Genomic DNA, 1,153,433 nt, shown 5'->3' with positions numbered 1-1,153,433 from the left:
GACCCCTACTATATCTAGATTGAGCCTTTGCATTTCCCTTTTCAGATTTTCTAGTTTCCCTACCACGTTCAAGCTTCTGACATTCCACGCCCCGACTCGTAGAGCGTTATCCCTTCGTTGATTATTCAATCTTTTTCTCATGGTAATCTCCCCCTTGGCAGTCCCCTCCCGGAGATCCGAATGGGGGACTATTCCGGAATTTTTTGCCAATGGAGAGATCATCATGACACTTCTTCAATTACAGGCCACATGTCTTGTGGATACACGTTACGTGTCTTTAACGCAGTGGTTTCCATTGCCTTCTCCATTCTCATGTCGTTGATCATTGCTGATTCTTCCGCCTTTATGGGGCAATTTCCCACCCCTAGGACAAGAGAGTGCCCTGAACCTCTATCCGCTCTTCCGCCCTCTTTGACAAGGCCGTTGGCAGAATGAGACTGACTTCTTATGCTGGAAGTCTTCGGCCGCCAATGCTGATTATTTATCAAAATTTAGGCAGTGGCGGGGATCGAACCCGGGACCCAAGACGTTTTTGATTGTGAATCAAAGACGCTACCCCTAGACCACGCGAAAAACACCTCCCGAGCTGTAACATCACTTCCTCCGTACTTGCTTGGTGACACTGCACATGATGGCAGGTGGGGTTCTTCAGGCAGTCGCAAACCAAAACCCTTCCACCGGACTGCGCAGGGCATAACGTGATCCATTATTCCAAATCACTCGTTTCCAACCATCCACTGTTCAGTGACGTCACCCTTCACGCCATCTAACGTTTCACTCAGTACTGACTACATAAATATGTGGCTTAGAGCTACTCCATCATTGTACCACATTCTTTTTAACTGTCTACACACAGTCATTCAGTCATTGTGCTAGCTGGACTGATGGTAGCTACCTGGAACTCTCTAATGATTCCAGCCTCTTATTTGATGCCGTTTCTTGTAATCAGTATCCATAATGCTCGACAGTCTCTTCCCGTTAATACTTGACATATGTCTGGTTTTGGTTTAACTGTGGTTATTCATTCGCGGCTCCACTTCTCAGTCGTATCACCAACAGTGGCCTTGGGCAGATCCAGAACAGCTGAAATTTCTCTGAAGGATTTGTTACTCAGGTGACATCCAATAACTAGACCACGTTCGAAGTCTGTGAGCGGGATTTTCTGACGTGATTATGGTTGCAAAACGGGAATTAACAGACTTCGAACACGGAATGTTCAAGGCAGTCGCTGACACTCTTCACTTCACGACCGAGAGCAACGGCGTTTGCGTAGAGTTGTCAGTCCTAACATGCAACCACCACTGCGTGATATAACCGCAGAAATCAATGTAGTACGCATGACGAATGTATCCCTTTGGACACTGCGGCGAAATTTGGCGCTAATGGGCTAAAACAGCAGACGACCGACGCGAATGCCTTTGCTAAGAGCACGACATCGCCAGCAGCGCCTCTCCTGGGCTCGTGACCACAACGGTTGCACCCTTGACGACTGTAAAACCGTGGGCCGGTCAGATAAGTTCCCATTTCAGCTGGTAAGAACTGATGATAGAGTCCGAATGTGGCGCAGATCCCACGAAACCATGGACCCAAGTTCTCAACAAGGCACTGTATAAGTTGATAGTGGCTCCATAGTAGTGTCGGCTCTGTTTACATGGAATGGACAGGTTCCTTTGGTGGAAATGGTTATGTTTGGGAACTTGGAGACCATTTGCATCCATTCATGGACTTCATGTTCCTAAGCAACGATGGAATTTTTATGGATGCCATGCGCCATTTCACTGGGCCACGGTCGTTCGCGACTGGTTTGAAGAACATTCTGGACAGTTCGAGCGAATGATCTGGCGACCCAGATCGCCCCACTTGAATCCCATCAAAAATAATCGAGAGGTCGTGCAGAAAATGCTGTACCGGCAACTCTTTCGCAGTTGTGGCCGACTATAGAGGCACCATGGCTCAAGTTTTCTGCAGGGGACTTCCAACGACTTGTTGAGTCCACGCTACGTCGAGTTGCTGCACTACGCCGTGCAAAAGGCGTTCCGACATGATAGTAGGAGATATCCCATGAATTTTGTCACCTCATTGTATTCTGCTGTTGCTGTTTATCTGCTGACAATATTCAGCGCCTCTTTTTGTACTTGGGGGGTGGGGGGTACGCCTTTCGTGACACTTAGTGGTCAGTTCTGCATCACACAGAGACTTTCAAATATGGTTCAAATGGATCTAAGCACTATGGGACTTAACATCTGAGGTCATCAGTCCCCTAACTTACAACTACTTAAACCTACCTAACCTAAGGACATCAGACACATTGAAAGGTCCCTGTTGGATTCATTTCATGTTAATTTCTTAAATCTGTTGTCATTTACGGCATACATTCCACTTCTAAATTTACTGTGGTGTTTCTATCTGGGAGGAGACTGAGCAGTGGAACATGCTACTTTTGCACAAAACCAAGAAAGATCTGTCACACTACTATACTTTAAAACACAGTTTATATGTAATTCATGTCACACAGTCTCATATGGGACCTACATCCGCTTTCTTTTATGTACTGTATATGATAAGATACTGTCATCCCCCTTCCCTTCTGTGTGAAAGGATGAATGAGCAAATGTATTTCTAGTTGCATGCTCGATGGTAGCAGACAAGCCGGTCTGCTAGAGAACAGTAGGGGCAACGTCGGAACAGGTAGCTATGCTTTCTAAAAGCAAAGAGGTTTCTGTTCTTGGTATGGTCCTGTCTGTCCCATGTCATGTTGGCATAGGAAGTTGCCTCTCAGGTCACTTCCGTTTGTAGCTGTGAAGCACCCTTGGTAGGGGCCCACGCCAGTCTGTCTGCAGCGAGCGTCTGAAGTGGTAAGATCTCCGGCTAAGCGCGTCTTTGCTAAGTCCGTAGGACAATGGATTTCTTAAGTTCAGCCTAACTGAAAATTTAATCACCTTTATTTCAGGTTTATATCTAAAATATCTTACGTTATCTTAAATTGCAACGCAGTGTAATTCGAGTGTGAAGTTCAGAATATCTTCCAGTAGTTGCTTTCTCAGTACTTTGTGAGTAAAGTGGAACCACGTGTTGATGATCCGTAACTCTAACTAAGATCATCGATCTTAAATGTGAATGTGCGTGAGATTATAACGTCTCGTCTTGACAATATTTTTCAATATAGTAACTTTTCTCTATGTTCAACCCACGTGGGGTGTACTTTGCGAGACCAGTACCACGTGCTTATACAATTGTTTGACCCATCAAGTTAATAGTAAGACGATAGTAACCAGTTCGAGATTTTTCTTTTGTAAATTGCGTTTCAATGTAATTTATTCTAATTATCAAAATTGTGAGTTACACTCTTTGTGTAAACCAAGTTGACCAGGTGAAGCATGTGGTGTAAGCATCAAAGTAGTCCTCAGCTACTCTTTTTGGGAAGATGTCACAGAGTTTGTATGAATTTAGTATACCAGTGCGTGGAAATTTCATGACAGACAGGATTACGCTACGAACGTAACTTCTTTGGGTGAAAATTGAATCGGTTGGTTGTGGTTAATTTCCTCTTGCATATGTTTCAACGTTCTTCGTCTCCCAATCTTGGCTCCATATATGATGTGTTCCGTAAGATTACAAACTCATATTTTCGCAATCCTAAATAAGGCACCAGTTTAGTCATGAATCAAGTTTAATATGCTGAAATTTTAACGGAACAATGATCAATGTTAAAATAAATGTCCAAATATAAACTGATTTATTTCTTTTTATTTAAATTCTCTTTATATATATATATATATATATATATATATATATATATATATATATATATATACAAGGTGTCCCAGCTATCTCGTCCACCCAAAATATCTCTGGAACAATAACAGCTATTGGAAAACGACTTTCACCGGTATCAATGTAGGGCTGGGGCCCATGAACGTACATATTTGGAAACATTCTAACACGAAAGCATATGTGTTTTTTACACAACCTTATGTTTTTTTTAAATGGACCTCCTATATTTTTTCTTCAGCAATCCATACCATGACAAAGCACATGTACAATGGCGTTGATTACATCGCAATATTCCCATTACATCCCGAGATATTAAGACGCGAAGTCGACGCTTGAAACACTAGCAGCGCATGTCGGGTGTTTCAAGCGTCAACTTCGCGTCTTAATATCTCGGGATGTAATGGGAATATTGCGATGCAATCAACGCCATTGTGTATGTGCTTTGTCATACTATAGATTGCTGAAGAAAAAATATAGGAGGTCCATTTAAAAAAAACATAAGTTTGTGTTAAAAAAACACATATGCTTTCGTTTTAGAATGTTTCCAAATATGTACATTCATGGGCCCCAGCCCTACATTGATACCGGTGAAAGTCTTTCTCCAATAGCTGTTATTGTTCCAGAGATATTTTGGGTGGACATGGTAGCTGGGACACCCTATATATATATATATATATATATATATATATATATATATATATATATATATCACTGGTTGTCGTAAGATGACTATTAAAAGATTATAATTTATGTTAGTCTGGTTGAGAATTTGGCAAGCTAGACTGGATACCTGGTGAAACAGTTGCTCAGTAATTCAAGGTTAACTTCCCCAGATGGCTCACAGCTTTTAACCTGCTTTTATTGTTTTGAATATCAGCACCGCTTTCAAAACAACTTAATGCATCAACGTTACAACATGCATGCCCGAGGCAGGATTTGAACCTGCGACCGTAGCTTCAGCGCGGTTCCGGACTAAACCTCCTAGAACCGCTCAGCCACAGCGGCCGGCCGCAGAGACGTCCGTAAGTTTTTAATCAGATAGTATAGCCACGCGTAGAATGAGCTTGCTTATATCCGAAAGCTTAATGCTCCGTTTCACCGCAGTGCTATTGCCCAGGATACCATGTAATGCCTGCAGAGTATAAATGGCAGACTGCATACGAGGCGCGCGCTCCCCTCGCGCGGACAGCGCCAGAAGCGCAGCCGTGGTCCTTACGTAGAGTTAACAGCACAGCGGCGCGCAAGAGCCCCGGTGCGGAACGAGCGAAAGTTGCGCCAGAGCGAGCCGCGCCCCGCACCCAGCGCGGCCGAACTTGGCGTCCTTTGAAGCCGCGCCGTGAAATGTGTCCCACATGCGGCCGGCCCGCATCCCGCAGCCGTAAGGTTACCGCAGCCGCCGCCGCCAGCGCTGGCCACCAGCCCGCCACACACACGTTTCTTCTCTGCAGCAACTAACAGTTCTCTGTGTGTTTACGACAATCGCCTCTATAAGTCTAGAATTGCTCTAATGATGTATTTTAACGTTTAATAGCTTGTAGCAAAATACACTACTGGCCATTAAAAGATGACGTGCTACAGACACGAAATTTAACCGACGGGAAGAAGATACTGTGCTATACAAATGATTAGCTTTTCAGAGCATTCACACAAGGTTAGCGCCGGTGGCGACACCTACAACGTGCTGACATGAGGAAACTTTCTAACCGATTTCTCCATACACAAGCAGCCCTTGACCGGCGTTGCCTGGTGAAACGTTGTTGTGATGCCTCGTGTGAGGAAGAGAAATGCGTACCATCACGTTTCCGACTCGGATTGTAGTCTATCGCGATTGCGGTTTATCGTATGGCGACATTGCTGCTCGCGTTGGTCAAAATCCAATGACTGTTAGCAGAATATGGAATCGGTGGGTTCAGGAGGGTAACACGGAATGCCGTGCTGGATCCCAACGGCCTCGTATCACTAGCAGTCGAGATGACATGCATCTTATCCGCATGGCTGTAACGGATCGTGCAGCCACGTCTCGATCCCTGACTCAACAGATGGGGACGTTTGCAAGACAATAACCATCTGCACGAACAGTTCGACGATGTTTGCAGCAGCATGGACTATCAGCTCGGTGACCATGGCTGCGGTTACCCTTGACGCTGCATCACAGACAGGATGGCTGTGATGGTGTACTGAACGACGAACGTGGGTGCACGAATGGCAAAACGTCAGTTTTTCGGATGAATCCAGATTCTGTTTAAAGCATCACGATGGTCGCATCCGTGTTTGGCGGCATCGCGGTAAACGCACATTGGAAGCGTGTACTCGTCATCGCCATAATGGCGTATTACCCGGCGTGATGGTATTTGGTGCCATTGGTTACACGTCTCGGTCACCTCTTGTTCGCATTGACGGCACTTTGAACAGTGGACGTTACATTTCACATGTGTTACGACCCGTGGCTCTACCCTTCAATCGATCCCTGCGAAACCCTACATTTTAGCAGGATAATGCACGACCCCATGTTGCAGGTCCTGTACGGACCTTTCTGGGTACAGAAAATGTTCGACTGCTGCCCTGGCCAGCACATTCTCCAGATCTCTCAGCAGTTGAAAACGTCTGGTCAATGGTGGCTGAGCAACTGGCTCGTCACAATACGCCAGTCACTACTCTTGATGAACTGTGGTATCGTGTTCAAGCTGCGTGGGCAGCTGTACCTGTACACGCCATCCAAGCTAAGTTTGACTCAATGCCCAGGCGTATCAAGGCAGTTATTACGGCCAGAGGTGGTTGTTCTGGGTACTGATTTTTCAGGATCTATGCTCCCAAATTGCGTGAAAATGTAATCACAAGTTAGTTCTAGTATAATATATTTGTCCAATGAATACCCATTTATCATCTGTATTTCTTCTTGGTGTAGCAATTTTAAGGGCCCATAGTCTAGTATCACTTATTCTAAGTCATGGACTCTATTACCGAAAGCACATACCATCCGCTATACAAATTTTTGACCCATTCATGAAAAGTTTTTTCCTCTTCATCTTCCTATAGAGGGTTTACAAAAATGTGTGAGAAATTTGAGTGAAGTGATGAATGAAGTGCATTAACCAAGAGGAAAAGGTAATCGCGTGTTCTCTAGTCTGAACAATTTATTCAAATCACGACTGATATTATACAATGAAGAGCCAACGGAACTGGTACACCTGCCTAATATCATGTATGGCCTCAGTGAGCGCGCAAATGTGCCGCAGCACGACGTGGCATGGACTCTACTAATGTCTCAAGTAGTGCTGCAGAGAACTGACATCATGAATCCTGCACGGCTGTCCAGAAATCCGTAAGAGTACGGGGCAGTGGAGATCTCTTCTGAACAGCACGTTGCAAAGCATCCCAGAAACGCTCAGTAATGTTCATGTCTGGAGAGTTTGGTGGACAACGGAAGTGTTTAAACTCAGAAGAGTGTTCCTGGAGCCACTCTGTAGCAATTCTAGAAGGGTGGGATGTCGCAGTGTCCTACTGCAATCGCCCAAGTGCGTTGGAATGCACAATGGACATGAATGGATGCAGGTGATCAGACAGGATGCTTATGTACGTTTCACCTGTCAGAGTCGTATCTAGATGTATCAGGGGTCGCATATCACTCCAACTGCACACACCCAACACCATTACAGAGTCTCTACCAGCTTGAACAGTCCCCTGCTGACATGCAGTGCCCACGGATTCATGAGGCTATCTCCATACCCTCACACATCCATCCACTCGATACAATTTAAAACGAGACTCGTCTGACCAGGCAACATGTTTACAGTCATCAACGTCCAATGTCTGTATTGACAGGCCCAGGTGAGGCATAAAGCTTTTTGTCGTGCAGTCATGAAGGGTGCACGAGTAGGCCTTCGTCACCGAAAGCCCACATCGATGATGTTTCGTTGAATGGTTCGCACGCTGACACTTGTTGATGGCCCCGAACTGAAATCTGCAGCAATTTGCGAAAGGGTTGCACTTCTGTCACGTTGAACGATGCTTTTCAGTCGTCGTTGGTCCCGTTCCTGCAGGATCTCTTTCCGTTTGCAGAGATGTCGGAGATTTGGTGTTTTACCGGATTCCTAATATTCTTGGTACACTCATGAACTGATCGTGCAGGAAAATCCCCACTTCAGTGGTACCTCGGAGATGTTGTGTCCCATCGTTCGAGCGTCGACTGTAACACCACGTTCAAACTCACTTAAATCTTGATAACCTGCCATTGTAGCAGCAGTAACCGGTCTAACAACTGCGCCAGACACTTGTGTTATATAGGTGTTGTCGACCACAGCTCCATGTTCTGCCTCTTTACATATCCGTGCATTTGAATACGCATGCCTATACCAGTTTTCTTGCCGCTTCAGTGTAGAAGTGAAAATTCTGCCGTGTATCACACCAGTGCGGCCGGTACGTAATTCGAGAAATATGTGGGTCTGCCTACAGTACACACGATAGGTGAGTATGCAGATGATTAAAACTGTAATTCTGTGTTCCAGGTAGAATGGATGGCCACCAGAGTGCGTTAATGTCGTTCGTGGCCGCGCGGAGTGGCTGCGCGGTTAGAGGCGCCATGTCACTAACTGCGTTAGCGTCCTCCCTCTGGCATGGGTGTGTGTGTTGTTATTAGCATAAGTTAGTTTAACTTAGTTTAAGTAGTGCGTAAGTCTAGTGACCGATGACCTCAGCAGTTTGTCCCTTAGGAATTTACACACATTTGAACATTTGTTGTTCGTGTTTAGTGCGGTTAGCAGGAGTGGTAGGGTAAACAGCGTCAGATGTTGAGTGATCACTGTGAAGGGCACGGAGATGCTATGTAGTTGTGTGAGACAGCGTCAGCAGCTGACAGGGTTAGAAAGGGGCCTCATTGTAGGTTTCCATTTATCCAGCTGATCGAATCGTGCGATATCCAGAGTTGTGGCGTCTCCAGATGTGACAGTGGTCGGATACTGGACAATGAAGTAAGTCGTACTCTTTGTCAAGATTACGTTCGACCTCGCACTGTATACCAGGCACATCAGAACCCCTTCACATCAGCGCCTGTCATCCGAGAACAGGTAATGGACTGCGTGCAGCATTTTGTGTCATCGCGTGCCATTGTTCAGAGACTAGCAGCAGACGGACTAAGGAACTGCGTAGGCTGCCGTTAATACCACAACGCAAACGGCTGCGTTTGGAGTTTTGCCGTGGCTGCCAAGCACAGAATTCTGATGAATGGCGTCACGTTGTGCTGAGCGATGAATCGCGGTTCTGCACTACCTCGGATGATCACCGTCGGCGATAATGGCGGCGGACTGATGACTGGTCCGACTCTCCCAATGTCTTGGAGAGACATAGCGATGAAACTCCTGGAGTCGCGGCATGAGGGACCATAGTGTATGACTTCATATAGCAGCTGAAAGTAATAAAGGGAATTCTGACGGTACGTCACAGATATACTGCATCCCCGTGTGCTACCTCTAAATCGGTAGTCCCGTGGTGACGTTATTGAACAGAACGATGCTCACTTACACGTGGCACGTGTCTGCTAATCGTCCGCGTGATGTTGAAGTACTCCCGCTGTCAGCAAGGTCCCCGATAGGACGTATGAGACCTGCTCCAATATCAACTCCGTCACAGTGTCAGCATCCAAGATCTCAAGGATCAGTGACAATAGTTGTGGATCAGCTTATCTCTGGAGAGAATACAATGGCTTTATGGCACCCTTCCCAACCGAATCAGTGCACGCTAGCAGGCCAGTGGGAGTGCAGCGTGTCACGTATGTAAGTTGAAATGCATAAGATGAACCCGTAGGAAGCAACCTAACGGCAGCCAGGGCGCCGTGAAGCAGGAGAGGCTGCGTTTTTGTAGCAAGGGACGCTGGAGCTTCGTGACTAGCTACGACAGAATGTTCTAGAAGGGTGACAGGACAGGGGAGAAGCGCGTGATCGCGGGGGATTGCATCACAAGAGCCTATATAAGCAGGGCCGCTGGTGTTGCTAGAAGATTCCTTCGACAGTTGCCTCAGACGCTTGACCTGAGTTACTCTGCCCTCGGGACGGGGCACTTAGCTATGCAGGGTAAATGCAGGATTGCACAACTTGCATTCAATGGTTTGTGCCTCTTAGGGTTCGACAGTGGTCTTATCCTACCTCATGTTTCGTCTCAGTTATTTCATCAGAAGTATACGTCCTTTATCCCACCGTGTTCCCTTATCTGCAAATAATTTCCAGCTTGTTTTCCAGCACCAGGACTTCGAGTTGGACGAGACACCTCATTACTGGATTCCTATCCTGATCCGCTCGCAGGAAACTACAGGCGCGACAAGCGTCTTACTGAGAAGTGGGATCATACTGCTACTTTATAAACTTTACTCGCTTTAGTAATCACATCACACCACGCACGCTAAACGCCCGTGAAGTTTGGTTTCCATTCTCCTTCACTTCTGGGTGCTTCACTCTTTTTGTCAGGCAGAGTATTTCCATTAACTCATCGTCTTCCTCTCTTTTAGAGTTACACAGGGTGTAACAAAAATATACAGAACAAATTGCAGGACTCATTCCTCACACATAGACGAAGAAATTATGTCATATGAACATAGGTCTGGAAACGCTTTGTTTCCATGTTGCAACTCATTTTCTGTAACTCCTTAATTATGGGAAACACACACGAACAGAACGCACCAGCATACCACATGGAACTTTTTCTCGCTGGAGATATTCAATATGCTCTCCGTGGGCATTGATACAGGCATCAACTTGCCGTCGTGGTGAATCTCGGATGCACTGATGTATTCCGGGAGTATTCCATATGGTTTCGCAGCGTTCCCTAATACGCGCATGGGAACTCTGCGCATATTGTACTGTCGTACCGTACACAAGAGCTTTCAAATGTCTCCACAAATAAAAGTCCAGTGGTTTTAGGTCCGGAGGGCGTGGAGGCCAGGCGATTGGTCCATCTCTGCCTAGCCCTCTGTCATCGAAACTGTTATGTAGCGGGAACGCCATTGCCGTCAGGTAATCCATAGGTCAAATCGACACCTGCAATCTCTGCATTTGTGTACACTGCTACTGTCTGTGCTTAACTCCGCGAAGAAACCCGAGTGCTTGCAAAGGTAGTACTGATCGCTGGAAAACTTGATGTTAGCTGTTCAAAATGGTTCAAATGGCTCTGAGCTCTATGGGACTTAGAACTACTTAAACCTAACTAACCTAAGGACATCACACACCTCCATGCCCGAGGCAGGATTCGAACCTGCGACCCCAGCAGCAGCGCGGTTCCTGACTGAAGCGCCTAGAACCGCTCGGCTACTGCGGCCGGATGATGTTATCTGTAAACAAGCAATGGCGTACGTCGCATGGCAACAGGAAGACCAGACGTAACCAAGGATCCATGTTCGCCATGAGCCTAACTGATGTGACTTGGCAAGACAGCCAAGCCATTAGGAGGTAGCCGAAAGGCACGCGTTTAAGCTCACGCAGGCTGGCGTGAGGTCTGGAACAGTTAAAGAAGTTGAGTCTAGTAAAAAAAGTACGTAGCTTCTGGAATACTTAACTTTAATCCATAATTGGTGAACATCGCTCTTGATGATACATGAATTACAAGATCAATAGCAACTGATAATGGCGCCTTGCTAGGTCGTAGCAAATGACGTAGCTGAAGGCTATGCTACTATTGTCTCGGCAAATGAGAGCGTAATTTGTCAGTGAACCATCGCTAGCAAAGTCGGCTGTACAACTGGGGCGAGTGCTAGGAAGTCTCTCTAGACCTGCCGTGTGGCGGCGCTCGGTCTGCAATCACTGATACTGGCGACACGAGGGTCCGACGTATACTACCGGACCGCGGCCGATTTAAAGGCTATCACCTAGCAAGTGTGGTGTCTGGCGGTGACACCACACTAACGTTCTGTTTTTGCTTGTTTCCCATGATTAATGAGTTGGAGAAAACGAGTTGTAACATGGAAACAAAGTGTTCACAGATCTGTGTTCATATAACATAATTTCTTCGTCTACATGTGAGGATTATGTCCTGCAATTTGTGTCGTACATTTATGTTACACCCTGTATTTGCTAGTTATAAGTAAGCATATTATGGCATGCTGCTGCATCTCTCGCACAATAGAGTCCCAGATGCATCTGTTGCGCATCTATTCGATATAGAGTAACAGAGGCAAAATCTAATTCACACGTAATTTTGTATCAAGTCATTAAGTGGAACAAATACCCCTCATTGTCATAAATAGACTAAATTCGCTTTCTTTCTTAATTATAATGCGTACTAGTTGGGGTATTTTAGATTCCCAATTGTCCCTCCTAAGAGCCGTCAGGCCTTTTTCTCTGGTTTTCCGGTGGATATCTGCAACTTCCTCTTTGCGATGTGTAGCTGGAGTCACCTCAAACAAATACTGCTCATCATGCTGTTCATGCAACGCCCAGTGTCGACGGACCGCATGGCGGTAGCAGTCAGTCAGCGCAGGCAAGGGCGCGGCTCAGTCGCTGCTAGAGTACTGGTTATTCTTCGTGTTTTATTGTACCTATTAATACATATCGGTAAAAGATTTTTTTACTCTAGACTGATTTGGAAACTGGAATTACATATTCCTGGAGACGTATGAGTTTCAGCTTTATTTGCGATAAGGACGGAACCTGAAGCAATGTACTAAAATTTGTGCCATGGCTGGGATTTGAACCCATATCTCCTGCTTGTTAGGCAGATGTGCTAACCACTACGCAATTGTTTTATTCTTTTTTATTTTCTTCGTTGTTGTTCGTTGCATTTGGTCGAGGAAGACGTCACATGACACCTATTTAAGTTCAACGTTGATCCCTTTACTCAGTTTTTTTTATTTTTTTTTATTACAGAGCCCTCTGACCGAACACACTGAGCAACTGTACAGGCAGACATCATATTAGCATTGTGGCTAGCACTGATGCATAAGCAACCCTACTCCTGTGCCCTCCCTAACAAATGTTCTGTTCACACCTTCAGTCCATTTTCCCGTTCTTAAATCGTCAGTATTGCATAGGCTCTCCGATACTGGAAGAGTAGTCCGCCCCCGGTAGCTGAACTGTAGCCGGCACGGTAGCTCAGCGTGTTCTGACAGAGGGCTGCGTGCTCTCTGTAAAATAAAACTGAGTCAAAGAATCAACGATCAACTTGAACGGATATCTTGTGACGTCCGCCCAGACCAAACACAACTAACTATATCAAACAAACAAAAAATGGTCACTGCGGCGGAATGTCAATCCTAAGGCCCCAGCTTCGATTCCCGGCTGGGTCGGAGATTTTCTCCGCTCGGGGTCTGGGTATTGTGTTGTCCTAATCATCATCATTTTATTCCCATCGACGCGCAAGTCGCCGAAGTAGCGTAAAATCGAAAGACTTGCACCAGGCGAACGGTCTACCCGACAGGAGCCTCTAGTCACACGACATTTACATTTACTCGAATAGCACCCCAGCTTTGTACGTAATGACGAAATCCTCCCTGTACCTCATGTGTAGGCGATCTATTGATCCGATGGAATTATATTTTCCTGGACACAATGAGTCGCAACCTTATCTTCGAAGAGGATAGGAGCTGAACCAATGAATTAAAATTTGTGTCACAGCAGGGACTTGAATTCGGGTCTACTGGTTATTAGGCGGATGTACAAACTACTACATCATTATTTCAGTGCTGCAGCTGCTGCCCTTATCGAAGGTGTCAGCTAGGGTACTCCGTGCAGCTATGGTTGATACGGTGCTACGATACTGCAGAGATTAGCACATATGCCTCATAAGCGGAAATCCTAGATTCAAGTCCAGGTTGTGGCACAAATTTCAGTTCATTGATTCAGTTTCTATGCTTAATTTGGAACATCTCTATAAAATCAAATTCACACGTAATTTCGATTTAGGAATCATTTCGTTTTTAGCGGGAACAAAGTACAATTTCGCACGGATTCGCCCTGAAGTCAGTGAAGTGAGTCTGCTCATAATAATGTGAGGTGGACATATCATTTTGATTTTTATAAGTTGTCGATGGGCACGTCAAAGAGAGAGCAAGTTATGTTAATGTTCAACAATCTTTCATCTTGTTGTGGCCCAGTCTTTGCCTCTGAACAGCCTGATACGTTCTTAGTTTAAGTGTGGTGGGTAATGGAAGTATTCCGTAGTGCTTAAACAAAAGGCTCAGCGCTATGGGACTTCTGAGGTCATCAGTCCCCTAGAACTTAGAACTACTTAAACCTAACTAACCTAAGGACATCACACACATCCATGCCTGAGGCAGGATTCGAACTTGCAACCGTAGCAGTCGTGCGGTTCCAGACTGAAGCGCCTAGAACCGCTCGGTCACTCCGGCCGGCTCCGTAGTGCTGTGTTGACTTGTGGTCGTATCCGTTAGAAGAAGAAAGATTTACTGTGAAGGATAGCGAGAATGAATATGACGTATATATTGAAAGGCGAAAAGAATATAAATTTTGAATATTTTTTTGAAGAGAAGTAGTTTGAGGTAAGGCAGTAGCACTGCGCAGGTAGAATGTTGGAATGATTATTGTCAGCTAGTTAACTTCATTTATTTGCTCAGAACTGAGCTAAGGGAAAGACAACTCCACTTCCCTAAGTCATGCATTAATATATTGATTGGGTTGTTTCGTTTTTATAGAAGTTCTCTGTTAACATTGTACCCTTTTAAATCATTATTCACTTTGCTAAGCACAGTATTCTTCAGACCAATGTTATGTGTGAAGATCATGCAAAGTTTTACTGTGTCTTTTTGAATACATACGTCATTCTAAACTCGTTGTCTTGGGTTATCATTTCATAGGAATAGTTACTCTACCCACCTCACTGTTTAAAGCTTTATCTTTAAGCATTACCTCACTGGTATGCAACGGTTTTAATATTGTTTGGAAATTTTATTTAAAAATAGTCGCTGCCTTCTAGCTGTCTGCTATTGTGCTTTCGAGAAATCTGCACCAATGTTCTCAAAACGCGAAGCATGTGGAAAGTTTGATTAGTGCCAGATAATTGTTTTGCTCGAGTTGCGCTTTTAAAATAAAGACGAGTTGTATTCAGACCCGTTACATTTCTATTCAAATTTGGTTGTGTTTAGTAAGGGTTTAAGTTAACTAGCTGAAAATAATCATTCCGACATTTTATCTGCGCAGTGCTACAGCCTTATCTCAAAGGTTTAAATTGGGCAACAGTCTGCGGCTACATAGTTTTGGTAATACGTAGATTGTAAGGTAAAGCTGAGCTAAATTTCATACAGAAGCACATAGTGGGGAACTTACAATAAACTGCAAATCGGTGAACCAGTGGTCATGATTAAATGCAAACAGGCCACATTTCGCATGATAGTGAGTGCAGGTCTGACTGGACACATGCATCTTTGTTATATACAGTCAGATGTCAGTAGAGGAAGTAATAAAAGACTTAACAAACTTGCAATGTTCGCTTCTGCGTATTAACATCGATTTAAAAAAAAATTGAAGACGTATTCAGTAAAAGTTTATTTGTATCTTTGCGTTAATATGAAGTTAAGCCATACTCCTGTATTGAAAAGCAACCAGTCGCAAGCAAGAAAGACTTCTTATCATACTAGCGCAGTCTGGAAGAACTGTGCTAAGAATTTTATAGTACCTTTATGCACAGCTACAATCTGTGATTAACGATCTAAGAATAAGTTGTAGGCGTCATCTTGTGGCTATCATAGCTGGACGGTTATTGCAGAACTGTAATAGGCTCTTATACACGGAGAACAAAACTGGCTGAAGACGACGACTGGGCCGGCAAAGGAAGTAGCTGGATAAATTATACGTCGTTTCTAATTCTGAATAAAGTTTCTTTCCCATAACTGACGATCGTTGTTACTCCGTCATTCTATAGTAAACATAAATAAGAATTATTCAATATTCATTTTTGTTTATTTATTTATCATAGTCCACTTTTTTATTACAACAGTGGACCATTACATATAAAATTACATACTCGTGGATTTTCTTGATATCTACTTATTTTTTTATCCCTTTCTTTTGTTCTGAAGGTGAATTAAGTTTACATTGTCGGTTATACTGTTTTTCCATGTTTTATTTTTTTCTCCTACTGTCACTCTAACATTTATATGGCTTCCTATCGTTTTCCTGTAGCATCTCCGCCCGCATCTCGTGGTCGTGCGGTAGCGTTCTCGCTTCCGACGCCCGGGTTCCCGGGTTCGATTCCCGGCGGGGTCAGGGATTTTCTCTGCCTCGTGATGGCTGGGTGTTGTGTGCTGTCCTTAGGTTAGTTAGGTTTAATTAGTTCTAAGTTCTAGGGGACTGATGACCACAGTAGTTAAGTCCCATAGTGCTCAGAGCCATTGTAGCATCTCCATCCAACCCCAATCGGATGTTCTTTTACTTTAATAGAAAAAGTGCCATAGCTTTTCATTACATCAAATTACCTTGACTAATTTACATTTATCGTTATACATTTTGTTACTACTACTGGTACCACGTCATATACTACTGCTACAATAACAAACAATACAACTATAACAGTTTCAAAACAAGTCGCTAATACAACTACCAAGACCTAGGTTTTTATTTATACATTTATTTATTTATTTTTTTAAGTAAGTGCTACAACTATTTAAAATTATGTTACTACTACTATCTCTAATATTTCGATATTTCTGCTATGATTACAGATAATTAATATTTGTCCTTATTATAATCTGAGATGGACACACACTCACATACTACTTAGTTCTATCGAAATGTATCTAGTTCCGTACCAGATCGACTACCCAGCACCACCACACAACATGGTGAAGACCGCAGCGTATAAGTTATACTTAGCTGGCGCGCGAGCGCGCACGCGCGCGCACACACACACACACACACACACACACACACACACACACACACACACGATTTTCTGTAAGCGTCTCTATTCACTCATTTCGTTGTAGACTCATGTGATCCTGGAGCTATCGGGCATCATTCACGTCCCATAGGATCGTATACACGCCTCACTCGTGCCTGCTGTGGTGTCTGTCGGCTATAGATACGCCTCGCTTTTTCAGAGACTGCATCAGTTGGAAAATTTAAGGTATGAAATTTCTTTTTTACTCTAAGTATGGCATAAACAGTTTTACCTCCTAACGCCTGCCTAACAGTCCTTACTACAGCATCAACAATGGGACATGCCCATGGAACATCATCTGGTGAGCCGATTTCGCAACAGTTACAGATTTACCAATTCTATTTAGATGTATAGGTTATGGTCCATGTGTTATCTGAAACCTCTCAGGTTGAAGAAATTGATACGTTCTCCTTCCAGGCTCTGAGGAGTACCACATCTGCTGTCATTCTACAAATATTAAATTATTTTTTACTCTTAGATTTGCTGCCGGTTCTCCGAGAAGGTTCATGGGACATACGCCCATTAATGTAGATAGAACGTCCGTAGATGTGATGCTGAGGGATCCGCAGCATCGAAGCAGAATTCCTCGATGTACATTTCTTATTGCATCGGCAGGTTTGACCAGTCGTAACCTGTCTGCCCAAACACTGGCACCGTAGTCCACAATTACAATTAACACAGACTCGTGGTGCAGTCTAATTACACTCTACGGCAAACTAAACTTTATTTATCCCATATTAATAATTTTGTTCACTATAAATAAATGTCGTGTGACTGGGGCCTCCCGTCGGGTAGACCGCTTGCCGGGTGCAAGTCTTTCGATTTGACGCCACTCCGGCGACGCGCGTCGATGGGGATGAAATGATGATGATTAGGACAACACAACACCTAGTCCCTGAGCGCATAAAATCTCGGACCCAGCCGGGAATCGAATCCAGGCCCTTAGGACTGACATCTGTCGTGCTGAACACTCAGCTAACGGGAGCGGACACCATTCTATTCATTACAGAATTCCCTTTTCTTGTTATTATTTTCACCTGGGCGCTGAATATCTAGTGTTCGTCCAGGTGCACACCTAGATCCCAGTTAGCTGTATGCCTTCTACTAATTTATTGTAATCGATGGATCCCTAACACGTCTTCCTTTCCGTAGCATACAGTGTGGTCAGAAGCTATTGAAAAGCTTGTAAGTGTGTTGCAGGGTAGTTTGTGCTGAGAAATAATGGTTAAGGAAAAACAATTCGGTAAGTTGAGCCCTTTACGATTTGATTAGCATTGAAGTTAGTCAAGCTGTTACCCATAAAAATTCAAGTGGTCCCCCAGAGACGTCGTCCTTCATTTGGTTTCCCAAAACCGACCAAGAGCACGATACGAAAACTGGATATGGGACGGTAGTAAGGATCTAATTCGAGCCACAAGCTGGGTAGACTCGCGCCCTATCATCTCTCAGCACAGCCTACCCTCCAACACCCTTACAAGTTTTCAGACTGTTTCTGACTACACTGTGCATGTCGACTGTTGTGTAACTACCTTGATTCGCACCTGCGAACACCGCTCACACAAATTCCAAGGAATTTTGCGCATTTTATTTTCTAACATATCTCAGCTGTTGGCGGGCACTAAAAGTAACAAATCAGCATATGCAACAAGAATTAAGTAAGAATAAATAATATGGAGACGTTTTACACTTCTCTTAAACGATGTATGCGATTATGAAGTGGAATTCTGCAGTTCGTGCCTATGCCGGAAAATTTGTAATGGTCAGCGGGTTAAAAACATGAAACGGAACCACTGACTTCATCATGTGACACACAGAGAAATAAATAAACAAGACTTTTTGATCACTGTTTCAAACGCAGATGTAATGACAGTTTGCCAACGAAAAAGTTAGCAGTATACTCGGCTAAATCACAGATGAATCTTGCTGTATTTACATTAGCAGTAAATGTATTGAAAACTGAATCTGCCAACACGCGCTCCACTAAACACTGTTGAGTTTTACGACGGAGGTTTAGCAGTACTTATTATTCCCGTATTATGATCGCTAGTATTACTGAAATTTAATTCCATTTCAATTACGAGTTTAGATACAGTGCTTATATCAGGAGGTTATTAGAAGGATTTGGAGAACGTGGCATACCACAAAAAGTTCGAATCACATAGGGATTAGTTTTCCCGCCAAACATTTTACGACATTTGACACAGTGACATAAATTCGAAAATCAGCGTACAGTACTAGTACTTATGATCCTTGGCATTCTCATTATGTTACGCTATACACTCACACGTTGTTATTACTGTTGGCGTTGCACTGAATATTATGCCACTTCGTTCTGCTTCTCCTAGCCTTTCTGTTATCCATACCGCTCTCAAAGTCGTTAAACGGATTCCTAATTTTACACTGCGAATGACAATATTCGTGTCAAGCTGAACATTCATACATTTACCAGCAGTGGATCGTCAGTACTTAAGTTTCAGCATCTGTGTTACAGTATTTCGTTCGGCTTCCTTGGTTCTCACTGACGTTTTGTTTGATTGACTCAGCGATTTCGATGTTTTACGATTTACGAGAAGTACTTTAGGGATACTAACGTTTTTACTTTAATATTTTCAACAAATCGTAGCCACTCTAGCGAAAATAACAGAAATATTTCACATGCTTCTTATATTGTTACAGAGTAGTTGTTAACTCTGAAGCTGGTGAATTGCGTCTTCGTGACTTATGCCCACCCTGATAGCAAGATTCGGGGGTAAGCGCTGCTGTATCTGCTACTAATTTGTTTTGTCCAAACTAAAAATGTCATTTTACGATCTATGACCTCGCGATGCTTGTAAAATCAACATTATGAACAACGCTATGAGCATGATTGTGTCTGCCAATGAAGTTGCTCTGTTCACAGCCATGGAATGAATACACCATGTTACGAAGCCATGTGCACTGTGCATGGCGTCGCTGTCATTATCATAAGTGGCTCGGTGAAACAAGTATCCTGTGCACACAATTTTTTCGAAACGCGCGTAATTTTCTCCCATTGCAACGCAAAAGTTTCCAATTTAGCTCAAATGTGGCTACAACCTTGCTCTGTAATGGTGCAAAAGTATGGCGCCCGCCGACGTCACTCTTAGGCTCGCCACGCTTCAAACAGCAAGGTGTCGTCAACACATACGAAGAAAGGCCAGAGCTCAGAAGTTCATGTGCGGTGTAACGTGGATAAAGGATGTCACATTGGCAGCAAATTTCACCACAATTCCTCCGAACGCCACAGTGGACTTGTCACACGATGGGAACGTCCTCACGCTCCCCTCTTACTGACACTTTGAAACGGAACTTGTTGTCCCGTTCCATATTTTTCCAATAAATTCCGGTACAGGAGAACAATAGCCACAGTGTTTTGACTCCGCAGAAGTGGATTCCGTGTGTAACAAACAGAAGAGAATGGACCAAGTGGTGTTTATTTATTTATTCATTCATTTTATTTAATGTGTGCCACGTTTCCTTGCATCCTTCCCCTTATGCGACCTGGAATGTACGAATGAGATAGTATGTGATGTAGCAGAAAGCTCTGGTCATAGGTTGTAGCATTGCATGTGTAGAGTCGATCTGTGGTAGGATAGTACCAACCCCTAAACGTGGACAGGTTTGGCAAAGATGGTGGCGAATCAGGTCAGAGAGGTCACGAAGGCACGAGTATTGGCTCTGTTAGGTTGGCGAACCATCCTCTCCACCGTCTTTTGAACGAAGAACGGCTAGGCGAGGTGTCCGGAAGTCCACTTGTTCCCTGGTCGCGGCGCTGGACAGACTTGGATACGCAGCTCTCCATTTTGGTGATGTTAACAAAGGTATCAGACTGTCTGAAACCTGCTCTGTAATGATGTCCAGATGTTGCAATCAGATGTGAGGTTACCACTAAAGCCCCATAAGGGAATTTATTTTCATAATTTATTCAAATTTCAGTAGTTGTGCCTTGGTCAGGCCACGCACCATGGGTCTTAAGCTCACGGTCATATTATTGCTCTGTGCTTAACGGAAATTCACTCATTAAATGTACTTTAAACTGCTCTTTCATTTACACTAATATTTTGGGGGATTTTTATTTATTTTCTACGTTTCCTTTGTGAACTTGCTTTCGCGCTACGTTGTAGGTTGGTGGAACCGCTATATTGATAAATTGTAGTGTCGGTCTGAAAATGTATTGTACACGATGAAAAATCATACGATAGTGTGCGAGTGTAAAATAGGGAAGGAATAATCTTGTGTGTCGGTATTTTTCTGGAGTTCTGTTGGCTACCGAAACTTGGCCACGTGTGTTGAATGGCACTGAAGTGATGATGTTTCTTATGCTCCCCCATAACTATTTGATTTGTTGACAATGTTGTGCGTTAAGTAAAATACATGTTTTAAACTCGTGCCACTAGGAAAAGTATCAGATTTTAATGCCCACTGATTGTTAAAGACTTGCGAAATACTCTTCCGCCCTGACCTGGTTTGCTTGTAGTGTCTTGTTCTGAGTCACCTACAGCAACTGAATGTAATAACATGGGTTTAGGTATAATTGTGTGTTTGTATAAAATTACATTGAAACCAGGAATGTGCTCCCCAGCCCCATTCCATAATTACATGGCGAAACTGAACAATGTTAACTAGAGAGACCAGTTGTGATGATGTACGAGTATATTGCAAGAGAAACACAGATAGTTGTTGAAATGCCATCGGTACTGAATAAATATCATTTAATCCATACCCTCGTCTTATTATCTGCCCCCTCCATCATAAATAATAAGTGAAAGTCAGTACCTCAGTCGAATCCTGGGTCATGAAAGCAAATAAAAGCTAAATACTGCGTATTAATCCCTGTATAGGTGCCTTCTGTAGTGGGTAAAAAAAAATGCGTTATCCGTTGCGTTCAAATTTTTACCGGTTGGTTGAAACCTCCGGCTAGAAATTATTAATACCTGGCAACAACTCGCAGGGGTCGGTAATTTCGTGGTCCACACGAATTTAAGAAACCATTTACTACAGATGGTAGCTTGCAGGAGCTGTAAGACATGACAAACCGACGGTAATCTTCCTACTTGGGTACAGTTTTACCACCACCTGTACTGGAAGGTCACGTTGCAACTTCACCCCTCCTCTTGACGCCTCTGCGATAGAGGTCAAAACCGTGACACCCAACAGTGACATCACGCGATATTCATATTGGTGATGGGTGACCGAAGAAAATATTTTAGACACATAGCTGCTTACAGTAGGCTCAGAAAGGCCTCAGGAGGTAGCATAAAAGGCGTCAATGAAATCATCCCTTCCCTTGGGGCATTGATTGCCACATATTTAGCGGCCGAAAACGACAGGTCGCACTGGGAAGGTCAACAAGACGACGTTCTTGGGAACCTCTGACACCGCCGGAAACCCCCCCCCCCCTCCCCCCAACCCCAAGCGATTAAATCCTTCTCCAAGGATATCGTACGGCTGCGACCCTATTCATCTACATCTACATCTGCATCTACATGGATACTCTGTAAATCACACTCAAGTTCTTGCCACAGGGTTCATCGAAACACCTTCACAATAATTTTCTGTTACTCCAATCTCGAACAGCGCGCGAAAAAGAAACGAACATCTATGTCATTCCATGCGGGTTCTGATTTCCCTTATGATTGTTTCTCCCTATGTAGTAGTAATACTAGTATTAGACGGAAAGTCATCTAGTAAAACAGAAGTAATATCCGGCGTTCCCCAAGGAAGTGTTATAGGCCCGCTATTGTTCCTGATCTACGTATATTAACGACATAGGAGACATCTGAGTAGTCCTATTAGATTGTTTGCAGATGATGCTGTCATTTACCGTCTTGTAAAGTCATCAGATGACCAAAATGAATTGCAAAATGATTTGGATATCTGTATGGTGCGAAAAGTGGCAATTGACCCTGAACAAAGAAAAGTGTGAAGTTATTCACATGAGTACTAAAAGAAATCTGCCAAATTTCGATCACTCTATAAGTCACTCAGATCTGAAGGCTGTAAATTCAACTAAATACTTAGGATTTACGATTACAAATAACCTAAACTGGAACGATAACATAGATAAGGTTCTGGGTAGAGCAAACCAGAGTCTGCGATTCATTGGCAGAACTCTTAGAAGGTGCAACAGGTCTACTAAAGAGATTACTTACACTACGCTTATCCACCTTATTCTGGAGTATAGTTGTGCGGTATGGGATCCGTATCAGGTGGGACTGACGGGTGACACGGAAAAAGTTCAAAGAATGTCGGGTCGTTTTGTATTATCGCGAAATAGGGGAGATAGTGCCACAGACATGATACGTGAATTGGAGCGGTAATCATTAAAACAAAGGCGTTTTATGTTGCGCTGGGTCTTCTCATAAAATTTCAATCAACAGTTTCCTCCACTGATTCCGAAAACATTCTGTTGGCATCCACCTACATAAGGAGGAAATGATCATGACCATAAAATAAGAGAAATCAGGGTTCGCACAGAAAAATTTAAGTGCTTGTTTCTCCCGCGCGCCGTTCGAGAGTGGGACGGTAGAGAGAGAGGTTCAAATGGCTCTGAGCAATATGGGACTCAACATCTGAGGTCATCAGTCCCCTAGAACTTAGAACTACTTAAACCTAACTAACCTAAGGACATCACACACATCCATGCCCGAGGCAGGATTCGAACCTGCGACCGTAGCGGTCGCGCGGTACCAGACTGAAGCGTCTAGAACCGCTCGGCCACACAGGCCAGCTAATGATGATTTTAATAGACGATAAACGACAGCATCATCTGTAAACAACGGATGGCTGCTCATATTGTCTCGTAAATAGTTTATACAAGTAAGGTACAACAGAGGGCCAATAACACTACCTTGGGTAACGCCAAAAATCACTTGTGTTTTAATCGATGATTTTCTGCCAAATAGTACTAAGTGTGACCTTTCTGTCAGGAAGTCACAGATCTAGTCACATAATTGAGACGATGTTTCATAAGCACGCAATTTCACTATAATCCGGTTGCGTCGTTCACTGACGCTAGTGATCTGACGGCATTGGAATGTAGTATGAATCAGTTTTTGGTCTGGTATACAGGGTGGAAGTACTAAGAGCCTTCCAAAACCATTCGACGAAATTTGAACGTGATACGAAGCAGCTAAGAGTGTTTGTGCTTTCTGAGCCCCCTGTTTCGCGCCTTCTTGTCAGTCGATCAGAGGGGAGGGGAGGGGGGCGAGAACAAACCGGCAAAGGGTACTTCTAAGGTACCCCAGTTTGTCAACGCCCTTGGTAATACTCGTGCGCCTGTGTTGAGCACTTTAAAAATGTCCCTATACAGAAATAGTCATTCACTGATTATTGGGAGCCCGTTTGACTATCTCCAACTGGCCACATGCAAAGGGTTGTCGAAATGGATTCCCGCAATCCAGTACCTAGGAATCAGTGAACGGCTGTCTCTCTCTAGGAACGCTTGTAGTGTCCAAGAAAGGCGGCGTGTGGCACCAAGTGAGCTGCTAAACTGGGCGATCTTAGAGGGATCAGCTGTCGCTTTATTCACGAACGTGTCACTGTCGCAGCCTTTCGTGATCACGCCACGGGCGGGTGCCGTACAAGAGGGCTGAAAAAGCGTGAACACCCTTTTCTGCTTGGAATTACGTTCCAATTCCGTCGAATAGTTTTGAAATGCCATTCCTTACACCAGTGCAGAAACTGTGGTCTCGCTACATTCCAAAGGGATAAGACCACTTTTAATGTGGCTGTAGCTACATGATGTCCTTAGAGAACGGCTGAGTCAGCTGTGTTGAAGGTTGTCAAAAGATTAGCCCTGTTCTCCACTGCACCGCGAATTGTCGTCTTCGACCGCGAAATATGTGGGAATCAGTGCCCCAAATGATGGGATGATTTCATTGACGCCCCATGAGGCCTATTCGTGTCTATTCTGAGTGTCCACGTGACTCAAATGTTTTCCACGGCTATCCATACGAACACGGTATGATTTGAAAGTTGGGTATCCCGGTTCTCATCTCCATCGCAGAGGCGTCGAAGGAAGGGGTGAAACGTGGATAAGAGGTGGTGCGACGACTTTCTCACAGTGTAATATTTTCACGGTGGCGTTGGGCGGAATTGTGGTGAAATGTGGTGCCAATGTGATGTCATCAACCCACGTTATACCTCACACGAACTGCTGAGCTGCTGCCGTTTTACGCGTGTGTCGAAACAAGTGCTGTTTGACGCGTAACCGAGCCCGCGGGTGACGTCGGATGACGCCATGCTTCTGCATCGTTACAGAAGAGGATTGTAGTCATCTTTGAGTCAGATTTCAAAAATCTGTTCAAATTCAAATGGTTCAAATGGCTCTGAGCACTATGGGGCTCAACTTCTGAGGTCATTAGTCCCCTAGAACTTAGAACTAGTTAAACCTAACTAACCTAAGGACATCACATACATCCATGCCCTAGGCAGGATTCGAACCTGCGACCGTAGCGGTCTCGCGGTTCCAGACTGCAGCGCCTAGAACCGCACGGCCACTTCGGCCGGCTCAAAAATCTGTGTCGCAATGGGAGAAAACTACACTCCTGGAAATGGAAATAAGAACACCGTCAATTCATTGTCCCAGGAAGGGGAAACTTTATTGACACATTCCTGGGGTCAGATACATCACATGATCACACTGACAGAACCACAGGCACATAGACACAGGCAACAGAGCATGCACAATGTCGGCACTAGTACAGTGTATATCCACCTTTCGCAGCAATGCAGGCTGCTATTCTCCCATGGAGACGATCGTAGAGATGCTGGATGTAGTCCTGTGGAACGGCTTGCCATGCCATTTCCACCTGGCGCCTCAGTTGGACCAGCGTTCGTGTTGGACGTGCAGACCGTGTGAGACGACGCTTCATCCAGTCCCAAACATGCTCAATGGGGGACAGATCCGGAGATCTTGCTGGCCAGGGTAGTTGACGTACACCTTCTAGAGCACGTTGGATGGCACGGGATACATGCGGACGTGCATTGTCATGTTGGAACAGCAAGTTCCCTTGCCGGTTTAGGAATGGTAGAACGATGGGTTCGATGACGGTTTGGATGTACCGTGCACTATTCAGTGTCCCCTCGACGATCACCAGTGGTGTACGGCCAGTGTAGGAGATCGCTCCCCACACCATGATGCCGGGTGTTGGCCCTGTGTGCCTCGGTCGTATGCAGTCATGATTGTGGCGCTCACCTGCACGGCGCCAAACACGCATACGACCATCATTGGCACCAAGGCAGAAGCGACTCTCATCGCTGAAGACGACACGTCTCCATTCGTCCCTCCATTCACGCCTGTCGCGACACCACTGGAGGCGGGCTGCACGATGTTGGGGCGTGAGCGGAAGACGGCCTAACGGTGTGCGGGACCGTAGCCCAGCTTCATGGAGACGGTTGCGAATGGTCCTCGCCGATACCCCAGGAGCAACAGTGTCCCTAATTTGCTGGGAAGTGGCGGTGCGGTCCCCTACGGCACTGCGTAGGATCCTACGGTCTTGGCGTGCATCCGTGCGTCGCTGCGGTCCGGTCCCAGGTCGACGGGCACGTGCACCTTCCACCGACCACTGGCGACAACATCGATGTACTGTGGAGACCTCACGCCCCACGTGTTGAGCAATTCGGCGGTACGTCCACCCGGCCTCCCGCATGCCCACTATACGCCCTCGCTCAAAGTCCGTCAACTGCACATACGGTTCACGTCCACGCTGTCGCGGCATGCTACCAGTGTTAAAGACTGCGATGGAGCTCCGTATGCCACGGCAAACTGGCTGACACTGACGGCGGCGGTGCACAAATGCTGCGCAGCTAGCGCCATTCGACAGCCAACACCGCGGTTCCTGGTGTGTCCGCTGTGCCGTGCGTGTGATCATTGCTTGTACAGCCCTCTCACAGTGTCCGGAGCAAGTATGGTGGGTCTGACACACCGGTGTCAATGTGTTCTTTTTTCCATTTCCAGGAGTGTACATGGGTTTCGATAAATTGACCCTATAATTGCTTTGCGCTGTTTAGTGAACGATATGGTGTCTAATGACGAACGGAGTAAGGACGACATCAAAAGCAGGCTAGCACTGCCAAAAAGGGCATTCCTGGCCCAGAGAAGTCTACTAGTATCGAACACAGGCCTTGATTTGAGCGAGAAGTTTCTGAGAATGTACGTTTGGAGCATATCATTGTATGTTAGTGAAATATCGACTGTGGGACTATCAGAACAGAAGGAAATCAAAGCGTTTGAGATGTGGTGCTACAGAGAGGAAAGGAATACGTGGAAAACAGTGACAAGGAGAGAAAGATGAAATGAGCGTATAGCATCGTTCGCCGGAAGGCCCCATACGGGGAAGTTCGGCCTTCAAGTGCAAGTGTTATTTCAGTCGATGCCACATTGGGCGACTTGCGCGCCGGTGATGAGGACAACACCCAGTCCCCGATGGGAGAAAATCTCAAACCTGAGCGGGAGTCGAACCCGGGTCTTCTTGCATGGCAGGCGAGCTCCACCCAGCTAAGCAGGGGCAGTAACAAGAATAATGGATAGGATGATAGGACATATGTTAAGACATCAGAGATGACTTCCTTGGTAATCAAAAGAATAAACCTGATGTAAACATTACGCCATATATTCTTGTGCGTTTGCTATAACCTCATTGAATTTCGTTTCACGTGGAGCGGAAGCCAAGCAGTGACCAGTACAGTCAAGTACGATCATAACGATACGTTTTATGCTGTGTTACACGTACTTAGACTTCGCCCTAATGCGGGACAACAGCTTCACCGGCGCATTAAATTGGTGAGCTCTGGCCACCAAGCGGTCCAACTAACCTGCAATGATGTGAGCTGTTGCAGTTCAGACGTAAAAAAAGAGACGAGCAAAGATACAACATAGCTTCGAATGTCATTTCATTTTTAAAGAGAATGAAATTATTTTCGGTGAAATTCCAGCACCACCGCTCTTTTCTTACGTGACCAGACGGAAAACATGAAATGCACTCGTTCTCACCTGACATAGTATTCTAATTACAAACAAGAGTGGAGAAAACTTAAACAAAGGGTAATATTTCTGAGCGAGTGTTCGTAATGCAAGCGCATACTGCAGAGATTTCACCGTACTGTTGAATACTGAAGCCACTGAACGTATTAATTACTTAGTCTGGTAATCTCTTAGCTCCCTCCTCATCTGAATCCGAGAAATACGTTTCAGTTTTGATCTGCTACGTTGATGCCGGCCAGTGTGGCCGTGCGGTTCTAGGCGATTCAGTATGGAACCGCATGACCGCTACGGTCACAGGTTCGAATCCTGCCTCGGGCATGGATGTGTGTAATGTCCTTAGGTTAGTTAGGTTTAAGTAGTTCTAAGTTCTATGGGACTAATGACCACAGATGTTAAGTCCCATAGTGTTCAGAGCCATTTGAACCATTTTGCTACGTTGATAACGAGCCTATCAACAACAGAATCCACCTTGTTTTATCAAGAGACGTTCTATATCCCGCCAGCGTTCGGCAGTGACATGTGAAAAAAGGGCGTGCGTTAGTCCCAGTTCGTCCTGCAGCTTAACAGTTACTTCTCGGGCCAAAGCCCGCAACTTGGCTCCAGATCAATCCTCTTGGGATCATATTGTAATGGTACAAATAGGAAATGTAAAAACGCAGCATTTGTATGAGGTGCTCGATACCGTGAAAATGATTTTTTCATGTTTCTAGGATACTTATCTACCTCTGTGGTATAAAACGATGGACGTAGTCCACATAAAGAGGATTTGGTTTTTCATTTTTGCCTTAAAAATTAAATTGTTATTATTTATTTGTAATTTCTGCTACCAATCACTTTTTATTTTATTTCTTGGTTTTTTGTTTTATGCTTAATCTAACATAATGCAACGCGTTTCGAACATGTTCTGTTCATCTTTAGGCGTTTATACATACATACATACAGAGAAATGTTGCTTAAAAATAAACCTTCTTAACCTAGAACTCTTTGTCCATTGTTTGTTATTGTAGTGGCTGGTGTGGCCTTTGGGAGAGGGGGGAGGGAGCGGTACAGTGGATGGCCATAAATCGATGTCAGTGATGTTTTCTACTGGTTTTTTTTTCTTGTGGTTGACTATGTATGATATCACAGCCTGTATAGGATACAGATAGTTTTGCAACAGTAGTGTGTTGCGAAAATAACGTGAAAGGCTTTTATATGACAGTTTATCACTTACTATTTCATCACCTTGCAGCTTCACTTACATCACTGGTGTGATCACCTTGTGGTGGTGCAAGTGACGGCTGTCAGTTCAGTGTCGTGGGTCGGTGCAGCTTGCTCCAGGAAAGTCCACCTGCCGTTCTGGAGTCTGAAGATGATCCTTAAGGATTGAACCCGGTCACTCCAATTAAAAGAAAGTTGCGTTCAAGACTGTTTTAATTATATATATTTAATTATAATGATATAATAATGTTTTCAAAAGTTGTAGATTGATTTTATTCTGGATTGCAGTACACCATACCATTCCCCACTCTTTTGGCTGCAAAACCCGATTTTTCGGCATAATCTCCGTTCGGTGCGACAGCCTTACGCCACCTTACTGGAGGGCCTATATACCCGCATGGTGCCACTCTTCTGGTCGACATCGGAGCCAACGTCGTGCAGAATCAGTAACCTCCCCATCATCAACGTATTGCTTCCCGTGGAATGCATCCTTCATTGGGTCTAACAGATGGAAGTCGGAAGGTGCAACATTCGGACTGTACGGTGTATGAGGAAGAACAATCCATTGAAATTTTCTGAGCTCCTGTTGGGTACACGGAATTGTGTGGGGTCTTGCGTTGATAGAGAGAAGGAGAAGTTCGTTTGCCTTTTCGTGGTGACGCTGGAATCGTTTCTTCAATTTCCTGAAGGTGGCCCAGCACGGTTTAGAGTTGATAGTTGCATCATGAGGGAGGGCGTCCAACAGAATAACCCCTTCATAGTTCCCCAACACTGTCGCCATAACTATACCTGCTGAGGGCGCGACTTTGAACTTCTTTGTAGGAGAGGTGGTGTGGCGCCACTCTATGGACTATAGTTTTGTTTCCGATTCTCAGTGATGAACCCATGTTTCATCGCCTGTGACAATATTTGACAAAAAATTGTCGCGATGAATCTCGCGACTCGCAAGCAGTTCCACGCAGATCGTTCGTCGATGTTCTTTACGGTCTTCTGTTACACGGCGAGGAACTCAGCCGACACACACCTTTGAGTGTCGCACAGGGTGGACAAGTTTGTCAGTACTACCAACACAGACGTGCAGCACAGCAGCGATGTGTTTGATGTCGATCTGTCGATCACCTCGGATAAGTCTCTGCATGTTCCAACAACGCACGTGTCACATCTGTGCGCTGCTGAACGGCACGCGAGAAATGGGTCAGGTTGGCGCGACTTTGTTGCCATGATGACAGACGCATCGCCCAACGACTACCCATTGTTTTGTTCACTGGCAAGTCTCTGTAGACATTTTGCAAGCTCCTATAAAACTCTACGATGCTCTGGTCTTGCACCAAAAGAAAGTCAATGACAGCTCTCATGCTTGGAACACACCGGCGTTACAGACGGCATTTTGAAGGCACATTAGCGCCGCCACCAATCTGAACTTCATTAAACTAAAGAGGCTGAAGCGAGAATATTCCATGACGTCTCACAACCGAAACTGGCCGGGAAAAAAATGTGTTCCATTACTGTACAGAGGTATTCTTCGGAGCCGTGAGTCAGCTACGATGGTGAAGAATGTGTCTGAATACTATATGTACGTCTACACTAAGACCATGAAACACCCTCAAAATTAAGATATCTTTCAGCTGCATCTTTATTCTCAAGTTGACGAAGAAGTAGCCGTTCAGTTTGCTGAACTTATTTGTAGCTTGCAATATTCTCCAGTTGCGATGCAGGCTGTGCTGAATTTCGAGCAACTTTCCGGAGAGTAATACCTCTACATCTACATCTACATGGATACTCTGCAAATCACATTTAAGTATCTGGCAGAGGGTTCATCGAACTACTTTCACAATTCTCTATTATTCCGATCTCGAATAGCGCTCGGAAAGAACGACCACCTATATGTTTCCGTACGAGCTCTGATTTCCCTTATTTTATCGTGGTGATCGTTTCTTCCTGTGTAGATCGGTCTCAACATAATATTTTCGCACTCGGAGAAGAAAGTTGATGATTGGAATTTCGTGAAAAGATCTCGTCGCAAACGAAAAACGCCTTTCTTTTAATGATGTCCAGCGTAAATCTTGTATCATTTCAGTGGCACGCTCTCCCATATTTCGCGATGATACAAAACGCGCTTCTCTTCTTTGAACTTTTTCGTTGCACTCCGTCAGTCCTATCTGGTAAGGATCCCGCACCGCGCAGCAGCATCCTGAGAGAGGACGGACAAACGTAGTGTAGGCAGTCTCCTTAGTAGATCTGTTACATTTTCTAAGTGTCCTGCCAATAAAACGCAGTCTTTGGTTAGTCTTCCCCAAACACATTTTCTATGTGTTCATTCCAATTTAAGTTGTTCGTAATTGTAATACGCGCAACGTTTGTCTGGCAGTTGACATCTAGCATCTTCCTCCAGATATGCGCGAGGGACTTTGTATGAAGCTGGAATATCGTTGTTAGCTGTATAAATTTTGATAGTAAAGTTTCCCTAAAACTTTATTCAGGCTATTTATCAAATGCCATTTCTGAAATACCTGTCAACAGAGTTTTCGGAAGGCGTACACGTCTCCCTTCCATAGAAGCCACTAACTTCCGATTCATCCACACTTTAGCTGCGTCACGAGAAAAATTAGTTCTGCAGCGCCCACATTTTCTGTACCACTGCCAGGCAGCTGTCAGATTACGTTGCGCCGGAAAATAAATGCCTCAAACGCTCTAGCCAACAGAGAAACAGGTTCATAGTATCGTTTCGTGCAGGATATTAAAGGAAATTTTAGAATACGTATAAGACTCTTCGTTGTGCACGAGCACGGGCAGTAAATTACTGCGTTATTTCAAATAAGATTCAATTTTCCATAGAAAAGGCCGTAATACCATTTTATGCACGATAGCAAGCCACGACTTAAAAGCTGTTTTATTTATTCGCACCGTGGATTCAAATCGCTGATTTAACAACGACAAGTCTTGACATCAGTGTTGTCCTTTTGAGTTATGTGTGTTGTTTCAGTGAATATCTCTATTCGTAGTGATTGTAGAAAACATTTTACGCCGTTCCCTGAATAAAGCAAGGAAGAAATAAAGGTAGTCACTCTTTTCTTGGCAATGAATGGGTTTTATCTGACCAGAAGTGATGATATGGGGCACCAAATTAACACTAGGCACGCTTCAGCAATTTCAATCGTCAACGAATTTGTTAACTATCGAAAAGTTTGTGCTTGTTGGGTACCACGTCTCCTGACAAAGCAACACATCCAACACATTTTGGAACAGCAGAAATTACAAGTAAGGCTTTTTGAAAAGGAAGGAGAAGAATTTTCGTTTACACAGTATCCGTTGGCGAGACGCGCATACACTACTACGCACCACAGAGTAAGTGGTGGCGAGTGGTGTGGAAACAAGCATCTTTGCCTACAGCGAAAAAATTTAGAAGGCCAGCTTCTGATTGATGATGACTGTATTTGGGATACGAATGGAGCAGCGCAGATTATTTACACTCCTAATCTGGATAATCGTATCTACCGTGAGTTACTGCGAAGTCTGAAACCCAAATTAAAATGAACAGAATTGAAAAGCTTTGAAAACGTGTGATGTTTTGCATGAAGATAGATCCATGCTTCATACGGTTACGAATACAATCCAGTGTATTCCATTATCTTGGTTTAGAACTGCTGGATCTTACACATTACTGTCCTTGCCTTAAAATGACATACATCGTTTTGATCCGATGAAGGAGCACCTGCGTGTATCCAAATTATCACCTGTTGACAAGGCTATGGAGGCGGCGAATGATTGGATGCCCACGATGTCATAAAGACTCTTCCAGGATGGACAAAATGCACTGACGTTGTGCGTTAGTTGACGTTTTGCGTTACTGCACAGAGAAATAAAATTATTTGCAAAGTTGTTTCCGCAATAAACAGTTTATTTTTTTAAAAAAAGTTGTTGTTGCTTTTCGATTCTCCCCACAGTTTCGTTATATTAATTGAAGTCCCTCTGTTTCAGGTACTTTACTTCCTGCTGTTGCACGTCGACTCTGTCTATTGGACATTCGCGTGAAGACCATAATTTAATTGGCTAAGAAGACGGGTATTTGAATATTTGATGCTGATGTTAAACGGAGATACGTAAGTAAAAACTAATGTTATATTCTACAATGAGTATATAACAATTCCTTGACCGATTTTTCAGACAGTATTTTATTGTAAAGATGATTTCAGATTGGTTTAGTGATGATCAATCGCAGCATCATGGTATGGCCGCAACATTCCTGCGGTATTTACGTTATTTACGCTTAGCATTTCCATTTGATTCACTTCACTTCTCGTAAGGGGTGTTGCATTGAGTACTCTGACACAAATTGTAACCTTACCGACTGCGTATCTCATTCCACTACGGCAGTCATCAAGGTTTTGCGAAAATAGCAAACTATTAGCCGCTCACTTTTCACTAATCACAACTCGGAGAAGATACTGCTTAGCAAAAGATCTGGCAGAGAACCCAAAAAAATTCCGGTCTTGAGCAAAATCGTTAAGGGGTTCCAAGGTTTCCATTCAGTCCCTTGCTGACCAGTCTCCTGTGGCAGCTGAAAATAACAAAATGTCCCCCGAAGTTTTAAGTTTCACAGTCAAGAAATCGTTCACAGAGGAGATTCTGCAAACATACCGTCATTTGACCGCCAGACAGACTCCCGTACGGAGGACATAGTAATAAGCATCCCTGCTGTAGAGAAGCAACTGAAAAATTTTGAACCAAATAAATCACTAGGTCCGGACGGAATCCCGATTCGGTTTTCCAAAAGGTCTCTAAGCTATTGCCCCCTTACCTAGCCTGCATTTATTGTGAATCTCTCACCCAGCACAAAGTCCCAAGTGATAGGAAAAAAGCGTAGGTGACTCCAGCATATGAGAAGGGTAGAAGAACGGATCCGCAAAACTATAGGTCAATATTCAGTTTTAATCTGCCAGGAAGTTTCATATCAGCGCACACTCCGCTGCAGAGTGAAAATCTTATTCTGGAAACACCCCCCAGGCTGTCGCTAAGCCATGTCCCCGCAATATCCTTTCTTTCAGGTGTGCTAGTTCTGCAGAGTTCGCAGCAGAGCTTCTGTAAAGTTTGGAAGGTAGGAGGCGAGGTACTGGCAGAAGTAAAGCTGTGAGGGCGGGGCGTGAGTCGTGCTTGGGTAGCTCAGTTGGTAGAGCAGTTGCCCGCGAAAGGCAAAGGTCGCGAATTCGAGTCTCGGTACGGCACACAGTTGTAATCTGCCAGGAAATTTCAGTATTATTAGTGTCCTGTTTGACACAGTCAAGTCGTTTAAATATCTGGGAGTAACGTTGCAAAGCGATATGAAATGGAACTAGCTTGTACGAACTGTTGTAGGGAAGGCATATAGGACGCTGGTGCGACCTGTTCTTGACTACTGCTCGAGTGTTTGGGATCCGTATCAGGTCAGATTGAAACAATACATCGAAGCAGTTCAGAGTCGGGTTGCTATGATTGTTATTGGTAGGTTCCAGCAACATGTAAGTGCTACGAAGATGCTTCGGGAACACAAATGAGAATCCCTGAAGGGGAGGCTACGTACTTTTCGAGAAAAATTATTGAGAAAATTTAGTGACTGCTCGGATATCTGAGAGACCTGTGATACACACCAGTATGGATATGTTTGTTATCGAAGAGCTTGCCGCATGGCCTGTTTAAGGTCTAAGCGGCACAAGCTCCGCTTGGGGCGTCCCGCCAGAGACGCCACAGCTGCGAGATTTGTGTATAGCAGGTTTCATAATTAGTAGCGGCACTTGGGGCGCCAGAGTTATAGGGGCACCAGGAGCGTACAAGTGCAATATTAGTGTACCGTGTGTATCACAGTTAGAAGTGAAAACTGATACAGGTGAAAACGTAAGAGTAAGATGATCAGAATCCCATTGCTGCTCAGGGCATCTCCAGACACATTTTCGCTAGTCATCGGAATTCAACTCGAAGCGGCATGCATTACCGAAGACAATTATACTCCAGTCAACGCGATTGGCGACCTAAAATTTGCCCGGTAACGTCCTGGACAATGGCGGGACATCAACCTGACTGTCGCCTGCCGTACGGCCCGACAACAGGAGTGAAGATTTGGGATACTATTTCTTTTCTTATCAGTAAGCCTTTGGTTGTCATCCGCGGCTCGCGTATATTACTGCGGTTCGTCGACGATATTCTACACCCCATTTCGTGCCATTCATGGCAATCCATCCTGGGCTTACATTTCGGAGAGATAGTGCCCGCTCGCATGCGGAGAGAGTTTCTTCAAGCTTGCCACACATTACCTTGGCCAGCAAGGTCGCCGCATCTCTTCCCAACTGAGAATGTTTGGAGTATTTTTGGTCGGATCCTCCAACCATCTCTGGAGTTTGACCATTTAATACGCCAGTTGGAGAGAATTTGGCACAATATTGCTCAGGAGGACGTCCAACAATTCTGTCAACCAATGTCAAGCCGAATAACAGCTTGTATAAGGGCCAGAGGGGGAACAAAGCGTTACTCAGTTTGTGAAGCTCGTTCTCTTGACTAAATTATCCACTTTTTCTGACATCGTAATCATCTGTTTGTCTGTACAATTATAGCACATCTACCGATCTTCGTCTCATTCCGACAATTCCTCCGTGGTGCATCGGCTCTTTTGTCTGAAGAGTGTATGTGTATGAAGTGTCGAGGAGGTGATAAGTAACTTAAATAGCCCTTCTGCTTAATTGTAATACATACGTATTGGCAAAAGTAAGACTTACATTTGTGTTGTTATAGATTCGTAATTAAACCAAAACAATAAGCTGTAAAGCAAAAACAGAGAAAAAATATTTTTCCGCATACCAACTAACCGATTTCATCGTGTCTTTAATTCGATTCTTTTAGTCCTAATACCTACTGATTTCCCGCGAATATTCCACTAATGTATTAGCTAATTTTAATGGTTCACCTTCAGAGTGAAAGGTTTTGATTTCCCAGCTTCAAACAACGGTGCTGTATCTTTTTTAATTATTTATTCTATAGGCCTTAATGCCATTACATTGCTTTACATTTAAATGAGTGACACTCTTCTATTATTCGTGTACCTTATGTACTAGATACGGATTTCAGAAGGTTAAGTTACACATGTCAGCCCACGCTGAGACCATTGCGTAAACCCGAGTCCGGCCATCCTGATTTAGGTTATCCTGATTTCCCTAAATCGCTTCAGGCAAATGCCGGGATGGTTCGTTTGAAAGGGCACGGCCGACTTCCTTACCTCAATAACCAACCAACCAATCATTGCGTAACAACAGTGGTGCCTTGCAGAGGAGAGTACAAGTTTTGGGCTTCCTGCAGACAGAGTTTTGCTACGGTACAGATAACAGGTATATCGCACTGTGCAAATGAAATGACGCGGCAACTTGCAATGTGCTCCAGAGTTAAAGTACGTGAGAAAAACGTTTGGACTGCATACAGGTTCATAATGAAATACTGGCGTTGTATAGACGAAATGCAGTGTTTCGTCCAGCCGTAGTGGAATGGTGCCAACAATTTGACCAAGACCGCCCAGACGTGTGTGATGCTGATCGGAAACTTCGTATCTTGCACCATTCGTTCCATCTTTTCGATAAACTGAAAGATTATCTGGCACGAAAGAGATTTTTCCAAAGATAAGGGTTTTCTAACGACTCTGTGACCTTTGAGATGGATTTCTTTAGTTGAGTAAATTATCGATTAGTGGAAACGTCCCGATCGTTGTTTACACACATTTGGTGACCATAAATAGTGTCATGCATCAGTATCACTATGAAGAATAGTTCAACCTTCAATGAAAATGACTTGGCCTGTAGTAAGAATGTGTAACTTTATTTTTAAAGTACCCCTGCAAATTTTATTCCTATGTCTACATGACAGATCTGCTCAGAAACTATTGTACCAACAGTATTACAAATTAATTTCATCCTTCTGAACAGAGCGTCTACATGTGGTTAATATCGGACGTGAATTTTCGGCTTCAGAAATTAGTGCAGCGATAATTTTTATTGCATCAGTTATTTTTGAAACATCTATTTCACACATGAGCTAAAATTTAAGTTAGCTACATTTGAAGCTCGTTTTTAGATTTTCAGTTACAATCATACAAAGAAAATGTTTCATTTCTAGCACGCCTCAAGACGTCACCCAAATCTTTAATCGGTGAATACAACTCCTTAGAGGCCCTCCTGTAGACGTCGCCGGGTAAGATACTCCGGACTGGTGTATCGGGTAATCTTGGAAAACGCTTCTGTCGCCAGTCTAATGACTGTTCTGACTGGGTTGATGCCACCCCCCCCACCCGACCCCCCCCCCCCCCACACACACACACAAATTCCTCTCCTGTGCCAACCTTTTCATCTCTCACTTGCACCCCATTTTACAGCTTTTAATCTCTACGTCTCCCTCTAGTACCATGGAAGTTATTCCCTCATGTCTTAACAGATGATCTATTATCTTCTTGTCAGTATTTTCCATATAATCCTTTCATCGTCGATTCTGCAGAAAACTTCCTCATTCTTTACCTTATCAGTCTACCTAATTTTCGACACCCTTCTGTAATATCACATCTCTAATGCTTCGATTTTCTTTTGTTCCGGTTTCCCCACAGTCCATGTTTCAGTACCATACACTGCTAGGCTGCTAACGTGCTGTCTCAGAAGCTTATGTTTCATACTAAGAGACTTCTTTTGCCAGAGATATTCACTATTTTGGTATTACGGACCCGACGTTTCCGGTGGCTGGTTACAGTGTACTAATGTAATTCTGATTCACTCGGTTTGCTACACCAGTTACTCTTTGTTTTGTGAAAATACGTTCATAGCTATGAAACAGCCCGTGATACTCAGTCACCAATTCGTACAACACAAAGCACCGAGTAATGCAAGAATCTTCAGAAAAAGTACACAATTGTTGTTATTTGTTTTCCTCCGCTGTAGGAATAGCCCAGCGTAGAGTAGTTAGGCCGCTCTTTCACTGCATCCAGTGAACCCATATACTAGATCCATACGGATAATGCAGGGCTGGTTTGAGAACAGTGCTCCACACAAGCCACATATAATTTGGCGCCAACCCCCCCCCCCCCCCCCTCACCCCCCATCTTACGTTTTCAGTCTTATATTTTCGACTGTGTCAGTTTTCACCTCTAACTGTGATACACACTTTACTCTAATACTGTACTTTTACGCCCCTGGCGCACCTCTAACCCTGGCGCCCAAAGCAACACTACTAATTATGAAACCTCCCATACAGAGAAATCCTACAACTGTGACGGAGGGACGCCCCCTGCGGAGCTTGTACCTCTTGTGCTTGTACCTCTTGTGCCTTAAACCGGCCCTGCAGGCAGCTCTTCAACAACAAAGACATCCATACTGCTGTCTGTCACTAATGAGGTACAACTCATTATGCTGGAACAAGAAACTTGAGACAGAACCGAGCTTTACTGAATGAAGTCCTGAGGTAGATGAGCAAGGAAGGCGTTATCACTAACATGAAATGCCAGGGATAGCGGGACAGAGCGGATTAGGTTGTGGAAAGGGGCCAAATAAGTTCCTGTCATTTGCACTCAACATACAAACTTTATTTATCAACACACAATATTAGAACAAGGACGCAAAACACTCAATACTTTAATCGAACTCCTTTGATTAACTTTAGATCGGCTGAAGCCCCCATTCAAAATCCAAGACACAAGGCTAGTTTCTTCTGGAGGTTTCACCCAAACCTATTTTCTAAATCTTTAATCTAATCGGCTGAAGCCCTTAGTAATTTCATTTTAATGGAACTAGGCTGGAGGTCGCATATTAAGCAATAAGAGGAGTTTCAATCAAAAGGTAGAAGGTCTTATCTTAAAACATTTCATGCAAATTGGGCTGAAGGCCCCATTCAAAAGCATAACCATCTTATCAAGGGCAAGAGAAGAAGATTAATTTAAGAGATATTAATACTTGGCTGAATACCACATATCAACAAAATATGTTTAACGGCTTACGGCCTAGGAAGAGTTCAATCTAAAAGGCAGAAGGCCTTACCTTATAACCTCTCCAGTAAAATTCGGCTGAAGGCCCCATATAAAAATATAACAATCTCATGCCTTAAGGGCAAGACAAGAACATTAATTTAAGAGATATTGGTACTCGGCTGAAAGCCATACATCAACCAAATAACTAAAATCGAAACAGTGAAATTACTACATAACACACAAGGAACGGTGCTCAGAAGTTCCCAAGGGTCGGCCTGGGATTGTAACTCTAATGCCCGTTTAGGTGAGACAGACAGCCTGTCCAACAACTTATTAATGTGTAGGCAATCCAACCGACAGACAGCTGACCGACCAATCAATCAAATCAGTTCCGCTCCACGCAACCAGCAAAACGACCACAAAATCTCAATACATGACACACAGAATATTGGCGCCCACAACGACCAACAACACCCCAGCTGTCGAACCACACGCTGTGCGGGACAGCAACAACACGACGAGGAAAATACACTGCATAAAATTAATAAAATTACGTCAACGACCAGGATAGGTAATCGGAACGTCAGCGGCCACAAGGAAGAAGATACTTACTGTTGGTGAACTTCCATATCAGGGAATAAATTAAGTTAAATTTCACAGAAAGGTGGCTGGAATCTTAGCCTACTTAAATACACACACGTTGTTGCTCGCGGGAATGTCCCAATAGCGACGCCGGCCATTGTGGCCGAGCAGTTCTAGGCGCTTAAGTCTGAAACCGCGCGAACGCTACGGCCGCAGGTTCGAATCCTGCCTCGGGCATGGATGAGTGTGATCTCCTTAGGTTGGTTAGGTTTAAGTAGTTCTAAGTTGTAGGGGACTGATGACCTCAGATGTTAAGTCCCATAGTGCTCAGAGCCATTTTAACCATTTGAACCAAAAGCGACATCCAGAATCAAAAGAAGAAATGGAAACAGTTGAGGCTCGATAGTAAGTTAAGTGAGGACTCAACTTTCACGTCCAGGATCGGTGGGCGACGACCTTCGTAGCACTCGCAAGCAACACCTCACACTTCTACCACGCGTGCACGCCGTCAGCGGCTCCATTCCGGCTCAACCAGTGACAATTCCGAACATGGCATACTCTCCCCTTTTGCTCTGTTGCGCAGATATTTTCAGCGTAATACAGGCCAAAAGAGAAATTGGCGTAAGAAATCAAACTAAATGTAATTACTCTGTATAAGTCACCGGCCACCAGGGGTTCTTTGTGCAAAGTTATAAATAAAATATCCCTGAACAACACTTAAATTTTATCGATGGAGTTGACCTAGAAAAGCATAGCGTCTGAGAATGTTGACAAAAGAAAGATACAGACACCCGAAAACTGAAGATCTAAGACCAGTCTTAAATGATTGTCTGGACAGATCAGTCAGTAAGAGCTCTGCTAACGAAAATCAAAGATCTGGATTTGATTCCTGGTCCGGCAAGCTGTTTCTATTAGAAACCTTCGCATAGTTATTTCTTATACTCTTAGAAACAATGCACTGTATGTGGCTGCTGGAGGCATAATTTCGCAGTCTGAACGTCACAATCAGCAGTTTCAGATGCTGATGGTTCAGGATCTTAACATATACGTGAATAACTCAATGTCAATAGTACGAAAAAAATACCGAACATGAGGGACTGCCTGTTGACTTTTGTGTAAGGACCTTCGACCGACGTTTGTTTTACGATATTTCTGATGTTTCCCGAGCGCGAGTGGCTGGCAATGTCAAAAGTCCTCCCTCTACTGCAAGTGACTGCCAAAGATCCCGATACAAAATCCACCAATTGGCCAAGAAAACTTGAACAGCTTTGTAATACCGGGCGTCCTCGGCGTGTCCAGTAGAATATTGTTTGACTAAACCTTGCTTACACATGGGAACAGCCTCGCTCTGTTCATCTTTCGTTAGCTCTGGAATATTCAACGTCAGTTTTGTAAATCGGGTGGAAAATCAAAGTAGTTGACGATTCAGTAAAACTAGATGAACCAGATGAGTGTGTGTTCATCATACCATTTACGGCCTGCCATTTATTTTTGTACCAACTTTCAGATCCAGCAGCAAAACACCAGCCACGTCAGAATTTGGCAGCCAGTTCGCTGGAAAATACGATCCCCAGCGGCGCTACGGCTCATTGGGAACTGTATTTTTAGCGAAAATACACTTTCCGGCGGCGCTGCGCGGTCCTCGGATGTAATTTTTATTCTGCGTAGTTTATTTGTAGAGTAACTCGTATTTACATTTCAGCGATTTTTCCGATCTGCTGATACTCTTCTTATGACAATGATAACAAATTTTCTTGCATATTAGCACTCAAAAACTGTATGTCCAGAACACAGGACGCTGTTATTGTTGTAATATCACTTTATTATAATTTACAGTCAAGAATGCAATTATATTTTATAACATCGTCAAATGACCCGCTTAGCTCAGTACCCGTCATTAGATTGAGGTCAATGTTGCGATACGAACTACTTCATCGTATGCATGATAAAGGTAAATGAGCATGGTACTTTTATCGTACATGTGGCGAGATGTCTTAAGTCGGAAGATAATCTAGCGATAGCCGCTGGTCAAAATTAGTTATTTCGGATAGCTACGCATTGTACCATTTTGGCTACGTTTTGTAATGGAGTTAAAAACAGTTTTCTAGTAATTTAACGCTAAAGTTTTCTTGATTAACGAAACAGTTTAGTAATTATTCTAATATAAATTCTTCTACTGGACTGAAGGCAATTATTCCCTTTTCCATCAAAAATCTGATACGAGCAACTTTACAACCCATATGGTACAAGTTAGTTCTCGTAGAAACCAGTGTCGTGATGGTGTTTTCAGATACGCCAATGCCTGGCCCATTGTACAACTTACAACAGGGATTTGAGAGAATGCAGAAAAGTTTAATGCGGCACTGTAATGCAATGGCGGTCGTCTCCTGGGAAAGTCAACACGTTCAAATTTTTCTTTTATACGGTTTATGATGTTAATATCAGGTCACTGGTCCGGTATCTGAATGTAATGAGTTCGGGATCCCCTACGAACTATATAATTTAGATAAATCACTACAATGATTACATTTAATTACATTGTATAAAACAGTTTCTTCCCTTCAATTCACGCATGGTCGCAGGAAGAAAGCCAATATGCGTCCATGCGACGCATTAGTGGCTGAAACGTGCCCTGTTGGCAACTACAGGCGTGAAATACCAGGTGACTAAAGAATATTCATAGGTTTTATTCGGAAGACGGCAGATTTGAAAGTGCTGAACAGGATGTCGCAAGACACAACACAATAAGAAAGTGATACACATGAAATAAACTGTGTATGCTTCGATGCTGCAGAGCTATGAACAACCCTCCTGATTAACCGAAGCCAGTCACCATTAATTACACAATCTTAGTTACTTTCAATTTGAACATGAGGGAGGACCCCAAGGAATCACTTGCCAACGGGTAATAAACTATATACGATAATTCATAAAAAGAGAGTTAACAAAAATGCAGCACAAGCCATTAGTGCAGCTACCGACCACCTGGTGCATTTCGTGACGTCATCCTCGTGTTGCTGTGAAATCCCACACGCGGGTTGCCTATATGCGGGGGCATGGCAGGGACATCAGAATCCAAGATAGCGGCATACAAAAGGATGGTTTGTGGGAAATTCAGAAATGTAAAATTGCGGGTCCAGCCCAGTTCATACGAGCAGGAGATATGATAAAAAACAATATGGTGGAAGTAGCACAGTATTGGTTTGCTACCCCTCTGATGTCATAATGGAAGATATCTTCTGTAAATTGACATCGTGTTGCTCAAACGACTTGAATTATTTATTAAAAATATATACAGATGTTGACAGTACTGTTGTACCTTGCAGTATCCGTATCACCAATCTGAGTCATTGTTGGTTCATGGTTCACATTTCCAGTTGCAGGTTGTCTATCGGTACGACTTCCAGGAGCAACAAAAATTTTACTTTCAGTATTTCATACGATCATTGATCGAATTTAAATATTTAAATTGCTGTCATAACCTAGTCATTAAGTGGTTTAATCTTATGTTAAAGGTTCACGCAGTGAGGTAAGTATTAGAGTAAGAAACTGTGATTATGTCTTGAGGCATTACAGCTCCAAGCACAAATTAACCAGACCGTATTCGTCCACTATTTAGGAATGAGAGCACTTAGCGATGTCTAACAAAATTTAAACGTGTTATCAAACCGTTTTGAAAAGTTTCCTCGCTGACACCATTCCCAAAATGGTGAAAAGAAAAAACATTTATCATTTACTACAGTTTACCTGTATCTGCAATAAAACTTCACCATTTGGAGTGACGATGTAATTTATTAATCGTTTGCTACTAATTCTATTCACCATACATTTTGCGGAAGATAGCCACATACGCCACTGCATATGCATGCAAAATTATATCACTGTAAGGGGCATAGTTCAGCACGAGGCCTACTAGAAAGACAGGCCGCGGCGCGTACGTCACGAAGATAGGCCTGCCCTCGTTCGGTTGCTCAACTCAGGAGACAAACTACATTTCTGCAGCTGTCAAATCGTAACCAGGCGTGTACGTACAAACGAGAGTTACATCTTCTACTGGAATCCGTTATTATGGAGTCTTACTGTTATTAGTCCTACAATGATCAGAAGTCCTTGGGCCAACTAGTAATTTTTTACGGCTGTACTGGTGTACAAAAAAATTAAAATCATGACAAGACGATTGTCAGTTGCGTAAGACACCACTTTTTGTATGAAATTAGGACCGTTAAGCAAATTGGGCAAAATGCTATAAACAAGCCCTGTATCGAGTATTGATCTTATATTAATTTTTTGTTGCAGTAGGCCTACTGTTAATCAGTAAGACTTCATAAAAGCAGATTCAAGTAGAAGATAGAATTCTCGTTAGTACGAACACACCCAGCTGCGAGTTAACATGTTTAGAAACGCATTTTGTGTGCAGAGCTGAGCGAGCGAGCGAGTTCAGGCCTACGTTCGTGACGTACGCGCCGCGGTCTGTCTTTCTCGTGGGCCTCGGTTCAGCAAATATGTCGTCATAAATATAGAGATGCATGGAAAAATGGTTCAAATGGCTCAGAGCACTATGGGACGTAACGTCTGAGGTCTTCAATCCCTTAGAACTTAGAGCTACTTAAACCTAACTAACCTAAGGACATCACACACGTCCACGACCGAGGCAGGATTCGAACCTGCGACCGTAGCGGTCGCGCGGTTCCAGACTGAAGCGCCAAGAACCGCTCGGCCACAACGGACGGCGAGAGGCATGAAAAACTAGCTTTTGCTGAAAAAGGAGTACAAATTATCCAGACTATACTGAATCAGAGTTACATAGGTTTCTCCTCGCATATAAAATGTTCAGATAATCTATGGGAATGCAGCCAGGTAATGTCTTTAACAACCGCCGGCCAGTGTCTCGTAACGAGAGCATTTAGTGACTTTCAACAAACGCAAACATGATTTCAAACGTTTCGTAAACTTTTTCTCACCTGATGTGCTTAATCTCAAATATTTAACACATTAACTCGTTTGTAAAGTAATCACATAAGCTTCATTAGCGACCCCCCCCCCCCCCCCCCACACACACACCGATAGCAAATATGCATGTGCACACACAGCATCAGATGTACCGGGTGACCAAAAAGTCAGTATAAATTTGAAAACTTAATAAACCACGGAATAATGTAGATCGAGAGGTAAAAATTGACGCACATGCTTGGAATGACATGGGGTTTTATTAGAACAAAAAAAAAAACAAAGTTTACAAAATATCCGACAGATGGCGCTGGACAGCAAAAATGCTACCGTGACGGGCGAGAGGTACGCCGATATGTTACAGAATCGCATGATCCCCAGCCTGGCTGATAAACACCTGCTGGAACGTACGATGTTTGTGCAGGATGGCACTTCACCCCATATTGCTAGACGCGTGAAAGATCTCTTGCGCGCGTCGTTTGGTGATGATCGTGTGCTCAGCCGCCACTTTCGTTATGCTTGGTCTCCCAGGTCCCCAGACCTCAGTCCGTGCGATTATTGGCTGTGGGGTACCTGAAGTCGCAAGTGTATCGTGACCGACATCTCTAGGGATGCTGAGCGACAACATCCGACGCCATTCCCTCACCATAACTCCGGACATGCTTTACAGTGCTGTTCTGAACATTATTCCTGTAGAGAAGAGTAAGGCACTGACATTGACATTTACTCTTAGTTTTGAATGGTACAAAAAGGATCTTTCATCACCTGACCAAGCACCTTTGTAGGGGAGAACAAATTGATGCAGCATGTTTCACACCTGAAAAATATAGTAGGTGTTATTGATGACTAATATATATTTTTTTATATTACTTCAGACCTCGGAACTATTTTTTTTCCACTGGTGTGCAAAAACAGCCGAGGAAGGCTGTGATATTTACGGATAGGAAATAAGGTGCCGAGAGTCTCTAAAAGGTTCATAGTCTCTATGTCCATAATCAACAAGTAAAGAAAACCGACATAAGTAGCATGTTTACCCACCGACGTCACATTTTCCGATTCTTCAGCACAACAAAGCATACTAAAACTGATGTTTTTTTGACAGACCTTTAACACAGTATATCACTTCAGCTGCTATACGCAAGTAGAACTTTGATGAGCGCCAATTGTTACATGTTAGTAATATTTTGTAGAATCAGCCTCAGTTGCGCAAATTTTCTGGTCTTTACCACGTTTCGGCTAAATTAACCTAACACACGGTCAGTGCCAACGTTGTTGCCGCTGCCAACCCACCGCATGGTGAAGAGATGTCGGGGCTGGACTTCAGTTAAGTAGTTTTAATTCGACATGGTACCACGGTACTATAGGTTTTAATTTTAATGTTGACTGTGCCTTACTGTGGCGTGTTATAGTAATTTTGTGCTTCTGCAGAAGGCTACATTAATTTAGCAGAAACCTGGTAAAGAGCAGAAAATTTGCGCAGTTGAGGCTGATTCTTCAAAATATTAGCCTATCACATTTGCTGACGGGGCTGCGATGTTCTAAAAATTCTTTGTTATATGTTAGACTTTGTAAACATTGCTCGGTCTGTTTATGACGATACAGTGATCGCCAACGCTCCATACAGAGTGCACCCTGATCTGTGAAAATAATATCTTTGCACTAAAATAAAATAGCACTTAAAATTATTAGAATTTTTTTATCAAAATACATGAAGATTTCTTCTATAATAGTACAAAACAGAAGAGGAAATACTGCTCTGATTTGCAGGTTAAAGTGCACTTGTTGATGACCATTGCACTACATTTTAGGAAAATCGAAAATTGTCTGCATTATTTATCAAAATACGTGAGTATTTCTTCTGAAACTGTACAAAACACATGTGGCATTACTGATCAGTTCCGATAGCTGTGAATAGCGAAGTAATATTCACGACAAACGGCTCTGGGTAGGCTATATTTTCTGGCTCCCTTAATGTTGAAATGAATGTGTATGTCTGCATAGCAGCCGGCCGGAGTGGCCGTGCGGTTAAAGGCGCTGCAGTCTGGAGCCGCAAGACCGCTACGGTCGCAGGTTCGAATCCTGCCTCGGGCATGGATATTTGTGCTGTCCTTAGGTTAGTTAGGTTTAACTAGTTCTAAGTTCTAGGGGACTAATGACCTCAGCAGTTGAGTCCCATAGTGCTCAGAGCCATTTTTTTTTCTGCATAGCAGGGCAGGATGTGATTTTGTTTTCAAAGATTAGAATGTCTTTTTCCAAGGGGAAGGGGAGAGGGGTGGACAACTGCTCTCTACTACTTGTCGCTGGGCACAAGAATTTCCCATTTGAACTATCGAAATCGGAGCTAACTGAAGTTTTCTATTTTTCCTTGTACAATAAATTTGTTATCTAAAGAAAAACTACCAGTGCATCGAAATCCACGTGTCGGACATTTCCTCCACACGAGAAAATTTCCTTTGCAGTGCAAATGCTGTAAGAAATACTGTACATTAATTTTAGCATAGCTGGTGTAAGTGTGACCCGGGGGGGGGGGGGGGGAGCCAGGAAGATTTATGAGGGTAACAGTAGTGGGGTGGCGACAGATTAGGGGTGCGGGGTCAGCGTGTAGCAGATGCTCCTGTCCCGTCCCGCGTCTGGGACTGCGCCGGCTGTCCCTAACGATCGGCAACCCGCGCAGCAGCCGTCTCCTGCGACAGCCGGCGCGTTAATTAGCAGGTATTCCCCGCGGTGACGTCGCTCCGTCTCCAGCCGAGCGCAAATTTCGCGGTGCTATCGACAAACGTGACGAAACTCTGGGGCTGTCTACATAATTGTCAGTGGAGTGCGTTCGCAGAATTCTAAGTAGCGGTTACCGAGGAGATGTGTACAGCTATTTTCCTTCATGTTTTGTATCATTCAGTATCCTTAGATCCCACATACCACTAGAGGTATGTTTGTATTCTGTGGGACGTGCGTGAACAGGGCCATATTTACACACAAGCTATCTAGACTAGGGATATTCGTTCGGCAATCATTGTAGTTACTCTGGTGTTCTCCTGGCCTTTTTCTTTTTATTGGTGGTCCTACCAAAAGTTTGATGTGCTTAGTTGGCTTCTTTCTTGATAATTTCTAGCAGTAAATTTTATTATGAAGCACTCATCGATGTCTCCCAGGGACGTGGAAGAAGACAAAACTACCCTGGACGCAGGTTAAATAGGTTTACTTTTATGGTGAACTATACGTCTATGATTTACTTCTCTGACAGAAATAAATCACAGATAAAAAATGTTTCTCATTATCTGTTTTTACAGTCTTAGGCCTAGCAAACTGAAACGTACTTTGCCGAGCGGGATTAGCCGCGCGGTCTCAGGCGCTGCAGTCATGGACTTTGCGGCTGGTCCCGGCGGAGGTTCGAGTCCTTCCTCGGGCATAGGTGTGTGTGTTTGTCCTTAGTATAATTTAGGTTAAGTAGTGTGTAAGTTTAGGGACTAATGACCGTAGCAGTTAAGTCCCATAAGATTTCACACACATTTGAACATTTTTTTGAAACGTACTTTAGTCAAATTTTAAAACTACGTTTTCGTAGCATAAATGATTTCAGTGCGTGCTTTCTACAGCCACCAGAGATGCTAAGCTGATAGTCACAATTGGACGATTATCGAAGAATGGCATATCGCTGCGCTGCGCTACGAAGCGATTTAACAGTTACCTTTTCTCAGTTCAGATTCAAAATGAATCACTCACGGTTAATTAAACTGATTTTTCACAGAGCTAGTCTTGAACTTAACTTTAAATAAAGCTGAAACTCTTTCTAAGCTAACTGTTCCGCATATCACGTCTTCATAGAATAAGTAGGGTATTTTTCAGCAATTATAGTTTATCGATGCTTTTTATCTCATGTATTTTCACAACTCAATATACGTATCGCTCACACGACCTAACACAGAGCCGAAATAACTCTCAGTGAGGAAACAAGGTGATCGAACCAAAATGAGCTAACTGAACGATCTAACCGAATGATCTGAACAAAATGAGAGCGAAACACTGTTGTCTCTATTACTTATAGATTAATACAACCAAACGAATTCCATCCAGCAGTATTCTTACTCCTTCACTCTCTTAGGGTTATATTGTATTCCTTTTTATAACTAATACTTAAATATTTTAATCAAAGTTCATTCTGTATTATATTTACGGCTTAAGGCCGTCAAAGCATGGATACAGCATCGATATTCGGAGTTTATAAACCTATATTTCAACATCGATAATGGCACCTTTGGAACGTCGCTGATATCTACAAAATATTAATTTTCGATGTCTGCAAAAATACCAGGTTACTTGTCACCACTGCGAATATTTTTTTAGTCTTTCAAACGAATCGTTTTGTGAATGTAGAATGATTAGCCAGAGCATTATGGCCACCAACCTAACAGCAGGTATGTCAACCTTCGTCACGGATAACAGCGGTCACATGTAGTGGCATGGAAGCAGTGAGGTCTTGATAGGTAGCTGGAGGGAGCTGGCACAACATCTGCACAAACAAGTCACCTAATTCCCGTAACTTCCGGGAGGGGTGCGATGAGCTCTGACGTCACATTCAGTCACGTACCAGGTGTGTTCGACCGGGTTAAAATGTGGCGAGTTGGGGGCCAGCACATCAACTGAAACTCGCCACTATGTTCCTTGAACCGCTCCATCACGCTCCTGGCCTTGTGAAATGGCGCATTAACTTGTTTAAAAATGCCACTGCTTCCGCCTAACATGATCGTCATCGTCGTGGTATGCATCCAGTGTACGATACTTCTTGTCCTTCATGGTGCCTGGCACGAGCACCACTGCGCCCAGGGATGCCCATTTGAATGTTCCCCACGGCATAGTGAAACCGCCGCTAGAGTGTCTCCGTCCCGCAGAACACGTGTCAAGAAGCTGTTCCTCTGGAAGTCGACGAACCCTTCCATTGGCATCATGAAGGAGGTATATGGATTCATCAGTCTATACAACGCTCTGCCACTGCGCCAACTTCCAGTGCCGATGGTCACGTGCCCATTTGTGTAGTAGTCGCCGATGTCGTGGTGGTAACGTTGGCACATGCATAGGTCGTCGGCTGCGGAGGCGCATCGTTAGTAGGTTCGGTGCACAATGTGTTCAGACATGCTTGTACTTTGCCCAGGATTAAAGTCTTAGTTCCGCCACAGTTCGACACCTATCTTGTTTTACCAAGCTGCCCAGCCAATGACGCCCGACATCTGTAATGAAGGCTGGCCGCCAAACCCCAAAAGTCTGGACGTGGTTTCACCTTGGTTTCGCCACGTGTAGAAGACACTCACCACGGCACAGTGGGTTTAGCTCGATGAGCAAGGCAATTAAAGTAGGTGTATATCTTACCGCCACACATGTGACGCTGCAGGCGATAGGAACTAGTTATAAGAAATAGATGTAAGTCGTAGGTATTTGATATTAAATGCCCATTGTTTGTAATTTCAACTGTAGCTCACTTGAAGATTGTAATTAGCTGCAACATAATTATATAAGTTGTACAATTATTATGACCCACTAATCAGATAAGGAAGAGGGTTAACATTGTATAATTATTATGGTTTGTAATAAAGAAATTTTTTTTTAAAAAAGAGGGTTTTTGCATCAGACCATCACAATTATGGAATTTCTGACATCACTACTCTTTACCGACGAAGCAACCTTTATCAGAACTGGCATCACCAGTCTGCGTACGCGTCATCTGTGAGCTCTAAACAATCCTCGTGTAATGGTTGAGGTATCTCAAAAAACAAAATGTTCAAATGTGTCTGAAATCTTATGAGACTTAACTGCTAAGGTCTTCAGTCCCTAAGCTTATACACTACTTAACCTAAATAATCCTAAGCACAAACACACACACCCATGCCCGAGGGAGGACTCGAACTTCCGCCGGGACCAGCCGCACAGTCTATGACTGCAGCGCCTTAGAGCGCTTTTTTTTCATTTTCCTTTAAGAAGAAATTATGAGGAATACATAAGGAAAAATTCTTTTTTTTACTATATATATATATATATATATATATATATATATATATATATATATATATATATATATATATATATAGTCGTGCGACTTGTAGTTAAAGACCAGTTCTTACAGGAGCGCCTGAAGTGTCTCCGCCTACAGCAGGCCAGCTCGTCCTAACGTGTCTTCTCGTTGCGTAGGCATGGGTTCTGGGTAGCAGATCTATTCAGTTCGGTTCGGTTAATACAGTTTTCAGCTTCCCAGGGCTTGGACGTTCTAGCTACGAGGTGGGTCATCGAAGGTGCTCCGTAATATGGTTCAAATGGCTCTGAGCACTATGGGACTTAACATCTTAGGTCATCAGCCCCCTAGAACTTATAACTACTTAAACCTAACTAACCTAAGGACATCAAACACATCCATGCCCGAGGCAGGATTCGAACCTGCGACCGTAGCAGTCCCGCGGTTCCGGACTGCAGCGCCTAGAACCGCACGGCCACCGAGGCCGGCGCTCCGTAAGAAATTGGAAAAATTCGTTCAGATAAGTCCAATATCCTAGCATAGACTTGTCGCCAGAAGTAAAAAGATAGCGGATCGTGTGGCCACAGATCCAATACACAGAGTGAGTTTTGGCGGAGGGGTAGAAAGTCTTATCGGGGTATAAAAGCATGTGGACGTCGATCTGAGCTGGTGTCTGCAGAGTGAGAAACATCAAAATTCGCCGCGCAAGTGTCCAGACATCGAGCGCTGTGCCACAGTGGAACCGGTGGGCATCCGTGTCATCCACTCCACAGTGGGTGCAGAGGGATGAATCGGCGAGATGGATGCAGTGCAGACGATCTCGGTTAACTTGTTTGCCATTCACGGTGATGTACCACGCTGATTGAACGTCTGATTCGAGAAAACGCGCATGGATCGCCTTCCATATGTGTCGCCACATGTACTGTGGATACTTACGTTCGATGGGGTTGGACGGGCGGCACTGTTGTAATAATTCGGATACTGTTTTCGTGAGGTACAAATGATAAGGACCGGTAGACGTAACTGAACTCCAGGAAAAATCGTTGGATGTAATAAAAGGGGGTTGGAATGGTCGACACCAGTACTGGGGCGGACAAGGAGGCCGGCGCAAAGTTGTGAAGCAGGAGGCTAGTAAGGCTCTGCGGGCAATGATGCCAAAGTTTTAGTTGGGAACTGACGTAAAGTGCCTTTACACAAGTCGGCACGTGGATGAGTCCCACCCCGCCACGATCTCGATTCGTTCATATTGCACCTTGAATAACATCCCCGAGCTTACGAAGGAGCCGAAAGTCATCAGCAGTCGTCGGGCCAGGAGAGTTGGGACTGGTAGTACTTGAGCCACGTGTGATATACCGGAAGCATGATACGTGTTCACGTAGTGCGCGCGTTGGATAACGTCGAGAGCTCGTAGCCGGTGATCTGCGAGATTTGCTCTGATTGTCTCTAGCAAGTGTCTACCATTGATAGTCGCAGAGCGGCGCAGATCTGCTGCGAAATCAAGTCCAACACATCGTATGGTGGCGGCGACACTAAGGGGGGCAATGCATCTCTCAGGCAAGACCTCACCAATGAGCTTCGCCGTAAGTCGCCACCCATGTCAGTGCTGCTCGTACTTCATCTTCACTGCGCAGATATAGTACTATGTCGTCTGCGTAGGCTGTACAACAAAAACGGTGGCTGTGCACAGCCATACCTTCCAAACGTTGGCGCATGCCCTGGAGCAGGGGTTCCAAGGCGAAAGCGTACAAAATCGTGGAAAGAGGGCAGCCTTGTCGTACAGATCGTGCGATGACCAGGGGCGGTGTGAGGCGACCATTGTACATGATTTTAGAGGTTGCACTGCTCAACAGGAGCATAACCACTGTGACAATACCGCCAGGAAATCCCATATGCTGAAGAACTGGCCGTAAATAGAAGTGGTCAACATGGTGGAAAGCCTGGCTAAAGTCCAGTGAAGCCAAGGCGCCAGGGAGACTTTGACAATGCGCCAATGCTATCATGTCTCTGTAACGGCAAATGGCCGTACGGATGTTGTCGCCTCCTAGGAAAGTCTGGTCGCAGGATGTGACGTAACGTGCGACCTTCTTGAGTCGCGATACCAATAGCCGTGTGAATATTTTCATGTCGCTGTTGAGCAAAGTAATTGGTCGATAGTCCTGGACCCTCGATAACCCGTGCGGTTTATGTACGGGGATAATAATGCCATCTAGAAAGGCGCTCGGGATCACTGTCATCGGTGACATCAGCTCTTGTGCGATTGCCGTCCACGTGGAAGCCAACAAATAGTGTAAACTTTTATAAAATTCGATGGGTATACCGTCTGGTCCAGGAGATCTGTTATCGGAACCCGCATTGATAGCATCTACCACTTCATCTGTGGTTACGTCGTCTTGGAGGTCATGCACTGCATCCTCCGGAAGAGTGTTCTTAGTAAGCTGAGCGACTTCTGTGATCAGTGCTGCAGAATGCGGTACGGCTGCGTATAGCCCGACAAAATGAGCATGGAGAGCACGGCCGATACTTTGTTGGGTGTCGTGCCGGCGCCCTTCCACATCAGTGAGTACTTGGATCAGAGCACGTCGTCGTCGTTGTCGTTCCTGAAGGAGGTGGTACATCGACGGACGTTCTTGAGGGATACGATTAGAAGCACGAGAACGGACTACAGTTCCTTCCAAGTAACGCCGCATGATCAAGGAGATCTGCGCCTTCGTGCGATGGACCGTCGACTGCCGGGATGGCGAGAAAGGCATCGTCGTGCAGTCACGTAGTATGGTGTAGTAGAAGTGCAGGGTATTAGTTTGCCACGCCTTAAATTCCTTCCCATAACTCATCAGTGTCTTCCTGAGGGTCGGATTTGCACAGGAGAGCCACCATGATAAGGTGGAGTCATAGGCTTCTCGACGATGGCAGCAGCGTGCCCACGCTTCTTCGACCATACGGCGACAGTCTGAAGAGGTCAGGTGAGCGACATTGAGTTTCCACAGACCACGACAATGCCACACTCGCTGTCGGGCGAGAGTGACGTCACAGAGGTACGCATCATGGCCTGAAAAGGCCAAAGGCCAGACTTCCGCATGACGTGTGCCATCAGCAAGAGAGCGAGTAACGTAGATGCGAACTATGCGGCTTCACGAGTGAGAGGTGTAGAGTTTATAGCCCGGTTGAATTCCGTGGAGCTTCTTTCAAGTGTCAACAAGTCGTAGACGGTCGATGACCACTGAGAGAGACGCACAAGGTAAATGTCGCGGGAGTTGGTCCGCGGGCTCTTGTGTCGAGTTAAAATCCCCACCGAGTACCAAATCGTCCTGCGGACCTGTGAAGAGGGGTAAGACGCTTTCGGCAAAAAAAGTTTGTCGGTCATGACGGCGGCCAGTTCCGGACGGAGCGTAGATATTAATAATACGCACGCCGAACAGTGTGAGGGCCATACCTCGCGCAGTGGGGAGGTAGATGACATCCTCTGCAGGGAGTCCGTCGCGTAGCAGGATGGCGACGCCGCTGCCGGTGTCGGAGTCGGAGGAAACATGTGCGTTGTATCCGGTGGGCACTAGGAAGTCAGCCACAAACACCTCTTGTAAGAGTGCTATATCAACATCCGCAGAGTAAATAGTGTATCGGAACATGGCCAGTTTATGGGGGGCACGAATAGTGGCGAGATTCATCGTGGCGATACGATATTGCTGTGTACGGCCATCCTCAATATTTGCCGAACGTGCGGTAGAAGTAGCCGGCAGATGGAGACCCGCCGGTGGTGCCGCAGTGGTGATAATTACTGGTGGGGCGCCAGCCACAGTGTCGCCGTGGTGGAATCCTGTGCAGACACGCTGGCAATCTGTTCCACTTCTTCTTCAACGTCATCGGCCCAGGAAGCTGACGACCTGGACATGTGACGGTCTCGTACTTCCGGAACGGGTGTTGTGGATTCCGCAACATGAGTGGCAGGGGGACCGCCGTCATCATTCGTTGACAACGGCGAGGACACCTCCCGAGCCGGGAGAGGAGGCGTCACAGGAGGGGCGCCTGTTGCTGCCGCATCGCGTGACTGGACGCAATGGGGGAGATCACCGTCAGACATCAGGTCGACATCTCGAGGAGCCGTCTGAGAAAGGGCGTCATCGGAAGGCGTTCGTCGTCGTTCCCTGTGGTTGCGAGGCGACCGCTGTTTTCTGATGTGGCCTTCTGAATCAGAATGTGGTCGCCCGTCGTCTGACGCCGAACCTGTCTGGACAAAGGCAGACGTCGGCACGACACCGAGGTCGACGTCCATGGTTCCAACAGGAACATCGGTTTCGGTCTGCAACCCGGACGGTCCTGAAGCGAGCACTCGAGGCGACGCCGTGCTTGTGTCGTCGGCGCGTTGTGCAGCAGCTGGTGGCGTTGACGATGCTGCTGGCGCGATCTGGAGTGGCACGACGGGGTCCTGTGCAACCTTGGCGTAGCTGATGGGTAAGGACGTGACCGTCGAAGCCTGGGTCTCTTCACGTAACGGCGTCTGTATTGAACAGCGGTGTAAGCTTTCGGAACGTACATGTCCCTCCTGGCCACATCCTGCGCACGTTCGTGGCTGTCCATCGTACATGACGATGGCCCTCACACCGCCAATCAGCAGGTACGATGGGACATGTTTCGACAGTTCAATTTTTATTTGCCGGACGCCATTTAGTACGGGGTAGATGATAAATGTTTGCCACTTCTCCGCGACGTGACCCAAGACGGTGCCATATGGTTGGAAAGCGGCAATGACCACATGCTGAGGCACCTCGAACGGAAGCTCAGACACCCGCAATGTCCAGAGACCGAATTCAGCATGGGCGACTGTCACAGCACCCACATGTCCACCAGAGTGTTTAAATTTTAGTCCGGTGGCATGACGGTGAATTATGTCAGTGCAAATTTCCTCCGTCGACATCTTGATGTAGACAACACTTCCAGTGACGGAAAAGTGTATGCCGATTACGTTCTGAGGTTCAAACGTAGATCCTCTCGAATGGACTGTTCGAAAGCTCTGGGTCGTGGATGTTCGGCCTGAAACGTTACTTTGATCGTTGCACGGCGGTACGAGTGCGCCATGGAGTACGTTAGCACTCGACTCGATAGACACAAACACCGCGACGCGTAAGTAAACACCGCCGAGAGCGGAACGCCGGACGGCGCGCGGAGCAGCTCCGCACGCTGTCACGGCTGTGAGCCGACTCTAACCGCTCGGCTAATCCCTCGCGGCTGAGGTACCTCATTAGCATCGGTTCAGCATAAATGTATGGGCAGTGATTCTTGGCGACCACGTACTTGGTCCGATTATTATTCCATAACGACTAGAAGGAGGAACGTATATCGACTTCCTGCGAAATGCTTTGCATGCGCTGCTTGCAAAAAAATGTTCATGTGTGTGTGAAATCTTATGGGACGTAACTGCTAAGGTCATCAGTCCCTAAGCTTACACAGTGATTAACCTAAATTTTCCTAAGGACAAACACACAAACCCATGCCCGAGGGAGGACTTGAACCTCCGCCGGGACCAGCCGCCGCTGCTTGCAAATTAGCCTGTAGAAGACGACAGATTCTATGTTTTCTGCATGGCGGAGCAGCACCTCAGTTCCGCATTACAGTTCGCCGACACCTCAACATCATCTTCCCCAGATACTGGATAGGACGTGGAGGCCCTATAGCATCACCTACTAGATCACCGTACTTACAAACCCCGATTTTTACCTCGGGGCATCTAAAAAGCGTTGTGTATGCTAAATCACTTCATGTTGTGCAGTGCGTTCAACAGCGTGCTTACGACACCTGTGACGCTATTCGGAGCGAGGCTGGAATGTGTGAAAGAGTGCTGTAGTGTGCCGGATCGAGACTCGAACTCGGGACCTTTGCCTTTCGCGGGCAGGTGCTCTGCCATCTGAGCCACCCAAGCACGACTCACGACCCGCCTTCACATCTTCAATTCTGCCAGTACCTCGTCTCCTACCTTCCAAACTTTACGGAAGCTCCCCTGCAAACCTTGCAGAAACAGCACTCCCGGAAGAAAGGATATTGCAAAGACATGGCTGAACCACAGCCTGGGAGATGTTTCCAGAATGAGATTTTCACTCTGCAGCGGAATGTGCGCTGATATGAAATTTCCTGGCAGATTAAAACTGTGTGCCGGACCGAGACTCGAACTCGGGACCTTTGCCTTTCGCGGGCAAGTGCTCTGCCATCGCGAAAGACAGAGGTCCTGAGTCCGAGTCTCGGTCCGGTACAAAGTTTTAATCTGCCAGGAAGTTTCATATCAGCACCCACTCCGCTGCATAGTGAAAATCTGATTCTAGAGTGCAGCGATCCATGATGCGACATGTGAACGCGAGCATTGCATCGTATGGAGGCCACATTGAACGTATGTTGCGACGTGGATACGATGCAACTCTGTACTGTGTTTCGGGACGTCTTGTTGTTGCAGCCGGCCGGTGTGGCCGAGCGGTTCTAGGCGCTTCAGTCTGGAACCGCGCGACCGCTACGGTCGCATGTTCGAATCCTGCCTCGGGCATGGTTGTGTGTGATGTCTTTAGGTTAGTTAGGTTTAAGTAGTTCTAAGTTCTATGGTACTGATGACCTCAGATATTAAGTCCCGTAGTGCTTAGAGCAATTAGAACCATTTTTTTGTTGTTGCATGCAACCGCCCATTTTCGGACACGTGTCCACAGGACCTTTTTCCCTCCCTTTCTAGTCATGATTCCGTCCCTACAGTCTGTCAGTTTTATTATTGTCCACTCTCTACGCTAGAAAAGGAAAAGATTTATAAAATGAAAATAACGGGCATTACATCGACAAACTAAAACAAAATGGAGGAGTATGATTTCAAGCAACAGAGAAACTTCTCAGTTTGTCAGCGAACTCCAGAATTCGATTCCAGTTGATGTTTTGCCATAATAATGATAATATGGCTAATGCCCGTAGAGAGTCACCGGTGACTTGGTTGTAAATGGCTTCGTGAGAGCTGGGAAAATATTCGTCCTCCTTGCGACGGGGCACTTAGACTGTTACGTAATTCTAGTGTTTTCATTCGTCCAAAGAAATTCCCCATTCCGCTCTATTCAGACTTTGCCGGCAGAAGAAAGTTGTGCTCCGACGCTCTCGCTGGTTTAAAAGAATTCTGATGTAGCCGCTTCGCTGCTTCCATTTAACAGCACCCTGTTGTTACGAAAGATTATTCACTCATAACAGAATGAACGTCAAGTGAGAGTTTAATTCGAGTCAGTCTTTCGTGTTAACTTAACTGCTTGAGGAAAGGTCCTTCAAAAATGGGTTATTGCTTTGAAACTTTATATTTCTTTTCATTGTATAATTTTAACTACTTTAATTCGAGTCGGGTCCTCAATGGTACTGGAGTAGCCTACTGAATTGCAAAGAAGTCGAAGTTAATCATGTTCTTCTTTTATTCTTCTATAGCGCACTATGCTGATTTGTATGGAGGAACTAGCTATACCCAGTGAAGTTGGTTCCGCCTCTGAAAATCTTTATATGTTATAGGTGACCCGCTAAACGTTGTTTTGCCATATAAATTATCTCTAGTCTGTAAGAATAATGTATACGTGTAACACAATGTATACGTGTAACACAATAGCCGTTGTTGGCGGGAGCTCGTGACACAAACAATAAAAATGGCCGAAAACAGTGTGTGGAGTGAGAAAAGGCTTAGGGGGAAGTCCGGCAGTATCAGCCAATATTACTTCTAGCGTTCTCACGGTAGATCGCGCGGATTTAACAATTGCAGTAGACACAAGGCTCGTCCATGAGCATACAAACAAAGCGGCAATTTCGTGTCGAAACGTGTTCGCCAGCATTATGAATAACGCCAAGGGCACACGCATCGGTTTTTATCATACGTTCCCGTCTTCGGCCATCCTGATTTAGGTTTTCCGTGATTTCCCTAAATCGTTTCAGGCAAATGTCGGGATGGTTCCTTTGAAAGGGCACGGCCGATTTCCTTCCCAATCCTTCCCTAACCCGAGCTTGCGCTCCGTCTCTAACGACCTCGTTGTCGACGGGACGTTAAACACTAACAACCACCACTTATCATACGTAAAAGTATTGTACTATTAAATTCTTTTAGAGGAACAAAAGAGAGCATAGGAACTTCTATATTCCACTAAAAGAATTTGATTGTACGATATATTTCCGTGCGATAAAAATCGATGCGTGTGCGCGCTAGGCCTAAATGTCGGTTTGGCCAATGATCGTGCTACCTAGTTAAACTTCTCGGTCTAGTTTCGACGATTCAAAGAGGGATATTTGAGTAGTTGGGATATTCGGGTCGTTGCTTCTGGTAAGCTTTCTTCAATTATCTATCTATCGAATAGTGAAAGACTATCATCGGTAGGTAATTGATCAGTTATCGACTGGGGTTGAAAATTATTAAATTACTGAAACCGCTATTAAAAAATAGGGGTTGGTGGTAGAAGGGTGAAAATTTAGGGTTGTGTGTATTTTTCAATGCCACGTCATAAAAAAATAAAAATAAAGAGTTCTGTCCACAAAAAAACCTTTTTGTGGTGGACCACCCTTATCACTTAGGGGTATGAAAAATAGATTACGACCGATTCTCAGACCTACCGAATATACATGTAAAATCTCATCAGAATCGATCGAGACGTTTCGGAGGAGTATGGCAACTAACACTGTGACACGAAAATTTTATATATAAGGATTGAAATGGATTTTCTGTTTTTCTTAGCTAGCCTGGTTTCATTCTGTAGATATTATGCAAACATTATCGAATGCAGTAACATGCATAAAATTTGTATATCGTTCGTTTTCTCAGAAACTAATGGAAATAGAAATCTGAAAAAAATGGTTTGTAGGTTACATATTTCTAACCAATTAAGCACTGATTAGTTTTAAGATAGTAATTTTTATTTTTGTAAACAGTGCACATAAAAATAAAAACATGTTTATTAATGTAAGGCTCTAGCGTATTTGAGATTTACGCAATAAGAGAACCCCCGTGTTAAAATATGCACAATACTCCAATAAGTATAAACTGTCATTCTGAACAAATTCTAGCAAGTAGCACCTGTGAGAAAGTACACTTTATTCTTTTGACTTACGGAAACAACCACTAATGTTGTCAATACATCCCAGCTCCTTATGATGGGTTGGCTGTATTCTGTTCCATCTCATCATCTTGCAGTTTCCTTTTTCCTTCTCGTGTGCTCTGTCTTGTTTCAAGGTCTATATCAGCTCTCTCCGATGCCCTGTGTTTATCTTTATCTAAATGTATCATTTGTTTCATTGTGAAACGACCAACAGTGTGTAGCAATCTTTTCAGGGCTCCATACTTTGCAACATTTCCTTCACTAAACGTCGCCAATGCACCGAAGACAGCAAAACGCAGTATACTAATTCACACAAACACTGTCTTGGGAATTCTGGTCCAGATTAAGCTGTTGATGAACTCATTAGGATTGTGGGAGCGTCCATGAAAACATTTCTTCGATAGTTACTTGAGACAAATCTTTGAAAGTTTGTTACAAGACCTACTATATGGCAAGAGGTATAGCTAGTTTGTGGATAAATTTCTCGTCATTTTGCTGTTCTGAGTTGTATTTGCACCATGAACCACTTCTTGGATAGCAAAGGCCATAGGTGAGTTTATCGTCCGTTGAAGAGAAGTGAAACGAAAGGACCCATAAAACTTTTTCAAATTTCCTACGCTACTAACATTTTACCTGATGGCCATGTCAGTACAGTTTTTAATTTATCTATGACAGATTCTGTTAGCCTAGTCTTACCATGTCATCTTTCACTTTCTTCCCCTTGTATGCAGTTTTCAGTTCCACCGTAAAAGCCCGGCCAGGGCCATTACGAGAAAGTGGCTCTCTAGCGAATCATTCACAACTAGTTCAAATATAATAAAATTCAGGCTCAGCAGGTTCAAAACGTTTCTAGTGCATTGGCGAAATTTGTATATTAAATCTATGAAAATAAATTCAGTTCACCAATCGCCACACGGTGTGCCAACCACCCACGTGCAGGCCTCTGTAACCCCAGGCTAAGGGACTGAGACTAGCTCGGCTGTAAGCTTCCGTCGGCTGACCACGCATCACCCAGAGGGAACGATTACGGCTGAGTAAAACACTGCAGCATTGTAGCCGTCGCCTCCACTCAGGCGAACCACAACCGAAGAAATCACTCAGCCTCACATGTGTCATAAACACTTGTTGCAGTACATCCGAAGCACAACTACCGCTTCACAGCTGAGACCAAGCAATCACTGCCAAGAATACGAACCGAAAAAGGGTTAGCCCGGCACTGACTCCCTGTCGGGACGCTGCGGAGTATCCGTCACTTAATGACGCAGCACCATGTCCCTGGTGCAATAGCAACTCATCGATAGGAGCATTTACATCACATATGGAGCACTGGAAAAATGTCTGTGTAAATGTCTCTGTGCGTGCTGCAGTCAGTCTTACCTTGACCTCATGGTTGCGATGCGTCGATATGTTGGAGTTAAATAAGTTACGCAACACTTTTCTCTGAAACTAGGTTGGTTTTATTAAGGATTTCAATGTTTCATACTATTCCCTATTCTTTTGCCTACAAAACCCTGTTCATTAACATAATCTCCGTTCAATGGGATGGCCATACGCCACCTTACTGGGAGGGCTTGGTTGTCCGCATGGAACCACTCTACTGGTCGATGTCGAAGCCTACGTTCTGCTGCAACGTTTACCCCGCCATCAACCCCGTACTGCTTCCCGCGGAGTGCATTCTCCATTGGACCAAACAGATGGAAGTCGAAAGATTCGAGGTCCAGGCTGTAGGATGGATGAGGAGGAACAGTCCAATGAAGTTTTGTGAGCTTCTCTCCGGTGCACAGACTTCTGTGAGACCTTCCGTTGTCATGGAGAAGAAGAAGAAGTTCGTTTGCATTTCTCGTAACAACGAACACGCTGAAGTCGTTTCTTCAATTTCCTGACGGTAGCACAATACACTTTGGAGTTGATTTTTGCACCATGAGGTGGATAAAAAACAGAATAACCCATTCAGAGTCGCAGAAGACCCACTCCACGACTTTGGAAGCAAAGGCTGCGGCTTTGAACGTTTTCTTCGGAGGTAAGAAGCTGTGGCGCCACTCCATAAATTGCCGTTTTGTTTCCGGTTCGAAGTGGTGGAACCTTTTTTCATCGCTTGTGAAGATGTTCGGCAAAAATTCTCACGATGAGCGTCCGCGCAGATGTCCATCGTTGCTCTTTATGGTCTTTTGTTAGCCGGGGAGAAACACAGTAAGCACAAACTTTTGAATACCCCAACTACTGGAAAAATGTGTCAGATGTGCAGCCAGGAGTTTTATTGTGATCCGTAACATCGAATGAGAGTGTCCGCACGCTCCAGCATTGCGCGAGTTACAGCTGTGTACGGCTGGCAGGCACGAGGGAGATCGGACAGGTTTGCGTGACCTTGTTTCGACGAAGAGGGACAGCTCGCCCAGCGACTCACCCTGCTTTCGTTTACCGTCAGATCTCCGTAGACATTCTCCAGGTGCCTACGAATATCTACGATGCTCTGGTTTTCCGCCAAAAGAAACTGAATGACAGCTCTCAACTTGGAACGCACCTTCGTTAAAGAAGCCATTTACAAGGCTACGTACAGCGCCGCCAACTGTCGGAATTTCATGAAACTATAGGATCTGAGGCGGGAATTTTCCACGATGACTCACTAAAAATTCCCCCATATTTTACACCGAAATTGGCCAAGAAAAAAAAAAGTGTTGCAATACTTATTGAACGCCCATCTAATGTTCCTACACTCTTCACTTTAAACTTTCTAAGTAGATTTTCGGGAAATGTTGGAATCTATCGCCAAGTGTGTGCCACTTCTGTCTTCTTTCCACAAATTTTGTGTCGCTGTTCAGCGAATGAAAAACCATCTTGGCTCCTCTTGCTTGTGACCTTTCAGTATCTCACTTAATCCTATTCGATATGCCTACTACAAGCTTATTCAATATTCTAGGACTAGTCGCCCGATTATTTTGTAAGCAAATTCCTTTGTAGATTGCCTCCTTCTTCTAAATGTCGCCGGCCGTGGTGGCCGAGTGGTTCTACTCGCTGCTACGGTCGCAGGTTCGAATCTTGCCTCGGGCATGGATGTGTGTGATGTCCTTAGGTTTAAGTAGTTCTAAGTTCTAGGGGACTGGTGACCACAGACGTTAAGTCCCATAGTGCTCAGAGCCATTTGAACCATTTTTTTCTAAATGTCAAATGGTTCAAATGGCTCTGAGCACTATGGGACTTAACATATGAGGTCATCTGTCCCCTAGACTTAGAACTACTTAAACCTAAGGACATCACACACATCCATGCCCGAGGCAGGATTCGAACATGCGACCGTAGAAGTCGCGCGGTTCCGGACTGAAGCGCCTAGAACCGCTCGGTCACCACGGCCGGCTTTTCTAAGTGTCCTGATCGTCAATGATACGTGACAGTTGTTTTGTGGAGCACTTCTGCTGCCCTTCCTATAGACCGAAAATATGGTATTTTGTTTAAGACAGGTGATACCCCATCTGAAAGTCCTGCATAGAATTTGACAGGACTCCAGTAGGATCCCAGACTTTTTAGAAATTATAGTAACTTCAGCCACTGACACTAACAATTACATTACTCATCACTGACGTGGTGCGAGAATTTAACTGGAACAATATTCGTTGATGTTCCTTTGTAAATGAGCATTTGGGAAAGAAGCGTTTGTGTTTTTGTTTTTCTCCCCCCCAATTTCAGTTTTCTGTCACCAAAGAGAGGCTGGATGCTACCTTTGTTGCCACTGACATCCTTAACTTATGGACAACTCTGCGTCGGTTTTTATGTGTGGTCTTCCAGTGAGATACTGCTGTCGCTGTAGTTGAAGGCCTCAGCCAACTTTGATGTACATGCTGACAGTGATGCCATGCGGAGCTTTACACATGAAAATCTGAAGACATCCGCCACTAATGAACAAAACTAGTAATGAATGAAACCAAATTAGCTTGAACGTAAAATCAGTGAAATTTACCTGCATCTCGCCGTAATAGCGTTTTACGTCGAAAGATCGGCATCAGTCTAAGAGACAAACGCCACCAGCCATTATTTTTTCTTGACGTATTACGACTACGGATCTTATTCTTTGCAAGATTCCAGACCAATTCTAAAGGATTTACGTCTATATTGTATGACAACAGTTGTCAGGGAATCATTATCTTGCAAAATTTTGACAATGAAATAAAGATGAGAAGATTAATGCGAAAAGCTCGGCTTTTCCTGTCTCTGCGTATTTTTAATTTTTTGCTGTCTATTGCTCGGTGACATTCAAAAAATGATTCAAATGGCTCTGAGCACTATGGGACTTAACTTCTGAGGTCATCAGTCCCCTAGAACTTAGAACTCCTTAAACCTAACTAGCCTACTGACATCGCACACACCCATGTCCGAGGCAGCGATGACATCCAAAGATTTCCTGTCACAGTGATGAAGGGGAAGTGGAGACCAAACAAATTCTCATTTCACAACATAAAACACTGTCATTGTTGTTTGCCAGTACTCTTCGCACGTTGACACTTTGCAACATTTCTCCGCAGAGTAGTGTATATTCTGATGCTTCATTTTTCCGTAAATCTTCTATTCGAAAGTACGTTCTCTTGTCAGCACATAATGACTCGTTCGTTCCGGCACGTTTTAAAACAAATCCCACATATTTAATTCGATGCTTTTACTTATTCTGCTTTACGGCAGACCCTTGAATCCTCCACTCGTCATCCTTTTCCACTTCATAATTTGCAAACCATCGGTTTACTTATTGCGTCAGCATCTGATTGGATCTTCCGTCGTCATTTCCCTCGGCACTATCACACCTTTCTCCTTCTCATCGTCAGTAAAATTGAAGGCGTTAACAGCAAGTCGTCGGAGATCACCGCGAACTTGATGTACACTTAAGACAAAAAGAAAAAGCGACTTACTACGAAGGCATTATCCAAGTGGCACGGAAATGGGTGGATATGATGTAAACGTACAGACAAAAAAATTATTACAAGTTCAGAAAAAAAGCCAGATCAGTTATTCAAGACAAAGAGATTCACAAATTCAGCAAATGAATAAAATGTTGGTCCTTTTTGCCCTTATGCAAGCAATTATTCGGCTGGAAATTGATTGATAGAGTTGATGGACGTCCTCCTGCAGGATAACGTGTCAAATTCTGTTAAATTATCAGCCGGCCGGAGTGGCCGAGCGGTTCTAGGCGCTTTAGTCTGGAACCGCGCGACCGCTACGGTCGCAGGATCGAATCCTGCCTCGGGCATGGATGTGTGTGATGTCCTTAGGTTAGTTTGGTTTAAGTAGTTCTAAGTTCTAGGGGACTGATGATCTCAGATGTTAAGTTGCATAGTGCTCAGAGCCTTTTGAACCATTTTTGTTGAATTATCAAGTTAGATGATAAAAATTTCGAGTTAACTGGACCACCCTTTCCATAATGCTCCAAATGTTCTCGGTTGGGGAGAGATCTGCCGACTTTGCTGGCCAAGATAGAATTTACAAGCACTAAGAAAACCAGTAGAAACTATCGCCGTCTGCAGGGGGCATATCTTTTTGAAATTTAGCTCGGACTTCAATGCTAGATGCCTGTAACAGCTACCACAACGAAACTTTGTCTCGAAACCTGGCAGAAAATCCAAAGATGTTCTGTTCGTATGTGAAGTATGTTAGCGGCGAGAAACAACCAATGCGTTCTCTGCGCGATAGCAATGGAGATACTATCGAAGAAAGTGCTGTCAAAGCAGAGTTACTAAACACAGTCTTCCGAAATGCCTTCACAAAAGAAGACGAACTAAATATTCCAGAAATCGAATCGAGAACAGCTGCCAAAATGAATAACGTACAAGTAAATATCCTCGGAGTACTGAAGCAACTTAAATCACTTAATAAAAGCAAGTCTTCTGGTCCAGATGTGTACCAATTAGGTTCCTTTCGGAGTATGCTGATACATTAGCTGCATACTTAACAATGCTATACAACCGTTCGCTCGACGAAAGATCCCTACCCAAAAACTGGAAAGTTGCAGAGGTCACACCAATATTCAAGAAAGGTAGTAGGAGTAATCCACTAAATTACAGGCCCATATCGTTAACGTCGATTTGCAGCAGGATTTTAGAACATATATTGTGTTCGAACATTATGAATTACCTGGAAGAAATCGGTGTATTGACATACAGTCAACATGGGTCTAGAAAACACCGTTCCTGTGAAACACAATCAGCTCTGTATTCACATGAAGTGCTGAGTGCTATTGACAAGGGATTTCAGATCGATTCCGTATTTCTGGATTTCCGAGAGGCTTTTGACACTGTACCACACAAGCGGATCGTAGTAAAATTGCGTGTTTATGGATTATCGTCTCAGTTATGTGACTGGATTTGTGGTCACAGTTCGTAGTAATTGACGGAAAGTCATCGAGTAAACAGAAGTGATTTCTGGCGTTCACCAAGGTAGTATCATAGGCCCTTTGCTGTTCCTTATCTATATAAACGATTTTGGAGACAATCTGAGCAGCCGTCTTCGGTTGTTTGCAGATGACGCTGTTGTTTACAGGTGACGCTGTCGTCTATCGACTAATAAAGTCATCAGAAGATCAACACGATTTAGAAAAGATATCTGAATGATGCGAAAAGTAGCAGTCGACCCTAAATAACGAGAAGTATGAGGTCATCCACATGAGTGCTAAAAGGAACTCGCTAAACTTCGGTTACACGATAAATCAGTCTTATCTAGAAGCCATAAATTCAACTAAACACCTAGGTATTACAATTACGAACAACTTAAATTGGAGGGAACACACAGAAAATGTTGTGGGGAAGGCAAACCAAAGACTGCGTTTTATTGGCGGGACACTTAGAAAATGTAACAGACCTACTAAGGAGACTGCCTACACTACGCTTGTCCGTCCTCTTTTAGAATTCTGCTGCGCGATGTGGGATGCTTACCAGATAGGACTGAAGGAGTACATCGAAAACGTGCAAAGAAAAGTAGCATGTTTTGTATTATCGCGAAATATGGGAGAGAGTGTCACAGAAATGATACAGGATTTTGGCTGGAAATGATTAAAAGAAAGGCGTTTTTCGTTGCGACGGAATCTTCTCACGAAATTCCATTCACCAACTTCCTCCTCCGATTGCGAAAATATTTTATTGGCACCGACCTACATAGGGAGGAACGATCGCCACGATAAAATCAGGGAAATCAGAGCTCGTACGGAAGATATACGTGTTCATTCTTCCCGCGCGCTGTACGAGATCGGAATAATAGAGAATTGTGAAGGTGGTTCGATGAACCCTCTGCCAGGCGTTTCAATGTGATTTGCAGAGTATCCATGTAGATGCAGATGTAAGCCCACGATGGCTTACCATAATGGGCAACAAAACTGGGCGTAGAATGTCGTCGACGTACAGCTGTGCTGTTAAGGTGCCGTGGATGACGACCAGAGGGGTCCTGCAGTCAAAAGAAATGGCACGCCAGACCATCACTCCTGGTTGTTGGGACGCACGGCGGGCTACCTCCAGGCTGGTACCTCATCGCTGTCTGGGGCCGTCTCCAGACACGTGTTCAGTTGTCACTGACTGAAGCAAAGTAGTCTTCCGTGATGAGCCCTGTCTGAAACTGAGCCCCGATGACCTTCGAAGACGTGAGACTACAGTTTTTTCAGCCTACGTTTAACCCTCTCAGTGATGTGAAGAAATGACACGTGCTTCGGATTCCGCGTTAAACTATAGGTGCCCATTCTTTCTCCATTTCAATAATTGGTGTAGGTCAGGGAAAGGCAAGTAACCAATGCGCTGACCAATCCATACATATTATAAATAAGTCCCCGCCGCAATTTTTCGTCTGTACTTGACGACTAAATTCAGGAAGAACTGTAGGCATTTTTACACTGTTTTCACTAATAGACTGACTCACGTGGAAACTAAATATACAGTTTATTACCTCTACGCCAGACAAGTCCTCCGACAGAGGGATAGACAAACAATTAAAATCGCTCAAAAGAGGAACGGCCGCTGGACCCGATGGGATAGCAGTTCGATTTTACACAGAGTACGCGAAGGAACTTGCCCCCCTTCTTGCAGCGGTGTACCGTAGGTCTCTAGAAGAGCGTAGCGTTCCAAAGGATTGGAAAAGGGCACAGGTCATCCCCGTTTTCAAGAAGGGACGGCGAACAGATGTGCAGAACTGTAGACCTATATCTCTAACGTCGATCAGTTGTAGAATTTTGGAACACGTATTATGTTCAAGTATAATGGCTTTTCTGGAGAGTAGAAATCTCCTCTGTAGGAATCAGCATGGGTTTCGAAAAAGACGATCATGTGAAACCCAGCTCGCGCTATTCGTCCACGAGACTCGGAGGGCCATAAACACGGGTTCCCAGGTAGATGCCGTGTTTCTTGCGCAAGGCGTTCGATACAGTTCCCCACAGTTGTTTAATGAACAAAGTAAGAGCATATGGACTATCAGACCAATCGTGTGATTGGATTGAAGAGTTCCTAGATAACAGAACGCAGCATGTCATTCTCAATGGAGAGAAGTCTTCTGGAGAAAGAGTGATTTCAGGTGTGCCACAGGGGAGTGTCGTAGGACTGTTGCTATTCACAATATACACAAATAACCTTGTGGATGACATCGGGAGTTCACTGAGGCTTTTTGCGGATGATGCTGTGGTATTTCGAGAGGTTGTAACAATGGAAAATTATACTGAAATGCAGGAGGATCTGCAGCGAATTGACGCATGGTGCAGGGAATGGCAATTGAATCACAATGTAGACAAGTGTAATGTGCTGCGAATACGTAGAAAGAAAGATCCCATATCATTTAGCTACAATCTCAATGTAGACAAGTGTAATGTGCTGCGAATACATAGAAAGAAAGATCCCTTATCATTTAGCTACAATATAGCAGGTCAGCAACTGGAAGCAGTTAATTCCATAAATTATCTGGGAGTAGACATTAGGAGTGATTTAAAATGGAATGATCATATAAAGTTGATCGTCGGTAAAGCAAATGCCAAACTGAGATTCACTGGAAGAATCCTAAGGAAATGCAATCCGAAAACAAAGAAAGTAGGTTACAGTACGCTTGTTCGCCCACCACTTGAATACTGCTCAGCAGTGTGGGATTCGTACCAGGTAGGGTTGATAGAATAGATAGAGAATATCCAACGGAGAGCAGCGCGCTTCGTTACAGGATCATTTAGTAATCGCGAAAGCGTTACGGAAATGATAGATAAACTCCAGTGGAAGACTCTACAGGAGAGACGCTCAGTAGCTCGGTACGGGCTTTTGTTGAAGTTTCGAGAACATAGCTTCACCGAGGAGTCAAGCAGTATATTGATCCCTCCTACGTATATCTCGCGAAGAGACCGTCATCATCATTATCATCATCATCATCATTTAAGACTGATTATGCCTTTCAGCGTTCAATCTGGTGCATAGCCCCCCTTATAAAATTCCTCCATGATCCCCTATTCACTGCTAACATTGGTGCCTCTTCTGATGTTAAGCCTATTACTTCAAAATCATTCTTAACCGAATCCAGGTACCTTCTCCTTGGTCTGTCCCGACTCCTCCTACCCTCTGCTGCTGAACCCATGAGTCTCTTGGGTAACCTTGCTTCTCCCATGCGTGTAACATGACCCCACCATCTAAGCCCGTTCGCCCTGACTGCTACATCTATAGAGTTCATTCCCAGTTTTTCTTTGATTTCCTCATTGTGGACACCCTCCTGCCATTGCTCCCATCTACTAGTACCTGCAATCATCCTAGCTAATTTCATATCCGTAACCTCAACCTTGTTGATAAGGTAACCTGAATCCACCCAGCTTTCGCTCCCATACAACAAAGTTGGTCGAAAGATTGAACGGTGCATAGATAACTTAGTCTTGGTACTGACTTCCTTCTTGCAGAAGAGAGTAGATCGTAGCTGAGCGCTCACTGTTTAGCTTTGCTACACCTCGCTTCCAGTTCTTTCAATATGTTGCCATCCTGTGAGAATATGCATCCTAAGTACTTGAAACCGTCCACCTGTTCTAACTTTGTTCCTCCTATTTGGCACTCAACCGGTTTATATTTCTTTCCCACTGACATGACTTTCGTATTGGACATGCTAATCTTCATACCATAGTCCTTACATTTCTGATCTAGCTCTGAAATATTACTTTGCAAACTTTCAATCGAATCTGCCATCACAAGTAAGTCATCCGCATATGCAAGACTGCTTATTTTGTGTTCACATATCTTAATCTCACCCAGCCAGTCTATTGTTTTCAACATATGATCCATAAATAATATGAACAATAGTGGAGACGGGTTGCAGCCTTGTCTTACCCCTGAAACTACTCTGAACCATGAACTCAATTTACCGTCATCCCTAACTACTGCTTGACTATCCATGTAAAGACCTTTAATTGCTTGCAAAAGTTTGCCTCCTACTCCATAATCTCGTAGAACAGACAATAACATCCTCCTAGGAACCCGGTAATATGCCTTTTCTAGATCTATAAAGCATAGATACAATTCCCTGTTCCGCTCATAACACTTCTCCATTATTGCCGTAAGCTAAAGATCTGGTCCTGACAACCTCTAAGAGGCATAAACCCACACTGATTTTCATCCAATTGGTCCTCAACTAATACTCGCACTTTCCTTTCAACAATACCTGAGAAGATTTTACCCACAACGCTGATTAAAGAGATACCTCTGTAGTTGTTACAAACTTTTCTGTTTCCATGTTTAAAGATTGGTGTGATTACTGCTTTTGTCCAGTCTGATGGAACCTGTCCCGACTCCCAGGCCATTTCAATTATCCTGTGTAGCCATGAGAGACCATGAGGATAAAATCAGAGAGATTAGAGTCCACACAGAGGCTTGCGCCATAGGGTGGTGGGGTTTCGGGTTCCGCTGGATAGGTCAGGAGTCCATTACACGCAACAAGCGGCTACACGGGTAGCGGGGGTTGTGTGGCGTGGGCTGGGCGGTTTTTTAGGTTAGATGGCCTTGGGCAAGTACAGAAAGGGCAACAGCCTCAACGGGTGCGGGGCAAAGTTAGGACATGCGGGGACCAAGCAGCAATCGGTATTGTAATTGTCAAATGTCGAAGCTGCGTTGGTAAAGTACCAGAACTTCAAGCGCTGATAGAAAGCACCGAAGCTGAAATCGTTATAGGTGCAGAAAGCTGGCTTAAGCCAAAGATAAATTGTGCCGAAATTTTTACAAAGGTACAGACGGTGTTTAGAAAGGATAGATTGCATGCAACCGGTGGTGGAGGGTTCGTCGCTGTTAGTAGTAGTTTATCCTGTAGTGAAATAGAAGTGGATAGTTCCTGTGAATTATTATGGGTGGAGGTTACACTCAACAACCGAGCTAGGTTAATAATTGGCTCCTTTTACCGACCTCCCGACTCAGCAGCATTAGTGGCAGAACAACTGAGAGAAAATTTGGAATACATTTCACATAAATTTTCGCAGCATGTTATAGTCTTAGGTGGAGATTTCAATTTACCAGATATAGACTGGGACACTCAGATGTTTAGGACGGGTGGTAGGGACAGAGCATCGAGTGACATTATACTGAGTACACTATCCGAAAATTACCTCGAGCAATTAAACAGAGAACCGACTCGTGGAGATAACATCTTGGACCTACTGATAACAAACGGACCCGAACTTTTCGACTCTTTAAGTGCAGAACAGGGAATCAGTGATCATAAGGCCGTTGCAGCATCCCTAAATATGGAAGTTAATAGGAATATAAAAAAAGGGAGGAAGGTTTATCTGTTTAGCAAGAGTAATAGAAGGCAGATTTCAGACTACCTAACAGATCAAAACGAAAATTTCTGTTCCGACACTGACAATGTTGAGTGTTTATGGAAAAAGTTCAAGGCAATCGTAAAATGCATTTTAGACAGGTACGTGCCGAGTAAAACTGTGAGGGACGGGAAAAACCCACCGTGGTACAACAACAAAGTTAGGAAACTACTGCGAAAGCAAAGAGAGCTTCACTCCAAGTTTAAACGCAGCCAAAACCTCTCAGACAAACAGAAGCTAAACGATGTCAGAGTTAGCGTAAGGAGGGCTATGCGTGAAGCGTTCAGTGAATTCGAAAGTAAACTTCTACGTACCGACTTGACAGAAAATCCTAGGAAGTTCTGGTCTTACGTTAAATCAGTAAGTGGCTCGGAACAGCATTTCCAGACACTCCGGGATAATGATGGCATTGAAACAGAGGATGACACGCGCAAAGCTGAAATACTAAACACCTTTTTCCAAAGCTGTTTCACAGAGGAAGACCGCACTGCAGTTCCTTCTCTAATTCCTCGCACAAACGAAAAAATGGCTGACATCGAAATAAGTGTCCAAGGAATAGAAAAGCAACTGGAATCACTCAACAGAGGAAAGTCCACTGGACCTGACGGGATACCAATTCGATTCTACACAGAGTACGCGAAAGAACTTGCCCCCCTTCTAACAGCCATGTACCGCAAATCTCTAGAGGAACGGAAGGTTCCAAATGATTGGAAATCAGCACAGGTAGTCCCAGTCTTCAAGAAGGGTCGTCGAGCAGATGCGCAAAACTATAGACCTATATCTCTGACGTCGATCTGTTGTAGAATTTTAGAACATGTTTTTTGCTCGAGTATCGTGTCGTTTTTGGAAAACCAGAATCTACTATGTAGGAATCAACATGGATTCCGGAAACAGCGGTCGTGTGAGACCCAACTCGCTTTATTTGTTCATGAGACCCAGAAAATATTAGATACAGGCTCCCAGGTAGATGCTATTTTTCTTGACTTCCGGAAGGCGTTCGATACAGTTCCGCACTGTCGCCTGATAAACAAAGTAAGAGCCTACGGAATATCGGACCAGCTGTGTGGCTGGATTGAAGAGTTTTTAGCAAACAGAACACAGCATGTTGTTATCAATGGAGAGACGTCTACAGACGTTAAAGTAACCTCTGGCGTGCCGCAGGGGAGTGTTATGGGACCATTGCTTTTCACAATATATATAAATGACTTAGTAGATAGTGTCGGAAGTTCCCTGCGGCTTTTCGCGGATGATGCTGTAGTATACAGAGAAGTTGCAGCATTAGAAAATTGTAGCGAAATGCAGGAAGATCTGCAGCGGATATGCACTTGGTGCAGGGAGTGGCAACTGCCCCTTAACATAGACAAATGTAATGTATTGCGAATACGTAGAAAGAAGGATCCTGTATTGTATGATTATATGATAGCGGAACAAACACTGGTAGCAGTTACTTCTGTAAAATATCTGGGATTATGCGTGCGGAACGATTTGAAGTGGAATGATCATATAAAATTAATTGTTGGTAAGGCGGATACCAGGTTGAGATTCATTGGGAGAGTGCTTAGAAAATGTAGTCCATCAACAAAGGAGGTGGCTTACAAAACACTCGTTCGACCTATACTTGAGTATTGTTCATCAGTGTGGGATCCGTACCAGATCGGTCTGACGGAGGAGATAGAGAAGATCCAAAGAAGAGCGGCGCGTTTCGTCACAGGGTTATTTGGTAACCGTGATAGCGTTACGGAGATGTTTAATAAAGTGGCAGACTCTGCAAGAGAGGCGCTCTGCATCGCGGTGTAGTTTGCTCGCCAGGTTTCGAGAGGGTGCGTTTCTGGATGAGGTATCGAATATATTGCTTCCCCCTACTTATACCGCCCGAGGAGATCACGAATGTAAAATTAGAGAGACTAGAGCGCGCACGATGGCTTTCAGACAGTCGTTCTTCCCGCGAACCATACGCGACTGGAACAGGAAAGGGAGGTAGTGACAGTGGCACGTAAAGTGCCCTCCGCCACACACCGTTGGGTGGCTTGCGGAGTGTAAATGTAGATGTAGATACCAACAATCCTTCTTTCCACGAACAATACGAGACTGGAATAGAAGGGAGAACCGATAGCGGTAGTCAAGGTACCCTGCGCCACACACCGTCAGGTGGCTTGCGGAGTATGGATGTAGATGTAGATGTAGATACCTGAGTGCTATGCGTGCAAAGCTAGACGGGTCCATAGCAGGCTATAGCGATGTGGAACAGTGTACTTGAAATATCGGCTGCGTCGTTGCCGCCGGCAGGGGCGGCCAACTTTGCCGGCAGCGCATAGGGTATTCATATGGGGCCGCCCAGCCGACGACGAGAACGATATGCGGTCGGCGGGCAGCCGGCAGCGGGCGCGCTCTATATATATAAACGCGGTGGGGGCACAAGTTGTGGAAAACAAGTCGTAGCGCGGAACGGCTCGCCGCGAGTCGCCGCGACCCCCCGGCCCGGCCGTCGCCGCTATCGCGAAACAGTGGGGCCGCGCCGCGCTTGTCTGCGGGCCCCTGTGGGCGGACGCGCGCTCACTTGGCCCGAGTTGGCGGCGAACTTGGGCAATTTATGGGCCGGCCGCGCGCGCTACACGCATAAAAATGTGTTCGGCCGGCAAGTTCCGATGGAGGCCCCGCAACTGCTCGGGTGCGCCCAGCGCACACACACCCCCTGTGGCCCAGTCCTGTGCGAACTGCTTCATCAACTCCTAGCGAGCCCGTACCTGTTTTCCTTTCACAGTGGAATTTCGTTTATCCAAACCTAATTCTTCCTGCTCTCCTGTTCATACTGATCGCCCTCACACATACACACTCTCTCTTTCTGGCAACTGTACACAAGAATTTTATACTCGGGACGTAATATTAGCAACAGTCTAGAACAAGAATTTTTAAATTGAAGTTGTAAGAGGTCCAAGCAGATGTAATTTTATGTAAGAGGTCCGAGCAGATGTAATTTCGATGTATTGCTCATGCGCTGCCTGCGATATGCGAGGTATAGGAGAATCGCTGACCAGAGAGCAGTGTTGACTGCAGTAGGAACTGTGTAGCTGTAGCGGTAAGTTGTTGCTAGTCTGCGCTTGTCTGCAGTCCGCTCTGGTGTAGTGTATCATGTTGGCTGGGCCGGTCGCGGTGCAGCGATGCCGGAGCCTGAGTATTATTGTATAAGGTAAAAAGCAGCCTCGCGCATATCGAGTGATATTATGTGAACTCCCATGTAAATCTTTAAAAAAAATGTCCTAATAATAATCTTTGTGATATAAAGTAATTTTTAATAAGCATTAAAAAAAATGTAACATCCCCACAAAATTTAATAAGTATTAATAATAATAATAACATAATTCTATTTTTTGTGTTACCTCCCCACAAAAAATATTAAAAGAAACAAATAATATGAATGATGATTCTAATTTAGTGTAACCTCAGAACAAAATTGGTTCCCATTTATAACCTCCCTACAGAAATGCATTCACATTTAATGTACCCACAAAATTCTTTTCTCATTTAATGTAAGCTCGAAACAGAAAAATTCCTAAACCTCGTAATAAAAAATAAATTCAGTAACCTGGTAAATTTTGGACGACAGCAGTGCTGCGTCATGGCCCTGTAAGATCATTCTGAATAAAAAAGCAAAAAATTCTTACCTCAATAAAAACGGCGAATATATCTGCTCTTACCTAAAAAATTTTCCGGCACAGCTCTGTGCAATGCTGGCCGATAGATTTGTCATTTATGAAAGGAAGCAACTGATTTTTCTTTTGCAGCAATAGGAATGATCATGGATTGAAGAAATTAGTAAATTCTTTAAATTGAAATGAATGCTTGTTAGAAATTACTTTATATCACAAAGATTATTATTAGGACATTTTTTTAAAGATTTACATGGGAGTTCACATAACATTACTCGATATGCGCAAGGCTGCTTTTTACCTTATACAATAATACTCAGACTCCGGCACCGCTGCACCGCGACCGGCCCAGCCAACATGATACACTATACCAGAGCGGGCTGCAGACAAGCGCAGACTAGCAACAACTTACTGCTACAGCTACACAGTTCCTACTGCAGTCAACACTGCTCTCTGGTCAGCGATTCTCTTATACCTTGCATATCGCAGGCAGCGCATGAGCAATACATCGAAATTACATCTGCACGGACCTCTTACATAAAATTACATCTGCTTGGACCTCTTACAAAGTTCAGGCAAATGTCAGGACTGGGGTGGTGTACTCAGAGAAGGGTTTGCAACGATTGGTTCGAGAAGTACAGTGGACGTCCGTCCGCAGCTCGGATGTCGCTGCGCGCAAACCAATCACACTGTCCACGAGAATCACGCCCTCCTGGAGCAGCAGCGTCACCACGAAGAGAGGAGGAGGAGGATATTAGTGTTTAACGTCCCGTCGACAACGAGGTCATTAGAGACGGAGCGCAAGCTCGGGTGAGGGAAGGATGGGGAAGGAAATCGGCCGTGCCCTTTCAAAGGAACCATCCCGGCATTTGCCTGAAGCGATTTAGGGAAATCACAGAAAACCTAAATCAGGATGGCCGGAGACGGGATTGAACCGTCGTCCTCCCGAATGCGAGTCCAGCGTGCTAACCACTGCGCCACCTCGCTCGGTACCACGAAGAGACACACGCGCTGATGTAACCGTGCACGAGCAGAAGACGACAGCTGGAAGTTGCATGTTAGTCCGAGTCTTGCTAGGGAGTTACTTCGGAACATACGTCCTCTTTTCAACTCTGATCGGTCCACTATGTCAGAGCGCCTGATTGCAGGATGTTCTTTCACACACACACATGAGAATATGCTGTGGATAATAACAAATTAAATGTTAGACAAGGACGTCTTGGCGAGGAAACGAATTAATCTCTCTTCTTACGTAACGTTCACGATCAACTGGACTTGCGTGGATACTTTAAATTTATGAGATTACATGGGCCCAATAAAAGCGTTAATGCTAATGACAAGTGCAACGGATAATACGGGTATGTTGTCTCACAAGCTCAGTGATAAATGACAGCTTAATGATTGACCTGGGGTTCATTATTACAAACCAGTTTTACAACCTTCCTAAAACATAATGTAATTGTGGCGGTTTAACCTTATGGAACTCGATCAGACTTGAAACTGTGTCAAGGATAGGAAATATGCAACTGATAACCACAAGTAATGGCATCTCATCTGATGTGGACTGCTAAGGCAGCCAGTCCACAGTGAGGGGTAGCCGAAAGAAAGGCACGCGTACACACACGCCGACTGGCGTGAATTCTGGAACAGGATAAGTAGTGACTTCTGATAAGAAAAGTATGCAGCTCCTCGAATACTTAACTTTATTCTTTGTTGGTTTACAACGTTCTTCTTGAGACATTTATACGATAACTCTCAAACTATGTAAGGCTAATGGCGCCTTGCTAGGTCGTAGCCATGGACTTAGCTGAAGGCTATTCTAACTGTCTCTCGGCAAATGAGAGGAAGGCTTCGTCCGTATAGTCGCTAGCAATCTCGTCCGTACAACTGGGGCGAGTGCTAGTCCGTATCTCGAGACCTGCCTTGTGGTGGCGCTCGGTCTGCGATCACACAGTGGCGACACGCGGGTCCGACATGTACTAAATGGACCGCGGCCGATTTAAGCTACCACCTAGCAAGTGTGGTGTCTGGCGGTGACACCACATCATCTACGATTAAAAACATGAGACCGTCGAAGATATTCACAAGGAAGGTAAATAAGCTTCTAACATTTGCACATAATTTACAAAAGACGGTAGTGTAATCCATACAAACTCCCAATGTATTTAATTAACTGAAGAGTCTCTTAATACAGAAAAAACAACAACATGGATGGATACGGAAGGACAATCAATAACAGCGCTAACTTCCTGTTTGAGACTGATGTGAAATTGGAAATTTGTGTTAAGGTCTTATGGGAACAAACTGCTGAGGTCATCGGACCCTAAGCTTACACACTACTTAATCTAACTTAAACTAATTTACACTAAGGACGACAACCATACCCATGCCTGAGGGAGGACTCGAACTTCCGACGAGGGGAGCCGCTCGGACTGTGACAAGACGTCTCAGACAGACTGATGTGAAACGGATGGGACAGAATAAAGACAATACGAATTACTTGCACATATTCTCATAGTCACGTAGGCTAGGATGCTACGTGTGGTATTAAATGTCATTACATTTAACCTGCGCAAGCAGAGAGAACACAGCTGCCGTGGTCGCGTAAGTGCATTAAAGTCTGTAAGTCAGAAACAAAAAAGAATTCTTAACGTATTGGTAGTCCTACAACTAATTTCACATATTACATGAAGGCATTATTTAATGGATATAAGACAAGAGACACCTGGCATGGACTTCCCGGCAAAGCTAGGTCCAACACTGAGGAAAACATCAGAACTCGCGTAGAATATGTCGAAGTGGAAGGGTCGCAAGATAAAATTACATCGGTGAGGGAGCTAGACTCGAAAATTAATCAATTTAGACTGACTATGTGGCAGCCTCAGGTCTAAAATATAATGTGTTAAGGTTGACGAAAATTGCGCAAGAATTATCTCCATAAGCCTCGTAAACAAATACATTTATGAACTAGAAACTGAGCGACTCATGAGAGACTAAACACGACGATCCACAGATGCACGTGGTTCATTTTGCAAAGGACAGACACCTTCAGATGAAACTGCACTATGCATGTAAAAATTAAACGAAATCGTGAAAAACTCTATCAAATTACACTGCTGAAAGAAACAGATCAAGCCCCGCTACCTGTTGTAATAACTCAAACCGCTAAGTCCAAAAATGTAAAGTAAGCTCTAGAGAGCACCAAGTTTACTCGCTCGTCTGAACAAGAGTGCTTGTCAGTTGGCGATTTTCACCCATGACTTTCTAACGAGAAGTGGTGGGGGAAACTGACCTGTTACCTCATGCCATGCCCTGCTCAGAGGTGAAAACATTAGACATCTGGTTTAAGTTGAATTCACTGCTGCACTTTTGACTACGAGAGCACTGTAAGGTTGGTAGACCTCGCACATACATTGGCTAATTCTCTAGATGCCCACAGAACTTTGAAAGCAAACTCATGCACTCATCCAATCATTGAGCACAATTTTACTCGCATCTCTTTTAATATAAGTAGAATGTATATTTGGCATGCAAGAGCTGAGAGGAAGATTACTCTGTTATCATAAGCATTCATTTCTCATATGTACACTAGCTTTCGTTTTGACCAAAGCTACACTACTGGCCATTAAAATTGCTACACCACGAAGATGACGTGCTACAGACGCGAAATTTAACGGACAGGAAGAAGATGCTGTGATATGCAAATGATTAGCTTTTCAGAGCAATCACACTAGGTTAGCGCCGGTGGCGACACCTACAATGTGCTGACATGAGGAAAGTTTCCAACTGATTTCTCATACACGAACAGCAGTTGAGCGGCGTTGCCTGGTGAAACGTTGTTGCGATGCCTCTTGTAAGGGGGAGAAATGCGTGCCATCACGTTTGCGACTTTGATAAAGGTCGTATTGTAGCCTATCGCGATTGCGGTTTATCGTATCGCGACATTGCTGGTCGCGTTGGTCGAGATCCAATGACTGTTAGCAGAATATGGAATCGGTGGGTTCAGGAGGGTAATACGGAACGCCGTGCAGGATCCCAACGGCCTCCTATCACTAGCAATGCTGTAACGGATCGTGCAGCCATGTCTCGATCCCTGAGGTAACAGATGGGGACGTTTGCCAGACAACAACCAACTGCACGAACAGTTCGACGACTTTTGCAGCAGCATGGACTTCAGCTCGGAGACCATGGCTGCGGTTACCCTTGACGCTGCATCACAGACAGGAGCGCCTGCGATGGTGTACTCAACGACGAACATGGGTGCACGAATGGCAAAACGTCATTTTTTCGGATGAATCCAGGTTCTGTTTACAGCATCATGATAGTCGAATCCGTGTTTGGCGACATCGCGGTGAACGCACATTGCAAGCGTGTATTCATCATCGCCATACTGGTGTATCACCCGGTGTGATGGTATGGGGTGCCATTGGCTACACGTCTCGGTCACCTCTTGTTCGCATTGACGGCACTTTGAACAGTGGACGTGACATTTCAGATTTGTTACGACCCGTGGCTCTACGCTTCATTCGATCCCTGCGAAATCCTACATTTCAACAGGATGATGTACGACTGCATGTTGCAGGTCCTGTACGGGCCTTTCTGGATAAAGAAAATGTTCGACTGCTGCCCTGGCCGGCACATTCTCCAGATCTCTCGCCAATTGAAAACGTCTCGTCAATGGTGGCCGAGCAACTGGTCGTCACAATACGCCAGTCACTACTCTTGATGAACTGTGGTATCGTGTTGAAGCTGCATGGGCAGCTGTACCTGTACACGCCGTCCAAGCTCTGTTTGACTCAATGCCCAGGTGTATCAAGGCCGTTATTACGTCCAGAGGTGGTTGTTCTGGGTACTGATTTCTCGGGATCTATGCACCCAAATTGGGTGAAAATGTAATCACATGTCAGTTCTAGTATAATATTCTTCTTGGTGTAGCAATTTTAATGGCCAGTATTGTATTACGTTTGGTGTGGTTAGTAAAACATGTGACTGTCGAGGTGAACACGATCTGTGACCACTGGTCAAGTGCGATATTTTAAGATCAGGTAAAGGAGTCAGCGGGAACAGATAGACGGAGGCCCACAGACATAATCTAGTGGAGACACTTGGATTGTTGGTGCTGCCTGTGATACATTTTGCTGCCACGGCGGTCGTAGTAGCTCGTTGTAGTGGTATGATCCTTGCGCGAGAGACCGAGATTTAAGTCTATGTTCGCTTTTGTCGTTACATATTTCATCTCAGCTTAATTACTGCAGTCAATTCATTGATAAAACTGGTAACTACAATCTTTTGAGTGAGTGTCTTAGTGCCGATAGTAACTATAGTTGAGTACGTGTAAGTTGATCCCTGACAGGTGCAGTGAGTCTGCCGCGGAAGCCCCTCGGATCCATCTCAACCAGTAAAGTAACGTGATTTTGTAAACGTCTCCCTGACAACGCCTCGTAGTTGTCACAACTCTGTAGCGGGCTGTTGTTTTCTCCTGCAGCCGTTAGCGCTTCCCTCTTGAAAGTTGACGACAGCTCTGCGGTTTGTCACGGATCATCCCATATCGTCTCGGCTGTAGCCTGTTTTAATATCACTTCGCTCGTTTATTACATAAATTCTTTATCTTGCAATGTATTATGTGGTTTCGTACGAGCAATGTTTTGAAAATTAGCGTGCAAAGACGTTGGTTGGTCTTTCTTGCCGTGTACCATAGTGTGACTTCGCATGCCGTTATTGTGGTCGCTTCTCGGCGACGTAGTTGGTAACTATTTCGAAATTTGTTACAGAGGAAAGTGTGGTGTACTCACAACTTCTCGGACAGAAAATTCTTCGTAAATTTGAGATTTAGCGTACCACATCGTGGCTTGTGAGTCCCCAGACCTTTGTCTTATCAGATACTGATTAATGGAGGCAGAGTTAATGCGGTTTTTAATGGAACACTGTCTCATATTATATCGGAAGCTTTTTTTTAATGTGCGTCGAAGATGTTTTTATTTTGTTCTTTATGGGAATCCGAAGTCCTCACAGAGAATGAGTGTACAATGCGACAAAGTGTGATGGGTCAGCTTATAGTATTCTCTCTACGTTATGTAAGATAGACTCGTTGTTAATTTGATTTTTAAAATACATGATCTAAGTGAAAACAGATTTTGTGAGCTTTGTTTAGAAAGTTCCCCTATTTCTGAAATCTTTTGTCCTGGGGGAAACTGTGACAGATATGATGAAGACGTGTACGTTCAAACGAATTCGGAAATAAATTTTGTTGTGTGTGAATTATGCGTTTTTATTTTCCTGCTCCTGGTTTATTAGCCTGAATACAAGATTTGTTTCTCACTTGTTCTTCACATGCTGTCTGTGTCCGCAGCTTGGATTCCTTTTTGTTAAGAAAACCTTCGGTCTGAATAATGAGATGTTATGTCCAGACAGTTAGTACGAGATGATATGCACTAGAAGAAGCGAAAGTTGGGATAAACACGCGCTCCATTGCACGACTACTGATACATGGTGTACCGCAGAATCGTATTCTTTCGGCTTTCTGTTCCGATATGACGCAAGTTTCGATCAAGATCACAGGTAACTGCCGGTTGTCCGCTAACTCCACAGTGCTTCGTTGGATACGGAATTCTAGAGCAGACAGTATGGATGTCTTTGATGGAGTTAAAAACATTAACAAAGTGTGCATTTAGGTTTCAATAACAGTAAATTATCCGTTGCGTTCAGATATTCATTACAATCAGCTATACATTCATTATCTGTCCGTTGCGTTTGTATATACAACATTACTGCCATGTATTTAAGCAATTAATCTATGTGAGGTGTGGGTACATATAACATACAAGCAGTTATACAGCTGCAGTCGGCTAAAGCTTTAACCCAGCTAAAAGTCCATTAAATTACACCTCCTTAATAGTACATACCATTCACTGAAGGACTGTTTAGAAAATCGAATGTAAGCTTACGTAACGTTGTAACGTGTATGAATGAAAAAAAGAAAAAGCACCTTTATCACCTATAATATACACTCAAAAAAGCTGTGGGATAGCTCCTAATATCTTCTCCGAACACCTTTCGCTCGGCGTACTGCGGCATCTTGTCGTGGCGTGGACTAATCAAGTCGTTGGAAGCCTCCTGCAGAAATATCGAGACATGCCGACACTACGTATAGCAATCCATAACCGCGAAAGTGTTGCATGAACTACGCTCTCGATTGTGTCCCAGAAATGTTCGATGCGATTCATGTCGGGCGATGTGAGCGGCCAAATCATTCGCCCGAATTGTCTAGATTGTTCTCCAGACCAACTGCCAACAACTTTGGTCCAGTGACACGACGCATTATCATCCATAAAAATTCCATCGTTGTTTGGGAACAGGAAGTCCACGAATGGCTGCAGATGATCTCCAGGTAGCCGAAAATAACCATTTTCAGTAAATGATCGGTTCAGTTCAGCTGAGCCAGAGGTCTCAGGCCATTCCATGTAAACACAGCCCGGGCCATTATGGACTCACCGCCATCTTACATTGTGCCTTATTGACAAACTGAATCCATGGTTTCGTGGAGTCTGCGCGACAACAGTACCATACCATCAGCTCTTACCAACTAAAATGGGAGTCCTCTTACTAGACCACGGTCTAATCGACATAATCACGAGCTTAGGAGAAACGCTGCAGGCGATGTGGCGCAGTTAGCAAAGACACTAGCTTCAGTCGTCTGCTGCCATAGCCCATTAATGCCAAATTTCGCCGCATTGTCATAAAGGACAGAGTCGCCGTACGTCCCACATTGATTTCTGCGTTTGTTTCACGCAGTGTCGCTTGTCAGTCAGCACTGACAAGTCTACGCAACAGCTGCTGTTTTCGCTCTTTAAGTGAAGGCTGTCGGCCACTGCGTTGACCGTGCTTAGAGGTAAAGCCTGAAATTTAGTATTCTCGAAATGCTCTGGACTCTGTGGATCTGAATTCTCTAACGATGTCCGAAATGGAATGTTCAATGCGTACATTCCCAACCACTATTCCGCATTAATTCCCGTCGTGCGGTCATAATCACGTCGGAAATCTTTTCTTACGAGTCACCCTTTTACACATTGTGTACGCAATACTACAACGATCTGTATATGTACATATCACTGTACCATGAATTTTCTCTCCTCAGTGTAATTAAGATTATGATGTTTGTCATTGGCAAGTTATATTCCCAAAGTCGAACATAAGCGCATCCTTTCGAGATTGTACGACACTTTACTGAAGATAATTGTGTAGAGTGTAGCCCTTTAAGAAAGTGGAATGTGATCGATAAACAGTCAAACAAGAAGAGGGTAGAGGCTTTTGATATGTAGTGCTAAGTGAGAAAACTAAAGAGAGGGGGGGGGGGGGGGGGAGGTCGGATATGTGGATATTTGCTCGTGTACTGGACGAATTGGGGAAAAAAAGAAATGTACGGGACAACTTAAGTAAAAGAGGGGAGCTATTGACAGGCAACGTCTTGAGGCTTCAAGAAAGTGTCATTTCAATTTTGGTAATGGAACGACCTGCAAGAATAAAAATTGAAGACGGAGTCCAACTCTCGACTACAGTTATAAGGTAAAGTGAATGTAGGTTGCAGTTGTTATGCTGAGATGAATAGGCTCGCACAGGATAGACTAACGTGGGGAGCAGCGTCAAAATAGTCTTTTGATTGAAGAACACAACAAAAATGAAAAGAAAACATTTTGTTTGATACAAATCGTAGTTCTGTTGCCGAAAATACTTGCTTTTCATGCTGCCATTCTATGGCATTTGTTCCAACTGATAGGCATCCCGAAATATTTTTCCCCACCGATGTTGATACCTCAAATATATGGTTTCGGAAGTATTCTACAGCTTCTTGAGAAGATGAAAATGGCCTTCCACACATTTTTGCTTTGGCAAACGAAAACCAATGTGAATACTGATTCGATGTTTTTCTCCGCGAAGTAATCTATAATTCGAGGTTTTGAGTGGCAGCTGGCATTGCCATGATGAAGAGCGGTGCGAAGTTGGCCGTTATTTTTCCTGATTTCAGCGATGACTTGTGGCAGTCAAATTCTGTACACCATTCACCATTAACTATACCTCGGTCTGTTACATCAACGGTAGAGAGACATATGTTCAGAGTAACAAAAAATCGAAACTTCAAGTCCAGTACAAATTCAGTTTAAATCTCACCTACATTTTATTCTTGTAAATGATGCTTACTTGAAATAACAATTTTCACACACATCGTGATAACTGTGATTTTTTACGACACTGGTTTTCCGCAACGCAACTTACGTTAGTCAACAATGCAAATGCTGAAAATAAATAACTTGCACATTCATATCAGCCCCCACTTTGCACACACACACATTTACAAAAACGTGAATTGCTACTATTGCCGTAGCGCTTATCAGAACAGCGCTTTCAATTAACAGTAACAATTAAATTAGCTGTAATGAAAAGGCCACTGTTGCGCAGCGTGGCTATAACAAATAAAATCAGACCTGTTTAACAGATACGTACGTTCAATGCAATAATTACCATAAAGTGGGTTAAATAGAAACAGTTGGGGTGAACAGGTTCCAAACGCGTTCTATGCAATCGCGTCGAAGACAAATGGGAAAATCATTCAAACATTTGTTTTTCTAGGTTGGTAGTGAACGAATATAAGAGGAAAATTATGAATTTCAAACTTGTTGATACTGTCTGGTAATGGTCTGTTCACTTTGTGACTAACATCGGATATAGAGCTGAATTTACTTACTTCGAGCATTTATCTGTAAGTACCAAACTAAATGATGCAGTTTCGATTTAAGTATATGGCAAGAAAATTTGCAGTTCCGTTTCATTAACTAAAAGTTAAGGATTGAAGTGTACTTAACCTGTGTTTCAACTAATACAAAGTGCAGGTTTGTGTATTAGGAATTTGTGGGGTGAAGAGAAACAGTAATCGTCAGTGGGTCTTCAAAAGAAGACCAAGAATTTGACGGATATTAAGAGCCACGTGGTCTGTTCTCAACTCAAGACAGTATGCTGTGATTAAAGTATATGGAAAAAGTAAGCAGTCATTTACATTGTAAGTATGTAAAAGTTGTTATTTAGAGGATAAAAGCTATGTTGATGTTCGCATTCAGAAGAAACAACGTTGATTAAAAGCGTTAATTTTAACAGATTTAGAGTCATTTTTTAGTCACTGAGATGTCTTTTGAAAGCTCATCGTTACGTCTGGAACTACCATTCAAAGACATCATTTTTAAACATGGCGTCAGTGGCTCAATGTACTTTACAAACAAACGAAGTTCATCAATGTAATCTTACAATAAAGCATTTAGTCACACAATAAATTTTATTTGTACAACACAATGACAAACTACAATTATTGAAATATTTTAGTTTTTGTATTGGGTACAACTTCTTTTGAAGCAAATAAATTTTGATCCCTATTCTTCTAGACCCAAAACACATTTTGGCATCACACGATTCCCCCTCCCCCCCTCACCCCAAATACCAAGAAACAGAAAAAATGGTTAACGCTACTTCAAATTTCTTTTGAAAATTATCAATTTTTCCCTTTAAAGTCAAAAACTGTTCTGTTTATTTTACGGTATGCTTGAAATATACATATGCATTCTTCAGGATGTGCCATTAGCTGGTAGTTTCAAAAGTATCTTATTGTACTCATCAGTTTTACCAAATTATTTCATCTGTGTAACTGTCAGACAATAACCATGTACAAATTTTGATGTTACATTCAGTTGTCATTAAATGCAAAATTAATTGTCAAAATTAGATTATTTCATAAAATGTGAAAATTAATGTTTTGGGCAGATTTCTAGATAACTCATGCACTAGAAGTTACGTCCAATATCAAGAGATTATGTCTGTATAAAAACTCTAATCAAATTTATTGTAATAAGTTCTGTCATTACGAGTTCTAGAACTTTCTGTAATGAACAAGCTAATATTTAGATTATTTAATCGAAACGAGATTATTGCGTGAATCTGAACCTCAAAATCTATTTCTGCATCATGGAGAGTATGTTAGCATCAAAATTCCTCTTGTAATTAACAAGATATTAACTATCTGGTATCAAATATTGTTATTCACATTTCTCAAGCAGAGCTGTGACATTAAATTTGAAAAGCAATTACAGATATACACATTTGTTACAATCAGTCCTCTACTGGCTTCAACACTAGCTGTAATTTCTTATGAAACAACTGATTTTAATTGTAACTCAGTTAATGTGGCTTTGTTGAACAGTACTTTCGAAGAAGGTCTATTGTTAAGAAACTATACAAGCAATGAGCCTAAGACGTCGGGGTGATGGTAGAGTGACAGTGGAGTGGCATCAGAGTGGCAGTTATTATCATTAAGTTCGAGTAGATGATCTGTAAAGCCAGTTTCTTTGAGCAGTGCATTGTACAAATGTTCTTGAACAATATAAACATTAACACACAATGTAAACTGTGTGTTAGTGTAAATTATTTAATATCGTTGGCTTTTCACATTGATTCCTGGGAAGCAATTAATATTATCCACCCTAATTAACAAAGAGTGGCACTCTTCTGAACAGCACGCTGTAAGGCATCCCAGACATGCTCAATAATGTTCATGTTTGAGGAGTTCGGTAGCCAGCGGAAGTGTTTAAACTCAGAAGAGTGTACATGGAGCCACTCTGTAGCAATTGTGGACGTGTGGGGTGTCGTATTGTCCTGCTGGTATTGCCCAAGTCAGTCGGAATGCACGTGATCAGACAGGATGCTTATGCACGTGTCACCAGTCAGAGTCGTCTCTAGACGTATAGGGGGACCCACATCACTCCAACTGAACACGTTCCACACAATTACAGGGCTTCCACCAGCATGAACAGTCCCCTGCTGACATGCAGAGCCCATGGATTCATGAGGTTGTTTCCATAACCGTACACGTCCACCCGGTCGATACAACTTGAAACGAGACTCGTCCAACCAAGCAACATGTTTCCAGTCGTCAACAGCTAAATTTCGGTGTTGACGGGCCCAGGAGAGGCGTAAGGCTTTGTGTCGCGCAGTCATGAAGGGTACACGAGTGGGCCTTCGTTTCCGATAGCCCATATCGATTATGTTTCCTTGAGTGGATCGCACGCTGACACTTCTTGATGGCCCAGCATTGAAATCTGCAGCAATTTGCGGAAGGCTTGCACTTCCGTCACGTTGGACGATTCTTTTCAGTCGTCGTTGGTCCCGTTCTTGTAGCATTGTTTTCCGGTCGCAGCGCTGTCAGAGGTTTGATGTTTTACCGGATTCCAGATATTCACGGTACACTCGTGAAATGGTCGTACGGGAAAATTCACACTTCAGCGCTACCTCGGAGATGCTGTGTCTCATCGCTAGTATGCTGACAATAACACCACGTTCAAACTCACATATTGATAACCTGCCATTGAAGCAGTAGTAGCCGATCTAACTGCGCTAGACACTTGTTGTCTTATATAGGCGTTGCCGACCGCAGCGTCGTATTCCGCGTGTATACACATCTCTGTATTTGAATAGGCATGCCTATACCAGTTTCTTTGGCGCTACAGTGTAGACAGTTGTCTGTTTTTCTACAGAAATGAAAACTAGAGGTACATTCAATCATGGAAGACTTGGTTTCGCTGTTCTAAATCTCATACATTCTGAAATATCAGACTTTAAAGGATGAATAAGGCGCCAATGTTTCTATCGTACTGTGCAAGGTAAGGGTTGCCTGCACTGTCCTGCAATCATCTGTAAACATGCCACTATAGGTACGCACGTTCTACCTACACTGTACAGTCTACTAACGTCTCCTGGTCGGGCCTTCTGTTCAAAAATGGTTCAAATGGCTCTGAGCACTATGGGACTTAACATCTGAGGTCATCAGTCCCCTAGAACTTAGAACTACTTAAACCTAACTAACCTAAGGACATCACACACATCCATGCCCGAGGCAGGATTCGAACCTGCGACTGTAGCAGTCGCGCGGTTCCGGACTGCGCGCCTAGAACCGCGAGACCACCGCGGCCGGCCCGGTCTTCAGTAATGAAGAGAAACTTGATACAATGTAAATTTACGGAGAATGTTACTGAAATGCAATCATAGCTGCAGAAGTGTACGCTACCCAGATTGACGGAGTCTTTCACGTCGTACCATTTACAACATCTGCCCAAGTCTCATGGAAACAGGCAGCTGGGCCACAAGAAAGCGTCAACATACAAACACAGCAACTAACAACGAAATTGCTGTTCTAGTTGCTGTAGCGCACAAACATTAGGTGACTGTACTACAGATTGCATTCGGTTCTGGAATAAATCATAATAGTGTGTGGAGCATTTTGCAGAGTGATACATTTCATCCGTATCATACCTCACTTCACCAAGACCTGTACGAGAAGGACTTTGAATGCCGCAATGAATTCCGCTGTTTCGCACTTCGGCGGTTGCAAGGTCATCCTGACTTCCTACGTGATTCATTGTTTACGGATGAAGCTTCGTTCACAAATCATGGTCATGGGAATCTGCAGAAGATGGTCCGCGCAAAATCCCCACAGGCTTCGCACGGTTGCTTGTCAACGGGCGGGGGGAGGGGGGGGGGGGGCAGCGTGGACCGTGACAAGTTGCCCTAGACCTCTAGGCTACCCCGCGCGGCTATAACTCAAAAACATCCAACCGCTTCTCATGGACGACATCAGGTAGGAAACTCATCTGTCGATGTGGTCCCAGCATGTTCGATGCCCTGCACACTACATGTTTGAAATGAAGTTGTGGACGGAGTTTTTCCCATTGGGTAGGTATGACGGTGAGGTATTGTGAGCGGCAGGTCCGACCCAGGACTTGACACCGTTGGACTTCTTGCTGTGGGTGACAGCGAAAGAATGTGTGTACCACGGCGTCCCATTGATGCCGGGAGATATGCAACAATGTATTATCGCTGCATGTGTGGCAATAGCTACTGAAACGCTACAATCTGTGTAACAGACGCAAGCGGAAGATACTTCAAACATCTGTTGATGTGATGCAGGGTCATCGGACATGACGTTATAAATATTGTGGGGAAGGCTAACCAAAGACTGCGTTTTATTGGCAGGACACTTAGAAAATGTAACAGACCTACTAAGGAGATTGCCTACACTACGCTTGGCCGTCCTCTTTTAGAATACTGCTGCGCGGTGTGGGATCCTTACCAGATAGGACTGACGGAGTGCATCGAAAAACTTCAAAGAAAGGCAGCACGTTTTGTATTATCGCGAAATGTTGGAGAGAGTGTCACAGAAATGATACAGGGTTTGGGCTGGACATCATTAAAAGAAACGAGTTTTTCGTTGCGACGGAATATTCTCACTAAATTCCAATCACCAACTTTCTCCTCCGAATGCGAAAATGTTGACACCGACCTACATAGGGAGGAACGATCACCAAGATAAAATAAGAGCTCATACGGAAGGATACAGGTGTTCATTCTTTCCACGCGCTATACGAGATTGGAATAATAGAGAATTGTGAAGGTGGTTCGATGCACCCTCTGCCAGACACTTAAATTTGATTTGCAGAGTATCCATGTAGATGTAGATAGGTTAGTTGTGAGTGCGTCTTCCTTGCTGGATGTCACGCATAAAGTTGAGGTTTCTATAGGCCATAAGCCATTGATAATTGTGTTTAGGACACTAGGACCACTTCTTATCACTAAAACTGTACCTCTGTTGTCATTTGTGTAGAAAAAAACACACATGTTGCATTTTAATAAACGTAACTTTGTGTTGAAAGTGATGTTTTTTTACTTTCATGGATTGTGCATTTCTATCCATTACGTGAGGCCCTGATAGTTGATATTATTAAAGCACGTCTTGATAATTCTTTTCTTTTCCTGGTGCCGTTTTTCCCGCGAATACGCAGGATCGGCATGGTTAAGCGGACGTGGCAGTCAGTTGAAGGGGTGGCCGGATGCTCTTCCTGCCGCCACCCCGTACCCCCTGGAAAGGAATTAGTGTACCACAAGTGTCTGCGACAAGGGTAATCCATGAAATAGTGCGAAAGTGTTCAGATGTCTGCGAGCCGTGTAACTAAGGCGGGACGTGGGGACCATCCCGGTATTCACCTAGGGGGATGTAGAAAACCGACTAAAAACCACATCCAGGGTGGCCGGCACACCGGCCCTCGTCGTTAATCCGCCGGGCGGATTCGAACCGGGGCCGTCGCGCCTACCCGATTCCAGGAAGCAGTGCGTTAGTGCACTCGGCTAACCTGGCGGGTTAAAACACGTTTTCGTAATAATATGTATGTATGTATTATACTGGGCACCTAGAAACGACAGAGAGGCTTCGTCCCGCCGTAGCCCTCAGTGGTTCACAACCCCGCAACAGGCCACAGCAGTCCACCCACTGCATCACAGCTCCACACCGAACCCAAGATTATTGTGCGTTTCGGCCCCCAATGGATCCCCTCGGGAACGTCCCATACCAGACGACTTTGTTTTTATTGAGAACTGGGTGCAGTAAGATTAGGAAATTCTGCACCTAGTAGGATGGGAGTAGAGTTAACCCAGTGGCTCATGAGTTTCACTGTGTTGACAGTTTTTAACTGTCATTCCTCTGGCGTTTCGAATCTGTCGTGAGGTTGCAAAAGCATGCATGGCATAACGTCAGCTGTGAGTTCCCACTGCAGTGGACTGTGCACACTGGAAAGTTCAGGTCTGGTTGGAAACGCCAAAGAAGCTGCTGTTAACAGCTGCCCACTTTACTGGACGTCATGTGCCATGGGGTTATACTTTAGAGTATATTATTACTACAAATCATGCCGTTAATTCTCTCGCATCCCCCTTCCCCGTTACCCCTGACCTACCATGGAAGAACAGAGTAATGAAGAAGAAAAATAACTTTAAGGAACGGTTATGTGTTTGATATTCGCGCTTTATATCCAAAGGAAACGACTTCGTAGCAGCTATGAGTAGAATTACATGTGAATCTTTGCGGAAATACTCTGCTCAACGACGAGTTGCGGCCGCAGACGTCTCTTTAGGGGTATAACGGGGCAAGGGGGGTCGAATGCTGCAAAGTAAGAACCGTCAGGGCGAAAACTCGGCGGTCGTGGGCGGGCGGCGGGATCCAGATTAAAAATGTACGGCCGCCAAGGGAGTGGTTTAATATCGTCCCGGAACCCAGAAAAAGACCGGGCCCCTTTCCTTGCTCCTCCCTGCCAAAAGAGTAAAAAATTAATTGCGCTGAATATTGGAGGGAATCTTCACGTCGATTGGATTCTCTTTAACGGGGCTCAGCCTGTGGATACAAACTTCTCAGGGCGAGAGAGCGATTGGGCAGGCGATTGAGTAGTGGAAGATGCGGTAAGGGGAAAGAAACCCGCCATGCATTCAGAGGGGACTTCTGGAATACGGAAATGCCAGCTATAGAAATTCTGTCCCTTCATGCTTCTCCAGAGCTTTCTGTATGGTTGTTACAGAGGGTGTTTCAAAAACATTTTTTCGATTTCACAAGACTGTATCTTCGACATGAATACCTATAGAAGCTACAGTAAAATTTTATCTTTCACTTAGGACTAACAGTTTTTGTTTTAGAAAAGAAAAAGTGATTTTGTGAGCGTTTATCTTTTACACGGATGCAACAACAAGTTTGTGCCCTTTCTCCATTCTCGCTTGATATAATAGTTTTCACCTACCTTTCACAAAACGGATTCAGTGTTTTGAAATGGGCATAAGTCCGCGAACGCTAGCTTCGTAAAATTAAAAAGGAAAAATTATATTAAATTTCAGCCTCCAGTTGCATAAGCAAAGAAACTTTACATAGGTTTCGGCTATAATAATGTAGCCTTCTTCAGAAATGTCACAATATAAAATTAAAACATGCCAGATATTGGCCTTGTCAAACTTAAAACGTTAGTAGTACAGCACATAGTCATAAGACTGCGTCACTTCTACTAATGTATTGACGATAGGCTTCACAAACGGGCCAGACAGGTGGGCCGCGGACTCTCCATAAAAGGCAAAACACATATAACAATTGTATTGTACGTAAGTAAGAATAAACATTAATTGATAACATTATATGTTACAACAGCTAAAAATGTTACTGGCAAATAAACCATAATAACTGAAGTTACACTTCTATCAGAGGCAACTGACATTATACAGCGTAAAGGAACCTTTTAATAAGAAAAAGGCCATAAGTTAAGGTTATCAGTGCCTGAAATATGTGGACCTTAGCTAAGAATGAACGCCTGTAAATGATAATAAGGACAATTGTCTCACACAGCTTAGCGGCTAGATATACAAATATGTGATCAGCAATTGATGCATGTGAAAACCAGTAGGCTGTATGTCATAGCCAGCTACTGACGTAGGTAGAAGGTCATACAAAGTAATGGATTTATCGGATAATAGGTGCGTACAACGCCACAAAACATTATAAATACATTATAGGCAATAGAGTTATATGCAAACTTTATGCAGCTCTTAAATATAAATACACCATTTCACGTGTAACAAATTGTGAAACAGCATTTAACATAGGTTAATGTATTAAACATGCAGTGTATAATCGGGGAATACCCGAAGCTACTAATAAGAACAAAAAGGCTGTATGTCGTAGCCAGGTATTGGCGTGGGTAATAAGCAGTATACAGTATTAGATTTGACGGGTTAATAAGCAGTACGTAGGGACGTACCACGCCACAAGTTATTATAAAGGCAGTTATAAGAAGTCAGTTGTATGCAAAATTTAAGAAGCTCATGATTAGAGATACACCATTTAACGTCTATCAATTATGAAAAAGACTTTAACTTATAGAAAATAACGATTACGTGAAATGTGTATGTAAACATAAAGATAAGAGGGCGACACAGAAAGTCCCGCGTCATCATGGTACACGAAGCAAGGGCTGAAATCCTTCGAAGAAGTTCTTACTTTTCAACTGCAATTGGTCATTAAGCAAGTTGTCTTTATCATAAAGGAGGTGTTTGAAAATTTTCATTTCTTCGAGTGCATCTATCCTGCATCCTTAGCTTCTTGGTTTAAGAGCTCTATGTTTATCAGTGGGTTAGGGGCATGGGCTATTTGGATTAGATGTTCTGCAAATGTCGAGCCACAGGTGCCATCTCCGCTTTTAGTGGGCAAATGCTCTTTTATCTAGCCGATAAAGCTCTTCCTGTCTGACCTATGTAATAACTAGGGCAATCGCTACAGGTAATTTTGTAAACAGGTGTTTACAGCATTTAAAAAAAGAAAAGGCCCGTTTGTGTGGCCTATCGGCAATACATTAGTAGAAGTAACGCAGTCAGACTATGTACTGTACTACTAATATTTTAAATTTGACAAGGCCAATATCTGGCATGTTTTAATTTTAATTTTGTATTGTGACATTTCTGAAAAAGGCTAAATTATTATAGTCGAAACCTAGGTAAAGTTTCTTTGCTTATGCAATTGGAGTCTCAAATTTAATATAATTGCTTTTACAGTTGCTGACTCTGCTGCACCATGCTAAAATATTCAAAAAGGAAAAACTTAATTGCGAAAAAAATTTCCACATTAGGGTTGTAATTTACTTTCTTTTCATAGTTATTTATTGTGGAAAGAAATATTCTACCGAATCTTCTTATTTCTGACAATTCTATTGAGATAGTAAACAAAAAAGAAATGAAGACTGATGCCCATTTCAAAATGAAATTAAAGAAAATAATTTAGAACAGCATTAATACAACTTAAAGTAGTATAATTTTAGGTAACTGAACACCAATACAGACATGTAAGACATATTTACATAAGTAATGCATTTATATACGACATTTAGCCCCATAAGGTTTGACGCAGTGCCTTCTAATCAGCTTCTTTTCCGCCTTTCTTGGCCATTCACAGATCTCTCATAGAAAGGTACTGTATGTCCTCCTGAAATAATTGCTGGACTTTTGTAATGTCTTCCACTTTTTTTGAGACACTCGGACAGTTCTTCAAGTACACCTTTTCTGTAGGCAATGATATATTTCCACACTGTTCCAACTTAAAGCTACGAGAGCTGGATCGGTCGATAAAGTCATAAGTTTTCAATACTCCACTGTTGTGCCTCTTGCGTTAAACATGTAGTATTCGTTTTCTTCTTTCGGATATCCTTCCCTAATGATTCAGTAGATAAAACTTTTCTCTTACGAAATTTCTTCCACCAGCTTTGAAATCAGTTTTCTCGTGAAGTACACTTGTAAAGCCTCCAACAACATTTTTGCATACTGTGTAAGTTTATCAACTTACTTGCTATCAGAAGCAGTAGTTCTCGGTTTCAATGTCTTACCACTGTATTGTACATGTTAAAGTCTTTTAATTTTGCACTTTTATTATCGCAATTTGATTATAGCTCTCAGGAATTTTTATACCTCTATTATGGCTTTTGGGAATTATTTTGTCTTAAGAATCAGATTCAGAACTCATCTTTCCAGGATGATTAAAGAATCTAACTAAAATAAAAATAGCAACAATATTAACAGCAAAGAATTATGGAAATGGCAAGAGTTTCGCAGCCTGATTACACGAAAGCGCTAGTATAGTTGTTTTAAATACGGCATCAGCCATGGACTGATGCCCCTTTTCAAAACGTACGGAATTTCCAAACCATGGCAAGGATGACAGTATGCGATGGACTGGTGCCCTTGTCAGTGAAAACTAACGGATAGAGTCGTAAGGAACTCCTTACTTCATTTTCTTATAAAAATGTGAGTGATGCCTTTTTCAAAACCACTTATTTAAATGTTCAGAGTCCCATCCGCGACGAACAACTGAACGGGAGTCAGTCTTGTCCCACACTTGTACGAGCACGTCTGGACTTACTATATTCACATCGGTTGCTACGCAGCGTCCCCAAAAGCACATCGACTGAGTTTTCCACAAATCCTCACAAAAATAAAAGATATCATACCATCATATCAGGATACCTTGCGACCAATTGGGCAAAGCCAAATCCGTGCACCCCATACGGCCAATACATAGTTGAGACAGCACTTTACTAAGAAATGCTTTTACATGCAGGTGCCAACTTGATGGTTCAGCGTCCGGTTGAAGGATGCATTTTAACACATTTTTATGGGTGCCTTATCGGCATCTCGGATCAGTGCTCATTCGGTATTGACGAGTTGCACCCGTACTGGCAACCACAACTTACTACTGGCGCCTCGGCAAACCTTCAGCTCAGATTCGTAAGTTATTTACTTCTACTTTCTATCTTCGCTCATAAAGAAGATATAGTCATGTGAATTCGCCCGTACTTCGCTATACCTGTAATAATTGTTCTAGTGAAGACATTTCGTACTATAAAGCATGTTAATAGAAATAATGTAAAATTTTTGGACGTTGATCACGGAACGAAAGAAGGAAAAAATATACAATGATAGAAAAAAGTCGCATCACGAGGAAGTTACCCGAATGTAACGGACATTGAAAGATGTGACGCACAATTTCAGGGAAAGTGGAAGAGTTATTCAAGAGAAAGTGTTTCACAAACTGAGCAAGTCAATAAGCTGTCAGGCTTCACAGAGATTGACAGCGTTGTTAGATGTCCTCCTGAGCGATATCGCGCCGAATTTTGTCCAATTGGCGCATCATATCTTCAAAATTCCGAACTGGTTGCACGCTCCAAACGTTCTCAATTGGAAAAGGAACACTACGATCTTTCTGGCCGAGGTAGTGTTTGGCAAGCACAAAGACAAGCAGTAGGAACTCTCGCCGTATGGGGCGGGCATTATCTTGCTGAAATGGAAGTCCAGGATGGCTTGCGATGGAGGGCAACAAAACGGGGCGTAATATCGTCGACGTATAGCTGTGCTATTAGTGTGCCGCGGATGACACCACAGGGGTCCAACAAAAAAAAGTGACAGTCAGGTTGGTACCCCACTGCAGTCTACGGCTTCTGCAGACTCGCCTTCGGCCTGGAATCTCATCGACTGCAGTAGAAGTGTCTTCAGTGATCAATCACCCTTAGAAGTAAATAAACTGGAACCAGTCTTGATCGCTTAACTTTTTTAATATGGTGACCGATCAGATCATCTTCAAACCATGAATGTCTGCCGGAGGCGGTGGCGCATGGCAACCCTCTTGTTTGTGGCTGGTGTGCCGTTTCTTTTCATAGCAGGACGTTTTTGGTTGTCATTAGCGGCACCCTTACAGCACAACGGTATGTCAACGATATTCTACGTTCTGTTTTGTTAACCTTCATGTCGAGCCATCCTGGACTTACATTTCAGCAAGATAATGCCTGCAAGATATTCCTCAGGAGGACATTCAACAAATCTATCAATCAGTACCACACCGTAAAACTGCTTGTATTGTGGCCAGAGTTGGACCAACGCTTTATTGACTTGTTCAGTTTCTGAGGCTCTTTTTCTTGAATAAATCGTCCATTTTTTGTGAAATTGTACTCATGTGTCTGTCTGTACACGTACACCACATATGCCAGTTTCTGTCCCATTCTGATAATTCCTTCGTGGCGCGTATTTTTTTTGTCTTAGAGTGTAATTTAATGTCCGGTCAACGACAATGTTTTGGGAGGCGGATCACAAGCTGGGATAGGTCAGTAAAGGGCAAGACTATCAACCCTGTCCTTCATCAAGGAATCGTACCAGAATTCGCGTTGACTCCTTCAGGTAACAGCACGGAAACTGTAAATTAGGATGGTGGTACTTGGGTTTGAACATATGACATGCAGAATACAAATACAGTGAAATAGCAAGCCAGGAGCTGGGAGCGGTAAAGTGCCAGGCCGCAAAAAAACATAACTTGTCACGCAGGAAAGATCAATTGATTTTATTTAACAGGTTGTGCAAACTGTTATTATTAAGGATCTTTTTTTATCACATGGAATTTGGTAAGCAGATGAATATAATTGTTTATAACTATGCAAAAGAATCAGCAACAAAGATTTAGTACTTCAGATTTGACGATTATTAATTTAAAATTTAAAATCATGAACTCGCCTAGACGTTCACTTCTCTTAGATGGCTCTGTCGTAAATGAAATACAATAAAGCGCAGTAGGAATTCAGGTACTACTAGAACAGACCGAAAACATTTCACTTAACAGATATTCCAGAATAGTATATAAATTATGAATAAACATTCGGTTAACACATCAGTTAACACCTGTAACACACCAGATCACGACAAGCAATGAGCAACCGTAAAAACAATAGAAAATTTACCTTTCTCGCCATGCGGAAGAAGACTGAACTCTTATAAATTGGTAGCAGTTGTTTTCTTAAAGATCCCGAGATTAGAAACAAATAAAAAACTCATCCAAGAGAGAGTGCTCTAATGTATATAGCTTGGTTCTAAGTTACAGCTCTATAAAGGAATGTGTAAATAAAATTTAAACGGAAACGCCTGCAGGACTTAAACAGCAGACAGTAAGATTGAATTAACATGTACCTGAATAGCAAACACATTACATAAAACGAGCACAAATAATATTTATCAACTGCCGTAGGGGCTCAGATCTGATACACAGGACATAAACAAGACGTCCCGAATAACTATACCATAAACAATTTTAGAACTGCAAGTTAGCCATAATGAACCAGTAAAGTCATTAAATAAAAGTGGGCTTAACTTAAACCGAAAACAATACAACAGATATAGTTTAAAGAAACCTATGGGACAGCGGACAGCTCCGAATAATTGTGTGTACAGTGTACACATTAACTCACTCACCAAATAAGTGCAACAAGTGCCCATGACTGTGGCTCAGTAATGCCACTTTGGAAGTGAGTTCTGTAGCCACAACCAGCAGACGTAGCCACCAGAAGTCTTCCACCAAATCGGAGCGATGTGATCATGTAAGATGGCAGAAATAGAGACTCACAAACTCACTCAAAGTCATATTCAAATCCGACAAATGCTCATAGCATCTACGTGCCACAAGACTGACAGCACTTCTCATTGGATGCCTTCCTACAGCAGTGGGTGGTGTACGACACGCAGCCGTCTCATTCGCAAATCTGTGAAATTAGCGTGACGGAGGGCGCGCATGCTCCTGGCTGGACATGAAGGAAGCGGTTGCTTAGTTGACTAGATAAAGAGGTTATACCCCACTTTCAAATCCATATCGAAGCAACGTGTAGATCATAGAGTGTGAAACCGCAACTCCGCTTGATTTAACATCGCGCAAAGCTGTATAACTAAATGAGGCGCCGATAACGATAAGGGCCTAAAGGACATGGTCGTCGATTTTGAGATTGTAGCACGTATGCATGGTCCTGACATCTCTTGGTCTAACGTGAACAAGATCTATCAGTGCTGTGCCCCTATGCCTGTATATATGAACATTTGCGAAAAGCTGTCCCATCTAATTCTTTGATATTCACTTCCATAAAGGCCCAAAGCACAAATTTTCATTGCTGTGGGAATGCTCACTGGCTACAGTGGCGTTCATTTCTTCATAAAAGGTGGAAGTAATTGAAGGAATGCACCATCATTACCTCGTTTTCCGTGGTTTCGGCATTCCAGTCTGTTAAATGGGCAATGAGGACTTCAGAACCTTAAAGGGCGTTAGCGACCTCACTACCAAACCAAGAGGTTCGTGGTAACAACGGAAGTTTCAGCAATTTTACAGTAGTGAAGGTTGACATCAGATGCTGTTTAAATTAACATATGCTGTTTTGAAGTGATGGGAGGCCACAATTTTCTTCAAAAATTGTTATTATTTCTCAACAGTTTGGAGATGCCTTGTAAAATTTGGTACGCAAATACGTAGACGGAAGATATATATCAACTTTGAAACATAAACACTTAACAGAGGCCCTAGATCAAACCTGAAATACATAGACTTAAAAAAGACTACTACATTGCATGCCCAAAGAGAACAGACAGTTTTATCTGAACCTCGAGCCAGAGAATAGGCTTAATGAAGATGATGATAACGAGGACCATGAAGCGTTGGGATAAGTCGTAATGGTTTGTGTGGTGCATATATTATCTGTCCTTTATATTCTGATTCTAGTTCCACATTCATTAGAAATTACACAACAGTCGAAACGACACTTGTGCCACTAGACTATAAATAAAAAAATTATGGTTAACATTAATAATAATAATCCTAAACATTAAATAAAATTTCGTGACATAAAGAAGGTATGTGAGTTTTTCATAGTAAATATAGAATTTTGAGCCTTGTTGAAAAAAAAAAAAAAAAGTCAAACCTGTGAGACTGGCGGTTTGCCTACAAATCTGATTTTCACAAATGTATATTTTTCTCAAAAAATTGTATCTGTGCTTTATGCCCTTGTGGTCCTCAGCGCCTCAGATACAGCCGGCTTCAGAGAACTACAACTGTAGCAACATAGGTATTCAAAAAGACTTCTTACTTTTACTTTCTTTATGTTACGCAATATTATAATTCTATAAAATAAGACTACTTTAGGTAGGAATATCATTGGCCAATAAAAATAAAATGACGTACGTGCATCACAACAATCAGAAAAAACGGATACCTCCTCACTTTTCAGGAAATATCACACAAACAATGCACGAGAACACGATAATCAACTTGTTAATGCACAAATAAATGTTAGAAACTAGACACTAAAAATATCATTGTAAAAATCACATAAAAAAAGAAATTTATGCCTGACGTATCGCATGGGAGCCTCTGTGGTTACAGCACCCAGTCAGACACTTGCGCTAGAATTCATTTTTAGTGCAGTTAAACTTCGTCACGGCTTTAGACTGTTTCTCTTGCTTCTGTCATTATTCTGGTCGTCTACGCGTTCGGCTGTCTGTCGCTGTACTGTGTTCACTCAGTGCTGCTGCAAATCTGTTAGTGAGATCAGTATATGCTTTTGGCTTAAGCAATGCACTGCAAGTTCGATAGGCCGCGTTCATATATGAGGACCTTATTTTTCCGATTTCACGGTAATGTACAGTATATCTTTTCACAAGCTACGACATGGACGCGAAATGATCAGTGATCCGAAAATAGAATAAATTTCCTTTACTTCACTCGGGAAGCTGTTTATTATTTATGTCATATCCAAAAGATCGCCACTTGAGCGTTTGTCAATCACTGTCTCTTAACTTTTTCTTTTAACAATCTAACTTTTGTCGTGTTTTATTTGGTAGCTTTTTATTACTGTAATGCCTTTTACAGCTTATAAGCTTATTACAGACTTTACTGATTGTATTCATCTTTATTTTACATCGTACAGTTATCATTGAAGAAGATGTGTACGCACACAGTAACGACATCTGGCGAACTTGCAACACAAGCGTTTTGTGGCTACTATATGGCAATTAGTTTTGAACGGTAGTGATGCTGACAAGATTAGTCTTGTGTATACTATTATAGATATGTTTGACGATGTGGCGCTGATTTTGTGTTTAGCATTAGACGGTGCCTCTATGGCACCAGTTTATTAGGACATGGTTATTTTTAGAAAACAAGTATGTTTCATCATATTTATAGCGCACAAATACACATGTATGTGAGTAATACTTTTCATCACAGTCTATTTTATTGTTTTAAGCTGTAGGCAATCTGCTTGTTGTATTTGTGTTTTTCCAATATTTTGTTGCAGATCTGAAGATGGTCATTGTCGACCGAAACCAGTAGTCTGATGATATAGAAATTTGTGGCCATAGTCGTGAATTAAAGGAAATTTAGAGTATCTTTTACTTTTCTCTGGCATTCTGTTTGAAAACAGTACGTCCTGGGTTGGTCTGAGTCGTGTGCTCGCGTGGACTGGTATATCCATATGTTCTATGGTCTTGAATACTCATACTGTATACTAAATCCCAATCTCATTCATTAATTTATGTCATCTGTAACGTGACCTGCTTTTTCTTACTTAATTTGATTGCGATATTGATCAATGACCTTCATTGTACGTCTGCTTACTCTGTAAAAACGAGTGGATCTTCTGAGAGGGTCTGTTATTCGCAGCCCCATTTTTCCGAAATATCCTTTGTTTTTCCCTGCAGCTGCATGCTTATGTAAGATCATGGTCTCCAGTAGGCCACACTATGGTTCCATGCCTTTTTCACCTATACACAAACATTTTGCCCATTCCCCAGCTCTACGAGGACTATTATATACTATCTGCTTTTCAGCACTTTCAAGTAGATAATCATACGGGATACTGACGGTAAATTTATCTCTCACCAAATACTCGTATAAGCGCTTATGATCTGTATTCAGAGATTACAATTTGTGTACTTAGCCAACGCTCAGAGCTGTCACAGATTATAGAAACTTCACAGACAAGGGGTCTCCATTGGACTAAAAATTCACACTCTGTGCTCTCACTAATTCACTTTCCTTACTGACTTAATCTGTTTTCTGTTGAAGTTGTGAAGGTTAGATATTATCGCCAACTAAGTTAATAGTGCATTGCGCATTTACTTAGGGTTGCCGGGAAAACTACTGTAACCAAATTACAAATAATCCGAACTTTAGCTGCGTTGTTAAATTAATAAAAAGACGACAGCAGTTGGCTTTCACACTACAGGCATACCACAAAAATGTGCAAGCAGACGATCCTTACTGATGCTAGCGAAAATCAGTAATAAAATACCCTAAATAAAACTATATCTCAAAATACTTTGTAATGAGTAATTTTTAGATCTAGCAGAAGTGTCGCGTTGCAAATATGTTTCACTACAACAATTATAATATTTATATTTGTTCTTGTTGTTTGAGACCGGTTTGATGCAGCTCTCCACGCTACTGTATCCTATGCAAGCTTCTTCATCTCCTGGTACCTACTGCAACCTACATCCTTCTGAATCTGCTTAGTGTATTCATCTCTTGGTCTCCCTCTACGATTTTTACCCTCCACGCTGCCATCCAATAGTAAATTGATGGTCTCTTGATGCCTCAGAACTTGTCCTGCAAACCGATCCCTTCTTCTAGTCAAGTCATGTCACAAATTCCTCTTCTCCTCAATTCTATTCAGTACTTCTTCATTAGTTATGTGATCTACCCATCTAATCTTCAGCATTCTTCTGTAGCACCACATTTCGAAAGCTTCTATTCTCTTCTTGTTTAAACTATTTATCGTCCATGCTTTACTTCCATACGTGGCTACACTCCATACAAATAATACCAGAAACGACTTCCTGACACTTAAATCTATACTCGCTGTTCACAAATTTCTCTTCTTCAGAAACGCTTTCCTTGCCATTGCGAGTCTACATTTTATAACCTCTCTATTTCGAGCATCATCAGATATTTTACTGCCGAAGTAGCAAAAACCATCTACTACTTTAAGTGTCTCATTTCCTAATCTAATTCCCTCAGCATCACTTGATTTAATTCGACCACTTTCGATTATTTTCGTTTTGCTTTTGTTGATGTTCATCTTATATCCCCCTTTCAAGACATTGTCCATTCCGTTCAGCTGCTCTTCCAGGTCATTTGCTGTGTCTGACAGAATTACAATGTCGTCGGCGCAAACATCAAAGTTATTATTTCCTCACCATGGATTTTGTTTACTTCTCCAAATTTTTCTTTTGTTTCCTTTACTGCTTGCTCAATATACAGACTGAATGACATCGGGGAGAGGATACAACCTTGTCTCACTCCCTTCCCAACCACTCCTTCCCTTTCATGCCCCTTGCCTCTTATAACTGCCATCTGGTTTCTGTACAAATTGTAAATAGCTTTTAGCTCCCTATATTTTACCCCTGCCACCTCCAGAATTTAAAAGAGAGTTTCGACTTAGGTCTTTTAGTGCTCTGTCAAATTCTGCACGCAGTATCATATCTCCCATTTCATCTTCCTCTATATCCTGTTCCATTTCCATAATATTGTTCTCAAGTACATCGCTCTTGTTTAGACCCTCTATATACTCCTTCCACCTTTCTGCTTTCCCTTCTTTGCTTAGAACTTGGTTTCCATCTGAGCTCTTGATATTTATACAAGTGGTTCTCCTTTCTCCAAAGGTCGCTTTAATTTTCCCGTTGGCAGTATCTATCTCACCCCTAGTGAGATATGCCTCAACATCTTTACATTTGCTTAGCCATTTTGCACTTCCTGTCGATCTCATTTTTGAGACGTTTGCATTCCTTTTCGACTGCTTCATTTACTGCATTTTTATATTTTCTCCTTTCATCAATTAAATTCAATATTTCTTCTGTTACCCAAGGATTTCCACTAGCCCTCGTCTTTTTTACCTGCTTGATCCTGTGCTGCCTTCACTATTTCATCCCTCAAAGCTACCCATTCTTCTTCTACTGTATTTATGTCCCCCATTCCTGTCAATCGTTCCCTTATGCTCTCCCTGAAACCTCTCTACAACCTCGGGTCCTGTCCGTTTATCCAGGTCCAATCTCCTTAAATTCCCACCTTTTTGCAGTTTCTTCCGTTTTAATCTACAGTTCATAGCCAATAGATTGTGGTCAGAGTCCACATCTGCTGCCGGAAATGTCTTAAAATTTAAAACCTGGTTCCTAAATCTCTGTCTTACCATTATATAATCTATCTGAAACCTTCCAGTATCTCCGGGCTTATTCCATGTATACAACCTTCTTTCATGATTCTTGAACCAAGTGTTAGCTATGATTAAGTTACGCTCTGTGCAAAATTCTACCAGGCCGCTCCCTCTTTTATTTCTTAACCCCATTACATATTCATCTACTAGGTTTCCTTCCCTTCCTTTTCCTACTATTGAATTCCAGTCACCCATGACTATTAAATTTTCGTCTCCCTTCACTACCCGTGTTGTGTACATAGTTCCGCGTAGTCAGCGCGTACACAACTGTCCCTCTAGAGCGCGCCCCGCTAAGCACAACAGCGCAGGCGCAGCGCTCGTCCGTCTCCGCTCTACGAGATGGCGTTGCCATAAAGACGGACCAAATTCTGCTTCCACCGATCCGCGTATTAATATGTAACGCAGCCAATGAGATTGCTGCTGACGTAGAACCTTTTCTTCTCGCGGATCACACTCGCGCAGTGATACCTGAACGCGCAAGGTATTATAACGAGTGTACAGACCTCCGATCAGTCAGTCTGCATTTGTCTGCACCAGTCTGTACTAGTCTGTATTAGTCTGTACCAGTCTATAGTCAAGTTTCAGTCTGCACCTAATAAGGTTACCATATTCCTGTACATAGCCGTGAAGATAAATGAATAGACAAGATTAACGTACCAAGACCAAAGGAACTTCAGATTGTCAATTGTAAACAGCATCCAGAATCAAGTTAATGTCTACGCTTTTTATTATTTTAATATATGTGTGTGAAAATTAATCAAGTTCTGTTTAAAGTTGGTCACCGTCAATCTGCTACTCTAAGCGTGCAAGTGGCATTTCTATCGTCTGACCTAACGGCAGAAGATAAACACGCCACGATAAGACCACGAGACATATTGCTGACACTTGCCTACTTCGTTAGAGCGACAAGACAAATAATCTGATGGTGAGTGTACCGAAGGTCTTACAGTACGCACACCACAACCTGAATAAATTCTTTTACCTCATCAGAAACTTCATGAATCTCTTCGCCATCTGCAGAACTAATTGGCATATAAACTTGTACTACTGTGGTAGGCGTTGGCTTCGTGTCTATTTTGGCCACTATAATGCGTTCACTATGCTGTTTGTAGTAGCTTACCTGCACTTCTATTTTCTTTATTCATTACTAAACCTGCTCCAGCATTACGCCTATTTGATTTTGTATTTATAACCCTCTACTCACCTGACCAAAAGTCTTGTTCCTCCTGCCACAGAACATCACTAATTCCCACTACATCTAACTTTAACCTGTCCATTTCCCTTTTTAAATTATCTAACCTACCTGCCCGATTAAGGGATCTGACATTCCACGCTCCGATCCATAGAACGTCAGTTTTCTTTCTCCTGATAACAACGTCCTCTTGAGTAGTCCCCGCCCTGAGATCCGAATGGGGGACTATTTTACCTCCGGAATATTGTACAGAAGAGAACGCCATCATCATTTAACCATACAGTAAAGCTGCATGCCCTCGGGAAAAATTATGTCTGTAGTTTCCCCTTGCTTTCAGCCGTTCGCCGTACCAGCACAGCAAGGCCGTTCTGGTTAGCGTTACAAGGCCAGATCAGTCAATCATCCAGACTGTTGCCCCTGCAGCTACTCAAAAGGCTGGTGCCACTCTTCAGGAACCACAAGTTTGTCTGGCCTCTCAACCTAGCGAGGTGGCGCAGTGGTTAGCACACTGGACTCGCATTCGGGAGGACGACGGTTCAATCCCGCGTCCGGCCATCCTGATTTAGGTTTTCCGTGATTGCCCTAGATCACTTCGGGCAAATGCCGGGATGGTTCCTTCGAAAGGGCACGGCCGATTTCCTTCCCCATCCTTCCCTAATCCGAGCTTGTGCTCCGTCTCTAATGACCTCGTTGTCGACGGGACGTTAAACACTAATCTCCTCCTCCTCCTCTGGCCTCTCAGCAGATACCCCTCCGTTGTGGTTGCACCTGCGGTACGGCTATCGTGCATCGAAACGCATTTGGTGGTGACAAAAGTAAGCACTCTCTTGTAGATTCACAAACGGATTTATGGGAGTAGATTCAGTTATCTTGGCTCAAAAAATTCATTTTACAAAATTTGTCTCAAAGAGTCTTGTAACTTCAGATACGGAAAGATTTCAACAGGAAATCTTTATCGGTTGCAGAGTTAAGGAGGAATATGTATGCCAGAGCTCGTGTGACATTTGAACATAGTATGCCACTTTGTCTATTAGATCCTATCTATCAGTTTTCTGTCAGTTTTTGGGATGTGTTTTTCAAATATCTGTGGCGCAGAATGGCACTGGAAATTTCTCACACTCGTTACATAAAGTTCAGTCGTTTGAATGTTCGCCTGAGAACTGTTTCTTCTTTGAACTGTGTTACGTTACATTGTGTTGTGTTATTGAGTGTGTAGACCACTTTCCGTATTTTAGTGCTATTTCTGAGGAGATGCTTTTTCATTTAGAAACATGAAAACGCAAAGCACTTTGTAAAAGGACAAATGCATGTTTTCGTGGAAACAGACGTAGTAATTTACTGTGGAATACCAATAATCGTAATCACACACCAAGTTCTTCGTTGAGAAAAGTGAAAATCAGGTTATGTCCTACGAAATCAACAGCAAATAGTGAAAATGTGATTGATGATATGGATTTAATGTTTAAGGAAATAAATATATGCCTTCGTTGCGTGTGTGGCAAACAGGTACAATTACATTCTGTCTCCTTAGGCTTCTACCGTAAAGTAGCAACTACATTACCAGATTTACAAGAGTTTGTGGGCAAAGGTCGCTCGACATAACTTGTCACAGGAATACTAACCACTTATTATGACAACGTCATCATAGCTAACAGCTCACATGATGGAAACCTGAAAAAGGTATCTGATCTGTGTGGTTTCACAAAAGTTCCTCAGATGTCAAGCCACTGCATACATATTGTTCTAAAGGTGCTGGTTAGCACCAGTATCAACGAACACTACAAACTGAAACACAAAAATCTCTCAGTGCCAGTGATAAAGCAACAGAACCAGTTGTTAGTGATCTTTGTGATCCAAAAACGATAAAACGGCGTGAGGCTGGATTCAATCAAAACGCTGATGAGTTGGTCCACTCCAAAATTTGGAACTTAATTCCCAAAGAGTGGCCTTTTTGAAAGACGAATGGTGCAATTGGGATGCTGTTATTACCTATAATGATTGATTAAATTAATGATGATTAAAAGTTTCTGAGAGACTAAATGTAACGCGGATAAAAGTATGATAAAATGTGGAGAATTAACTCTCCTGAATAAAAGTGCAGAATGTTCGACAAAAAATGACAAGAAAAGCAAGAAAAATGCTGAAACTTCAAAATAAAGCAAGTTAGGAAGAAGAGTAGGGAGTATGCCTTTCACCTATGCAGTTTTAATTTACAATAGTCATCCTAGCTTACAGCAAGGCATTTTTCAAACTTTCAAGCTGATTTTCTCTGTTTGTTTATTTACAGAATAGTAACTTTTTCTAACACATGATTCATCTTATAATTTTTGAAGGGTACTCCACTTATGATGGTCTATAATATTCATCAGAATTTATGCTGAAGATAGAAACCTTTTGAGCTATGAATATTTAATGGGTGAAAATACGATACAAAAAGTATTTAAGAACTGTGTTTATCATCAAACAGTTTCCGCAAGGAGTGACTTGATTATCCTTGTGAAAGTTCAACCTATGTATTACAGCTGTAAATCCCAATGAAAATAAACTGAGTTATCAAGGAAAACATGAATACCAACATTGTTGCAGGGTTACATTTTAATTGGTAATTGCAACATCGTAAGCTAGTTATCAATCCAACCGTCAGCCTTTCTCGTTGTCTGTACAGGTATTTCTTCACATAATTTATTGCGTGGAATTACCTTTCATATTTTTTGAGGAACAAAAATTACAATGTCCCCTAACTTTACTGTGTCCCCTAACTTTACTGTACCTTCCCCTTTAAAATATTTTGAACAACTGTAAAGCAACGACGGACGCAGTTGCTAACGAATAAAGAAAGAAGTGATAAAACTTTCATCAATCCGGAAATTGTTTTGAACACCACAGTACTTCCGAAGTTCTCTTGTACTGGAGGATGTATGTCCTTGCCTCTTCGACCTTTGAACTGACTTACCCAGCCAGTTATAGGAGTTGCTGTTTAATATAGGCTTTGAGCCACGTTAACAAACTTCACCAGAGCTGACAGAAGTCGTAAGCGACTAATAAATATCTTGAGATCGACCGGGGATAAAACCTGTAACATTTGGATAACCCATCTGGAATTTTACCATCGAGCTATCGGTTTACACCCAGGAACGATACCACAACATTTGGGAAGGGATATCCACTGTGTTTTAGTGAAGATAATTTATGTCTCTCTCTCTCTCTCTCTCTCTCTCTCTCTCTCTCTCTCTCTCTCTCTCTCTCTCCCCTCTTTTCTTTAATCCAACACAATAAAAGAGCCTGAGATATCTAAAGATTTACAACGATATCGAGTCATATCAGTGTAGTCTAGTGGGTAATGACGAAGAATTTTAATTCAATTGGGTGTGTATCTTCAATCTTAAGCATAGCTAAAATTTTAGTTAAAGAACAGAATTTGTCTACCTCAGACTCCATCGTTAAGATCACCAATGCACGCTAGTAGCTACTCTGTGATGTAGCTGGTTCGAAACCTGCAACTGTACAAATAAAATTTCGTCATCAGTAGCTGGAGAAGAGATTGTATTCTGTTCTGGATCACCAGACTTTCCGATAATATCCTCAGTGAAATCCCAAAACATTTTCACAGTCTCACCTGGAGTGACGAGGTATTTGACAGTAAAACTTCAGAAGGATGGGAGTGATTAATCCCCATTACACCTCGGTTCTCTTTGAGTGCATATGCCTGTGTGCTAGCAACAGTTCACACTCTCTTCCCTCCCTCTGTCATCGTTATGAACAAAACAAAAATGACACTGTAATCTACGCTGGTATTATAATGGTGCGGGTCGGCTCTTAAAGTGGTGTAGAGATTAGTGTTGCTTAAGTTGGTGTTCAGATCTGAAGAAGCTGAAAATTCAGTACTGATTTTGTGGTGTCACCGCCAGACACCACACTTGCTAGGTGGTAAGCCTTTAAATCGGCCGCGGTCCGTTAGTATACGTCGGACCCGCGTGTTGCCACTGTCAGTGATTGCACACCGAGCGCCGCCACACGGCAGGTCTAGAGAGACGTCCTAGCACTCGCCCCAGTTGTACAGCCGACTTTGCTAGCGAAGCTACACTAATAAATACGCTCTCATTTGCCGAGACGATAGTTAGCATAGCCTTCAGCTACGTAATTTGCTACGACCTAGCAAGGCGCCATTACCAGTTTATATTGAGATTGTACTTAATGTATCATCAAGAGCGATGTTCTCCAATTATGGATTAAAGTTAAGTATTACATCAACTACGTACTTTATTTGCTTCTATAATTCCCTTAACAGTTCCAGACCTCACGCCAGCCTGCGTGAGCTTTAACGCGTGCATTTCGGCCCCCTCTAGCAACACGGTGTTGGCTCTTCTGCCAACACATCACATTTCATTCTGAATAAGATCAAAATATGAAATGCGCTCATCAATGCTACATCTGTTGTTCAATAAAGTCTTTCAATAACTGTATCGTGTCCACCAGGTGGGTGCTGTTAGTGACTAACATAAGTCGATCTTAACAAAATAGTTCCATGCCAAATAACAGATAACATGACTACCGCACGGTCATGCCTTATAACTCGATGCCATACTAACTGTTAACCTAACAACCAATTTAGGAGAATGCTGATGTGGTTATCCAACACAAAAGCCATTAACGTCGCCAGTCAACGCAGAAATCTTCTTATGATTGCCCAAAAGCAAAACCACGGACTTCTGAAAACACATTTTATCTCTACTACAGCAATGTCAAAGAGTTCACTTGAACAAAAAATTGTTCATCAATCGTCATGTTCTAAACTGAAGTGCTCGCAGTTCATTCAGTGCTACAAATCATTTTCTAAACTGTTCTTCAAAGCTCTTTAACTAGCAACGTTGTCCAAAAATGCATTTCGATGTATTCACGAAGTGTTAGTTTATAGAACGGTTAAATTTCCCAAAATGATATATATATTTTGAAGAGCCAAAGAAACTGGTACACCTGTCTAATATCGTGTAGGGCCTCCGAGATCACGTAGAAGTGGCGAAACACGACATGGCATGAACTCGACTAATGTCTGAACTAGTGCTGCAGGGATATTCTCCACCATGAATCCTGCAGGGCTGTCCATAAATGCATAAGAGTACGTTGGGGTGGAGATCTCTTTCGAATAGCACGTTGCGAAGTATTCCAGATATGCTAAATAATGTTCATATCTGGGAGTTAGGTGGCCATCGCAAGTATTTAAACTCAGAAGAGTGTTACTGGAGCCACTCCGTGGCAGTTCTGAATGCGTGAGGTGTAGCTTTATCCTGCTGGAATTGCCCAAGTAGATCGGAATGCACAGAGGAGACGAATGCATGCAGGTGATCAGACAGGATGCTTCCGTACGTGTCACCTGTCAGAGTCGTATCTAGCCGTATCAGGGGCCCCATATGACTCCAACTATACACTCCCCAAACCATTACAGAGCCTCCACCAGCTTAAACAGTCCCCTGCTAACATTCTCAGTCCATAAATTCAAGAGGTTGTCTCCATACTCGTACACGTCCACCCGCTCGATACAATTTGAAACGAGACTCGTCCAACCAGGCAATATGTTTCCAATCATCGACAGTCCAGTGTCGGTGTTGACGGACCCAGGGGAGGCGAAAAGCTTTGTGTCGTGCTGTCATCAGGGGTACACGATGGGCCTTCGGCTCCGAAAGCCTATATCGATGATGTTTCGATGGATGGTTCGCACGCTGACACTTGCCGATGGCCCAGCACTGAAATCTGCAGAAATTTGCGGAAGGGTTGCGCTTCTGTCACATTTTACGATTCTCTTCAGTCGTCGTTGGCCCCATTCTTGCAGGATCTTCTTCCGGTCACTACGATGTCGGAGATTTGATGTTTTACCGGATTCTTGATATTCACGGTACACTCGTGAAATGGTCGTACGGGAAAATCCCTTCTTCATAGCTACATCGTAGATGCTGTGTCGCATCGCTCGTGGTCCGCTGTAACGCCATGTTGTCTTGTATAGGCGTTGCCGACCGCAGCGCCTTATTCTGCCTGTTCACATATCTCTGCATTGGAATATGCAATACTGTACAAGTTTCTTTGGCGTTTCAGTATTTTTTTTTGCCACGCGGGGGGGGGGGGGGGGGGGAGGAAGGCAGACATCTCTGTCCATTGCTAGAACTAAGGGTGCAAGTCATACAGCCGGTTCTTCCAAGCCAACCGTTGTCGTTTGGAATGTTCATCTTTGCCGAATAGGATATTCACTAATGTCTTGTCCACCTCAGTCAATCCACGGGTCGTTATCTGACTAGGATTTATATGTACTTTATTACTACAAGAGCGTCCCCAATCAGACATTTTGGGGCGCACCCTGTGGAGGTTGAACGCCTCCACATCAGTGTTTCATGAAGGTTTAGTTCAGTGGAAAAACCCCCACCTAGTTAAGCAATGAAAGTACAGATCGCTCAACAACATCGTTAATGGCTTCCACGATGAGCAAAATCAGAACAGCGGCTTTGTAGAGAAGTCAGGTGGCCAGAGCAAGAATGGTATTGCAAGAAGGGTTTCCAGAAATGCCTTGTAGTTACTTGACGTGGTCTCAAATGACCATAAACTAGAAAAACAACACAAGTAAATACAGCTACTATGGAGAATAACATTCATGACATTTTTAAGATCTGAATGTTTTAGATTTATGTCATCTTTTTAAAAAAATCTTTCATTTATAGAGCAAGACGGCTTGTTTTAGAAGTTAGGTACTTTCATCTAAATGGCCTAGCAGCCTGGAAAGTTGTACAGAAATTCGTGATGCAGAACCCTTGGGAGGTAATTTCTAGTTCCGGAATTCGACCCAATACCATGGTCAGAGCTGAGGGATCGAAATGTCTCAACAGCCTAGGAGAGTATACAGGCATTCCTAATTAGGAATATTTGGGAATGGGGTTCCAGTTCTTTCGCCTGTGTGTGTGTGTGTGTGTGTGTGTGTGTGTGTGTGTGTGTGTGTGTGTGTGTTTGTAAAGAACAAAAGACGGCGGTGATGAGGATATGTACCTAAGCGGCCTGTACTTCTTTGCTTTCTTTTTCAATTTTTTCAACCCCAAAGGATAAAGCGAGCAGTTGGAGATTTGATACTTTTAAGGGCGAATTTTTATCGGCAGAACTGGTACTGGAACATGCAATTGTGAAGTTTTGGGAGGAGATTTACAGTTACGGCATTTCACTTACAACCAAGGGAAACCTCCCGAAAATCATGATCGGAACAAAGAAATGGGTGCTAATTTCAATTAATTTCCAAGGCAGTACAGAAAGCCTACAGAACGTAGAATTATCTGTTTATCTCTATACAAACTAGAGTCAACGACTCTAACGGTCCAGTGTAATACGTTTCTTCATTGACTTTTAAACTATTAATTTCAAATACAACACATGAGAAATCATTATTGAACTGCTGTCGCTGTTTGTTGGGAGAAGGACGATAAGAGGGGAAATCATTTTATCAGTAATAGGGAAAGCAAATGTTTCACGTAATCTGCAAAGAACGTCTGAGCAGCCACCCATCTCTGACTTCCAGGGTGTGCAGTCCCGGGAGACTGATGTGAATGTGGTGGAGACGCGTAAGTATGGTCCAAGAGGCAGGGCGTCCGCAACCCGCGTTTGTGTCGCGCAAGAAACAAAAAAGTTATGAGAGGATTTGTTTCATCAAAGTCTGATCACGGGAAAACAATATACCGCGGTTTACAGTTTTATCTAAAGTCGTCTGCTGAGTTCACTAATTCGGATGATTAGTCACACGCCATAGTACACCGAAGAACCAGTAGACGGCGGTGTTAGTTTCGTAGTAGCTACACCAAAGTACCAATAGACGGCACTGTTAGTTTACTTAACTATGTGACACATGTATTTTCTAAAGTTTACGTGAGTGACAGAATTAAGTGCTGTAGTTCTTTCTTTGTGCATACAAACTAACAGTGAGTTTACATGGCTAGGATGTACGTATTTGCTGATTTCGATTTCTGTATTGAAATCTTAACGAGATTGCTTCTCTTCTTTCGATTGGTTTTTCATATATGCTTCGCTAGAAAAAGCTTGTAATTTGCGCCTCTAATAATTATATTTTAGCTTAGGTTTGCTTACGAATAAAAATTCCGGGTCTCTGAGTACACTAGACCAGCTGAGAGACGAGGACTATGTGATCTCTAGAATCAAGCGAAAATCGTGAGTCGAGACTCTGCAACTTGAGAACACAACCTTTAACTCGCTCTTTGGAAACTCGTCTAACAGTGAGGCGCAAGGTAACTGATGGAGAGAGTCATGCATCATCCCGCTCCTCAGAACCCTTCACTCAAGGAGGCGTAAAGTTACTTTTCTCCAACGTAACATTACAGAAGCGCAAATTTTGACGGAACGTGGCAAAGGCGGGCGAGTTCGTTCCCCAAACGCTGCTAAATTCTACAAACCTACATTTCGTTTTAAACAAGTACAGTTCTCGGTGAGCTTATGTTACGCCATGACCATAAACAACGAACAAGCACGAACGCTGCGTGTAGCAGGAGTGGACCTCGGTGTTAGATGCTTTTCGCACTGCCAGCTCTACATAGCTCTCTCCCGTGCTAGTAAAGCAAACAAGCTCTTCGTTTATGTCCTCAATCGTACTACATCAAACGGTGTATACAAAGAAGCTTTGCAAGAAAAAAATAAATTCCCTGCATACGAAACTCCTGGCATGGCAGTAAATAAATCTCCAGGGAACACATTTGTCACTCAGTATAAGGAATGTATTGTGATTTTAGTTCAGTGAGCAATTGTTTACTTTAGTTAGTGGGCTCACAGTACTGCCTGAAGCTGAGAAAAACTTTTACTCTTTTGATTTATCATTTGATACCCTTTGGTTTTGTTAGCGGCCCCAGTAGTGGCGGAACAATTATTGAATGCAGTCAGATGCGAATTCTAGGGCTGCGTTTATAATTTTTATACTGGTAAATTAATTTTCCCATGGGATTTTTTTACTCAGGCCCCTTATTGCGGCGGTACACCCGAGCTGAATTGTACGAACTTTAGCGCCAGGGACTGAATAACATTTAATTAAAATCAAACCTCATTTTTTTTTAAAAGGGAGCTTCCACATGGCGTCTCGACCAATATAGAGGAGGACTAATACGGCTGCCGATCGCAGGCCGTTCGTTCATCTAGTTCTTTTTAACTACAGTATTCTTGTGTAATTGCAGCGACACAGCTTGTAAACGCTGCTGTTATCAAAACTTGATAATCAGTCTTCTATAACAAAAGTGTGCAGACCATACTCCCTGGTAGAAGAACACATCAACCGACTGCTTATTCAGTGGCTTTCCCATTCAGACCGTATAAAAAATCGCCTTCAACTGATTATTGCCTTAAGTTTGAGATGCTTAATTGCAAATTCCTACAGGTCTCAAACAGTAATAATGTTCAAAAGTGCGACAGACTTCGAGTAATTTAAGAATTAACACTGTTCTTTTACTTCTGAATATTTCGCAACTGTGGTATATTGATGCTTGCGAACTACAAAATTTACCAAAGAAAAAGTAGACTAAATGCGCAGTAATCTTCATAAAATTGTTCCGCCGCAGAAAAACATTTTCGTCTTGATTCTGAATGTCTTCTTAGATATAGGCTCATCCTTTTTTTTTCTTTTCTTGCAGTCATTAGTGATTTATTTGAAATAGAATTTCATCTCGTCGTATCTTTCTTCTGCACTAAACATCCTCGAAGGACACAGATGTTCCTTTTGACTAAGTAATGCTTTTACGCATACGTATCTAATTTCTGCACAAATTTAGCAGACCACACAATATTAGATGTCTGGGGACTCCGACCACGAAAGACAAACGACTACATGTAATTAATTTGTCCAACACAGGGCCATTAATTGCTGGCACGGTTATTTCCTGGACAGGACTGTTACATGAATCTGCTACGGTAGAGAGAAAATTACAAAAAGAAAAAAAAAATCATGACAACATCTTACAATTTATGGTTCACATTAATTTTAGATTTCAAAGTTCAATGAACTATATTAGGTATATATACACGAACCTTGTTAAATATAAATGTTTCATTACCTTCGAAATGTCAGTCTCATAAACTAGACAGTCACGTGCAACACGTCACACACACCCTTTCACATTTACACCCCGCGGTAGGAAATGATTTAAGGTTCAAAACCGGAGTGTTCTAGTAAATAATGACAACAGCTTTACGTTTTCAACAACATTCATCCTGCTAACTACCCTTACCAAAATGGGTACTGGAGCAGACAATTACTGTCCCATTGGCTCAAATGGTTCAAATGGCTCTGAGCACTATGGGACTCAACTGCGGTGGTCATAAGTCCCCTAGAACTTAGAACTACTCAAACCTAACTAACCTAAGGACAGCACACAACACCCAGTCATCACGAGGCAGAAAAAATCCCTGACCCCGCCGGGAATCGAACCCGGGAACCCGGGCGTGGGAAGCGAGAACGCTACCGCACGACCACGAGATGCGGGCTACTGTTCCATTTCCCTTGGCTAATAAAAGCGCGAAACTGCCTTTAAAGGTAACGAATGCGCAACGGCATGAAGAAGCTGAAAACGAAGACATTAAAGAAACAAAACTTTTATCCATATAACACGTGAAATTTAGGAGTAATTTTACGGAAACCCGTTGGGAGTTCTGAACAGGACTGATGAACACTCGAATATGAAGTGGCGTTCATATGCGATTATCTTTTTATAACTAAACTAAATTCCACCCGAACAAGCATTGGAGGCCCAATAGTACCGACCGGCCGCCGTGTCATCCTGAGCCACAGGCGTCACTGGATGCGGATATGGAGGCGTATGTCGGTTTATGGGACTGGAGCCGCTACTTCTCAATCAAGTAGCTCGTCGGTTTGCCTCACAAGGGCTGAATGCACCCCGCTTGCCAACAGCGCTCGGCAGACTGGATGGTAGCCCACCCAAGTGCTAGCCCAGCCCCTCAGCGCTAACTTCGGTGATCTTACGGGAACCGCTGTTAACGCTGCGGCAAGGCCGTTGGTCCAATAGCTTTCTATGCATAACCATAAACTGTGTCAGTAACTGTCTGTTGAACGGCAAAAACGAGAAAAACTATGAAATCAGTCACCGAACCTTTCCACAGACATAGTTCCATATTCAAGTGAGCAGCTCGATCTCTAGGATAAAGGTGTAACAGACTATGTACGGCATGTGGAACACGACTGCAGAGCGACATTCGTTTTATGCGAACCACGTTGACAACTTAAGTGAAAGATTTTCGGTTTAAAATGGCTCCGAAACATATCGTGACGAATACACATAACATTTGTCATTGAAAGCTGATTATTTGAAGTGGACAGACGTTTTACTAACTAGGTCGTGAACTGAGGAGATAAGTGAAGAGACGGGCTTTTATGTTAGTCGGGAGAACTAACGAGACTTTTTCTATAAATAAACAAATTTACGGATAAAATTAATGAAAAGAACGAGGAAAGTAGTTTAGGAGTTGGACCTAAGTATTGTAGCACGCAAATTTTTCAAAGTCATAAGAGAGAGATAGGAGGACACTATGATGGTATCATGCATACTACACTGTAGACAGGAAGCAGCTTAGCACATGCTAGTGTTAGTAGTGATATTGGGAACGGAAAGAAGGGAGCTGCCTTAATTCAAATTAAATGGTCCCGAATAAGCGAGTAAATAATAAGTTGTCTCGTCGGCAGGACCATACTGGTGTTTGTATGAACTAATTAGGGGAACTAAGAGACTTACTGTTAGGACGAATCGACGGTTTTTTTTTAACTCAGTGGATCTGTTGTCAATGAAGGAGGTACCCGATTCAACAAAATACTGTTAGTATACAGGTGTCCGCCCCCGGTAGCTGAATGGTCAGCGTGACGCATTTTCAGTCCTCTGGGCCCGGCTTCGATTCCCGGCTGGGTGTTGTGCTGTCCTCATCATCATCCTATCATCTTCATCGACTGCAGGTCGCCGAAGTGGCGGCACATTGAAAGACCGGCACCCGGCGAACGGCCTGCCCGACGGGGACTCTAGCCACACGATTAAAAAAAACTATACATGTTTTTGGTTAGAGAGCAAAACGAGATAGAAACATTTCTTAATACTAGTAAATCAGCCGTAAGACTTGAAAAAGTACTTCCTTCGTTTTATGATGAAGAAACACTCCTATCGATACAGTCTTCTTAACTTAGCATTGTCTAACTCGAGTGCATTTGAGTTGCTCCGGCTGTGAGTGTATTGTACTAATTCATATAATATCCTCAAGTTGATACCACAGATCTGAAAAAGCAGTCCAGCTGCGTGGATATTATTTTAAATGATGTATATTAAAGTTCGCAGATACTGAAAATGTCTTCCGTATCATTCCATCACGTATTTGTTTATTGCAAAATTAATAACAAGTTTTTGATAAAAATGTATTTGTTACAGTGAATTAACAGATTTTTCTAGAAGTAATAAGATACTTGTTTCTGATTTATACACAATTTTAGGTCTACACTTTTTTCTTGCGAAACCTTTTCTTCCTTTCTTTGATGCTCCTCCGAAGTCGTTTCTGAATTCCTTCTCTCGTTTCTCCAGCAGTATTGAAGCAGAATAATGACGTCCCACCTTCCTTGGTAACGTCTCTCGATATCACGGACATCCTCCTGAAGCCTTTCACTCCGTTCCTCACTGTGGGCTCTAAAGTCTTCTGGAAAACAGTCTGTATGCGAGTGTAAGAAATGAACTCCTTCAGCTTCATACGCTGCCAGCATGCGTTGTACTCTGGTTTTGTGGTCAGGGACCTTAGTATTCCCCAAAAATTTGTGTACTTCATTTTTGAAGGAGTCCCATGCTTATTTTTCCTTTTCTCCCATTGTTTCGGCGTAACTATAAGTTCCGGCAGGAAGATGAAGAACACAAGCGCTGAGAAAGCCGGAGACGACGTCAGCCATTTCTTACGCTGACTAGGATCACACCGCGACAGGAGCTGCCTCTATCCGAAGAGAATATAAGCCACGCTCGGGCGGACAGTAGAAGACGGGCACTACCGCACTACCATACCGATACTAGCAGACGAGGACTAGAAACCACGTACTAGAAGAGGGGCAGTAGAACAGCCGTTATTAACGATTCATAGGAACTTGGGTGAATTACTTGTATCGACAATGTATACAGGGTGTTACAAAAAGGTACGGCCAAACTTTCAGGAAACATTCCTCACACACAAATAAAGAAAAGATGTTATGTGGACATGTGTCCGGAAACGCTTAATTCCCATGTTAGAGCTCATTTTAATTTCGTCAGTATGTACTGTACTTCCTCGATTCACCGCCAGTTGGCCCAATTGAAGGAAGGTAATGTTGACTTCGGTGCTTGTGTTGACATGCGACTCGTTGCTCTACAGTACTAGCAGCAAGCACATCAGTACGTAGCATCAACAGGTTAGTGTTCATCACGAACGTGGTTTTGCAGTCAGTGCAATGTTTACAAATGCGGAGTTGGCAGATGCCCATTTGATGTATGGATTAGCACGGGGCAATAGCCATGGCGCGGTACGTTTGTATCGAGACAGATTTCCAGAACGAAGGTGTCCCGACAGGAAGACGTTCGAAGCAATTGATCGGCGTCTTATGGAGCACGGAACATTCCAGCCTATGACTCGCGACTGGGGATGACCTAGAACGACGAGGACACCTGCAATGGACGAGGCAATTCTTCGTGCAGTTGATGATAACCATAATGTGAGCGTCAGAGACGTTGCTGCTGTACAAGGTAACGTTGACCACGTTACTGTATGGAGAGTGCTACGGGAGAACCAGTTGTTTCCGTACCATGTACAGTGTGTGCAGGCACTATCAGCAGCTGATTGGCCTCCACGGGTACACTTCTGCGAATGGTTCGTCCAACAATGTGTCAATCCTGATTTCAATGCAAATGTTCTCTTTACGGATGAGGCTTCATTCCAACGTGATCAAATTGTAAATTTTCACAATCAACATGTGTGGGCTGACGTGAATCCGCACGCAATTGTGCTATTACGTCATCAACACAGATTTTCTCTGAACTTTTGGGCAGGCATTGTTGGTGATGTCTTGATTGGGCCCCATGTTCTTCCACCTACGCTCAATGGAGCAGGTTATCATGATTTCATACGGGATACTTTACCTGTGCTGCTAGAACATGTGCCTTTACAAGTACGACACAACATGTGGTTCATGCACGATGGAGCTCCTGCACATTTCAGTCGAAGTGTTCGTACGCTTCTCAACAACAGATTCGGTGACCGATGGATTGGTAGAGGCGGTCCAATTCCATGGCCTCCACGCTCTCCTGACCTCAACCCTCTTGACTTTCATTTATGGGGGCATTTGAAAGCTCTTGTTTACGCAACCCCGGTACCAAATGTAGAGACTCTTCGTGCTCGTATTGTGGACGGCTGTGATACAATGCGCCATTCTCCAGGGCTGCATCAGCGCATCAGGGATTCCATGCGACGGAGGGTGGATGCATTTATCCTCGCTAACGGAGGACATTTTGAACATTTCCTGTAACAAAGTGTTTGAAGTCACGCTGGTACGTTCTGTTGCTGTGTGTTTCGATTCCATGATCAATGCGATTTGAAGAGAAGTAATAAAATGAGCTCTAACATGGAAAGTAAGCGTTTCCGGACACATGTCCACATAACATATTTTCTTTCTTTGTGTGTGAGGAATGTTTCCTGAAAGTTTGGCCGTACCTTTTTGTAACACTCTGTATATCGAAGGACATCGGTTATTTTCATGTCGCCAATTGCTTGCGACCCAAAGTTAAGTACTGCCAATCTACTTTATTGTAATAAAAACCATTAATGTGGTTTGCTTGGATTGTTCTATAGCTATCCGAGAAAGCTGCAGCCTTTAGGCACCCTTTAAGAGAGGAGTGGGCAGGGCAACACAGTATCACCTTATGCAGTGATCATGCTTTGTCTTGATCTCAAAGTTCCAAATGGTAAAATGAAAATAAACTCTACATACGTGTGTCTCTTTGTTAACTTCTCACTGAGTATGCACCGCAGAAATAATAGAAGCAGTCGGGAGATATTACACAATCTCTGTGACCCATATTCCAGAAATAAAAACACAAACACAGTATCGTTCGAATACTGGATATAAACTGAGTGTAGCGTAAGACGGCCATCGAGGTACTGAATTTATTTAACTTGTTGAAATATGATCTAATACAACAGCAGGTTGTTTATATTTTTAGTCCTAGTAGCGCAGAAAACACGATGAAACAGGCTCAACCTCGTAGGTAATATTACTCACCGTGTTTCGACCCGATCATACGAGCTTCCTCGCAACATAATAACTGCTTTACCCACCTCTCCTTACTGCTTCTCTCTTCAGTCGCTAACTTTTTCTTCATCTATTGCCAAGTTCACCTTTAATTGATAGAATTAGTGTCATAAGTCTTAGTTTCAAGGCCTTTTTATCAATAAAAACGGTTAAGGTGATATATATATGGTTTACTTATTCTAGGATTGAACACAGCTGTGTGAGCTTTATTGACTCCTTCATATTTCTATTTCAGTATCAGTTTGTGGTACCTTCCACAAATCACATATGCTTCATATATTCTCCACAAATATTTCCCCAATTATTTGTTCACCGTCCTCGACGGAACAAATTAAAAATGCCTATCTCCTTCCCACCCAATTATCTATTTCCTTCCTACTTCTTCACTTCCTTTCGTTTACAAATATCAACTTCCTTCTAATTCACACTACTCCTTTAAGAGAGAATCTACTACTATTTCGTCAAACTATCCACATGCTGATCTCTATTTTTCTCCTTACTTTCAACTCTTTCCACAGAACACATTTCGTTTTTAGAAGAGTTTCTTTAGTTCTTACTTTTCCTATCTTTTCATCATCATTTTTTTTTACTTTCCTACGAAATTTATTTTATTTCGTTAACTTTGACAAGTACAAGTTAAAAGTTTTATCTGGGTGCGTTTTGCTATCTTTCGTACTCTTTGACTTCTGGACGTTTAATACAACTAAATTCTCGTGTGGAGCTACTCTTTGTTTAACCTTTATATACTCTAAAATGACTCACTCACATAGTGCAAACCTAATGATTTCCCTGTTTTTGGATCAATCAGTTCGACTGCATTATCATAGACTACTTTACTTACTTCCACGAGGTCTTTGTAAATAGGAAAGAATTTATGGTTCTGGTGTTTTTTCTTGCTAGCGAGGTGGTGGGTTTTTATTAGTACCTTTTGTCCTAGTGAAAATACTCGTTTGCCGTTCTGTCCGCTCGGTTCTTTCTCTTTAACGCTGCAGCTTTCAAATTGCTCAGGGGTAATTTTACTAAATGCTGATGCTGTACTCGGGGTACTGGTGGGAATTTAGTTCTAAATTAGGCATCACTATAGGTGTCATCAATGGTGCATTATCCTCATGGCATACTATTTCTCCCTCCGTTTCGTATAAATACGCTACATCTTTTACCATTTGGTCCTCATCAGATATTGTATTACTGTCTGTATTCACCGTTAATAACTCCTATTCCTCATCATCGTCGGTCGATTCCCAATCAGTTGAATCTCAGCATGCTGGTGTCTATAATAGATCTCCCCCTAAACCTACTTCATAATCTTGCTGATCAAAAGTAAGTCTATTTACGTGTTTGAGTATACAATTAACTTCATTATTCGATCGAATCACTTGTGACTTGTCTCCGTACCGTTCATCTCGTCAATTCTGTCTTTTACCTGGGTTTGGCGGTCTCAACTCAATTTTCTCTACCGTTTCATTTCGCGTGTTTTGCCCAGCTGAAGATTTATTTTCCCAACCTTTCTGTGTTCTGGCCATTCCATTTCCACCTGAATAACTTGCATTTTGTTGTTAAAAACCTCTAAACCTTCCTGCATCGTTTGCACGGTGATTATATCTTGGATAATAGTTACCACCGTAGTTTCTAGGACCAAATCCACCATTGTAATTCCGCGGCCCATCAAAACCATAGCTGTTATTTGCCCTTTGTGCATTTCCAAAACCGTAGTTATTATTGTTATCCTATGGGCGATTACCAATCCTTCCAAAAAAATTACCTTTTCCTACGTCACTATCGTCATTGTAATTATTATTAAAGCCTGATCGGTTGCTGTTAGTCGCCCTACTATTTTTTTCTCTCACTATACGTTGTTTCTTCTCGTCATCTTCACTGAAAATGAATTCAAGTTCCCTTAGCATTCCTTGAAATGCTTGTATATTTTCTCCTGTCCTACCAACCAATGACTACTGATAACGTAACGGTAACATCATTGTGGACATCATTATCAGTTCCCCATCACTGTATGAATTATCTAAACACTGTTTTTTCCTCGTCATTTCCTCTAAAAATCGAACTAGTTTCTATTCTCTTGAATTTTCGAACAACTCTTTCTGTAATAATTTATACTTCATTCTATTTTGAGTTTCTGTGGACCAGTATCGCTCCAAGAATGAGGATTTAAATTGTTCATATGATGGACAATTTAAAGCTACTCTTTGCATGGTTTCCGCTATTGCGCCGTTCATATGCCCACAAATGAAGTCAAGTTTATGGCTACGTGGCCAATGCTGTGGTAAACCGATCTGAATTTGATTTGTAAATATGTGTGGATGCTAGCCGTCCCCGCTTTCTATGTACTGCTGGAATTTTCTGACTGTCAAAAAGTGATCATTGTCAAATTTTTCTCTTCCACCATACGGCGTTTGTGTTTTCACAACATTACTCGTTCCCTTCGACTGTCGTGTTTTCTTGTTTTTGTTCTACTAAATTAGGGTTTTGAGTGGTGTGCGGTTATCTACACCGTAACGTTCCTCGTGTATCGGATTCGTTTATATTTCCCGTTAATGCTTCAGTGTTTTGCATTTCTATTATATTCATATTGTCTTGGAGTCAATAACCTGTCGTACTGTAACTTGGAAATTGCGGAATTGGTGCAACCTGCTCTTTTCTCGCGTCACTCGCGTGCGTTCGGAGGGTCGGCTGCCGCTCTGGTGGAATACGACCGTATACCGTTTCTCGCTCACTTGTCTGCTGTGACCGTACATTATCTGCTTCGATCACCTGTGTTAGCTGTTCTTTTCCTGTTTGATTTTGTTTCGCTCCCGATGGACACAACCTCTTGGGGATATATGACTGAAATTTCATGTCGTTTTTGTGTTCCTGCTATTACTACGGAAGATTGCACAGCTGACTAGCTTATTTCTGGAATTCTGTCCATCACTATGTCGGATGACACTACCGATTCCGTCACCTCGCTACTGTTTTCTGTACGAATCCCGATACACTGCTTCAATTCTATGCGAAGGTCTTCATACTGTTTCTGATTTTTCGAGTCTATGTTTTGCGTGTGTCGAATCTTTCTAATGTGACTCGCGTGACACGTTTTCTGACATTCAGCTCTTCTAGGATTTATGCACCTTATCAGACGTCTTACGTGCTGACTTAATCATTCTTTGATTAATGTTAGACACTACATCCTGCACCTGGTCAACGTCAGAATGCATCTTTTTCTGATCAGCCATAAACGATGGTATAAGCTCGCGCGTGTCTTTCACTTCTCTCCGGATTTCAGTAAACTGTTCATTGACTTCTGTTCGTAATTTTTGCTGATCTTCGCGGACTTTTTCTAACCCAGCGTAAGTTTCAAATTGGAGATTATTTAATGCAGCATTTGTCTCTGTTTTTAAATTCGTCTTTTCGGTTCAAAATGGTTCAAATGGCTCGGAACACTATGGGACTTAATATCTGAGGTCATCAGTCCCCTAGTACTTAGAACTATCTAAAACTATCTAACCTAAGGACGTCACACACATCCATGCCCGAGGCAGGATTCGAACCTGCGACCGTAGCGGTCGTGCGGTTCCGGACTGTAGCGCCTAGAACCGCTCGGCCACCCGGCCGGCCGCCTTTTCGGCTTTTAAATCTTCTAACCTTGCATTTGTTGTTTCACTCATTTGCTTTACGACCATATTAGTTGCTTCAATAATGCGAACACACTATCTGACCCTCCGCCATCGTCATCTGTCACCATTTGATAAAAATTTTGCCGTTCGCGTCTTTCACGTGGCGTTTCACCGACTACTGTGCATAGTGCAGACGCACTTACACACATTATTGCTGTTGAAAACCGTCGCGTTTGGCTCAAAATTACTGTAATTGGTTCAACGTACCGAATTTGTTCGTCCCCTGATTCTATTTCTGATCCACTAACTCAGTCATTAGTTCGTTTTTGTGCGTTCTCCGACTGTGATACCAATCGTGAAACTGCTACCATTCCCTCTGCACTATCACTACGTTCCGTTCCGTGACTCGCACTCGACGCTTTTTGTTCTACATCAGTCTCATTCCTGTCAAGGTCTACAGTTTGTCCTATCTCCGATACTCTCTGCTCTTCCGCCATCTCCGATCCTCTAACAAACCTCTGTCTTTCTCGTATTGCGCGAGCTTGCGCTCTCGTCATAATAAAGTTGTATCATCTTACCCGTTTCCTAAATATCATACAAAGATTCTTAGATTATGTACACATCATTAGCAACGCCGTTCACTGTTTGTGGAATTTCAACCTATATCAACAACGCCGGGAATAACACGGCGCGTGCCAGCAAGGTCATGCACAAGCTACTTTTACACAATCACAAATGTTCTTCTAATTGCTAATACAACTTTTCTACACTTTGGATCAAACATTTACTGAATTCTGTCCACTGTACATTTACATACACTGGTTAACCTCGTCGCAAAACAACACAAAAAGAATTTTTTTTCAAAATTCAAATTTTTTTAATTTCTTACTAATTTGACTAATTGCCATCCAGGCAGACCAATTGCCATCCTGGCACGGTCCTATTTGTTCAAATGGTTCAAATGGCTCTAAGAGCTCTATGGGACTTAACTGCTGAGGTCATCAGTCCTCTATAACTTAGAACTACTTAAACCTAACTAACCTAAGGACATCAGACACATCCAGGCCCGAGGCAGGATTCGAAGCTGCGACCATAGCGGTGGCGCGGCTCCAGACTGTAGCGCCTAGAACCGCTCGGCCACACAGGCCGGCGGTCCCATTTGTAAGGTGATATATTAGGTTTGCTTATTCTAGGATTGAACACAACCGTGTCAGCTATATTAACTTGTTTAATATCGCAATATTTGCATAGAAATACACGCTTTTACACAGTTTACAATGTGACAATGTTAAAACTGTTGTCAGAATAACGCATCTCGTCAACATCAGAAAGTAAAATAATCCTAAACATAACAATATTAATTATTAACCCTCAAAAACTTTAACTATCCTAAACACGATAATATTGTAGTTTAACTATAAGCCTCTCTACAAAAATATTCTTACGATTTCGTTATGATGTTGGCCATTACTACGATAAATCATCTGTTTTCGGTTCAAAGATCGGTACTATTTTTAGGATGACAATCAAATCTACTGTGGATGGTTAGTAATGTGACAAATTGAGCAAAAGATTACCCAAGGTCGCACGAATTTACAGTGGATGCACGCGATATTTACCTCAAGCTGCGATGAGCTGCCGTCTGCTAGGCCGCTCTCTCCTTTGAAATTCCTATAAAACTAATTAAAATCTTTGCTGACTTTTTTCGGGATAAACTCTCCCTATGTTTCTCGCTATGCGAGAAAACCTGTACTCATCCTTAGTCTTACAATAAATGCGCTTGGCTGGAGCAACGTGCATATTATGCCCTCTCAGTTCTCGCAATAACAGTTAACTAATTGGCTGGTTCGTTTCTCCACAGTTGGAGCTAAACGATGCTACAGCTAATTTCTAGCTGGATGTCAGCCGCTGTGAACGCAGTGCTCACAAAAATTACTCCTCTGCGACGTGCAGAGCATTTTGTGCTCCATTCTGCACTAGACGCCAGTTTGGAGAACAGTCCCCCAAAAGTTCCATCTTCTGTTTCTCATAGCCGACATGTCTCTCCACCTGAGTTCTTTTATTCTTCACGTCACACCTTTTTTCGACCAATAGATACTAATTGCAAGGGCCCTACTACTAAACTGTGTCGAAACCTCGGCTCTTTCCTCCTTCCTAGTGCGTTTCCGCCAATCGGACCTTGTGTGCGCACGCCAGACGTAAAAAATGTGTACATTGTCTTTCACGTGTGTAGTATTCGCTGGACACGTCACCGAAAATGCATCACTGGTTTTGTTAGCATCCATTTGGAATTCTGAAACGCAGTTTTTTGAAAGTTTCCTTTCCTGTCCTCCCTCAGATGGTCCATTAACTTGCTCTCCCTTTCTGAGTCACCTGGTCGGTCGTTGACATAGCTTGGGACGCCCCTTTAAGCGATATCCATTGTATCTGCTGTGGCACAGCCTTTCCTCTGCTCTTGCCCCTCTGAATTCCAAATTAAAACACCTCTCGCTGCTTGTTGCACCTTTTGCTCATACACATGCATTACATAGGAATGGTGTGTTAATTACCGTCGATGGAGTGTTATCCCTTTTTGCATTACATACTGATAAACAAGTCTGCTCATAAGCTCCAAGTTGCGATGTATAAAGCTCTCAGTAAGGTGCGAATCTGACCTTCATTTAATCTGCCACCTTACAAAGGAATACTAAATTTTAAGTCAGTTAAGAATTTTACGGTAAACACAAAACTGAAGTGTAACAAAAAACTCTGAGGTAGTGACACTGCCAGATGCATCTCATAAGTTGTTGAATGGAACAATATCTGAATGGTACCCTCTGTAAAATTGCGAGCCACATTTTAACAGCTGGTGAATAGACCAACATCTGAATATTACTGTGTGTAAAAACGGGCACAACGTGCTGTCACTAGAACCACTACATGGCACTGGAGACACTAAGCTGAAGTGCTGTTATCTGCTGTGGCTAGTCAAGCAAATTGACTGTCAAGCATGGCGTCACACTGTTAACGAGCAAATACTAAACATTAGGTTTTGTTAGTAAATGAGCACAATAGTGATAGATGCGTTAGCGATATTGGCGCAGATATATGGAACAGGGACAGTCAGAGGCCAGTTGGTTCACGATGGAGTTCAGCCGTTTTGAAACGGCATGGAAACTACTGCATATTACACGTCATTTTCGGATCAAATATCTGGAAGTATTAGAATAGTCAACATTGACCTAGTGCGCCGTCGTTGATTGTCTCTGATGTTGATGTCTGAGGAGCTGAGGGTCAACATTTGTCAATTAAGGCTATTATTTACACGTTTTTGGTTAAATTTAATATCAAGATGGGACTCAGATTGAATGCCCTGGAGATTTCATTGGAATGTTCGCCCGAGATATAATATGAGCACAGGGGGGCGACACCTTGCGCTACAGATTCTATCCCAGTTCAAACCAATAGGGCCTACAGTCACTGGTCAAGTGACCCTCCAAAAGTGTAGGGCGGAGAACAGCTTTAGCAACTTATCTCTGGAGTGGTTGTACGATAATGTGAGAATTCGTGTCTGAAACGGCAAATCGTATGAGACTTTTCTGCAATTGTTGCTACTGTAGATTCAATTTCACCAATTTACAGTACAAACCAATTAATCCATCCAGGGAACAGTCAACTTTACCGATATAAAAGGCTTGTCCCACACCAGAACTGAAACTTTGCTATCACCATGTTCATTATACGTAAATATTTCCACAATTTCTAGTTCTTACAGCATGCGCCTTGACAAAGGCGGCGCTTGTAATATACTTACGTAAAAGCAATCTCACTCGAAACAGTGGCGTTCCAGTGTCATTTCGTTGTTTTGCTTTTAGAGTGAAAATTGGAAATGAATTTGGCAGCACTGATTACAGATCAAATGAGTTTTCTAATCGATTCGATAAAAGAAAAAAATATCAACAGAAAAAGTTTCCAGAATGAATGTCGGCTTGACACTGTAGTGTACTGTGATTTACTACCTGGAAGGCTAATGCTGTGTGCCGGACTGGGGCTCGAAACAGGAACCTCAGACTACCGTTGGCAAATGCTCTACCGATTAAACAACACATACACGACACACGGAATTTAGGAGAGACATAATGGAGGTAACGAAGCTGTGCGGGCGAGTCGTGATTCGTGTATGGATTGCTTAGATGGTGTAGCATTTGCTCGCTAAAGTCAAATGTTCTGGATAGTAGTAGTGGCATGGCACACTGCTTTGATGCTTTACGAAGTTTCCAAAATAAAGGTAGAATGATTTAGTTCGAAGTGGGGGTGGGTTCACTACCTTGCGTAACGAAAATCATAAAATTCGATAATTTTATGGGCATTAAGGCATACTACTCACGCACTGACTTACAGCATCGATGTGTAGACCACTTTAACAGAATGGCAAAGTAAACCTGGCCCAAAATATTTCATGCTCTATACGATAGGCAACCCAGACTACATCGCCTGCCCCAAGCGTGACCTACCTATAGGTGCAGGATACATTTTCTTGGTTGTATGTTGCAGTTCAAAGAACCTCTTAAAAGTACATTTTCTGTTTTGCAAGAAATCAGTGTCCCATTTTGCTGTCTGTCTGGTATTTATACGAAGGGCCTTCCGTATTGATTTACACTTTATTTTATCCCATCAATCGTGGTGTGCCACTTGACTCATCATTACAGTTGCAAGTATTTAGTACTTCGGTCTAACGGTAGCCGGTAGCACAATTACTAGAAGTTTAATAACTTACAGTACAGCACGTTTCCCCAACTGCTGTCATTATGTGGCAGGACAGCATGGAGTTTGATCATCAGGGACAGCACTGGACGACGTGGGTTCTGTGGAAGGAGTGATATGTGTATATTCACTAAGGATTGGTCGATTGATGGTGTGTGTAGAGAGTGTGCTGTGTCACGAAATGTGCTCTAGAAATACGACAACGCTCGTCCCCATACAAATCTGAAACAACGTCTGCTATCGCTGAAATGGGGTTCCAGGCATTGCCACACCCACCATATTTTCCGGCTTTGGCCCCTACAGATTATCATATGTTCGGGGCTATTAAGAGACCACTACACGGACGTCATTTCGCAACTTCCATGAACAGTGAATAGCTCTTCCTGAATGGATGCGACGGATTCCAAAAAAGTGTTTCGAGGACTCCCTACAGAAGTTAAAGCGGGCAAGTCATGAGAATACGATGGGTCCGCCCCATTTCACCGATGGCAACCGTGGTTTCCCGATTCGTTATGAAGGCAAGTGTTGTCGTGTTGCAACAACACTTTTTCGTGATGGTGCACACTCTCCTTAAACTACCATAAATCACCTGTGAAAAAATCCACTGTTTACACTCTTGTTCCACAGAAACCGTTTCTTCCAACGCTGTCCTTAATGATCACTGTTCATGGCACCTGCTCAGGTAATGATAGCGGTTGGGAAAATGAGCTGTACTCTGCAGGAATTACACTTCTATTGATTGTTCTGTCACCTATTGTCAGGCCGTCCGCTGTGGCCGAGCGGTTCTAGGCGCTTCAGTCCGGAACCGCGCATGCCTCGGGCATGGATGTGTGTGATGTCCTTAGGTTAGTTAGGTTTAAGTAGTTCTAAGTCCAGGGGATTGATGACCTCAGATGTTAAGTCCCATTGTGCTTAGAGCCATTTGAACCATTTGACCCTACTGTTAGACCAATGTACTACATACCCGCTGCTGTAATGAAGAGTCAAAAGACGCACTATGACAGATGAGGAAAAAATATATTGTTATGTAATATGGATAGTCCTGCTAAAAACTGCGTGACTTCTACTGATGCTTAAATTTTCGTTGTAACTTCGTTAAAGCTCCAAGCCAGATGTGCAGAGTCAACTAATGAAATAACGAATGCACAAAGCGGCTGGTTCCGATCGTCTATATAACAAACACTCTTGGCAAAAATTTACGTGGCAAAACAAATAGAAGGAATGTCCTGAACCGAATATATCTGTCTAGAAAGTAGTCTTCGCCTCATTATAAGAACGTGCACAGGAACCTAAAGGCCTTCAAACCCACAAAAGGAAAGCAGCTTCTTGTACGTATCCTAATAAGTTGTTCGTTATTTTTGCTGTTGGAATGCGCTAGAATATCCGTCGCTACACGAGAAGGCTGGTGAAAAGGCGCGCTGCAACATCTCGTGTGGGGAGTCACAGCTGCATGCTGCGTATACAATTTGAGGCGGTGACTCGCCTGACCAACAGGCATCAAAAGGCCCACACTTAAATGACAAGCGCATTTCTAGTCGCTTTACCGCCTCGGTTGTCGCGGGCGAGGCAACGCACCAATGCGAGCCCCATTCTTCACGTAGATGTACGTAGTTTGCTCGGCGTCGATGTGAATAATACCGCCGAATGCGATTCGTCACTTCTGGGTAATGGCTTTATTCGTCTGCTTGCAACGATGTGTCAAATGCAAAGTCGTAAAATACACTTCCGACCAGAGAACGAGATATGGAAATTTGTACGCCATTTTTCCAATACATCAATATAACTTCTCCCTCCTGAATAGTTTTCTATGTGTATACTGTGCTCTCTATTTCACACGTGAAGCAGTTTTTAAAAATAGCACTCCCGTAGTTTTCTGTGCATTGCTTGCCTCGTCAGCCTACAGATAAATGCTCGTATCTGCAAATACATTCACATAAAAAAGTGTTCTGCGTGATTCAGTAACTTTTTTATCACACTAGGCAATTTCTCGCCTACACAAATTTTGGGAGGAGGGGAGGAGAAATTACATTATCATGACCTCGGTGTGATTAGTGAAGGATTTAATGGTTTTGCACTATAGCACTTAACTTCTGAGGTCATCAGTCCCCTAGAACTACTTAAACCTAAGTAACCTAAGGACATCACACACATCCATGCCCGAGGCAGGATTCGAACCTGCGACCGTAGTGGTTGCGCGGTTCCAGACTGTAGCGCCTAGAACCGCTCGGCTACTTTGGCCGGCCTTCTGATTTAGCATACCCCGAAAGAATAAATACTTTTTACAAAATTTATTCGCCTTAGCAGTATTCAAACAATATTGACAATTATGATCAATTGAATCCGACGGAAATATAACATTCCAATTAGTACTAACTATTCTAACTATTTTGCCTTCGCCGGCCGAAGTGGCCGTGCGGTTCTAGGCGCTGCAGTCTGGAACCGCGAGACCGCTACGGTCGCAGGTTCAAATCCTGCCTCGGGCATGGATGTGTGTGATGTCCTTAGGTTAGTTAGGTTTAATTAGTTCTAAGTTCTAGGGGACTAATGACCTCAGAAGTTGAGTCCCGTAGTGCTCAGAGCCATTTGAACCATATTTTGCCTTCATCCAAAACAGGTGTTATAACAGCCAACTTTAAGTTAATGAATCACGCAAGCATAATGACACTTCAAGTCATTCTTCTCTTTTAAACATAAGGAAAATTTTAAAATTTTGCACATATGGGTTTTAAATCCCCTAAACAGTGTCAGAATGAGTATTAACGGAATTTTTGAGTTCCACGACAATTTCGCGTTATTCAATAGACAGTTAAAATGCAGAGTTCATACATGAACAAAGAAGCATTAACAGTATCAAATAACAATTCAAAGAGCTGGAAACCAATACATTTCGTTAAGAATCAGTCTTTGACATAATGTGACCAGCTTCAGATACACCCAGACATCGCCCTTCACTAAGTCATTCATTTCTATGCCGGTCCTTGGGTGTATAGTAAATACTAGCCGCCAGGCATCTACAGGCCGAAGCAGTAGAAATAACAAATGTGCTAACTCTGAAGGCACGAACTCGCGACCGGCAAGGCGATGGGAAGCAGGAATTCTTTGAATGTCTTAAGCACATTTATCACAGTTATGGAAGACCACCCATAACATGACGAAACGGACCTCCGTCCTCGATGAACAACCAAAGTTGCCACACGAAACCGCAAGAAGAAACTTCCCCAGCAGAGAGTGCAGTTAAACCTCCTTGACGAGCGGCTGCACTGTCTGTGGCTCAATGCTGGCGAACCGGTTTACTATGAAACAAAGTGCAGAGAAGTGTGATGAATGTCTGCTTTCGATACTACCGCAAGTACTGCTCAAAACTGTTCAGTTAGCACGGATCGGAGCAAATACGATTTTTAACAATTCGCTGCCCGGGTGACAGTTACGTTCATTGCCGGGAAACATCCTAGTTACAAACGGGGATCGTATATTATTGTGAGAGCACAAAGAAAGCGCTAGACTCCCAGTTTAGCGAAGCTGCCTACACCTGTACCTGCACGAGCACACAGAGAAAGCCAGCTATCCCACCAGTGTAGGTGCAGCATTCCCATTACGCCGTCTGTTCTGCAACGATTTAAGAAGCTACAGTAGATTCGGCGAAAGATGATCACTCACACTGGCCGCATTGTTTCCAGTCTTCAATTACGAAGTGCAAGCGGCTGCAGATGAAAACAATATTCGTCACTTCTACGACTATCAGACTTTACCTTATGCGCCTTCCTCGTGCATAGCAGTGTTGGGGGCGCGGCATGGGTTTGTACTGTCGTTCCTAGAGGACTACCTAACTGTATGGAGGTTGTGTACTGTCTGGGTCGACAAAGCCCACCCAACCACAATTCACGTAGAAATGACGTGACGCGGACAGGGGACGTGGCACTATTTTACGCTTTCTTCGTGTTAACAAATCAAACAATTCAGGCAGAGGTCACTTCGCGGCCCGCACCAACTCCGCTTGTCGCCACGAGTGGTGCAACAAAGAGAGGCGTGGCAGAGACGCCCAAGTGCCGCGCAATTGTTTTCAGTAATTTGAAGTCATTCGACATGCCAAAAAATTGTTTTTTGTAGATGAAGCAAAGCTACATCCGTCTCTCTAGATAGTTTCTCCGTAAAACTTTTCATTTCGGCATAAAAAGCTAGTAACACTGTTTTCGAATTCGTATGTGTCTCCTCTGTGCAGTCTTTCTCATTCGATATTGAGGAAACTGTTCGGCAAAATACAAGGGTGAGTCAAACGAAAACTTTAAATATTTTTTTAAATTTTATTTATTGTGCAGAAATGGTACAAAGCTGTATCACTTTTCAAAATAATCTCCCCCACGCTCAATGCAAGTTCTCCAGCGCTTACAAAGTGCATAAATTCCTTTAGAAAAAAATTCTTCTGGTAGTCCGCGCAACCACTCATGTACCGCGTGGCGTACCTCTTCATCAAAACGGAACTTCTTTCCTCCCATTGCGTCTTTGAGTGGTCCAAACATATGGAAATCACTTGGGGCAAGGTCTGGTGAGTATGGTGGATGAGGAAGACACTCAAAATGCAGGTCTGTGATTGTAACTGTTGTACGGGCAGTGTAGGGCCTTGCATTGTCATGCTGCAAAAGGACACCTGCTGACAGCAATCCATGTCGCTTTGATGTGATTGCAGACCGCAGATGATTTTTTAAGAGATCTGTGTATGATGCACTGGTGACAGTGGTCCCTCTAGGCATGTAATGCTCCAAAATGACGTCATTTTCGTCCCAAAAGAGTGTCGGCATAACCCTGCTGATGGCTCTGTTCGAAACTTCTTTGGTTTTGGTGATGAGGAATGGTGCCATTCATTGCTCGCTCTCTTCGTTTCCGGTAAGTGGAAGTGAACCTAGGTTTCGTCCCCAGTAACGATTCTTGCAAGGAAGCCATGACCTTCTCGTTCAAAGAGCCGAAGAAGTTCTTCACAAGCATCAACACGTCGTTCTCTCATTTCAGGAGTCAGCTGCCGTGGCACCCATCTTGCAGACACTTTGCGAAACTGGAGCAAATCATGCACAATGTGGTGTGCTGAACGATGACTAATCTGTAAACATACTGCAATGTCATTCAGTGTCACTCGGCGGTTTTCCTTCACTATGGCTTCAACTGCTGCAATGTTCTGTGGAGTCACTACTCGTTATGCCTGATCTGGACGAGAAGCATCTTCCACAGAATCACACCATTTGCGAACTTCCTACTCCATTCGTAGACTTGCTGCTGTGACAAACATGCATCACCGTACTGAACCGTCATTCGTCGATGAATTTCAGTAGGTTTCACACCTTTACTTACCAAAAACGAATAACAGAACGCTGTTCTTCCCTGGTGCAAGTCGCAAGTGGGGCGGCCATCTTTATACTGATACTGCGGCGGTATGTAATAATCTACACTATGCTGCCACCTACAGGCCATTCTGCACGCTGTTTGTAGCACGCTTACCAACTTACAGAATAACGGCGCGAAATTTCGATTTGTTATTACAAATTTAAGGATTTCATTTGACTCGCCCTCGTAAAACGATATTTCGACATCTTATAGTGTGACACCACAGCTTGATAGTGAACAGGTTTCATTTTCGTTGTTGACCATAGTTGCTGCATATTTCCCAAATGAGTAGACCAGCGGGCATATTTTGGAAAGCTCACAGTGTAGAACGTAGTCGCTGGTCAGCTTATGTTTGGTGGGTCTTAGGACGTAGATTGCCGCAAGCGAAATACAGCTAACATATCGAAATTGTTTTTAACAGTGGAATGAGACCGTTACCTCTTTCCTGCCCCGAGAAAACAAGTCATATACTCGTATTACGACGTTTGGCCACGACAAGGTGCAACGCACGGCACTCGACGTTATGGCCATGCACTGTGCGATTCTTGTCTCGTGTTTCTCTTTCGTCATGGTTTATGAAGTCAGTTACAATCGCATATTAAGTTAATATTGCATTAAGAGTTTTTTATTTTAAAACTAGAAGCAGACAATCGCAAATCAACAGCCAGAGTTAGCTATATTCTCTATATGTAAATTCTTCTTGTTTACACTAACGAGTTTCATCCACGAAACATTCGATAACTATGTCATCCACTTATTGTCAAACAGCGGGCGTGTGTTCCAGGGAGCAATGAATGAGAAATGGGATTTTGCTATTGATACAACTAAAGCATTCTGCGTTCTGGACTTTTATGCTTACGTATTTGCTTACCTGTTTTATGTTTACATATTTGGGCTCTCCTGATACAGGTAGCTTCTTAGTAAACTTCTACTTTTCACGAGAATAATTAAAAACAAGAACACTGTTTTCGGAATCGCGTGTGTACTTGTTGTTGGCAATGACTGAAATCCAATTTTCTTGGTCAAAGGATATTTTGTTCCTCTCTATAAGGGCAAAATCTCTACCACACGGTAGGAAACTATGCCCTGAAACGAGGAATTGCTGGTCTACAGCAGTGAAATATTTAGGATGATATGAATTTGGAAAATTGTATGAGCATATCTCTCAAAATCAGGAACGTTTAGGCTTACTCTCAGTTGAAAACCGTATGAAAAATATGAATTATGATAAAAACATTCTAGTTTTGTTACTTTTCTCTGAATGCTGTCCTTCACTTTGTCTAACGGAATGTAGAAACACTTTTGAGACATTGTGTAAAAATGGTAGAAACATTCGGGATACATGTTTAGCTCTTTCATTATGTCGACTGTTGGCAGTTGCTACCAAGTCTTCGACTGAACCACTTATGAAACAGTTTGGACTCACGAAGTCCAGGGATATATGGCACTGTTTATTCTGAGGAATGCAGTGGGACCTGAAGATGGCATAGTAGCATGCAGAAACTAGTTTTCGTCAGTATAAAATAAAATAACATATTAATTACATGTCTGTTGGAGAAATCGCTGGTATTGACAATTACGTAACGAGCTGATGTCCCCTGTCTGTAATTGATCAACAGGGACTGTTCAATTTGGTCACTAGATCCCCTAACGACGAGAAAGCCTTCCACAAGGTTAATGTTTAATTATTTTTCTAATTAATTAATGAAACAGTTATAAGTTTGCATTGCAAGTATTAATAATCAAGAGGGACGTATGATCGTGAAATAAATGTACAAACACCCGGGTCTCTCTGATTGAGTGACGTAAGCTACAACTTATTCATGAAAAAACACTTTCGAATATTTGTTTTGTAAACAAAACCACCTTTTCTTGCAGTTGCAGCAAGAAAAGGCGTTTTTACTTACAAAACAAATATTTCTCTGCTTGCTGCAGAGGATGGCCACTAAAACAAATTTTCGAATATACGTACAATTTGCAGCGGACTCCACTGAATGCAGGAGAATATAAACACATATTTCAAGCAAGGGAAGCACGTGTTTCTGTTGTTGTCCTTGATGTTACGATAGGCACTTTCCTCGACACGTTATGGTACTGTACGGAGTTCATGATTCGCACATTGGTACACTTCACTCGACTTTCTACAAAGTAATATACGAATACTTTTGTAAATGTAATTAAGTTTGCTTGAAAAGTCAATGTGTTGAAGATTCTTGCCACATTTAACAACAATTGCCGAATCAGTTTCTCCTGCGCTTGGTAGAAGTTTCATTACATTTGATGTTTTGCTAACACAGCTGTGTGGTTTTCTCTTCAGCTACAATTATGATGGCTTATTTGATACGTTAAAGAATGTGGGTATCGCAATCCATACACGTTTGCGACGTCCACATTCACTACTTTACTTCAAATGTGCAAATGTGTGTGAATTCCTAAGGGAACAAACTTCTGAGGTCATCGGTTCCTACACTTACACACTACTTAAACTACCTTAAACTAAATTAAGTTAAGAAAAAAAAAAAACACACACACACACACACACACACATGCCCGAGGGAGGACTCGAACCTCCGGCGGGAGGGGCCGCACAATCCGTACATGGCGCCTCAAACCGCGCGGCCACTCCGCGCGGCTGGAAGTGTAGTGAAGAAAACTTCACGTTATTGTGTACATATACGACGCCCGTCTGGAAAAAGTCAGGTATTCCGGTGTTTTCTAGCCATATTTTCGTTCTTAAAACAAAACTGACAAAATGGCCGGGAGAGCGGTGTGCTGACCACGTGCCCCCCCCCCCCCCTTCTCCCATATCGGCATCCAGTGACGCCTGTGGGCTGAGGTTGACACAGCGGGTCAGTACCGTTGGGCCGGCTTGTTCGGGCGGAGTTTAGTCTTTTTTAAAACAAAACTAAATTTTTTATTAAAATTCTCTAGATTGCAAGAGAATCGTAAATAAATCGTAAATGTATCGTTTCAAATCACCCATAGTTGTTATGAAAGTAGACCATGTAGTGTCATATTCTAGTCAGTGTCGATTTTCATGGCACTGCATACGCCCCTTATTGTAAAAACTGTGTCACAGATCAATATAAACGATACTGTTCGCACTAATGCTCGATGTCGTGTGCAGAAGTGTAGCTTTCTGTCCGCTTGGAGCACTGCTGTCGCAGTGCGTAACAAGAGTAGTAGTATCGTGGTTGTATGTGCAAAAAGCCCCACACACAAGCGACGGATAGCATCGATTCGTCGAATGCGATACTTTATGCAGTCGGTCGCACGCCTCGTCATCCCACGCACGAACATTTGCCAAGCAGTTTCAATCAGTATTATGAACGTTACTGGGTCGAGAAGTTCTGATATGGAAAAATGAACTGTTACGTTCAGCAACAGTTGCAGCTGATTTCCATATCCCCACAAATACTTCCAAAACATAAATTTAAAATAAAGGAGTATTATAATTTATTAAAGTTGTTATGGAACCCTTTTGTTGGAAACTGTAGGTTACTTGTATCACATATATCACAGACACTAAATGGGTTGTGTACATCTTTCCAGTGAGCCAATACAATTCATTTTATGATTATGAGTCCGCAATTCCTTTTTTATTCATTAGTCTTATAGTTTAACTGCAAGCACTTACATAGTTTACACAATGCGTCCATATAGATGTTAGTAGCAGCACTACTAATAACCGTAACTGTAGTTACAAACTGTATGAAGCTGAGTTAGGTTATATGAAATGACAAGGGACTTCAGTATAACTGCACAATAGATTTGCCCTGGTCATGTAAATTAAAATGTCCTCTTAACATTACAGTAGGTACGTATGTCATAATGTGTACAATTAGTTCAATAATAGCTCGGAATGCATAAGATGGTGCTCACTGTATCGCGACTATTACTACGAACTTCCTACCAATTCTACTTCTTTAGCACAAGCTTGAAAATGCTAATCACTGCAGAATCGGAGGGTGTATTTTGTATAGCTTCTTAATATAAATGGCAACTCTGGCTTCCATTTCCCTTCTCAGAATAATTCGTGGTGCCTGGATAATTACAAACGGAACAAAACTGCACAGTCATGCTAAATAAACAGAGAAACGTGCCACAGCCATATTGCCCCACACCACTGCTAACGAGTCAGGCAGCCATACCGTCAGTTAGCTTGGCACTTCCATGCGATCAGCGATTGATCGCTGCAATTTTCCCACACATGTGCGATCTACGAAGCGATCGGTCGCCCATGTGTGGACCCTTTAGACGGTACTGATAGCGAAGAAACCAATGATTCATAGAGTTTAGCTGAACGCCAGAATATATATTATCGTTGTTTGTCTTCGTACCAAACAAAATCAACAACTAGTTTATATTACGACAACTTATGGTAAGAATAATTTCTAAAGAAATAATTTTTTCTTTCTCAACTCATTCTTACTCGAATGATGCGAAACTGCAAAATTTTGCAGTATCAACAGCGAATAGTCAAAAAGAATGAAATATCAAAAGAAGCTGTGGTGGAAAGGCAACAGCACGCGGTCAAGTTTGTAACCTCCCCACAAAATTTTAAAAAGACAATATTATATAGAAAAGCTAATGGACATTGAGCTAAGCGTAACCTCTCCACTGAAATTTTAAAGACAGTATTTAATAGAAGTGGAGCCAAGAAGCATAACCTCCCTGCAATGAAATGTACTGACAAAGGCAACAAAAATGTGAAATTCGCAATCTGACTCTGGTGTATGCTCCCACAAAAATAATGAAAAACAATTCAGTGCTAATGAAATCTCAGTGATGATGATAATTCAATTACACCGAAATATCGGTCTTTGGCCCTGTGTAAAACAATCAGAATTAAAGTCTTACCTCATTGTAACTGCTAGTCAAATTTCTGCTCTTATTCTTGCGCACAGCTTGGAGGAACTGCATTGCAAATAATAATATTCCTTTTTTCTGTGATTTTACTGAAATTTTTCTTTAAAAGAAGTGGAATGAAATGGGAAGTGCAACGAAATCGTTAGTTCAATAAAAAATAAAATTTTTTGAAAAATGCTTTTGAAATAAAAATTATTATTGGGGCACTTGTTGGAGATTAATTATAATAAATAAACTTTACATTATCTGAAGATTACCTTAATTAACAATACCTCATTCAGCATCTTGACCAGAATACCGACAGACTACATCACACAACCGCACTGGGCTGCTACCACTGACCGACCGCTCTGCATGACGACTACTAGCGTACTCGACGCAACTGAACAGAGCTACTGCTCGCAACAACTACTGACAGAGTACTGCTCGTAACACTCGCGCGGTCAAGCGCATACTCTCTGGTCAGAGACGCTGCAATGCCTCGCCATCGCTGCTACGTTACATACGTGTTTCATAACCCTCCACTGGGGGGGCAAAAATTTGGCAGCGATGGTGAGTCATTTGAACTTGCCAAGCGCGGCAAAATTTTTCTTTAATTAATAAACTTCTACAATTTACAGAATATTTAGATGTAGTGCATGAACTAAATTTTGTGCACGCGCACTAAGTACAAAATATATAAGACAAAAACAAGATATGAGGACAAAACATAGTAGCAAATCAGAAAAATGTATATACAAATTATTTGACAGATAACAAAGTGCACAGGCACTGAAAAAATTCTTTAGCATATTCAGAACAAATAAACAGACTGGCAAGAAATATTATGTTGACAAGTGACATGAGTGCACATGCACTGCAGTTGAGAACATATCAGTAAATGATGAAATGTATATACAATTAGTAACAAATGACATAAGTGCATACGCATTGAAGTATTGAATATACAGAATAGTACAAATCATATTGAAAAATGAGAAAAGTGCACAGGCACTGAAGTTCAGTAGAAAACATATTAACGCCTATCATAAATGCACATGTACTGTAGTTCAGAACATATCATTAAAATAAAAATGTATATACAATATAAAAGACAAGAGTGTACATATACTGTACTTCAGAACAAATCGAAAAAAAAAATGTCTTTAGCATTTTCGCAATAAATAAACATAATAGCAAAAAAATCATGTCGATAAGTGACATAAGTGTACTCGCACTGGAGTTCAGCAAATCTAAAAAAATGTATAACCCATGAACATAAATGATGTTACCAAAAAATTATTTTCCTTATGTGACAAGAATTAGGATAGGAAAGGGAAGGATTGCATCATGGTTGTAGCACTTTAGATTGCACACAGCTGTTCTGAAAGTCCATATTTTTCCACAGAAGTACAACACCAAGTGACACAACTTGAAGTTCTTTTCCCATCAGAATTTATCAGCGTAGCCAAGACACTGAATTGTCGTAGTAATATTCCATGTTTTCATTTTGGCAGTACATTAGGTACACCAAACAGTGGGACTATAATAACGTCTTCACCGCTCACGGTGGTGGACAGCATGTCGTGTCAACACCACTCTCTTACAAGGCACACCAACGTAGAATTAGTGCAAAACCAAACATAGTGCTCCATGATCACTGGGATAAACAGGACAAATGGACATTGCAGTAATTCAGGATAGTTAGCTCATGAGGTGAAGGACATTAAGTCACATAATATTGACAATTACAGTCTTCATTAGTAGTTTGTGGCATTCATAGCCCAGTTATTGAACATTTCTGTACCAAGTATGTAGTATTACAGAAAAATGTTCATGAATTGTTTTACATAGAATCAGTAACCTTCTTTTCCTAGTTACAAAGCATTATTAAATAATCGCATTCTTTTCCAGTGACAAAGTATAGCATAGTTAATTAATCATTTGTCATTCCAATATAGTAATAATCATTAGCCTTTTCCTAATTACAAAGCATTATGAAACAATCGCATTCTTTTCCAGTTACAAAGTATGGCATAGTTAATTAATTATTTGTCAGTTAATTAATCATTTGTCATTCCAATAGTAATAATCATTAGCCTTTTCCTAATTACAAAGCATTATGAAACACTCATTCTTTTCCAGTTACAAAGTATGGCATAGTTAATTAATTATTTGTCATTCCAATAGTAATAATCATTAGCTGGCATCATGGGTAATCGTATTACAATAAACAGTGGCAGTCCTTGGCCAGTTACAAAGTATATTTAGTATGACAGAATAATGTTCATCAGAAGTCTTAATTGAAAAGGAGAGTCAATTATTGGCCTAGCCTTAACATAATACATTGAGTGATACAAATTATTGGCACTCATTGGCCATTAACCAAAACATGAAAACTCAACATGGAAAACAAGAGCTAATTAATGGCATAATTAATAACATAATTCATTGACTGACATTAATTATTGGCACTCAGTGGCCAGCAAGTATTGAATAGAATAAAACATAGTTCATCATTCAGTATTATTCAGATCATTATGAAGTCATTATTAAAAATCAGTTAATTACAATCAAAGCATTAATAATCACAGGCATTATAAGTAGTCTCATTACAATAAACAGTGGCAGTTATTAGCCAGTTACAAAGCATTATTATATATATATATATTTTTGTATCATTAAGAAGTCATTACTCAAGTGACATACTATTCAGAGTTGATCAGTATTATTCAGAATTATCATAAACTAGTGACATTATGTGGGACTGGTAATACCTCTTTTAGCAATGCATTGCGTTGGGATCGTTAATTAATTGCTGAGGCATAACACTATTTGCTTTTGACCTATCGCTGCAAATGAGGATAGGTAACGTCATTCGTCATGAGTCCGCTGTAGCAAGGTTATGTAACAAGGCAGTATATGTGATCACATTTATAAATGATAAACACAAATGGGTAAAAAAAAAAATGCAAGTACTAGAACAGGTATAATAAGTAACAGGTTTAGTAAGTATCATGAAAAGCTTCTCCTGGAAAAAATACAAAATGGATTATTGACCTGAAAGAAGAAACGCACACTATGCTGAAAAGTAGTGAACGTCGAATTAACAGGTAGTGAAATGTGTATAAAAAATGTGTTCCATAGCTGTCCTTTCCAAAACTTTCCGTCATCCTACTATGCAATATAACACCTGCTGTCAAAACAAACTGCAACAAATACTTAAATAACTACATAGCATAATTACATAACTTCAACATTATCCTCATCTGTAAAGAAAACTTCATTATCAATCACTTCATTATCCATATTATCATAACTTCATTATTATCACCTGTAAAGAAAAACTTCATTATTCATAATACCATATCCTTCATCATTATTCATCAACATTCATTATCATCTGCAAAAAAAATCACTTCATTACTCATTACACAACTAATCCTTATCTCTAGCATATTTCATCACTAAAACTAAGATGTGTAGTTCTGTCTGACAGCCTGCGTCAATCACCTTGTATTCTGAAAGAAAAAATTAGTTAAGACTGCTATTCTACGATGAGTATAGTATATTCTTGTTAATGCTTGTTAATCCTGATCCATTTACTCTTCCCCATAAAGTTATTGCATCTTCTTTCGTTTATTCCGTAAGTGAAATTCCCATTTATGTTAAGTTTATTCCTTAGACACATCATTTCTTTCTGAAATTGATGAACAGAGATTAATGTCTTGCATTTAAATCATATACCCACTAAATAATGACTGGTTTATGGTGACACAATTAGCCATACAGCATAACATCACAGAAAACGTAATGTGTCAAAGACATTGACAGTGTTCAGATGCAAAAATGTACACAGAATAATACAATGCAGCAGCAAAAAAAACGTAAAACAGTCACGATCTTGAGATGTCATAGGGCAAAAAGAATGTCAAAGTCAACTGGTGTGTGTTATATCTTTACTATTTCACAGTACATACAAACAAAACTGGAGTACAATCATATACACAAAAAAATGGAAAAATGTGCACGGTCTGATGTGTAACGACAAGAAAAGCGACCTGCTAACCTTACCTTGCCGGGCACTTGCCAAGAAAAAATGCGATAATCATCAGTAATTAGTCAGGTGAAATAATTGCATAAGTAAATGGCATCATAGCATGTTACATCATAAAGTGGTTTCACTCAATAAACGGTTTAATGTTTCAGATATGGTGATTGCCTTTCGATTTTCTGGTTCTCAAAGTTTCGACGTGTACGACATTGGGGTGAGGGATGCTGCGAATCCGATATGGACCGGCGTATAGAAGTTCAAATTTACTGCACTTACCTTTTAATTTGCTGGATAAATAGTGTGTACGTACTAATATCTTCTGTCCAACGTGAAAGTCACGGCGTGTACAAACCTGTTTTTGCTGTCTTCTCCGGCGCTCTGCGGCACGTTTGATGTTGTTCAGCGCAATGTCAATTATTTCATGGTGTCGTAGACGACGACATTTAGGGAAGTTTACTAATTCTTTAATTTTGTTTGTTGGTTCAACGTTTTTCAGTATAACAGACGGAGATAGCATAGTGGATTCATTTGGAATGGAATTAATTACATCTTGGAATGAGAGTATGTGTGTATCCCAATCAATATGTCTTTTGTGGCAGTATATTCTACACAGTTTACCAATTTCTTTCATTAACCGTTCACAAGGGTTCGAAGAAGCATGGTACTTGGATATATAAATCGGAGAAATGTTTCTAGCTCGTAACATGCGTGTCCATACGCCACATCGAAATTGTGATCCATTGTCAGAAATTACTCTCATCACATGCCCTACATGAAATAGAAAATGTTTTACAAATGCTTTCGAAACAGTTTTAGCAGTAGCTTTGCGTAATGGAGTGAAAGTAACAAATTTTGAAGTGAGCTCAACAGCGACAAAGATGTAGCAGAAACCTCTGTTAGTTCTCGGAATCGGACCAAAAATATCTACTGCGGCCATGTGTCTTAATGTAACAGGTATAATGGGATATAAAGGAGGAATATGTGAAGTGGTGTCTGCTTTAGCTTTCTGGCAAATTTTACAAGATGCTAAAACTCGTCGTATACGTTTCTCCATGTTGGTAAAATAACAGTTCTGTCTCAGTATAAGAAAACATTTTCGTGCTCCGTAATGTGCGTAACTTAAATGAGTGTACCAAATTAATTTGTTAACCAGTTCGTCAGGAATGCATAATAACCAATTGTTGCTGTCAGGATGAGAGCGGCGAAACAGAATGTCATTGCGTACAGTATAATGGTTTCTAATCGTAACATTATTCCTATCTTGCCAAAGGTGTTTAATTTCTTTCCACACATTGTCTTTATTTTGCTCCTTTGCTATGTCCTGTAATGACGATGAAATAAAGTTTTCAAATGCAACTTGCTGAATGTACATGACACTGAAATTTGTTTTACAGAAGTTGGTTGCTACGTCTTGCTGATTGTTGCCGAGAGAACGCGATAGTGCGTCTGCTATAACATTTTGTGTGCCGGGAATGTGGACAATCGTAAAATTAAATTCCTGTAAATATAGTTTCCATCTACTTAACCTGTCGTGAGTGAATTTAGCCGAAAGTAAAAATTGTATCGCTCTGTGGTCTGTGTAGACGGTGGTATGTCTGCCATAAAGAAAGTGCCTAAATCTCGTGAAAGCCCATACAACACATAATGTTTCAAGTTCTGTAACGGAGTAATTTCGTTCAGCAGGTGACAAAATGCGACTTGCAAATGCGATGTTTTTAATTACTGTAGAACCGTCTTCTTCGATTTCCTGGAAAATGTGTACGCCTAAAGCGGTGTTGGAACTGTCAGTGGCAATGGAAAAATTTCTACTAAGATCTGGGTGCGATAAAAGTGGAGCATTCAACAAAGCATGTTTCAGGTTCACAAATTCAGAATGTGCTTGCTTATCCCAAGACCAAATACTGTTTTTACCTGTTAGTTGACATAATCTGGGTGTGTCTAAAGCAGAGTGATGAATAAATTTACGAAAAAAGTTAATTAAGCCCAAAAAACTGCGTAGTTGTTTCTTCGTCGTAGGAACACTAATGTCACGTAGAGCCTGAAGTTTTTCCGGATCAGGTGCAATGCCTTCTGCTGAAATCACGTGTCCAAGAAATTTTATAGAAGTTTTGGCAAAATGCGATTTACTGAGGTTAACTGTAAGTCCTTGTGCACGAAAAGTTTGTAACAGTTGTTCAAGAATCAGATTGTGTTCAGACCAGTTAGCTTCTGCGATAAGAATATCGTCTACGTACGTCGTAATTCTGTCTTTAAGTTCTGTCGGAAGTATAGTGTTCAAACCGCGAATAAAAGCTGCAGAAGAAATAGTTAAGCCGAACGGTAATTTGCAAAATTGATAACAGTCGCCGAAACAGAGAAAAGCTGTATATTTTCTGCAATTTGGATGAAGTTGAATTTGCCAAAATCCCGATTTCAAATCTAGTGTAGAATAAATAGCAGTACCGTGAAATTTCTGTAAAAGTTCCTCTAGTGTCTGTGGTCGATCTGTTTCATTAATAATAATGTCATTAATGTGACGTGAATCAAGTACGAGGCGAAGTGAGCCATCCTTTTTCTTAACAATATGCAGCGGGTTTATGTACGGACTAACTGCTGGTTCAATAATTCCTTGATCAAGCATATTCTGTAATTCCTTTTTAACCTGTTCTCTGTGGATATATGGAATGGGATAATGTTTAGCTTTAAATGTATCGTGCTGTTTGACTTGAAATTCATACATAAAACCGGACATAGTACCAGGAATGTTGTCAAAAACTGGAGCTTGCTGTAAAAGAATTTTGTGTAATTGCGTTCGTTCGTCGTCTGTAGTTGCACTGCTTTGTCTAACTTTATCGGAAATCATTTGCATTACGTCGTAGTCCACTTCGTCTGGAGTATTATAGTTGTGTACGTACGTATCCGTGAACAATGTGGGATTACAGTCTATGTTACGTGATACGGAAATGATCTCTGTGCGGTTAATTGTTTGTTCTTCCGCAGATAAAGAGTGCTGAAATTCTAAAGCAAATTGTATATTTTCATCCTTTAACATTAAATAAGAATTTTGAAAATCGATAACTGCGTCGTGTTGTACCAGAAAATTCGTACCTAAAATTACGTCTGTTGTCAATAAAGGAACAATCCAAAAATTAGAGTGGAAAGTATGACCTCCAATACAAAATGATAAATGTGTCTGCAATTTAACGTCTACTCCTTTACTCGATACTGCTCCTTTTACTTTTGTTTTGCCTAAAGGTAATGTCGGATAAGTATTCTCTTTGTTGCACTCGTTAAAAGTCTCCTCATTTATTACTGATATAGGTGAGCCGGAATCGATTACTGCTGAGAATTTCGAAGAACCAATTTTAATTTCGATGACAGGATGTGAAATAGTTTTCTGAACAAATGGTCTTTCCTGCAAGAGAGTGTCTCTGATATCGTCGAAAGTAATTACATTTTCGTGAACAACATTTTGCGTGTCTAAGGTAGTGCTTGTATTATTGGAAGATGCGATCTGTACAGTATCTAGTCAGATTCTGTCTGACGTGTTATTATTATTAGGAGAATTCTGTGGCATTTCGACTATTTGAACTGTCCTATCACTTCTTCCAGACGTGTTACGCTCTGGATGATACCTACTGTCGGGTTCGTTCATGAGAATAGGTTCTCGTGCATAATTTTGCTGTTGGTATGACCGACTGTTGTTAGATGTACGCTGAAAATTGTTCTCATTATTTTTACGTCTGTCGTAATAGTCATTCCTATACAGTGTATTGCGATAGGAATTGAAATACTGCCTTCTTTGTACGTAGTTGTTTCCTTGCTGCCGTGCGTTACTATTTGTTGCACCAGGGACTATACGTGCACGCGGCGGAACATTAAAGCCTGGTTGACCTTGTGCATTACATTGTTGGTTATGTATTCCAACCGGCTGACTTTCATGCTGTTGTGGTGGAAAACGTCTATTGTTACCAAAATGTGTTTCCTGTTGCTGAAAATTTTGACGATATTGATAATCTGAATTTTGTCTGTGATTTAAGTTCTGGTAGTTATCGTTCCTAAAGCGTCTGTTACTTTTCCTATTGAAATTACGTCCCTGATCATAATTACTGTAAGTTTGTTGACCTTGGTTATTATACGAAAAGTTTTTGTTTACAAATGAATAATCAGATTGCTGTACTTCTAAAAGCTGCAACAGATCCCTGAATGCTGAAATGTTTTCTTTTTGCTGGCCCGTTAGAAGTGACACTCGTAATGACCGTGGTAATTTGGAGATGCATAATTGTATAAGTGCGGATTCACTGTACGGTTCACTTAGGTACTGGTTTTGTTGCACCATGTGCTCAAAAAATTGCGTCACACTGGGAAAATTTGAGTTCTCGTAAATCGGCAAACTAATTAACTGATCTTTAATTCCGCGCTGTGTCGTCTTCGACCAATACGCTGACAGAAATGCATTCTGAAATTCCTCTACTGAGTAGCATTGCCTCGCGATCGGTCTCATACGAGTTGCCGGTTCGCCTTCCAAAAAGCTGCAAATAAATTCAAGTTTATGCGTTACAGGCCAAGTCGGTGGAAGAGCAAAGCTAAATTGCTGAATCCAATCCAGTGGGTGAATCTGCGTTCTATCGTTTTTAAAAACTTTAAACTTTCTCACTGACAGAAAATGTTTGTAGTCGAAATTATCATCTCTGTGTAATGGAACAGGTTCAGGATCGTAAGAGAATCTATTGTACTGTGGTTGATCGGAATCTAAGTCCCGTACTCTCTGTAGATTACCCAAATTATACGCGCTGCGTGAGTCTGACAAATGTTCATAAAGTGGCGTCTGTTGTGGTATGTTATTATTAACTGAAATGTTTTTTATCTCTGTTACTTCTTGTTGTAAATTTGATAACTTCCTACGTAACGTGTTGTTAGATGAATCGATCTCATTAATTGTCTGCTGTAAATTTTGAAATTCAGGTGTTTGGATAAATGAAACCGGTGCAGTATCGTCTGATTTATTGTCATTAGTATTTTCGATAACATCAATACGACTGGCCAATTCATCATACTTTTCAGTCAGTATTTTTGCCTGATCATCGGTTTTAGAATCGGACGTATTAATCTGTTTTTGCAACTTACGCGTAGTTTCGCTCAGTTTTTTAACATCAGCTTTGATGACATCGCAATCCTGTGTTAGATCTAATTGTTCGAATCTGTCTGTCACTGTTTGAATATTTACTGTGTGTGTATCTGTTTTTGATTTAAGATCAGAAATTTCATCCCGTAATTCGGCGTTCAATTGTTCTATGGTATTAATTTTGTCGGACACTGTAGTAATATTATTGTCTACATACGTCTTCGGTTTCGCGAACATTTTACGTTTGTCCTCTTGTCTTTGTGCAGTGATTGTTTCCATGATTTGTCGTTTTATTTTGTTTTGATCTTGAATAAATTTGCGGAAACGCGTATCACTGTTTTGTATGTGCTGATTAAAGCGCTCGTTCATCTGAGTGTTCTGTTGTTCGAATTTCGCGTCTATCTTTGCGTCCATTGTGCGCGAAAGTTCTACCGTCATTGCTTTAAACTCATCCCGTAATTGTGTAGCTTTTTCAGAGCATTGTTTAGCGACTCCGCTAATTTCGTCTCTGAGTGTTTCTGTTGCGGCTGTTTGCATTTCCCTTAATTCTTGCGCAACAGACTTAATTTCTTCGCTATTTTTTCGTGAACAAGCCTCAATTTCCACGCGCAACTGTTCCTTAGTGTCATGACACTGCGCGGCAACGGCTCTAATTTGTTCACTAAGCTGTTTGAGATTTTCGTCATTATTATCAAGTTTCTCATTTAAGTGTTTGTTATCTTCCCTAAGTTGTTTGAAATTTTCATTCTGTTGTTTGAAATTCTCTTTAAATTGTTTGTTATCTACACTATTTTCATTAAGTTGTTTACTCATTTGTCGCAACAAAGCCATAATTGGATTCGACTCAAGGTCAGCATTTCTATTCTCTGTGCTGTTCAATAGTGGATCTGGAATTGTTTCACTTTCTGTAACCATTTGGTCATTTTGAAATTTACAAAAAGGTTTGTCAGTCAAATGTATACTATCAGTCATTGTTTCGGAATTAAATAAATCTGTCCTACTTTGTGTGATCTGTTCATTTTCATTAGACAAATTTGTCTGCTCGTCACGTGAATTTAGTAAATCGGTTGTGTTAAGCAGGGCAGCGCTCGTTACAATAGTGTGCCCCGCGTCATCAATTGTCGTCAAATCAACACAAGACACAATCGAGTTCGTTTGTTCATCATTAAGGTCTACATCATTACTAATTGTTGGAACGCACTGATTGTCAGTGAACGCAGGATTGTCATCATTACACTGCGTGTCACAATTACTATTGGTCACGTTGTTTAAGTCGGTAATTTCGTTCATAATACCTCGCGATTCACTATTCACAGTCTTTCGCGGCATTTTTACAATAGTCAAAAATTTTTCACAAAACAAATAAGCACAATGCAAAAGCAACACAAATACAACAGAGCAACGAATTGCCGTTGACCTGTAGAAAGAAAGTCACAAGTTAATAAAAGCGTTGCGCTAAATCCTAATTATATTTAAGCAAATAAGAGCAGATATCTGACTGTTGTTCAAAAGACTCTCAACGAAATACGATCCTGGACTGGGTGTCGCCAAGTGTAACCTCCCCACAAAATTTTAAAAAGACAATATTATATAGAAAAGCTAATGGACATTGAGCTAAGCGTAACCTCTCCACTGAAATTTTAAAGACAGTATTTAATAGAAATGGAGCCAAGAAGCATAACCTCCCTGCAATGAAATGTACTGACAAAGGCAACAAAAATGTGAAATTCGCAATCTGACTCTGGTGTATGCTCCCACAAAAATAATGAAAAACAATTCAGTGCTAATGAAATCTCAGTGATGATGATAATTCAATTACACCGAAATATCGGTCTTTGGCCCTGTGTAAAACAATCAGAATTAAAGTCTTACCTCATTGTAACTGCTAGTCAAATTTCTGCTCTTATTCTTGCGCACAGCTTGGAGGAACTGCATTGCAAATAATAGTATTCCTTTTTTCTGTGATTTTACTGAAATTTTTCTTTAAAAGAAGTGGAATGAAATGGGAAGTGCAACGAAATCGTTAGTTCAATAAAAAATAAAATTTTTTGAAAAATGCTTTTGAAATAAAAATTATTATTGGGGCACTTGTTGGAGATTAATTATAATAAATAAACTTTACATTATCTGAAGATTACCTTAATTAACAATACCTCATTCAGCATCTTGACCAGAATACCGACAGACTACATCACACAACCGCACTGGGCTGCTACCACTGACCGACCGCTCTGCATGACGACTACTAGCGTACTGCCCGCCACTGAACAGAGCTACTGCTCGCAACAACTACTGACAGAGTACTGCTCGTAACACTCGCGCGGTCAAGCGCATACTCTCTGGTCAGAGACGCTGCAATGCCTCGCCATCGCTGCTACGTTGCATACGTGTTTCAAGTTATAATTGAAATACATTCAAGAAACCGACGCAGCTTAACATTTCTCATTTCTCACGCCGCATTACATGGCATGATGCGCTCTACTGTACTATGCTTAGAATACAGGATTACTTTAACCTCCATGAAGCAGGTATGTATATGTCTTATAGTGATTTCCTGAGATCAACAGAGGAAGTGGAAGAAAATGTTTCCGGACAACAAAAACAACTAAAAAACAGAAAGACAAGCTTTACAAAGTCAATACGATTGTGCATGCTTTTTTACCATGTTTAACTGATATGTAGATTTTCGTACACATAGCCAAGTCGACTTTTAATATAATTTATATCAACACATAATGGTTGAAATGGCTCTGAGCACTATCTGAGGTCATCAGTCCCCTAGAACTTATAACTACTTAAACCTAACTAACCTAAGGACATCACACAACACCCAGTCATCACTGTACACATGTGATTTGGTACGTGGTAATATTGGTTACACACTTTAAAAAATGTTGAAAAATTTCTTAAGGAGCAATAACGTGTCTTATTTGTCTTCGTATGAATGCACGTCATGTTTCGCAAATCTTTCCGAAGTAAATACGCATATGTAATTAAGCACTCGGTACATCTGTTTTCGTCGAACCCAATGTTGCCAGTTACCTTCCTGTTTATATGTTATCTGTCTCGACTGTGTGTTTAAGGAATATTCATTATAATTCAGATGCATGCACCATACCTGTATTAATCTGTAGTAAACTATTCATTCAATATAAACATATTCCGGTCTCCGTAAGAGTCCTCGATATAATCTTGTGAGTCAAATTTCCGTGAAACTACAACTATCGGAAGTAATCCTATTGATCAGTATCTAGTACTCACCTATCGTAATTTTTTATTTTAGTGTAACGTTATATTATACTTTACATCAACATCTTAAGTGCCAGGAATCGTCCACAGTCCACCCTACATGTTAGTTTCCCGTGTACAAGTTCCAGCTCCACTGCTCTTCACTTATCAGTGTTTACAAAGTTGTAGGTGTCCCACATGCAGAGATAACAACCTCTAAATTAAAGAAAAAATAGTTAAAACTGATTAGTAAGCTGTTTCCGCAAACAAAAAATTAACTTAGCATTTCTGAACAGATCTTTCTTCAGTCCACTCAAGATTTCATGCCCATAGTATGGGTGATTAATTATTTTAAACGAAGCTCAAGTCTAATAAACCGAAAATAAGTAGTAGACATATTTTATTGGTGGCCAGTGCATCGTATTTCCGTTGTGCCAGAGTCAGGTGACATTGCAATAATTCTCGATTCAGCTGCATAACATACTGCTTTGTGCGGAGTAATAGGAAGACTGTTAGCGTCTCCTTTTCATGCGGTTCGATGAGGAGCGCCTTTGCTGCCCGTGAGTGAAGAAAATGTACGCTGAAATAAATTTAGATCCAGGGTGCTGGTTCCTCTACCGCAGTGCAATTTTGTCTGATTTCTAAGCGTAAACAGCGAGAAAATTCATTCACAAAGACAGTCTTCCAAGATCGTGAACGACTTCAAAGAAGCCAATCGTCCATAGACTTTCTATTCGTGGTTGTGTCATCAAAGACCTGGGAACGTGCGGCGCTTCCCTCGATGCTTTGAAGTGGTTCTCGTCTCCTTGCGAAAAGGTAGCGGCGAAGCGTCTCAGTATGTACCTGTTTACCAAATCTTTCACGTTTTGCTGGCGTGAGGCACTGAGTTTAATGTCACCAGCTCCCACTTCGTCGTTTCTGTCACTTCGTTGGAGGCGTATGAAAGGTAATTCTCAACATCCACCGTCCACATTTGAGAAATATAACACTGTCAGAAGAGAGTATTTCATATTGTGAACTCTGCATCAGCTTAAATAGCTTAGTTTATTGTGACCAAAATGAAATTGCATACTCATTGTCCATTAATGTTCCCACGATGGAGACGCTTAAGAACAGATTCTTTTAACATCATTCAATGATTGTTAGAATTATATTTGGAAAGCAACGACTGTTAATAAAACATTACAGTTTTGTCCTTCGAAGCTACTGACAAATCCCTCAATTTGCAGCGTGTTTAAGACGGGAAAGAAACGAAAAAACAACTTCAAATAACAACAGTTTACTACTTCAGATACATACTTTTTAATACTATCATTTCAGTTAATTCATCGCTTATCGTTAGCAAATGGTTAAAATAACTATCAATATAAATGTTGTCATGCACACTTTTTTTCCTTATGGAAGCGTCTAGTTGCCCGTCTCGCATTTAATTTTACATATCAGTAGTGGTTAATATGTGTCGCACACAATTCAGAATATGTAACTGATGTTATTTAATAGAAACAGTGATAAAATTACTTACAATGTTGTAAGCCGTTGAAAGGTGGCTACACTGAGCCACTGCGCCAGAGATTGCGCCAAAGAGTATTATTAAGCCGCCTCCACAGTGCTTGTCGAGAGCTCGTAGCAGTCTGTGCTTGGAGAGAACTCGTAGTAATCAGTGTGTGCGTGGGCAGAGCTCGTAGTGTCAGTACCTGTTAAGATCTCGTAGAAGTGTGCCTGTCGAGAACTCGGGGTAGTCTGTGTTGAGATGTTGTAGCAGAGAGTGATTATTGAGAGGTAGCGGCAGGCAGTTCTTGCGGAGAAGTTGTGGTGGTCACTGCTTGTCGTGAAGTCGGAGTGAGATGTGATAGTGGAGAGTGTTGTTCCATGTTTCATGCAGTTATTTGATGAGAGAGATAGCAGATGTTATTCTAATGGAAATACTGTAACGACCAGAGTGTTTTTCGTCAATATATATGAAGGTAAAATATTGCGTGTTTTTTCGTTAATTCCATGTTTTAAATAATGCGTCATTACAGGTTCAGTCAACAAAGCATCTGGCGTGTGTTCTTGTATTAGAGTTTAATTCTGCTTTCCTTACGCAATTGTAGTATTTGTAATTTTCTTTTATCACGTTAGTATAATTGGTATTTAAAAATTCTTGTCTTGTTGGAGAAGAACCGTGCCAGATGTGTACGTTGAGTCACACTCCCACATACAGAACAGTTACATTTGTGCTTTGGTCTTGTAGGTTTTATAGTTGCTGGGGACTTAATTAATTAACTGTGTTTATGAAAATTTTCATTTCATTCTTTGTTGTTGTTCTTTGCAGTCAGATAGCGTAATAATACTAGTCAGGGCCAATCGATTACGAGACACAGCGTAATCGGACATACAGCTACTAAAAACTAAAAGTATTTTCAATCTTATATTTAATTAAGCCCCCATGCACCGTTTCCAAATTTACGTATTTTAAACAATAAGTAGATTTCAAAAAATAATTCATAGGTTGTGTAATCACCTAAGAAACAGCGACTTGAGACGTAACGAGTACGTATCAGTTCAATTAAAAATGAACATTAGTTTCACATAGATCATTGTATTTCCCGTCAGGAAGGTAACAGTCCGTAACAATGGTGGTAAGTCATCGAGCAAAGAGAAGTAATATCTGACGTCCCCCAAGGCTCTCTCCTTTTCCTAACCTACATAAACGATTTGGGAGACAATCTGGGCAGCCCTCTTAGATTTGCTGCAGTTGATCCTCCTCATAAAGTCATCAGATGATCAAAATAATTGCAAAACGATGTAGACAAGATAATTATCTGTGTCGTACGACAAGTGGCTACTGACTCTAAATAATGGAAAGTGTGAAATTATCCAGATAAGTACCACAATGAATCCACTAAATTTCAGTTACACGATAAATCACGCAAATGTAAAGGCTGTACACTGAGCTAAGTACTTATGGGTTTCAGTAACCAATAACTAAAGTTGAAACGATCACATAGATAATGTTGTGGACAAATCAAACGAAACACTGAGATTTATTTCCAGAACACTGAGAAAATGCAACGGGTCTACTAAGGAGACTGCTTATTACCCTTGGGCGTTCTCTTCTAGAGTATTGCTCTGCGGTGTGGACTTCCTATCAGATAGGATTGACGGAGGACATCGAAAAAGTTCAAAGAATTGTACCTCGTTTAGTACGTTCGCTAAATAGGGGAGAGAGCATCGCTGATATGAGGTGCGAATTGGAGTGGGAATCATTAAAACAACGGCGTTTTCGTTGCGGCCTGATCTTCTCATGAAATTTCAGTCATCGACTTTCTCTTCAGAGTATTAAAATATTTTGTTGGCGCCCAACTACGTAGGGACGGATGATTATCGTAATAAAATAAGAGAAATCAGAGCACGCACAGAAATATTTAAGTGTTAGTTTTTCGAGAGGAGAGGCAAAGAAATAACTTGAAAGAGGTTCGATGAGCCCTCTTCCTAGCACTTAATTGTGAATTGCAGAGTAATCACATAAATGTAGGTGCAGATTTTTATAGAGGCTCCTTGCATTAATTTGCTTATTTTCCAGTACTTAATAAATAAATATTTTATATGCGATTTTGTCATATGATGACATGATGGAGACGTGGCTGTTGTTTGAAGACAAATGCTGATGGTGTTGGGACAGCAACCAGCCACAAATTTACTTTCATTTCCTTTATTCAAAGGGTACCGTTACCGGTTTCGAATCGTTGTGATTCATCCTCAGACGGATTACACGCTTTCTTTATGACATGTGGTGTGTTTTTTACAGTTTAATTGTCCTAGAATATAAATAATACATAATTATAAACATGCCACACACAGATGGTTGCGTTACAGATTTTCGTTGCATGTGACTTACGTGAAATGTCGGTTTGGAGGGTTTGTTTTCATAACATTCGTCCAACAGATGTGAATACATTCCCACTGCATTCTTATTGTTGCACACGTAAATTTTTCTCACTGAACACTTTAGATTTGTCACTGAGGAGATTTCTGTCACGCACCACATGTTTTGATACATACAAAGATCTTACAAACATGTGAGTATCAAGGATGCTATGATATATCGTAACATTTGACGATGATGTCCTATGTTTGGAAAGGATCCTATATTCATTTACGCAACTGTAATGCCTTTTACACTAGTGCAGAGACATTGATTTTTTTTGAGTTTATATAGTTACATTAATTATAAATTTTTTTAATTATATATATATAGGTAAAATAGTACATTATTTAATTACATTTAGCATCATGAGAATTAAATTTATAAATCGAGTGAAGATATGGATGATGACTCCAAATTTTGTTACTTTTCATAGATAACAGTAGATAGATACGACAGTACTATCTAGCTGCTTGTTGTCAATGAAATTATTTAAAAACTCTCTGTTTTAATTTTATTCCCATTGATTTTCTGGCATACAAGAAAACTTCTAGTTCTTCTTAAAGGTATGTTTTACAGTTTCTGCTTAACTTACAAATTGCTATCAATGTTCCATCTATTATGACCAGCTGCCTAATAGCATGGATATGGCCACCTCTGGCATGGGTAAAAGCGGCGACGCGTAGTAGAATGGGAGCAATGAGGCCATGTTAGGTCGCTGGAGGTAACTGGCACCATGTCTGCGCACACAGGTCACCCAATTCCCGTAAATTCCATGGACAGGGGCGATGACCTCTGGCACCACGTTCAATCATATCCCAGATCTTTCCGATCAGGTTCAATTCTAGTGAGTTGGGGAGCCAGCACATCAATTAGAACTCGCCACTGTGACATGCCGCTTTATGTTGAAAAATACGACTGCCGTCAGGAAACGCCATTTTCATAAAGTTCTGTACGTGGTCTGCAGCCAGTTTACGACGCTCCTTGGCCATCATGGTGCCTTTCACGAGTTTCACTGCGCCCGTGGATGTCTACGTGGATGTTGCTCAGAGCATAATGGAGCCGCCGCCTGCAGTACAGTGTCAACGAGCTGTTCCCCTGGAAGACGGCGGATTCGAACCCTCCCATCGTAGCCGGCCGCTGTGGTCTCGCTGTTCTAGGCGCTCAGTCCGGAGCCGCGCGACTGCTACGGTCGCAGGTTCGAACCCTGGCTCGGGCATGGACGTGTGTGATGTCCTTAGGTTAGTTAGGTTTAAGTAGTTCTAGGGGACTGATGACCTAAGATGTTAAGTCCCATAGTGCTCAGAGCCATTTGAACCATTTGAACCGTCCCATCGTCATGACGAAGAAGGTATCGGGCTTCATGAGACCATGCAAAGCTCTGCCACTGCGCCAACGTCCACTGCCGATGGTCTGGTGCCCATTCCAACCGTAGTTGCCGACGTCGTGGTGTTAACCTTGGCACATGCAGTGTTCATCGGCTGCGGAAGACCATCGTTAGGAGTGGTCGGTGTACTGTGTGTTCAGACTCACTTGTGCTCTACCCAGAGTCTGATGATAGTGCCACAGTTCGCCTCCTCTCCTGTTTCACCAGTCTGTCCAGCCTACAACGTCCGACATCTGTAATGAGGGCTGGCCGCTTAGCTCTACGACGTCTGAACGTAGTTTCACCTTGGCTTCACCACGTTTTGAAGACACTCACTACAGCACTCCTCGAGCACTCGACAATTCGTGCAGTTTCCGAAATGCTCCTGCCGCGCCTCCGGGCCATCACAATCTGCCTTCGCTCGAACGTCTTCATTCCACACACGGTACACACGGACAACACGCTCACTGGTACTACAAGTACCGTGCGTATATCTGACCAGCAGTCATTCCTCGTCAGGTGGCGCTACTGTCGCCTGGACGGGTCTTTTAAAGATAGCAGATCGTTGGTGACAATGTTCTGGACAACCAGTATATGTGCTGTCAGAAGCGTAAATTCTCATATCTGATGCTGAAAAACCACTATACTGAAATTCAATAAGTGTAAGGCATACTACATCGCCCTAGAAAGCTTTGAAAGTTCGAACAAGGATGAAATGTCCATTAAATTTCGGGCATGCAGCCGCGCAAATAAAATTCCCTCCACTGGTATTTCGGCCGCGTATCGTCCGGCCATCCTCAGACTGAGTCACAAGACTGACGACAAGATGCCAAGCGCGGCCTTATATGCTCCACTGCGGCGGTACTGCGCGTGCGGGTCACAGATGTTGGTCGGCGGCAAAGAAATACGCTTCCACATGCGACGCCTGTGGCGAAGGCGTACAGACATTCAATTCGCTTATCGATATACGATCGGCGGCAGTGACAACATGACGACTTCTCTGCAGTTTAATTACCCCAAGAGCCGGATTCCATGCTTTGTCCAAATAAAAACCATTATCCCTGTTTATTAAATTATTGGCTATTCTAATCTCTATAGCTTCCTTGAAGACAGATTCCCAAAAGCAAGACGTGGATGTTAAAATCTTCACATCACTGTAATTCATGGAATGCCCTGTATCAATAAAATGTTCGGTCACAGGTCACTTGTCTGGCTGTAATAAGCTTGTGTATCTTCGATGCTCCACGCATCTCTCATGAACGGTGCGTATGGTTTGACCTATGTACGACTTCTGAACAATTTCCGCAAGGAATCTGATACACACCCGCTTTACGAAGCTGTAAATCATCCCCACAGAGCCGAGTAAAGCTGCAATCTTCGTGGTGGGCCGGGGATCACCTTAAGAATACGGCTTATCTTAGAGGAAAGAGCACTCACATAGGGCAAAAACGCACTAGATCTGAAGGAATTACTATCTTCTTCCCCATCACATACCTGCATTCTAGGTTTTGCATTGAATTCTCTACGAATTTGTTGCGAACAAAATCCATTCGATTTAAAAATGCTGTCGAGGTATGTGAGATCTTGCAAATTGTCTTTATCGGATATACAGTGCGTCCTAGGCATTAAGGTTTTAAGGACAAATGGTCTGTGAAGGGTGATGGCAGCTACTGGCATGAAAATATACATTTGTGTGTGTTGGTTTCCGATATACGGCATGTCCTAATGTGCCATCAACTTTAAGGCGAACGACAACATCCAAAAAGGAGAGGCAGTCGTCTTTTTCTATTTCCATAGTAAATTTGATGCTAGCATGGGTTGAATTCAAATGCTCAAGAAATAGATGTAATTCATCCATCCCGTGCGGCCATACCACAGATGTGTCGTCCACGCACCTCCAGAAGACCGTTGGCTTAAAACTTAATGAGCCCAGTGCCTTGTCCTCGAAGTCTTCCATCTACCAGAGGGGAGAGGGGGCTTCCCATGGCAACGCCATCGATCTGCTCATAAAATTCAACATCAAACTGAAAATTAGATGATTAAAAGCACATGTTCAAAAATATGGTTCAAATGGCTCTGAGCACTATGGGACTCAACTGCTGTGGTCATAAGTCCCCTAGAACTTAGAACTACTTAAACCTAACTAACCTAAGGACATCACACACAGCCATGCCCGAGGCAGGATTCGAACCTGCGACCGTAGCGGTCGTGTGGTTCCAGACTGTAGCGCCTTTAACCGCTCGGCCACTCCGGCCGGCCACACATGTTCAAATAAGGTCGTAGTGTTATTCAAAAATGTTCAAATGTGTGTGAAATCTTATGGGACTTAACTACTAAGGTCATCAGTCCCTAAGCTTACACACTACTTAACGTAAATTATCGTAAGTACAAACACACACACACCCATGCCCGAGGGAGGACTCGAACCTCCGCCGAGACCAGCCGCACCGTAACGTTATGATCAAAATGTTGGCCGATAAGAGATAAAGAGTCCTTTAAAGGTATCTTGGTGTATAATGATAACACGTCAAAATTAACAAGTACATCCGTACATTTAGCCTGACATTGCTAAGTCTCTGAATAAAATCCATAGAATTACGAATGTGTTGAGTACATTGTCCTACCAATGGTTTCAATAAGGAATATAAATATATCGAAGAAAAATACGTTGGTCAACCAATAGTGCTCGTTGTAGGCGTCATAGACAAGTCCTCTAGCGTTCATCCTTAACCATCTTACAAACTTTAGGAAGACCATAAAATCTCGGTCGTACTGCACCTCGTACTTTTAAACTTCTTATGACTTCCTTCGCTAGTGATGAAGCGTTCAGCAAGGCAGCAGTCCTTATTGTCACCTTGTTAGTAGGATCTTTGTTAATCTTCCGCTATGCACCAGAACTAAGTAGACCACATATCTTTTCCTTGTAGACTTGCTGAGACAAAAGGACGGTAGCATTACCTTTATCAGCACGCAAGGACGACTGTGTAAGTATCCTCACGCAGCTTTCGTATCGCACATCTTTCTTCCTTGGAAACGTTGCTTCTTTGTGGACGATGCATCGTAATTGCTCGACAGGTTTCTCGTCTGATTTCTTCAGCAGAATCCTCTGCTACTGGTCGGACAGCTTCTTCAATAGCACTGATGAAAGAGGATATCGGCAGAGTCTTTGGCGTAGGGGCAAAATTTAGCCCTTTACTTAAGACAGACAACGTAGCTTCGTCCATATCCTTACTCGTCAAATTTATGATAGGACGTCGAATAACAGAGTCCACCTGAGAAGGCTGGTCCAATCGGCTGTACCTGGTAATGTGTCTTTTTATGGCCACATGTCGTGCCATCAATCCGGTCCCATGACTCAGGAGATAAAACAGCTGCTACCTTCAAATGCAGATGATACAAGTGTTCAGAAACAATGTCCAACTTCTGACTAGTAAAACCAATTCTTTCTCTGACGATAGCAGAACCAGCCCTATGTAAAATTCTATTTACTGCAGCGTTCTTAACAAAGTGAACCAACTTTGCAAATTTTGGGACAACTCCATGGTCGCGGCGCTTCAGTAAGAAACTCAAGAAGCTCAGTAGTCTTGCTCTGTGGTGTCGTAATTTGTCCAAACTATGGACCCATGAAACCATTTGCTCCCCTAAGAGATGCACATCAAGAATGAAATGATTTGTCAACAACCCTCGAAATCAATCAGTGAATTAGAGATTAGTAGTTTTCACAATTAGCTGTAACTCAGACGGCTGGGCGCCTTTAGTGGAAACACACAGGCCCACGTCACCAGCAGTGTAGAAATCGTTTCTGCTGACGTGAAGAAGAGAATACGAATATAATCGTCATAAATATGCACTTGTATCATCAAAAATTGCATTACCAAAGTAGGAAGCAATTTTGTTTGTGTAAAATACTCTTCTAAAATTGCAGTTTTGAATCTATTTTAGTTTATTTTTCTTGTCTGCTTAGGCTATTTTTGCTCATGACTCAAGGATTCCAGCCAAATATCTGGCGTGCTCTGAAAAATATCAGCACTGTTGCTTCTGGCGCTGATTTATATCCGGGCATTGATCAGTACCCGTCGGACTCTGTTGCTCCCGGCTGAAGGAAATGTAAATGTTTCTTTCTTGGAAGTTTGCGCGTTGTGTCAACAGACTCTCGTACGCAGTGTTTTACGTAATATGAACATGACCATTGATCTTACAGAATGTATAAGCAGTAACGATGGTCACCGACACCTGCTCGGTAAACAGACTTTGTTGTCCAAACGGTATTACTCGCAAGCCATATATTCACAGCATATATATTAAATGTCTGACAACATACGAGAATTATCTGCTTCTCGCTTTAGACTGAGGAAACAATTTGTAATACTATTTCTCCTATTTCTCGTCACTCGCTAAAACGCTTTTTTTCTAAATCTGGATTAACTAACAGCCTTACGAATCATGCACATTGGCCATAATTAATTACCAACAGGTCCACGTGGTACAGACAGTTCACCTCGAAAGCAGAGAGCGTACCTGTTCATTAAGATTTAAAACTCTGTCGTTCTTTCATTTTTTTCTAATAAATTCTACCTTTGCTCTCAGCAAACTGTAGATTAAAATCGAAATTTTCCTCGTCACTACACACTGGTGAGATCTCTCAGTATTGTGTAAAGAGGAAACGAGATTCAGAACTGTTAAACTGACTACCAACTCAATTCAGGTAATTTGCAAGTCCTTAATTTAATTCTCTGTCGCCATTACCGAATTATTTTAGACCAGCCAACTTACAATGTTTTTAGCTAGTGGTATATCGATCAAACCTATAATTTAATGCGACAATAAAACTATATGAAACTTGTTGTAGATTAATATTTTAATAGCAAACGGGCTATGTTCTGATTGATTAATAGTAAGGAAATTCAAAATGTTTAAGGCTTTCGTGGCCACTTGTTGAGAAACTGCCTTTTGGCTTCTGTCTCGGGTTCTTCGGCCCACGTTCATCTAATGATTTTACTGACGTTTCGCCAGCACGAGTGGCTGGCATTGTCAAAGCTTCACCCTCCATTGCCAGTTCACCATCGGCAGTGGGGGGTGAAGCTTTGACAATGCCAGCCAGCCACTCGTGCTGGCGAAACGTCAGGAAAATCATTAGATGAACGTCGGCCGAAGAACCCGAGACAGAAGCCAATACGCAGTTTGGCAGTAAGAAAACTGCCAACGAACCTAGGAACCTCCTCCGATTATCCATTCGGAACTTGATTTTAATCTACAGTAAGCTTGACGATAGATAGCGGTCATGGTAACCGGTACTGATGTCAGACTACAACAGTTCTTCAATAGAAATAAGAGCCTATTTTATCTAAGGATATTATTCGTTTACAAATATATCATTGCATTTATTAATTTTAAAAAGCCTTCTTGATTTTCCTGTAACATTCCGCGTTCGCCCCTTCTCCTGCACGGCCGCAGCTTTAATCCTATTGTTGATTTCTTACGTTGTTCCAGTAATTGTTATTTTTATTGATATGAACGTTAGAGTAAACCAGTTAACGCAGTTGGTTGTCCGTGTAAGCAAAGTAAAATTATGTAGTACACGAACGTAGAAAACTTCTCCAAAATTAAGCGACAGAATTCAGATGCTGCTGATTCAAAGCCACTTATAGCCTCAGAGGCAACAAGTATAAAACTTGTCGGGGAAATAAGCGATAGAAAAAGTTGGTGCAATTTTGGAGCTGCGTGGGTTTATTTGGTCACATTCCGCTCGGTGCCGCCGCGAGGCCTTTGTTAATTCCCAGTTATCTGTCATACTGTCCCCGCGGCCATTAAATGGCTGACGTTTTGAATAATCATACTTTGATAGAGATCGCCGTCGGGCGCAGGGCGCCACTTCCATCGCCATTGTCCTGTCGGCGCTAGGCGTGACGGCCGTCGCAGGCACGCTATCACGCCTCGATCAATCAACGGGCCCTCCGCTAAACAAGTGCGCCGCATTCGACCGATATGCGGACGAAAAAGAAGCGACACAATCTGCGCAAAAAGCCGTTCGCTCAAAGCATGCATTCAGTAACACACCAGTCGCCTCGCTACATTTAGTGGCCGGCCGCGGTGGCCGAGCGGTTCTAGGCGTTTCAGTCCGGAACCACGCTGCTGCTACGGTCGCAGGTTCGAATCCTGCCTCGGGCATGGATGTCTGTGATGTCCTTAGGTTAGTTAGGTTTAAATACACTACTGGCCATTAAAATTGCTACACCACGAAGATCACGTGCTACAGCCGCGAAATTTAACCGACAGGAAGTAGATGCCGTGATGTGCAAATGATTGGCTCTTCAGAGCATTCACACAAGGTTGGCGCTGGTGGCGACACCTGCAACGTGCTGACATGAGGAAGGTCTCCACCCGATTTCTCATACACAAACAGCAGTTGAGCTGCGCTGCCTGGTCAAACGTTGTTATGATGCCTCCTGTAAGGAGGAGATGCGTACCATCACGTTTCCGACTTTGATAAAGGTCGGATTGTAGCCTATCGCGATTGAGGTTTATCGTATAGCGACATTGCTGCTCGCATTGGTCGAGATCCAATAACTGTTAGCAGAATATCGAATCAGTGGGTTGAGGAGGGGAACACGGAACGCCGTGCTGGATCCCAACGGCCTCGCATCACTAGCAGTCGAGATGACAGGCATCTTATCCGCATGGCTGTAACGGATCGTGCAGCCCCGTCTCGATCCATTAGTCAACAGATGGGGACGTTTGCAAGACAACAACCATTTGCACGAACAGTTCGACGACGTTTGTAACAACTTGGACTATCAGATCAGAGACCATGGCTGTGATTACTCTTGACGCTGCATCACAGACAGGAGCGCCTGCGATGGTGTACTCAACGACGAACCTGGGTGCACGAATGGCAAAACGTCATTTTTTTCGGATGAATCCAGGTTCTGTTCACAGCATCATGATGGTCGCATCCGTGTTTGGCGACATCGCGGTAAACGGACCTGGCGTGATCGTATGGGGTGCCATTGGTTATACGTCTCGGTCACCTTTCGTTCGCATTGACGGCACTTTGAACAGTGGACGTTACATTTCAGATGTGTTACGACCCGTGGCTCTACCCCTCATTCGATCCCTGTGAAACCCTACATTTAGCAGGATAATGCACGACCGCATGTTGCAGGTCCTGTACGGCCTTTCTGGATACAGAAAATGTTCGACTGCTGCCCTGGCCAGCACATTCTCCAAATCTCTTACCAATTGAAAACGTCTGGTCAATGGTGGCTGAGCAACTGGCTCGTCACAATACGCCAGTCACTACTCTTGATGAACTGTCGTATTGTGTTGAAGCTGTATGGGCAGCTGTATCTGTACACGCCATCCAAGCTCTGTTTGACTCAATGCCCAGGCGTAACAAGGCCGTTATTTCGGCCAGAGGTGGTTGTTGTGGGTACTGATTTCTCAGGATCTATGCACCCAAATTGCGTGAAAATATAATCACATGTCAGTTCGAGTATAATATATTTGTCCAATGAATACCCGTTTATCATCTGTATTTCTTCTTGGTGTAGCAATTTTAATCGCCAGTAGTGTAGTTCTAGGTCTAGAGGACTTATGACCTCAGATGTTAAGTCTCATAGTGCTTAGAGCCATTTGAACCATTGAACATTTAGTGAGTGAAGCGTTTGTCTTGTCGACACCAAAGAATGAAAAGAAAACCTTTGCTCATCAGGAGAATGGTCATATGTGATGGCAAAACATTATGCTTTCTCTTCACCGAGAACTACACTGTTTCTCGCACATAATTACCGAAAGTTACTAAATTTACTCAGTTCAGTCACATTAGTGCGACGACCACATACATCCGCCATCACCGTGCAATAATCACTCACAGATGCGGAAAATAATGCAGTCATGTTATAAAGCTGGAGCGGGACGGTTTGCTTGACGTCCAAAAGGGCATGGCCATTGGATTTCGGGCCAAAGTTGTAGGCATTTCCTAAACGGCAAACTTTGCAAACTGTTCGCGTGCTGGTATACCTTCAAGTCAAAAAGGCACTATCCAAAACCGGCCCCGAGGTAACAGTGATGCTCCACGGGCCATTGATGTCAGAGATGTTTGATGGCTGCGGAGATATGTACGGGCGAACCGACGTGCAACTTGTGGTGTCACCGCAAGGCACCACACTTGCTAGGTTGTAGGCTTCAAATCGGCCGCGGTCCGTCAGTACTCACCAGACCCGCGAGTCGCCACTGTCGACGCTAGCAGACCGAGCGCCGCTACTCGGCTGGTCTTACGAGGCAAGCTAACGCACTGGCCAGTCCTACAGCCGACGTTAATGGGAATGGTTCACTCGTTATAGCTTCAGATATCTCATTTGCAGAGACGCTAGTTAGCATAGCCTTCAGCTAATTCAGTAGTTACGACCTAGCAAGGCGCCACATACAGTTTATGCATTCCAGAATGAGATTTTCACTCTGCAGCGGAGTGTGCGCTGATATGAAACTTCCTGACAGATTAAAACTGTGTGCCGGACCGAGACTCGAACTCGGGACCCGAGTTCGAGTCTCGGTCCGGCACACAGTTTTAATCTGCCAGGAAGTTTATGCATTGCCAGTTGATCTATATGTGTGAAGCAATCAGAATTGTAAAGTAGTATTCGCAGTTCAGTCTGTAACTGCACTTGTAAATATTATTGTACAAAGTAAAGATCGACGTTAATCGCTGATGCTGAATTAAAGCTAAGTATTTAATTGTATTCCTGTCTACTAACTTTTAATCCCCTAAGATGTTCCAGATACATCCCGTCAAGTATAGTTCATTGATCCTCACGTCAGCCTATGTGGTAAACGCGTGCAACAATGGCCACCCCATGTGATCAGACTGAGTCAAATTGCGTGATTCATCCGGGTCACCATTTTTCCATGAGGCCCATAGTTCCGCCTCATACATAACACAACTGTTCAACAAATGACCGCCCAGATGAAACAAGGGGCTACCGAGAGTGTCTACTTAATGACCGTTCAGCCAACGCTGCTGCATATGGGCCTCTGCAGCAGACACCTTGTTCATGCACTCATGCTGACTGCTGTTCATTGACGACCAAGGATTGAATTTGCTAGTGGACGTCCACTAAGTGGATACAGGTGGGCTCTCCAGACGAATCCGTTTTATGACCATCGAACAGATGGCCGTTGGCGTTTACTGCGTGAAACGTCTCAAAGCAAACATCCAGCAAGAATCTGTCGGAAGCTTCTAGGCCGGAGGCATTCCCTGGGTGATCTCCTAATTCTGTAAAGCGCAGTGTACATCTACATCTACATCTACATTGATACTCCGCAAGCCACCCAACGGTGTGTGGCGGAGGGCACTTTACGTGCCACTGTCATTACCTCCCTTTCCTGTTCCAGTCGCGTATGGTTCGCGGGAAGAACGACTGTCTGAAAGCCTCCGTGCGCGCTCTAATCTCGGGAGGTATAAGTAGGGGGAAGCAATATATTCGATACCTCATCCAGAAACGCACCCTCTCGAAACCTCGCGAGCAAGCTACACCGCGATGCAGAGCGCCTCTCTTGCAGAGTCGGCCACTTGAGTTTATTAAACATCTCCGTAACGCTATCACGGTTACCAAATAACCCTGTGACGAAACGCGCCGCTCTTCTTTGGATCTTCTCTATCTCCTCCGTCAGACCGATCTGGTACGGATCCCACACTGATGAGCAATACTCAAGTATAGGTCGAACGAGTGTTTTGTAAGCCACCTCCTTTGTTGATGGACTACATTTTCTAAGCACTCTCCCAATGAATCTCAACCTGGTACCCGCCTTACCAACAATTAATTTTATATGATCATTCCACTTCAAATCGTTCCGCACGCATACTCCCAGATATTTTACAGAAGTAACTACTACCAGTGTTTGTTCCGCTATCATATAATCATACAATAAAGGATCCTTCTTTCTATGTATTCGCAATACATTACATTTGTCTATGTTAAGGGTCAGTTGCCACTCCCTGCACCAAGTGCCTATCCGCTGCAGATCTTCCTGCATTTCGCTACAATTTTCTAATGCTGCAACTTCTCTGTATACTACAGCATCATCCGCGAAAAGCCGCATGGAACTTCCGACACTATCTACTAAGTCATTTATATATATATTGTGAAAAGCAATGGTCCCATAACACTCCCCTGTGGCACGCCAGAGGTTACTTTAACGTCTGTAGACGTCTCTCCATTGATAACAACATGCTGTGTTCTGTTTGCTATAAACTCTTCAATCCAGCCACACAGCTGGTCTGATATTCCGTAGGCTCTTACTTTGTTTATCAGGCGACAGTGCGGAACTGTATCGAACGCCTTCCGGAAGTCAAGAAAAATAGCATCTACCTGGGAGCCTGTATCTAATATTTTCTGGGTCTCATGAACAAATAAAGCGAGTTGGGTCTCACACGATCGCTGTTTCCGGAATCCATGTTGATTCCTACATAGTAGATTCTGGGTTTCCAGAAATGACATGATACGCGAGCAAAAAACATGTTCTAAAATTCTACAAGAGATCGACGTAAGAGATATAGGTCTATAGTTTTGCGCATCTGCTCGACGACCCTTCTTGAAGACTGGGACTATCTGTGCTCTTTTCCAATCTGCACAAGTCTGCATCTATCCTTGGGGAACATGTCCACCCCGATATGCAGTTTGTTTTTCCTCCTCGGCACGGTGGCATCTACCAGCAGGGCAATGGAACGTGTCACACGGCTTATAGTGTACGTGCATAGTTCGAAGAGCACCAGGATCAGGTCGCCGTACTCTCCTGGCCACCAAACTCCCCGGATTTGAAGCCAATCGATAATCGGTGGGCCCACCTAGATCGGGCATTTCGCGTTACGGATCCTCAACCGAGAAACCTAGCGCAGTCGGCATTGCTCCACATCCCTTTACACACATTAACCTCGTTTTCTGACTTTACATAGTGATTGACACTGCCCACGACACGTGGTGTTCTTATAACTAATAACTTCTCTTTATACCTTGCTTAACATCTGAAATATGCAATCGTGACCGTGCTTTTAGAGCACTCCCGCGGTTACTCGACCGTGCGCGTTCTGCGTGGCTCCTCGCGACTCACTCGCCCTGTCTTCCCGAAGGACAAGATAGTCATACAAATAAACAACCCATTCAAGAAAACACAGTGACAAGCTCATGTACGAGCCCCACTGTACTAAGTTCACCAATAGTCAGACTGCCACCGGTCGATCCGGTTAGGGTGTACCCCATCTTGGAGTACACTATGCAACTATCCAGACTAGAGCAGCCGGCTACCCTGACCACTGCCTTACGACATGTGGTCCTTGTAGGACATGAAGACGGCAGGAAGATAAGCTTCTCGGTTATGGAGGCTGTCGACAGAATCCAGCTAAAATCAGTGAATCTCCCCACCGACTTCGAAGCCTTGCGAGATCTGCTCAAGAAAGTGTTCGAGAGACGAGGTGAGAAATTTGACCTTAACGACATCTACGCACAATCAGTAATAGCACATGGACGAATTGCTTTTGACTGGAGTAAGACCTGGCCACATGACCGAATACATACGTACTTTCTCTAATGACAAAAATAACTATTGGACAGCTCAATACTCATAACAGCAGACTCGTGATGCAGGAGCTCCGAAGGGAGGTGGAGGAGAGGAGATTTGATGTACTCTGTCTACAGAAGCCATACTCCCTGGCTGGAAAAATAGCTTTTGCTGCCGCGAGCTGGCAAATAGTCAGCAGAGGGGATTATAATCACAAATAGACTCTTGAGAGTCACCACACTCTCGCAATTCACAACTAGCCACTGTAACGTCGTGGAGCTTCAAACCCCTATGGGAACAATAACTCTCATAAACATGTATTTTCAGTATGGGGACAATATAGAACACTACATAGACCACCTAGCGAGAGTTACCACGGCGTTGCAGGGAAGAAAGGTTGTAATAACAGCTGACATTAATGCCAAATCCACCCTGTGGTACAGGGGCACAAGAGATGCAAATGGTGAAAAAGTTGAGGAACTTATAATGGCATCACAACTTGTGGTGGCAAACAGGCCTGGCAATCCTCCTACCTACGCTGCAGGAGGAGGACAGGGCACAAATATTGATGTCACCCTTGTAACTCCAAATACGGCTAACATTATTCAAAATTGGAAAGTCACAGAGAATGCCACCACAAGCGACCGCAATTTGATATCCTTCACCTTGGGAGAAAGAGAGTGCCGCTGGGTCACGGGGTGGGAGGTGCAACTAAATTATAGAAGAGCTGACTGGGAACGCCTAGCTAGGGAGTGTGACATTCCTCCATCACCGAGAGGTGACATGCATCTGGACATGGACGTGGACCAGAGAGCAGAGGAACTGGTGAATGCAGTGACAAGAGCGGTGAAGGCAGCCGTACCTACAAGGAGGAGGGCCATGGCAGCCTCTCCGTCACCATGGTCTGCTGAACTAGGAGAACTGCGTCAATCTGTCAGAAGGCTGAGGAGGCACTACCAGCGCAGTGTCGTCTGGCAGGAACGACAAAGGTGGCAGGTGCTATATAGGGAGGAAAAGCGGAAGTTCCAAAAGGAACTGCGCGAAGTTAGGATGAGAAGCTGGGAAAACTTTGAGCTCAATCAGCTAGTCACGGACCCATGGGGCCTACCATATAAGTTGGTGAGGGAAAAAATCCGCTCTCCTCTGGAACTATCAACAGTCAGGTACGGGGACAGGATGACGGAATCCTGGCAGGAGACTGCGGGGGTCCTCCTCCGGGCAGAAGCAACTCAGAGAGGAAGACCAAGTAGTATACGTAAATGAGACGGCTGTCTACCCCTTCTCAGAGGAGGAGGTGGCAACCCATATAAGATCATTGAAAAAAGGAAAAGCACCTGGGCCGGACGACATTGTGGCGGAGGTGGTGCAGTTTCTGGCGCCTCAGCTGACTGCGCCACTAACACATCTATACAACGAATGCCTCAGACAGAGAAAATTCCCAAAGAGATGGAAAACGGCAAATGTAGTAATTATAAAGAAAGGACCAGACAAGGACCCAGCAGAAGTGAAATCTTACAGGCCGATTTGCCTGCTGGATGTATTTGGCAAAATACTGGAGAAGTTGTTGGCTGACAGATTGACAGCACACCGAGTGTTGTGCGGGGTGAGCGACAGGCAGTTCGGGTTCAGGCCGGGGCGGTCGGCATCTGATGCAATCGCCCTGGCGGCCGAGGTCTGTGGCTCGACCCCGCACAAATACGTAGTTGGCATCATGGTTGATATCAGTGGCGCCTTCGACAACCTGTGGTGGCCTTCGCTCTTCTCCTGCTTGCGGGAAAAAGAGTGTCCAGGACCGCTATACGGTTGCCTGAGGAGCTATTGCAAGGATCGGGAGGTCTGGTTATCATCATCTAGCGAAAGAGTTGGAAAGATAATTACCAAAGGATGTCCCCAAGGTTCCGTCTTAGGACCCCTCTTCTGGGACATCCATATGGAGCCTTTATTAGATAGATTACAACAAAGTGATGAGGTGCTAGAGGTGATAGCCTACGCGGATGACCTCCTCCTGTTGGTTGTTGAACCGAAAATAGAGACAGCATTAGACAAACTCCAACAGTGGTGCCACACGACTAAAATGACGATATCTCCCAGTAAATCCACCTACCTATTACTAAAAGGACATCTTATTAGAAATCCGACTGTCAGAATAGATGGTTCACCAGTTCTCCGACGACGTGAGACACGCTACTTGGGAGTTATCATTGATGACAGGTGGAGTTTTGGAAAACACATTGATACTGTCGCCCAGAGAGCCCTTCAGATATTAAATAACCTGATTTCCATAGGCCATAAAAGATTCCATCTTCCTCCACACCTAATTAGACTCTACCACAACAGTATCCTAACCTCAGTTGTGGGCTATGGCTCTGGAGTCTGGGCGCACAGGCTCACGAGGGTTGTGGCAGTGAGAAGGGTTCAGAGAAGCATGGTATTAAGAGCTGTGGGAGCCTACAGAACATCTCCAGGGGGGGCCCTATTAGTCATAATGGGGCTCTGCCCTCTGGACATAAAGATAAGAGAACAGGCGGCTTGGTATTGGGTCAAGAAGGGAAATTATGAGAAGTTTGCGGATATTATGGTATTAGGGTGGGGGATAAAAGAGAGATAAGGAAAAGAGGGGAGGAGCTCTGGCAGGAGACTTGGGAGGCAGAAGAGGCTGGACGAAGAACCTTCCAGCTTCTACCTGATGTGAGGGAACGACTTGGACTGAAGTATTTTGAGCCCACAAGAGGTCTGATCCACTTTCTCACTGGCCATGGACCCTACCCGACTTACTTATGTCGATTTGGGAAGAGGGCAACACCAGCGTGCGACTGTGGCGATCCGGAAGGTACACCTTAGCATGTAGTTTACGAATGTCCCCTCTTCAATGATATCACAAACACACTACGAGACAGACTACCCAACCGAGACACATACCAACTACTCAGACGAGAGGAAACTTTTCAGACTTTAAACACCTTGGCAAACGAGGTATCTCGAAAAGTTCTATATGACTATTTAGGCGAGATACACTAAATAATGACAATCACCACCGATTGCGTCCAAAAGCCCTATTCCCATGCCGCCTGTGCGTGGACTGGCCGACTACATCTAAGTTGGAATCCGCCGCGTGCAGGACTAGGGGGAGTAGGGAACAACAACCGATTGTGACACACACCAAATATGACGTAGGTTAAGTTAGATTGTAGAACTTAGTTATAGGAAATTAAGATAGGGACTGCAGCGAATTTAACATCGAGGCCTGCCCAGTGCCAGGGGCATGCTCTTCGGGGTTAGCTCGAAGAGCAAGGCATACGAAAGTAGGTTTATATCCTCAGTGGCACACATGTGACGCTACGGATTACATACATAAATTAAATTAGTTGTAGGAATTAGGTACAAACAGTATATGTAGATAGTAGATGCCCATTGTTATGTTAATAAGTGTAGCTCACATACTAACACTAAACTAGCTGCAAAATTTATATAAATGTATAACTGTTAGGACCCACTAATGAATTAAGGAAGTGGGTTGATTTGTATAATTATAATGGTTTAATAATAAAGATTTAAAAAAAAAAAAGACAGGGGAGACCACCCCACCTTTCTCCCTCAGCCAAACAGGACACTTCTCTCGTTCCCTACGTATATATACAAACTTTCAGTCAATGGGCGTTCAGATCGTTGTTGCTAGGCGGATCTGACGTCACGTTTGCGGACATTGTGACGGAAGTTTGTCTCGGAACACTGTCTCATATTATAAGATCCTACTCCCAAACAGTCGGATCTTGTCCCTACTAACGTTGCACAACATTGCCTCCTATGATTTCATCACTAATGCTCCTTGCTGATGCTTAATTGTCAAATGTACATGTACCCTAGCTGCTACTGAGCATTCCCGATCGCATAAATATGCATAATACTTGCCTTAAACACGTGAAGGGAATGCACATATGCATTGCAACACAATTCGACTAAACTCCGGACAACTTTCCAAGCGATTGTTACGTCGGTAAAGCCCAAAAAGCACAGAAAGCACTCGTATCTGCGAAACCCAAGTCCTAGTGATCTTCGTTTAACAGTAGAAAGTAGTCGTTAGCAGGCGGTATACCGTAACATCTAAATCACAAAAAACTTTTAAATTTATACTTCTGTTAAGACTGGAATTTTCGTGTCCAAACCGTTGGCATTATTACGTTTTAATTAGCTTGCAATCCGCCTTAATTCTCGTATTTGAAGCAAAATTACACTACGTTAGTACCTCCGCAGAGTCAGAGGAAAATACGCTGCATGTCGGATGAGTTGCGTAAACCAGTTTTACTGCGACATCCGGGCAATTAAAAACTCGTCAACAGGCTACAGGGGGAAACGAGGAAGGGTAAACGACCTGGCGGCGCAGGATTTATGGGCCTCGCAGGCAGGCTTTAATCGTCATCGCGGTGATGAGTTGCTCATCCCGACAGGTGACGGCCGTGCGTGGTGTCCTTCCCAGCCATGAATAAGACGGCATCAGAGCCTAGCACGCACGAACGACCTCGGAGCTGAATTTATTAAAATAAAACGCCGCGGAAGCCGTTCCGCAACGTACCGCCCCCGCGTGAGAGTGCTATTTATGCGTAAGCGACGCGTTGCGTGGAGCCTAGAGAGGGTCTGACGACGAAGCGAGTGCGGAGCGCGAACGGACGCGAAAAGAGAGGAGAAGACTAAACTGGGGGCTTACAAAAACGCCGAGGACCACCCATTAGGCGAGACCTTAAGAGCGGCCGGTCGGCGCAGAAGTCCTCTGAAGACCAGCCGTCGCCGCGGACGCCGTTACGAAAATAATGGACAGCAGGCAGAGAGTTCGCATCGCCTGGGCTCGCCAGCTGTCTAGCGGTGAATAGTGTCCTAGTCCTGAAGGGCGAGTCCTACACATCCATGCTTTTCCCGCAAACCACATTCAGCGGATTGAATCCAGGTAGCTGGCATTTTAAATTAGTCGTCCGTACCTTCGACTCTTTCTTCTTCTTCCTGCGCCTTTTATGCTTCCGATCACTGCAGCTACGGACCACGCTAATTATCGGTCTTCCCCTGTACGTGCTTGTTTCCGCGGTGTGTAGTCTAGTATTTTGTTCATTTTGAGACTGATCTACTTTGGGAAACTTAATAACAAAATCCATCCATTGCCTCTATGGCAGCTATAATAGCAATGTACATTTAGAAGTCGTAACTAGATCATCAGCGGATTTCTTGTTATGTAGGAATCTTCACTACGCTGTCAACAAGCCAGAAACGCGAATCTGAGAATTTCTTTGATGTCTTTCGTAAAGGGCTCCTCAATGAGGCAGCTCTCGTATGTATATGTTGAAATTCTGGTAGCTTCTTCATTGAAATGTCACACATAAATGTTAAAAATGAAATTCACAGATATGTGTTTGTGGCGCGCTGACGTCGCACCTTACGTAATACCAAAAGCTGAAATGATGAAGCTGTGACTTCTAAATGTACGAGGGTGATCAGCAACGCAACACTTTTGTTCTCGGTCAGTTTCGGTTGAAAAAAATGCACAATTTTCTATGGAACATCGTGGAATATTATTACTTTAACCCCTATAGTTTCATGAAGTTTCGTTTCGTTGTGTAGCTATACGTAACCATAAAAATGGCGTTTGTAACAAAGGTGAGTTCCAAGCAGGGAACTGTTACCGAGTTCCTTGTGGCGGAAAACCACAGCATTGCAGATATGCATGGGTGCTATCAGAATGTCTACGGAGAACTCGCAGTAAACAAAAGCACGGTGAGTCCTTGGGCGGGACGTCTGTCATCATCGCAACAAGACCGCGCAAACCTGTACTTTCTCCCGCGTGCTGGGTGGCCACACACAGCTGTGACTGCTGCTATGTTGAAACATGCGGATCGAAATCAAACAGCTCGCTTCTCAACTGGACGTCTTTGTTGATAGTGCTGACACACTCGCCCACAAGTTGGGGTAACCAAAGATACAGCCTGGATGTCGCACCTTCTGACCTCAGTCCGTTGGGTCCAATAAAGGATGTAGTCCATGGGTAGCGAGGAGGTTATTGTTGCAGCAAGGCATTTGCTCTTATGTCACTAGTGGAGTGGTCATGAGGAAATCAGGCCCTCCCAGTTGTGTGACGAAAGTCCCTCGCATTGAATGGAGATTATGTTAAGAAATTCGGTTTGTAGCCAAAAGAATGGGGGATAATAGCTGTGTTGGAATCCTGAATAAAACCAACCTGCTTTCGGAAAAGAAGTGTTGTATTACCTACTGAATGCCCTTCGTATAATGGAATTTAAAAAATGGTTCAAATGGCTCTGAGCACTATGGGACTCAACTGCTGAGGTCATTAGTCCCCTAGAACTTAGAACTAGTTAAACCTAACTAACCTTAGGACATCACAAACATCCATGCCCGAGGCAGGATTCGAGCCTGCGACCGTAGCGGTCTTGCGGTTCCAGACTGCAGCGCCTTTAACCGCACGGCCACTTCGGCCGGCATAATGGAATTAAAATTGCTGCGAAGACAGTAGATGGATTTTATTACTAAGTTTTCCACTTACGTTACTTCGACAGTTGCCCGAGACTAGTCACTACGGCTGCGATGAGATGATTTACTATGTGTCCTGCTCTTTCTCTCACATAATTTCTAGAATCCTTTAATGTAATTTCTGTTGCCTCTCGTATTACAGTAGAGGTAGAACCCCACCAGTCCAGTCTCCGCCTGGGATTAATTAACAGCCCATGACTCTTTGATTACGTCGAGTCTTCGACCGAGTGTGTGTGTGTATGGCTGTTTGATTAAGTGGATAAAAGATGGTCATTAGATTGATGTTACTCACATAAATCAAAACTTAAATGCTCCGGATCAAAGGTTAGCAATTTCGTGACCCTGGGGGTGCAAGAAGGCTGGGAATAACAGCACACTCGGTTCATGCCGAAGGTTTATGAACACTGAAATCTGGTAGGAACTGCGTATATTCATGCCAATATTCAATGCGCAAGATAAGACGAGTGAGAGAAATCAGAGGAACAGTTGCACCAGGGTTTTTATATGCAAAGATGTTTTACCTGAATACTGCAACGGGGCTTGCAGTGGCGACAGTGACCTTAGTGTTGGGTGGACCCGGTGTCAGAAGCAGAGGTTCGCCCTCATCGCAGACAGCTGCTCGAAACGTTTTCTCTCAAACGCTGCCCGTCTAGAAGTGACCTCGTGTCCCACCAAGAAAACCGTTGACTTCAGAGGACCTCATGAAATAGCTCCTTCCATATTGCCAATCCAATTGGTGTTTCGGGCACGCTACTTCCACACGAATGATAGAGATACTTATCTACATTAAGTTACCCATAAGTTCGATTTTGCATGTGGCACGTGACTGATGTTATCTTTCCCTTCTCCACTGTGTTTGTACTTAACGGTCTCGCTTTCACTTCCTGTCTCAAGAAGCAACATTCTTTGGGCACGTAAGTCGGAGCCATTTGTCGTTAAAAGTTCATGTCGTATGGGATGAATGGCTGGGAGACCCCGAACGGCAGGTTTAGCACCGTAATTGGAAAGGTTTCTGCCATCTTTCTTTCCCGCATGCACCTTTCCTCCGCGAAGTATGTGGTGTATGTGGAGTGTAGCTGTTAGGTGTAGATGACTGTGATAGATTTGTTTGTAGTGTTGTGTCATGTTTGTGATAGATATGATGAGCGAAGGAAGAGATTGTCACTCTGAGCGGGCACATAGCATACTCGTCTCGAAAAGCACCATGGCGGCCGCCGAGTTTAATATCCACATCCGACGGACGGATCACCGTCAAGAGTGTCACATGCTCTCAGTACATAAAATACAGCTGAGAGGCTTGGGAGTTAGCCCAGGACATTGGCACGGAGACTGGTGAATAGAAAGTTTACGATCCCGCCTCCCTTCAACTGTCGGCCAAATACTGGCAGTGAAAATTTCTTCTACCACGAGGACGCGAACTGGTTTACCTCCGAGTCGAGCGCCACCGCACTGGCGTGCGCTAGCAATCTTCTGTTTTTTACAAATTTATTTTTTTCTTTTATCGCTCTTTCGTTTGTCAAGAATACTTCGGCTAGACGGATCATGTGTAGCACCATGCTGTTCCTCTTACATCTCCCGCTTATTTCATTGACCGATAAAAAAATTACCTCTGTAAACACATTGCGTTTCATCCTGTCCTGTATTGTGTTCATCATAAACCACACTGGTTGGCGAGTGATGGAGTGCCAGTGTCTCGGCAAGCCATGACCAGATGTTTTCACTGCGTGAGAGATGCAGAAAATGTGCTGGCCAGAGCATCGATATCAATCGAACTCCTTTTATATCGAAGTAGGTCAGAATAGCACAGGCAACACGCGGGGTTGCATGAACTTATTGAAAGATAACGTCTTGGTATCCCGAAAGGTAGGGCTCAAATGTAGCAGCCGCTGTCCTAATTACTTTTTATATCAGTCAAAATATTCGTAACGTACTTTTCTGTTTCGTTTAACTGCTTAAGTTAATGAAGGTGAAAAGACGTCCGCCCGATCAAGAAAGTAATTACTTAGCCGAGGTGCCCGATAAGTCTAAAAAGAGGACACAGAAGTTTGCAGGATTCTCCGTTCTATTTCATTATCAGTTATTAATACCTAGTGATGAATGACATACACCTGAGAGCAGAGAACGGCCCGCTGTCAGTGGTGCGTCCAAAGACAACACTGAACGATCGCTTCTGGTTCGTATAGGTGGTGATTAGGACAGCAGCTGCTACATTACAACCTTACTTTTCAGACTCCTAGGACGCTACCTTTTAATATGATAACACAACCCCGCATGTTGCCCGTGCTGTTGTGATCTACCACGATACAGAGAATGTCCCATTCACGACGATACTCTGGCCAGCACGTTCTCCAGATCTCTCACTCACTGAAAACACCTGATAACTGTACCAACGGGGTGGCACGTCATCACTGAACCTAAGTTCATTAAACTTTTTCTGTTGCCTTTAAAGTCAGTATATTCTTTGTTAAAGCCAAGTCTTATGAATTAGTTTGTCATAACCATACGAGAAATTGCTCCTAAAGGCGGAAGAACTTCACAGTCAACGGCATAGGATGGAGAAGGCAACGGGAAACCACTCCATTAAAGATCACTCAAGATATCCCAAGAATCAGTAGCGCACCATGCCAGAATCTTCTGTTAAACATAAATCCGGAGTAATAGTCCCCCAATCGGATCTCCGGGTGGGGACAATGGAAGGTCAGGCAAAGTTGAAGAATACACTAAAAATAGCAACATGGAATGTAAGAACACTCCTCCAATGCGGGAAATTAGAGAACCTCAAACTAGAGATGGACAGAATGGGAACAGACATAATAGGAATATCTGAGATGCGATGGCCTGAACCAGGAGACTTCAGATCAGGAAATTATCGTATCATTCATACAGGTACTAACCAAGGAACAACTGGAATCGGTGGAGTTGGAATAATTCTAAAAGGAAAACTCGGGAATCTAGTCACAGGATATGTGCAATTTAACTCTAGGATAATACTAGTCAAAATTGGAACCAAACCAAAGAACACGGTAATAGTACAAGTCTATATGCCGACATCGGCAGAAGAAGACGATGTAATAGAAACAGTGTATGAAGACATCAACAAAGTTATAAATTATGTTAAAGGTGAAGAGAACTTAATTATAATGGGAGATTGGAATGCTAGTGATGGAGAAGAGAAAGTTGACGGAATTGTAGGGAAATATGGTCTAGGAGATAGAAACGAAAGAGGAAGCCGGCTAATTGAATTTTGTGCCAAAAACAAGTTGGTCATAGCGAACTCCCTTTTCAACCACCATAAAAGAAGAAGGTACACGTGGAAAGCCCCAGGAGATACTAGAAGACACCAAATCGACTATATATTAGTAAAATCGCGTTTTAAAAACCAAATCAAGGATTGCAGAAGCTACCCGTCTGCGGATATTAATAGTGATCACAACCTTGTAATGATGAAATGCTTACTCAAACTCAAGCGATTAGAGAGAAAAACGAACAAAGTATGGAACAGAGATAACCTAAAGTCTGAAGAACTAGTGATCCCTTATGCACGGAAAACTGATGAGATGGCATCAAACATTATTCCCGGGAGTACTAACGAGGAGTGGAAACAAATCAAAGAAGGCATACATAAAGCAGCAGAAGAATTTATTGGGAAAGCCAAACCTGTAAACAGGAAAGAGTGGATAACACCTGAAATAATTTGTCTAATGGAAGAAAGAAGACTATACAAAAATGCCTCTGACGAGCAAAGCGAAAACAAATATAGAAAGCTTAGAAACCAAATAAACAGAGAATCTAGGAAAGCAAAAGAAAATTACCTCAACAGCATTTGTAAAGAGGTGGAGGAAAACATGGTTAAAGGAAAAACTGACTTGGCCTACAGAACAATAAAACAAAACTTTGCTAAACGGAAAGTAAAATCTTCAGGAACTATAAAGAACAAAGAGGGCAAGGTACTATTTGGATATGACACGCTGAAGAGATGGCAAGAATACATTGAAGAGCTATATCAAGGAGACCCTCTAACAGATAATATGATAGAATTAAGCGAAGAAGTAGAGAAAGAAGAACTAGGGGACACAATTCTGAAAGATGAATTTGAAAAAGCACTAAAAGAACTACCAGATAAGAAAGCGGCAGGTGTTGATGATATACCTTCTGAACTAATTAAGAAATCAGGAGACAAAATGAAAGCTACATTACTGCAACTCATACAGAAAATATACAAAACAGGTGAAGTTCCTGAAGACTATCAGAAATGCATCATATTCCCCATACCTAAGAAAGCATCTACTATGGACTGTGAAAATCATCGAACACTCAGTCTTCTTTCACACGCATCAAAAATTCTAATAAGAATAATTTTGAAAAGAGTTGAAAACCAATTGAATAGCACTCTAAGTGAAGACCAATTCGGTTTTAGAAGCGGTGTAGGGACGAGGGAAGCAATCTTAGCTTTAAGACTAATAATTGAGAAACAAATTTCCAAAAACAAACAAGTATTTATAGCCTTCGTAGACCTCGAAAAGGCATTTGACAATGTTGTATGGCCAGAAATGTTTAGAATTCTGAAGAAGGCTGGTCTGAAATATAATGATAGAAGGATAATCTTTAAAATATACCAAAATGAAACAGCCTTAGTTAAGAAGGAAAACAAAGAAGAAACAGCAAGAATAAGGAAAGGAGTGAGACAGGGATGCCCACTATCTCCAGTAATTTTCAACGCATATATCCAAGAAGCAATAGACAAAATAAGAGAGAATATTGAAGTAGGAATAAAACTTAACGGAATGAAAATAGATATGTTGCGATATGCAGATGATATCGCCATAATTACAGAAAGGAAAGAAGATTTAGAAGCCGCACTCAATGAAATGGAAAACACCTTAAAAGAACAGTATGGAATGAAAATAAATAAGAAAAAGACTAAAGTGATGGTGAGTGGCGCCCTGAACTACAATGAACCCATACGAATAACAATAAAGGGAGAGAAACTAGGGCAGGTTACAGAATTTAACTACTTAGGTAGCAAAATAACAGCAGATGGAAGGAGCAAAAGTGACATTAAAAACAGAATACAACTTGCCAAAATAGCATTCAATGGAAAAAGAAACTTACTGACGAGTAGAAATGTTAGTTTAGACGTAAGAAAGAGAGTCATGAAAACCTATGTGTGGAGTACAGCCCTTTACGGATGTGAAACTTGGACTAGTGGAAAAGAAGAAAAGAGAAGATTAGAGGCATTCGAAATGTGGTGCTACCGGAGAATGGAAAAAATCAGCTGGCGAGACAAGGCTACAAACGAAGATGTCCTCAGAAGAGTGAAAGAAAACAGATCTCTTTGGCGAAATATACAGAAAAGAAGAATAACCTTCATAGGTCACATTTTACGGCATAACAATTTCATTAAGAGAATATTAGAAGGAATCATTGAAGGAAGAACTCGCCGAGGACGACCTAGATTAAGCTACATTCAACAAGTAATAAATGACATCGGGTGCCAGACCTATGCAGATATGAAGAAGAAAGTTGACAAAAGAACGGAATGGCGTGCTGCTGCCAACCAACCTGTGGGTTGATAACCGAAGAAGAAGAACCATACGATTCTTTGCACTTGATCTAATTTAACGTGCCCTGATTGTGGGTCACCATTTGTTGTGTTACGATAGTTCATCACGAGAGTCAAAGCCCTCTAACGTATCACCACTCAAGTAAATTGCTGGCTTTGAGAATTATAAATAAGTAGCTGAGTACCTGCCGTTGCCCAGGTATGTATTTATTCCAATTCTGTTAACCCATGTACTTGTCCCTCCTTTCTCTGTCCACCTCCTCCCTCCACTATTGTCTATCTCCTCTGTCCCCTCTCTGTCCATCTGCTACACCCTCATCTGTGTATTTCTTCCTCTGCTGCCCCTCTCTCAGTTCTCTTCCCTTTCTCTTTTTACTATGTCCCTCCCAGCTCTCTGCTCAACTCCTCCTCCACCCTTTCTCAGTCCATCTTCTTCTCCCACCTCTCTCTGTCCATGCCTCTTCTTTGCTTCCTTTGTCCGCCTGCTCCTGCCCAGTCTCTCTGTCCAACTCTCCCCTTTCTCTGTCCGTTTCCCCCTTTCATGACTGTGTCCACTTCATCCTCCCTCACATTTCTGTCCATATGCTCCTTCCCTCCCTCTGTCTGCCATATCTTCCTGCCCCCTTTTCTCTCCCCATTCTAATAGGATGTTGCTGGTTCGTATTCCCACGTTATTTCTTCAAGAAATCACCTTTGGCATAATCGATAAAGGGGTTTAAGAGGAGTCTTTTAGCGCGGGTTCGTCGGAATACGCATCTGTCGCATATATTTCACAAATATTTAACGTATTTCACACATATTTGTACATCATGCGTAGCAGTCTTTATCATGTCACAAGTCCTCAAATATCTGACGTACAATGACATAATGTTGCAGTTAAATTCAGCGGCATATGTGGATACTTGTGGTAAACATGTTGCGAATAGAGTAACTAAATTTCAACGCCATGCATTATGCGACAGTTTTCACACGTCTCATGTTTATGACGTCATGCCGCACAATGATAAAATTTCGCAGACAAATTCAGTCGTATATGTGAATCCGGTCTTGCAGAATCTGCCGTGAATAAAGATAGTAGTAAAGAAGTAATAAACTACGTCGTGCTGCATGAACAGCGAAAATGCAGTAAATGACAAACTCATTTCATTTTACATTTTATGGGCGTTGACAGAGAGAAAAACGGCTCATGAAGATTTCGATTTTATGTAAAGTGTGTTCCAAGCCACAAAGTGCTCTCTTTCTCAAATACTGGATGATTAAAGTTTGCGAATTCACATGTCGTGAACTACACATTTTTTTCACCCCCATCCCTTTGATATGTGGGTGGTTCTCACCCCCTCAGCAATTCCCTTCAGACAAGTGATACGTCTACAAAGATTGGTTCAAAAAAAAAAAAAATGTTCAAATGGCTCTGAGCACTAGGGGACTGAACTTCTGAGGTCATCAGTCCCCTATAACTTAGAACTACTTAAAGCTAACTAACCTAAGGACATCACACACATCCATGCCCGAGGCAGGATTCGAACCTGTGATTGTAGCGGTCGTGCGGTTCCAGACTGAAGTGCCGAGAACCGCTCGGCCACCCCGGCCGGCAAAGTTTGGTTCAAATTGGTCCAGTGGATCAGGAGTGGATGTGAATATATATTCATTTTTACAAAATATATGGATAGTAAGTAGAATCTCTCTGTATGGCAATTAAATTTCAGTTGTCAAGAAAAGGTTTGGTTGTCGTATGCTGGGCTGCTGTCTGTTGCTATCAGCTTATTGTGTCCTGCCTACTCATCAAATATGGGGTGCCTAGGAAACCTTCTTCTCTGATCGCTAGACAACAATTCAAGCAAATCGGATTAATGAGTTTTATAACAGAAAATTAAATGACAATAGTTGATTTTGAGAATTTACAATAATGTGTCGCAAGCAAATGGGGACAGACAAGTATGAAGTCTCTTCAGTACTCGTATATACAATTCGTAATGTAAGAAAAGTAATAATTACTTTTCTCTGGTTCCAAAATTTGCTTCTATTGCGAAAACACAGCGTGGTATACACGTGTCACCTCACGAACATGTTGGGCAGACACGACTGCAAGTGAATTTTGAAATAGTGGTTTATTAAGTGAGGAACAGAGGAAAAGTAAGGTTATGGGAAAGCATATTCTCATTACAAAAGTAAACCTGTAAAGCCTTCGCTGTCTCGTTCCAAAATTTACAGCATTTATGGTTTCACCAGCTACTGATGGCCCTTAAAAATTACATTATTTCATAGAAAATGAGTGTAGTTAGTGGGATAATATGGGAGATAATGAAGTTATACATAATAACCACACCACAAAATTTGCGTGCTATTATTTGCCAAAATCTCATTCCGATATCTTACATCGTTTGTGAAATAAGAGGAATGTTTTGGATTTTTCACTCTGACTTTATCCCTGGCGTGCGCTATCACAAATGAGTGTGCTACGTCAGTTCAGCTTTCTCGAGATTGGTGGCAGATAGAGATCTCCGCCCAAGTATAAAGAGACATTCAGTATGTTACCGAGGCTAAATTTCAAACACAGCAACATATTATGTAACATGTTCCAAACGCAAAATCATAGCGGCCCATATTTTTCATTAACAAGTCTTTCGATTTTCACGCAGTGTCTTACTTACATGCAGATGTACAATAACTGTGACCATTAACGAAATGAATGTCACATCATCATGACGCTAACATACAATCTACAAGAACAGCAAAGACTATTTTTTTCCGAATAGTGTCTGTAAAATCGTGTGAGAAAGATTGCAGGGCTGCGACAGGCCAGGGGTGTAAGACACTGTCGACCTCCCCTTCGAACAAACGAATGAACTTGTCCAGCACTCTGGATGAAAATTGGTCACTGTGGATAAGCCACTGTATCTTGTGCGGACTCGAAAGTTTAGTTATTTGCTACCCCGGCGGAGTTAGAGTCCTCCCTCGGGCATGGGTGTGTGTGTTTGTCCTTAGAATAATTTAGTTTAAGTAGTGTGTAAGCTTAGGGACTGATGACCTGAGCAGTTAAGTCCCATAAGATTTCACACACATTTGAACATTTTTTTGCTATCCCACATGCCATTGCAACGTTAATGACAATCAGCGAATTAATTGCTGGTTGTGCAATTTTCCTCTCTAAAAGGTAACTGACAAATCTAGAAATTTACAAAAATGTTAAAAGAGGAACGTCTTCACTAAAGCGTGATAAATGAAGGGTCGTGACTAAGTTTGCCATGTCTACCTAACACACTCTGAGATTGGGGTGTAGAAATGAAGTGAGAAATAGTTCCAGTCCTTTGCTACTGAAGAAGTTTGGTATTTTCACGAATGATGGCGCTAGACCTAGAATGTGTTTGCATCGTCGATATAAGATTCGGAACATGCAACGCCATCCACGAGACCACTTTGTCAACATAATCGAGCGACATAAATAAAACTAACAGAGGCTGCATTTATATGTTGCGCTAACAGATGGTGTTGCTTCTGTACTTGAGCCAAGCCCATAACAGTATTTTGCAAAACTGAGGCATGTCGGGACAAGTAGCTCCATGACGGCGGCGGTCCCGATGTATCGGGAAAGGATGACAACCCTAGTGATGGCCCACGTAATACTACTCCCCCCACTTGTTTGTATGAGCGCCTGAATTATATTTCGCTGTTTTGATTTGGAGTGAGGAAGCGGACAAATCGGTTACTCGCGAGAGCGACGCAGAAGGTGGGGTGTTGGGGTTGAGGGAGACGGATGGAGGGCTGAGGACACAGTCATCTGCAATGGAACTGCGAAGGGCGGCCCCAGGGAAAGGGAAGCAGACGGTGTGCGGCGCCTGTTGCTGCTGACGTCACGTGCGTCTCTGCCAGATGGGGCTGGCGACCGCCGCCGGCTAGGCTTGCGGTGGCCATCGAGGCCATTACCCGCGTGCGGGAGCTGAACGCCGCGGTGTTCTCGTAAAACAGTCCCCCCGCGATACGGGGGGCGGTCCCTTTACGAGCGCCCGGGGCACGCCGCGCTCTCCTCGTGGTCGGCCTTTTCCCGGCCCTAAACCGGGACGCGACGCGGCGCGGCCTACTTGTCGACGACCGTTGCTCACTCCGTCTCCGGGGGTTGCAGTTCGTGCTGACGCACTTCCCTCTGCTACTGCCTCTTTTCATTGTTGGTTACAAAGTCTTCCAGAGAAAGCTGTTGTGAGTCGCCGTCTTTGCGAACTGTTCCCACATCTACAAAAAGGCTAAACTCCAGCAGTGGTTTGGTACGTCTTGTACACTGCTGGGCAGTGAAATTGAAACATCAAGGTGAACAGCAAATTACGAAACTTTACTTTCTGTCGTGTATACACTACTGGCCATTACAAGTGCTACACCAAGAACAAATGCAGATGATAAACGTGTATTCATTGGACAAATATATTATATTAGAACTGACATGTGATTTCATTGTCACGCGATTTGGGTGCATAGATCCTGAGAAATCAGTACCCAGAACAACTACCTCTGACCGTAATAACGGCCTTGATATGCCTGAGCATTGAGTCAAACAGAGCTTGGATGGCGTGTACAGGTACAGCTACCCATGCAGCTTCAACACGATACCACAGTTCATCAAGAGTAGTGACTGGCGTATTGTGACGAGCCAGTTGCTCGGCCACCATTGACCAGACGTTTTCAATTGGTGAGAGATGTGGAGAATGTGCTGGCCAGGGCAGCACTCGAACATTTACTGTATCCTGAAAGCTCCGCACAGGACCTGTAACATGCGGTCGTACAGCCACGGGTTGTAACACATCTGAAATGTAACGTCCACTGTTCAAAGTGCCGTCAATGCGAACAAGAGGTGACCGAGACGTGCAACAAATGGCACCACATACCATCACGCCGGGTAATACGCCAGTATGGCGATGACGAATAAACGATTCCATTGTGCGTTCACCGCGATGTCGCCAAACACGGATGGGACCATCATGATGCTGTAAACAGAACCTGGATTCATCCGAAAAAATGACGTTTTGCCATTCGTGCACCCAGGTTCGTCGTTGAGTACACCATCGCAGGCGCTCCTATCTGTGATACAGCGTCAAGGGTAACTGCAGCCGTGGTCTCCGAGCTGATAGTCCATGCTGCTGCAAACGTCGTCGAACTGTTCGTACAGATGGTTGTTGTTTTCAAACGTCCCCATCTGTTGACTCAGGGATCAAGACGTGGCTGAACGATCCGTTACAGTCATACGGATAAGATGCTTGTCATCTCGACTGCTAGTGATACGAGGCCGTTGGGATCCAGCACGGCGTTCCGTATTACCCTCCTGACCCCACCGATGCCATATTCTGTTAATAGTCATTGGATCTCGACCAAAGCGAGCAGCAATGTCGCGATACGATAAACCGCAATCGCGATATGCTACGATCCGACCTTTATCAAAGTCGGAAACATGATGGTACGCATTTCTCCTCCTTACACGAGGCATCACAACATCGTTTCACCAGGCAACGCCCGTCAACTGCTGTTTGTGTATGAGAAATCGGTTGGAAACTTTCCTCATGTCAGCACGTTGTAGGTGTCGCCACCGGCGCCAACCTTGTGTGCATGCTGTGTAAAGCTAGTAATTTGTATGTCACAGCATCTTCTTCCTGTCGGTTAAATTTCGCGTCTGTAGCACGTCATCTTCGTGGTGTAGCAATTTTAATGGCAGTTAGTATAGCATAGTAGCAAGAACATTAAATTTGTGGTTTATTCGGGTGTGTGGATTTAGTACATAGGTCTGCCACATCTGGCACCAACAGTGGTGGCTCTCATAAGACTTAAATTAAAAATTTAAAAACCCTGACACGATACATTCTACAAAGTAAAACAAGTATGTATCGTCCCTTGAGGTTTAATACACGGTGTTTCAAAAAGAACTTTACAACAACGTTGAAAATTCATACAAATTAATTCATAGTACCTACAGAGGTGATTGTAGTGGAAATTTGTCGGGAAATACATAAAGTTTGGTCTCGCGTGGTTCGCTAGTACCGAATAACACAGTAAGGAGCGCTAGTGGCAGTTGCATTAAAGATGGTTGCCTTCACTGGAGCCCAGCGTGCAAGCTGCGTGTTTTGGTTTGAACAATCGAAGTCGGCGATAAAAGTTCAGCGTAATTTCCGTACGAAGCACGCTGAAGATCCTCCTAAAAGGCCTACAGTTTATTAGTGTCATAAATGTTTTGTAGAAACAGAGTGCTCGGTAAGACATGGGAAATCATGAGGTCGTCCAAAAACATCTGACGACGTCATTGTGCGGGTGAGATAACGTTTTGTCAACAGCCCTACGAAATCGATCCGGTGTGCGATTACGTAAGGATGAACGTATCTTGGACAAAATTATCGGTTCGGATGAGTTGACTTTTCACGTAAGTGGCAAGGTTAACACACGTAACTGTAGGATTTCGGGCAGTAAACATTCACATCAAACAATGCAACCTGTTCCTGATAACCCTAAAGTGAACGGTTTTTGTGCAATGAGTAAGGGCAAAGTGACAGCCCGTGAGGAAATTATCAACGGGATAGTGTGTCTGGATAAGTTACAAAAATTTTTGATACCACAGATCGATATGGCAGCAAGAGAGGGGAAGAAAACCAATGTGCACTCTGTGTGCATACCGGGGGGAGTCATTCCAGATGTGGAAAGGGTCCTTCCGGATGCCATGAAGGGTACAGGGTGCACCCATCTGCAGGTGGTCGCTCATGTCGACACCAATGATGTGTGTCGCTATGGATCCGAGGAAATCCTCTCTGGCTTCCGGCAGCTATCTGATTTGGTGAAGGCTGCAACTCTCGCTAGCGGGATGAAAGCAGAGCTCACCATCTGCAGCATCGTCGACAGGACTGACTGCGGACCTTTGGTACAGAGCCGAGTGGAGGGTCTGAATCAGAGGCTGAGACGGTTCTGCGACCGTGTGGGCTGCAGATTCCTCGACTTGCGCCATAGGGTGGTGGGGTTTCGGGTTCCGCTGGATAGGTCAGGAGTCAACTACACGCAACAAGCGGCTACACGGGTAGCAGGGGTTGTGTGGCGTGGGCTGGGCGGTTTTTTAGGTTAGATGGCCTTGGGCAAGTACAGAAAGGGCAACAGCCTCAACGGGTGCAGGGCAAAGTCAGGACATGCGGGGACCAAGCAGCAATCGGTATTGTAATTGTAAACTGTCGAAGCTGCGTTGGTAAAGTACCGGAACTTCAAGCGCTGATAGAAAGCACCGAAGTCGAAATCGTTATAGGTACCGAAAGCTGGTTGAAGCCAAAGATAAATTCTGCCGGAGTTTTTACAAAGGTACAGACGGTGTTTAGAAAGGATAGATTGCATGCAACCGGTGGTGGAGTGTTCGTCGCCGTTAGTAGTAGTTTATCCTGTAGTGAAATAGAAGTGGATAGTTCCTGTGAATTATTATGGGTGGAGGTTACACTCAACAACCGAGCTGGGTTAATAATTGGCTCCTTTTACCGACCTCCCGACTCAGCAGCATTAGTAGCAGAACAACTGAGAGAAAATTTAGAATACATTTCACATAAATTTTCTCAGCATGTTATAGTCTTAGGTGGAGATTTCAATTTACCAGATGTAGACTGGGACACTCAGATGTTTAGGACGGGTGGTAGGGACAGAGCATCGAGTGACATTATACTGAGTGCACTATCCGAAAATTACCTCGAGCAATTAAACAGAGAACCGACTCACGGAGATAACATCTTAGACCTACTGATAACAAACAGACCCGAACTTTTCGACTCTGTATGTACAGAACAGGGAATCAGTGATCATAAGGCCGTTGCAGCATCCCTGATATATGGAAGTTAGTAGGAATATAAAAAAAGGGAGGAAGGTTTATCTGTTTAGCAAGAGTAATAGAAGGCAGATTTCAGACTACCTAACAGATCAAAACGAAAATTTCTGTTCCGACACTGACAATGATGAGTGTTAAGGAAAAAGTTCAAGGCAATCGTAAAATGCGTTTTAGACAGGTACGTGCCGAGTAAAACTGTGAGGGACTTGAAAAACCCACCGTGGTACAACAACAAAGTTAGGAAACTACTGCGAGAGCAAAGAGAGCTTCACTGCGAAAGCAAAGAGAGCTTCACTCCAAGTTTAAACGCAGCCAAAACCTCTCAGACAAACAGAAGCTAAACGATGTCAAAGTTAGCGTAAGGAGGGCTACGCGTGAAGCGTTCAGTGAATTCGAAAGTAAAATTCTATGTACCGACTTGACAGAAAATCCTAGGAAGTTCTGGTCTTACGTTAAATCAGTAAGTGGCTCGAAACAGCATATCCAGACACTCTGGGATGATGATGGCATTGAAACAGAGGATGACACGCGTAAAGCTGAAATACTAAACACCTTTTTCCAAAGCTGTTTCACAGAGGAAGACCGCACTGCAGTTCCTTCTCTAAATCCTCGCACAAACGAAAGAATGGCTGACATCGAAATAAGTGTCCAAGGAATAGAAAAGCAACTGGAATCACTCAACAGAGAAAAGTCCACTGGACCTGACGGGATACCAATTCGATTCTATACAGAGTACGCGAAAGAACTTGCCCCCCCCCCCCCCCCCTTCTAACAGCCGTGTACCGCAACTCTCTAGAGGAACGGAAGGTTCCAAATGATTGGAAAAGAGCACAGGTAGTCCCAGTCTTCAAGAAGCGTCGTCGAGCAGATGCGCAAAACTATAGACCTATATCTCTGACGTCGATCTGTTGTAGAATTTTAGAACATGTTTCATGCTCGAGTATCATGTCATTTTTGGAAACCCAGAATCTACTATGTAGGAATCAACATGGATTCCGGAAACAGCGATCGTGTAAGACCCAACTCGCTTTATTTGTTCATGAGACCCAGAAAATATTAGATACAGGCTCCCAGGTAGATGCTATTTTTCTTGACTTCCGGAAGGCGTTCGATACAGTTCCGCACTGTCGCCTGATAAACAAAGTAAGAGCCTACGGAATATCAGACCAGCTGTGTGGCTGGATTGAAGAGTTTTTAGCAAACAGAACACAGCATCTTGTTATCAATGGAGAGACGTCTACAGACGTTAAAGTAACCTCTGGCGTGCCACAGGGGAGTGTTATGGGACCATTGCTTTTCACAATATATATAAATGGCGTAGCAGATAGTGTCGGAAGTCCCATGCGGCTTTTCGCGGATGATGCTGTAGTATAAAGAGAAGTTGCAGCATTAGAAAATTGTAGCGAAATGCAGGAAGATCTGCAGCGGATAGGCACTTGGTGCAGGGAGTGGCAACTGACCCTTAACATAGACAAATGTAATGTATTGTGAATACATAGAAAGAAGGATCCTTTATTGTATGATTATATGATAGCGGAACAAACACTGGTAGCAGTTACTTCTGTAAAATATCAGGGAGTATGCGTGCGGAACGATTTGAAGTGGAATGGTCATACAAAATTAATTTTTGGTAAGGCGGGTACCAGATTGAGATTCATTGGGAGAGTCCTTAGAAAATGTAGTCCATCAACAAAGGAGGTGGCTTACAAAACACTCGTTCGACCTGTACTTGAGTATTGCTCATCAGTGTGGGATCCGTACCAGATCGGGTTGACGGAGGAGATAGAGAAGATCCAAAGAAGAGCGGCGCGTTTCGTCACAGGGTTATTTGGTAACCGTGATAGCGTTACGGAGATGTTTAACAAACTCAAGTGGCAGACTCTGCAAGAGAGGCGCTCTGCATCGCTGTGTAGCTTGCTCGCCAGGTTTCGAGAGGGTGCGTTTCTGGATGAGGTATCGAATATATTGCTTCCCCCTACTTATACCTCCCGAGGAGATCACGAATGTAAAATTAGAGAGATTAGAGCGCGCACGGAGGCTTTCAGACAGTCGTTCTTCCCGCGAACCGTACGCGACTGGAACAGGAAAGGGAGGTAATGACAGTGGCACGTAAAGTGCCCTCCGCCACACACCGTTGGGTGGCTTGCGGGGTATAAATGTAGATGTAGATGAGGATGACCAAGAACGAAATGTTTACTTCATGCAACATGGTGCACCATTCGACTACCTGCCTGACGTCCTAGATTTTCTCAGAGAACGCTTTACAGTTCAATGGATTGGCCGTGATGCGCCAACTGCATGGCCCTCACATTCCCCAGACCTGACACGGCTCTATTATTTTTATGGGGTTTCATCAAGGATATCGTGTTTGTGTCTCCTGTGCCGACTTCTCTACCTGAGTTTAGAGCAGGAATTTACGCCGCCACTGAGAAAGTTACACCTGCAATGCTACAGCGAGTTTGAGAAGAAATTGACTTCCGATGGGAGGTGTGCAGGGTAACCAACAGAAGCCACATACAACATTTTTAGCTTAAAGTAAAAATAACGTGACGTGTTTCCCTACAAAATAACACTAAACCCAGCTCTATATCTCCTTTCTATAAATTTGTAAGGATTTTTAAAGTTGTAAACTCGTTTTGGAAACATCCTGTATAATTTTTAGTATTTTGATTCAAGCGTCGTCGCGTCTGGGGCCCGCTAAGCAAATAACAAGAAAAAAGATGAAAAAAGCTATTTTTTCTAGAGCAGGATACTTACTTTATTGCTGGGTATAAACATTTTCTGGTTGGCTTCATCTCGTCCTATCCTCTTCGCCTGCTTAGCTGAGTGGTAACATTCCGGCCTGCTTGGAGATTGCTCGTCCACTTGATGTTTTGCTGTTCTCATCATACTTTCATGATCACTGACGCCCAAGTCGCCCAATATGACGTGGCCTGAAATAAGATTTGCAACCCAGCAGCCAAGTTCCCCAATGGGTCCCCCCAACCAAGAGTGGCACATGATTACATCATCCCATTTCTTCGAGTCCTGCGCGTCCTGCATCCACACCACAAAATAGCTGTTGTTGTTGTTGTGGTTGTCGTCTTCAGTCTTGACACTGGTTTGATGCAGCTCTCCTTGCTACTCTATCCTGTGCAAGCTTCTTCATCTCCCAGTACCTACTGCAACCTACATCCTTCTGAATCTGTTTAGTGTATTCATCTCTTGGTCTCCCTCTACGATTTTTACCCTCCACGCTGCCCTCCAATACTAAGTTGGTGATCCCTTGATGCCTCAGAACATGTCCTACCAACTGATCCCTTCTTCTAGTCAAGTTGTGCCACAAACCTCTCTTCTCGCCAACCCGATTCAATACCTCCTCATTAGTTATATTATCTACCCATCTAATCTTCAGCATTCTTCTGTAGCACCACATTTCGAAAGCTTCTATTCTCTTCTTGTCCAAACTAGTTATCGTCCATGTTTCACTTCCATGCGTGGCTACGCTCCATACAAATACTTTCAGAAACGACTTCCTGACACTTAAATCTATACTAGATGTTAACAAATTTCTCTTCTTCAGAAACGCTTGCCTTGCCATTGCCACTCTACATTTTATATCCTCTCTACTTCGACCATCATCAGTTATTTTGCTCCCCAAATAGCAAAACTCCTTTACTACTTTAAGTGTCTCATTTCCTAATCTAATTCCCTCAGCATCAAACGACTTAATTCGACGACATTCTATTATCCTCGTTTTGCTTTTGTTGATGTTCATCTTATACCCTCCTTTCAAGACACTGTCCATTCCGTTCAACTGCTCTTCCAAGTCCTTTGCAGTCTCTGACAGAATTACAATGTCATCGGCGAACCTCAAAGTTTTTATTTCTTCTCCATGGATTTTAATACCTACTCCGAACTTTTCTTTCTTTCCTTCACTGCTTGCTCAATATACAGATTGAATAACATCGGGGATATGCTACATCCCTGTCTCACTCCCTTCCCAACCACTGCTTCCCTTTCATGTCCCTCGACTCTTATAACTGCCATCTGGTTTCTGTACAAATTGTAAATAGCCTTTCGCTCCCTGTATTTTACCCCTGCCACCTTCAGAATTTGAAAGAGATTATTCCAGTCAACATTGTCAAAAGCTTTCTCTAAGTCTACAAATGCTAGAAATATAGGTTTGCCTTTCCTTAATCTAGCTTCTAAGATAAGTCGTAGGGTCAGTATTGCCTCACGTGTTCCAATATTTCTACGGAATCCAAACTGGTCTTCCACGAGGTCGGCTTCTACCAGTTTTTCCATTCGTCTGTAAAGAATTCGCGTTAGTATTTTGTATCCGTGATTTATTAAACTGATAGTTCGGTAATTTTCACATCTGTCAGCACCTGCTATCTTTGGGATTGGAATTCTTATATTCTTCTTTAAGTCTGAGGGTATTTCGCCTGTCTCATACATCTTGCTCACCAGATGGTTGAGTTTTGTCAGGACTGGCTCTCCCAAGGCTGTTAGTAGTTTTAATGCAATGTTGTCTACTCCGGGGGCCTTGTTTCGACTCAGGTCTTTCAGTGCTCTGTCAAAATCTTCACGCAGTATCGTATCTCCCATTTCATCTTCATCTACATCCTCTTCCATTTCCATAATATTGTCCTCAAGTACATCGCCCTTGTATAGACCCTCTATATACTCCTTCCACCTTTCTGCTTTCCCTTCTTTGCTGAGAACTGGGTTTCCATCTGAGCTCTTGATATTCATACAAGTGGTTCTCTTTTCGCAAAAGGTCTCTTTAATTTTCCTGTAGGCAGTATCTATCTTACCCCTAGTGAGATAAGCCTCTACATCCTTACATTTGTCCTCTAGCCATCCCTGCTTAGCCATTTTGCACTTCCTGTCGATCTCATTTTTGAGACGTTTGTATTCCTTTTTTCCTGCTTCATTTGTTGCATTTTTATATTTTCTCCTTTCATCAATTAAATTCAATATTTCTTCTGTTAGCCAAGGATTTCTACTACCCCTCATCTTTTTACCTACTAGATGCTCTGCTGCCTTCCCTACTTCGTCTCTCAAAGCTACCCATTCTTCTTCTACTGTATTTCTTCCCCCATTCCTGTCAATTGTTCCCTTATGCTCTCCCTGAAACTCTTTACAACCTCTAGTTCTTTCAGTTTATCCAGGTCCCATCTCCTTAAATTCCCACCTTTTTGCAGTTTCTTCAGTTTTAATCTACAGTTCACCACCAATAGATTGTGTCCAGAGTCCACATCTGCCCCTGGAAATGTCTTACAATTTAAAACCTGGTTCCTAAATCTCTGTCATACCATTATACACTCCTGGAAATTGAAATAAGAACACCGTGAATTCATTGTCCCAGGAAGGGGAAACTTTATTGACACATTCCTGGGGTCAGATACATCACATGATCACACTGACAGAACCACAGGCACATAGACACAGGCAACAGAGCATGCACAATGTCGGCACCAGTACAGTGTATATCCACCTTTCGCAGCAATGCAGGCTGCTATTCTCCCATGGAGACGATCGTAGAGATGCTGGATGTAGTCCTGTGGAACGGCTTGCCATGCCATTTCCACCTGGCGCCTCAGTTGGACCAGCGTTCGTGCTGGACGTGCAGACCGCGTGAGACGACGCTTCATCCAGTCCCAAACATGCTCAATGGGGGACAGATCCGGAGATCTTGCTGGCCAGGGTAGTTGACTTACACCTTCTAGAGCACGTTGGGTGGCACGGGATACATGCGGACGTGCATTGTCCTGTTGGAACAGCAAGTTCCCTAGCCGGTCTAGGAATGGTAGAACGATGGGTTCGATGACGGTTTGGATGTACCGTGCACTATTCAGTGTCCCCTCGACGATCACCAGTGGTGTACGGCCAGTGTAGGAGATCGCTCCCCACACCATGATGCCGGGTGTTGGCCCTGTGTGCCTCGGTCGTATGCAGTGCTGATTGTGGCGCTCACCTGCACGGCGCCAAACACGCATACGACCATCATTGGCACCAAGGCAGAAGCGACTCTCATCGCAGAAGACGACACGTCTCCATTCGTCCCTCCATTCACGCCTGTCGCGACACCACTGGAGGCGGGCTGCACGATGTTGGGGCGTGAGCGGAAGACAGCCTAACGGTGTGCGGGACCGTAGCCCAGCTTCATGGAGACGGTTGCGAATGGTCCTCGCCGATACCCCAGGAGCAACAGTGTCCCTAATTTGCTGGGAAGTGGCGGTGCGGTCCCCTACGGCACTGCGTAGGATCCTACGGTCTTGGCGTGCATCCGTGCGTCGCTGCGGTCCGGTCCCAGGTCGACGGGCACGTGCACCTTCCGCCGACCACTGGCGACAACATCGATGTACTGTAGAGACCTCACGCCCCACGTGTTGAGCAATTCGGCGGTACGTCCACCCGGCCTCCCGCATGCCCACTATACGCCCTCGCTCAAAGTCCGTCAACTGCACATACGGTTCACGTCCACGCTGTCGCGGCATGCTACCAGTGTTAAAGACTGCGATGGAGCTCCGTATGCCACGGCAAACTGGCTGACACTGACGGCGGCGGTGCACAAATGCTGCGCAGCTAGCGCCATTCGACGGCCAACACCGCGGTTCCTGGTGTGTCGGCTGTGCCGTGCGTGTGATCATTGCTTGTACAGCCCTCTCGCAGTGTCCGGAGCAAGTATGGTGGGTCTGACACAGCGGTGTCAATGTGTTCTTTTTTCCATTTCCAGGAGTGTATAATGTATCTGAAACCTGTCAGTATCTCCAGGCTTCTTCCATGTATACAACCTTCTTTTATGATTCTTGAACCAAGTGTTAGCTATGATTAAGTTGTGCTCTGTGCAGAATTCAATCAGGCGGCTTCCTCTTTCATTTCTTAGCCCCAATCCATATTCACCTACTACGTTTCCTTCTCTTCCTTTTCCTACTACCGAATTCCAGTCACCCATGACTATTAAATTTTCGTCTCCCTTCACTATCGTAATAATTTCTTTTATTTCATCATACATTTCTTCAATTTCTTCATCATCTGCAGATCTAGTTGAAATGTAAACTTGTACTACTGTAGTAAGCGTGGGCTTCGTGTCTATCTTGACCACAATAATGCGCTCACTATGCTGTTTGTGGTAGCTTACCCACACTCCTATTTTCCTATTCATTATTAAACCGACTCCTACATTACACCTATTTGATTTTGTATTTATAACCCTATATTCGCCTGACCAAAAGTCTTGTTCCTCCTGCCAGCGAACTTCACTAATTCCTACTATATCTAACTTTAACCTATCCATTTCCCTTTTTAAATTTTCTAACCTACCTGCTCGATTAAGGTATCTGACATTCCACGCTCCGATCCGTTGAACGCCAGTTTTCTTTCTCCTGATAACGACGTCCTCCTGAGTAGTCCCCGCCCGGAGATCCGAATGGGGGACTATTTTACCTCCGGAATATTTTACCCAGGAGGACGCCATCATCATTTAACCATACAGTAAAGCTGCATGCCGTCGGGAAAAATTACGGCTGTAGTTTCCCCTTGCTTTCAGCCGTTCGCAGTACCAGCACACCAAGGCCGTTTTGGTTAGTGTTACAAGGCCAGATCAGTCAATCATCCAGACTGCTGCCCCTGCAACTACTGAAGAGGCTGCTGCCCCTCTTCAGGAACCACACGTTTGTCTGGCCTCTCAACAGATACCGCTCCGTTGTGGTTGCACCTGCGGTACGGCTATCTGTATCGCCGAGGCACGCAAGCCTCCCCACCAACGGCAAGGTCCATGGTTCTTGGGGGGGGGGGGGGGGACAAATAGCTATTGAAGTTATAATTATTTATTGTATGAAAATGACAACCAATACACCTTTAATTAGTCTAACCATGTTAAGGAATAGAGTTTACCTATTTATTTGACATTGCATTTTTACGTAATTAAGTACGAACTTAGTTTCATGCTGTAATCTGTCTTACGGGGTCTATGTTGTGCAGTGGCTCGATAATAGCGTGCTAACTCACGCTTCATTAAACCGCCACCGGCAGTCCAACTGTGGGCGGTATGCGGCGCGCGGGGCGTTAGCAAGTGCGGCGACCCGATCGGGCTGTCGCGTGAGGCCAGGCGTCGCTCACGGTTGTGCCTATACCGCGAGTTTTTCGGAGTAAATTAATTAAGTCTTATATTGTTATTTTGATATATCCCTACGTTACCCAGGTACCTACTTGTACTTAAATTTCATACTGTACTCTATTATTTTAGATGTATTCTGTTTTTGTTTTATTTACTTTTCAGAGGTTTTCTTGTGTCAGGGATCTTAGCGTCGGTGTTATTTCATGCCTTTTAACCTTTACACACTGAATAGCTAAAGAAAATGGTACACCTGCCTAAAATCGTGTAGGGCCTCTGCGAGCACGCAGAAGTGACGCATCACGACGTGGCATGAACTCGACGACTGTCTGAAGTAGTGCTGGAGGGAATGGACACCAGGGCTGACAATATATCGGCAAGAGTATGAGGGGATTGAGATCTCTTGGATGGAGATCTCTTCTGAAAATCACGTTGCAAGGCATCCCAGATAAGCTCAATAGTGTTCATGTCTGGGGAGCTTGGTGGCCAGCGGAAGTGTTTAAACGCAGAAGAGTCTTCCTGGTGTCATTCTGTTGCAATTCTGTACGTGTGGGGTGTCACATTGTCCTTCTGGAATTGCCCAAGTCCGTCGGAATGCACAATTGACATGAATGGATGCAGCTGATCAGACAGAATGCTTACGTACGTTTCACCTGTGAGAGTTGTATCTAGACGGATCAGGGGTACCATATCCCTCCAACCGCACACGCCCCAAACCATTACAAAGCCTCCTCGAGCTTGAACAGTCCCTTGCTGGCATGTAGGGTCCATGGATTCGTGACGTTTTCTCCATATCCGTACACGTCCATCCACTCGATACAATCTGAAACGAGACTTGTTCGATCAGGCAACATGTTTCCAGTCATTAACTGTCCAATGTCGGTGTTGACGGGCCCAGGCGAGGCGTAAATCTCTATGCCGTGCAGTCATCAAAGGTACACGAGTGGGCCTTCGGCTCCGAAAGCCCATATCGATGATGTTTCGTTGAGTCGTTCGCACGCTGACACTTGTTGTTGGCCCAACGTTGAAATCAGCAGCGATTAGCTGAAGGGTTACGCTTCTGTCCCGTTGAACGATTCTCTTTAGTCGTCGTTGGTCCCGTCCTTGCACGTTCTTTTTCCGGCCGCAGCGACGTCGGAGATTTGATGTTTTACCGGATTCCTGATATTCACGGTACACTCGTGAAATGGTCATACGGGAAAATCCCCACTTCATCGCCACCTCGAAGATGCTGTGATCCATCGCTCGTGCGCCGACTATAACACCACGTTGAAACTCACTAAAATCTTGGTAATCTGCCATTGTAGCAGCAATAACCATCTAACAAATGCGCCAAACACTTGTTGTGATATATAGGCTATGCCGACCGTAGCGGCATATTCTACCTGTTTACATATCTTTGTATTTGAATACACATGTTTATACCAGTTTCTTTGGTGCTTCTGTGTAATTTAATAGTATACACGGTACGATCGGCACTCTATCCCCCACATTCACACATATACTTTCCGGCACGAAAGACGAAACATCGACGCGAGATATTTTTCGCTTATGCGATTTACGTGTTTCTTTTTTTAATTCTCACATGTATTCATTAACAGTGTTTTAGTATTTATTTAGCTAATTTTGGTAACATAAGTAACAAGCAGAGGCGATGATTCTAAATCAAGTTAGAAGAAAGTGGGCTGCCACGTGTTCTCGTGTAACAGGTGGCATATCATTTGATTCAGTACTGAATTGTAGACCCGAACTACAAAAAAGTCTACGTGAGCATGTGTTTATCTATTACAGTTGAGTCATAATCTTCCTTTATCTGCTTCATAGGTACTGAAACGGGCTACTTCAAAAGTAAAAAATCATCATTGTTAGTCAACCGTGACAGATAAACGCATGTTCTCGCGGCCTTTTATTTTGATCTTTTTGAGCTCTACATTCTGGTGCTACGTAACTTGATATAGCTCTTATGTTTTATACAGCGTATATTAAGAGAGAGTGCTGACAGAAGTATTTTTAGTTCATATAACTGATGAAATTTAAACAACTGAACAAATTTTCATGCAACATAGCTAAAAACGAACCCGATCGAAACAACTTTCAAACCAAAAAAAAAGTACTGCATTAAAATCAAACATTTCGTTTGGGAGCTACAATGCCACAGACAGATACACAGGTAGACACGTTAAACTATTAACACACACCCCTCTGTTTGCATTGGGGGTTTATACCTGGGCATGGAGTCATTCTGAACATGGTGAGAAATGCAGGAGCATCCATCTACGCTGGTTCAGAACTATGTCAGACCTCATCGACAGTAGTTGCTACTATGCAGTTCATGACAAGATGTTTTCAATGGTTATCATATCTGGTGAAATGGCCAGGGCAGATGTCAAATACCCTGTGTATCAATGTAGGTCAGAACAACTGGGCAACATGCTGTTATCTTGTTGAAAGATATCATTTCGGAGACCTCGGACCTCGGGCACACCCACTGGCCATAACACATCAAAAACATGCTGCCTGCTTTTCAAATTATTGGCTATGCGAAACGGAAGTGATAGTGTAGCGTACCCAATGGCTATTCATATCATCTAATAGGTTATGGCGTTTATGCCACATCCCTGCCCACGTTTATTGCTTGTTTTAATACATACTATAGGAAGATTTAATTACGGGATGTTAGCGAGTAGTAGGATCACAAGGCAGACTTGATGAGCCAGAGTGTCACACAGCTTGAGAACGGCCGGGCGAGCAACAGACATTGAGAATTCACTTACAATGCTGGGAGTCAAGCAGCTAATGTTTTATAATCTGAATTTGCAGTTAAAATATTAATATACAGCTCCAACCGTGCTGATGACGTTACTTGCACTGAGAACTTGTTAATAATAATTTCAGTATCACTCAGTTCATCGTGAAATGTCAATTACAAATTGCAGTTACTGTGAGCGCTTATTGATGGAATGGATGGACCAATCACAAGTGCATCCTGAGAGGGCAGGCGAAAGGATTGCTAAGACAGCTCACTAGTAGTCTACGATCGGTTTCCGAGCAGGTTTTACGTCAATCTATTTATAAAATCTGATTTCATAACAAGGCGGAACAACTTGTTGGATAATCGCCTCGCATGAGGTACTTGTGCGATGCCGTGTTAATCCAAGGCAGTCTTATGATCAGTTTTCGGGGTGGCAACATGCGAACTATTGTGTGAAGTGCAACTCCGCGCAAAGATGGAATTAATTGTTAAAGTTGCCTTGGAAAACATATTTGTGCGATATTATATGAATGATGTGATAGCAGTGGACGCGGCCCATGTGAGGATGAGAGTCCACAACCAGGTACGGCGATCGTTATGCTGTAGGCTGAAACGAGACTCGTCTCAAAAGACTTCATAATTTTCTTTAATAGACATTAGGCCGTCGTTGAAATTACAAGTCGACAATTTTTTCCGGTGACGTGTGACGTGTTGAAAAAACTGTCGGTTTCATTTTGGATCAAAATCGAGACAAAAGCGTGCACCGAAAAATTCTGAACATATCGCTAAAGTCTACGTACGCTGATAGGGACTGCGAAAGCACGGGCTATCGATCCTTTTGGTTTGGAGAGTTTCCAGCAAGAGGTGTCAGAAAAGTTAACACAGGAATAACTGCCTTGTGGCGGCCAATCGTTCATAGCGATGTCGCTTTTTGATCCTTCGATGTCGGCACTTCCTATCATTGCGAAGCAGAATTCGCCAAGCGTTGGATTGTTCACCTACTAATAGGGAACGTGAGCTGGGTTTAGACCGTCGTGAGACAGGTTGCTTTTACCCAACTGATGACTGTGTCGTTGCGATAGTAATCCTCCTCAGTACGAGAGGAACCGCAGGTTCGGACATTTGGTTCACGCACTCGGCCGAGCGGCCAGTGGTGCGAAGCTACCATACGTGGGATTAAGCCTGAACGCCTCTAAGGCATTCTCAGATTATGTTTCCCGCCAATCTGAAAAATATCGGATCGAGAAAAACGCGTTTAAAGTTTTGGATTAAATTTTTTGTTCCTTTTTTGTACATGCCTCTAATGAGCGATTCCCGGACTATACAGCAGTCCTTCAATACCCAAAAGGAGGTCCTTCTCTGTTTTCTTCGAGATCACGGTGGTCCTGCGGGCCTCTTTGGCAGTTTCTGCCATTCGCTGCTCTGCTCGCTCGACACGCTACTATTTTCGTTCGCTTTTACGCAGAAGTTGTAACAGGCTGGTCCGATCTCAGGTTCGAGAGCCTTCATAATTTTCTTTAATAGACATTAGGCCGTCGTTGAAATTACAGGTCGACAATTTTTTCCCCGCTTTGAATGATTTTCAATTTCTCACAAATTGCCTCGTAACTCGTGAACGTGGTTTCTGGAGAGCTTGGGATGAGCAATAGAGTAAGGTAGATATCCTACAGAACATTTTAAACTAAAAAATCGATTTTTTTGAAACTTTCGAAGACGACTGACTGCTTATTAATTTCGTGCGGCTCAGTGGTCTGGTGCAAGTCTTCAAATTGGACAAGTTGCATGTCCTTAACATACGCCAGTCGTACAACTGGGAAAACGAGACCTTGTGTTTAACGTGGACTGTGGCGACATCTTTTCGCATACTGAACGAGGGAAATATTGCTGTCTATTTGGCTCCTCAAACGCCCTATTATCATATTCTCATTATACTTTCGCGAGATGTTCAATACTGGCACAAGAACAGTGGCAAAATATCCTTCGAATGCTGTTAACCTACAATTACCCACCAGGATTTCGTAATAACTTCACTTTTCTTCCAGTGATTCCAATTCACATTCCCTCAGTACTTCTTTTACACTTTCGTATGGACTGTAGCTCCCTTTTACGGTCCTAGGAGAGTGTTACTGAATCCATTAAATGCCTGTTGTCACGCCGTACTTGATAAGGACTCCGAACACCGGAATAATAGAACAGCTCACCCTTTCCTTTGCAGATGAGCTGCACTTTCCCAGAAACTATCCAACAAATTTGAAGCTTCCATTTGCTTTCCCTAAAACTGACTTATCACGATCGCCCAACTTCACATCGCTTCCTTGTTTACCCCTAAATATATGAGACGTACTCAACATGTTCACTGCTGATTTCGCTATTAGATACATTGTTTTATTTATTATGGACGTTATCTTACACAGGGGAACGACAAAACTATGGAAACGCCAAAACACAGCACATTAACGTGTCTAATACGATGTAGGAAAACCATTGCCATTGAAAACAGCTTACAGTCGTCTCGGAATAGTGAAATAAACCGTCTTCAAGTCGATATTATTCCAGTCATGTCATTGGCCTTGCCGCATTGGTAACACCGGTTCCCGTCAGGTCACGGAAGTTAAGCACTGTCGGGCTGGGCTAACACTTGGATGGGTGACCATCTGGTCTGCCGAGCGCTGTTGGCAAACGGGGTGCACTCAGCCCTTGCGAGGCAAATTGAGGAGCTACTTGATTGAGAAGTAGCGGCTCCGGTCTCGTAAATTAACATACGGCCAGGAGAGATGTGTACTCATCACATGCCCCTCCATATCCGCATCCAGTGACGCCTGTGGTCTGAGGATGACACGGTGACCGATCGGTACCATTGGGCTTTTTGAGGCCTGTTCGGATGAGGTTCAGTATTATACCATTCATCTTGCAAAACAGTGACAACATCAGATAGCGACGATGAAAGTGGATAGCGATCTCTCACTTTTTCTTACAAAGCAGACCTCAAAGACAACAATATTGAGGTGTTGTGACTGTAGCGGCCAGGGAATAGCCGACAGTTCATCCTAATGCTCACAAAACCAGTCCTGGACGATGCGAACTATGTGTGGATAGGGACCCTGTCGTATTCGTACAGAGCGTCACCACTGAGGAACAGATGCACAGAGGTGACAATAAAAGGTCATATGACAGCGATATGCACAAACACACGTGGCGGTAGTACACAGGCTACAAAACGGGAGCGGATTGCTACAAAACGGGAGCGAATTGGCGGTGTTGCCATTTGTACGCAAGTGATTCATGTGAAAAGATTTGCCGGCCGTTGTGACCGAGCGGTTGTAGGTGCTAACATAATACGTTAATTGGCTATGGGAGCAGACGACCGCTGCGAGTGCCTTTGCTAACAGCACAATTTCGCCTGCAGCGTTTCTCTTGGGCTCGTGACCCTGTCGCTTGCGCCGTGGACGACTCGAAAACAGTGCCCCGGTCAGATGATTCCAGTTGGAAAAAGCTGATGGCAGGTTCGAGAGTGGCTGAGAGCCATGGGACACAGCGAGAGGTCAGTTAGTGCACAAAATCCTGCACCGGCAATAGTTCGCAGTTATAGACGGCTGTAGAGGCACCATGGTGGCATATTTCTAGACAGTACTTCCAACGATTTCTTGAGTCCTTGCCACGTCATGTTGCTACACTAATTCGAGCAAAAAGAGGTCCGACACTATATTATTTGACTTTTGTCACCTCCGTGTGCTGTACCATGGGATGCACCTGACCAGCCAAAGTAGTAATATAATCCGTAGCACTAATGAGACATGGAAGAGTAACTTAGGGGCCCATCGAGTACCAGAATAGGTTCACCCAAAGCATCACTGAACCTCTGTGATATTTCACTGGACAGAAGTTGGGAATAGTGAGACACACAAGTCATCTGAACGAAAGACTTTCTTCCACCTCTCCAATAGCCAGGGTTTTACGGCTTTCGTACCACGTTTTCCTGTTACGGCCATTTGCACCAATGATGTGTGTGAGACATGGTACTTAGGGAAAGGCAGGACTCGGTGTGGACGGGGCCTTACTCAGTTACCATTGGTTGCTCTTTTTTTTAATTTTTATTTAAAGGACGTACACTTTATTTGGAACCAATAGCAAATAAGATTGACAGTAAGGAATTTGACTGTTAAGACACAATGTCTAATACAAAAATTCTTAAGCATGTTGCACTCACGGCTGAAGGCCTTATTGACCAGAAATTCAAATTATTTGTCGGCTGAAGGCCCCAACAGTACTAAAACAATTTGACGGCTGAAGGCCTGGATAGCAAATTCTTAAGAACAGTTAAGCTTCTCCAAGAGATAACAAAGATATTTTTTAAAGAAAAGGACAATCATCAAAATTTCACTATTAAGAGACAATATCTAGTTAAAAATTCTTAAGTCAAACTGCATTCATGGCTGAAGGCCTTATTGACAAGAAATTCGAATTACTCGTCAGCTGAAAGCCGCAATAATAGTAACTCAGAATTTAAATATATATATATATATATATATATATATATATATATATATATATATATATATTTAAATCATCACAATCTGATCAAACCAAGAGAGAACTGGGCCTCAGACAGTGCTCCAAGGGTCGGCCTGGGAAGGTCGTTCAATTCATAACCGATGAGTCAGGCAGCCAAGAGTTGTATTCACTTAACCCGATGGCAGCTCAAACTGGAGACAGTTAACGCAGACCTACACTCTTGCAAAATCTACCTAATGTCTGATAAACATTACAACGATTGAATAACCTAGGCAAGGCAGAACCCGTGGACAGCACTGTATCTTCAGAATCCGGTGTTTAGCACACCCAGAAGCAGAAGGACCCACTACGACCAAAGTAGTCCAAAAGAAACAAAATATCTGAACCACAGGTAACTGGCGCGTTAGTGGCCACTAGACAGAACAATACCGCTGGTTGAGCTTCACCAATAAACACAAGGAATTCGATGATTAATAATAAGAAGCGAAGGACGGCTAACTAATTTCGCCAACTCCAAACACTCCACTCGTTGCTCTTCGTCTCAGCGACTCTGTGAGCAGCAACGCGCGAAGAAAAGGCGTGAACTCAAAATGGTGGAGGTTTCACTACTGGGTTGACGTTCACTCAACTCAAACAAGGTGTATACGACCCGGGAGAACCGGGAGATCCGGGAAAAACCCGGGAATTTTTTCATCCAGGAGAAAACCGGGAAGAACCCAGGAAGTTTTTAGAATTCCGGGATTTTATTGTTTTAGTTTTCAGTTAAATTTTTGTTATTTTGACTGGAAAGAAATAATATTCAAACAAAGAATATTACTGCATCCCGCTACTGCAGAATAATACTGCAGCAATAAAACATGAACGAAAGAAAAAAACTAAAATAAAACTTGTTGCAAAGGAAATGCGCCATGTACAACAAAACACAGTGCTCATACAAGCATCTGTCAGCAGCAAAAAGTGTCAAAGGCTTTAGGAAGACTATGCAATGCTTCTTAACAACAAATTGCCTCCGGTGAGCGTGACGTCACAACTGTTTACATTTCATTCGTGTGAGCAGTTGCGTGCGGGCCCATGCGCATGCGCAGTTGAGTCGCTCATGTGTAGTACCTTCTCCCGTTCCTGGCTACAAAAGTGTGGCTGTTAGCTGTATAAGCAGAAGCAGCAAGATGCTACTCGGAAAAATTTTACTGTCGCGCGCAAGCTGCCATATTCACTGGGAGCGAACCGGGGTAACTGTCCCGGGCGGCAATTTCAGCCAAGCATTAATCGCCTTGCACAAAAATCAAATTATTTTTGTCGGTTTGCTAAGGAAATGTGGTTTTTATTAATCTTTTCCTCTCAGGCAGTCAATTTGTTTGTAACGAAATGTTTAATTCCTCACTATTGGCTAGTTTCAAGTGTTCTCTGCATTTCAAAATAGCATGTTTTCGTCTTCTTGCAAGTATGGCATTGTGCCATAATAAAGAACCAACAACGAAATGATACAGTACTGGTGCTCCAAGAAAATTTGCAACGGAATCTGGACGTACGAATGTGCACTTTAAACCGAAAATGCACGTTATTATAGTTCACGAAGTTCCGATGGTCTTGGAATATCCTCTGATGTCTTGTTTCTTTTATGACTTAACGTAAGATCTTTTAATGTTTTACACGTACGAACATACTGGCTTCTTGTGTCATCGTAGCTGCGCAAGCGCTGTGACGCCTGTTATCCGGCGCTGTCTGGCAACTGCTGAAACGAACCTCTTTCTAACAGGTCACGGGAAAATATTGCGAATGATTGACTGAAAAGCGTTACTTTCAAAGTAAATTTCTTTTTACGCAAGATCGCAAAATGAACTATGTGCGAAGAATTTCCTTAATCACACAGCGTTTGACTCTCATTTAAAAATCAACTCTTTGAAGACGACCATTAAGAAAAATTCTGAGCCCAGATCAGACATTTTTGTCGTTATTAAAAATTTTACTGGCACTTTCCTGAGATGTATCTTAAAGTGTAACGCGCGCAAAGATCAACGTTATACGTGAAAGTTTAGCTTCTCTTGCAGCATATTAATTCTTGATACTAATACTGTATTTGAAAGCTTTGCTTTTCTTGTAGCAGCCCTATGGATATTAATTTAAACCGTTAACTTTTCCTATTTGTGTGTACGCGCAACTTAACAGTTGCGACGTGACGTGTCCTGCGCTTTGAATATACGCTGTATCGGCTAGCGAGATCACGTGACATGAACTACCACTGGCTTACAAAATCGAGTTGCAATCTCGATAAATTGATAAGTTTTACACTTCCGAGGGAAAGGACACTGTCCCTTCACACGGGAAAAATGTGTATTTTCACCCGGGAGAAAGTGTTTTTAACCGGGAATTCCGGGAGAAATTCGGGAATTTCTTTTCCTTGTCCACGTATACACCATGTCAAACGTCCTGGGTCCGGGGGAACACACGAGGTTGTGGCCGTCACCACTACTGCCCCTCGATTCAGCAGTGCCTACGTGCGGCGAGCAGTGCCTCACTGCAGCTCTGTCCCAACTGAACTCCTCAACACATTCCGACCTGGAAAAACTTGACGTCCTTCCAAAGATAGTACCCCGGAACTAGGTATCGATAACCGCTGCTGCTACCACTCGTGGACAGACAACGCTAGCAAACGTAGTGGCGCCAGTAAACATAACAAGAAAACGAGACGCCAATCTACCAATGGCACCAACGCGAGTCGCAACACGGCTCAGTGTGGTTTTGGAATTCCAGTTCGCCCTACAAAAAAATGGCTCTGAGCACTATGGGACTCAACTTCTGAGGTCATCAGTCCCCTAGACTTAGAACTACTTAAACCTAACTAACTTAAGGACACACACAGCCATGCCCGAGGCAGGATTCGAACCTGCGACCGTAGCGGTCTCGCGGTTCCAGACTGAAGCGCCTAGAACCGCACGGCCACTCCGGCCGGCGGTTCGCCCTACAATTTCATGTATACGGAGCTCCCCTGTTCGTGTTTCGGTGCTGACAGGGTTCACGTGTGCGACATTTTAGTGTGCAGTGATATTTGCAACTGTCGTCCTCTTATTTTCCATTACAGTGTCCTTCAGTGAACGTCTGTCACGGTCGTGAAAAACACATTTTCATTCGCGTTGTGACTTACGAGGGAACAGTCCAGTCCGACATCTCGAAAGCTGTCCTGAAATTTTTTATAAATGAAGAATACACAATGTCATTTTAGCTGCTGCGACACACTGCAAATACACATGTTTTTTAAATGTTGACAACTCTCAAATTCGCAACTCGCCAGGCGGCTGTAAAAATGTACACCCCTCCGGCAGCTGTAGCAGACAGCGCATGTACAACACGGCAGGTTCGTAGCCTTGGTTGAAGGCGACTCGGTAAACGTATAACACGACACAACGCGATGGTAATTTCAGTTTCTGTTGATAGCTTCTCTGACACATGTGTTCACAGTTACCATTCACTTGAATTTGCAACTCGTTTAATATCCATATTAATTAGCAGCTGTCTTTGCGATATCGGTAAGTGTTAGCAACGGAGATAAAACTGAATTAATTTTCTTTGTGTTTTCTTCGTATACCCTTGCTAGTAGCATCTGTGGAATCCAGGTAATATTTTCAACCTTGCAAAGATAAAATATGAAGAACGCACTATACAGTTGATACCACCTACTTCTCCTGAAGACCTACATGTGTGTCATTTAGTATTTAATATCTTGGAAATTCATTGTAATGATGTCGACACTTCGTTATAAATTGTGGAATCATTAGAAGAAACAGGAACTAATTCTTCCACAGACTTCCACAGTAAAGTGGGATCCAGGTAATACTTTCAACCTTGCAAAGATAAAATATGAACAACGCACTATACAGCTGATGCCACCTATTTCCCCTGAAGACCTACACGTGTGTTATTTAGTAGTTAATATCTAGGACATTCATTGTAATTATTTCGACACTTCGTTAGCAATTGTGGAATCATTAGAGGAAACAGGAACTAATTCTGACGGTTCCGCAAATTGTGGTCCAAACAATGATTGTTGTGCTAGTTAACGTCCAGAATAAAAATAGTTTACCTTCCTAGCCCAAAAGAAATCATTACAGCAATAGATTAGAGTGGCAAAATGCCTGTATATACAGGGTGTATCAAAAAGAATCATCGGACTTGGCACGTCTATATTTCTGAGACAAAGAAACGTATACAAAGAATTTTGTTATATGATGAACGGGAAACTCAAAAATATTTTTTTCATACCTTTCATACGTGTTCAAAATGCCCTCAATGAGATGCACGGCATATGTCAGAGCGGTATTCAGATTGTTCCCACACTGCAGCGAGCATGTCTTGAATAACAGCTTCCACAGCTGCTGTTATGCGATGTCTCAGTGTATTCATTGTTGTTGGTAACAGAGGCACATAAACAGAGTCTTTCATAAACCCCACAAGAAATAATCACATACAGTCAGGTTCCGTGACCTTGGAGGCAAGTAGTATAAGACTGAATCATTTGGTACAGTGGGATCGATCCATCGTTCAGTAATTCTTTGATTTAAAAATTCCCGTGATTCCATGTCGCAGTGCGGCGGTGCGCCATCCTGTAGGTAAATGAAGTCGTTCGAATCAGTCTCCAATAGTGGGAAATGAAAGTTATCAAGCATATCGAGGTATGTGCTTCCTGTAACAGCGTTATCGGCAAATAAAAATGGATCATACACCTTTTCCCGTGAAAATACACAAAACACATTCAATTTTGGAGAGTCTCTTTCATATTGTACAACTTCATGTGGTTGTTCCGTACCCCATATTCTTATATTATGACGGTTCACCTTTCCATTTAAACGGAATATTGTCTCGTCACTAAACACCAGCCGGCCGCGGTGGTCTAGCGGTTCTAGGCGCTCAGTCTGGAACCGCGCGACTGCTACGGTCGCGGGTTCGAATCCTGCCTCTGGCATGGATGTGTGTGATGCCCTTAGGTTAGTTAGGTTTAAGTAGTTCTAAGTTCTAGGGGACTGATGATCACAGATGTTGAGTCCCATAGTGCTCAGAGCCATTTGAACCATTTTTGAACTAAACACCAAGCGTGGAAGAAAACTGTCATCCTCCATGTTGCCAAAAACGAAATTACAGAACTCCACACATTGTTGTTTGTCACCTTCACGAGGAGCTTGCAGTAGCTGAATTTTGTATGGTTTCACGTGTAAACGTCGACGCAACACACGCCAAACGGACATCGGGGGCATGTTGTGCTGTTGAGCTGTACAGCTAACGGTCTTCTGTGGACCCCTTGTGGAACTCTGGAGAATACTTCCGACGTCTGTGCCAGACATCGGGAACGGCCTGGTGATTTGGCTGTACACAAAAGACCTGTTTCTCGGAATTGTTCATTCCATCGTCTAGTGCTCTGTGCTGTAAGAGGGTCCACACCATAGATGGTACGAAAGTCGCGTTAAACAATTTTTACTGACCCGCACTGCGCAAAACGTAGAATGCAAAAGGCTTTCTGTTATCCCTACATCACTTTTACTAGAACTGAAATAGGCGCACCCTGCTGCTACCTAGCGGGAACCACGTAAAACTCAAGAGTTTGCTCTTTCCAGCAATAAACGTTGTTCACCCGCATGCCTTAAATAACATGATGGTTACGATTTTTTTTTTAAATCGGGTGATTCTTATTGATACCTGCTGCATTATGGTTAAATGAAATGGTTCAAATGGCTCTGAGCACTATGGGACTTAACATCTATGGTCATCAGTCCCCTAGAACTTAGAACTACTTAAACCTAACTAACCTAAGGACGTCACACAACACCCAGTCATCACGAGGCAGAGAAAATCCTTGATGGTTAAATGAAGGAGGAAGAAAATGCTTATAGTTAAGCAATGTGCATAGCCGATTTCCTTCCGTCAAATCTGAACGTTACCTGTATAAATGGAAGAAAGATTTAAATTAATTATAAAATATGCGCCGAAATGAAGCACTCAGAAGTGTGAAAAAGAATTTATTCTAAAGGTTTAGAACTGCTTGTGAGTGTCAATTCAGCGTTACTGAGTGAGATCTACGAGAGAGGGTCCCCTGAATTACAAGTAAGATGAACATTGCTAACTTCCAGGTTTTTCGACTGCTAAACGGATTCAGGAAAGTATATGGAAAAGGAAGTCGTAAAATTACGAAGTTCACTTCAAGTCAATGTGTAGAGGAGGTGTCATTCATAGCTAATACACTGATCAAATTCACAGCTTAAGTAAGATAAAGCTTAATGGTATCCCCTAAAATGCTGTGAATAAAGGCTATCAGTCGGTTTTCGAACAAGAACTGTGTGCAAACAGCACTTTTTAATTTCGAGCGAAGAAAGGTAGAGCAGCTTCGCAGCATATGACAGCCAGGCAAATTACGACCAAAAATTAAATTAAAAAAAACGACTGTTTAGCTGCGAACATCTTGCTACCAGTGCAGCAAAATGTTGAAAAATGGAAGAGAATAAATTTCAATTTTAATTTCGAAATTGTCTTTTTACCAGCTGCTGAAAATAATTTAGGATTTCACCCATATTTAATAGTGTGATTCAGTGTCTCGGTAAGGAAATTTTTCTACGGTGTAAAGCATTTTTCAGAAAATAGTCGATCAATATAATTTCCGATAGCTGTTTGTCAACCGAGTTCAGTAACGGAAGAGTATTGTTAAACTTCAGACATCTGCGAATTGTCGTTTCCTTCACCACGTTTTACGAACTTGATCAAGTGTGCCTGGTGCGCAGAACAGTGTGCAGAACAAACAACAGCCACTACCATTCTTTCCTCCATTTCTTCTATATAAAACTCGTAACTGCTATGAATTGCTTTAATACATTAAGTTTTCTTCTATTAGGTGTGCATGGTGTAACACAATAGACACTTCGCAGTTTACTGACGACTGCAGGTAATAAACAAGGAACTGTTTCATTGTTAGTAAACTAGATAGTATTTAAAAATTACCATAGGAACTGTTCTATAGGAATTGTTATAAAATGTTTCAGGTCAACAGATTAAAGTCATGGTTTATGGAAGTCGCCTGCAGTGTAACATCATACATTGCCTTGATTTTCTTTCCTCTACTAGTCACTAGTGTTACAGTCACGTCTGTAACAGTTCAGCTGCAGTATGAATCCCAAGTTATTCAAATAAGTAATGATTTGAGGCATTTTTTGGTATGGTGTCAGTGCTTAATATTCACGTTTGTGCACTTCGGACTTCGCGCTACGCGGCGCTACGTTCTCTTTCGGTGCTGCATCTGTTTATTCGACAGTTCGCGCACTTGCAGAAAGGGCTGTACGAACGACTGTTATAATCGAGTCTTTATGCAGAAACTATGAGAACTTAATCATTAAAAAAAAATACCTGCAGTGTACCTTAGCACCTATTATTCTGACAGTGTACTTCTTTCAGTGTATTCTTCGTGCGTGAAAAATTTCATGTTATGTTTCGACAAGTCGGATTGGACATTCCTTTATTAGCCGATGACGTTTTTCCGCTTTCCCCGTATGCGGTACAAATATTCGATACTGCGCCTCTTAAAACATCAAATACTTCCGCTACCGTGGTTAAGAAAGCCCCTACTATGGGATCGCCAGCAGTATGCCCACGTTCGAAGTCACTAAGCTCAGACATATAGCACTTACAGCTACACAGAACATTGTACTGACCGACAAGGACACCTGGCCGTTGCACAGGTACCGTTCGTGGTCAAATACATTGTCTGGCTTCCGCATCTATGTTCAAGCATGCATTTCTCGCTGTGTGTCCATATTTTTGTCCAGTCGCTGTAGTTATCTGCATTTAATGACAGCTGCCATTCATTACACAAAGTGGAAATTTTGTCCAAGTCTTTCTGCAATTCCTTACGATCATCCAGTGGTGGTGGTGGTTAGTGTTTAACATCCCATCGACAACGAGATCATTAGAGACGGAGCGCAAGCTCGGGTTAGGGAAGGACGGGGAAGGAAATCGGCCGTGCCCTTTCAAAGGAACCATCCCGGCATTTGCCTGAAAGGATTTAGGGAAATCACGGAAAACCTAAATCAAGATGGCCGGAGACGGGATTGAACCGTCGTCCTCCCGAATGCGAGTCCAGTGTGCTAACCACTGCGCCACCTCGCTCGGTGATCATCCAGTGACGATACTTCTCTGTAGACAACAGCATCACCAGTGAAGGCAGATTCTGTTTTACGACTAGTCTATGTACACTGAGAACATTACAAATTCTATTGCGCTTCTTTGTAGCCGAAGCCAGTATCGTTCCTGTAAAACCATGGTCGTCAAAAGCAACGTGCTGCGTTCTGTTAGACAAATACTCATAGTGGCTTATCAACAAAAATATTCTACGTTGTCGTGTTCTCTTGTCTCATGATATTCTGTTTGTTTGTTGCCGTGCTCTAAAGCATGTCCTGTTACGGCTAACTTATCATTTTGTTCAAAGTGACAGACGTTTTGTGTTCGGCTAAGTGATGTTAATACTTCGTTTTGTGGACAGGAGAAATGTAACTGCGTTTCATGCTCCTAAAGAGAGGCGTCCAAAGTCGTATCATTCGTACCGCGTGCTGCTGATGTAAGTTAGGTTCCTTCTCTTAATGCGTATGAGATATTTTTTGGGCCAGTTATAATTTACGCAATCTGTATTTTGCCACAACTTAGTTTTACTCTATGGACAGCATCTGTCTCTACTAAAGGCGTACCTCTTTTACATACCTAAGGAAGTCATCTGATTTTCTTGTTGGTTCAAAAACCGTATCAACATAATGCTTTACCAAAACATAGCCAATGCGATTAGTAATCCTGTTCAAAGTGAAGGGAGCAGCTTCGGACTAAAGATGTAAGCTAGCCCTGGAAATCTGTCTCACTGGTAGAACAACAACTGTCTTAAAAAACTTATTATAATGGAACTCTTCTTGTTACTAACCTGGCTCGCGCTGTTATTTCAACTGTTAAGACATATCGCTGACGCTGGTTAAGAGTTAAGCAATCGCTTCATCTTTTACAAAGTTACTCATGCAGTCCAAAAGAGGTCTTCATATAATGTACATTTACATTCTTCGTGATTGATAAACATATCGCCAATTTTTTGTTAGATGTATTCAAATCTACGTCTTCCCCTCCAGTTTTTACCCTCAACAGCTCTTGTATTATTAAAGAATTTATCACCCTATCCTTCCTTATTCTCAGTGTTTTCCATGTGTTCCTTTCTTCCGCGATCCTGCGAAGAGCACCTTCATTCCTTAATCAGTCCACCAGATTTTCAACATCCTCCTATAGCACCACAATTCAAATGATTCGATTCTCTTTCTTCTAGTTTCCCCCCAGTCAGTGATTCACTAACATACAATGCCGTGCTCGACACGTACACTCTTAAACATTTCTTTCTCATATTAAGGTAGATGTCTGATACTATCTGACTTCTCGTGGCCAGGAATGCCCTCTTTGCGTGGGCTAATCTGCTTTTTACGTCCTCATTGGTTGGTTATGAGTTTTTTGCTTCCAAGGTTCCAGAACTCCTTAAGTTCGTTTACTTAGAGGTTCCCAGTTTTAAGGTAAAATTTATCAGACTTCTCATTTCTGCTATTCCTATTTGCTTTCATCTTTCTTCGGTTTATTCCCAATCCATTAGACTGTTCATTTCATTGAAAACCACCCGTAGTTCTTCTTCATTTTTGCTGACGATAACAATATCATCAGCGAATCTTATCAGTGATATACTTTTACCATGAATTATAACCCAAATCTTGAACCTTTTTTTTTATTTCTGTCACTACATATTCGATTTATAGACAGTAGGGGGCGAACGTCTCTGTTTTACACTCTTTTTAATCCGACCACTTCGTTCATTGTCTTCCATTCTCGTTGTTCCCTCTTGGTTCTTGTACATATTTTATATTATCCATCCTTTATTATAGCTTACTCCTATTTTCCTTTCAGTTTCGAACATCTCGCACGCTGTCGAGCCCTTTTTCAAGGTCGACAAATCCTATGAACGTGTCTCGATTTTTATTCAGACTTGCTTCCATTAAAAATCGCTACGTCAGAACAGCCCGTCTGGTGCCTTCACCTTTCCGGAAGCTAACCTGGTTGGCATCTAATATCTCAATAAAATAACCATATAATCGGATTCAACTGTTGTTTTCACGCTTATGTGATCAATGAATTAATTTTCTAGGCCAAAATGTCGCGCAGCTCGCTTCAGTGTCGCCGTAAATCCATACAAAGTGTATATACGTAATCATGTATGTAAGTACGTATGTCCCACGTCTCCTCCTAAACCTCTGTATCGAATTCAACCACACTTGTTACATCCGTCACTTACTGTCTGGAAGGAACCATTGTGGAGTAGGAACTACTTACCTTTCAAAGGGGTGGCAGCAGAGGTGAGAAACAAGTTTAATGCACCACGCGCAAATAATCAGACGCTATTCATCTACTACTTGAGAAAGAGAGCACTTAGCGATTTGCAACTAACTTCACACATAATTTAATACCTTTGAGACGCTTTTTTCTCTGACACTTCGCGCGAATCTATGAAAGCAAAAACGTTATCACTTATTACATATTCATTGTTCATGCAGTAAAACTCTCTCATTAGGCGTGATGTCTTAATGTGTTACTTCTTTACTACTAATTCTAGTCACAACACATTTCCCAAACTGTATCCACATATACTACTGAATTTATCTGCAAAATTACGTCATTATACGACACATACTGTAGGTTAGGAAATATGACTAATAAATACTGAGCTGCCAGCAACGAAAGTACAGGGCAACATGCGCTGTAGATCCATGTGAAATATGTACAAATATGTGTGAAATAAGTCAAGTGAATGTGAAATTTGAGTATGTGTACTAAGGTGCATGTAAAAATCTCCTCCTCAACCTCTGGCTCTTGGCAGACGTATCACTTATTATCTCAAAAGAAATACTGTGGGCGTAAGAAACAGCACCTCCTATTGAGGTGGGGGTGATAACGACCAGAGAGAATAGGGAAGGGAGGACAATGAGGAGGAGATACACAAAGAGGGGAAAGGAGATGGACACAGAGCGGAAAAGAGATGAACAGAGAGAGTGCTGGGCTGAAATGGACAGAGAAAGGGCAGAAGATGAGATGGACAGAGAGACGTGCACGGCCCGTGTTCATACCTTTTATTGTTTGTTTTGTGGTACTGCCGCCTCGTTTTCTTATTCCATTTACTGGCGTCACTAACTTTCTGCCTTACTTGCCCGTGAGCAGCAGCAGCAGTGCGTATCAATTAGTGCACTGTCATTCTACCTCTGGAACGACCGATAGTATTTCCGTGCCATCGTGTGTCTGGCAGTCAGTTGGAGACGGACCAGCAGTGCAGTCGGGGCGCAGCAGCAGTGAATTCGGGGGCGGAGCGCCGGTGAGGCGCCGACAGCCAATGCTCGCCGACCGCTGGCGACATACACGAACTCTCCGACGGAGGGAAATTGGGACGACCGTTGGTTGGTCGTTCGGTTGGTCATCGGCCGACGTATATTCGGTCCTTTCACTGTTTCCGGGCATGGACAGTCGGTCGGGTGGCGTGGAGCAGCAAAGAAGTCTCTATCGCAAGTACTCTGGCCGGGGCCGCTGGCGGTGTGCAAGCGGGGTTGGAGTGTGAGGAGCTGCTTGCGAGTGCTACGAAGTTCGTCGCCCAACGATCTTAGACATGATAGTTGAGTTTTCGATTAACCTACTGTCGAGGCTCAAGTGTTTACATTTCTTCGTTTGATCCTGGTTGTCGCTTTTGGGACATCCCTTCGAGCAACAACGTGTGTGTATTCAAGGTGGCTAAGATTCCAGGCGTCCTCCTGTGGAGTTTAACTTAATTTATTCTCTATTATTGAAGTTGACCAGCAGTATCTTCTGCCTTGTGGCCGTTGACGTTCCAGTTACCTGCCCTTGGACGTTGAAGTAATTTTAGGCAGTGTATTTTCCTCGTCGTGTTGTTGGTTCAAATGGTTCAAATGGCTCTGAGCACTATGGGACTCAACTGCTGAGGTCATTAGTCCCCTAGAACTTAGAACTAGTTAAACCTAACTAACCTAACTAACCTAAGGACATCACAAACATCCATGCCCGAGGCAGGATTCGAACCTGCGACCGTAGCGGTCTTGCGGTTCGAGACTGCAGCGCCTTTAACCGCACGGCCACTTCGGCCGGCGTCGTGTTGTTGCTGTCCAGCATGGCGTGTAGTTCGACAGTTGAGGTGTTGTTGGTCGTTGTGGGCACCAATATTCTGTGTGTCATTGTATTGAAATCTTGTGGTCGTTTTGCTGGTTGCTTGCAGCGGAACTGATTTTGTCGGTCGGCTGTCTGTCGGTTGGGTTGCCTTCAGATTAAGAAGTCGTCGGACAGGCTGCCTGTCTCATCTAAACGGGCGTTAGTGTTACAATCCCAGGCTGAACCTTGGAAACTTCTGAGTGCCGTTCCATGTGTCTTACATACTAATTTCTCTGTTTGAGTTTTAGTTATTGGGTTGACATGTGGCCTTCAGCTATCAATATCTCTTAAATTAAAGTTCTTGTCTTGCCCTTAAGGCATGAGATTGTTATTCTTTTATATGAGGCCTTCAGCCGAATTTTACATGAGATGTTTTAAGATAAGGCCTTCTGCCTTTTGATTGAAACTCTTCTTATTGCTTAATATGCGGCCTCCAGCCAAGTTCCATTAAAATTGGGTTGCTAAGGTCTTCAGCCTGTTTAGATTGTATATACGTGTCATCCTCAGAGGAGGATGCGGATAGGAGTGGCGTGGGGTCAGCACACTTCTCTCCCAGTTGTAATGATGGTATTCTTGACCAAAGCCACTATTATTCGGTCGAGTAGCTCCTCAATTGGCATCACGAGGCTGAGCGCACACCGAAAAAGGGCAACAGCGCATGGCGGCGTGGATGGTCATCCATCCCAGTGCGGACCACGCCCGACAGCGCGTAACTTCGGTGATCTCACGGAAACCGGTGTAACCACTGCGGCAAGCCCGTTGCCTGTTTAGATTGAAGGTTTAGCAAACATTATTGGGTGAAACCTCCAGAAGAACCTTGTATTTCAATTTCTTGCTTAGGCCTTGTGTCTTGGATTTTGAGTGTGGCCTTCAGCCGATCTAAAGTTAATCAAAGGAGGTCGATTAAGGTTTTGAGTGTTTTGCATCCATGTTGTAATATTGTGTGTTGATAAATAAAGTTTGTATGTTGAGTGCAACTGACAGCAAGTTATTTTAGCCACTTTCCACAACCTAGTCCGCTCTGTCCTGCTAGCGCAGGCATCCCAAACAGTGAAGCAGGGAGCCAGAAAGAGAGGGGGAAGGGGAGATCTACATCTACATGATTACTCTGCAATTCACATTTAAGTGCTTGGCAGAGGGTTCATCGAACCACAATCATAGTCTCTACCATACCACTCCCGAAAAGCGCGCGGGAAAAACGAACACCTAAACCTTTCTGTTCGGGCTCTGATTTCTCTTATTTTATTTTGATGATCATTCCTACTTATGTAGGCGGGGCTCAACAAAATATTTTCGCATTCGGAAGAGAAAGTTGGTGACTGAAATTTCGTAAATAGATCTCGCCGCGACGAAAAACGTCTTTGCTTTAATGACTTCCATCCCATCTTGCGTATCATACCTGCCACACTCTCTCCCCTATTACGCGATAATACAAAACGAGCTGCCCTTTTTTGCACCCTTTCGATGTCCTCCGTCAATCCCACCTGGTAAGGATCCCACACCGCGCAGCAATATTCTAACAGAGGACGAACGAGTGTAGTGTAAGCTGTCTCTATAGTAGACTTGTTGCATCTTCTAAGACAAAGAGATAGACAAAGAGAAGAGGCTGGAGGAAATCGGCAGGAAAAGAAGGGATGGGAGATGGACAGAGGGAAAGAGTAGCAGGAGTCGGTCTATGAGAGGGTGACGAGGAGATAGTAGGCGAAGGAGGAGATAGACGTGGAGGGAGGAGATGTACCAGTAGACGGCTGAAATAATTACACACACAGGCAAAGCGGGTACTCAACTATTTGATTAACGAAGCACAAACCAAAAAGTATAACTTCGGTTTTTTTCCCGTGCTGTAAATCATAAGACGTATGCGCAATTTTCTGCCCGTGTTTTACTCTTCAGATCTTTCACTGCCCGTATTCCGCCACCGTTCCCCAGAAACCTGTCCTGCTGTGGCCGCGAGAGAGCGACGTCGCTTCCAGGCCAGGGGGCGTTCGCCCTGGCGCCGCGCCCGCCGCAGGTTTAGGAAGACGTACGGCCGACAGCTGCCTCGCGGAGCGGCACAGCGGTAAAAACAAAGCCGCGGAACCCAGCCTCCCCCCCCCCCCCACTGTCCTCTCGTCCCTCCCCCTGTCCCCGCGGAGGCCCACCTGCTCCTCGTATCTCCCGCCGCGGGCGTCGCGAGGCTGCAGACAGAACAGCGGGTCGCTTGTCTTCTCCCGTGCCAGCGGCTGCGCATGCGCGCACAATCTCTTGCCACCATAATTAGGCTGCCTGCCGGATACAGACGGGCTTCTGCTGCTGCGGTAGAGACGTCATTCCTCGCTGAGAGGCTCATTTGCAGATTCAGCTTCACTTCCACAGATCGTTGTCAGACCTGAAATTCTTGCTCAAGTAAGGGAGTTTCGGGTAAGACTACGCATTTAAGGAAAACGTGTGGTTAGCTGCTTAATCTTTTATTGCAGTATTTATACAACAGTGTGTCATTAAGCCCGTGCAGATTGGCACACGAAAAATTGACGGGAGGCTTTCTATAAGTAATGCAACACATTTTTCTCTCAGCCAATTTTGGTTGAAAAAATCCCGAACGTGTTGTGGAGCATCGTGAAATATTCCCTCTTCAGCCGTTATAGTTTCAGGACCTTCCGACAGGTGGCTACGCTGTACATAAACCTAAAATGGCGACTATTACGGAGGTATGCTCCAAGCAGAGAGCTGACTGAGCTTCTTTTGGCGGAGAAACAGAGCAACGCAGATATTCGTAGGCACGGAGACGTGACAGCTAACAAAATCACTGTGAGTCGTTGGGAGAGGCGCTTGTCATCATCGCAACACGGTCGCGTACGCCCGTCCCATCTCCCATTTGCGAGCCAGCCGCACACAACTGTGATATCTCCAATGCAGGAACGTTGTAATACACTCAGATACCTCACTGCGCTACTGGACGTATGCGTTGGTAGTGCTAAACACTCAGCCATCAGAGCAATCTCTCCGTCGCCAGTGCAGTACATTACAAATCCGTCATACGTGTTGGCAGAGGGTTGGAAAAAGGATTAAAAATTTTATACTTGTACGCTGCAAGGGGTCGACGTTTAGGTCCAGGAGATGAAGTGAAAGGGCGCAACTTCCGCACAACATTACTCGACGAAAATGACGTATTTCTGTTAACTCTTGTGTTGTCTGATGAAGCAACCTTTCATCCGAATGGGTTTGTCGATGGACAAAACTTCCGATATTACTCGGAAACAAACCCGCAGATATGAAGTGGAAAGGCACAGGATATCCGAGAGGTCGTCGTCTGTTGTGCTATTGTTCAGGCCACAGGAAACCTCGCTCCATATTTTCTTAGGGACAACAACGGCTTGAACGTGAGTGTCAGTTATGGTCGGCATGCATTCGTGATTAACCGTTTCTTTTTTCCACAGCATCAAGGAAAAAGCCATCTAAACCTTATATCGTTTCAGTAACATGGGGCTACAGGAAATGAGGCCCGTAAATGAGTTAAAGTGCTGTAAATATACGCTAAACTTCATAATAATCAGATGAAGACGTTCTACTTTCCACTGGCCAGCCCGTGTATATAAGTCATTGTAAAACATTAATGAATTTCTATTGTTAAGGCAGACACAAGAAGAGCGAGAGGAAAACAAAGGTTAAGTGCATACTATTACCTCTACAATAAGAGTAAACATTCAGCCGGAAAATACACTACTGGCCATTAAAATTGCTACACCAAAGGAAATACAGATGATAAACGAGTATTCATTGCCTAAATATATTATACTAGAACTGACATGTGATTACATTTTCACGCAATTTGGGTGCATAGATCCTGAGAAATCAGTACCCAGAACAACCACCTGTGGCCGTAATACCGGCCTTGATACGCCTGGGCATTGAGTCAAACAGATGGCGTGTACAGGTACAGTTGCCCATGCAGCTTCAACACGATACCACAGCTCATCAAGAGTAGTGACTGGCGTATTGTGACGAGCCAGTTGCTCGGCCACCTTTGACCAGACGTTTTCAATTGGTGAGAGATCTGGAGAATGTGCTGGCCAGGGCAGCATTCGAACATTTTCTGTATCCAAAAAGGCCCGTGCAGGACCTGCATCATGCGGTCCTGCATTCTACTGCTAAAACTTAGGGTTTCGCAGGATCGAATTAAGGGTAGAGCCACGGGTCGTAAATCATCTGAAATGTAACGTCCACTGTTCAAAGTGCCGTCAATGCGAACAAGAGGTGACCGAGACCAGCAAACAATGGCACCTCATACCGTCACGCCGGATGATACGCCAGTATGGCGATGACGAATACACGTTTCCAATGTGCGTTCACCGCGATGTCGTCAAACACGGATGCGACAATTATGATGCTGTAAACAGAACCTGGATTCATCCGAAAAAATGACGTTTTGCCATTCGTGCACCCAGGTTCGTCGTTAAGTACACCATCGCAGCCGCTCCTGTCTGTGATGCAGCGTCAAGGGTAACCGCAGCCATGGTCTCCGAGCTGATAGTCCATGCTACCGCAAACGTCGTCGAGCTGTTCGTGCAGATGGTTGTTGTCTTGCAAACGTCCCCATCTGTTGACTCACGGATCGAGACGTGGCTGCATGATCCGTCACAGCCATGCGGATAAGATGCCTGTCATCTCGACTTCTAGTGATACGAGGCCAATTCCATATTCTCCTAACAGTCACTGGATCTCGACCAACGCGAGCAGCAATGTCGAGATACATAAACCGCAATCGCGATAGGCTACAATCCGACCTTTATCAAAGTCGGAAACGTGATGGTACGCATTTCTCCTTCTTACATGAGGCATCACAACAACGTTTCACCAGGCAACGCCGGTCAACTGCTGTTTGTGTATGAGAAATCGGTTGGATCCTCACGTTGTAGGTGTCCCCACCGGCGCCAACCTTGTGTGAATGCTCTGAAAAGCTAATCATTTGCATATCACAGCATCATCTTCCTGTCGCTTAAATTTCGCGTCTGTAGCACGTAATCTTCGTGGTGTAGCAATTTTAATGGTCAGTAGTGTACTTCAGCATGGAGTTCCTCAGAAGTGGTCGAGGGATAAATTCCCCCTACATCTCCATGATCTTCAGTTCTCACGATACTTATATTTTTAGTTCTCTACAGTTCCACTCCCGAAAGGGGAAGGACGCACACCTAAGACTTTTACGTACGAGCTTTGATTTCTCTTACTGCATTACGATGATCAGTTCTCAACGAAATATTTTCGCAGTAGGGCAAGAAAGTTGGAGACTAAAATTTCTTTGAAGAACGGAATGAAGAACGTCTTTCTTTTGACGATCGCCATCCTAACTCGCGTGACTCTCCCCCCTGTTTCGCGATAATACAATATGTGGTACCCTTCTCTGGACTTCCCAGTGTTCTCCGTCAGTCCTATTTGGTGGGGATCCCATAACGCACAGCAATACTCTAGCAGAGGACGGACAAGCGTAGTGTATGGAATCTCTTTAGTAGACCTGTTACATCTTCTATTCTGAGAATAAAACACAGTCTCTGGTTTTCCTTCCAATGAATGTCGCATATGCCTTCAACCAGACAATCGTCGGAGACGTATTTGGAGGCAACCTGATCAGGCTGACAGTCTTAGACACACTGTCCAGTGAGTGCAGCAAGGTGGAGGTTCCCTGCTGTTTTCGGGTGGCATTATGTGGGGCCGACGTACGCCGCTGGTGGTCATGGAAGGCTCCGTAACGGCTGTACGGTACTTGAACACCGTCCTCCGACCGGTAGTGCAACCACATCGGCAGCATATTGGCGAGGCATTCGTCTTCATGGACGAGAATAACGACATCGCTCAGCTAGAGTGGCCAGTATGTTCTCCAGACAAGATTCCTATCGACCATGCCTGGGATACATTGAAAAGGGCTTTTTATGGACGACGTGACCCACTCTGAGGGATCTACGCCGAGTCGCCGTTGAGGAGGGGGACTGTCTGGACCAACAGTACCTTGATGAACTTGTGGATAGTACGCCACGACGAATACAGGCATGCATCAATGCAAGAGGACGTGCTACTGGGTTTTAGAGGTACCGGTGTATGCAGCAATCTTGACCACAACCCCTGAAGGTCTCACTGTATGGTGGTGCAACATGCAATGTGTAGTTTTCATTAGCAATAAAAAGGGCGGAATCGATGTTTATGTTGATCTCTATTCCAATTTTCTGTACAGGTTTCGAAACTCTCGGAACCGAGCTGATACAAAACTTTCTTTGATGTGTGCCTGTAACACTTCCAAGGGGAACGCCAGATATCACTTCTGGTTTACTCGATGGCTCTCCATCAATCAATAAGAAATATGACCTTTCTGACAGGAAATCACGAATCTATTCGGATAACTGACAGGATACTCCATACGCACGCAACCTGATTGGAAGTCGCTTGTGAGGAGCAGTATCAAAAGCCTTCTGGAAATCTAGGAATCTGAAATATCCTGTCGATAGCATTCATTCCTTCATGGTAGTAAAGAGCTAATTGTATTTCACAGGGACGATTATTCTGAATCAGTGATGACTATGGAGCAATAAATCGTTTTCTTGGAGGTAATTCATAATTTTAGGAGACAGTATCATTATGTTCCAAAATCCTACTGTAAAGCGACGTTCGTGACATGGGTCTGTAATTCAGTGGATCACTCCTATTTTCTTTCTTGAGTGCTGGTGTGACTTGTGCAACTTTCCTGTTTTTGGTACAGATTTTTCGTCGAGCTAGCAGTTATATATGATGTACGAAAGTGATGCAGATGCAGGATTTTGTGCACGAACTGATCTCTTGATTATCAACATGGTCTGAAAGGAACCTAATCCGTGTACGATCTGGACCAGAAGACTTTCCTTTCTTAAGTGATTTATGTTGCTTCGCTGTCTGTTTCTAAGTTAGTCATGCTGGCAGCAGTTATTGGTTCGAATTCTACACTATTTACTTCGTCTTCTTTGGTGAAGAAAATACAGAAAACCTGATTCAGTAGCTAGTGGCATTGTCATTGGTAACATTACCATGCGTACTCTCTTCCAACATGAAAAATCGTTCTGCTTTATCACCTCCAAAGATTTATGTTCTTTTTTACGTAAGTTATAAGGTTACGTAAGTTGTGATGAATATTCTGTTCTGTAACTGCATAGGACTTAGTATAGAATTTCATAACAATCATGTATCGTACACTTAGCAATAACGACAATGAGCTGTAGAATTATCCAAGAGTAATACTCCTACATAATTCTAGCACCACCGCAAAGAGAAATGATACAAATGTTAGTGTCAGTGGTGTGGAGGAACAGCTGAAAACGCTAAAATTTAACAAATCTTCAGCACTCGATGCGGTCCCAGTCAGATTCTACACCATATCTCCGTGTGAGTCCACCCCATTTGAACCATAATCTGTCATAGATTCCAGGAACAAAAAATGGTTCCCAGTGGTTCGAAGAAAGCACAGGTCACACCCACACACAACAAGCGTATCAGAAGTGAACCGTAAATCTAACATCCAATATTCTTGAGATCCACTTTTTGTAGAATATTAGAACATATTATGATCTCAATCGTAATGCGTTGTCTCCTCCATGCCAGACAGCACGTATTCCGGAAACACTGACCACGTGAAATACAACCTGCAGTTTTTCCACCTAACTTCCTGAAAGCCATAGATTAAGGCAGTCTGGTAGATGCAGTATTTCTCCACATGCGAAAAGCGCTAGACTTCGTACCATATCTACGCTTACTGTCAAAAATGCCCTCGTATGGCATCAGGCGAAAATTGCCACTGGATGAGGATTTGTTGTTAGAGAGGACGCAGCAAGTTGTCGTGGCTGGAGAGTCAACAACAGATGTGGAAGCAACTCGGGCTGTGCCCAGCGGAAGTGTATGTGGACCCCTCTTGTTAATGTATAGTAATGACCTTGCGGACAATATTTTAATTACCACAGACTTCTCGCAGATCACATAGTCACCTATACTGAGACGACAACATTCTTGGGATACCTTGTAATATCGTGTCGGACCTCCTAGTGCACGGAGAAGTGCAGCAACTCGATGTGGCATCAACTCAACAATTGGTTGACAAGGCAGAGAGCTGACGTAACATGCTGTTGCATATTCTATGTCGACAGATTCGAGATGTACGCGCCCCGGTTCTCAGCTACGCTACAGAATTCAGGGCTACGCTACAATTCAATTTATTTGTGAAAATACAATGTACAATCTCCTACAAATTTAACATATTCACAAGTACCTTTACCTTTAATCCATATAAAAACAGTTTCATTAACAGATAATTTACGTCTATTACGTGTATACAAGGAAAAGGGTGAGGTTGACATATATGTTGATTTCCCAAAGTCATTATTAGCATTTTCAGTAACATGATATGTTCGGTATGCTATGATGTCACGATCAACAAAGCTTTCCAGTCCGGATACATTGGGTACACCTGTTCCACCACGTACAACAGCGACTGTTAGCCATCCATTTCCGTGGGTAAACGAATCATTGATGTCGATGCTGAAGTTCAGTCTGCATCCACAAAAGACTGCAGGTCCGTCCAGTAGAGCGTGTGCAGCGACAGATTTGATGGTGTTCTTTTTCAGCATCGACATCAATGATTCGTTTACCCACGGAAATGGATGGCTAACAGTCGCTGTTGTACGTGGTGGAACAGGTGTACCCAATGTATCCGGACTGGAAAGCTTTGTTGATCGTGACATCATAGCATACCGAACATATCATGTTACTGAAAATGCTAATAAAGACTTTGGGAAATCAACATATATGTCACCCTCACCCTTTTCCTTGTATACACGTAATAGACGTAAATTATCTGTTAATGAAACTGCGCCACGTTGCCTCTCTAGTCCTCCATAATTGCGAAAATGCTGCAGGTGGAGGATTTTGTTCACGAAGGGACCTCTCGATTATGTCCCATAAACGTTCGGAGAGATCCTTGTTGGGTGATCTGGATGGCCAAATCATTCGCTAGTATGCGCTTCAAACCAATCACGAACACATGTGTCCCGGTAACACACTATCATCCATAAATATTCTGTCCTTGTTTGGGAACATGAACTCCATGAATGGCTGAAAATGGTCTCCAAGTAACTGAACATAGCCATTTACAGTGAATGATCGGTTCAGTTAGACTTGACAATCCAGCCCAGTCCATGTAAACCCATCCCATACCATTACGGAGCCACCGCCAGCCTGCCAAGTGCCTAGTTGACAACTTGGGTCCATCACTTCGCGGGGTCTGGCCCACACTCAAACCCTACGATCAGCTTTTACTAACTAAAATCGGGACTCATCTGACCAGGTCGCGGTTTTGCAGTACTCTAGGGTCCAACCGATATGCTGACGAGAAGCGCTGCAGGCGTTGTCGTGCTGTTAGCAAAGGAAGTCACGTTGGTCGTCTGCTGCCATAGCCCACTAACACCAGATTTCGACACACTGTCCTAACGGATACATTTGTCGCATGTCCCACATTGATTTCTGTGGCTACTTCACGCAGTGTAGCTTGTCTCTTAGCACTGACAACCCACATTGATTTCTGTGGCTACTTCACGCAGTGTTGCTTGTCTCTTAGCACTGACAACGCTACACAAGTGGCTCCCTCTCGATCGTTTAGTGAAGGCCGACGGTCACTGCGTTGTTGGGGGTGAGAGGTATGATGCCTGAAGTGTGGTAGTCTCGGCACACTCTTGGCACTGTGGATCTCGGAATATTGAATTCCCTACCGATTTGCGAAATGGAATATTCCATACGTCTAGCTTCAACTACCAAACTGCGTTCGAAGTCTGTTAGTTCCCTTCACGCGGCCATAATCACGTCGGAAATTTTTTCACATGGACCGCCTGGGTACAAACGATAGCTCCGCCAATGCACTGTCCCTTTGTACCTTGTTTACGCGGTACTACCGCCAAAACATGACTTGTCACCACAGTCTATAATAAGGAACTGTCTGAAAACAACCTCCACAAATATTCAGTTAGATTTTGATAAGATTTGGAAGTGGTGAAAAGACTGAAAATGTGGCTTAATTGTTCAGAAATGTAAAATGATGTTCTTCATAAAACGAAAACAAAATGTTATTCTCTGACTACAATGACAATGAGTCACAATTCGAACCTATCAACCCATACGAATATTTGGGTGTAGCATTTCGCAGGGATATGAAATGGAAAGATCATATAGCTCAGTCGTGAGTAAAGCATGGTCAGACTTCGCTTCATTGTTAGCATAGTGAGATCTGGCGCCATTAAATTAGTAGGCTCTCCTGTCTGGTGTTCAAAAAATGGTTCAAATGGCTCTGAGCACTATGGGACATGGTCATCAGTCCCCTAGAACTTAGAACTACTCAAACCTAACTAACCGAAGGCCATCACACAACACCCAGTCATCACGAGGCAGAGAAAATCCCTGACCCCGCCGGGAACCTGTCTGGTGTCACTGGCTCATATGTAGTATCGACTATCCCTCTTGCGGCCCCATTGCCGATATCTGCGAGGAAAAGTTGGTATCTGCGGGTTGTGTCCTTATAAGGTCTTTGCATGACGATGTGTATACGGGGTTCGCTGGCCAGAGAGAGAGGCACGAAGTTTGGCGATTGGCGGTAGGGTCGCGACAAGAGGTGGTTACAAGATCCCAGCGGCCGAAGCCACGAGCTGCACAAGGAAGGCCTGTGCAGAGTTAAGATACCGGAGGACTTCACCGGGGACAGCGTCGACTATGAGCAGCAGGCCGGCATCCCGTCGGTTGGCTGGCAACATTCGTGTCGGACGACCGCTCGTGGCCTGGTTTCCCTCTGATACATGGTTTTCATCGGCACCACTCAGTAACCGCTGCGACGCACCGTGGATCCATGGAATTGCTTGCTGATAAAGGGGAGTAACATTCTGTAAACCTCGTGGTGATTTGTTTCATTGTGTATCTGCCCTCCTTATTATTTTCTAGTTTGTACCCGACACTCAGAGTTTTACTCGGTCGGCTCTTTGGTCGTAAATATAGGCAGTAATATTGTACCTAGACACTAGTTGTCGTCTGAAAATTTGTCTCGCTATTACATTACCTTTCCTTTCTGGTTTGTACCCCATCCTTAATGTTATAATTAATAAGTCGTAAATACGGCCGGAACATTTGTACTAAGGCACAGGTTGCTATTAAACAATAGAGGGACCTTGTGGTTAGATTTAGCTGGTAACCGGTTGAATTCTTTGATTGTAATTGCACTTCTCAGTCATTAGTTATAATCTGAACAACCTGTTGTGCTAAGCTGTTCGTTGATGTGTTTGAAAGACGGGCTCATTATTGGTGTATTTTAGCTGAATCTTGTGGTTCCGCTGAGTGAGTGCTCTTGTAATAAGCGTTCACAAGTAATGTTTTAAAACGTTGCTTCAGAGCGGTCTTAATAACTGACAATCTGTGTAACTTTGAAAATATTAACAGCCAACTGTCACCAGGGATTCAGTCAACATAAAACTGTCGGAAGGGACGGGTTGGGATTCCATTCGCACCTTCGTTGCCAAATGAGATTAAGAGGTTGGTTGCTTTGAAGTAAGCCTTATCATTGTCATATTGTTTGCTTATCTGTTTAACCTTTAAGCACAGGTGTGCATCTTAACCCTGAATCTTTCGAAATACAGCTTTGAAATTAAAGGTTAAGTCATCTGTTTTGAGTAATCACTCTTGTCATCAGTGGTGTTTATATAGTTTTCATGTGTTGCAGAAGGGCATTTAATAAGACTGACTGTGTCCAGCGCAGTAGTAAACACCGCTGTTTTACCTGATACCGTGCGGACTGCAGGCCCGGCCGTCGTGTAATCATTGTCATATTGTTTGATGTTTTGCAGTACAGAATTTCAGATTTCTTTTGCAAATTAAGGTTTAAAGTCAAAAGAATTTGGGAATTTTTTTCTTTTTGTTAAAGGAAATTTTATGGTTAAATGCTTCGACTATCTGTACAATACAGTTCATATATTGTTAAATAAACAGGTTGTGTGAAAATAAATTTATATTGGTGGGTCCTTCCTTCCACGTTTTCCTTAATTCGATTAAGTACCACGTATCACACATTACGGAAATGCGGTCAGTATACCAAGGCGATTGCATAGGAAACGCTCGAGCGACCCATCCTAGAATATTGCGTAAGCCTATTGGACCCTACGAAATACGACTAGCTGGGTATATTCACCGAAAAAGTGAAGCACAGCACTAACGGTCCCAGGTTTGTTTGACCAGTGGGATATTGTGCTGGAGATGCTGATGAAACTGAAGAGACAGACGCTTGAAGATGGATGCAAACTACCCCGAGAAAGCCTAGTTAGTAAGTTTCCAGAACTAGCAATAAATTAAGAATCTAGCGCCAACTGAGAAGCTTAGACAATAATTCTTCCCACGCTTTCTACGTGAATGGGACGCTAAGAAACCTTAATAAGTGGTGCATTGGGAAGCGCCCTCTGCCATGCACTTCACAGTGGCTTGAACAATTTGGATGTAGGTGCAGGATTACTGTTATAAAGAAAATTGGTTTCTTGTTTTATGCCACACACAGAGGACGTACATTCGTAGCTCGAGGAGTGAAAGAAGTAGCTACGTACAACTCGTGTCACCTCTGCTGGGTGAACCAGAACTCCAGCGACAAAAACCCAAGGTTTGTTCAGGAATACCTTACGCGTATTTTGGTACAAAGATCCGTGGCCTCCGGTGGTGTGCTACGAATAATGTTATTATGACTTGAAAGGTTTCGTTACTGTTTCTGTGAAAATACTTTCAAAGCAGTGAAAAAGATTGTAATATGTAATAAGTAAAAAGTAACAAGGATGAGGTCATCCGTGGGAGCCTACGTATAGATGCTAAACTGGTGTTAAGGTGTTGCCGCCGCTGCGGGAGCAGCTGAGCTTATCGTCTTAGTGATGTTTCTCCATTCGTGAACCCATAGACGATAGGCACATCGGCCGATCCTTCACGGGTAAACGTCTCCATACCATTGCGTATCAGTGTTAACGTACTAACACTGCTGCAAAAACCAACCCAAGACTGACCGAGCGGTACTGGATGCAAGATTGAGGATCAAGAGTAAAGTAGGCCTTACTGTTGTCAGCAGTAGGTTCAAATGTTCAAATGTGTGTGAAATCTTATGGGGCTTAACTGCTAAGGTCATCAGTCCCTAAGCTTACACACTATTTAACCTGAATTATCCTAAGGACAAACACACACACACACACCCATGCCCGAGGGAGGACTCGAACCTCCGCCGGGACCAGCCGCACAGTCCATGGCTGCAGCGCCCTAGACTGTTCGGCTAATGCCGCGCGGCTGTCAGCAGTAAGTACCATGAGTGAATGGAATAAGTTTGTCTCCAAACAAGAGACATAGCGGTTACCGTTAACGATGTCAATGCAGACGTTCTCAATGCAACACCGGTACAAGAGGTACGAAACCAAACGCAATGAAAGTATTCTCCAACGAACCACTGGAGACCACACTTGCTATGGTGTCCAGGGGCACCATCCGCAACCCGCATCACGACTACGTTGCACAGGTAAGGCCGGTATTACACTATCAAATTTCTTTGTCAAATATATTTGTCCAATATCTTTGTCAAAGATATTTGATGATGTAATAGGGAACTTTGTCAAATGTCGTCCAATATTTGATCAAATCTAGGGCGTCGCTGTAGATTTGATCAAAGAAGTCGCTTGTCTTCTGTTCACTGCAATGTGACATGTTACCACATCGAGCGCTAGCATCGTTGCATTCTGTCGTCTGTAGTGTTTTAAAAACATTGCGGGTAAATACAATTGGTGTGTGCCGACAACTACAAAATTAATAGAGATATATGAAGCTGATGAGGCGCTTTACAACGTGAGGCACGCTGAATACAAAAATAGATTACGAAGATTGGAGACCTGACCTAACCTAACCTAACCAACCTAACCTAACCCTCTCCTGTAGTAAGGAATTTGAGTGTTACAGTGAGCCTGTCTTCTGCAGATGTAGCAGTTCTTAAGTGAATATTGTGCTTTGTGATATGAGGATACACTTCATTGAGCACATACAGAAATGTATGCTCATCCATTCTTAAGTAATTGATGTACGACTTGACGTCCTTCACTGTAAGCTCACGTAACAAGTTTTATTGAATGCTTTTATCGTGTCGTCGTAAAACCCACGGCTTCACCCAGGTATGTTTCCTTTTTTCCCCTCGCTTCTCTTCCGCATGTGCACGCAGTGCAATTGTGGTACATGCAACTGCTGCGGTTAATAACAAGTTGTTGTTGTCAGCCGTCTTGAACTTTGACGAAAAATATGATGACAGTGTAGTACCCCTTCTAGCGCTACGTCAAAGATCTTTGTCAAATGTATTTGACGGAATATTTGATCACATCTTTGATCAAATCTTTGACGAAGAAATCTGATAGTGTAATACCAGCCTAAGTAACAGCGCCGCACATTACACGCGGTCGCGACTGCGCTGGACGTCGAAGCTTCTGGCAAGTGAACCGCGCCGGGAAGCCGTGCGGTCCAGGGCACGTTGTCACGGTTCGCGCGGCTCCTCTCGTCGGAGGTTCGAGTCCTCCCTCGGGCATGGGTGTGTGTGTGTTTTGTCTTTAGCGTATGTTAGTTTAAGTTAGATTATGCAGTGCGTATGCATAGGGACCGATAACCTCAGGAGTTTGGTCCCATAGTCCTTATAATAAATTTCCAATTTCTTGCAAGTGACCAGGTGGCTTACGGGTGCGAGGAACTTCACCAGCAGTAGCCAGAGCCGCTGCATTACCACCGAGTCACGCCTCTGCCTGTGACATGTGCGGAGAGAGTAGCGTCTTCTCCTCTGGAAGAACGGATATTTAAGTAGATGTAGCGTCCACATCGGGCACATATGCTGCTGGAGTGATAAATCCGGTAAGAGAGGAATAAAATCAACTAAGTGACGACCAAGAAGACGAAGCCAAATCGAGAAGAAAACACATACTTTATGAACCACCGAAGCAGGCTGTGCTCAACCTGCATCAACAGTGCTTGGAATGAACGTGTGTCACATCTGTCTGTCTGACAGTCGGCAGTTCCCATAGGCGAGTGGTCCAGCTGCACTGCATTCCCTCAATAGCTCTCGTCAGCGTACCAGCGAAGTGAAACTTCGTTTATGCACCACCTCTTCTTCATTCCATGACGGCCAAATTTCAAGCAACACCACGATTCGAACACGCTTACCTCTAAGTAAAGGGCCGTGCATTAACGACCTCGGCTACGGAGACAGGCAATTGTGATAATGAATTCTCCGTCCTAATAAGACTTGAACGCCAAACGGTACCGACCGACTGCCGAATCATCCTGAGTCACTGAATACGGATATGGAGGGGCATGTAGTCAGCACACCGCTCTCCCAGTCATTGTAAGCCTTCGTGAGCTCAGCCGCTACTCCTCAATCAATTAGCTCCTCAGCTGGGCTCGTAAGGACTGAGCGCACCCCACTTGCCAACAGCACTCCACGGATCAAGACGGACACCCATCCAAGTGCTAGCCAAGTCCGACAAAGCTTAATTTCGCTAATCTGACGGGAACACCTGTTACCACTGTGGCAACGCCGTTGGCGTTTGTGATAATACAAGCAACGAAATGCAGGACTAGGTTTCTAACTAAGCCACTTTTCAAATAATTTAAATTTTGGACTTCAAGAGAGAAGTACAGCCTGGCACAACGAGCGCGTGGCATCTACTAACGCATCTTTGGAAGATTTCCTCCTTGGTTTCTTACCTGGAACAAGTTTAGAGACATGTAACAGAGTACCGCTAACACAATAGCACTAAAATGTAAATGTCGTATGACCAGGGCCTCCCGTCGGGAAGACCGTTCGCCGGGTGCAAGTCTACATCTACATCTACATTTATACTCCGCAAGCCACCCAGCAGTGTGTGGCGGAGGGCACTTTACGTACCTCTGTCATTACCTGCCTTTCCTGTTCCAGTCGCGCATGGTTCGCGGGGAGTCGCGGGAAGAACGACTGTCTGAAAGCCTCCGTGCGCGCTCTAATCTCTCTCATTTTACATTCGTGATCTCCTCGGGAGGTATAAGTAAGGGGAAGCAATATATTCGATACCTCATCCAGAAACGCACCCTCTCGAAACCTGGCGAGCAAGCTACACCGCGATGCAGAGCGCCTCTCTTGCAGAGTCTGCCACTTGAGTTTGTTAAACATCTCCGTAACGCTATCACGGTTACCAAATAACCCTGTGACGAAACGCGCCGCTCTTCTTTGGATCTTCTCTGTCTCCTCCGTCAATCCGATCTCGTAAGGATCCCACACTGATGAGCAATACTCAAGTATAGGTCGAACGAGCGTTTTGTAAGCCACCTCCTTTGTTGATGGACTACATTTTCTAAGGACTCTCCCAATGAATCTCAACCTGGTACCCGCCTTACCAACAATTAATTTTATATGATCATTCCACTTCAAATCGTTCCGCACGCATACTCCCAGATATTTTACAGAAGTAACTGCTACCAGTGTTTGTTCCACTATCATATAATCATACAATAAAGGATCCTTCTTTCTATGTATTCGCAATACATTACATTTGTCCATGTTAAGGGTCAGTTGCCACTCCCTGCACCAAGTGCCTATCCGCTGCAGATCTTCCTGCATTTCGCTGCAATTTTCTAATGCTGCAACTTCTGTGTATACTACAGCATCATCCGCGAAAAGCCGCATGGGTCTTCCGACACTATCTACTAGGTCATTTATATATATTGTGAAAAGCAATGGTCCCATAACACTCCCCTGTGGCACGCCAGAGGTTACTTTAACGTCTGTAGACGTCTCTCCATTGATAACAACATTCTGTGTTCTGTTTGCTAAAAACTCTTCAATCCAGCCACACAGCTGGTCTGATATTCTGTAGGCTATTACTTTGTTTATCAGGCGACAGTGTGGAACTGTATCGAACGCCTTCCGGAAGTCAAGAAAAATAGCATCTACCTGGGAGCGTGTATCTAATATTTTCTGGGTCTGATGAACAAATAAAGCGAGTTGGGTCTCACACGATCGCTGTTTCCGGAATCCATGTTGATTCCTACATAGTCGATTCTGGGTTTCCAAAAACGACATGATACTCGAGCAAAAAACATGTTCTAAAATTCTACAACAGATCGACGTCAGAGATATAGGTCTATAGTTTTGCGCATCTGCTCGACGACCCTTCTTGAAGACTGGGACTACCTGTGCTGATTTCCAATCATTTGGAACCTTCCGTTCCTCTAGAGACTAGTGGTACACGGCTGTTAGAAGGGGGGCAAGTTCTTTCGCGTACTCTGTGTAGAATCGAATTGGTATCCCGTCAGGTCCAGTGGACTTTCCTCTGTTGATTCCAGTTGCTTTTCTATTCCTTGGACACTTATTTCGATGTCAGCCATTCTTTCGTTTGTGCGAGGATTTAGAGAAGGAACTGCAGTGCGGTCTTCCTCTGTGAAACAGCTTTGGAAAAAGGTGTTTAGTATTTCAGCTTTACGCGTGTCATCCTCTGTTTCAATGCCATCTTCATCCCAGAGTGTCTGGATATGTAGTTTCGAGCCCCTTACTGATTTAACGTAAGACCAGAACTTCCTAGGATTTTCTGTCAAGTCGGTACATAGAATTTTATTTTCGAATTCACTGAACGCTTCACGCATAGCCCTCCTTACGCTAACTTTGACATCGTTTCGCTTCTGTTTGTCTGAGAGGTTTTGGCTGCGTTTAAACTTGGAGTGAAGCTCTCTTTGCTTTCGCAGTGAAGCTCTCTTTGCTTTCGCAATAGTTTCCTAACTTTGTTGTTGTACCACGGTGGGTTTTTCCCGTCCCTCACAGTTTTACTTGGCACGTACCTGTCTAAAATGCATTTTACGATTGCCTTGAACTTTTTCCATGAACACTCAACATTGTCAGTGTCGGAACAGAAATTATCGTTTTGATCTGTTAGGTAGTCTGAAATCTGCCTTCTATTACTCTTGCTAAACAGATAAACCTTCCTCCCTTTTTTTATATTCCTATTAACTTCCATATTCAGGGATGCCGCAACGGCCTTATGATCACTGATTCCCTGTTCTGCACATACAGAGTGGAAAAGTTCGGGTCTGTTTGTTATCAGTAGGTCCAAGATGTTATCTCCACGAGTCGGTTCTCTGTTTAATTGCTCGAGGTAATTTTCGGATAGTGCACTCATTATAATGTCACTCAATGCTCTGTCCCTACCACCCATCCTAAACATCTGAGTGTCCCAGTCTATGTCTGGTAAATTGAAATCTCCACCTAAGACTATAACATGCTGAGAAAATTTATGTGAAATGTATTCTAAATTTTCTCTCAGTTGTTCTGTCACTAATGCTGCTGAGTCGGGAGGTCGGTAAAAGGAGCCAACTATTAACCTAGCTCGGTTGCTGAGTGCAATCTCCACCCATAATAATTCACAGGAACTATTCACTTCTACTTCACTACAGGATAAACTAACAGCGACGAACACTCCACCACCGGTTGCATGCAATCTATCCTTTCTAAACACCGTCTGTACCTTTGTCAAAATTTCGGCAGAATTTATCTCTGGCTTCAGCCAGCTTTCTGTACCTATAACGATTTCAGCTTCGGTGCTTTCTATCAGCGCTTGGAGTTCCGGTACTTTACCAACGCAGCTTCGACGGTTTACAATTACAATACCGATTGCTGCTTGGTCCCCGCATGTCCTGACTTTGCCCTGCACCCGTTGAGGCTGTTGCCCTTTCTGTACTTGCCCAAGGCCATCTAACCTAAAAAACCGCCCAGCCCACGCCACACAACCCCTGCTACCCGTGTAGCCGCTTGTTGCTTATAGTGGACTCCTGACCTATCCAGCAGAACGCGAAACCCCAGCACCCTATGGCGCAAGGCGAGGAATCTGCAGCCCACACGGTCGCAGAACCGATTTGACGCCACTTCGGCGACTTGCGCGTCGATGGGGATGAAATGATGATGATTAGGACAACAGCACACCCAGTCCCTGTGCGGAGAACATCTCCGACTCAGCCGGGAATGTAACCCATGCCCTTAGGATTGACATAGTCTCGCTGACCACTGAGCTACCGGAGGCGGACACAATAGTACTGAAAACACGTTTTCTGAACGAATGGCACTCAGAACGTGTTTTACTTCCACTCGTCATATATTCTTGTGGTAACAAAATTTTGAGAATATGCGCATATTTAAAGACTCTAAATTACATTAAATTATGAGGTCAGCTTCGAATGATCAGTTTTTCTACTCTTAGCTGCGTAAAGTTTAGCTGTAGCAGCCGTGAACGGCGCTGTTTGGGGTGCGGGGAGTCTTGCAGTAATTTGCAGAAGGCAAGAATGCCCGGGGCGGCTGAGTGCTGGTAGCCGCTGACAGGTAGCCCCGGCTGCGGTCGCTCTGTTACGGCGAACCGGCCTTTGCAGCCGGCAGCCCTCTCGCTTCTGCTCGGTTCTCGCTGCTCCTTCTGTTTCCTTTTGGCGCTTCCCTTTTTCTGCTCGGTTCCCGGCGGGATGTCGGGTCCAGTCGTCAGAAGCGCCAGTAATAATGCATGCCGGAGTTGCCCCTCACTTCCGTTGTCATAAAAAATGTACGCTACCAGTCGGGATACCTGTGGTGTTGCTAAGCTCCGCAGAAGCACTTTGCAGAGCCGAGGCGCCGTCGCGCACCTTGCTTTCCTTACTGCAGAAATATGTCCTTCAGCAAACGTCACATATGAGCGTTACCAGTTACTCCTTCGTCTTCTTACTGTCATAGCAGAACTCGTTACCAGTCATTAATAAACGTCGTATCGTTATCAGCTGAGGAGGTAACATGCAAAGATGAGTATGCACAGTATATGCAGTTTTCCACAATCAACAAAACGTATTCCAAGCATACTTTGAACGATAATTTATTGCAATGAAAATGCTTTTATCTCTATGCCTAAAGGCACTTCATTTCTGTTCAAGTGGGACTTAACATCTGAGATCACCAGTCCCCTAGAACTTAGAACTACTTAAACCTAACTAACCTAAGGACATCACCCACATCCATGCCCGAGGCAGGATTCGAACCTGTGACCGTAGTGGTCACGCGGTTCCAGACTGAAGCGCGAAGAACCGCTCGGCCACACCGGCCGGCTTCCTTTCTGCAAATCAAATCTATAATGAAAATGCATTTACCTATGGACATGTTCTCATTCGCATGCACCATTTGGACATGTTCGTCTCTGAATGATTTTTCAAAATAAAACATTTTTTTCAGAATAATTTACAGCGTATTGCATAGTGCTTGCTATATTAGACCTATGTCGTATTATGTACAGGGTGTCTATAAAGTCAGAACACTTTCAATTATTTATTGCACAAGAACTAAACATTATAGAGATGTCATACATACGTCATTTTGAATACAAACTCTGAAAGTCTTTTTTCATTTTTTTTTTTTTCAAACATTCGATAAGCGAACCGTGAGTGACCGGGCAGACGTCAATACGGTAATCGAATTCTTCCCATACCCGCTCCAGCATGGCATCGTCAACTGTGGCAGTCGCTTCCCGTATTCTCTCCCGTAGCTCTGCTACATCACGTGGTCGAGGCGGCACCAGATCTTTAATGTGTCCCCACAGAAAAAAAATCACACGGAGTGAGATCTGGTGATCAGGGAGGCCATTTCATGAAACAGCTGTCCCGTTCTGTAGCACGGCCGACCCATCGATGCGGCAGCTCCGAGTTCAGGTACCCACGAAATTACCAAACTATGCTGTGGGAGTGCACATGAAAAAAAAAACTTTCAGGGTTTCTCTTCAAAATGACATATGTATGATATCTGTCCAATGTTTGGTTCTTGTGCAATAAATAAATCAAAGTGTTCCCGGACTTTATGTACATCCTGTATTTGTAACAATTTAGAATGTGGTATCATGGGAAAAAAAATACAAATTGGCAACTGTAACACTGATATTCCTTTTCAGTGTTTTAGCGAAAGTTCTGATTTTATTGTTGCTTCACAATTATTTAAAATATTTCAAATCATCATAACAGAATATAGTGACGTAACTACCTATTAGTAGAAGGGTTCTTGGCGGTAACTACTACACTTAAAGGGGACTGATGACCATTGATGTTAAGTCCCATAGTGCTCAGAGCCAATACTACACTTAAATATACACTACTGGCCTTTAAATTGCTACACCACGAAGATGACATGCTACACACGCGAAATTTAACCTACAGGAAGAAGATGCTGCGATACGCAAATGATCAGATTTTCAGAGCATTCACACAAGGTTGGCGCGGGTGACGACACCTACAACGTGCTGACATGAGGAAAGTTTCCAACCGATTTCTTATACACAAACAGCAGTTGACCGCCGTTGCCTGGTGAAACATTGTTGTGATGCCTCGTGTATGGAGGAGAAATGCGTACCATCACGGTCCGAGTTTGATAAAGGTCGTATTGTAGCCTATCGCGATTGCGGTTTATCGTATCGCGACATTGCTGCTCTCGTAGGTCGAGATCCAATGACTGTTAACAGAATATGGAATCGGTGGGATCAGGAGGGTAATTCGGAACGCCGGGCCGGAACCCGACGGCAGCAGTCGAGATGACAGATGTCTTATCCGCATGGCTGTAACGGATCGTGCAGCCACGTCTCGATCCCCGAATCAACAGATGGGGACGTTTGCAAGACAACAACCATCTGCACGAACAGTTCGACGACGTTTGCAGCAGCATGGACTATCAGTTCGGAGACCATAGCTGCGGTTACCCTTGACGCTGCATCACAAACAGGAGCGGCTGCGATGGTGTACTCAACGATGAACCTGGGTGCACGAGTGGCGAAACGTCATTCAATTGGATGAATCTAGGTTCTGTTTATACACTCAAGAGGAAAGAGCTGTCTTATGTTTAATATTATAGTTATATACATGTCACAGCCAACGCACTTTAAGTGTGTGAACTTCCACATATATACCCATATAAGCAAGCACTCCGTCTTCAGGTCACAAGTGGCCCACCGGGACCATCCGACCGCCGTGTCATCCTCAGATGAGGATGAGGATGCGGATAGGAGGGGCATGTGGTCAGCACACCGCTCTCCCGGTCGTTACGATGGTTTTCTTTGACCGGAGCCGCTACAGTTCAGTCGAGTAGCTCCTCAATTGGCATCACGAGGCTGAGCGCACCCCGAAACAGTGCATGGCGGCCCGGATGGTTACCCATCCAAGTGCCAGCCACGCCCGAAAGCGCGTAACTTCTATGATCTGACGGCAACCGGTGTATCCATTGCGGCAAGCCCGTTGCCCATATATCCATATGCCCTCCACCATTTACTTCTTTAAATACTCGAAATCCCATGGATAAAGCAACTTCAAACATCTTATTACTTAACACATCACCGAACACTGAATGCGAGTACAGTCTGGGTAATCTGTGTTCCGTTTTAAGAAAGCTAGTGTTTCAAGCATCTCAATATTTATTACGCCATATCTCCTGAACAACTTGGTGTATAATGATATAATTTTGCCATTAATTCAGTGGTATATGTGAATATTGTCTGCTAAATGAGTTGCGAATAGATTTAGCAGTAAACACGTAGTAAATTAGAACGTAATGCTTGATGCTTAAGTTCTGCTCCATGAACATCGAAAATGTAGTAAGCGATAAACATTTTATCTTCCATTATTTTGTGGCGATGTCATCGAGAATATTTTTGGTAAAAATTTTAAATTGAGTGTAATGTTTGTTGGCAGTCGCCAAGTGCTCTCACTGTTATATCCTCTATGGATACACTCTGGGTAATTTGCCCGTCGTAATACGCTTTCTCAAGGGGTATACTCAGTTCCTAATTTCAGTACTTATCTTATGGTGTTAAACCTCTTAATGATTAGATCATGACAGCATTTTGAAGTTTTTGAATTAGGTCGATAATTATGGAAAACACTGAAAACAAAATTTTTGCTGCCCCTGGAAGCCTATGCACAGGCAAGTCGCAAATGGCGCTGAGTGGCCATAGGAGTCTCGTAATTTAGGTTATTGGTCAAGTGAAAATGAACACATACTTTCAGAATACCATGCGTTTAATTTTTCTGTCAAGGTTTTGCACCTACCTTTAAGAAATGTTGTATAGCCGTTGGACAGATTGAGCCGTGCTCTCCTTCCTCTGACGCATAGCCAGAGGGGTCACAGTCCTTAGCATACGATCGCTGGCAGCTTTCGTAGAGGGAGGACGTACTAGCGTACGGGCAGTTTGTGGTAGGTGGCCTGCGTGGACGGCCTCGTTTCGCGAACGGTATTCTATCGTACGGCGAGCTGTTCTGAGGTCGGAAGCCACGCCTCGTAGCGGCTTGTGTTGGGACTCATCCAGAAGCGCGCTGAGGCGATGTGCCTGGAGGCATGATGTTCTGCCGTTCGTATCATCGAGTTACCGGCTTCTTGTAGTAAGATTGCTCTTTCATTATGCATTGTACACCCCCCTCCCTCCCCTTAAAGAGGATGTGGTGGTTTAAACTGTGGCCGTTGGTTTGTGAAACAGTAGCCGTTGGTATTTGAAGCTGCCTCACGCAGACTATACTCTTGGTTGCTAGTACGTGCCGGTTGTTTGCTATTTATTTTGCTGCCCGCAAGGTTGCCCCGAAGAGATTCCCTCCGGGTAGAGCGACGCTCACTGTTTGACAGTTTGAATCTGCCTGTGGTCGCGTGTGTGTTTACCGTCAAATGGTAGAAAAATGGTTGAAATAGCTCTGAGCACAATGGGACTTAACTACTGAGGTCATCAGTCCCCTAGAACTTAGAACTACTTAAACCTAACTAACCTAAGGACATCACACACATCCATGCTCGAGGCAGGATTCGAACGTGCGACCGCAGCGCTCACGTGGTTCCAGACTGTACTGCCTAGAACCGCTCGGCCACCCCGCCCGGCTAAATGGTAGATTATCAACTTGATATGCAAGTTTGCATTTTGCGAATTCGTATTGTGGCCTTCTTGTAGTGTTCCCCGAATTTTCGTATTGGTAACGTGCGCCGTTGAATGACAATTTGTTTAACGGCAAGCCACAAGAAGAGCCTTGCGACAGAGCGCCGCTGATTGCTCAGTCAGCGTACAGTTGAAAATACTGTTATTATCAAATGTTTAAATGTTTTGCAGTCACTAGCAGTTGTAGTCTGGGCTTGTGACTTGGTTGATTACATAGTTCTAGTTTGTTTATATATATATATATTTAAACCCCTTTTATGTATGTGTTTGTTGGGTCGCAGCAGGTCTGGCGCGACTAACTATTACTGTTGTCAGTAACACCTGCTACATGTTGCTCCAACGATTATCTTGTTGTAGTCGTTTATCTGTGTCTGTTAATATTTAAAAGGTAAAATAATTCTAGGCATTTAATAGGCTTATCTGTAGGTTTACCTGGTAGCTTACGGCCATCAGCTGTAGTATTCTGGGCTTCTAGCTTGGTTGATTACACCTCCAGCAAACTGAGATGTAACCTTGGTAGGATCCCTGTCCGAATAAAGGTAGGACATCGGACTTTAACGCCCGTGTGACCAGCGGAGCACCTAGTGTTGGTAAGTTAGCCCCCCGTTTTATGTACATACTTACTGATTAAATCATATATTTATGTTTGGTCGCAACAGGTCTGAGAATTAACCTATCATTATTGAGAACTGTGCCCCAGTTTTTGGTTTGATTGCGTAGTCAACATAATTTTGGTATTTCCTTTTGTATACATTCTTCCGACTTAAAGTTTGGGAAGACAATGAACGTCTGTATTTACGATCACTGCAGGGCCGACATTGGTTTCCGATGCTCCGCACCCAATCGTGACCCTGTACCCAATACCTCGGGCGCGTATTGGGGTTGAAAGAGTTGACTATTAGGAGGCGCGCCACTCGCTATCTTGCTCGATGCCCCGGAACTTGGCCTAGCCCTCCCAGTCTCACTCCCAATTACAGATAAATCCAGACTTGAGTTGGATCATATCACAGATATCTGCAGGACAGCTGATCTCCATCGTTAAGAAGATAGCTCCTGGTTTCTGCTGACTCAGCTAGACTGATCAAGATGGTCCGGCTTTCAACATTCGGATCATACCCTTCCTTGTTCTATCGACTATTAGCCAACTCTACCCTTCGGACAATGAAAGACAATGTTACAGCTCGTTCATCAGGCATCTAGGATGGCATAATCTTGAACCCACTGCCCAGCGCCAGTCAGGGATCTGAGCACCCAGCTTTAACTCCTAATAGTCAGACAAACGCCTTCTGTGCAATAAACCTGCCACACGGTAGCCTTTTAGATCCACCTTACGTCCTTTGTCCTTTCTTGATCACCAGTATAACCATTGGTGCAGTAACTGAAACGTCCCCTTTGAACAATTTATACAAGACTGTGCTTAACCTGACACACAATATTTTGTTAGCGCAACGCAATCTGACTTTCAAAATTCCCTACAAAAGAATGGCCCTGACTAACATTAAACTATACCTTTCACAAATCACTTACCTCACAAAAATCTTCGCTGCTCAAGCTATTGCAATACAGCGAGCGCCACTACTGCCAGCTAAATAAAAGATTCAAACTATGGAAGGCACTAACTACTGATAGGGATAGTTAGCAAATGAAAGATATTAATAGAGAACAAACAATGTATTTACCTTGATATCATCATATATAAATATAGCAGTTCATGACAAATTTCAAAACTCCGCCATCTCTCTCCCCACATCCGCCACTGCTGGCGGCTCACCTCCAACTGCGCAATGCTACGCGCTGTTCACATCCAGCTGCCGCTGCCCAACACTACAATGGCAGACAACAATGCAAACTAGCCACAGACTGCACACAGCACAGCCAGTGATTTTCATATTGAGCGCTATGTAACGTTGCCAATAAGAAAACATAAACAGCCTACTTACATAGAGAAAACATAAACAGCCTACTTACATAGCCCCCATGCTCCCCACAAAAAATTTTACAAACTTTTTTTTGGGCAGTGGCCAATAATGATTTGATAAAATTTTTCATAATTACAATAACAAAGAAATCAAATGCACACACTTATTGATACAATGTTGGTCAAAAGCTAAAATTTTCTCACAGTCCATAAAGATAGTCCTGATCATTCATCATAACAGTAATTACAGGTTTTTTTTCACAAAGTCTCATTAGTAAAAGAAATTGCACACAGAAGTAGTGGATTTCCATGCAGTCTTGAAGAAGTAGTGTTGTCCTTCCAACGGAAAGACAGTGCTGACTCTTGACATGCTGACAGGTAATGGGCCACAATGGAGCAAACCCACAGCAGAGTCATTCGAAGTTTTGAAGAATATTGGTAGGTAGGTCATCACAGAGCAGACCCACTGGAGTCCTGGTAGAGATTACGGGTTTGGTGGGCCATCAGAGGTGCAGACCCACTGCAGTCCTTGTAGAAATAATGATATTGATGGATCATCAAAGATGTAGACCCACTGTAGTCCTTGTAGAGATAACCAACAGCCATCTGTTGTGACTGTGCAGGTGCACAATCACCATTGAAGAGTTGTGCAGAGAATATAGCAAGTCCATAAACCACCACTTGTGCACTCACAAAGTTAGTTTCCAATTGTCCTTAGAACCAGCAATGCTGTTATCCAGTACCTTGCTGAATGATTAACACACATGCAAACACTAACAGTCCCTACTTCTCACATATTGTCCATATACTATGACCAACAGAAACGTGTGCAGTGAAATGTAACTAACAAGTTAATAATATCATGAACTGGTGACAATTACAATTTTATACCATAAGAATACAATAAAGGTACAAAATACATCATTAAAAACATAATAATACAGATAACATTTGTAGTACAAGCTTTACAACAGAATAGAAATAAACATATACATCAATGTTACAGGAATTATGAGATTAGTAAATACATAAAAGATCAGAATAGCTTTTGAAACATCAATTTCACACATGAGCATTAAAACAAAACAGAATAAATAATGTGTAAGCATATTTATAAGGTAAATAACATATTATTAATGCCAATTATATTTGAGTATAACAGTATTCCTCATCATAGTGAATGTAGCTTAATATTAAAAGAAGAAAAAATTCTATGAAACTACACAGACACAGGAAGAAAACAAATACCCAAGGGTACACAAACATATAGTGGGATAACACCAATAGGAAAGGACAGGGTTCGTTTTCAGTGTAACATGTGGTACTGCAGTCCAACCCAAAACTTCATATATCTTTCCTCTTATTTCATCCTTTGTTTCCACCAAAAAAATTCTATCTAAGCATGCTTTCTGTATTTATATGTTCACACATTTCGTACCTCAACATTTATTTCCAAGAAAACCCTACCTAAACCTGTTTTCTGTACTTTTTTTTGTATAACTTCTCAATGCATTTCTTCCAATTCATCGCAACTCATTCTCTTAGAGGCTACCCCCTCTTAAGCTAACTTAAATCTACTGAGCTCAGATGCTAAACTAAGGGACGAGGCAATGCAGCAGCACATAACAAGTAACACAAACATCAATGACAAAAAATTCAAACTGACAAAGCAATTGCAATATTACAACTAATATAAGGCAACGAGCAGCAAACAATAAAATTAAATCAGTAGTAAAACTGGCTTAGCAGAGTAACACAAATTAAAGTTCAGTAGCACTATGCCTGGCAAACAGCAGCTTATATCTAAACATGACATAGCTCAAGCAGAAAAAAATATTACACTAAAAATGGCCATGTCTAATACCTATGTCACATCTTAACACTAGAGTGATGCATCACAATTTATTCTACAAAAGAAATTACCAAGTACTTGAAAAGAAAATTATGAATGCAGTTCCTGTGAAGGTAAATGTCGCTTTGTGCTCCCTCATTTTTTTGAAAAAAATTATTATATACTCGATCTGTAGACAGAAAATATTTATATTAGTACATCTATAAAATTTTATTTTAACCAATGCTGCAGTGCAGCTAGAAACTAGATATGAAATGAAATAAGCAACTATGTACAAAGCAAAGCGTAAGAACATCGTTCAATAGTCATGTGGCATTTCATAAGTAGTAAAAAAATCTCTCATCTAGAAAGACAGTAGTCATAGTCAGGTGTGTAGACAAACTATTTCTTGTCATTTCATTAGGCATTTCAGTAAATATCAGAAAGTACGATATGTTTCCAAGTAATTAGCGTGTCGGATTTGCGATGCCTTCTCTAAAGGAATGACAATAGCCAGGATAATGGAAGTAATGAGGGTGTCGCATTTGAAATATTTTCTCTAAAGGAGTGTCAATGGCGAGGATAAAGGCCTGCCTTTTTTCTTTTTTTTTTCTACCTGTGCTTCCGGAAAGGCACACCCTAATGGCTTGTTCTCCAGGTGTTTGACACAGCTGCGTGCCCACAACGCATTACGTGCAGGTGGTCACTTAACTTTCTTACGGAAATATTTACGACACCAGTTTCCGCTACAGTGACAGTCTCACATAAAAATATTTCACAGGTGAAGAATTAGCGTTGCAAATCTGTAGAAAGAAAATCCTATAAATATAAGTGTCCAAATAAAATATTCGTCAGTATTGTGATACAGTCACGCATTTACGCACATTTCATAACTCTTAAAGTACGATTCTTGGTTTCCAACATCCTTTTTCACAAATCAAGAGTCCCTACCCACTATTCATTATTCCTTACCTTATTACACATATACATATTCGTATTCATCAACACATAATAACTACATAGCATAATCAGATTCCTCATATAACATCAGCTTATTGATCATAAACATACCTCAACAGCATAATACACATCGTCGTCGTAATAATAACATCATAACACCTCAGTCAAATCTCAAAAACGTCGTAGCTTCCTCCAATAATTTCAAAACCTAAAAACAATTCTCTGCTCATTTCAATAATGTCATCTACCTCAAACGTACTTTAAAAATCATGATCCCATACCAAATACATCATTCAAAGCTCTCATAGTATCACAATGATTCCGAAAAAATATGAACAGTTTACAAAGTACACACAAAATACAGTTTCATAAGTGTGAAGTTATCCAACTGTGTAATTGCGTAAACATTTATCACTGATGTAGTAAAAAGAATGTTTGTTTCTCTGTCAAATAATCAGATAGCTGTGTAATTCTGTGTTAGAGAAATATGGTACCGATGTGTAAAGTTGTATAAGCAAATACCATATTAGCTAGGGTTCCTTGTGGTTGCCACACACATGGTACACAAAGTAAGCGTGTACCCCTCTGAGGATTAATGTAATTATACCCTCAGGTGTTACAGATTACAGCAATGAAATGAAATGTATCACTGAAAACCTTTGTATCATTGTACTTCAAATATCTTTAAAAATAAATGTTTTAAGTACAAAATTAATCACTCAAATGCGTGTCCTGTAGCGCTAAATGTGCGTCTTGCTGTAAGATAATTCTGTGGAAGTGTCGTACTTATCGTCCTCCGAAAGCCAAGTTCTGCAGAAGTCAATGTACTTACCTCATGATAAACAAAAGTGAAATTCTTTGCGTATAAATGTCTTAGTTATTACGCTTATTGCCGTGATGAGGAAAGTACTGTGCTGTAACGTATTGTTGTACTACGGAAAAGGCAGTCTCATTGTAGCTATACTACAAAAGTTACTACTAAAACCTGTTTTACTTTCCAGAATAAAACAGAAAACTGTGCAGATATAAAACAGAAACACTGCAAAAGCAACATTGTAAATTTTCACTCATTAGTAGCGTCGTGATAAAACCGTGTAGTTGTCACATAAACTAACCACTGTGTCGTCTGGTATCTCACAGAAAGTACTTTAAACCCAGAATGTATTTTCAAGTAAACCAAAATGTTGCATTAAAATCTCATTAGCAGTGCCAGATATAATGTTATTTTTCTCGGAGCCAGCCGGCGCACGTGTATGCCTGCGGTGCGAGTCATTGTCTGTCTCTTTGTTGCCGCGCGTCATTACTGGGATTAGGAGGCCTAACTTCCACAAATTCGCCTTGCCGAGAGGGCCCAGCTCTGTTTAAAGCTCGCCAGTTCTGATGGAATTCAGGTCTGTCGTTTTGTCGGTAGTTTACACAGTTTCTTTCGTGTCGGTCATGTGGTGGAGAATTTCTCCCTGAATCGTAACTGCGCGCTGAACTGTTGCGTCTGAAATTATTCTGTCTCCCTTGATAATAATAGTTCTGATTACCATATTGTCTGTTTCTATGGTTATCTCTGTCATATTCATTACTACGGAAATGCTATCTTTCTCTGTAACTATTACTCTGCCAATGGTTGTCATATGGGTGGTGTCTGTTTTGGTCACGATTTGCGTTGTAAGAATAGACTTGTCGTGTCCAGTTATTGTTTCTGTCGTCACGGAATTGTGACGGATGTGACCTGTAGTGATTGTTTTCCTGTTTTCGCATCCTGCGACTGTCTGTGTCAATTTCTAATTCTTGTAATCCAGTTATTGTTTCTGTCGTCACGGAATTGTGACGGATGTGACATGTAGTGATTGTTTTCCTGTTTTCGCATCCTGCGACTGTCTGTGTCAATTTCTAATTCTTGTAACAGTCCCTGAAATGCTTCAATGTCGTCTTTGCAACGTCCTGCCAAAATAATGTGTCGTAAATGTTCAGGCAATTTGATTAAGCAAATGCGGATATGTTCTGAGGGGCTGTATGGGTTTGACAGGTACTGATTCTTGTGCAACATGTCTTCAAAATATTTCACAAGACTGGAGAATTCTGATTGTTCGAAATGTCTCATCATTATGATGCTATGTTTTACTCGGTCTTGTGTGGGTTGAGACCAATATGCTGAGAGGAAGGCATGGTAAAACTCTCCCTCACTGTGGCAATCGTGAATTACCGATCGCATTCTTACAGCTGGTTCATTCTCCAAGTAGCCACACATAAATTCTAATCTGTGTTCTAACGACCAGTTGGGAGGAAACCAATGAGAGAATTGATGGAGCCATGCTTGTGGATGAATGTCGTTGCCAGAATTCTTAAATGTTTTGAATTTACTTGTAGTAATGAACAGCTTATAGTCAAAATCGTCATGTTGGCGAGTCAGATGTCGGTCATTGTTACTTCGTTTCGGCGGTTCCATCTCAAAATCCAATGCGCCTTGCCAATTTCTTTCATAATTTCCGAAGTGTCCTGTGTTATTATTTTGCGGCTTTTCCGTGTTTCTAAGTCCCTCTTCCCGTGTTGGAGCGCGAGTGTCCTCTGAAATACGTAATTCTTGTATTACCTGTGTCAGCTGATCTTGTACTTCCCGGATTTCTCTTTGGTGTTGTGTATTAATTTGATTCTGATTTTGTTTGAATTTTCTTATTTGTTCATACTCTTCTGTGTCAGTGAAGGCTACGGGTCTTGTGTCATTCAGATCATCATCTACCTTTGTAGATAAGTTAGTGACCTGATCCGAAAGTTCGGCTACTTTCTCCGATAGTGAACACATTTCCTCAGTGTGTTTTTCTGAACCAAGTTTCAGAGTGTCCATTAGTGCTGAAATCGAATCTACTGTGTCCTTCAAGTTTTCCTGAGTTTTTGCAAGTTGCGTAACCGAATCGGTAGATGCAACTGAGTCAATTTTAGCCCACAAGGTCTCATGATTTTCATGAACAATGGTTTGCAGTTCTTTTATGGCTGCTTCGTGATTCTGTAATGCACTTTCATGCCGCGAAAAAATAGGTTGAAAATGCTCACAAATTTGTGTTTTTACGTCATTACAGACTTTTTGACATTTCGATTCAATGTTATGTAACTCAGTAGTTAAATCTTCACGTGTTTGTTCAAGTGTTTGTTCCAATGAGTCTAACTTTTTAAGATTTTGTTCCACTGTGTCTAACTTTTGAAGCTTTTGCTGTGTTTGTCTCTGATTTTGTTCCATTGTGTCTAACTGTTGCTGTGTTTGTCTCTGATGTTGTTCCATTGTGTAACTTTTCAAGCTTTTGTCCCATTTGTTGCATTAATTGTAATAACAATGCACTGGTGTCTGAAACATGTTCCTCAGTGCTTTTCGGCAGTGCATTTGCACCGGCAACATTCACATTTTGACAAGCAGAAAATGCGTCTTGACTTATTTGAGAAAACGGTGATAACCCAAAACCTGAATCTACAGTATTTGCGAAATTGTGTCCTGTCATTTCGGATTCCTGAGGCGAGCTGTTGCCGACCGATCGATCGATAATGCTTCCCTGTTCACTACCTGTTTCACTGTCTACACCATTGTTTGCAGCCCGCTCCATTTCCCTATGCACAATTACCAAATTACTACTTTGAACATCAGTTAATTCATTACTCGGTGGCGCTAACACACTGCTTTCATTTTCACTGTCATTTCTCAGTTTACTTTGGAGCCTAGTATTACGTTTTTCACACGCCATTATTGTCACAATATTTCACACAACACAGAAAAGCACAATTTGAAGAGCAAAAATAAGAGAACACATTAACATAACACTGAAAATAATACCTAGTTAATTGCAGCTGCGAAATACTTGGTGCAAATCTACATGCATGCCACAACTGTTTTACTGTACAACAATGAAAGACTGCAACTACAAAGGAGATTTTCTCTACAATTACGCGCTAGCAATAAACAATAGCTATACTAATTACACAAACTACAAGAAAAAATCAGTAGATTCCAGTGAGGTATCCTCAGCTAAGGGTCGACATATGAAACGTCCCCTTTGAACAATTTATACAAGACTGTGCTTAACCTGACACACAATATTTTGTTAGCGCAACGCAATCTGACTTTCAAAATTCCCTACAAAAGAATGGCCCTGACTAACATTAAACTATACCTTTCACAAATCACTTACCTCACAAAAATCTTCGCTGCTCAAGCTATTGCAATACAGCGAGCGCCACTACTGCCAGCTAAATAAAAGATTCAAACTATGGAAGGCACTAACTACTAATAGGGATAGTTAGCAAATGAAAGATATTAATAGAGAACAAACAATGTATTTACCTTGATATCATCATATATAAATATAGCAGTTCATGACAAATTTCAAAACTCCGCCATCTCTCTCCCCACATCCACCACTGCTGGCGGCTCACCTCCAACTGCGCAATGCTACGCGCTGTTCACATCCAGCTGCCGCTGCCCAACACTACAATGGCAGACAACAATGCAAACTAGCCACAGACTGCACACAGCACAGCCAGTGATTTTCATATTGAGCGCTACGTAACGTTGCCAATAAGAAAACATAAACAGCCTACTTACATAGAGAAAACATAAACAGCCTACTTACATAACTCTTTCAAGATTTTCCTCTGACCCCAACACACTTTTTAACTGCCACAACTGCCAATTTTGGGAGTATAGTATAAGGATCTGGTCCAATATCTCTCTAGTTGTCAGGTTTTTGCTGAGCAGCGTCTGGTGATGAGAATCTGTGAACACTCGAGAGCGCCACGAAGAATTATTGATACTGACTTATGTATTGTTCAGAAATACAGAACTGTCTTGCTAGGATGCTGGCAGGTTAGGCAAGTGGTGTGTGAACCCCGTCAGCAGTAGAAGGCATGTGTCTGCTGGCTGCACTGCTGTGTAGTGGATGGCTCATGTGATAGCCGTTACGTTATGGCAGGTCAGTGCTCCCCCACGTTTGAGCCAGTGCGGCCAACACTGGGCGATGATGCCAGTTGATCTCTAAAGTGCTCTAGTTGATGTTGAAGATGTGTACCCAAAAGACTTGCCCTCCCCAGCCCAGCCTGGCGTACTCACTGTCATGCAGATTTCGACCTGCAGCCTCTAGTTTGCAGGCAGAGGCCAGTAGCATCAGTGGCAGCAGGAATAGGATGAGCAGCACCAGTGGCTCGCCCAGAGGATGGCGAACAGCTTCTTCGCACCACTGGTCAAGCCTCTAGTAGGCCAGCAGGTTGATGACTGTCTCTGCACCTGGAAGTTGACACAGCAGTGTGGAGTGGCCAAGGCTCTCCAGCAACACTTGTGGTTCTGTAGATGATCCTAGACGACTAGTTGTGCAGAGTGTCGACTCACATAGCCTCCCTCCTCCACAGTACAGCTGCAAATGAGACCATTAATTAATCAAGTCATAGCACTTACCCTGGTGCTTACCATGTGCTCTGCTGTGGTACGGGTAGCAAAAATGTTGTGTGTACTAGTTTTTCCATGTGGTCAGCTCTTCTGGTGGCTTCAGACTTTCGTAACTTAGTCTTTGAGATGCTCTTTTCTGCTGCCTCAGTGGATGAATAGCTACTTTTGGGTGTGAAACATCCCCTTAGAAAAATTAATGAATTACTGTGCTGATTTTCAAACAGCAGAGAAGAACTGAACGTACTCAGACATTTCTCTCTTTACTTATTCTGATCAACACTAAACTGACACACAATATTTTTAGCGCAACGCTATCTGACTTTCAATAATCCCTACAAAATAATGGCCCTGACTAACAATAATCTATACCTTTCATGAATCACTTACCTCACAAAAATCTTCGTTACTTTAACTGCTACAATACAGCGAGCGCCAATACTGCCAGCTAAATAAAGGATTCTAACTACTGAAGGCACTAACTACTGATAGGCATAGTTAGCAAATGAAAGATTTTGATAGAGAACAAACAATGTATTTACCTTAATAATGTTTAAAAGTGATTATTATCAGTTCATGATATCCAGTATTACAAATTTACTCTTTCTGATGGACACACGTCCAGATCATCCGCTCTGAAAATTCTGCCATCTCTCTTCCCACATCCACCACTCCTGGCGGTTCACCTCCAACTGCGCAACGCTACGCGCAGTTCACATCCAACTGCCCAACACTACAATAGTGAATATGCCAACAATGCCAACCAGCCTCGCATTCGGGAGGACGACGGTTCAATCCCGTCTCCGGCCATCCTGATTTAGGTTTTCCGTGATTTCCCTCAATCGTTTCAGGCAAATGCCGGGATGGTTCCTTTGAAAGGGCACGGCCGATTTCCTTCCCAATCCTTCCCTAACCCGAGCTTGCGCTCCGTCTCTAATGACCTCGTTGTCGACGGAACGTTAAACACTAACCACCACCACCACCACCACCACCACCACCACCACCACCAACCAGCCACAGACTGCACACTAGAGTTGGGCAACACGATTCTTTTTCCCGATTCGATTCCTACGATTCAATCTCATATTGCGAATCGATTCCTACGATTCGTTCACGATTCTTTCACGATTCATTCTAGTCTGAGATGGCACGATTCTTATGGAATGCAAAAAGTTCTACATCTCACTCACAGATGGCAGGACGTGTCTGAAATTGTCAATGGGGTTAGAATCGAACTGTGTCATGATAAGATATGCCAGAAATAGTTTATTTATGAGTAAACATGCATATGACGATACAAGTGTGAATCTCGATATATACGTGTAATGTTTGTGACAATACTTGCTTTAAACTGTGATTAGACAATGAACTTTGGTACAGTTATGCAAGTAATCAGTAATCTAATGCTGTAATGTGCATATTACTCTTGTTATTACCATAATGTGTGGAAGACTGAGCTTAGCTCTGTTACTTATTCAAATAAAGTTGAAAGGAAACAGTTAACTAAATATAAATTTTCATTTCCGAGATACCAGCGATCAGAGGAAACCATGTCTAACCTAAAACATATCTAGGATTATTGTTACTATTGGATGTACTGTAAGTCCAGCATGTTCGTATTCGGATAATGTTGTACTGCCATCTCACAAAATTTTGATACACCTCTACTGTAACATCCAATAATAACAAAGATTTACGAAATTGCGTTATAAAATACTTATTGTGTAAAATCGAGTTTTTTTTTCAGGAAACACACCAATATAGATAAACTTAAAAATCAAAATCCGTATATGAATATAAAATTTTATCCAAACTGTTAAAGCCGTTCCCAAGAAACATGAAATTCGCGTTATTATTTAAAAATGTCTTGTGTAAAATCGCGTGCTATAAGGAAAAGTTACAGATAAACATAAAAACCAAAACCTTAACTACATTCAATACGTACTAACAAAGTTTTATGAGATGGCGTTATAAAAACATGTGAAATAGCGTTTTTATAATATAAAATTGCGTTTTTACGAATGGAACTATGTAGGATCTACATATATTGTAAAACTGACTTTTTACGGAAGAATGGAACTATGTAGGTGAACTCAAAAAGCAAAAACCAGTCTAAATACAAAATTTCATCCAAATCGTTAGGACCGTTTTCGAGATACCCGAAATATAATACACAATCCAAGTGCTATTGCTCGTGTGTAAAGAAGGTGTGGGTGTTTTGCATTGCATCTGCAACAATTAAGAGGTACGTATTAATTCATCATACTTGGATTTCTTGATTTTAATCGTGTGTATTGGAAGCTGTGGACTCGCTGTATATCGTTTCTGTCATCACTAGCTCGTGTATTACTCGCGCAAACTAAGCTGAGTCGGCGCGGTGGCTGATGGTAGCGATAGTAAATGGAAAATGCCATTACGCTCGTTCTAGTCAGCCACCGCCAAGTGTTAGCTTAGTTTTCACGAGTAATATTACGGCCCACGAACTTCGTTTGTTCGTTCCGAGCTTCCTTTGTTCACACGCATCCTCCACTTCACTGCCATCTGGCGGTCGTAATCATTCGGCACGACTCTGCATGATTCTGAAGTTGCCTTCGAAGTATAGCGTACTAAGAATCGATGAATCGTTGGAACTTGTAATCATCACGACTCGGAAACACGCAATCGTTCTTACGATTCTTTTGAATGACGATTCGTCCGTATCACGATTCGAGTCTTACGATTCTTTATTTAGAGTCGTTCAAATGAACGACTCATTCACGAATCGCCACAACTCTACTGCACATAGCATAGCCAGTGATTTTCATAAAGAACGCTACATGACGTTACCAACATAAAAACCTAAACAGCCTACTTACAGTTGTATCAGGGGCTTCTTGTGACACTCTGTTCTGTCACCAATATGGTTGTGTCTTTCTGTTGCCGTGACGTCATTACGCTTCGTTCACGAACTTGGGCGTTTAGCTGTTACTGCATGTTCCAATCGCTTTCGTGTTCGTTCAGCATTTCACCCTAGCTGGCAGTCAGCTGGTCATTTACCCAGTGGTTTGATATCTGCCGTCACCAGTGAAGAAGTTTAATGCATGTTTAGTGTTCACCTGGGATGCTGTTTTGGAACGTATCATACTTTCTACGTTCAGCAGTAGTGTGCTGTGGACTAGTGCTTCTGGCGTTCCAGGGGAATATTCTGAGCGCAGTTTCCTTGTATCCCGGATAGTAACGTAGCAACGCTGTACCTTCCTTGACAAGACTGCCAGAAAACACTCCTTTCCTTCCCCTCCCACAATTTCTCCCCTCTTTCTCTCTCTCTCTCTCTCTCTCCCTCTCCACTCGCCTTTTGGTTGCTGCAATGCGAGCCACGTAACTCTCGCTGCCGCCGCTGGAAAAGCGAACCGCATTCCGCGACCGGGCCTTCCGGGCCGGAAGGTGGCTGGGTGGCGGCCTGTCGCCGCTTCCGCCGACATGCTGCGCGTTTTCGCCCCACCCCCGCGGCCTTTCACCGCGTCTCCCGGCATCTTGCAGCCCTGCGGCCTCTCCGTCAAGGTGTGCAGGCGACGCGCGCACACAAAACTGATTGGAGCTCTTCTGCCGCCGCCAGAACTTGATAATTTTTCTCCTCCGGACGCCTCGCCCTTTTTATTTCCCCCTTCTCCTCGCCCTCGCGCCGCCCTCCTCCGCTCCCCGGTAAACTTCACCTCTCCGACTCCTTTATGAAATTCTCCGCCCGCCGACAGTTCAACAGTCATTTCCCGTGCCGGCGCGCGGTTCCGCCCCCTTCCTTATGAATTCAGTCCTAATTCCGGCGCCGCTCTGCCGACTCATTTCCATGGCAGGTCGACCTACGGTGAGCTACGACCTGCTACTGCGGTCCGGGGAACAGCCTGCTGCGACCTCACGAGTGGAGGCCGTTCCACTCGTATCTGCCGCTCTCGCTGGCTGTCACACTCGCTATGTTGTCTTTTAGTATAATGTGGTTAATCAGTCAATAGTGGTAACTACAACACCAGATCAGCACCATTTTTAATTTCATCGTACTTATGGGAATCCAGTTCTGTCTATCACATAAACATTATTTTTAATGCAGAAACATGATCCAGCACATCCCTCTACGGACGAGCTCCTCATATTTGTAACGCTTAAAATACGTGGCTATATCTGCATATCGAAAAGCATTTGATCGAAGTCCCCCGTGCCTAGCAGATACGTAACGCTTCATACTAAAAGTGTGGGATGTTAGGCTGCACTGTGAGAATTTCTTCAGCTACTTGAACAGTTACACCTTGGGTGTTCTGGGTAGCGAGACGCGTGTATTTCAGCTGTTAACATTTTTTATTGTTAATGATACAGAAAAACGTAAATCATCAACTTAAATGAAAATTACATATGAGGGTAATTTCGAGATATATCTGGATAAAAATTTTGTTGAATACTATTTCTAGAATTTCTGAGCCTATATTTAAACGCTGAAAATTTGTCAAATTGACCTTTGCAAGCAAACTGTTCTGTTTTAGGTAATGAATCCTCCAGTGTTTTATTGAAAGAAGATGAGTGTTGTCGCTCTTGAGACTGGTGGAGGCAGTGATTACTGCCCATAAGCGATTCTTCTAGTGATACCACTAAGAATGGAAACTCCCCATCATTTCACCTCCCCCCCCCCCACTCCCCCAACCTCAGATGGCCCAGTGGATAATCCGTCAAAAAATGAACACAGATCAAACATGAAAAGAGGAAGAAGGCCAACTGAACTGTGAAAAAAGAAGCAGAACAAACACTGAACGGTCCCAGCTCAAGACGTGCAATATCGAGCGAATTTAAATGGCCCCGGCGACGTGGTTATGTGGTCACTGTGTTAGACTGCGAAGGAGGAAATCCGCGTTCAGATTTCCCTCGTGACCCCCATTTTTTTCCACAGAATTATGATTTGTCCGTCCGGTCACTGACGTGCATGCTGTATTCAAATTGGTGCTCGTGAAGTGGTGTAACGTCCGTTTGCCACAGCGGGATGTAAAGAAGGGACCTTCAGACATACGTACATCCTACTTGTCCTACATGTTATGACTCTTCAATTCCATTTTGGAAGTTTTGACTCATGAATTCCTTTGTTGTAACATATTACACACTCATTTATTTGTCATTTTTATTTCCGTGAGAGGTCTACGTTGCATCTGGCCTGCTCTCGCTATTCATCATATTTACTTGTAACGGTAGTATATTCATACCATGTGACTCACATTCCATAACCAATGTATAGTACGGCAGTTTCCAAGACTAGAGAAGGAGAATAGACACGTCAACTATCGGACGGAGAGGTCATAAGTTTGTGAAAAAAAGGGGGGCACGATGGAGGGTTGAACACGGATCTCCCACTTTGCAATCCAACACCGTGACCACACAGCATGACGCCGTGGTTCTTGCAATTCACCGATGCTGCACATCTTGAGCTTGGACTGTTCGCTTGTTCTATCGGTTCATTTCTTCACAGTTCAGTATATCTCTTTCCTGTTTCCATGCTTGATTTGTGTTCATTTTTTGACGGACTGGACGATTTTACTACCAAATCTGAGAGGGATGCGACTGGGAGTTTCTCTTGTAAGGTGAACCAATTAGAAAAGAAGGCCGTAGAAAGGCTTGAAGTTGGCTGTCCATCAGTTTTTCTTCTCCACAACAAGTCTATTGGAGGAGTGGTTCTTTTAAATTTCCTACTTGCCTCGTGCAGAATTAAAATCAAAAGGAAGAAGTACTCCTGTCGGTTATTTTTTCACTTCCTTGATATGTGGTAGTTAATGTGGTGTCACCGCCAGACACCACACTTGCTAGGTGGTAGCCTTTAAATCGGCCGCGGTCCGTTAGTATACGTCGGACCCGCGTGTCGCCACTATCAGTGATTGCAGACCGAGCGCCGCCACACGGCAGGTCTAGTCGAGAGAGTCCCTAGCACTCGCCCCAGTTGTACAGCCGACTTTGCTAGCGGTGGTTCACCGACTCCATACGCTCTCATTTGCCGAGACAGTTTAGCATAGCCTTCAGCTACGTTATTTGCTACGACCTAGCAAGACGCCATATTCAGTTACTATTCTGAACAGATAATATTGTGAATCATGTACCGTCAAGAGCGACGTTCATCATTAATGGATTAAAGTTAAATACCAAACTAGCTACGTCCGCTTTCTGAATTCTAATTCCTTGTCATATTCCAGACCTCAAGTCAGTATAGTTCTTCCCTCCTCACGCCAGCCTGCGTGAGCTAAAACGCGTGCATTTCGGCCTCCTCTAGTAACACGGTGTTGGCTCTTCAGCCAACACAACATTTAATCCACGAATATTGTACAGGAGGGACTATGGTTCTCATGGTGAACCCAAAAATAAGGAGAGGTCACTTTGTCAGTTCACAGCTGAAGGCTTTGTGCATAATGGACGAGAGGGAAAGACCTTCTTGAAGTGTAGATTCTGAATATGTAGTGAAGTAGAGAATAAGGCACGCAACAAAGTTAGTTCCCCAAAAGGTTGTTCGTCAGGACAATGTTAGACATTAACCAATTGTGTCTGTGAAGAGAGATGGATGCAACATGCCAAACTGCAAAGGAAGTCCCTCAATTATCTGACAGACGTGTGATGTTAATATGTGCATCGAGAAGGAAAGACACTGTCTTCTGGACTTTCGTAGAGAATAAAAATAGTGAGTGCCAAAAATTTCAAAGTCTTAAATAAGTCAGAAAAGTATACATGTCACTATCCACAAGCAAAAATTTAGTTTTTCCGTATCCTTAAATGTCAACCGTAACAAATATGTAAAGCTGCAAAATACACACATTAAAAAAAGTTTTGCATCATCCCGGTTCCCAGAACTTCTGAAGATAGACGTTGACTGTGGATATTGTATCGCAGACACAGTCCCTTCAACTGTTCAGATATGTCACTAAACCCGCCCAAAGATGTAAACAACCATGCATGAGCAGCGCCTATTAGACAGAAGGGCGCTGACAGCCGATCGGTTCCAGTCATTCCACCAGGAAGGAGGTACACGGCTGTAGTTCAACCATGCCTACACGGTCAATACCGCGGTTCGATCGCTTCTGCATTGTTACTTTGTTTCAGGAATGGCTCTCAACAAGGGAAGTGTCCAGGCGTCTCGGAGTGAACCAATGTGTTATTGTTCGCACATGTAGGAGATGCAGAGAGACAGGAACTGTTGATGACATGCCTTACTCAGGCCGACCAAGGGCTGCTACTGCAGTGGATGACCACTACCTACGCATTATGGCTCGGAGGAACCCTGACAGCAATGCCACCATGTTAAATAATGCTTTCCGTGCAGCCGCAGAACGGCTTGTTACGACTCAAACTGTGCGCAATAGTCTGCGTTATGCGCTACTTCACTCCCGCCGTCCATGGCGAGGTCCATCTTTGAAACAACGAAACCATCGTACGTGGTATAGATGGGCCCAACAACATGGGGAATGGACAGCTCAGGATTGGCATCACGTTCTCTTCACCGATGAGTGTCGCATATGCCTTCAACCAGACAATCGTTGGAGACGTGTTTAGAGGCAACCCAGTCAGGCTGAACGCCTTAGACACACTGTCAAGCGAGTGCAGCAAGGTGGATGTTCCCTGATGTTTTGAGGTGGCATTATTTGGGGCCGACCACGCGCTGGTGGTCATGGAAAGCGCCGTAACGGCTGTAAGATACGTGAATGCCTTCCTCCGACCGATAATGCAACCATATCGGCAGCACATTGGCGACGTAATCGTCTTCATGGACGACACTTCGTGCCCCCATCGTGCACATCTTGTGAATGACTTCCTTCAGGATAACGACATCGTCCGACTAGAGTGGCCAGCATGTTCTCCAGACATGAACCCTATCGAACATGCCTGGGATAGATCGAAAAGGGGTGTTTATGGACGACGTGATCCGCCAACCACTCTGAGAGACCTACGTCGAATCGCCTTTGGGGAGTGGGGCAATCTGGACCAACAGTACCTTGATGAACTTGTGTATTGTGGTATCGATAGCTATCATGCCACGGCGTAGGTGCAAGTTCGTAGGTTGGCACTACGATACCGACACCGACGACAGCGCCCTCTAGCCGGTGCTTTTCAGCTCTACGAGCGCCGCTGCAGATTCTACCCATTTGATTCCGAGGAGACGACCGAACAACATTGTTTCTACTTCCTTGGGGGCCATTACTGACTGTTACTTGAATGATAGTTTGTCTCACTACAAGTAGCCCTTACCGTTTATACCTGTACAGCTTCACACCTACGTTCTCATCTATACACAAAGTTAAGTACAAGAGTTATAACTTATAAGCAGTACCGCTGTACTTCCTTTTCCTGCTCCTACTCGCTTCCTACATTCGGCCCACCCTTCACTTTACAGGAACAGACCCACGCGCCGCCTTCCAGGCGGGATACAAAATGGACAGTATGCCACGACGAATACAGAGATGCATCAGTGCAAGAGGAAGTGCTAATGGCTATTAGAGGTACCGGTGTGTACAGCAATCTGGACCACCAGCTCTGAAGGTCTCTCTGTATGGTGGTAAAACATGCAATGTGTGGTTTTTATGAGCAATAAAAATGTCAGAAATGATGTTTATGTTGATCTGTATTCCAATTTTCTGTACAGGTTCCGGAACACTCTGAACTGAGGTGATGCAAAACTTTTTTATGTATGTATGATACATAAAGATCACGTAATTTGTTTTTGTCAGTATATGTTTTTTGCCTGACCCTTAAGAAACACAAATATAGCATTTAGAAATTTTTGACTTTGGCGCTCCATAATTTTGTCCATAGAGGGGTGTTTATCATCAGCGGGTAATTTCATTCGGATCTGTAAAATGGAAACACGTTTTCAGTAATAATTATTGGAACCCAAATTACGTCTATTATGATTATAACCTTGAGGTCTATTACTCGGCATCGCAAAGCGGTACCCTGGCCTTATCAGGAACTAAATTGTTCACATGATTAGGTAGGGTAGCGCCCCAATTAAACGTGGCTGACGCTGTTACCTCGCAGTGCGAGCGTGAAAAGTGATTCCGAAGAGCGATCGCAGAAAATATCTTCGTGGGAATCCACGACAACTTGCTATTAACGTAATTAATTTTGCTGACAGTGGGAGCGAGAAAAATGTGATAGTGTCGACAGAGAAAGCGAAGAAAGGTGCAAATAAAAGTTTACAAGCCAAGTAAGTCAGTGGTGAGCAACTTACGGAAGGAGGACATGATGCTGAGTGGAGTAGAACAACTAAAATCCAGACAGTAAATATTTCATTGATGATGTAGAAAACTGTATTATTAGACAGAAATTTTTGCGACATTATGAACAATACAAAGATAGCTGTTTCTACAGAAACTTAGTAATTTTTGTCGCACAAGACTGGATGAGGCTAGCTAAAAATAACGTGAGTATTGCGCAATCGCTGTGTCGGTCACTAAATAAGAAGCCACCAGCTGATAAATTAATGACTTTATTCGATAGAATGTCATGACAAGTTTGTTTGTTACGTGTTGTCATTGTATATCTGATCACCAAGATGTTCATGACAATTTGAGGAAAATAAAGTCATTGTTTTATCGGCTGGTGGCTTCTTATTTAATGACCAGTACAGCAATTGTGCAATACTCCTAATATGCGATATAGTCACATTCTTCCTGCGTGGCTTTATGTCACAATTAATAGCAAAGAAACTGAGAAAAAACTGTTCCATATATAGGATTTGATTGTAAAAGGTGACTAAATAAAGGAGTCATTATTTTTCGTAGACACTACACTCTAAATAAATGTTGACACGTGACAGTGTCCGTTGATTATTCTCAAACAAGGATACCAGGTAACGTTTAATTTTTGTTAATGGAGAATTTCGTTTCGTGGTCATTCTCCTATAAGGCTGTAACGGGAACACTTAGGGCTATCATGTAAAAATGAATAGAAAAAATTTACAAGTTCGTACGGACAAGGAAAGCCGAAATTTTGGCGTTAATCAAGGATCACCTACCATCTCCTATTTATTCCAATGACAAAATTCTGTAACAAAATAATTCTCCTCCTACTTCCACCATACCGTCGAGACCTAAATCCTATAGTACTCGTATGTTATCTTTCAAAGAATAAGATTCTTAGGTTTGATATGTCAATCATTTCAGTCTCCAGCTCGAAAAATAATGGCTGATACTTCTGCTTATCATAAATGAAAGGGCTTTCTGGGGCAAACCTTTTTCTAGAACACTATTTCTTTGACTTGCTCGTCAGTTTCGCTGCTTTTATATTCAAGTATCTTTTCAGTCTATCTGGCAAGGCAAAGTGGACCCTTTTGCAGACTGTTTCCCCAGAAGAGAAATTGAAGTGGTCGAAGTGGAGTGAACCCAGGACCTCGGTGTCGTGAGCATAAAACACTAACCACTGGCCCAGACAGTCAAATCCTCTGTGGGGAAGTGATATTAGTTTCTGTGTTGTGTTATTAGAAGACTAGAAAAGCCGTATAGCATTCCAAAGAAGTCTATGGTGGTTACTGGATGAGAGATACTGTGACCGTTGAGGAAACAAAGTATCACAAAACCAATCAGAGTGGTTTCGAACGAAGAGTCGGCATTATCATCTCCGACAAAAAAATGCAGACGACAGATCAACAATCACTGTTGTGAAAAACAGCGACCTCTCCAGGGAAGTAGTTTCACGGATTCAATTAGCGAAGCGTCCTGAGCAGGTAATGTGAGATATATAGCCTTCCATAGCGCTCCACTTTACCAGTATTTTCGAATGTGTGTGAATTCCTAAGGGACCAAATTGCTGAGGTAATCGGTCCCTAGACTTACACACTACTTAAACTAACTTATGCTGAGAACATCACACACGCCCATGCCCGAGGGAGGACTAGAACCTCCGGCGGGAGGGGCCGCGCAGTCCGTGATATGGCACCTCAAACCGTGCGGCAACTCCGCCCGGCCTGTTCAAATGTCTCTAAGCACTGTGGGACGTAAGATCTGAGGTCATCAGTCCCCTAGACTTAGAACTACTTAAACGTAACTAACCTAAGGACATCACACGCCGCCCGGAGTGGCCTTATGGTTCTAGGCGCTACAGTCTGGAGCCGAGCGACTGCTACGGTCGCAGGTTCGAATCCTGCCTCGGGCATGGATGTGTGTGATGTCCATGTCAGTTCCAGACTGAAGCTCCTAGAACCGCTCGGCCACAACAGTCGGCTAAATGTATGACATTTATTGCGAAACCTAGTTGTAATTTTACAATTAATGTACCACCCTTGGATTCCATAACGTGATAAGAGACATTTGTGCAGTAGCGTTATACAGAGGGGGGTAGATAAAAGAAAAAAAATTAGAATAAAATGAAACACGTAAAAACAATAATTGGATTTCGAACACGGGACGCAAAAGTGAAAGGCCGCTAGCCACTAAGTCACCGATTCGGCTGACATTATCGCCCGATAAAAGGCGTCTAAATTATGTCAAAAATGAGTGCTCATCTCTGATAAATAACTAGCAGAGATTTGAACGTAAATATTACTCTTTCTAGAATCTACAGCAACGCTAAACACTTATCGTTGATTTTGGTTCCTCGTCCACTGAGCGAAGTTTCTGGGAATTCAGATGATGGCACTTGCCGTGTTCTTCTCGTCAGATCGATGCGACTGGACCTTTTTTTTTTTCATTTAAAGACTACAGAGTAGCCCACCACCTGGGTTACTAAGGTGGGCCGTGTGCTACTTAAGACAAGTAACAAGCCAAGCAGCGTGAAGGTCTCTTAGCCGTAAGTTAGGTTAGCTTGACAAGCACCCATTCCGTTACCGTCCTTGCCACGGGGATGTGGACCTTTTTCTAATATTTCTGCCCTGGCTGTTCCTCTGTGTGTTTGTACACTATGTAATACAGTAAGTGGTGTTTTAATACAAAATAATTAATAAAACCAATATAATTATGTAAGTACAAAGTAAAACAAAATTGAAATAAAAATATAAACAAAAAAAGAAAAAGAATTCTAAACTATACGGTATCAACCAAGAACCAAGTTCTCGCTGATGCAATTCCAGAGTGCAAGGCTGTACATGTGACCTAAAATTGAACCGAACTAGATTTCTCTATATGAGATTATAAACGATGTTAAAATTTCGCATGACACGTAGGAGGATAATGAATATGAAGATATAATGATAAAGGTTTAAGTTAAAATTTCAATTCTATTAATAAAAAACTGAAGCCGAAATTCTAGCATAAACAATCTTAGATGCAGGAAGTATTCAGGTAGCTGAAGTTGACCATAAGATTCCTCTATTCAAAGTTTAAAAATTAAATATAAAGACGAGATAACATTACAAATCATCAATTGTTAGAGATAAGTGGCTACCAAATTTAGTATAATTAATAAAAAGAATATAATTATACTTAGTGTAAGAGAAAATGAGTATAAACAGTGAATTTTTAAAATGTATGGTGTCTCCTAAAACCAGATTCTCACTCGTGCAATTCCTGAGTGTGGAGGCTGTGTATGTTCCTTTAGGTTCAACATAACTAGATTTCTCTACATGAGATTATAAATAAGGTTTCAAGTTTCACGTGAATAATAAAACAATATGAATCTTAACATATAACAATATAATTATAACTTTTGCAGGCTGTTAATCATAACCGATACCAAAGTTCTCCCCAACACAATTAAAAATACAAAAATATTCAGGTTGCTGAAATTTTGTTTGGGACAGTAGATTACTAAAGCAGAAAAAAATGTTAATGTATCTTAAAAGCTAGAAGTGTCTATAGTAGACAAATCAAAAATTAAGTTACATAAAAGTCTAAAATGTGATAATTCAAGTGCAAAGTTACTTAAATTGATTACAACTAAATTCAGTACACGTGGCGACACGTGACAAGGTTGTGAACCAGTAGGGGAATCTGCATGAATGTCCAATGAAATCTCTGATATTCTGTGAGCCAAAACTGGGAGCCTACATTATATGTCTAATGAATTACATCATCAGTTGTGTGACAGTCATTTTAAGTTTGGCCCATCTACATCCAAATAGTATTAATCAGTATCTATTTCGCTGCCCTTCTACACCTTCTGTCGATATTAATCAGTATCTGTTCTAGTGTCTGTGTCAGTGTCGGAGCTTGCATCTTCCCAAGTATTGTGTTGAGGTTCTGTTACTGTCTGTGTTCTTGTTCTGGCAGTAGGATGTTGATTTTTGTATATGCCAAGCAGTGTCGTTGACACTGAGTCAGCCAGACTATTTAAGGTGTTCCATTTATCTGGGTCTCGAAGAACCGCACTGACCTCGTCGTCTCTTACAGCAGGTCGTGCATGGTCGAGTAAGTTACACGTTAACACAACATGTTCAGGCATTCCAAGAATGCCACATGTGCAAATCTCTGATTGCCTTACTCCCATACCGTGCCCAGGCAAGTAGTGAACCATGCCACGACTTGGAGCTACATGTTTTAGTTTTAGCCTCTCAGATACATTTGGAAAAAAGGAGAAGACTCGCCGCCCATTATCTGATGTCTCCCATTCTCTTTGCCACGTGTCTAATTTCCATTTGTGTAGCTGTCGTTTATTTTGTATGATTTCTCCTGTTATTTGAAATACCGTTTCGAAGTCGTCATTCTTCAACCAATATGAGGCAGCTCTACAGCGAATAGTGAGGTCAATTGGGCACGTTCCTAGAACCACACACAGGGCCTCAACTGGTGTTGTGCTAAACACTCCCGACATCCTGAGTAGTACACTTCTTTGTCCTCTCCTGACTATTGTTTTGTAAGTCACTAGACACAGACGATGTGCCCAGGCACTAGCTGAAAAACATGCAATGGACTCAAATAGTGCTGTGTGATACATCCGAATCGTCATTAGTGGTAATCGAAACTGCACAGAATTTAATCTAGCAAGTTTATGCATAATTTTAGCAGCTTTGTCTACAGTAAGTTTTGTATGTTCTTTGAAGGAGAGCCGTTCATCTAGATGGGAGTCCTAAATATCTTGCTACCTAGACTTTTTTTTTTTCACTTGCTGCTCTTTATTTATTGACCCACCTTCTAATTGCTTATGGTGGGTCGTATTAAGCCTCTTAGCCACTGTGACTGGGCTCGGGCCCAGGAGTGGTTATGTGAGTTACCTCCCCTGTTCCCGATCCCACTCACACTGTTGCCCAAGTCTTGCCACGTGGAGGCGGGCTTTTACGTTATTTGTTCGTTTTTGTTCGTTGTGCAGCTCTTAGATACATTACAAATAATATAAATAATACGGAAATGGAAAACAATTTCATTTTGAATTTAAGAAGGAGTAAACAGAAAGATAGGAAAGAAAAGGATAGAGAAATTACCACCACCTATGTGTGGGTTGCGGTCAGGGTCTTGGAATGACCTTCAAGACGCTGGCCGCCACTCACAGTTCACATATGTACTTGTATACTTCATTAGCTTATTACTACTTACATAGTGCAAAATTAAATATTAACTAGTCTAGATGTGATGGAGTGATTTTATTGAATTTGTTTAGGTCTGTGTTTGTGTCATTATGTGTGGTTGTGGGTGTGTGTGTGTGCTTGTCAGACAAGTTCTCGCTTGATGAATGATTGGCACCTCTCGGCTATATGGCAACTCAGCTTGGACGGTGGTTTTCCCCGATCTACATTGTGTATCTGTCGGGTTGGGCCCAGCTAAGGGGAACCACAATTAAGATCCTTCCATCCAGGCCCAGTGTTGCCTCTCGTCGGGAGGCGTAGGTTCGTATGGTAGGTGCCTATCTTTGAGTTAACCCTTGTTTACAGGTGTCATGTCACCTTTGACTGCATATCCTCTTGTGTGTGTTCTTGTATATATGTGCTATGTGCGTGTGTGTGTATGTGTGTACATGTGCATGTAAGACCAGTTCCCGCCTCCTGGTTACGCGGCAACTCAGCCTGGACGGTGGTTTTCCCCGATCTACGTTAAGTATCCGTCGGGTTGGGCCCAGCTAAGGGGAACCACAGTTAAGATCCTTCCATCCAGGCTGGGTGTTGCTTCTCGCCAGGATGCGTAGGTCCCTGGGGTAAGTGCCTGGCTTTTGACTATTACTCATTTGTGATTTTGTGTGCATGTGTGTGTTCTTTAGTGTTGGATGTTGTTCAGGTACCTAGACTACTCATACGCAGGTTGCCACAATGGGTCGTCGACATGGCTTATCTCAACATCTGTGTCTTCGCCCGAGGTGTTTGTACTGCTATCCATCTCATGGGCACTCTGTGGTCTGCGTCCCCGGCCTTGCCTTCTGAATGGTCTATTGTTTAGATATTCGGTATACAGAGACCTGGATATTTCGTCAGTTAGTGTATTAAGTTTGTCACATAGGTCTGGGTCTCGTAGAATGGTGTATATTTCATCTTGGGTATTCTGCCGGGTAATGTGTAGTGTGTGTCTAATGTTTGTGCGTTGCCCGCAGAATAGGACAGTGTGTTCTGGGGAGCCTTCTTCCCCACATGTGCATCTGGTAGTCTGCTGCAGACTCATGCGGACTGCGGAAGTTACACGGTGATCTTCCTCGCTTCTTTCACGCGTGCACAACGGCCCGTGGCGCGGCTTGCACATGGCGTCAAGAGCGGCCAGGAATCCCGCCACCGCCAGCGCACAATCGCCGTATTCTTAGACCCGCGCCACGCAGTAAACACGGCCGGCAACACGGGCAGCCAGCGCTCGTCACTACTCGCCCACTGGTTCTCAGAGGCTCCTGGGAAGTGCGCGGCGCAACGGGCCACCCTCATCCGTACGAAGAGGCTTCTTCTTAAAATGATAAATACATCTATCAGCAGCCATTCACTGTTCTTCGAATCCTGAACGGGCGATAGTCTTCACGAGAACTTTGTGTGCGCCATTCTAAACTCTAAAAAGAAGAGTTCTTTAAGCTCCGCCGTGGATAAAATAACATTAAAAAGAGGAAAATCTTGGCTAAAGACGTTACGAAATAAACTATTGACGCAGTTTTATGATAAGCGAAATTTAAAAGGTGACTGCTCCCTAACGACTGCTGATTCGTCTTACCGCGAAGCCGAAGCTTTATCGGAGCCAGCCAATGGGGACGCTACGCGCCAGACTTCGTTTTCAGTGCCATCTTGTGTTTGGAATCTCGAAAGCAGCATCGCCTTAGTCTTCCGCCGGCTAGCATGCAGTAGCAAGCGGTATTTCAGACACCTGTCTTGTATCTGATGTGGAAGGCTTCAACCAGCATTCTTCTACATCTACATCTACATTTATACTCCACAAGCCACCCAATGGTGTGTGGCGGAGGGCACTTTACGTGCCACTGTCATTACCTCCCTTTCCTGTTACAGTCGCGGATGGTTCGTGGGAAGAACGACTGCCGGAAAGCCTTCGTGCGCGCTCGAATCTCCCTAACTTTACATTGGTGATCTCCTCGGGAGGTATAAGTAGGGGGAATCAATATATTCGATACCTCATCTAGAAACGCACCATCTCGAAACCTGGACAGCAAGCTACACCGCGATGCAGAGCGCCTCTCTTGCAGAGTCTGCCACTTGAGTTTGCTAAACATCGCCGTAACGCCATCACGCTTACCAAATAACCCTATGACGAAACGCGCCGCTCTTCTTTGGATCTTCTCCATCTCCTCTGTCAAGCCGACCTGGTACGGATCCCATCCTGATCAGCAATACTCAAGTATAGGTAGAACGAGTGTTTTGTAAGCCACCTCTCTTGTTGATGGACTACATTTTCTAAGGACTCTCCCAATCAATCTAAACCTGGCACCCGCCTTACCAACAATTTTATATGATCATGCCACTTCAAACCAAGATATTTTACAGAAGTAACTGCTACCAGTGTTTGTTCCGCTAGCATATAATCATACAATAAAGGAGCCTTCTTCTTATGTAGTCGCAATACATTACATTTGTCTATGTTAAGAGTCAGTTGCCACTCCCTGCACCAAGTGCCTATCCGCTGCAGATCTTCCTGCATTTGGCTGCAATTTTCTAATGCTGCAACTTCTCTGTATACAACATCATCATCCGCGAAAAGCCGCATGGAACGACGTAATGGTGAGACCGTAGAAAGCCGCGAGCGCTTTAGTTGGATTCATATGATTGGGATCTGTGTTAACATTAAAATTAGGTACATTCGTCTCTTTTTCGCGTTGTCCTGTACATGTGGATTTCACGTGCAGGATACTGGGCCGTTGTTCCCAATTTTGAGTTGCCTCAGAACACGTAGTGATCGTCTGTAAATTGAAGTGACTTACAAACAGCTTCTCTAGGTCGCGACTTTGTTTTCCATGCGATTTGTAACGTTATGGTTTTGCGACTCAGAGCTGCTGTTTGGAAGCGGTGTTAGATAGTCTGATTCAGTGTTTTTTTATTTCCGCCATAGGTTGTAACTGTATACACACGCTGCTTGTAAATAACGGTGGCCGGACTGGCCGAGCAGTTCTAGGCGTTTCAGTCTGGAACCGCGCGACCGCTGCGGTCGCAGGGTCGAATCCTGCCTCGAGCAAGGATGTGTGTGATGTCCTTTGGTTAGTTAGGTTTATGTAGTTCTAAGTTATAGGGGACAGATGGCAGAAGTTAAGTCCCATAGTGCTCAGAGGCAATTTGAACCATTTGAACCGTTTTGTAAATAATGGTTTTGCTCTGATACGTTTCACCTTCGCGAATTCTGTAGCCCATACTTTTTTTTGATTGCCGCCATGGGTTTTAACTGTATACACACCGTGCTTGTAAATAATGGCCGGCCAGAGTGGCCGAGCGGTTCTGTATAGGACTCCACGTTAGAGTCTTTAAGCCTATTTTCATGGGGTAGATGTTTCTTACAATACACTCCCTATAACGGAGAGCGCTATCGCTCTCGCTTCCAGGACACAGGGAGGCGAGCCAGCCTAGTCTGGATCCGCCTCGCGGATTAACGACAAGGGCTGGTGCACTGATCAGCCCGGTTGTGAATTTAATGTGGTTTCCCACAAACAACTAGATAAATACTTGGGTGGTACCGACTTCTTCCCTCAGGCACACTCTTCATAAACACTCAGTGAAACATCACGTTTGAACATGAGATCTACACTAGGCGAAGAACACAGATTCTTTCCGGAAGGGAGTGGTGATATCTGGAAGAGCATCTGACTACCAAATGCCCAAAACACTCTTAAAATAGATGTATAAGAATGTCGACTCCGTGTGGCCGAGCGGTTCTAGGCGCTTCAGTCTGGAACCACGCGACCACTCCGGTTGCAGGTTCGAATCCTACCTTGGACATGGCGGTGTGTGATGTCCTTAGTTAGGTTTAAGTAGTTCTAAGTTCTAGGGGACTGATGACCTCAGAAGTTAAGTCCCATAGTGCTCAGAGCCATTTGAACCATTTTTTGAACCAGACGTGGGTTTGAAACGTCGTCCTCTCGAATGCGAATCCGCTGTACTAACCGCTACGCCACTTCGCTCGGTGCCTACACTCAGCCATCAGGAAAGGGAAGCCACACGCTGCCTATCGGATTAGGCTGGAGTATTATTAGAATGTAGTAGACGCAGACTCAGTTTTCGACCAGTGGGCGCCCTCTGGTTATCTCCGGTACCACCAGGCACGAAAAAATCAGAAGCTCGCCTGCTCAGAATGGCTGTTTGCTGTAATATCACAGCAGGCGATCATGAAGCTGAAGAAGCGGTAATTTACAGATAAAAAAAGGTTTAGCACACTTCACGTGACAACAATGTCCCGTGGGCCTTTCTTAGCGGCGGCAGTAGACGCCATCCTAATACTGTCTTGAGGAACTGCTGACTGTGCGATACACTGCCTCAGTGGTGCTGTATGTCCTCTTACATCCGCGTTTGAAGGAAGCGCGTCCATATTGGATTCGCCCGAGTACCTACAGCATTAAATAGGCCTTGCCTTGCGCGCTCCCTTTTGGAGGTTAGCCTTAGCTCAGATGCACCTGGGCTGTAGGCAGCTCGGCGGTTCTCCGTGTATAGCTGTGTCCCGTATCTTCCGGAGGACACTGCAGTGACACATAGGAGGCGTGTTTTCTGGGAATCGTGTTGAGTTTCTCGTTGGGAAACGATATGTATGTCAGTCAGAGGACTGAAAATTTCAATTTTATTTCAGAACGCTAACGACATATAGTTATGAATAACTTTGCTTTTAATGACTGTGGAGTAGCTGTCACAAACGAAAGCCTTTATTTTGGTGTTCGTAATTTAGATGCTTTGCTGCCCACCATGTGAATAATTTTTCCCTGCTTTCAATGACAAATCTGACTTTCTCCGTCCTAGTTTGAATTCAGTCATGAACAACATATCGTTCCATTCATCTGCAACAGTTTCTTCGCCTCATACAAAAATATCATTTTATTTCTTAGCAAACATCAAGGTTTTGGTGACTTTTGTGTTATGGGAGTTAAGGCCTGAGCCAAGTCATATTTTTCTGCCAAACATCTCGTGTTCCATTTCTGGAACATCATCAGAGGCTGCGGTTGTTTGAGTAACCGCTTGCTGATTCGTTATAACCTCTGAAAGTGCCTCCGACACTGGGAGACCAAACGTTAGCAGAGATGTGTGCCTTGGACTACGACCTAATGAACGTAAAACAAAAATCACCGAATGAAAGTCTGCATTGTATGATCAAGCTAGTTTTATACAGAGTTCAATGCTATGAAATCGACGTTCCAATCCAAAACGTTGAAAAGACAGCAATAATTTTCAAAAAAATTTTCTTCTTTGAATTTCGAATTTCCCTCAAGCACACATAATGAACAAAATATATAGATTATTTTATACAAATGCACAAAAAAACTTGGTAATTTAAGACCGTCAGCCGGATACAGCTACTTGACTTTTCCGCACTTCCTGTTTGACCAGAGATTTCGAATGAAGTAAACCCTCCAGTGTCCCAAAAAAAGGAGCTGTAGGATAGCAATGGCGGCCATTAATGTAGACTTTCGAATCGGCATACCACGCCATCAGTCTCACTGTTGCTTTTAGCTGATTCTGACTCCAGTTTTGGATGTGCAAGTTTGGTTTACTAGCACCGCGGGGGTGCAGCAGTTAGTGCTTCATTTAGGTAGCGATGTCTTCGCTACAGTGGTAGCGGCCGTATTTCAGAGACGGCGTATGACGCCCTTGTGGCGGAAAGCTGAACCGACCACCTGCCAGTGGTTGACGGCATCGGCTTCTTTGCTGACCAAGTGCTTCAGCACAGGTGGCACAAGGCGAGGCAGGCGGAGCGAACTGCCAGCGGCCCTGTGACGGCTGCCAGATGGCGTACAGGCACTCAGACCAACCCACGACCTTCGGATGGTAGCCGGTGTGTCAGCGGCCGCGAGGGCAGCCGCGCGATCTCAGGCGTCTTGTCACGGTCCGTGCGGCTCCCCCCGTTGGAGGTTCGAGTCCTCCCTCGGGCTTCGATGTGTGTGTTGTCCATAGCGTAAGATAGTTTAAGTTAGATTAAGTGGTGTGTAGACTTAGGGACCGACTACGTCAGCAGTTTGGTCCCATAAGACCTTACCACAAATTTCCAGCCAGTGTGTCAGGTAATGACAGCCACTGATCTTCCTCATCCTAGTGGATTCCGTGTGAAACCTGGGACCGTAAGAGATTTCTTTTATTTCCTTATTTTAGCTTTGGGCTACACGGACCATACAATCAACAACGGGTATAAAGTGCCAAAGGAACATTATCGGGAGCGGCAGAGATGACAATGAAATTGGAGCAGAGTTACAAACAGCACTACACAGCAACATTATGACAAACATGCATCGGCAGGTGTTACCAAAATTCCATTTTTCTAAATTTTAACTTTGCGAATCATGTCCGCTATAACTTAATTTCATTGTAATTACATTCCTTTACTGTCTGTTCTTTTAATTTCGCATATCAAACTTAATATAAATGTTGGATTTGCATAGGTCATGTTTTTGATTTCACATATAGTAAGTCCTTCCTCAATCAGTGGTTTGGAATGAAAAAATGTGAGTACCCTCACTCAGGATACAGTCCTAATGACTGAAACTCATTAGTAGCGTTAGTGAATTCCTTGGGTACTTATAATTAGGCGCTCAATCCTGAGCAGTGATCTGCTCGTTTCAAAAATATACGACGCCCTTGACAACAGTCAGGTCATGCGGAAATTTGCATTGTTTAACGGCAGAAATCGGAGATTTCCACTAACAGGCGCGAAATTTCCACCGCAGTATAGGATAGATACTGCAGCAGTTCTGCTACATTTGCTTAATGATTGGCTTTAACTGAGAGAATTCCAACCTGGAGTTCCAGAGCGCTAACTTCTCGCAAAAATATAAATTCTGCTAATTTGGTTCTCGTGAACCGACCATAATAGCGGCATAACGCAAAAATCACTGACTACTGTCACTGTTCCAGTACAATACTCACACTTGGGAAATAATATATGCGCTCTGATTGCGAATGAATGTCCTATTTCTTGTTGTTGTTGTTGTGGTCTTCAGTCCTGAGACTGGTTTGATGCAGCTCTCCATGCTACTCTATCCTGCGCAAGCTTCTTCATCTCCCAGTACCTACTGCAGCCTACATCCTTCTCAATCTGCTTAGTGTATTCATCTCTTGGTCTCCCTCTGCGATTTTTACCCTCCACGCTGCCATCCAATACTAAATTGGTGATCCCTCGATGTCTCAGAACATGCCCTACCAACCGATCCCTACTTCTAGTCAAGTTGTGCCACAAGCTCCTCTTCTCCCCAATTCTATTCAATACCTCCTCATTAGTTATGTGGTCTACCCATCTAATCTTCAGCATTCTTCTGTAGCATCCTATTTCTTACGACGTGAAAAAAATACAAGCAGTACTCCGCTGTTATTCAAAAGAATAAATAGTTTCCCCTTCCACGCGTAGCAGTCGTTAGTAAAAGGAAAGCTGCACTTCACTCAAATGAAAAAAGTTCACTTAGTTACTCATACCCTCTCAGTATACAGGACGTTCATAACAGTATGAAAAGCTTGTAACGGTGTTACAAGGTAGTTCGTGCTGAGAAATAACCGTTACGAAACAGTTCGATATGTTGCGCAGTTTCCGATTTAATTAGGATTCGAGTTAGCCGATCAGTCCATTGCTCGCGCACATTTAAGCGACCCGCCAGATTCCATTAGTGTCACGAAATTCAATGTGAATTAACTCGGAAACGCTGTAACGTATCCTTACCGCCCCATGTCCAAATTCTGTTTCGCTCCCACACGTCGTCAACCATGTGTCAACAACTTGAACAATCGTTGTGTAGATTCCCGTACAGGGGAGACATTTTAATTGAAAGTCGCCCGGTGTCGGCGGATAAATACGATACTGCAGTGCAAGTATTGTTCAGAGATACGATGCAATGTTCCTTCTGACATGCATGGATGTCTGACGGAACATTGCATCGTACTTCTGAACAACACTTGCACTGCAGTTTCGTACTGACTGGTAAATTCAATGTTAATTTACGCGGAAACGTTGCCACGTATTGAATTTTTTCCTTACCAGTTATATCTCAACACAAACTAGCCAGCAACACCCCTACAAGCTTTTCATAGTTTCTGACCACCCTGCGTATAAACATAAAATAAATAAAATTAATTACTTGAACAAAATATATCCTGCATATATTCTGAAGGCACATTTACAGATACTACGTCTCGTAATAGTTATCTGTGCTTAAATGAGAATTACTCAAGTTTAAAATTCAATTAATCTAGCCCGGTGCAATAAAAAATCAACAATGTTCAAAAACAGACAAAACAACGGCTGAAGTATACAAAATTATAATCAAATCTTCTTTTGACACGCTAACAACTCCTGTAGACTCTATGCCCTCCGTCTAATTAGCCGCTCATGCAGCCTCCGTCCTAGCACTCATTCCCCCGCGGTTAAGATGCTGCGTGGCAGCTCGTACACCCTAACAGTCGTCGACAACTTGCAACAAAATTTCAAAAGGAATTAATAAAATGATTTTCCTCCGCTTGGAGCCTTTACCTCATCACTCAGCAAACATTTGCAACGTATCATTTCAGTGACACATTTTCAGTTAACGCTGTGCCTGGGGACAAAGCAAATGCACAGCAAATATAACTGGTATTTTACAGTATGCCAACTATTACTGTAGAAACCCGAAACAGCATACCACGCCTTTTTTTAAATAAAATTAACATATTAATAAATAAACATTTGCGACCTTTCTAAATCTTTGTACAATTATTTATTACGTGATGATCGCTTAGGTATACAAAATATACATAAAAACAGGTAATGTGAATATCTTTTTGTCTAAGCAGTTGTGACGTAATGAATTATTATACACCGTACCGTGCCATTTACTCTTGGAACGTAACTGCTTGACGGACTGGAAACCGAAACCAAGTACTCCGTGGCAGTCGGGTACCTCTACATCTAAGTCACCGGTACGATAATCGCAGAAATCCGAGGCGGCGGAGAGTGAATATTGAACCAGATTATTCCTCCCCAGAACCTTTTCCTGCGCCATTCGTTTGTAGTGGGCGGTAGAATGACTGTCGGTCTTCTCTGAATGATCGCAATTGTCTCTAGTTTTACTGCCATGGTCTTTCCTCGAAATGTCTGTTGGTCGAAGAAACATGTTTCTTTATTTACTTTGGAAAATAAGCAATTTAAACTTTGTGAATATTGCTAGAAAGGCATAACATATTTGTTTCGTTTAGCACAAACTTGATCGAAAATAGAACTCCCACAAAAATATGATTTTAAGTTTCTGGTTTCCACAATTGCGAAGTTATGAACATTTTTCAGTATACGAATTATTTTCACTGTCACAACTTCTTCACTTTTCACTCTCAGTAAGACATACAAAGAAACTCAATTTTCGCTTATCATATATGTTTTACGGACTTTTAATCGTATCGTAAAAGCTCAAAACTATAACCGCACAAAAAGACGTATGTCGTAGACTCTTTGTTAACATTAACAGAAGGCCATCACAGCTATACTGATACACATTTATTGCTATACGAAGGTTATTTCCAAAAGAACATCATCAATCACTTGCAGCTGAACAAAACATTAATCAGGATAAAAAGCTACGGTAGCTTACATGTACAAATAATATCCAACTAACACAGCCAACACTCTTCATAACAAATCACCACGGAGAAGTGACAATAACGTCCGTTAAGTAGCTTAGCTATATTACGTATCATTAAAAGCAAAGTCTGGAACGTGGCAGTCACGTAAACACTCCGTCGACCGCCTAGCAGAAGCACGGCGAGCAGATTAGTGCAAAACAAGATGGCGTGCCGCGTGCGCTAGACTGTCCAGACAGGGCGCTTTGGGAGAGACATAAACAAGTAAACATACTGTTTGGCATCTGCAGGCTATGAAGTATCGATCGTGGGATATCACAGCCGTTACAACTAAAGACAATAACCTTAATTACAGAAATGACATTCAAGTGTAAAAGATACCACACTTGTGATAAAGAAATTTGCAGAAATACATAAATAAGGAAACAAAACAATTATTCACAATAAAAAGGAACAATTTTCAATGCTTGCGCAGGGTTGTAGTATAGATAAATAAAACAGTACGACTGAGATTGTAAAGTCGTTATATACACTATGAAAGGAAAAGCAATAGTGATTATTCACACCGCTGAATAAACTGCCGGCCGGAGTGGCCGAGCGGTTCTAGGCGCTGCAGTCTGGAGCCGCGTGACCGCTATGGTCGCAGGTTCGAATCCTGCCTCGGGCATGGATGTGTGTGATGTCCTTAGATTAGTTAGGTTTAAGTAGTTCTAAGTTCTAGGGGACTGATGACCTCAGATGTTAAGTCCCATAGTGCTCAGAGCCATTTGAACCATTTTTTTTAATAAAACTGACTACAAAAATCCTATTGTCATTGAACACTTACAAGAGATAAGTAATTAAGTGTTACGGTTTCACGGATATTTTGTTGGCAAAATTACAACCGAACTGTGTTAAACTTACTAAGGTGTGTTGAAGGACGTTACAAAATCATAGTAAGGTGAAATTCCAGTGAACTAGAGCGAGCAACCACACGTGCATATACAATTCTGAGGAACAGGATAATAACCAGACATGGAGAGTTGAATAATTTTACTTGTGTAGCAAGAGTGGGTGTTGGGCATGAAGGAGCATTAACTCATTGTTGTATTATCGTTACACGGAATAAAATAAGATTAAATTTCCCGAAATAACGAAGAATAAAACTTAGATTTGCAAGATATTTGAAAGTACGTTAAGAAGAATGCTGCACAGCTTATGTTACGTGAATAACAGCAAGAATGGAAAAATAACAGTAGGCTTACGTAAAACGCAAACCATGTTCTTTCAAACGTAATCGGTCTTGAAATAACAAATGTGAATCAATATAGCTCTGACGGCTTTTTATTAGTGTTAACAAGAATCAACTAGCTCAAAATGACCAAGATTGTTCCTTTAATAGCAGTAGAAGCTCACAAAGAAGACTTTCTTTTTTCCTTCTTTGATGATTACTGCTTCTCCTTCACGAATTCGGATTTCTATGGCGAGCCTGCTGTGCTGAAGTGTGCACCGGCTGGCAAAAGTATCGATAACATTCAAATATCTATACAAACACTAATTAATTGTTAGTTGCGTCACACCAGCTTTCGCTTGATTACGACGACACCCTCGCTCACAATTCTGTGATTCGAAATCGCTACTTGATTTCGGGATATGAAGTGTCACCAGGCTAAAGGCACTATGCGTTTTTTGTTGCATCTCTCACTACACGTCTACTTGTTGACTCATGTTACTGCGATGACTCCAGGCAACCAAATGGCTCGTGCATATCAGTTCACTGTCATCACCTATTTCGCCAATCTTCTAATCGTCTGGTACCAGATCTACACCATTTTCAGCGATCGAGAGCGACCACCGTTTTAAGGCAGTTGTGTAAGGTTATAACATGCAAAGTGAAACTTCTTTGTAGTGGAACATTTCTTTTTCGGCATGTTTATATCTGAATTTTCATTATTGTGACTGTCGAAGGGGCTACGTGTTCTGATCGAAACAAGTGCTCTTACTGCCTTGTTGTTGTAATGACCGAATCATTAAGGGATATCCAACAAAAAAAAGTTATCTTGGTAAGAATTTTAACAAGTAGAGCCTGGAAATCTGGATGGCGACATACAGTGCTGGAACCTTTGCCAGACCAATATATGATCACGAGCATTAAAACCGCTGATTTCAAGCTGACTGAACGACCTTGCCGCTGTGGATACACCGGTTCACGTGAGATCACTGTAGTTAAGCGCTGTGGGGCGTGGTCGGCACTTGGATGGGGGACCATCCAGGCCGCCATGCGCTGTTGCCACTTTTCGGGGTGCACTCAACCTCGTGATGCCAATTGAGGAGCTACTCTACTGAATAGTAGCGGCTTCGGTCAAGAATACCATCATAACGACCGGGAGAGCGGTGTGCTGACCCCATGCCCCTCCTATCCGCATCCTCCATGAGGATGACACGGCGGTCGGATGGTCCCGGTATGCCAATCGTGGCCTGAAGACGGAGCTGATTGCATATTGCGGGTAAAAATGCGATGCGGGTACGTACCATCTATAAGCAAACCGTCCCAAATACTAAATGCAAACACAATTAACAGTTTAAAAGAAATAGGTGCTACGTTCCCAACGGAAATATTTTCGTATTTAACTATTGGATACACTACAAAAATATTTCCTTTGTGACTCGAGCATATATGGTTTTTAAAACGTTAATTGTGTACACATTTAGTACTTATTTGTGTAATAGGTATTAAAATGATCATATGTAATAAAAATACAGTACAATAAGGCCACCAGTTGACGAGCACGGCAAAGTGCAACAACACGAGAGCATACGAGCCTCGGGTGTCCATGAACCGACATCAGAAAATCATGTGAGTGGAATAATCTTTTCAGTTAACTTTGGAACTAAGAAGGACTTGACTGTACATTACTGTGGACTGTGGGTAGTCAGTATACCGTGGCTTACTTGCACCTACGACAGCTGTCGCTAACAGTGTGACGTGTAACGGAACCTGATAATTCGATATGGGCAATAACAAACTGGTTCCCTTTCATGATTCGAGTCAAAGTGACAGGCCAGACGGGCTACTTGTTCTAGTAATTTGAGTGTCTAGTAAGCTTCATCTGTGTTCTATGCTCATTGAAATTACGACCCAGTGTCTGTAATCTTGGACACGTTCATGTAAACTCGGGTAGAAGCAATAAAATCAGACGAAGATACCAACCCAGAAGCTAGTCTTTTCATTTCTGTCTCTCTAGCCTGACACTCGAATCTTTCTGTACCATCTCCAACCTCAGAGACCCGACAAACCTCAGCTAGATCTTGTCGGCGACTTATTCCCTGCACGAAGCCGGTCGCGTGCCAATCAATAGATTTCTAAAATCTCACATCGCTTCCTATCCGACTAAGGAATTCAACGAAAATACACTACTGGCCATGCTACACCACGAAGGTGACGTGCTACAGACGCGAAATTTAACCGACAGGAAGAAGATGCTGTCACATGCAAATGATTAGCTTTTCAGAGCATTCACACAATGTTGGCGCCGGTGGCGACACCTACAAAGTGCTGACATGAGAAAAGTTTCCAACCGATTTCTCATACACAAACAGTAGTTGACCGGCGTTGCCTGGTGAAACGTTGTTGTGATGCCTCGTGTAAGGAGGAGAAAAGCGTACCATCACGTTTCCGACTTTGATAAAGGTCGGACTGTAGCCTATCGCTATTGCGGTTTATCGTTTCGCGACATTGCTGCTCACGTTGATTGATATCCAATAACTGTTAGCAGAATATGGAATCGGTGGGTTCAGGAGGGTAATACGGAACGCCGTGCTGGATCCCAACGGCCTCGTATCATTAGCAGTCGAGATGACAGGCACCCTGTCCGTATGGCTGTAACAGACCATGCAGCCAAGTCTCGATCCCTGGGTCAACAGATGGGGGGACGTTGGCAAGGCAACAACCGTCTGCACTAACAGTTCGACAACGTTTGCAGCAGCATGGGCTATCAGCTCGGAGACCATGGCTGCGGTTACCCTTGACGCTGCATCACAGACAGGAGCGAACCTGGGTGCACAAAACCTCATTTTTTCGGATGAATCCAGGTTCTGTTTTCAGCATCTTGATGGTCGCATTCGTGTTTGGCGACATCGCGGTGAACGCACATAGGAAGCGTGTATTCTTATCGCCATACTGGCGTATCACCTGGCGTGATGGTATGGGGTGCCATTGGTTACACGTCTCGGTCACCTCTTGTTCGTATTGACGGCACTTTGAACAGCGGACGTTACATTTCAGATGTGTTACGACTCGTAGCTCTACCCTTCATTCGATCCCTGCGAAACCCTACATTTCAGCAGGATAATGCACGACCGCATATTGCAGGTCCTATACCGGCCTTTTTGGATACAGAAAATGTTCGACTGTTACCCTGGCCAACACATTCTCCAGATCTCTCACCAATCGAAAACGTCTGGTCAATGGTGGCCGAGCAACTGGCTCGTCACAATACGTCAGTCACTACTCTTGATGAATTGTGGTATCGTGTTGAAGCTGCATGGGCAGCTGTACCTGTACACCCCATCCAAGCTCTGACTCAATGGCCAGGCGTATTAATGCCGTTATTACGGCCAGAGGTGGTTGTTCTGGGTACTGATTTTTTCAGGATCTATGCACCCAAATTGCGTGAAAATGTAAACACACGTCAGTTCTAGTATAATATATTTGTCCAATGAATACCCGTTTATCATCTGCATTTCATCTTGGTGTAGCAATTTTAATGGCCAGTAGTGTATGTTGCCATCCCCGCTGGGCTACGACATTGAGGATCAGCTTTGAGTCATAAGGCAATTTCCTGCCCGGTGTTCTCCAGTGTATTTGTAGGTCCCTGTGATGCGCACAGCTGGCATGCTCACCAGGCGACACTTCACTCGTCCAGTGGCGGCAGCTGCGGCTCCTCCAGCTGTCACCGAGGGCCATTAACTGGTACAGAGGCGCGTTCCAGCTCCAGAACGAAAGCCCCCAGACCGTGGAATGCGGCCCTCTCTCTCTACAAATAATTTACACAACTCCCTGTTTACAGACAAGTAACCTAATCGCCCCGGGAGAGCTTTTAGTCGCTCTAACGTTACGGTGACGAACGCAACCTCGTTGAGGTGACTCATCACCAGCGTATTTGTCACAAGGGAGACTGTCGCCTCCGTTACGTGCTCAAAAACGCTTCCCGACATCGTTTCTTAACTGATATATTAACGTCTGCCGGCCGGAGTGGCCGAGTGGTTCTAGGCGCTACAGTCTGGAACCGCGCGACCGCTCCAGTCGCAGGTTCGAATCCTTCCTCGGACATGGATGTGTGTGATATCCTTACGTTAGTTAGGTTTCAGTAGTTCTAAGTTCTAGGGGACTGATGACCTCAGAAGTTAAGTCCCATAGGGCTCCGAGCCATTTGAACCATTTATTAACGTCTTCATGTCGAAGGTGGAAAAATAATCACTGCTGATTTTAAAAGCTCTGTTATTCTTCGGCTTCAAAATATGTAGAGTATAGGTGTAGATGAGAACATCGTGATAGGCTACTCGGCGTATTATGTATTTGTTCTGAACAGCAAGAAAAAGTGCCACTTCTAAGGTGTTGTAGTTCCTCTATATTACGTTTTTCAGCTTCATAACTGCAATGTTTCCATGTCTGGGAGGCCCATTATTTCGTCCACTTATTGAATTTCTCGATAAGTCTAAATTCTTACGTGTCTTAGAAATCAATTGTCGGCAGATATTTGTCGATATATAAATACTAGATTTCAGCTGGGGTTAGTTTGGAATGGAAATTAACGTTTATGGAGAGGAAATGACGTTTCCAGGCCGGCCAGTGTGGCCGAGCGGTTCTAGGCGCTTCAGTCTGGAACCGCACGAACGCTACGGTCACAGGTTCGAATCCTGCCTCGGGCATGGATGTGTGTGAGTCCTTAGGTTAGGTTGAAGTAGTTTTAAGTGCTGGGGGACAGATGGCCTCAGATGTTAAGCCCATAGTGGTCAGAGCCATTTGAACCATTTGGAGTGGAAAGAAAAACATTGATATTTATCGACAGGATTGTAATTCTGTTACAGTCGGTGAAGGACTTTGTAGGACTGCTGAAAGTAACTGACAGCGCCTTGAAAAGTGTTTGTAAGATATATATTAACAAATAAAAATTGAAAGAAAAACAATATAATATAAACGTATACAGCCGTCTGAGACGGTTCCAGACCGGTAACCGCGACATTTGTGTGATAAATAGCGTTATATCCAGTATGTTGTTAGTTTTCTTCTTTGCAAGAATTGCTTGGAAAAACATTCTTAATGGTATCTATTATCAGTGTCCTGGTATGTCATGTAGAACGTTCTTAATAAAGCATTTATTTTCTAATTTCTCATTTTTTGGTAGTAATCTGGTGAGCAGCATATTTCTGTCATATCAGAATCCCTTCACAATTTTTTGGATACTTATCGGTTACGTATTACGAGAGACACATTGGCTTTTCATTCTTCTGACAAGTGACAGACCTGCACCCTTCAAATGTAAACTAAGGGAAATGGTTCCAGAATGAGATTTTCACTCTGCAGCGGATTGTGCGCTGATATGAAACTTCCTGGCAGATTAAAACTGTATGCCGGTCCATGACTCGAACTAGAGACCTTTGCCTTTCGCGGGCAAGTGCTCTACCACCTGAGCTACCCAAGCATGACTCACGCCCCGTCCTCACAGCTTTACTTCTGCCAGTATCTCGTCTCCTACCTTCCAAACTTTACAGAAGCTCTCCTGCGAAATGGAATATAGTGATACTGAAGCAATCCTTAGGGAATTAGATTAGTAAATGAAACACTAAAAGTTGTAGACGAGTTCTGGTATTTGGACCTCAAATAAGTACTAGAAAATCTTTTGTCTGCCCTCTAGCCCTGTACAGAACGGAAACGTAGACGATCCTCAATTCAGACAATAAGAGAATAAAATCTTTTGAAATGCGTTGCTACAGAAGCATGTTGATGATTTGGTGGCTAGATCCAATAGGTAAGGAGGAAGCATTGAATCAAACTGGGGGAATAAAATAAATTTATATAACAACTTAATTAAAAGAGGGGATCGGTTGGCAGGACACACCCTGAGACATTGAGTCAGCAGTTTGGTAATGGAGGGATGTGTGTGTGTGTGTGTGTGTGTGCGTGCGTGCGTGTGTGGGTGGGTGGATGCGTGAGTGCGTGCGTGCGTCGGTGTTGGTGTGTGTGTGTGGAGGGTGTCAACGGGTGGGAAAGGTTTAAAAATTTTAGAGGGCGTCCACGGCTGTACTATAGTAAGAACAACGCCAGTACTTTAAGAAAATATGCTTGTCTATTCGGCACGTACAGTATACCACTAAAACCAGTATGAAATTGTGTTCGCTCATCTTCGTCATATGAGCTCATTCTCAGTTTCCTATTACTGTAGTACCAGAAAAAAACCGTTCAAGAGCACTAGTTGGTATCTCCGCATTCGCTATCTACCTCTACCTCTACCTCATTTTTAAAACTTGACATACTATCAATTGGAGGTAAGTGACATTTGTAAATGAGTGCATAATAGTTTATAACGTCAACCGTCACTTAAATATGTATAAAATATCCACACTGGCGTTTGGGAAAGCAGATGTCATCTTCAGATGTGAGAAAACTACAAAGCTTCATGGAGGTATCATAATGAAGACAACTACAATATTTCAATGAATTTTCGTTATATCGTCACATGGCTAAAAGATTGAAGACTGATACTACACAGGCTTTATGGGAGTGAGGGTTGCAGGATAAAGGGAAGGTCTTAAATGGGAGAGAGTAAAAACCACAGATGAAACGGAAGAATAACAGCGTACCATGAATCATCTAAAATTACTATTGGAAAAACATTGGCAACAGCACAAATAAAGTTATTAACGTTAAAATTTTTTTAAAAATGTTATTAAAAAACCCTGTAATTTGGATCACTGGGAGACATATTAACAAAGGGCGTGGAATACAGATTCTTCATGAAATTCCCCCGTCCCCCTATAAAGATTGAAAACACAAACTTTATGTAGACGACTGTACCATATTATTCAAAGGTAGTCAAGCAAGAATTTAACGATTTCGCCGTTAAATTAAACTCAGTGCACCAGAAGGTAACTTTCACGTTTGAAACAGGAGCAAACGACAGTCTCAGTTTCTTAGTTTTGACATTAATCAAAAGTAAAAATACATATGTAGTATCCAGTTTTACAAAACGTAGCATAACCGATACCAGCTCGCAATCCTATTATTCGCAACAACGTGAAGTTGTTTACTTCTGTGCTATGATAACGAAAAGCCGGCCGTTCTGGCCAAGCGATTCTAGGTGCTTCAGTCCGAGACCGCGCGACTGCTACGGTCACAGGTTCGAATCCTGCCTCGGGCATGGATGTGTGTGACGTCCTTAGGTTAGTTAGGTTTAAGTAGTTCTAAGTTCTAGGGGACCTCACATGTTAAGTCTCATAGTGCTCAGAGTCATTGGAACCATTTGATTACGAAAATACTTAGACTGCCGCTAACTGAAAATGAAATAGATAAGGAACTTAAAATCCTAGTACAAATAGCAATAAACACCGAATACTGAATCAGTCGCACGACATCACTGCACAAAAAGGGAAAAGAGAAACTGCAGCATTCGGAGAACAAAAGCAATGGGAAAGAGAGAAATCTGTACAATATGGATGAAAAAAATGAGGTTTGTGCCTATGGCTTAATGAGGTCAGGTATCTGATAAAATTGAAAAATATTACCATAACAGCAAAGTTAACATATTTAACAGAAAAAGTCTTAAAATCCAGTTACACCACAATATTAACAACAAAAATCCACTTGCAGGTTTGGGAGCGTATCAAATCAAGCATAGTAATTGTGACAAAAATTTGCATATTGCAAACAGCACGGCGTTTGGAAACAGGATATAAAGAACATTCACGTGTTCATAGTATTAAGACAGCTTTCGGTACTATTTGGTTGAATGCAAACACTGAATATCTGCAAAGACATCTTAAAATCTTAAGTGGAGGGGATACGGGGGCGCACACAATGTATCATAAAAGCTGACATTCACACTCACAACATGCAGGATACTGTAAGTGTGCTTGATGACCAGAATGTTTTCTCCCTGAATTCGTTTCGAAGTGTTTTCTATGAGCTAATCCTCTAGTGAAACATGCTTTACGTACACACTCTGACATTAATTTTCACACTCATACATTTTTAATAACTCATAAAAACAATGTAGATAGAAACATATACACAACACCATCTAAAACAAAGAGAGCGTACAAAACGCTCATAGCCTTATTTAGATAGTGACAGTGACGTCAAGTGCTGTCCCATAACGCACTCTTGACAACTCTGAAGAACGATTTACTCCACTTTACTGGAACTGAGGATTAGTCTAAAATAGCACACGACAGTTCGCTGTTATGAAATTTTTCTTATATAGACACAAATAGGAACAAAGACTAACGTATCTACAGTCCTTCCAAACAATTTTTGTAGGGCAGATTTAGTATTTTTCAGTGCAGTCGGATTATTTTATTCTTGTCGTACAGTCACTCTACCCAAGTATGAAAAAAGACGAATTTGTAACTTGATTTTTTAAAATTTTTACACGGTGCTGTGTGTTTTTACACCTATATTTCATTTTAAACATCGTCTGTCAAAAAGGCTTTTGGAGGAGGAGGAGGAGGAGATTAGTATTTAACGTCCTGTCGACAACGAGGTCATTAGTGACAGAATAAAAGCTCGAATACTGGAAGGATGGAGAAAGAAACCGGCCGTGCCCATTTCGAAGGAACCATTCCAGCTTTTGCCATAAGCGATTTAGGGAAATCACGGAATACTTAAATGAGGATGGCTGGACGCGGGTTTGAACCGTCGTCTTCCCGAATGCGAGTCCAGTGTACTAACCAAAAACATTTGAAATGTATACTCATAGAAGTTAATGTCAAAGGGCGTAATAGAATAACCCAGTTCTTTTGGTTTAGCTGGAATTATTTCAGTATTATGTTAATGTAATGGTTGCAGTACTGCGTTATAGTATGATTCATGCTACATCACATAACTTGGGACCTGGTTCCCGAAACACACGCCAGAACGCGTGAGCACGGTCTTTACAATGTAGTCCTACAGATTTTTGTGTTGTATGTTCTTGGTGTGTGCATGGATTAGACACTATATTTCATTATGTCTTATATTTTCACGAATAAAAGATTTTGTAATAATGATCATTAAAGACGGCACCGTTGCGTTAGATGTTGGTAATGAGGATAGCCGCGAAGGTCCCTGCAAGCAGCTAGCCTAGGTGCATCTGTTCCTTCGGTCGGACAAGTACTCTTCATTGATATTTGGAGATATCGCACTTTTACTCGTATTTATGAGTCCACAGGGGATTGATACTAGGTATGTTAATGAAAACGATCTCTTGTATAATTTCTTACTTCTATACTTCAGTGCCTTATAGTGCAGTCTGATTATTTTATTCGTGTTATATCTACAGCTCTGATGATGGTCTCAGTGATTGAAATCAATTTGTAACAGAAATAAAGATCTTTGCTTCAACGACCAATGCTGACCCTCCTTTTCTTGTTGAAATGTTATGTATTTCGCATAAATAAGCAGAATGAGCCATTACTGTACGATTACACGATTATAGAACATTCATCGGGAGCATATGTGTTTGTTTCCGATGGTTCCGGAACCACACAGTATCCAGGACTATGCGTACGGACTGATTTAAAGTGGAACGAGCACATAAAACTAATCGCAGGTAAGGCAGATGCCAGACTGAGGTACATTGTAGGACTCCTCAGGAAATCTCAACAGATGAGTTAGCTTACAAAATACTCCTTCTACCAATGCTTGAATATTGGTCATCCGTACCACATAGGGTTACTGGGAATAGTACAGAAAACCCAAGGAATAGCTGCGTGTTTCGTCACAGGTTCATTTAATTGGCACAAGAGCGTCACGGAGATCTTCATACAATTCCAGTGGCAGACGGTGCAACAGAGGCTTTCAGCATCGTCATGTAGTTTACCGGTACTGCTAAAATTCCGGGAGCGTACATTCCTAGAACAGTCAACCAATATATTGCCTCCTCCGACGTATATGTCACTAAAAGGCCATAAAAGTAAAATAAGATAGATTCAATCTCACACGAAGGCTTAATAACAGTCGTTATTCCCGGAAACAGGAACAGAACAGGAGGGAGAGTGAGAGTGTTTCACAAAATACCCTCCGCCACACACGGTAACTTGGCTCCCGGAGTGTAGATTTATATGTAGAAATTGTACTACGCAATTGCGATGTTGTATAAAAAACGAAAAGCTGATGTGAAGTATTTCTTTATCATGTTGCTGCTAGTTTCGACGTACCGCCATTGTCTGGAAGACATTACAACACAATATGGTACAAACCACTTTTCAGTGACTACAGTTCACCTCTAATATGTACTTAAAACCGTGAAAGCACGGCCCTTGACTCCAACGGCTGCGCTTTCACCGTTTTAAGTACATATTGGATGTGAACTGTAGTCACGACATCGTCATACGTACACACTACCCGTAATCGTGGACACGAGACTTACGCCTGTCCAGACGACGTTCGCAGCAACAATAAGTGTTGCTTACAACGCAACCGCTCCTATTCGTCACCACCGACTTCGTCCAAGTTTATGGTATACAGGGTTTGGCCAGAAATGGAACTTGCAGAAGTGGGAACTCCAGATGGAGCGTTTGGAAAAAAAAAATGCGTGTCGGAGAGTCATGAATCATTTATTTTAGAGTAGTTTCCAGGCAGCGGAAGGGGAAGCGGAAAGAATACAGAATGGTAATCGGAATGCCTTGGGAATGATTCCCTATGCAGTACATTTTCTTATTTTCCGTTTTTACGTTAGCTGCACTACAAATAAACCAAAGTGTTTTGCACTTATTAATATTTTCGTAAAATGCATGAAAAGGAAATGCAAAGGAAAGCCTGGGAATGCAAATAAATTTACAGGAAGGGATTGTAAGGCGTACTCGAGAATTTCATGTGCCAAATTATTATTTTATAGTATTTCTGCTACTACCTTTCTTGAATACCGGCGTGACTTGCGCAACTTTCCAGTCTTCGGGTACGGTTCTTTCGTCGAAGTAGCGGTTGTATATTATTGTTAAGGAGCTATTGTATCAGCATACTCTGAGAGGAACCTAACTGGTATTCAGTCTGGACCGGAAGACTTGCTTTTGTTAAGTGATTTAAGTTGCTTCACTACTCCGAGGATATCTACTTTTAAGTTAGTCGTGTTGGCAGCTGTTCTTGATTCGAATTATGGAATATTGTCCGCCCCCTGGTAGCTGAGTGGATGCCGGTACGATAGCTCAGCGTGTTCGGTCAGAGGGCTGCTCGCCCTCTGTAATTAAAAAAAAAAAACGGAGGAATCAACGATCAACATGAACGGATATCCTGTGACGTCCGCTCAGACCAAACGCAACGAACAATACCGAACAAAATGGTCATCGCGACGGAATGTCATACCTAACGGTCCGGGTTCGATTCCCGGCTGTGGCGGAGATTTTCTCCGCTCAGGGACTGTGTGTTGTGTTGTCCTTATCCTCATTTCATCCCCATCGACGCGCAAGTCGCCGAAGTGGCGTCAACTCGAAAGAGTTGCACCCGGCGAACGATCTACCAGACGGGAGGCCCTAGCCACACGGAATTTACATTTTATTTAATATTTACTTCGTCTTCTTTGGTGAAGGAATTTCAGAAGGCTGTGTTTTGTAGCTCTGCTTTGGCAGCACTGTCGTCGATAGTATTTCCATTGCTGTCGCTCAGAGAAGGCATTAACTGTGTCTTGCCGGTAGCATACTTTACATACGACCAGAATCTCTATTGATTTTTTGCCAGATTTTGAGAAAAAGTTTCGTTGTGGAAACTATTATAAGCGTTTCTCAATTAATTCTGTGCTAAATTCCGAGCTTATGTAAAAGATCGCCAATCTCTGATATTTTGCGTCCGTTTAAATTTGCCATGTTTTTTTCGTAGTACGTATTAATAAATTCAGTTTATTTCATGTAACAGCCTTAATTTCGACCCAGTGTCCTTATTTGACAAAATTCCCAGAATGAATTGAGAATTATTTCGGTTTATTTGCTGTGTACGTAATGTAAAAATCGAAAGTAAGAAAGTTTCGTTGAGAGATTCTGTACCGCGAACTTCGGTTTACCAACCTGTCCTCTTCCCGCTGCCCCAGCCACTGCCTTGAAAATACGCTATCGCAAATGGCTCCTGCTTCGCCCGAGCTGCGCAAGAAATGATTTTTCTAAAGCGTTAATCATCTGGATCTCCCACTTCCGTCACTTTCATTTCTGGCCAAGCTCTACATATGTCATAAATTTGGACGAAATTGGTGATAACGAGTAGGCACGGCCTCCATGCTGGTAGGAGCTTTTTCGTTGCATTCAAATGTCTTTCATACAATGCGTGTTATTTAATGTGTGTGGATCCTACATCCAAACCCAATTCTTTTTTCTTTCTTTTTCACACTTTCATCACTGCAGAATATCTGTTCAATAAGCCAAAGCGACGTAAAATTTTTCCTCGCCTGTGAATGAGAACAGTTCGCATCTGTCACGAGGAATGGTTGGATCACTGCGCAGAAGTCGTAGGCGTCGAGCATATATTGGACAATTATTCATTTGCAATATTTCCGAGAACGCGCCGTCTTCGGGCCGGAAAGCCTGCTTGCTACATAAATATACACATCCACCAAGCTTGTTTTCGTTTTGTGTACGGAGATACTGTTTGATATCATGCCTCTACGGTTTACGTCATCGCCACATATTTGCAGTGTTAGTATCACTTCTACTGTTCCAGCATCAAACACTATTACGAATATTTTTTGATGATGCCCTAATTTATAATCAACTCCTCTCAAATATAACATTAAAGGTTGCTAAAATATAACACAAGCACATTAATGATTTCTGCAAAATCTGAAATATAACACAACGCGCTCCTGGCGCGATCAACAGGCATAACATAAGTACACTAAAGGTTACTGCAAAATGTGAAACATAACACGTTCCAGTTCTTAAATCATCATGAATTTAAATATGCCACACACTCATATTCAGCACGTAAAGTTTTCAGTCTGCGAGAAGCAAACCACATTCCGGTTCTCTACATTGATGAATACTGCTTCCTTGTGGATGGAATTATCTCAAAATACTGGTGGAGTTCTGACAAAAAATTTTTTAGATTCTCTTCAAATTGGACTAAAACGTGTTTTCCAAAACCAGCACCAAAAAAGAAGATTGCCAAAACTGACCAATCTCGTACTTCAATATTTAGAGCTTGGTATCCTTTTGTTTTGTAATATGAATCGTTCTTGTTGATTTCGTCTGTTAAGGGACACTTCGATATGTACATGTTTTAAAAAAAGTTAAAACCAGGTATGAAAATCTGGGACAGAAGATGTATACAGGGTTAACCAGAACTCCACCGACGAACTTTCAGATGTTGTAGCATCCACCATAACATACAAAAGAGTCTAGTAAACATGGGCTGTAAAATGAATACCTGTGGGCTATGTTCGCTTGTTCAGTAGAAGTGTTCCACGGTATCAGAAGTGGACAAGAGCTCGTACCTTTTAAGGTATGAACTTTAGAGCCCATGATTATTGGACACTTTTTGTTGGTTTCATCCATACTACCACCTCTCAAAATATTGAAAGCAAAGAGCTTTCAGTAGAAGAGATCGGCCTCATAGCAGCGAAGATGAAGACCAGCTCATAGTTCTTAAGGTGTACATTTTTTCGAGCCCATGTTTACTCGACATTTTTCCCCCTTGTTTTGATTCATACTGACACCGCCGAAAGTTCACGTATGGAGTTCTGGTTTACCGTGTAGAATATGTACTATTTTTAACTTTCTGCTTATTTTTAGCGACCCACCGCCTGATTGTTGCGGCGAGTCATTTATTGCCTCTTGGCCGCTACGATCGGTGTATAGGCCCCGAGTAGATCTGAGCAGCAGTTCCACCCGACACCCACATTCGATCATACCGTTGCCCGTTCAAATCAAATGGCTCTGAGCACTGTGGGACTTAACTTCTGAGGTCATCCGTTCCCTATAACTTAGAACTACTTAAACCTAACTAACCTAAGGACATCACACACATCCATGCCCGAGGCAGGATTCGAACCTGCACCGTAGCGGTCGCGCGGCTCTAGACTGTAGCGCCTAGAACCGCTCGGCCACTCCGGCCGGCCGTTGCCCGTGTCCCACCACGTGGAGATGGGTGTTTTCATTTCTTTTGTTGCTTTTTTTTGTTTGTTCAGTGGCCTTATGCTTTATCAAAATATAATACATGAACTGGAATTGGAAACAAAAACTTTGTCGAATTTAAGAAGAAACAAAAAAGAAGAAAGGAAAGAGTTACAGATGTTAATCCGCCACCTAGATGTTTGAGGATGAACACCTCGATATGTGCTTCGAGCCATTGCCTCCCAGACATCTTGCATGTTAGAAGGGTGGTCCTTATATTGTACACCTTTATCTTAACTATTGTATCTACATGCATGTTAGAGATTTTTAATGCCCATTACCGTAGGTGGTTTGCGGCACTTTTAAGGCCAATTTACAATAAAACACCTCTAGTTATTTATTTTGTTACTTTTTACAGGTTTATAATGCCCGCTGCCTTTGGCAATTTGCGACAGTGAGCTGGCACTTTACTATAAAATGTATTTCAAGCATGGTGACGCATCAGAGTCACAACAATAGGAAACCTGATGCCGTCTGGCCACCTGGATTTTCCGTGGTTATCATAACTCACATAAAGCGACTGCCGACGTGAATCCTTTGAATAGCCTCGGATCCTTTCTCAACGTCATCGTTTTTGAAGGGACATTAAATTCTAATTTCCTGCTTTAGTTGAATGAAAACAGAAGTGAAAACGGGACGTTCTGCGATAAAATCTGTAGTATTTTGATAAATAGTGGCAACAGAGAAAACGCACAAAAGAGAAAATTATTTGGTTTGTATTATAATAGAAAGTATGCTGTGACAAAAGAAAAATAATTACCTCCTGTGCACCTTAGTGAGATTACATCTATGTAATATAACTGTTATTTTCCAGTGTCTATATTACCGGAATTTTGCTTTGTTTTGGTAGGTATTGGGTGTAATCGAATGACATCAGTTGAAGTTATTCAATATAATGATGAAGTCGAAAGTATTAAAAAATGGAGTTGACTAATCGACATCTCAGTGATGTATGCTGGAAGGACAAGGTACACAAAGAACGTATCAAGAAGAGAAGCATGTCTATAACACGTCAGTTTGATAAATTTTAAATAACAGTGGGCTGTGCATTTCGTCGTACGAGACAGAGGACGACATGAATGAAGACAACAATATCAGAAACGGGTTGTAGAAGCGTCAACCACTAATAAGACAGATAGTAATAGGATAAGTGTGGAAGTGAATAAATGACCAATGCGAGGAGTGTTCCGTGAATTGGAAAGTAAAATTATGCCAACCCATCTGATTAAAAATACTAAGTAGTTTTGTTCTTACGTAAAGTCAGTAAACGGATGGGATTCTTATATTCAGTCGCTCATTAACCATAAGGGCATCGAAACGGAATCAAAAATAGTAAATACAATATCCCGAAAATGATTCACCGCGGAAGGTCGTGACAAGGTCCCCATTTTCAATCAACGTAAGAACGCCAAAATAGCATATACTAAAATTAGTGATAACAGAATATAAAATCAACTGTAATTGCACAGTAGCGGAAAGGTACCTGGAACGGTTGAAATACCTGAAAGATTCTAAAGAACCAATTTCAAACGACTTGTTTCACTTCTAGCAGCTATGTAGGTCTCTGTAACAGCTACTAGAACCAAGCGAACAGAAAAAAAAACACTGCTCATTTCCGTTTTCACGAAGGGCGTCGGATAGGAATTAAAGGTATGTATCGCTGACGGCATTATGGAGTTTCTGGAGAACGAAATTCTCCCCAATAACAACCATCATAGATTGCCTGAACACAGATCAAGCAATAGGAATAAAGCACACCTCATTCTCGTTTTTGAGACCGGTCGTCGGATTGATGCATACAATTATAATAGCATCCCGGCGAGAAAAGTAACACAAGTAAAAAACGGCGGTTTTTAGTTTTTATCACTAAAAAAATACCCGTAAAGTGCCCCAATGCGGACGGAAAACGTCGCACTCCTCTCTTGCAATTTGTCCATTTCAGAGTAGATATGTCAGTTTTGCTGTAGGCTAATTCACGATGCTCCACGAAATGAACAGTTTTGCTACCGGTAAGTGTGCATGGGTCATCCAAGAAGAGCAGCACACATGTACCTTTTCATGCTCAAAGGAATATAATTCTTAATATCATTGATTATTACAAAGTCAATGGTTATACTATGTCTGTATCTTGCATTACGATGTCAATGTTTTGAAAATTACAGCTTTTGTATTTTTACGAAATTTTGTGCATTGCAGCGAACAAGAAAAAAGAAACTGACATTTCTACTACACTCCTGGAAATGGAAATAAGAACACCGTGAATTCATTGTCCCAGGAAGGGGAAACTTTATTGACACATTCCTGGGGTCAGATACATCACATGATCACACTGACAGAACCACAGGCACATAGACACAGGCAACAGAGCATGCACAATGTCGGCACTAGTACAGTGTATATCCACCTTTCGCAGCAATGCAGGCTGCTATTCTCCCATGGAGACGATCGTAGAGATGCTGGATGTAGTCCTGTGGAACGGCTTGCCATGCCATTTCCACCTGGCGCCTCAGTTGGACCAGCGTTCGTGCTGGACGTGCAGACCGCGTGAGACGACGCTTCATCCAGTCCCAAACATGCTCAATGGGGGACAGATCCGGAGATCTTGCTGGCCAGGGTAGTTGACTTACACCTTCTAGAGCACGTTCGGTGGCACGGGATACATGCGGACGTGCATTACCCTGTTGGAACAGCAAGTTCCCTTGCCGGTCTAGGAATGGTAGAACGATGGGTTCGATGACGGTTTGGATGTACCGTGCACTATTCAGTGTCCCCTCGACGATCACCAGTGGTGGTCGGCCAGTGTAGGAGATTGCTCCCCACACCATGATGCCGGGTGTTGGCCCTGTGTGCCTCGGTCGTATGCAGTCCTGATCGTGGCGCTCACCTGCACGGCGCCAAACACGTATACGACCATCATTGGCACCAAGGCAGAAGCGACTCTCATCGCTGAAGACGACACGTCTCCATTCGTCCCTCCATTCACGCCTGTCGCGACACCACTGGAGGCGGGCTGCACGATGTTGGGGCGTGAGCGGAAGACGGCCTAACGGTGTGCGGGACCGTAGCCCAGCTTCATGGAGACGGTTGCGAATGGTCCTCGCCGATACCCCAGGAGCAACAGTGTCCCTAATTTGCTGGGAAGTGGCGGTGCGGTCCCCTACGGCACTGCGTAGGATCCTACGGTCTTGGCGTGCATCCGTGCGTCGCTGCGGTCCGGTCCCAGGTCGACGGGCACGTGCACCTTCCGCCGACCACTGGCGACGACATCGATGTACTGTGGAGACCTCACGCCCCACGTGTTGAGCAATTCGGCGGTACGTCCACCCGGCCTCCCGCATGCCCACTATACGCCCTCGCTCAAAGTCCGTCAACTGCACATACGGTTCACGTCCACGCTGTCGCGGCATGCTACCAATGTTAAAGACTGCGATGGAGCTCCGTATGCCACGGCAAACTGGCTGACACTGACGGCGGCGGTGCACAAATGCTGCGCAGCTAGCGCCATTCGACGGCCAACACCGCGGTTCCTGGTGTGTCCGCTGTGCCGTGCGTGTGATCATTGCTTGTACAGCCATCTCGCAGTGTCCGGAGCAAGTATGGTGGGTCTGACACACCGGTGTCAATGTGTTCTTTTTTCCATTTCCAGGAGTGTATAAGAAAAGCACATACTGAATACCTTTTTTCGGCGACAAGTATCCTTACATTACATAAGCCCATTTATGATACTACGTTTTCGTAAACTGTGTTTCTTAAATTGTACCTAATTGAAGTTCCTGATCAAGTGGTACTATTTTTCATAAATTATTATTTTGGATTTTATATTTTTCTAATACAACAATTTCAACTTTTTACAATTTTTATTTTTAACTTAAGCACTGATTTTTCCTGACAGGATTTCGAATGTCATATTATACTACAGTAAGTAAAAAAAATACATTTGGGGTGGCCAAGAGAAGGGTCACAACAAAAAATAGTTTTTATAAACAGTACACAACTCAAAGAATAATTAACAAATCCCAGATAAAGCCACATATTCAACTAGAACAGAACTATATGTCTTATCACTGTTGAGCTATGTGACTGTTGTTGCCGGGGTGTAATATGCCGGTATCACTGATATCTATATGTTGTAGAATTATGGAACATGTTATGTTCTGACATCAGGACATTTCTGTAGAACGAAAATCGTCTCTGTAATAAATAACATGGATTCCGTAATCCAGTACCTTTCGCAGCACACCAGTCTCTTATCTTCCATGAAACCCAGAGCGCTGTAGTCAAAGGCACCTAGACTTCCATAAGGCATCCTAGACTGTCTAGTTAATAAAATACGAGCTTACCGAGTATCGGACCAGATTTGTGAATGGACGGACGTCTTGTTAAGAATCATTGCAGCGAAAAGCTGGAAAACGTGCAGAGGATCAATGATTGCTGTAAGGAGTGGCAGTTCACCTCGAACGGAAATAAATGAAACATACTGCGCATAAACAGGCGAAGAGGTCGACTACTGTTAAGGTATTGGTCAAAAATCACTGGAGAGAATAACAACCGTAAAATACTAAAATACTTAGTAGCAACCATCCAGAGCGACCTAAAAACTACAGAAATCTAGTTGAAGAATTAAATCGTAGGATGAGAAGCTTAGGGAAATGTATTTCATCGATGAAAGAAATCACTTACAAAGCACTTGTTCGACCGAATCTATTGTTCATCAGTTTGGGCCCCTCACAAAGTAGGATTAAAAGAAGAGATAGAGAACCTCCATCGATGAGTGGCAGGTTTCGTCACGCCGTTTAGTAAGAAGAGAGCGCCAAAAAATGCTGAAGAAACTCGGGTGGCAGTCGCTACAAGAGTACAATAGGAGCATAGTGTCTCACGGAGAGACAGATTCTGAGAGCATATGTTCGAAGAGAAATTGGGAAGTACGTTTTTTCCTTCCACGTACGTCTCGTGAAATAAGTAAGACAAAAAAAAAATCAAGGAAATCAGAGCTCATACGAAAATTTATCGACAATTGTTCTTCACATGCGCCATTGACGAAAGGAACCGTAGAGGGGCCAGACCTTAGTGGTACCACATGTACCCTCCATCGCATTCCGTCACGTGGCCTGCGGAGACAGATGTAGATGTAGAACTTTATCATGCTTTTGACGAGACGCTACTGACTATTACTCTCCATACACTAAAATTTACAGAAGAAATCTTTAGGTGAATTATACACAGCTCCCCACATATTTTCACCGACAGACGCCACTACGATGGTTGGAATCGCTCAATAAAATGCTCAAAGGATTTGTAACTGTTACCATTTTCACCGTTTGATATTCGTACATTTCGAGGTACTCATGATATCTGTAATTCCGTTCCCAGATGTGAGTCATAAAATTCATTAGTAGATACGTTGAAAATATATATTTTCAAACAATTTAATCCTAACTACTGAACTCGTTAACGTATAAATTCGATCTTCCATACTTTTTATAATTTCATGTAACACATTCAACCACCTAATTTAGTTGCAACGGAGTCCACAGTCGTAACAAACCTCTTGATAGAAATGAGATTCCTGCATCAGCAGTTATTGATTGCCGTTTTATTTTAATTTTGCGTGTTACGAAGTTTCGACTGTGTAGCCGTTCTCAAGTAGAATGATTAACCTGTTAAATGTACTGTACTGGTAGATAGGACAGCTTGGCTGTGGAAGTGGAAGGGTAGCCCACAACATAGACAGACAACAGTATTCACAGTTACAAGCACCCAAGCTTTAATGATCTGCCAGCAATAAAGGCTCTTAACAAATCTCAATTAAGCAAGGACAAACTTGGTTACAAACATATGTTAACCTTCAACCAGTGAATAGCCTCAATAAAGAATTACCAATCAATGAAACTTAGATAAAGGACTGCTTTACAAGAATGGTTAAATTAAGTAAAATCATGAAAGCTAAGTTACAAATTTTTATGTTAAGCTTCAACAGGTGAATAACCCCAATAAAGAATTCTCATTTAAATACAACATAGATAGGAAAATGCCTTACCAAAATGCTTGAATTGAGTAAAATCATGAAAAGCTGAGTTACAACTTTTCTCACAAACTACTTAGGAATTTACAGCAAATAAACAAAAAAATGGCTCTGAGCACTATGGGACTTAACATCTATGGTCATCAGTCCCCTAGAACTTAGAACTACTTAAACCTAACTAACCTAAGAACATCACACAACACCCAGTCATCACGAGGCAGAGAAAATCCCTAACCCCGCCGGGAATCGAACCCGGGATCCCAGGCGTAAGAAGCGAGAACGCTACCACAAGACCACGAGCTGCGGACAGCAAATAAACAAGTTTGATCTGTTTAACCAGAAGGTAACTGCCAAGTCCAAGCGACCGAAGCCACTCAGAGCGGACGACCGCCCCAACGCTGGTCGTCAACCGACATCGTCACGGCCCAGTGGCCACCGTGCTAGAACAGACTAACGTTTCGGTAAGCGACCGACAGCAACACAGGAGTAACAGTGACTGAAAGTCGGCGTACGCCTTACGAAACACGGCACACCCTGAAGCGGGAGCAGGCACAGCTGACTAGCGGCCATACAACCGCGAGCAAACAAATCTCACGCCGCCCGTACTAACGCGGGAAATGATAGCGAGCGACAAGACGCTACGCGCAAATCAGCAACCGTGCCTACCCCTCGACCATAGAATGTGCCCTGTCTCCTTGTCTATGGTAGTACAATTTATAGCACACAAGAAACGATTTAATAATGGCATTAGTTCAACGCAAGATCAGTTAACAGTTAGGTCCAGTAAAGATTTACCAACGGATTTACCTTCAAACCAACTTCCGGACCACAGGCGGAAATTAGTAAACTTGGCAAGAGTTTTCACCAAACCGATAAACAAGAAATCAAGTTAAACAGTTGCCAAAAATACAGTCACGATACGCAAGCCATTCAAGAACTTGCTATCTTACAGTTATCATTAACGGCGAAACATACACAAATGAATGACAAGAAATTCACCATTGAAAGCAAAAAAACAACACCACAAAGGTTAAATTAATTAATTAATTTGCAGACGAGCCAGTCACTGAAAGCTCAGTTCCACAAGATTAGGACTAACCTCACTCGGCAGCAATACATTTGTGTGCGTGATAACTAGGTTGCCCAAACAGGACTCCAAAACCCAAAACAACAGTTCACACGTTAGCTGTCATGTTCTCGGATAGTAGGCACCACCGGGCAACATATGAATTACGAAGCGTAAAAGAAAAAGGAGCAAAATATCTTTATACTAGTTGTACTGTCCCAAATATAGTGGCTACACTTTTCACACCAGTCGACCCACAGACCGATCATGAAAATGATTAACCCAAAACATATACGGGGATTTAGGGGTATAAATAGAGATAATTACATTGGTGATTGAGTGCAGTGTAGTGAACAACATTATATCAGTATTTACTCATTTCCAGTCTAAAAATTATAGGTATGTATTTAGGTTGGTTACTGCCTCCAAGTACATGCGGAAAGAGCAAGCTATTAATGATTATTTACCCCTGGGGAGCAAGTCAGGTGTTGAAATGTGGACGCGTGAACGCTAGACGGTTAATCTATACTGACAGGTGTAGTTAACTTAGTTGCGCAATTACGACCGTGCAGAAAACATCAGGTCAGTCGAGTGCGCGATGCCATGCTGGACGGAACGAGGTACGCGCGCTGCAGAGGCTGCGCAAGAGTTGGCCGATGGCTGCTGTTCGGTGGGCCCCATCTGCCGTCTCGCCGCACAACTTACGACGATCCTGGCAACGGCGACTGACAACGGCTTATGACGAACAGGACAACAGACACGGTACGCTAAAGCCGTCGGCACACGGACCTTACATCCGAGCGTTGAGCGTGCCGAGTTTATGACGTCATAGCGTGAAATAGCACGTTCGGAGGTCTTTCCGAACGTGCAGAGCAATATCTGGCATGTCACATATTCTGAGCGTGCGTCCGACCGTTGACCAATGAGACGGCACTACTCCACCTACGTCACATGCACGCCGTCTCCCTTCAGTACAGAGTTGTGAGGCGCCATGTTGGCATTCATTTCAAGCCTATATGCGTATATACTGTTTCTGAGCACAAGCAAATTGTGAATCACTGGAAAACCCGTTGTTAACTGTGTGATTCGTGCGAATAAAATAATGAGAAACATCATATTCTTGGCAAAAGAATTATTGTAACTTGCGTATTATGAGAGTAGACTATTTGAAGGCAGCGACACACTGAAGATCCACCCAAAACGTGCTGTTCTTGGTACAATTTGTTATAATTAAATTTCAATTAGTTACATATGTACGAATAAGGTTTTCAGCAACGGGTAACATACTATGACTAGAAACCCGAGACATGTTGTTTTTGTAGCCTAATGAATAGCGTCACTGTCCGCTGTTGAGTTCTGAGGGGAGGGGAGGGGAGGGGGGGGGGTAGTTCGTGTCTTGCCACTTCCAATTTTTTTTTCCTCACATTCGCGTTTTTATTAGGTTCTGATACTTTATTATTAGTTTAATATAAGTACACACTATAATATTTGATGCTATGTAAATATAAGTTCACCTTTTTTTGAGGGGTGACTTCGTTCGATTGGCTTAATCTACAGGACAGTACAACTAGTAGCACACAAACTATGCGATATACTGATGCGAGGTAACATTGAACTGTTACACAGAATCGTTGCAGGAAACTCCTTCCAAGAATATCTAACCCACTTTGTTTCTAATTGGTATTTCAAATCTCGACCTTAAGTAGTTTTTGTTATTTCCACTTCTCAACTGGTGACATTTGGTACCTGTATAAAACTTCTCTTCGTCTATATCCCTGATTATTTGAGGACATCGAATTACGAACATTGTGAATACATAAGCGAATTGAGTGGACTGGGCGTGTAGCACGGATACCTGAAAATCCAATTTACAGGCATGTGATCGAGGGGAAACGCTTACTCTTGGTCTATGAACACTACGTTGGCAGGGAAAACTTTATAATGAGCTAAACCAGCTGTGTGCTTCAGATGACTGAAAGAAAGATCAAGCGACCTCAGTCATCGGGATTTTTCTCCGGGCCATCTCAGAAATGAAGTATACGGTACCCCGCTGATACTGGTGCGGAAGAGGAGCCGTAGCCAACTACCCAGTCTCATCAAGATCTAAGGACTGATCTGGAGGTGTCTGAAAGAATGCGAAACGCATTAGTGAGACAAGCACATTACTGTATCCGAATGGGAGTAAACTGTTATATGTAAAGAGCTGATACAGCACTAAATTTCTTGTTAACGTTCATTAATGATGAAATTATATGTAAGTAATTTCTTATTTTCATAATACTTGGCCTATGTGTTACAGCTTTAACGCAACATATACAGGGTGCAAATCTTAAGTTGGCAAACCAGAATAACTCGAAAAATAAGCTTCACACGAAAAAACGTGTAGAATCCAAAGCCGTTTATTTTCGAAGGGGACATCTGCTGGTGCTAAAATTAGCCCGCCAACCCAGCCCCTCGGGAATGGGGCGGAAGGCAACTTTAAAATTTCAAATGGGAACCCCCATTTTTTTATTGCAGAATCAGATTCTACATAAAATATTACGTACATCTTGTCTTAAACATTTGTTTTGATTCTTGGTAGTTGGTGCTGTAATTCAAAAAAATCCATGTTCTCATTCTTGCGTGGAAAATAGTTACGGGTAAACAAAAAATACTTAATTGCTTCATAAAATTTGATTCGCTAAAACTAAAACTCTCCCTCTCTCCCCATAGGATGGGGTTTGAGGGAGAGGAATTAGAGTTTTACAAATGTTGACCCAATATTAATTTTCTCCGCAGATTCCGATTGGTCAAGATGTTGCAGTTTTTTTTATGTAGAAACTGATTCTGAAATAAGAAATGAGGGTTCCCATTTGAAATTTTAAAGTTGCCTTCCGCCCCACCCCATGTGGCTGGGTTGGCGGGCTAATTTTAGCACCAGCAGATGTCGCCCTCGAAAATAATCAGCTATGGATTCTACACGTTTTTTCGTGTGAATCTTATTTTTCGAGTTATTCTGGTTTGTCAACTTAAAATTTACACCCTGTGTATTGTTCATTTATACACAGCCACATCGATATACGAGGGGCGTTCTGTAAGTAATGTAACACATTTTCTTTTTATCGGCCGATTTCGGTTAAAAAAACGTGGAATTGGTTGTGGGACATCGTGGAATATTCTCGCTTCAGCCCATATAGTTTCATGAATTGCCGACAGATGGCGGTGCTATACGTACCCTTCAGAATGTCGTCTGCAACGAAGGTGCGTTCCAAACAGAGATATGTCATTGAGTTTATTTTGGCGGAAAACCAGAGCATTACAGATATTCATGGACGCTTGCAGGACGTCTACGGAGACCTGTCTGTGAATCGTTCGGCGAGGCGTCTGTGATCATTGCGTCAAGGTCGCCCAGACCTGTCCGATCTCCCGCGTGCCACCCGGCCACACACAGCTGTGACTACTGCCGCGTTGGAACGTGCGGACACTCTCATTCGAGGTGACGGACGGAACACAGTCAGACAACTCAAAGCTCAACTGGACGTCTCTGTTCGTAGTGCTGACACACTCGTCCACCATTGCGACGCTCAAAGGTGTGTGTCCACTGGATACAAAAATGGCTTTGAGCACTACAGGACTTTACATCGGAGGTCATCAGTGCCCTAGACTTAGAACTACTTAAACCTAACTAAGGACATCACACACATCCATGCCCGAGGCAGGATTCGAATCTGCGACCGTAGCAGCAGTGCAGTTCTCGACTGAAGTGCTACAACCGCTCGGCCACAACGGCCGGCTCCACTGGATTCCTCGCCGCCTAACAGAAAAATTGCTTGCGCTTTACGGGGCTGATAGGGCCAATTTTTGTAAAACATCGTCACAAGCGATGAAACTTCATCACTTCGAATCGGTAACAAAACGGCAATCCTCTTAGTGCTGCCACACTATCTATCCTGGAAGAAGTTCAAAGCTACAGCCTCAGCCGGTAAAGTCAATGCGACGGTCTTCTGGGACTCTGAAAGCGTTATTATGTTTGATGTTCTCCTTCACGGTGCAACGATCAGTTCTGAATTGTGCTACCCTCGGGAAAATGAAGAAACGACTTCAGCTTCACGAAAAAGGAAACGAACTTCTCCATGACAGTGCAAGGCCTCACATAAGTCTGCACACCCGAGAGAAGCTCACAAACCTTTATTGGACAAGACTTCCTCATTCACCCTCGGATCTCCTACCTTACGACTTCCGTCCGTTTGGCACAATGAATGATGCACTCTGCGGGAAGCAGGACATGGATGTGGGTAGGTTATGGATACGGCAAGACGTTGGCTCCAACGTCAACCAGCACAGTGGTACCGTGCGGGCACACAAGTATTCGAAGTAAGATGTCATACGGCCGTCAAACTGAAAACTGGACATTGAAATGCCATGTGGCTAGGACCTCCCATCGGGTAGACAGGTTGCCTGGTGCAAGTCTTTCGAGTTGACGCCACTTCGGCGACCTGCGTGTCGATGGAGTTGAAATGATGATGATGATAAGGACAACACAACACCCAGTCCCTGAGCGGAGAAATTCTCCGACCCAGCCGGGAATCGAAATCGGACCGTTAGGTATGACATTCCACCACGCTGACCACTCAGCTACCAGGGGCGGACAGTGAGCATTGATTGTGTTGAAAAATAGGATTCTGTAACCAAAAGAGTGGGGAGTAATATCTTACATTTGAATCCTAAATTAAACCGACCCGCTTTCAGGAAAAAATGTGTTGCATTTCATATTGAACGCCCCTCCTACTTGAGATATTGTGTCGTGTTAGGATGAGACAGTACCTTATGCAGGGTGTTAACTTTCCAGGCTACTCGTGGGGCACGCCCAGTCGCGACTGGAGGACTCCGGAGCCGCACGGACTGCCCCCACCTAGCTTCGAACCCACGGACACCAGCATCACGGCGCTCGCTGGGCAGACCGTGTACCTGCCGTGCAGAGTGGCGCACCTCGGTGACAAAGTGGTGAGTCTTGCTGCAGATGTAGGCAATAAACAATGTTGCCCCACGTGTTAATGTCACCTCAGGATTTCTGTGACTGACTGTTCGAAGATGCTGCAGATGCCTCCAGCTATGGGCTACTTGCGAAACAATGTAGCATGTACCAACAATTAACCATGTTTATGGTCTCACACTTCTGAAACTATAAATCAAATTAATATAAAGTGCTGTACTATATGCAATACAGGAAACATTTACTGCGTCGTTTGTACTCCGGCTGAGCTCTTCAATAAGATCACAATTATCACGGTGGGCACCAACCAATATTCAATGCAGCAGCTAGTTAATGGAAGAATTCACATGTCTGTTGCACCAGTTGTACCTTCCAACTGTAGCTGTTGATGTTCGTTCGAATTATCAGCCTTTGCAACGAGGATGTCTCACTTGTCCCTTAATTTCCGACCCATGAATCTTAATTCGAGAGTTTTCCTGAATGCTATATTTTGTCTTGGATTTTATGTTGTTTGTCATGTATTAGCTCCAATTTTGTTAAAGTATCTCAGTACTGGCTTGTCGGATTTACATTCAGTTCAGAATGATATTACCTCACTTCTTTACACGTATTAGAACATATATGAAAAACTGAAATATACAGCATTGATGTCCCACAATAATAATTATTTGATAGTTCATTGTGAACCGGCTTTCGGCTTTCTAGCCAATCCTCAGATGACTTAAGATGAAACAAGTAGTCGACACATCAGTAAGAGTTTATAACTGTACAAACATAGTTTTTTCAAAGATAAGCCATCTTTTCGACTTTATATCTACAAAAAAACACATTTTAGTACACAAAAAGCCATGAACAAATAGACCTTGTATTATATTTTACACGAAGATTAAAAGTGTAACGTTTCTAAATCTTAAAATGTCCTTTCCTTGTTTTCTCCGAGTACAGAATCCACAATTTAAAGTTTTAAATATATCAAAACCACTTCTTGATACATTTATTCCATGTTTATATAGCGAGCAGATTGCTTCTTAAAATTTACTTTTATTTCTGACATCTTCTTACTTAAAACAACTTCTAAAATTCATTAAATTTCTGCTGTGGACTGTAGAAATCTGGTATCACGAAACTGAAAGAGAACCAACGTCACGATTAGCACATACGAATTTTATCCAGCTACAAGTTGAGTAATCTGCGTTGCCCACGTATATAATTATTCCAGATCTATTAGTCTTTCTCTACCTTTCTCCCCCTCTCTCTCTCTCCACCTTCATCACCCCCACTATCTCCATCTTCTTGTCCCCCTCTCTCTGCCCATCTCTTCCACACTCACTCTCTGCCTATCTCCATTTGCCCCTCTCTCGGCCCATCTGCTACTTCCTCCTATTTCTGTCCATCTGCTCCTTTCCACTATCTCTGTCCATCTGCTCTACCCACTTCTGTCCATGTGCTTCTTCCCCTCTGTCAATCTCCTCCTCCATCTTTGTTGCGACAATGCAGAGCGGATGATCTGTCTGCATGTTCTAAAATGCCTGCCCCTTTGTGTTTCTTTCACAGGGTCGTCTTCTGAAATTCCAGAGGTAGTTACGAATAACGCTGTATGCTCCTCCACCTTTCATATTTACTCCTTTCTTTGTACTGGCTTGCCTTCTAAGCCCTTCATATTCGTACAGCTGCTTCTCTTTTCTGCAACGCTTTCTTTCATTTTCTTATTGGCGGCGTCTATCGTTTCCCTTGTTATGCATGCATCCACATCCTTGCATTTCTCGTCTAGTCATCCTTGCTCAGCTATTTTGAGTTTCATATCAATCTTATTTTAAGACATCCATATTCCAGTTTTCCTGATTCATCTGCTGCGTGTTTATAATTATTCCCTTCCTCAGCACCGAGTGAGGTGGCGCAGTGGCTAGCACACTGGAGTTGCATTCGGGAGGACGACGGTTCGATAATCCCGCGTCCGGCCATCCTGATTTAGGTTTCCCGTGATTTCCCCGAAGTCGCTCCAGGCAAATGTCGGAATAGTTCCTTTGCAAGGGCTCGGCCGACTTCCTTCCCCATCCTTCCCTAATCCTTTGAGACCGATGACCTCGCTGTTTGGTCTATTTCCCCAAAACAACCCAACCCAACCCCTTCCTCAGCTACGTTCAGTATGTCTTCCGTTACTGAAGGATTTCTGCATTTTTTTTTCTGCTTCTTGTGTGATCCTCTCCTGCCTTCACTATTTCTTCTCTCAATGTTACTCATTCGTCTTCTGTGTTCCTCACAAAATCAATCGTTACTTAGTTCTCCCTTTGAAATCCTCATCAAGCACCGGTTCTCTCAACTTATTCAGGTCGTATCTCCTTCGTTTCCCATCTTCCTGCAACCTCTTTAGGTTTAATCTACATTTCACAACCAGTAAATTATTGTCAGATTCATTACATGCCCCTAGAAATGTTTTGCAATTTAAAATTTGGTTAAGAAATATCTGTCTTACAGTTATGTAATCCATTTAAACCTTCCTGCGATTTCAGTTCTCTTCTGCATACAACGATGACTGTATTATGCTCTGTGTAAAATTCTACCAGGCGGCTTCTTCTTTCATGTTCCTACTATTTTCCCTTCTCGTGCTTTTCCTACTACGTAATCCCATTCCCCAATCACAATTAAATTTTCATCAACCTTAACTACTTGAATATCTTCTTTTATCTCATCATAAATTCTTCCAATCTCTTCGCTATCTTCAGAGCTAGATACCATATAAACTAACTCTATTGTGGTAGGTGTTGACTTCATGTCTGACTTGGGTAGATAATGCGTTCATTGCGCTGTTAATAGAAGCTTACCCGTATTCATATTTTCTTATTGGTTATTAGACCTACTCCTGCATTACTCCAATTTGGTTTTGTATTTATAACCCTGTATGCATTTGCCCTGAAAACTTGTTCCTCATGCTGCACTTCACTAATTCCAACTATATCCATCTTCAACCCATCTATTTTCCTATTTAAATGCTATATCCTACATACTTAATTAACGAATCTAAAATTTCACGCTCTGACCCGTAGAACGGCAGTTTTGTTTCTCGTGATGTCAACGTCGTCATGAATTGTCTCCGCCCCGAGATCCGAATGAAGCATTATTTAACCTCCGGAATATTTTAGTGAAGATGATACTATTATTAAGCCATGCAGTAGAACTGCATGTCCTCGGGAAAAAAACGGCTGTAGTTTCTCCTTGCCTTCAGCCATTCGCAATACCAGCATAGCGAGGCTATGCTTGGCCAGATTCAAAATGTTACCCTGCATCTACTGGCAATGCTGTTGTCTCTCTTCAGGACACACATGTTTGTCAGGCCTTTCCGCAGAGACCCTCCTACTGTGGTTGCTATCTGTAACAGTGGACCTTGAACCCATCCACCTCGGAAGGTTATGGTTGGTAGGTATAGAATATGTGACTATCTTCGTGGTACTTACGCGAAAAGTTCATTGGTGGCAGCAGAATCATTCTGTAGTCAACTACAAATACCGGATCTCTAATTAACGCATGAAATAGACTGAATAATCAAGTTTTGGTGAAATTCCTTTCACGTGACACAACGAATTACTCCATTCGACATGGAGCATTGACTTTCAGACAGGCACCTATTCCTAACTGAATTGCTGATGAACGGATATTACGTATTTACAATTTATTGTGACTTGTATGTATCAGTGATTAGTGCACCGCAAAACAAAAACAATTTCTTGTAACTTCTGTTACAGAAAACTACGTTATGCAACCATAAATAGGTTAAAAAATTGCCCAGTCGTATCGCACGCAGGGGAACAGTTTCACTTCCGGGTAACTGATTGTAGTTTGGTTGACGAAGACGAACTGAACGCAATCCTCAAAAAATTTCGTTCTGCCGATACGTTGTGGACTATGGAGAAGCATTGAAAGAGCGTGTTTAATATCATCGGGTAACGAGAACTAAACCTTCAATCAGCTGCAACTGAAATACGAAGAAATTGGAATTCAGGTGAGAGCTCTTTCCGGTCTGCGCGGATCGCTAGAAACGGCGGAAAATCCGAAAAACTAAGCCTGCAGCTGTCGTAATTTCAAACGTAGATTCCATTATACGTCACCAAATAAAATTTTTGTTCAGGGCAAGTTTTTTTTCTGTGAAAGACTATTTTTATTAAATAATGCATATTGACACAATTAGTGGGGCGTGTAACGGATCTTTTCACTTTTTCATCAGTGTTCAGAAAGCTGATTGGTTTAATGCGGCCCACCCACGCTTTCACCTCGTGTGGCAATCTTTTCAACTTACAATTACGTTTGTACACGACGACTTCTATTATTTTTTGGATGTATTACATCCTCTGTCTTCCCAAAACATTTTGTCCTCTATAGTTTCGTTAAATATCACGGAAGTTATTCCTCGATGTTTTAACAAATATTCAGTCATTCTATCCCTTCTTCTTGTCAATGTTGTCCGGTCGCTGATTCTCTGGAGCACCTACTCATTTATCTTATCAGTCCAACCGGCTTCCAACGTCCTTACATAGCACCACATCCCAAACAGTTCTGTTAACTTCCGTTTTCCACCGTCAATGACTATCTTCCATACGAAGTTGTGCTCCAAACGTGCATTATCAAAAAATTCTTTCTCAAACTAAAGCCTACGTTTGTTAGCAGTGGACATCTTTTTGCGATGGATTACCCCTTAGCCTGTGACTTTTTTTGCTTCCAAGATAACAGAATTCGGCCGCCATCCGTAATTTTCAAGCCAAGTTGGCAGAATTCCTTTTTTGTGATACCGGATTTTGATGTAAAATTTATCGCTAAAATCGTTTCTATCAGTCCTCACTATTTTTGTCTTAGTTTGGTTTATATTAATCTGTACTCTGCGGTCATTCAACGGGTTCTGCAATTGTTCCTCATTTTCACTGAAGTTAGCAACATCATCAGCGAATCCTATCCCTGATATCCTTTCACTCTGAATTTGATTTCCCCTGAACCTTTAATTTATTTCCATCACGGATTTTTCGATGTACAGATTGAATAGTAGGGGACAAAATCTGCACCCCTGTCTTACACTGTCTTGTATCTTGTTTCTGAGTTCCAGCCGGGGAGAACAATAATACATTATGTCTGGAACAAACAGCACGGAAATATTTGTTTCAAATAGTTCTTTGCTAATTGTTGTAAGTACAGTTGTATTTAAAGGATTCACTAATCACAAGTACTGCCTACTTTGTACACTGACGAGGTGATCCTGGCGTGGAAAGCACAAGACCTAATGGAATCAAGCTGAGCGGAAGACAGTAGGACGAGTCTTTCCTACTGGACGTTAACCGTGGAATACTGATGGCTTCAGAAGACGACCAGCAGAAATTCCTCCATATCTTACATAAAACTTTCGAAATGTATCTCTAGCTCTCGACAAAGATGGCTACCATCAGAGGTATTCGCAAGAAAAACTTGTGATAAATAATTTATATCAACTGTGGTTCTAGAAAAATTAATCACTTTATATTGTGGTGACATTGTCCGAAACTATGGCAGAGACAGTGAAGTTAAGAAAAAGAATTTCCGTAGAATGTGTGCATTGTACACAGGTTGCTACGAAGGCAGTACTGAAAGGAAAATAAATTTAAACTTTGCGGACTAACGACTGCTCCATATATGTTGTTTGGGGGTTAAATTGTGTATTCTAACGCAGATATGAGTCTACCTCTAGCAGAAATGAGCTCTTTGTGTACAGTTAAGGAACTGCTCTACATTAGACCCACAAAACGATCAGATAAATACCAAAATAGATAAATCAAACCGACAAGGAGAGATCAGAATCAGCTGTGAGCTACGCACCCTCAAGGAGATCTGGAATTCCCTAGAACGAAGTGGACGCTTAAACGGGGATAGACCACATGTCAAATCCTTGAAGATGTTAACAACGTTGAATACATTCGGTTCACAGCTATTACTTGTTCCGGCGTATCGAGAAGCGCCGGCACGCAGGCGAAGATCGCAAGAGCGAAGAAGGCGGTGAGACGACGTCAGACGATAGTCCGCTGACAAGGACCGCACCACGACGGGAGCGCCCTCTGGCCGAAGAGAATGTAAGCGCTGGTCCTGCCAGCCTCGGCGGACTATTCGCACAGTACTAGGAGAACACAACGATAGCAGTGACGTGAGATCCATATCAATTGCTTACGTGGATCTCGTTTACAGCAAAGGATTTTTAATTTTATGCATGTCGCCTATCGCTTGCGACACCTTTGTAATTCCAAAGTTTTTGTCAATCTTTGTTATTGTAATGAAAACTAGTAATGTGATTTACTTGAATTGTTGAATAGCTATCCGAGAAAGCAGCATCCTTTAGGCACCCTGTAAGCGACCAGTTGGAAGGACTCCACATTACTAACTAAAACATCACTAGAACACTTTGAGAAATTGGTGCTACTGTGAATCGTGGTGAAATAGATCCGTCCATATTGTATATAGTTTCCAGAGAATTTCTATTATACATTGCAGCGCCCAATTCTGCCAGAACAATGGAACCGGAAATATCTTCCAGATTCTGAGCTACGGAACCAGGTATGGGTGATGGGCAACGTTTACACTGTGAGACTGGGAATGTTTAGTGACGTGTAAGCGTCCACGTTTTCGCCAAGCCGCGCCCAAAAAGACTTTTCGTCTGGTTGTGGATCAGCGATATAGAGTTACTCGTACGAAAAACACCACCTTTATAATGGCATGTGCTTCGTTTACTAAAGTGAGCACCTAATCGTATTCTGTCCTTAGACTAGGCCTAATATAGTGTAACGCTATGAATCCACAGTTCACTACACTTAGTCATAGAGAGTCAATTGAACCTTACAGCACTTATAAAGCTATTTTTGTCTTTATTGAATGCTCCCAGGACTATTTAATTAACAATTACAACTTCTTATACCACACTGTGTTTATGCATCAAGGATCTGTAACTCCCATATATCCTCTGGTTTTGGCGAGATACCCAAACGTAGGTCCTTCCGCAGCTCGACATGTATGGCCACATTTTGATAAAGTTATTAAAAACAAGTACGTTTATAAGTCCGCCTCATTGTAACAAATAGCGAATAATTTTTATGCAGCACCAACAGACTGACGCGTTTTAATTTCGCATATAATAACCAGTCAATGTGTTAGCTAGGATTGGCGACGTTGAAAAGCGACCACCCTGGGGTGCACACCTTCAGATGAGCTGAAACTGCGAGCGAAAATTATGTCTGGTTCCAGAAAAAGTGAGAACAACTGTGAACTCATTGTCGAGAATGCGGGCGAAATTTTAAGACGAGGATGAGTTTCTTTGTTGTAAATGAGATGTAGCGAAAAACATTTTCATTTCACCACAGTTCACACTGAGGGCCGCTAAAAAGCACGCGTATTTGACTTGGTCTAAGGACGTAAGTGTGTCCTTACACTTAATGAGCTGTGATCAGGGACATCAGAGACAATTTTTCTATTTTTTCTATTACCAGATATTTAGTGAGCTGAAAGCCATTAATATTTGCAAAACAGTGGGAACATAAGTTAGATCTATCGCCAGAAGTAAAGTCAATTTTTTTTAGAACAGCAAGTATTTATCGAGAACAGTGCCAAAATAGCAGATGGGGCTGTGTTCAGACATATCGTCATTTTCAGCGAGTAAAATAGATGTTCAGTAGAAAGCCCTGGTACGTGTTGCAAATAAATGATGATGTGTGCAAATACACTGCTCGGGTTCGTCGCCGGATCTTACTGTGTAACTTGCACAATATTTCAGCAGTGCAACTGCTCGACATCATCAGGTGGTGGTAGTTGCTGCTATCATTGCTGCAAGGTGCGACTGATGTTAATCGCACGGTGGTGTTGAAATTTATCAGACCAGGAGCAGGCAATACGCGTGCGCGGGAAGACGTTCGTAGTTGGAGGAAAGCGGCGCTTCGGGTGCCCCTGTTGGAAGCCAAATAAGGGCCTTACGGGCGTTCGCTGTGGGCAATGACTGTGCTGTCGGAAGCTTCCGTGGTTAAAGGCTAAATTAAATCTCAATAGTGCGTTGCGACGCGTGATGAATCGGAAGTAATCACAAACAAGACGAAACACATACTTTGTGGAGCTACGTACCTCAAGGCGCATTCGGCTTTAATAACTGATTACCGTCATATTTATTATTTCCTGAACAATAATCTCAATAGAGACCTAGAAAAATTATTTATTTGATTTTACGGTGAATCTACTACATTAAAAGCTATAATTGTGCAATTTAATTTTTCCAAATAAAATTATTACGTCACTAGCAACGGCGACATCACTAAAAATTAATGGTATTTGGCGTTAACATAGCCAGATACAAAGATAACATACACTGACCTTGCATTTTCGTCCATCTACGAAATTGCGGCCTTGGTGGCGTAGCGGGCGCTACCGGTTATGAAATTTTTCAGTAGTCTTTAAAAAAAATAAAAATATTTGATTATATTTGTACATCCATAGCACTATCGTTTTATCTCTGAAACCTGGCGCTTAGAGAAGCAGACGAACGACATTTTTTAAAGGAACACACCGCCATTTGACTATTTTTATTTAAGTACAACCTGGGTTGTACTTAAACAACAAAGAAGTCAAATGGCGGTGTCTTCATTTAAAAAATATTGTATGAGTGTTGCTCAGCAACATCAAAGACGTACGACAATTTATGAATACTGACCGACTGATTACAAGTGATCGGCAAGATTAAAAACAGAAGAAAAGACTTACACACGACACTTTTTTCCTAGAAACCTAACTGCCTACAGGTAGTAACAACGATGGTTCCAGTTCCAACGCACTAATTTCATTTCTTGGCGCAAGCATTGTCTCTTTAGTGGAAACCATTCAGAATCTTAGGCGTCAGTTATGGAACGAATCTACTACGCCCCCGTGCTTCTACAGCATAATTTACAACCACTCTATGCAAATCAACGACACACTAAAATAATTTGCGTTCTCTGGCAGAATTCACAACAAGGGAACTATTAGAACAAGCGATCGGTCGATCATGCAGCTGTATCACTTAATTTCTCTTCCACGCCTGTAAAACTTCGATTCAACGAACCTCACTAACACAAATCTCACATTGATTCCCATGTTCCAGAAATTCAATCGGTTACCTTATATTTCGGTCCACAATCACGTTGTATTTCCCGAAGGGCGAAACACATAAATGTACAGGATTACTCTGCAATTCACATTTAAGTGTTTGGCAGGGGATGCTTAGAACCCACTTTGATACTCTTTCTCAACCATTACACTCTCGAATAACACGTGAGAAAAATGAACATCTTCGTCTTTCAGTCCGAGCTCTGATTTATGTTATTTCGTTATGATGGTCATTTCTCCCTACGTAAGAAGGAATCAACAAAATGTTTTAACATTCCGAGGACAAAATTGGTAATGGAACTTTCATGAAACGACCTCACCGTAACAAAGAACGCCTTTGTTTTGACTGCCACCACAATTAGCTTATCGTATCCGTAATACTCTCTCTTCTGTTTCGTGATAATACCCTAACGACCATCTTTGACCTTTTTCGATCTTCTCCGGCAGCCCTATGTGCCAAGGATCCCGTACCAGACCGGAGAAACAGTTTGGGGAATCTTCTGTGTTGCACCTCATAAGAGTTCTCGCAATAAGATGCAGTCTTTCCTTCGCCTTCCAGACAACATTTTCTGTGTGGTGGTTCCAACTTAAGTTTTCTGTAATTTTTATCTCTGGCCAGTGACTTGAATAGGCAACCTTTGATTTGTGTGATCTAACGCGTAACAGGAATTTAGTGAATTTTTGTTCAAAAAAATGGTTCAAATGGCTCTGAGCACTATGCGACTTAACTTCTGAGGTCATCAGTCGCCTAGAACTTAGAACTAATTAAACCTAGCTAACCTAAGGACATCACACACATCCATGCCCGAGACAGGATTCGAACCTGCAACCGCAGTGGTGACGCGGTTCCAGACTGAAGCGCCTTTAACCGCACGGCCACACCGGAAGGCTGAATTTTTGTTGTACTTCCTGGAGGACCTCGCTCATTTTATTAGTAACGGCCATTTCCCACTTTTCTCACCATACAGATATCTTGTCTAAATTGTTTTGTTATCAATTTTGGTTTTCTGATGACTTTATTAGATGGTAAACTACGGCATCAACTGCAAACAATGTAAGAGAGCTGCTCAAACAGTCTCCTAAATAGTTTATACACAGTCCAGTCACACAAACGTGACCACTGCCTGTTTTCGACATCAACGTGCAATTAGTATTCGCAGACAGCAGGTGGCAGCACGAGCTGTGAAAGGTATGTAAGCCGTGTCGGGGAGAATCGGACAACTGCGCAGTAGTTGTCGTGGTGCGGAAATGGAGCGATTCATCTGACATCCAAAAGGGCATTATCATTGGCTTTCGCGATAAACCTGGAAGCATTTCCTAAGCGGCTAGGTTTGTGAACTGTTTGTGTGCTGCTGTGGTTATAGTATACCATACATGCCAGACCGGTGCTACCCAAAACCGGCACCGAGGAAAATGTGGTGCACAATAGGCCGTAGGTGGCAGGGATGAACATCGGCTGCGGAGATGTCTACGGGCGAATAGACGAGCAATTGTTGAAGCGGATGACCGCGCAACAAACCAAGGAGCTACCGACAGTGTCACCTCAACGACCATTTAGCGAACTTTTCCTAGTATGGACGTCCTTAGCAGGTGCCTGGTTCATGCACCAATACTGACTGCTGTTTATAGGCGACGAAGGCTGGAATTTGCACAGCAGTACCGCGACTGGACCTCCAATGAACGGCGACAGGCGACCTTTCCAGATGAATCACGTTCAATTCTCTGTAGTACATAGACTATGTGATCAAAAGTATCCGGACACCCGCAAAAACATACGTTCTTCATATTAGGTGCAGTGTGGTGCCACCTACTGCCACGTACTCCATATCAGCGACTTGAGTTGTCATTAGACATTGTGAGAGAGCAGAATTGGGCGCTTCGGGGAACTCACGGACTTCGAATGTTGTCAGGTGATTGGGTGTCACTTGTGTCGTACGTCTGTACGAGAGATTTCCACACACCTAAACATCCCTAGCTCCACTGTTTCCGATGTGATAGTGAAGTGGAAACGTGAAGGGACACCTACAGCACAAAACGTACAGGCCGACTTCGTCTGTTGACTAACAGAGACCGCCTACAGTTGAAGTTGGTCGTAACGTGTAGCAGGCAGACATCTATCCAGACCATCACACAGGAATTAAGAACTGCATCAGGATCCACTGCAAGTACAATAACAGTTAGGCGGGAGGTGAGAAAAACATGGATTTCATGGTCGAGCGGCTGCTCATAAGCCACACCTCACGCCGGTAAATGCCAAACGACGCCTCGCTTGGTGTAAGGAGCGTAAACATTGGACGGTTCAACAATGGAAAAATGTTGTGTAGAGTGACGCATCACGGTACAAAATGTGGCGGTCCTATGGCAGGGTGTGGGTATGGCGACCGGCCAGTGAACGTCATATGCCAGCGTATGTAGCACCAACAGTAAAATTCTGTGGCGGTGGTGTTAGAGTACGGTCGTGTTTTTCATGGAGGGAGCTTGCTTGCATCCCTTGTTGTTTTGCGTGGAACTACCAAACCACAGGCCGACACTGAAGTTTTAAGCAACTTCTTGCTTCGCACTGTTGAAGAGCAATTCGGGGATGGTGATTGCATCTTTCAACACGATCGAAGACCTGCTCATAATGCACGGCCTGTGGGGGCGCGGCTACGGGACAATAACATCCCTGTAATGGACTGGCCTCCACAAAGTCCTGACCTGAATCCTATGCGTAGAACACCTTTGGGATGTTTTGAAATGCCGACTTCGTGCCAGGCCTCACCGATGGACACCGATACCTCTCCTCAGAGCAGCACTCCGTGAAGCATGGGTTGCCATTCCCCAAGAAACCTTCCATCACCTGATTGAACGTATGCCTACGAAAGTGAAAGCTGTCATCAAGGCTAAGGGTGGGCCAACACCATATTGAATTCCAGCATTACCGATGAACCGCGCCACGATCTTGTATGTCATTTTCAGCCAGGTGTCCGGATACTTTTTATCACATAGTTTATGGCCGTTGGCGTGTACGTTGCGAAATTCCTGAAAGCGAAGGGCCCAGGACGGAGGAGGGAGATTCTGGGTAATGTTTTCGTGGCATTCCGTGGGTGATACCGTCACTTGGAAAGCACAATGGATCAAAACAAATATGCATCTATCCTTGGGGACCATGTCCACCCCTACACGCACTTGGTTTTTCCTCGTAACGATGGCATCTACCAGCAGGACAGTGCAATCTGTCGCACAACTCGCAGTTGTACGTGCGTGGTTCGAAGAGCGCCAGTTCGTAGAGCGCCAGGATGAGTTTAGCGTACTCCCGTCGCCACTAAACTCCAAGGATTAAAACCCAGTCGAGAATCTGAGGGACCACCTAGAAACCCAGCGCAGCTGGCGACAGCATTGGGTCAGCATGGCTCCACGTCGCTATCGGTAGCTTGCAGATTCTCACTGAATCTCTTGCTGAACGTCTCGAAGCGGTCCGAGTTGAAAAAGGCAGTTATTCTACATTTGCGTCTACAGGGATACTCTGCAAATCACATTTAAGTCCTGGCAGAGGGTTCACCGAACCACCTTCACAATTATCTGTTATTCCAAGCTCGTATAGCGCGCGGAAAGAATGAACACCTATATCTTTCCGTACGAGCTCTGATTTCCCTTATTTTATCGTGACGATAGTTCCTCCCTATGTAGTTCGGTTGCAGCAAAATATTTTCGCATTCGGAGGAGAAAGCTGGTGATTGGAATTTCATGAGAAGATTCCGTCGCAACGAAAAACGCCTTTCTTTTAATGATTTGCAGCCCAAATCCTGCATCATTTCTGTGACACTCTCTCCCATATTTCGCGATAATACAAAACACGCTGCCTTTCTTTGAACTTTTTCGATGTACTCCGTCAGTCCTATCTGGCAAGGATCCCGCACCGCACAGCAGTATTCTAAAAGAGGACGGACAAGCGTAGTGTAGGCAGTCTCCTTAGTACGTCTGTTATATTTACTAAGTGTCCTGACAATAAAACGCAGTCTTTGGTTAGCCTACCCCACAGAATTTTCTATGTGTTCCTTGCAATTTAAGTTGTTCGTAATTGTAAGACCTAGGTATTTAGTTGAATTTTCGCCTTTTAGATTAGACTGATTTATCGTGTAACCGAAGTTTAACGAGTTCCTTTTAGCACTCATGTGGATGACCTCACACTTTTCGTTATTTAGGGTCAACTGCCACTTTTCGCACCATTCCGATATTTTTTCTAAATCGGTTTGCAGTTTGTTTTTATCTTCTGATGACTTTATCAGTCGATAAACGACAGCGTCATCTGCAAACAACCGAAGACAGCTGCTCAGTTATTCACGCTTTTGACTGCCTCACCTTAATGTGACGGGGCATTGTATGTGATGAGCAGTCAAATGAAAACGAGACAGATGTAGAAAAAGTAAATAAACAGTTTATTATTTCAAAAGCAGCCACCAAATACATTTATCCCACTGTGAGACAAGACGGTCAAGGCCTTCATGGAAAAATGTTTGTTGCCTTTAATCCAGGCGCTCAACTAATCTTCCCAAGGAAATCGACGGCCCCAGAAGTATTTCTTCAGGGTTCTCAGAATGCGGAAATCACGTGGGGAGATATCGGTACTCCATAGAGGATGTGTAAGGGTTTCCCAGCGAAACTTCTGTAGCGCACACGAAACAAGCATGGCAACATATGGGTGGGCATATTTTTTTTTTTTTTTTTGATTACTCTGCAGAAGCTTGGCTGGAAAGCCCTTACACATCTGTCATACATTCCCGATGTCTTCCCATGGGGCTTCCATAATTTTCGAGTCCTGGAGAAAGATATTCGTGGCTTCTTCCTAAGAGGTGCACGGCTTGATACAATCATTGCTCCGTAGGCAACCGCAAACATTTTTAATGAAGGCACTGGGTGTCTTGTTTCACAGTGGGATACATGTATTAATGGTCATTGGGCTCATTTTTGAAATAATAAATTTTGCTTACTTTTTTACCATTTGTGTCGTTTCCTTTGAGTGACCCTTATCGATTAAGTGCAGCAGGGGGTGTTAAATATTGCCTAGGGAAATCCTAGATATAATTTTGGCTTCACTAGAAAACTTCTCTTGTATTACTACGACTTCTGAGCTATTTGGCAGGAAATCAAGAACACAGTACCACAGATGAAACGATACTCCAATATCGCCACTGAGTTGATCGGTGAGGATGCTCAGAAAGCAAGATAAGAGCTTGTATCTAGGTCCGTTTTAACCTGGCGCATGCAAACATAGCAACATCTCGAACAGACGCTAATAAAAGGACAGTGGAGTACTAGATGGAAAAAATCAAAAGATTAAAAAAGGCGGGTTCATTAAGTATGCGTGGCTCAGGCATCAGTAGAGCGACGCGTACGTTTTTCGGAAGCCACTATGTGGTGTAATGACGAATTACGAAGCCCCTCGCCTGAAAGAGGCAGCTAGGCCGTGGCCCGGCCCCTGCACTGCCCAGCGGTAACGACCGTTTTTACATAACGGCAAAACCATGCACCTGGAAATTTGGGATTACGACCTTTCCAGGCGGCTAAACAGAGGTCATTCGTGCGCTAAGCCGACGGGCACAAATGAGGCCAGTCGGCCACTGCCCTGGAAACTGCGCAGTGGAAAATCAATCAACAGATCCTGGTTCCGTCGGCAGCATCGGTCTGTATAAACAGTGCAAAGTACAGGGTGACGGAAGTTTCAAATCAAATGGTTCAAATGGCTCTGAGCACTATGGGACTTAACATCTATGGTCATCAGTCCCCTAGAACTTAGAACTACTTAAACCTAACTAACCTAATGACATCACACAACACCCAGTCATCACGAGGCAGAGAAAATCCCTGACCCCGCCGGGAATCGAACCCGGGACCCCGGGCGTGGGAAGCGAGAACGCTACCGCACGACCACGAGCTGCGGACAACGGAAGTTTGTAGACTGGCTTAGTATATATGAATATCACACAAAATCGTTTAACACAACTTCGTTAGTGCAAGTAAGCACTGGGGTGTTCCAGGTAAAAAGGTATACAAAAATATCAGCTTTAAAATATGTAAATAATTAAAAAATCTAAATACTACCCTTTAGCCATTTGGTGCACAGATATACACTGATAAGCCGAAACTTTATGTCCACTGCTAATCGCGACGTACGATGCCACCTGGTAGCATTGTTGGCACGTGATGCGGTACCAAAAGTATGCAAACGGAGCAGACACGGAAAGGGGAAATCCATTGAGATAAGTGACTTTGACAAAGGACTGATTATTCTGGTGCAGAGCTTGTGAACGAGTACCTCGAAAGCGGCGAAGCTGGTCGAATGCTCACGTGCTACATTCGTGATTATTTATGGAAAGACGTAGAAGAACAGTGAAAGTATCACCAGGCGCTAAATGGTTGGACGTCCACGAATCACCACAGAACGTGTGGTCTAGAGGCTTATCTGCTCTGTAAAGTAGGATAGATGGTGATATGTGGTATCTCTGCCGAAACAGCACATATGTTTCGGAGTACATCGTTCATTGTAAATTGTTGTACATGGAGCACTGCAGCACACCACCCCTAGGCGTTCACGTGTTGACCCAACAACACCATCCATTACGACTGCGGTGGGCACGGGACCATCGGAAATCAAGCGGGTGAGTCATACTTTTGCTACATTACGTTGATGGTTGTCTCCATAAACGCCGTCATTGAGGTAAAAGGCGGCTCGAAGCCACCTGACGCAGGCTGGTGGGAGCAGTATTATGCTGTGGGAGACATTCTCCTGCGCTTGCATGGAACTTATGGTGGTAATCGAAGACACGCCGACAGCTGCGAAACAACTCCATCCTTTCATGCTTGATGTCGTCCACGGCGCTGATATTATCTTTCAGCTGTATAATTGTGTCTCGGAGCCATAACCGTGCTGCTGTGCTTTGAGGAGCATTATAGTGAACTTTCGTTGATGTCTCAGCGACCAAATTTTCCTGATGTAAATCTTGTGGAACCCATCTGGGTCGCTACCGGGCACTATCACGGCGTACGCAAATCAGCGGTCCATTATTTATGCCAATTACGTGACCTATTCGTAGACATCTAATGCCACATACCACCACAAACCTACCAAAAAACTGTCGCATCCCTCATACGCAGAATCAGTTATGTATCTCGTTCCAAGGACGGACAAACAAGCTATTAAACAGTGGGTCATAATGGTTTGGGTCATCAGCTTGTGTTCAATTTGAATCCAGAAGGCACATTTTACTTGTCTATAATACTATGTTACAGTGCTACATCGCAGATTCTGTAATTTATAATTCTAGACTACACTATGATATACAACACTACACTACAATATACTACACTATACAACTATTCTTGGTATCAGATAGAAACTAGATTTCCTCATTTTTCGTGGATAATCAGCCTCTTTCGTGTTTAGCCACAATCAGAAATACCGACTATGTTTTTGCTCTAGTTCTTTCAGTTATTAAACTGTTTCATATCAGCAACAGGTATAGAAGAGTAAGGTATTTTCAGTGTACGAAGAAGTTTGGCGTAGTCAGCAGAGACTAACGGTACAAGACTCCAAAACCATGCAGGCGTAATGCAGCGTTGCTGATTGTCACTACTGGCATTAGTGTTTGTACGGAAGGTCTAATTTGATGCCGGTGTTCTTTCTTTCGAATAGAAAACAGGCATTATACAGTTCCCCGTTGACGTAATAGTGGTAGCTTGAAGCTAACAGGAATTTAGTTGGGTGTTTAATATAGCAGGACGAGTGCTAGTTGATGACTATGGACGTAATAAAGAACAAAATTAAGGCAGTAATGTGCGCAGTAGGCGGAATAACCGGATGGATTAATGTTAAACTTCAGCATGACACTCTTGCAGAAGTGAATGAGGTTTGCTCCCTGTATTTATCCCTCCTACTTTCACAACTTCCAAAAGTGTATGTTTCAGTCACGGCAGTGGAAAGCCTGAGACCACAGTAACAGATACTGTTCAGTATTCAAAATATATTCTCTGTATTTAAAAGGAAAGACTTAGCTAAGTAAATGATACATGTATTTACTATTACACGTAATATTTTATTTCGATATAGCTTTTTCTCCTCTAAACAGAAAAATTTTAAAAACTTATTTAAAGTCACATGGCTGTTACTGGACTGAAACTGTTTTTTGTTGTTGTGCTCTTCAGACCTATGACAGGTCTGAAGCAGCTCTCCATGCAAATCTATGATGTGGAAGCCCGTCATCTTCGAATAACTGCTGCCAACTTATATCATTTTGAACCTGCTTATTGTACTTGTCTCTTGTTCTTCCTCTACAATTTTTATCTCTCACTCTTACCTCCAGTACTAAACTGGTGATCCCTTGATGTCTCAGAATGTGTCCTGTCATCTGATCCCCTCTTTTAGTAAACTTATGCCACAAATTCCTTTTCTCCGTATTTCTTTCCAATACTCCTTCGTTGGCTACAGGATCTACCCATCTAATCTCCAGCATTCTTCTGTAGCACCACATTTCAAAAGCTCCTGCTCTCATCTTGTGTGTCCTGTTTATCATCCACGGTTCACTTCCGTACAAGGCTGTAGTCCAAAGGAATATCTGCAGAAAAGACCTAACACAAATATGCATTTTGTTTAAAAAATTTATCTTCGTTAGAAACGCTTTTCTTGCCACTGCCAATCCATATTTTATATCCCCATTACTTCGGCCATCATCAGTTACTTTACTGCTCAAATGGCAGACCTCAACTACAACTTTTATTGTTTCGTTTCCTACGCTAATTCCCTTAGCATCGTCTGATTTAATTCGACTACATTCCATTACCCTTGTTTTGCTTTTGTTAACGTTTGTCTTGTATCATCTCTTCAAGATGTTTTCCATTCAGTTTAACTGCTCTGCAAGTCTTTTGCTGCCTCTGACAGAATTGCGAAGACGTCGGAAAATTTCAAAGTTGTTGCTTCTTATCCCTGAACTTCAATTCCCGTTCCAAATTTCTCCTAGCTTTCCTTCACAGATTTGTAACACTGGGGATAGATCACAGTCCTGTCCCACATATTTCTTCACCAACGCTTCCCTTTCTGCCCTTCCACTATTATGATTGCCTGCTGATTCCTGTATAGGTTGTAAATAATCTTTCGTTCCCTGTAGTTTACCACTGCTACCTTCAGAATTTGAGAACAAGACAGAAATTCCTTTAATAACACACACATTCTTTTTATGCCTCCAGATTTACTTCCTTTGCCGATTCTGAGCAGGAGCAACACTTTCCTCTTCTGATGCTCTTTGATCTCTTTATATCAAAGCGTCATTTTCATCATCAGATTCATCGAACTCTGTCATTCACCTGGTTTAATTCTGATGACCAAATTAGTGACCTCTTCATCAGTCAAGCCTGTTAATCAAAAGGAAAAAATATATAACCACACTTCCTCTGACGTGAACAATGTTGGCATTGAGCCCCGAGGTATCATACGTGATACCCAAAACTTTGAAGCTTATAAATGCGTTGTAATGTTATTTTCTAGTTCGATATTATCTGAGGGATGTCTGTACATTTATATTACACGTACTATGTATATTAAAATGTCGAAACACGTGAAATTAGAAAACGATGTGTCGTTACGTTTATTTCGCTGAGACATGAGGTGCAGTTACGCAATACATAGTTTCCACTCATTGACGACACCCTCATGGTGCACGGTAGAAGACCGAACAAGTAAACTGCTGCAAGTGCATACATGAAACAACAGACCACAAGTAGTTCAGCTGCTTACGCACCCGAGAAAAAAGTAAAATCTGGAGGTATCATATACGAGACCTCGGGACTGAAGAGGATAGAGTGTGTGCAATGTGTACAGTGGGTGGGAATGAGGAATGAATGAACAGCGTAGCGCTAGGCCTTTTACATTATTAAATACCGTCTCTGTAAAACAATATTGCACACTAGGGACAAACCGAAAGTTGTAACGTTGTTTTAAACAGACTTGCCTTGTATTCGTTATGGTAGAAGCTCGACCATCTCGATTTAGGTTCTCAGCGGTTTCATAAATTGCGTCAGGCAAATACGAGGGTAATCCCAAAAGTAAAGTCTCCTATTTTTTTTGTTTAAGTACATAGACCTGATTACTTCTGTCGTTACATTTTTGTAAACGCTGTGCTAGTTTTTGTATACCCATGTCATATCAGCTCACCGCCATGCTGTTCAGAAAGTTATGAACCTCTTCTTTCACCTCCTCGTCGGAGATGAATCGCTTTCCGGCCAAATGTTCTTTCAAGCTAGGGAACAGGTGTTAGTCACTGGGCGTCAAGTCAGGTCTATAGGGTGGGTGGGTGATTTATGTTCCACTGAAACTTTTGCAGGAGAGCAACGGTTTGCCGAGCGATGTGCGGGCGAGCGTTGTCATGGAGAATGTGTACGCCCTTGCTCAACATTCCTCTTCTTCCCGTGTCTGAATTGCCCGTTTGAGTTTTTTCAGTCTCACAGTACCTGTCAGCGTTAATTGTGGTCCCAGCGATTCAGCTCCGACGACGAGGTGAAAGACGACGTTCATAACTTTCTGAAAAGCATGGCGGCGAGCTGGTATGACATGGGCATACAATAACTGCCACAGTGTCTACAAAAATGCATCGACAGAAAAGGTGATTATGTCGGAAAATAGCTAAATGTTCAAGCTGTAAACTGATGTAAACCATTGTAGAAACAAACAGGTCTATGTATTTATAAAAAAAATACGAGACCTTACTTTTGGGATTCTTGTTGTTGTTGTGGTCTTCAGTCCTGAGACTGGTTTGATGCAGCTCTCCATGCTACTCTATCCTGTGCAAGCTTCTTCATCTCCCAGTACCTACTGCAACCTACATCCTTCTGAATCTGCTTAGTGTATTCATCTCTTGGTCTCCCTCTACGATTTTTACCCTCCATGCTGCCCTCCAATGCTAAATTTGTGATCCCTTGATGCCTCAAAACATGTCCTACCAACCGATCCCTTCTTCTAGTCAAGCTGTGCCACAAACTTCTCTTCTCCCCAATCCTATTCAATACCTCCTCATTAGTTACGTGATCTACCCACCTTATCTTTAGCATTCTTCTGTAGCACCACATTTCGAAAGCTTCTATTCTCTTCTTGTCCAAACTAGTTATCGTCCATGTTTCACTTCCATACATGGCCACACTCCATACAAATACTTTCAGAAACGACTTCCTGACACTTAAATCTATATTCGATGTTAACAAATTTCTCTTCTTCAGAAACGATTTCCTTGCCATTGCCAGTCTACATTTTATATCCTCTCTACTTCGACCATCATCAGTTATTTTACTCCCTAAATAGCAAAACTCCTTTACTACTTTAAGTGTCTCATTTCCTTATCTAATTCCCTCAGCATCACCCGATTTAATTTCACTACATTCCATTATCCTCGTTTTGCTTTTGTTGATGTTCATCTTATATCCTCCTTTCAAGACACTGTCCATTCCGTTCAACTGCTCTTCCACGTCCTTTGCTGTCTCTGACAGAATTACAATGTCATCGGCGACCTCAAAGTTTTTACTTCTTCTCCATGAATTTTAATACCTACTCCGAATTTTTCTTTTGTTTCCTTTACTGCTTGCTCAATATACAGATTGAATAACATCGGGGAGAGGCTACAACCCTGTCTCACTCATTTCCCAACCACTGCTTCCCTTTCATGCCCCTCGACTCTTATAACTGCCATCTGGTTTCTGTACAAATTGTAAACAGCCTTTCGTTCCCTGTATTTTACCCCTGCCACCTTCAGAATTTGAAAGAGAGTATTCCAGTTAACATTGTCAAAAGCTTTCTCTAAGTCTACAAATGCTAGATACGTAGGTTTGCCTTTTCTTAATCTTTCTTCTAAGATAAGTCGTAAGGTTAGTATTGCCTCACGTGTTCCAACATTTCTACGGAACCCAAACTGATCTTCCCCGAGGTCCGTTTCTACCAGTTTTTCCATTCGTCTGTAAAGAATTCCCGTTAGTATTTTGCAACTGTGACTTATTAAACTGATAGTTCGGTAATTTTCACATCTGTCAACATCTGCTTTCTTTGGGATTGGAATTATTATATTCTTCTTGAAGTCTGAGGGTATTTCGCCTGTCTCATACATTTTGCTCACCAGATGGTAGAGTTTTGTCAGGACTGGCTCTCCCAAGGCCATCAGTAGTTCTAACGGAATGTTGTCTACTCCCGGGGCCTTGTTTCGACTCAGGTCTTTCAGTGCTCTGTCAAACTCTTCACGCAGTATCTTATCTCCCATTTCGTCTTCATCTATTTCCTCTTCCATTTCCATAATATTGTCCTCAAGTACATCGCCCTTGTATAGACCCTCTATATACTCCTTCCACCTTTCTGCCTTCCCTTCTTTGCTTAGAACTGGGTTGCCATCTGAGCTCTTGATATTCATACAAGTGGTTCTCTTCTCTCCAAAGGTCTCTTTAATTTTCCTGTAGGCAGTATCTATCTTACCCCTAGTGAGACAAGCCTCTACATCCTTACATTTGTCCTCTAGCCATCCCTGCTCAGCCATTTTGCGCTTCCTGTCGATCTCATTTTTAAGACGTTTGTATTCCTTTTTGCCTGCTTCATTTACTGCATTTTTATATTTTCTCCTTTCATCAATTATATTCAATATTTGTTCTGTTACCCAAGGATTTCTATTAGCCCTCGCCTTGTTACCTACTTGATCGTCTGCTGCCTTCACTACTTCATCTCTCATAGCTACCCATTCTTCTTCTACCGTATTTCTTTCCCCCATTCCTGTCAATTGTTCCCTTATGCTCTCCCTGAAACTCTCTACAACCTCTGGTTCTTTCAATTTATCCAGGTCCCATCTCCTTAAATTCCCGCCTTTTTGCAGTTTCTTCAGTTTCAATCTGCAGTTCATGACCAATAGATTGTGGTCAGAATCCACATCTGCCCCTGGAAATGTCTTACACTTTAAAACCTGGTTCCTAAATCTCTGTCTTACCATTATACACTCCTGGAAATGGAAAAAAGAACACATTGACACCGGTGTGTCAGACCCACCATACTTGCTCCGGACACTGCGAGAGGGCTGTACAAGCAATGATCACACGCACGGCACAGCGGACACACCAGGAACCGCGGTGTTGGCCGTCGAATGGCGCTAGCTGCGCATCATTTGTGCACCGCCGCCGTCAGTGTCAGCCAGTTTGCCGTGGCATACGGAGCTCCATCACAGTCTTTAACACTGGTAGCATGCCGTGACAGCGTGGACGTGAACCGTATGTGCAGTTGACGGACTTTGAGCGAGGGCGTATAGTGGGCATGCGGGAGGCCGGTTGGACGTACCGCCGAATTGCTCAACACGTGGGGCGTGAGGTCTCCACAGTACATCGATGTTGTCGCCAGTGGTCGGCGGAAGGTGCACGTGCCCGTCGACCTGGGACCGGACCGCAGCGACGCACGGATGCACGCCAAGACCGTAGGATCCTACGCAGTGCCGTAGGGGACCGCACCGCCACTTCCCAGCAAATTAGGGACACTGTTGCTCCTGGGGTATCGGCGAGGACCATTCGCAACCGTCTCCATGAAGCTGGGCTACGGTCCCGCACACCGTTAGGCCGTCTTCCGCTCACGCCCCAACATCGTGCAGCCCGCCTCCAGTGGTGTCGCGACAGGCGTGAATGGAGGGACGAATGGAGACGTGTCGTCTTCAGCGATGAGAGTCGCTTCTGCCTTGGTGCCAATGATGGTCGTATGCGTGTTTGGCGCCGTGCAGGTGAGCGCCACAATCAGGACTGCATACGACCGAGGCACACAGGGCCAACACCCGGCATCATGGTGTGGGGAGCGATCTCCTACACTGGCCGTACACCACTGGTGATCGTCGAGGGGACACTGAATAGTGCACGGTACATCCAAACCGTCATCGAACCCATCGTTCTACCATTCCTAGACCGGCAAGGGAACTTGCTGTTCCAACAGGACAATGCACGTCCGCATGTATCCCGTGCCACCCAACGTCCTCTAGAAGGTGTAAGTCAACTACCCTGGCCAGCAAGATCTCCGGATCTGTCCCCCATTGAGCATGTTTGGGACTGGATGAAGCGTCGTCTCACGCGGTCTGCACGTCCAGCAAGAACGCTGGTCCAACTGAGGCGCCAGGTGGAAATGGCATGGCAAGCCGTTCCACAGGACTACATCCAGCATCTCTACGATCGTCTCCATGGGAGAATAGCAGCCTGCATTGCTGCGAAAGGTGGATATACACTGTACTAGTGCCGACATTGTGCATTCTCTGTTGCCTGTGTCTATGTGCGTGTGGTTCTGTCAGTGTGATCATGTGATGTATCTGACCCCAGGAATGTGTCAATAAAGTTTCCCCTTCCTGGGATAATGAATTCACGGTGTTCTTATTTCAATTTCCAGGAGTGTATAATCTATCTGATACCTACTAGTATCTCCAGGATTCTTCCATGTATACAACCTTCTTTTATGATTCTTGAACCAAGTGTTAGCTATGATTAAGTTATGCTCTGTGCAAAATTCTACAAGGCGGCTTCCTCTTTCATTTCTTCCCCCCAATCCATATTCACCTACTATGTTTCCTTCTCTCCCTTTTCCTACTGACGAATTCCAGTCACCCATGACTATTAAATTTTCGTCTCCCTTCACTACCTGAATAATTTCTTTTATCTCGTCATACATTTCATCTATTTCTTTATCATCTGCAGAGCTAGTTGGCATATAAACTTGTACTACTGTAGTAAGTATGGGCTTTGTGTCTATCTTGGCCACAATAATGCGTTCACTATGCTGTTTGTAGTAGCTAACCCGCACTCCTATTTTTTTTATTCATTATTAAACGTACTCCTGCATTACCCCTATTTGATTTTGTATTTATAACCCTGTAATCACCTGACCAATCACCTTTTGGGATTACCCTCGTATTATAAGGCCACAGCCAAGTAACTGTCCCATCGTCGTCAAGGTAGACCTGTACGTATGAAACTGTCTGTATGTATGAATAACGTTAGTTTTTGTTCTTAAATTGTAATACCATGACATGTTCAGTATTTTTCTAAAAGTACATATGAATAAAACTACTACTACTACTACTACTACTACTACTACGACTACTTCCGCTACTATAACAACAGTATTAATAATGTGCAGCAGAAACGAGATGGCTGTCAAAACAAACTTTGGTTCCACTTTATTATCGATATGTCGATCCTGGTGTTATCTGTCGCTGTGTAATGTCTTCTGTAAACTATGAAGTAATATTTTTTATTTGGTGGACGAAATACAGTGTCAGAAAAACATTAGTACACCCCTTCAGAGGTTTCCAATTCACTCGAGATTTATTGGTGCAACAATGTATATGGAGCGCATAAAATAATTACGTTTACAGCTCAATATCACAAGCGTTTCTGAGATACCAGATGTCGACCCATATTAATACGGGTTGTGGCCACCACAGGCTGCAATTCAGGTGCTGACTCTGGCACCAGTGGATCGTACAAAGGGCGAATACTGTTCTGGGATACGTCGTGCCACGCCTCGTCGAGCTCTTCACGTAGTTCTGTACTAGCTGTTGGTTGAAGAGTAGCACGAGTCACTTCTTGTACCATCACATCCCACATGTGTTCGACTGGAGACAAGTTCGGATACCGTACTGGCAATGGCGTCCGCAGCTCGTGGTCGTGCGGTAGCGTTCTCGCTTCCCACGCCCGGGTTCCCGGGTTCGCTTCCCGGCGGGGTCAGGGATTTTCTCTGCCTCGTGATGACTGGGTGTTGTGTGCTGTCCTTAGTTAGATTTAAGTAGTTCTAAGTTCTAGGGGACTGATGACCATAGATGGTAAGTCCCATAGTGCTCAGAGCCATTTGAACCATTTTTGAATTTGCTGCGCGTCTTGCAGAGCACGTTGAGATTCATGGGCAGTGTGTGGGCGGTCATTATCCTGTTGAACAATACATCGCCTTACTGTTCCGAGGACGGCAAAAGTATTGGTCTAACAACTTTCTGCACGTACCGAACGCTGGTTAGCGTCCTCTCGAGAAACATCAAAGGTGAACGAAAGCCATTGTGGCCGAGCGGTTCTAGGCGATTCAGTGCGGAACCGCGCTGCTGCTACGGTCGCAGGTTCGAATCCTGCCTCGGGCATGGATGTGTGTGATATCGTTAGGTTAGTTAGGTTTAAGTAGTTCTAAGTCTAGGAGACTGATGACCTCAGAGGTTAAGTTTACATCTGCATTTATACTCCGCAAGCCACCCAACGGTGTGTGGCGGAGGGCACTTTACGTGCCACTGTCGTTACCTCCCTTTCCTGTTCCAGTCGCCTATGGTTCGTGGGGAGAACGACTGCCGGAAAGCCTCCGTGAGCGCTCGAATCTCTCTAATGTTACATTCGTGATCTCCTTGGGAGGTATAAGTAGTGGGGAAGCAATATATTCGATACCTCATCCAGAAACGCACCCTCTCGAAACTTGGACAGAAAGCTACACCGCGATGCAGAGCGCCTCTCTTGCAGAGTCTGACACTTGAGTTTGCTAAACATCACCGTAACGCTATCACGCTTACCAAATAACCCTGTGACGAAACGCGCCGCTCTTCTTTGGATTTTCTCTATCTCCTCTGTCAACCCGACCTGGTACGGATCCGACACTGATGAGCAATACTCAAGTATAGGTCGAACGAGTGTTTCGTATGCCACCTCCTTTGTTGATGGACTACATTTTCTAAGGACTCTCCCAATGAATCTCAACCTGGCACCGGCCTTACCAACAATTAATTTTATATGATCATTCCACTTCAAATCGTTCCGTACGCATACTCCCAGATATTTTACGGAAGTAACTGCTACCAGAGTTTGTTCCGCTATCATGTAATCATACAGTAAAGGATCCTTCTTTCTATGTATTCGCAATACATTACATTTGTCTATGTTAAGGGTCAATTGCTACTCGCTGCCCCAAGTGCCTATCCGCTGCAGATCTTCCTGCATTTCGCTGCAATTTTCTGCCGCGCGGGATTAGCCGAGCGGTCTCAGGCGCTGCAGTCATGGACTGTGTTGTTGGTCCCGGCGGAGGTTCGAGTCCTCCCTCGGGCATGGGTGTGTGTGTTTGTCCTTAGGATAATCTAGGTTAAGTAGTATGTAAGCTTAGGGACTGATGACCTTAGCAGTTAAGTCCCATAAGATTTCACACATATTTGAACATCTGCACTTTTCTAATGCTGAAACTTCTCTGTATACTACAGCATCATCCGCGAAAAGCCACATGGAACTTCCGGCACTATCTACTAGGTATATATATATCAATGGTCCCATAACACTCCCTTGTGGTACGCCTGAGGTTACTTTAACGTCTGTAGACGTCTCTCCATTGAGAACAACATGCTGTGTTCTGTTTGCTAAAAATTCTTCAATCTAGCCACATAGCAGGTCTGATATTCCGTAGGCTCTTACTTTGTTCATCAGGCGACAATGCGGAACCACATCTAACGCCCTCAGGAAGTCAAGGAAAATGGCATCTACCTGGGAGCCTGTGTCTAATATTTCTGGGTCTCATGAACAAATAAAGCGAGTTGGGTCTCAGACGATCTCCATAGTCCCATAGTGCTCAGAGCCATTTGAACCATTTCGTGAACGAACGTTGTTGTAGCTTATCGCCTCCCAGACAATAAGGCCAGTGTGTCTTGGACGAATTCACGCTACGAGACAGCGCTCATTAGGTCTACGTCGTATGCGCATACAACCATCACTTGCGTGCGAGTAGAATCTGCTTTCATCGCTGAAGACCACAATGCGCCATCCCGCCTTCCAAGTGATCCTCTAACGGCACCAGTCGAGCAATGCACGTCGATGCTGTGGCGTGAGTGGAAGACGGACTGCAGGCGCGTGTGCCTTAGTCTCTTTGCTAAGGCCGGTATTACACTATCAAATTTGTTTGTCAAATATCTTTGTCCAAAATCTTTGTCAAATATATTTGATGGTGTAATAGGCACTTTGTCAAATGTCGTCCAATATTTGATCAAATCTAGGGCCTCGCTGTAGATTTGATCAAAGAAATCGCTTGTCTTCTGTTCACTGCAATGTGACATGTTACCACATGGGGCACTAGCATCGCTGCAGCGTTCTGTCGTCTGTAGTGTTTTTATAAACATTGCCGGTAAATACAATTGGTGTGTGCCAACAACTACAAAATTAATAGAGATGTATGAAACTGGTGAGGCGCTTTACAACGTGAGGCACCCTGAATACAAAAATAGATTAAGAAGATTGGAGACGAGACCTGACCTAACATAACATAACGTAACCTAACCTAACCTAACTAACCCTCTCCTGCAGCAAGGAATCGGAGTGTTAACAGTGAGCCTGTCTTCTGAAGCTGTAGCCGTTCTTAAGTGAATATTGTGCTTTTTGATATGAGTATACACTTCACTGAGCACATACAGAAATGTATGCTCATCCATTCTTAAGTAACTGAAGTACGACTTGATGTCTTCCACTGTAAGCTCACGTAACAAGTTTTGTTGAATGGTTTTATCGTGTCGTCGTAAAACCCACGGCTTCACCCAGATTAGATTAGTTTATCGTTCCATAGATCCTTGCTGAGGAGATCCTCGTGGATGTGGAACATGCCAATTATTTTTAAGCTGAAATAACAATACTAATAGTATGAATACATACAATACATAATTTGTTTCTATTAAAAATTTCGTCAGTGGAGTAGAAGGAGTTGGCCACTAGTAAGTCTTTCAGGCTCCTTTTAAACTGATCTTCATTTGTAACTAAATTTTTTATGTTTGCTGGTAAATTATTGAAGATGAGTGTTCCTGAGTAGTGGACCCCTTTTTGAACTAAAGTAAGTGATGGTTGGTTGTTTTTGGGGAAGGAGACCAGACAGCGTGGTCATCGGTCTCATCGGATTAGGGAAGGATGGGGGAAGGAAATCGGCCGTGCCCTTTCAGAGGAACCGTCCCAGCATTTGCCTGGAGTGATTTAGGGAAATCACGGAAAACCTAAATCAGGATGGCCGGACGCGGGATTGAACCGTCGTCCTCCCGAATGCGAGTCCAGTGTCTAACCACTGCGCCACCTCGCTCGGTAAAGTAAGTGATTTTAAGTCCTTGTGTAGATCATTTTTGTTCCTGGTATTGTATGTATCAACTGAGTTGTTTGTTGGAAAAAGAGATATATTATTTACGACAAATTTCATTAAGGAGTAAATATACTGAGAGGCAGTAGTTAGTATACCCAGTTCTTTGAAGAGGTTTACTCCACAAATAATACGTATTACACGCTTTTGGACTCTGAAAACTTTTGTTTAACTTGAAGATTTACCCCAAAATATTATACCACATGACATTATGGAATGAAAGTATGCAAGCTTTTACATTTTTATGTTGCCTATATCTGCTAACACTCGAATTGCGAATACAGATCTGTTAAGGCGTTTCTCCAGTTCAATGGTGCGCTCCTCCCAACTGAATTAATTATCAAGTTGTAATCCCAGGAATTTAAGACTGTCAGCCTCGTATATATGGTTCCATTTTTTCCCCCACTTCTTTTCCGCATGTGCACACAATGCAACTGGGGTACGTGCAACTGCTGCGGTTAATAACAAGTTTTTGTCAGCCATCTTGAACTTCGACGAAAAATTTGATGACAGTGTAATACCCCTTCTAGCGCTACGTCAAAGATTTTTGTCAAATATATTTGACGGAATATTTGACCACATCTTTGATCAAATCTTTGACAAAGAAATTTGGTAGTGTAATACCGGCTTAATAACCAGTTTGCAACAGTTCGTGTAGACACGTCTGGGCTTATAAGCCCTCTTATCTGTGCTGTGGGAGCTGTACGATATGCCACTGCTGCCCTTACAACACGACGACCCTGGTGGACGTCGAGAACCTCATCCATGGGTGTGAGAAGGTTCACTTGACCACTGACACCAGCATCGTTACATAACTGATTATTTTTCCTTTATTGACTTTCGATTCCCCCTAAAGGGGGCTGGCTGGCAGCAGGTTATTACGCCGCTCATCAGCCTACAGAATTTGTTTTAAAAAGATGAAGATAATAAAAAAAAAATAATAACAGTTGGCGATAAAATCGGCGACTTAAAGGTAAAATGGCAGAAAAATTCTGGAGCTTAAAACATAAAACACAGGGTTGATGATGCTAATAAAATACACAGGGAGCAGAAAAATAATATACAGACAATTAAAAAACACGGCGACAGTCTGGGTTCTGTTCGCAAGAGATATAAAATGCACACCCAGCGACAGCATGATTTCTGTTCGCAACACTGCGGAAAGATGCACAACACTGAACACCCACTTAAACACTGCACTAAAAAGGTGGCACAAATATGACATACCACACCCGAGAGCAGGTGGGGGGAAACTAGTCAGATGATGGGAAAAAGAGGGGGGAAGGAGAGGAAAAGTGAAGGGGGAGGAGGGAAAGGAGCCAATGGAAGATGAGGATCCATAAGAGGGGTGGGGGGTGCTGAGCAGACGTGCCAGGGAGTGGGGAAGGCAGAGGAGGGGAGTACAAAAGGCCTTGGGGGGGGGGGGGAGAAAGGAGATAGGGAGAGGGTAGGCGGGGAGAAAACACAGGATGGAAGGGGGAGGAAGAGGGAGCCCAGGGAAAGGACGGAGGAAAGGAGGGGGGTGAGGATCAGAGTTGATAGGAGGGATAAATGGAGGGAGAGAGGGCACCATCCGGGAGTGGGAGTTGATGGAAGCCACCTTGGGAAAGGAGATGTAGGGTGTAGAGATAGAGGGTAGGGGGGATACAACAGTGAAGACGTGGCAGGGGGCGGGGATGGGAGAGGAGAGGAGCAACCAGGGGGTGGGGGAGTTCAAGGCAGCGGGAGGTGTAGAGGATGCGGATATGTTCGAGGAAGAGGAGCAGATGGGGGAAAAGAATGAGATCATAGAGGATCCGCGTGGGGGACGGGAGGCATATACGGAAGGCGAAGCGGAGTGAATGACGCTCAAGGATCTGGAGGGACTTATAATTGCATAACTGACGCAGTACGTCCAACTTATGTGGAAGTTCCCCGCAACCACGGTCCTACCACTCGGAAGACCACAATTTAAGCCCTTTCAAACTCGTCCAGTCAGCTGTAGGAATGACGAGTGTGCTTCTGTGGCATGGCTTTCTGCTTGCTTCACACATCTGCACAATACTGAGAGCACTCCTTATTAAAGAATGCTCTAAGTGTAGTGCAAACGTGTGGAGCACACAATTGCGCACACAGATGGCGCTCCGATAGCTATGCCAGTACGCTATTTGTTGGCAAACGACGTAAAAGCCAGTAACAGTACATCTATTATCCCCCAGGTGTCACATAGCGTCGTCGGATCAAAAGCGACGCCGTCTTTCCAGGGTATTAATTTCTTTCCGACAGTGTATGTTAGATAGAAAGTAAATAATTAATGTTACTACTGATAACATAAAAATGCTACGTTTACTTACGATAAACGTTTCTGTATTGTCATTTCAGCCTGATGATGAAGTTATACCTCGGAACGTGTTGCGACATTAAATAAATTAGGCATATTAACAAAAGGCTGTGACAGGTAGCGTTCTCGGAATACCCAGTTCGTTGCTGGTGAGGTGGCATCTATGAATGTTAAATTCTAACGCCTCACGCCTACGTCAGAAGCGACGGGTGCGAAATGGCGATTCAGATCAGAGCAAAACAGGCGCCCCCGTAAGGATAATTTTACACCTACTTGCCGCGGCGGTAGCCCAAATGGGCGGCCATTTAAATTCAGTGCGTACGTTTTCTCATAAGTTGGGCGGGCGGTCACGCGTGGCGCACATCGGCTGTGCGTGCCCGGAATGCCGCTGGCGCCGAGTTATTGCTCGTTCGTAGCGCGTATTAACAAGCAGAGCGGAAGCCCGAGCTGCACCCCCTCCCCCTCACACCCCCGTCACTGGTGGTGCGTACGCTGCGGACGTGTCGCGCGCGCTCACACCCCTTTCAGCAGCGACATTTCCGTCTAATATAAGTAGCGCGTCAGAGTGACGCAACAAATTCCGTCTGTGCGAGATTCCCTTTCAGAGGCACTCGGCATCGCCGGATGAGTGGCTTCTCGTGCGGGCTCTCCACCTCAAGGGCCTATGAGAACACGGTGCATACAGCTGCTGCCAACACCATTCGGCTGCAACAGTGATACTTTTTTTTTTTTATTTACCAAATGAGGCTTTAAATCGCAGCATTCACACAGAGCTGAAAATCCTCCATTTAAAAACGCCACGAAAACCCATACTAATCTTCTGCTCACTTTACATCAGCATTGATATTAACAAGTGAAATAGTTTCCAGACCTATATATTCATTTTAATGTTAACCATTTTTCGAATGTGACGTGTCTATTGTTATACTTCATCAGCAATAATTATTTGCATTCTGCCACTGCAATAGTATACTGCTTGATACAGTTCAACAGCGCCTTTCAACAGACAGTGTTTTCATCGTCCAGTTGTTGATATTAGCTTGTACCGTTTTAAATTAAATAAAAACTCATCGAGTATGGATCCTACACAAACCTGTTCGCTTCACACACCGCCTAGCCACACAGCAGGCCACGACCTCTCCTTCAAGTTTATCTTAATATAGTTATACAATTACAATTAATCAGTATTTCAAGGATATAAAAGCTAGAGGTTGGCCAAAAAACATCTTTAAAGATACAGTGTGTCTGAGAAATGTTGCGGCAAACTTCGAGGGTTTCTAGCGTATGTCTAGAGAAACAAATCGAGAATGGGAACCTGTGTCGGGAAACGCCATCCAATACCTCTACAGAGTGTTAAAGTTATAGGCGCTGGCACCTGCAAGTAGGCCACCCCTTCGGCAGCAAACTTGACTTTGTATGCAGACAGATTGTAGACTGAATGTCTCACAGTGTCGTTTGTTATTCAGTGATCGCAGCTGACTGCCACAATCGCTATTGGAGAAGACGGGGCTATCTGCTGCGTAGAAAGGCCTTGTCCCCTATGAATGTGATGCTATGTTGCCTTGGAGATGACAGTTTGGACATGGATTCCCATCTTCATTTTATTTTTTTCATGTATGTCGAAAAACTTTGGAGGTTTTAGAAGGTTCCAGGGGAAAATTAAACTGCAGATAGAAACCCGTGCCCAAGCCTATCATCGACTGAAGCAGCAGAGTTTTGCATTCATAGGAGATGAGGCGTCCCTGCATGGCAGCTAGATCCATTTCCATTGGCGATTGCGGCAATCAGTTACGATCATAGAACAACAAGCAACAATGCAAACTGTTTCTCTTAAGAACTGTCAGCGAACAAGGTCAACTATGCTGCTGAAGGGATGGTTTAGTAGCAGGTGCCAACGCCTGTAACTTCGACGCTCTGCAGCACTGTTGGATGATGTTTCCAGAGATAGGTTTCTATCGTCGATTTTTTTTTCGCAAAACACCCTCTACAGCCTGTAAGGTGTCAGGCAAATCCAACACCTTCTATGAAAACCCTGAGATGTTAAGCAAATCCAGTAGTATGTCACATACCTCCGAATAAATCGTGACATTAAATTAACCAAAGTAATACGAGTAACGAGTGAGCAAATGGAATACCACAGACTAACACAAGAATGCCTAAATGCATGTCATACCTTCCCACCGTGAGACAGATGCAGTTCCGAGGGGAGAAATGAGAACAGAAGCCGAGAGCAGAACCGTGTTAAGCTGGAAGGCCCTACGATAAGGGACGGACACCCACGTCGCCAGCTAACCGCTAGGACCACCCCAGCCGCAGGTTTTAGCGTGAGACTTTTTCGCGTCTCTGTTACGTCAGGACCACCCCCCAGCCCATGTTAAGAGCCCTCTAGAAGAACAGTATAGATCTTACGATAACACTAAAAGGACCACACCAGCTGCAAGTTTTAGCGTGAGACTTTTTCGCGTCTCTGTTACGTTGCAAGCTTTAAAAACATTGCCCCACCACAAAAAGTATAACGTTTCTCATTGGATAGACAGAATTTTGGTAGGCAGAGCTTAAGGTTAACACTGAGACCCTGATTGGTCAGATGAAAACACAGTCAGGTAGTTTTTTTAAACCAACTTTGGTAAATTGTAGTAAGGAGAAGTTAGGAGAGAGTTGCTTCCGAGACGGCGAGGTGAGCGGAGCTGTGCTGTCCGCCGCCCCCTGACGAACACCGACAAGGTAATGAATGCACGGGATGCCGCATAACAGCGCATAAAGCTTCACTCAGAACTGCAGAAGTCTAATCTGTTACACCCCCTTTTTTTACGTAATACTAGTGTCGATCGTCAATTAAAGCTCATGGTGATTACATTTGCCACTTGAAGCAAAAATCTGAAACGCGATGATTTTTCTGTTATATAGTTATTGAGAAGCCACATCAGCCACTGTAATTTACGACAAGTTAGATAAGTAATTAAAGATAATTGAGGGTCACTGTAGACCATTTTGATAGTTTTCTCTTTTGTGAAACTTAATTTAAACCTAGATTATAGATGTGATATGGCATAGGTCATCCTTCGATCCATTGTAGAACTTGGAAAACCATTCAGGGAATATTCGTTCACATTTTTGTTGAACACAGTTGGCTTTTACCATCCTGTATTAAAACATTTCCTTTTATCAATAGTGCAATTTATAAACAATGTTTTGTGGGTAGAATAAAATTTCCAATGGTAAACTTAACTGCTTTTTCGACGTTATTTTACCAGCTAACTAAAAATAGGAAAGCCTTGAACCCCTTCCACTAAATTTAGTTAGTATTAAGATTCTTTTACAGGGAGTGCAGTGGAGCCGACGCTGAAATCATTAAGTATTTGGTTATATCATCGCTAGTCTCACTGAACTCTTCTGAACTCTACATGTCATTTGTGGGCTGGCGTCTCCTTACCAGCAACAGGTCCCAGGTTCAGGCTAGTCAATTCCCTAAAAAACACGCTCAGAACGTCGTTGCGCGAAAGTGGTAGGGAGACACGATATAGAACAAACAGACACCACGCAGAATGTTAGAAGCCCTCAAAGTTATTGCATCATTTCCGGGACATTCTGTATATGTCTGTATAAGCTATACATACAGGGTCGTACCACGACCATTAAAGTGGCCACGCTTGTTACCTACAGCTGAAGAGTGGACTTGTTCAGAGATAATGGATATTCTACCTGGCACATTAAGGCCCCATTTCACACTTGTCCGGCAGATGTTTGAACAGTACCATGTACACAGCATGCTGCCTTGACAGTTTCACTTTTATCCAGCTGCTGTCGTGGGTGGCATGCAAGGCACAGAAGCTCCCATCACTTTCTTCCTTCCAAGTCTGTCAGCACTCTAACAGCGACTTGGAATGTAAACAGATGCTGCCATAGGTTTTGGTTTGTCGCTGTGAGAAAGCAAAAGGAGAAACAGAATGCAATTGATTCTTCCAATCAGCTTAAAAAGAAATGAGTGTGATGTGTTTCATATCATATCCACTGCGCTTTGCTTCCCAGAATCATTCATACAGCCAGATCACTGTACTCAGCATTTGTGGCCCCGAATTCATCTCTCTCCCTGTTCTCCATCACCTCCACTACGGTCCCTCGGGTACAAATTCTCTACAGGTTACATGTGCAGTTGTAAGAACATTCTGCCCGCCATTTCTACATGTAATTCACGCATACCAAATGTAATACTGGGGAACACCGAGATAATCACCTAAAATATGACAGACAATCTGATTGACAATCTTGTTAAAATGAGAGAGTGGCATGCCACCTCCCAATATTTGCAGCTGCCTATCGAACCATGATAGTATCTCTTGCCCAAAGGAAACTGACGGCCACTAATGTCTATATTCCAGGCTCCAAAAATACGAAAATTGCATGGGAGAGATCAGGAATGTACGGAGGACGTGTAATGTCTTTCCAGCAAAACTTCTGCGGCGTACTTAAAACAAGTTTGGCACCATGAGGGCAGGCATTTTGTTGGGGGTATTTCGACTATGTTACAGAAGTTTCGCTGGGAAGCTCTTACACATCCTGCATACAGTTAAGATTTCTTCCCAGGCAATTTCCAAATTTTTGGAGTGCTGAAGGAAGACATTCGCAACCGTCAACTTACTTTAGATGAAGTGGTCCAAGCTTCGGTGCAATCACGGTCCTGTAGGCAACCACAAACATTTCCCCCAGAGAGCATTCAGAGTCTAGTCTTACAATGTAATAAATGTATTAACAGCTATGGCGATTATTTTTGAAATAATAAACGGTTAACTTACATTTTTTTCATCTGACAGCTGAGGGACTTCTGAACTTTTGCTTAGGGTCGGACAGAAAGTCGCTGTTCAACAAAAGATTTCACCTGGACCAGGTGGCAGTCCATCGCTAAGGCGGCTAGTTGCAGAAAGTTGATGACGGAAGCCATTTAAGGGAGACTGCTGTAAAGAGAGCTTTTATGCAAACGGTGGAAAGATCATAAGACACTGTGCATTCTCATATTAGAAGCTAGGGCGATATGGACAAGGTGCTGATGTAGGTGTTTAGTGGAGGCAAGACTGTAACCCTCTCTGACGCCAGGAAATCGCCAGGCTCTTTAGCAAGCGGCAAAAACATATATTTAGGGAGCACGACTGTCTGGGAAGCTTAACAGCCTTCTTTCAGAAACTGGAAATGGTTGGCCCTGAAAAATAAGATCTCTCCGTATATGAGGGACTGTGGTCCCGTCTAGGTAGATGTTTTTTGCCAGAACATGACCATGCTTACTGTGAGAACGGCACCTCCCTAGACTAAAATCTTTTTTTAGACAAGAGAGATTTGGAGACGCTAATTGGCTCCTCTCAGGATATACGAAGTAGAATATTGCTTCCCCAGCGCGAGTAGAGGATAGTTTGAGTGGCCTTGTGCAAACTGGGGGCGGTTTCGTTTTTGTTAATTCAGCTCCCATACTGAGGCTTGTTGGAAAGTGGTTGTGATTCTTGCCCTTGCTTCATATTTTGTTCTTCCACTGGTAGAGAACTTTAGGTCTTTCCCTAGTGAGTGAGACTTCTGGTCTGCATCTTGTGGTGGATTAAAAGCCAGTGGCTGTCTGACATTTGACAATTCAAGCATGCACCGTAGTGCCTGTAAGTCAAATTGGTATGGCTAGACCAGCGAACAGGAGCGTCTCACACTGAACTCTGCCGGGATTTTAGGGCTCTTATAGAGAAGTTTCCCGCGTTCTGATAATCAGAGCGCCGGACGACGTAGTTTACAATTTTTTGTGGACTCGTCTGAACATTACAGCTGCCGCAGGGCATCGCTCCTCGTCCACAACGTGCCGTTCTCTGCTGCTGCCTGAATCAAGGTGAAAAGTAAAATAATACTGCACTGGCTTAGAGCTGTTAAATGATAATCACAGCTCCCTATTCTCAGGGGAACCATAGTTCGTGGTATACTTGGTCGTAGTTAGTTCTATTAGAATGGAGTTGCGCCTCACAGTGGATTCATGTAAACAAAGTGAGACTGCATTTTAATTCAGGGGAGCATTTCGATAGCTTCCACCCAAATGTACGTTTTGCCAACCAAACAACATTCCTTTCCTGATTTGTGTTTGTCATTTTTATGTAAAATTTATCAGCTAGTTGTGGTTACAAAAGGGTTAGTAAAATTTCTCATTATTTTGTAAACGTAAATATGCCACGGTTCTCATTCACACTCTCTCAGCTATTCACTGTTTTTATTTTATTGTGGTGGTACATAGGTACACTAGAAACTTAAGGTTCAGTTTTATTAAATTAATTAATTTGATTATTAATTTTAGTTGTGAAAGTGACCACAGGTGTAGGGAACAAAGCTGCCCTGAGTAAATTCACTAATTGATGCTCCTGTCTGACTGCCATTATCTTAATACCTAAAACAATACCAAGCCAAACAATACGATGCCACAGACACAATCGAAACAAGACTGAAACTGACCGCAACTAGTTTGATAAATCTGCTACCGGTGAGACAATCAAATATGTATATGTGTTAAGCGGTCAAAACTACACACCGTTTTGGATAGTTTCACTCTTGTTTCGATTGTATCTGTGGCATCGTATTGTTTGGCTTGTTATTGTTTCAGGTGTTAAGATAATGATTGTCAGATAGTGTCCGGGGATCGGCCTGCTAAGAAGCCCATCTTGTTTACGGGTTGGCAATAAGGCGCCAAAAGACTGAGGGCAGTGCTCCAGAATTGGTAGCACGTTCGTGCGCTGCCATGCTGCAGCCGGTTGACGTCACGCCGGCGGTGGTCGCACAGACAGGAGCGGCAATTCGGTTTCCCTTAAGGCTATTGAAGGCCTTGAAGACACTGTCTTCTAGAGGGGAACCCAGCTTGGTGACAGTCAGCTGGATTGAGTCTGGGGACTGGTAATCGGTTAAGTTCAGACATTACCTTCTGGTCTTAAGGTTCTGGTAGCTATTTAGTTGTCAGCTTCGGATAGTCCCTTCAACTCTCGTCACCTTGTGAAGCTTAGCTCAGTGCCTTCTACTGTGTGGGGATGTCGGGTTGTCTGGGTCCTGTTTGCTCTGCATTGTCCGAGCAGCTATCTCTCTATTTTCTTTGCTGGCTTAGCAATGGCTATGAATTGATCGTCTTGACGGACTTAGGTCGATCTCATCCCGGAGCAGGGATGTCGGGTAGCCAGTGGGCGTGTTTCTTCTGCAGGGGTGGATTCGACCGAGTGTTTCGCTTGCGGTTCCGGCCTTTCTCTTTTCTTTTTTTGGTCATCAGTCCATTGACTGGTTTGATGCGGCCCGCCACGAATTCCTTTCCTGTGCTAACCTCTTCATCTCAGAATCTCAGAGTAGCACTTGCAACCTACGTCCTCAATTATTTGCTTGACGTATTCCAATCTCTGTCTTCCTCTACAGTTTTTGCCCTCTACAGCTCCCTCTAGTACCATGGAAGTCATTCCCTCATGTCTTAGCAGATGTCCTATCAACCTGTCCCTTCTCCTTATCAGTGTTTTCCACATATTCCTTTCCTCTCCGATTCTGAGTAGAACCTCCTCATTCCTTACCTTACCAATTCCACCTAATTTTCAACATTCGTCTATAGCACCACATCTCAAATGCTTCGATTCTCTTCTGTTCCGGTTTTCCCACAGTCCATGTTTCACTACCATACAATGCTGTACTCCAGACGTACATCCTCAGAAATTTCTTCCTCAAATTAAGGCCGGTATTTGATATTAGTAGACTTCTCTTGGCCAGAAATGCCTTTTTTGCCATAGCGAGTCTGCTTTTGATGTCCTCGTTGTTCCGTCCGTCATTGGTTATTTTACTGCCTAGGTAGCAGAATTCCTTAACTTCATTGACTTCGTGACCATCAATCCTGATGTTAAGTTTCTCGCTGTTCTCATTTCTACTACTTCTCATTAGCCGGCCGCGGTGGTCTAGCGGTTCTAGGCGCTCAGTCCGGAACCGCGCGACTGCTACGGTCGCAGGTTCGAATCCTGCCTCGGGCATGGATGTGTGTGATGTCCTTAGGTTAGTTAGGTTTAAGTAGTTCTAAGTTCTAGGGGACTGATGACCACAGATGTTAAGTCCCATAGTGCTCAGAGCCATTTGAACCATTTTTTGAACTTCTCATTACCTTTGTCTTTCTCCGATTTACTCTCAAACCATACTGTGTACTCATTAGACTTATTCATTCCGTTCAGCAGATCATTTAATTCTTCTTCACTTTCACTCAGGATAGCAATGTCATCAGCGAATCGTATCACTGGTATCCTTTCACCTTGTATTTTAATTCCACTCCTGAACCTTTCTTTTATTTCCATCATTGCTTCCTCGATGTACAGATTGAAGAGTAGGGGCGAAAGGCTGCAGCCTTGTCTTACACCCTTCTTAATACGAGCACTTCGTTCTTGATCGTCCACTCTTATTATTCCCTCTTGGTTGTTGTACATATTGTATATGACCCGTCTCTCCCTATAGCTTACTCCTACTTTTTTCAGAATCTCTAACAGCTTGCACCATTTTATATTGTCGAAAGCTTTTTTCAGGTCGACAAATCCTATGAAAGTGTCTTGATTTTTCTTTAGCCTTGCTTCCATTATTAGCCGTAACGTCAGAATTGCCTCTCTCGTCCCTTTACTTTTCCTAAAGCCAAACTGATCGTCACCTAGCGCATTCTCAATTTTCTTTTCCATTCTTCTGTATATTATTCTTGTAAGCAGCTTCGATGCATGAGCTGTTAAGCTGATTGTGCGATAATTCTCGCACTTGTCAGCTCTTGCCGTCTTCGGAATTGTGTGGATGATGCATTTCCGAAAGTCAGATGCTATATCGCCAGACTCATATATTCTACACACCAACGTGAATAGTCGTTTTGTTGCCACTTCCCCCAATGATTTTAGAAATTCTGATGGAATGTTATCTATCCCTTCTGCCTTATTTGACCATAAGTCCTCCAAAGCTCTTTTAAATTCCGATTCTAATACTGGATCCCCTATCCCTGGGGGACTGATGACCATCGCTGTTTAGTCCCCCTTAAACATCCCAACAACCACCACCACCCCTATCCCTTCTAAATCGACTCCTGTTTCTTCTTCTATCACATCAGACAAATCTTCACCCTCATAGAGGCTTTCAGTGTATTCTTTCCACCTATTTGCTCTGTCCTCTGCGTTTAACAGTGGAACTCCCTTTGCTCTCTTAATGTTACCAACGTTGCTTTTAATGTAACCAAAGGTTGTTTTGACTTTCCTGTATGCTAAGTCTGTCCTTCCGACAATTATATCTTTTTCGATGTCTTCACATTTTTCCTGCAGCCATTTCGTCTTAGCTTCCCTGCACTTGCTGTTTATTTCATTCCTCAGCGACTTGTATTTCTGTATTCCTGATTTTCCCGGAACATGTTTGTACTTCCTCCTTTCATCAATCAACTGAAGTATTTCTTCTGTTACCCATGGTTTCTTCGCAGCTACCTTCTTTGAACATATGTTTCCCATCCCAACTTTTGTGATGGCCCTTTTTAGAGATGTCCATTCCTCTTCAACTATACTGCCTACTGCGCTATTCCTTATTGCTGTTTTTATAGCGTTAGAGAACTTCAAACGTATCTCGTCATTCCTTAGTACTTCCGTATCCCACTTCTTTGCGTATTGATTCTTCCTGACTAATGTCTTGAACTTCAGCCTACTCTTTATCACTACTATATTGTGATTTGAGTCTATATCTGCTCCTGGGTACGCCTTATAATCCAGTATCTGTCTTTTAGAAGTTGCTAGTTGGTTTATTTCGGCGTATCACCCCCAGGTTCTTGTATTTTACATCACGTATTTTACACCCTGTTTTTAACGTACTTCCACCTCACTACACAAATTTAAATTACTGGTGTCACTGAGTTGCTGCTTTGCCTGACCGTGAGCGGCGTTAGCAGCGCGTATCGATATATCCCCTCTCGTAGTATCTCTGCTCGACTGCTATTTCTTCCCGGTCGTTGTCTGTCGTAAGGGAGTTCGGGTCGCGAGTTCGGGTCTGCTAGTCAGTTGGAACGCGTCTTGAGCGCAGTCAGGACCTGCCAGTCGAGGAGTTGCAATACGGAACTAGTGCCGTCGGGTTGGAGTAGCAGTGAGGTCCGCGTCTACATGGCTCGCCCATTCAATTGCCGACACGCATCACTTGAGCCGGGCCACGGTCTTACTGGGTCATCAGTCGGTCGTCCTACCGGAAGACGCATTTTGACTCACCGATCGTTCATAAGTCGGCTGTGTGTGTCTGAACCGATTCTCGATTTATCTTCGTGCGTGCTTAGTTTTTGAGTATCGTTCAGGTCTTCGTGCAAGTGTTTGTCAGGTTGTGTGTGTAGTGGCGTTATTTCCACTGACGACTATTTTACATGTTGTCGGCATTCTGAGGGAGTCGGTCGGTTGCTGCGGACCAGGGAGGTTATCTCCGCGCGGTACAATCGGCTGGGTCGGTTCGCGGTCCCTGTGCAATGTCTGAGCGTGTGTGGTGGAGCTCTCCGATCGCTACGAGCTTCATGGTTCACCGTCCCAGTAGTGGTTTCAACAACCAAAGCCACGTCCATTCATGTTGTGGTAGCAATTAACGTAGTGAAGTGGAAGTACTTAAAAACAGGATGTGAAATACATGATGGCGGGAACATGAGCCACGCACGTATATTCACATTTGAAGGTTATTGAGAAGGTAAAGCCTTTCTTTATATAAAAATGATGACATTTAGCATCAGACAGACATATATTTATGATTCAAGCAAGTAATGACTTGCAATATACAGTATTTCCCTGTGGGCATTGACCGTCTTGTCTCACAAAGAGATAGCCCATATTCACAGGTATGGAGACTTCTTTTAAAATTATAAACGGTTTGCTTACTTTTCCTGTCTCATGCTTATTTAACTGCCCTTTATATTTCAGTGTATGGCAAGGTATCAATGAGTTGTATTCGGCACATCATAATTCATTGGGTAACACCTGAAATAACAGAAGAGTACAGAAATATATAAATCATACATTTCAAAAGTAATTGATCATTTATTTATGGGTAACGTTATTGAGAAAATGGGTTTATAACAATACAAAATTTCAAACAAAATGACTATTTTATTGGAAATGTAGTATGGGTTGCATAGATCAGACCAACTGCGCCATGGAACACCACTGCAACAACCAAGTACGCTTTTTCTGAAAATAGTATATTTATCGGACAGTGAGTAGAATAAGCTGTAAAAATAATTTCTTCCATAGCAACACCTTTTTGTGACTCCATTGTTAAAGAATCCGCGGACACACACATAGCAGATAAATTGATGAGCCGTGATAGTGGGTACCAGTTGTCTGCTTGGAACTCCATCTATGTGCTCTACAGGAAAACGACAGTGCGCCGATGGGCACAGCGAGAGCGGAAACCCTTAAGACTGGAGAATTTCACGTTCCTACCGAGTCAACGCCTCCCGCTGGGCAGGGTGATCTACAGAGCGCTGCAGTCCCAATGTGTCTACAGGCGGCTGCGGCGAGCTAAAGAGGGTGCGATTAATTTCGCATAGCTTTGCAAAAGTTCCTGAGGATGACCGATGCTACGCTGCCACGCCTAATGACACAGCCGAGAGAGCGGCTACCCGGGCCACGCGGATGTCATGCGCTCGCACTCACTTGCACATACGCCTACGCTTTCTTTACCATTACACCTTGGACTTTCTCCCTCTTTCTTCGTCATGACAGTTAACAGTCAACATCATCAGCTGTAACGAGTCCTATCAGTTCAACCGCTCTATTCACTTAAGAGACCCCAACGTGTTTTAGGATTTTAGCTGCAGTTGGAATGCAGGTTTTATTTCATCAACTATTCATTCTTGCAAATTTACAGTTCCACAGCTAAATTAATGACCTTCAGTAACATTCAGTATTAGATTATCACTTTAATCTTCGTTATACATAATAAAACTCAATTGTTGTGGTAATACCCGTTAAATACATCGTATACAACACATCGTATACTTCTAGAAACCAAGGAAACCAATAGATGAAAAAGAAATATTTCTATTGGGTTGGTGCATAAGTTCATGGGGTTTTGTTTCGCATGTTGGTATTCTGGCTGCTATGGGTTTACTTACCGACTGCTTCTTTTTATTTGTAATTCCTTGTTGCTCTTTGAGTTTAAACAGGGTGGTCCATTGATCGTGACCGGGCCAAATATCTCACGAAATAAACGTCAAACGAAAAACTACAAGGAGCGAAACTCGTCTAGCTTGAAGGGGGAAACCAGAAGGCGCTATGGTTTACTTTCGCGTCTTTATATGCATCATCAAGATAGTCCTGCAGTTGTCTTAGTTTAAATCTTGGGATTATACTTCCATAGCTCTGAGATAACCACTTGCCCAGCCCCAGAGAAATTCTGGTTATCATGACAGCGATAGTGTCGTATTTCTCGTCGAAATGGAAGTGTTTCTGACGGAACATGGCTTTGTGAATATACTGGTGCGATGGGACGACATCAAACGGCTTATGTCAAGATATTCTTCAACGCAAATGAAATGTGAGGCAACCTTTTCGTTATGAAAACCACTAATCCAAAATGCCGGGAATCAGTGTGAATAACCCAGTTACATACGGGAAAAAATCTGAATTGAAAAAGTATTAAATAGACAGACGTTCTCGCTAACCCCACCCTGCAGTATGTTAAAAGATGTGACGGATCGCGAATTGCCACCGTACTGATTTATTCTGAGAGGTGACCTCGCGATTTAGTTCCCAGACAGTGTTGAATAAAGCATCTTCTGAGAGATCAACAAAGTGCCGGGACCTTGGGGGACCTTGTGTGTATTAACTGTGTTGGGATTGTTACATAACACTTTCACTGACTGACCTCTGGTGCCACCAATAGAACCGGTGGACAAGTAGTCAGCCACTGGCAACGAGCAACCGACCGCAACACGATAACGCGGCAGGTGTCACAGAAAACACGTCTGTGCCGGGTGCAGATTGAAATCCTGTAATTATATCGCTAATTAAGAGTCTTGTATGAACTGCTCTGTTATAAACTATCCAGCGCCCAGAAAGATTTCATTGATATTGTTTTAGAATGTACTCGCGTGATCTAATGATAGCCAGGGACTCAAATGGCACCTACATGCAAAGAACTGGAATTTGTGTTAAAGCTATAATTTGTGATTTGGTTTTGGCAGACTGCCTTTATAAAGATAACTTTATTATTATGTACGCTGTGTGAAAATTTAGGACCGGGCACTTCTAGTTCAGTTGTAATTTAGAATCCTTTATGAAGACGTGACAGATTATTTACTCTTAAGAGCAGCTAGATACTTTGTGGAGATGGGGAATTTTTGCAATCGCCGTAGTTGCGAGTTTTCTCTACACTCATCCTCGGAGTCACATCCATACATATTATAAAAATATATGTATGTATGTGTGTGTGTTCCACATCTCCTAAACCACAGAACCGACTTCAACCAAACTTGGTACACATATCACATACTGTCTGGACATAATCGTTCTGGGGTGAGAGCCACTTTCTTATCGAAGGGGCTGGGGAAACGGCCTCATCTCGCGTGGCATTTCGGGTTAAGTATTCGCTACTAATTCTATTCGAAACACGTTACGCAGAAAATGTCCACATAAGTCGCTGAATGCACATACTAAAATATATCATTGTACAACACGGATATACGACGTCATAAAAACTGAGATAACTGAAAAATTGCCACATTGTACTTGACGTTTTAATTTATTACTTCTTTGTCGGTAATTAAATTCACAACACATTTCGCTGACAGCAGACACATCAACACCGGGTGTACCTGCAAAATTCGGTCATTGTACGACACGTAATTCAGGAAATATGTTCTCATAAACATGGAACTGCAGGGCAAAATTCGTTAGAGGTACAGGTGAAATATGTGCACAAATACGTGTGAATTATTTGACATCCGTGGACGCGGGCAACTAAAACTCCGTCCGAACAGGCCTTGGAAGGCCCAACGGTACCTACCGGCCCCCGTATCATCCTCAGCCCACAGGCGTCAGTAGATGCGGATATACTCGTAGAGGGCCATCTAGTCAGCACACCGCTCTCCCGGCCGTATGTCAGTTTACGAGACCGGAGTCACTACTTCTCAACCGAGTAACTCCTCAGTTTGCCTTACATGGGCTGACTGGACCCCGCTTGCCAACAGCGCTCGGCAGACCGGATGATCACCCATCCAAGTGCTAGCCCAGCCCAACAGCGCTTAAGTTGGCTGATCTGACGGGAACCGGTGTTACCACTGCGGCAAGGCCATTGGTTGGACCCAGGCAAAGCCACGGGGAAAAGTTCATCCAACCCCTGGAATGATTTCAGTCAAATTTAGTACATACATTGGTTACAATCTGGAAAGAAATACTGTGGGGGTGAGAGAGACTCCTTGCAGATTGAAAAACTAAAATTACATCGTTAATTAAGAGTCTTGTATGAACTGCTCTGTTGGAAACTATTCAGCGCCCAGAAAGATTTCATTGATATTGTTCTAGAATATACTGACGTGATCTAATGATAGCCAGGGACTCAAATAGCGCCTAGATTTAAAGAACTGGAATTGTGTTAATGCCGTAATTGGTGATCTGGTATTGGTAGACTGCCTTTATTAAGGTGACTTTATTATTATGTATGCTGTTTGGAAATTTAGGACTGGGAACTTCTAGTTCAGTTGTAATTTAGAATCCTTTACGAAGACGTGACAGATTATTTACTCTTAGGAAAAGCTAGATACTTTGTGGATATGGCAAATTTTTGCAATCACCGTAGTTGCCATTTTTCTTTACACTCATCCTCGGAGTCACATCCATACATATTATAAAAATGTATGTATGTGCATATGTGTGTTCCACATCTCCTCCTAAACCACAGGACTTCAACCAAACTTGGTACACATGTCACTTACTGTCTGGAAAGAATCGCTCTGGGGTGAGAACCACTTTCTTATCAAAGGGGCTGGGGCAACTGCCTCATCACGCATGGCATTTAAGGTTATTAAGTGTTCGCTACTAATTCTATTCGAAACACGTTTCGTAGAAAATGTCCACATAAGTTTCTGAATGCACATACTAAAATACATCATTGAACAACACGGATATACGACGTCATAAAAACTGAGATAACTGAAAAATTGCCACATCATACTAGACGTTTTAATTTATTACTTCTTTGTCGGTAATTAAATTCACAACACATTTCGCTGACAGCAGACACACACAACACCGGGTGTATCTGCAAAATTCCGTCATTGTACGGCACGTAATTCAGGAAATATGTTCTCATAAACATGGAACTGCAGGGCAAAATTCGTTAGAGGTACAGGTGAAATATGTGCACAAATACGTGTGAAATATTTGACATCCGTGGACGCGGGCAACTAAAACTCCGTCCGAACAGGCCTTGAAAGGCCCAACGGTACCGACAGCTCACAGGCATCAGTGGATGCGGATATAGAGGGCCATCTAGTCAGCACACCGTTCTCCCGGCCGTATGTCAGCTTCCGAGACCGGAGCCGCTACTTCTCAATCAAATAGCTCCTCAGTCTGCCTCACAAGGGCTGTGTGCACCCCAGTTGCCAACAGCGCTCGGCAGACCGGATGTTCACCCATCCAAGCACTAGCCCAGCCCAACAGCGCTTAACTTCACTGATCTGACATGAACCAGTGTTACCACTGCGGCAAGACCGTTGGCTGGACACAGGCAAAGCCACGGGGGGAAAGTTCACCCTGAACCCCTGGAACGATTTCAGTCAAATTTGGTGCGTATATTAGTTACAGTGTGGAAAGAAATACCGTGGGTGTGAGAGGCTCGTATAGGTGGTGCTGAGAGCGTGGAGAGAGAAGGGGAGAAGAGGACATCGATAGAGAAGGAAATAGGAGGAGATGAATAGAGAAGTGAGCGTAAGAGATGGGCGCAGAGAGGGGGAGGAGGTGATGGTCAGAGAGAGAGTGAGGAGGAAATAGAGAGAGAGAAGGGAAAGGAGGAGATGGGCAGAGAAAGGAAAGAGGAGATGGACAGACAGAGTTGAGTGGAGTGCGTGAACTGTAAGGGGGATGGGGGGGGGGAGGAAGAGATGGACAGGGAGAGAGGGAGGAAGAGATCTACAGAGGGGTAAGGACGACTGGGCAGAGGAGGAAGGAGTAGATGGACAGAGGGGCGGGAGGGAGCAGATTGACGGAAAGAGGGAGGAGAAGGAGATGGACTAATAGAAGACTGGAGTATAAACACGCCCGGGTAACGCCAGGTGCGCAGCTAGTGCTTTATAATTCCGGGCTTTTAAGCTACTTGAGAATGTCGCTTTATAAGAGCATGTAGTTAAAGCCTCTCTTGCGGGGGATTTTCTTGGGTCGATGACAACACGTGAGTGCTTCCAAGTTCGGAGAGACGTGTTGATGGATCATCCAAGGTTAGTCACAGCCACCCGACAGATGACGTGCCACAAAAGAAACGAAAAGATGACAGGAAACAAAGTAACTACCATAATTGCGTAAAACTCAAAGGAAATATTTCGAATTTCAAATGCAGTAAGTGGTAAATTACACACAGAGAGAATACGAGTTGTTAACTAAGCATGTGAGTTTTAGAGATTCGTTGTATGGGGCGGCATAGATCGTGGCGCCTCCCTGTTTATCGACAGCATGTAGGTCGACGGCCACAGGTTTGAGGCGGTTCAGTTCTGGCGTCTGTCGATCCCTGTTCTCGCGTCGCGACTGAATTGATGGCAAGATTATACTCTACTATTCCGACTCCAAGGTAATGGAAGCGAACATGTTATCTGTTTTGGTGTCAGGCTGCTGCGCCACATTGACAAAGAGCGGATAGGCCACGGTAGGTGAAAGAGAAACTAATGAGAAACGACTGAGCAATGAATGTGGCGGAGAGTGGTAGCTCTGGCCGTCTTACAACCTGTATGGTGAGCGCCGACAGCTAAAACACAGTCCACGTCGCCAACTTTACAGGGAAGGTGTGCTGACGTACACCTTATAACGTCGCAGTCTGGCTAACTAGCGGTAGAGCTGTATACAGGGTGTTACAAAAAGGTACGGCCAAACTTTCAGGAAACATTCCTCACACACAAAGAAAGAAAATATGTTATGAGTACATGTGTCCGGAAACGCTTACTTTCCATGTTAAAGCTCATTTTATACTTCTCTTCAAGTCATATTAATCATGGAATGGAAACACACAGAAACAGAACGTACCAGCGTGACTTCAGACACTTTGTTACGGGAAATGTTCAAAATGTCCTCCGTTAGCGAGGATACATGCATCCACCCTCCATCGCATGGAACCCCTGATGCGCTGATGCAGCCCTGGAGAATGGCGTATTGTATCGCAGCCGTCCACAATACGAGTACGAAGAGTCTCTACATTTGGTACCGGGGTTGCGTAGACAAGAGCCTTCAAATGTTCCCATAAATGAAAGTCAAGAGGGTTGAGGTCAGGAGAGCGTGGAGGCCATGGAATTGGTCCGCCTCTACCAGTCCATCGGTCACCGAATCTGTTGTTGAGAAGCGTACGAACACTTCGACTGAAATGTGCAGGAGCTCCATCGTGCATGAACCACATGTTGTGTCGTACTTGTAAAGGCACATGTTCTAGCTGCACAGGTATAGTATCCCGTATGAGGCTGGCATGTTCCGTGCTCCCTAAGACGCCAATCAATTGCTTCGAACGTCTTCCTGTCGGGACACCTTCGTTCTGGAAATCTGTCTCGATACAAACGTACCGCGCCACAGCTATTGCCCCGTGCTAATCCATACATCAAATGGGCATCTGCCAACTCCGCATTTGTAAACATTGCACTGACTGCAAAACCACGTTCGTGATGAACACTAACCTGTTGATGCTACGTACTGACGTGCTTGATGCTAGTACTGTAGAGCAATGAGTCACATGTCAACACAAGCACCTAAGTCAACATTACCTTCCTTCAATTGGGCCAACTGGCGGTGAATCGAGGAAGTACAGTACATACTGACGAAAGTAAAATGAGATCTAACATGGAAATTAAGCTTTTCCGGACACATGTCCACATAACATCTTTTCTTTATTTATGTGTGAGGAATGTTTCCTGAAAGTTTGGCCGTACCTTTTTGTAACACCCTGTATACTGACGTTACATAAAAAATCTATTTGGGCTGCGCTGAAATCCCACGGAACGCGTATTATTTGTCTCGATCAAGTAAAGCAATTACGTGCTCCCCGGTGTTTTTAAACACAGCTACACGTAGGGATATATCAGTTCCTATTCCGGTATTAATCATAGCTTCATTATATGCACAATACCAATATCCCCACTAACGTTTTTCAGTTCACTAGAGCCTGATAGTTCGTAACAGAGCGATAATTTGTTAACGCGGGAAAGAGTACTTATGCACGCCGCGTTCCTTGGACAATCAATGTCGTCGCACAGATAATTATTCACTGAGTACAGAATATTGAATGGATTGAAAGAAGTTATTAAAGCAGTAATAACACTGAATGCTGGGTTGTTGCACTGTTTTCATATCCTAACATTGCCGTAAGGAAGTAGATTTTCCTGTCTGGGTGGAATTAATGACGTATACCTCAGTCCAAGATATTATGTCCATTATTAATAGTTTCTAATTTTGGGTAATGTCCAGTCTTTTATTGAAAATATTCAATTTAAGACAATTTCGAATCTTTCACTATCTGGATTCTACGTCACATCCTATTTGAAGTTACTGATTTACTTCTTACAAGTTCAGTGCGTCGTAGCAGATCACAAATCTTTAGCGTTCAGAAAACAATCTCGTCGCGCCCACGTATACGAGCACACGCTGAGGTACGACTTGCTCCCGCAAACTCTCGTAACACAGAAACAGTGCACGGCTCTTTCTTAGGTATTACACACGATTCTCAAAGAGTACTCATAAGGAGTATTCTTTGAGATCGTTCGTCCTACTCCGTGAGTTCTAATTACGGTACTTTGCGATCTACTATGATTTTATTTTGAAACTAAGGTACTTGGTACTGAATTTCTTTTCTATCTACGTGCTACTATTCAAGCAACATTATTCCAAAAGGGACATTTTTTTCTCTTTTTTTATGAAATTTGGAACTTTTGGGCTTTGGGATACTATTTTTATATTCTTCATTTTTCGTCCAAAGGAAGCGGCGTTACAATCTGTTACGTCGTGACGGCGGAGGCGAGGGCATTTTCAGCTCTAGGGTTGCCCTCTTCTCGTGGTGCCAACACGTGGACGAGAAATGTCTACGTGGCGCGAAAAAATTTGAACGGAAACGGCTTTTACTGACAGTCAACGCCGTATTACGATATTTAACAAAAGTGATTTATGGCAATCACATAATTTTTCGGACATAATTGTTTGGCAGTAGGTCTACTATCCGTCCATAACACTGTGGTAGTCTCAGAATTTTGATCATTGTTAATTTCTACATCTACAAGATTATTCTGCAATTCACAACTGAATACCTGGTAGAGTTTTCATCGAACCACCTTCACGCTACTTCTCCACCGTTCCATTCTCGAACAGCGTGCGGGAAAAACGAACACTTAATACTCTCTGTGGGAGCTCTGATTTCTCATATTTTAGCGTTATGATCGTTTCTCCCTATACAGGTGGACGTGAGCAGAATTTTTTCGCATTCGCAGGAAAAAGTTGGCGATTGAAATTTCACGAGAAGATCCTGCCGCGAAGAAAGGAGCGTTTGTTTTCGTGATTGCCACCACAATTCACTTATCATATCTACGGCACTCTCTCTCCTATTTCGCGATAATACAAAACGAGCTGCCCTTTCCTGAACTTTTTCCTGTCCTCTGTCATTCGAATCTGACGCGGGTCACAAGCCTCACAGCAGTACCCCAGAAAAATGCGGACAGGCGTAGTGTAGGCAGTCTCGTTAGCAGACCTGTGGCATTTTCTAAGGGTTCTGCCAACAGATAGTCTTTGATTTGCTTTCCCCACAACATTGTGATAGTTCCAGTTTAAGTTATTCTTAATTGTAACTCCTAAGTAAATAGGTGTATTTTCAGTTTTTAGATTTCTGTGATTTATTTTGTAACCGAAATTTAGAGCATTCCTTTTAACACGTATGCGGATAACTTGACACTTCTAATGATTTAGAGTCAAATGCCACTGTTTGCACCATACAAATATCTATTATAAATCATTTTGCCATTAGTTTTCGTTATCTGATGACTTTACAAGACGGACAGCATAATCTGCGAATAATCTAAGAGGTCTGCTCAAATTTTCTCCTACGTCGCTTATGTAGATAAGGAACAATAGATGCCTTTAATGCTTTCTTCGGGAGCACATCTGACGCGTTACTCCATAGGCAGTCAGTTTCATTATAAGTCGCTTGTGAGGAACGGTGTCAAAAGCCTGTTAAAAATCTAAAAATACGGAATCAATTTGACATTCCTTGCGGATAACACTGCTATATTCGAGAGAATAAACAGCTATTATGTTTCCTGAATCCCTGCTAAATGTTTTTCAGTTAATTGTTTCCTTTGAAGTAATTTTTGGAAGAGATTTGGTTATTATGTTTGTGTACTTGGTTAATGCAGATGTAGTCCACCCGTAATTACGGTCATTCTATTCGTTATTTCGTTAGCTGTGGAAGTGTGTGATCGGAATCAAATTATGACGTGCCCTTTCTTTGAGTGGGACGGTTGTAATAGTTGACTTGGCCTCACCAACGTGAGTCTAAAACGCTCTGGAAAATTCTACGATCGACATAACGTATCATAAAGAATACCTTCTGATACTGAAGATACAGAGTTTTTCACAAAACATTGTCTTCCTTTCAGTTTCTTTCACGTTCTGGCTTAGAAGCAATCCCTCTAGATAGGTTCTTCTAATAGCCTTCTTTCTTCACTCGATTGGTATTTAACTTAGAATAAGTTGTTGTTTGTGTCTAATAGTAAAGTACTCAGCAGTTCACCTCCAAAGGGATGCTGCCTAAAGGTACACTGGAAACATCACCATGATCCTGCTTCACAGAAACTGGGCATAATTAGCGGTAACTTGCATCTTTGAGTCAGTCCAATTCGGATAGCTAAATTTCGTGACTAACGCCTACAAAATACTGTTTGTCTTCGAGCCTCAGCCCCCAAAGGGATTCAGTTTATCATAGACGGAAGTACTTACATACCGATGCGATTAGTTGACAATTTCCGTGATTTCGCGTAGTAAATTTGCAGTACTGCTTTCAACAGCGTGTCAAAAAATATTACCTCTAAGCTAACTCATCTGACGGTTGGAACGGCATCAGGGTGCTGAGCGGAGTGTTAGAAGACCAGTGGGAAGTTAAATGCGAGCCGTTAGCATTGCTCCGATCGAGCAAAGCTTTCTTTGAAACTTCTTACTTGACATTAATGGCCGGTTAAATAAAATTAAAGGCCGAACTGAAAACTAGAGAGAGAACAGCTTTTATCCCTAACGCCTTACTATACCTGTAATGTTTCACTCGTGGCTATTCCCAGTGAAAACGCTTTCCCTTTATTTTCGTAAAGGAACGAGAAGCAACTAGAAACCTTAAAAGAATAGTGTGTTGATTGTGGAAGTCTGATTGCAACTGCAGATAGTGTCTGCTTGAATTAACAAGAAGGACAAGTCTCTGTTTGTTTGGACAGTAAATACAATGAGTAACAAGTACCTCTTTGTTTAGACAGACAGTTAATGACCTTAAGTGGCCCTAGTGTACCCGTTTACATTTACACACAGCGTGTTACTTCTGTTTGGAGAGGCGACGCCAAGGCAACTGTTGCTTGGCTGTTTAATCCCTGGTCCGTGTTCATAATGCAGTACAGCGTTAGCTACGTACCCCGGCGGTTAGGTTGGTGCGCAACGTTGTCTTGCTTCCCCAACTACGTCTCTAGGGCGACGGAAGTCCAAAATATTTATGGAGTTAGCACAAAGGTTTGCAGCTCGTTTTATCACAGTGTGGAAACATCTGCCACTGTCTTATGGTGACGAAATATAAATGAATTGGTTATTGCGAAAACGACGATAAGCCATTTTTTAACATGAGTGCATCAATGGTCACGTTAACAGAAAACGAATAAGCCACAGTATACGAACGAGGAACTAATGAGACACGGGTGAACAATGAATGAGGCGCGGAGTGGTGTTTCCAAATTGAGAACAAAACGGCATTATACACTGCACCTCCAAAGAAACTGATATAGGCATGCGTATTCAAATACAGAGATATGTAGATAGGCAGAATACGGCGCTGCGGTCGGCAACGCCTGTCTGACAAGTGTCTGGGGCAGTTGTTAGGTCCGTTACTGCTGCTTCAATGGCAGTTTATCAAGATTTAAGTGTTTGAACGTGGTGTTATAGTCGGCGAAGGAGCGATGGGATATAGCATCTCCGAGGTAGCGATGAAGTGGGGATTTTTCCGTACGACCATTTCACGAGTGTACCGTGGATATAAGGAATCCGGTAAAACATCAAATCCCCAACATCACTGCAGCCGGAAAAAGATCCTGCAAGAACAGGACCAACAGCGACAAAAGAGAATCGTTCAACGTGACACACGTGCAACCCTTCCGCAAATTGCTGCAGATTTCGATGCTGGGGCATCAACAAGTGTCAGCGTGCAAACCATTCAACGAAACGTCATCGATATGGGCTTTCGGAGCCGAAGGTTCACTCTTGTACCCTTGATGACCACATGACACAAACCTTTACGTCTCGCTTGGACCTGTCAACACTATTGATGACTGTAAACATGGTGCCTGGTCGGTCGTGTCTCGTTCAAATTGCATCTAGCAGGTGGACGTGTACGGCTATGGAGACCCTACATGTCAGCTGGTGTTCAAGCTGGTGGAGGCTCTGTACTGATGCGAGGCGTGTGCAGTTGGAGTGATATGGGACCCCTGATCCGTCTAGGTACGACTCTGTAGGTGACACGTACGGAAGCAGCCTGTCTGATCAACTGCATTCATTCATGTCCATTGTTCATTTCGAAGGACTTGGAGAATTCCAGCAGGACAATGCGACACACCACACGTCCAGAATTGCTACAGAGTGGCTCCAGCAACACTCTTCTGAGTTTAAACACTTCCGCTGGCCACCAAACTCCCCAGGCACCAACATTATTGAGCATGTCTGGGATGCCTTGCAACGTGCTGTTCAGAAGAGATCTCCACCCTCTCGTATACTTACGAAATTATGGACAGTCTTGCAGGATTAATGGTGTGAATTCCATCCAGCACTATTTAAAACATTAGTCGAGTCCATGCCACGTCGTGTTGCGGCACTTCTGCGTGCTCGCTGGGCCCCTACACGATATTAGGCAGGTGTACCAGTTTCTTTGGCTCTTCAGTGTATGTCTTACATAAATATATGGCACTTAAAGCATAAATATATGGCACTTAAAAGCGAATTTGTGATATTGACATCTCAATTTCATTTCAGTTCCAGTTTATAAAACAAATTTGGAGAAAAATATGCTGTTTCTGTACTAAATGAATTACATTTGTACGAAATAAAACAGCTATACTTATTTAAGGCAGATATTTTATCACTAAAATATAACTCAGTGTAAATAACGCCGTCCGACACAAGTAAGGTGTATTACGAAACATCTCGAAATTGTACCACAGCAAAACAAATGATATAAGAAGATGATGCGAAGTTAATAAATTCGAAAAACATTGTTCGCTTTGGTTGTGGTTTTTTGTACATGGAGAAAATTTTTACTAAAAGCTTCACAACGTTTCGTACAGCACAAAAATTCTTCCTTATGCTGTATGTGGGGTTTCTTCCCCCACACGAATGAAAGCTCAGCACTTAGGGCACCATCTGAAATCCATCAGGAAAAGGTATTCGGATATTTTTCGGTCATAATGAACCAAACAGTATTCTGTCTTCTTTTGACGTTCAGCTGAGGGAGTAGCACCAACACCGACGTGAAATTTCTTTAATTTCTATCTTCAAGTTACAATGCTTTTTTGGAATCGAGGCACTGAGGGACTGCGACAGGTTCTCGATAACATGAGAAGTATGAAACTTACAATGGGAGTAGACAAGGATGGCAATCTGTTTATACCCATGTCTACTGTCAGCCTAACGAATAATAGATTGCCGTCTCAGGCACTGGAGCTATAAAATACCAATAGCTGATAGCTCTTATCCGCCTTTATTAGAAAGAGAGTCATATTTAATGAACTAGTATGTTGGTCCGCGAGTATTTTAGATGGTGAAATGTTTGCTTTATTAGATTACAGAACATAAGGATTGAGAGATGAGTATTTAAGCGAGATATCACTGATGCTGTTTCATTATATGCTTCGTGTTCAGTTGGAATACAAATGGTCGCCAGGCCATGGAGGCAAACGCTCTTTCCAACAAACTGCTTATGAACGTAAACACCGAAGTGTCCAAAGATACGCAAAATCACGAAAAGGGGACATATTGCCTTATCAAGATGTCAGAAGCATTGCTGAACAAGCAACAGCTTAACCACAAGAGATTTGGTATACAACACCGCCCGAAACATAATGTTAGAATAGATCTGGTAGCGAAGACACAGATTTGTAAGAAAATAACACTACTGGGAAATCTCTTCCACAACAAAAATATGGTTCAAATGGCTCTGAACACTATGGGACTTAACGTCTGAGGTAATCAGTCCCCTAGAACTTAGAACTACTTAAACCTAACTAACTTAAGGACATCACACACATCCATGCCCGAGGCAGGATTCGAACCTGCAACCGTAGCGGTTTTCCCAACAAAACAAGCTGTGTAGTGGCGCGGAATAGTAAAGAGTTGGAAACGTGGAATATTGTCAAAGTTTCGTTGCCTATGCCGAGAGCCAGAGGCAGTAGGTTAGCCAAGAGCTAAGAGGATTGCACATGTATGGAATGTGTCGTCACGCAGGAGCAATGGCCTGGTTACACACAACAGGCGAGAGAGAATTGCTTAGCACGCGGGTTTGTGTTAGACGGAGACTTTCGTAGAGTGCAAGACAGAGGTATAGCGTCAGCTGTACTGCATTTCACAACTTCGCGTAAGTCTGCCGCAACAACACGTAACTCTGCCGCAAGAACACCTAACGGGCGGGTACGACAGATGAATCAGCAGTATAAGTGGAACGAATGCGTTCATTACAAAAGAGCATGACGTCAGGACGTCGCTCGTGCTTCCTTTAAGTACGCCAGCTTTGATAGCAACAAGGCACTCACACTCGCAGTTAGGCTTGCAGTGAGATGTGTACTGGGTTGCTGTGTAGCGCTCAGATCGGTGAACGACATGTGAATCTTCATTAAGATGTTGCAGTAAGGGCAGCCCACTCAGCAGCAGACGTGGGGGGACAGTACCATCTCTGGTCCTCTCAGCTGCCGATATCAATCATCAACCCAGGATTAGCAGACATCGCGGCATACTCGCTCGCCGCCAATGCTGACCACATCAGTGAGTCGTCGTCGAGATCGTGCGGGGCCTAGGCCCTGTGCATCCGCCGTCACAACCGGGTGAGCTGACGACGCTGGGGGACTGCAGCCCGTTCCGCGCGTCCACCGCGGAAGAGCCACCAGGAGGAACAGGGAAGAAGACAGGGTGGAATAGAGTACACTCCGCACTACGAGAACGCCTCTCGTGCCGATAGCGTCGGGACTCCAACCCAGAGCCTTCACGCTCACCAGCTTGCTGTCCGCAGCCGAGCCGCCGCTCAGCCGGGCGCCGCCAGCTACGCGCGGCCGAAGTAACCGCTACGTCACAGCACGCGGCGCTGCGCTAGCAAGACTTGTGCTGTCCGGATCTGGTGTCATTGCTACGAGTCAGCGAGGACTCGGGGAAGGTCGTTGATATCACCAAGCCACATTGTACTCGGCAGGAATAAAGTTGTTATGAATGAATAATGTTTCTTTGGCGTTTCTGACGCTTCTACAGCCATTTCCTAGCTTCCTGACAACTGGAGAGGTCACCGCTCGGCCATCCAGTCCACCGTAGGCGACCGGGAGTCAGGGGCGCCTACAGCTGTTTATAGGGAATATGGCTACCTTTAGCAACCACACATGGTTCACGGCGACTTGGCATGCTCTCTACGATAAGGTTCAACAGCTCTCTTGGCAGTTGATCACATTCCTCAGCAAAACCAGTGTGTAGATTTGGAAGTGTCACCGATGGAGGCTGACGGGATGCGGATCGCCTCCCTACTTCATCTCAGGCACATTCTGTAGGATTCAGATCCGGAGATTTCGCTGGACTATCCATGTGGCTGAAGTCCTCATCTTCAAGAAATTCATCTACCAGAGCAGCGAAATGCGAACGGGCATTATCGTCCATAAAGAGGAAATGTGTACCAACTGCAGCCCTAAAAAAGAGAACACGTGTTAGCAGTAGTTCATCTCTGTACCTCTGACGGTTTACAGTATTTTTTCGATCACCAACGAGTATGTGCAGCTACGTATGACCATTCAATATGATGCCTTCCGACACCACGACGCCATAACCACCAAATCGGTCTTATTGCACGATGTTACATCTTCTACCAGGTCCTCTGCAGAGTAATGTGCGACGAGAACCATTTTGCAAACTTAATCAGCATTCATCTGTGAATGGCTCATTCTTCCATTCATTCATGGTGCAATTTGATGCTGCCGCTCCACAATACACTGGCCCGTCTCTGTGCTGCGTGAGCAAGATACACATGGCCGGATGTCTGACAAACAGCCCTGTTGGTCTGATCATCTTATACACAGTTTGTCGGGAAACAGCAATTCCTGAGGCAGCTGCAAGCTGTGCAGCCAATATTCCTGCAAGTATACTCAGATTTTGTCGGACAGCGACGGGTAGGTATCAGTCTTGCGGTGGTGTGGTTGTTCTTGGTGGGCATTGTTCTCGCCTATGACGAACGTCTTCCGTGTCTCGAAACTGTCACCAAAGTCTCTAAGTGACACTTTGTGTCACATCCAGATTGCAGTCTGTGTCTTGCCTTCTTCCAGGCGGTCCAGTAGTATTCAAAACAGGGTCAAAATGGTGCCTTTGTGACGTTCTTTACGTTGTCCATTTCACCAAGAGACTACCTTCTGCTCAATATGAAGGGACAAACAAGACTGAGACATCACTGGTCGCTTTTGGACACTAGTGTGTTATTCGTCTCCTGAGCTAAGACTTCGAACAAACCTACAGTCTGCTCTACTCACACTGCTGTTATTTCTCAGTTATCGTTTGCTGCTACAATATACTTCGAAAGAAACAGATACTCTAGATTAATTTCGAACATAAATCCCGTACCTACTAATCATCAAAGCCTTCAGTCACTGACACATTTACATACGCTTCAATAAATCCTTAACTTTTGTCTACTCGCAATTGAACCCGTCTTTTTGAAAAACACTGCACAGGAAAGAACATATACACTTACACATAGGAGTAACTGAGGTAAAAGTTTACATTTGAAAGTAAAAGTTTGCATTTTGAAATTAAATAAATTTCAGAATAGCATTAGATTTAAGCTATCTCTTCCAAATGCTAATAATATGAACTGTTGGGAACTTAAAACTATTTTTTTAAATTTGTCTTCCTTTCTCATTAAAGTCGGCTTATTTTTGGGGGAGATGCGGGACACATTTATACGCTCAGTGCCACAGATTAAAGAATGTATGCCACATGGTTAACATTTAGTAAGTATTATTGTTATAACTAATAATATTAGAAATCCATGTCCTTAGAAGTACTAATGGAAGCCTTAACACAGCTGGGCGCGTGTACATGTAGCCACCTCACCGCTGAGTAACTGGATCATGCGTCAGTTAGAGTACGGGGGTCAACATTGAGGAACAAGGAGCAGGAGTGAATAGTGTCGTGGATTTTCACCTTCCGGTCGTCGAGGCGATGAGAAGAAATTATAACGCGACTACGAATATTTCACTGAACTACGAGGCATGAATTATTTCTTCTACATCTACATCCACATCTACATCATTACGCTGCAATTCGCATTTAATTGCCTTGGAAGAGGGTTCTCCGAACCAACTTGAGCCGGCCGGTGTGGCCGTGCGGTTCTAGGCGCTTCAGTCTGGAACCGCGTGACCGCTACGGTCGCAGGTTCGAATCCTGCCTCAGGCATGGATGTGTGTGATGTCCTTAGGTTAGTAAGGTTTAAGTAGTACTAAGTTATAGGGGACTGATGACCTCAGATGTTATGTCCCATAGTGCTCAGAGCCATTTTTTTGAACCAACTTGAAGCTATTTCCCTACCGTTCCGCTCTCGAACAGCGCGCGGGGAAAACGAACGCCCATATCTTTCCTTGCGAGCTCTGATTTCTGTTATTTTATTACGATGATCATTGCTCCCTATGTAGGTTGGCGCCAGCAGAATATTTCCACACTCTGACAGGAAAGTTGGTGATTTAAATTTCATGAGAAGATCCTGCCGCAACGAAAAATGCCTCCTGTGGCGAGAGGACCCATCTGTGAAAAGTGTCTGTGGTGTGCAGCTATCAGCACGGCACATTTGAAATGAATGTATTCTATATCATGACAGCTGGGCTACCACGCGATTTCCACCACATTTCATAAAATGAGTAAACGAATGTGGTACAGATGCTGAGTTTGTACGTAGTGTGTGACCTTCTACTTAGATTATTAGTTAGATTTTTTGGTATTTTTATTGGGGGTTTTCAGAGTTTTTTCTTCCCCTTGGACCAGCCAGTCACGATCTGCTATTGTATTATCTTACATACTGGATAATTACTGCAAATTTATTTTAACAGTGGGTGGTATATAAAAATGACCGTTAATTAAGCCTGTGTGTTAGTGCACCTTTGTAAAAATGGACATGTTGTTCGTCTGGTATACTACCTATTAGAAACCAATTTTATCTCTTTTAACCTCATTAGTCATAAAGTAGTTTATTAGGAGCGCTGACGACCTCGATATTTATACACACAATCCAACCCATCATTACGATGATGAGCACCAGTAGATACTGAACCATCAATGGCACCATTTTCCACTTGCTCAGTCTAACAATCCATTTACACATAGTTGAGGTTTGCTCATAATTCAAACTTCTTCATAACTATGGAGCGCTGCAGGCTAAATAGCGGGCTCCAATACATACACATAACCTAGGGACAACTGAGACCATTTCTTTTGCTTCTGTTCTGTGCGACGACTCTTATCAAACGCCGGTCCTGTGCGTGCTTAGCTCGTTCACCATTGGCTACCACCTCTCTTAACCAAGGTGTTTCCTCCAACTGTCATTGCCGCGCGTAGTGGCCGCACGGTTTGAGGCGTCCTGTCACGGACTGCGCGACCCCTCCCGCCGGAGGTTCGAGTCCTCCCTCGGGCATGGGTTTGTGTGTTGTTCTTAGCATAAGTTAGTTTAAGCAGTGTGTAAGTCTAGGGACCGATGACCTATGCAGCTTGGTCTCTTAGGAATTCACATACATTTGAACATTTTTGAACTCTGTCATTCTTTAATTTCAGAAAGTACGAGTATATCTGTCGTTACATTACATGGTAACTGATGTCTATCTAATCCCTGTGCAGAAACGAGTGTACACAATATATGGACAGCCGTTACTCATTGAGTACTTCTTTACAAACTTTATGCACTATTTTTACAAGACTAATAAACATAAAGAATCATATATATACAGGGTGTAAGGGGTATAAGTGCAGATATTTTTATATATGGTATCTTAATACGTACACAACATCAGAGTGCAGCTTGTTTTTTTTTCTCTGCGTTGAGCAATCGTCCCACAAACACGTCAGAAACTTTACGACGTAATGTTCACTGAATGGCTGTACTGCACGACTAACAAGGGAAGATCCCCAAGTGCCAATACTCGATCATGATGAAATTTGCCAGGTTTGTAGAGGGTACAAAATAATGCAATACATATTTCTTTGTTCGTGTCCAGTTTCATATTTAAGGGATAAAATCGTATAATCATGTTCTGTGATAATTTTAAATTGTGCAAAATACCCCATTAATCATAATAATCAACTTTAAGGAATAAAAACTTTTGTTACAACATAAATTAGTGAAGCCTTCAAGCCACATACATCCAAGAGTAAAAAAGCTGGTTTCTGGAAAACCAGTTTTAAAAATAAGCTGTCACAATGAACTGTAAGAGTATGTTTAATGTATCTATTTAAAATATATAACATTCATTATTAGTGTAGTTATTTAGATTACTTATTTGTTTAATGTTTTCAATTGTTATTTTAACTTTTACATTCCTTTATTTTATGTCTTTTAGTTTACCGTTTCACAAGTGTGTATTTTAACTGAAATGATACAAAATCGTTAGAATAATAATGACCTGTAAACAAATGCTTAAAACACAAAGTTTTCTTACGCCATGCACACAGAATGAATGAAATTGATACACAAGACAGAGAACACAATATAAAACAAAATTCAGGAGGATTTCAAATTATTATTTATTATACCCTGACTAGTATCTGGCGTATTTCATTACATGGCTGTAGCGAAAAGAATTGATTACATACTAGTGAATGCAGCATAATAATATTGTTCCTCAAGCGGATACTGACATCAGGATCATTCAGCAGAACTAGATCTGAAAATCTTCTCACAAAGTTTTCCCAACATCGAAAGCCGTATACATCTCACTACAGTATCTGTGCAGTCGAGCCCTTTGGGATTACCGGTTGAACGCGGTCCTGGTCTTTAGGTATAATGCTCTAAAAATCGTTCCTTCACACTGACAGCACTAAGAATCTGACAATAACACAGATTTTTCTCCATCGCTGGGAGAGAAAACATCTTTCGAATGTCATTTGACCCGGTCGGACCTTTGTTTATCATGTTTCAATGCTGTCACGAGGACGTCTGGGGATCCAAAAACAGATTTTCGAATTTTCTTTCGAGACTCCCCATTAGTTTGTTTTAAAACTATGAAAAGCTGGGTAATCAATGTGAAAAAACCATTTCGAGCATCATACCCGAGGGAAAGAAACGTGTTCATGTGGTGAGCCCAAAGGACTCGGCGGCACAGGTAAAGATGTGGTACGTAGACAGTTTCTATGTTGGAAGAATCCTGTGGGAAAATTTTCAGATCTAGTTCTGGTGAATGATATTGATGTCCACTTGAGAAACGTATAATTAAACTACATTCACTAGTACATAATCAATTCTTTTCGCCACAACCTACCAATGTACTGAAATATGCCTGATACAAATCAGGATTTTTAGAGGATCAACCGAAACAATTTGAAATCCTGCTGAATTTTGTTTTGTATTGTTTCTCAGTCGTTTACATTATGTGAAGAAATTTCGTTCATTCGATGCACATGGTGTAAGAAAAAGTTGTGTTTCAAGAATTTATTTGGTATGACATTATTGTGATGATTTTTATCATAATAATGAACCTCTTATTATTTCCTTAACGAAATACCACATTTGAAACCGTAAACTATAAAACAAAAAAAAATTGAAACGTAAAGTACCAATTTAAAATATAAACCAAATGAGCTTATTTTCCAAAAATGATGTATTAGAAACCAACTGGAAGGCTTCTTTAATTTATGTTGTAACAAAAGTTTTCATTTTCTAAAACTGATTAAAGTTGGGGGGGGGGGGGGTTATTTTACGAAATTTCAAATTACCAGAATCTGTTATGCTGTTTTCAAAAACGTTAATTGCGTATCAACTTTCAAAAGAAACACATTTTTATATAACATCGTTTCGAAGCTATTTCCTCCTAACTCCTCGTCAAATTGTTTTGCTCAAGAGCCAATACTGACATTGAGAGGTGACACGGTGGGCCGGACGCGTACCGATCATATTATTAATTGGTAGTGTGTATAACATCTACATCTACATGGATAATCTGCAAATCACACTTAAGTGTCTGGCAGAGGGTTCATCGACCAACTTTCACAATAATTCTCTATTATTCCACTTTCGAACAGCGCGCCGAATAAAACGATCACCTATATCTTTCCGTGCGCGCAGCAGTACTCCAAAAGAGGACGGACATGTGTAATGTAGGCAGTATCTTTAGTAGATCTGTTACATTTTCTAAGTGTTATTCCAATAAAATGCAGTCTTTTGTTGGCCTTCCCCACAGTATTGTCTGCGTGTTCTTTCCAATTTAAATTATTCCTAACTGTAATTCCTAGGCATTTAATTGAATTTACAGCCTTTATATTTGACTGGTTTATCGTGTAACCGAAGTTTAACGGATTCCTTTTGGCACTCATTTGGATGACCTTACACTTTTCATTATTTAGGATCAATTACCAATTTTCTTGCCATTCAGATGTCTTTTCTAAATTGTTTTGCAATTTGTTTTGATCTTCTAATAAGTTTACTAGACGATAAACGACAGCATCATCTGCAAACAACCTGAGATGGCTGGTCAGATTGCCTCCTAAATCGTTTATATAGATAAGGAACAGCAGAGAGCCCGTACCAATACCTTGGGAAACGTCATAAATCACTTCTGCTTCACTCGATGACTTTCCGTCAATTACTATGAACTGTGACCTCTCTGACAGGAAATCATGAATCCAGTCACATAACTGAGACGATATCCCATAAGCACGCAATTTCACTACAAGCTACTTGTGTGGTACAGACTTAAAAGCCGTTTGGAAATCTAGAAATACGGAATCAATTTAAAATCCATTGTCAATAGCACTCAAAACTTCGTGTATGTAAAGATCTAGTTTTTAAAATCCATTGTCAATAGCACTCAAAACTTCGTGTATGTAAAGATCTAGTTATGTTTCACAAGAACAATGTCTTCTAAATGCGTGTTAGCTGTGTGTCAATAGACCGTTCTCTTCGAAGAAAATCATAATGTTCGAACACCTTATATTGTCCAAAATTCTGCTGCATATCGATATTAATGTTATGGGACTGTCATTTAGTGGATTACTCGTACTACCTTTCTTGAATATTGGTGTGACCTGTACAACTTCTCTGTCTTTGGGTACGGATCTTCCGTCAAGCTAGCGCCTGTGTACGATTGTTCGGTATGGAGCTATTGCATCAGCATACTCCGAAAGAAACTAATTGGTATTCAGTCTGGACCAGAAGACTTGATTTTATTAAATGATTTAAGTTTCTTCACTACTACTGCTAAGTTACTCATGCTGGTAGCTGTTCTTGATTCGAATTCCAGAATATTTACTTCGTCTCCATTGATGAAGGAATTTTGTAAGGCAATGTGTTTAGTAACTCTGCTTTGGCAGCACTGTTGTCGATAGTATTTCCATTGCTGTAGCGCAGAGAAAGCGTTGACATTGTCCTGCAGCTACCATACTTTACATACGACTGGAATCTCTCTGGATTTTCTGCCAGGTTTCGAGGTATAGTTTCGTTGTGGAAACTATTATAAGCATCTCGCGACGATGTCCGCACTAGATTTCGAACTCGTGTATAAGATCGCCAGTCTTGGGGGTTGCCTTGGGGGATCAGCTCCGTCGTTTGTTAATTTAGGTGATATAAGTCTCTCAACTTCTATCGATTCTATTTCTCTGAATTCAAGCTTCTCCTGATCTACACTTTTATTGTTAATCTGGAAGGAGTGGAGATTGTTTCTCAGCAAGACGCCAAGCCAATATTTATCTGCTCTTTTTTTTAAATAGGTATATTTTTCATTTATTTTTGGATGATTTGGGGGTTAAGATATTCAGTCTCGCTTCGACAACCCTGTGTTCACTCATCCTTGCATTCGTTTTGATGCTCGTTATTAGTTCAGGATTATTTGTTGCTCAACTGTTTGCTATTTGCGCGCCGCGCGGGATTAGCCGAGCGGTCTTTGGCGCTGCAGTCATGGACTTTGCGGCTGGTCCCGGCGGAAGTTCGAGTCCTCCCTCGGGCATGGGTGTGTGTGTGTTTGTCCTTAGGATAATTTAGGTTAAGTAGTGTGTAAGCTTAGGGACTGATAACCTTAGCAGTTAAGTCCCATAAGATTTCACACACATTTGAACTGTACACTACTACGCTCTAAACAATACTGTCGCGCGAATTGACAGCTCCAGTCCATAACAATAGACGAGCAGTTAAGTCACATAAGATTTCACACACATTTGAACATTTTTGAGCTATTCGCGCGGGCTTATGAACTAACTGCTCGATATAACTTTCAGATAATGCGTCTAGCACGATTTCGGAAGATGTTTTATGCCTACTTCCGTGTTTAACTGTGTATTTTCTGCAACATATCGAAGGTAAATTAAAGTCACCAACAACTATAGCTGTATGAGTTGGATACGTGTTTTAAATTAAACTCAAGTTTTCTTTGCACCTTTCAGCAACTGCATCATCTGATTCTGGTTGCCAATAATGACCTCTGTCCATACTAACTCACAGAAACGATCTGCTTCAGTTTCGCTACAAGATAAACTAATTGTTACAGCAAAAAAAACGTCACCGCAATCTGTGTTTAGCCGATACTTTCGGAACACCGTGAGATTCTTCGCAAAAATTGCGGTTGAACTTATTTCCGGCTTTAGCCAGCTTTCAGTGTCTATAACGTTTTTGTAAATCAGTGCGTTCTGTTAGCGCTTGGAGCTCTGGTACTTTCACAACACAGCTACGACAATTTACATCTGTTACAAAATAAATAAATATATATATAAATTAGGATATTATGAGCACCCAACAGAGGAACTATAGTAAGTACGCGATAAGTTGGCTGCCGGTTCCGAAGTACTGATCGTTAAAAGTCGGCACCTTTTGGAACACTTCGTGCGACTGTGATCTGTTTCGGGTTGCTGCAAGCCTCAGCGAGCCCAATGTTACGACACTGCAAATGAATGATGAAGTGTCGTGGTGCTGTCTGTGTGAGTAGAGTATTAACTGATTAATAAGTAGCTGTACTTACATTAAAATGCAATAAGCAATATGAGACACAATCACAAGTGTTCACTAAATGTTTTTAATGTCGTTTTTTTTTCTACTTACTTCGTTGTATTACCTTCATTAACTTAATGTTGCTTGCTACATTTGATGATCTCTCTATAATGCTCTTTGCTTCCGTTATCAAATTTATACCACAGGAGCTGACTGCCTCAAGTCGCGAACGCTCATGAGTTGCCACTACTGGAAGACAGACAATAAAACGTTCCCTCCTCCCCTCTCATACTTTATGCGTGCTTCTTACCCCTCTGCCTCTGAGGTAAGCTGACAGATATACTTAATTCACAGCCGCATTCATTACCGTCAATTAAAACATTACTCTCTCTGTCAGCTTTTTTGTTTTTTACTGAAAAGGGAAGCTATACACTCTTAAGAAGGCTTTAACGTTAGTCAACGTTTCTGGATTTGGCTGTTACTTGCTACATGCATATTATTATATAATATGGCTGAGAATCGTGGCCTGCACGAATACTTCACTCGAAACGCCTGTGGCCTGTGGGATGTAGTTTGGCAGCCGCTGGTACAGACTTACCGTGCTGCGTCCACACGTCAACACCTGACCTGCTGCCCAGGGGAAAATAATCATTAAGACTTGCCATATGTACTTGGAGGTACTGACCAATCTAAAAATATATGAATTGTAATGGCTGTAATCATTAGTCAGGAAATGATGCAAATACTGCAATAAAGTTGTTCAGTACACCGTCCTCAGTCACCAATAGAAGTATCTCCACTTACACTCATTGCACCCTGTATACAGTGTGTTTCCGTGAGAGCGTGCAAAGATTTAACAGAATACAGGGAATGCCCCACTTAACAATTCGAGGTGGGGAACCTGGGGTTGGAGAAGCCAGCTTAAGGAGAAAATAGGAATAAACTAAAATACTATTTACTTTTTATTTACATTAGTTGCAGTTAACTGCAAACACCATCACCGACACTACGAAGGAAATTTGGAGGAAATCTGGTCGATCAATCCATTTTTGGAGCAACCACTGACACAATGCGCTCCTTGGTCCAAAGTCAATTACACACATTGCGTAGACTCGTTGTGGATGATATGGGTATAATTGTTGTTCGTGGAGTACTCGCCATATGCTAGTATGTGCAGCGTCAAATTCACGTGTAATACAAGTACTTGTAGTGGGATCCGCTACAATACGTTGCAGCACTTCCTCTTCAAAATCGGATGTTCGCGTGGTCCTCATGTTGCCAGGTCCCTCGTTTCTTCTTTCCTATGTACCAGTCTCCCGCAATCGTCGATCGAGAGAAATAAACACTCGTCGTGACGGATGTTGCCTGTTAGGAAATCATTGCCTGTAGAGACTTTCAGCAGCGAGAGCACTGCAACATACTTCCCAATACACAAGGTGCATGTCAGTGAGTTCTGAGAAACGGCATTGCTCCATCGTACTACACTACACGTCTCTGAATAGCAATGAGTAATGAATGGGTCTGTAGTTGATTCATAGCATGTTCTGTCGTGGGACAATGAAATGCGATACAACAGACCCACCCTGTGGGCAGATAAAGTAAAAAAATACCTTCATCATGACTTCCTAGTAATCAGGCTCGTCCTCTTTGTTCCCTTCAAGGAAATAAAGAATGCACACGTAAATAAACAGCACAGTGCGTGTAAATTTATAACATGTTACTTGTAAATAAGCTGGAAAACAGTAATGCTAGACGAAGCGTTAGACGCGTCTACTTCCATAACTCCTTAAGCTGGCTTCTCGGGTCCCATGTTCCCTACTTCAAATGGTTCAGTGGAGCACTCTCTATGGCCTGTTACATTTTTGCACGCTCTTACGGAAACACCCTGTATAGGTTGTTTCAGAGTTGTTGCATAAAACTTGTAGAAGTGGTAGATCCGGTTTCGACAAACAAGTTTTGTTAGAGAGAAAATGTTCGGTGGTGCTACTGTGCGACACTAGTAATCCTGTTGTATTGGTTATGCCCCTCAGAGGTGGCAAAGCGTACGCACTCTGCTGTCCACATACACAACGTGTGTTGCCCACAGACCAGTCATCTAATCCATGTGAAACAGGTTGGGCTAAGCAAATTTAAAGTTTCTGATTTGCTTCTAAAATGTCTTTATTCGCTTAGAGACATTCATTCATTTTGGAAACTACTCTTTCGCTTTACTCTGGTAGGTAGTATACAGCATACCTGGTCAGCAGACACTCCTACTTTGGTGAAATCATGTTGTCCCAGGGCAACGAACGCTAAAGGACGCCTAGTGTTTCCAGGATGCGTCAATGAACAATTTTTCTCTAACAATGGTTGTTCCCCGTTACGTGACCTACAGCTCCTAGAGGTTTGATGCAAAAACTTTGACACATCTTACATAATTATAATGCGAGTTGTTTACAGTTCAGCATGCTACCCGTATAGTTTGTGGTCTCCCCAACCCCACTCTTGGAAATTCCCAGAATCCACAGTTTCATTAACATCTGTCATTCATCTTCTAAGCAGTTTCCCTTTTCCCTCTGGAATCCACTGCGTAACGTCTTCGACCATCTGTTGTCATCCTCTCATTCTAAAGGACTGTACCATAGTAACCACTACCACTAGTTTACATCATATTCTCTTCCATTTCTACATTTCTATCATTTTTCTAATTTCTTCGTTTTTGATGTGAAATTATCTGCAGACTCCAGCACTTTGTCTCCAGTAATCCATTTCTGTGGCTAGAACTTGATATTTTTCTCCCTCATCTTCCAAGTATCTGACTCATAGTGGTTCAAACGGCTCTGAGCACTATGGGACTTAACATCTGTGGTCATCAGTCCCCTAGAACTTAGAACTACTTAAACCTAACTACTTAAGGATATCACACACATCCATGCCCGAGGCAGGATTCGAACCTGCGACCGTAGCAGTCACGCGGTTCCGGACTGAGCGCCTAGAACCGCTAGACCACCGCGGCCGGCTATCTGACTCATAAATACATAATATTTCTGCTATTGTTTTCTATATAGCCTTTTTCGTTTTTTTCGTGATTTTATTACTCCTATCATCTATATCTTAGTAATGACTGGGAAAATTGTCTACATTGAATAGACTGTATGTGTCCGTACTCGATGTTGCGTTGCATGTGTTACAGTTTCACAATCGAATATTGTTACTGAGAATCTGTAGACTCAGTAATTAATTAATGGCTTACACAGGGGACTCCGAAAAAAGGAGAAGGAAGATGCCAAACACTTATGGCTTGTCCTTTCATATTTTTTTATCACTCTAAAGGGGTGAAAATAGGAATATGATCGGCTATGAAGGGCTGTCATTATTCTCTGCACGAATTAAATCAGATGATGGGTCTTACTCCATTTGCTGTATTTTCCAAGATCTGTTAGTTAACGTTATGTGTGGGAGAGGGGTATGGGACAGGGGAGTTCTGTGCAGCCGTGTCTGCCCGCTACTAGGAAGGTCGGCACAGGTGACAGCAGTGGTGGTTGGGGGTACTCTCTTTCACAGGCGCCCTTGGCTTTCCCTCAACTGGAGGTATGGCAACGAGTATTTTGTGCAATCTGCAAGAGTGATGCCGTGGTGCCTGGGCCAGGCCGGTCGGACTTTATCGTTCATCGCATTCTTAGAATTACAGCTCAGTGACACTAGGACATCCATCAAGCCGGCTCCTCATGTAGGCACAGTATTTTTCTCAGTCGGTTGTGGTTCTTACACCGCGGTTTTCCCATGTGCACTTTAAAAGAGCAAGCTGACTGGTCAGTAACTGGTGACACTTGCTGGCGTAACAAGACACTGCTAATTTTTGACAGTAAGTCTCTCAATAGGTATAATTCTTCATGGTGTTAGCGAGGGGTTGTCTGTAGCGACTTGCGCACTTGAGATTGGCGCTAAGGTCCGCGATCAGACACTATCGGCAGCCATCCAGCTTGGTGGCCTCGGCGCATCTTTTTCGGAGTTTGTGAGGAAACAGAATTTCTCGAGGGAACTCTTATTCCGGACCGTCGCAGGAGAAGACTTGAAATAGAGACCGGAGATCGATCAAGCCAAGAGTAGTCAGTGTCTCGATAGCCCGGATAGATTTCTTGTAGGTGCTGACATGGACCGCTGGTCAGCATAATTCTGGTTCGGTATCGCGGATTAACTGAACGTCATCCACGGCACCAGCCCGTCAGGATGATCATCAGCTCTGATTGCAACCTGAAGTGCAGCCCATCGCTGATATCTGACTCCACACGTATCGAGAATTGCGTTTGTTAAAGTATCTGGTAATTCCGGCAAAGTAGGGACTCAGTCAGGTATTTTAATGCCCACAGTACCGCGCCTTCCCCCACAACAGATCTAACATGCATGTGGGATTCTACAAATGAGTTCAGTTACTCGATCACTGCACCACAATTTAGCGAAATAGCAAACTGTTAGGATAATCAGCCCACTCACGGTAGAGGAAAGGGAACTACACACATTTGATAGGCTACTACATCAACTTTGCCAAATAATTATCCACGGAAACTTGTTATACTATCACGTATTTGAATAGCCACGTATAGTCGTAACATTTGAAGACTGGATCCATTTGTGCTTTTTATCAGTAAATCTACTCGTGATATTAAATTTCACTCTAAGTTCAGTAATTATCGACACACACTGGAATATACTGCACCTAATTTAATTTTTTGGGTTGACTATCCAGTATACTGTAAATATGTAAAGGGATCATCCCATGAATTATCACTAAAGACAGGGTCAATTGGATTTTTTTGCGTTCAGACATCTTTGCGCAGAACAGAGAGAGTGATAGTTCCTGGCGGTAGTGTTTATCTTCACAACATTGAGATACAGAATTTATTCGAGCCAGGGGACTAGTTTCATCTCGCCACCATGCACCCTTTCAAGAATAACGTAATGATCTACTATTTTGCGGTGTAAAATAAATGAAACTTAGTGAAGAGTGGATCGTGAATCCAACTCGTTTTACACGATGAGAAAGCAACAGATGTAAAAGAGGTCACCCGTAAATAGAATCTCGAAATTACCGATAAGGTAAAATCGCTAAGCGGAAAGCATAAAGTATTCGAAGGAGCAAATGTAAACACAGAGAAGAAGAGTAATAGATAGATAGATACATAGATAGACAGAGAGGGAGGGGGAGAGAGAGAAAGTGAGAGAGAGAGAGAGAGAGAGAGAAAACAAGAGGGGCGGATAATTCATTATTCTCCACAGCGATTCTCGTGCTCGAAAGTGAGATAAGATGCAAATTAACTTGCTGTAAATGGGAAACGGAAGACGCATTAGTCTTTAAAGAACATTCTTTACTGATCATCGACTCGTAAGGTGAATAGCAGGTTAGGCACTAGCGAACTTCGTTTCAAAGTAAAGGAAACTATTGTTTCTATCCACAACCGTTGGTGACTTTTACGAGAAACAGTAGTTCCCTGCCATAAACGGAGTATGCCGCTGGTTAATATGGGTGTTTATAGATATCTACTGCATTTGGTGTATGATTTATGTACAGTATTTCACGGCGAAAACTCATTTGTATGATTAGTTACCGCTTTCTCTAACAACACTGAAATCAAATCAAGCAGGAATAGACTCACCTTTCAATAACAATTAGTGATTAGTTTCTGAAAAACTATAGGCGAATTTATCAAAACAATATATTAAATTGGGACGATATCAGTTTCATTACTAACGTTGTAAGGATGTTTGTTTATCTGACCTCAACTGATACCCCGTGTCAGTCGCATGCAATGTGTATAAGCTGAATTGTTTCTCTATAAACTGCCAGTTATGCCCCAGAAACTTAGAGTGGGTGAGTCACAAATTACCCACGAGACAGGTAAATTATACATGTTCGCTCTGAAAGGATATGGAGTCGCTCAGGACGTTTGCGGAGAGACTCGAATTGGGTATCTATTGAAATCCTTGTGCAAACTCAGCTTACATACGTCGATCGACATGCCGACCAAGTTAAATAAAATTTAGTACTTAGGAGAATATCTAAAATGCATGGTAGTCAGAAAATATCATTGTTATTTAAACACAGTAGGTAGAGTAAAATACCGAGAAAATGCAGATATACATATAACTGAGTCGGGTTCTGTTCATTTTCGATTACAGATAGTTCAAATTCGTTACTGCTATTGCTATTGTGGTTCAGTTTTACGTCTAAAGTGCCCGTTTTGCATGTTTTTTATAGGTCTAAGATAAAAAACAAAACTGCCAATCAGACAATAACATTTCGCCTAAGAGTAACTTCGATAACATCTTACGGGTATAAAGAGGTTAACTGTAAAGCCCAATGAAAAATCACACGAGAGTATTTGTATCCAATATCTTCCCTTTACGAATACGTAATATACTGCGTTGTGAAGACGCAAGCAGATCGCTAAATATTTTAGTACACGTTCTACGAAGCCTGGTGTTCCCTAAAACTTCGTAATAAATTCTTGGTACTGAAATAAATAAAAAGAATTCTGTTAATGATGATGCACAAAGGACAGAGAATTTTAGTCCTCTTGGCTTTCATATTTACTGAGACATTGAAGAAACTATTACGCTTTTTAATGCGATAACGTCTTCTTTCTTAGTTTTAACATACATGTTCTGGTAATTTTACGCCAAACGACATTCTTGCTGGATAAAAGTTATCTTATAGCTGTTTGATTATGTAGTACAATCCATCATAGCAAAATGCTGTAATAATTATTTCAGTTTAAAAAAAAATCGTCTTTGCTCGAGTTATCACGACCGTTTGGGAATATGACCTTTTGTCGCTATTTGCAATAGTTTTCAGACGATAACGAGTACATCACATCTACATCTGCATGGATACTCTGCAAATCACATTTAAGTGCCTGGCAGAGGATTCATCGAACCACCTTCACAATTCTCTATTATTCCAATCTCGTATAGCGCGCGGAAAGAATGAACACCTATAACTTTCCGTAAGAGCTCTGATTTCCTTTATTTTATCGTGTTGATATTTCCTCCCTATGTAGGTCGGTGTCAACAAAATATTTTCGCATTCGGAGGAGAAAGTTGGTGATTGGAATTTCGTGAGAAGATTCCGTCGTAACGAAAAACGCCTTGCTTTTAATGATTTCCAGCCCAAATCCTGTATCATTTCTGTGACACTCTCTCCCATATTTCGCGATAATACAAAACGTGCTGCCTTTCTTTGAACTTTTTCGCTGTACTCCGTCAGTCCTTTCTGGTAAGGATCCCACACCCCGCAGCACTTTTCTAATATAGGACGGACAAGCGTAGTATAGGCAGTCTCCTTAGTAGATCTGTTACATTTTCTAAGTGTTCTGGCAATAAAACGCAGCCTTCGGTTAGTCTTCCCCACAGCATTTTCTGTGTGTTCTTTCCAATTTAAGTTGTTCGTAATTGTAATAAAAAAATGGTTCAAATGGCTCTGAGCACTATGGGACTTAAAATTTATGGTCATCAGTCACCTACAACTTAGAACTACTTAACCCTAACTAACCTAAGGACATCACACAACACCCAGTCATCACGAGGCAGAGAAAACCCCTGACCCCGCCGGGAATCGAACCCGGGAACCCGGGCGCGGGAAGTGAGAACGCTACTGCACGACCACGAGCTGCGGACGTAATTGTAATACCTAGGTATTTAGTTGAATTTACGGCTACCGTAAGTAGAAGACGCACTGCTACAAGGAAGACGGTAAAAGTACAATTTCTGGAATGGTCGTAGAAACCTGAGCAAAACAATAGATCTCCAAATAAGTATACACTGCTGTAATAGCAGTTGTGTAGAAATTCTGCATGTGACGCACTGTACAAAAGTGTTACCTGTACTTCGCACAGCACTCGACCAGAAAAAGAACGAAATGCGCTGCTTTGCAAAAAAAAAAAAAAAAGGTGACCCAGCAGTGCAGCATACACTGAGGTGACAAGTGAAGGCATAACGATATGCACATATACAGATAGTGGTAGTATCGCATACACTAGGTATAAAAGGGCAATGCTTTGGCAGAGCTGTAATTTGTACTCAGTTGATTCACGTGAAAAAGTTTCCGACGTGATGATGCCCGTACAACATTAATTAACAGACTTTGAGCCAGAAATGGTTGTTGCAGGTAGGAGAATCGGACATTCCATTTCGGAAATCGTTAGGGAATTGAACATTCTGAGAAGTGTCAAGGGTGTGCAGAGAATGCCAAATTCCAGGTATTACATCTCACCATGGACAACGCAGTGGCTGACGGCCTTTACTTATTGACCCAGAGAAGCACCATGGTGGTAACTGAGAAGCAACATTGCGTGAAATAGCCACAGAAATCAATGTGGGACGTGCGGCAGGCGGCGAAATCTGGTGTTAATGTGCTATGGACGCCGACGAACAACGCGAGTTCCATTGCTGATAGTACGACATCGCCCTCTCTTGGGCTCGTGACCATATCGGTTCGAACCTAGACTACCGGAAAATCGTGGCCTGGTCAGACACGAAGCCATGGACACAAGTTGTCAACAAGGCACTGTTCAGATTGGTGGGGACTCCGTAATGGCGTGGGCTGTGTTTATAAGGAATGGACTTGCTCCTCTGGTCCAACTGAATCAGTCATTGACTGCTAATAGTTATGTTCGGCTACTTGGAGACCATCGTAACTATTCATGGACTTCAAGTTCCCAAACAACAATGCGCCATATCACTGAGGCCACAATTGTTCGCGATCGGTTTGACGGACATTCTGGACAAAAATGGTTCAAATGGCTCTGAGCACTATGGGACAACTTCTGCTTTTATCAGTCCCCTAGAACGTAGAACTACTTAAACCTAACTAACCTAAGGACATCACACACATCCATGCCCGAGGCAGGATTCGAACGTGCGACCGTAGCTGTCGCGCTGTTCCAGACTGCATTCTGGATAATCCGAGAGAATGATTTGACCACGCAGACCGCCCAACATGAATCCCATGGAACATTTACGGCACATAATCGAGAGGTCAGTTGATGCAAAAAATTCTGCACCGGCAACATTTTTATAATTATGGGTGGCTATAGAGGCAGTATGGGTCAGTATATCTACAGAGGACTTCCAACGGCTTGTTGGGTCCATGCCACGTCGAGTCGCTGAACTACTCCAGGAAAAAGGAGAGCCGACACGATATTAGGAGGTATCCCATGACTTTTGTCACGTCAGTGGACGTGGAAAAAAGTGAGAAAGGGGAACTTATGCTTTTTCTCAAAGCGTAATTTGTGGAGGAACGTTTGTTGTAAAGCTAACACATTCATAGAACGCATACATGTATTCGTAACTTCAGAACAATGTCCGCCTGCAGAAGGCAGTTAACTGCACCTCTGCGATGTTTACAAGCAAATGGAGGCGAAAATGCGTTGTGGTGCTCTTGTCTCATCGTCCAGCTGAATTTTTCCAAATATATCCCTCCAAATACCAACAAACGTTGTACTAAAGAACTTTTTGTATTGCACGATCACCGAATTTGCTAAAGAAAGTGCATCTTATATTGGAAAGAATCATGCTTTCTGTATCTAGGTAAATACAAAAGTTTCTGGTATAAAGAGCTACTGCAAAATGTGTTTGCAAACCGTCTCGTATTGGGGGCTTGAACCGTAAATGAAATATATGGTAAGCTAACTTTTCTGTGGTACATCGGGAACACCTTTTCATTACTTAAGCAACGTTCAACTTCTGTAAAAGTGCAATGAGAAGCCTCATTGCTTTAAAATTTACACCCAGCTGGAAATACAGGAGACAATATACTTCCTAACCGAATGGCAGATTTTTTTAGGAAATGTTTGCTCCCATTACGACGCCTGCACGCTTTTAGAACGGTGTACTTGTTGAACATCAAACAGAAGTTGAGGTAGCAACTCATGGGGTATTCCTGGACAGTTTACTGAAACATAAGCACACAGCGGTCTCATTTACGAGCCGCCTGACGTTCACTCTACCGACGTGGTGGAATAAAATGTGTGGAAATCCATGCAGCGAGAACCAGCGGTCGTTTTCAAGTCGTAAGTTCTAATATTGTATTTCAACTGCCATTTGTACCACAGATATAAATGTACACACGTTTGCACTGAAACGTAGCTGAAATTTTCTGTCACCAAATGATTATTTCTCTTCGACTTTTCTTTCAAACTGCATTTCAAAGAATCGTCATCATCATCAGTTTTCTGCAATATCAGCGGCCCTCTGCGTCTCGATTTCGTGCGATCCATTGCTTGCTTCTTAATGCCAGTGTATGTCCTCTCGTCCATTACGTCATCGATGAACACAAATCTCTTCCTCCTACGTTTCCTCTTCCCTTCCACATATCCTTCGAAAACTCTTTTTATAAGCCCCTCCTTCATTCTCAATATATGTGCAATCAAGCTCCATTTCCTTCTTTCTGTTACATCCTTCCAAGCCTTGAACACTACTACAGAAAACGAAGACCGATCCCAAATGCAAGAAATACCGAATGTTCACGTTTGCATTTGAACAACAAGATGTTTAATTGTAAACTGCAATGAGATACAACCCTAGCACAAAATATCTACGTATTACACTGGACAGAACGCTCACCTACAAACAGCGCTTACTTAACACAGCTAGACAGGTCGCCTCAAGGATCAAGATAATACAGAAGCTCTGCAGATCGACATGGGGTGCATCAGTGACAATTCGACAAGGCTCGGTCTTCGGTATAGTCATTAGTGTACAGCACAGCAGTATATGGCGCATCACTATGGCTCAACAGCCATCATGTTAGTAAAAATGGCTCTGAGCACTATGGGACTTAACATCTGAGGTCATCAGTCCCGTAGAACGTAGAACTACTTAACCCTAACTAACCTAAGGACATCACACACATCCATGCGCGAGGCAGGATTCGAACCTGCGACGTAGCGGTCACGCGGTTCCAGACTGAAGCGCCCAGGGCCGGCATCATGTTAGTAAACCAGACAACACAACAATGAGAATCATCAGTGGCTGAATTAAACCCACTCCTACAAGCTGACTACCAACACTCAACAACAATTCCGCTGTCGTGAGGGCTTGGTACGTGAACGTGTACCCTACACTCAGGGTAGCTAAGGATCAACACTCACCAGTTTTAACGTCCAACGAGAGTGGTCCGATGTATGAAGCAACGTAGTGCCATCAACTATTAATAGCGATACTGGCCTAGCTAATAAACCTAACAGATTTGACTTGCCGCGTGAAGTCTGGAAAACTGCCAAGAGAATTGCTTACAGGCTTTGGCAGAAGTACAGATTTACTGTTTAACTCAGTTAAACTGCCATCACCCCAATATCACTGTGGAATGGAGCGCCAGACAATCTTTCATACAGCACAAGGGTGCTAAAAACTGTCCTATCGAGGCGACGTGACAGACCTGCTTAAATTATTTTCAGCTGTGACAGAGAGATTAGATATTAATATTTACCGTTAACGCCTGTATTTTATTTTTGAGATTTCATTTTCTTTTATCAGTGTCATGTTACCGTATATACAGTATTTTGTCTTATTTGTAGCCTTTATACAGGTTGTTACAAAAAGATACGGCCAAACTTTCAGGAAACATTCCTCACACACAATGAAAGAAAATATGTTATATGGACATGTGTCCGGAAACGCTTACTTTCCATGTTAGAGCTCATTTTATTACTTCTCTTCAAATCACATTAATCATGGAATGGAAACACACAGCAAGAGAACGTACCAGCGTGACTTCAAACACTTTGTTACAGGAAATGTTCAAAACGTCCTCCGTTAGCGAGGATACATGCATCCACCCTCCGTCGCATGGAATCCCTGATGCGTTGATGCAGCCCTGGAGAATGGCGTATTGTATCACCGCCGTCCACAATACGAGCACGAAGAGTCTCTACATTTGGTACCGGGGTTGCGTAGACAAGAGCTTTCAAATGCCCCCATAAATGAAAGTAAAGAGGGTTGAGTTCAGGAGAGCGTGGAGGCCATGGAATTGGTCCGCCTCTACCAATCCACCGGTCACCGAATCTGTTGTTGAGAAGCGTACGAACACTTCGACTGAAATGTGCAGGAGCTCCATCGTGCATGAACCACATGTTGTGTCGTACTTGTAAAGGCACATGTTCTAGCAGCACAGGTAGAGTATCCCGTATGAAATCATAATAACGTGCTCCATTGAGCGTAGGTGTAAGAACATGGGGCCCAATCAAGACATCACCAACAATGCCTGCCCAAACGTTCACAGAAAATCTGTGTTGATGACGTGATTGCACAATTGCGTGCGGATTCTCGTCAGCCCACACATGTTGATTGTGAAAATTTACAATTTGATCACGTTGGAATGAAGCCTCATCCGTAAAGAGAACATTTGCACTGAAATGAGGATTGACATATTGTTGGATGAACCATTCGCAGAAGTGTACCCGTGGAGGCCAATCAGCTGCTGATAGTGCCTGCACACGCTGTACATGGTACGACGGAAACAACTGGTTCTCCCGTAGCACTCTCCATACAGTGACGTGGTCAACGTTACCTTGCACAGCAGAAACTTCTCTGAGGCTGACATTAGGGTTATCGTCAACTGCACGAAGAATTGCCTCGTCCATTGCAGGTGTCCTCGTCGTTGTAGGTCTTCCCCAGTCGCGAGTCATAGGCTGGAATATTCCGTGCCCCCTAAGACGCCGATCAATTGCTTCGAACGTCTTCCTGTCGGGATACCTTCGTTCTGGAAATCTGTCTTGATACAAACGTACCGCGCCACGGCTATTGCCCCGTGCTGATCCATACATCAAATGGGCATCTACCAACTCCGCATTTGCGAACATTGCACTGACTACAAAACCACGCTCGTGATGTAGACTAACCTGTTGATGCTACGTACTGATGTGCTTGATGCTAGTACTGTAGAGCAATGAGTCGCATGTCAACACAAGCACCGAAGTCAACATTACCTTCCTTCAATTGGGCCAACTGGCGGTGAATCGAGGAAGTACAGTACATACTGACGAAACTAAAATGAGCTCTAACATGAAATTAAGCGTTTCCGGACACATGTCCACATAACATCTTTTCTTTATTTGTGAGTGAGGAATGTTTCCTGAAAGTTTGCCGTACCTTCTTGTAACACCCTGTATACCATACGATGAATAAATAAGCAACAGCAGAAATTACTACTGATTAATTTGAAAATGCGAAGTTGATATCGATACCTCACAGCTAATAAACTCCGTCTGAACAGGTCTCGAAAGGCCCAATGGTACCGAGCGACCGCTGTGTCATCCTCAGTCGATAGGAGTCACTGGATGAGGATATGGAAAGAGGTGAGGATACCGCTCTCCTGGCCGTTGTCAGTTTTCGTCATCAGAGCAGCTGCTTTTGAATGAAGTAGCTCCTCAACTGGCCTCACAATGGCTGAGCGCACCTCGCTCGCCAACAGTGCTCGGCAGACCCAGACCCCCCCCCCCCCCCCACCCCAGTGCAAACCATGGCACACAGCGCTTAACTTCGGTGACCTGACGGGAGCCAGTGTTACCACTGTGGCTAGGCCGTTGGCGTCTCTGTAGCTGATATAGCTAGGAACAGAGACTATACGTCATGTTATGAGTGCTTTTTCACAATTCGTCTGGGTAAAAACAGAATTACGATACCTTGAACGGGTCGGGAGCTGTCTGAAGTCAATAACACAACTAAATCACTCTCCATTTCAAGTTTACTTTTCGCAACTCACAAGTAGGCTCGAAAACATATTTTTTACAAATTTTAAGGTATTTGTAAAGGATTTCCTCCTTTTTTCCTATGACCAATGTAGGCCGAAAACGGTATTGAGGCGACAGTATTTGATTGTGTCTGAAATAAATTGAAGTTCACTTTGCATTTCCGTACTGTATTAAGATGATTTAAGAATGAAACAAATAGTGCAAATACGCTGTAATACATTTATAGTTTGTGCTGTTACCTCATTTTAAGCCTCAAGTTTCACATCACACAGACAGATTTCCAGAAAGCATTTGACGCGGTGCTCCACTACAGACTTTAACGAGGATACAAGCATATTGAATTGTTTCCCAGGTATGTGAGTGACTCGAACACGTCTTAAGTAATACAAGCCAGTATGTTGTCCTAGACGGCGTTCCTCAGAAACAAAGGGTATCGTCAGGAATGCCCCAGGGAAGAGTGATAGGACCGCTATTATTTTCTATATAAAAACATGATCTGCGGTTGTTTACCGATGATGCTATTGTGTACGGTAAAATGTCGAAGTTGAGTGATTGTAGGAGGATACGACTTAGACAAAATTTCTAGTTAGTGTAATGAATGGGAATTGGCTCTAAATGTAGAAAAATGTAATATAATGTAGATTTGTAGGGAAGACAAACCTATTTTGTTGGGATACAGCAAGAGTAGTATCCTGTTTGACACAGTCACATCGATTAAATATTTTGGCGTAACGCTGTAAAGCGATATGAAATGGAAGGAGCATGTGAGGACAGTGGTGGGGAAGCTGAATGGTTGACTTCGGTCTGTTGTAAGAAATCTGAAAAAGTGTGTTTCATCTGTAAAAGAGGTCGCATACAGGACGCTTGTGCAACCTGTTCTTGAGTACTGCTCAAGTGTTTGGGACCCGTACCATACCGCATTAAAGGAACACATCGAAGCACTGCGAAAGCGGGCCGCAAGATTCGAAACACGCAAGTGTTAACGAAATGCTTCGGGAACTCAAATGGAAATCCCTGGAGGGAAGGCGACATTCTTTTCTAGGAACACTACTGAGAAAATTTAGAAAACTGGCGTTTGAAGCTGTCTGCAGTGCGATTCTACTTTCGCCAACGTACATTTCGCTGAAGGACCACAGTGATAAGGTACGAGAAATTGGGCATATACGAAGGCATATAGACAGAACTCTTTCCCCCACTGTTATTTGAGAGTGGAACAGGAAAGGAAATGTCAATTAATGCCTACTGGAATGTGTTTGTGCCACATAGGCACATTCAAATGATATGTGTAATGACTATTTTGTGAGGTGAAGTTTGAGACTTGTGGTAAGTGCTTGAAAATAGCCGACGGACTAAATTAGCTAATAGCACAGACAAAAATACACTGAAGGGCCAAAGAAACTGGTACACGTGCCTAATATCGTGTACGGCCCCCGCAAGCACGCAGAAGTGCCGTGGCACGACGTGGGTTGGACTCAACTAATGTCTGAAGTAGTGCTGGAGGGAACTGACATGATGAATCCTAGGCTGTCCATAAAGTCGTAAGACTACCAGGGGTGGAGATCTCTTCTGAACATCACGTTGCAAGGCATCCCAGATATGATCAATACTGTTGATGTTTGGGGAGTTTGGTAGCCAACGGTAGTGTTTAAACTCAGAAGGGTGTTGCTGGAGCCACTCTGCAGCAGTCCTGGACGTGTAAGGTGTCGCATTGTCCTGATGGAATTGCGTAAGTAGGTTGGAATGCACAGTGAATATGAATGGATGCAGGTGATCAGACAGGATCCTTAAGTACGTGTCAGCTGTCACAGTCGTATCTAGACGTATCATGCGTCCAAAATCACTGCAAAAACACATACCCTACGCCATTACAGGTAGTCCACCAGCTTCAACAGTCCCTTGCTGACATGCGGCACCCATGGATTCATGTGGCTGTCTCCATACCCGTACATGTCCATCCGCTGGATACAATTTGAAGCGAGACACGTCCGACCAAGCAATATATTTATAGTCATCAACATTCCAGTGTCGGTATTGACAGGCCCAAGTGAGGCGTGAAGCTTTGTGTCGTGCACTGATCAACGGTACACAATTGGGCCTTCGGCTCCGTAAGCCTATATCGGTGATGTTACGTTGAATGGTTCACACGCTGACACTTGCAGATGGCCCAGCACTGAAATCTGCAGAAAATTGCGGGATAGTGGCACTTCCGTCACGTTGAACGATTCTGTTCAGTCGTCGTTGGTCCCGTTGTTGCAAGATCTTTCTCCGGCCACAGCGATGTCGGAGATTTGATATTTTACCCGATTCCTGATTTTCACGATACACTCCTGAAATGGTAGTACGGGAAAATCTCCGCATCGTCGCTGCCTCGGAGATGCTGTATCCCATCGATCGTGCGCCGACTATAACACCACGCTCAAATTCACTTAGCCGGCAGGTGTGGCCGTGCGGTTCTAGGCGCTTCAGTCTGGAACCGCGTGATCGCTACTGTCGCGGGTTCGAATCCTGCTTCGGGAATGGATGTGTGTGATGTCCTTAGGTTAGTTAGGTTTAAGTAGTTCTAAGTTCTAGAAGGACTGATGACCACAGATGTTAAGTCCCATAGTGCTCAAAGCCATTCGAACCGTTTTCAAACTCACTTAAATCTTGATAACACGGCATTGTAGCAGCAGTAACCTATGTAACAACTGCGCCAGACGCTTGTTGTATAGGCGTTGCCGACCGCAGCGCCGTATTCTGCCTGTTTACATACACTACTGGCCATTAAAATTGCTACACCAAGAAGAAACGCAGATGATAAACGGGTATTCATTGGACAAATATATTATACTAGAACTGACATGTGATTACATTTTCACGCAATTTGGGTGCATAGATCCTGAGAAATCAGTACCCAGAACAACCACCTCTGGCCGTAATAACGGCCTTGATACGCCTGGGCATTGAGTCAAACAGAGCTTGGATGGCGTGTACAGGTACAGCTGCCCATGCACCTCAAACACCATACCACAATTCATCAAGATTAGTGACTGGCGTATTGTGACGACCCAGATACTCGGCCACAATTGAGCAGACGTATTCAATTGGTGAGAGATCTCGAGAATGTGCTGGACAGGGCAGCAGTCGAACATTTTCTGTACCCAGAAAGGCCCGCACAGGAGCTGCAAACAGACGGTCGTGCATTATCCTGCTGAAATATAGGGTTTCGCAGGGATCGAATGAAGGGTAGAGCCACGGGTCGTAACACTTCCGAAATGTAACGTCCACTGTTCAAAGTGCCGTCAGTGCGAACAAGAGGTGACCGTGACGTGTAACCAATGGCACCCCATACCATCACGCCGGGTGATACGCCAGTATAGCGATGACGAATACACGCTTCCAATGTGCGTTCACCGCTATGTCGCCAAACACGGATGCGACCATCATGATGCTGTAAACAGAACCTGGATTCGTCCGGAAAAATGACATTTTGCCATTCACGCACCCAGGTTCGTCGTTGAGTACACTATCGCAGGCGCTCCTGTCAGTGATGCAGCGTCAGGGGTAACCGCAGCCACGGTCTCCGAGCTGATAGTCCATGCTGCTGCAAACGTCGTCGAACTGTTCGTGCAGATGGTTGTTGTCTTGCAAACGTCCCCATCTGTTGACTCAGGGATCGAGACGTGTCTGCATGATCCGTTACAGCCATGCGGATAATATGCCTGTCATCTCGACTGCTGGTGATACGAGGCCGTTGGGATCCAGCATGGCTTCCGTATTACCCTTTGAACCCACCGACTCCATAATCTGCTAAGAGTCATTGGATATCGACCAACGCGAGCAGCAATGTCGCGATACGATAAACCGCAATCGCGATAGACTGCAATCCGACCTTTATCAAAGTGGGAAACGTGATGGTACGCATTTCTCCTCCTTACACGAGACATCACAACAACGTTTCACCAGGCAACGCCGGTCAACTGATGAGAAATGGGTTGGAAACTTTCCTCATGTCAGCACGTTGTAGATGTCGCCACCGGCGCCAACCCTGTGTGAATGCTCTGAAAAGCTAATCATTTGCATATCACAGCATCTTCTTCCTGTCGGTTAAATTTCCCGTCTGTAGCCCGTCACCTTCCTGGTGTAGCAATTTTAAGGGCCAATAGTGTAGTAAATACGCATGACTATACCAGTTTCTTTGGCGCTTCAGTGTGTTACAGGCTGTTTGGACCATGTTTCCTTTCTTAAAACATATGGAGGCTGTGGACCCTCCTCCTCCCTCACAGGAACAACTATTTAGATAATATTTAGCTTCCTTTAAAAAACAACGATTTCTGTAGAGATTGACGGGTGACTGAGATGCACCACGTTCTGAGTCGCACGGTACCGACCGTCGCAACCTCCGCGACCGTAGCGCCAGCGGCCGCATTTTAATCTCTGTGTGGAGCCCGGAACGCCTCATGTCGGACAGACTGGCCGCGCCAGCCGTGACCCGCCTCTATGATGAAAAGCAATTTATTTCGCTCCGTTTGTTTTTAACCTCGTGGAGAGTGATGCGCGGGCTTAACGGCTCAGTTGGAGGGATTCCTGGCCGGCGGGCGAGCGCGCGGTCGAGCGGGCCGTAAAACGCCGCGGCTCTCGAGGGCCAGAATGAGAGGAAAATAAAAATGGAGAGGTGCCGGCCGAACGGAAACGTAGAAAAAGGAGGAAGAAATGGCAGGGGCGCGTAAAAGTTGCGCGCGCCGGCCCTCGGGAAGCGGACGCCGGGCGCGCCCTTTCCAATATTCGACCCGCACCGGCCCGGATTGCCTCGAGTCCACTCGACTGGCGGGCCCCGTGTCCCGCCACTGTGCGCCCGATGCTGTAAATAAGGCCGTAAAAATTTATTGAGCCGCGGGGCGGAGAAGTGACCGGCTGTATTACGGCGCGCGGGAACACGGTTTCCTGCCGCTGCAGTCTGATGGCCGTCCCAGAGCTGTACTGGCCGCCACGCCGCACATGAGCGGGCACTCAGCGCTGGCGTAAAGAGGACGCGGAAGGAACCGCAACAGGCTGTGGCTCGTGATACGCAGGTGTGACACGTGAAGAGACCGCAGGGGAGAGCCCAACTCCAAATTACTCGCGTCGCAAGTCACAATCAGTATCAGCAGTCGTGTCCACTAACGGCCATTAAAGCCATGGTGTGCATATACGCATACTGAACCGACAAATGAAAATTTGTGCCAAGGCCGGGTGGGATTCCAACCCTGGTCTCCTGTTGACTAAGCAGAAGTACCCCACTCTAGCGGTCGACTCCACGTTCCGTCTCTGGTTTCTTTATTACTAACCTGGTGTGCTGCTGCTTCGGTTGTCCCTCGTCACAGTAGCAGCGCTCAGGCGCCAGGTTCAATGTACCTTTGTGTTCTGGCTGAAATGGGGTTTGTCGGGATGCTAGTGCTTAAAGGTTAACAACGTTTTGTAATATAATCGTGTTAATGAAGAAGACTTTAAAACACGCATCACAGTCTTGCATTACAACACCGTTATCACTTTCGATACTCGTTATACACTACTCGCCATTAAAATTGCTACACCACGAAGATGACATGCTACAGACGCGAAATTTAACCGACAGGAAGAAGATGCTGTGATATGCAAATGGTTAACTTTTCAGAGCATTCACACAAGATTAGCGCCGGTGGCGACACCTATAACGTGCTGACATGAGTAAAGTTTCCAATCGATTTCTCATACACAAGCAACAGTTGACCGGCATTGCCTGGTGAAACGTTGTTGTGATGCCTCGTGTGAGGAGGAGTAATGCCTACCATCACGTTTCCGACTTTGATAAAGGTCGGATTGTAGCCTATCGCGATTGCGGTTTATCGTATGGCGACATTGCTGCTCGCGTTGGTCGAGATCCAATGACTGTTAGCAGAATATGGAATCGGTGAGTTCAGAAGGGTAGTACGGAACGCCGTGATGGATCCTAACGGCCTCGTATCACTAGCTGTCGAGATGACAGGCATCTTATCCGCATGGCTGTAACGGATCGCGCAGCCACGTCTCGATCCCTGAGTCAACAGATGGGGACGTTTGTAAGACAACAACCATCTGCACGAACAGTTGACGTTTGCAGCAGCATGGACTATCAGCTCGGAGATTGTGGCTGCGGTTACCCTTGACGCTGCATCACAGACAGGAGCGCCTACGATGATGTATCAACGACGAAACTGGTTGCACGAATGGCAAAACGTAATTTTTTCGGATGAGTCCAAGTTCTGTTTACAGTATCATGATGGTCGCACCCGTACTTGGCGACATCGCGGTGAACGCACATTGGAAGCGTGTAATAGTCATCGCCATACTGGCGTATCACCCTGCGTGATGGAATGGGGTGCCATTGGTTACACGTCTCGGTCACCTCTTGTTCGTATTGACGGCACTTTGAACAGTGGACGCTACATTTCATATGTGTTACGACCCGTGACTCTACCCTTCATTCGATCCCTGCGAAACCCTACATTTCTGCAGGATAATGCACGACCGCATGTTGCAGGTCCTGTACGGGCCTTTCTGGATACAGAAAACGTTCGACTGCTGCCCTGGCCAGCACATTCTCCAGATCTCTCACCAATTGAAAACGTTTGGTCAATGGTGGCCGAGCAACTGGCTCGTCACAATACGCCGGTCACTAGTCTTGATGAACTGTGGTATCGAGTTGAAGCTCCATGGGCAACTGTACCTGTACACGCCATCGAAGCTCTGTTCGACTCAACGTCCGGGCGTATCAAGGCCGTTATTACGGCCAGAGGTTGTTGTTCTGGGTACTGATTTCTCAGGATCTATGCACCCAAACTGCGTGAAAATGTAATCAGTCCTAATATAATATATTTGTCCAATGAATACCCGTTTATCATCTGTCTTTCTTCTTGGTGTAGCAATTTTAATGGCCAGTAGTGTAGATACTGCCCACGAAATGTTGCATCACTGGTAATTAATACCGGTCACTTTATACCTTGTTTATCACTTCTATATTTGTGGTCAGTGGTGCATTCTGCTGCTGGCTCTGCGTACTCGCGACCGTCCTTTTGAAGCCGCCTCTGGTTTCTCGACCGTGCGTTTTGAGTGGCGCCTTGCTGCTGGCTTCGTACCGTCTTCCCAACGCAAAAGAGAGGCCCCACCTTTCTCCCTCAGCCAACAGGGATTCTCCACTCGTCTCCTACGCACATAGATATCAAAACTCTCAGCCAATGGGCGTTCAGATCGCTGTTGCCAGGCGGATCTGACGTCACGTTTCCGGATAGTTGGACGGAATTTTGTCTCAGAACACTTTCTCAGATTGTAAGATCCTATTCCCGAATAGTCGGATCTTGTCCCTACTAAGGTTGCACAACATTGTCTCTTATGATGTTATCGTTAATGCTCCTTGCTGACGCTTAATTCTCAGATGGACATGTATCCTGGCTACTACAGAGCATTCCAGAGCTTTTAGATCTCACAAAGATTCTTAAATGTACGTAATAATTAGCGTAAACACATGAAGGGAATGCACGTATGCATTACAATACGTATACATCAAAGATGTTTGAAACTTGGAAAGGTCTGGGGAACCATATAGTTTCATTTGATTAATACGATGGCTTCTGGCGCGATGATAACAGGTTGAAATGCGAGAGGCAGAAGAAACTCTCACCACCTCTGTTTCGCAGTGAGGCGAGAAATTGTGGTTAATGGGCTGTTTCCGATCGCCAAAAGCAATTTCCTACAAGTATGGGAATTTTCTTTCTTCTATGACTCGTTTACGTAAATTGCCAATAACTGACTGGGACATCTTACATTCAATGTTTCGTAAACCCTCGTCGCCAGTTTTGGAAAGGTCTCGTCGCTACTGCTGTGGAGGCTGAGTTGCCACTGATGTTGCTGTAGACCGAGTCTGTGAGTTCGTGAAATGTCTTGCGGTGCAGTACACCATTAAGGTAATTTCTCCCTGCCACTATTACACAGCTACGCCTGAGGGTCGGGTGAATGTAAATGTCGTGTGACTAGACCGTTCGCCGGGTAGACCGTTCGTCGGGTGCAAGTCTTTCGATTTGGCTCCACTTCGGCGACTTGCGCGTCGCTGGGGATGAAATGATGATGATGAGGACAACACAACACCCAGTCTCTGAGCGGAGCAAATCTCCGATAGGGTCAAGTAACAGGGTAGGAAAACGAAGGCTCTACAATGTTCCAACAAATTAGTAACTAAGACACACAAATGAGTCAAAAACGATTTACTTGTCTTTATGAATTGTTAAATAATAAAGTACTTAACACTGTATGTAATATAACACAAAAAAGGCCCTCATTGGTTGAGATGAGGTCCCATACTCCGAGGAGCGTAGAGGACGATGCGGGAGATCCGCACCGCTGTACTAGGCAAGGTCGTAGTGGAGGTGGTTTGCCCTTGCCTTCCTCTGACCTTAATGGGGAAGAATGATGATGATGACGACACAACAACACCCAGTCATCTCGAGGCAGGAAAATTCTCTGATTCCGCCAGGAATTGAACCCGGGACCCCGTGAGTGGAAAGGGAGAACGCTACCGCAAGATCACGAGCTGCGGACCCTCAATGGCTAAGTGTAAATAATCGTAGGTAAACTTTACAGTACATAGTAAAAGCAATTTACAACAACTGTCTGTTCACTAAACGACGCTCCCTATCTAAGACAGCCCTGGACGATAATCTATAGCCAAGTGGGCGAGAGCTACTTCTCTGTCTTCTGAGTAGGCTTCTGTCTTTTGTCGCCCGGTCACTGGTGCATTGTACTCGGCCGGCAATTGGTCGGGGCAAAGTCGATATCTTCATCCTCAGCGCCGTCCTTGGCGTGGCGGAACTCGCGCAAGTGGCGAGTCTCTTTGGCACTGGCACCAGCTATCATCTTTGCACCTGTAGCGCATTTGCCATGGCTGTGTCTTGTTCGGACAACACAGCACATATATCTCTGTAATGAATGGATTGCCGAACTTTGTGTTCTATGTAGTTTTCAGAGAACGCATTTAGTAATATAACGTTTGTCAGAACGTCTTACTGCTCTCACCACTAACAAAACTGTATTCATTCCAATTGATTCTTCTATAACTGAAATGTTCATGTATACCCCTGATACTGCCCAAACAACACGCATCAATCTTCAATTTTTATCTCACTATATTTGTGTTCTTGTGTAATACGCCAAATACACTACCCCCACTTCACATTAGCCTGTTCTCTCGACATACGCTCAAAGTTTCCTCAAAAATCTTACCACTAACTAAACTGTAGTAATTCCACTTTTGGGTGAATAAAATGTTTATGTATACCTCTGATAACGAGGCTTGCCCAAACAATACCGGATCCAGCTTCAGATTTTATCTCAGTGCATATGAGTATTTCGTCTATTGCGACAAATACAACACCTCTATTTCGCATTAACCTGTGTAGTGTAACGACGTAAGTTTTGTATGAATGATTTTCTTTTGACATATGACCATGTGCAGACTTCGTCACCTACGTCAGTTACAACACACTTCAAAATTATTTAAATCCTTTTTTAAATTTGTCTCTGAATGGTTCTTGAACGAAACTGTAATTAAAACATCATCATTTGAGTCGTATGCGCAGCATTTCGTCACTCAGGCCAATTGGTTTGCGCAAACTTTTTTCAATTTAGATGTCGTTTGTTTCTCCTCAGAAATTATATTAATGCAAGTGATCTGCTTTAATAAATATTAGAACCACACTGAATAAACTTTCGAGATTCAAACTCGCGATGGACGTTGTCAAAATTTAATAATCTTGTCAAATAAATTACGTAACATAATTCTTTACAAATAAATTCTCGGAACACGTATTTAAACTTTAGTAGCATCCACTAGTGTATTATCTTCCTACATATAGACGTGAACCTGAGCCTTGACAAGACAGAACTGAACATTTACAACATGATTAAACTTTCTATGACGTCATTGTTGTAGAAACATTACAAATTCTTAATTTTCAATTTTTAGAAGCACGGCGCAACAACTCGGTTTCAGGATCTTCTGTTGCTCTTTGGCTGTCGACCCGCGACGTTTAGTGGCCAGCAATTTTCTCTCTGGTCCCGGCAGCGAAGATACTGTCTCCGTTCGTTGCGCCGCCCTCTCCGTACATGAAACATAAAAAATAAATACAAAACTTTAGGCAATTCACAATCATTACAAATATTACAAAAATACATAAACAAAAAACTAAATTGAACTTATATTCACCTGCAAACTGGGCTGACACTGGTGGATGGGTGACGCTTCAATTTCGCGTCCCACTACACCTGTCCTTTCGACATATTCAGATTTTTCCCAAGAATCTCACTGCTGTCAATTTCAGATTTTAATTAGCTTTTTGTACCTATTAGAAGAGCTCAGTGAATTTTATGAGTCTTCAAAGTCTTGTACTTTGTTACGAATGACGATTCTGCAGTTGACCCTTGGCATTTACGATGAAACACTGTAAGCAAGCTTGGACTTCTCGACCTTCGTCACGTTTACGCCACTCTCGACAGAAACCTGTGAAGTCAAGAGAGGAGGCACTCTACCAATTGTGTATTTTAGTTTGGTATGTCTGACAAAACTGTAGTGAAATCGCCGTTTAGTCAGTCCACTCTGTTTGTCACAAAAATTTGCTTAAGAACAGACAATAGGAATATCTGTGGATCGAGCACTGAGATATTCAGAACAGGATTTTTCCTTTCAGTATTCGTTACCTGCAAGCCCCAGTGGCTTTGTGGAAGTTATGTGAGAAAAGTAACTGATGTAAGGTAATAGTCTTTCCTGGAATCCTTTTGCAGTTAATGCAGATATTTTCTCCATTTGCGATAAGTTATGAGAAAGGGAAAAAGTGACGTCTACGTAAAAGTTAAAGCAGAGGAAATTAATGTTCACCCTTTTTTCTTTCTTTAAACTCAATCTCCGATAAAGCGATGCCAGTGCCATCTACCTGCGTGACAGAACTCCTCCGGGTGAAAAAGTAATTGGAGCAGCACAGAACACTTGCATCAACCAGGAACGTAATTAGTGTGCGCGAAAGCTTTAGTGAAACTGTTACTGTAACGTTCAACTATTTAACATCTGTGTCTGTAACGCGGTGAAAACTGTATGACTAATTTGTCATTAATTAGGGAGAAACGGTTTTGAATAATTTTTAATTACAGTTCTATTCCATAAAGTGTTGGTATTCAGTTTTACGCGATTTGACTTTCCCACCCTCCCTACTGCTGACTGACTATCCAACAAACTAATTTTCTGGAACTGTATATAGAATTATATTTAATCTGGCTGACAGCTTTTTTGGTGGAGATTGAAATTGAGTTTTCTTGCAGAATGCATCTGAAAAGCACTCGTGCTACGAGTACTTTGCTGTAGTGAGAAACAGATTTGTGGATACAACTGTTTTCACACGATGATGTTTGTAGGAATCGTTATTTTTTATTGTCCCAGAGGTGGTATAAGATTCTTCCACATTTACAGGAAAGATGGTGGCTACTGACTCTTTCCTGTCAAAACAGAGCTTTGACACACTTTCCTGATATCTGAATATTTTGAATGTCTGTGGACACAAAAATAACAGGGGTACATTTGCGAACCTTTCTTTCCAAAAAAAGCTTACCACATGTTGTGCCTCCACTTGCATATCACATTGCAGTATCTGTTTCATTGATTACTATTATTATTGTACTTCACTTTGAATTCCATTATCACAGACAGCACATTTTTTACGGGTACAAATGTTATCTTGACGACCGTATTGATGATTTTCAGTTACTCTAGTTACGCTGAGCTGTACTTACAAGGGGACAGCATCTGCTCGTCATCACCGATTTCGTGCAAATTTATGGTATGATATGAAAGAGACAGACGTGGGAGTTCCCGATGGCCATGCGTTAAAAAAAGGAGCATTTTTCAAGCAGGCCGGGCGAGGTATGAGACGCAATTTGGGCGTAGTTTTCAGGCAGTGATTGGCACTACGAGAATAGTACAGAATTGTAATCGGAGGGTCGTGGGGTTAACCCCCTACATAATTTTTCTTAAATTTTAAATTTTTATGTCACTTACGCAGCAAATAACATATGCTTAGCATATTTTATCGACTAATATTTTCATAAAAAGCATGAAAAGAATAGAAAGAATAGATAAATGAAAATTGGGGAATGCAAGTAACTTTCTAAAGACGGTACTTAACAGTATCCACGAAGACTCTGCAAACAACATTCCAAGAAGGGCCGGCCGGTGTGGCCGTGCGGTTCTAGGAGCTTCAGTCTGGAACCGCGTGACCGCTACGGTCGCAGGTTCGAATCCTGCCTCGGGCATGGATGTCTGTGATGTCCTTAGGTTAGTTTGGTTTAAGTAGTTCTAAATTCGAGGGGACTGATGACCTCAGATGTTAAGTCCCATAGTGCTCAGAGCCATTTGAACCATTTTTTTCCCAAGAAGGGAATAGAATTAAAGCGTACAGATAACAATGCGGGATTTATAGCGTGGGCGACATGCCGAGGAAATTATTGCTTCTCCTGTTTTTCGATGACAACACCCCAGATTGTGCTAATCATCAACTGTAAAATAATAATAGAATTTAATTTCGTGCATGGTGTGTTCGTGTGCACCTAATAATCCCCTCCTGGATATTTGATTGCAATCTCAAATTTTCCTTTGTCTTCTTGCCTGTGCCTTTTATGTAAATACTAATAAATATAATACAGTGCATTATTTCGGTCTATTTCCAGAATAGATGAGAAGTTTCCACACAGGGACTCAACCCCAGGAACCTCGGAATACCGTTTGTACTCTTCCCGCTGCGTCAAGAGAGGCCTGAAAACTGTGGTGGCGTAATTGGCTCAGAAATCCCTCGACCCACGTCATGTATGCCATAGTTTCTTAATTATAGGCCAGCTGGAGTTCCCATTTCTGTCACTTTCATTTCTGGTCGAGCCCTATATATTCGACAAAACTGGACGAAATCGGTGACGACGAGTAAGCACGATCCCCTTGTTAGGTAGTATCACGGACGAAGGCCGACTGTATGCGGTTAATCTTTCGATGTTACGAATTACATAACATCATACAGTTCGTCTTTCCACGTATTACGGCTTACATCCGTAGCAGCAGCAATATTCCCCACTCCTATTACAAGTAAACATAGGAATAAAAACAGAACAATACGTGTAGTATTATAGTTTCGGTCTAGGAGTAAAATGTTAGCAAGAGCGTTAAGCCATTAGTCACATGTCATGCCCCATTTTATGCTGACGGCAAGTGCAGTACTCAGTGACACTATGATAAAGTCAAAAGCTCAAACGTTATGACCTCACGTTTAAAACCTTCGGCGCAACTTTCCGTGCAAATATAGCTTCTATCATGCCATTCAAACGGCCGTAACACCACCACCAACAACAAAAACAACAATGACAACACCAACACAGGAGTTACCATATTCAGGAGTCCCGTAATGTTCTTCTCAGAACTACCGAAAAGTCATATCACTGAATTCGACTCGTATAGATTTTCTATACAGACTCAAAAAATAGTTGAGTTCCATGAAATAAAATTAATTCACTATCTGGGAGATTAAAGAAGTTTGGAAACACGTACGCTTCTCAAAAGCTGCTGGTGACTTTCGCTCCACCTTGAAAATACGTTACAAATCAGGAAGTTTTTGAGGTGAACAATTTAGGCAGCTCAACTCACATATTCCGTGACGTGGCGTTCGAAATATTAGGATGTGTAATTTGTCTTGTTTAGCTCTGCAATGTGCTGTCAATCCGCCTATAGTTCGGCAGTTTTTGAAAAAGAAAATGAAACCTAAGTATTCTGTTATAATTAAAGGGAATATTTTTGAATTCAGTACACCGCTATGAAGGTGACCCATGTTTTACCTCAGAAAGACAGTGAGGGGACCAATTATGTCGGACGTCCTGAAATATTTTTTCGTTGTTTCCCATTTCATATTCAGAGAAATGTCCGTGGCTGTTTCTTTCCATAGGAGGTAAAGGTCGATAATTTTCAACTCATTTAAAATCAATAGTAAAGGAAACTGATTGAGGATTTCTGCTTGAATGGTTGCCTTAAAATTTCGTGCTCGTGTTAGTAAGAATCTGAAAGTCTATTGCATTTATTACGTGATACTGTCTGAAAACTGATGCCTTATTTACAATATTAAACATAAAACACATTATAATTCGCATCAAGTGCTTTCAGAACTTCTTCGCATTATAAAGGGGATGTCTCATCGCTTTTAGCTCTGCTTTGTTAACAAGAGGTCGTTGCCCATGGTGCAGTGCGATGTTCATGGGCGTCGCTAATTAACATAAATTTAGACCAGGCTATGTGCATGTCAATGGGTTTGTGCATAAGCAAAGGATCTGAAACTATCTCAGTTTCCTTTGGTCTTTGTTATCATTAACATCGATTTTCTGAGCAACGGAAAATTTCATTATCACACGAACTCAAGAATACGAGATGGTGAGTGGAAAATTTTTATCTACATTTCACTAATTGATTTCATTTGCCTCTCTAGTACCCATTATGTGGAGGTGCCAAGTTAGTTTGCAAGAATGGATTAAGTTTGGATCTTTGCGGCTCATAAATGAAAGAGAGCGAGTCAATGATAACAAATAATTGCTATTAATTCTCTTAATACATAACATGGCCACCGATCTTTACAATGAGAGACCACTGAGAACGTCTTCAGTTTATGAAACATGGACAACAATTCAATTCACATTAAATAACAAAGGGATGCTACGGCAGACGCACATCGTTTTTATATGCATGTTGGGTAAGGAGAGTTACACAGAACAATGAAACGGAAATATCCATTCAGACTCACAAAAAAATTTATGCTACGATTCAGACATAAAAACATCTAAATACTAGCAGGTGCTCAGTTACTACAATACATTCAAACCGGGTAGGATGAAAGGATGTCGAACACAGGCATGTCACTGGTCAGACACCGAACAAGTGATTAAATACATTAAATCCTATAAATGCCAGACTAGGAGAAATTAATTAAACATGCCTGTTCTCGTTCAGTTCATAATTTTATGTACTACAAGAGGAAGCATAGCACGATACGTGGCAGATGCTGCCAGTGACTAACATGTGTAACATCGAACGGCACTCCCTTAGAGTGGGTACAAATATTTCCAGAAAGTCGGCCACAAAATGATTCAACGAAATCGGTTAATTTAAACACCTCACGATTAGCTTTCGTCGACTACTGTGACACGTGGCGTGGTCACCAACAAAAGGATCAACACTAGGTCACTAATGAATATACTAAAATCTTACGAATTTTGATACAAGAGATTTTAAAATCTTTCTGAACAAACGTGCGATTAATTGTAGACGTAAACTAAAGCGCGAAACACTAAACACATTTATCTTCAAGTAGATGTGAAAGCACTTCCTCACACACAGAGGCTACCTCACCAAGCTTCTTGTAAACTCGAAAATTAGTAAATATATCAGAAAACATAACCATAAAAATAACTACTGAATTGCAGTACTAAGATGAAACTGATTAAAAGTTACGAGGCGTAACTCCAAACTATTGGAACAAACTCAAGGAAGAATCTTCCATTCCTACAGAGCGACAACCACCAGAAAAGTGACGGTGGGTCCGCAGATTTCAACAGGTCTGTTCTCGCTCAGGGAGGGGGATGACTAGTACTGTACTGGTGTAAGCTGGCGCCAGCACACCATGTGGCATAGAGGTCGCGAGCGATGGAGGCCAACAACAGATCGCAGGAAACGCGCCGCCAATGCACTCTCGGCCTCCAGTATTTACATCGCCGCTGGGGACCGGTGGGCGTGTGTGTTCCACGTGCCCTTAGCGCTAGGATTTCACCCGGAACAAGTCCCGCCCATTCACCCCGCTCCACGCCTATCCATAGTGTAAGGCCCTCCCCTAAACGGCCGCCAGTTCCGCAAACTGGAAGCTACAACAAAGTTGTTATCGTCGCAGTTCAACACGTGTTATACTGTGATGAAATTCAGTAACGATAAGAAATTTAAGCTTTTCTGGATAGTAATGTAATATGAATCTCCATTATTAAAGAAATAAAAATATTTATACAGAATTGAAAGCATCGCCAGCAATAGAAAACAAAAAATAACGTGATGTTATTTAAGGACAATAAGGAGAAATTTTCATTAACTAATTCACTTACTATAATACGTTTATTTGAGGGAAACAGCAGAGCAAACATACAATGCGAAAACAATGGTCTTGAATCTGTCACGTCGGCAGTAAAGCCACGGATGCACTCGAATAACTCTGTTGTCTAAAATCACCATTATATAGAAATAAGTGAAAGTTGTTTTGTTTATGTAGGCCCTCATAGTAGCTCACGAAAGTTAAAGAATATAAGAATGTCATAAAGTAGAAATGCCTAATGAAAGCAGTAAGATATTTGCATGTATGACATATTTCGTTAGTATTTGCATGGGTAATGGGTGAATTTTAACTTGTAAATTCTTCCAGTACCATACCTGCGCATTATAAACGAGGTTACAAAGAATTGTAGCTGTTTCTGTGTGATTGGTGACCTATATGCTGTTGCATACGTCTCAGGAAAATAATGTGTCGTTATTCTTTGTCCTGTCTGTTTGAATGACATTTACGAAATTAATAAATCTTTTGGTTAAAAACAATTTTAAAAAAATAATAATGTTATGTTTATGTTTGTCACAGAGCAGTTATGGAGGAAATATATGCTGCGGTGTTTCATGGCTGTAAAACGTCCTTCATGCTGTGCTAGTTCTTCTTTCACCCCTAAAATTTTTCAGCAAAACTATTCAGTGAATAACACGCGAAATCAGCTTGGGTCGATCTAGCAACAACAAAGTAATTTTGATGCCCTCTGGAAGTATAGTGAACATTGGAGCTTGTTTCACATATACTGTCTGAGTTCTGAAACTTAAGTGTCAATTATACTGTGGTTCCTCTTTCTCCAAACAAATTATTCTCTGAGGGTAGGTTTATCCTGTTTTAGCTTTGGGTGCTTTTCCTCACATAGAAGTATGTTTCTTCATAGGCTATTCATCTGGATACTGAGTTCTCGTATTTAAAGAATTCAGTGCTACATTGTTTTCTGTAATGTTTGCTGTGGAAGTACTTGGCACAGCTGAGGCCAATTGTGCACGTTTCTTGTAATGTGTCTTTTAACTACCTGGGAAAATTTAAGACCTAGCAAGATATTAATGTAACATTCACTCCAAACGCAGCCGAACGCGGTAAGCCACGTGGGTCAACTGAAACGATGCCCAGGCGCCGAACAAAGACCGGGAAAACCGGGGGTGAATGGGCGGGACTTGTTCCGGGTGAAATCCTAGCGCTAACGATTCCTGTGTGTTCCAGTCTGTCGCACCGAGTTCCGGTGTCATCAGTGGCAGCCCACGGGAATCGCAGTAGCAGCTAGCCCTCCCGCTAACTCAGAGACGGGCAGCACATAACAACCCATATAGTGTACACAGTGGACTCTGTACTTCACCAGCAGTGAGGCTAACGTGAAATATACAGAAGAGCATGCAACACAACGAATATCTTGAGTTAAGTAAACTTTCCATTCTTACGAATAAAGAACACAGTTAATCTATGCATGCAGTTTGTGTTACTGAAAGAGGATACCTGCCACCAAACAACATCCTATCCTTGCTCCAGCTCTACAGAGACAACGAGACGATAAAAAAGTACCATTACCTATCTTGTCAGCTGCTGGACAGCGTGGTTCGAAGCAACTGAACGTCGCTGACATGCCTTGCGTTTTCCGCTAATCCTCCAACTACCAAAATACTAAAATGCTGGCTCAGCTCGGGAAGGCTGCAGTTGAGTCTCTGGTCCATGCAGTATTTTTAAAACGGACTAAATAATCCTTCCACTTGTTCAGGGAAGTTTACAGGATGGAAGATACTTTAGGAAGTTCCAGTAGGTGAAAAAAAGCATTATTCCGCTCATAATTCCTCCAGAGTAGGAATGGGGTTTTGTGTTACTCTCGTACTCATAACGCGTTTGGAGATGCCAAACGGCAGATCGTATAAAGCAGAAAGATAGTACCATTTTGCTGTCCAGTATTTTCTGTTTCTGTTTTCATTCACTATTTTCTACGTCGAAACAAGGCCCCAGGAGTAGACAATATTCCATTAGAACTACTGATAGCCTTGGCTGAGTCAGCCATGACAAAACTCTTTCATAATCCCACAGAAAGCAGGTGTTGGCAAGTGTGAAAAATACCGAACTATGAGTTTAATAATTCACGGTTGCAAAATACGAACACGAATTCTTTACAGACGAATTTATAAACGTAGAAGCCGACCTCGGGGAAGATCAGTTTGAATTCGGTAGAAATTTTGGAACACGCATGGCAAAACTGACCCTACCATGTGTCTTCGAAGGTAGGTTAAGGAAAGACAACCCTACGTTTCTAGCATTTGTAGACTTAGAGAAAGCTTTTGACAACGTTGACTGGAATACTCTCTTTCAAGTTCTGTAGGTGGCAGAGGTGAAATACGGGGAGCGAAAGGCTATTTACAGTTTGTACAGAAACCAGATGGCAGTTATAAGAGTCGAGGGACATGAAAGGGAAGCAGTGGTTGGGAAGGGAGTGACGCAGGGTTGTAGCCTATCCCCGATGTTATTCAATCTGTACATTGAGCAAGCAGTAAAGGAAACATAAGAAAAATTTGGAGTAGCAATCAAAATCCAAGGAGAAGAAATAAAAATATGTTTGCCGACGACATTGTAATTCCGTCAGAGACAGCAAAAGACCTGGAAGAGCATCTGAACGGAATGGACAATGTCTTGAAAGGGGGATGTAAGATGAACATCAACAAAAGCAAAATGAGGATAATGGAAAGTCGTCGAATTAAATCAAGTGATGCTGAGGGAATTAGATTAGCAAATGAGACACTTAAAGTAGTAGATAGGTCTTGTGACTTGGGCAGTAAAATAACTGATGATGCTCGAAGTAGAGAGGATATAAAATGTAAAGTGGCTATGGCAAGGAAAGCGTTTCTGAAAAAGAGACATTTGTTAACATTGGGTATAGGTTAGAGTGTCACGAAGTTCTTTCTGAACGTATTTGTACAGTGTGTAGCTACGTATGGACGTGAAGCATGGCCGCGCGGTTTGAGGCGAGATCGATGACGTAAGCAGTTTGGTCCCTTAAGAAATTCACACACATCTGAACATTTGAGTGAAGCATGGACGATAAACAGTTTAGACAAAAGGAGAATAGAAGCTTTCGAATTGTGGTGCTACAAAAGAATGCTGAAGATAAGATGGGTAGATCACGTAACTAATGAGTTGGTACTGAACAGAACTGGGGAGAAGAGGAATTTGTGACACAACTTGACTAGAAGAAGGAATCGGTTGGTAGGACACATTTTGCGACATAAACGGATCACCATTGTAGTACTGGACGGAAGTGTGGAGGGTAAAAGTCGTAGAGGGAGACCAAGAGATGAATACACCAAGCAGATTCAGAAGGATCTAAGTTGCGGTAGTTACTCAGAGATGAAGAGGCTTGCACACGATTGCATAGCATGGAGAGCTGCATCAAACCAGTCTCTGCACTGAAGACCACAACAACAGCAACATTTTCTGACGGCGGTTCGTAATTCCCGGAGAGCCAAGCCATGAGTGCAGTCGAATGATTTCTTATCTATACTCCAACAGCAGATCAATGCACTTCAGTCGTTTGTGCGCGTGGTCACTAGTTCCTCGATCGCCTCGTCTTCATTCTTTCATCTACCGAGGAACACATTACATGATTATACATACAGAGAGCCCCCTGTTATCAGCTTGCAGATCAGTGGTCGCACCGGTTTACTGTGGTAAAATATGAGTCATAGGTGCATTCTAAACGAAAATATTCGTTCTAGCAAGGTATTTCAGGCTGCGTTTCCCATTTTTTTTTTTCAAAAATCGTGAAGGTTTGTGCGGATAATAAGCTAGCCGTATGGGTGGGAACTTAGTGTGTATGTTTTAATTTCTACCCTACACCAAACGAAAGAAGATAACCGTACTGGGATGTGAGCAGTAGAGCACCGGTAAAATTAGCAGTGCCTTCGAACGAGCCTTCACTTGTCTAAGGAGAAATGCAAAGTTTAAGGGCTGACAATAAATTGTGGTCTCTTTAAGTCCGGCAGCTAATGGTGGGACCCGCTGCGTCCCCATAAACAGTGGGACCATCCCTCTGCGGTCAACCCGCACGCATACCGCCTGAGTAACGTCTCGATTTAGGTGCCATTAAATCCCTCCACCTAGAGTGTCTGAGATTGCATACGGTGGTCGCATCGGGCGCTCGCCGCATCTAATCTAGCCGCTCGCTGCTCTAAGTTAGCTGTGAAATCCCTCACCCGCCTGTTGGGTACTCCGCTAGCTATCCAGACCCTAAGCCGTAGGCTTTATGCAGATTAAATGTCACGGATTAAGCAGCACTTAGCACGTGACTTAAATCCTTAGCGGGACTAGCGGCTTAATTAAGTGATTAAATCACGACTGTAGAATCTGGTTTTTATTTGTCGCCCAAGCTGTTTCCCTGAAACCGACGGGAGCTACTCTTATACAGATATCTGGCATAACGGCCAGCAATTCTGTGAATAACATGAATAAAACAACATTAGCGGCAGATCAGTCTCTGCATTTAACAACTAGCAAGTAGGTTTTATAGTAATGAAAGCCAGTTTTCGGGTATTTAATTGGCTACTGTGTAAGCTATGGGGTGGGAAATTCTCTTATTTTTGAGGCCTTTCTATACTGCGTCCCTAACAGCTAGGACTCGCTCAAGCGGTTCAGATTATTGGATTTCTTTTAATCTGCCTCGAAACTGGTTTGATGTGGTCCTGTACGAACTCCTCTCCGCTCACTTCTCTCCATATCAGAGTAGTATTTTCGCTCTAAGTTTATAATTGTTGTAGTATATATTCCAATTTCTGTCTCAGCCAAATTTCTTTGGCCCCTGCAACACCCTCTGGTACCATGGAAGCCGTTTTATGAAGTATATTCAAAAACTGATAAAACCCGCCTCGATTGCGAAAAAAGCACCTAGTGTTAAGTGTTAACCCAGGTTTCGGCGTAGATAACTACGCCTTCTTCAGAACAACAATAAAACCCACAAGTGCCTAAGAAGACCTTTGTCAATGATTAAAAGAACACCATAGCTATACATTTATAAGCGAAAAAGAAAGGAAACACAAACAGTGCATATGTACAAAGTCAAAACCACTACTTAACTTAATGGTGTGAAGCGTACACCATTAAGTTAAGTAGTGGTTTTGACTTTGTACGCCGGCCGCGGCGGCCAAGCGGTTTTAGGCGCTTCAGTCCGGAACCGCGCGACCGCTACGGTCGCAGGTTCGAATCCTGCCTCGGGCACGGATGTATGTGATGTCCTTTGGTTAGTTAGGTTTAAGTAGTTCTAAGTTCTAGGGGACTGACGACCTCAAATGTTAAGTCCCACAGTACTCAGAGCCATTTGAAACATTTTTTGACTTTGTACATATGTACTGTTTGTGTTTCCTTTCTTTTTTGTTTATAAATTATATCTATGCTGTTCTTTTAATCATTGACAAAGGTCTTCTTAGGCAGTTGTGGGTTTTATTGTTGTTCTGAAGAAGGTGTGGTTATCTACACCGAAACCTGGGTTCACACTTAACACTAGGTGCTTTTTTCGCAATCGAGGCGGGTTTTAGTTTTTTAATATATTAACCAACGATTGCTGACGCGCTGCTATGTTGAAGGGTCTGTTTTCTGAAGTCTTAATATATGTCCTATCAGCCTGTCCCTCCTTACAGTAACTGAATTGCACAAATTCTTCTGCTCTCCAGTTCTGAAAATAACGTCCTCATTTCCAGTATCCTTCTGTAATCAGATTTTCTTCGTATCCAGTTTCCCATAGCCCACGCCATATTTAAGTGGATGTATATTTTGGTGCATGCTAAATATTCGCGATCCCGTTATTTAACAAAGTAATAGAAAAAATGTTATACTTTATATTTCTAATGAAACGTCATACTTCCTTGACGCTTCTTAGTGTATGGCAAAAATAGCCAGGAAGTGATTCACGTATGAACGACAACGTTGTTTTTAGAGTGCATTTTCAGACGCATTCCCTTGTCAAGTGCGCTGGAATCGAGCCGTTGTCTTCCATATTACAAAATCATTCCTAACTATTTTTCCAGGAAGTTGCACTGACAACAGCAGGGGTCGTTGTGTTATTTATTAGTCTTCCAAGAGGTGTCGACCGTCATGAAAAAGCTTCTTCCTTTCATTATTAAAGAAAAAGAACATAATTTCCTTTACGTGATGGCGGAAAAAATAATACAAATGTTATTTTCACAGAGAAATAAATAAATGTTATTCGGCGTACAGCGTTTTCTGGGATCCGAATTACTTTACCTGGTTAGACGTTCCAGTGGGTAACACACTGGATTTTTATTTGGAGAGAATGAAATTTCTGTCGAGCTGGGGACCGCAGCAACTGACTGTTTTGAAAATAATTTATAATTTATTACCTCATACAATCACATTTATTTCACATTATAAATTACAGGTCGTGGTTTAGTCCCTGAACTACGCGGAAACCACGTTCACAGTTATTTTCATTGGATTTTCATTGAGGAGCAGTATTGTCTAAATCCCCGTCCAGTCATCATGCTTATCCTCAGTTTCCCCAGATTGGTCGACTCGAATACCGAGATGGTTACTGAGCTGTGTTACTACTCTACTTACGTGCTGGAGAAACCAAAATTGCAATTTAACCACAGCTACTAAAAGAAGATAGGAAGCTCGGGATCTTTGCTGTTGGACAAACTTGTGGTTGGTACATAATTTTAATTGCGACTAAAGAACAAATTTCATTATTACACAATTACAGGATCAGAATAACAATATAAAAATTTAATTCGGACCTTTATCCTCTTAAGAAAATGTACAACATACTTTAACAGTCCGTTTTTTTTCTTTTTTTTTTTTTTTAAAAAAAAGAAAAAGGTGCAAATGGAATTACCAAAAATCAAGTCTTTAAATTTCGGTCTCTTGTCCTTCACCAAACTTGGAAAAACTATGTGATTAGATCAAGAATTAATATAACAAACAGTATTTTAAAAATAATAATTGCAAAAGATCACAGACAGTCACCACCATAAGCACACTGTCAAGTTCATTGCTTATGTAACCAAAATTTACACAACACTAGTGATTCACCTTGAGATACTTATGAAAAGATCTCGTCTGTCCTGACGGACAGGCCGGATATTTAACTAAAGGATGGAAGCGCGGCTTATGGACGGTGGTACTCGGAAGAATCGAGTAGAAAGCAACCGCCAAGCAATTTCGAAGATGATCAGGCTGCAAGCCAGGGCAGAAAACACGCCTAACACATACACGATCTCAGCCAGCCCGCCAAGGCGACAAACCACATCTGCCCCACATACCAGACCATTTCTGCAATAGCAAATTATTCACGCGGCAGACAAATTCAACTGCTTCTTCAAGACCATGCAAAGCTTACTAACTACGTGACTATCTGTTTCATAACTGAAAACCAAACTGAGACATTTACCGAATACAACAACAATTAAAATTACACTGCCTTAACAAAAGCTCTGCCCTTCATATTAAAAGAACGTCTAAAGCCAAAACTGGGCGAAGAGCACACTAACATACTACACCAAAATAACACGGCAAGGAACCTTTAAAACAAGCAGTAAAACTCTATTCCCCTTTGCATTTGCTGAAATAATTAGACTCCGCTCCGCGGAAACAACACTTCGAAACCTTAGACTTCGTATGTTCCGTATAACACTCTCTTACTCAAAACCATCCTTAACTGGTCTCCGGTAGATGCAACATGCCACCGTAAGTTTCACAAATCTTAACAGGTTAACAGCAGAATATGAATCATACGTAACTTCATGCTTCCAGCTACGCAATGAGAAGATGTGCAGCATGAGATGACGGACCGCCACCGTTTCGCACGCGTCGACTAATCAGGCCCGTACACCCGGCGCGCGGAAAAACGGCAAGAACGGCGAGGCCCAGGCACAGCGGATCGAGACGAGGGCCTGCTTTCAAAACATGTTGCCTCGTTGAACGCCGACCAGAGAAAGACCCCGGCCACACGCCAAGCCGGAAAACAAAAGGCGGAACAGTCAGAGATACAAGACCAGACGTGTGTCGATTATCAGCGACGCAAGTGGAGCGTAACTAGCGCCAGGACACAGAAATTTCCCTTCCTCTACCCGAGCTTGTGCCTAATGGATAACGATCTCACAATCAACAGGAGTTCGAAAACTAACCATCTTCTCCTTTTTTCTTGTTCGGTATCGTTAACCGTTAATGAAATATCGAGGTTATTACCTTCGTCCTCAACAGGTTTCGCAAAACCGTTTAATTATCTGTACACATATTTATTATTTCCTTATAAGTAAACTATTACTTCCTATTCCCTACATTTAAATTTCCCACATTCCCAGAGCATACACACATGAAAAACAAATGAGCATCAAACTACCACACCACAGAACAAATAAAATACGAACGAAAAACACTCAACGATTCTTGTACAGTAAACTCTCACAACCAACACACACTGAAAGTGAAGTGTTCAACCGAAATGTGTTCCAGACCACCGAAAATCTGACAAGCTGGTGTACGCACTCCAACTAACAAGAAGACCACACAGCAATCGGATCTTTTTATCTTTTTATACATACTGTACGTGAAGTTCAGGACTCAAATATTAGATAGTGAAAGCTGTTCGACATCTCACAAAAATCCTCCAGGAATTCAGTTTCAAAGTTTTTCCAGTCTATTTAATATCCTAAAGTAAGAACGTTTTTTCAGCTGGCCGTGTGGCTCTGTGGTGGAATGCTTACATGTCACATCGGTGACATGGGTTTGATTCCATGAAGTAAATTTTTAAACAAAGATGCTTGTTCTACGAACATTTCCATGAAGCGTACATAAAAAGGTAAAATTAAATTATAAATTTTAAATTTAAACAATTTTTATTAGCAATCTTTTATAAAAGAAAGGTAATTAAGAATTTATGTTACCAATGAAAACTGGATTTTTGTGCACAATATTCAATTAAAAACGAAAAAGGCTTCGTTTCCCATACAAATTAAAATTGAATATGATTTAATTAGCATATATTTGATGAATTTTATGTTTAAGTGACGTAGGTATTCGAACTGAACGAAAAACAAACAAGGAAATAACGACTGTAGAGAGAACTGAGCCGGCCGCGGTTCTGGCACTGCAGTCCGGAACCGCGAGACTGCTACGGTCGCAGGTTCGAATCCTGCCTCGGGCATTGGTGTGTGTGATGTCCTTAGGTTAGTTAGGTTTAAGTAGTTCTAAGTTCTAGGGGACTTATGACCTAAGATGTTGATTCCCATAGTGCCATCTTTTTGTGTATTTTACGCTGTGTGGAAGTACTCTTAGTGGAACATACACGTTTATTTAAAAATCTGTGTCGTCCAGTAACCGAACTTGGGGTCCCCGCGTGGCAGCCACACTGTCCGTCGAAAAACTCAACCTTACTTTAGTTTATTAAATAGTCTCAGAAAACTCCTACGTAGATCTTCTCCAGATTTTTGATAGTTGCATGGACTTCCTTTTGCTGATTGACACTTGAGTTCTGAACTCCTCGTCCCATAAATATAAAAAAACTACACAAATCCGATTGCCGTGTGATATCTTAGTAAGTATAGCTACAGGACAATAAAAAATTGAAAAATAAGATCACAACATCGTAAGCAGAACAAAATAGTAATTTAACATTACAAAAACTGAGTTCCAAAAAGTGGGTTCTCACGTAACGATAAGATAATAAACCTAAGTAACTAAAACAGCAGCGTATCTGGAACCGTTGTATAGATCGTTTATTGTACACGAGTAACAAACAGATATTACAGGCCACGGAACATTCTTCAAAATTAAAAAGAAGCGTCACACGTTCGGCAAAAAGCCAGCGGTCTTTTAGTTACCTGCATATGTGGACCACATCTCCGGAAAACTATAGAAGTAATGAAGGAACGACCGAAAACATCAAAAAATGACTCTGTTATTGTTGCTGGTAGATCGGTCATTCAACTCTCAAAAGTTGGTTGGCACTGCAAAATGGCGCTTATCCGAGAAATTCGCTGTTGTCAATTTTACTTTGCAGTCTCTATCTTCTCGTTTGTGAATTCCTTTCCATATTTTGTAACTTTAAGTTATTTACATTGTCATGCGGTTACGCACAATCATATGACAAATTTGATTGACTAGGCAGATACTCACGCAACCCTATAAGTTAGAAGCTCTAACGATGTCGTTGCTTTCGTGCGACTACTGACAGGCCACTGTGAAGTGTCGCATTCAGCTGCATTAAACGATTCCCACTGGACAGACGCACGGCTAACCTGGCGCCTAGTGTCATCACAACTGTGCCGGCCTGCGCACATCGTGAGTTGGTTTGCAAAGAACAGATGGAAACGTAAAACATGACACGTGAAGCCCATTTCATGCTACTATTTGACTGAGTTTTCGTTCTGAAAGGACTATTAAACGCCTATTGTTGACGACGCTTCCAATTTTCACTGCAGTTTCTAAGCAAAATAGCCGGCCGGGGTGGCCGAGCGGTTCTAGGCACTATGGTCGCAGGTTCGAATCCTGCCTCGGGCATGGATGTGTGTGATGTCTTTAGGTTAGTTAGGTTTAATTAGTTCTATGTTCTAGGGGACTGATGACCTCAGATGTTAAGTCCCATAGTGCTCAGAGCCATTTTCTTTTTACCTCAGATGTTACGTCCCATAGTGCTCAGAGCCATTCGAACCATTCTAAGCAAAATAGGCTAACCCTAAACCGTGTGGCTTTGCGCCTTCATGGATCGTAATCAACGAATGGGTTCCTAAGAAAACCGAATCGAAGTAGGACATAGACAGTTTACTGTCGCAAATGACAGTAATCACACCTTCATTTTCCTCATTTCTCTAACATTAAAATGGAAATTTATTAATTATTAATACTAGTTGTGTAGATCACAGTAGGGCTGAACGGGTTTCCAGTGTTCACGCGCTATTTTGTGGTACAGAAAAACAGACTGGCTCAACTAGTGGATTACGGAACAGTTCTTCTCGATATTTGAACTAGAGTGGCTCTATATTGGAAATTGGTGGCAAGTTCCGTGGGACCAAACTGCTAAGGTCATCGGTCCCTAGGCTTACATACTAATTACTCTAACTTAAACTAACTTACACTAAGGACAACACACACGCCTATGCCAAAGGGAGGACTCGAACCTCCGACGGGGGGAACCGCGCGAACCGTGTCAAGGCGCCCCAGACCGCACGGCTACCCCACGTGGCAGAGCGGCTCTAAGAAATGTGTAATTTGTTCCACTTGTGGATTAAAATAACTGCTAATATCAAGATCCTAGATGCCACCATGCCCCAGGGACGAAAGTTACAGAAACATTTGCACACGTTCACGAAAATAAATACGTAGATGTGAGGTTAGTCAGATTTCCTGGGTGCCTGTGATAGGTTCTCTTCCACAGTACGAGATCCTTTGTTACCTTACCACCTCTCTTTCGTTTGCACGTTGTCACTCAGCTTGTGCATCCTAATGGTTCAAAAAGGTCCTGTTAAGAGTTAACTGGTAAGTCTGGAATACATAACAAACAAATTAACTATAGGATAACAGGGTCGCCACTAAGTTCTATCACATAGTAAGGAATTAAAGAATGTTCGATAGATAGTCATATCAAAGACCGAACAGTGAAGCAGCATGTATACCAACGTATCGGGCTTCTTTAATGGTCTGAAGAGACGAAAATCGCTTTCCTTCAAATCGCCTTCTGCAACCTTTCCAAAGTGGGACAAGAAATGGCATCATTCGCAGTCCCGTTATGGGTAAGGACTGCGGCTGATAGTAAAATAACGACATAGCGATATATTTTCAAAAAGTTATGATGTATATCGACGATATTTAACTATGGATATGCCAGTATCGAAATGGCAATTTCATGTGCCGATATTTTTCTTTTATATTTTTTTCACAGTTTTTGGTAAATTTTTGGAATTTTTCTTTTGAAACTGTATTAGAACATAATTTTACTTTCAATGTCCGAAGGAATTTTACTACTTTTTGATCGCTCATCACGTCCAGTCCTTCTCTTTTACTGTGTGGTCCAAGTATAGGAGGTACAAAGAAGAATTCCGACTGCACTGAGGGATGACTGAATGAAATAACAAAATTTCCAATATGAAAAAGTAGCACACCAGTTGCATTAAAAAACAGTCAAACATCTAGTATGTTATTTCTTCACATCGGCATTCTTCAAAACAGTTGCTGAAAATGATGACTAAAAATCTAAATAACAAGATCAGTCTCTGCGATGGGTTGAGACGTGTGAGGGCAAATGCTGACTTCATCGGCGCTTCCAACAGTTCCGGACAAATCCGATACGTGACGCAACCGAACGATGGACCCATCGGACACCTTTTATTGTGTCACTCAATTCTTGCTCTAAGGGGAGAAGCAGATGTACAGAATACCTAATGATAAATCAATAGTTATATATACAGCTCCAAAACCAGCTGTATATTAACAATGTGCAGCCGATATTTTTATAGGCCGTTAAGTCGATATCTTTTCCGTCGATATATCGACACGTTTCCCCGATAACCGAGGGCCGAGAAAGATATTTTTATAATATTGATACGGCGGATTCCTGATACTTATTAAAATATCAACAGTCCTAGCAACGACATCAACCAGCAGCAGGCCGTTACTTTACTGTCGGACACTGCGGGAGACGAAGTCTCTGAATGACAATGGAGCTTTCGTTGTCTTCGGTGTCATATGAAGAATCTACATTTCATCCGCTGTGAGAATACAGTGTAGATATGGAGCATCGTTCGTCTGCGTAATAGATCCTCTACTTTTTACGATTTACATAAACGATCTGGTTGATGGTTTTCACAGCGGCCTTTGACTGTTTGCCGATGATACTGTAGTCTACAGGAAAGTAGTATCACACGAAAGTTGTGAACAAATCAATGAGGATTTGCAGAAAATAAATGAGTGGTGTAATGACTGGCAGTTATCTCTCAATTTTAATAAGTGTAACACACTGCGCATAACAAGGCCAAAATCCCCATTATTGTATGAGTACAAAATAAATGATCAGTCTTTGGAAGAGGTAACATCAGTCAAGTATCTGGGTGTGAGTATTCGAAATGATCTCAAATGGAATGATCAGATTACACAAGCAACGGGTAAGGCGAACTCTAGATTGCGGTTTATTGGTAGAATCCTGAAGCGATGCAGTCCTTCAACAAAGGAAATAGCTTACAATACGTTAGTTCGTCCAATCTTAGAGTATTGTTCATCTGTATGGGGCCCTTTCCAGTTGGGTCTGATTCAAGAGGTTGAGAAGGTCCAAAGAAGAGCGACAAGATTCGTGACTGGTACATTTAGCCATCGCGAGAGCGTTACAAATCTCATAGAGAGTTTGAAGTGGGACATACTTGCAGATAGACGACGCGCTAAACAGAAGGGGCTGCACACAAAATTCCGAAATCCAATCTTCACCGAGGATGTAGAGCGTATTATCACCAACTTTCAAATCGCGTAATGATCATCATTCAAAGATAAGGGAAATAAGAGCTCGTACTGAGGCGTTCAGACAGTCGTTTTACCCTCGCGCGATCCGCGAGTGGAACAGAGGGGGGGGAGGGGAGGAGGGAAATATGACTTTGGCGCGAATTGTGCCCTCCGCCACACACCGCTTGGTGGCTAGCGGAGTATATATGTAGAAGTGCTGGACAGAGAACCTGGCTAATGAAGCTGTTGCTGCAGTACCCAGCGACTCGGGCAGCCCAACGTCGTATGCAACATGTCCACTACTCTGTCAATGGGGATGTCGAGCTCATGCGCAGTTTACTTCTGAGGAATGCGACACGACCGCCCGGATCTGCGCTCATCTGGCACATCTGTTCTAACTTTATCAAGTTCCTGCCGTTAACACCTTTGTTTTCTCACTCTTCCACCATTTGACAAAGAATTGTACTTCACTACCCGCCCCTGCCAGTTGCCGTTGAAACCTCTGATAGTATCTACTAAATAGGCATGGAACGTGATCTGCATGAGGTAGTGACAGACCTATCACAATTCTTGTTCCATTATGAGTGACCCACTGTCAAAATAAATGGACATCAGTAACGTGCTGTTACATATTATTGCTACTTATCATCAGCTAATTTAAACCACCACCTTGCATAACAGCGAATTTCAAAAACTTTCAACGAAGTGCTTCTACATAAATGATGATACAAACTTGCATGGATTTGAAATTACTCAAAACGCTATAAGTATTCTATTTTCAAAAAGCCATCCGATTTTACAGCGATGTATCTTTCACATGCATGCACGTACAGACTTTGAGTACTTCGTACAACTACACACAGTGATCAACGAGAACATTATGACCACCGACCTACTATTTAATAAGCTCGTCCAGGCGATAGTAGCGTCACCTGGTGACGAATGGCTGCTACTCACACACACGCACGGTGCATATACCGGGTGATCAAAAAGTCAGTATAAATTTGAAAACTGAATAAATCACGGAATAATGTAGGTAGGCCGGCCGAAGTGGCCGTGCGGTTAAAGGCGCTGCAGTCTGGAACCGCAAGGCCGCTACGGTCGCAGGTTCGAATCCTGCCTCGGGCATGGATGTTTGTGATGTCCTTAGGTTGGTTAGGTTTAACTAGTTCTAAGTTCTAGGGGAGTAATGACCACAGCAGTTGAGTCCCATAGTGCTCAGAGCCATTTGAACCAATGTAGGTAGAGACGTACAAATTGACACACATGCTTGGAATGACATGGGGCGTTATTAGAACAAAAAAAAAAAAATACAATAGTTCAAAAAATGTCCGACAGATAGCGCTTCATCTGATCAGAATAGCAATAATTAGCATAACAAAGTAAGACAAAGCAAAGATAATGTTCTTTACAGAAAATGCTCAATATGTCCACCATCAGTCCTCAACAATAGCTGTAGTTGAGGAATAATGTTGTGAACAGCACTGTAAAGCGTGTCTTTCAGCATCCCTAGAGATGTCGATCGATCACGATACACTTGCGACTTCAGGTACCCCAAAGCCAATAATCGCACAGCCTGAGGTCTAGGGACCTGGGAGGCCAAGCATGACGAAAGTGACGGCTGAACACACGATCATCACGAAACGACGCGCATCTGTCGGAAATTTTGTGAACTTTGTTTTTTTTTTTTTGTTCTATAAAACCCCATTTCATTCCAAGCATGTGTGTCAATTTTTACTTCTCTATCTACATTATTCCGTGGTTTATTAAGTTTTCAAGTTTATACTGACTTTTTGATCACCCGGTAGTTTCAGTGAGCGTGGTGTCCGCATGTACTCGTAGAATGGAGAAGGCGCGCGATCTATCTGAATTTCACTAAGGGCAGATTGTGATAGCCCGGAGGCTTGGCACGAGCATTTCGGAAACTCTACGATTTGTCGTGTGTTCGACGAATACTGCGGTAACTGTCTTCAACACGTGGTGAAACAGAGGTGAAACGACGTACAGACGTCGTGGGGCTGGGCGCCCACCCCCCATCACAGATGTAGGACGTCGTAGGCGGGGCAGTCTGGTAAAAATGACAGGCGGTGAACTGTGGCGGAACTAACATCGGACTTCAATGCTGGGCGGTGTAAAAGTGTGTATGAACACGAAGTGCATCGAACACTCCTAACGATGGGCCTCCGCAGCCGACGACCCACGCATGTACCAAAGTTAGCACCACAACATCGGCATCTACGACTGAAAAGGGCACGTGCCCAGTGACACTGGACATTGTCGTAGAGGCAGAGCGTTGCAGGGGCTGCTGAATTCCAGTATATTCTTCATCATGCCGGTGGGAGGGCGCGAATCCGTCGTCTTCCAGGGTAACAGCTCCTTGTCACCCGTACTGTGGGACCGAGACAAGCTGGCGCCGGCTCCATTATGCTCTAGGGAACACTCGCGTGGACATCCATCGGTTTAGTGGAGCCCGTGCAAGGCACCACGACGGCCACGGAGAATCGTACACTAGTTGCGGACCACGTACACCCCTTCGTGACGATCATGTTTCCCGACGGCAGTGGCATTTATCAGCAAGATAATTTGCCATGTCATAAGGCCAGGAGTGTAATGGAATGGTTCGAGGAACACAGTGGTGAGTTCCAAATGACGTGCTGGTCCCCCTACGAGGCAGAACCGAACCAGATCCAACACACCTAGGATGTGATCGAACGTGGCGTCAGAGCTCATTGCTACCTTCCCGGAATTTACGGAAATTAGTTGACGTCCCATTAGATGTGGTGCCCACTCCCTCCAGCGACCTACCATGGCGTCATTGCTTCCATGGCATGACACGTCGCCGCTGTTATCCGTGCCGGCCATGGACATGCCGTCGTAGTGTTCCGGCTCATCGGTGTATGATAAGTGTTTTAATTTGCTTATTACAAATGTTCAATATGCCCTCTAAATTCGTCTCCTTACCTTGACATCCTTTCTAGAGTTAATACAGTCACTGCTGTCGTTATGTGACGTCGAAGAACACCCGAAGTTGATTGAAGAAGTATACTGATTGCGTCTTTCACAATACCCACTTTTTTTAATTCACATACTGCAAAATCAAGCGATTTTGGTGGCCAATGACGTAATGCGAGATTCTTACGCGAATTACGGTCGATCCTTCGTTGAAGTTAAGAAATACAGGTGGTAGTGCGGCAGTGCTCCGTACTGTTGAAAATTTAAATTTCCAGAATATTCTCACGATCATGGAAGGAGTCAGATCTGCAACTCTGTTTTCCGTAGAAAAGGATACAACCAGGAACGTTTCCACGGAAAACACTACACAGCACACGAAGGCCTGAATCATTTCTCTCGTGTTCTTCTATGGTTAAAACCTACATTTTCGTTATAACTGTTTATACTATTCGTGTCTCTTAAAATCCTGGCACACGGGAACAGGTATAATATCTCGGCACTTACGTTTTAATTATATTACGATGTGGAAGTATAACATTGTACTCACGAGTAATTAATTGCACAACAGATTTTATATCAATTCATACGATGTAATCTGACTCCAAAAAATGTTGTTGAGAGAATTTGCGATATGCAAACTTGAATCTTGATAACTGAAATTCCTGAGACTTTGTCTTACAATTAAGACAGTGCTCTAATGTGTCTGCTACACATATGTACACTGATCAGCCAGAACATTATGACCACCTACCTAGGAGTTGGTATGTCCACCCTTGGCACCTCTACATCTACATAGATACTCTGCAAATCACATTCAAGTGCCTGGCAGAGGGTTCATCGAATCACCTTCGCCGGCCGAAGTGGCCGTGCGGTTAAAGGCGCTGCAGTCTGGAACCGCAAGACCGCTACGGTCGCAGGTTCGAATCCTGCCTCGGGCATGGATGTTTGTGATGTCCTTAGGTTAGTTAGGTTTAACTAGTTCTAAGTTCTAGGGGACTAATGACCTCAGCAGTTGAGTCCCATAGTGCTCAGAGCCATTTGAACCATTTGAATCAGCTTCACAATTCTCTATTATACCAATCTCGTATTGCGCGCGGAAAGAATGAACACCTATATCCATCCGTACGAACTCCGATTTCTCTTATGGTATTTACTCCCTATGTAGGTCGGTGTCAAAATATTTTCGCATTCGGAGTAAAAGGTTGGTGATTGAAATTTCGTGAGAAGATTTCGCCTCAACGAAAAATGCCTATGTTTTAATGACGTCCACCCCAAATCCTGTATCATTTCAGTGACACTCTCTCTCTCATATTTCGCGATAATACAAAACGTGCCGCTCTTCTTTGAACTTTCTCGATGTACTCCATCAGTCCTATCTGGTAAGGATCCCACAACACGCAGCAGTATTCTAAAAGAGGACGGACAGGCGTAGTGTAGGCAGTCTCCTTAGTAGGTCTGTTACATTTTCCAAGTGTCCTGCCAATAAAAAGCAGTCTTTGGTTAGCCTTACTCACAACATTTTCTGTGTGTTCCTTCCAGTTTAAGTTGTTCGTAATTGTAATACCTAGGTAATTTTAATACCTAGGTATTTAGTTGAATTTACGGCTTTTAGGTTAGACTGATTTATCGTGTAACCGAAGTTTAACGAGTTCCTTTTAGCACTCATGTGGATGACCTCACACTTTTCGTTATTTGGGGTCAACTGCCACTTTTCGCACCATTCAGATATTTTTTGTAAATCGTTTTGCAGTTTTTTTTGTCTTCTGTCGATAAGCGACAGCGTCATCTGCAAACAACCAAAGACGGCTGCTCAGATTGTCTCTAAAATCGTTTATATAGATAAGGAATCGCAAAGGCCCTATAACGCTACCTTGGGGAACGCCAGAAATCACTTCTGTTTTACTCAATGACTTTCCGTCAATTACTACGAACTGTGACCTCTCTGACAGGAAGTCACAAATCCAGTCACATAACTGAGATGATACTCCATAAGCGCGTAGTTTCACTACGAACAGCTTCTGTAGTACAGTGTTGAAAGCCCGGCGGAAATCCAGGAATACGGACTCGATCTGAAATCCCTTGTGAAAAGCACTCTACACTTCATGTGAATAAAGAGCTAGTTGTGTTTCACAGGAACGATGTTTTCTAAACCCATGTTGACTGTGTGTCAATAGACCGTTTTCTTCGAGGTAATTAATAATGTTTGAACACAATATATGTTCTAAACTCCTGCTGCTTGTCGACATTAACGATATGGGCCTGTAATTTAGTGGATTACTCGTACTACCTTTCTTGAATATTGGTGTGACCTGTGCAACTTCCTAGTCTTGGGGTACGGGTCTTTCGTCGAGCCAACGGTTGTATATGATTGTTAAGTATGGAGTTAATTCATCAGCATACTCCGAAAGGAACCTAGTTGGTATACAGTCTGGGCCAGAAGACTTGCCTTTATTAAGTGATTTAAGTTGCTCCACTGCTCCGAGGATATTTACTTCTACGTTACTCATGTTGGCAGCTGTTCTCGATTCGAATTCTGGAATATTTACTTCGTCCTCTTTTGTGAAGGAATTTCAGAAGGCTGTGTTTAGTAACTCTGCTTTGGCAGCACTGTCTTCGATAGCATCTCCATTGTTATCGCGCAGAGAAGGCACTGATTGTTTCTTGTCGCTAACATACTTCACATACGAGCAGAATCTCTTTGGATTTTCTGCCAGGTTTCGAGACAAAGTTTCGTTTTGGAAACTGTTACAGCGATCTCGCATTTAAGTCCGCGCTAAATTTCGAGCTTCCGTAAAAGATCGCCACTCTTGGGGATTTTGAGTCTGTTTAAATTCGGCATGTTTGTTTCATTGTTCCCGCAACAGTGTTCTAACCCGTTTTGTGTACCAAGGAGAATCAGCTCCGTCGTTTGTTAGTTTATTAGGTACAAATCTCTCAATTGCTGCCGATACTATTTCTTTGAATTTAAGCCACATCTGGTCTACACTTACATTATAATTTGGAATGAGTTGAGATTGTCTCTTAGAAAGGCGTCAAGTGATTTTTTATCTGCTTTTTTAAGTAGGTATATATTTCGCTTATTTTTTTAGGGTTTGTGGATTACAATATTCAGTCTCGCTACGACAACTCAGTGTTCACAGATAACAGAAGCGTCGTGTTGTGGCATGGAAGCGATGAGGGCTTAGTAGGTCGCTGGAGAAAATAACTGAAATATGTGCAGAAATTAGAAAACTCAGTGAAACACCTTGAGTAATTGGCGATGCTTCGTGAAAGATTACTCATGCCATTGGTGGTGCCAGGCTTCATGGGCGTGGTGCCAGGCTTCATGGGCGTTGTAGTTACTGTCCTGCAGGCAAATAGTAGTGCAACACGAAAGTTTTCTAGGCGTAAGTCCGCGGGGTCCTGATAATGAAATTTCTTAATGAACTGGAAATTTTTGGTCGTTCTTTATTCTTGTCCAAACGCTCAGCAATGACTGTGGTCTTCTTATGGATGGTGGTGGAATATTACTAAATACCGGCAGCCAGTGCGTGTTTGTGAGATGGATATAGTCAGTGATGAGGCGCATTGCTTAACTGATCTGCGTGTCAATTATTTTAGTGTGAACACTGTTCAGCCAGGTGGAACAGTGACGGAGTATGAAAAAGCTATAGTTGATGATTCTGTTAAAGAATAATAATTTCGTTTTTGTAAGGGCTGTTGGGGAATAACTCTGTCAATTTTCTGTGAGGCAACAGGGACTGGTAAATAACAAAAGTTCCGGAAAGAACATCCCCTTGCAGCGCTTTCACCAAACTTGTTCGGTGAGAACAGGCAGTGTAGTACGTCCACTGGGCACCTCTGCGCTACGCCGTCGCACCGGCGGCCGCATTCATTACACTTTGCACGCCCGGTAAACGCATAAACTCTGTGTTTCCTTCTCGCTGAGCCTTCCGCGAAATCTCCGCAGCTCTAAACCAACGTGGAAATAAAGTATTTCATTAAGGTTTTTAACTGCCGGTGAAATGAAATATTTAATTCTATTTGCGGGGATTAGAATGTAATAACCTTTATGGCTTTGAAAGGCACAGCGCTGCCTGGGAACGTTTAAAACGCTCGCGTTTTCACTATCCTGCTGCTTTGCTCCACTTTATGGCGTCTGGTTCTGATGAAGAATTTTGGGGAAGTGTCCGTCTCTTGGCCTCTCGGAAACCTGGCATTTGGGAACTACATGAAACGCACTTTCGAACACACTCGTGAGTTGAATGTTCGGGGATACGGTCCACCTTAAAAAACCACAATAATGAGCCAACCATAGATTTCATTGATACTAAAGAAACTGTCATAACTAAAAACTGAAAAAACGAAATAGAGAATTGCTCGCGAAGGTGAGTTAATGAGAAGAAAAACTGGGAGAGAGAAATTCACAACAAACGAAAGAATTATATAGAATATTGCAAAGGTAAATGATTTGATATAACCGAAGTAACTGTGTTCTGAATTACCTGAAGACTGTCAGCTGTGAAGGAAATGGTGTGACGCTCATGCGACATACAGCCAATTACACGAGGCCCACAGCCAGACAACCTCTCCAGCAGTTGCCACACTTTCACCCCCATAAGTACACCTCCCACTTACACTATGATTCAGTTCCAGTCAACTTGCTGTCCTGTGTGATCTTCCGCTGTAAGCTTGTTTATTTTCATTTATAACGGTTGCAGAAATTTAGTTTTATTTGTGGGATACTTTGTTCGTTGTGTTACAATACCACGATATTTATAAACCTAGTGATGTGTCCTTTGAAATGAAACTGAAAATTTAACTCATATTATTTCGTATCAGTGATCACTAACAGGGTCCTGCTTTGAAGACGATGAAAATGTGAGTTATACTTAAGATTTTGTTCCTGTAATTTGTTCACTTGAATGCATTAACAAAAATGTTCCTCGCACGTCGAAAATTCGGTAACGCTGTGAAGAAAAATATTTTCGTAAACTTTCCGTAAATTAGCTTAAAAAATTACTCACGTAAATAAAGCTAAAATGAAAACCTAGATTAGTTCTTCAAGAACAAACTGGCGTCAAATCTATCTTTGTACACTGAATAGTTAGCGAGTTTGAGTGAGCTGAATGAAATATAAGATTTCGCGCTTTTCTACGGGTTGCGGCAATTCTCTTTCGCGTCTTCACTTCCCTTATAAGTTAGAGTGAAGGAACCGTAATGGGATGGCAACGGTACGAAAGATCATTATAGTCGACTCTAGTTAAATTTATGCAAACCATATGCTTCCTCTATTGTCATCATCTTGGATAAAAACTTTTTTGGGAATGCGAGCCCGTCATCATATTGTTTTTACACTACCCCGATGAAGTAGACGAGCTATAGTGGCCGAAACGTTGGTTATCTTTGGGGCCCTGAGGCTAGAATCTGAAGTGAGGCTCATGGCCCTTCCTACGAGACTGCCTCCTCGCCTTTCCCATCTCACTACAACGTCGCCCACACCTCATCGCACTTCCAGTAACCCCCCGCCCCCCCCCCCCCTCTCGTTCTCACCCTCTTCTCTACACAAACACGCTACGCAGTTACTTTGGCCAAAAAGTACGAAAATCCTTTACCAGATCTATATTTTATTTTTATGGTTTAGTAAAACGAAATATAACCTCAGCTATATTTTCTGTGATAATGTTCCTGTGTAAATCATGTACTGCTCTGCACAGAAATTCCGTTGCATAGTGTTGTCTCTTGATTTGAAACCTGTTATATTTGTGCCACTGTCTTCTATACGCAGAAAATTTCGTCAGTGATGAGATTTTGCTCCAGATTGTGATTGTGATTGAGACTGTCTCCTCGGCTTTCCCATCTCACTACTAAGTCGGCCACACCTCATCGCACTTTCCCTAACCCCCCCCCCCCCCCTCTCTCGTTTGGGGGGCCATCGTATGTTCGGCTGTTCGGCATATGTGGATTGAGAGCTGTCGGCCGCTGTGTCCGAGCGGTTCTAGGTGCTTCAATGTGGACCGTGCGACTGCTACGGTCGCAGGTTCGAATCCTGCCTCGAGCATGGATGTGTGTGATGTCATTAGGTTAGTTAGGTGTAAGTAGTTCTAAGTTCTAGGCGACTGATGACCTCCGATGTTAAGTCCCATAGTGCTCACAGCCATTTGAACCATTTTTTTTATTTTGTTTGAGAGCTACCGCTTTTTTCACTTCTGATTTTATATTTCACCATTTGCCAAAAACCAAATGTATCATCACCTCACAACCAGTCAGCTGTCCAGTAAAATACAAACATGTTAAATTTAGATTCAAATAGCCTTACATAATTTATAAAACCCGCAATCGATAGACACTTGCTATTTTAAAATTCACGCAATAAGCAATTAAATAACATCATGTATATACCAAACATGCGAAACCTGAAAACCGGGGATGACACATATCAAACAGCCGAAAATGAATCCGGCCTTCCCCCGCCACCACCCCTCACCCGTTGCGAACTACACCAAAATGGGACGTTATCACTTACTGTAATAGCAACCTTTTTAAAATTATACGTATCTATTTCAGCCTCAGGTTACATATCAGGTTTCTTCTCATTACCAGATCTCCGTCGCATGTTAGGCTTAAGAAGAAAGAACGAGTGATAGTAAAAAATACTAGGAAATAAAATATCAACTTAAATTAATTACTGTACACAATCATAAGTACATGAATACTCGTACATTACACAGTAAATCGTCAGTTGATATCCCCGGAAAGGCACTCATCATGTAAACACTTCTACGCTATGATTGTTACCCTTTGATTGTTAGAACTGAAGGTTATAGTTGACTGCGTAATAATATAAACTACTAATTGTTAACTCAGAGATATAAGATAAAGAAAATTCAAATTGTAAAACCGATTGTGATAGGCCATCTCAAAGAGAAAACTAGTAAAAAATTATGTAAGTACTGGAGCAGGTAAGTTAGATGCGCACTAGAAACAGAAGAGATGACGCGCAGCTGTCTATGAGATCCGCGATTGACTAACTTGTATCTGGCGGTAGCAAATGTACACTAAACAGTAGGTATGAAATAATTGATAAATCAAGATACTATTAGACAAGCGTTAGCCGACAGAAAAAGGAACCCTGATAAAAAAAAGTAAAAAACAGAGCGAAAATACCTTATAACTAAGGCTGCCAAATGTCCGCGTTTTCCGGTATTTGTTCTAGTTTTGAGGGCGCCAGAGACTTTCCTGAGTGGAGGGAGGATGGTCTTCTTATACAAAACCCGGTCCTCGTTTGTGTCTAAAGAAATGTGATTAACTGGAGACAAACAGATTTCAATAAATCTTTGTTTCTCCTTTGCACATATTTTCCATATTTGTTTATTGATAACTATGAGAAGCAGCCGGAAGACTTGCGTACTCTGGAAAATAATCCTATTTCACCCAAATGTCCAGCGTTTTCGACGTCTTTGTCCGGGGTCGGCTATGTAAGCGATGCTACGCCGAATAATAACATATCAGAAAATACTTCAGAATAGTGCTTTTTACGAAAATAGCTTTGTCCACGTAACAAAAAATTTGCAATAATAACAATAACAAAAATAACATAAAGTTTTGTTTGACTTCGGCTTAAGACAGTGTTACTACTCAGGGAACATACACGTTGAAAGCACCGATGATGGCTGTTAATCAGTTGAAATAGATTTGCAAAAGCAAATAAAGAAACCATGATCTTGCGACTGGTTGTTGCTTAATTGGTAATTTTATGGTTTACGGTCGCTTCACAACTTGGGAACCATATGAAGCCCACCATTCAGAACTTACAAGATCTTTAGGTGCCTCAGAGCCCTAAAAAGCAACAGCTCACAATCCTCATGTGCCGATCACTTTATGGCTCACCATAAACCAAGAAAAGTAGGCACAGCCTTAAGAATACTTAAATCCATCCACCGCCGCAGCGTATGAACAGACATTACTGAAAATTCGAGTCTGACAGATGACGACAACAAATCGAGATTTATGCCCTAATACATTGTTTGAATTCATTAGAATTTATATTTTTAAAATCAGTGCCTTTTTTTGGATTCTTATAAATTTACAGGGCTTTGCGTAGGCTGGAAATGAATCTGTCTGAGGATCGTGCCAGCCATTGTTCACGATCCATGAGATGTGTAATGTACAAGTAACGAAATACGTGAAGTTCTGGGACAGTTTACGCAAGTAATGACGCGAGGATCTCAGGGTCTCAGACTGTGCGTTTTATTGCTGTAAAGTAAATTAAATTTTCCTGTAACTGCCAACTGGCAGTTAATGCTGGAAGTGTTTCCAGTTACATGCATTATTTAAGAATATACATCGTAATTTGCTAAAACCCTCCATATATAAAGTAGATTCACATAAAAATCCTCTCTCTCTCTCTCTTTTACACACACACACACACACACACACACACACACACACACACACACACAAGCAGCCAGTTCTCAGTTAATCGCACACTTTTTCTCGTTGTTTTTGTCGCTAATTATCTAACTGTGTGTGTGTTTCACATACGAGCCAAAAGCTAACGAGAATGTCAGTCAACTTGATTCCCGGCAAACAGTTTTTGGGCCGAGTGCTGAAGGAACAGCAACTAAAATGAAACCTGAGTCGGTCAGAGTCCATAATAAACCAAATGAAATGTTGTAGGTAAAATGTGGTCAGACTATAATACGGCCTCAGAAATACATAAAGATAGCCAATGACTATATTTTATTCAACAGGGAACGTCGCAGGAATGTATAGCCAAGTTTTATATTTCGTAAACAGAGACTATAATGTGACTAGGAGACTACCATCGATCTCCAAGTAGTGACTTGGATCAAGACAACTTGCAGTGACGAATTTGAGATCTAAGTTTTGTTTTATCTCTGTCATCTAGGACAGCTGAAATTCAGCGAATTTGACGCCAAGTGGAACGAAACAAGGTGGTATAAAGGAGCGGAAGAGATGTGAACACAGTGGTAGATGAAGAACAATTCTGGAATGATGTTCATGTGATGCTGATCTGTCTTCAGCACGGTATTATAATATGCAAAAACAACTGTGAGCACGAAACGACAGATTCAGGTAATATGTACTATATTTAATGCAGCGAAAATTACGTTTTTTGATCACTTTCAGAAATAAAAAATCGCATTATAACTCCTGCTTTTGTCAGTTGCTGTCTTTCGTAAAGAAAGAAGGATTAAAGATTTAACCGTATCGTTTCATTTCGTTCAAGACTGCCTTCGATTACAATTTGGATTTGTTTAAGAAGAAACACAATGTGCATCTCCAAGATGCTACAGAACTGAAGTTGCTGCCCACAAGCCATAGCTACCGGAATATTCTTAGCGAACTCGATTAACTCTATTAAATACACCAGGAGGTCATTGTTGTTTTCTGGTTTGTTTGGTGTTATCCGGGTTCACATATGTTCAGCACAACATTTAAAAAAAGCCTACTTGTGAACGTAATAATATTCTTCCTTGAATCTTCCTGATTGTTGAGCCACCTCCACTGGCAACGAGTAAGAAATTTTCAATTCTTTTGCATGTTTTCTTTTCTCCACGTTTTCTCGCATCACTTTGGTGTTTTTCTTTCGTACTTGTAAATTATGTTGATTACAACGGCGATATGTGGTACAGTTCAGCAATGGTAAGCTTCCTTAATGATGTAATCTATCCATACGGAATGTAAAATTAATCGATGAATTCCAGAAAGCTCGGGAGATCTTTTCCCACGAGAGATAACCGTTGTCGACACTACCGCAAAAAACGCAATGTAATTAAGATTCAAATAAATTACTACGATTTCCAACCGTTTTAATCTGCCGGGAAGTTCCAATAACAACGTTATTTTTTATGCTGATGCGCTGTGTAGCGGAATATATTATAATGAACGGAAACCAAATAATATAGTCGAACACATAATTTTAAATGAACTTATACTTTAGAAATAATTTTAACTCTAAAGATTTTTGCACGATAAAAGCGTATATGCGTATCGGCATTCACAATGTACACGTTTTGTACACATGCAGTTAGAAAGCTTCATTAAACATCGAGTGTGGGTAAGAAGTGTAACTCCTAAAATCGTAGAAGTCGCAGTTTTATACACTAAGGATGACTTTTTTGGAGAAATAAGCGGATTATGGGCTAGCAGTTGACAGTGGGATGATGTTGACTCTCTCATAAGATGACGAAACCAACGACAGAATTGCGTTCGATAATATTCATTATGACGTTACCAACAGCAAGGTACAAGGCTGTGCGAAAAAATTATGTTGGGTTCTTCCGTTATTTCCATCTGTGATGTTGGACACCATTTTATACGATATGCGGAAGAGGCGATACCACAGCGTTTGCTTATCGTTCCCAACTTCCCTTACGTTTGGACTAATACTTTAGCCAACAATGTATGTAGATTTCCAAAATATATAGGGCACAAATTTACTCAATCTCTGATAGCACACATTTAGAAAACATACGAGTGAGAATGTTAAAAGTTCGTTGCTTCCGACTTACGGTAATGTGGCGTATTACCTTGTGGCTGGATTCCGTTGTGCTGATTCGACAATGTGTCTGTCCATAATTATACCGAGAGAACAAGCATGCGCCCGTTCCTGCTCCACATTATCTGTTCGTCCACCACAGCCAAATTTCGTGCAAGTTTCCTCTCATCGTAGTGATGGAAGCTTCACGCCACCAACCTGGTAGCGAAAATACGTACGTTGGCAATGCAGCTTAGGCTGTTGTCAGAGCACAAATACAAAATAGAACGTTTTCAGGCCGTCGAATCACAGAAGAAAAGATATATTCTACACTACGCTGACACATGCTACGTGCGCCTCCATATTACCCAGCCAACCATGCATTGTTTTCATCGCTCTGTACTATCGATTCTTGCTATCGATTTCAAGAGTGCATTGTAAACATTGTATTTGGCAAGGACATTACTAATTCTGACATAAAAATGTAAAAAAAAAATTTGATTACTGTCCGTTATACAATAACTATCACATAGAAACGATCTTCACATTATGAAAAAAAATATATGAACTAGCTAAGAAGGCTATATAGTTATGGCAACCTAGAAATTTTCCCATTATCAAAGCCAACATGCCGCTGAGATTACCAGGTGTAGAAGCATGAAACCGGAATTTGGTTGCAATAACTACACGTCTGTTGTTAGAAACTGATAAACAATATTAGATTCAAAATAATCTCTATTGCTAGTTATACATTTCTCCCATCTCTCCGGCATGCTGTCATTCACACGCAAAAAAAAAAAAAAAAAAAAAAAAAAAAAAAAAAAAAAAAAAAAAAACAGTTGTTCTTTTAAAGCGAACCACTCAGTGAGCCATTTTCGCATATTTTCATGCGAACTGAAGCGTTGCTCAGAGAGAGAGCGTGTCCCAGTGATGTAAACAGACGGTAGTCGGACGGAGCCAAATCTGGCGGATAAGCCGGATGCCGTAGTATTTTCCAACCGAACGCCTGGATCGTTTCCCTGACGCGTTTTGCTGTGTGTGATGGAGCGTTATCGTGGAGTAATATGACTTTGTATTGCTTTTTTCCATATTCCGGTCGTTTCTCATGTAGTGCTCGATTTAAATCAATCGTGTTAACGGTTTCACCACGTTTTAAAACCTCGTAATAGATGACACCATCCTGAGCCCACCAAACGCAGAGCATTGTCTTCTTTCCAAAGCGATTTGGTCTTGCAGTGGATGTCGATGGTTTGCCTGGATTCACCCATGATTTACAAGGCTTAGGATTCTCAAAATATATCAATTTTTCATCACCTGTCACTATTCGATGGAGAAACGACTTTCTTTTGTGTGTGGCGCGCAGCACTTCACGAGTTGTTTCCTGTCCAAGAGAAACGTCTCTCTGCGTCACATTCAATCGTTCCGCGAGTTCCTGTTGAGTTCGAGTTTCATCTTCATCCAATAACGCCTGCGTTTCGTTGTCTTCGATCTCCTTCGGTGGTTTCCAGCGCTCGTCGTTTCTTAAGTCAAAATCATCACTTTTGAATTTTTTGAACCACTGGAAACACTGCGTTTTCTCAAAATCATGTTCGCCGAAACCTTCGACAAGCATTCGATGCGATTCTGCAGCAGTTTTCTTCAAATAATAGCAGAAAACCAATGCTGTGCGCAAATCGTAGTTCGTAGGGACAAAACTCAAAATGTTTACTGGTTTGAAAACAGATACCGATGCATGGAGCTTGGGTTACTGTGTGTTGACATTTGTCATCAGCTGTTACAGGAAGCAGATGGCGTTGCAGACGCTGTCCCACGTGCCCTGCACTGAAGGCTAGCACCGTCTGTGGGGGAATTCCGGCTTCATAGTTCTGCACTGGTATTCGTTAACAGTTACAGTCCCTTTACTTCTCAATAATACAGTGGCGCCACAATCTCTAATATCATATCGAGGGCCTTGGACACGGTTTGCTTTCTTGCTTCGTAATGCGCTTAAACTTTTTTGTCGTATCTCATGATTTTTCTTTTCGAAAGTTTTTATTGTATTTGAGTATGTAGTTATTCCAGTACAAACGATTTATAGTGTAACGTTCTTTTTTAAAAAAGTTTTGTTTGTGTTTCTGTTTGCCAATGAATATGTAATGCGTAATGTTTGTGTTGTTGAGCAGATGGTGTGCTTAATCAGTTTTCCTGTTATCCAAAAAGTTAAACAATTTAATATTCTGTATATAATAAATAATGTATATAATAAAATCAATCCCTCTAAAATTTACCCAGTCTCGTGAGCACCGAGTTCTAGGGCCCTGTCTAATAAACTGATAAAAGTCCCTGTGCAAATAAACAATCAAATAAATTTTCTTATACTGTCGCAACGGATGTAATCTCTTGATATTATGTTCTCTCCACAGTATACATAGAAAATATCCAGTCCTGGCACGGCGAATGGAGTGCTGGCCGTAAAATAGCTTCATACAAATAATATCAGCAGATTGGTTGATAAATGAATAACCTTGCAAATGTTCAGTGAAAATACTGGATAGTAGCTCAGCGCTGTGCAATGCTGCCCGCATTGAAGCTATTACAAACATTAAACTTTTCAGATTCTAGCACATTAATATTTTTTTTACTCTGATTGAAAAATGATTTCTTTAAAAAAATATTCATTGGGTTAAAATAAACACGACATTGAAGAGGATGAGGTACTGATAAGGGAATATCTTTAGAGGAAATGTTTCAGTGTGAAAATTGTATTCAAAATAAAATTTCTCCTTCACAAAATCTGGTATGAAACATTTTACATTAACTTAAAAATCAGTGAACTTCTCAACTGTTATAATATTCTCACTTACTGTCGTAATTTTTAAGCACTTGGATCGTTACATGCAAACAGCCTTGACATCGTTTGTCAAAATAGATTCCAAAGTTTGACTTCTCTGTATCAGGATTACAAAACCACAAAATATTACAAATCGCTTATACCTAATGAACCTATACATTAAACCTAATGGAAAATACTTGGTTCCTACATTCAAGGGCCAGTACTACAAAAATTAGCCAAAACCAAATCGGGTTGCTGCATACTTAAAACTAAATATAAAAAATTTCATACCTTTCAAATTTGTTCCAGTTGTTTCACCCTTGAGTGCTCGCCGCTGCTAGCTGAGTGGTCAGCATGACAGAATATCAATTCTAAGGGCCCGGGTTCGATTCCCGGCCGGGTCGGAGATTTTATCCGCTCAGGGACTGGGTGTTGTGTTGTCCTAAGTATTATTTTCATCCCCATCGACGCGCACGTCGCCGAAATGGCGTCAAATCGAAAGACTTGCACCCAGTGAACGGTCTACACTACGGGAGGCCCTAGTCACACGACAGGTTATTTACCTTTGAGTTACAGTATCATTCATCACTTCATTTTATAAAAACTATATTATGCTGCGTCCATAGACAGCTAGCCACTAGCTTTAGGCCTTACATCCTACCTATAACAGAGTGCAACAGCAACTGCTGCTGTGCTCCGCGCGCCCCTGTTAACAATCGATTCTGCCACTTAGGCAACATCTTTGGTTCAGTGCTATCAAAAATACAATCTCTTCTACATATGAGAATCGTTTCAGGTCATTTTTCATTAATTATATTACAAAATCCTCTCTACTTCGACCATCATCAGCAGTTATTTTACTCCCCAAATAGCCAAACTCATTTACTACTTTAAGTCTCTCATTTCCTAATCTAATTCCCTCAGCATCACCCGACTTAATTTGGCTACATTATTTAGAGTGAGAATGGCCAGGAAAGTATTCTGAAGAAGAGAAATTTATTAACATCGAGTATAGATTAAGTGTCAGGAAGTCGATTCTGAAAGCATTTGTATGTAGTGTAGACACGTATGGAAGTGAAACATGGACGATAAATAGTTTGGACAAGAAGAGAATAGAAGCTTTCGAAATGTGATGCTACAGAAGAATGCTGAAGATTAGACGGTTATATCACATAACTAATAAGGAGGTACTGAATAAAATTGGGGAGAAGGAAAATTTGTGGCACGACTAGAAGAAGGGATCGGTTGGTAGGACATGTTCTGAGGCATCAAGGGATCGCCAGTATAATACTGGAGAGCAGCATGGAGGGTAAAAATTGTAGAGGGAGACCAAGAGATGAATAGGCTAAGCAGATTCAGAAGGATGTACGTTGCAGTAGGTACTGGGAGATGAAGAAGCTTGCACAGGATAGAGTAGGATGGTGAGCTGCATCAAACTAGTCTCTGGACTGAAGACCACAACAACAACGACAGCAACATAACAAAATCGGGTTTCACGTACAGGTGGACTCCTCACAATATAGTCACATGCATTGTTCCTCATTGACACGTGAAAATATGTACAATATTGGATCAAAAATATCCGACATCCCTACATAACACGGAACTGACCACTAAATATCACGAGAAGTGGACCCAGCAGTATAAAATGAGGTGCAAAGTATTGAGCAGTAATAACAGAATTCGTCACTGAGCATTAACAGCAGAACACGTCGGTGATGAGATCATGGACCAGTTACTGGGTGTCACCTGAGTGACAGATCTTCCAGGGGTGTGTCAACCATTCTACAGCAGACGATTGTGGGTGATGTGAATACAAAGTGGAAACATGAAGGAACGACCAGTGCTACAACAAAGATATGCAAACCTCATCTACTGATGGACAGGGATCGACGAGTATTGCGGAGGCTGGTTGACAAAAATTAAATGAAATTTGCAGGAGGAATCACTAGTAGGGTCCGAAGTACCACTTGCTGACCAGGTGGCACAGTAAGTTTGTATAGGGAGTTAAGAAGAATGGATTGCAGCGATCAAGCAGCTCCTCCTAAGCCCCACACCTCTACAGTCAGTGTCAGGTGTGAGGTAACGGGCGAGTTGTGGTGCCATGAAAATATTCTAAGTTCAGAGTTGGCGTGGCCGTGCTGGGGCCTCTGGACGGGCCGCTGTTCGTCGGCGGCCACGTGGTGCCGAACGTTAGCCGGGGTCCAGCGACAGCATGGCTGGGAATTCCACGGTGATGCTGTGTCGATGAAGGAGACATGCCTGAAGATGGCAGACTTCGTGAAACCATCATGGCAGACATTTCACAGTTCGTATAGAAATTCATAACAGCCAGAGGAATCATGATACCTTCAAAAGAAACATGCACATTATCATTATTTGCATGACAATTCTGATGGTGTAATCAGATTTTTCAATATCTTTATTAGTTTAAAGTTTAGTATCTGACTGTAAATTGTACAAGTAACACCCAGCAACGAATTTGCAAAATCTAAACATTTCATCCGATTTTGTCGATCGACGTGTCTTTAGAAAGCTATTAGTGTATACATAAATTGGTATAAATTACAGGCATGTAACTTGAATAGTACATGGGTTATTGGAGGTCAAAGTGCCCGGTTATTATCGATCGCGTCAGGTCATAAGTACTCCACAGTGACACGAAAAAACAGTGGCATCATGCTTATAAATACACTCCTGGAAATGGAAAAAAGAACACATTGACACCGGTGTGTCAGACCCACCATACTTGCTCCGGACACTGCGAGAGGGCTGTACAAGCAATAATCACACGCACGGCACAGCGGACACACCAGGAACCGCGGTGTTGGCCGTCGAATGGCGCTAGCTGCGCAGCATTTGTGCACCGCCGCCACAGTGTCAGCCAGTTTGCCGTGGCATACGAAGCTCCATCGCAGTATTTAACACTGGTAGCATGCCGCGACAGCGTGGACGTGAACCGTATGTGCAGTTGACGGACTTTGAGCGAGGGCGTATAGTGGGCATGCGGGAGGCCGGGTGGACGTACCGCCGAATTGCTCAACATGTGGGGCGTGAGGTCTCCACAGTACATCGATGTTGTCGCCAGTGGTCGGCGGAAGGTGCACGTGCCCGTCGACCTGGGACCGGACCGCAGCGACGCACGGATGCACGCCAAGACCGTAGGATCCTACGCAGTGCCGTAGGGGACCGCACCGCCACTTCCCAGCAAATTAGGGACACTGTTGCTCCTGGGGTATCGGCGAGGACCATTCGCAACCGTCTCCATGAAGCTGGGCTACGGTCCCGCACACCGTTAGGCCGTCTTCCGCTCACGCCCCAACATCGTGCAGCCCGCCTCCAGTGGTGTCGCGACAGGCGTGAATGGAGGGACGAATGGAGACGTGTCGTCTTCAGCGATGAGAGTCGCTTCTGCTTTGGTGCCAATGATGGTCGTATGCGTGTTTGGCGCCGTGCAGGTGAGCGCCACAATCAGGACTGCATACGACCGAGGCACACAGGGCCAACACCCGGCATCATGGTGTGGGGAGAGATCTCCTACACTGGCCGTATACCACTGGTGATCGTCGAGGGGACACTGAATAGTGCACGGTACCTCCAAACCGTCATCGAACCCATCGTTCTGCCATTCCTAGATCGGCAAGGGAACTTGCTGTTCCAACAGGACAATGCACGTCCGCATGTATCCCGTGCCACCCAACGTGCTCTAGAAGGTGTAAGTCAACTACCCTGGCCAGCAAGATCTCCGGATCTGTCCCCCATTGAGCATGTTTGGGACTGGATGAAGCGTCGTCTCACGCGGTCTGCACGTCCAGCACGAACGCTGGTCCAACTGAGGCGCCAGGTGGAAATGGCATGGCAAGCCGTTCCACAGGACTACATCCAGCATCTCTACGATCGTCTCCATGGGAGAATAGCAGCCTGCATTGCTGCGAAAGGTGGATATACACTGTACTAGTGCCGACATTGTGCATGCTCTGTTGCCTGTGTCTATGTGCCTGTGGTTCTGTCAGTGTGATCATGTGACGTATCTGACCCCAGGATTGTGTCAATAAAGTTTCCCCTTCCTGGGACAATGAATTCACGGTGTTCTTATTTCAATTTCCAGGAGTGTATATTTATTCATTTATGTCTTTATTTATATCCGATGTATGCAATTCATGACGAAATTGGTCAATTATTTACTGTGCTTCAGGAAGCACAGAGACGTTAGGCTACTGTCCTACTTTTGTTTGCTATTCCTTTGATATATGTCCGTTTAATTTGTTTACGTTTCTACTAATGTGTGTTAGAACGTGTTTATGGTCCAGCCATAGGAATATTTATTTAATTTAAAGTTATTTAAATGTAAATCCAGTATTTTGAAAGTGTTTCATTATGTTTGTGAATGGGCGTTGGCTTGAAAACATGGCGGGAGCGCTCTAGCCAATCACAGCGCCCGTAAATGGGAAGACTGGATGGAAGTGGGAGAAGAGCATTGGTACGGGACAGGACACGGGAGGTGCTGGACGCGACGCCGGCGGCGGACGCACTGCCGCGTGAGAGACTTGGAGTGTGGAGGGTTTGCGAGTGGGCGCAAGAGATAGAAATACTTCGGAGTGTGGACTTGTGAACTTGTGAGATTTCTGAGGTTTCTACAGTGAAGACGTAGTATGCGTTTAGAAGTGAATATCTCGCGAGCTATGTTGTCGTTCATAATTAATTACGTGCAGTAGGAATCCATTTTTTCCCTGTTAGTCAACTTATATTTTATTTAATTGCTGGAGCATTAAGTGTTTAGCAGAAATATACCGCATTCTCAAAAAGACTTTTACTATTGTACTCAAAGTCATTGAGATAGTACCTGCAGATTTTATTTAATTGCAATCTTTCATTTATAAATGTATTTGTTACGTTATAAATTCTCAATTGCCGAGTGATAGGAACCTTTGACAATTCGATTCATACTGTATACTGTAGACTCAGCAGTATTTGGCTTGTAATGCGGCAACTACGTATTCCAGCCCCTAGACAACGAAACCAGCCATATTTCAACTCTGAGTCACAGGGTACGTAGTTGAGGGCCACCACATCACCTCATTTCGTTTCTTATTTGAAACCCCGCACAAGCGATGCTTGAGGTGGTGTAAAGAACGACACCGCTAGCGGTGGGTTACAGGAAACTAGTAATTTGGAGTTACGAATCACGCTGTACCCTGTGGCAGTCCGATGGGAGAGTTTGGATTTGGCGAATGCACGGACAACGTTACCTGCCAACGTGTGTAGTGACAAAAATTAAGCGCGCAGGAGGTGGTGTAGTTTTTCGGGTTAGGGTGTGGTCCTCTCCTATTGCGCTTAAAAAAACTCTAAATTCGGTATGATATGAACGCATTTTAGAGCTTTGCGTACTGTGTACAGTAGAGAAACATTTCGGAGACGATAATCGTTTGTATCAGCATAACAATGCGCCCTCTTATAAAGCAATGCGCCCATGGTCTGTAGACAATAACGTTCCTGAAATGGAGTGCACTACCCAAAGTCTCAATCTGAACCCAATGGAATACCCGAGGGGTGAGTTAAAACGTAGAGTTGGCTCCAGACCCCAGCGTCCAAAATCACTACATAACTGCGGTTTCGGCGCTGGAGGAAGTATGGCCTGCAATTGCTCCACTGACCTTCACACACATCGATACTGTTCCCAGCAGAGTTCAAGCGTCGTTAAGGGGAAGAGGGAGAGGGGGGGATACACTACAAATTAAGGTCCACTAAGAGGTGTCGGGATACTTTCACCAGGGTAGGGTAGATCTCCCATTAAACTGTCCAATATCCACTGGAGCACCTTTTCGCTCAATCTGGTCACCTAAAAAACAATTAAAAGGGCGAGAAGTCGCGGGCATACTATACAGTCCAAAATAAACATGTCTTTGCGCTGGCACCAAACCTACACAAAATTTCTGACGTGATGACGTTTCCGTCATCGGCTGTAATTATTGTTCGTTATAAACTATTGGCTAATTTAAGATATTATAGCATTCTCATATTTATGTGCATGATGATAAGCTACTAAGCTGCCAACCACCAGTATAAGGCGGGCAAACATATAATTTAGAACAAATAGTCCTACAGGACTATTGGTTATGAGGTATTCTATTACTTTTTTTTTGCTATGTGGGAATTTCCCGTTTCCATTGATACGTTTTCTTGCAACAATTTAGAGACTTTTGCACCATGGTACAAAACTTCATTGTGGCTCGTAGACAGGGTAGCAAACTCCATATACGAAATTAATTTTTACTTCAAGTTGTCAATTTCCCTAATGTTTGACGATATAATACAAAACAGAAAGCAGATGTTGACAGATGTGGAAATTACCGAACAATCAGTTTAATAAGTCACAGCTGCAAAATACTAACGCGAATACTTTACAGCCGAATGGAAAAACTGGTAGAAGCGAACCTCGGCGAAGATTAGTTTGGATTCCGCAGAAATTTTGGAACACGTGAGGCAATACTGACCCTACGACTTACCTTAAAAATACACTCCAGGAAATGGAAAAAAGAACACATTGACACCGGTGTGTCAGACCCACCATACTTGCTCCGGACACTGCGAGAGGGCTGTACAAGCGATGATCACACGCACGGCACAGCGGACACACCAGGAACCGCGGTGTTGGCCGTCGAATGGGTGCTAGCTGCGCAGCATTTGTGCACCGCCGCCGTCAGTGTCAGCCAGTTTGCCGTGGCATACGGAGCTCCATCACAGTCTTTAACACTGGTAGCATGCCGCGACAGCGTGGACGTGAACCGTATGTGCAGTTGACGGACTTTGAGCGAGGGCGTATAGTGGGCATGCGGAAGGCCGGGTGGACGTACCGCCGAATTGCTCAACACGTGGGGCGTGAGGTCTCCACAGTACATCGATGTTGTCGCCAGTGGTCGGCGGAAGGTGCACGTGCCCGTCGACCTGGGACCGGACCGCAGCGACGCACGGATGCGCGCCAAGACCGTAGGATCCTACGCAGTGCCGTAGGGGACCGCACCGCCACTTCCCAGCAAATTAGGGACACTGTTGCTTCTGGGGTATCGGCGAGGGCCATTCGCAACCGTCTCCATGAAGCTGGGCTACGGTCCGGCACACCGTTAGGCCGTCTTCCGCTCACGCCCCAACATCGTGCAGCCCGCCTCCAGTGGTGTCGAGACAGGCGTGAATGGAGGGGCGAATGGAGACGTGTCGTCTTCAGCGATGAGAGTCGCTTCTGCCTTGGTGCCAATGATGGTCGTATGCGTGTTTGGCGCCGTGCAGGTGAGCGCCACAATCAGGACTGCATACGACCGAGGCACACAGGGCCAACACCCGGCATCATGGTGTGGGGAGCGATCTGCTACACTGGCCGTACACCACTGGTGATCGTCGAGGGGACACTGAATAGTGCACGGTACATCCAAACCGTCATCGAACCCATCGTTCTACCATTCCTAGACCGGCAAGGGAACTTGCTGTTCCAACAGGACAATGCACGTCCGCATGTATCCCGTGCCACCCAACGTGCTCTAGAAGGTGTAAGTCAACTACCCTGGCCAGCAAGATCTCCGGATCTGTCCCCCATTGAGCATGTTTGGGACTGGATGAAGCGTCGTCTCACGAGGTCTGCAAGTCCAGCACGAACGCTGGTCCAACTGAGGCGCCAGGTGGAAATGGCATGGCAAGCCGTTCCACAGGACTACATCCAGCATCTCTACGATCGTTTCCATGGGAGAATAGCAGCCTGCATTGCTGCGAAAGGTGGATATACACTGTACTAGTGCCGACATTGTGCATGCTCTGTTGCCTGTGTCTATGTGCCTGTGGTTCTGTCAGTGTGATCATGTGATGTATCTGACCCCAGGAATGTGTCAATAAAGTTTCCCCTTCCTGGGACAATGAATTCACGGTGTTCTTATTTCAATTTCCAGGAGTGTAGATTAAGGAAAGGCAAACCTACATTTCTAGCAGTTGTAGACTTAGAGAAAGCTTATGGCAATAATGACTGGAATACTCTCTTTTAAATTCTAAAGGTGGCAGGGGTAAAATACAGGAGCGAAAGGCTATTTTCAATTTGTACAGAAACCAAATGGCAGTTATAAGAGTCGAGGGACATGAAAGGGAAGCAGCGGTTGGGAAGGGAGTGAGACAGGGTTGTAGCCTGTCCCCGATGTTATTCAATCTGTATATTGAGCAAGCAGTAAAGGAAACAAAAGAAAAATTCGGAGTAGGTGTTAAAGTCCATGGAGATGAAATAAAAACGTTGAGGTACGCCGATGACATTGTAATTCTGTCGGAGACAGCAAAGGACTTGGAAGAGCAGTTGAACGGAATGGACAGTGTATTGAAAGGAGGATATAAGATGAACATCAACAAAAGCAAAACGAGGATAATGGAATGTAGTCGAATTAAGTCGGGTGATGCTGACGGAATTAGATAAGGAAATGAGACACTTAAAGTAGTAAGAGAGTTTTGCTATTTGGGGAGCAAAATAACTGATGATGGTCGAAGTATAGAGGATATAAAATGTAGACTGGAAATGGCAAGGAAAGTGTTTCTGAAGAAGAGAAATTTGTTAACATCGAATATAGATTTAAGTGTCAGGAAGCCGTTTCTGAAAGTATTTGTATGGAGTGTAGCCATATATGGAAGTGAAACATGGACAGCAAATAGTTTGGACAAGAAGAGAATAGAAGCTTTCGAAATGTGGTGCTACAGAAGAATGCTGAAGATTAGATGGGTAGATCACATAACTAATGAGGAGGTATTGAATAGAACTGAGTAGAAGAGGAGTTTGTAGCACAAATTGACAAGAAGAAGGGACCAGTTGGTAGGACATGTTCTGGGGCATCAATGGATCACAAATTTAGCATTGTAGGGCAGCGTGGAGGGTAAAAGTCGTAGAGGGAGATGAAGAGATGAATACACTAAGCAGATTCAGAAGAATGTAGGTTGCAGTAAGTACTGGGAGATGAAGAAGCTTGCACAGGATAGAATAGCATGGAGAGCTGCATCAAACCAGTCTCAGCACTGAAGACAACAACAACAACAACAACAACAATACAAAACAGTTGCAACCTGTCGATATACAGGGCGGACCATTTTAATCCGTAGTGGAGAATAACTCGCGACTGAGACGAGATACAGCAACACATTTTACATAAAAGTTGTAGGTGGAAAAGAGGCTCACGCATTGCCACTAATAGATGTGACCTTAAATGTAATTTTTAAGGTGATTTGGAGAGTAAAGTGATTTTTTTAAATGGGAATACTGATATTTTACTTAAGATTTGAAAAGAGTACTCATTTACGTATAAAATGACAGACTATTCAAGGTCATGGCTAGGTTCAATGAAGTTCAAATAAGCAAATACATTTTTGGTTCTACTTGGGGTTAATTCGGTGTAGTGAAGGGGAACAGGAAAATACAATGTTAGATACAAACTGGAAGGGTCATCTCTAGGAATTAGAGACGAGGGGACTCACTCAGCGACTTGTAAATCGGTGTTCTACGACTTACTCGTATTTACGTTACTTCTATGATGCAAATGTCAAAATAACATTAATACTTTATGACATATTTAGTTTTGCCCATAAACACGTTATTTAAAACTTAAAAGTTCAAACATGTCTTCCCCTTTTCCACACCCGACGTCAGAAAACTCAAACTTCGAGTGACCTTCCATAATTAACTTTAAGATTATGGTTATTGGTTGTGATATGTGACCCCTTATGCTCCTTCCAGTTGGTATCTAACATTGTATTTTGCTGTATCCGTCCTCTATACCAAGTTAATCCCTACAAGATCTGAAAACATATTTGCTTATTTGACCTTCATTGAACCTTGCCATGACTTTAAATAATGTGTCGTTTTATACCTAAAATTTGCCGCGCTTTCCAAATATCAAGTTAGATATTAGGGTTCCCATTTTAAAAAATCGCTTTAACCTCTAAATCGCCCTGAAAATCACATTCAAGGTCACGGCCATTAGTAGCAATGCATGACCTTTCTTCTCACCAACTTTTATCTGAAACGTTTTGCTGCATCTCATCTCTATCCCGACTTATTTCCCATTATGAATTAAAATGGTCCGCCTTGTATATGCACCCTGTTATAAAGCAGCATCTGTGAGGTAATGATATGTGGACAATAACGTTCTTTAAATCGAGCGTTCTGCCCAGAGTCCCGATCTTAACCCGGTGGAACACCCTAGGGATGACCTACAACGTCGACTTTGCTCGCTGATGACGTCCACGTAAAATTTTAGTGAAAACAACCTACACTACCTTCACCTGCAAAGTGTATTTGCCATCTCTGAAGTGAAATAACAAACTAATAAACATCATCTTCATATTCACTGAAACTAGTTACCACATTAGGTATTTGTATATCTTTGGTGTGCTTATGGTTACACCGCCCTGCATCTAGGTATGCACCTTGTGCAGCTTGTTGTGGCTACATATCGAGCAAGATATGCAACAGAATACGGACATCTGCTCAGCATTAAACGCTAATGAGTTTGTAACACGTTGTTTTGTTTGTTCATCGCTTTAAAGCTCTTCATGTATGAAGGGAAACTAATGTAGTAATAACAAGTGAATGTATCCAAAATTTCCTGCTGTTCAAGATATGTCAACACGACCCGGATTGTCATATTGAGTTAGTAAATAAATGTTATGGTGAAGTGAGTTTTCGTACTCATCTACCTTCGTTGTATGAGGACTACCAAATATGTTTATTTCACATAGCGATTTCGCAGTGTTACCGCTCTGTTTTCGGTGGAACTGAATATGGGACGAAAGAACGGGGTACTCTGTTACCTCCAAACATTAGAAACCTAAAATCCGCCTCTGTAGCTGTGTGATCAGCGCCGCTGCCTGCCTTGCAGAGCATCCATATTCTATTCACGGTATTGCAAGGAATTTTTCCTCTTAATGTCTCTTAGTGTAAATTGAGCAATTACTTGGCCGAGTAGTCGGGCTCCAGGTGACGAAAACTAACAATGGTCGGGAGAAGAGCGGCGTTATGACCCCACGCTTCCTCATACCGCCATTGGCAGAGAATGAGACGGCAGCTGGTCGGTACCGATGGTCCCACCAATTTTACGTAAAGAATGATTGCAGCTGTGTGCCCATTGCATTCCGCCATCTCAATTCTTCCACCTTCATTCTTAAGAGCCTGGGATAATGAATTCGGGTAAAATGAAACTGTCAATATCGCTTAATTTCGACTACAGTTTTTAGTACAGTTTTACTTATAAATCGATCACTGTCATATTTTGTGCAGGTGGTAGCCCACAGCTCTTAAATACTAGAAGACGTTCTTGTCTAAGAGCCGCGAAGAGCTGCTGATGAGACGAACCTGTATTCCGTGAAGATTCAACCAAAATATGGCTACCTACAATATATATCTCGCATAAAGACCATGAAGATAAAATTATAGAGATTCGACCCCACACACAGCAATTGATACTCCCGCGAACCACTCGCGATTGGAACAGGAAAAAAACGGGAAGTAATACTGGTACATAATGTACCTTCCGCCATACAGCATGCAGTGGCTTGCGAAATATAGATGTAGATGTATTCGGTAGCAAGTGTCTAGCAACATTACATTACGATGTTCAGTTAATCGAAGCAGGTGTTGAATAAAGCTTCATTTCAATGGCAGCTCACGGTAGTCCTTAAATACGACTTTTTTAAAGCGATCTCTATTGCTCTTAAAAATTTTTACACGAAGAGGGTATCCTGTGATCTTATAACTTGACTGAAACAGAGGTCAAATGAATACTATTAAATTATAATTGAAGAGTACAAAAACGCTATTTGGAGATTTTTGACTACACTACTTATTTTTACTACAATTACATGGCATCGTGTGTCACCATCAGACAGCAAAGGGAACGCCATGTAGAAACAACCATTCTTCGCTCCCACTTGCCATCTGTACCATTTGTTGTAATTTCTGCAGTTCATTACTCTGATGACACTGTGTAATACGGATGTCCCAGCCGCGCTTCTTTACTTCAGGATTTTTCCTTCCAATGTCCTTTTTGTGAATCTCTTACGTCGAACTAGGTGTCCAATTAATTTAGTTTGTCTTCTCTGAATGGTGTCAATATCATGTTATGTTTAACTTCTTTTACTGATTGTTCGTCAGTTTTAATTCAATCCAGGATGTTTCCGTGGCTCCTCTGCATATTCACATCTCTGTTGCTTCTAGTTTTTTTTTCTCGTTTCCACAGAGCCCTTCCTTTACAACATTAGTTTCAAATTATCAGAGTAGATGTTTTGATTATTTTTTCACGTTAAGAAGGTTGTTTGTTAATCGAATTCTCTTCTTTCCGAATGCTTCTGTTAACATCTGCATTAGTATTTTATTTCTTGTTTTAATATGTCCCTGTTTTGCTGTTCGATTTATATACCACAGTTATTTTGGTCTTCTTAGCGTTTATTCTGTTTGTGGTTATCTAAGGCATCAGACAGAATTCTTAAGAAAAGGCCCATGTTCTGGCATAGCATCAGCAAATTGGACAAATTGTATTTGTTATCCATCTCTTTGGTGCTGCTTTTCATTCTTTGTACTCCACTTTATTTAAAAATAAATAACATGAATAGGGAGAGACATGACCGACTTGTCGGACTCTTCTTCTCATCTCAATCTGTTTCTTAGTGCCTTTGATATCTATTTCTGTGCTCTGTTTTTGTATAGACTGAGAATCAGTCTTTTATCTCTCCAGTCTATTACGGTTGTTTTCAGCTTTGCTAACAGTGTCTTCCAGTTCACTTTGTCGAAAGCCTTTTCCGGCTTAATGAATACGGCATGTGTACTCCCATTCATCTCAGTCCTTCTGTAAGTAGGCTGTTCAGGTTTTATGTTGGTAACGCCACGTAGCGCTCTGTATGAAAATCACTACCTGTGCTGTGTGAAGTCCGTGGCCGGTTTGCATTGTTGGAATTTGCTATTGTAGTGTTGGGCAGTTGGCTCTTAACAGCGCGTAGCGTTGCGCATTTGGAGGTGAGCCGCCAGCAGTGGTGGATGTGGGGAGAGAGACGGCGGAGTTTTGAGAGCGGATGATCTGGACGTGTGTCCATCAGAGGCAGTAAATTTGTAAGACTGGATGTCATGAAGTGCTATATATATTATGACTTTTGAACACTATTAAGGTAAATACATTGTTTGTTCTTTATTAAAATCTTTCATTTCGCTAACTACGCCTATCAGTAGTTAGTGACATCAGTAGTTTGAATCTTTTATTTAGCTGGCAGTAGTGGCGCTCGCTGTATTGCAGTAGTTCGAATAACGAAGATTGTTGTGAGGTAAGTGATTTGTGAAAGGTATAGGTTAATGTTAGTCGGGGCCATTCTTTTGTAGGGATTATTAAAAGTCAGATTGCGTTGCGCTAAAAATATTGTGTGTCAGTTTAAGCACAGTCATTTATAATTTTTGTAAGGGGACGTTTGACTTCTTTATAAGATTATTCGTAGTGCCACTATAGCTCGCCTGGTTCATTTCCTTCCCTAAATCCAAATTGATCTTCTCCTAAATGTTGTTTAACTTCAATCTGTAGACTTTCTTTCTCTATAATTTTTTATTCATCGTATAGTAATGCCAAGGATTTGTAATTTGAGCAATCATCGCATTTTCTTTCTTAATTGATTAATTTTTATTAGTTCCATTGGCGTTGTTCCCTCCTCATAGCAGACATACGTAAATTTGTACAGTTGTTTTTTCGCCTTGGAGTAGTAATGGAATGGCGAATCGAAGGCCGCCGGAAGTCCGCTCGCCTACGAAATGTCCTCAGCTGCTCGGCAGAAACCGAACCGATTTCGTGTGTTGGCGCAGCGCATAAAACGGCGTCGATTCAGAAATAGATATCGTGCTCACAACTTCTTAATCTTCCCTCTTAAAGTATGCATAAACTGGAAGAGGCACGCAATTCCGCGCTTGGAATAGAGTTCGGAGCACGGAACGCTTTCGCTGTACCTGAACTGTTTAGTGAAAGGAGTACGAGTGAGGTGGAAGGATGGGAAGCGGCAGTGTGTGTGTGTTAAGGGTGGGAGGGGGGGGGAGTGGGGAGAGGATTTGGGGAGCGGGGGCGCTTCGTTGATGCAGACTGGCTCCACGCAGCCGAAGGCAACTCTGGCGCTCTTCTCAGACAGGAGGTCTTTCTGCGGTTCTTTTCGTGGAACGGCCACCTCGGTGATTACGCGGACGCAGTCGGCGTCGTCTCCCGAGGGACCGCTGAGTGGGCTCTGCGGCCCTTCTGAAGAGAGTCGTAAATGAGTCCCGTAATTAACACTACCGGCGTCTCTCAGGATCAGCTCAAGTGCGAGTGCGGGCCGGTGGTCCCAGCCACAGCGCACACCTCAAACGGCTCGACTGCCCCCCACAAAAAAGAAGGGCCACATGAAAACCGAGACTTTCTGTCTCAGAAGTGCGTTCCCAGAACGACACAGGGCGATTTTTTTCCAAGTTTCCCGCGGGTGTGTTCATTAACGGGCACACAGTACCGCAAAGGGAAAACCAAAGTCATCGAGACCGCATAAGTTCGAACGTTATTACAATTGGAAGGGGAACTTCTACTTTTGGTGAAATACGTACTGTGTTAATTTTACGTGATATTTCTGAATTATCAGTATAAACTCGTAAGACTATAGAGAGCAGCTAGGTAATAGTTTGAATGGTAGTTCATGTGTCAAGGTGTTCCATGGCCCGAGTTCAACTACATAAAAAAAAAATTGTATCCTCCCCACTTCCTTCTTGTCTGCAGAGTGTAAGATGATACATACATAGTTACTGTTGCAAATATATTTAATGCAGATCTATTGTTATTCTCGTGTAGTCGAAAACTATGCGTTATGGCATGTATGTTCTGATTACTTTCCTTTTTTAATCTGGTTCTATACTGAAAACATGCACAAATTTCATACGTTATTTAGATAATTACTCTCCAGCATTTTTACTTACATTCTGCATATTATGCACCATAATTTGTTTCCTCATATTTTTAATATTTATGTTATGATTCATGTTCCTCATTGTACTCAGGCTTTTAATTTGTGTACTCTCCCCCTTGCCCCCTGATTTGGAGTTAGGACTGCATTTATACATTGCTACATGTTCTCATACACGAAACTTTTGTAAGTATGCTTTATATAAACAACTTTATTAGCAATATATGGTCTGTTTTAAAATCTGCACAGTAGACATAAAGAAAACAAAAAGTACTAAACACTTCCCATTCAAGGAATTACGTGCGACAACTGATTCAGTAGTATCTGACTGGAGTTTCCCCAGCTCTATCATGTCCACGGCGTGTTTGATAGGATATAGTGGAATTATGTTCTTTTTGTGTTTACAGATAAACACGAGTTGTTTTAATAGAATAGAATTCATCGGTTTCCGGAAGACTTCCTCATCATCTATTTCATACTGGAATTTGAGTTCTCCGTTACATTTCCATATTACGCTGAAAGTGGTAAATAATACATTAGTACAAGCGGAGATGTGAAGGAAAGATGACAAAGCCGGATGAAAAAACTGTTTGTTGCTAAGTATGCGAAAAAGCAGTTAATGGTGAGACACATTTTCAGACTATGCAACACTGAAAATAAATAACAAGAGAACATGAGAAAACGAAAAATGATAGAGTTAATTTTCTATTGGCAGGTTTTGATTGTTTCTCAACTTTTAGTGTGGAATGTTTTTGTCGCTGATATTCCAGTACGAAGGTCAACTAATGCTTTACAGTTTTGTGCCCACAATTCGAATGTCGGACCACAATTCGATTTCGAAAAAATGCGCTAAAAATAACTCAACACGAATTAGTCACAGACTTTCTCACAAATCTCATCGTTTGTGTCACGCGTCGACTAATCCGTGTATAGAAAGAGACTTCCAGTTTTCACGATTCCCTAATATACCGAGCACCTAGAGTGTCATTCAAGAATATCTTTGCAAGATGACGTCAGTGTCAGAGATAGAGAAGAATAACGCTGTCTGACGATGTTCACAAGGTTGAAGCCGGTGGTTGATAACCAGACATTTTTGTGACTGTATTTAAAGTTTATACACCATATGGAACTGTCTTTTGAAGACCGAAATTATGTCGCTGTGCTTCTCGACGCTCTCATTTTTTGTCTCCACGAAAGCCCGTAAAGTATATTAAAAAACCATCTGCAGAATACCTGCCGAAAACAGTTCCGATTTCGAGCTGCTGTCAAGTACATTTGACGAGTGCAAAGATGTTACTGAGACGTGAAGTCGCAACTTTTCCCTGTCGGGTAAAGCAGCAGCTGCCACTAATCTATACTGTAATGACTATATAAGGCCAATAAGGTTGATGCCAAAAATCTCGAAAAGTTCTTGAGCGATTTACTTCAAATTTCTTCATGATACTCGAATAAACGTTTGCACGTACAGAGGCTGCATTTTTTTTAATATACAGCGTGTAATGGGTATAAGTATAGACATTTTCATAACACATCGGTGTTTTCTTCTCTGCGTCGAACGATCTTCCTGTAGACACGTCTCATAATGTGCTATCTGATGTTTTCTGCAGAGTCGTTACTGTTCGACTAACTGCACTCCCCTTTCAGTATTGACATGAGTCCATCTACCCACACTTCAACACCTGACCTGCTGCCCAGGCAAAAATAACCATTACTATCTTGCTCTTGCAACATGTACTTGGTGGTATTACCAAATCTAAAAACATATCACTTATAATAGCTATAATTACTAGACTGCAAATGACGTAAATACTGATGTAAGGTTGTTCATTACACTGTGCGCAGTCACCAATAGAAATATGTGCACTATACCCACTACTCCTTATACTTCTATATGGTACATGCGCACACTGAAAATAAATCGCAGCACCAAAAAAAATATTAATGTAGTATAATGAAAGTTATGGAATACATTTGCCTATGTAACATATTAAAGTGATTAACTTTGCAAGAACACAAGTTAATATAAGCCCTAAATAAGTTATTGTAAGTGTGTATTGCTTGTGCATTAATAACTAGTATAGACGCCAGAATGTTGAATGCAAGCACGCAAATGTGCATCCATTGTGTTGTACATGTGCCGGCTGTCACTTTGTGTGATGGATTTCCATGCTTGTTGAACTTGGTCGGGCAGTACAGCGACGGTTAATGATGTTTGTGGACGACGCTGGACATGTTCTATGATGTCCCACATTTGCTCGGTTGGAGATAGATCTGGTGATCGAATAGGTCAAGGAAACAGGTCGACTGTGGTGTCACCGCCAGACACCACACTTGCTAGGTGGTAGCCTTTAAATAGGCCGCAGTCCATTAGTATACGCCGGACCCGCGTGTCGCCACTGTCAGTAATTGCAGACCGACCGCCACCACACGGCAGGTCTAGAGAGACGTCCTGGCACTCGCCCCAGTTGTACAGCCGACGTTCATAGCAATGGTTCATTGACCGATACGATCTCATTTGCCGAGACGATAGTTAGCATAGCCTTCAGCTACATTTGATACGACCTAGCAAGGCGCGTATTCAATTGATAATTAATATTATGAAGCATGTACCGTAACGAGAGATGTTCTACAATTGTGGATTAAAGTTAAGTATTATATCAACTACTTACTTTATTTGCAATTCTCAAGATATTGTCCTGTTCCAGACCTCACGCCAGTTAGCGTGTAATTAAACGCGTGCATTTCGGCCTCCTCTAGAAAATCAGTGTTGGCTCTTCTGCCAACACTACATCGACACTATGTAGAGCATGTTGGGTTACAACAGCGGTATGTGGTCGAGCGTTGTCCTGTTGGAAAACACTCTGGAATGCTGTTTCTTCTTGGTATTGTGATATTTTTCCCGTCGATAGATATAAGGTATCATATATATATATATATATATATGTGATACCCTAATAAACATTTGGAATCGTGTGGGCTACTGATACATATACAACAGATGTAATTCCAGATATTTTTATGCGTCGTACCTTAATATGTACTCACACAGTGTGTTTTTCCTGTTTTCCTCTGTTCCCAACAGTCTTCCCACAAACATATCACAATCTTTATGACGTAATATTTTCTGCGTGGTCATAACTGCACCACTATGTTGACTGCACCCATCAGTATAGATTAAACATTTCGCATCCATCATCTGGCTTGCATTAAAATTTGGAGGCACTAACCAACTTGAAAACGTACATCTCATAATAGCTGTAATTATTACTCTATAAATGATATAATTACTGATGTAATGTTGTACAGTACACCACCCTCATTCACCAAGAGAATTATCTGCACTTATTCATGTGAACATGAATAAAACCAACAAACTGCAGGGACGGATTCCTGACTGGAATGGAGGAGAAGAGATCCTACGAACATGTGTTTGGAAGTGGATGGTGCACGTGCAACGACAAAAAATCATCCCAGAATACAGTACAATGCTGTATCGCATCCACGGCGAAACAGACGTTGAAGGTGGCCTCCATGGGATTGCAGGTGGTAGAGATAGCAGGTGTTGTCATGCAGGACGCACATAACCGTACTTTGGCTTACACCATGTGGGCTGCTACCTACCTGACAGGTGTACTAGCGGTCGTCTCACTATCCTGTAGAACATTGTCCTCCAAATATGGTGTACGCACAGTCCGCCGCTTCCCTGCACGTTCGTCTGTCTGAAAGGACCCATGAGCACGCAAACTCGCAAAAAGGGTTTGAAATGTGTGATGTGGTTGACGTCTGTGAGGGTACTAAGTTTGGTATAACCGCGCTGCCTATCGGCCGCTTCCGTCTGATTGGTCGAACACAAACACCATCTCGGCCTGTTCCCGAAGTGAGCACCGGACCATTCAGCCGCTTACAGTACGCTGCCCCAATCACTCAGCCTGAAACACACAAGAAACACACGGCACGTGGTCAGAGGAAGTGTCATTCGTCAGCGCCATCTATCGTGGCAACGATGCGTTTCCAGACACATGTCCATACGACCTTTTTTCGACAATTTCCAATCAGAAACTCGTTCTTCCAGTTTGTCGGTTTTATTGATGTTCACCCTGTACATTAAGCAAAAGGTGTCAGCGGTAATTTCGAAAATTTCTTGCCTGAATTACTTCAAATTTTCACATGATGCTGTACTAAACAGTCAGTCGACATTGGCTGAATATTTCTTTAGACAACAATGTACAGGTTTTCTGTTGAAATCGTCCATGAAAAAGAAAATGCTGTGCTGAAAACTGTGCGTCTCGTCTTTTTTCTCGCAGTCAGGTTTAAGTACATCAGCAGGGCATTTAAACATTTAGAGTCGCGCGGCGAAGCCTTTGCGGTCTCGGGCGCCTTATCACGGCTCGCGAGGCTCCCCCCCTCCCCCCCCCCCCCAACCCCCAGCCGCCCGCTCGAGTGTGTGCGTTGTCCTTAGCGCAAGTTATTTTAAGTTGGATTAAGTAGTACGTAAGCCTAGGGACCGATGAACTAAGCAGTTTGCTATCCTAGTCCTTACAACAAATTTCCAATTTTTTTTAAACATTTAGACTAATTCATGCGTGTGGAGTGTCCCACACTGTGACTCGTATCGAGATGTCTGAATTATAACAACCTTTCACCTAAACCAATATATGTAAATATACGCGCCTTAAAGCAAAACACCTTTATTTCGGATGCACTCTTCGTGCGATGTCTTGCGGGAATAAGGTGAGGCTGCAAGCAATGGATGCGCATTTCATTCGACCCCTTATGAGGCTGCGAGCGGTCAGCATACTGTAGAGTGTGACATATGGGAATTTTGGTTGGATGGGAAGCTTGCTTGGATAACCGAAGGCGACCACTCCAATAAGAGAGAAATGTGGGTTCAAGTTCCAGCCCGGCAGAAATTTTCACTTGTCGCCACGGGATTTATTTCATTGCAGCTGATCTCGGAATTTATCTGTCGTCATGTATATTGGGCTACAGGATCGTGAAAGGTGTTCTTTCACACATGTCTGAAACAGCAGACACAATGCATATACATACGTGTGTTGTATTGGCAAATAATGATACCTCCAGTGCGCACGCACTCGTCGTTCAACTTCTTGCAAAGATTAGATGAGGCTGTCAGCAATGAGGATATTAGACAGGGGACACTACGTATGTAGCGCGCAACATACGGGAATTTAGGCTGGGCGGGAAGCGTTCTGGGATAGCTGAAGTGGCTAAGGTGACCTCTCGTGATAAACGTGAAATTTTTGTTTGATTCCCGGTCCAGCACAAATTTGCACTTGTTGCCTTCGATATATTTCAGTGCCCGAGTGCAGCTAATGGAATTTTTCTTTCATCATTAGACTAATTTGCTCCTCTCATGTATATTTCTTTTCTTACACGTTACTGTAAACAAATTTGGTATATAGAAGTATAGTTTGTTTTTGTTCTTCATCACAGTTGGTTTTAACGGGAAACAAGTAGAATGTATTTACAATTTATTTGCTTATTATTGAAATATTGCTATGAAACCTGAATCGTCCGAAACTTTGTAACCCCACCCGTTCACAGACGAGAGCTATGCGAAATACAGTCATTGAAGATACTACACTCAAGATCCAGCGACCAATGATCCCAACCGATTTACACACTCACTTTTAGCGATTGCATTTCCAATCAAGATTTCTTTGGCAAAGAGAATAAGCAAAGTTTAAAGTCTGAAAGCAGTGGAAAGAGGAAATTGACAGGGAACGGGGGTAGAAAATGGACGTACAGAGGGGGTAGGAGGAGAGGGACGGAGAGAAGGGGAGGAGGAGATGGAGAGAGATGGGAAGGAGGATGATATGGATAGAGAGACGACTGTGACGGGGATATTGACAAGGATGGAGGAGGAGGTGGACATAGAGAGGAAGAAAAGGAGAATAGGATGTATATTCAGTACCCATACATACGCTATGTGATCAAAAGTATCTGAACACCCCCAAAGCCGGCCGTGGTGGCCGAGCGGTTCTAGGCGCTACAGTCTGGAACCGTGAAACCGCTAGGGTCGCAGGTTCGAATCCCGCCTCGGGCATGGATGTGTGTGTGATGTTCTTAGGTTAGTTAGGTTTAAGTAGTTCTAATTTCTAGGGGACTGATGACTTCAGAAGTTAAGTCCCATAGTGCATTGTGCTGCCACCTCTAGCCAGGTACTCCATATCAGCGATATCAGTAGTCATTAGACATCGTGAAAGAGCAGAATGGGGCGCTCCGCGGAACTCACGGACTTCGAACGTGGTCGGGTGATTGTGTGTCACTTCTGTCATACGTCTGTAAGCGAGATTTCCACACTCCTAAACATGCCTAGATCCACTGTTTCCGATGAGATAGTGAAGTAGAAACGTGAATTGACACTTGCACGACAAAAGCGTACAGGCCGACCTCGTCTGTTGACTGACAGAGACCGCCGACAGTTGAAGAGGGTCGTAATGCGTTATAGGGAGACGTCTGTCCAGACCATCACACAGGAATTCCAAACTGCATCAGGATCCACTGCAAGTTAGGCGGGGGGGTGAGAAAACTTGGCTTTCATGGTTCAGCCTCTGCTCATAAGCCACACAACACGCCGGTAAATGTCAAACGACTCCTCGGTTGGTCTGAAGAGCGTATACATTGACGTGAACAGTGGAAAAACGTTTTGTGGAGTGACAAATGATGGTACACAACATGATGATCTGATGGCAGGATGTGGACATGGCGGATGCCCGGTGAACGTCATCTGCCAGCGTGCGTAGTGCCAACAGTAAAATTCGGAGGCAGTTGTGGTATGGTGTGGTCGTGGTTTTCATGGAGGGGGCTTGCACCCCTTGTTGTTTTGCGTGGTACTATCACAGCACAGGCCTACATTGGTGTTTTAAGCACCTTCTTGCCTCCCACTGTTGAAGAGCACTTCGGGGATGGCGATTGCATCTTTCAACGCCATCGAGCACCTGTTCGTAATACACGGCCTGTGGCGGAGTGGTTACACGACAATAACACCCCTGTAATGGACTGGCCTGCAGAGTCCTTACCTGAATCCTATAGAAAACCTTTGGGATGTTTTGGAACGCCAGCTTCGTGTCAGGCCTCACCGACCTACATCGATACCTCTCCTCAGTGCAGCACTCGGTGAAGAATGGGACGCCATCCCTCCAGAAAGCTTCCAGCATCTGATCGAACGTATGCCTGCGAGAGTGGAAGCTGTCATCAAGGCTAAGGATGGGCCAACTCCATATCGAATTCCAGCATTACCGATAGAGGGAGCCACGAACTTGTAAGTCATTTTCAGCCAGGTTTCCGGATACTCTTGATCGCTTAGTGTACTTAGGCGTTGCAAAGCATTGCCGGGTTCGCTAGTAAGATTATAATTCAACAATTGTCTTTCTGATACAGGTATAATAACTCTAATTGAGTACATTCACAGAAACACTCCCAATGAAATTTAAAAAAATTTGCATGAAGCGCAAGTACAGAATTTTAAAAAGTGGTGTGGTGTACTTCGTTTCATTTCTTTGTGACATCCGAACCTCCTGTCTTTTGACTCATACGCTGCGTCAGAAGGGTGCTTTTCACAGAACGGAATGAGACCAGAGAGCGATAAAAGAGGGTGGACCTGGATTACGAAGTGTACTCTGACATGTGTGACATTCTGCCCTGAAGGTACTAAGGAGAAAAAAAGTCTTCATGATGCAGGCGGAGGTAAGTCAAATTAGAACTGTCTGATAATCTTTTTGTCTGTACTCCGCTGGAAAATGGAAGGTTTCATATCCTTTCGTTATTTTCACTGCGCGTTACGCGAAGTGGACCAAGAACAGTGCAGTGCTTTCTCTTCGTTTAACCACGATATTTTCTTTTCCCTGCAGTTCGAGTCGCGCATACTAAATCTGTCATATAGCAGCTCTGGCGTAGACATGACACATAAAGAGGATGTTTCATTCAGTTCCCTGCTTCGCTTGTCCATCTAGTGTCCGTAATGTTTCCATTCAGCGCTTCTGCTGCCCTTCGTCCTCTTCGCACTTTTATCTCCCATTTGATTCTTGGACCTACAGACGACGCATAGCGGCGTTAGAATAGCCATAAAACATTCTAAAAACTAACAGGAGCGTACTTGTAGACCTTTACAGCAGTTTTTTTGACAGACAGTTTGTGGTTTCACTTTTTTACTAAGCACCGTGTGGTGTAGAAAGGCAAGGAGAAAATACAACTTCACTGAGATCTTGCGGTAGAATAATCTAAGTGCCAACCTGATCTGGATGACTGTATTCTTAATACAGTTTTTCAAGGCAGTCGCGCTGCGTGTACAACACATAAATTTGGCTGTTTGTGCGGCAGCGCTAATTAATTTTAATTGCCGAATATTGGAGTTGGCTTCTACATTTTCGAAAGTGAGGAACTGGATGGTTGTATTTATATATGGCCGTACGTCTCTTGCGTTTATATAGTAGTCGATTTTATGGAATCAGGCAGTTCACCAGGTCGATATGAGTGCGTGACAGAATGTCAGAAAGGAGCTATCGTGTTGGGCGTGGCGCAGCCACCACCATGAAAAACGCAGCGCGAGTTGTTAGTCCATCACGCCTGAATTTGCAACATGTCTACGAGGAATGGGGTGCCATCGGCACCCGTGTAGTACGGTGTCAGAACAGCCCGACCAGTAGGCCCGGCGATGAGTGCCACTCCTTGTCAATGATAAATGGTTTAAAACCAGGATGGAATTGCTCCTTTCAGTGCATGCAGATACTTCGCATCTAGTTTCCGACCGAACTTTAAAAAGGGAACTACGTGCAAGAGACATATGGAATTACGTAGTGAAGGCCACTGCTCACATGTACGTAAATAAAAATGTAGATGTTCGTTTGTTAATAATCTTAAAATCGCCGAAAGTTTTTCGCGAGTTGCTTTGAAATTTTGACGCAGCATTGAATGTAAACACGTGCCTGTTTTTAGATCCCACTGCAGCGTCATCATTTTACCCTCCCGTCCGTCCCTCCCCCCCCCTCCGCTCTCTCTCTCTCTCTCTCTCTCTCCCTCTCTCTCTCTCCCTCCCATCTCTCTCTCACTCTCTTTCTCTGTATCTGAAGTCCGTCTGCTTTGGTCTTAGCTGAGTGTTTACGTGCTTGTCTACCATGTACCGAGCCCGGGTTCGATTCCCGGCCGGGTTGGAGGTGTACTCCGCTCGGGGCTGGGTGTTGTGTTGTCCTCATCATCACCGACGTGCAATTCGCTTAATGTGGCGTCACCTGAGATGAAACTTGCACCAGGTGGCTCAACTCCCCCGAATGGGCCTCAGGCCAACAATGCCACGCTGTCACTTTTTTCTGTATCTGAAGTCCCTTGCTCATGTCTTTCCATACAAAGGGGCAAATCTCAGGTACTGCGACAGGGACTAATAGATACACTGACTAATGAGGAAGGTTTTGATACGTTTTGTAAATATTTCGTACAAACTGTCTTAATTATGTCTAGTTAAAAGCTAAGTCATGAAAACGAAGCCATTGACACCTAGCGAACAACATCCATATATCGAGAGAACAGTAGTGTCTCGAGATGGTATCAGGAATGATATGATTCGCATCTGGTGTGTTCTTCTAGTTGACTGGAAACCGAAAAGTTGTGGGAACGATGCCTACCTGGGTGACTTTCTTTCACTCTGCCTTTTAACCCAGCATTCACATCTCAATGACGTGAAGGTACGCATTTCGAAATATGACAACAATTACAGACTGCCAGTTTATGCTTCCCTCGGATTATCAGTCGCAAATCAGACTCTAAATTAATAGTAAATTCTTCAAAGAACGGGCCGTGAGACACTCAGCCTTGGAGTACCGTAATAAGTTTCATCAGTAACGGAATAATAACCACATCGTCTTCAGGCTGTGATGCGAGACTTACAATTTAAAACAGTCCAGTATTTTTATCCGATGGTGTCCCTGCAATGGTTTGAGAATAGTTGCATAGAAAACAAATTGCGAACCAAAAAAATGGTGTTTTATTTTCACTCCTCCAGTAAAACGATTTCCGGAAAAGTACTTCAATAACTTTGCTAAGTTAACGTACAGTGCATTATTTCAGCAGGGCAACAGATGACTCAGCTTTCAGTTTTAGCCTACCTTGATCCAAATTTGGATACGATTCTTTGCATGGCGAAGAAGTCTGCCAGAAAGAGTCGACGAAAAAGTATTGCGACAATGAGTCTCAACAATGCGTAACAGTGCGTACTGAGTTTCACAAGAGGAGAGCTGTCACACTTTTCGCTAAGAATGTACATCATGCGTGTTTCTTATGTTTTCTTTTGTTTGTGTAACCTCAGCCAGCTTCCGATACATATTGAATCATTCACACACACACGAGTTGCGCACAGATTTACACTGGTTGTGAGCATATTACATACATCAAGATGTGTTTGGATCACTGCCTTGAGCTGTCACATCAAACGCCATTTCAGTATGGAACACATAACATTCACGACTCCAGACAACTTTACTGCCGTACGCTACTTACATTACGTTAAATTATATGAAAGTATGAAATGCATTCCCAAATCGTGAACATGATTGTACAACAGCTGTACGATTTACCCGTAACATATGAGAATTTGTACCCAGCCGGGACTCGAACCGGTATCTGCCGCTTTTACGCGAGCGGTCACCTTCACTGCCTTAGTCATTCGCGCACGCCTCCAGTATCGACCAAACTTTCCATACGTCCAAGTCTCATAGTGCTCGGACACAAATAGTGTGATTCCCGAACAGGGAGAGACATTATTTCACTCTCATCCATATTCGAAATAACACAGCATCGAACTGTACAGCCACTCTAAATTACAGACACTATCCTACTCTACTGTATTTCATGCCAAAGTAAGGCAATCTAACGAGTAAAATAACGTGACTCCCTACGCGGGAAATACAGCAATTGCGAAGTACGGAACGTAGACTCACAGTGACATACAGATGTTCGGTTCGGTCCTGGAGGGGCGATCGGATGGCCGAGACAGTCCACGCGGCTGCTCACGTAAAGCACGAACTCCGGTTTTGACGAGTACTGGCCCCGCACAAATTTTCGTATGTCTCTAGTAAGCTAGCCAGCTAGTTAGCTGTTGTACAGTCGTATTCGCAATTTGCGACTGCGTTTCATAATTTAATACGGCTGTCAATCGTCAGTATGCATGACTGAAGGAAAAGTGCATCAAACTATATGAACACTGTAGAATACAGACATTGTCCTGCTTTGTTATACGAAAGTAATGATATTCTCTGAAATTTATTCTGTCCTCTGCGCAGTGGTCTGAAAATAAAATGCGCAACGTCACTCAAGTTGTCTGGAATAGATACACTCCTGGAAATGGAAAAAAGAACACATTGACACCGGTGTGTCAGACCCACCATACTTGCTCCGGACACTGCGAGAGGGCTGTACAAGCAATGATCACACGCACGGCACAGCGGACACACCAGGAACCGCGGTGTTGGCCGTCGAATGGCGCTAGCTGCGCAGCATTTGTGCACCGCCGCCGTCAGTGTCAGCCAGTTTGCCGTGGCATACGGAGCTCCATCGCAGTCTTTAACACTGGTAGCATGCCGCGACAGCGTGGACGTGAACCGTATATGCAGTTGACGGACTTTGAGCGAGGGCGTATAGTGGGCATGCGGGAGGCCGGGTGGACGTGCCGCCGAATTGCTCAACACGTGGGGCGTGAGGTCTCCACAGTACATCGATGTTGTCGCCAGTGGTCAGCGGAAGGTGCACGTGCCCGTCGACCTGGGACCGGACCGCAGCGACGCACGGATGCACGCCAAGACCGTAGGATCCTACGCAGTGCCGTAGGGGACCGCACCGCCACTTCCCAGCAAATTAGGGACACTGTTGCTCCTGGGGTATCGGCGAGGACCATTCGCAACCGTCTCCATGAAGCTGGGCTACGGTCCCGCACACCGTTAGGCCGTCTTCCGCTCACGCCCCAACATCGTGCAGCCCGCCTCCAGTGGTGTCGCGACAGGCGTGAATGGAGGGACGAATGGAGACGTGTCGTCTTCAGCGATGAGAGTCGCTTCTGCCTTGGTGCCAATGATGGTCGTATGCGTGTTTGGCGCCGTGCAGGTGAGCGCCACAATCAGGACTGCATACGACCGAGGCACACAGGGCCAACACCCGGCTTCATGGTGTGGGGAGCGATCTCCTACACTGGCCGTACACCACTGGAGATCGTCGAGGGGACACTGAATAGTGCACGGTACATCCAAACCGTCATTGAACCCATCGTTCTACCATTCCTAGACCGGCAAGGGAACTTGCTGTTCCAACTGGACAATGCACGTCCGCATGTATCCCGTGCGACCCAATGTGCTCTAGAAGGTGTAAGTCAACTACCCTGGCCAGCAAGATCTCCGGATCTGTCCCCCATTGAGCATGTTTGGGACTGGATGAAGCGTCGTCTCACGCGGTCTGCACGTCCAGCACGAATGCTGGTCCAACTGAGGCGCCAGGTGGAAATGGCATGGCAAGCCGTTCCACAGGACTACATCCAGCATCTCTACGATCGTCTCCATGGGAAAATAGCAGCCTGCATTGCTGCGAAAGGTGGATATACACTGTACTAGTGCCGACATTGTGCATGCTCTGTTGCCTGTGTCTATGTGCCTGTGGTTCTGTCAGTGTGATCATGTGATGTATCTGACCCCAGGAATGTGTCAATAAAGTTTCCCCTTCCTGGGACAATTAATTCACGGTGTTCTTGTTTCAATTTCCAGGAGTGTATTTACGGCCAGTCGTGCGAAACCGGGCCGGGTCGCTAGTAATATACTGTATAAATACATATCTAATACAGCAACGGGAAACTTTATAACCAAAAAACTCGGAGGGTAGTTTATCGATTTACTTCACACTTCTGCTCGATACTTTACATATAAAATCTTGGCCGATTTCCTTCATACTTTTACATGATGCTCAAATGGACATTCTGATGGACATAGGCTATACAGGGTGGCCCGTTGATAGTGAGCGGGCCAAATATCTCACGAAACAAGCATCAAACGAAAAAACTACAAAGAACGAAACTCGTCTAGCTTGAAGGGGGAAACCAGATGGCTCTATGATTGGCCCGCTGGATGGCGCTGCCATAGGTCAAACGGATATCAACTGCGTTTTTTAAAATAGGAACCCCCAATTCATTACATATTCGTGTAGTACGTAAAGAAATATGAACGTTTTAGTTGGACCACTTTTTTCGCTTTGTGATAGATGGCGCTGTAATAGTCGCCAACGTATCAGTACGTGGTATCACGTAGCATTCCGCCAGTGCGGACGATATTAGCTTCGTGATGGGTTACCCGTGTTAAAATGGACCATTTACCAGTTGCGGAAAAGGTCGAAATCTTGTTGATGTATGGCTATTGTGATCAAAATGCCCAACGGGCGATGCTATTGATGCTGATCGGTGTCCTGGACGACATCATCCAACTGCCCGGACCGTTCGCCGGATAGTTACGTTATTTAAGGAAACAGTAAGTATTTAGCCACATGTGAAACATCAACGACGACCTGCAACAAATGATGATGAGCAAGTAGGTGTTTTAGCTGCTGTCGCGGCTAATCCGCACATCAGTTACAGACAAATTGCGTGAGAATCGGGAATCTCAAAAACGTTGGTGTTGAGAATGCTAAATCAACATCGATTGCACCCGTACCATACCTCTATACACCAGGAATTAAATGGCGACGACTTTGAACGTCGTGTACAGTTCTGCCACTGGGCACAAGAGAAATTACGGGACGATGACAGTTTTTTTGCGCGCGTTCTATTTAGCGACGAAGCGTCATTCACCAACAGCGGTAACGTAAACCGGCGTAATATTCACTACTGGGCAACGGAAAATCCACGATGACTGCGACAAGTGGAACATCAGCGACTTTGGCGGGTTAATGTATGGTGCGGCAATATGGGGGAAGGATAATTGGCCCCCATTTATAAATGGCAATCTAAATGGTGCAATGTATACTGATTTTCTGCGTAATGTTCTACCGATGTTACTACAAGATGTTTCACTGCATGACAGAATGGCAATGTACTTCCAACATGATGGACGTCCGGCACATAGCTCGCGTGCGGTTGAAGCGGTATTGAATAGCACATTTCATGACAGGTGGATTGGTCGTCGAAGCACCATACCATGGCCCGGACGTTCACCGGATTTGACGCTCCCGGATTTCTTTCTGTGGGGAAAGTTGGATATTTGCTATCGTGATCCACCGACAACGCCTGACGACATGCGTCAACTCATTGTCAGTGCATGTGCGAACTACTCCCTGTTGAGAGGAATGTCGTTATACGTATTGCCAAATGCAGTGAGGTTGACGGACATCGTTTTGAGCATTTATTGCATTAATGTGGTATTTACAGGTAATCACGCTGTAACAGCATGCGTTCTCAGAAATGATAAGTTCACAAAGGTGCATGTATCACCTTGGAACAACCGAAATAAAATGTTGCAACGTACCTACGTTCTGTATTTTAATTTAAAAAACTTACCTGTTACCAACTGTTAGTCCAAAATTGTGAGCCATATGTTTGTGACTATTACAGCGCCATCTATAACAAAGCGAAAGAAGTGGTCCAACTAAAACATACATATTTCTCTACGTACTACACGAATATGAAATAAAAATGGGGGTTCCTATTTTAAAAAAACGCAGTTGATATCCGTTTGACCTATGGCAGCGCCATCTGGCGGGTCAACCACAACGCCATCTGGTTTCCCTCTTCAAGCTAGACAAGTTTCGTTCTTCGTAGCTTTTTCGTTTGATGCTTGTTTCGTGAGATATTTGGCCCGGTCACGATAAATGGACCGCACTGTATATGTTTTCTGATATATGTAGCAAATAATATGCATGTAATATACACTCCTGGAAATTGAAATAAGAACACCGTGAATTCATTGTCCCAGGAAGGGGAAACTTTATTGACACATTCCTGGGGTCAGATACATCACATGATCACACTGACAGAACCACAGGCACATAGACACAGGCAACAGAGCATGCACAATGTCGGCACTAGTACAGTGTATATCCACCTTTCGCAGCAATGCAGGCTGCTATTCTCCCATGGAGACGATCGTAGAGATGCTGGATGTAGTCCTGTGGAACGGCTTGCCATGCCATTTCCACCTGGCGCCTCAGTTGGACCAGCGTTCGTGCTGGACGTGCAGACCGCGTGAGACGACGCTTCATCCAGTCCCAAACATGCTCAATGGGGGACAGATCCGGAGATCTTGCTGGCCAGGGTAGTTGACTTACACCTTCTAGAGCACGTTGGGTGGCACGGGATACATGCGGACGTGCATTGTCCTGTTGGAACAGCAAGTTCCCTTGCCGGTCTAGGAATGGTAGAACGATGGGTTCGATGACGGTTTGGATGTACCGTGCACTATTCAGTGTCCCCTCGACGATCACCAGTGGTGTACGGCCAGTGTAGGAGATCGCTCCCCACACAATGATGCCGGGTGTTGGCCCTGTGTGCCTCGGTCGTATGCAGTCCTGATTGTGGCGCTCACCTGCACGGCGCCAAACACGCATACGACCATCATTGGCACCAAGGCAGAAGCGACTCTCATCGCTGAAGGCGACACGTCTCCATTCGTCCCTCCATTCACGCCTGTCGCGACACCACTGGAGGCGGGCTGCACGATGTTGGGGCGTGAGCGGAAGACGGCCTAACGGTGTGCGGGACCGTAGCCCAGTGTCGCTAATTTGCTGGGAAGTGGCGGTGCGGTCCCCTACGGCACTGCGTAGGATCCTACGGTCTTGGCGTGCATCCGTGCGTCGCTGCGGTCCGGTCCCAGGTCGACGGGCACGTGCACCTTCCGCCGACCACTGGCGACAACATCGATGTACTGTGGAGACCTCACGCCCCACGTGTTGAGCAATTCGGCGGTACGTCCACCCGGCCTCCCGCATGCCCACTATACGCCCTCGCTCAAAGTCCGTCAACTGCACATACGGTTCACGTCCACGCTGTCGCGGCATGCTACCAGTGTTAAAGACTGCGATGGAGCTCCGTATGCCACGGCAAACTGGCTGACACTGACGGCGGCGGTGCACCAATGCTGCGCAGCTAGCGCCATTCGACGGCCAACACCGCGGTTCCTGGTGTGTCCGCTGTGCCGTGCGTGTGATCATTGCTTGTACAGCCCTCTCGCAGTGTCCGGAGCAAGTATGGTGGGTCTGACACACCGGTGTCAATATGTTCTTTTTTCCATTTCCAGGAGTGTATAAAGGTGAAAAGTTTTTACCAGAAATCTTGAAAATTTCTTGGCCGATATAATATATATGAGGCAAACATTGTTAGCAAATATTTCGAAAATTTCTTGGTCGATTTACTTAAAGTTTTCACAGCACACTTCAATGAATAATACCATGGATATTGGTTGTATATGTTTTTAAGTGACAATAGACAGGTTTCCTGTCGAATGTGATTGTGAGAAAGAAAACGCTGTGTTCGCTCTGCTGTGAGTGGGTGCCATTTTTTTTTTCTTTCTCGCAGTTGGTTTCAACTACATGAGACGGGGCTTATGGAAAGCAGGAACTGTGCGCACGAACCATCCTATCCTGCTTGCTAACTGAAGGGGCCCATGTTCGATTCCCGTCGGGGTTGGAGGTTTTCTCCGCTGGGAGACTGGGTGCTGTGGCGTTCTTACACTCTTATCGTCATGATTAACATTCCACTTTTGAAACAGCTGAATGGGCACGTCCCGAAAGTCAATGAAAGAGATATCATCTCATCCACAGCCGCGACCCATTTGCTCGTATGTCGCTACAAACATCCAGCTTTGGAGGGGGGGGGGGGGGGCTCTACCTGTTATCGGGGAACAACACTGAAGCGGACCCTGTACTTCAGAATGTTGATTGGCAGGTAGCGGTCTGAGTATGTAGGAAGCGGTTCGATCAAATGGTTCGAATGGCTCTGAGCACTATGGGACTTAACATCTGGGGTCATAAGTCCCCTAGGACTCGGATTTACTTAAACCTAACTAACCTACAGAAATCACATACATCTATGCCCGATGCAGGATTCCAGACTGAAGCGGTTTGTCACTGGAATCAACACACTCCACTACGGATCCGGCAAGGAAGCCATCGTCCACACACAAAGGCGAACGAGTTTGGGCAGGCTAATTTGGCGAGCAGCTCGGTCGTCCGCTTGGCCCGTGCATGGGGTCCTTTACACGAAATATTACCAAGAAGCAGATGCTATAGATTTTGACTGCGTACATCATTGTCCATTTCCTGGTTCTTGGCTTTAAGTGATAGCGCCTTGTTAATCTGGCAGGTGGAATATCCATTACTCTAAACGCTGGCTGCAAGAGGGCGAACTTTTTAGGCAAATTATCTTGATCTCAGACTGTTTAAGTTATGTGTGTCTTAAGCACTGTCACAGTTTGTGGCAGTTGATGAAAATCTGATGATTGTAGATACGAATCGGTGTTAATGGGTGGATGATGAAGGTTTTGGAGTGCTATCATTCTTCCGTCTAATCTGTTGATAGTCGGTTCGTCGGAGATAGAATGAATGAAGCACTATTTCGTCGGCAGCCCGTGTTGGTTCTCAAATATGACTACCTGCAGTTATTTAGGAACTTTGAGGTGCCACCTGAACAAAATATATCATGAAATACAGCCTGCAGTAGCGCCTGTAGTGCACGCCTTATGTAGAACCAGGAAATAATAAGATAAATAGAATTATGAGGTTTTCATATGTTCACCTTCACTGTACTTAGACAAAGACGAATGAGCGCACTGCGCAAGTTGTGAGTAATATCCTTCACTCTGTGTTTAGTTATAGTTGTGGTTCACATACTATTCAGTCAGTTATGCATTGCTGGGAGCAGTCTTATCTGAGGCATAATAACGAGCGGTTGAGTTTTTCAGAGAATGAGAACTGTTATTTGTGAATCTGGGAGAAATTATCTAGAGATGTGGAGATGAATACTTATTTATAAAACTATTTAGTTCTTTGTATTAATGGAAAAGGTTTTTGGAAGAATTGGTAAAGGTGGCCCATACATGTGCAGGAATAAGATGATTGTCTGTCGTAACTATTAACAGAAGGAAATCTTTGTCTCTCAAATAACTAATAATATATATGACTATTGTTAATTTGATCTCTTTGTTTTCATTATTTCACAAACTATGCAGTTGGCTGAGATGCCTGTAATTTTTATACTGAGAGAATTTTGAAGTTGTTAGAGTCTTCTTATTTTGTACAACTCTTTTTGTCAATAATAAGTCTAATTCTCAAGAACGATATTTCTCTTAAGTAAAAACCAACTCTATCAGTAAACTTTTGAATATTTTGTCGTCAGTGCATTGCACTTCACGCCACATGCAGCAACAGATCTTTTCTGACGAGAAAAGTCGGCTACTGTGACCGAGCGGTTCAAGGCGCTTGAGTCCGGAACCGCACTGCTGCTACGGTCGCACGTTCGAATCCTGCCTCGGGCATGGATGTGTGTGATGTCCTTAAGTTTAAGTCTATGGGACTGATGACCTCAGATGTTAAGTCCCATAGCGCTTAGAACCATTTGAACCATTTTGACAAGAAAAAATAGTAGATTAATTTTATTTAGCTGTTGCATCTGCTGATTTGTATTTGCTTGACCTTGCATTCTTATGAGGGAACAGTACGTAGTCAGAACTATAGAATTATAAGGTGTTGAGGTGTTGTGCTAAGCAAGCAGATTATTTTTCAGTGAATAGTGTTGGTAATGGAGTACAGTTACTTTTCTGAGTAGTGCAGTATTTTTTTTTTTCATTATTCCAGGTCAAACATTGCACATCATATCACGCAACTTTCATAATATACTTTGGTATTGAGTTTCGGTTATCTAGTTGCTTTTTTTTTTTTTTTTTTTTTTTTTTTTTTTTTTTTTTTTTTTTTTTTTTTTTGCACACATTTACTTTCTTTTGGCAGTTAATTATATTCGTTTTCATTATTTCAAATTCTGCATTTCATTAAGTTTAAAGTTCTGTTTCACGGCACTGTTCACACCACATACGCAACACAGGGTCGACCAACAAACAGTATTGCTCAACACTTGAACGTGAAATCAGAAGTACACATTACACGAGGATAACGAATATTCAGTTTACACATATAGACAATTTTTTTTTAAAGAGAGCTTACACAAGAAACTAAACATGATACACCAACGAGTTTGCCGTTCTGATCGGAAATTGCGCGGTGCTGCTGGGTGGAGCGCGGGAACGCGAGAAGCGAGGCAGGGTACTTTGTGAGTACCTCCGTTCCTCGCCACGCGCCGAATTCCGGGAGTTGCAACTGCAGCGGAGCGTTTTAATTCACCGGCCGCGGCGGCTTTAGTGCCTCATCCGCGCGCCAGTAGCGCCACCGTCGCGAGACCGAGCTTTGTAAACTCGCGCCGCGGTTCCTAGGCCGCGCATTCCCGTCTCTCTTCCACGGCAATGCCTGCCCGCCCGCTCTCTCTCTCTCTCTCTCTCTTCTGCTCGCACTTGCTCGAGTCTGCTCGCTACGCCACCAAATTTGGTTTGAATGGATATTGCAGTTTGGGGAAAGTTTCTTGGCGCACGGTTGGCGGCGCTGACCGCACCATTTCCGCTAACTGTCCCGCAAGTTGCGGAGGCGCGGCGCTCGCAGGTACTGCACGCCGGCAGCGAAAATGCAGCCGCCTCGCGCCGACCTAATGTAGTCGTTACGTTGTCCCCGTGTAATGAAATTATAATTGGGCCGGGCGCCGCGCCATTTTCGGTCGAGGGCGAGGCAGACAATGGCGGACGAGCACGAAGGGTGCGCGCTAACTTTGAAATAATAAATAATAAATATTGTACCTGCGCGCGCGCGTGTGGGTGCGCGCCTGTGTCGGATGTAATTTGGGAAACGAGCGGCAAACAAATTGCTGCTAAACGCGGACGACGTCCCCTCGTTAGTGCGGCACGCTACGCCGCCGAGGCGGCGGCGTGGCTTTCCCCTGCTCGTGCTGCCAACCACCAATTGCTTGTTACCTCAACACCATTTCGTGGGTGCTCTGTGTATGTGCCTATCCGATTCGGTCTTTTCCGTTTTACTTTGCTCCGTTTCCTTATTTGATTCATGCCTATTACCACTCAGGTATTTTCATCTTTTAACCTCAGAAAAAATTGTAGGTATTTTAACGCCACCTACATCTTCGTCAAGGAGTCTACAGCGACATGAATACTCTGCAGATCATACGTAAGTGCTCCACAGAACCACGATTCCTCGACCGTTCCACTCTCGAATAGCAGGTGAGTAAAACGAACACCAAAATTATTCCGCCGGACGTGGTGGCCGAGCGGTTCTAGGCGCTACAGTCTGGAACCGCGCGACCGCTTCGGGCGCAGGTTCGAATCCTGCCTTGGGCATGGATGTTTGTGATGTCTGCTGTAGCGCCTAGAACCGCTCGGCCACCCAGCCCGGCTGATTACATAAGGAAAAGAAAGAAATGGTTGAATCCAACTGAAGCAACGTCACCCCGTGCAAACGTTTGCGCGCGTCCAGAAAAGATAACGTTATTCATTTGGTGGAACAGCGACGGTGTGGTGTACTACCAGTTGCTTCACCGAGTTGTAACCATTACTCTCCGTTGTCAACAACTGAGACGTCTTGCAGACGCAGCTCTATAACAACGACCAAGATTTTCTGTGAAGTGGTGGTTCTCCACGATAACGTCCGCCCGCATTCTGCTGGACTGGCCAAAAACATTATACAGGGTGTTACAAAAAGGTACGGCCAAACTTTCAGGAAACATTCCTCAAACACAAAGAAAGAAAATATGTTATGTGGACATGTGTCCGGAAACGCTTACTTTCCATGTTAGAGTTCATTTTATTACTTCTCTTCAAATCACATTAATCATGGAATGGAAACACACAGCAACAGAACGTACCAGAGCGACTTCAAACACTTTGTTACAGGAAATGTTCAAAAAGTCCTCCGTTAGCGAGGATACATGCATCCACCCTCCGTCGCATGGAATCCCTGATGCGCTGATGCAGCCCTGGAGAATGGCGTATTGTATCACAGCCGCCCACAATACGAGCACGAAGAGTCTCTACATTTGGTACCGGGGTTGTGTAGACAAGAGCTTTCAAATGCCCCCATAAATGAAAGTCAAGAGGGTTGAGGTCAGGAGAGCGTGGAGGCCATGGAATTGGTCCGCCTCTACCAGTCCATCGGTCACCGAATCTGTTGTCGAGAAGCGTACGAACACTTCGACTGAAGTGTGCAGGAGCTCCATCGTGCATGAACCACATGTTGTGTCGTACTTGTAAAGGCACATGTTCTAGCAGCACAGGTAGAGTATCCCGTATGAAATCATGATAACGTGCTCCATTGAGCGTAGGTGGAAGAACATAGTGACGAAACTAAAATGAGCTCTAACATGGAAATTAAGCGTTTCCGGACACATTTGTGTGTGAGGAATGTTCCCTGAAAATTTGGCCGTAACTTTTTGTAACACCCTGTATAGGAGAGTGCACTACCTTATTCACCTGATTTCGTGTCCTCATATTTTCGCCGCGCGGGATTAGCCGAGCGGTCTAGGGCGCTGCCGTCATGGGCTGTGCGGCAGGTCCCGGCGGAGGTTCGAGTCCTCCCTCGGGCATGGGTGTGTGTGTGTTTGTCCTTAGGATAATTTAGGTTAAGTAGTGTGTGAGCTTAGGGACTGATTAACTTAGCAGTTAAGTATCATAAGATTTCACACACATTTGAACATTTTTCCTCATATTTTCACCTTTTCTGCTCTCTATTTCCGCATGAAAATGCGCTCCTAACATGGCATGACGAGTTCTTCGCCTCGAAACCACTTGATTTCTACAGCCGAGGAATCGACAAGTTACTCCAGCGTTACCAGACTTTTGTAGATAGTGAAGGAGAATATGTTATTGATGACTAAAGATTCTGTTACGTATATCTGTCCTGTTTATTAAACTTATGGATGAATGGTACGAATTTATGCACCAACTTATATTTTCGCATTCAGAGGGGAAAAGCGATGATTGAAATTCGTGAAAAGATCTTACCGTAACGATGAATGCATTTGTTCCAACGATATCCGCGTCAACTAGCTCATATTCGTGACACACTCTCCGTTATTTCGCGACAGTGCAAAACTTCCGTTTCACCGGATGACGTTCCGTCAGTTAGCCCGCACAACGCGCTGTCGTACTTCGTAACACGAAATTACAAATCCATTTGAAGTGTGACTGTTGGTCCTGCACTTTCATTTTCTTCCCATCGTATTTCATTGTGTAGTTCGCTATGTTTATCTTTGCTATACTTGAGTCGGCTATAATAAGCTTCGGTTAATCGATACAGGCACTGTAGGAACCTCTTTGCTTGGTCACTGCCGTAATTTTACGATTTTGGTGAATCTGTTTGCTTTCGACCAGTGGGAGTCGATCGCGGTTTGCAGCCCATGTGGACTCTAATGCATGGAAGAAATTCTCCATTACGGTACTGTTTTCTACTCGAGAGTGTCTGCTGTTCCTGTTCGACGGGGTGTTTGTTGGTAGAGCTCCGTTTGGAGAAACAACTGCTTTTGCCTGGTGTAGGTCCATGCTGTTGTGGAGATTCTACAATGAATAAAAGCTAGGGCGAGATTATTTCGATCTGCTTCCCGTGGTGAAACTTGGTTATTGTTGGGAGGTTGTATTGGCATTGTTAGATTGCGATCAATTCTCGAGTTGGAAATGGGCCAAGTGCTTGCGCGAAGTAAAATGGGATCTCATAGGTTGATAATCCTTATTTCAATGGCAGATGATTACAGCGTCGTGTATTAATTCTTAAGTATAAAATAGTTCCGTTTATTCAAGATCTGAGATATGAGAAAACGATGTTTCTTTTACTTGCCGTAAACCTAAATTCCTTACATGTAAGTCTGAATATGCCTGCGGGGCTGTTATTCCCTTGTATTCAGTGACAATATAATTGCTTAGCAATCTACTTCTTTCGAATTTTACTCGCAGTATACGCTATCATTCAGTATATTCAGGCACTAGAGGGAGATGGGCACCTTCTTTTTGAAACCTATAGTATAGCTTTGCGATCAACAACCACTCGAGCTGTATCGGTAATCAGTCTCTGAACTCTGGTAAGACATAGGTATTACCGACACTTCTTCTTTGCATTCTCTTAATTTCCATGTGCTGATAAAGGCAGGTCGACTGGTGTTTTTTGGCTGATTGCTGTTTGTTAAGCGCTGTGCGCTCAGTCACACGACTTAATTATTTCTGCACATCATATCGATGATAATAGATAGCTCTGTAAGCAGAAAGCTAACATGTTTAGTTTGGTTCACTGCCTTCAAGAGTCACCACTCAATGCGCAATACACAAGTATTGGCCGCGCAAGCGCATTTTTTCTCAGTTGCGCTGAATTTAGGAAACCGCGCGCATGTGTGGCTATTTCTATTGAATTTCAGTGGTCGGATAGCGTTTTCTGTTTGTTTTCTGGGACACTATATTTATAAATTTGCATAATTTGCAGATACGAAGGCTTGATTGTAACTCCCTACGGGAGTAGTCTTCGATTTTTGCGTCACACGAACATCTTTCGTCGTCGCGTAGCTGAGATGACACTCGATAGGTACGCAGTTATGTTGGAAGCCGCTTGTGGGAAACAATGTCCAAACAATACTGGAAATCTGGTAATATGGAATTAATTTGAGATCCCCTTCGTTAGAACTTAATAATTCCTGTGAATAAAGAGTCAATAGCGTTTCGCAAGAACGATATTTCCTAATGCGTCAATAAATCGTAGTAATAAAACATAAATTGAAGCGCCAAAGAAACTCATATAGGCATGCGTAACCAAGTACAGATATGTAAACAGGCAGAATACGGCGCTGCGGTCGGCAACGACTATACAATACAATAAGTGTCTGGCGCAGTTGTTAGATCGGTTACTGCCGCTACAATGGCAGGTTATCAGGATTTAAGTGAGTTTGAACATGGTGTTATAGTCGGTGCACGAGCGATGGAACATAGCATTTTCGAGGTAGTGATGAGGTCGGATTTTCCCCTACGAACATTTCATGAGAGTACCGTGTATATCAGGAACCTGCAAAATTTCAAATCTCCGAAATCGCTGCGGGTGGAAAAAGATCCTGCAAGAACGGGACTAACGTTCAACGTGACAGAAGTGCAACCCTTCCGAAAATTGCTGCAGATTTCAATGCTGGGCCATCAACAAGTGTCAGCGTGCGAACCATTCATCAAAACATCATCGATATGGGCTTTCGGAGTCGAAGACCCACTTGCGTATCCTTGATGACTGCACGACACAAAGCTTTACGCCTCGCTTGGCCCGTCAACATCTACAATGGACTTTTGATGATTGGAAACATATTGCCTGGTCGGCCGTGTCTCGATCAAATTGTATCGAATGGATGAAGGTGTACGGGTATGGAGACAACCTCATGAATCCATAAACCCTGCATGTCAGCAGGGAAGTGTTCAAGCTGGTGGAGCTTCTGTAATGGTGTGGGGCGTGTGCAGATGGAGTGATATGGGAGCACTGATACGTCTTGATACGACTCTAACAGGTGACACGTACGTAAGCATCCCGTCTGATCACCTGCAGCTATTCGTGTCCATTGTGCATTCCGACAGGCTTGGGAAATTCCAGGAGGACAATGCGACACCCCAAACGTCCAGAATTGCTACAGAGTGGCTCGAGGAACACTCTTTTGAGTTTAAACACTTCCGCTGGCCACCAAACTCCCCATATATGAACGTTATTGAGCATGCCTTGCAACGTGATATTCAGAAGAGATCTCCACGCCTGGTGGTCGATGCTTTTCCAGTATATTCAAGTTCGCAAAGTGAAATCGTACTACAAGTCGTATGAGTCCACCCTGAAGAAACAGATTGCTCCGTTCTATCTATGATTTCGCTGGAAACAGTCTTGTTTTTAAGCGTGTGGTATTCCGCTGGAAAGCTTCACTGTTGGGATACCCGTATCCAATTTAGTTTTCTTGAGTGTAGTTCAGGCGCAGAGAATTTACCTTCTAAATTTTCTGGACGCGTAACATTATACAGGGTGGCCTATTGATAGTGACTGGGCCAAATATCTCACGAAATAAACATCAAACGAAAAATCCAAATGAGAAACGCTTCAGATAATGAGCGGCAGAATTTAAATGGAAGCCTCTGAACTGCCGCAAAATCGAAAAGGTGGCCACAGTAGATTTTATTATTCTAGTATCGAAAGTATGCAGAAACTATTTGAATGAATCTTTTTTTTCCTGCACATGCTGTTACCGTAATTATAACCGCAGCTCTTAACTGTGGCTCAATTTTGTTATCTTGAATGTATCCAGATGTCAGCTAGCTTCAACAGCCCTTATGTACAAGAGGTGGACAAAAATATGGAAACACCAGAAACACAACATCTTACCATGTCTAATACGCCTAGGAAAATCACTGATATTCTAAACAGCTTCTCGTCGTCTCGTAATGGGTAAATACACGTTATGTATGGTACTCAAGGGAATATATAGACCATACTTCTCGCAAAATAGGGGCAAGCTAATGGTAATGGGTAGCGATCACACACCTTTCTCTCCAAGGGAGACTCAATGATATTGACATCTGATCACTGTGGTGACCAGAGAAGATGCGACACTAGGGCCGTCCTCGTGCTCAAAAAAGCCTGTTCTGGACGGTGCTATCTGTGTGAAAAGGGGCCCTGTCGCCTTAGAAGAAAGCATCACCAGTGGGGAACAAACAATGCACCATGAAATGAACCTAATCAGCCAAAATGGTCACATAATCTTTGACAGGAAAATGATTTTGCAGAGTAACCATGAGGTCAATGAAATACCACTATGGGGTTGCCCAGTTCATCATCGAAACCCCCTCTCTCCGCCCCCCATTTTGCACTCTTGAGACGTTAACTCGACCAGAAGTTGGAAACACTGCATTAGCTATCACAGCACTGACCACGCTAGTCTGTGCTCTGAATATCTCAGAACCTTTGCACATTTATTGCATTCTACATCAAATGAAATATGCATAATGTATTCAAGCCTTGATCTCCTACTATTTGACTGGCAACCCTGGTCTCTCCATTACCAAAATAGTTTTTCCTTGATGCCTAAGGACGTGTCCTCTCAGCCTATCCCTTCTATTAGTTAAATTTTGACAAAAATGTCTTTTCCCCTCATTTAGATTCAGTATTTCGTCATTTACACGGTCTACCCATAACAGAAACACATTAAAACAGTTTCTATTCTCTTCTTGCTTGATTTCTCGAAGTTTACGTTTCGCTTTCATTTAATGCTACATTATACACAATTATTTTCATAAAGACCTGAGTTTATATTCATTGTAAACACATTCCTCTCGTTCAAACAAGCTTTCCTTATTACTTACTTTTGCCTTCGTCAAACATCTTGTTGCATTAACAGCAGAACTCGCCGAGTCCTTTAAGTATCTTCCTCAGCGACACCTGATTTAATTCGAATACACTCTATCACTCTTCTGTTACGGTTAATAATGTTCTTCTCATAAACATCTCTGACAGGATAGTACTGTCATCGTTTTTGTTGCTTATACAGAACTATAATCCCGTTTCAAAATTTCTTCTTTATTGTCTTTCGTGGCAGTTCTGTGTTTACAGTGAATCGTTAAACGCTATAATTACGACTCAGCGGCACATGATGTCCTTTGATAGGACGACTAAGTTTATTTTTTACAATGTATCAGAGCCAAAAATGGCGACTTTTTCTAACAGTAATTTCAGTTCCAAACAATATCACCCTTTTTTTATTTTTTATAAAGGATTAACTACTAAACGTAAGAAACCTGTTCTGGAATACCTAACATCTACATCAGTTCAAACAGACGAAAATATTTTGCTGCTGAGGGGAAATGCGTGTTCTACGCCACTCGTGTTTAGGAATGTTCGAGAAGATGTACTAACGGTAATTCGACATCTGTTTGCTGAGTTAATGAACTGCATCAACCCACATCGAGTGTGCTACCTTATAAAAGTCGAAAATACGTCTCGAAGAGCGATATTAACGAAAAAAATGGCACAGATTTGTTTGCGTACTTTTTCTTTTACTGTGTTTCCATTTATTACTCGTTCTTCGTAATTTTTTTTCACCAGAAACGAAGTTATTAGCGACGTAGCATTCGTGCTCGCTAGAGGGCTTTGCAAAAGAACCAAGCAGCGTCTTTTAATAAGCAACGCTCTCACAATTCTTGCGAATTTATTCTAGGGGAACGAACATAAAATAATGAAGAATGCTATACGAAGGCTGCCAGTGATGGCGTACGTATTGTGGAGATGAGACTGAAATAGCTAGTAGTCGGCAGAACGTATCTGCTACTAAATTCCTTGTCAAGCACCATTCACCAAGAGGGTAACCGGAAAACAAAGAGAATATAGGTGGCAGGATAAGGAGTGTAATAAACACGGTACAGTATTCATGAAATATCATTTTGGAGTGAAGCGGGGGGTAACTTAAAACTCGTGATCACGATCACATTTCGTGGCAGAAGTAGTAGATTCATACACAAATTTTTGTTTTCCTTTCCAGTGGAATAAGTAAAAATTCCCCCCCCATGAACCATGGACCTTGCCGTTGGTGGGGAGGCTTGCGTGCCTCAGCGATACAGATAGCCGTACCGTAGGTACAACCACAACGGAGGGGTATCTGTTAAGAGGCCAGACAAACGTGTGGTTCCTGAAGAGGGGTAGCAGCCTTTTCAGTAGTTGCAAGGGCAACAGTCTGAATGATTGACTGATCTGGCCTTGTAACAATAACCAAAACGGCCTTGCTGTACTGGTACTGCGAACGACTGAAAGCAAGGGGAAACTACGGCCGTAATTTTTCCCGAGGGCATGCAGCTTTACTGTATGATTAAATGATGATGGCGTCCTCTTCGGTAAAATATTCCGGAGGTAAAATAGTCCCCCATTCGGATCTCCGGGCGGGGACTACTCAAGAGGATGTCGTTATCAGGAGAAAGAAAACTGGCGTTCTACGGATCGGAGCGTGGAATGTCAGATCCCTTAATCGGGCAGGTAGGTTAGAAAATTTAAAAAGGGAAATGGATAGGTTAAAGTTAGATATTGTGGGAATTAGTGCAGTTCGGTGGCAGGAGGAACAAGACTTTTGGACAGGTGACTACAGGGTTATAAACACAAAATCAAATAGGGGTAATGCAGGAGTAGGTTTAATAATGAATAGGAAAATAGGAATGCGGGTAAGCTACTACAAACAGCATAGTGAACGCATTATTGTGGCCAAGATAGATACGAAGCCCACACCTACTACAGTAGTACAAGTTTACACGCCAACTAGCTCTGCAGATGACGAAGAAATTGAAGAAATTTATGATGAAATAAAAGAAATTATTCAGATAGTGAAGGGAGACGAAAATTTAATAGTCATGGGTGACTGGAATTCGAGTGTAGAAAGAGGGAGAGAAGGAAACGTAGTAGGTGAATATGGATTGGGGCTAAGAAATGAAAGAGGAAGCCGCCTGATAGAATTTTGCACAGAGCACAACTTAATCATAGCTAATACTTGGTTTAAGAATCATGATAGAAGGTTGTATACATGGAAGAACCCTGGAGATACTAAAAGGTATCAGATAGATTATATAGTGGTAAGACAGAGATTTAGGAACCAGGTTTTAAATTGTAAGACATTTCCAGGGGCAGATGTGGACTCTGACCACAATCTGTTGGTTATGACCTGTAGATTAAAACTGAAGAAACTGCAAGAAGGTGAGAATTTAAGGAGATGGGACCTGGATAAACTGAAAGATCTAGAGGTTGTAAAGAGTTTCAGGGAGAGCATAAGGGAACAATTGAAAGGAATGGGGGAAAGAAATACAGTAGAGGAAGAATGGGTAGCTCTGAGGGATGAAGTAGTGAAGGCAGCAGACGATCAAGTAGGTAAAAAGAAGAGGGTTAGTAAAAATCCTTGGGTAACAGAAGAAATATTGAATTTAATTGATGAAAGGAGAAAATATAAAAATGCAGTAAATGAAGCAGGCAAAAAGGAATACAAACGTCTCAAAAATGAGATCGACAGGAAGTGCAAAATGGCTAAGCAGGGATGGCTAGAGGACAAATGTAAGGATGTAGAGGCTTATCTCACTAGGGGTAAGATAGATACTGCCTACAGGAAAATTAAAGAGACCTTTGGAGATAAGAGAACCACATGTATGAACATCAAGAGCTCAGATGGAAACCCAGTTCTAAGCAAAGAAGGGAAAGCAGAAAGGTGGAAGGAGTATATAGAGAGTCTATACAAGGGCGATGCACTTGAGGACAATATTATGGAAATGGAAGAGGATGTAGATGAAGATGAAATGGGAGATATGATACTGCGTGAAGAGTTTGACAGAGCACTGAAGGACCTGAGTCGAAACAAGGCCCCCGGAGTAGACAACATTCCATTGGAACTACTGACGGCCGTGGGAGAGCCAGTCCTGACAAAACTCTACCATCTGGTGAGCAAGATGTATGAAACAGGTGAAATACCCTCAGACTTCAAGAAGAATATAAGAATTCCAATCCCAAAGAAAGCAGGTGTTGACAGATGTGAAAATTACCGAATAATCAGTTTAATAAGCCACAGCTGCAAAGTACTAACACGAATTCTTTACAGACGAATGGAAAAACTAGTAGAAGCCGACCTCGGGGAAGATCAGTTTGGATTCCGTAGAAATACTGGAACACGTGAGGCAATACTGACCTTACGACTTATCTTAGAAGAAAGATTAAGGAAAGGCAAACCTACGTTTCTAGCATTTGTAGACTTAGAGAAAGCTTTTGACAATGTTGACTGGAATACTCTCTTTCAAATTCTGAAGGTGGCAGGGGTAAAATACAGGGAGCGAAAGGCTATTTACAACTTGTACAGAAACCAGATGGCAGTTATAAGAGTTGAGGGACATGAAAGGGAAGCAGTGGTTGGGAAGGGAGTAAGACAGGGCTGTAGCCTCTCCCCGATGTTGTTCAATCTCTATATTGACCAAGCAGTAAAGGAAACAAAAGAAAAATTTGGCGTAGGTATTAAAATCCATGGAGAAGAAATAAAAACTTTGAGGTTCGCCGATGACATTGTAATTCTGTCAGAGACAGCAAAGTACTTGGAAGAGCAGTTGAACGGAATGGATGGTGTCTTGAAGGGAGGATATAAGATGAACATCAACAAAAGCAAAACGAGGATAATGGAATGTAGTCGAGTTAAGTTGGGTGATGCTGAGGGTATTAGATTAGGAAATGAGACACTTAAAGTAGTAAAGGAGTTTTGCTATTTGGGGAGCAAAATAACTGATGATGGTCGAAGTAGAGAGGATATAAAATGTAGACTGGCAATGGCAAGGAAAGCGTTTCTGAAGAAGAGAAATTTGTTAACATCGAGTATAGATTTAAGTGTCAGGAAGTTATTTCTGAAAGTATTTGTATGGAGTGTAGCCATGTATGGAAGTGAAACATGGACGGTAAATAGTTTGGACAAGAAGAGAATAGAAGTTTTTGAAATGTGGTGCTACAGAAGAATGCTGAAGATTAGATGGGTAGATCACATAACTAATGAGGAAGTATTGAATAGGATTGGGGAGAAGAGAAGTTTGTGGCACAACTTGACCAGAAGAAGGGATCGGTTGGTAGGACATGTTCTGAGGCATCAAGGGATCACCAATTTAGTATTGGAGGGCAGCGTGGAGGGTAAAAATCGTAGGGGGAGACCAAGAGATGAATACACTAAGCAGATTCAGAAGGATGTAGGTTGCAGTAGGTACTGGGAGATGAAGAAGCTTGCACAGGATAGAGTAGCATGGAGAGCTGCATCAAACCAGTCTCAGGACTGAAGACCACAACAACAACAACAAGTAAAAATTATGATACTTTTTGTCAGTTTTCAGTGACATTCATGACAAATTTTCTAAAATTTAACTATTTACGAGTGAGTTTTATTCACATACAACTTTCGCATGTAACCATGGCAATATAAAATAAAACTCCTTTTTTTGTATTTCTGTCCAACTTCTTTGGGAACAAGTGAAATAATGTGTAAGTTATAGGGTTAAAAATTCCTCTATGTATTAAACTTAAAAATAACAGATATTTTGTATTTCCAGTTTTAATGTTGAGTTTAATGGAAAGCACTTTTTTTTAATTAGAAAATCGAATAGGTCTATTCTTTCTGGTTTCACAAAAAGCTTTTAAAGCTGTCACGAACTATCTTAAATGGAAATGAATTGTTTATATTTTTAATAACTGTCACAAGAACATACTTCAGAAATTTCATTTTTTATTTATTTTTATTTTATTTTTTTGCAGAGAATATCTATGTATGGCATCACTTATTTTATAAGAGACAACAGTCCATTTCCAAAATAATTAGAATTAGATCTCCTTTTAAAGTTTTTACAAAGAGCTCAAGGAAAGGCAACTGTTATGGTAGAAGCTGTGAAGGAGTGGTAAGGCGTAGAGCCGAAATGAATTCCGACGTACTTCAAAATAAATTTATTAACAACAATTCTTACTCAACAGCTGTTAGAAAACATTGTCTTTGAGCCCAAAGCAATTATAACATCAATTAAAAGTTTCAACTTAAGCTCGATAACTATTTGTGATAAAAGGACTGAAAATGCTTGAGGCTATTTCAAAATGCATATAGTAACTTTTGAACAAATTTAGAATAAGAAATTAAGTATTCAGATAAATCCAACTTAACAAAAACGCTTGAAATACACAAGAAACTACAACGGAACACCTTTATCACAAATTTTGTGCACACGAGTTTGTCGTTCTACAATTTAAAATGTGCTCGATTGCTGTACAGGAGTACCGAGCAAATTACAAAAGGTAATTACTTAACTCGAGAACAAATCTGCATGCGCTGCTACCTCAGTGGGTTTGCAGAGCCGTAATCTTGTAATCTTGTTGTATTTCACACGTCTGTCTTGCGCACACTTCCTGGCAATACATTACACAAATCATTAAATTGACGTGATAATACCTGAAACATAAATCAGTTGCCACTGGTACCACACATGCAAACCATAATGGCCTCCCACCAGGGCAAACTCAATGAAAACGTTGTAACGTGAGCAGTCCAAACAAACGAATGACCGATCATGAAATATTGGAACTAACGGCGTTCCACAAGGGCAGACTCAACTACAATTTTGCTAGACGAGCAGCTACTATATACAGATGCGCAAGTAATCAATAATATAGTTACTCAGCTCCACTTGGAATTATCCAGTACTCGTGTGACAATGCAACCGGGGAGTAGCAACACTATAATGACGGCTACGGAGACATCCAACCGTTGCTTTAACCACAGATCTCCTTCGCGCAACACTAGTACTGTGCAACTGAAACACTCTTGCATGCAAAGGGGGAGCTGCTTTCCAAATTACAGGTTCTCAAACAACGGCTCCCACCTACAAGCAGGCCGCGCTGTCACTCCAGGTGCGGCCGACTCGTTTTCTGGTACATAACACGGGTCGCTCCCAGCACGGGGTCCCGCTCGCCACCTTGCGAGGTGCCGGGGCTAGCAGTGTATTTAACACTAAATTCTTCTAGAATCTACATATGTAAATGATGCTCTAAGCCCCCCCCCCCCCTATTCTAACTCCGACTTTTGCTGTTGCACAAGGATTAAAAAAAATACGCGAACTGACTCTAATCAACCCTGCCAGTGGAGTAGAAGAGAGTTTGGCACCTGCAATAATTTAATTTGATAAATAAATTAAATAAACGAAGGTTTCATTAACATAGTGAGGAATGATAGGGTTGCTCTACCGATTAACAGAATGAAAGTTCTGTCCAAAATAAGAATATGATTTATTAAGACTAAACACAAAATAATAAACATAAAACACATGAAACATTTACAATACATCAAATTGGCTCAAATTGGATACTCAAACAAACGCTGTGAATGTGAAGTTGTCCCTAAACTAGATTGTGAGGATTATGACGAAGTGGTATGTGGAGCCAATTCCTTGCAACTCAAATCTTAAGGGAAAACACATAGCCAACCCAACATTAATTGCTGCTACCCAAGACAGAACAAAGTCAGAAAAAGACGAACAGGCGCGCTCTGCTGAGCTCTGATTATCACCTAGGAAAATCCCTGTCTGCCGGTGCTGCGGACATACCTTACCAATCTGTCTTCTTAACTGCAAGAACACGATTTGGCGTACCGGAGGCGATGGCTGGTTGTTTCGACGTCCTCGACCGAAAGGCGAGAGCCGACTACCTAGAGCACCCGTACAGGCCGAACACACAACATTCCCGCCCCCACGACAGTGGCCGTGGTTAAACGTTCCAATCAGCAACTCGAAAACCGGCGGAAAATTCCACTCTATTGCCGGAGCACTACCATTCCACCAATGGAGATTCTTGGCGCCAATTTCTGCGTTGATTTTGCTACGTCACGGAGCTATGCCCTGAGCAAGCCAATCACAGTTACTATTTTTGCAGAAAGCGCGGGAATTTTCCCGCTACAACTGCCTGGGTACACAAGTCATTCCCACGCCTCGCTGGTAGCCCACCAGAAAGTGTTTTCGCTAAGTTTCTGTGAAGTAACGGAACCTCTAGCTCAGCCGCTACTTCAGACCCCTCCGGGCGTGTCTTTTGACAATGTCGGCGTCTGCAAAGCATTCACTCGACTTCTTCACACCCGTCGGCTTAACCCTTTCCAGATCAGCAGATCCCGCCTGTCACTGGACCACCCGGGTGACGAGAGACGCTGTGTGGGAAGTCCTCGTGTGAAGCAATAGCGACTTTTCACTGCATGCAATTAGAGAGGAAAATCGTAAGATAGAAATATGAGAAGGAGCTCATGCCACCTCTCAACCTTCCTCATGCCGCTGCTAACTCAAGACTCCTTTGTTCGCCCGAGCCGCGCCACCTCGTGGTCCACATTCGTACCACAAGCCTCTCTGGCAAAGAGCTTCTACATAACCAGCGATGCTACCAGAGAGGCACAAGTCGAGAAATACCAAACTTTGCGGAAGGTTTCGACGTACGGTACAGCAACTAATATCTGATGGAGGGGAGAAGATACCTAATTAAGTGGGAAAACGTTCATGGACATGCCCTGCTTGGAACAATAGCTATATTTGTTAAGTTTGAGACGAACTCATCGGCATATCATTCTTCAACATTTTGAGAGTAATTACAGTATTTAGAACTTAGAGTTTATTTGCTTTAAACATACACTACTGCCCATTAGAATTGCTACACCAAGAAGTAATGCAGATGATAAACGGGTATTCATTGGACAAATATATTATACTAGAACTGACATGTGATTACATTTTCACGCAATTTGGGTGCATAGATCATGAGAAATCAGCACCCAGAACAACCACCTCTGGCCGTAATAACGGCCTTGATACGCCCGGGCATTGAGTCAAACAGAGCTTGGATGGCGTGTACAGGTACAGCTGCCCATACAGATTCAACACGATACCACAGTTCATCAAGAGTAGTGACTGGCGTATTGTGATGAGCCAGTTGCTCGGCCAACATTGACCAGACGTTTTAAGTTGGTGAGAGTTCTGGAGAATGTGCTGGCCAGGGCAGCAGTCGAACATTTTCTGTATCCAGAAAGGCCCGTACAGGGCCTGTAACATGTGGTCGTGCATTATCCTGTTGAAATGTAGTGTTTCGCAGGGATCGAATGAAGGTTAGAGCCCCGGGTCGTAACACATCTGAAATATAACGTACACTGTTCAAAGTACCGTCAGTGCGAGCTAGAGGTGACCGAGACATGTAACCAATGGCACCCCATGCGATCACGCCGGGTATTACGCCAGTATGGCTATGACGAATACACGCTTCCCATGTGCGTTCACCGCGATGTCGCCAAACACGGATGCGACCATCACGATGCTGCAAACAGAACCTGGATTCATCCGAAAGATGACGTTTTGGCATTCGTGCACCCAGGTTCGTCGTTGAGGACACCATCGCAGGCGCTCCTGTCTGTGATGCAGCGTCAAGGGTAACCGCAGCCATGGTCTCCATCTGTTGACTCAGAGATCGAGACGTGGCTGCACGATCCGTTACAGCCATGCCTGTCATCTCGATTGCTAGTGATACGAGGCCGTTGGGATCCAGCACGGCGTTCCGTATTACCCTCCTGAACCCACCGATTCCATATTCTGCTAACAGTCATTGGATCTCGACCAACGCGAGCTGCAGTGTCGCGATACGATAAACCGCAATCGCTATAGGCTACAATCCGACCTTTATCAAAGTCGGAAACGTGATGGTACGCATTTCCTCTCCTTACACGAGGCATCACAACAACGTTTCACCAGGTAACGCCTGTCAACTGCTGTTTGTGTACGAGAAATCGGTTGGAAACTTTCCTCATGTCAGCCCCGTTGTAGGTGTCGCCACCGGCGCCAACCTTGTGTGAATGCTCTGAAAAGCTAATCAATTGCATACCACAGCATTTTCTTCCTGTCGGTTGAACTTCACGTCTGTAGCACGTCATCTTCGTGGTGTAGCTATTTTAATGGCCAGTAGTGTAAATGTAGTTCGCTTCACACGTTCCTTGTGGAAACATAGAGGTGACTGTGTTTTCTGCTTCCGCTTTTAGGACAACACGTGCACTTTTGTTGAAATCTCTGGGAAACTCACATGGCTCACACTGCTTTGAAACGTGCTTTTGAAGTACTCTGGCTTAAGACATACCCAAAGTGGCTTACTCGCGTGACCACTGCTCGTGGGAGCGCCTGGTGGGAAACCTCCCAGATTGTCGCCACTGTCTACCCACTACCTAAAACTTGCTGGTGTCATGTCTCGTCGCATTGCAACAAATGGGAAAAACATGGGCTAAAATGGCAAGATTCACAGATGCTGTTCTTTCATCCAGCAAGTTTACGAAAATGCAACTTTATTCGCTTAGAGAATAAGGATGCACATGAGAACTCCACACATCAAACTTCCATTGGAGGAAAGCGGAATATATTATCTTCTGCTAACCTTCGCACCTCCACTTCAAGAGATAACACCTAGGTTCCCCACGTTCTGCTAGGCGGCGTCTTCCTAAACAGTCCGTGTACACTCACTAAAGAGCAACACCCACCTTGAAAATAGACAAACGACTAAGTCAGCATCTACCCCAGGGTGTGGACTTCCACTCGCGAAATATTTCGACGTTTTCTGCACGGGGACAACCCGTTCATTCGTCACTGACTACCGACTTCCAAAATACACTCCACAGCAACATTACCTCCGCCCCAGAGTGCAGAAATGTAGCTTCGTGCTCTCCACAAGGTCTTTCAACTTACACCTCAATTTCACCTGTTCAAAAACAGCCACGCAATTACTTTGACATGCGGGCATTAGGGCTGATCAGCCTCTACAGCAGAATGTTGGCACTTCGGTTGGCCGTTTCTCCTAACGCTCGTAGTACGGCTATAAGACGCCGCTGCCTGCCGGAACTTTAAAAAATTTGTTCCGAAAGGGTAATAGGAAACGCCATCTATCCTGAGATAATTGCTCGACTCTGAAGACAGCGGTGTCAGACAAGACCACCACCATTTAGCTGGTTCAACGAAAAACCAGCCGTTTATCACCAGGCTGGAAAACAGACCCTGTCCTGCTGAAACCAGTGTCGCCCACAATAACGATCAGCATTAGCCGCGGTCCGGACCTGGAACTGATCTAGGGGTGGTTTGACAATTCTGGTAAAAAAGGAAGAGGAAACGTTTGTTCGTTAAACAGTTCACTTTTCTTCTTGACATTGTCTTCTCCGAGGGATATACATTTGGCCCAGCGATCCTCCAGCTTTTTCATACCATCGGAAAAAAAGTTTCTGTCAAATACTGAAAAATACTCATTGGTTGGAACTATAACGTCCTCGAGGTTTGGAATGGGGTCCAGGACATGGTCACAAAGAATTGTGATCAGGGACCTAACGCCACCACACTCCCTTTCCCCTCTGCCGTAAAGGGAAAGGGAAGTTATCATTGCGTGGTGTACACGAACGGTCACCTATCCAAGTATTGGCCACGCCTGACGGTTCCTAACTTTGTCAGTCTGAGGGTTGTCAGTACACCCACCTCGGTACGGCCGTTGAGAGCGCCGTAATAAGATTTGACGTAAGTTTTGAAGGAACATAATAAAATTATTAACAAGAAGCGTGAAACTGATAAATGACAATCAAATTACAGTGTATTTGATTAGGGGGAAAGTGAACGTTTAGTGATAAGCATAGCGAACGTATTACACGCGGAAATTATAATGTTCAGACTACCTATTACTATATTTTCTTGTAACGACACAAATAACAGGAGCAGGCACCAGTCCGTTCCACATGAAACAAAGGCGATACCCTACTTCTATGCACAGACATTCCAATAGTCTGATAAAGACAAACTTTAAATATGGCTGGCATGGATTACCGAGATCCTTATGCAGCAGACAAATTGACGAAACAGCGTTTCTAAACTTTTATATCACTATTTTTGTGCTGGCACAGCGCTGCAAGCCTCGAAAGCTGTATACGATCATCCACAGTTTCTGTATGACGCACTATGATTGTTTAGTAGTTGTTGATTCCTCTCAATGACTGTTATACGTTTATGTCGATTAACACCGCTTATAACGACAAAAAAATAGTTTGGATGCAGGGACAGCTACCTTAGACACAAGGAGCCATTAGAAGGTGTGTGGTGGGGGTACTTCGTTGGGGGGGGGGGGGGGGGGAAGGGGGGAGGAGAACGATTGTCGGCTTAGCCGCCGTATAGGCTCAGATCTATCTCATTTTGTTTTCAGAGTCAAACAGTGAACTGCATAATAAATATGGCCAGCATTTTACAAGTACTGAAACGCATCCACTGGAAACATATTAGGTTCTAGTATCCTGTCAAATGTACACGGCTACCTGCAATTTACGAAAGTTATCATCGAAGACGAAGGGCTAAGAGAAAAATCAAGTTCCTCCGAAATGTATTGGAAAACTATAATTACGTTGTAATTATTCCTTTGACATTAAACAAACGTAACATTGTAAAATACTGTAATTAGTTTATCTTCCAACCATTTATTGTCTTCCGTTGTCAGACACTCGGAAATAATTGTACCAATTAAATTTCAGCTGCCTAGGGTAACCTGTAAAATAGTTTTTATTTGATATACTGCATTTTGTACCTACAGCGATATAGTTCCCTACAGGAAGTTATGGATTTATTGGTGCGTGAAACAAATTCAGTCACCAAAGCGGCGAGCAAAAGCTAATTATTATAATCGTTTAGCAATTAATATACAGGAAAAACTCAATTTTAATTAAACTTTTTTTCGCTGGTACGGCAACAGTGAGCGTCCGACTGTTACGTAAATATTTCCAAATACCGAAGTGTTTAATAATGAAACTGATAGAAATTTTATTCCGCTGCCAATATTTAGAAATACAGTCCATATATGATAAGTAAGACCACTCCAAGTTTAGATTGTGATCACTTGTTCTCAAGGTGCTTATATGTAGACAACTGGACCGTTATTTAGTTATGAAATGAACCTCATTTTCAGTTAGCAGCAGTCTAAATCGTTACGGAACCAGAACATCAGACGAGGTATAGCGCGTAATTGCAAGGCAGTTCGTGCCCTACATTGTACCTAATGTTAGCTACGAATATCAAAAACTTAATTAACGTGTCTTGGCGCTTCGAACTAGCATCCAACTGTCGTGATCAGTCACACACACAAATTTGGCCATCCGATCACGCCTCCAGGTTTGACCGAAACGTTATCATTCATGTTTAGCTCCAATTTTTCCAGAATCTGCCGTCAGGGTGTAACATCACAAGAGGAATGAATATGGCGGACTATCGTGGTTAACTCTCAACTGAAGTACAAATCAATCGATTTAAATCCATTGAATGGTTCCAATCAGTGACATCACTGAAATCCGTTTCCGTTGCGATAAGCAGGTGATACGAATTCGAAAACCAGTTTGGCATATATATGTGTGTGCGTGCGTGTGTGTCTGTGTGTGTTCCAAGGTCAGCTTCTCTGATCATATCCCATTTGAGTGATATTGTCGTTGCCGATTCAATTAATTTCATTTCAACGAGTTTCAGTTGTCTTCAGGAGCAATTAGCTGGATGCTGCCTTATGAGAAAGGGCACAAACCGCCAGTTTTAATTCTCCCACCCAGTTAGACAGTAATCTATGGTGTAGCTAGAAAAGTTTGTTTAGTGATGAGTAAACGACATGCCTCTAAGACCATGTGTGTTTGTGCGTGCACAACAGCGTATCATTACGGTAATTCATATCTATTTAATTTGTTTCTGCTTTTTGTTTACACACTTCACAGACAGAACCAAATTACATACATAGTACACTTAATAATTACAACAAATTTATACTTGTACATACGTGCAAGAAATACACTCAAAACGAAGAAAAACAAGAGCACTCAATGCTTTGCTTCCTCTTTGAAGAAGTATACCTAGATGTGTTTGTTACTTCAACGTAAAAGTATGAGTAACTTCCTTGTAAGGTTATAGGTGTATCGACCATTGCTATAAGCAGACTATTAGGACCTATTCTGGTAAGAATAAAGTATTTCCAAGTTCATGATCCCAGATGAATTTTCGTTGCTGGGACGGAATCAGTTACCAATTCGTTACTAAAAACACACTTCATATCAAAGCCTGTGGGGCGTCTAGATGTGCAAGAATCACATTCGAGCCGGCTTTGTCTAAACTTTTCCCTGCTTATTTTTCTCTTGTAACCTGCTCACTGCATGTTTATCTACAGGGTGTTCGGGAATTCCCGCTGCAAACTTCTAGGTCTTGTAGAGCGAAATGAGTACATAATATTTTGAATAGGAACTCATATCCGGAAACGTACCGTTTCCGTTCTATGAGAGTTCCAGATCAGAAGTTTAACTCATCCACTTCTGTTTGAGGAACTGATTTAAACGTGACACGGTACAATTATTAGGTAGCAATTCGAAACGAAACATAACGAAAAGTCCACTTCTCGTTAAGCGTATTTGTGTGTATTAACAATTAAACATTATGTGTTTAAATTGTTCCATGAACAGTATTGATGCATTACAACAGGGGCACGATGTGGCGACGGCCAACGACGTTAACAGCCATTGCACCTCCGAAGATTGTTGTGTTACACGCTCCCTTACGTTGTCTCTCTTCTCTTAGTTTCTAGTACAGCGGCCAGAACCCGTACCGTCTCTACAGGAATCCCGTAAATTAAACTTTGCTTACGGCCCCGCAAGATGCAGTCCACGTCGTCCTGTATACCCTACTGTACACCACAATAAGCAATTCCGAGAATTTTCTCTTTACCTCGGCAGACGTGGACGCATTAAACGTCTGAACTGAAACCGTCTTAGAACGGAAACGGTACGTTTCCGGACATGGGTTCCTATTCAAAATACTATGTACTCACTCCCATCTACAAGTCCTAGAAATATGTAACGGGAATTTCCGAACACCCTTTATAATAATAACACTTTCGGTATTTAGTAGTTTGACGAGAGACGTGTTCCACTGCATTCATCGAATTGTTGGCTTTCAGAAATAAGTATGTTTTTGAGTGGAGAGTTACGAGCTACTCTGCTAGCCATTAAAATTGGAGGACCAGGGGGGATAGCAAATAAAGAAATTTTACTTAATGTGCTGCTTTAGCTTAACCATCCATCTTAGTGCCTGGCGAATGTCGATGTTCTAGTTTCTTGGCAATACATGGGCAGATGTACTCAGCGATTGAGAGATCTGGAGAACTCGCTGGCCAGAGAAACCGTGCAATATACGATAGACAGCACAGCCAACCTGCCGTCTTGCGTTATCGTGTTGAAACCCAACATACCGGAGACCGCGAAGTTAAGCTACGGTCACTGGCCGTAACATCTCAATCCTGCTGCCCGAATTACAGAGTATGCGAACCGGAGCTGATACTATTTTGTACGCAATGGCGTTCCAGACGACCACGTCAGTTGCTGGTCCCACATGACTGATGACTAATGGAATCTGACAGTGTTTGTCTCCTCAGAGTATGCGTCCTTCGTGATACTGTACTAAGAACCGGTATTCCTGTGAAAAGACGAGAGGTGGCACTCCTATGTCCGTGTAGTTCTTGGGGGATCGGCATACCTTTCTACGTTGCCACCCCAAGGGAAGCCGCATCAATGGCTGCTTCCATGACTGTCCTTGTTGGTCTGGGCATCATCGCCTTTTTGTGTGGATACTTTTCCAACAAGCTCAGGTCCTGAAACAAGGTGCACGACTTGCCTGTTCTATCTTGCGCGGACAATATTTGAATCCTCTCGCGCTCTAGTCACATGGAAACGATGATATCGCGAAGGAGTTATAAACCCCCTGAACCCATCGGTTCCACATTCGCATAACAATGATGGATTCCGACCAACGTGAACAGCCGTATCGCAGAACTACAAACTGCAGTCTCAGTAAGCCTGTCGAACTATCTCAGGGGTGTCCAACCTCTTAGCTTATTTATACCACATCGGAACAAGACGACTATTCTTGGGACGCACAACGAAAGAATAGCATCATGTGCGGGATATTCAGTTTATCATAACTTTACGTAAACGAAATTTTATGGTGTTTTCTCTTTTGCCGATTGTGTGATGGATGCTCACTTCTTGCTCCACATTGGCACTTACTTTAGGCCGCATGCTAGCTGCAGGCCACGGGTTGGACATCCTTGAATTATGTTCTCTCACGAAGCACAACACGATCTTCTTAGAAACAAACATCTACATCTGTAATCCGATAGCTCCCCTGTGATAATATGTACGCTATTGTGTCTACCATCATTCCTATGTTCTTATTTATTATTAGTCCAGCATCTGCCTTTGTTCCATTTAATTTTGGGTTGACAGCCCTGTACTTATCTGCACAGAAATCCTGTCCTATCTAAATAATCACTTTAATAACTAGACTCTATCTTACTTCTCTTTTATGTACTCTTGCCAATGTACTCGATGAAGGTGTGTAACATTCCAGGCTCTGACCTGTAGAATGAGATTTTTTTTATAGCGACACTCTTCAGATTAGTTCCCTCCTGGATATCCGGATGGGGAACTGTTGTACTTACAGAGTATTGTACCCTAGGGGATAGAGGGGTCCCATCATTATTAAGCTCAAATCCATACACATATGTGTGTATGCGCGCGCGCGTGTGCGTGTGTGTGTGTGTGTGTGTGTGTGTGTGTGTGTTGCACATCTCCTCCTAAACCATTAGGCTGATTTCATCCAAAAAATTGGTACATACCATTTTCTGTCTGGAAACATGGCAAAGCTGCACTTATCACTCAGCCATTGAGTTGGGCTCTGGGTGAATGTAGTTTGGGTAATTTGTGCGTCATGAGCTACTCTGCCTCAAGGCCTATGCAGGGCGTCCATAATTAAAGTTCCAGTTTCAGAAAACTGTAGAAAAAGAACTACTGCTCAGACTGACGTCAAATTCGAATAGCATATTACCCACGCAGGGGAAAGGTCAGTAAACAAAAAAATTAACGAAAATTTTACCAACAGGTGACGCTTTAAGCGTCTTCACATAAATAGGTTCGGCTACAAACGACATTCGAATCTCCAAATGACCGATATTGTTTGAGTTGTATGTTACATCATTCGTTGGGTCTACTGTTTAATGTGCATGACCGTACAAGTTAGGCAGGCAACAGTTGTGGCAACGTTATTTAGTAATTTTTATAAAGCGAGGCCACAGTCATAACATTTCTTTAAAGTTAGTACCGCCATTAGACTGTTGTTTATTTGCAGTGTTACATTTACACTTAAACGATCAAGATTTCGGCTTCAAAGTGCCATTATCAAGTGTTTTATGTGTTATACAGTGCCTAAGATGGCATACTCTCGTATTTAAAATTCAATTCTGACCAAGCTCAAAGGCCTGCAAATTCATGGGACGGTCCAAAGTTCACCTGTCTATAGAAATTAAGAACTGTTTCTTGAATTTTGTACAGCAACCTACTCTTATCGTGAAAATAGTTCCTTACACATTTTAATATGTGTAGTTTGGAGAAGCCCAATATTTTCTGTCCTGATTAACATTTAACATTTCCTGGTTTTCTGGTAATTCCTGTATTAATCCAAGCCTTTTCATTTGATTGACTTTCATCACTTGTGAAACCAATCACTCTTGCTCCAGCTTATTCCAACAGTACGGTTATCTGCATCAATATTTTAGCTGGGATATCAGCACACATCGCATTTTTGCTTGCATAGACGGCAGCTTCTTGGACGCAGCTATAAAGGAATAAACATGAATACCAAAGCACCGTTCTCCAAAGTATTCTTTTTTTCTTCTGGAGTTAAATCACCTATGTCTACAAAGCCATCCACTTAGAGTGAGGAGATATTAAAGTGAATGTCTTCCCTTAATTTAACTTAATTTTCGTTACGTTCGTCTTTAAATACATCTCTGATAGCATTTATGGCACCATATGAGCATTTAAATCCTTTCCAGAGCTTTCTCGAATGATTTTCAGAAATAAATAAAATGTCGTGTGACGAGGGCCTCCCGTCGGGTAGACCACTCGCCTGGTGCAAGTCTTTCGTTTTGACACCACTTCGGTGACTTGCACGTCAATGGGGATGAAATGATGATGAGGACAGCGCAACACCCAGTCCCCAAGCGGAGGATCGAACCCGGGCTCTAAGGATTGACAGTCTGTCGCGCTGACCACTCAGCTACCGGGGGCGGACACAGAGGAAGTTAAGTCGTCCTTTCGACAATGCCTGGAGCAAGCCCTCCAGAATAAATTCATCACTATATCGAATGCGAGTCGGGGTTGTTTGGCACTTTTTAAGCATAGTGTCTTATGACTGGCTACTGTTTTTTATTCAGGAAATTCGACATACTACATGCAAATGACTTAGATTGCGTTACAGCAGAAACTTTCTTTTCAAACAAAATTACTCTTTCTTTCCCTCTCTCTCAGTAGATGATTCTGTGTTCTCACTACCATTCTTTTAAGATTTTTGACTTTATGTTTGAGACTGTCGATAATTTTTCTGGCATGTGCCTTGAAACGTCCCCTTTGAACAATTTTACATGAGTGTGCTTAACCTGACACACAATATTTTTAGCGCAACGCAATCTGACTTTCAAAACTCCCTACTAAAGAATGGCCCTGACAAACATTAAACTATACCTTTCACAAATCACTTACCTCACAAAAATCTTCGCTGCTCAAGCTACTGCAATACAGCGAGCGCCACTACTGCCAGCTAAATAAAAGATTCAAACTACTGAAGGCACTAACTACTGATAGGGGTAGTTAGCAAATGAAAGATATTAATAGAGAGCAAACAATGTATTTACCTTAATATCATCACAAATCATAATATATATATCAGTTCATGACAAATTACAAACCTCCGCCATCTCTCTCCCCACATCCACCACTGCTGGCGGCTCACCTCCAACTGCGCAACGCTACGCGCTGTTCACAGCCAGCTGCCTAACACTACAATGGCGAGTATTACAACAATGCAAAGCAGCCACAGACTGCACACAGCACAGCCAGTGATTTTCATATTGAGCGCTACGTAACGTTGCCAATAAGAAAACATAAACAGCCTACTTACATAGAGAAAACATAAACAGCCTACTTACATAGCCCCCATGCTCCCCACAAAAATTTTTACAAATTGGATGGGGCAGTGGCCAATACAGATTTGAAAAAATTTTTCATAATTACAATAACAAAGAAATCAAATGCACGCACTTATTGATATTATGTTGGTCAAAAGCTAAAATTGTCTCACAGTCCATAAAGACAGTCCTAATCGTACATCATAACAGTAATTACAGGTTTTTTTTCACAAAGTCTCATTAGTAAAAGAAATTGCACACAGAAGTAGTGGATTTCCATGCAGTCTTGAAGAAGTAGTGTTGTCCTTCCAACGGAAAGACAATGCTGACTCTTGACATGCTGACAGATAACGGGCCACAACAGAGCAAACCCACAGCAGAGTCAGTCGTAGTTTGGAAGAATATTGGTAGGTAGGTCATCACAGAGCAGACCCACTGTAGTCCTGGTAGAGAGTATGGTATTGGTGGATCATCAAAGATGTAGACCCACTGTAGTCCTTGTAGAGATAGCCAGCAGCCATCTGTTGTGACTGTGCAGGTGCACAATCACCATTGAAGAGTCTTGCGGATAATATAGCAAGTCCATAAACCATCACTTGTGCACTCACAAAGTTTTTGGAATTGTCCTTAGAACCAGCAATGCTGTTATCCAGTCCCTTGCAGAATTATTAACAAACGTGCAAACACTAACAGTCCCTACTTCTCACATATTGTCCATGTACTATGACCAACAGAAACGTGTGCAGTGAAATGTAACTTACATGTTAATAATATCATGAACTGGTGACAATTACAATTTTATAACATAAGAATACAATAACAAAGGTACAAAATACATTATTAAAAACATAACAATACAGATAACATTTGTAGTAAAACAGGCTTTACAAAAGAATAGAAATAAACATATACATCAATGTTACAGGAATTATGACATAAGTACATACATAGATCAGAATAATTATTGAAACATCAACTTTACACATGAGCATTAAAACAAAACAATAAACAATGTCTAAACATCTTTACAAAGTAAATAACACATTATTAATGCCAATTGTATTTGAGGATAACAGTATTCCTCATCATAGTGAATGTAGCTTAATATTAAAAGAAAAAATTCTATGAAATTACACAGAGACAGGAAGAAACAAATACACAAGGGTACACACACACATAGTGGGATAACACCAATAGGAAAGGACAGGGTTCGTTTTCAGTGTAACATTTGGTACTGCAGTCCAACCCAAAACTTCATATATCTTTCCTCTTATTTCATCCTTTGTTTCCACCAAAAAAATCCTATCCAAGCATGCTTTCTGTATTCTGTTCATATTTCTTTCAAAATAATTATTTCTGATTGTACAATACTCATTTGGGCCCAAATCCTTTTTATATAACTTCGCAATGCATTCTTTACCTATTCTCCATAGTCAGTTTCTCATATAGTCTACCCCCTCTTAAGCAAACTTAAATCTTCTGAGCTCAGATGCTAAACTAAGGAACGAGGCAATGCAGCAGCACAAAACAATTAATATAAACAGCAATGAAAAAAATGGAAAATTGCAAAGCAAGCTACAGTATAAATTAGCAAAAGTCAAATTCAATAACACTATGCCTGGCAAACAGCAGCAACTTATACCTAAACATGACATAGCGCAAGCAGAAAAAATATTACAGTAAAAACAACAATGCAGATAAGGGAAATGTGTATTCACATCTTAATATCTATGTAATTAAAGTGGTGCACCACAACAACTGATTGTAAAAAGAAATATTACCATGTACTTGAAAAGAAAATTATGTGTTACTGTTACTAGATCCTTCTTATTGTTCTTTCCTTTCCAAGTGCTCCTTTTTTAAAGAATGTGGATCATAAAATAATTATTTAATAGATCTGTTGACAGAAAGTGTTCACATTAGCAAATGCATTTTATTTTATAAAAGCAATGCTGCAACACAGCTGGAAAACAGATGTCAAATGAAATAAGCAACTATGAAAAGCAAAGCATAAAAATATCATTCAGTAGTCATGTGACATTTCATAAGTTAGTAGCTCTCAACTCTCGTAGAAAGACGCTTGTCGTAATCAGGTGTGCAGATGTAAAAATATTTCTTGTCATTTTATTAGGCATTTCAGTAAATATCGTAAATTAAGAGCTAGTGTAATCATATGTTTTCAAGTTCGACCGTGTCGTTTTTGCGATGCTTTCTCTAAAGGGATGACAATGGCCAGGATAATGGCCTTCCCTTTCTTTTTTTTTTTCTTTCTTCCTGTGCTCTGAAAGGCACGCGCTAATGACTTTTTCTCCAGGCGTCTGACACAGCTGGGTGCCCATGACGCATTACGTGCAGGTGGTCACTTAACTTTCGTACGGAAATATTTACGACAGCAATTTTCGCTAAAGTGACAGTCTCACATAAAAATACTTCACAGGTCAAGAATTAGCGTTGCAAATCTGTAGAAACAAAATCCTATGAATATAACAGTGTCCAAAAAATGTTCAGTGGCATTGTGATACATTCACACATGTCATAACTCTTAAAGTACGATTCTTGGTTTCCAACATCCTTTTTCACAAGTCAAGAGTCCCTACCCACTATTCATTACTCCTTACCTCATTATACATATACATATTCGTCGACACTTCTTCAATATTTCATCGTGAGAAATACGTAGCATAATAAACATTCCTCAACAACATAATACACATCATCGTCGTAATAATATCATAAAACTTCAGTCAAATCTCAAAATCGTCGTAACTTCCTCCAATAATTTCTAAGCCTAAAAAGAATTCTCTGCTCATTTAAATAATGTCATCTACCTCAAACGTACTTTAAAATCATGAATCCATACCAAATACATCATTCAAAGCTCTCATAGTATCACAATGGTTCCAAAAAAATATGAACAGTTTCACAAAGTACAGACAAAATACAGTTTCATAAGTGTGAAGTTATCCAGCTGTGTAATTACGTAAACATCTGTCACTGATATAGTAAAAACGTTTGTCTGTCTCAGTTAAATGATCAGATAGCTGTGTAATTATGTGTTGGAGAAATATGGTACCGATGTGTAAAGTTGTATAAGCAAATACCATATTAGCTAGGGTTCCTTGTGGTTGCCACACACATGGTACACAAAGTAAGCGCGTACCCCCCTGAGGATAAATGTAATTATGCCCTCAGGTGTTACAAATTACAGCAATGGAATGAAATGTATCACGGAAAACTTTCTTTGTAATTAAAAATCTTTAAAAATAAATGTTTCAAGTACAAAATTAATCACTCAAATACGTGTACCGTAGCGCTAAATGTGCGTCTTGTTGCAACATAATCTGTGTGGAAGTGTCGTAGTTATCGTCCTCTGAAAGCTAAGTTCTGCAGAAGCCAATGTACTTACCTCATGATAAACAAAAGTGAAATGCTTTGCGTAGAGATATCTTAGTTATTACGCTTATTGTTGTGATGATGAAAGTACTGTGCTGTAACGTATTGTTGTGCTATGGAAAAGGCTGTCTCCTTGTAGCTATACCACAAAAGTTACTAATAAAACATGTTTTTCTTTCCAGAAGAATTCAGAAAACTGTGCAGATATAAAACAGATACACCGCAAAAGCAACATTGTAAATTGTCACTCATTAGTAGCGTCGTGATAAAAATCGTGTAGCTGTCACATAAACTAACCTCTGTGTCATCTGGTATCTCTCAGAAAGCACTTTAAATTCAGAATGTATTTTCAAATAAACCAAAATGTTGCATTAAAATCTCATTAGCAGTACTGGTAAATGTTCTAAGTATGTGAGACTTATAGTCGTTACGTAATCGTGCAACAAACAAGCAAGAATGTACACACACAATAACACTGTGACGTCTGTTTACTATAACAATGCATTCGTCATTTCTGTTTAAATAAGTTCTCTTGGTTCTTGATTGGATATTTAACTTCAAACATTGTTGTATGTTAACAGTTTCTTATGTCTGACAAAGCATACTAGTAATGTGAAGCGAAAAATTTTATGACAAAGACTAAGTTAAAAAGCAGATTATCTCTCAGTAAGCGGTTTTACATGTGAAATGTGGTACAATCTTTACTCTTCATAGTACTCAGAGTTTGAACTTGAATGCAATTGTCAGGCGGTATATGTCGGTAAAGAATACTGGAGTTTTTCTCAAGGTTAGCGTCTATGTTATTTTTCTCTGAGCCACCTGGCGCACGCGGCTGCCTGCTGTGCGAGTCATTGTCTGTCTCTTTGTTGGCGCGCGTCGTTATTGGGATTAGGAGACCTAACTTCTACAAATTCGCCTTGCCGAGAGGGCCCTGCTCTGTTTGAATCCCGCCAGTTCTGATGAAATTCACGTCTGTCGTTTTGTCGGTAGTTTACATAGTTTCTTGTTTGTCGGTCATGTGGTGGAGAATTTCTCCCTGAATCGTAACTCTGCGCCGAACTGTTGCGTCTGAAGTTATTCTGCCTCCCTTGATAATACTTGTTTTGATTCCCATATTGTCTGTTTCTCTTATTGTCTCTGTCATATTCATTACTACGGAAATGCGATCTTTCTCTGTAACTATTATTACTCTGCCAGTGGTTGTCATATGGGTGGTGTCTGTTTTGGTCACGATATGTGTTGTGAGAATAGCCTTGTCGTGTCCAGTTATTATTTCTTTCATCGTGGAATTGTGACAGATGTGACCTGTAATTGTTGTGCTCCTGTTTCCGCGTTCCCCGATTGTCATTGTCAATTTCCAATTCTTGTAACAGACCCTGAAAAGCTTCAATGTCATCTTTGCAACGTCCTGCTAAAATAATATGTCGTAAATGTTCAGGCAGTTTGATTAAGCAAATGCGGATGAGTTCTGAGGGGCTGTATGGGTTTGACAGGTATTGATTCTTGTGCAACATGTCTTCAAAATATTTCACAAGACTGGAAAATTCAGATTGTTCGAAGTGTTTCATCATTATGATGTTATGTTTTACACGGTCTTGTGTAGCTTGAGACCAATATGCTGAGAGGAAGGCATGGTAAAACTCTCCTTCACTGTGGCAATCGTGAATTACCGATCGCATTCTTACAGCTGGTTCATTCTCCAAGTAGCCACACATAAATTCTAATCTGTGTTCTAACGACCAGTTGGGAGGAAAACAATGAGAGAATTGATGGAGCCATGCTTGTGGATGAATGTCGTTGCCAGAATTCTTAAATGTTTTGAATTTACGTGTAGTAATGAACAGCTTATAGTCAAAATCATCATGTCGGCAAGTCGCATATCGGTCATTGTTAGGTCGTGTCGGCCGTTCCATCTCAAAATTCGGTGCACATTGCCAATTTCTTTCATAACTTCCGAAATGCCCTGTGTTATTATTTTGCGGCTTTTCCGTGTTTCTAAGTCCCTCTTCCCGTGTTGGAGAGCGAGTGTCTTCTGAAATACGTAATTCTTGTATTACCTGTGTCAGCTGATCTTGTACTTCCCGGATTTCTCTTTGGTGTTGCGTATCAATTTGATTCAGATTTTGTTTCAGTTTCCTAATTTGTGCGTTCTGTTCTGTGTCATTAAAGACTACCGGTTTTGCGTCATTCAGATTATCATCTACCTTCGCAGATAAATTATTTAGCTGATCCGAAAGTTCAACTACTTTCTCTGATAATGAACACATTTCCTCAGTGTGTTTTTCTGAACCAAGTTTCAGAGTGTCCATTTGTGTTGAAATCGAATCTACTGTGTCCTTTAAGTTATCCTGAGTTTTTGCAAGTTGCGTAACCGAATCGGTAGATGCAACTGAGTCAATTTTAGCTTGCAAAGTGTTGTGATTTTCATGAACAATAGTTTGCAGTTCTTTTATGGCTGCTTCGTGATTCTGTAATGCATTTTCATGACGCGAAAAAATAGGTTGAAAATGCTCACAAATTTGAGTTTTTACGTCATTACAGACTTTTTGACATTTCGATTCAATGTTATGTAACTCAGCAGTTAAATCCTCACGTGTTTGTTCGAGAGTTTGTTCCAATGAGTCTAACTTTTTGAGATTTTGTTCCACTGTGTCTAACTGTTGCTGTGTTTGTCTCTGGTGTTGTTCCATTGTGTCTAACTGTTGCTGTGTTTGTCTCTGGTGTTGTTCCATTGTGTCTAACTTTTCAAGCTTTTGCTGTGTTTGTCTCTGATTTTGTTCCATTTGTTGCATTAATTGCAATAATAATGTATTAGTGTCTGGAATCTGTTTCTCTACGCTTTTCGGCAGTGCATTTGCACCGGCAACATTCACATTTTGACAAGCAGAAAATGCGTCTTGACTTATTTGAGAAAACGGTGATAACCCAAAACCTGAATCTACAGTATTTGCGAAATTGTGTCCTGTCATTTCGGATTCCTGAGGCGAGCTGTTGCCGACCGATCGATCGATAATGCTTCCCTGTTCACTACCTGTTTCACTGTCTACACCATTGTTTGCAGCCCGCTCCATTTCCCTATTCACAATTACCAAATTACTACTTTGAACATCAGTTAATTCATTACTCTGCGGCGCTAACACACTGCCTTCGTCTTCACTGTCATTTCTCAGTTTACTTTGGAGCCTAGTATTACGTTTTTCACACGCCATTATTGTCACAGTATTTCACACGACAACACAGAAAAACACAATTTGAAGATCAAAAATAAGAGAACACATTAACATAGCACTGAAAATAATATCTAGTTAATTGCAAGCGCAGCTGCGAAATACTTGCTGCAAATCTACATGCATGCCACAAGTGTTTTACTATACAACAATGAAAGACTGCAACTACAAAGGAAATTCTCTCTACAATTACGCGCTAGCAATAAACAAAATCTACACTAAATACACAAACTACAAGAAAAAATCAGAAGATTCCAGTGAGGTATCCTAGGCTAAGGGTCGACATATGAAACGTCCCCTTTGAACAATTTTACATGACTGTGCTTAACCTGACACACAATATTTTTAGCGCAACGCAATCTGACTTTCAAAACTCCCTACTAAAGAATGGCCCTGACAAACATTAAACTATACCTTTCACAAATCACTTACCTCACAAAAATCTTCGCTGCTCAAGCTACTGCAATACAGCGAGCGCCACTACTGCCAGCTAAATAAAAGATTCAAACTACTGAAGGCACTAACTACTGATAGGGGTAGTTAGCAAATGAAAGATATTAATAGAGAGCAAACAATGTATTTACCTTAATATCATCACAAATCATAATATATATATCAGTTCATGACAAATTACAAACCTCCGCCATCTCTCTCCCCACATCCACCACTGCTGGCGGCTCACCTCCAACTGCGCAACGCTACGCGCTGTTCACAGCCAGCTGCCTAACACTACAATGGCGAGTATTACAACAATGCAAAGCAGCCACAGACTGCACACAGCACAGCCAGTGATTTTCATATTGAGCGCTACGTAACGTTGCCAATAAGAAAACATAAACAGCCTACTTACATAGAGAAAACATAAACAGCCTACTTACAGCCTCACTATCTGTTACATGGGAAGCACATGGTACTGCAACTAGTGCACAAATCGCTGAAGTTTTTGTACGTAATGGGACTTTTCACTGTTCTCCTTGGTGGAGATTTGCGTTCTTTCAAGTGAGTTGTTATATAGCTTGGCAAGTTTGGAAACATATGAGGCTCTGATCCTGGCTTTAAATATCATGTTCTCGGTATTTCAAACCTGTTTCCTTCTATAACGAATAAGTCCACTTTAACAAGCAGTTCATCAGCGAAATGTATGTCACACAAGTGTGATTTATTTGTTAGTTGAATATCCTTCCTTGGAATAGCTTTAGCCCACTTAGCGAAATCACTGGCGGTCTTTGGGGGTGTAAAACGGTGCCTACTTGTTGCAGATGACTTGTCGTATCCTGATCGACACCCGGTAAGGAAACAGCACGGCATAGTCACTAATGCAGTTTTCTTCGTCGGATAGCAATAATTCAGTGCATCACACAAATGATAAGAAACGCGTAAAAAGTCTACAAACACGTATTTAAATTTTAATGCACTGTTACTTTTTGATAAAAAATTCTTTTAAAAGCACGAAACACAAGTAAACACGACAACAATTCTAGAAGGATCTTACGAGACGCACTGTTAGAAGTCTACTTTAGCTAGCCTCAAACGGCCGCTGTGCAGTCTGGCGGAGGGCGCACCAAGTACTGTTGTAAAAGATATGACGAAAACAAAAGTAACGACACTCGGTAGTATTAAAGCTAGAAACTGTATACAAGGTGTTCATAAATACACTTTCAATTTCAAAACGCTGTAGAAACAGAATCACTGCTCAGAATGACGTCAAATTCGAACAACATATTATTAACATTAGGGGAAACGTCTTGGGAAAAGAAACGAAAATTTGACCAACAGATGGCGCTGTAAGCGTCATAATATGTACACCAACAGTTGTGCGGCACAGGATTGTTCCTCAGTTTGCGTCCGTGACACCTTATCCGACATTACTGACTCCATGATGAATTGCACGCAGCTGGTAACGCTCTACTACAAGGACGCTGAGTTGCGCCAGTAGCCCTGTGAAAGTTGCGGGCAGTCAGGGGTATGAAATAACGCATTGTTCCGGTGTCTGCTAAAGGTCTGGAGAGAATGATTACAAAATTAGAGAAGAGAGGTTCTTCTGAAGTGCAGTGTGGAAGAGGCTGATAAGTAGTTGATTAACTGACAGATGTGTGTCAAAGATGTGGCCATATGTTTACAGGAGGGGTCGAGCGGTGATATGCAAACACGCAGTGCAAGGGAAATAGTTCGAACGTTGGATATACGTGAGAACGCGTGCATAAAATCCTTGAAATATACAGAATCAGTCATGGTCAGAAGTTTCTTTCTGCTGACCTGCCAGCAAGACAAACGTTCGCTCAGCAATTTCTTGCTCGCATGGAAGTGGACAGTGAATGGCCATGGAACATTCTGTGGACGGACGAAGCCCATATCCATCTCCAAGGACATGTCATCGCACAGAGCTGCCGAATATGGGTAACGGTAGGTCCGCACGCACATCAGCTAGTACCATTTCATTCTGGATAGTGTTTTATATATATATATATATATATATATATATATATATATATATATATATATATATATAGTCACCGAATCTGTTGTTGAGAAGCGTACGAATACTTCGACTGAAATGTGCAGGAGCTCCATCGTGCATGAACCCCATGTTGTGTCGTACTTGTAAAGGCACATGTTCTAACAGCACAGGTAGAGTATCCCGTATGATATCATGATAAAGTGCTCCATTGAGCGTAGGTGGAAGAACATGGGGCCCAATCAAGACATCACCAACAATGCCTGCCCAAACGTTCACAGAAAATCTGTGTTGATGACGTGATTGCACAATTGTGTGCGGATCCTCTTCATCCCACACATGTTGATTGTGAAAATTTACAATTTGATCACGTTGGAATGAAGCCTCATCCGTAAAGAGAACATTTGCACTGAAATGAGGATTGACACATTGTTGGATGAGCCATTCGCAGAAGTGTACCCGTGGAGGTCAATCAGCTGCTGATAGTGCCTGCACATGCTGTACACGGTACGGAAACAACTGGTTCTCCCGTAGCACTCTCCCTACAGTGACGTGGTCAACGTTACCTTGTACAGCAGCAACTTCTCTGACGCTGACATTAGGGTTATCGTCCATTGCAGGTGTCCTCGTCGTTGTAGGTCTTCCCCAGTCGCGAGTCATAGGCTGGAATGTTCCGTGCTCCCTAAGACGCCGATCAATTGCTTCGAACGTCTTCCTGTCGGGACACCTTCGTTCTGGAAATCTGTCTCGATACAAACGTACCGCGCCACAGCTATTGCCCCGTGCTAATCCATACATCAAATGGGCATCTGCCAAATCCGCATTTGTAAACATAGCACTGACTGCAAAACCTCGTTCGTGATGAACGCTAACCTGTTGATGCTACGTACTGATGTGCTTGATGCTAGTACTGTAGAGCAATGAGCCGCATGTCAACACAAGCACCGAAGTGAACATTACCTTCCTTCAATTGGGCCAATTGGCGGTGAATCGAGGAAGTACAGTACATACTGACGAAACTAAAATGAGCTCTAACATGGAAATGAAGCGTTTTCGGACACATGTCCACATAACATGTTTTCTTTATTTGTGTGTGAGGAATGTTTCCTGAAAGTTTGGCCGTACCTTTATTTTTAATTTATCAATTTATCAGGATGATTCTTTCTCTGACGGATATTACCTTTTCTTATCACATTTACTTACGTGCATAAGTAAATATGAAACGGGTTCTTGAAGGGCCGCTGTTATTCATGTACCAACTTTAGATTGTGAACGTAATGACTAAAATATAGTTGCCGTTAACTGAACTGAATGTAATTTTGTTAATTTCTATTTACTGATTGTAAAACAAGGCTCGAGAGAATTTCGATTGTTGCCGTGGAGCGGCCAAGATAAATTGTATAATTAAAATGAACTTTAACGTTAAATTAATTATCTGTTGCAATTTAGAAAGGTTCTTACAACGAAATCTCTCGTATTTACAATTACTGTTAACACTTTGAAAAATAAATTCATACTTCGGCGCGTAATAGCCGACCAGAGGCTGCATCGGAATATGAGCTTCCCACAGCGCAAATTACTGAAAAGAATGCTTATTAGAAATAATTAGCCGCTGTGACCATTTGAGGTGACAACTATTACAAAGAAATTCATTTTGTGATAACAATAATTAGTTTATTTTAGCAGAACACAAAATAACTTACATAAAATATGTGTAGCCGCTCAATGGCTGCCTTCCGTATCGTGAAACAAAACGGTGTGTGTATCGTAAAGTACGTCCGTCTTCCTCGGCCGTACAATCGCGTCTCTTAGCGATCCTTCTTTATTTTCACAGGCATGTTTTAAATAAAGGTACTACTTTTAAATTATCGCTGCATATCAGGTTTTTTTCAAGAAAATTAACTGTATCTTTTATACTAATTATGTTCATAAAATGCGTTAAGTGTTTACAAATTTTTTTTAGTTCACCCTTATCACTTCACAATATTGCTCACTGCTTACAACCGATAAAAATCCCAATATTTATGTGACGTACCGTCACAATACGTGAATGTGTCGTGTAGGTTGTAGAGATGGGCAAAACTGTTCTTTTCAGAGATCGGATCAGAACTGTTCACTCCCTGAAATGAACTAGCTCTTTTTCATGACTCACCACTCATTCACAACAGAAAATAAATGGAAGGCACATTGCCCTTTAAACTTGGTTTATTCCAGTACTATACGTGTATTTTGATCTTATTTGATCCTATTTTGAAGTAACACAGATAATGAGTAAGAATTTTGTATTGTTTATTGAAATTTCCACGATATGATAAAGTTTTTGATTATTGATTTATTTTGCACTATCGTGGTTTTTTGGGTTATTGGAAAATGTTGTAACTTGAGATTTACATTAACAATTTATTTGGCTATAATGTATTAAAATTTCATTAACCTCGTACAAATACATCGCAAGCCATATATTTTTAAAGTGAACATTTCCTTCCGAAGACGCCTAAAATCGCAAAATCCGTATTAAAATAAGAAAAAAATATATAAATTTGACTGTAAGACCAAAGTGCTGCATATAGCCTTCCACAGAATAAAACAAGGAAAATATTGGTGTATCACTTTTGCTATACGTTTATCGGTTCGCTCGTAATTAAAGTGTAAATTCGAGTGACCATAATAAAAAATCCTATAGTAAGAGGAGCCGTCAGGAACCTAATCTGATCAGTTTAAACAAATAAAAATAAAATAAAAACAAATGATGCATACATAACATAATTATGTAATACACATAACGGTATTACTACGAAGAACAATATCCAGTAGAGACGAACTCCGATGCAGAGGCGCTGAGTCAAGCAGGTCAAGACGCGAGCTGTATTACTGTGTGAGCCAAGACCGCAGAGACCAGAGTGACACCTGAGTTGCTTTGCTCAACGCTCTGGCTAGAGTCGAGAACGGTTGGGTGAGCGTTGAGCGGGCGATTTCCGAGGGTGGGGGGAGCGGTGAACTGCCACCACTCACCCGCTCGGAGACAATTCGTCCGTTCTCTTGCGAGCAGGTTGTTGCAAGTAGTTCTTATGTTCTCCGCTAGAAGGCTCTCTGTCCTGTTGCTCGCATCAACTGCCCAGAGGGCAGGACGTGCGACTGAAACGATCGCCGACGGAGTGCTATGCTAAGGTGCGCCAGACACTGCACGAGGCAGAGGAAGCACAGAGAGGGCACGGCATATGTGAAACACAAAATCCAATGGGGCACTGCACAATGCAGGCAGCCAAGGCAGAAGCAGGGTAGAGTAAGGCGCTGGCTGTGTTGTGTGGCGTGCAGTGTGTTCTAACCAGCAGAGGCCCCATTGGTCTGCTCCGACCCTCTCTCTCTCTCTCTCTCTCTCTCTCTCTCTGCTGTGGGAAACGTTTGGAGCTACCGTTCTTTTTTTCTGAATCACTGATTGTTCACTCCTTTGAAAGATTCAACTCTATGAATTAGTTCAGGAGCGGATCCCCCATCTCTAGTAGGTTGATGGAATCGTAGGGTCGTATTTTTTTCATGGAGTTGAGTCCTGCGGGTACTGCTAACTGTCCCGTTACTGGTAAACGCTGTGAGCTTCTTTTGCGCACCAGCGTCTTTCCAGTCCTTAGGTAGAGTGGATGTTTGGGTAGGATCACTTTTATGCACGATGGCGCCCCTCCGCACATTCCACAGCCAGTGGAGCGACTGCTGTCTGCATTTCGGAAATGAAAGAGAGTTATCAGCCGTTATTTCCCTACAGCTCGGCTGTCCAGTCACCTGGCCTTAATACGTGTGACTTCTGGCTGTGTGATTATCTGAAAGAAGTTGTGTTCAGTGGTCCAGCTATGAATGAATACGAAGTTGGCTTTTCAATTATTCAGAAATTCAACTGCAAAAGCAATTAAAATTTTCCACAAAACTAACCTAAAGAATTTTAGCGGCAGTGAAAACACGGAACTATTCACGAAGGATATTAATACTGCACCAGATGTGCTCATCTCTAGAATACCACATAACTCACTCCACAAAGATTCGCTTTACACAAAATATTAACTGACTTTTAGGAAACCATCTGCTCATAAAACAACACATTTTCCTCAAACAGAACGATGAAATCTCTGAGAGTAACGCTAAAGAGTACAGTGGAAGTTTCGCAGTATTCTTGATCAAAGGTTTTAAGTACATAATGACAGGAAAATTCAACCAAAACCTTCCGAAACGTTATTTTGAAATTTTGTGGTCTATAAATTGTGATGACCATCCATCAACTGTAGGTTTTCTGTTACTACATATGTCACATTGTGTGTATGTCTTCGTTAAGATAACTATATCTGCATCTGTTAACTGGGAACCGAATTCTGAATCACGTCATAAAGACAACATGGTTATAGCGGACTGGGAAAATGATCTTATATTTATATGAAGATACTAACTGTTCTCGAAAGAACAGATACCATTGATGACCGTGCAGCTTCTCTAGAATAAATGATAATTAATTGAAACCCTCAACTGCCGACAGGTATTGTTGATATACCTCGATGGGGACAGCTGAAAATGTGTGCCCCGACCGGGACTCGAACCCGGGATCTGCTGCTTATACGGCAGACGCTCTATCCATCCGAGCCACCGAGGACACAGATAGGGACTTATCCCTTCCACACTGCCCGTGAGACCCACATCCCCAACTGTCCATAATTCTTCATATGTAGTGTACCTATTTCTTATACATACGACATTTCAAAACAATGTTTAGTTTATTACATAGCAGGTTAAATTGTCAAAAAACTTAATAAACAGAACGGCTGTGTGAAGCGTGGTGAAACCCTTGTGAATGAACTGTCGTCTGAGACAATAGCTACAACCTTCACTACCATAAAGGACTTCGGATCAATAAACGGCATTTCTTATTTGACTTACTCGTCCGAACGCGTTTTCATCATTCTTTTACAGGGTGAAGTAGTTCTTGAAAAGAAACTGTCTTCCATCTTAAATCAATGGGGTGATATATTTTATGAGTGTTTAGACAGCACTGAGGAAATTGAATGCGGAAAAGAGGATTTAGGTTATTGTGTGGAAAATAAACTTGACATTGCCGGTAAATTAATTTTCCATTTCATAAAGTGCCCCTTTTTCCTTCGCATGAAAGAAATCAACAATCAGTTCTTTTCAGAGAATACTGAGAAGTCGTCAAGCAAGCTTTCCGAAGTTAATTAACAGGCACAAATTATATGGGTGATTTTATATTATCTTTTATTTCCTATGTTTTAGTCTGTATTATTGATTGGTATGTGCCCGAATAGATGATTTTTTTGCATAATAAGCTGTACTTGATTTTTGTCAGTGTATTTTATTGGCTTATTACACGTGACCCTATGTTTCGTAATTGCCTTAAAGGACCCCAACGTTTTACTTTTTCAATGCAGATTGCATAGTTCACTTGTCTTAATCTTATACAGCGTTTCAAAATTGTGTGCGATCCGACTAGTACATGTATTGAAACGTTCGCCGCCCAGCGCTAAGCGATGGTAGAGCCGCCTAGCGGCAGGCCCGAGAAGACTAGATGAGTGCCTACACTTCTTCTTCTGGACGCTATGATACTACTCTATTTTTTGTGTTAAGCCTTTGGTGTAATATTATCCCTCTTAATGAGTTGATTCTTACAGTGTTTTAAATTCGGTCAATATTTATATGAAACACTTCGACTCTAGTAATGCCATCGTTTCTCTCTCTACTCTATAATCCTCATATGCTGCCGTGCCTTTACCAACACATGCCACCGACCTTCCGCTTACGCACCCACCCCATGCTCTCCCAACGAAACTTCAACCATCTTCCCCTCCCAGATCATGAACTCCACCCTGAAATTTACCCATCCTACCACCCATAGGCCCACTGCACCCAGTCTATCCTATCAGGGCTTTCTCTCCCTCCCCACCTCACATTTCCTTTCCCTCTTTTTTCCCATTCTGCCTTTCTTCCCCATCCCTCTTTTTGCCAACAATTGTTAGTGTTAGCATTTCCCCGTCTACTCCACTCCATATTCTGCACAACTTACACTCCTACCCCATTGCTGTTATGCACCAGCCCTCCACCCTTATACCACCACATTCCTACCCTTTTCACCGGCCAGCCTTTATCCCTTCAACTATTAACTTCTTATCCCATGGCAAGTCCTTCCAGTCTCTAGTGACTTCTTTCATATATCCGTGTTTCGGCAACATGTTTTAGATGTACGCTTATTGTATTTCATTTTACACCTTATTATTATTGTTTTCAGCTACCAGCGTGAAAAGTCAGCCATCGTATATCTCAAAACTTCCATTTCATTTTTCACCTATAAGAGGTTTTAAATTAAGTGTATATATCTGCGCTGTTGCGATGTCCCACCCATGTTAATCATAATATGGATGCGTATTCGCCTTTAATTGACCATGAGCGGCGATCGGACTCTTAAAAATTTGTGGGCAGACACTTACATGTAGTAAGAAATTAGCTATCAGTTTACTGACTACTCTCCAGAATGCAGAGCTTCTATCCTACCACACAATTAGAAGTTTGATTAAGGGAACCGAAAAGTAGAAGAGGACAGCACAGATATTAACTGGCAACACTTTGAGATGACGATGTTACACTGTAAATGATTATTGTGGACACCATATATGTACTGAATTAATTAGCAGGAAAAGGAATACTTTCACATGCACAAAACACCTCTGTCGTAAACTTGATAAACTTAAGATTAAATGAGCTGTGAAATAATCAGTGAACATAATGTGCTAAGCAGTGAAACGCGCAGCTAGTGAGATGGTGCTTTTATTAGTAGTGTACCTAGTAATCATTAATTTCGTATTACTTCACAATACCGGATCACTCTTTATATAAATTTACTCCGTATTGTTGTTGAAACATTACTCCGTCTGTCGAAACAAGCCTACAGTGATGCCATTAGACTTTCAGTAATCAGAAAAGCACTGTACCCTGCACTTTAACAGACTGTAAGTTACTTTCATCACATGCAAATGAATTTATGAAATCGTGTACCCTGAAATGCCACTACATAAATTTTCTGTTGTACGTAAGAAAAATTACGCAGTACCTTTCGATGTCTTGTTCTGCAACACTGATTTCAATTTTTGTAATATTTATAATACAATAATTTGTAAGTTTCTTTGATAACACTACGTTGTTTTACTCAGTGATGCCAAGAACAGAAATTTAGAGCTTGTTATATTTGGCACCAGCTCACGTATCTTTACAGAGAGATGAGGTCACTACTTCGACAATCTGGCGTCCTACGAGAATGAAAATCGTTACACACTGATACACTGAACTGATCCAATAAAAAATATACTTTCGTCTTTTCTCAGGTGGTGAGTAATGACTTCAAGAAGAATATAATAATTCCAATCCCAAAGAATGCAGGTGTTGACAGATGTGAAAATTACCGAACTATCAGTTTAATAAGTCACAGATGCAAGATACTAACGCGAATTCTTTACAGACGAATGGAAAACTAGTAGAAGCCGACCTCGGGGAAGATCAGTTTGGATTCCGTAGAAATATCGGAACACGTGAGGCAATACTGACCCTACGACTTATCTTAGAAGCTAGATTAGGGAAAGGCAAACCTACGTTTCTAGCATTTGTATACTTAGAGAAAGCTTTTGACAATGTTGGCTGGAATACTCTCTTTCAAATTCTGAAGGTGGCAGGGGTAAAATACAGGGAGCGAAAAGCTATTTACAATTTGTACAGAAACCAGATGGCAGTTATAAGAGTCGAGGGACATGAAAGGGGAGCAGTGGTTGGGAAGGGAGTGAGACAGGGTTGTAGCCTCTCCCCAATGTTATTCAATCTGTATATTGAGCAAGCAGTAAAGGAAACAAAAGAAAAATTCGGAGTAGGTATTAAAGTGCATGGAGAAGAAATAAAAACTTTGAGGTTCGCCGATGACATTGTAATTCTGTCAGAGACAGCAAAGGACTTGGAAGAGCAGTTGAACCGAATGGACAGTGTCTTGAAAGGAGGATATTAGATGAACATCAACAAAAGCAAAACGAGGATAAGGGAATGTAGTCGAATTAAGTCGGGTGGTGCTGAGGGAGTTAGATTAGGAAATGAGACACTTAAAGTAGTAAAGAAGTTTTGCTATTTGGCCGGCCGGTGTGGCCGTACGGTTAAAGGCGCTTCAGTCTGAAACCGCGTGACCGCTACGGTCGCAGGTTCGAATCCTGCCTCGGGCATGGATGTGTGTGATGTCCTTAGGTTAGTTTGGTTTAATTAGTTCTAAGTTCTAGGCGACTGATGACCTCAGAAGTTAAGTCGCATAGTGCTCAGAGCCATTTGAACCATTTTTTTTTTGCTATTTGGGGAGCAAAATAACTGATGATGGTCGAACTAGAGAGGATATAAAATGTAGACTGACAATGGCAAGGAAAGCGATTCTGAAGAAGAGAAATTTGTTAACATCGAGTACAGATTTAAGTGTCAGGAAGTCGTTTCTGAAAGTATTTGTATGGAGTGTAGCCATGTATGGAAGTGAAACATGGACGATAGCTAGTTTGGACAAGAAGAGAATAGAAGCTTTCGAAACGTGGTGCCACAGAAGAATGCTGAAGATTAGATGGGTAGATCACATAACTAATGAGGAAGAATTGAATAGGATTGGGGAGAAGAGAAGTTTGTGGCACAACTTGACTATAAGAAGGGATCGGTTGGTAGGACATGTTCTGAGGCATCAAGGGATCACCAGTTTAGTATTGGAGGGCAGCGTGGAGGGTAAAAATCGTAGAGGGAGACCAAAGGATGAATACAGTAACCAGATTCAGAAGGATGTAGGTTGCAGTAGGTACTGGGAGATGAAGCAGCTTGCGCAGGATAGAGTAGCTTGGAGAGCTGCATCAAACCAGTCTTTGGACTGAAGACCACAACAACAACAACAACAACAACGAGTAATGCGTATACTCTCTAACGAGCATTGCTTCAGTAGCTTAGATGTCGTACTACCATCATACGTGGCCAGCACAATAGATCTTGCTGCAACGTAATGGACGTTGTAAGCCAGCACACAACAACTTCAAACTGGCCCACAAAAATATATAGCCACCTCTTCTTTCTTGGATAAAATCTGCTTACAACGCTGCAGAATTAATAGTAGCAACTTTTATCTCGTCTATCCGAGGCTTATGTAACAATTACGCTCAATTTTGCCCACCGCAACGTAATACAAAGGGGTCCAAAAAAATGTATCCACTGTTTAAAAGTCCATAATTGGCAAACTAATTGGCGGAGTTGTCCCATCTTTGGCAGTGTAATAGTTTGTAGTTCCGGCAATCGCCACACAAGCGTTGTATTGCGTTGTTTTGTTTATGACGGTCGCCAGATAGTCAGTGTTTTGTTGTTATTTGCACCTAGTTACTCGAGTAAACATGGCTGGCTCAAGGCTTACATTCTATGAAAGGAAAATTTTGAAGTGGTATTTTATGCACGAAAACATTAATGAGGTTCAAAGGCGATAGGGAAATGAGTATCAAACAGAAGCACCGACCCCTTTAACGATTCGTCGCATTCGAGACAAAATTTGAAGCCGAAGGCTGTGTTAAAGATGTACACAAACAACGGTCTGGACGACCTGTAACAGTAACAAGTCCAGCAAACTCCCGTCATGTGTTACAACAATTCACTCGCTCACCACAGAAGTCTGTGAGACAGTGTGCCCGTGAAACTGGAGTGAGTCGCTCAAGTGTTCGGCGAATTTTGAAGACAGCAAAGTGAAAGTGCTTCATCCCACGATTGCTACACGCAATGAATGTGGACGACTCAGATCGTAGAATGGAGTACTGCGAGTGGTTTACTAACATGGTGCGCAACGATGAAGAGTTTGCAGAGATGATTGTGTGGTCAGATGAGGCACAGTTAAAACTCAATGGTACAGTAAATCGCCACAATTGCGTCTACTGGGCCGCCGAAAATCCGAACTTCTATGTAGACAAAGCCGTGAATTTGCCAGGAGTAAATGTGTGGTGTGGGTTGTCTTACCGGGGCTTGATAGAGCCATTTTTCATTGACGGCACAGTTACCGGTGAGGTGTACCTTCAGAAGCTTCAGACATCCATTTTACCTGCCATCCGAGACTTGTATGGAGACAAGATGGTGCCCCAGCCCACTACCAAAACCGTGGGCGTATCTCGATGAAAATCTACCAGGAAGATGGATAGGCCGTAGAGGTGCTGTGGAGTATGCACCACGTTCCCCAAACCTACCTCCTCTGGACATTTACCTGTGGTGAACACTAAAGGACGTCGTTTATCGACAAAAGCCACGCACATTGGATGAAATTGGAGAATCCATCGTACATTCATATGCAAATATCCAACTGAACACGTTGCAGTCAGTAGTTCGTGCTGCAGTTCGGCGGCATTGTTTGTGTGTGGGTGTTAATGGTGACCATTTTGAGGGCCTACGGTGATAGCTTTAAGTTGGACACTTTAAGCTGCACTTTCACCAAAAGTGAGACAACTCCGTCAATTAGTTTGCAAGTTATGGACTTTTAAACAGCGGATACATCTTTTTGGACCCCTCTGTATACTTGTTCGCCATTTCACGCGTAACCCGAGACTGTCTTCCACTTCTAGTGAGTAAAATGGCGGTAAGGCTGCCGCCAATACCCTTCCGTGGGGAAGCCCCTACTGATTGTGTCTTAAGACTAAAGTGATGACCCTGTCAATTTGTATTTACTTATGTCCATGACAATTACAATGATGAAAGCAGTTTTACAAAATACGTATAACAATACACAAGTCATGATTTAAACAGTGAAGTTCAAAGCATCATATCTACGCTTTAAGATTTCTCCTTTATCTGTCTGGTGGCAGCACCGTACGGTGATGGGTGAACACATTTTGTCACTGTTACTGCTACGTGGCAGTGGCATAATCCTACCATACTTGCTCTTATACTTCACTGCCTTCTATATATTGTTGTCCATTTATGCACGGCTAAATCTCGTAACAACAAGTTACGAAAAAAAATTGTATTTTTGACATGTATCAGTTTCTACAAGGTGGCAACGACACTTGCATCATCGTTAATCTGTCTGTTTCTTGTCTTTTTATTTTCTTTTTTGCTGAAGAGCGGATTGCCTGTACTGCTGAGAGTCTAACCCTCCGCTCCCGTGGGGCACAGTGGGATGAAATAACAATAAACAAAAAAGTATATGAAATACTGAATATTAAATTTTTTGCCCTTGGAAGCTGTTGTGCGGCAACCCGAAACTAGGAAATGGCGACCAGGTGACAGTTTTAGCGACGATTTTACGGTTGTTGAACGTCGCACCCACGGCGCTGTAGTTTTAACGGCTAGCAGTGTACATCCACTTGGTGCACAAAAACACAGTTCTAGTATGAAGAGATGAGAGCTTCAGTATTTAGTGCTGGCAGAGCAAGTATACGAAGCTGTGTGCTGTCGGCAGCAGCTCGCGTCAGTTGTTAGTGACGTCAGGTAGAGCGGCGCAGTGGGGGAGGCTGGTGGAGGTGCGCGGCTTGGCTCTGGGCTCGGAATGTTTGTAAAGGCCCGGTGCGCCGCGGGGAGGGCAGCGAGGCGGGGGCTGTTTTAAGAGGCTAAGTTGGGATTTGTTTCTGGCCCGAGATTTATAGCGCCGGGGAATGTTTCCCGCTGAAAGTTACAAGGGTGCCGAAGGCTGTGGCCCCTTGGGAGGCGGGGGCGGAGCGGGCGGGGATTGTGGAGAGCGACGGCGGCCAACTTGCGGGTCAGGGGTCACGGGCGCAGGTAGGCGAGTAGGCCGACCACCTGCCGGGCGCTGACGTCTCCATCACGCCGCGTCCAAGTAGCATGACGGAGTTATGTCTCGCCGGATGGGCGGTCCTCTTATTTAAGGCTCTGAAATCCCTTCCTGGAAGGAACAGTAAAGTGCTGATGAATTCCTAGAATTTAAGCGCCCTCATCGGAAACCTTACGACCGAAAAAAGATTTTAGTGCTTTGGACTTACTTCAAGGGGTGACGTAGGTGAAAGAAACCAAACTGTGCAGAAATTTTTTATTGTCTCTTTATTTACTACAAGGTATTGAAATTTCAATTCATGAAGACTACGTTCCAGTTCCACTTCTTAGTGTGATACAAATGGTAATTGGCAAAAGCTTGCTCAGGCCCACGCTCCTGTCTTGTTTCGTATTTCCTCATACGCTGAAGAGCGAAAGAAACTGGTACACCCGCCTAATATCGCGTAGGGCCCCCGCAAGCACACAGAAGAGCGGCAACACGGTGTGGCGCATGGAAGTAGTGTTGGAGGCAACTGACACCGCGAAATCTCTAGGGCTGTCCATAAATGCCTAAGAGTACGAGGGGGCAGAGATCTCTTCTGAACAGCACGTTGCAAGGCATCCCAGATATGCTCAGTTATGATCATGTCTGGGGAGTTTGGCTACCAGCGGAAGTGTTTAAACTCAGAAGAGTGTTCGTGAAGCCACTCTGTAGCAATTCTGGACGTGTGGGGTGTCGCTGGATTGTCCAAATCCCTGGGAATGCACAACTGACATGAATTTGTAAGTAGGCTGTTTAGGTTTTTATGTTGGTAACGCCATGTAGCGCTCTATATGAAAATCACTTACTGTGCTGTGTGCAGTCTGTGGCTGTTTTGCATTGTTGGAATTTGCTATTGTAGTGTTGGGCAGTTGGCTGTTAACAGCCCGTAGCGTTGCACAGTTGGAGGTGAGCCGCCAGCAGTGGTGGATGTGGGGAGAGAGATGGCGGAGTTTTGAGAGCGGATGATCTGGATGTGTGTCCATCAGAGACAGTAAATTTGTAAGACCGGATGTCATGAACTGATATATATATATATATATATATGACTTTTGAACACTATTAAGGTAAAAACATTGTTTGTTCTCTATCAAAATCTTTCATTTGCTAACTATGCCTATCAGTAATTAGTCTCTCCTCAGTAGTTAGAATCTTTTATTTAGCTGGCAGTAGTGGCCCTCGCTGTATTGCAGTAGTTCGAGTAATGAAGATTTTTGTGAGGTAAGTGATTCATGAAAGGTATAAGTTATTGTTAGTCAGGGCCATTCTTTTGTAGGTATTTTTGAAAGTCAGATTGCCTTGCGCTAAAAATATTGTGTGTCAGCTTAGTGATGATCAGAATAAGTAAAGAGAGAAATGTCTGAGTACGTTCAGTTTTGCTCAGCTGTTTGAAAATCAAATAACGTAAGAGGTTTATCAGCACAAAAAAAAATGGCTCTGAGCACTATGGGACTTAACATCTGAGGTCATCAGTCCCCTAGAACTTAGAACTACGTAAACCTAACTAACCTAAGGACATCACACACATCCATGCCCGAGGCAGGATTCGAACCTGCGACCGTAGCAGTCGCGCCATTCCGGACTACAGCGCCTAGAACCGCATGGCCACCGCGGCCGGCTTTATCAGCACAGTAATTCACTAATTTTTCTAAGGGGACGTTTCAAATGGATGCAGGTGATCAGACAGGAAGCTGTTGGAGTCGTATCAAGACTTATCAGGAGTCCCATATCATTCAAACTGCACACGCCCCACACCATTACAGAGCCTCTACCAGCTTGAACAGCCCCCTGCTGACATGCAGGGTCCATGGATTCATGAGATTGTCTCCATACCCGTACATGTCCACTCACTCAATACAATTGGAAACGAGACTCGTCTTTACCAGGCAACATGTTTCCAGCCATCAACAGTCCAATGTCGATAGTGACGGGCCCAGGCGAGGCGTAAGGCTTTGTGCCGTGCGGTCATCAAGGGTACAGCAGTATGCCTTCGGTTCCGAAAGCCCATATCGACAATGTTTCGTTGAACAGTTCGCACGCTGACACTTGTTGATGGCCCAGCATTGAAGTCTGCAGGAATTTGCGGAAGGGTTGCACTTATGTCACATTGAACGTTCTCTTCAGTCGTCGTTGGGCCTGTTCTTGCAGGATCTTTTTGCGGCCGCAGCGGTGCTGGAGATTTGATGTTCTACCGGATTCCTGATATTCACGGTTATTTCGTGAAATGGTCATACGGGAAAATCTCCATCGCTATCTCGCAGACGGTGTGCCCCATCGCTCGTGCTTTGCCACGTTCAGACTCACTTAAATCTTGATAACCTGCCATTGTAGCAGCAGTAACCGATCTAACAACTGCGCCAGACACTTGTTGTCTTATATAGGCGTTGCCGACCGCAGCGCCGTGTTGTGCCTGTTTACATATCTCTGTATTTGAATACTCATACCTATACAAGTTTCTTTGGCACTTCGGTGTGTTATGTATTCGTGTGGCGTTGCTTCCTCTTTGATGCAATCGCCGTGCAGGGAATGTTTTTGTTGCACATCAAGAAGACCGTGGAATAGCATCACTCGCACTGATTTTGTATTCCTTGGCTTATGGTGTTTGTTTACATATAATTGTAAGGGAGTAAAGTTTAAAAAATTTGTGTAAATCTGTTGTTACAATCTGCAGCATGCCTCGTTCCAGTAAAGTATAATCACTACACTTTAATAATCGTGGCAGATATCTGCAGAGTCTAGGATTTGATCTAGGAGTTTTCACATTGTCGACAATAAAGAAAATGGTAACAGGAGAACTGCTGCTGCTGACATTATTGCTATTCAATTTGAAAATCAAATTAACCAAAGCAGACTCGCCAAGAAAAGAGTGCTTTGGGATGAAGAGGAGTATGCATTTGATTTGAAACATATCACCCACAGAAGGTAAGGCCTGTAGAGCATCTTACTACGACGACGAGCACAGTAATAGCGTGCATAAGTATTCCACGACATGTACAATTCTATGTGTTGTGTTATTCTTTGATTTTCAACTTAGTTTAGTATTCCATGCTTCATGTGTTAGTGAATCCGATACCAATGCATGCGAATATTAACGTAATGTAATACGTGGAAATAAATCATTTACTCTCAGAAGTCAACCACAGGCGTTATAAAAACACAGTCAGAACAGATTCGGTTTCCCATAAGTTAAATTTTCGAGTCTCGGTCCGGCACACGGTTTTAATCTGCCAGGAAGTTTCATACCAGTGCACGCTCCACTGCAGAGTGAAAGTTTCATTCTATTAATAAGAGTATTTCACAATAGGATCACCGATTTACAAAGCTGTTCCAGAATGTATTCTGTTTTCAAAGATTCACAACATACATAACCTCAACATCGAAAATGATTCTCGGCTTGTTGTTTACGACTGAAATCACAAATATAAAAGTAACCTTTCCCTAGAAAATATAATATTATGTAACATTTAGAAGCTGTCAGTATTGACTGATATATAAAACAATAAAGTCTTACCTTAATAATGAAAACACATGATTGTTCCAAAAATATCAATGAGCTGGAACATCATAAACTTTACCTTGACTCCTCGTTGTTTCAGGTAATGCTGTATGTGCCTAGAGAACGTAGTTCTTGTTTTGCCGCAAGAGGACTGCTCGGATTAACAATAACGAGGTGGATCCAGTGAGTCCCTACCATTATAGTAGGGACAAAGTGAAAATATTACGGAGGCCGCTTTAGGAAACCACTTAGGATGAAAAAGTTAAGACTCCTGTTCTGCCGAACGGTAGCAATCACGTCGACCATAGCAAATCACGTGATTCACAATTCAGTTTACCAAGTTTGGTGTGCAGTGTTTTATCATTTGGAATTTACTGTTATGGTCATATTTGCCACTGTTGCGTGTGTTTGGTTTCTTTGCAGTGAATGTTAGGCATTATCGCGAAAGGGAGGCAGCAGTTGAGAAGGGAGTGATACAGGGTTGCTATTCAAGATGTGTACTGGCCAGGAAGTAAAGTAAGCTAAAGATAACCGGCATTTAATATTCCTGGAGCAGAGATAAAAACTTCCCGGTGACGTTGTGAAAACTGTCAGAGATGCCAAAAGGCTTAAAAGATCTGTGAAACGGAGTGGATAGTAGTTTCTTGGCTTGTGTGCCCGTAATGTCCGTAGTAGTTTTACAATTGTTAAGCTTATTTATAATCTGTCTGCGCAGCTACAAAGAAAACACGAATCTTGTAGTGTTGGCAGAAAAGCCAACACTGTTTTTCTAGAGGAGGCCGAAATGCACGCGTTTAATTACACGCTGACTGGCGTGAGGTCTGGAACAGGACAATATCTTGAGAATTGCAAATAAAGTAAGTAGTTGATGTAATACTTAACTTTAATCCACAATTGTAGAACATCTCTCGTTACGGTACATGCTTCATAATATTAATTATCAATTGAATACGGCGCCTTGCTAGGTCGTAGCAAATGTAGCTGAAGGCTATGCTAACTATCGTCTCGGCAAATGAGAGCGTATTTGTCAGTGAACCATTGCTATGAACGTCGGCTGTACAACTGGGCGAGTGCCAGTACGTCTCTCTAGACCTGCCGTGTGGTGGCGCTCGGTCTGCAATCCTGACATTGGCGACACGCGGGTTCGACGTATACTAACGGACCGCGGCCGATTTAAAGGCTACCACCTAGCAAGTGTGGTGTCTGGCGGTGACACCACAAATCTTTTTTACACCATTTAAATCGCAATTGATGGGGTGTGAAATTTACAGCTGTGCAGTGGAAATAAATAAAGGACTAAGGGCCACAAAACTGATTTCGAGTTATTCTTTTTTTTTTGTTTTTATAAAAAATTTTTAATAAGGAAACCTGAACAATATTTTTTAATGATTGCTTACAGTAAGAGTCATACATTTATTGCAAAAAAAATTAAGTTCACTTCTTTTGTCAATGAAAATAGGTATTTCATTCTCAAAGACGCAGAACGAGCTAAATGCCACACAGTTGACGGCAAAAACGAGTTAACTGCCATTGTAAGAAATTTAGAGCAGTTATCAGTTTTTAATAATAAATATTCACAGATTCATTTTACAGATACACTGCCATGTGATTAAGTGGTTTTTACTCGTAATTCTACTTCTAATTTTATAGAGCACAAAGAAATTTTGATTGATTAACCGTTCGAAAAAGGTTCTAATACCTACTATCAAATACGATATCTATCTGTTGCAGATCCCTTTTCTTTACAACTGACAGGTTGTCATAACACCGACGACGACGCTTTATGTTCACACACTTATCGATCATCGAAACCACTAAATAGGAGTTTTGCTGCACATAATGTTTAAGGACATAAAAGTCCTGGAAAAGAGATTTTCTTTGTGTATATGAGACACAAACACACGAATGTTTGTATTTGAAGCTGAACTGAAACAAGACAAGATGTAGATTTATTTAGTCACCACACGGGCTAGGAGTGGAACAGATAAGTAACTCCTTTGTAAAATTTCCACAAAACGACCATATATTACATAATAGCATTAGGTGTTAATAGGTGCATTTTTTCGTTACAGTTGGACCATAGTGAAGAGGTCCTCGGAACATTTAGTATACACCTCTTGTGTAGGCTCAGTTTTTGCTTCTACCGACAAGTTTTTCTGTTTACGTAAGGTTTCCCTTCACTTCTAATAATCTTTCTTTTGTCACGAATTGATTCTCCTTTTATTGTTTTTCTGCTCATGCCACTGTGTGAATCCACCGTTTTCATAATATACTTTTCAGAGGTTAATGAAAAAATGGAATGCGTGTGCAGTGTTTGTCGCAGACAATGCTCGCAAACAATTACCAAGTTCTGTGACACTTAGGTCGCTTTAGCCTCACCACTGGGCTGGCCATGCCGCTCATGGCATTTTTCGGGCCTAGGCCGATGCAAATTTGTAAAAAGCGGTGCATGTTCATAGCGTTTCTACGACGCATGAAATACATAAACATGGAAAAAATCAGCAGCGACCGAGACTGGAAAGCGCTGGTTCCAGTCTCGTTTCGGTCGTTATATATTTTCGTTTCTTTCCGTTCAGTTCGAATATCTACGTCATTTATATATAAAATTCATCAAATATATGCTAATTAACACCAATATAATCGCCATTTTTATGAAAACCGCACATATTCTTATTTCTGATTACATACCGCACACTAAAATCTAGTTTTCCTTTGAAATATGTAACTCTATTTACTGATATTTTATAAAAGATTCTTAATAACGATTTTTTAAATTGAAACAAAATTATGATATAAGCTTTTTCATTGTAATGTGTTTTACGCTTCACACACATGTTCACGGTATATGCACCTTCGTTTAAGGTTTTAGCACCACCAGGAACAGAACCTAGGCTACTCACGGGGTAGGAAGCATTCTACCACAAAGCTAAGAGGCTCGTCAGATACACTCTCTTCCTTTTGCGAATTAAAGACATTCGGAAATCATCAACGTCGATTTTCTCAAGAATTTTCTGGAATGCATCCAACTAATGTGGGTGCTAGACATTTCAGTTCTGAACTTGAGGTAACGTAACTACAAAACACAAAAATTTGAGTGCCGTGTCCTCTCCTTGTAAGCGAAGAAACGAATAATTCGTAGATTTTTCTGTTAGAGCAAAGAAGTTAGAGGTTCGAGTCCTGAGAATGACTCAGAATCATGAACGACTTAGATCAGTTGCTCTTGCTTAATATTCTTTAAATCTTTATATTGAATAGCGTCTACATGCTCAAGAGATATTCTATGTGAGATTTTACACATGTTCAAAGCAATTTTACACTGATCAGTATATGGTGTTCCTAAATTTATATTACTGATCGAGTACCTGCAGCAGAGTCCAGTCGTGATGTTCTGAATAGGGATTTTTACCCATAAACATATTAGTACGGAACTGTGGGACTAAATAGAGAAATTATGTCTTGTCTCAGTGCTAATATGAGTGCCAATCACATCACCGAAGTTGAGCGCTGTTGAGCTGGGCTAGCACTTGGATTGGTGAACCGCCCGGTTCGGACGAGTGCTTTTGGCAAGTGGGGTGCAGTCAAACCTTGCGAAGTCAGTTGAGGAGCTACTTGAATGAGAAGTAGCGGCTCCCGTCACGAAAACAACGGCCGGAAAAGCGATGTGCTGACCACATACCTCTCCATATACACATCCCATGACGCCTATCGACTGAGGATGACACGGCGGTCGACTGGTGCCGTTGGAGCTTCCCAGGCCTGTTCGAAAGGAGAGAGAATGTTTTCCAGTATCTTGCATACGCTCTCATGCAGTAACTGCGGCGCTTTTAATCGGTAAATTTTTAACCAGTTAATGTGGTAACTGTAGTAAACCACAAGAGAAAGGAAGTACATTCAGAGTGCAATATGACGGGGCTGGTAAAAGTTTCGTTTGTGTGGTAGCGTTTGACATTGTTACTACATTGGTTGGATAGGAATGTAATAATTAAAGTCAATTAGTACCACTTTTTTTCAGAGCAGATACTGGAAACTGAGATACATTATTTCCATGTTTACTCTCGTAGCACAGAGATAGTAGATTTACAAACTGACATCCCGTTAAAACTGCAATCTCCCAAAGTCTGTCATAGTAATTTACAAATATCCTGTGTGCTGGATGAAATGTAAATCATGTCATCGATCGAGATCTTCACAAATTTCGCCAAATAACTTTCTCCTAATCAAATAAATTCGCTGCGTACCAAACACGTTTACGATTATTAATGAAATATATATAAGTCGCGATTACATTTTTTGTTCTGCAATCTGGAACAAAATGAGACTTTCATATAGCAGTGGCGCGTCGTGATAAATTCACAATATTGACAGCGGAGGACGACCGGGCGTTAGCTGTTACATATATTTTTGCGGTCGCGTTTTCAAAACTGCTGTAACGGGCATCAGCTAATAACTTTCATTTCAGTGTCTGTGGTTTATAAATTATCAGACAGAACACGGTGTTGTGTCGCTACACTCATGCATTCATAATTGGTGGCTTTGCGGTTGATTTGCAATACGAGCGCCATGAGTTAGGTTCCTCCATAATTATTGGCAACGCTGTTTCATTTTTCCCGAGAGCCAGATTTCGTTATTCTGGCGCGGCGTGGCGTTTGAGTTGTCAAACGTGTGTTTCATTCGTCACTACTAAGTTACGTCCAGTTGCCGCGCTATCCCCCTCTCTTCCTTCCCCCTTCACCAGCCTCAACCACCCACTCAAATGCAGCACTGGTTATTGAAATCTGTAAACCTTTGATGATTCTGGTGACGCTCAACACACGGGCTTTTACGTCGTCCGCAGAGCGCGTAGTTCCTACCGTAGAGAACCAAAATTGTACTTCTTGTTTGAAATATAAAAATTACACTGAGATGACAAAACTCATGTCGGACCTCCTCTTGCCCGGCGTAGTGCTGAAACTCGATGTGGTGTTGTCTCAACAAGTCTTGCAAGCCTCGAGCAGAAATATTGAGCCATGCTACCTCTAAGAGGCGAAAATGTTGGCCGTGCAGGATTTTGTACACGAACTGACCTCTCAGTTACGTCCCATAAATGATAGATGGGATTCATGTCGGGCGACATACGTGGCCAACTCATTCCCTCGAAGTGTCCAGAATGTTCTTCAAACCAACCGTGAACAATTGTAGCCGAGTGATATGGCACATTGTCATCCACAAAAGTTCTATCCTTGTTTGGGAGCACGAAGTACATTAACGGTTGCAGATACTCTCCAAGTAGCCGATCATGACCATCTTCAGTCAATGATTGGTTCAGTTGGGCCACCATTCCGTGTAAACACAGCCCACGCCACTATGGGACCACACAAATATGGACAGTGTCTCGTTGATAACTTGGGCCCATGGCTTCGTGGAGTCTGCGCCACACTCGAACCCTACCATCAGCTCTTACCAACTGAACTCGGGACTCATCTGACCAGGTCACGGTTTTCCAGTTGACTAGAATCCATCCGATATGGTCACGAGCCCAGGAGAGGCGCTGCGGACGATGTCGTGCTGTTAACAAAGGCATTCGCATCGGTCGTTTGCTGCCGTAGCCCATTAACGCCAAATTTCACAGCACATTGATTTGTGTTATTATTTTACGCAGTGCTGCTTCTCTGTTACCACTGACAAATCTAGGTGAACGGCGCGTCTCTTGGGCGTTTGCCGGGGATATCCCATGCGTCTAGCTCCAACTACCATTCTGCGTTCAAAGCCTGTTAATTCTCGACGTGCGGGCAAAATCACGTAGGTAACCTTTTCACATGAATCACGTGAGTATAAATGACAGCTCCGCCATCGCACTGCCTTTTAGACATTGTGTACGCGATATTACTTCCATCTGTATATGTCCATATCGCTATTAGATGACTTTCGTCACCTGTGTAAACAACTAAGGTACTGTCAGCCAAAATGAATACTTTGAATACGAAAATTTTAGGTTAGTCTTCACTCTTACGTCTGTGAATACTAACTGAAAGAAAAATTAACTGTAACCACTCCCATTCATGATTACTCCTATTTCACGTTTCTGAGTATTATACTTTCATCACCATCAAATGACAGCACCGGCTGCACTTTTACTTTCGATCAACACGGCCAGTTTCGGCCACAAAACCCCATTTTCCACTGGCGTGAGTCTATCGTTGTGGGAGTAACAGAGAGTCACTGAGGCGTGGGCGATGAGTTGTTATGTCTTTCTGGGTAATTCATTTGATTAGTTAAATACGTAATGTAATGAAGACTGACGAGCAGAACGTGACCGCTGCAAGAGAATGCCACAGATCACCTAAAATAACTGCATACAATCTTTAATGACTTATTGACATAAACGCGTCTAATTATGTATCCTCCGAAATGCGTAATGGGAATAATAATAAATCTTACTGTCTACAGTAACATGTATTTTCAATTGAACCAAATTGCTCTTATTTTTCTCTGGGCCGGTGCGTAGTCGTACGAAACTTGTGAAATGAAAAAAAATTTCACTTTCGACAATAATTGTTTATTTTCCACTGTTGCCAATGTCGGCTATTATGCCATTTTCGAGGAGACCTGCAAAGAAGAGGATCATAATTACGTACAACATTAAGAAAAGAAAGAACACATAAATAAGATGGCAAAATTACAGGGCATGGCGCTTATTACTCAAATAACCGGGTGACAATTGTTGAACTATATAAAAGAAAACCTAAATTAGTTACAAACTGGCGCGTGCACACACTTTCTTCAACATGCAAACGTCACTACAAATATTCGGATTGAGGTTACGACATCTTCAACATCCCTGCTATGATTGGCGATGACGTAGTGCAAACCAATAGCTAAATTCTGCATGACCCGCTGAAGTGTCGGAACATCGATGCTGTCGATGACCTGAATAGCTGTTTCACCTCGGCAATGGTTTTGGAGTTATTGCTGTACACCTTGTCTTTAACATAGCCCCACAAAAAGAAGTCGCATGTGTTCAGATACGGAGAATATGACGGCCAATCGAGGTCCATGCTACTGGTCTCTGTGAACCCCAAAGCCAGAATGCGGTCCCCAAAGTGCTCCTCCAGGACATCAAACGCTCTTCTGCTTCGATGAGTCGAGCTCCATCTTGGATGAACCACGTCTTGTCGAAATCAGAGTCACTTTGGATAATGGCGACGAAATCATATTCCAAAATCTTCAAGTACCGTGCGGTAGTCACCGTGTCACCAAGGAATATGGCACCTATTATTCCGTGACTGGGTATTACACACCACGTAGTCATCCGTTGAGGGTGAAGAGACTTTTCGATCGCGAAATGAGGATTCTCAGCCCCCCAAATGCGCCAGTTTTGCTTATTAACAATCTCATCCAAGTGAAAGTGTGCTTCGTTGCTAAACCAAATTATACAGCGTATACTAATTCCCAGCATGCCTCGCCGTCTGTCATGCAGTTTGAACGTCCTAATGCAAAGCGTTCAGAGGTTATGACGATTTTATTTTATATAGTTCAATAATTGTCACCCTATAGGTAAAAAATCACTTGACGTGCATGTCCACCAGTCACCAAGGTATCGAGTCATTAGGATATGGAGGCAAACATAAAACCTACATGCCGTCGTTTTTCTAAATATTTCTTTGGTTACCTAAGAAAGTATACCGGGCTCTCCGATTAATAAGAGTCAGGGACTTCCCACCCTAATAACCAGCAAGCTGGTAGTTTGGCATTGAAGTTAGCAGTTGGGAAAACTTGGGGTGAGATTTCCAATTCCGGCATTTGCCGTAAAATCAATTGAAGCCTCCCGAAAATCTTTGAAGGAACTAGTGGATGCGATTTACACTGCCTGACAAAAAAAGTGAGACACACAGAACGGTAGGAGGTAACGAAACGAAATTTCACAAGTTAAGAGGGTACAAAATCGAGTCAAACTTAAAAAGAGCTTGGCGGTTTGAGTCCAGTTATAATTATGACGTTTCGCACTACCTGGACTGAAGGCATGTATTGATTCGGTTGCGAAGGATGTCATAAAACCGTTTCATACTCTCCAAGGCAAGCTGGCTCTCAACTTTTGTAATTGATCCTTGACATCACAATACTGGAAGTGGGACGGAGGTGACGTCCTAGCTCGTTCCACTCAAGTTCTATCAGGGGCACATATGGTGATTTTTCTTGCCACGGGAGTACCTCAACACCACACAGGACGTTCATAGAGACACGTGTCTCTTGTGGACGAGCTTTGTCCTGCTGAAAAAAGCACCAGGGTATTGTCGTACTAGAGGTAACACACAAGGACGCAGGATGTCTGTGACCTACCATTATGCCCACAGAAGTCCCTCAATCACATGAGGTCGTACCAGATTACTCCCCACACCATCACGCCAGTAGTATCACAGTCATACAGCTCCAAAACACTGAAAGAATGGGATATCTCTCCAGGCCGACGATAGTCATTCAGGTAAGCGCAAACAGCGATTCTTTCGCTGAACACAATCTGACGCCATTTGTGAGCAGTGTTTGCTATCCCGTCAGAGTCCCACTCAAAACGCAGGAGTTTGTGTTGTTGTATTAATGGCAGCCTGTGTTCGGTGGTAGTTCACTAGTCCGGCATCTGTAAGGCTCCGGACAATGGTGCGGGATGTCACTGAGTCCAAAATCGGGCCACTGTCACATCCGAATGTACCACAAATCTGGATATCGGATGAATCGACCAACTGGAGGAATGGAGACCCACAGTGAGGCCCCTTCCTGACTCTTGCAGGTGCTGACTGATAATTCTGTCTCATACGAGTACGCGACATGTCCATGTCCTTTACGGCGATCACTCAACATCTGACTCTATTCATGCCTCTTATATATCCTACCAGGCCTGGTAACAACTCTAACGCACGCTGGTGCCTGTTCTGTCGCAGAGAACTGTAGATCCAATCATTTACACGCCCACCGATGCTGCGTGTTTGGCCGAAGTTACAGTGACACACGACTATGTTTTCTGAATGCTTCAGCTTTTTTGTCAGGCCCTGTGTGTTTAAAACTGGGAAAATGTCTCAAACAAAAATCATGTCCTCCTAATATGACATCTGTACATTTGTGACGTATTATGCAACCTGTTCCTATTATACACTCTTACGAAATTCCTTTGTATACAACGACAGTAAGGTCCATACTTGAATAACACATTATTATGAATATATTTGTTTGCTTCGACTGTAATGATTAATGGAGTAGGAATTAAAATTTATAGTGAACAAATAAAAACTTTGAGGTTTTCCGAAGACACTTTAATTCTGTCAGAGACAGTCAAGGACTTGGAAGAGCACTTGAAAGGAATGGGCAGTGTCTTGAAAGGAGGATATAAGATGAACATCAATAAAAGCAAAACAAGAGTAAAGGAATGTAGTCGAACACTTAATGTAAAAGATGAGTTTTGTTGTTTGGCCGGCAAAACGACTGATGATGGCCGAAGTAGAGAGGGTATAAAATGTAGACTGGCAATGGCAAGAAAAGAGTTTCTGAAGAAGAGAAGTCTGTTAACACAGAAAGCAGATTGAAGTGTTCATCATTTTGATTTGCAGCTCCTTGTATTGGCCGTGTTTGCAGTTAAAATTGTTGGATGTGAGGTCCGCCAGTTATGCAAAACGCAGTTTTTTCTCAGTACTCAGGGCACCCTACTTAACACATTAAAGGAACTTTAAAAATAAAAACAGCACAAACAGATAAAGTCTACACAGACACACACCCACACCCACATACGCACACGCACACACACACACACACACACACACACACACACACACACATACACGAAAAATAGATACACTAAAATCTGCAAAGACCATTTACACACAAAAGGAATACCATATAAAAGACAACACACAGCGCTAAGAAGCGTATAGAGAACACACACACACACACACACACACACACACACACACACACACACACACAAAGATAAAATGCAAAAAAAATTCAAATTTGGCGCCAATCTCTCTGGTGAACAAATGAGCACTGACTGGGCTGGGACACACAACAAACCACAATCACACTGTGTTTTGGTGAAGTGAAAAGTGTTTTACTACGTTCTTTGTGGAAAATACTTGTTATAGTTACGTGTGCATCACAACACGTCACCATGATGCGAGAATGAAAGTGCTTGCCACACGAAAACGTAAGTAAAAACGAATATAGGTGTGAAAACATAGCGACTAACTGAATTACATTCTAAGAGATAGGTTAACTCTCAGCAAAAAACTTTCTCATGAACATAGTTTGGTTGCAGATGACAAGCTACCTGTAGTAATTAACACAAAAGTGATCTGGAAAATTCATGCACACCAAATGTAAAGGTATTTACAAAAAGAAACGATCTCTTGTTTGAACATCCACATAATTTTATAATAATTTAACAAAAATGATCACATTACAGAATAAATAAAAACGAAAACCCATTGATGATGGCACTGTGGTGCCGAGACATGTTTGGGTACTGAGAGAAAAAGGTGTTTTGCACAACTGGCGGACCTCACATCCAACAGATTTAAGAATTTCGAAGTCTTTTCTGAATGTATGCAGTGTCGCCATGTATGGAAGTGAAACATCGACGATAAACAGCTTAGACAAGAAGAGAATAGAAGCTTATGAGATGAGATGCTACATAAAATGCTGAAGATTAGATGAGCAGCTCACGCAACTAACAAGGAAGTACTAAACAGAATGTGGGAGACAATAAATTTGTTGCACAACACCAGTTTTGTACTGGAGGAAAGTGTGTGTGTGTGTGTGTGTGTGGTGTGTGTTGTCGGGGGGGGGGGGGGGGGGGGAGGACAAAATTCGCAGAGGGAGACCAAGAGATGAATGCAATAGGCAGTTTCAAAAGGATGTTGGTTGCAATAGTTATTCGGAGATGAAGAGGCTTGCACAGTATAGAGTGGGATGGAGAGCAGCACCAAACCAGTTTTCGGACTAAAGATCACAACAGCAACGACAACAATAATGAGATATGTTGTGATCTTTCAGCTTCCACATCCCTCGTTTCTAATGACCATCTTTATGTCGACACGAATAAGAACAACGCCGTAACGGGCGCTCCCTTACTTGCGTTACTACCTGTTACGAGATTGCTGGTGCTCTGATAGCTTATTTCATGACAGTTGACAAACACTATGCTATGTTCTCGTTTCAGCTACTACTTACAAAATGTTTTCGCCTCGATAGCAGGGATGACAGTTAATCTCTCCTAAAACCCTAAAACTATTACATAAGATGTTCTTTCGTCAAAAACAATAAAACAATAATAATAAATAAGGAGCAATGTAATAGTTATTACTGTCGAAAAACTGCATTGATAGCACTAAGCACGCAATACACTTACGTTTTGCAAGGCATAGCGATTATTAGAAACTCTTCTATTTTGTACTTTTTATTAGTACTCATCCAGCGTTACTGCACTTTATACCTAAATTGTTAAAAAAACTGAATGATTATTAATTTAATTACGTTAATAGATTTGTTCTATTCTTGTAGTGTTAACACTCCATTCTGAAGCTGGCTTAGAAATAACTGTTCTGTGCATCATTAGCTGGTCGTAATATTCACAATACGTAAATAAGCTATCGCGAACGTAGCCGGCGCAGTAATTTAACCTTGTGTTGGGAGCATTACTCAGTGCTTGAAAGCTGGTAACACGCGCGTGAATCTCGCGACTGGCGTTTGCGTGCTTGTGTGCGCGAGAGTGTCGTTCGCCATAAATTCCAGTTCCACTGCGTAACGCTCGCGATGTGTGCGCTGAGATTGTTTCCGGCCGCGTTGATTCCAGGTGAAACATATACGCCGGCTAACGCACCCAGCTAGCACTCCGTTGCTATCGCTCTTTCTCTCCTAATCGATCCGGCCTCTCCCTCTGTCCCTCGCTCATTGTTAGCAAGCTATTTCCGATGACGTTGCCTACGGCGTGTCATTATGCGAATGCTGTACCTTCTGCAAAGCTCATCGTTTGCAAGTTGTGGAAGATTGGATTCCCAATGAATGGCTAAGCTCCAGGGTACACAATCGCATAAGAGCAAGCACCCACGGATATCGCGAAATCAAAACTTGGGAGCCGTGTGAATGATGTTCTCCGGTGCATGATTTACGGTTATTATGCGCACGCTGTCCCAGATCTCGCGGTCGATAAAGAAAAGGCTTCGTTAAGCGATATTTGTCAAAGATTCCGGTCAGAACCAGTAACAGTGTTACTTCAGTTCTTATTTTAAGCCCACGCAATTATATAAGATAATTATAGGTTCGCCATGACAAACTCATTCCACTAGGGGAGCAAGATTTATGACACTTGTAAATACAATCGCACTTTAAGAAGAATGTAATAAAACCAATTCCAAGGAACGTAAGTGTTGGCAGCTGTGCGTATTACCAAACTATCTGTTTAATAAGTCATGGTTGCAAAATACTGGTACTACCTGTTCACAGAAGAACGGAAAGACTGGTAGAAGCTGTCCATGGGGAAGATGATTTTGCATTCCGGAGAAATGTAGGAACACAAAAGGCAATATTGGCCTTATGACGTATCTAAGAACATAGGTTCAAGAAGGCTTAACTACGTTTATTGCATTTCTAGATTCGGAGAAAGCTTTTGACAATGGAAAATATTCATTGAAGCTCTGAAAAGATCACATATAAAACACAGGCTGCGAAAGATTACCTACAACTTGGGCGGAGACCCTACTGCAGTTAGAAGAGTTGAAGAACGTGAAAGGGAAACCGTAGTTGAGAAGATAATGAGAAAGGTTTGTAGTCTATCCACCATGTTACTCAATCTTTACATTGATCAAGCAGTAAACGATATTAAGGACAAATTTGGAAAGGGAATTAAAGTTGAGGGAGGAGAGGAGGGAGAAGAGGAGTTTGTGGCACAACTTGACTAGAAGAAGGGATCGGTTGGTAGGACATGTTCTGAGGCATCAAGGGATCCAATTTAGTATTGGAGGGCAGCGTGGAGGGTAAAAATGGTAGAGGGAGACCAAGAGATGAATACAATAAGCAGATTCAGAAGGATGTAGGCTGCAGTACGTACTGGGAGATGAAGTAGCTTGCACAGGATAGAGTAGCATGGAGAGCAGCATCAAACCAGTCTTTGGACTGAAGACCACAACAACAACATCTATCTCGGATGTGCGCATGTCTTTGTACGAGGAAATGATGCTTTGGGCTCAACCTTTCCTCTCTTTTCCTTATCTTAGCGTGAAAACAGCATTTATCGTGACCATTAACACTACAGGATAAGATCTGTAGGTGTTGTTCACGGACCAATTGATGACGAGCCAGCAGAGATGCACATACGTCGACCCGCAGATTTTTGGGATTTTAGCTTAGAGCATGGGGTACACATACACCTGATTTTTGAACCTTCACCATTGCATGCAGATGTCTCGCTATACTGGAATGATCATATTTCATTACATTGCCAGTTCTCGATTAAACTGACGTGGATCATTGCGTATTAATGCTCTAATGGTTCTTTACTTACGTGACCACTGCGGCACTCCAACCCCAGTTCTCGATACCAGTGATATCGTACCACTTTTCTGCGAAGTAACAGACGTATTTTTGTGACAATATTCACATTTGGTTTTATTAATGTATAGGTACTCCGATGTATCGATATAATACAGTGATATGGTTCTTGTGTGTATTCATTTCTGTGAGACTGTCATAATCTTTGACTTACTTGCAACCGTTTTGGCGCGAATGCGCACAGAGCAGTCTTTGTTTCACTTTGCAGAAGTGAGGTTGTTATTTCGATTTGTAAAAGAGCAGTCAAATCTTGTGTTTGGTTAAAGTTGAAATTAAATATATGAAGATTGATACAAAACTGTTTCCTTGATGATGTGACAATTAAGAAGAAGTATATGTGAATTTACAAGAAAAATTTAATAAGAATGTGGATCGTGAACACCAAGTCAAAAATTATTTCTACCATACCATTGATCTGATCTGGGATTGTTTCATCATTAAGAATTTCCTGAAAAACGCATTTGTTCGGTCTTCAAATATTGCTAAAATGCAGATCTGGACCTTCTAGCAGTCAAAGTGGAATCACCCTAGAATCAACAAGATGACCCATAACAACTTCGACGAAATCTACCTGGGAATCCATTCAAGATAAGTGCCAAAATTAATCGCTTTTTTACAGTGACTTCATTATTTCCAATCTGACGATACCATCCACAGTCAGTAACTTTGTTGTTGCCCGATAAAGCGAACATATGCTGCGTGAGCAACATTATTAATCTGATTTCTAACCTACTTTGCAAATGGTGGTATTGTTAGAATGCGTTACAACGATCTTCATCAAAGCCCGCCCGTCTTCCTGAATGTGGAGAGAGAGTAATGCCAAAACGTTCATTCTGAAAAGATAAAACTATTTTTGGCGTGCTCTGTCGAGAGGCACACAGCGCAAATATTTCTGGCTGCCTCGTCAGCTGGCACCTTCTATTGAACTCAAACAGAAGAATAAGTCGGAAATGATACTATTTCTCCTGCTGGCGCTCCATTTTCTAGAGTCCACAGCACCAGTCAGTGTCTGCAAATGACAAAATGACAATATGTTAGCTCAAATAGCAAAAGCAACTGACAGTCGAAAAATGATAATCGATAAATGGACCCATAGGAACCGGAATACCAACATGAGAAGCAAAAACGTTACGAATTTATGCGCCAAGTCAATAATTATTTTTATGCAGGTATGAGTTTAGGAGAAATGTATTTAATGTATTCAAGCGGCTCACAGGAATGTGTGAGTAAAAATGGGCTGTAGGAGCTGTGGCATTCAGTTTCCTCTGACTACACGTATCGACCCACTTTCCACAGCACGCCGGCAGCATCACGAAGTGCATTAACTCGTTTGCCGAAGACGGGGGAAATGAATAGTTACCGCGACCTGTGGGAACGACAGCGCAACAGCAGCAGCAGCGGCGGCGGTCGCTAACAGAATCGAGGCATCGAAATTACCGCCGGCCCTAACAAGGGCTAATGAACGGTCGACGCGGGCAGCGCATGAATTACGAGAGGAGGGCCCCCAACGGCAGCGGCGGTGGCGCCCGAGCCCGCAGCGGCTGTCGGGGCAGACATGGCGCCTCGGTACTCCTACGGCCCACTGCTGGTCTCTGCCTGACCGCAGAGACTGGCCCACGGCAGCGGAAACTGAAAGTGGGAGCGTAACGGAGAACGGAATTTTTGTTGACATCTTCCTTGAATAAAATGTTCTTCACCTGCGCTCCACTGATTTACGAGCAAGGACTCGATTTTTCGACTGCTTCTCCCTTCGTCATCGTTGGAAATAACCCATGTAACGCACCATTGTCTGGACGTCGTCGATCGACTTCTGCGTTCGCGGCCGGATACTAGCCCCGGTGGATCCACTAGAGGTGCGGTAATAAACATGCAAGTAGCGGATACACTACAATGAAGAGCCAAAGAAATTGGTACACCTGCTTAATATCTTGTAGGGACACCGCGAGCACGCATAAGTGATGCAACACGACGTGGCATGATCTCGACTAATGTCTGAAGTAGTGTTGGAGGGATAGTAGCGGATACACTGCTAATGGGCCGGCCGGGGTGGCCGAGCGGTTCTAGGCGCTTCAGTCCGGAACTTGCGACTGGTTTTTAAATTGTTTTACTTGTCGTGGTATGGCACTTGTGAGATATTCTTTTAGGCTTTTGGTTATTTTTCGTATTCTTCAAGGAGTATTTGTTTTAATAGTTGCAAAATGCGTTTCTTCACATCTGTGCTGCACTTGAACGAAAACTGCCTTTGGGCATAGCTCCATATCCGCCCTACACACTACATCCTATTATAATAAATTTCTTTCGAATTTCACTATACTTGGTGAAATATGATTACAGGGAGAAATCGCACTTTCATAAAAGTTTTTTCACTATGTAGTTATTTTTGCGACCTAGTTTTACTGCCGAAAGTATTATTGTGCATACTACTAGGTCACAAAAATAAATAATTGGTGAAACAAGTTGCAAAAATGTGTTTATCCCTTCGTTATTTTTATGGAAGAATGTGGATTACTGGCAGTTGCTTTAAAACTCTGATTGCATTAAGGTTTTCTTTCCATTGTCCGACAAATCGTTAAGATTTAAAAATGAAACAACTGCCAGTTCTCTGTTGTTTTTCTTCTTAAATACAACTGCTGTTTAACTTTTCGTGTGTGATTTACTGTCATGGTTCAAATCTTTCACTATTTTTCTCTCTTTCATTATAATTATATCATTTGCAGTGCCTTCATTAACATACTTCCACAAAGAAGCAAAGAACGCCAAGTTTTCGGTAGTGAGGTCTTCAGTTAAAAAGCTTTTGTAGTTTGATGAAAGACCACGGGATATCAGTGCTCTGTATACAAATTATTCACTCTGTTCCATCCCTTTATCTCTTCAAAGAATACATTGCCATTTTTAATCAATAATAGAAACACATTCTGTTAGAGCTTATGAGAAAATTTTACTGCTGTTGTGAGTGATTTACGTCTGAGAAGCTATTACAAAAGTTGATAAAGTACAAATATTTTTTACGCTCCACCTCAGCTTTTTCCGATGTTCTCCAGGTTGTAAAAGTAGTTGGTATGCGTATCAGGTGATTGTCTGTTAAAATATTGATTGAATGAAGAGGGGTAGAGTTTCATGAAACTTGCGGATGTGGTGTTAAGTTGATCATAGCTGCCGCCGATTCTTAGATTCAAATGCGTTTGTAACCACTTTACGAAAGGCAAACCCTACTCGTCCAGCTGAAGATCAAGTCTTTCAGTAGGAAAGAGATACATTTTCCTGTACAGTTTCAGGGAATGTTATTGAATATATTTGGCAATCAGACGTAAAACTAATTAAAATTTGTCCAATAAATTTACCGCTCATCTTTCGATATTAATCCAAGGCTTCGAATTCAGATTCTCACCTCTGATTCTCTTATACTACTCTTTTTCCATTGACGTTAAATGATATTCCTTACAATCGTACCGTTATTCTTTTCAGTGTCAGGCCCATTGACTCTATCATTATGTTCCAATAACGCAAAGAGAAGATTCGTGTACGTTAGTATTTTATTTTTTCAGACATCGGTCCTCTGACTAGTTTGATGCGCCCCGTCACGAATTCCTCTTCTGTGCTAATTTCTTTATCTCAGAGTAGCACTTGCCACCTACGTCCTCAACTCTTTGCTGGATTTATTTCAGTCTCTGCCTTCCTCTACAGTTTTTACCCTCTGCAGCTCCCTCTAGTACCATGGAAGTTATTCCGTGATGTCTTAACAGACGTCCTACCATCCCGTCCCTTCTTCTTGTCAGTGTTTTCCAAATATTTATTTCCTCACCGATTTTCCGAAGAACTTCTTCATTCCTTTCCTTGTCAGTCCATCTAACTTTCAACATTTTTCTGTAGCACAGCATCTCAGATGCTTCGATTTTCTTATTTTCTGGTTTTCCGTCAATATATGTTTCACTACCATATGATGCTGTGCTCCAGACGTACGTTGTCACAATTTTCTTTCTCAGATTAAGACCTATGTTTGATACTAGTAGACTTCTATTGGCCAGGAATGCCCTCTTTCCCTGTGCTTGTCTGCTTTTTGTGTCCTCGTAGCTCCGTCAGGCATGGGTTATTTTGTTGACTAGGTAGCAAAATTCCTTAACTTCATCTAATTTACGATCACCAACCCTTAAGTTCCTCGCTGTTCTCATTTCTGCTACTTCTCATTACCCTTCGTCGTTCTTCTGTTTACTCTCAATCCGTATTCTGTACTCATTAAAACGTTCATTGCATTCAGCAGATCCCATAATTCTTCGTCAGTTTCACTAAGTATAGCAGTGTCATCGGCGAATCTTATCACTGACATCGTATCACCTTGTATTTTAATTCCACTGTGGAACCTTTCGTTTACGTTCATCATTGCTTCATTGATGTACGGATTGAACAGTAGGGGCGAAAGACTACATCCCCGTCTTACACCCTTTTTAATCCGAAAACTTCGTTCTTGATCCTCCAGTCTAATTGTTACTTCTTGGCTTTTGTACATATTGTATATTACCCGTCTTTTCCTATATCTTACCCCTATTTTTCCCAGAATTTCGAATATCTCACAGCAATTCACAGTGTCAAAAGCTTTTTCCAGGTCGACAGATCCTATAAACGTGCCTTGATTTTTATTTAGTCTTGCTTCCCTTATGGACTGCAATATCAGGACTGGCTCACTAGAGTCTTTACTTTTCCTTGTGTCACACTTCAGTAATCAGAGTAGTATGTTCTCCTTATTTTTTTACTTCGTTTCTGTCTTCAGGATCTAACTGTTTGTTTTATGGGCGGGCAAGAAGAACGAAAGAACAATTGAAACACATTAAAATTCAAAGAAAACTCCTAACGAAAGATTCATTCTCTTCTGAATTGATTGTTGCAAATGCACAGCACCACCCATGGCGCTTTGAATTTTTTTAACTGACGCCGTATGGTCTAAGGTCCGACTGCGTTGCTTAGTGTTCACCGTAGATGGCTGCTATGCCGAGGACTCGGCTTCTATTCTCGGTACGCCCAAGGATTTTTTCTTGATTGGAGGATTGATATGCGACGCACTAACTCTCTCGGTGCCGAATGATGGCTTGATTGAGGAGCAGCGGCTCCACCGCCTGGAAATTCGGTAAAACGGCCGGAAGAGAAGTGGGCCGACCACATGCCCCCCCCCCCTCCCCAAATCCACACCGGCATGACGCTGAATGGCAGAGGATGACACGGCGGTCGGTCGACATTTCTTGGGCCTTCAGGGCCTGGACAAGGAGCTCGTATGGTACAGGACATGAAGATGTTACGGGATATGTAAATCTTTTATGGAGTTGAAAATAAATATTTAACGCTATTGGAGTGGTTTTATGGTAACTTTGATCCTCATATGCTTTCTATCAGCCGTGATACACAACATGGACAAAGTAGTTACACGGCTCGATACAATGTCGAACGTGTCAGAATGTTTACGTGTATATATTGGCTACATAATTTGATTTTTACTTTAAACCGACAGTAATACTTGACAAACTTTTCTGGAATTCATCTAAGGAACAGAACGCGTTGTTGAGCAGAACTGATTTCAATCTATTTTGAAATGTGATTTCATTTTCCGTTATCATCTTCAGTTCACAGGGGAGATGGATACCTCGCTGCTTCTGTGCAGAAGTAATCTTAAATTGTGAAAAATGAGATCATTTTGATTTTGAATGTTGTATTTATGAACGCTGCTATTCTTTCCTGATTTCGACTGATTCGTCATAAAAACAGACATCATTAGAGAGTCAATGAATTGGGAAGCTGTTGTTAGTATCCAATTCTTTTTCACCAACGTGAGTTTCAATGACGGAGGCCACGTATTACTCTTGCGACATTTTTCTGTGCAATGAATGCCTTACGTGAAATTGTGAAACTGCCCCAGAAAATTGTTCCATACGACATTAACAAGTGGAAGTATGTGAATGATGATAATTGTTGCCTCGCTTAATCGTTTCAGACTGTCGATAGTATGTGGTTTTGGGTTTTCGCCTTTCCGATTTATATATTTCCTTTCCCTCGTGCTCCGTTGTTAAGAGTGATATAAATTGAGTTATAAAGAACTGGATGACACGTGTTCGTCTTTTTGCGTTACGTGGTAAACCACTTAGCGAGAACCAACCATATCCGGATATTTCATTTATTGCCCCTTATGTTGTAGCATCTCAGCAAAGAGCAATATTTTTGATCAGTGTATATATCACTATCAGTATCAGTATATCATATAAACATGTCCAGGATCAATAGCAATCCCAGTATGGAATTACGTGCTTCACTAGTAGTAATTCGTCGGCAGTCAGAAGAGGTTCCACGGTGAAAACTATGTGAGCGATTTAATATGAACTTAAGATCCCTATCAGTTAAATATGAAGTGAACCGCTTAGTCACTGTGCGCTGAAAACCGAAGAATTTTCTCCAAAAGAATTTTGTGATCTGCACTGACAAAACACCAAAAATTCCGGTAGGGAAAATTATGCTATTCAGAATTATTTACATACGGTCGATGAAGTGACAGACGGTGTGTTCCGTGAAGAGTGCCTTCTGGAATAAGAAATCTTACATTTGTTGCTATACTCAAGCACCACTGAAAATCTTAACTTTCAAAAATAAAAGAAATGTAAGTAATGTAATTGTAACTATGTCAGGTAAATGCAATTTTAACATTAAAACTGAAATTTTGTGTTCCTCATGAGAAGTTCTCCTTCACTTTCACGGTTTCCCTGACAGAACTTAGAGCTGCGTCGAACTTATTGAAATATTGTAATACTGATTCCTGCAGATACAATATTCTTTTCTTACGAACAGGTCGTACAGAGATTGCTTGTCATGTTTACCTCATATTTACCCCTTGTCTTTACAACGGTAATAGCTCATTATTGAAATCGATACTGTTTTGACGCAGCACGACACCAGTGAATTACACTGGTTTTTATCTGAGACTAAGTCTCTTCAGTAATACGAGGGTTGTTTTTTAAGTAAGGGCCGTTCGCGCGTGTAGTCTCGTAGTTCGCGCGGACGCCGCAACAGGCCACCGCACCACTTGCCGGCATCCTTCCCGTTCACACTGATGCAAGTTGCAGCTCTGTAGCTGACGTGTACGCATCGCTGTGCTACTTCATAATGTTTACGATTATTAAATCGCCCGCCGCGTGTGAGATACGGTCAGTGATACGTTTTTTGACCGCGAGAAACCTATCAGCTGCAGAAATTCATCGTTAGTTAGCAGAAGTTTATGGCTTGAATGCAATGAGTGAAGGTAAAGTGCGTCAATGGGTTAGAGAGTTTAAAAATGGCCGTCAAAACGTCCATGACGAAGAACGCTCAGGCCGGCCCTCTGTGATCACTGATGATTTGGTGGCTGCAGTCGAAACAAAGATTCGCGAGGACAGAAGATTCACAATTTCCACTCTTTCTTTGGAATTTCCACAAGTTTTAAGATCGGTTTTGTATAAAATTGTGTCTGAAAACCTAAACTTTAAGAAACTGTGTTCTCTGTGGGTACCCAGACTCCTTACAGAGGACCACAAAGGGAAGAGATTCGCCACTTCATTGGACTTTTTGATTCGTAACGAGGAAGAAGGGGATGACATATTGAGTCAAATTGTCACTGGAGATGAAACATGGGTATCCCATATCACTCCCGAAAGCAAGCGACAATCGATGGAATGGCGACACACAACCTCACTCATCAAGGTCAAAGCCAAACAGACGCTGTCAAAGCGCAAGATAATGGCAACTGTGTTCTGGGACCGGCGCGGTGTTTTGCTAGTGGACTTTATGCCACGAGGAACGGCAATCAACTCAGATGCCTACTGTGCAACTCAAAAGAAGCTCCGCAGAGCAATTCAAAACAAAAGGCGCGGCATGCTGACAAAAGGAGTTTTGCTCCTGCACGATAACGCTAGGCCTCACACCTCTCAAAAGACTCGGGATTTGATTGATTCTTTTGGCTGGGAAGTTTTGGACCATGCGCCATACAGCCCCGACCTTGCTCCTAGCGATTTTCACCTTTTCCGGTACCAGAAACACCATCTTGACGGGCAGCGCTTCAATGACGACGATGAAGTGAAAGCGGCCGTGAACTCTTGGCTGTCGGAGCAGGAGGCCGAATTCTTTGAAGAGGGAATTAAAAACTAAGTTGTACGGTATGACAAGTACTTAAATAAACAAGGCAACTATGTAGAAAAATAGGTAAAAGTGTGTAGAATCAGAAAATAAAAGTTTTTTTACAGAAGTATTTCTATCTTTTTTTAAAAATAAAAACGGCCCTTACTTAAAAAATGGTTCAAATGGCTCTGAGCACTATGCGACTCAACTGCTGAGGTCATCAGTCGCCTAGAACTTAGAACTAATTAAACCTAACTAACCTAAGGACAGCACACAACACCCAGCCATCACGAGGCAGAGAAAATCCCTGACCCCGCCGGGAATCGAACCCGGGAACCCGGGCGTGGGAAGCGAGAACGCTACCGCACGACCACGAGATGCGGGCCCTTACTTAAAAAAACAACCCTCGTAAATTCGTGTTTTGTAACAGATGATTAAAGTCTTCTTTTGTCTTGACCAGTGTCTTCGCCACTATAAAGTAGTGTTTGTCTTGTGCCTGGCGCCAGGGTTCTCTGTTCACATCATCTTAGTGACGGAGTGGCGCAAGCCGGCCGCGGGCGCTCGCCAGTAATTGATACACGAGAACGCGCAAAGGGCCGCAGCTCTAACGAGCCGCACCCCAGCAGAGGGCTCGCGCCCTTGGGCAGCTGGCGATGCTATCATCCGGCACAGCTCAGAGGACGCCTTTGTTACGGCGCCAAGAAAGCGATAACACTCGGCTGGGGTGCATCCCTTCAACTTCAGTGGTCGTAATGACCTTCCCACTCACGGACACCCAGTGTTTGCAGAGCGTTCTTTGAGAGCGGTCATGTTTCATGCGTCTCCCTCCGTAGCACGCTGGCTCGCGCCCGACTCCTTCTCATGAGAACGTGTACGACATACGTACAACATTTCACGAGAAGGTCGATGGTTCCAATTCTGTTCCCGACAATCTCTACTTGGTTTTTCGTGGCGCCGAGATATACGTCGCTCTCCTTAAAAGGTCGCATGCTTATCCCAAAAGAGTGCATTCCAGACTTTGGTGCCAGCAGAGTACTGTAGATTATACTGTCATTACTCTAAATAGTATTCAGTCGACATGTCGGTCCCAAACTTGAAAGCCAAAGCCATGAAACCCAAATCTTTTATAATAACTACTCAAAAAAACAAAAAGAATTGAATGTTACTGATTACAGCCGATTTTCTGGCAATATTAAGAGAGAACTCTACTTACTAGATGATTAGTTAGTACAACATGGGGAATAAGTGAAATGACATGGTTGCAGCTATCGTCGACTCTTGGTGTGACAGAGGTCGACTTCTAGACGATTTTCCTTTCATTACACGTTTATGCAGTTTCTATAACATGGAGCTACTTACTGAAATGACGAAACGGTGGTATCTGAACATAAAAAAGCTTTTCTCTGAGCTCATGGTGAGAGCTGACCTGCAGCACATGTTTGCTGCGTCAACTACGAGTCTGCAGGCCACGAGTTTACCCTAAAATGCTGAGAAATCACGTAATATAAAATAATGCTTGTGGCATTGTGTCCGTACTTTAAATTTTTGAGTGCCATTAGCATCAAACTATTCATTCATGTTGAAAGTACTTATCTTTGGGAAAACTGTGATAAACAGCGTTTGTCGTGGACATAAAAGTTTTCTGGGTGTGATACCGTGTTATATTGTTTAAAACTACTGCTGGAGAAAACCAACGTTTCGGCCACGGTCTAGGCCCAGAAGAAGACAGCTGCAAACTTCATTAAAAAAATATATATATCCGACTTTGGTTGGTACGCTCCATGACTACGTTCGGTTTCATATGTGTTAATATGGTAGGATACGAGAGGGTAGAGGTATCCAAGCATGGACGTAGGTCATTGAATCGCTGACTGGTTTTGTAGAGGTATATGATGACGTAATGAGAATTTCAAAATGGACCACATATGTTAAATGGACAACCAATATCAATAAAGCGCATATCAAGAAAGTATGTAATCTCTCACATAATGAAATAAATAGTGACTGCATACCTCAGAGACGCTATCGATGGAGAGGTTAAATCTCCGAAGATTAGTTTATTTTAAAAGTTTATTTATTTTTTGTCACATTATTTACTCATATTTACAGCCTGTAATTTGATACGCTAATATACGCCACACAATACACATTTTTAAACAACGAAAACTAAAAATAGTATTTATTATTTAATCTGATACTTACAAACATTACGAAAAAAACATATTACAAAAAGTTCGCCGGCCGCGGTGGCCGTGTGGTTCTAGGCACTTCAGTCCAGAACCGCGTGACTGCTACGGTCGCAGGTTCGAATCCTGCCTCGGGCGTGGATGTGTGTGATGTCCTTAGGTTAGTTACGTTTAAGTAGTTCTAAGTTCTAGGGGAATGATAACCTCAGATGAGTCCCATAGTGCTCAGAGCCATTTGAACCATTTTTGAACAAAAAGTTCCAAAGTTATAACTAACAAAGGATAAAGGTACAAAACTACTTTCTACCATTACAGGACTATTTCAGAACTGTTAACCAGTTACCCAACTATTATTACTATAGAGTCTGTGAGTAAATTCGTGGCAATTTTAAAGTCAATTTATTAGGCAACATCAAAAATGAAGACAGTTGTTTCCGCTACCGGATCAGCTCTAAAACTATCGCAGCCAGCATACGTAGTCTGCTGTATTCCTTGGGAGTAGGACAACACGACAGCAACATTTCTACTATGACAATCGGCCAAGGATTGCCAAGATTTAGGCTCGCCGGCCATGCTCGGGTCCGAGTGCGAAAACACTCAGCCTCGCTTCACATTTCTGCCACGGCTACGCTTCGCTGTCTGAATGCGTGAAGGGGGAAGAGGGAAAAACAGCGAAAGAGCCGCATTTAAATGGCAGTTCGGTCGTGCTGCATACGACTTTTTCATATTTCACTTTGTTCAGCAACATAAATCACATAAAACAAGTTTTCAGTGTTAATTAAATATTTTTGGCGCACTGAAGACGTAGTATAATTTGTACCTGGTACCAGCTGTCTTCATACATACATATGCAGACAATTTCACAGTTTCGCATTCGGGTTGCCACGTAGTCGAGACTTATTTAGTTTCGTAATCGAAAAAAGTCGACCAAAATTTTGTAGCACTTTGGCAGTCTCATTATGGAGACTTGGAAAATGTACCTGTGAAAAACAATGTAGAAGTCCTGGACAGTTTTAACGTAAAAAGATTTGTAATTGAAATTAGAATTACCTTGCAGATCAATCAGTTACATCTGCACATGCTCGAGGGTGCTTCTAACTGAAGCGGCAAATGACCTCGAAAACAGATGTAAGGTTAACAGTGTCCTCAAAACCATTATAAAACTGTCGTTGTAATTCCTGTAAGGTCACAATGAATTCTTCGGACCTCGCGCTTCCTTCAATGCCAGTGATCTTAGGGAATTTGGTTGCCTTTGTCAGAATGTGTCCCTTCTACAACGTGATTTTCTTTTTAAGTGGATCAAAGTCAAATTAAAAAGACGTTAGCGTGCAATGTCTTATGGTGAGCAGAGTGCAGTCAAGTTCACGTAACATGTGAAGTCTACAATTTATTCCGGATGGTATAATTTTCGTTTCTGCCCTCCTTAGCCGGCCGTTGTGGCCGAGCGGTTCTAGGCGCTTCATTCCGGAACCACGCAGCTTTATGGTCGCAGGTTCGAATCCTGCCTCGGGCATGGGTGTGTGTGATGTCCTTAGTCAGGTTTAAGTAGTTCTAAGTCTAGGGGACTGATGACCTCAGATGTTAAGTCCCATAGTGCTTAGAGCCATTTTAACCATTTTGCCCTCCTTTCTCCTTCATAGATTAGATTAGATTATATTCAGTTCTCGTTCTGTAGACCCAAAAAGGAGATGATTTTCGTGTATGTGGAACATGTCAGAAAGTATAACACTGGACATTCGAATATTACACTCATTTCACTGATCATTTGTCAGGAGATCGTCAAGACATGTGAATACATTACTGTAAACTGAAACTGATAATATTTAAAGTATTAAGAAACTGTCAGAATGAAATACAGTTATGCACTTTCAACAAATTTATCATAAACAAAGTACCGAATCTTGACTGTTGTGACCAAGTGCTGTCAAAACTGAGATCTAACACACATTTTTATTTAAGCTGGTCTAAGAGTCCCTGATAAGATATTCATCTGTAGGAGTTGCCTACCAACAAGTCTTTCAAACTCTCCTTATACGGTGCTTATCTGAAACCAAGGTTTTAATGATTACTGGAAATTTATTGAAAATATTTGTTTCTGAATATTGGACCCCTTTTTGGACCAAGGTAAGAGATTTTAGGTCTTTATGTAGATTGTTGTAATTCCTGATATTTATACTATGTATTGAGGTACAGGTTGGAATTAGAGACATATTATTTGCAACAAATTTCATTAAGGAATAAATATAATGAGAAGCAGTGATTAGAATACCCAGTTTCCTGAATTGGTTTCTACATGATGTTCTGGAATTTACACCACAGATGAGTCTTATTGCATACTTTTGCACTCTATAAACTTTTGCTCGGTTTGACGAGTTACTCCTAAATATGATCCTGTTTGACGTAACAGAATGACAGTAAGCAAAGTTCGCAAGTTTGGTTGGTTGTTTGATTTGGAGGAATGGCACCAAACAGAGAGGTCATGTGTCCCGTCGCATTAGGGAAGGATGGGGAAGGAAATCGGCAGTGCCCTTTCAAAGGAACCATCCCAGCATTTGCCTGAAGCAGTCTAGGAATTACGGAAAAACTAAATCCACCAGAATGCGAGTCCATTGTGCTAACCACTGCGCCACCTCGCTCGTTTTTGCAAGGTTTTTTTATGTACCGGGTGATCAAAAAGTAAGAATAAATTTGAAAATTTAATAAACCACGGAATAATGTAGATAGAGAGGTAAAAATAGACACACATGCTTGGAATGACATGGGGTTTTATTAGAACAAAAAAAAACAAAGTTCACAAAATGTCCGACAGATGTCGCTGGATAGCAAAACGTCAGTGACTGCGCATGACAATCGTGTATAAAAGGAGCTGTAACGAGAGAGAGAATCAGATGCGCCAGCAGTCGCAGCGTGTTGACGTTACCTGAAAAGGCGCTTTTAGCGAAGCTGTATTATCAGAATGGGGAATGTGGTAGTTCAGCGTTACGATCTTATCGCCATAGCAAGGGGATTCGAACGGGTAAAGGTCCGTTGACAAATGCAGCTAGGCGAGAATGATTTCGAATTTCGAAGCCACGGGTCGTTTAGACGAAAGACCCCGTAGCACAAGGCTTAATGCTGCTGAGACAGTTCAGGAAGAAATGGAGACTGTAGCGGGTTCGTCTATGCACGGGGAAGTCAGCGCTCGTGCAGTCGCACGTCGCACCGGCATTCCATACACTATTGTTTGGTTGGCACTTAGGCGTACCCTCCGATGCTATCCGTACAAAATCCATCGGTATCATGAACTGTTACCTGGCGATTTAGTGAAGCGGAAGGCATGTGCGGTGTGGGCGTTTCAAAAGATGGCGGAAGATGACGATTGGTTGAGTAACGTGTTGTGGACCGACGAAGCTCATTTCACGCTCCGAGGGTCTGTCAACGCCCACAACTGTAGAATTTGGCTACCGAAAATCCTAGAACTGTCGTGGAAACTTCATTGCGCGACGAGAAAGTCACGGTATGGGTTGGATTTACCACATCTACCATTATTGGCCCTTTTTTCTTCGAGGAAGTGCGTGATTCTGGATTTGTAACTGCTACCGTGACGGGTGAGAGGTACGCCGATATGTTACAGAATCGCATCATCCCCAGCCTGGCTGATAAACACCTGCTGGAACGTACGATGTTTATGCAGGATGGCGCTCCACCCCATATTGCTAGACGCGTGAAAGATCTCTTGCGCGCGTCGTTTGGTGATGATCGTGTGCTTAGCCGCCACTTTTGTCATGCTTGGCCTCCCAGGTCCCCACACCTCAGTCCGTGCGATTATTGGCTTTGGGGTTACCTGAAGTCGCAAGTGTATCGTGATCGACCGACATCTCTAGGGATGCTGAAAGACAACATCCGTCGCCAATGCCTCACCATAACTCCGGACATGCTCTATAGTGCTGTTCACAACATTGTTCCTCGACTACAGCTATTGTTGAGGAATGATGGTGGACATACTGAGCATTTCCTGTAAAGAACATCATCTTTGCTTTGTCTTACTTTGTTATACTAATTATTGATATTCTGATCAGATGAAGCACCATCTGTCGGACATTTTTTGAACTTTTGTATTTTTTTGGTTCTAATAAAACCCCATGTCATTCCAAGCATGTGTGTCAATTTGTACCTCTCTATCTACATTATTCCGTGATTTATTCAGTTTTCAAATTTATACTGACTTTTTGATCACCCGGTATATCTCTTACATCTGTTATCATTTGCACTGCAAATACAGACTTATTTACAGGCTTCAGCAGTTCTGTGCTATGCCCTTCCCATCTGAATTGTTGATCGAGTTGTAGCCCCGGAAATTTAACACTGTCAACCTCATCTACCTGCATGTTTTCACATGCTGAAAGAAAATCTCCTACAGGTCCTGAACTGCATATAGTGGGTCTTTCCAAAGTTTAATAACAGTGAATTAGCTTTAAACCATTTGTTTAAGTCAGTGAAAACTTTATTATCAGCCATTTATAAATCTCTGCTTGACTTGCTATTTATTGCAATGTTTGTATCATTTGAAAGTGGAACAGACTTTGCGTCTGGCAGTGTAACAGACAAGATGTCACTAATGTATACAAGAAAAAGCAACGGAACAAAGATGGAACTTTGAAGAACACTACATGTAATTAATTTCCAATCAGATGAAGACTGATTGCTTATTCCACAGGTATTTCGCAAGGACATACTTTCTTCCCTGTTAGTTACGTAAGACTCGAACCAATTTGTCACTGCCAGTGACATGATAAAATTCTAATTTACTGAAGACAATGCTGTGATTCACACATTCAAAGACTTTTGAGAGGTCACTGAATATGTCAGTAGCCTCTAATTAGTTATCTAATGAATTAAATACATTCGCACTGTACGCGAATATCTATATCGGAACCCTTAAGGAACCCGAACTGTGACTTGGGTTACATTGTTTACAGTCATATGCGTAAGAAGATGCTTGAACACAACCTTTCCAAATATTTTTGAAAAAACTGGCAAAAGTGAAACTGTTCGATAGTTTGATGGTATCTCTTTACCCCTCTTCTTGTAAATAGGCTTAACGTCAGCATATTTTAGCCAGTCTGGAAATGTTCCACTGATAAAAGATTGATTACATAAATAACTTAAGATACAACTCAACTCTCATGAAAACTCATTGATTAACTTTATTGATAAATCATAATCATTAGAATACTTTTGATTTGAAGGATTTTATAATGAATGCTACTTCTTTCAAAGAAGTGAGTGTCATTTCCATTTTACAAGTGTAATTTGTAGAGGCTGGTCTCACATATTACATTGCACTGTTTACTGAACCTGATAACCGCAAGCAGTCAGTAACAGAAACAAAGTACTTGTTTAAGAGACTTGCAACACTACATGAACTTGTTACCGATGTTTCATTTATTTTAATGCTATCTGTATCTCTTCCTTTCTGGCTCCACCTGTCTCTGCCTGCACTATATGCCTTACAGTTTTTATTTTTTTGCCTAATGTAATTATGTTTTTCTCATAATAAAGTTGCTTAGATTTTCGGATTACTTGATTCAGTATTTTTGTCTCACATGATACATTTATTTCTTGTGTAATCCTTGGTTTATTTCTAGACTTTGGTTTGATTTGCCGAACGCAGAAAGTTGTGCCGATCACAAAATGCCGCACCACAGTGCTGAATGAAATCGTGCGCTGTTCCGGGTGCTTCCGACAAAGACCGAGCAAAGCCGAATGACAGCTCGTGTCTCGGCCCGCACATGCCGCACGCGTGAAGTTTGGGAGGCCGTGTCCTGCCTTGCTCTAATGGTTTATTATACACATTTCTGTACTCAGTTGCCCCAAGGGGATGGGAAGTCTTGAAAACCGTTACATTCAACTGCTCTCTCTCCATTGCCTTGTCAGAATGGCAGAATGCTCACGTGTGAATGAATGACTCTGAAGTCTTTCTTGGCCGGATGGATACTGTAGCTGCTATGTCGTACAAGATGCGCCAGTTCGATTCTGTCCTCAGTGCCGCTTTTGCATCGAGCGTCCTTAATGTCTGACGACCATTGTCAGCTACATCTCTGTAGAGCGCACAGTCCCGCAACGTGTGGTTCAAATGGTTCAAATGGCTCTGAGCACTATGGGACTTAACATCTTTGGTCATCAGTCCCCTAGAACTTAGAACTACTTAAACCTAACTAACCTAAGGACATCACACACATCCATGCCCGAGGCAGGATTCGAACCTGCGACCGTAGCAGTCGCGCAGTTCCGGACTGAGCGCCTAGAACCGCTAGACCACCGCGGCCGGCACAACGTGTGCTTTCGAGTGCCCATACTGCAGCAAGCACAACTGTCATTCATCTGTCTTATGATTTTGTATTGATACGTAGCATATGGGCCTTCACTGCTCAGTTAATGTATCATTTGGCCCGAGGGGTAATGAAACCTCGTTTTTAGTACAGAGCTGAGGTTAGAGAGAAATTCATATGTTCTGATGCCTGAGCTTGATGTGAAGCATGCATTTTGCCAGAGTTTTGATATGGCATCTGCTACAAACAATTTCTTATTGACCTGAGATTATAATGTCTTTCGCATTTCCGTTTGATTCCTACTGTGTAGTCCTTTCACTACCCAGCTAACGCACGATAGGTCATCAGAGAACCAATGGGAATTTGTTGCAAGTTATTACTATTTATCAGTATCCCGCTGATAAAGGGAAGTCTGCTACTGGTCTGCAGAATGCGTATGATTACACACGGCACATGTACATTATGCTCTCTTCAAGTTTCACTGTTAACTTTCCGCTCCGCATTGTCGCATCGAATTACTTCGCGCCTGCAGATAGGCAACCCAATAAACAGAAAGCGGGCTGCTGCCGCACATTCCCAGGTCATTCGTGCCAATAAACTGAGTGCAGTTTTTGTATAGTCATGTATTAAAACGGTGGAGGTAGTTATGAATAACCATGTAGGACTATGCCCACTACTACTTACACTGGGAATCAGAATGGTGGGAAATCTTTCTTCCATTTTGTTATTTCTGACTATGATATTAACTAATTTTTATAAGTCATCCGTCTTTTGGTGGGTTCAATGTATCCCACTGCGACCTCCTCGTTTGTGCCAACCTCTTCATCACAGAGGAGCACTCACAGCCTATCTCCTCAGCTGTTCGTTGGATGTATCTCCTATAGTTTTAACGCTATACAGTTCGCTCTAATGTCAAGGAGGCTATTCCCTACTTTATTAACACGTCCTATCACCATGTCCTTTCTTCTGGTGAGTGTTTTCTTTATGCTCCTTTCTTTGCCGATTCTTCGAAGTATCTCCTCATTCCTTAACTTATCAGGCTACCTTACTTTCCTTCTGTAGCACTACATCTCAAGGGCTCCGATTCCCTTCTTTTCCAGCTTTCCCACATTCCGTGATTCACTGACGTAGAGTGCTGTTCTCGAAACGTAGATTCCCAGAAATTTCTTCCTCGGTTTGAGGCCAACATTTGGTACTGTGAGTATTCTCTTCGACAGGAATGTCCTCTTTGCCTGTACTAATAAGCCCCTTACTTCCTCCTTGCTTCACCTGTCATTTGTTACTTGTCTTCAAATTTCTCAGAATCCCATAACTTCGTCTACTCCGTGGTCACCAACTTTGATGTTACGTTTATCGCCAATTCCATTTCCACTACTCTTCAATACTGTCATCTTCCTTCAGTTTATACTCAATCTATATTCTATACTCGTTGCACTCTTCACTCCATTCAACACATATTTTTAATTATTAACCTTCTCCGATGACAGCAACGTCATCTGCGCATTTTGTCATTAATATGTTTTTCATCTGAAGTTTAATCGCACTCTTAAACCTTCGTGTTATTTCTAACATAGCTTATTAGATGTACAGATTGAGCAGTAGGGCTGAGGTACTTGGTCCATGCGTTACATCCTTGTTAATTCGAGCGCTTCTTTCTTCGCCCTCGATTCTTATTGTTCCCTCTTGGTTCCTGTAAGTAATGTATTCGTCATTTCCTACATCTTACTTCTATTTTTCTCAGAATTTCCAACGTCTTTCACCACCTTATGCTGTGTAACTATTTTTCCAAGTAATCATACGAACGTATCTGGATATTTCTTAAACTGTGCTTTCATTATCAACTGCAGCGTCAGAACTGTCTATCTGGTGCCCATATTTTTCCTAAAGCCGAACTGATCATCACCAAAGGGCTGCTCAGATTTCTTTCCCATTTTTCTGTATATGATTCTTGTTAGCAATTTAGATGCATGAACAGCTAAGCTTATTGTGGAATTATTTCCTAACTTACCTGCTCTCGCTATCTTCGGGAGTGTGTAGGTGATATATCTCCAAAAATCTGAAGTTATATCTCCAGTCTTATCAATCAAAATAACCATGCATTAACGATATACCGGGTGGGGCAAAAAGTAAAGCGGCCCGGACCGGTGGCCACGATTGGCCGTGAATGTATGCATATAACCAGTAGGAAAAGACCTACAGTTACTTCCAACAGGATGGAGCAATTGCCCATACAGCTGACCGAACCTTGGAGCACGTTTACACAGTCTTCACCCATGACAGAGTTGTTAGCAGAGGTCTGTCTGGTCGCCATACTAGCTGGTCAAACAGGTCCCATGACGTGTCAGTGTCCGATTACTTTGTGTGTGGAGCCCTGAAGTCTAACGTGTGTGGCACTAGTCCTCATAGAGATAAAGAACTGCAGCAGAACTTTACTGATGAGACTACAGCAATCCCACCAGTCCATCTTCGATCCACCTTCAGCAACTTACTGACCAGGGGCCAAAAGTGCCAAGAGATGAATAGTGGTCACTTTCAACACCTACTGTAGTCAGGTTAGTACTGTATTTCATTTCCTCTGCTGTGATTCCTTCTCCCTGGAACTCTGTTCTCTGCGCCACTTTTATTTCCCCCACCGTATATATATATATATATATATATATATATATATATATATATATATACAGGGTGTTTCACAAATGACCGGTATATTTGAAACGGCAATAAAAACTAAACGAGCAGCGATAGAAATACACCGTTTGTTGCAATATGCTTGGGACAACAGTACATTTTCAGGCGGACAAACTTTCGAAATTACAGTAGTTACAATTTTCAACAACAGATGGCGCTGCAAGTGATGTGAAACATATAGAAGACAACGCAGTCTGTGGGTGCGCCATTCTGTACGTCGTCTTTCTGCTGTAAGCGTGTGCTGTTCACAACGTCCAAGTGTGCTGTAGACAACATGGTTTATTCCTTAGAACAGAGGATTTTTCTGGTGTTGGAATTCCACCGCCTAGAACACAGTGTTGTTGCAACAAGATGAAGTTTTCAACGGAGGTTTAATGTAACCAAAGGACCGAAAAGCGATACAATAAAGGATCTGTTTGAAAAATTTCAACGGACTGGGAACGTGACGGATGAACGTGCTGGAAAGGTAGGGCGACCGCGTACGGCAACCACAGAGGGCAATGCGCAGCTAGTGCACCAGGTGATCCAACAGCAGCCTCGGGTTTCCGTTCGCCGTGTTGCAGCTGCGGTCCAAATGACGCCAACGTCCACGTATCGTCTCATGCGCCAGAGTTTACACCTCTGTCCATACAAAATTTAAACGCGGCAACCCCTCAGCGCCGCTACCATTGCTGCACGAGAGACATTCGCTAACGATATAGTGCACAGGATTGATGACGGCGATATGCATGTGGGCAGCATTTGGTTTACTGACGAAGCTTATTTTTACCTGGACGGCTTCGTCAATAAACAGAACTGGCGCATATGGGGAACCGAAAAGCCCCATGTTGCAGTCCCATCGTCCCTGCATCCTCAAAAAGTACTGGTCTGGGCCGCCATTTCTTCCAAAGCAATCATTGGCCCATTTTTCAGATCCGAAACGATTACTGCATCACGCTATCTGGACATTCTTCGTGAATTTGTGGCGGTACAAACTGCCTTAGACGACACTGCGAACACCTCGTGGTTTATGCAAAATGGTGCCCGGCCACATCGCACGGCCGACGTCTTTAATTTCCTGAATGAATATTTCGATGATCGTGTGATTGCTTTGGGCTATCCGAAACATACAGGAGGCGGCGTGGATTGGCCTCCCTATTCGCCAGACATGAACCCCTGTGACTTCTTTCTGTGGGGACACTTGAAAGACCAGGTGTACCGCCAGAATCCAGAAACAATTGAACAGCTGAAGCAGTACATCTCATCTGCATGTGAAGCCATTCCGCCAGACACGTTGTCAAAGGTTTCGGGTAATTTCATTCAGAGACTACGCCATATTATTGCTACGCATGGTGGATATGTGGAAAATATCGTACTATAGAGTTTCCCAGACCGCAGCGCCATCTGTTGTTGAAAATTGTAACTACTGTAATTTCGAAATTTTGTCTGCCTGAAAATGTACTGTTGTCCCAAGCATATTGCAACAAACGGTGTATTTCTATCGCTGCTCGTTTAGTTTTTATTGCCGTTTCAAATATACCGGTCATTTTTGAAACACCATATATATATATATATATATATATATATATATATATATTGTAAGTAGGCTGTTTATGTTTTCTTATTGGCAACGTTACGTAGCGCTCAATATGAAAATCACTGGCTGTGCTGTGTGCAGTCTGTGGCTGCTTTGCATTGTTGTAATACTCGCCATTGTAGTGTTAGGCAGCTGGCTGTGAACAGCGCGTAGCGTTGCGCAGTTGGAGGTGAGCCGCCAGCAGTGGTGGATGTGGGGAGAGAGATGGCGGAGTTTTGAAATTTGTCATGAACTGCTATATTTATATATGATGATATCAAGGTAAATACATTGTTTGTTCTCTATTAATATCTTTCATTTGCTAACTATCCCTATCAGTAGTTAGTGCCTTCCATAGTTTGAATATTTTATTTAGCTGGCAGTAGTGGCGCTCGCTGTATTGCAGTAGCTTGAGCAGCGAAGATTTTTGTGAGGTAAGTGATTTGTGAAAGGTATAGTTTAATGTTAGTCAGGGCCATTCTTTTGTAGGGAATTTTGAAAGTCAGATTGCGTTGCGCTAAAAAAATATTGTGTGTCAGTTTAAGCACAGTCATGCATAATTGTTCAAAGGGGACGTTTTAATATATATATATATATATATATATATATATATATATATATATATATATATATATATATATATATATATTCGGAAAGTAAGTTCCAGTCAGTCACGAAATGGAAACCACTGTACAAATCCGATGAAACTTTGCACATATGTGTTGGACAGTGTATCTAGTACGTCCGTCAATCGCGTCACGCCGCTCTTTCCAGTTCCGAGCGCACGGTGAGCACTTAAAGATGGCTAACAAAAAGTATCTCCCACTAAGTATGAGGACCTGAGAGATTTGGCCTGATATCATGCAACGCACATAACATAACTGTCACACAGTTCCTTCTCATTTACAGTTATCGGACGCACTCTGCAGGAGCAGTAAAGATGCTCCTCCAGCGTTTTCGATGGGAAGTGTTTGAACAGCCACAATACAGCCCGGAACTGGCTCCTGCAGAGTTTTGTCTCTGCTCACAAGAAGACAACATTTTGGTAGAGACTACGAGCTGTAGACCAGCATAGAGAATTAACGGAAAGTACAGGCGGCTGCTTGTTATGACGAGGGTATTGGAAAGTTGGTACAACGCTACGACAAACGTCTAAATCGGAGCAATTACTACATAGAGAAGCGGTTGTGGACTTGTAACGGAACATCCTCCTCTAGCTTTTTCTTTCACTTTTCCTCATCAGAGAATTTCGGACAGGTCAATATTATCTCAGTTGCTTTTCTGAAAACTTTCATGGTGCGAGCTAAAATTGATGAAAAGGAGTTACTTTATAAAATATTTTAGTTTCGATGCTGTAATCGATAAGTACTAGTTCTAAATTACAGTTAAAATAATTTTTTTTGAAACACTTGAAAGTACGAATTATTTGCACACTTAAAATTTCTATTAATAATTACAGAATCTTGTACTGTTTACTATGGTTATTTCTGGATTCATTGAGAAAATAATACTCGAAATTAATAATGTATCAGAAACTAGTAGGAATTCATTTGTTAAGAAAAATTGTAAACCCTTTGGAATATTGATTGCTATTTCCCCAGAGTGTGAGAGTCGTTACCTTGCATCTGGTTTGATCGGACGTATTAATAGGTGCGAACAATGTAATTTCGGATTTGTTAATGTGAAAAATCAAAACACTGTATGATATATTAAAATGGGAGAAAATCAGTGGAAAATATATTTATATAAAAAGTTCTGCAACAAACATATTCCAATTTATTTAGTTCAAAAAACCGTGAGGACCTGAAGTTAGATTTTCGGGAGGGGCAAGAACACAAGGTGTAGGTAACTACTGCATTTAAAACATTTTTTTTTTTCACTGTGGTTTCCATTTGGCGACCGATTGGAACTTACTTTACGAATGGCACTCGCATATACACTACTGGCCATTAAAACTGCTACACCACGAAGATGACGTGCTACAGCGACACGAAGAAGATGCTGTGATATGCAAATTATTAGCTTTTCAGAGCATTCACACAAGGTTGGCGCCGGTGGCGACACCTACAGCGTGCTGACATGAGGAAGGTTTGCAACCGATTTCTCATACACAAACAGCAGTTGACCGGCTTTGCCTGGTGAAACGTTGTTGTGATGCCTCGTGTAAGGAGGAGAAATGCGTACCATCACGTTTCCGACTTTGATAAAGGTCGGATTGTAGCCTACCGCGATTGCAGTTTATCGTATCGCGACATTGCTGCTCGCGTTGGTCGAGATCCAATGACTGTTAGCAGAATATGGAATCGGTGGATTCACGAGGGTAATACGGAACGCCGTGCTGGATACCAACGGCCTCGTATCACTAGCAGTCGAGATGACAGGCATCTTATCCGCATGGCTGTAACGGATCGTGCAACCACGTCTCGATCCCTGAGTCAACAGATGGGGACGTTTGCAGACAACAACCATCTGCACGAACATTTGGACGACGTTTGCAGCAGCATGGACTGTCAACTCGGAGACCATGGCTGCGGCTACCCTTGACGCTGCATCACAGACAGGAGCGCCTGCGATGGTGTACTCGACGACGAACCTGGGTGCACCATTGGCAAAACGTCATTTTTTCGGACGAATTCAGGTTCTGTTTACAGCATCATTATGGTCGTATCCGTGTTTGGCGACATCGCGGTAAACGCACATTGGAAGCGTGTATTCGTCATCGCCATACTGGCGTATCACCCGGAGTTGGGTCAGCCATTGGTTACACGTCTCAGTGACCTCTTGTTCGCATTGACGGCACTTTGAACAGAGGACGTTACATTTCAGATGTGTTACGACCCGAGGCTCTACCCATCGTTCGATCCCTGCGAAACCCTACATTTCAGCAGGATAACGCACGACCGCATGTTGCAGATCCTGCACGTGCCTTTCTGGATACAGAAAATGTTCGAGTGCTGCCCTGGCCAGCACATTCTCCAGATCTCTCACCAATTGAAAAGCATCTGGTCATGCCGGCCGGTGTGGCCGTGCGGTTCTAGGCGCATCAGTCTGGAACCGCGTGACCGTTACGGTCGCAGGTTCGAATCCTGCCTCGTGCATGGATGTGTGTGATGTCCTTAGGTTAGTTAGGTTTAAGTAGTTGTAAGTTCTAGGGGACTGATGACCACAGATGTTGTCCTATGGTGCTCAGAGCCATTTGAACCATCTGGTCAATGGTGGTCTAGCAACTGGCTCGTCACAATACGCCAGTCACTACTCTTGATGAACTGTGGTATCGTGTTGAAGCTGCATGGGCAGCTAGCTGTACCTGTACACGCCATCCAAGCTCTGTTTGACTCAATGCCCAGGCGTATCAAGGCCGTTATTAAGGCCAGAGGATGTTGTTCTGGGTACTGATTTCTCGGGATCTATGCACCCAAATTGCGTGAAAATGTAGTCACATGTCAGTTATAGTATAATGTATTTGTCTAATGAATACCCGTTTATCATCTGCATTTCTTCTTGGTGTAGCAATTTTAATGGCCAGTAGTGTACAAAAACTTGATATTGATACACTTACGAGCAAATGTCTTTTAATCTCAGTATCACTATTGGTTGAATTCTTGTGACCAATGGAGCTGTCTTCACAAGCTGTAATCTGCGAGCTCAGACAAGAGCGCAAGACTTCGGTCAACGGCGGTGCGCCGCCCTTGACTGCTATAGCGTCGGCAGCCACCCCGTCCGATAGTAATAGGCCGGTGCCCTCGCGCCTCCAATATCTGCGGAGAGCAGGCGCTATACGGCAGGCGGCGATGCGGCGTGCAGTGTAATTGCATACTTCTGGCCGCGACGGATCCGCGCTCCGCCATTACCGCATTTCACGCCGCTTCCGGCCGGCCGTCGATAACCGAGGCCGTACACATGGCGGACGAGGCAAAATGGCGCCGCCGCGACGCGACGCACTTGGGCTGGGAAAGGCCACGTCGTCCCTCCTGTTGAATAATGGATATTTAATAAGCTGCTTCAGTCGAGCCGCGCAATTTGGTGCCCGCGTTCAATGCGAAGATGCAGATCAGAATGGTGATTGAAAGAATGTAGCGACCTGCATAGGAAGATAGCACTTTACCACCCAGCTAAGCAGGCGAACGGCGCTTTCACCACACCAGAGGGAGAAGCTACATGACACATCTTGTTCATCACGGAGTGGCTTACTGTTAAAATTCCGGGAGAGTACGTTCGAGTCAATACACAGCTTCCTCCTACGTACATCTTGTGAAAGGGTCGTGAAGGTGAGGTGAGAGAGATTGCAAGATCCCCTCGCTTCTAAACTGATACTGTTATTACTCAGCTTAGCCGCGAGTCCGTACAGGGTGGTATATGTGACGTATAGTATAACTCGTCAGCATTTCCACCCGGAATTTGCGAGTGTAAGTCGGATCTCCCTTGATCCGCCTTGGTGGGTCGTGTCGTCGGATTTCCTCCTACCTGTGCGCGGTGCAGCTCTCGTACATGTCGTCCCGTGCAGATTCTTCATTGGCGCATTCGATGTCTCTGTCGGTGGAAGCTAATTATCTGAAATTGCTGTCGATCAACTTTGGAGAATCTATTTACTCTAAATTAACATTCAGAATGCCGTAATATCTCTTTTATTCCTATTAGATCAATAATGAAACACTCATGTCACAAACTACTGGTAATCGAGCGCATGGCTACCATCGAAAAAGACAGGGAGAGCTCTTAACGCCGACTGCCGACTTTTATTATTTTTTTTTTATTTGGCCTTTGAGTGTGTACTCAATTTAGCCATCAGCAACACATAGTGACAATGTACACATAATTGAATAAACAAATACAGAAATGCATATTTACAAGAATGAAAAGCTTAACTGTTACAGTTTTGTCATAATGTTTTAAAAATTGAATTGAGTTGAATTGGAAAATAATTAAAAGTGTCTTGGCTTACAATTCACACCACTTCTGAAATATCTTCATCACCAAGACATATTTGTAATTTATGTTCACCATTAAAACCTTCAGATTGTAACCAGTACTCTTGATCTGTCACTGTATATAGACGAACGTCTTTAGTACACAAAAGAGAAGAAGCTGATTGAGGAAGATGGTAGCCCATACTCAGCAATGTCTTCAGAAAGACCAACCGTTCGCGGTCAAATTCGGGGTACATAAATAAGATGTGGTTGACATCAGCTTCCGACTCAGGATCACACTCACATGCTGGTGAACTGTAAACGTTGATCCGATGTAGATGTTGAGGGAAAGAGGCATGATTGAAGCGGAGTCTTATGATGGTAGAAATCGTGGATCGGTCGAGATGTGTCCTCATGAACCACGGCTGTGAAGGAATCTGGCGCGCAGTCCGTATCTCTTACTAGTTTCGTCACAGTTCGTGGATTTCCGATCAAGTTCGTACTTGCTAAAATATACATTTGATAATGAACAGGTGTGAATTTTAACGAGGAAAATTATGATAAATAGTTTTAAACATCCAGAGGCTCCTCCTAGTAATCATGTTGTCATAAATGACTTTTATTATTAAATATAAATAAACAAAATCGGTGACTTTGGCGCCAAGATGGCGGTACTTCCCGTCATGTATATTTCCCAGGCTGACGCTTGTTGCTACGGTCCAGCGTCGAGCCCCACCCCACTACCCGTGACATATCGTCGCTTCGTCACCTAGCCAGCCAGCGTGGGAAATGCTCTCCGACTCATGGCCGGCTATGGACTACAGCACTTCCTAACTATCGTGAATACATCAATAACAAAAAATATTTTATTAAAACTAGTAAAATTGTCTTCCTACGTAAGAGGCACCTTAAAAAGATTCGAGCAGACACGGAGGCCTGCCATCAGTCGTACTTACCGCGCACCATTCGTGATTGGAAGAAAAAGGAGGAACCTGAAAATGGAGCCCAAAGTACCCTCCACCACACATATTAAAGTGGCTTGCAGAGTACAGATGTAGATGTACCAGGTGTAGAACTATGAAACCGGGATTTGGTTGCAACTGATGACCGATAATTTATTCAAAATAATCTCTATTGCTGTTTATACATTTCTCCCGCCTCTCCGACAGGTTAGTAATGCCGTGACAAAAAACAGTTCTTCTTTTGAAGCGAATCTTCCTAAATCCCGGAATCGACGTGTTAACGCGCAGCTATCCGGCCGGGCTTTAAAAACACCGTAACCAATTAATTCATCTGTATTACACGTAGTTCAGCACAACACTGTATTATCATCCAGTATTATTCAAATTAAAATCGTTTCTAACAAAACAGGTAAGATACTGAGTAAATAAAGTGAAGTGAAATTGATGTTAAAGTCATCAGTACTATACTAAACTGAGCCCATCTGCGCATTGTTATTTCATACTCTATTCCACACATGTTCAAGCTTTAACCACTGCCACGGACAGACTTCCCTCTGGCTGTTATATATCACGACGCCACTCGTATTTTTGTGAATCCGTGCTGATTGCCGCTAGTCTAGCTCTGATACTAACTTTTGCACGTTGCTGTTTAACCAAACAAATACTTATTCGTGACACTTAAACATAAATTGAGGAGTGTCAGTGGCAAACGTTCGAGTAAGGATGATAACAATCTCTGGTTTTCAGGCACCAAATGTAATTACTGATGACCATAATTATTGGTCTCTTAGGTTATACAGACCTGAAGAAAATACTTCCTAACGCATAACGCGACTGGGCAGTCTGGACAGTCCTCTGATGAAATTTACGATGAGAACTTGTAGCTGCTAGATAGAAAAAGTACTGAATGCTTGACCTGTGGGTCTTCATTGCAAGAAATGGAAAAAGGCCTTAAAGGCGTCATTTCGTCGTCTCTTATTTCCACATTAAGTACTTTGTCGCAGTACTTTAAATCATATGAGCAGAGAATCGACGACTTGGCGATGAGTGTATTGTCTCTCGAAACGGGTTGCTGTAAGTGTAAAGTACAGCTAAAGTAATAGGATGCTAATAGTTATTACTGAGAGAGCATAACTGCTATCTCTTACTACAAATGGACAGTATTAAACTCAATTTTGTCATAAGAACTGTGTTTGTACTTGTACCTCTACAAGTGTACTCTGCGAGCCATTGTACTGTGCGTGGCAGAGCGTACACTGAACCATTATCATCGATTTTCTTTCCTATTGCTTTCTCATACGGTGGGAGGCCAATATCAGTCTCTACGAGCCTCTATAAGTGCCCTAATCTATCTTACCCAATTCTCACAAACCCTACTCGACATGCTGTATGGTGCCTACATAATCGTCGCACCAAATGGGTTTCCTGAAAGCTACGTCATTATTTTTCAAATTTAGTTCAAAATGGTTCAAATGGCTCTGAGCACTATGGGACTCAACTGCTGTTGTCATAAGTCCCCTAGAACTTAGAACTACTTAAACCTAACTAACCTAAGGACAGCACACAACACCCAGCCATCACGAGGCAGAGAAAATCCCTGACCCCGCCGGGAATCGAACCCGGGAACCCGAGCGTGGGAAGCGAGAACGCTACCGCACGACCACGAGATGCGGGCTTCAAATTTAGTTTTCCATTCAGTTACACCTGGCATATACATAACGGAAAAATACTATAGAACAGCCGTTTTACATCCGATTTAATTTCAAGACGAAGATCATGGTCGCAGTACACTCCTAACAAATCTAAGTCTTCCATTCTCTAATACTAATTTTACGTGATGGTCGAATTTCATATGGTATCTTAGTATTACCCTCAAATACTTACAGGATTTTATGTGCTAATCACGTTCCCCACTAATTTCGTAATCAGATACAATTGTGGTATTTCTCCTTATTACAGACATTCATATTCAATTAAAACTGTCATTAATTGTTGCAAGTAAAAATTTTGTCCAAGTCTTTCTGCAATTCCGTATGATAGTCCAATGACATTACTGTACTGCCTCATCAGGAATCAATCTGATAGCGCTGGTGATCCTATTTGATGAACTGTTTATGCTGTATGTATTCAGAATATTAGACACCCTAGGGCCTAGGCAATCGATATTAGTATCTGTGGAATATTCAATGTCCAGTGTAACGCTGAAAGACGGCAAGTCTCTTGGACTTGCCTTTTCTTCCACTTAATCTAGTCTCCTCCGATCGAACAGGCCTTGAAAGGCCCAACAGTACCGACCGGCCGCCGTGTCATCCTCAGCCCACAGGCGTCAATGGATGCTTAGAAAGTCCCTGACCCAGCCGAGAATCGAACCCGGGCCCCTTAGGACGGAAGTCCGTCACGCTGACCATTCAGCTATCGGGGCGGACATTTCGGAGAACAAAGAGGGTCACGGGAACAGGTATATCGGCAGAACTAAGGGAGGCTTGGGCTGGTGCTTTCTCTCAACGGAAGGCAAGGTGGAGGACATGGCTTGAGCAGCAGTGAATCCACTAACCACAGGCGGAGGAGAACTCGTAGTGGGCTACGATGCTCTATCTCAGAGGCAGACAGAGTCCTTCGTGAGGCGATGAGCCGGCAAATAGGCAATTGCTCTCGGCTAAGCAGCGTGCATTTCGCTGATTCTGCAGATATTGGCATGATGTTTCCTGTGGAACTTCGTGCGTGATCAGTATCTGTTAGGCTTTTGAAAAACATTTCGCCTCAGCACCCCAAATGGGCCGGCACTGCAGGCTCTCCGACGCTATGTCGCCGGGACGGCTCTTGCGTTTCTCTAGGGTCACGTAGACTCCCATGCTACCCTGATTACCGAGTGCGCAAAGTGTTTTGACCGGGGAGCTGGCTGTGACATCAGAAAGTTTACCGCTGAACGGTTGTCCCATGCCATGAGATAGGATTGGACGAACGGAAATTGCCCGTGTTCTGGAGGCAGGCTGTACAGTACGCAGACAGATATGTGATTGGTACATGAGAGAACTATCCGAATGGCGATTTTTAACTTTTTGGTGTACACTCGCCGTGAAGTATTTTGCGAATCTGAGTAGAATGAGAGGAGGTTAGAACTCGCACAGTGGCCGTGAAGGAGACAGGAGTGTTGGAGATTAGATACCGGCGGTGACGCGACCGAGGAGAGAACGATTCACTCTCACGACGTGACAATGGGTCTGAATGAGAAAAGGACACAGAGGTCCACCGTTCAAGGTGACGCAGAGGTGCACTGGTCCCCACATTCTTCAAAAATGGTTCAAATGGCTCTGAGCACTATGGGACTTAACATCTGAGATCATCAGTCCCCTAGACTTAGAACTACTTAGACCTAACTAACCTAAGGACATCACACACGTCCATGTCCGAGGCAGGATTCGAACCTGCGGCCGTAGCAGTCGCGCGGTTCCCTATTGAAGCGCCTAGGACCGCTCGGCCACCGCGGCCGGCTCACCACATTCTAGACCGCTACAGGTGTACAGTTATCATTTCGCAGCATTCGCATTAGGGATTTTTAATGTGAATTTCACCCACTGCTGAATGTTCTTATAGTAGTTGCAATTACTATCCGATTTAACCATACTGAGGTAGTTTCCCCGTTAGCAGTTCACAATCACCGTCAGACTTACAGTCAGATTACTTTAATGATATGTACAGTAGAGGTTGTAGTCTATTTTTCCACCCTCTTTCCAACTCTGTCAACCGTACATGAGTACACATTTAATTTTATTGTGGAAATAAGTATGTCATTACCTTGAATGTTGTCTGGTACACTATTTCGCTCCAATAACGTTTATTAATTTCATTAATTTGTATGAGAAACGATAGAAGTAGTCTTAGAACTGCTCAGGGCCAAGTACTTTTGTCATTTGTGTTTTGTTTCCGTTGCATTTAATTTTTCATTAGTGTAACTCAGGGGTGGAGCTGTGTCACAGAAATATTTAGATGCAGAACTTCATTGGAGGTACCCACATACCTGCTACCTAACAGGAATGTTATTACGTTTTATGTTATATTCGACAAATGTTCTTCGAACCCTCACATATTTCCGAAGATTCTGAGTGCGATCGTCACCTTATCTGTAATCGACTAGGTGGCACACTATCGAAAGCATTTTGGAAAACTACGTTTTTTTCTTACGTAAGCGTCAGAGAATAGAAAATAGAGCAGGTGGCACGAGTGCTTCTGCACCGGAGCACAAGACGAGGAGCCGGGAGAACGTGCGACTACAAAGACGCAGGCACCGGTCGGCGCGTCTTCTTGGGGGGGCGAGGCAGCCGGACTGCGCGGCCAGAGGAACCGAACTGGCTCCGCAGCGAGTCACGGCGGCTCGGCCGTGAGTTACACGCGGGTCCTAATCGCGCCGGAGGCAATTACGGTGCCGCGGGCCCCCGGGGGCAGCAGGCGTGGGGGTGGCGCGGGCGGTCGGGGGCTGTGGGGGCGGGCGTCGCGTGGCGTCGCGGTCACGTCGCGCGAGTGGCGCCCAGGGGGGCCCTAGCGCCGAGGCGGCCCGTAAACACCGGATCAGCGCGCCTCCCCAGGGCCGGCCCACTGCAACCTTTGCCTCCCGGCCGCTCGGTCACACGCACGTACCCAGCCCCAGCCTGCTCCCGTCCCACCTGCCGTACGGTTTGCTCACCGACTTTTAGTTCTGACATCACGTTCACATAATACGTCGTCTCCGTCAGCTGAAATGGTATTACGAATATACAATGAAGAGTCAAAAGTCATGGGATAGCAATATGCACATCCACAGACGGCGGTAGCATCGCTTACACAAGGCATAAGAGGGCAGTTATTTGTCCGCAGCCGGCCGAAGTGGCCGTGCGGTTAAAGGCGCTGCAGTCTGGAACCGCAAGACCGCTACGGTCGCAGGTTCGAATCCTGCCTCGGGCATGGATGTTTGTGATATCCTTAGGTTAGTTAGGTTTAACTAGTTCTAAGTTCTAGGGGACTAATGACCTCGGCAGTTGAGTCCCATAGTGCTCAGAGCCATTTGAACCATTTGTCCGCAGTTTATTCTTGTGAAAATATTTCCCACTTGACTGTCGGCGCAAGACGGGAATTAACACACCTTGAACGGGGAATGGTACTTGGAGCTGGACGCATGTGACAGACCATTTCGCAATTGTTGTAGGTCATTCAACATTCCCAGATCCACAGTGTCAAGAGCGTGCCGAGAATATCAAATTTGCGGCATTACTCCTCATCGCAGACTGCAGGCTGGCCGACGGCCTTCGCTTAACGACCGAGAGCAGCGGCGTTTCTTTACAGTTGTTAGTGTTAAAGAACCGGAGAAATCAATGTGGGACGTACGACGAACGCATCCGTTAGGACAGTGAGGCGAAGTATTGCGTTGATTGGTTATGGCAGCAGACGACCGTCGCGTGTGCCTTTGCTAACTGCGTGACATCGCCTGCAGCGCCTCTCCTGGGCTCGGTTGGAACCTGGGAAACCGCGGCCTGGTTCGTGAGAGCTGATGGCAGTGTTAAGCCGTCGCCACGCGGACCGTGCTGTTGAACGTTAACGTTGAACGTGTCAAGTTCAACGTGCTGCTGAACGCTCAGGCACGATGCGACTTGTGCATACGGTACGTGGGCCCCAATGTGGTATACGCGATCGCAACGCACTCCAGCGGCAGTTGGGGGATATTTCTAGTTCGTAAATCACACTGATTACTCAACGGGCGTAAGTAAAATTCCCACGTTAGCTCTATCAAAATGCACATTTCCTTCATCGTCCACGAAAAGGAAAGTACCATGTCCAATCAACAAGGACACAGGCTTATAAAAGTTTCATTACAAACAGTGCGGTACAAATTTGGAATACTTCTCCGCATAAGATAAACATTATTTCATCATTCCCACATTTTAGTAAAACCCCTAGGTCAGTTTTACTTGATCACTGTTCCTACCCAGTAGCAGAATCTTTGCAACATGTGATTTACGAAGCGTAAAAGAAGAAAGGAGCAAAATATTTTTATACAAGTAGCGCAAGCTGTCCTGCAGATTAAGCCAATCGAACAAAGTCACCCCTCAAAAAAAGATGAGCTTATATTTACATAACATCAGATATTATAACATATACTTATATTAAACTAATAACAAAGTATCAGAACCTAATAAAAACGCGAATGTTAGGAAAAAAAAATTGGATGTGTTAAAACGCAAACACTGTCCCAACAAAGACTCATTCCTGAATAGAAACTCTACTCATTACGCTAAACCAACAACACGGTCTTTGAACTTAGCCATATTGTATTGTCCGTGCTAAAAACGTTAATCGTAGGTAATTATTTACTAATTGAAATTTAATTATAACTAATTGAACCAAGAACGATGCGTTTTGGGTGGATCTTCAGTGTGTCGCTGACTTCAAATAGCATACTCTCATAATACTCAAGTTACAATTATTCTTTTGCCACGAATGTGATCTTTCTCATTATTTTATTGGAGCGAATAACACAACTTACAACGGGCTTTCCAGTGATTCTCAATTTGCAGGTGCTCAGAAACGGCATATATACATATAGGCTTGAAATGAATTCCAATACGACGCCTCACAACTCTGTACTGAAGGGAGACGGCGTGCGTGTGACGTAGGTGGCGTTGTACCATCTCATTCGTCAACGCTCAGACGCACGCTCACAATATCTGACATGCCAGATACTGCTCTGCACGTTCGGAAAGAGTCCCGAACGTGCAATTCCACGCTATGACATCAGAAACTCGGCACGCTCAACGCTCAACGTTCGGATGCATGGTCCTTGTGCCGACGGCTTTAGTGTGTGGCGCATACCCCACCAAGCCATGGACCATAGTTGTCAACAAGGTACTGTTCAACGTGGTGGTGACTCCATCAGGGTGTGGACCGTGTTTAAATTTCGTAACGTAACTTCAATCATTAACACTATACCGTACAAATTCACAGGCCGGATATTACTGCGGTATTCGCAGACGGGTAAAAAGTAGCGAACCATATAAAAATTATTTGACTGCGTTAGTTTTGTTTGAGTCCTTCTTTTACACTTTACACTTCATTTCATTAATTCCAGGTAATTCAAATTTTAATCTGCCTCTCGCTGACTTCGAAGTTTTCCAGCAAAGATCAGTTGTCCAAACATTTCATATCGAATTGGTAGACTGTTCATATTTCTCGTTAATCTATTAATCATCTTTCTTCTAAATAAGTATTGTTAGTTAAATAGTTATGCTACCTTGGAAAGTGATACTGATGAAGCATGCCACAAGTAAATTTCGCAACCCTAATTACTACTCTCCTAACACTAGTCTTTAATAGTTACGTCATCAACGGAACATGAAATCCTAAATTTTTGCTTTCCACATTGCTTTCGCTACATCTGCTGATTTCTAAATATTTCTTAAACGTATGTTGCAATTGGGCTATAACCATGCTTCTGAGCGATTGATTTGTATGCATAGATTCAAACGAAATACTAGCCCAAAACTGAATAGCACCTGTTGTGCAACATTCATAAGAATTTCGCCGGGTTACGTACGGAATTATCCTTGCCACAGCTCTACACGCTAATGAAAATAAATATTTTTCTGAACTTCAACAAATTGTTTATCGTTTCATCAGACAAACTGACGGGACACTGTCAGTACCTGGCCAATTTAGATTTTTCTCACCATGATATAATTTTATCATGTATATAAGCAGTGAATTACGTGTGACGCAAAGCAAATGTTATGAGAGCAACAGATGGGCGTAATTTGAGAGGCGTTCATTAAACGGCACCTTTCTGAATGCGGCTTGTTTAGTGGCGGCAAACTGAGGATGAATTATTCATGCGTGCGCTGTCAGGTATGAAAGCTGTCCGTCGAGCCGCGGCGTTACGCGTCCGTTTCCACACGTTACCTTCCCCCGCCGTGCTATCAGGGGTCAAACGAAACCCTGTCAGGTGGACCACGACGATTTATGACTGCCATACATAATCCTCTTCAATATTCAGTACATCTTAATAATAAGATGTTCTCCCTAGCTTCAAATTCCTCAGAGAAATGTAGCTGAACAAAGACATTACCCCAGTGTATATCTTTTATGGTGGACAACTGTGACCCTGGATTTCTATAGATCTCATGGACAGACACTTTTTCTCGCCGATGATATTAGATCGAATTCATATAACGAAAAGAACCCCCTCCCCCCTCCGTTCCCTCTAAAATGAAGGAAATACAACACTTCTTCTATTATGTGTCCGCGACTCCGTGGAAGGAGGTTATAATTCTTCCACTGAAGACATCGCTTGGTGTCACAGTTTGTCAGGAGTCGGGCTTTTCGGCACTATAGATCCCCCACCACTCCACAAAACTTACCAAGTAACTGTAACTCGTTACTTCCGTTTCTCATCCTAATTAAGTACGACATGTATGACAGGTCACTGTTGCTAGTAGTAACCAAGCAGGTGTACTAGACGAAGGAAAAGCGTGATAGATGAAGGGGGCAGGGGAGGAAAAGACTGTAGGTGTTTGGCCGGCCTAAGTGGCCGCGCGGTTCTGGCGCTGCAGTCTGGAACCGCGAGACCGCTACGGTCGCAGGTTCGAATCCTGCCTCGGGCATGGATGTGTGTGATGTCCTTAGGTTAGTTAGGTTTAACTAGTTCTAAGTTCTAGGGGACTAATGACCTCAGCAGTTGAGTCCCATAGTGCTCAGAGCCATTTGAACCATTTGAACCTGTAGGTGTTTGCCTTGGATGTACTGTGTACATGCCGCTGACTCGTAAGTCACTAGAAACAACCTAACTAAAAGCTGCATACGTTTAAATTGTGCAGTACAGAGTAACATTTTGTCTAATTGTAATTCTGGTGTCCAGTACTGATCCGTCTAACGCTCCTGCTGTTAATTCCTGTTGCTCCCGGCACCAAATATTCCCAAGATGAGTAGAAAACTTTCATCCAATTATTATTGTTCAAAGTGACATAAAAAAGGACATAAGAATAAAGGAGGGGTGGACAAAAATACCGAAACAACGTAAACAACGCACATTACCATGCCTAATACAGTGTAAGAAAAGCGTTGGCATTCAGAACAGATAACCGTCGTCTCTAAATGGATAAATACAGGTTCTGTATGGTTTCTTAAGGTAATATCATGCTATTCTTCCTGAAAAATGTGGCAAGTACTGGTAACTATGATGAAAGAGAATAGCGATAGCGCACTATTTCTCCAATATCGACCACAAAGGCTAAATAATATTGAGATAAGTTTACTGTGTGGACAGGGGAGCTGCGACAGTCCATCCTCGTGCTCACAGAATGGTCCTGATCAGCCAAAATGGTCACAAAACCCTTGGCGGTAATGCGGCCTTTCAGAGTACCTATTGGGGTCATGGAATGTGGTCGCCGAGACCATCACCGAACGCCAACCATGTTCCACTCAAGGGACGTATATTCGGCCAGAAGTTGGAAACAGTGTGAAACATGACTCAGCCGACCCAATGACGTTCTCCCCCTGCTCCATACTCCAAGTTTTATGGGTAGGGCATGAAATTTTCCTGTTACGGGGATTTGTATCACTGATGAGTGGTTCTGGAATTCCAGCTCGCTGCTTATGGAGCCCCTTTCAAATTTTTTTTTTTTTTTTTTGTGCTGAAGGGTTCGCGAATGCGACATTGAGCTCTGCAGTGACTTTTTCAGCTGTCTTCCTCTTAGTTTCTGTCACAATTCTCTTCAATGACCATGTAACGATAATTCGACACACACTTTTGCCCACATTGTGGCTTAGCGAATGATGTTGTTCCTCTTTCCCTGCATGCACTGTAAATCGTAGATACCATGCCTCTTGAAACAACAAACGTGTGAGTTCCCTTGGGTGTGGAAGCATCGACCAAGCGAGCATCAACAGCTTCCCCACGTTCGAATGCACTGAGCTCCGACATAATGCACTCACAGCTACACTGAACTCTTTTATAACCGCGACTGACACTTCCAGCGTATTGAGGACGCTGAACGCGTGCCGTTCGTTGTCAAATGCAACAGTGCAATCTGCAGTCTTGTCTAGCATCAGCATCTGCTTTCAAGCATGCATTTCTCGCGGTGTTTGCGTATTTTTGTGCATTCCCCGCATACGACATAAAAAAGAAATGTAGATTGAGATCTGTATCTGAATATAATTGCTCAGCTTTTTTGATCTTTACAAGATGACAAATGAAAGTGCAGAAATATTAGTTTAACGTACCATTTCATCTCCCTTGGCCACAATAAACTCTAGAGACTGTTCCCGTTCTCTGAAAGAAGCAAGCTTTAGCCAACCTTGAGGGGGTGGTCCTATCTTTAATAAAATTCTTCTAAATCGGTTTTTCTTCTGTGTCTGTTACGCTTATTAAGGGCGAGTAGTTGTCATGATAGGAACTGTTTCCCACCTCCTATTGGAAATTAACGTTGCACAACCTGGCAGGAAGCCACTATTTGCTGAGGAGCGCCGTCAGCGACAGCAGCAAAAAAATCACAAACATCACCTGTCTCGAAACAATATATGTGTACACCAGCTGTCTGTGAAACGCTTAAATCAGTGATTCTTAACCGCCATGCCGCGACACATTGGTGTATCGCGAATACGTGTCAGATGTATCGCGAGATTTTTAATTTCTTCTGATCTTCTGCAGATAAAATATCTAGAACATAACAAATTCATCCCGAAGTTATTTCATGGAGTAGCCAAATTTGGAATAAATAGTCCATTATCGCACGTGATTATACGCTTAGTAATAAATGAGTGGCTTTCTTTTTGCATCTAGGAAAAAAATTACATGTTGGGGTGGTTCGAAAGTTTCAAACTTGCTTTGGTGGGCCCCAAAGGAGAAAAGGATGGATAAACGTGTGCATAGTCCACATAGAAATCACTACTATTTTTAGTCTTGCGATTGTGAATTCCTTACTTTATCCTAAATTCATCTTTATCATTAACCACAACCACCAATACGGAGTATTGCTAAATCCCTGAAGAAGTTTCTCCAAGACGTTCGGCTACCAACTTTACACACTATTTTGATTGCACGCTTCTGTAGAATAAACCACTTTTTCAAGTCAATCTAAAATACGCGAAGTATGGCAGCAATCGAGCCTGTAGGTCAACAGAGTGAGGGAGATTTTTGAGTACAAAGCAGGCAGAAGCGAGTTTTTAAGTTAACTTATCTACAAAATTGAGCAGTAGCGGAAGAGAATGAATTCGGCTATTTTGGAAGCAAAATCGCGCTTGGCGGCAGAAGCAACGACGGCAAAAGAAGGAAGAAAGGAAATTCCTCCTTGTGTGAAACATCCGCCATTATTGAAGAATACATTTCTGATATTGTATGTTTGGAACACAAGATTGTATGTATGTGACTCATGTACTGCGGAGAAACCGGAAAAGAAGAAAATCGAAACCTGTGAGACGAGGTACTACAGAACGGGGTTGAAAATTGGGTAGATTGAGAAGACGTTAGGCGGTACTCTTAGGAGAGGACGAACATATGAAGAACGTCGACAATAATAGGTTATAAGTTAAGCCATCAAGGAGCAACTACTATTGCACCAGACTGTAAAGTATTAAAACTTTGGGGGCTGATAGAGATTGGAATATATTCAACAAGTCATAGACGACGTTGTGTGTAAGTGCTACTTTGAGATTAAGCTGGCACAGGAGATGAAGACATGTCAGAAGACTGAAGAAAGTCCCTCTCATCGCCCATAAAAAAAATCCCTCCTTAAGTATTATTATTTCTCTTAAACCGTCATGCATGAGTGGTTACCTTGTTGAAACGTAGTCGTGTTAATAAAGAATGTCACGTGTGAACGCAGAGCTAGAAGTCATGAGGTAGTGAAATAGTTAATCGCTGAGCTGTTAAAACCGTAATTTCCAGATGAAATTTCTCACAGATTGCGTTTCGAATCCTATTGATATCAACGTCCTAGTACTGGTGTATGTCCCACTTCTGATTCTCGGCGTTGCGTTACTCACTACGGGCCCAACCACATTATTCATCCCAATTGCTCAGAACTCAAACAACCAAGATTAAATGTTCGAAACGGACCGTATTTGTCTCTGATAGGTGAAATGAAGGCTGCCTTCATATCCTTAGGAGAGTGATTTGTAACCTGTAGGTAAAATGGAACCACTGGCCTCCTTTTTTTCATGCTGTAATGTAACGGAATTCTTTTGCTGCTGTTACTATTTTGCTATATTATTTACATTTTCATACATCTTCTCACCAACACATTTGGCCGAATAAGTGGTACTCGATTCTCATTTGGAGTATCTGATACGTTTTTTGTTCCGTTCCCATTCATGGTCATTTAGAGGAGAAGCACTGCCCGTTGTAATCTTTCCATGGACTGGTCGTTAGATCGTACTTTCACTTCCCTCATTTTACCTAAGCGCTTAGGACCTATTTCCAAATATATAGGGAAAATAATTAAATCAGTTCACTTGCGCCGATGATTGGTTGTTATTGATTTATCGTGACATCTGAAAAGTTCTGCTAGAGCAGCATTCGGCCGTGGATTTCTATTTATAGCGAACAGACAGATGAATAATAACTCGGTAAATGATGTCTACTTTCATTTCAGTGCTTACAGTATAGCCACTCACAAATACTCTGAGAGAGAAATTTTGATTTAATCTTCCGACGTAATATCAGGGAAATAATAGTGATACTGAATGTCTGGGTCAATCAAACTCGATGTGGCACAAGTTTTGAACTGTCACGGCAAATGAATCCCTTGTCATTTGCATAAAGTTATTTCGGATTCAAGATCTGATGTAAATGTTCGCGACTGAGAGGAAATAGTATTACATGTTTTTTTAATTAAAAAGACATAATTGATCATTGTTATTGGCGAAAGTATTGGTAATACGAAAGACACATTTGCTAATCAAAAGTGAAATTATGCTACAAGACGTTTTTTTTCAGAACTAATAACCCTTTGTATTCTCTTTTATATTTCTCCTAATGTTACAAGTAACTGCAGGCAACACAGTGACAGTAGTAATATCGCAAAATAAACACATACCATCGCCGTATCGAAAGCCTCGTTCCTGAGAAAGTAGCATCAGTGAACAAACGTAGCTACAATCTCACCATTACCTGAAGATTTTTAAATTATAACTGCGAAAATATGAGACCTAAGATGGGTACACGTGGCAAATACATTTTATGACACAAATTGCATTTGTTACGATACACATACACTATGTGATCAAATGTATCCGGACACGTGGCTGAAAATGACTTACGAGTCCGTGGCGCCCTGCATCGGTAATGCTGAAATTCAAAATGGTGTTGGCCCACCCTTAGCCTTGATGACACCTTCCACTCTCGCAGGCATACGTTCAGTCAGGTGCTGGAAGGTTTCACCAGCTGCGACATAGTCGCGATTATAAACAGTGATCCAATACTGTCAAATGTTTTTTTATTCCAGTCTTTGATCACAATATAAATTCCTTTGACGATGACCGGTTTCAGTCAGTAATGACCATCTTCAGATGGAATGAGATGGTGACACCTTGCCAGTGCCTGGACATTCAAGGGAAGAGAAAAGCAGTGGAAAGGGATTTTAAGGGCGGGAGAACACTTTGGGGAAGAAAACTGTTCAGCTCTGTTCGTGTATGTGAGAGTGACACAGGGATACAGAGAGTTGTTCTGATAGAGCCTTGGATGATTCAGCTTGCCCTACTAACGGTTGCTGCTTTTAACCGTAGCTTTGTCAACATCTGCTGTCTTGTTGACGCTCTGCTGCTGATGGTGACGTTCGCTGTTGATCTCGTTGCTACCTTCCTGTTCATCCTCGGCGTTTACTCAAGTGTCTTCAGATTGTAGACAACAACGTGTTACGCCATAAAAAAGCTGCCTCTAATAATAACTGAAATAAAACTGCCAGGGAGAAAATTTATCTCTGAGCGACTGGACAATATTGTTTTTTTCTGAGTTAGTTATTCATTGTAAGGATTTTATAGTACTGTTGATGTTCATTTCTAATGGTTTACTAAATCTATTTGGCAACATATATTCCCTACAATGCAGACCATTTTCCTTTTTTTCCGGACTGAATGCAAAGTGTAGCGTATTATCACTGACTTGTAGTAGCAACGTGGCACCAAATCAATGAACGAATCGAACCCTCCAGCAAAAACTACCTCATAAATTATCCTATAAACTCAAGACTCAGTGCCAGTTTATTAAACCAGGGGAGCGACCATAGTACAAGAATAACAGACGTTATCTTGTGGCAAGAAATGGGAAGCAGGAAGGTTCCATCCAGTGGCTCGCAGATCACTCCCAGCCTGCGCTGCACAGCAGTACTGACTGCCGGAATGCGATCAGCAGAGTTGCGTCCAAACCGTAAGCGGCGATATCTGTAGGACAAGTAGGCTTACATTTTGCCGTTCAAAACGCCAGCGACGGCGTTCACTCGCCCATTACAGTCTGAGGCAGTTTTGATCACTTGACAGTAGGAGATGACCTCTTGACATGTGGACCACCAATGAAGAACTAACAAGACACCGTCGCACTACCGGCCGGGGTGGCCAAGCGGTTCTAGGCGCTACAGTCTGGAACCGCAAGACCGCTACGGTCGCAGGTTCGAATCCTGCCTCGGGCATGAGTATGTGTGATGTCCTTAGGTTAGTTAGGTTTAAGCAGTTCTAAGTTCTAGGGGACTGATGACCTCAGAAGTTAAGTCCCATAGTGCTCAGAGCCATTTGAACCATTTGAACACTGTCGAACTCTCGACTCAAACAGCCCACACCCGTCGCAGCCCACTAACGTCTCCACCGTCAACGACGGTGCACACTGCATTACGACCGTGGAGACAAAATGGCGGACATCGTGAGATAAGGTCACAATGCTTACTGCAGAAATTGACATCTTGGCTAACATGTGCGCTGCAAGCTATTCGCGCTGAGGTTTGTCCCTTCTTTTTAATGTCTGAATCAGATTCACAATGGAGGCGTAAGGATGTAGCCCCTTATGCAAGACCTTGTGCACTGTTAACCGATTGGTTTAGTTTAGATAGTTTCATTTTACATGGATTATTTCCACGATAAGCCGTAATAATGTGGAACGAGTAATTTTATATTCACACGCATTCGGGATGATGACGGTTCAATCCCGCGTCCGGCCACCCTGGTTTAGGTTTTCCGTGATTTCTCTAAATCGCTCCAGGCAAATGCCGGGATGGTTCCTTTGAAAGGGCACGGCCTACTTCCTTCCCCGTCCCTCCCTAATCCGATGAGACCGATGACCTCGCTGTCTGGTCTCCTCCCCCAAACAATCCAAAATTTATATTAACATCAGATATTACAGGGTGATTCAAAAAGAATACCACAACTTTAGGAATTTAAAACTCTGCAACGACAAAAGGCAGAGCTAAGCACTATCTGTCGGCGAATTAAGGGAGCTATATAGTTTCATTTAGTTGTACATTTGTTCGCTTGAGGCGCTGTTGACTAGGCGTCAGCGTCAGTTGATGCTAAGATGGCGACCGCTCAACAGAAAGCTTTTTGTGTTATTGAGTACGGCAGAAGTGAATCGATGACAGTTGTTCAGCGTGCATTTCGAACGAAGTATGGTGTTAAACCTCCTGATGGGTGGTGTATTAAACGTTGGTATAAACAGTTTACAGAGAATGGGTGTTTGTGCAAAGGGAAAAGTTCTGGACGGCCGAGAACGAGTGATGAAAATGTAGCACGCATCCAGCAAGCATTTGTTCGCAGCCCAGGAAAATCGACTCGCAGAGCTAGCAGAGAGCTGCAAATTCCACAATCAACTGTATGGAGAGTCCTACGAAAAAGGTTAGTTATGAAACCTTATCCCGAAGCGATGGATCGGCCGCCAGGCAGCCCGTGACAGAGCACTTCATCACTGGCCTCCAAGAAGCCCTGGTCTTACCCCCTGCGATTTTTTCTTATGGGGGTATGTTAAGGATATGGTGTTTCGGCCACCTCTCCCAGCCACCATTGATGATTTGAAACGAGAAATAACAGCAGCTATCCAAACTGTTACGCCTGATATGCTACAGAGGGTGTGGAACGAGTTGGAGTATTGGGTTGATATTGCTCGAGTGTCTGGAGGGGGCCATATTTAACATCTCTGAACTTGTTTTTGAGTGAAAAAAAAAACCTTTTTAAATACTCTTTGTAATGATGTGTAACAGAAGGTTATATTATGTTTCTTTCATGAAATACACATTTTTAAAGTTGTGGTATTCTTTTTGAATCACCCTGTATATTGTAAATATTCCTGCATGCTTATCATCGACAAGGTGTCTTCAATTTTTATTTATTTTTATTGATAGTAATAAAGAAGACATACAGATGTGGGTACACACCACGTTTTCTTTTACGCTGAGCTTTCTCCCGTGGGGTTCAGTTTTCTCGTTATATCTTTAGAATCTTGAAATAAAAAAATTAAATAACTCTAAGAGTTGTCTTGTCACACGTTTAAAACCAATGATTATTACCTAGTAACGTTTTAAAGTTACTAAGGTCTAATTGTAAAGTTAATTTAGGGCCAGCCTGCATAAAAGCAGCAATACAACTCATTTCAAAGTGCCATACGCCATGGGCAGAATAATCGTGGCACTCGACTTCTCTCGACAACCCGTTGTGAAATATTCCAGTGACTAGGTCCAAGTTCATTTCTCGTGCACTCCGTCTAACGATTGACCGCCGGGGCCGCTGGTTGTCTACCACGAAATATTCCATAAGCACCTTGTGCCAGGCTAATTATTCGTGGCCAATTAAACGCTCGTGAGTCACGCAGCAGAGCAAGTAAGAGAGGCTCTCCACTAATTGGAACGCTGTCACACAGCACGCCTCGCCGCTTGCAGCCAGATTCGTCCTTCTCCCGACACAGAAGCGCTCGCCGGCACCGTAAATTACCGTAAGAACCAGTGTGCTCCATACAACTCCAAAACAACTTTAATACTATTAAATTTACACGAATCAAGAGGAAACGGCACACTAAAAGAGTTTAAAACATTCAGCGAATGATATCGTCAAACAAAGAAAACAGAGGACGTAAATTACATTAGCTTATTCTCCATCAAAGATTGCCGCAATACACTAGCTGAAAATGGCTGGCACAGACTGTTTTTGAAATCGATATACACTACCTGATCAAAAATACCCGTACACTTCTTAGCAGAAATTATTGGGTTGGAGCGTAGTTTTGTAGCGTTCCCATAAGTCTAATAAAAACAACAATACACTTAAAAGGGTCTTAAGTCGTAGTTAATGTATTCTTCTTCACTATTTACATCAGTCTGCCAAAGTTTGGGATAGTTTCCGACTCCGCGACTGCAGGAATCATGTGGTTTCGAGGCAAAGAACTCATCGAACCATGTTCGCAGCACATTTTCATCCGGGAAGGAAGTTACTTCCAGGCTGTTCGATACAGAGCGGAAAAGGTGAAAATATGAGGCCACGAGATCACGTAAATTAGGTGGGTGTGGTATAACTTAATAAACTAACTCCTGTATAGTGTTTCTTGCCGCCTAGCAGAATGCGGGCGGGCGTTATCGTGGAGTAACAACACATCACGCAGTCTTCCTGGTCGTTATTCCTGAATTACGTGTGCAGGAGTATCAATTGTTGACAATTAATGTCGCCAGTGATGTTTACACATCGGAGAAGCAACACAGTCGCTGTTGCACCAGAAGCGTAACATTGTCTTTTGTGGATGCGCGCAGGTCTTTGTACGTGGAGATGCTGGTTGTTTGAGTTCAGTCTTTCCTTATTTTTCCTTATGTTAGCATAAAGATACCCTTTGTCGCCACTATAGTGCGCGTCATTTACGACGGCGGCCCAGTTTAGGTTCGTTCTGCGCATCTGACGACACAAAACACAGTCAGCCAACGAACAGCGAACGACGTTGCCAGAGCTCGACTGCAGTGCAGAGCACGGACGATTGGCTTCAGTTTTAGAAACATTCAGTCATAAATAAAGTAATTGAACGAAAGCAATGTCTTGATAGCAGACTTTCTTTTATAGAAAGTTTGGAAACAGCATTCTTTATACCAGTTGCTTCATATTCTATTAATTAATTAAACCAAACAATCAATAAGCCTCCTAATTCAGGTGATAGCAATGAAAGGTGTTCGTATCATTCTCATGAACCGATTTTTCGCAATAAAGAACAGCGGTAATTGTTTATTTCCTATTGTACTTCGACGAAACGTGAATAATTCATAGTCATACCAACAGTGTTTGTCGGTATTGTGCGCGATACTTTTACACTTCTCCCGGAGTTTGTTTTAAATGATGAGTTGCGTTAGTGTAATGGTTAAGGTGTTTGAGTGCTAAGCGAAAGTTTCTGAGTACAAACCTAGTTCGGTGCTTATTATTTTGTTTATTTAAAAACAATATCGAAGTGTCTTACTTCATGAATTTTATTCGTTTGAATGTAATTTTTTGAAATTTCTAGTTCTTTGTCTGTTCATTATAATCATAATAAGTTTTCGGTTTTTCTAATTTTGTCCTCCAATATTTCTTTTCATAGCAAATAAAAACAACGAAAAGCCATACAATATCGATGTTAACTGTTTTGTTTGTATATCTTCTCTTCCGCAGTCGCTGTTTTACTATTCATATTGAAATATATTCTTTGCGACAGTAGTAAAAGTATTATTTAGAGCAGAAATTCGGCTCGTACGTTGCCGAGCCACTTGAATGTCTGACGCAATTCTTTGCTTTGCTGCTTTGCAACATCATCATATTCAATGATTTCGTCAACTGATCTATGTTTTGGCAAGTATTTGCTGTCCGTTGTGACGAACACAAAGTTTTTGCGCACTGCACCTCACTGACAATATATTTTAGTTTCTATGTTTTATTACGTCCACAATTCAGTTTTGTGTACTTCGCCAATTTTGTTTTAATCAGAACTTTTTAGAAAAAAGCGAAATGACTCTGGTATAAATAAAACTTTTATTACAGTCGCGAAAGACGGAATATTTCTCAATATTACATACGACACCTATCTGGTACTTAAATTAAATGAGCTATTGTTATACAGTAAATTTTATATGAAATGTAGGTATATTGTCCACATTTCATTCTCAATATTATGGCAGCTAAAATCGACCATACGGAAAGTATACGCTGTGGACTTTTACCTCTGCAAACTCTTCAAAATTTCGTGCAATGGTTTACTACATTTAATCCTGCACAATAACTGCGTTGAACATCGAAACAAAATTAAGTCATTTATGGGGGGAGGATATCAATGAAGAAGATGTGTATAAATCAAATTTTTGGGCCAAATAGTTTTTGTGAAATCGAATGATAAGTGTGTCAAAGCAGTCGAAACACCATGTGTCAGCACAGGCGAGCAATGCAGTGATGGCAAAATCGCGTACAGCGTGGAATGCGGGGAGCACGTCACTGTTAGCAGCGAAAGGGTTAATGCGGCCGTGGTGGCTTTACTTCGTAAACTGCGCGCTCCCCCCCAAAACGTAAGCTTGCGAACTATGCTATACTATGGCGCTGCTTCTATTGGCGCGTGCGTCGTGTGCAACTGGCAACGCAGCAATCTCCCGCGTCTGGGCGGGCATGCGCGAGCCGCCAAGATAAAAGAATTGAACTATAGTAACGATACAGATAAAAATGGTCTGCGTTGTTCACGAACCAATTGAAGATGACCAGACATAAATGCACGTATGGCCACCAGCTGATTTTTGTGATTTTGGCTTCGAGAATGCAGTACCCATACACACGTTGCTCACTGTTACGCATATGTCGAACGGTAGTGGAATGACGATAGTTCATCACATTTTGACAGTTCTCGAGTACGCTGACTTGGAGAATTGTGGATTAATGCGTTTAAACAACCTTCATCAAACCCCGAACATCTTTCTGAACGCGGAGTGTCACTAATGCCAAAACGATTCCTCTTAAGCCGAAAAAAACACTTTCCTGTCGTGCTCTGTCCAGTGGCATTATCCCCATACACGGCACTAATGTTTGTGGTTGCCTCCGCTGATGTCACCCATGTACTGAACTCATACATAAGAATATGTAGGAAATCTTCCCATTTCTTATTTAGCACTCCATTTTGTAGTGTCCATTGCTCCATCCACTATCTCCAAGTGACAAAATGTCAGTATGTGAACTCAAATTGCAACAGTGAACTAAAAATAAAAAATGACAATTTATTGCTCGAGTATCATGTCGTTTTTGGAAACCCAGAATCTACTATGTAGGAATCAACATGGATTCCGGAAACAGCGATCGTGTGAGACCCAACTCGCTTTATTTGTTCATGAGACCCAGAAAATATTAGATACAGGCTCCCAGGTAGATGCTATTTTTCTTGACTTCCGGAAGGCGTTCGATACAGTTCCGCACTGTCGCCTGATAAACAAAGTAAGAGCCTACGGAATATCAGACCAGCTGTGTGGCTGGATTGAAGAGTTTTTAGCAAACAGAACACAGCATGTTGTTATCAATGGAGAGACGTCTACAGACGTTAAAGTAACCTCTGGCGTGCCACAGGGGAGTGTTATGGGACCATTGCTTTTCACAATATATATAAATGACCTAGTACATAGTGTCGGAAGTTCCATGCGGCTTTTCGCGGATGATGCTGTAGTATACAGAGAAGTTGCAGCATTAGAAAATTGTAGCGAAATGCAGGAAGATCTGCAGCGGATAGGCACTTGGTGCAGGGAGTGGCAACTGACCCTTAACATAGACAAATGTAATGTATTGCGAATACATAGAAAGAAGGATGCTTTATTGTATGATTATATGATAGCGGAACAAACACTGGTAGCAGTTACTTCTGTAAAATATCTGGGAGTATGCGTGCGGAACGATTTGAAGTGGAATGATCATATAAAATTAATTGTTGGTAAGGTGGGCACCAGGTTGAGATTCATTGGGAGAGTGCTTAGAAAATGTAGTCCATCAACAAAGGAGGTGGCTTACAAAACACTCGTTCGACCTATACTTGAGTATTGCTCATCAGTGTGGGATCCGTACCAGATCGGTCTGACGGAGGAGATAGAGAAGATCCAAAGAAGAGCGCCGCGTTTCGTCACAGGGTTATTTGGTAACCGTGATAGCGTTACGGAGATGTTTAATAAACTCAAGTGGCAGACTCTGCAAGAGAGGCGCTCTGCATCGCGGTGTAGCTTGCTCGCCAGGTTTCGAGAGGGTGCGTTTCTGGATGAGGTATCGAATATATTGCTTCCCCCTACTTTTACCTCCCGAGGAGATCACGAATGTAAAATTAGAGAGATTAGAGCGCGCACGGAGGCTTTCAGACAGTCGTTCTTCCCGCGAACCATACGCGACTGTAACAGGAAAGGGAGATAATGACAGTGGCACGTAAAGTGCCCTCCGCCACACACCGTTGGGTGGCTTGCGGAGTATAAATGTAGATGTAGATGTAGATAACTAAACACGTAGGAACCGGAATACCTACATGCAGGACAAAAACGATGCGAACTTATACACCAACCTAATAATATGGGACCTCTCCTCCCTTCGCTCTTATGACACCTTTAACGCTGCTGGCGACACGTTTAGTGAGGTGGCTGACTGTCTGTGGAGGATAGGGAGCTTATTCTGCATCAAGAGCCGAAACTAGAGAAAGTTATGACGTTGGACTCTGGAGGACGGAACGAAGGCGACTTTCTAACACATCCCAGAGTGAAACTTCCTGGCAGATTAAAACTGTGTGCTGGACCGAGCCTCCAACTCTGGACCTTTGCCTCTCGCGGGCAAGTGCTCTACCATGTGAGCTACCCAAGCACGACTCACGCCCCGTCCTCACAGCATTACTTCTGCCAGTGCGAGGACGGGGCGTGAGTCGTGCTTGGGTAGCTCATATGGTAGAGCACTTGCCCGCGAAAGGCAAAGGTCCCGAGTTTGAATCTCAGTCCGGCACACAGTTTTAATCTGCCACGCTGTTTCATATCAGCGCATACTCCGCTGCAGAGTGAAAAATCTCATTCTGGACATCCCAGAGTGTTCCACTGGGTGAAGAGGAGACTCTGGGCAGGCGAGTATATCTCAGAACTGTTATTACCCACAAACCATTGGGTCACAGATGTCACTTTATGGCAGGGTGCGTTTTCATGCTGATACAAATAATCATAGTCTCTGTACTGTTCGTCTAGTGCACGTAGTAAACTGTTGTTGTTGTGGTCTTCAGTCCAGAGACCGGTGGTTTGATGCAGCTCTCCATGCTACTCTATCCTGTGCAAGCTTCTTCATCTCCCAGTATCTACTGCAGCCTACATCCTCCTGAATCTACTTAGTGTATTCGTCTCTTGGTCTCCCTCTATGATTTTTACCCTCCACGCTGCCCTCCAATGCTAAATTTGTGATCCCTTGATGTCTCAGAACATGTCATACCAACCGGTCCCTTCTTCTTGTTAAGTTGTGCCACAAACTCCTCTTCTCCCAAATTCTATACAGTACCTCCTCATTAGTTATGTGATCTACCCATCTAATCTTCAGCATTCTTCTGCAGCACCACATTTCGAAAGCTTATATTCTCTTCTTGTCCAAACAATTTATCGTCCATGTTTCACTTCCACACATGGCCATAGTAAACTATACTGTACAATTAGCATTTTCTGCACCAGGAGACCACGCTATAACAAACAAACAAAAAAAATTCCCATACGGTAACACCACTCCTCAGTAATTTACTTTTGGTGTTACACATGGTGTCAGGTAACATTCTGCAGGCACCTCGCCAAACCCAGAGCCAATAATCTCAGAATACAGCGTGATTCATCCCTCCAAATCACTCGTTCCCAGCCATCCAAATCACCCACTGTCCAATGGCGTCGCTCTGTATACCGTCCTCCGTAATGTTGGACAGTCCCTTTCTATCAGTGTATGAGATCTGCTTGATCTTTTGCTGTGGGTTTCCCTTCACATTTTCACCTCACAATCACGTTACCAACAGCCGACTTGGGTATTTTTGGAAGAGATGCTATTTCCATGAGCGATATGTTACTCACGTTACATCCAATGACCAGTCCACTTGCGAAGCCCCTGACCTGTAATGACCGACACATTGTGCTGTTACTGCTTCTGTTCTGACAACAAAATACTCCCCGTCTCCTTTAGCGCTGATGGACAGCCTTTCGTGACAGCTAGATTCCGCTTTACGTAGTACTGTCCTGATACCTTCGAACAGATGGTGCACGTACTAATATTACACATCTTGGGTTCTCTTGTATTTGTGCAAATTTTGTGGGTACAAGAAACTGTATCGTAAAAGGTGATTAACGCGATCGTGGACATAGTCATTATACACCACTGCCCATTAAAATCGCTACACCAAGAAGAAATGCAGACGATAAACGGGTATTCATTGGACAAATATATTATACTAGAATTGACATGTGATTACATTTTCACACAATTTGGGTGCATAGATCCTGAGAAATCAGTACCCAGAACAACCACCTCTGGCAGTAATAACGGCCTTGATACGCCTGGGCATAGTCAAACAGAGCCTGGATGGCGTCTACAGGCACAGCTGCCCATCGAGCTTCAACACGATACCACAGTTCATCAAGACTAGTGACTGGGGTATTGTGACGCGCCAGTTGCTCGGCCACCATTCACCAGACGTTTTCAGTTGGTGAGAGATCTGGAGAATGTGCTGGCCAGGGCAGCAGTCGAACATTTTCTGAATCCAGAAATGCCCGTACAAGACCTGCAACATGCAGTCGTGCATTAGCCTGCTGATCGAATGAAGGGTAGAGACACGGGTCGTAACACATTTGAAATGTACGTCCACTGTTCAAAGTGCCGTCAGTGGGAACAAGAGGTGACAGACGTATAACCAATGGCACCCCATACCATCACCCCGGGTGATACGCTAGTATGGCGATGACGAATACACGCTTCCAATGTGCGTTGACCGCGATGTCGCCAAACACGGATACGGCCATCATGATGCTGTAAACAGAACCTGGATTCATCCGAAAAAATGACGTTTTGCCATTCGTGCACCCAGGTTCGTCGTTGAGTACACGATCGCAGGCGCTACTGTCTGTGATGTAGCGTCAAGGGTAACGGCAGCCATGGTCTCCGAGCTGATAGTCCATGCTGCTGCAAACGTCGTCAAACTGTTCAAAAATGCCTCCGAGCGCTGTTCAATTTAACTTCTGAGATCATCAGTCGCCTAGAACTTAGAACTAATTAAACCTAATTAACCTAAGGACATCACACACATCCATGCCCGAGGCAGGATTCGATCCTGCGACCGGAGCGGTCGCTCGGTACCAGACTGTAGCGCCTAGAACCGCACGGCCATTCCGGCCGGCTCGAACTGTTCGTGCAGATAGTTGTTGTCTTGCAAACGTCCCCATCTGTTGACTCAGGGATCGAGACGTGGCTGCACGAACCGTTACGGCCATGCAGATGCCTGTCATCTCGACTGATACGAGGCCGTTGGGATCCAGCACGGCGTTCCGTATTACCCCCCTGAACCCACCGATTCCATATTCTGCAACGCGAGCAGCAATGTCGCGATACGATAAACTGTAATCGCGATAGGCTACAATCCGACTTTTATCAAAGTCGGAAACGTGATGGTACGCATTTCTCCTCCTTATACGAGGTATCACAACGTTTCACCAGGCAACGCCGGTCAACTGCTGTTTGTGTGTGAGAAATCGGTGTGGAAACTTTCCCCATATCAGCACGTTGTAGGTGTCGCCACCGGCGCCAACCTTGTGTGAATGCTCTGAAAAGCTAATCATTTGCATATCACAGCATCTTCTTCCTGTCGATTAAATTTAGCGTCTGTAGCACGTCATGTTCGTGGTGTAGCAATTTTAATGGCCAGTAGTGTAGGTACCTCTTTGTGACACATGTAATCTGGTCAATAGAGCCATTGTTGCTCTGTCGTCGGAGAAAATTGGTAGTCCCAGGTCTTCTTCCCAGTACAGACGGTTTCCGGAGGAGAAAGGATTTGTCACATCAACTGTCGAATTACCAATAATTCGTGTTGCTATCTGGTGGTCACTGACATTGTGGTGCCCAGGATGGGAACGGACCATACGCTATACCAAATAGGCGTGGCATTATGGACTTTTTTCACTGTCCTTTGCATCAATGTCTTTATGCTGTCCGCTTGTAGTTTCACTGGCAGACAAGCTGGATCTAGTGCGATGTGAAAAGTTTCTTCTACTTCAAGAAAGCGGTAGGATAAGAAATGAGCCCTTGGTGAAACTGCTTTATCTTCGGTAGGATAACATGAAAAAGTATCGGTGAAAATGCTTTAGGAAAATGTTCGGTGATCGATTTTCGGTGTTTTTTGAGGATGACCTTTGACTTCTAATGGATTTGTTCGTGATATTGAACAAGGGTCGTCATTCGTATGTGACACATCAGCAGCACTGTACTTAGGGTGTGGCATTTAGATACACCTGTGAGTCTTCTGCACTTGAATGCTAACACAGATGAAGTATCATTTACATGCAACGAGAAAAGAAGTGGACTACAGAACGAACCGCGGGGGGGTCTAGATAACGGGCTGTTTGAGACCCGGCTCATAATAGACCCTCGGTTGTTTTTTCAACCAAATACCATGAGAGTTAGTGGTGAGAGATTACCAGTTTCTCATTTACCTTCGAGCCAAGGAAAACCTCTGGAAACCTAAGTTGGAACCGATAGATTTTCAGCTACTTTTATGCTCAGGATGTCCGTAATTAAAGTTTCAATTCCAAAACGCTGTAGAAAGGAAACCACTGCTCAGAATGACGTCACATCTGAACGGCATATTATTGGCGCAAGAGGAAACGTCATTGAAAAAAAAAATTAGCGAAATTTGACCAATAGATAGCGCTATAAGCGTCAGAATATGCGACCGGGAGGCCCAACATCTCCGTTCTGCTGACAAAGATCTTTTACAAGAACTGTGATTTTGCGCCAGTAGCCCTGAAGAAGCTGCTGACACTCACAGGTGTGAAGAAAGGCACTGGTCCGTCCTCTGTTAAAGATATGGAGAAAATGATAACAAAATTCGAAAAGACAGTTCTTTTGAAGTGCAGTGAGGCGGAGGGAGGAAAGCAATTGATGCGACTTCTGTCGAAGATGTGACCACAGGAGGAGTACAGCGGTGGCGTGCAAACATGCACTACACAGGGAATTGCCTGAACGTCGGATATGCCTGCGAGCACGGTGCATAAAATCCTACGAAATTTCCTGCATTGCTATGGACAGAAAATCACCCTTGTTGAGAAGTTGCTTCCTGCTGGTCTGCCAGCAAGACAAACGATCGCTCCGGAATTTTTTGCTCGCCAGGAAGTGGATAATGAATGCCCATGGAGCGTTCTGTAGACAGAAAGGCCCATTTCCAACTCGAAGGACATGTCAATACGCAAAATTGCAGAATATTGGCAACGAAAAATCCACACGCACATCAACTGGTACCACTTCATTCTGCAAAGGTGACAGTCATGAGAGTTGACGGCATTGTTTATCGTAGGGGCGTATTTTTTCCAGGAGATGAGTTCTGCGGCTGCTGTTACCTGTACCGTCACTGGTAAACCCTATGAGAGTATTTTGCGCACCAATGTCAATTCAGCCCTTCAACAGCTTGTATGTATCGGTAGGATCATTTTTATGCAAGATGGTACTCGTCTGCACATTGCTCAGCCAGTGGAGTGGCTGTTACAGAGGCACTTCCGAAATGCTAGAATTATCAGCCGTTTTTCCTTACAGCCCTGCCGTCCTGTATACCTGACCGTAGTGCGTGTGACTTCGGGCTGTGAGGTTATCTGAGAGATGTTGTGTTCAGTGCTCCAAATACGAACTTAACTGAACTGAAGAGACATATTCTGAACATGACCTCCCCTCTCCCCAGAGCCCAAGACACTCCGATCTGCTGTGAAACATGCTGTTTCTCGATTTCATCTTATGGTAGAAAACGGTCAACAGCATACTGAACATGTCTTGTGTCGGTCTCACTACAGCTGGCAACCGATGTTATTGTGCTTTCTCGATTTCATCTTATGGTAGAAAACAGCATACTGAACATATCTCGGTCTCATGACAGCTAGCAACCGATGTTATTTTGCTTTTTATGAGGTGTTCGGTCTCAGGACAATTACAAACTAATTTTTCGCATCCTGTGTGGTACTACCTTCCCGTAGTATATAGGCTTATTTCACAATGTTACAACTGTTGTACAGTCAACAACACTACAAAGTGCGGACCGTTTCCTTCTGCATCAATTATATACTGATCAAGTTTGACGTCACCGGCAAGTTTCCTAGAGCGTTAAACCCCTGCACCCAGAATTGTTCTATCGCACAATGTGTAATTTAACAACCATTTGTTAACATTAAATCGTCAGATGCACCGAAGTACAGCATTCCACCTGCAAGAGAGATGTGTTTACTCTGTTGACTGTTGTTGGTCTGTGGTGACATGAATCTAAAGCAAACATTAGACATAAATGACACACGCCGTTACGGCGTGCGATGGAGAAGAGACGTGCAAATCTTGAACGTAATTGTAACTCACTGTTGTCTGCCATTAAATGCCATTTTATTTTACTTTGCTATTGTGACGAATGGGGTAAAAGTACTGATGAGAAGAGGCTTTAATTCTCCTCAAGGATATATTAGAGTGTTGAAAATTTATTAAACAATTTTTATTTTATAAATGGTGCATTTCCAAGAACGAACGTGTGTACAAGGCTTCTGTAAGTCATTGGGACATTTGGTTTGTGATGTTTCCTGGCAAATCTGTATCACGGTCTTAGGATACCCTAGGGACTGCTTTAAAGAATGACTAAAGTGATCTGCTGTCCCATCCTCGAACCAATAGATGAATAAACTGCATTGCATCAGTTTCCAATAGCTGTACACGAAGTTCCAAATGTTTCCAGAAGTTTACAGGCAACCGGCGGCGATCTGCATCTGCTGTATTAATTACTGTATTACAGTTGTAGGCAGGGAGTATTGAATTTTCAACCACATGCAAGGAGGAGTCTAATCAAGAGCATTCGAGACAATGAAGAGAATCTGCATTTGCTCTGAATAAATAATATCGAACGCTGTTAACTCAACTGTAACGTAAAGAGAACCTTACCCGTGACGAAATAAATTAGTTTCAAGGATTTTTTTCAGGCAATTTTCAGTAATCGATATATGTTTCAAGAAACTCATGACACTGAACTGCATTAATGTTTATTTTTATTTTTTTGGTAGATACTGGTTTCGGCCGTAAGCAATCATCTGGTACCTAACGACACTTCAATTTGTAGAAAAATGTTAAGTAAACATAAACTGGCGCTTAGCAATCACGTTGTAATATACTTACGAGAATCACAATTCGTCATTGTATTGTAACATGAAGCACTGAAAATTTTAATCGACATGAAACGCGTAATAAAAAACTCATTTATAGCATTTACAAGTGCAGCAATCGTCTTATTGATATGAGATGATAATAACAAATACAAAGTGACTTAGCATCACAGCCCAAAGATCTCGTTATGCTGAAGATGTACCTATGAAAATATATCAGTATATACATCGTTCAATTAAAAATGTGACAAATAATGTAAAGAGAGCTAAATCTTAACTCCACTATCGTCATGTAGCAATGTATTTTTTTTATAGTAAAATCATGCCAACCTAGCACACGGAGAAAGACATAATGAAAAGCATACAAGGTCACAGTTACCTTGTTACGATAGACTGGGAATGTAACATGGTACAACTTATAGTATTACAGTATTGTACAAATTACAATACAGTCTAAAACAAAAACGAGACCTAATATAAAAATGATCCAGTAATAATCACATACTTAAAGCTGTGACTGGGTAAGGTAAATGGAAATGTCGTGTGACGAGGGCCTCCCGTTGGGTAGACCGTTCGCCTGGTGCAGGTCTTTCGATTTGACGCCACTTCGGCGACCTGCGCGTCGATGGAGATGAAATGATGATGATTATTAGGACATCACAACACCCAGTCCCTGAGCGGAGAAAATCTCAGACCCAGCCGGGAATCGAACCCGGGCCCTTAGGATTGACAGTCTGTCACGCTGACCACTCAGCTACCGGGGCGGACACTGGGTAAGGTGAAATGTTGTAATAGTGTGGCTCATCTAAGTCATTACATATCCTGTCCATAAGCCTTCCCAGCTCTATATAACTTGCACATGATGTTCGTTGAAGAGCCAAGGAAACTGGTACACCTGCCTAATATCGTGTAGGGCAGCACGACGTGGCATGCACTCGACTGACGTATGAAGTAGAGCTGGACGGAATTGACAACATTAATCCTGCAGGGCTGTCCATAAATCCGTTAACGGTACGAGGGGGTGGAGATCTCTTGTGAACAGCACGTTGTGAGACATTCCAGATACGCTCAATGGTGTTTATGTCTGGGGAGTTTTCTGGCCAGCGGGAGTGTTTAAACTAAGAAGAGTGTTCCTGGAGCCACTCTGTAGCAATTCTGGACGCGTGGGGTGTCGCACTGTCCTGTTGGAATTGCCAAAGTCCATCTGAATGCACAATGGACATGAATGGATCCAGGAGATCAGACATGATGCTTAAGTACATGTCTCCTGCCAGAGTCGTGACTAGACGTATGCCGACCAGTGTGGCCGAACGGTTCCGGGCGCTTCAGTCTGGAACCGCGCGACCGCTACGGTCGCAGGTTCGAATCCTGCTTCGGGCATGGATGTGTGTGATGTCCTTAGGTTTACGTAGTTCTAAGTTCTAGGGGACCCTCGTCACACGACATTTCCATTTACCTTACCCAGTCACAGCTTTAAGTATGTGATTATTACTGGATCATTTTTATATTAGGTCTCGTTTTTGTTTTAGACTGTATTGTAATTTGTACAATACTGTAATACTATAAGTTGTACCATGTTACATTCCCAGTCTATCGTAACAAGGTAACTGTGACCTTGTATGCTTTTCATTATGTCTTTCTCCGTGTGCTAGGTTGGCATGATTTTACTATAAAAAAAATACATTGCTACATGACGATAGTGGAGTTAAGATTTAGCTCTCTTTACATTATTTGTCACATTTTTAATTGAACGATGTATATACTGATATATTTTCATAGGTACATCTGAGGTCTCAGATGTTAAATCCTATAGTGCTCAGAGCCATTTGAACCATTTTGAACTAGACGTATCTGGGGTCCCATATCACTCCCTGCACACGCCCCACACCATTACAGAGTATCCATCAGGTTGAGCAGTCCCCTGCTGACATGCAAGGTCCATAGATTCATGAGGTTGTCTCCAAACTCGTACATGTCCATCTACTCGATACAATTGAGACTCGTCCACCCAGGCTACATGTTTCATGTCATCAACAGACCAATGTCGATGTTGATGGACCCAGGAGAGACGTAAAGCTTTTTGTCGTGCAGTCATCGAGGATACACGAGTGGTCCTTTGGCCCCGAAAACCTATGTCGATCATGTTTCGTTGAAAGGTTCGCACGCTGACATTTGTTAAAAAAAAAAAAAAAAAAAAAGTTCAAATGTTTGTGAAATCTCATGGGACTTAACTGCTAAGGTCATCAGTCCCTAAGCTACTTAACCTAAATTAACCTAAGGACAAGCACACACCCCCATGCCCGAGGGAGCACTCGAACCCCCTCCGGGACCAGCCGGACATTTGTTGATGGCCCAGCAATGAAGTCTGCAGCAACTTGGGTAAGGGCTGCACTTCTGTTACGCTGAACGATTCTCTTCAGTCGTCGTTGATCCCGTTCCTCTACTATCTTTTTCCGGCCGCAGCGATGTCGGAAACTTGATGTTTTACAGTATTCGTGATATTCACGGTACACTCGTGAAATGGTCTTACGGGAAAACCCCCACCTCTTCTCTACCTCGTAGATGCTGTGTCCCATCGCTCGTATCCCGACTATAATACCACGTTCAAACTCACTTTAATCTTGATAATCTGCCATTTTAGCAGCAATAACCGATGTAACAACTGCGCCACACTCTTGTCGACTTACGTAGGCTTTGCCGATCGCAGCGCCGTATTCTATCAGTTTACATATCTCTGTATTTGGATACGCAGGCCTGTACCAGTTTCTTTGGCATTTCAGTGTAAATGTCATATACAAGATACTACTACAAAATAATAATAAAATCCAATTGATGCCTTTCAGCGTCATAAGTTTTTTGAAAAATAATTTCAAGGAGCTGATAAAAAGGCACTCCATCATCAGGCCACAAGTGGCCCATTGGGTCCATCCGACCGCCGTGTCATCCTCACTGAGGATGCGGATGGGAGGTGCGTGTGGTCAGCACACCGCTCTCCCGGTCGTTACGATGGTTTACTTTGACTGGAGCCGCTACTATTCGGTCGAGTAGCTCCTCAATGGGCATCACGAAGTTGAGTGCACCCCGAAAAATGGCAACAGCGTATGGCGGCCCGGATGGTCACCCATCCAAGTGCCGGCCACGCCCGAAAGCGCTTAACTTCGGTGATCTCACGGGAACCGGTAAGGAGCTTATATAGTTACTTCGTAATTACTTACTACAGCTGATTATTTCCTTGAGGTGTAGGAGTGGTTATTTATATGATCCTCAGCCACATTTGAATTTTAAAGGTGATGTTTTAACGGAGACCCAGTATATCTGGGATAACTTTATTTGCCCAGCGACAGGTTTGTTGAGGAAGTGAAGTTTTCATAAATGTATGTTTCCTTTACCGGGCACAATTCTGAAACAACAGTTGAGCGGTAGCTTGGAGAAGTGACGCCGCGCGACACAGACGTTTGGTGAGACGGCGGCGTGAGGCGGGTTACCGCAGAGCAAACAGCTGTGGGCTCCGCGACACACCGCGAGGCGACGGCGCCCGGTCGATGGCCTCGGCAAGGCAAGTGGTGCGGTGTGTGGCGGCGGGTGTTTTCCCAGCACTTGGCCCAGGTGCGGCGGCGCCTGTGTACCGCCGTGTCGAGGGCTTGTTTGCACGGGGCGGCGGCGAATGCACTCCATCACGGCGCCGCCGGCCACAGGCGTCGCGCGGGGGAGGTGTCGCCGCCTCGCGGCCCCACCCACGCCCTCCCGTCGCAGCTCTCCGCAGAGTAGCGTCTCCATTCCTCCTGCACGTGACAGAGGGATGTACACGCTCTCGGACGCAAAATCTGCGTAGTCAGCTCGGTAGTAAATACGCTGTCAAGGTCGCAATTCCGAGTAAAGCGCACGTTTCGTACGTCTCGGTAACGTTCATCGTCGTCAACGATGTACCTGCAACGGATAGTGGACGCTTGAGGCTTCTCATCGACGTACATATCCTGAAAACCACTGCGAAGTGCACAGCAGAGGGTACTTAGCATACGAGCATATCTTAGCGTTTCTTCCCATTCCAATCACATGCGGACGTCAGAAAGGATGACTGCTAGCTACCTCTTCCATGCTGCAATAAGTTGTGTCTTGTTATCACGGTCCCTACGGCAGCCATACCGCTACTGCTGAAGAATATCTCTGGATTCTTCATTTTGTAAGTAGGCTCAAAAAAAAAAAAAAAAATGGCTCTGAGCACTATGGGACTCAACTGCTGAGGTCATTAGTCCCCTAGAACTTAGAACTAGTTAAACCTAACTAACCTAAGGACATCACACACATCCATGCCCGAGGCAGGATTCGAACCTGCGACCGTTCCAGACTGCAGCGCCAGAACCGCGCCAGAACCGCGCGGCCACTTCGGCTGGCTTATAAGTAGGCATTCGCGGAATTATTTGCATCTGTTCTACCGTCCTGGTATGGGTCCAACCGAAGTCCTTGATCAATTGTCTTTGTCGCAAAAAAAAAAAAGAAAAAAAAATCCTTAATTTTTGAGATTATAGAATGACGAGCCACAGGGTGATGCAAAATACGAGTTATAAAGTGTTTGTCTACTATGGTTTAATCGTATGCCGTTAATGATTCTCCACGTGCTGTACTACAGCTCTGAAAATGCTATAGCTCACTCACTATATCTCATTTCACATTTCAGAATGGAAGCACACTCACTGGAACCGCGGTATTGTGAACCCACAATTTCAAAACGCTATTCCAATTCATCCACAGAAAGTAACTGTTCGGTGCACGGTCATGAATTATTGGGTTCATTTTTATTGAAGAGTCTGTCGCAGAAGACAAATACAAGCAAGTCCAGGACATTAATTTGTACCACCTGCACGACGCAGCAGTATGATCTGAAACTACTCTTTCATACAGCGTGGAGAGCTTCCACACCTTACTGCAGACGCCTTCCATTTTCTTCAGGCGACATTCAGACCCCGGATCGTCGCCCTCGACATCTAAGCATTCACTGGACACGGGGTGGAATGCCGCCTGTATAGTCACGATATCAAACCGTGTTATTGCTTCTTATGTTGTTCTCTAAAGGACAGAGTCTTGAAAAATGTTCGGCCAACACTCCTAGATATTCGGTTTTTTTTAAAAATCTTATGGGACTTAACTGCTAAGGTCATCAGTCCCTAAGCTTACACACTACTTAACCTAAATCGTCCTAAGGACAAACAAACACAGCCATGCCCGAGGGAGGACTCTAACCTCCGCCGGGACCAGCCACACAGTCCATGACTGCAGCGCCTTAGACCGCTCGGCTAATCACCCGCGGCCAACATATTCGTTCTACAATTTACAGAGAGATTCGAGCACCTCAAAGTGACGTTCTTCAAAAGGTCGTCAGGGAATTCATTTCAGGACTCTACATACTTATTGCCGCAGAAGGAAACCACTTAAAGCTTTCTAACGCCACTTTGTACCATGTTCTGAAGTAAGATCTAATGCTGGTAATAGCAAAATGCGTCAAGTGAAGCGAAAAGTAAAATGAATGGTTTTTTTTTTTTTTTTTTTTTTTTTTTTTTTTTTTTTTTTTTTTTTTTTTTTTTTTTTACGACTGAAGGAATTCTTGGTTACAATGATGACAACTGAGAAATATTCACAGAAGTGACACATAAATTGTTTGGAGGCTCCCCAAATTCCAGGTGCAGTCTCCTTTGCAGAATGACTGCGTTTTCCCTGTATAATAACAACGAACCCAAGTCTGCCACCTACGTTACCTACGACTAAACCCATGTGACCATTCCATTTCATATCCCTCTGCTAATTAAATGTAGCTATTTGTATGATTTGATTGACTCACTGACGTTGTAGATACAGGATAAAGCTTTCCTTCATTTTATGTAGAGAACATCTTACATTTCTGAAAATTTTGAACAAGTTCCCAGTCTTTGCACTACTTTGAAATCTTATTAAAATCTTACTAGGGAGTTTGTGCATCTATTTTCAGATGATACTTCCTCATAGAAACCTGCATCGTTTGCGAAGAGTCCGAGTTTACCATTAAACTTGTATGACAGATCATTAATATACAGGGTGTATCAAAAAGGCTCTTTCGATTTAAAAAAAAAATCATAACTATTATGTCATTTGAGGTGTATGCGAAACAAGGGGTACTGTTGAAAAGAGCAAGCTCTCGGGTTTTACATGGTTCCCGCTAGATAGCAGCAGCGTGCGCCCACTTCACTTCTAGTAAAAATTGTGTCGGGACAACAAAAAATGGTTCAAATGGCTCTGAGCACTATGGGACTTAACATCTGTGGTCATCAGTCCCCTAGAACTTAGAACTACTTAAACCTAACTAACCTAAGGCCATCACTCACATCCATGCCCAAGGCAGGATTCGAACCTGCGACCGTAGCAGTCGCGCGGTTCCGGACTGAGCGCCTAGATCGGGACAACAGAAATCGTTTTGTGTTGTACGCTTTGCGCAGTGCGGGTTAGTAATAACTCTTCAGCGTGGCTTTCGTACTAGGCATGGTGTGGATCCTGCTACAGTACAGAGCATTAGACGATGGCATGAACAAATCCGAGAAACAGGTTGTTTGTATGGAGGCAAATCGCCGGGCCGTCCCCGAGTGTCTGACATAAGCACATCCGCCATAGTTTCAGAAGGACTCGGCATAAATCCGTTCGCCGTGCACCCCGACAGGTCAACATGCCCCCGATGTCCGTCTGGCGTGTGTTGAGTCGACGTTTACGCATGAAACCATAAAAACCTCAGCTACTGTAAGCTTTTTGTGAACGTGACAAACAAGAACGTGTGGACTTCCGTAATTTCGTTCTTGGAAAGATGGAGGATGACAGTTTTCTTCCACTCTTAGTGTTTCGTTACGAGGAAACTCGTAAACACGGTCGTCATCGTAAACATGTCTCTGCAGATGCTGCTCGCCGACCGTGGCCCGTGTTTGTTACAACACGCAACTGAACGTCGGAGGTTTCAAGCGTCAACTTTAGGTTACAATATCTCCGGATGTAATTTACATTTTACAATGCAACAAACCGCACTGATTACGTATTTGTTTATATGTTCAGATGTGCTAACAAAACTAACGGGGTTCCATTTAAAAAAACGTAGGTTTGTGTTAAAAACATACTTCCGTGCATTTTTTATGGTTTGTATTAACCAATTACACTAGCCCCTCTCCTCACGTTCGGTCTGTGGAATCGGTTCGTCAGTATTTGATGTGGTTTACGAAATATATCCAGCGGTAGTGTTAGGTGACTCACCCTGTATATGCTGTGCATCTCAGTAGGGGGATATTGAATGCCTATGAAAAGGTATGTAAAAACTTTTTAATTTTCCCGTTTATCAAAAACTAAAATTCATTGTATTTGTTTTTTTTCAGAAATACAGACGTGCCAAATCGGATGATTCCTTTTGATAGACCTTGTATATACGATCAGCAACGTTCGCAACATACTTTCCGGGTCCTCGCATGCAGTAACTTCTCCATCCATGCTGCGTCCTCCCTAACAAGAAATGATGTCTGAGACCCCGGAAAAATCGTACTTTTGCAAGCAAAGATTGGTGGTGCTGCCTAGTGTAATGTTTTTCAGAATGCTTTCGGGTTGCGAATGATCGATGCTTTCAAAATCCGTGCTGGTTTGCATGGAAATGGCTCTTCTGTTCGAAACACCTTATTATAGTGGGTAATGATGCAACCAGCCACAAATCCTTTTTACTTGTAGCTCGAAAGCCGTTATGGCATTAAAATAAAACATTTAAAAAGTATTTGAGGCTGGTTTCGCCATTCTCCAACTACACTGCTGGCCACCGTAACTGCAACACCCTGAAGGAAGCATCCGAATCAAATGAAATTTACACCATGAGTTTGCAGCGATGAGATATGCAACTGATTAGAATTTCAGCGCAGACGCACATCACGCGCGCCTGTGGCGCCACCTCATAGCGCCATTTAAGGCTTGGCGATTTCTACATCTACATCTACATCTACATTGATACTCCGCAAGCCACCCAACGGTGTGTGGCGGAGGGCACTTTACGTGCCACTGTCATTACCTCCCTTTCCTGTTCCAGTCGCGTATGGTTCGCGGGAAGAACGACTGTCTGAAAGCCTCCGTGCGCGCTCTAATCTCTCTAATTTTACATTCGTGATCTCCTCGGGAGGTATAAGTAGGGGGAAGCAATATATTCGATACCTCATCCAGAAACGCACCCTCTCGAAACCTGGCGAGCAAGTTACACCGCGATGCAGAGCGCCTCTCTTGCAGAGTCTGCCACTTGAGTTTATTAAACATCTCCGTAACGCTATCACGGTTACCAAATAACCCTGTGACGAAACGCGCCGCTCTTCTTTGGATCTTCTCTATCTCCTCCGCCAGACCGATCTGGTACGGATCCCACACTGATGAGCAATACTCAAGTATAGGTCGAACGAGTGTTTTGTAAGCCACCTCCTTTGTTGATGGACTACATTTTCTAAGCTCTCTCCCAATGAATCTCAACCTGGTACCCGCCTTACCAACAATTAATTTTATATGATCATTCCACTTCAAATCGTTCCGCACGCATACTCCCAGATATTTTACAGAAGTAACTGCTACCAGTGTTTGTTCCGCTATCATATAATCATACAATAAAGGATCCTTCTTTCTATGTATTCGCAATACATTACATTTGTCTATGTTAAGGGTCAGTTGCCACTCCCTGCACCAAGTGCCTATCCGCTGCAGATCTTCCTGCATTTCGCTACAATTTTCTAATGCTGCAACTTCTCTGTATACTACAGCATCATCCGCGAAAAGCCGCATGGAACTTCCGACACTATCTACTAGGTCATTTATATATATTGTGAAAAGCAATGATCCCATAACACTCCCCTGTGGCACGCCAGAGGTTACTTTAACGTCTGTAGACGTCTCTCCATTGAGAACAACATGCTGTGTTCTGTTTGCTAAAAACTCTTCAATCCAGCCACACAGCTGGTCTGATATTCCGTAGGCTCTTACTTTGTTTATCAGGCGACAGTGCGGAACTGTATCGAACGCCTCCCGGAAGTCAAGAAAAATAGCATCTACCTGGGAGCCTGTATCTAATATTTTCTGGGTCTCATGAACAAATAAAGCGAGTTGGGTCTCACACGATCGCTGTTTCCGGAATCCATGTTGATTCCTACATAGTAGATTCTGGGTTTCCAGAAATGACATGATACGCGAGCAAAAAACATGTTCTAAAATTCTACAAGAGATCGACGTCAGAGATATAGGTCTATAGTTTTGCGCATCTGCTCGACGACCCTTCTTGAAGACTGGGACTACCTCTGCTGATTTCCAATCATTTGGAACCTTCCGTTCCTCTAGAGACTTGCGGTACACGGCTGTTAGAAGGGGGGCAAGTTCTTTCGCGTACTCTGTGTAGAATCGAATTGGTATCCCATCAGGTCCAGTGGACTTTCCTCTATTGAGTGATTCCAGTTGCTTTTAGACGAGTGTACGTTCGGCACGTGTGTTTACCTTGTGCATGTTTCACAAGACGATCAGTTATGCCTCGTAGACAACAGCGAACATCTTTTGATCAAGTATCCGAGTTCGACAGAGGAAGGATAGTGGCTTACCGAGATTGTGGATTATCATACAGAGAAATCGCTAGTCGTGTTGGACGAAACAAAACAACTTTAATGCGGATATGTGACCGTTGGATGCAGGAGGGTACGACGGACCGACGTGGTCGATCGCATTCACCTCGGTGCACCACTGCACGTGCTGATAGACAAATTGTGCGCATGGCAGTGACGGATCGCTCAGTGACATCCCGAACCATAGCACAGCACATTGCGTCTGTAACGCATCATCCAGTGTCTGCGCGTACCATTCGACGCCGTTTACAGCAGAGTGGTCTGTCCGCAAGACGTCCATTGCTTCGTCTACCATTGACGCAGAACCACAGACGTCTCCGTCGCCAATGATGTGATGACAGACGGATGTGGATGGCAGAATGGAATGACGTTATCTTTACTGACGAGGCACGCTTCTGTCTGCAGCACCACGATGGTCGGATTTGAGTGTGGAGACACCGTGGAGAGAGGATGCTGGACAGCTGCATTATGCACCGCCACACTGGTCTTGCACCGGGTATTATGGTATGGGGCGGTATTGGATATTACTCTCGCACGCCTCTAGTACGCATTGCCGGTACTTTAAATAGCCGGCGCTACATATCCGAGGTGCTGGAGCCAGTTGTCCTTCCTTACCTTCAGGGCTCGGCCACAGCCATATTTCAACAGGATAATGCGCGACCACACGTCGCACGCATTGTCCAAAGGTTCTTCGTCAATAACCAGATTGAATTGCTTCCCTGGCCGGCTCGCTCTCCGGATCTTTCGCCGATAGAAAACATGTGGTCCGTGGTTGCTCAACGAGTGACCCAGATTACATCCCCAGCTGCAACACCAGATGATCTTTGGCAACGTGTGGAAGCTGCTTGGGCTGCTGTACCCCAGGAACACATCCAACGTCTCTTTGACTCAATGCCGAGACATGTGGCAGCGGTGATCTCCAACAATGGCGGCTACTCTGACTACTGATTCTGGCAGGAACCACTTGTCACAGACGTCTGTAAACGTAATCATTTGATACTTGGTCAACGTGTTATCTACAAAATAAATTTTGTTGTGGTACCTCTTGTCTTTCTTGGTGTTGCATTTACGGTGGCCAGCAGTGTATAATGAGGTGTTTTAGCGGCCTCGAAGTTGATAAATCCTGTATGGTTACAATAACACCTCATTTTGTTTGAGGTCAGAATATGTTCCAGGATTTTACGACATATGGACGTCTATGAGGCACTCCTGCTACCTTTCTCGTAGAGTGGCGTTATGTGTACTTTGGCCCCCAAGTGGAACAAAGTTTCGACTGAAGGAAGTCTAAATGTGATTATCGTTATACCAAAACTTTCAAGTAAGAGTATCAGCCATTTTAACAGACAGTTTTGGGGATTTTAAATTAGGGCTATCGTTTCCTAACGGGACGTTTATGGTTTAATTAACTGGTTACCTAATGGTTTTGGTTCTCGGATCACTTAATATATCTGAATATTTGAAAATACTGGTCTATTTAAAGAAGCCGAGTGAAGTGGTCTGACGCGATTAGACTGGTTTGAAAATTTGACATAAATGCAACACGCATTTGAAATTCACACACGGTTTACTGAACAGATTTATGATGAGTATAAGTAATGGGATCGATGAGCATGTTCACTAAGCGACTCCTCAAATATCTGAATCAATCAAAATTCAGTTACCCTCATTTCCCCTTTTGTGTTAAATGCTGTACAATATCACCATCTGGTTTAATGGTGTGGAACGCCACTAGGTACACATCACCATCACCTCTGGTTGGCATAGCCTATCATTTGGATAGCAGACATTAGTTTTCTGACGTGTTTATGTCGGTGGCCGTGCACTGTCTTCGAAGTCTCCGTGACTTTATCTTTCAGCAAGATAATGCAAAACCGTATGTTGCCCGCGCTATCGTGACCTTCCTCGGTACTGTGGGTGTTCGACTGATTACATTCTCCAGGTCTCTCAGCTATGGATAGCATCTCGTCACGGGTTGTCGAGAAAGTGGCAAGCCTAATCGTACCAGTCAGTAAGGTTGATGGTCTCTGGCATAAGGTTGAAGCAGTATCGAATGATGTACTCATATGCGTCATCCAAGCTCAAAAATGGCTCTGAGCACTATGGGACTTAACAGCTATGGTCATCAGTCCCCTAGAACTTAGAACTACTTAAACCTAACTAACCTAAGGACGTCACACAACACCCAGTCATCACGAGGCAGAGAAAATCCCTGACCCTGCCGGGAATCAAACCCGGGAACCCGGGCGCGGGAAGCAAGAACGCTACCGCACGACCACGACCTGCGGACACATCCAAGCTCAATTCTACACGATGTTCAGCCGTGTTGGAACCATTATTGTTACAGGACGTAGCGGGTCTGTGTACTATATTTCGCACTTTTTATACCACCATATCACCTTCAGTCTGAGTCATGCATTCCTCGTACTATTTTATAACATATTTGTGTGCTGTACCTCGAACGCGTGTCCTTGTACCTCGCTAGGGGACGCAAATTCGACTTACGTTTATTGGCCCTCTCGGTATCAGTTACGGTTTACATAAGGTATCTCATATCGAAATATTTTCGCGACACGTTGGAGCACCGCAGAGTACAGTTTGTGATTAATTGGTTTAATTTCTGTTTCCACGGGCCATAAAGTTAACGGTGTATCAGAATAACTGACCTCGTGTCTTGCTTCTCCCTACTGATAAAACGGAAGGAAATTTATCGCGTTGACTTTCTCATAAGCCTAAATTTCTCATAATAACGCTGACGAGATACAGGACGAAGTAGTACATCCATTGTATTAGAAATGGCTTCTCGGACTTTCGAGAGGAAGGCTCCGCGCGTTCTATAATGCTTTCAACTTAACGGCAACCAGCTACACTTATTCAGCATTTCTGTGAAATTTACGTGCTCACAGAACAAACCAGCGACCTAACCGCATCGCTGCTCTCTCTCTCTCTTTTTCTCTTTCACTTGATGAAATTTCCAGACAGGCAAATAATAAGAAAGATATTGTCCAACACAGGTTTTGGGTGCTATGTTTCTCTAAAGCAAATTATATTTCGTAAGGGATTTTCCAAGAATCGACAATATAGCACATTATTTATTACGGCTAGATAAAGGATGGGCGAAATAAAACTAGACCAGAAAATATTTCATGCACCTCACGGTGGACTACTCAATTTATAGCCATCTGCATAACGGGGCGTTGATGTAAGTTGGGTTGCCAATCTTGAGGTGTATGAAATTTGCTCTAAGACAAAAGAAAACTGACGCACGACGGAGGAGTTATCCGAACGGAACCGAAACCGGTAAATGGGATCTACAGGTACTGACTAGTAGACTATTAAAATTGCAGAGGAACTGGATGATTTATTCAAGAGAAAGAGCATCACGAACTGAGCGGGTCAGTAACGTATTGCTCCATCTCTGGTTCTAATGCAAGTAGTTTTTCGGCTTAAAGTTGATTGAGAGAATTGTTGGATGTGCTCCTTAGCAATATCGTGCAAATGCTTTCCAATTGGCGTGTTAGACAGTCAAAATCCCGAGCTGGTTGGAGGATGCCTCGGGCATGGATGTGTGTGATGTCCTCAAGTTAGTTAGGTTTAAGTAGTTCTACGTTCTAGGTGACTGATGATCTCAGATGTTAAGTCTCATAGTGCTCAGGGCCAATTGAGCCATATGGTTGGAGGATCCTGTCCATAACGCTCCAAACGTTTGCAGTTGATAAGAGATCAAGCAACCTTGCTAACCAAGGTCCAGTTTGACAAACATGGAAATAAGGAATAGAAACTCTCGCCGCGTGGGGGCGTGAAGTGTAAGCCCAGGATGCCTTGCCATGAAGGGCAACAAAAGGAGGTGTAGAATATCGTTGAAGTACCGCTGTGCTGTAAGGACGCCGCGAATATCCAAAACGGTCATACTGTGAAAAGAAATGGCACCCCAGACTATCATTCCTGGTTGTCGGGCATCCCACCGCCGTCCGGGATGTCCCCAGGCATGCGTCGCTGGCCGTCTGGGCTCAGTTCGAAATGGGACTCAACACTGAACAAATTTCTATTGCAGTCAATGAGATTCTAAGCCTAGGACGTGCCTGGAAACTCCCAGAATCGGAGGGATACTGACCAGACTGTCGCACAGTAAGTAATGTAGAACTGGTGCATGCAACCGAGCCAGGTGTCGCAATGGTTAGCACACTGGACTTGCATTCGGATGGACTATGGTTCAAACCCGCGTCTGGCCATTCTGATTTAGGTTTTCTGTGATTTCCTAAATCACTTCAGGCAAATGCAGGGACACTCTTTGAAAGGGCACGGCTAACTTCCTATCCCATCCTTCCCTAATCCGATGGGACCTATCACCTCGCTGTTTGGTCCCCTCCCCCAAATCTACCAACCAACCAACCAGTTGGTACATAGGAGTCTTGTGACCCTCCACCGCTGGAAAAAACTACATTGTATGCTAGCGACAGTTACTTACTGCGTTCTTTCATCGAGTGTTACTGCTTGCTGTTGGAATAAAATATTGAAGAATTTTAAGCGGAAGTATCCTTCCAAAGGGTGTTTAGCAGTTAGGCGTAGTTATGATTAAATACAGTACTGGCCATTAAAATTGCTACACCAAGAATAAATGCAGATGATAAACGGGTATTCATTGGACAAATATACTAGAACTGACATACGCCAGTATGGCAATGACGAATACACGTTTCCAATGTGCGTTCACCATGATGTCGCCAAACACGGATGCGACCATCATGATGCTGTAAACAGAACTTGGATTCAACCGGAAAAATGACGTTTTGCCATTCGTGCACCCAGGTTCGTCGTTGAGTACACCATCGCAGGCGCTCCTGTCTGTGATGCAGCGTCAAGGGTAACGGCAGCCATGGTCTCCGAGCTGATAGTCCATGCTGCTGCAAACGTCGTCGAACTGTACGTGCAGATGGTTGTTGTCTTGCAAACGTCCCTATCTGTTGACTCAGAGATCGAGACGTGGCTGCACGATCCGTTACAGCCATGCGGATAAGATGCCTGTTATCGCGACTGCTAGTGATACGAGGCCGTTGCGATCCAGCACGGCGTTCCGTATTACCCCCCTGAACCCATCGATTCCATGTTCTGCTAACAGTCGTTGGATATCGACCAACTCGAGCCGCAAGTCGCGATACGATAAACCGCAACCTCGATAGGCTACAATCCGACCTTTATCAAAGTCGGAAACGTGATGGTACGCATTTCTCCTCCTTACACGAGACGTCACAAAAATGTTTCACCAGGCAACGCCGGTCAACTGCTGTTTGTGTATGGGAAATGGGTTGGAAACTTTCCTCATGTCAGCACGTTGTAGGTGTCGCCACCGTCGCCAACCTTGTGTGAATGCTCTGAAGAGCTAATCATTTGCATATCACAGCATCTTCTTCCTGTCGGATAAATTTTGCGTCTGTAGCACGTCATCTTCGTGGTGTAGCAATTTTATTGGCCAGTAGTGTATTAATGGTACGCAAATCAGTAACAGCAACAGAGCAATGATTTCTTTGTAGTTTACGTTTTATTCACCACATTTCGTAATTTTTTGTGAACAGTTGAATAAATCCGCGGAAATATTCTAGTCGTAGGAAAGAAGCTACGGACGGTTTCAGTGCTTGACCTCCTCTGCATCGAGATTATGATTACGGAAATCAGCATAAAATTTCTCATTAGAGAAATCATACGTTTTAGATTAAGACCGAAAACGTAGTAATGTAAGACAGGTGCAAAATCTTTCTTTAGATTGCACAACGATCGTGACACATAAATTTAAACTGAATGTTTGAAGCTATTGGTCAAGACAGTTGCTTAAATTTCGCTTCAGAGTTTCGTGGACGCTGAAGGGGCTTCACAGACCTAACGCGAAGCCAGTACAGAGACACTAATTAAGTGGCTTCCTATAGCTTCAGTTCTGGCGTAATTATTTTCACTCTAGTTTACTCAGGTTGAGATTCTGCTACATTTGAAATATTTCATATTTTAATGAGTATAAAGCAATACTAAAACACAAGTACAGATTTAGCTACATCCTATACTTGTAAATAACTAAAAAATTCGTGGCGGAAGCTTCTTTTTATTGTTTTACCCCGTGTCAGTCGCCGATGAAATCTGCGGACATCGATTACTGATATACCCCAGCTTGAGCTGTTATTAGTTCAGTTGTATCTCCGCGGATTGTTCTGAAGGAAGAATGTTTGTCAATTTCTTCTGGACAAAAACGTTTTGCTCACGTGTATGCTATCTTTTACGAGCATTAAAAAGTATCTGTTCGATTCTCTGACTCATATTTGCAGCTGTTTTATCACAGACATCTGTCTATACGTTCAAGTTTCTCCTCGTCGCATTAGAGGAATACGAGGAGGTCCTCTTTCCTCACCGCTGTTGAGGAACGTGATACGGAAGTTCGAATTAACTGGTGATGCGGGAACTGCTTCTGTGACAGCCTGGCGTCCAATTGCACCTCAAATTGTTGAAGAAGTTACTGTTGCCATGGTTGAAAAGGCCTGACGCAATGTGCAATCTTCAAGTAGCGTACTAACTGTGTTAAAAAAAATGGCTCTGAGCACTAAGGGACTTAACATCTGAGGTCATCAGTCCCCTAGAACTTAGAACTACTTTAACCTAACTAACCTAAGAACATCACACACATCCATGCCCGAGGCAGGATTCGAACCTGCGATCGTAGCAGTACCGCAGTTCCGGACTGAAGCGCCTAGAACCGCTCGGCCACAGCGGCCAGCACTAACTGTGTCACGGCACCGGAACATTCCATGGTCCAGCGTTGTTTCGGGCAGTACTGGAGCAATCTAGTTCGGTTCCACGCTGTCGCTGATGCAGATGATTTCCAAACTGAGCAACGTTTGAAACCTAGAACTTAAGTATGGTACGCAATTAACAAATGTTAGCCTCTCACGAGGAAATTAAAATGTGTTTATTTCAATGATTTATTTGTTATTTCTCTTCTGTATATCCATGTGAATGTTTCCACTAAGTTTCATTCTTTCACGATGACTAATCCGTCACGGGAGCTCTCACAGGTAGGGAATGTTTGATTATAACCACCCTATACATCTGAGTCGCATTACTGCGGGTGAAAATACTAGCAGAGCATACAATTACATAAAGGAGATGTAAGCGGGAAAAATTGGAATTTGATAAAATAACCTCAGCAACAGAGCCGCTTCAGATGCGGTTAAAATCATGACTACCTCCTTCGTTCTAAGAAGCATCTAATGACATGTTAATTCGGGTCTATAGCTCTCAATATTGAAGCTGCATATTGAAATAAATGGATGAAGTTACAGTGTGCACTAGCTGATATAACGCAGACGGTAGTCAGTAACTCGCTGTCGCATGAGAGAGGAAGCGTGAAAGAGAAAACGCATAATGTGAAATTCCATTAAGAGAGAAGACACATTTTTTACTCACAGATGCTTCACACTTCCTGTTATCGGTGTGACACGATGGCAGCCAAACGCAAGGAGACTGTTCTCGTGAGAGACGAACTGACATGTCTCCTTGACTTAGACTTGTAATTCCTGATTTAAGAAGGAGCTAGAGTTAGTCGTTATAAGCCGCGATGACCGACTACCGATACGAACAAAATTTTGCGTTTCTATTATCAGAATATATATTTAGGCCTCACCAACAACTTCCCGTCACTCTACGTCTCTATATATTTTGTTAGGTTATAGCGATTTAGCCGGCCGAAGTGGCCGTGCGGTTCTAGGCACTGCAGTCTGGAACCGCGAGACCGCTACGGTCGCAGGTTCGAATCCTGCCTCGGGCATGGATGTGTGTGATGTCCTTAGGTTAGTTAGGTTTAACTAGTTCTAAGTTCTAGAGGACTAATGACCTCAGCAGTTGAGTCCCATAGTGCTGAGAGCCATTTTTCTTATAGCGATTTACGTTTATGAGGTAACCTTTTCTCTCCGGTGGGGCAGCATAACAACAGGCGAATGTTTCTGACCTTTTGCCTTTGCGGGCACGACACATCACACGTGATGTCTGAATGTTTACAAGGGAACTCGACATTCTGTGAGTATACGCCAAAGTAAACATTTTATGGCCACTTGCTTCCATCAGAAATCAACACAGTATGGCTGCTATACTGAACTACATGCGTACTGAGAAAAAATAAAAACTTTTTTGCTTGTACAGGAAGTATTACTGTTTATCTTTAATACAATGTGATACTATCATTTATCCTAAAACATAGAAATTTGTATCAACGGTGAAAATAGCCCAGCTGAAATATGAAAGGACGGAAAGTTTAAGAAACGATCACACGAGAAGATTAAGTCAAGGCACAGTATATTACCACAAACGAAAATTTGTTTTGATTTTGCTATGCTTTAAACGCGGCATGTTATTTACTAATTAAAATATCTGATAAACTGAACAGTTATGTAATATTCAAATAAAACATTTAGTTAAACGTGATAATAAAGAACGTACTACTGCAGTAAAATATCAGTAGAACAATAGTAGAGTGGTTAATGAAATTAGTATGTTAAAGCAAAAGGCAGAAATAAGAAGGGGAGAATGAAAATAAACCGGTTAGGAACTAAGCAATATTTTCTGCAACACTCGAACTCACTTCGGAAAGCAATTTAGTAACTAAAGTCATGCTCAAATAATATGATATACATATTCTGAAGGAGGTACGGAAAAGATGATCAGGTTATAGAAACATTTTGAACGCAACTGAGAAAAGGAACGAAGAGACTACCATTACAAAACTCAGGTGTGAAGCTATGAACTTTGTAACACATATTATGGAATAAAAATTATAGGTTTGTAGCATTGTACAGTATAGATCGCATGTATATTTAATCACCTTGTAGAAAAATCTTCATTTCTCTGCATACATACATATTTCTCCGCAAGCTATCTAATAGTGTGCTATGGTTGGTACTTGGAGTACTGCTGTCACGTTCTGCCTTTTTCGGTTCCACGCGCAAATGGCGCTCCACAACAGTAATTGTCAGCAAGCTTCACATGAGTTATGGCTTTCCCTTCTTCGTCATTTTGCGAGATGTGTGTCCGGTTTAGTAATGAGTTGACTGACTCTTGTGGCAACATATATCTGGAAAGTTCGATGTTTTGAAATTGTACAACACACCTCATGTATATCTCTCGCCTGAGTTGATTATCATATTTTTGTATCGCATACCACATAAACTCCTGATGAAATGCTCTGCTCTGATTTGAATCTTCTCTTTCTCCTGTCTTAATCCAACCCGGCATGGGTCCCAGACTGACAAACAGTACAAACGAATCACTCGAACCAGAATTTTCTAAGCTGTTTCTTGGTTGATTTGTATGTCCTCACAGTTTTACCAATGAATCCGTTTCCTACATCTAGTTTTATTTGGTCAATTAAATTTCCATTTCTACGAATTCGGAATAATATGTACACTGATGTGCAAAAGTTAATAATATATACACTGGTGTGCAAAAGTTAAGCACGAAAGTAATTTCCGCATGATGCATCACTGCTAAGTAATATTGCTCGATGAAATTTGAGCATATATGGAAAGAACTGCTACGGTATAGTATAGTATAATATAGAGCGTAACTGAAAGAACTACTCAATGAGATGAACAGAAATTTGCTGCTTCTCGTACTGTATAACTACGCATTTAGACAGCTATAAAAGTAGCTGGAGAAATGCAATTAACTATCAACAAACATCAAAACAATGGAAATAGGAAGCAGCAGTGTCAGAACTTCCATCCGGTAAATGTGTACATAATGAGACACAGCACGAGTCAGCAGATAGTTGGCACCTCAGGACTGTAGCTCAAGAGAGTACCTCAAGTCAGTGTCTCATTACTTATTTACAGTCGCTGCCAAGAAGCCAAACTGTGTATTATGAAAGGCAGGTAACTGTATGTGAACATTGATCTACACTGGTGTGCAAAACTTAATGACGAAAGTAACTTTCGCATCATGTACCTCTGCCAAGACTTGGACCATACATGTAAAGAACCGCTAAAGCACAAAACGTTACTGAAAGGAATGTGCCATGAGACGAACAGAATAGCACTTTTGTTCACCACCACAATTACATTGACACCACGATTCATGATGATCCCCTGGCCATTACGGATCGTGAGACAGAGTTTTTAATAGGATATGTGATCACCACAGACTGCAATACATACACTGGGCATCACATTCCCACGCCGGTAACAAGACTGGTAAGGAGTCCTTGTGGTAAGGCGTTGCATTCCTCCATCAGCGCGGTTGTAGACAACAGCTGATGCTCGTTGGTGCATGTAGACGTCTTGTAATATGTCTCCACAACGTGTCCCACACATTCTACCTAAGCACCAAACAAACTGATAGAGGCATTCGTATTCAGATACAGAGATATATAAAGAAGCAGAATGCGGCGCTGCGTCGGCAACGTCTATATAAGACAAATGTCTGGCTAAGTTGTTAGATCGGTTACTGCAGCTACAATGGCAGGTTATCAAGATTCAACTGAGTCTACGAGGTAGCGATGAACTAGGGATTTTCCCGTACGGCTATTTCACGAGTGTATCGTGAATTTCAGGAATCCTGTAAAACCCCAAATCTTCCGCATCGCTACGGCCGGGAAAAGACCCTCGCGGAAAAAGACCCTGCATGAACCGGACTAAAGACGACCGAAGAGATTCGTTCAACATGACAGAAGTGCAAACCATCTGCAAATTGCTTCATATTTCAATGCTGGGCCAGCGACAAGTGTCAGAGTGCGAACCATTCAATGAAACATCATCGATATGGGCTTTCGGACCCGAAGGCCCACTCGTGTATTTTTGATGACTGAATGACATAAAGCCTTACGCCTTGCTTGGACCTGTTAACAGCGACACTGGGCAGTTGACGACTGGAAACATGTTGCCTGGTCGGACGAGTCTCGTTCCAATTTCTATCTAGCGGATGGACGTCACGGGTATGCAGACAACCTTATGAACCCATGGACCTTACAAGTCAGCAGGGGATTGCTCAAGCTAGTGGAGGCTCTGTAATGGTGTGGAGCATGTGCAGTTGGAGTGACATGGGATCCCTGATACGTCTAGATACGTTTCTGACAGGTGACACCCACGTAAGCATCCTGTCTGATCACCTTCATCGATGCATGTCCATTGTGCATTCCGACCGACTTAGGCAATTCCAGCTGTGCAATGTGATACCCCACACGTCCAGAATTGCTACAGCGTGGCTCCAGGAACACTCTTCTGACTTGAAACACTTCCGCTGGCCATCAGATTCCCCAGACATGAACATTATTGAGCTTCCAGAATGAGAGTTCACTCTGCAGCAGAGTGTGCACTGATATATCAGCGCACACTCCGCTGCATAGTGAAAATCTCATTCTGGAAACATCCCCCAGGCTGTGGCTAAGCCATGTCTCCGCAATATCCTTTCTTTCAGGAGTGCTAGTTCTGCAAGGTTCGCAGGAGAACTTCTGTTAAGTTTGGAAGGTAGGAGACGCGGTACTGGCAGAAGTGAAGCTCTGAGGACGGGGCGTGAGTCGTGCTTGGGTAGCTCAGTTGGTAGAACACTTGTCCGCGAAAGGCAAAGGTTCCGAGTTCGAGTCTCGGTCTGGCATACAGTTTTAATCTGCCGGGAAGTTTCATTACTGAGGTTATCTGGGATGTCTTGCAACGTGCTCTTCAGAAGAGATCTCCACTCTCTCACACTCTTACGGATTTATAAACAGTCCTACAGGATTCATGATGCCAGTTCCCTCCAGCACTACTTGATACATTCGCCGAATCCATGACACCTCTCAATCCGGCATTGCTGGCTCGTGGAGGTCTTACACGACATTAAGCAGGTGCACTAGCTTTATTGGGTGCGGCTGCGCATTTTCACCATAAAAATGAACTCAGGACCGAATGCACCCCTGGGAAGACTCCTATGGGAAAAGAGTAGGGTGTCACAGTCACGTTTGCCAGTGAGAACACCGTGTTCAAAAATATGGAGGTCAGTACACCTTGGCAACCATATAGCTCCCCACATCATAACACCCTGGACCACCAAAACGATCATGTTAGAGACTTTTCCAAACAATCATCTTTGAATGTTTAAACACGGTACACTAACCGCTAGACGTTAGTGAGACTGTCCTCCTTCCCCATGTGCGTGTTTTAAAGCGTGCATTCGGCACTGATTTTCTTTTTAGGGTTCTGGACCTCACTCAGTGAAAACAGAACCCATAGTGGATCAGTTTGTTCTCCGTCTGTTAAGACCCGTTTCTCTCAGGAACGAGTAGCGATATCAAGTTGAAGTTGATGTCAAATATCATGGTGTACGGTCCCTTGGCGGTGTAAAATATTTTAAGCTTCGAAGTCAATGCAATTAAAAGACAGGGCCATTTATGTCACATATTTTGGTACTCGCAGACTCTCCCTTCCAAAACTATAGGGTACTTCTCGTTGATCCAGAATAATGAAATTTGCCAGAAAGCAGAGTTTCACTGATCAAATAAAGGAAAGAATTCGATATTGACTAATCGGTAATTATATTACAAACAATTTTTTTTGGTTTATTGGTCGTCTGTCTGTCTGGAAGACCACACTTCTTACAATACCGGGTAGACGTATCAAGGTGAAATTTGTATTACGTAGTAAGTCTACGGTCCATTGCTAGTATAGCAGACGCTAGCTTCTAAGTCAGTGCAGCCAAAACATACGGCCATTTATGTCACATATTTTGATACTCGGAAACTCACTCAACAAAGCCTATAGGTGAACTAGCTGTACATATGGTTAGGATTGTACCGAATGGTCCCAGCACGGATACTATTCGCACTTGTTCGGCTTTTATGGATGACAGTGAGCGGCCACATCGAACAGAGAAGATTGAGGCGCTTTGGGAATGAGAGGATTTTCGGCGGATGGACTGGGCTGCTCCGTTCCCCCGACTAAAATCCCATCGAGCACGTGCGGGATGTGTTGGGGAGATGCACTGCATCACGTCTTTATGCAACAAGAATCATCCAGCAGTTGTCAACCGGGCAGGTGGAGAAATGCAACGCCCAGCCACAAGAACTCCATGACAGTCTTGTGGCCAGCATGGGAGCGTGTTGCACAGAGCAGGCATTGTCGTTGTCTGTGCTCACACACCATATTAAGAACCATGTCCCGCCTTTTCTAATATCCAGGAGAACATCATAAGTCTCGTTGACTCCAGAGTAATTATTGTTTTTGAATGAAAATGGCAGTATGTTCGTCTCACTGTGTATTTGTTTCAGTTGCTTTCTATACTATACTGCATTATACTATACTATATCATACTGTAGTAATTCTTTGTACATATGTTCTAAGTTTCATCGAGCTGGGTTACTTGGCAGTAACCCGTCATGTGAAATTTACTTTCGTCCTTACATTTTGCACACCATTGTACATTGCACTCAGTGTGTTCATATTCCAGTTAAGCATTGTACAATTTCATATCACTAATTCATTGTACTATATATTGTTGCTGTTTATTTTTGCCGTACTTTTTGCATGATTTTATCTGGCCTTGTGACGATTCTGTGTAGCTGCTCTTGCCTGGTCCTCTCTCCTCTATTTTAGAATGTCTCACGCGTTTTCGCACGTTCGTATGAATGGCTAGTTTCATACGCTGGCCGCAAGGAAACGCACTTCGTAGGCAAAAACTGATCGAATTAGTGCTTTGCGAAATTTCGCTTCTTGATATAAATGCGCTCACATCATATACCTACATGTAGCTCGTCGAAAAGAAATATATAAGTATTGCCAGGTATAAAACAATGCTACGAAGAGAGACAATACAACCACCTACGTAACTATATTATTCGAATAATAATAGTAACATCATTAGGTTACCTTCCATTCAGAAGGCTGCTGCACTCAGCGACTGTTATACTGGCTTGTAAGTAATAGATTTCAGCTATCAGTCATCCTTTTTAAATTTTATTGGCAGATTTCAGCTAGAAACTAGCCGTTCTCAATGTTAAGAATACAAGAGGTACATAGTTAGATGATGTCATAAAAAGTTGCAATTAATGGCTTAACTCATATGGTTTGTATATTAAATACCATTATCATTTTTGATCAATGCATGTAATGCCTGTTGGTCGGGCTTCGTCCACAGGTCATTGAATACTACCGTTTGCGGAAGGCGGGCTGTATGGAGAACACATCGGTTGATTACATGGCGCCATCTATGTGAACCACATATAAACCTCAAGGGAAGTAAATTAATTACATAAAATGAGACATAAGTAATTCTTAAATTGTCGTCCAGCTTATTTCATATTTACCATCAAGTAATAAAATTTCCATGTTCACTGCTTGTGAGTCCGTTATTATTATAAAAACATTCAAATTACGTGAGGTGGGTAAAATTTATAAAACACTAGAAGACACGTGCTGTATACATCTATTAGTTGATATGGCTTAAATGTATTTATTTTTATATTACATCTCCCTTTATTAAAACATAATAAGTATATTGTACATCATATTTACTAAACAGTTCATAGGTGGTGCCAAACATCAGTCAGATGCATGGTTGTTACAATTTGGCTATTCCGCTATTGATATAGAGGGTGCTAACACCTTTCTCCCTTAAAGCCGATTTTCCTTCTAAATGCAAAAGAACCAATATATTGAATTTATTCCCAACAAGATGGTCTCAGTACGGGGAGCTCAATCTCGGGAACGCTGGCTGACATCTTTATTAATGATCTAGAAAACAAATTCTTTTCTGAAAATCCTGTGCAAGCGGACAAAATTGTGTACTACTTTAGGTATGTAGGTGACACACTGCTGCTAATACAGATGACGACGACGTCATCAACACCATTGTAGCCTTGTTTAAAAACGTGCATCAAACAATTAAATTTACTTGAAAGACCGAAACAAATAAATTACTTTTCTAGGTCTATCAATTCGAAATGAAAATGGCAGGCACACATTTGGTATATTTCGTAAAGAGACTTTTGCCTATGGCATTGTGAATTTTACTTCATACCACCCAGTTCAACATAAAAAAGCGTTTTCCAATTTTGTTACAATCGGTTGTTTAAAATTCTGCTGTCAAAAGACGAACACGATGAGGAAATTGCAACAATAAGGCACATTGCAAAAATAAATAGCAATCTGTGGGACTCTCTAGATGCTGTATATAAGAACATAGTTAATAAATACAAAAATATGACGACGCTTTACGATAATACTACGGCTTCTAAAGAACATAGTAAGTTTGTCAGCTTATTTTACTACAGAAAAATGAGCACTAGTGATGCAACTATCCTTAGAAAGTACGATATGACAGTGTCTTTTGGTACCAAAAATAACTTAGGATGTTTTTTGCAACACTCTGTAGATGTAAAAACATATTTAATGCATCTGTAGTTTATAAAATTGATTGCATAGACTGTAAGGCCTGTTATGATGGCCAAACAGGAAGGAGGCTGGAAATCAAGTTTGGGGAACACGTCGCATTTGGAAGAAAAGATACCAAGGAAAAATCGAGTATAGCGGCACATTTGCTTACAACGAAACATAAGGCGCCGATTTTGACATTCAATATGAAGTTGCTGCATAAGTGTGAGAAGGGCGGGTTCCGCGACCTCCTGGAAGAACTCGAGATCTTCTGCCATCACAAAAACACTGGCAGCAACCTGATTAAAGATCAGGTTGTTGAGAAAAATGCACGGTTCTGGGAGTTGTTCCAGGACTTGTTGCTGGGAAACGGTGTTGGGTTTGACCCAGGGGGAACGAAGTAACACCTTTTTTTTCTTTATTGAATTTAAATTTCCCAACGGGGTGGGCTGGCAGCAACATATACGCTGCTCTTCAGCCGAAAGACATAGAACATACAATAGAAGACATTTAAAAATAAAATAAAGGAGAAAACATGGTGTACATAGATATAAAAAAGGGGGTAACATTACAGAAGTCAATAGACAAAAGGGGCGACTGCAAAATGGAGATAAAAACCGTAAAAAAGTAGTGCACAAAGAAAACACACACTGAGGCAATTAAAAGAACACAAGGCGAAGTATGATGGGAGTATAAAAGTATCAACGAATGGTGTAGCACATAACAATCACTGACAATAACACTAAGTACAAGGCCAGCAGACAATTAAAATCACACCTCTCAATGCACAGGAGAACAGCACCAAACACAACACTGACATGGCTCACTGATGACGATGATCAAAATGGAGGATCTGCCAGGCGCAAGGAGATGAGGGAGAAGGGAAGAAGGGAGGGAGGGGAAGAGATGGGGGGAGATGGGTGGGGGGCGCGCCAAAGAGGGCCAGGGAGGGAGGGGCGTGGGAGGGAAAGAGGTGAGGATGGGGTGGTGGATCTCAGGGGGGAGGGGCAAGGAGGAAAATCCGATCTGTGAGAAGGAGGGGAGAGTAAAAAGGGGGCCTTGCGGAGGGGGGGAACAAGGTCAGATTATAGTTTGAACGAAGGGTATATATCATGGCGAAGGTCATCATTCGGGAGGGGGAAGCGCTGGAAATTGCCCTGATGAAGGAGATGGAGGGTGTGGAAGTGGAGAGAGGGAGGCATACAACGATAGAGACATGGCAATGGGCAGGAGATGGAGGAGGAAACCAGGGGGTGGGGGGTATGAAGCCTGTGGACAGTGTAAACGATGTGGAGATGTTGGAGGAAAATGAGGAGGTGAGGGAAGGGGGTGAATTCATACAGGAGCCATGTGGGGGCAGGAAGGCGGATACTGAAGGCAAGGCAGTGTACATGGCGTTCAAGGATTTGGAAGGCCTTGTAAAAGCGGGTGGGTGCGGAGATACAGGCAATGCTGGCATAACAGAGGAGAGGATGTATGAGGGATTTGTAGGTGTGGAGGATGGCAGAAGGGCGCAATCTCCATGCCCAGACAGACAGGAGTTTCATGAGGCAGAGACAGGAATGGGCTTTCTGCTGGATGTTCAGGAGGTGAGGGGTCCAGGTGAGGTGACGGTCGAGGGTGAGGCCAAGGTATCTCAGGGTGGGGATGAGGTGGATAGGACGACCATAAAGAGTGAGGTAGAGATCATAGAGATGAAAGGAGTGGGTGGTGCTGCCTATGATGATTGCCTGGGTTTTGGAGGGGTTGAGATGGAGGAACCACTGGTTACACCAAATGGTGAACTGGTCCAGGTGGGTTTGGAGGCTGTTTTGGGGTACAGAGCCAGGAAGGTGATGTCATCAGCATACTGGAGAAGGTGGACAGGTGGGGGTGACTTGGGCATATCACCTGTATACAAAAGATAAAGGAGAGGGGAGAGGACAGAGCCCTAGGGGACGCCAGTAGTGGGATATAAGATACGGGAGTTGGTGTTATGCAGGGTGACATAGGAATGACAGTGCGAGAGGAAGGAAGCGACCAGATGCATAAAACTGATAGGCAGGGCGCAGGTTTGGAGTTTAAAGAGGAGACTGGGATGCCATACATGGTAATAGGCATTTTGGAGGTCGAGGGAAACAAAAATGGCAGAGCGACTGGAGTTAAGCTGGAGGTAGGGAAGGTGAAGGAGGTTAAGAAGTTGTCTTCAGTGGAGAAGGAGGGTTGGAAGCCACACTGGCTAAGGGGGAGGAGGTGGTGTTTATTAAGGTGCTGATGGATATGGCGGGAGAGGATGGATTCGAATACCTTACTGAAGATGGAGGTGAGGCAGATGGGACGATAGGAAGAGGCGACGGAAGGGGGTTTGTTTGGGTTGAGCAACAAGAAAACATGGGAAGTCTTCCACAGGTCAGGGTAGAAGCTGGTAGAGTGGATGAAGTTATAGAGATGGGCGAGGACAGTCAGGAAGGAAAAGGGGCTTTCTCTAAGGTGGCGGTAGGTGACCCAGTCGTGACCAGGGGCAGTGTTGCGTTTGGACGGGAGGATAAGTTTAATGTCTTGTGCTGTCATTGGAGTGTTGATATCAGAGGGGGGCAACAGCCCCAAGTACTGGAGACTAGGAGGTAACACCTGACTTCTTGCCAATATGTAGCAACCATTTGCATTATACTATAAGAGTATGATTATTATAATTCTGAACCAACAGAACTTCTTCCATGATATCTTAGGTCAGATGCTTAAACAGTATTATTAACAGCAATTCAATATATTGGTTATTTCTAATTTACAAGGGAAATCGGCTTTAAGGGAGAAAGAGGTTAGCACCCTCTATATATATACATATATACATACATACATACATATACATATACATATATATATATATATATATATATATATATATATATAGCGGAATAGCTAAATTGTGATAACAATGCATGTGACTGATGTCTGGTGATATATATGAACTATTTAGTAACTATGATGAACAATATACTTATTATGCTTTAATAAAGGGAGATATAACATATAAATAAATATATTTAAGTCATATCAACTAATAGGTGTATACAGCATGTGTCTTCTAATGTTTTATGAATTTAAAAAAAATTTAGAACAGTTTTACTGACCTGACGTGATATAAATGTTTTTATAATAATAACGGACTCACAAGGAGTGAACATGGAAATTTTATAACTTGATGGCAAATATGAAGTAAGTTGGACGACAATTTAAGAATTTACTTATGTCTCATTTTATGTAATTAAATTTGAAGTGGTTTACTTCCCTTGGTGTATACGTAGTTCACATAGATGGTGCCATGTAAGCAACCGATGTGTTCTCCATACAGCTCGCTTTCCGCAAGCGATAGTATCCAATGAACTGTGGATATAGCCCGACCAACAGGCATTACATGCATTGATCGAAAATGATAGTCGTATGTAATATACAATCCATATGAGTTAAGCCATTAACTGCAACTTTTTATGACATCATCTAACTATGTACCTCTTGTATTCTTAAAACTGAGGATGGCTAGTTTCTAGCTGAAATCTAGATCTGCAAAAAAAATTTATAAAGGACGACTGATAGCTGAATTCTATTATTTACAATAGTAACATCCTTTTGTAACATGGTTTTAACGACGAAATAAAAATTAATTCAAGGTCTTAATGGAACCTGGCATCTCAGACTTGTTGAGGAAAAACTATTTTTAGAGATTTGAAATATATTGTCACTTAAATTCAAACTGTAATCAGGCTGACTCAGTTATGAAGCAGAACTGTTCAAAATTAATTGCTCTGCTTATCTGTTCAGGTTTAGTCAGTAAACAATCAATGTTTCCAACTTCACGAAATGGCTGTCTGTGCGCCATTACTACAAACTAAAAGCAAATGGTCAAAAGAATCTCCACCTCAGTTATATTATTGTCTTCCTAATATCCTCACATGGAAGGGGGACGAAATGAAGGAACATATATTGTGAAAATACACTTACATACGTCGACTTCTACAACAAAATACATCCGTAGCTTTTCGCTTCCAGAACGAAAGTAAAAGGTTTGATACCATTATTCTTTGGTGTCAGAGGCACAAATTTTATAGGATATAGCGTCTCTGGGTTATTACGATACACAGATGACACGCGATTACATTTTTTTTAGACAACATAGCTGTATGCAGATAAACAGCGATTAGTTTACTTATAATCAATTATTCAAAATGACAATCACAATCGCATTATTTATTTTGCCGCCAACCTGTTTCAGCCCACGATGGGGTCATCTTCAGAGCAATTTACACAATTTGGTCGCTCGCTGGAGTCGTCACCCTGCCTGTGCACGGTTGGTAATTATCAAATTGCCCTGAGGATGACGCCATCGCGTGTTGAAACCGGTTGGCGGCAAAATAAATAATGCGATTGTGATTGTCATTTTGGATAATTGATTAACACGTGATTACATTTACTTTTTCATAAGAAGTATTAATTAAATTTCTGCCTTTTTTCGCTTTCTGCAGTATCAAGTTTATTAACAACTATGGGTAATCGGTGTTTTTAGATTAACATGCTGTTTTTCGTTCTCTTTCGTTCTTGGACTTTGATCTTGGAACACCACACTTTTAATAGAAATTTTTCCAGGTGACGGTACACTACGTGGTAGCAAGGTATCTCATAACAGCGAGTACTCGGCAATAGGGATTCTCCTCCTGCCGCATTCATATGTGCATTCGGTGAGCGCGACAGACGGAACAGGTGTCAGCGAGGCCTTCGGAGGGACGAGCTACTGGGCGCAGCGCATCGGACGTGCTACTGGGCGCCCCCGCAGCCCGGCGTGCATTGTGTGCCAGCAAACGCGAAGCGGTCTTGTGTCAGGTGGCGAGCGGGTCGAGTCGCGCGGAGTTTGCAGAAGCGTCGCGCAGGCGTGCGCCGAGGGTCGCCGGTTTGCAGACCGCTGATGCGAACTAATCGCGCTGATTGAATCAATCGCGACTCTCTCTGTGTGTGTGTGTGTGTGTGTGTGTGTGTGTGTGTGAGTGTGTGTGTGTGTGTGTGTGTGTGAGTGTGCGGGGACGCATCCTCAAGCGGAGCACGCCGCCTCCCACGAGCAGCCGCTGCGGCTCCACTCTCGTCCCTATTGTTTGGGCTCCCGACGCCCTCACTCCACCGCTGTCCGCCTACGCGCAGCCCCGTGTCGCTTACAGCTCGGTCACTTGCGATCCTCTCCGGACGCCATAAACTCTGTCCCGGCGCAGAGTATTGGAATTCCCAGAATTCCCAAGCCACACCGTGTATAGAGGTGGAACGCGGTTTCCACCGTGATGATCGAGGAGCGATTCGAGCAAAAGCTGTGCGAGGGCGCTGTTGTCTACAGCAACAAATAAACACTTCTTCAGTTACGGTAGATAAAAAAGAGGCCACGTGATGTCTACTACAAAAGCAGTACAGCCCTTTATTTGACAATGTTGCACTCACGCACCATCGAAGTCCCACACTGTTTTCTGAAACATGTTTAAAGTTTTGTCTTTGGCTGGGCAACGGCGTTTGCAAGCAGCTCTTAAGCTCTCGTATACAGCGATGTTCTGTTGTCTCTGTTCTGAATAGTGTGCAACTATAGCAGACCGTGGAAATTCGTGTACCGGGTGATCAAAAAGTCAGTATAAATTTGAAAACTGAATAAATCACGGAATAATGTAGATAGAGAGGAACAAATTGACACACATGCTTGGAATGACATGTGGTTTTATTAGAACCAAAGAAATACAAACGTTCAAAAAATGTACGACAGATGAGGCTTCATCTGGTCAGAACAGCAATAATTAGCATAACAAAGCAAAACAAAGCAAAGATGATATTCTTTACAGGAAATGCTCAATATGTCCACCATAATTCCTCAACAATAGCTGTAGTCGAGGAATAATGTTGTGGACAGCACTGTAAAGCATGTTCGGGGTTATGGTGAGGCATTGGCGTCGGATGTTGTCTTTCAGCATCCCTAGAGATGTCAGTCGATTACGATACACTTGCGACTTCAGGTAACCCCAAAGCCAATAATCGCACGGACTGAGGTCTGGGGACCTGGGAGGCCATGCATGACTTACGTGGCGGCTGAGCACACGATCATCACCAAACGATGCGCGCAAGAGATCTTTCACGCGTCTAGCAATGTGGGGTGGAGCGCCATCCTGCATAAACATCGTACATTCCAGCAGGTGTTTATCAGCCGTGCTGGGGATCATGCGATTCTGTATCATATCGGCGTACCTCTCACCCGTCACGGTCCAGCGCCATCTGTCGGAAATCTTGTGAACTTTGTTTTTTTTTTGTTCTAATAAAACCCTATGTCACTCCAAGCATGTATGTCAATTTTTACCTCTCTATCTACATTATTACGTGGTTTATTAAGTTTTCAAATTTATACTGACTTCTTGATTACCCGGTATGTTACCGGAGTAGCAATTTTTTCCTATTTCATGACTCTGTTTCTTCTTATACGGTGAAATCTGCTTGTAAACGGAAAAGAGGAATTATTATAGAACTGTGTCAGCGAATTCTTACCTTGGACATAACAGATGGACTGATCTTTCCTGGGTGGAGGAAGCCTGCCTTTGAATACTGGATGGACAACAAGACAAGAATAAAAAGGCATCAGCAGCTCCTGATCCAGTGAATTACGCACGATCTTAGAGTTTTCGTCACTGGCCAGAGTACGGGGGCTAAAAAAGAAGGTATAGGCTTTTCTTTTACGGGTATTCCATTGTGAAATGTGAAAAATATGGATTCGTTCCGTGCTTTGAACCAAAAGGAAGTGTTTTAAGACATATCACATCTATCTCTACATCTACGTGATTACTCTGCTATTCACAATAAAGTGCCTGGCAGAGGTTTCAATGAACCTCCTTCATGATGTCTCTCTACCGTTCCACTCTCGAACGAGCACTTAAATTTTCCATGCGAGCCCTGATTTCTCTTATTTTATCGTGATAATCATTTCTCCCTATGTAGATGAGTGCCAACAGAAAGTTTTCGCAATCGGAGGAGAAAATTGGTGATTGAAATTTCATGAGAAGATCCCGTCGCAATGAAAAACACCTTTGTTTTAATGATTGCCACTCCAATCCACGTATCATGTCTGTGACACTATCTCCCCTAATTCGCGATAATACAAAACGAGCTGCCCCTTTGTACTTTTTCGATGTTATCCGTCAGTCCCACCTGATGCGGATCCCACACCGCACAGCAGTACTCCAGAATAGGGCGGACAAGCGTAGTGTAAGCAGTCTCTTTGGTAGACCTGTTGCACCTTTTAAGTGTTCTTCCAATGAATTGCAGTCTTTGGTTTGCTCTACCCACAGTATTCTCTATGTGATCTTTCCAATTTAAGTTATTTGAAATTGTAATCCCTAAGTATTTAGTTGCATTTACAGCCCTCAGATCACATGAAACATAACTATTTTTTCAGCCACAGGAACAACACTGTAGTATTTATTTTGTAGCACCCATGCTGTTGTTGATAATTAGTGGCAGACACTGGGTTTTGAAACAAAATGCATGTAACATTGTTCACGTGACCGTGTACATCTAATACGACTAACTTAATTTTTTTTTCTCTGTGATATTTCAGTGTTTGCGAAATGAAGGTTAGTTAATACAGAACATATACTAGAGGAAGAAATGAAAGAGATGCCGAAAAAGGCAAGAACTGGAATGGCAAGCTGTCCAGGATGAGTTGTGACGGAACTGTGGAAGTACGGACCCCATCAAATGGTGTGACTTCTGCGTGAATTGTTCAGCCAGTTCGTGTAAGAAGAGGAAATACCAAAACGGTGATGCGTATCACACCTCTCCACTATTTATAAAAAAAAAGAAACAAGAAGCATCCAAAGAATTACTGGAGAATTAGTGCATCTATCAGCAGACTTTTTAGCGCTGTACTGGAAAACAGGTTGGTGAACGAGGTCAAGAGAAAGATGCGAGAGGAACAGGCAGGTTTTACTTACAGTTGGACGATTTTGTATGGCTCATGTTTTAGCATTAGATAATTGAGAAGGCGTATTTTAAGGGTCAGGAAATAGACCTAATGTTTCTGGATTTATAAAAGGCGTTGGTTCTGAACTCTACGGAAAGCGATGAAGTATTTAGGTATAGAAGCCAACAAATATCCCTAATTCGGAGAATACACCTCCAATCGTACGCTACACTTACAGTAGGGAAAAAGTTGCGCGATAAATTCCAAACATCGAAAGAGCTTAGACAGGGCTACAGTATGTCGCTGACTCTGTTTAAAATATATGTACGTTATGTGTTGGAACAGTGGAATCAGTCATGCGGAGGTACGGGGATTGCTTTCTAGCATAGTGCTATCTACTTATTGTTATTTGCCGATGATCAACAACTGCTAGCGCAACGTACAGAGGATGTCAAATGTATGCTTAAGAAGTTAATGGGAGCATTTTGACGAGGCGGGTTTAGAATAAATACGAGCAAAAGAGAATCTCTAGTAATCGGAAGAGATGGAAGGGTATAGTACTGCCGCAGCCAACAATTAAAAGCTGCAAAGCAGATCAAAACACTTGGGATCGATTATCCATTCCTCGGGAAACTGTGAAGCAGATGTGGAACGCGGGATCCTGCAGGGAAGAGAACCAATTAAAACGCCAAACTGATTCCTGTGGAGTCGGGCAGTATCAAAAGAAATAAATCAGAGCATTATTCAAACAGTAATGGAAATTATAGCAACATACGGTATAGAAGGATGGATTCTGGGGTAGCAGCAGGGAAGCACAGTACAGGCAGCAGAGATGGATGGGGTAAGGAGTGGAGCCAGAATATCCAGAACTGAGCGGAGAAGAAATAAGGAAATTAGCAAGATAATGGATGTGGAGCAACCAGTCGCGCAAACAACTGAGAAGAGAGTTCTTCAGTGGTTTGGCCATACGTGTATACGGCGAATTGAGCATGGACAATGGCCAAAGGCAGTCTTGGAATGGTCGCCGCCGGAACGAGGAAGCGTGGGCGGCCGAAATTAACATGGAAATAGAGAGTAATTACGACGATGAGGAAGAGAGATCTGAAAGAAAAAGGCTGCTGTGTTCGTGAAAGCTGGCGGAAGGGAATATAAGGAAACTGCTGCAGAGTGGAGAAGCCCTTAAAAGCAAAAGTAAGTTCAATTTACTGACCATCAAACATTAACATAGCTTAAATCGCCATGTCGCTGTATCCGGAAGAAATGCACAAGAAAAGGAAGGAAGAAAGATTAGAGTCAAACGTCACGTCAACAACAACGCAACGAGGTCATCACACACACAGCTCCAGTTCGGCCTATGGAAGGACGCAGAAGGAAACCTACCATGCCCACTTAAAGGAGCCATACCGTCATTCACCTCAAGCGATTTAGGGAAATTTCGGGAAATTTGCATCAGCACGGCCGGACGGAGGTTTGAACCGCGGTATTCCCGAATACGAGTCTAGCGTTTTACAATTGAGCCACCTCGCTCCATAAATCGAGAAGAAAATAAACGAAATACATGTGACACATAAATTGTCAGAAGCTTTGCTTGTAGAGGGTGGTCAGAAACACTCTGAAAAACTCGTTAGTATGTTGCAGCGTAGGATGTGGTGAGAAATAATAGTTAACAAAAAAATTCGATACGCTACACCGTTTTCTATTTAACCAACATTGAAGTTAGTCAGTCCAGGTGGTTGCACGCGCAAATTTAAGCGCCGTGCCAGAGGGGAATCGGTAAGATGTTCTTTGTTGGTTTACCTGAGACCGAACAAGAGAGCGATACAACAATTGGAAATGGAATGGTTGTAACGACAGAATCCGAGCCGAAGCCTCAGCAGGCTCTTTCGGTAAGAGAACAACTGACACTTATTGTATCTGGCGGGCCGCGTGAATCTGCGCGTACAGCTGTCTGATTGGCTAACTTCAGTGCCAATTAACTCGGAAACGGCGCGACATGTCGAATTTTTTCTTAACAATTATTTCTCAGAACAACCTTACTGTGTGAACTCTTACAACTGTTTCTGACCACAATCTATACCCATGTCTACATGATGACTCTGCAATTAAATGTAGGAGAAAGCTGGTGATGGTAATTTCGTGAAAAGATCTCGTAGCAACGGAAAACTTTTATTTTTTATTTTTTTTATTTAAAATAAAAGCGGACCACACCGTGGTTCGGGTCGAAAAAAATCGATTTTTGGTTTTCGTCATATTTCGATAGATTAAGGTTTTATTTAAGTACTCTGAAAAGGATTTTGCAGAAAATTTTTTTTTCGAGCCTTTAAATAGAATTTTCCTACCACATGTGTTTACGTGCAACGCCCACTATTGTGTCACCCACTTTTCTGCGTATATTTCAGATCTTTATGTCCCCTACATTGCACGTTAGGGATTTTTTTTTACTCCCGAGTGTGTTGGCTATCCTTGGAATGCAACAGTCCGTATTCTTTTGTTTCTGTTGTTTGTAAACAACACGCTTTCAAGCACGCGGTTAGTTTTGTTCAAGTGTGATTGCGAGTAGTTGTTATAGAAAACTTGCAGGTATAGTTTGGGCAGGCAATTAGGAGAAATAAAGAAAATCTGGAGGCAATGTGAGAGGTGGCATGAGCCCCCTCTCATATTTCTATCTTACGATTTTCGTCTCTAATTGCATGCGGTGAAAAGTTGCTATTCCTTCACACGCGGACTTCCCATGCAGCGTCTCTCGTCACCCGGGTGGTCCGGTGACAGGCGGGCTGTCCTGATCTGGAAAGGGTTAAGCCGACGGGTGTGAGGAAGTCGAGTGAATGCTTTGCAGACGCCGACATTGTCAAAAGACACGCCCGGAGGGGTCTGAAGTAGCGGCTGGGCTAGAGGTTCCGTTACTTTGCAGAATCTTAGCGAAAACACTTTCTGGCGGGCTACCAGCGAGGCATGGGAATGACTTGTGTACCCAGGCAGTTGTGGCGGGAAAATTCCCGCGCTTTCTGCAAAATAGTAACTGTGATTGGCTGGCTCAGGGCATAGCTCCGTGACGTAGCAAAATCAGCGCAGAAATTGGCGCCAAGAATCTCCATTGGTGGAATGGTAGTGCTCTGGCAATGGAGTGGAATTTTCCGCCGGTTTTCGAGTTGCTGATTGGAACGTTTAACCACGGCCACTGTCGTGGGGGCGGGAATGTTGTGTGTTCGGCCTGTACGGGTGCTCTAGGTAGTCGGCTCTCGCCTTTCGGTCGAGGACGTCGAAGCAACCAGCCATCGCCTCCGGTACGCCAGATCGTGTTCTGGCAGTTAAGAAGACAGTTTGGTAATGTATGTCCGCAGCACCGGCAGATAGGGATTTTCCTAGGTGATAATCAGAGCTCAGCAGAGTGCGCCTGCTCGTCTTTTTCTAACTTTGTTCTGTCTTGAGTAGCAGCAATTAATGTTGGGTTAGCTGTGTGTCTCTCTTAAGATTTGAGTGGCAAGGAATTGGCTCCACATACCACTTTGTCATAAACCTCACAATCTAGTTTAGGGACAACTTCACCTTCACAGCGTTTGTTTGTGTATCCAATTTGAGCCAATTTGATGTATTATAAATGTTTCATGTGTTTTTGTTTATTATTTTGTGTTTAGTCTTAATAAATCATATTGTTATTTTGGACAGAACTTTCATTCTGTTAATCGGTAGAGCACCCATCATTTCTCACTACGTTAATGAAACCTTCCTTTATTTAACTTATTTATCAAATTAAATTATTGCAGGTGCCAAACTCTTTTCTACTCCACTTGCAGGGTTGATTACAGTCAGTTCGCGTATATTTTTTAATCCTTGTGCAACAGCAAAAGTCGGAGTTAGAATAGGGGGGCTTAGAGCATCATTTACATGTGTAGATTCTAGAATTTAGTGTTAAATACACTGCTAGCCCCGGCAACTCGCATAAAATGGCAGTTGGAATGCAACAGTCCGTATTCTTTTGTTTCTGTTGTTTGTAAACAACACGCTTTCAAGCACGCGGTTAGTTTTGTTCAAGTGTGATTGCGAGTAGTTGTTATAGAAAACTTGCAGGTATAGTTTGGGCAGGCAATTAGGAGAAATAAGAAAATCTGGAGGCAATGAAGAGAGATGTTTGGCCATATTTTTTCATAAGTCCTCTAGTGATGATAAGCCATGTCATGGATTGTGTCCATCAGGAGAAAATTCGTGGTGCAAATACAACAGGGCTCAGGCAACTGGAGAATCTTATTCTCACCAGCATTCTCTTCCTGCTGCTGTTATTACAGCAATTAAACTTATTTTCAGAGACTTCGCTCATCCTGATCTTCTAAGGAAATGTCTACATGGGCAAGCACAGAACCCAAATGAATGTTTCAACAGCATAATATGGAACTGCCTTCCTAAAACTGTATTTGTAGGCATGCATACAATGAAACTAGGAATTCGTGATGCTGTTATTACATTCAATTGTGGTAATATTGGAAAGTGTTGGGCACTGAAAAAGCTGGCGATTAATGCTGGTGAAAATATGATCACTGGGCTACAACATTGCGATAATATGAGGATAGCCGATGAAGACAGGTCTGCATCTAATATGCCTAAGAAAGCAAGACAAACATCCAGGAAGGTGAAAAAGAAGCTGGAAGACCTGCTAGAGGCCAAAGAAGGGCCACCATATGCAGCAGGTCAGTTTCAATTAACTGTAAGTAACAAATTTCAAAAGTTTTTTCTTTAAAGTCAGTTTCCTGCAGACTAAAATTTTCAGTACATATGTCCCATTATATCAGAAACTATCATAGATAAATGAATGAAATTTTCAGAGACTCTGCATAGCATAAAAAGCCACCTCTGGAACTACATTCATTAATATTCCCCTATTAGGAAGTTCACAAACTTAATATTTTTTGTTAATAAATTTAAAAATGTATTTCTTAAAAAAAGTATTTCTTAAAAAGTATTTCTTAAAAACTATAAAATGGATAAAGCAGATTTTAGTACAGTTGACTATTAGCATCATGTAAAATACAGTAAAAATATTAACGTCCTGCATCAAATAGTTTTTTCAGAAATGAGTCAAATACTTGCCTACATTAAGGCTACAGGTCGCAAATCATACCCGTGTTATTCTTTACCTTAGTTAGTGGTAATACAACATGAGATGCCTTTGTTTGAACTTTCTCGATGTCTCACATCACTATCGTCCGGTAAGCATATTTAACATAGCGCAGCACTGGGGGAAGCAGGATGAAACCTTGTATGCAGGTGAAACCAGGTACCTCCAGATCCCTGTGACAATTGCCGGTAATGGTCTGATAACGATCGAAACGACTAGCAGTCGCCATTTCGGCAAATTGTAAACGACTATCGTTGCCGGATGCCTGTTCCCTTTCCATCTATATTTATATAATGTTATTGCTGGAATTTTCTCCACTGTTGGTGCTTCTTCGAGTAGCAGTATTTTGAAAAGAAATATTACCAGACAAGAAAGAGGTAAGTAATTAATTTTACTAAACATCATTCCCTAAATACATCAATCTTTATATTACAAACATAAAGTTAATGCTAACTTTCTAACGCCATTTTTCTTTCAATTTAGCATCGTGTAACAATAACAGATGCACGCTGGCAATACCAGCAGTTCGGGCAAAAGTTTCCAGATGATTCACCTGTCTGTGAGATGATTACCATCCTTTTCCCAACAATCCCCGCAAAATAAGTTCCCTATTGGAGGAAGCAAATATTCTCGTCCCCCCCCCCTCTTTTCTGACATCATATATGGAACTACGAACAAAAATGCAAAACAACCCGGTTTTTCTGTGCGCTTTCAAGAAGAGACGAGAAGCACGAGGCACAGCACCACTAGACGAAATAACTATAGCCGAGACATTTCAAGATGATCTTCATCAAGCCAATGAGCCACAACAGGAAGTTTTCCAATGCCCTACAACCGAAATGTTTCCAGAACCACAAGATAAACAGGTAGCTTTTCCAGGGACCTTGGAAATGACACCGGACGGACTGGTTGCGGTTGCTAGAACTCCTAGCACGCCATCGTCATTATCTATGGCACCAAACCTTCCAATGCCTCTTCCAAATATTGACTTTGTAGGGAGTGCAAAGAAATTCATCAACAGGAAAACATATTTGGAAGCTGAAGGAAAAACAAGACAGAGGAAGAACAAATGGAAAACTGGAAACAAAACTTTTTGTTGGGAAGAACCGAAAGGGCGAAGCCGTAAAGGAGATGAAGAGGAAGCAGAGAACAACAATTGGAAAGACTAGACCGGCTTGGGGGGGAAAAAAGCAGAGCTATGGGAATTAGATTATCTCAACATGAAAGAAGTTGGAGATTAAAAAAGAAATATTCAACTTTTGCCGCTCATCTTTTAACAGAAAGCAACTCATATAATGTAGAATGTGAGGTTTTACACTCCTTTCCGTAAAACAGAATGCCAGCTTAGTAGTAAATGGTCAAGTGCAGCTTCCTTTCTCCCCTTTTCTAAATTAAATTTTAGTTACGAATAATAGATTTACATTGTAAATTCAGGATTATTTTTCATCAGTTGTTACATGCAACTCCACAAAAAAACTTCGTTTCCTTTTTTAGTTAATTTAAGCATTTCTGCGAGACAAAAAAATGCAATACTTTCCTACGTAAACACCCTACATGTCATCATCTATGTATCTTTTGTATACTCTGTGTAAATAATGTCTGTGTAAGCCATACGTCAGCGTATCTCTGTCTGCGACTTTCAGTTGTTACCTGAAGACGGCCCGAAAAGGCGAAAGCCCGTTCGTGACCAAATAAAAATAATTTTGCAGAACACGAGGAAGTGTTTTCTGTTTAATATTATTTGGAATTTACCAACGCCATGTTCGTAAATGGATGCTAAATTCTAAGATTAACGAAGTATTCCGAAATTGTTGCTACATTCCATTTGTGTTGCTGCTCTACTGTCATTCGCTCTTACAGAGGCCAACCGATGCAGATGTTCGGTGTTGTGAGGTGTGGAAGTGTTCCTTTGCTCCAACGCACCCACAACGATCGGATGCATATTCTAGAATAAGAACATAAGATAGGTGACATATTGCTGTTTATGTTTTTGTGAACTACAAATGAACTGTGCTAGTTATGATTAGCAGGCGCGAATTTTATGTGTAATGGGGTACTCGGAACTGATGAAGTCGTCAAACGTTGCAGAATCTCACACCTAGCATGAATGATGTTTAAGACGTGAGAGTACTCTAGTTGTAAGATAAAACACCTGACATTAACATTTATTTCTCAAAACGTGTCATGCGTTATATGGTATGAATTGTGTATGGAAGGTGCAAGTGTTTTGAGGCTATAAACGAAGTCATTAAGGTGGGGAACTCGGAACTGTAAACAACATAAAAGAAAGGAGAGAGAGTAGTCTGAATCTCAGCGAACCAAACAACTGCTAACAGTGGTTTAAAGAGTAGAACAGAATTAGATTCGGAGTGGCACGCATAACTTGTCTCTTATGAACTCTCCCGCTAATACTGTGCGATATGATATTAGTCGACCCAGAGAGAAAAAAACAGATGAAAAGATCATGGGACAATCGAGGCTAGGCTGAACGCTGGTCGTGATTTATTTAATCGATAGGGAATATTAACATAAAAATATTTATTTCTCGTTCGTATGCAAGTACTGAGGAAAATTCATGCGCATATTCTCGTCGGGTTGTAAATATTTTACAAAAGGCTTAGAATAATATGCATAGGCTCTAAAGATCCCGCAGATTTTTAATGTGTTTGTCAACTCAATCGAAAAAGTGGCTTAATGATCGACGTACATGAAGTCCTTTTATGCCGACCAAGGAATCTCCCATGAGACTAACTACTTCGTCATGTGTGTTTGTTTGTGTGGAAAGCGTTCTTCAACCAGCCGTTTACATTATAATCTAGGATTGGCAGTTCAGGGAGAGTTGGGTTTTCTCGTAGTTTTAGATGCTGCTACTGCTGTTTGAATGACAAAGCCGTTGAATCCCTTGTTTTTAGCAATGACGACACGTCCCACCATGACAAATGTATACAACCATTATTAAAATTCTATGTCAGAAGTCGCATCAATATCTATATCGTGCATACGCAGGGTATTGTGGCATGTCGATACAACAACTAAAAGTGTGGGTTATTATCGGCATCAATCCCCAAGGTTACCAAGACAGTTTGGGATGCACATTTTCTATTTTCTCCTCTCGTTCTCTGGCGAAGTGTCATTATTTTCACTTTAGTGTTTTTCACTTTCCTGATAGAGTGGGCTGGTAGCAAAATATCTGCGTTTCAGTGTCACTACTTTCAAATATAAATGATTCTGAAAGTTAAAACGTTATAAGTTTGTGAAAGTGCAGATTTCGGCAACTAAAGGCTTCATAAGACGATGAGTTACTGCGGTGATAAGGGCTGGGGCTGTTATTCTTCTTATTCTCTTGACGATGGAGATGTCTCTTGATGATAGAAATGCTGTACTTCATTTGGGGTGATCTTGTGATACGTGGTGATCAGCTCTAGGAAATGCGATGGGTCCTAGGAGGACATGTGCAGAGGGAAAGTAGGACAGGCAGTTAGTTTACGAGGACTGAATATGTTTCACAGCATGGCGTTGAATTGAAATTAAACAGGAATATCTGGTAGCGGGAAACTGAGCAGGTCCTGGAAGTGTGGCGATAGCATCCAGATGAGGTACGTAATGAGCAGCCAGTGTGATTTGTTGAAGGAAATAGGATGGCTGAAATGGACATAAGAAATTGTAACAAAAAGAATTCTATCTTAAGCGCTGTGTGTAGCGACATCTCTCTAGCTGTTTGGGTTTCGTATTGACTTTATAGGGCCGATGGGAGCGGTTAAATTGGTTCTTTTTCGCACTTTTCACTTCCCCTGTTAGGGGGAGAGCAGGGTTTTTGGGAAGATTATGAGGAGTGATCTTATCAGTTGTAGGGTTATTGTAACTCTGTTTTACATTTTTATTTGTAGTTCCATATGTGATGTCAGAAAAGGAGGGGCGGGGAATATTTGCTTCCTCCAATAGGGAACTTATTTTGCGAGGATTGTTAGGGACAGGATGGTAACCATCTTACAGACAGGAGAAAACCTGAAAACTTTTCCCCGAACTGTTGGTGTGGCCACCGTTTTGATGGTTCTTATATGTGTGGGAGTAAATACGACGGATAGATTGAGAGTGTTACGTAGGGACGGAGATTGCAGAGACACTCTTTCAGGAGGTGATTTGCATTTCAGTGGACAGGAATATTTTTACGATCTAGGGTATGACACTCCTTGTAAGTTCGGCATTTCAGTGAACTATAATTATTGGGCTGGATCATAGAAGTCTAGGGGTACCGTCTTTCGCTGGTAATAACAGCATACAAGATTCCGGTTTTGATCCCAGTCCCTGCTCGAATTCTGAATAAAAACAGTCAGGCGCGGTGGGCTAACACTTGCGTTTTGACGAGTCAACCTCATTCTGCTAACACAAAGGGTCGGGGCAACCTCTTGCCGTTGGTTGGGATACTACCACTTAAAGATGTACAAATCAGCAATAATCAGCGCCACGAGGATGCAGAAAGCACTGGTAATCACTAAATTAAAGGCGTACAACGTGTTTCCACAGGACGTGTGACCTCTAATTGACAGATTTTCATTATGATCTCCTCATGGGGACAACATTTCGGCATAATACCCTCTCTCATCTCCGGGAGGGGACTGCCAATGGGGTCATAACCATGATAAACAGACTGAATGACCAACGAAAGGGTAACATTGTACGACTAGGAGCGTGGAATGTCAGAGGTCTGGTGTGGAAGGGAAGCTAGAAAATCAGCAAAGGGCTCAGTCTAGATATAGTGGGGATTAGAGAAATGGGAAGAAGGTAAGGACTTCTCTTCAGACGAATATAAGGTATAATCAACAGCAGCAGACGATGGTGTAACAGGAATGAAGACAGTTCGATGATAGAATTATTCTCATCAGAATAGGGAGAGAACAACGTCAACAACAATTGCTCAGATATACATGCCACGTTACCAAGCAGAAGATGAAGAGATAGGAAAAGTTTCCAGAATGAGATTTTCACTCTGCAGCTCAGTTGGCGCTGATATGAAACTTCCTGGCAGATTAAAACTGTGTGCCGGACCGAGACTCGAACTCGGGATCTTTGCCTTTCGCGGGCAAATGCACTAACAACTGAGCTACCCAAGCACGACTCACACCCCCTCCTCACAGATTTGAGGATATTAACCGTGTAATTTTGTATATGAAGCGAAATGAAAATTTAGTAATAATGGACGGTTGGAGTGCAATGTTAGGGGGAGGAACAGAAGACCGTTATAGGAGAATGTTGATTCGGTATTCGGGATGACAGGCAGTAAAGAGTGTGTTCTCCAATGATTTTCAGTCAATAATAGCGAATACACCATTCAAGAATCGCAAGAGGAGTAGGTATACCCGGAAAAGGCCTGGAAACTTGAGAATACTGATGCTGAATGATGGTTAGACAGAGATTTCGAAATCAGATATTGGGTTGTAAGGCGTACCCAAGAGCAGATACGGACTCACATCACAGTGTTGTAATGATGAAGAGAAGACAAAAGAGAATGATTAGAGAGGGTCAGTGTGGAGTGAAATTGGGTACCGAAGTCAAGTCATGAGGAATGATGAGCGGCATTTGAAGCCCCGTTATGGCTGTAGATACTGCGATAACGGTCATCACAATCTGCAGTTAGTTGAAAAGGAATGGACATCTCGGAAGAGAAAGATAATAAATGTTGGACAGACAGATATGAGTGCAAGGAGAGTAAATGCGAAGATCTCTTGAATGACACAAATAGTACTTCAGTTGTTCGACGAAGGAACGAACTATACAATGTCCAGGAAACGACAACGATACAGCAACACTAGTCACGTAGAAATGAAACAGTTAGGGAGTACAGGGAAGTCAATGCGAAATGGCTGCAGGGAAAATGCGAAGAAATCGAATAGGATGGCTCTGAGCACTATGGGACTTAACATCTATGGTCATCAGTCCAATCGAATAGGAGATTGTCATCGGAAGGATTATTCAGCATCTTGTGAAGTCTGAAAAACAAGGGTGGTGACATTAAAAATGCAATGATGATTTCACTGTTAAAGGTTGGACAGAGAACGGACGTGTGAGAGAGTGCAGTGAATGCATGTACAAGGGTTGGGACTTGTCTGCTGATGTGATAGAAGGAGGAATGTGAGCCGATATGGAAGATACAGGGAAACCATTATTAGAGTCAGAGCTTTGAAAGATTTGAGATCAAACAAGGGGAAGGGATAGGGAATATTCCTTCGGAATTTCTAAAATAATTCTGGGAAGTTGCAACCAAACTACTATTCCAGTTGGTCTGTAGCATCTAGGAGTTTTACTTAGAGAAAATCCTGAAGAACGTGAGTTTCCAACTATGCGTTGAGAGTATAATATGCCAACATGATCTGTTTTAGGAAGAGACAGTGCATGTTTATTGCTAGGAATTTCTAAAATAATTCTGGGAAGTTGCAACCAAACTACTATTCCAGTTGGTCTGTAGCATCTAGGAGTTTTACTTAGAGAAAATCCCGAAGAACGTGAGTTTCCAACTATGCGTTGACAGTATAATATGCCAACATGATCTGTTTTAGGAAGAGACAGTGCATGTTTATTGCTAGGCTATTATTTTTGATAATACCTAATGGTACAGAAGTCTTAAGGTATGTTATACTACAGGACGATATAAATATTTTTATATAGTTGTGACTACTTGTGGTACTACTATGTATTGATTTGTTTCCTTAATTTATAGCACTTAATAATGGGACAACATGTAATGATAAAAATCAACACGTTTTACCGCTAGTGCATTACATTATTTGTATAGATTAATGAAACAGTTATACGACGGCCTCACAGCAGATAACCTTTTCATGTCGTTTTGCAACGTTACGTCCGGGTATTTTTTCGAGCAGTGTGCCATAAACACTGTTTTCTAACATTACGGGATTGTTTCTTCCCATCCCACCATATTAGTTTACATTTATTCACGTTTCAAGAAAGTTGTCATTAATCGCACCAAATAAAGAGCTCTTGTACTTTACCTTAACCCATACATTCGCTCAACGATGCCGATGACACTTTCGCGTATGTAGCAGATCCAATCCCTCGAATGTCTTCAAACCTGTCGCGTGTTTTGGAATTAATTCCGTATACTCGGACCGTCCTTAACAGTTTGCAGTGTGATATAAAGTCGGGCGCATTACAAGAATCTGAAATACAGGCATACAGAATCAACCTTGTAGCCAAGGTTCGCAACGTGTCAGGTATGAAAAAGTAGTGACATGTTCTATGATTGTGTGTATAACTTGTAACACTATAATGGAGTACATAACAGCATAACATTTGAAAATAATATAATTGTGCTGGTGTCGCAACAGGCACCTTCAGCTTTAACTACCTGTACACATAGGAAATCATTTTCACGAAATTCAGAAGCTAACTTCACTGCATTTCCTTGCAGCGAAGCTCGTGGGTTAACCCATTACAGGGAACGGTTGGGTAGTATCTGACGATAAATGAAAAGTTAAGCACATAATAAATATTTCATGATATTCAACATTAACGTAAAAAAATCAATTTCGATGCCTAATTGGTCGGAGAAGAATGTCCAAGATTCATTCTGATATTCAAATCATGTCAGCATCGCTTGCGTCTCTCTTCACTCAATTTGTGAGACGTTTTTTCCAATTTTGTATCATCGACGCAAGTATATCTAATTTATCAGTATTAGAAATAATAATTTTTATTACATTTTGGTCTTGACATAAAAACGACTTCTCTGTTTCAGTATATATTTCTCGCTTAAAGGCTTAGTCCTCAAATTTATATACACATAACTGCATGGGCCTTAGTGTATGGTCAACAATACACTGGGTTGGCTGTCAAAGAAATTGCATGTCACACTGTTATGAAAGAATGAAAGCTGAGTGACGAGACTGATTAATAGCATTGGACAATCACTGAGCATGCAATTAAAGCACTTTCTGATTAGGAAAAGTAGCGTGCTGCAATAAAGAACGCATAGCAACCTGAAACTGTGGACATAGTAAGTTAATGGTTAATATCAGGAAAGAGTTAAATGTCTTAGAACTAGCTAACCATGTGTTAAGCAACCCAGAAGCCAATTACCACTCGTCCTATCAGCTTTTAGGCCACTTCCCTGACAGTCTTCTAAGAATAATACATCAAAACTGAGCCCTTACCTCGTTTTCGATTATGCAAAATGGGTCCAATAGGTCTGAGCCCACCCCCATTACACTGTGATCACCAGCTTGGTTCGCGTCAATACTTAGCTTAGCTCGTTAGATGCCATTTGATTTGTCTGAGCGCATTAACACTATGTGCGCGCTGGTTTTGCGAGGTGTCGGGGTGGAAAAGAGTTTGTACCTCTTTAATTCTGACGAATTTTGGATGAGAACGAGACAAGCACTCGACCCCCTCCTTACCTAACACCTAATTACTTATGCGCACCGGGATAACGAAAGGAAAGGATGGTGGACCCTGCTAGTTGGTAAAATGAGGAGTGCGCACTTACAATAATTTAATAGAAATTGCCATCTACTCAGGGAAGAAAAAGAGAACTTTATCAAAATAAACAACAGGAAATGGGATTCTGCATACATCTACGACAAGGTATGTGGATTAAATATTACAATGAGATTTACTATACATTAGAACATAAAGGCACATGATGATCGACACGAACAGTAGGTTAAAGTATAAGGTATACTGAACTATTATGAGAATAAGAGTTGGCTCGAGAACAAGGGGCTCTGTGATGCAATAGATTGACGATAATGGCTGGAGGTTCTAATGAATCAAATATTACTCTCCCTACTATATTGCAGTATCGCGATCAGTAGTGAGAGCTCAAATGAGATCACATGGAGTAACAAGTAAGGTGGACCTGTAGCAAAGCAAGCGCGCGTGCTGTTGAGGACTTCAGTGTAAAATTGATAGGTCCTACATTGCCGGAGCCGCAAAATACTTTACGAATCCTGAAATCTGTAGCAGGCCGTCGGCAAGTAGCGTTCTGATGATGTAGACTACGACTTCTGCTGGGCAGCAACTCTGTTTCAACCCCTGGTCTCGAAGGCTGTCCGAGAATTCTAAGTTCTGCCAAAAAAGTGCGACTAAGTCGCAAGACCGTCCAACTCCGACGAAGATAAGATCCCGAATGCCCTCCGCCCGCGCAACGCAAGAGCGAAGCCAACGTTGCTCAACTCCCTACTGTCCTCGAAAACCGCGAATCAGCATTCAGTGCTGATTCCAAAATTCCCCCACGCTCGCTCAGAACATCATTTGCGCCGATAGAGACCGTTTCCTCCAATTTCGAGCAGGGCTTTATGACGTCAACCAGCCTCAGTTTAAGTTGACCAATCATGCCTCTGCTATTCAGCTGAGGGCACTGAACTTCCAATTTGACCGGCTACGAAAACGAACATGCCTAGACCAGCAGCCATCTGGTGCCAGACAGTCCCGCCCAGCAGGGCATGGTCCACAAGTATTCTCAGAATATTGAGGACGTCAGTAGGTGCCAGCAGTTTTCGTTCCCGACGCGCCGGAATGGTAACTGTGGTGACACACAGACGTCGTTTCACCCTGGATACAACAGGCGAAACTCGACCGACGTCAGTCGTTCCGCCAGGCGGTTAAGCCCACTGACGTACGACGCTCTCAGTATTCGCAGAAGTGCAGCCCCCAACCGGAAACGCAGTGTGCCGCGTCCTCTGGTGCTCGCCTCGCATAGGCCACCCAGGGAACTAACCAAACATGTCTAGGAATCAAGTGAAAAGCATTTTGAGCTCTCAGTACAAATAATCTCATTACAATAACCTTATTCGGCCTGTTACCACCGTGCAGTGATATAAAACATTAATGAAATTGATGTACATGAGAGGCGACATGCAAAAGAAGGCATGGAACCTCCCAGTTTCCCGTTAGGGATCAGATTTTTCAGTGTCATTCTCTTTGGAATATTTTGCTCAATGCACCTCTTCTGATTTTTGTAATACATGATGACTTGCAGACTTTTTAAAATTGTTGCTTAGGTTCTTTTATGAGGTCCAAGATGAGTTGTAGCACGTAGACTACTTTTCAGACCGCCTCAAGGTCTCAGACTGATCCTGTTCGTACACGTGAGTAGAATCCGTAAGTATAAAAATTGTGAGTTAATTTAGCACGTGCACAGCTCGAGACCTTGCAATGCTCTGAATGTCAACACAGTACTATCACAAACTTTCGCTCTTACTTTTAAAATGAGTGCTGTACTATAGATTTTTAAATTTTTAATTGAAGTGTATAATTACTTTGATACTTTCACTCGTTTATGTATTGTCTTCCCACAATCGGCATCGAATATAAAGAGGTTGTCACGTAAGTACAGTTCAAGAAGCCAGCATCCATTACGTTCTTCCCAATTAGGCTAACGACTTCTTGTCCCATGTCCTATCTCGACCATGGATTATACAGGAAACGCACCCACACGTATCTCCATCATGTTCTTCCATCTTAGGCTAATTGCATCTTGTTTCATAGATGATAGATATAATGCAACAAAGGCCCCAGACAGAGGTGTAAGGCAAATATAGACAGGGGAAGATACCTGGAGCGAGAAAGAGTGAGAGAGGGAGGGGGGGGGGGGGGGGGGAGGGAGACGAGATAGAAAAAGGTAAAGTAAAGACTTTTCTAATATAGTCAAAAGTACCACACACGGTACTGATTATCGGTACAAATGCCACCTTGTAATCTTTCTAGCTATTCTTTGGTTTACTATGAAAACGATACGAGCTCTCCTTTTATTCGATGTATCATATTTCGTATTTGTACACTGGCATTTCTAACGAAAGTGTTTAATGGTCGATATGTTACGCTACAGAGGTTCTGGGTACAAGCAATGTGATCTTTGATTCCAGAAGCATTATCGTTGACAGGTACATTCAGTGAGAAGCAAGTACAGATCTTCAGATAACACTGTCGCTGCATTGATGCATTGCTTGCTTGCGCGTAATTCGTTATGAGTTTGTGAAAGGCAAATTTTCGGTGATTTTTTTGTTGGTTCGGGACAGTTAGTTTGATGGTTGAGAGGAAAATCAGTAAAATTTTCTGATCACGTCGCTTGCACTCAGAGCTGTAGATGTACCATTCTTTTACCATTTCAGTAACTAATTTCAAGGCAGAGAAATATTTTTTTTTTTGCTAGGAAGTAATTTTTGAAAAAGTGGTTGTTATTATTAAAGAACGTATTTTGCACTATGGTTTTAAATGATAATCTCTTTAAATCATTTAATAAGTAGAGCTTTTAACCGTCTCCTCACGAATATTCTGCTTTGTAGTAGAGTGTCGCCGCATCGCACGGCGATTAAAACTAAAGCTTGACGTGATTGACATAGCTGCAAGTGCTTTCATTCCACTTGCGCAGTCTGACATCACTCAGGACATGGAGAAATCATTCAGAGTTAAGCTTCGCGTTTCAAAATCGTTATACCATTCAGTTTAGGTACGTTCATTCCGTTTCATTTCTTTGTCAGACAGTTTAATTCGTGAAGAGCAGTGTCATTTTCGCGTGTTTTAAGCTTGAAGTTGATATTTTATTTTGTCAGTTTGCATACGTAAATGTACAGGGCATTATAAATGAAGTGTGTTGGAGATTTATTCTTTCGAAAATCGATTTTTAATTTTATGTGCAATTTTTATTTTGTTACTTTTGTGACGCATTGTGGCAGTGTTCACTGCTGTGCACTGCACAGAATTTCGCAAGACAGTACACGTTTTCGAAAATTTAATTCAGGTGCAATTACAGAGTTTCAGATAGTTTTGGCGACTCCTTTTATCAGACAGCTTTAACATAATCACACCACTTGCATATTTCAGGTTCACACTCAGCTGAGACATACTCGAAAGTTTAAGATTAGGAAACAAGTCCAGTTTATGAGAGCAGCACATAAAAGACTCTAAAACAGATTAATAAAAACATCTAATCGATGCTGGAGGCTGGAGAGAAGAGCTAGGTACTGTGTCTGGACGTTGACTTTCAGATGAAACCTGGTGACGCTCTGGCAATGAAGTATACAAGAAATGCAGCCACACTTATCTGTATCGTCTAACGACCAGCTGATGCCACACAGGATGTAAGAGTTTTAGAACACCACAGATAAACTGCAAAACGTGTTTCAGAGGAATGAGAGATTCCTTAGGAGAGTAACTACAAGAACTAGTCCAGCGCCATAAAATAGCTGGTACGCCATTTTTCGACATTTAAAAGAGTAATTTCTCGTCCAGCATGTGGAGCACTTTCATACAGGTTCCGAAACTGTAGTATGTGTTCTCTCAGGCAGCATGGCATATGCCACTGGATAGTGTCACTGGGGGCCGAAAACGGTATTGTTTTTTTTTAATAAAAAGACACATGCAGCTGGCGCTGTCATTTTATTCACATTTCAAAGATCGTTGTATTCGTCGAATAATGGGACGGTGAAGTAAGAACCCACTCATCATAGTACACACGGTACTAAAACACGTATGTTGGACTAAAAACGAATAACTGCATAAGGCAGAATCAAGGACAAGTTGTTCTTTGCAATTGCGGGAATGCGAAATTTAGCTATTTCAGTCTCACGGAGGCTGTCTCCCTTCTTCTCTAGTGCGTTCTTTGCGATACCTTTTCGTGTCCCACTCTCGGGTGCTGTGAACATTGCCGTTAAGAAAAATGTAGTAATCCAACAGGTCACTGAAGTTTAATCCGCGTTTCTGTTTTTCCCGTCGTTTCACATTTTAACGTACGCATTGGGGATTACACACGTTTAAATTTATACTAACTACTCAAATCTACATGAATTTATGACGCTGAATATTCCTTCAGCTTTTGACACTGAATACAGTCATTGCGCTAAAAAAGCATTCGTAACGAATAAATAACTACTTTTTTTTCTGGAAAAAACTGTGCGACGATTAAAATTAAGCCCTGTGTGAGTATTTTCTCTTTCCTCTACCCCAGTTCCCCTATCCGCAGCTTTCAGCCTTTTTAAGTTCCACAACAAACTGTCAACCATATTATTTGAAACAGATCCGGTAATTCATTCAGAGAGAAATTTCAATTAATCTTTTTTAGAAATCGGATTATTTTTTGGCAGCTTTGCAAATATTAAAAATCAAATCGTGCGATTGCAGTATCAGGAAACTGTGATTTATTTCGGATTTATTTTTTAAGCGGTTTTTAATAGAAGCTGGGACAGGCGGGCGGGAAAAAGAGAGGGTGCAGAGGAGGGAAGGGGGGGGGGAGCGAGAGGGGGGGGGGCGGACGAAACTTCGTTTTATTCTGTGCTGGGCGGCAGTGCAGCAGCAGGAATAATTTTAAAGCTATAGCACATTTCAGTTAGTGCGCGTTCGAGTGGACACCCGCGACAGTGCATATGTGTGTGTGTGTGTGCGTGTGTGTGTGTGTGTGTGTGTGTGTGTGCGCAGGACGACGCCGATTGCAGACGTGGCGTTGCGGAGGGACTGGGCAGCGTTGCCTAATGAAGTGTAACACAAGAAAGCAAACAGGACGCGGCCTGCAGTGGGCGATGCTGGCTGGCGTGGCGGAACGTACGTCGGACCTCGTCGGTTATTCCTACGAGGCGAGGCGAAGCGGCCGTCCCCCCAGCCAGCCGGTTATAAAACCATTAGGGAAATGACCGTCGGCCTTCCACGCCGTGGGCGCCTCTGCCTCTATTATACAACAGTTTAATATTAAAAGTTGGAAGGGCGGCGGAGGGGGGCAACTGCTGTGGAGCTGGCAGCGGCAGGGTGGGGGGTGGGGGCGGTGCTCGGCCGAGGGTGGGGCGACAGCAAGGCTCCCTCATTAGTGTGTCTGGCTGGTGCAGCGGCCGGGGCAGGGAGCGTAGCTCAGCTTTGTGTCCCGTGGCCGCTCAAAACTTTGTGATTCCAGTTGTCTCATTACTCGCTGCAGCGCCCACGGCCAGGCCGTTCGACCTCTGGGCTCTGGGGTAACACCACCTCTCCCCACCCCGCGCGGCCTGCCCTGCTGCAGCCTACCGGTCCCTGACGAACGCGCGGAGGCTTTCTGCATTTTAATGGCGTCCACGTCGCTCCGTTACCGTTCCAGTTCGCGGAGCTGGAGGGGGGAGGGGGGAGGGGGGGGTGGACACCCCAAACCCCTGTCAGCACCTCTGGCTTGTCTGGGCTGCAAATGACCTGAAATCTCGAGGGCTCTGTAAGCAACGAGTTGGGACCCAGAAACTGCGAGGCTGAGGCTCGGGAGCTGCAGATCACACACTACAGAGTTCTCATATTCTTCTTCACTGCGAAAGCTAACAACGCGAGATGGAAATTATGAAGCCATCTTCATACGGGCAGGAGTTGGAACGTCGGCGTGCTGCGTTACGAGTTTCTGACGTCAGAGAATGGAAAAGGCACATTGTTCTCGATCTTTCTACGTATCCATACGTCACAGCGCATCTTGCGGTGCGTGATCGACAATAATTTAAGAACCTTCAACATCCCAGCGCGTCAGCATTCGTTGGTTAATATATTAAAAAAACTAAAAACCCACCTCGATTGCGAAAAAAGCACCTAGTGTTAAGTGTTAACTCAGGTTTCGTCGTAAATAAGTACACCTTCTTCAGAACAACAATAAAACCCACAAGTGCCTAAGAAGACCTTTGTCAATGATTAAGTTAAGTAGTGGTTTTGACTTCATACATATGTACTGTTTGTGTTTTCCTTTTCTTTTTCGTTCATAAATGTATAGCTATGGTGTTCTTTTAATCATTGACAAACGTCTTCTTAGGCACTTGTGGGTTTTATTGTTGTTCTGAAGAAGGTGTAGTTATCTACGCGGAAACGTGGGTTAACACTTAACACTATGTGCTTTTTTCGCAATCGTGGCGGGTTTCCAGTTTTTTAATTTTTTAATATATCGACAATAATCTTTTGCCCTCTTCCGTGTTCCATATGCAAGTCACGTGTGGGAAGAACGACCGTTAATAACTTTCCTTATCTGCTCCAATTTCTCTGATTTTCCTAACGTGGTCATTTCGCGAGACATGACGTTCGAGGAAGTAGTATGCTGCCCGGCTCTTCTTCGAATGAACTTTGTCGAAATTTTACTTTAACACTCTCCCTGATACACAATACTTCTTATTGCGTGGGTAGTGTATTGAACCGGGGAGCTAGAAACGACGGAGAGGCATCGTGGGGTGGGTGGACTGCTGTGGCCTGTTGTGGTGTTGTGAACCACTGAGGACTGTTCAAAGTGCCGTCAATGCGAAATAGAGGTGACCGAGACGTGTAACCAATGGCACCCCATACCATCACGCCGGGTGATACGCCAGTATGGCGATGATGAGTGCACGCTTCCAATGTGCGTTCACAGCGATGTCGCCAAACACGGATGCGACCCTCATGATGCTGTGAACAGGACCTGGATTCATCCGAAAAAATGACATTTTGCCATTCGTGCACCCAGGTTCGTCGTTGAGTACACCATCGCAGGCGCTCCTGTCTGTGATGCAGCCAGCGTCAAGGGTAACCGCAACCATGGTCTCCGAGCTGATAGTCCATGCTGCTGCAAACGTCGTCGACTGTTCGTGCAGATGGTTGTTGTCTTGCAAACGTCCCCATCTGTTGACTCAGGGATCGAGACGTGGCTGCACGATCCGTTAGAGCCATGCAGGTAAGATGCCTGTCATCTCAACTGCTAGTGATACGAGGCCGTTGGGATCCAGCACGGCGTTCCGTATTACCATCCTGAACCCACCGATTCCATATTCTGCTAACAGTCATTGGATCGCGACCAAGGAGAGCAGCAATGTCGCGATACGATAAACCGCAATCGCGATGGGCTACAATACTATCTTTATCAAAGTCGGAAACCAGATGGTACGCATTTCTCCTCCTTACACGAGGCATCACAACAACGTTTCACCAGGCAACGCCGGTCAACTGCTGTTTGTGTATGAGAAATGGGTTGGAAACTTTCCTCATGTCAGCACGTTGTAGGTGTCGCCACCGGCGCCAACCTTGTGTGAATGCTCTGAAAAGCTAATCATTTGCATATCACAGCATCTTCTTCGTGTCGGTTAAATTTCGCGTTTGTAGCACGTCATCTTCGTGGTGTAGCAATTTTAATGGTCAGTAGTGTACATTTCCTTAAGATTATTTCCGTAAATCTCTATCTAGCAACTGCCTGTCCTACAATTAGTTTCAGGTGGTCATTCCACTTTAAACCACTCCACACTGTTTATCCTAGGTATTTTACGTAACTGGCCTTTCCAGTGATCTTTCACAGTATTGAACGGTACTGGGTTTAGTCGACTGACTCTGGCCGCCGAAGCCTACGCAGGTACTGGGTTTCTTCTCCAAATTTCGCACGGAATGTTACACTTCATTCCGTTGTAGATCAAGCGTCAGTGCCCTTACCAATCATCGACCCTCTACAGTGTAGTAGAAGCAGGGAGTCGGGCCCAAAATAGTTAGTCGCGGAATTGATTGACCGTGTATTCAATACAAGCTTAAATTCATTGATCAAATTACACAATAGTGCGACACTAGCATAACTATAACAACGTAATGACTACAACTTAATATAAGAATGAGTAACAGGATAAAACAACTAAAAATTTAATTTCTGCAAACAAAATGTTATCAAAAAGCAATTTCGAAAATTTCTTCGCAATATAGTTTCTGATAAACAAATATTTGAAAAGATGTTATTAACGCAGGAGTCCTGGAAAACAACATATCAAAACTCTAAAATTATTATTTTTACAAAACCGTAATACAATCACCTTGATTTGTCCCCTTTTCGAACAAACCATAATTACGGAACCCACTGGTGTTTCGATCCTGGTTAGAACACAGGAGTTGAACATCTTTTACAGCATTATTCACAGAAACATAGAAATATATATTTAATACAAAATAATATTTCCCTTCTGTTGCAACACGCGACACTGCCGCTGTCACGTCCAGTAATTCTACAGCACAGAAAGTATACATGACATGCTTCCCTTTTACAGGTGCAACACTACATGGATTTCTTCGGTACAGACAGTCCCTCATATAAATTTGTGTGAATTCCTAAGGGCCCAAACTACTGAGTTCATCGGTCCCTAGACTTACACACTACTTAATATAATTTAAACTAACTTATGCGAAGAACAACACACGCACCCACGCTCGAGGTAGGGGACGCGCAATCCTTGACATGGCGCTTCAAAACACGCGGCTCCCCTCATATACATAGGACTTAGACACTGCGTAACCTCCCCACACGAATTATGTTAAATAAAAAAATGTGAAATGGAGCCAAGCGTAAACACCCACAAAATTGATAGAAATGGTAATTGACCATGAACCACACAATAATATTAATTAAATAATGAACCATGAACGAAATGCAACCTCATAACAGAAATAATAATATCTGGTAAATTTTATAAGGACAGCAGCGCTGACCTTCGGCCCTGTATTCTGAATAAAAAAGCAAAAATTCTTACCTCAATATATCTGCTCTTAATTATACATTCTTCGACACAGCTTCGTGCAATGCTGGCATATATATATTTTTTGATTGTTGGAAGTAATGATAATGCATTGGAGATTGAAATGAATGCTTTTCTTTAAAACAGTTACTTTATATTATAAAGATTATTATTGGGGCTTTTTTTCTGAACAAATTAAATTACAATTAACATACATTATTAATTATGCGCAAGGCTGCTTCTTTACCTTCTACAACAATACTCATCCTCCAGAATCCTGACCAGAGTCGCGAGCAGAGCACACAGCCGATGCATGCCGACTCCCGCACACTACTACTGTCCACTCGCTACTGTATCCGGCCGACTACTACTGTCGACTCGCGCAGACTAGAGCAGACTCGCGACAAGCAACAACTAACAATAAACTACTCTCTGGTCAGAGATATGCTGCCGATATGGTTGCATTACCGGTCGGAGGATGGCATTCACGTATCGTACATCCGTTACGACGTCTTCCATGATCACCAGCGACGTACTACGACCCCACATAATGCCACCCCAAAACAGCAAAGAACCTCCACGTTACTGCACTCGCTGGACAGTGTGTCTAAGGCGTTCAGCCTCACCGGGTTACCGGGTTGCCTCCAAACACGACTCAAAAATGGTTCAAATGGCTCTGAGCACTATGGGACTTAACATCTCTGGTCATCAGTCCCCTAGAACTTAGAACTACTTACACCTAACTAATCTAAGGACATCACACAACACCCAGTCATCACGAGGCAGAGAAAATCTCTGACCCCACCGGGAATCGAACCCGGGAACCCGGGCGCGGGAAGCGAGAACGCTACCGCACGACCACGAGCTGCGGACAACACGACTCCGACGATTGTCTGGTTGAAGGCATATGCGACACTCATCGGTGAAGAGAACGTGACACCAATCCTGAGCGGTCCAATCGGGTAGTGTCATATGGCATTTGCTGTTCCTCATCTACATAAACGATGTAGGAGACAATCTGAGCAGCCGTCTTAGGTTGCTTGCAAATGATGCTGTTGTTTATCCGCTAATAAATTCATCAGAGGATCAAAGCAATTTGAGAAACGAATTAGAAAAGATATCTGTATGATGTAAAAATTCGCAATTGACCCTAAATAACGAAAAGTGTAAGGTCATCCACATGAGTCCTAAAAGGAATCCGTTAAACTTCGATTACAAGACAAATGTCAAATCCAAACTCCAAGTTCAACTAAATACCTAGGAATTACAATCACTAACAACTTAAATTGGAAGCAACACATAGATAATGTTGTGGGGAAGTGAGCCAAAGACTGTGTTTTATTGGCAAAACATTTAGAAAACGTAACAGACCTACTAAAGAGACCGCCTACGCTACGCTTGTCCGTCCTCTTTTAGAATACTGCTGCGCGGTGTGGGATCCTTACCAGATAGGTTGACGGAGTACATCGAGAAAGTTACAAGAAGGGCAGCATGTTTTGTACTATCACGAAATAGGGGTGAGAGTGTCACTGCAATGATACAGGATTTGGGGTGGACATAATTAAAACAAAGGTGTTTCTCGTTGCGGCGGAATTTTCTCACGAAATTACAATCACCAACTTTCTCCTCCGAATGCAAAAATATTTTGTTGAGATGACCTACATAGGATGAAACGATCATCGTTATAAATTCCTCCTCCGGTGGCCACCGCGACAGAATATCATTCCTAAGGGCCCGGGTTCGATTCCCGGCTGGGTCGGAGATTTCCTCCGCTCAGAGATTGGGCGCTGTGTTGTCCTAATCATCATCATTTCATCCCCATCGACACGCAAGTCGCCGAAGTGGCGTCAAGTCGAAAGACTTGCACCCGGCGAACGGTCTACCCGACGGGAGGCCCTAGTCACACGACATTTACATTTATCATAATAAAATAAGGGAAATAAGAGCTAGCACGGAAAAATATAGGTGTTCGTTTCTTCCGCGCGATGTCCGAGATTGGAATAGTAGAGAATTGTTGTGAAGGTGGTCCGATGAACCCTCTGCCAGGCACTTAAATGTGATTTTGCGGATTGTAGAAGTAGATGTAGATGAGAGCGGAACCGGTAGAGAATAAACGTTTCTTTGTACAACTGATGGTTAAAAATACAGTTTTTTAATGTTTTAGGATAACATACATTCTTTGGCAGTCTATCAGTTCTGCTGTTTGATTCTCTAATTTACATCTAAACCATTTGAAGCAATACCTCAGCATAACACAGACGAAATGTTCTTCAAGCAGCAGTTAAAAATAGAAAAGAATGATCTCAGTCCTCAAGGGTATTGCCCTTGGTAGGTAAGGTTCTGGTTACGAATCCTGCTCAGGCACACAGCTGTTGTATGCCAAATCTACTGACACACTGTAAACTTATTTGTCCGTCGCTGACATAGAAGACCGCAAACTTCCTTTCCTTCCCGTCTTGGCAAGCTCTGCAGTGACTAGAATACATGTAAAGCTTAATGGGACAGGGTAAATGCTAGCTACAATGAAGTCGATAATTCAATTGTAATACTGGCATTTTAATTTGATATCCGCCACAACTAACAAAATTTCCAAAGAAATGTGAATTTCTTTGTCCGCCCACACGCTCCTGAGAATGGCACATTAACAATTTGCAATTACGCGCCCCTATTACCGGCAGCTGCGTTGATAAGTACTCGGCACCTCGCAAGGATAACTACCAGATCAAGAATATTAGGTAAGTTGTTGGAAGTGGTTAAGCGTTGGTGAAAATCTTGCTTCTGACCAGGGAACCTCCCCATCGCACCCCCCTCAGATTTAGTTATAAGCTCGCACAGTGGATAGGCCTTGAAAAACTGAACACAGGTCAATCGAGAAAACAGGAAGAAGTTGTGTGGAACTATGAAAAAATTTAGAAAAATATACAAACTGAGTAGTTCATGCGTAACATATCCAACATACAGGAAAACGTGAGTTCAGGAGCGCTGTGGTCCCGTGTTTAGCGTGAGCGACTGCGGAGCGAGAAGTCCTTGGTTCAAGTCTTCCTCGAGCTAAAAGTTTACTTCCTTATTTTCGCAAAGTAATGATCTGTCCGTTTTTCTTTTTTTTTTTTTTTTTTTGTTAAATCTCATTTTGTTCACTTTTGTTCGTTGCATCTGCTTGGGGCGGACGTCGTAAGACATCCGTTTAAGTTCGTTGTTGATCGATTAACTCAGTTTTTTTATTACAGTCCGTTCGTTCATTGACGTCTCTGTTCACTGTAATAAGTTTAGTGTCTGTGTTTTGCGACCGCACCGCAAAACCGTGCGATTAGTAGACGAAAGGACGTGTCTCTCCAATGGGAAACGAAAACATTTGATCGCACGGTCATAGGTCAACCGATTCCTCCACAGGAAAACACGTCTGGTATATTCTATATGACACTGGTGACGGCATGTGAGTCACATGACAGGAATATTTTCTCGACCCACCTAACTTGGCGAACGGGTACAAAGATTGTTCTACCTTGCCCGATTTAGGTTTTCTTGTGGATGTGATAATCACTCCCAAAAAAGTGATGAAAACATAAGAGTTTGTCACATAAACTGAAAATAAAAAGTTAGATTTTTCTCTCGAGGGAAGACTTGAACCAAGTCCTCTCATTCCGCAGCTGGTCACGCTAACCACGAGACCACGGAGCTCGTGGGCTTTTACAATCCTTTATGTTCCCTATGTTGCACATGGACTACTCAGTTCGTTTATTTTGCTTATTTTTTTCATAGTTCCACACAACTTCTTTCTGTTTTCTCGATCGATATGTGTTCAGTTTTTAAAGGCCTATCCACTGTGCCAACTTATAACTAAATCTGAGGGGGGTGCGATGGGGAGGTTCCCTTGTGAGCACACAAAGAGCTCTAACCGCAGAACTGTGCACGGAACACGCGTTGGTGCTGTGCTGCGATACAGACCGTATATCTCCCTTCGAAGACGATGGCCAAGACGCCGTCTCCAAGTCCGTACCGCTCGATGGCTGAAGGCGAAGTCCTCTCTCTCCACAGTTCTCCCGTCTCCCACGCGTACGAAAACGAGGCGGAAGAATACCCAGTTTCGGCCAATGTCGAACCCTCTATCACCGCCGAATTCCCTCCAACGGCATTTCTAAGATCTACCCAATGATCGAGTTGGTCATAGCGCCCCTAAGCAAAAGAAATTCCCGTCTTCGCCACGTGTTGCCCAGCACAGGTGGCTCCGGATGCCGGGCTACCCCCAAAAGCGTCGTATTCTCGCGCGTTTCCGGTGACCGCTACCTGCCGCCCACGGCGCCTCGGCGAGCTACGGCCAGCTGCAGGCTTTATATTCTACAATTATCAACTTCCGACACTTTTCACCTTACAACACTCCTCCGATAAGCTACAGGATGGGCAGAGGAACGGATGGAGAAACACAAAAATGGATGTTCATTCTTTTTTTTAAAAATAAAGAAACAGTAATAAATTAAAACGCGTTACTGTGTTAGACACAACGGATCCAAAACAAATAGATAAAATAAAACTGTATTGCTTCTATAGAGAGGCAGGAGGAAACAGCTTTAAGCAGCCTAGTTCAGCTGAAAGAAATGTTACGGCGATCCTCATTCGTAATGGGACATATGTTGTTTCTAAATAATTTGCCAACAATGAATGGACTCTGAATAGGGAAGTAGCCGCAGAGCTTACGGAGTGCTACCCGCTGATTGATGGTACATACGCAGTGAATTAAGAGACGCATTGTTTTCTGGCGCCACAAGAACGCGCAGCATTCCCTCTTTAGACGCGCTTACGCCGGTATCGGCGCTGCAGCTGAGGACCATTTGTTTCCCGTGCTTTAGAACTGACTATTGTGTACCGCGTCGGCTCCCGGAGCAATTAATCTCTCTCACGCCGGCAGACAAGCAGCCTTCGGCGATCCCTGAAGCGGACGTCTGCCGGGCCGGCGCGGTTTGTTTTCGTGCGCTTCGCAGGGAGGCGCGGAGTTATTCGCGTTGCTCGCCCGACTGGAAACAAGCAACCGGCTTCCGCCCACGTTCTCGTTACAGATTGGGACAGGCGGGCGACGCCGAGCTGAGGCGCCGAGCGCAGTCCGGCCTGCTGCCGCAGGTGGCTTTCCTTGCGTCGTTAGGGTCGGGAGCCACGTGTGTCCCGTCCCCCGGGGTAGACCGCCCAGGCGGCCAGGATTAATGGCGTGCAAAGAGGCGGAGGAGCCGGCGCGTGCTTATGGCTCTGGCGCTCGCGTCGGCTTAAGCAAACAACGCCGCGGCAGCCATTAAGCGGCGCGGCGAACCGTGCGCGAAACCTGCAGTGGCGGGATATGGCCAGCCGGCGCTGTGGGAACGAGCTGAGCGCCTCGCCGCGAACGCACCGGACACTAGAATCCACAGTGTCCTCGCTTTCTACCGGCCGGCAGTCGACGGTCAGCCGAAATAGTTATCCTGACTACTCGTCTGCTTTGGAATACAGAGGTCGTTTAGTACGGTGTTTCTGTACCCCTAGGTCAAAACAAGCAATTCCAAACGAATGTGCAGATTAGAAATGGCTATAAATACACTAAAAAGCCAAAGAAACTGGTACAACTGCCTAATATCGCTAGGGCATCCGCGAGCATGCAGAAGTGCCGCAACACGACGTGGCGTGGACTCGACTAATGTCTGAAGTAGTGCTGGAGGGAAATGACACCATTAGTCGTGCAGGCCTGTCCATAAATCCGCAAGAGTACGAGTGGGTGCAGATATGTGAACAGCACGTTGCAAGTCATTCCAAACGTGCTCAGTAACTGAAGTTAAAATGTTCTGGGTTATTAGGCCGCGTCATGTTTCTTCTAAAACGATCGACGTTTCGACCCCTCTGCTGGGATCTTCCTCAGGATCTTCTGGTGTCCACTACTGCTAGAACACTGTCAGAGACGAGTGTCGCGTCCTCTTATAAAGGGGGAGTTTTCACGCGTTCGTGTTGGAGAAGTGACAGTATTGGTTAATATTCATATGGCTACCATTGGTGGGCCATAGTCATTGCCTCCACAATGCAGGCGTCTATCAAGTGACATGTGGCTGCGGCAAAGTGTATGTAGGCGAAACGGGAAGATAAAGAACGCATTAAGGAACACGAACGGCACATGCAGCTGAAACAAAGTGCAAAATCGGCAGCAGCGGAACATCATGAGAACTATGACTCTGACATCGACTTTAAAAACGTACGTGCACTGGCTAAAGAAACAAACATTTATAGAAGAAAGATCTGAGAAGCGGTTGAAATTTCTGAAAATGCATCTAATTTCATAGCGTGGGTATGGGTATGGGCTTCCGGCATCGTGGCTCCCTGCCATCAAGGAAGTAAATACGCGGCCGCGGTGTGTGGGTGTGTGAGCGGTATAAACAACGCGCCGCAAGTCACCTCGGCGGACAGTAATATTTTGGGCAAACGTTACCCCTCTCTAGCTCTGTCCGTTTCGAATCTAACCACTGATGACGACCAACCAATAGCGGTAGCAGGCATTTCAACCAATAACCCTTCTCCAGCGTAAGTGTGGAATAGTGCCTTTCTATCCAATGACGATGGGCCACCAATGGTATCCACAGGAGATGAGCTACATCAGAGTGGGAACATTAGCCAATGACTATGGCCCACCAATGTTAGCCATATGAATTTTAACCAATACTATTCACTTCTCCAACACGAACGCGTGAGAACTCCCCCTATATAAGAGGACGCGACACGACACTCGTCTCTGACAGTGTTCTAGCAATAGTGCACATCAGAAGATCCTGAGGAAGATCCCAGCAGTGGGGTCGAAACGTCGATCATTTTAGAAGAAACATAACGTGGCCTAAGAACCCAGACGATTTTAACTTTAGTGACAACGGCCACGAAAGCCTGCAGACTTACATGCTCAGTAACGTTCATATCTGGGAGTGTGGTGGCCACCGGAAGTTTTTAAACGCAGAAGAGTGTTACTAGAGCAACTCTGTAGCAATTCTGGATGTGTATGGTGTCGCACTGTCCTGCTGGAATTGCCCAAGTCCTTCGGAATGCACAATGGACATGACTGGATGTAGGTAATCAGACATGATGCTTACGTACGTGTCACCAGTCAGAGTCGTATCTAGACGTATCAGGGGTCAGATATCACTCCAACTGCACACACTCCACGCCATTACAGAGCCGCCACCAGCTTCAACAGCTCTTTGCTTACATGCAGGGTCCATGGATTTGTGAGGTTGTCTCCATACCCGTAAACGTCCATCACCTCGATACAATTTGAAATGAGACTCGTCCGACGAAACAACATGTTTCCTGTCATCAACAGTCCATTGTGGGGTTGACGGGCCCAGGCGAAGCGTAAAGCTTTGGGTCGTGTAGTCATCAAGAGTACACGGGTGGGCCTTCGGCTCCGAAAGTCCATATCGGTGATGTTTCGTTGAATGGTTCGCACACTACTTATTGATGGCCCAGCATTGAAATCTGGAGCAGTTTGCAGAAGGATTGTACTTCTGTTACCTTGAACGATTCTCTTCAGTCGTCGTTGGTCCCATTCACGCAGCATCTTTCTCCGGCCGCAGCGAGGTCGGAGATTTGATGTTTAACCGGATCCCTGATGCTGGCGGTACACTCTTGAAATGGTCCTACGAGAAAATACCCACTTCATTTCTACCTTGGAGATCCTGCGTCCCATCGCTTGTGCGCCGACTATAACACCAAGTTCAATCTTGATAACCTGCTGTTGTAGCAGCAGTAACAGATCTACCAAGTGCGCCATACACTTCATATATTTATATAGGTTTTGCCGGCCGCAGCGCCGCATTCTGCCTGTTTACGTATTTCTGTATTTGAATACGCATTCCTATACCAATTTCTTTGGCACTTCGGAGTATTTAATGCATAACAGTATATGTATGGGAAAGGAAAAGAATGAAAAGCAAGTTCAAAGTTTATGCGTATACTACGAGAATGCAGCAAACCATGGACTACAAACACGTTCCACCTATATATATGAACAAAAAGTTTTGCACAACACCTTTATTTCGAAATTCATGACACAGAAGACAAAAAATGACTCTGAAGCATGCCAGTAAATTCATCTGCAATTTGTCCCGATCACAAAAAAATCGTCTTTATCCCATGTGAGGGTTTTTCACAACATGACAACATGTGGTCCAACGTCCCTTTGCTCGGATGCAGGCTTGAATCCGTTGTGTCATACCATCGATGAAATCATCAAGCCAGTCCTGATTTCTGAGAGGAAATCACGAATCCAGTTGCACAACTGAGGCCACATTCCTTAAGCACATAGTTTGGTTAGAAGACACTTGTGAGGAACGGTGTCGAAAGCCTTCTAGAAATCTAAAAATTTGGAGTCAATTTGACATCCCCTGTCGGTATCACTCATTACGTCAAGAGTATAATGAGCTAGTTCTGTTTACCAAGAACGATGTCTTCTGAATCCGTGCTATGTGTCAATAAATCGTTTTCTAGCCGGCTGCCGTGACCGAGTGGTTCTAGGAGCTTCAGTCCGGAACCGCGCGACTGCTACGGTCGCAGGTTCGAATCCTGCCTCGGGCATGGATGTCTGTGATATCCTTAGGTTAGTTAGGTTTAAGTAGTTATAAGGGACTGATGACCTCAGCTGTTAAGTTCCACAGTGGTTCAAATGGTTCAAATGGCTCTGAGCACTATGGGACTCAACTGCTGAGGTCATTAGTCCCCTAGAACTTAGAACTAGTTAAACCTAACTAACCTAAGGACATCACAAACATCCATGCCCAAGGCAGGATTCGAACCTGCGACCGTAGCGGTCTTGCGGTTCCAGACTGCAGCGCCTTTAACCGCACGGCCACTTCGGTCGGCTAAGTTCCACAGTGCTCAGAGCCATTTTTGATATCGTTTTCTTCGAGGTAATTCATAATTTTCGAATACAGTATACGTTCCAAAACCCTACTCCGACTGTAGTGGTATGGGACTGTAATTCAGCGGGTTATTCCTGTTTCTCTTTTTGGGTGTTGGTGTGACTTGAGCAATTTTCCAGCCTTTAGGTACGGAACTTTCTGTGAGCGAGCGGTTGTATATAATTGCTAAATATGGAGTTATTGCATCAGCGTGCTCCGAAAGGAACCTGACTGGTATACAATTGGGACCGTAGGCCTTACCTTTATTAAGTGATTTAATCTCCATTGCTACACCGAGGTTTCATGTTTCTCATCTTCGCAGTGGTCCTTGATTGGAATTCGGGAATATTTACTTCATCTTATTAGGTGTAGGAATTTCGGAAAACCGTTTTTAATTATTCTGCTTTTGTGGCAGTGTCATCAGAGACTTCACCGTTGTTATCGCGCAGTGAATTTATTGATTGCGTCTTGCCACTGGTGTGCTTTATAGAATCTCTTTGGGTTGTTTTGCTAGATTCCGAGACAGAGTTTGGTTGTGGAAGCTATTAACAGCATCTCGCATTGAATGAAGCACGCCCTATGTTTCGAACTTCCGCAAAACTGCGCCAATCTTAGGGATTTTGCGTTCTTTTAAATTCGGCATAATTTTTTCGTTGCTTCTGCAACAGCGATCTGACCCGTGTTGTATACCATGGGGGATCAGTACAAACACTGATTAGTTTATGTGTTATATATCTCTCAATTGCCGTCGATACTATCTGTTTGAAATCATTCCACATCTTTCCTACGCTTTCGTGATCAGATCGGAAGGAGTGGAGACTGTCTCTTAAAAAGCATTTTTATCAGCTTTTTATTATTTTTTTTTAAATAGATGTACTTTGTGTTTCTTTTTGATGGTTGTGGGTGTTACGGTATTCAGCCTACCAGCAACTGCCTTGTGGTCGCTGATACCTGTATTCGTCATGATACTCCCTCTTGGTCCATCATCATTTGTTGGTAAGAGGTCAAGTATGCTATCGCAACCATTTACGCTTCGAGTGGGCTCATGAACTAATCGTTCAAAATAATTTTCTGAGAAAGCATTCGGTACAATTTCGGATGACGTTTTATGCTTGTCACCGGCTTTAAACGCATAATTTTTCCAGCATATCGAGGGTAGATTGAAGTCGCCACCGACTCCAATTGTACAAGTGGGCGGTCTGTTTGAAATGAGTCTCAAATGAAATTGTCACCGAAGTATTGGCAATAAGGTCCCACTGTTGGTAGTAGATTTTCGTCGCTACACCGTGGATTAGTGAGGCTTTCTTCAACAACCACGAGAGGTGTACCATAGCCCCATGTAATGCCACCCCAGAATTTCACTCCGCCACAAACTTGTTGCACATGTGGGACATAGTGTTGGAGGTCTTCGATACTAGGGGGCTTTCTCCAGACACGTTGTCTGCGATGACACTAGTCAAAAAATTTAAACTTTTTGTCTGCATCTGGTTCATAAGTGGTTAGTTGTACCTAATTTTGGGTTTCTGCGTTCACTGGTGAAATCTGCTGTTCTCTATCACGCCACATTTCTTAGATGCACAGCAGAATCAAACACAGAATACTAGCGAATACTGACAGAATTAAAACAAAAAATAATTAGATGTTCACAACTTTAGAACTCAATTCTATTTAACATGTATTTATGATCATGACGCCAACATAATGTCTAAGTTAGTTCACAATATACATTCAACTTTTTTTTCATCTTCTGTATTCGGAAGATCGTCTTGTCACGGCCGCTCGGCTGCCCCCGTCGGAGGTTCGTGTCCTCCCTCGGGCATGGGTGTGTGTGTCGTCCATATCGTAAGTTAGTTTAAGTTAGATTAAGTAGTGTGTAAGCTTCGGGACCGATGACCTCAGCAGTTTGGTCCCATAAGGCCTTACTACAAATTTCCATTTTTTTTAGACCGATACTCTACTTTTTTTGCCGTTTCTTTATGACTCCAGCGATCTATGACGATTTGTGGATCTTTTAACAAATCTGTAGAAAGAACACAAGAATTAAAGAATTATGCACCTAAATAAAGAACAGAAAAGATCGAAATATGGAAAATAAACCATAAAAGCTCTTAAAAACTCAAAAATCTTACGTGCTAGAACACTTTGGTGGTAAATTCAGATTATAGACGCCAGAATACATACTACTTGATACATCACGTCCCACATGCGAAATGGCTGTTGGGTAGTGTTATCAGGGTACAAAAATATCCGAGTTTCGTGCGTAAACAGCACCCAACGCCAAGCTGGTGCGTCCGTTCTGCATGATTTCTAGCCCATCTGTTGACGGAGTCCATGGTGTTGTGGTGTACGACGCCATGGTCATTGGGAATGGAGGTTCGCATCATGCGATCGTCTCCTAACAGTTTAATACGATACAAATCGTCCTGTACGCCGAATTCACTCCTGGAGCACTCAGCTCACGGTTGCTTTGACTAAAAAATCGTAGATATCGACGGTCTTGTGCACCTGTCGAAAAGGATGTGCAGTGTAAATCCTCAACGCTACCTCTCAATTGGAACAGACTTCGCGTCCGCACTAGTGCTGTTGGTAAAGATATCAATATATCGATATTCTTTTCCAAAGAATATCGACATACACAGGTGATAGTGTTACCTCAATATATCGACATCTATGTGGCAATATCGGGGGCATATATTTTTATTCATCATCATCATCATCATCATCATTTAAGACTGATTATGCCTTTCAGCGTTCAGTCTGGAGCATAGCCCCCCTTATACAGTTCCTCCATGATCCCCTATTCAGTGCTAACATTGGTGCCTCTTCTGATGTTAAACCTATTACTTCAAAATCATTCTTAACCGAATCCAGGTACCTTCTCCTCGGTCTGCCCCGACTCCTCCTACCCTCTACTGCTGAATCCATGAGTCTCTTGGGTAACCTTGCCTCTCCCATGCGTGTAACATGACCCCACCATCTAAGCCTGTTCGCCCTGACTGCTGCATCTATAGAGTTCATTCCCAGTTTTTCTTTGATTTCCTCATTGTGGACACCCTCCTGCCATTGTTCCCATCTACTAGTACCTGCAATCATCCTAGCTACTTTCATATCCCATAGTGCTTTATTTTTATTTTCTATTACATTTTTTTTCGCAATTTTCGTTAAATATTTGAAATTTTTCTTTTGGAAATGTAGCAGAAAATAATTTTACTTTCACTGAGTGAAACAGTTGTACAACTTTTTGAGCTTTCATCAAATCCAGTCTTTCTCTTTTGTTATGTGAAGCTGGTACTTACTATCCTCGCCAGCTGTGCGGTGAAATTGCTCTGCAGCGTCACACATTCACCCCTCGGCTGCCAATGTTTACAGTTTTGCATTTTCCATCGATACCTCTTCGAATATTAATCTGTTCAAATGGTTCAGATGGCTCTGAGCACTATGGGACAACATCTGTGGTCATCAGTCCCCTAGAACTTAGAACTACTTAAACCCAACTAACCTAAGGACATCACACACATCCATGTCCGAGGCAGGATTCGAAACTGCGCCCGTAGCGGTCACGCGTATTAATCTGTCACCAACTGACATGACACGTGGGGTGGCTATTTTTCTTTCTTTTTTTTTTCTAGGGCGTATGTTACCATGTTTACCACAAGGACAAAGTCCTTTTTAAAGAGACGATTATGCATTGATATATTTCAAAATGAGCTGTCACTTGAGAACGGTGATTATGAATCATTCCATTAAATAACATTCCAATCGGAATACGATGCCATATCTAAAATGTTGCTGAATTGTGGACACAAGTAAACAGAAAGAAATAGTCCCCGTGATGTGCATCTCCGTGCTATGTGGGACGTGAAAAGGGGATTTTTTTAGTTCTGGGAAACCTTGCTCTATTTTTGTTGACGTGTGGCAAAAAACATGGCCGTTCCGTCAGTACGCGAACGGCGTGTGTCCGTGGCTGGTGTGGGGCCGCCACTGGCGCAGGTGTTGCCGCGACGCCGCGGGCCCTACGGCGGCGTGCTGGGCCACGCCGACTGGCGAGCCGCAGCCGGTAACTCAATGAGCGGCCACGTGTCGCGACGCGGAGCCTGCAGTTACCCGCACAGCCGCACGTGGTACGCCGGCTCTCAAACCAGGTTTGCTGCGTCGCCGACGACCGTAACGCAATATGCGATACGTACCGACCCACCGCCCGACCGTACTGCTGTTAGTGAAGCAAATGCGAGAGACCCCGTCTTACCGAGTCCTCTTAGCCTGAACGTATCCTTACTTCTTACGGTTTTCACTTCGTCGCGAAGCGTCAACAGCAGAATACTGGAGACAAAGAAAAACTAAAGGAATTCGCAAAATTTTTTACGTAATTTGTACGAGGTAATTCTCCAAAACTAGAAGTACGCCGAAATTTTAATGATTAATGGAAACCACCCTAGCTATGTTATAAATAAATGGTCCAGTTGTTATTCGTAATGTTCAAGACTAAACGCAGAAAAACTGCTTAGAAACATTCCGTCAGCCACCTCGGATTTATTATTTTACTTCCTGTATATTATACTGAAAATCGATATGCATGCAGCACCAGGCGTACCTAATATGTTCCAAAACGTAGTGCTTAAAAAATGGATTTTCCGGTGCTCATGCGTCAGGTTCTTTTGGATATCCTTTGACTAAGGACCATTTGTTCAAATGTTCAAATGTGTGTGAAATCTTATGGGACTTAACTGCTAAGATCATCAGTCCCTAAGCTTACATACTACTTAACCTAAATTATCCTAAGCACAAACACACACACCGATGCCCGAGGGAGGACTCGAACCTCCGCCGGGACCAGCAGCACAGTCCGTGACTGCAGCGCCCGAGGCCGCTCGGCTAATCCCACGCGGCCAACCATTTGTATACCCAACAGAAAGACAACATTAGTGTCACTATCCTACAGTACAGCATCGAAGTATGAATATTACACACTTCCACCTGATGAGGAAAATGGAGAAAATCGATTGGTTCTTTTTGAATTTTATGTGATCTAAGCTGCGCATTATGGGACTTATGGAGACTCCAAAGATGGTTCCTCGGAAAACCCAACAAGAGCGTTTTTTACTGTGTTTTCATCGTCACCAGCGGGCCAAACACAGCCTAGGATTCTAAGACGGCTCTGCACAGCAAATGACTGAAATTTTTTACAATGTATTTCCAAGATCCTTCTCCAACAACCTTAAAAATTTTCTTGTTATCTATACCCGTTTCCAAGATTCAACGGTTCAAAGTTACGCTACTCCTACACGTAGAATCCGGTATTAGGCACAATCTAAATAATAAATAAGCGCAGCAAATTGCTCACATTTTAACAGTATATTCTCTAGGCATTTGTCTAGAAGAGACACCTCCCCATTTTCGAAATTGTATATCCGTTATCTAGAAACACCCCAAACACTTGCTTTTTACGTACCAAAACACAGCAGTGGATTACGAGACGGCTATGAACAGCAAATGGCCGTAATTTTTTCGGTGTATTCCTAAGATCCCGACCTCGAACAATCTGGAAAGTTTTTTCCAGATCTTTATCTGATTCCGAGATATGGAGGTTTAAAGATGTCCTACTTGCACACGTAAAATACGCACGTAAAAACCGGTGTCAGACGAAAACGTAGGTTACAAAATGACGTAGGACGGAGAAATATGCTACAAAGTGTCTCATTTATCACCTTGGAACCCCATGTTGTAGTAGTGAACCACACGCAAAATTTTTCTGAACGTGAACTCCGATTTAATGCGTAAAATTAATTTTGCGTAATTTCTGTTCCACGTAAGTAAACTATCTGAATTTTACTGGCGAAATACATTTCTTTTGCCGGCCGCGGTGGCCGTGCGGTTCTGGCGCTGTAGTCCGGAACCGCGAGGCTGCTACAGTCGCAGGTTCGAATCCTGCCTCGGGCATGGGTGTGTGTGTGTGTGATGTCCTTAGGTTAGTTAGGTTTAAGTAGTTCTAAGTTCTAGGGGACTTATGACCTAAGATGTTGAGTCCCATAGTGCTCTGAGCCATTTTTACATTTCTTTCCATATGAGTTACATGCCCGGCTGCAGGAGGATAAAGAGGGGAACAGGCGGAAATATGCTCCTGTCGGCCTAAAAAGAGTTCGGATATGTTCCTCTTTATTTAAAAGACTCTAACTGAAAAGTGGGGTATCAGCTGTCTCACTCTACCTTTCACCGCACCTCCCAAAATTTTCCAAAAAATTTCGTCATGCGAATATATTCGTGCTCTTTTATGCTAAGGAGGAAGAAGACAGTGGCTGCGGCAAAGAGACTTAAAAGTAATGAATACTGGTGGATACTAGACGGTGGTAGTGGTATAGCAAGAGTGAAGGAGACAGTAGCAGTTTGAGAGAAAGAGAAGGGCACAATGGCATTGGAACACAGTTGTCAGTGACAGAACAGTGCTAGGAAAAGAGTGAAGGGCATTGTGGTAATGGGAGACAGAGTATATGAGAGTGGTAAAGAGGAAGAGACAACTGCAGCAGGAGGTAAGGAATGAGATAATGGCAGTATTTTTTTTTTTTTTTTTTTTTTTTTTTGTTGATCTCATTTTGTTCGTGGCGGACTTCCGATGACGCCTGTTCAGGTTGATCGTTGATTCTTTCACTCAGTTTTTTTGTTACAGAGGGTAGCTAAACCCTCTGACCGAACACTCTGAGCTACCGTGCCGGCAAGCAGTAAGAGCAAGAGGGAGAGAGGGAAAGTGAGAGGACACTGTGGTAGCGGGAGAGAACGAAGGGGCTAAGGCTCTGCCCAAGGAGGCAATGAAAGAGCCACACAAAGAGACAATGACACTGCATAGGTCTCAACGAGTGAGAAAGAGCAACTGGTAGTGAAAGGGTATGAGCGTCTTGCAGCGATTGACTAGTGGGCGTGAAAGAATTACAGTTAAGAGAGCTTGTGGGAGACTGAGGTGAGACGGATGTAAAAACAACCGCGAATATGTTCGCATGTCTAAATTTTGGAAAATGTTTTAAACCCGCTGAGGGAGGTAGAATGAGGCAGCCGCTACCTCATTTTCAGCCAAAGTCTTTTAAATAAACAGAAACATAATCGCATTTTTTGTGCACCGATGGGAGCATTTTTCTGCTAGTTAATAACGATGACGGATTTTAGTTTTACAGTAGCATTTGTGCTTTGTTTCCTGCCTGCAGAATTCCCACAATTCTACTTAGATTTAGGCTGCTTATAGAATCAACGAGTGGCCATAAGAAGCCATCGTTTACTAAGTGACAAGCCGGGCGGTGTGACCATGCGGTTAAAGGCGCTTCAGTCTGGAACCGCGTGACCGCTACGGTCGCAGGTTCGAATTCTGCCTCGGGCATGGATGTGTGTGATGTCCTTAGGTTAGTTAGGTTTAATTAGTTCTAAGTTCTAGGCGACTGATGACCTCAGAAGTTAAGTCGCATAGTGCTCAGAGCCATTTGAACCATTTGAACTAAGTGACAAGTTTTCCTGGAACCCTATTCTCGGATTGCCAGAAAGAATGCATCCGTCCTGAGGTACAGTGTCAGGTTGACTTTGAGCCTGTTCAAGAGCAGGGATGGAAGTTTTGCTTTCATTCTCTCTTTTGTTACATTCATATAAATTTATTTATTTACTATTTCGTTTGCTCGTACCGATGCTACGCCAGTGATGCAATCAGAACCGTTGAAGGTTGTTCGCAGTGGGGCGTTTTCGGCCGCTGTCTCGTAAGACAGGTCGGTTTTCTGTCTGATTCATGTTCGTGAGAAATTCTCATGGAAGCAACCAATATGCCTCCGTATGCTCGTCCAGGTAGATGACACATACCCCGGCAATCTCAACACAGCTCCTGTCTCTGGCATTCCAGTTTCTGAAGTGCTCTAATTTTCGATTCCTCACTCCTTCGCCCACCACCAATCAACTGTCGACTAAATAGACGTCGACATTCCCTACCTGGCCGTCGCCACATGACAGTCTTGCTTCCTGTGATCCAGTGTTCGCATTTATTTTTATCTCTTTCTGATGTTTCAGTGTCTTTACGTGCCCTGTTGCTGGCCTTTCACTGTCATACGAATTACTTGGACCAAAGATTGGTCTCCTGCGGGAGATATCACACTAATATCCCTTTACAACGAGTTTAGCTTTGACAATGACCTCAATTTGGCAGGGAAGAGACTCCAGAAGTTTCAATTTGTATGCTGTTCCCACCAGAAGCCTCTCATTGATGATTCTATCCCGTAAAGCTACCGAACAGCGGGGACGTTGAAAGTTACGTACCCCCGCTTAGGTTGATGCATAAGTTCGTAGCGTTTTTGTTTTGCATGTTGATATTCCGGGTGCTATGAGTTAATTTATCGATTGACATTTCGTATTTGTAGTTCACTGTTGCTGTATGAGTGTACATATTGTCAGTTTAAACTTGGAAATAGTGAGTGGAGCTGTGGATGCTATAGAGTGGAGTGCGAAAGGTAGAAATCGGAACATTCCCGACACATTCTTCTGTTTGAGTCCAGTAGAGGTGAGACAGCAGTAGAGGCCGCCAGAAACAATTGCTCCGTTTATGGGAGGTAATGGCATTGGACAGGGCACGCCAAGTCAACGATTTTCTCGTTTTGAGGAGAATCATTTTGACATCATTCACCCTCCACGTTCAGGAAGAACTTCAGGGATTGACGAAAATCGGTTAGACCCATTAATCCACATTGAGTCACGTCAGTGTGCTAGAGAACTAGCAGATGTGATGAACTGTGATCATTCCAGCATCCTGTATCACTTGTATGTGACGGGGAAGTTTCACAAATCGTATGCATGTGTACCGCATGCTCTAAAGCAAAATCACAAAAATTAGTGGGTGGCCATAAGTGCATCTACATCTACATTTATACTCCGCAAGCCACCCAACAGTGTGTGGCGGAGGGCACTTTACGTGCCACTGTCATTACCTCCCTTTCCTGTTCCAGTCGCGTATGGTTCGCGGGAAGAACGACTGTCTGAAAGCCTCCGTGCGCGCTCTAATCTCTCTAATTTTACATTCGTGATCTCCTCGGGAGGTATAAGTAGGGGGAAGCAATATATTCGATACCTCATCCAGAAACGCACCCTCTCGAAACCTGGCGAGCAAGTTACACCGCGATGCAGAGCGCCTCTCTTGCAGAGTCTGCCACTTGAGTTTATTAAACATCTCCGTAACGCTATCACGGTTACCAAATAACCCTGTGACGAAACGCGCCGCTCTTCTTTGGATCTTCTCTATCTCCTCCGTCAGACTGATCTGGTACGGATCCCACACTGATGAGCAATACTCAAGTATAGGTCGAACGAGTGTTTTGTAAGCCACCTCCTTTGTTGATGGACTACATTTTCTAAGCACTCTCCCAATGAATCTCAACCTGGTACCCGCCTTACCAACAATTAATTTTATATGATCATTCCACTTCAAATCGTTCCGCACGCATACTCCCAGATATTTTACAGAAGTAACTACTACCAGTGTTTGTTCCGCTATCATATAATCATACAATAAAGGATCCTTCTTTCTATGTATTCGCAATACATTACATTTGTCTATGTTAAGGGTCAGTTGCCACTCCCTGCACCAAGTGCCTATCCGCTGCAGATCTTCCTGCATTTCGCTACAATTTGCTAATGCTGCAACTTCTCTGTATACTACAGCATCATCCGCGAAAAGCCGCATGGAACTTCCGACACTATCTACTAGGTCATTTATATGTATTGTGAAAGGCAATGGTCCCATAACACTCCCCGTGGCACGCCAGAGGTTACTTTAACGTCTGTAGACGTCTCTCCATTGATAACAACATGCTGTGTTCTGTTTGCTAAAAACTCTTCAATCCAGCCACACAGCTGGTCTGATATTCCATAGGCTCTTACTTTGTTTATCAGGCGACAGTGCGGAACTGTATCGAACGCCTTCCGGAAGTCAAGAAAAATAGCAATTACCTGGGAGCCTGTATCTAATATTTTCTGGGTCTCATGAACAAATAAAGCGAGATGGGTCTCACACGATCGCTGTTTCCGGAATCCATGTTGATTCCTACATAGTAGATTCTGGGTTTCCAAAAACGACATGATACTCTAGCAAAAAACATGTTCTAAAATTCTACAACAGATCGACGTCAGAGATATAGGTCTATAGTTTTGCGCATCTGCTCGACGACCCTTCTTGAAGACTGGGACTATCCGTGCTCTTTTCCAATCATTTGGAACCCTCCGTTCCTCTAGAGACTTGCGGTACACGGCTGTTAGAAGGGGGGCAAGTTCTTTCGCGTACTCTGTGTAGAATCGAATTGGTATCCCGTCAGGTCCAGTGGACTTTCCTCTATTGAGTGATTCCAGTTGCTTTCCTATTCCTTGGACACTTATTTCGATGTCAGCCATTTTTTCGTTTGTGCGAGGATTTAGAGAAGGAACTGCAGTGCGGTCTTCCTCTGTGAAACAGCTTTGGAAAAAGGTGTTTAGTATTTCAGCTTTACGCGTGTCATCCTCTGTTTCAATGCCATCATCATCCCGTAGTGTCTGGATATGCTGTTTCGAGCCACTTACTGATTTAACGTAAGACCAGAACTTCCTAAGATTTTCTGTCAAGTCGGTACATAGAATTTTACTTTCGAATTCAATGAACGCTTCACGCATAGCCCTCCTTACGCTAACTTTGACATCGTTTAGCTTCTGTTTATCTGAGAAGTTTTGGCTGCGTTTAAACTTGGAGTGGAGCTCTCTTTGCTTTCGCAGTAGTTTCCTAACTTTGTTGTTGTACCACGGTAGGTTCTTCCCGTCCCTCACAGTTTTACTCGGCACGTACCTGTCTAAAACGCATTTTACGATTTCCTTGAACTTTTTCCATAAACACTCAACATTGTCAGTGTCGGAACAGAAATTTTCGTTTTGATCTGTTAGGTAGTCTGAAATCTGCCTTCTATTTCTCTTGCTAAACAGATAAACCTTCCTCCCTTTTTTTATATTCCTATTAACTTCCATATTCAGGGATGCTGCAACGGCCTTATGATCACTGATTCCCTGTTCTGTACATACAGAGTCGAAAAGTTCGGGTCTGTTTGTTATCAGTAGGTCCAAAATGTTATCTCCACGAGTCGGTTCTCTGTTTAATTGCTCGAGGTAATTTTCGGATAGTGCACTCAGTATAATGTCACTCGATGCTCTGTCCCTACCACCCGTCCTAAACATCTGAGTGTCCCAGTCTATATCTGTTAAATTGAAATCTCCTCCTAAGACTATAACATGCTGAGAAAATTTATGTGAAATGTATTCTAAATTTTCTCTCAGTTGTTCTGCCACTAATGCTGCTGAGTCGGGAGGTCGGTAAAATGAGCCAATTATTAACCTAGTTCGGTTGTTTAGTGTAACCTCCACCCATAATAATTCACAGGAACTATCCACTTCTACTTCACTACTGCATCTGTGCTTGCACGCCATGTTTTCGCTTGTGAACAACACTGACCATTCCTATCCTGTGCCGTTACTGGTGACGAGAAATGGTTTATGTATACTATCATAAGGAAAAGGAGGGAATGGCTGAGCCCAAACAAAGCAGCAACCCCACGTACAAAGAAAGGCATTCCCGCATCCACAAGAGGTAATGTCTTTTATCTGCTGGAACAGCGATGATGTTCCTCCATATTCCTTCCCAGAGGTGTATAACCATCAGTGCTGACATTTATTGTCAACAACTGAGACGTCTTACAGACCATATCCGGCAACAATGACCAGAAAGACTGCGTGAAGCGATGCTACTCCACATAATGCCCGCCTTCATTCGGCTAGACTGACAAGAAACTGGGTTGGGAAGTCATTCCGTACCCTCCTTATTCACCTGGTATTGGGTCCTTAGATGTTCTCCTCTTCCACTCTCTATCGACCAATGTTCCTTTCGGAATGAAAATGCGTTCCGAGCACGGCTCGAGTTCTTCTCCTCAAAAATACACGATTTCTACAGTGGAGGAATAGAAAACCTGCCGCAGCGCTGGAAGTTTGTTGGAAATAGTGAAGGAGAATATGTTATTCATGACTAAAGTCTCTGTTATGCGTTGTGTTTATTAAGCTTATGGAAAAATGCTACGAACTTACGCAGCAACCCAACAGTTCCAGACATTTCTACGGCATTAAATTCAGGTGATGACATAGGGTGCCTGTATGTTCGCCAAAGCAGCAACATTTACATGAAGCCCTGTGATTACGATTGTTGCCATTTTGGAATGTGGGGGCGAACACAGTGAAGTAAAGGTGTACCAGAATGGGGAACATCCGACCACTGAGAATCTTGGAATAAGCTTCGAGGTCCATGTTCACGTGAACGTGGGTGACTGGACCCAAGTCATGGTTCGGAAACAGCCCTCTGGCATTCCGGAACCATCTTCGGCCTGAGCCACACATTCCACACCGTGTTGTTTAAACGCGTCATTCAGCCGTCAGTCCAACGATACTACTTTACATTGATTTCTTCAGCATCTAGAGCCTGATTCAATCGTGGTTTGGAGTGATCTGTTAATCTGACCGTCTTCGCTAGAAAATTTATTTCAAGTTAAAGATGTCTGAGGCGAGATCCATCAAAGACTGCTCCACGAAAAACGTTTAAACCTGAACGCAAACATCAATAAATTTATACCAATACATGAGAAGATATATTTTCGTGGATTTAGGTAGGACCAAAGGAGAGTCAAGCGTTTTGTACTTCCAGTAGCATGCATTTTACGAGGATGAGTCAAATGAAAACCTTAAATATTTTTTTAAATATTATTTATTGTGCAGAAGTGGTACAAAGCTGTATCACTTTTCAACATAACCTCCCCCACGCTCAATGCAAGTCTTCCAGCGCTTACAAAGTGCATAGATTCCTTTAGAAAAAATTCTTTTGTTTGTCCGCGCAACCACTCATGCACCTCGTGGCGTACCTCTTCATCAGAACGGAACTTCGTTTCTCCCATTGCGTCTTTGAGTGGTCCGAACATATGAAAAACACTTGAGACAAGGTCTGGTGAGTATGGTGGATGAGGAAGACACTAAAAATGCAGGTCTGTGATTGTTGCAACTGTTGTACGGGCAGTGTGGTGCCTTGCATTGTCATGTTGCAAAAGGACACCTGCTGACAGCGATCGACGTCGCTTTGATTTGATTGAAGGCCGCAAATAATTTTTTAGGAGGTCTTTGCATGATACACTGGTGACAGTGGTCCCTCTAGGCATGTAATACTCCAAAATGACGCCTTTTTCGTCCCGAAGGAGAGTCAGCATAACCTTCCCTGCTGAGTGTTCTGTTCGAAACTTCTTTGGTTTTGGTGATGATGAATGGCGCCATTCCTTACTCGTTCTCTTCGTTTCCGGTTGGAGGAAGCGAACTCAGGTTTCGTCCCCAGTAACGATTCTTGCAAGGAAGCCGTTACCTTCTCGTTAAGGGCGCCGAAGAAGTTCTTCACAAGCATCAACACATCGTTCTCTCACTTCAGGAGTCAGCTGCCGTGGCATCCTTCTTGCAGACACTTTGTGAAACTGGAGTACATCATGCACAATATTATGTACTGACCCATGACTAATTTGTAAACATGCTGCAATGTCATTCAGTGTCACTCGGCGGTTTTCCTTCACTATGGCTTCAACTGCTGAAATGTTCTGTGGAGTCACAACTCGTTGTGCCTGACCTGGACGAGGAGCATATTCGACTGAAGTCACACCATTTGCGAACTTCTACTCCATTCGCAGACTTGCTGCTGTGACAAACATGCATCACCGTACTGAACCTTCATTCGTCGATGAATTTCAATAGGTTTCACACCTTCACTAAGCAAAAACCAAATAACAGAACCCTGTTCTTCCCTGGTGCAAGTCGCAAGTGGGGCGGCCATCTTTATACTGATACTCTGACGGTATGCATGCATCTGCGCTATGCTGTCACCTACAGGCCATTCTGCACCCTGTTTGCAGCAGGCTTACCAACTTACAGGATGTTGTTGTGGTCTTCAGTCCTGAGACTGGTTTAATGCAGCCCTCCATGCTACTCTATCCTGTGCTAGCTTCTTCATCTCCTAGTACCTGCTGCAACCTACATCCTTCTGAATCTGTTTAGTGTATTCATCTCTTGGTCTCCCTCTACGATTTTTACCCTTCACGCTGCCCTCCAATACTAAATTGGTGATCCCTTGATGCCTCAGAACATGTCCTACCAACCGATCCCTCCTTCTGGTCAAGTTGTGCCACAAACTTCTCTTCTCCCCAATCCTATTCAATATCTCCTCATTAGTTATGCGATCTACCCACCTAATCTTCAGCATTCTTCTCAGCACCACATTTCGAAAGCTTCTATTCTCTTCTTGTCTAAACTATTTATCGTCCACGTTTCACTTCCATACATGGCTACAATCCATACAAATACGACTTTCTGACATTTAAATCTATACCCGATGTTAACAAATTTTTCTTCTTTAGAAACGCTTTCCTTGCCATTGCCAGTCCACATTTTATATCCTCTCTACTTCGACCATCATCAGTTATTTTGCTCCCCAAATAGCAAAACTCCTTTGCTACTTTAAGAGTCTCATTTCCTAATCTAATTCCCTCAGCATCACCCGACTTAATTCGACTACATTCTATTATCCTCGATTTGCTTTTGTTGATGTTCATCTTATATCCTCCTTTCAAGACACTATCCATTCCGTTCATCTGCTCTGCTAAGTCCTTTGCAGTCTCTGACAGAATTACAATGTCATCGGCGAACCTGGATAACGGCGCGAAATTTCGATTTGTTATTACAAATTTAAGGTTTTCATTTGACACACCCTCGTACGATTTCGAACAGTGGACAAACTAGCTTGAGGCCTAATGCAAGGGGCGTCAATTACCGAAAAGTGTAATTCTGGATTTTCGAAGAAACTATAGATAAACTAACGAGTGGTGACTCCTATTCTTATTTTGCAAAATCTGGAAAGCCTATTTAGAAGTGTTGTTCTTTTAGTAAAATTCCACAACTTTTATGCCGATTTGCGGTAGGAGGATAGTTTGCGGTCTTGGGATGTTCTGCAGACGTCAAAAGGCTGCCTCGATATGCCATGCTTTGTTGATCTATTTTTGTGTCACTGTCTTACGATTGCAGCGTCGTTACTAAAAAAAAAAGGAAAAAAATCACTCAAATGTAATCGACGTGGGGGGAGCATGGTTTCTTCAGAATACTAGGTAAAAGGCCACCATCATTTAAATTCCCCAGCAGCCTCTGTGTCCACGAAGACTGCGCGTAAACAGCAGGCTACCCGCTGCGGGCGCTGCGACCGTAAACCCACTTGACACTGGTGCGCTCTTTGGCAGACAGAGGAGAGCTTACACCGTCGCCAGGTAGTCCCGCCTGTCGAGCAGAGCCGCTCGCGGAGAACGGCAGCAGAATGTTTATAGAGGATCTCGCATCTCTAATACCGCAGTTACGTCTCTTTTGTGCGCGCCGCGAACGTTCATTCTGAGAGCGCGCTCTTGTTTGTGGCGAGGAGATAAAGTCCCGGCGAGGAGGGCCGTCTTTTGTGGCGTGCACTGGCTGGCGCTCCAGTCGCGGAAGGAGGGTTTTGGTGGGTGGGGGTGGGGGCGGGGGAGGGAGGGTCTAGGAGCCAGACATGCGGGCTACCGGCTCCCTCCTCGCCGCCGCCGGCGGACTTCTGAGGCCGCGAGCGAATAGGACCAGCGAGATAAGTCACTAATAAAAGGGCCCGCTGCCACTAGTTATATCAATTCCGTCTGCACGAATCACACAGTCCAAATGCACTGCGAAACAAGGGCAAAGAGATGCACTGTTGTATGGAGCCAAGGTCATAATACCGGGGCGATCATTCCGGTGAAAATATCATCACCCCATTAACCCTCGCATCGTGTCTGTGGCCCCTTTCGATCGAAAGGCTTGTTTAACTACAAAATATTTATAATATGGAAGTGGACTTCTCATCTTCCAGATATGCTTTTTATGGTCTTCTTACTGTAACTGGATAAAATATTTCAGGCGTTCGGTCGTAAAACATGGTAACCAACAAAATGAAAGCTTACAGGAAATCGGCTGTTAAGTTTTGAGGAAAATATCAAATAGTTTGCTCTAACAAAGCTCACATTATTATGTTGCGCAGATATTCTATGTGAACTGAGAAGTAAAATTCGTCTTAGCTGCTCCTCATAACATTTTGTTTGCGAATATAAGAACTACAATCAGAGGAAAGATACCCGTAGATACCATATTTTTCATTCACGTTTGAGACATTGCTACCTTGTTATCTGCCAGATAACATTTTTCACAACAATGTTGCTTCTGGTACGTGGCAGTTACCACATAGATGGAACCTTAGCAGGATGTTTACAGTGCAGTGGTTCAAATGGCTCTGAGCACTATGCGACTTAACTTCTGAGGTCATCAGTCGCCTAGAACTTAGAACTAATTAAACCTAACTAACCTAAGGACATCACACACATCCATGCCCGAGGCAGGATTCGAATCTGCGACCGTAGCGGTCGCTCGGCTCCAGACTGTAGCGCCTAGAACCGCACGGCCACTCCGGCCGGCACAGTGCAGTGGTGTAACATGATAATCACATTGGAAATAAAATAAAGTAGCCAAAACTTGCATTACCAATTGTTTTATTAGTAGTTTTTAGGTACAATAATTTTACATTTAATGCTCAGGAGCTAAGCTCGTGTAATATCCGTGATATGCCTTTGGAATATACTTGAACATGCTGAGGACATCCCGCAATTTTTCCTTATTGACTGGTATTGGTGTATTATACAGCAGTGGAAGAGGTGCGTTAAATTTCCCCAGAAAATCTTCTGTAAGAGGACGACCTTTCAGCTTCAATGATATTTCTTCACCAGATCCGAAATATGTTTTATAAACAGTCAGACAATCTGGTTCTTCGTGGACCAACAGAAGTTTGACAAATGCAGCAATTACATTCTTGGGTGCTCTAAACAATGCCTTCAGTGAAGAAACTTGAAAGACATCTCCCTTCTGCATTCTGTACACATTAAAGGGAGGTGAGCGTTGGGCGTTTTTTTCGATCTGTCGCCATTCCTCCGGGCAGTACACATACTGAATGTGATCCCTGACATACTGCTCTACTCGGCCGAAATCTCTATCTGATGGCAACGTAGTATGTCCAACTACTGGAAAAACATGTTCAACACGTTTTACACGGCCACTTGCCAATAATTTAAGCCAGAGAGCGACTATTGTCCAGTTTTTATTTTGACCACAGCACCTATCTGATATTACTATCAGTTTCTTGCACTGTATGTCATTCACGGTGAAGTGTTTGAACATGCAACTTGCTATTTCATCACTTCCTGTCCTAGCAGTAGCTTCGTCCCAGTAATAAAAGTACCCTACGTTATTGGAGCAATCATGAATGCTGAGGTTGTGTAAGTAGGCTGTTTAGGTTTTTTTTATTGGTAACGCCACCTCTGTATAAAAATCACTGGCTGTACTGTGTGCAGTCTGAGTAGTTTGCATTGTTGTCTGCTATTGTAGTGTTGGGCAGCGGCAGCTGGATGTGAACAGCGCGTAGCGTTGCGCAGTTGGAGGTGAGCCGCCAGCAGTGGTGGATGTGGGGAGAGAGACGGCGGAGTTTTGTAATTTGTCATGAACTGCTATATATATTATGACTTTTGATGATACTAAGGTAAATACATTGTTTGTTCTCTATTAATATCTTTCATTTGCTAACTATCCCTATCAGTAGTTAGTGCCTTCCGTAGTTTGAATCTTTTATTTAGCTGGCAGTAGTGGCGCTCGCTGTACTGCAGTAGTTCGAGTAATGAAGATTTTTGTGAGGTAAGTGATTTCTGAAAGGTATAGTTTAATGTTACTCAGGGCCATTCTTTTGCAGGGATTTTTGAAAGTCAGATTGCGTTGCGCTAAAAATATTGTATGTCAGTTTAAGCACAGTCTTGTATAATTGTTCAAAGGGGACGTTTCAGTTGTAGCAAAACAATTTTCTTTTGTAAAATGCAGGTCCAGTGGATAATTTTGGAATGGGCAACGCCTGTTGGAGATTAAATGTTAGAACAAGGGCTTGTTTTCGGCTTGTTGTAGTTCAATTCTCATTGAGTCGCAGTCCTTACATGTGTCTGTCTTAGGAGACTTGAGTTCTATATTAAATTCTTCCGTAAATATTCTTCTGAACTTGTCTGAAGATACAGGACTGCTACCACTTTCTGAACAGAACTGAGTATATTCTTCAAAACAACGTTTAACTGTGTATTCCATAGACATAAACATCTTATAAGGATTTTTGCGCCTGGTGTAGTGACTTTTGTATTTGGGAAGTTTTGATATAAAAGTATGCACATTTTTTATATCGTCTTCTGACTACTTTTTCTTGTGGTGCCCATGTGCACCTCTTTTATCTGATCGTGGAGTATAGCGCCATTGTTTTTTTTTTTAACCAAAATTTCGACTCTCCCCCTACTTTTTTGCAGTCCGTGGATGTTGAGGAAAGCAGTTTTACATACTTCTACTTTTTGCCCTTCAACCAAGATATTGTAAATAATGGTAAATTTTCTTCGAGAGGGACTTCCACTCTTTTTCGTACTTCTGGCAGTTTTTTAACATCTATTAGAACAAATAGATAAGCTTTTTGGATGTTGTAGTTTCCCATTCTATTGAACTCTTCAAACACCGACTGTCGTTCGTCAGCATCAATCTTTGAAGCCGGCCGCGGTGGCCGTGCGGTTCTGGCGCTGCAGTCCGGAACCGCGGGACTGCTACGGTCGCAGGTTCGAATCCTGCCTCGGGCATGGGTGTGTGTGATGTCCTTAGGTTAGTTAGGTTTAAGTAGTTCTAAGTTCTAGGGGACTTATGACCTAAGATGTTGAGTCCCATAGTGCTCAGAGCCATTTGAACCAATCTTTGAAAAACATTTTTTCTTACAAAGGCAATCTGGGCCTGCTTCTCAAGGTGCTTGTGGATTTCCTTTTCCTCGATAAGACAAATAGCTTTTACCTAAATTTCTTAATTTTTTATTTTTTTTCCTGTTGGTTTACCCCACGTTTCCTTTTTCTGCCTTTTTTGTTTGATTTTTTCTGATCATCTACAGTATCCTTTTGTTCAAGAGGTACCGACCATCCTGCATAACGGACTCTACTAGGCGGATTAGATTTTCCCGAAGCAGTAGGTGACCTTACATCCGCATTGTTTTCATCATGACTGTTGGTTGCAGACCTACTGGTACATGGTTCCGATTCACAATCCTGGTTGATATTGAGCGCGATCGATTACTGAAACAAAACAAGGAATACTTGTATCGCAAAGCTCATTACCCTTCTTCCTAAAAAAAAAAGTGCAGGGGATAATAATAAAAATCTCGTGTGCCTCCCGATTCTGTTGCTAGTCTACCAACTTGAAGCCACTTGGGAGGTTCCCGTATCCCCAACCTGCAAGAGAAGGGATCTACAGTTCATCGCGGAAGCCGAACCGCGGCTGTATCTGGCATAATTCGTATCTTATTGAAAACGATCGGTCCGAAGATTAACTGAAAACGCTTCGTGATCCGACCAGGATTCAATCTCGAGATCTTTGGCTTGGTAGTCAAGCGCTTAAGTCCCTACACTACAGAACGTAAGGTAAAAGTGTTGTGTTTCAGGTAGACATTTCTTCTGAAGAGCTGAGTTACACCATGATAATAGAAAAAATCCTGAGTAATTTAACCTAGTGGGTGTAAAACGTGGTAACGCTAGTAGTTACCGTGGTCACCTTCGCACATATTTATAATTTGCGAGTCAAAATGAAACCTCTTTCGGTTATTTCTATATAATGCATTGTGTTGATGTTTCACGAAGTTTGGTTACCAAGTACTCAGTTCATATTTGATGAAAGGAACGTTCAGAATTTCCTTTTTTGAAAAGTTTCAATACGGAACAGGCAGTAAAACTTGGTAAGTGCAGTACATACCATCTTTTACTTCAAACAGATTTAGAAATAAAGGCATCTGTTCTTACCTTTTTAAGGAGTAATTTGCATCTGATTTGTTTGCAATCATAAACAGGATAATACTCTGGGATTTCATCTTCGTCATTACAGGAAGAACTGTAGTCAGAATTATTGTTAGCGCTCGAAACTTTCGATTCAAGTTCCTCATCACTACGGAACAGACTGTGTCGGGCCGCCATGTTTGTTACTTACAATGTTTTACCTTCAGTCAGCTGTCACTTACCATAACACAATACCAACATAATTTCTTACAACGTACACATCTTCCACAGATTCCTTCACCAACGTATAAAATCAGCTGTAAGGAGTCCGACGTTGCCAAAAACGCTAATTGGCAAAAATTGTTAGATACCATGTTTTACGACCGAGTGCCTCATTTATGGTTATACCACGTTTCGTTTTACAATAATTTGAAATTTCCGAAGTGGAGTCGGAAACTACCCCAAGAATACGATATGTGATTGTCGATGCTACATTTCAACTTTATTACGACAATGAAAGCTTGGCAAGAATGCGTGTACTAAACTGACATTTATATATCCATTGTTGTAAACAGTTCGTAGAAAACACATAAACGTCCATTGCTATGACAAATTCATAATTAGGAACTACGTTTTGTTGAAGTAAGACGTGGTGTTATATTTTATTCGTCACTGATGATGATATGCTTTGGAAGGGCTGCAGTCTGGACTAGACTTAAGCAGATCTGCAGAAGAGTGATACTGGTAATTAATCAGCTTTTGGGAAAGAGGATGAGAGTGACGTTGATGTGCAGGGTGTTTCACAATTAATGTGACACATTTTAGTTGTTGTACAGTGGACTTAGTAGATCAAGTCTTACTTGAAACCCATGTTCGGAAATGTCATCCAGTGACTCTACAGAGCCTGAAAGATACAGGCGCCAGCGCCTACAAATGTATGAATATACAGGGTGATTCCGTGACGATGTTACAAACCTTCAAGGATGATGGCAAAGGATAAATATATCAATTTGAGGTAAAGCTTTCTGTACCGGAAACGAACGAATCTAAAGTCATAACGGAAAACCATTATGATGCCTTTTAAGAGTGGAATACGTGTACCGCTACTGTTCTTGCTAAGATCGTAGGGTAGGCAACTTTCAGCGGTTGTAATATGGATCAAAACAAGAAATAATGTCTGATAAACTTGGGCTCTAAAATACATACCTGAGGAGCTGTGATTACTTGTTCGATAGTGGAGATGTGTTTCACACTAGCAAAGATGAACATGAATTGTGAAACACCCTGTAGATACGATAGAGGATGTTATACAGGTCAGAAATGAAGTCAGTGTGAGTGAATGTGATAATGGTATTCGGAAAACTTGAGGCACATCTACAAGTGGACAGATATCATATGATATTGTACAACTTTATGTGTGCAGGTACGTTTCAAGGAGTGTAATACGTGAAACTGGACATATTCCACGTGACCTTAGATCACAATTACAGAAAATAATAGATCGTCTTAGACTTTTTATTACCAATCACATGCAGAGTGTAACAGCAACGCATGCCAATAATCGTGCAGATGAGAGTAAAATTCTACACCAACATTTTGAATCCTGGGCTGATCTTCAGGTTCCAAGGGTATTCTAAAGGGCACAAAACGTGGTAACCAGAATGCAGATGCTCTAGATATGACACAAAGTTTTGTGATTCTTGCCCAGGGAAAGTACATTGACAACGTGATGAGTGTCACAGGTTTGTCTGTAAACAATATGCCAGAATACGAGTATCATGTAACGAGTGTTCATCATACAACATGGTGTGGCATGTAGAAGTTTATTTCTAACACAATTCTTTGTAACTGATATAATGCATAATATTAATTAACCACAGTATTGTTACAAAATTTTGTGGTATAGGGATGTTTTGTGTTAAAATAATTTTTTGAACTAAACAGAATCAACACTACATATCTTTTCGTATTTGAAACATAGCTAGAACTTAGTTACAACTTATACATAACTTTATTATAGCAGGTAACTAAGGAGCTGTAATTTCAACATTGTGCATGGGACTCTCAATAAATAATCATTATTTTTGTGGAACTATTATAAATTTTATCGCTACAAAGTTGCTAGGATCACTTTGGTGTCAAAAAAGACCCCAGACATACAACATGTTTCTCGAGAATTGATAGCATGCAAGGTTACAAAGGCAACAGGTGGCCACATGACCCTTGAAACCGTCTGTGCCAGAACATTCCAGAAGCCGCTAGTGTCGTTTCACCTTTTTTAAACTACAACCGGTCTTTCAGTACAATTTAAAATGTATGTATAACTTTAAATGTATGTTTCGTTGTATAGAAAAATCAGAGAAATAACTTTGTGAAAATAGATATGGAATGTTCAAGAATAGGAAGTCTATGAATCCTTGTTTACACTTTGATGTTACGTGATTTTACATTATATTAAAACATTTTTGCAAATCCAACAACATTTCGATATTAAAAAAGTAAATGTATAACAAATGAATAATAAATGTTGATACTGGACAACATAAATTTTGTAAGTTTATATGAGATTCCTTATTACTTCAAAAATTTAATAATAGCACATTAGAATGTTTCAACATACATTTACCTTCAAAACTATGTCTTCACTTAGGCCATTGCCTACGTGAGTTACAGAAGGGACCGACAGCGAGCGACTTCCGGATACGGGACGCTCCAGCGACAGGCACCAACATCGAGCGAAAAGCTCGGGTGTCCTGCGTGTGAGCGACCATGTCGCGCTACAACATGGCTGCGCCACCGGTCACGAAATCTGACAACGGCAGGGAGAGCGGTTTGCTGACCTCATGGCTCTCCATATCCGCATCCAGTGACGCCTGTCGGCTGAGGATGACACAGCGGTCGGTCGGTACCGTTGGGCCTTCCGACACCTGTTCGGATGGTGTTTAGTTTTAGTACGCTCGCGGCTAACAGGAATGTCCTTACTCATTATTTTCAGGTAAGAAAATTATTGTTGCTGTATGAGATCAACTGTATCACTTACTTAAAGAGAAAACCTGCATCATGCATTAAAAAACTTAAATCGTATCGAGCGACACGAAGCGAAAAGTGTTATCGATTTTTACATTATGTTATACTGGTCTATGTCGGGGTACTTTACACCCTCCACAGCTGACATAAGCCATGACAGTTATGTGGTATATATGTGCCGGACGCGTGTATAGAATCGGTGCAGTAAGAAGAGTAGACGTGAAGGCGCGACAGTGTGTCAGAAAGCAGCTGTCGTACTTGAATGTGCCCATGACAGCACCGTGAATGCAAATGCCCGATTTACAGCCGACAGGAATTGCTGCAGGTTCATCACAACCAGTTTTTCAGCGAACTTTGAGAAACGAACTGCATGTAAAGGACTTGCCTAGCCACCTACCTCGCAATAGGCCGTCTATCGCGGTTGTTCTGTGATGTTTTGGGCGTCTGTTCCGTTCAGCTTAACTTGAACATAAACGCGGATGTTTATTTTAAAATTTTTGCTGACAAGACGTTTCTTCGTAATTAATCGCCCACACACACACACACACACACACACATAGCGGTGTTGCCCCACGACTGACCCGCTGAGTTACCGGATCTTAGTGCAACTGAAAATGTCAGGGGCTTTATGAAACAGCGTGTGAAACACAGCATTCAACATACACCCAATTTTGCACCTCTACGATATGTAATCAACAACGTGTTTCTTCAGCTGGATATGACATACGTGATGAAAATGGTGGGTTTTCTTCATCGCCGAGTCTCCAGCGGCTCAAAAATGGCTCTGAGTACTATGGGACTTAACTTCTGAGGTCATCAGTCCCCTAGAACTTAGAACTACTTAAACCTAATTAACCTCAGGACATCACACACTTCCATGCCCGAAGCAGGATTCGAACCTGCGACCGTAGCGGTGCGCGGTTCCAGACTGTAGCGCCTAGAACCGCTCGGCCACCCCTGCCGGCCTCCAGCGGCTTCCTGACTGTTTTTTATGGTGTGAATATAAATCGTCTTGCAGCATCAGAAAGGCAGATTAGAGTTTGGCGTCCCGTTAACTACGATACTGGAAACTGAGGACAGGCGGTGAACTTACGTCGCCCATCGGTCGCTCTGACAAGTCGAGCCTGTGAAACGGGATTCTGTGCTTTGACAGATAACCTGTAGTTCTCTCCCCCGTGCTCATTTTTCTGATGTGAACGGGGAACTTCCTGGCCCCCTCACACTCACAGAGGTATCATATGTCGCTCGACGAAAGTAGGTCAAGAATTTCTGTATGACCAATGTCGACATTATTAATGCTACACTTACAATTATAATCTAGAAGAAAGTTTACTAGTCATATGGGAGTCGTACACAACCTTGCATATAACTTTTTTATAGTGATTTTTAAACAGCATACAAATAAAACACACAGATTCAACAGTTTATATTCATTAAAACAGGTGACAAAGAATACCTACTTCATACGGCTGGAATACAATAACAATTACAAAAGAGATTTTTTTAAAAGCAGTACTTCATATCAGCTAAGAGCTGCAGATTAAATAAATACTTTATGAACTATCGATTTCGATCGTCTGATAATCGTAAGTTTCATAAAATCATTTACAGCAGTATATATGGCAAATGTGGCGTCAAATAAAGTAAACCCGTCGTGCCTCATCGTCTAGTCACTGATAGTGCTTCCACATGGCTTACTTTGTCTTTCCACTGTACACGTTGCACCTTCCTCTTGACACCTCTAAGGGCTGCCCTTTGTGTTTTCGCAGTGTTATGTTTCAACAGAATAAGAAACATCCCTCCACGCGGTGGTCTTCAGCTACCATCTCGTTAGTTGCTTATCCAAGTGCATGCTGTCACGACAACTAATGTATTAGCTATGGATATGGCCTTTAGATTTACGACTTTTGGCACTGAAACAACAACTAATAGGGTGCCGATTGATTGTCTAGGAATAGACGTGGTGGTAGGCCATGACCACCGAGGCTACAGACTATCTTCCAGTCAGAACACATCGAGAGACGTTACAGCACATGGGGACGAGAGAGCGAAGTAAGAGCGTAGCTGACAATCCAAAAACTAGAATTTTCTCTATTATGGATGTGGAACACTATGACTGTGATGAATAAAGGTTTTCAGAACCACTTGCTTTTTGTGATAGTTCTGTTTTTACTATACTATGACTATGATTCATCATCAGATGGTGCACACTTCTAAAAGTTGTTTTTAGCATTGTGTTTGTCGTGTAACAGTACTAAGATAGAGAAAACGAAATAGGTAAGTCCTGAATTTAGCGAGGTATCAGGAATCATTTACACCATAAAATCTACTGGAAGGTGTTACTTACAGTATTACGTGTGATGTAAATACTTCTGATGCATCGTCACGTTTTTTTTTCTGTCTTGCCACTGTTACAGGCTCCAACGATGCTAGAAGCGATCATCAAAAGTGGCAGCATCTGACAGTGTTTCGCAAGCCGCAAGGCGAATCGAAAACAGTCATGGTCTAACGAAAATGGAACTATCACAAAAGATGACTGGTACCTGTTATTTCTAAAGATGTTCAGTTGGAAAACTATATTATGGAAATGTGCTTAAAGAATGGTGCGGACCTTGGATGTACTGTTATCCCTGACCAGAGATACACGAAACGTGAAGTGATGAAAATAATTCCGAAATATGAAACTGAAGAGGTACTACACATTGATGCCTAACGTCATAATTTCTCAGAAAAAATTGTCTCTTTCCTACTAACGAAAAAAAAATGGCTCTGATCACTATGGGACTTAACATGTATGGTCATCAGTCCCCTAGAACTTAGAACTACTTAAACCTAACTAACCTATGGACATCACACAACACCCAGTCATCACGAGGCAGAGAAAATGCCTGACCCCGCCGGGAATCGAACCCGGGAACATGGGTGCGGGAAGCGAGAATGCTACCGCGTGACCACGAGCTGCGGACTACTAACGAAAAATACGGAGCCAAAAGCGCTGGTGTGCGACCGCGGGAATCGAGATAGATTCTGAAATACAGTTGTACACTGTCGCCCGCCTGGTACACAAAACATCTCCTCTTCCGAGAATAGCTTGGCAGTTGTCTGTTTGGCAGAATATCTCCAGTCTTCACGACTTTCTGCCCTCTGTATAGTAGCTACGCCCGTCATATTTCATAATTGATCTATGGACTGCCGTAATGGTCCTCTGTTTCTTTTTTCCCTGACGTGTTCCTCTATTATTGCTTTTAGGAGCCATTTCTGTCTCAACAGATGACCAGTGACGTGTACTTACCGTTTTAGAATAGTGCTCCATAAACTTCTTTTCTCTCAAAGTCTTTTAAGGCCTTTTGACATTCGTTATCTTATCAGTCCACTTGATTTTCAGGATGTACTTTTAACACCACACCCCAAAATAATTCAGTCTTTCCCATTCATCAGTTCACAATTTGCAGTCCAGGTCTCACAGCCATAAACAACCACATTTCAAACATACGATTCAGAAGCCTTTTGTTGAAGTGTTGGCAGTTACGTTTTGGAAATACTAACGTTTTTCTGTTATTTAAGGCGTCAACTGCTTTTTACCTCTCCTTCTTCCATCCCTGGGGATCTTGCTTCCAGAATCAGTAAATCAGTCAAGTCATTGCAGTAGATAGTCACATATATGTCTCCTCTGCTCGCAAATCATCACCGTCGTCACTGATTCCCTTATTTTCATACTACGTCAGTTTTCTTTAAGGGTAACGGCCTTGCCGCAGTGGGTACACCCGTCCCCGTAAGATCACCGAAGTTAAGCGCTGTCGGGCGTGGTCGGCACTTGGATGGGTGTCCATCCAGGCCGCCATGCGCTGTTGCCATTTTTCGGGGTGCACTCAGCCTCGTGATGCCAATTGAGGAGCTACTCGACCGAATAGTAGCGGCCCCGATCAAGAATACCATCATAACGACCAGGAGAACGGTGTGCCGAGTGCCGACCCCACGCCCCTCCTATCTGCATCCTCTACTCAGGATGACACGGCAGTCGGATGGTCCCGGTAGGCCACTTGTGGCCTGAGGACGGAGTGAGTGTCAGTTTTCTTTAACATAATTTACAGGTCTTGCAGCTAAAATAGGCAAGTCATCAGTGTATATTACCACATCTACTGTTTTGCCATGAATTACTACACCTACCTCCAACTATTACTGTCGCGGTTCGCGCGGCTCTCCCCGTCGGGGGTCTGAGTCCTCCCTCGGACATGGATGTGTGTCTTGCCCTTAGCGTAAGTTAGTTTAAGTTAGATTAACTAGTGTGTAAGCCTAGGGACCGATGACCTCAACAGTTAGTTCCCGTAGGAACTTACCACCACCACCAACTATTACTTTAAATGCTTTCTCTATAATTGGAGTAAATCACTAATAGTTGAAACTACACCTCCTTGCCGGACTCCTTATCGAATCTGTGCTGCTTCTTGTAATGGGCACCCATAAATTACACCCGTCTCTATTTTGTAAAGGTTTCATATAAATTATCGGTGTTTTAGTGTATTTCAAATTTATTCAGTATTCCAGACATTCTTCATTTTACATATTCAAATGTTTCCTATGTATGCAAAAAATTTGTGTATGTCGTTAAATTTCTTGTCAGGTGTTTCTCTGTTAATAATTTTAAAGGTAACATTGCATGTCTGGTTCTTTAGTATTTTTCGGAAGCCAATGGATCTTCTGTGAATGCAGGTTTAACATTGTTTGTATTCGTGTAAGGTCGATGTTAGTTATACTAGATGCACATAAAACTAGGCCTAGCATTAGGTAATTTCCATACATGAAGACATTTGCTTATTTAGGTCCGGGAATTATGAGGTTTCTCTCGAAATACGTGGGTAGTTCTTCCTGTTCATTCATGTTACGCAAGGGTATAAAATTGGTCTTTAATTTCCTTTTCTCCAAATACAATGCAGACGCTCCTGAAATACCAGGACATTTGTGCGATGGGGTTGTCTTGCTAGGAAACAGTTGACATGTTCGTAATGGCGACGCATCGACAAAAGAAAAAAGAGCGTCTGGTGTGCCTTACGATGTGGAGGCAGATTTACAGGTGATGACATTTTGTGCAAGAACTGACACGATTTTCAGCGTAAATAAATGAAATTAAGTGCTCATAAACAGATAACACACACCACCACGTTGACTACGGAATCAGCTGTCAGTCGCTGCACTGAGTCACAATCCAGAAACATCTGCAGCGGCTTCATGTCGTCTAGTTGCATAAATGTAGCCGACGGGAAGTTAGTTAATATTGTGAAATTTTACACTGGAATCCTGAGGAAGAATTAAATTTACAACGCTCGAGGTTACGTACGCAACTACAGTTCCACGAATTATAGACTGTAGTGTGTCGTGTGGAAATATTTATTGGGTTGAATTAGCAGCAGAGATAAAGAAATGTACCTTTCGTCGATTGTCCAAGATTCCGTGGCATTTCGTCCGTTCGCCGGAGTTTCCGTGGTGTCACACAATCACACTCGTCGCTGTGGCTGGGTCGACGCATTCTTGGCGACGTGCAGCGCGCGAGACAAGTAAAGTGACGTATTGCTCTGCGGATTTTATTGGTAACGTTTATTTGTGGATCTACATTAATTATCTGTACTGCTACATTAACAAATTAAGAATAATGTGACTCTCCACCCTCGCCTTGATCCACGAAACAGGGTTAAACTTCACAACTGAAAAGTCAATATTTAAAAACCTCGGTGGTCAGCCAACTACTTTCAGAAAGATTCCGAGATCCGACCACTGGATTAGAATATGTATACCAGTAACATCTCGTACACAGCCTCCAACTGGCCCACCAAGCGATATGGCGCATTGGTTAGACCACTGAATACGCATTTGGAAGGACGTCTGCCCACACAGATTTAGGTTTCTGTGATTTCATCTAATCACTCCAGGGATGTGTCGTCTGAGAGGGCAAAGACGGTTTCCTTCCCCATCATTCTATATCTACATGGATACCCTGCAAATCACATATAAATACCTGGCAGAAGGTTCAGCGACACACGTTTACAATAATTCTCTATCACTCCATTCTCGAAAAGCACGCGGAAAAAACGAAGACCTATATTTTTCTGTGCGAGCTCTAATTGCCTTTATTTTATTGTTATGATTGTTTCTCCCTATATAGGTCGGCGTCAGCAAAATATTTTCGCATTCGGGTGTGAAGGTTGATGATTGATCCTTGACACATTGACACAATGTGAGCTAGTGCTCTGTGTCTAATGACATCGATGTCGATGGGACGTTAAACCTTAATGTTCCCTTCTTCCTTCCTTCCTTCCTTCCTTCCAGTTGCAGTCAGCAACTCTCGCTGATAATCACCGTAATAACAAAATAGGAATATAGTTGAAACGCAGTAGGGAAAGAACCACATAAAAGCATCACGTTCAGGTTTTCACGCAAACAACTGAAATTTATTGGTGTCATTATACTCTAGCGGAGACCGTCATTTTTATCTAACAACATCTCCATTTATGTAATATCTCTACGCTCTGCTCTGAGACTTCTTTCTACCGAACAAGTCCACACTCACTAGTTCAAAATGCTCGCAGAGAATAACAGGCAAACTGGTTAGGCAGGATTTTGACGTCCACCCATGGGAACGCACTTTAGAATAGTTCCCAGGCTTGGAAAAGTAACGTTTCTGTTCACGAAGCATGACCAACTTCAGACTTCCGAAGTGCTAACCACTTAAAAACACTCCGCCCAAGGGGGCGCACCTCATGCCAAGTCAAAACCCATGAGGGCTACCACGATTCCGCTAGCTTCAAAGCCACTTCGCGAGATAGTAAACACATAGGCATTTATGCCAGTCAGAATCAGGAACAGAAACGTAGGCATTCTCATTGACCATTTCCAGTTTCTGATTACTGTGCTTCTGTAAGGGGCTGCCCCCTGGCTGGACTCTCATCAGTTTCTCTACAACGCAGGAAACTACCGGACGTCGTCGGCACATTACTCGACTTCGAGGCGGCATCACATGCTCAGACCAGCATCCGCTTAAGGGTATTAGGAAAAATCCGTCTCATTTTCTTCAGGCTGAACGAAAAGCTTCTTTTCCCTGCCGACAGAAACTGGCTGTGGCGGTTCCAACAGCGAACAGGGCTAGCACACATGGATGACCAGCGAATTATATTACTAGTGATCAGGTGGATATTTTGTGTATTAATCAGCCATATGCTCATGTAATTTGAATGAACTACACCAGACGGATAAAATTAGTTTAAAAAGTGTGGCCCTAATGAAACATGGGTCAAGGAATGACCGTCTGGTAATACACACATTGTGTAACGGATGTAAGTGCAAATTTTTCTGCTGGTGACAGAGGACAGTGTACTGAACACATTACATCAGTATTTACATCATTTTCAGACTAATAACTATAGCTATAACAAGGTATATATTGTTAGGTTGGTTACTACCTCCAAATACATGTGGCAAAAGCAATCCGGCCATTGTGGGTGAGCGGTTCTAGGCACTTCAGCCCGGAACCTCGCTGCTACTAAGGTTGAAGGTTCGAATCCTGCCTCGGGCATGGTCATATGTGATGTCCTTAGGTTAGTTAGGTTTAAGTAGTTCTAAGTCTAGGGGACTGGTGACCTCAGATGTTAAGTCCCATAGTGCTTAGAGCCTTTTTTTGAAAAGCAATCCATTAGTGCTTCTACAGGGTAATTCACGAAGATAAACAAATATTTTAATATGTTATACTACAAGTAAACCTAAAGAAAGAAGTTCATATAAACACAGGTCCGCTAATGATTAGTTGCGGAGTTACGGCTAATAAAAAATTTTGCCTCAGATTTAGCAACTTAGATAATATGAAGCCATCGAAAAGCTGTACGAGGTTAAAGTAAAGCACAATTTCCATTTATTTTGTTGTTATTTATCTAAAGAAACATGTCCCAGACGTGAATCTGCATTAGTTATCCAGAACATCCAGAGAAGCAAAGAAGTAATTTCGAAATATTTTTAATTTATTACCTACTTGGCCCAATTTGTTTTTCAAATTCCAGACAATAGCACAAAGTTTTCAAGAAAGATTGTAGAGAATTTAATTTTGGAAAAATGATGGTGACAACGTTAACTGAAACTGTATGAATGTGTCAGATAATCTGTTTTTATTAATACAATAGCACACGAGAATTCATGTTAAACCGGAAAGAACAATGCTCAGTGATAAGGAAGTTGAACAGTGTACATACAGTTTCACAATACATTCACAATAAATGTTCAAAAATGTCTCCGCCGAGTCCAGTGCATTTAGCCGCACGTGTATGAACAGATTCTGTTCCTCGTTTCAGTTTCACAGTGTTTTCTTAATTTCGTCTATTGCATTCATAATGTGAGGAAGTAACGCCAATAGATTCACCAGGCCAATAACAACAAAATAAATGAAAATCGTGCTTTCGTTTGATCTCGTACAATTTTGTAATGGCTTCATATTAGCGAAGTTGCTAAATTTCAGGCAAAATCTTTTATTAGCCGTAACTCCATAACTAAACATTTGCTGGCTTATGTTTATGAACTTTTTTCTTTAGTTTTACTTGTAGAATAACATATTAAAATATTTGCATATCTTCGTGAATCTCCCTGTATTTCCCCTGGGCAGCAGGTCAGGTGTTCAAGTGTGGACACGTGGACGCAAACCAGTTAGTCTATACTGACACATAATCAGTTATGCCCGTGCAGAAAACACCATGGCGTAAAGTTTGTGACGTGTTTGTGGGAGGACTGTTCGGTGAGGAAAAAGAAAAAAGAAAACTGCCGACAATCTGTGTGTGTCAATATTAAGGTACTATACACAAAAATATGGGCACTTGTACCCCTTACACACCATATAATTGATGCCACGTAGACCATCTAATTACTAAATGAAACAGGATGTCATACTAATTTAATTTATCATGATTTGCAGTTAGAAAACATTACCATAAAATAAATCAAAATGGTTCAAATGGCTCTGAGCACTATGCGACTCAACTGCTGAGGTCATCAGTCGCCTAGAACTTAGAACTAATTAAACCTAACTAACCTAAGGACAGCACACAACACCCAGCCATCACGAGGCAGAGAAAATCCCTGACCCCGCCGGGAATCGAACCCGGGAACCCGGGCGTGGGAAGCGAGAACGCTACCGCACGACCACGAGATGCGGGCATAAAATATATCATAAGATCTGATTGGCGATCAGAAATGGCAAACACACAGGGTAAACGAGTGTTTCACATGAAACAAGACCAGAAAATAAGGGAGTATATGAGGTCGTCATCTCATAAATTAGATGTGAAAATATGAACTCATTATGCGTGTCCATTCACTGGGTGATTGTAACGAAAAAAAATCATCTAATTAAGCATGCATAGAAAATCAAACTGAATGTGGCCTCAAACTAACCATAAAAAAAACAACATTCTAAACTGTTATTCGCTCCCATCATTGCGTTTAACATAATTTCTGGGTCCTTCACCAGTTTGCCTTAGCTCATGGAATTTCACCAAATTATACCAGCCGCTGAGCAGAAGACGGCGTGTGCCATGATCTGCTAATAAATGCTGCTGGTGGAAGTCCTTCGGTACTACTGAGGAAGAATGGTTCGTGGGTTGCCTGCTGAAAAACAAGTGGCCGCGCGGGATTAGCCGAGCGGTCTGTGGCGCTGCAGTCATGGACTGTGCGGCTAGTCCCGGTGGAGGTTCGAGTCCTCCCTCGGGCATGGGTGTGTGTGTTTGTCCTTAGGATAATTTAGGTTAAGTAGTGTGTAAGCTTAGGGACTGATGACCTTAGCAGTTAAGTCCCATAAGATTTCACTCACACACACAAACAAGTGGATTCAACTCTCTCTCTAGACTAAGTCTCGCTTCTCCGTTTGCACAACTTTCCGTGCGCCAATAAGATGATTTTACAATACTCTGCCCAACGGTACGGTCGTAAATACATCAACAGTTTCTGAGTTTGCAATGTCAACCTGTGGAAAGACTCAATTTGTTAGGAATTGCCTGACGTTGTTAAGCTTACCTGACATCCCCACTATCGAGTTGTCCCTCCAGCCAAACCACTGGCTCCATGTAGTGGATTATCTGGAACTCAGCACTCAGCTCCTCCCCTCACCTAAATTATTGCTGTTAACCAGTAAGAAGTGTCGTTCCAAAATTTGTGAGAAATGGTGGGCTGTCTCACGTGAAGAGCAGAGTCGCTACGTTTTTCGGAGCCGCAGGTGGTCTGCCGCCTCATACCACTCATTTCTGGGAAGGATTTTGCGTCCCGACACCAAAATTATTTTGTCAAACAGTTACACTCAGTTGCCCTGGCTTGCTAAGCTCTCCAAGTCGGCCGTACTCAAGCGCTCTGTGCCTCTGTTATCTGATTTTTTAATGTAGGCTACCGGACCACACATTGTGTGTGGAAATAAGCTCTCGGACGACAATGAGTTTAACAGCAGAACTTGCGCAAAACTCCAAATAATGCCGCAGGATCAGCGGCTTAGTTAGTATGCCTGGGCATTGAATTAACAGTGTGGTCGATCCTGAGTACAATACGAGACTTCGATTCACTTTTTCACAAACTAGGTTCCCGGGCATTGGCGCTGTCTGGGATTCACTATTCACGAAAGTTAGAGAAAGATCTGCACCCAACTACCTCCAGTATATGGCGAGAGAATTGACGTCCTAATCTCCGTTGTCAATGAAGATTCTTTGCTATTCCAACCATTCAGCGACTAAGTATGACAATAAGACATGACATGTGTCATTCCAGCAATATACTGCCATACATCAACATGCTATAACAGTGAACATTCAAAGAAGAGCCACTCTAATCTAACAACTTTTTTTTAGTTAACGTGAGAGTTTTACAGAAATGTCTAACAAACTACAATGGTACTTGCTGCAATGAAACTTTGTGTATTTCCTTGTTGTTGTTGTTGTGGTCTTCAGTCCAGAGACTGGTTTGATGCAGCTCTACATGCTACTCTATCCTGTGCAAGCTTCTTCATCTCCCAGTACCTACTGCAACCTACATCCTTCTGAATCTGTTTAGTGTATTCATTTCTTGGCCTCCTTCTACGATTTTTACCCTCCACGCTGCCGTCCAATACTAAATTGGTGATCCCTTTTTGCCTCAGAATATGTCCTACCAACCGATCCCTTCTTCTAGTCAAGTGCCACAAATTTCTCTTCTCCCCAATTCTATTCAATACCTCCTCATTAGTTATGTGATCTACCCATATAATCTTCAGCATTCTTCTGTAGCACCACATTTCGAAAGCTTCTATTCTCTTCGTGTCTAAACTATTTATCGTCCACGTTTCACTTCCATACATGACTACACTCCATAGAAATACTTTCAGAAACGTCTTCCTGACACTTAAATCTATACTCGATGTTAACAAATTTATCTTCTTCAGAAACGCTTTCCTTGCCATTGCCAATCTACATTTTATATCCTCTCTACTAAGACCATCATCAGTTATTTTTCTCCACAAATAGCAAAACTCCTTTACTACTTTAAGCGTCTCCTTTCTTAATATAATTCCCGCAGCATCACCAGATTTAATTCGACTACATTCCATCATCCTCGTTTCGCTTTTGTTGATGTTCATCTTATATCCTCCTTTCAAGACACTGTCCATTCCGCTCAGCTGCTCTTCCATGTCCTTTGCTGTCTCTGACAGAATTACAATGTCATCGGCGATCCTCAAAGTTTTTATTTCTTCTCCATGGATTTTAATTTCTACTCCAAGTTTTTCTTTTGTTTCCTTTACTGCTTGCTCAGTATACAGATTGAATAACATCGGGGAGAGGCTACAACCCTGTCTCACTCCCTTCCCAGCCACTGCTTCTCTTTCATGCCCATCGACTCTTGTAACTGCCATCTGGTCTCTGTTCAAATTGTAAATAGCCTTTCGCTCGCTCTATTTTACCCCTGCCACCTTCAGAATTTTAAAAAGAGTATTCCAGTCAACGTTGTCAAAAGCTTTCTCTAAGTCTGCAAATGCCCTTCCGTAATCTACTTCCTAAGATAAGTCGTAAGGTCAGTATTTCCTTATACAGAGGATTAAAATACTGAAAGTGCATGTTCCGGTACAATACGATAAACGTATTACTCTCGCCTCTATACATCTGCCTCAGAGAAATTCGGCCTGATAAAAAGGGTCAGCGATAGCATCTTTCCACGAAGGGAATACAGAGAAACCACATTGTCTCTATCACATAAGGTACAATCTCCCAAAAATCATTTGGTGGCTTGTGGAGTACAAAAACAGAAAGCAAACGCGGACTTGTCAATAGTTACTATCCAATTACATTACCTGGAAATAAAGTTTCGAAGTAGCTACCTTAACTTGTAATTAATATCGCTCTAAAGACGAGCACAATTCATACGACAAAATTTTAATCATTTTCTTATCTTTATTCTTCAGTTTTACTGACTGCTATGGAACGTTTCGTCGTCTGCCGGGGGGAATCGATTTTTCGATGCGATTATCACTATAGCTGTATGTGTAAGTATCTTTGTGGAAGGGAAAAAAGTGGTTTTTCAGAAGGTTTTCACAATAAGACGGTTTCAAAAATTGGAATGTTTTCATGGACGAAAATTAACATTGGTTTTCTGTGCCGTCGCTTTGTTAATTACAGGTTGAAATGGCCGTAAATATTACTGCCGGCGGCTAATATACGCAACTGCCGTGTTTTTCTCGTTACGTCTCTCGGATTGTGGGATAATTATCAGTACATAACGAGTCTTCAGGACGTTTAAACTGATTATTAAATTTGCGTGGTAGCAACTTTTCTGACGATTCAGTATCGCACCAAAGCACTTTAAGAATTGCCTGTCTTCGGTATCATTGATTCACGAAGTTTTGAGACTAGGACAGTACCATATTTTTGTTGAGTTATTAACTTACTGATAATAAATTGAGATAAGAATTTTCCTTCACCTTTGGTAGACAGCCATGATAATCTTTTCGTAAGAAGTAGTGAATCGATTTAAGCATTTGAGATTTTCTGCAACAGAAGAATGATGGAAATTAGATGGATAGGTAATATAGGTAATGTGGAGATTCTCCGCAGAATAGGCGAAGAAATGAACACATGGAAAACACTGACAAGAAGAAGGGATAAGATGATACGACGCATGTTGAGACATCAGGGGATAGCTTTATGGCGAAAGACAGAGCTGTAGTGGGAAGAAACTGTACGGGTAGACAGAGAGTGAAATTCATCCAGAAAATAATTGAGGACGAAGAGGTTGGAACAGGAAAGGAATTCGTGGCGAGCCGCATCAAACCAGCCAGAAGACTGATGACTAAAAAACTAGATCAGTACAGAAGACAAAGTAATATGGGTAATCATGTAGCCAAATTGTATCATAGTTAAAAAAAATATGTATTCGTTTAGTTTATCTACTAATATCAACGCGTATCACAATGGCCGATGTACATGATTCCAGATTATATGTGTCGGGTCTCAGTAAGAAATTTGAGTGCACAATGATAAATAACTGTCGTGTGACTAGGGCCTCCCGCCGGGTAGACCGTTCGCCGGGTGCAAGTCTTTCTATTTGACGTCCCTTCGGCGACTTGCCCGTCGATGAGGAGAAAATCTCCGACCCAGCCGGGAATCGATCCCGGGCGCTTAGGATTGACTTTCTGTCGCGCTGAACACTTTTTTTTCTTTAATCCCATTTTGTTCGCTTTCGTTCGTTGCATCTGCTCGGGGCGGAAGTCGGAAGGCACCCGTTTAAGTTCATCGTTTATCGATTAACTCAGTTTTTTTTATTACATAGGGCAGCTAACCCTCTGACCGAACATGCTGAGCTACCGTGCCGGCATCCACTCAGCTACCGGGGGCGGACACCGTATTGCTTATAAATAGCGAAGAGAGCCATTGCTCTTGGATTACGATACTGGTGATAAATAATTGTAAACAGTAACACCTGAAAAGTAACCGTTAGGAACGACCTGAAACAGACAATGACGCGATGTTATGATGTTTCGTATTATGTATAAGATATGATTATTCTAAAAAATCATTGTATTTGTGGAAGAAATAAGCAGCGTGCAGCAGCATTGATACGAATATGTGCACATGCAGCAAACATGGATCAAAATTTTACTGCAAATTTGACTGAGGTTTCGCGATTCAAAATAATTACGTGGATTTACAAATACTCATTTGTTCAGGATCCAGATCGTTTTTGTTATATAAATATAAAATCTGTTTCCAGTAAGATATTGTTCCTGAGTTAAGCTTCTGTAGAATGCTTTTGTAGAGAGCGTGTGTCTGCCTTCTGGCTGGGTAGATGAGGCTCGTCACGGTTTCATGTGCCAATCTCACATTTCAGAGAAGCACCTATGTCCAGCGTCTTCAATTTTGTTACACAAATTCTCTCTTCTTTCTTATAACCCTTTTACACTACAATTCTCTTTACATAATAACTTTTTAACACTTGTCCTATTATCCTGTGCTTTTGTCTAGTACTTTTATATCGCATATTCCTTTTCTCGACGAATCCACTGAGAACCGCCTTATTTATCTTATTTAGTTACAGAATTGTGTCCGTCAGCGGTAGGCAACGCAGAAGGGATCTTTTTGGGCCTTAGTGTAGCAGAAAGCTGTAACTAATGCGACAGTACCTTCAATTATTACCACCGACTTTGGTGCCAGTAGAAGAATCAAAATTGTGTTTGTGGTTACAAAACGGTTATCTTTGTGAGACTTAGTGTTTCTGGCTATGTCTACGTTTTAATGCACCTGGTACTTCTCAGATTGTAATATGGTTTACTTAAGTCTCGAGTATGTCAGTTACAATCTATGACTGTTAATGTTAGATAGAACGTCACAGTCAGCTTCAAAGATAGTGGGGTTAGCGTCGGAAATTGGAAACTGGAGGCGTACATGTACGAAGATAGGTTGTTACAGAACCAAAGACTGAAACAGAGTATCAACTCAACATCGTTGTCACTGAGGGACAGTTCCGGCTGAAAGCAGGGTTTCGGTGATAAGTCAGAGCGCATAGGCGAACGTTAATACTACTTATAAAACTGTGCGCTGAGTTCGGGATAACAGTGAAAAAATTCATTTGTTCTACGGACGTAAGTTCTTTAACGTTAATTTCTGGAGATCATCGCTTCAAATAATGTCTGTTTCTTAAATCTGCAGTAATAACTGACTGCTGAGTGCCTCAGTGGAAGAAGAGTTCGTCCCACCCTACAATCGAAAGTAAGTTACACACACAGCCTGAATTCTATCGCTACTGCGATCAGTTGACACGATAACATCAATACCATCGACGAAAATAATATCACAAGTGACACATGTCGCCTTCAGCAGATGAGGATAAACACGATACCGAAAAAGGTTACCTAAGAATTTGTTGTAGCTGTGCTCTTCAGTCTGAAGACTCGTTTGTTCCGCGCAATCTACTCTGTGCAAGTGTCTTCATCTCTGCATAACTACTGCGTTTCAACCTGTTTATGTAGTTAACCCTTGGTCTTCCTCTGCAATTCCCTCTTTCCTCCGCGCTCAACATTCTCATTTGAAATCACATTCCACACACTTTTATTCTCTCGTTGTCTGTGGAAAGCTCAGATTGATGTATGACTGCTGCAATGAGGCAGAAAGCTTGTAAGTAATTGCACGACTGTCAGTCGAATGATTGACTGATGTGGCCTAGTATCACAAGATAACATGGCCACTCTATGTTGATAGTGAGGCACTGCTGAAAGCAGTGGAAAACTACAACTCTTTATCTTCCTCACTGACGTACAGCTCTATTGTACGGTTTAATGATGATGGCATTCTCTTGGTTAATATATTTCGAAGTTTAAACAGTCCACCCTATAGGTCTCCGACCGAGAACTACTCATGAAAATAGGGTTTGTCACAAAAAAATGAAAAAAAACTCGCCTTCTGTAGTTTGGAGCGTGGAATTTAATCGCGTAGTTAGATTAGACATGTTCGGAAGACTAATGGCTAGAATAATGTCAGATATAGTGAGAAATAGTGGCAGTTAAACGAAATACCAATACAAAATCAAATAGGTGTAATGCAGGGGTTAGTCTAATAGTCTAATAATAATTCATGAAAATAACAACTTCTAACTAGTAGCTGTAGTTTTCACTCATCTTCTTATACAAACTACATTGTTTCTCATCTAGCTTTATTACTGAGAACCCGTATGTTCTGTACTGTTTTACGTCCCAGTTAGAAAAAAAGAAATAGTTGATTTTAAATACGCTCCAACTTTTATTTCTTATGAAATTTCTCAAACATATAAGATAAACAACGAAAAGTTCGTCCTGGAGTATACGAGAGACGGAAATACTAAACATAATTTCCTTTTAAAAGCAGAATGCGGCAGGTTTATCCTAGTAACCTATTACAGCAGCTAGAAAATCCTCGATCTGAAGCTCGGAACAGAAAACAATAACAATTTTTTTTCCGTGAAATTGAACCTCATTCTCATTTTTTCAGCGCCATAACCATTTCTACTTGTGGAGTGCGCGACTTGATTAAAAGTTAGTATTGCAAAGGAATGGGGTGGTAGCTTCCCTGCGAGAGGAAATACGGAGTAGGGAAGTTAAAGGTCGTCGCTCGTTTACCCGGGGGCTCGGCGGAAGAAAAATCCACGTGTGGTCGTCGCCACGACCCCGACGGCCGTAAGCTGTCGCGCGCACGACCCTAGTGGCTGCCTGGAGCAGACAGAGGTGCCCCCTGCGGTCGAATAGTGCCGGAGTTGGAAACTACGGCCTCAGCGCTGCAGTCTGCACATCACGTCAGGGCGAGCCGAGCAGCTGGCCGCAGAGTCTGTCCTGCGCACTTCCCAGGCAAGCCAGGAGGGCGTGAGGCGTCGTTAACTTCACAGCACGCTGGGAAACAAAATCACCGACTTCTTCATCCCTCGACGAACAGCCGCAGCTTTAAGTCTGCAGGCATTCGTGGCCGTTACCACCGAAGTTAAAAATCACCTGTGTTGTTAGGGCCCTTTATACGAGGGTCACTCCAAAAGAAATGCACACTATTTTTGTAAAAATACAGTTTTCATTCTGCATGTGTGAAAGTTTTACAGTGTGTAGATACATCCTTCCTGCTTGTTTTCAAACTTAGTTCAACCTGTTCCCGCGAGTGGCACCATCACAGCATGTCTTCAAGATGACTGCTACACTTACTCTTAGCCAGAAGCAGCGTGTTGTCATAGAATTGCTGTGCTGTGAAAACGAGACAGTGGGGAACATCCACAAGAGATTGAAAAAGGTGTATGGAGATGCTGCTGTCGATCGCAGTACGGTCAGTCGGTGGGCAAGCAGGTTACGTGGTGAAAGCGGGCACGGCAATTTTGAGGATTGTCCTCGCACCGGCAGGCCTCGTACTGCACACACTCCAGACGATGTGCAGAGAGTTAACGAATTGGTGACTGCTGACAGACGCATCACAGTGAATGAACTGTCGCGCAACCTCGGGGTAGGGGAAGGAAGTGTTTGCCGAGTACTGAAAGTGTTGGCGTTAAAAAATGTTCCCAGGATGTTGGCAGTCGCTCACAAAGAATCAAGAAAAACGGTATGCAGCGAACTTTTGGAACAGTACGAGAATGGTGGAGATGAATTAGGCTTGGTTCAAATGGCTCTGAGCACTATGGGACTTAACATCTGAGGTCATCAGTCCCCTAGAACTTAGAACTACTTAAACCTAACTAACCTAAGGACAGCACACACATCCATGCCCGAGGCAGGATTCGAACCTGCGACCGTAGCGGTTGCGCGGTTCCAAAGTGAAGCGCCTAGAACCGCTCGGCCGCACCGGCCGGCCGGAGATGAATTTCTTGGAAGAGTTGTGACAGGTGATGAAACATGGCTCCATCATTTTTCACCAGAGACGAAGAGGCAATCAATGCAGAGGCATCATGCAAATTCACCCAAGGAAAAAAAAAAAAAAAATTCAAAACCACACCTTCTGCTGGAAAAGTTATGGCTATGGTGTTTTTCAATTCTGAAGGACTCTTGCTTGTGGACATCGTGCCAAGTGGAACCACTATAAATTCTGATGCATATGTGACGACACTGAAGAAACTTGGCTCGACTGTCGTGTTCGACTACATCGGCAAAAGCGGGATGTTTTGCTGTTGCACGACAATGCACGGCCACATGTCAGTCAAAAAACCATGGAAGCGATCACAAAACTCTGATGGACAACACTGAAACAACGGCCTTACAGTCCTGACTTGGCACCATGTGACTATCATCTCTTTGGGAAACTGAAAGACTCTCTACGTGGAACAAGGTTTGATGGTGATGACTCCCTTGTGCACGCTGCCAAAAGTGGCTCTAACAGGTTTGTCCATAATTTTACCGTGCGGTTATAGAGGCGCCGGCTCCAACATGGCGTAAGGCAGTGGAGAGGGATGGAACTTATGTGGAGAACTGAAAATATTGTTCCTAAAGGATGTATCTACACACTGTAAAACTTTCAAACATGTAGAATAAAAGATGGATTAAAAAAAATAGTGTGCATTTCTTTTGGAGTGACCCTCGTATTTCTTCCAGCAATCGACGTTTCGACCTCTCTGTTAGAATCTTCAGGATTTTGTGGCGCCTACTGTAGACAAAGCACTGCCTGAGACCAGTGTTTCCTTCTCTTATAAAGGGGAATTTTCCCACGCTTGTGCTGGATAAGTGAGATTAATGGATAAAAATCTTGTGGCTACCATTGGTTGGCCATTGTCACTGGATACTGAGAGAAGCTTTCTCGTGCTAATGCCAAAGATGGGGGTTTCGGCTATAAATCCTGTGACTACCATTGCTGGACTACCGCCATTGTTTATTAAGGAATTTTTACGGAACTTCTGCTGGAGAATAGCTATCGGTTAAAATTTCTCCTGCTGCTGCTGGTAGGCCTACATCACTGGCTGCAAGCAAAACGGCAGAGAATGACAGGGGAAATGTTCATCCAAAATATTATTGTTCACAGAGGTGGCTTACAGGCTTTATATTGCTCGCATACCCCGGACGCGTATTTACTTTCTTGACGGAGGGGAGCCACGATGGCGGAAGCGAAACGAAAAGGATTGTTAAAGTATTAAGGAGCACGAAGGCCACATACGCCTGAAACGAAGATCGGCGGCAGGATAACATCAACAGAACAATGTCCTTGACATCGATCTCAAGAGCGTACGTGTGCTGGCAAAGCAAACCGACATTTGTACGAATACAAGAATACTCCAAGAAGCGATTGAAATGTCTTTGAAAGCATTAACTTCGATAGAGAAGACGGAAGTGAATACGTGGTCGCGGCGTGCTAGTAATACTAAGGCCTGGAAACCACCTCTGTGGACAATAATGGTTCAAATGGCTCTGAGCACTATGGGACTTAACTTCTGAGGTCGTCAGTCCCCTAGAACTTAGAACTAACTACTTAAACCTAACTAACCTAAGGACATCACACACATCCATGCCCGAGGCAGGATTCGGACCTGTAACCGTAGCAGTCGCGCGGATCCAGACTGTAGCGCATAGAACCGCTCGGCCACTCCGGCCGGTGGACAATAATATTTTGGATAAAAATTTCCCTGTCATTCTCTGCCCTACTCGTTTCCAGCAAACGATATAGGCCTATCAGTAGCAGCAGGGGAAATTTTACCCAACAACTCTTCACCAGTATAAGTGCGGGAGAAATCCCCTTCTAACAAATGACTTTGGCCCACCTATGGTAGTGACAGGAGTCTTAGACAATAATCCCCTTAGCGCGGGAAAACTTCTCTTACTATCCAATAACGTTCGCTCACCAATAGTAGCCCAAGATCTTTACCCAATAACTAAATTCTCTAGCACAATCGCGGGAAAACTCCCATTTATAAAAGAAGTCGACGCTGGTCTCTGACAGTGCTCAGTCTACAGTGGACATCACAAGATCCTGAAGAATATCCCAGCAAAAGTGTCGAAATGTCGATTGTTTGTAGAAATATAACGCGGTCTGTCTGATTTTAACTTCAGCAGTCGCAGAGGCAACTGAATCAATTACACAGGCTAGACACACTGTCTTAGGACAAAACAGTGACGTTCACCTAAAATTTAAATGTTAAGTGTTTGAAAAGAAGAAAAGTTCTTATAAACATACATGTGAAAACCAATATCTGTTGAGATATCTGTCATCTCATTCTCATCTTCCTGTTGCAAGAATACGTAGAAGTGGACACTACGGGCAGTGCTGTATGTGGTTACTTCGCAACCTGACGCATTCTTCAGCCGTTCTTCCCAGTGAATCACGCATTTTTTTGAAAACACTGGGCTCCATTCCTATAGCATCACATACTTTGGCCACACTTTTCGAAGAGAGGTGTTACTCCTCCCCCTCCTCCTATCTTAACCGGTTTAGGGACTGGTTATGGCGGAGTATATGTTTAATTTCAGGTGAAAATTCTGCACATTGTCGCGTATACTGATGCCTTTAAATGTCGCGATAGACAGAAATGCGACAGATAGATTCAAGACCGGTGAACGGGTGAACGGGGGAGGCGGGGGGGGGGGGGGGCAATGCCACCGGACGTCTTCGAGCAGTGAAACTGGTAATTATAATAATCGTGTTATCTGAGGCTGAAATATAACGGTATAAAATAAATTTAGTTAGACGTTATATTTGGTAACACGTTTAAAGGAAAAAGTAACAGTTTGCCATCCTCTCGTGATGTCCATCTTGATGGATACCAGACAGGCCAATTGCAGATGGGGTGAGCTCTCGTACGAGAGTCTTTGGAGAATGGGATCACCAAATCATGTACTGGAAGTGTTGGTGTCTTTACGAGTTTCTTTTTAAGCTCGCATCATAAAAATCGTTCTATACCTGTCGTTTCATAGAGATCGCTTTATAGCGATTCTTTTATAAAGTTTGCATTTCCCAAGGAAATATCTTGTTCATGAAGGCAGATAATAAGTTGGAGTGGATTTAATGTATGCATAAGCCTGTTTAGTTATTACATTCCAAAGTATGTATGTTTGGAGTTTGGAGCAAAGATTTCAAACATATCCAGGTACGTGTTTCATGTAAACAAATTTTTCCACAAAGAAGAACGGGTCGTAAGTCTGGTCTCGGGAAATGGCGCGGAACATCTGAAGCTTTGGAGAGTTTCTCTCGTGCTTCACTGTGGTACGTGGCTGCTGCATTTTCCGTGTACTTAGATTGTGGTGGTAAACAGAGCGTAGCCTAAACGAGAGAAGAAATTTGTTATGTTTTATCTCGACTCCCAGAATGAATTCTCGTAACACCACACAGTTTTTTGATCTCATCAAGATGGGATTGTAGAAACTGCATCGTAAATTCCTTTTACGAACTTGTAGCACGAACTTATAGCACCACCGTCATATTACTGACGGCTAGGGTACCCCTTTCTCGAAGCAGTTGTATAATTGTGGCGAAAAGGGCAGGCGATGGAGTCGCACTTTGTGGATATCGATATTGATAAAAGTAACGAGCAGCTCTTCCATTACCCTGAGCTTCGTTGTACTGAAGGATCATGTTGGTACTTCCTGCAAACGTGTATTGAGCCATTTTTTTTCTAACACAGACGGATGATTGAGGCTCAAAGAAGGTCATAGAGGTAGAACGGACGTCAAATGACATCAGCATATCCAACGTAACCACAGCTCCCCTCCTTGGCTTCCCTGTTGCGTATCTACCTAGCAATCATGTTTTCAAATGGCTGTAGCACGGGAATGGTATGTTTCCGGACATGAGTTCCAATTCAAAATGGTGTCTACTAAGTCCCCTCTACAAGTTCTAGAAGTTTGTAACGGGAATTTTCGAACACCATATATGTGGTGTGGTTCTTGAAGTTTTCCCGACCTACTGAACATCCTATGAAGTTCTGGAATTGCTGCCGAATCATGTTGACTTTCGGCTGGCAACTTTCCAGCCATCTTCAGGTGAGTGTCCACCACTGAAGACCGGTGGTTCATGGTGTCGCCTCTATAGTAAAAATTGCCTTGGAAACGCATGCTCGCTCGGTTCGCTGAAAGCAAACGGTAGATGTCGCCAGATCTCTCACTAGGAATGTGTTGTGTACATAGTTCCGCATAGTCAGCGCGTACACAACTTTCCCACTAGAGCGCGCCCCGCTAAGCACAACAGCGCAGGCGCAGCGCTCGTCCGTCTCCGCACTACGAGATGGCCCTGCCTTACAGACGGACCAAATTCTGCTTCCGCCGATCCGCGTATTAATGTGTAACACAGCCAATGAGATTGCTGCTAACGTAGAACCTTTTCTCCTTGCGGATCACACTCGCGCAGTGATACCTGACTGCATGAGGTATTATAACAAGTGTACAGACCTCCGATTAGTCAGTCTGCATTTGTCTGCACGAGTCTGTACCAGTCTGCATTAGTCTGTACCAGTCTATAGTCAAGTATGTCTGCACCTAATAAGATTATCATATTCCTGTACATAGCCATGAAGATAAATGAATAGACACTTTGTCAAGTATCAGAGATATGTGAGAATAAGATTAACGTACCAAGACCAAAGGAACTTCAGTTTGTCAATTGTAAACAGCATCCAGAATCAAGTTACGTAATGTCTATGCTTTTTATTATTTTAATAAATGTGTGTGAAAATTAATCAAGTTCTGTTTAAAGTTGGTCACCGTCAATCTGCTACTCTAAGCGTGCAAGTGGCATTTCTATCGTCTGACCTAACGGCAGAAGATAAACACGCCACGATAAGACCACGAGACATATTGCTGACACTCGCGTACTTCGTTAGAGCGACAAGTCAAATAATCTGATGGTGTGTGTACTGAAGGTCTTACAGTACGCACACCACAGAATGTTTTCCCTCAGAAGAAATTAAAGCGCTCACCGGGTCCCGAGCCTGATCCAGCTTGAAGCCGCCGTCACGATTTATAAGATTTTGTGCTAGACATATTTCCACAGATTCTTTAATTACTGAAGCTCAAAAGGATCTCTCTGGGGCAAGATTTTTGTGGCAGAATAATCCATTGAGTGTCCTGTGGTAGTACAATGCTCAGCTACGGCCGACATACTGGGTTGCAAAATACGAATGTGGCGCTCATGTTCAACGAACCTTTCCTTGTACTACGCGTATCTTTTGATTTATGTACGCTTTGCCACACGGGCAAGGAATTTTGTAATTCCCTGCTTTCCACAGACCCAGATCGTCCTTTCCAGAACCAAGAAAGGAAGTAATCGTCTCCGGTGACCAGAAGATTACGTTTTCTGGATGTTTCCTTAGGATCCTACCTACTTTAGACGAAAGATTGCCAATGTATGGAAGAGGCGCCGTAGACTTGAACAGCTGCTTATCTTCTAGATGTTGTGGGTGGTCCGTCTCTTCGCCCTTAACGCTGTACTAATCTGATGTGGAGAGCACCCATTATCTTTGAATACCGACTGTAGGTGTTCTAGCTCCTGTGTAAGGCAGCCTCCATCGGAAACAACACGAGCCCGGTGCACCAACGTTCTAAGGACCCCAGTAGTTTGTGAAGAGTGATGACAGCTCGATGCTTGCAGATAAAGGTCCGTAAGTATGGACAGTGTAGACAGAATGCTGTAATGACCCATCCACTCTCCTAGTATCTCAGACGTCCAAAAACGGTAAGCAACCATCCTTCTCTATTTCCATCGTAATGTAGATGTTCTTGCTAATTAAATTCAGGTGTTCCAAGAAGCGTCACAGTTCTTCTTCACCATGGGACCACACTACAAGAGTGTGATCATATCAGCGCGCATTCCGACCGAGGGCGGACATGTAGTTTCATCTTTACGAATGTACGCCACAGATGGAACAGTGCTTGCAGAGGACGCGGATTTCGATAGAGGACGCTCTGGTGACGGCCGCCAATGCGCATTCGTTTCCTGGTCGTTTGCCAGCCGAATTTTTGTGGCAAGATGTCAACATGATACGGCTACAATTCCGAAAACTCGTATTCAGTATGTCTGGAAAACTTCAAGGATCACTTCAGATAGCTCTTCGGGAAGAATAAAACCAACCTGCTTTCATAAAACAAATGTGTTGCGTTATTTGTTAAATACCCCTAGTAATTTTGCATGAGATATACTATTTTATCATATTTTGTACGATTAAACCGAAAAAAGTACGTAAGTAGGATTTGATTCCATGCTGTTCTGCTAAACACTGCGCTACGATTGTATGGTCAAAAGAGGAGAAACATTACACGTATAGAAGGTACGCATAAAACCTAAAAAACAATTTTCTCGCAAACTAGTGACTGCCATTCGAAAGCCCCTAGCCAGGTACTCAAGCCTAGCCATTCTGCAACATACTTAAAACTCATCATAATTAGTGATTAACAGGTCTGATGGCCTCCTTGTCGGTGAAGGAGCAAGCGAGGGACTGAATGGTATATATATATATATATATATATATATATATATATATATATATATATATATATATATATATATATATGATGACTTTTGAACACTATTAAGGTAAATACATTGTTTGTTATCTATCAAAATCTTTCATTTGCTAACTATGTCTCTCAGTAGTTAGTGCCTTCAGTAGTTAGAATCTTTTATTTAGCTGGCAGCGCTGGCGCTCGCTGTATTGCAGTAGTTGGAGTAAAGAAGATTTTTGTGAGGTAAGTGATTCACGAAAGGTATAGGTTATTGTTAGTCAGGGCCATTCTTTTGTAGGGACTATTGAAAGTCAGATTGCGTTGCGCTAAAAGAAAAACAATATTGTGTGTCAGTTTAGTGATGATCAGAATAAATAAAGAGAGAAATGTCTGCGTATGTTCAGTTTTGCTCAGCTGTTTGAAAATCAAATAACGTAAGAGGTTTACCAGCACAGTCATTAATAATTTTCCTAAGGGGACGTGACATTTTTTTTTAAAAGGTTTTCACCACGAGCGTCCATTTAACAACGTGTAAGCTACGAACAAGTTAACGAGCTCATCACCTATTGCAACATTTTCTCTACAATTACGCGCTAGCAATAAACAATAGTCCGCAGCTCGTGGTCGTGCGGTAGCGCTCTCGCTTCCCGCGCTCGGGTTCGATTCCCGGCGGGGTCAGGGATTTTCTCTGCCTCGTGATGACTGGGTGTTGTGTGATGTCCTTAGGTTAGTTAAGTTTAAGTAGTTCTAAGTTCTAGGGGACTGATGACCATAGATGTTAAGTCTCATAGTGCTCAGAGCCATTTGAGCCAATAAACAATAACTACACTAATTACACTACAAGAAGGGTCGACATGTGTAATGTTAGCAAATGAAAGATTTTGATAGAGAACAAACAGTGTATTTACCTTAATAGTGTTCAAAAGTCTATCAATTCATGACATCCATCTTTAAAAATTTCCTTTTTCTGGCGGACACACGTCCAGATCGTCCGCTTATAGCAACCTCTCAAAACTCTCGCATCTCTCTCTCTCTCCACATCCACCACTGCTGACGGCTCACCTCCAACTGCACAACGCTACGGCTGTTCACATCCAACTGCTCATCAATACAATAGCAAATATTGCAACAATGCCAACCAGCCACAGACTGCACACAGCACAGTCAGCGATTTTCATACAGGGCGCTACGTGGCGTTACCAACATAAAAACCCAAACAGCCTACTTACACTTATATCTCTGTGATTAGCTCTGATTTCTTTACTATTAGAGTCTAATGTTTCTTCCAATCTAATACTGATCCGTAATTTAGTTAGCTTTTTGAACTTACACTGTGCCCAATGCGGAGACTTCTGCATGTTACTTCTGATTACTGATTAAATCAATATAACTGAACTCATCTTACTATACTCCATTACGCAGCCGTGATGCAGCCACCGCACTGAATCTGCTGGGACGTCGGATGATGTCTTGCGCTATTGAGAGCATAGTCCACCAGCCGCAGCGTCGTTGTTTGCGATGAGTTGTTAGCGACTCGCGACTATGAGTGAGAGAAGCAATACAGCGAACCTCCATGGTTGATTAAAGGCCCACCAGTCCGTGGTAAGTCGATAACACGATGACTCTCGTGTCGACATGTCAGTGAGAGCAAGCCAATGGTTCCACTGCCGGCTCCCCACACGTCAAGAATGCGCCGCCAGTGCCCGCCCCGAATTATCACTGTACCCCTGTCTGGGCATTCGGCGTCGCGCGGTTCTCCAGGATCACCAAGCGCCGCAGCAGACCCAGCTGAAACATCCCCTTAGAAAAATTAGCGGATTATTGTGCTGATAAACTTCTTACGTCATTTGATTTTCAAACAGCTGAGCAAAACTGAACGTACTCAGACATTTCACTCTTTACTTATTCTGATCATCACTAAACTGACACACAATACTTTTAGCGCAACGCAATCTGACATTCAATAATCCCTGCAAAATAATGGCCCTGACTAACAATAATCTATACCTTTCATGAATCACTTACCTCACAAAAATCTTCGTTACTCGAACTACGGCAATACAGCGAGCGTCAATACTGCCAGCTAAATAAAGGATTCTAACTACTGAAGGCACTAACTACTGATGGGTATAGTTAGCAAATGAAAGATTTTGATAGAGAGCAAACAATGTATTTACCTTAATAATGTTCACAAGTCATCATATATGTATCAGTTCATGATATCCAGCGTTACAAATTTACTCTTTCTGATGGACACACGTCCAGATCATCCGCTCTCAAAATTCTGCCAACTCCCTCCCCACATCCACCACTGCCGGCGGCTCACCTCCAACTGCGCAACGCTACGCGCTGTTCACATCTAACTGCCCAACACTACAATAGTAAATATTCCAGCAATGCAAACCAGCCAAAGACTTCAAACACCACAGTCAGTGATTTTCATATAGAGCCCTACGTGGCGTTACCAACATAAAAACCCAAACATCCTACTTACACAGCGAAAATTGAGCTGCAGTCCCACATCTCTTGCGCAGCTCGTACTCGCAGCGATGGTTCAAATGGCTCTGAGCACTATGAGACTTAATATCTGAGGTCGTCAGTACCCTAGGCATAGAACTACTTAAACGTAACTAACCTAAGGCCATCACACGCATCCATGCCCGAGGCAGGATTCGAACCTGCGACCGTAGCGGTCACGTAGTTCCAGACTGAAGCGCCTAGAACCGCTCAGCCACACCGGCTGGCCCTCGGCGCTGGCTCAATCTCCTGAACCTTCTCTATGTCAGAAGAATTCCACTCTAATTCACGACAGACAATGGCAGAAAATGGCGCCAGTATGGCGGCTCCGCTTTCTAATGAAAGTTTAACTAAGAATTTCCAGCTAGAGATAACGTTTTTATACAGTTTTACTGGGGTGGACCTTTGGTATTATGGGCCTAAAATAAATAAACCCCGAAATAACAAGTTACCACCATAAAAATCATGACTAGGGTCCAGGAATACGAGTCCGATTCTAATAATAATGTTTCACTGCACAGCGCACGCGTAAACTTCCCAGCTAATTAACCAAACAAAGAATATCCCACTGTCACAATTTCAGGCAGCAATAATTAAAGAAAGCTGCAAACTGCATTCAGTTGGGAATAAAATAATCTTTCTTTCACTTCAGTCGGTTTGTAAAAAAAGACGACGGACTACTGAGAACAAGTAAATTGATGTATTCTTTAAAGAAAAGTACAGGCACAACGCCTCGTCGTGGTAATTTCTAACAGTTTCAAATCAATGTTATGAACAATGACAGCAGCCCTGGCCTGTGGCAATCATAAATACATTGGTCCAAAATGGTTATAAAAGCTTCAAATCTAATGTGTTTCATGAAATTAGTCTACTTTTCGACACGGCAGAAGCGACTTGTGGTCTCCGTGCTGTCTGACCCATTGCTGCGTGTCCCCCGCGCATACCAAACAGAATTTTGGGTACTGCACTCGCCGGAAGTCGAAACTGGGTGACGCCTTGGACGTTCATAGCGGAAGACATGAAAGTAGTTTTCACACAAACCCATTTGATGCACTTCTCCCACCACTCTACAGCGACTTGAAATTAGTGATTTTCTCACTTATATTTTAAATTAATGCATTACCGGTAAATAAAAAAAAGTATCTAACTGTACTGCTACAATTTATGTGATATAGTCTCGTGAAATTGGATGAATCTTTTCGACTCATGCTTTGTAATATGTATGTTTTTCTATCTCTAACATTTGACAACTTTAAACCCGAAAGACACAAGCGTCAGTAGTAGTTTTCTCAAATATTTTGCAGATTGTGATATACAGAATGCGGTAGACATCTTCGGTGTATTTCATTCTAGATAATTCTTGCCTTTTGTCCAAGAACTCTTCCCTAAAAATCTTACCTCTTACGTCGCGCACGAATTACTTTTTTAGTTTAACGACACGACTGAGTATTCCTCATCAGTCTGCGACCCTTACCAGGTTTGATGTGTGCAAAATATCCAATGAAGGGCGGTGCCTTTTGTCACGGGATCGTTAAGTCGGAGCGAGAGCGTTGCGGAGATGATCAACGAAGTCCAGTCGCAGACACTACAAAAGTGGCGTTGTGCACCAAGAAGAGGTTTACTATTAAAATTCCGAGAGAGTACAAGAGTTGAACAACATGTTAAATTCTCGCACATACGTCCCACGAGAAAATTCGAGAAATCGGACCTGATGCAGACGGTTAATGGCAATAATTCTTCCGCCGTGAATGCAATAGGGAAAGGGTCTTATAGCGGTACCAGAAGTAATCTTGCACCGTGTACCGTCATGTGGCTTGTGGAGTACAGATCAAGGTGCAGAGGTACATGTAGATATACAAGTAGATGTAGATCAGCAATCTCATTCCATGCGTCAATATTAGTACCTTCTACTTTTTTTTCTTTCTCTTCATCATATTTCCAAAATTATTCTCGATACCCACAATTGTACTGTTTAAACTGGTTGCTAGCTAGAAGCCTAGAGCGCTGCTTTCTATGCAGTATAGATTCTGTTTCATCCCAGTACATATACACTATAACGGAATTTATGGTTAGTAATATAGACTCAGACAGAAGGAACTGCAGTGCAGTTATTCATTCACTGAAAACAAGGCAGAAAAATAATTTCCATGAGAAATGAATTTTTTTGGAAGGAAGGAAAATTCTCCTGTCTTTAGTAATGCTCTCAGATGATTTTTTAATTATTTTGGATACAAGCCGTATACGTATCCGTTTTGAAAACATACATTGCACCCTTGGTTTCGTTTTGCGGACTAAAATAATAATTACGAAATATTATCTATTTTAATAAATAGTAAAATGAGCATTCGGTAATTAACATGCGAAATAACAACAATATTCAATCATACAGTGGAATGTAGTGAAGCAACCACATCTGTGTATTTTGTTGAGCAGCTATACTAACTTGCTGATAATTTCGTACTGTTGCCCAACAGCTGGCAACGCTTGAGCATGTTGAGAAGGTTGGACATTCACCGTAGCGGTCGCGCGGTTACAGACTGTAGCGCCTAGAACCGCTCGACCACTCCGGCCGGCTTCTGCGTAAGCCCATACAGAGCAACGTTCGCTGGACGTTAGCTTAGGAAACGCTGGTGGTTGCCCCGTGTTTCATCTAGACAATCAGTTGCTCAACAGTTGCAAGTCTATCCGCGCGTACATATACCCGTAACCGTCGTTCACCCCTGTTACCTATGGCCCTTGGCGTAACACTGTTGCTCGCCGCCGATTTTGCGTAGCGCCATTAGGACTTTCACGGTACGCGAACGGTATACAAGCTTTGCCGTTTCGAAAATGCTTCCATCCTTGTCTCGAAAGCCAATGACGTGAGATAAATTACGCCGTTTCCACATTACATCAATGACTTCACTATTTTCCCCGTCACCGACATGGTTTATGTACTCCTCACTACTAGTGCTGCATCCTGCCACCTATGAGTGGTTATTGCATGTAGACTTCCAACATAGATGGTGGTCATATTAATGTGTGAATTACTGCTCCCTTAATTAATGTTGCTTCTCATTCTTCTGGAAATGCTGCAAGAAACACTGCGTGTTCTCTTTCGTTCTGTGTGACTGAAATGTGTGACAAGAGAGAAACATATGCCTTTAAACTGTTATTCGTGACTGCCGTAAAGGCCGAGCTAGCCAGAATACATTTTTCTTCGCTCCTTCCCTTACACACATTCCCCTCCGTGCCCTCCCACAGTTCATTCCTCAAACTGCAAGTTTATTGCGAGTGGCGCGCCGAGTAAATTGTGTCGACGGAACGGGGAGACATTGTATGAGCAGGACAATTTCGGTTGGACACATGTGTGAGTGAGGTGACGGATGACGCAGAGGGTAAATCGCTCGTTGGATGCACGCGAGTGCGACGTTTTACCGCATGTGTTGACCAGAAGTCGTATGTTGTGAGCCGAGTCGGTGCTTACGTTGAGTGAGAGAGGCCGTTCCGTTTCTCCCGTTCCACCGTTCGTGCCTTGTTTTCGTCCGTATTCCTGACGCTCTGCTCACACCTACTGCTCGGCTGTGACACCCTCGGCCGCTGACATATATTCAATTCGCAGCCCGTCGGGCAGCTCCGGGACGACGACCCCTCACCCTGCGCCAAATCTGGCTGCGCCTCGCAAATTCGAACTTCCCCTCTGCCACTCCCCCATGCGCTTGGCGACTGCTGGAAAGCGCCGATCCTGCCGTCCAGGAACGCAACTCGACTGCTTGCGAGGACATTTCCAATACCGGTCGGCAGCGGGGAGGGGGGCGGGGAGAACCAAAAAAATAAAAGGGCTAAAAAGGGTGGGAGGCAGCAGTGTTACCACAACAACAGTTCCGCTCTGCTACCAAATTTATTGCCCGCATGGAGAGGTGGGCGTGTCCTTTCGTGAACAACGCCAGCTGCGTCCACCTTCACCCCTCGCACTGTGGCACCCAATCAGCATGAGCCTTCATCGCCCGAGACTCTAGGGCACCAACGCTACTTTGCTGAAACTCTTCTGAAAAGTAATTTTTGAGAACAGAAAGTGGAACAGCTATTCCAAACAAATTTGATTCGCTCACAATATATATTAAAATGTCTAGTTGGGTATCTGTGACCTGTTTCGTATTAATTTATAGGGAGGATGGAATCTACTGATACTGGACATTGTGTTCGACTCCTGACAATACTAAGACACATCGTCATGCGTGTGTAGTACAATGTTGCTTACGTATTTTTGAAAGTGCTAACAAGAGAAACTCTCCACCCGAACCCCCCCTCAGATTTAGTGGTAAAATGAACCAGCGGGGCCCGTCAAAAAGTGAACGTAAGCATGAAAACGAAAATATGGTATACAGAACTGTGAAAAACGAACCAAAATAGAAACAGTGAACGCTCCAATCTCAAGATTGAAATGTAAGAAACGCGCTGTCGTGGTTGCGTGGTCATGATGTGGGACTTACGCGGGAAATCCGTGTTCAAATCTCTCTCGTGCCTAAATTTTTTTTCACAAAATTATGAACTTTCGTCCGGTCAGTGACGTGCCTGTTCTTCGTCTATAGTCTTGGCAATTTACATACTGTACACTGGTTATAGAATACGAGCCAAGTGGTAAGAATATATTACCGTCACAAGTAAATGTGATGAATAGTGAGAGCAGTCGAGATCCCGCATAGACCTCTCACGGAAATGAAAACAACAAACAAACGAGTATGAACAAAGAAATTAAAGAGTCAAAACTTACAAAACGGAACACAGGAGTCATGCATAACATTTGGTACTTGTGTAGAACAATTAGGAGATACGAACATCTAGAGGTCCCTTTCGTAAACCTCGCTGTTGCATACCGACGTTACACCATGACGCATTACGAGACGGGTGCAAGCTGTTCTGAAAGCTAACGGTCTTCCTACACCGACCTGGGCATCTTAATGTGTTCTGTCTGTGGTGTTTCCATATTTTTGCCCGTCCTTGTATGTCTGCACCAGCATAACAATTAAACTATGGTTTCCCGTTTTCATTCTCCCATGGTAACGACCCCTAGCGCAGGCGAATATTTGTAAAATTCGTGACTGTTCCACAAGTTATGCTACTGTTTATTGAAAATTTGCTTTTATATACTTTCATTTAACTAGGCATATGCTCTTGGTGTCTCCTAGAATGTACTTTCGTTATCTTGTCTTAAACAAGTGATGTTTATTATCTACAAAAATTAATTCCTTATCATTTTTCTTAATCGGTACAAGTAAGCCTCGCCAACGTTTATTAAATGTCTGCTTTCTAACTAGGTCAGAAGTGTCTTACTGTAGATTCTGTGCTGCAGGACTCAGTTGTCGAACAACTGCCTGCAGTGATCTCGCAAGTTTTGCTCGGTGCACAGTGTTTCAGGGCAGCACACAATGTCGCTACGCTGCAACAACTGAAGTTCGAATGAGAAACAGCACCACATATTAACTGCAATTATGACAAAGCTTAATCGCAGTTCCAGTGGGAACTTCTTCATGCATAAATCACGCGGTGTTCTACTACTTCACAGTTACCAAGGCACAATCGTGTATTACGTAGTAGCGTTTCTAAAATTGCGTACTGTGGATTAAAAGAGGATACGAATGAGTCACGTTTGTTCTCTTTCAGACTGTTACCGATCAGGGAAGACCCACAATAGAAATTCCCTTTAGAGCTAATAATTCATGTGATGTCAGGGATCTCGGTGAATTTCACTGACGAATTCTTCTCGCAATGTCAGCTGAGTAAACATGTCGATGTGTTGCGATGTTTCGCGAAGGTTCTTCAACTGGCAAATAAAGGAAATTACCGAAACATCGTTACGCCTCGACCAGATTACTCAAATGATAACCAGATACGAACTAGTCAAAAATGATATGGTGTTAATGAGTTGCATAAATGGAAGCAGAAGCCGATTTATTAGGTAGGTCAGAAAAAAGATAACATAGGTCGCTGGTACATGGTGAAGTACCACGTGATTATGTGATCTTCCTACGTTGACGTAACTCATGCCACTGATGTGGTTTGAGTGTGAGTGACAATAGGTTCTGTGCAATCAGCGCAGTAAGATGGGACGATGTAGACCCGTGACACAATGAAGGAAAAGAGTTACTGTGCTTGTACGTGCCCAGCGTGAAAGCGAAGAAGAATTACGTGATCTGTTGAATGGAACGAACGATCTAATGACTACAGTATATGGATTCAGAGTAAATCGTAGAAAGACAAAAGTATGAAAGGTAGGAGATATGAAGACAGCGAAAAAGTTAACATTAGGATTTATGGTGACGTTGTAGTTAAAAAATTATGCTAGCTAGACAGCAAACTAACCAATGGCGGACGGAGCAACGAGGACATAAAAAGCAGACTAGCACTGGAAGAAAGGGCATTCCTGACAAAGAGAAGTCTACTAGTATCAAACATACAGGCCTTATTATGAGGAATAAATTTTTGAGGATGTACGTTTGGAGCACAGCATTACGTGGTAGTGAAGCATGGACTGTGGGAAAACCGAAACAGAAGAGAATCTAAACATTTGAAATGTGGTGCTACATGAGCGGTCTGAGGCGTCTTGTCACGGTCTGCGCGGCTCCCCCCGTCAGAGGTTCGAATCCTCCCTCGGGCATGGCTGTGTGTGTCATTCTTAGCGTAAGTTATAGATTAAGTAGTGTGTAAGCTTAGGGACCGATGATATCAGCAGTTTGGTCCCACAAGACATTATCACAAATTTGTGGTGCTACAGACCAATGCTGAAAATTAGGTGGACTGATAAGGTAAAGAATGAGGAGGTTCTGCACAGATTCGGAGAGAAAAGTAATATGTGGAAAACACTGACAGGAAGAAGCGACAGGATGATAGGACATCTGTTAAGACATCAGGGAATGACTTCCATGGAGGGAGCTGTAGAGGGCAAAAACTGTAGAGAAAGTCAGAGGTTGGAATACATCCAACAAATAACTGAGGACGTAGGTCGCAAGTGCTACTCTGAGATGAAGGAGAGGAATTCGTGCCGGGCTGCATCAGATCAGTCAAAAGACTGATGACTAAAAAAAAAAAAGTATCCATACGTTGAGCGTGGCCGCATCTTATCGATGACAATCAGCCTCGAATCCTGCTGTCCGTGAGTATGTGAGTATAGGTTCATCTCGATCAGTTTCCGAGAGAATATAATGAAGAGACTTGCACGCAATGTATCGTTGGGTGCCGCCCAAAAACCCGTCGCTGACAGTGGCACATAGAGCTTCACGTTTTCTGTTGGCCAAAGGACTTGTGATTTTGCCTCTATTCATACAACGCAAGGTTTCGTGTGTGCGGACGGCCTAACGAGGCGCACCAGCCGTGGTTGAAAGGTGAAATTTAAGTCGTAATGGTCTCTGCTACCATGAATTGGAATCACTTACTGAGGTTACCGTAAACGTGAAATAGGATGCTTAATTCAACATTCTGTTCTATATTTTCATGACGAGTCTGCTGTGGACACTCATTTTCCAAGCTAACAGCTGTTTTCATAGGTCGGTTCACATACGTTTTTGGTTGAACACCCAAGAACCAATCGATCTCCGACTGTCAACCCAAATCACCCGTAGAAAATGTCTGGGACCAAGTGGAAAAGCGGGTGAAATGGCACAGTCAGAATCCGTAGAATTTGGCGTCCCTACGAAATGTTACCATTAGTGAATGGCTTCGGCTTAATATAGCGTAATGAAGGCACTTCTGGATTCTTGTCGTCACCGAATTGAGGCCATTATCAATGCTGTCGTGATGTCTTCTGCAGGTGACAATCTTTAGTCCTGCCAGGCTTCTTTCCACTACTTCCATGGCTAATAGCAGAATGGTTGGGTATATATTCAAGATGTGAAAGTTTCCATCCTCCTCCCATAGCCCTCTTTTGTATGCACGAGGTGTGACTGTAAAATAACGGAACTGATGGTGTCACAGAGTAAATACGCATGTACCAAAGATGAACAACCAATAGCCTTCAAGAGTAAAGTCTTTTCTGTCGAATGCGAATTCTCTGGCCTATGTAGACAAATCATTGTGGCCGTGGCCTTCGTTTGTGTGAAATCTGTTATCTTGTTCTGCCGGGGTAATGATAAGTGTAATAACAAAACAACAAATTATCGTGAATTTTCACACGAAACTTGGAAAAACTACTAGTGGAGCCTGTCCATTACTAAAAGAAGTTTATGCTGAAGACTGTTTGCCAAGTACGCGAGTTTTTGAGTGGTTCAAGCGTTTCCAAGATGATCTAGAAGACGTGGGAGATGACTCATGTCCGGGACGCCCTTGAAAAACAAAAAAAGAATGAAAATATCTAAAAAGTAGGTAATCTGATTGATCTGACCGTCGGTTGAGCAGTAGATCGACTGATAAAAGTGTGGGAGGCAAATCTTACGTAATCGCCGGCCGGTGTGGCCGAGCGGTTCTAGACGCTTCAGTCTGGAACCGCGTAACCGCTACGGTCGCAGGTTCGAATCCTGCCTCGGGCATGGATGTGTGTCATGTCCTTAGGTTAGTTAGGTTAAGTAGTTCTAGGGGACTGATGACCTCATATGTTAAGTCCCATAGTGCTCAGGGCCATTTGAACCATTTTTTTACATAACCATTAATATCGGAAAAGTGTCACTCTGTTGCCGAAAATCCTCACAATAGAGCTAAAGGAAACTAGTTAAAATGTGGTACTTTGAATAACGTTTAAAATGATCCTAATTTTTGGAAACAATGATAGCATGTGACGAATCTCGGTCTTCGCTTATGAGCCAGAAACTAAGCACCAATCTATGTATTAGAAGCTCTCAACTTCAACAAGAGCGAAAAAAGTTCGAATGAGCAAGTCAAAATTGAAAGCGATGATGTTTTTTTTTGACATTCATAGAATTGTTTATCTTCACAAACTATTAATCAGCATTGCTGCCCTAATGGTCTTGCTCATCTCTGTGAGACAATAAGAAAAGAACGACCCGAACTGTGGAAGAACAAGTCATGCGTTGCGCATCAAGGCAACACATCGGCTCATAACGCATTTTCTGTTAAGAGGCATTTAGAGAAGAGAAGCATCCCATTGTTAGACCAGTCACCTTATTCGCCTCACCTAGAATCATGTGACTTACCTATTCCCCAAGGTCAAATCTGCATTAAAGGAAACAAGCTTTCAGTATTTGTAGCAGTGGAAGGAAAATCGGCACGCGTCAATAAGGAACTCACAGAGGAAGGCTTGCAGTAAGATTTCCATGGAGCATGGAGCGTTGTAGGAATAGAGGAGGCAAGTATATTGAGGATGACAATAACTAAGTATGTTTTGAAATAAAATTTTTTATAACAATGGTCCCGTTAGTTTATAGACATACCTCGTATGCGTTCGCAGCCGACTCAAAGTTACTACAATCGTTTGAATACATAGTGGATGTATAAGACTCAGCCACAGCACATAAATGATGAAACTATCGCCTGCGGAAAGTAGAATCGTGAAAATGAAGCAGAATAGAAACAGTGAATGGTCCAAGCACAAGAGTTATAACTTCGAGCGTCCTTGAATAGCAGCGACGTTGTGGTTGTGTTGCCACGGTGTTGGATTTCGAAGGGGGACATACGTATTCAAATCTCCCTACTGTCCTATTTTTCCACAAAATTATGTACATCCCGTCTGGTCACTGATGTGGCTGTTCCTCGTAGTCAATAAAGGGTGATCTTAAACTGTACATTCGCCGTTGCATTCTACCTTCGTAACAAGTAGGATGTGCCCGATAGCATCCTATTACCAGTAGTTAATGGTAAACTCATATACGAATTATTAGTAGGTCCAATTTATATCGTCAAGCGTTTACAGCCTCTCTCAAACAAACAGACATGGGACGAATTTAGAGTCGCGCTATTGGAATCGTAAAATATCACTGAAGCCTTTATGTCGTAACAGAGTTGCTCTGGAAGAAAAGTTCAAAGGCACATGGTAGAATTTAGGGAACTATTCGAGAACTCGTGTGCTGAAATTCTGATGACGCTATTCTTTATGTCCGCAGCTCGTGGTCGTGCGGTAGCGTTCTCGCTTCCCGCGCCCGGGTTCCCTGGTTCGATTTCCGGCGGGGTCAGGGATTTTCTCTGCCTCGTGATGATTGGGTGTTGTGTAGTGTCCTTACGTTAGTTAGGTTTAAGTAGTTCTAAGTTCTAGGGGACTGATGACCATAGATGTTAAGTCCCATAGTGCTCAGAGCCATTTGAACCATTTTTTTCGATTCTTTATCTCTCGTAAGGATCTTTGAACTTAAGAGAAATTAGGGTGCGTAACGAGACACAAAATCAGACATTTTTTCGTTCCGTACAGGAACAGAGTAGCACAAAAACTCGATAATACTAGTATTAAGTACTCTGCACTATGTAGCGCACGGTTTCGTGCGAAGCGTAGACGTGCATGTAAATTTAGATTCCACTACAACCACAAAGGAAATTCACTAATCCCTTCCTCAGCTGTCAGTCATAAGGTACATGTAACAATCAAACACTTTGCAACTCTCTCATAGGCGTATGTTCCTTAGTTTGTGGTTCTCTTGGTGAGATGAGGAAAAATTCAAATCCATCAAGGGACGGGAGTGCGGCAACGTCAAAAACCACCAAAAATAGCTGCGAAATGCTGTTCTTTTGGACGAAACTGATGCGTCGGCACACGTGTTGCTGACCCTACAGTCCGCGTCCACAGAGAAGAAACAGTAAGACTGCAGCCACCGGCGCTGCTCTCCGATTCTCAGATGCCGTTGCTATTTACATAAACACCTTCGACGTTTTTTAGGTGTGACTCGATCTACCGAGATAACGACGATACGAGGAACGGATACGTGTCAAATTCCGACCCTTCCCAGTCCCCTTTGATACACGCCGCTAGTTAATGACTACCTGCTACCTATGAGACAAGATATCTGATCAAGAGTAAATAAACGCCTCTCGTTACGTTGTTTGTATACGAAATTAGGCAAAAGGAAATCGAAATTTCCACAGCTTCCATGTGGACGTAATTTTTTTTTCCTCGTGGACCATCCGCGCACCAGGAAAAGTAGCAGTAGCTTTTTGTCATGATAGCTCACGCGAGCGCTACAGCCTGAAACACCAACAGTGGCTCACCACAGTACTACTACAGAGTAACAATGAGTCGATTGATGTCTGCCACAGGACTTCACTGGATGTACTGCGCATGCACAAGGTCTATTTTTTCTCTTTCCGTGCCCCTCGCCCCTATGACGACTCGTAGCTTGACAAATCAAAACAAATTTTTTTGTGAAATGCTAAAAATCAATTATTCTTCAACCACTTCTTATAACTCTTCACGATTTATATTTAATTATTTACATTGAGTGACACATTTTATTTCCAACTGAAACTTTAAATGTGATCTGAACCTGAATGTATTCTCTGAAACAGGATGTACAGTTTTTAGTGCACAATATTAGCCACTCACGGTGTCATTCCAATAGCTAACGGAGTGCGGGAAATATTATTGTCTATAAGCGTCCGTATAGACCACTTCTCTCGTTTGTTATGCTCGTGAACTTGCGTAAATGTATATTATACAATTTAGGAGCGGCGTTGGGAAGAAGTCGGAGAAAGTCGTAGCGATGTTTAGCACTATAGACTGATGTACCAATAGCATCTGCTAACAGAATTCCACACACATAAGTGTAGGGCATCGAATGACAAATAACGGGCGCTCCACGTCAGTAATTCGCTATCTATTGCAGCGTGCATTTGATAAAGAAGTGGAACCTGGAAAAATCCTACGGTCAAAAGCACATTGCAATAGGATTATCGTAACTCTTTTCATTAGTTGTCTCTAAAAAGCTTCCAAAATAATACATCAGTAACACACCTATCAGTAGTGAAAGATCTATTTCGGAACAAGACCGCTGAAATGGACAATATCCCCTCAGAAGTTTTCAAACTCTAGGGAGAGACAGCCATGTCAAGACGAATTCACCTTTTGTGCTAGATATATGATACAGGCAAAATACACTGACATCAAAAAGAATGTAACAATTCCATTCCGATGAAAGCAGGTACTGACAAGTGTGAATATTGCCTAACTTCTTGTGATTCAAATTATTTACATAAGAGTGGAAAAACTTTAGAGGCCTACATCGAGGAAGATCAGTTTGCGTTTCGGGGAAACCTAGGAATGCGTCCGGCTAAAGTGATACGACGACGTATCTCAGAAGTTAGACGGAAGGTAAATTTAGAGAAAGTTTCTGGTTGTGTTGACTGGAGCACACTCCTAGAAATGCTGTAGATAGTAGGGATAAATACAGGGAGTGAAAAGTTATATACGGTTTGTACAGAAACCGTACTCCAATTACTAGAATCTAAGGACCTGAAAGAGAAGCAGTGATTGAGAAGGGAGTGAAACAGGATTGAAGATAGCTCCGATATTGTTCCATTTTGCACACTGAGCAGTGAGTAAAAGGAATCAAAGGAAAATTTGGAGAAGGAATCAAAGTTAACGGAGAAGAACTAATACTTGGAGGGTTGCCGATGATATTGCAATTCTATCAGAGACAGAAAAGGACTCGGGAGAGCATATGAATTACGAATAACTTAAATTGGGATAATCGCATAATGTCATGGGGAACGCAAACCAGAAACTGCGTTTTACTGGCTGAACACTTAGATGTAGCAGATTTACTAAAGAACTGCACTATTTTTGTGCGTCCTCTGCTGAAGTTTTGCTTACCAGATAGGAATGACGGAGGGCACCGAAAAATTTGAAAGGACAGCAGCTCGTTTTGTATTATTTCGAAATGGGGGAGGAACCATCACGAATATGATAAGAGAGTTGCGGTGGCAGTCGTTAAAGCAAAGGCGGTTTTCAGTGCTGCGAGATCTTTTCACGAAATTTCAATTACCAACTTTCTCCTCTGAATGCGAAAATATTTTATTGACACCAATATACACAGCGAGAAACTGGCATTGTAATAAAATATGAGAAATCAGAGCTCGTACGGAAGGATGTAAGTGTTCATTTTTTCGACGCAGTCTTCGAGAGAGGAAGGGTAGAGAAGTGGTCTGAAGGTGTTTCGATGAACCCTCTGCCAGACATTTAAGCTTTAATGGCAGAGCAGTCATATCGATGTAGATATACGGAATGGACAGTGTCTTGAAAAGAGGTTATAAGATGAGCATGAATAACAGAAGGACAAGGGTAATACAGCCGAATTAAATCAGGCGATGCTGAGGGAAATGGAGTCGGAAATGACACACTAAAAATAGTAGACACATTCTGGTATTTACCAGACGATGTTACAGGAAACAGATTTGGAAATGAGGCACTATAAACAGTACACGCATTTTGGTATTTTGGAAAAATAACTGGTTGAAGTTAGACATGATATAAAGTACCTATTGCCTGTTGTAAGGATAGCTTTTCTGAAACAAAGTGTTAACATCTAATATAAGTGTTAAGAATTTTTTTTGTAAAACTGCTTGTCTGCAGTGTAGCGTTGTACAGAGGTAAACGTGGAGGATGATCAGCTCAGTCAAGAAGAGAACAGAAACGTTAGAAATGTGGTGCTACAGAAAAAAGTTCTTACGTTTATTTATTCATTTAACCTGGTCAGATTAGCGCTCTCGGACGCTTTCTTAAGTCGGACCTAGTTTCACGCACTTACATTATTTTACATGATACGAATGTCGTTCAATAAGTAATGCCCCACATTTTTTTCTCAGAACATATTTAATGTTAAGAGTCAGAATGTGGTGACAATATACATCAACATGTCTTGTGCATGTCCTATTTTTCTATGTAGTTTCCATCACGTTCTATGGCCGTATGCCAATTTTGTGGAAGAGCAGGTATTCCCTGCTGGTAAAAGCTCTTGTCCTGTAGGCGTAGCAATGCTTTCATTGCATAACTGATACTCTCGTCACCTTCAAAGTGTGTTCTCCGTACAGAATCTTCAAGTAACCCAAAGAAATCCGCACCATTCAGCATGCCTGTTGCAGCGGTTATGACAGGACATCCCGTGAGTGGCTGATCAAGAAGCTCTGATCCTGCATTTCCTGAGGCTGTAACTTTCTTTACCCATCGCCCAACTAAACTCCTGTCAATTTCAGTTTCGCCATAACTGCACACAAACATTTATGGATGTTCACCAAGGTTTCTTTTTCTGTACATAAGAATTCAGTAACAGAACGCTGCTTGTAACGTGAGTCGTATGTAGACGCCGTTTTGACGCTGTACTACAGCTCTGCAATCTGCCAGGATGGTTCGAAACTTCACCAGCGCACAGAGCAAACGTCAAGGGTGGAGCACCAACAAGGACGTTTGTCTATGAATATTAATGGCTTTTTTTTAAATCTGGGGTGTTACTTATTGGACGACCCTCGTAATTACCTAAGCAATAATAATAATTTTAATATGACATATAGTAATAAAACAGCATTGATATAATTAAAAACGATCTTAATTTTCTAGAGACAATGTGAATAAGTAGTACTGACGAACAATAACAATAACATTGACAGTACCAGGTACAAAATGTATTTATAGATATAAAAATTTTCGTTTTCTGACACTGCGAATCCTGATGGAGGAAAATGTTGAAGATAAGGTGGGTATATCGTGTAACAAAAGGAGACGTACTGAATCGAATTGGGAACAATAGATATTTGTACTACAAACCGACTAAAATATGGGACTGGTTGGTACGAAACATTCTGATGCATCAAGGAGTTGTGAGTTTGGTACTGGAGCAAAGTGTGGGGAGTAAAATTGGAAGAGGGAGACGAAGATGAGAATGTAGCGGTCAAGTACGAATGGATGTAGGTTGCGGCAGTTATTCAGAGTTTCTTCCACTGGACAGACTAAGAGCGGAGCTGAATGACTCCAGTCTTCGGACTGAGGACCACAAGAGCAGCAGCAACAACAACAACAACAACAACAACAACAACCTATCATAAACTGTCAGATGATGACAAAGATCGGTTCAGTAATTCGTGTATCACTAATGCCACACCAACTGCAGTTTTTATGAGATGTAGAGGCTCTTGTTGTTAAGTACTGAGGTTCTTCGGAACTCCTGCGTCGTTTGTTCTTTGGGCTCACGTACCCTGATAAATACAGTGAGCTTTCATCAGAAAAAAATGAGTGTTTCAGGATCCATCTGTCATCATGCAAAGACTGCAATAGCAACTGCAGTACTGATATCGCGCAGCAGTGACTGAACTGGTCAACCGCTGCATTACCATAACTTTGGAAGGTTTGAGTTTCAGCAGAGCTACTGGCACAACAACCTGAATTGCTAAGCGGCGCATTGACTTTTTTGTCTTCATCCCAAGGCCGCTCTTATAGCTTTTTTTCGGTTAACTTGGCACGCAGTCTGAGAAAGTGACCAGAGTGTGTCCACGGGCGTATTGGTTTCCGCGCAGCGTCGCACAGGTAGCACCCAGTACCGTCATAAGAGTTGGATCTACGCAGCACATCTATGAATTCCTTGGCTGTACACTGTCAAGTGTAAATGGTAAGAACTCGAGTTTTGGAGCAACACTCTAGATTTTTTCCGCTAGCCAGTTCGTCAATAGATGCACTGTAATTTCAAAGTACTCTTCCAGTATTTCGGTGTTTCATTCGTCTTAACTGCTACTGATTTCGTATGTTAATTTCGCTTCAAATCTCTTCGTAGTATAACCGAAGTGTATTCAAATAATGTAAAAGGCGCTGGATCTTTACCTGTAGCCTAGTAATCGGTTGCTATCGGGTTTCCGCTCTGTCACACTGGCATCTGTCGACGCTCAAAGAGTTCTGTCATTCAGTACACTAAGAGGTCTTGCTACATTTTCTTGACAATATACTCTAACGATAATTTGCTATCAACCACTTCACAGTGGAAGAAAGTACTGAATGTGTAGCAGCTCGCAGTTTATGTATATTGTACTTAGGACATTAGGCGTGTTATAGGCTTCCTCGGGCACACGAAACATTACATTTGTTCCTGTTGAAAACTCCCTGTTCATTCTAGTGTGCTGGACGTTATTAGTTAGGCAATGTTCGAGAATATCACATCTTTCTGAACACACACGATAGTGCCTTTGTTATAAGCCTACTCTGTGTTTGTTATAAGCCTACTCCTTACTCGCCTGCCTTTTTTGCTTATCAGATGTCGTCTGTTAACACTCCAGTCTCTTTTTCACGTGACTTGTATCTCCTGAATCCACGGAGACTCCATGAGGGAAGCGTCTTCCAAGAGTGTGATGACAGTCGAGCTCAGAATGTGTTCCAGCGTTCCAAAATATTGACGTGAAGGAATACCGTACACAGTTCCATGTATTCGTTCTATTTTCCTTATTATTACGAAACATGATTTGTACTCTCTCCCAGTCACACGTGGGTGCTTGCTGCATCAGAGTTTATCTGCAAATATGAACATGTGAGGGTGCTAAACCCGCAAACTTATGTTTGATCTGAGTGCGTTGCTCTACGTTTTTCAAAAACTTCGCTTGAACGATCCATGGGAGAGAGTCGCCCAAAATTTTAGAAAACGTTGTAATGCACTAGCTTACCTATAGCCCATATATTACGAAGCACAAGTATTAGGTTGGAATAACTATCTCATAGCTTAAACAACGTTAAAGTGAATAGTGAAAGCGAATGCATTATGTGTGCAGTATTTATAGTACTTATCTTGGAACGTTAGTCTCAGTGTCAGGACGGGTTCCTTTGTTCCTCTACAACCTACTGAAAATATTTTGTTCAGGGGCGTTTAAATGACAAGCTGCTGTAACATTATGTTGGCTTTAATCATTTTCTTCTTTTATTTGCACGTTCTTGTAACATAATGTACCGTCACATATTTGACACATTTCAGATAATATACATGTTCAACTTCCTTGAACCATACTGAGAACGTAATCGATCAGTGAGCAATATGTGCCCAAAGCAAATTATAAACAAAGGCAGAAACTTTGTTTGCATGAAAACTGGAACGTAACAATGTTATCTTTACAATAAATTTGCTTTTCCATAATTTAAGTTGACAACTCTAATTACTAATTTTCGTGGTACAAGATCGATATTACGAAGAGGATCGATATGAATAATAAAAATATGTCATCAGAAAAATAGTTTTTGGTTACTAAAATATGTTCAGAAATATCTTCAGGTGAGAAATATATAATTTAAGTAACAATTTTAATCCAAGTCTGCACTCGATAAGTATGGAATCGAACATTTTGGTTAACACGCGAAGGTTCCGAGGAGTCAAGGTTCATTATAACTACTAGATGATTGAAGAAACACGCCATGTATCCCAAGAAAGCCTACTTAGAAAGTTCCAAGACTCACAGTCAAGAGGGGGATCTGTGAGTAAACTACAGCACACTATATATTGTTGCTGTAGGGGCCAGCGCAGAAAAGATTAGGCTACATGGTTCGCAGAGCGCCCAGTTATTCTTGCCGCGCTCGATAGACGTATGGAGCGGCAAGGAAACATAATACGTTGTACTATGGGAAGTGCTCTCTGGTAGGCATTTGACAGTGGTTTGCAGAGTAAACTTCTAGATGCAGATACATACAAACATAGTGAAATATAAAATTAGTGATTTCTTGTTAACTGCGTATTGGAAACTGGAAATTAATTCTGTGAATGAATAAATCTAACTTGCACATTATCTCTTTGTGTTTACTTTATTCGGTTGAGGCATAACCGGAATCAAGTTTGACAAAATTTACAAATGTAAAAATACAACACCCACACCCACGCACGCACGAACGCACACACACAAACAGACACACCGTTGATTGTAGTTCGCGAACGGATTAAAGCATTCGCATCACGGCTATTTTCAGCAGCAAAACAAAGAGCTTTATTTGCCTGCATACGTGTTACGCGAAAAGTAAATTACACATGTCCTACCACGCCAAGTCAATACGCAACAAGAGTAGCGTTTTGACGAATGAGAGTACATGTTCCGGTTGTAGGGATAAAGGGTACGAATAACAGGTGTGACACAATGTGTGAGCGGAATGGCATGACATCTGCAAACTTACTTCAAAGTAAGGGGGACAATACTATTCTTGTGGGGAAAACATCTAAATTGCACGCAGGTTCACAGTGAAATTATGGCAGTATATGGACCAGATACAGTGTCACGTCCAGCCATAGTCAAAAGGTGCCAACAGTTCGACCAAGGCCCACAGATTTAGATGATTCTGATCATCCGTATAGTTCAAATGGTTCAAATGGCTCTGAGCACTATGGGACTTAACATCTGTGGTCATCAGTCCCCTAGAACTTAGAACTACTTAAACCTACCTCACCTAAGGACATCACACACATCCATGCCCGAGGCAGGATTCGAACCTGCGACAGTAGCAGTCGCGCGGTTCCGGACTGAGCGCCTAGAACCGCTAGACCACCGCGGCCGGCCCATCCGTATAGTCCCTGTATTGCAGTATGCAGTTTCCATCTTTTCGGCAATCTGAAGAAACATCTGGGCGAATGAGATTTTTTTTCTACGATCAAGACGTATACACAGCAGTTATTTTATGGCTTCATGACCAAAGAGTAGATTTCTATCGCTGAGCAATCGAATGGTTACAGTTTGTGAACAATTTAAAGTATCCTTATCATGGCCATATTCAGGAGCAAAAAAATGATCATTATAAGCTGGTATATATCTTGCGCGGAAAGTCCTTCCACTCCAAGCCATTACGCAAAAAAGATTAGCACTTTGTCAGACTTGCTTACAGAGACTTATAACTATGTTGAAAAATAGTGTCATCTACTTTATCACTTTTAAGTGTAGTGCATTATACAATAAAAGTTGTTTGTATAATAATCTATTATGTCACAGTCGCTTAAAATATATAATATTCACAGCACTGGTTTCGACACCAAGCTGCCATCTTCAAACTCTATTAATAAACAAAAAAAAAAAAAAAAAATAAGAACATTCGGTTGACGTCTTTCAGTACGAATTCGGCGAGCACGGTATGCGCATTATTATAGGATTATAGAAAGGAGAAAACGAAGGCCTTGACCTTTTGAAGGAACCATCCCGGAAATTGCGTTAACGTTTAGAGAAATTTGGACGCCAGGACTATCGTCTTCCCGAATACTCTGGAAATAGCACTACAGAGCTCACTGTCACAAAAACTGCATGTTAGACACTACTCCCACCTATTTTCGAGGAGTGCTCCACTGTTTCCTCCTTACAAAATCAGCCTGGCCGAAGACGTTAAAGTATTTCAACATGTGATACTAGAATCTAAACTGGTACGCTTAGTGCAGGAATGTAATTAGGGAGAGTTGAAACTTAAGATACAATGCGACTATAAGACGGGATCCGTTGACAGGATACTTACAGGGTTTCAATGAATAATTAATCTGGTAACAGAGAAAGGAGTGGTGAATATTAACTGTAGGAAGAGGCCAAGGCTTTGTTTACTGTACGCAGGTTCATGTGGACGTAGGTAGAAGTAGTAGTAAGGCAGTCATGAAACGGCGTGAGCTGGTGCGCTGTTAGCGCCAGTCTCTATCGATTGTTATCCCGATCGTTGTGAGTCGATTTTCGATGCCTGCTTGTCTTCCTCGCATCTTTGGCGGATGACTATTTAACTGTGACGCGCGCGCTCTGGTGGGGCTTATCGGGTATCAGCTGTGTGAGCGACAGTGACGTGTGGGCTGTGGATGTATGCAGGGTGGCGAGTGGCCGAGTCTGTACGACGGAGGAGCGTGGGCAGCTGGTCCAGCTTGTTTAGCCGTTGGAATGCAGATCCGCTGCTGACGGTGATTGGGATTTCCTTGAGATTTGAAGAACAGATTTCCTTCGCGTCTGTTACATGTTACTCAACGCGAATGCACTGGAGTCGCCCAATTGTTCCTTGGTGGGCTCTGTTCTTGCTAATTGAATACCCGAGTGCACTGAAGACTCTCATGATTGTTTCAGTTACTTCTCACTGTATTTGGTCTGGCCGCTTGATATGGTGACGGCATTTAAGGGAGTGCTAGCTACGCTGAACAAATAGACATGAAGACGTGCTTAATGCGTATCTAGAGGTCGTACCCAGGTCTGTGCCTGGCGCTCGAGAGCGGGCCGAAATAGTTTTCCCTATTTCCTTTTTCTATATTATTATTTTATTTGTTTGTTCTAGAGAATTGGCTAATCAAGTTTTAAGAGCCGTTACTTGGCAAGTGGTCACGTAGGTTAGTTCTGCCTGGGGTTCATTTTGTGCCGTGTATAACCAGTTGGGCAGATATGTTTATAAACAGTTGGGCATATATGTTCAAAAATGGCTCTGAGCACTATGGAACTTAACTTCTAAGGTCGTCAGTCCCCTAGAACTTAGAACTACTTAAACCTAACTAACCTAAGGACAGCACACACATTCATGCCCGAGGCAGGATTCGAACCTGCGACCGTAGCGGTTGCGCGGTTCCAGACTGTAGCGCCTAGAACCGCTCGGCCATCCCGGCCGGGTGGCAGATATGTCTTGTGTATCTGATGCGCCAGAATGTTGTCTGGCGCTGATGTGTTTATGTTTCAGATAATCGGTAGTGATCGACGCGAGCGAACTCCGATTGGGGTATCACGGTGGAAGAGGGAAATTTAAGGAACTAGATCGGTGTCTACAGTTACATTGTTAGTGTCCTGCAATTCCATCTTTCCGGTGGAGCGTTGTGGTTTTCTGGAAGCTTAGTTGTAGCTCAAAGCTCAAAGTTGAGTGTAGTTCTACTTCACCTTCTGGTCTGTGAATCTCCTGTATCTAGAACCTTTCGGTCTGCTCGTGTCCATCGCTAATTTACAACGTAATATTTAAACGGTCCCTTTTAAGACTATTGAATATGCTATTATTATATTCTGGGGATGAAATGTGAATCTCGTACCTGTAAGTAATACTAAAGAGAAGCCTAGTTGAGTGTATTAATCTGATAATACTTTTAATTTGTTAGAATTGCGTAAGATCAGTCCATGGAAGATGTCTTAGTTGTTGGAAACAGGTTTAGAATTTGATACGAGTTATGTAGAAGTCTGTTTCTATGTAAGTCATGAAACATGTCAAAAGGTTTGTGTGATTCAGTTATGTCAGTTATATTTGATTAAGAAGAATGAGGAGCTTCTCCGCATTATCGTCGAAAATACTAACATGAAGAAGGGACATGATGATAGATGTGATGAGATGTTAAAGAATAGCTTCCGTGGCAGTGGAGAGGGCTGTAGAGAGCTAAAAATTGTCGTGGGAGACAGATACTTGAACACACCCAACAAATACACTACCGGAAAAAGTTTCCAGTTTCCTCAACATTTATTTTTGCAAAAGTGCCTATGGAGTACATGAAATCATTACACTTACAGATCGACAGCACATGTGGATCTATGGTACCACGTATCGACCCGTACTGAAACACCCATATTAGTTCGTGGTGTAGCATGCACGGGCGGCATGAAGGCGCTGACCCTGACATCCAGTCGATCTTACAAATGACTAGTACTGTTGTGGGATACGATATACCTGGCCGGCTCGACCTGTTTACATGGTTCTGTAAGAGTTGTTGGTTGACGAATCCACAAGTCACTTCTCGTCCCATCATATCCCTCACGTGCTCAATCGGAGACAAGTTCGGAGATCTTGCTTGTGAGGGAAGTTCTGCACGTGGAGTTTCACGGGTGTCGGGAAGCATTATCCTGTTGGAGCAAGATATCATCTTCCTACTGTACGAACAGCAAAAGAACAGGTTTGAAAACATTCTGCACGTATCGAGTGCTGGTTAGGTCCTCCCCAGAACCACCAAAGATGAACGAGAGTTATTGCGTATCACACCGCAACACAATAAGGCCACGGATGGGGCCAGTGTGTCTTGGACGAATCCACTCTACGAGACAGCGCTCAGCAAGTTTACGTTGTACTCGCAGGCAAGCAGTATCTGCTTTCATCGCTGAAGACCACGGCATGCCATTCCATCTCCCAAGTGATCCTCTAACGGCGCCAGTCGAGCCGTTCACGTCGATGTTGTGACTTGAATGGAAGACGGGCTAGAGGTGCTCGTGTCCGTAGTCTCACTGCTAATAACTAGTTCGCAACAGTTAATTTTGACACGTCCGGGCTCACAACCTCTCTCATCTGTGCCGTGGTAGCTGTACGATCTGCCACTGCTGGCCTTACAATACGACGACCCTGGCGGGCGCCTGTGCCTTGTGAACATCCAGAACCTCGTCTATGGGCGTGAGAATGTTCACGTGATCACTGATACCAGTATCGTTGCGCAACTGACGCAGCATGTCAGACCTGTGTGCAATTCTCTGAAAGGACCATCCCGCCACAGTTTGACCTGTTTCATACTCGCTCCGTTGGCTGCAGGAAGCGCGAGTACGTCTCTGTGGCATGGCTGTCTCCTTGCTTCATGCGTTTGCACTACACTAAGCTTTCTGGCTGTCAGCATTGCGTAATAAAGGCTAGACACAGATGGTGCCCTGGTAGCTGGACCATTACACTATCTCTTGGCTGACGAACCATGTACTGTCCCTTACCGTGGCACCTGCCATCATCGGACAAAAATCGACATCTTCTTTTCAGGTGTACCATTTTTTGTCTGGCAGTGTAATTCGAGGACGTCGAGAGCAAGTTGCACTCTTTGTTGAAGGGATTTGCGCGGGAAAGGAATTCATGGTGTGTCCCATTATAACACTCAGATCACTGATAATCCCCAACCTAAAAAAATTAATAAGAATCCTTCGGTCTGCGTCTTTATTTGTAGATATACTCTTGCATGGATACTGTCACAATTAAACTCACTCATTCAACTATTAAAGTGCATGAAAAAACATAGCTGAAGGGATTCTCTGGCTCGGGTATTACGTGCTGGGCGGAGGTGCCGCAAGCGGCTGTCGCTGCCACCAGCGGACCAAAGAGACCGCTGATTCTCGGAAGTGACTACCTTGGAAGCTAGAACATTGATGTAGCCAGATTTACACGTGCAGCAACGTCACCTAACGGTTCTCCGGTTCTCCCTGTGGGATGGTTAGCAATAACTTCACGCCAAGTTCTCTGTCAATAACTCACACGAAAGAAATAAGAGTAATACACCATTAATTAAAACTAACTTTTGTTTGAGATAAGTGGCACCAATAGTCTGATTGAGCCATGCAAAGTAGAACTGAATATAAGCTGATATTAAAAAGTGATAGCGAAAGTTGAGGGCGTGCAGAGTTGGGAGGTTGGCCACCTGCGATGGGCTGACTCTTCTTAAGAAGTGCCGACCTGGCAAATGTGCCATCTGCTCAGGATTCTCCTTCACTTCCCAGAGCAGCGTGGTACGTTCGCTTCCACAGGAGGCTTGGTGGTTTATACTTCTTATGAAGTTATGGTGAGAGTGGTACCACTTCGTGGTGGTTGGTGGCGGTGTTGAAGCTCGTACAATTCATTTATGATTCGTTCACAGCTTTTAGATTTTGATAGATAGAATTAATATGAGTAATGTGTTAAAAGTAGCAACGTATTAGAGACGTTCTGACCTTTACGGCGCTATACTAATCCTGTTATAAGTCGTTAGTAATATTGATGTAATAAACTTTAATGTGTGTAATCATATGTTTTATTGGTGTGCTCATACTCCAGACGACCCGATTCTGACTTGAATTTTCATGCAACTCTCGTATTTTCAGCCGTCTTTCTCACGTTGCGTGGCGGTCGATAAGTGCAGGAGCCAACCTAGATAAAAGCAGATCTGACAAGGTTCTTCTTACCCAAGGCACGTTAGTAAATAGCAACAAGCCCCACTCACGATGGTTAAAAGCAGTGTCGTCAAACTGCGCCCCGAATCAAGTAATCGTGCTGTCCACAGTTCTCACTCGTATTTTGTAACAACATGCATCCAGCAACTAACAGCCCAAGCCAAGAACGTCAGCAAACATTAAGAGATTCTTGAGAGCGTTGTCTTCCTGCTCAGTAGCAAACAATATTTTAATACGTAATATTTTAAGATGTGTTTAATTTTAATTGACGTTGCTGAACTCGGCCGTGAGCTTACGTAAGGCAGACTGCTTACCTCCGGGACAGAGGGTTAAGCAGAGCGGCCACTGCGGGATTAGAGGATGTGAGGAAATTTGTTTTATTGTTAGTCTTCCAGTACCGACAATTCTTGAACGTACGCGACTTGAACCGATCATCTGATATGGTGGTATTACGTTAAACACGAAAGTAACATGATTTTTTGAAAGCGCCTTACAGAGACGGTCATCCTCAACTGCGTTACTTATTTGTAGCAAGGTACATTAAATTAATGAAGACATTTGCAATACAGAGTAATGGATGAAAAAGGACGTGCAAAGCGTTATGTAAATATTTGTGATGTTGTCTCAAATTACTTCATCAGGCGAATACTGTGTGACAAGTCTGGGATCGCTCAGGCTGGCAGTAGTCTGAAACTGACAGTAGACAGAAGTCTTCCGAATACTGATGAATTTTAACGATGAAAACTAGGGGATCGGCAGCCAAGGTGTCGCCGCCAAAATATCGCGCCCTTGTTATAGCTAGTCGAAGGGAACTTATAACCTACTAATTTAAGTAGGTTCCCAATTAACAATAAGGCGGGTACACGTGCGTACGGAGTTGCCGCCTCACAATATCCGTGTTGGTTCTTGAGCAAGAAAGTTTGACGATCACTGAAAACGTCATATCATCTGAACTGTTCGTCTTACAGTGATGTAATTCTGCAAGTACATTCAATGGAGTATATGTAGTTACTGACTACGAAATGCGTTGTGAATAAAACTAGTTATTAAAAATTAAGAAATTGAAACGTCCTGCGTCTTGTCGAAGTATTACTGCATGAAGAGCGAAAATGTACTAAGTAACGTATTTCAATTCTGTCATTATTTTGTGGGGTGTGTTAGCAAGGAAAATTTTAAAAGGGTTTCAAATTATGTGCACAGTTAGTAGGAAGTCGCTAAGCGCTCTCATTCTCAAATACTAGATGTATATAGTCTGGGTAATTTGCACGCTGTGAGTTACGCTGCCTCCAGACATTTACACATTTTCTAACTTTAATAATTCACTTAGCTTTACGTGTAATACACCTATTAATCAGCAGATTATGACAGAATTTCGGTGAGTCACACGGTTGGTCTGATTTCCGTACGATCGTATTTTGTTCATTAGGCAGCACTGCGAATCTGTATTGAACAACTTCCGGAAGTCAAGGACCATGTCATCTACCTGAGCACCAGTATCTACTGCTTTCGGGTATCATAGACGAACAGACTGGACTGGGTTTCACAATGTCGTTGTTTTCGGAATCCATGTTGGTTTCTACAGAGGATTTTTTGGTCTCAAGAAATGTCATAATGCGCGAGCGTGAGACATATAGGCCTATAGTTTTGTGCCTCTGTTCGACGACCTTTTTTGAAAACCAGTAGGTACATTTCTACAGTCATTAGGAACGCTTCACTCCTTCATAGACCTACAGTTACTGCTACTAGAAGAGGGTCAGGTCCTGTCGCATACTCTATAAATAAGTGACGATCGAAAAGTTTCCGTTCGAAGGTGATGCAGTCCTGAATCGGTATGCCTATCAGGCAAAATCACCGTGAGCGTTGAGGCAATCATCTCACGACGCACTATATGATATAGCACCAGTCCTGCTGTGTGAAAAAGTCCGTAACTGCCTACTGATCATCATTAAGATGACAGGAATCGTCAACCCTCTAAGATCTTTTTTAAGGGGCCAAAGGGTTGATAAGTGCATGAGGAGAGATCAGCACTATAGGGATGATGTTCGAGTTTCTCCCACTTGCGTTGGCTTAACTTCTGCGTTACGACATTAGCGGTATGGTGATGTGCGTTATCATGAAGCTATAAGCAATAGGTCCCGGTAATAAGAGAAGAGGGTCAGCATCTCGATTCAAGCAGAAGATAGGTTTTGAACTTTACAAGGGGACGGTGGATAACACCACTGCATCGTCGACGCTTTCGACTCACTTTCCCTGTGGTGATACGAGCTTTTGTAGCCTGCAACAATGTGCTCCAGGAACGTGTTGTCTTTAACAGTGAAACGCATCAGCTGCCTCAGGCAAACAGCCATCGTGTCTGCGGCATTCTACGCCCGGGACTGCAGACCTTACGGTAGCTTAACTCATGCCGGTTAACGTATTGCACGCTACTGAAGCTGATGCCGAGATCCTTTGTTAGTGCACGAGTGGTTATGTACCTGTCGGCCCTGGTTGCATCATTAACCGCCCACTTGTTGTCCGTATTGGATGAGGCTGACCTCCCAGGTCGATCGGCGTCTTGGGTCGAATCGTAACTAGCACGGAACTTGGCGCACCATTCGACAACGTTGGTTTTAAGCTAATCCCTTGCATGTATGTTGGTGCTTATACACACCCATCGGTGTCGCGCTAGGTTGAATATACACTGCAGTAACGCCCTCAAACGGAAACTTTTTGATCGCAATTATAGAATCGAATTAGTATCGTGTCAGGTCCAATGGCCTTTCTTCTGTTGAGCGATTTCAGTTGCATTTCTACCCATTGGTCGCTTATTTAGATACCTGTCATTCTGTCGTTCTTGCGACGTTTTGAAGGAGTAAGTACAGTCCAATCTTCTTCTGTGAAACAGTTCTAGAAAAAGACCTCTAGCATTACGGCCTTTTCTGTGTCATCCCCTGTTCCGTAATTATTATGGTCACAGAAAGTTTGGACAGATGGCTTCGATCCGCTTGCTGATTTAACATACGGACAAAACGTCTTACGATTTTCTGTCAAGTCGGTAGATAGAATTTTTACTTTAGAATTTGTTGAACGCTTCACACTAATTCTGATTCTGTTTAGTTTTCGTTTATCTGCGAGACTATGGCTATGATTTAATTTACAGTGTAGTTCTCTTTGCCTTCATAGCTCCTTTTTAACACAGAATTCGAATCATGGCGGGTCAAAGTCGTTTATTTATTTATTTACTTTTGACTCATCCTCGTTTGATGCACTCCGCCACGAATTGCTCTCCTGTACCAACCTTTTCGTCTCAGACTACCACTTGCAGTCTACGACCTCAATCATTTGCTGAACGTATTCCATCCTCTATCTCTCTGTCTACAGCTCCCCTCTAGTACTTTGGACGTTATTGCCTGATATCGTAACAGATGTCCTGTCATCCTGTCCCTTATTGTCAGTGTTTTCTAGATATTCCTTTCCTCGCCGATTCTGCTGAGAACCTCCCCTTTCATTCCCGTATCAGTCCATCTAACTTTTAACCTTCTTCTGCAGCAACACATCTCAACATTTCGATTGTCTTCTGTTCCTGTTATTCCACAGTCCTTGTTTCACTACCATAAGTTTCTGTGCTCTAAGCGTAGATTCGCAGAAATTTCTTCCTCAAATTAATGCCTATGTTTGATATTAGCAGACTTCTCTTGGCCAGCAATGCCGTTTTTGCCAATGCTAGTCTGCTTCTTCCGTCCACCTTGCTTCGTCCTTAGAGAGTTGCTTTGCTTCCTAGGCAGTGTGATTCCTTCAGTTCATCTACTTCGTGAGCACCAAATATGATGTTAAGTTTCTCGACATTGTCATTTGTGTTACTTCTCATTACTTTCGTCTTTCTTCGATTTACTTTATTTGCTCTCAGTCCACATCCAGCACTCATTAGCCTGCCTATTCTATTCAACAGATCCTATAATAATTCCTCAGTTTCACTCAGGATACTAATGTCATCGGCGAAATCATATCATTCATGTCCATTCACCGTGAATTTTAGTGTCACTGTAAAATTTTATTTTGTTTCCATGACTGCTTTTCAGCGTATAAGTTGCAAGGGCGAAAGACTCATCCCTGTCTCACACACCTTTTAATCCGAGCATTTGTTCCTGGTCTACAACTCTTATTGTTCCGTTTTGGTTCTTGTACATATTTTATGTTAGCCCTCTTTCCCTATAACTTACCCTGTTTTTCTCAGATTTTCGAACGCCTTGCAGCGTCGCCAAATACTATGAACGTGTTTTGATTTTTCATCAGTCTCGCTCCGACTGTTAGCCGCAACGTCAGAACTGTCTCTCTGCAGCCTTTACCTTTACCTTGAGTAATATACAGGGTGTTTCCGTAAGAGCGAGCAAAAGTGTTACAGGACATAGAGGGCGCTCCACTGAACAATATGAGGTAGGGAACCTGGGTCGGTGAAGCCAGCTTAAGGAGATATGGAAGTAAACTTGCCTACCGCTTTGTCTAGCATTACTGTTTTCCAGCTTATTTACAACTAACAAGTATACAAGTTCAAAAAATGTTCAAATGTGTGTGAAATCAGTCCCTAAGCTTACACACTACTTAACCTAAATTATCCTAATGACAAACACACACACCCATGCCCGACGGAGGACTCGAACCTCCCCCGGGACCAGCCGCACAGTCCATGATTGCAGCACCTTACCCGGCGGGAGTGGCCGAGCGGTTCTAGGCGCTACAGTGTGGAACCGCGCGACCGCTACGGTCGCAGGTTCGAATCCTGTCTCGGGCATGGATGTGTGTGATGTTCTTAGGTTAGTTAGGTTTAAGTAGTTCTAAGTTGTATGGGACTGATGACCACAGCAGTTAAGTCTCATAGTGCTCAGAGCCATTTGAACCATTTTGCAGCGCCTTAGACCGCTCGGCTAATCCCGCGCAGCAGTTTACAAGTGCTGCGCTGTTTATTTGCATGTATGTTCTTTATTTCCTGCAAGAAAACAAGGAGGACGAGCTTGATTATTAGGAAGTCATGACGCAGTAAGCCGTTTGAAAGACGATCAGTACATGAGGTTCTTGCAAAGTGTTCTACCTGAGAACGTAGCCTTGGCTGTTAGTGAGAGGAGGTGGATACAACATATCGGTGCACCGTCTCACTTCAGTGTGGATGTCCGCAACCATCTCAATGCTGTATTTCCTTGTCGCTCGATAGGAAGGGGTCACCTAACTGAATCCCCTTGATTATTTCCTATTGGTATATATAAAGTCACTTGTGTATGAGAACCCCGTGGATACGTAGATGGAATTAGTTATGTGAATCTTGTTCGCCGATGCTTGCATTGTGGTTGATGGTCGTGAGTTTCAGCACATTTTGGGAGACAGTAAAAGTGGTGCATTCACTGTATTAATAATGGTATTTGCAGGTAACTGCAACTAACGTAAAAATGGTGCTTTCATTGTATTAATCGTGGTATTTGCAGGTAACTGCAACAAGCGTAAGTAAAAAGTACACAATAATATGATTCCTATTATATCCTTAAGCTGGATTCGCCGACCTCAGGTTCCCCACCTCAAAGAGTTCAGTGTCCTGTTACATTTTGCACGCTCATACGGAAACACCCAGTAGATGTGCATTATCCTGTACGAACGGCGGGGCGAAGCGCCTGATATGTTGGAATCGGTCACTACTCGATCTCGTGATGCAACGAGGTGACGCCAGTGGCCGTTATTCGCGGGAGTGGTGTGGGGTTGGGTCGCGGCATTTTCGGCGCGCACCGAGCCGTCGCTCCAGCGCGCGCGCAGGAGAAACCCGTGGAGAAATGGCGCGGCGTGGAGCACACATCGCGAATTGGAGGCAACGTCAGCCGGAAGCGCAGTGGAGGGAAACGGGCGAAGCCGGCGGCTGCTGCTGCGGCTGCGGAGAGAGCGACACTGGCAGCTGCGGCTGACGCGCGGCGCCGCGCCGAATAAAAATGCCAGCCGGCGGCTTCCCCCGGCTCTCGCGAGATCCTCGCAGTATTCCATTTGTCACATTCCTAGAGCAGCCCCCGCTCCCGGTAATTCACTCACCGGCTGCAGCTCCCGCTCTGCGAGCGTCGACTTCTCCGGCCCATATCTGTTCCCTTTCTTTCCTCTTGTGAAGTCCGCGTTCCTATACTCGGTTACTTACCACGACTCCTTTTGTTACGCCGGTTTGTACTGTTGCGTTACTGGCTCTTGGCGCGATTACTTTATTCCTACAGGTTTAAAGCCAGTCGGGCGAGTCTCCAATATCAGATGTATGACGTCACACGTAGGATGACGCAGCTAGTACCGTTGTCGCCGGAATGATGCAGCAATCGTGAGAAATTGGTCTGACAGGAGGTACGTGTACTTGCCCTCTAGCTGTCCACTATAGTGGAAGCTAGAGAGAAGTAAACAAAGAAAGATTAGGGTTTAACGTCCCGTCGACATCGAGGTCATTAGAGGCGGAGCACAAGATCGGATTGTGTCAAAGATGGGGAAGGAAAACGGACGTGCCCTTTCACAGGAACCACCCCTACATTTGCCTGGAGCGATTTTATGGAAATCACGGAAAACCTATATCTGGATGGCAGGACGCGGGTTTGAAATGTCGTCCCCCTGTTTGCGAGTCCACTGTGCTAACCACTGCGTCACTTCGCTCGGTGAAAGAGCTAGAGGGGACTATCCTCCTCTCTGACCCCCAACCAGCTTATTTTCATTTATTAATCCACAGAAATAAAAATAAAATGCTGTTCTTTGCTAAGAGCATCAACTGAGAATGGCTAACCAGCTTTTATTCTAATGTTCGTAATAATCCGAATACGGTATTTAGGGAAAGAAAAAATGGAAAAGTTTCCCGGACAATTGGAAAATTCGAAAAAACCAGAAATTACTTTTTTCTATGGGATTTTTGTATGAATTCAAAACCATAATTCACAATTTGAACGATGGATATGCGTAATTATTTTTGACTGTTAAGAGCATAGAAAAGTTTTCAGGAAAAAAAATTAGAGACAGCTACAAAGGAATGTGGAAAATTCGGACAATGTGCGAAAATCATGATTTTGTAATGAACTCGCGGTAATAACCGACAATGGGAACGACATATTTGGTTGTTTCTTGTTTTGTGTTGTTTGTTATGCTCCTGGGATGGAAATAACTTAAATGAATGTTTTCGATTGAAAAAAGTTCCAGAGAAAATTCTCCAAAAACCATTCCAGCCTAAAGTAAAATAAAATAACATTTGTTTTCAGTTTCTTGTTGTTTCGGGATCCGTCCAGGAAATATAGTTATTTTGTTTCAATTCCAGTTGCAATTTATTTTTCCACTACCTGCACAAATGTCGTTTGACGGCTCGTATTGCCAAACTGCAAACCATCAAAACTATTACACAGTTTTGATTGTATTGTAAGTTCATCGCAGTCGTTTTATGGACTGGATTAGGTTTAGTCGTTTTATGTTAAACAAATTTTGAAGTTTATATACTAAAAACTGTGAGTTGTAAAGTGAAAAACGGCAGCACAGTAACAACACAGTGAATCAGTTGTTCAGTTGAATTGTAATGATCCACATCGCACATATTATCGTAATCGACAAAATTGAAATGAAAAGACAATTCATTTGCATTGCAATGCCACCAACAAGACAGAGTAATTTAGGTCGTTTATCTCGCAAAGCTACAAACCAAAAGAGTTTTCGATCTAATCGAACTGCAGAGCAACGCGAAGAGCGGAATGAAATTGAACAAAGTCGATTATCACAAACACGTTCAGCGCTAGGTTTCCTCCACAAACTGAATATCGATGGCCACAGCTGTTAATAGATACAATGACCACTTAAAAACATCTTTTTCTAATTTTTGCATTCTCCGTATATCTCCGATAACTTTTCACAAATTCACAAAACGATTACAAACCAATTAATTGAAGTTGGGACAGGATAACATCAGTCTGGTCAGCAAGTAGGGATTAATCTTCAGATATACTCCATAATAGTGGTGGGCAGGAAATCGCGTATCTGTTAGAAATCACAGTGGCTGAGAAGTCACAGATATCACAGTAGCAACTTTACAGAATCTAACTGCGATTTCAGTCACAGTTAGCAGTATTTCACATTCAAAGACTTGAGCCATCTATTGGTCGAATTTAACACTGCTTTTTGCGATTTCAGTGACAAGTCGCAACTAAGAGTCGCAAGTAGCAACTAAAAAGCACAGTTAACAGTGCCATCTGTTGGCCACAGTTCGTACTACGTCCATCTCTGCGATACGGTATCGAGTCTAACTGCGATTTCCGTGACAAGTCGCAAGTAAGAGTCGCAAGTAGCAACTAGAAAGCGCAGTTAACAGTGCCATCTGTTGGCCACAGTTGGTACTACGTCCATCTCTGCGATACGGTATCGAGTCTAACTGCGATTTCCGTGACAAGTCGCAACTAAGAGTCGCAAGTAGCAACTAGAAAGCGCGGTTAACAGTGCCATCTGTTGGCCAAAGTTCGTACTACGTCCATCTCTGCGATACGGTATCGAGTCTAACTGCGATTTCCGTGACAAGTCGCAACTGAGAGTCGCAAGTAGCAACTAGAAAGCGCGGTTAACAGTGCCATCTGTGGGTCAAAGTTCGTACTACGCCCATCTCTGCGATACGCTATGGAGTCCAACTGCGATTTCCGTGACAAGTCGCAACTAAGAGTCGCAAGTAGCAACTAAAAAGCGCAGTTAACAGTGGCATCTGTTGGCCACAGTTGGTACTACGTCCATCTCTGCGATACGGTATCGAGTCTAACTGCGATTTCCGTGACAAGTCGCAACTAAGAGTCGCAAGTAGCAACTAGAAAGCGCGGTTAACAGTGCCATCTGTGGGTCAAAGTTCGTACTACGCCCATCTCTGCGATACACTATGGAGTCCAACTGCGATTTCCGTGATAAGTCGCAACTAAGAGTCGCAAGTAGCAACTAAAAAGCGCAGTTAGCACTGCCATCTGTTGAGCAAAGTTCATACTACGCTATTCGCTACCGAGTCAAACTGCGATTTCTGTGACAAATCGCAACTAAGAGTCGCAAGTAGCTACTAAAAAGCGCAGTTAACATACTTCTCCTAGTGTCATCTGTTGATCGACGTACGTACTTCGTTATGAGAGCCATGTGCCTCACGAGATCGATGTGCTGTGTGTGCATATGAACGGCTTATTTCAATAGTGGTACAAGTCCATTTTTGTTCATTTTGAGATACAGAGTCGTAGAGTTAAATGAGCGCTGAAAAATCTGCAGTTAAGATACCAGAAATATTCAAGCATATGGCTTCTTGCTAGAGATGAACCTTTATTAATGTTTGTTTGGATCATTAATTTCAGAAGCATTATAGACAGAAAAGTGGAGGTAATGGACTTGTACCACTAATGAAATAAGCCCTTCACATTATATGACGACATGCACATTCAGCATCAGTTATGGTTGGTCAAACACAGCTGTGACTCTGGAAGTATTATATTAATAAGAAGCAACATTGCCTTTTTCTCCCGAAAATATCGAGTAACGTAACAAATGTATTTGATTCTGCCTCCAATATGACAGTGTTGCTTAATACTCCACATGCCTACAGAACTTTGCAATGTTAACACAGAGGAACTCAGACATCTGTATAAGTGTAGTGAAATGAAAACAGTATTATTGGGTCATATGAGTGCCTCACTTTCGTTCCGACACAGTTCAAGACTCAGGATAAAAGTTTTACACCTGGTGTTCCACATGGCAACTTCACACACAAGACCTTTTTGCCGACACTACTACCACCTACATATGTAAGCTTTTCCTGCGTTACTTTCAAGTAATGCACTTAAGCTATTCCTGATTTAAGTGGAAGATCTGTACTTCCCACTTTCATATCAACAGCCTCAAAATGCATATTGTAGACTTTGTGATATATTACAGGTCAGTGTCACACCAAGATCGTGGAGACGGTGAGGGAGGGGGGGGGGGGGGCATGTCACTCTCCAACTAGTGTTTACCAGTAAATAAGTGGCGGAAAATTACGGGTATAGGACGGCTTAAACATGTGGAAAATGAGATTTTCATTATTCACTCACTGTATTTAACATTTATTATTCCTTTAAAATCGCACAACAGCTTCAATAAAACACAGTTTAATCACTCATCTGCACACTTATTTCACAATTATGTCACTTTTAAACTGCAAAATCTTCTAAGAGCTGTCTTGAATCTTCACGAGTCTCTCTCAACAGTCTTGATGTGGATAGATACGTACAGCAACCAGTAATCAGAGTCAGAACTGTGTCTGCAAAATCATAAGGATTATTTAACAATTTTTGCTGTCACTAATTACAAGTAATATAATTGACAGAGTAGATTGCTAAAATTTGCTCTAATGAAAGCCACTCAATGGGGTATATTTCACATTTGCAAGAACGATCTCACTGAAGTAATTAAGTCCATCGAAACACTTAGAAACTAACCTCTCGTCTGACGAAAACGGTCTAAAGACGCAGTGGCAATTTCTCCAGATCTGTTGACAATGATATTTTGAGTTATCACTTTACTGAGTGACTAAAATGTAGTTCGCGTACCTGTGAACATAACAATATGTTAGAATTCATTTTATAAACACGAACTATTACGCTACTGTATGGCTACTTACATATTAATTACACTATTAACATTTTCACAGTTGTTTCTTCAATACAAAATTAAAGCCAACGGAAGAAGGAAGAACAAACGTAAAACATACTTACCAATGACAGGTTTGTTGAGATGCAATTTTCTGTGTGGACAGATGTAACTTTTTCATACGGTGGTAAGTCGCAGAAATCGCAGGAGTCACAGAAATCGCAGAAGTAGCAGAAGTCGCAGAAGTCGCAGAAATCGCAGAAATCACAGAAGTCGCAGAAATCGCGGAAGTAGCAGAAATCGCAGAAATAGCAGTGGCGGAGGGATACACGACCTAGGTTCCTTAACTGCGACTCTTAACAAATCACAGTTAAGAATAACAGATACTGAAAAGTAGCATTCACAGAAATCACTGATATCGGAAAATCGCAGTTTAGCCCATCACTACTCCATAATAACATAGGAGACTCTTTCAATACTGGAATTTCATGACGTATTTAGACCATGAATTTACGGTTAGCTTCTTTAGGACAGTTGATATATTTCAGTACAACGAATGTCTCACAACGAAATGTTCGCACTAACCAGAGCGTACTTGGTATGATGGCACGGCGTCAGGACGTTTGTGATTAAGGTAAATGGTCTGGGAGCTAAACAGAATAAGCATGCAACACCTTGTCGTTAGAAATTAATATGGGGAAATAACTATTAACCTGCGAGAAGATTCTCATCGAATCTGATCTGCCATCCAGTTCTCTCATTCGTTCGGCTGACGTGTAAGTTTTAATTCAGTCTTTATGTCTTACATAGGAAAACGTGTTTCGTCAAAATTTAGGTACCGTCCCGATTCGTCATATCCTGAATAGGACGTTTTCAAGACTCGGTGACTGGATGATTCGCCAAATGCTTATAATTCTTTTGACTGAATAGACGTGGAAATCTAAGTCAATTTTGCTGAGAAGTACGGAGCGTTGATGTGCAGCCAAAGTAGGGGAGATCTGTGTTCAGTGGAGATTCTCAGTGCTAATTATTATCAAAATTTGTCTCTCATAGTTTCCTGTAACCCCTAGATAATACGTCTGAACACACGGTACATCGAACACTCCCAACGATGGGCCTCCGGAGCCGACGACACGTGCATGTTCCAATGTTAACACCACGACGTTGGCAGCTACGACTGAAATGGTCACGTGACCATCGGAGCTGGACGTTGGTACAGTGGCAAAGTAATGCATGGTCTGATGCATCCCGATACCACCTTTATCATGCCGACGAGTGGGAGCGAACCCGTCGTCTTCCAGGGGAACAGCTCCTTGACACGTGTTTTGCGGGACAGAGACAAGCTGGCGGTGGCTCCATTGTGTTCTGGGGAACAGTCACGTGGGCATCCATCGGTCCAATTGATCTCCTGAAAGACACCATGACGCCCGAGGCGTGTCGTATATTGATTGCAGACCACCTACACCCACTTCATAAGGATCATGTTTCCCACGGCAGCACCATTTTTCAAGAAGATCATGCTCCATGTCACAAGGCCAGGAGCACGATGGAGTGGTTCGAGGAACATAGTGGCAAGTTCATGTGCTGCCCCCTACTCCCAATTTATCAGATCTGAACCCGATCGAAAACATCTGGGATGTGACTGGACGTGGCGTCATAGCTCATCGCCTCCCTCTCCGGAATTTACGGGAATTAGTTGATTTGTACGTGCAGATGTGGTGTCAGCGCCCTCCAGCAACCTACCACGGTCTCGTTCCTTCCATGCCACGACGTGTCGCTGCTGTTATTCGTGGTGTACCGGCTATTAGGTAGGGTGGTCATAATGTTCTGGCTGATCAGTGTGTACTCAAAATGTCTTTGACTTTAAAGCGAGTGACGGCGTAAGGGTGAGACATTAGCCAACCTCAGCTGATTCCCAGGATCCATGCTCGCTGTGTTGTCTGCTCTGTCTGGCCGGCACACGCTGTACCTTGCTAGGTGAGGCAAGATTACATCCGCTGGAGGGGTTAAGAGCCAAACCTCGGAGTGATTTGTACGTAACTGGTAACAGCTCTCCACAGACGTCTATCACGTTATTTTATTCAAGCTATATTTCCGACCAAGTCGGCCCTAGCTTGAGCAATGGTTCGTGTAATTGTCAAAGGAGCAACATGGCAAAAGACATCGCGACTCTCGAAAACTCCCACTACGCATGCATTTGTACACAACTGAGCAGAGAAGGGAGTCATACAGTTATTCATCGTTACCTGCCGAAGCAACACGATTGGAGTGGCAACAGATGCATGTTTCCACTCTGGACACATTCGATTAATGTGTATGGGCGTATTTGTGAACTGTGAAAGTTCTGAGAACGTTGTGGGGTGGAGACTGCGCAAGCAAATATTTCACTTTCCCGGATCGGTTAGCTAGAGGACTGTCACGATGGAGAAAGCTGTCGTTCAAATCTATTTTTACGTTTCTATTCTTTATGCATACGATGAGCTTTTGCGTGAAAACTCGAGAATTAAAGTCAGAACTTATTGGCTTGCTTCATATCTCCTCTCGACACAACTGTATTTTATTGATATAGTTTGAAATCGTGTCAAATAATTCAAGATTTGTAATATGCCGCCTCATTAACTAAGCTCTTGTAAAATTTAACAAATATGTTTTTATATATTGTACTGAATCGACCAGTTTTCTTTTGGAATTTGCGGTGTCAGTTTCTCTGTCAGACTCAAAAAGTTCTCCTTATTAATGGCCCAACAGACAAAGCAATATCTTCCTGTTTCTCCCGTTGTTGACTGTTTCTAGATCCCACACTTCCGTGGTACTTTCTGGTAATACCTTTTGCGTCATCTGCTCTTATTTGTGCGTATTTTACACATTTACTTATTTTCTTGCTATTCTTCTTCACATTACAAATGCTTACAGTAAACAAAGAGGTACTGGGGCGAAAATGTGTGAAGATTAAGGAAAAGAGTTTGACGTCTGCTACAGTATCCTAATATAAGCAGTGGCAGAGAGAAAAAATTGTAGCGAAAAGCCATGATCAGAATATGTGAAACAGATTATGCGGGGTGTTGAATATAGGTGTGTAAAAAACGAAAGATTAGCATAAGGTAAATGGGGCTGGAGTACGGCTTGGAACCGCTAGAAAGACTGACGGTATTTACCGATATCGTGTTACTGACAGAGTAACTATTACTTCTACTCAACCCTAAAGGTAATGTATGTTAGCGCATCTTGTTTAGCATGTATGGTCTGGGTTCAACATTAATCAGTTTTTAAGGCTATCGGTAAGATATATCGTCGAATAAAAGCAAACCTTTGAATTTACTGAATGTAATCCTGATACATGACTTCAGTTGTATGATGTTTCTCTGGGATCCGTTTCAAGTCAAAATTTTTTGAATGTTCTTATTTTACCAGAACAGTCATGTGCTGCAGAAATTACACATTTCAATTTTTAGTGGTAACAGATCCCGGTTTTATTTTGTAACCATCCCGGGATCTCTGCACTACTCTTGTAAATTTACACGTTGAGCATATCACAGCCTCTGTCATGTCATTTATGTAGCCTGATTCTTTGAATCCAGGTGCTGGGGACTTGTTTACAAAACAAATCAGGAATCACCACCTAGAGTAGTACTGATCTCGACGGACAACATTTTTACTACATTCTAATACCTTAAATCGTCTCTCCTCTTAAAATGACAAAAATGTTTCGTACCTTGCTATCTGGTGTATGTTTATCCAGTCTTTGGGACGGTACATACTACCTTGTATAGACTTCAGAAGTTCGTTTTTCTCTATATACTACAACAAAGCATTGACTAGACGCGATTTCTTCAGGCTTAGCCGTATGGTGACATCGATAAGGGTGTTCCAGAAACTCTTTAAATATTGCCAACATGTTGAACGTTGGAAATCAGCAGATCAGACGACTGCCGCACGAGGTACAATCTGAAGAGACATATTAGAGCGTTATTCAGTTATGTGTTGAAGTGCCACATTGAAAATACACTTTGAATGTGCAAATGACCTATGTTATTTCCAAGAATTAAAAAAAATTAAGAAAAGCGTATCGAAGACGGTAGATGCACCTAAAACAACCTAAAAGTCACGTCATTTGCATGTTATTTGCTTGTGAAACGATAACTAAACGTTTGTGGAGCAACCTGTTAGTTTGTTATCGTCTTGACTGAAGGTAGAGTGCACCCTTTCTACTCGATGCGACACTAAGAGGGAGAGGATAGGTGGTTCCCTCGTCCCGGCCACCTTTTACTCAGGAGGAAAAATACACGGCACTCATTATGACACCAGGCAAAGTTTTCTTGGGGCTGTCCTGGAGGGACTGGAACGAGAAATAACCTCTATTCCCTGGGACTAGGGTAGAGCCCTGAACTTCCAGGATTGCTGTCCAGAGCTCTGCTAGATCAGTATGGTCACGTTATTGAAACGATAGGAACTACAAACTAACGTAGAACTGTGCAACATATGAAGGAAGGTAAGCTTCACTGTAAAGCATAAAACGTAACCGCTGAGCGTTAAGGATGCGTGCGCCTACAAACTTGTGATTATGTAACACGCTTAGCGCACATGTCAGTTTGGTCACCTAAGTAATGCATCCATGCATATTGGATTGTTTACGGAAAATTACGCACAGTATGTAACACAACAGGGAGTATACGTTATTTAAACAGTGTTTGGTTTAAGTCTTCACTAAACACTACAAAATTTGATTCCGTGGTAATTAATGTGTGTCTGTGGTCGTTAGTCGTTAACCAATTGTTAGAATTATAGCATGTGAGCTGTCGAAAATGTGCCTACCATACCACATTTATCTTTTTCGCAAGAGCTGTACCCGAGTACTCACAGTAGTTGCAGAGGAAAGCTCATACAATTAGCCCATGTTCAGCCATAATATTAAGTGCTTTACTGAAAAACAAGCATCGTCTGATGTAATTGTTCAGTCAACGAGACTGCTAAGGTTAGAGTAGGAGCTATTATAAAAAAAAAAAAAAAAAAACGAGCGTAAGCTTATTCGTAGAGCGCCATTTTGGAATCATAGGTCCGAATATGAGCCTCTGTTTTGTCGGAAACGTGTTTTCTTGCGTGAGCATGCATGCCATTCATAACTGTGTTGGTGAAGGAGGTTCTCATGCAATAGTTTCGTTAGTAATTAGTTCTCCTGCTCCTTAATTCTAAAAGGATCCATATAACTCGAAACATGGTTTTCCGTAATTTCCTCTGACAAGAAGACGAAGAAAATATTGCAGAACTCGGATCAAGAACAACTGCCAATATGAGGAACTTAGAAGCACCCCTGTTGCAGCGAAGCAGCTTAAAACAGTTACGGCTTCCTGTCCGGATTGTATGCCGTCAAATTCCTTTCAGAGTATACTGGTACAATAGCTACTTGCTTAGCAGCCATATACAACAATTCTCTCTTAGGAAAATCCGTATACAGAGACTGGAAAGATGCCCAAGTCACTCCAATATCCAAGAAAGGAAACAGGAGTAATCACCTGAATTACAGACACATATCGCTAACGCTGATTTGCAGCATGATTTTATAATGTATACTGTGCTCGAACATTATGAATCACCTCGAAGAGAACGTTTTATTGAGAAATAGCCAACACGGATTCATAAAATATCGTTCTCGTGAACCACAACTGGCACTTTTTCCTCCCGAGATAATGAATGACATTAAATTGATTCCATGTTTTGAGATTTCCTGACGGCTTTTGACACCGATTCTCACAAAAGGCTTCTAATTAATTTACGTACCTATAGAGTATCCTCTCAGTTGTGTGCCTGGATTCGTGTTTTCCTGTCAGAAAGGTCACAGTTGGTAATAACTGACGGAAAGTCATCGAGAGTAACAGAAGTAATATCTGACGTTCCCCCGGCCTATATTGTCCCTGATGTACATAAATGATTTAGGAGACAAACTGAGCAGTCCTCTTAGATTGTTTTCAGATGATGCTGTTATTTATCGCCAAGTAATGTCATCAGATGTTCAAAAAAAATTGCGAAATGATTTAGACAAGATATTTAACGGTGCAAAAATTGGCAATTGGCTCTAAATGATGGAAAGTGTGAAGTCACCCATAAGATCACTAAAAAGACTCAACTAAATTTCAGTTAAACGTAAAATCATGCAAATCTAAAGGCTGTAAACTCTGCTGTAAACGTAGGGATTACAGTTACGAATAACTTCCACTGAAACGTTCACATATATAATGTTGTGGGGAAAGCAAACCAAACAGTGCGATTTATTGGCGGAACACTTAGAAAATTTAACAGGTTTAGTAAAGAGACTGCTTACTCTAAGCTTGTTTGCCCTCTTCTGGAATATTGCTGTGCTATAAGGGACGCGCATCAGATTGAATTAACGCAGGACATTGAAAATGTTCAAAAAAGAGCAGTTCGCTTTGTTTTATCGCACAATAGGGGAGAGAGTGTCACGAATATGATACACGAGTTAGGGTGGCAGTCATTAAAACAACAGCGTTTTTCACTGTAGCAGGGTCTTCTCATGAAATCTCAGTCACCACCTTCCTTCTCAGAGTGTGAAAATATTTTATTAGCGCGCACCTACATAGAGATAAATGATCATCATAATAAAATAAATTACAGCTCACACGCTCTGTTGGAGAGTGGAACGGTAGAGAAGTAGCTTAAAGGTGGTTTGACGAACCAACCCTCTGTCAGGCACTTAACTATGAATTGCAGGACAATCAGGTAGATGTAGATGTACGTGAAATAGGGTATCGGCGAAATCCGAAAAGCACACGTAGGTGATGTTGAGATGGTGCTCACGTGCAAGTACATATAAAACAATTTTTCCAAGCCTCAGTGCTACGTTATCAGTTTATCTTAAATAGCGCAATAAATATACTGATAACTTGTATATGTACCATACATAACGGGCATTTGATAGCAAAGTTCGACAAACCACCGCTATAGACAACAGTATTTGTGTTCCCCTGAAAAATAAAAACAGTGGTAAAAAAATTAAAGAAACTGCTGCCGATATTATTTTCAGCAATGGGACAACAAGGTGACCTGTTACGCAGTAAAAACGCGATTCAAAATGGTTTCTTTTGTCTTTATTGTGAAGGCATAGGGTCGTTGATGATTGACCTGTTGACGTGGCTGAATGACGTAGAATTTTCTTAATAAGTTCAAAGCTGCTGCTTCCTATCTCACTCTTCAAAATGAGACCAAGTTTTGGCTTTGACGATCTCGACGTCGACGATGTGAATTCCTTCGCACGAGACATTTCATTATTCCACCGTATCTCCAAAAGTTTTAAAATTGTTTTAACTCATTGTTCTCAGATGTTGAAGAAAGAATAATTTCAGAACCGCACACGACTTTTCAGGCTCGATGAATCAGTCCTTCCTTAGAATGTTGAAAGGTCAACTTCTGAAAAACAGATATCGATATTATAGAAATTATTCTGCGACTGGACTCATGAACGTAAAACAAAACACGAAGCAACATTTTCCCTTCCTTTTTATTTTTGAGGTTGGGAAAAATATAATTCAGAGGCGCAACACTAAAATGCTACCCTGAAGAAATTTGTATAAGTGAAATAACTATCTGTATCACACTGCATATTTCAAAATAAATGTTAACATGAACAGTAGAATACACATCGAAAAGTTGGTAGGTTTGCAAATATCATTGAAGGACCTTTGAGCGATGAAACAACATTATTCTGAAAATATCTCTCTTGATGTGTTTTTATTAGTACTTGCATCCTAAGAAATTGTGCGTTCTCGGTGATGAGACACGGAGGCCATTCTCGTGTCGGGAGCAAAGCTGTAGTGGAGATCTCCCTGTACCATCCCAGAAATATATCCTAGCGCAGGTGTTAAAAACCAGTGACTCAAAGGTAAACGTAACAAAGAAATGAGGTATTATTTTCTGAGCACTTTCTACGAAGGATTACAAAAGAACATAGAGCTAAGTTCCTAGACATTTGCATACGACCTCACCCGGAATATCTTATTAGAAAAGTCCCAAAAACGATATACGTACACGCTGAGTGCCCCATACGATAAGGAACGATAATCGTCGTATACTTTTGAATCCGTGTTTGTAGGCTACGTTAAGGGATCTCAGGTTTTCATTTTCTGCGAAAAAGTCCCTTTAAATGCTCCAACACATTGCAGCACCGTTGTATCGTCATAAGTGGGTACATTTACCCGTAGTGTAAAGTGTTAACGTATTTTAACTACTAGTCATTGTAGAATTTAGAACTACTTAAACCTAACTAACCTAAGGACATCACACACACCCATGCCCGAGGCAGGATTCGAACCTGTAGCACCTAGAACCGCTCGGCCACTCCGGCCGGCACCATTGTACGGAACTAGACCTAAAACGGTTTATGTCTGTTGCGACTATTGTCTTATTTTCCAGGACGTCGGTTTATGTAAACCTTTATTTACATTAACGTGTAGTTTGCCGTTTGCAATAAAATTACTTTTGTAGTTTGGTTGAAGATTTAGCAAATGACTCGGTTTATAAACGTAATTTTGTTGTGCTAAAATATGTCATCGCTATATTTTGCCTTTACTTACAGTTATTTCGTTGTATCTGTCCTCACAAGGATGCTCATCTTTTGCATAAATATAAAATTGCGAATTGCGAGTGTGGTTAGTCAAATACACGTTTCTTGAGATTTTCTTTAAATAACTCTAAATAATCCTTAACAATATCCGTAGAATACTGGATCGATAATTAAGGGGCACAGCCTTCCCAGGGCTTTGCAATGTCAACTAACGCGTGTAGCTTCACTCGTCGATCATAGAGTACGATATCGTAAATGACTCACACGATGGAATCGAATAGGTTCCTGGGCTTCCTATCTGCCATCATTTTTAATGGGAAAATGATCACTATAAAATTCAAGAGTCGGCTCCTTAACCACAGATAAAAGAGAAAAAAATAATTTAATGTTATATTTCTTGCGCTCATTTTACTTTATGTTTGACAACCAAATAGCATAATTTAACTCATAATTCTGTTTTGTACATTATCAAATGAATGCACGAAGACTATAAAGTGCATAGACTATTGCGACGTACAGCCAAGTAAGCGAATGCCTCTGCATCACTACGAGCGACAGCCTAAAATGTTTTAATGATACAATGCTGTTTTTCGGTGGACGACAGAATATTTTACAACGTCAGTGTATTTGAATTACTGATATTTCGGTTGCAGAAATGTGAGGTGGTTATATGTTTCTAATTTCTGCCCCCAGTCACTTTTTTATTTCATGTTTAATCTAACACAATACAACGAGTTTAGAACATGTTCTGTTCATCTTCAGGCGTTCATACATACATACATACTCACAGAGAAATGTTACTTAAAAAGAAACAGTGTTAAACTAAATTAATCTAGAACTCTTTGTCCATTGTTTGTTACTGTAGCGGCTGGTGTGGCATTTGGAGGGGAGGAGTGGGGCAGTGTATGGCTAGAAATCGAAATGAGTGATGTCTTCTGTTGGTTTTCTTCCTTGTGGTTGACTATGTATGATATCACGGCCTGTATAGGATGCAGATAGATTTGCATCAGTTATGTGTTACGAAAATATTGTGACGGTTGATCAGTTACGATTTCATCATCTTGCTGCTTCACTTGCACCACTGGTGTAATGGTGGAGCTGTTGATTGACATTACACTGTTGCACATTGTATTTTGTCACTGATTGCCAACGTAATTCACTGCACAGACTGCTTCGTCTCTATGCACACAACACAAGATGGCAGGTTGTAGCATGTTAGTCTGTATCGATTATCCAGGTTTTGTATCGATATTCTTGATACTGACAGATTTGTAGTCATTAATTTTCATTGACATATCTAGAATCTATTGAGTTAGAACTGGCTTAAGACTGTTGAAGAATTTTCAGTTTTTGAATTCGGTTATTTTATTAAAAATGTTATCTCCTTGCTTTGTATTGTGTATGAAAATGTGAGGTGGAATTCTCATCTTTGAAGCCTCGCTCTAGACACTAGTGGCAATAGCAGATTCCATTGAACTGATTGAGTGATAGCGTCTGTTTGCCAGACAGAGCCCTCCTGTCCTCGCAAGGAGTAGAATAGTTGGCCACGTGGTGTGAGTGGGATGTCAAAAAGTACAAGTGGGGCAAGTCTCACAATATTTGTAGATTTTATTGTCGCCCAATATTGGACAGCCTACCCCAAAAGTCATAAGGCCGCCATTTTAAGCGCGTAGTTTAGGTGTAAAGTGCAAGGAACACAGCTACTGCCTGACTGAATTGCCTTGGGAAGGTTAATGTAGACAGCAGTCGCATTAGTCAAGTGTTCTAACAAGCGGGCGACAGTACATCTAACTAGCCAGTCCAGTGCTGGGTAGCAATAACTTGCAAAGCTATGGAATCAGTCTGTTTTCTTGTACACTGTCGGGCGCAACACCGTCCGAATTCGTATTATCCATACTGAATTCTGGAAACAAGAGCAACCCATGTGTGTCTGTGGAGCTGTAGGTAGGCTACACATCGTCACGTTCTACAGGAATGTCCAGTTTACAAATATTTCTGAATTTGTGCCAAAAGCTTTTTACATAACCCTGGTATGAGTTCTTCATGGCAAAATGGAGCCAAGATTTTCAGGGCGCTCCTGCCTACGAGGATAAGTTTAATCTGAAATGAGCTCTTTTTTAGAAGGAAACAGCTTCATTCTTCTCACACACATCCAAAACAAGGCATGTGGACCAACCTACAACGTGCCGAGAGCAGAAAGATGTGACATGCCATGGAGGAGAGGAACCGTTCAACACCTTACAAGATCCCCTCGCTTCTAAAGTGATAGTGTTATTACTCAGCTTAGCCGCGAGTCCGTACAGGGTGGTATATGTGACGTACAGTATAACTGGTCAGCATTTCCACCCGGAATTTGAGAGTGAAAGTCGGACCTTCCTTGATCCGTGTTGGTGGGTCGTGTCGTCAGATTTCCTCCTACCTGTGCGCGATGCAGCTCTCGTAAATGTCGTCCCGTGCAGATTTTTCATTGGCGCATTGGATGTCTCTGTCAGTGGAAGCTAATTATCTGAAATTCCTGTCGATCAACTTTGGAGTATCTATTTACTCGAAATTAACATTCAGAATGCGGTAATATCACTTTTATTCCTATTAGATCAATAATGAAACACTCATGTCACAAACTACTCGTAACCGAGAGCATGGCTACCATCGAACAAGATAGGAAGAGCTCTTAACGCCGACTGCCGACTTTGGCGCGCAGTCCGTATCTCCTACTAGTTTCGTCACAGTTCGTGGATTTCCTATCAAGTTCGTACTTACTAAGATAAGCATTTGTTAATGAACGGGTGTGAATGTTAACGAGGCAAAATTATGATAAATAGTTTTGAATATCCAGAGGCTCCTCCTAGTACTCATGTTGTCATAAATGACTTTAATTATTAAATATAAATAAACAAAGTCGGTGACTTTGGCGCCAAGATGGCGGTACTTCCCTTCATGTATATTTCCCAGGCTGACGCTTGTTGCTAAAGTCTAGCGTCGAGCCCCACCCCACTACACGCGACATATGGTCGCTTCGTCACCTAGTGTGGGAAATGCTCTCCGACTCATGGCCGGCTATGGACTACAGCACTTCCTAACTATCGTGAATACATCAATAAGAGACAATAATGTATTAAAACTGGTAAAAATGAGTTCCTCACGTAAGAGGCACCTAACAACCTGGAACGGAGTGAATTGAACTGAGCCTAATGAACCATCAGCTTGTTTTCGTTTCCGAACTTCATTTGTCTTCTGATCCGAAGTCGAATCTGTAACGTACACTGCATGTTCAGAAAGCTGGACATCATATGGAGTTAAGTTCCGCCTGACTGTAGCGCCAAACGCGACTGACCCCACAATACGAGGCAGTTGACGGAATGGTAGAAGTATGTGTTCTTCATTACAACACGGTCTGGAGACTGCATCTGGATGACTTCACATGGGGAAGAAGCATCGGGAAACTGGAAGGAGAACTGTGATGAGTGTAGCCCAGGAGTTTGCTATTGCACACAGCATTGTACGAGGTATGTCCACAAAGTAAGTTCCGTTTGGTTATACAAAACAAACGTGTACAGATACGTTGTGTACAGATACAGAAAAAAATATTTGCTGCACAAAACTTATCTGTTAAACTACTTTTCTACATAGCTTCCGAAATTTTGTAGGCACTTGTCATAGCGTAGCACAAGTTTTTGTATGCCTTCCTCATAGAAGGTTGCCGCCTGTGTATTCAACCATGTGTTAACATGTTCTTTCAGCGCTTCGTCATCGTTGAAGTGTTGACCACCAAGGACAGATTTTAGGTGTAAGAAGAGATGAAAGTCGCTAGGAGAGAGGTCCGGGCCAAGAGTTCATTGGCCACATTCTCCGTGTGAGGTCGGTGCATTATCGTGAAAAAAAAAAAAACAAAAACGCCTTTTCACAGTGATCCTCGACGCTTGTTGTGTATTGCGCGGCGCAATTTCTTAATGGTCTCGCAGTAACCATGTGCATTGATTGTTTGGCCCCGTAGTAAGAAATCAATCAGCAAAATGCCTTTCCTGTCCCAAGAAACGGTGCACATGACTTTTCGAGGTGTCAAGATTTGCTTTGGCTTAATCTTCGCTGGGGATGAAGTGGGCCTCCATTCCATTGATTGCCGTTTTGTTTCAGGGGTGTCGTACGATACCCAAGTTTCATCCCCCGTGACTATCCGAGAAAGAACGTGTCAAAAACTGAGGTGCACTGCCCATCCGTTGTTTTTTGTGTTGTTCAATAAGAATTTTGGCTATCCAACGTGAGCAAATTTTCGAAATTTCCGTTTTTTTGTAACAATTTCATGAATTAGTGTTCGTGAGGTTTGCGGAACTTCCATAGCAAGGGCACTAAGTGCAAATTTACGGCTGTGCTTAATCTTCTCTTCAATTGTGTGAACCATTTCATCAGTAACCACAAACGGGCGTCCACTTCGTTCTTCATCATGCACTTGATCACGTCCTCCATTGAACAGTCTGACCTATCTTCTAACCATTGAATCACTCATAGCATGTTGTCCGTAAACCTCACAGATTTGCCGATGAATTTCCTTTGGTTTAACTTTCTTTGCATTTAGAAAACGAATCACAGATCTGATTTCACACGCGGCGGCATTTTCAATTATGGCTGACATTATAAAGAAGCACTACAAAGCACACGTCGGCAGCAGCAATCTGAAAATGGTCTACAAGTCTTCACTTCGAGCCAGGATAACATCCACGTATGCTCGGAACTGAAACCGTAGGGCTGCCGCGGATAGAAATAGAAACGGAACTTACTTTGTGGACTACCCTCGTACGTGCTGAGCTTCCGAACCGCAGGCACTGCTGCCCAAAGGAAAGTAGATGGTCAAACACGGTAAAGTACAGCAGCATATGACTGAAGCATTGTGCACCAAGTAAGAACGGACCAACATCAAACAGTGACTGGAATTGCAGCCGCATTTAACATGACCGGAAGGCACCTAATGTCACTCTGCACAGTGGTGCGGCGAGTGCATGAAGGCAGTCTCTGTGTCCGACGACCAGTGCGTTGTTACCCGCTGACACCCGCCCGTCGGCAGCAACGTTTTCAGTGGTTGCTAAGAGCATAGAGACTGCACCTACGAGAATTGGTGTCAATGCTGTTCTCGGATGCAAGCAAATTCAGTCTGATTCTGTACGTACCCTAGAATGGCGAGAGATAGGAACATAATATTCATTGGAATATTGTCGAACGTGATCGCTTTGGGGGGGGGGGGGGGAGGGGGAGGGGGGTCCAGGTGCTATGGTGTGGGGGGACATAATGTTACATAGGTGTATTGACATGAAAATCTTTAAACTCGACACACCCGATGATCAAAGTTATTGTGACGCTGTATTCCTTTCCCTTGTGGATCTGTTCATGAGTGCGTCAGCCCTTACTCCATGCGCTGCAGCATCGAAAAGCGCAGATGGAAGAACTCTTGAAGCGAGAGGACACGCGGCGGATGGATTGGCCGTCCGTTCGACCGACTTAAATCCCGTTGATCACGTTTGGGATGCGTTGATGAAACGTATTGCAACCACGTCCAAATGCTCCAATGACCATCCAGTAGTTGTAAACCACGCTGATGGAGCACGGATCGCCCTACCACATGAACTCCTTATAAAGATTTTGGTCGGCATGGGAGTACGTTGCGGAGCATGCACTGCTGTGCGTAATAATCACGCACCCTACTAAGAACCAGGTTCCACTCTTGTAACGTCCAAGTGACCATCATAAATCACGTAAACTTCTGTGTCATTATTGTCTTTGAATAGAGGTGGCATTTCTGTCCGTCTCATTGCGTATTTCCTCCATTTACCTACTGTACCATACTGTAGCATTTTTTTTCTATGCATGGTCAAAGTTTCATTGAACAATGTTATTTGACAGTGTCCGCCCCCGGTAGCTGAGTGGTCAGCGCGACAGACTGTCAATCCTATGGGTCTGGGTTTGATTCCTGTCTGGGTGGGAGATTTTCTCCGCTCAGGGACTGTGTGTCGTGTTGTCCTAATCATCATCATTTTATCCCCATCGAAGCGCAAGTCGCCGAAGTGGCGTCAAATCGAAAGACTTGCACCCGGCGGACGGTCTACCCGACGGGAGGCCATAGTCACACGACGTTATTATTATTTGACAGTGGACCACCATGACAAAGCTACTTTAGTCCTTACGTTTTGCGCCCTAGTGAATGCTGCCCCACATAATGAAACCGAAGAGAACAGCAGCAGGCCATTGCATGTAAACGAAAAAACTAACTTCAAAAACTCCATACGCAGATGCTTGTAATTCTATCTGTTCTAATCCAAAGAAAGTGAAAGCAGCTGGTTACAAAAATCTAGGGAAGTTTAACAAGATTTGACCATTTCAGAAAAAAGGTCGAGCCTTTGGAACACCAGATTTACGGAGAAACTGAGCAGGATACGTGCTAGAAATGGTTAGAAGATTGAAAGGAAAAACGTAGTGAATTCATGAAGAGATTCTGGGAGAATAAGAAGACAGAAAATACCAAGACAACTACCAAACAGGCACACAGAAAAGGGGAAAGAAGAAGAAACAGCACTTTAGTTGTTACTGAAACTGAAGCACGCACTCGAGTTTATTGGGCGGGTATTCTGATTTCTGTACACTTTATTTTACAGCCCTGAGAGGCCAGCCGAGGAATGTATAGCAGTACCTTCACCGTGATAACTGTGGTGACGAGTGGTGTCAGGGACACTGCAATAAATCGAAAGCGTTAGGGAGACATTTTACCTGCCAGCTGGCAGATATTGGTCGAAGCTAGATGCAAGGCAGGATAGTGTCCCTCATGTATCCAGCAGTACGGAGGTCAGGCGACCTGGAAAAACTTTTCGCCCATGACAGTCGACTGCCGACTTTCAAGAGACCTGTTTCATTCTTCCTCAACAACCCCCACGCGATATAACAAGCGGCTATCTATCTGAGTGGCGCCGTGCGGGTATGCCGTGTATTGCGGCACAATTGATTTTAGCGCCGCTGGAGACGAGTGTTCTGGTAGTGTGCGATGAAGCGCAAAATATTAATTTCCCTTGTTAATTTTAGTGCACTCTAGTAGAGTTATTAAAGGGCAGAAACTAGTTTGTTTTTGTGTTTGGCGCCCATTCGTATAGTTAATCATGGACAGAAACAAGCTGTAATTTTATTTAGGAGGTCTCTTGTACAGTCATTCTGGGCCAAGCAGGATAATTTTATCCGTATAACGTATGGATATATTTTAGAATATGTGCTGTCGTATATTGTTGCTGGTCATCGTGAGATAATCTTATTGTATTTCTGTTAGATCTGTATATTGCTTTGATCTTTTGTATCATTAGATCCCTGAAATTGTCGTTCTTGACACTGAAATTAAGGGCAAAGGCTTAACAGTCGTATGCGCTCTAAATTTGTAATACAGGTGTACAACTCTGCTTCCCAACATTTGAGCCTTTAATGAAACAAATTGGTTACGCATGTATCATTCAAAGTATTTTCCATCGCTGGCCATTACTTTCTCCCATCTTTCGGGGGTCAGGCGTGCACTACACACCGGAAGCAGCTAATAGGGTAGCAGAGTACGTGTGGCGTGCACACGGGGGTTTTTTAGGTTAGAGGGTCCCCCCCTTGGGCGAAACGATAAAATACCTGACGGCTTACCAGAGAGGACATTATCATCGTTGATAAAGAACGTCCGTCCTCAGAGACCAAAAACAGGAAAAGTTAACGTAATATTGGTAAACTGCAGGAGTATCCAGGGCAAGGTTCCTGAATTAGTATCTCTTATTGAAGGAAATAGTGCGCATATAGTATTAGGAACGGAAAGTTGGTTAAAACCGGAAGTGAACAGTAACGAAATCCTAGACACAGAATGGAATATATACCGCAAGGATAGGATAAACGCCAATGGTGGAGGAGTATTTATAGCAGTAAAGAATTCAATAATATCCAGTGAAGTTATTAGCGAATGCGAATGTGAAATAATCTGGGTTAAGTTAAGTATCAAAGGTGGGTCGGATATGATAGTCGGATGCTTCTATAGACCACCTGCATCAGCAACCGTAGTAGTTGAGCGCCTCAGAGAAAACCTGCAGAACGTCGTGAAGAAGTTTCGTGATCATACTATTGTAATAGGGGGAGACTTCAATCTACCAGGTATAGAATGGGATAGTCACACAATCAGAACTGGAGCCAGGGACAGAGACTCTTGTGACATTATCCTGACTGCCTTGTCCGAGAATTACTTCGAGCAGATAGTTAGAGAACCAACTCGTGAAGCTAACGTTTTAGACCTCATAGCAACAAATAGACCGGAACTTTTCGACTCCGTGAATGTAGAAGAGGGTATCAGTGATCATAAGTCAGTGGTTGCATCAATGACTACAAGTGTAATAAGAAATGCCAAGAAAGGAAGGAAAATATATTTGCTTAACAAGAGTGATAGGGCACAAATCGCAGAATATCTGAGTGACCACCATCAAACGTTCATTTCTGAGGAAGAGGATGTGGAACAAAAATGGAAAAAATTCAGAAACATCGTCCAGTACGCCTTAGATAAGTTCGTACCGACTAAGGTCCAAAGCGAGGGGAAAGATCCACCGTGGTATAACAATCATGTACGAAAGGTACTACGGAAGTGGTTTGAGAGTAGTCGAATCATAGCTGATAAGGAAAAGCTGAACGAAGCGAAAAAGAGCGTAAAGAGAGCAATGAGAGAAGCATTCAACGAATTCGAACATAAAACATTGGCAAACAATCTAAACAAGAACCCTAAAAAGTTTTGGTCATATGTAAAATCGGTAAGCGGATCTAAATCCCCTATTCAGTCACTCGTTGACCACGATGGCACCGAAACAGAGGACGACCGAAGAAAGGCAGAAATACTGAATTCAGTGTTCCGAAACTGTTTCACTGCGGAAAATCGTAACACGGTCCCTGACTTCAGCCGTCGCACGGACGCCAAAATGGAAAATATTGAAATAAACGATATCGGAATTGAAAAACAACTGCTATCACTTAGTAGCGGAAAAGCATCCGGACCAGACGAGATACCCTTAAGATTCTACAGTGATTATGCTAAAGAACTTGCCCCCTTTCTATCAGCAATTTATCGTAGATCGCTGGAAGAACGTAAAGTACCTAGCGACTGGAAGAAAGCGCAGGTCGTTCCCATTTTCAAGAAGGGTCATAAATCAGATGCGAATAATTATAGGCCTATTTCGCTTACGTCAATCTGTTGTAGAATAATGGAACATGTTTTGTGTTCTCGTATTATGACGTTCTTAGATAATACAAATCTCCTTCATCATAACCAACATGGATTCCGCAAACAGAGATCATGTGAAACTCAGCTCGCCCTATTTGCCCAAGAAATTCACAGTGCCGTAGACACTAGCGAGCAGATTGATGCCGTATTCCTGGACTTCAGGAAGGCATTTGATACGGTTCCGCACTTACGTTTAGTGAAAAAAATACGAGCTTACGGAATATCGGACCAGGTTTGTGATTGGATTCAGGATTTCCTAGAAGAAAGAACACAACATGTCATTCTTAACGGTTCAAAATCTGCAGATGTAGAGGTAATTTCGGGAGTACCGCAGGGAAGCGTGATAGGACCTTTATTGTCTACAATATACATAAATGACTTAGTTGACAACATCGGTAGCTCCGTGAGGCTATTTGCAGATGACACGGTTGTCTACAAGAAAGTAGCAACATCAGAAGACTCGTACGTACTCCAGGAGGACCTGCAGAGGATTAATGCATGGTGCGACAGCTGGCAGCTTTCCCTAAACGTAGATAAATGTAATATAATGCGCATACATAGGGGCAGAAATCCATTCCAGTACGATTATGCCATAGGTGGTAAATCATTGGAAGCGGTAACGACCGTAAAATACTTAGGAGTTACTATCCGGAGCGATCTGAAGTGGAATGATCACATAAAACAAATAGTGGGAAAAGCAGGCGCCAGGTTGAGATTCATAGGAAGAATTCTAAGAAAATGTGACTCATCGACGAAAGAAGTAGCTTACAAAACGCTTGTTCGTCCGATTGTTGAGTATTGCTCATCAGTATGGGACCCTTACCAGGTTGGATTAATAGAAGAGATAGACATGATCCAGCGAAAAGCAGCGCGATTCTTCATGGGGACATTTAGTCAGCGCGAGAGCGTTACGGAGATGCTGAACAAGCTCCAGTGGCGGACACTTCAAGAAAGGCGTTACGCAATACGGAGAGGTTTATTATCGAAATTCCGAGAGAGCACATTCCGGGAAGAGATGGGCAACATATTACTACCGCCCACATATATCTCGCGTAATGATCACAACGAAAAGATCCGAGAAATTAGAGCAAATACGGAGACTTACAAGCAGTCGTTCTTCCCACGCACAATTCGTGAATGGAACAGGGAAGGGGGGATCAGATAGTGGTACAATAAGTACCCTCCGCCACACACCGTAAGGTGGCTCGCGGAGTATAGATGTAGATGTAGATGTAGAAGTGAATGTGGAGCGCGTACGAGAGACATTCATAAGGAGTCCAAAGAAATCCGTGCGTCGTGCATTCCGTGAACTCGAAATGGCTCCAATGACCATGCGAAAAGTCCTGCGACAGAAGCTGTCTCTGAAACTATTCAAATTGGAGCTAGTGCAGAAGCTCAATGACGACGACAAAGGCAAGTGTTTTGAGATTTGTTCGTAGTTAAAACAATTGAATGAGGATGGGGATGGCATTGTTGATCGCTTAATTTTTAGCAACGGAAGTCACTTTTCACACTAATGGGAAAGTGAACAGGCATAATTGTCGAATCTGGGGTACAAAGCATTCACACAAATGCATCGAATTTGAGCGTGATTCCGTAAAAGTAAATGTTTTTTGTGCCTTGTCACGTGAAAAACTGTACGGGCCATTCTTCTTCGCTGCGAACACTGTTACTGGATATTCCTACTTGGACTTGTTGCAGCAATGGCTGATGCCTCAAATGCAATCAGACTCTTCGTTCATCTTTTAGCAGGATGGGGCATCACCCCATGTTCGTCGTGAAGTTCGTGTGTTCCTGAACGCAGAGCTGCCACATCGATGGATCGTGGCTGTGCTGCAGAAAGGGACAGCTGTTTCATGAAATGGCCTCCCCGATCACCAGATCTCACTCCGCAGGACTCTTTTCTGTGGGTACATATTAATGATCTTGTGCTTGTACCGCACGTGATGTAGCAGAGCTCCGGGAGAGAGTAGGGGAAGCGACTGCCACAGTCGACGATGCTATACCGGGACGGGTATGGGAAGAACCCGATTAAAAAAAAAGCCTCCCAGACTTTCTCTTCAAAATGCAATATGTATGACATTTGTACAATGTTTAGTTCTTGTGCAATAACTGATTGAACGTGTTCCCGGACTTCATGTACACCCTGTATTTACGGACATGGATCCTTAAGAAAACTTCATCTAAAAAGTTCCCTCTACAGCCCGTAGAAGCCTGCAGTAGGGACTGTGAAACATCCTGTAAAGCGTTTCTGGTAAAAAGAAGTCTCGCAGTTTGGCTTTGCACTATGGGACATTATTTAGTTGTTGTACTGCTTCCATGTATTTTTTAAGTTTCGTGGCTCTTTCTGTATTCGCGCTGCTGTTATAATTAAAGTGCAGCTACTGGTGGAGATCCAGTATGGGCTGTAATAATCGTATCACTGTGAAACTTGGCAGATTGTCTAGTGAGTTAATGCAGAACCGATCTAGGCTGAAAAAAAGTGTGTTCCAGTTTTGGCCACCAGGTACAGATGTGGAGTTGGACGTGGACAGAAGAGGACAAACAATTAAGAAAGTTATACCGTTGATTTTATTACTAACCAATGCCTACACAATTTGTTCAGCACGAGCACCGCAGACGTCGGTGAGATGCTGCATCCGCAAAACGACGTGTGCAACAGCCGCTCGCACCATTTCCTGTGGAATCTGAGAACATGCGTTCCTATATACTGGATTTCAGATCAGGTAGATACCGAAAGTGTACCTGGTAAACGCGTGCTTTTAGATATACCCAGAACCAAAAGTCACATGAACTCAGATCATTTGATCTTGCAGGCAATGCACCTGTAAAACTTTTGGAGACCACACGTTTGTGGAAGGTTGCATTAAGGAGATCTTTCACTCGGCGAGCGACACGAGGTGTTGCGTAGTCTTGCATGAAAACAGTGGTTATCACACAGCTGCGCTTTTCCAAAGCAGCACTCACATGCTGTACAAGGAGGTCTCCGTAACGTGCAGACATCACCGTGCATGCGACAGAACCTACCGGTGTACTCTCTTGAAAGAAAAACCAACCGAGAATAAAGGTAAAGTTGACTGTGAATCCGCGCCACAGAGACACATACGCTGAATGCAATGGCTCTTTGTGCACAACACACGCCTTAACACTACCCACGATTCGGCAGGTCTGTGCATTCACTGCTCCCTATAGTATAAAATGTGCCTCGTCACTCCCGGCCACATGCCATCAACTTCCATTTGTGCCAGAAAGATCAAATCTCCGGATCATGAAGTTTCAGTTGCTGCACCGACTGGATCTACAGCAAAGCTTTCCCTACTGTTGACCATAGGGCGGACAGTTCACCTGGCACTGCACGAGCTCTAACACTATCCGGGAATGTACTGCATGTTCAGTTACAGCAACAGCAACACGAACTTGTAGCGGAATAGGTGGCCTTGCTCTTCCATGTGCCCCACCAAGCTCACAAGCGTTTTCGAATTTTTCATTTTCTTTAAACCATTTAACGAAATCTGACCTCTCCTCACACCTTTTCCTACCGGTGCGTGATATTCTCTCAGTTCAGCACTGCAATTGCTGCCGTTCACATAACACAGCCATACTGTTCACTCACGTCATGGTTCGTCAAATGACAGGCGTGGGTGTCATACCGCCATACAAACAGTGTACAGCGCCATATTTGCTCTTGGTGATAACATTTGGAACTAATTTGTTTAACGTATTAGCATATCTACCAAGTTTCGCTGCCATATAATAATTACAGCCCGCAATGGCCCCCTGTGAGTAGTTGCACTTTGATTATAACTACCAGGTATCTGGCAAGGCATACCTGTAAAATCTCCTGTACTCCATCTCTAGTTGAAGCTTATTGCTTTTTCGGTGCTGATTTTCCAGGTAATGGGTTTCCTTATCCGATTCTTGGACTTAGCTTCTTTCCATTCTATGCTGTTTATGACTAATTTTTCCAGATACACAGGAATATTAGTTTTCTTTGCCTGTTCTCAGTAATTCGGTAGAAGTGTGCAAAGAAGATTAATCTTCACCTAATCATAAATTCTGATATTTTGATAGATATCCTCTTTTCTTCTCATTTTCAAACACTCTGTTATTTGTATTGTACTCATTAATTTTCTACTAACCTGTCTTTGAGGTCTCGTTACTTTCTCAAATTTTCGAAATTGTGTGCATTCCTATGGGATCAAACTACTGAGGTCATCGATCCCTACACTTACACACTACTTAAACTAACTTATGCTAAGAACAACACACACACCCATACCCGAGGGAGGGCTCGAGCCTCCGGCGGGAGGGGCCACGCAGTCCGTAACATCGCGCCTCAAACCGCGCGGCCACTCCGCGCGGCTTACTTCCTCCAGCTGATAGTTGATCGTTAATCATTGACATGCATATGAATATTCCACTCTCACTACCGAGATATAATGTTTTAGTTATGTATTTCTACAGTAGTATTTTTGTTGTTGATGTTTGTAATTAAATCTTATTCTCTTTCGATTTTACCTGTTCTAACATCTGTTGTATAGCTGTATAGTTCATTCTGATGCATGGATTCGTTAAATTGCTACTCACTCGCCCTATTTTTTTACTTCTGTTTTCAATTGTTTTAGTAAATATTTATATTTGTGAAGCATATTTTTCCACTACTGAAATTGTATTGGTTTTTCTTATTCTGAAGATTTCTTAGAGTAAATGCTTCTGTTAGTCTCATTAAACATTGAAAAATTGTCTGCAAAAACAACGCAGTTTATCTTCATTCTCTTGGACTTTTGATCTGTTCCTACAATTATCGAGTCGATTTTGCAATTTTTATTTCCAAATTGCGAAAGTTCTTTTCACTTCTTTTTCTTTATTAATATCCTTAGATCGTGCTTCGGATGATAGGTACGCGACTTCTGGGTTTTAATTTAAGCCTGCCTCTGTCTTTTAGAACTGAGATTCAACATTTCATTGGCCACCAGCGATATTTAACGACGGGGGGAGAATCAGGAAGAAAGATTGCAAGTTTTTAGTGCCTAGCAGTGCTTTGGATATTGTCTGCAGGGAACTGCGCAACCTGTTGGAATTACCGGTTGCTTTTATTGTTCTGATGAAATCCCACGCTCAGGAATACCGGGAAAGTCCGTATATCTGGAAGATAATGAGAACGTTTACCTCCGGGCAAAACGTGATCTGTCATTACGATTTATTCTCTCTCTTTTTCTCTCTGCCTCTGTCTCGCGGCCACTCATTTTGTGCCTCTCTCTCTCTCTCACACTCACGAAGTGAGGCTTTTGTTTTGCTCAGGTACCGTACCATTAAAAGTATCTTAGCGAATCGCAGAAATGGTCGCTGGTTCGTAGACACAATGCAAGTTTTGCGCTGCTGACGTTAAATGAGGTTGCTATCGCGGACCTCTGTGTTCACGGTTAATTCCTCTGATTTATTAGCTCCTGTTTTTGCCGGCTCCAGAATTCCTTCTTTTTCAGTCAGAAGATTCCGCTATTATGAGGTACCAGGCCCTCGTCGCTTTGTTAGAGGAATGGACGATCCTAGTGTTTGCGTCGCACTGTTACTTACGCATCATGGTGTTGTATTACGCCAGAGGAAAAGGAGACGTGCCTATTTTTTAAAAATGAACTGAATTTAGTTAGATGTTTTGAAGTATAACTACACAATAGAAATTAAAAATCAGAATATGTTTCGATTCATTATAATATTAACGTGAGACAAAACTTGAATATAAACTATATAATAAGATTTCCTCTCCAGATGCGAGACTAAATCATTGTGTGAATTTTCTTTTAAGCAAGCAGAATAAATTTTTCCGTGCGAGAAACATGGCGATGTCAGATTTACTCCATGTTACATATTAAACTAGTCACTATAATGACTGACCGTGACTGACGACGGATGTCTTACTATAAACTGAGATCTCTTAAAGATAACAGACTTCGGTGGGAAGGACTAGCATCGCTGAGAAAAAAGACTTCTTCATCCTCTTCCTCTCATATTACGATCGTCGCTTCAGTTAAATTGGTCAGTGTCTTCTTTATACATAGTTTTGTGCTACTGCGATATCTGAGTCGAAAATCCCATTTTCAGTAAATGACGGCGTGTGGTAATGAAACAGAGTTAAGCATTGTTAGGGAATCGGCTGAGAAACCAATGACCTTGAGAGGGATCAGTTTGTTCCATTTCATTACAATTAGTTTTTTGTTGCATTATTGAATATACTTTCAACATTTTTTTAGTTTAAATAGTATGATACCTCGAGTGAAGAAGTGGACTACCTGTTTATTTAATTCAATTCATAATTACATAAATGCACTACCTTTCCGTAATCCCACTACATTGCCTTGAGTGGATTAACTTTGGGGTTTGTATTAAGAGTTCGTCTGCTGGTAGTGCCAAGGCAGAGATGTTGTCACCCTGTAGGTCGGTTAGTGCCAACCTAAGCCTGGCGTAAAGACAGAGATGATGCACCTGTTTTCCAGGGGGTAGTCCGGGGTTGGTAACAGGTCCCCCTCCCCTCCATGTAAGGGAACGGCCGTTGAGAGCCGCCATGATAGTCACTCTTGGGGTAGTGGCTGAACTGAGCAGACGGAATCGAGGGCAATCTCCGTCTTTGCTGCCAATTTCACTGTGGAATGAGGTATTATGTTTTACACTGTTACTAATCCGCTCTTTTTCAGGATTGAAATAGTTAGCGTGTCGTTACGGCCATTCATTCATTTTTTGATAAATTTTGCCTTTACAATTAAAGTTTTCAGTTAGGGTTTCTTTTTCAGAAGTGAGCATGGGGGCTCGCGTTATCCATTTATAGTGCTGCAATCACTTGGTGCCTTCAGCACACGAGAGTAGCAATTCCTCTAAAAAAGAATCGTATAATTTCACTTTTAGAAGGAGCGTGATGAGTAATTTGGATGACAATTCCATGTGTGGCATACTTAAGGTTCTAAGCGTGTGACGTAAATTTTTTCTAGGGCATCTCATAAATTTTGTTCACGGTTCCTTTTTAACCCCCATTTGCAAGCAGCACGTCCTGATTACTTTGATAAAGAATAGGTTGAACGTGTGAATGATTGTATAGTATGGAAAGCAAGAGCGAACAGAGGGGTGAATACAAAGAAATTATCTGTTGGTATCGGTCACCCACGTGGTGCCGAATTGCACTACCAGCGAGATACCAACTCGTTCTTGGAAATTAGTTAAGTTGAGGATGCTCACGTGTGCTGTTAATTGATTATTTGCGGTTGCCGTATTTCACAGGATGTTTTATTTTTTAAGAATTTGCTTTCTTTTGTGAATATGGGAGATGATTCTGTCTGCTTTGTTCCCCCATTTTTCCGCCAAAGAGAATTTTTGTTATACTGTCCTAGAAGTAATCTTGGGTGCGAATTTCGATCACTGTCCCAGCGGACAGACAACACCAGGGAAGCAACGTAGTCCCATCCTCTTTCCCAGTGCATAAGTAGAAACGAGATGCCTGTTAGTTTAAGCACCTTCAGTGTGAGACAAAACTAGAAGTTATTTGACTTGACTTTGTTTGCTGCAATTATTAAATTTGTAAAGTTTTGGGGAATATAGACAATAAATGTCCTATAAATTTGATGTAATGGGTTTAATCGTTATTACAAACCCCAGTCCTGTGTAGAGAGCAATGTTACCAACAATGTGGTGTCCTTATAGATCATGATAGAGCGTGGCATTTACTGACTTGCCCACTTGGTTGTTTGAGCCCTCCCCCACGTTATCCGTTGCACAATATTAACATAATAATCATCAGATCATTTAACTAAACGCCGGGCCGGCCCCTTAAATTCAATCCTTCCGAGCAATGTGTCAAGCGGGCAAGCACGTGTCAATGAGGCGACTTGGCCACACACATGTCCGGCACGCTCTAGCATAGCTAGAAGGAAACAGAGGAAGAGAGATACAAAAAGGTAACGATGCACAACTAAACAGAACGAACCTTTCAACCTAACCAGAATCTGCTCTAGTGACGATAGACTTGCATTCAGTGACTACATCTAGCAGGATTGTTAGTATGAAATTGTTTATTTTGTGGACATCTTCATATGTAGCTACGAGAAAGGCTCACTCACGCAAGCAGTTCAAACTGTGGTAGCCTGCATGTAGTAATTTTGCGGATGGACGATAACAGATTGCGGAAATTGAAAGGCAGTTTTATTTTTTAAAAGGACTAGAGCGAGAAATTAGCTACTCCAACCTCAAACTGTTTCAATGAGAAAATTTTAGCACTCTCCTCCTTCAAACATGCCCTCATCTTTTGCTTTATAATTATCTTTCGCAGACCTACCCTGCAGTGGCTGTGAAATCTAATGACAGCTGCCACAAATCGGCGAACGACCTCTTATGTTGTGGACACACTATTGATATGAGTCACTTTAAATTAGTTTTTCATTATTCCACAACTACATTTAACATTCCTCTTTCACCTTCCTCTCCCCTCCAAACGCTCCCCTCACCCTCATGAACCTAATTCGTCGCTGATTATCATTTCACACCCGAGCAACACCCTTAAGGTATCTTACTGAACCGTAATTTATTTTCCAGATATTAAGACATATACAAACCAAGATTAGTTGAAATTGCTCCAGGCGTTCCACAATCAGTACCTAAAACAGAAGACCGAAGGGTGTCCTACAGCCAAGAAATTTTGTCCTAGATTATAAGCCATATATTTCGAAGTTCTTTTGTACGTATCGATTCACAGCAGTTGTAAATTTCTTAAACTAAATAATTTTTCTGCATTGTTCGTTCGTTTATTTGAATTAAACACTTCACATTGTTATTTTCAATTTGCTGATTCCGTATTGTTATCATTTAGCTAATTTCACTCCCATGGACACTGCCAAAGTACATCGTTTTTCGATATAGCAGTGTTTGCACTAAGGTTTGGCATCCTCGTTGAAATGTAGGTGCCCATATAGCTAGCTGGATAAGTCAGTTCGAAGCTGGAGGAAGACAACAGCATACCATCTCCAATAACGACCATGCCTAGCAAAGCACTACGGTGCTGAAGCCAAGTTTCCAATTGACGACAGCTTTCAAATGGTGCAAATGGCTCTGAGCACTGTGGGACTTAACATCTGAGGTCATCAGTCCCCTAGAACTTAGAACTACTTAAATCTAACTAACCTATGAACATCACACACATGCATGCCCGAGGCAGGATTCGAACCTGCGACGACAGCTTTCATTTTAAACTTAACAGTTATATGGTACTCATTTAGTCAGGGTGGGCTGGCAGCGATCAAATTTGAACTCTACAGTGATTGAACTATGCAGTTTTAATGAAAACATTTTGAGAAGGAACACAAGACTGCATGAGGTATGGGCATACTGTGAATGTGAAATCCATATGTACAATGAAAAAAGTGCAAGGCAAGTTCTGATTTTGTCATTGTACCAGTGTGACAACGTACTTATTACACTGAGGTGAAGAAAGTGAGGGGATACCTCCTAAGATCGTGTTGGACCGTGGCATGGACTCAACAAGTTGTTGTAAGCCCTCTGCAGAAATACTGAACCGTGCTGCATCTATAGCCATCCACAATAGCGAAAGCGTTGCCCATGCAGAATTTTGTGCATGAACTGACCTCTCTTTGAAGCCCCATAAATCTTCAAGGGGCCGGCTGGGGTGGCCGAGCGGTTCTAGGCACTACAGAGCCATTCGCTCGGATTGTGTAGAATGTTCAACAATTGTAAGCGTGTGGGTGCTATTCTGTCATTCTGCGCAACGGATTAATCAGAGATGTACCCTTTACCCTGTGGCTCCTGCAAGATGCAATTTCCACCCTCACACTACTACAGAAGTCAGACAGACGCTCCTAACGTTCTAAAGAGAAATGCCTGAAAAACGTTCAGCAATAAATATCTTCTGGAGTCGTCTGCTGTAAGTGAATGACACAAAAATTCACAAAATTTCTTACGTAACTAGTGGGATACTTGGGTACTGCAGTAGTGCTACTTAGTGTAAGAAAAACATGAAACTCACGAAAATTATTATTTATTTTTGTAAACATTCTGAGAAATCACAATGGTACTTTTGGTTAGGAACTGAACAAGTTATTTCCGGGTTCTTTTCGAAATGTGAAGTTACCACTTAATGATAGGATTCACTAATGAAATTTCTATACAAAGTTTAAGATTGTTATTGACTTGGCAGAATGGCTGAGCCGCGCCTACTCAACTTGAATAATTATCCGTTAGAATGTTGCTAGGTACAGTCGAGGCTGTCGCGTGTGAAATGCAATGAAGTGTACTGTTGTGGAGGAAATATGGGGCTCGTAAGAGCTGTAGCGCACAATACCATTAACTGTGATGACTGCTGTATGCGCCGCTCGCTGCAGACAATTAAGATAACTCTCGTTCTATCTGGATTGACCTTCGCCAATCAAACTCTCCCTATGCCTTGGTGAAGTCAAGGACTCCTATTCGCCCCTAGTCTAACTAGTGGCGTGGTACATCAGTCAGATAACCAGTCCACTGCAATGCCACTCAAAAATTCGCTCACAGGCGTTTAACTGTAACTCTGTCCGTTCACACCGCACAATAAGTGTGGCGGCCAACACAGTGAACGACGCTTAATCGCAAGGACTCAATACTGAGTCGTAATCCGATTCGTTCTCGACAGAGGTGCTCTCCCAGTGAAGTACTGAGGAGAGACTTGCTCCTTGCTCTTTGAGTACACGTACGAGTGTGCACGCTCTCGTTACGTGTTCTCGCTCCAAGACTGACAACGGAACGGCCCCTTTCCATGCCAGACATGAAGGGGTATATCTTTCAGTCACTTCCATTACTCCTTCAGCTCAAGGCGTCAGAAATATCGTCTGCCAATCAGCATTGATCTTCTAAAATGGGAGAACGACGTTTCGTTTAAGGCGACCAATCCGGAAATCTGTAGCATCGGCGTTTGACGTTTGCTGTCTCCCTGTGAAAATCTCTGAAACTGCGTGCTACATTTTTAAAGAATGCGTAGGTTGGGCGCTCCCAACAATGTAGCGGAATTTGCTTTTAAGCCGAACACGGGGTCATTCTTCCCTTTCACTCAGTCAAACGCTGTCTGCTCCATGGGCTGTCACCGGCCGACGTAGATAGGTTGGAAACGGCCTCCTGGCGTGCGGTTGCTCTCCCAAACTAAAAGCCCCTGTGACCGTCGTGTCTGGAATTATTGTGTGTACGCCAGCCTTGAGTATTTCAACCACGGTGCGCTTACTCGTTATTTGCATTTCGTTTACATGAATTCATACAACGTTGACTTTATCTTATCGAGTTTGGGTTCGAATGAAGCGTCTTGATGTGCGGAATATGATTGTGAGGGCGGAATACGTAAGTAATGAAGGTCAGGAGACCACGACATCTTACACAATTCATCGCGAATAATTGCGACCCAATGACAATTCAGCATTCATTGAGAGTAAGAAGTCCATGAATGACTGCTAATGGTCTCGAAGTAACCGAAAATACCCATTTCCAGTCAGTGATCAATTCAATTGAGTCAGAGCATCCCAGTCCATTCCATGTAAAGCCAGCCCACATCATCATGGAGTCATCACCATCTTGCACGGTGCCTTTTTGACAAGTTGGGTCCATGGCTTACCCTGAAACCCTAATGTCATCTCTTACCAACTGAAACAGGGAGTCATCTGACCAGGTCAGAGTTTTCCAGTTGTCTATGGTGCAACTGATATGGTCACGAGTCCATCAGAGGGGCTTCTGATAGCTAGAACACCGTGTAGGCAGTCTGCAGACATAGAGCGTTAACGGCAAATTTCGTCGTAATTCCCTGACGGTTACGTTCGTCGCACGCCCCACAATCATTTCTGAGGATTTTTTTTTAACACAGTGTTGCTTCTTTGTTGGATCTGACAACTCTACGCAAATGCTGCTGCTCTCGGTTGTAAGATGAAGGCCGTCGACTACTGCATTGTCCGCAGCGAGAGGTAATGCCTGAAATTTGGTATTCTCGGCACACTCTTGACGCATGAACATCGGAATAATCTGTTCCCTAACGATTTCCGAAATGGAATATCCCATTCCGGGTTCAGAGTTCAGATTCCCATGGAGTGGTCGTAATCACGTCGGAGACATTTTCACGTGGATTATCACAGTACAAATAATAGCTCCGCCAATGCACTGCCATTTTATACCTTATGTACGCCATACTACCGCCATCTGTGTGTGTGCATATTTCTACATCGCAACTTTTCCGTCACGTCAGTGTATTAATAATACCCAAGAGAGTGAAATTAACTGCGTACTAATAACGATATAAATAACTATTTGAAAGGACGGCCGGTGTGGGCGTGTGGTTCTAGGCGCCTCAGTCTGGAACCCCGTGACCGCTATGGTCACAGGTTCGAATCCTGCCTCGGGCATGGATGTGTGTGATGTCCTTAGGTTAGTTAGGTTTAATTAATTCTAAGTTCTAGGAGACTGCTGACCTCAGAAGTTAAGTCGCGTAGTGCTCAGATCCATTTTTTTAATTATTTAAAAATAAATTGAAGCGCCCCATGCAATAATGATTTCCTGTGAAGTTCCTAATTTTGTTTGAAATTTTTAAACTCTATCCAGAATTATGATAACATGTCATGTCCTTGCCACTGCTAATCGTAGGAGCGCTAATTGTGTACTATTCCCAAGATATTCTTTCCCATAAAAAAAGTTATATGTGCGACTTGTTCGGTTGACGTTTCTCCAAGTGGTCCAGAGCCTTCTTCGCATTTCGCTTCTTAATGAAACCAACCCTCACACCTAGTTACCAAATGTCAACTGGATTTTCACCAAAACTGTCGATTCGAAACTTACCGCTCCAGTTTTAGCTTATTTTTACGTGAGACCCTCACTGGTAAGGCTGTTAGGCGTCTCTTATCCCAAAAGTTTAATTTTTAAAACTGTCGTCTACAGATAGTACCATGATTGACAGCGAATTAGAGCTCACTCTGAGGTAATTCATGAACAGAACAGGGAGTTTTGGGTGCCAGTGGAGAGATAGTAGTACCTAAAGTACTCTCCGCCACACACCGCAAGTTCGTCTGTGGAATATAGTTAACGTCAGAGTTCAACATTCCGATCTGTGGTGGACTAGCAAAGAGGTTCAATTTTCTGCCCGACAGTTATAGTACGTCGATTCTGCCGTTAGTAGACTCCCTGAGGATTTCGTAACCACAGGTGCCGCAGCAGCCTCCCCGGCAGAGAGCCCGCGGCGTGGGCGGCAATTAGCGCAGCTATCAGTCAGGGTGCCGACCCCGCCCCCCACCGCCAGCGGCCACAAAGAGCCCGCATCAGTCTTCCGCAGATGCGCGCCACGCCACCTTTGTGCGACCGCGGGCCTCGATGACAAAGGCCCCACACTGGTGGCGCGGTCTGCAGCTCGCCGCACCGGCTCTGCGCAGCTGTTCACTGGGACACGCCGCAGGGCAGCCCGCCCGTTCCTTCAATCACAGGTCCAGCGACACCTTCCAGCCTTCACGTTTCATCGATTTATCTAGATCCCGACGAAATCTCGACAAAACACCGCCAGAAAACAAGCTATTTAATACCAGTAGAAGCGATGCCAGTTTAGAAATGATGGCAACATATAAATTTCAAGACAACATAGTTGTATGGAGACAAACAGCGATTAATTTACTTATAATCAATTATTCAAAATGACAGTCACAATCGCATTATTTATTTTGCCGCCAACCGGTTTCAACCCGCGATGGGGTCATCTTCAGGGCAATCTAAACCATTTTGGTCGTTAGCTGGAGTCGTCACCCTGCCTGTGCACTGTTGGTAACTATCATAGTTGGTAACTATCATATATCCCGTGGTATGTTCTTTGAACCTAGTTTTAAAATTTCCCGCGTCTGTCCAATGCAGATTTTTTACAGTCTTTGCAGGTTAGTTTGTCGACGCCCGATGTAAAGAATCTCCTATACTATGTCTAAGGTTATTTGCTAGAGTGTTCGAGGGAAAGGTTATCGTAATGTCTAATTCCTTAAATAGTCTATTTATTTTATCCGATATCGAGATAATTCTTTTTCGTGGTATTTTGGGCCTTTGTGCCTGTAGTTACTTCTGTATTGTCTCTACTACATTCGCATCGCATTAATTGGCTATAGCTATTTGTTTTAATATGTTGATTTCTTTTTGTCTCTGCTCTGGCATTAATGGTATCTTATTCAGCCGATTTATCATCGTATAGAAAAATGCTTTTTTATATCTCATTGGGTGGCATGATTTGGCATGGATTATTGTATCAGTAGTGGTCGGTTTACGATATATGTCAAATGTATGCTGTCCATTATCGTTATAAATCGTTAGATCCAGATAATTAATACTTTTATGCTGTTCGTGTTCCACTGTAAACGTAAGTTTTGGATTTATACTATTATTCTGTCAAGTTATTTATTTCTTCTGTTGTGCCATCATATAATATTAAAATATGGTCAACCTATCGTTTGTAATATATTATTTTTTGACGTATATGAGAATGATTATCATAGTTACCAACTATGACAGTTACCAACCGTGTAGAGGCAGGGTGACGACTCCAGCGAGCGACTAAATGGTGTAAATTGCCCTGAAGATGACCCCATCGCGGATTGAAACCGTTGGCGGAAAAATAAATAATGCGATTGTGATTGTCATTTTGAATAATTGATGGCAACGTTTTCCACCTGGCCGATAGTGTGTCAACTGGCAATGGATTCAATGTCATCTGGCAGTGGATGATAGTATTCTCTGCACGAGGTGCTACCCCAGATGTCGAAGTATTGAATATTGCATCCAAACACATAATATCACGAAATTTCGCCGACAGTTGCCACTAGGACTTGGCGTCTTTGTAAGTGCATCGGTGTGAACTTTTTTGTTGATTTCTTTCACCGTGTTCAAATGTACCACCAAATATGTAAATGTCTGGTTTGAAGGAAAGAAATCTCGTTTAAGTTTTGTGCCAAGCTCCACGAAATTGACGCTGAAAGCCACTGCACACTATGACGCACCTTGGTGAGCAAGCTTTGAGCAAAAAAAAAAAAAAAAAAAAAAAAAAAAAACCAACATTGAGTGGTTTAAACTATTTAAAAAAGGCTGGGAGTCTGTGAAGGATGACAAAACTTTCGTGAGCGAACATTACAGTACACAATTCCGGAAACGATGGTGAAAGTGCCTGAAGAGATCCACAGGAACAGAAGTCAGACATTTCATTATGTTTGTGGCAAAGTTGGGTTTCATACGGGACATTCAACTCATTCTAGCTGATGAAATGAGCATGACACGAATCCAACGATGTCATTCCTCATTTTAAAACGAGTTCATCGTGTACTTGGAACTGCAAACAACACGATCAATATTTCCTCTTCACACTCATAACAGCTGGTGAACAATGGGCACAGGGTTATGACCCTCAAACAAAAGAGCAAACAGCAATCTTCTTAGAGCAAGACATAATCCTCTCCGCCTTCCAGAAAAGCATGCGAAGTTCGCAGCATGACAGTCATTCATTTGCCCATAGGGAATTTCTTCCATATGATCAGACTGTGACGTCTTGAGGAGACGGAGAGAGTATATTAGACACTAAAGGCCTGAGAGATGGGAGAACAAAGACTAGTTGCTGCATTGTGCCAATGCACTTCAGGGAGTTCCTGGCATTCAGTAACACTACAATTGTTCCTCAACTACCCCATTTGCCTGGTTAGCGCCTTGCTGTGTTTCTCCCTTCCCGAAAATGAAGTTCAAAGGGGGACGTGTTGACTGCATAGAAGAGATCCAGCCGATCGTAATTAATGTTGAACACAATTCAACCAGCACACTTCCAGCACTACTTTTGACACCATGAAAATCAATGGAAACACTGCATACAAGCACTATTTCATAGGTGACGGTGGAATTTAAGAAGTAAGATTTCTGATTTTTAATGGGATATTTTCGTAAATTTTGAATAGTCCTCGAATCTACGCTTTAATATAAAATGCTGAGGTTGGTGCAGGATAAGACCTACCGCTGTGGGAACGTTGTAGTCTTTATATTAGGAACGTGTCAACTGGTACAAGAAAGCACGTGAGCACAGTCATAAATTCATGATTTTGAAATTTTTTTAATGTGTGTATACCAGGGCCGGCCAAACGCTGCACAGTGTGCAGACGTGCGGAAGTGCTGTACATGTGCGCACGTGTGCGACAGCGAGCGACAGCGACATCTGTTACTAGACATGTGTCCTAAATGAACGGTGGCGGCTCCACTTCCCTGTTTATGTGGTACAAGCAAGAGCGGAACATACCCAGTCTCGTTTACCCCTGGTAACCGTAACCTTAACAGAGAAGTACTGAGAAATGGCAGGTACTGTGAAAAAGCAAAGGACGGGGGATCTATGTTCTCAGTCGTTTAAAAATGACTGGGAACTGCAATTCTTTTTTGTAGCCGTTGGTGAAAACTCACATTGTTTACTATGCCGCCGGATAATAGGCGGCCAGCGTAAGTTTTCAATTGAAAGACACTGCAATACATATCACAAAGACGAGTGTAGTGTACTCAAGAGTGAAGAACGGCAAGCAAAATTAAATGTCCTTAAGAAAATGGATGAGACACATCAACTCGATTATCATTTCTCATGACCAGTGATAAACGTGTTTGCATTTATTCCTTTCATAATTAAAAAATATTGTTTACTAACTGCGCATTAGTGCCTCATTCTGCTCCATGTTACATTAGTGTCAGGAAAGTTGGTCATTAAACCGATTGTTCCAATGTATACTTACATTTAGTGTGTTTTTTTTCTTTAAAATGTGTGAAGAGCTACGCTCAGCTGAAATCGATAAAAATTAACGTTCATTTAATTGTCGGTTATTATGCAGATTTCAGACGGAGCTGATGAAAGATGTAGCAATAATGGTATTGAAATAACGGGTGATCATCGAGAGGTCTGCGGTTATCATTCTGTTCAGAGGTCAGTGAGACAGAAATTATGTGGGTGTAACTGAGGGCACCGACAATTAGTTATAGGAAACCTTGCATTAGTTTAATGTTATTTGAAATCATGAATAAGGTTAGTTGGAAGTCGCTAAGTGCTCTTTTTCTTAAATACTAGATCAAAAACATTACTTGTATTTACGTGCCGTCAGTCAAGCTGCCTTAATAAAAACCCACGGTTGTTAACTGTATTACTTGTCTTACTGGGTTAAACTGTTAACAAAAAAGTAGACGTCTCAGTGAGTAGACTGTGACAGTATTTTAAATGTTTAATACGCGAAATACCTTCCCATGGTTGGCTTGCAAGCTGTGGTAAGAGCATTAGAATGCGCCGGTACAGAGTATCCCAGCAAGTGGATAAAGCGACATCTGTGGGTAGAAACATGCACTACATGAACGCTGACGGCTGCGGCGTGCACGCTGTGACCCGGAAGTTGCACATGTGCAGGAGCACCGTACGCGTGCAGAATTTCTGGCCGGCCCTGGTGTATACAGAGCTTGCTTGCAGGAGAAACCCGCAAGGGTTAGTGATGAATCTAAAATCCGGTACTGCTATCAGTTACATTGCAACGACAACGGTGCGGAGCCAGCGGGAACCCAGCCACCGAGACTCACTGGTGCTTCCAGCAGCCAGCTGAACGAGTTTTAGAAAATTCGTATTGTGGCCTTCGAGTGACAGGATGTTGCTCTCGGAGAATTTTCACACAAGTTGGACATACCAGGTTAGTTGTGAATCAATGCTGGCAGCATCTGACACGAGACCATTTTCACATTCGCAGACGAGCTTCTGATTGTCCACGCAGCAGAGACGTGATATTTAAATGGAATAAGCAGCTTCAACAGCGCAGAAAAGCAAAATTGTTAAGGCTTTCGAGGCCACTTGTTGACAAACTGCCTATTGGCCAAATGTATCCACACAAGAACCAATATAAAATGGTTTTGAACCAGTTAGTGGCAGTGGGTCTACGAGCATGCTCAACTCTAGGTCACCTTTCAGTCAAGCCGCAACATCTACTTGCACATATTGACTGTTCGTCAGAGAATCGCCTATAGTATCTAATGACGCGTAATGATCTTCAGGATTATACATAAAAAAAGCGCAAGTACTATAGGACATCGAACAGGTGTAGGTCGACTCGAAGAGTGTATTCGTTCAAGACATAATCATAATGGACCACAGTCCTACTCACGAAGGGGTGACACGCAAAGAGAGAGAGAGAGAGAGAGAGAGTGATATTAGAGGAGAAAGTAAACGCACGGAAGGAGACTGAGACTGCCTGATAATAATAGACACGTATCAAACTGATTAATACCAATGACCCTCAAGTGACTGCACATAGAAGTATTACACAAGTATTTGAAGACATGAATTTAGTTGCTGGCCCTCGTGCAACGCCGCTTGAGTTGTACCAAGTTCACATAAATATTTATTAGAAAAATTTATTGATATCTGATAAAATCTGTGATTAGGGAGCAGGTATAGAAGCTATGTTTCAGTACTGAAGTTGCATAAAATCTTGCCATCGCAGTGAGATTTATTTAAATCAAGTACATTCATGTGAATAGTGAGTGCACGCTCGAATATTAATTGATCATTAGTCTTAAACTTCAAGAACAAGTGAAATCCGAGGTTGTATGGTTGTCAGGATTCACCACGAGCCCCTACTGCTCTCTGTGAATTACTGTGCAACCTAGTGTGTACTAGAGGGGAACGAGATCAGACCTGAATTACCTTACTACGCACCAGTTCAAATGGTTCAAATGGCTCTGAGCACTATGGGACTTAACATCTATGGTCATCAGTCCCCTAGAACTTAGAACTACTTAAACCTAACTAACCTAAGGACATCACACAACACCCAGTCATCACGTACGCACCAGTAACGGATCACTTGGGAATGACTACTTTGGAAAGCGCACAATTGACTCATATTGCAGTCTGCTACAGAAGGAGTATTTGAACGCCTTATTAATTCCCTAAATGCCAGAGCTGCGCATATTGTCACTACTGTTGCCATCAAGCATGTTGGTGGTGGCTGCGTCGGATGGAAGCCAATGATGTGATCGCGCCAGCTGCGCAGCAGGTCGATCAAAGGACTCTAGAGTGAAGTTTTCGAAAGAAGCACGTCCACGAAATTTCTAAGTTTTGCATCTAGAAGTCCAGATTATGCTTGAACTATTTTCTCTGTCAGTTCAAAAGAGAACTTCCCAGTCACCAAAACGCATGGCGCTGAGACCACCAAAAGCCCATAGATGCCAATATTGGTTGAGCAGGGAACTTCACGTAGGGAACACCTCCGAAACTAGCGCACTGGACTCCCACCACCCGTTAGTTAAGCAAAACCCTCCAATTGAATAGCTTCCTGCTAGAGAGTAAACGAAGCCTGAAAACGTGAGCTGACGCCACAGCTAGCCCACAAATCCCTGAGAGCATAGGTTTCATGCGAAGGAAACTGTATGCAAGACAAACCGCCAACACAGTGTGTAAAGAAGGCAGCCTACGTGTGTTGCCGAAGGGTCATATATCCTGCAGGGATGCATATACAGTTCTAGGAAGACCAGCAAAGAAAACGTGCTGGCTCTATAGCTGAAGCCTCATCATTTCGCACAGAAGCACCATTTGAACATCACAACACACCACCCGCAATGTAAGTCTGTCAGAGAAGGCAACAGGGTGGCTCGGCCGGAACAAACTAGAAAGTGAGCCACGTGCTCTCAGCCACCACACAACAGCGGCTGCGAGGCAACGACTGCAGTCACCAGTCCATCCTCATGCCGTGGTTACATCAGTGTCCAGAAGACTCTCTATAGTCCGTTTCCCATCCACCCCCGCCCTTCCAAGAACTGGTCCGACACACTCGACTCGCTAACGTAGCGCTCTGCTGCGTGCCTCAGCTGTACCAAGTGGCCACGAAACAGAAGGCAGAAACAAGTAGCTGAAAGAAGAGAATTCCGCAACCCTAAGTAATTGGAATATCGAGTTATAGGAGTACATAGTGTTCCATCATTCTATCTGCATGTAAAAGACTAGCCCTCAAACCATAATTAAACTTTGCATAACCAATAAAATGAAAGAGGGATGGGTCTGAAGGGCCTTCTGTCGGGGGAGATGGACGGGCCTGAAGTCTTGTGGCTCCGGTAATGGACGCAACCGGAGATGGCACGCTAACACAGTTTCCGCCTGGCGCCACGGGCGACGCTTTGAAGTTTGTCGTCAACCAAAGGCGCGGCCCAATCAGCAATCTCCGCGCCTCCACTAATGAGGTGGACTTCCGCGTTGTGATAAGCGGCATCCACAGGCAGCAATGGGGTTCATGTTCGGGTTGGCGTTCGACAATTCTAGTTGGAGTTTCAGGGTTGCAGTTCGTAACTACAGTTTATAGTGGAGATCAGCGTGAGAGACTTAGTCTAGAAGTGGAGTCGCCTACACATGTGGAAAAAGTGTTTGCTATAGTGACTGACAGTATGGCGCCCAGGGCGGACAGTCTTGTTGACATTGTCTTCAGTAATGTAAACCTTGACAGGCCACTGCTTAGTTGTATCTGTCAGTAAGCACATCCAACGAGTTGCTGTACAACCTTAGTCAAGTATATATGAAGACGGTATATGTTCTTTGAGACATGTCCAAAAGAACAGATACCATCTTCATATATAGTTAAGGCTAACCGGCCATTGACCTTCTTCTTCTGTGCTGGGTGCACACACATTGCCCTAACTCTTACGTGACTCGGTAAGATTGCCTGCTGCGAGTAATGAGTGTAACTGGTAGGGGCACCACGAATCTAGAGTGCGACATTAAGTTGGGAATGTGGGTCTCACAGGGAGCAAGTAAGGGATAAATCCCTGCAGTTGCACTATCCTCTGTGCCCTCGGTGGCTCAGATGGATAGAACGTCTGCGATGTAAGCAGGAGATACCGAGTTCGAGTCCCAGTTGGGGCACACATTTTCAACTGTCCCCGTTGATGTATATCAGCGCCTGTCGCCAGATTAGGGTCTTGACTTAACTATCATTTAGTTAAGCATTGCAGTGCAGTAAAATGTATATCTGTGGTCACTAATTTCCTTGAAGTGTCACAGTTCCTCTGCCCACCTCAGAGCACCTAAACTAGATGTGTTTCAGCTCTTCTACCCAGACGACCCGTACACACCAAAAAGTGCCTGTCATCTTTCACAGTAAGGAAGAACGCGGACAGTTCGAGAATTGCAAGGCATTTGGATGCAGGTACAACAGGACAACGCATCTATTTGATCTTTCCCAGTGTGAGAGAAGTACACTGTACCCATGTGCAGTATGATCCATTTTCTACAGGACATCAGTCTCACTCCATGTATTTGGACAGTATAGGAAGACTTACGGTAACTCTGACTGCAGAGCTGGACCATATGACACACCATTTGTAGGCATCTCAGAGAAGTTTACGAATACGAAAGAGGTATAACATCTGCTGATTAAATTCCCAGCTATACGAGCCAGACGTGATCACATCGCAAACTCAGCAGCGCCCCATCCCAACATGCCTGGTGCTGGGCCTACATGACAAAAGACGAGAGACATCTGGCAACGCTTGTTCACCTAGGAGTCCCCACACATGGATACGCCATTCGTGATGCAGTACACAGAACCATAAATCGTGGGAAATTACTTGCTATTCGTGGGGGGAGTGTTGTCGTTGAGCACACTACCGTCAATCTGTCACTTTCCGGTATTGCATCAAGAGGAGCGCCAACAATGGTCTCCATGATGACGGATCATGGTGCTGCAGACGTCATGGAAGTGTCCATGTGGATACTTGTCTTGCTGCAAACAAATCCTTTTCATGACTAAAGGAACGTGACGTGGGTGTGCGATCATACATGGCCGATTATACAATACGTCCGTCCTCTCGGAAGCTAGTCGCGCAAGACCACTGAGATCCTGCATGGCATTGAGTATGGCCGTCATTAGCCCATAGATATTTTGTATGCATGACGATCAAGGAATTCTGAGGAATGTAAGAAGCAATATCGTACAATGATAAACCACAGTCTCGATATGTAATGATATTGTCAGTGTCGAATTCTGAACCATACAGCCAGAAGTTACTACTTCTTACTTGGGGCACTACAGGATATTTTGAGAAAGAAACAACCTGTTAAAATTCTAGTTCTGAATGGGAAACGCACTGTATATCTTTTCTTATGTACTGAATGTAGGTTGTCTGTGTGGTGTTGTTCAGAGACCATGATGCCACACCAGAGTCTGCAGCGTGAATCGATACCACAGACGTGAGCGAGGTTTCGCAGCAATCCGCAATGACGTATGGGAGGCGCTCCTAGAGATCACGCCTCCCTTCGCACCACAGCAGCGCACTTGCACCAGAGGTCAATATAGAGAAAAGCACCGGTCCAGTTCGTGACCACAGCAACAGCAGTCAACATCATCGTGTAAGATAGGGAAAGTTGAAGTTCCTGATGAAAAAGTGCTTTCATGAATGTTGAACCTTGTACCCAAGAGAACAGTTTGTTAATTAATGCGTCAAGTAATGCCTTGCTATAGTTCAATTCTTTTATTTTGGCGGCTCGCGCATGCCCACCCAGACGCGGGAGATAGCTGCGTTGCCAGTTGCACACGACGCACGCGCCAATAGGAGCAGCGCCGTAGTATACCATAGTTCGCAAGCTTACGTTTAGGGGGGAGCGCGCAGTTCATGAAGTAAAGCCACCACGGCCGCATTAACCCTTTCGCTGCTACAAAGACGTGCTCCCTGCATTCCGCGCTGTGCGCGATTTTGTCACAGCACTGCTCGCCTGTGCAGACACATCGTGTTCCGACTGCTTTGACACTCTTATCATTCGATTCCACAAAAATTATTTTGCCCAAAAATTAGATTTTTACACATCTTCTTGACTGATACCTCCCCCCATAAATGACTTAATTTTGTTTCGATGTTCAACGCAGTCATTATGCAGCATTAAATATAGTAAACCATTGCACGAAATTTTGAAGAGTTTGCAGAGGTAAAAGTCCATAGAGTATGCTTTCCGTATGGTCGATTTTAGCTGCCACAATGTTGAGAATGAAATGTGGACAAGGTACCTAAATTTCATATAAAATTTAGTGTATAACAATATCTCATTTAAGTACCACATAGGTGTCGTTTGTAATATTGAGAAATATTCCGTCTTTCGCGACTGTAACAAAAGTTTTATTTACACTGAGCACGTTTGGCGTTATTTTAAAGCACTTCAATCAATCAAAAGGAAGTAGACAAAATACATTAAACAAAACTGTGGACTTACAAAAACATTGGGACTTGAATATACCGTCTATCAGTGAAGTGCTCTGAGCTATTAAAATATAATTTTTGTGTGTGGCACACACAAACATCATTTATTTGCTAAAAAAATGGTTCAAATGGCTCTGAGCACTATGGGACTTAACTTCTGAGGTCATCAGTCCCATAGAACTTAGAACTACTTAAACCTAAGTAACCTAAGGACATCACACAGCCCGCATCTCGTGGTCGTGCGGTAGCGTTCTCGCTTCCCACGCCCGGGTTCCCGGGTTCGATTCCCGACGGGGTCAGGGATTTTCTCCGCCTCGTGACGGCTGGGTGTTGTGTGCTGTCCTTAGGTTAGTTGGGTTTAAGTAGTTCTAAGTTCTAGGGGACTGATGACCATAGATGTTAGTCCCATAGTGCTCAGAGCAATTTTTGACATCACACACATCCATGCCCGAGGCAGGAATCGAACCTGCGACCGTAGCGGTCGCGCGGTTCCAGACTGTAGCGCCTAGAACCGCTCGGCCACTTCGGCCGGCTATTTGCTAAAACACTGATCAGCCAACACAAACGTTGAATATTGCGGCAGCTGAAGACAATTAGTGGAAGAACATAATGAGAAATAAACAAAACACTGAAGTACATGAAATTAGTGACGAGAATGAAAATTTATGCCTGACAAGGACTCGAACCCAGATTTCCCGTTTTACGTGAGCGGCCTCGTTAACCGCTTTGCCTGTCAATGCACAGCTCTTGTCCAGAGCCAAAATTTCGTATGTCGTCGTTTTTGTGTCATAACCTGTACTCGTACACAAAAAAATGGTTCAAATGGTTCTGAGCACTATGGGACTCAACTGCTGAGGTCATTAGTCCCCTAGAACTTAGAACTAGTTACTCGTACACAAACATTATGTAATGCCGTTCAGGAGAGGACATTTTAATTTAAAGCCGCTGCCCGGTATCGGCAGATAAATACGATACTGCATGCATTTCCGAAGGAATACTGCATCGTTCTTCTTAACAACATAGTCACTGCAATATTGAAAACACTAGAAGTCTCCTGCAGTGCTTCTGAACAATTAATTCGAGTTTAAAAGTAATCTTCCGCTATGTATGAGGCGAAAGTTTTGTAAACACAATATATTATAGATTTCGTTTGGAGCAGTGGCTCCTAGACTGTCAGTACAAGAACCTATGTGGTACTTAAAAAAGAGAGAAACGCGTCTGGTCTAAATAAGTCGCTTATTACAGTTGCAGAAGAGGAATGTATTTCAATACCATTGGTAAAACTGCGACTGTGGAACAAAAACAAGAAAGAGAACATGAGTACCATTGTGTATGTGCCATACCTTTCATTGATTGAAGTGCTTTAAAATAAAGCCAAACGCGTCCGGTGTAAATAAATTATTACAGTCGCGAAAGACCATTTCTGCTACCTAAATGTCCTTGGACCTGCTTGCTGTATTCAACTCTTGACCACAGACGACAACTTTTCCCACGCACACTTACCTCGATTACCAACTACATTGTTCCTTGATGTCTCTGGATTTGTTCTATGACTGTATCCCGTCTTTCAGTCAATTTTTGTCATCAGTTTCCTTCCTCCGCGGATCGATTCTGCCACAGCACCACCTGATTTAATTTGTGCCTCTGTTTCATAAATGAATGAAGCGTACTTTAGTGAATTTGGACATCAGCCGTTACAATTCTGACGTGTTAATGACGGTGAGAGTGCCCTGTCTTCAAGGTCTACCTGTTGTTACAAGGAAACGCAAGACCGCATATAGCCCGTGCAGTCCTGACCCACCTCGGTACAGAGTGTGTTCGACTGTTGCCTTGGCTAGCACATTATCCCGGTCTGTCACTCACTGAAAATGTTTGGTTATGAGTTTCCGAGAAGCTGGCACAGCAGTTGATGAAATCTTGCCATAGAATTGAAGCATTATGGAGTGACGTATCCGTATCTGTCAGGTAGTAAATTTTATCTACAACTTGTATAGAGGTTTTTTTAAGAGGTGGAGCCCCTCCACGCCCACACTGGTGTGATGGCCAACTCAAAATGTGTACTGCCTTCTCTGCATGAGGGTTAGTTTTCACTAAAGTGAGGTGTCGCAGGTTGTGGGTACTGCGAAGTTTGCGTCCGTCTGGTTAAGGTTAACCATTTATAGGCGCTCATCTGGAGATAGATTGGGTCGAAAGTATATTTATATACTTGTATAGAGAATAAACTATAGTTCTAAGAGCCAAATTTTATGAAACAGAAGCACAAATTAAATCAGGTGGTGCTGTGGCAGAATCGATCCGCGGAGGAAGGAAACTGATGACAAAAATTGACTGAAAGACGGGATACAGTCATAGAACAAATCCAGAGACATCAAGGAACAATGTAGTTGGTAATCGAGGTAAGTGTGCGTGGGAAAAGTTGTCGTCTGTGGTCAAGGGTTGAATACAGCAAGCAGGTTCAAGGACATTTAGGTAGGAGAAATGGTGAGACTTCTTCAGGATAGACTAGCGCAGAGAGCAGCGCCAAAACCAGTTACATATTGCCATTTGAACCATTTTGTTCCATATTTACTAGTTTGTTTTCCTGTACATCCGACTAATTCTTCACATGGTCCTCTCCATTAACCGCTGAGGAAAAGCTAAGTTTTTGTTTTTAACGGTTCTTGTACTGACAGTCTAGGAACCACTGCTCCAAACGAAAACTATAATATATTGTGTTTACAAAACTTCTGCCTCATACATAGCGGAAGATTACTTTTAAACTCGAATTAGTTGTCCAAAAGCACTGCAGGAGACTTCTAGTGTTTTCAATATTGCAGTGACTATGTTGTTAAGAAGAACGATGCAGTATTCCTTCGTAAATGCATGCAGTATCGTATTTATCTGCCGATACCGGGCAGCGGCTTTAAATTAAAATGTCCTCTCCTGTACGGCATTACATAATGTTTGTGTACGAGTACAGGTTATGACACAAAAACGATGACATATGAAATTTTGGCTCTGGTCAAGAGCTGTGCATTGACAGGCAAAGCGGTTAACGAGGCCGCTGACGTAAAACGGGAAATCTGGATTCGAGTCCTGGTCGGGCATAAATTTTAATTATCATCACTAATTTCACGTACTTCAGTGTTTTGTTTATTTATCATTCTGTTCTTCCACTGATTGTCTTCAGCTGACGCAATATAAATACTCATGGACTAGGTCTATGACACCATGGATAATTTATTCAGTTTTCATTTAGATTTAATGAAAATACGCTATCTTAGTCTTCTAGGTACAATTTCAAAGTGTACTTAACCATTTGCTCTATTAATTTCATTAAACTCCTTCTGCGTGTTCTGCGGTGTCATCGTATGAAATATCTGAAATTCTAAAATAACCGACTTTTAGTTCACGTTGTGGGGCGGGGGAGGGGAGGGGCTTCTGATGACGTGAAGTATTTTTACTGTTGTTAACTACTTTAATACATTACTTATTACTTGGTCGCGTGGTCTGAGTCATTTTGTCACGGCCCTCGCGGTCCCCCCCCCCCCCCCCCCCCCCGCCCGTCGGAGGCTCTAGTTCTCCCTCGGTCATGGGTGTATGTGTCGTCCTTAGCTTAAGTTAGATTAAGTAGTGTGTAAGCTTAGCGACCGATGACCTCAGGAGTTTGGTTCCATGAGACCTTACCACAAATTTCAAAATTTCCATTACGTTTCTGTCGGCGTCATTAGACCATTGACTATAATTTTTTAAACGGTGTTCTAATATTGGAATCTCTGTCTTCTTTAAACGAGCATTTCCACATGGGTAGACTAGTTTTGTTACGTTTATGGCATAGGCTTGCAACCGGTCTCCTATCGTGTGTGTCTTCCTGTGGCCTGCGAAATACTTGTCCACAAACAGTCACACTTCACAAGTTTTTTGGCATAAAATAACCACCAGCCGTCACAGAACAGACTCGAAGATATGTAGGACACGGCGGCAGTTGATTTTACAGGTATACGGACAAACACAACGCACTGACCGGCATTATACTGTAACAATAGCCAACACTGTGCTACATCATCATCATTTGTGAAAAGCGGAACACCAAGCAGGACAGATTTCACCAAACGTACAATAAATGCTGCCCGGATATGGTAATATTTATCTGTTTTCATTTGTTTAGCAATGAATATCATACAGTTATGCTAAATTTCTTTCAATGTATTAAAAATGTCATATTGAATGTTTCACCTAATTTCGTAATTACAGTGTTTGCTGTCGAATCGTGAAATGAGTATCACACGTTCCAACGAGGACAAGAACAAGTACCTGAAGACCAAATGTTAAAATTCGAAATCTTTGATACTGTTATATATTATCTCTGGATGTCAAATAAAAAGCAGGCTACCGAAATAGCTTTATCGGTTCATCAGTTGAGATATTGGAAGTAACTCTTCTAGTGATTGTTTTGCGACCATCTATTGCGTAAGACGCTCCTTCGTTGTGCCGTAAGGAAGCTTTAGTGAAGTACAGCACTCGTCCATAAAAAGATACAACGTTCTCACACAATACGACACGATTCTATAGAATACTAGCGACAACATAATTAAGTACGCTGCTGCAGCCGTAACATTTTATGTCTTAAATAACGACCAAGATAAAATGAGCCTTATTGTGTGGAGTATTGAAGTTCGAGGATGGTGAAGGACGTTTCCCCGCTGTTGGCAGCAGCAGGATAGCTCTGTAGCTGCTGTAGCGACGATGAGTATCGGCAAAGAATACCAATAAGAATGGAATAAAACGACGATAATGGCTGTTTTTCCAGAGTTAGTGCCACTGCCGTTGTTACGACTGTCAGCATAATGTATCGCAACCCACTAGACATGAGAAGCGAGGTTGGAATAATCTGAAAGTGGGCTCAGAAGGTACCTGTAAGAGCTGTAGGGCTGTATTACAAGAATAGGACGATTTAGTGGCTAGCGGTCTGATTGGCAATGGAAAATGCATCGCTTGCCGCACCCTTATCGATTAGTGGCGATTGCTGGAATTCTGCTGTCAGGTACATCTGCTATTGGGTGGTTGTAATTAAACTCTCCCTATTTAACAAGTTGTTAGACGGAAAATAACTACCGTGTGAGGACTAAACTTGGTAGCACTAATGTCAAGGACATGGGGAGGAGAAATAATGAAGAATCAATTCAATTGAATCGCTTTTAATGTGCTGGTACGGTACATCATACCAATGCATAGCGGTACTATTCCTGTTGCAACCAAACAGAACTCACAGGGAGTCACATCAGGTGACACTGCTCGCCAATCGAACTATCAGCCGATCGTTTCCAAACGTGTTTCGAAGAAGCAGGTGAACTTCGCGAGCGTGTGTGGTGGGGACCCATCTTGCATGAAAACTGTTGAATTCAATGCGTTTCTCTCCTTTGGGGCGCGTATGACATGCTGGGGAAGCATATTTCAAGAACGCTGGCCGGTTACACGGCACGTCTTTGGCTCTTGAGCACCATCCTGTTCAACAAAGAATGGTCCATTGATGAACGTCGCCGTGAAGCCACACCATACGGTAACACGTTCACCATACAGAGGAACTTCATACACAGTGATTGGAGGTGAAGATACCCACACTCGGCAGTTCCACACTCCTGGAAATGGAAAAAAGAACACATTGACACCGGTGTGTCAAACCCACCATACTTGCTCCGGACACTGCGAGAGGGCTGTACAAGCAATGATCACACGCACAGCACAGCGGACACACCAGGAACCGCGGTGTTGGCCGTCGAATGGCGCTAGCTGCGCAGCATTTGTGCACCGCCGCCGTCAGTGTCAGCCAGTTTGCCGTGGCATACGGAGCTCCATCGCAGTCTTTAACACTGGTAGCATGCCGCGACAGCGTGGACGTGAACCTTATGTGCAGTTGACGGACTTTGAGCGAGGGCGTATAGTGGGCATGCGGGAGGCCGGGTGGACGTACCGCCGAATTGCTCAACACGTGGGGCGTGAGGTCTCCACAGTACATCGATGTTGTCGCCAGTGGTCGGCGGAAGGTGCACGTGCCCGTCGACCTGGGACCGGACCGCAGCGACGCACGGATGCACGCCAAGACCGTAGGATCCTACGCAGTGCCGTAGGGGACCGCACCACCACTTCCCAGCAAATTAGGGACACTGTTGCTCCTGGGGTATCGGCGAGGACCATTCGCAACCGTCTCCATGAAGCTGGGCTACGGTCCCGCACACCGTTAGGCCGTCTTCCGCTCACGCCCCAACATCGTGCAGCCCGCCTCCAGTGGTGTCGCGACAGGCGTGAATGGAGGGACGAATGGAGACGTGTCGTCTTCAGCGATGAGAGTCGCTTCTGCCTTGGTGCCAATGATGGTCGTATGCGTGTTTGGCGCCGTGCAGGTGAACGCCACAATCAGGACTGCATACGACCGAGGCACACAGGGCCAACACCCGGCATCATGGTGTGGGGAGCGATCTCCTACACTGGCCGTACACCACTGGTGATCGTCGAGGGGACACTGAATAGTGCACGGTACATCCAAACCGTCATCGAACCCATCGTTCTACCATTCCTAGACCGGCAAGGGAACTTGCTGTTCCAACAGGACAATGCACGTCCGCATGTATCCCGTGCCACCCAACGTGCTCTAGAAGGTGTAAGTCAACTACCCTGGCCAGCAAGATCTCCGGATCTGTCCCCCATTGAGCATGTTTGGGACTGGATGAAGCGTCGTCTCACGCGGTCTGCACGTCCAGCACGAACGCTGGTCCAGCTGAGGCGCCAGGTGGAAATGGCATGGCAAGCCGTTCCACAGGACTACATCCAGCATCTCTACGATCGTCTCCATGGGAGAATAGCAGCCTGCATTGCTGCGAAAGGTGGATATACACTGTACTAGTGCCGACATTGTGCATGCTCTGTTGCCTGTGTCTGTGTGCCTGTGGTTCTGTCAGTGTGATCATGTGATGTATCTGACCCCAGGAATGTGTCAATAAAGTTTCCCCTTCCTGGGACAATGAATTCACGGTGTTCTTATTTCAATTTCCAGGAGTGTATGTGTCCACCTCACACGTCAGAGAAAAATGAGCTTTGTCTGCCCATAGAATGGTCCAGGGCCAGCCCTTGTCAACTTCACTCCTTATGAGAAAGTGAAGGTTGAAGTCAACACGTCGTTGTGCGTCCTGTGGTGTAAGCTCCTGTACGATATCAATCTTGTACGGATACCATTTGAGAATGGTTCGAAGCACCTTCCGTACAGTGGACCACGAGATGTTCACAGCACGCGCACTGCCTGACGATCGGGAATTGTGCGCAGCGTTGTCTGTCATAGCAACAGCGATTTCATCAACCACCTGCGGTTCAACCAGTCGTCGGTCCCTTCCCGGAGCGACGCCCAGTTCTCCGTTTGTTTCGAACTGCTTCATCATACTCTGCACAGGAGAGAACGCTTCCGTGATCCTTTCAGCCGGCGACATTCTCGAAGTGCAGCTGCAGCTTTACTGTTGTTTTTTAATAGAGCTTCACCAGTAATGCCCTGTTCCTTTTGTCACATTTTTCGATGTCCTCCGTCAATCCTATCTGGTAAGCAAAACTCCTGCAGCGGACGTACAAACATAGTGTAGGCAGTTCTTTAGTAAACCTGCTACATCTTCTAAGTGTTCAGTCAATAAAACGCAGTTTCTGGTTTGGGTTCCCCATGACATTACCTATGCGATCATCCCAATTTAAGTTATTCGTGGTTCATATGATCTCCCGAATCCTCTTCTGTCTCTGATAGAATTACAATATCATTGGCAACCCTCCAAGTTCTTAGTTCTTCTCCGTTAACTTTAATTCCTTCTCCAAATTTTCCTTTGATTTCTTTTACTGACTGCTCAGTGTGCAAAATGGAACAATATCGGAGCTATCTGCAACCCTGTTTCACTCCATTCTCAACCACTGCTTCCCTTTCAGGTGTTTAGATTCTTGTAACTGGAGAACGGTTCCTGTACAAGCTGTATATAAGTTTTTGATAAGATTTTTTTGAAAGTATTTTATTATGAAAGCATTTTAAAGCTAAATCAACGAAAATTTGAAAGGACGTCGGCTCGTTTTGTATCATCACGAAATAAGGGAGGGACCATCATGCACATGATAAGAGAGTTGTGGTGGCAGTCATTAAAGCGCGATGACTGATCACGGCATATGGTGGACAAGGTTGGAACTTGATGGTGGCTCTGTTACGCATGGAAATCACGCACCCCACACTCTGGATATTAATTCTACCAAATTTGGTACTTGTATGATAAATAATTTCTGGACGGTGGCGCTCTGGCGCATGGAAATCACACACCCTATACTCTGGATATTAATGCTACCAAATTTGGTATTCGTATGGTAAATAATTTCTGTTTTATAATGTGTTAAATAGGGCAAGTTTAATTATAACCACCCAGTAACTCAGAAGTTCAGCTTCACGCCGGCAAACTGCTGCTGACTATTGGGGTGGAAAAGGATCGCTTCGCGTTGAAATTTAGACTTTTGGACGGGTTCCGAATACCTAGTGTCGGACGTTAAGTGAAACATGCTGGGCTAATCGAAGCAAACCACATGGCCTCACAAGTTGGAAGAGACGTCTGCTACACAACAACGTCAGACGATTGACTGTGCAATGGGTCTATATAATTGCAGCTATCAGAAGGAAATATTTAATCATAGCTAACACAGGGGTGTGATATTGAACGAAGTATTCTCAACTTGTTAGGAAAGATGGACACGTTCCTCGAGTTTAGACTTCTACTTGAAACATTTTTATTAACATGATGGATGTGTTACAGTTGGATTACGATGAGGAATGACGCTACTGAGGACGGAACTGAAGTGGAGGCCATAAAGAAATTATGAAATTATCTGTGAGTGGTCTCTCAAACTATTTTGGTAGGAGAACATAGCGTACATTTTTGCTGAAGCCTTTCGAAATCGCTTTTTCCATTCTTAATTTTTTCATATGATGTGGAAATCACCTTTTGTGGAAATACTGGCTTGTTGTGCTTAGTTGTGGTATCGTTTTCTCTGGGCGTAATGGTAGATTGGAGTGAATTTCATGGCTGTTTCCTGGATACTCAAGACCTAATTCTAAATGTACTCATAAACTATATCTTATCCCTCTGGTTCTCTCATTACATCAAGATTGTCCACAGACATCCATACAGAATCTGAGAGTGGTAAGTATTCCACAACTGTAGCCTGTTAACATCGAGCTGTACGTTTTTTTCATTGCAACGAGCAAAGTGGACTGGAACACTGGTGGTGTAACACGCCCGCTGTCCAGGAGAGCTGGCACACTTGAATGAAGCTTGTTAGAAAGCGACACCTATTTATACCTGGCTGTGCGCCACTGTTTTGCCAAGCGCGCCGCTTCGTGTCACCTACTCATAACACGCTAGGTTGACCAGTGGGCCCCTTCCGCCCGCGACTTGTGACACGCAAAACTGCTACGTATACTCTTTAAACAATTTGACGGCCCTGTGGCCTCTGTTCTACTTCGCAACTGTTGGTATGCGTAACTCACTGCCATCTGGCCCGCACCTGGCAGTAACTTGTGCTCAGAATATCGCACAAAACTAACTCTCCCTATTCTGAACGTTGGTGCCGCTACAGAGCCATGAACCAATTGTTTGCAACAGCGCATCAGTGTGAACAGTACCGAACAGTGAACAAATCCACGAATAAGCCACGCAAAAGAATTGCAATTCTTTTGTTTCCATAATAAGTTGCAACTTAAATTAACAACTCTTATCAAAGCACCCACGTTAAACCGGGTCAAGTCACTCAATGAGTTCGTACCTTTGAGACAAAGTGGACTGAAATTTTCAGAGACATCGGCCGGTAGCGTGACATCGGTTTTGAAGTGTAAGTCTGAGTAATCTTCCAATGTCTTACATTTAAATAAACACCACACCTCGCACACCCTTCGTTATTCAAATTCTTTATTGTTCCATCGGTCATCAAGCTTTCGAATGTTTCAGTTGATAACAAATGATCATTCAACAAATCGGTTTAGTGGGCTACAGTCTCACATGGAAACGCGCTTTTGGTATTGACCAAATTAAACTATACATTGTCGGGGAAATCTTGTTATTTCCAACTCACGAAGCTTTAAGCATGAGAAACTTCTTTCTAGAGAGCGTGCTATATGATGGAAGAATATGTAAATCGAAATTTTATGTCACACTAATGTTTCAATGTGATAGTTTTAGCAAATTGTGTGGAGGGTGTCAGAAAAGTTGGTCAGCATATTTTGGAAATGACATAGACGGGCGATCTTACAAGTCGGAACCCGCCTGGCTGTATTGGAAAACACTTTCTATCGATTGTGATGTGCTTTAAATGTAAGGAGTTACTTCAGTTTATATGTCATAAAGCGAGTATGGGCGATTATGAGACACTACATATTTTGCTGCTACCCAGAGAAAAAAGTATTGTGGAGTAAATTCCGGAAAACAGTTTCGAAAGGCAGACGTTTATGATGTTTCGAGACACTTTAATGTCTTTTTCCTCGTACTATTTTTACACCCCCCACAATCGTCCATATGCACGCAGACAAATAAGTACTACACATGTATACTCAATGGCTAAGCCTCTAATGCCTCTAGCTATAGTTTTACACTGTTTAAAGAATATTACTCATCACTACCACTACTATGTACATGTGTTATCAGCACTCCTTAAAGGCAACTTTAATGCACAGTTGGTTATGCTGTTGTTATTTACTCCTCTCCTCGTCTTGCTAGCATTACTAACACACTAAGGTTCCAGTTAAGAACAGCAATGAAATCTTATTTATGTATGATGATTTCCTTTAAATATAGTCGATATGTAACAGTAATTGTTTCACCACTATAGCTTACAAGGGAACCTCCCCATCCCACCCCCCTCAGATTTAGTTATAAGTTGGCACAGTGGATAGGCCTTGAAAAACTGAATATAGATCAATCGAGAAAACAGGAAGAAGTTGTGTGGAACTATGAAAAAATAAGCAAAATATACAAACTGAATAGCCCATGCGCAAGATAGGCAACATCAAGGATAGTATGAACTTAGTAGCGCCGTGGTTCCCTGGGTAGCGTGAGCAGCTGTGGAACGAAAGGTCCTTGGTTCAAGTCTTCCCTAGAGTGAAAAGTTTACTTTCCTTATTTCTGCAAAGTTATGATCTGTCCGTTCGTTTATTGACGTCTCTGTTCACTGTAATAAGTTTAGTGTCTGTGTTTTGCGACCGCACCGCAAAACCGTGCGATTAGTAGACGAAAGGACGTGCCTCTCCAATGGGAACCGAAAACATTTGATCGCAAGGTCATAGGTCAACCGATTCCTCCACAGGAAAACGTCTGATATATTCTATACGAAACTGGTGACGGCATGTGCGTCACATGACAGGAATATGTTGTCGACCCACCTAACTTGTAAACTTGGCGAATGGGTAAAAACATTCTCCTACCTTGCCCGATTTAGGTTTCCTTGTGGATGTGATAATCACTCCCAAAAAAGTGATGAAAACATAAGAGTTTGTCATGTAAACCGAAAATAAAAAATTAAAATTTTCACTCGAGAGAAGGCTTGAACCAAGAACCTCTCGCTCCGCAGCTGCTCACGCTAACCACGGGACCACTGCGATCCTCAGCCCACATTCTCCTTGATATTACATATACTGCCCATGGACTACTCAGTTTGTATATTTTGCTTATTTTTTCGTAGTTCCACACAACTTCTTCCTGTTTTCTCGATTGATCTGTGTTCAGTTTTTCAAGGCCTATCCACTGTGCCAACTTATAACTAAATCTGAGGGGGGTGCGATGGGGAGGTTCCCTTGTTAGAAGCATGTAAACACTGAGTGACATTTAAACCCGTTTCTGAACACTGTGTTTTAGCTTGTTTTAATGTTACAATACAATAATTTGCATACTGTCACCGTACTTATTCAATCTGTATGCAGAACATGTTATGAGGAATGCGAGGCTAGATGAAGGTGAAACAGGAATTAAAATAGCTGGAATAAATGTAAACAACCTCAGGTACGCGGATGATACGATCCTGTTGGCAGAAAGTGAAGAAGAATTGAGAACACTCTTGCTGAAGGTGAAAGACGAAAGTGAAAAGGCCGGTCTTATGCTGAATGTGAAGAAAACGAAAACTATGGCAACTACACCTACCAATTTGTGGGATATAGCAGGAGAAACCATGGAGGTAGTGACCACATTCAGTTATCTCGGTTCCCAGATCTCTGCTGATGGCGACTGCAGCCATGAAATCCGGAGACGCCTGTTGCTCTGTAGACAGGCGTTGTCAAACCTTGACAAGGTTATAATGTCCAGAGATATAACACTAGCAACAAAGATCGGTATTGTGAGGACTATGGTCTTTCTAGTTGTGATGTATGGATGTGAGACCTGGACCATTAGAAAGGCTGAACGGCGAAGAATTGACTCCTTCGAATTGTGGTGTTGGAGGAAACTTCTTAGAGTTCCATGGACTGCAAAGAGAACCAACAGATCAATATTGGAGCAAATTAAACCAGATTTCTCCCTGGAAGGTCTAATGTTAAAACAAAAGCTGACCTACTTTGGACACACAATGCGAAGGCATGCCTCGCTGGAAAAAGCATTAATGCTGGGGAAGATTGAAGGAACTAGAAGAAGAGGACATCAGAGGATGAGATGGATCGATGGCATCACAGAAACAATGTGTTCCAACGTGGAAGGTCTACGGGAGAAAGTGCAAGACAGGAAAAAGTGGCGTGATTTGGTTCATGGGGTCACGAAGAGTCGGAACCGACTAGACGAATAGAGAGAGAGAGAGAATGTTACAATGCGATGTCCATTACATTTATGATACAATTCACGTCTGTTTGTATACATTTCATCAGGTACATGCAATGAATCACGTAACATTAGGATTTTATAATGTTTCCTACCTTGTCTTGTAACATCTATGTTATCTTATAGCTTGGGCATAGCAACTTCGTTTGCTGTTTACATATGACACTATACCAAAGATATTCACCAAAGATAGTCTAGTCTTCTACATTACCAACTATCTTGTCATCGAGATATTTTTATACCACATGGCGAAAATATTCTTTTAAATTGGCCAGCTTCTCAATATTTTGTATAAGTAATACTTACAGTCCTGATCTTATCTATAGTACTGCCCTGTATAGATTTAGAATTTGGATGTTTGCTGTGAAGTCCTGTCTCATATATTTACATTCATGGCATACACTACACTTCTAAGTAATGGCTAATGCAATATGGTGGCTTAAACCACTTTAACCCTTGTAAATATTCATGTTATTTTGCACTTCGTTATAAAAGGCTTTTAACAATTCCTGTAACCTACATAAAATTATTTTTATCTTTGGATAGCAACCGTGAAGATTGTCCAAGACCGAAACCGGTAGATTTTGGGTTAAAAAAACAGCTGTTGGTTCAAATATGTGTTTTATACATTACTTAACGGCTGTTGGCAGTCATCTTCCAAAAATTTCCTAGTTTCCTTTACCGCTCAACCAGAGTAGCAATTTTGGAAAGCTTCTAAACTGAAAAAGATCGTTCTATAATTTTAGTTGTTACTCACCCGCTAACGTCTACACATATGCGTTCAAGGAATTGCTGATGCAATTTCCAAGCATGTTATATTTTGCTGAGTCAACTTACATGCGAGAAGCACTTACGTCGCCGTCTGTGAGCTGTGTGACTTGATGCAACAAACATTATTTCGACGTGTGATTTGAGACTTTCTCGGCGTATTCCATTCGTGAAATCTTCTCGGGTGATCAGCCGAGTAAAGGCGTCGTCTTCTCGCAACGTTTCGAAGGGTTTCGTACCCATCATCTTCGCTTGAAGATGATGGGTACGAAACCCTTCGAAACGTTGCGAGAAGACGACGCCTTTACTCGGCTGATCACCCGAGAAGATTTCACGAATTATTTCGACGTATTGCACCTATAGTTTCCAATTCTTTATAATATTTTCAGTAATACTGATACTTTTCGGTATCTTCGTATTGTTCAATAATTTTCTGTTGTTTCGATACTTGTCGCATTCTTTCAGTACCTCAGATATTTTTCGATATTTCCATAACTTTTCGATAATTTACGGTACTCTTCGATATTTTTCGACTCTTTCAAAATTGGTTCACAGTGATAACGAGTGACTTTACGGAAATATGAACTAGCATTATAGCAATAAGTACTGACTGTATACAAATACCAGTGGGAGCTATTTCTGACCAATTTAGTGTGGAAGTTCACTGAGATGTTTGTGTCGCAAAATTAAGAGCATGATTTCTCCTTTAACTTTAGTTGTACTCGGCGCCTTCACAGACGTGAACTCTGTCTACCGCTGAGCTAGGGAGGTATTCACAGACGTATTCGAGCGCAGCATAGTCCACCAACACATCTAGCTCTCAGGGACATGACCTTATGAAGCTGGTGCGTAAGTTCGTTGCGTTTTTCCGTGAGACTAGTAAACACAACAGAAATACATAACAGAGAATTTAATCAACAATAATACCTTCTCCTTCACTATTTACAACAGTTTGCCAAAGCTGGGGTAAGTTTTCGGTTCTGTGAATGTAGAAATCACCTGGTTTTGAGGCGAAGAATCGTCGAGCCATGTTGAGGAGCGCATTTTCGTCCGAAAAGGAAATTCCTTGGAAGTTGTTCGGCAGAGAGCGGAAAAGCTGAAAACTTGAAGGCGAAAGATCTGCTGAATAAAGTCAAATGGCTCCAGAGGTCACCTGCACCCTACTTAAACCTAACTAACCTAAGGACATCACACTCATCCATGCTCGAGGCAGGATTCGAACCTGCGACCGTAGCAGCAGGGCAGTTCCGGACTGAAGGGCCTAGAACCGCTCGGTCACAGCGGCCGGCTGGTGAATAAGTATGGTGTGGAATGACTTCCCCGCTGAACTCCTATATAGTGCTTTTTTGTCAGTGTAGCAGATTGCGGGTGGGCGTTATCGCACAGTACCACCGCTTCAGGCAGTCTTCCTGGGCGTTGTTCTTGGATCTAATGTTGGCAATAAATGTCAGCAGTGATGGTTACACCTCAGGGAAGGAATTCGTAGTATACCACACCGTCGCTGTTTCGCCATATTCGTAACATTATTTTTTGTGCATGAGCGCAATTCTTTGTACGGGGAGCTGCTGTTTTGTTTGGGCACAGCCATTCTTCTTTCCCTTACATTAGCGTAAAGATACCACTTCTAGTCACCAATAGTGATACAGGATAGGAATGGTCGGCGTTGTTCACGAGCCAGTTTATGACAAACAAGCAGATATGCACTTACGGCCACACGCCGTTTTTTGTGATTTTGGCTTATTGCATGCGTTACCCTTATACATGATTTTTGAACCTTCCACATTGCATGAAATAGTCGAACGATGATGGAACGATCACAGTTCACCAGATCTGCCAATTCTCGAGCACACTGAATTGGATCATTGTCAATTAATGTGTTTAAAAAATCTTCATCAAACCCCGAATTTCTTCCTGAACATGGAGCGTCACTAATGTCAAAACCATCCTCGTTAAAACGAGAAAACCATTTTCTTGCAGTCATCGCAAATGTCTCTGGCACCCTCTGCTGCTGCCACCTATCTACTGAACTCAAACAGAAGAATATGTCGGAAATATTCCGATTTCTACACATGTCGCTCTGTTTTCCAGCGACCACATCTCCATCCATTTTCTCCAAATGACAAAATGACGATATGGAAACATAAACATTAACAGTGAACTACAAACAAGAAATGATAGTCGATAAATGAGCCCATAGCAACCGGAATACCAACATGCAAAAAAAAAGAAGAAAAAATACCGCTACGAACTTATGCACCACGAGTTGACTACTAGCAAGGTTAGTTGCCGAACTATATTATTATAGTTAGGTTGGACTACGATCTGACCACTCATCGGGTCGACTGGTCATTTTAATTCTACATCTACATGTATACTCCGCTAGCCACTAAGCGGTGTGTGGCGGAGGGCACAATTCGCGCCAAAGTCGTATTTACCTCCCTCTGTTCCACTCGCGTATCGCGCGAGGGTAAAACGACTTCTGGACGCCTCAGTGCGAGCTCTAATTTCCCTTATGATGATCATTGAGCGATTTCAAAGTTGGTGGTAATAATATATGCTCTACATCCTCGGCGAAGATCGGATTTCGGAATTTAGTGAGCAGCCCCTTCCTTTTAGCGCGTCGTCTACCTGCAGGTGTGCCCACTTCAAACTTTCTATGAGATTTATAACGCTCTCGCGATGGCTAAATGTACCAGTCACGAATCTTGGCGCTCTTCTTTGGACCTTCTCAGTCTCCTGAATCAGACCCAACAGGTAAGACGATCAATATTCTAAGACTGGACGAACTAACGTATTGTAAGCAATTTCCATTGTTGAAGGACTGCATCCCTTCAGGATTCTACCAATAAACCGCTCTCTAGACTTCGCCTTGTCCGTTACTTGAGTAATCTGATCATTCCATTTGACATCATTTCGAACAGTCACACCCAAATACTTGGCGGATGTTACCGCTTTCACAGACTGGGCGTTTGTACTCGTACATTAATGGGGATTTTCGCTTTGTTATAAGCAGTAAGTTACACTTACTAATATTGAGAGATAACTGCCAGCCGGCCGTTGTGGCCGAGTTGTTCTAGGCGCTTCAGTCTGGAACCACGCGACCGCTACGGTCGCAGGTACGAATCCTGCCTCGGGCATAGATCTGTGTGATGTCTTTAGGTTAGTTAGGTTTAAGTAGTTTTAAGGTCTAGGGGACTGATGACCTCAGATGTTAAGTCCCATAGTGCTCAGAGCCATTTGAACGATTTGATAACTGCCAGTCATTACACCACTCATTGATTTTCTGGAAATCCTCATAGATTTGTTCACAACTTTCGTGTGATTCTACTTTCCTGTGGACTACGGCATCATCGGCAAACTGTCTAATGGAGCTGTAAATGCCATCAACCAGATCGTTTATGTAAGCCGTAGAAAGCAGTAAACCTACTATGCTGCCCTGAGGCACACCTGAAGTTACGCATCTTTTTGTTGCAGTCACCCCATTCAGGACGATATAATGCTCTCTGTTAGAAACTTTCTATCCAAACGCATATGTCATCGGATAGACCGTAAGCGCTCACTTTTTGGAGCAAGCGACAGTGCGGAACTGAGTAGAACGCCTTTCGAAATTCGAGAAATTTGGCATCAACCTGAGAGCCGGTATCTAGAGCTTGTTGTATGTCATGCACAAAGAGGGGCAGCTGTGTCTCACATGACCGCTGTTTCCTAAAACCGAGCTGGTTTCTGCAGATGAGCTTCTCAGAGTCTAGAAAGGTCATTATGTCTGAACACAAAATATGTTCCATGATACTACAACAAATCGGTGTCAGTGAAAGTGGCCGATAATTATGTGCATCCGATTTTCTACCCTTTTTATAGATTGCCTTCTTCCAGTCTCGTGGAACTTTCCGCCGTTCCAATGATCTCTGACAGATGACGGATAAGAATGGTGCTGTATTTGTAGCATAGTGAACATAAAATCTTACGGGGTTACCGTCTGGGCCAGATGCCATCCTGGCGTATGAGGATCTTAACTGTCTTAACTGTTTTACAATCTCAGCTACACTAAACACTATGCAGCCATCCTTTCGTTTGTTCGATAATTGAAAGGGGGAATGGTATTGCAGTCCTCTATCGTAAACGAGTTTTTGAAAGCTAGGTTTAGAATTTCGGCCTTCTGTTTCTCGTCACCAGTTACGTTACCTGAACTGTCAGCAAGGGAAGGTATTGAATTATTTGTAGCGTTCATAGATTTTACATACGACCAAAATTTTTTGCGGTTATTTTTAGAACCTGCAGATAAAATATTGCTTTCAAATTCATCAAAAGAATCTCTCATTGCCCTTCTGACAGCTGCTATCATTTCGCATAACTTCTGTTTTTCAGCGGGGTAGTGACTATGCTTAAAACGGCTGTGTAAAATTCTCTGGTTTCTCAGCAACTTCCTAATATGATTGTTGTACCAAGGTGGATCCTTTCCCTCCGCTATACTTCTCTAGTACATGGTGGACAATACCCTTAAATTCCGACCAAAGATGCTCAATATCTTTGTGTCCCGCAGTGAATGCTTGGAGCTGACAACCTGGGAGCCGGTGTCTAGAGCCTGTTGTATATCATGCACAAAGAGGGCCAGCTGTGTCTCGCATGACCGCACTGACGTAAGCCATATGGTATGTCTACAACGAATGCACAGATTACTCAGAAAAGAGAAAGTTCAGAATTCCGAAGCTGGCTGGAGCGAATGTGGAAGTTTAAATATTCTCTAACATCATGTAATTACCTCCAGAAGTTGTGTTCAGTTGACTGCATGTTTGGCGCCTCTCATTTCTCAGTGCTGGTTTGTTGCTGCCCGCAGGTGTCGTGGATCCGGTCGCGGGACCTGCACATCCTGACCTCCGGCGTGCTGACGTACACGTCCGACTCTCGGTTCGAGGTTCTGCACGGCTCCGACCCGGACTCGTGGACGCTGCGGCTGGTGGGCGTCCGGCACGAGGACGGCGGCCGCTACGAGTGCCAGGTCAACACCGACCCCAAGCTCAGCCTGCCCGTGCACCTGCACGTCAGAGGTAGGCGCGCGGCACCGACCAGTGTTCCACCCGGCGCGCGTGTCTGGCCTTCCGTTTGCAGATGACTGAACCGTGATTTATTTTCAAAGAATATTCTTAAAAAGTTATTTTATTTACTAGCGATTCATCAAGAACATTAACACATTTAATCACACTATGTAAGCATGGAAGTAGTTGCCAAGGAGTAACTGATGAAATCATAACCAAATTCCTTTTAACAAATGGGAATTTTATTCACTTTAAGAGTGTCTAAAAGCATTTTTTAAAAGAAACAGATTTAAAATTATAGTCAGAAAGCACGCTCTATATATCAAAGTTACAATTTATTCAGAGGCAGAAAGAAACAAGTTTTGACTGTATGAGCTTTCGGGCAGAGAACCCTCCCGCTCCCTTTTAACACGATCGTAGTTACGACCGCTCACCACAGCCTCTGACAGACTACACTGGTGCAAATCAGCAACACAACAGATAAATGGTTCAAATGGCTCTGAGCACTATGCGACTGAACTTCTAAGGTCATCAGTCGCCTAGAACTTAGAACTAATTAAATGGTTCAAATGGCTCTGAGCACTATGGGACTTAATATCTGTGGTCATCAGTCCCCTAGAACTTAGAACTACTTAAACTTAACTAACCTAAGGACATCACACGCATCCATGCCCGAGGCAGGATTCGAACCTGCGACCGTAGCGGTTGCTCGGCTCCAGACTGTAGCGCCTAGAACCGCACAACAGGTAACTTTAAACAAGAGTTATAACAATCTACACAACCACACAAACCATGCACCCCCCGTAAGAGGCATGGAAACGGCACAAAACACTAACAATTAAAATATTAACCTTGCCACCGTAGGTGCAACTTGATTTTAACTTCTAAGAAAAATCTTACGGTGAAAGGGTGGCATCTTTATATACTAAAATGATCTTTTAAATAAAAACCCATGAAATGCAATCTTATACAAAATTCTACAAGGTAGCCCAAACAATAGTTAAGATGCTCTACAGTACATAGATACCACCTCTCAAGATCATAGGCAGTAATATCAAAGATCAAAACGTATATTTAGATATGTGGTACGCGTCGAGCAGCGCGTGTCCTAAATTGGGACTTTGAATTTTTCACTGCCTCTGCTACAGCGTCCTATATATTTACTTAGCTCGTGTTGCACTATAATTCACATCCGGTTGCGCAAGATAAGAGCTGATAAGGACTGGTACGCCACGCTGCTCGCGCGTTAGTCAGTCTTCCAGCAGCAGCCGACTGTGCAACAACACGAGCTCTAGTATTACCAGGCTCGTGTTGCACAAAAATATATAGGTTAGGCGACTTAGGTTATGCGATTGATCCTTATCAGTACTGTTATCGCGCTTGGTTAGCGCGGTATTGTTAGGATTGTATTAGTTAGAGTTGGAGCTGCTTTTGTAGCAGCATGTTATAAATTAAATATTTATAACCTCAATAGAATAAAACCTCAAAGTCCTGCTCAGACACACACTACAAGTAATAAATTCGTTAACACACCAAATCCGACAAACATGACAGAGGCAGCTACGAACATACGGTAGATTGATAGGGAGATTACCGAACAACCCGAACTGCAGGTTGCTCTAACCCGCCCCTGCTCCACAAGGGAAAAACGGACTACCCTATTTATAAACAACCACCTTCCCGCGGGTGGGAAGGGCGGAGAAGAATGGTCGGACGACCCCAAAGCAAAACGGCTGGTGATCTCACCAGGAAAACAAGTACAATTTAACAATAAATCAAACAAGATATCACCAATTACTTAACTTCTAATAAACTGCGATTTCTGGAGAAGACCTGGCGCAGCACCCCTAAATCTCTCTACCGAACCGTCCGCTGGTAGCCGCTTCAACGGACTCAGGAAGGCGCGCCGATCTCCCGTCTCACGGCGTCTCAGCTCGCACCGGCCAGACTGATTTCATGGGTTGGCTCTCGTGTCGACCGCGAAGCCACTACCCCTCGCTATAAGCCGCAGCCCAATGGACTCACGTGGCGACCTCACATGCGCCGTCGCTCAAGACGGACAAGTGTCTCAGTGCGCGACCGACCAACTGATCGATCCAACCGCCAATGACCATTGCTTGAACAAACTCGAGCAGACTGGCAGCCTAACGCGCACTCACGTGAAGGAACTAAGCGCCGACCGGGCGACCACTCGCTGAGTTCTCTTACTGGCGGAGTGGAAAGACTCATTTTGACGGCTTTAAAGGTTGATCCGAACGACAGACACTAACTGCCTAACAAATGCGGACGAGAGACAGACTAGCAAGCTGGGGACGAGAGACTGACCCAGACTGACCGACTGGCGCCCCTTAAATGCACGTGTCTACTAGAGGGAGACACAAAAGCTGCGATTGCCACAGCGGCGCCACCGCCAGAAACGGAGGGCTACTGGTTCACACTACGCGCTGCGGCGCCCTCTTCAAAACAGCAATTTTTACCACGGCTCAATGACATTATTTTGTTTGCTTCGGGACCAGAAAAGATTCTGCAAATTTTGGAGGAGCAAGTGCGACGAAGCTGAAGCTGAATTGCAGCAAAACTGAAATAAAGTACAGTCAGCACCTAATTACTGTAAAACTAATTACGTAAGGGCACTGAACTAAAATCAGACAACCCCATGAGACATCATGTTCATACTGTGTACTCATTATAGCCTCACTTTCGCTAGGGAAGAGGTCTCACAGTTCTGTAGGCGCACCATATCACGATGAAGCCTCTTATTTAAGATTAGGTACCCAATAGCTACCAAGAGGTGGGTTTCTCGGTTGCTGTGTCGCTGTTTCAAGCAGTCCCCCACATTTTCTATGAGCTTAAAAAAATGTCATGATTACCACCTCAAACTGCTGATACAGTACTTTACTTACCAACCAGTTTCGGTCGGCGAACCATCACAAAGTTCTTAAAAGAATTTACACCATTATATTAGGTAAACTTAAAATCGTGACGACAGATATTAACACTATGAATTGAACACAAAATCATGATGACAGATAATAACACCATCAGTTTGTCACTGGTGTCACATAAAATAAAATTTACTTGGACAATTATGTGGTATCAACGTTCGATACCACACTTGTTAGGGGTTGCAGTTATCGACCGCGGTCCGTATTCGTATCGTTGGACCCGCGAGTCGCGACCACCACCCCTAACGCCGATCCGCGGCTTGTATCAAGTTTCTAGCGAGCTCTTGTCCACTCTTGCTCTGGACGTCTAGTAGCAAAGTAGCATAGCCTTCAGCTGATAGGAAGTAACCTCTAACAAGGCCTAAGTGAGGTCTTAATAGCGATTTTTTTATAATTATATGTATGCAGCCAAGAAGAATGCTGTACAACCAGTTAAGTACAACGACTTCTAATTATTTTAGTCGTTGTAGACCCAGACCATGCAGCCAGCACCTAATTGACGTTATTGACAAACCTGGTGTGATTTGTATGTTTCTATTTAGCATTGGCCACCAGTCACCACTGGTTGGTTATAGCACAGTTTATACACTGAATAGCCAAAGAAACTGGTATACCTGCCTTATATAGCGTAGGGCCCCCACGACCACACAGAAGTGCCGCAACACGACGTGGCATGCACTCGACTGATCTCTCCGCAGTATACAAAACGGCCTTGTAGCCACCTAACAGTTCTGCCGTTTCTGCCGTTCTGGTCAACTGGAGCGGCCAAGTTCGTACATTCAAGTTGGGTTGGCCAAAGTTAACGGATTCCCAGAAAGCGGGAGAATTTGTATGTCTCCGCCACCGCGTAGCCTCAACGACGATCCGATATAATGGCCAGGGAACCAAGTTAGATTTCGCCGTCTTAAGCGTTTCCTATTTTACATAAACTATGATGTCAACCTGCCCCTTTGAATCGATAATCATCTATTCAGACAATACCTCGTTAGCGTCTGCGAACATCGGAAAATTAGTTTAATAGCACTAACTGCGTAATTAAGATTGACGACTAGTTAATTACTTGACCGTCTGGTCTCTGTTCGGTATCAGTTTACTCGGAATTTCGTTGGGAGCCGAATCTGTGGTCAGAGGTAATGGATTAATTTTTTTTCCCTCTCTTCCTTTGTGGTGGGGACGGGTCAGGACAGATGTTGCGGCCTCACCAAGTGCGTTATGCACTTAACAAAGTCACTGCGTTACAAAATCACACAACCGTAGGTCTCAGACTCAGAATTAATGTCGCGCGGCTTATTTACACACTGTCAGTTTCAGGCGTACTTTGGCGACTTACTTAAGAAATTTTCTGGACAACGACCAGGAGGAGTTTGATACGGAATCTCCGATGAAGCTTTATCTTTATCGAGTATTTGACCAATTATCACGCGTAATGTACTGACTTGGCAGAAAATCCTAAGAAATTTTGGTCTTATGTCAAAACAGTAGGTGGATCAAAACAAAATGTCCAGACACTCTGTGACCAAAATGGTACTGAAACAGAGGATGACAGACTAAAAAAAAGGCCGAAATACTAAATGTCTTTTTCCAAAGCTGTTTCACAGAGGAAGACTACACTGTAGTTCCTTCTCTAGATTGTCGTACAGATGACAAAATGGTAGATATCGAAATAGACGACAGAGGGACAGAGAAACAATTAAAATCGCTCAAAAGAGGAAAGGCCGCTGGACCTGAAGGGATACCAATTCGATTTTACACAGAGTACGCGAAGGAACTTGCCCCCCTTCTTGCAGCGGTGTACCGTAGGTCTCTAGAAGAGCGTAGCGTTCCAAAGGATTGGAAAAGGGCACAGGTCATCCCCGTTTTCAAGATGGGACGTCGAACAGATGTGCAGAACTATTGACCTATATCTCTAACGTCGATCAGTTGTAGAATTTTGGAACACGTATTATGTTCGAGTATAATGATTTTTCTGGAGACTAGAAATCTACTCTGTAGGAATTAGCATGGGTTTCGAAAAAGGCGGTCGTGTGAAACCCAGCTCGCGCTATTCGTCCACGAGACTCAGAGGGCCATAGACACGGTTTCACAGGTAGATGCCGTGTTTCTTGACTTCCGCAAGGCGTTCGATACAGTTCGCCACAGTCGTTTAATGAACAAAGTAAGAGCATATGGACTATCAGACCAATTGTGTGATTGGATTGAAGAGTTCCTAGATAACAGAAAGTAGCATGTCATTCTCAATGGAGAGAAGTCTTCCGAAGTAAGAGTGATTTCAGGTGTGCCGCAGGGGAGTGTCATAGGACCGTTGCTATTCACAATATACATAAATGACCTTGTGAATGACATCGAAAGTTCACTGAGGCTTTTTGCAGATGATGCTGTGGTGTGTCGAGAGGTTGTAACAATGGAAAATTGTACTGAAATGCAGGAGGATCTGCAGCGAATTGACGCATGGTGCAGGGAATGGCAATTGAATCTCAATGTAGACAAGTGTAATGTGCTGGGAATACATAGAAAGATAGAGCCCTTATCATTTAGCTACAAAATAGCAGGTCAGCAACTGGAAGCAGTTAATTCCATAAATTATCTGGGAGTACGCATTAGGAGTGATTTCAAAAAATGGCTCTGAGCACAATGGGACTTAACATCTTAGGTCATCAGTCCCCTAGAACTTAGAACTACTTAAACCTAACTAACCTAAGGTCATCACACACAACCATGCCCGAGGCAGGATTCGAACCTGCGACCGTAGCAGCCCCGCGATTCAGGACTGCAGCGCCTAGAACCGCACGGCCGCCGTGGCCGGCTAGGAGTGATTTAAAATGGAATGATCATATAAAGTTGATCGTCGGTAAAGCAGATGCCAGACTGAGATTCATTGGAAGAATCCTAAGAAAATGCAATCCGAAAACAAAGGAAGTAGGTTACAGTACGCTTGTTCGCCCACTGCTTGAATACTGCTCAGCAGTGTGGCGTCCGTACCAGATAGGGTTGATAGAAGAGATAGAGAAGATCCAACGGAGAGCAGCGCGCTTCGTTACAGGATCATTTAGTAATCGCGAAAGCGTTACGGAGATGATAGATAAACGCCAGTGGAAGACTCTGCAGGAGAGACGCTCAGCAGCTCGGTACGGGATTTTGTTAAAGTTTCGAGAACATACCTTCACCGAAGAGTTAAGCACTATATTGCTCCCTTCTACGTATATCTCGCGAAGAGACCATGAGGATAAAATCAGAGAGATTAGAGCCCACACTGAAGCATACCGACAATCCTTCTTTCCACGAACAATACGAGACTGGAATAGAAGGGAGAACCGATAGAGGTATTCAGGGTACCCTCCGCCACACACCGTCAGGTGGATTGCGGAGTATAGATGTAGATGTAGATGTAACACAAAATTGTGACTTGCAGATCATCGAGACCAGTTGGAGATTCCAGGTGACTCCCCATGACACCCCACCTTCCGTCACTTTTCATCCGGAAAGAAGGAAGGAACATTTGGGTTTAACTTCTAGTTGACTTCGACATCATTAGAGACGAAACGCGAACTCGGATAATTTCAAACACGAGAGAGGACACAAGGAAATCAGCCATGCCCTTTCAAAGGAATCATCCCAGTGTTTGCCTGGAGCGTTTTAGGGATACCAAGGAAAATCTAAATTATGAAGTGCGGAGGAGCATTTGAACCATCGTCTTCCCAATTTTGAGTGCAGTGTGTTAATCACTGCTCCACTTCTGCCAGTCCGTTCATCCGCTCCTGACTTTAAATGTGTAATTAGATTTAAAATTATTTTCGTTGATTGGTCCGTCTCGGTTCACATTTTATATTAGATTACATGTTTCTATCTCTCTGCATCATCTTTAGATCTAAAAAAAATCTAAAAATAAATATGTATAATCTAAAATTTTACAACAAGTAAAAAGGAAAAGAGTTGTACATAAATGTAGACTTGATCTAAATAGTTACGTCAGCAACCCGTCTTTTCTACGCAGAACCACATATCACAGCACTGTGTTTTGCAATCGCGGTCAGTGCTTTAAGTAATCATATATTGAAGGTAGCGGAGAGGGGGTGGGGGTGGTCGGGGAAATGGAGTGAGTGTGTTTGGGACAGGGGAAAGGAAGCAGGAGGGGATTGTGGGGGTGTCATGAGTTTAACAGGAGGGGCCGTGCTAACATAGAACGTGTAATTATGTGAAATTATCGTTGAAACACTAATAGTGTAGAACAATGGGTATGTAAATTGTAAACGGCATAAAATAGTGAAACTGCCAAATGGCGTGAGAGGGATTAAGAGACGGGAAAAAAAGGCAAGGAAAGGGGGAAGGGGGGAATACTGGCAGGTATGCTATGGGTTTAATAAGAGAAAGTCTTTTACAAAACTTGCAAAAAGTCAACTAAGTTAAAAAATTTCTCTATAAATACCAAAATGGATGCGTAAAACAGTAAAATGGGGATAAAATAATGGATTATAAAATTTAAAACTAAAGTAACGAATACTAAATTAGTATCTTAAGATATTGAAAGTGAGAAAGTGTAAAGTCATAAGGTCTTCTTCGAAACTATGAAAACAAAAATTATTTTGAAAGTTTTTCGTTTATGTGGTACATATTTAGTTTTACTTTGCTTGGATCTGAAGATGATCCAGAGTGATCGAAGCATTAAATATAATTAAAAATGTGCAGCTGACCCTGAACAATAAATGAGAATTATCGTTAATATGAATACTGTTGCTGTATTTCTCAAGACGAGTATGTTGGCTATAATAAAATTAGACACTGTCTGAAGTTACATGGTTCAAATGGCTCTGAGCACTATGGGACTTAACTTCTGAGGTCATCAGTCCCCTAGAACTTAAAACTAATTAAACCTAACTAACCTAAGGGCATCACACACACCCATGCCCGAGTTAGGATTCGAACCTGCGACCGTAGCGGTCGCGCGGTTCCAGACTGTAGCGCCTAAAACCGCTCGGCCACCCCGGCCGGCTGAAGTTACATCCTTACCATAAGTGAGACTAATGAGGAATGAGCTTCATTTCTCTGTCCAGTGGTATAGGCTAATTCTCTTCTTGAATATTGAACCAAGTAATGACCCAAACTAAATAAAAGAGCGGGAGATATATCTATAGGTGAAGAAGTTAATACACCAGAATTCGAATTAATGGAACCCCCTAGTAAATGAACAGTTTAAAATGTAACGGAGTTTACGCTTCACTATTTGCCTATGTTTTAGATCGCATTCATTGAGTTAACAAACAGCATTTGTTGACTGTGGGAATACAAAGATTTTCAACTAAATTTATGGCACTTAGCCTATATCAAGAGAGAAATTTTAATCAGGCATATGCATAAAGGGAGTGCTGTTTTCTATTTGTTCAAAAATCAGGAAACCGCAGAAAAATCAGAGTGAATGAATACGGCATTTTTTCCCTCTCAGACTTCTCTTTTTTTTCTGCCGAAAACAGTCATGGCGAGCTGCTCCATTTTTTTCGCTGTTTGCCTTAGCCCTTTGTTGATTTGTTCGCCAGCTGTGTTTGTATTTCGTTTCTTGTCAAAACTTAGGACGGGTATCAAAACAACAGATTGCCTTTCACCATCATTGCGGGAAACGGCTTCGGCAATTTTAGGAAAAGTATGCTTCAGGCGGCAGTCGGTTCCTCTCAGATATTCGAGGTAACATGTTACTTGCATGACTGCTTGTCGCGTTTCAATTTTAGAGACAAATATCTTGAGCACGCATTGAAAATGTCGCTTCTTTTAGAAACCAACGATAAGATTGAACATGCTCAAGTTAGCATAGAAGCTTAACTAAGGCACAACAGAAAATGTGTGTGAGTAAAGAGCCAAAAGACTTTATTATAAATTTTTGCCGCAACGATCTTTCTATTTCCAATGTCACAGCTAACGAGCGGTGCAATTTCGGGTCTCTTTGCTCATTTTATTATTTTGTCACAAATTGCGGAAAACCCTTTTGGGGCAGCTTTATTATTCTCACATTGTGTTTTCTACGTAAAACTACCCGAAAGAAAATGTGCCTTATTTTACACAAATCGACACATACAATGGTAAATTGTTGACTCAGTACTTATTACATTACGTAAATTATGGTGCGTTATATTTGTAAGCTGCGTACTGTACATTTAACTTTCTTCGACGTTGTCAAGTAATATTGACAATGCTAGAAACGAATCTACTCAACTTTTTCAAACAAAGTGTTTCTTGCTCAATTCATACTGTATGTCGGAATGTAAGGTGCTGTTTACATTTCATTCGCTCAGAACCATAACAAGCATTACTGTACTGGAGTTGCAGTAATTTCAGATTATTTGTTTATACTGCTCTGAAAAACAAATGGAGAAGACACTCTAAAATGAAACTACAATTAAATTAAACGAATGACCTTCATTTGTGATAAGCTTGAATGCGCTTTTGATGGAAAAATATGTAACGATTCTCCAAATGTACGAAGTTCTTTTTGGCGATTTGATACGAAAAGGTGTTCTTCGATATGGGTTCATTTTATAAGGGTGGTCCTGCATTCTGAATCTCCATGTGTCAGACTCTCATGAACCACTGGCTCACAGGTGAATTTGCACGTTTACGTTAGGCGAACAGACGTGCTGTTGGAACGAATAAACGTAAGCAATAATATTACAAACACTATAAATGTTTGACACAATACTTTGTCTCACGTGGCGTATTCCAATACGTAACTCTTTTATAAAGATGGCAACCAAGCTTCTTGTAACAAGACAATGCCTTCCCATTTACATCTACACCTATGTACTTCTCGTATCACTAAACAATCCCCCCAATTCGTGAATGGCGCGAGGGAAGATTGGCTGTCGGTAAACTTCTGTATTAGTTATAATTTCTCGAATTTTCTCGTTATGTTTATTCGCGGGACATAAGTGGAAGTAGTATGTTGTCCGACTCTTCTCGGTAAGTACTCTCTCGAAATTTCGTGATGTAGAACGGCTCTCTTGTAGCCTCTTGTGGCATTTCTCCTATCCTCCTGTTTTTATGTTCTTCCGGAGCAGGTTTTTAATAAGCGGACTGTCCTGAGGAAGCTTGAGTGCTTCAAGAACCCATTACCGACCCAGAGACAAAACCACACAATAACGGAGCTTTGACAAAAATCCCCGTAATTATTCCAATTATAATAATCGTTAACAAGCCCTGACTTGTCGCTCTGCAATCTGTAAGAAGAGTCCAGTGAAAATAGTCGTAACTCTCAGTACGCAAAAGTAAAGTCAAAGAGTGCTCTTGCGGCTACTGAGTGAAGGAACTGCTACTTCCTCGTAGTGATGTTAGGTCATAAATGAACCAGAACTGTTCAGCTTGAACTTCCATCATCTACTAGTCACAAGTCACAGTTTGTAATTGAAGCACGACGGCATATATTCTTCACCTCATTACACTGAGAGGTGAATACGCCGATGGAATCATAAATTCTGACTAATGACAAATTCACTTCCTTTTGGTGGATTATAATTGAACTAGGCCACGAATAACGCAAATAATTAATTAAATAATAATGAAGGCAACTCTCAGCGAGCCACTTAGTGAATATAACCTTTGCCTGGTCCAAATCCCATTCACACATCGAAGATATTCCAAAGTGCTAAATTAATTATAGAAATTCTGAATAATGACGGTACGCCACGGCATAATGGTGGGAACGGACCCATGTGAAATGGAAAAAGAATATTGACGCCCCAACTCATGTTCTTTGGACGACATGGCTATTTACTCACACTAAAGGCCTACTTTTGGAGGGAAATCAACATGTATGCGAAATGATTCCATGGTACTGAACGTAACATGATACTACCCATGAAACAGACCTCACAGTTTTCTAATCAATCGTTATCAATTCCTCTCAAATTAAGTCTAAATGGTCTGCTACGAATATGTGAACTGCACAGGAAAATATGGGTCAGGATGTGCCCTCATTACTTAGTGACTGGGACGATTTTTGTCTCAACTTCACGCTCCCACACATTCTCGCATACTCAGAATAAAATACAATGAAATTTCCTCTAGTTTAACGATACTGATTAAACATAGCAAGACAGCACTGATTACGAAAAACACCCAAATATCACAAGAGGTGACTCCACAAAGAAATTAATCCCATAAATAAAATAAGTTACCCAACGTCTATTCTCATCCAAACAAACCCGTTCACACGCACTATGTTGTATTACACACACAGTCAGGGGTGGAGCCCTCGCACGTACCTCACGCATACTCTAGTGCGATAATCAACAGACAAATTCAGTGCTATCTTTCACTCACCTTCTTGCCACCCTGACTCAATAAATTCTACGCGATTATTATCTTAATAGCTGTACATTGACGCATTTCCTATATTTATTTGCATTCCTCAGGAACGGTGTGTACATTGCTCGTGCATTGCCCGTCTCCTGGTAGTGAGAGCAGTGGCGTAATTACTCGCGTTGTAACGTTCCTGGGCGATAGAGACAAATAATTCACACGATCACTTACAAAATATTGTAATTAACTACTACACACAAACCAAAAGAATATTTCACCCTATCACTAGCAAGATATTGTAACTAATCAGTACACACGCAAACCTAACATGAATATGGTACAAGCACCCTTACACCTCATTATTCTTGCAACCACGACCACGAGATCCACCCGAAACAATGGTTTAGTTACCCACTCTTAAACAGAGCTAGTCCGCCTAGAAAATATTCCACACGCAAGTATCTCAATTTATCTTACACATGCAAGCCTAAGATAAATTCGTTACAAGAACGCTCCCCTCGCATTGTCTGTGCAGCTAGCGACCACCGGAGACAGTGGTAATCCAGTATTCACCCATCGAACTTATTCCACAACACGGCATGTATACTGCAAACTTAAATACTATGCACAGGCGTGACTGTGGTAAGGTCAGCCTAGGGTAAATGACTTCCCCTAAGTTTTGAGAAAACGCACTCTATTCATTTATGTACAAGAAATAGTCATACCAACAAGTGATGTTCCACACGAAAGAGAGTCAGTAAAAAAACGGATTGCTCCCAATTCTTGGGTGTACATATGGATGAAAACTTGAAATCGAAGAAGTGTATTGTTGCGGTGCACAAAAAATTAATTTTAGGTACTTTTGCTCTTTTTCAGTCAGTACGTTGAGCAAGCAGCAAAGGAAACCAAAGAAAAATTTGGAATATAAAGTTCACGGAGAAAAAATAACATCTTTGAGGTTTGCCAATGACGTCGTAATTTTGTCAGACACAGCAAAGTATTTAGTAGAGCAGTTGAACGAAATGGACAGTGTCTTGATGGCGGGATACAAGATGTACATTAACAAGAAAAAACAAGGAAAATGGAATTTAGTCGAATTAAATCAGGTGACGCTGACAGAATTACATTGAAAAACGACACACTTAAACTAGTAGATGAGTTTTGCTATTTGGGCAGCAAATAGCAAAGAGGATATAAAATATAGACTGGCAATGGCAAAAATGGTTCAAATGGGTCTAAGAACAATGGGACTTAACATCTGAGGTCATCAGTCCCCTAGACTTAGAACTACTTAAACCTAACTAACCTAAGGATATCACACACATCTATGCTCGTGGCCGGATTCGAACCTGCGACCGCAGCATCAGCGCGGTTCCGGACTGAAGCGCCTAGAACCGCTCGGCCACAGCAACCGGCTGGCAAGGGCAAGATAATCATTTTTGAAGACGAGAAATATTTTAACATCGAATATCGATTTGTATAAGGAATCTTTTCTGAATAAATTTGTAAGTAGTGTAGCAATGTACGGAAGTGAAACACGGACTACAAACAGTTTATACAAGAAGTGAACAAATACTTTTGAAATGTGGTATTGCAGAAGAATTCTCGAGACTATACGGCCAGATCACGTAAGTAACGAGGAGCTACTGAATACAATTGGGAAAAAAGGAATCTGTGGCACAACCTGCCTAGACGAAGGAATCTCTCTAATGAGCTTTACTGTAACACTAACATTGTCTGCAAAGGTAACAATTCTGCTTGTTGGAAGTTAAATGGAAGGTCAATCACTTTCTCCACCACCACCTCCTTTTCAGTGTTCATTCAGGTATTGTTGATTTGTCACTTCAGGTATCCAACTACTAGAAGACACAGATTCGTTCGTCAGATTTTTTCATAGTATGTATTTCTTATGACCGATACAGTCATTAAAAGACTGTTAACAACATAACCTCCTTAATTTAGGGTGCTTTCTTCACCTCGTTCGTTTTACGAACATAAAGAGTAGTAAAATTACGAGGGTCATTTTTTTCAATTCCCAATCTCAGAGCATGAACGCCGGACAAGCGGAGGAGGGTGATGTGAGCAATAAGCGACTGTGCTTCTCCTACCCCACGCGCTCTGTCACTTCAGGATTCAGAAATCATTATGTGCACAGCTGTATGGCTTATTGTTAGCTGCATTAGTACCTGGCCGCTTTAGTTGATTCTCACACCAACTGTGAATAGAGAAGCGTGTTTCGTTTCCTGTAGGCAGGAGGGAATAGCACAACAGAAATTCCATAAGATACACGCGAAACCATACCTCAGCTACAACAGACGCTCAAATTCATCTAATAAACAATAGAAGTTCAAACAAAAAATTAAAATTCGAAAGTCTATGGCCACCGTGTTTTGAGATCAAAACGATATGATGCTTGCTGAAATCATGCAGGACAGATTACGCTTAGTACAGCTGTTTATTGTGAAACTTAACGACGTTTGCGTAAAGACGTTGAAAACAACTTAAGACGCGTGCTGACCCTGAAATTGTTCTGATCCATGTCAGCGGCCGTCCTCACATTGCTGGCGCAACCCAACGCCTCCTTAAGCAATTTCAGTGGGACTTTTTGATCACCCACTATACAGGCCTGAACTAGCTCCGAGTAGCTTCCATCTGTTCTCTGAACTGAATAAATGTCTAGGAGGACAAACATTCCAAATCGAAGATGAGCTCCAAGACAAAGTGCAGACGCATTTCAGTTCATTGCCGGCAACATTTTTGCAGAGCGTACTGGAAAGCTTGTCCACATGTGAATCGTCCGCGTGTAACTGTGCCCTGACCCAAGAAACTAAATAACACTAGAACACGCCTGTAAGTCTAAACTACAAATTGGTATGCACAACGTTAATGGATAAAGCTAATTATTAAAGGCACTGGCCGTAGAACCTAAAGTGGAGGTTTGCACAGATGAATTATTTAATATGAATGGTGGTCTCACGATTAAGACTGTGATCACAGTATATAAAAGGCAATGATCTGACTGACTGACTGACTGACTGACTCATCATCACCCAGCCGAAACCGCTAAGGATGAAAACTTGATATTTGGAGAAGCTGTGGATCGTATATTGTAGGCGTCGCTGAAGAAGGAATTTTTCGAAATTCAAACGCTAAGGGGATGAAATAGGGGATGAAGGATTTTTTTGAAAAATGTCGGTATTAACGCAATTTCGAAGTTTGACCTTCGAATATTGGTATTTGGATTCTCGGTCAGAAATAAGGAAATGCTTGTTTCATCATTTCTGGAAAATTAACCCTGTGGGGCTGAAATACTGGTTGAAAGCTTTTCTTTGAAAATTTATCATTATTGAAGAACAACTAAAGTAAAGCTATATCTACGAAAATTAGTATTTGGGTTACAAATGAAAAAAAAAAAAAAACGCGTTTCAGTGTTTTTGGAAACTGAACCCCCGATGGGGTGAAACGAGGAATGTGATTTTTTAAGGAAGTATTTTATTATAAAAGCATTTTAATGCTAAACCAACGAAATATTAAATTGGTCTTCTCAGTTAGTAATAATTCAACCACTATGGATATGAAACTGGGGATGAAATTTTTTAGGAAAATGTTTCATTGTGCAAGCATTTTTGAAGCTAAGTCTATGAAAATTAGTACTTGGCTTCTCTGTTAGAAATAAAACATAGGCATGTCACTGTTTTGGGAAATTCAACCGCTCAGGGGGTGAAACGTTCTGTGGAAATATTTCATTGCGAAAGCATTTTTAAAGCTAAGTCTTTGAAAAATTGTGTTTGGCTTCTCGTTTAGAGATGAAAAAGTAAATGTTTCTCTGTATTTGGAAATTCAACTCCTAAAGGGGTGAAACAGGGTCAGACCGATTGACTAACTCATCATCGCCCAGCTGAAATTGCTAAGGATAGAAATTTGGAGTTTGGAAAGGGTGTGGATCTTTTTCTGCAGGCATCGTTTAAGAAGTGATTGCTCGGAATTCCACTCGGGTGTGTGAAATAGAGGATGAAAGTATGTCGCTATTGAGGGAATTTGCCGGCCAAAATGGCCGTGCGGTGAAAGGCGCTGCAGTCTGGAAACGCAAGACCGCTACGGTCGCAGGTTCGAATCCTGCCTCGGGCATGGATGTTTGTGATGTCCTTAGGTTAGTTAGGTTTAACTAGTTCTAAGTTCTAGGGGACTAATGACCTCAGCAGTTGAGTCCCATAGCGCTCAGAGCCATTTTTTTGAGGGAATTTTGGAGTCAGAACTACGAAAATTGGTATTTGGTTCCTCAGTCAGGAAATAAAAAGATACGTATGTGCTTAGCATTTTTGGAAATTCAGCCATCGATGGAGTAAAATAGTTGGTGTACGTTTTTTGAAAATAAATAATTACCAAACAATTTTTAAGGCTAAATCTTTTATAATTGGTGTTTGACTTCTCGGTCATAAATAAAAATTATGTGTTTCAGTGTTTCTGGATATTCAACGCCTAAGGGAGTGCAATAGGGTATGAAAATTTTTAAGAAAATATTTAATTATATTAAAAAATTACAGCAACATTTATGAAAATGGGTATTTCAATTCTCTCTAAGCTAGTTTATTCAATAAAAACGTAATTATTGGCAGAGATCGGGAATGTAATGTGAAATGCTTTACAAAATGTTTATTCAAACTCTAGATGGATATGTTCATTTGCAAAGTTATTTTGACCAACAAGAAAATGCCCGTCTGATGCTAATGGCGGTCTGAAATTTACTCTCGAATCGTGTTAGCCCTTAACGAGAAGCAGTGACTGTTGATTAGCTAGCAACTGAAAAACTCATACATCCATCACAGCAATGCTGTACCCTAGACACTGATCGCAATGATTTCCACAAGTGCGGAGCAAGAAACTGCCCTATGACGCCGGTGCTGCTAATTGTGCTCACTGTAATTATTCACCAGCTGACAGCCGTACAGAAGGCTGCCATCGTGCGAATGGTTCTGCGGCGGTAGAGGCTGAGTGGCGCACCACGATGCAACAACTCTGGACCCCACGCGACTGCTAGGATGCGCGCTGCTGTCTGTCTCCATTGCATGTGGCTGATAGGTTCACGATGCACACAACTCTACGTCTTGGAAAAACTCTAAACACGCATTCACTAGCGCGCCTGGCCAAGGACTCTAATCCTCTCCATTTCATGTGTAGCCACCGACTCTCAAAATTTTTAGAGAATCTTACGCCCGGCTATTTCTTCCCGCCAAACCTTACACGTCCGCCCAATAGAGGGGTTGCTTTGGGCGGACAAAATCCCGCAAAGACAGCGTGTCGCGATAAAACGCCAATCACATTTCTATATCTAAGAAACTGCTGTATCAGCATCGTCTCCGTGAGTCACGGACAAATTTACCATTAGCGTGGTTTTCGCATCCAGCAATGAGCCTCCGAAATTAGAAAACTGCTCACGTGGCTAGGCAGTTATTTTGGGCAAATCGTGTTTCTTTCAAAGCAGTAAGATGCTGATCTTCAAAATGCTATCTGTAAAAACAAAAAAAACAAAAAAAAAGAGAAACAGCCGCTCTCCTGGTGCTAGAGTCGCCTCCGTCTTCAGTCCGGCTACTTTGCCAGCGCCCGGCTGTTAAATGCACAGTGGTTTGCTACCTTCCTCGGCCGGCCCCGGCATCCGACTTCCCGCGAAAAAAACACTTGAATCTTCAGTTTCGGCTGGCAGCAAAATAGTCGCTTTTTTCACTACATCACTACCCTTTCAGTCCGAAATCCAGCGCGCTGTGCCTTCCAAAACGCACAAAGCTAATCCAAAAAACATGAGACATCAGCGCCTTGCTAACTGAGAGGAAATGAAGATAGAAAGAGCTCAGTATATATATATATATATATATATATATATATATATATATATATATATATATATATGGCCGTACCGTAGGTGCAACCACAACGGAGGGAACGGAGGGGTATCTGTTGAGAGGCCAGACAAACGTGTGGTTCCTGAAGAGGGACTGCAACCTTTTCAGTAGTTGCAGGGGCAACAGTCTGGATGATTGACTGATCTGGCCCTGTAATACTAAGCAAAACGGCCTTGCTGTGCTGGTACTGCGAACGGCTGAAAGCAAGGGTAAACTACAGCCGTAATTTTTCCCGAGGGCATGCAGCTTTTCTGTATGGTTAAATGATGATGGCGTCCTCTTGGGTAAAATATTCCGGAGGTAAAATAGTCTCCAATTCGGATCTCCGGGCGGGGACTACTCAAGGGGACGTCGTTATCAGGAGAAAGAAAACTGGCGTTCTATGGATCGGAGCGTGGAATGTCAGATCCCTTAATCGGGCAGGTAGGTTACAAAATTTAAAAAGGGAAATGGATAGGTTAAAGTTAGATATAGTGGGAATTAGTGAAGTTCGGTGGCTGGAGGAACAAGACTATTGGTCACGTGAATACAGGGCTATAAATACAAAATGAAATAGGGGTAATGCAGGAGTAGGTTTAATAATGAGTAAAAAAGTAGGAGTGAGGGTAAGCTACTACAAACACCATAGTGAACGCATTATTGTGGCCAAGATAGACACGAAGCCCATGCCTACTACAGTAGTACAAGTTTATATGCCAACTAGCTCTGAGATGATGAAGAAATTGATGAAATGTATGATGAGATAAAATAAATTATTCAGGTAGTGAAGGGAGACGAAAATTTAATAGTAATGGATGACTGGAATTCGAGAGTAGGAAAAGGGAGAGAAGGAAACATAGTAGGTGAATATGGATTGGGGGTAAGAAATGAAAGAGGAAGCCATGTTGTAGAATTTTGCACAGAGCATAAGTAATCATAGGTAACACTTGGTTCAAGAATCATGAAAGAAGGTTGTATACATGGAAGAATCCTGGAGATACTAGAAGGTATCAGATAGATTATATAATGGCAAGACAGAGATTTAGGAACCAGATTTTAAATTGTAAGACATTTCCAGGGGCAGATGTAGACTCTGACCACAATCTATTAGTTATGAACTGTAGATTAAAACTAAAGAAACTGCAAAAAGATGGGAATTTAAGGAGATGGGACGTGGATAAACTGACTAAACCAGAGGTTGTACAGAGTTTCAGGCAGAGCGTAAGAGAACAATTGACAGGAATGGGGGAAAGTGATACAATAGAAGAAGAATGGGTAGCTCTGAGGGATGAAGTAGTGAAGGCAGCCGAGGATCAAGTAGGTAAAAAGACGAGGGCTAGTAGAAATCCTTGGGTAACAGAAGAAATATTGAATTTAATTGATCAAAGGAGAAAATATAAAAATGCAGTAAATGAAGCAGGCAAAAAGGAATACAAACGTCTCAAAAATGAGATCTACAGGAAGTGCAAAATGGCTAAGCAGGGATGGCTAGAGGACAGATGTAAGGATGTAGAGGCTTACCTCGCTACGGGTAAGATAGATACTGCCTACAGGAAAATTAAAGAGACCTTTGGAGAAAAGAGAGCCACTTGTATGAATATCAAGAGCTCTGATGGAAACCCAATTCTAACCAAAGAAGGGAAAGCAGAAAGGTGGAAGGAGTACATAGAGGGTCTATACAAGGGCGATGCACTTGAGGACAATACTATGGAAATGGAAGAGGATGTAGATGAAGATGAAATGAGGGATACAATACTGCATGAAGAGTTTGACAGAGCACTCAAAGACCTGAGTCGAAACAAGGCCCCGGGAGTAGACAACATTCCATTAGAACTACTGATGGCCTTGGGAGAGCCAGTCCTGACAAAACTCTACCATCTGGTGAGCAAGATGTATGAGACAAGCGAAATACCCTCAGACTTCAAGAAGAATATAATAATTCCAATCCCAAAGAAAGCAAGTGCTGACAGAAGTGAAAATTGCGGAACAATCAGTTTAATAAGTCACGGATGCGAATGCAAAGTGCTAACGCGATTTCTTTACAGACGAATGGAAAAACTGGTAGAAGCCGACCTCGGGGAAGATTAGTTTGGATTCCGTAGAAATGTTGGAACACGTGAGGCAATACTGACCTTACGACTTATCTTAGAAGAAAGATTAAGGAAAGGCAAACCTACGTTTCTAGCGTTTGTAGACTTAGAGAAAGCTTTTGACGATGTTGACTGGAAAGCTCTCTTTCAAATTCTAAAGATGGCAGGGGTAAAATGCAGGGAGCGGAAGGCTATTTACAATTTGTACAGAAATCAGATGGCAGAATTGTCGAGGGATATGAAAGGGAAGCAGTGGTTGGGAAGGGAGTGAGACAGGGTTGTAGCCTCCCCCCGAGTAAAGGAAACAAAAGAAAAATTCGGAGTAGGTATTAAAATCCATGGAGAAGAAATAAAAAATTTGAGGTTCGCCGATGACATTGTAATTCTGTCAGAGACAGCAAAGGACTTGGAAGAGCAGTTGAACGGAATGGACAGTATGTTGAAAGGTGGATATAAGATGAACATCAACAAAATCAAAACGAGGATAATGGAATGTAGTCGAATTAAGTCAGGTGATATTGAGGGAATTAGATTAGGAAATGAGGCACTTAAAGTAGTTAAGGAGTTTTGCTATTTGGGGAGCAAAATAACTAACGATGGTCGAAGTAGAGAGGATGTAAAATGTAGACTGGCAATGGCAAGGAAAACGTTTCTGAAGAAGAGAAATTTGTTAAGATCGAGTATAGATTTAAGTGTCAGGAAGTCGTTTCTGAAAGTATTTGTATGGAGTGTAACCATGTACGGAAGTGAAACATAGACGATAAATAATTTGGACAAGAAGAGAATAGAAGCTTTCGAAATACCTGTATGGTGCTACAGAAGAATGTTGAAGATTAGATGGGTAGATCACATAAATAATGAGGAGGTATTGAATAGAATTGGGGAGAAGAGGAGTTTGTGGCACAACTTGACAAGAAGAAGGGACCGGTTGGTAGGACATGTCCTGAGGCATCAAGGGATCACAAATTTAGGATTGGAGGGCAGCGTGGAGGGTAAAAATCGTAGAGGAGACCAAGAGATGAATACACTAAGCAGATTCAGAAGGATGTAGGTTGCAGTAAGTACTGAGATATATATATATATATCAAGGGAATTATCCGAACAGGAGGGAAGTCGATAGATGTGACTTACGTGTGCGGCCAAAGATAACAATTTCTGAAAAATTGGACGATTTATTCAAATTGGACAAACGCAGTGGTCCACCCACCTCTGACCCTTATGCAAGCAGTTATTCGCCTTGGGATTAGTACATAGACTTGGATGTTCCCCTGAGGAACATTATACCAGATTGTGTACAATGGACCCCCTTAGATCGTCTGAATCACTAACTGGTGGAGAACATTACCGATAATGCTCCAAATCTCAATTGAGGAGAGGTCTGGCGACCTTTCTGGGCATGGCAGGGTTTGAAAAGCCCTGTGCGGGCGGGCATTTTCTTGCTGAAATGTAAACCCAGGATTGTTTACAGTGAAGGGCAACAAAACGGGGCGTAGAATATCGTCGACGTACCGCTGTACTGTAAGGGATGACCGTCGAAGGGGTTCTGTTATGAAAATAAACGGTACCCCAGACTATTACTCCTGGTTGTCGGGACGTTTGAAGGGTGACAATCGGGTTGGTATCCGAGCGCTGTCCGGAGCGTATCAAGACACGTCTTCGTTAATCATAGGGACTCATTGCTGAAGACAATTATACTCCAGTCAATGCAACTCTAGGCCCAATACGTGTAGTATGACCACCATATATGTACTTCATCATTCCGTTGGTATGCAATGCATCCAGCATTCTCTATGACTCTCTGTGATCCTCTCCCATAAGCTGTTAAACAAACAAAACAAATATAAAAAGCACTATACCTGGTATTTTATCACACGCTGTCGCTGGAGACCGAATGGTTGCAGTCTGGTGAGCATCTGGATGATCTGCAGCGCAACAGCTATTCCCGTAGTCATCGATCGTTCGTATCATCCGTCGCCTGGCAAACAACCTCATTAGGCACTTCAACACGTATCACCCTTGCATCTATAAAAACACAAACAACTGTTCACACTGATCAACATGTCGTTCGGACGTTCTCTGACTTCAAACGACTCCAGGCTCGTACAACTCAACATATTCACGCCCTCTCGCATCGTTGGTGATGACATCAATGCCTATACATAAGTTATCGTCTTCAACGCTCGTCGGAACTGACGGAGTGAAAGAGCACATAATCCAACACTATCATTATTGATGACCAGGCAGTTATAACTACTAGGAAGTACGAAGCGAAACTTGAGGATCAGTATCCGTATTGTATCCTTTGCAGCAGCCATCTGACATGATGCAAATACTAGATATAGCTCATAATGATCTATCATGTTCATATGCCCCAGACGTTGGTGAGTGACATCAACACACAATTCCCTACCGTAGCTCCTTCTCTTTCGTGAATTTAATTACGAACACAAAATACCTAATTATTCCCAAATGTCACCCAGCGCCGGCAGTTGTGGCCGAGAGGTTTTAGGCGCTTCAGCCTAGGACCGCGCGACCGCTACGGTCGCAGGTTCAAATGCTGTCTCGGGCATGGATGTGTGTGATGTCCTTAGGTTGGTTAGGTTTATGTAGTTCTACCTTCTAGGGGACTAATGACCTCAGATGTTAAGTCCCATAGTGCTTGGAGGCATCTGAACAATTTTTTTGTCACCCAGCATAGCTCTCGGCTGCCTTCTCACCGATACTCTTACCAAATACACTTGCGCTACAACTAGACAAAATGATAGAAGAATAGATGCCTGGAAACATAATAATGAAACACACACAATGACTCTCACACAATACTCGTACACAAACCATCATCGACAACTAATCGTACACAAGTGCTCGTGGCTTTGAATAATCTACTTACAATAATTCTAAACAAAACGGTGTGAGAGCTAAACTTTCGTACACCGTATCGCTTATATCACTTAATTATTCACTATATCTAATCCTGAAACAGCAAGCTGCTCTCTCCTTCCTACCAAAGATTCCGTGTTTCTTATCTGCTCCAGGTGGCGCCCCTCACCCTCCCCATCCCGACAGGACCAGAGTACATCTATCGTCACAACGTCAATATTGATTGTCCTCTACACCTTGTTCAGTAAACTGCCAATCATGTTGGTCGAAATTGGAATGATTCACTTGATTGTTTTCCCAGATGTATGGGCCACACCGTTGAGTGCACAGACGCCGTCGTCTTCTTTTTTCCTTCTTTTTGCACCCTATCCGCCAAATGTCCTCCAACCATTTCCGAAATTCATCTGTATTTTCTTTCTCTGTCCAGTTAAGGGGCAACGATATTTATTAGACAGCTTGTCCTCACACAGCTTCTGTGGAAGCTGATATGAAACTTCCTGGCGGATTAAAACTGTGTGCCGGACCGAGCCTCGAACTCGGGACCTTTGCCTTTCGCGGGCAAGTTCTCTACCAACTGAGCTACCCAAGGACGACTCACACCCCGTCCCCACAGCTTTAATTCCACCACTCCGCTGTAGAGTGAAAATTTCATTCTAGAAACGACCCCCAGGCTGTGGCTAAGCCATGTCTCCGCAATATCAGTTCTTCCAGGAGCGCTAGTTCTGCATGGTTCGCAGGAGAGCTGCTGTGAAGTTTGGAAGGTAGGAGACGAGGTACTGGCGGAATTAAAGCTGTGGGGACGGGGCGTGAGTAGTGCTTGGGTAGCTCAGTTGGTAGAGCACTTGCCCGCGAAAGGCAAAGGTTCCGAGTTCGAGTCTCGGTCCGGCACATACTTTTAATCCGCCATTTATATCAGCGCACACTCCACTGTAGAGTGAAAACTTCATTCTAGAAACACTGAAAAAATTTATATTCCTCGAAAATCGTTTGTGAATTTCACAACTACTGAGCTATTCAGAAATGTAATCGTATTTTTTTTTTTTTTTTGGCAAAATTCCTTAGAACTCTTAATAATTTTGTGCAATTTTGGTAAACATTTTTGGAAAACAGTGATCAATCAATTATTATATTTTGACTAAAGTTCAGTCTTGATCAAACTATTTATGTTTTAGTGATAGAGGTAACCGGTTTCGGATCTTTTTACAAAACCATCATCAGACCTGTGCATAAATTGTAGGAAATACTAGAAACCAATCTTTAAATAAAATGAAAGTGTCTAATGATGTTAAAATTTAACAAGATAAAATAAAATTAATTATACCCATGGCTCCCTTAGGATGGTAGGCGGAGCTCTCCTCGCTGCTACGCAGTCAACTGATGGTTATGAGTGCTGAGCACGAGCTTAAATATGCAGAGGCTCCGCCTACTTCCTGTCACACAACTTCACAACTGCCAATCAGCGTTCGTAGTATGACGCCATCGTCAAAGTATAAAAGTAGGAAATACACTAATAACATAAAATTGATTCATTTAAATGTCTGATTAACAGATAGTATGTCTACAGCTTATTTATATTTTGGATAAAAACAGTAAACTACGATGTGTAATAGTTGTGCCCTCTATGGGCAACCTCAATACTATTACAGTGTCAGTTACATCAAAGATGTGAAAGTCCTTGGAGTTGTGGTATATATCGATTATACCGAGTCGCCTACATCACAATTGCAGCTTTGCTGGATGCTGGAATCGTCTTGCTTTAACTGAAGTTTTCATAGCAATATTCTTTTTAGCAGTAGGGTAGCAGCCAAGAATACGTTCCGCATTATGTATGTCTGAATAACTGATGAGACCGCTGATTAAATTTTTAAAACTCATCGATCTAATAGTTTTTATAATAATCAATGTCAATTTCATAAATTTTATATGTTGTACACCATATTTTACACACATAGCTTTTGTCATGGGTATAACTAGTCTTGTATTTAGAAAAAAATTAAAGAGTAGATGCTTTTATTATAAAACTTCGTCAAAAAGGTCGTAATAATATTTTTCCCGAAAATCTAATTGTTCATTGAGCAGCATTGATGATTTGGTTTTCAAATGAGCGTATATCTCGATTTCTTCTAGGATATTGATAAGTAAGCCTGTATTTGCATAATGAAGAACTTGTAAATTCTGCTCTACTGTCCCCTCAGCATGATTATTGAATGCTACATGATGGCCGAATACAGACATTGTTCGTGAGGTACCCGATGTATGTTCTTTGTACCTTACTGCAAAATTTCGACCTGTTTGGCCGATATATATTTTCGAACAGTCTCTACATTGGATCTTGTACACTCCTGATCTGGTAGATTTTCCATTCTCTTTACTTACGGTATGTCTTAATTTTTGTTGTAAAGTATTGTCAGTTTAAATGCTATTGTTATTCAAGAATTTTTGAATAAATTAGTAATTCTATCTGATATGTTTCCCATATACAAAAATATGACTGAAGACGAAATAATCGAATTTATAGAACTGCTTGAATGCACTTTAGAGTACAATTATTTCTCTTTTAATACTAAAATCTATTGTCAGAAAGATGGCTTAGCAATGGACAATTCTTTGGCTGGGACAGTTGCAGACATTTTCGTGAACCACATTGAGACGCAATTCCTGAAAAATAACCCTGATATCGCAAACAAAATCATATTTTACAAGCGATGTGTAGATGATACATTATTGCTTTATAATGGTTCAAAAGATGAAATTGAGAAACTTGCTATAAAATTAAACTCTATGCATCTGAAGTTACAATTTCTGGTTGAGCATGATAATCGAAAATCTATTAATCACCTAGATCTCATTATACCTAATAACAATGGGAAACATTTCTTCACCATATACAGGAAACCTACAACTACTGATATTATTATTAATGCCACATCATGCCACCTGACAAGTATAAAAATGCATTTTTTAAGTCTATGATACACCGAATACTAAAATTACCGCTAGAAGCTAATGAGATCAAAACGGAAATGTCCATCTTGAAACAAATTGCAAAAACCAACTCCTTCGACACACGACAGGTAGATATCATTTTTAATAAAGTGCAACAATCACAAAGTTCTCCGCTAATAGGTAATCCAAAATATATGAAGATGACATATATGGGAAACATATCAGATACAATTACTAATTTATTCAAAAATTCTGGAATAACAATAGCATTTGCAACTGACGATACTTTACAAAAAAAATTAAAACATACTGTAAGTAAAGATAATGGAAAATCTACCAGATCAGGAGTGTACAAGATCCATTGTAGAGATTGTGTGAAAATATATATCGGCCAAACAGGTCGAAATTTTGCAGTAAGGTACAAAGAACATACGTCGGGTACCTCACGAACAAAGTCTGTATTCGGCCATCATATAGCATTCAATAATCATGCTGAAGGGGCAGTAGAGCAGAATTTACAAGTTCTTCATTATGCAAATAATGGCTTACTTATTAATATCCTAGAAGAAATCGAGATATATGGTCATTTGAAAACCAAATCATCAATGCTGCTCAATGAACAATTAGATTTTCGGGAAAAATATTATTACGACCTTTTTGACGAAATTTGATAATAGAAGCATCTACTCTTTTTTTTAAAATATAAGACTAGTTATACTCATGGCAAAAGCTATGTATGTAAACTATGCTGTTCAACATATAAAATTTATGAAATTGACATTGATTATTATAAAAACTATTAGATCGATGAGTTTTAAAAATTTAATCAGCGGTCTCATCAGTTATTCAGACATACATAATGCGGAACGTACTCTTGGCTGCTACCCTACTGCTAAAAAGAATATTGCTATGAAAACTACAGTTAAAGTAATACGATTCTGCAGCATCCAGCAAAGATGCATTTGTGATGTAGGCGACTCGGTATAATCGATATATACCACAACTCCAAGGACTTTCACATCTTTGATGTAACTGACACTGTAATAGTATTGTGGTTGCCCATAGAGGGCACAACTATTACACATCGTAGTTTACTGTTTTTATCCAAAATATAAATAAGCTGTAGACATACTAACTATCTGCTAATCAGGCATTTAAATGAATCAGTTTTATGTTATAAGTGTATTTCCTACTTTTATACTTTGACGATGGCGTCATATTATGAACGCTGATGGGCAGTTGTGAAGTAGTGTGACAGGAAGTAGGCGGAGCCTCTGCATATTTAAGCTCGTGCTCAGCACTCATAACCATCAGTTGACTGCGTAGCAGCGAGAAGAGCTCCGCCTACCATCCTAAGGGAGCCATGGGTATAATTAATTTTACTTTATCTTGTTAAATTTTAACATCTTTAGACACTTTCATTTTATTTAAAGATTGGTTTCTAGTGTTTCCTACAATTTATCCACAGGTCTGATGATGGTTTTGTAAAAACATCCGAAACCGGTTACCTGTATCATTAAAACATAAATGGTGTGATCAAGACTGAACTTTAGTGAAAATATCTTAATAATTTTAATTGAGAACTCTAGACCTGTAGCATACGTATGAAGAACTCTGAAAAAAATTGTATATTCACATGATTGTGAAAATGGGTCCCTAATTATTGCAGCTATCGCATAAACTATTATCTGCACAAAAAGTCATTACCATTCTTGGTGGATCTCCTCCGGAGCTATTTTAAAATCTGATTTTTTTTGCGCTAATGTGACAATTTTTTTTACAAGATCAACATTTTTCCAGGTATTATTGTTTTCTTCGTTAAATTCACTATTCAAATTTCGTACAGAGAGCGCTAGAACTATGGCATACATCCTAAGAACTCGAGAAAAAAGTACGTATCTTGAAAATCGGGTGCCAGCTTCACCAGGCTCTTCCCTAACGCCAGCGGCGCCGCCGTATGAATTCCGCAAAAGAGGGAGCCTTCTATTGCGACCACTTGCGAAAATATTTTATGAGATGGAATGAGGAGGAACCTTAGCTGAATGCGCTATTGTCCGTCAAACGTAGAAATGGCTTTTGGGCCGGACACCAGAAAGCAATACCCGGCAGGTGAAGAGAAAGCCCCGAGTCTTTGAAAACTGTGGGAAGCCGCTGAATGCGCAGCTCTTACACAAACATTTGTTTATGAATACAAGAAAAATAGACGTTGTTTCATACGGAAAATTTTCCCACAGTGACTGAGGATAATGTAATGCCGAAAGGAAGCTTCACTATTGGCTGAAGAAAGAGACAGGAAGAGTGAGAAACGACTTTATTCCGAGGAAACTGTTAGGAAGAATTTAACTGCTTAACCAAGTTAAGCATAATCTAAGGAAGGGGGCCTGTTCTCTCAGAGACGTCTTTTTAGTGGTCAGGGCTCATAAGAATTAGAGTCCATCCAGTCAGGGCTAGGTCGTAACGAAAAACGCCATAAAGCAAGACTTCTTTGACGGATGCCGTCTCACAGTAGTCAGACAATTCATCTGACTGTTCTTGCCTCCTGGTCGCATGGTAGAGCTCCTTTGCATTTCTTCAACTTACGACGTCAACTTAAAAGGAAATACGCTCGTGCTACAGCAGAGTGTGGGTGCAGCACCTTTGCCACCAACAGCTACAATGTGATAAGACCGAACTATGTCTGCATGAGATGGAGGGAGAGTCATATCTGTTCACATTTTTTAACACCTTAAAGCTTCACTGTAACGATTTATCTTGCAAGTCATGAAATGCTTGCTTCCAAATTCCACAGTAGATGTGAAGTACTCTTTTCCGTCATTCTGCGTGTTTCCTTCAGCGGTCTACCCTTTACTAATTGATTTCACGAAGATCAGTCATTAATTGGGCAATTTACTTTCAGTTTCCTCCGAGCCTAATGTCATATTAGCCGATTTGCATTGGCACAGGTTGCTTTGTCGAGATGTTGCCACAAGATGGTTTTATGAAATATTTCTGAGAATTAAATATTTTATTATAATTGTGAATAAATAAAACAAACGAATAGTAATACAGTCTCATTCATTTAAAAAGAAGAAAATGCGCATCTGCATATCTTTGTTATACCATCTGTTCTAAAATGTGGCGGTTCCTTGGAAAAAAAAGGAGAGAGAGTGAGAGACACACAAAGAGAGGCGGCTCGTACTTGAACGTATTTAGATAGCCTAGAATCCCGAGGGCTATAGCCTAGCATAAACTAAGTTTGTTTTTATATTATTTGGCTCGGGTGAACCTCCACATTAAGGGGCTTAGTTAAAGTTACACAGGGAAAACTGTGTTAATCGTAACTGGGGCCCCAGATTACCACCTGACTCCAATAAAAGAGTTCCGACGCTCTGTTGCCTTGCTGCTAACGGAACAATTGAATTAATAATAGCTATTCCTATAACTGTTGCATCTTCGCGCAGCGGCTTGAAACTGCAGACTACGGAAAGTGACTGGAAATAAAACTAACAAATTTACATATCGGTTCACTCTCTAAAATTAACCATCGCTCACTGAATCAAAAACATTAAGTATTATTCCAGTAATGTTCCAGGTACTGCGGCAAACAGAACCAGTTTCCCCAGAAGCTTGAATAATCTGTATTTACGCTACTACTTTATGACAACCCTTTGTGACCAAAAACTGGGAAGCTACTTGTTCAATATACGTCAGATATTTACACGATATTCTGATAAACAATTGTACTGGAAGAAGCTATAAATATTTAAATTGGTAATGTACACGTTACAACTGACTGCGCGAAAGAAAATGCTGTGCTGTGCCGTAAAAGTGTGCGTTTTCTTTTTCTTTCTCGCAGTGAGTTTTAACTATGAGAGCAAGGCATGTAAACCATTAATTAAATCGTTTCTCCCGTATGTATTGTTTTTCCTCACATATACTTTTAAACAAATGTGGTATATACAACAACGCGCTGTTTTGTTTTCTTCCTCGACGTCGGTCTTACAGAAAAAAAATTTGTTTTTATGGATGGTCAGCTTACTGCGGAATCTCAATCGTCCGAAACCTTGTAATGTTACCCGTTCACAGATTAATACTATGGCAAATACTGTCATAGCAACTATTATCTTCATAGAGCCAGCTGCTCCAAATGTGTCTCTCATACCCCATATACTAATGATCGCAACTGATTTATCCACTGAAGGAGTGACTTCAGTTCCCATAAAGGATTTTGTTTGCAATAACAATAAACAAGGCTCAGTGTCAGAGAGATGAGCGAAGAGGAAATGGACAGAGAGTTGGGAGGAAACGGACATTGAGAGGGGGAAGAAAGAGATGAACAGATACCGTGAGGGGGCGGGGAAAGGGAGGAGGTGATGCACAGAGAGAGTCGGGTGGAGCAAGAGATGGACAAAGAGTGGGAGGAGGAGAAAGAGGGTAGAGAGAAGAAGAAAAGGAACTTTCGATACATATTTAGCAGTTGAAAAGCACTGCCGGATTCACTAGTCAGTAATAAAAACAATAGCCCGGGGAAGATCAGTTTGGATTCCGTGAAAATGTTGGAACACGTGAGGCAATACTGACTTTACGACGTATCTTAGAAGAAAGATTAAGGAAAGGCAAATACACGTTTCTAGCATTTGTACACTTAGAGAAAGCTTTTGACAATGTTGACTGGAATACTCTCTTTTTCAAATTCTTAAGGTGGCAGGGGTAAAATACAGGGAGCGAAAGGCTATTTAAAATTTGTACGGAAACCAGATGGCAGTTATAAGAGTCGAGGGAAATGAAAGAGAAGCAGTGGTTGGGAAGGGAGTGAGACAGGGTTGTAGCCTCTCCCCGATGTTATTAAAAATGGTTCAAATGGCTCTGAGCACTATGGGACTTAACTTCTGTGGTCATCAGTCCCCTAGAACGTAGAACTCCTTAAACCTAACTAACCTAAGGACATCACACACATCCATGCCCGAGGCAGGATTCGAACCTGCGGCCGTAGCGGTCACGCGGTTCCAGACTGAAGCCCATGTTATTCAATCTGTATACTGAGCAAGCAGTAAAGGAAACCAAAGAAAAATTCGGAGTATGTATTAAAATCCATTGAGAAGAAATAAAAACTGTGAGGTTCCCCGATGACATTGTAACTCTGTCAGAGACAGCAAAGGACTTGGAAGAGCAGTTGAACGGAATGGACAGTGTGTTGAGAGGAGGATATAAGATGAACATCAACAAAAGCAAAACGAGGATAATGGAATGTAGTCGAATTAGGTCGGGTGATGCTGAGGGAATTAGATTAGGAAATGAGACACTTAAAGTAGTAAAGGAGTTTTGCTATTTGGGGAGCAAAATAACTGATGATGGCCGAAGTAGAGTGGATATAAAATGTAGACTGGTACTGGCAAGGAATGCGTTTCCGAAGAAGAGAAATTTGTTAACATCGAGTATAGATTTGTCAGGAAGTCGTTTCAGAAAGTATTTGTATGGAGTGTAACCATGTACGGAAGTGAAACATAGAAGATAAATAATTTGGACAAGAAGGGAATAGAAGCTTTCGAAATATGGTGCTACAGAAGAATGCTGAAGATTAGATGGGTAGATCACATAAATAATGAGGAGGTATTGAATAGAATTGGGGAGAAGAGGAGTTTGTGGCACAACTTGACAAGAAGAAGGGACCGGTTGGTCGGACATGTTCTGAGACATCAAGGGATCATAAATTTAGCATTGGAGGGCAGCGTGAAAGGTAAAAATCGTAGAGGGAGACCAAGAGATGGATGCACTAAGCAGATTCAGAAGGATGTAGGTTGCAGTAAGTACTGGGAAATGAAGAAGCTTGCACAGGATAGAGTAGCATGGAGAGCTGCATCAAACCAGTCTCAGGACTGAAGACCACAACAACAACAGCAGCTATGGCCTGGTGCGGCCATTAACGAGTAATTTCGAAATGGATAAAATCGAAAGACCAACGTGTTACATGCTGTAATAGTATTAATTCTTGAGAGAAAACCGGTGTTTCTGGGTATCGTACTTCTAGTTCTTAGGCCATTATTCTCTATCACCGCCATATGTACATGTCGTACAGGTACTCCACGGATCTTCTTCGCCAACAGCAATATGCAACAGATTTGTGAGAAACTCTTGTCCCTATTCTCCGATCAGTCAGAAACCTGTTGTTAATATACATTTATTTTCTTTTGCATATTAAATTAATGCTGTAGGGTGGATAAAAACGCATTTAATTGGACCGTTACATAGTTCGCTACAAACGTGTGACAGAAGTAAAACGTAATATGCGTCTGGCTTAAAAACAAAGCCTTTGTTAAGACTCCGAAAAAAGACAACTGGGTGCTCATAAGGAAATAATAATTTTAATTGAAAGCACTGCAAGCCTATCGCCTTTATTCAGCGCTGAAGTAATAAAAGCAGATTGGTCTCCCGAGGAGTGAGTAAATTAAAGCGCAAGGAGGGGAAAAAAATCCTTTCGTAATAAAAGTGCTCGCGACTTAGGACCGGAAAGGTTTCGCTGAAGGGGGAAAAACAAGTCTGGAGGCGTCCAAAGGGGAAAAAAAAGAGGAGGTAAAAAGTTTTACGAGGGCGCTAACAGCCTATCATTCCTTTTGGAGCGCAGGGGTTCGGGTCAGGCCTAGGACGGAGGAATAGGGAAATGCTCCTCGCGTGTGGGCAGGGCCTAGGAAGCAGTTCTGGACGGCAATCTTGTTGACTTTGTAAGCTTGAGCAATGGCCAAGTTGCAGCAACGGGCTGCCTCCCCCCCCCCCCCTTTCCACCCTTCTCCTCTACGCTTATTTTTACGACACAGTGTCGTATATTTGGCGAAGACGGCGGCTGCGGATGCTCCGTAAGGGCGAGAAGAGAGCATTTCAGAGCAGCGGAGAGAGAGAGAGAGAGAGAGAGAGGGAGAGAGAGGGATGTGGAGCGAAGAAAGGGTGGGGGAGACAGAGAGAGTGATGAGTGTGAGGGCGAGAAATATTAGGATGAGGTGCTAGTGGGAGCTTCTCTGTAGATTTGCTGACTGCGAACAGGGCGGAACATTATGGAAATGCGGAGTGTAATATAATTTGAACTGGAGTACGTGCGAGTAGGCCTGCGTCGCCGTGATATTGATATTTATCGGCCACCGCGAGGTGGCCGCCGGGTCCAGCCGCTAGTTCGACGTCGTAATGCGATTTGCCTCTCGCCAGCGGGCATCATCCGCAGCGGTGGAGCCGCGTTTTCTTGCTAGCTTCACCTAACGCTCGCTGTTCTCCTCACCCGGTTACGGGAGCATTGTATAAAGGGGAATGTGTTGCGAAGAGATCCACAACAATGCTAGTGTAAACGTACGGTCTCTTTCATTCAAAATGTTTAATAAAAGAATTCATTGTCCGTTCTAGGCTGTATTGCGCTTTATTAAAATCGCGCGATTAGCTCATTTCAGCCGTGAGCCACTATCGAGCACATTTACTATGTCATGTACACTCCTGGAAATTGAAATAAGAACACCGTGAATTCATTGTCCCAGGAAGGGGAAACTTTATTGACACATTCCTGGGGTCAGATACATCACATGATCACACTGACAGAACCACAGGCACATAGACACAGGCAACAGAGCATGCACAATGTCGGCACTAGTACAGTGTATATCCACCTTTTGCAGCAATGCAGGCTGCTATTCTCCCATGGAGACGATCGTAGAGATGCTGGATGTAATCCTGTGGAACGGCTTGCCATGCCATTTCCACCTGGCGCCTCAGTTGGACCAGCGTTCGTGCTGGACGTGCAGACCGCGTGAGACGACGCTTCATCCAGTCCCAAACATGCTCAATGGGGGACAGATCCGGAGATCTAGAGCATGTTGGGTGGCACGGGATACATGCGGACGTGCATTGTCCTGTTGGAACAGCAAGTTCCCTTGCCGGTCTAGGAATGGTAGAACGATGGGTTCGATGACGGTTTGGATGTACCGTGCACTATTCAGTGTCCCCTCGACGATCACCAGTGGTGTACGGCCAGTGTAGGAGATCGCTCCCCACACCATGATGCCGGGTGTTGGCCCTGTGTGCCTCGGTCGTATGCAGTCCTGATTGTGGCGCTCACCTGCACGGCGCCAAACACTCATACGACTATCATTGGCACCAAGGCAGAAGCGACTCTCATCGCTGAAGACGACACACCTCCATTCGTCCCTCCATTCACGCCTGTCGCGACACCACTGGAGGCGGGCTGCACGATGTTGGGGCGTGAGCGGAAGACGGCCTAACGGTGTGCGGGACCGTAGCCCAGCTTCATGGAGACGGTTGCGAATGGTCCTCGCCGATACCCCAGGAGCAACAGTGTCCCTAATTTGCTGGGAAGTGGCGGTGCGGTCCCCTACGGCACTGCGTAGGATCCTACGGTCTTGGCGTGCATCCGTGCGTCGCTGCGGTCCGGTCCCAGGTCGACGGGCACGTGCACCTTCCGCCGACCACTGGCGACAACATCGATGTACTGTGGAGACCTCACGCCCCACGTGTTGAGCAATTCGGCGGTACGTCCACCCGGCCTCCCGCATGCCCACTATACGCCCTCGCTCAAAGTCCGTCAACTGCACATACGGTTCACGTCCACGCTGTCGCGGCATGCTACCAGTGTTAAAGACTCCGATGGAGCTCCGTATGCCACGGCAAACTGGCTGACACTGACGGCGGCGGTGCGCAAATGCTGCGCAGCTAGCGCCATTCGACGGCCAACACCGCGGTTCCTGGTGTGTCCGCTGTGCCGTGCGTGTGATCATTGCTTGTACAGCCCTCTCGCAGTGTCCGGAGCAAGTATGGTGGGTCTGACACACCGGTGTCAATGTGTTCTTTTTTCCATTTCCAGGAGTGTATTACATGTCGTGCGATTCACGTTATTTTGCGTCACATACATAAAACCAGAAGTCGTACTCCATCGTAACACACTGAGTGTCAGGCTGCGGCACTTACAGTATGTTACGATGGATGCACGGTATGTAATACAATACATAGTAAATGTGCATGATAATGGCTCACAGCCAAAATTAGCTAAAAGCAAGATTTTAGTAAAGCATAGTTCAGCCTACAACGCTCAATCTATTGTTTTATTAATCACGCCGAGGCAGTGGATTCCAACGGAAGCAAAATAATCACATATGTGTTGATCGCATTTGGCAGGCGTATTACAGTCAGCTGGTTTCGGCCCAAATGGTCATCATCAGAACATAAAAATAGAAAAGACGAAAACGCAAATTTATGATTAAATATAAACAGCAGAAATCAAGTGCAAGCTAAAGAGGAAAACATAAGTATACTTGGTATCTTCTTACAAAGGTAAAGTGTCAAGATATTGTCAAGTATTCGTTGTGATTATTTGAAACCAGAAGTATACGTTGAGCACAAAGTTTTTCCCTGATTATAAAGATTATTTATAAGTAATTGTGCTACCCCTTAACTCACAACGTGACCTTCCTGTAACGTGTAATATGAGGTGTGCTCTCTGCGTCCCCTTTGTTTAAATCGAGATACAAGATGTAAATCATTTGAAAATTTTTATTTAGGTTACATAAAATTTACCTGTACAATTATTTAAGTGTCGTTTAAATACTCCTTGTTGATTTTTTGCACTAAATAAAGCAGCATTTTACTTACTAAAGTATCATAGAAATTCGCAACATTTTATTCAGTTTTTTTTAAACAGAGAACCGAATATTCACATAAAACTAAACTTGCACATCCAACTGCACTCTAGCTACAAAAATGAAATGTGCAGAATTGATATTCAGTGCTACATTTTTCTTCACCACCACTCAGAACACATTCCATTTTAAATAACACTTTAAGTATTTTATTGGACAAACGGCCGGCTCCACCTCCGTTAACCTGAAGTTCTTTCTCTGACTGATACTTCTGTAAGCTAGTAGGGTTGTGGTCACTGCCAATTACAAAGTAGTTGATCCTTATTACTGATATCTTCCACTATCCATCGAGTAACAGTTTCAGCAAATTTAAGATCGTTGAAATCGACACGTTCCTGTGAAAACATTCTGCACCTTAGAACTATCTAGAGAAGTCCTGGAGGGGACAGTTGTCCTATATTCGATCACTGTCTACAGTTCGTAAATTCACTTGTTCGTACCAACACAATAAGCTAAAAGTCATCGCTGCTGGTTTCTAGCTGACTGATAAGATATCCTGTGGATGATTTTGTTTTGTAATTTCCATGACATAGAATTCTATGTTTGTCAACGGGACCACTCATACATGTGCTCTCGCTCCATGAAGTTCTGGTTCCCATCTGTTCCTAACCTGTGCGGCGTCCTCTACGAATAGCAACCCATTCGAAAGTCACTGGGGATTTTCAGTTGTTACATGTCCTAATCTCATTTTGCCTTTGTATTCGCATCGTGTAATTGTTTTTTTGTGACGGTGTGCGCTGTGCCCAGTTTATATAATCTGAAGATGCCTACCACAAGGGAAACGCCTCATCGAAATTTGAAAATAAAAACCTCCGCAACCAAGATCGTATTTTTATCTTAAATCTGACACTGTTTGCTGTATCAGCAGCAACGATGGAACTGATGAAATTTTATCTCCTCTTTAACCTTGCGAGATTCCGCGGAACATATTGCGTGTCCTTTATGATTTATAACGCAGTCACAAACTGTAAAAATAATGAAAATGTACTATGTCTTAACCTCTTTAATCTCTACTGAAATACGAAACCATTGTATTTCTATTGAATGATTTTAGCTTAACAAAATATCACAGCAAAAATTTTTCCCCATGTTATTGAAACTACTCACAAATTTAAATTTCCAGTACAGAGTCGACCAGGGATCTGACAAGGTAAAACAGCTCCAGTGATTGTCTCGAAAATCATTGTTCTCTTGCCACGAAAAGAAAAATTGAAATGGAACGAAGAAATAATGTTGAAGGAAATAGTGTTGCCAGTACCATTACTGAAGATAGAGTATCTTAATCAAATGAAGAAATATTCTGTACTGAGTCAGCTGAGAAGCAAAGTGAAAGGAAAGTCACTAAAACAACATGAAAAAAAAACACAAAACAAATACATTCAACGTCGCAAGGTTCCAGTGATAGTGATGAAGGCAGACAGCATTCCATCGAAGTTTCGTCGGATGAATGGGTTGAAGAGGAAGATGCCGTAACAATGGTGACAATTTCGATGACCCAAAACCTGGGGATTGGGGTATATTGAAGATTTTAGGTAAAAAAAAAAAATTGGTGGTTGCATTCCAGTTCAGTTATCCTGAGACAGAGCATTTGACTGTTACTGAGTATGATCAAACAAAAAGAAAAGAAAGTGTCGCTGTTAGGGAAGTTTTAAAATTTGCTGTTAGTTTCCTGCGCTATGATATTAATTAGGTATTTACAGAAATGTAAACCACATTTACTGTATTTTTGAGTGTTATTATATGAATTAGTTCATTAATAATTGTGATAACATTGTGTTTAGGTTGATGTAATATTATGTCTGGGAATTAATTAAATATTTTCTGTTAAATTAACGAACATGAAGCTGTGTAATGGAATAATGCAAAAGAGCGTTTGGCGTCATTGGCCGGGAGGTCCCTTGCGGAGCAGATCCGGCCGCCTTGCTGCAGGTCTTATTACATTCGACGCCACATTAGGCGATCTGCGCGCCGGATGGGGATGAAATGATGATGAGGACAGCACAACACCCAGTCGCTGAGCGGAGAAAATCCCCGACGCAGTCGGGAATCGAACCCGGACCCGTAGGACGGCAATCTGTCACGCTGATCACTCAAGCTATCGGGGCGGTCAACCTTTGTAATGTATGCACGTAAGAAAATGTATTTGTCCACATTTTACGTTCCTGAAGGTCCTTTTAAGCAATACAGATAAATAAATAATCAAATAGGGAGGCCGATGTCGACAGAAATGTGTGCGAATGTTCTTTTACGTGTAGTTTTAATTTGATGGTCGACTTAACGTACAGTACTGGGTTGAGTCGATTGGAGCTTAAAATGTGTTTTCCTCAGTGACCGTGGGCATCAGTGAAAAGAAAACAACAATCCGGAAACGATCCCTTATCTGTTAGATATTAGGCACTGTTTTCAGTGAAAATGCAAGTCGCTTTGTCTGTGATGTAGCGTCAAAAATACGAAAGAGAGCGGTCAACTCAAGAAGGGTTTACGGTACTACCCTGAGTAAAACAGGTACGCAGTTCATGTGGCGCTGTCTAGGAAATCCTGACACGTCACAAAAACAAACAAACAAATAAATAAGGCGATAATGTAACCGACAGTAAAACATTGATGGTTTGGTGATTCAAGGAAGGGTGTGGGGTAGAGAAACATCCCGGTCGAACTGACCTTGGAGAGCGAGTTCGAAAATTCTCCCGCGCTCTGAGAGACCACACAACGTTAGTTGTGGACTATGTGGCTATGCGAGTTGATGCAAGTGGTAGATTAATGCATTAAGGTTTTTATGGGTTCAATTCCACATGTCTATGCGAATTTTTTCAAATGGTACCTTCCTTCTTTAGGTTTTTATTTATTTATTTCCACCTTTGCTCTGACAGTATCTTATTTCTTTTCTCCGCATCTCTTGTTGTTGTTGTTGTGGTCTTCAGTCCAGAGACTGGTTTGATGCAGCTCTCCATGCTACTCTATCCTGTGCAAGCTTCTTCATCTCCCAGTACCTACTGCAACCTACATCCTTCTGAATCTGCTTAGTGTATTCCATTTCTTTTTACGGGTATCGTTATTTAGTGGTGCTGTTGTGACAATGGCGTCTATGCAGGAAAAGCGCAATTTGTTTTGTAGCTTTATGAAACACAATCGCCTATGACAGCTCAGCAGCAGTTCCAAAGTCTCTGTGGGCGAGTTCTGCCAGATGTGAAGAGCATCAAAGGATGCGAGAAGTGTCAGTGTTGTTGACAAAGAAAGAAGCGGTAGCCCTGGAGTGAGTGAAGGCACTGTTGACACTGTGAGTAGAGCAAACGCAGTCCGCAGATATAGACGCGTTATGTTTCAAGAGAAACACGCTTACCACAGAGCACTATCGTGAAAATTTACACAAACGGATTTATTTCTTCGCGTATGAAGGGCAACTCTTGCAAGCTTTGCAGCCACAATTGCTGTTTCCCAGAAACACTCTGGAATAAGTGGATGCAGACAGTAATAATGTAATAATGTGTGTGAAATCTTACGGGACTTAACTGTTAAGGTCATCAGTCCCTAAGCTTATACACTAGTTAACCTAAATTATCCTAAGGACAAACACACACACCCACGCCCGAGGGAGGACTCGAACCTCCGCCGGGACCAGCCACACAGTCCATGACTGCATCGCCCTGGACCGCTCGGCTAATCCCGCGCGGCGGATGCAGACAGTGATTGCCTTCACACAATTTATTTTTTCGATGAAGCAACTTTTCACGTCTTCGGTAAAGTAAACAGGAATAATATCCGGCTCTGGGATTCGTCGAACCCATTTATCCAAGTACGGCAGATAAGTGACGACTAGAATGTGAAACTGTGGTATGACTCAACCCTTTACCTACCATCTTGTGATGTTTAATATATTCTCTATTAGTAACTATAAATTTTATTTTAATCAAATATTATGACTTTTCCTAATTTGTCAAATTGGTAATAATTTTGGAAAAAAATTGTAAAAATTAACCAATGGTTTTGTGTTAAAGTGTTGGTGCACGTTTCCTTCCATAAAGGCATCGCAGGTTCGTGCGGTTGAAGCAATTTTTCAACAACCAGACGTCTGTCTGCGCAGCGTCTCTTACGTCATTTGCTATTATTGGCTCTGAGCACTATGCGACTTAACTTCTGAGGTCATCAGTCGCCTAGAACTTAGAACTAATTAAACCTAACTAACCCTAGGACATCACACACATACATGCCCGAGGCAGGATTCGAACCTGCGACCGTAGCGGTCGCTCGGTTCCAGAATGTAGCGCCTAGAACCGCACGGCCATTAAGTCCGGCTCGTGCTGTTATTCTTCAGTTTTCAACGGTCCTCCTTGTAATAAGTACGTGTTTGGTTTGGTGCATTCTGTTATAACAATTGTCTGTTCTAAAAACTGAAAATGTCGCGAAGAAGAGGACTAACGAATGCATTACGTTATAACAGTTGTCTGTTCTACAAACTGAAAATGTTGCGGAGAAGAAGACTATCGGATGTGAAGGTAACGGATTTGTTGGAGCTGTCCTCTGATTCTGAAAACTCACCTGGTGAATGTGAATTTTCCAGTGATGATGATAATGAGGTTCATGACGCTGACAGCACAGGCTGGAATTTCTGATAGGCAGAGCAAAAAGAAGGTATCGAAAGAAGACCAGGGACCTACAAGTTATTCGATTAGGAACTGTGATAATGAATAATTTTGTTTTACCTTCTTCCTATTGTACCGCTCAATGACAAAGACTGTATGTGGATCGACAAGGAATGTCGAATCATTTATGAGGTCTGAGTGGATGTACATGTAGATATGCAGGAAATGAGAAAGTTCTTGGTTTTCTGATTCTGACTGAAGTTTACAACTCAAGCAACAAAGATATATGGGGTGCTAAGAGTAGCCGACCACTGTTCATTGAAAGTACGTATGTCTCGCTACCTCTTGCGTGCTGTTCTGATGGTATTGCGCTTTGACAGTGCCGCAGCCCGATGTGAAAATAGGTCAAGTGACGAACTGGAACGAATCAGAGAAGTTTTTGAGATGTGGGAAATTAATCTTAGGGATGACTACATTCCATGATGGAATGGATGAACACTTGGTCTCATTTCAAGGTCGCTGTCTGTTTCGACAATACATCCTATCAAAATCTGGTAGGCACGTAACAACATTCTGGGCGATTTGTGACAGTGCAACCAACTACTGCTTGACAATGAAAGTGCTTTTGGGAAGGAGGAAGAAACCAGAGCCGTGCGACTTATAAAGAATGTTACGAAAATCCTGGTGATTGAACTTGAGAAGTCTCGACGGATTGTCATTTGTGATAATTTTTTTACATCTCTCGATTTAGCTTGTTATTTGTTGTCAAAAGATCTGACACTAGTCGGTACTATGCGAAAAAACGATAGGTAAATCACCAGTCGATTTTATTACACCTAAAGGATGTGAAGTATAATTTACATTATTTGGTTTTCAACCAGATGTCACGATAGCTTCTTACGCTCCTGAGAGAAACAAAGCTGTTACCGTCCTTGGCTCTCTTCATGACCAACAAACAGTGTCATCATCACAAGTAAAGAATTCGGAATTTATAATGACATAAAGTCCCACAAGGGCGTCTTTGACATGATGGACCAGAAGACGCCATGCAACAGTGCGAAGAGAGAGAGGGAGAGAGAGAGGAAAAAAAGGCGAGGACCCCTGGTGGTGCTCTTCAACACGATCGAGGTAAGTGTAATGAAAGCGTACCTAATTTGGGTGATGCTGGCTACCAATAAAAAAGTGAGACGTTGGACCTTCACCATCAGTTTGGTAAAGCAACTAACAGGTGTAAAGAAGGCAATCATATCATTAGTAGCACCAGAGCTGGGAAGGGCAGTGAAAACACCAGCCAAGAAAAGGAGAAGATGTGCATACTGTATAGAGAAGAAAGAAGAAGTCAAGTTACATGTTGTAAGTGCACAAAATATATACGGCCGGAATATTCTGCTATTGTCTGTAGACGCTGGACAGATTCCCCACGAGAATCAATGACTTCAGTAAAAGTATAAAAATAGACAAACATAGGAATTATACAGGCAACCAGTCACAAATAATTGTTTGGTACAATTGACCTAGGTTTCGACACCTGTTAAGAGTGTCGTCATTAGAATGAAATTCTGGGCAACCTTAAAATATATTGCGAGAAAGCAGTGGTCCAAACTTAGAGAAGCTATGCTCAGGTCAAAAATAAAATAAAATACGTTCTGCCTTGTCACGTGACAAGGCAGGGTCGTTAGGCCAGGATGCAAGTCTTTGCTTTGGTGCGAAGATACATACCATTCTATATAAACTATCATTTTCAAAGAAGTGATATTCGACACTGTGACTTAGGTATTTTTCTTTATGTTCCCTCAAAAACTAGCATTTCACGCAGATACTAAACTGAATTTAAGAATATTTCAAGTCATAGTTATAAACAGTTCACTGAAACTGATGTGCATTTATGTTTACACTGTAAGATCCTTAAAGTTACAAATATCAACTGCTTCATTTATTGGTTCACTTTTTTGGCATTATTATTCACATACTTTGAGACTGCAGAGATTATGGGCTACCGATACACAAGTTTACAAATGGCGCTGGTATGGCGTGTGCACAAGGTATAAAAGGGCAGTGCACTGGCAGAGCTGCCAGATGTAATCAAATGATGCATGTGAAAAGGTTTCCGACGTGATTATGGTAGCACGACGCGAATCAAAAGACTCTGAAAGCGGAATTGTAGCTGAATTAGACGCGTGGGACATTCCATTCCTGAAATTGTTAGGAAATGCAATATTCCGAGATCGGCAATGTCAGGAGTGCGCAGCGAATACCAAATATCAGGCATTTTCTCTCACCACGCGCAACGCAGTGGCCGACAGCCTTCACTTAACGACGAAGAGCAGCGGTTGTCAGTTTTAATAGACAAGCAACACTATGTGAAATAACCACAGAAATCAATGTGGGACGCAGACGAACGTATCCGTTAGAAAGAACAGTGAGGAGGAATTTGGCGTTAATGGATCACGGCAACTGCCGACTGACGTTCTATGCCTTTGCTAAATGACTACATCGCCTGCAACACCTATCCTGGGCTCGTGACCATATCTGTTGGACCCTAGACGACTGGAAAACCGTGATCTAATGGTCAGTTGAGTCTTGATCTCAGTTGACAAGAACTGTTGCTAGGGTTCAAGTTTGGCGCAGATCCCACGAACGAAGCTGTGGACCCATGTTATCAAGAAGGTGCTGTGCAAGCTGATGGTGGCTCCATAACGGGATGTGTGTGCATGGAATGGACTCGGTCCTCATCTCCAACTGAAGCCATTATTGACTGGAAATGGTTATCTTCGGCTACTTTGAGACTATTTGTAGCCATTCATGGATTTCATGCTCCCAAACAACGATAAAATTTTTATGGATGACAATCCGCCACGTTACCAGGCCACAATTATTCACGACTGGTTTGAAGGACATTATGGTAAACTCGAAAGGATGATTTTGCCACCCAGATCGTCCGACGTGAACCCCGTCGACGTAATCGAGACGTCAGTTCCTGCACAAAATTCTGCACCGGCAACACCTTCGCCATTATGGACGGCTGTAGAACAGCATGGCTCAGTACTTCTCCTGGGGACTGCCAATGACTTGTTGGGAGCACGCCACACCGAGCTGCTGCACTACGGTGTGTCGACCAAAAGGAGGCACGGCACGCTATTAGGAGGTATTCCATGACTGTCGTCAATTCAGTGTATATTTATTGTTCCTCAATCCCAAGTAGTGTCTTTTCTTTGTTAAAATGTGGAGTGGCTTGAGAGTGTTTACCGATTCTCGGTGGCTTGTGGTTTAGATGTAGCTTCTGCAGAACTATGCACTTTATCATGTCTGAAGCCGTTAACATGGTCTGAGAACAGCATTTTGAATTTTCTCTCAGACGTCCTACGTAAAGGCACCGACATTGCGCGGAGGTAATCTTATGCACTTGAGACTGATCACATTTGCTGCGTGTCTGCTTGATGTTCTCTTGTAAAGATTATTGTTACCGCTGAAAGTGATTGTGATGACCGCGGTTTTGATGAGTTTTTGGATTTGATCTGATATTATTTTGTTGGATATGGTGTATTTCCGTATTTATTTACGTTATTTTTCCTCAAAGCTATCAGGTGCCAGTCTGTTTTACCTGCATTTTTACTGTACCTTCCTGTCTTTTTTTGACTTTATCCATTATTTAAATTTATCTCACTAATTTTCTTAGTTTCAGAATTTAAATTGAATTTGCAGGCTCGTTAGACTAAAGTCTTGACAGCTGCTTCTGTATGTGAGTTTGGCTTTGCAGAATTCATGGGTATGTCGCTGTGTGTTTGTGTGTATATCCGTGTGTTCGTGTGTGTGTATGTTTATGTGCGTGTGTGTGTGTGTGTGTGTGTGTGTGTGTGTGTGTGTGTGTGTGTCTGTGTCTGTGTCTGTGTGTGTGTGTGTGTGTGTGTATTAATTTGATTTCTATAGACTTTAAAGGAGGTGTGTGTTGTTAATTACAGTAAGGATAATTTTTATCTAGTTTGAGAACGTATACACGTCTTCGAATGATGGACGAAAGATCGAAATGCATGGGGCTATGCCATACAATCAATAAGAACACTTAATTAATAATAGTGTGTGTGTCTGGCAAAGGATATCAAAATCTAGCTACATTTTCATTGCAGCCAAGGACTGACGTAAGTCAATGTGGCTGAGAGTGTTTCTCATAGGCGCCGCCATGTTGTTCTCTCGTTCTACCTAAAGTTATCTCCTCAAATTCAACCAGGTTCTCATCTAAGTGTTTTCAGAGCTCTTGGAGTTCAGCAAAGTACTTACTTGGTCTGTCTACCATCAATTCACCTGATTACACGACCACCCTACTTGTATTTCACTATCAACAGACACGTAAATACGACACCGACTCCTTTCTATTCAATGGTTCATTCGTTTATTTTCATGTCTTTCATATAATTCCCATCATGTATCACTATATTGCTCACTGAGCAACCTTAACTGTTTTTTGTACTAAATGCCCATGTGTCACTACAATGACTGTAGCTTTACATGTCGATACTTTGGAAGCTTAGATTCTTAATGAGTAATAAGATTATAAGCTACTAACTTCTTCAAAAACTATTGTTGAATATTCGGTTTTTCAAGTGAAAATTTTAACCAATCAACTCGACTGAAGAAAGTGTAGAATGGCCTAATGGTTTCTTGGAAACGAATTGGAATACTACACATGGAAAAATTTTGGTCATGGCTTTCTAACAACAAGTCAACGAATGTTTTCTCTTTATCTGCTGGAAGGTTTTCAGAAGGTCAATGAATTTTTTGAGAGAATTTTAATTTCCTAAATACCGAATTTGATTAAAATCAATATTTTCTTCCTTCTGGTGTGTCAGAATAATAACTTCAGTTTTAACATGTATTGTTCATACGCTCTCACTACTATTGAATGGTGGAAATTAATAACGGGACGCAATAATATGGTGCCTCACCAGTCTTTCCTGTTGATGTTAAAAATTATTTAACCACTGCTCGATCTTGCTTGGAGTGTCTACAATGGCTGTAGAGAAATCAGAGTGCTAGGGAATGAACCGGCCTTGTAACTGGCAGGCACATACGTAAAGCAACTGTATATATGTAGCAGAAGGCTAGAAGAATTAGTGACTCACGTCTAACGCGTCACTTCGATTCACTATCTGACGGAAAATAACCGGTATGTGAATCATGCTATTTATCCAAAAGTAGAATATGTGTAATTACACTATGCATGTAGACACTAGTCCACCAAAGTTAATCAAGAGCATATTTCTTGAACAGGATACTAGAAATATTTTCCAGAATGAATTTTAAATCTGCTGCTGAGTGTGCACTCGCTCCCGAAAGACAAAAGTCCCAGGTTTAGTTTTAGCCTGCCAGGAAGTTTCAGGATACTACAAAGGCTAGAGAATAAAGCAGTATTTTTTTCTCAATACGTTTGCCACACAAAATTGTCAAAAATACACATACGGGAACTGAAAGTGCACACCATTAAGCACCAGTCCGACATTAATTTAACTCGTGGAGATGTTCATCACACAACAGGTGTTAAATGATTAAAATTTGACTCCGGATCATAAACTCTAATTTGCTACAATAATGCAACACCACTGACAAACTTAGCACAGATACTCGATTTACTAACTGAAATACTTCATGAAGTTTCCTAAAGAAATACGTTCACTCACATTTCCTTTTCAAGTAATTACAAGTCTCGTAGAGTAACAAATCAATGTATAGACGCACTTTGCTTATTTTCATTCAGTAGTATCTTACAGAACAACATTCTGAAATAATTCATCGTTAAGAATGTTTTCCTTCCACAAACAAGTTCCTTGCGGCATTCAGGTGCGATCATGGTTATGCTCCTAAGTACAAAAATAGCCGCGTCTGTAATTCATCTGAAAAGAATAAATTGTCTTCATTAGAACTGACTTCACCACAAAATGGGCTGAATACTGCTGTTGTTAAAGTTGTTTCCACAAATCTCGAAATCGAGCTGAAAATCTATCTTCCTGCCATCCGATATTGTTCTATAAAAGATTTGTTATTTAACAACTTTTAACTTACATGATTCGATTTACTACTGTGGCTAAGCTAAATGGTTTAGTTGTTATTTGTACTGATTTGTAAACGGCAGCAGGTAGCCAATATGAACTGTACTAAACAGAGTGTAAAATAATTTGTTCCAGTTTATTTGATATATCCTACTGATGATGAGCGAAACATGTAACTAGCAACCTAAGCTTCTTTCAACCTTCTGTTGAAATGATCAGCTGAAAAACAGTCACCTACATGAATAATTTCTGACTTCCAACCATCCACATGAGATATTGTCGATGGCGTTTCGCACTAAGTATGTACGTATACTTACTTCCCTTAATACCCCTGTTAACATACCGTATTTAAGTGAAATGGACTGCATTCAGCTACGAGGCTGAACATTGTACAATCGTCACTGCAGCTACAGTAAAAATTCCAAAGTCGTTCAGATTATTTCGACTGTCGCTATGGTAACTCACTGTTTCTTACAAATACTTTAATTTCATTATGTATAAGAATTACGCATTCAAGAGTTTTCAGGCTGTATTAAGAATTTGCGTCGTATAAAATGAAGTCTTTTTTTTCACACGATACTTGCTCTAATTTACGATCACCAATAATAACTCTAAGGGATCATATTAACGCTGTCATTTCATTTCTGTTACAGAACCAAATCAAAATCAAGGTGATTCTCCGTATTCATCTGACACTGGATGGACATGGAAGCCGGGTACGCACACAGGTGAGAAGTCTTTTCGTTAGCATGACATATAAGTTTTTTTAGACTTTACGTGTTATTGCAATAACTTCTGCAAAGGAATTGCGTTTGCAATAGGCATTCGCTGTTTCATTGATATGAGTGTTTTGACTGCATCTTTTCTTATTATTTCCGTCCTATCATTTCATGAGCATGTAGGGTTTTCAATAGTGACATATTTTCGCTGTACCTTTTAACTCCGGACTTTAAGATACAGTTAGCTACAACAATCATAAATACCTTTTGGCAGCGTTTTTAAATTTGATGATTGATGTGTAATACGTGCAGGAGTATGGGAAAATGAAGTTTATAACCGACAAATGCCGGACAAAATTCTTCGGTAGGTGAACTTGTTTCGATTGAAGACATTTTCGACAGCACACGGCTGCTTCAGAATATTCGGTGAGTCACCATTTGTATAAGACTAATACTGCAATCTTCTGGTATCTGTCAAAGGCGAAGATTTTCCTCAAGTATTTGACTGCAATAACCGTATTGTCGAAAGCCAGTTGCTCGCTGCTGCTCTCCACGAATAACAGGTCGAACCTGAACATGGTAGTCGGAATGTGTTGCCCTGTACAGCAATGTGCAATGAAGTAGTTTTACCATTTGAACAAGAACTCCTTGACTACGATTAATAACTTTCAAAGCAATTAGTATCAGATCAGAAACTTTATACAATACGACCTTTGATCAAATGTTGCAGTCCCTGTTTTCACATGAACCTACGAAATTTCATAACGGTGATTTGGGATACACAGTTCTGTAGTATATAATAGAAAAAAAGCTAACTGGACATTAAGGAAACTGCTCAGTTTTCCTCCCGACAGCTTCCAATAATTGAATTCACTACAAAGTTTCCCAGTAAGGAGTTTGAATATAGAGAAACGAATATAAATTTTAAAAATTAATTTAAACGTAAGACTACGTTTTTTCTACTGTCATAGGATTTAAGGACTATTCACGATATTAACAATACCATTGTTCACTCTTTTGAGAAACACCCAGTCTTAAAAGAATAATGAATTTGTAGATTGGCCCTTTGACTGTGCAAGAAAAACTAACCGACGAAGAAGCTGTCTTGTATAAATGAGACGCATTGTAAACAAAATATCGCACTTCTTGGAGGATGCAGAGAAAAACGTGAAGTAAACAAAAGAGCTTCAGAGCAAAATATTTTGAGAATAACAGTGCCAAGGCACACCTCTTAAGCTAAGAAGAACGGTTTTTTGCAGTTGAGAGCTAAAATTATATTCCCAGAAAATCTACATCAATAGCTAAGCAGGTAACTATAGTACATTCCATGAAATACGATTGTTTATATCGTAATGCAATTGTTTATATCATTGCGCATTGCTTTCTGGTATTTAATATTCATCCAAGAATTTAAGACAACGAATGAAATTTTTAGTGTTACATTACTTCCGATTTCATTAAATTGGTTTTGCGCTTAATTGCGTTTTTGTACTCGACTGGCTGCTTCAAATACTTAATTGAACAACTGTGTGTAACATATGTCATGTTGACACGAAATTGTATGCTACGTCTCTTATTCTCGTGATTTTTTTGTTTGCATTCAATTACTCCACACGACACAGCTTCAACAAAGTACCTTGTTCTACTTCCGAGTTACAAATATTGGGACTAGACGAACCAGAAGAACTCTGCCAAAAGTGGATGAATTATTGCGATTAATGGACCACCTGCCATGCTAAATAACGGGGGCACTCATTACCATATCACGATTCCACACACATAAAGAACGCAAATTTACAAACTGCGAAATAATACTCTTTGCTCGAGACAGCTAGAGTTATCCAAGAAAGCACGCTGCTGATTGGTTGGTCTCAGACTACAGAGCTACACACAGTCATAAATTATAGTAAAGGGGTAGTTAGCCGCAGAAACGTAATGCAGCAGACACCGAGGAACTACAACAGGAATGATACGATGAAGGTGCCAATCTGTAATATTATGAAAAAATGCTGGATTTAAAAATATGGTATCCTTTATTCTTAAAGCTATGCACTCACGTCAGTTGAATACATTGCAGCACATTTCATTCACCTGAATGTTAGCTAAATGTTAGGTCTAATTGAGGTACACCTAACACCTTGCTGTCCTTACAATGCAGTGCATTATGGTTCTTTGGGCACATCACTATGAGATGTGAAGGACGACGTGTGGCATCTGTAGTTTGACTGTCAACAGGGAATATATAGTGCGCACTAATACAAAGAAAATTAATATCAATGTACTTTCGTGTACATATTAACCTCTAACGGATATAAACGATTAGTTTCAAGTCGTTGTAACAGGTAGAACAGCGACGAGAGTTCATTAGTACTGTTTGTATTCAGTGTTGTTCGTCACACCTGGTAGAGCATGTAACGCTCTTGAACAGCGTCAGATCTTTTACTATTACTTGGCAGTTGCACATCATGCGAAAGCTACTTTCGTCCCTAAGTTTTGCGCACCCCTGTATATTGCTAACATGTTTATGTGGCGACACGTTTACCGCTTGTACAACTCACTCATACTCACCAACGGAGTTCTTTCTGCTACTTCGCTGTGGTGTTAAGGGTCTTAGCGGTCATCGAGCGGATGCTTAAGCAAATCTGCAAATATGCCATTGGACTGAAGCTTTCGATTTATGCTGACATCTCTGGAACGATCATGTTTTTAGATAGAGTGCATCAGAGTATTTCACAGAATGGCAAACGAAGTGAAAAACAGGTCTCCCGTATATATCACTGTATCAGCTGTCAGTGAATGGCGTAAATGATGGCTCTGTATTTGTCTTTAAAAATGTGCAGCTGATTGTGGTGCCAGATATATATATCGATATATTGCAGATAGTTAAAGAAATATCTGCTTTCAAGCTCCAGATGAAAGAGCTGCTGAAGAGCATGGACACCGCTTCCCATTATGATACTGTTAGCATTTTTCACAGTATGCGTTAATAGATACCTACCGAAAAATAGAAATAGCTTGTAGAACATTTATGACAGTGCCAGTGACCGCAACATCTTGTAAAGGCAGTCACATTTCACACACGTTCACGTAGAACTAAAAACTGAAATGTAGGGTTGAATAATAGTGAAAACAGGATGTCAAATTGAGCCCTCTTGTCTACAGAATACGACACAGCTGCTAAACTTAATATCAGTGACATAACCAATGAGTTTGCTGTTCTGAAAACAAATAAATCCGAAAGAAAAAATAATAAATATGCAATTTAGAAAGATAATTCTCAGCTGTCAGTTAGAGCTCTTTTCATGTATTTGTAATTAGTCATTTACGTACAGTTAATGAATCAATGCTATCCATTGTAGACAGACTTCTCATCTACGTCTACACCTACACAGATACTCCGCAAGCTACCGTACGATGCGTGGCGAAGGGTAAGCTGTATAGCTGCTCGTAATTTCCTTTCGCCCGCATCTCGTGGTCGTGCGGTAGCGTTCTCGCTTCCCACGCCCGGGTTCCCGGGTTCGATTCCCGGCGGGGTCAGGGATTTTCTCTGCCTCGTGATGGCTGGGTGTTGTGTGCTGTCCTTAGGTTAGTTAGGTTTAAGTAGTTCTAAGTTCTAGGGGACTTATGACCACAGCAGTTGAGTCCCATAGTGCTCAGAGCCATTTGAACCATTTTTGAATTTCCTTTCCTGTTCCACTCGCAGACAGAGCGTGGGATAAACGACTGTTTGTGTGCATATGAGTCCTAATTTCTCATACTTTATCTTCGTGGTCCTTATGCGCAATGTATGTTGACGGCAGTAGAATTTTCACAGTAGTGTTTTTCGAAAAGAACGTGCCTCCCTCCCAGGATTTCCGTTTGAGTTCCTGAAACATCTCAGTAGCACTTAGGTGTTGTTCGAACCTACCAATAATAAATATATCAACCCGTCTCCGAATTGCTTCGATGTCTTCCTTCAATCCGACCTGGTACAGATCCCGAACACTCGAGCAGTAATCAAGAATAGGTCGCACCAGGGTCATATATGCGGTCTCCTTATAGGTGAAGCACACTTTCCTAAAACTCTCCCAGTTAACCGAAGTCGACCATTCGCCTTCACTACCACATCTTTCACACGTTTATTCCACATATAGCTATTCAATGTTATGCCCACATATTTAAACGAGTTGACTGTGTCAAGCGGGACACTAGTAATACTGTATCCGAACATTGCAAGTTTGATCCTACTCATCCGCATTAACTCTCATTTTTCCAAATTTAGGACTAGCTGCCATCGTCACACCAAATGGAAATTTTGTCTAAATCGTCTTGTATCTTCCTTCAGTCACTCATTTTCAACATCTTACCGTACACCACGCCATCACCAGCAATTAACCGCAGATTGCTGCCTACCCTGTCATCCAAATGATTTACGTGTGTAGAGAACAACACCTGTACTATCATACTTTCCTCGCACACTCCTGACGATACTCTTGCATCTAATGAACACTCGCCGTAGAGGACAACATACTGGGTTCTATTATTTAAGAAGTCTTCGAGCCACTCACATATCTTGCCTACCCTCATTATTCGTAACTGAGAAGGCCTTCTTCAAGTTTGCCCTGTGATCTGTTGAAATCTCTGGTAGGTATACAGGGTTATTTTAAAGATGACCTTGGTTTACGAAAACCAGGAATTTATAATATACCTCGCTGATATGGCATGTAGTGTACATTCGTCCAAACAACTAGGACAGTGGACATCACATACGAAGAACGTGAGAGGCATAGCCGACTGACAAGGAACCCAGTGAACCGATTGAGGGCGAGATAACAAAAGGAGAATGCCGTTTACGTCATCCGACGCCCCACATAATTGTCGGCCATGCAATCACAGTATTGGCTGCTAACGGGAACGGGGTGTGGGACTGGAGGTATCCAATGGTGAGCCAGCATGGGGCGTAGTTGAACTGCTTGTTCGACGAGTAACTCACAACAGTGATACAGTGCTAGTAGTGTTGGTACAAAGCAGACCAGTGGCAACGATAAAAAAGCAAACATTGCATAATATCTACAATAACAGTTGCTAAAGTTGACATTTCGTCAGAAAGGAATCCAAGGAATTTCAGAGAATGCGAAAGAAGTGGCAGATGAAATATTAACGTTTCTGAAAGTGGAATGTTTGGTGTCATAACGCTCGACTGCGGGGACAGTGTACATGAGGAGTACATTGATAACGATACGTCCTTCACAACTGAAAGCGATACTGAAAGAGGTTCATCAACCATGGTGGATAGGAAGCCACAAATCCCGTCATCAATGAGACGTAGTAAAGGCAATCGTTGTCCATGGAGCTAGTCCTAAACATAATTACGTACATGGAAGGTCACCCGCAGCACAGTAAAAAAAAAATATGAACATATTTCGAATAATTCCGCAGTAATATAGCTATGTAGTGCATCAGAAAAACTACGAGTATTCAAGGGAGGACGCGGTGCACTTGTTACAAACACTGGTTTTTGCGCATTTAAAGGATGCTCGATCGACCTATGTACAGTGATTTCAAAGGAAGCAGTCGATCGTTGTATAACTTAAAACAGTGCTACAGAATTTAAAGACGTAAGGTAACGAAATTTCAAACAAAGCTTCACTTGACTATGCACAGCAAACTGTAGGATCCTCCCGAAAATTTGTAGATAACGTAAACAAAGCGATCCAAACGTTCAAAGGAAATTGTATTCAACTCCGACCAGTTTTAAATTGAAGAGGAAATGCATGTGACAGGAACCTGGAAATTAGAGGTACTAAGAGACTTGTATAAAGATCAACTAACATCAAAGCCGCAATGCATTCGTATACAATTATGTCGACTGTTAATCTGGATGGTAAACTGGCTGGAAAGTTATTTATTGTGCTGCCAAAAATTGGAGGTGCTCTGCCCCGTGCGATTCTTTCTCGTGTGCGCGATCTTGCAGGGGACATTTACGTCACAGCAAGCAACACGGGAAAAAGGATGTAAGACAACTACACCCATGGTATGAGCATTGCTTTTGCCAAATAGTTGGTCAAAATAATTTGTTTTTGCTTCATTCCTGGTCCGCGTATAAAAATCATACTCATTTAGAGCAAACTACCCCTCCTGAAAAGTGTGGTCATTGCAATTCATGCCACTTTACACCACTGGGCAAATTCTGCATATGGGTGCTTATTTTTTCCGTGCCTACGAAACATATTATCGCTCTAACAGCAGTTTCGCCTTAAAGGATAGCCAGTTTCACGATAAGCATCACGAGATACTGTTTCGCATCAGGTTGCACACCAACACGTTCCATTAATTCTCAGTACCCCGTTACAACAGTGTGGCTCTGTATGCATCCTTTAAGAGTGGATACCCAGAAGAATGTCCTGCACTGTTTGTAACTCGATCTTGATGGTGGCAACCTTTGCGACCACTGTGGTACGCCACTTTTCATTCGGTGTTCATGGTGCAAGTTAACGGTTTGTTTTGAACATTTCTTGAATGTCGACGGTGTCCATTTTGTGAAATGTCCTAATGAATGATGAAATGAAATGAGCGTATGGCGTTGATGGCCGGAGGCACCATCTGGGGAAGTTCGGCCGCCAAGCGCAAGTCTTATTGCAGTAGACGCCACATTAGGCTACTTGCGTCCCGGTGCTGAGGATGATAAGGACAACACAACGCTCAGTCCACCAGTGGAGAAAATCTCCAACCCGGCCGGTAATCGAACCCGGGTCCGCTACATGGGAGGCAAGCACGTTACCACCCAGCTAAGCAGGCGAAATATATCCCGTAGCACCTCCCGGACACTCAATTTCTATCGCCCTCGTGATACATATGGTGGAGTCATTAGGATCTAATGTTTTTCCTGTGATAACTATTAATAAAACTAACTGACTGACTAAAGATTGAACTTGTGACCTCGCACTCAAGGGATTCGTTGTGAGAGAGACAACGAAATTTACTGTTGTCGAGCACTGTCTAAAACTTAAGCGTGCAGTGATGTATGAAGAAAAGACTCCCGTATACTGGGAGAGAGAGGCAATAGAGATATGGGTGGTAGAAAATCTCACTAATCGTGACAGTGGGTGGCGACTCGGCGAAGTCTCGGATCCTGCACTAGAGTTGCAGAAGTACAGCGGCTGCAACAGTGGAACTCAACAAAAAGAGGAATTGAGAATGCGGACAGCGGGAACGAATCCTAGACAGAGCACCAGGTGCACCGGACGGAAAACGGGACATCAGCTCGCTACCAGGCGCAGCGGACCCAAGCGGCACGTCTCGGAACGATTCTAGACGCAGACGAAGCGCCTAGAACCGATCGTGGAGAGGAAATGTAGTAGGTATAAGTATTGGACCCATTCCACTGGACTAGCAGTTCTGGTTTTACCTGATGAAGACAACGAATCACGCTGTCGAAATAATTTGTGTGGGTGGCAGAACACCCGACACGTCGAGATGCCAAGACATATTCCTTATTACACACATCCTAAAATCAATAGGCAGTAAGTGCCATAGACGATACGCTGATTTGGTTTTACTTTTAATTTTATTAGAAAGTTTACACAAGTCGTAATTTATTTACTAGATTAAGGGGGTACCAATTTAGTTCTTTTAACTAATATTTTTCAATAATTTTTTATAAAATTTTTAATTTTTAATAAAACCTACCTACAGCTTCTAAATCTGTGTAGAAAAAAAAATGCAGGAAGCTATTTTAATGGAGGTGGGGTGTACAATTTTGTCAGTCCTGCTCAGGGGCGTAGGATGACAAAGAAGCAAACACACGCGAAAGAGCATTAGCAGACGATTCACCAGTGTTCGCTACCGTTCGCTTCTACCTGTGAAGACGTCTTCACATCGCAGGTAACACTAGAGAACGAGCATAGCACGTCAACCCATCAAGCTCTGCGTTATCAATTTTTTGTTTTAATAATACCCAACAGGTTTAACTCGATTATGTCACAAGTTATGTCCACAATACAAAAACTTTGGTACTCGAAACTCGGATAGGATTATTTCAATTGGCGCGTGCATTGTCCTTGACGAGGCGAGCAAAGTGAATTAGGAAGTGAAGACGTTCCACACTTCACAGACGACGCCTTTCACTGGCTGCTCATTACAACTGAAGATGAAATTCAAAAGCAGAACACTAACTGCTGACGATCAACGTAACAAGAAGAAAGTTCGGCATTTACACAATGATTATTAACAACTGGAAATATTTACTGACTGTATGCCATTTAAATAGCTACTTTAGCGGTAGCATGGGCGAAATACATCAAGGATTTTATTAACGTACATATGAAGAAAATAATGCCAATAAAGCGTGATTAATGAGATGTGAAATACACATGTTAGCTATCACACAGACTACATGATAAAATAAACTATGTTGTTTGTTACAGTGTAAATGGCTTCATCACTTGTAAATTTATTTTTATTTATAAAGTTATCACCTTTATAATTACAGTGATAAATCAACATGTAATTATTGCTACCATAAATGTAAGCAACGAGAATGATTAGGTCTTTCGCAAATTATTTATTTTAGTCAGAATGAGGGACACTAATTTGTACTAGTTTGTTTTCAAGGAAATTTACTGCTACTCTTTTTTAACAAAAAGAGGTACGAACCTTGTGCTTATTAATTCGTTCCACGTGATGGAATCAATACAATTTTATCGTCTTTCTCGCGTACCCACTTGGATCTTCGAGTGCTCGACATTTCTCTACTAACCATATTTATTTTTCTTCGGCGTTTTCGCTGTGGATCTTTTGGACCCCTGGACCCCACAAGCACCAATGAGATTTACAGTCTTCCATCATCAACATTATAGTCTTTTCACATGAGTCCACTACTCACACGCCTCAACAGCAACCAAGTAGCTTTCGTACGCAATACGACAGCTGTCTGTGCTGCTAACAGCGAAACGGAGAGGACACGGACTTCCTTTGATGGTTCGTTAAAACACGGAGCACCATCGGAACATGAGGGATCACCAGTGCTTTCGAACCGAACATGACCGGATGCCGTTTGCTAGCGCTCGCCAACCGTTTCCTCTAGTAGTGAATTCTTGTTGGCCCATGCTCGTTAGCTTGTCGCGTTCCGGTCTAAGCCATACTACATAAACACTCAAGTATATTCACGACCAACCGAAAAACGCTCCCATCGGAGCACAAAAACTGCAAATATGTTCCTGTTTATTTAAAAGTCTCTGACTGAAATGTGGGGTACCAGTTGCCTTATTTTACCTTCTTCTGCACATTTAAAAGTTTTCCTAAATATTTTGGAACACGAACATATAGCCCTTTTTCTTAACACGAAGCTCATCTCAAACTCCCACAAGCTCCCCTAACTGTAACTCACACACACCCACTGCTTTATCACCGTAAGTTCTTCATACCCTCATGCTCTCAATATTACCCTTTCTCACTCACTTATTATCTATTTGCATCTCTTTCTCAGTGTCTGCTGCGTCATGGACACAGTCTGCTTCGTTCTCTCCTAATGCTAAAGTCTCCTCTCTCTGTCACAGTCTCCCTCTTGCTCTCTCTAACTGCTGCTATCTCAATGCTTCCTTTCTACTGCTGCCGTCTATCTCACGGTTACTGTCTCTCTCTTCCTTAGTGTCAGTGCCATATATTCTATCACTGGCTGTTACCCACTTTCACTTTCCTGTATTCCTCCTCCCTCCCCCTTCCCCCACTCCCCCCCTCCCCCCCCCCCCCCCCCCGCCCGTTGGCACTGACTCTTTCCCTGTTTTCCTAGCACTGTTATGCCACTGTCGACTGTGTTGCAGAGCCTCTGTGACCCTCTCCTTCTCCGACAATGTCGCTGTTTTCTTCGCTCTCCCTATAAAACAACCACTCTCTGCTATCTTCCAGTATACAAGGTGTCCCATTTATCTTGACCACCTTAATTAACTGTTTGTCCAGATGCAAATTACAAAATGTTTCAAGAAAATGTTCTTTAGGCGTCAGGGGGACATCAATCAGCGTGATTGTCTTCGTTGTAGGTTTTTTTAGAAAGATATGAACAGCGGTATCAGCGATATGATTTTTTTAAATGGCACCCTGTATTCTTTATTCGGTAGTTCATTTCCTCTCATAAAGACGTACTCAAAAATGTATCACAATGTACCATTCACTGAAACACAACATTATTAATTACATAACACAACAGTGACTTTGAGGCCGGGATCGAAAACTCGTCCATTTGCTAGAGTTGTCAGAAAACAAATGAAAACCATGTAAAACCATAACAAAAAATTGACTTTGACTCTCCTGTACCATTGTCCAGGAGCAGAACATTCAAAGCTGCTCAAAGTGATGACCCTGGACACAGATACACTGGTGCACTCGTTGAATGAAAGAATTATTTACTGCTTCCAGTGTTGCCTGCTGAAGATACGTCCCTATATGTCCTTCGGAGTTGTAGCATTTTCGCCTACCTTCAACAACAACAACAGCAACAACACTAAAAGAAACGTTATGTCGATGCAGTTTGTAGAAAGGACAACCTTTACTGTATGCCTACTCTACACAACAGTATTTAAAAGGACTAAATTGCTGTACTAAATGTACCTGTACATAAGAAAACAGTATTGCAATTACTGTTCTACTAAATGGTTCAAATGGCTCTGAGCACTATGGGACTTAACATCTGAGGTCATCAGTCCCCTAGAACATAGAACTACTTAAACCTAACTAACCTAAAGACATCACACACATCCATGCCCGAGACAGGATTCGAACCTGCGACCGTAGCAGGCGCGTGGTTCCGGACTTAGCGCCTAGAACCGCGAGACCACCGCGGCCGGCTGCTCTACTAACTTACATTCTCCATAGAAGAGTAGCATTTCTTCCTTTTCTTCGTTGGTGTACATTCAACTGACAATGGTTGACGGTGTTATGTATGAGGCGGAACTATGGGCCTCACGGAAAAAGGGGTGACCCGGCTGAGTCACTCAATTTGACTCTTACAAGGGGAGGCCGCCAATTGTGAAATTCAGATTCGATTCATACTGACAAGGGAACCTCCCCATCGCACCCCCCTCAGATTTAGTTATAAGTTGGCACAGTGGATAGGCCTTGAAAAACTGAACACAGATCAATTGAGAAAACAGGAAGAAGTTGAGTGGAACTATGAAAAAATAAGCAAAATATACAAACCGAGTAGTCCATGCGAAGATAGGCAACATCAAGGACATCCTGAGCAGAGAAGCGTCGTGGTCCCGTGGATAGCGTGAGCAACTGTGGAGCCAAAGGCCCTTGGTTCAAGTCCTCCCTCTTGTGAAATTTTTAATTTCTTTATTTTCGCGAAGTTATGATCTGTCCATTCGTTCATTGACGTCTCTGTTCACTGTAATAAGTTTAGTGTCTGCGTTTTGCGACCGCACCGCAAAACCGTGCTATTAGTAGACGAAAGGACTTGCCTCTCCAATGGGAACCGAAAACGTTTGATCGGAAGGTCATAGGTCAACCGATTCCTCCACAGGAAAACACGTCTGATATATTCTATACGACACTGGTGACGGCATGTGCGTCACATGACAGGAATATGTTGTCGACCCACCTAACTTGTACACTTGGCGAATGGGTAAAAAGATTCTTCTACGTTGCCCAATTTAGGTTTTCTTGTGGATGTGATAATTACTCCCAAAAAAGAGATGAAAACATAAGAGTTTGTCACATAAACCGCAACAAATGAATCCAACAGTTTCACAGTCGCACACTTTTCCCTGTGCTCTGTCAAAACATATGTTTCTAACGTTTTCAAATTTTGCATGTGTAGACCGTCAAATCCTGCATATGTCCAAGCAAATCTGAACATGTCCTGGAATTTTGGAGAGCGAAGCTGATTATGTGTGAGTGCCTGAACTTTGATAATTGACTGAAAATAAAAATTAAACTTTTCGCTCGAAGAGAGACTTGAAACAAGGACCTCTCGTTCCGCAGCTGCTCACGCTAACCACGGGACCACGGCGCCCCTGAGTTCTGCCTGCCTTAATGTTGCCTATCTTGCACATGGACTACTCAGTTTGCATATTTTGCTTATTTTTTCATAGTTCCACACAACTTCTTCCTGTTTTCTCGATTTATCTGTGTTCAGTTTTTCAAGGCCTATCCACTGTGCAACTTATAACTAAATCTGAGAGGGGTGCGATGGGGAGGTTCCCTTGTGAGCATAAAAAAAGCTCATGGCCAGAGGTGTAACGTGGCAAAGCACCAAGATGCACTTCTCAGCCGTTGTCGAGAAAATCGACGGTTAAAAGAAACCGTTGCGGTGAAAAAGTCTCAACGATTAATAATTTTCTACAGCGTCGTGGCGCAGCTGTAAGCGCTGGGGTTCGTAATCCGAAGGTCGCCGGATCGAATCTCGCGCCATGCAACCTTTTTTTTAATATTTGTTTTTTGTAATTCAAATGTATATATACACACACACACACACACACACACACACACACACACACATATATATATATATATATATATATATATATATATATATATATATATATATATATATATAAATTCCCGGTAATCAGTTGCAACAATTATGCATATAATAAGTTGTTGAAAATCGTTTGTCGTGGAAAAACTGGCGACTTCAAACATCATTATGTTTTCCGCAAACAAAGTTGTATTTCACAAATGTTATTAATTGTCTTCTTAATGTTTACCACGTATAGTTAACGGAAGACGTAGAAACGATATTACGAAACGAATACGTATAGTGTAAGTCAAACGTTCAAATTAGAATAGAATTTTTAATCGAGCGAAACCGTGACATCAACTCCAGAGACGATTGTATAAAAATCCAATCCGTCGTCCACCACCAATTGTCTTCTCCGATTTTTGCCGATATTATACGATACGCGTGGTATGCATCAAACCTGACGAACGATAGAACAATTTTTCAGAATGTCAATCAGGTGTGGTTCCCAACAGATAATTTAAAAAACAATTGTTCTTGTATAAACGCATCGTTTATCAGATGTGCTCGATGTCGTACTGTTTTCTGCTTTCCGTGTTTCTATGATAACCATCACTCTGGTTCGTGCGATACTCCAGCTACTTCTGGTCACTAATTGTTAATTATGTGTGAGTGTATACCGAACTTTTCAATAAATTGTATCCACTTGAATATTATTTGTGATATTGTGTTTTATTTCAAGTATTGTTTTTCCACGACAAACGACTTTCAACAACTTATTATATGCCTAATTGTTGCAGCTGATTACTGGGAATTATATATATATATATATATATATATATATATATATATATATATGTGTGTGTGTGTGTGTGTGTGTGTGTGTGTGTGTATACATTTGAATTACAAAAAACAAATAATAAAAAAAAGTTGCATGGCGTGAGATTCGATCCGGCGACCGTCGGATTACGAACCCGCGCGCTTACCGCTGTGCCACGACGCTGTACACAATTACAAATCGTAGAGAGTATTTCACCGGAACGGTTTCTATTAACTGTCGATTTCCTAGACAACGGCTGAGAAGTGCATCTTGGTGCTTTGCCACATTACACTTGTGGCCATGAGTTTTTATTATGCGCAGTATGAATCGAATCTGAATTTCACAATTGGCGGCCACCCCTTGTTAGTCTGATCACGAGGTGTGGCCATTAATTGCACTCGTTTATCACGTAAACTGACGTGAGGATCGGTGAACTATACTTGACGGGATGTATCTGGAACATCTTAGGGGATTAGAAAGTTAGTAGACAGGAATGCAATTAAATACTTAGCTTTAATTCAGCATCAGCGATGAACGTCTATCTTTACTTTGTACAGTAATATTTACAAGTGCAGTTATAGTCTGAACTGCGAATACTTCTTTACGATTCTGATTGCTTCACACACATGTAGATCAATTGCCAATGCATAAACTGTGTGTGTCGCCTGGCTAGGTCGTAGCTACTGACTTAGCTGAAGGCTGTGCTAACTAGCGTCTCTGCGAATGAGATATCTCAAGCTATAACAAGTGAACCATTTCTATTTATGTCGGCTGTGGAACTGGCCAGTGCGCTAGCTTGTCTCGTAAGACCAGCCGAGTGGCAGCGCTCGGTCTGCTAGCGCCGACAGTGGCGACTCGCGGGTCCGATGTGTACTGACGGACCGCGGCCGATTTGAAGCCTACAACCTAGCAAGTGTGGTGCCTTGCGGTGACACCACAGACGGAATGACGGGTGTGCATACTACTTACGCATACCCTTGTCCTCTGTCAACGTCAGCACGTGGATGTGTTCCATTACCCCGAGTTCCTGCACTAGGCGCTGGGAGCGTCAACGTCAATGTTGTGTTATGTAATTAATAACGTTGTGTTTTAGTGAATGGTACATTGTGATACGTTTTTGAATAGATCTTTAGGAGAGGAAATGAATTACCGAGTAAAAAATACTGGGTGCCATTTAAAAAAGTCATGCCGCTATTCACATCTTTGTAAAAAAACAAAGCTACAACGAAGGCAATCATGCTGATCGATGTCCCCCTGACGACTAAAGTACATTTGCTTGAAAATTTTTGTAATTTGCATCCTTACAAAACAGTTATTTAGGGTGGTCAAGATAAATGGGACACCCTGGATATTACTTTTCCCTCTCTTTATCACTGACACTGTTCTCTCTCAGCATGAAAAAGCTCGGATATATTAGTATACCAAAATTTTTGCGAAAATTTTAAAGATGCTGAGAAAGATAGAATGAGGCAGCTGGAACCCCTCTTTTCAGGGAGAGTCACGAACATACTCGCATTTTTTTAAATAATTCAATTCTCTGACCGGATTTTTGCAAGTCCATTAGTACCACAACGTGGGGTTTCCTGATGACAACAGAGACACTTTACACCATAGTTCTCAGTGCTACGTGAATTTATAAACTACGGTTTCGCCTCACACCGCATTTTACGTACGTATTTTATGTGTGCACTTAGAGTATATTTGAACCTCTGTATCTCAGAAACGGATTAAGACACCAAGAATATTTTCAACGTTATTAGAGATCGGGATCTTAGGAATACATCGTAAAAATTACAACCATTTGCTGTGTACAGCTGCCTCAGACTCCGGGGCTGAGATTTGATAAAAAAAAAAAAGTTTTGAGAATGTTTCTCGATAATGGATAAAGGTTTTTTAAACGGTAAGACGAATCTTCTAAATAAATTCTCGCAGATTATACTGTTAATATATGAGCAATTGTTGCGATGTTTTATTATTTCACTTCGTATCGGATTTTACATGTAGAAGTAAGTTAACATTTGAACCTCCTTATTTTGGAAACGGAGAAAGACAGTAAGAAAATTTTCAAGGATGCTCGAGATCGGTATGTTAGGAGGATAACGTAAAAATTTCTGCCATTTGTGTGCATAGTCATCTTGGAATCATCAGCTGGGTTTTGGTCCGATGGTGACGGCGAAAATATAGTAAAAAACCATTTTTGTGGAGTTTTACGAGGAACCGCCCTTGAACTAATAGTGCCTCCACAAGTCCCATCAACCCCACTGTAGAGCCGATTCAATGCAAAAAGAGGCAACCGGTTTCCTCCTCTTGCCAAAGCAGGAGAATGTGCACAATATTCAAATTTGACCCTGTACTGTAGGATAATGATACTAAGATACAAATAGTCCCTAGTTCAAGGGCATTCAAAACACTTGACCCCTGTCTTTTGTCACCAACAGAACCCGAGGTATGAACTCCGGAAACCCCCACTTTCATACGTAGCGTTTTGAAACATAGCAGGTACGCATGCTGTCGCATGCATACCCATAAGTGACTTCAGCACATGGTCTTCCTTACTCTTTACTACTGCGCAGGCGCGGCAGAGTCCCGCATCCTGGGCCCCACGGAGCAGGTGGTACGCGAGGGCAGCACCGTCACCTTCACCTGCGAGGCGGCCGCCCTCTCCACGTCTTCTCCGGGCGCCGCGCCGCTCCACTGGCTGCACGACGGCCGTCTCATCAGTCTCCAGGTGAGGCCTCACTGTACACACCTGCTGTCACCACCACCACCAACACCATCATCAGCCATTTCACTTGAGGAATACGGATCTACACTACTGGCCATTAAAATTGCTACACCACGAAGATGACGTGCTACAGACGCGAAATTTAACCGACAGGAAGAAGATGCTGTAATATGCAAATGATTAGCTCTTCAGAGCATTCACACAAGGTTGGCGCCGGTGACGACACCTACAACGTGCTGACATGAGGAAAGATTCCAACCGATCTCTCATACACAAATAGCAGTTGACCGGCAATGCCTGGTGAAACGTTATTGTAATGCCTCGTGTGAGGAGGAGAAATGCCTACCATCACGTTTCCGACTTTGATAAAGGTCGGATTGTAGCCTATGGCGATTGCGGTTTATCGTATCGCGACATTGCTGCTCGCGCTGGTCGAGATCCAATGACTGTTAGCAGAATATGGAATCGGTGGGTTCAGGAGGGTAATACGGAACACAGTGCTGGATCCCAACGGCCTCGTATCACTAGCAGTCGAGATGACAGGCATCTTATCCGCATGGCTGTAACGGATTGTGCAGCCACGTCTGGATCCATGAGTAAACAGATGGGAACGTTTGCAAGACAACAACCATCTCCACGAACAGTTCGACGACGTTTGCAGCAGCATGGACTATCAGCACGGAGACCATGGCTGGGGTTACCATTGACGCTGCATCACAGACCGGAACGCCTGCGATGGTGCACTCAACGACGAACCTGGGTGCACGAATGGCAAAACGTCATTTTTTCGGATGAATCCATGTTCTGTTTACAGCATCATGATGGTCTCATCCGTGTTTGCCGACATCACGGTGAACGCACATTGGAAGCGTGTATTCATCATCGCCATACTGGCGTATCACCCGGCGTGATGGTGTGGGGTGCCATTGGTTACACGTCTCGGTCACCTCTTGTTCGCATTGACGGCACATTGAACAGTGGACGTCACATTTCAGATATGTTATGACCCGTGGCTCTACCCTTCATTCGATCTCTGCGAAACCCTGCATTTCAGCAGGATAGTGCACGACCGCGTGTTGCAGGTCATGTACTGGCCTTTCTGGATACAGAAAATGTTCGACTGCCGCCCTGGCCAGCACATTCTCCAGGTCTCTCACCAATTGAAAACGTCTAGTCAATGGTGACCGAGCAACTGGCTCGTCACAATACGCCAGTCACTACTCTTGATGAACTGTGGTATTGTTTTGATGCTGTATGGTCAGCTGTACTTGTACACGCCATCCAAGCTAAGCTCTGTTTGACTCAATGCCCAGGCGTATCAAGGCCGTTTTTACGGCCAGAGGTGGTTGTTCGAGGTACTGATTTCTCAGGATCTATGCACCCAAATTGCGTGAAAATGTAATCACATGTCTGTTCTAGTATAATGTACTTGTCCAATGAATACCCGTTAATCATTTCATTTCTTCTTGGTGTAGTAATTTTAATGGCCAGTAGTGTATGTAGCCGCTGTACGTTTTACACCGAAATGACGGAAATCATGGGATAGCGATATGCCCATATACAAATGGTGGTGGTATCGCGTACATGGTGGAGATGTTATTTGTACTATAGTGATTCACGTGAAATGGTTCATTATGGCCGCTCGACGTCAAGTAACAGACTTTGAAAGCGGAATGGCAGTTGGAGCTAAACGCATGAGACATTCCATTCTAGACTTAGTTGGAGAACTCGATAATCCGAGATCCATAGTGTCAAGAGTGTGCCGAGAATACCAAACTTCAGGCATTACCTTTCACGACGGAGAATGCAGTGATCAATAGCTTAACGACCGAGAGCAGTGTCTTTCCGTAGAGTTGTTAATGCTAACGCACAAACAGACTGCATGAAATAACCGCAGGAATCAACATGGGACGTTGGACATTTTGCCTCAATTGTCAATGGCAGTAGACCACCGGCGCGAGTGCCTTTTCTAACAGCATATCATCGTCTGCGGCACCTCTCCTGGGGTCATGACCATATCTGTTGGACCTTAGACGACTGGAAAACCATGGAATGGTCAGGTGAGTTCCGATTTCAGAAGGTAAGACCTGATGATAGGGTTCTAGTGCGGCACAGATTCCCACGAAGCCATGGGCCTATGTTGTCAATAATGCACTGTGCAAGCTGGCGGTGGCTCCATAATAGTCTGGGCTCTTGCCCAGCTGAACCGATCATACTGGAAATGATTACGTTTGGCTAGGCATGGAGACCATATTGAGCCATGCACGGACCTTATCTACCCAAAAGACGATGGAATTTCTATGGATGACAATGCACCACGTCACCGGGCCACAACTGTTCGCCGTTAGTTTGTAGACCATTGTGGACAATTCCGGCAAATAATTTGGCCACTCAGATCGCCCGACGTGAACCCTGTCGAACATTTACGGATATGATCAAGAGGTCACTTCATGCACAACATCCTGCGCCGTCAAGACTTTCGCAAATCCTGACAGTTAAAGAGGCAGCATAGTCAATATTTCTGCATGGGACGTCGACCTGCTGGCCTATACTGGGCAAAACGCAGAACGACATGATGTTAGGAGTTATCATGACTTTTGTCGCTTCAGTCTATAATGTCATCCACCCACCTGGCACTATGTAGTCGCCTTATCTCGAGGTGTCCGGCACAGAAATTCACTGGCTCAACTTCGATTCATTCAGCTGCCTGCATGTCTCACCCACTTCCAGTTTATTTTAGTGGTTGTGACAACCACTAACCCCTCCCATCTTTCCCCTTACCCTTTGCATAATGGTTCTTCCATGTACAAAACAGCCTGAAGCGTCCGGTTACTTCACAAATACATAATTTGTTAAATATTTGATTTTAAGAAAGTGAAACATCATCAATTAAAACTCAAAAGCCTAATTATGTACACTTTATTAGTTTCAGATTATTCATCCTTAAAGTAATGAAAAAAATCATAACCAAAACTGGTAAACCGAAAGGGTGATAGTGACTTTATGAGGTTAACGTAAGACCGTTTTGGCGAATAGTCCACAGCGTTAAACTGTTTATTTTAGGCTTTATCATCGCTAATATAGCTTACGAAAGCAATCTCGTTAATTTCTTAAAAGTCAGTACCGCCATTAGACTGTTGTTTATTTGCAGTGTTACATTTACACTCATACAATCATGATTTCGGCTTCCGAGTGCCATTATCAAGTGTTTTAAGTGTTACACAGTGCCTAAGATGGCATACTCTCGTATTTAAAATACACTATTAGACACATTGTCTAAGGGTCGATATTTCTGGTAAAGGCTACTGCTTTGTTTCACCACTGAGTATACCCAAACTCGTTAAGCTGCAGTTCGACGATACTGTTTCTTACAAATATTACAATGTCAATTTTGTAATTTACATGATGATTATGTTACAAAATACAGATGCTCAGTTACGCTCCACTCATTATTTGGTATGATGCAGGTATTCGAGTTCTTACTTTAGTGCTCGGTTAGGTTGTTTAATAATTTTTCTTTCAGTGATTAGACATTAGTCGATGTTTCAATACTCAGATGTGTGCAGATCAGGCATTTAAGAGAACTTTTAATTTATTTCTGCGATTGCGTTGCGTACTGAACCGTTGGGCATGCTTGGCTAACTGGCAGCGCGGGATTAGCCGAGCAGTCATGGACTGTACGGCTGGTCCCGGCGGAGGTTCGAGTCCTCCCTCGGGCATGGGTGTGTCTGTTTGTCCTTAGGATAATTTAGATTAAGTAGTGTGTAAGCTTAGGGACTGATGACCTTAGCAGTTAAGTCCCATAAGATTTCACACACACGCTTGGCTAACACTTATTGCAATAAACCGTTTCACAATTTATGGGTATAATCAACGCAAACTAACGCGCTTCACATGGGTTTGGAATTTATAGTCTGTTTTTATATTGCCGAATTAGAAAATCAGAGTCTTCCTACCTTTTTACGATCGCTGGGTAAAGTGTACCACAGCATGAATTTTACTGATTGAAGATAATTATGTTAGATGGACTTTCGGTTATTGAAATTATGGGTACAGTACGAACGGTAGGGCGACTTGTAACGGAATTTTAGTTGGTTTGTTTGTGATAGTGCATTAATGAGCGCCACATGTCCTTCAGACAATCCGCCGGCATCCATAATACCAGTGGTGGAATGCGATCCCCTCAAACATTTATTGTCCAGTGGTATGCAATAGCAGGAAATGTTTAAACTCAGGGTTTTCTGAGACATAACAGTTTTCGGGAACTTACAACTTCCCCCTTGCTGGTATCGTTTCAAATCCCTGCATTCCGCAGAACTATAACGGGGTGTTTGTCCTGAGTGATTCACGGAATTTGTACGCGAACGTCCGATTTTTATATGCTCCTAGTCCCAGTACCCGGATAATGCTAGCGGTATTCGCCACGCTCGTGTATAAAAATGATGACATGTACGTTTCGCTAATACATCGTTGTTTTACGGTAAATTATTAGCAGGAACCAGTTTTGCTTTATTTAATATGTGTGTTGATGGTCTGATGTACCGTTTCGAAACACGAATGATAATCACTGAACTCTAATTCACGGTTCCCTAACCCATTTACTACCCCAGTGTAAGAACTTGAATGCTGAATTCCGAATCATTTGAGTATATTTGATTCTGGTACAGGAAAACTGGTATGTGCTTGCCGACGATCATTCAAGCAAACTATTGGAGAGCTATCGTCGGAAACTTGAGGAACTAAAAGCCAAGTCGTTTCCGTTGCAGGCCATAAATCAATTCATTATCTTCTATAGCTTGTGAAGTAGACCTTCTCTCCATATTTAATAGAAAATGATTCAGATAAAATTGAAATGGAAGTACAGCCACAGTGCGTCCTTCTCCTACCTATCTCATGGTCGTGTGTTCTGCCTTGCGAACCTTTCTTTTATATATGGCGACTCAGCTATTTCCCAAGTAAGCTGACAGATTACATTTTATTTGTAAAAAATGGTTCAAATGGCTCTGAGCACTATGGGACTCAACTGCTGATGTCATTAGTCCCCTAGAACTTAGAACTAGTTAAACCTAACTAACCTAAGGACATCACAAACATCCATGCCCGAGGCAGGATTCGAACCTGCGACCGTAGCGGTCTTGCGGTTCCAGACTGCAGCGCCTTTAACCGCACGGCCACTTCGGCCGGCTGATTTTATTTGTACCCCCATGCAGCCAAAGCACATAACATCTAATGTGACAATGCAAGAGATTGAGTGTAAAATAAACGTTTCTTTATTGGGAGTAATTTCAGTAATTTAGAACCTCCTTGTTGGACGCCTCGTGTAACTTTCAGTTCTCATTATTCTGGTGAAGCTAAACACTCCGCTTGTCGCGGTATTCTCAGAGATGTGAACATATTCATTTTGTCGGAAAACTTGGAAGCAGCACGAGTCTCGCAACACCTTCTCGTTTACTTTTCTGTGTCAGGGAGTACGTTACTCAATATTGTCTCTGTTGTGAACAGTTTAATAGTACAGGTATGAGAACCGAATTGCATCAACGAAAAACCGTGTGAGCAGTAGTAGTGAGGTGACAAAAGTCATGGGGTACCTCCTAATACCGTGTCGGACCTGATTTTGCCCAGCGTAGTACAGAAACTCGACAAGGCATGTTCTCAACGAGTCTTTGGATATCCCCTGCAGGAACATTGGCCCATGCTGCCTTTACAGTCGTCCATAATTGAGAAAGTGTTGCCACTGAAGATACTATGCACGAAATACCTCTCGATTATGTCCCATAAATGTTCGACGGGATTCATATCGGGTGATCGGAGTAGGCAAATCATTTGCTCGAGTTATCCAAAATGTTCATCTCAAGCCAATCGCGAACAGTTGTCCCTTGGTGACATGGTGCAGTGTAATCCATATAAACCCTATCGTTGTTTGAAAAGATGAAGTCCATGAACAACTGAAAACGGTCTTCAGGTATCCGTACAGAACCATTTTACAGTCAATGATCGGTTCCGTTGGATCAGAGGACCCACTTCACACCATTATGGAGTGACCACCAGCTTGCACAATTCCTTTTTGACAACTTTGGTCCATGGCATCGAGGGTTCTACGTCACACCTGGACCCTACGATCAGCTGTTACAAACTAAAATGGGTACTCATTTGACCATGTAACGGTTTTCCAGTTGACTGGAGTCCATACTACATGGTCACGAGTCCAGAAGAGGCGCTTCAGGCGATGTCGCGCTGTTAGCAAAGGCCTTAACGTCTGTCATCTGTTGATAGAAAAAGCTTTAGCATCGGCCGTCTGCCACCATAGCCCGTTAACGCCACATTTCGGCGCATTGTCCTAACAGACACGTTCGTCGTACGTCCTACGTTGATTTCTGCTGTTATATCACGCAGTGTTCCTTGTCTGTTAGCACTGACAACTCTACGCAAACGCTGCTTGTCTCAGTGGTTAAGTGAACGCCATCGGCTACTGTGTTGTCCGTGGTGAGAGATAATGCCTACAATTTAGTAATCTCGGCACACTCTTGACACTGTGGATCTCGGAGTAGTGAATTCCGTAACGTGTCATGCCTTGTGTACGTGATTTTGCTATCATCTGTATATGTGCATATCGCTATAACGTGACTTTTCTGACCTCAGTGAATGTCAGTTTTATTACTGATGAGTAAATTGTATTTTGTTGTAAGTGCCAATTAGCATATAATTTCACAACTTACCTGATTGTTTAAAAAATAAATAAATTTTCGCTAAAAACCTCCAGGTATCTGGCAGGTGTTACACGTCTTGTTTAGATTTCCACATACTACTTTTTCATTTACAGCAAATATTCCCTAAAAGAATTATACTGTATGTTATCTTTCAATGACCCTCAAGAGAAATAAGTGCAAATCTCTAACGCATGCCTGAATGTGAATGCAGATGCTAGCGAAGCCTGACCTCCAACGAATGTCTGAATGTGAATGCATATGTTAGATAATCCTGTGGTTTGTGCTTTTGTACCTCACCAGTAACTGCACCTGTGTGATGTCCACAGCACGTTGAAAGTTTCATTTGTCGTCAGAATAGTGTTCTTTGTAACTGAGTATGCATTATGTTGGAGCTAAGCGAATTCAAAGGTTGGCCTATTGTTGGCGCTCGTATGACGGATGTGTACGTAAGCAAGGTACTCGAAGTGTTCGGTGTTTCAGAGGCACCGTGTCGAAACTAGTACTGCATGCAGCGGAAGTGGAAAAACGTCATGAGCTAAATCACAACACAGACGAAAGTATGTTTTGAGTGATCGTGACAGTCATTTAATATGATTGTAACGAAAAATAAGAGGCCGACAGCTGCAAAAGTCACGGAAGATGTGAATGCTGCACTTGCGAAAGTAGCTCCATTACCTGGGAATAGCATGATGAGCAGTAATTTCAAAACCACGTATGAGTCATGCAAATGCCTGTAACAGAAAAACGTAGTGCTGGATCCGCAAAACCTGACCTATGGACCAACGAAAGCATGAAATTTGGTCGAATGAGTCTTTTTTCACAGTGTTTCCAACTTCTGCCCAAGTTTACGCCCCGGGAGTGAAATATGGCAGGGTTTTTGTATTGGCTTGGGCAGCCATATCGTGGTATTCCGTGTGCTAAATGGTTACTCTGCAGGATCACATTACTGTCAAGGATTATGTGACCATTTTGGCTGATAATGTACATCCCATGGTACAAGCTCTGTTTCTCAATGGTGATGTTGTGTTCCTAGACGACATCATCCGGGCTTGGTTTCGTGAGCGCGAGGATAAACTGTCGCAGCTCTCTTGCCCACCGCAGTTACCAGATCTCATAGTTCCTGAGCCACGGTGGTTGACTTCGGAGAGAACGGCGCTTGATCGCGATCCATCTCCATCATCGTTAAATGAACTTACCACTCCACTGCAAGACGTTCGTTGAAAAGCGTGCAGGACGTGTAGGTGACTCTAGGCTGTTTTGAATGCCACTGGTTTCCTCTACCCCATTAGGCATGGTAATGTGTTGTGGTTCTTGGTGATTCCACATTTTTGTCCATTTCTTGCAAGTTCAGTGAAAGCCACATTCAGTGACAGTAGATAGTAGCGAACCAAGCGCAACAGAAAACGGTGTTTGTTTCAGTAGTAACAGCGAGCAAAGAGCTTGCTGAAGAATTTTATAGCGATACACTGTTGCTCGGAGTGCGCTGGATTTTCGCGTTGTTTTTTATCTTTGCTGATATTTCGCTCTGCAGAACTGAGAGGGCAGCCTGGCAACGCTCCAGCTGTTCACTATTCAGCCAGTTTTAAAATATGGAAGATTACCTAAAACGTTAAAAATACTTTTAAAGGTGTTTTAAATTATTAAACTTCTTTATTTTCATGATAGTAAAATTACGTAAAAATTAGTGTTTAACATTAAAATTACCATGAGAGAAACTTCCCGGCAGATTAAAACTGTGTGCCGGACCGAGATTCGAACTCGGGACCTTTGCCTTACGCGGGCAAGTGCTCTACCATTGAGCTACCCAAGCACGACTCACGCCCCGTCCTCACAGCTTTACTTCTGCCAGTAACTCGCCTCCTTCCTTCCAAACTTTACAGAAGCTCTCCTGCGAACTTTGCAGAACTAGCACTCCTAGTAGGGCACTTGCCTGCGAAAGGCAAAAGTCCCGAGTTCGAGTCTCGGTCAGGCACACACTTTTAATCTGCCAGGAAGTTTCATATCAGCGCACACTCCGCTGCAGAGTGAAAATCTCATTCTGGTACCACGAGAGAGTTTAAAAGAAACTCTGCACTGTGCTAGAAAGTCGTGCGAAGTTGAGGGGTGCCACGGAATCAGTAGTATCGGAATGTATGGCTATGAGGAAAGAGTTATGATCTGTGGTAGACCCTCCCCCACACACCGCAAGGCGACATTTATTGATGTATCATGATTTAGTTTTACCTGCGGCAATGATGTAGATGAATACGCTATTTAGCATAAAGTTGCTCTCTTTGTTGTTCTCACTATATCGTTCTAAGTTTAACATAAACTTCATTCATCTCTACATTGACTACCACCACGAAGCTTTTGGACAGGAATACACAGCTTAAATAATTAAGTGGGCGATGATAATTAATTCTTATGAGAAATTGAGTTACAGCTACCTAGGAGGTACATGCGACCCTTTCGAGCTGATAACAACAGCGACGTGTCGTGGCATATTCGTGCACGAAAAACCAAAAAGCGTCTGGGTAGCCATCATGAACCCTGACTGTCTATTTGCCAATCACAGCTCATGAAGGGCAGGGCGGAAGTTGCTTACGTACCGCTCGGTGGCGTCTCAGCAGTGCTAAGCGGTATCGAGGTCAGGTTATCGAAGAAGGAGGAGCAAGAGGGGAGGGGGAGCGCGGGCAGTGGGACTCTCATGTTTATGGAGTGTTGCTCAAACAGTTCAGCAGCTACGGGCTGATGCATTATCTTGCCGGAGAGAGGCGCCACCTGAAATATGACTATAGATATTGTTCACCTAATTAATCTCTGTAGCTCCACCACCTGCCTGTATGATGACCCGCTGAAACGTGGGCTGCATCACCTCAGATGTTTGCGACGTCGTCGTACTATGGAGTCGGTGCGCACCAGTGTTCAGCCACTGTGAGAAGGAAACAAAAAAACGTAAAATGTACTAGTGTAGTTTTCATTTTTTGAATGCTTTGTGGGAGTTTCTTACGTTTTTACTATTACATGTATAATAAACAATAAAAATGTAGCAAAAGCAAAATTCAGAGTGCAGGGTATTTGAGCTTTCATAGCATTAACATTATCACATAATATTATGTTCATTTGTGCATTTTCTATTTAAATGTGTCTTTTCGTAAAAATAAAGTTTAAAGTATGTTTGTATATATTTTTTGGCTCTGAGCACTGTGGGACTTAACATCTGAGGTCATCAGTCCCCTAGAACTTAGAACTACTTAAACATAACCAACCTAAGGACATCACACACATCCATTTCCGAGGCAGGATTCGAACCTGCGACCGTAGCAGTCACGCGGTTCCAGACTGAAGCGCCTAGAGCCGCTTGGTCACACCGGCCGGCATCTCTCTCTCTCTCTCTCTCTCTCTCTCTCTCACTCTCTCTCTCTCTCTATGTATATATATATATACATACTACGTGACATGAATGTAACCCTTTACATGGAAAACTGAACAGTTCCACTGAAATTACTGAATGCAGTTTCTATGGTTATTTAAAGATAGCGCTCTGTTATATCACACCTGGGACAATGTGTGACAAAAAATTTTTAGGAACCTAAGGGCTAGATTACTAAACCATCGTAAAATTTGCAGATGCAGTGTTACTAATTCGCGGTTCCTGCCAATGTGGTATTATCAGTATAGGGTGCAAAAGAGGACAGTTTGTACTTATTTTGTATGTGCTATGCCGTTGGAGACCCTATAATTGGAGCTAAGTAGTACATAAACTATAAATTATGACTTCCTTTGGATGAAATATTGAGTCGTACGATTTACGATGGCTTAGTAGCAATGTAACACTTCCACTCTGCCCCCTCCCCCCCCCCCCCTCCCTCCTCTTCAGTGTCTTAGGCTTTAGCAACGTGACTGAGTACTCGAAAAATACGGGTTTATATCTCCTACTTATCTGGATCAACTTAAATTTTTCTATATTTAGAACTGGCTGCCATTCATCACACAAAGTACAAAATATGTCGAAGTCATCCTGTACGCTCTTACAGTCAGTCAAAGACGAATCTTCCCGAATACCACAATATCATCAGGAAGCAACCGTAAATCACTCCTCACCGTGGCAGATTATTTATGTATATATAAAATAATAGCGGACCTATCACTTAGGAGAATAAACAATTCTACTAAAGCTATCCTGTTTTGGGGTGAAAACAAATATCATGTGACTAGGGCCTCACGTCGGGTATACCGTACGCCGGGTGCAAGTCTTTCGATTTGACGTCACTTCGGCAACTTGGGCTTCGATGGGGATGAAATTATGATGATTAGGACAGCACAACACTCAGTCCTTGAGCGGAGGAAATCTCCGACCCAGTAGGGAATCGAACCCGGGCGCTTAGGATTGACATTCTGTCGATATGACCACTTTTTTCTTTTTAATCTTATTTTGTTCGTTTTTTAGTTCGTTGTATATGCTCGGGGCGGACGTCGCGAGACACCCGTTTCAGTTCGTCGTTGATTCATTAACCCAGTTTTTTTTTTTTTTATTACAGAGGGCAGCTAACCCTCTGACTGAACACGCTGAGTTGCCGTGCCGCCAAATTCCACTCTGCTACCGGGGGCGGACTGTTCTGGGGTACTGTTGTGCAGTATGGGCCCTTTCAGATGGGATTGACGGAGGACACCTCAGTATTTCAGAGAATCACAGCCCGTTGCATATTATCGCGAAACAGAGTGTAATAATACGCGATTTAGGGTTAGAATCATTGGGGCAAATGCGTTCACAGAATTTCAGTCGCCAGCTATCTCCTCCGAATGGGAACATATTTTGCAGTCCCCCACCTACACAGGGAGAAATGACCATCCAAAATAAATAATTCAGAGCTCGCACGGAAGTATTCTCGTGCTCATTTTCCCTAAGTGCTATTCGAGAATTGAATGGTCGAACAGTTTGAAAGTAGTTCTGTGAGTGCACTGTCAAACACGTAAATTTGATTTCCATAGTAGTCGTGTAGATGAAGATGACGACATGTCCACCTTTCTGTCGTAGCTCGAGCTAGTGCTCCGCCTCTAATGACCCTACCGGCGACGGGATGTCAGACCCCAGTCTTTCCTCCCTTCGACTGCCAGCCACAGGCACTGTTATATGAGCTTTCAGATACAGACGGCTTAAATATCCATTGCTGAGTGGGCTCATTCTCAGTTAATCAGGACCTGTAAATGAAAGTGCAGCGACTGGCTGGAAATTCCACACGAACACCGTGCCTTAATTCACTTCTCCAGGACCTCGCACTTCTCCAGGTCACACAATCAATGATCATTTTATCTCGCCGGAATAAAAAAAAAAACATGGTGGGATCACGTACACGAAATGCGATTTACTTAATTTACCTAGCGCTAGTTTATCGGATCACGTAATTTAATTTCCCGCAATAAGTGTTCCTCGGCCCGCGGTGCGAGAGTGGAGGGCCACGGATGAAAAATAATGCGCACTCCCCCATTATCGAATGTTATCGGCCGGCGCCCGGGGCTGTGGCCCGGCGAGAGTGAGTTCGCGAGACACTGGCCGTGGCCGGGTCGTTAATGGCGGCGCGGCCCGATAACGCAATAAATAGGCTAGGACCGCCTTCGTCACGGCGGGGCTGTAAAACTTTTTATCACGCCCGTAGATTGCGTTATTTGTCGCTCCGGGCTCTGGAAATTTATACGGCAATTAGATTGTAAACCGGTGGAGTTGGAAGCTCGGTGGCAACTGTCTCTGGCAACTTGAGGGACTGTTATGGTGGGTCACGGGAGTAGCAGGGGGAAGAGTGAGGGAGGCGGGGGATCGAGGGCGGGCTGAATGGTGTTACACGGCAATCGGTGAGTGGTAGCGCGTTTCGTATGTTTCTCCTGAGCTGTGCCACGTACAACCTGCAGTGACGTGTTGGTACCCCGCTTAATTAGTGAAAGGCCGGTCGGAAGTGTACCGGTATATTACAGGGCGCATGAATGAACTGTACAATGTTGCGAAGTTTTCCTAAGAGTTTTAAAAGACAAAAAAACTGGTATTTACTATTAAAAACAGTCTTAATCACGATTTATTTATCAAGGTGACCGGTTTCGACCACTACTGTTGGTCATCTTCAGATTATTGAGCAGGGAGCCCTTGCTTTTGGAGAATTCTCTTACAGAAAGAGGTTCCTACTCAATGGTCTGAAGATGACCATAGTAGTGGTCGAAACCAGTCACCTTGATAAATAAATCGTGATCAAGACTGTTTTTAATAGTAATGATTTGTAAGACATTGATCACTGCCTCTCCCATAATGCGTATGAGGCAGAACGATAACGTGCTATATGATTTGAGTCTATAGACATACATTTATTTGTCTACAAACAGCGTTATTATTATTTATTTACCATTAATTAATTATTGTTGTTATGAATGTTATTGATATTGTTGGTCTGATGTGGTATCTACGTAATCAATTACAACCTGTTACGACTTCAAAATATGTCAAAAACACGACGTATTCTATGAAAGACGGAATCGATCTAAAAGAATCAGATAAATAGGTAGATAATAAATAAATATACGTATGTATTTTCCTGTGCTATGCAGCAAACAAACGGTTCAGTGTTCTGATTGCTGACAGCCTAGTTAGCAATAAATTTCTGTTCTTTGCATATTTCTGCTGTGTTGCTCTTACAGCAGATATCAATTACAATTTTATTTCGGTACGTAAATTATCATATACTATAGGTTTTATCGATTGACAAACCCTACACAGAAATCCTTAATGTCTCGATAGATGGTCAAGAATCTGTACTCCTTCCTGTAGCTTTCCACAAACTATTCTCAGCGCTCATTCTTACAAGGACATATTCGGTTATGATCTTGATGAAGTGTAGCACAATTACACTGAAATATAAAGCGATCATGGGGTGAAAATGTTTATTTACGCAAAAGATGGGTTTGAGAGGCCCCATGTATACTGCAATATACTTTCATTTGGGACACTTCCACTCTTTGTCTTTTGGTATACTATAGTAAGCTGATATTAAGCTCCATCCTTACATTACCATTAACATCAGCATTACTTGTTTCATGCTACTTAGCACTACAATAGTTCTATTTTATCAAGAAAAGGATCATTCTTGTCGCATCTGCTTTATGGCCTACAAACTTTATCGCTGTAGATTAATGGTGGCAGTAACTCATTTAGTCAAGGTATGGAACAGGATCTACAATACAAGTATCTGAATATTTAAACACATGCTTTAAAAATCATTCATGTGATTCGTGGCATATTAATTCCCTTAATATATGAAATTGCACTAGTCAAGACCATTATATAATACGAAAATCCAAAAAATTGAAATGTTCATGAAATAACTGTATTGGATTTCTGTGTAAAGTATATCTCTATAAACGCCTAATTAAGATGAAGCCACATTGAACATTGCGGCACCTACATATTCTAAAGATTTAATTTCGGATTGAAAATTAAAAACGGTTTGATTCCCGAACTCTAATGGGTGAGCTGCTGCTCGGGGGGGGGGGGGGGGGGGGGGGGCTAAAATAAAAATCCTCTGGAAATTCTGAGTTGGCAGTATAAACGTCATAGCTGGAGCCCTAGAATTCGCTTTTACACACTTCCAATAACGTTCCACTGTTCCATGTGCTGCTAAGCCCCAAGGAATACTAAATAGAAGAGCTAACAGTAAATGAATGTCACTTGCTGCACACAGCAATTAATAACAGAAAATTGCACACACTCAACATAACCTAAAGAGAAAGCCGTAGTGTGGTCGTTTGATGTCATGCAGAGAGGGCCACACTTGCTGACAAAGATGCACGCTCTGCGATCTTTCTCAAACTATTTTACACACTCTGTTCGGTAAAAAATACATTTCTGTGTCACTTGTATCTTTATATATCGACTGGGTGGTGAAGTGCCCATCAGGTCTCTAATTGTCACACTCATTATGACATTCACATTTAAACAACACGCTGTGTGAAATTCTGAAAGTTTGAATTGGTAAATAGCAGTTCCTATGATTCTTTATTTCGTGTATATTACACGATATGTTAATTCTTCTTTACACTTGAGAGGAGATCTATCTGCTTGCAATCTTTAGAAAATTGATTTTATGTAGCGCATTCATTTCCGATCGCACTTGTGTTAGAGTGAAATATTCATAATATCTTGTAAAGCATTCGAGATATAGAAACGACATTTGGTATGAATGGTAACATTCAAAGAGGAGAGTATTTTGTCTATGATTAACATGTAGCAGAAGCTACAGTCTTTATTTTATTTCATTTTTTCAAATCAGTAGCGTAAAGTGTTTGACAACTAACGAATCGAGAATTGCCAGGATTAAAAACAGAAACCTCATCGTTAGTGTTACTGTAAACAGCCACAATGAGATTTGTTGTAAGTTATTAACCTCTCTGAACGCCATTTACCATTTTAATAAGACTTTCTGTTTCAGACCTCCGTCGCAATAGCTACCGTAAGATGCGTTTGTGCAAATTATACGATTACTGTGTTTTGGCAAAAGAAGTAAAATTGAGCCTGTCAACGAGAGAAATGTAGCCATGATTCATAAATAATGCTTCTTCAAATAAGAAAAGGCTAAAATTCTAGACAAGAATAAATCGCCAATTCTGTTGCAGTTTTGGCAGAATCCTATAACTCATCATATTTTAAATAGTGAACATCTGAGACTGAAAGTTACCAAAGAATTTTCTATCTGCACTTCAGTTATTTTTGGCATATGAAAAACTGCAGCAGACAGAGTACAATCTTTCCTTGCTTAATCCTTGTATAGTGAAGGAGTGGATCTACTACAAATATCTGTTAATTAATTAGTGATACTGGGTCTGACTAATTGCTGGCAAGGTTCTGAAAGTCACAAGCGTTTTCTAGTCCCAGCTGTTCACTAATAAAAATATGATGGGTTACAAGATTCCGCTAAAACTACCAGAGAATTGGCCATTTACTTCTGTTTGAAATGTTAGTCTTTTCCCATTTGCAGAAGCATTATCAGTTATCAGTAACGGCTACATTTCTCTTGTTGACAGGATTAATTTTGCTACTTTTGCCAAAACACACTACAGTTTGCACAAACTCCGCTTGCAGTAACAATTGCGAAAGACTCCTGAAACAACATGTCTTATTAACCAAGCAGTTTGTGACCAGAGAGGTCAATAACTTATATAGAACCTCACTGTGTTAATTTAAAGTAACATAAGACGAGGAATTTCATGTTTCTCACTTTTGCGAATTCTCTTTTCATTAGCTGTTGATGACCTTAAAGAAATTACGGTACTGGTTTAAAAACAATAAAATAAAAACTGTAGCTTCTGCTATATCTCTATAGATAAGAAACTTCTGTATGTTAACCATACAGTAACATACTATCCTTTTTGTGTGCTATCATTTGCCAAAATCTCTGTTCAGTATCTCTAATGGTTATAAATAATTCATTCTCGCACTGCGCGACTGGAAGAACACACTACATGCAATTCATTTTCTCGAGATTGGAGAGAGACAGAGACCTCTCTTAAGACTAAAGAAAAATTCAAATTTTTAGCTTAATTTTGTACAAAGTAACATATGGTGTAATGTGAACCAAATGGAAAATCTTAGAGACCACTATTTTTCATTGGTAAGTTGTAGAATTTCATGCTTTGTCTTACTTAAATGTGAATATCACAATTAGTCATTTAAAAGTCACAGTTATTGTAGAAATTATTTTTTTTACTGAACAAAATATTCTGCAAATTGTTTGAGAAAAACTGCTAGTCATGCACTTCGATTCTGTCAGTGCAGTGCTTCGTCAACTCTCCCCTGCTCTGCTTGATATTGCATGACTCTTCCATGACCTCCTCAGTTAGAGGTGACTCATTGCAATTTACTGAAAATAAATTTATGCACTATCATATATATACACAATATCCATTAATCTTGGTCACTGAACTAAAAATCTGATTATATTATGAATGTAATGATATATTATCTGTGGCTTGTGATATTTACTCCCCAATAGTCCTTTAAAATATGTCAGCTGCAATGTCCTAGCTTGTTCAACATATAAAATCATCAGTTTGGAGTGGATTCACAGCAGACTGAATATAAGTGATTCAGTTTCATGTTGCTCGTCACAGTTTCCCTCCCTCTTAGGGGACTGTTCTGCACATAAACCACAACAGTCATATGTGTACTACATTCCCCTAACTCGAAGCTGGGTGGCAGTTCAGAAGTTCTTAGCATGAAATATTTTGTTTTTAAAAAATGTTAATAATTTAACTTTTCCCTATGTGTCGTAATTCTCCCATCACTTAGTAAAAATTTGAAATTAATATTCTCCTCACTCATATCCGAAATTAGTGTCTTTGCAGTGAATACAAAAACAATTTGTACTAGATCGTTAGAACATTTAGCTAGTCTTACAGACAGCAGGTGAACGAGACATGCGATTAATACTTCCTGAACGTTCACTCCGCATGCCCTGCTTGTCTCTTCTTCTTTTATTTGTTCTGCTTTTGAGAATCTAGTGCCTTCTACAACGTTAATTTCAACTGTGAACATCCGTCTCAGTTGCCCTCTCTCTCTCTCCTTCTCTCATCTTTCCCTCAACCCGAGTGGTGAACTGGGATGAATAACAGAATGATTGGATTACTGTTTCCAGTGGTCAGCTGTGTCTCCTGGTGTAACCACTTATTCGGTTTAAACCTGGTCAGTCAATAATATCTTCAATATTCTCTTCCTGTACTGAACTGATATAAATAAAAGGTTCGCTTTTATTTCAGACAAAAGTTGTTAGGGATTCAATCAAGTGAACTTTCGACAGTGGTAAAAAAATTAATTAAACCTTAATTCTTCTATATTAAATCATATCTCACAACAACAACAACGACAAATCATTTAAGACTGTTTACATGGTTTCTTTGATGCTTTTCCGTGCTGGTGATTTCAGGTTCTTGCTTCTGTATGGGACAAACAGGCAGAAATGTTTTAATCCACTCCAAAAAAATATGGATTCTCTTCGACTCGAAAACTTAAATAAGTCCAGCTTTGCATCACATGTTGCTCGTCACAAATTCTCTGTTTGTGATATCAGTGACAAGTTTTCTGTTCTACACTATGCTGGATAAGGAATACAGATGGGTTAGAGATTTCCATTTGAAATCCACAATGACCTCAAGAAGTCCTTAACAATCAAACAGAATCAATAACAGAACTCTTTCTTCTAGCATTTCCAACACATTCTGGAACCAAAAGACTAAAAAAGACAATAACAAGACATACTGATCCTCCCACATAATCATGTTGTCTTGTAACAACTATTATATTCTATATCTCATTCATTGTGTAAACCATTCACTCCTTAATTATATAGTAAATATTTCACTCTCTTTGTATGGTAAGAACTACAACATTCTGTAAGTGATTCACTCTTTAATTACATAGCAAAAAGTTCACTCTATTTGTTTATCTTTGCAACTCATATTCCTTGTATATTATCAGTGTAGAAACACAACTGCAGTTAGCAAGATGCGGTTAAATATATTATCTGTATTAGTAAATATTTGTTTATAATGTAATGCATCTTAGGCCAAGGCCAAAGATTGCGATGTTGCAGCATTATATCTATTGTATACATTTTCTTTGTATTTACTTCCAGTACAACCCTTTACAGCAGTCGAACGCAATGTAAAAAAATATTAAAGACTGAATAATAGTAATAGTAATATTTACGTAAAAATTACTTGACATTTTGTTGGAATGTTGCTGGCCTATGTTCACGAAATGGTGTAGAGTGTATGCAGCACTTACCTGTATATGACTTGCATATATTCACATTGCAGAAAGCACCACACACACTAAAAAGTTTTTGCCACATGAGAAACATATACAAACATCTATCACAAATAGACAATGGCGAAGAAATGAACTTTGAGAGATATTACAATATACACATTGATTTGCAGTAGAAAATTTAAAAAGAATAAACTTTACATTAAGTGCATTGAATATTCAGATAGCATTAATTACAAAAAAATCTGTAAATTTCAGAACTATGTTTCTTGCTTTTGCTGGTGGTTTTTGATTATAAGAAATTGATGCTGTTATTGGATTCATGCTCAACACTGAATTTAAAGTTGGCATGCATGCCGCTCAGCCTTGTTGCTAATGTCTCAATTTCTTCATTGGTACCAAAGAAAAGAATAATGGTATTATCCACATACCGTTTTAGTAGATGATTTTGTTATTGATGTGACTGTTATCGTTGAAAAAGTTTGCTCTGAGTGGTTTACGTAAATCTCTGCTAACTTCCCAGCTACAATGCTGCACACTCCCAACCAGTCATTCTTTTCGTATATTTTGCTACTAAAACTGAAATTATTGTCTGACAGCACCAATGTAAGTAACTCAATGAGCTTATAGATCTCTGCCATGATCAGTTTCTTACGTTCAAGCAAATTGTTCCTGATCATATATATGGTTTCCTTAATAATGATGTTTGTATGAAGGTTTACAAAGTAGCAGTTCAAATCCGGCTCTCAATGGAATGTGCACGTCTTGAACTTTGTCACTAAGTTCATACATGCTCCTAATGGCGTATTTGTCTTCAGAGGTTTGATAGGTGTTCAGAAGAGCTGGAAATTTGTTATTTAATCATCTCTTCCTTGAGCTAACAAGCGGTCTGATTGGACAATGTTGTTTATGGATCTGAGGCTGTGACCAATGGCGAGGTCAAGTAGGGTTCATAGCTATGCATTTACACATTCCTACTTATTTGGAAAGAAATTTAACTTCTTAAATTTTTTTTAAATTGTTGCCTCAAACTTGTATGATGAAAGTCTATTTAAGTTACGTTATTACTATTGAAAACTTCCTTGTTTTTGTCAACATCTTTATTTTCATACATTGCAGCTGCACATTTACCTTTGTTTCCTTTGACTACTACAGCGTTACTGTTAAAAATTTTAGAGTTCATGCAACTCACTTTCTCTTGGTCGCTGTTTTACGTGAATTTTTGTTTTCATGTGTCTTGTGATTGTTTTATTGGTTTTGAAAGCTATTATATTGGCTTCCCCTAGAGATTAATTTTGCAGCATCACATGCAATACGGCCTTGAAGTTAATTTACAACATTGATGGAAGCTGAGGAAATGAATTAAACTTTTTGCCATGGCTGGGACGTGAACCAGGTCTCCTTACCACTAAGCAGAAATGCTAGCCATACACCACCGCAGCACTATGGTAACAACGCTGTATCGACTGTCCAAGTCCAGTGCTCTCCTCAAAAAAAGCTTCAGTTCTTATCTTCAGCTTATTTTCCCCTTCTCTGTAAGGGATAAGAAAGGAAAGATTGTACGCTATTTGCTGCAGTTTTACATATGTCAAAGGTAAGACAAGTGTAGAAAGAAAATCCTTTGGTAAGTCTCAGTCCCAGCTGTTCACTATTAAAAATATGTTGAGTTATGGTATTCTGCCTATTATTTTAAGTTATTGCCATTAAGATTTGACTCTTCGTTGTGCTTTAGGCCTTTGCTTTTGAGGGCATGTTCACAATGTGTAAAACTGATGTTGGCTGAATTAGTACCAGTTTCACGGAACTGTTGTGGGCTTGCATGGTAATATTTGGCACAGCTTATTTTAATATGTAGGAGAACTGCAGTCTGGAAAGGCAATCACTTAGTTGCAAGAATTCGCTGTATAACTGTTTGTTGAGGATCTCTCTCTTTTTGTACTGTATTTTTATGTCTGCCTTGACCCAGATGATTTAACATTTTGTAGTAATAGTTATTTGTTTCTCACCACTTACATGTTCTTTGTGTGCCAAATATTTATACAATATCATTTAAGTAACATTTCCTATCAAACTAGTTGCTACATCTGTTCACTTCATTGGTTATTAATGCTCACTGAATGTTAAATACGCATAATATGTTGTTTATTCTTTTAAATTTACTGTTATCAATGTGTTTATTATAAAACCTCCGAAAGAGAATTTCTTTGGTACTATTGCGTTTGTGATATCACCATCTTTGTGTACATTTGCAATATAGCAAAAACTGATTGCTGGGTGTGTGATGCTTTGCCAGTGCGGATATACACAAATCATACAACTGCTGCGTATAGTTTACAGTATTTCTTGAATACAAGGCATTAACATTCCAACAAGTAACTGGGGTTTTTCGACGTAAGTACTAGGTCTACTAATACTTGGTTTAAAATATTTGTTTACATTGTGTCCAATCGTTATGAAGAATAGATACGTTCAAATAAGCCTTTCCAGACATCGTTTTTCTAACGTAGGGTGCCACCATCCCAAGAATCTTTCTCTAAGAGGGGGAGTAAAGTGCATAAAACTTACATAAACTTCGTCCACATGTGCGTCTTGCGAAGAACCGTTTGGAGATGAACTAGTCGGTTCGAGCACAGTTACGGCACTATTTAATTAAATAATTATTTTAATTAGTTATTAATAGTGGGTGGTTGCTGTCTTTTAATTTTACACAATCAGCCTACATTTTGCCCACAGTCACAGACTCAAAATATCAGTTTGCGACAAAACAGCCTTATCGCTTCTCCATTTCTCTACAATGAGCTCCATTATACCTTGACTGAAAATTTTCATTTCCGTTTTCCGATTTTCTATATTTCCTACCACGCTCAAACTTCTGACATTCCTCCCTCCGAGAAGTAGAATGTTACGCTCTCGTTGATTATTTCATCTTTTTCCCACTGCCCCTTAGCTTTCCCCTCATGGAAATCGGAATTCGATACTAATCTGGAATTTAAAATGTATGTACTTATTAGGAGGATGAGCCCACAGCCATCTATATATCTGACAGTGAATTTAACCTCGAAAGAGACCAGCAGTGATAAATAAAGAACTTATTATAGTTGTTTGGTGGAGACGATATTTGTCTTTGAATTTATGGTGCTACCAAGATGAAATCAACTGTCTTAAGTAAAAGTGTAAACACTAGTCACGGATTGCGGAGGATTACGAGGCGGTATTAAGAGTTATCTGTGACCGTGAGACATTGATCAAAATTTTGCCAATCCCTCCAGCCATTATAGCCAAGAGATTACTTCTACCGATGGTACTGATCCTCTATTTAGGCAGCTCCTCATTTGGTCTCACGATCCTGAGTGAATTCCGTTCCAAACCTTCCCTCCGATCCAGGGAGGTATCGGGAATCAAAACCGGGTTCTCCTGCACCGAAGGCAGCAACATTAGCGATTCAGCTACGGAGACGGCCTTGTCCTAATGTAGAATATAATTTCTTACGTATTTTGGTACTTGTCGGTATGAATTTCATCGTAACTTGCCACTGTCTTTTACAAAGAAGCTGTTCTGTTAGTAGATGTTACACACACATTTATTTCTCGACTAATAGTAGAAGCTTTACTCGGTATTATTTTATCCCTTAACTGTGCTGGTGGGTCCCGCAAAACCTCATGATATTTTGCTTTGTAACACAACTACCACTCGAGTTAAACACCAGGTACCGTTGAGGATTTTCCTGATATTGGTATGTATAATCGTTTAACCGTTGTAGAAAGCTGTGTGAATTGTTGATACTCAAAAGTGAAATATTGCAATTTTAAATCGTTTGGATTCCACCAGCATATAGGTGCAAGATATTTTTCTGTTACTAGTTAAGTATGTCACTCAAAATGTTAACTTTGATTTGATGATTTTTCTGGGTATAAATACGTAGCCAGTAGCTTTTTTGGATTTCATATGCGATTTATTATACCATTAACTAGTTTCCAAGACACTGGAGGCTCATTATAAGATGGAGGTATCACAGGAACATATATCGAGGACCAGGAGTAGCTAGTGACGCTATGGTGATGGGGTTGGGAAAAATAACGGAAATCCAGTGATCGCTAACGAAACATATATGAAATGGAAATGATGTTATGTTTTGGGTACTTACAATGCACAGCATGGTGGTTTCCACAGCAATTACTTTCAAATAATGTACATTATGATATGTACACACAAATATGCAGTGTTTAGTAGCACTTGGCTTCACACTTATTCACCACTGGATGTGTCATCCCCCGGTAGCTGAGTGATCAGTGCGGCAGAATGCCAGTCCTAAGGGCTTCACTGAGGAATGATGAACCGTCTTTAAACTTCTCTAAGGGTGTGCATACTGCAGTAAGCAATTATCACAGTGGAGAGTTCAGTCGAAGACGAAGGGACATCTCTAAAAATGGCAATCATAGATATTGGACAGACGAACATAGGTACAAGGAAGATGACTGCGAACAAACCTTGGTTAACAAGAAATATTTCAATTGATCGGCGAAAGAAGGGAGTATATGAATGTTTACAGAGAGCCGGAAATACTGCAATATCATTTAGGAATTAAATAAACAGGAAGTATAGGGAAACTAAGGTGAAATTATTCCACGAAAAATGTGAAGACTGACTCAGCGCGCAGAATGGTCAGAACAGCCTTTGGTGAAGTTGAAAGTAAGGGTAGCAACACTGAGAGTTCAGTGCGAATTCCACGGTTAAACGTAAGGAAAAGAGCAGAAGAGATGTGTGTTGACGTGATAGATAGAGGAACAGGAATCAGTATCGAAGACATAGGTGATCTGTATTACAAACAGAGTTTCAAAGATCTTCGGAAGATCTAAGAGCAAACAAGCAGAAGGGAGCAGTTAACATACCTTCCGAATTCCTAAAATCCGCGGGGAAAGTGGGAACCAAGAGCATCGGAGTATTGTCATTCACACAATTCCGACGACCACAAGAGAACGATCGTACAGTCAGCGTAACATCTCACGTATCAAAACTGGTGACAAGGATAGTATACAGAAGAATGGAAAAGGAAATTGAGGATCTGTTAGATGATGATCAGTTTCGTTTATTAAAAGCTAAAGGTACCGGCGATGCAGTTATGATGTTACACTTAATAATGGAAGCAAGGCTGAAGAAAAATCTAGACACGTTAACAGGATTTATTGACCTGGAAAAAGCGTTCGGAATTGTAAAATTGTGCAAAATATTCGAAATTATTAGTAAAATATAAGTAAACCATACGAAAAGAGGGATATTCCACAACAAGTCCAAAAAGCAAAACGGAGCAGTAGGAATCGAAGACCAAGAACAGAATTCCCGGATTAAAAAGGGGGTATGCTACAGATTCGGTCTTCGTCCACTGCTGTTCTGTTTGTACATAGAACAGCCAGTGATGGAAATAAAGGAAAGGTTGAACAGTGGGATTAAAATTTAGGAAGAGTGTATATCAACGATAAGATTCGCTGACGAGATTGCTATTCTCAGTGAAACTGAAGAAGAATAGCAATCCCACTTCTTGTAATTAATTTCCAATGAATACATAATATGGACTGAGGATAAACAGAAGAAAGACAGAGGTAGTGGGAAGCAGCTGAGGTATGGATAGCGAGAAACTCAGCGTTATAATTAGTCACAACGAAGTAGACGAGCTAAAGTAATAGCCAAATAACACATGATGTACGACGCAAGGAGTACACTAGCTCAAGGAATAAGGTATTCCTGCCCAATATAAGTCTACTAGCGGCAAAGGCAGGCCTTAATTTGAGGAAGAAATTTCTGACACTGTACTTTTGGTGCACGGTACTGTGAGTTGTAGACGATGGGAAAGCATGAACACAACAGAATACAAGCGTTTGAGACGTGGTGCCAAAAAGAATGGTGAACATTAAGTGGACAGATAAGGTAAGAAGTGAGATTCCCACCAGAATTAGTGAAGATAGGAAAATATGCAAAAAACTGACAAGACGAAGGGACAGGATAGTAAGCCACGTGCTAAGACACCAGCGTGTTACAAGAGGAAGATGCTAACCGTAATAATTGTGGCGGAAGAGAAAAATTTGAATACATTTAACTAGTGATTTCAAGTGCTGTACTGAGATGAAGGAACGAGTGTAACTCGTGGTGGGCCAAATCAAATCAGTGAGGACACTGATGACAAAAAAATATTAATTTAAGATATGTACTGAATAGTTTAATTATGACATACTTTAGAAGAAACAGTGAACAATAGATCTTAAGTCTATCTCAGTTCTGTGGTATTGATTACTATTATCTCCATGTTAAGTCAGTGTTAGTTCATTTTCTAATTTAGGAAAAGATAGAATTAAATCTGTCTTGAGTACTCCGAATTAATTTCATGTTGTTTTACTCGGTAAGCAATGATGAGTGAGGCTCAAAATGTTGCTACAAAGGCAGATTATCAAGATCTAAGTTGAAATGGCTCTGAGCACTATTGGACTTCACATCTGAGGTCATCAGTCCCCTAGAACTTAGAACTACTTAAACTTAACTAACCTAAGGACATCACACACATCCATGCCCTAGGCAGGATTCGACACTGCGGCTGTAGCGGTCGTATGGTTCCAGACTGAAGCGCCTAGAACCGCTTGGCCACAGCAGCCGGCGAGGAGTGAGGATTTGTGATGATGCAGTAAGTGAATTTCCTAGCGCAGAAGGTAGAGTTTCGATTTCCTGCCACACAAGCGAAATGTGTGTAAGCAGGCAATTCTAGCTGAATGAATTGCTCGGGATAGTTGTAACAACACTGCTTTGAGCAGCTGTCATCGTTGGTCATGTTTTTGAAGTAAGCGTCTATAACCTTGGGTCAATCAAGCAGAAAGATATCACCGCATTCTGATGCAAGAAGCAGTAGAGGAACCAAGCTGTCAATACAGAAGGCCCCGTCCAGGCAACAAAGTGATACTGGAGGATGGAAGATTGTCGATGCAGTGTAGTACGTGGGAGAGTGTGACCTGGATTATGCCACGTCTGAACCTGGCACTAAGCCACTTCTAGGTCCTATGTGATCGGATTTGAGGTTAGTGTGATCATTGGTATGTAAGCAGACTGCCTAGGGACTTTGATAGGTAATTAGTATAGATCTGAAGCAGCGTGGGATGACGTACCTGTATCTGTCATTCAAGCTCAATTCGACTCGATTACCGGCAGTGTTAGAATCACTGTTGCTGCCAGATATGGAAGCACTCTGTCTAAATTTCGCATTTTGTGGTGACCCAAATTTCCTACAAATTTTATCATTCGTTTTTACTATGTTCTACGTATGTGAAAGTTCTTTATTTGCTCCAGTTCCAACGTCTAGCAATGTGTGAATCTGAGATGTTACCAGTTACTTTAATAGATTATACTGAATATTTATTTGAAAATGACTAATACAAAACCAATTACTACATCTACATCTACATGATTACTCTGCAATTCACATTTAAGTGCTTGGCAGAGGATTCATCGAACCACAATCATACTATCTCTCTACCATTCCACTCCCGAACAGCGCGCGGGAAAAACGAACACCTCAAACTTTCTGTTCGAGCTCTGATTTCTCTTATTTTATTTTGATGATCATTCCTACCTATGTAGGTTGGGCTCAACAAAATATTTTCGTATTCGGAAGGGGAAGTTGGTGACTGAAATTTCGTAAATAGATCTCGCCGCGACGAAAAATTCTTTGCTTTAATGACTTCCATCCCGACTCGCGTATCATATCTGCCACACTCTGTCCCCTATTACGTGATAATACAAAACGAGCTGCCCTTTTTTTGCACCCTTTCGATGTCCTCCATCAATCCCACCTGGTAAGGATCCCACACCGCGCAGCAATATTCTAACAGAGGACGAACGAGTGTAGTGTAAACTGTCTCTTTAGTAGACTTGTTGCATCTTCTAACTGTCCTGCCAATGAAACGTAACCTTTGGCTCGCCTTCCCCACAATATTATCAATGTGGTTTTTCCAACTGGAGTTGTCCGTAATTTTAACACCCAGGAACTTAGCTGGATTGACAGCCTTGAGAATTGTACTATTTATCGAGTAATCGAATTCCAACGGATTTCATTTGGAACTCATGTGGATCACCTCACACTTTTCGTTATTTAGCGTCAACTGCCACCTGCCACACCATACAGCAATTTTTTCTAAATCGCTTTGCAACTGGTACTGGTCTTCGGATGACCTTACTAGACGGTAAATTACAGCATCATCTGCGAACAACCTAAGAGAACTGCTCAGATTGTCACCCAGGTCATTCATATAGATCTGGAACAGCAGAGGTCTCAGGACGCTTCCCTGGGGAACACCTGATATCACTTCAGTTTTACTCGATGATTTGCCGTCTATTACTACGAACTGCGACCTGCCTGACAGGAAATCACGAACCCAGTCGCACTACTGAGACGATACCCCATAGGCCCGCAGCTTGATGAGAAGTCGCTTGTGAGGAACGGTGTCAAAAGCTTTCCGGAAATCTAGAAATACGGAATGAACTTGAGATCCCCTGTCGATAGAGGCCATTACTTCGTGCGAATAATGAGCTAGCACATGAACGATGTTTTCTGAAACCATGCTGGTTACGTATCAATAGATCGTTCCCTTCGAGGTGATTCATGTTGTTTGAATACAGTATATGCTCCAAAACCCTACTGCAAACCGACGTCAATGATATAGGTCTGTAGTTGGATGGATTACTGCTACTACCCTTCTTAAACACTGGTGCGACCTGCGCAGTTTTCCAATCTGTAGGTACAGATCTATCGGTGAGCGAGCGGTTGTATATGATTGCTAAGTAGGAAGCTGTTGTATCAGCGTAATCTGAAAGGAACCTAATCGGTATACAATCTGGACCTGAAGACTTGTTCGTATCAAGCGATTTGAGTTGCTTCGCAGCCCCTAAGTTAGCTACTTCTAACAAACTCATGCTAGCAGCTGTTCGTGTTTCAAATTCTGGAACATTCCATTCGTCTTCCCTGGTGAAGGAATTTCGGAAAACTGCATTCAATAACTCCGCTTTAGCGGCACATTCGTCGGTAACAGTACCATCGGCACTGCGCAGCGAAGGTATTGACTGCGTCTTGCCGCTTGTGTACTTTACATATGACCAGAATTTCTTCGGATTTTCTACCAAATTTCGAGACAATGTTTCGTTGTGGAACCTATTAAAGGCACCTTGCATTGAAGTCCGTGCCAAATTTCGCGCGTCTGTAAATTTTAGCCAATCTTCGGGATTCGCGTTCTTCTGAACTTCGCATGCTTATTCCGTTGCCTCTGCAACAGCGTTCCGACCTCTTTTGTGTACCGTGGGGAATCAGTTCCATGTCTTACCAATTTATGAGGTATGAATCTCTCAATTGCTTTTGTTACTATATCTTTGAATTTGAGCCACATCTCGTCTACATTTGCATAGTCAGTTCGGAAGGAATGGATATTGCCTCTTAGGAAGGCTTCTAGTGACACTTTATCCGCTTTTTTAAGTAAAATTATTTTTCGTTTGTTTCTGGTGGATTTAGAAGAAACAGTAGTGAGCCTAGCTACAACGACCTTGTGATCACTAACCTCTGTATCAGTCATGATGCTCTCTATTAGCTCTGGATTGTTTGTGGCTAAGAGGTCAAGTGTGTTTTCGCAACCATTTACAATTCGCGTGGGTTCGTAGACTAACTGCTCGAAATAATTTTCGGAGAAAGCATTTAGGACAATCTCGGAAGATGTTTTCTGCCTACCACCGGTTTTGAACAAGTATTTTTGCCAACATATCGTGGGAAGGTTGAAGTCCCCACCAACTATAACCGTATGAGTGGGGTATTTATTTGTTGCGGGACTCAAATTTTCTCTGAACTGTTCAGCAACTATATCATCGGAGTCTGGGGGTCGGTAGAAGGAGCCAATTATTAACTTAGTTCGGCTGTTAAGTATAACCTCCACCCATACCAATTCACACGGAGTATCTACTTCGGCTTCACTACAAGATAAACCACTACTGACAGACACAAACACTCCACCACCAATTCTGCCTAATCTATCTTTCCTGAACACCGTCTGAGACTTCGTAAAAATTTCTGCAGAACTTATTTCAGGCTTTAGCCAGCTTTCTGTACCTATAACGATTTCAGCTTCTGTGCTTTCTATTAGTGCTTTAAGCTCAGGGATTTTCCCAGCACAACTACAACAATTTACAACTACAATTCTGACTGTTCCTTGATCAAAGCACGTCCTGTATTTGCCATGCACCCTTTGAGATTGGAGCCCACCCCGTACTTTCCCGAGGCCTTCTAACCTAAAAACCGCCCAGTCCACGCCACGCAGCCTCCGCTACCCGTGTAGCCGCCAGCTGAGTGTAGTGAACTCCTGACATATTCAGTGGAACCCGAAACCCCACCATCCTATGGCGCAAGTCAAGGAATCTGCAGCCAACACGGTCGCAAAACCATCTGAGCCTCTGATTCAGACCCTCCACCCGGCTCTGCACCGAAGGTCCGCAGTCGGTTCTGTCAACGATGCTGCAGATGGTGAGCTCTGCCTTCATCTCGTAAGCAAGACCGGCAGCATTCACCAAATCAGATAACCGCTGGAATCCAGAGAGAATTTCCTCAGATCCAAAGCGACAAACGTCATTAGTGCCGACATGTGCCACCACCTGCAGCTGGCTGCACCCTGTGCTCTTCATGGCATCCGGAATGACGCTTTCCACATCAGGAATGACTCCACCCGGAATGCACACGGAGTGCACACTGGATTTCTTCCCCTCCTTAGCCGCCATATCCATAAGGGGCCCCATTACGCTCCTAACATTGGAGCTCCCAACTACCAATAAGCCCACCCTCTGCGATTGCCTGGACGTTGAAGGCTGAGAATCATCCTCTGAAACAGAGCAGGCAGCTGCATCTGGCTCAGCCAGAGACAGCACCTGAAACCTGTTTGTCAGACGCACCGAGGAGGCTTTCTGATCAGCCTTCGGGGACGTCTTTCGCTGCCTGCCACGCTTTAGAACGACCTCCCAATCAACCACAGGCGAGGGCTCAGCCCCACTGCGGGCAGCAACCGGGGCAATCACAGCGGCAGACCGATCCGGGGACAGACGGGACAAGTTTGACATCCCCGTGATACCCAAGTCCGGCTGCCCACAGTGGTGCCCATTGGCAACAGCCTCAAGCTGCGCGACCGAAGTGAGCGCCGCCTGCAGCTGTGAGCGAAGGGATGGCAACTCAGCTCTCATCCGAACACAGCAATCACAGTCCCTGTCCATTCTAATCGATGTTGAACAACAGTTACTGAAACACGAGTCCGTGCCTAGTTAACGCAAGGGAAACACGCAAAGAATGTATGAACTAAACTGTACAAATGCCTAACGACTGCGTTACAACCTGCCTGAATTTACGATTGCAGTAACTAAAACACGAAATTACACCTCCTATACGAAACTCACACGCAATTTAAGTAAGAATCTACGAAGTAAACACTGGAAAGAAGCTATATACGTATCTTTCTGCGCTGTCGATGTGCACCAACTAGGAGCTCAGGCCACACTCAGCATGAAATGAGCAGCAACTCGTCAGCTGTTGTGGGATGGACAATCTAACCCTCTCCCCCAAGTAGCACAGGCTTCAAAATTCAGTATCGTGAGGCATCTGACTGGTTACGGAGACGTCTAGAATGCGTCAAAGAACACAAGACTGTTCCTCTACATCCAATTATTTAAAAATAGTGGACATTAAAACTTCAGCAACAGGAAGAATAGAAAATAAAGAGATAGTATGCGTATGCAACCCACGAGAGGTGTTCAATAAGTAATGCAACAATTTCTTTTCAAAAAATGCTGAATTTGTTGTGGGACATCGTAGAATATTTCCCCTTTAGTCACTACAGTTTCATGAATTTACGATAGGTGGCGACGCTATACGTAACCTTCAAATTGGCATCTGTAACGGCGGTGCGTTCCAGGCACAAAACTGTCATTGAGTTTCTTTTGGTGGAAAATCAGAGCATCGCAGATATTCGTAGGCTCTATTGGAATGTCTACGGAGATGTGGCAGTGAAGGGAAGCACGATGAGTCGTTGGGCGATGCCTTTTTCGTCTTTGGCACTAGCTCACGCAAACCTGTTCGCTCTCCCATATGCCAGCCGGAAATTGAAGAAATGACTTCAGCGTGCTCGTCGCCACAAAAATGCAAACGAACTTAACGTAAGACCTCACAAAAGTCTGCGTACCCGAGAGGAGACCACAAAATTTCATTGTACAGTTCTTCCTCATCCACTTTACAGCCCGAGTCTTGTACCTTCAGACTTCCCATCCGTTTGGCCCAATCAGGAATGCTCTTCACGGGCAGCAGTACGTGGATGATGGGGGTGTTATTCATGCAGCTACACATTGGCTCCGACGTCGACCAGTAGAGTAGTAACACCTTACTCCAGTAAGGTAGCATAAGAACATCACATTGAACGGAGATTACACTGAAAAATAGGGTTAAGTAGCCAAAAGAGTGGGGAAAAACATGCTGTGCTGGAATCCTTACTAAAACCAATCTGCTTTCAGAAAGAAAATGTATTGTTATACTAATTGAACGCCCCTCGTAGTAGGAAGAATACATGATTAAGTCTGTGTGTGATTTTGGGAGTTACTGGTTTACAGAGCTACCATCCCTGACACCAACAACGGTCCGCTGGTCATCGAGCTCGGGTGAAAGACACGAGTACGTCGTCCCACCATGCCGCTCCTGCTCCATGGTGGAGATAATCTATCGGATTGGCTGTCGAGTGGCGCTGTGCCATTTTATCGGCAACCAATGGCCAGCTGATTTCAGTCTGTGGGATATCTGAACAAATACTGCCCAGGGCAACTGCCAAAGACCCTCTACATCTGCATAGTACAGATAATATACGGTGTTATGTTATCATGTTGAGAAACATTATCACGAAAGCCTCCGAGACAAGGCACAGTTCTCAACCTAAACCTGTCAGAAGCGTGGAGGCTGCTGTCCAAATTACCAACTACGCAAAGTAGAGATTATCGTGTTCTGTACACATTGGCACCATTACGCCAAGTGCTGGCCCCGTGTGACGATGACGAAGGCAGTGAGGTAAAGCTTATTTTGCTCGCATCCTCAGACACGGATACGTCCATCGCGATGGACAGGAGGCAGTGCACATTTGGGAAGGCGAAGTGACGCGATTCTCGTGTCGAGTGTTGTCCACACACGCTGCTGTCGTCAAGGAATCCGCAACAATGGCCGTCGTGCGGACATCCTGTGACGCTCCAGATGTCACCGCACTGCCGGCGTAGATGCGTGCCATGCTTTCCTGACTCAAGATACGTGACTTGGCTGAACGACACTACGCGACCCTGTGGACAGTACTTTTTTCTTCTCGGGCGCTAGTGACGAGATCCTGTTTGACAGTCAGTATGGCACTCATGAACCAATACATCCCACATTCGTATGACTGTCGGACAGTCGGCTTCTGAAACATGATGCCACACTAATCACATGCCTATACGAGACATAACTCGATCTTGTTACACAGTATCAACATCCAAAAGCTGTTTCTCAAAGAAAAAATTGTAGTGTAAATTTGCTTACGTACAAGATACTGATTCCGTTACTTGTATCGACCACGTTTTGTTGTATTAATATTTCCAAGCACGTAGCACGCTTCATGCCCATTTTACTTTTTTGCATGCCATCTCCATATCGATAAAGGGTAAGTTCGCTAATTCCGAGGAAATAGCTGCGACTCGTCTTTATATTTTCATGGGAAAAAACGCACTTGCAAGATACCAGCTCCAGCAATCGGCTGCGCACAAAAATTTGGTCCCTAATTCTGACAGTAAATATTTATGACCTTCCGAAGGTACAGCTTTTATAATTTCGCGCGCGCTGCTTGTTTGTCACTCGCTCCGTCCCACTGCAGTCGCTTGATGTCCAAGCGCGAAGTACTGGACAGCGGATTGAGTTACAGGTATGTGAAGTACTGCTGTGACATTGCTTTCCGTGTGTTCCGAAGACCGTGGTGCCGTAACAAAGTCGGCCACTCGCCTCGATACCCCAGAAGATATCGATGTATCACAACGACGAATAGCAGGTGCTCATGAAGCCACACTCTCTCTGCCAGCTCTGCAGCGCCACCGCATGGCGGTCGAAATGCAGACGAGCAGAAGTAGGCTCTGCCCATTTCGAAACCTCACATTCAACAGCCAAAATAGTCTAATTAGAACTCATGTGTTACTCTTCTCTGAGACTGAACTGCCATTCTCTACTGATTGAACTTTGTACATCGAGAGAAGAAATTTATGAATGAAAGATGTTTTAATATTCAAAGACAGCTGTTACTATTCGGCACACACCTGTGGAAATGGATTATATAAAGTTAAGTATATCTTTTTATCTTTCTTCTAATTTACTAACATTTCATATATTGCTGTTCCACTCCATCATCTCCCAGCTCAATCAAAGAACCCAGATTTACACTGGATGATTGTAGTTTCGTCATGTCTTAACACTGATAACAGGCTTTGTTCATTATGTCAAGGACTGCGATGTGAACATTTTTATGTTGCGATTTACAAATGCACTGTAAACGGATGAAACCAATGACTGAGATATTTAGGAAGTAACAGGGTGCTATTTCATTATTAACACAACTGTCATGCGTTATGTTCTTTTTAATTTAAAGCTGACAGTGTTGAAGTGGAGTATATACATTGTGTTATAAAAGGTATTCGGATAACCCCAAAAACATACATTTTTCATATTAGGTGCATTGTGCTACTACCTACTGCCAGGTACTCCATATCAGCGACCTCAGTAGTCATTAGATATCGTGAGAGATCAATCAGTATGCAGCTCAAGGGCTTCGAACGTCATCACGTGATTGTGTGTGACTTATGTCATACGTCTGTTCGCTAGATTTCCACACTCCTAAACGTCCCTACCCACTGTTTCCGATGTGACAGTGAAGTGGAAACCTGAAGGGACACGTACAGCACAAAAGCGCACAGGCCGACCTCGTCTGTTGACTGACAGAGACCGCCGACAGTTGAAGAGGATCGTAATGTGTAATAGGCAGACATCTATCCAGAACTTCACACAGGAATTCCCAGCTGCATCAGGATCCACTGAAAGTTAGGCGGGAGGTGAGAAAACTTAGATTGCATGGTTGAGCGGCTGCTCATAAGTCACACATCAGCCGACCGGTAAATGTCAAACGACGCCTCGCTTGGCGTAAGGAGCGTAAACATTGGACGACTGAACAGTGGAAAAACGCTGTGCGGAGTGACAAATCACGGTACACAATGTGGCGATCCGATGGTAGCGTGTGGGTATGGCGAATGCCCGATGAGCGTCATCTGTCAGCGTGTGTTAGTGCCAACCGTAAAATTCGGAGGCGGTGATGTTGTGGTGTGATCGTATTTTTCATGGAGAGGCTTGTTGTTTTTCGTAGCGCTATCACAGCACAGGCCTACATTGATGGTTTAAGCCCTATTTGCTTCCGATTGTTGAAGAGGAATTCGAGGATGGCGATTACGTCTTTCAACACGATCGAGCACCTTTTCATAATGCACGGCCTATGATGGAGTTATTACACGACAATAACATCCCTGTAATGGACTGGCATGCCCAAAGTCCTGACCTTAATCCTGTAGAATACCTTTGGGATGCTTAGGAACTCCGTGCCAGGCCTCACCGGCCGACATGCGTACCTATCCTCAGTGCAGCACTCAGTGAAGAAGGGGCTGTCATTCCCCAAGAATCCTTCCAGCAGCTAACTGAACGTATGCCTGCGAGAGTGGAAGCTATAATCAAGGATTAGGGTGGGCCAACACCATATTGAATTCCAGCATTACCGATGGAGGGCGCCACGAACCTTTCATTTTCCCCCAGATGTACGGATACTTTTGATCACATAGTATATACACTCCTGGAAATTGAAATAAGAACACCGTGAATTCATTGTCCCCGGAAGGGGAAACTTTATTGACACATTCCTGGGGTCAGATACATCACATGATCACACTGACAGAACCACAGGCACATAGACACAGGCAACAGAGCATGCACAATGTCGGCACTAGTACAGTGTATATCCACCTTTCGCAGCAATGCAGGCTGCTATTCTCCCATGGAGACGATCGTAGAGATGCTGGATGTAGTCCTGTGGAACGGCTTGCCATGCCATTTCCACCTGGCACCTCAGTTGGACCAGCGTTCGTGCTGGACGTGCAGACCGCGTGGAACGACGCTTCATCCAGTCCCAAACATGCTCAATGGGGGACAGATTCGGAGATCTTGCTGGCCAGGGTAGTTGACTTACACCTTCTAGAGCACGTTGGGTGGCACGGGATACATGCGGACGTGCATTGTCCTGTTGGAACAGCAAGTTCCCTTTCCGGTCTAGGAATGGTAGAACGATGGGTTCGATGACGGTTTGGATGTACCGTGCACTATTCAGTGTCCCCTCGACGATCACCAGTGGTGTACGGCCAGTGTAGGAGATCGCTCCCCACACCATGATGCCGGGTGTTGGCCCTGTGTGCCTCGGTCGTATGCAGTCCTGATTGTGGCGCTCACCTGCGCGGCGCCAAACACGCATACGACCATCATTGGCACCAAGGCAGAAGCGACTCTCATCGCTGAAGACGACACGTCTCCATTCGTCCCTCCATTCACGCCTGTCGCGACACCACTGGAGGCGGGCTGCACGATGTTGGGGCGTGAGCGGAAGACGGCCTAACGGTGTGCGGGACCGTAGCCCAGCTTCATGGAGACGGTTGCGAATGGTCCTCGCCGATACCCCAGGAGCAACAGTGTCCCTAATTTGCTGGGAAGTGGCGGTGCGGTCCCCTACGGCACTGCGTAGGATCCTACGGTCTTGGCGTGCATCCGTGCGTCGCTGCGGTCCGGTCCCAGGTCGACGGGCACGTGCACCTTCCGCCGACCACTGGCGACAACATCGATGTACTGTGGAGACCTCACGCCCCACGTGTTGAGCAATTCGGCGGTACGTCCACCCGGCCTCCCGCATGCCCACTATACGCCCTCGCTCAAAGTCCGTCAACTGCACATACGGTTCACGTCCACGCTGTCGCGGCATGCTACCAGTGTTAAAGACTGCGATGGAGCTCCGTATGCCACGGCAAACTGGCTGACACTGACGGCGGCGGTGCACAAATGCTGCGCAGCTAGCGCCATTCGACGGCCAACACCGCGGTTCCTGGTGTGTCCGCTGTGCCGTGCGTGTGATCATTGCTTGTACAGCCCTCTCGCAGTGTCCGGAGCAAGTATGGTGGGTCTGACACACCGGTGTCAATGTGTTCTTTTTTCCATTTCCAGGAGTGTATATAGTAGATGCCCTATTGTTCAGTATGAATGGCACGATTAAATTGAAATTGAGAACAGTTAATTTCATTTTATAATATATCTTCAGCTGCTTAGGTTTACTCATTTTGTGTTTGAGGTGTGTGTATATTGCAGTGGCGTGGCAAGACAGCCAAGCCACTCGGAGGTAGCCGAAAGGCACGCGTTAAGCTCACGCAGATTGGCGTGAGGTCTGGAACAAGGTAAAGTAATTATCCTATATCGAAAAGAAGTAGTTCTTGGAATACTTAACTTTAATCCACAATTGGAGAACATCGCTCTTGTTTAGACATTATTATACTGAATATAAACTGGTAATGGCGCCTTGCTAGGTCGTAGCAAATGACGTAGCTGAAGGCTATGCTAACTATCGTCTCGGCAAATGAGAGCGTATTTGTCAGTGTAGCATCGCTAGCAAAGTGGGCTGTACAACTGGGGTGAGTGCTAGGAAGTCTCTCTAGACCTGCCGTGTGGCGGCGCTCGGTCTGCAATCACTGACAGTGGCGACACGCGGGTCCGACGTATACTAACGGACCGCGGCCGATTTAAAGGCTACCACCTAGCAAGTGTGGTGTCTGGCGGTGACACCACATATATAACTGCAAAATATCAATGCAAGAATAGTGTTAAATAATGTTGAACGTGTATGTTCGTGGGCTTGACGTGTTATGCATCGTTCCCACGTTACTTAACTATTTTTCGTGTATAATGACATATATTCTCGAACAAGATTTAATAGCAGGTTCTGCTGATGTGTCCATCTCCCTTCGCCTATTGCCTCGTCTGCATCCCACGAGTAGTAAGTACTACTTCTCGCCCCTCTGTAGAGCACTTCGCGCTCGGACATTAGGCAGCTGCAGTTGGGCGTGGTGAGTAACAAACAAGCGGTGCGGACGAAATTTAAAAGCTGTGCGTACTGTAAAGATTATGACCAAAATTTTCGGGGGTTGGGGGGGGGGGGGGCACGATTGCTAGGGATGATATCTTGCAAGAGTACGTTGTTTTCTTTAAAATATTAGGTCGAACTGGGGAAGTTTCCATGTTAGTGACGCTATTTCAACTGACTTATCTTCAAGAAATTCTTTTTTGCAGTGCATTCTTACCCTTAGAAGTACACTTGTTCCTGAACTAATCTCAAACTAAGAGTGCACCAGAAGTGTTACCTTACCTTCTCCTCCTCTTCCGTATATGCTCCCGAACCTCATCAAAGCATTAATTTATACAAAATTGTGCAATTCAGGGCATATTCAAATAACTAACGGGAACGCGTCGGGGTGACGTCGTCGACAATCGCCGATATTTCAAGACAACTGTTTTGCCTTGAAAATGATAGTGTGTGCATCTGTCTAAATGTGGGCTGCTATCGACAACTGCATTCCAGTAAGCTATTTGAACGCTGTATACGACAGGCGAAACGCAGCTCCCCTAATTCAAGGGATACTTACAAGCAATAATTATAACGAAAGGGAGATAAGAAGCAAAGCGAATTCTAGTAGTGTCGCGATGGTAATAGATAAAGGCAGTGCCAACATGTAACAAGTACATGTTATGTTAATCGTTGTACCTTATTTGGTTCTGTCTTCGAATATTGTCTCGTGTGGTCACACGTTTGCGCCATCCGTAGCCCAGCTTCAGAAAATACTTACAGAAATAGATAAAGCTGTTCTGCATTTTGGTGTCAGAATAAACGTCAAGAAAGCTAAATGGATGTCAATTGAATGAACCCCTGGTCAAAACGAATCACTAGTATGGTAGTAATATCGAGAAAGTAACCAAATTTAAATATCTTTGATAAACTCGAAACTTGATTGTGATGACGAAATTAAGATTCGCTGTGGGTTTGCCAAAGAAACGTCCCGAAAGCTACGAAATGTGCTGATATACACAGACATGCTGCTCCATCTGAGAATAAGTGTGGTACAATGCTATGTTATCCCCGTCCTACTCTATGGAGCGGGAACATGGTCAATTAAAGCAGCTTCTGTAAAGAGATTAGAAGCAACAGAGATGTGGTTCTTGCGCCGATTGCTAAAAATACCATGGATTGAGAAAGTGAGCAGTGCTGAAGTGCTGCGTAGAGACGGGGTGGATAGAGAACTAATGGGGACAATTAAAAGAACAAAGACATCGTACCTGGGACACATTATGAGAGGAAAATTGTATGAACTTCTGCAATTAATTCTAGAAGGCAGAATAAAAAGAAAGCGCTCACCAGGAAGAAGGAAGCAGTCATGGTCACAAAATAACAAGACATGGACTGGCATCAACAACTTTGATGAATTGGTTCAAGAAGCAAGGGAACGCCGTCTATGAGCAGCGGACGCACTACAGGTGTATGGCACCAAGAAGAAGAAATCACACAGTGTTAGGGCATTGTACTTTGTATCAGTGTGCGAACAGAGAGGCTGAACAGCGACCACATCGCAACTGAACAAGCCGAGGGAGTAGAAGGGCCTAGAAAAAGCAAGGTCCAGTGGGCGAGACACACCCTCCCGTACGCCGACGCTTTTAATTCTGGTACGTTCCACACGGCATACACGAGAGGCTTAGAAACAGCCAATTACAAGACCCAAAAACACCCCCCAGCATGTGGGTGGACGCTCTAAAAGTTAATTTACCTCTCGTTAAATAAAAGGCTGTGTGGAAGGGGCTCCGAATTTCCATAAATACTCTGTAGGAGGGCTGAAGAAGTTTAGTCCTCCAGTCCTAAGTGAGACATGGAGCACTGTCGAGGTATTATTGTCATTCACTAATTAGGAAGATATGAATGTCTTTGTCACTAACATTTTATGTCAGAACGCTCAGACTTACACACACACACACACACACACAAACACACACACACACATACACACACACACAAACACACACACATACACACAAACCTTGTAAACACTGAATATGCGTAGAGTTTGTAACTACCGCCTTTAAATGTAATTACGTGAATGAAACCTTTTGAACAGTGGTTCTAGCGTATAATGCTTAAGATTAGATGGTTGGATTAAGTAAGCAGTGAAGGAGTAATAAATCGAATTGGGGAGAAAAGAACTTCGTGGCACAACTTGACCAGAAAAAGGTATCGGTTGACAGGGCACGTTGGGAGACATCTGGGAACAATTAATTCGGTAAAGGAGGGAATTAAGGGTCATAAAAATTGTAGAGGGAATCGAAATAATGGATACAGCAAGCAGCTTCAAGTGGATATAGGTTGCAGTAGTTCCGCAGAGATCATGAGACTTACACAGGATAGGCCAGCCTGGAGAATTACATCAAACTACGAATAAAGACAACAACAACAACAACAACAACATGTGCTGAACGCAGAGAACAGCCCAAAAAATGGTTCAAATGGCTCTGAGCACTATGGGACTTAAATTCTGAGGTCATCAGTCCCCTAGAACTTAGAACTACTTAAACCTAACTAACCTAAGGACGTCACATACATCCATGCCCGAGGCAGGATTCGAACCTGCGACCTTAGCGGTCGCTCGGTTCCAGACTGTAGCGCCTAGAACCGCTCGACCATTCCGGCCGGCGAACAGCCCACACGTGTGGATATTTAGTATCTTTCGGTTCCTGTATCTGGTAACACTTGTAGTCTTTTTTTTCGGCACATTGCCTGGTACGACATAGATGGCAGACAAATCGGGATACTTTCGATGTTTGATAGTACATTTTAAACCACTACTTTACCGATACATTCTTCTATTAATGCTATGACTGCTCCATGGCTGTCACTGTACACATATCGACATGACAACATACACTCCTGGAAATGGAAAAAAGAACACATTGACACCGGTGTGTCAGACCCACCATACTTGCTCCGGACACTGCGAGAGGGCTGTACAAGCAATGATCACACGCACGGCACAGCGGACACACCAGGAACCGCGGTGTTGGCCGTCGAATGGCGCTAGCTGCGCAGCATTTGTGCACCGCCGCCGTCAGTGTCAGCCAGTTTGCCGTGGCATACGGAGCTCCATCGCAGTCTTTAACACTGGTAGCATGCCGCGACAGCGTGGACGTGAACCGTATGTGCAGTTGACGGACTTTGAGCGAGGGCGTATAGTGGGCATGCGGGAGGCCGGGTGGACGTACCGCCGAATTGCTCAACACGTGGGGCGTGAGGTCTCCACAGTACATCGATGTTGTCGCCAGTGGTTGGCGGAAGGTGCACGTGCCCGTCGACCTGGGACCGGACCGCAGCGACGCACGGATGCACGCCAAGACCGTAGGATCCTACGCAGTGCCGTAGGGGACCGCACCGCCACTTCCCAGCAAATTAGGGACACTGTTGCTCCTGGGGTATCGGCGAGGACCATTCGCAACCGTCTCCATGAAGCTGGGCTACGGTCCCGCACACCGTTAGGCCGTCTTCCGCTCTCGCCCCAACATCGTGCAGCCCGCCTCCAGTGGTGTCGCGACAGGCGTGAATGGAGGGACGAATGGAGAAATGTCGTCTTCAGCGATGAGAGTCGCTTCTGCCTTGGTGCCAATGATGGTCGTATGCGTGTTTGGCGCCGTGCAGGTGAGCGCCACAATCAGGACTGCATACGACCGAGGCACACAGGGCCAACACCCGGCATCATGGTGTGGGGAGCGATCTCCTACACTGGCCGTACACCACTGGTGATCGTCGAGGGGACACTGAATAGCGCACGGTACATCCAAACCGTCATCGAACCCATCGTTCTAATATTCCTAGACCGGCAAAGGAACTTGCTGTTCCAACAGGACAATGCACGTCCGCATGTATCCCGTGCCACCCAACGTGCTCTAGAAGGTGTAAGTCAACTACCCTGGCCAGCAAGATCTCCGGATCCGTCCCCCATTGAGCATGTTCGTGACTGGATGAAGCGTCGTCTCACGCGGTCTGCACGTCCAGCACGAACGCTGGTCCAACTGAGGCGCCAGGTGGAAATGGCATGGCAAGCCGTTCCACAGGACTACATCCAGCATCTCTACGATCGTCTCCATGGGAGAATAGCAGCCTGCATTGCTGCGAAAGGTGGATATACACTGTACTAGTGCCGACATTGTGCATGCTCTGTTGCCTGTGTCTATGTGCCTGTGGTTCTGTCAGTGTGATCATGTGATGTATCTGACCCCAGGAATGTGTCAATAAAGTTTCCCCTTCCTGGGACAATGAATTCACGGTGTTCTTATTTCAATTTCCAGGAGTGTATGTTTCTCCTTTTTATGATAAGAGACCTATGTTTTGATTGTGTTATTGTAGAAAGAACAACGGAGTTGTAGTGTAATTGGCTTCTTGCTTGTTCGCTTAGTGTGGGAATGTAACATCATGTGGTTAATTCCTATACAGAGTAGCCAGAAACAGCCTGGAAAGCTTCTAAAGGTGCTGTAGGGAAGGTGGGTCTGAGAAAAAGTTGTTAAGAAAAATTCGATACATTACTCCGTTTCCGATTTAATTAACATTGAAGTTAACAAGTCAAGTCTACCAGAGACAGTGTCGCCAAACGTGTTCTTTGTTTGGTTTTCCCAAACTGAACAACGTAGCTTTTACTTAGCCAGCTGAAATTTACCACTTGGGAAAAAAGGTGCATTTTAACTCGCAATGGGCACTTCAACTAGTGTTAACTCACGAAACAACAGATGTCTGCGCGCTACAGCATTTTACTGGGTTCAAGTGTTTGAATTTGCGTGTGCAACGACCAGATTGGCCATCGTCAGTGCTAATTAAATGGGAATCGGCGCAACGTATCGAATTTTTTTCTTAACTAATATTTCTCAGTTCAACGTGCAACGCACTTAGAATTTGTTTAGACTGTGTCTGACCACCCTTTACATGTTCGAACCACAAATACATTTTCTTAAAATCAAATTCAAAATCAGTCGTTTTGGTTTCATACACTTATGATGATATTTTACAGTGCAATCCCTATATATAAAAGACAATGTCCCGACTGACAGACTCACGGACAAATTCATCACAGCCTAGCCCAAGCCATTGAGGATAGTAACTTTAAATTTGCAGGGGGTGTTGATCTTATTACTATAGGCGTCGCTTAAGACGGAATTTTTCTAAATTCCACAGAGGATGACAAGTTTTTAGAAAACATGTCGCTGTTAAGTCAATTTTGAAGCTAGGCGTACGAAAATCGTTAATTGGTTTCTCGGTCGGAAATAAAGAAATACATGCTTGAGCATTTTTTTAACAATTTAGACCCTTTGCGGGTAAAGAAATGGGTGAATGAGGCTTTAAAAACAAGACATCATTAAATAAATACTAAAGTAGTCTTAAACCTATATCTATGAAAATTGCTATTTGATTTCTCGGTTAGAAATTAACTGTAAGTATTTCAATGTTTTTGGAAACTCAACTACTAAGGGGGCGTTTTTGAAACGTTTCACTGTGAAAGCATTTTTAAAATCTATGAAAACTTGCATTTGGCTTCTTGGTTGGAAATAAAAAATACATGTTTCACTGTTTTTGGAAATGAGATCCCTATGGGGGCAAAGCAGGGGATCACAATATTTATGGAAATATTTCATTATGCAAGCATTTTTGAAGTTATTCAAAGAAAATTTGTGTTTGGCTCTTCTGTTAGAAATTAAAAATATACATTTCACTGTTCTTGGATACTCAACCTGTAAGGGGGTGAAAAAGGGGGATGAAATGTTTTATGAAAATATATCATAGTGAAAACATTTTTAAAATTACATCGATGACAACTGGTATTTGAATTTTTAGTTAGAAATAAAGAATACCTTTTTTCACTGTTTTTGAAAATTCAATCCTTCAGGTGGTGTAATAAGGCCAGACTGATTCACTGACTCATCACTGGCCGGCTCAATCCGCTAAGGAGTGGAACTTGAAATTTGGAGCGCGTATTGATTTTATCGTTTAAGAAGGGATTGCTCGAAATTAAAGAGGCTGAAATAGGGGATGAACGGCTATTGAAAACACGTCGCTATAAAGGTAATTTTGAAGCTAGAACTATGGAAACTGGTATTTAGTTTTCTCAGTGAGAAATAAAAAATGTACGTGTTCAACATTTTTGGAAATTCAGCTACTAATGTGGTAAAATAGGGGATGAAAATTTTTTAAGAAAAGTTTCATTACATTTTTAAAAATTTGAATTATTATATATGAAAACTGGTATTTCACTTCTTGGTTAGATATAAACAAATATGTACTAGCAGTTAAGTTTCTATGGAAATACCACCAAAAGAACGCAAAAGGCATGACTAAGAAAAATCTTGGACCCCAGCTACCAGAAACACTTTTTAGCCAGAAGTTCATCACGCAAAGACCATGCTTCTATGACCTTATTTAGCGTGAAAAGCTTAGAAGGTGTTGCACTTGGTGAATACTATAAAAATTCGAATTAAAAAAAAATGGGTTTATATTCAATGTTGTTATACGTTTTGGGTATTTCACGCCTGAAAGCGAAATCCTAAAAATTCACAGTCAATCATGTGAATTAAATACCATCAATAAAAGAACTGTACGGAATGTCTACCTTCCCGACGATTGTCACGAAGCTTCAGGAAACGGAAAGTTTCAACCAATGAGAATGCAGCTTTTAATCAAGGACTGCCGTTACTGTAAACAGTACATAGTTTAAAAGTACGGCAGTACTGAACTAGTTGTACTCGTGTTGTAAATAAGAAAGCAGTATTGCATTACTTTTCCTGTAACTTGCGCCTACAAGTTCCACAAGTGAGTAGCATTTCGACCTTCTCTTTGTTGGTCTACATTGTATTCACACAAACCTTCGACTGAAGACGGTTGTCCGCATAACCGGCGAACATTTTCGTTGCGTTTCCATTTGTTTACTGTCAGCTCCATGAAGTGGAAGAAATACGTTACACCGAATACCTGCAGTGTGTGCTAGCACGGGAGAGTCAACATCAGATTTGAGTTACGTTTTTAATAGCGTTATATTTTCGTGAACGGCTCACTGTGATGAGTTTTTGAATAGATCTTGAGGGCAGGAAATGGATTACGGAATAAAAAACGTAGTGTGCTGTTTGAAAAAGAGGTATTGCTGATCATAATCTATTATGTAACCAAAGAAACGATTTTATGCTGATTAATTGTGCCCTGGTGCTTCTTGCACAGCGTTCATTGAATACCGGTTTTCTAGATAGATCCAACAACATACTGCGAGAGGAACTTCACCTTCCGTGCAAAGATTCGCTTCCACTGTATGGAGAACTGCTTCCCGTCCATAGTGAGTGTGTGGAACCGAGTCTCACCGCCGCTTGCTGTTACAAGTAACACTGCTCAGTTGATGTTAATTACCACCGCTATGGTCACATTAAGCTCCTACGTTATTGTCTGAAGATAGGAAAACAAGTTTTCATAAGTTCTCTTAACCAATGTTGTTTGCTAACAGATATTGCGACGTATATTACCTATACACAGAAGTGATATTATGCAGGATTGTGAACTTGCCTCAGTGCGTCCCATTCTGTAAATTCTGCTTATTTGTGGAAACGTATATCAAGCGTCTGCGAGCTATCTGTTTGCTGTGTAAATGTTGCTGGCCATTTCTCTATGTTGACATTCTGAGTCCATAAACGACGTCAGAGTATTTGGCTGCTGTAAGGTAAAACATATGGCAGCTCAAATAATATTATCTTTGTCCGAGAGGTATTTATGTGTCACATCCATTAGCAAAAAGCAGAGCAATATGGTGCTTGTAAGTTACGTTGCATATCAACAAAAGAGAACTCGACAGGTTAAAGATACAGCGCCTGTAAAGCTACGTGAATGTTTCTAGTACGTACGTTATTACATTCCGTTCGTTTTATAAACCTCGAGGAGACGCATACGTGACATTCCAGTACAAATATATAGTTCATACACGCGATGTTTTTACTGCTAGCATCTCTTCCATACGAGGTATGTTTGCCTATAGAGACATCCATCCTGTATTTTTCTGCGCAGTTTCCAGGTCTACAGGATATGTTGGAATACTTAAATTCTTTTTCCCACTTATAATCTGACGAGAGTAATCTTTCGTGTTGGTATGAAGAACTAGGTACTAATATTCCCTACTTATTAAGAACGGATCAGATGAAGAGACATTTGCGAAAAAGAAACATCTTCGTCTTATTTTCATGTGGTAGTAAATTAATCAGGTAGTAAAGTACCCCACCTTTACATCTGGTCGTCTTGAGGAAACTTATAAGTTTCTAAATTTCCGTTTATCGTGCTATGTTACGATCCGTGAGGTAGATTCGGACACAGGAAAGTGCAGTCTACGCAGAAGAGCTGGATGTCATAACTCACGTGCTAGAAACGTCCAGAAGAGCTTAAGGACACTGTATCTTTCATCTTATCTTTTATCTTAGTCAGTCTGTACCCACGTAAATAAGAGCAAATTTTACAAAACATACGATGATGGTTTGATAAGTCTGGTAAAATTCCCAGGAAGAATGGAACATTTTTCTTGTGCCTTCATGGTTGGTAAGCTTGATTATTCTGTTGATAGTATACAGAATTTCAACGACGTACAGCGTACAGTTCATTGTTGACAGCCGTCTGTATTGGTCAGGATGTCGACTGCGATTGAAAATGGCGAAAACCAAGTTTCGTGCTGTTATCAAACATTTTCATTTGAAGGGTTGGAGTGAAGAAATGGATGGAATTCACGCAGACCTTGCATCATCATTGAAGACCGTTTACTTTCGGGTTCCTCTTCTTTTCCTTGTGCCTTTGTCCCACATGTGTGCAGAGTCGGCATGGTTAATGTCGGATTTGGCATGGTTAATGCAAGAGGTGGCAGGATGCCCTTCCTGTCACCACTCTGTGAACTGAATGATGATGATGAAGATGAGATGATGAGGACAACACGAACACCCAGTCCCCGAGCAGAGATAATCCCTAGCCCGGCCGGGAATCGAACCCGGGACCCCGTGATCCAGAGGCAGCAACGCTAGCCACTAGACTACGGACTTCGGCAGTCCAATTAAGTAACTACAAGGCAGACCACTGACAGAACCCATGGTTTGGTAATGAAAGACCATCGAATAAAAATTCGTGAGATTTTTGAGACTGCAGGCATCTCAAATGAGGAAGTGCATAAAAATCGTGCATGTAGAATTAGCTATGAGGAAGCTATTTGCAGAATGGGCACCACGATTCCTCCAGCCGACCAAAAGCACATCCGGCACAACATTTCAAACAGTATTTGGCGATGTTTAATCGTCATCTGCAAGACTTTTTGCGCCGATTTGGAACTGTGATGAAACCTGGCTCCATCAGTACACACTAGTGTCAAAACGGCCGTCAGAATAATAAACAAAGACTGTAGCGAAGAAGGAAAAGACCAGTTTGTAGCCGGTCGTAGTGGCCGAGCGGATATAGGCCGCTACTGTCGCAGGTTCGAATCCTGCCTCGGGCATGGCTGTGTTGTCCTTAGGTTAGTTAGGTTTAAGTAGTTCTAGGGCACTGATGACCTCAAAAGTTAAGTCCCATAGTGCTCAGAGTCATTTGAACCATTTGAACCAGTTTGTAGATGGTAAGGCGATGGCCACTGCTTTCGGGATACCCAAGGAATAATCGTCATACATTACTTGGAAGAAAGCATAACCATAATTGGACCCTATTATAGACGGTTTGAAAATTGTGTTGGCTGAAAGAAGACGCCAGCCGGAGTGGCCGAGCGGTTCTAGGCGCTACAGTCTGGAACCGCGCGACCGCTACGGTCACAGGCTCGAATCCTGCCTCGGGCATGGATGTGTGTGATGTCCTTAGATTAGTTAGGTTTAAGTAGTTCTAAGGTGTTGGTTGTTAGTGTTTAACGTCCCGAAGTAGTTCTAAGTTCTAGGGGACTGATGACCTCAGAAGTCCAAATAGTGCTCAGAGCCATTTTTTTTTAAAGAAGGCGAAGGTTGGCACGCAAAAATGTGCTCTTGCACCAGGATAATGCACCGAACATCAGCGATAAAAATGGTGAATATACATGAATTGGGTTTTGAATTGGTTCTTCATCCACCTATTCACTAGACGTAGTTCCAAATGACATTTTCCTGATTCCTAAACTGAACCTTAGGCTTGCTGTGAAGAAATTTTCATCAAAAAGTGGTAATTGGAATCAGTTTATATTTGGAGAACTGAGGTGGAATAAGGTGAACCAGCCTGCATTCGCCGAGGCAGATGGAAAACCACCTAAAAACCATCCACAGACTGGCCGGCTCACCGGACCTCGACCCAAGTCTGCGGGGCGGATCCGTGCCATGCTCCTTCCCACTCAGGAAAGCCGTGCGTTAGACCGCACGGTTAACCGGGCGGGCGAGTGTTATATGTACTTTCAGTATTCTCGAGCAGGATCGTTTTAGAGGTCCACCTGTTATGGTGAAGGGTGGCATAATGTTGTAAGGACATACTGACCTACCAATCTTTCAAGGTGGTGCACTCACCGGTCAGTATTGCTGTGACACTGTTCTTCTTCCACGTGTTCGTCTTTTCACGGGTGGACTAGACTCTGATTTAATTTTTACGGACGATAATGCGACCATGGCCGAGAGGTAGCGTCTTAGATTAGTAATCAAAGTGTTCTTGGTGTCAGGTTAAATCCCGCCATCGCTAAAATGTTAATTAAAAATCGTCAGCAATGGCGGCCGAAGACTTCCGGCATAAGAAGTCACCCTCATTCACACTTGTAAAAGAAGGTGGAGGAGCGGACAGAGGTTGAGGGAATTCTCTTGCCCTGGAAGTGGGAAACTGCCGAATCAACAGTGATCAACGGCATGAGGATGTAGAAGGCAATGAAAACTAATGCACTGAAGACACATAATGTGTTTTCACAGTGATGTGAACTGTAAGTGAAATGAGTGTCCATTGGCAAAGGATTCCGGAATAGTTCCCCATTCGGATTTCCAGGAGGGGCCTCCAAAGAGGGGGTGACCATGAGAAAAAAGACTGAATAACCAACGAAAGGATAACATTCTATGAATCAGGGCGCGGAATGTCAAAAGTTTGAACGTGGTAGCAAAGCTAGAAATCTGAAAATGGAAATGCTGGGGGCCAGTGAAATGAGATACAAAGAACACGAGGATTTCTGATCAGATGAATATAGTGTAATATCAGCAGCAAGAGAAAATAGCACAACAAGAGTTAGATTCGTTATGAATAGGGAGGTATGACAGAGAGTGAGGTAATGTGAGCAGTTCAGTGATAGCGTTTTTCTGATGAGAATCGACAGCAAACCATCACTGATAACGATAGTTCAGATATACATGATGACGTTACAAACTGAAGATGAAGAGACAGAAAAAGTATATGAGGACACTGAACGGGGAATCTAATAGTCAAGGAGTATTTGAATGTGGTTGTACGGCAAGGAGTAGAAGAAAGAGTAACTGGAGAAAATGGGAATAATAATGGGAATGAGAGAGGAGAACTACTAATTGAGTTCTGCAATAAATTTTCGTTAGCAATAGCAAATACTCTGTTCAAGAATCACAAGAGGAGGATATGTGCTTGGAAGAGGCTGGGAGATGCCAGAAGGTTTGAGTCAGATTATATCATGATCTGGCAGAGATTCCGAAATCATATGCTGGATTTAACTCGTAAATGTCTAAAAAGGGCAGTCATAGAACTTGGAGAGAAAAGCTTAGGTACAAGGAAGGTAACTGCGAAGAAACCATGGGTAACAGAATAACTACTTCACTTGATCGATGAAAGAATGAAGTACAAAAATGTCAAGTGAAATTTAGAAATTCAGAAATGCAACTCAATCAGGAATGAAATAAATAGAGAGTGCAATGAAACTAAGGCGAAATGGGCTACATGAAGAAGATGGAGAAATCGAGAAAGAAATGGTTGTCGGAAGGACTGACTCAATATATGGAAAAGTCAAAACAACATTCGGTGAAATTAAGAGCAAGGGCGGTAATATTAAGAGTGCAGTAGAAATTACACTATCAAACGCAGAGGAGAGAGTGGATAGATAGAGAGAGAGCACATTGAAGGCCTCTATGAGGAGGAAGAAGAAACAAGCGTAGGTATAAAAGGTAAAGAGAATGCAGTACGAATCAGACTTAAAAGAGCTTTGGAAGACTCAAGATCAAAGAAGGCGGAAGAGATAGGTGACATTCCATTACAATTTCTGAAATCATTGAGGGAAGCTGCTGCGAAACGACTGATGACGTTGATGTAGACTGAATGAGTCTGGTGATGTATCATCTGACTTAAGGGAAAACACATCCACAAAGTTCCTTACGTTGCAAGAGCTGACAAATTCGACAATTATCGCACAATCAACTTAGCAGCCTTTGCATCCAAGTTCCTATCAAGAATCCATACAGAAGAATGGAAAAGAAAATTAAGGACGTGTTAGATTATGGTCTGTTTAACTTTAAGAAAGGTAAAGGCATCAAAAAATGGTTCAAATGGCTCTAAGCACTATGGGACTTAACATCTGAGGTCATCACTCCCCTAGATTAGAACGACTTAAACCTAACTAACCTAAGAACATCACACACATCCATACCAGAGGCAGGATTCGAACCTGCGAACGTAGCAGCAGCGCGGTTCCGGACTGAAGGGCCTAGAACCGCTCGTCCACAGCTGCCGGCTAAAGGCATCAGAATGGCAGTTCTGACATTGCGGTTGATAATAGAAGCAAGACTAAAGAAATATCAAGATACATTCATAGGATTTGTCAACTTGGAGAAAGTGTCGGACAATGTCAAATGGAGCAAGATGTTCGAAATTCTAAGAAAAATACTTATAGGGAGCTTATAGGGGAAGAGGGCTAATATAAAATATGTACAAGTGCCAAGAGGGAACAATAACAGTGGAAAATCAAGAACGAAGTGCTCGGATTAAAAGGCGTGTAAGTCAGTGATGTAGTCTATTTCATCTGAACATCGAAGAAGTAACGACGGAAATAAAAGGAAGGTTCAAGAGTGGGATTAGAATTTAGGATGAAAAGATGTCAATTATGAGATTCAATGGTGACATTGCTATCATTGAAAATGAAGAGGAATTACAGTATATGCTGAAAGGAATGAATAGTCTAATGTGTACAGAATATGGACTGAGAGTAAATCTAACAAATACGAAAGTAATGAGAAGTAGCAGAAATGAGAACAGCGAGAAACTTAACATCAGGACTGGTGATCACGAAGTAGTTGATGTTAATGAACTGTGCTGCCTAGGGAGAAAAGCGACCCACGACGGACGGAGCAAGGAGGACATAAAAGGCACACATTGTCAAAAAGGACATTCATTGCCAAAAGAAGTGTACTAGCGTCAAATATAGACATTATTTTGAGGGAGAAATTTCCGAGGACGTACGTTTGTAGCACAGTATTGCGTGGTAGTGAAAGATGGACTGTGGGAAAACCGGAGCAGTAGTGTTACAGAAGAATGTTGAAAATTGGGTGGACTGATAAAGCAAGGAATGAGTAGGTCCTCCAGAGAATCGGCGAAGAAAGCAGTATATGGAAAACGCTGACAAGAAGAAGGGACAGGATACTAGAATAACTGTTAAGACATCAAGGAATAACTTCCACTGTATTACAGGGAGCTATAAAGGATAAAAACTGCGGAGGAAGACGGAGTCAAGAATACATCCAAGAAATAATTGAGGACACAGGTTGCAAGTGCTACTCTGGGATGAAGAAGTTGGCACAAGGCAGGAATTCGGGGCGGGCCGGATTAAACCAGTCAGAAGACTAATGACTGAAAAACAAAATGCGCAATAGAATTAGACTGCAAAAGTGGAGCAATTCTAGGAACAACGCGAGGATATTCCGTTAATAGAGTAGCCTGCCCGTTCCGTCACCTTAAATCCCATGGAGCACGTATGGGGCGCGTTGAGAAGACGAATTAGCACTTCCACATGCGCTAACAACCATGCACTACTTGTCAACAGCTCTGGTGAAGGAGCGGAACCCCCTACTGCAACAACTCCTGAGGCCAGCGTGGGAGCATGCAGTGCATGATTTCCATCTGTGGTGATCAAGAAACCCGTTAAGAAGCATGTCCCACCGTCGGTAATGCCCAGGAGACTATCATGAATCGCAGTAACACCACTGTAATTATTTTCTTTGAGTAAAATTGTCATTTCCGTTTGTTTCATTTTGTATTTCCCCCGGTTACCTTCTGTACTGTACTGCAGCACTTCTTTCTGTGTACTGTACAAGTTTCGTTGCGCTATGTTATTTGACAGTGACACATCATGGGAAAGTTACTTTCATCCTTAAGTTTTGCACAGCGGTATTGAGCCGTGCGTGGCTCGTGTTCGTGCCATATCTCATTTGACACCCTGTTTTTACTGTACTGCCACCTCGTTATATTAATTTCAATTACTGGCGTCACTGAGTTGACGCCCTGCTTGCCCGTGAGCGGCAGCAGCGGCGCTTTTCGATATGAGCCCTGGCCTATTATCTTTGCTGACTGCTATTACTTCCCGGTTGTCGTGTGTTCGGAGTTAGTGCGGGTCTGCCAGTGAGTTGGGAGCCGCCAGCAGTGCAGTTCGGACCTGGCAGTGTTTGACTTAGGACGGGTCAGAAGTTCAGTCGGGGCGCGGCTGCATTGAGGTCCTTACAGCCATGACTCGCCCGACAGTTGCAGATACTTGAGTCCAGATCACCTTGGTTGGTCGTCGGTCGGTCTTGTCGGACGACGTGTATGTTGGCCGGCGATCGTTTATGGGTTGCCTGCGTGTGCCGACTCGTGATTCGTCCTTGTTATTGCACAGTCGCTGCCGTTAGTATTGTCTAGTTCTTCGTGCAAGTGTTCGTGAAACTGTGTGTAGCTTGTGATGTCGACTTCTCAGTTACTGTAGTGCTGTCTCCGTGCTGATGTGTGGCAGTGGGTCGATTGGAGTGGAGCAGCTAGGAAATCTTCACGGGGCGTAGTTTGGCCGAGCCCGCTGGCAGCCTCTACCCTGTGTCGGAGTGTGTGGGGCTGTTCCCATTGCTACGAGGTCCGTGGCTCACCGACCCTGGACACGAAAGTTGAGTTTCGATTTAATTTTCCAGCATGTCAGGACTGTGCACTTTGTGACGTTTGCTTCTCGTTGTTGGCTGTTCGGACATTCCCACGAGCAACAACGTTTGTGTTCGAGTTGGCGAAGGTTCAGCCACTGTCTGGTATAGTCTAACTGTATTTGGTTATTTGCAATTGAAGTGCACCAACGGAATTTTCTGCCTTGTGGCCGTTAACGTTCGGTGACCTGCCCTGCCCGCTGACGTTAATTCGCCGGCCGGAGTGGCCGAGCGGTTCTAGGCGCTACAGTCTGGAACCGCGTGACCGCTACGGTCGCAGGTTCGAATCCTGCCTCGGGCATGGATGTGTGTGATGTCCTTAGGTTAGTTAGGTTTAAGTAGTTCTAAGTTCTAGGGGACTGATGACCTCCGCAGTTAAGTCCCATAGTGCTCAGAGCCATTTGAACCATTTTGAAGTTAATTCAGGCACTGTCCTTTCCTCACAATGTTGTCGCTGTCCAGCATGGTGTGTAGGTTGACAACTTAATGTATGCTTGGTTGTCGGCGTCCATGCCTACTACGTTTTGCATTGAACTCCCGGTCGTGTACTGGTCTAGTGGAGCGCAAGTTACCTTGTCGGTTGGTCCGTTGATTGTCTGTTGGTTGCGTTGTCGTCGGATTGAGAATGGTTGGGCCGACTGCCTGTCTACCCTTAGTGATCGTTAGCATTTCAAGAGCTGGCTGACACCCGAAACTTCTGAGTGCCATTAGCTGCACTGCCTTTTCCTATTTTCTATTGCTTGTTTGTATGGCTCATAGCCGAAGTTTTTGAATTCAAGTTGAATTGTTTTTAGTGATGTTTTAAGTTTTGGACCTTCTGCCGCTTTAAGGTTAAATTTCCTTGCTTGTCAAGTGTTAGACTGTTTGGACCTTCAGCCTGATTAAAATATATTGCTTAAAGATAAAGCCCTGGGCCTTCTGCCTACTAAAAGTTTTTAGTTTTGTTATAAGTCATGGGCCTTCAGCCGTTTTAAAATTGAAGATCTTTGTCTTTCGAGCATGACTGTTTGGGGTCTTCAGCTTAATTGAAGAAGGCCGTCTGCCTTGTGTTTTTTTTAATTTAATTTTATCTTGCGTGTTAAATCGTCTTTAAATTAAGGTTGTTGCTTTTCAAGTGTTAGATTTTGGGGCCTTCAGCCAAATTGTAGATCTTACTTAACGTGAGGCCTTCTGCCTTCTAAATATTGTCTTTGGCGTCTGAATTTTGAGTTAATGCCTTCTAGTCTGTTTTATTTTTAAATTAAAGTGGTCGTACCCTTAAGGCATAAGATAGTGTGGCGCATTCAGCCGATAATTAAGTTCAAGAATTTTTACTGTAGTGTTTAGTCAAATAAATAAAGTTATGTGTTCGGAGTGTAACTGCCAGTGGCTCATTTTGGCCCCTTTTCACAGTTCCAGCTACCTGTCCTATCCTGCAGGTTTAGCAGGGCGTCTCAGGTATATTTTGACAGGTAAACTAAGTAGCATGTGGCTTTTGTTCCATGAGCTGACATAATAATAATTATTCGTATTTACGATACTTTGAACGTGGTGTAGATGCATGGTATGTATTGGACCAGTACGGTGGGTGCCGCAGGAGGCGTTCTTCGGGTTGTCAGGACAGCGTTCTGTTGTCTCACCTTGACGTAGTGGGTTTCAAGGGTCGGCGAGAGACTGCAGGAATCCGTCGGAGGTGAAGGTTGTTGCAGCGTTCGTAGAAACTCTTTATCATTCAACAAGCGAGAACGGATACATGTCCATGACCTCGTTCGGTGGCGCAGCTTCGCAGTAGAGATCAGTAACGTAGCGAGTACGAGTCTCATGTTGCGGCTTGCATACTTGAAAAATCATGGTCCCGTTGTTACATCAGTGCTAACGGGGTTTCTTCATTCCCGCTGTGGTTCCGTGTGTATGACTAATTTGAAAATTGTGGCGCTGCTGTCACTGCATACTCGTCGTCTCGTTGTCTCTTGATGAAGCATGCACGAGCGTAGCTCTAGTTGTTACTTACTGTTAATACGGAAGGTGAGTACACGATCTGCTATCAAGGAACAGTGACAACGCGAAGTGATCGATTGCAGACATCAGATGGCCCTTAACAAATCTGCGTTTTGTAAGATTGTGAAGGATATAAGACGAAAACTTAATGATGCAAAATACAGGGTGAGCACCTAACATTACCGCTGGATATATTTCGTAAACCACATCAAATACTGACGAATCGATTCCACAGACCGAACGTGAGGAGAGGGGCTAGGGTAATTGGTTAACACAAATCATAAAAAAAGCACGGAAGTATATTTTTTAACACAAACCTAATTTTTTTAAATGGAACCCCGTTAGTTTTGTTAGCACATCTGAACATATAAACAAATACGTAATCAGTGCCGTTTGTTGCATTGTAAAATGTTAATTACATCCGGAGATATTGTAACCTAAAGTTGACGCTTTAGTACCACTCCTCCGCTGTTCTATCGTGTATATCGGAGAGCACCGAATTACGTAGGGATCCAAAGGGAACGGTAATGGACCTTAGGTACAGAAGAGACTAGAACAGCACATTACGTCCACATGCTAACACCTTTTTACTGGTTTTTTTCACTGACGCACATGTACATTACCATGAGGGGTGAGGTACACGTACACACGTGGTTTCCGTTTACAATTATGGAGTGGAATAGAGTGTGTCCCGACATGTCAGGCTAATAGATCTTCAATGTGGTGGCCATCATTTGCTGCACACAATTGCAATCTCTTGAGTAATGAATGTCGTACACGCCGCAGTACATCTGGTGTAATGTCGCCGCAGGCTGCCACAATACGCTGTTTCATATCCTCTGGGGTTGTAGGCACATCACGGTACACATTCTCCTTTAACGTAACCCACAGAAAGAAGTCCAGAGGTGTAAGATCAGGAGAACTGGCTGGCCAATTTATGCGTCCTCCACGTCCTATGAAACGCCCGTCGAACATCCTGTCAAGGGTCAGCCTGGTGTTAATTGCGGAATGTGCAGGTGCACCATCATGCTGATACCACATACGTCGACGCGTTTCCAGTGGTACATTTTCAAGCAACGTTGGCAGATCATTCTGTAGAAACGCGATGTATGTTGCAGCTGTTTGGGCCCCTGCAATGAAGTGAGGACCAATGAGGTGGTCGCCAATGATTCCGCACCATACATTTACAGTCCACGGTCGCTGTCGCTCTACCTGTCTGAGCCAACGAGGATTGTCCACGGACCAGTAATGCATGTTCCGCAGATTCACTGCCCCGCGGTTTGTGAAACCCGCTTCATCGGTAAACAGGTAGAACTGCAACGCATTCTCTGTTAATGCCCATTGACAGAATTGCACTCGATGATTAAAGTCATCACCATGTAATTGATGATGTAGCGACACATGAAACGGGTGAAAGCGGTGACGATGCAGCATGCGCATAACACTACTTTGACTCAGTCCACCGGCTTTCGCAATGTTCCGTGTTCTCATGTGTGGGTTCATGGCAACAGCAGCTAACACACCAACTGCACCCGCTTCTCCTGTGACGGGACTGTTACGGACCCGTTTGCGTGCTACGACCATACCTGTTGCATACAGTTGGCGGTAGATGTTTTGCAATGTGCGGCGCGTTGGATGGTCTCTGTCCGGGTACCGTTCTGCATACACCCTGCAGGCTTCAGCTGCATTTCGTCGACACTCGCCATAGATGAGTATCATCTCCGCCTTTTCAGAGTTCGAATACACCATGGTCACAGTTCCTACAACACTACACTATCACAGACGTCTGGTAACACGGTGTACTACAGTTGGTCTGCGTGCGGAGACGAATGCAGAATAACAATAGCAGCAAGCGCTACATACGGACACTGCGACAGCTAGACCAAACCACAACAGTAAACTACAGCCACACTGGTAAACACGGTCGTCATCGTAAACATGTCCCTGCAGATGCTGCTCGCTGACCGTGGCCCGTGTTTGCTACAACACGCAACTGAACGTCGGAGGTTTCAAGCGTCAACTTTAGGTTACAATATCTCCGGATGTAATTAACATTTTACAATGCAACAAACGGCACTGATTACGTATTTGTTTATATGTTCAGATGTGCTAACAAAACTAACGTGGTTCCATTTTAAAAAAACGTAGGTTTGTGTTAAAAAACATACTTCCGTGCTTTTTTTAATGGTTTGTATTAACCAATTACACTAGCCCCTCTCCTCACGTTCGGTCTGTGGAATCGATTCGTCAGTATTTGATGTGGTTTACGAAATATATCCAGCGGTAATGTTAGGTGACTCACCCCGTATACAAATGCAGACGTGTACTATTACAGAAGAAATTTTATCTGGAATAAATTTCATGGCGTGCTTTACACGAAAAAGTACAAATTTCGTCCATTGCAAACACAATGATGGCTTTCTTGTTTATGCCACCTCCACCATGGGCAAACATATGTGCTGCGTCAGGCGTAAACTGGGTACAGACCAGCGTAAATGTGGTATCCACGTGAAAAAAAGCGCGCTATTTCTGTACTTATTTTGTCATAGGAACTTGTGTTTATGAACTGACAGCGTGTTGTGCAGCTTATTATTCATTTCTAATGTTAATTAATATTTTCTTACTTAATTTTGATAATGATTACTTTTTTCCTGTTATTTTTCTAGTTTTTTCTGTTTATGAGGGTGCTTTGTGTCTTTCTATTTTAGTTTCAATAATTCGATCACATGGTAACGATTTTTTAAAATTATTTTGGTTTATCTTTACGTTAAAGTATTTATTTATGACTATTTATTAATCCCCCTTTGTTTATTAAAAATTGTTAATGGTTGGTTCATTATTTGATATTTCTGTCAAGTTTTATTTTTTAAATTTATTTTAATAATTAATCACACTTCATCCTCACGTAGTGTTTTCTGGTCCATTGAAAGTAACGCTTTGGAAGTGTGTAAATGTCAACGTAATTGTTGTACACTAGAATCGCCTGTGGCCAAAATTCGACCAATTGAGCCAGTGGACCAGATCTCTGATTGTATATTAAAAAGAAAAAAGTGATACGCTCCACGTAAAACTGTGAAATTTTATTGTCTCTCTTGCTCCTAAGCTTTCTGTCCCACCTGTTAGTATTCTTCTTCTAGGTATAGCCTAAAACAGATACAGTTTCCGTACAATAAGGGACGTCGTAGCTATTCAGAATGAAGAAACTGAAAATTAGGAACACTTCAGATTTTGTGGTGACGGCGGCAAACGAACACGAAGTCAGTTCTGTTTATTCTTAGGCCAAAGTAAGGGAAAACACGACCGTAATAAACAACATTTGTTGACCCCGACGAATTCGTTACTAAATTTCGTTTTCCACAGCTGACAACATCAACGAAATAACAGTTGCGGCACTGTAGCTGCGTATATGTGTGTAATTGCAACTGAACCATCTATAACATTAAATCATTAGCGTCCCTAGAATGAGATTTCACGTTGTTACTTAAGTGTCTCGTTTGTAGCACAGTACCCGACTGGTACGCGTGGCAGTTTGTAGCAGGTCGGATGTGGCGTCAACCGCATGACTTCGGGATGTTAAGTGGAATGCCCTGTTCCGAATTTTCTTGGCGTCGCTGTAATCCGCAACAGCAATTTATAGTCATCCTATTCATGGTACTTTTCCGTATTTTGAAAACTGTGCCCATATTTGGTGCTTGTGACCCCTAAAGAACTATAGCAACTGTAGATGTTGAGTGTTTCCTTGAAATGTCACTTCGTATTCTTGTCCCAACGTAGATATGCTTAAGTTCAAATGGCTCTGAGCACTACGGGACTCAACTGCTGAGGTCATTAGTCCCCTAGAACTTAGAACTAGTTAAACCTAACTAACCTAAGGACATCACAAACATCCATGCCCGAGGCAGGATTCGGACCTGCGACCGTAGCGGTCTTGCGGTTCCAGACTGCAGCGCCTTTAACCACACGGACCATGTGTAAGTACTTGTTCTGAGTAGACACCAGCCAAATCAGTGTTTGTGTTCTCTCTGTATACTTATTTATTAATTTAACATTATCTGATCAGGACCAGGATTCCACACACACAGTGTATCGTACATCATAGTTATCTAAGAACATAACAGTTTTTGTACGACATCTAGGATTAGAACCATTCGAGTGTCTCCATTGGCGGTGTGAGTAAATTATACTGATTATGTACTGAAAAAGTTAATACTGGATTTACTTGTACTACTGCAACTGCAGCATCTTATAGTGATAGTAATAATAAAATGACAATAATTGTGACGTTAATGACAATTATAATAGTGGCAGATAAATGAAGAATTTATATGCCTAGTGAGTTCAGGGAAAAGGAAATTCAACGAGACTTCATGAGCTAAGAATACTGGGAAGATCATTTTGGAATGAGGGGTGTACAAAGGTTTACGAGAGCGTATAGGGAATTGGTAGTCTTATTGTTGCTTTAGAAGGTAGATCATTGCCTGTCTTCCGAGGCTGCGGAAGTTACTTAGTTCTCTAACATAACGTAGGCTGTTATTCCAGAGTCGTGATCACGCTACTGAGAAGGATGTCTAGAAGGTGACTGAACGATGGAGTTTGACAGAAGGGATTTGGTTCCGACGGGAACGGTTCTTTCCGCTGTGTTCTTAAGGCCGAGCAGAGCACTGATACGACAGAAGAGGACGCAGATAGTTTGCAAATTTTTGCGATTGTCTGAACGCTGCCGGGATAGCTGTTTATGTTACGGTGAAGTGAGATCAAAAAGTCGAACATGACAGGTATCATAAACAAAGGCATTCATAAGCAATTGCAGGCGCCTTGAGCTTTCCTGAGAAAAGCCTTGCAGGATAACATTGCTGTTATCTTTTTTTCTTTTTTTTTCTTTTTTCTTTATTGTACTTCAATTCCCCATCGGGGCGGGCTAGCAGCAGCATATGCGCTGCTCTTCAGCCAAAAGACATAGAACAAACAATAGAAGACATTTAAAAATAACAAAGGAGAGAATATGGTGAACATAGATATAAAAAAGGGGGAACATCATGGAAGGCAATAGACAAAAAAACGGGGTGACCTTAAAATGGAGATAAAAAACTGTTAAAACTGTTGAAAAGTAACACACACAAAAAGCCACATACTGTGACAATTAAAAGAACACAAGGCACAGTATGACTGGAGCATAAAAGGTATCGACAGATGGCGTAGCACATAACAAACACTGACGGCGAACCTCAAGGCAGTACACAATTAAAATCACACCTCTTGATGCAATGGAGAAACAGCACTAAACACAACACTGATGTGGCACACTGACGATGATCAAAACAGAGGATCTGCCAGGCGCTAGGAGATGAGGGAGACCGGAAGAAGGGAGGGTGGGAGGGGAAGAGATGCAGGAGATGAGCGGGGGGCACACTGAAGAGGGCCAGGTAGGGAGGAATGTGGGAAGGAAAGAGGCAAGTATGGGGTGCAGGGTCTCAGGGGAGGGGGGTGGAAGGAGGAAAATCCGCTCTGAGAGAAGGAGGGAAGAGGAAAAAGGGGGCCCTGGGGAGGGGGGGGGGGACAAGGCCAGGTTATAGTTGGAAGGAAGGGTAGATGTCACAGCGAAGTTCGTCATCCGGGAGGGGGAGGCGTTGGAAATTGCCCTGATGAAGGAGATGGAGGGTGTGGAGGTGGGGAGAGGGAGGGATACAGCGATAGAGCCACGGCAACGGGCGGGGGGTGGAGAGGAAGGAGGAAACCAGAGGGTGGGGGGGGATCAAGCCTGCGACAATGTAAAGGATGCGGAGATGTTGGAGGAACAGGAGGAGGTGGGGGAAGGGGATCAGTTCATACAGGAGCCGTGTGGGGGAAGGAAGGCAGATACAGAAGGCAAGGCGGAGAGCATGGTGTTCAAGGATTTGGAGGGCCTTGTAAAAGAGAGTGGGGGCGGAGATCCAGGCAACGCTGGCATAACAGAGGATAGGATGGATGAGGGATTTGTAGGTGTGGAGGATGGTAGAAGGATGCAATCCCCATGTCCAGCCAGACAGGAGTTTCAGAAGGCGGAGGCGGGAGTGGGCTTTCTGCTGGATGGTCTGGAGATGAGGGTCCAGGTGAGGTGTCGGTTGAGGGTGAGGCCAAGGTATTTCAGGGTGGGGGTGAGCTGGATGGGACGACCATAAAGGGTGAGGTAGGAATCATGGAGGCGAAAGGAGCGGGTGGTGCGGCCTATGATGATTGCTGGATTTTGGAGGGGTTGAGACGGAGGAACTACTGGTTACACCAAGTGGTGAACTGGTTAAGGTCGGTTTGGACGGTACGCTGAGACCATTGAAGGGTAGGATAGAGAGCCAGGAAGGCGGTGTCATCAGCATACTGGAGAAGGTGGACTGGTGGCGGTGGCTTGGGCATACCAGCTGTATACAAGAGATAAAGGAGAGGGGAGAGGACAGAACCCTGGGGGACGCCAGCTGTAAGATAAAAGATACGGGAGTTGGTGTTGTGGAGGGTGACATAGGAAGGACGGTGCGAGAGGAAGGAAGCGACCAGACGGACAAAACTGATAGGCAGGGCGTAGGTTTGGAGTTCAAAGAGGAGACCGGGATGCCATACACGGTCGTAGGCATTTTGGAGGTCAAGGGAAACAAAAATGGCAGAGCGACAGGAGTTGAGCTGGAGGGACAGAAGGTGAACAAGGTTGAGGACTTGGTCTTCAGCAGAGAAGGAGGGTTGGAAGACACACTGGGTAAGGGGGAGGAGGTGGTGTTGAGCAAGGTGCTGATGGATACGGTGGGAGAGGATGGATTCAAGGACCTTACTGAAGACGGAGGTGAGGCAGATGGGACGATAGGAAGAGGTGGCAGAAGGGGGTTTGTTGGGTTTGAGGAATAAAAGGATGCGGGAGGTCTTCCACAGGTCAGGGTAGAACCCAGTAGACAGGATGACATTATAGAGATGGGCGAGGACAGTCAGGAAGGAATATGGGCTTTCTCGAAGGTGACGGTAGGTGACACAGTCCTTACCAGGGGCCGTGTTGCGCTGTGCTGTGATGGGAGTGTTTATGTTGGAGGGGGGCAACTGCCCCAAGTACTGGAGACTAGGAGCAAGTGGAGCGACCGAGGTATCGGCACATTCCATGATGGTGGGGAAAAGAGAATAATGCAAGTGGGGGATCATCGGGGATGGAGAAGACCTCGGAAAGGTGGGAAGCGAAGTGGTTGGCCTTACTGAGGTTGTCAGGAAGGGGGCGATCGTTATGGAGAAGGGGGTAGTGGGGAGTGGAAAGGGAACCAGTAAGGCGATGGAAGGCGAACCAGTACTTGGAGGAGTTGAGAGGGTGGCGTTGAGTCATGTGCAGGTCTGGCGCCAGTCTCGGCGTTTCATTGCTGTAATAAGGATCCATACGTGTCGCTGTATTTGCCGGTGGCGTTGGAGTGTATCCCTGTCACGAGTGCACAGGAAGGAGCGATAGAGGCGGCGGGATTCACGAAGGAGGACAGCCCGTGGAGGGAGAGTGGGAAGGTGTGGGTGGATGGTTTTATAGGAACATGGGCCTCCACACCGTCAGTAATTACGTTCTGACGGAAGGACAAGGCGTGGGTCATGTTGTCAGGATGGCGATAGGTAGGAGGGTGGCTTTCGACCTGGGTGGAGATGGAGTCCTGGTAGGCATCCCAGTTGGCATGCTGGTAGTCATGGACAACCTTGGGAGGGGGGCGGTGAGCAGACATTATGGTGAGATGGACAGGGAGGTGATCGCTACCTGTGGGGTCAAGAACGGCGACAGCGATACGCCCAAGGAGGTTGGCCGAGGCAATGACAGCATCGGGGGTGGTGTCACTTTCGGGTCGGGTGTGCTGGGGAAGGGGAAGAAGGTCACCTTGGATTGTGATGCCACCACCAAAGGGCACCAGGAATGCGGCTATGGATGTTGAGGTCGGCGGCAATCTCATAGGTGGAGAAGGTGCGGTCAATGTGCGAGATGAAGTCATAACGAAGAGGAGCAGGGATGGTGGCACAGGTAATGTTGAGGGAGGTGAAGAAGACGCTAAGGATAAGGTGTTCAGTGGGGTCATTGAGGAGAGGTTTTGGCCGGACGGGGATATGCTTAAGGTGGCCAATTGCGACTCCACCCTGCGCACGAGGACCAGGAGCGTCAGTGCGGTGGAGGATATAGGGGGAGGTACGTATAGAATGGTGGGGCTGGTGAAAGGTTTCGTTCAAGAGGAAGGTGTCGACCTGGTGGTGGGAGAGGGTGTGCATGAAGAGGTATTTGTTGGAGCGGAAGGAGCGGATGTTCTGGAAGAGGATGCGATACTCGTGCCGCGCCATGGCGGGAAGGAGGGGGGAAGAGAGGGAAATTGCTGTTATCATCAACTGGTGGTATAAATCTTTTTCAGGTCGAGAGGAAAGAGCTTGTTATATTTTTGTAGGGCACAAAATGATGCTGATGCCTTCTTGGACTTAACAGTTACATATTCAGTCCAATTCAGATTTGCATCTACACTACTCGCCATTATAATTGTTACAACACGAAGATGACGTGCTACAAACGCAATATTTAACCGGCAGGAAGAAAATGCTGTGATATGCAAATGATTAGCTTTTCAGAGCATTCACACATGGTGGCGACACCTACAACGTGCTCACATGAGGAAAGTTTCCAACCGATTTCTCATACACAAACAGCAGTTGACCGGCGTTGCCTGGTGGAACGTTGTTGTGATGCCTCGTGTAAGGAGGAGAAATGCCTACCATCCCATCACGTTTCCGACTTTGATAAAGGTCGGATTGTAGCCTATCGCGATTGCAGTTTATCGTATCGCGACATTGCTGCGCGCGTTAATCGAGATCCAATGACTGTTAGAAGAATATGGGATCGGTGGGCTCAGGACGGTAATACGGAACGCCGTGCTGGATCCCAACGGCCTCGTATCACTATCATTCGAGATGACAGGCATCTTATCCGCATGGCTGTAGCGGATCGTGCAGCCACGTCTCGATCCCTGAGTCAATAGATGGGGACGTTTACAAGACAACAACCATCTGCACGAACAGTTCAACGACGTTTGCATTAGCATGGACTATCAGCTCGGAGACCATGGCTGCGGTTACCCTTGACGCTGTATCACAGACAGGAGCACCAGTGATGGTGTACTCAACAAAGAACCTAGGTGCATGAATGGCAAAACGCCACTTTTTCGGATGAATCCAGGTTCTGTTTACAGCATCACGAAGGTCGCATCCGTGTTTGGCGACGTCGCGGTGAACTCACTTTGGAAGCGAGTATTAGTCATTGCCATACTGGCGTATCACCCGGCGTGATGGTATGGGGTGCCATTGGTTACACGTCTCGGTCACCTCTTGTTCGCACTGACGGCAGTTTGAACAGTGGACGTTAAATTTCAGATGTGATACGACCCAAGGCTCTACCCTTCATTCGATCCTTGCGAAACCCTACATTTCAGCAGGATAATGCACGACCGCATGTTGCAGGTCCTGTACTCAACGACGAACCTGGGCGCACGAATGGCAAAGCGTCATTTTTTTCGGATGATTCCAGGTTCTGTTTACAGCATCATGACGGACTCATCAGTGTTTGGCGACCTTTCTGGATACAGAAAATGTTAGACTGCTGCCCTGGCCAGCACATTCTCCAGACCTCTCACCAATTGAAAACGTCTGGTCAATGGAGGCCGTGCATCTGGCTTGTCACAATACGCCAGTCACTACTCTTGATGGACTGTGGTATCGTGTTGAAGCTACATGGGCAGCTGTACCTGTACAGGCCATCCAAGCTCTATTTGACTCAAAGCCCAGGCGTATCAAGGCCGTTATTAGGGCCAGAGGTGGTTGTTCAGGGTACTGATTTCTCAGGATCTATGCACCCAAATAGCGTGAAAATGTAATCACATGTCAGTTCTAGTATAATATATTTGTGCAATGAATACCCGTTTATCATTTGCATTTCCTCTTGGTGTAGCAATTGTAATGGCCAGTAGTGTATTATGGTTGCTAGATTCTTTGCTGAAGGAGAGTACTTGATATTTGTCCCATTTAAGGTTAAAGATTTCCGATATTTCTGGATGAAGTGTCTGGAATGACCCACTAGTACTGCTTTGGTTTTTGATGGATTGAGCTATAACTCTATATCCTGTGCTTATCGTGACAGTGCAGACAGCACAGTATAGTGATTCTTGCCAGCTGTCTTGATGTTTATAGGTACGCTGACTTCGACAGAGGGGAGGCTGCAGACGAGTGACGGTTTCGTTCCTTTGGCAGGCGCAGCGCGGCGGCTTCAGCCTGGAGACGGAGCGCGGCCCGACGCTGGTGACGAGCCGGCTGACGGTGGCCGGCGTCACCGAGGCGGACAGCGGCCGCTACACTTGTCGCCCGCCCGGAGCGCGGCCCGCCACTGTCTCCCTCACCGTCATGCTGGGTGCGTCCTCAACACCTCAACTACTCACTCACTGTTTTGTCGTGTTGTAAGTCCTCCTTACAAGGGAGGTCTGTCGGCTCTAACAGGAGTTTGGTGTTCCAATTAGAAGGTTGCAAGCCATCTTGCTTGCATCCTACCATTTATATGCTAAATTCATCTGCCCCTTGACACGACTGGTGCGAGACAGTTAGTTTCATCGTGTTGAAAATTTCATGACGTTATTTAATATTGGGGAATGTGTTTTGTAAAAGGCAGTGGTTGTCGGTCGAGGCTTGTAGTTCGGGAGACCACTAGGCATTCGTAGGCTTTATGTAAGTCTGCAGGCTTTCGTGGCCGTTGTCACTGAAGTTAAAATATTCTGGGTTATTAGGCCGCGTCATGTTTCTTCTAAAATATTCGACGTTTCGACCCCCTTGCTGGGATCTTCCTCAGGATCTTTTGGTCTCCACTACTGCTAGAACACTGTCAGAGACGAGTGTCGCGTCCACTTATAAAGGGGGAATTTTTTGGCGTTCGTGCTGGAGAAGTGATAGTATTGGTTAAAATAAATCTGGCTACCATTGGTGGTCCATAGTCATAGGCTAATACAGAAGAAGGCGCGTTGGTAGCTCATCTCCTGTGGATACAATTGGCGGTCATCGTCATTGGATAGAAAGGCACTGTTCCACACTTATACTGGAGAAGGGTTATTGGTTGAAATGCCTGCTACCGCTATTGGTTGGTCGTCATCAGTGGCTAGATTCGAAACGGACAGACCAAGACAAAATATTGTTGTCCGCTGAGGTCACTTGCAGCGCGTTGTTTATGCTGCTCACACGGTTGAAATTTCTAAGAATGTATCTAACTTCAATAGAGAGGACGGCTATAGGTTTCCGGCATCGTGGCTCCCCCCCATCAAGGAAGTAAATACGCGGTGTGTGAGCGGCATAAACAACGCGCTGCAAGTCACCTCGGCTGACAATAATATTTTGGGTAAACATTCCCCCTCTCTCGCTCTGTCCGCTTCGAATCTAGCCACTGATGACGACCAACCAATAGCGGTAGCAGGCATTTCAACCAATAACCGTTCTCCAATATAAGTGTGGAACAGTGCCTTTCTATCCAATGACGATGACCGCCAATTGTATCCACAGGAGATGAGCTACCAACGCCCCTTCTTCTGTATTAGCCTATGACTATGGCCCACCAATGGTAGCCAGATGTATTTTAACCAATACTATCACTTCTCCAGCACGAACGCCAAAAAATTCCCCCTTTATAAGTGGACGCGACACTCATCTCTGACAGTGTTCTAGCAGTAATGGACACCAAAAGATCCTGAGGAAGATCCTAGCAGAGGGGCCGAAACGTCGAACATTTTAGAAGAAACTTGACGCGACCTAATAACCCAGAAGATTTTAACTTCAGTTAAATACATTCGTAGGCTTTGTTTCGGCTTCCGAGCGTCCGGGAGTCACCTGACAGGGCTCGTGGAACTGCTCCGTCAACGGGGTTCACTGTATTCCGCACGGTTCGGCTCTGTAGAAGATAGTTTCAAGCACTGCGTGCCACCTGATAGTTTTTGGTGAGAAATCGCGTCTTGGAATGTCTGGGCTTTCGCATTGGAAAGAGGAACCTCACAGAGTTCACGTCACGTTGATAAGGCTCCTGGATATTCAGAAGTGTACAGACAACTCTTTAATTCGCCCATCGCTTACCGACGTCAGACAGAAATTTCTACAACCAGCTGGCGCGTATCGAGATATTCTGTGTTGGGAATTTATCAAAGACGCTGTTTTTACGCTGTTGGCGAGGAAAGTAACCAGCCGAGCCGGGAGCAGGAACAGATGAAAACGGACACTCTGGGTTCGGGGATATGGAAGATTAAAGGTCGCTGGTTTTAGAAACCGAGAACTGTAACTTCAGACGTTGGATGCGAATTCACGGCGTCGTCATCCCGACGAGAGTGATTCTGCCTCTTCACATGCGACCAAGCACGGCCGATTTACTGGAACAGCAGATTGGTGGGTGAGAATACGCTTCATCATCTACGATAGATGGGCGTTCATGTTCGCAAAAAGGGACGTACCGTTAATCCTCGTACCAGTGTTATCATTGCTTTCATTTACTATTGTCATCCACTGGAGCAACTAAAACTTTTGGTGGGTTGCATTCGTATTAGTAATTGATTGTGCAGCTAGGATACGGTGGTGCTTTCTCAATTGCTTCATACCTTTATTGCAATCACTTTTTCTTTTTGGCACATCACTGAATCTTATTGTTTTGAACATAATAAAACATCAGTTTAATTGTAATTCTGTTTCATTTAAAGTAACTTGTAGTTTCCTTCAGTTAATAATAATAATAATTATTATTATTATTTTTCGATCGAGTGAAAATACTCATTCAGTAGGGTTTTATGACAATGTCTCACCTTAGGGTCATTTCTGAGACATAAATTCCGCAGAGAAATTAAAATTTAACATCAAATCTTAAGGGGTCTGTGACGGAGTCTCTGCAGTTACATTATTCCGGTAAGATTTCGCATCGAGACACCGTGGTGTTTTGCACTTTGTTCTCAAAAGCTTTACGTACCACTGTGATTCGGGTGATTGAAGCATCAGACTACATTACTGTTAGTTTCCCCTCAATCGGACTTTAAAAATGTACGTAAGGTTCCTCAACAAAATGCACGAAACAAAATGCAGAATCACGATACGCACATTTGACGAAAGCAATATCTAGACAGTATTTAGAATCACATTCTCGAGCTGCAAACTCAAATGCCATTTGAATCACATTGTTTCATTCAGCAACATGTATGGGAATACTGTACCCAGCCGCTTGCCAGAAATATTGAAGCATAGGCTGACATATTGGAGCAGACACGTGGTTGTAAGGATTAGAATGTATTTTCATTATGAGAATTGCATTTCTTAATATTTTGTATCACCGGAAAAAACATACATCCAAAGGTTGTACGTATTTTGTAATTTTTGGCGGAATGATCATGCATTTAGTGCCTTTACCCGAAAATGAATCATTTAGTAATGTTGTGTCCCTGTGAGCATTCCAAGAGTCCCAAAGTAGTGGACACTTACTGTTGTTTACGACATTACCATTAACAACATTCCAACATTCACGGAAGAGGATTTTCAACAGTGTTTTGACATTTTCTCACTTGTGCTAGCCTCTAAATGTATGTTCGTTGGAAGATTATCTTTAATAGCCCTTCTAACTTTCGAGCCGAAAGCTTTTCCCAGAAGATAAATATACAGTTTCCTGTTAGGTGTCCAGTAATTAAAGGTCAAACATCTACTGTGTAATTGTATTGTATGCAAACGGGACCAAGGCAGTTATTGATTTATTTCTTTTTTAAGGTAGTGTGGCATCAGAAGTCAGTTCCTAATTAAGTCTGTACTGATTAGCGTTGCAAATGCAGTGTTAATGTATTGCGAATTTGTAATATTCTGGTTTAATTCTTCTTCAGAATGAATCTGAGAGCGGCGTATATCTTGATCTACCTGTACATCTCGGTGACTACTTTGTATGTGGAGAATTCGGTATCCTTTCTTGAGACCTGCTATGAAAGATGCTGGACATTTAAACTTTTGTGCCCAGTTTCTCTTGCTTTCTGTATTGCCCAAAATTTCAAGTGCCAGTAACAGACATGTTTTCCTTCATCCCTTGTTATGTCAAATTGGGGTAGAATGTGTTCCTACACCTCTAATTCTTTACTGCCGTTTTTCAACTAAATGGATGTTCATTATACTTTCATGGTTGATACACTTTTTACACATGGGTGCCTCTTCAATAACGGACTGTAGTTCGCAACTTCTAAGTGGAGCTATATGATAATCGTGAATACGTTCAATACGTGCCTCCGAAAACTTTCTCAAAATACTAACAATATCGGATTTCTTTCCTGGTGGATGTTCAGAATCATCAGCACTGTTTTCTTCTCTTTGTGGAGTACTGTTTCCGCCACTGCCAGTAACAATCTTGAGCATTAATCAGATTCTCGTGTGTAAAGTTGTTTTCTTCGGCCACTATCCTATTCAATGTAAATTCAGTTGAGAATTCAAATGAATATTAATGTTTCAGAAGAATCAGATCCACCGAAAACCTTGCGAAAGTGTCATAATTCTGTCATACACCTTCTCCGTTGGATAACACCTTCTTAACTTTGATGCTACAATAATTTAAATATTCCAGACATTAATCGTTTCATTCAGTTTTGCTGTATATTTATGGCAATACCGACACACGCATACTAAACACGTCAACCACTTGCTGACTTAACTAATTTACTGGCATGCTAACGCTTCCTCCAAAATTGCAAGCGCTGTTTTGAACAAGCGAAGAGCAACACAGTCACCCGTTGTTGCAGGCATGGTTATAAATGTGGGATGGGTCAGCATGCAAATCTTCAACTACAAATTCATATTCGAGCCGAGAGACGTCTCTTGATACTGCTTCTACAGGCTGATTCCGTGATGATGTTCCAATCTTTCAGAGAATCTGGAGAAGAGTAAATGTGTCAATTTGATGTAAGAGACCCCAGCCCAGAAACGACCGAATAGCAAGCTATAAGTGAAAGTCTACTCACTTACCGCCTTAGACTCACGCAGCGCTAAAACTAAGGGTGTCAACCTTCGAAACCTCATCAGAACGTAAAGAATTTCCGCTGAATACTCCCCAGTACCGTTATTGACGGAATAGTAACGGTGCACCTAACGTGTTGTCAAAGGAACCGAAAATCCTATGTATAAGGCACAATAATATTGAGTTCTATTTACACACTCAATTTTCAAAAGCTGCTACATGTACAACAGTTGCTAAAAATCGCAACCCCCAGTGTAAATGCAGACATGGCATCGTTTCACAAAGGTTCCCGCTGTAACACCCACGATGTCGTCTGAACAGTGAGGCAGGCAGCCAGAATTCCTGAAAGGAGATCGCCCCCAGTCTCGACAGTTGTCTCGTACACAAGACTTTTCGAATGGTCCCATGAGAAGAAATCAAGTGGGGGGAGAACAGATGCATTGTCTCATTCGCTTTTCATTGAACGCCTGAACCGAGGATGTTCACGACCCCTCAGTACAAAGGGGAGTGAGGCTCCATCGCCTTCGAACCACAACCGCTGATTAATAAGAAGTGGAATACGTTACAGGAACCGAGATAATACGACTGATAATCACTGTGTACACTGGCGCATTTGAGTGGGGAGGGAAAAGAAACGGGCCTAGTACGTAAGAATTGATTATGCCTCCCCAAAAATTGACTAACAATCTGTGTTAATGACTCTTCACAGCTGTAACATGGGGATTCTAATCACCTCAAACATGACCATTGGGACTATTTAGCATTCCATCTCTAGTGAAACAGTCTTCATCCGTGAAAAAGACATATGCACTAAAGTGAGGAGCGACTGTACGACCGTGTAAGAACCACTGGCTCAACACGACACGAAGTCCAATGCCAGCAGGAGTCAAATCGCACTCTTTCTAGAGATGGTAGGGATGGTGCTGCACAGTACTCTGCGAAACATTCATTTCACGTGGAAGTGATTGAGTGGTTATTCCAGTCGCTTCATCCTCTCGAGAAAGCGCTGCGTTTTCTGAGTCGGGAGTCCATGTAGTTCGTCGTCCTCCTCCGTCCGTGTTTCACTTAACCGTTCCAACTGTCTTGTAGCCATTGTGTGAGCTGGATGTCGCCTACTCGGATATGTGGTCTTCTACAACCTTTCTGCTCCTCTGCTGCTTTCATCTGCGTGCCCATGCACGAAAACTATGTCTGCAAGTTCCATCACCCGGGTACACCTACATTTGGTTAGGGTTGGCCAATGATAGTAGTTCAACTTATAAACGCAGTATTATAGTCAGCAGTCTACTACAGTACAGACATTGTACACCAGGATTGCTCATGTCAGTACACAGAATGCCATTAGCTGAATGACAGTATATTCCAGCCTCTAAACCCAAGTTGCAGAATTTTGAAACACGTATTATGTTCGAGTATAATGACTTTTCTGGAGGCTAGAAATCTACTTCGTCGTGCGGTTCCAGGCGCATCAGTCTGGAACCGCGTGACCGCTACGGTCGCAGGTTCGAATCCTGCCTTGGGCATGGATGTGTGTGATGTCCTTAGGTTGGTTAGGTTTAATTAGTTCTAAGTACTAGGCGACTGATGACCTCAGAAGTTGAGTCGCATAGTGCTCAGAGCCGTTTGAACCATTTTTCTACTTTGTAGGAATCAGCATGGGTTTCGAAAAAGACGATCGTGTGAAACCCAGCTCGCGCTATTCGTCCACGAGACTCAGATGGCCATAGACACAGGTTTCCAAGTAGATGCCGTGTTTCTTGACTTCCGCAAGGCGTTCGATACAGTTCCCCACAGTAGTTTAATGAACAAAGAGCATATGGACTATCAGACCAATTGTGTGATTGGATTGAAGAGTTCCTAGATAACAGAACGCAGCATGTCATTCTCAATGGAGAGAAGTCTTCCGAAGTAAGAGTGATTTCAGGTGTGCCGCAGGGGAGTGTCGTAGGACCGTTGCTATTCGCAATATACATAAATGACCTTGTCGATAACATCGGAAGTTCGCTGAGGCTTTTTACAGATGATGCTGTGGTATTTCGAGAGGTTGTAACAATGGAAAACTATACTGAAATGCAGGAAGATCTGCAACGAATTGACGCATGGTGCAGGAAATGGCTATTGAATCTCAATGTAGACAAGTGTAATGTGCTGCGAATACATAGAAGGAAAGATCCTTTTCATTTAGCTACAGTATAGCAGGTCAGCAACTGGAAGCAGTTAATTCCATAAATTATCTGGGAGTAGGCATTAGGAGTGATTTAAAATGGAATGATCATATAAAGTTGATCGTCGGTGAAGCAGATGCCAGGCTGAGATTCATTGGAAGAATCCTAAGGAAATGCAATCCGAAAACAAAGGAAGTAGGTTACAGTACACTTGTTCGCCCACTGCTTGAATATTGCTCAGCAGTGTGGGATCCGTACCAGATAGGGTTGATAGAAGAGATAGAGAAGATCCAACGGAGAGCAGCGCGAAAGCGTTACTGAGATGATAGATAAACCCCAGTAGAAGACTTAGCAGGAGAGACGCTCAGTAGCTCGGTACGGGCTTTTGTTGATGTTTCGAGAACATACCTTCACCGAGGAGTCAAGCAGTATATTGCTCCCTCTTACGTATATCTCGCGAAGAGACCATGACGATAAAGTCAGAGAGATTAGAGCCCACACAGAGGCATACTGACAATCTTTCTTTCCACGGACAGTACGAGACTGGAATAGAAGGGAGAACCGATAGATGTACTCAAAGTACCTTCCGCCACACACCGTCAGGTGGCTTGCAGAGTATGGATGTAGATGTAGAAGTGCTCCTCGGGACTGACTACCCTAAGATCTTAGCAACAACAGCAACAGTGTATGTATTCCACAGTTATAGGTATAAGAACGATTTTCACTAATAACTTTCCATTCAGTCGTTTCCGAACCAGGGTCCTTTACCTCGAAATGATACATTTACTCCTCTCCACCATTCCTGGAAGTTGGTAACATCATCACGGAATCATCCAGTGTAGTTTTGGTATGTGGTTCGTCTAATGCAAATAAAAGTAAGGCTGCTTTTATTGTACCATACGCGTTTCCTTCTTTTAAACGTACGAAATCTCACTAACTTAATCGTTATTTACTTTTTTATTAGTTGTTATTTTTTATGATGTGATTTCCAGGGGCCAAAACTGTTCTGATTTATTTCTGATTATGGATTTATTGGCTACTAGCATGTGAGTGCATGCAGTGCTGTGAACTTCATCGTGTTTATTCTCTCCAACATTATCGTTGCTTTCTAATACAAAGTTAACCTTACTCTATTCTAAATTTATTTTCAAAATATATACGGCTTTTTGATCCCATAGTATGTATAGAGCGTGCCAGAAACACCTAACGGTTTTAAAATGAAACAAAATTTCACGGGAAATTGTAAATATTTATGTTTGGATAAAGATATAGCCTCTTTTATATGGAGAAACTGTGTGTATCGCTGTTTCTTGAAAATAACATTTGGTAAATGTTCACCGTGCCAATAACACACTATTGTAGCCTGTGTGGAAGAGATAACATAGCTCGTAGCAACATCTCTTCTGGAATCTCTCGAATGCAAGTACGAATTTGAACTTTTAGCTCGTCAGTACTGATTGGGCGTTGGACATTAACTTTCTGTTTAAGATAGTTCCATGAAAAATAATGGGATGCTGTCAGGTCAGGAGAACGACCAGAACAGATATGTTCCCAAAGCGAGAAACGAGGAAACATGTGTAGCTCTCAGAATTTACTGTTGCAGAATGGCCGTCATTTTGAAAAAAATACGGACCGAAAATGTGCTCGGAGAAATGGCACAGGTTTTATGTCCTCCATAGTACGTTTTGATGTTGTTTCGATACCCATAGCAACAGGGTACTGCAACTAGGAGCGTCACGTCGACCAGACCTCCGGCGAAAGTTCCGTAGTGAAGCTGACATAGGCTCTGTCTTTGTGAATACCTCTGTCGCCGCAATTCAATGATACACAGAACACTGCCCCATCACAACTTAACTTCCGACAACATGGCGCGCAGTACTACAGTACCGTGTAGTTAGTGTCCTACAAATGAAAGTTTAAAATCAGTCAGGTGTTTCTGGCTCACCATGTGTATCACTAAACGCCTAAGACGGCGCACAAGACCAGTTGCAAGTTGCCCATATGACGGCTTTCGGAGGCAATACATTTTTTTCCATATTTCTTATAAATATTGACCGAATTTAAAAATTTAAAACGTTGTCACAATCTAGTAATAAGAGATATACTCTTGCCTTAAGGGATTAACGCTGTGAGTTAAGTATTGAACGGTGTCTGTATCTTGAGGCAAAGTTACTCAAGGTGCGCAATTTATCCGTACTATGTTCATCCAATATTTGAGAATGAGAGCACATGGCGAATTAAGACAAACATTACATATACTCCCAAAACTTTGGCATCAGGTTCGACGTTTTAATTTATTACTTCCTTATTACTAATTCTGTTCACGCACGTTTTGCAGCTTCAACGCACACCATTGAAATTATCATTGTACAACAAATAATTCAGGAAATATGACGACATAAACACTGTGATGCGTGATAAACTAAACTTTTCCTAAAGCAGAACCCAAATTACTCAGACTGTGGTCATCCATTGTTTGATAATGAGAACACTTAGTGAATTTCAAGAAACTTTAAACTTAATTACAAACCATTTATGAAGATTTTCATTACTCAATGGTTACAAATTTGAAACTAATAAAACCAATATAATAATGATATTGCGTCTTCAACCATAAAGTTTTCACATATTTGATGTCAATTATTTAACACATTAACTCATTGGTAAGGTAATCAGACGTTTGAAGCCGTGAAAGTCCTATTCTTAAAGGAATCGGCTGTGGGGGAAGTGTGTTTTTTACTTAGTACTAGTACACAAATTATTTTAGTAAACATTCGTTATGTACGCCACTTATCTTAATTGAACGCTACCTCACACACTTTGTCACAGCTCCCATGTGCGTTACACACTATAAACCAACCGAAACAGTTTGATTTATTTATATTCTTCGTTTCAAGTGGCAAAATGTCAAATATCGTTTGATTAACGTAACCAGCGGAATTAACTCTCTCGTTTTTGATGGGGTAGATATGTCCCACTAAAGTAATATGCAGTTTTAGCGTTTGGACGTCTACAAGGTATATCTGTCTAGTGCTAACATGAAGCGAGATGCTTTCAGAACACGGAGAAAATACTTCGGACCATGACATGCATATACAGTACGCTGTGAGCGATCAGATGGGGCCGCGTGTGCTTATAGGTGGCACATTGCGTCTGCTTCACGCAATATATTCCAAGAATATTTAACTACTTCTATTTTCTTGTTGATCACAGGCATTGTTTTCAAACTTTACTACATACCTCAATAATTCTGTAGGTTTGCACGTAATTTGTATGTAGTGGGATGTATATGTCCCTGAAAACTACATAAATGTAGAAAACATTGGTATGTAGTATGTCAAAGCCGTCTCCAAATGTGATGATGCACAACTGTGTGCAATGTTTCATGTTTTTCATTTTAGAAGAATAAATGCGATTTCGTAAAATCCTTCAAAATTTAAATACTTAACTCTGAAAATCCTAGGTTCACATGAAAACATGGATGCAGCTAGGTACGTGCGATACATGTGTCCCACTTCACCGGTTTTGGAGATCGGTGAGCTTAAAAATGTTTTGGTGCTGAAAGTGTATTATTTATCACGAAGGTAGTTTTTGACCGTTTATTTATCAAGTATATCCAAAATAAATGTAACCATGAAAGGATTAAAAAGTGCTTTCTAAAATAATTTGTGCACTAGGAGTAGTCGTATGCTATCAAAGAACTCTACTCGGCAAGCACCACAATGCTAGGAAATATTACTAAAACGTGTACCATCCGATGACGTGTCGCTAGGCGACTTCAGACTGGCATTGAGAAAACGAAAATTCTACCATCATCAAAGGAGGATGACTGAACTCATTTCTGAAAATTTTAGTTCATGACAGTCGTAATGCTCCACATCTATAATGCATAAAATGTTTAACAGAAGAAACGTTATCACCAACTGTTCTTGAATAAATCTAAATATGATGATCTCCTGTTATTTGTCTAATGCAAATAAGGTGTACATGAGTCTTCAGTCTAGTATCTAAGACGTACGTGTATGCTATTTTCGTTAGATAATTAATATGTGCAGTTCTGGCTAAAATCCGACGACTAACTAGTCTGTCTACACTAAGTGTAAATTGTCAGTGTCTCCTTTATTCATTCGCACCCTTCTCTTTATTCGTCTGCACAGCAGAACCTTCATGCACTCGTATCAACTATGTTTGAGACTGCATTATTTACGTAAGTTCACCGTACTGTGTCCATAAGAGTGTTGTGTAAGTTGTCGTGTGTTTCTCCAGGATGTCTCACGGGCACAAACAATCTGCAGTCTGGTACCGTTTGTTCAGGTGATCTTACTTCACCGCAAGTGAATTTTTCTCTTTAACTGTGGTTTATACGCCACGCTGCCCATCTCGAGCTACTCTCGTATAATGGGGAATGCTATACTCTATGGCCTTTATCACTGTTGTCCAATTCCCTGTGCCAGGCATCCACCTGACATCTTCCCAGTTGGCTTTTGTGATGTATATTCTTTTCTGTCACGGGTTTTCCCAGTTTCAGCCAGTGGACTGCAGTACTATATTTAACTGTGACGTCTACAGTATAGATTTCCAGTACCATGTAACGTGATTCTACAGACGTGGTGCTAAAAGGCGGTCTCACAAGAATTCCACTTTTTCCGCTTTTTCTGTTCTTGAGCGCATCTTACGCTTGCCACGAAACGAGCAATGAACACAGACAGTGAGCAATTGTACTTTCTTATGCCGTCTAGAGGCAGCCTAAATTCTGCTAAGTTTATTTCAGAAAGTTTGCGGAGAAAAAAGTTCCGCTCTATCAGCAGCCACTTTATGTGGTGGTTGAAAGTCGATCATCTATGCTCACTGCTAGTATCTAATTGTCGTTCTCCCTGTCAGATTTCGGCTCTCTAATTTAATAGTTGTGTGCCTTTGTTATTTGATTTTGAATGTAGAGTGTTTTATTAACTGATTTTGTTAGTCTGTTAAGTCTGCACAATACATTCATGTTTTCGTGTACGCTACTAGCCTCTTCCTGTAACTGTGATCGAAACTCATAAGTGTCTGACCTTACATAATACCTGACGCACTTTTTCTAAACGTAATTTTCTTGTATTTATGATTGCAGGTCATTATTTCACGCACTGTATAGGGCAAGGTTACATTCATTGAAAAACTTCACAATTATTTACAATATACATACATTTCTTTGTTGAAATAGAATTGCTATATCATTGAGTAATATCAGGTTAAACTCTGCAAGAAGTAAATTTTATGGTATTCATATAGTCCACGTGCGAAGGAAATTCTATTTACATGGCCACATTGACAGTAAGAGTTATTTTGTAGAATTATCCATGACTACATTGCATGTCGATTATACAGGGTTTTCCATGGGAACTGCACATAACTTTCATGTAAGGCATGCTTAGTCATTTTTGAAACAATAAACAGTATATGTTGGGAATTTTATGGGTCTCTAATGCTGTGAAGATCACCTGGCTGTTGTTGGCTATTTATGTTTATGGGTGATTCTAGTCCATTCCGAAAACTCTGATTAACGTCAGTTAACATCGGACGTGGGTTACAAACCGATTTCCTCGTAGATTGTCGACTTCCGATCTTCAAGGCAGTGTGGACTGTTAAGTGTGCGGAATGTGAGATATCCTCACAAAAATAAGTCACATAAGCTGAGATCAGGGGAGCGTGAAGGCCAGTGAAGATTTTTATATATGGATATAAGGTGGCCTGTAAGCTGATTCTGTAAGAAAGCCACTGAATTAAGAGCTGTTTGTGTAGTTGCTCGATCTTGCTGAAAACATATTGTCTTGTTGCTCATCTGTGACGTAGGAGTTTTGGGAACCGTAACATAGCGCTCTGATCTAATTGTCGCAGTAAAGCTGTTTTCCTCAAAAAGGGACGAGTCCTCTTACCCAGCTGCACAACATACTGTTAGTTTTGGGTTGTGCTGAGGGAAGATTTTCATCAACCATCACGTACAGTTTTGTTTGCTAACGACGTGAGAAATATTATGTTTCTATAATTAACTATAGTTTTAAGCATGGTTTGATAAGAGATGCCATGCTGTTCATAATTACCTTTACTAGGCTGCTGACATAGCTGAGTTTTGTATGGATACTAACGAATATCTTTGTACAGGATCCTTCGCTCTGTTGACTCGTTAAACAAGTCAAAACGTGCACACAAACTGACCGTTTAGGGCTCTGTATCGTAGACGAGCTAACTCGCTCGATGTTTTTGGGTTTATGTGCTGTGATGACAGGATTATGTTTACATACGTTTTCAACTTATGTAAAAACGATGCTGTAATCTGGAACATGTCAGTGGAACGGAATATTAAAATGGGCGCGAAAGCCTCGTTGTGTCTGCCTCACAGACATTTTTTTTCGGAAAGCCAACGTACGGTGCTCCACATTCCACGACATCGCAACGGAACTCCCCACTCTAGCAGACAGTTCAAGGAAATATTACGGTATGTTGATAATTTTTGCTTTCAAAATTTTGAAAAACACAGTCCTCAGTCGCAAACACAATTAACTTGCGACCTAGGTTTTGATGTCACAAGGGACACCTTCTTAGGACAAAATTAAACCTAAATGTTACAGCATAACGTACCAAATAATACGAAAGCTACGGTCATACCTGATAGCGTCAGATAGTCAGAATTAAAATGAAATGGAACAGAGGTGCAAGCCACTAGGGGCTGCCATGTGTCCTTTGCTCAGTCAACACAAAACTGAAACATCATGTGACTTGTGCGCCAGCGCAACTTCAAGACAATACCGCCATCTGATGGCTAATTGGTAAAACAAGCTATTTTGTAAACGTCTCTCGTAATTACAGAGAGGGAAATAAACAAACACCTGAACGGTGTACATGAAGTAATTATCTCGCTATTGTAATTACTTCATGTACACCGTTCAGGCGTTTGTGATATCAAAACTTAGGTCACAAATTAATTGTGTTCGCGACTGAGGGCTGTGTTTTTCAAAATTTTGTATATGATTGACAGCCACGTTAAAAACCTCAATTTTAACTTTGTGACCATCTGATAACAGCTGAATGAAACATAATTTTTGTGCCATACGCGCTTCGTCTTTAGTCTTTGCACGACATCTTCAGTGGCCTGGAATACGAACAAATTTTTGTCGCTGAAGGCCATTGAAGATGCCTTGCAAAGAATAAAGGTGACGCAAGTATAGCACAAAAATTGTGTTTCATTCAGCTGTAATGAAACGGAGCCAAAGTAATAGCTATCAACATACCCTAACTGATGCATTAGATCGTGAAAAGACGGTCGGAGTGGCCGTGCGGTTCTAGGCGCTGCAGTCTGGAACCGAGCGACCGCTACGGTCGCAGGTTCGAATCCTGCCTCGGGCATGGATGTGTGTGATGTCCTTAGGTTAGTTAGGTTTAATTAGTTCTAAGTTCTAGGCGACTGATGACCTCAGAAGTCAAGTTGCATAGTGCTCAGAGCCATTTGAACCATTTGAAGATCGTGAGAACCAATAGCTGGTTGAATGGCTTTGCCCGTAGTGCTCGAAATATTTTCAGTTGGGGAGAGGTCTGGTGACCTTGGCGGCTAAGGTAGGGTTTGGTAAGTACAAATACATGCAGTAGAAACTCTCTTCCTGTGCAGGTGGGCATTTGCTTGCTGAAATTTAAGCCCAGGATGACTTATCCCGAAGAGCAACCAAAACGGAACACAGAACATCGCCGAGTACCGCTGCGATGTGGGGCTGCCGCAGATGAGAATCAAATGGGGTCTTGCTATCAAAAGAAATGGGACCCCAGACCATCACTCAACTGTCCCGCTGTCCAGGGCGCCGCCAGGCACATCTTCGCTGCCCAATGGGGCTCAGCTGGAAGCGAGACTCATCACTGAAAATCCAGTCAATGAGGTTCAATGCCGAATGTGCCCGACACCACTGAAAACGGGGTTGTTGTTACACAGAGGCCAATGATAGTTGGATCAAGGGGGGCGGCAGTGTCAGCCCTCCTTCTTTGAGCCGCCTATTAAAGGTCCTTGTGGTCAGTGAAACATCAGTCGAACGTCTTGTCGATGATAATGATGAATCCGGCCGTCTGAGTGCCTCGGTCCTCATACTGTCATCTCTCTAGGTTAACCGCTTCCTTCTTGACGTTGTGTTCATCCATGTTTCACCCTTTCAGCTAACATCGTCGAATACTGCTGACATCGCTCCTATTCTCATGTCGAACGATTCGCCAATTACTCCAACCGACTTCTGTGAGAGCAACTACAGGTCCTCTCTCAAATGCTGACATCTGCATATATGGTTCACGCGCCTGTCTAACTAGCATAGTTACTGAATAACTGAGTACACGGAATGAAACTGGCAAAAATTTTGTACCCTTGCCAGCTGCGCGGTGAAATAGCGCTGCAGCGTTACACGTCCATCCAACGGCCGCCAAAGTTTTTGCGTTTTCCGTTGATAACTGCATGAATATCAATTTGTGGCCAGTCTGCGTAACTCCTTCATGGTGCATCCGCTCAGTGTGTGCACACCTATGATCGCCTTGTAACTCAAAAACTTAATGAAGAGATCCTAAGAAGAGCAGCACGTTTAGTCACATGCTCGATTAGCAAGCCCGAAACCATCATGATCTTCCTCATGCTATTCCAACAGAGGCGTAGTATGTCGCCGTGCTGCTTATTGCTCAAATTCGGGCGCGTACGTTCATAGAAGAGACAACTGGTGTACTACTTCGTCTCACGAAAAGGCCGTGAAAGTAGAATTATAGATTTCGAGATATCACGGAGGCAGAGCTCTCACGCGCACCGTTCGCGACTGAACAGTAAATTGCCTAAGTGACAGCTGACACGAAGTGACCTCCTCCACACACCACAATGTCGCACGTGCAGTGCATATATAGTCGTGTATGTAGGCTTTAGCAAGGGTTCTCTGTGGCAAAAAGAATGCTAAGAGAAGGTGCTAGGTCGCCCTCTGGACGTCACGTTCAGTAGAGATGGTGCGCTTTTAGCAATGAACGTGGAAGAAATGGAGGGAGAGAGAGAGAGAGAGAGAGAGAGAGACAGAAAAAATAGCTTTCTAAAGCGATTTACGGCAACAACGGGGACTCTAAATCAATGTGAAAGGAACTGGGTTCTTTCGAATATGAATCCTGTCTTAACCATCACACATCTACATCTGTACACCGCAAGCCACCTTATGGTGTATCGCGGAGGGAACTTACGGTACCACTATGATACATCCTCCACCTAGGCCCCTACCACCCTCATCCCTTCTCTGTTCCATTCGTGAACATTGCATGTGAAAGTAAGATTTTTGGTAACCCTCTGTACGAGCTGCCATTTCTCCGATATTCTCTCCGTGCTCGCTTCTCGTTAGACAAGGTGTAACGACTAGAAGTGCGTATAGATATTTTTATATTTGATACTTTAATACTTACGCACATCAGTGTGCCGCTTGTTTTTTCTGTGCGTCAAACAGTCTTTTCCCAAACACATCACACAGTTTACTACCTGATGCTTTATGCACGCTCGTAACTGCACCGCTAAATGATGTTGATTTGAAAGTCCAGATCTTGCACCATTTTCTGCTAGCTGAAAGAACGGCTGGCTGAAAGAAAGGTTGGGGGTGGGGCGGGGGGGGTGGGGGGAGGGTTGTTGGAGTGGGGCTCAGCCTAATAAGAGAGAACTTCGAAAGTAATTTACACATTATGAAGCCAGGCTATGTAACTTGTCTTGTATACTGCCCAAAAATTCTAAATGAAACACATACATCACCCCATTTTTCAATATACTCATCAACCTAACTAACCTAAGGACATCACACACATCCATGTCCGAGGCAGGATTCGAGCATGCGACCGTAGCAGCAGCGCGGTTCCAGACTGAAGCGCCTAGAACCGCTGGGCCACAACGGCCGGCGTTTATCGGTAGTACTGGTAGCATTGGTAGGGAAAGAAACATAATGAATGCGCGATAGAAACTGCGGTCGGCCGACTTCTCTATTTTGTTTGTTTGTTTATTTATTTTTCGCATAACTAGAACTGCATATCGTTCGATTTTAGCCCCATGAATGTTTTGTATCGTTATAAAATAAAAACTGCATTTTATGAGTACCGGTAATAGAAATTAGTTTATCGCGTAGCCTGTGCTCTTTTATGCAGCCGAAGCAATTACGTTTGATGCAAGCACGGTTTGCATACGACAGAAATCCCCTACTTGCGCATGGAACCATCTTAGGGTCGATGTGTGTTAGTCCTCTTCGTTGGATAATCTCTTCACCCTCTTCCCCCTCCTCCAACCCACTCCCCCACCTCCCATGCCCCCCAACCTTTTTTTCAGCCAGCCATTCTCCACCCCACTCCTCGAACTCCCCCCTCCCCCCTCCCAAACCGTTCTTTCAGCCAGCAGAAAATGGTGCAAGATCTGGACTTACCAATAAAAACATGTCGTGTGACGAGGGCCTCCCGTCGGGTAGACCGCTCGCCTGGTGCAAGTCTTTCGGTTTGACGCCACTTCGGCGACTTCCGCGTCGATGGGGATGAAATGATGATGATTAGGACAACACAACACGCAGTCCCCGGGCGGAGAAAATCTCCGACCCAGCCGGGAATCGAACCCGGGCCCTTAGGATTGAGTCTGTCGCGCTGACCACTCAGCTACAGGGGGCGGACCAATGAAGATCACCCTTGTATGTGCAGCCTTGGTCCTATTGTTGGCACCACTTCGTTATGGCTGGATGCGATATTGCATTTACTTCATATATCGCCAGAATCTCACGGTAAATACGTATGCAAATTGAACATGTGGCATCCAACTATCATGCTGTCCAGCGCATTTAACTTTGGAGTTTTCAGTTGGCACGCCATTTCGATTTCCAGTCCGTGACGCACCTTTTATCCGTAATCGCAGCAGAATTATGTCTACAGGAAACCAGGAACGTGTACTCTCTTCTGACAATGTGCCACCCTTGTTGGGCACTGCTCTTAACGTCGGACGACATGTGTAATATACTTTTTGAAGGACCTACGTATTTACTATTCATACAATTAGTTTTATGTACATATTTCAATTTAAGTTGTTCTGGACGACTATTCCTACGTATTTTACGTTTATTACTCTTTACAGGGATTACTTACCGATACCATACTTTATGTGGGAAGGGTTAAAATTTTTTACAATCAGGGACAGCTGTCACTCCCTGCACCAATCGGAGAGCCTTTTCAGGTCATCCTGCATCCCTACGGACGAGCAGCCGTTCCCAGTGCTGTTAACTAAACAGTGTGTCCCAGCTCCAAACTGCACTGCTATCTCGTGGCGAGCTGCGGAGTAAACGATCCTTAAAAGTTTCGAAGACAGCTGTGTGGAAAAGCAAAGCGCAGCTGTAGCAGACATCCTGACGACGAATGCAACACTATGTCCCTGACACTCGTCGGAATATGCCAGTGGAGTACTAACACAAAATCAAGTTTTTTGGGTCGTCCAACGTTTGTGGGCGAGAATTTCTCGAATTCGACCCTAATGCCGAAACGCAGGCTTCTGTTTGTCCTTCAGGACGAAATCCCAGCCGAAAAAGCGGTGACTGTGCGCGAGTTTTTGGCCACCGGATGAATCACAGTCCTGAATCAACCATCGTATTCTCGGATTTGGCCCCAGCTGACTTTTGGTTGTTTCCCAAATTGAAGTTGCCAGTGAAAGGACACCGTTTTGACGTAATTAAGGAGATCCAAGAAAATCGCACTGCAGTACTAAATGCAACTCACTGCTTCAAAACACTTTTAAAACTATTTCAGCTGAGCTTTGATTCAGAGGAAGACTACACTACTGGCCATTAAAATTGCTACACCACGAAGATGACGTGCTACAGACGTGAACGTTAACCGACAGGAAGAAGATGCTGTGATATGCAAAAGATTAGCTTTTCAGAGCATTCACACAAGGTTGGCGCCCGTGGCGACACCTACAACGTGCTGACGTGAGGAAAGTTCCCAACCGATTTCTCATACACAAACAGCAGTTGATGGCGTTGCCTGCTGAAACGTTGTTGTAATGCCTCGTGGAAGGATGAGAAATGCGCACCATAACGTTTCCGACTTTGATAAACGTCGGATTGGAGCCTCTCACGATTGCGGTATATCGTATCGCGACATTGCTTTTCGCGTTGGTCGAGATCCAATGACTGTTAGCAGAATATGGGATCGGTGGTTTCAGGAGGGTAATACGGAACGCCGTGCTGGGTCCCAACGGCCTCGTATCACTAGCAGCCGAGATGTCAGGCATCTTATCCGCATTGCTGTAACGGATCGTGCAGCCACGTCTCGATCCATGAGTCAACAGATGGCGGCGTTTGCAAGACAACAACCATCTGCACGAACAGTTCGACGATGCTTGCAGAAGAATGGACTATCCACTTGGAGACCATGGCTGAGGTTACTCTTGACGCAGCTTCACAGACAGGAGCGCCTGCGATGGTGTACTCAACGACGAACCTGGGTGTACCAATGGCAAAAGTCATTTTTTCGGATGAATCCAGTTTCTGTTTACAGCATCATGATGTTCGTATCTTTGTTTGGCGAAATCGCGGTGAAAGCACATTGGAAGCGTGTATTCGTCATCGCCATATTGGCGTATCACCCAACGTGATGGTACGAGGTGCTATTAGTTACACGTCTCGGACACCTCTTGTTCGCATTGACGGCACTTCGAACAGTGGACGTTACATTTCAGATGTGTTACGACCCGTGGCTCTACTCTTCATTCGAGCCCTGCGAAACCCTACACTTCAGCAGGATAATGCACGACCGCATGTTGCAGGTCCTGTACGGGCCTTTCTGGATACAGGAAATGTTCGACTGCTGCCGTGGCCAGCACATTCTCCAGATCTCTCACCAATTGAAAACGTCTGGTCAATGGTGGCCGAGGAACTGGCTCGTCACAATACGCCTGTCACTACTCTTGATGAACTGTGGCATCGCGTTAAAGCTGCATGGGTAGCTGTACCTGTACACGCCATCCAAGCTCTGTTTGACTCAATGTCCAGGCGTATCAAGGCCGTTATTACGGCGTGGTTGTTCTGGGTACTGATTTCTCAGGATCTATGCACCCAAATTGCGTGAAAATTTAATCAGATGTCAGTTCTAGTATAATATATATGTCCAATGAATACCCATTTATCACCTTCATTTCTCCTTGGTGTTGCAACTTTAGTGGCCAGTATTGTATTATGAATAAATACACTGATTCCGTAATTATAATCCATGGCTTTTATTTTTCATAGACACTAATGAAACTCGTGCACACTGTGCAAAATATCATATTGCTAGCGATTTAAGTCCTACGTGACTCTTTCTGAACCATCATGCAATCTGAAGCGTGACATAACTTACGGAACCTGAATACCAATATCTTGGAGTCAGTCTTTATCTTGCATCATGGAACGACGGAGAGGAGATTTTAATACGCGAATTCCATGGCCCCGGGATGCGGCAACCCCTTATTTTTTAATTTTTTTTTGGCTTTCATCTGCTCTTCCGCTCGAGAGGGCTTTTTTTTATTGTCTTTAGCAACGTGGTAACCGCTAGCGCTCCTCAAATTTAAATAATGCGCCCTCGTAACAAAATGTGTGCACATATATCTTTCCGCCTTCTTGAATTTTCACCGCACATCGACCGCCCCCCCCCCCCCCCGTGTCCTCCCCACGAAAGATGTGGATACTTCATAACTAGTCTCTGGCGGAAAACAAGAAGCGAGTGAAGGAGGCGAGGAGAGGACGAGGCGGAGACGAGGAGAAAAATGAAGGAGGGGCCGCGAGCGCGGCAGGTTATAAATCATTTACTGCGCAGGCGATCGTATTTCGCTCTCATTCCGGCCGCTACGAGAACCGAATGAGCAATAAACTACGATAAATTAGGCCGCCGCACGCGGAGAAATATGGGGCTTTGCAGTGTGCGCTGCGGTCTCTAAGTTCATCAGTCAGTGCGGGAGTTGCTTTATCGAGCTGGCAACCCGCGGCGCGAGCCATTCATAAAAAGGATGCGCTGCGTCCTTCCTGGTCTGGGACCGTAACTTTTGTGTCGCCGATCGTCCGCGCGGTCCGCGCCACAGCAAACGGACCGTGTGATGTTAAAAACGTGTCAGTCAGTGCGGGAAAATGAGCGTGCGAAACATCTGAGGTAGTCTCACTGCACGTGGCCGGTTCCACACGCTGTTCCTCTAGTGATCCATCAGATCTGGAAGTATTGAATGATTCTTACTACGGAGCTCAAACTGAAAACGTGTTGGGATGATCATTACACAATTCAATAATTATACGTACCCTTTTCTTACATAGTGACAACTGACGTCGCCGGCCGGTGTGGCCAAGCGGTTCTAGGCGCTACAGTCTGGAACCGCGCGACTACTACGGTCGCAGGTTCGAATCCTGCCTCGGGCATCGATGTGTGTGATGACCTTAGGTTAGATAGGTTTAACTAGTTCTAAGTTCTAGAGCGAAAGACTATTTACAATTTTTACAGAAAGCAGATGGCAGTTATAAGAGTCGAGGGACACGAAAGGGAAGCAGTGGTTGGGAAGGGAGTGAGACAGGGTTGTAGCCTCTCCCGATGTTATTCAATCTGTATATTGAGCAAGCAATAAAGGAAACAAAAGAAAAGTTCGGAGTAGGTATTAAAATCCATGGAGAAGAAATAAAAACTTTGAGGTTCGCTGCTGACATTGTAATTCTGTCAGAGACAGCAAAGGACTTGGAAGAGCAGTTGAACGGAATGGACAGTGTCTTGAAAGGAGGATATAAGATGAACATCAACAAAAGCAAAACGAGGATAATGGAATGTAGTCGATTTAAGTCGAGTAATGCTGAGGGAATTAGATTAGGAAATGAGACACTTAAAGTAGTAAAGGAGTTTTGCTATTTGGGGAGCAAAATAACTGATGATGGTCGAAGTAGAGAGGATATAAAATGTAGACTGGCAATGGGAAGGAAAGCGTTTCTGAAGAAGAAAAATTTGTTAACATCGAGTATGGATTTAAATGCCAGGAAGTCGTTTCTGAAAGTATTTGTATGGAGTGTAGCCGTGTATGGAAGTGAAACGTGGACGATAAATAGCTTAGACAAGAAGAGAATAGAGGCTTTCGAAATGTGGTGCTACAGAAGAATTCTGAAGATTATATGGGTAGATCTCATAACTAATGAGGAGGTATTGAATAGAATTGGGGAGAAGAGGAGCTTGTGGCACCCCTTGACTAGAAGAAGAAATCGGTTGGTAGGACATGTTCTGAGAAATCGAGGGATCACGAATTTAGTATTGGACGGCATCGTGGAGGGTAAAAATCGTAGAGGGAGACCGAGAGATGAATACACTAAGCAGATTCAGAAGGATGTAGGCTGCAGTAGTTACTGGGAGATGAAGAAGCTTGCACAGGATAGAGTAGCATGGAGAACTGCATCAAACCAGTCTCAGCACTGAAGACCACAACAACAACAACAAGTTCTAGGGGACTGATGACCTCATATGTTAAGTCCCATAGTGCTCAGAACCATTTGAACCATTTTTTGAACTGACGTGCAGTAAATGTACGCTGTGTGTCCCAAATTTCACCTTCATGTTAGTTGGTCAGTTACATGTGCCGCAGATCGTTTGAACGATTCTTTTATCGAAATAATGTGGAACAACAGATACATGGTTGGAGTTAAGATTAATGAACACTTAATTTCTCAGCCCGACTCGTACAACTACACTGAAGAGCCAAAGAAACTGGTACAACTGTCTAACATCGACTCCGCGAGCACGCTGAAGTGCCGCAACACGACGTGGCATGGACTCGACTAACGTCTGAAGTAGTGCTGGAGGGAAATGACACCAAGAATCCTGTATGGCTGTCTACAGTACGTAAGAGTACGAGGGGGTGGAGAACTATTCTGAGCATCATGTTGCATGGCATCACAGAGAAGCTCAATAATGTTCATGTCTGGGGAATTTGGTGACCGGCGGATGCGTTTAAACTCAGAAGAGTGTTCCCGGAGCCACTCTGTAGCAGTTCTGAACGTGTATGGTAACTCATTGTCTTGATGGAAGTCCGTCGGATTGAACAATGGACATAAACAGATACAGGTGATCAGACAGGATGCTTGCGTACGTGTTACCTGTCAGGGCCGTATCTAGATGTATCAGGCGTCCCTTATCACACCAACTGCACACGCTCCACACTGTTATAGAGCTTCCACCAGCTTGAAGAGTTCCCTGCTAACATGCAGCGTCCTGATTCACGAGGTTGTATCCATAGCCGTTCATATCCATCCGCTCGATACAATTAGAAACGAGATGTGTCCGATCAGCCAACATATTTCCAGTAATCAGCAGTGCAATGTCGGTGTTGACGGGTCAAGGCGAGGAGTAAAGCTTTGTGTCGTGCAGTCATCAAGAGTACACAAGTGGCCTTCGGCTCCGAAAGCCCATATCGATCATGTTTGGTAGAATGGATTGTACGGTGACACGTTGATAGCCCAGCATTGAAATCTGCAGCAATGTGAAGAAGGGTTGCACTTCTGAACGATTCTCTTCAATCGTCGCTGGTGCCGTTCTTGCAGGGTCTTTATCCGGCCGCAGCGATGTCGGAGATTTGATGTTTTACCGGATTCCTTATATTCACTGTACACTCGTGAAATGGTAGTACGGGATAATCCCCACTTCATCGCTGCCTCGGAGAAGCAGTGTTCCATCGCTCGTGCGCGGACTATAACACCACGTTCAGACTCATTTAAATCTTGTTGACCCACCGTTGGAGCTGCAGTAACCGATCTAGCAACTGCGCCAGATACTTCTTGTCTTATATGGGCGTTGCCGATTGCAACGCTGTATTCTACCTGTTTACACATATCTATATTTGAGTAAGCATGACTATACCAGTTTCTTTGGCGCTTCAATGTATACAACTGAACTTAAAAAAATAAGGTTGGTATTTTTCTTTGGGCTACCGGTTTTGAAATAGAAATTCGTCAAAGAACAGAAAGAATTCTCCAGGAGAAATGATTTTAGTTTATGTATAAAACTTTTTTTGCTTCCAGTCAGACATTTCGTGTTGTTAGATAAATAATCAGATATTTTAGTTGCTGCATATTATACTCCTTTCGAAGCGACTGATAGTTTTAATAACGGGTAATAAAGGTCACGTTTTCCTCTACTGATATAGGTAGAGACTTCATTGTTCTTCTCAAATTGTTATGAATTTCATTAGCAAATGTGTATGTTGTGACGATGAGTTACTCCTTGATTTACCTATATGACGACCATAGGTGAACACCACGTGTTATTCTTACTGATAGTTTTAGCGTCAACAGTACTTTTAACTGGTGAATAACAGCAGAAAATTATTCCATAGGACGTTACTGGGTGGAAATATGACAGTATACAGGGTGTTTCACAATTGATGTAAATGTGATTCCGCGATGAAGCTACAATCTTCAAAGGATGATGGAGAAGGATAAGGGTCCATGTACCGGAAACGAACGAGGCGAAAGTTATAAGCGAAAACCGTTCTGATACCTGTGACGGTGAAATACATGTACCGGTACCGTCGTCGCTGTGATTGTAGGATAAGATACATTCATAGGTGGTAGTACGGACCAAAACAAGAAAAAATGTCCCGTGAACAGTGGCTCTAAAATGCATGCCTTAAGAGCTATGATCACCTGTTCAGTACAGGAGAAGTGTTTCACACTAGCGTAGATGAACAAGTGCTCATAACTTCTCAGGTGTGCATTTAGAGCCCATGTTTACTGTACATTTTTTCTTGTCTTCGTCCATACTACCACTTTTGAAAGTGGCATACCCTACATTCTTAGCAATAACAATACTCTTACATACATTCTACAGTCAGAGATATCAGAAAGATTTTCGCTTGTAACTTTCAACACATTCGTTACCCAGCCAGGTACCCTGACCTCAGATTGATACATTTAACCGTCTCCATCATTCTTGAAAGCTAGAACATCATCACGGGACCTCGGTGTATGTGCGTGCATCTACAGACGCCGGAAGCTGTAACTTTGACGCTCTGTAGCGTCGTTGGATGACGTTTCCTGGCATGGGGTCCTAAACTTGATCTACTAAGTCCCCTCTACAACCTCTAGGAGCGTGTAACATGGATTCTGAAACACCCTGTGTATCAAGAGATTTGTTCGTTTCTTTCCGGAATAAACAATTATACGACGAGCAAAACTGGCGGAACTTAATTGTTTGAGAAGCTCAGTAATATACTTCTTCATGTTTAAGTTTTCAACAATCTGTTCACGTAATAATTTGCAGCATTTCTCTTATTTAGTGACTCCTGTTCGTGTACATCAGTTTGTGGAACAGCCGTATTATTTTGTTGTACAGCGATGAATATAGTGTTTTCCCCTAGATTTAGATTCCTTTGTCGGACACCCACCTAATAATGCTTTAATAAACATAGGAAACGATCTCTTCTGTTGCTTTCTGTGTAATGGGATTATTTATAACGTCTACAAAAAATACCAGTACTATTTGTTGAATTCTAAATAGTAGCTCATTCACATTTATAAGAAATAGGAGTGGCCCAAAATGGAACTCTGTGGGTCTTCCTTTAAATTATTCTCAAACTTGTTACATTCTGTTTGTTAAGTATAATTCAGATCATTTGTGAACAAGTACATCAGCTCAGTGGGACAGGTTTTCTAAGAGCGTAACATGATTTACACAATCAAACAAGTTGGAAAGATCACAAAAAACACAGACTGGCGGTATTTTGTTACTTAAGTCTTGCAATATTTGGTGAGTGGATCTACAAATAGAATTTTTAATCGAGTAACTTCTCTGAACACCTAACTATGATACGTTAAATAAATAGTTTCTACCTGAATGTGAGACTGTTATTGACTACATTACTTTTTCGAGTAAGTTGAGAAAAAAGTGTCAGTAAGGAAAGAGGACTATAATTATTTAAGTTGCTCTTGTCAGATTTCTTATTTAAAATTTGAACAGTTGTACATTTTAATCGGTCTGAAAAATTTCCTTTGTCAGTGATTCATTAGGTATATCAGGAAAGATTTACTTATTAATTTCAAATAAGTTTTCGGATTTTTGTATGTTGTGAAACTGATTTTATTTCTCTCCGTCTTGTTTAGTTGTTACTGTTGTTGATGCGTTTCAGGGAGCTCAATGTCGAGGTTACTAGTGCCCGTATAAAACTACTATTTAAAAAGTGAGCTCACAAAATGTAAAATATTAGCTTTATTGTACGTTGTGCAATAAGCCTTACATACAGGCAAGTCCTTGCTCCTGAACAAGAATACATGACTCAGCCGAATGCAGTCAGTATATAACAGTGTCAGAATAACTTTGTCGTATCTTCACAGGTGGCCCCGGATATGATCTTGTTATTTGCTTCGTAACCGGATCTTGTTCTCATTTCTCTTACCGAATAAGTTTTAAATAACATCCCCGCTTTAGACGACTTTCACCATGGTAAATGACAAGAACTGACTTAAGTAATTTACATTTTAACTTATATTATGCTGATATTTTAAATTTACCACTCGGCGAGCGTACGTCATGCAGACACCATAGAAGTGCTAGGAAATTACGTATGACACCCCCTAGATTGAGTCGAATTCTGCGACGAAGCAATGCCAGTAAAGCTACCAACCTCATGGTGAAGTACGATCCTCTACATTTCGACTACAGCTGTGCAGCATTGAGCGCCGCTTCCACTAAGGGAATAGCTGGTCTCCCTATTGTTGACCATTTGAACTCAACGACTTTATGGATGACAAAATCCCAGTAAACCGAAGTGTGGGACAAAGCTTTTGCCTTGTCACATATAGTTCCATGCTAATTTATGAAGTCATTGTCGGTAACAGATGATCTGTCAGAATCTCAGTGTTTTATTTTCTGAAATTATACGTTCTGTTTAGCAAAAGTAACAGTTGCAACACAGTGAAGGAGTATTACAAATCTGAAGAACCCTGAGGCCAAATGTTACCTTTTATGGGCGCATCATATCCCATACACTTTTCGATGGATGTAAAAAGAATTTGGTAGCACTGCCTTCACAGAACTGCCCTCTCACAACGGAGGCAGCACACTAGAATTCAGTTTCATGAAACAAAACTCTTATCCCGTGTATCTGTTTTGCTACAAGAATTATATAGTCAATGAAGTCACTGAAATCCTGTTACTTCACAGCAAATTTAGCTGGGGCATCGAGTAATAGTTCAGTGTACCATGCAAGGAGTATTCCATACTGAGACGCAAGACATAAACAAAGCGAGATATTTATTTTCAAATGTTTAAATGTGTAAGAAATCTTATGGGACTTAACTGCTAAGGTCATCAGTCCCTAAGCTTACACGGTACTTAACCTAAATTATCCTAATGACACACACACACACACACACACACACACACACACACACACACACCCATGCCCGAGGGAGGACTCGAACCTCCGCCGGGACCAGCCGCACAGTCCATGACCGCAGCGCCTTTGACCGCACGGCTAATCCCGCGCGGCTATTTATTTTCGAACATGTTCGGAGACTGCTCACATTTTGTCATCAGAGGTGCTGACATTATGTCTAGAAGCAAATGTAAACAACTTGCCCCCGCAAGACGCTACCAAAACATAATCAGGTCGAGTGTTGGATACAAAACGCCAATAGAGCATCTGTTACCACAGTCAGCTCCTAGCAACGATAACAGAAGAAAGCCTTGAAAAGTGAGAGATTTCTTATTCACTTACAGTAACAAAGTTGAGAGAATTGTATCTCATAGTGTCGTTACGACATTAACATCTCCACCTCTCTTGGCATGTTCAAGTTTTTGGTGATTTATTTCCATTCAGACAAGTAATTGCAGGACTTCATAAAACAGTAACCTATGTATTTTCCGTCCTTTAATAACCATCGATAGATCGACATAAAGTCATCAGATAGATCTGTGCTGTTTTGTTGTTCAACATAGCTGTTCTTTATCATTCATGTTTAGTTAATGTTACGATATATTCATCCTGTGAGACACTAAGAGGTGGACTGTGTTTACAACTTCCTTTTGGGTTACTCTTAGTCAGCTGATATGCGAACCACCTGTCAATTAATGCCATCCTCAGCTATAACACGCTACGGTAGAAGAGAAGTGTGTAAGCTGTGTATTGCACTTGAGAACATAATTCTCTGTTTAGATCACGTCTATTGCAGCCAAAATTCAGGTACAGTACAATTTACATAAAAATGGCCGTATCAAAAATTTATTTATCATGTAAATTCTTCTTAGATCTATAATGACATTTACTGGGGAAAATTGTTTGTCATGGTACTAAATTCGGGAAAAGTTACCAAAATTCATTGAAAGATGAAAGCAATATTATAGTTTCGCATCCCGTTTTCTTCTGTTCTTACTGTAAAAATTCTTTGAATAATATGTGAAAAGTCTGTATTTGTCTTAATTAAAATCGCGTTAATTATCCTCCTATGTTATACGATGAAAATATTGCTAAAACTAACTTTCATGTCAGTTACATACAACATTCGCGAGGCTTATTGGTCTTTAATTCTCGCATAACATTCATCTCAACTGCAGACAACATTTACAATGGCTTATTAGCCTTTAATCCTCGGGCCACATTCGATTAACTGCCGAAGGCTTCAGTAAGAACATATACTAAAATTCGAGGCTGGCTAGTAATTTAGTGTCAGTCTCAACTGAAACACAAACCTCCGTCTTTCCCAGTACATAGTGGCCATGCAACATGATACGTCGGGAAAACAGTGGCGATATACTGTGGTAGTTATAACCTCGCTGTTCTCCCTCTGCAGACGATGAACTTTCTGCTGCGTGCGCAATGTTTGTTTCAAATGGGAGAGGTCTTCAATTCGTCTAAACGAACGCTCATCAAATCTGCATAGTTTATGCTTCTACTTTCAAACATTTCTCATCAACTGTCACGACATCGATCACCGTTAACTACACTTTTATTCAGTTTGCGGGCACTTACGATTGTCTTCATGCCACACAGATCGTGTAATTTCCGTCAGCAGCTACTATTGTAGCTGTCGATTACATTTCACACAAGTGCTCCACTTCTGTTTAATCTTGTCAGACGTTGTCAGCCGATGTTTATGTATCGAAACGGAAGGTTAGCGCAGACTCAACACTCCACTGAAATCTTCTCGTGTTGTAAGCCGAGAAGAAGCGTAATTTTGTGGGTATGTTTCACACTTTCCCTGTTTGTTATTTTCAGGATAAGTTCAGTGTTCTTGCAGGAAGCTGTCTTTTACTTCTTCTGCAACGACAGTCCTTTAACGACTGATCATAGGACAGACCAGTCGTGTGTCTTTCTGCATCTGCAACTACAAGCCGCTAGCCATTGCGTAGTGCGTGGCGAAGGACAATCATATTATGTGTTTTCTCTCTTGTTCTATTCGCGTACTTTACGAGGGAGTAATTACTGCCCATATCACTCAGAGCTTGTCCTAATCGCTCATATCTCTTTCTCATGATAGCCACCCGAGATATACGTTGCTGACAGCGTAATGATCACTCTACCTTCTTGGAATACGCGTTACCAAAATCTACCCAATGGTTTTCCGGAGAACTATGTCATCTTTCTTGCAAGGATTCCCGTATAATTACCCCGAGATTTCCTGATACACTTTCCTAGAACTGTTCGAGTCTTGCATGCGATTTCCTTGAGAGACACACCATACTTTTGCACAACACCTCCGTTCACCATCCGTAATACTGATTTTATGTGACAGTCTCATTTAGTATCGCTTTTTAGTATTATCTCTAAATAAATATACGATGTTATGTGCTCGGTATGCTCTCTACTAATCTTGTAATCAAAATACTTCTGGCGTTATTTTAAGACGACGTGCTGAAAAGTAATGTCTCCCAATTTTGAATGTGAAAAATCTCAACGCATTTTAAATAAAAAACTTTCTTAATATCCAAAACCTTTAATCTTCATGTTTACATAATTATTTCTCAACGTAGTCACCCACGCGACTAACACATTTCTCCCAAAGAGAAACCAATTTATTGATATTGTCACTGTAGAATGTTTGACTATGCCAACGGAGCCACGACCTCACCTTCGCTTCATCACTATCAAATTGAAGTTGTCGTGGGTGTACCTTAAGTTCTGGAAAATAGATGAAAGTCGGACGAAACGCAGACGGGCTTGTACGTAGGATGCTCGAAGACATTAAAACCAAGGCGTCGGATTGTTGCAGATGTCGTATAATTCGTGTATGATGTGGCGTAATCTTGCTGAAGGAGAGAGTGGTCCATTCGTGGAAGATGTCTTCGAATTCGTCTTCTCATTTTCATGAGGGTCTCACGGTGCCTCACACTGTTTATGGCGGCACCTTTAAGCATGTATTCAATATGCACCACACCATGAACACACCAGAACACTGTGAGTATGAGTTGGCCTGCTAATGATATGGTCGTGAACTCTTTTGGAAACGTGATCCTCTGTGGTGGAACTCCGTTGACGCTCTCTTGTTTTCGGCGTCAAATGGTGATCCCAGCATTTATCTTTTGTAAAGAACCCATCACCCTAATGCAAAAGAAACTGTTGACATTTGTCCAATCTCCTCTGCTTCATTTCAGAAATAAGCACTCGAGGCACCAAAGTGCACGCGTTTCTCTGTACCACAGATCTACAGTGATGACTTGCGCACACACTCTCGTGATATGGCACACACATCTGTGCGTTATATCTGTGTCATCCGACGATTTTCTCTGACGATTTCATAAACCTGATTCCGAAGAGCCTCGTTTTCGTCCACTCCGAGCTTTTGTTACACACGTTGAGGTCAGCACCACCAACGTCGAACACTGCTGTTGTCACCGAGCGAGGTGGCGCATAGCTCAGCACACTGAACTCGTATTAGGGAGGACTACGGTTCAAACCCGCGTCCGACCGTTCTGATTTAGGTATTCAGGCAAATGTCGAGATGGTTCCTTTGACAGGTCACGGCCGACTTCCTCCCATCCTTCCCTAACTCGTTGGGACCGATGACCTCGCTGTTTGCGCCCTTCACCCGAATCAACTAGCCAACCATTAGTGTTGTGGATATAGTCGTCACCGTACACAGCTTTTATTCTTCCATAGATTTCAATTGCAGGAACGTTTTCAGCAGTCAGAAATTCAATTACAGCATGCTGTTTCTCACGCTCTGTAATAGTTACGTTACATATCTCCATGTTACACGTATCAATTCGGAGCCCTCTAGCGGACGAGATTTTGTAACTTGCATCAGCGAAGCGGAAAAGTCACGCAATACGCAGGACATGCAATACTTCAACCGGTACTGAGAACGGGATAAAAAATTCGGAAGTATTATTTTTCTGCACGATGTCGTTAATTTATCCATATTTATTAGGAGCTGTTATCCATTACAACAAATAGAAACTTTGTCCAAGTTTTCCTGAAGTTTCTTACGATCGCCCAACGACGATACTTTACTGTATGCAAAAGCGCCGTCAGCGATCAATCTTAAACTGCTGCTTATCCTGTCAGATAAATTGTTGACGTACTGTATACTGAAAACAGTTTCAAGGGCGGCCCTCGCACCTAAGTAACATGCTGTGGCAAATACTATCTGGATATGTCATCTGAGAATGGATACGTGTATTCCATCACTTTAAGATGATCTAGGGACAGTCCGGCTCTCGCAGCCGAACGAAGCAGACGTGCAGCGTGTGCTTTCCGCCAGCAGCGCGGGATCGCGAGCCTTGTTTACTAACTTCAGCCGACACTACGTGACGCCGTAGCACTACAAGATCATGACAATGTAATACTGAAGATCAACCTTGAAATTCTCCTTTCGGAACGACGTTACCAGACCAAAGGCGCTCGAAGTAGAACGCTTTTTAAAGAGGAAGTCAAGATCCCGGCTGCCGACATTGTCGGCATCCACTTTTCGATCGTGATTAGCACGGCTTACGTAAAACTCATAAACGAAGCTACATTCGCCAAGGTGCTTCGCTGCGGTCAAAGGTTGGAATCCTGCCTCGGGCATGGATGTGTGTGATGTCTTTAGGTTAGTTAGGTTTAAGTAGTTCTAAGTTCTAAGGGACTGATGACCTTAGATGTTAAGTCCCATAGTGCTCAGAGCCATTTGAACCATTTTTGAACTATACGCATATTCCAACTACCATTTGAACTCACTGCGGCAGACGTTGTGGCGGCGCTCCGCCCCTACGGCACGGTACACGAACACGTGGCTGAAAAATAGATCCAGTTTCCCAGTTTAACACGTATCCACTGTTCAGTGGAGTACGCCAAGTGCGCATTGACCTCCAACGACACATACCGTCCTACCTACAGAGAGGAAGGTCCCGGGCCATAGTCATCTATGACTGCCAGCCGAAACGTGTTTCGGATATTGCAAGGAAGGTCACCTCCGCTCGAGTGCCTCCAGCGTCGAATCACACAACTCCTACCGACGGATGTTGCTCCTCCACCGACGAAGACTATTCTCCTCGTGACTTACGCGGCGGCGCTCACGACCTTCTCAACAAAACAGACACAGTCGACCGATTTAGCGGTACAGGAATCACTTTCCAAGGACAGAAACCTGGATGATCAACCGGCCTGGCCAGTGGTGGAAAATAGTACTATGACGCTGGAGCTATCGAACACGACAGACATTGTCGACAGAAAGATGGCAGTTGATTTTCTTATAGTACCGACCGAAGCATTTGTCTAGGCAAGACGTGAGTCAGTGCCGTCTTCTGACAATGAATGAAGCCCACGAACGGAAACAGCGACCACCGAAATGCCGAAAGCACCGTCGTAGGACCGTGTTGGGACACGTGTCGGAACACGACGGTCCCCATTCGGCCGGGGAAGAACAACTGACCACTCGAGAAGCCAACCGCGAGGCTGAGGCCTTTTGCACTGCCTCAAACCTTGCAGAACAGACGGAGCAACGTGCAGCGTTCGACTACCAGCCCCTTGAAATAAACAGTGAGCAGCAGGAAGGTACTTGTCCCTTCCTATAAAAAATTCTGAGTTTATGGAACATGAACAAACATCCGCGCCCACTTCGTGGGCCGAGGACGTCGGGACATTAGATCCCGATCCGGGGCCAGGTGCGGCGCCGCCGAATCACGTAGCATAAGCAGCACAAGGAGGGCCGCGTTCGTGGGTGGAGGGGGGGCGGGGGAGTGGCATCACTTCCGATGTTCGTTTCTCTCCAACATCGACATGGATAACCTAGCCCAACCAACGCGTCGCCAAGATTACTGCCTGGCGACAATGAATATCAACATAAGTTCCAACTTTTGAAAGAAACAATACGAGCCACTGGAGTTGATTTGGCTTTCGTGCAAGAAGTGAAAACGACCGCACTCCCGAACTTTTATGGTTACGCAACATATGTGACGCCTGGTGGCCCTGCAGACAGGGTACGAAAACAGCTTCTTCGCCGGAGATTTTAATTGCGTACTTCACTCCAAGGACCAAATCGCACACTACATGCTCTGTCCGCAACTGTGTAAGATGATCCAAGAACTTAACTCGTGCGACACATGGGAAAAAGCCCACGGTAATCGCTCTGACCACACTCATCTTACCAGCCATTCGGCCAGCCGACTAGATCGTATACATTTGTCGCAAGGCCTCATACAAGGAGTGGTGGCCGCCGAACTATGGCCTCAGGCCTTTCCTGATCATAGTGCCTATATATGCACTATATATCTCCTCCCCCAACAAGTCTGACGCGGAAATGGCTTTTGGAAGCTTAATATCACTCACCTCCAGGACCTGCACTGCCGTAGTCAAGTTGAAGCAATGTGGACTGACTGAACGCCGTCACCCTCGGTACACCTCTGGAGTGGTGGCTCCTCTGTGCCAAACCGGCGATCCGCAGGACACTTATGCAGTTTGGTAAAGATGTGGCTCCGTGGCATCGACAGACCCTAGATTTTTACTACACGACACTCAGGGACCTCGATACCATACCCACTTCACCGGAGAGACAACATGACCAAAGCAGAATCAAGGCTCACATACTACCATTGACGAAGCGCGCGACTAGAAGGTGCCGCAGTCCGCTCGTGACGACACGACCGAAAGGCCGGAGAGGAACCCATAATGCACCACGTTATGGCGGATATGCACCGACATAGCCAACACTTAATCGCACAACTCAGGACACAAGATGGTCGCTCCTGTACGACCCAAGCAACCATAGTAAAGGCGGCAAAGGATAATTTTCGTCATCTTCACCAGGAAAGAACCGTAGATGACGAGCCCACTACAGAAGTGTTACAGCAGATAACGCGTACTATCGATGAGGCTACAGTAAATGCACTGACGAAGGAAGTCTCACTCGAAGACTCCCTGGCCAATAAATCTCCTGGGCCTGATGGGTTGCCCACCGAATTCTACCGGACCTTCCGTGGCATCAAAATGGTTCAAATGGCTCTGAGCACTATGGGACTTAACATCTGTGGTCATCAGTCCCCTAGAACTTAGAACTACTTAAACCTAACTAACCTAAGGACAGCACACACATTCATGCCCGAGGCAGGATTCGAACCTGCGACCGTAGCGGTCACGCGGTTCCAGACTGAAGCACCTAGAACCGCACGGCCACACCGGCCGGCTCCGTGCCATCATGATGCCTCACTGGGTTATAATGTTCAGCGAACTTATGTCCCCCGACTATGTTGTGCCGCCAGCGTTTGTAGAAGGACTTCTCATACCGGTACACAAGCCGTGTAGGGGGCGATCAATTAACGACTATCGGCCACTCACAATGCTGAACGCCGACTACAAGATTTTCTCCAGCCTTGTGACCGGCCGTATTAAGACGACTTTGCCGATGATTCTCGCCCCAGAACAGAAGTCGCATTGGGGAGAAGCCAACATACACATGGCCACAGGTGACTGCAGGGACGTAATAGCGATCGCCTCTGCGTGCCGTCTGAGAGCGGCGATCGTCTTCATCTATTTCAGTCGCACCTTTGATACAGTGCACCTCAACTACCTCCTACGAGTGATGGACAGTATAGGATTTCCTCCGGTCCTCATTGACACTCTCCGGACCGCAGCCATTTCAACGTCCAGGTCAATGGAAGGACGGTAGAACCAGTACCCATTAAGAGGTCTCGACGACAAGGTTGTCCACTTTCTACCTACCTTTATGCAATCACAATCGAGCTACTCTTCGGGGCCTTAACCATTGGCTATCAGGCATCACGCTGCGGGACGTCTCCTTTCGCTATATGGCATATGCTGACGACCTGCTACTGCTGGTTCGTTCCAATGATGAAGTTCGAAGCGTACTAACCTGGATAGAGCGATACGGACAGGCCGCAGGCAGTCTTCTGAACGTCAACAAGTCAGCGGCGTTGGATACTAGGCGTGGTCTCGGACCGAAAGTCCTCGCTCCCCTCCCACCAGTTTCTGATCTGCCGTATTTGGGAATCACGAAGGATGTGCAGAAAACAGCTGCAGCAAACTATCAATGGTTACTCCGGATCATAAGCGCGATGGTGCACCAGAACCCACTCTGGGACTTGAATCAAATACAACGTGTTGAATACTTGAACCTCTACGTGGCATCAAAACTTAACCATATGGTACAAGTCCTCCCACTACCGATGCAGATAGGTCGCCAGTTTAAGGCGGCCTTCAGTTAATACATTTCCGTTGGTCATATATTTAAAGTACGATACGACACTCTTACCCTCCCAGTGCACAAAGGGGGTGGGGGTGGGGGGCTGGGATTGGCCAACGTCAGGGCGAGAGCAGCTGCCCTTTACATGTGGAAACGATGGAACAGTCAACGTCCTTCTCTCACGGGTCGTTTACTAAAGGTTGCCAGTCTCTCCCGTCCCGCCAGTGTTGGTTTCTCACGGCGCCCCACAGCTCTCCCATGTGTCGACCTTCATTCTTGAATAGAGCTGTGTAAACTTGAACCTCCCCGCTGCACGTCCACCAAAGGCGAAAGGTTTTTATACTAACCTTCTGAGAGCTGTTACACATAACGTGGTGGAAACCAAGTATCGTACGGTTCATTAGAGCGTGGAAAACGATACACCGCAACTTTCTGTCGACCACAGTGCGTTCGAATTGGTATCAGATCGCCAACAAAAAATATGCGACACGACAGCGGCTTCACGCTATTGGACTAACAGACTCCCCTTATTGCCCAGATTACCACCTCTTGGGCACAGATGAACATCGTATTTCATGCGTGTCGTCGTCCGGAGACAGGCGACTAACACAGAATATATTTCTTGAAAGTTTAGCTTGTTACCTCCGGGTCACTTCTGGTACGATTGACCCTCAGACCCTCCTCTGTCCAGATAAATCTTACTTTCCCGCCGCAAAATATCATGCACTTACATGGTTAAAAGGACTTAGCATCACACTTACGGCTGAACATCCCGCCTTGTCAGCAATGCGAGAAGAACGAGACGAGCTAATTCATGGATTGCTGCTTTCCTTGATGCAATAGTGAAGCAGAATGCCCCCGTTGCAGCTACTCTTCAAAGGTGCTGTTGAAGATATCAGATACCGATGGCGATCTACCAAATGGAACCGGGTACGTTTATTGAACAATTTTTTTCGCTGGAATTGCAGTAACGATTCACATTTTTATTTTTTTGTTTATTTTTGAATGCCACCTTTGCTGTTGTAACATTCAGTTTCTAGAATGATCATTTGTACACATTTCCTAAATGTAATCATGTAAAAAAAGAGGTAGCGTATTTAAAAAAAGGGTTAATATTTTTGATTCATAATCCAAACGCCCTCGGTCCCGAGTTCGAAACCCGCCCCCGCTTAAATTTTGATTAATAATGAGCATTGACGCTCGAAGATTTCCGGCATAAGAAGCCACACTCATTCTGCCAATGGCCTTGTCAAAAAAGGGCGGAGGAGCGGACAGAGGTTCGGGGCACTCTCTTGCCCCTGGGGTGGAAAACTGGCGGAAGAATCAGCAATGATCAAGGGAATGACGATGCAGAAGGCAATGGAAACCACTGCATGAAAGATACATAGCATGTATCAATAGGAAATGTGGCCTATAATTGAAAAAGGGTCGTGATGATCTCTCCACGAGCAAAAGGTTCCGGAACAGTCTCCCACTCTGATTTCCGGGAAGGGACTGCCAAGGGGGAGGTGACCATGAGAAAAAAACACGAATAATCAACGAAAGGATAACGTTCCACGAGTTGGGGCGTGGAGGGTCAGAAACTTGAATGTGGTAGGGAAGCTAGAAAATCTGAAAAGGGAAATGAAAATGCTCAATCTATATATAGTAGGGGTTAGTGAAGTGAAAAGAAGACAAGGATTTCGGGTCAGATGAGTATAGAGTGATATCAACAGCAGCTGGAGAAAATGATATAACAGGAATAGGATTCGTTTCGAATAGGAAGGTAGGGAAGGGAGTGTGTTACTGTGAACAGTTCAGTGACAGGATTATTGTTATCAGAATCGACAGCCGCGCAGGATTAGCCGAGCGGGATTAGCCGAACGGTCTGGAGCGCTGCAGTCATGGACTGTGAGGCTCGTCCCGGCAGAGGTTCGAGTCCTCCCTCGGGCATGGGTATGTGTGTGTGTCCTTAGGATAATTTAGGTAAAGTAGTGTGTAAGCTTAGGGACTGATGACCTTCGCAGTTAAGTCCCATAGAATTTCACACTCATTTAAACATTTTTTAGAATCGACAGCAAAGCAACACCAACGACGATAGTACAGGTGTGCATGCCGACGTCCCAAGATGAAGATGAAGAGCTAGAGAAAGTATATGAGGATATTGAAAGTGTGATACATTACACAAAGGGAGATGAAAATCTCACAGTTATAGGGGACTGAAATGCAGTTGTAGGAGAGGGAGCAGAGGAAAAGGTTACAGGAGAATAAGGGCTTGGGACAAGGGATGAGAGAGGAGAAAGACTAATTGAGTTCTGTAATAAATTTTAACTAGTAACAGTGAATACTCTGCTCAAGAATCACAAGAGGAGCAGGTATACTTGGGAAAAACCGGGTGATACGGAAAGAAGCCGTCCGCGGAGGCCGTGTGGGTCTAGGCACTTCAGTCTCGAAAAACGCAGCTGCTTCGGTCGCAGGTTCGAATCCTGCCTCGGGCATGGATGTGTGTGATGTCCTTAGGTTAGTTAGGTTTAAGTAATTCTAAATCTAGGGGACTGATGACCTCAGATGTTAAGTCCCATAGTGCTTAGTGCTATTTGAACCATTTGAAAACTCGTCACTTTTGGTACGAATTTTTACAACTAAATGCTGAAATATCCCATCTAGAATGACTAAAATCGAATAAAATCATTTTAAAATACGGAGATGTCTCTGTTCCATCACTCATCAATATAATTTGGCAGTAGAACTTTGCATTTGTGTACAACCGATGTTTGGAGGTTAAAGAATCTGAATATTACACAAACACAGTGCTCAGAGCCATTTGAACCATTTTTTTTAGAGAGGGGGAAAGGTGCAGAAAGACTAACAGATCTGTAATAATCATATACCTGGGCAACGCCGGGTACTCACCTTGTAGCTGGATAAAATTCATATATGCTAATAGTGACGTTGATACTGTTTCACTTTAGTGATACTAGATTTCCACAGTACACAGAGGAAATTTAATGAATTTTAGAAGTGCCAGTATTTTGCGTATGTGTTCTTCCTGACTAATCTCTTAAACTTCAGCCAACTCTTCATCACTACTACATTGAGATCTGAGTCTATATCTGCTCCTGGGTACGTCTTACAATCCAGAATCTGATTTCGGAATCTCTGTCTGATTTCAAATAATACCACGTTATCTAACAATCACGGAAACAGATCTGTTTTTAGACAAATTATGCACATGTCGAGTACGAACACTTACAAGTTTATCAATAAAATTACATCCTGGTTGTAGCAACTTCAGTTTGAGTAATCGTAAACGTCCTACGTGATAGCACATCTCGACAAACTCGTAGCTAACGAATGTAATGGAGAATCAACTTGGACAATAGCAACAGTGAGCCGTGCTTGACCAGGTACAAACAGAACATCAGTTAAAGCAAATTCAACTCGACCATCACGGAATACACTTCGGCCGTGCAAAACATTAATAATCACCGACGGTGAAACGGTAGTTTCGTTTTCGGAGGGGAGCAACTGCACCGAGCACTATGGGACTCAACAGCTGAGGTCATCAGTCCCCTAGAACTTGGAACTACTTAAACCTAACTAACCTAAGGACATCACACACATCCATGCCCGAGGCAGGATTCGAACATGCGACCGTAGCGGTCGCCCGGTTCCAGACTGAAGCGCCTAGAACCGCTCGGCCACAACGGCAGGCCTAGTATTAGAATCAGAATTTAAAAGAGCTTTGGAGGACTTAAGATCAAATAAGGCAGAAGGGATCTATTACATTCCATCAGAACTTCTAAAACCAGCCGGCCGCTGTGACCGAGCGGTTCTAGGCGCTGCAGTCCGGAACCGCGGGACTGCTACGGTCGCAGGTTTGAATCCTGCCTCGGGCATGGATTTGTGTGATGTCCTTAGGTTAGTTAGGTTTAAGTAGTTCTAAGTTCTAGGGGACTGATGACCTAAGATGTTAAGTCTCATAGTGCTCAGAGCCGTTTGAACCACTTTCTAAAACCATTAGGGGAAGTGGCAACAAAACGACTATTCACGTTGTTGTGTAGAATGTACGAGTCTGGCAATATACCGTCTGAGTTTCGGAAGAATATCATCCACACACTTCCGAAGAGTGCAAGAGCTGAAAAGCGCGAGAACTATCACACAATCACCTTAACAGCTCATGCATCCAATTTGCTGACAAGAATAATATACAGGAGGATGGAACAGAAAATTGAGGATGTGTTAGATGACGATCAGATTGGCTTTAGGGAAGGAAAAGACACGACTGAGGCAATTCTGACGTTGCGCTTGATAATGGAAGCAAGACTAAAGAAAAATCAAGACACGTTCATAGGATTTGTTGACCTGTACAAAGCGTTCGACTCTGTAAAATGGTCAAGATGTTCTAAATTCTGATAAAAATAGTCGTAAGCTTTAGGGAGAGACGGATAATATACACTATGTACAAAAACCAAGAGGGAATAATAAGAGTGGACTACCAACAACGAAATGCTCTGACTAAAGATGTAAGACAGGGATGTAGTCTTTCGCCCCTACTATTCAATCTGTACATCGAAGAAGAAATGATGGAAATAAAAGAAAGGTTCAGGAGAGGAATTAAAATTCAGGGTAAAAGGGTATGAATGATACGATTCGCTGATGACATTGCTTTCCTGACTGAAAATAAAGAATTACATGATCTGCCGGATGAAATGAACCGTCTAATGAGTACAGATTATGGATTGAGTGTAAATCGAAGAAATATGAAGTTAATGAGAAGTAGCAGAAATGAGATCAGCGAGATACGGAACATCACGATTGATGGTCACAAAGTAGTTGAGGCCGTGGATTTCTGCTACCTAGGCGACAAAATAACCCATGACGTACGGATCAAGGAGGATATCAAAAGCAGACTAGCACTGGCAAAAAGGGCTAGCATCAAACATAGGATTTAATTTGAGAAAGAAATTTCTGAGTATATACGTTTGGAGTACAGTATTGTATGGTAGTGAAACATGGACTGCGGGAAAACCAGAACAGAAGAGAATTGAATCATTTGAGACGTGGTGCAACAGATACTCGGTGGTTATTTTGTTATTTTGAAATACAATCCCATGTACCTCTGCCACTTAAGATTATATTGCAGCATTCAATAAAAGTTACTTGGCCTGTCATAATAATTTTAACTGTCTTTTAGAAGCCCACTCGTAGCAAATGGCTGTTTTATTATTGCTATGACGTAGCGTCTGCAGCGAGTCATTTGTCTCCTTGTTGAGCTTCGCGTCAGTATGTGATGTGTTACACATGCTGTCGCATACTGATTAGGTCGATATGCAGCTAAAAACGTTAGGTGTAATTTATGGTTTACAGCCAAACTAGTTCATACGAAAGACATCAGCAATGATTAATTGTTGTGATCAAGCGTGTTCATCAGTTCATGGAAGACCCTAGTTGTATTACTCGTGTAGAAGTCATCATTATCCCATCTTCTTGGTGAGAGGAGAACCCCAAGGAGCCCAGCGAGAGACGGTGACCCCCTCACAATCTGTACCTAAACACTATGCAGCCTATTTAAATTATTTGGCTTTTGACATTGAGTGAATTGGACTGTTTCCGCCGGAAATACGCTAATGGGAGTCTGGCTTCCTCGGCCAATATCCTCTCACAAAAACATTGTAATTGGCACTTCTGGAACGAAAATCCGCGTATATCAAGAAGAAACCTAACTCGGACACTAGTTAAAATTGAGAACAGATTTTTGAAGTACCTAGAGCCAGTAGGGACATCTGTATTATACGTTTGTATGAGGCGTTTTTCATCATTTGTTGTTGTGTGGTCTTCAGTCCGAAGACTGATTTATTCAGTTCTCGCTAGGCGCTGAGGGCTAGCGGTTCTAGGCGCATCAGTGTGGAACCGTGTGACCGCTGCAGTCGCAGATTCGAATCCTACCTCGGGCATGGATGTGTGTGATGTCCGTAGGCTTAAGTAGTTCTACGTTCTAGGCGACCGATGACCTCAGATGTTAAATACATAGTGCTCAGAGCGATTTATGCAGCTCATCATGCCACTCTTCCTGTGCAAGTCTCATAATCACCGAATATCTACTGTAGCCTACATCATTTTAAATCTGCTTACTGTATCCATCTCTTGGCCTCCCTCCACGATTTTTACCTCTCACACTTCCCTCCAGTACTACATTGATGATGCATTGCTGTTTCAGAATGTGTCCTATCAACCGATCCTTTCCTCTGGTCAGGTTGTGCCACAAAGTCCTTTACTCCCCAGTGCTTTTCAGTACCTCCTCATTAGTTACGTGACGTACCCATCTAATCTTCAGCATTCTTCTGTAGCACCACATTTCAAAAGCTTCTATTCTTTTCTCGTCTAAATTGTTTATCGTCCATCTTTAACTTCCACACATGGCTACACTCCATACTAATTCTTTCAGAAAAGACTTCCTGACAGTTAAGTCTATGTTGGACGCTAGCGAATTCCTCTTCTTCACAAACACTTTCCTTGCACGAACACTTTTCTTGAGATTGGAAGTCAATATTTTCTGTCCTCTCTACTTCGGCGATCATCAGTTATTTTGATGACCCTATAACAAAGCCCATCTGCTGCTTTAAGTGTCTCGTTTCCTAATCTGACTCCCTCAGGATCACCTGATTTAATTCGGCTACATTCCATTAGCTTTGTTTTGCTTTTGTTGATGTTCCTCCTTTCAATGCCTTTGGTGTCTCTGACAGAATTACAGCATCATCGAAAAACGTCAGTGTTTTTATTACTTTTCCCTGCATTTTAGTTCCTACCCCAAATGTTTCTTTGGTTTCCTTTACTGCTTGTTCAATGTTCAGAATGAATAACATCGGGATAGGTTACAAGCCTGTCTTGCTCCCTTCTCAACCACTTTTTTCATTTCATGTCCCTCGATTGTTATAACTGCCGTCTGGTTTCGGCACAAGTTGTAAACAGCCTTTCGCTCCCTATGTTTTACTGCTGCTACCTTTAATATTTCGAAGTGGTTGTTCTAGTTAAAATTTTCGAAACTCTTCCCTAAAGTCTGCAAATGTTACAAATGTAGGTTTGGCTTTCCTCGAATAACAAGACAAGACAGTCTTCTGTAAGGAATTCGTGTTAGTGTTTGCAACCATGGCTTTAGTCAGTTACTTAGGGATGACTGCTTTAAATCAGGTTCCCATCGCTGCGGAGAGCAGGTCCCAAATAATTTTCTTTAAACTCTACCAACAACCTGCCCTAGCTTCTCGCAGGTACCATGAAGTATTTATAGCCAGTCGACTTACTTATAATAGGTAGTGACGAACACGAATCTTCTTCGTGAATTAGCACATCTCTTGGTGAAAACCGTTTCAAAATTTATATAGCAGCTGCCGAGTCTTCACGTACAGACCGTAAAACGTGGTGGTGGCGGCTTTAATTTATAATATGTTTAGCAGAGTATCGTCTTGGTTGCGCCTGCAAGTGCTTGTGTATTTTATATGGTACACTGGGGTATCTTGAGTGTAGTCTGCTCGGCAGGGGCCGTCTGAGGCAGACGTAACACAAACTGTGCCCTCAAGACGACCAGCAAACAGAACAAGCAGTAGGCGGAACAAGTATGTGGCATTCTTTTCATAGGAAGCAGATGGAATGGGCAAGCGGCATCAGAATTCGAATTCGGTAAACCTCACTATGAATCGGTCGACAACCACCTTGAACACAATTTTGTAGACATACAGAATGGCCCTATCGATTCTCTCTCTTAAGAAAAAAACTCCTCCCGGACAGGTCATGATGGCCCAACGGTACCGACCTGCTGACGTGTCATCCTCAGCCCATAGGCGTCACTGGATGCGGATATTGAGGGGCATGTAGTCAACACACCGCTCTCCGGGCCGTATGTCAGTTTCCGAGACCGGGGTTGCTACTTCTCAGTCAAGTAGCTCCTCAGTTTGCCTCAAAACGGCTGAGTGCACCCCGCTTGCCTACAGCGATCGGCAGACCGCATGGTCACCCATCCAAGTGCTAGCCTAGACCGACAGCGCTTAACTTCGGTGATCTGACAGGAACCGGTGTTACCAATGCGGCAAGGCCGTTGTCCTTGATAGATAATCTATAAATTAATTATTAAAAATATTCTACTATACAATCACGATCGCTGATTTACATTACTTTTTCCCTATAAAGACCTGATACATTACATGGTGGTTCAAATGGCTCTGAGCACTATGGGACTTAACATCTGAGGTCATCAGCCCCCTAGAACTTAGAACTACTTAAACCTAACTAACCTAAAGACATCACACAAATCCATGCCCGAGGCAGGATTTGAACCTGCGACCGTAGCAGTCACGTGGTTCCGGACTGAAGCACCTAGAACCGCACGGCCACAGCGGTCGGCGCAATACACCGGTATGAGCAGGACCACTGCTGGGCAGTACGTACTAAGGTGCAGGGTCGGCAGCACGCATGTGTCAATCATGCTACTGAAATAGCTATACGGAATACAAAGTTGCATTGTGCAACAAATAGAGAGGACGTATGGATGAAACACATTGAGGATTATTTAACCACTGTATTTTGCTTCAAATCGTATCACGTAACATGTATCAACTAGTAACAGCATTTTCACAGATATGATAATAATTAAAAGTGTAAGAGTAAATAGCTTAAAGAGTAAATTTTTTCCCTAATTCACGTAATACTCCTCAAATTAATAACTGCCTTGTACTAAACAATTTCTAAAGTAGCTTACATTGTTCCTCAGTGCTCAAGGTATCTCCATGCTTAATTTAATCAACAATGGTTCAGCGGATTTGTTGTGAAAAAGTAATAGACAGTTACTTTTACATTCATGGTGTTAGTATGGATGCAATTTACAATTACGATAACGAGCGAGGTGGCGCAGTTGTAAGTTCACTGGACTCGCATTCGGGAGGGCGACAGTTCAAAACCCGCGTCCGGCCTTCCTCATTTACGTTTGCCGTGATTTTCCTAAATCGCTCCAGGCAAATGCCAGGATGATTCCTCTGACAGGGTACGGCCGACTTCCTTCTCCATCCTTCCCTAATCCGATGAGACCGATGACGTCGTTGTTTGGTCCCTTCCCCCAAATCAACGAACCAACCAACACTTATGATATGTTTTTACGTGATCCGATTTTGTGGAAATGTAACCTATGTGGTGTCCCAAGCTACGCTCAAGTTACCTGTCAAAACACATGAAAATTCGTTTAGTAATTTCGTAGATTATCGTGTTCAGACAGAGAAACAGACAGATAAGACGGTTTTACATAAAACTTCAAATCACGATTTCATTTCTTCCGTGATCCGGTTTTTATGTAATAAAATCTGTATGGTGTCAGAAACTATGAACCTGGGAAAATCCTCTGACAATTTGTCTAATAATTTTGGAGAAGAGTGTTCAAGTAAACAAACAAACACGACAGTTTCACAGCTTTGTTATTAGTATACATGTACTAAGCTCATAGACAACTGCAGCGTTACACGAAGGATCTTCATTATTACTTCAATATAGACGGTCGTTACCTGTCTTCCGAATAACGTAATCGTATCGTGTTTTTAGCTTTTACGCGTGCTTTTCTTTCGATAGTGAATATATTCTAAAGATGATGCTATAGCAAATGTCCAAGGTGTTGCTGTCTTTTACCCTATCACACAATTTACATGTTGATGAAATTACTACTCATCTATGAATGTCAACGTATACGCCAGAGTCAGCCAGTTTACACATCGAAAGGTTCATGGGTCGCATAAGATGCTATATGCTCCGCAGTATTAGTAAAAACTAATCTGAATGAAATATATGTATCATCATTGAAATGAGCGATCACTCTCCAATGTAGTGATGTAAAATGTGTCCCATACATCTTAGTGAAACTCGAGACAGCAGCTGAAGAGTCAAACTCTGCGAACCATGACATGAGACCATATTTCACAAGAGTGTAATGCACGTCAGGATATTTAATTGCACGACTCTGGTTTCACATCCCACCGACGTCGAAGCTATTGGAGGTTGCTTTAAGAGCCAGAAAATTTAGACTTCAGTTGCCTTCTAGTATTGCATGTTTGAAAATTCTTCCGAGAATACCTCACGCTTAAAACTACGATGAAAATATCATTGCAAAAAAAAAAAAAAAAAAAATGGCTCTGAGCACTATGGGACTCAACTGCTGAGGTCATAAGTCCCCTAGAACTTAGAACTACTTAAACCTAACTAACCGAAGGACAACACACACATCCATGCCCGAGGCAGGATTCGAACCTGCGACCGTAGCGGTCGCGCGGTTCCAGACTGTAGCGCCAGAACCGCTCGGCCACCAGCGGCCGGCAAATATCATTGCAGATATGGTTACCAGCTGTAATGTTAGTTTTTATTTAGCATGAAATAGGCTTATAAGGTCAGACAGATCTATGACAAGTACACTGAAGAGAAGAGAGATTCAAATAAAGAATTACTTAACTGAAAAGAAAACATACGAACCAGTTGCGGGAGAAGTGAAAGAATTCTCCTATGTAGAGAGCAAGATTACATAGTAGAGCAAGGAAGATATCTGAAGTACACTGTCACAGGCAAAGAAAGATTTTAAAAATAAGGTATCTGTATTTGTATCAGATACTGATACTGAAATGAGGAGGTAGTTACAGTAAGTGTACGCCTGGAGCACAACATCAGAAATCGTGTAAGACTACCGTATTTTGGAAATTTGAAACTCAATGTTCAAGAGAAGTTCTGAACACATTTTATTCCCTCAAAACTATACCAGAATTACTTATCATGGACGCCTGGAAACGAGATCTGATTCCACAACAACCTTTATGATGTAGTAGAACCTCCGCATGCGATCAGCTTGTGCAGAGCAAATGTGCTTCCAACCTCTATTAGTCATTGCACGAAAAAAGCTAACAATCAGTGAGGTGGCATGCTTATGGATCTGAAGTTATCTGTTCCCGCTTCTACAACTATATAAATACCTCGTAAAAATGCATCTGGTAGCCTTAAGTCTACGCTGCAAAATTTTTAAGTAAGACAGTAGTGAAAGCAGTGCATAATGACATTGTGTTGCCCATCAGAACAAGATAGTACGTGATAAAGTGATCTGGTATCAAGAAACAACTGTAATGTAAATGCCAACTGGTGGGGGCACGTGGTCATAAGTACAGACAAAGGAAAATCAATAAAGCTATGATTTCACATACGCCAAGAGTGGGCGATAAGCATTATTATGATCGAAATAATTATACGGAATCTTTAACACCTGATGGGCAAATATAAGCATGATATAAATATGAAAAGTCGGATGTTTATATAGTCGTTCACTAAACCCACAAAAGAATATTAGAGAAATGTTTACTGTGCTTTTACATGATAGAAAAAGAAAGAGACAGGAAGAGAGAGAGAGAGAGAGAGAGATTACAAGTCATTTGTGCGCACGGATGGGTGAGCTCTCACTGGATACTGGCTTCTACGTGCTCATGTGAAATCGAACTGACGACAAAAGAATATTAAGTTCCCTCAGTAAAGCAAATGAACACGCTACACGAGAATTTATTTTGAGTAAGCATAGCTTTAAAGCATATGAAAAATTCCAGCAATCTAAGTGAAACGTGAATGCACAACGCTTGCAGCTATCTCACCAAGTTCTTTGAAACAGCATATCGAAAGCAGCCATCTCTATCCGCACAAAACAAGCGTCTATGTTACAGCCAGTCGAACAAGAAGTGGAAGCGGGAGTGCGGCTTTGTTCTTCAACGTGCTGCTCTGTCATTGAATTTTGGCGGCCAGCGTCCTGACTGGCTGACAGAAGTCAAAGATTCGCGAGCGACCGAGGTACACCACGCATGCAGGGCAAAGATACACCTGCTGGCATTCTGAAATGACAGTGCCCTGACTCTGTAAAGATACGATAACTGGTATGTAGCGCCTGAACGCACAATTATGAAACAAGGCCACACTGGCAGAAACCGTGTTTCAATCTACAGAAGATGTTGTGTTGACTATTATGACAGATCTCTGCGCGTAGAACGAAGCAAAATTTATCACCTAATAGGAAGTAAATTCAGGCACGCCCGAGTGAAGTGGACTGCCACTTTGCTCTAGTAATACCACAGCAGACAATCTTAATCGTAACCCCAGACTTTCCGCAGACGGTTCAGTTATCTACTCGTATAATGAAAAAAGCTGCACAAATACCCAGTCACAAGTTGATGAAATTTCTAAGTGGTAAATAGATTGGAAACTTACTTCAAATGTTTAGGGTAAATTTACGCATTTCACAAAACGAAAAACAGGAAGTATGCCTATCATCAGTTGGTCACAATTCCTATCATAATGGGTAGAACAATTTGTATAGATATGAAACAGAATGACCATTTAGTCTCTGGCAGTAGCAGTTTTTGTTCCATTGGTAGGATGCTGGGAAAACACACTGAGTCTTGAAAGGAGACTGCTCAATGCCATACGAGACTAACAGGGGTTATTAAACGTATAGAGATAACTATGCGGAGATGGGGACCCATAGACCATAAGTATTTAAAAACGTCATATTTCAACCGCCGAGCGCTGCTGATAAATAATTCGGTATTAGCAAAGGTTTAGATCTTCAGATCATCTTTGGAGTGACCTGTATGCCAAGGGAGAGAATACGCGAAATAAGTTTAGTATTGACTGTCACTAAAATACCATGTAATACATATATTCATGGAAAATGTGAGTGTGCACTGATAACCTCAGCGCTGAGAGCCCATAAACTGCTAAAAAATTTCATAATACAATTTCATATACTCACTTAAAGTTGCTTGTAACAGCTTACATGACACTCTTAGAACGTGATGACAAAGGACAAATAATCCAACTTACAGACAAGTACAAAACGTAACAGTATAACAAAATATTTAAAAGAGAAGCATTTGTATAGTATTATCTGCCGTGAATACTAATACATAGCCTACAGTAAAATATACCAACAGTTTTAACCTTCGTCTGCTTATAACAATCGCGTGCCACTTTTCCCTGTGGATGCACTCTACATACTGTCAAATACAGCTGTGATTTGTGCGTAAAAGTCAACAGAGTATCTGGAATCGGATTTTCGTTGACAGGAAATATTCTGAAGGATTTGCTCTTTAAAATGACATATTGCATATGGTTTCATTCGAATTCTAATAACATTAATTAACAAGTTTTCAGAGGTGAAGCATGCTGTCATGGCTTGCAGACTCTTATGACTGGCTGGATAACATTCTTTCATCGTTATTTCAAGACTCCTACTTTCCAATTATATGTCTGTGTGGTATGTGATACATACGAAGTTTCAATATTTGTCAGCGTATAAAAGATGGTGTCTTGTTTTCTGTTTACGTCTCTGACTTCAGTGTTTGTTTGAATGTGGTGAATGTGAGTGGTATTTTGAGGACCTTCTCGTTTACTGTTTGCATGTTGCATGACTATGGCTAGTGTTGGATGAGTAGGGCCATTTATTCAAAAACTTGTGAATTGGGGAAGAAAGTGAAGAAGAGCTTAAAGTCAATGGGAAACATTGTTCTTTGTATTCAACAGCGGAAGAACCAAGATGTGCCGACGTAGCTGATCCACAGAACACCAATGAAAGTTGTACACCTTACTCTTGTACTAGTGCTTCTTGCAGAAAGCTCAAAGATGCTGAAAATAAGTATAAAATGCTTGTCCAGGGCAAGAAAGTTTTCGAAATTATCAACGTAAGTAAATTATCTGAAGTTCTTGAATATTGTGTTCAGACAAGTCTTATAACAAAATCGTTTCTCTACGGTTTGGACGACATATCGGTCTACTATGAATGTAATGATAGTTACATGATTTCTAGTTCTGATTCCGTGATAATCAGTGGCACTGAGGATTATGTAGTGCGAATATAAGGTTACCATTAAGGACTTCAAGATATCGGTAAGAGAATAATAGCAGCAGCTGTCCTGTATGATGTGCGTAATGAATCTCCCTACACCACCATCAAAATTCGACGTGTACAATGCATTAGGCTCTGCACCTGAGAGTATAGTCCAAAAACCTTACATGAAAATGTTGCAGAAGCAGTCAAAAAATGACAATGTCTGCAACCTCACATTAGTTTTGGATGGTACAGGGTAGAAAAGGGATCACACATCCGTCAATGGTGTTACTACAGCCACAAGTGTTTTAACTGGAAAGGTGTTTACGTTAAAATATTACCACTGTTCTGATCAACTGAATAATAAACATAGTGACACGTGCATACCAAATTACTCATGTAAGGCGGGAGTGGTGGTATGGAAGTTTCTTATGTAAAGAAAAAAAAATTTAGTCTTCTCAGTGGAATTATATGCGTCATTTACATTTTTTGGGGGATGGTGGCTCAAAAGCTCACAAACATGTTTTAGAAAGCAAACCAGATGAAAACAGTTTCGAGGTACAGAAGCTCGAGTGTGTGGGATGAGTCAAAAAAGAATGGGACTAGACATAGGCAGCTGAATATGACAATGAAAGGAAAAACAGCTGAAATGCAAAAAAGAGAGGGTAAAGGGAATATGACATGCGCTGTAATAGAATAAATTCAGAACTGTTGTGGTCTAGCAATCAAACAAATCACGAATGTGGTGAAACCTATGAGGAAAGCTCTATGGGTACTTTTATCGACATGGCCTCTACAAAGTGAGCACCCGAGTCAAGGACTATGTCTTGATGGTGAAATCAGCTGGCATCAGTTTAACAGGAGAAAGACAACATAATTCCAGTTAACATAACAGCATACCATCAGTTGTGATGGGAGAAATTGAACCTCTTTTCAGCGATCTGTCTGATGTTAGTCTTAGAAGTGTAATGAGATAAACTCTCCCAAAAACAGTGTTTGGGGGTATTAAAATAGGTGATTTTGATTTGTGTGATTCTGTGGCATCTTTTAAACAATATAAAATTACAAGCTGCCAGGATCTTGAGATAACGCAATTTCCTGCTGCCTCCCAAAGGGTGAGTGGCATGTTGGACTTAAATCAGGCTAGCCTACAGAATGTAGGCTACTGTCTCAGATGTTCAGTAAAGGAATCACTGCAGGTGAAGAGAGGCACTGTGAGAAGGTTGCAGGACGCACTTGAAGATGAAGACCTTAGCTATGCGGCGGAGCTGTTTTAACTTTGAAGTCAGTTTACCGAAAGCTTCGTTTTCACATTTTAATGTACCATTTCTAATTTCCACTAAAATTAGAGCTCTCATACATTTTGTAACTGATTAAACAGTTAATATGTGGGTCCTGAAGGGGTTGGAACACTTGCGCGGAATGACATTTGCACGAAGTGACACTTACACCTGGTCAGGGGCTCTTGTCAGGCTAAGCGGATTTTCACCGGTAGAGGTACACTAACAAGTTTAGCAGTTCAGTGCACTTGCTCCTGCGAGCTGGCTCGCGCTCACACCACAGTACTAAGCAGCCATGTATCGCGTCAGGGTAACGCATTAGCGCCTTTCGTGGCAAATTTATTTTTAAGACTGTTGTATTGACGAGAACTGACAATGATATCCAACATAATGAGAACTGAGAATGACATTCAACATCTCTTTTAATATTTTGATGACCAAAGAACGGCAGGCGGCTAAGTGAGAAACATGGTATTTCTTACGACTCTTGCAGCTTTATTATGACTACTGGTTTAGAACGAAATTGAAATTGACAAATTTATACATCGCTACCATTTTATTTGAATGTTAAATATAAAAACACAGAATACCAATGAATATTGCTTATTTTGCTTTCCACTGAACGATCAATGTCTGGCACCACTTATCGAGTAATGCTAATTAGAAGACAACCTCTTTAGTTGAAACCTGCTAGTGAGCTTCTGTGGAAGGATTTTGTCCTCTTCATTGCGAAAAAGAACAGCTTATACATGTAAGACTAAACATCGACGTAATGGTAGCTGCAGTCTTGAAAAGTCGTGAAAATTTACACTGATGCAACAGAAGTCAACAAGATTAGTTTTGCTACGAAACTAATAACGCTAACGTTACACTGTAAGTGAGTAAGTTCCAGCTGTATCCGAGTTTCCACACAGTCAACATAACCCGAAAATCAATGAAACTGCGTCACCGTTTTCAAGCTGAAAAACCGGTGTAACTACAGATTCCTTCTGAAAACAAAAATGTATTTGCATAGTGAAAATGTTGGGAAGATTATTGAGAAGTTTACTTCTTTGCTCCCATTCTATGAATACTTTCTTCAGTCATATCGCTTAAAAGTTTGTAATTTTTCTACATCGGCTACCCGCTGTTCGCCTTCCAGGCGTCCGTAATCTGTTGCATGAAATCTATTATAATGTTGCTGTAAACTGAATGTTTTCGTTGTGTACAAAGTTCTGAAGCACATTAGTAAAACTCTAAGTGTACAAGACACCATCGCATACAATAAACATATAGACTAGGCATCCTGCACTGATACTTCGATATTGAAATGTCTGACCGCTTGGAAGTTCCTAACACGACCACCATGCTACTTTTCATCTCTGTAGAAACAGTTACTCTCCATTTCCAGGGAAGACTCCAACCAAAAATTTAAATTCATTTGAAAAAATAAATCGCTCTTTCAGATCTTTAGTGTTTACTCTTAGATAGCAAAACGATTTGGCTGTATACGAATCACAAGTACGTCTACCAACATTTGAAATCTGGACTGTACAATGACCTATGGAACACTGAAAGGGGCCGAAAATAGTTTTTTATTTCAGTCACCATAAAAAAAAAAACATCTTTACTCGGAACGTGGCATAAACTCAAAATGGGAAAACAAGTTGCAAGATTTACAGGAAAACTGAAGCAAAAAAATTGCCAGCCAGTCGTTGAAAATCAATTACTTTGCCTGTGTAAACATTAATTTAGGAAATACACTGAAATCCTGTTCAGTACACTCGACAAGCTTCAAGTAAATAGGCATTGACTTACAATCAGATATCCCTACCGCTGCACCTCCTCAAGAGGACTGTGAGTAGATTTTTTTCTGAAAATCCATGACTGGTACGGGGAGAGGGAACTTTCTGCAGGAAATAGGCTTTGCCCTTTCCCAGAATACGTCGCAGGGAGTGGGGGAAAGACCGGTGTATCCTACTTCTGGATCACCCTGGCCACCACCTACACTATCCTCGGCTCCGTACAATTGTCAACACAATCCTTCTCCTTACAAGTGTCACTCTATGCAAGTGTTACAAACTCCGTACTGTAAGTATTGGCAATAAAAAGAATTTTTTAATGTGGTTCATATAGAAATAATTAATATTCGAGCTACCAAAAAAGATTTAGAAATTTCGTTGTTTCAATACCTGCAAGATACGTGTGAGGGTAAACTGTAAAAAAAAGTTGTTCTCTAGCTAATGTAGATTGTAAAGAATAGTTATCTTATTCCTAATACAATGTTACTTTGCGGAGCAGGTTAATTACGTTGCTACTTAACTATCACTACAACGCTGTGTGATGTAAATCTTCATAGAAATAGTCAGTGTAGTGGTGGATACTCACTCACTGTTAACTGTAACAACTTACAAGGCAATATTAAAACTGTGACGTCAAATGACATACACAACTGGCGATTAAAACTGCTACATCAAGAAGAAATGCAGCTGATAAACAGGTGTTCATTGGACAAATATATTATACTACAACTGACATGTGATTACATTTTCACGAAATTTGGGTGCATAGATCCTGAGAAATCAGTACTCAGACGACCACCTCTGGCCGTAATAACGGCCTTGATACGCCTGGGCATTGAGTCAAACACAGCTTGGATGGCGTGTACAGGTACAGCTGCCCATGCACCTACAACACGATACCACAGTTCATCAAGAGTAGTGACTGCCGTATTGTGGCGAGCCGGTTGCTCGCCCACCATTGACCAGACGTTTTCAATTGGTGAGAGATCTGGAGAATGTGCTGGCTAAGGCAGCAGTCGAACATTTTCTGTATCCAGAAAGGGACGTAAAGGACCTGCAACATGCGGTCGTGCATTATCGTGCTGAGATGTAGGGTTTCACAGGGATCGCATGGAGGGTAGAGCCACGGGTCGTACACATCTGAAATGTAACGTCCACTGTTCAAAGTTCCGTGAATACGAACGAGAGGTGACCGCGACGTGTAACCAATGGCACCCCATACCATCACTCTGGGTGATACGCCAGTATGGCGAAGACGAATACACGCTTCCCATGTGCGTTCACCGCGATGTTGCCAAACACAGATGCGACCATCATGATGCTGTAAACAGAGCCTGGATTCATCCGAAAAAATGACGTTTTGCCATTCGTGCACCCAGGTTCGTCGTTGAGTAAACCATCGCGGGCGCTCCTGTCTGTGATGCAGCGTCAAGGGTAACCGCAGCCATCGTCTCCGAGCTGATAGTCCATGCTACTGCAAACGTCGTCGAACTGTTCGTGCAGATTGTTCTTGTCTTGCAAACGTCCCCATCTGTTGACTCAGGGATCGAGACGTGGCTGCACGATTCGTTACAGCCATGCGGATAAGATGCCTGTCATCTCGACTGCTAGAGATACGAGGCCGTTGGGATCCAGCACGGCGTTCCGTATTACCCTCCTGAACCCACCGATCTCGTATTCAGCTAACAGTCATTGGATCTCGACCAACGCGAGCAGCAATGTCGCGATACGGCTAACCGCAATCGCGATAGGCTACAATCCGACCTTTATCAAAGTCAGAAACGTGATGGTACGCATTTCTGGTCCTTACACGAGGCATCACAACAACGTTTCACCAGGAAACACCGGTCAACTGCTGTTCGTTTATGAGAAACGGTTGGAAACTTTCCTCCTGTCAGTTCGTGGTGTAGCAATTTTAATGGCCAGTAGTGTAGTTATCTTATTCCTCATACAATTTTGCTTTGTGGATGAGGTTAATTACGTTGCTACTTAACTATCACTACAACGCTGTGTGATGTAAATGTTCATAGAAAAAGTCATAGTATAGTGTTGGGTACTCACTCACTGTTAACCGTAGCAACCTCCAAGGCTATATTAAAACTGTGACGTCAAATGACGTATAAGTATAACGGAATGATTCAACAGGATGTATTCATACATCCATAATAAAACACACTACATAGTCAGTATTAAAATAAACCAATACTGTTAATCTTTGCCTGTGGAGGCACTGTACATACTAACGAGTAAAAGTTGATTTCCCATTACAAGACGAAACAAAGATGATACAATATAGTATACAGAGATTTTCGACGCACTCCATTATCTAGTATGATACGTACTGTTTAAATATATCTAATCTATGATCGTACGTGTCGATCACAGGCTTGTTTGACTCATGGTAGATTGTCACGAAAATATTGAAGAAGCTGAGTTGGTAGTCGTAGTTAGACGCCGATTATCCCCTAAAGACTGCTCACAAATTTATGAGAACCAGTATTAACTGAAAACACACTATATGTGCAAAAGGATCCAGATACCCCTTATTAATGCAGAATTGACCACTAGATGTCCGCTATAAAAGGAGGAGGGGAGTATGTAGGCGCCCCGGTTGTCCCGGTCGCCTACAGTGGACTGGAGGCCGAGCGGTGACCTCTCCAGTTGTCAGGATGATAGGAAATGACTGTGGACGCGTCAGAAACGCCAAAGAAACATTATTAATTCATAACACCTTTATTCCTGGCGAGTACAATGTGGCTTGGTGATATCAACAACCTTCCCCGAGGCTCCGGGTTGGAGTCCCGGCGCTGTCGGCACGAGAGGCGTTCGCTTAGTGTGGAGTGTACTCTACCACACCCCGTCTTCTTCCCTGCTCCTCCTGGTGGCTCGTCCGCGGTGGACGGGCGGAACGGGCCACAGTCCCCCAGCGTCGTCGGCTCACCCGGTTGTGACGGCGGATGCACAGGGCCTAGGCCCCGCACGATCTCGACGACGGCTCACTGATGTGGTCAGCATTGGCGGCGAGCGAGTCTGCCGCGATGTCTGCTAATTCTGGGTTGATGATTGGTAGCGGCAGCAGAGAGGACCAGAGCTGGTACTGTCCCCTCACGTCTGCTGCTGGAGGGGCCGCCCTTACTGCAACATCTCCTTAATAAAGATTAACATGTCGATCATCGGGCTGAGCCCTACGCAGCGACCCAGTACACATCTTACTGCAAGTCTAACTGCGAGTGTGAGTGCTTTGTTGCTATCAAAGGTTAAAGGAAGCACGAGCGACGTCCTGACGTCATGCTCGTTTGTAATGAACGCATTCGTTCCACTTATACTGCTGATTCATCTGTCGTACTCGCCCCTTAGGTGTTCTTGCGACAGAGTTACGTGTTGTTACGGCAGACTTACGCGAAGTTGTGAAATGCAGTACAGCTGACGCTATACCTCTGTCTTGCACTCTACGAAAGTCTCTGTCTAACACAAACCCGCGTGCTAAGCAATTCTCTCTCGCTTTTTTGTGTGTAACAAGGCCATTGCCCCTGCGTGACGACACATTTCCATACATGCGCAATCCTCTTACCTCTTGGTTAACCTACTGCCTCTGTCTCTCAGCATAGGCAACGAAACTTTGACAATATTCCACGTTTCCAACTCTTTACTATTCCGCGACACTACAGTATTGTGTTGGCAGTATAGAAGCAGTAACAGCAGAGCGTATGGATCAGGAGAGCTCAGCGACGGCTAGTGTGGACTTCAACCGTTCTAAGGCTGTCACGAGTGTTGTGGAAGGATGAGTACCACTATATCCTGTGACAATACGATGGAAAGGTTTGGGTTTGGCGAATTCCTGGAGAACGTTGCCTACCATCACGTACACTGATCGGATAAAACATTATGACTGCTGCCCATCGCAACGCTGGATTCCGCCTGGTGCTGTTGCCGGCATGTAACGCGGTAACGAAAGTGTGTAAGCGGAGCAGACACGAATGGGTTATCACCCCAACGATGATATGGGCTGCAAATGGGGAAATCCATTGAGATAAGATGAGTTTAATAAGTCACGGCTGCAAAACACTAACACGAATTCCTGACAGACGAATGGAAAAACTGGTAGAAGCCGACCTCGGGGAAGACCAGTTTGGATTCCATAGAAATGTTGGAACACATGAGGGAATACTGACTCTATGACTTATCTTAGAAAATAGATTAAGGAAAGGCAAACCTACGTTTCTAGCATTTGTAGACTTAGCGAAAGCTTTTGACAATGTTAACTGGAACACTCTCTTTCAAATTCTGAAGGTGGCAGGGGTAAAATAAAGGGAGCGAAAGGCTATTTACAATTTGTACAGAAACCAGATGTCAGTTATAAGAGTCCAGGGGCGTGAAAGGGAAGCAGTGGTTGGGAAGGGAGTGAGACAGGGTTGTAGCCTCTCCCCGATGTTATTCAATCTGTGTATTGAGCAAGTAGTAAAGTAAAAAAAGAAAAATTTGGAGCAGGTATTAAAATTCATGGAGAATAAATAAAAACTTTGAGGTTCGCCGATGACATTGTAATTCTGTCAGAGACAGCAAAGGACGTGGAAGAGTAGTTGAACGGAATGGACAGTATCTTGAAAGGCAGATGTAAGATGAACATCAACAAAAGCAAAACAAGGATAATGGAATTTAGTCGAATTAAGTCTGGTGATGCTGAGGGAATTAGATTAAGAAAAGAGACACTTAAAGTAGTAAAGGAGTTTTGCTATTTGGGGAGCAAAATAACTGATGATGTCGAAGTAGAGAGGATATAAATTGTTGACTGAAAATGGCAAGGAAAGCGTTTCTGAAGAAGAGAAATTTGTTAACATCGAGTATAGATTTAAGTGTCAAGATGTCGTTTCTAAAAGTATTTGTATGGAGTGTAGCCATGTATGGAAGTGAAACGTGGACGATAGCTTGGAAAAGAAGGGAATGCAAGCTTTCGAAATGTGGTGCTACAGAAGAACACTGAAAATTAAATGGGTAGATCACACAACTAATGAGGAGGTATTGAATAGAATTGGGGAGAAGAGGAGTTTGTGGCACAGCTTGACTAGAAGAAGGGATCGGTTGGTAGGACATGTTCTGAGGCATCAAGGGATCACCGACTTAGTATTGGAGGGTAGCGTGGAGGGTAAAAATCATAGAGGGAGACTAAGAGATGAATACACTAAGCAGATTCAGAAGGATGTAAGTTGCAGTAGGTACTGGGAGATGAAGGAGCTTGCACAGGATAGAGTAGTATGGAGACGACTGAAGACCACAACAACAACAGCAAGTGAGTTTGACAAAGGGCATATTATTATTACGCATAGTCTGTGAACGTGTATCTCAAAAACAGAGAAGCTGGTCGGATGTTCACGTGCTATTGTGGTGAGGTAGAAGAATAGTGAAACTACCGTTAGGTGCTAAATTGTCGGACGTCCACGACTTTTCACAGAACCTGGGGTTAGGGGTCTTGTCTTCTCGGTAAAACAGGATTCATGGTGATCTGTGTCATATCTGCCGAAAGAGTACAATGCTGGTGCATCCTACATTGTTGAACATGAAGCTCCGCCGCAGACCACATGTTAACCAAAGGAGATCGTCAGTTACGATTGCAGTGGGCACGGGATCAAAGGGTTTTGACCATCGGTCAACGGAAACGTGTCGAGTCTTCGGGTGAGTCACAGTTTTTCTACACTAGGTCGATGGTCGTCTTCACAAACGCCGTCATCAAGGTGAACGGCGGCTCGAAACGTGCAGCGCGCTACGGTCGCCTGCTGATGGGAGCAATATTATGCTAATGGAGACATTCTACTGCGCTTGCATAGGACCTGTGGTAGTAATCGAAGACATACTGGCAGCTGCGAATCACCTGCATCCCTTCCTGCTTGATATCTTCCACGACCACTACGTCATCTTTCAGCAGTATGACTGTCCGTGCCTCTAAGCCAGAAACGTACTCCAGTGGTTTGAGCAGAATTATAGTGAACTCACTGTTGATACCTCGGTAAATAAATTCGCCTGATGTGAATCCTATCGAACTACCTGGGTTGCTGTCGGGCGCCATCACCGCGTACGCCCATCAGCGGCCCGTTATTTACTCGAATTACATGATCAGCGCGCAGACATCTAATGCCACATACCTCCACACACCTACCAACAAACTATCGAATGCCTGATACGCAGAGTTAGTGATTCGTTACAAAGACAGACAAATAAGCTATTAATCAAATGGACATAATGTTTTGGCTCATCAGCGTATAGTGTCAACAGCGCAGCATGGAAAACGCTTAAACCGATGGATATAACCTCTTTTACAGCGTTATGTACTGCGCACGGTAGACGAACAGTTTGGTGATTAAGATTGTTTGTATCAGCATGACATTGGGCACTGTCCAAGAGCAGCACCTATGAGACACTGGTTTGCAGACAATAACATTCTTGAAATGGACTAGCCTGTACCGAGACCCGGTGTGAGTCCCACTGAACGCCTTTGGGATGAGTTATAAGGTCGACATCGATACAGGTACCCGAGTCCAACGTCACTACTATCTCTGGTTTCGGCTCTTGGGGAGCTTTGGTCTACCATTCCTCCAAAAAAATTCAAACCCTTCATTGTTAGTGTAGTAAGGCATTAAGTAACGGCATAAATCTTCGGTTTCCTAAGCACAACATTCTTCTAAGCGACTGATCTACAAAGCCCTGGCAGTGTTCCGTGTGTTTTCTCTATCTCTGTAATCATCTATCAGCTTCAGTGAAATTTTTTTAGCTTGAACAGGCATCTTTGTTCATAAATCGCCTTAAGGCGTAACCACAACACACTACACAACCGAACAAACAAGTGCACCAGCTTCCTGTCGTGTGCAATGCAGCGCAGTAGGTTCCTACCAAACCCGGAAACCAAATCACTATGACGTCTTCAATTTCGAACAAATTACTCATACATGCTTGCGCTCTGAGATATGTAAGAGCATGCTCAGCGTTGAAATGTCATCGACTGTGCGCACCTTAAATCTAACATTGTCCTCACGATCCCTGTGGAAGCTTTACGTCTGCATCTGAGGAATGTAATCTGGTCAAAAGTTTCCAGACACTACTTATTAATGGTAATAAGTGTCTGGAAACTTTTGACCAGATTACATTCCTCAGTTGCAGACACTGTCAGCACTTTGAAGGCCAGTCGCTTAGAAGAATATTGTGCTTAGGGAACCGGAGATTTATGTCATTACTTAAAGCCTTACTGGCACATGTATAATTGGTGTATCATCAGGAATAATACATACTAAAAATACCAAGCTTGACTATTTATTTTTCATATATTAAAAATACCAAGCTTCGTTATTTATTTTTCATATTTCCTTCAGTTTTTTGATAGAGTATAAATTTTAAAATAATGATGAAAATATAATATCCTTCCAAAAAAGGTGCAATGTGAGTTACTGGTCAGTTTCTTCCTACTTGAGCTACCAAAATTTGTTGCTCACTCAACAGACATGACGAATTTGAAATAAAATTGCGGAACTCTGCAGAACCTAACGCGTACCCATATGAAATTATGTCAATTAGATCAAATTTTTCTCAGCCATTGCCGCCAACACCTGTTACGTTCGCTGAAGTTTCTTTCGGATTAATTCTAGAGATTGCCATAGACGACAACACCAGTCACGGGACAAATAGCCAGACGTCCGCACATTTTTGTCATGTGCAATACGTCCAGTTTTCGCTCGTACGTCGACAAAATGGCAGCGCTACCTATACTCGCACGCGGTCTTTGTAACATAAAGTTGTGGCCAGAGCTATGCTCGGGCTTGGTCTACAAAGTGCTAGAGATTATTTGAGAAAAATTTGAGACGTGAGGCCCTGATCACCTAGTACGTGTTTGACTTCGCGGGAACTAAAAATGAAATAACAAGCCTCCGGTCATGTTACTGTAAAGAACAATATGAGTCTCGAAATTGTAAAACAGAGATTAAGTTGGCCATAAATTTCTGAAAAGTGCGTGTGAACTCTATGGACGAACATTCATGCTTTGGATACTTAGTACCACAACAATTGAGGAGGCCGACATGTGAGCCATTGAAAAGGATGGCACAGTTGCAACTTCTCAGCAGACTACTTAAAACTGAAATGAAGGTAACTGAAGACAGAAAAAAAATTACAAATTTAGATGATACAACCTCCATGACAGTGGATTCTTGGGCATATGACATTGCCAATTTGTTGATTCTGTGGATGTTATACTATATTCTCTGAGTGACGTTGTAATTACGTGTTTCAGTATGGGATTCAGCCCAACTTTACACTGTATACACAATCTAGGTATTACTGAACTATGTACCCACAAGCTGTTATCCAACTTAGACTCGTATGCTAACCTTTGACTGAACAGAACGTAATATGAACTGCAGCTGGTCAAAATAAAACTTTTATTTATATTAAATGCGCAAATGAAGTAGAACAATTACCTGGCCATAATGAAAATTTCCACTTACTTCGGGTCTTGACATCATCGTTGCAGATTTCTCGAAAGCGCAACAACAAACAGCAAGAGGCAACGGCTAAGCTAGATTTCTGTTTTTAAATAAAATTTCCAACCAGTGCTCAACCTGTTGCATAACATACGGTGCAACATGGTAATGCGTAATCATAAAACTGCTTTAAACAGGAGGATGTGGAGAGAAATTGTTGCTATGAAATATATTCCAAGTCAACGACACGAGAATGAATTCTATATTCTAAAAGACAGAGAAAATTTGCGCGATCTTCACGCGTAACATTGGTCTGAGCAATACTATGATTAACAAAGTGAACAATGATATGAGAATGGTACAGTGTTGGCATAGAATGCCTACAAAAACCAAACGGCTTAATCAGTTGATATCTTAATGCATGACTTAGGGAAGCGGGATGATCTTCCTCTCAGCTCTGAGCAAGTTAACTAGCCGACAATAATCATTCCGACGAACTCGCTCCAAGTTTTTCTCTCCAAAACTAGTAACATAAATCAAAATTTGTATTATTGTCACCTTCCAATATGTACATCATATTCATCCTTGCTGCCCTTTACAATAAATCTCTCTTCATCTAACAGATACAATCAGAAGTTAACACGGTACTACTGAATACGTAGATCACTTGCTATTCCTCAACTAAGAATGTATCAGACTCTGCCACAGAAAGACCAAAGAATGTTTAAAAGTACATAACTTGCTCTCCATCTGAGGCGCACAGAGATAGCTTACAAAAATCAAAATGACATGCCCAGCTTATGAAGTTGTGTGAACATTTTTAATAAAGGAACCCACAAACAACGTAATGAAAGCTAACTAAGCTTTACATAACCGCTAATAACACCTCTTATTAAGCCGGCCGGAGTAGCCAAGCGGTTCTAGGCGCTACATTCCGGAATCGCGCGACCGCTACGGTCGCAGGTTCGAATCCTGCCTCGGGCATGGATGTGTGTGATGTCCTTAGGTTAGTTAGGTTTAAGTAGTTCTAAGTTCTAGGGGACTTATGACCTCAGCAGTTGAGTCCGATAGTGTTCAGAGCCATTTGAACCATTTGAATCTCTTATTAACCCCCACTTCCTGGAGTGCTTTGTTTTGAAATACGAAATTAACAGCTCAATAGGTATATAATCGTCAATTGCCAGCTAACGTAATTACCAGCCTTATCGATGTAGAATTGCATTAAGCATTACATTACTTTGCCTAGCGAGCCAAGTTCTAAATTTTGCGTGAAGAAAATTATAATTTTCCTGTGATACTCTACTGAAATTTGCAAACAAACGTCTCCTGTCACTTTATTTCTCACAGTGCGCGTAGTACCTCTGTTATTTAGATCTTATTTTACCCTCAGCCATCTTTCGTTTTCTTTTTGTGCCTCCTATCATAAAATGAATGCAGCAAAAACTGCCGAGGAAATAACTGGGTGTATAGCAGATGGATTTAAAGAATTTCAAAGGTTTCAAGGTTGTAATTTCAATTCTTGTGTGTGTCTACAATTTGAGTTTTCCAATTTATTGTTAGTTTTTTTTAGATATATGAAGATGGTGTGTGTTCTCTCGGACATGTCCGAGAGAACGGACACCATCTTCATATACATAGTTAAGGCTCACTGGCCATTTGACCATCTTCTGTGCAGATGCACACACATTGCCTGAACTCTTACGGGAAATCGGTAAAGCCGCGAGTAATGAGTGTAATGTGCAACGGCACTACGAATATAGTGCGGGGCAATAAGTTGGGAGGCATGCCAGAGATAAGTCCCTGCAGTCGCACTATCTTCTGTGTTCTCGGTGGCTCAGATGGATAGAGCGTCTGCCATGTAAGTGGAGATCCCGGGTTCGAGTGCCGGTCGGGGCAAACACTTTCAACTGTCCTCGTTGACATATGTCAACGCCTGTATGCGGCTAAGGGTATTCATTTCATTATATTGATTTAATTGTAAGTTTTTACTAGATTTTCGCCTCGCTTTATTTAATTCAAAACAAGGGTGCTGATGATCTCACTGATTAGTGCTATAACCCATAAATTATCGTCTCCATTGAGCTGTAAGGCATAGATTGGGCACGAGAGCCCGCATGCCTGCTGACAATTCTTTGCACTGATTTTTGCGTAAGGGTTTTTTTTACCACGCTTCTGTTCTCGTGTACAAGGATAGAAGCATCCTGTGGACCTAACTTATTTATAGCAGGCAGAGAGGTATTCGAAGAGTTATTTTTCCCGCCCTCCTTAGGCGATTTAACGGGAAGATAAGAACGTGAGCTACGTGCCCTCTGCCGTGCAGTTCACGATTGTTTGCAAAGTATCTGGGTAGATGTAGGTCGGAATCCGTAGCCTAGGTCATTAACGCAAGCCTGCGCGCTGGCACCCGACTCGGAGATACGCCAGTTCGATTCCGGGTCGTGGAAAATTTTAACCGCGTTTCGCAGGCAAGCGGAACAGGGGTGGTGGCATAAAATTCATGTGTCAACATCCTGGATTAATCTGCAAACCTCCCCGCAGTGTCTCATGAAGTGGAATCATGTATCACTGTTGATGATTGTCTGTCCATCGGATGGGGACTTTTCAGCTCGGCAGCTCCTTTAGTGCTATTCGAGAGAAACAGGCACCGGGTTTCCCGCTCTCCCTTCTCTTGATCTACGATAGCACAAAGCCAAGTACTCATCATAGTCATTCAGACGACAGAGACGTTCACTTGACGCTTCATAGCTGGTCGGAGGAAGGCACTGGCAAACCTCATACACTAACGACCTTGCCTTGAGCTGCGGCGAAGAATTTCTGCATCTGCTTACCTGCTCTAATTCCCTGACTATGGTACTACTTTGTCTCTGATGTAGATGCAGGACGAGTTCAAATGGCTCAGAGCACTATGCGACTTAACTTCTAAGGTCATCAGTCCTCGAGAACTTATAACTTCTTAAACCCAAATAACCTAAGGACATCACACACATCCGTGCCCGAGGCAGGATTCGAACCTGCGACCGTAGTGGTCACGCGGTTCCAGATTGTATTGCCTGTAACCGCTCGGCCACCCCGACCGGCGCAGGACTAGTGTAAACAATGTTCCGAGGCGTTCTAGTCGAAGCTGTACAGAGAAATGTTTGTTGTGTTCTGCCACACCTCTGTAAATAAAGGCGTGTGATTGCTGGAGAGAGAAGTGAACGGAGTGTAGCTCCGCAGTTCTGTCTTGACGTCACATCAGTCCTCTGCTACCTCTCCTTGTTCTTTACGGCAACTGGCTTTGCCTGCACTGCACCCCAGGACCTAGTGCGAATATATGTGACGTTACTGCAACCTCGCATGTTTGATGACAATAAGGTCTCTCTGAAACGCTTTTCTGTCAGTAATCGCCTCCGGACGATGCAGTGGCACGAGCTTGGTAACACGCTTGTATGTCGTTCAGCAACTTGTTTGGCATGACAAAGAGAACCTCTGCCTCTATCGTTAAGGCCACGCAGCTGTCATGTCAGTTTCATCGCACGACTTTTCCCTCTATGTGATCAACGGCCAGGCTCTGATCTGACTGACAGCAAACGGCTTCTGTGTGAAGCTGTTATTCACTTCATCAAATCTTGATGGACTGCTACGTGACGCGCATTAAATGTTACTTTGATATCATTCTACCCTGCTGTAAGGTATTTCATAAGGGACGACGGCATGTTCATCCACGAAGAAGAACGCTTAGCACAATTCATCTCCATCGAACATATTTGTACGTCATATACATTTGTTTCATAATAGACTGAAACATGGACATCCATTTATACATAAATACGCCATATATAGTTACAGCATAATAGTAAATTGTAGCGTAAGTTCTAGAACAAACACCAACCAACATACGGATAAAACAATATATTTTTATTGTATAATATTAGAAAAATTGTACAGACATTGCAGGATCACTTGAAAATGCCAACAATTGCCGAAACGAGTCCTGTCCTGATGAAAATATAACGTGTTAATAAGATGTCAATTGCAGCATGAACCTGAAGAATATTTGTAATACTGTATATCGCACTGCAAATGATGCCTCGAGAACAGTTTCACTGGAAGTTACCACACACTTTTCTTATTTGTTTTAAGGAAACCGTGTAAACGTTAATCCAATAATCTCAGTCACTTACTTTTCTCTGTAGAGGTTCCTTTAAAAGGATCAGCAAGGAGGATGAAGCCCGCTTGGCCCAATTCTCAAATGACTTAACGGGCCACGATTCTTCATCAATTCAGGATGGTTATTAAGAAAAGTGTCATATATTTCCGCAGGAGGTGTTATTGGTGGAAATTTAGAAGAAAAATAGAATACATAAATACTTGTATACAGCTGTGAAAGTTGAACCTGCTGAGCCTGATGCTTAACAAATCTTTGAACAATCAGAATCAGAATCAGAAGTAGATTTTTCGATTGATCATTTGACACTAAGACTCAAATTTAGTCATAAGCAGTGAACAAAAATGAAAATATACAAACAAAACCTACATATTCTTCCATATAGTCCTAAGAAAATTAACAATTTATGAAGGTGAATGCCTGTATCTTTGAACAATCAGAATCAGAAGTAGATTTTTCGATTGATCATTTCACACTAAGACTCAAATTCAGTCATAAGCAGTGAACAAAAATGAAAATATACAAACAAAACCTACATATTCTTCCATATAGTCCTAAGAAAATTAACAATTTATGAAGGTGAATGCCTGTAGTAAACAAAAGACGAAAAGCAGATTGACGGAGGAGGTAACCCATACTCCGCACAGTCCTCAAAATTTCCGATGATACTCGATCAATTTTGGGATACGAAAATAGGATGTAGTTCATGGCAAAGTCCTTAGAAGCAGCGCATTTAAATGTGAGTACGTAACAAAATATGTTAAATAGATTTCTAATCCCATTCGGATCTCAAGATGGTAGCATATAGTTCTATTTACGACAGTCATAGTTGACTCTGCTATATAACTATACTCTTTTGTATAAAACAAGCTTAGAGAAAATTCTTTTTATCTTTGTAGCATAGGCGTATCTTTTCACAGCTTCTCACGAAGCTGCCATACATGAAAAAACCAGTTGTTTGCATTTGCACAGCAATACGAAATTTCGCTAGTCTTGACTTTCAGCTTTAGAGCCTCTTTCTTTCAGAAACGTTTCAACGCGAACATTGTCGAACATCGTATTATTGCACTCGTTTCTTCAAGAGATTTTGAATGCCGGTCGACGCAAGAATTAACGGAATTACGTACTTCCCTACATTATCATTTACTATAAACCTCTTTTCGATATATTGCACTGCTCACGCAATAAACGAGGTGCGAGCTTTAGATAGTTCTTGTAGTCCTGTACTGCCGTCTCAGTCTATGAACATTACCAAACGCTGTATTATTGCACTAGTTTTTAAGAGATTTTGAACGCCGTTAAAATTACATACCTCTCTGCGTTATCTTCTACCGTAAACCACTTTTCTATATCTTGAAACGTTCATGTAGTAAGAAAAGTGAAAGCTTTAGGTATTTCTTCCTCTCCTGTACTGTCGATTCAGTCTCTCTAAACGAAGCAACCACCAAACAAACTGGTGTAGTGGTTTACACAAAAAGGTCACTATCGACAGGGGCATTGTTCGAAGCCCAGTCCAGAAATCTGAATTTATATGTTCTTGCTTTCCTTTCTTACTTCAAGCCAACTCTATTACTGTTCATTGCAACAAGGTCATCTCCTAGTTCCAGCTCTTCGTTGCTATTTTGTGCGTCTCCTACCCTTCATTGCCACCATTTCGACGACATTTTAAACTGAAATCTTCTTTCTCCTACAACAAAATCGAGAGAAAACTTGAAATCATAGAACTTTTGTTATCCTCACAACAGGTTTTCCCGATCGCTGTATTAGAGAACACTTCTATTTTAGGCATTTACGTCCGCCAATTGCAAGGTGATTCTTAATGTTTACTCTTGAGTAATTTATGATTGCGACTTGATATACCTATGATAAGTGCTAATATACATTTTTTGAAAATCATTGAACACAACTGTAATCAGATATATTTCTTTCTATCACACATTAGCAGTATCATTTTCATTTCAATAAATATTTAAGAATAATCTAAAGAAAACTAATACTCATAAAAGAAATCCACCGAAAACGCAAAACAAATTCGTATTTGTAGAACGTCATACGTCCACGCTACTTAGAAAACATAGGACAGAAGATAATTACACTTTCTAAAGAACACATCAATGTATTGTACTTTAAAAATTTAAAGAAATACATTGTTATTACACTAGTTGCCAGTAACTTTGTCTCACTATAAAATGACTGTGATTCAGTAAAATTTGTAATACCGATTTTTTAAATCTTAACGTAATGAGGAGGAAGATTTGCAACACGGATCTCGGCGAGCTATTACGAAGTATAATCACTGGAAATCACACAATTCCTTCTTCTGAGAAATCTAAGATAACTTAGCTTGTGGAAAAAAAATGGTTCAAATGGCTCTGAGCACTATGGGACTCAACATCTGTGGTCATAAGTCCCCTAGAACTTAGAACTACTTAAACCTAACTAACCTAAGGACATCACACACATCCATGCCCGAGGCAGGATTCGAACCTGCGACCGTAGCGGTCACGCGGTTCCAGACTGAAGCGCCTTTAACCGCACGGCCACACCGGCCGGCCTTAGCTTGTGGAAATTTAATTAGTTATAGGCTCCGTAGATCATCTGAATGAGGGTTTTTTTTTGTCGAAATGGCGTGGAATGAGTAAGTTGAGAGGAAGTGTATTCATGATTAGTTTTAACATTAACAAACATATCTTTTTTCCATTCCTACTCATATACAAACACTTGGAAACTAGTTTTCTTTAACAAAGGCTGACAAATTCTAAATTACGGATGGGAAAACCGACTGGTTGAACCCAGTGCTGGTATTTCAGTTCTGAATAACCGGTACTTTTCGGCACCTGTTTGGTCTTAGTAACAACAGGTGTTTTTCTTATTTTTTGCTAGTAACCGAGTTACACGACGTTAACACGACGAATAGACCATCTTCATCATTTTCACCCTTTCGCACTAACTATTCGTAACGCTCAAATAGTGGTATGATTCCGGACTACTATATTATTTTTGAGCAGAATTTCAGGAAATTGGAATCAGTAGGAGAATTCTGGAAATTTTTGGGTACATTCCACCACTTATCATTTTTCGAGAAAACTGTGGACGGACTGCGTTTTCTTTTATTCTTATATTTAATTTAATATTTTGATTATAATTATCTTGAAACTGAGAGAATAAAAATTTTTCGATCTTTGTTCAATTTCTACGTTTACTATAGGAAATAACAGAAATAAAACACCTGAAGTCGGTTATTTCTCAAACTGATTATTTTGAGCGGTTTTAAGAGGTTAAACTGGCACGAAAAAAAACATAGATAATGGAAAACCGATAGTTTGAGCTGTAGCTGCCACCCTCGTCTTAAATAAAAATTAATCTATGGAGTACAAGGAGCTGTCCAGATTAAATGAATTTAGGCTAGATTTAAAAGCCTGCTTTAGCACTTCTCAGAAATTTCTCGTTGTTGGCGAAATGCTAACAAAATTTGTTTATGAATACCGAAATCCTTTCTGAGGTTCTGACATCTTTAATAATGAGTAATGAAGGTATTTTTTCCTTGTAGTATTTGAAGAAAGACAGCACTTTCTTTCCAGACTGTGATGACGCCTTTCATCATCAAATATTTATATTGTGACGGTGCAGTTAAATACATAAACCCTTGAAGAGGTGTCTACAAGACGACTGTGGGCTAATGTCACATTATTTTCATATTCGCTTTGTGCAATCAGAGTATTCATTCTAAATGATAAACTAGAAAAGTCATTACAACACCATTATAGTCGAAAAGAGTGTCAATTCTTCTTGACAAATGTCTGTTGGATAATTTACGTAAATAAGAAATGGGAGTGGGCACAAAATTGCACCTTGTGGACTCCATTCATGATTTCTTGCCAGCCATTAAAATTTGCCCTCCTTCCACTACTGTTTCAATTAATATTTTTGCATTCTGTTTGTCATGTATGATTTAGACAAGCTGCTTCCAAAAGCATCAATTTCCTAAAACTTAAGTCTTTTTAAGAGAGTAACACGATCTTTCTAGTTGAACTCCTTGGAAATATTACAAAAAGTACAACCCGCCGATGCTTTATTATGTATTGCTAATAACGTTTGGTGAGCGGATGTATAAACAGCGTTCTCAGTCGAGCCACTGAAATCCAAAATGTGAGTACTAAGTAAATTGTTTCAAGTTACATATCAGTCTAGTCTTACGCGCGTTCTCAAATACTTCGGAAAAAGACGTCTATAAAGGAAAAAGACGTCAGTAAAAGAAGTGAACGATAATTATTTAAATTTTGTTAATCGCTCTTCTTATTAAGTAGTTTAACAATGGCATGTTTTACTCTGTCTGGAAATACTCCCCGTGCCAGTGATACATTATGTATTTAATTAAGGACATTACTTTGAATAGATCTTAAGAATTCTATTGGAAATTCTATCAACACCACAAAAGCTTATATTGTGGAGAACTTTTTTAATTCTATTAATTTCACTTAAGGACGTTGTGATACTCCTAGTCGTTCATAGTTTTGTGGAATGACACTTATAATGTATTCTGTTGCTTCTTCATTTTAACCATTTAATCTTATTCTTTTGTGCTACATTTAGAAAGTTATTACTAAAAATACTCACAACTTGTGAGCCATCAGTCAAAACCTCGTTTCCTTGTTTAATTGTATCTTGTGGACGTACATTTTGTCCTTTCTTTCTTTTGTTTGACAATATTCCATATAATACACTCCTGGAAATGGAAAAAAGAACACATTGACACCGGTGTGTCAGACCCACCATACTTGCTCCGGACACTGCGAGAGGGCTGTACAAGCAATGATCACACGCACGGCACAGCGGACACACCAGGAACCGCGGTGTTGGCCGTCGAATGGCGCTAGCTGCGCAGCATTTGTGCACCGCCGCCGTCAGTGTCAGCCAGTTTGCCGTGGCATACGGAGCTCCATCGCAGTCTTTAACACTGGTAGCATGCCGCGACAGCGTGGACGTGAACCGTATGTGCAGTTGACGGACTTTGAGCGAGGGCGTATAGTGGGCATGCGGGAGGCCGGGTGGACGTACCGCCGAATTGCTCAACACGTGGGGCGTGAGGTCTCCACAGTACATCGATGTTGTCGCCAGTGGTCGGCGGAAGGTGCACGTGCCCGTCGACCTGGGACCGGACCGCAGCGACGCACGGATGCACGCCAAGACCGTAGGATCCTACGCAGTGCCGTAGGGGACCGCACCGCCACTTCCCAGCAAATTAGGGACACTGTTGCTCCTGGGGTATCGGCGAGGACCATTCGCAACCGTCTCCATGAAGCTGGGCTACGGTCCCGCACACCGTTAGGCCGTCTTCCGCTCACGCCCCAACATCGTGCAGCCCGCCTCCAGTGGTGTCGCGACAGGCGTGAATGGAGGGACGAATGGAGACGTGTCGTCTTCAGCGATGAGAGTCGCTTCTGCCTTGGTGCCAATGATGGTCGTATGCGTATTTGGCGCCGTGCAGGTGAGCGCCACAATCAGGACTGCATACGACCGAGGCACACAGGGCCAACATCCGGCATCATGGTGTGGGGAGCGATCTCCTACACTGGCCGTACATCACTGGTGATCGTCGAGGGGACACTGAATAGTGCACGGTACATCCAAACCGTCATCGAACCCATCGTTCTACCATTCCTAGACCGGCAAGGGAACTTGCTGTTCCAACAGGACAATGCACGTCCGCATGTATCCCGTGCCACCCAACGTGCTCTAGAAGGTGTAAGTCAACTACCCTGGCCAGCAAGATCTCCGGATCTGTCCCCCATTGAGCATGTTTGGGACTGGATGAAGCGTCGTCTCACGCGGTCTGCACGTCCAGCACGAACGCTGGTCCAACTGAGGCGCCAGGTGGAAATGGCATGGCAAGCCGTTCCACAGGACTACATCCAGCATCTCTACGATCGTCTCCATGGGAGAATAGCAGCCTGCATTGCTGCGAAAGGTGGATATACACTGTACTAGTGCCGACATTGTGCATGCTCTGTTGCCTGTGTCTATGTGCCTGTGGTTCTGTCAGTGTGATCATGTGATGTATCTGACCCCAGGAATGTGTCAATAAAGTTTCCCCTTCCTGGGACAATGAATTCACGGTGTTCTTATTTCAATTTCCAGGAGTGTAGTATCCATCTGATTATCTGCAGTTTGAATTTATGTCATATTTCTGGACATTTTCTAACTTTCTTTAGAATATGACTATTTTTTTGTAGAATGCAAACTAACAATGGATCTTTACTTCTTCTGACCTGTATACAATTTCCCTCTATCTTCTAGAACAACAAATTAAGTCGCAAACATATTTCAACACGGTATAAAATTTTCGATACAAATTTTCCCCTATTGACTTGATATTTGCTTACTTTTGAAAAACAGCAGCTCTTTGAACAAGTATTAATGCTATCGATAAGGTAAATTACTTTTAAGCTAGTTAACTAGAGTAGAAATGGTTCTATATTTGAAGCCCAAAATAATTTTTTCAATACAGGCCTTATCCAGACCAGATTGCTTTCCATTCTTGTACCTGTTAGCAGGCTACTTTAATTATTCAACTGTAACTAGCGTGCAAATTATGGTATGCCGTTCTTGGTACACCTTCATGTTATATGGTGTTTGGTTTCGGCTTAAAGACGTTTCACTTCTGAGTTCTGGATGGCGAACAACATGATGAGGTACAACAGGGTGAAGAAGTTTATTTGAGACACTGTTAAGACGACTTAATAACTATTTACAGATGTTTTACTTACCTACGACATTATTTTGGTCTATCGGGTTTATCAAGTGTTATCACTTTACTTCACAAATATCTCATAACCAGTATTAATAATTTGGTGAGTAAAGTATGGTTATCGAATTACTTGTATCAACTGTTCTAGGAAACACTTCACCACCTCAACAAATCGATCGGTATACTGCACAAGGTTAACTGAACCCATATTTTTCCACCACTGTTGTTAAAAAAGGAAAAAAAAGGAAAAAAGGAGATTGCTCCAATAGTAGTGTTTAAGGTCATGTCGCTACTAAGGGATGATAGGCGTGTATGCCATGTGGCCGACACCAACAAGAGTCGGCTAATGTTGCAGGGAGGGATCATCTTACTACTGCCATTTCGAGGTATCTGGTATCAAGTACTCAATCAGCACGCAAATGTCAACTACTTAAACGTACATTTAAGCGTACTGATCTGTTTATAGGAAACACACTTTAATGGCCCCCAGGATTCGGCCTAACTATATTCATGATACGTCACCACGCTCCATTAGAGAAGGAGATAGGGAAGGGGAGAAAAGTAAATGGTGTAGGATATTCCCTCCGCCATATAGTTTGAAGTAGCTAAAATGTGGGTGTAGATGTAGAACCTTGCTGTTTGCATTCCCTTTGGAGAGTTTAAAAGAGTCTTTAATAGCATTTTTTAAAAATTTTATCATCGGTTTAGATCTATACTACCGGAAAACATTAGTACTCATGGAAACACGACATCGAATTTGATCCGATGACGATATATGCCACTTGGAAGATAGTGGATGTACTGATAAGGGTTGCAGCGTCGCTCTTCAAGAGGCAGCGTAGTGGCAGAGCTACCCGAACGCCATTTTTGTCTTCCCCTTAGTGGGGAAGGCTCACAGCCAGAAGGCTCGGTGTGGTGCAAACGTGTGAAGCAAGTAGGGAACCATACCGTGCAGACAGACTCCTGTTTCCTACAGGCAAACCATTGAGTTTGAAAGGGGCCTAATTGTGGCTTTCCGAGTGGCAGGACGGTCCTTTCGAAGAATTGTCACCCAAGTTGGACCCGCAGTGTCACTCGTGCAACGACGCTGGTATCAGTGGTCACGTTTACATTCTGACGCCCGTAGTATTGTCGTATTTTAAAGACAGCAATGGCAGATCGTACAGCTACCACAGTACAGATAAGAGGGCTTGAGAGCTCAGATTTGTCAAGACGAACTGTAGCAGACCGGTTATTAGGAAAGGGTCCCGTCTTCCACCCACACCACAGCACCGACGTGCACGGCCCGATTGGTGCCATCAGAGGATCATTTGGAGTGGCACGCCGCGTTTTCAGCGATGAAAGCAGGTTTTACCTGCGTGCAAGCGAAGGTCTTTTGCACGTACGATGTTGACCTGCTGAGCGCTGTCTCGTAGAGTTCATTCATCCAAGACACACTGGTCCTATCTGACCCCATCCTAGGCCTTCTTGTCTGGGGTGCGATAAAATACAATACTCGTTCATCTTTGCTGTTTCTGGAGGGGACACTATCCAGCCTTCGGTACGTGCAGAATGTAGTTAGACCTGTTCTTTTGCTGTTCTTGCAACGGGTAGGTGATGTGTTGTTCCAGTGAAACCCAACCTGCTCTGCGAGACTCGCAGTAACCTTCCTGCCCAGCACGATCTCCGAACTTGTCTCCAGTCGACGTAGTGGAGAGAAGTAATGGGCAGAAGTGACTTGCGTTACTAGTCAGCCGACATCTTTTATAGAACTACGTGAACGGGTCGAGCAGGCGTGACATAATGTATCCCAGATCACTATTTGGCATTTTTTACGATCGAGAGAATTCCAAAGAGAGTGCCTTGTACTAAAATGCATGTTGCAGCATGGGTCGATACCTTGTACCTCAGAACCGCTTGCGCTATTGATCTGTAAAAGCAATCATTTGATGTACCCCATATGTTGCAAAGTTAGCTCTTGAGTTAATTGGAAACCCATAAAAGTTGTACTAATTTTTTTGCGGTTGTGTATATGATCATCAACAGCGAGCAACGTATAGTGATGATGACCCTATAGTACGGGTAATTTGTGTTTGTGTATCATACAGTTCTACTACTCCTTGACGATGTTTATACACATAAGATACATTAGTCACATGGAAGTTTTCCGAGAAATATTATGCTGTTATCAGTTTTCTTTTGTCTATCATAGTTTATTTATAAACAATAATTTTTAAGGTTTTCCTCCGTTTCTGGATTTATATGTGTAAATATTCACAAACAATTTAAATTATGCAATCAATAATTTCTATATATCTAAAGTTTACAGTAGTGCTGCTACTTTTAATGCGTCTCTATTTATTTAGTAAGGAATGATGCTTTAAATTGTGCAAATCCACTCTTCGCCTTCTCATTTCAATATGTCAATAATTTCAATGAATTGATCATCGCAGTGCGATACAGTTTTACGAGATGTATCCGTAGATCCCCGTTTGTTGCAATCGCATGATTCAATGAATTGATCATCGCAGTGCGATACAGTTTTACGAGATGTATCCGTAGATCCCTGTTTGTTGCAATCGCATGATTCATTGGTGGATATTCGCTTTTACAGTTCAGTAATTTAACTTATATTAACTTATGAACTAATGCGGATATCGAAGCGCGTGTTCACACGCGTAATCATCCATCTTTTCCGCTTCAGTTGAGCCTACCGCCTCTTCAGTGACAAGTATGTTCCAATATTTATTAATTTTGAGGTAAGCTTTAATTTTGCACTAGACGCGAAAAACGGTCATAACAATCATTATGCTGCCCAACGGTAGGGTTTTTCCGGTTACGCGGTCATCTTAGCGGCCTGTGGAAGTCAAGGGACAACCCCATCTGTGGAGCATAGTGTGAAACTGGTCCTCCACGTGATCCTGTCAAGCTGATTTCAGCTGTCAACACCAATATGACCCGATCTTAGCCGCTGCCTGTGCGTCCACGGTCTAATGTTTTTGACTGAATAAAGTGTCTCTTCCCTTTGCAATAGGCTGTCATGTTACACCATCTTGGTTGCTACAATGCTATTTTATATTTTATACACTGGTCTAGCAAGGCAGGTACACTATGTGATCAAAAGTATCCGGACAACCCCAAAAACATACGGTTCTCATATTAGGTGCATTATGCTGTCGCCTACTTCCGATTGCTCCATGTCAGCGACCTTAGTAGTCATTAGACATCGTGAGACAGCAAAATGCGGCGCTCCGTGGAACTTACGACTTCGAACGTGGTCAGGTGATTGGGTGTCACTTGTGTCATACGTCTGTACTCGAGGTTCCCGCGCTCTTAAACATCCCTAGGTCCACTGTTTCCGACGTGATAGTGAAGTGGAAACCTGAAGTGACACGTACAGCATAAAAGCGTGAAGGCCGACCTCGTCTGTTGATCGACAGAGACCGCCGACGCTTGAGGGTCGTAATGTGTAGTAGGTAGACATCTATCCAGACCGTCACGCAGGAACTCCAGACTGCATCAGGATCCACTGCAAGTTAGGCGGGAGGTGAGAAAACTTAGATTTCATCGTTGAGCGGCTGCTCATAAGCCACACATCAGCCGGCCGGTAAATGCCAAAAGACACCTCGCTTGGTGTAAGGAGCGTGAACATTGGACGACTGAACAGTGGAAAAACGTTGTGTGGAGTGATGAATCACGGTACACAATGTGGCGATCTGATGGCAGGGTGTGGGTATGGCGAATGCCAGGTGAACGTCATCTACCAGCGTGTGTAGTGCCAACAGCAAAATTCGGAGGTAGTGCTGTTATGTGGTCATGTTTTTCGTGGAGGGGGTTTACACCCTTGTTTTGCGTAGCACTATCATAGCACAGGCCTGCACTGATTTTTAAGCACCTTCTTGCTTACCACTATTGAACAGCAATTCGGGGATGGTGATTACATCTTTCAACAAGATCGAGCGCCTGTTCGTAGTGTACGGGCTGTGGCGGACTGGTTACACGACAATAACATCCCTGTAATGGACTGGCCTGCACAGAGTCCTGACCTCCATCCTACACAACACTTTTGGGATGTTGTGGGATGCCGACTTCGTGCCATGCCTCACCGACCGACATAGATACCTCTCCTCAGTGCAGCACTCTGAAAAGAATGGGCTGCTCTTCCCCAAGAAACCTTCCAGCACCCGATTGAGTGGAAGCTGTCATCAAGGTGGGCCAACACCATACTGAATTCCAGCATTAGCGATGAAGGGCGCCACGAACTTGTAAATCATTTTAAGCCAGGTGTCTGGATCCTTTTTATCACATACTGTATGTCTGATGATGATCTTATAGATCAAAACCGACTCAAATGGGAAAGATTGTTGAGATTAAATTCTAGGAATATTAAACATCACGTCACATTTCACCATCGCTGCTGATGTTGCAGGTGAGCACACAGAAGCGATGCAGGGCGCCGGGTCCACGTCAACGGCTGTTCGGCTGTGGGGGCAGCCGACGCCTGCGCTTCTGGGCGTCGCCGTTTCCTGCTGGTGGCGCTCCTGGGTGTCAGCCACAGCCTCCTGAGACGTCGAGGTCTTCACCGACGGCCCGCTGAGTCGGCCTGTGACTTGGAGTGGATGCTCGGCGCTTAGACTGACTTACTGTGAAAGACACTGCTGGTGGAATACTTTTGCCAGCTAGCCAACACTGACTTCACTGTCTATGACAGATCTCTGTCATGTCCTTTACTTGGCTTCTCGCGTGTGACATGACTGAAACACGAGCATCTCATTTCTTTGCTATATTTCTTAAATGTCCCACAGCAGCCTGATAACAATCATTTGTAACATGGAAAACAGTTGACTTGCAATTCTAAAGTGACCAGTGATTCACCTGCAACAGAAATTGTTACTACCTTTAAGTGCAGACAAGATTTGCATATTGACAAAAATGCATTACGAAATAAAAACTTTATTTGATCCTTTTCAGAAATACTCTGAATTGTGTTGATTGTTTCGAAACTTAAATCTGTGTAAACATATGAAACTATGGCTTAATGTTGATTGTTGAGTAGGTGTCTGTGAGTACGATAACAAGAAAAAAGTGAAGGAAGAGATTCGATCCTGTCAAATTAACTTGTCAAGATAACCTTGTACGTCTAAACAACACAGCTATGGTGACTGAGGTATGTCGCGGAATCGAAACGTCTTGATGATACACTTGCCTCCCTTTTTTTTATTCATTATTGAAAGACATGTATATTACAGCCTTGCTGGGACCTTTGTATAAGTAAATCCCTAGAAAATTGTGTCAGTGGCGGAATATTTTGGCTGTTAGGCAACACTAACTTCCCTATCTATTGGCAGACGTATTTCGCGTTATTTACTTGCATTCGTATTTGATAATACCGACAAATTTATTCTCGCAGTTCATTACAGTCTGTATTAATCATGGCACAGTAAGTTGAAACAGTGGTCTGTAAGTGTTAGTGCAAAAGTGAATTGTAATTTTAGAATTTGGAGAAAAATGACATACTGCCCTGACATTAAGAGACCGATTACGTTCTTTCATATTTTATAGCTTTTTATGACACAATCACATCATGTAACTGCAGAATCAGATGTAAATACAAAATATGCAGAATGAGATATTGCTTTTATGAATGAAGACCCATGCCAGTAGACAAAGGGATGATTTCACACCACATACAAGACCTCGAGCTCTACCTACCATTGCCTTCAGGGTTGCCGACAACGCAACGGAAACCGTTTGTAACATGTGCCTTCAGTTGTGATTTAATCCGTTCTTATCATAACGTAAATAGTCACATGACCACTAGAGTAGATGCACCAAACAGCTGCATATAATAAGTTATCTTAATTTACGACAGACCATTTCGGCTTTTTGCCATTTTCAAGTACGTCTGCATTGATGTGACGTCCATATTATGTCGTTAGTGGACTGTCATAACTGTCACTGTTTGAGAAAGATTGTAAACCATGTCAATATGTTGAAAATAAAATGTTAATTGCGATGTGACAGTGGTTTGACAGTTCCACTCTTACGACACTATATGTTTTCAACAAATTGACATTATTTACCATCTTGTTCACACAGTGACAGTTATAAGACAGGCCACTAACAACATAACTGGACGTCACATCAATCTATACGCACTTGAAAATGCCGATAAAACCGAAAGAGCCTGTCGTAGATAAAAATTACTTAGTACAAGCACCTATTTGATGCATCTATTCTAATAAACATGTCATTATCACACATATATTACGTTGCTGGCCCAAAAGATGAAAAATTAAGTAGATAGTTACTTCGCAGATTTTAAAGATATAGAAAATAAACAATTTTTCAGCCTTCAGTTGCAAGGTAATATTACCTTGCAACTGAAGGCTGAAAAAATTGTTTATTTTCTGTACACTTCACGGTTGCTGACGCGCTGCAGCATGTTAAAGATTTTACAGATATGTAATCGTTTTTTTGTTACCTATTTTTATCTATTGACAGTCTGTTTATGACCACCGGTTGGCCAAAAGCTATTGAAACAAAGTAATTATGTAATTTGCTCATGAAAATATAAAAATAAAAGAACATAATTATATAATGACCAGCCAAGGACTTGCTACAAAAATAGTTCCTAGCATTTATTTTAAATACAGTGTGCGTAGTGGCAGTGCAGAAGGCGTGACGAAACGGACACTTGTGTTAGAAAGTGTATCTGATAGTCTTGAAAATTCCTCTACAATGTGGTGATTGTTTCGAAACTAGTATCTGTACGCTAAACCTATCTTGTACAAATCACAGAACAAGGACCACTACTTTTTGGAACAAAACGAGCTGTCCGTGCTGAGGCGGTAACAGATAGTACTTATGGCAGCAATCAGAATCTGCAATTAATTTACAGACTCATATAATTCGTACCACCTGTTGTATCTTCAACGATGCTTTGTGTTAGTGTTGGTCTGGTGATTTGGAAAGAGCCCATCAAATAAGTACGAAGACTGTGCAGCATTTTTTGCTATTTGGAGTGTTTAAAATTGTACTTAGAATGTTGTCTTTCTAAATGAGTTTCGCTTCCAAAATATTTGCGTCGTAGTATATTCTTACTTCAGTTTCCTGATATCTATGGTATGTTCTCAAAATCATTACCACAATATGAGTAGCATTATTATACGAGTACATAAACGCACTGCGTTCAGCTATGAGAGGAATTACGATTAGCAGATGCTCTAGTTCGCAATCCTAGGCGGAACAAGCAATTGCTTGCCAAAGTCATATTCTAAAAATACTCAGTTCTGCTTACAGACAAGCAATTTAAATAACATACAAGGTTCGTTCAATAAGTAATGCTACACATTTCTTTTCTCCTGTAAGCAGGTTGGTTTTATTCATGATTCCAGTACACCATACTATTCTCCACTCTTTTGGCTACAAAAGCCTATTTTTCAACATAATCTGTGTTAAGAGCATCGGTCTTAAGCTAAATCATTGGGAGGACCTATATGCCCGCGTGGTACCACTCTACAGGTCGGCTTCGGAGTTAACGTTGTGCATCATCAGTAACTGCATCGAAAATGGTCACTATCATCCTCGTAACGCACAAGAATTTCCACTCAGATGATCCTTCGTTGCTCTTTATGCGGCGGGAAGCCATCGGAACACATGTATGAGTACCGAAAATGGAGGATAAGAGTGTCAGCACTTCCAACAGACACGGCCCGTTCAGCAACGATGATTGTGATTTGTCGACCACCCTGAATGAGAGTGTCCGAACCTTCCAACGTTGCAGGACTCACAGCTGTGTGGGGTCAGAGGTCAGACGGCAGATTGTAGAGCTTTGCGCCACCTTGCTTCCAGGTGTCCCTAGATATTCTGCAAGCGCCTATGACTATCTGCGATGCTCTAGTTTTCCGACTAAGGAAACTCATAGGCAGCTCTCTGCTTGGAACTCACATACGTTAGAGACGCCATTTTGATGGCTAAGTATAGTGCCGTCACCCGTCAGATCTTCATGAAACTACAGGGCTGAAGCAGGAATATTCCCTGATGCCACAGCAAATTACGCATTTTTTTCAACCCCAATTGGCTGAGAAATAAAACGTTGCATTACTTATTGAACGGGGCTCGTAGTTTTTTGAGCTGTAGTGTGGTACAACTTGCGTTTAAATACAACTCTAGTGAGAACTGAAGTAGACTCCTTACGAAATGAAGAGTATTTCTACATCTAAAATCAGAAACTGTTTTGAGAATTTTGTTTAGTAGAACGAGAAGAACCGTTGAGTCATTGTGTAACGTTTACTGTTTTTACAGACTTCCTCGCGATGTAACTTCGCATATGTAACTAAGGCATAACTGCAGATTGTTGTGAAGCAGTTTGTCAGCACAATAAAAGAAAATGCTAAGTTGAGAAGGGAGATGATATTAAAAAGAATGAAAGAAGACTTTCTATGATATAAAATAAACATTTCAACTTAATCTGTTGGCATCCAAATATTCCGCCTTAGGCGCAACTGTGACAGGGATATTTTATATTATATACGCATCTTCGAAGTGAAATTTTCTCTCTCTCTTCTGTTTTTCTGTAAAAGACATTGTCTACCTTCTCTAAGTTACAGTTTTGTTGAGATGTGTGTGTACCTTTATACGAGTAAATTTCTAGAAAGTTGTGTTTTGTATGGCTGTATTTTCATATCTGTAACAGAAATGACCAGTACAATAAACAACGTTAATAAGTCTTTTAAGTGACTGATTTGTCAGTTTTGAATAAATGTGTTTCCGGGAAAAGCGAGGTTGTCACCGTTGTGGCAATAATACATTTTGTTTCTTTCTTTGTGTATATGTTGGGTAATGTGCCACAAATGCCGACATATCCTTCTGCTCTGAATTGTAGAACAATATAATTTACTTACATTACAGCCCCCTTTTGTTATGGCGTGTAAAGATAGAAATATGAATATCGTTCACACATATAAAGTACAATATTTATACACATATCTGCTCTCTTTCGACAATGTGTGTAGAAATGGCCACAAAGGAAGTCGTCTGGTGTACGGGAATACTACGCACCAGCCTGAACCGCACATCTAAGTATCACTGGCAAAACACGCTACCAGGCTGACTGTCACATCTTCCTTTATTCACGAAGTCCACCGTATGTCCCACACCACCTCCACTTGGAGATAAATATAACTTTCTTCGTAAGATATGTTCCGTTTACCGACATCAGTATCTACAAAGAAGTAGCACTTATAGTTGTCTTTAATAATAACTTCACAGCAGTCCAGGTAAGATGACTTAAGTACAGTACTTTCTAGACAAACGGCGGCAGAGATGGCGTCATCGATATTTCAGGTTAGTAGGCAGTGTAGAACACAAATGACAAACACATTTGTGTTGCGCAACTTCACCTATAAGGCACACTTTATTTCACTTTCACTGTAGTATGGTGCTTGCATTCAATGAGTGTTTGTCATTTCCAGAACTTCACATCTAGTGACACTGTGGTATTAATGGGTCATGATCAGTGTCTCGGGGGGGGGGGGGGGGGGGGGGGTACTCGAGGGCAGAAGTCGGGTTCAAAAGTTATTATTTGAACACAGAGGTTCAGTTTCAAAAGAACTGACAGGCTTTCAATATTACTGACATTTATGAACAATAGACAGCAAAAATTTGAACAAAGGAGTTCAGTTTTGCGCTCTGCACTTGCAGATTCACTCCACTCAACAGCCATGCCTGTCAGGAGATGCGAAACGTGAACAAGCTCCCGATAGACGAGCGACGAAGCCCACAGTTTACCGATTCTGACGTGGCCAGAATGCAAAGTCAATGAGAATTCTCTTTTCTTAAAGATGTTTGCATGTCAAAGCGACGAACCGTACATTGCTACACAGATTTGGCGAGGAGGAAACTTATGACTCAAACAATGCATATATATCGTAAAGAAGTTGAGATGATGAAACGGATAAGAAAATAAATAACTCATTTCAACATATTAAAACAAAATTTCATTTCTACACCTCTTCTGGAAGACCCTGAGATGTGACGTATTATGTAAATTCAACTGTTGATTAATTACTCACTCTTCCACGTATACGCTAACAACCATTCCAATGGCGATGCTTATGCTGTTTTCCAGGGTGCGAGCGTAAGGTAACTGACAGTCAGATTTCTAATGAGAGGGTAGAGATTGGCATTTGCAGTATGCTACAGAGAACTATATATATATTTCTTGACACATATTAATATTTGTTTCATATTACAAGTACTACTGTAAAGTCATTATGTTTTATCTTAGTTGCTTGGCCCGGGCATATTCAGTTGCATTAGTGTGGACAGATTCTACGTACATTAGTCGAAGGAAACAAATGTGCTGCAGAGACGATTGTATACCCGATAGCTTAGGAAAAAGAGTAGTTTGTTGCATCAAGGTCAATGCTCCTATTTACAGAAAACAATAGAATTTACACAGGTTCGTTGCCGTCACGCTTAACACAAGTACATAAAACGCACATTCACATGCTCCACGGACACTAAAAGTTTGTTTCAAACAAGAATTTACGCACCCAATTTTTTTGTCACAGAGTTTTGATGTGCATCGTGTCTGATCAGATACCACATTTTACAATTTCTCTGTGGCATTTAAAATGTCCATAAATGGCAACTAAAATATCTGAAATAATGTCGTCAAACATGGAAACAGATAAAACACACACAATGAAAGATAAAAAAGAAGACTATTCCAGTCTATTTATAAAAAAATCTTTCAGAATGCCGAACGAAATTGGGTTAATCCTAAAGAGCTAATAATATTAACTAGTCGCAACTCCAATAAATAATTAATATGGAGTAATTAAATTTGGGGAATACATCTGACTAGTTAACATATTTAAGTGATTAACATTCAAAGATCACAAGTTAATGTAAGGGCAAGATAAGCCATTGGAAATTTGAAATTCTGGTACTATTATAAACTCTGCAACTGCCAGAATGTTGAATGCAAGCATACAAAATGTATGCATTATGTTATAAAGGTGTCACTTTGTGGGATTGATTTATATCCCTGTTGCATTTTGTCGCTCAATACAGGGGCGGTTAATGCTGTTTGTGGATGACACTGGAGTTGTCGTCGAATGATGTCCCATAAGTGGTCGACTGGAAACAGATCTGGTGATCGAGCAGGAGGAGGCAACAAGACGACAATCTGAAGAGGATGTTAGGTAACTACAGTCGTATGTGCGCGAGCGTTCTCCAGTTGGAAAACAGTGCCTGGAATGCTGCCCATGAGTGGGTTGGGTTCACGTGGGGGAAGAGACCAGACAGCGAGGTCATCGGTCTCATAGGATTAGGAAGGATGGGGAAGGAAATCGGCCGTGTCCTTTGAAAGGAACCATCCCGGCATTTGCCTAGATCGATTTAGGGAATCACGGAAAACCTAAATGAGGATGGCCGGACACGGGATTGAATCGTTGCCCTCCCGAATGCGAGTGCATGAATGGCAGCAGAACAGTTCGAATCACCAGACTGACTCACAGATTTGCAGTCAGGGTACGTGGGAGAAACACGAGAGTGCTCCTGCTGTTATATCAAATCGCACCTCAGGCCGTAACTACATTTTTAGGTTCAGTGTGTGTAGGAGGAAACATGCGGAAGTTTTAGCTGTCTCCAAGGCCGGAAAAGACCTGCGGCTGCGGCAAAACCACAGGCCCATCAGCCTGTTGCCCGCAGTTTCGAAGGTCTTGGAGAAGCTGTGGAGACACGTCGGGGAGGAAGGCCTGCTCCCTGACGAACAGTTCGGCTTGAGGAAGGGCCACTCAAAGCAGCAGCAACTCCTTCGACTGGTAGAGCAGGCTATGTGGGCGCCGGAGCGTCGCGAGTATCTTGGGGCGGTACTCCTGGAGCCTTCGACAGCGTGTGGCACGAAGGCCTTGTATATACTTACACGAGGCCTACGTCGCACGCCCGCCAGCTCAAATCCTACCTGACTGGGCGCACCTTCCACGTGCGCGCCGACGACGGGACGTCGACAGCACGCCCCATAGCAGCTGGAGTACCGCAAGGGTCTATCATCGGCCCCTTGCTCTACTCACTATACTCCGGCGACGTTCCGAGGAAGCAGGGTGTACACGTCGCGCTCTACGCGGACGACACGGCACTCTACGGCAGAAGCATCAACGCCAGGCTGATGTGTCGCCGCCTGCAATCGGCTTGCGACGTCCTCGGAGCTTGGGCCACCAACTGGTGGATTAAGTATAACGCAGCCAAAAGTCAGGCGGTGATCATCACCAGAAAGAAGATTCCTGCCGACCTCCAGCCACTCAGCATCATGGGAGGCCCCATCCCATGGTCGAACACCGCACGCCACCTAGGCGTCAATCTGGACCGGCGCCTGACGTGGAAGGCGCACATCAGGGAAGTAAGGGGTAAAGAGCTTGGCAGATTGCGCCTGTTGTACCCCTTACTCAACCCATCGACGACCCTGCCCCCACACTGTGGCATAACTCTGTACCTGACACTAATCAGGCCAGTGTTAGAGTACGCTGCTGTGGTGTGGGGCAACGCGGCCGACTCGTCCATCGCAAAGCTGCAGACGGTCCAGAACAAGGCGCTTAGGTTAGAGCTTCACCTGCCACGAGACTTCAGCACCGAGGAACTCCACAGATTAGCAGGAGTCCCGCTGCTCAAACACCGATTCCGGCAGGCGGCGCGTCGTTTTTACGCGGCCGCCCATATGTCGGAGAACGAGCTGATACGCACTTTGGGAAGCCAAGTGCACTGGCGCCCGACCACAAGGTGGCCAGATCTGTTGCTGGAGTGAAGGCACGCCGCAACATGGCCCAGATGAAGTAAAAGAAGAAACGCAACCGCGAGGAAGATTCAGACGAGAGGACAACTTCCAACACGCCCAGGCTGAAGTAGGAAAGGCGTGATCCGCTCACCCTACAACACACCGGAGTACGAAGCTCTGCGAATTTGCGTAGCGTAGAGGTAGAGTGTGTGTGTAGGACGCAGACAGGTTGTTTCCAGGCCTTCAACGGCCTGCTTCTAACCAACACGGCCATCACTGACACATAGGCAGAACCAGATAACATCAGAAAACACCACAGACCTTCACACTACCCTCCAATGAGCTCTCGGTTGACACCACTGAAGAAGTAATTCGCGATGATTTTGAATCAGTGGAACGCACGCTAAAGGGAATATGACTCGAAGTTGTCCTGAAGTAACCGATTTGTAACAGTTCGCTGTGTTACTTCGGTGCCGACAGCGGCTTAAAATAGCTGCTGCAGATAAATAAGATGCGACACAGCTATGCGCCGAACACGATGTTCCCTCAAGTGGCCGTCCGGAGGCAGGTCTTCTTGCGACCGTATATTTTCGTGACCACCGCTGCCTGCAATTGTGTACAGTGGCTTTAATCCTGCCAAGTCTTTCTGCAGTATCACGGAAGGAACATCGAGCTTCCTGCAGCCCCATTACACAACCTTGTTCAAAGTAAGTGAGCTGCTGATAATGGAGTCTTTGTCGCCTTAAAGGCATTCTTGACTAACATCAAGTCACCACGTCCAGTCACAAAGGTGACTAACGCTCTAACCGTTGCATCATTAAAAGAAATCCTGATTTGTATCTTTGTAGTGACGCTACTGCCGGAACTTTTATGTGACTGGCACGAAATTTGATTATACGTCTTCTTCCACAAGTGGAAACTTATCAGCTTTCATTTTTGTTGCACAGTTCATTCGTTGTGTTGCCATTTTTTTGGTGTCAGTGTATTAACATTATAGACGTCCACGTTGAAAAACTGTAGCTACCAAAGGGACTAACTGTAAATGACGCACTGTAAAATAAGCACCTATAGTTATCAATGCTGGCACAAAAAACGTAACCAGGATAGCGCACAAACTAATGTGTACACACACACATCAAAAAAAGTACTGCATTTACCCGGTTCCCAGAGCTCGTGAAGACTGACGTTGACTGTGGATATTGTATCACACACAGAGTCCCTCTGACTGTTCAGAGATGTCACTAAACTTGCCCAAAGATGTAAACAACCATGCATGAACAGCGTCTATTAGACGGAGGGAATCCGACAGCCGATCATTCCAGTCGTTCTACTAGGAAGGAGGTACACGGCTCATGTTGTCTGTAGTTCAACCATGCCGAGACCGTCAATACTGCGGTTCGATCGCGTCAGCATTGTCACCTTGTACCAGGAAGGGCTCTCAACAAGGGAAGTATCCAGGCGCCTCGGAGTGAACCAAAGCGATGTTGTTCGGACATGGAGGAGATACACAGAGACAGGAACTGTCGATGACATCCGTCGCTCAGGCTGCCCAAGGGATGCTACTGCAGTTCCTGACCCATACCTATGGATTATCGCTCGGAGGAACCCTGACAGCAACGTCACCTTGTTGAATAATGCTTTTCGTGCAGCCACAGGACGCCTTGTTACCACTCCAGCTGTGCACAATAGGCTGCATGATGCGCAACTTCACTCCCGACATCCATGCCGAGGTCCATATTTGCAACCACGACGCCATGCACCGCGGTACAGATTTGGCAAACAACATACCGATTGGACCGCTCGGGATTGGCATCACGTTCTCTTCACCGATGAGTGTCGCATATCATAATTTTTAACATTATCATGCACGACGGGGCCCATATAACGGGCTTAAAGTGAATTTGCTACAGCTTGTTTGATAGAAGTGACAAAACCTTATGGTTATGCATCAAGTTTCATAAAGTTGACTTAAGGCATGGCTCGTTTTAGGCAAACATTTAAATAATATTTTATGTTCTGAAGAAGACATCACTAACGTTGAAACTTAGGTAAACGATAAAGTTAACCTGCAACTGTAGGCTGTATATTCTTCTATATAGTGTCGCATATGCCTTCAACCAAACTACCAACTGCACACAGACAGTCCAAAGTTAGGCATACACACATATACACACACAAACACACACACAAACACACACACACACGCACACACACACACACACACACGACCCATCGGAAAGCTCAAATTTAACCTTGTCACAAAGTGGGTTCTGGTCAGTCAAAGATTTTTCGCCACCGCGATTGATGTGATTCTAAGGGAGAGAGATAAATCTTATTATCTTAAATTAAGGCGACGAAATGAATGAAAGAGAGTTATTTTTAATTGGAACATATTTAAATTGAATTCTCAGTAATTCGAACCGTTTCTCGGGTGCCGTAACTTGCGTTTAACGAGAGTCTACTGTATTAAATAATTCGTACCTTTCTGTAGTTATTTGGTAGTTATCAGCTGTCTTCCCACATATCATGGAGCTCTTTATGGGCTCATGATCGTGAGCCTTCTATCAACAGAAGTCGTCACTCAACTAAATCTTTGCACGTCTTAACCTAGAAAGGAGTGCCATAGTGTAGCGCTAGAGCGCGTGGCACAGCCCACCTGCCAGATTTAAGAGCAAATCTGCGTCCTGTCAACTTGAGGCACACTACTGATGTTTCGACGATCACACCCGTTGGAGGAGCCGAATACGGTTAAATGCATCTGAGGAGCCCTCAGTCTGAACATGCTATAGTCTGAAGGATCGGCTAGTGGCAGACTGATGGCAGGTGCGAGTAAACCGCTAAAAGTTTTTTACTCCGATCGCAGCACCCCGAGTGGAGCAGGGAAGAAAATTTGATGTGGTGAGAAAGACTTTAAAACACAACGGTCGTTGCTAGGTTGACCACAGCTAACATTTTTTGTTTAACTTTCCTAGCGTCACGTGCTGCTTCAGTGTCATTGTAGAGTTGTTTGGCTCTGGTTGTGGTTTCTATTATAAAGGAACGCTAAAAATATTTGTATGACTTATTTTTTGACTAAAGTTCAGTCTTGATCACACCATTTATGTTTCAATGATATAGGTAACTGGTTTCGGTTATTTTTACATAACCATCATCAGTCCTGTGGATTAATTTTAGGAAATACTAGAAACCAATCTTTAAATAAAATGAAAATGTCTAATGACGTCAAAATTTAACAAGATAAAATAAAATTAATTATACCCATGGCTCCCTTAGGATGGTTGACGTAGCTCTCCTCAGCTGCTAAGAAGTTAACTGATGGTTATGAGTCCTGAGCATGAGCTTAAATATGCAGAGGCTCCGCCTACTTCCTGTCACACTACTTCAAACTGCCAATCAGCGTTCATAATATGACGCCATCGTCAAAGTATAAAAGTAGGAAATACACTAATAACATAAAATTGATTCATTTAAAATGTCTGATTAACAGCTTATTTATATTTCACATAAAGACAGTAAAATACGATGTGTAATAGTTGTGCCCTCTATGGGCAACCTTAATACTATTGCAGTGTCAGTTACATCAAAGATGTGAAAGTCCAAGGAATTGTGGTATATATCGATTATACCGAGTCGCCTACATCACAATTGCATCTTTGTTGGATGCTGCAGAATCGTATTACTTTAACTGTAGTTTTCATAGCATATGAAGGAGAGCTTCTGTAAAGTTTGGAAGGTAGGAGACGAGATACTGGCAGAAGTAAAGCTGTGAGTACCGGGCGTGAGTCGTGCTTCGGTAGCTCAAATGGTAGAGCACTTGCCCGCGAAAGGCAAAGGTCCCGAGTTCGAGTCTCGGTCGGGCACACAGTTTTAATCTGCCAGGAAGTTTCACATTCCATGCTGTACCACCATACAGCGAGATCTTGAGAGGTGATGGTCAAAATTAGTGTACACACCGGTACCTCTAATAAGTAGTAGTACGTCCTTTCGCATTGATGCATGCCTGTATTCGTCGTGGCATACTATCCACAAGTTGATCGCCGCGTGCTCTGAGGCGTCCTGTCACGGTTGGCGCGGCTCCCCCTGCCCACGTCTGAGGTTCGAGTCCTTCCTCGGGGGCATGGGTGCGTCTTGCCCTTAGCGTAAGTAAGTTTAAGTTACATTAAGTAGTGTGTGAGCTTAGCGACCGATGACCTCAGCAGTTTGGTCCCATTTGGTCCTACCACAATTTTTTTCTTTTTAAAAAAAGTTCATCAAGGAACTGTTGTTCCAAATTGTCCCATTCCTCAACGGGGATTCGGCGTAGATATCTCACAGTGGTCGTCCATAAACAGCACTTTTGAATCTGTTCCGGGCATATTCGATAGGGTTCATGTCTGGAGAACATGCTGGCCACGATGTCGTTAACCTCGTTAACCTGAAGGAAGTCATTTTCAAAGTGTGCACGATGGGGGCGCTAATTGTCGTCCATGAAGAATGCCTCGTCAATAAGCTGCCGTTATGGTTGCACTATCGGAGGATGGCATTCACGTATCGTACAGCCACTGCGGAGCCTCCCATGACCACCAGCTGCGTACGTCAGCCCCATATAATGCCGCCCCCCTCCCCCCCACCCCCGAAAACAGCAGGGAGCCTCACCTTGGTGCACTCGCTGGACAGTTTGTCTAAGGCGTTCAGCCTGACCGTGGAGCAGTTGCGGTGTTCCTGAGTGGCCAGTTTTGGCAGGATATATCCTTATATTCTGTAATCTCATCAGTTACCTGTTTCACGTGGTTATTGATTTTTATTTGCTTACATGCATATATGTGGACTAGTTGGTGTAATTGGCCCATATCTGAAAGACGTTCCTTTATGACATGGAGTTCCAAGTGAAGGGATTGAACATTGTTTGGGATTCAGACTTCCCAATATTTGCTTCATAGCTTGGTTTGTATCATTTGGTGCGAGTATTACGTTTCACTGGTTCTGATTTTCCATTATGTATGGGTCTTCCGTTTGTTGTCAATGGTAATGATACGATATGGTACTCTAGAAGAGAGAGAGGAAATTTTCCCATTTCCTTTGTCGTGACTGGACGTGTAATCTATGTTATCTTTAGATTTATAATATAATTCAAAGACTTCCTATTCTGTTGCTCCAGAGCTCTAATAGAAGGGCTTGCTTTGTGAGCCGTGCGTGGCTCATGTTCCAGCCATCATGTATTTTACACCCTGTTTCTAACATACTTCCACCTCACTTCGTTAATTTAAATTACTGGTGTCACTGAGTTGCTGCTTTGCCTGACCGTGAGCAGTGTATCAATATATCCCCTCTCGTAGTATCTTTGCTCGACTGCTATGACTTCTCGGTCGTTGTCTGTCGTAACCCAGTTCGGGTCGCGGGTTTGGGGCTGCCAGTTAGTTGGAACGCGTCTGGAGCGCAGTCCGGACTTTCCAGTCGGGGAGCTGCAATGCAGCACTAGTGCAGTCGAGTTGTAGCAGTGAAATCTGCGTCAACAGGGATCGCCCAACCAGTGCCGCCACGCATCACTTGAGCCGGGCCAAGGTCTTGGTGGATCGTCGGTCGGTCGTCCTACCGGAAGACGCGTTTTGACTTGTCAATCGTTCATGAGCCGGCTGTGTGTGTGTGTGCGTTGATTCCCGATTTGTCTCCGTGCGTTACTAGTTACTGTTGAGTATCGTTCAGGTTTTCGTGCAAGTGTTTGTCAGGTTGTATGTGTAGTGGCGTTATTTCCACTGACGGCTATTGTAGATGTTGTCGACTTTCTGAGAGGAGTCGGTCGGTTGGTGCGGACCAGGGAGCATATCTCCGTGCGGCGTGGTCGGCTGGTTCCCCTGGCTGTCCCTGCGCAGTGTCGGAGTGTGTGTGGAGCTGTCTGATCGCTGCGAGCTTCGTGTCTCACCGACCTAGGACGTCAGTGTCGTGAGTATGCAAGTCACGTCCGTTCATGTTGTGTAGTTCGTTTCGGTGGTTGGGGAGCTTTTCCTGTGAGCAACACCGAGTGTTTGTAGTGGTGAAATCGAGCCGCCGTGCTGTGGAATTGACTATATTGGTGCACCAGCGAAATTTTCTGCCTTGTGGCCGTTAGTGTTCTGGTTACCTGCCCTGACCACTAACGTAAGCCGGCCGAAGTGGCCGTGCGGTTCTAGGCGCTGCAGTCTGCAACCGCGAGACCGCTCCGGTCGCAGGTTCGAATCCTGCCTCGGGCATGAATGTGTGTGACGTTCTTAGGTTAGTTAGGTTTAACTAGTTCTAAGTTCTAGGGGACTAATGACCTCAGAAGTTGAGTTCCATAGTGCTCAGAGCCATTTAAACCATTTGAACCACTAACGTAATTTCAGGCAGTGTCCTTTCCTCACCTCTTGTCGCTGTCCAACACGGTGTTTAGTTTTGACAGCTTAATACATATTTCATTGTTGATAATCACTTCCGTAACAGTTTCGTCTTCGAGATTTCATGTACCGATTGGTGGCTAGCAAGTTATTTGGTCGGTCAGTCCGTGACTGTCTCTTAGGTGGATTACCGACGGATCAAGTGTAGTTGGGCCCATCATCTGTCTCATCTAAATGAACGTTAACGTTTCGAGGGCAGCCCCCCCCCCCTCCCCTCCCCCTGGAGGCGTCCGAGTGCCGTTGTCTATACTGTCCTCTTCATTGGTGTTTAATGGTCTGTTGGTAACCTCTTATAGCCAATGCTTTAAAAGAAAAAAAAAATTATTGCATTTTATGTAAATGAAGGGCCTTCAGCCCGTATGAATGAGTTCTGGCAAGTGGATATTTTGCTAAAAGTTACTGCTGTTGTGCTATCTTGTCATTTAGTGCGCTGTCAGCCACTTAAATCTTAAAGATTTAAGATATTTTGAATTTTTGAAAACTCAATTGTGGGCCTTCAACAACTTAAAACCCTATTCTTACATTTAGTTATTGTCGTTGCGTTGCTTCTTGTGGTGTGCGTACTGTAAGACCTTCGGTACACACACCAACAGATTATTTGACTTGTCGCTCTAATGAAGTAGGCGAGTGTCAGTAATATGTCTCGTGGTCTTATAGTGGCGTGTTTATCTTCTGCCGTTAGGTCAGACGAGCGAAATGCCACTTGCACGCTTAGAGTAGCAGATTGACGGTGACCAACTTTAAACAGAACTTGATTAATTTTTACACACATTTATTAAAATAGTAACAAGCGTAAACCTTACGTAACTTGATTCTGGATGCTATTTTCAATTGACAATCTGAATTTTCTCTGGTCTTAGTACGTTAATCTTATTCTCACATATCTCTGATAATTGACAAAGTGTCTATACATTTCTCTTCATGGCTATGTACAGTAATATGGTAATCTTATTAGGTGCAGACTGAAACTTGACTATAGACTGGTACAGACCAATGCAGACTGGTACAGACTGTTGCAGACAATTGCAGACTAACGCAGACTGACTGATCGGAGGTCTGCGCGCTCGTTTTAATACCTCGCGCGTTCAGGTATCATAGCGCGAGTGTGATCCGCGAGGAGAAAAGGTTCTACGTTAGCAGCAATCTCATTGGCTGCATTACATATTAATACGCGGATTGGCGGAAGCAGAATTTGGTCCGTCTCTAAGACAGCGCCATCTCGTAGTGCGGAGACGGACGCGCGCTGCGCTGTTGTGCTTAGCGGGGCGCGCTCTAGTGGGAAAGATGTGTACGCACTGACTACACGGAACTATGTACACAACAATTTTCCACTTACAAGGGAACCTCCCCATCCCACCCCCCTCAGATTTAGTTATAAGTTGGCTCAGTGGATAGGCCTTGACAAACTGAATAAAGATCAGTCGAGAAAACAGGAAGAATTTGTGTGGAACTATGAAAAAATAAGCAAAATATATAAACTGAGTAGTCCATGGGCAACATAGGCAACATCAAGGAGTTTATAAGCTTAGGAGCGCCGTGGTCCCGTGGTTAGCGTGAGCAGCTGCGGAACGAAAGGTCAGTCTGCTTTCGGCGGCGGTGGGGCGAGGACGTCCGCTGCGCCTCGCCGTGCGCGACCGTGAGCGCTTGCTTGTGTTTACCTTCTCGCGGCGCGAGTTGTATTTGTTCCAAGTTCAGTCCGATTATGGCACACACATGGCGCCACGATACGATCAAAATTACTTTCCAACCAGATCACGCGCGTCCTCGAGCCTATGAAATAGAACAGTTCATACGCGACGATCTACGTTTAGATCCGGCGACTGTCGTCGGAATACATTTTTCTATAACGGCGAGCGTGGTTTATGTTAAAATGACCAGTGCAGAGGTCAGCGCGACAGTGGTTTCTAAATACTCGACCTCTCTCCGATTCAAACATTCTGACGGGCATATCGGTGCAGTGACGGTGGATCATGCTGGCATGGGCCTAAGGACTGTAAGAGTTTTTGAGCTCCCCTTCGAGGTCCCAGAGGAAGTTGTCAAGGACGCCTTCCGACCATATGGCAATGTTATCAGCCAAGTTGCAGAAAAGTGGCAAACTTTCTCGACGTATAAGGTCTACAATGGTGTGCGCCAAAATAAACTTGAGCTCAAGAAACATGTGCCGTCCTATTTGAACATCGGTGGCTGTCGTGCAATCATCATGTACGACGGTCAACCGCGTACCTGTTCCGGATGTGGGCAGGAAGGCCATGTTCGATCGAGCTGCTTACAACGTAGAATTACGCAGATACCAGTGGGAGACTCCGTTTCCCCGACGGGGACGACAATCCTGCCCCTCACGTACGCTCAGACGACGAAGCGCACCATAGTTGAGGACGAAACGGGCGATCAGACACATCCATCGACGCCAGAAGTACCACGGGAGGAAGAGGAAGGACCCTCGGTGCCAACCCATATGTCGCCCCCTCCACAGCAACAACAGCAGCAACAGTCCCACGGACTCCAGACGCAACATAACATTCAGAACGCGATGGACGTGGACGCGAACATTGTCCCGACCGCGGCTTTCCTAGCGGAAGGTGATACGACGCTGGATTGCCTCCCACATTCGGATACGGATGTCCACGTTCGAAAGCAACGTTCGCCCCGACGACGCAAGCGACGTCGGCGGACCCCTTCTGACGATTGCCTCCTACACACGGCCGGTCAAGAAAGTGACATCTCATCAGACAGCATGGATGTTGCGCCTGCTGAGGATATAAGTGGTATAGACGGTTCACTTGCCCATACTACGAGTGCCCAGTTACTTCTTGCACCACAAACGCGGCAGGTCGCGTCGATGGATGGCGATCCGTCTACCTCTACCAAAGACGACGTACGTGAGAGAGATTTAGGTGCCGATCAGCCACACAGCATCGTGTTGCACCCACTGTGGTCGGACGATGTTGAGGAACTTCCTGAAGAGGGCACGGGTGACAGGGGAGGGGGCGGCATTGGGGGTGCCACTACTAGCGTGAACGACTCATAATTTGTAACGGGTTTGGTGGGTCCGGCATCTCTTGCGGTTAGCTTTTATTGCCATGGCGTCTACCCTAGGTGATGAGGCTAGGCAGCACACCTTTCGCCTTGCCACAATCAATATCAACGCGATAAGGGCACCACACAAACTGACAATGCTACAACGCATGCTTGATGCGGCGGGCATCGACGTGGCCCTCTTACAGGAAGTATGTGTCGCTAGTTTCCCTGACTTCTACGGATATACCGCCCACATCTCCCACGCCTCTTCTACCGATTGTGGTGTGGCTGTTCTGTTACGGGACGGTTTGGCGGCTACGGACGTACTGTACTTACCGAGTGCAAGAGCCATGGCAGTAACTGTCAACGGTGTACGACTCATCAATGTATATGCCCCTTCAGGATCAGGGAGACGGAGAGATCGGGCCTGCTTTTTTTCGGAAGATATTACGCGTCTATTTATGGGCCACATAGACGATATGGTGATCGGAGGAGATTTTAACTGTACATTATCTCCATCTGATCAGCAGCCACATCACGTCCCGTGTGCGGAATTGGAAATGCTAGTGCGTGACCTCCACCTGATTGACACGTGGCGCCACATCCATGGCCCAGCTCCTGGTTACACCATTATACAAGCCATTCATCAAGTCGGTTGGACAGGATTTACGTCACAAGCACCCTTTCGACGGCGACGAGAGGAGCAGAGCTCTGGCCCACTGCATTCACCGACCACACAGCCTATATTTGCACCATTGCCCTCCAACCTGCACGTGTGTGGCGCAGTAGGCCCCCCTGGAAACTGAACGTCGCCCATCTGGACGAGCCGGCATGTAAAGGTGCTGTCGAAGAGTCGTGGACCGCGTCCTTACGGCGTCGTGATCGGTACCGATCGACCCTCAGTTGGTGGATTGAATGTGCGAAACCTGCTCTTAGACGCACCTTCATGGCTTACGGCCGGGAAGCAGCGGCATGGAGGAGGAGCGCGGAAAAAAAACGGGAATGTCTTGCTATGGAGCCCTCACCTGACAGGCAGATCATAGTCAATCGCGCGAAAGCGCAGCTCGTCTCCTTAGCACGCCATCATTTACAAGGCGCTGTTATACGGTCGCGTGCTCCAGACATGATACAATCAGAAAGGCCATCTATGCACCACGTGCTCATAGAACGCAGGAGGCGCCGCAGGGCACTGGTAACCGACATGATAACCGACGACGGTCGACATGTGGTAGAACAAGCAGATATAGCAGAAGCCTTCTATGGGCATTACGCTCAACTTTATTCAGCAGTGCTCCCTGATATGGCGACGGTAGACACCGTTTCAGCACATGTCCACGGTACAGTTCCACCAGACATGGTACCGAATTTACTGGGAGAAGTGACAGAAGAGGAAGTGCTCGACGCCATTGGTAAAGGTGCTCCCCGTAAATCACCAGGAATCGACGGGTTACCATTAGAGTTCTATCGAGCCTTTACACAACTGTTGCTACCGTGTTTGATTGAAATTTGCCAGGAATTGATGACCCCGGATATAACATTGCCTGCACCATTCTTGGAAGGTCTGATTGTCCCCATCCATAAGCCGAAGGGACGGAATCATGTCCGCGACTATCGTCCCTTAACGTTATTGAACAGCGACTTCAAGATCTTTTCGAGGCTGCTATCAGACCGTATTGGCGGCACACTATTGCACGTCTTGTCCGGCGATCAGACGTCCTTGGGGGGACCCAACAACATCAGAACTGCGTTATGTCGTTACCGAGATCTCATCTCCCTTGCACGGGTGAGACGTTTGCCGGCAGCCCTCGCGTCTATCGACTTTAGCCAGGCTTTTGACCGTGTGGGCCACACTTTCCTCACGGCCGTTCTACGGCGCATGGAATACCCCGACCCCTTTATCACAGTGTTGACACGCCTACTACATGGTGCAACTTCTCGAGTTCTTGTCAATGGAAGACTGACGGCACCCATGCCGATCCGCCGATCAGTACGACAGGGATGTCCATTATCAACATTGTTATTTGCATTGGCCTTAGAACCCTTGTTGTGTGGTCTCCGAGACAGGCTCACTGGGATACAGTTCGGCGGCTCCATCTATCGCTGCACCGCATATGCGGATGATTTGATGATCGTCATACGAGGAGCTGACGATATGGCCGCGGCTTTGGACTGGATTGCAACCTACGGTACAGCTTCTGGTAGCCAAATCAACGTTGACAAGTCCGTCGCCTTGAGCATCGGGATTGGGCTACCGCAGGAACACATTGCCCCCTTACGCTTCAGTGATACTGTACGCTGCTTGGGCTTAGATTTCATGAACGACATGCAACACGCGACGACGCTCAATTATCGACGCCTTCTTAACCAAATTAGGGCCAGAATTGCAAATCAGCGCTTGCGATCCCTCAACATCGTTCAGCGGGCGTATTATGCCAATGTATACCTTGCGTCCCGCATACCGCATGTCGCCCAAACGCTACCCATTCCGAAGCCCTTGGCTCGTAGCATTATGGCAGCGCTGGGATACTTCGTCACCACTGGTATGTTACTGAAGATCAGATACGTATCTCTTACCCTCCCCAAGGAAAAAGGTGGTCTCGGCCTAGTTAACGTCCATGATAGGGCCATTGCCCTCTATGTTAGCTCACATTTAAGTCTGCTGCGTCGTTGTCCTACGAGCCTCACGAGTCTGCTTCTGACGGCGCTACGACCTGCTTCACTAAGAGCGCCGGTGCCACTACAGGACATCCCAGCGCCCCTCTTTTATATAGGACGTTTCTATTTGGAACAAAGTTATTGCAGTGTCGCGCTCACGACACCACAAATGGCCACAACTCGACGCCTATATCATGACATGCTGCAACGCCGCCCCCTAAATGTGGTCGAACTAAAATATCCTGACGTACGGTGGCGCGTGGTGTGGAAGACTGTACACGATGCCATGCTTGATTCCGATGTTGTTTCTCAATGGTACGTCGTCGTGAATGGGAAGCTCGTGACGCAAGAACGTCTCTACAATATCCACATGACAGAATCTCCCAATTGTGTGGGTTGTAATACAGTAGATTCTGACGAGCACCGCCTCAGCTGTGGAGAGGCGGAACCGGTTTGGCACCTAGTGCGGCAGATGCTGGCTTATCTCTTGCGAGTTAGGCCGGAGCATATATCTGCACGCACGTTATTGTTTCCGGATGAGACATTTTACCCCAAGACTCGAACCAACTCTGTCACCTGGATACGTGGACATGCGGTCCATTACCTCTGTCGTGACGGACACAAGAATTTCCTTGACTTCTGGCTCTATTTGCAAGAAAGACATCATGCTATTTCCGGGCATACCAGATATCGACAGTGCTTCGCAAACTACCTGTGGAGTGCCTTTCACAGCCCGCCGTGCAGCTGGAATGTTCCAGGCAGTGGCAGATGAGGTCAGAACGAACTGCAAACGACCATATATTGAACAATCTTATCAGTGGGCGCAGTCGCTGGGAAGCCTCACTACGACGTGGTAGCTTTCTTTTCATGCTATTTATGTCTCATATCTTCGATGGCGTCTTCATTCTGTTTTAGTTTTCCAGGCTTGGTTAACTGTGACTGTTCGCACATTGAAAAAAAAAAAAAAAAAACTGGGCAGGGGACCTGCTTTCAAATCCAAATAAATACACAAGAACAAAATGAACAACAAATAAAATTTAATAAAGTATTATACCCTTTCCTTTCTTCTTTTATTTTATTTTTTTATACAAAGTTCAGAGGCATATTTAATTTTTGTTCGTTGGCGGAACCTGAAGTGGCGGCGAACGGCCGTCCTAGTTAGCTTCAGGATGAAAGTGGCGGTGGCACTAGCTTTGTTTTTGTTTTTAGGCTAGTTAGGTTTTTGGGGGTAGTATGGGTGATAAGGGCCAACGCAAAAAAAAAAAAAGGTCCTTGGTTCAAGTCTTCCCTCGAGTGAAAATTTTAATTCTTTTATTTTCAGACAATTATCAGAGTTCAGGCACTCACACATAATCAACATCGCTTTCCAAAATTCCAGGACATGTTTAGATTTGCTTGGACATATGCAGGATTTGACGGTCTACACACGGAAAAATTTGGAAACGTTAAAAACATATGTTTTGACAGAGCACAGAGAAAACTGCGCGACTGTGAAACTGTTGCATTCATTTGTTGCAGTTTATGTGACACACTCTTATGTTTTCATCACTTTTTTGGAAGTGATAATCACATCCACAAGAAAACGTAAATCGGGCAAGGTAGAAGAATCTTTTTACCCATTCGCCAAGTGTGCAAGTTAGGTGGGTCGACAACATATTCCTGTCATGTGACGCACATGCCGTCAACAGTGTCGTATAGAATATATCAGACGTGTTTTCCTGTGGAGGAATCGGTTGACCTATGACCTTCCGATCAAATGTTTAGTTCCCATGGGAGAGGCACGTCCTTTCGTCTACTAATCACACGGTTTTGCGGTGCGGTCGCAACACACTGACTTATTACAGTGAACAGAGACATCAGTGAACGATTGGACAGATCATAACTTTGCAAAAATAGTAAGTAAACTTTTCGCTCGAGGAAAGGCTTGAACCAAGGACTTTACTCGCCGCAGCTGCTCACGCTAACCACAAGACCAAGGCCCACTTATGCTCACTTTCTCCTTGATATTGCCTATGTTGCCCATGGACTACTCAGTTTGTATATTTTGCTTATTTTTTCATAGTTCCACACAACTTCTTTCTGTTTTCTCGATTGATCTGTGTTCAGTTTTTCAAGGCCTATCCACCGTGCCAAATTATAACTAAATCTGAGGGGGGTGCGATGGGGAGGTTCCCTTGTTAGAGTACTTTCGGCCACTTAAAACTTAAGGGTAAAGGTATTTTTTGAATTTTTGGAATATCAACTGTGGGCCTTCAGCCGCTTAAAGCGTTATTCTCAAAATTTCCCCTTAAGCAAAAACAACGCGGCCTTCTGCCTTAAAAGATTATGGTAGTATATTTTAAAATTTTTAAATTTAATTGTGGCCTTCAGCCGTTTGTATTGCAACTTGTATATGTTTGGTTCAAATGGCTCTGAGCACTACGGGACCTAATTTCTGAGGTCATCAGTCCCCTAGAACTTAGAACTACTTAAATCTAACTAACCTAAGGACATCACAGACATCCATGCCCGAGTCAGGATTCGAACCTACGACCATAGCGGTCATGCGGTTCCAAACTGAAGCGCTTAGAACCGCACGGCCACACCGGCCGGCTTGTATATGTTTGTTCTATCGACTTTTACCTTGAGGCTTTCAGCCTAGCTGTGATTTTGCAATTTTAACTGCGTGTCTTTAGTCACTTGAAATTTTAAAATTTCTTGTTTGGAGGCCATCAGCCGTGAAAGAACTGGATTTTGAAACTCCTATTAGTAAAGGTTCGGCTATGTGCCGTTTTGGTTTAAATGTGTTATTAAATTACAATAAATTACAATTTTGAAGAGAGACTGACCGCCACCCTATTAGGCCCTTTCCATAATCCTAATCAACTGTTCTGCCCAGTGGGTTAAGCGGGCGTATCACTGGGACCGTGCCGCACGGAGATATCCTCCCTAGTCCGCACCAACCGACCGACTCACCTCAGAATGGCGAAAACATCTAAAATAATCTTCAGTGGAAATAACGCCAACTACACACACAACCTGACAAACACTTGCACCAAGACCTGAACGATATACCAAGCAGTAACTAAGCACGCACGAAGACAAATCGGGAGTCGATGCACCCACACACACACACACACACACACACACACACACAGCCGACTCACGAACGGTCGGCGAGTGAAAACGCGTCGTCCCGTAGGACGACCGATCGACGATCCACTAAGACCGTGCCCCGGATCAAGTGATGCGTGGCGGCAATGGTCGGGCGAGCCATGTCGACGCAGACCTCACTGCTCCAACCCGACTGCACTAGTGCCGCAGTGCAACTCCCCGACTGGCAGGTCCGGACTGCGCTGCAGACGCGTTCCAACTGATTGGCAGACCCACACTCTCGACCCGAATTGGTTTACGACAGTCAACGACCGGGAAGTCATAGCAATCGAACAAAGCTACTACGAGAGGGGATATACTGATACGCCGCTCGCGGTCAGGCAAAGCAGCAACTCGGTGACACCAGTGATTTAAATTAACGTAGTGAGGTGGAAATATGTTAAAAGCAGGGTGGAAAATACACGATGGCGGGAACACGAGCCACGCGCGGCTTTCTTTATTTCGGTTTGCTGGACAACCACTGTGTCTGTGGTATGGATTGTATCTCACGTCGCAGTTGCAATTACAGCTATTATCGTAATTTAGGCTACACCTTCTGCAAGTCATTCGTTGTTCCTAAACCGTAAGTGTGGTGTCACCGCCAGACACCACACTTGCTAGGTGGTAGTTTTAAATCGGCCGCGGTCCATTAGTACATGTCGGACCCGCGTGTCGCCACTGTGTGATCGCAGACCGAGCGCCACCACAAGGCAGGTCTCGAGATACGGACTAGCACTCGCCCCAGTTGTACGGACGACTTTGCTAGCGACTACACTGACGAAGCCTCGCTCCTTTGCCGAGCAGATAGTTAGAATAGCCTTCAGCTAAGTCCATGGCTACGACCTAGCAAGGCGCCATTAGCCTTACATAGCAATTGATACTTATCGTATAAAGCCTGTCTCATCAAGAACGATGTATACAACAAGGATGGATTAAAGTTAAGTATTCCAAAAGCTATGTACTTTTCTTTATAGCATTCATTACGTATCCTGTTTCAGACCTATCTCTAGCCTGCGTGAGTTAACGCGTGCCTTTCGGCTACTTCCGAGTGGCGTGGCTGTTAACCTACGCCACAACAGTAAGTCTGCTAGCTATTATGTATAGTTTTCTACCATGTTATGAATACATAGCTCTGTCGTATGAGTGCAACAGTAATTTGCATTCAACGTTTAATGGGTATAGTGCTAAGAACTTCTTTACCCACCATTAATCGCATTCTCTTTACTTATAACTCTTACTTCATTTTTCATTGGGAATTAAAGGGAAATAGGGAGTAATGAGGGATTGTATAACCTGTTATAGTCAGGAAGCTAAAAAATGTTAAGAAATGCTTCGTGTTGCATACATAGTATCTTTCCCTATTTGAGGCTGTATATTTTTGTCGTAAAGGACATGGTTGTTGCGAAGATGTATAACTTGTTGGTCACTTAAATCTGAATGATCTTAAATATTTCTGTTGGTTTTTGTTATGAAAGAAACACCTGTATATTAAACTTTTGAGTACCTAATGCATCATTTTACAATAAAATAAAGTAAAATATCAGTACCCCATATATGCTTTAGTGACATGCTTTGTCATGTGCAGCTAAAAGTACATCATAATTTGCTTCCGTTCACTGAATGCACAAACACTAAGTTTACAGAGGTCGATTTTACCTGCACTGGAGTTACACATGGAGTCAGCGTTGCTTCTGTCAGTCAGGGCACAACAGACGTGTAAAACATCATCAAAATGTCAGAGTTTGTCTTAAATCAGGTAGAAGTCACCATGTATCATGAAAGACCAAGTCCAGTGTTCTGTTCAACTATAGCTGCAGATGACGCCGTTCCTCCATCACGAATCCATAGGTCTTGAAACTATTCAAAAATGTCGTCTGGGTGATAATGGCTAATTCTTTATCAGCCATGTTTATCGATGAAAATACTGTCACGTTATTCCTCTAACCAATTTCGTGATACCCAATACCATTGTTACAAAGTCCTTGCGGCATCAAATTTGAAAACTGTGAATTAGTGCTTGGGGAAGTGATTGCAATTTTGAGGTGATATTACACGAGGCAAGTTAAGTTCCAAACTATTTATCTGCAGAAGAAATCACAGTTTTTTGCTCTGATTTCTTGTGTCTTTCAGAGCCATTCAGTGAAAAATGTGTTCCCATCCACTACTTTATGTAGGTATGGGAAGACACAGGAAATAGTGTGATACTCCTGAAACATCTAAGGGTTAGTAGATTTCGCTGTCAATAAGTTTTAGCTTCCGGAAGCAATACTGTTAATATATTTCTTAAAATATTTTGACACTATTTTTTGTGGGTTTACGTCAGTGTTCTTTTACAGAGAACTGGGGAAGAGTTCCTACTTGGCACTATTGATCACATCGCACGAATTCTAATTTGCCAGCAGACTCCCTTGTTTCGAGGGACTAGATGATGAGATTATTACCGAAACGATGCGAATTAGGTAGTGATAGATAGACGCTTAATGCGGTTGCAGAGTATTTGGGTGCGGTATGTCATGATCATCGCTTCGATATTTCTTGTGAGTCAAAACGCAATGGACTTCTTCAGTTTACCAAGATTTATACAAGAAAATGTTGTAAGCGCCTTGTTCTTGCAGTGTAACGAAACTAAAATTTTCTTCTTCATTACGTTCAGAAGGGAACAAATGTTAATGTACTGCAGACTGATTTGGAATAGGTGTCAAATGATTTTTATTTGTTTGTGATTTAGCTGGATACGAATATTATAATTTATAAGTTTATTGTATTGTAGTCTCAGTTCCACAATTCAGATATTTCGTGTCAAAAACCTATCGATTCTGTGAGTTGATTTTAATTAAAACATCATCAGTTTCATTTTTCCTTAGTTTCAATTTGTATTGTCGATTTCACGTATACTGGTCAGACCATACCAGCCATTCTGTTCTTAGAAGGTGATGCTGACTACGAACGACTGTGCGGCCAAATACCTCGACAATGTTGGTATCAAAATAATAGAGCCTTTATTTCAGTATTTATTTTTTGCAATCTACAGATTTCGGTGTTTTCAATATTTTGCGTCTTGAAAACATCCTTAATTACTCATAATTTTTATATTTAGTAATAGATTTCTTATGTATTTATTATACAACACAGAACTGAGTTTCTCGGAAAACAGAAAGGCATATGAGTTTACAAATGTTAATGAAAAAGAAACATAAAAAATACCTTGACGTCCAGATCAAAATTAAGACATAACATTTTTTCCTCTTACCTAGCTTGAAACATATCGTTGAAAACACACAGGCTACACTAAAGAGACGTATGTAATCTTTATATATTTCATTAAGTAAGAGCCAATTTGTTCTAGATAAATACAGACGGCAGGGTTTTCAATAAATGCGTAATAGAATCCATAAAGAGAGTGTATGAAGAATAATTAGAGAGGGCTTCAGTGTCACCTGTACCTTTTAATATCTATATAAACTTCATATTCTCGATAACACCTTAGCTTTAATTCTTTCTTTCCATTTGAACAAAATGTAACAATGAAGCTTAAAATCAGTAGCCATCCACCAGTATCTGCAAAATATACAAAATTCAAAAGCAGATCAAGTCATTCCAGAGTTTGAGTTGTTTCATCAGATTATGGCTCATCTTGAAATAACTTGCAACCAAACGAAATCTGGAGAAATTAGTGTGCCTAACCTTAATTAATATGTAACATTCTTCAAAGCACTTATTTTAGAATTCAGAAAATCAAAGTACTGAGAGAATCCTTCAAAGACACTCGTGGCAGAACCCAAGAACGTGTGAAATATGTAATGGACAGATATTCTGCCACTAAACAGTACCTTCTACATTTTGCTACACGAAATGCTTCACTAGTTTTAAAAATGAACATTGTACGAGTGATTAGTACTGATCACTGAATCTTACCCCATGATTGGCAAAAAAAAGTTCCAAATCGAACTTAAAGTAGTCGGTTGTGGGTCTGACACTCAAGGTTATTGGAGATTAATTGATCTCCTGAAATTTTTGTTGGAAAATAATCTGTACAATATCCTAGGTGAAATGAAGCTGATAAAAATTCTCATATCATCTCCCACGACTACATCGTAAGTAGAACACTGCTTTTCAACAGAGAAAAGAAAAAATGTAAGGTACACTACGAATTCGGCAAATTAAACGTACTTGCGCGACCCGCTGTAGCCACGTGGTTTGAGGCGCCATGTCACGGATTGAGCGGCCCCTCCCTCCGGAAGTTCGAGTCCTCTCTCGGGCATAGGTGTGTGTGTGTGTGTGTGTGTGTGTGTGTGTGTGTGTGTTGTCCTTATAGTAAGTTAGCTTCAGTAGTGTGCAAGTCTAGGGACAGATGACCTCAGCAATTGGGTCCCTTAGGAATTCATGCACGCATTTGAAATGCACTTGCAGTGCTTCCAATGGAGAAAAATTTCCTCAGTGATCATTTATAAATTAAGGAGAAAATTACTGGTCTTTTAGCTCAAATTAAACTGAGAAGTGCAGATTTCATTTTTAAACTGAAAATGGAACAATTTAGGTTAAAGTGCATGTAAAATATTCGAGCTTCTTCTTTTATGATTTTATCAAGTTTCTGATAAAATTTTCTTTTCATACAGATTTATTTCCGTTTACAGAAGTTTAAAACGCAAGCTGTACGTTTTATGGAGCAAAATCAAAAGTTCAGTTATGAGGCGCCACTAATACTGAGGATATTATTTGCAGGTGAATGGGTAATTATTGCTAACTGACAATAATTAACAAAGAGCAGCATATCAAGCACAAACAGTCTGTGCTTCGTAGTATTTACTCTTATTTGGTAACAAAACCATGGTGATGGTATTCTTTTAGAAAAACAAAATTAGAACCAAAATTGTAATAAATGGGTCAGTAGTAGTGCAGTAACAGTTTTTGAATATTAGGATACCGTTTAGTGAAAACTGATTTATAGTATAAGGGAGAGAATTGTTGCTTAATGAATGACACTACTCAAATAACGTTGCAAACGAAAGTAAGGAAAGAAACAACTCTGAAGTTTTTCAGAACACTGTTTCTCCCTCTATCTACGTACGAGATGAAAACCTCAGAACGAACAACAAAGGATACACTAGTAATCCAGAGTGCAAAAGTGAGATACTTCAGATATTCCGAAAACACTGATCTTGCGAAATCCAACTCGCAGTTTTCTTACATGCGTGACTGAAAATCATAGAACTAGGCAGTCAGGTAGACGAAGTATTTCTCTTATTCTCGAAAGCATTTCACTAATACACACCCACTCTTTTTTTCAAAATACGATCGTCTGGGTATCAAGCGAGATTTTTGGCTGGACTGAGGACTATGTGGTCGGGAGGATGCAACAAGTTATCTTCGATGCAGAGTCATCGAAGAACAAAAGTGGATGTGTCCCAGGATGTGTTCCAGGGAAGCGTGTTGTATCCCTTGCTGTTCATGTTGTAGATTAATAACTTTGTGGACAATGCTAACAGTAATCTCAGACCTTTCACATATGACGTAGTTCTCTGTAATGAAGTTCACTTTGAAAGAAACTGCACAAATATTCAGTCAGACCTTGATAAGATTTCGAGTGTTGCAGAGATTAGTAGCATGCTGTAAATGTTCGGAAATGTGAAACTGTGCACTTCAAAAACCGAATAAAAGATAGTATCATATGGCTATGATGTCTATGAGTCGCTTTTGGAATCTATCAACTCATAAAAATGTCTGGATCCGACACTTTATAGGGACATGAAATAGAACGATGACAGGGTCTCAGACGTAGGTAAAGTAGGTTTATTGGTTGAATGCTAGGTAAACGAAATCAGTCTTCCAAGGAGACTGCTTAAAAATCAGTCGTGCAACATGTCCTAGAATATTGCTCAAGTATATGGAACCCGTACCAAATAAGGGACAATTTACGTATATGGAGCATGACAGCTCGAACAGTCATGGTGTGTTTGAGTATCACAGAGATGTTGAAAGAATTGAAATGGCAGACCCTTAAAAATAGACATAAACAATCTCGAGAAAGTTTGCATACAAAGTGTGAAGAACCAGCTTTAAATGACGAATATAGGGATATACTACAACGCTCTACGTACCGCTCACGTAGATATCGTGAGGACAAGATATGATAAATAACAGAACGCACATAGGCACTTATACATTCTTGCCACACTCCATACCTGAACATAGTGGGAATAGGGTCAATGGGACATACAGTCTGTCTTGCACTCCACTGTGGTTTGCAGAGTATGGGTTGATCAAATGTGTGTGAAATCTTATGGGACTTAACTGCTAAGGTCATCAGTCCCTAAGCTTACACAATACTTAACCTAAATTATCCTAAGGACAAACACACACACCCATGCCCGAGGGAGGACTCAGACCTTCGCCGGGATTAGCAGCACAGTCCATGACTGCAGCGCCCTGACCGCTCGGCTAATCTCGCGCGGCGGAGTATGGGTGTAGATGTATACGTGGACCTATAGCAATACAGAAATAACGGCAAAGTAGGGATTTCTGTCAATAAAGGGAAAAGTAGAAGACTACAGAAGGAAATATAAGGAGCATGTTAATATGTTGGAGGATAAACTACCATAAATCCTACACAAATACCAACGAACAGGACGGAGGAATATAGAAAGACACAGAAATAAATGGAAAGATTTAAAAGTAAGCTCTAGTAGCAGGCATTACAGACGAAGTCTACTATGTGCAGAAGATGATAATGGCCTCCCTTCTTCTTCAATAATTATTTTATCCCAACACAATGATTTTTATCGGTTACCTCCACATTAAAGTGTGCAAAATTAATTTGAAAATGCAGTCCTTAAAATGTCTTCACGCCTCTGGTAGCCCTCCTTAGATGGCTCAATTTCCCGCAGCGGATGCTGTAACCCGCTCCACCTCGCCCCGGCAACTCATCCCTCACGGGCCAGTTGCTTGCCGACCAAACACGGGCCCACTACAGTCGGCACACTCTAAAGAAGAATTATATCTATGGCCGCTGAAACTCTTGTCGAACGCGCCTGACAAATGGTGGGACCCTCGCCATACATTATTTTTATGACTCGGCGGCGAGCGAGTTCGGATAGGGGTTGGCTCTGTTTGTGGCGCAGCACGCCCGCTCGTGGGAGTGGTGGCGGAGACGTTGGGACGTGGGTGACCCTGCAGGTGGCGCTCGTTGTGGATGCTGTCCCGTAACTGCGAAGCAGACTTATCAAGTCGATCTGTCAACTGAAACTGTACGAAACTCTGTGATGCCATCGGTACGGTGGGAGGGAGATATGGAATACAAAACGTCTACGACTTCCAAGATGTACACCTTCTAGATGTGTCTACAGCTCGTATCTCATGAAGCATTTGTATAATCTACGAGGGTAAGTCAAGAAGTATCTGGACAGTACATCTCTAATTTATTACAGCTACAATACAAAATCTGCAATGACATCAGTTATCAACATACTTTCACTACTTTTCAATGCACTAGCTGAATCTTAGGACACGCTATCCAGAACTCTCAAGAGTGTATCAGTTGAGCAACAAGCCACGTATTCATCCCTCCACCTCTACACTGAAGGTGAACTGACTGTGAATAAAACCTTCTTTACATGGACCACACAAATTAAATCTGACGGGGCGGGATCAGGTCCTTGTGCGAGATGATCCAACACCTCGAAATGAATCTTTTGAAGACCGTGAACTATGAGGGCGGTGATACGTGGATGGTTTTCTAACGCAAGGACAGAGCGCTGGTTTACATTAAGCCCCGGTGGCCTTTATTATTATTCGGAAGTTCCATGCGGCCTTTCGCGGATGATGCTGTAGTACACAGAGAAGTTGCAGCATTAGAAAATTGCAGCGAAATGCAGGAAGATCTGCAGCGGATAGGCACTTGGTGCAGGGAGTGGCAACTGACCCTTAACATAGACAAACGTAATCGATTGCGAATACATAGAAAGAAGGATCCTTTATTATATGATTATATGATAGCGGAACAAACACTGGTAGTAGTTACTTCTGTAAAATATCTGAGAGTATGCGTACGGAACGATTTGAGGTGGAATGATCATATAAAATTAATTGGTGGTAAGGCGGGTGCCAGGTTGAGATTCATTGGGAGAGTCCTTAGAAAATGTAGTCCATCAAAAAGGGAGGTGGCTTACAAAACACTCGTTCGACCTATGCTTATTGCTCATCAGTGTGGATCCGTACCAGATCGGGTTGACGGAGGAGATAGAGAAGATCCAAAGAAGAGCGGCGTGTTTCGTCACAGGGTTATTTGGTAAGCATGATAGCGTTACGGAGATGTTTAGCAAACTCAAGAGAGGCGCTCTGCATCGCGATGTAGCTTGTTGTCCAGGTTTCGAGAAGGTGCGTTTCTGGATGAGGTATCGAATATATTGCTTCCCTCTACTTATACCTCCCGAGGAGATCACGAATGTAAATTTAGAGAGATTCGAGTTCGCCGGAGGGTTTCCGGCAGTCGTTCTTCCCGCGAACCACACGCGACTGGAAAGGGAGGTAAAGACAATGGCACGTAAAGTGCCCTCCGCCACACACCGTTGGGTGGCTTGTGGAGTATAAATGTAGATGTAGATGTAGATTATTATTATTACTATTATTGCAGTTTACAGCTGTTAGCGAAACTACTTAGAGTAACGTTTGGTATATACTGTTGACTACTTTTCCAGATAATATTGCAGAACTGGCCCATATGCATTCCAAAAAACTGTGAGCATCACTTTTTCAGCATAATATTCACTCTCGAATTTGTGTTTGGCTGGAAACAATAATTTGGCATTTGTTCTATAATTCAAAGCAACGTGCTCACATTTCATCTCCACTGATGGTCTGTTTCATCTCACCTCCGAAAATAGCATGCCGGTCCAGTCGTTGCTGACATTTGCGCTTATTTTCTTCATTCAGTTGTTGTATGTTCCATCTAGCACAAAATCAAATTTGAGCTTAATGTGGCTGTCAGATGCAGAAGCGTGACTAATAGGTAAATGCTCAGTGTGGGCATTAGTAGTGGATTCTCCTTTTTGTTTTGTCCTTTACGCTTGTTCTGCCGCTTTTGAACACTTCACTCCACTGATAAACACCTTACCGTGGTAAAGTATTTTCCACGTTTAGCGCTAACAGCCTTGTATAGATTTCAGAACACATGTAATCCTTTACTTACTTTCAGAACACGAACAAAAGTGGTTATTGAATGCTGTTCTTCACTGATGAAAACGGAATGTGACGGTGCCATGTTTACATCATAAAAGGGCAAAAGAGAACTATTGTGACAATGCTGAAAAGTGTCACATGTGGAGAGAATGGTGCCGTCTAGCGGCTGGCGAGCGTACTCAGCGGCACTGCCAACCCAAAGACGATTAGAACGGAGCTGCTCACAGTTGTTGACTTACATTCGTACGAAAGAATTTATCTCGATAACCTGTGGCTATTGGAAAGGTAGGAAAGAGAGCTATATTAGCAAGTTTGTACAAATTTTTAATTGTTCGCATGAATTGAACGAAAAAAAAAATAGCGAGAGAAGACTTAAATGTTACTAAAAGTAGAAAGAGGAAAGAGGGACATTTTACTGCTGCTGATTTGAGTAAATACTGATACTTTTTTTTCAATACTCATGGTATCACTGTCGATACCACTTGTTCGGTAAGTTCGCAGAGATATATCAATACCTTAGTATCTCTATAGGAAGTATCGTGTTAGAGTAAACAACAACCATTCAGTAATGACTCAAAGAGAGTTAAAGTATTATCAGTTATCCATACATTCTACATGAAACACAAATGTAGAAGTAAACCGTACACACTATGCACTGTCTAAAAGTATTAGGTTTTTCAAATATGTTCAAATGTGTGTGAATTCCTAAGTGACCAAACTGCTGAGGTCATCGGTCCCTAGACTTACACACTGCTTAAACTAACTTATGCAAAGGACAACACTCACACTCATGTGTGAGGGAGGACTCGAACCCCCGGCTGGAGGGACTGCGCAAATTTTGGCACCGCGCCTCTAACCACGCGACCACTCCTCGTGCATATTAAGTTTTTGCAAAGTAGACTATTAGTATTAAATATGATTCTATTTACTTGGAAAAGTGGTTCATTTTTTGGTTTTATACTCAGGAATTAAAAAAATGGCATAATTCTTAGTTTTGACTTTCATCGTGAGTAGTCTTGAATGGTATACATAAACAGCATATTTTTCCTTTACTGTATACCTTTGTGTTTGACTTGATACTCATGTTGGCTCACAAAGCATTAAATGAATACTAAATTTCCCCGTTGTATTCTAAATAAATGTTTTTGCATTAAACTACAGCTTGAAAAAGTGTAATCAATTGGTACCTTAAGGCCTTGTCATCCTCCGTACTTATTTCCAGTAATATATTTAGTTCCAGTGTTTTATACATGTGTCTACACTGATGAAATATCAAGTATTAATATCAAGACCAAAAACTGTAGCCGGCCGGAGTGGCCGAGCGATTCTAGGCGCTTCAGTCTGGAACCGCGCGACCGCTACGGTCGCAGTTTCGAATCCTGCCCCGGGCATGGAAGTGTGTGGTGTCCTTAGGTTAGTTAGATTTAAGTAGTTCTAAGTTCTAGGGGACTGATGACCTCAGAAGTGAAGTCCCATAGTGATCAGAGCCATTTGAACCATTTTTGAAAAACTGTAGAGAAACAGGTACTAGAAGATTCCCAAGTCAGAAGATAGTCGATTATAACTATACAGGATGATTTTTTCCACCGTATACGGAGTTCAGGATTTGATCGACGAGAGGATACGGAACAAAAAATGTGTAATGAACTTATGTCCGTAAATGCATGGTCTCCATGCTAGAGACCATTTATTCAGTCCCACATTCCTACAGAGACTGCGGTCTAATTCGCGCTGTACCATGCAAAAAATTGTTGAAAATGGTTTCTATATGCCTCACCGCGTGCGTGTACGCACCGTAGCACGTTTTGTCTCATGCGTTTATGCCTGCCAGGCTACATCCGAACAGTGTCAAAGGAAGCATGAATACACTGCTCCAGTGTCTCCACATGTGGATCCTTTTGAGATTGCCCCATAACCACAAATCGTAGTGACTGAGACCCGATGAACAAGCAGGCTGTGCGGCTGGTCCCGGCGGAGGTTCGAATCCTCCCTCGGGCATGGGTGTATGTGTTTGTCCTCAGGATAATTTAGGTTAAGTAGTGTGTAAGCTTAGTGACTGATGACCTTACCAGTAAAGTCTCACAAGATTTCACACACATTTGACCGTTTTTGAACAAGCAGGCCTTGCAACTGGACCTCCTCGTCCGACACATCGACCAGGAAAACACGAATGAGATGCGTTCGGACATTAACGGCGAAGTGGACTGGAGCACCATACCGTAGCAGTCACATAATCTTGATAATCAACCGTCTCACGTCTGCCAGCAGTGAAGCCGAAGTCACCCGCAAGAAACGCCGATAGTTGGGCGGTGTGGATGGAAGACTGGTCCCAAAATACTGTTGCCAATTATCCCGGCCCTCACATTCCAGCTGCACCGATGCTGATGATTCGCTGCCATCATACCATGGGGATTCTGCACACTATCCCACAGATGACTGTTATGAAAGTTGAAGATACCACTCCTCGTAAATGTGCTCTCGTCTGTGAATAAACCAGTGACAAAACTGCTCCCAATGTGGAAAGTCTTTCGCTAGTAAGCCCTGTACACGCTGTAAGTGATGAAGAGTAGTAACAATCGTCATGGAGAATGTTCCACACGGTCGTCTGTGTTACCCTGTACTGGCCGACCAACTGCCTGGTATTGTTACGGCGTCGCCTTCCACACTGTTAATCCTCCAAGTCTGGTGTTCAAACATGTCGGCTACAATCTTCGTGATTTCCTTCTGCCTGTAAAGACCCTGTATGAAACAAACGGCGAAACACTGTTGCACACGTTGAATGCTGTGGTTGTTGTCACTAGGAATAGGTCTCCTGATACAGCCTTGCTGCTCGCCGCCCATTGCCATTTGCGTTTCCCTAAGTTAACACCATGTCGGCAAGCTCTCAATTCGAATACGGAACCATTGTGTACAACGCTGTATCACATCAACTACAAGGTGAGACAGCAAGAGAAATCAATACGTCACAACATTTACCAGTTACTATGGCAGAAGAGGGCGCTAGACTATGACGTATGAGGAACAGTACCACCCTCTAGGAGAAAACGACACATACTGTAATTGTACCATCTGGTGAGCAAGATGTATGAGACAGGCGAAATACCCTCAGACTTCAAGAAGAATATAATAATTCCACTTCCAAAGAAAGCAAGTGTTGACAGACGTGAAAATTACCAAACTATCAGTTTAATAATATACTAACACGAATTCTTTGCAGACGAATGGAAAAACGTAGAAGCCGACCTCGGGGAAGATCAGTTTGGATTCCGTAGAAATATTGGAACACGTGAGGCAATACTGACCCTACGAATTATCTTAGTAGAAAGATTAAGGAAAGGCAAACCTACGTTTCTAGCATTTGTAGACTTAGAGAAAGCTTTTGACAATGTTGACTGGATTACTCTTTTTCAAGTTCTGAAGATGGCAGGAGTAAAATACAGGGAGCGAAAGGCTATTTACAATTTGTACAGAAACCAGATGGCAGTTATAAGAGTCGAGGGACATGAAAGGGAAGCAGTGGTTGGGAAGGGAGTGAGACAGGGTTGTGACCTCTCCCCGATGTTATTCAATCTGTATTCTGAGCAAGCAGTAAAGGTGTAAGTAGGCTGTTTGGGTTTTTATGCTGGTAACATCACGTAGCGTTCAATATGAAAATCACTGGCTGTGCTGTGTGCAGTCTGTGGCTGGCTGGCATTGTAATTTGCTATTGTAGTGTTGGGCAGTTGGCTGTTAATAGCGCGTAGCGTTGCGCAGTTGGAGGTGAGCCGCCAGCAGTGGTGGATGTGGGGAGAGACATGGTGGGGTTTTGAGAGCGGATGATTTGGACGTGTGTCCATCAGAGACAGTAAATTTGTAAGACTGGATGCCATGAACTGCTATATATATATTATGACTTTTGAACACTATTAAGGTAAATACATTGTTTGTTCTCTATCAAAATCTTTCATTTGCTAACTATGCCTATCAGTAGTTAGCACCTTCAGTAGTTTGAATCTTTTAATTAGCTGGCAGTAGTGGCGCTCGCTGTATTGCAGTAGTTCGAGTAACGAGGATAATGGAATGTAGTCGAATTAAATAGGGTGATGCTGCGGGAATAGGATTAAGAACGGAGACGCTTAAAATAGTAAATGAGTTCTGCTATTTGGGGAGCAAAATAACTGATGATTGTCGAAGTAGAGAGGAAATAAAATGTAGATTGGCAATGGCAAGGAAAGTGTTTCTGAAGAAGAGAAATTTGTTAACATCGAGTATATATTTAAGTGTCAGGAAGTCGTTTCTGAAAGTATTTGTATGGAGTGTAGCCATGTATGGAAGTGAAACATGGACGATAAATAGTTTGGACAAGAAGAGAATAGAAGCTTTCGAAATGTTGTGCTACAGAAGAATGCTGAAGATTAGATGGGTTGATCACATAACTAATGAGCAGGTATTGAACAGAATTGGAGAGAAGTGGAGTTTGTGGCACAACTTGACTAGAAGAAGGGATCGGATGGTAGGACATGTTCTGAGGCATCAAGGGATCAGTAATTTAGTATTGAAGGGTAGCGTGGAGGGTAACAATCGTAGAGGGAGACCAAGAGATGAATACACTAAGCAGATTGAGGAGGATGTAGGTTGCAGTAGGTACTGGGAGAAGAAGAAACTTCACAGGACTGAAGACTACAACAACACTGTAACTGTGGCTGCATGGTACAGCGTCCTGTCCTTGATAAGCTGTCCTTGCAAAGCAGGCAAAGATCGACGATCGACCAGATTGAGTCGCCACAGTTAACTGTTCATGTTGTGCATTACTGAGTGGCAAGGCAATGTTACGAGTAAGGTCATAATTATTGCAGATAATGCAGTTACTTATAATTAGCTACTACTTGAAGAAAGCTGTTGTATTGTACTTTTGATACAACCACAGATGTAGATTTTACTCATTGCCAGCTTCAACCATTTATAATGCACTGAGGGAAATACACTACTGTCTATTAAAATTGCTACACCAAGAAGAAATGCAGATGATAAACGGGTATTCACTGGACAAACATATTATACTACACCTGACATGCTATTACATTTTCACGCAATTTTGGTACATAGATCCTGAGAAATAAGTACCCAGAACAGCCACCTCTGCCCGTAATAACTGCCCTAATAAGCCTGGGCATTGACTCAAACAGAGCTTGGATGGCGTGTACAGGTACAGCTGCCCATGCAGCTTCAACACGATACCGCAGCTCATCAAGAGTAGTTACTGGCGTATTGTGACGAGCCAGTTGCTCGGCCACCATTTACCAGACGTTTTCAGTTGGTGAGAGATCTGGAGAATGTCCTGGCCAGGGCAGCAGTCGAACATTTTCTGTATCCAGAAAGGCCCGTACAGCACCTGCAACATGCGGTCGTGCATTATCCTGCTGAAATGTAGCGTTTCGCAGGGATTGAATGAAGGGTAGAGCCACGGGTCGTAACACATCTGAAATGTAACGTGCACTGTTCAAAGTGCAGTCAGTGCGAACAAGAAGTGACCGAGACGTGTAACCAATAGCAAACCATACCATCACGCCGGGTGATACGCCAGTATGGCGATGACGAATACACGCTTCCAATATACGTTTACCGCGATGTCGCCATCATAATGCTAAATTCATCCGAAAAATGATCTTTTGCCATTCGTGCACCCAGGTTCGTCGTTGAGTACATCGCAGGCGTTCTTGTCTGTGCTGCAGCGCCAGGGGTAACCGCAGCCATGGTTTCCGAGCTGATAGTTCATACTGCTGCAAACGTCGTCGAACTGTTTGTGCAGATAGTTGTTGTCTTGCAAACGTCCCCATCTGTTGACTCAGGGATCGAGACGTGGCTGCACGATCCGTTGCAGCAATGCTGACGAGATGCCTGTCTTCTCGAATGCTAGTGATACGAGGCCGTTGAGATCCAGCACGGCGTTCCGTATTACCCTCCCGAACCCACCGAGTCCATATTTTGCTAACAGTCATTGGATCCCGACCAACGCGAGCAGCAATGTTGCGATACGATAAGCCGCAATCGCGACAGGCTACAATCCGACCTTTATCAAAGTCAGAAACGTGATGGTACGCATTTCTGCTCCTTACACGAGGCATCACAACAACGTTTCACCAGACAACGACCGTCAATTGCTGTTTGTGTATGAGAAATCGGTTAGAAACTTTCCTCATGACAGCAAGTTGTAGGTGTCGCCACCGGCGCCAAAATTGTGTGAATGCTCTGAAAAGCTAATCAATTGCATATCACAGCATCTTCGTCCTGTCGGTTAAATTTCGCGTCTGTAACACGTCATCTTTGTGGTGTAGCAATTTTAATGGCCAGTAGTGTACTTCGAGAGGAGAACGAGGAGGACACTGAAACACTAACAGTGAAACACTGATAGTAATTTGTGACAAGAACACCCACATTTACTGACGAATACTCTGCTGTGACAAATCATCTCAGGCAGCAGATCGTGAACAACTATTCCAAATGCTAAGGCTGGATAGTAAACAGTTCTTGTCCCACTGGAATGTTCGCTAGAGATAGACAGTGGGATGCGAAGCAAACAAGTAGAAGGCGGTCTCCTCGGTAATTGGTTTGACTTGGAACTGACGCCTCTGACGTGGTGCTGTATCACTTCTTCGGTGGCGTCACAGCTGTGACTTCTTGGTGCGGTAATCTCTGGTCCGTACACCATCTCTGGAATGGGCTGTCGACCTATCGACGCCCGTGCTGCTGCCTATCGGTGCGTACTGTGCATAAGACACCACACACCTTCCCACCCCCACCCCCACCCCCTTTTCCACCAAATCTGTGTAGTCGCGTACGGTTGCAGTGCGAACCGGGGCGAGGGGATGGTTTGGGTGCAGGCGCAGCAGAATGACGGGGGCCGGGGCTGAAACCGGCGACAGGCTCCAGTCAGTGCCGCAGCATTCGCTCCGAGGCACCACAGAAATGCCTGGCATCGTTGAAACGCCGGCATCGTTGATGAGGGCGCGTCCTCCTCCATGGGAAGCGCCTCAGGCATAGATGCCATCTGCCTGCGGTGGACGGCCGCAGCCCTGGCTCCTGGCTGCTTGCTGAATCTGTTGAACGTAACGCAACGGCGGCATCACTGAGTCTCAGAGGGCGAGGATGGTTCTGGTATACCTTTCGGTCACAGACCTTCTGGTGGAAGAAACCAAGCATATGTTGTGTCCAAGGACACATTAAACTGTCCCCTGTTACCGTTGCTGCACGGGCCAGAAGGCCCTGAAAAGTATTGCGACCTAGATCTGTAAATCTTTGTACTGTCCGGTACTCCTTGTTGGTGCGTGCAACACGTAAAGGAGGGTGCGATGCAGGCAGCCATGCAGGAGCTCGGCCACGGACGTTCCATATCGCGGCATCGCACGGTAAGTCGATAGGTACAGTTTCAAGTCCAGCTCCCGTGAGTTCCACGGAACTTACTCATCTGATCATCTCGAATGGTCGCACGAAATTTTCAGCTTCACTATTTGATTATGCGTGGAATGGCGCTTTGGTCACAGGTTCAGTACCGTTGGCCGAGCAAAATTGTTCAAATTCCTGTGAGGTAAACTGCTGCCCGTTATCAGACACTAACACTTCCGGGAAGCTGTCGATGCAAAATATTACAGTAAGTGTTCTGACAGTACTGTTTGACCTCAGAGTTCATCGGAACCACAAAGGTTCTGATCAAAGGCGTCCACTACAATAAACCATTGTGTGTTCCAGAAAGGTGCAGAAAAATTAATGTGTATGAGGACCGCTGGGGCGTGGCCAGTCTGAAAAGCGTTGATTTGTGCCACCTGTTGCTCCATGCAAGCGGCGCAGCGTGACGTCATGTCTTCAATCTAAGCGTCCACTCGTGGCTAAGAATTATGGCGTCGAGGAAGGTGCTTTGTCCTCATAATACCCTATTTTCCCTGATGCAACATTGTTAAAACATCCTGCTGAAGGGCGCGTGGGGTGATGACGCTGGCTTGGTCAGACTCAGTGTGTAACGGTAAAACACCACGTTTTACTGACAAGGCTTGACAGCGAGCGAAGTATCGACGTACTTCGGGCCGAACAATTTCTTTCATTCTGCTTGGCCACCTAGCACGTATGTAATTCAGCATAATGTTTAAATCTGTATCCGCAGCTGTCTCCTGTTCAATGCGACGGGAGTCCGTGGGAAAACTGTGAACTTCGGAAGCGTCTGGAGAATCTACCAGAAAACACTATGCTTCGGAGGAGTCGAACTGATATGCCTGTCCATCGGTAACCTTGACAACACATCGGCGCTAGAATGTTGAGTCGTAGGGCAGTACAAAATTTCATAGTTGTAGTTCGACAGCAACAAAACCCATCGTTGCAATTCCTGCGCCGTGTGTGGCGGAACAGGCTTGGTTGGATGGAAGAGTGAAGTGAGTGGCTTATGATCCGTGACCAAGTTAGAACTGTAGAGGTAATGATGAAACTTGTTTACACCATAAACGATCGCCAATGCTCCTTTTTCAATTTCATTGTAATTTGCCTGAGTCAGTCAGAATTTTGGAGGAAAATGCTATTGGACGATCCGTTGATCCGATATAATGTTACAGAACTTCGGCTAGATCAATAAAAGAAGCAAGAACAGCAAACACCAATGGTTTAGACAGGTTAGAATGTATGAGGCATGTGCTGCTAGATAGTGACCGTTTTAACTGATCAAGAACCAACTGACATTCTTTGCTCCATGTAAACGGAACAGTCTTACGCTTTAACTTGTGAAGCGGAGCTGCAATCTGAGAGACGCGAGGAATGAATTTGAAGTAGTAATTCAGTTTTCCTATCACTGGTTGCAGTTCCTTTTGATTTTTTGGAGCCGCCAAATCTTTGATGCTCGCAAATGAGTCTTGGTCGGGTAAATACCCTGTAAGTTAATAACATGTCCAAGATATTGTATTTCCGTCTGCAAAAAAAGAGCAGTTGTTTTTGCGACACTTGAGGTCTGCCGATAACAGCGCTTGAAAAAGGCAAACGAAATTGGCTGAATGTTCCTCTGTAGAACGTCCAGACACGACGACGTCATCCAGGTAATTTGAGCAAGAAGACAGAATGGCAGTCATTTGTTATAAAAAGCACTGAAAAATCGCTGGCGCTGAGGCCCTACCGAAGGGCAGGCACTGAAATTCAAATAACCTGAGGTGAATATTAATAACCCAAAATTTCTCTTAGTATTCATCCAAAGGCAGTTGGAGGTAAGCACCCGGCAAGTCAACCCTCGCATAATCTGGCCACCAGTTCCTCTGGGCTGGAAAATGGTACGTGTCTATCACTGTCTGAGAGTTCAGAGTTGACTTAAAATCAACACACAGTCGAAGACGTCCCGACGGTTTGCGAAGGATGACTAATGGACAAGAGCACGAGTTGCTCTGATTGGCTTGCTGACCCCATCAGTTTCAATTACCGTAATTCTTCAGCAATCTGTTCCCTAATGGCAATGGGCACTTGGCTGTCTCGACCAAACTTTGGTTGTGCATTGTCTTTGAGTGACACATGAGCTAAAAAAATTTCGCACAACCGAGACCGTCGCTAGGGAGTTCACTAAATTTGTTTCAAAGAACTTGAAGCCTTCTGTAGTCACATCTGTTGAAATTTGCAACACTGACTTGTGGACTGACAGTCCGAGAATGTCAAAAGAATCTAGGCCAAAGTATTGTGCGAAATTTTGCAAGAAGCACTGGGAATACGACTGTCTTCGTTACACCTTGAAATATAGCTGGCATACTGAAATTTCGTAAAACTGGAATTTTCTGTCCTTGATAAGCTGACAACACATGCATAGCTGAACTCAGTATTTGATGAACCTAATGGTTCATCAGAAGTTTCGTCGGAAGCACCAGTGTCAAGTTGTAATTTGACATCTTTATTAGCTACTGTCAAAGTAACGAACACTTTTTCCCGACTACGTTTCATATCTAAGAGAGAACTATCACTTCCTGCCTATTGTTGTTAGCTACTACAATTGGTGACAGGTGAAGTGGGCAAAGATTTTTTAGCTGACTTGTGTTCACGTCGGTGTGGCTTCTTTGGCATATGAAAATCACCTGACTGGTGTTTGGGCGACCTTTCGCAACGTTTATTATAGCCACCGGGTCGTACTGTTCTGTGGTTGGCTGAACCGTGACAACATTAATGATCTGGACTGGTTTAGTGGCATTTTACTTGGGAATGAGCTATCCACCAGCTTTTTCATGTACACTGAATGAACATGATCTTTTGTGTGGCAGAAGTAACAAATAGCTTCTCGACTTGAGGACTAAGGACTCTTCTACATCTACATCTATACTCCGCGAGCCACCTTACGGTGTGTGGCGGAGGGTACTTATTGTACCACTATCTGATCCCCCCTTCCCTGTTCCATTCACGAATTGTGCGTGGGAAGAACGACTGCTTGTAAGTCTCCGTATTTGCTCTAATTTCTCGGATCTTTTCGTTGTGATCATTACGCGAGACATATGTGGGCGGTAGTAATATGTTGCCCATCTCTTCCCGGAATGTGCTCTCTCGTAATTTCGATAATAAACCTCTCCGTATTGCGTAACGCCTTTCTTGAAGTGTCCGCCACTGGAGCTTGTTCAGCATCTCCGTAACGCTCTCGCGCTGACTAAATGTCCCCATGACGAATCGCGCTGCTTTTCGCTGGATCATGTCTATCTCTTCTATTAATCCAACCTGGTAAGGGTCCCATACTGATGAGCAATACTCAAGAATCGGACGAACAAGCGTTTTGTAAGCTACTTCTTTCGTCGATGAGTCACATTTTCTTAGAATTCTTCCTATGAATCTCAACCTGGCGCCTGCTTTTCCCACTATTTGTTTTATGTGATCATTCCACTTCAGATCGCTCCGGATAGTAACTCCTAAGTATTTTACGGTCGTTACCGCTTCCAATGATTTACCACCTATGGCATAATCGTACTGGAATGGATTTCTGCCCCTATGTATGCGCATTATATTACATTTATCTACGTTTAGGGAAAGCTGCCAGCTGTCGCACCATGCATTAATCCTCTGCAGGTCCTCCTGGAGTACGTACGAGTCTTCTGATGTTGCTACTTTCTTGTAGACAACCGTGTCATCTGCAAATAGCCTCACGGAGCTACCGATGTTGTCAACTAAGTCATTTATGTATATTGTAAACAATAAAGGTCCTATCACGCTTCCCTGCGGTACTCCCGAAATTACCTCTACATCTGCAGATTTTGAACAGTTAAGAATGACATGTTGTGTTCTTTCTTCTAGGAAATCCTGAATCCAATCACAAACCTGGTCCGATATTCCGTAAGCTCGTATTTTTTTCACTAAACGTAAGTGCGGAACCGTATCAAATGCCTTCCTGAAGTCCAGGAATACGGCATCAATCTGCTCGCCAGTGTCTACGGCACTGTGAATTTCTTGGGCAAATAGGGCGAGCTGAGTTTCACATGATCTCTGTTTGCGGAATCCATGTTGGTTATGATGAAGGAGATTTGTATTATCTAAGAACGTCATAATACGAGAACACAAAACATGTTCCATTATTCTACAACAGATTGACGTAAGCGAAATAGGCCTATAATTATTCGCATCTGATTTATGACCCTTCTTGAAAATGGGAACGACCTGCGCTTTCTTCCAGTCGCTAGGTACTTTACGTTCTTCCAGCGATCTACGATAAATTGCTGATAGAAAGGGGGCAAGTTCTTTAGCATAATCACTGTAGAATCTTAAGGGTATCTCGTCTGGTCCGGATGCTTTTCCGCTACTAAGTGATAGCAGTTGTTTTTCAATTCCGATATCGTTTATTTCAATATTTTCCATTTTGGCGTCCGTGCGACGGCTGAAGTCAGGGACCGTGTTACGATTTTCCGCAGTGAAACAGTTTCGGAACACTGAATTCAGTATTTCTGCCTTTCTTCGGTCGTCCTCTGTTTCGGTGCCATCGTGGTCAACGAGTGACTGAATAGGGGATTTAGATCCGCTTACCGATTTTACATATGACCAAAACTTTTTAGGGTTCTTGTTTAGATTGTTTGCCAATGTTTTATGTTCGAATTCGTTGAATGCTTCTCTCATTGCTCTCTTTACCCTCTTTTTCGCTTCGTTCAGCTTTTCCTTATCAGCTATGATTCGACTACTCTTAAACCTATGATGAAGCTTTCTTTGTTTCCGTAGTACCTTTCGTACATGATTGTTATACCACGGTGGATCTTTCCCCTCGCTTTGGACCTTAGTCGGTACGAACTTATCTAAGGCGTACTGGACGATGTTTCTGAATTTTTTCCATTTTTGTTCCACATCCTCTTCCTCAGAAATGAACGTTTGATGGTGGTCACTCAGATATTCTGCGATTTGTGCCCTATCACTCTTGTTAAGCAAATATATTTTCCTTCCTTTCTTGGCATTTCTTATTACACTTGTAGTCATTGATGCAACCACTGACTTATGATCACTGATACCCTCTTCTACATTCACGGAGTCGAAAAGTTCCCGTCTATTTGTTGCTATGAGGTCTAAAACGTTAGCTTCACGAGTTGGTTCTCTAACTATCTGCTCGAAGTAATTCTCGGACAAGGCAGTCAGGATAATGTCACAAGAGTCTCTGTCCCTGGCTCCAGTTCTGATTGTGTGACTATCCCATTCTATACCTGGTAGATTGAAGTCTCCCCCTATTACAATAGTATGATCACGAAACTTCTTCACGACGTTCTGCAGGTTCTCTCTGAGGCGCTCAACTACTACGGTTGCTGATGCAGGTGGTCTATAGAAGCATCCGACTATCATATCTGACCCACCTTTGATACTTAACTTATCCCAGATTATTTCACATTCGCATTCGCTAATAACTTCACTGGATATTATTGAATTCTTTACTGCTATAAATACTCCTCCACCATTGGCGTTTATCCTATCCTTGCGGTATATATTCCATTCTGTGTCTAGGATTTCGTTACTGTTCACTTCCGGTTTTAACCAACTTTCCGTTCCTAATACTATATGCGCACTATTTCCTTGAATAAGAGATACTAATTCAGGAACCTTGCCCTGGATACTCCTGCAGTTTACTAATATTACGTTGACTTTTCCTGTTTTTGGTCTCTGAGGACGGACGTTCTTTATCAACGATGATAATGTCCTCTCTGGTAAGCCGTCAGGTATTTTATCGTTTCGCCCAAGGGGGGGTCCCTCTAACCTAAAAAACCCCCGTGTGCACGCCACACGTACTCTGCTACCCTAGTAGCTGCTTCCGGTGTGTAGTGCACGCCTGACCTGTCTAGGGGGGCCCTACAGTTCTCCACCCAATAACGGAGGTCGATGAATTTGCAACCATTATAGTCGCAGAGTCGTCTGAGCCTCTGGTTTAGACCCTCCACACGGCTCCAAACCAGAGGACCGCGATCGACTCTGGGCACTATGCTGCAGATATTAAGCTCAGCTTGCACTCCACGTGCGATGCTGGTTGTCTTCACCAAATCAGCCAGCCGCCGGAAGGAACCAAGGATGGCCTCAGAACCCAAGCGGCAGGCGTCATTCGTTCCGACATGTGCTACTATCTGCAGCCGGTCACACCCAGTGCGTTCAATAGCTGCCGGAAGGGCCTCCTCCACATTACGGACGAGACCCCCCGGCAAGCACACCGAGTGCACACTGGCATTCTTCCCCGACCTACCCGCTATTTTCCTAAGGGGCTCCATAACCCGCCTAACGTTGGAGCTCCCTATAACTAATAGGCCCGCCCTCTGTGACTGTCGGGACCTTGCCGGAGAATCGGCCACTGGCCCAACAGGCGAGGCATCCTGTGGTGGCTCGGAAACGATGTCATCACCACTAGGAAGCACCCCGTACCTGTTGGAAAGGGGTAAGGCAGCTGCCACGCGGCCAGATCCCACCTTCGCCTTTCGGCCAGGCACGCGCGAGCCCACCACTGTCCGCCATTCACCCTGGAGTGATGGCTGACCGGTAAGATGCTCACTGCCGGAAGACGCAGCGACATCAGGGGTTCCATGCGATTCCAAGGCCACCGAAGTAGGCATAGGTCTCACCACAGTTGCCCCAACGCCACTACGAGCCGACGCCTGCGCCTCGAGCTCGATGAGCCTAACAGACAAAGCCTCCACCTGCCCCCGAAGAGTGGCCAATTCTCCTTGCGTCCGCTCACAACAACCACAGTCCATACACATGACTATGTTTACCCTACAAGCGAACGGTGTACTCGCCTTATTAGCAGCAGGAAATCGAAGTGCTCTCTCACTGACGGTCTAACCGACATTGAGCTGTTCTAACCAAACAAACAAAAGCCTGTACGATACGAGGGTCGGTAGCAACGGCGATACTGTACACTACACTGTTATTAAAATAAAAGGTTGTGTCTAGTAGGCACTCAAACACGCAAGAAATTACAAAAATAAAATAGTAACTACCCAGATAACTGAAAATAAGTTGTACCTGTTTGAAGCTCGTAAAAATGTGTAACAAGCGAACGGTGTACTCGCCTTATTAGCAGCAGGAAATCGAAGTGCTCTCTCACTGACGGTCTAACCGACACTGAGCTGTTCTAACCAAACAAACAAAAGCCTGTACGATACGAGGGTCGGTAGCAACGGCGATACTGTACACTACACTGTTATTAAAATAAAAGGTTGTGTCTAGTAGGCACTCAAACACGCAAGAAATTACAAAAATAAAATAGTAACTACCCAGATAACTGAAAATAAGTTGTACCTGTTTGAAGCTCGTAAAAATGTGTAACAAGCGAACGCTGTACTCGCCTTATTAGCAGCAGGAAATCGAAGTGCTCTCTCACTGACGGTCTAACCGACACTTATGGCGATTAGAGCACTTTGGGAAAGAGTTTGCTATGTTCTTCTGTCTACCGGCGCGGCATGACACTGTTTATGCCTAAAATGACGCCATATGCTGTGTCATAGGGGCCGGGATGGTACGGAACTGTTCGTGATTTACAGCAGTCAGCACTCCTAACACTGTCACTATGCTATTCGTAATATTAACATTTCCATCTCACACATAGTTAAATCATAAGAGCTAAATCGTAAGTGTCCTGAGCCTCAGTTAACGATAACCCTATATATATAAAGAAGGATAACGATTTTTCAAAGTAGCAACACGAATTCTACAGGTAGAAATAATTTGAGTTATGGTCTCACGCAGCATGACACAACTGTATGATTGTCCACAACAACACATAAATTGGCAATGCCTAGTTAAACCTAGTAAGTCAGTGATCTACTGTTTATGAGTCTGACCTGCTACCCGCTGAAGGGGGAGAAACATAAACCTTGCAGTACCCACGAGGTTTTATTCATCAAAGTAAGTAGTTAACTTAAGTCTCAAACTCCAACTGTTCTGGTTCCTTGTCAGGAAACAATTTCACTAAGAGCCTGTAAACTTCTGTGCCCACCACAGAAAAAATTCTTTGCTCTTCGTATCTTGCAATTGGTGTTCCTCCATATAATTCATCAATTGATCCAAGTGTTCCGACCACAATTCATGCTGTTTGTTGAAACTGCGGAATGGTGGAATGGCTGATGGAGGCTGCCGCTGATGGAGGCTGCCGGGTTGAGGCTACTGTACCGCTCGTAGATTCTGCTGTTGTTGTCAGCTGCGTCACGGTTTGCAGCAGCTACTGGATTTGCTCGTCCTGTGATTGAATAACAGAACCGTCTTGTGACGCAGAAGCCACCCCTATAAGGACTTTGGATTAGAATCAGCACACAAAATAGCACACTCGTCTCAGCAGCAGTGTCCGTCCTGTCAAAAGTCCCCTTGTTAATATACTAGGCATATAAAAAGAAATAGAAAGAAATTTATGACAGGTAACAAAACTGGGTGGGCAAAAACAAAAATTAATCCTCTAACTTCCCCAGATCCTTTCCCTCCTCATCGCCAGCTGTTGTATCGTACTTTTGATACAACCACACAAGCAGATTTTACTCGTCGCCAGCTTCACCTATTTATGGTACGCTGAGGGAAACACTATGAGAGGAGAATGAGGAAAACACTGAAACACTGATAATGACTAGCGACAAAAAGACACACACATTTATTGACGAATACTCGGCTTTTTACAGATCGGCTCAGGCAGTAGTTCCTGAAGTTCAGCTGCTATTACAGGGCATAAGGACAGACAGTAAACCTTGTCCCACTAGAATGTTGCTAATGACGGGTTAGCGTGGACTCTTTAGAAGCAGACGATGCGGCGCGGTGTACACAAGTAGAAGGCGGTCTGCTCGGTAATCGAGCTGATTTGTCACTGCCCGTTCTGTTGTGGCGCCGCGGCATACCACTTCTCTGGCGGCGTCACCACTGCAACTTCTTGGTGCGGCAATCGCTGGGCTACACGCCGTCTCTTGAGTTGGTTGTCGACCTGTCGACGGTTGTGGTGCTGGCTGGTGATGCGTGCTGTTCTTGCGACTCCATAAAAATTACATAAAAAATCTGTCTGATCTTGCTCAGATTTCATAAGAGCCCAAAGATTTGCAATGTCTTAAATGTTCAGAAATGTGGAACTGTGTAGTTCACAAGAAAAAAAAGGAAAGTTGTGTCCGACAGTTGCAATACTGGAATCAGTGACCTCATAAAAATACCAAAGTTTTACAATTTGTGGGTATATGGAACGGGCCGATCACAAAGTAGAGCGAATGTGCATCAGTAGCGCTTGTCTACATCTCTCGCTACGCACGCGCACGAGGAAGCATGCTGCAGGCAGTTCACTCACTCGGTTACCACGCAGTGCTCACCCACTGAGTGACGAGCAAGTGCTACGTGGCCTTGTCATGCGGGTAAGGAAATGTAGACTTTACCTACACAGCTTCGACACAACGTAGTCGCATTAACGGCCCCGGCAAGTATTCAAATGCAATTACCATTAGTATTTCTTTTTAGCTGTCGATTTTCCGTGTTTTCTATGGAGAAGGTGTGCGCTGTATACCTGAAATTCACCTAGTGTTACAACAGTATAATGAAAATTAAAGCGATAACTGAATGTCGGATGTAATTGAAGGTCATTGTTTCAGTTGTGAAATTGTGTGTATCCATGAAATAACAGTCTATAAATTAAAGCTCGCTTTCAGTCAGCTCCTAAAATCGCACTGACTGTTAGACATATTTTGTACAGAGCAAAGTAAAAAGATTTACATTGAGAGTATGAAAAGAGACTATAATTGTCAACTTCATTTATAATTAACGGAAAACTTCAATCTTTTTACACCATAGGCGCTCGTGGGTAAATCGAGCAAATGAACCAGTAGGATTCGTTTCATTTGATAATACGAACAGAAAGAGAAAGGAAGCGTAAAGTGTAGTGATGAAAAGAGATTGGTATTATTGGAACAGATTTCTGTTTGGATAATTATCCGAATAAGTGCATCATCCAAACAAATTTATTCTCCAATAAATTATCTGTAGGCTAAATAACGAACAACGTTAATATCACTATTTTCTTTGTTAACCTCTTGTACAGAATTAATATTTGTTCACCTGGCTCAGTGCAGTTTCTGTTTTATAAATAACTTATTGATGGTATGTTCAGAAATGTGCCTTTGTGGCTAAGTTACATTAGTTCCAGATTGCAAAACGTGGGCTTAGGGTTCGATCCCCTGTTGGTCCTAATGTTTCTTCTGTTCTTCTTTCACCCTTAACAGTGAAGATAATGAAACTTCCTGACAGATTAAAACTGTGTGTCGGAACGAGACTCGAACACGGGACCTCTGCCAGAAGTAAAGCTGTGAGGACGGGGCGTGAGTCGCACTTGGGTAGATCAGTTGGTACAGCAATTGACGCGAAAGGCAAAGATCCCGACTTCGAGTCTCGGTCCGGCACACAGTTTTAATCTGCCAGGAAGTTTCATATCAGCGCACTCTCCGCTGCAGAGTGAAAATGACAACAATGCCATGTCAAGTTTCACCGTATTTCGGAGTAAATGTTGAAATGTAGACTCCCCTCTAATTGGTTGTATCTGATGAAATGCGAGTGGAAGTCAAGGGCACACCACTATGCCTAGTCAAGCACCTGAAGTGCTGAAACCATCCTTCAAGTTGAGCACAGCTTTTCTTGTTTTACAGTGTAAGAAATGAAACACAGAAATGCTTATAGGCGGATGGCCTCAGTAGTTTGTGCTGTAACTCATTATTCATCAGCAATGTTCAGCAGACAATTTAGTCAGCCAGCTGACAGTCAGTCGTGACCAATCAGCTAAGCGAGATGGACGTGAAATATGTTATGCCTTTTTTCTCATAACTAACATACTTTACCATTATTATAAAAATTATTTTTCAGTCGTTTTACTTGCTTTATGTGTTGCTGATTATAAGTTCAATTACACAGATGTTGAAACTTATGGAAAATACTCTGACTCATCTACTTTTATGCAATAAGTTTGCATGTAAATCTCATTAGTAAATATTTGCAAATATCAGACAAAAGCCCCCTATCAAAGAAGGTAATACCGATGCCGTGCGTCATTGTGGAAGACGAGACATTTGGTATATATGAAAGTGTCCTTATGGAGAAAGGAGTCTCGAACTAGGCGGTTGAAGAATGAACTCTAGCATTTAATAGAGAATTTTTTATAACCCACTGGATATTGGAGATTAATTTGGGAGGTTCCATGCCCTCTTTTGCATGTCGCCTCTCCTTTTCATCAATTTTATTAATGTTCTATGTCATTGCACGGTAGTAACAGACCAAATAAGGTTATTGTAATGAGAGTATTTGTACTGAGAACTCAAAAAATGCTTTTCACTTGATTCCTGTGCATGTTGGGTTACTTTCCTGGGTGGCCTGTGCGAGGCAAGCATCGGAGGACGCGGCACACTGCACTTCCAGTTGGGGGCTGCACTGCCCTGAATTCTGAGGGTTTCATACAATAGGCTTAAGTGCCTGGCGGAACGACTGACGTCGGTCGAGTTTCGCCTGTTGTATGCAGGGTGAAACGACCTGCGAGACGTCTGAGTGTCGCCGCAGTTTATGTGTTTACCGTTCCGGTGTGTCCGGAACGAAGGCTCCTGGCGCCGACTGACTGCATTGTCCTCTTGATTTTCAGAATATTTATGGACCATGCCCTGCTGGGTGCGACTGTCTGGCGCCCGCTGGGAGGTGGTCTAGGCAGGTTGTTTTCATAGCCAGTCAAACAGCAAGTTCAGTGCCCTCAGCTGAAAAGCAGAGGCATGATTGGTCAACTTAAACTGAGGCTATTTGACGTCATAAAACCCTGCTAGAAATTGGAGGGAACGGTCGCTATTGGCGCGAATGATGTTCTGAGACAGTGTGGAGGAATTTTGGAATCAGAACTGAATACTGATTCGCGGTTTCGAGGAGAGTAGGGAGTTGAGCAATGTTAGCTTCGCTCTTGCATTGCGCTGACGCAGGGTGATTCGGGATCTGATCTTCGTTGGAGTCGGACGATCTTGACAACTTGGTCGCTCTTTTTCGGAAGAACTTAGAATTCTCAGACAGCCTTCGAGGCCAGGGGTTGACACAGAGTTGCTGCCCGGCAGAAGTCGGCGCCTACATCATCAGGACGCTGCCCACCGACGACGTGCTGCAGATTTCAGTACTGGTGCAGTATTTTGCGGCTCCGGCATTGTAGGACCTTATCAATTTTATACTGAATCTCTCAGCAGCACGCACGCTCGCTTTGCTACAAGTCCTCCCCCTTTTTTTTCCTCCGTGTGATCCCATTTCAGCTCTCGCTACTGATTACGATGCTGCTATATAGTCAGAAGATTAATATTTGATTCATTAGGACCTCCAGTCATTATCGTCAATGTATTGCATCACAGAGAGTAGGAGACTCCTGTTCTGGAGCCAACTCTTATTCTCATATTTCAGTATACTCTGTCCTTTAACCTACTGTTTGTGTCAATAATCATGTGCTTTTATGTTCTGATGTATAATAAATCTCATTGTAATATTTAATCCGCATATTATTTCCTAGATATATGCAGAATCCCATTTCCTGTTCTTTATTATGATAAAGTTCTCTTTTTTTGAGTGGATTACGATTTGTTAGATTATTGTGAGTGTGCACTCCTTATTTTACCAACTAGTCGGGTTCACCATCATTTCCTTCCGTTACCGTTGTGCGCATAATTATTTAGCTGGTAGATAAGGAGGAGGTCGAGTGTATGTCTCGTTCTCATGCAAAATTCTTCTAAATTAAAGAGGTACAAACTCTTCTCCACCCCGCCACCTCGCAAGTTTATAACTGCCGTAGTAAATACACGCTGTGTTTTACGAAGTAATGTACCGGAAAGAGATGACCCTAAATCTGAAGATATGTTGTACGTCCACCCAGAACTGCAAATTCCTCCAAATGCTACACGCACTCGAAAGCCATTATGAAATTTGTTTCAGGATGTAAGGAAGGTCTGGCTTCTTCAGCAAGTGCACAGACAGTGAAGATAGCAACACAAGTTCTCCACGAGACAGTCTGCTCAGAACTGGCAGCGCGGAGCTAGCTGGCTGTAGCAGCGGCCGAGTAACACGGGTTACAATGTGAGTCAATTTTTTATTGGCTGTCGCAGATGGCTTGCCTAGTGCGTTGCAGCCCCACTACACTCCCAACTCGACCCCCTTTGTTTGTCTCTGCCAATAGTTCTCCACTTCCCACTGCTAACATGGCGCAAGAACTCTATATATGCAGCCTCGATGAGAACGCAGCCGACAAAAAGTCTCAAACTTCAAAACCATCCTTAGATTGCTAACACTATCGGATACGCATGTGTCCTTAGTATTATTCCGCAATTCGTGGTTGTAGTGCTACAAAATGGGTGAATCAAGCAAGTGGTTCCTAACATCACCAGACTTTTAATCAAAAGTCTCCTAAAACTTTAATGAAATACTGGTGGATGTGCAAAGTCATCCAAAGAGTTTTAGGATTAACTCTGAGTGACCTATCCGTTAGAATTTGGAATAGTTGTTCGACCGTCGTCCCTCTGTTTAGTTACGTAGAGGCACTGGGCTCGAGTATAGAAAAAAGTTCGTAATATGAGAGCATACTTGCAACTTATGTATCGTGAAAGTGTCAGCAGGCGATTGGAACACGTTTTTCGCCTTCTTTACCAGTTGCAATTTTTGCAGCAAAGTCTTACCTACGATTTAAAACGAGGTAACTCACCACTGTTGCTGTCCATGAAAAAGTTAGGCTTACGACGAACTTCAGACATATAATAGCCAAAGAAATGTGAAAGAAATCCGGTCACGAATTATTTGCCAAAAACTACAGCGGAACTGACAATTTCTCAATTTTTGCTGAAGAGGATTGTGAGCTTAAATTCATAAACTGTAGTCACGATTAAAGACGAATTCAGGAGTGCATTGCATGTGTAAAACGTATTTTCTTTAGTGTCACAGGTAAATCTCTAAAATTAAATAAAGTTCCTCATGCTGACAGGACGTTTCAGAGAAAGAGTTGTTCCGAAAACTAATTTAAAGGAACAAAAGTACATTCGCTTAATAAATGACAAGGAATTGGAGGTATAAATGCAATTTGATTTCAGAGATATTTGTTATTCTTAACACTTTCTGTTCACAGATGACGAATGAATGTTTTTACTCGTACAAGTGAATAATGTTTCGAATAAGATTTGTTATTCATGCACAGCGGATAGTAATTTATATTTGTGTTCTTTATTCGTGATTTACTCAAATTTGTGGTGCTAAGCGATGCGCATCGCGGATGCGCACAGTGCAAATAGGCAGCCTGTGTGCAAGTGAGTTGAAGGCGCGTGGAATCCGAGTGGCTCACGCGACTGGTACACGCGCTCACGCGACCGTCTCTGCCACTGGTAATCTTAGGCAATTTAAATCGAAAGAAGAGTGTTTATTATTTAAACTTTTTTGTCCATAAATCGTTTAAAACGTTTAAGGTTCACAATAAAATATACAGAGACAGCTGCTCCTGCAAAAAGTGCTGTGCAGAAAATGATCACTAAATTTAGAGCAACAGGTTGGGTCGCTGACGCCAGACGTAAAGTGTAAACAAGGTTTGCTTGGCGGAAAATACTGAACGTGTTCACGAGACAATGGTAAGATGTCCACGGAAATCACCTAGCGGTCTATCCTCCCAACTAAAAATCGAACGAACGATATGTCAGAACACGTTGGAGCAATTTCGCATGCAAACATTAAAACCTACGGATTACGCGCAAGGAAAACACTATTGTGAATGGTTACCCACCCTTGACGCTGATGATTATCTGGCTCGAAATCCTTACTTCAACTCGGAAGGAGCATGGTTTCAGCTTAGTGGGTACGTGAAATCTGAAAACACACGCTATTCGTCAACAGACAATCCCAGGGAACTCTCAAGTGTATACAACGGAACTGTTAGCGCAGCTACCAGAGCAAGAACAAGAGTATGCATTTTTCCAGAAAGATGACGTTACGGCGTATACTTCATGGTTTTCAATGTCGTACGTCCATGAAGCTTCGGAAAAGAATGTGCAGTTTTCACTTGTATATGGCTTCCCAGATCGCCCGACCCGTCCACCTGTGACTGCGCCTTAGGGTGGTGGGGTTTCGGGTTCCGTTGGATAGGTCGGGAGTCCACTACACACAGCAGGCGGCTACACGAGTAGCAGGGGTTGTGTGGCGTGGACTAGGCGATTTTTTAGGTCAGATGGCCTCGGGCAAGTACAGAAAGGGCAACAGCCTCAAAGGGTGCGGGCAAAGTCAGGACATGCGGGGACCAAGCAGCAATCGGTATTGTAATTGTAAATTGTCGAAGCTGCGTTGGTAAAGTACCGGAACTTCAAGCGCTGATAGAAAGCACCGAAGCTGAAATCGTTATAGGTACGGAAAGCTGGCTGAAGCCAGAGATAAATTCTGCCAAAATTTTTACAAAGGCACAGACGGTGTTTAGAAAGGGTAGATTGCATGCAACCGGTGGTGGCGTGTTTGTCGCTGTTAGTAGTAGTTTATCCTGTAGTGAAGTAGAAGTGGATAGTTCCTGTGATTTATTATGGGTGGAGGTTATACTCAACAACCGAGCTAGGTTAATAATGGTTCAAATGGCTCTGAGCACTATGGGACTTAACTGCTGTGGTCATCAGTCCCCTAGAAGTTAGAACTACTTAAACCTAACTAACCAAAGGACATCACACACATCCATGCCCGATGCAGGATTCGAACCTGCGACCGTAGCGGTCGCGCGGTTCCGGACTGTAGCGCCTAGAACCGCTCGGCCACTTCGGCCGGCAGCTAGATTAATAATTGGCTCCTTTTACCGACCTCCCAACTCAGCAGCATTAGTGGCAGAACAACTGAGAGAAAATCTGGAATACATTTCAGATAAATTTTCTCAGCATGTTATAGTCTTAGGTGGAGATTTCAATTTATCAGATATAGACTGGGACACTCAGATGTTTAGGACGGGTGGTAGGGACAGAGCATCGAGTGACATTATACTGAGTGCACTATCCGACAATTACCTCGAGCAATTAAACAGAGAACCGACTCGTGGAGATAACATCTTGGGCCTACTGATAACAAACAGACCCGAAGTTTCCGACTTTGTAAGCGCAGAACAGGAAATCAGTGATCATAAGGCCGTTGCAGCATCCCTAATATGGAAGTAAATAGGAATTTAAAAAAAGGGAGGGAGGTTTATCTGTTTAGCAAGAGTAATAGGAGGCAGATTTCAAACTACCTAACAGATGAAAACGAAATTTTCTGTTCCGACACTGACAATGTTGAGTGTTTATGGAAAAAGTTCAAGGCAATCGTAAAATGCGTTTTAGACAGGTAAGTGCCGAGTAAAACTGTGAGGGACGGGAAAAACCCACCGTGGTACAACAAAGTTAGGAAACTAATGCGAAAGCAAAGAGAGCTTCACTGCAAGTTTAAACGCAGCCAAAACCAGACATATCCAGCATATCCAGACACTCTGTGATGATGATGACATTGAAACAGAGGATGACACGCGTGAAGCTGAAATTCTAAACACCTTTTTCCAAAGCTGTTTCACAGAGGAAGACCGCACTGCAATTCCTTCTCTAAATACTCGCACGAACGAAAAAATAGCTGACATCGAAATAAGTGTCCAAGGAATAGAAAAGCAACTGAAATTACTCAACAGAGGAAAGTCCACTGGACCGGACGGGATACCAATTCGATTCTACCCAGAGTACGCGAAAGAACTTGCCCCCCTTCTAACAGCCGTGTACAGCAAGTCTCTAGAGGAACGGAAGGTTACAAATGATTGGAAAAGAGCACAAGTAGTCCCAATTTTCAAGAAGGGTCGTCGAGCAGATGCGCAAAACTATAGGCCTATATATCTGGCATCGATCTGCTGAAGAATTTTAGAACATGTTTCTTGCTCGCGTATCATGTCATTTCTGGAAAACCAGAATCTACTCGTAGGAATCAACATGGACTCCGGAAACAGCGATCGTGTGAGACTCAACTCGCTTTATTTGTTCATGAGACCCAGAAAATATTAGATACAGGCTCCCAGGTAGACGCCATTTTCCTTGACTTCCGAAAGGCGTTCGATACAGTTCCGCACTGTCACCTGATAAACAAAGTAAGAGCCTACGGAATATCAGACCAGCTGTGTGGCTGGATTGAAGAGTTTTTAGCAAACAGAACACAGCATGTTGTTCTCAATGGAGAGACGTCTACAGACGTTAAAGTAACCTCTGGCGTGCCACAGGGGAGTGTTATGGGACCATTGCTTTTCACAATTCAGAGAAGCTGCAGCATTAGAAAATTGCAGCGAAATGCAGGAAGATCTGCAGCGGATAGGCACTTGGTGCAGGGAGTGGCAACTGACCCTTAAGATAGACAAATGTAATGTGTTGCGAATACATAGAAAGAAGGATTCTTTATTGTGTGATTATATGATAGCGGATCAAACACTGGTAGCAGTTACTTCTGTAAAATAGCTGGGAGTATGCGTACGGAACGATTTGAAGTGGAATGATCATGTAAAATTAATTGTTGGTAAGGCAGGTGCCAGGTTGAGATTCATTGGGAGAGTCCTTAGAAAATGTAGTCCATCAACAAAGGAGGTGGCTTACAAAACACTCGTTCGACCTATACTTGAGTATTGCTCATCAGTGTGGGATCCATACCAGATCGGGTTGACGGAGAAGATAGAGAAGATCGAAAGAAGAGCGGCGCGCTTCGTCACAGGGTTAGTTGGTAAGCGTGATAGCATTACGGAGATGTTTTTAGCAAACTCAAGTGGCAGACTCTGCAAGAGAGGCGCTCTGCATCGCGGTGTAGCTTGCTATCCAGGTTTCGAGAGGGTGCGTTTCTGGATGAGTTATCTAATATATTGGTTCCCCCTACTTATACCTCCCGAGGAGATCACGAACATAAAATTAGAGAGATTCGAGCGCGCACGGAGGCTTTCCGGCAGTCGTTCTTCCCGCGAGCCATACGCGACTGGAACAGGAAAGAAAGGTAATGACAGTGGCACGTAAAGTGCCCTCCGCCACAGACCTTTGGGTGGCTTGCGGAGTATAAATGTAGATGTAGATGTGATTTTTATTGGTGGGGTAATTTAAGGGTAAAGTCTGCAGTAACACCCCGCACCCAATTGAAGAGCTGAAAACAAACATTCGCAATGCGATGCGAGAATCACTTTAAGCAAACTTGAAAAAACTTCCAGAAACATGTTGAGACGTGCTGAGTTGTTTGTCGAAGTTTATGATGAATATTTCCAGCATCTCCTGTGAATTATTGACCTACTGAATTCTCAGTACGTTGTTTTCGAAAAAAATAATTTACTACTTTGTATTTGGTTTTTTACAAGAATACGGTAAATTGTTTGTCTGTTGGGTGTAAGACATGGGGCCCCTTTCAGATCACCAGTCTGTGTTACTTTACGACTTGGCCAAATGTGAGACACAGACTAGTAAAACTAAAACTGTCCTCCAACTTTCACTACCGGCGTGTTAATAACGCATTTCAATTAAGTTTCCGAGCGCATGTACGTTACTTGTTTTGCCAAAGCAGACGATTATCTCAACGATATACGATAAAACAACCCGTTTATGGTCGTCTTGGCAAAGGACATTGTTCCAGTTTCTTTCCCCGCAATATCAAACGCAGTTTTGCAAGAAAATGAGTTCTTTCTCTCGACCACGTCGTTCCTTTTAATTTTAACGTCATTTTCCATGTTGCTTTCATGGGAGCTAGACAAGTATGTTGCGCGATTATAACGCTTGTTTCGCAGGAAAAAAGTATTCTACGAAGTGGTACAGTAACAGCGGCGCCTTTCACAGGACGGAAGAATTTAAACAAGAAACGGAGTGCAGCTTTCCTCTGGAGGGCCGCCCCGTTCAGAGCCGGCGACCGCTCGCGTCCTTCATTAAGCTCTCTCACCCGTCTGAACAAAAGAAACGAGCGTTTACGAGACCGCGGTTTGCAGAATGGCTGGAGCCCTGTTAGGCACACAGCGCCCTGTTTGTGGTCAGGGGCGCTGCCCGTAAGTGTGGGAGCGAGAAGGCGGGGAGAAAGACCGCAGACAGTCTGCTGCACCCCCTCTACTTTTTTTCCTTTCACCTCAATGTTTTTCCTCGCAGTCTTTCTTTCTCTTCCAATAGCCCCTCATTCTCGTCCGTCCGTCTTCCACACCACGGGGCGTAAATATTAATTTACTGCCACTTGTATGTAAGGTCCCATGTACGGCTTTCATCTGCCTCGTATTGTGTGGAAGAAAGTAATGACGTTTGTCGACTTCACGCGGACAAACCTGCCGATCCAGGCCGTCTGCGCCGCTGCGTTGCGTCGGAACGAATGGGACGGAGGGTGGAAGATGGCGAGAGGCGAACGGAGCAAGAATAGGGAGGAGACGGTTCTCCTCCAAGAACAAGCGTCCTGTCCCTTGAAAGGGAAAACCGGTGACAGGGCTAATATGCGCGGAGCAGAGGACAGGAAAATGGGCGGAGAGCAATGCCCTCTGTTTATTTCAATAATATTCCACTCATCTGTGAATTTAATGAAGACAAGAGAGGCGCTATGTTTTAGCCCCTGGCTGCAGATATGAGCTGCCGTGGCGATAGAAGGGGCGCTGCAAACAATCCGCCAACGAAATTTTCTCCTTGAAAAGAATTAATGCATGGCATTTAATGCTAGTTCCGTTATTATTATTGTAAGTTTTCAAGGTATTGTTGCAGGCTATTGTCATTTTTAATTTACTTCTCCGAGATAATCCCGGCCCGATTTAAACCACATGCAAATTCCAGAATGAGATTTTCACTCTGTGGCGGAGCGTGCGCTGATATGAAACTTCCTGGCAGATTAAACCTGTGTGCCACACCGAGACTCGAACTCGGGACCTTTGCCTTTCGCGGGCAAGTGCTCTACCAAAATTTTTTTTTTTTTTTTAATCTCATTTTGTTCGCTTTCGTTCATTGCATCTGCTCGGGGCGGACGTCGCAAGACATCTGTCTAAGTTCGTTGTTGATCGTTTAACTCAGTTTTTTTTTATTACAGAGGGCAGCTAACTCTCTGACCGAACATGCTGAGCTACCATGCCGGCTGACCAACTGAGCTACCCAAGCACGACTCACGCCAAGTCCTCACAGCTTTACTTCTGCCAGTACCTCGCCTCTTACCTTCCAAACTTTACAGAAGCTTGCATGGGGGCTTAATTAAATAAAATGCAAATATTTTTAGTAGCTGTATGTCCGATTACCCTGTTTCGTAATCGGTTGGCCCTGACTAGTATTTGTCCGCAATCTGACTGCATAGAACAACAACAAAGAATGAAATGAAAATTTTCGTTAACACAATTAATTAATCAAGTCCCCAGCAACTATAAAACCTACGAACCCAAAGCACAAGTGTAATTGTTCTGTGTGTGGGAGTGTGACTCAACGTACACATCTGGCACGTTTCTTCTTCAACAAGACAAGAAATTTTAAATATCATTTATACTGAAGTAATTAAAAAATAGAAATACTATAATTGCGTAAGAAAACCAGAATTACACTCTAATACAAGAACACAAGCCAGATGCTTTGTTGACTGAACCTGTAATGACGCATTATTCAGGACATTGAAATAATGAGAAAAAAAGAAACGGAGTTTGTTACCTCATTTATATTGATGAAAATCACTCTAATCCTTACAATATATCTCCACACCGACTCTCTACTACCACATCTCAACAAGACTCTTCAGCATCACATCTCACCAAGCACTGCCTACTAGCACATCTCAACAAACACTCTCTGCTACGAGTTCTTAACAGGCACTGACTACTACGAGACCTCGACAGGCACCGACTACTACGAGCTCTCCCCAAGCACTGTGTAGGCGGCTTAATAATACTCTTTGGCGCAATCTCTGGCGCAGTGGATCAGTGTAGCCACCTTTCAAGCTCTCCTGCCAGGAAGTTTCATATCAGCGCACACTCCATTGCAGAGTGAAAATGTCATTCTGGAAACATCCCCAGGCTCTGGCTAAGCCATGTCTCCGCAATATCCTTTCTTTCAGGAGTGCTAGTTCTGCAAGGTTCGCAGGAGAGCTTCTGTAAAGTTTGGAAGGTAGGAGGCGAGGTACTGGCAGAATTAAAGCTGTGAGGATGGGGCGTGAGTCGTGTTTGGGTAGCTCAGTTGGTAGAGCATTTGCCCGCGAAAGGCAAAGATCCCGAGTTCGAGTCTCGGTGCGGCACACAGTTTTAATCTGCCAGGAAGTTTCACATGCAAATTGTGTGGCCAGCCTGTGTGGCCGAGCGGTTCTAGGCGCTTCAGTCTGGAACCGCGTGACCGCTACGGTCGCAAGTCCGAATCCTGCCTCGGGCATGGATGCGTGTGATGTCCTTAGGTTAGTTAGGTTTAAGTAGTTCTAAGTTATAGGAAACTGATGACCTCAGGCGTTAACTCCCATAGTACTCAGAGCCATTTGAACCATTTGAGCAAATTGTGTGTATGAGAAACAAAACTGAATAATACAGGATGTACTAGAAGGAATGGCGACTGGCAAGAGGAGGACCAAAGGAAGAACGTATTATCTAAATGACGACACCAATGTGAAAACATCTTTACAGCTATGAAGACTATGGCTGAAAACCGGAAGTACTGCAGTGACTGCCCAGCGTTGTGGGTAGAAAACACATCACCATAATAAAATAACGCCTTAGGCAGACGTCTATTTCGATGCCAGGTTCAGCAGCAGTGATACGTTAATTTACTCGGAAATGATTTCAACATGCAAGTATAAAATAGCTTTGCAGAGATAGGGGCGAGGAGAAGAATACAGTACGGAAGTTAATTCATTTCACAAGTTTCTACGGTAAAGAAGCGTATGATAAAATATTTTCTTCTGATTGAAAACAAGAAAAATTAGCATTGGGAATAGGTGTTCTATCAATTTTTCACCCCTGAGTTAACATTAAGGAAACGTTTTACACACATTATATGAATGCTATTATTAGCCCATAAGAATGGTTCTGAACATCCTCTGTTGGATGGTCTAGCGTTTACCTCCACATTAGTGATGTTTCTCTTATGGGAAGCTGTGGAACGGTGTCAGCTCATTATCCTGGGTCAAAATGTTAAGCTGTCTAATTTAGCATGAAATGGCATCAACACCCAAGTCTTTGGAGGAACGTTAGGCAGAAAGTCTTTGACCAGACTCCATAGAATGTGCCCCTTCTACGTTTATTCGTGCATATACTGACAGACCTAAACACTCTCAAACACACTGAAATGCTGTCAAAAGTTTTCGCACATTAATATTGTAACTTCTTCATAGGTTGTAGAATGAATGCTTGACTGAGAAATGGATACGAAATTGAAGTATCGTGTAGCGTGCTGAAAGTATAAGTGGTGTACTAAGTCTGTTTTATTGTTAGCGGAAACTTTACATGAACTGATTGGGCGATGCAGCTCCCAATACCAATAAAAGAATACAGTCACTGCAAAATACCTTCAGTTCCTTTGGCATTGAGCCCTCTGACTCTGTTCAAAACTGATATCTTTGGTCGCTCTGCGCATAACAAATAAATTAAATTCGCTTACCTCTAAAGCAGCAACGGTGGAACGCGATATATTCTGACCTCTGTTGAAAACAAAATATACTAGCTATAGGCTCAGCGGTGTGCAATGTTGGTTGTAATACTTTGAAATGTACATGAAATTCTTTAGGCTGATAAATGAAAACATTTAAGAAATATTCAGTCTCTTTGAAAAACATATGACCTGGACGGGAAGGCGGTACTGATTCGGGCGAATTACTGACACTGACTTTTTCAGTAGTGAAATTGCATTCGAAGTTAAGTGTGGGTTTCAAAGCATCTGACAAGTGAAACTACATTACTCAGAATATTTACACCCTCTTCAGTAACTGAATCCCAATAATGAGATTTATACAGCAAGTATTGTCTAACGTCATACAAAAAGCGTAAGTACAGGCCATCAAATTACTTATACATGTGTTAAGATATCTTGAAAACACTACATCTTTTTACGTACATTCTGGGAATACTCAACAATTACAAATTATCAGCCAACTCATCTACACTAACGCACTGGCAAAACGAGAGTCATAGATAATTAACATCTTTACCTTGCATGCGGAATGACTTCTGCTTCCACGTTTCTATTTCCAAGAATACATGTACTCGTAATTCCTACAAAATAATCTAACACTTTGTGGCTTCATAGAGCACACTACAGGAAACTGCCTACTTCATCCTCTTTCGCTCATAGGCAGCTACCCACTACTGTGTGCCAAGCGCTCTCTTAATCCAACACTACTATCTCAGACCAGAAGCAGTATCTTTGGCTCTGCGCTCGTGCACAGTCAGCGATCCGCTTTATAGAGCCTAGTAGAGACTTGAATCGTTTATAATATAATAGTTTCATTTTAGTTTACGTTAGTATTATTATCACATTCAGGTGCCACGTACAAGTGTACCCCAGTAGCCTCCTTTCAGTATGTTTAGACTATTAATCCCTGATCAAAAGAAGGCTATTTTTTGGGCTGAAATGACATTTTGCTATTCACCTAGAACATGTTTGGCAGTACGAGTGGCAAACTTATCCGGTAAAACATTACAGCTACTAATGGATTCAACTGGTAACACCATATCAGAATCACCTGCCCCTCAACTCACACCTACGCTGTCTGCTTCCTAGGTTACAAAACCAGTATTACATACAACACTTCCTCTTGATTACCCAACGCCCCACAAAAATTTCCAGAAACATAAGCTCTTGAGCAGAAGCAGAGACAATATATCACTATAGCCACACTCCACCACCAACCTAGATCTCCCAACCCTATCCAATGTCCTTCCTAACCTACTGCTCCTTATCTCGCTCTGATTTTTAATAATTCCATCTAGTTATGGATACTGAAAGAGCTAAGACAATAACCAGTCTTCTATACGAATATCACACTGAATTACACACAAACACCCTAAGCATAAAACAAACAGCTGGCAATGTAGAAATAATCTTCCGCTATGTCACAAAAGCTTTTGTAGCACCAGAAGACGAACACTCAGTATTGTCCCTCTGGAATCATTAGTACATTTCACAACAAAGAATGAATTTACAAACCTGTATGGTTGTTTACATGCAATAAACAATCATTAAAATTCATATGAGGCATTTCAGAAGCCATGGGTTAATTTTCATGTCACAAGTTTTCAGTACACGCTTCTCTTGTATAAATAAAGTTCTGAGAAGTTAACATGGTTATAGCAGTGTATTTAACACACTAAAGATTTGTGAAAATGTTTCGACCCCAAATTGTATTCAAATATCACTCGAGAGCAACATTGACGAGGGTTGTCTCTTCACTCTACCAAATCGCAGCTTGTCAACGCAGCTGACTGTAATTATTGAACTGGGAAACAAGGTTGCCCCTGTCACAATTGTAATTAAACTGCCTGTGGCAACAGCCTGAAAAATTCGGAATAATGGATTTCGTTAAAGGTACTACAATTACTAACTGACTAAAGATAGACTGCAATCGCACAGGAAAGCTCAACTGCACGGACACAATTCCAACTCGAATGAGTCAGCGAAGCAACTTTTAAACGCTGTAGATTTAAGACTATTAAATGCATCTAATTCATGGATTGTTTCGCAAACTTTTTGAGGTAATGAAAATTTTGTAGTCAGTGTTACAATACAGCTTTCCACATTACACTTCAGAACACCAAATTCACCTCTCAGTTACAAACAAAACAAAACAAAACAAAAAATGTTCTCTGTTTACAAATATTGGACTGGACATACTTTCCGTTCCATCAGATCCACAGAAAATAATAGCTCCAGGATGATGAACATGTCAGAAGAACATGAATATACACTAAATATTTACAAAGAAAAAGCAAATACGCAAACGGATCTACCAGAGATACCAAGTTAAATGGCCCTCATAGTCGTGGAATAGGTCAAAAATATTTTTAACATATATTCCTTTAAAAAGTAATATATAAATTGTCACTAAACATGTAAATTTTCAGTACACTGAGGTGCATATGATAATTCTTAGGCTACTGTACTAATATATCATCAAACAGAAAGATCTATCTAGGACACGTGTTTACAACGATTGCATTACTGTGCTGAATTCATACAGCAGTCAGATTGTTCTAGTACTCGCATTATATGATACTGTAAGTAACTTACGGACATTCACACTGACCTTTAGTAGTGGTTAAATTTTTAAGGCTCCTGGCAAGTTATCCTAAAAGTGTGTTCGTCAGTAATAGACACTTAACGGCCACCTTTCTAGACCAAAGTAAGTGACTTCAAATCCTTGTGAAGATTATTCATATTCACAGTAGCTATTACATGAACTGTACTGTTGGTCTGAAAAAGATGTACAATATAACGAAAAATGCCATTAATAAAAATATTTTGATAGTACTTATTTCACCTCATCGTAAGATATTGTCACATCATAGCCACACCGAGTTTTAAATTAATTTAGAACAGGACGTATCTTCATTATGAACACCATCATAGAGCCAGAACTGAATTGTACCCCCTGTCGGTGAGTGCAGCCACTTACATAGACATTGAATACTCCAAAATGCTGGTATTTATACAACACCGAATATTCCACAATATACAAACATTACACACATTAAATATTTCAAGAATCTTTCAGATATGATGAATAATAAATAAGAAAGGAATGATAGTGGTCGGGTTTAAAACGGCGAACTGCAGCACGCCAAGCAGCGAAAGTAGCCCCTACGCCGCAATGCTTACACCAAAAACTTTGCATTACTCCCAGTCCCGGAGAAATAACGACCTGCTGTTTCGATGATCTCACTGAAGTCGACTACAAATGGTTCAAATGGCTCTGAGCACTATGCGACTTAACTTCTGAGGTCATCAGTCGCCTAGAACTTAGAACTAATTAAACCTAACTAACCTAAGGACTTCACACACATCCATACCCGAGGCAGGATTCGAACCTGCGATCGTAGCGGTCGCTAGGCTCCAGACTGTAGCGCCTAGAGCCGCACGGCCAACAGCACCCCAAATGTAAATATTGTTAATGGTCCTCTTATGGTGGCGCTGTTCGTGTTGTTAAACCCTCTTCACTATGATGAGCATCAGAGGTGACTCTTCCCGTTGAAGCTTCGCGATTGTCGGGTGGATTTTCAGTTCCCTATAAATTTCTTTCGTCTCTGACCTTCTGGACTGTGGCAAGCCTTCATACGAAGGACAAGCAATACGATTTTGTCTTCCAGATGAAGGACCATAGTCCTCGATTCAATATGTGATATCCAACAAGAGCCGGATGATGCAATACTACCAAAACCATCGGTTTAGTAACTTTTCTAACAAAGATAAAAATCCGTATCAGTCCTCTTAGGCTGCAGCTTACTGTCTGGTGATTCTTTTTCTCTTGTGCGTCCACACTCTTCCTACGAGCCAGTTGCCTTGCATCTTCGACCCTTGTGACGAGGTTCTTGAATTATCGTCCAACTGAAGTAGGAACAATGTACCCATTTTCATCTCCGCCTCGCGAACTAATAACAGCAAGAACCGAGTGAAGCTTGTAGTATCTTACTTCACTGTGTTGTATTCGAGTGTCCCGACGGGAGGTACTGTATCCCAAGCTCTCTCTTCGACGTCAGTGTACATCGACAGCATATCTGCCAACGTCTTATTGAAACATTCTATGAAGCCATTCGTCTGTGGATGATTGGATAGGAAGTGGATGACGTTGCAGCGTCAAATTATCTTTCGTGTTGGTCTCGACTGGATAACTTTTTCATGACTAGAGATCTACACACGCATTACTCCAGGCTTCTAAATGATGTTTATTCGAGGAACATAGCAATTTATGGAGCTTGAGTAGTTGGCAGAGCTTTACTGACAGCATAGAAGGTGAAGTAATCAGTGCACACCATCCACAGATTCCAGTTTGTGGACTTCGGGAACACAACCAAGGAGTGGGTTCCGATTTGGTGGAATGGCGCAATTGCACCTGGGATTGGTAACAGTTGTCCCTGACGTTATTGCTGCATGTAGTTTTTTGGCATTCGTCACAGTGAATCACTTAGTGCCTAACGAATCGATAGACACCTTTCCAGTGCTAAGTGCGTCTGTGTCTGCCTACAACCTTCACGAATCCCACTTGACCATATGTTGGAGTATCGAAAAAATATACTTTGCTCCCCCCACAACATTGCTGAACGTAACGAGTCCACACCGTTATTTCCGGTCCCACATTACCTATGATGTGGGAGATTTAAACTCCTCATACCCAAGGGGTCCAGATACACTAAAAACATTTGAGCGTCTGGGTCCACCAATAACTCCTCTCTCTAGCGTCATTCACGCCAATTAAGCAACTTTCCGCCTCTGAAGATGACTTCATAATATTGGAACTTGCCAAGAACACTCTCCAGCTGATCTGGAGCTGTCGTACGCTTTTATCGACTTATTACCTCATCCTTGCCCATTTCGATTTCTGTTTCTGCAATCCTAGTGTGGGTGGCCAACCATTCCTCGTATTCTATATTGTGATCGGCGACGTTGCCTGTGGATTTGGCCAGAATGCCGACGTCTATAACATGCCCTCAGAGAAGATACATCCTTTTCCCTGTACCACTGTCACTATGTATGCATCATCTAGATCTACGGTAGCCTTGCTGACGGCAGCCAGGTCCTTTGGGGTTTCTCTACGTACCCTTCTCGACACGTTAAGTAGAATCCTCCTTAGGAAAGCGCCCTTTGCCGAATGCTCCGTGTTCTGAAGAGTAACTTCTTTCGTTTTGTCATTCCCTGTCATCTCTTCCCTATCCTGTCGAGAAGCTTTTTAACAATTCGTTTCGCCTTTGTGACAATCCTTTCAGCTTTTCATGAAGCAATCTGGTACTGTTTGGTTTCTAGTGAAGCTACACGGGCTCTTCCTTAATCTCCTCGATTGTTGTCGCATTCCTTAAGTCTTCGTGCTATATCACGCATGTCTTTACTCCACACACTAACCATAACTTAATCAGCTGTGGCAGTTGTTCATCTAACGAGAAACCCTTCCTTGCAGCTGCTTCTAGGTCATCTGTGAATGCAAACTCATCGTTCATTTTCTTCCCTGTGGAGGGGTTAACCAAATTGGAGACAGTCGAGTCTAACGAAGGAGTGGTTAAACTGGACGAAGTAACCGCACGCTGATAGACCAGGTGACCTGGGTGGCCAGCTAGGGCAAGCAATAACTGAGAATGCCTGTCTGAATTTCGCGTTTATGTAACCCTGGTCTGCTACTGTTGTTCAGAAGGCAGCGTTTCTGTTAAGTACTAACAAGATCGATGTGATAAAGTGTCCACTGAGCAAACATGACACTGTTGCCCACGATTTCCCATCGTATCAGCAACTTCACAGCCTCAGAATTGTCGTAATGGTGTCGCAACTTCTCCTTTCAGAAACCCCGGGCCACGACAGCCTCAGTGTCATCGTGCTGAATATGTTTTCATGTGCAAGGATACCTAGTACTGAGATTTACCGAGACATCCTCTTGTGACATCTTTTTACTGAGACAATCACAGGTCTCTGCTGCTTCACCAGCTGGGCAGCGGCTAAACATACTAAAATTTTACCCAACTTTGCCGCGTCTTATCATACTCGAACATATCTTCCGACCCCTTCCACAACTGGACCCTTTGTATCTTCTCAAAACGAACGTTTCCCAACTAATCTCAGAATATGGCGCGCCATAGAGATTTCCACTAGCATTCTTCTGAGTGTGTAAAAGAAATTCATGATGTCAGTGACCACTCGCTCGTACAGCATACAACTTTGCCCACAACTGCGATTTCTTATGCAGAAGCATTTCGATACTGAAAGTTGTGATTTTAACAGACAACTTTCACTGTAAAGGTGTAATATTTATATTACTCTAATCAACGAAGTGTACTGCGAATCAGTGAGAGTTCGAAATACACGATACGCTTGTGTGCATGGGACCCTTATAACTAGTTTGTGATTACTAAGCACCATAATGATGCCTGTGTGTGTGTGTTTGTTTCGGGAGGTAGAGTTGTGGGTGGGATGTGCTAGTGGTGACATCTAAGCATCATTCCGCAGCAGTTTCAGACCAACTTGGTACGCATTCGACATAGTATCCGGGAAAAAAATGTTATCGGCATAAAATACAGGGTAAATATTAATAAAACCGAGAAAGTACAGGAACAGATTTCTGGCTGGAAATGGAGGTAGAAAGGTTCTATGAACAAGTGTACGGAAATGCATCGTTGCCACGATATATGGCGCTGACTGACGAATGAAAGTTCCTCTGAGCACGTGCCATGTCTGTAGCCACAGATGACAATTATTCGGACTGACGATGCCAGTTCTAGCAAAGGTTGCTTCGTCGATAAAGAGAACTGATGACCGAAATCCCATGATTGTTATGGTCTGGTGCAAGACTCGTCGACAAAACCCTTTCTACTGCTAATAAATCTCGCACTCGTTGCCTGTAATAGATATAGTAGCGATTTTAATGCAGTAAATACGTAATCGCACTTTTGCTTACACCAAGTCGGCGGGCCATTTGCCTGGAGCTTGTACTACGGTTCGTCTCATATCCTCTGTAGAATCCGGTCGTCCAGGTCTCGTGTTCCCACATCCAGCTACCTCCCCCCGTTCTTCTGCCTGAAAAGACCCATGATCACACAAACGACCAAAAGGGCTTGAAATGTTGTGTGGTGTTGTTGGCGTCTGTGAGGGTACTTGTTCTGGTATAGCCTTGCTGCCCCTCGACTATTTCCAGCTGCTTAGTCGTGCACAAACACGATCTCTGCTTGTTTCCGACATGTGTACAGGACCATTTGCTGCTCATAGTACGCTGCTACAATCACATAGGTTGCAAAACACGGAAAACAAACGGAACGTGGTCAGAGGGGCACATGTCCATTTGGACCTTCTTTCCTCAACTGCCAGTCAGGAATGCGGCCCTGCAGTTCGTCAATTTTATTAATGTTCAGCCTATAGTTAGCATCTATACAGGTAAGACGTCGTTCTTTCACGTGTCAGCTGTACAGAGAACTGACAACGAATTATATTACTAACAAAGGTATAGTATTCGGGATCGCTAGGCTGAATAATGTCTTGATAACCTTGAAGTTCTAGTTGTGGGAGTGGCGGTGACAGTACGTACTGCACAACTTTGGGACGCATGAAATAATTCCAGTGTAATATAGTAAACGTGTGATTTGGTGGACGTTTTTAGGTATATCTATCACAAAGCCGATGAACTCTTTATGTTTTGCAACAAGTTTCGACAACATTTCGTCGTCTGGAAGACTAATTTTTTTAAATGCTGGATACCAAAAGGCTATAATATTAAAGGATGTTATTTAGTACCGTGGAAGTAAGTTGGCCTGCAGTATGGTAAGGCATGATCTATCCCAGAACAGAACTTAGTTGTTGAGTTTGCCAGACGATGATGTACTGCTGAAACTAGTTGAAGTGCTATAAAGATATTAACAGCTTTTGATGGTTATACATGAAAGTGCTGTCATAGAAACTTTGTAGAACAACTTATAGATTTGATGTGACTTATTATCCTTAAATAGAAATTGTGGCACCAGGACACATTTAACACTTCTATGGCTAGCTGGGATTGGTGTGTCAAGTAAGCCGAAATCTGGAGTAATTTCCACCATGCTTTTTCCACAAACGGTTTACAGTCTGAGAAAAAGTACTGCGTACTAAGCCACTTACAGCGAGTCTTTCTCTTTCCCACGCCGTAAGACAAGATTCGCATCATCAACGGTCGGCCTGGTAATGAGCAATTTCTGTAATTTCTGGAGCATCGCAGGGTTGTGTAATCCACCCCTTACTGTTCATTTTGTACGTCAATGGGTTGGTAGCCAATTTAATAGTAACCTCAGACTTTTGCAGATATTGTATTTGTTTATAACGAAGTACTGTGCGAAATAAACTACACGAATATTGTCAGATCTTGATCAGATTTCCGAGTAACGCACAAATTGTCAGTTTGTTTGAAACGTCGAAGATGGTGAAAAGTCGTATCCCATGACAACAATATCAATGAGTTACAGTTCTAATCAGTCTACTATTACAAATATCTTGGTGTAGAAACGCGCACGGATGCGTAACTGAATGATAACGCTGACTAAATAGTGGGCGAAGAAGACGTCAGCATATTGGAAAACTGCAGTCGGTCTACAAAAATGTCAGCTTAAGAAACACTTTTGCGTCCCATTTCAGAATACTGCTCGAGTATGTGGAACCCGCACGAAATATGACTAATAGGGGATATTAAACATATTCAAAGAAGGGCATCACAAATGCTCTCACGTTTGTTTGACTCAAGGGAGTGCGCCACCGAATTTCTAAAAAAACCTCAATTTGCTGAGGAGTGAAGGTAAATACCAATCATTCCGTGTGAGTTTATTTAGAAAGTTTCAAGAAAGAGTAGATTGAAGAAGCTAGTAATATACTTCAGAGCCGTACGTATGAATCTAGTATGAAATGCGAACGCACAGATTAGGGCAGTTATACGGCATAGAGAGGCATTTAGCAATCATTAGGCTATTCTCGCGTTTCTTACGCGAATGGAAGAAATCCTGGTAAATGGTACAACGCTGAGTGTCTGTTTCCACTCAATTCCATTTTTTACAGAGTATATAATGTTGATTACAAACAAAAAATCAGCTTATTAGTTTCTGGCGGTACTAGTGCTCATAACAGACGTAAATTTGGCAACAGAAATAAACATTTTCTGCTGTACTTGACATACTGTAACTTTCCAGTTAAGAATGATCTACATTGTATAATTATACACAAGAAACGGTTTCAGTTTCAATTGGAAAACCAAAATCCTCACTAATTGTACGACTTCAAATGCTTTCGCTTCAAGTTTCCAGTTGCGCTCTGCCCTCTGAGGAAGAACCGCAAATTAATTATCAGAGTTACTGGTGGTTGAAAAGAGACACACATCAAACAGACTGATTTATAACGGGACACGAAAGCGATCCAAGCAGTCGGTATATGAAAACATAGTCAGGCAACTGGAAAGCCGCTAATGTTAGCTATTAAACCATGCTGTACCTTCACGTCACTCAGTGGGAAAATTCCGGAACAGTTAAAGAGAACTGAGACTTTCTCCGTAAGAGAAACGTAACTTACAGATCTGAAAGATATTCCACAGGGGTAGTCTTCTGCAGTTGTGCACTCACAGCTCATCTGCAAGAAAAGTTTGAAATTGTGTTCGCCCCGACACAGCGAAGGTAGCAACGTGTTAGGTCCGCTTACACTACTGGCCATTACAATTGTTACACCACGAAGACGACGTGCTACAGACGCGAAATTTAACCGACAGGAAGAAGATGCTATGATATGCAAATAATTAGCTTTTCAGAGCATTCACACAATGTTAGCGCCGTTGGCGACATCTACAACGTGCTGACATGAGGAGAGTTTCCAACCAATTTCTAATACACAAACAGCAGTTGACATGCGTTGCCTGGTGAAACGTTGTTGTGATGCCTCGTGTAAGGAGGAGAAATACGTACCATCACGTTTCCGACTTTTATAAAGGTCGGATTGTAGCCTATCGCGATTGCGGTTTATCGTATCGCGACATTGCTGCTCGCGTTGGTCGAGATCAAATGACTGTTAGCAGAATATGGAATCGGTGGTTTCAGGAGGGTAATACAGAAAGCCGTGCTGGATCCCAACGGCCTCGTATCACTAGCAGTAGAGATCACAGGCATCTTATCCGCATGGATCTAACGGATCGCGCAGCCACGTCTCGATCCCTGATTCAACAGATGGGGACGTTTGCAAGACAACAACCATGTGCAGGAACAGTTCGACGACGTCTGCAGGAGCATGGACTATCAGCCCGGAGACCATGGCTGCGGTTACCCTTGACACTGCATAACAGACAGGAGCGCTTGCGATGGTGTACTCAACGACGAACCTGGGTGCGCGAATGGCAAAACGTCATTTTTTTCGGATGAATCCAGGTTCTGTTTACAGCATCATGATGGTCGCATCATTGTTTGGTGACATCGCGGTGAACGCACATTGGAAGCGTATATTCGTCATCGCCATACTGGCGTATTACCCGATGTGATGGTATGGGGTGCCATTAGTTACACGTCTCGGTCACCTCTTGTTCGCATTGACAACACTTTGAACAGTGGACGTTACATTTCAGACGTGTTACGACCCGTGGCTCTACCCTTCATTCGATCCCTGCGAAACCCTACATTTGAGCAGGATAATGCACGACCGCATGTTGCAGGTCCTGTACGGTCCTTTCGGGATACAAAAAATTTTTGACTGCCGCCCTGGCCAGCACATTCTCCAGATCTCTCACCAACTGAAAACGTCTGGTCTATGGTGGTCGCGCAACTGGTTCGTCACAATTTGCCAGTCACTACTCTTCATGAACTGTGGTATCGTGTTGAAGCTGCATGGGTAGTTGTACCTGTACACGCCATCCAAGCTCTGTTTGACTCAATGCCCAGGCGTATCAAGGCCGTTATTACAGCCAGAGGTGGTTGTTCTGGGTACTGATTTCTCAGGGTCTATGGACCCAAATTGCGTGGAAATGTAATCACATGTCAGTTCTTGTATATTTGTCCAATGAATACCCGTTTATCATCTGCATTTCTTCTTGGTGTAGCGATTTTAATAGCCAAGACACAACTCCAACGCGCGGCAGTCTACACCTGCGACGCTCCTTCCGGAACCTACACTACTGGCCATTAAAATTGCTACACCAAGAAGAAATGCATATGATAAACGGGTATTCACTGGACAAATATATTATACTATAACTGACATGTGATTACATTTTCACGGAATTTGGGTGCATAGATAGTGAGAAATCAGGGCCCAGAACAACCATCTCTGGCCGTAATAACGGCCTTGATACACCTGGGCATTGAGTCAAACAGAGCTTGGATGGCGTGTACAGGTGCAGCTGCACATGCATCTTCAACACGGTACCACTGTTCATCAAGAGTAGTTACTGGCGTTTTGTGAAGAGCCATTTGCTCGGCCGCCATTGACCAGAAGTTTTCAATTAGTGAGAGATCTGGAGAACGTGCTGGCCAGGGCAGCAGTCGAACATTTTCTGTCATCTTGGTGCTTCACTTTCTTAGCGGGCTGTGTAATCGTATATTACGAAACGGCTAAATCGATCACGCGGTCGTTTAGTTCCAGTTAAGGGCTTCCTGGGGCAACACGAAATTTAATTTTTAATATTTCGTATAATTATTGAGAGAATTTAAAAATATGTACTACTGTTATGAGCCTGTTATGAGCCTGTATTATCCCACTGGTCTTACACTAGGTCTTCAGCTTTTTAGCAGGATAACACTTATTGTAATTCATTATGGTAAAAAGTAGTTATTTTCATTCATCTCTTACTTGCTGAGACAGCAAGTAACGTAATAAGTAATTTGCTGAAAGTATCTAACAGAAAAAGTAATTAGTTTCATGTCTATCGGAGGTAATTAAACTTAAGACACATGTCTGGTTAACTAGCTAAATGAAGTAGTATCTGATATATAGCGTCTAATTTTTGAAAGCGACCACCACAGAGAATGAGTTAAATCGTTTTTCAGTGAGTCTATGAAGTACTATGGCTACTCGTGTTAAAGTTACTGTACATGCCCATATAAAAAGTTGACAAGCGACTGTTGCTATGCTTGGGTTACATCGGTTGTAGTCATTCTCTGTCTAAAAAAAAAGTTTAACTGTTTTTGTTGCTTCATATTCTACATTGTCAGCAACTACACAGCGGAACAAATGCTGTAAGTTTAGAAAATTTATTTTGAGACATGATAGTAAAGTGTGCACACCATTTCAGTTGATTAGAGTGGAAATTCAAATAACAGTAACTGGTTTCCTGTAATTTAAGAAACCATTACAGTTCTCCAAAGTTTCTTATTTACACAGTATTGGCACTATTTTTCAAAATTAAAATTAACTTATGTAACCTGATTCTGGCACAACTAGTACTCTGAAACCAAGAATTTTCACAGTACTTTTAACTTCATCACTCTCTCAGAAGGAAACCGTAATTCTAAGTGCCGTCTCTGATCTTACGTGTGTGTACTACACTGTCCCAATGAATATTACAAAAGAAGCAAAATGAGGCAGGAAGTAGCTATTTGCTGCGTCTTTCGTGTTTCCGGATCTGACTGCCTGTGATTAAGATAGGCCAAGGCACACTATAATTATTTAGTTGCTAGCTGATTAGCTACTGAAAACCAAATGAGCATCTCTCGCGTCTTTAGATTCAATTCATAACCAGAAATAATCAACTGCAGTGTTTCCTGTTATCCAACAGCGTGTGTCTTCCGATCCATTTTGTTACAGCACAAAATACTCAAGTACGCTAAAGTACACAATACTAATTACTTGATTGCAAGTAAGATAACATTAATGTGAGTCTCACTGCGAATATAAGGACTTTTTGTCCGATTTTCTGAGTGAAGAGGGTCACAACCACGTACAACGTTTCGTTCTAAAGTTTAATCATATGTCTGAAGACATCGTAGAATAGGAAAGAAAAAGCTGTTCCGTTGGAAAGTGGTCGAGAACATCTCGTTTCTCGTGAAGTGCGTCTCTGAGAGCATTTACCACTTCCTGCCTTCGAGCATTCAGCTATGCAGCCACGTCAGCGAGTGTGGCGGTACTTTGGTGCCAACCTCAGAAGATCTTGGTTTTCTGTATCTTGAGCCTACGACAGTTGCTGCAAACAGAACAATTTGACTCTTTTTATTGGGATGTTTTGATTAATACGCCCCAAAGAACATGTTAGCTTATTATTTCATAGTGGCACCAACCAACTGACGAAAATACAACGATTACTTTTCTTCCAGTTGCTACGCTGAAAATCCCATATTTTAGGAACATAGACCAAAAGGCCAAAAACCAAACTTTGCATATGTAAAGTCTGCTGGGAAGGGGTACGTGTGCAGTAGTTGTGGATTAACAGTCGCTCGAACTTGGGGCAAATGAATAATTTTGGTAAATAACAGAAACCCAACGTGGATGAATCCGTTCTTCCGTGTTACACTATGACTTACATAGTTCAACATTTGTCCATTATATCTTCCGCGAAGAATGGCTAACGCAGTTTCGTTGCCCTTTACAGTCACCGATTAAACGCTTGTCTATCTTGCTTGATTTACTCGTGTATCGGCACGCAATATAAGAGAGTAAATCAGTTACCGCTACACTGCTCTCATCTACGGATTTTGCCGCACTTTTCAGATAAAGAGTACAGTTTATGTCTTGGAGTTCCCACGTCATTTACTTAGTCATCTGTATTTGGTCTGGCCTGTTATATATACGTACTACTACATCCAGTACCCTCCGGCGTGCGTGCTCTCTAGTTCTATTCTTTGCATGACACAAGCTATCACGACTGCTGTTCTGTTTACTGAATCATTCTCCTTCGATACCGTAGGAGGTGTCTTACTATTTCAGCCCTGGTATGCTAAGACTTTTCGCTAGACGCTTTTTATTGTCTTCCTAGTACTGGTTCATTTTGTGTTTCATCTGCTGCCATTTTAATATCCGTATATAGTATCATATTTCAAATGTTTCACTTCATTCCTTTCCTGCACTACGGTTTTACTTTCACTAAATATTGAGCTCCAGACGTATGTTTTCAGAAATTCGCCTTAAGATCCTTGTCACCATTTCACTCCATTGGAGCACATTTGTTGGAGAGAGCATTATCCAGAATACAGGTTGAGACATGTGCCACTGAAGATCAGCCTTTAATTTATTTTAATTTACATATTAGGCAGGATTCACAAGAGATGGCAAAACAAATTATCACAATACGCACGTGTGGTAGATGCAAATCCTCGAGTAGTCGTGGAGATGACGTATCAGGATCGCTTCAATATAACTGAATGGGCAGCAATTGTCGAAGTCACACCCAAAGCAATACCATTTAATCTTCTGTCATCCATGTTGGATTATGGTTTGGAAACTGCGACTGTTTACGATATAAAAGAAAAAGAAAAACAACTATTGATAACAGTTACTTTTATTTTCTCCCAAGGTGAATTTCGAGGACTTACATCCGCATCTTGAGGTCTCTTGATGAATTACATAACATTTTAGTATACTGGATGTATCCAGTTGTCTATTTTCGCTGAAAATAATGTATAATTTGCACTTGTTATAGTAAAATGAACCACGGACTTAGCTGTTGGTGGGGAGGCTTGCGTGCCTCTGCGATACAGATAGCCGTACCGTAGGTGCAACCACAACGGAGGGCATGTCTTGAGGGGCCAAACAAACGTGTGATTTCTGAAGAGGAGCAGAGCCTTTTCAGTAGTTGCACGAGCAACAGTTTCGATGATTGACTGATCAGGCCATGTAAGAGCAACAAAAACGATCTCGCTGTGCTGGTACTGCGAACGGCTGAAGGCAAGGGGAAATCACAGCTGTAATTTTTCCCGAGGGTACGCAACTCTGCTGTATGGTTTAATGATGGCATCATCTCGGGTAAAATATTCCGGCGGTAAGTCTCCCATTCGGATCTCCGGGCGGGGACTACTAAGGAGGACGTAGTTATTAGGAGAAACATAACTGGCGTTCTACGGATCGGGGCGTGGAATGTCAGATCCCTTAATCTGGTAGGTAGGTTAGAAAATTTAAAATGGGAAATGGGTAGGTTAAAGTTAAATATAGTGTGAATTGGTAAAGTTCGGTGGCAGCAGGAACAGGACTTCTGGCCAGGTAAATGCAGCGTTATAGATACATGAACAGATGGGGGTAATGCAGAAGTACATTTAATAATGAGCAAAAAAATAGGAATTCGGATAAGCTACTATGAACAGCATAGTGGACCCATTATTCTAGCGAAGCCCACACCCATCACAGTAGCACAAGTTTATATGGAACTAGTTCAGCAGATGAGGAGGAGACCGAGGAAATACAAGGTGGTCCATTGATCGTGACATTGATCACAAAGCGAAAAAAGTGGTCCGACTACAACATTCATATTTCTTTACGTACTACACGAATCTGTAATAAAAAATGGGTGTTCGTATTTTAAAAACGCAGTTGATATCCGTTTGACCAATGGCAGCGCCATCTAGTGGGCCAACCATAGCGCAGTCTGGTTTTCCGCTTCAAGCTAGACGAGTTTCGTTCTTTGTAGTTTTTTCGTTTGATGCTTGTTTTGTGAGATATTTGGCCTGGACCACCCTGTATATGATGAGACAAAAGAAATTATTCAGATGGTTAAGGGAGCCGAAAATTTAATAGTCACTGGGGACTGGAATTCGATAGTAGGAAAACGAAGAGAAGCAAAAGTATTTGGTGAATATGGACTGCAGGCAAGGAATGAAAGGGTTGCACCCCTCTAACATCCTCCACACCTACAAATCATTAAGCCGTCCCATCCTCTGTTATGCCAGTCCCGCCTGGACATCTGACCCTCCCCCCCCCTCACATTCTGTAAGTCCCTCCAGATCCTTGAGTGTCATGCACTCCATCTCGCCTTCCGTGTACGCCTCCCGTCCCCCACGTGGATCCTCTATGACGTTATTCGTTTCCACCATCTGCTCCTATTCCTCGAACATATCCGCATCCTCTACACCTCCCGCCACCTTGATCCCCCTCACCCCCTGGTTGCTCCTCTCCTCTCCCATCCCTGCCCCCTGCCACGTTTTCATTGTTGTGTCCCCCTACCCTCCATCTCTACAGCCTCCATCTCCTTTCCCAAGATGGCTTCTGTCAACTCCCCCTCCTGGATGATGCCCTCTCTCCCTCCATTTATCCCTCTTATCAACTCTGATCCTCACCCCCCCCTCCTTTCCTCCATCATTTTCTTGGGCCCCCTCTCCCCCCTTCCATCCTCTTTTTCCCCACCTACGCTCTCTCTGCCCCCCTTCTCTCCCCTGAGTCCTTTTCCATTTCCCTCTCGCATCTGCCCTGCCCCTCCCCCCCTTATGGGTCCCCTCCCTCTTTTGGTTCCCCCCCTTTCGTTTTCCTCTCCTCCCTCCTTGTTTTCCCCCTCATCTGTCCAGGTTCCCCCCCCCCCCCCCTATCTGCCCTTGTCTATGGTGTGTAATCTTTGTGCCGACATTTTCGTGCAGTGTTTACAGTGAGTGTTGTGTTGTGTGTCTTTTCGGAAGTGTTTCGAATGGCCATCATACTGTCGCTGGGTGTGATTTTTATATCTCTTGCGAACAGAAAGCAGACTGTCACCATGTTTTTTAATTGTCTGTCTACTATGTTACTTGTCTGATTCCTGTGTATATTATTTGCCAACCATTTGCTCTATGTTTTAACTTTCCCCAATTTTTTCCGCCGTTTTACAATTTACGTTACCGTTTTATCGCGTTTTTATTGTTTCTTATCTCCTTCTTACGTTTTAAAAAGTCTGTAGGCTGCAGAGCAGCGTAATAAGCTGCTGCCAGTCCGTCCCCTTAGGGGAGAATCGAAATTCAATAAAGGGAAAAAAAAGGAATGAAAGAGGAAGATACCTGGTAGAATTTTGTACAGAGAATAATTTAATCATAGCTAACACCTGTTTTAAGAATAATGAGAGAAGGTTGTGTACGTGGAAGAGACCTGGAGACACTGGAAAGTTTCAGATTGATCATATAATGGTTAGACAGATATTTAGGAACCAGATTTTAAATTGCAAGACATTTTCACGATCAGATGGGGACTCTGACTGCAATTTATTGGTTATGAACTGTGGATTGAAACTGAAGGAACTGCAAAAAGGCGGGAATTTAAGGTGTTGGGACCTGGATAAACTGAGAGAACCAAGAGGTGTAGAGGGTTTCAGAGGGAGCATTAGGAAACGATTGACAAAAACAGGGGAAGGAAATACAGTAGAAGAAGAATGGGTGGCTTTGAGAGATGAAATACTGACGGCAGCAGACGATCAAGTACGTAAAAAGATGAGGGCTAGTAGAAATCCTTGGGTAATACAAGAGACATTGACTTTAATGATGAAAGGAGAGAATATGAAAGTGTAACAACTGAAGCAGGCGAAAGGGAATACAAACGTCTAAAAATGAGATCAACAGGAAGTGAAAAATGGCTAAGCAGGAAATCCTAGAGAACAGATGCAATGATGTAGAAGCATATATCACGAGGGGTAAAATATATACTGCCTACAGGAAACGTAAAGAGACCTTTGGAGATAAGAAAACTACTTGTATGAATATCAGGAGTTCAAGTGGAAAACTAGTCCTAAGCAAAGAAGGAGAGGCAGAGCGGTATATAGAGGGTGTATACAAGGGAGATGTACTTGAGGACACTATTATCGAAATGCAAGAGGACATAGATGAAGCTGAGAAGGGAGATATGATACTGCATGAAGAATGTGACAAAGTACTGAAAGACATAAGTCGAAAAACAGATCGGGGAGTAGACAACTTTCCTTTAGAACTGCTGATAACCTTGGAAGAGCCAGCCATGACAAAACTCTACCATTTGCTGAGCAAGAGGTATGAGACAGGAGAAATAACCTCTGACTTCAAGAAGAATATAATCCCAATTATAAAGAAAGCAGGTGTGAAAATTCCAGGTGTGAAAATTACCGAACTATCAGCACAGCTGCAAAAAATGGATGCGAATCCTTTACAGAAGAATGGAAAAACTGGTAGAGAAGATCAATTTGGATTCCGGAGAAATGTAAGAACACGCGAGGCAATACTGACCCTACGGCTTCTCATAGAAGATAAAGGAAATACAAACCTACATTTATAGCATTTGTAGACATAGAGAAAGCTTTTGAAAATATCGAGTGGAATACTCTCTTTCAATTTCTAAATATGTCAGGGGCAAAATACAGAGAGCGAAAAGCTATTTACAATTTGCATAGAAACCAGATAGCAGTTATAATAAGAGTCGAGGGGCAAAAAAGGGAAGGGGTGGTTGGGCCTTTTTTCTGAGCACTATGGGACTTAACATCTGAGGTCACCAGTCCCCTAGACTTAGAACTACTTAAACCTGACTAACCTAAGGACATCACACGCAACAATGCCCGAGGCAAGATTCGAAGCTGCGACCGTAGCAGCAGCGCAATTCGGGACAGAAGCGCCTAGAACAGCTCGGCCATGGCAGCCGGCCTTGTAACCTATCCCTGATGTTATTCAATCTGTATATTGAGCAAGCAGTAAAGGAAACAAAAGAAAAATTATGAGTAGGAATGAAAGAAATGAAAACTTTGAGGTTTGCTTATGACACAGTAATTCTGTCAGAGACAGCAAAGGACTTGGAAGAGCAGTTGAACGGAATGGACAGTATCTTGGAAAAGCAGGATATAAGATGAACATCAACAAAAGCAAAACTAAGATTATGTAACGTTGTCGAATTAAATCAAGTGATGCTGAGGGAATTAGATTAGGAAATGAGACACTTAAAGTAGTAAATCAGTTTTGCTATTTGGGAAGCAAAATAACTGATGATGGTCGAAATAGGGAGGATATAAAATGTATACTGCCAATGGCAAGGAAATCATTTCTGAAGAAGAGAAATTTGTTAACATCATGTATAGATCAACCGAAGCCCTTTCTGAAAGTATTTGTATGGAGTGTAGCCATGTATGGAAGTGAAACATGGACAATAAACAGCTTATACAAGAAGAGAATAGGAGCTTTTGAAATGGGTACTACGGAAGAATGCTGAAGATTAGATGGGTTTATCACGTAAGTGGTGAGGAGGTACTGAATAGAACTTGGTGAAGAGAAATCTATGGTGCAACCTGACTAACAGAAGGGATCGGTTGGTAGGACGCATTCTGAGGCATCAAGAGATTACCAACTTAGAACTGGAAGGAAGCGTGGGGAGTACAAATCGTAGAAGGAGACCAGGAGAGGAATACGGCAAGCAGGGGGATGTAGGTTGCAGTACTCGGAGATGAACAGTCTTGCACAGGATAGAATAGCATGGAGAGATGCATCAAACCAGTCTTTGGACTGAAGAGCACAACAACAACATTGTAATATGGCACTGGAATTATAGATTTTAAATACTGCAGAGAGAGCCCTGAGGTATGTTATAAATGTACCTTTTCATCATTAGATGACAGATAAACACGAAACAACATAAAAGACACGACGGCGCACCACTCCATTTTCTACTGATGGTGCGTCAGTACCGCTCTGGAAAGTTTCATAGGCGATGGCTTGAGCGAGGAGGTCCGGCAGCATGACCTCACAGTTCATAGTACTTGAATCAATTAGATTTCGGCCTAGCGGGACATTTATAGGCACTGGAGTATGCCTAACTCATCTACAATGTGGAGATGTTACAGAAGCTCGCGGCCAATGCACGTGGCGCATTACGAATGGAGCTAGGTGTTCTTGAAATAGAGCAAAGAAGGGCTTAAATATGTGTCAGAATGTGTGATAACCATATGCAGCCGTGCCTATAGTGTCTCCTTCCACGTATCAGACTGATGGTAATGAGGGGATGGCCTGGTCCAACTGTCAACAGATATTGGTTTTCGGACATCAAGTATAGGAACTTTTCTTCCAGTTTTAACCTGTACTATCTCCTGCAGGATTATGCGACAGTTTTTTCAAACACCTTGTATAACCTAAGTGGCTTTATAAAGCTCACGTTTTTGTGAAAGAAACACACACTTTATTACGTCCTAATGGAACAATACGATACTCGATAGGGGCCCAGTTGATAAAAAAATAAATATTGTTGTGCAGCTATACGGTGTTCGAGTCCTGAACCACAACATTTGATCTACGCACTTATCTATTATTTTCCATCGCTCACCTCCTGGGTTTGCTCATTTTAGTCAGTATTCTGTCCTAAGTATTTTTCCCAATTTATTCATCATTTGTCTATTTTTTAAATCTTGCGTAGTTGCAAGCGGAAGGGTTATGTGAGCTGTGTAGCTAAGCACTGGTACTCATTCCAGTTCCGTTTCTTACCATTTCTAAAATCTTAGTTTACATTCCCCATTTTTTGCGCCTCAAGTAATCCGTAGAAGAGACATAGTTCTCAGCATTCATAACGAGGCACTGTCAGTAATGGTTTCACCCTTAATTTATACAAAGTTGAACGAAAGTGCGCAAGACACAAGCTGGATAAACACGGATTTCTGTGAGCTGCTTACGGCCTGCAAACGAAAATACTGGATTGAATTTTCGCATGTTAAATTTCTTGCCGTGAATTTGTAGAATAATATATATCATTTGTCAGCTTTGTAGACAGACACTCTTTATATATTCGAAATATTTTAGTGATTGGTATCCATGCATACGACTTATTTTTAGCACACACTCAGTGTACCTATATGATTTTATCAAAAGTAATATGGCATTCGCATTGAGAGCTGCTCAATGACGTCACGTCAAAAGTCAACCTGTTTTGTCACTAGTTTTTCGATGCCGTAGTTCAAAGCCACGTCCTTCTGCTCTGTAGCAGGCGTGGAACGCCCTCATTAAAACAGCGCCGCGTTGGTTTCCACAGAGCACGTTGTTAACCTCTCGTAGAACTTCGTATGCTAGACTCGCCCATTCCGTAGCGTGGCGCATCCTGACGACCCGCGTACGTTGGCATCTTTCATTTTCTGCTTCTGAAGTTGTCTGATGTCCGTGGTCACAATTACGGAATGCGAGTATCTATGCGTAGCGCAAGCAAGTCGCCAGCATCAAACGATAGAAGTCACGTGACACAGCTATGAGACTATTATGTACATTTTGCGCGAAAATGTAAACTTTGATACTGGGTTTGATTGTTCTTGCGAAGGTGCTGAATCGTCTTGCTAAAAATACATTAAAGAAGGAAAACTTATTTTTCGTTGTTAATTACCACAAACGAGTATGTGGCATTTTATGTGTTGATTAATACCGAGACACAGTGTAATGAAGCGATGAAATTGTAGGGAAAGCAGTTGCTGAATGACAAGGTGTGGACTTCTTCAAAACGTTTCCACTGCTAACAGACTATTTCAAGTAACACGTAAATATTTGCTTAAATGATTGCTTTCCTTAACAAAATTAAATGTTTTTCCACTGGGCTGACTGACGTCAGAAAAACATTCATTCCGTGGTAATATTTGTCTTCATGTTAGTCAAAAATAATAATTATATAACGTTTACTGTGATAACTGTAACGAAATTTAAAATTCTATGCTAATATCTGTAATAGTGTAATTGGAGTATAATATTGTTCATCATGTTCCACACAGCAGATGGAGAAAGAGGACCCTTAAGTAATCCTTTCAGCCGGCGATATCCTCGAAGTGCAGCTGCAGCATTACTGCTGTTTTGATAATACAGCTTCGCCAATAATGCCCTGCTCCTTATGTCCAAGTGTACTGCGAATGGTCAAGTGTGTGTGACTATGAATCACGATGACTGATTGCGGAACCTGGCCTCCATAGTTGCAATTGAACGGTGGCGATGTGACGCGTTGAAATCATACACCCTCATACTATGGACATTAATGCTACCAACTGTGGTACTCGTACGGTAATTAATTTCCGTGCTATAACCTGTTAAATAGGGACAGTTTAATTATAACAACGAGGTATATAGGGATTGATACTTACAGTACTGGCCATTAAAATTGCTACACCACGAAGTTGCCGTGCTACAGACGCGAAATTTAACCGACAGGAAGAAGATGCTGTGATATGCAAATGATTAGCTTTTCAGAGCATTCACACAAGGCTGGCGCGGGTGGCGACTCCTACAACTTGCTAACATGAGGAAAGTTTCCAACCGATTTCTCATACACAAACAGCAGTTGACCGGCGTTGCCTGGTGAAAAGTTGTTGTGATGCCTCGTGTAAGGAGGAGATATGCTTACAATCACGTTTCCGACTTTGATGAAGGTCGGATTGTATCCTCTCGCGATTGCGGTTTATCGTATCACGACATTGCTGCTCGCGTTGGTCGAGATCCAATGACTGTTAGCAGAATATGGAATCGGTGGGTTCAGGAGGGTAATACGGAACGCCGTGCTGGATCGCAACCTCCTCGTATCACTAGCAGTCGAGATGACAGGCATTTTATCTGCATGGCTGAAACGGATCGTGCAGCCACGTCTCGATCACTGAGTTAACAGATGGGGACGTTTGCAAGACAACAACTATCTGCACCAACAGTTTGACGACGTTTGCAGCAGCATGAACTATCAGCTCGGAGACCATGGCTGCGGTTACCCTAGACGCTGCGTCACAGACAGGAGCGCCTGCGATGGTGTACTCGACGGCGAACTTGGGTGCACGAATGGCAAAAGTCATTTTTTTCGGATGAATCCAGGTTCTGTTTACAGCATCATGATGGTCGCATCCGTATTTGGCGAAACCGCAGTGAACGCACATTGGAAGCGTGTATTCGTCATCACCATACTGGCATATCACCCGGCGTGATGTTATGGCATGCCATTGGTTACACGTCTCGATCACCTCTTGTTCGTATTGACGGCACATTGAACAATGGACGTTAGATTTCAAATGTGTTACGACCCGTGGCTCTACCCTTCATCCGATCCCTGCGAAAACCCTACATTTCAGCAGGATAATGCACGCCCGCATGTTGCAGGTCCTGTACGGGCCTTCCTGGATACAGAAAATGTTCGACTGCTGCCCTGGCCAGCACATTCTCCAGAACTCTCACCAACTGAAAACGTCTGGTCAATGGTGGCCGAGCAACTGGCTCGTCACAATACACCAGTCACTACTCACGATGAACTGTGGTATCGTGTTGAAGCTGCATGGGCAGCTGTACCTGTACATGCCATCCAAGCTCTGTTTGACACAATGCCCAGGCGTATCAAGGCCGTTATTACGGCCAGAGGTGGTTGTTCCGGGTACTGATTTCTCAGGATCTATGCACCCAAATTGCGTGAAAATGTAATAAAAAAAGTGTGTGAAATCTTATGGGACTTAACTGCTACGGTCATCAGTCCCTAAGCTTACACACTACTTAACCTAAATTATCCTAAGCACAAACACACACACCCATGCCCGAGGGAAGACTCGGACCTCTGCCTGGACCAGCCGCACAGTCCATGACTGCAGCGCCCCAGACTGCTCGGCTAATCCCGCGCGGCGAAAATGTAATCACATGTCAGTTCTAGTATAATGTATTTGTGCAATGAATACCCGTTTGTCATCTGCATTTCTTCTTGGAGTAGCAATTTTAATGGCCAGTAGTGTACTTCGTGTTCGTTGCATTTTTTTTTAAAGCTCTTACCTGAGGAGTGGCATTTTGTACCGCTGACAGCCCACAACCAACAACATATCCATGTATGGGGCAAGGGGAATGAAATAACAATAAGGAAACAAAGATTGACTTCAACTCTTCAGAAAGTTGGCCTCCTAGGTCCCTGGCTGGGAGGTCAGCCACGCTGAGATAGCGCTATGGCGATGCGACCCCCGGCTAGCCGCCACCTGTCCCGACAGCGACTGCGGTGCGGCGGCGCCGTTTCGGCCAGCAGTGGGGCGTTGCAGGCCGCCATTACGAGGCGGGATGGCGTGTCCCACGCGGCTGTGTCCACATAATAGCCGGCCGAGCCGGCCCGAGGAGCGGATTACAGCGAGCGCGACGCAATTAATGCGCCGCAGCTGGTGCAGCGCGCCGCTAATACGGAATTCATGGCGGGGAAAGGAATCGCGGCCGCACGGCCTCTGTGCCGGAAGCGTTAGCGTTGGCGCCAGCGGCGGCTCGCACGAGGCGTGCAACTGGCGCGAGACACGAACGGCGGCAGCGGCAGCGGCCGCGGCGCAATCGCGCGGACGCAACGGCGTCGTCAGTCGCTTTACTCCAATGAGGCGCGTCCGTTGCTGATTGTTACTTACTGACTGGTAACACGATGGCCGCAACAGAGCTGCGAATGCAGACTGTTCCTTGTGCACGCAGCCGATCTGCACAGTGGCGTTTAAACACTCGAAGCGCTCCGGGCGGTGTTCCGTTGTAATGTCAGGCTCAGATGGTGATTGCAGTGTCGCTTCTTGTTGCGACGTGTTTCTGTCGTAACTGCTGTACAAGCGTTGATGCTTCTGAATCGTTTCCGCTCAGTATTGCAAGGACGCCGGCAATTACAACGGGTACGTTATTCTGTGCTGTTTTAACACTACAACAGAACTACTTAGAAGCTGTCGGCTAATTACTTGTTACGTTAGTGAACGTTAGACTCGCTGAATCTTAAAACATGAGCATATAAGTTGAACAATGGAATAAACTTTTCATATTAATTTCCTCGGCTAGTCAGTTCACTGTAAAGCAAAAAATCTTTAGTTATTAATTACAATTGTGGCCCACACACGCGAGAGAGTATTTTTTCTTACCTCCGTCAACCATTGCATTGTAGTCAGAGTCCTGGCTCTGGCTCTCGGCTGTTGTACTGAAAATAAGGCTATGCATTTTCTGCAACGTCGGACGGCTGTGGAGAAAAATGTATATTATGTTAATAGCGGGCAAGTTTTTCGCTTCCGCTAATTTTTATCAGATAATATGGCCACGTAATGGCGTCGTTGGCTGCATCGGCCGCTGCGATTGTTGCACTATAAATTACTCGAGTGCAGGTTAATTCAAGGAAGGCGGACATGAAATCGGGATCACCGCTTGCAAATTAAAAGTGAACAATAATATTAAATCAATATATTATCTGCTTAATTACTACAAATATGCTTACATTTGCCAGCACTCGCAAGATGTCCGTCTACGGGCAACCAAGATAAGAGAAAAGGTGAAGACGACTAAAAAATTAACAAAAGAGCGTATCTTGTCGTCTCTTTACATCATTTTGTTGTATTTCTTTGCCCTCGAAACTTACACAGAGAAATTATTACAATACGGATACATGAGAAAAACGTATGTTCGCCTGAGCGGCTGGTGTCCACTTATTATTCAATTTTTAAATGTCTCTTGTTTATAAATACTGTTTTTTAAGTATTTTCTTATTATTTCACTGGGGACGTTATACGTGCTAGCTAGGATACCACTCTAACATCCATTGTACTGTGGTGTATCACTTCTGTGGTGTCACCGCCAGACACCACACTTGCTAGGTGGTAGCCTTTAAATCGGCCGCGGTCCATTAGTATACGTCGGACCCTCGTGTCACCACTATCAGTGATTGCAGACCGAGCGCCACCACACGGCAGGTCTAGAGAGACGTCCTGGCACCAGCCCCAGTTGTACAGCCGACGTTACTAGCCATGGTTCACTGACAATTACGCTCTCATTTGCTGAGACTATAGTTAGCACAGCCTTCAGCTACGTCAATTGCTACGACCTAGCAAGGCGCCATTTATCTTTTGCTGGTTATCTTATAAAGCCTGTACCGTCAGACCTATGTTCTTCAATTATGGAATAAAGTTATGTATTCTACCAGTTACCTCCTGTTTGCTAGTCTTATTTCTCTGACATGTTCCAGACCTCACGACAGTTTGCGTGAGCTTTAAACGCGTGCCTTTCGGCTACCCGTCCTAGTGGATTGGCTGTCTAGCCACGCCACTACAACTTCAGCATGGACAGCAGATTGTCTCCCATCATCTTGTTGAAAGATTGCATCACGTAGGCCTCTGAGATGGGGTAGAGCCAATATCAGAAATATACATCTGCCATCCAAGAAAACGACTACATAAACGAAAGCGCCGGCCACTGTGGCCGAGCGGTTCTAAGCTCTTCAGTCTGGAACCGCGCGAGCGCTACTGTCGCGGGTTCGAATCCTGCCTCGGGCATGGGTGTGTGTGATGTCTTTGGGTTGGTTAGGTTTTAGTAGTTCTATGTTCTAGGGGACTGATGACCTCAGACCTCCTATAGCGCTCAGAGCCATTTGAACCATTTAAACGAAAGGTGCTTGTGTCGGGTACCTTACAGGTTACAATACCACCATCGCTCACAACACAGCATTTGCTGGACCTATATGACGATGAAAATTGCAATCAAGGACCATTCCTCGGCGGGTTCCGCACACCCAGCTATTTGCACGGGGACGTTTAGATCCTGTACAGAGATGAATGTAGTCCTCCTGAAACTTTAGATCCCATATACTCATGACAGTCGGGGACTTCCGACCAGTGCGAGCAGTAATATCGATAAAGGGGGGTCCAGTGGGTCATGGTCCTAGAACTTTTTTATTTGATCGACAGCCAAATGCAGTTTACGAAATAGAAACCCACAGTTTAATTTTTCCTTCTTTCTTTGTATGGTTGCACTGAGATGCTTTGAAACCTATCTGATATTATGTTGGGAGGAAATAAGTAGGCTGTTGTTGTTTGCTTCTACTAATTAGTGAATAGAAAGGTCGTCAGATACCTGAGCATCAAGGAATAATACAAAATAAAGGAATATATCGTATGGCATTTAGGCTTACTGGAAAGTATCAATTATTTGAAACAAGGTTTGCACCACGGTACTGTCAAAAGAAAAAAATGTCAATCAGCTATAAGTATGGCTTACAGACTTCGTTAGTCTACAGTCAAATGACATGAATTAGCTAAGTCACGAAATCATATGTAGTAGAATTCGACTACTATACATTTACGTCAAAAAGATCTACTCATAGGTGAAAAACTCAATATGGCGAACATCTTTGTTCTAAAATAACAATAAATGTGTGAGGTGTTAAACTGTCTCACAAGTAGTACACGTATTATTAAATTATTGAGTGATTTCTTGAAGCATTCAGCTGCCATTTTCTTTATTTCCTGTACTATTCTACAATTTCGGGCTTAGGTCATTTTCAAGTATTTTAATGATGATTTTTTGGTAACAGATTATGTCATATGCGTCCTTGCTGCTATGACATCATGTTATCCTCATAAATTATTTCGAGGTCTTCACGTTATTTTAGAAGCACAAAGTAACGTGCCCACTATAATAAGGAGAGATTAGAAATGCAGCAGAATTGATACATACAGGGCAAGCTAGTGAGCAAGTCATGGTGGCTCAGTATTCGCTGTAACAAAAGTAGAGTTCAGACTCACGATAGAATTGAAATGATAAAACCCTTTCGCATGCCATGGGGAATATAGTTCTCACAAAATGTATTTCTTTTCAGCGTTTAAAGGAATACGTGTTACCACTTCTGTACCCTCCTGGCATTTAGTGGTTGTCCGCTGCCCCAGATGTAGTTTGTTGTGAAATATAACCTTCAGGACTTGTGGGAAGTATATATCCCACCAAACAACTGTGTTTTAATGGTTCTTGGGAACCATGGTTACCACCAAAGTAGTTTCTGGAAAGCGCTTGAGAAGTATACTTACCATAAAAATAATCTGTCAAAAAATGGTTCAAATGGCTCTGAGCACTATGGGACTCAACTGCTGAGGTCATTAGTCCCCTAGAACTTAGAACTAGTTAAACCTAACTAACCTAAGAACATCACAAACATCCAAGCCAGAGGCAGGATTGGAACCTGCGACCGTAGCGGTCTTGCGGTACCAGACTGCAGCGCCTTTAACCGCACGGCCACTTCGGCCGGCAATAATCTGTCATTTGTGGTCCTTGGGAAGCATATTTACCATCAACTTAGAGGCATCCCAGAGCTTCTAGTAATACGTATTACCACCTCTGTCTATGCCTGACATCTTGTGTTAGCACACTGCACCAGATACATGAAAACTGCTGCAACAATCAGTTTCTGTTTGTCGTGGGACCAACTGTTATCGCAACACATTGCTTCACTTCTGCAATATACATCATTGTGGCCGGTATCAGCTCATACCTCCACTAAGTGATAAACGTTATAGTATTGTTTGCACATTGTTGTAATAAACTTTAATATCAGTCGTCGTGTGACGAGGGCCTCCCGTCGGGTAGACCGCTTGCCTGGTGCAAGTCTTTTGGGGTGACGCCACTTCGGGGACTTGTGCGTCGATGAGGATGAAATGTTGATGATGAAGGCTACACAAACGCGCAGTCCCTGAGCGGAGAAAATCTCCAACCCAGCCGGGAATAGTACCCGGGCCCCGCTGTCTACTCAGCTACGGTGGCGAACTAGATTCTATGAAAAAGAGCTAATTACGAGGATGACTGCAATTGTTTCTGCTCTGTTTACACTCTCACTGGAATTACTGGTGGAAACGAATCTTAACCGACTTTGAATCAGAGCAGGTGTATGTGTCGGTGAATGTGCAAGTTGTAACACGCCAACATCTTCCCATGTTACTTTCATTGATATACAACTTTGCCGTTTGTTGTCAGATTTTATTTTAAAGTTGGTTGCATTAGGAATTAAGTGAGGAGTGCTGACCCAGGTGGCCATTTATAAAACATGCAAAAGTAAAGAAAACAATGGCACATCTCTTTCCGGGAGGTAGATTATATTCACACACACTCAGCACGTGATAAGTTTAGAAAAGCAAACAGATATGAGAGTGATATGACAGATCTCTCTCAGCTCTTCGGTTCCAATCCAAAGATGTATTAGGCCAGTATGGCATTTGTTAGATGCTGCCTTCGTGATGCTGCTACTTTAATGAAGATCAGTTTCCTTGATGACGCATTGTCTTTTATTGTTCTCGTGATGAGGTTCTGAACAACACATCGCAAGAAATATGCTTTCCATACAAACAGTAAGGCCTAATTTCAGAATCTAATCTATGACAGATACTCTCTGCAAATATCAGGTGCATGAACAAATGTTTCTTCTCACGAAAATCATTGAGTTTCAACATGATCTCCTTTAATTCTGCAATGGCTATCTGTTTCCATTCACGTAATGGTAGGCAAAAATTAAGTGCCGGATTCGTATTGCAGTTTTGGGGCCATGCCTCTGAGTGTTCGAGCCGTAGATCCACGTTTGTGTTAGTAATCTCCATGGCTACATCCTTCATCTACATTCCCTGTCGACGGATGTGATAACCGGAGTTTAACGAAGAAACGAATAGCTTTAGATGTGAAACATTTACTAAAAACTCTTATTTTTGATGTGGGATGGCATCTCACCTATATTGCACTAGCTAAAAGAACGTTTAAGTAAACATGTTTCCGTAAATATAGTGAAATTGTAAGGTCTACAGTAAGTGGTAGTAGAGTAGCGACTGATGATTGTTCATTTCAGTGGCATTATCTGCATGCACGAGGAGAGATCCAAATACTACCCACACATTTCGCCACATAGACGTCAAACTTACGAGACCACGGAGTGTTGCTCAGTCAGCTTGTGGAATTTAAGCTCTTTTTTCTGCTCACGTCGTTTTATGTTTTATCATGTAGTACATAAGGGCTCGGGCTATTGCGAGTTAACAAGCTCACAGGCGGCCGGAGAGGACGAGGTCAAGTTGTGCAGAAGTTTTCACAGAGAGAGCTGTGATTCACCCGTTAACATTGGTGCTAAGTGCATAGCTTTCATTATTTATATTAATCTTTGAGTGTTTTTTGTGTAGAGTTCCAACTAGGCTGACTACCATATCCACGCTGCTGGATTTCTATGATTTCAGTAGCTGTGATTTCGCGCTCCAAGATTAAAGACTTCATTTAAAGACACTTATCATTGGTGGACTTAACACACAGGTGGTGAGGGCATCCTGAGCAGACAGAATCAAAACAGTAGGCTACCTCACTTAGACTGTCTACAACACTCTTTCAGAGAGGCAAAATATGTACACGCAGAGAGTGTAGTACACCACGCATTTCATGACTAGCTTTCAATGTGGTAGAATGTGTGCATTACCAAATTTACTATCATGTACTTAGCTGTGGGCTAAGTGAAGTTTAAACCAATGTCGGAAAATACGACAATATCGTATTTGTAAAGTGTCTGTGATTAGCATTCCGAGAGGCAATATGCGTGTGCAGAGGAACTGGACTGTAAGTTAAAACTGCCTCCGGAACATTCTTGTGCTGTTTCTGTATATCGACAGACTCGCGTAATGACTGTTGTGACGTACTACTTCAGTCTTTGATAGCTTATAATTAGAGTCCACAATGTGTTACGCAAGCTTTGATGTTAGACTGTGCTCTTACAAAATGAACGATACATCTCGTTTCCTGATTTCGGGATACAAATAATAAAATTCATGTGACTTCTCAGTATTTTGAACATTTACTATCGTAATGGTAAGTATTCCCACACGCTACTCCAAAGATTCATTGTTTAATGCAAGCAACTTAGAACCTCCGGCCTATGTATAAGAAATCCAGTGAGAACCACGACACAGATATACAAGGTAGCATGCGTTTCCCAAATCTTACTAGGAGATGACTTGGGGAATATGCTGGAGCTACTTAGCGTAGCTCTCCACATCCTACAGTTAGCAAAAAACAACTTGCGCAGTTAACATGTTCGAGTAATACAGTAATGTGTCGTGCCGGAAACATTCCATACCTCGTCTTAATTAGTTAGTTAGGAAGGCGAGGAAACCACGACCAGCTCTGCAAGCTGTACTCGGATAACATAAGGGACTAAGGGACTTAGCTTGGCAGACGCGGGTGTCGGTGTTTTATTTTTTTGCATTCAAGACTGATGATATTAATTTGTCTGTTATTCCACGTTTTCTTCGTGACAATTTGTCTTCATGTGTGTACAACAGAGCGAATAGTCAACTGTGTCCACATTTTTACTGTCTTTTGTAAAGCAATATTTTTATGAAACAGTAATAAAATAATTTATAAAATGTTTCAACTATGTCAGGTTTACTCATTGTGTTTACTTACTCAATTATAGACTAGTAGAATGATAATATATTTCACTGTTTGTTTGTTTTACTTTCTAAATATTTTATTCTGTAGTTTTCTTTAGTTATGATCCTAACAAGAGAAGTCAAATCAGCTAGCAGTTCTCAGCGCCATAAAACGCATTTCCTTTTTTTAAAATAATTTTCTGTTCGTCTTGGTCCCTGATGTTGTACTTTTATCATACGAATATAAATCGGTCATGTCAGGCGTATCGGCAGGTGCTGCTATAATGAGAGACGACAACGACACTAGAGGCAGTGTAGGTGCAAAAATCTACGTCGAAATCCCTCTCCACAATCGAAATCCGGGGTAGTTACCTGAAATCTGTCGAGCACAGCCAATGCAGCTTCCAGTTGTTCCTGAACAGTAGCCAGTTCCCCACACACGAGTAAATGTACACTACAGGCATAGCCTCTACGCATTCTTAGCTGCTTTTGATTACTGACTGCCGGCTGCTGTGGCCGAGCGGTTCTAGGCGCTTCAGTCCGGAACTCGGGCTTGATTATGTGTGAGGTCCTTAGGTTAGTTAGGTTTAAGTTGTTCTAAGTGTAGGGGACTTATGACCTCAGATGTTAAGTCCCATAGTGCTTAGAGCCAATTACTGATCACTAGTCACGGACCGGAACACTATTGAATATTTGTTATGGAAACGAAAAAGTATGTCTCAATGTAGACAATAAATAAACGGCTGCTGCTCACATCTGTGGAGTATCCCGTAACACAACGACTAAACTAAGCATTGTACGTTTGTAAACCAAGTACTACTTAAGTACGTTAAAGAAATGCAACCTGGTGACTTCGTCGACAACCGCCGATATTTCTACAAGTGACCACCCTGTCAACTTCAAGGCAAAACTGCAGAAAAAAAAGCACTATGCAAGGACATTTAAAACCTCGGTTTTCAGAGCACTTCCACAAGGATAGCGAACACACGCACACACACACACACACACACACACACACACACACACAGACACACACACACGCTAGCACCATCACACTATCAAGATGACCAACGCGAGAAGTTATCGATACTGAAAATTACTGAACAACGGGTGAGGTAGCGTTTAGTCTGTCCTCATGTTTTATGACAAGAGAGAAAGCAGGATCCCATACAGAAGTTAAGCAAAAACCGCCACCTCTATTTACCTGCTAATGTAATTTCGACTACTTCCTTAATAACACTATCCCAATAACTGGAAGTGCATGGTAGAATATCCGTGTTTTGTATTCCATAGGTGTCACGGCAATGTACTACAATAGTTGATTTACTCGGTTGTTGTAAGTGCATGTGACTTTTACGCAAGGAATACGATAGACCCTCGCCTTACGCAAAACCAAGATCGTAATTAATAGAAGCTTAAAGGGCTCTAGTTATAGATGGAGGTCAGAAACCACATTTGACATCATATTTCCGCAAAGTACAACCGATTGTGTTGGAGATACTGTCTGCATAATGCAGAAAAACTACACACTTCGGTGCTCACTTGGTGTTATCACCACTCAGCCAGCGCGCAGTTATTCTCTAGCGCAACACATGTCTCGTCAGTTTCGTCCTGTATTCAGTCTGACGAAAAGTGACGAAAAATTGGGGTAACTCAGCTATAAACAATCAGTGTCTGAAATGAAGTGAGCCCTATGAAGCAAGGTACGAAGTACCCCATCACACTAAGCCAGACAGTGACAACAATCAGCGTGTAGATAAGTCAGCCTGAGTAGGCTCCCTATAAACGGCATGTCCTAACGTACCACCGACCTTTCTCCTTACAAGCATATCGAGGAAGAGAAGGTTAGCCATCCTTTTCCATCTCCATCATAGAACGAATCTCAGGTGTTGTAATAGGTCATTCAAATTCTCACTGACTCGAAGCCAAACAACAAAAGTATCGTCTACATGTCTGAAAAAACGCCCATCTTTCAAAGTTTCCGACTCCATGGCACGTTCCTCTCAGTCGTTCATAAAAACATTGCAATAACAGATAACAATGAGCTTCCCATCGCTACTTCATCTGTCTACTCACAGTATTGGTCATTGAATAGAGGGTAACTGGAAATAAGATGTCGAAACGTGTTCGTTCATTCAACATCAAATGTAACCTCAATTAACTGTAGCTTATCAGAAATGAGATAACGAGTGAAGAGAGAGACCATATCAAACCTGTAACTCTTCAGGCTTTCCCGGCCAGATCTTGACTTATGGAATAATCGGGTCTACTTCCGGATGTTTGTGTCGCTCTGGCACAATATTTCGTCCACGTAACTCGTTGCCTTCTTCAGGTGCTACCTGAGACTGCCGTACTGGAGGATCTTGTCCAGTACTGGACAAGATCCTCCAATACGGCAGTCTCAGGTAGCACCTGAAGAAGGCAACGAGTTACGTGGCCGAAATATTGTGCCAGCGACACAAACATCCGGCAGTAGACCCGATTATTCCATATGTCATATCAAACCTTATTAGAATACGAGCGTTCCATTTAATCAATGTAAGAAATATGCTGAGTTCCTAATGTGATGCCCACACTGACCAACGAATTGGCTCAACCGAGTAACAAGGTGTTTTGCTACATGACATTAGTGGGACATTATTCCTTTGACGGCAGTCTGCATTGTTGCCAAATTTATTCAATATGACTGCGGTCCCTGGGGATCCCTCATCTCCTCTTCCTGAGGGTATATGTGGATACATCACATGACACCACCACCTCCACTCCACCCTCTCCTCCACTTGCCGTCCCCTCCCCTTCCCTCTCCTCCCCTTCCCGCCTCACTTATCTTCCCGTCACCCACTTGGAAACTGGCAGGAAAAAGACGTAGTCTGTGCTGAGCTGATAGGGAGGAAGGATGTGAAGTAGTGTCTTTATTTATTTCTCCGTTCGTATGTGTATATCTTCTCCTCGAAGTTTGAAGATCTACTGCTTCAGTCCACCTCCACCAGAATGTGCTCAAAACTGTTCTACAGCTGCCCAAACTTGTCCTCATTTTCCGCAGGGCACCACAACTGATGCAAAATGCATCGTTGCTCTAATTACCCACTGAAATTATCGTGAAAAATAAAAATACCACACGTAAACAATGATTCATGATGCAACACACACGTTGGGAATTGAGAAAAATCATCATAATATATCAGGTACTGCATAAACCGAGCTCGAAAGATTTCACCAGGAGAGAGTGGTGGCAGCTGAACTTGTGTTCATCTCGGTGTGCGGATATATATCAACCATCTTAGAACCAGTCTTGCCTCCCCTCCTACCTCCTTGTACGTAGGGATAATACAGGTTTTCCAGTCCTGCTGTAGTATGTCACTGATGGTACACAAAGAGCTCTTGTGGCCCAGGACAACGAATCAGATGGCGACTTTTCTTTGGCTGGGAAATTCCAGGCTCACTCCTGTCTGTCTGCCTACCTGTCTCTCTCTCCGTGTCTCAAATGGTTACTTGCTGTTTGTCGCCCTGCATCCCCCATTTGTGAACTGGTGGTAAAAGCCCAGTATGCATTAAACTGTCTACTAGGAGGATCTCGTGACAATAAATGGGCTGTAAATTCGAGCAATATATTATTTGTTTAAATTCTAATCAGACTGATTAATTATATTGTAGAGAGATGCTTGACACTGATTTTCTTTATTTGGGCGGATAAAGTAGCCCACTCTTATGACGCCACAGGACAAAGGGAGAGCTGGTGCAATTGTGATATCAAAAACGGCTGGAAATAGTCCATTTGCACTAGCCTATCAATTAAATTGTTTAACAATTTACAGACTCAAGTAGATCCCTTAAAACACAGTCAGCCAAAGATTAGTCTTTTTCGTAATAAAGAGTATATGAGGTCTACAGGTTCAAGAGTCACTCACATGCATTCAGCAAATCTAGTAATTAAATTTCCGCAAGAAGTGACTGAAGTGCCACGTATATTTGAGGCCTTGCATCTACCAACGTCTGGGAACACAAGCACACTCCCCAATCACAGCGTCTCCACTAAACATATCTGGTGAAAATACTATAATCGCACACACTCGGGATCGTGGGGCTTGAATTAGTCCTCTCATATATTTTGCATTCAATGTCAAATTTTACATGCAGAACAAGGGTCTGGAAAAGGGTAGCAACCTTGCAGGCTTGCTTGCTGACATATTTATACATAACCCGGAACAAGAATTCTCCTTAACACACTCACAATTTACCGACAAAATTCTGCGTTATAAAAGATAGGTAGATGACACATAACACTTTTCAATGGTCCAAAAGAAGAACTAAATCACGTAGCAGATGAAATGAATAAAATGCACTGAAATACCAAATTCACAGTTGAACATCAGACCACTGCAGGAATTAATTTCGTTCACATGAGTATCTTCAGTCACAATAACAAGCACACCTTCCAAAGATACAGAAAACCCACTACCAGTGATGTGGCCATTAACTATACCTCATGCCATCCAAACCATAAAACAGCTTCTTCAAGTCATCTGTAAAATCGCATGCTCTGCACCCAATCGGTGAAGAAGATGAACATACTTAAATCTGTAACCCAAAATAATGGTTATACTGCCTGTTTGATAAACACCATAACTGAAAAAATCCAAAGTAAACTCAAGCAATCAACATGTTTGTCTTCCATTCCTTAACAAAGTGTCATATAAACTTGCAAATCTTTTCAAACTGCATAACATAAAAATATCCTTCCACACTGACAGTAAACTACAAAATGAAATTGTTCACAATAATAAATCCGCTGGAGATTGGCATAAAAAGTCTGGCATATACAGACTCACATGCTTTCTACATAGGTCGAACGGGGAGAAATTTTGAAACCTGCTTCGAAGAACATATGGATGCCCTTCGACTCAAAACTTTAAATAAGTTCAGTTTTACGTCACACATGCTCATCGTGAGCTCTCTGTTGGTGATATCAATGACGAACTTCCTGTGCACCACAATGATGAGAAAGGAATACAGATGGACCTCCTTGAACAATTAGAGTTTTACATCCAGAAAGTAAAATCACCGAAAAAAAATCGTAAATGTACTATCTGAATCAACACAAAACCTTTTCTTCCAGAATTTCCAGGATATCCTGTCACAAAAAAAAACAAAAATGACAATTACAACACATATTCATCTTCCTGCATAAATACTCTCCTTCTTCTTGTCATGTAACGACTATGGTCTTCTGTAACTTACAAAAAATTTTTAATTATGTATTAAATACTCCACTCTAACTGTTTACCTTCTGTATAACTGTTAACTCATATTAAAAATTTTGTTACCAGTATAAAAACGCTCCTGAAGCTAGCAACATTTGCTGCAATGTAAAATCTGTACTAGTAATATTTGTACTATAATACAACATATCTCCTCCCAAAAACCATGATGGAGTAAAGTGTAATATCCATCATATCCATATTCTTTGTAAAAACATCCAATGTTTACTTTCTGTGAATCAGTGTAATACAAGTGTAGCTAAATACTGTGTATATTTGTATACACAGCTTAATAATGTATGTTGTGGGAAGAGGTCTGATATGGATACAAGTTAGTGAACTGTAAGTACCTAAAATGTAAAAAACTTTCGGGTTCGCAAACATTTCGTCACCAATTACTAAATTTCTGTCATTTCCGCCAGCAGCACCAGCACTGTATCTGGCTACACTTGGTCCACAACAGAATGTTCTTGTAACATCTCCATCTGATGATGAGCTTGCAATGGCTGGAAAACATGTTGATGGTTGAATAAATCGTAAAAAAGCGCTAGTTGCATATTTATTAGCAGATAAATTGTCATTTTACCTAATTCTAGACGGTGATGCTGCCGTCCATGCACCTCGAATTTAGACTCTTCATGTTATGCTAATTATTTTCGAAAACAGAAGAAATTGGGGCATACATGAGTTTCCACATCGCTAAAGTATCGCTCTCAGTGCGAAAATCTTGTACAAGAGTATGATATAGGCTATATCTTCCCATCTGATTAAAAAATCTGTTCTTATCAGTATAATATCTTTTACGTCCTGCATTCCAGGACTAGAATATTAAACTCATTTTTGGCTCCTGCCGGGGTGTTAAGAGTATACTCTACCTTTGTCACAGGATGTCTCCTCACTTTCGAGCTCTCTGAAGGTAATCAAATGTCTCATCACCTGCGAAGCCAAACAGCAGCATAGAGGAGTTGTAAATATCAAGTCAATACTACGCACCACTTTATAACTTCAGTAATACAGCTGATTTTATTACCATGGCCATCTATCGTTGTGCATGGTTACCACTACAGCTTACGTATTCAATCCGTGCCATTCTCTCACTTGCTTCTACCCGCCTGGTGGACATCATTGATATCAAGTTGATGACTAATGCCAGCCGGGGTGGCCGAACGGTTCTAGGCGCTTCAGTCTGGAACCGCGCGACCGCTACGGTCGCAGGTTCGAATCCTGCCTCGGGCATGGATGTGTGTGATGTCCTAGGTTAGTTAGGTTTAAGTAGTTCTAATTTCTAGGGGACTGATGACCTCTGAAGTTAAGTCCCATAGTGCTCAGAGCCATTTGAACCATTTTTTGATGGCTAATGAATTAAACTGAGCACGAGAGCCTCTTTTCATAGTGAATAATTTTTTTCCCTGCAGTCAGAATGCACTTACCAGGTAACGCAAATGGGAATCCCTGGAGGGTAGAGGATGTTCTTTTCGAGAAACACTATTGAGAAACGACATCTGAAGCTGACTGCAGAAAGAGTCTACTGTCGCCAACGAGCATTTCGAGTAAGGACCACGAAGATAAGAAATTAACGCTCATATGGAGGCACATAGGCAGTCTTTTCTTCCCTCGCTCTATCTGTGAGTGGAATCAATAAGGTAATTACCACTAGTGGTTCAGGGTACCCTCCGCCACGCACCATACGATGGCTTGTGAAGTATGTGTTTAGATGTAGATATAAAATCGGTCTACATTTTAAGATGTCAGCCTCTCCATTTATAGGCCCAAAACACTCACGGAAGAAAGTTGTCTCTTATTTATCGAGAAACGTAAGACGGAACTCCCGTTGGTGATTGCCTCTCAGTAAAAGCCTTCGTATTAGCCCCTAATTTTCTCACTGCAGTCACTTCGCGAGATTTATGTAAGAGGTCGTAATGTGTTTGGCCACAACACTTAGAAGAAGCGCTATAGAACTCCCCTTTCGCCAAAGTATCGCTTACCTGCCATATTCTCATAAATCTTCCAGTCTTAGATTATATTATTTGAGTCCATCTGATTTCGACGAGCAAGAGATGTCCCACACCAAGTCACAGGCCCCTGATAATTCTCTCGAAATCTCAACACGTTCCGACAGCACTGTTCCATTAGTTACAAGGCTGTCGAGTCCTCCACCCGACACTGACGACGTAGGAAGCTACCACAACGAGAAAAATAGCACACTAACGTACAGGGTGAAATTTGCAACCATTCAGAGTATACGTTGACTGCTCAAAGAAATTCAGAGGTATAGCACCTACATTTTATAGATATCGAATGGTTGTTTATAAATATCCCAATGCATGTGTCCTAATCGCCTGTATCATATTCTTATGATTTAAACCCTAGAAATACGACAGTGTAATGTTGTCAGAGTCTTCGTTGATAGTGTTTCATGAGAAATACATTACCCCGTTTTCGATTTTAGCATACCTCCATAATACACTCCTGGAAATGGAAAAAAGAACACATTGACACCGTTGTGTCAGACCCACCATACTTGCTCCGGACACTGCGAGAGGGCTGTACAAGCAATGATCACACGCACGGCACAGCGGACACACCAGGAACCGCGGTGTTGGCCGTCGAATGGCGCTAGCTGCGCAGCATTTGTGCAACCCCGCCGTCAGTGTCAGCCAGTTTGCCGTGGCATACGGAGCTCCATCGCAGTCTTTAACACTGGTAGCATGCCGCGACAGCGTGGACGTGAACCGTATGTGCAGTTGACGGACTTTGAGCGAGGGCGTATAGTGGGCATGCGGGAGGCCGGGTGGACGTACCGCCGAATTGCTCAACACGTGGGGCGTGAGGTCTCCACAGTACATCGATGTTGTCGCCAGTGCTCGGCGGAAGGTGCACGTGCCCGTCAACCTGGGACCGGACCGCAGCGACGCACGGATGCACGCCAAGACCGTAGGATCCTACGCAGTGCCGTAGGGGACCGCACCGCCACTTCCCAGCAAATTAGGGACACTGTTGCTCCTGGGGTATCGGCGAGGACCATTCGCAACCGTCTCCATGAAGCTGGGCCACGGTCCCGCACACCGTTAGGCCGTCTTCCGCTCACGCCCCAACATCGTGCAGCCCGCCTCCAGTGGTGTCGCGACAGGCGTGAATGGAGGGACGAATGGAGACGTGTCGTCTTCAGCGATGAGAGTCGCTTCTGCCTTGGTGCCAATGATGGTCGTATGCGTGTTTGGCGCCGTGCAGGTGAGCGCCACAATCAGGACTGCATACGACCGAGGCACACAGGGCCAACACCCGGCATCATGGTGTGGGGAGCGATCTCCTACACTGGCCGTACACCACTGGTGATCGTCGAGGGGACACTGAATAGTGCACGGTACATCCAAACCGTCATCGAACCCATCGTTCTACCATTCCTAGACCGGCAAGGGAACTTGCTGTTCCAACAGGACAATGCACGTCCGCATGTATCCCGTGCCACCCAACGTGCTCTAGAAGGTGTAAGTCAACTACCCTGGCCAGCAAAATCTCCGGATATGTCCCCCATTGAGCATGTTTGGGACTGGATGAAGCGTCGTCTCACGCGGTCTGCACGTCCAGCACGAACGCTGGTCCAACTGAGGCGCCAGGTGGAAATGGCATGGCAAGCCGTTCCACAGGACTACATCCAGCATCTCTACGATCGTCTCCATGGGAGAATAGCAGCCTGCATTGCTGCGAAAGGTGGATATACACTGTACTAGTGCCGACATTGTGCATGCTCTGTTGCCTGTGTCTATGTGCCTGTGGTTCTGTCAGTGTGATCATGTGATGTATCTGACCCCAGGAATGTGTCAATAAAGTTTCCCCTTCCTGGGACAATGAATTCACGGTGTTCTTATTTCAATTTCCAGGAGTGTATGAATCACAGCACCACAGAGCTTCCAGTACACTATCCACTGAAATAATTTTGATTAAAATAGTAGGAGCATTGAGACTGAGATATGCTGTTCCTGATTTCAGTCACTCACTCATTCTAAGACTAACGAAAGTTCATTGCAAGATGGTATATCTACTCCAATAAATTTGCATGCAATAAATTTGAAATTCAAAACATACTAAAACAGTTATTTGCGAAATACTATTTCCAAACGTCTGTGAGGCCTGCTTAAGTAAATATTATATAGTCGCTTTTATCCATCCTGATTATCCGAATCCGTAAGCTAGTAGTCATCTATAGAAGGGGCTTGCAATAGTACAGGTAGATGGTCTATTTCAGTGTCAACAAGTTATGGTTTAGATGGATTTTTTTATATTGCCTCTGCATCCATACCAATTCCTCCTTGTATACACCATGCTCCTGACTATGCAGTATGGTACAATGCCCCTAGAGTGCATAGACTTCTCCCTGTTAATGTACTGATATATGACATCATCCTTCCATCCAGCATGTAGTGCATACATTAAGAAATCAAGCACCCTCAAGCACCATTTCCGATTACATCTAGTGTGGAATGTTTTATACTAAAGTAATATGATGCATGGCCATAGGAAGCATCCAGGTTTTCTTTTTATCCCTGGAATATACCCCTGTATAGAATCTAGTCACTGCTAGCTTAGTAGGTGTACATGTCACATGGAATTTGTTACTGGATCATATGGAGCTCTATAGCACAGATATTAACAATAATAGTCTGCTGGGGGACGAAATGATGTTTCTTTAAGCACATATGTTGACAGAATAGAGATGTATGTCAGTTCCATGCTTTGACATAAAATCACAATTATTCATTAAAAATCAGCTTGTGTTAAGATCACAGTATAATAATCGCTGTTATATTAAGAGCAGACCTAAGTGTGATTAATGTAGAAAAAACAAGAAAAGAACGTATTTTACCAATAATGCTTTATTCTTCATAACGTTTATTAACAAAATGTAAAAAGTACTTCATAAAATAATAGTATCCCTTACAACATCGTTGCCTTCGTCAAAAATGCTCTTACTGTAACTAAAACAGGTCTCTGACACACAGCGTATGAGGAAAAGGTCGGTCAATATTTAACACAAGCAGCAATATGTCTGCATGGAAGGAATAGTATCCCACTTCTTTCTGGAAGGAGATTATACATGGGTGAGCAGAAGCTCTCACTGCCGCATGGTGTTCCGTTGCTGCTTTCAGAAGATTTTGTGTGTTTAATATTAGCTGCAAACTTTGCAGCAATTTTCGCATCTCTCTTCTGACAGATATTATGCACAAAATCCCTTCCGCACGCAAGAAGCATAGACAAGCACTTGGAAAACCACAAAGAATGTTCAGTCCACGAGTTATTCGTTTCATCCCAATATTTCAACCTTCCACCACAATGGAAACACACTGTTTCATCTCCATCATCATTATAAAACAGTCCAGCTTCACTTAATTTGTCAGGACATTGCTTAATAACTAAAGACCAACCTTTGACAGATGCCAGCCTCAGATCGTACATTGTGTATTGAGGGTGAGTTGACCTAATCTCAGGCACATTACATGTTGTACAGCGTAATGATGCTGAATCAGGAGATGAATGTGGGAGTACCTGAACTCTGCACAGGTTACAAGTAACATGCAAAACAAACAGTTCGACCCACCAATACACCTCCCCTGCACAATCAGACATTACTGTGTTACAAAGGAACCTGCTTTGAAAGCTCGCTTTATATTTAGCCAACTCTAATGAACCAAGATTCTTATATTTCTGTTCATGTGTTCAGAACGTCACTTCTACGGGGTAAATTTGGGATAGGATCGGGCCAGAGCTTGTACGTGGATCCACCACATGTCGCATCCCGGAAAGACAAAATTGTTAAGGCTTTCGTGGCCACTTAACAAACTGCCTATTGGCTTCGGTCTCGGGTTCTTCGGCCGACGTTCATCTAATGATTTTTCTGACGTTTCGCCAGCACGAGTGGCTGGCATTATCAAAGCTTCACCCTCCATTGCCGGTGGTGAACTGGAGCCGAGTTCGCGGCCACAGACTATATGTACCTGGCGCGCCAACGTCCGAGGGCTTCTCCGTGGTCATTTCTGGTGCGGTTCTCCTCTTGCTACCTGCGACGGTCGTTCGCTGCAGTACGGGAAGCCAGGATCCGTTTACCTTAAGGCTTTCCTCTTTCTTGTTGAAACTGTTCGTGTGTTTTTGTATTTCTACAGCTTCTCTGAACAAGCGCGTGTGATAGTGCTTCTCTACAGCCAGAACTTCCGTGTCGGCGAATTTTATTACGTGGTCGGTCTCATTCAGTGCGTGCTCTGCCACGGCCGATTTCTCCACCTGCCCCAACCTGCAATGTCGCTTATGCTCTTTGATCCTGGTGTTAATTGATTGTCCAGTCATTCCGACATAAACTTTTCCTCCCGGATTCGATTCCCGGCGGGGTCAGGGATTTTCTCTGCCTCGTGATGACTGGGTGTTGTGTGATGTCCTTAGGTTGGTTAGGTTTAAGTAGTTCTAAGTTCTAGGGGACTGATGACCATAGATGTTAAGTCCCATTGTGCTCAGAGCCATTTGAACCAAACCATAAACTTTTCCTCATGTGCATGGTATACGGTATATTCCCGACATTGCAAGTGGGTCTCTTTTGTCCTTCGCCGATCTAAGACATTCTTTGATCTTCCTTGTCGGTTTGAAAACGTCTTTACACTATGTTTGCGCAATACACGGCCGATTCTGTCCGTCACTCTGGGAATGTATGGCAGAAAAGCCGTACCCGACATTTCTTTTTCTGGCTCCTTACTTCGCCAAGTGTTTGGCTCTGTTACACTTCTAATATAATTTGTGGAGTACCCATTGCTCCTCAGAACAGTTTACAGGTGTTGCATTTCTCGTTACAAGTGTTGCTGCTCACGCATTCGCACCGGAAATGACCGCGGAGAAGCCCTCGGACGTTGGCGCGCCAGGTACATATAGTCTGCGGCCGCGAGCTCGGCTCCAGTTCACCACCAGCAATGGAGGGTGAAGCTTTGACAATGCCAGCCACTCCTGGCGAAACGTCAGAAAAATCATTAGATGAACGTCGGCCGAAGAACCCGAGACAGAAGCCAATAGGCAGTCATCCCGGAAAGAGTTCGAAATTGGACCCACCGCTTGTTATGACCAGGACAGGGTTCAAAGGTGTGTCCACCACGTGTTAGGATTGAGATAGAGTTCAAAGGTGGATCCACCATGCACTGTGGCCAGGATCAGGTTCGAAGATGAATCTGCTTGCGACATGTTGTGCCTGTATACACATTCCCATTCAGAGGAATGCTGCCACCTAATGCTTTGTTCGGGGTCACAAGAACAAAGGGAGGTCCCTCGGGTGTGTATGCACGTGCTTCTGCGTGGAGCGGTACCAGGGCAAGTGGCTTCTGTGGGCAGACTGTGCGGCCCCTGATAGTGGTTTCTCTGCTTTACAGTGCCTTCTCGCAGTCGGCATGGCGGCCGAGTGTATGGCTCCCTGACAGCAATTTGTCTGCAATGTTCCTGTCGGTACAGTGTGGCGATGGCAGTGGATGGAAGAGGATACCTGTGTAATCACACTAAGTATTTATAAGGAGTTTCACCTAGATCTCTTTGTATACCATCAGGGACAAGCCAGAATAGAGCTGGAAAACCAGTATCCCTACCGATAGGAGGAGGCGAGGGAGGCGACGAAGGATGGGAGGTAGGACAAGTTATAAGCTGGTTAGTCTGTATCTGCACATCGAGGTGAACACATATGCAGCTGCCGCCACTCTCTCCTGGTGAGATCTTTTCGGGTTAGGCGGGCAGCGACAGAAAGTGAGGGCAGTTGGGGCTGCTGTAGGACAATTTTGAGCACCCTCTTGGGGCGGTATTGTGGACTAGAGCAGTCGTTTTTCCAAATTTGAAGTGAACATGAACACACACGATCGGGAAAACAGGGTGCAGAGCACAGGGAGGCAGCAGAAAAGGGGAGCAGTGGGCAACTGAGTGAGGACGAAGCTGTAGGACAATCCAACACCCTCAAAAATAAGTAAAGTGTGCAAGTAAACCGACTGCCTTACATACTTCCTCTCCATAAGCTCAGCACAGAATGAGGGTAGGGGAAATGGGGGAGGTTTGTAGGGAAGTGGAGGATGGGGAGTTAATTGGGGAGGTGAAGGACTGGTGGTGATGATGTCATATGATGTTGTCATCACATCTACTCCTGGGTGAGGAGCTGGGAGAACTCCCAGGGGAGTCAGAGGAGAGCAGCCATCTTGAATAAATTTGGCAACGGTGCAGAATGGTGTTCAATGAACATTGTTCCTCTACTTACCATATGTCAGAGTACCGATGTTACTCACAATCGGGCGAAGAGGGACCCTTCTTTGTGTGTCTTGAGAATGCTATATAAGCTACAGAGGACACTCCAATAAAGACTCTTTATAGTCTCCTGAGATAACGAATTTTTCTTAAGGAGGCTGTTAGTCTTCCAACACTTGTTGTGGGGTCAGCACCAGTCCTGTGATAAGCTGAATGAGACATTAAATTCTGAAACATTTGAGCGTAATCTTGCTTGTCCAGAACAACAACAGCATTTCCTCTGTCCACAGGTAAAATAGTAATATCCAGAGTAACTGTTGCAGCTGCTACTGGTTACTGATCACTCCAAAAACTAGAGCTCTGCCCTACAATATAATATGACGACGTTTTATACGTGTAAGATATAATGTATTAATATCTTTATGTTTGGACTATAAACGTGAATAATTTCATGTACAGGTGAGCACTTCTTCACATTTTCAGAAGTTCACACAAACGAGACGTTATAACTATTTCGCCTTAGACATTATCCTGTTTGTACAATACCTTTGGAAGTTTTAAAGTTATTTTTAGAAGTTACATGAACTCGATATCTGCTCCTCGAATCACACGGCAATCATCGAGGCGATATTCATACTCTTCCTAAAAGGTATGCCACATCTCGGTGATGATGGACTCCGTGGCAGCTGCAATTCGCTGTCGTGGCTGCTACATGGATTGTGGGAGGATTGGGATAAGCACTTTATCTGTCACATAACCCCCTAAAAACAATACAAGGGGTTGAGTCTGTAGATCGTTGTGGCCATCCACACATCGCATCATCATCATCAGCACTCGCACAGCCGAGACACCGTTCATGCAAATGTGTGTGGAGGTGTTTCCATGCAGCCAGTAAAAGTGAGGAGGTGCGCCATCTTTCTTTAGTATACTTTCTGCAATTGAAGCAGAAGCCACGAAGGAAGCAGGTCGAAGCATCAAATGCCTGTGACGTTTTTCTCCATGAAAAATAAGGAGCCGTAAGCCTCTCTCTGTCGATACTACACAGAACACTTTCACGTTTGACGAATCTCTTTTATGAACGATGGTGAAAAGGGGTCCCCTAGAACTTAGAACTACTTAAACCTAACTAACCTAAGGACATGACACACATCCGTGGGCGAGGCAGGATTTGAACCTGCGACCGTAGCAGCAGCTCGGTTCCGGAATGAAGCGCCCAGAACCGCTCGGCCACCGCGGCCGGCACAATATAATTGCTTCCATACATAAAAAAGCAAGAAACACTTAACTGACAAGTTAAAATTTGAAGAGAATAAAATTTACCGTTTCTTTCTCATGAAGTTTTGAATATATTAGGTTGTTGTGTGTTCACCATGCATAATCTGATTCACTCACAAGGACTTCAATCTGATCTCAGAGCAGCAGTGGTTAGACAACTTGTAACGTGTAGTATACGAGTAATGCTGCTGTGATGTGAGCCTATATGGACACCGGTAACGTAATTTTTGGAAAGTTTTGCTATGTGAATAAGTGTATCTGAAGATTTAGCCGGATAGACCGGAAACTGATTTGTATAAAGATATTAAAAATGGGCTTTGCAGCCAGAGGCTAATTTATTTGTAGTTTTTCCAACCGCTGTTCTAACTGGGCTCATCATGGAAGTTCTTATAGTTCCTGAACAGTGATTTGCACGTTGATTGGTTAGATATGGCCTTCAGATTCAGCCCAATGCTGTATACGACTTTCCGTAGATCCTTAAATCATTTTCGGGAGCTTTGAGTCTGTTGATCAGTAGATGGCAAATCTGCTTCGTTATTCTGGTTATATCCATCCTGTAGAACATTGGTCATCATTTTCTTACCGATTCCATCAGCCTGGTGGTTAGACACTGGACTCGCATTCGGGAGGACGACGGTTCAATCCCGCGTCCGGCCATCCTGATTTAGGTTTTCCGTGATTTCCCTAAATCACTCCAGGCAAATGCCGGGATGGTTCATTTCAAAGGGCACGGCCGACTTCCTTCCCCGTCCTTCCCTAAGCCGATGAGACCGATGACCTCGCTGTCTGGTCTCCTTCCTCAAAACCAACCAACCAACCATCAGCCTGTCAGCTAGCCCTGAAAAATTTATGTTCGCGGGCTACACTGGTCGTCCATTAACTCAGGACTCATCAACTGTCGAAGCTGCTGAAACTGCTCGGCTCTTCACATTGGAGCTTTTCTGTCATTCCGATGAAGTCACTTGCGTACAGAAATTCGCTTTTGAACGCTATGTTAGTCTAGCTTTTACTGAGACAGCCTTTGTCATGTAAACAACACGCTATCTTATCTTTCTTGCTGTATCCGCATTTCTTAAAATTTGTTCGAAGTAATCATAGAGACAGTCACAAGAACGGAATTACAAAACACGGAGTTTGATCGAAGGAGATTATTTTCGAAAAGATTGAAAGTATTTCCGACGTTTCTACGGTTCTGTGGTAACACTAGCCGAGTGCGCAGCGTTCCCCAGGCATGTATTTATCCAGTCTTCTATTACTCCAGTACCCCCTCTCTGTCCATCTCCTGCTTCAAACCCTCTCTGTCCATCACCCCTCCCCCCATCTCTCACCTCTCCATCCATCTCCTCCAACCCCATTCTCTATTCATCTCCTCCTACCTCCTATCTGTGTTTATCTCGTACTTTCCCCTCTCGGTCTGTCCATCTCCTTCTCCCCCCTTCTCTCTCCACGTTATTAACCCCCTGCTCCTCCGACCGGAAGTTGCTGGTTCTTACCCCCAAACTATTTCTTTCGAGATCATAAGCTTATTTTTTTCCTTCCAGATCGTAATAATTTTTTTTTTTTGAACCATCAGTTTTTTGACTGGTTTGAAGCGGACTGCCACGAATTCCTCTCCTGTCCGAACCTCTTCAAGTCAGATCAGCACTTGCAACCTACGTCCTCAAGTATTTGCTGGATGTACTCTAATATCTGTCTTCCTCTACGGTTTTTGCCTTCTACAGCTTCGTCTAGTACTATGGAAGTCATTCCCTGATGTCTTAGAAATGTCCTATCATACTGCCCTTCTTCTTGTCAGTATTTTCCGTATATTCCTTTCTGGTTCTGTGCAGAACCTCCTCATTCCTTACCTTATCAGTCCATGCAAGTCTGTAGCACCACGTCTAAAATGCTTCGATTCACTTCTGTTCCGGTTTTCCCACGGTCTATGTTTCACTACCATACAATGCTGTGCACCAAACATACGTTCTCAAAATTTCTTCCTCAAATTAAGTCCTATGTTTGACGCTTGTAGACTTCTCCTGGCTAGGAATGCCCTTTTTGCCAGTACTAGCCTGCTTTTGATGTCCTCCTTGTTATATCCATTATCGCTTATTTTGCTGCCTACGTAGCAGAATTCCTTGACTTCATCTGCTTCGTGTCCATCAATTCTGATGTTACGTTTCTCGGTGTTCTCATCGTGGTACTTCTCATTACTTTCATTTTCTTCAATTTACTCTCAACCCATATTCTGTGCTCATTAGACTGTTCATTCCATTCAGCAGATCATGTAATCCTTCTTCACTTTTACTGAGGATAGCAATATCATCAGCGAATCTTATAGTTGATATACTTTCACCTTGAATTTTAATTCCACTCTTGAACGTTTCTTGTATTTCTATCATTGCTTCTTCGATGTATAAATTGAACAGTAGGGACGAAAGACTACATCCCTGTGTTACATCGTTTTTAATCTGAGGATTTTGTTCTGTGTCTTCCACTCTTATTATTCCCTCTTGTCTCTTGCACATGTTCTGTATCACCCGTCTTTATCTATAGCTTACCTATATTTTCCTCAGAATTTCGAATGCCTTGCCTCATTTGACACCGTCGAATGCTTTTTTTTTTTTTTAGATCGAAAAATCCCCTTAACGTGTCTTGATTTTTCTTTAGTCTTGCTTCCATTATCATCCGCAACGTCAAAATCGCCAGTGTGGTGTCTTTACCTTTCCTAGAGACAAACTAATCGCGATATAACACATCCTCTCTTTTCTTTTCCATTCTTCTGCGTATTATTCTTGTCAGCAGCTTGGATGGATGAGCTGTTAAGCTGATTGTGCGATAATTCTCGCACATGTCAGGTCTTGCAGTCTTCGAATCTGTGTGGATAACATTTATGGAAAGTAAAGTGGTAGTGGCCAAACTCATTCATTCCATACATCAACGTGAATAGTAGTTAGGTTGCCACTTCCCCTAATGATTTTATAAATATATTGTATATATCTACCCCTTCTGCCTTATTTGACTTTAGGTCCTACAAAGCTCTCTTAAATTCTTATTCTGGATCCCCCAGTTCTTCTATCGATACCTGTTTTCCTTTTATCATATCAGTCAAATCTTCTCATCCTTCAGTGTACTCTTTCCACCTGTCCACTATCTTCTCAGCATTTAACACCAGAATTTCCGTTGCACTATTAATCTTACCACCCTTGCTTTTAATTTCACCGAAGGCTATTTTAACTTTCCTGTGAACTTAATCAGTCCTTCAGAAAAACATTTCTTTTTCGACTTCTTCACATTTTTCGTGCAGCCATTTCATCTTAGCTTGCCTGCACTTCCAGTTCATTTCATACCTCAGCGACTTGTAATTTTGTGTTCCTGTATTTTCCTGACCGTTTCTGTATTTCCATCTTTCGTCGATCACCTGTAGTATTTCTTGTGTTACCCATGATTTCTTCACGATTACCTTTTTTGTACCTATGTTTTTCCTTCCAACTTCTGTGATTGCCGTTTTTAGAAATGTCCATTCCTCTTCAACTGTACTGCCTACTGAGATGTTCCTCATTGGTGGATCTATAGCCTTTGACAGCTTCAAGCGTATCTCGTCGTCCCTTATTACTTCCGTATTGATTGTTACTGCATGTTGATGCTTACTGACTAATCTTTTAAACTTCAGTCAATTCTTCATCTCTACTACATTGTTATCTCTATATCTATTTGTGGTTACGCATTACAATACAGTATCTGATTCCAGAATCTCCATCTGACCATGATGTAATGTAACAGAAATCTTCCCGTATCACCCGGCCTTTTCCATATATACCTCCTACTCTTTTGATTCTTGAACAAAATATTCGCTATTACTAGCTTAAATTTATTACAGAATTCAGTTAATAATTTTCCTCTCTCATTCCTTGTCCGAAACTGTCACCCTTTCTTCTGCTCCCCCCCCCCCTACAACTACATTCCAGTCGCTATGACAATTACATTTTCATCTCCGTTTACGTAAAGTATTACGCTTTCACTACCTTCATATTGCTTTCTCTTCAGCTTGCGACGCCGGCACTTATATCTCGACTTTCGTTGTCGGTCTTGGTTTGCTGTTGATTTTGATAAGAACAATCCCATCACACAACTATTCACAGTAACTAATATGTAAACCATATCTGATTGAAATCGATCTTCAGTTTTAGGATGGGCCTTTTAACCGTATATTTGCATGAGTACGCACGTATCGAATCTATTTCACATACACTACTGCCCATTAAAATGCTACACCAAGAAGAAATGCAGATAATAAAGTGGTACTCATTGGACAAATGTATTATACTAGAACTAACATGTGATTACATTTTCACACAATTTGGGTGCATAGACCCTGAGAAATCAGTACCCAGAACAACCACCTCTGGCCGTAATAATGGCCTTGATACGCCTGGGCGTTGAGTGAAACAGAGCTTGGATGACGTGTACAGGTACAGCTGCCCATGCAGCTTCAAAACGATACCACAGTTCATCAACAGTAGTGACTGGCGTATTGTGACGAGCCAGTTGCTCGGCCACCATTGACCAGACGTTTTCAATTGTGAGAGATCTGGAGAATGTGCTGGCCAGGGCAGCAGTCAAACATTTTCTGTATCCAGAAATGCCCATACGGGACCTGCAACATACGATCGTGCATTATCCTGCTGAAATGTAGGGTTTTGAAGGGATAGGATGAAGGGTAGAGCCACGGGTCGTAACACACCTGAAATGTAACGTCCACTGTTCGAGGTACCGTCAATGCGAAAAAGAGGTGACCGAGATGTGTAACCAATGGCACCCCATACCATCACGCCGGGTGATACGCCAGTATGGCGATGACGAGTACACGCTTCCATTGTGCGTCCACTGCGATGTCGCCAAACACGGATGCGACCATCATGATGCTATAAACAGAACCAGGGTTCGTCGTTGAGTACACCATCGCAGGCGCTCCTGTCCGTGATGCAGCGTCAAGGGTAACCGCAGCCATGTCTCCGAGCTGATAGTCCATGCTGCTGTGAACGTCGTCGAACTGTTCGTGGAGATGTTTGTTGTCTTTCAAACGTCCCCATCTGTTGACTCAGGGATCGAGACGTGGTTGCAAGAGCCTGTCATCTCGATGCTAGTGGTTCGAGGCCTCTGGGATGCAGCAGGGCGTTCCGTATTATTGTCCTGAAACCACCGATTCCATTTTCTGCTAACAGTCATTGTATCTCGACCAACGCGAGCAGCAATATCGCGATACGATAAACCGCAATCGCGATAGGGTACAATCCGACCTTTATCAAAGTCGGAAACGTGGTGGTACGCATTTGTCCTCCTCACACGAGGCATCACAACAACGTTTCACCAGGCAACGCCGATCAACTACTGTTTGTGTATGAGAAATCGGTTGGAAACTTTCCTCTTGTCAGCACGTTGTAGGTGTCGCCACCGGCGCCAAACTTGTGTGAATGCTCTGGAAAGCTAATCATTTGCATATCACAGCATCCTCTTCCTATCGGTTATATTTCGCGTCTGTAGCACGTCATCTTCGTGGTGTAGCATTTTTAATGACCAGCAGTGTAGAAGATTGTATCTACTAAAGGCTGAAACTACTGATAGGCACATATTTGTACGCATATTTCACCAATATCTCTAGCGAATTTCGTCCGCATTTTCATTATCACGCAGCTCAATTTTTATGACGTACCTTCTGAACTATACTCCGTACAATGTTATAAATTTATAGTTGCATCCAGTGACATACCTTTCGGCTGTCTACTAAATGTACTGTGAATAGAGGTAGTATTAAAGATATAATAAATTTAAATGTAATGAATGATGAGGCAGTTTCTCACGGATCTCAGTGTTTATAACATCATATCTTCTGAAATATGTGTCGTACAACTGTATAATTTTGGTAGTATATTCAATACTGTATGCAAAGGTGTCACAAATATAGTTAGTAGGAAAGAAGTAATAAATTAAAATGTCATGCTTCATGCGGCGGTTTTACTGCATGAACAGCGAAAACGTAGTAAGAGATAAATTTTCTTCGTTTCATCATTTTGCGGCGGTTGTAAGTGAGAAAAAAGTTTCATAAGGGCATGAAATTACTCGTTATGTTTGTTGCCGGTTACTAAGTGATCTCATTCTCAAACACCGGATGAATAAAATTCGCGCGTCGTGATCTAGACTGCTTTATCATCCTCACCCATCACCCTTTTGACAGGTAGGTGGTTTTTATCCCCACAACTATTCTTTATAGACAGTATGTGATATGTGTACAAAGTTTGCTAGAAATCGGCACAGTAGGGTAAAAGAAGATATGGAACACGTAGTGTACATACAAACATCCATTTTTTTAGTACGTATGGATTCGCGAAAAACTGCTCTTAGCGAAATTTGTAGAAGCGCCCTGTGTGTAAAGCATATTCACAGAAAAGATTTCAAATATGAATTTGTAAAAGTGATTATAAATTTCATTTAAAAAAATAATAGCTGCTGATGGCGTCTACAGAAATTTACATCAACTTTCCAGTGTGAAATGAAAGACGGAAGTGCGTGTTTTGATGCGTCATTGGAATTACTAGTGGTAAGAAACAACAATTTCATTCCGGCGAGGATGTGAGGATGCAGAGAAGGCGGCGCCACCGTGTGCCCGTAGCCTGTCCCCCCCGGCAATTCTGCCGGATGTCAGCGCCAGGCCCCGCTGACACGGCCATTACCAGAACAAACACGCGCCCCGCGGGGGCTGATCGCCGGACGGGACCCACACTAATGTTTGCCGCTGTTTCTACCCTCCGCCCCGAAGTCAGCGTGCGCTTCACCAAAATCGTGAAATCGCCGCCAGTACTAAATGTATCGTGCTCTTCTATTCTAGCAGATCAGTGTCTGCCTCCACAGGTGAGTGGAGGGTGGGACACGTGTTAAAGAGTCTGAGAGCAGCCAAGGGATTTTCGTTGGTGGGATGTGCACTCGGCGTTTACAGAGGGACTGACCAGCTAAGTGGAGTAGAAATAGCGGCACTGGTTGGGGAAAGATGAATAAGCGAGGACAATATGCCAGTCACATCCACGTCTACATATGTGTCTACACTTGCATCCGTCAACCATCTTACGGTGTGTGCTGGAAAGTACACTGTCACGTCCCACTTTCCTGTTCCAATCGCCAACTGTCCGTGGGAAGTTGTTTACTAGCCTCCGTGTGAACTTGAATCTCTCTAATTTCACCTTCGTTAACTTTTCGTGGTGTATACGTAGGAGAAAGCAATATATTTATTGACTCTTTCGGGCGGTGCTCTCCCTGAATTTCAATGGTAAACCACAGTGTGACGCTCAGCGCCTCAGTTGGAGCATCTGCCACTGGAGATGGATGAGTCTATCTAAATGAACCCACTGGTATCTTTGCTCTTTCCTCCACCAATCCTAACCCACCCCGACGAGAAATATTCAGTTACTAGCATTTTCCCTATTGCGTCACCTGCAAATGCATTCGACTCTCACCTTTTCCCTCCCTTCTCTGTCCACACTTCTTCCTCCCACTGTCTCTCCTCCTCACACTCCCACCCCTATCTATATCCTTCCCTCTTTCTGTCTCATCGCCACCTCCTTTCTTTGTCAATTTCCTCCACCGCCTCTCCCTGACCATATCTTCCTCCTCCTCTCTCTGAACATATACTCACCCCTTTGTCTTTCCATCTCCGCCTCCCACTCTTCCTTTCCTACTTGTCCACTGCCCCTCTACACCTTTCACCTGCCTCACACATCTCCCCTCTGCCCCTCTCCCTGTTTATTTTTCCTTCCCTTTGCTCTGTATGTCCCCTAATGTCAGCTTGTCCTCTGCGAGTCTCTCTGTTCCTACTGGAGCTAAGAGGCTATAAATCCCCATTCTCATAATCTTGAAGTTTGCTGTTTCTGTGCTACATATGATTAAAATCGATCTGTGGTATATATGATGCATTCGTCGATTAGAGATTTTATATTACCTCTTTTATTGGTGGTCTTTATTTCCTGAGGATTCTTTGCATGAATCTCAGTCTGGCGACTGCCTACTTTTGATTAGTGGTTGTTCGACCTTAAATTGCTGCTTATGGCTGGTCCAATTACCTTACGAAGTTATTTTCGCGAGTGTTGTCATCTACTTACACACAATACCTGATATTTGTTTTGTTGAGGGTCAACTGCAAATACGTGCACGAAGCGTGGAACTTCTGCAAGTCTTCCTGTATCTTGTTACTATTTTCTAGCATTGACTTCTCTATATACAACAGCATAACGCTACAAAAGCTTCATGGAACTTCCGAAGTTACTTGCTGGATGTGAGTACCAAGCCAGTATTCATGCAGTGGGAAACTGTCAATCGGCACTCCAGAGGGCGGGTCTGATGTTATCCATTAGGTCATTCACGTTTCACAGTTCCTATTACTAAGTCAAGTAGATAAAGCTATGATAAGGAACCCAGGCCCAGAAAGGTATCATTTGGATGTAACTTACGTTTGAAGACCAATTCACTTTCAAATCTCCTGCTTCACGGTAAGAACACAGCTCTGACCTGTGTGCTCTATAGGAGCCCATGGCATGATCGTCGTCTGGTTCTCTTCTACGCTATGAATAACTTCCTCTTTAAAGTCAAGAGTTCGGCGAGTCCAAGGAACACCACAATCAGCCCTCCTACTTGTGAATGTACTATTTTCTCTTGCCGGGTTATAGTGGGACGAAAATGGTATGTGATGTTTACAGCATGGACAGACGACAGCGCCTTCTTTCAGTTTCTGTGATTACCCTGAAGCGGAATATTTGAATGGAATCCGATCTTAAAACTTATTTTATGTTAAAACGTCACCATTTCCGGATTTTGGTTCGATATCAAATGGTCCCTCTATATACCGCCTACGAGCTGGTAATAGGAACCGTGAAACACGTTACATATTGTTGACAGTAATGGTCCTATAACACATCTTGGAGGTACTACGGATGTTACTATTAAGTCTGAAGATTTATCTCCGTTAATATGGACATCTTCTGTTTCTGGGAACTCTTCAGTCTAGCCACAAAGCTAGTCTGACGTTCCGTACGCCCGTAGTTTGTTCGTTTGGTGGCATTGCGGGAATGTACTGTACGCCTTCTGGAACTCATAGAAACACTGTGTCTACCTGAAGCCCGGTACCTACTGCATTCTGGGTCTCGTGGACGAAAAGAGCGAGCTTGCTTTCACACGATCGTTTTTTGCGGAATCTATGTTGATTCCTACAATGGAGACATTCGATCTTCGTTGATACCGTACTACTTGAACATGTACAGAACTCTGCACCGTAACGTCAGATATACAGGCCTATGGTTTCGTGCGTCTGTTCGCCGACCCTTCTTGAAAACGAGAATGACCTGCGCTTTTTTACCAATGACTAGGAACGTTTCGATCCTCCAGCAAACTATGGAACTCTGCTGCCAGGAGAGGAGCAAGTTCTTTCGCATTCTCTATGTAGAGTCGTATAGGTATCCCATTACACAGTAACCGTTGCTCTATTGGGCGATTTTAGCTGATTTTCTGTCCCGTGTTCACTTATTTTGATACCTGTCATCTAGACCCTTGTGCGAAGATGTAAAGGAGTAACCGCAGTACCTTCTTACCCTGTGAAACAACTTGGAAAAAGGAGTTAACTTATTCGAGTTAATTCGGATTTCTCTTGGCCATATTTCATTTCGATGCAACTACTGTCACAGAGTATCTGGATAGATGGCTTTGGTCCGTTTAATGATTTAACACAATACAAAAACTTCTTACGATTTTCAATCAGATCTGTGAGAACACTGTCCAGACACAAAGCGAATAAAGCAACATGGACGGAATAAAACTGATGTGTGATGAGCCAGTGTAAAACTGCTCAATTTTCTGTTATGATGGAACGGATTCATGGCAGAGTACCCACATGCCATTTTTAATGATTTCAGTATTTCTTTATTTTATCGGAGTTGTAGGAGAAGTTTTCGTCTTTCTTAACAACAATGAAAGTAGCTGAACCTGAATAAAATCAACGAGAATAGTTAATGAAATGTTTTTGCAATCGCAACCACGTTTCATAAGGAAAAGGGTATTTGAAATCAACGTGCTGACTGTCTAGATTGATTGTTGTCTACATCGTGCTGTGAGATTTTCTTATTCATTAATCAGGTTAGGGATCACTTCTCTCATGACACTGTGAGCTATTTAGAGTACAAACGTTGGCTGGAATTATGATCAAAAGGTGACGTAACTGTACGAAACGAAGACCTGGAGATAGAAGCCGATGAAAGGGCTATGGAGCACGGGTCGGATTTTGGAATTTGTTTCTCCAGATCACAGAGTGGTTAAGAAGAACTAGGAGGATGACGGGATGGTCGATGACGGGGAAAGGTACGTGGTGTGAGAGGGGTAGGAGAGGAAGTGTCTTAAGGGTAAACAAACTCTAAAGTACATAAAACTGGTCATTTAAGCAGTTGAGTGTAAGACGTATGTAAGAGTGAAAGCTTTCCGAGGTGGGGTACAGACGTTAAATAAATCCAAAGAAGGTAACATTATCATGTTTGCGAATTCGTTCATGCTATATTGAAAACTTATTTATCCTACATTTATAATTTAAGAGCAATAGTGACTATCTGCTGCCAATTACATTGCTCTGGAAAGATTTTCAGTTGCGCTTTCGCAACAGATATTAGTTCATCAATTATACTGTATAACATATACATAATAAATAGTACTTTCCCTGTGGCTCGGCAGCTAGTAGCTATCATGTATCAGTCCCTAAGGTCTAAGTTTCAATCCGCAATCGGCCGTAGGATAGCTTGCTTCGATTCTAGCAATAATTTGTTATGTATAAGATGTGTGACAGCACCTAACGCTTACTGCTGCAGACGTGTTCATCCAAACAGCATCCCATATGAGCAAACCAGTTGCTTCTTTACCTGTGGTAGCTTGTACTTTAGGTACTTTGGCTATGTATGGCTGTGTTTAAAAAGAATAGCTCGATGTACTCGTAGGATGAAAACACGCACGTCTGCTTTCATGCCCTGCAGCTAATTCGCTACACATAATAACCTGAAGCTGTGAGTCTGCAGAGTTTATTTATGTACTGGCTAGAATTTCGAGTTAATATACTCAGAGAAACATTAAATGAAAATTAAATGAATAATTTAATAAGAAGGGTTCTACTCTGACATCTGTGGCTGATGTAGACGACAGTGAATCAGGTTGAATAATGTTTATTCAAGAATGAACCTCAGGTAAACGGGAACTTGACCTACTCTAGTTAGCTAAAATACGTACAGAAAATACTCATATTAAATGCAGTAAAATTGCAATGAGTGTTACGAGAATGGTAGAAAAATTCCAAAACTAAGTGGTCATCAAACATAGGTGGAAACTAAATCCATTTTCCTGATCAGAATACACGAAATATTCACCATCTCAAAACATTTCAGTGATCAGCATGATGTTTCTCAAATAAACACAGGTGTTATAAAGAATAATAACTCATATTCTCTCGATCCTCAGATTATTAGTACAAGCAAAAAGACTTACAGTCCTAGTCTGGAGCACGTTCAGAATTATCGTGAGTTACAATCCCTTCAACAGTTACAGTAGCGCCCGTTCGATGCCCATAATCGTTCATCAATACTACCGAAACATGAGACTTACCGCAGGTGTGTTTGGTTTTCTCCAGCACTTGATATAAAGCGTCCAAAATCACTCACTCAAGCTCTTCATTCATGAAGTCCCAGTCTCCACTTGACTACCGTAGTGTTCCGCAATTGTCTGCTTTTTTATTGACTGAAGGGCATCTCCACCAAATATATATCGTCATTACTTGCTAAATATATGATTTGAGTCACCTTGAGCATTTTTTCGAGCTGAAGTAGTGTTAAAGCAATATTTAAATAAAGAAATGTTAGAAATATTCCAACACACATGGATCATTCGCAATAGTTACTAAAAAATGATAGTTCATAATTAAATAAACTAGTGCTCTTGTGTGATTGCGCTCACATTAAATGACAAGGAAATGTCATTAAATATTCTTTAAATAACTACTTGTGCCTTCTCGACGATACCATTCTCTTTTCAATTGTTGTGTCTATTAACACCAGTTTTAAATCAGCACAAATTTCTAACAGCACTTGCACTCAACATTTAAATCGAGTTACTGGTTACTGGCAGAACACTAAACTCTTTGTTACATAAAAACACGAATATGTCAAAATTTGAGGTACTTATGCTGTATCTCTTTAATGTGTAAATATTGAGAATACATTATTCTAAAAAACATTTGCATAGCAAAAAATATATAAAATATGCCATAAGTCAATATATAAAAAACAGATACAGATGATTAGTCTTAAGTGATGATAGCCATCGTGTAATGCTATCCTCTGAGATACCGTTTGGTGAAATCGCATGAAGCGTTTAAAAGTTATTAATTCAGATGTCCAATGTGAAAATGTTTACTCGCTGTGGAATATAAACCTCCGTAGGTTCAAAGGTACTGAAATACTATTGTGTTATTGGATGCACCTCGTCTGTCTGAGATAGCCGATGTATTCATATACGCATTAATATTTGATTGTAAATTATCATAGGCTCTCAAAGAGCCAACTTGCAGCTTGTCTCAAAGTCCGCCATTGCAGGGAGCATAGCCGACCCTCTTATGCGATCGATGTGTCATCCAAAATCCTCATACTGGAATTTTCTGCACATCTGACCCCTTGTTCCTCTCAGCACCTGGTTCGCCTGCAGCCCCCCGGCCGCTAGGGGCTCTCGGCCGTGGGGCCACGAAGCTTCGCAGACATATTCACCTTTCCTTGTACTAATTCTAGGTGGCCAATTAGCTCGCCTACGTACGCGTAACGTTACAGGTACCAAGGTGTACTGTATTTCTGAGTCCTTGTTAAACTCTACACTCCCTCCATCTCTGTGAGTTAATAAGTTGCTTCAGGATTTAGAGGAAGACGAGGGCACGTCCGCTTCAGCAGGTACAAGCCCAGTACTCAACGGCGGTGTTTTAACCGATCTTCGAGTTGAGGACGCCTGTACTTTACTAATTTCCTCGTGAAGAGCTTTTGACTTTTTGAGGATTGTGTGTCAAATAATCAGAAGAACTGTTTATGAAGATTATTTTAACTGGATGTAAAAAGAGGAGAACAGGCGTGGAAATGGCAACAGAGGACCACAGACTTTGGTTTCAAATTATTACAGATCATGATAGAACAGAAAGGGGAATTTATCCATAATGTTAACTGAGTTTAGCAAGCTAGGTTACTGCACAGTTATGAGAGTGATAAAGAGAATGATAATGACAAAAGCAAAAATAAACAGGAGGTATTGAATTTGCATTGTATGACATCATCTGATTACTCTTTACTATGTAACTGTGTAATGATTCAAGGTGAACGTTTACTGCTCTTCTCTTCGTATCCATTCCACAGAATTCCGTCCACTTCGCAACATTCATAGCAAAATAGTAACAAAATGTGAAATGTAAGTTGAATCTCTTTTTAGTTGAAGGGGGGCTCTATATACGTTTACTTTAAGTAGGGGGTGAATATTTCTTATTGTGCTCCACATGCACACTTAATATATTTTACAAAGCAGTTGTTATGATCGTTTCATTTACTCAATTTTACTTCCAGACATAACAAATCTGAAAGAAAAGGTATTAGTTCTATAATAAGATTTTGAGGCAGTTAATGATTGGAAAGTAAAAGTGAAAATGATCAATATCTGAAAGTAAAGCTACTAATGTTTAAAATATGTGTAAAATGAAAAAAAATATTGCCAGAATTGCTACAATGTTCTGCAAAACTTTTCACTAGAGCAGCCGCAGTATGGCATTATATCTGCAGAGTGTTATAAATGGAGAACAATGTGCACGAAGTGTTAAATTTGCTGCGGACAAACGAGGCGCACTTATCACTTAATGGAGCAGTAAATGCACACAGCTGTGAACTGTACTGCTTCAATACAATAACTGGCAGCTCAACTGAAGCACCGGTAATCGATGAATGCATGACTACGGTGTACAGTATATTTTACGTATTAAAAATCCCGCGTATTTTCATTTCTGTGCACATATTCGTGTGGCTTACCCCGTTAGCACCATTTTTTTTGAATAATTGAAAATGAGCAGTTTTCTGTTCCTTTCTGCTCCTCGAAACAGCAACATTCTCAATCTTCAGCTTCAATTGCGTCCCGAAGTTCCAGTATGCTTCAGTTCTTATTTGCTCTGGCTATTATTTTAAACCTACAGTATCTCTATATGATTGTCTGTTATACAGATAGGCCACCCAGAAAATATCCAGCGAGACTAAATATATGCACGAGCGGTTCCTACCAAGTTATGGGGAGCAATGTGGTGAATTTTCATGCACGTAATCAACTTTTAGGGTTCCTAGCTTGTGAATTACGCCACCGAAGTTTTTAATGAAACTCTGAAGGGTGCCCCATTTATTTTAACCATCACAAATAACTTTTTGTTCGAACCAAAATAAAAAAAGGCCTCAAGCAAATGTTGTTTAGCCGTCAACGGGACAATAACCAGCACGACAGCCTTCCTTGTAAGTTAGTTCGTTACTGATATGAACATCAGTACGTCTTTTTCAAATAGCACCCTATATTTTTTATTCGGAATCGACTTCCTCTCCTAATGACTTGTTCAAAAACGAATCGCAATGTACCGGATGGTTATAACTGAAGTTCAGATAATCACGGAGGTCCAGATTTGGCTGTAATTGTCCTGTGGCAGCGAAACTTTGTGTATATGCTAATGCATTACGAAGAGACAGATTTACGTTGAAAAACAAATCAGTTCCAGTTGTGGCCACTAGGTGAAAATCTGGCGCTGTACACTGTATGACGGCATGACATCCATGTTGTCTTTTGACAAGCCGTAAAGTGAGTGAACAGTATGACTGTCGAGAAGAGAGACTGTGCGCTTTTAGTGAAACTGTTTTATGTAAGCGGCAGCAACTGAGAGAGAATCTACGACTGAAAGATGTCATGTAGTTAAAAAGTTTAAGAACATCATAAAATTCGATAAAACGGGTGATATTAATGTGACACCTGAAAGAGGAAGGCATGTATTCGACAGTGGAAGGTAGCTCAAGAAATGGTTCAAATGGCTCTGAGCACAATGGGACTTAACTTCTGAAGTCATAAGTCCCCTAGAACTTAGAACTACTAAAACCTAAGTAATCTAACGATATCACATACATCCATGCCCGATGCAGGATTCGAACCTGCGACTTTAGCGGTCGCGTGGTTGCAGACTGTAGCGCCTAGAACCTCACGGACAAGGTTGTTGTTGCCATTAATGACCATGCAGCATGTGTGCCGGATAGCGCTAGTTCTCGTCCTGTGTCACGAGAGTTTTCAGTCTCATGGTCAACGGTACGGAAAGTTTTGCGGTCTGTATTACACTGATGCCTGGACATGATCCAGACGACGCAGCAACAGAAACATAATGCACAGCAATCTCCGGAATTTTCTCAACGACTTCTGGCGCGGATCGAAGTTGATAACATGTGGATGGGCAATATTCTATGGAGCGACGAAGCGCATTTCACACGACAGGCTGCAGTGAATACACAGAACTTCCGAATTTGGGGTACTGTTAAACCGTGTGTCGTGTTTGAACTACCGTTTCACTCGCTGTATGTGACTGTGTGGTGTAGATTCACAAGAACCTCTTCTTCGGAAGAATACGTATAGAGGGCATGTCGCGTGTACTGTGACGTCTACACGTTATCGAGACCTTCTTGTACAGTGTGTGAATCCATATTTGGAATAGTGGGAAACCGCTTCCATGCGAGATGGGGCTATACCTCATGTCGATCGATCAAAGAAGGTCGGCTTAATGCAACCTTCCCCGAACATGTTATCTCCACAGGTTTTCCAGTTGCGTATCCTACAAGACCACCTGATCAAAATCCATGTAGCTATGGCTCTGGGGATATACCTATAAAAGAACACATTCACCAGGGACACGTTCGGCCTCTACCTAATCTAAGATCTAGTGTACAGGAATACGTGCTCAGATCCCACCGAAACTGCTGGGAGAACTATTGGTCAGCCGCGCGGGATTAGCCTAGCGGTCTTAGGCGCTGCAGTCATGGACTGTGCGGCTGGTCCCGGCGGAGCTTCGAGTCCTCCCTCGTGCATGGGTGTGTGTGTTTGTCCCTAGGATAATTTAATTTAAGTAGTGTGTAGGCTTAGGGACTGATGACCTTCGCAGTTATGTCCCATAAGATTTCACACACATTTGAACATTTTCGAACTATTGGTCACTTCCTCTTTCATCTCTTCGACGTCTCCTGTGCTCATATTGAACAAACGGTGTAAGTGACAGTTAATAATAAATCCAACATTGTGCCTTTCTCTTTTTTTCTGCCCACATACCGTTCCTAATTTATTACACATGGAAACATTTCTATACATCTTTCTTGCATTCACAGCGCCATATTTGCTTCCGTTGGGAATTTCTTGCATTCACAGCGCCATATTTGCTTCTGTTGGGAAAAAGAAACTAATTTTTGGCAGCGCAAATCGGTTCCACTTTAACGGATTAGAATGTCTACATAGTTTCGCTGCAATACGATAATTACAGCCCACACTGGACCGCTGTGAATCGCTGTATTTAAATTATAGCCACTCGATAGTAACCACATAACCATGACGTCATTGAAAACGTAATAACAAAACACTCCTGTAAGAGAACGCGGTACATGTAACCGTTGTAGCGTCCACTGAATGACGAATGAATGGTGTGTTGTTTCCTTATATTTTCAATAGTTTACTGTCAACTGAGGTAGTGGATGAGTTACATTGCAGCAGGTACGAGAGTTGGAACTTAAATAGTGGCAGCTATTTATTCACAACAAATACAAAAGAGTTACATGTTTGCAATTGTTACTGTCTTTCAAAGTAGTCACCAGTGTTGTGCAGAACCCGTTGCCAGCGATGTGGAAGGCGTAGTATACCGTTAGCAGATCCCGTTCTGTTGATGGTGCGAATGGAGCGGTCTAAAATTATGGTGATTTTCGTGTACGACTGTGATGGTGTTATCGTAACGCATTATGTTCCTCCACGGAATTAATGGTACCAACATGACGACTGATCGCTGCGAGACGCCTTGAGATAAAAAAGTGCTGACCTGTGTGCATTATGGCTCCATTTTTGGTTCTAGTGCATCGTAGTCTGTGCGCGCTACAGACTCAATGTGACGATGTATTGTTGCACTGTGCTGTAGCCGCACTGACCTGTGTTGGAATGATGGCCTTCTGAATCCAACGTCGTGCTCCGCCACGTTGCGTCTAACGGTATGTCCTGTCGCTCTGCTGTTGTTTTCAACTGCTGTGATAACCTGCTGCCCCACAGTGTACGTAACGGATCGGCGAGAACGGCACTAGTGTCCACTCTGCTATTAAGATGTCACTAGTAATGTGAGTGTTTTCGATCTATAGCTTTAAGGGCGGCTACTTATGATATCCAGTCTTCTTGCTACGCTGAAACCCGAGGGCAGACTTTGTCGCTTCAGTTGTAATTCCAGCCTAACAGAAACTAGCTTCCATTTTTGCAAACCATAGCACCGTATTACGGGGCAGAACGGAGGTAGCCGAACTGCTAGACGAGAAACGTTCAGCTCTGCAGGCATATCGCGGCTTCGTAAGAAAGTACTTACTGCAGATCCGCTGTTGTCTCTCCATATCACGCTGAGGTCACCAGCTGTCAATTTTCGGTTGACCGATATTTTCTCAGACGTGTTCTTACGTTTAGAAATCAGACGACACACTAGAGAGAACAAATTTTATTTGGCTCGGAGTTATCGTCGCCTTTAAAGTATTTGATAGTACAGCTCAGTTTCTTCACCATTGCAACTAGTTCACAACAGCAATACGTGAAGAACTAAAGGACGAACTAGGTTAAAGGGTCGCGTATGCGAATCTGTAATACTTACAAAAAACCTTATAAAATGTTTCAAAGGAATTAAATTAAATTTGGCGCAGTTGTTAATGAAAGTTGTTGGGTACGTACGAGGGTCGGAACTTAAATAGTGGCAACTATTTATTTACAACCTGTTACTGTCCTTCAACGTAGTCATCAGCGTTGTGTAGAACCCGTTGCCAGCGATGTGGAAGGCTTAGTATACTGTTAGCAGAGCCTGTTCTGTTGATGATGCTAATGGAGCGGTCTACTGCCTGTCGAATCTCTGGAACAGTTCTGAAACGAATGCCACGAAGTGGTTCATCTTCGGAATCAAATCAAAGTCACAAGGACTTAAGCCTGTGGAGTATGGTGGATGGTACAGTACTTCCCAGTCCCATCGACCGAACAGAGCAGGCACAGCTTGCGCTGTATGTGCCCGCGCATTGTCGTGCAATATGATGGGTGGGTTGCACAGAAACTGTCGCAGCTTCTTTCGCAAAGCTGGTCGCAGGTGATATTCCAAAAACGAACAGTAATACTACGCATTGACGGTCTGCCATGGAGGAACGTAATGCGTTACGATAACACCATAACTTTCATGCACTTTCGACTTTCGCGGTGACCCCTAATGAGGCCTTTCATTGGACTGGCATTTCAGTTTTGGCTTCGTGGCATTCGCTTCAGAACTGTTCCAAAGATTCGACAGGCAGTAGACCGTTCCATTCGCACCATCATCAGAACAGCCTCTGCTAAAGATATACTACGCATTCCACATCTCTGGCAACGGGTTCTACACAACGCTGGTGACTACTTTGAAGGAGGGTAACAAGTGCAAACATGTAACTCTTTTGTATTGGATGTGAATAAACAGTTGGAGCTATTTAAGTTCCAACCCTCGTATATGCACTGTGTATTAGGACAAGAGAGATAAGGTCAGTTTTGTGTTACGTTTCTGTTACAGTTATGTTTACGTGAACGGTACACTGTAATACACTTCTGATTAGTTCCTGAAGAGAGGGAGTGGATTACCGATTAAAAAATATAGAACGTCCTATTTGAAATAGACATGCTGCTAGCCATGTCATCGTAATAAAAAGTTCAAGAATGGCAATGTCCTCCTGGCAGAAAAACCACATTTGCTTCGTACATTATTTTTATTTTTCCTCTAGACAGATAGTAGTTTGACCCCATAAGCACATTGGAAACATATATCTGCCCTGTTTTCAAAACTATTATTTTCAAAATACACTAGTTGTGGAAAAAAAGCGAAAGTTGATAAATCTGTTTCTGCATCCGAAAGATAATGTCTGTTCCAACTACTCGCCAGTCGTATAAGAGTAGCGCTAGTGGCGCCCCAGAGGCTGCATATGAGGTTTGCTTTAAATCCATGCTATAACGGTCGTGAGCATAAGTCATGTTTGAAACTGGATATGGTGAGTTGTGATTAATGAAGAATGTCTTTAAGGCGGCAAATACGCCATTATCAGCACCACGCTGAGTTTGAACGACGTCGTGTAACAGTGCTACGAGAAACTGGATGGCCCTTTTGCGATATTTCAGAAATACTTGGCAGGAATGTGGCCACTGTACATGATTTCTGGCAGCGGTGGTCACGAGAACACAGGGTTCCAAGACAATGGGGCTCCGGACAGCTACATGTCAGTACTGAAAGGGAAGGCAATAAGGTTCATTTTATGGCTCTGGCGCATTTTACTGCATCTGCTGCAGCAATCTGAGCAGCAGTTGGCACCACAGTGACACAACGAACTGTTACAAATGGGTTACTTCAAGGACAGCTCCGAGGGAGACACCCTGTAGCGTACGTTCCACTGACCCGAAACCACCGCCATTTTCGACTTCAGTGGAGTCAAGGGAAGGCTCGTTGGAGGGCAGGGTGGAAGTCTACTGTGATTTCTATTGAAATCTGGTTCTGTCTCGGTTTCATTGACGGTTGTGTGTTGCTTTGGAGGAGGCCAGTTGTGGATGTGCAACCAATCTTTTCACGAGATAAACTCTCTTCACGTACACCTGGAGTTATGGTCGGGGGTGCGATTTAGTATGACAGCAGAAGCACTCTCGTAGTTATACCACACACCCTGACAGCTAGTCTGTAAAACAGTCTGGTGAATCGACCTGTTGTAATGCCATTCATGAACAGAATTTCAGGGGGTGTTTTCCAACAGGATAACTGTCGTCCACATACCGCTGTTGTACTCCTAGATGCTCTACTGATTGTCGACATATTGTTTTGGCTTGCTCGATCACAAGAACTGTCTCCAGTCGAGCACATACGGGACATCATCGGACAACAACTGCAGTGTCATCCACAACCTGGATTAATCGTCCCTGTGTTGACCGACCAAATGCAATTGGCATGGAACTCCATCCGGCACCTGTACAACCCAAATGCACGTCTGCCTACTTGCATTCAACATTCTGGCGGCTATGCCGGTTATTAACGTACAAGCATTTGACATCTGAAATGGGTTATCCATCGCTTGCAATTCCAATCTCTGAAACAGGTTACATTGATAAATGGATTCCCAAAATATAATTACTCTAAAAACCAAATGGCTCTAAGCACTATGGGACTTAACATCTGAGATCATCAGTCTCCTGGACTCAGAACTAATTAAACCTAACTAACCTAAGGACATCACACACATCCATGCCCGAGGCAGGATTCGAACCTGCGACCGTAGCAGTCGGGCGGTTTCGGACTGAAGCGCCTAGAACCGCTCGGCCACAGCGGCCGGCTTATCATTACTCTACATTAATTATGATTTATTTTGTCGATTTTTTTTCGTCAGTATATATGACTTTCTACTTATGAGTAAATTGTATCAAATGATGTTTTGTTCATTTTACGTTTACAACACACTGAAGTTTATTAGTAGTTTCTGCACCGAGTACCTCTGAAGCCAGTATTACCACTGCTTAAATTGTTTGTAATATTTATGAAAATCGAATCATTAGTTTTACAATAAACCCTGTAATGAATGTTTTTGTTATTTCAGTATAGTACTGCCAATTTATCAGGTGCGTATTACTTGGGTACTCAGTGAGACAAGAAACCCTGTTAGCAGGAGGGTGAGGACGGTCGACGTAAATGAGACACACTGTATACTTTTGCTGTGACACTGGAACGAAATAAAGTGCCACAAGCAATGCGGGATCCCACTGTCCCTCCATCAGAAGTTGTAACACGAACGTGTGCTCTTCTGTACCTAATGAAAGCGAACACATCTCAGGTACGGTCAGCGTCTGTATATGTGCGCTGGAATCCCATGCTGCTGTGCTCTACTGGTGTACCCATTAGACAATTCGCTCGTGAACTTATTCTGTGTTTCCCAATGAAAACGACGGTAGAAAATACGATCATAGTTTCCGTTTATCTCGAATGTTGATAAAATTATCCTGATGCGTCCACTCACTGAAGCCTTGTTTCGCAGACATAAAGGGAAACTAATTCAGGAAACAACAAGTGTGAATAACAAAATAACCAACGAGAAATAACAGTCGAAGAGAAAACTGTAGCTAAAAATTTAGCAGCCTTAAAATACACTCCACGTGTCCCTACGAAACAGCTTTAATTTGCTAGTGACAAAAATCGAATGATCGTTTTGTGAAAGATGCATTCGAACACATTTCATCCTTACCTATTTCGTACCGCAACAGCTTCACTGAAATGACTTTCCGATTCGGATACACCTACCTAACTGGTCTCTACGATAACTGGAAAGTGATGCAGCTTTACTGTGGAAGATTTAGTTTACTGATGAAGCGTTGTTTACAAACCAAGGGCAAAGAAATTTTTGCAGTTAGCCATAAGGGTCGTTCTAAAATCCTCGCTGCGTGAGAGAAGTGTAAAAACAATGAACTTGGCCTGCCAATGTATGATATATGTTTTACATCAATCTCATTATTAGTCTCCGTTTCATTGATGGAACTGGAACTAGTCACAAGTCCGAATGAAATTCAACATGCTGTGTTGTCTGCCTGGATTCACTTTATAGCACGTATCAATGGTGGAGGGCAACATTGTGAGCTCTTGGTATGATAGTTATAATAATAAACACATTAACTATTCCTTACCTGTATGTTTGGTTACATCTGGTAATCTTACATCAAAAGGTGTCACTATAGTTCTCCTATAAAAATTAATTTCTGTTATTCATTTTACCCTTTTGTCATATCCCATGAACCTGTTGCAGTTACGGCACTTCTTTTGGAGAACAGTCAGAGCCTCCCTATATGCTAATTGCAGTGCAATGCCACGTTGCGTGAAATCGTTGAAATAATATGGGCTATTAATTTATGCCAAAAGCGCAACATAATTTGAATTATGATTTCACACGGCGCTCCAGTGAATGCATTGTATCGAAGTCCTTCATTCGTTTCTCAAGCAGGTGATGTGATTAGTAGTGATCTTTACAGAGGATGCAGGAGGATGGGGGAACGCACGTGGGTGAAAAACGAGAATAGAATTACTTTCCATGAGATTTAACGTTTATTGTCTTTCAGGTTTTGTTTTTGAACTTGCTCATCAGGTACGAGAAACAGAACAAACGTGCCGCTATAATTCATTAAAGGCGGTGGAAAACATGTAGATTACAAAGTACACAGATAGTAGGTAATGCCACTATGAATGAAAACGGCCGAAAAACTAAGTTCATCACACACTCAGAAAGTCTAATAATCCTGGTCTTAATTCCTTCCCTGCCTTGTCTGCATTCATAACGCTCAAGAATTGGTGTAGAAAACCGTAGTATGGCGTAGTATAGTAACACATAACAAAAACAACGCCCTGGGAAGGAATTACCCAAACGGGACGGAAATCGGTAGATGTGATGTACGCCGGCCGGAGTGGCCGAACGGTTCTAGGCGACAGTCTGGAACAGCGCGACCGCTACGGTCGCAGGTTCGAATCCTGCCTCGGACATGGATGTGTGTGTGATGTCCTTAGGTTAGTTAGGTTTAAGTACTTCTAAGTTGTAGGGGACTGCCTTAGAAGTTAAGCCCCGTAGTGCTTTGAACCAAGATGTGATGTACACGTACAGACAAACAAATGAATAAATTACGGAAAAATTGGATGACTGATTCAAGAGAAATAGCTTAACAAATTTAGATTCTCAATAGTGCATTGGTCCACCTCTGGCCCTTATGCAAGCAGTTAGTCGGCTTGGCATGATTGATGGAATTGTTGGATATCCTTCTGCGGGATATAGCGCCAAATTCTGCCCAAATAGAACGTGAGAATCCCGAGATGGTTCAAGGGCCCTGGGCATAATCGTCCAGACGTTTCTGCTGGAGGGAGATCCGGAGACCTTGCTGGAGAAAAAGGAGTCTCGCATTAGGATCCCTTGCCCCGTGCGCGTGTACCTTATCTTGGTGAAATGTGAGCCTAGGATGGGTTGATATCAAGGGGAAAAAAACGGGGTATAGACGTACCGCTGTGCTGTAAGGGTGCCGCGGATGGCTAGGGGTTCTGCTGTGACAAAAAAATGCATCCCAGAACATCACTCCTACTTGGCGGCCCGTATGGAGGACGACGGTCAAAATAGTAACCTACGACCGTCTGGGGCGTCTCCGGACACATTCCACTGGGCACCGAGGCACATTTCGAAACGAGACTCATCCCTGAAGGCAATGTCACAGCAGTCAATGAGATTCCTGGCAGTAAACTTGTCTGGAGACGACCTGAAGAATGGTATGATACCAGCCTGAATGTCGCCATTCAGCCGATCGGCCAGGAGTGATGGTCTGGGGTGCCATTTTATTTCACAGCAGATGCTCTTCGGTTGTCAACCGCGGAACAGCTGTACGTCGACGATATTCTACACCTCGTTTTCTGGGCCTCTCCTGGGCTCATGATAATATTGGTTGGACGATACACGACTGGAAACCCGTGGTCTGGTCAGGTAAGTCCCGATTTCAGTTCGTGGGAGCTGAGGGTAGGGTTCGAAAAAATTTGAAATTTTTGATAAGGTCTTATGGGACCAAATTACTGAGGTCATCGGTCCCTAAGATTACACACTATGTAAGTTAAACTAACTTACGCTAAGGACAACACACACACACCCATGCCCGAGGGAGGACTCGAACCTCCGACGGGGGGAGCCGCATGGCATAGGGTTCTAGCGTGGCGCAGATCCCACGTTGTCAACAAGGCTACACGACTGTAAACCAGTGGCCTGGTCAGATAAGTCCCGATTTCAGTTCGTAGGAGCTGGCGGTAGGGTTCGAGCATGGCTCAGATCCCAAAGTGGTCAACAAGGCACTCTGCGAGTTAGTGTTGGCTCTGTAATGGTGTGGGCTGTGTTTACATGGTATGGACTTGTACCTCTGGTCCTCGAGTCAGACAGAACCGATTATTGACTTAAAATGTTTATGTTCATCTACTTGCAGACCATTTTCAGCCGTTCATAGACTATATGTTCCCAAACAACGATGGAATTTTTATTGACAATGCGCCATGTCATCTGACCACAATTCCAGGAAATTCGATGGAATCATTTGGCCACTGAGATCATCCGATATGAATCCCATCGGTCATTTATGGGACATAATCGACACGTCGATTCGTGCACAAAATTCTGCGCCGATAACACTTCCGAAATTATGGACTGTTACAGATGACTTGTGGACTCCATGCCGAGCTGCTGCACTACGCCGGGCAAAAGGAAGTCCGACGCGATATTAGGAGATATTCCATGACGTTTGTCGTCTCAGAGTATTTCTAACTTTGGATTATATTTGTACACGGACATATGAACGTGTCGAACATATAAAACCTTCACCCACATTTGAGGCGATACTGAAATCACCTTTCCTCCTCTACTAGGAGATCACACAGGCAAACTGAATGCGGATTAGTAAGACTGGTACTGTATTATGACATTGCAGTCACATATTGCTATGCGATGGTTACCTTCCTACGTCCTCACATTTGGCTGTGTCTGAGGAAAGCACATGGCTGGCTGGCTATGGAGGAAGGTTTCAGTTTGCCATCCTTGAAAAGCGAGAGGGCTGAGTGGCCGCGAAGCGGTTATGGCGTTACTGCAGGAGGTCAGTCACAAAAGCTCTGATGGAAGGACGCCAGACATGGGGCTGCTACGTGCCCCAGAAGCGTCTGTATCAAGCCCCTGGTCGCCCATTTGGGCTATGAATGCGGTTTCCTCCTTTGAAAGGAGTGGCCAGCTGACTCCCGGAGAATTGCCATGTGTTAAAAAATCAGCTTCCCGTTCACGGGCCCTCAGAACAGAAAGATAGGGGCCGCTAGCTTATCGTGGAAAATGTCATTGCTTTCCTTCCAAACTCTGGTTACCAAATCATGTGAATCTTGTGGACGTGGTGCTTTGGCGTAAAGGAGTCTACCAATGAATGGAAGCTGGCTAGGGCTCAATATTTAACTTTTACATATTAACCTGCATTCAGTGAACCAAGAATCTGAAATCCGTGCAGGTTCTCGTGTATTCTGGAAAAGAAAGCGAAATTCATGCTGGTCACCTTAGCAGAGCCTGGAAATCGTCCCCTCCAGTATGAATTTTTCGAGGGATTGAGAGTTAGGTGGAGAAGAGAATTCTATTTCGGGACTTGCCGGGGGGTGGGGAGGGGGTGGGGGGGTGGGGGGGGGGGGAAGACACCTGAATCTGTCGTGACGTCAGTGGCAGCGCTTCTCCACGCTCCCTCAGCTATTTGCATTCGGTGCTGACTCGTGCATTGAGACGCACGTTCACTGAGTTCTAGGGAAGTTTCGTATTTCGTTATCTGAGCAGCTCACAATTTGCAATATTACGGCGCAACTTCGGTTGTTTAATTACTTATCTCAGGTGTTGCACTCGATTTCTATGCATTTGCGAGGTGTGCAGGTTAGGAAGTTTGTATCACTTGCCAAGCAATCTTCCAGATACATTTAAGATATCCTCCAATGTTTTCGGGATTCCAATCGAGAATTAAGCTTCTAGTGAATCACCGTTTGCCGCTAATGTTCGCATCCAATTTGTTGTCTCATGGCGACGGTATTTCAATTGCTATGTACAGTACATACCGACGCTTAGGAGATTTCGATTAGTTTCTTTAAATTAATGTATAACGAGCATTGCATTCGCCCGTCTAGCATTTCAGTGTTGAAGTTGTAAGTGTGGCAGGCAGACAGCACCCACAACTGCCGCGCCTCAGCGCGATTTCGACATAACGTCTCATTGGAACGTTGGCAATTTAACCTATAAGGTTCAAATTTCGGTATGTATGCTTTTCACAGATATCTGATGAAATGGATGAGGAAGATTAGTGTCTCTCCAAGATTGTATGCCTCGTGGTATGTATGTTATTTTCTTTTCTTCTTGTAGTTCAACTTCTTTAAATTATTGATCTTAACTAGCATGAGTGAAGCTAACAAAGTAGAGGATTGGCGCATTGTGATCTAGTAATCAAAATAACTATCTATCAGTTGCGCACATGGTAGAGTGTTACTGAGAAAAATTGATCCGTCTTTTACCTCAAGATGTGCAAAGATTGGAAAAAGCTCGTACTATGTGGGAAAATGAATGGTCAGTATATTAAGGTTTTTGATATTTTCTAACTTGAAGAAAAAAATTGTGCAAAAGTTAAATTTCCCTTTCTTTTTAGAAAAAGAGAAAGAAACAGTATTAGAGGACGGCAGCATCAAAAGTTACCATAACACTGGACATGTATACTTTGGCCTGCAGCCCGACATCATGCAAGATCTCATCGTGATACATGGAACCACACATTCTTTCCAAGCACCCACTAAAGCAATTTGGTGTGTTCAAATAGTGGCCGTGTGCTATGGACTCAACGCAATACAAGTTAATGGACGGTTAGTGAATTCTCAACGTGTGCGTCCTCCTGAAGTTGCTATCTTGTCCCCTTCCTTCTCAGAGTGTTAACGTATTTCATGTACGAATCCTTCGACGATATGTGTGATTTTGAATTAGCGTAGTTTCCGTGATCCATGTTTGCCTCCACGTGGTCGAGGCAGACAAGTTTGTTTAAAGACGCATACAATTGAATCTAATATTGTAAATGGGGCCCTTGAATCGTGTATTTATTCCTCTAGATCCAACATAAAAGTCTTTGAATTACATTATCTTACGCCTTGATGTAAACTTTCTGTTGCAAACTGATGATGGTCGAAGTAGAAAGGATATAAAATGTAGACTGGCAATGGCAAGGAAATCGTTTCTGAAGAAGAGAAATTGGTTAACATCGAGTATAGATTTAAGTGTCAGGAAGTCGTTTCTGAAAGTATATGTATGGAGTGTAGCCACGTATGGAAGTGAAACATGGACGATAAATAGTTTGGACAAGAAGAGAATATAAGCTTTCGAAATGTGGTGCTACAGAAGCATGGTGAAGATAAGATGGGTAGATCACGTAACTAATGAGGAGGTATTGAATAGGATTGGGGAGAAGAGAAGTTTGTGGCACAACTTGACTAGAAGAAGTGATCGGTTGGTAGGACATGTTTTGAGGCATCAAGGGATCACAAATTTAGCATTTGAGGGCAGCGTGGAGGGTAAAAATCGTAGAGGGAGACCAAGAGATGAATACACTAAGCAGATTCAGAAGGATGTAGGTTGCAGTAGGTACTGTGAGATGAAGAAGCTTGCACAGGATAGAGTATCATGGAGAGCTGCATCAAACCAGTCTCAGGACTGAAGACCACAACAACAACAACATCTTACGCTTCCACACTTCCAGTTTCCAACTAGAAAACCACGATAGACAAATACACGCAATCACATAATTTACAGTGAAGAGCCGAAGAAACTGGTACACCTGCCTAATTTCGTGAAGAGCCACTGCGAGCACGCGGAAGTGCTGCAACACAATCTGGTATGGACTCAACACATTTTTGAAGTAGTGCTGGAGGGAATGGACACCATGAATCCTGCAGGGCTGTCCATAAATCCGTACGAGCACGTTGAAAGGCATCCAAGATATGCTCAACAATGTTGATGTCTGGGGAGCCTGGTGGCCAGCGGAAGAGTGTTCCTGGAGCCACTCTGTAGCAATTCTGGACGTTTGGGGTGTGGCATTGTCCTGCTGAAATTGTCCAAGTCTGGCGGAATGCACAATCAACGTGAATGGATGCACGTGATGAGACAGAATGCTTAGGTACGCGTAACCTGTCAGAGTCGTATCTAGAAATATCACTCCAACTGCACACTCCCCACACAATTGCACAGTGGCGCGCGGAGTATCCGAGCGGTCTAGGGCGCTTTGTCACGGTCCGTGCGGCTCCCCTCGCCGGATGTTCGAGTCCTCCCTTGGGCATGGGTGTATGGGTCGTCCACAGCGTAAGTTAGTTTAAGTTAGATTAAGTAGGCTTAGGGCCCGATGACCTCAGCAGTTTGGTCCCATTAGACCTTACCACAAATTTTCCATTACAGTGTCTCCACCAGCTTGAACAGTCCCCTGCTGACATGAAGGGTCCATGGATTCATGAGGTTGTCTCCATACCTGCACACGTACATCTGCTCGATACAATTTGAATCGAGACTAGTCCGACCAGGCAACATGTTTCCAGTCGTCAACAGCTCAATGTCGGTGTTGACGAGACCAGAGGAGGCGTAAAGCTTTGTGTCGTGCAGTTATAAGGGGTACACGAGTGGACCTTCGGCTCCGAAGGCCCATATCGACGAAGTTTCGTTGAATGGTTCGCACGCTCTGACTTATTGATGCCCCCACATTGAAACCTGCAGCAATTTGCGGAAGGGTTGCAGTTCTGTCACGTTGACCGATTCTCTTCAGTCGTCCTTGGTCCCGTTCTTACAGGATCTTTTTCCGGCCACAACGAAGTCCGAGATTTGGTGTTTTGCCGGATTCCTGATATTCACTGCACACTCGTGAAATGGTCGTATTGGAAAATCCCTTCATCGCTACCTCGGAGATGCTATGCCCCATCGCTCGTGCGCCGACTGTAACTCGTGCGCCGACTATAACAGCCGGCACGGTAGCTCAGCGTGTTCGGTCAGAGGACTAGCTACCCTCTGTAATAAAAAAAACTGAGTGAACGACTCATCGAACAACTTGAACGGGTGTCATGGGACGTCCGCCCCGAACATATACCACGAACAATATAGACCAAAAATGAGATCCACAAAAAAAGAAAAAATAACTATAACAGCACGTACAAACTTACTTAAATCTTGATAATGTTCCGACGTAATACCAAGCGCCGGCATGTCGGCCTGGAACGTTACAGCACAGAGGGCTATTAGACGACATCGGTCAATAGTACGCTGACTAGGACCACACGAAGAAAGGAGCGGCACCTACACGAAGAGAATGTAAGTGCCGTCCCGCCTAGCCGCGCTAGTGAAAGACGAGCCGTCCTACAAACAAGTGACATGTGAACTGTTTTGCTTTGGTTCCATTGAAATTGTATATACCAAAGGACACTGATTATTTGCATGTTACCATTTGCTTGCAACAGCTCTTTGTGAAAACGCAAAGCTATATACTGTCAATTTAACTTACTGTAATAAACTCCATTAATATAACCTGCTATTGCAGCAGCGGTAACCTATACAGGGTGTTACAAAAAGGTACGGCCAAAATTTCAGGAAACATTCCTCACACACAAATAAAGAAAAGATGTTATGTGGACATGTGTCCGGAAACGCTTAATTTCCATGTTAGAATTCATTTTAGTTTCGTCAGTATGTATTGTACTTCCTCGATTCACCGCCAGTTGGCCCAATTGAAGGAAGGTAATGTTGACTTCGGCGCTTGTGTTGACATGCGGCTCATTGCTCTACAGTACTAGCATCAAGCACATCACTACGTAGCATCAACAGGTGAGTGTTCATCACGAACGTGGTTTTGCAGTCAGTGCAATGTTTACAAATGCGGAGTTGGCAGATGCCCACATCATGTATGGATTAGCACGGGGCAATAGCCGTGGCGCGGTACGTTTGTATCGAGACAGATTTCCAGAACGAAGGTGTCCCGACAGGAAGACGTTCGAAGCAATTGATCGGCGTCTTAGGGAGCACGGAATATTCCAGCCTATGACTCGCACTGGGGAAGAACTAGAACGACGAGGACATCTGCAATGGACGAGGCAATTCTTCGTGCAGTTGACGATAAACCTAAGTCAGCGTCAGAGAAGTTGCTGCTGTACAAGGTAACGTTGACCACGTCACTGTATGGAGAGTGCTACGGCAGAACCAGTTGTTTCCGTACCATATACAGCGTGTGCAAGCACTATCAGCAGCTGATTGGCCTCCAAGGGTACACTTCTGCGAATGGTTCATCCAACAATGTGTCAATCCTCATTTCAATGCAAATGTTCTCTTTACGGATGAGGCTTCATTCAAACGCGATTAAATTGTGAATTTTCACAATCAACATGTGTGGGCTGACGAGAATCCGCACGCAATTATGCAATCACGTCATCAACACAGATTTTCTGTGAACGTTTGGGCAGGCATTGTTGGTGATGTCTTGATTGGGCCCCATGTTCTTTCACCTACGCTCAATGGAGCACGTTATCATGATTTCATGCGGGATACTCTACTTGTGCTGTTAGGACATGTGCCTTTACAAGTACGACACAACATGTGGTTCATGCACGATGGAGCTCCTGCTCATTTCAGTCGAAGTGTTCGTACGCTTCTCAACAACAGATTCGGTGACCGATGGATTGGTAGAGGCGGACCAATTTCGTGGCCACTCTCTCCTGACCTCAACCCTGTTGTCTTTCATTTATTGAAAGCTCTTGTCTATGCAACCCCAGTACCAAATGTAGAGACTCTTCATGCTCGTATTGTGGACGGCTGTGATACAATACGCCATTCTCTAGGGCTGCATCAGCGCATCAGGCGACGTAGGGTGGATGCATGTATCCTCGCTAACGGAGGACATTTTGAACATTTCCTGTAACAAAGTGTTTGAAGTCACGCTGGTTCGTTCTGTTGCTGTGTGTTTCCATTCCATGATTAATGTGATTTGAAGAGAAGTAATAAAATGAGCTCTAACATGGAAAGTAAGCGTTTCCGGACACATGTCCACACAATATATTTTCTTTCGTTGAGTGTGAGGAATGTTTCCTGAAAGTTTGGCCTTACCTTTTTATAACACCCTGTATAACAACTGCACCAGTCACTTGTTGTGTTATATAGGCGTTGCCGACCACAGCGTCTTACTGTTCCTGTTTACATATATCTGTATTTGAATACGCGTGCCTATGCCAGTTTCTTTAGCGCTTCAGTGTATTTCAGGTACAGATAAGGACAATTATATTTCAAGTACAATTTGCAAAGCAGAGAAAACCTTCCGTTCAGCAGTTAACATTTGTAATTTCACGGCCATTAGGAGTAGTTTCTTTTTCGTGTTTTACAGCGATATGAGATGAATTGAGTTCTTCGTAAGTTCAAAGTAGATAACTATTAACGGCTTGGATTAGTTTACCAAAAGGATTAAAGGTTCGAGTCTCCCTAGTTAATGTTGACAATCCTCGATGGATAGGTACAGGGAAAAACATTCTAGATTTGCTAGATAACATTCACCAAGTAGCTCTGACGGAAGCCCGGAGGAAGAACGGTGTTTCCAAAATCACGACTCCCTTTCACGTGATTCACCACTGAAACTTTTCGTGCGTTTTTCCATCAACGTGCTTAGTTTACCCATTGTAGCTCCATGAGGTCAATACGATTATTTTCCCTATGAATTGGTTTCTTCTTCAACTCTGGTGTCTTCTGTGTGTTACAGAAACGTAGTAATAGCTCGGTAAATATTGATTGGCGAGGATAATGATACAAAGAAGGACAGGGTGAATGGTTAGAGGTTTGTTGGACTCCCGCGAGAGGCTCACGAAAAGATACCGGAAGATTGACAACAACTACCCCCCGCCTCCAAAAGCTGTTCATAGATTTTGAAATACCCATATTACCTGAAGAACCGAAGTATGCACTTCTGCCTCCTAAGTATCGCTCCCATAGAGATCGAAAAGAAAATGTTAGACTATGTTAGACCAATTACAAAGCGCCAGAATCGTCTGTGGAAACATCCTTCCTGTGCTCTATGCATATGGAACAGGAGGGAAACCTAACTTGTGTTGCAATCCTCAGTACCCTCCGTCACGCACTTCCCAGTGGTTTGCAGAGTATGCGTGTTGATGTTGTAACATTTTGGATGCTTTTATGTATTATCTGTAGTGTACTTACTACCTGTACGTCAAGTGTAGCTTAGTGTCTCAGTGATAAGTGCCATCTACTGGTTCAAAGATCTCGGTTTCGACTCCCGTCCCCGCATAGGATTTATTCCCCCGAACAGCAGGACCACCAACTGCGCAATCACGAACTGACAAGGATTAGGAATATGGATCTTTAACGACATACAGTACTGAAATTTAAGTACTTGATATTTTGTGAATTACCTTCTGTTTGTTGTCTTGTTATAATTTAATTCTTTGTGCTAATATTGTACATTCGTAAATTATAGAATGTTGAATTAGCTATGTAATATCCTTAAGTTGTTAATAAGATAAGCTTTAAAACTTTATCTGTCACTTATAACTTCTTTCATATCTTGTAGTATTTGTTAATACGGAACTCTCCATAGTTCGGTGTCCACATTAAGCTTAGGTTTCCGTATAACTAGCTGGGTAAGTCAGTTTAAAATTCAGAGAAAAGCAGTGGCATACCACCTCTACCATTCCTAGCAAAGCCATGGATATCTTTGAACCAAAATTGGGGTTGTTAATTGCTTTATCATTTTACACGTGTATCATTTGATCTTTACCTGTACATTAAAAGTTATTTATATCATGATTGGAAGTGTTGGGCAATGCAGTGATTACAATCAGGTGGTATATGTGATTAGCTGTTCCAGCATTCCAGAGCATAGCTGAAATATGCGTAAACACAAATACGTATTCAGTGAACTGTGGATGAAGCCCGACCAACAGGCATTACATGCATTGGTCAAAAGTGATAGTCCATTGAGAATGGCTAGTTTCTAGCTGAAATCTAGATCTGCCAATTAAATTTGAAAAGGACGACTGATAGCTGAAATCTGTTATTTACAAATATGTAGTTTCGTAAAAGGTATAAGAGGGCAGTGCGTTGGTGGAGCTGTCGTTTGTATTCAGGGGATTAAAGTGAAAAGGTTTCCGACGTGATTACGGCCACACGACGGCAGTTAGCAGGCTTTGGACGCGACGTGGTAGTTGGAGCTACACGCATGGAACATGTCATTTCGGAAATTGTTAGGGAATTCATTATTGCGAGATCCACAGTGTCAAGAGCGTGCTGGGAATACCAAATTTCAGGCGTTACCTCCTACCACGGACAACGCAGTGGTTAACTGAATTCATTTAATGATCGAGGGCGCTGGTCGGAACGGCCGAGCGATTCTAGGCGCTTCAGTCTGGAACCGCGCGACCGCTGCGGTTGCACGTTCGAATCCTGCCTCGGGCATGGATGTGTGTGATGTCCTTAGGTTAGTTAGGTTTAAGTAGTTCTAAGTTCTAGGGGACTGATGACCTCAGATGTTAAGTCCCATAGTGCTCAGAGCCATTTGAACCATTTTTTGACCGAGAACAGTGGCGTTTGCGTAGAGTTGTCAGTGCTAACAGACAAGCAACATAGCTTGAAGTAACCACAAAAACCAATGTCGGACGTACGACGAACTTATAGGTTATGACAATTCGGCGAACTTTGGCGTTAATGGGCTATAACACCAATGTTTTCGGTATTCCATCCAATAATTAAGCTTCCAGTAAACGAACATTTGCCGCTGATGTTAGCATCCAATTTCTTGTCTCACGGCGACGTTATTCCCTTTCCTATATACAGTAGATATCCACCCTTGGGAGATTTCGATTAATTTCTTTAAATTAATGTAGGCTATAACGAGCATTGCACTCCCTCGTTTAGCATTTCAATGTTGAAATCGTAAGTGTGGCGGGCAGACACCACCCACATCTGCCGAGCTTCGGCACGATTTCGACATAATGTTTCAATGGAACGGTGGCAATTTAACCTATAAGATGCAAATTTCGGTATACATTCTTTTCACAGATACCTGATGGGAGGGATGACGAAGATTAGTGTCTCTCCAGCAACGTATGCCTTCTGCCATGTATGTTATTTTCTTTTTTCTTGTAGTTCAACTTATTGGAATTATTGATGTTAACTAGCATGAGCGAAGCTAAGAAAGTAGAGGATTGGCGCATTGTGCACTAGAAATCAAAATAACTATCTATCAGTTGCCCACATGGTTCAGATGGTAGAGTGTTCTGAGAAAAACTGATCCGTTTTTTACTTTAAGATCTACAAACATTGAAAAAAGCTTGTATTAAGTAGAAAATGAATGGTCAGTATATGAAGGTTTTCGATATTTTGTAACTTATGGCTCTGAGCACTATGGGACTTAACATCTGGGGTCATCAGTCCCCTAGAACTTAGAACTACTTAAACCTAACTAACCTAAGGACATCACATACATCCATGCCCAAGGCAGGATTCGAACCTGCGACCGTAGAGGTCGCGTGGTTCCAGACTGAAGATCCTAGAACCGCATTCATGGACTTCATATTCCCAAACGACGATGGAGTTTTTATGTATGAGAAGGTGCCATGTCACCGGGCCACAGTTGTTAACGATTGCTTTGAAGAACGTTCTGGACAATTCGAGCGGATGGTTTGTCCACTCATGTCGCTCGAAGTGGATCCCATCGGACATTTATGGAACATAATCAATAAGTGCGTTCGTGCACAAAATCCTGCACCAGCAACGCTTTCACATTCCTGGTCGGCTATAGAGGCAACAACGGCTCAGTATTTCTGCAGGAGACTCCAACGACTTGTTCAGTCAATGCTACGTCGAGCTGGGGCACTCCGCCGGGTCCAAGGGGGTCCTACAAGATATTAGGAGGTACCTCACCACTTTTGTCACTTCAGTGTATTTCCTCCTTCATACTGGTAGGAAAACTGAAGTTCCGAGTTTAAATAACATTAATGCGCATTTGTAAAATAGTTTTCTTGAACACTTGATCCTATATTTATATTTTAAAGATCTTTTAAATATAATAACTTTAATGTAACATAATAGATGTACATCTATCCCAAACAGACTGATCAATGGAAGTGAGATGATGAGTCGAAATATCTTCGTAAAACGGCGAAAATCGGGTATCCAGAATAGACAAAACAGCTAAGTACAACTTCAGGACTGCACGTATTCTCTGAGAACACATAAAATCGCCACTGGATATGCTTCACAAAAAAAAAAAAAAAAAAAAAAAAAAAAAAAATGGAAAAAGGGAGACACTTATGGCACAATAAAATCAGCCTTTCGTTACTGCATTAGACGTACCGCATGCCAATAACACAGGATCAATCAAGGAAAGACAGTTAACATAAAGAAAGAAATTGGTTTCAGGGCTAACAGAAGATTGGGATAACAGGGTACTCAGATAGTAATTGCTGGACAAAATTTCCTCATTCCTGATAACCTGGCACTGTACCAATCACGTGCCTAGCAGTGAGTGACCTAAATCACGGGGTGCACTGAAAAGAAAGCACCGCCGGCAGTGCAAATTGAACACCGAAATCTAATGCGGCGGTAGCCGGCGCCGCCACTGAGAATTCTGCGCATCTGTTTTCGGCCATTGCCATGCGTTAGCCGCGTCGGATTAAGACTGAATAACACATTTATCTGGTCGCTCGTTAGTGGCTCGCCGATATGCTAAGTACCGGCCATTCAATTCCGTCGTTTGCTGCTGCGGCCAACTGCGACAAATTGCGGCCAACTCCGCAGCCGACAGCGCGCCGACCGGCTGTCCCGTGGAGCCGCGTTTATCCTCTGCCCTTCTGTCGTCGACAATCTCTCGAAAATAAAAGAAATCGTGAATACTTCAATGGTGAAGGGGGAAGAGTCAATGAGGCAAGACTCAAAGAGGCTTCAGTAAAAGCTTTTGCTCTTTACTGTAGAGTAATACGTTCATAAGCAGTTGCATTGCAGTTTGCGTTCACGTCAAAGGCGAAGAGGATCTATTGATTTTACTTCGTATTTTTTCCCACTTGTGTAGGTGTTTCACCCACTAGTGAAGTGTTTTAGGTGTAAAAGCCACTTCCCGCTGGTAGTGATTTCTCCATTTTTGTTGAAATTCCAGGTGCTGGTAATGTTACTAAGTCGATACAGGATTTCTCTTTTTTCTGTGCTTTCGCTTTCCTGCTCACCTACGCATTCCCGTACACGCAATATTGAAAAAAAAACACCAGGAAAATTACTTATTAAGATTTCACATATCGTTGAACCGTATCCTTTTGGCACAATTACACCCTAACTGCAATATAATTTAGGTTCTCCCTCTAAACGTTTCGTACAGAATGTCTTCTACCCATAATAATTCCACAGTAAAATCGACATAATTGCATCAAATGCTTATCTTTAAGCTCGCTGATCCCTTCATACACTTACAAAGGAATTTTATCGAATTGCAAATCAGACGTTTACATAGATATGTGAAAGTGAAGAAGTGCATTAAATGTTAAGTGGTTCGCCCCGCAACACTGAAGAAAGAAGAGGTGCCATATTCCTCTTCTTATGAGTTTTGTTGTTTAAGAGGGGTGCAATCAGTCTTCTTATAACGTCTATGACAGTCTTTAAAATAGCTTTTTGCCGTATAGTATTGACTGACCTCTGAAAAGGATGGATACCAATTATTTATATTTTATGATTATCGCTTATTGTGTGCAGTGGCGCACAAAACAACAGTAGATTTTCTTATCAGACCCGGAAGATTAGAAAGCATATCTTTTTGAACTGCGCAGTAGTTATCGCCAAGGACTTGCTGTGACTAATGTGTGATGATTCACACACTGGGATTATTACATTGCACATGAGAACAATCTTTTCTTTCCTGAAAATCTGTATGACAAAAATAACAACTTTACAGCTATGAATGCTTTGATTAACGATCCTTTGAAGAAATATTACGGTTTGTGAGACGTGTGGAGGGTGAGAACAAAGGCAGACTACATACGAATAAACGTAAATTAAATACATTCAAATTTTGATTACTTCACAAGAACTCGTGACACGATTTGGGTGCAGTGTTAACAAAATTAACATACATTGGGGTTTGATGATCGTTTTCTTGAGCATAAACATCAGCATGAGTTCCCCAGGAGAAGAATAGGATATAGAAGAATAGAATATGGATTCCAGGAATCTCAAAGAAAAGGGTAATTGCTTTGCACGTAATTCACGTACTAAGTCATTTGGAAGAAATTACAGAAAACTTCTGCTCACAATCCCAGACTAGAGAATGCTCATGATAAGAAAGATCTAAGCCACAGTGGATGGAAGTGACGTGCAGATTATGCGGTAAAATGCATTAAATATGATTTGTTCCAGCTACTGGCAATACCTCCATACGTATAGGGGTTAGTTTTACTCAGGACTATTTGCTCTACTACTCTCCAACAAAAAACCATTACTTTCGTTACTCATAGTGGTCAGTCGACACCAAGAGCCGCTTCGTATACGGGGACAGTGACTAAGAAACCATGACACAATTAATAAACAATACACAAGAATGCTATTAATAAATCAGTGAGAGCGATTATTCAACTGAAGAGTTAAGGACTTTTCACAATTTGAACAAAGCACTGGGGATAATCACTCAAGTCACACAAATGTGATTATATTAGGAAGAGTTCATTGACAACGCTGGCTCTGGTGAATTTAACGCATCATGAGGTAGTGCATATGACTTATTAGACTCAAGAGAAATCCCTAAAGCTAACGATGAGTACAACTGAAGAGTGATCAGATCTATTTTTTACCATGCTGTAGGTAATTTGCCCCCCCCCCCCCTGAACCATGGACCTTGCCGTTGGTGGGGAGGCTGGGGTGCCTCAGCGATACAGATACCCGTACCGTAGGTACAACCACAACGGAGGGGTATCTGTTGAGAGGCCAGACAAACGTGTAGTTCCTGAAGAGGGGCAGCAGCCTTCAGTAGTTGCAAGGACAACAGTCTGGATGATTGACTGATCTGGCCTTGTAACAATAACTAAAACGGCCTTGCTGTGCTGGTACTGCGAGCGGCTGAAAGCAAGGGGAGACTACGGCCGTAATTTTTCCCGAGGGCATGCAGCTTTACTGTATGATTAAATGATGATGGCGTCCTCTTGGGTAAAATATTCCGGGGGTAAAATAGTCCCCCATTCGGATCTCCGGGCGGAGACTACTCAAGAGGATGTCGTTATCAGGAGAAAGAGAACTGGCGTTATACGGATCGGAGCGTGGAATGTCAGATCCCTTAATCGGGCAGGTAGGTTAGAAAATTTAAAAAGGGAAATGGATATGTTAAAGTTATATATAGTGGGGATTAGTGAAGTTCGGTGGCAGGAGGAACAAGCCTTCTGGTCCGGTGACTACAGGGTTATAAACACAAAATCAAATAGGGATAATGCAGGAGTAGGTTTAATAATGAATAGGAAAATAGGAATGCGGGTAAGCTACTACAAACAGCATAGTGAACGCATTATTGTGGCCAAGATAGATACGAAGCCCACACCTACTACAGTAGTACAAGTTCATATGCCAACTAGCTCTGCAGATGACGAAGCAATTGAAGAAATGTATGATGAAATAAAAGAAATTATTCATATAGTGAAAGGAGATGAAAATTTAATAGTCATGGGTGACTGGAATACGAGTGTAGGAAAAGGGAGGGAAGGAAACGTAGTAGGTGAATATGGATTGGGGCTAAGAAACGAAAGAGGAAGGCGCCTCCTAAAATTTTGCACAGAGCACAACTTAATCATAGCTAACACTTGGTTTAAGAATCATGAAAGAAGGTTGTATACATGGAAGAACCCTGGAGATACTAAAAGGTATCAGATAGATTATATAATGTTAAGACAGAGATTTAGGAACCAGGTTTTAAATTGTAAGACATTTCCAGGGGCAGATGTGGACTCTGACCACAATCTATTGGTTATGACCTGTAGATTAAAACTGAAGAAACTGCAAAAAGGTGGGAATTTAAGGAGATGGGACCTGGATAAACAAACGTCTCAAAAATGAAATCGACAGGAAGTGCAAAATGGCTAAGCAGGGATGGCTAGAGGACAAATGTAAGGATGTAGAGGCTTATCTAAGGGTAAGATAGATACTGCCTACAGGAAAATTAAATAGACCTTTGGAGATAAGAGAACCACTTGTATGAAAATCAAGAGCTCAGATGGAAACCAAGTTCTAAGCAAAGAAGGGAAAGCGGAAAGGTGGAAGGAGTATGTAGAGGGTCTATACAAGGGCGATGTACTTGAGGACAATATTATGGAAATGGAAGTGGATGTAGATGAAGATGAAATGGGAGATACGATACTGCGTGAATAGTTTGACAGAGCACTGAAAGACCTGAGTCGAAACAAGGCCCCCGGAGTAGACAACATTCCATTGGAACTACTGACGGCCTTGGGAGAGCCAGTCCTGACAAAACTCTACCATCTGGTGAGCAAGATGTATGAAACAGGCGAAATACCCTCAGACTTCAAGAAGAATATAATAATTCCAATCCCAAAGAAAGCAGGTGTTGAAAGATGTGAAAATTACCGAAATATCAGTTTAATAAGCCACAGCTGCAAAATACTGACACGAATTCTTTACAGACAAATGGAAAAACTAGTAGAAGCCGACCTCGGGGAAGATCAGTTTGGATTCCGTAGAAATACTGGAACACGTGAGGCAATACTGACCTTACGACTTATCTTAGAAGAGAGATTAAGGAAAGGGAAACCTACGTTTCTAGCATTTGTAGACTTAGAGAAAGCTTTTGACAATGTTGACTGGAATACTCTCTTTCAAATTCTAAAGGTGGCAGGGGTAAAATACAGGGAGCGAAAGGCTATTTACAATTTGTACAGAAACCAGATGGCAGTTATAAGAGTCGAGGGACATGAAAGGGAAGCAGTGGTTGGGAAGGGAGTGAGACAGGGCTGTAGCCTCTCCCCGATGTTATTCAATCTGTATATTGAGCAAGCAGTTAAGGAAACAAAAGAAAAATTCGGAGTAGGTATTAAAATCCATGGAGAAGAAATAAAAACTTTGGGGTTCGCCGATGACATTGTAATTCTGTCAGACACAGCAAAGGACTTGGAAGAGCAGTGGAATGGAATGGACAGTGACTTGAAGGGAGGATATAAGATGAACATCAACAAAAGCAAAACGAGGATAATGCAATGTAGTCGAATTAATTCGGGTGATGCTGAGGGAATTAGATTAGGAAATGAGACACTTAAAGTAGTAAAGGAGTTTTGCTATTTGGGGAGCAAAATAACTGATGATGGTCGAAGTAGAGAGGATATAAAATGTAGACTGGCAATGGCAAGGAAAGCGTTTCTGAAGAAGAGGAATTTGTTAACATCCAGTATTGATTTAAGTGTCAGGAAGTCGTTTCTGAAAGTAATTGTATGGAGTGTAGCCATATATGGAAGTGAAACATGGACGATAAATAGTTTGGACAAGAAGAGAAAAGAAGCTTTCGAAATGTGGTGCAACAGAAGAATGCTGAAGATTAGATGGGTAAATCACGTAACTAATGAGGAGGTATTGAACAGAATAGGGGAGAAGAGGAGTTTGTGGCACAACTTGACAAGAAGAAGGGACCGGTTGGTAGGGTATGTTCCGAGGCATCAAGGGATCACAAAATTAGCATTGGAGGGCAGCGTGGAGGGTAAAAATAGTAGAGAGAGACCAAGAGATGAATACATTAAGCAGATTCAGAAGGATGTAGGTTGCAGTAAGCACTGGGAGATGAAGAAGCTTGCACAGGATAGAGTAGCATGGAGAGCTGCATCAAACATGTCTCAGGACTGAAGACCACAACAACAACAACAACAACATAGGTGATTTGCGTTGCTGAATCTAGCCAATAACACAAAATAAAGAGCGGGAAATCTAGGATTTCACATCAAGCTACATTCTTGAATACCTATGGAAGAGTCCAAGTGAAGTTGGTACTACTTTAGTCTGAGGAAACGAAACTTTCCTGGGCACTGCCGGTACTTTAAAATTCTCTCATCCACGCATCTACACTTACCAGTAATTATTAAAGGAAACACGTGGAAAGCAATAAGGCCACCGATATCAGGAAGGAACCAAAAAACTCAATACAGCGTACTCGTTTTCTAAGTACTTAACGAGACAACAGGACAGCGACTGTGAGAAGATTTAATAAGTTAGCAAGAAGTTACTAAACACAGTCCTTCGAAATGCCTTCACAAAAGAAGACGAAGTAAATATTCCAGAATTCGAATCAAGAACAGTTGCCAACATGAGTAACGTAGAAGTAAACATCCTCGGAATAGTGAAGGAACTTAAATCACTTAATAAAAGCAAGTCTTCTGGTGCAGACTGTATACCAATTAGCTTCCTTTCGGAGTAGGCTGATGGATTAGCTCCATACTTAACAATCATATACAACCGTTCGCTCGACGATACATCCGTACCCAAAGATTGGAAAGTTGCTCAGGTCACACCAATATTCAAGAAAGGTAGCAGGAGTAATCCACTTAATTACAGGTCCATATCGTTAACGTCGATATGCAGCAGGATTTTGGAACATATATTGTGTTCGAACGTCATGAATTACCTCGAAGAAAACGGTCTATTGACACACAATGATCATGGGTTTGGAAAACATCGTTCCGGTGAAACACAACTAGCTCTTCATTCACATGAAGTGTTGAGTGCTGTTCACAAGGGATTTCAGATCGATTCCTTATTTCTGGATTTCCGGAAGGCTTTTGACTCTGTACCACACAAGCGCCTCGCATTGAAATTGCGTGCTTATGGAATATCGTCTCAGTTATGTGACCGGATTTGTGATTTCCTGTCAGAGAGGTCATATTTCGTAGAAACTGACGGAAAGTTATCGAGTAAAACAGAAGTGATTTCTGGCTTTGGGAGACAATCTGAGCAGCCGTCTTTGTTTGTTTTCAGATGACGCTGTCGTTTATCGACTAATAAGTCATCAGAAGATCAAAACAAACCGCAAAACGATTTATAAAAGTATCTGAATGGTGGGAAAAGTGGCAGTTGACCCTGAATAACGGAAAGTGTAAGGTCATCCACATGAGTGCTAAAAAGAACTCGTTTAACTTCTGTTACACCATAAATCAGTGTAATCTAAAAGTCGTAAATTCAACTAAATACCTAGCTATTACAATTAGGAACAACTTGAATTTGAAGGAACACATAGAAAATGTTGTGGGGAAGGCTATCCGAAGACTGTGTTTTTTTGGCAGGACACTTAGAAAATGTAACAGACCTACTAAGGAGACTGCCTACACTACGCTTGTCCGTCCACTTTTAGAATACTGCACCGCGGTGTGCGATCCTTACCAGATAGGACTGACGGAGTACATCGAAAAAGTTCAAAGAAAGGCAGCACCATTTGTATTATGTGAGAGAGTGTCATAGAAATGTTACAGGATTTGGGCTGGAAATCGTTAAAACAAAGGCGCTTTTCTTTGCGACGGAATCTTCTCACGAAACTCCAATCAACAACTTTCTCCTCCGAATGCGAAAATATTTTGGTGACACCGACGTACATAGGGAGGAACGATCACCACGATAAAATAAGGGAAATCAGAGCTCGTACGGAAAGATATAGGTGTTCATTCTTTCCGCGCTCTATACAAGATTGGAATAATAGAGAATTGTGAAGGTGGTTCGACGAACCCTCTGCCAGGCACTTAAATGTGATTTGCAGAGTATCCATGTAGATGTAGATGTAGATATAGCAAGTAAAAGAAACGTGGAAGGGGGCCATAACAGACCCCGTCGAACTTTACTGGCCCAGTCAAGGATTAAACTGTGTGTCAGTATAAAGACTGAATATCTAACGTAAGCATGTAGGAGAGAACATTGGCTAGTAATTCAGAATAACACAGGCACTGCGATATCGTACATATTTATCGTCGACACCGGCAAGCGAATTTCAAGAAAAATGTCTCCCCTCTATGGGAATGTACATAATAGATGTACGAATATAGTTTTAGACACATGGTTGCCAACGTATAGAAGTTTGGTTCTCGCCGTGAGTCGTGCACGGGCAGCCCATTGGTAAGGCGACCGGTCGCGGGAAGCGGGAAGCCACTGGCACCATTCCATTATACAGCTGATGGTAGTTCACATTCGCAACTGCGAATACATTTCATGTAAATGCAGATCGCCAGTGCGATCCTTCTGGAACCTAGTTCATCCGTACACGTTTCAGAAAGTATATGATGTGCGCGGTGTAACTGTAAAGCCCAGAATTCGTAACCTGATACTGCGTTAGCAAACTACGGACCTAAAAGCGCAGAATGGCAAAAAAGATGTTGTTTGCTTTTATACGAGAGCTATTTTTTATCAACCTCGGGTCGGTCGCGAAATTAAAGCCACAGCGAAAATCTGGTGAAGCTTTGCGCAGATGTGTGCGCAGTGACTGTATCACGCCAGTCTATCTCGTCACAGCACATTTTTCAGTTCTGAGTGCAGAGCGAACTCATATAGATGCCTAGAAAATACTGCCTCTCGCAAATTATGAAGTCCTGCTGAGTGGTTTCACCCGATTTCTCGCAGCCCACAAACGGCTAGTGTCTAGCGTTTTCTTCTTTACGACAGTTCTCCGCCGAATGCTGACGCTTTTGCAGCGTTTTCGGTGGGAACTCATTGATCAGCCGCCCGTACTTGGCTCCCGCTGATTTTCATCTCTTCTTTCACATGAGCCGCTGACTGTGAGGGCAGCATTTTGTCATAGACAACTAGATGCAGACCAATGTATAGAATTGCTGCAAGATAAGGGTGGCTGCATTCTATGAAGAGGGTATTGGAAAGCTGATACTGCCCTACGGCAGAGGTCAATGTCGGAGTGGTGACTGTGTGTGGAAGTAGCTGGAAGGTGTAACTAAATATTGCAAATAAACATTTTTGATTTTCACTGTGGTTTCCTTTCCGCGACAGATCAGAGGTTGAAAAACAAGAATAGCCCTCGTATCACAGCATAACGACTCCCCTTTGTCGGTCTAAACCCAGACGTAGACAACTGACGTATGTTCATTGTACAGTTCTTTTGATAATAGTAGTGGAAACAGTTATATGGCATTATATTCGGTGATGAGAATTCTATTCATTTGCAAATACGGTATGTTTGGAACATACCTAGGTTTCTGAAAGGATGTACGACTTTCGATGAACATTCGTTTGGTCATACGCATGTGTACAACTGGAAAGTTAATTGGCCAGTATTGGCGAACACAACAGTTTCTTCGGATACTAGGCGAATTTAGTAGGTAATTGACAATATTTAGACCGGCCAGTCAAGGCTAGAAAAATGTGAAATTTGTTGTAGGACATCGTCGAATAATCCCGCTGAGCCCTACAGCTTCATGAAATTCCGATATGTGGCTGCGCAATACGTAGCCTTCAAAATGGCGCCTGTAATGGAGGTGAGTTCCAAGCAGAGGCCTGTCATTGAGTTTCTTTTGGCGGAAAACGAGAACATCGCGGATATTCGCTGTTCCGGCGTAACGACTAGCACCGGTACGAAGATGAAGAACCCAAGAGCAGAGAAGGCTGTGGGACGTCAGCCAATAGCTCGCTGACTAGGGCGTCACCACGACAGGAGCGGCCTCTAGAAGAGGAGAATATAAGCGCCACTTCTGCCAGCCTCGCATCAGTAAAGGGAGAGTAGAAGACGGACACTACTATAAGCTACGCCTTAGAAAGGAGCACTACGATAGCAGTTATTAGCGATCCACGAACTGCGTGACAAACTTGCGTGAACATTGTATGTAGTGAAGGACACTGACTTATTAGCATGTCGCCCATCGCTTGCGACAAGTCGTTGTAAATCTTAAGTATTGTCAATCTTCTTTATTGTAATAGAAACTATTAATGTGATTTTGTTTGAATTGCTGTGCAGCTGTATGAGAAAGGAGCATCCTTTAGGCACCCTATAATAGACGAGTGGGCAGGACCCCACATTGGCAACGAGTTATACGACGACCCCAGTACCTGGCTGCCACGGAATTTTTGTATATTGCAGGCGCCTTTATTCTCTCTGGTCTTTACTTTTCAGGCGCGTTTAACAGTTTCTTGCTGTTTTTGCTAATCAGTGTTTTCAGGTTTGTGTTGCAGAAATTTTCTTTGCTTTTGTCCTTATTTTGCTTGCTTGCGTTGTCCGTCTGTTGCGTTTGTCTCACCCAACATGCCCACCTCACCAATCCCGCCCACTCCTGAGGCGCCCCAACCGCAAGCATTCGATAAAACACAGCTAATGCAGATGTTTCAGTTCCAGATGCAGCAAATTTCAATGGTTCAAATGGCTCTGCGCACTATGGGACTTAACATCTGAGGTCATCAGTCCCCTAGAACTTAGAACTACTTAAACCTAACTAACCTAAGGACATCACACACATACATGCCCGAGGCAGGATTCGAACCTGCGACCGTAGCGGTCGCGCGGGTCGAGACTGACGCGCCGAGACCCGCTCGGCCACACCGGCCGGCACAGCAAATTTCTACGTTACTTAACACAGTGCAGCAGCTACTGGCAAACGCTGCGTGCCTGCTGGAACAAGCACCACCTATTACAGGTGCTTTACCACCTTTTCGACAGTCTCGTGACCAAAACAAGGAATGGCTCGAAAGGTTGTTCCAGTTTGAAGTGCATCTCCTCGCTCATAACGTCCCAGGTACTGTCCAAAGCCATTACTTCTTATACACTACAGGCAGTGCAGTGTTCCTAATGTGTTACATTTCCTAATGCCACTCTGACAAGGGAAACTCCCCATCGCACCCCCCTCAGATTTAGTTATAAGTTGGCACAGTGAATAGGCCTTGAAAAACTGAACACAGATCAATCGAGAAACAGGGAGAAGTTGTGTGGAACTATGAAAAAATAAGCAAAATATACTAACTGAGTAGTCCATGCGGAAGATACGCAACAAGAAGGAAAAAGCAAGCTAGGAGTGCCGTGGTCCTGTCGATAGCGTGAGCAGATACGGAATGAGAGGTCCTCGGTTCAAGCCATCCCTCGGGTGAAAAGTGTAACTTTTTATTTTCAGTTTATGTGACAAACACTTATGTTTTCATCACTTTTTTGGGAGTGATTATCACATCCACAAGAAAACCTATATCGGGCAAGGTAGGAGAATCTTTTTACCCATTTGCTAAGTGTACAAGTTAGGTGGGTCGACAACATATTCCTGTCATGTGACCCACATGCCGTCACCAGTGTCGTATAGAATATATCAGACGTGTTTTCCTGTGGAGGAATCGGTTCACCTATGACCTTGCGATCAAATGTTTACGGTTCCCATTGGAGAGGCACGTCCTTTCATCTACTAATAGCACGATTTTGCGGTGCGGTCGCAAAACACAGACACTATACTTATTACAGTGAACAGTGACGTCAACGAACGAACGGAAAGATCATAACTTTGCGAAAATAAAGAAAACAAACTTTTCACCCGAGGGAGAACTTGAACCAAAGACCTCTCATTCCGCAGCTGCCCACGCTAACCACGGGACCACGACGCTCCTGAGCTCACATTCTCCTTGTTGTTGCCTATCTTGCACATGGACGACTCAGTTCGTATATTTTGCTTATTTTTTCATAGTTCCACACAACTTCTTCCTGTTTTCTCGATTGATCTGCGTTTAGTTTTTCAAGGCCTATCCACTGAGCCAACTTATAACTAAATCTGAGGGGGGTGCGATGAGGAGGTTCCCTTGTGAGTGCACTTAATTATGACTAACTGGTCGAGTTGCTAACTAACTATTATGACCAACAAGATAATGTAGTAGCAGCTCGGTATCAGTTCTTAAAACGTTCAGAACAAACTTCCTGTGAGGGCGTAACGAATTTGCAGGGTATGACAAGGAAATGCAAATTCAAATGTGCTTTATATTCAGATGTTATGTTGCGTGATGTGATCGTTTACAATGTTCCTGATGTCAGTCTCGGATAACAGATTTTGAAACAGTCCGATCCATCATATCAGCAGGTGTTGCAAATCTTAGGTCAGTATGATTCCGGTGCCTTGTCAGTTCATGTATTTGAGCGGCCAATTATTTGTCGGGCACAGTGCCTTGTTTGTCATCGGCCCACTCAGGGCAGTTAGCGCTAGCTACACCGAGTAAACACCGCTCCACGCCGCGTAAGCAGGTGGATACACAGGCGAACAGAATTAAGTTTTGCCCTCAGTGTTATTCACGGCACAAACGCGTAGAGTGCCCCTCCCAACAAACACAGTGTTGCACCTGTGGTAGAAAAGGACGCGTTCAATCCGTGTCTTTGCAATGGAACAAACATAAGAACTCGACCCACCCACAAAAATCTTGTCAGAAATCCCATGTCATTAACGCAGTGTATTCAAAGTCTGCAATGGGCATTAGCAAAACTATTGAACATGCAGTTTCTTCAGTGATACGCCAGTCCAACAAACTTTCTGTTGATTTACTTCTGTGTGGGAAACGGGTGTAATTGCAGTTGGACACGGGTGCCTCTGTCACATTCCTAAATCGTTACACATATGAACTGTCTAAAACTAGCACGAAACTGACCGCTTATAATGGACAAGACATTCCTGTTCTCGGAAGATGTACTACCATGTATCGCTCGCATACGGGAATAGAGATTTTTTCATTGCTACAGTCACGTGATTGTGAGAAAATATTTGGTCTTGATTCATTTGATTGGATTTAACATTCAGGACAATGTGATGTGTGTGCATTCAATGCCAAAGGCAGTGTACCTCGCTTGGTAAAAGAATTCCCGCAACTCTTTTCCGACGGTTTAGGAAACGCTAACAATTTCGTTGCACGTATTTCGTTGAAAGGCAATTCTCAGCCAAACTTTTGCTGGGCCAGAACTGTTCCAGTGCATTACAGGACAAAGTCGCAGCTGAACTTAAAGAATTGTAAAACAGCGGAGCTATTCCGCCCATACAAGCCTGTCAGTGGACAAACCCATTGGTTTTGCTCTCCAAACCTTCAGGTTACATTCGCCTCTGTGTTGACTTTAATTCTACTGTCAAAGCACAAACTCTGATTGATATTTATTCGTTACCACGCCCAGAGGATCTCATGGACAAATTAGGCGCTGGACGCTACCTTTCCAAAATTGATCTGAGTGACGCGTTTCTTCAAATACCGCTTGAAGAATCGCAAAAAGTGTGTGTAGTAAATACTCATTTGGGCTTGTTAAAATATTTGCGTTTGCCTTTTGGCAGTGCTTCCGCACCCGCCATTTTCCAACAGTATCTGGAACAGCTGACTGCTCAAGTGCCCAACTGCTCAAACAATTTGGACAATATTGCCGTAACAAGTCGTACATCTGAAGACCATATCGCAAATTTACGTGTTTTGTTTTGTGTGTTATCTGATGCAGGACTGAAGTGTAGACTGGACAAGTCTGATTTTTGTAAACCTGAGTTGCAGTATCTTCGTCATGTCATAAACAGAAAAGGTGTAAATCCTCTTCAGTCGCATTTGTTAGCCATACGCCATGTGCCACTCCTCGCAATGTGATAGAATTGAGGTCAGTCTTAGGGAAAATGAACTATGACATTCGGTTCATGCCGAATGCTGCACAAATCGCAGCTCCATTGCATCGCTTGCATCGGAAGAATGTCCCCTTTTGTTTGGACAGATGAGTGCCAAGTAGCTTTTCAAAAAAGTAAAGAAGCATTGCTCAGTGATCGAGCACTATGATCTTGCAAAAGCAGTTACATTTCTCTTTCGGAATCTGTGCAGTGCTTTGGTGATAAAGACAGACCTATTTCGCATCAGAAGTGTTTTCCAAAGCACCGTGTAACTGTTCACTAATTGAGGGAGAGGCTTTGGCTATTGTGTATGGTGTCACGAAATTCCACCATTATTTGTATGGCGGAAAATTCTACTTGGTAACGGATCACAAGCCTTTGCAGTCCTTGCTTCATGTGACGAAACCGGTCCTGTACGAACTGTCCAAAAATTGCAAAGATGGGGTTTGTTGTTGTCTCAGTATCAGTATGAGATATTGTATCGTCTGATAGCTCAACATGGTAATGCGGATGCACTTTCACGTCTTCCTATTGCCCCTGATACAGTCTTTGACACCGAGCGAGGTGGCGCAGTAGTTAGCACACTGGACTCGCATTCGGGAGGACGACGGTTCAATCCCGCGTCCGGCCATCCTGATTTAGGTTTTCCGTGATTTCCCTAAATCGCTCCAGGCAAATGCCGGGATGGTTCCTCTGAAAGGGCACGGCCGACTTCCTTCCCTGTCCTTCCCTAATCCGATGAGACCGATGACCTCACTGTTTGGTCTCTTTCCCCAAAACCAACCAACCAACCAACAGACTTTGACGCTTCTGCTGCATCTTGTTGTCACATCGATGCTCAGGATTCTGAATTGCTTAAACCTTTTCCTTTGAACTCTAGGAAAATTGCACAGGCAGTAGACGCTGATTCTGATTTTACTGAAGTACATTCGCACATCATAAAGAACTCTGTAGTGCGCCGTTACTTGGGCAGTCGGCATAGCCTCGCTGTGCAGGAAGGTGTGATTCTTGTTCAGAATGACAGTGGACGGTCACGTGCGTTGATCCATAAAGCTTTGCAGTTACTTCATCAAGGACACTGGGGGATTTTTCGTACGAAAAAAGTTAGCCCGTCGATACTGTACTTGACAGGGTATGGACGCCCAAATAGAACAGATGACGTCAAAGTGTCACACCTGTGTGGAGGATCAGTCCGCTCCGCCACAAAAATCCTCTGCTTGACGTAAGTCGTAATCGCCTAGGCAACGAGTACAAATAGACTTCACGGGACGTTTTTAGAACACTCGTTGGTTGATTGTGGTTGACTCGTATTGCAAGTTTCCTTTTGCTGTTCCAATGAACTCTAGAACGTCACGTAACACACAACTCAGGTGTTGTCCTCTATTTTTTGCCTCGAAGGTTTACCTGAAGTAATAGCGTCGGACAACGGACCTCAGTTCACGTCAAATGAATTCGAAACATTCTGTGAACACAATAGTATACAGCATCTAACTAGTGCACGGTTCCACCAACAGTAAAACGGCGAAACGGAACATTTTGTCAGAACCTTCAAGCAGCAGATAGCCAGACGTCGCATCGCGCTCACCAGGAATCAAGGATTGGAACTGTCTCTCGTGTCCTACCGTTCACACCCACGAGATGGACCATCGCCGGCGGAATTCCTGCACGGCCACCGCCATTGGAAACTTCTCCACCTGCACCCTCCTCAGCATCCGGCGCCGGAGGAAGGCCGTAAGTGTAACTATGCGCCGTATGATATTGTCTTTTGCAAGGTTTTAAGCGGCAGTAGACAGTGGGCGCAAGGCGAGATCGTCCGTCGACTTGACGCTTGCATGTATCTTATTTCAGGTCCAGGTGGCTTGCAGCGCCGACATTAAAATCCGCCTCTGTCATGTGCATGACGATCTTCCAGTGTCTCTTCCACCAGATTCACGGGTCCAGGGGACTGCGCAGCCTCAGCATTCGCCAGAAGGTGTCATCACGACACCGCGCGACGACCCCGAGGAGACGGAGCCTTCGCCTCCGCCTCCTCTCGTCCTACCAATGGAGCTGGACCACACCGAAGCACTCGCCGCCTTCTTCATCTGGTACATGGCAGCAGGAGGTGGACGCGTACGCTTCTGGTCGTTTTCCGGGGGACGTTTAGGCCAGAGCGAAGATCGGATGGCGGGATACGGCCGCAAGCTTGACGTCCCCTGCAGCCACAGCTTCCAGCCCAGCGATGCGTCCACAGTTCTGCCTCCCCCGCCGTGGTTGCACTCACTACACCACGACGCTCCGTCGCTTTGTAGGGCAGGGGGAGGAGGGGAGGAATGTTCCGGCGTATCGATTAGCACCGCTGCGAAGATTAAGAACGCAAGAGCAGAGAAGGCTGTGAGACGACGTCAGCCAATATCCTGCTGACAAGGACCACACCACGATAGGAGCGGCATCTACAAGAAGGGAATATGAGCGCCGCTCCTGCCAGCCTCGGGGGCAGTACAGTGAGAGTAGAAGACGGACACTAGTACAAACTCCGCCTTAGAAGAGAGAACTACGATAGGCGTTTAGTGATCCACAAACTGTGTGGCAAACTTGCATGAACGATGTATATATTGAAGGACACCGACTTATTTGCATGTCGCCCATCGCTTGCGACAACTTCGTTGTAAATCTAGAGTTAAGTTTGTCAATATTCTTTACACTAATAAAAACAATTAATGTGATTTACTTGAATTGTTGTATAGCTATCTGAGAAAGAAGCATCCTTTAAGCACCCTAAAAGAGACGAGTGGGCTGAACCCCACATTCACAAGCGCTCGCAGAATGTCTTTGAGACCTGGAAGTCAACAAAAGCACGGCAGGCTGGTGCGTCTCTCTTTATCGCAGTAAGGTCGCGCAAACCTGTCCGACTTGACGCGTGCCGGCCGGACGCATACAGCTGGGAGTCCAGCAGTATTGGAACGTGCAAACACACTCATTCAAGGCTGTCGACGGATCACAAACACTTCGCTGCCCAACTGCATGTCTCTCTTGGTAGAGCTGGCACATTCGTCCACCAGTACTAACATAAGGCCACAGAGAACAATGAAGGACCATCCGTGCGGAATTGCTTGCGTGTTACGAGGCTGACTGTGAGAACTTTTTCTCTAACATCTTCAGAGGCAGTAAAAGATGGGCTTATCATTTTGAATTGGAATCAAAACGGCAATCGAAGGAGTGGCTTCACACCACCACTCTTGATAAAATAAACAAAACCGTACCCTCGGCCGGTAAAGCCATGCAATCTGGAGGGGTTTTCCGTTTGATGTCCTCCATGATACTGCTACGATACACTCTGAAGTTTATTGTGTTGCCTTCACGAAACTGAAGAAACGACTTGAGCGTGTTCGTTGCCACAAAAATTCAAATGAACTTCTCTTTCTCTATGACAGTGCACGGTGGCACACAAGTCCTCGCACCAGAGAGGAGCTCTCAAAACTTCATTGGGGAGTTGGTCCCCATCCTCCGTACAGCTCTGAACTCGCACCATTCGGCTTCTACCTCTTTAGCCCAATGAAGGATGCGCTATGCGGGAAGCAGTATGTGGATGTTTGAGAGGTTACCGAAGCAGTAAGACGTTGGCTCCGACGTCGTATACTAGAGTGGTACAAGGCTGGCATACAGGCACTCCCCGTAAGGTGGCGTAAGGCCGTCCCATTGAACGGAGCTTGTGCTGAAAAATAGGGTTATGTAGTCAACAGAGTGAGGAACAATATGGACTTTTGGAATCCTGAATAAAACCAACGTGATTTCAGAAAAAAAAAATGTTCCATTACTTCTTGAACACTCTTCGTAATACAAAGCCACAACGGTATTATGACTTCCTTCAAGCTATTTTTGATGGCTGTGAACTCAAGTGTGAGGAAAAAAATATCTTTTATTTTTCTGAACACATTTTAAGCGTTCCGTATCACAGCAAGATCGCCAACATTAAAGAAGGTAGACTGTTACTGATGTGGGCTAACTTTGCGACGTCATAATTTCAAAAAGAATACATTCCTTGTTTCTTTGACGGCTCGTGCACCTTTCTTTCCATCCAGCCCACCGACAACTCCGGCCCTTGCCTCCTACATACCTGCTCACGTCATGAGGCACATTACTGCCTTTCTTGTGAAGCCAGTACTTTTTTTTTTGTTTTTTTTTTTTGTGCCCTCCGTAGACTTTCCTCGGCGGAGATACGACCCTCCCTTTCTTCCCGCGGATTTCATTTTCGTTATTTAACCTCTGCTTTAAACATAACAAAAGCCTTTGCTTCAGTACGCGAGGAACGGTAAGGCGGCCGGCAGCGACGACGACAATGCCTGTCACGACGCGGGGCTCTGTTTATTCGTCGCCACGAGTGCGGCGACACCCCGGTCCTCATTCTCGGTCCTTCCTCTTTCCGCCGCTGCTTCACTTTCGCTTGTGTCTTTTCCTTCCACAGCCCTTGCCCCGCGGCCTCCTGCGGCCGTGTGCGTGCATTACCATGAACGCACTCCGGGCGACGAGGTGGTGAACGAGCGCCGGTGACGTCATCAGTATGGCGGCAGCTCGCGGTAGTCGATACTCCCTGGGGACGCCCGCGGGCCCGAGTTCGCTGCCGCCGACTTGGGCGGAGGACTTATATATCAGTTCTGGCCGTAAACCCGCGTCCGCGGAAACGCAGAGAGAGACGTCGCACCACTGCCGAGCACTTCTAGCAAAGGACAGACATAGGACGTTACCGCCCCACAGTAGCTTTAAAAATCACACCTACAAATAAGTCTGCTTTCTATTTCAGTACCAACACTCACGATTTCTGTCGATATATATATATATATATATATATATATATATATATATATATATATATATATATTCAGCTGATACATCTATGAAATACAAGTACTTATCCAGATTAAATGATTTTTAATCTAGTTGTAATGTTTATTTTGCATTCAGCAGACATATTACGTCATTAATCAAGTGATAAAAAGGATTAGTGACTGTATATTGAACTCCTTTTGTAAACTTTTGAGAACTTTGATAATGAATGGTAAAGATCATATTATCTTATATACAGTAACTGTGACTAACACCATTCTCGTGACTTTGTGGTTTATCATTTATAACGAATTTCATGCGCTAGTTTTGTGAACGTACGATTAAAATGCCCAACTCCGCGTAGAGGCACATACAGGAATATTGTTGGTGATCACAACGTATACTCTCACTCATCACTTTTGCGCAATCAGTTGTTTCGTTCTGTATGATGAGTTACACCAGAAAATTATGGCGTAAGACATCTGTGCTTCAAAATATTTCAAACATGTAAAATGATGATTTGTTATCGAAACTTGCTATTGTGTCAAGATTTAAAATTTTTTAACTAGATGCTTTGAGCAGAAATGTTGCTTCGAGTTCAAAAATTTGGAACTTCCGACCTCATTAACTGAATTTTGTTCTTGCTCACTGTTCATTGAATTTAATAATGTGCACAGATACAATAAGGAATTCTCGATTACCCTGATTTTCAGCTACTTTTCTCTATCTTCATTTGATCATAGCGAAGTAGCACTGGGTTTAAAGTTCGAACCTCTATTCCCGATCAGAAACCCCATTTCGGTTTTTCGTGGATTCTGTAGATTACTTAAGACGTACATCGAGATTCTTCCATTGAAAAGGACATTGCAGATTCCCTTCCCCTCCCTTGTCCTCTAACTCCAATACCCTTGTCGTCGACGGGACGAATTCGAATCTCCCTTCCACCGCTTCTCCATTTGGCATAAGGTACACAGTGAAACGCTTCGTCGTCCACACTGTCACTAGACATTTTAAACGTTATTTATACCACTTTAGTTACCACAAATCTCGAAATCGACAGCTTTACTCCAGAAATTTACGCGATAATCTAACAAACATGCTGATATATGTGTATGCTATCGCTCAATAATTTTTGAACACTGAAGATTTTGAGGAGAAAAATGCTAACTGGAACCATAAATGTTAGAAGTATTCTGAAGTCAGATTTGGAATAATATTTTATTGAAGCTAAATATATACAGTCAAATTTTACTGTCCTCAAAGTAGCCTCGTTTGGCTTTAATCACTGCTCTCACCTTCATCAGGGTTTCCTTGGTGATATGCTGTCATTCCTCTTGTAGTCTGGTCCAGAGGTGATGCACGTTGGTAATAGGACTTGATTTTACTCCTCTATCCAAGTGATCCCAAAGCAGTTCAGTATGATTACAGTCGGGTAATTGGGGCGGCCAGATAATGTTTTTCAGTTCCCAGGTTGTTATTAAAAATCTCAAAAAGTTCTTAACCGATTTTTCTTCAGATTTTTAGACGATACTAAAGCAAATATTCGGAGAGGCATAGGGTACGTTTCCCCTTAATACATATGATATGTATATGTATGTAATACACAAGGAGGAAACATCGTTACCGTAAATCTCCAGGGATTGTTGGCCTATTTACTTCAAATTTTTAGAGAAAACTTAGTAGCTTAGACCGCATTCAGTACGATAGATTCCTGATTACCGATATCAACAGTTAAGACTGTTTTCTTCTGATCTTTAAAAAACTACTGTACTGTAAGTAGGCTGTTTAGGTTTTCTTATTGGTAACGCCACGTAGCGCTCTGTATGAAAATCACTGGCTGTGCTGTGTGCAGTCTGTTGCTAGTTTGCATTGTTGTCTGCTATTGTAGTGTTGGGCAGCTGGATGCTAACAGCGCGTAGCGTTGCGCAGTTGGAGGTGAGCCGCCAGCAGTGGTGGACGTGAGGAAGTGAGATGGCAGATTTTTGAGAGCGAATGCTCTGGACGTGTGTCCATCAGAGACAGTACATTTGTAAGACTGGATGTCATGAACTGATATATATATATATATATATATATAATATGACTTTTGAACAATATTAAGGTAAATACATTGCTTGTTCTCTATCAAAATCTTTCATTTGCTAACCATGCCTATCAGTAGTTAGTGCCTTCAGTAGTTTGAATCTTTTACTTAGCTAGCAGTAGTGGCGCTCGCTGTATTGCAGTAGTTCGAGTAACGAAGATTTTTGTGAGGTAAGTGATTTGTGAAAGGTATAGGTTAATGTTAGTCAGGGCCATTCTTTTGTAGGCATTATTAAAAGTCAGATTGCGTTGCGCTAAAAAATATTGTGTGTCAGTTTAAGCACAGTAATTCATTAATTTTTCTATGGGGACGTTTCATATGTCGACCCTTAGCCGAGGATACCACACTGGAATCATCTGATTTTTTCTTGGAGTTTGTGTAATTAGTGTAGCTTTTATTTATTGCTAGCGCGTAATTGTAGAGAGAATCTCCTTTGTAGTTGCGGTCTTTCATTGTTGTACAGTAAAACAGTTGTGACATCCACGTAGATTTGCGCCAAGTATTTCGCAGCTGAGCTTGCAATTAACTAGATATTGTTTTCAGTGCTATGTT

General features: G+C 42.9%; 1 protein-coding gene and 1 pseudogene across 1 annotated transcript; both read left to right on the top strand.

Annotated features, from left to right (window-relative positions):
• Nucleotides 1-300,474: 300,474 nt before the first annotated feature.
• Nucleotides 300,475-989,487, top strand: LOC124622836 (lachesin-like). Its single transcript, XM_047148627.1, has 6 exons — nt 300,475-300,666; nt 786,425-786,635; nt 832,580-832,654; nt 848,475-848,629; nt 912,702-912,858; nt 988,941-989,487. The coding sequence occupies exons 1-6, from the start codon at nt 300,475-300,477 to the stop codon at nt 989,075-989,077; spliced, it is 927 nt and encodes a 308-aa protein (XP_047004583.1). The 3' UTR covers nt 989,078-989,487.
• Nucleotides 989,488-1,088,701: 99,214 nt separating this feature from the next.
• Nucleotides 1,088,702-1,088,881, top strand: LOC124623470 (annotated as a pseudogene).
• The last annotated feature ends 64,552 nt before the right edge of the window (nt 1,088,882-1,153,433 follow it).

The sequence above is a fragment of the Schistocerca americana genome, chromosome 7 (genome assembly GCF_021461395.2).
Source record: "Schistocerca americana isolate TAMUIC-IGC-003095 chromosome 7, iqSchAmer2.1, whole genome shotgun sequence".
Classification (NCBI taxonomy): Eukaryota; Metazoa; Arthropoda; class Insecta; order Orthoptera; family Acrididae; genus Schistocerca; species Schistocerca americana.
Note: the sequence above shows the minus strand (reverse complement) of the source record. Positions and strands in the feature narration are given on the sequence as shown.

Coding starts and splice junctions, on each gene's coding strand:
- LOC124622836 (XM_047148627.1), top strand. CDS start 300,475: ATGAGACAGTACCTTATGCAGGGTGTTAACTTTCCAGGCTACTCGTGG. Junction 848,630..912,701: donor GCCGTCTCATCAGTCTCCAG/GTGAGGCCTCAC, acceptor TTCCTTTGGCAG/GCGCAGCGCGGCGGCTTCAG. Junction 912,859..988,940: donor CTCCCTCACCGTCATGCTGG/GTGCGTCCTCAA, acceptor CTGATGTTGCAG/GTGAGCACACAGAAGCGATG.